Source organism: Thermobia domestica, chromosome 4 (assembly GCF_964235325.1).
Source record: "Thermobia domestica chromosome 4, izTheDome1.hap1.1, whole genome shotgun sequence".
Lineage (NCBI taxonomy): Eukaryota > Metazoa > Arthropoda > Insecta > Zygentoma > Lepismatidae > Thermobia > Thermobia domestica.
The window spans coordinates 136,430,556-137,583,988 of record NC_137457.1 but is presented as its reverse complement, the minus strand read 5'-3'; the positions used below and the strand labels follow the sequence as shown (position 1 = coordinate 137,583,988).

At 35.2% G+C, this 1,153,433-nt stretch overlaps 1 protein-coding gene across 1 annotated transcript; it reads left to right on the top strand.

The window, feature by feature from the left end:
- Positions 1 to 255,961: 255,961 nt before the first annotated feature.
- On the top strand, positions 255,962 to 818,748 carry LOC145682882 (uncharacterized). Its single transcript, XM_081754246.1, has 7 exons — positions 255,962 to 256,124; positions 387,402 to 387,489; positions 665,345 to 665,416; positions 695,212 to 695,283; positions 755,749 to 755,808; positions 776,423 to 776,571; positions 818,620 to 818,748. Exons 1-7 carry the CDS (start codon positions 256,116 to 256,118, stop codon positions 818,746 to 818,748), a joined length of 579 nt encoding a protein of 192 aa, XP_081610372.1. The 5' UTR covers positions 255,962 to 256,115.
- Positions 818,749 to 1,153,433: the final 334,685 nt, after the last annotated feature.

The window sequence follows — 1,153,433 nt, the reverse complement described above, 5'->3', positions numbered from 1 at the left end:
TCGAAACTTGTAGCATTCCAGCTGCATGGAAATAGAAATGAGTGGATTTAGAAAAATGTAAATCTTGATTGAATGCAAAATTTGTATTAATAATATCTAGTCAAAATATTATTGATATTTAGGGTAATTATATTCAATTGTGAAGTATCTGCATTATATATCGGCCTATAGTAACATTTATTTAGCGTTTATGTGGTATCAGATGTTTTGAAAGAAATGTTTCTTTTTAAAAAGATGAATTGCGTTTCGCTTAATCCTGGTAAGTTCGGAGTTAAAATCAGTAGTTTGTACATATGGGTTTGCTGGTTTCGTAGTGTCATTAATGAGCTGGAAAAGGTTAGTATAACTTGCGTTCAATCACTGACATGTATTCGATTGCTTTCCAGAGTATAAGTGTATTTTTTTTAGATTTTTTGCGAAAAATTGAAAAATTGCCCCCTACCTGATTTTTCGACTCATCTCACTAGTCATGCTTAAATGGTGTTTTGAATGGAAACTCATGGTATGATTGTTCAGTATTCATTGAATTACATTGTTTAATGTGAATTTCTTTGGTCAAAGCTTAACGTTTAATGCAATCTCTCTCTCACGTCATTACTAGACTCGGAATAAAGGTTGATTTGGGTATAATGAAACGGGTCTTTAGAAATGCAATTTTGAATTTTTTGAATAGACAAAATTGATGAAGCAATTAAGAAGGTTAAAATTATATATATACTTTTATTTAAATTGACGAAATCTATCAATTCAAAGTTCAATCTGAAAAGTACAAGATTTTTTTTAATCAAAAGAAAATTTGCGTAATTGCTCTGAAATTTAATTTCAGTCTTTGAAATTTGTTTCCTTTCTGGATTTTTAATGTGTTAGTGAATATCTGTTCTTCAAACGCTTGAGCAAATATTCACCTCCCTCTTGGAATATCTGTCCATATTCATATGTTCAGATATTCGTGACTTATTGTAATAAAATTTGTTATTTGAAAGCTGAAGTTGGGTTTGTTATTTTTGATATTATTGTTGTTTAACCTTGTCCCAGAGTGAATACTCGATAATCACAGTTTAGCCACAGGTTAATCAGATGATCTTGAGCCCCGCGGATCCACCTACCGTAGTCCTTTCTTCGGTGGAGTTCGGGGTTGGTTTAGAATTTTCTTTTCTTCTTTCTTTCTTTTTATCAACCACTGACTCCTGGGGAATTGGGCGTTACAAACTGCTGGAGGTGATTCAGTTAAACTGCTATACGTTGTGACTCCATGGCAACTTCTTTGGCTAAGGTTCATGTTGTTCTCACTACTTTGGACTTAGTTATTCTTAAAATCCCGAACTTCGTTTTGTAAATTTGAGATTTGCTTGGAATTAAAAATTACTTCTTCCATTCCAATAAACTTGCTTTTCAGACTCGGAGACAATTGTTCTAGCTTAGCAGTATGTGATTGCTAAAGTTGCTCCAATTTCAAATCTTGTTGTTGCAATTTGCTACTTATTTAGGTCAATAATAACAATAACTCTTTTTTCGAATGATCAACAGATTGCTCTAATCTGGAATTGGTTCATCCACGTTTATATGCCAGTAATACTTTCATTTGCTCTGTGAAATTTTGAAGGTCCGAGTTATGAATCTCGGAAGAGTGTTGTTCTGCATAAATTTCTTGAATAGGCTCTCCACTTGGGCTGATGTATATCTTTCACTGATGTTTCAATAATATTTACTTAAGTTTTCGTTAGTCTTACTATACTTCAGATCTAACCCAAATGTGTTCATGGGCGAATCTACCATAAAATACAACGATGGGCTCGAAAGCAGTTACAATCTAATAGTATTCACTGCATAAAATGATTATACACTTTCAAATACCTTACAAAACTCAGTACATTTTATATTAATTACGGATTAGTTTACAGCGATTGGATTGACGTCTTTATTATGTGGCGTCTTAATGAGTTATATTGTATAATTACTTATAAACAAATAATTGTGGGAGGTTAAACTAAATGTTTTATTTCCTTTCCGATCCTAATCCACATGTATTTGTAGTGGACATCATTGGGCCAATGTGTTCATCGGAGGTTTTCATCTGATAATATCTTCCCTTCAGTTATTTCATTATTCATCTAAATATGTTTTCTGTAATTTAGAGGACATAAATTTAAAAACTAACATTAAAGATTTCAGTTCAAATGATGTGATATAACCCGAATGTAAATGACTCGCTTGATGTTTACTTGCAGCGTCTCATTATATACATTACTTTCTGCAGAAATTTTTTTCATCAATGTCACATACGACACTTGGTCTGAGTAGGGTTGTAATCTTTGAAAAAATATGGAACACTAATCTGGAAAAAAATGCATTTGTAATTTTTCTGTTCTTATACAGCACAGTAATATTTTATTTTGTGCAATATGAATATTTTTAATCTATTCATTGATATTTTCTCTTTCGTAGCTGCCTAATAAGGATTGTTTACCTGGCTAGAAGAGTAACTACAAGCTGAATGCAAAAGACGAGCACATTTTTTTTCAATATCCGTAAAATGAAAAAATTGATTAAATGGAAAAACATGCACCGAGAGGAGACTGACAACCTATTAAAACTAGTTCTGGTGTGTTAAACATTTCGGAAAGAAGAAAATAATAGAACAGAAGTGTGGAAAGATGAAGATGAATATCACGCGCGATGCTGAAAGAAGAAGGCCAATAATACATCAAAGTGTTGCGCCATCATTATTTACCGCTCTGTCAACATATATCTTCAAAATTGGAACAGTAGATAGAAGGAACCCTGCTGATCGTAAGGAAAGGTATCAAGCTGCGGAGCAAACCACACTGGATAGCATGCCGTCTGAGGATATCGTTCAAAACTTCGAAAGTTTTATTGAGAGCTACGAATGAGAATTGACGGAGATTTTGCACTGTGTTTTGAACGGTGTGGTGTTAATTTATGTAATTGATATTGAAAATATTTCTAAGGTAAAGATCAGTTTTAAAATGGTGAGCGATATATCAGTGCAGGTAGTGAAAGATGGTTTAATCAAATGTGTAAATCATCATTCATACTTTTTACCTAAAACTCTTTACTTTACAGATTGTGGCAAATATATTATATTTTAGGTGTCTTGGTATCCACTGAAGATGATATGTATAACATACTTGAGGCAGATACATTGAAAACAAACGTTTTGCGTTTGTAAGAATACTTGAAATTGTAGGTACATGAGAACGTGAACAAGTTACAGTGAGTAATTACGCTGCTGTTTTCAGGGAGAAAGTATACTCCATATACAGTTGTACTACGATTTTTCTTTTATATTTACTTTCTGTTACTGAATTTTACGTGCAATGGTATTTTAATATTGCGTCACGTCAGTTACTTGCAGAAGTTATTGCAATCGCTAATAATGACGCCTGCAAAAAATGATCAAAACAGTCATTTAATACATTTGTCTGTTGGAGATTAAACGGATTGGGGAAATTGTCAGTTTACAACTAGATAAGCATTATGTAAATCAGGACATTTGTTACAAAGCTGACGAGTTAAAGGTTATTCTTCCAATAAATGAAAGGCGGGATCAACCACAGTATAGACGTTTCTTGCTTCATCAGCATTCGACAAATTTTGCGAGTTTGTATCATTACTGCCTGTTTGAAACTTTAATGCTACTGATGTACATATTTTGACCCAAAATGTCTTACAGTTGTTATATAACTGTGGGCTGGCAGTATTGACAGTAACGGCAGACAGTAACAGAATAAACAGAATCATGTCCCATATGGTCGCAGACTAATTTGACAGGTTCGAAATTCAGCTAATCCCTATATCATATTGCTCTAATTTTATATTTAGTCATGTTCATATACTGAAAAATGCTCGGAAAAATGAGTTAAATTTTAGAAACAACGAAAAAATGTTTCCTTAAGTTTGAATGCACTCATAGTGAAGAACTCGTTATGTTAAGCGCAAGGTTGTCTGACACCAATGAATACTTCAAGGAAGAAACAATTGGCCAAGACTTTGCTATAAGAGAGTTTACCTTAGTAATATAGAGTTCAAAAGGAAGCTTGATACGAAATGTACTTAACGTGGAGACACGTTAAGATTGGACACTTGATTTTCTTCGAAAATTCTTGAAGTGGATCAAGAGGTTGAGAGAACTGAATGTATCTGAGATTAGATTAACAAGGGACACATTTAATGCTACCTATTGCAGTACTTCCTTTATTATTTATATCGTTTCCTTACCTACGGGGAAATATGACAATAAATACGAAAATTCCATGCAAATTACAGACGAACAATTTAAAAAAGAACATTTAGTTCATGCCGGCAATTATCAGGAGGAAATTACAATGTGAGTGCCAAGCAAATACTTCAAACTGAAAAGCTCAGCATCGGAAGGATTTTGGGTATATCTTCTTCCCTGTAGGTTTGAATTCAGATGAGAAGAAACTGATTAAAAGTAGTAGTCGATTGCGAGGAAGCACTATACTCTAAGGATACGGAAGACCTTCGTATAAATATACTATGCAGTGTCGTAATATGAAATAATTGGGAACCGCAGAATGATCTTAGTTTTTTGTATGCCTGTTGATATGTAGCTTATAAAACAATAAATAAAGATGAACTTACGGTTTCTTCAAATCATGTTGACGTTGGTAGTGTAGGATATGAGAACAAGGCAGAACGAGGCAGAAAGTAATTTAAATTAGACACAGAGTTTTACGGTTTTTAATAAATAGAGAAAGAAAGTAAGACAGAATATTATGGGATAGATTATGAAGTTATAGTACAAGGAGATATAGATTATGGATATATTGATTGATTGGTTATAAGAAGATTAGTATATTTGTGGATTACGTTTCATTGAGTGATTAGCAAAGCTTATAATAAAGATATAGAGAACAGATTAAGAATAAAAGTTACAAGAAAAAATTAGTAGTGGCTTTAATATTTTGGATAAGATTTTTATATTGGCGCAGTCGGTAGGATGAAGCAATCTACAATTTTAGTACGGCAATGTTAAAAAGCTTTACACCTTTCAAGAGTGAAACGGACCGTATACAATCCTATTTAGAACGATTTAAACATCAATCTATAGCAACAATCTATTCCTGAGGATAGGAAAGTATCCTCATTAATAACAGAATACGAGCAATTATATTATATTTGCTGGTCAACATGACCTGCTGAAAAATCATATCCATAGTTAAGAAAGCAATGAAAATATACTATGCAGAAAAAGTGAATGTAATCTCTGAAATGTACCAATTTCATTCTATAAAGCAGAAACCGTATCAAACGATCACCAGTTTTGTTTTAGATCTGAGAAAGCAATCGTCATTTAGCAAATATATATGTTGTTTAGACCAATAATTACGTAATCAGTTTATTTTTGGAGTAGCTGACGAGGCCATAAGTCTCAAACTGTTAAATACAAAGAATTTGACATTTCAAAAAGCTATTGATATTGCTGTTACTGAACATTAGTTACGTTTGTATAAACCAGGCCCCAGCAATGATATCAACACAGTCCACCCTTCGAAAAATCGTTTTTCTAAAATTACCGACCAACGTACAACAGTTTCAGTACATCATCACCATATTCCTCACCGAAATCACCTTCCAGATGCAAGTACTGCAAATTGCGGTATAAAAATGGAGCATGTCCAGCATGGGGAAAAGGTGTTTGAAACGCGGAAGACACAATGTTTGCGTTAGCATGTCGTTAAATTACCTTTGAATCAAAGGATTACAATCAACAGACTCCCTCAGCAGAAGACATGCAGTCACCGGAAAAAAAACAGTACCATGCACTGAACAAGAAGAGCTAGTGAATTTAGCTAATCTCATGAGGTTGGATTCAATATCTTGTAAAATGGACGGTGAAGGATCATCATTAGGTGATAATGCTGTATATGGTATATCGGATTTCTTATTTTTTGGTCAGTCCAATACGAAGCAAGCCCAAAGTCGAAAGGCTTCAACATCCAGACGATGAGGTAACGAAGTGTGCTCAAGTCTGATCATCAGATTATAAAGAAGGAAAGATACAAATTATCCGTGAGTGGGCTCAGTTGATACCGGTACTAATCAAGTCACTTCGCTCAAGCGAATGAAACAAAAACTTTCAAATTGTTTTACAAAGCGAAGCGGAAACAGGAGAGATGGAAAATTTCGGACTTAAGGAATTTCAAGAGTGATTGTAGTGCAGAGTCGAAGAAAGTTGAGATGTCCAATTTGCTGCAAGATACAGACCAACTTATTCTCCAGTTGATGGAAAAGCACAAGAATATGCAGATGCAAATTGATTTCATGATGGAGATGATTGATTTTCTGATGGATAGATGGTGAAAGCGAAAGATACGAATTAAGTCACAGGAGTTGCAAGATAATGAAGTTGAATTCGATTTCTGAATTTGGATTTTATATCCACTGTAAACGTTTCATTTTTTGATTTAGCTTTTGATTTTGTAAAGGGGGAAGAACTGTAGTATATGAGAACGATGAATTTAGGGCAGAGCGAGGCAGAAAATAATTCAAATTAGACACAGACTTCTACGGTAGTTAAGAAATAGAGAAAGAAAGTAAGAGAGAATATTATGGGATAGATTATGAGGTTATATTACATGAAAATATAAATTATGGATATATTCATTGATTGGTTATAAGATTAGTATAATTGTGGATTAGAATTCATTGAGTGATTAGCAAATGTTATAATGTTAGATATAAGGAACAGATTAATAATATTTGTTACAAGAAGAATTAAGTAGTTGCTTTATTCTGGATAAGAGTTTTACAGGTGGTCACATATTTTCAATGTTTCAGGCACTAATATCCTGAGAATATATCTCTCTTGTAAATCCCAGACGCATAAGATTTTAATGGGTCTTTCTTAAAAGCCTTGGTGTCTATTCTAAACTATTTATGTGGGAAAAGCTACAATGACATTTTCTACAGAGTGGTGAACATGTTCTGTAATATTTTAAACTATGTAAGACAGAAGAATTATGTTATACAACAAAAGAAAATGAGTGTACAAACAAAGCTTACAATTCTGTGTTGATTTTTTTCTTCCCCGCATTTGCTACACTAGTGGTTCCCAATCTTGTTTACCTGTTGCTCTTTCGTGCAAAATACATATTTTATTAATCCTCAGTCAATGTCGCTTTTAGATCATACTTGTTTATCATCTTACCATTTTTACAATTTCAGACACAGCATTCTATATCAACTCTTCAATTATAAAAATATTGATATACTATTAATTTATCTACAAGGATAAGAGTGACTGATCATCGTCGAAGTCATGCTACTATTGACAGAAATGTGAAATTTATAAAGAATATTTTTTTATAATTTCCCTGTATTGAAATGCATATCGTAAGAGTAAAGGATATACAAATGTACCTTCGAAATATTAACCATAAAACTATTATTCCCATGCAAAGAAGTTGCTTTCAGCTAATAATAATAATATTAATAGCCATTTTCCCACAAGTGTAACTTAATTTGCAAAGACTTCCACATACAATTGTAGTGCAATGTATTCATTGAAATAATGTAAAGAAGAGATGCATATCCCTATGTCACAGTGAAGAGTCGAGCGTGCTCTCGAGTGCAGCGTTCAATTAGAGATGTCTTTCCCAAGATGGCGAATTCCTTAAGTTCCAGTCAAAGTATAAATAGTACTGGAAACCCCGCAGTTGAGAGCTCTTTAATTTGTAATACAAAACCAACGCTGTATGTGAGAAATACGTAAAATTCAAAATAACCCTGCGAAGATTGTCATTTAGTAACACTTGAATAAATATGTAATATACATGAAATATAGTATATAATGTACAGTGGGCCACAAAAATCTTGAGTTACAAAATTCGTTAGATAGGCAATCCAACTAACGCCTGCTCTAACACGGGATGTACTTAAACCTGAACTCACACAGTAGGGGTGATGTATATTTTCCTCAAAGCTTGGATCAAGGTAAGATCAAAACCAATTACCAAAATTGTGGAGGTCTCAAGCATTCTGCTTGAGGGCAGCACGTTACTAATTTTTATTAACATCTTTAAGCGTATTTTGAAGTCCGTTGCAACATCGAAAAATCTGAAACGGTGGGACAATAATGAAAACAGAAAACACGTCTCTCATCATTTCAAAAGTATAATGTATCAAAGTAAAATAAATTGTCCCAGGGTCCCCCGCACGTTCCCAGATGGGGTCCAACTAAACATTTTTAACTGGAAAAGGGTCAACTTGCATATCGTATGAAACATGTTGTTAAAGAAAAGAAGATAAATCAAGTGGCGTCTCTCTACGATAAGACTGTGCAAAATAGCGGTGGGGCCAAAATATCAACACAATCATCATTGCAAAGTCTGTGGCTACTGATATGTATCTGAAATGGTGGAATAGATGTAGAAACAAAAACACGGATATGTCATTATTTCAAAAGTATAATGATTCAAACAAAAAATGTTCGAGGTGGTAAACGCTGTCCCAGACGGGGTCCAACTCATAATGTTGAAATGAAAAGAGGATCAAATTGAGTATCGTATGAAAGCTTATGTTAGGTGAAAGAAAAGAAAACAAGTCTCGACTCATGATGAAAAGTCTATTGCCACTCATATTCATTTGAAGCGGTGAGACATGTTCAAAAACAAAATGAAACAAGACAAAAACCAGAATGTATCAAAGGAAATGGCTCGCGCCGTTTTGCAATGCTTATCGACAGTCTATACTTATCCAATGTCCTATTCCATATCATTTAATACGACCTTTAACATGATGTGCTTTTTTACCTCCCTTGGCACTTGAAACTTTACAGTCTGACCCCGTCTGTGATCCTGCAGTTTAAACTGGAGTATTTCGTTTTTCCTTTGATACATTCTAGTTTTTGTTTTGTTTTGCACCTGTCTCACAGTTTGAGATTAGTAGGATTGGCAATACACTTTTTCATTAAATGTCGAGACTTGTTTCCTATTCTTTCACTTAACAAAAACTTTCATACGATACTCAATTTGATTATCTTCCTATATCAACAATTTTGGTTTGACCTTTTCTTGGACCCTACGAGGGACCCTGGAACATTTTCTTCATTTTGAATCATTATACTTTTGAAATAATGGCATATCCGAGTTTTTGTTTCTCCACCTATTTCACCGTACATACGAGTGGCATAGACTTCGAATGAAGATTGTGTTGATATATTGACCCACCGCTATTTTGCACAGGCTTATCGTAGAGAGCCACAACTTGATTTATCTTCTTTTATTTAACACTAACTTTCATACGATATACAAGTTGACCCCTCTTTCCTTTTAAAATTTTTTAGTTGGACCCCGTCTGGGAACCTGAGGGGGACCCTGGGACAATTTATTTTACTTTGATACGTTATACTTTTGAAATGATGAACTACATGTTTTTTTCTGTTGTAGTAGCATACATACCTAACTACGAGCCCACTTTTCCCCTCTTCCCCTAACAACCAAAAAATTATAAAACCACCACTGACTACACTACCTTAACACAGTAGGATAGCACAAAGTAGATTGAGTATTTTCTCTGCGCATAGGCTTTAATGACATTCAAATCACAAAAAACTTACATCTAAAACCTTATAGATTATCATGCTCTCTTTGATTGAAGAAAATACTTTTTGTGCACATAAGACCTTATGATGTTATAACCATAAAGTTTTAATGGTTAGAAAATACATTTACAATTTAAACAATCCTCATTACCACATAAAGATTTGGAGTTAATAAATATAATTCTATAACAATTTCTATTATATTCATTCTGGTATATATTTAATTTTCCATTTTTAATATCTTTTAAGATGATCGTTTTTCGTATCTGGATGGTAGTTCTAATAAAGTTTTTTCTTCTTCTTCTTTAGGTGATAAGAGAGCATAAATTTCTCCATTAATGCTGTTTTAAATCAAAAATATCTTGTAGCCCTTCTAAATGAGTACCTTTAATTATAGCGTAATTGAAGTCTGGTTTATTTTTTCTACATTCTATAATTTTTTTAGCGTTTGCACATCTTGGGTTTATTTTAAAATCATTTTGACACATTAAACATGTTAGGGGTGGTAATGTTTCGTACAGACATTCACGACAAAGAGAATCTTTTCTATATATCTAAACTGAGCTTTATATTTTCTTTCTTACATTTTTTTACAAATTTTAGTTTTACTATTTTCTTTATATGTTTTAGTCTTGTTATGTTTTTCTATATCTAGTAAGTGTTTGTTACATAGTTAACAAAGCATCTTGCTCATATTTGTAGAAATATATACATATTTTATATTTAATTTCATTTTTATATAGCCTGCGAGAACTTTATAATTATATCCATAAATTTATACTTATACCTAACTTACATCTAAAACTACATCTCTTCTATCTTATAATATCCCCATGGTAGAGTATTTACTCCACCCTCTCAAACACATCTTTTATCATCTACACAACCTAAAGCTAACTTTTTTTACTTCTATACTGTACAAATCGTGCTAATAACTAATTATTAAATTCATCTTTTTATAATATTCTTTTTGATTGAATAAACAGTCTTTATAATTGTTAAATGATAGTTCTTTACTTATTACCTTTTTCTTAACTCCTTTTGCTTTTTTACATTTACCTTTTTCGAACCTGATTGAATACATTTTGGATCTTAAACCAAAAATTCTTCTATGATTGTTCCTTTAAGTTCATCTTTCATCTTACCAAGTATTTTCTTAATAACCTGTGGTATCTTATATTTGTTATCTTTAGAGTAATCACTCGTATCGAAGTAATCAATATAATTTTTCATGTCCTCGTACACATCTTCTGTTTGAATATGGTTTATATAACTATCGGTATCTGTATAACATACTTCTATTTTGTCTTGGTATTTTGGTTTCATCACATTATAATGGAAGTCGTACATTAAACTAATAAATCTAAAATAGATTTATTTAATAAATCTAAAATAGACATACCTACATAAATCGGTTTGATAAATTGCACGTTAATCTTGTTCATGTGAACTGCTACTAAATTTTCCGTAAAAACTGTAGTACTCTTATAATTTGGTTTTGCTACAAGCTTCTCGTATTTTTCTGATCACTAACAAGTTTAATATTAACTCTCTTTCTAATATTCTAAATAGTCTTCCCAAATACCGAATTATTCATGAGCTTATAGAAGTCTTTTTCAAAATCATTTGTTGCTTTCGTTCTCATCTGTGTGTTTAAATCAATATATTTCTTTAACCAATCTGATTGTTCGAACTCTATAACTCGATGTATCATCTTAAGTTTCAATCCAAGTGAAAGACATTGTTTTAGGTTTCGATAGTGAATTACATATTTCTCTTTGTCATATAGGGTTGTTAATAGCTTTGATTGTTTTTGTACCAGGCGGATATATGTTTTCAGGAGCTGGTGGATAGTCTTTGTGATAGTTATGCAATTCTTTTGGATATTCTTGATCAACTTCTAATACGCAACAAGTATCAGAATTATCAGTTATACTTGTAAAATCTGTTTCTCTTATTTCATCTTCACTTAACTATCTAAATCTTTATACGGCAGATATGGACTCATCTCCCACCCATACAAGTTATTAGCATCTAGATACATTAAGTGAGAATCTTCTTTATTCTTATCGTAATCTTCCATATACTTATTGTTTGCTTTTACATATCTTTTTGAGCATTGATTAATTCTACCTTTTATACCTTTCTCTACCATTAATACCTATCATAATCTGTTAATAATTCTAATTCTGTATGTGTCATCTTTAACATTGCATCCCTACCTAAACCTGGTGCTGTCATATACCAAGCAGGATCAAGATCAAAAGCTTATAAGACATGTTTCCCTAAAATTTTCGAATATACCTGCTAACAATAATACATCCGTTCTTAAATATAAACCATGGTATTGTCCGACATTCTTAATGTCTTCTTCTTTTCATGTTCATAATCTTCATCACTTATATGTGTGTTCACAAGCTTGTTGAAGAATATTTCCTTTAGCGGTAATTTTCTTTCTCTAAACCTATTCCAATTGTTAACATAATCATATGGGTAAACACCTTTTCTTATTACAAGTTGAAATGGTTCTTGATTAGGATAAAAGTGTTGGGTATGTATCATTTGTTCACGTTTCAAGTTTGATGACAATTTTTCTAAACTAGAAGCCATAAATCTAAATGAATCTACAAATTTCAATTTAATAGTTCCAACCTTTTTACTGAATGATATGTATCTTTCTTTGTTATTGGGTATAAGATCTATTTATTCTTTATTACATCCAAGCTCTTTTATAAACAAGTGTGAGTCATATCCCGTCAAGTTATGTATGATCACTAGTACAAACTTTGGTACTCTAACTTTTAAATTGCAGTTATTACATGGAGGTGCTACAAATTTCCCTGTTATATGATCATGGTGCTTAACTTTATGATTTTCTTTAGTATACTTCTGCCTACAGTAATAACAACATTTAAATTTATTTAACTCTTTTCTCTGAATTTTTGTTAATGGTAATTCGTTATTTTGTTTGTATATACTCGATATGTGTTTAGCTTCTTTTGTTAACAGTCTTATAAATTTCTTAGCAGCGTTCTTACCTCTATACAAAACAGGATTGGTTTTACTTCCATCGCTCTTTACTACATAATAACAAAATCCAGATGGCTTATGTTGTTGATATTTCTTCGTATATGATTCGTTATCTGGATAACATTCTTGACAACTCATAACTTTGTGTCAAGCATTCAAAATCAGTATAAATCACAAATGGCATTTTCATTGTGTATTGGTAGTTTTTAAATTCAACGTATTTACCTTCTTCAGGCATTACTATTTTTACTGGATCATTTAACGAACAATCTTGCTCATGTTTATTTAAAGCGTCTTGGGAGTAAAGGTATAACAAACATCTATCACATAAATATTTTCGAGCTCTCCATTTAATTATTTGAATACTTACTAATCTACTTAGGTCTTTAATCCAACAATAATGTGTTTTAACTTGGTCTTCATTTTGTTCTTTATATATAATAAATTGACATGATTTTCTTGCTTGTTTTGTGTCTGATGTAGTATATAGATTGAATAGTCTTTATCATACGCATAGACATTTATAGAAATTATAAGTAATTTTTCGGCTTTTGGGAAGTCACTTAGTTTTACAGGATAATTGATGCCTTTTAATTTTTTTCTAAATCTAAAACAACTTGCTTGTACTTTGGTGGTCGTTTTGGATGTTTTTCTCAACAGGTTGTACATTCATATAAAAAACACTTTTCATCTTTGTTCTTTACATTTATGACTGCTTGTTTATTTTTAATTTTATCAGGTAGATCTATGATTGTCGATCTTCTATATGGTGTCTATTTAACGATTGCTAGTTGTAAAAAGTTAATGTTTATAAAAGCCCAACCAGAACCTCAAGCTTGGAACTCATCCATTCTTGTTCTTAATCTTTGTTTCATCTTAGTTATTTCTTCTTTTAAAATACTTGATTGATATATTTCTTGGTTTTCAGTGTTAAAATAGAAGTTTTGAGTTTCTTCACCTTTTTATATGTACAACTTATATAAAGATTAGCTTTCAATGAATTATGTTTACTTAGGCTAATTTGTAATCTGTTTAATATAGCTTTAGATGTTGCACTAATATATTGTTGGAGTGGATCTTGTGGCTTGTAATCTGTTGTAAATCTCCATGTTTCGAATCTTGATTTTAATGCAATATTTTGACGTTTTACATCGATTTGAATTGATTCAACTTTGATTCTTGGTTCTTTAATTACTTCTTGTTGAAATGGGAATATATTTCTAATCCGTCTTCTGCTTTGTTCATCGTCATGTTGTTTAAGAAGGTTTATTAGTTCATGTTTTCGTAATCGGGAATATCTTTTGATTCCCTTCTCTTTACATTGTCGTCTTAACTCTACTACAGTAAATCTATTATAATTACTCATCTTATTTATTATATAGAAAATCTTTATTATCACTCTTCAATTTTTTATCTTCACTAAATTTTTTAAATCATTTTAATTCATTTTCTTCTAACACATCATTTAAACATCTGCACGCGCCTGCTATTGCTTACATATGTTTCCTCGATGTGTTACTATAGAGCTTTCATGGGAATACCCATCAAAATTACATATACACATTTAAAACAGAATCATTTTTGTAAACTTACTCATCGTCATAATCATCATTATCCTACTCGTATTTATCACTATCCACATCAGGTGTTTTTTCTTGTGTTATTAATAATTCTTTTTCCTTTAACATTATTTGCCTCTCTATTAACAGTGATTGCTTCTCTAGTAGTGCTGCTAAGAGTTTAAGATATTCATGAATTAGTTTAAGTCTATCATGCAATAAATCAAAATGTTTTTCCATATTTAGTATATAGAAAACCAAAAATGAAATAAATTTTAAAAAAATCTAAGAATAAAAACGAACAGGTGAATATACCTAAGGAATATTACCTTACAAACCTATATTTGATTGTGTATGTAAACATTTACATATTGAATGCTATAATGATGAAAACAAAATAAAGTTTAGGATGTCCATAGGTATGTTAGATCATTTGTTCAAGAAAGCTACTAAAGAAAAAAACTCGTATCTTATACAAAACATTCAATATGCAAACGTTATGAACTTGTCCGATGAGATGTTAGATTTACTGACTGATGAACAATGGTTACCTATAGGTTATGATGATTATGAGGTGGAATATAACTATGATCACGTTACAGAATACATCATACGTAAATATCAGGAGAAAGTGAATTTGAGCGAAATATGTTCATGGAAAAAGTTATCAGAAGAGTTTATAAAAGAATTAGCTGATAAACGTGATTGGGAGATTATATCGGGAGACAAGACTTATCAGAAGACTTTATAAGAAAATTTGCAGATAGAGTGCATTGGAGAGAAGTATCGTTTAATCAAAACCTATCTGAAGAATTTACTAATGAGTTTATAGACAAAGTTGATTTTGATGCTATATCTTAAGGAAGCAAACTCTCTGAAACTTGTATACGAGAACATGCAGATAAAGTTTCTTGGTGGCGCTTATGTGGGAAACAATAATGATCAGAAAACCATATAAGAGGTTACGCTGACGAAGTAAATTCGGCAGTGATTTCAATGTTCCAAAATTTAACAGAAGAATTTATTGCAGAGTTTAAAGACAGCTTTCATTGGTATAACATTTCGAGGTATCAATACCTCTCTGTAGAGTTTATATATTTATTTAGACAGTTCGTAGATTGGAGAGTTATAATAAGAAGATATGATAATTCCGATTTAGGTAGTATATTGTATTTAGCATTTGATGTTACAACAGATGTTTTGTTTGATCCTTTTATTACCTTAACTAATTACCTTTTATGGCTATTATACCATAAAAGTCGTAACTTTAATTATCAGATAATAACTGATCATATAAACAATCGATTTCTTTAACCAAATCTTCTTCTGATAAGGATGTCCAAAACTCATTACCCTTACCTTTACGAATATCTAAACACAAAACTTATTGTTAATTGTCTCTAATACTTAAAAGAAACTCAACTATATATTCATCATCTTCTTCTTCATCGTCTTTATTTTTAAGGTCTACATGACAACCATGCGAATCAATACAATCATATCTTTCTTTTGATTTGTTTAATAGGTTTATTGAGTTAGGATCTTTAGATTTATTTAATATGATCATTTTTGGATATTTTTCTTTAATAAATTGTAATCTCGCTTTAATATTGCATTCTTGGATTCTCCCATCTCAATAACTATAACTTTCATAGAACTTTACTTGTTATTTTTTATCTGAATCATACTTTTCTAAGATCTTTACTAATTGTTCAGTTGTAATGTTCTTTTTAATAATAATAATTTTAAGTATTCTTCCTGGAACTTCAGTATGTTCTGCTGCTATTTCTTTAAGCTTTGTGTTTTCTATTTTTAATCTTTCCACTAATTGTTCTATCTCTTCTACCTTTCTTTGTAGTTCTTCGTTACTGTGTTGGTATTGTCTAAAACCCTGAATAAAGTAGTATTCTATAATGTTACTACATTTATCATAAAAATCAAACGATAACCATGAAACTATTTCTAGAAGTATTCTTTTGTAAACATATGTTCCTGAAATTAATAGGTTACTTTTATTCACACCTTTTGGTTCTATGTAATATGGTGATTATTGCCGGGGCATATCTGCTCCAGCTAATATTTTATCATAATATTGAAGTAGTTTCTTACTTCTTACCAGTCTTAATCAATCTTTAAATGATTTTCCACTCTTATCACACAACTTAGTAGCATTGAAGTAGCCTGTATTCTTATCTATGATAAGTTTAAAGTCACCAAAAATACCATACCAATAATTGTCTTTAATCTATTCGTAGCAAATATCGTTTAAACTAAGAGAACTATCCATAGTACTCAGATTTGTTGTATAGAAAATAATTTTAACTGTATCTTCCTCGTTATCTGCAAGTTTTATTTTGTGAGTTGTTTTAATACAGTTCCCATAATTAGAGGTGTTGAGTTTTTCGTTGTAATAATTGATACGTTTGTACCTTTTAGGTCTATATAATACGTTAAATTTAGCTTCCTCTAATTGTAGGAAACTAATTTTCTCTTGCTCGTAACTTATCTCATTCAAACTATCCGTTTATGGTTATTATTCCATAAAAGACAACATTTATATTTACATTACAACATTACGTTTATCTATCCAGCTATTATGTGAATCATCAAATCCTAACCATTTAACATATACTTTGTCACCTTTCTTTCTCAAAACCTTTTCCACCAAGTATTCATCTTTTACGGTTCGTCTTTAATAGTTCTGGTTCGTAAAATCTACCTTGCACATCTTCTTCTAAATCTTTAATTCTATACGTAGGTGGATTAGATGGAATAACTTCGCTAATAACAAATACTTCTGTTGACCAATTATGTGTATATCCTTTCTGAAATAATCCTTTCGATTTACTTATACGAACATGATCACCTAATTTGTATTTGGGTTTAATACGCTTATATTCTTTTTTATACACTTTCTCCAATATTGTTCGCTCATTTTTCTTGCTAACTTCTATAGGCTTTAAACCAATTGTTCTATGTACTCTATTATTATACTCACTAACCAATGTTGGTAATATTTCTAATCATTTATAATTTCCATCTGTTGTAAATTTCTTCCACATGTTTTGTTTAAGAGTTCTATTGAATCTCTAAACAACAGAAGCTTTCTTACCACTATAGGTTGAGTAATGCTTAATCTTAGTTTTCTCCATCAACTTCTTAAATTCTTTATTGTAAAACTCTTTGCCTTGATCAGTTTGTAAGTTACTAGGTTTTCTCGCTCTTAATATGGCTTCAAATGCTTCTGTGACATTCTTACCGCTCTTATCTTTAACAGGAACAGCAAACACATATTTCGAAAACACATCTATAACACTGAGCACATATTTATAGCCTTTATTTAATTTGGAAACACCTTTTAATACTCCGCTATCCATTTCCACAAGATCAGCTTCCCAAAGATAATCGATACCTTTTATAACCACACTTAGTCTGTCAAAGTTTATTCTAGATGGTTCGTGAATTTCCTCTATAATGTCTTCTCTAACACGTTTGCCTTCATATAGTCAATATTTCTTTTTAACGAATTGAGTTTTATTAATTCCTACACGCACTACACGCACCTTTCTTTAGATATCTTCCATTCTTTGTTTGTTCAATTCTAATTGTATCTTTCTTTGTATCTGTTGATTTCTTACATTCAACACAATACATCCTGCTTATTATATAGAAAATCATTTAAGCTCTCTTTCTATGTACATTACAATAAACAATAATTGCGCTTCTTCCATAGCACAATTTTTATTTGGTTTAATCGTAACTATATCGTTCTTCTTAAAGCTAAAAGGTAACTGTTCAATCAAAGTATCACCTATATATATTTCTAGAAAGTATTTATCCAAACTTAAATCCATGTACATTATTATACATTATATAGAGAAATTTGGAGCCATTACAGAGATTAAATATTCTAAAGATTTACTCCTTAATGTTTTTTAGCTCTTAAGGGGTATAGTTTCTTTTTGCATAATCAATTTAGTAGTATCCGTCCTAATCTTTTAAAATCTTCTTTCTTTATGTATGTGTCTTGTAAAATTTCTAACACATCCTAAAATCGTTTTCTATCGTTCTCTAATTGAGTTTCTATTGACCTAAGTTGACTCACGCTAACAACATCATTGATATTCTCTAACAATTTTAATTTTTCTTCACTAATATCAGTATCACCTTTTCTATTTACAACATTACCAAATATATCGATGCTCATTTGTTATTAAGAAAATGTCCATCCTAATTTTTTAAAACATTTATTTAACATCTCTATTTGTTTAGGTGAGTCTTTAAAATCAATATAAACATGAACATCATGCTTTTTCAATAGATAGTACAATACACATTTTAAGTTAATAAACAATACTCTTTTCGAATACAGTTCTCTAAAGTCCTCGTGTAAGTTTTCGAACTCGTTTATAAATGTTTCTTCAATATGTCGTAATTTTAATGGTTTTTGATCGGTAACGTGATAGTGTATTAAATAGACATCATCATAATATTTTGTGTATTTGTTTTTTTAGTACTTCTAGAACACCTTTTGTTGATATTAAATCTTTTGGTGTGTCTCTATATTCATCATTTAACACTTTGAACACATCTTTGGAAACAAATCTAGCCTGTAAAGCTTGTAAACGAGATATCTGTAACTTAAATCTTTATGTAGTATGATACCATGCTTTTCTTGCACAACCAGCTTTCATTTCTTCATTAGTACTCTAAACCCAACCACTCTCTACAGAACAATCATTACAAATGTACTTCTTAATACCTTTTGTTAATGACTTACTAACACAATTACTGCATTCTAATGGTCTAGACCTATAGTTTGACTACAACTCCTTTAAGATAATTATTGGACGTAACTTTTTCAACTCTTCATGCGTATACAAAAAATTAGGTATTAACCTTTTCCACAAATCAATAACTTTATATACATTGTTTCTATCTTTTAGGCCTATCTCACTAACATACTCAAAATACTGATAAAAATTATATCTATCTAGTGCATCTATTTCACCCCAATGCTTCTCAAAATAATCTAAAAATCTATTGTGTATAGCTTCCATATTTATCTTAAAAAAACCTTAAAAGCACTTAAACTTAATATTATCTAATCATTTTTCATATACATAACACCATTAAAGGAATACCCTTGATTTTGAATAATTAAAACCTTAACACAAACATGACCACATATAACTGAATTAAAGTCTTATGTTCGTTCGTAATTGTAAAATAAGTTTTCGGTACCAAGATATTGTACTAGTTGTTTAGGAGGAAAACCGCCATAAGAATCGAACACGTACTTTTCGTGGTTATCTTTCCAATAACATATCCAATGAGTATAACCGCCACCAGGTTATAGAAGTATTTGTTTGTCGACCCCCTGTATATTTCGTAAAGACAGTGATTATTATTTTCGATTTGTACTTTATTCTGCGACGCATATAAGTTCTTTCTTCGGTGGGAATTGCTTCTTTCCCACACAATTGGACAAATAATTCTTTTCTCGTTTTCTGATATATATATATATTTAAAACATTGCTTTTGCTGAGAACATTTCAGTTAGAGACAAACCATTTCAGTGTTTCTCCCTGACTTATTATATGCACAGTATATATTCTGCTGTTATTTGGAACTGAATTACGTGCTTTCTTTAATCGCTTATGGAAATATTGCAATAGATTAGAGAAATACGGGCTGACCAGATGTTCCAGTGACCAAAGTGGCACCAACTGCGTTGTTTCGTAGATCCTTATCTGTACTTTCTCACGCCAGAGCTATCACCGTGTCTAGTGCATTATAGGCAGTTGACTAAAATTAACATAAATAGTTTTCCGTATTCGGTTTGTATGTGCATGCAGGTGAGTTAACTGAGTGATTTTTGGAATGAACTACCAACATTTTTAGTTGATCATTGCAACCCGTACCTTTAGTTTTGGTGCTCAGGGAGTTCAACTCCTATATTGTATGTAGCCACCACATACGTTGCGTCGGGAACCAAGTACGATTGTGTGTTAAGGGGCACAAGCTGTTAGCCGGGGAAGGACGTTTTCTTACGGCTAGCCGCAACTAGTAAAGTCCTATTTTTATCAGAATTAAAAAAAAAATCGAGATGCTCAGGATGAGAAAATTTTTAGTTGTTAGTTATGTATATATTTCTGTATTTGTAAATGAAACATAGTAGGTAATCTCATGAGTAGAATATGAAACTTTTAATATCGTTTTTCTTCTTTATAGTAACCCGCAACTAAGCATGCATATTTTTAGGTTAAATTTTTTAGTATATTTTATCGTCTAGTAATATCCCAGTAAATATATTGACGTTTATGAATCGTAAATATATTGTGTACTTGTATGCTAATGTGTTGTAATGTTTATTTTTCGTATTACTTTTGACAAAATCATATATTTTAGTCACAGTATGTCCCAAAACTATTTAGAATTTATTAGTAAGATTGTTACTGCTATGGGGGATTTTTTAAGTCAACATGGCCAAAGGTTTTGGATAACAAACCTTTAGGTTTCAGCCATAACAAACAGTATGGAGGATTTTAGAAATCAACATGGCCAAAGGTTTTGAAATACAAATCTTTATGTTTCAGCCATACTACCAATGACGGATGATTTTCTTCAAAAATCGACATGGCCCATTATTTATGAGGTTTCAGCCGTCTCAGATATATCGTTATAGATCCACAAAAATAAACTTATTTTTTTCAACAGCATGAACCCATAATGTTCTATGAAAATTACTTTATACCAATTGTTTCATATGCTCCATGACTTTGAATTTTAATGTGTTAATAAGACCATTTTGAAAATTTTGTAGCAAAGATGCCTAAGGAAGTTTAACTGTCGTGGTATGACATAACTGTTTCTTAGGGAATTTAATCCGGATATTTCAGACCGACCAGTAAGTTGTAATATTGTTGACTATATTCTTGTTTGTGTCCCATGTTTTTCTTTTAATAGGTCTCATGTATTTTGTCTTATAGAGAAATTTTACAATGCTACGAAAGCATCTGAATTTTCGTCTGTTTACTGAATATTAGTGTTGATATTTCAGTTATGTATAGAAACATTTTGTAAGTGCCTATGGTTGCAGGCCTTTTCACGTTCTAGTTTTGCCTCGCAGGTGTCGATGGCATATTTCGTGTGTAAGTACGTGTAGTATTACACATTTTTCCCACCTATGGTTTTGGTCAATTCACGGCGTAATGACCATTTATTTTCAGGAATGTTTGGATGATTGAGTCAACTTCCTTGATTGGACCTTCGAAAAACTTGGATCAACACCGTATCGTTTTCAACGCTTTACTAATATTTTTTTTGCAGATAATACCCACATGTTCTGGTAACCCTACAATGTTTACTTTTTGGAAGTGAACAGCAACAATCATTATTGTAGGCTTCAGCTAATAATAACTTTGTTTCAGAATGAATCATTTGTTACATTGAGAATTGTCGAACTAAAGTCTCGATTTTTTTCATGACGAGCAGAGTCATTTTGATCTTAAGGAGTGCCAAATTTCCTTATATATGTCAACGAAATCACGATCTTTTTCTTGATATATAAAATCATGCTTGTTTCTTGGAATTACTATGGACGTCATTTTTGACACTTAAGTTTATTTTTTAGTTTTGAAAAACGATTTTTCATTCTTTTCTGCCAAACAACACGAGGCACAGTTAAAAAACAAAAAAGGACATACAGGTGAAAATATTATTTTGTTTGTATATTGTCAGTTTATCATGTGTTTACATTTCCATTCATTTTACTTTTTCAATTATTTTCATTTTTTTCGAATATATCACAGTAATTTTGAAACTTTGACAATAATTTTAATATTTTAATCCGTTTGAGATTTTTACTATTTGTTTATTTCATTTCGATATTTTAAATACAGATATCAGTATATTTACAAATTTTTATTGCAATGTTTGATAATTTTTTAAACCGATATTTTCATGAATAGTTATTGAGTGTGTATATTTACTTCATATTACACAAAATAAAGTGATCGAAACGGAACACTTAAACATTTTTCGTAAAGTATTTACAACTGTTCAAAAAAATTACTGTTTAAAAAAAGTAAGAATTTTAATAGCCATACAAACGCTTTTTGCGCAGTTTTAGTGAAGTTATCATTCAGGTTTTATAACCATACCTCGTTTCTCACAAGAGTGTTAAAAAAACTCCCCTTCGCCCCTCATCAACTCCTCGTTGGAAAACCATGGAGAATACTTAATACAGCAAGGCAGTATGGTTTCAACATGTGAAGAAACGGAAGATAAGGAAACTCAACTGCACCAATTGTTCAAGAAGATCTTTTTACTTCATGGAAATCTTGGATTAGATACTGCCCACGCAGGAACCTCATCATGTTGTACTGAGTGAGCAAGTTATTTAACTATTTCTAATAACCCTTTTTCAGGTGAAAAACTATTCATCGTTTATGCACGTAAGTCTCACACCATATTACAGTGTTGCCAACTAAATAATTTTAAATTTTTGGTGAATACCAGATTTTACTTGAATCTTATTATACGGCCAAAGGTTCTCAACCTGTCTATGTGTGCACTTAACAGGTCGTTCCCTCTCGGACACAAATCTATAACCGCCACCAGGTTGTAGAAGTATTTGCTTGTGGACGCCCTGTATATTTCGTAAAGACAGTGATTATTATTTTCGATTTGTACTTTATTCTGCGACGCATATAAGTTCTTTCTTCGGTGGGAATTGCTTCTTTCCCACACAATTGGACAAATAATTCTTTTCTCGTTTTCTGATATATATATATATTTAAAACATTGCTTTTGCTGAGAACATTTCAGTTAGAGACAAACCATTTCAGTGTTTCTCCCTGACTTATTATATGCACAGTATATATTCTGCTGTTATTTGGAACTGAATTACGTGCTTTCTTTAATCGCTTATGGAAATATTGCAATAGATTAGAGAAATACGGGCTGACCAGATGTTCCAGTGACCAAAGTGGCACCAACTGCGTTTTTTCGTAGATCCTTATCTGTACTTTCTCACGCCAGAGCTATCACCGTGTCTAGTGCATTATAGGCAGTTGACTAAAATTAACATAGATTGTTTTCCGTATTCGGTTTGTATGTGCATGCAGGTGAGTTAACTGAGTAATTTTTGGAATGAACTACCAACATTTTTAGTTGATCATTGCAACCCGTACCTTTAGTTTTGGTGCTCAGAAAGTTCAACTCTTATATTGTACGTAGCCACCACATACGTTGCGTCGGGAACCAAGTACGATTGTGTGTTAAGGGGCACAAGCTGTTAGCCGGGGAAGGACGTTTTCTTACGGCTAGCCGCAACTAGTAAAGTCCTATTTTTATCAGAATTTAAAAAAATATCGAGATGCTCAGGATGAGAAAATTTTTAGTTGTTAGTTATGTATATATTTCTGTATTTGTAAATGAAACATAGTAGTTAATCTCATGCGTAGAATATGAAACTTTTAATATCGTTTTTTCTTCTTTATAGTAACCCGCAACTAAGCATGCATATTTTTAGGTTAAATTTTTTAGTATATTTTATCGTCTAGTAATATCCCAGTAAATATATTGACGTTTATGAATCGTAAATATATTGTGTACTTGTATGCTAATGTGTTGTAATGTTTATTTTTCGTATTACTTTTGACAAAATCATATATTTTAGTCACAGTATGTCCCAAAACTATTTAGAATTTATTAGTAAGATTGTTACTGCTATGGGGGATTTTTTAAGTCAACATGGCCAAAGGTTTTGGATAACAAACCTTTAGGTTTCAGCCATAAAAAACAGTATGGAGGATTTTAGAAATCTACATGGCCAAAGGTTTTGAAATACAAATCTTTATGTTTCAGCCATACTACCAATGACGGATGATTTTCTTCAAAAATCGACATGGCCCATTATTTATGAGGTTTCAGAAGTCTCAGATATATAGTTATAGATCCCCAAAAATAAACTTATTTTTTTCAACAGCATGAAGCCATAATGTTCTATGAAAATTACTTTCTACCAATTTTTTCATATGCTCCATGGCTTTGAATTTTAATGTGTTAATAAGACCATTTTGAAAATTTTGTAGCAAAGATGCCTAAGGAAGATTAACTGTCGTGGTATGACATAACTGTTTCTTAGGGAATTTAATCCGGATATTTCAGACCGACCAGTAAGTTGTAATATTGTTGACTATATTCTTGTTTGTGTCCCATGTTTTTCTTTTAATAGGTCTCATGTATTTTGTCTTATAGAGAAATTTTACAATGCTACGAGAGTATCTGAATTTTCGTCTGTTTACTGAATATTAGTGTTGATATTTCAGTTATGTATAGAAACATTTTGTAAATGCCTATGGTTGCAGGCCTTTTCACGTTCTAGTTTTGCCTCGCAGGTGTCGATGGCATATTTCGTGTGTAAGTACGTGTAGTATTACACATTTTTCCCACCTATGGTTTTGTTCAATTCACGGCGTAATGACCATTTATTTTCAGGAATGTTTGGATGATTGAGTCAACTTCCTTGATTGGACCTTCGAAAAACTTGGATCAACACCGTATCGTTTTCAACGCTTTACTAATATTTTTTTTTTGCAGATAATACCCACATGTTCTGGTAACCCTACAATGTTTACTTTTTGGAAGTGAACAGCAACAATCATTATTGTAGGCTTCAGCTAATAATAACTTTGTTTCAGAATGAATCATTTGTTACATTGAGAATTGTCGAACTAAAGTCTCGATTCTTTTCATGACGAGCAGAGTCATTTTGATCTTATGGAGTGCCAAATTTCCTTATATATGTCAACGAAATCACGATCTTTTTCTTGATATATAAAATCATGCTTGTTTCTTGGAATTACTATGAACGTCATTTTTGACACTTAAGTTTATTTTTTAGTTTTGAAAAACGATTTTTCATTCTTTTCTGCCAAACAACACGAGGCACAGTTAAAAAACAAAAAAGGACATACAGGTGAAAATATTATTTTGTTTGTATATTGTCAGTTTATCATGTGTTTACATTTCCATTCATTTTACTTTTTCAATTATTTTCATATTTTTTCGAATATATCACAGTAATATTGAAACTTTGACAATAATTTTAATATTTTAATCCGTTTGAGTTTTTTACTATTTGTTTATTTACATTTCGATATTTTAAATACAGATATCAGTATATTTACAAATTTTTTTTGCAATGTTTGATAATTTTTTAAACCGATATTTTCATGAATAGTTATTGAGTGTGTATATTTACTTCATATTACACAAAATAAAGTGATCGAAACGGAACACTTAATCATTTTTCGTAAAGTATTTACAACTGTTCAAAAAAATATTACTGTTTAAAAAAAGTAAGAATTTTAATAGCCATACAAACGCTTTTTGCGCAGTTTTAGTGAAGTTATCATTCAGGTTTTATAACCATACCTCGTTTCTCACAAGAGTGTTAAAAAAACTCCCCTTCGCCCCTCATCAACTCCTCGTTGGAAAACCATGGAGAATACTCAATACAGGAATGCAGTATGGTTTCAACATGTGAAGAAACGGAAGATAAGGAAACTCAACTGCACCAATTGTTCAAGAAGATCTTTTTACTTCATGGAAATCTTGGATTAGATACTGCCCACGCAGGAACCTCATCATGTTGTACTGAGTGAGCAAGTTATTTAACTATTTCTAATAGCCCTTTTTCAGGTGAAAAACTATTCATCGTTTATGCACGTAAGTCTCACACCATATTACAGTGTTGCCAACTAAATAATTTTAAATTTTTGGTGAAAAACCTAATTTTATTTGAATCTTGTTATACGGCCAAAGGTTCTCAACCTGTCTATGTGTGCACTTAACAGGTCGTTCCCTCTCGGACACAAATCTATAACCGCCACCAGGTTATAGAAGTATTTGCTTGTGGACGCCCTGTATATTTCGTAAAGACAGTGATTATTATTTTCGATTTGTACTTTATTCTGCGACGCATATAAGTTCTTTCTTCGGTGGGAATTGCTTCTTTCCCACGCAATTGGACAAATAATTCTTTTATCGTTTTCTGATATATATATTTAAAACATTGCTTTTGCTGAGAACATTTCAGTTAGAGACAAACCATTTCAGTGTTTCTCCCTGACTTATTATATGCACAGTATATATTCTGCAGTTATTGGAACGGAATTAAGTGCTTTCTTTAATCGCTTATGGAAATATTGCAATAGATTATCGAAATATGGGCTGACCAGATGTTCCAGTGACCAAAGTGGCACCAACTGCGTTGTTTCGTAGATCCTTATCTGTACTTTCTCACGCCAGAGCTATCACCGTGTCTAGTGCATTATAGGCAGTTGACTAAAATTAACATAAATTGTTTTCCGTATTCGGTTTGTATGTGCATGCAGGTGAGTTAACTGAGTGATTTTTGGAATGAACTGCCAACACTTTTTAGTTGATCATTGCAACCCGTACCTTTAGTTTTGGTGCTCAGGGAGTTCGACTCCGATACTGTACGTAGCCACCACGCACGTTGCGTCGGGAACCAAGTACGAGTGTGTGTTAAAGGACACAAGCTATTAGCCGGGGAAGGACGTTTTCTTACGGCTAGCCCCAACTAGTGAAGTCCCAGGTCCGCAGACCTTGTGCGTTTAAAATGTTATATACGCGCCCTCCGACGTCAGTATTCTACTTTGGAGAATTTCTTGTTTAATTTGCTGAAGAATCAACTTTACACTTTAGGATTGATCAGCGTAACAACTGGATTCATCGTGGGCGATCCAGACAAATTTTCTCCAGTGCTAATCCCCCAAGTGTGTCAATGGTGTGAGAGAAGCATTTACAGTGAAATCCGAATTATAATCTTATATATTTCAAGGGCTATCGCGCACTAAAAAGGCAAAGTGTGATTTCAGTGACGAAAATTATACATATTCAGTGTTCAGTGTTGTGTTCATTCCGCTTTACTATTTTTTATATAGTAGTGTTCTAATAAATAAGTATGGTGTTATTTAATCCAGTGTGTTTTCGTTGTTTGTATGAGTGATGTTTTGAGCGTTATGGTCTGAATGACTGTCTGATCGTCCCTGAGGTTTTCGAGATGAGACACCCGAACCTCTCTGCGCCTAATGCTCATCTTATTATTGAGACCGACGAGCGATTTTGAAACAGTTTGTAACCTTTTCTTGGAGAGGCCCTTCATCGTCCTGTCCAGGTAAGTTCAGGTATCAGGAAGATACTTATTGGTAGGACCACGAGCCACGTACAGCTAACACAATACAGAGTGGTTACAAATAAATGTCCGCACAAACAGAGACCTCGTATTAAAACGGATACAAATAAATGGAAGCCCGAACAGCGACCGGAACTCAGAATGGTTACATGAGTATAGTGTTTTTTGATTTATCGAAGTTAACTATACCACACTCATTTACATAGGATTTTTGTGGAAAATCGTCACTCATAAATACACCTATAAATAGTTTTTTTTAAAATTCTTTAACCAACCTCCCTATATCGAAGTTGGTCAACGGTTTTAGTTTTTTGACTTCTTTGATTTACTTGCTCCTTGTTTTTCTTCTATAGCCATATTGTGCCTTTTTTGTTTATTTTTCTTCGCATTAATTACAGTTTTAGTAATCGCTGCTGCACCAGATGCTAATGAACCAAGGGCTCCTAAAGCTGCTAGAATGCCTTTAATTGTAAAGATAAAATCAACCATATGTTCTTTCTTAATCTTTTTCATTTGTGCAGTAGTTAGAGTTAAATCCATTCCTTTACCTTCTTTAATTTCCTTGGATTTATCGTTAAGTTGTTTCTCTGTTAATACATGATCGATATTTAAATTCTTTAGTTCACTGTAAGGAACACTGAACATATAACCTTTAATACAATACATCTTCCTATTTATTTAAGAGGAAATCTTGGTTTGCTAAAACGTTGTTGTAGCTCCACCAAAATCAATTAAGGAATCATGCTCATCTGTTATCCTTATCTCAAAATTATCAACCTTGTCTTTAGATGTTGATGAAGTCCATTACCTTTATGAAAGGTTAAACGAAGTAGCACCTGCTATCAAACTCTTATCACCTACCAATGCGGAACTTTTAGGGGCTGCCATCTCTACCGAATCAAGGAGCAAAATTTTATTGGAAAAAATATCAAAATTAGAATTCTTCTTTTCTCGATTATCAAAGCTTTCTGCACACTCCGCTTATTATTTACTACGAGCTTCACTCTCACTTCCAAGATTACTGTATTTCCTTCGTTGCTCTCCTTCTTGGCAGGATGATAAATTACTTGACAAATTTGACCACACTCTTAGCACAGGACTGGAATCCATTCTATAGTGTTCTTTGAAAGACAGTTCATGGTTACAAGCTTCCTTATGAAACTACCCTTTCCTCCTAGTCACGCCACACGAAACCAAATTGAGAGTCTTAACTAAGAAAAATAATTATAATTCAACAATCGATTTAAACTCGAGTAGCAAACCCGGAAGAAGAGTCTTGGCCGAACAGACACATAAACCCAAAGCCGCCGTATCAGACAGATTGATATTCCTTGTGAATATGTTAATACAGAGCACAAATAAATAGGATATACAGATTATCATAAATAATGGAAGAACCAGATTTCAAATTTTCAATAACAAACTTCATTTCAAAGAGTTGGTTGTGCATATATACTAATACGTTAGATTAATATAAATGCACAAAGCAAGAATAACAACAGAAGTAAAATTTAAAAAAAAATCATGTATATATATATATATATATATATATATATATATATATATATATATATATATATATATATATAGATAGATAGATAGATAGATAGATAGATAGATAGATAGATAGATATATCCCGCGTAGTAATACGTAAGAGATCCAATTCAAAATATAATTCAAATTGATTCAAATATATTGACTATTAATTTAATTGCAGTGTCTAACAGCAATCTCGGTATCTCGATTTGAATCTAAATTCGCTTGAATATAATACAAAGGCGTAAGGTAATTTTTCAAAGTAATAGAAAATTCAATAATAATATACTACATTTGAAGCTAACCAGTCTAAACAATCTGATTTCAATTCAAATATATTATTCAAAGGATTTCTTTCGTAAATATTAAGTGAAAGTTCAATGTTAACTAGAAAATCTATGATTCAATAACTTTTGTCACTGACTGTACAACAATCGTTAATTAGTGACATTAAGAAACATCACAATCAATCTCATGAAATTCTTTCGAATCAAATTCTTATTCATATTACAATACTTTTACTAAAATTGTACCTAGTCCTATTTTTATTGACCGTGATTGTACAAACTTGAAAATAATACTTGATAATTACGTAATATTTTAATTTCACAATTACTAATCTTTAAGATGTTCGAAATATCGCACAATGTACCTTCAGAATTAAATTCTCTTTGTAAAATTTTTCTCTCAAGTGTTCGATATAGAATCTCAATGGAAATCATTCATCAATAGTAAATGTAATATGCACGTATTAACGAGTCAAAATTACGCTTTAGAGTCACAAACATATCCACAAGGAAAAAATGTCGAACTTCTTGATATTCTTTAGAATTATTCGGATCAATACTCCCCGATTTTCATTCCACCAATTTCAAAATTACAATCTGGGGAGGATTCAGCTAAATTATGTAATAGACTCCTACTGTGGCAATTTAAATCAAATGCAAATAGCGTCCTAACCAAAGCGCAAACGACTTTAACCACAGCCAAACAGGAATTGTTAACAAAGTGATCCATCTACTACTTAAATTGAAAATTCACTCACCCAAATTTTCCGTCTTTTTGTTACCTTATTTCGTGGTGTTACAGTAATGGAATTGGCTTCGTTGACTGACCGAGATGAAACTTGATGCGAATAAACATATTGGTCAAACGGCACTTCAACCCAGAACCTTTTTTTTAAAAAAGATTCTCGTCAAAAAATCCAAACTAAACTTAGTTTCGGCATACAAACGGTTACTTGCAATAGCAGTAGAGCTTATTAAGGGAAAAGGTTCCTGCATTACAAAACCCAAGCAAGTAACTATTGTTTCTCAGTTCTTTTCTTTTCTTTTCGCAGATTATAGTCCCACAAAAATATGCAGAATTCGTCCTTTGGGGCAAAAATGCTCCACAAACTAACCAGACAACTAAGGTTATAGTAATTAAAACGATTACACTGGTTATTAGAACAAGCTCCTAACATATAAACGGGCACAAGTTGACCTCCTTTGGTCCCCCGCTCACTTCCTGCCTCGACTCCAATACTCCTATAATTTATCTGCTTAAAATAAGAAAAGAAGCATAATAGAAATACTAGCTTCTGAGAAACTGTGATTATTTTCATATCACTAAGCACTTTTTTCCTCACTTTTCACTCGTTTTGCCGTTATGCCCAATACATTCATTGCCCCAGTTCAACTTCATTGTTAAACTCAAACACAAACAACGACACCATGCAAAGACTGGTACACGTTTTGTTCCACAACCGTCACAACACATACAACCATGAATACATGATTCGTCCTGGCTGACGAACTACAACCACAAGCTCACGATCCGTCCTGGCTGGTAAACTACGAGAGAGTATGCGGGCACAAGGCAACCGCATACCACGAAGCTATGAACCATCACGTGACGCGCTAGCAAACATGAATGATTTCCATATCAGATCTAATATTCGCGCATTCGTACTCTTTCCTTTTTACTTTTTTTTTAAAAAAAACTAACTGAAATAAGACACAAAGAATAAATATATATAAACAGGTTAGATTTAACTTGTTTTAAACAACACTATAACATAATGTAATTATATTCCCTTATTTTCTATTTTTTTTTTTTTTTTTTTTTACAATTTCTTGCTTCTCATAAGTCATCAACAACATGGGACGAGTCCATTGAGTCGCGAGCCGGGGGAGTGTTCTTAAGGCGACTCGTTACACTTACCAGTGGAGAATGGAGGCCTTGGGATTCGTCGAGGCATGGATATCGCCATACCTTCTTTCCGCGCATCATTCTATGGCTCACGAGAATTAATTGGATCTCTTCATCAATAGGAGGTTGACTTAGACTCGATTCGAGATGTACAAGAATGCATCGATAAATGGACTAGTCTGGTTGGGATGGATCCTCCACCTAACGACAAAAGACATGTTCAGTCTTTTGGGGATGAACCTATAGTCAAGCTTCGTTTATATTCATTACTACCATCAACCAATAACCCAGATGACAAAGCCAGGCTGTTAGCTGTCTCCTCCCCCAAAAACGGAGAATGGCTTCAAGCCCTACCTTCTCACATACTCGGCCTACACTTTCTAATATTTGTGAGCCTCACTTTTGTCCTGCTTGCAACGCGTATGTTGATAATAAAGGATTACATGGTCTTTCATGTAAAAAAAAAAAGTGCGGGAAGACAATCTCGACATCATATTGTAAACGATATTATTTGTAGAGCCGTCATTTCAGCGGGAGTTCCTTCAATGAAAGAACCAAACGGTTGTTGCCGCTCTGATAGTAAAAGGCCTGATGGCATGACCTTGGTACCATGTAAAAATGGAAAAGCACTAGTCTGGGATTTCACATGTTCCGATACGTTTGCTCCTTCCAACATATCCCATTCTTCAATTCAGGCAGGTCTCGTCGCCGCTCGCAGAGAATCAGAAAAAAGACTAAAATACTCAAACCTATTGGACAAATATTTGTTTGTAACAGTAGCAATAGAAACCAGTGGGTCTTGGGGGTCACGAAGTATCTAATTACATTAATGAAGTTGGTCATCGAATAAGAATCAAAACTGGTGACCCCCGAGCTGCTGCATTCCTTTTCCAACGTATCAGCATCGCCATCCAGCGCGGGAATGTGTCATCAATCTTAGGCACATTACCTCCTGGTAAAGAACTGGACGAGATTTTTCTTCTATAACACACAATAAGACGGAAGTAGGGACATCCTAGGAGGCTGACAACCACTTTGACTATGTTCATGAAGAATGTTTTGAATCCAGTTTGGATAAATATAAATTCTTGGAAGTTATGGCTAATACCGGTAAATTTGGGAGTGGTAGCAACATTATCTACATATTTTACTTTGTTGCTCAAAATCGTTAAAGAATCGACATATATTGTTGTCAAGCTGTCCGATGTTTATTTTGGAACAAATATGCTTTAACTAATGTTGAAAAATGTATTTATCATTAATAAAAATAGTAAGATACAGTATTAATGGTATCTATAATTATATTACAAGGCCTGTTAAATATTTTAACTCTATTGTTCTTTCTGTCCTCAGTAAATTTAATATTATTAAAAGTATCGGTTGAGTATGGATAATTTGATTTAATATATTCTTCTAATTCTTTTAAATTATTTTAACCAGGCTGAACTATATGTTGCTCTGAAAGTACATTATCATCGCTACAAAATGTTCGTTTATTATTTCTTTTTGTAGTGTTTGGAGTTAAGTATGTTGTGTAAAACCCAACTAGTTCTATAAACTTAAATAGTTGTTACTTTTGTCTAATTCGTAATGGAGTTTCTTCTTTAAAACAGAAGTGTCACTCGTTAACTTAAATACCTTAGCCATTTATTATATAATAAATGTACGAGTTTGATTTACCTAGAGATATTCCAAAAGAGAAAGTAATCAAGTTAATAGAAGATATCATTTAAAAATTATAATACAACTTAAACAAGAAAAATAGAAAACTACGAATTGTTAGATATGCATACTACACGTTGATTACGTTATCGGTTATACTTTCTGCAACAACTGGGTTTCTTAATATTTTTATACCAGTAACAATTTACTCAATATTAACAACTTCTCTTACAACTGGAAGTGCTATTATAACAGGTTTGTCTTCTAAGTTAAACATAAGCAAAAGAAAAGATTAATATTAACTCATTTAAAGAACAGTTAGAGATGATAATAACATTAAATGGCAAAATGTACGAAGAATATATAAAAAATACATTGCATATGATCAGAGAAGGAACTTAAAGATATAAGATCCTAAAAAATGCTGGCACTCAAAACTTAACTTATAAGGACTCGACGATTTATCGGGTCTGAATCAAAATTTTCTCCACAATAAATGAGTAAGAAAACTATTAATTGGGATGTAAAAGAGATGATAAAAGAAACAACAGCTAAAAAATAAATGGACAACTTATACCTGATGATATTCGATGTCTTATTGTGGGTCCATCTGGTTTTGGTAGGATTTTTTATTTTTAACTTCTTATTACAGCCAGGTTGGTTAAACAATAATTACTTGTACATATATTGTAAAAGCTTGATCAGCCAAAGTATGAACAATTAAAAGAACGATTTTAAAAAGCAGAACTAAAGTTCAATAAGCAATTAGGAACGTTCTTAAGCAGTAATGATTGTATTATACCTATTGAAGAGTGTGAAAAATACTCTGTCGTTGTGTTTGATGATTACATTTTGGAGAACCAAGATAGTGTTAGAAATTACTTTACGAGAGGTAGACATAGACATTTAGACTGTTTCTATTTTGCACAGACGTATTGAAAAGTACCTAAACAGCTTATAAGAGATAACGTTAACTTCTAATGAGTATTTAGACAAGATGATACTAATCTTAAACATGTGTATAGAGTTTTTTGGAGGAGATATGCCTTATGATAAATTTAAAGACATATGTTCAAAATGTTGGCAAGAAAATTTCTGCCCATATGTCATATAAATATATAGAGCAAATTATTTAAACCAACGAAAAACATTTTTTTTTGTTTTTTCAATAAAAACCATGGTTTTATAGTAATTGATATGACAAGGAAGGTAGACAATGGTAAGTATGGGAACAAGATAAAACACTATAAACGTTTGAGGTTTTTTACGTGTGTTCACGTTTCTTCACGTTTTTTGATGTTTGTTCGTTTTCTATATAATAAATGGATGAGAAAGAAATTAATAAGAATATTAAGTTAAAGGGGTTCTTGACAAAGGGCTTCAAATCTTGGAAGAAGGAAAGAGCAGATATATATGATAAATTTAAGACACAAGAACAACCTGTAATTGATGCTATCTAAAATGTAGGAAGTGAGATCAAAAAAGTAGCAGAACAAAATAAAAATCTAATAACTGAACTTGTTCCAGCTGTACATAAGACGGTTTCTGTAGATCCTAGTCTACTAGAAACACCTAAAAAGATAACTTATGATAGTCCTCCAAGTAGTAGTGATACCCCTATAACAGGAGAAATAAAACAAATGAGAAAACAAATTAAAGACGAAGTCGAAGGAGTAGAACCTTTAACGGCAGCACAATCATTTGGTAAGATTGCAACAAAATATTATAGTAGAAAAAATGATAGTGTATTTGGAATGAGAGCTGTTGAAGCAGGTGGAAGAGTAGTAAATAAGATAGGAAATTCTGAAGTTAAAGTGAGTGGTGAAGATTTGATAATTAATGGTAAAACTTATAAAGGAACAGAAAGTCTATGGGAATTGTTAACGATTAATACTAATAAAACCATTGAAGATTACGATTATGACGATTTCGAACATTACGAGAAATAATAATAGAATCAGATGCTGCCTTCCAAAAATATAATCGATATAAAAACTAGCATCTAATAGAGGTTTTAAGTACAATAATATTATCAAGCCTATTTGGGATGATTATATTAAGCCATATTTGCCTCCAACACCAACAAGAAAGAAAACACCAAAGTCTGGGAAAGGAATAAAAATATACAACAAATTACCTAAATAATTTATATGGATGGATGATGTGAGAAAGATAATTGATCGGTTAATAGTTATAGATGGAGAAGAAAAGGCTAGTAATAATAACTTTTATAATGAGAAAGTAGGTATAGTGAGTATGATTATTAATAAGCTTTCGCAATTTATTTTTAATGAACCGAAAGGTATAGGTTATTTGATTAAGATCTTAAATACATTACCACCACGATTCTGCAATGATGAGAAACTTGGAAAAGAACTAATGAATAAGATTTTAAACATGAAGGGGATACCAGAGCTACATATACCAGGTTTTTCGTAATGCGGGCCTTTTACGAAGCTTCAAGAAAGATTAGAAAGAGGTGATAAAGGTGTTAACCCATTAGATGAGGATTGTAAAGAACATGATATATACTTCAGAGAGAATAAAGATAAAGAGTCAAGACATATTGCAGATAAAGGACTAGAAACTAAAGCATGGAATACAGCATTTACTAGTGATGCATCAATTGGTGAACGATTAGCTGCTTTTGGAGCTGGTACTGCCATGAATGCTAAGGTTAAGGTAGGATGGGGATTATAAGTTTTTAAATGTTATTATGTATAATTCTTTTATGGATACATTCCATAAAAGCGTTGTTTCAAGATTTTCTTTATAATAAATGGATAGTATTGAGAGTTACGAGTTACGGAATTTTAAACGTAACACAAGAACATTTAATAATTTGAATGAAGCTAACAAAGATATTGAGTTTGATTTCGATGTGGGGGATGGGTTTATACATCCGCACAAACCAGGTTGTCATATGACTTTTGAAGTTGTTGGTGCATCAGCTGGAGGAACATTTGGTGCAAACGATACTATAAAACTTGTAGATAACTGCTTACCATTTTTCTTTTCTCAAATTGAGGTTAGAAAGCAGAGGAGTTGTTATAGATAAGATTGAACTACTCGGAATAACATCTACAGCTATTGGAACATTAAAGATTTCCAAACCAGAGGTTAAATATCTAAAACAAGCAGAATTTGAAACAGATGATAAACTTGGTCTCCGAAAGAACTTTAGGGTTTTGTACCCATTAAGATTAATTCCAGGCTTTTTAGGTGATTATAAAGAGGTTATGTGGAAAGGTGGATTAAGAATAACATTTACAAAAGCTAACAGCAATAACGATGTCTTGTACAAACGGGCTGGAACAGGATCAGGTGCAACAGCTCCTCATGATAGAAAAATAACAATAAAGAATATGGAGATAAGAATGCCTGTTATCGAATACGAATCTTATAACGAAAACCAGTTAATGTTGAATATTCTTAAAGAACCTAAAATCATGTTTTTCATTCTATACTTATCAGTGTGTTCAGAAGACTGTTGTAGGTTCTTTCTTGGAGTTTGATGTTACTACTCAATTTAATTCTAGACAATTCGATATGCCTGATTTCGTAGTTGTAATGTTCCAAACTGATAAAAGTGGTAAACATACAGCAGATGCAAGTAAGTTCGATCATTGTAAGGTAAAGAATATCTATCTTAAGAATGGAAGGAATTAGGTATTTCCAAAAAATATCAAGAAACTTAGATATTGCTGACAGGGATTATTTTAAGTTGTATGAAGATTATACTGCATTTAAGAGAATAACATGTCGTAATACCGAAATGTACTATGATCCTAAAGAGTTTATACATAGCAGGCCAATGTATATGATTAATTGTAGTAATGGAAATAATGTATCGGTAAATGAGAGAACAAACATAAAGATTGTAGTAGACTTTGCAGAAGCAGTAGCTAATCGTACTATATGCTATTCGATTTTAATTGCAGAAAAGAACTTTACATATGACCCTAAGAATGAGAAAGTAGTAGAAGAGTTTTAAATAGTTAAAATTATTTTTGTAATGTTTATGGAGGTTTTCCATAAACGTTATTCTAAAATTAACAAAAATGATTAAAAAGTTTTTGTTTAAGATAAAAATTGAAGAGTGATCATTGATTTTCTATATAATAAATATTCTGGCGAGTCATATTGAGCTATTAAATAAACTTGAAAGTCTTGAGCAAAAAGAAGTTATTTGATTAAGAGAATTAGAATTCGATACAGAATATAAGATTGTGAAAATGGAGAAGATTAAATCTAAGTTTGGAAAGAGCATTTTAGTTGAATGTGAAGAGTTTAAGATTTTTCTTCCCCCTAGATTTAGAAAGCACTTAACAGATAAAATGATTGATGAGATCATTAAAGATGGATTAAAAATCAAATACACTGGTCTAAAAGATAATTATCCAACTGTTGAGGTCTGTATGTAAATTTCAAATGGAGAGCGGTTTTATAAAATTTTCATAAAACGAACATTTTCCTTATAACAAATAAGCTATGGCTAATATTTTGAATAAGAAAAATGACGTAAAAGCATTGAGATTCCTTCGCAGAGATGAGTTAGAAAAATTTAAACCGTACGATATAACATTATGGAAATTGATTCAAACACAACATCGTGGTCAGAGTTTTAGTACATTTAGAAGAGAAATATTAGACGTTATTACCACAAAGATATAATGATGATACCGAGCAAGTGTTGAGAAACATGAAAAAATATAAGCTGTTTGTTAAGTATGAAGGTTTGAAAAGATTTAGGTATTGGTTTTAAAATACATCAATTTAACTTTAGAAATGAATCCAAAAAATAACAAAAATGATTTAATTTTTTTCTGAAGTAAAACAATGGAATGGTTAGTATGGATCCTCAAGAGAAGTTCATTCTTACTAATAATTTCAATCTGATCATTAAGAAAGTTCAAGAAAGCACAGAAGTCGTCTTCGAACTTAATGGTTTTTTATTCAGCTTAAACTATGACCAATGGACTGAGTTTAAGAAGTCATTGTTTCCCATAGAGAACGAGGTTGGCAGAAGATTCCATTATCAGTATTCAAGCTTGTAATTTTAAGTATGTTTTAAATTATAGTTAATTGATTTTAAGAGATTTATGGTTACACAGAAACAAAACTAAGACCTTTAGACATACAATGCCATTTGAATTTTAAAGATAAATGTAAAAATAAGGGAGTTATTTTTGCTTTTGTAATAATATACTATGCAACCTACAAGACATTCAGAAGATAGTAAATTTATCTCTCTATTGACTGTCGGTTGAATTTTGAAAATCGGTTAATATTTGACGAAGTTACTGCAAATTCAAAATAATATCCTGAGAGTTATGGAACCTACAATACATTCAGAAGATAGCAGATTTATATCTCTATTGATTGTCGTTTAAATTTTGAAAATCGGTTAATAAACAACGGAGACATAACGATTTAAAAATAACAAACCCTTCAATACGCCCGGCTATCGTCTTCAAAAAATTATAATGTTTACCTTATTTGGTGGTAATTCATTGGTAATAGTTTCAAAGCTTAATTCGTAATTTTATCAATTCTGGAAAAACATGTTAAAAATAATTAGTTTCCAACCCTGTTTTTAGAATCTGTTTCACAACTTAGTATTTAAATCTAATATTCTGGTATCATTGATTGCCGATGAGAAGGGAAGAGAGAAGAATGTATTCTGTAGACGCAAGCACTCCACGTGGTATGCGGACAGATTTTCATCAAGGACTTTTCTTCAAAGTGATTACCTTGAATCCAAAAAAGCGGTACAGACAGCAAGCTGTGACAGGTAGAACAAGACAGTTTTGGTGTTGTTACTATTACATACTCAGAAGTAAGAAAGATCTCATGTTAGGGCGTTCCAGCGCTGGTACTGAAATCGTTCAAATGAATCAGTGAGATTTTCCATAAACGTTATTCTAAAATTAACAAAAATGATTAAAAAGTTTTTGTTTAAGATAAAAATTGAAGAGTGATCATTGATTTTCTATATAATAAATACGCTGGTGAGTCATATTGAGCTTTTAAATAAACTTGAAAGTCTTGAGTAAAAAGAAGTTATTTGATTAAGAGAATTACATGATAGATCATCTGTTCCAGCAAATGCTATATTTATTATACATTCTTTCTCATTGAATTTTTAAAGTTAATTTTTAACCAATTTTTAATGATTCAAGTGTCAAATGTAAGCTTAGAAACTGGAGATTAAGATGCAATAAATATATTTTGTGTAGGATCCCATTTTAGCTTTTAGATGTAAGTTTTTTTATGATTTTAAATGTCATAAAAGCCTATGCGCAGAGACAATACTCAATCTGCTTTGTACTATCCTACTGTGTTAAAGTACTATGGTCAGTGGTGGATTGATATTTTATTGGTAGTTAGGGGAAGAGGGGAAATGTGGGCTCGTTGTTAAGTATGTATGCTACTTGTTGTCATATCTGTCTCACCGTTTTATATTTTTCGGGGTTGCAGCGTACTTTATAACATGTAAAGGTGTTATTATAAATTAGTAACGTGCTGCCCTCAAGTGGAATGCTTAAGACCTCCCCAATTTTGATAACCGGGTTTGAGCATACCTTGTCCCACGTTTTCAGGAAATATATACATCACCCCCAGTTTGTGGGTTCAGGTTCAAGTATATCCCGTGTAAGTTTAATTACGCCTCGTAGTATCTAGAACAGCAGAATGAAATTCCCCCCAACTGTTGAAAACAAAAATCGGAAAGCTGGTTTTAGTGTAGGAGTTAGGCGAAATGCTGGCTTTCGGAATGACAAAAGGGAGTCTTTGGCTACTGTGACATCCGCTACAGAATTAGCGTGAGCAGATCTCTACATTATGATGGAATAAAACGAGCTAAATAATGAAAAAGAGACTGCACATCGTCACACTACTTGTAATCACAGTACTTCTTGTTTGTATGATATATACTTAAAATTATACATAGATACTTGAAAAATATTCAGATACCAGAGGCGCCGATGAGTAGATAACAGTCGGGGGACTTAGTTAAAGTTAAAATTAACTCAAATGAGGGATTATATTAACAAGTTAACTTACTTCAAATGACTATACTTACGTGCGTATCAAATGTATCGTATAAAGCGAGAGTGAACCAACTGCACTTTCTGCTGATTTGGGGATTTAGTATTATTTGGGTAGAGTAGGTATAGTTCGATTTGGAAGAGGCAGAGAGAAGCACCGGAAAAGTGTGTAAGATAGCGACAACAGATAGCGAAAATAGCACCGTTCGAAAACAACCTGTAATTGTTTGTGCCACACTGAACTAAGAGGCATAGATCATGGCTGCCAGAAGAAGCAATCGTGAACTAAGGACCAAAAAACCTAGCTGTAATAGCATGGAATTTCAAGAAGACACGAGTGATATCAGTGTTAGTGGATCGAAATATGCTCCTAGCACTGACGAAGGTAAGGGAAACTGTTGCTTACTACTTTCTTAAAAGTTATATGTAATATTACTACATTATTGCATTCTAGTCGCTATATGTTAAGAACGGAATTTTACCATAGTGAACTAAAGGAAAATTGTCCAAATAATCTATAAATGAAGAATTTATGCATAAAAATTCGTCAAATGCTAGAGATGAAGAATAGCTACATGGCAGTGAAAGTACTTTTGGTGAACACTTGCACGCAATGACTCTATGCATTAATTTTGGACATAGTTCACTATGGCAAGATAATGTTCTCTATATTAGTTTGGAGACAGTTCACTATGAAACGATAATGTATTTAGCGGGCCGTTTTGTTTCCGGTTCTCATATTTCGCTGGACAATGATTCCAGCGTTGCCAAGTTGTGAAAACAACCGAGTGCTTTTTCTTACCACGGAACAAAATGACCCAGCATGTTCTTGTTATTTTCGTTGAAGAGAATAAATTAAACATTTGTAATGAATCAGATATTAGGTTCTCTCTGGTTCCCTGGTCTGATCCTCTGTTTTTTAATTAGAAATGCGGTTCCCAAACAGACATTTGTGTCAGTTCATATTATTAAGAATTTGTTTCAATATTTTACTTCATTTTTGACTTATTGCTAAAAGAGGAATTAATTGTATTTTGATTTTAATTGTTATTTATGGCCAGTAGGCAACTAATGCTCAAGCCAAGAGAGGAAAGGGCAAGGATGTCAAAAGGCTGCAGTTTTGCTCTTACAGAAGGCACCATACCAACATACACCTGGTGGGACTGAGAAAACTCAGGAAACACTTTAGTCAGAATGGCCTCTCTTAGCAGGATTCGTTTGTACGCACGACACCTAGTGCTGCTTGGCAGGCAGACACTCTACTCCTAGACCGCTAGTTGAATTTACGGTATTGTTTTATTCTTTCATAAAATCCAAACGATATGATTTGTACATACATCGTATTTCACTCTTCTCTCTTGCAGGTTGCAGCAGCAGCGCAGAGAACAACTTACAATCCATGTCCACAATGCAAATAAACCAAAGAAAAAGAACAGATTCGGCAGAAACCCTGCAGCTTGGAAGAAGAATGTAAGGAAAAGTAAATGTAATGTTGGTCTTCCTTATAGTAATATCAAATGCAAGAATGTTCCTGGAAAACTGCTCAAGCGCATACAATGCTGTGTCTGAAATTGTGAAAATGGTAAGATGATAAACAAGTATGATCTAGAAGCGCCAGATAAACAATTCTTATTAGGCAGCTACGAAAGAGAAAATATCAATGAATAGATTAAAAATATTCATATTGCACAAAATGAAATATTACTGTGCCGTATAAGAACAGAAAACTTACAAATGCATTTTTTCCAGATTAGTGTTCCATATTTTTTCAAAGATTACAACCCTACTCAGACCTAGTGTCGTATGTGACATTGATGAAAAAAAAATCTGCAGAAAGTAATGTATATAATGAGACGCTGCAAATAAACATCATGCGAGTCATTTAAAATCGAGTTATATCACATCACTTGAACTGAAATCTTTAATGTTAGTTTTTAAATTTATGTCCTCTAAATTACAGAAAACATATTTAGATGAATAATGAAATAACTGAAGGGAAGATATTATCAGATGAAAACCTCCGATGAAACACATTGACCCAATGATGTCCACTGCAAATACATGTGGATTAGGATCGGAAAGGAAATAAAACATTTAGTTTAACCTCCCACAATTATTTGTTTATAAGTAATCACACAATATAACTCATCAAGACGCCACATAATAAAGACGTCAATCCAATCGCTTTAAAGTAATCCGTAATTAATATAAAATGTAGTAAGTTTTCTATGATTATTCGTTGATCATTCGAAAAAAGAGTTATTGTTATTATTGACTTAAATGACTAGCAAATTGGGACAACAAGATTTGACATTGGAGCAACTTGAGCAATCACACACTGCAAAGCTAGAACAATTGTCTCTGAGTCTGAAAACCAAGTTTGTTCGAATGGAAGAACGAGTATTTGTTAATTCCAAGCAAATCTCAAATTTACGAAACGAAGTTCGGGATTTTAAGAATAACTAAGAAGGAACATTATCTTCGTGATCCGAGCCGATTTTGATGAAATTTGGCAGGGAGATACTACAATGATATAAACAAATAGTGTTTGTTATTTTCTGCGGAAAAACGGTTTGAGGGGGCAATATCCCCCACCCAAAATTTTGAAAGTGAGCCCACGAAGGGCAACCACAAGTGGACCGAAGCAAATGAAATTGTACACACATACACTAGACATAAATAAGGGAATACCTGTTTCGTGTTTTCCAGCAAAAATCAGGCGGGTGGGGCACAGACCCCTCCAAACGTATAAACACCAAATCTACAAAGGGATAGTAAGTGTAATGCAAAAGTACCTCAAGCACATGCAGAATTGTAACCAAACTCCGTGTAGGAACAATACACAAAAAATAAGCGAATATGTGTTTTTTATTTGCTGCGGAAAAACGGTTTGAGGGGGCAAAAGCCCCCACCTAAAATTGTAAAAGTGTCCAGCATGTTGTAATTATTGAAATCTATGAGAAATATACTGGCCATAAGATTTTGGCATTCGTGAACGTACGTTAATTGCAGCTGTTGTGTGGCCCACAATGAAAGTCGAGTTCAACTTGTAGCTATTAGTAAAATGACCTGTTTCCCCAGTTTCCCTATATCCATACATATAATATGTATATTTTGTGAACATATCTACCGAGATACCATACTCTTTCAAGGCATTTTTTCTCTGTTACACGTAAAATGTGGATTCTGGCATGTAATCTACTAGTCAGGAGTAGTTGCCATGAGGCTGGCTTTGGCGTTGAGAGAAGGTGGATATGTTGAAGGTAAACAAATTTTGAAGCAAGAAGTATAGATCCTAATTTATTTCTGTGTGGACCACTCAATCTTTCTCCACAGACTGTACATTTGGTATGTATAGTAACGCATGTTGCAAACACCTTGCATGTTGTCCATACATAGAAGTGTACGTAGTAGTACTGACAGGTAGTGTGTTCTCTGAATAAAGGTTTCACAGTAATGATAGTCCATAAAAATGTTGCAAACACAGTGATCGCTTACACCATCCACAACGAATCACACCAACTTGTCCACAAATATTACACGTGGGTACGCTATTCGTGTCGAAAGAGTACTCTTCAGGTGTCTGAATCTTTGCTGGTCGTTCTGTTGTGTAACCGATAAAATGCCAAGAGTATTTAAGCACGTCTCGATATCGTGGCGAGGACAATTGATTATGTGTCAATGATTGCAATTTTATTATATTGTCCCTTATATGCAAGTTTATGTCGGACAGTTGCAAGATCACTGCGTCAGAAAAGAGTCGCACAAAGGTCTTCCACAGCCGAAAAAAATATACATCCAGTTGTTGTAGTTTCCAGGTTAGGCCCCCTGGTATTGTGCGAAACATTGTATGCTTTTCACTCGATTCTATTTCGCGTAATGTGTTTCTACAATGGCCACACCATGCATCTAATAGGAGAACAGTATTTTGTTGCGTTGTTGGAAAATACACTTCAGTGAACCATGTTCTAACATGCTTTTTTGTAAGTTTACCAGACTTCGAGGAAGCTAGGTAAATGTTACCTGGGCGAAACATAGTGTCCTGCACCCTTGGACCGAACTCACCTTTTGGCTCCTTCAACACAACAAATAATGGTGATAGCAAGATCCCATCCGCAGATATTATTGGCTGGATTGTATAGCTATGTGTTGTCGCACTCACAGCTTGAACAAGTGTTTTGACTTTTTATATGCCCTGCTGTGCCAAGGTATGACCGGCATGCATTTCTAGTTGGAATCCGCTTTGGTCCGAATTATAAACGTCATTTGGGCCGTATTCAATAATTAATTGTTTCACATTGTTTACAAAGTCACTTACTATATTCGCGTCGTCTACTGCATGTGCAGTAAATATAAATTGTGTCACTTTACGCGACACAATGCTGTGTCTTCTTTTAAAGTGCCACAGCCAGGTATGCGATGCTGAAAATGAAGGTAGAACTAATCGGTTACTAGCCTCCAAATCCCACCTCCGGAGGTCCACATCGTGAGCGGAGGTCCACATTGGAAAGTGAGCGTTTAGAGCATCTTTAAAAGGACGTAGAACGAACTGTGACACTTCAGCTAGTGTGTCCTTCCGTGTCCCTCCAGCAGCAACTTGTTTTTCCCATCGCACGAGCTGTTCTCTATAGGTAACCTTTCTGTATTTCGATCGGAGAGATCCCACGGAAAGAGGCCTCTTCTTACCTCTTTTCCAGTACGTGACGGCATTCCGTTTATACTGAAGGGTGACATCACCAACAGATGCGGTGTCGGGTACGGCACATCCTTCCGCGTCGTCCTCCGGTGCATAATCTACGTCGTCCTGTTTCTTCCTTTATCGTCATTTGCAAGAGCTAATGACGTAAATATTTTCATCTGCAACGTAGTTCCCGCATCCATCCAGTCCTCCAACAAATTCTATAGTACATTTGCTACAAGCCTTTCCTCCGCTGTTATTGGTGTCTCCGGTAGATGTTTTGCATTGAAAGGAAGCTCCAGCAACGCTATAACCTTTGCAGCATTTACTGCAACCATACTGTCGTCTTGGTAGGATCCTTCTTCTCTCTCCCTCTATTATGAGTTCTGTGCAATCAGTATACATAATGACCCTTTTCCTGTATATATTTGTACTATTGAGCGAGTAAATACTCATTTGTGTACTTATCATGTTCCTTATCGCATCAGGTGCCACTCACGAGTGTAAGTGGAAGCAAGATAACATCGTAAGATCACCAACAGTCCATACAAAGGTCAGTATGTTTGCACAACTTCTTGACTATTCTCTGTCGTATGCTATTTGAATATACTGATCTTTCGTATTGAATTAGCGTTCGTTGCATTTAATAGCAACTGCACACGTAACACATCCATTGTAAATAACACAAGTAGGTATAGTACATAATATTACATAATAGTTTTATTTACAGAATATTACATAAAAATACTCAAGATAATGGGAAAGAGCGCTGAAAAACTTTAGGAGCGATCTGTCCTCAATTCACGTTCCAAGAAGCTTCACCATACTTCATACTAAACATCACAATTAATTTACTACTGCCACCACCACCATTAATCATAATTTTAATAATCATAATGATAATAATAATAATAATCATAATAATCGCTAGGCTTCCCTGAGGTCGCTATTCTTCGGTTCCCTTCTGCTATCATTTTACGACTACAATATCTGTACACAATTTCATTTGCTTCGACCCACTTTTCTTGCCCTTCGTGGGCCCACTTTCAAAATTTGGGTGGGGGCTTTTGTCCTCTCAAACTGTTTTCCCGCAGCAAATAGAAAACATGTATTCTCTTACTTTTTGTGTATTGTTCCTACACGGAGTGTGGTTACAATTCTGGATGTGCTTGAGGTACTTTTGCATTACACTTACTAACCCTTTGTAGATTTCGTGTTTATACGTTTGGAGGGGTCTGTGCCCCACCCGACTGATTTTTCTCGGACAACACGAAACACGTATTCCCTTTTTCATGTCTAGTGTATGTGTGTACAATTTCATTTGCTTCGGTCGACTTGTTCTTGCCCTCCGGGGGCCCACTTTCAAAAATTCCACTCGGGGGCTCCCTCAAACCGCTTTACCGCAGAAAATAAAAAAACACGTATTCGTTTATTTCCTGTGTATTATCTCCATACCAAATTTCATCAAAATCGGCTCGGATCACTAAGATGATGTTTCTTGTAAGTCCAAAGTAGTGAGAACAACATGAACCTTATCCATAGAAGTTGTTATGGAGTCACAATGTATAGCAGTTATAACTGAATCACCTCCAGCAGTTTCGAGGCACAGATATGAAGATGAAAGCCTACCACAGAATATAGCTAAATAACATGATAGTACAGAACCAGAGAGTCAGAAGGAGGAGGAAAGACCGATGCGGAACTCTACTTACGTAAAATCTAGAAAATTCAAATCTTTAAACCTACATAATACATGATATTTAAATACATATGTTAAGTTTACTCACATTCCTTGCAGGTAGAGTGATTGATATTCCGATTCTAAAACTCACATAAATAATCACCATGTCCTTAGCAATGACTACCAGAAGAAGGTATCTTTTGGATCAATTATCGTGAAAATCAACGCTGTTGTAATAGAAAGGTACGTGTATTTTAATGTAGGATGTTATTTTAGTAACGGACAATCATAGGTGAGACAGGGGACGAAACATATGATGATGAATCTTTGTTTGAATTACAAATTTTGTTCTGGAAACGCAAGTGTACGTCAGATTTGTCATAAAATTCACAGAATTAATATTCTGAAAAGTGCTAAAGGATAATTTTCCGTCATTTGCTCCGTAATTTTCCGTGATAATCCTAATTTTCAATATACGAGTATCAGTCTCCCAAATTTTAATAAATAACTATAAAGATGATCCTAAATCTCCCAAATAAGTGAAGATAATGATCAATAATGTTTACAGTTGACTTTTTGAGAACATGCTGCCCCTAATTGATGTATCACATGAATACATTTCCATTTCAAAAATTGCACATATTTTAAAATGGTGGATTTCAAGATGGCCGCGGAGTTTCGTGATCTACTCTGTTCATTCTTCTTTTGTGAATATGTGAAAGTACCACCGTTTGTATTGTCTATCTTTTACTATTTTGACGATTCAACAGTTTATTTGATGTATTTCAATAACATAGCATAGCTCTTCTCCCACCAACTTTGAACCCATCTCCCTCCGTTTTTCATAGCACTCAGCCAATATAACTTTGCACATACACTTATTTTTACACCCTCTATCAGGTGCACTATGTCTCATACCGCAACTCGATTCATCCATTTGGACCCTTTACTTGTTATTATCTTTTCAACATTTTAGTCTTTACTATGTCAACTGATGGCTGAAACAAACTTGAATAAGCAAAAACATTTGTTTTATACTAGAAACATAATTTTAACTTTTTAAAATCAACCTACATGAAAAAAATGATTAAACACTTAACAAGCCTGAATCATATTAAGTGTACCGTTTCAGAAATGCCAAGAAAAAATAACAATTAGAGATAGATTTAGATCTCTTCATCTTATTATTTGAGTTTGGATATTTGTTCTTTCAAATTAAAAAAAAAAAACTATACTTTTATACTTATTTTGCGCAGGTAAGCTTTAGCATCTGGAATATCAATATTCGAGGGGTAGCAAGGCTATTTACTTTAGAAAAACTTGGCCTGCCACATTTAGTGGTGTTGGTGGATTGTTTGGCCTACATTGGTCTCATATTTATGAAGTTCATTTCCATGAACTCTATTTTGTGAAAGGTCTGTACATGTTTGTTGAGGTTTAGAAGTTGTATGGGACTTACCACCTCTGGATATTTTCTTGTTTCATAACTTGCAAATAGCAAAAGCACTCTCTTTACATTCTTTGGTAAACAAAGTGTCAAATATCACTAATGTTCCTTTTGATAGTCATTTATACACTTTCAAAAATAATTATTGTTTTATAACCAAACACCAACATAGACCGAACAAACATAAACGCAAATACGCAAGAGCGAAATGACGACAGACGACGACGTGTCATGCAAAACCAGAGTTGCCAATATATTTGCCAGTGTTTATAATTTTATGTATGAGCAATTAAAATTCCTATTTCCAGGTGAAATTTTCGTACAATTGTAAATAACATTTAAACTGAAGAAATTAATTACATATACCATTCTTTTTCCAAGTTGCATAATTACCAATTGTTTGTAATAAGGCAATACGTTTCAGTTTCGAGCAGGGACGGCGCCAGGAACGCTTGATGGGGTGGGCGGAAAGAGGCGGACCTAGTTGCTGGGTGGGCGGACAACGAAAATGAGAACTGGGCAATGTAGACATTTTTTGACAATAATTAAATTTCAATTTTTTTACTCTTTACTTAGCTAAGGCTCAGACCGAAATAGGGGAGAAACAAGGATGTGGAAAACAGCTGTGTTGACCTTATAGAAGCTGCCATTCCAGCATTCACCTGGTAAGACTGAAGAAATGCAGGACTTAGGATGGGCTGCGGGAGTTCGTGGCAATATGCTCGACCTACTGAATTCCGCGTAGCACACACACTACCTCTACTTTCAGCTTTTTAAACAATAATAACGGTATGTCCTGTGTAGTCGAAGAAGTTCAAGACTGCTGTTCCTCCTCTCCCTCCAAGAATGCACATGAATGCATAGAAATAAAAGAAGATTCAAACAACGCAGACTAACAGATAATACTCTACTTTTCGTTAATAACATAAAATGCACAATAAGTAGGTAAAGTAAAACAAGGATAAAATAGGCTGCTGCAAACATTTTTATCTTTGAAGTATTTATTACAAGAAAACAAGAGACAAAAATATAAATGAGTAACTTCAGAAGCAATGCTGTCGTCTTCGCTCTCTCCAACATCTAGTTCATTTTCACATTCCTCGAAATCAAACACTTCAAATTGCGAATCCTGGTTGTCACATGTATTTGTATTTTTTGTCTTTTTCCCCATTGAAGAAGAAGGATTATCACTAACATCAACGGATTGAAAATCGCGCTTCTTTGAACACGTGAAAGACACCGAGCCTGAGAAGATATTGCTAAATTTTTTCGACATATTAGCTGAATAAGGACCGACCGCCAAGACTTCTGAACGCAACAGAGATCAACTCAACAATGCTATAATAAGGGTTTTTACAAATATGTTTAATGCCACACGGGTAAGATATGTGGTACATCGCTGTAAACAATTGCAATTAGCAACCCTCTTATAAGATGCTATGGCGTCAACACAAAGCAAGGGCGCCGATTTCTCTGTAAATTTGGGGGGGGGGGACATTCAGGTGCAGAAGGCATGCATGAGGATTTTAAGACAAATTGAATTCAAATTATGCCAAACATTGTATATTCATAAATAAAATGCGGGGGCGCACATGGGCTTTGGGGGAGCTCGGGCCCCCTTGGGCCCCCAGGATCGGCGCACTTGAAACAAAGCACTACTCTCCTCCCTCTCTTTCTCAAAATGACACAATAGATAATACTGGCCAGATCTGTCCATTATTTAGTTGGCTTTTTAAAAAGAACTTTTTTATTTCAGTGCAGCACATACAAACACTGACGTTTCAATAGCACGATTGTGCGTGAGTGTTAAACTTCAATTCATTAATCACGACTTTTGGCATCATTATATTACTACAAGTATCTGTCTTAAAATCATTGTCCATTGCAGAGTTAAACCGAGTCATAGAACCTATTACATTACAATCGAAAGTAATACCTATTGATTGTGAAGTACAGGATGTCACCTTCAGTGCTGGATTTGAGTATAAGCTAAACAAGCAATAGCTCTCTTGGGGGCCCCAAAAATTTTAAAGAAAAGGTGGCTGTAATGTCATTTCCAAATAATAAGAAAAAGCAAATTCGATAAAACGCACGTACAACTAGGGTGTTAAATACTGTTATGTATTAAGCTCTCATGAAGCAAGTAATATGGCCCTGTTTTCCAACCCGCCTGCAATGGGATTTCTGTTGCCCAGCCCCGCTTATAATGGAACCCTCGCTTCCCAGCTCCGCCTGTAATGGGAATTTTGTTTCAGAGCCCCATTTGTAATCGGGACCCTGTTTTTCAGCCATTACACTTAGCTAATTTAATAAGACTTCACAGCATAAGTGATACAGTATCTTGTATGCGAATAGAACTCTAGTGCTACCCTTTTTTATACTATTTGGAATTCTACAAGAAATTGAGTCTGGTAACAGTGGATGCTTAAGAAGAAGGCATGAAACGACAAGCTCGCGAAATAATAGTAAAATATAAAGGAATTAGCCCTAAGCAGCAATAATCTTTACATCGCGAAATTATAGCTATTTTATTTCGCTCTACGTAAGTATGAAAAGTAGTTTGCAGAAGTATTTTCATAACTTTCAGAACTTACCACTGATTTTCATAGTGATCTATAGAGTTGAGTTGATTTTGAGTTTAACGTCTCTTTCAGCAGCGAGGCTACATGAGACGGGACCTACTGATTAACGTAGAATCCGAACCGCATGAGCTCCACCCGGGAATCGAACCCGGGACTCCAACGCCAAAGGTGCGTACGCTAACCGCTTAGCCACGGAGGAGCTCATATAGTGATCTATAGAGTGCAATAATGGATCACTAAAGGCAGAGGCTGATCCAGGGGGCGATCGCCCCTCAGAATTGAATGTTTTTATTTTAAAAATAAAACCTATCCTAAGAACTTTCACCTTTGTATTATAAACGTAAAATAAAACCTATTGACTTCGAACGACTGTCCCCCTCCCCCCTAAACATTCAGAATGGATCCGCCCCTGATTAAAGGAAAGAATAGGGGCACGAATCGTAGTGAATTCATCCATTCGTTCTAGGCATATGAGTAGTTCGTTTGTATATATTAACAGTATTTTATGTATTGTTACGTTCAGAACTGCCCGAATTTACCTTGTGTAATTTAGTATGCAACAGGCTGAATCCATTAGGTTATCGGCACTAGTTACTACTAGTGGCGTATTTATGATTTTGTTTCGGGAGGGGCTTTGCTAACTTTCGGGGGGAAGCTTTGCCTGGAAATGTGAAAATTCTGCAAGATATTTCATTTACTTTACTATACTAAGTGATTTCGGGGGGCTTAAGACCGGAAGCCACACCCTAGTACGCCACTGCTTACTACATAGCAAGGCAAGGTACCAACAATTTTCACGTCACAGTAAAAAGATGCTACCTACATTTATAGGTCTTATAGTAATTTTAGTGCAACAGTTAGGTTTTTTAACGATGTTTTTATGATTTTCAGCCGGAGACGTATCTAGCCAGGGGCCGGAGAGGTCTACGATCCCAGTTTTTTGAGTGAAAAACTAATTGAAGACATTACTTACATAGTTTTGAAAGTTTAGAGTAAACTCACGATATATCTATCATAATCTGGGTTTTAGTTGCCCCTTCTCCAGTTTTAACCTTCTAAGTTCGCCTCTGGTTCCAGCGAATTTGTGTCGTATTACAATTTGTGTAATCTTCGAGGGTTGCATTCCATTTTGAGTTACTCCAGTAACCTGACCTGTAAAAAGTTCACACGATTAGTTGAGCTTCAGGCAGTAATTACCAACCCTGGATGATATTTAGACTGTATTTACTTACACGGATCCCTGGAAACGTTTCAAAGTTTACCCAACTGAATAGAAACAACTTGAAATGAGAAATGATGCGGTCTCCACATATTGTAGAAGCATGGCGTGGAGCGTTGATCATAGTTGGTGGAAAAAGATCGACAAGGGACTTCATTGGTACCAAATTAAACTACCGCTAATTTTACAAATTTTACAGTTTTTCTGTAATGTATTCAAAACAGTAAGTTAAGTTAACGAAATATACACGAAAACGTATTTACTTAATAGATATGTATTAGGTCCATAAATTACCATATAGCATATATTCAAACAGAAAAGGCGAAATTTTGTCGCTGAAAAAGAATGCTAGAAATAAATTGGCCCCATTATCTTCAATAGCTTAGGGCCCCATCAAAAATAAACCCGGCATTGGGCACCTTCATTATTCTACTTCTGTTGCAGGGGTGTCATTTCAGACTTCGCTTGAGGGGGCAAGAACACCAACAACATAAGAGTTTCACAGTTTGCACTAGTATATTAGTATATAATCGATAAAGTATATGTATTCCTCAAAATCTTGCGGGGGCAATTGCCCCCTCCTGCCCCCCTTAATGACACCCCTGTTCTGTTGGGGTGGGCGGATGGGTGGGCGATGACATCCATCGGCTGGGCGGTTGCCCACCCCCGCCCAGCCTTAGCCCCGTCCCTGCTTTCTAGTGTACTTGGAAACAGCGTTCGTGTAGCCAAGGCTACACTTTAGCAAAAGTGGATTGAAAGTCTACTGTAGGCAGACGACATACTGACCACTGAAAACACAATACCGATTCCCAGTCGACTTAATTTAAGTCGTGTTTTTTTAAAGGATGCATAATTTAAAATTTTACAAATAATGTATTAACCATCTTTAAAATTAAAAAGAAAACAAAAATATTAACCTACTATCCAAATAACCAATTATGAATATTTGTCGTCCAAATAAAACAATGCCAACCGTTCGATTTAGGTTAAGTTTTTGAATCGATTTGCCGTCGGGGATTTTTGTAGTATGTCCGAAATAATTTTCGTAGCTTTTCATTACAAAAAGTAGTCATTTATGGTTTGTTTAGTACTTTAAACAGATAATCTTACGTTTCTTAGTGTTTTCGTAACAAACCATCATACAAATACATGGTTTTACGAGTTTTCACTATTTTTTCGTCGGAATGGAACGGAATCGGTATATGAAGAGGTAGCGCAATGAATCGAAAATTGACGATTTGTCGATACCGGTAGTATCGAAGGTGCCGAAGAATCGAGACTCTGAAACGGCCCATCACTAACTATTTGCATTGAAATAGGACGTAATATTGAGGTTTCAACTCTTCAGTAATAATAAGATAATAATAATAATAATAATAATAATAATAATAATAATAATAATAATAATAATATGATGATGATGATGAAGAAGAACCATAATAATAATAATATTAATAATAATTATTATTAAAACAATAATATAGAAGACAAATTCCGTATGAGAAGAGATTGTATTAGATGCTGTAGAATCACCTCTAGCGTAAGGAAAACTTACAAGATACTTAGGATTTGAGAGAGGTGTCCTTATCATCAGGAGGGACCCTTTTCGTACGTTCTGACAATTAGTTAAATGTTAATCGAAAAATTTCCAGGCAAATCGAAAAGTTTACAGGCAGTTCCCCTAAAGCTAGGAAAAGCTTAAAAGGCCGGATTTCGGGAGGGAGTTCCGTACCTCCACGACAAAAGTCTGCTACTACCTAAAATAAAAAAAAAAGTTTCACTAAAGTTTAATGTGGAAAGTATTCAACTGTGTGTTTTAAGGAAAATAACTTCAATAAATGTACCTAAATATCACTCCACTGTTATGGAAGCATTGCTACAGATAATATCTACACAGACAATAATTCATTGAGCTCTGAAATACAAAGCAACAAAATAGCGTATAAGATTCAGTTCACAAAGCAGTTGTTACTTAAAGAATAAGCATACACTATGTGGAGAATCGAGACAAAAGGAGAAATATTTAGGAATATTTTGTCTCTTCTTGACTCTCACCTCCAAAGCAAAACGATAATTTCAGATAGCCTTGCCCGGCCTAGAATATAGAATGTCAATTTTCGTCCTGATATTTTTTCTTTTGTTTGATAAACGAGGTCATGAAGTATTTTTCTCGTGGGAAACATTAATCACAACCGATATATTCTCGCTAAATATTACGTCGGAGCTTTCTATAGTATGATATTAGTGACAGTAAGCTCTTAGCTTCTATTCTTCTGCGAGATAATAACTATTATTATTTGTTTAATATTATTACTGCTATTATCATTCCTGAAGTATTTAAAGTTCAAGTATTGAAACAACCGAGTATTCAAATAAATGAAGACAGTAAAACGTATATGATTGCCATCAAAAGTTGCAAATACGGAGAACTACTTCCTAAAAGGGGATTCGATCCGAGAACCTCCAGATTACTGGTCGGGATCCTTGACTACTGAACCAAGATCACTATGTGGTAAATGATTTGTCATTAGTGTGCTTACGTTAGGTTTCTTTGCTTTCGCTTCCAAATTTGTACGTTACTTTTCTTCGTTTCGAAACTTCTTTCGTACTTCTTTTATCATCATATTAGTCAATAATCTGCGGTATAGTTTATATTAATACTTTAATTGTTCATAAACCTTTGTTTTGTAAGTTACTTTTTCTCCACACGAAATTACAGGCATGAAAGACTTAATTTCATACTTTGCATTTATTTCAAAGGAGTCGCCATTACTTTGTCAAACATTTCTGTCCGAAACAATTCATTTAATAGAGTTGCTATTTTACACTTTACCATCTAATTGGAGTAATTTTGTATCTGACGTTGAAGAAAGAACTCGTTGAAGCTCGCTGGGGGCTCCGCCCCCAAACCCCCGGTCATTGCTTTGCCATAAGGTGTCAAGTTCTAGAAAACTATCCCTTCAAGAATTCACTTCCCTTTACAGCACACACGTGTTACCAACACATACTTCAACTGAACCGGTATTATTTCTTCCATTTAACTTTGGAAAGCAAGCACACAATTTATAACAAAGAACTCTATTACTACTTCTATTCTGGCAATCATATACATGGCTAATTATATACACTTTGCGCACATCTATACATGTTAGAGACAATAACAGATTTTATTTTCTGAAACATAAACAGCGGAAACTATCTTGCAATAGCCTACCAATTAAACCTTGCATTTACCGAAAACACTCACTGTTTACAAATGTGAATTTTTTCCACCCTTTTAAACATTATGTTTTGCAGTGTAATTTAGTACGTACAATGTATTATAATAGTGTCCATGTTGTTAATTGTACATATTACCTGCAGGAAAAGTAATTCACATCTGTAATATAACAGTGCGAAAATATTTCAGGCTTCCTGCATATTTATTCTTGTATTTACTATGAAGACTACAGTTACTAGGTAATTTACAAGTATGAATATTGTTGGAAATTGTTTAAATTGTTTCATAGCGTTTGAGTGCTACTTTTTGTACTGTAATTTAGTACAGTGGCTTATAATGGAAACCTTGGGCATAGTTGTACATATTACCTGCAGTAAGACTTTATCAAATATTTCATATTTACTGGACAATTTCTTGCAGTTATCCTGTATCTTTCGTCTTGTATTTTCAATAAAGACTACAATTTGTAGGTAATTTATAAATTTGAGTTTTGATAAGGCTTCTAAAACATTAGTTCATAACATTTGATTCAACACTAGTTTTTGCAGTGTAACGTAGTACACCGTATTATAATGGTGTCTTTTGGTAAAAAATGTACTTACTGGGAGGCAAGACTTGTTGAAATGTTTATATACACTGGGCAATTACATAGAGTCTTCGTGCATCTTTACTCTTATATTTTCAATGAAGACGATTATTAACTAAGTAATTTAGAATATGAATATAATCGGAGACTTTTAAACAATTTGTTTATAGGATTTTAAACAAACCACTTTTTGCATTGTAGTATAATAGTGTATTAGAATGGTGTCTTTCTCATTTCTTATTAATATTAAATAACAAGACATCTATTCCTTAATGATACTAAAAACGCATATATAACCCGATTATTATTCCGATTTTAGAGGTGTGATTCCCCACAGATACCGGCCGCTACGTACCAGTACTATGTGCGCAGTAAGAAGGAAGTCGAAATTTTAAGGAAATCGGTAGTGTAGGGGATTAACGTGAGCCTACTGGGCAGGAGACCTGGGTTCGATTCCTAGCAATCTTTTTCTCACTTTCTCTTTCTTTGAAAGTTTATTTTTATAGCATATATTGTTTGCCTATAAGCTTGAGTCTGGGTAAAACGCATTTCACTCCAACCGGTCCTGTAAACAAACTACTGATCCGAAAGAGACACTTTGCACTTATCCCATATATTATAACTATATACGCTGCCAACGAGAAAATTGTCAAAAGGTGCTTATATATATTTTTGTATTTTTGTCTCGTCAGGATACTATATCGTAGAAATGATGCTCAATGCTATTTCCAAAATGTTTTTGGGGGTACACTGCTCCTTGGGGCTCCTAGAGTGCCCTCGCTAGGGACCAAATAATACGTGTATAATAGAATAATAAATAGAATACTATCAGCAGTGCCCCTCGGAATACTAACTGTGATCCTCAGGAACATTGTTTCTGAAAGAAACACTGGTGTTGCCCCATCTCTAAGGCTACATATGTTTCTTTTTAAATAGTTGAGTATCGTCTCGAAGCTTCACACGAACATACTGCCTAGTTTCGAGACAATTTCAACAGCTAGCGTATAAATATATCCTTTTCGTCTATGTCTGTAATAACGAAAATATTTTGTTGACGCAATGCCAACAGAAACTATTTTGATAAAACTTAAGCAACGTGATAAAAAACGCAAGATAAAACAACGATTGGCGGGGAATCGAACCCAGACCTGATACTCAGAGAGCAGACGTTTTACCGCAGAGCTAACTTACTACGTTTAATTCTGTTTGTTCTATTCTCCTCAATATACCACATAAGAGGCCAAATGAAGGCAATTCAAAAATATGGCAACTTTGCATTCAAGATGGCAACTTCTCCTATGATTTGTTTCTTCACTTAAACTGAACTACATCCTTAATAACATAGCGAAACCTGGCTTACCTACCAAGAGCACAACTTACAATTTTCATGGTTACAAATTTTTGAGCCGCCATTTTGAATCGAAGATGGCGACTTTTCCAACATGTCCGATTTTTCCCCTACCATGCGCTGTAATCTACACACTTGAACGCAATTTCTTGATTCCACCATTGATTTGTTTCTTCACTTAAACTGAACTACGTTTTTAATAACATAGCGAAACCTGGGTTACCTACCAAGAGCACAACTTACAATTTTCATGGTTACAAATTTTTGAGCCGCCATTTTGAATCGAAGATGGCGACTTTTCCAACATGTCCGATTTTTCCCCTAACATGCGCTGTAATCTACACATTGGAACGCAATTTCTTGATTCCACCATATCTGCAAGTTGTGTAGAATTAGACGCCCCCTTATAACATTCCTAGCACTTTCTGACACCGAACATGACTATTTTTTTCAAGATTAAGGGCGAATTCGCAAACTACGCATCAGAATAAACATCACCTCGAAATTTCAACGTCCTAGATACAGCCCTTACAAATTTCACATTTTTTCGATTTGCCCCGCGAAACGAAAACGAATTTTAATGCTGTTTTTTCTGTCCTAAACAATGTTCCTAGCTTCACTGCCTGACAAAATATGACGTTTCTATGGTGTGCGGAACTACTCTAAAAACCAGCATTTCGAAACGGCGAAAAATTTAGACACTTCATTTACATGGAAAATGTCGCCTTTTTCGTGGTATCGGAATTTTACCCATTACTCACATCCCATGACGAACAAGTATGCAAAATTTGGTGTTTGTATGTTTTGTGGAAGTATGCCAACAATTAAGTGTCCTTCCGACATTATAGGTATATAAAAATGATTCCGCACAGATACCGGCCGCTACGTACCAGTACTATGTGCGCAGTAAGAAGGAAGTCGAAATTCTAAGGAAGTCGGTAGTGAAGGGGATTAACGTGAGCCTACTGGGCAGGAGATTTGGGTTCGATTCCTAGCAAACTTTTGCTCACTTTTTCTTTCTGTGAAAGTTTATTTTTATAGCATATATTGTTTGCCTATAAACTTGAGTCTATTGTAAAACGCATTTCACTCCAACCGGTCCTGTAAACAAAATACTTATCCGAAAGTGACACTTTTCCACGTATCCCATATATTATAACTATATACGCTGCCAACGAGAAAATTGTCAAAAGGTGCGTATATATATCTTTGTATTTTTGTCTTGTCAGGATACTATATCGTGGAAATGATGCTCAATGCTATTTCCAAAATGTTTTTTGGGGATACAATGCTCCTATGGGCTCCTAGAGTGGCCCCGCAAGAGACCAAATAATACGTGTATAATAGAATAATAAGTAGAATACTATCAGCAGTGCCCCTGGGAATACTAACTGTGATCCTCAGGAACATTGTTTTTGAAAGAAACACTGGTGTTGCCCCATCTCTAAGGCTACATATCTTTCTTTTTGAATAGTTGAGTATCGTCTCGAAGCTTCACACGAACATACTGCCTAGTTTCGAGACAATCTCAACACTTAGCGTAAAAATATATTCTTTTCGTTTGTGTCTGTAATAACGAAAATATTTTGTTCACGCAATGCCAACAGAAACTATTTTGATAAAACGAAAGCAACGTGATAAGAAAAAAGACGCAAGATAAAACAAGGTTCGGCGGGGAATCGAACCCAGACCTGCTACTCAGAAAGCAGACACTTTACCGCAGAGCTAACTTACTATGTTGAATTCTGTTTGTTCTATTCTCCTCAATATACCACATAAGAGGCCAAATGAAGGCAATTCAAAAATATGGCAACTGTGCATTCAAGATGGCGACTTCTCCAATGATTTGTTTCTTCACTTAAACTGAACTACGTCCTAAATAACGTAGCGAAACCTGACTTACCTACCAAGAGCACAACTTACAATTTTCATGGTTACAAATTTTTGAGCCGCCATTTTGAAACAAAGATGGCCACTTTTGCAACATGTCCGATTTTTCCCCTAACATGCGCTGTAATTTACACACTTGAACGCAATTTCTTGATTCCACCATATCTACAAGTTGTGTAGAAATAGACGCCCCCTTATAACATTCCTAGCACTTTCTTACACCGAACATGACTATTTTTTCAAGTTTAAGGCCGAATTACCAAACTACGCATCAGAATAAACATCAGCTCGAAATTTCAACGTCCTAAATACAGCCATTACAAATTTCACATTTTTTCGATTTGCGCCGCGAAACGAAAACGAATTTTAATGCTCTTTTCTTTATCATAAACTATGTTCCTATCTTCACTGCCTGACAAAATATGACGTTTCTATGGTGTGCGGAACTACTCTAAAAACCAGCATTTCGAAACGACGAAAAATTTCGACACTTCATTTACATGGAAAATGTCGCCTTTTTCGTGATATCGGAATTTTCCCATTACTCACATCCCATGACGAACAAGTATGAAAAATTTGGTGTTTGTTTGCTTTGTGGAAGTATGCAAACAATTAAGTGTGTTTCCGAATTTATAGGTATATAATAATTATTCCCCACAGATACCGGCCGCTACGTACCAGTACTATGTGAGCAGTAAGAAGGAAGGCGAAATTCTAAGGAAATCGGTAGTGTAGGGGATTAACGAGAGCCTACTGGGCAGGAGACCTGCGTTCGATTCCTAGTAATTTTTTCTCACTTTTTCTTTCTTTGAAAGTCTATTTTTATACCATATATTGTTTGCCTATAAGCTTGAGTCTATTGTAAAACGCATTTCACACCAACCGGTCCTGTAAACAAACTACCGATCCGAAAGGGGCACTTGACCACGTATCCCATATATTATAACTATATACGCTGCCAACGAGAAAATTGTCAAAAGGTGCATATATATGTTTGTATTTTTGTCTCGTCAGGATACTATATCGTGGAAATGATGCTCAATGCTATTTCCAAAATGTTTTTGGGGGGTACACTGCTTCTTGGGGCTCCTAGAGTGCCCCCGCAAGAGACCAAATAATACGTGTATAATAGAATAATAAGTAGAATACTATCAGCAGTGATCCTGGGAATACTAACTGTGATCCTCAGGAACACTGTTTCTGAAAGAAACACTGGTGTTGCCCCATCTCTAAAGCTACATATGTTTCTTTTTAAATAGTTGAGTATCGTCTCGAAGCTTCACACGAAGATACTGCCTAGTTTCGAGACAATCTCAACAGTTAGCGTATAAATATATCCTTTTCGTCTGTCTGTAATAACAAAAATATTTTGTTCACGCAATGCCAACAGAAACTATTTTGATAAAACGAAAGCAACGTGATAAGAAAAAAACGCAAGATAAAACAAGGTTCGGCGGGGAATCGAACCCAGACCTGATACTCAGAAAGCAGACACTTTACCGCAGAGCTAACTTACTACATTGAATTCTGTTTGTTCTATTCTCCTCAATATACCACATAAGAGGCCAAATGAAGGCAATTCAAAAATATGGCAACTGTGTATTCAAGATGGCGACTTCTCCAATGATTTGTTTCTTCACTTAAACTGAACTACGTCCTAACTACCATAGCGAAACCTGGCTTACCTACCAAGAGCACAACTTACAATTTTCATGGTTACATATTTTTGAGCCGCCATTTTGAAACGAAGATGGCCACTTTTGCAACATGTCCGATTTTTCCCCTAACATGCGCTGTAATTTACACACTTGAACGCAGTTTCTTGATTCCACCATATCTACAAGTTGTGTAGAATTTACGCCCCCTTATAACATTCCTAGCACTTTCTTACACCGAAAATGACTATTTTTCAACTTTAAGGGCGAATTCGCAAACTACGCATTAGAATAAACATCAGCTCGAAATTTCAACGTCCTAGATACTGCCATCACAAATTTCACATTTTTCCATTTGCGCCGCGAAACGAAAACGAATTTTAATGTTCTTTTTTCTATCATAAACTATTTTCCTAGCTTCACGCCCTGACAAAATATGACGTTTCTATGGTGTGGGGAACAACTCTAAAAACCAGCATTTCGAATCGACGAAAAATTTCGACTCTTCATTTACATGGAAAATGTCGCCTTTTTCGTGATATCGGAATTTTCCCATTACTCACATCCCATGACGAACAAGTATGCAAAATTTGGTGTTTGTATGTTTTGTGGAAGTATGCAAACAATTAAGTGTGTTTCCGACTTTATAGGTATATAATTCTTTATTTATTTGCTCGGCCCTTGATGTTGATTATTCTTTAGGTAGGGAACACAATAAAAATAAGAGACTTCTGAAATAACTACCAGTTTCTTTGCCTTGTTTAGTGCAGCAGTACTTTTAAAGAATATAGTAAGAAAATTTTGAAATGAGAAATGTAAACAACTAATATTTACATTTATACCATTTATAAATCCGAAGTGATAGGGAATGTATACATCGGTGTGTGAACTATCCAAACAGCAACTGTATTTTCAGGCTTTAAATACACATTAACATTTCATAGAGAGAGGATAGAGAACCATAATTTATTTGTCCAATAAAGCACTTGAAAAGTTGATGAATTTCCGATGAACTTTCATTTTGCTTTGGAAATTAATAAAATAAAACTAAACTTCTGTATTTAAAACTCGTTTGTTATCCGAAAGAAAAGTGTTCTATCTCTGAAGAAACCAAAAGATAAAATAAATATTGACTAGTGGAGTATGAAAGTTGATAAGCCAGTGTAAGATATTCCTTGCCAATCATACACAAATAATGATCACAGAGATTCATCCAGATCTATAGAAGAGTCCGTAACACGGCTGCTGAAGTGATATTAAAATTATGTAAAATATTCATCTAAATAATTTCCGTTACATATTAACCTTGGTGTAATTTTGCAAACCAGATCTTCCGTACCTTTAAAAGTACATCGTTCTGTTATTGAGAAAGGCACAATTCTCTAATTTGAACTAATGACTATTAGAAACAACTTTTAAAAAGGTTTGGTATAGTCCTTTAAATGACCAAAACGAGGATCAGCACATTTTTAAATGACGCATGCCTTTCTACACACAATGAATTCCATTTATATTTCAAGTAAATAGTTGGCGATGAAAACCCTATTTGCCTCTAGTGTGTCAGGTTGTGGTTCGATATTAGCTTGCGTCAGTTGAATTCGTTTGTATTTCAGAAATCTCACCTTTACTGCCGTGCTTTACTTTAATTTTTATTTCGTTAATAATCCAACCGTCTTGCTTAGTCTCGGAACAAGATTGTGGGATGTTAAAGTAGAAACAAAGGTGCATATCATTCAAACTATAAAATAGGTTTTGTATCCTCGTCGCCAAAAGTGCCTTTACATCGCCGTGACTGGTGTGTGACCGCGCAGTACTTCAAGGAAGGGATGGTTGCATAAGAAATTGTGATTAATTTTGAAGAGTTTTTATTTTGACTAGAGAAATAACGTATGTATAGGTAGTAAATGAACGGATTTGAAGCATCAGTACACTGTCATCTCTGAAAAGATTCGTATTCTCAGTTTTTCAGTTTATTATCTTCTATGTTAAGTTAATAACTGCTAACAATTGCTACTAGCGCATTTCACTCTTTAGGAATTTACTACGACTTCATTCGTCTCACTGTCCTTATTTGATAATGGAAACTGATTACGCTGAACGTGAATATGATTTGCTGTCGTGAACCAAGGTCCGTAATAAATGTAAATAAGGTTCTTCTTATTAAATAAAACACAGATGTATTTATTGTGTGTATACAACAATATAATACAGTAACTAAGCAACATGATAATCCTTAACACCAGCAAGATTTTTCCAACAGGAGGGGGGAGCAAAAGGCCGATATAGAGTTTTTCGATTTATTACACTATATATATTAAGTTAAAATTCATAACATTTATAATTGATAGCATATATCGTCTTACTTTTTAAAATCGCCACTGTAGCCTATTAGTCAGAACATTCATCTCCAAACATAATGTAGAGAGAAGAGAAAGAAAGAGATATGATCAGTAGCGTAACTAATTTTACTGTGACAGGGATAGATTAATAATCGATTTACTCATACCCGCCGCCTGCCCCACGCATTTCAGCTGCTGCGTTATATATATGGTTCTATGTCAGAAGAGCCAGACGAAAGGGCGAGGACAGAAAGGCCCGAGTCAAAACAGCAACGATCAAAAGGGCCCGCGACAGAAGAGCTCAAGGCAAAAAGGACCCGCATCAAATGGGCCCGTGTCGAAAGGGCCCTACGTCAAATGAACCGGAGTCAAAACGGGCTCCGCTACAAAAGGGCCCCAGTCAAAAGAAACCTGGTCAAAAGGTATCCCAAACAAAAGTGCTCGAGTCAAAACGGCCCCGCGTCAAATGGGCCCGGGTCAAAACGGCCCCGCGTCAAAAGAGCCCGGGTTAAAAGGGCTCGGGTAACTGCCTCCGCGACAAAACGTCCCGAGTAAAAGCGGCCCCGGGTCATAAGCTCTCCGCGACAAAGGAGCCATGTGCCAAAAGGGCCCGAGTCTTTACAGCCCCGCATCTAAAGAGCCGGGTCAAAAGGTCACGGGTCGAAACAACCCGTAACAAAAGAGCCCGAGTCAAAACGGACCCGAGTCTAAAGGGCCTGGGTCAAGAGATCTCCGCGACAAACGGCGCGAGTCGAATCTACCCCGCATCAAAATTGTCCGGCTCAAAAGTGCCCTGCGTCAAAAGAGCTCGGGTCTAAAGACCCCGACTCAAAATGTCCTGGGTCAAAATGATTTCGTGACAAAAAGACTCGAGTCAAAAGTTTTTGCGTTAAACGTGCCGGAGTGAAAACGCCCCCTTAAAAGAGCGTAGGTCAAGATGTCTCCGAGTCAACAGGGCTCGGGTAAAAGAGCCCCGAGTAAAAACAGAATGGGCCAAAAGATATCCGTGATAAAACGGCCTTGCGTCAAATGTGCCCGAGTCAAAACGGCCCCGCGTGAAAGGGTGCCGGATAAAAGGGTCCCGCAGCAGAAGGGCCCTAGTTCAAAAGAGGCCGGATCAAAAGGACCTGCCTCTAAAGGGCACCGATCTAAATAGCCCCATTACAAAAGAGCCCGAGTGAAAAAGGTCCCGCGTCAAAAATGCCTGGGTCAAAAGTCTCTGCGACAAAAGGGCCAGAGTCAAAACGACCCCGCGTCAAAAGGTTTTTAGTCAAAAGGGCTCGAGTAAAAAGGGACCTGCGTCAAAAGAGTACTGTCAAAAGGACCCCGCCTCAAAAGTGCCCAGCTCAAACCAGCCCAGCGTGAAAAAGGCCCGAGACAAAAGGACCCCGCTTCAAGAATAAAACGACCCAGCATGAAAAAGGTGCTGGTCAAATGGGAGCCGCGACAAAAAGACGCCAGTCAAAAGGGCCCTGCGTCAAACGGGCCCAAGAAAAGGCAGCCCCGCGTCAAGAGACCCCAGGTCATAATGTCTCAGTGTCAAAAGGCACGGGTAAATGGCCCCCGCGACAAAAGGCCCCAAGTTAAAACTGCCCCCGGTCATGAGATCTCCACGACAAAAGGGAACTGAGACAAAACAGCCCGAGTCAATACGGACCCTGGTCAAAAGGGCCCGCGACAATTTGGCCTTGTGTCAAAAAAGGCCGGGTCATAGGAGCGGCCTTAAAAAGGCACGGGTCAAAAGGACCGGTTTCTAAAGGACACGGGTCAAAAGAGCGAAGCAACAAAAGACCCGACTCAAAACGACCCAGCGTCAAAATTGTACGGGTCAAAAGGGATCAAGTTAAAAGGCCCTGTGTCAAAAGAGCCTGGGTTGAAAGGACCCCTCCTCAAAAGGACCCGAATCGAAAAGGCCCAGCGTGAAAACGTTTGGGTATAAAGGTATCAGCGACAAAAGGGAACGAGTCAAAACGACCCCGCGTCAAAAGGGCTCGAGTTAAAAGGGGCCTTGTAAAAATAGCCACGGTCAAAAGGATTCCGCCTCAAAAGGGCCCGGGTCAAATCAGAACTGCGTGAAAAGAGCCCAGGTCAAAATCGTCCCGCGACAAAAAGACCCGAGTAAAAAGAACCTCGTGTTAAGAGCTCGAGTCAAAAGAGCTCTACGCCAAACGGACTGTGCGAAAAGGGGCCCCGCTGCAAAAATGCCCGAGTCGAAAAGTCATGGGTCTGAAGCTCTTCGCAACAAACGTTCCCGGATCAAAATGGCCCCGCGTCAAAAGAGCTCGTGTCAAAAGTGTCCTGCGACAAAGAGACCCGAGTCAAAATGGACCTGCGCCAAACAGGCCCAAGTAAAAAGGGCTCATCGTGAAAAGAGCCCAGGTCAATAAGGCTCGGATAAAAGAACCCCTCCCGGACGAAACTGGCCGAGTCTAAAAGGCTCGGGTTCAAATAGATCTCCGCAACAAAATGGCCCGAGTAAAAGGACCTGTGTGAAAGGGTCTCCGCGACAGAAAAACCCGAGCCAAATGGCCTTACGTCTAAAAGGCTCATGTCAAATGGGCTTGAGTTAATAAGGCCCTCCGTCAAAAGAACCCGAGCCCAAAGATTGGGCCACAAATGGGTCCTTAGCCAAAGGGCCCGGGTCAAAAAGTCTCTGCAACAAATGTGGCCGTGTTAAAATGGCCCCGCGTCTTAAGTTCCCGATTCAAAAGGATCCCGCGACAAAAAACCCGTCAAAGGTTACTACGTCAAACGGACCCAAGAAGAAACGGCCCCGCGTTAAACAAGCGCAAGTCAAAAAGTCTCCAGGTCAAAAGGGCCTAGCAACAAAAGACCCCGAGTAGAAACGGCCACGCGTCAAATGGTCCCTAGTTCGAAAGAGGCCGGGTCAAAAGGATGCAACTCAAAAGGGCACAGTTCAAACCAGCCTCGGTAGAAAAGAGCCCGTGTCAAAAAGGCCTGGGTCAAAAGGTCTCCGCAAGAAAAGTGTCCGATCAAAATGACCCCGCGTCAAAAGGGCCCGAGTCAAAACATCCCAGAGTGAAATGTCCAGGTCAAAAGTCTCTGCGACAAAAGGGTCCAAGTCAAAATGTCCACACGTCAAAATGGCCCGAGTCGAAAAGGCTCGAGTTAAAACTTTCCGCAATAAAACGACCCTGCATGAAAAAGACCCGGGTCAAAATAGTTCCGCGACAAAAAGAACCGAGTCAAAAGGGCCCTGCGTCAAACGAGCCCGAGTATAAACAGTCCCGCGTCAAGAGAGCCTAGAAAAAATAAATAAACATTCGCGATAATGATACCTAGCCGATTTTGAACGCTTAAGGCAACGGCTGAGAGTTACGCGGCTGAGCGAATGTAAAAAAGGAGCCCAGGTCAAAAGATCTCCGGGTCAAAAGGGTCCGAGTCACAACGGCCCTGCTACAAATGGATCCCAGTCAAAACGGCTCGCGCCAAAAGGTCTTGGTGAAAGGGCGCCGCGACAATCGGGCCCTACATCAAAAGAGCCTGGGTCAAGAGGACCCGCCTCTAAAGGACACGGGTCAAAATAGCCCCGCTACTAAAAGGCCCGAGTCAAAACGGTCCCGCGTCAAAATATCCCGCGACAAAAGGAATCGAGTTAAAAGAACCCTGCGTCAAAGCAGCCTGGGTCGAAAGAACCCCGCTTCAAAAGGGCCCGAGTCGAACGGCCCAGCGTGGAAAAGGTCTGGGATTAAGTGCTCCGCGACAAAAATTCACGAGTTAAAATGGTCCCGCGTCAAAGTTACCCGGTAACTACGGTTTCACGTGTAAAAAGCCTGAGATCAAAGCAAGAGTGGAAATCAGGCATGTACGAGGGGATAATATCCCCTTCGTAAGTTGAAGTGATGTGCAAAAGAAGGAAAAACATTTGTAGCTACTATTAAATTATAGTAAATTTAAATGGTGATATTAATTTGTTTGTTAATTTTTCTGCAACAATCTCTATCGGTTAAGTCGTTCTCCATCAAAGTTTGCTTGCCCTTCCGACTTTCTGAATCAAACCTTATCTATTATTGGCTTTCTTCTTAGTTCCAAAATTCCATTTCCACCCCTGGATCAAAGTATAGAATGAAAAATATTCTGTGGAAAAGATTAGTTTAATGTTGCTCTGAGAAGACGTATGTGGATCTGTATACAGGGCATTGGGACAGAACAATAATAACGACATGCGTGGACGCATTAATTTTTGTGATTTTTTTCTTCTGAATACTCATATCCTTATAGGGAATATACACTTAATATACAGCGTGTCATTTAAATCTACGCAGTACCTGAATTCCGCCATATTGCATATCACACAATATTGATTTTAATGTAAAAGGTTATGATTTTACACTTCAACCTTGTCTTGAATATTCCCACAAATGAAAGTGTAACTCATTTCTGACACATCATCTGTTTGGGACAGGGAGTGCTGTGTTTGACATATGTAACTAATAGAAAAAAATTATCGTGACAGGGCAGTAAAAAAGAAGCGCATGAACGGAGGAAAAGAAATTGTTACAATTTGGCATTGGTTTAGAAACAGCTTTAAATGATTTAGTGTACATCATGGCCGCCATCTTGAATTCTGTATATTGTATACTACAAAATATTTTGAAATAGATAGAGGTAAATGCGTGTGACATAAATTGATGCTAGAATCTTGATACAAACTACCTTCATCGTCCGCTTCAAGAGCATCGAAGTCTATATTAGATAGTATTTCCGTAATCCTCCGGGCGAAAATCCTCCACTATCATAAGAACCTGTCCCTGTGTTATTCATAGCCAAAAGCTAACTAAAAAGAGGATGTCAATCCTATGCAAACTACAAGAAGGGTGTTGAAACAGCTATGCACACTTCTACTGGCTAATAGAAAAAGGGCAACAAAAATAGCTACATGTTTTTTCTTCTCAGTGCTTATATCTTTATAGGGAATATATAATACTTTATAGAGCATGTCATTTAAATCTAAGCAGTAACTGACCTGTATGCATGAAAATGATAAATATTCGTGGAAAGTAAACACAAAAAAGTAGTTTTATGTTGCTGTTGTTTTCTTCCGTCGCAGGAACTGACCTTGATAAGTGCGCGACAACTAAAGTTGTCTCCCTGACTGAAAGGCTTCTAACAAGAGAGGAACTATAGTTGTCGATGAGTCTGACGTCTCATAGTTCTAAGTATTTGCAGCTATGAAGCGAGCTGTATGCCTTCTCTGTCACTCCCTCTCTGCCCCTAGCTGTGGCTGTGTTTGCGAAAATATGGTTTGCTTTTCATCGGGGTAAGGCACGACAGTCTCAAGAGAAGCCCTTCGTCGTAGCAAGTGACGTCACACAAAGTAGTGACAGGCAGGCGCAGAATGTGCTAAACAGACTTAGCAAGCTCAACACTAGTTTTTTTTAAAAAAAACAAGCAGTTTTACAGAATTTTTTGTGATTCACTATATACATATATATACACAGGGTGTTTCAAAACACCACCGATAACTTTTGGAAACTGATTTCACCTAACATAAATCATCCTCAAGGGCATAATTGTAGGACACTAAACTGAAATTTTCATTTGTTTTCTGTTAGTGCAACACACATACACACACAAAACCCACGCATATATAGAGTGTTTCAAAACAACACCGACAATGTTTGCGAGGTGATTCTTGACACCAAGATAAGGCAAAAAGTATATACTAACCTAGATGAAAAATGCTTCCCTTTGGAGTTATAGCCTGCCGAAAACATAAAAAAAGGAACTTTAAAGGTCCATAGCCCCAAACCTATTGGATCTACATTAGTCGGCTCAAGGCTTCACTTAGGGACTAGTGTGTATTCTATTCTAAAATACATGTTTCAGAATCCTGCGGTTCTTCCGCAACGAATTTCATACAAGGAATTTTGGTACGGGCATATAATTTGAAACACTCACCTACTACCTCTATAAAAATTGTCTCGGAAGTACCGCAGGATTCTGAAACATGAATATTTGGATAGTGCACATATTAGATCCTAAGTTAAGTCTTGACCCGACTACGGTAAATCCCATAGTTTTGTAGCTGTGGACTTTTAAAGTTCATTTTTCGCCTTTTCGGCAGCCTATAACTCAAAGGAAGCATTTGTGCACACAGGTTGGTCTATACATTTTGTTTTATCTTGGTGTTAGGAATCAGCTCCCAAACGTTGTTGGTGCTATTTTGAAACACCCTGCATAATAATTTTAAATGATACGCACTGAGTGCTAAGAAGACAGAGAAAGAGATAAAACAAATCCTATCACATTAATACTGTTATTGTCCGGAGAATAATGGTAATAAGAAACATTCGTATGATATAAAAAATTCTTAGAAATTATATTTCTGGCAGAAATTTTAAGAGAATAATAGGTTAGTAGGATTTAAAGCTACTGGTTCTTCTAAAATTATTGCATCATGCTAGATCGCATAGAGAATTTTTCGTTTAAAAACATGTGATTAGAAAGAAATTATACTTCAAACAAATATTTAAATTCAGTTTAACTTTTAAACACTTAGTGAATCAAGCAAATGAAAACAAATGGTATGAAAAGTGACTGAGAAATTTAGTATTTGGAGAAGCAAAAAAGTAATGTGCATGATACAGAAATTTCTCGTGTTTGCTCGGAAACGAGACGAGAAGTGTATGTTCTAATAAGAGTTAAGACAAGAGGTGTATGTCCAAGGTAGAGACGAGACGAGAAACGACAATTCTTGTCTCATTTTTGAGACAAGATATTTATCAAGTCTCATGGGCAACAATTCACTGAAGTCTTAGATACCAGTGTTTTAGTATTACCTCATTCATAGTAAAAGTTCATAAATTTGTACAGTGGTTGTACGAACACAATGAAGAGTAAAATGAAATGTTCAATTTTACGTCCACGCTTATGCCGGTTAGGCTAAAGGAGACGGTGATGATGCGCAATGAATGAAATGGTGGAATGAAGAAAGAGAGGAAACAGGAGAACCCCGAGAAAAACCACGAGCACGGACAATGAAGAGTATTTATCAACATTTTAAGATACGTAAGTTATTATATAATATACTTCAATAATAAATATGATTTAAATGTTGATATATTACACTCTTAGTGCACCTGTCGTGATTCGAATCAAAACGAGACAAAAATCGAACACTTAATTTAAGAGACGACAGGAGAAAGCTTTATTTCTCGTCTCGTCTCGTGACGCAACGCAAATGCTTTGTACGGTACGCAAATGCTCTGTAACTACGCAAACGTACCGGTAATTAAATCAAGTCTTCCGTGTCACTAAGGAGGGAGAAGATTGATGGCTCAGTAGTACATATGATGTGAGACCCATAATTCAATTACAAATATAGTACTGTTTCCCAAATAAGATTTTCTCGTCTCGTCAATTTTTATAGAATTCTCGTCTCGTCTCTGGTTTCGGATAATTATTTTTCCTTCCTCTTGATTATCTTAAAAGTTTTTCCGTCCCCTCTTGTCTCGTAAAGTAGTATCTGGTCTGGATTCAGAAGAAATAATCTGCTAAGTTTTATGTTGCTTGATGGTAATTGAAGAGAGTACTACAAATCTGTTTTGAGATCAGCCCTATGTAATTGGCAGAGAGAAGAAGCTAAATCAAACAAAACGTGAATATTAGCTTTCTTCTTGAGAAGCGAGATTATATTTGACATAGATGGTAGATCTACAGTTTAAAGTGGAATTCGAACCCGAGCTCTCATACAGAAAAGGTTCATGTACTAGTCATTAGACCAACAGTTAGGGCTAAAGTAATAAAACACACACACACACACACACATATATATATATATATATATATAGTTTTTATTATACATTATAATAAAATAGTTTTTATTATAATAACTCCCAAAATAAGGAAATTGGAGAAAAAACAAAAATCCAAAAGTGTTACGTATCGAACGGGGGAGGGGTTTAGCCTTGCATTATGAAGTGTGACAAGGGGGAGGGAGAGGATAAAAATTGGTCAAAAATACCGTTACGTAATATGTGGACGGCCCCTTAAGACTAATCATTGTGTGTATTGGTAGGTAGCCAAGCAGGTAGCCGTAGCCAGCCCAAAAATATGAGGAGGCGGTCGAAGTTAGGGGACCGATCCAACCATATTATAGTTTATTATTATATTATAGCAGTTCATTTGCAAGTCTACCGTGAATAGTTTAGGGGGCGTACACAGGTGTGGGTCGTGGGGTCCGCCCCCTAATCCCGACTTTTTAAAAATGTAATCTACTTTTAGGGGAATTTTAGAAATTTTCATATAATTTAGCCTCAAATTGTATTTGGACCTCTCTAAAACGCTTTAGGCCCCTCCCGAAATAAATTCCTGGGTACGTCCCTGTTAGGGTGAACAGTAAAACTTTAGGGGCGGGGCCGGCCCCCTATTTCTCCTGTGGATATGGGCCTGTAGCCAAGCAACTAGTCAAACACAAAAGCATCAATTGTCGGCGTTTTGAGAAGTTACATTTTCTCAGCACTAATAATTGAATGCTTTCTTTACATGAAAATAAGTTTATATTCATACTTTGTTAATTTCGGATAACAAAAAACTTTATTTCATTTAAGTATGTTGTTTCGCTTTCTAATAATCTATTACCAAAAGACCATTGGTCAAAAAATATTTTGAAAATATCTTTTGTCCCCAAATCTAGTTAAATCCATTAAAGTATAGCACTAGTAAACGGTCCACAATCAACTGCCAATGGTAATACATATTAACAAATTTTAATTTCAAAACAAATAATGGGGTTAAATCTGACCCCACGATAGTACTTATGTAGTATAAGAATAACAATATTAGTAAAGAGTTAACATGAAATACGTCAATAGGAAATTAAATTAAAAATAGTTTACTCTACATAATCTGATTTAAGAAAAATAATGATAATAATAAAATAAAATAATGCAACAATAAAAAGTTTTTTAGATAGTAATCCTGGATTCTCTCGTGTTGAGCAACATGGCTTTCCTCAATACTGCCTCCAGAAGGACGATAAATAAGTATTATGAAGCACTCCAGTTCACACTTTTGGTTGGCCAACCACATATCAAGAAATGTCTCAAATTTATTTTTCAGACCTGCTCCCCCCTTCCTCAAAAATTCCTGGATCTGTCTGCAATATCGGTTGTTGCCATTAACTAATAATAGTCATAGCATACCTTTTGAAATGTTTTCAAACTCTCTTTGCATAAGGAATAGTTTTCCGTATTCTTTCTTTTTTCCTTTCTTTTCTTTTTTTCGCCCTTTTACTGTGCTGGAAAAGAACTTCATAAGCAGTGTTTGGCACACGACCCGCTCGGGAGAGTAATGCTCCCGGAAGTACGTTTTTTTCTCGCGCTACTCTAGCCAGCTGTTTTAAACACTATCCTAGCTAGTTGTTTTAAGTTGGTCACAAAATTTATATCATGGAGTACAAGGGGAACAAAACGAGCCCTGTGGGGCTTCTAACCCGTTCCTACTACTAATACTACTTATCTGCACAAAAGTAAGTAAATCACTTTTTTCAGTATTATTTTCATATTTTAATTTAAAAAGTCTTACAAAAATATTAAAAAATGTAAAAAGAAACTTTCATCGACCCGGGTTTAAACTCACGCCAAAAGAGATTTTCATTATTAGCACATAGCGGCCACGGAGATCGAAGAACAAACATTTGATTTCTGCTATTTAAATGCAAAGTGGCAAGAAATGGATAACGCCAACCAATCAGAACTGTGTTTTTCGTTCCTACTTCCAGGACCATTACTCTTCTGAGGTAGTCCTTTTGGCACAAGCTATGTGCGAACAGCGAGCAGCTCTGAAGTTGAATGTTTTCAAGGCCAAGGCCACCGAGACATTTTGATAAGTACACTGTCGTGTGACTCACCCGTAGGGAGTGAGTATGCCACAGCAGTTGCATTGTGTCTTTCCGTATGATACTGAGATATTTCTTTGGCAGGAAAATAGTTTTGTAAGGAACCAAAGACGACTGAATATAAAAACATTTAAAACGTACACTCGGCCTGCAAGACTTACATGCCGGGCTTTACTTTGATGAATAATGACAACCACTACCACAGTACATGTTGTGGCACGAAAGTTGTAGTCTACGTGTCTGCTATGAATTGGTCAGCAGTGTTTATACACATCAGGCTTGACTTTTGTTTGTTGAGTACAGCACCTGAAATAAATTCATAACTCTATATGAGGGTTTCAACATGTGACAGTTTTTGTGGATTGTTAATATTTTTTAGCTACTAAAGTAGTGTTTTCATTATTCGATTTAAAAGGAACAAATAAAGATTTTTACTTTGGTTTTCTGTTTTTCTAAGTCTAGAGGCATTGTAGAACACGTTATGTATGGTTTTACGCCTTTCTGCGTTGAGAAACAGGAGGTGATGACGTCAAATCTTTAAAAAATATTTTGTTATTAGGCCGATATTTATTTTTTTAAATCTTTTTGGTGAATTTACTTTTCAACCTAGAAGATTGAAATTTTGCAGAAACATTCAGTCCACCGAACAGTATTAATCAGATTTTTTTTCAGATGTTCTCTGCGTTAACACTGGCGGTCCATAGGGGCAAAAAAAAGTAAAAAATATTTATAACCAAAAAATCTTTTTTTCGCAATTTGCACGCCTTAGATATACGATGGAGACATGTGGATGGTATCGTTTGAAAGGCAGTTCTGAATAGAATTATGCACGACCCACGATCCTAGGAAAAATAGGGATGTCTCAAAGAAATTTCTACACAAGATCCTGTTTTATATGGGAATCTGGGGTATTACGGATATACAGGGTGCGGCACGTAAAACCGGACCGTAAAGTGAACACATAAAATGAAATGTAATGTATTGAATATGATTAACTACAACACATAAATGAAATGTAACGTATTGAATATGACTACTCACCTTCACAGCAGCCTTCACAGCAGGTGCTGAAAGTGTCCTCCGCCCACTTCAACACACATGTGAGCACGATTGAGGAGATTCATATATACCCTTGTCAGTTCTTGTGTTGTAATGCTATTGGTGACATCCTGGATCCTGGTCTTCAGTTCTTCAATTGTGTGTGGATTTGTTTCGAATACTCTTCCCTTTAACAGTCCCCATAATTAAAAGTCAAACGTGGACAAGTCTGGTGACCGAGGAGGCCACAAGCCTTTGCTGATTGTCCTCTCTGGTGTAAATATCTCATGCACAAGGGACAATGATGCAGCTGATGTGTGGCATGTTGCACCGTCCTGCTGAAAGTACCATAACTGACGCTCCTCTTCGGTCGCGTAAGTCGACCCGACCTCGACACGCCATCTCTTGGTAGGAAGGTAGATTATTTAAGTGTTGCCAAAAACACAATATACCAGAATATTACGACGGGCCGGTTTTACGTGCCCCACCCTGTATTACTTCTTTTGGCAGGCTAAGTTTTGCACCTAGAAGATTGAAATACTATATGTGATTGATATACTATATGTGAAGATTGAAATACTATGAAGATTGAATTTTGACAACTATTCACTCCACCGAATAGTATTTATCAGATTTCTTTCATATCTCTGCGTTAAAGCAGGGTGGTCCAGAGGGGCAAAATTTTAAAAGGATATTTTGACGAAAAATCTCTTTCTTCGCGATTTTCCGCCTTAGATGCATGATAGAGACTTGTGAATGGTACCGTTTCAAAGGTAGTTCTATTCTCAAGAGAATGATGGCGAACCATGATCCTAGAATGAACACGGATGTCTCAGGAATTTTTTTACCTGTCATCAGGGTCTTTTGCGGTTGTCTGGGGCACTGTGGGGATTATTGATAAATGAAATACTTTTCCTGCCCTTACTCTTCACGATAGAAACTTGAAATTTTGTACACACATATAGTATTTCTCTGTTGATTTTAAGATGTCTGCGTTTACACCGGTTTCCAAAGGGACTAAAAAAATAAAAATCAGAGAAAAATTCTGATTTTTCTCAAAATTTCTCACTTCAGGGACACAATAAGGAAATGTAAATGGTACACTCCGATTCAAAATATTGCGACACCCAACGCCGTGCAGTTAGGCCACCAAATATACATCTTCTTATCACATAGTCGTGTTAGGTAAACAGACCCCTCTCTCATCTCCTTTCTTCCCTCCCATACTAAAATTAGCTAACAACATGAGCGCAATTCTTATTTCAAACTATACATGTATTAGTATAGATAAAATGAAATAACAAAACCGTGACGAAACAAGATTCATAGGTTGATGTAGGGAGAAACTGAAACACCCACAATGAAAAATTTAAACCAATGAATGTCTATTACACACAGATTCAGAAATGAGGCAGAGAGAGAGAGAGAGAGAAGAGGAAAGGAGAGGAGAGGAAGAAAAAGTAGTAACGGGAGAACAGATAAAACTGTGGAATTCAAACGTAGTAAGAAAAAACCTAACATTATAAAGTTCCGTTTCCAGAAATCCAACAGTAATATAGAAATAACGTTTGTTTTTACATAGTTTTTCAGAACTATTCAAATATATAGACGATCCTTTAAATATTTATTATGTTACTTTCATAATATATAGCATACTCAATTTCAAGTAGAACTGTAGATCTCCGAGACACATCTACGATAATGTCAAAGGTTTAACACACACGTTTTGTTTCCGCGTGGTTCGATTGCAAATTCTGTAGTGTTCGTTGGACGTAACGATCCAAAATACATTTTAATATACCCAGCAGATAGCGTTGGTCATATCCTCCATTTGAGACTACTAATGCAAACTGAACGAAAAAACGAAACGAAAAGAGAAAAAAAGAAAAAATAGAAAATTGAAGAGTACTATTTTATTGCTAAATATCTATCACATATAACCTATATTATAAGTCCAAATAGTATCGTAATGAAAAGCTACAAATGTTGGAAAGGAAAAGTATATGTTTCTTATAGATGTAGCATCTTTCAAATTTCAACGTGAATAAAACACATTGAATTATAAGATGTGAACAAATATTGTGTCGAACTAGTATAAATAAAATTTTGTTTTCAAATAACCAAAGAGGTACCATTTTCTAGTCTTTTTCGAAGAGTTATCTATTCCGAACATCCAGAATTGATTTCATCTCTTCCGAATATAACGTAATTTGCACAGAGAGAAAGAACACGCTAAGAGCTCATACGCATCATCGTGTCAGTCGTATGATGTTCGTTAGGTTATAGACTACCACTGGATCGAGGAATTTAAATCCGCAGTGACCCTGTAATTCGACTGAGACTCGGTAACCCAGAGGATAAAAAAGAGATTTTACTTATTTCCTTGCGTTTAAACAGTATTCCTCTCAGAGATGACTAGGACCGTTGATGTTATCACCATAGCACGAAAAACATGACCCCGAAATTAACAGTTAATTAGATTCCCCAGACCAGGTATATCGGGCTTCTGCTCCGTTTTAACTTTGGAATATGAAGTGCATGTATGTGTGAGAGGGAGAGAGGGAGAGAAGTGAAAGATGCAAAGACAGATAGGGAAACGTCAAGAAAGAGAGGGACGGGACGAATATAAATATGAAGCATACTTACTATTGCAGTGTATGATATAGAACGCACATACTATTTACTCAAACTATCGACAGTGATGCTTTGTAAGTTCTCCATCAGAAGATGAATCTCTGTTCGCAGCCAATATTTTATGTGTAAAAATCATACTATTTGATGGGGAATCGAACCAACACTTTTCATTTGGAAGTCTGACACGTTACCATTACACCACCGATTGCTTTAGCCAAACTTTGTTTAACAAATGGTGTAGTGTTTCTTTCTGAGAACGAAAACACGAAAAGTGCATACTGCAGATCACTGATGTCTTTTTAATGTCCTGGTAATTCTCTTGCCCTATCCCAACCGACATTCGTAAATCGTCTCTATCATGATACAGATGTTTCTTTCACATTCTTACGTAATGCTTGTCCAGTATGATAAGTCGATTCTCCACAATCACATTGTAAAAATTTTAACTTTGACGTGAATAAGATTTGAACCTATTTTAGATAGCTGTATTCTTCATAAGACCACTGCGTTACCCCAACACTATCATGCCACCTGAAATTAGAAGCTAAATATTACTTACTTTAGCTGTGATCTTTGGAACGAATCAAAGTGCACAACGAAATTGATTTATTCGACGGCCTAGAGAGAAATTAGTGCCCACTAATAAAGGAAATACATACAATCCAGGAAAAATTACAGAAATAAAACATATTTTTCAGTAATTTCGTTGTGCAAGTTCAAAATTACGTGAACAATAATAATAATAATAATAATAATAATAATAATAATAATAATAATAATAAATGTATACATTTACAATATAGTAGTCTAGTATTATTATTATTATTATCATTATTATTATTATTAGCATCAATTACCCGCTTCATTGGGTTAAATTGAGAAAAATATTAATATCGTCCGTGACTCAGTCACTGTTATTATTACTAAAGTCCTCTTTGATATCGGTCATTTTCGGTGAGTTTTATATATCCCCTGCCCACCCTATGTTGTGGGGCACGGCATCTGCAGTGTCATTGTTGATCTCAGCGAGCCAGAAAACTGTGAATTCGACACTGATATTGGATATTTCGATCATGTTTATATGTCTCCTCCTCCTCCCAGTAGAGGAACTGAATTTGCATTTGAACAGCATCAGATGTGTCACTGTTAATCTCAGCGACTCCAAAAATTACAGATTCGCCACTTATACCAGATTTTTTCGTTCTTTGTTAAATGTCACTTCCCCTCTCCATCTCTTAAGTTCCAGCGTCCAAGTGATATGACAGAAACCATCTCAGGTTAGAATTTCATCTAGGTTGAAAATTTGATCGTGATGGATACGTCGTTTCGCGAGTTATAAACTTTTATTTATACTTTTTAACTTCTCCCTCTCCTCAACCCAAGCTATATCCTCAAAGTAAATAGATAATTGCCGTCTTAGGCCCGAACCTGATCTGTGTTGAAAATTTAATTGAGATGGGTCGTGTGGTTCAAGAGTGATGAAGTAACAAGAACAGCCACTTTCATTTTCAGTTTTTTTCCACACGTATCTCCCTCTCACCGGCCCCTACGTTGCACCGTCAAACTGAAATGACAAAAGTAGTCCAAGATCCGAACCTTATCTATGTTGAAACCTTTAAAGAGATCAGTCGGGTTGTTCAAAAGATTAAGAGCCACAAACATAGTTACTTTCAATTTTATAATATAGGTTATTATTATTATTATTATTATTATTATTATTATTATTATTATTATTATTATTATTTGCTTACTTTTGAATTTGCACGGACAAATTAATCCAAAATATGTTTTATTTTCACAATTCTTTCTTCGATTGTAAGTTTTTTTATCAGTGGGCACTTATTTCTCTCTAGGCCGTCGAATAAATCAATTTCGTTGTGCACTTTATTGCAAATAACGTTACAGGAAGAAGCCGATTCGTTCCAAAGATCTGGGCTAAAGAAAGTAATATTTGGCTTGAAATTTTAGATGGCATGATAGTGTAGGGATAACGCAATGGCCTTATGAATAATATTGCTATCTACGAGTAACATAGTGATTGTGAAGAATCGATTTATAATACTGGACAAGAAATACGTAAGAATGTGAAAGCAAACACCTGTATCACGATAGAGACGATTCACGAATGTTGGATGGGAAAGAGCAAAGGAATTACCAGGACATTTCAAAGACATCATTGATCTGCAGTGTGCACTTTGCGTGTTTTCGTTCTCAGAAAGAAACACTACACCATTTGTTAAACAAAGTTTGCTAAAGCAATCGGTGGTGTAGTGGTAACGTGTCAGACTTCCAAATGAAAAGTCTTGGTTCGATTCCCCATCAAATAGTATGATTTTTCCGCATAAAATAATGGCTGCAAACAGATTCATCTTCTGATAGAGAACTTACAAGTCATCACTGGCGATAGTTCGAGTAAATAGTGTGTGCGTTCTATATCATACACTGCAATAGTAAGTATACTTCATATTTATATTCGTCCCGTCCCTCTCTTTCTTGACGTTTCCCTATCTGTCTTTGCATCTTTCACTTCTCTCCCTCTCTCCCTCTCACACATACATGCACTTCATATTCCAAAGTTAAAACGGAGCAGAAGCCCGATATACCTGGTCTGGGGAATCTAATTAACTGTTAACTTCGGAGTCATGTTTTTCGTGCTATGGTGATAACATCAACGGTCCTAGTCATCTCTGAGAGGAATACTGTTTAAACGCAAGGAAATAAGTAAAATCTCTTTTTTATCCTCTGGGTTACCGAGTCTCAGTCGAATTACAGGGTCACTGCGGATTTAAATTCCCCGATTCAGTGGTGGTCTACTAACACCTGAAATCCTAACAAACATCGTATGAAACATCCTGATACGATGATTCATATGAGCTCTTAACGTGTTCTTTCTCTCTGTTTAAATTACGCTATATTCGGAAGAGATGAAATCAATTCTGGATATTCGGAACAGATAACACTTCGAAAAAGACTAGAAAATGGTACCTCTTTGGTTATTTGAAAACAAAATTTTATTTATACTAGTTCGACACAATATTTGTTCCCACCCTATAATTCAATGTGTTTTATTCACGTTGCAATTTGAAAGGTGCTACATCTATGAGAAATATAAACTTTTCCTTTCCAACATTTGTAGCTTTCCATTACGACATAGTTTGGACTTTTAATATAGGTTATATGTGATAGATATTTAGCAATAAAATAGCACTCTTCAATTTTCTCTTTTTTCTTTCTTTCTTTCTCTTTTCTTTTCGTTTCGTTTTTTTCGTTCAGTTTGCATTAGTAGTCTGAAATGGAAGTTATGACCAACGCTATCTACTGGGTATATGAGAATGTATTTTCAATCGGTACGTCCAACGAACACTACCGAATTTGCAATCGAACCACGCGGAAACAAAGCATTTTGTGTTAAACTTTTGACATTATTCTAGATGTCTCTCGAAGATCTACAGTTCTACTTGAAATTGAGTATGCTATATATTATGAAAATAACATAATAAATATTTAAAGGATCGTCTATATATTTGAATAGTTCTGAAAAACTATGTAAAACAAACGTTATTTCTATATTACTGTTGGATTTCTGGAAACGGAACTTTATAATGTTAGGTTATATTCTTACTACGTTTGAATTCCACAGTTTTGTCTGTTCTCCCGTTACTACTTTTTCTTCCTCTCCTCTCCTTTTCTCCTCTCTCTCTCTCTCTCTGCCTCATTTCTGAATCTGTGTGTAATAGACATTCATTGGTTTCAATTTTTCATTGTGGGTGTTTCAGTTTCTCCCTACATCGACCTATGAATCTTGTTTTGTCTCAGTTTTGTTATTTCATTTTATCCAAACTAATACATGTGTAGTTAGAAATAAGAATTCCGCTCATGTTGTTAGCTAATTTTAGTATGGGAGTGAAGGAAGGATGAGAGATAGGGGTATCTTTCCCTGACACGATTATGGGATAAGAAGGTGTATATTGGGTGGCCTAACTGCACGGCGTTTGTTGTCGCAATTTTTTGATGCGGAGTTCACCATTTGAAAGGCTGCTCTATTGTGATAAACCGAGGTATGAGGTATGATCATACGATAAATAGGGATGATGCTGAACTCGCTTTACTAAATGTCTGTAATTTAATTTTAAAAATAGGACACCCTCTAAAACAGAGCATACTCTGTCTCAAACAGATGGTGTGTCACAAACGAGTTCACATTCTCGTTAATTAAGGTCTAAGTTAGTCTAAAATAATAACCTTTTATATTTAATAATATTGTTTGATATGCAATATGGCGGAATTCAAGATGGGTTCGAAGATGATCCCACTCCAAATCAATGCAATAATGCCAATTGTAACATTTTTGCCTCCATCCACGCACGTCATTATTATTGTTCAGTCCCAATACTTTTGACTAACCCCGTATAAGCTCTACATGTGTCTCCTCACTGCAAAATTAAACTAATCTTTTTCACATAATATTTTTCATACTATACTTTGATCCATGGCTAGAAATCGAATTTTGGAACTAAGGGCAAAGGGAATAATATATAAAGTTTGATTAGGCTATGTAACGAGAATACAAACTCCGAAAGACGGGAGTGCAACCTTACTTTAATGGAGAATGACTTAAGCAATAGCATTTGTTGCAGAACAATCAACAACCAAACATAACTTATAGCACCATTCAAATTTTCTATTTGTTACTAATAACTACAGATATTTTTCCTTCTTTTGCACAAAATATTCAACTTACCAAACGGACAATATACACTTGTGCATGCCTGATTTCCACTCGTGCTTTGATCTCAGGCTTTTTAGCCGTGGAAGCGGGCCCTTTTGACGCGGGGCCTTTTTCAGTCGGGACTGTTTTACGCGTGGAACTTTCGACTCGAACCCTATTGGCTCGGGGCTGTTTTGACTCCGTACCCTTTGACCAGAGCACTTTTCAAACAGCGCCCTTTTGACGCGGGATCATTTCTCGCCGACTATTTACCCGGGCTCTTTCTACCCGGGGCCGTTTTGACTTGGAGCCTTTTGACTCGGACCCTTTGGTCGCCGAGCCCTTTTGGCAAGAGCCCTTTAGGCGCGGGACACTTTTTGACTAGGATAACTTTGTCATGGGGCCCTTTTCACTCGGGCATTTTGGTCTTGCCCTTCTGACATAGAATATATATTCATCAGCTGAAATGCGTTGGGGAGGAGGAAGTTATAAGTAAATAGATGACCATCGATCCAGGGCGCAGTAAAATTACTTACGCAACTGGTCATATCTTTCTTTCTCCTGATTTCCACTCCCGATCTCAGGCGTTTCAGCCGTGGAATTGTATTTACTGGGCTTTTTATCGCGGGGCCTTTTTGACACGGGTCTTTTTGACGCGGGGCTTCTTTGATATGGCCTCTTTTGACTCGGGGCATTTTGTAGCGCGGCCCTTCGACTCGGGAACTTTTGACACGGGACCGTATTGACCCGTGTCCTTTTTTACCCGGGCATTTTTAGATAGGGCCCTTATGTCTCTGGCCCTTTTGTCGCGACGAGCTTTTGTTCTGGGCATTTTTGACAGCGGGGCCCTTTTTACTTGGACCATTTTGTCGCCGGTCCCTTTTGACCGTGGTCCATTTTACTTGGGCATTACTGTCTTCGCCTTTTTGTCCGTGCCCTTCTGACATAACTATATATATATATATATATATATATATATATATATATATATATATATATAAATACATCAACTCTGCGTGGGGCAGGACAAGGGGCAGGTATTATTAATTAGATGATCGATGATCAGGACGCAGTAAAATTAGTTACACCACTGCTCATATCTCTTTCTCCTGATTTCCTCTCCTGATCTCAGGCTTTTTCGCCGTGAAATTATATTTGCTGGGCCCTTTTGACGCGGAGCCTTTTGATTCGGGCCTTTTTGACGCATGGATCTTTTGAATCGTCTTCTTTTAACGGGGGCCTTTTGACTCGGTTTATATCGCGGTGCCCTTTCGCCTGTAACCCGTTTGACACGGGCCGGTTTGACCCGTGTCCTTTTTGAGGTGAGGTCCCTTTTGAGTCGGACATTTTTAATAGGGCGTTTTTGTCGCGACGTCCTTTTGATTCTGGCCCTTTTCACAGCGGGGCTATTTTAATTCAGATCCTTTTGTCGCAGGGCCCTTTCGACCGGGGCCCTTTTGATTCGGGTGCCCTTCTGACAGAAATATATATATGGGGGCGGCAGGGGGAAGGTATGAGTAAATAGATTATGAACGATCAGGGCACAATAAAATTAGTTACGCCACTGGTCATATGTATCTTTCTTCTGATTTTCACTCCTGATCTCAGGTGTTTTAGCCGTGGAATTGTATTTGCCGACCCTTTGACGCAGGGATCTTTTGACTTGGCTCCATTTGCCGCGGGGCCTTTTTGACTCGGGCCCTTTGGTGGCGGGGCCATTTTGACTCGGGTAATTTTGACGCGGGACTGTCTTGACTTGTGCCCTTTTGAAGCGGGGTCCATTTTGACCCGGCTTTTTTGACATAAGGCCTTTTCGACTTGGCCTCTTTATTCGCGAGGATCTTTTGACCCGTGTCCTTTTGAGGACGTGTGTCCAATTTGTTCCGGTTTTTTTGACATAGGGCCCTTTTGACTCGGTCTCTCTTCCTTCGATGATCTTTTGATCCGAGCCCTTTTGACAAGGGGAACATTTTCACGCGGTGCATTTTCGACTCGGGCACTTTTGTCGGGGGGGGGGCACTTTTGACCTTGCTCTTTTGACGCGGGGCCTTTTAAAACCGAGCCCCGTTTTGACTCGGGCCTTTCTATCCTCGCCCCTTTTCGGGCCGCTCTGACATAGAACCATATATATATAACGCAGCAGTTGAAACAAGTATGACAGGGGGCGGGTATGAGTAATGGATTATCCAGGGCGCAGTAAAATTAGTTACGCCACTTTTCATATCTCCTTCCTTCCCTTCCTTCTACATTATATCTGGAGATGTATGTTCTGACTAATAGGTTACAGTGGCGATTTTACAAAGTAAGAGGATATACGCTATCCATGATAAACTATGATCTTTAATATATACAGGGCGATAAATCGAAAAACTCTATATCGGTCTTTTGCCCTCCCTTTCGAAAAAATCCTGCGGGCGTTAGTGATTATCATGTTGTAATTACTGTATTATATTGTGCTATACATGGAATAGATACTTCTGTGTTTTATTTAATAATAAGAACTTTATTTACATTTATTACGACCCTTGCTTGACGACAGCGAAACATATTCACGTTCAGCATATTCAGTTTCCATTCTGAAGTAAGGACAATGAGACAAATGAAATAATTCACACATACATTTAGGACTTGGAAAAATGTCCTGCGAACATGTCGTGTTAAATTCCTGAAGAGTGAAAAGCGCTAGTAGCAGGTGTCAGCAGTTATTAACTTAACATATAAGAGAATAAAATGAAAAACTGAGAATACGAATCTTTTCAGAGATGATAGTGTACTGATGCTTCAAATCTGTGCTTTTACTCCCTATACCTACGTTATTTCCCTAGTCAAAATAAAATCTGTTCAAAATTAATCATAATTTCTTATGCAACCATCCCTTCCTTGGAGTACTGCGCGGTCACATACCCGTCACGGCGATGTAAAGGCACTTTTGGCGACGAGGATACATTTTAACAGAATTGTTATTTTACACTTTAGCACCTGATTGGGTTAATTTAGTACGTGATATTATAGAAACCGTTCTTTCTTTATTTATGTTTCCTTGAAGTTGATTATTTTTTGAGATAGGACCCTCAACATTGTTTTTAAACTTCGAAAATATCTTTACTAGTTTCTTTAGTATAACAATACTCTTTTAGAATACTCAGAAACTCGTGAAATATAGTATATTTAGCAATTTTCATTTACAGTTTTAGCACAGAGGATATTACTAATTATTAGCTAACCTTAGAAGGAAGGTTTGCATTCGTTTGTGGATCGAGAGAACATTAATTTTATTTTCAGTTCTTAAAATACACAATACTTAGTTAACAGAGAAAAAGTGAATTTATTTCTGCAATAAAGAAACGAACCAAAACATCTCGACTTAAAACGGATTCCTTCATTTCTCTGCGGAACATTCTGTTTCTTCTTGTTCAGAAAAACCATGTGAAGAAATAATGGTGAAAAAAGGTTTTAGCTAACGAAGAATGGGGACGTTCATCGATTCTTCAAGTTCTTGTAGTAGTAAATTTACAGCAATGTATATTGGTGTTAATGAAGGATAATATATTATAATGAATAAAAAAGAGCATAGTTCCGAGATTCAACAAGCCTTTGTAAAATAGTCTTCATATTCATGTAGCAATGGTGATGACAGGAAATCATGAAATTAAAATAGTTTATTGCTATGCATTGTCTAACACACTAATTAATCCTACCATATGTTTTGCATGATAAAGCGGGACAGACTCGAACTCAATTCCATAACAAAAAGCATTTTTCACAAACTTTTCTGCATTATTTGAAATGGATACAAATGAGTAACGACCAATTTATAATACAATTTGTTTTCAGGAACCTTTACGCTGTAGGACGGTGCGACTTAGTCTAACATCTTTCATATCACAGCTTATTGTTATTCACTAATAATATGGTTGCCAACTAAAGTCAAAATTTGTTTTGGTTTTTTACTTTCCGGTAAACTTATATTGAGAGGAGAAATTGGACAGGACTGAAACAGGCTCGTTTTCCTGTCCTGTTTATTACGTAACGTATGGTCGTGTTCTACAGCACTTGTGGCTTCTCCACTAAGAAGTAATAAATATAGAAAACCATGTACTGCCTTCACCTTATATTGTTTGCTGGTCAATAATACATAAAATTGAGTAGACAATTGAGATTTGTTACAGAAATAAACCTTCATTGGTAATAACTTATATGTGTGAAATAGGGTTCTAATACCTTCCCGCTTAATACTAATTGAAGAAAGGGAAACTCAAGTCGGTGAGCCTACTTTAAAGTGCGCTTCATCTGATATGGGATCGGCGTTGAATGAGATGAACTCGAATCTAACAAAACTATTTATCCAATGGTATCCAACACTTCTGTATACACTGCTAGTTCCATAGAAGTTTTATCCATATTATTTGAAACTCAAACCAACTAATTTGCCTAATGTCATCTGACATCCGTGAATACTAGGGTAAAATTTACCATTAAATTATATTTCCTTACCTAAAAGTTCTTATTTCTTGACCATATCTTTAGACATGTAACTATCCGTCACGCGCCACACACACTATTATCTTCAGAGAAACATTTTAATTTAAATCCATTACATTTCCTTTCTTTTTAATAATGAAGCTTTACGAAATTACTTCCTTTAATTGAAAATAGAATTGCATTTTCATTTTTTATAAATGAATTTGAGCATCTCTACTGAACGTAATTGTCACTAAAGAAGCTAATATTCTGCAATATTATTAATAAGGGGTAAAAACATGATTCTAGGTTAAACTTCTTTCTAATATATTTTTGTGAAAGTATTGCAAATACACGTTTTTAAAACAATACCTAGTATTCAGAAATAGCCTACAAAAAATTAAAGAAAATAGCTAGTAGTTTCTAATAGCAATTTAATCAAAGCCTGCTATGATTTGTGTCTTTGTAATGTCAGCCGGCTTCCTAGATTTTTTCACATAGTTCGACCACGCCTCAATAATTCTAACTTGGAGAAATATGTGCCAAACTTGAAATATGTACGGAGCAGTTGACATGTATCCGGTAAATCTACCGATTAAACTTTTGGCGGAAATATTTTTCATTGATTGAATCGCACATAATACCTAGATGGCAAGCTATTTTACTAGACGAATGATGGTCCACGGCAACGTTAGACGTACGTAGAAAAACAGTATGATCCACTGAACATACTTGGAACGCCTAATTAGAGTACATACAGCTGTTCAATTTTGTAATTGCTTATGCAAATATGTAAAAGAGTTACGTCGAATAGAGCCTATTTAATAACAAGCAGCGCCTTTATATCCGATATATATATGGACTGCCCTCACTTGTAGGAAACTCATTCCAATAAGGCTATCAGATCTCAATTTTTCATTCCCATTTTGTTGAACTCTAGCTTCAGTAGACACCCACTATAGAATTATTTGTCTACGTTCATAGAGCATAATATATGAATCCAATGTCAAATCTGTGGGCAAGAGTTACTTATAATAACACAGAAGAAATTACTAGAAAACCCATCAAGAACATCGAGCTATGGAAACTAGCTCTGAGGTGAGGAAGTGGTGGAATAGATACTCTTATACACTTCTGAAACAAGGCGACTAGGAGCAGAAATAAAGGCTTAGTGGAAGTACAAAATATACTAGTCCTTAATGTCGAAAATGCGCAAAACTACCTCTTTAGAGCTGACTAACTTTATTTTAATTGAGAATTACAATAACCCCATGATTGTATACAACTTACAATGACTATTAAGCTGGACGATACCCGCTTGTAATATTAATAGGTGGTTAGTACTCTCCCTTTCGAAGTAATAGGTATGGGTTGGAACCTAGGATGTTTTTTCTTATTTTATCCAATGTATGATGTGTGTTTTCAAACTATTAGTTTAGGGTGTGAAATATTTGAAATGACGATATAATGGGTAATGATAATAACCATCTGCTGATGTCCATTATTGGACATTCAAATATATATATACTATCAACAAAACAGATGTAAAATAGTATAATTTTAAAATAAAATTCAAAATTCTAAACGGGAAAACAATGTAAGAAATTGAATACAATTACTCAAAGAAATTAAACCAATAAGGACAAAGTTTTGATTGACAATCCAATTGCCATAACGTATCTCAAGACATTTTAAGGCGTACTTTGAATTGTTAATAACCCCAAGCCTTCCAGGCAATAATAAACGCTGGGAAAAGCGTTTAATGTAGCAGTCCGTTATGTGAAATAAAACTTAAGTTTTCTTTTCTTGATTAATGTCTTTTATATTTATTTTATATTTTTTTACATAAATCCTGGAGGACTTGAATACTCATGTATGTATAACTTGATAGCATCGAATCACTATATGTTTCTTGTTGGTTTCATTATTGAAATATTTCTATTATTGTTTCATGTATTTGGTGTATGTGAAAACAACACTTCGGTGTATATGAAAACATTTATATTCTCAAATTAAATATCTTGTAAAGGAAACTAAATTTATATAATGTTTCTTGCATTTTCTGTGTATATGAAAAAAAATCCGGCATATTTTCATATTCAATATCGTACAGTAATAATAATTAAATATATGACAATGTGTGTGTTTATGCAAAATATCCTATTCATGTTTTTTTTCTATTTATCTATATTATGTAGGTAATTATTATGTACTTCAATTAGTATTTCTGTATTGGTGTACCTGTTTTCTTAGTGCATTGGCGGATATTTAGTGATGATCATTTCTTTCCTTTTCTTATATATAGCAAATAAACATATAGCCACACTCATTAATCTGGTGCGCGGAAAAACGAATATTCCACAGGTGTGCATCGTGAGGACTGCTGCACACCAGTCATAATAGAAATCATACGGAAGAAAGCAACAAGACCGGTATGAAATACAACTCACATGGGATATATAATTTATAAAAAAAACTCTCTTTCAACGAAAATTCATGTATGCTGTGTTGATTTAGGAAGAGCTAGTGCGAAGAGCGCCAGTAGCTTTTCAAATTCCAAGATGGCAAAGGGTATGAAGTTGCTTCAGCAGAGAAATACAAGCAAATAAGTATGCGACACAACCATATAAACTTGGAATGAATTAGACTATTATCTTAACAGAGGATTTACATTGCAATAAAAAATTCGGACAAAATAAATTCGGAGAAAAAAAACAACAACGAGTACTAGCTGAATCTGCCGAGTGATAGTAACCCAAATATATCGGAAGAAGCACTATTAAAGTGAAGCAGATCACAGCGAAAAGTCTAAATATGCAACAGAACATTGTGGATGGTGGTAGTAGAGTGTTAGTAAGAAAACTCCGTTGAGGAACGCCGTTTTCTTACAGAAATGACTCTGAAAGACCCAATCTATTAAAAAAGATTAAAAAAATGTAGTATAAACATCTAAGGCCAAGATCATTATGTTCTTTTAATATTCCATAACGTCACGTTGTGTTATGTCTTTTTCAAGTCGAATAATATGGGAACTAAATATTCCCAACCCTTCGAACTAAGTTTCGAGAGAAGTAAATATATCAGTAGTTGATTGAAAAGACAAAAGAGCATACAAAAATTTGCTAAAAAGTTCACACAGAAATTTGTTTGGCCAATACGAAATTAACTAGTTGCTTGCTCAACTCACGGGCGAACAGCTCACTGGCGTAAATCCTTTAAACAATGATTTTGTGGCATGTGGCAAAACGAGTGACTTCCTCTGGTGTCAAAATTTGAAGGATCAGAGCCTGACAAAATCGTAGGAGGAAAGCCTTTCCCGACCACACATAATTAAACGACTGAATTATGCGAGCCGAGTATCATCCTAGACGCTGCGCAGTGTATCCTGAGCTCTGCTGTTAATTACTGAAGCAGTATTGGATGACTCACCAAAGCCCAATTTTATGACGAAAGCAGTGAAAGGAATCTTAGATTCCTCAGTATTAACATCAAAAAGTAAATGATGCTAGTCGTAACAATTGCAAAATTGATTGGAAACACGAGAATAATATGTAGATTAAAAAATAGAAGAAAAGTCGTAGTCCAGTATGTTGCTTTCTCTGTAAACCTAATACCAAGAATCCATCTAACATTAGAGCACAAAAGTTTTGTCCACTGCAAGAATGAACCCGTCAACACAGAATAGATGTGGATGCGCCAATTCCAGGAGAAAATATACAATATCCCCGGATTGAAGTCTGAATGTTTAGTTGCGTAATGAACACTAACCAAATACAACACGGAATCATTGGGGGGTGGCATTGGGATATAAAAAAGGGAAGGAGTGTGGATACAGGCAACAATTAGTTAGAGTATATTTTCCACCAGATGATATATAAGAGACTCTGCCGAAAACAGACAACAATCAAAAAAAAAAACAATTTTATTAATTTCACGGGAAAAACTTGAATTTTTGGTAAAATACTATACCAAGTATTATTGATCTATTTGCTAATACGAATCGAATGATACCCATCTCGTCCCTGTCGAAAATTGCTCTAAATTGCCCAAAGTCCCGAATTTTAAATAATCAACGGGGCAAAAATAGAATTTTCTGGAAAATGGAATAAAATTATTGATCAACTTGTTTATACGAATCGAAAGATACCAATAATGGCATACCAATTATAGATCTAGTTGTTAATACGAATCGGATGATACCCGTCTCGTCCCTGTCGACAACTGGTCCCCATGGCAAATATCGCGAATTTTTATTAATTTCCGGGTTAAAAATTTGAATTTTGGGAAAAATGGCATATAAATTATTGATCTACTTGTTAATACTAATCGAATGATACCCATCAAATGATAACCTGTCGACAACTGATCCTCATAGGTCTAACCACCCAATTTTTATTAATTTCCTAGTTGGAAATAGAATTTTCGGGAAACTTGCATACGAATTATTGATCTAATTGTTAATACGAATCAAATGATACCCATCTTGTCCCTGTTGACAAAAGGTTCCCATTGCCCCAGAACCAGATTTTTTAATTTTTTTCCTGGGTAAAAATTGAATTTTCGGGAATTGGCATATCGATGATTGATCTACTTGTTAATTCGAATCGAATGTTACCCATTCCGTCCGTTTCGACAACAGTTCCCATTGCACAAAATCTGCGATTTTTTTTTATTTCCAGGGTAGAAATTGAATTTTCTAGAATTGGCATACCAATTATTAATTTACTTGTTAATGCGAATCGAAAGATGGAAACTTCGTCCTTGTGGACAACTAGTCCCCATTGCCAAAAATCACGAATTTTTAATTTCTCGGATAAAAATTAAATTTTCGGGAAATTGGCATATCGATTATTCTTTTACTTGTGAATACCAATAGAATGATTTCCCGGTCGCCCTTGTCCACAACTGGTCTCAATTGCCAAAAATACCGAATTTGTATTAGTTTACCGGGTAAATGTTGAGTTTTTGGGGAAAGTTGCAAGTAGAAAAATTATTGATCTACTTGTTAATACCAATCAAATGATACCCATTTCCTTCGTTTCGACACCTAATCCAAATTGCCCAAAAACCCGGATTTTTATTTTTCCCGGTTAAAAATTAAATTTTCGGGAAAATGCTATGCCAATTATCGATGTACTTGTTAATACGAATCAAATGATTCCCAGCTCGCCCCTGCCGAAACAGATCCCCATGGCCCAAAATTGTGAATTTTTGTTAATATTTAGAATAAAAATGGATTTTTCGGGAAAATGGGATCACAATTATTGATTCGATTGTTAATACGAATCGAATGATGCCCATCCCCTTTCTGTCTACATCGGTCCCCATTTCCCTAAACACCGAATTATTAATTTCTCGGGTAAAAATTAAATTTTCCGGAAATCGGCATATCGATTATTGATTTACTTGTTAATACGAATAGAATGATTCCCCGGTCGTTCCTGTCGACAACTGGTCTCCATTGCCAAAAATCCCGACTTTATTAGTTTCCCGGGTAAAAATTGAATTTTTGTTAAAATTGCATAAAAATTATTGATCTACTTGTTAATACTAATCAAATGATACCCATTTTCTCCGTATCTGCACCTGGTCCCCATTGCCAAAAATACGAATTTTTATTTTTTCCGGTTTAAAAAATAAATTTTCGGGAAAATGGAATATCAATTATTGATCAACTTGTTAAACGATTCAAAAGATTCCCAGCTCGTCTCTGTCGACAACTTGTCTCCATTGCCAAAAATCCCGACTTTTTATTACTTTGCCGGGTAAAAAAATGAATTTTCGAGAAAGTTGCATAATAATTATTCATCTACTTGTTAATACCAACCAAATGATACTCATCTCGTCCTTGTGGTTAACTGCTCCTCATTGCGCGAAATCCCGAATTTTTATTAATTTCCAGAGTAATAATGGAATTTTCGGAAAAACGGCATGCCAATTATTGATCTATATGCTAATACGAATTGAATGATATCCATCTCGTCCCTGTCGACAACTGGTCCCCATTGCCGAAAATCTGGAATTTTTATTAATTTCCTGGGTAAAAATTGTATTTTAGCTAAAATGGCATATCAATTATTGATCTGCTTCTTAATACGAATCCAATGATACCCAACTTGTCAGTGTCGACAACTGGCACCCATTGCCCAAAATCCCGGATTTTTGTTAATTGTGCAGGTAAAAATTGAATTTGCGGGAAAATCCCATACGAATTGTAGATCTACTTGTTAATGTGAATCGAATTATACCCATTTCGTCCCTTTCGACAACTGGTCCCCATGCCGATAATCCTGATTATTTTTTAATTTCTCTGGTAAAAACTGAATTTTCGGGAAAATTTTATACCAATTAGTGGTCTACTTTTTAATAAAAATCGAATGACACCCATCTCGTCCATGTCGACAACTGGTCTTCATTGCCAAGTCATAACTCAATCTGCATGCAATAATTTGTTCATGCTCCAGGGTAATAACGGTCTAGAATGCCTTCGGGAATCATGTAAAACAACAAAAGCTTGCTACTCGTAATCTGCACAAGTCAAATCATTTCTACAGCATATCAGCTTGTATGCATATTAACAACCTTTACACAAATATTGCCAATGTGTTTGAAAATAACACTAAAGATGTTTATCTTAAACTAACGTCGTAATTCATATATATTTTATATTTAAATTGACGATTTCTTGTAGAAGTGTTAATACTACGCTAGACATATACGGTATTTTCTCAACAAGGTGATCATTTCATGATGCGCCCATTAAAGGAATAATTAAACAGACACTAGAAAGATCATTCTCGCCTTTTACTATTTTCAGTCCACTAACTTACCAGTAGACGAACCGTGTACAATCACTTTAGCCAATAAGAAAACATGTTAAATTACGTTTATGACGCAACCCTCATGACGTCATCTTTATTGATGTTCGAAATCCTATTGGCCAGGAGTGGAGAAAATTTAACCTAATATTCACACTAATATTACACTAGATGTGGGTGCAGCCGCTACCCCTGATATATACTATTTTTGTTTTTAGTGGTATTGATTTTAACAGCATTGGAAGTATAAGTCTTCGTCTCAGCGATCTCGAAAACTATGGATTCGACACTAATATCTGTCGTTTTCGATGACTTTTTAATCTCTCTCCCTTCCCTAAGTCCAAACGTCAAGATGATATGATAAAGACCATCCCAGGTTTGAACCTCATGCATATTCAAAATTTGATCGAGATAGGCCGATTGGTTCAAGAGATATGAAATCACATGAAGACTTTCATTCTTATATGGATCTATTTTCATATCTCCCTCTTCTTAATTTCCCCTAAGTTCTACCGCCAAAATGAATAGATAAAAGCCACCCCATGTTCAAACCTCATCCAAGTTGAATATTTAATCAAGATCGGTCGGGTGGTTCAAACATGTATTTTAATGCAAATTACTGACTTTTAATGTGAAAATCTCCCAAAATGTGGTGCGAAAAAGTTACACTAGCAACATTTTGGCATCGTTTAAGTATATGTCCACCAACGGTGAAGCGCCTGCTCCCTCCGGAAACACACCTAGTAGCCGTTTCAGCCCTCCTGCTGCCCTCCTGCTCTGACTCGGCTAGATAACATTGTTGGTTTTTAGAGGACTTCTAGCACAGATTGATTCGTGTTTTATGCATACGTTCACACCGTTCAAACTATAATACGACAAACATACATCAAATGACTTCAAAACTAAAACACTAGAAGGCGTTAATTATGCATATTGCACACGTTATCCAATACTATATAAATCACCAATGACTATATTATACTTACAAATAACGAACCATACTCACTACAACGTGATCCAGAGCCAAAACAAACTGGTTTGGGAAAGGAACTAAATAATACCCAACCTCTTTTTTACCTTACGAAGGAAACTGAAAACCAAAGTTGCACTAACTGTCATATAGTAAAACACGAAAAAAATTTATTCACCAGTGATCGTGGTTAATGGTAATAGTGGTTATTGCATTGTAAAGTAGATCCAATCACATTCGACTACATACTAGTTAGTGTTGTCAACAGCTCAAGACGCTCGGCTCACACCGAGCCGAACCGAGCCGAGCCGATGTCTCACCCCAACCTAGCCACCTCGAGCCGATAGCTCAAAGGGGCTCAACCGAACCGATGGCTCAGTCGAGCAGAGACGAACCGAGCCGGCTCGAGCCGATTTCTCACCTGAGCTGAGCCGAACCGAACCGATGGCTTACTCGAGCCGAGACTAACCGAGCCGATGGCTTTCCTGAGCCGAGCCCAACCCAGATGTATCGTGCCGATGACTGAGATGAACAGAGCCGAGCCGAACCGGATCTCTAGTTGAGCCGGTGGCTCAGGACCCGAGCCGAGCCGATTGGGCGCAATATGGTATTGATAACCAACAAAGAAAAATACAAATTCCCTTAGAAATATTTTTTCAGCTATTGATAAACAGATGGAAGTAATAAAACAAGTATAGATAAACAAGTGTGTCTTTAAAAAAACTACATAGATGCTGTTACACGACCTTAACAATAATAGATTTAGGCGTACTCGAACGTGTACATATTTGTATTATTATTTCATTAATTTCTTGAATGATATTTAGAACAGAGATCAAACTAGTGCCCACTGATTTAAGAGATTGATTAGCAAATCAGTTACTACCAACTGAAATATAAGAAATGTTGTTTTTCACGTAATCCAAGTTCTAAAATTGGGTTTTTGTTTTAACATAGCGTAGCACGTAGTTAGCAACTTTAATTTAGTGTCGTCAACCGCTCGAGCGGCTCGGTTCATGGCTCAGTCAGTACCGAGCCGAGAACTGAGCTGAGCCGATGGCTTACACCCACTGAGCAGGCTCGAGCCGATAGCTCACCTGAGAAGAGCCGAACCGAGCCGATGGCTCATCGCAACCGAGACGGCTCGGGACGATGGCTCACCTGAGCTGAGCCGAACCAAGCTGATGACTCACCCGAGCCGATGGCTCACCTAAGCCGAGCCGAACCGAGCCGATGGTTCATCGTAACCGAGCCAAGCCGAGCAGGAGCTCGAGCTGAGCCGATGGCTCAGAACTCGAGCCGAGCCGATTGACATCACTGATAGTAGTGTTTCTCACGGTAAAGAGAAAGTACGTCACAAAGACGGTTGTAAACTACGAAGTTCTTAAATCTAATATATTCACCTTCAAGTATGTGATGTGCCAATCATCACTGGTGAAAAAGTTTTATAATTATTGCACCCTCCCACGTTTTAAAAATATTTTAATAGTTCACTCTAGCAGAAGGTTCTACTCAATAGAAAAATTATAGTTAAGGTTAAATTGCAGCAGATTGCGGCCCTGGATAAAACCGACATGAATCTGTTTTCAACGTTGAAGTGTATTACAACTTACTTGTTCTTTCTTTCATGTACCTTGCCTACAAATATCCGTTTCATTTTCCAGCCTTCACTATTAACTAATCACAAATATTTCTTATTTTCACGCTTATTTTGCTCTTTCCTACATCCGTATACATGAAGCATCATTGCGCAAAATACCGTGGAACTGCTAAATGTTGCAAAGTGCACACTACTTCTTAATGACAAAACAATGCACCAGATCAAATATAATGTCTTCCCAAAGGATGAGGTTTAATTTATATTGAAGTTGGCCCACCCGAGCGTGACATAATGTCACGGGGTATTTAGTCCATTTTTACAAGCAACTTTATTGAGAAACTTCCGTTACGGAACAGAGCTGAGAGAACGAAAGGGGTTGGAAGCTCTACAGGGCTACTTTTGTTCCACCTTGAACCCCATGATAATATAGCAGCATACATATCCTAAATAAGTTAATAACACAGTGCGTTTGAAACACTGTCAGATTATGCTCTACCTGCACCTCATCTCATATCGCATCAATCCACGAACTCACACAGTCCACAATTTAGCTTACGTCTTCTCCCTTATTAATCGCCCTACAGTTATGACATTTCTATAGTGTTTGTTATCATCATTGTCACATTTAGTAAGATTCCGTGCATTTCTCCGTACATTTTGTATTTCTGGACCGCAATCTGCGGCAGTTAACCCAGGCAGCATACGATGTGAAAAACTTTCCGTGAAGTAATGAGAGTGTAACAATAACTACTTATTGTCAGTGCTCAGAATACTGAAGTGACTTTTGAGTGATAGTGAATGTATATATATGTTTAAGTGTATTCTTTCACTTTTCTCTTACACAGTATACTCCCCGTCATCTACGCGCTTGTTCAGTGCTGACGCACTCCCTCACTGTCCATTCGGGCCACCCTGCTGCGCTCTTACCATGACTCGGTTAGCTAACATTCGCGCTTTTTACTAGCCATCTAGCACAAGTTGTTTCATGTTTCATGCATTAGATTTTATGCGATACATCCACACCATATTTATATTTAGCCTCCTGAAGTCAATATGCTAGTAGTAATGGAGCTCTTCATTCCTCTGCTAAAACAAAAACAAAGCTTTAACCTAACCTGAATAAGTAAGAGTGTCAAATTGGATAGAACCGTATGCTCAAGTAATGCCTACTTGTGAAACTACTTATACAGATCTAGTACAAGAAAGGACACAAAGAACAGGTCCACTTACTGTATTCATGACACATGGTGCTATTTTCCACATAACACATGGTGGTCATAACTATCAATATATCCACCAACTTTCATTAAGATATCTCAATATATACAGTACACATGTATAAAAAATGTCAAACTTTTTGTTTAACTTGGCAACCGAAAGATCTATGAAGGCAACCAGCGTCACATTTTCACGGAATACACAACTCAACACCACCAATATATCCACTAAATTCATTTTGATATATCAATATTTGCTATAGGTCTCTGACATTTGTTATAACTTGGGCACAATTGTCACAATTTGTTATAACTTGGGCACCGACAAATGTTTGAGGGCCAAAAACTTCAAATTTTCAGCAAATATATTACTAAAATTCTCCAATTTATCCACCTACTTTCATTGAGATATTTCATTATTTAGTATATATCTATACCCAAAAAATTGTCTAAATTTTGGTTTAACTTGGCTACCGTCAAAACTATGAAGGCCCCCAAATTTCCACAAAATATATCACCAAAACCAATATCCGCCAACGTTCATTCAGGCATTTCAATATTTGCTATATATCTAAATAAAAAATTTATAGGATTTTGGTTTATCTTGTCCTCCGCTAAAACTACGATGGATACCAACTTCACATTTTCACCAAAAATATCATTTAAGACTTCAAATATATCGACCAACTTTCACTGAAATACCTCAATGTTTATTATATATCTATATCAAAAATTTCATATTTTTAAAACCTGTACACTGTCAGAACTATGAAGTCCACTAATTTTTGAATTTCAGAAAATACATCACTCATCACCACTAATATATCAACTACCTTTCATTGAGATATCTCAATATTTTCTAAGTATCTGTATCAAATTGTTGATAAAATTTTGCTTTAAATATGCAATCGCCAATATTATGAGGGCCAGCAACATGAAATTTTCACTGGATATACGACTCAACAGTTCAAATATGTGCACCAATATTATTCATATATATATATATATATACATATATATATATATATATATATATATATATATATATATATATATATATATATATATATATATATCCTATATATCCAAATAAAATAATTATAAAACTTTTGGTATAACTTGGCCACCGACCCAAGTTATGAAAGGCAACAACTTCGAATTTTCAGGAAATATTTCACTCAACACCACCAACTTATCCACCAATATTCATTTATTTATATATATATATATATATATATATATATATATATATATATATATATATATATATATATATATATATATAACAACATAATACTGTGCTTTGTGCCTAATATGCAGGGATGTAAAATATAAATAACACACTATCGGTTGCTTCTACCTGCTATCTGAAGCAGGTAGGAATATCTTAAACTCCTTCTATCTCTACCAACCTACAGCGTAGGATTTTTATAGCAAAACATGCGACAGGTGATTCAATTAAAACTGAAACTGTTTACCTTTAGAGTATTCATTTATTAATCGATCTTTAAAGTAGAGTTTTAATAGGATGTTGTGATGTGTGATATTAAGTAAAATTGTTAACTCACATCTCATAGAACTGTTTAGTGAATTCGTCAACGTTAGAATATCAGAGTTGGATTATTACATACCTCGATGACCGGGGTTCGAACTTCAGGCTTCGAAGTTCGTCTTCTGACTTCCTCACAGTGGATGGATGTCCACTGGAACGTAGTTAACAGCTGATTCCCAATAGTGGCTCTATCGAGAATAATACTTGGAGACTAACGCTTCTACGGATCTCCAGAACTAACCATGGAGACTGATCCTTCACGACTCCTCCAAGACTGATCCTTAGCGACTCCTCCAAGACTGATCCTTAAAGACTGATCCACGACTGATCTCCTAACGGATTCTCCAGGACTCATCCTAATTCCGTCAAACATTAACTTTTTATCATCGTGTTCGTGATGACGAATTTTGTCATTCTTTGATTACAAATTCTGAAGTTTTCCATCTCTGAGCCGAATTTGTGCTGATTCACAATTTCTGCATTTTCTCTCGACCAAATTCTCTAGACAGCTTATGTCTGCGAAATTCACACTTTTACCTAATTTTGATATTGTGTCTATGTTGACATAAATTTCTACAACGTTTTACATTTATTTGTTTCGTATTTGTTTTTGTTATTCTTATGACACTGCAGACTCGTGTCTATTCCTTGAAGAAACAACAAGCATCAGCAATGCGTAATACGATGATATAACATGTCTGCAACCTAATTACAACAATTTAAAATAATAAACAAACATTTTACTATTTCCTTCTGAAACCAATTAATGAGATTGAATAAATTTTGATCTTAAAATCTTCCATAATTTCGGCGTACCGTGACAATATATATATATCAGTAGCGTAGCGTGATATTCCGAAAGGGGGATGCCAAAGTTAGTCATTTGTGCGATATAGTACTACTGCAAGCAGCAATACATAGCTATTCCGAATGGAAATATAGGGTTATACAAAATTTAGGAGGAAGCCCCCCTAATTGGAGGTCTAGTGGGGCATAGAGAAGCGAATTCGTGGATTACGTTAGAATTTAATGACCAATTGTCTCAGCTCCTTCTTGCCACTACCGTTGTGACGAGAAAACTAGGCCCCACTTTTGTATGAACATTGTTTCCAGTATCGTTCCCTTCATTTCTTTCTCGTGGGCGGCTTTTTTCTCCACATACCACATATCAATCTCGTTTTCATTAAAAAAAAAATCGCCCCTAGAAATTTGTCATCTTGGGTCCGGAACTCTGACGCCCGTTCGTGAATATGGGCCTGAGTGTATATATCATTTGAAGATATAAATAAAGCACTTAAACCAACTCTGGGGGCCTGTTTCTGTATCCAGATACTGAAGTCAAGGGTGAAAATCTGTCTTCAACGTTCGTGGGATGGGTAAGACTGTTCCCATAATCCTTTCCTTTTTTTAACGATGTTCAAAATATTTATGAAGTTGAAAAAAATGCTGTGGAGGATTAGGGGAGCAGAGTTGTCTATAACAACGGCAGGAGGGCACATTTTAAGGCTTATTGTGGGGGGAGGGGAGAAGAGACTCATATTACAGTAGATGAATCAGATTTCTGAGGTAAACCTGTTGTACTCGTATATTATATAACAAATGATGTAGATGAAATAGTGGTACATATTATTACAACTCAGTGCCGTGAGCACAGTCTGAAATTTGAATATATGCATAATAATAATTGACATGTTTCTACTCACGCATCCACAATGATCCACATTAAAATTTTAGGACATTTGTTTTATAACAATACAAATAATGACTTCCACAAAACAATGAAAGAAAATCAATCAGGCCTATATTTGGCGCAACAATACTCTTATCTTAGCAAAATTATGATTACCACAATAGCATTATAGGAATTGTTACAGGAATTAAACAAATAGTTGAAAATAGACTACTAATAATTAATGACAATGAAATATTAAAGAATACGATTCTTTTTTAAAAATGAAACAAGTCAAAGGACATCAGTTTCCTTTGTGGCAGTCGGATAGAAATCATCATCATCACAATCTCAAATCGGATTATTGGGGGGGGGGACAAGATTGTAGGGAACATGTCCCCTTATGTCCCCGAGATTTGTGTCAGTGACTGAAGGGCCCTGGCACAATCTTTGCGAGTGACGGGGAGTGGTGGCTCTCTTGTCCTACCAGATCGGTGACCGTAATTCTACAGAATGCTTTAAATTTATGCCTGTGTCTGTGAGCTCCTTTACGATGAAGATTACAATTACGATGCATTTAGTTACGATTAAGGCATAACTATTTTAATACTATTATTTACATAACCGGCATGCTTCAAAAGTGCGTTGAACTAACCATTTCCGTTTTGTTCTATTTCCTTTATATTAGGGCTTGTACGTTCTGTTCAGAAACTATAACTTAGTTCAAAATATATACAGTTGGAAATACTTGAATATGCCAGCGTATATCTAAAGCAAATGTTGGGTTGCAAGGGATGATGAGGAGTGAGAAGGGAAGTATTGCGCATGCGCATTCAACAGAAAGCAGACGAAAACTCCGATGCTTTCAGTAGGCCTGGAAGCCCGAGGAAAATAGCATACGACAGGAGGAAAGACATAAAATGTGCATCTGAGCGACGCGCATGCGTAGTTTCCTCTTGTCAAAGTAAGTCGAGAGAGCGCGCCAGAAGTTTGCAGTGGAAATAATTGTGATAATTACAAGCAAACAATTTAAATGTAATGAAATACGTACTTTTTCTTATTAACAGGGGATGCCGGGCATACCGGCGTTCCCTTACGCTACGCCTCTGATATATATATATATATATATATATATATATATATATATATATATATATATATATATATATATATATATATCAATATTGGGTATATATCTATATCAGTCATATAGCCAGGATTTCGTTAAGCGGGTTTTCCGTGTCATGAAATACTGTGGTCATCATACTAAGGAGCTCGATCATTCTAAGCTATTTTACTGAAATATAGACTGGTTCGTTTAGCAATGATTTCTTACCAGGGGTGGGAGCGTTACATGAAATTCTGAAGGTCCACGACCTCTATTGATCTAATCTAATTTACTACCAACATATATTGGTCTGTTAGGACTCTAAGTAGAACTCTCGTGTAAACTAAGTAGAACTCTCGAGTAAAATAATAAGAAAATGGAAAAGATTATTCAATATTTATGTCCTTCCACTCTTTACTGAAATATAACAATTTTAGCTTCATTATAACCTCAAGTATTATAAAAAGTATATATTCACTATTATAAAAAGTACACACTCAATAATGTCTCGAAAATATTTTCCAATATCTGCGTTTCTTTCTTTGTTATATCAAATATTAATAGAACTTTCATTCCGCATAAATTTTGGTTTTTATTATTTCGTCAACAACTATTTCGTCACAGTTTAAAGGAGTAGTAGAAAATTGTTTTTGAAATAGGATGTCTGATACTGGAAGTATGTGATGATGAAAAATTATGATAAAATATGTACACACATCTACAGAACGGCAATATGCTTTTCGGAGCTTGAAATCTCCCTGACTAGAAATTCCTAAAAATCGGTAACTTTTATGGAAATTTCAAATTTCTTTACTTTCCTGGATATCTCAGTCACTTCACCACCATGTATTGCAAGTAATACAATTCCCCTCATTAAAAGAGGAACCAAAACCTCCCTGAAGTTTATTTCTATATCAAAAAATAGCTAAACTTGTGGTTGTAATTTTCCACCGTCAAAACTATGAGGGTCACCAACTTCAAATTTTCACGAATTCTATCACTCGATACCACACTCTCTCTCATTCAGATATATCAATATTTGTGACATATCTACATAAAAAATGCCAAAATTATAAATTGTCCAACATCTTCAAATTTAAACTAAATATATCACTCAAAAACAAGTATATCCATAAGATATCTCAATATTTTGTATATATCAATATAAAAAAAATCAAAGTTTTTGTTTAACTTGGTAAAAACAAAACTTTGAAAGGCACCAACTTCAAATTTTCACCAAATATACCACTCAACACCACCAATTTATTCACTAACTTACATTGAGATATCTAATATTTACTACATCTCTATATCAACGAATTGATAAACTTTTTGTATAAATATAACATCGCCAAGACTATTAAGGTCAGCAACTTCCAATCTTATCCGAATATATCACTCAGTACCTCCAATATATCACCAACTTTCACTGAGATATCTCAATATTTACCAGATATCTATCAAAAAATTGAAATTTTCGTTTTAACTTGGCCACCGGGGCCACCAATTTCAAACGTTACGAAATATATCACTCAACACCACCAATATATCCACCAGCTTTTATTCAGATATATCAATATTTGCTATATATCTATATCAAAAATTGTAAAAATTCTGGTTAAATTTGACCATGGCAAAAACTATGAGGGCCACCAGCTTCAAATTTTAACTAAATGTATCACTAAACCCCGTCAATATATCCACCAACTATCATTGAGATATTTAAATATTTACTATGTATTTATATAATAAAAATATCAAAATTTGGGTATAACTTGTCACTGTCAAAAACTATACGTTTCACCAAGCTGAAATTTTCACGAAATGTATCACTCAAAACCACTACTATATCCGCCAATGTTCATTGAAATATCTGAATATTTACTATATATCTATATCAAATTTTTTTTTTAAATTTTGGTTTATCCCTGCAAACGCCAAAACTATGAAGGCGACTACTTTTTAAATTTTGTAAAATATATCACTCATCACAAACATACACAGAAACTTTCATTGAATTATCTCAATATTTAGCATATGTCTATATCAAAAATTGACAAAATTTCGGTTTAAATTTTTCACCTCCAAATACCAAAAATACCAAACGCTCACACCACGAAAGCTGCGAGGGCCACCAACTTCAAATATCCGCGAAATATATCGCTCAACATCATCAATATTTCCAAGAAGGTTTATTCAGATATATCAGTATATGCTATATATTTTTATAATTTTTTTTAAAAGTTTTTGGTTTAACTTGTACACCGCCAAAACTATGAAGGCCACTAATTTTTGAATTTCATAAATACATCACTCAACACTACCAATATATGAACCAACTTTCATTCAGATATAAAAATATTTTATATATATCTATATCAAAAAATTGTCAAAATTATAGTTTAAATCGAGAACTACCAAGCGGGTCCATTGGGCCCGTGATGATACTTTTCAATATTTTATTCTCTTCATGAAAGTTAATTTGTTGCGCTGTATTTGTTTTTTCATACAATAAAACAGTGTGAAAATCTCATAAAATTACTCCATATCCTCGATTCTTAATTAGGGTCCATTGGACCCGAATGGTAGAACATGTGTGTAAAAATGTATGGTAGTTGCAGGGTTAAATTAGCCAGCGCCAAAACTATGATGGCCACCAACTTCAAATTTCAACAAATATATCACTCGAAACCACCAATACATCCACTAAATTTCGTTTTAATATTTCATTATTTGCTATATATCCATATCAAAAAGTTCTCAAAATTTTGAAATAACTTGGCCACCCCGAAAACTATGAGGGCACCAAGATGAAATTTCAGGAAATATATTATTTGACACCACCAATATATCAACTAGCTTTTGTTCATATATATCAATATTTGCTATACATCTATATCAAAAATTGTAAATAAGTTTGGTTTGCTTTGGCCACAGCAAAAGCTATGATGGCCACCAACTTCAAATTGCAATAAAATATATCACTTATAACCACCAATATTTCCAATAACGTTTAATTAGATATATCAATATTTCGTTGCAATTTACTATATATATATATTTCATAAGCTCCCGGGACAAAAAAAAATAGTCACCCCCGCGCGACAGCAATGCTGCCTTGCCAAAGAAGTACATATAGCGTATTTGTGAATTCACATGACCAATCGTGCCTGTGGAGTGACAAAGACCGAAGCGGTGTGAGTGCGGCAAAATGGGGAATAGTGCAGACGTGACAGAGTGGCAAAAAGCGGCAATCGTGTTTAGCCGTGCCCATGCCCACACAGTAATGGAATTTGCCCGATTAATTTTTCTTCGCTGCGCACTGTTCAACGTCCCTAGAAGCAGTGGTGTAACACATGAGGCCATTTAAAATGACGCCAGAACTGTGATCGGAAAAAGATCCTCACAGATCGGGCCCGAACACCTGTTGCCAGGCTTGTGAATCGAAATGGCTTCCAAACCCGCCAGGAATTACTGCAGTCCGCGAATGCAAACCAAGTCCAACCTGTCAGGGATAGAACATTGCGACGGGAACTGCATTCAAATAAAACATGGACTCGGGTATTTCGTAAAAGTCCACTGCTTACACATGCACATAAAGTTGCTCGTCTACAGTGGACCAATAATCATCAAACATGGACAGTAGCAAATTGGCGCTGTGTCATATGGCCTAACGAATCACGATTTTGCCTGTATTCCAATAAGCTCGTCGTCGTGACCACCGACGCCACATGAAGCATTTAACCAGCAGTGTGTGGAAGGTCAGGTTCAGGTAGAGACTGGGTCTGTCACGTTCTGTTTTATTTTCGTACTATGGGCTTGCCCCACTCATTGATATGTCCACGAACATGAACCAACACGTTTATTTAAACATGCTGGACGCGCAGGTATTGTCATTCAGTCAGTTTGTTCGCGACGACTTTGCTATAGACACCCTCATTTTTAAGACGACAACAGCAGGGTTCACAGAATTGTACCCATATGTGACTGGCTTGAGAAACACTCAAGTACTCTACCACACCTCGAATGGGTTGCAAAATCGCCGGACCTCAATAAATTGAGCATCTGTGGGACCAGTTAGAACATCGGGTGAAACGTTGACATCCACATCCCCGACGTTTGGTGGAATTGCGTGATCTTATCCTCCGTGAGTGGGTTCAACTGGATGTACTGGAAAAGTGGGTTCAACTGGATGTATTCTAAACTGTTTTACTGGAATATATATTTGTTCGTTTAGCCTGGATTTCGTACCCGCGGGGGCTGACATAAGATTTTGAATTCCCATAGGCTCTGATAGTGCAATCTAATTTACTACCAACATATATTGGTTTGTTAGTACAATCAAATGAGGATATGTTGGTGAGTATTTCAACAAAACAAAACTATGAAGAAATGTCGAGTAAAATATTGAAAGATTCAAAAATATTATACAATATTTACGTCCTTCCTCCGTTTACTGAAATATAACAATTTTCACACAGAGAAAAGTACACACTCAATAATGTCTTGTAAAATATTTTACAATATCTGCGCTCTTTTCTCTGTAGTATCAAATGCTAACAGAACTTTCCACATAAATTTTTTTTTATTATTCCGTCAACTACTGTCTGCTCCAAATGACAGGTTAAAGGAGCAATAGAAAATTGATTTTGAAATAGTGCAGGAATGGTTGATAGTGAAGGAATGTGATGACGAAAAATTATGATAAAATATGTCCTCGCTGTTACAGAACGACACTATGCTTTTCGAAGCTTGAAATCTCCATGACTAGAAATTCTAAAAAAAAAAAACGTAACTTTTCTGAAATTTTAAATTCTCTGACTCTTCCAGGATATCTCGCTCACTTCGCCACCATGTATTGCAAGTAATACAAATCTCCGCATAAAAAAGGTAACCAAAACCTTCCTGTAGTTTATTTTTTACTCTGATATTTATTGTTCTCATGTCATTTTGTTTCATCCTTCTATAATTTTTTCATTTCTGCTCTGGAAGGGGGGGGAGATCCGGACACCCAGACACACCCCTGGCTATGTGCCTGATCTATATAGAAATTACCAAAATTCTGGTTTACATTGGCCCCTGCCAAAACTCTGAGGGGCAGCAACTTTGTAAATAACTTCATGTCATAATACGACTTGAAATCATTCAATGATGCTCAGAATAGTTTAGGCCGAACACTAGATTTGGTATTAACAAATTTAGATAATGTAGTGGTTGAGAGAGAAAAAAACCCGTACTTAGAGAGGATAAACACTACCCTGGGCTATTAATTAAAATCGAAGAGAACAATAAGGTAAAGGTAAAAAAAATCAAAGCAATGGGTTATAATTTCAGTAAGACAAACTATAATCAAGTACATCACGAATTGGGAAAGGTAGAGTGGGAGGTACTGGGTGACTATACTGTTGATGGCGCTGTTGAGAAGTTTTATTCCACCTTATATAATATATTTGAAAAATGCATTCGGAAAAATAAACAGAGCACGGAAAACTATCCTAGTTGGTTCACACTAGACATTATAAATATAATTAAAATTAATAAAACTTCGAAAAATGATTACGAAAGTTATACAAGTAACATACACAAACTTCGTTAAGGGAGCGGAATATTTAATACAAGAGGACTCATCTACGTTTGGTAACTTTATTGAGAGAAAAACAAAGCATTTAAATGGTAATGTATTGTGTTATGAGGGTAAAGAGTTAGCATGTGATAAAGATATAGTAAACGTATTTGCAACCTACTTTAATCAGTGTATACAGACGGAGCACCACTGCTAGTTGAAACAAATGATTCCACATTAGTTGAAATGGGTGAAAAAATTGATATGTTACAAATAGCGGTAATATAAGTTGACGAGTTTCGAACGCAATCAGAAAACTAAAATCAAAATGTTCGATAGGTATCGATGATGTACTATCATATGTAATAAAATTTTGTGAAGAGAGTTTCTTATTACCTTTACACATGCTATTTAACCTAATACTCCAAACCAGCACGTATCCAGCAAAATGGAAACTGAAAAAAGTTTGCCCTATTCCTAAAAATAATATCAGTAAAGAAATTCAAAATTATAGGACGGTTTGTATTCTAAACTCTTTTGCAAGGATATTTGAAAGCATAATTTATAAGCCATTGAGAATCACATTAAACCAGTAATATCGGATTACCAACATGGATTCGTTCCTGGCAGATCCACCGTAACAAATCTCGCTGTCTTCACGGGCAATCTAGTTCATACATTGGAGAGTAATAATCAAATAGATGTAGTTCATGCAGATATTGCGAAAGCATTTGATATGGTAAACCACACGTTGTTAGTGAACAAACTTAAATTTCTCAACTTTTCTGATCAGTTAATTGCTCTAATGAAGTCATATTTGATGGACAGAAAACAATATGTGGTTTATAAATCCTGTAGATCATTCAAATACATTCAATTTTCTGGAGTCCCACAAGGGTCTAATTTAGAGCCGTTACATTTATAATATTCATTAGTGACCTTCCTAATTGTATTAAAACATCACATAAACTATTCTATGCACATGATCTAAAATTATATAGGAGAATTGCAACAGCACAGGACTGTGTCAGTTTGCAGGAGGATCTAGACAGAGTAAGGTGTGCAAGAGCAACATGTTAAACATAAATTCAGATAAATGCAAAACCGTGTCCGTCACTAAGAAACGGAATGTTGTTAAATTTCAATATAAGATTGATGGTAAACAATTAAAGGGGAAACAAACTGTCAAAGATTTGGGTGTAATATATGATAACAAACTATCGTTTGAGCATCATATAAATCAAATTGTAAATGACGCAAACAGAAATCTTGGATTCATTTTGAGAATAGGAAGGAAATTTAACAAGTCGAATGTTTTACTGAAATTATATTTTTCATTTGTTAGATCACAATTAGAATATGCGTCTATTATATGGAACCCCCACACGAAGAAGGACTCTATTAAAATAGAAAGAGTTCAAAATAAATTTCCGCGGTTTCTGGTGTACAAGAGAACAGTCATCTTTCCCATATATGAAAATAGTACTTCTCTTAACGAAAATTTTAACACAATGTCTCTAAATCACAGAAGAGTGTTAAATGGCATGATATTCTTGTACAAAATATTAAATAACAAATTAAATATTAAGGATTTGGTCTCTGCCTTTTATCTCATGGTACCCAATGGAAACATACGTGTGGGCAATGATAATTTCTTTTATTGTAAGAAATCTCGAACAAATGCAACAGAACAGTCACCAACGTGGAGGATGGATACAGTGTACAACAAACTGAGTAAATGTAATAATGTTCTGGATATACACAGTATGAGTCAGAATAGATTTCGCAAATTGTATGCAAATTATAGATATTGTATGAAACTCTGATATGAACACTGTAATTGGGGAGAATTGTCTGTTGTGTTCTTCAATAAATAAAATTAAAAAATAAAACTTCAGCTTTTCACGAAATATAACTCAAGACCTCCAATATATGCACCAACTGTCGCTCAATATCTCAATTATACTATATACCTATATAAAAAAGTCAAAATTTTCGTTTAACTTACCGACCGCCAACACTATGAAAGAAATCAAATTCAAATTTCCACGAAATATATCACACAAAACCACCAACATACCCACCAGTGTATATTCAGATATATAAATAGTTGCTATATCTATATCAAAACACTGTCAAAAGTTTGGTATAAATTGGCCACCAACTTCAAGGTTTCACAAAATATATCACTCAAGACCACAAATATATCCACCAACTTTCATTGAGATATCTCAATATTTTCTATATATCTATCAGAAAATATTTTGAAAATTTTGGTTTAACTCGGCCATCGCCGAAACTATGAAAGATATGAACTTCAAATTTTCATCAAATATGATATATCACTCAGCGCCACCAGTGTATGAACTAACTTTCATTGAGATATCTCAATATTTACTATAAATCTATAACAAAAAAAATTGTTTAAATCAGTCACCACCAACACTCTAAGTGCAAACCAACATCCAATTTTCACGAAATATGTCAACCAAGATCAGCAACAGGTCCATTAACTTTCATTAAGATATCTATATATTTACTAATTGTCTATATAGTAATATTGTCAAACTTTTGGTATAACTTACTCCCCCAAAACTATGAGGACCACCTACTTGAAATATCCACGAAATATATCACTCAGCACCGTCAATATATCCACCATCGGTAAGTAAGATATCTCAACATTTACAAGATATCCATATCGAAAAATTCGTAATTTATTTTTAACTTGGCATAATGTGTGAGAGCCACCAACTTCAAATTTTCAGGAATTATATTACTCTACACAAACAATACATCCACCAACTTTCAATCAGATGTATCAAAAATTTATATATATATATATATATATATATATATATATATATATATATATATATATATATATATATATATATATTCTCACGGCATTGTCAAGGCTCTATATTTGTATTTTACATTTAAAGTTACAACCGGGTGTTTCTGACTGCCGTATTTGGTAGCCCGATCATCACCCCTGTTCTTCGAGCGCAGAGTCATTCGAAGAACTGAAAACGTACTCTGTACACAAACAGGTTATGGTTGTGAACTCGGAAAGCCTGGTACTTCTGCTTGTCAAGGTCAAAAAGTGGTAGAAAAGTTATGTGTACAATGTAAAGAGGGTTCAACAGTGATTGATACTTGTAAGAAACGTATTCATTTGTAGTTCGCGCACATTCCGCCTGTAGCGCTACTGTGGCACAACGTATATGGTAACTGTATAACTCTTGTACACCGCTTGTAGGTCTATTGGTGTAAGTGACGACCGAAACTATGTTGTCAGCTCTGACTGCGATAAGGCACTCCTGTGCTGCATTTGCTTTTCTTTTTTGTCCTTTGTCATTTGTGAGACGCCAAGCATGTGGTTTTTGCTTGTTGCACGCGCTGAACGAGTTCCTGCGGAGCGAAGTATTTAAAAAGTTAACTACATATTCTTGTTTTGCGATAAAAATTTCATAAGTACTTTGAATTATAATACGGTTCTAAATTGGTTAACTGTTGAAAAAAATACGAATATAAAGCTATACTTGTAAATGTATATTAGTCGAGACTTAGCTACTGACAGTGTTGCAGGCACGTAGCCAGGATTTCGTGAAGGGGGGGTCCGTGATATGAAATACTGTGGTCATCATAAGAGGGGCTCGATCACTCCAAACTATTTTACTGGAAAATATATTGGTTCGTTTAGCCTACATTTCGTAACCGTGAGGGGGAGTGAGCAGGGACATGAAATTCTGAAGACCCAGTACCTCGATCAATCTAAACTATTTTACTATCAACATATATTGGTTTGTTATGACAATAAAATGAGGATATGTTGAAAGGTATTTTAATAACAAACTATGAAGAAGTTTCGAGCAAAATAATAGAAAATGTATTGAAAAAGATTTTGCAATATTTACGTTCTTCTCCTGTTCATTCAAATATAACTATTTTCCTTTCGTTATGACCTCAATTATTATAAAAAGTACATACTGAATACTGTCTTGTAAAATATGCTCTAATATAAATAAAATAAAGAGTTTGTTTGTGGGTTTGTCTCTGTCTGTCTGTGTGCGGCCTGGGGACCAGACGAGTGGACCGAGAGTTACTAAATTATGGTCAGGGCCCAGGCCCCAGATCAAGACGCAGCGAATTTTTCATATTTCGAAGCAGTGGGGTCTCAGGGATCTTTTACCGGAACCGCCTTGAGAACCACACAAATTGACCGAGCGTTACAAAATTTTAGTTACGAATACCTTGGTTAAGGCTCCAGACCAGAGTAAACGTTGTCGAAATTCGAACCAGGGGGTCTCAGGGGGCGATTACCGGGACATGTAAAAGTAGTAGAAAATGACCGATATTTTACTATTTATTTATTTAACAATCACCAGATATAGCTCAAAGGCCACTTTACACTGAATATCCAACAACATTAACAATGGAAAGGACTTGGGAAGGTATCGCCCAGGGCCAGTTTAGTAGGTGCCATCCCTGCTTTTGCTTGGTAGGACTGAGGGAAAGCCTGGAAAACTTCAGTCAGGATGGTAGGCAGCGGGATTCGAAGCCACGACCTCCCGAATGCAAAGCAAACGCTCTACCACTTTAGCTATTAATGTCGAATTCTTATTTTCGCGCTCTCTGAAATCAATGGTGAAACTCCAGTCGCATTAACTTCCAAATTCACGTTATTCCGCTCCGGGCCGAGGGTCACCGGAGGGGGGGTGAGATACCAAGACATATAAAAGTAATCGAAAATGACCGATATTAGTGTCAAATCCATAGTTTTCGCGGTCGCTGAGATCAATGGTGATACTCCCACAGGCGTTGACTTCCAAATACAGCCCCTGTACGAATCATGTGTATATTCAACTAGTTTTGCAATATATGCGTTCCTTTCTATGTTGAATCAAATGCTAACAGAACTTTCTTTCAACAAAACTTTTTGTTTTTATTATTCCTCAACTACTGTCGGTTCCAAATGACAGGTTAAAGGGGCAACAGAAAATTGTCCTTGAAATGACATATTTGATACTGCAAGGATGCGATGACGAAAAGTTATGATTAAAAATGTCCACGCTGCTACACAACAGCATTTAAGTTTTCGAAAGCTTGAAATCTCCCTGACTAGTAGCAGGAATTCTGAGAATTCCATAACTTTTCTTGATTTTTCAAATTCTCTGACACTTCCAAAATACCTCGCTTACCTCGCAACCATATTGCAAGTAATTCAAATCTCCTCATAGGAAGGAGTAAGCAGAAGCTTTCTGTAGTTTCCTTTTTTAATTTTTAACGCTGATCCTTCTTTTTGTCCTTTCATTTTGTTTTTTCCTTCCTTATTTTTATCATTTCTGGTCTCGAAGTGGAGTACGGCCCCCCTGGCTACGTGCTTGAGTGTTGATTAAAAAATTTTCTCGTGGAAGAATTTCATTACACTAGAAGTGAAAAGCAGTACTGCAAAAATACATGTAATTCATATTGAGCACGATAGGAAACAATGTTCATTTCAGATTTTCCAGTCCAGGGGATTGAATAAACGATGGGTGAATACAGTACTGTGAATATTATGGTAACTCAGATTGAGCACGCTCAGGAAATGCCCTAGAGGAAATTTCGAAGCTCTAGGCACAAGAGCCACCTCTGTAATCATCCCTGACTGCCATTTCAATAATGTGTTTTATGGTCTTATGTCCGTGTTCCCATCCTTTCCCTCCCCCTCCAACTGGATACTTGATACTTTTTCTATTCCAAAGTTTTGTGCTAGTTTTCTGCCGAAACCTTGAGTTTGAACTCTCATCGGTTTCGAGTTAGTTAATTATCTCAGTTGAGAATTCCATTTCTGCATCGAGATTATATGAGACGTAGACTCAAAGATTATGATGAAACTCGAAAACAGTAATCGTCCAAATTTTGTAAGAGACTCCCACTGGGAATCGAACGTGTGACTACGTGCAAGAAAGGCGCACGTGCTAGCTACTAGAACACCTGAAATGGCGTCACCATTTTTTAGTCTCTTCAAAATTAATTTGCATTGACATCTTACAAGTTATATATACTTGCATTATAAGAAACAAACATAAATTAAAATTATAAGAAAATCTTAATAAAATCTTTATAAACGTTTAAGAATATGTCGAAAAGGCCAGAAATTTCTCAATCTCTTTCCCTCCCATGTCGTGGTGCTTTTTAAATGTATACTTTAAAAACAATAATAATAATAATAAACTCTACAGTCGCACCTACAACTTTGGATGGCAAATAGCCTAGTTTTTCTTAATGCATAAGTTTACATTAATTAAATTCAAAAGTTCCATTCTGACTTCTTTCTAAATTGTATGAAAAGTACCACTATTCGTCTTAGCACTAATGAGAACTATGGATTGGCCTTTAATATCCGTCATTTTCGATTACTTTTAAAATGTCACTCTTCCCGATTCTTTATAGATGAACTTGAACGGCATGGAAACAGTCATTATCCATATCAGCGACTCACCCGAAAACTATGGATTCAACACGAATATCAATCATTACAATTATTTTAAAATGCCATCTCTCCCATCCCCACTCCTTGGGATGCTAGGGGTTCCTTACCCTCCCGCGTATTTCTTTCCAGATTGTAAGACACATCAAGTTTAGTTGGAATTAAATCAAATGTTACATGAATATGTAGGAAAAAATGTTTTAAAATTAATGGAGGTGACTCTTGAACTGGAAGTGGCAGAAAACAACGACTTCTGATTGATCACTGTAGAGCAAAAGACGTTATTAGAAAACTAGAAGCTGTTTCTGAAAAATCGATTAACCGTCCTAAGAATGCATATTATCTCTGTTCTTAACCTACAAGTAAAACAGGAAGTGGTAGCGATTAATTATTTCCTGTTTTTTTAACGTTGATTGCTATGAAAGAAAAACTGTAATAGATAACAAAACGCTGTTTTCCATAATCGATTAACCATCCGTTCTTATCTCCATCCTTAACCCTATACTAAAACCGGAGGTGGTAGACATCAACCCTTTCCGATTTTAACGTTGATCACTGCAGAGCAGAAACCGTAACCCGGTTTTCTACAATCGACTAAGAATACACTTCATCTTCATCCTTTACCCTCTAGTAAAACTGGAACTGGTAGATATAAACCTCTATACGGAAGTAGGTAGCAAGACGCAGTTTTCTGCAGTCAATTAAACACACCAAGAATATAATTGTGTCAGCAATCCAATCCCTCTACTAACGCCGGGAGTGGTATAAATCTAATATCACTTTCTATTTCATTATTAATTAAGAAAATATTGTGTGAGCCTTCATAGTTTATTCAATACGAGCCTTCGTCTTGCTGAAGGCTTTGCAATCAGACTCACAAATTTGTTCGGTCTAACGCTTTGCATCTCAAACCTGCAATCATCAGTGTTTGCTAGGCTTACGGCGTCGCATCTCACATACCAGCAAGTATACTGAATTTCAGTTGAAATACCTGGGGCTTTGCTCCCAGGCCACCGTGTTTGCTCGGCCTATTGCCTTGCACCAGGGACGGAGCCAGGAACGCTTGATGGGGTGGGCGGAAAGAGGCGGACCTAGTTGCTTGGTGGGCGGACAACGAAAATGAGAACTGGGCAATGTAGACATTTTTTGACAATAATTAAATTTCAATTGTCATACTCTTTAGTTAGCTAAAGCTCAGACCAAAATAGGGGAGAAACAAGGATGTGGAAAACAGCTGTGTTGGCCTTATAGAAGGTGCCATTCCAGCATTCACCTGGTAAGACTGAAGAAATGCAGGACTTAGGATGGGCTGCGGGAGTTCGTGGCAATATGCTCGACCTACCGAATTCCGCGTGGCACACACACTACCTCTACTTCCAGTTTTTTAAACAATAATAACGGTGTGTTCTGTGTAGTCGAAGAAGTTCAAGACTGCTTTTCCTCCTCTCCCTCCAAGAATGCACATGAATGCATAGAAATAAAAGAAGGTTGAAACAACGCAGACTAACAGATATTACTCTACTTTTCGTTAATAACATAAAATACACAATAAGTAGGTAAAGTAAAACAAGGATAAAATAGGCTGCTGCAAACATTTTTATCTTTGAAGTATTTATTACAAGAAAGAAAGAGACAAAAAATATAAATGAGTAACTTCAGAAGCAATGCTGTCGCCTTCGCTCTCTCCAGCATCTAGTTCATTTTCACATTCCTCGATATCGAACACTTCAAATTGCGAATCCTGGTTGTCACATGTATTTGTATTTTTTGTCTTTTTCCCCATTGAAGAAGAAGGATTATCACTAACATCAACGGATTGAAAATCGAGCTTCTTTCAACACGAGAAAGACACCGAGCCTGAGAAGATATCGCTAAATTTTTTCGACATATTAGCTGAATAAGGACCGACCGCCAAGACTTCTGAACGCAACAGAGATCAACTCAACAATGCTATAATAAGGGTTTTTACAAATATGTTTAATGCCACACGGGTAAGACATGTGGTACATCGCTGTAAACAATTGCAATTAGCAACCCTCTTATAAGAAGCTATGGCGTCAACACAAAGCAAGGGCGCCGATTTCTCTGTAAATTTGGGGGGGGGGCATTCAGATGCAGAAGGCATGCATGAGGATTTTAAGACAAATTGAATTCAAATTATGCCAAACATTGTATATTCATAAATAAAATGCGGGGGCGCACATGGGCTTTGGGGGAGCCCGGGCCCCCTTGGGCCCCCAGGATCGGCGCACTTGACACAAAGCACTACTCTCCTCCCTCTCTTTCTCAAAATGACACAATAGATAATACTGGCCAGATCTCTCCATTATTTAGTTGGCTTTTTAAAAAGAACTTTTTTTTTCAGTGCAGCACATACAAACACTGACGTTTCAATAGCACGATTGTGCGTGAGTGTTAAACTTCAATTCATTAATCACGACTTTTGGCATCATTATATTACTACAAGTATCTGTCTTAAAATCATTGTCCATTGCAGAGATAAACAGAGTCATAGAACCTATTACATTACAATCGAAAGTAATACCTATTGCTTCTGAAGTACAGGATGTCACCTTCAGTGCCGGATTTGCGTATAAGCTAAACAAGCAATAGCTCTCTTGGAGGCCCCAAAAATTTTAAAGAAAAGGTGGCTGTAATGTCATTTCCAAATAATAAGAAAAAGCAAATACGATAAAACGCACATACAACAACGGTGTTCAGTACTGTTATGTATTAAGCTCTCATGAAGCGAGTAATAGGGCCCTGTTTTCCAACCCGCCTGCAATGGGATTTCTGTTGCCCAGCCCCGCTTATAATGGAACTCTCCCTTCCCAGCTCCGCTTGTATTGGGAAATTTGTTTCAGAGCCCCATTTGTAATCGGGACCCTGTTTTCCAGCCATTACACTTAGCTACTTTAATAAGACTTCACAGCATAAGTGATACAGTATCTTGTATGCGAATTGAACTCTAGTGCTATCCTTCTTTATACTATTTGCAATTCTACAAGAAATTGAGTCTGGTAACAGTGGATGCTTAAGAAGAAGGCATGAAACGACAAGCTCGCGGAACAATAGTAAAATATAAATGAATTACAGCCTTAAGCAGCAATAATCTTTACATCGCGAAATTATAGCTATTTTATTTCGCTGCACGTAAGTATAAAAAGTAGTTTGCAGAAGTATTTTCATAACTTTCAGAACTTGCCACTGATTTTCATAGTGATCTATTAAAGTTGAGTTGATTTTGAGTTTAACGTCTCTTTCAGCAGCGAGGCTACATGAGACGGGACCTACTAATTAACGTGGACTCCGAACCACATGAGCTCCCACCGGGAATCGAACCGGGGTCTCCCACGCCATAGGTGAGACGCTAACCGCTTAGCCACGGAGGAGCTCATATAGTGATCTATAGAGTGCAATAATGGATCACTAAAGGCAGAGGCGGATCCAGGGGGCGATCGCCAGTCAGAATTGAATGTTTTTATTTTAAAAATAAAACCTATCCTAAGAACTTTCACCTTTGTATTATAAACGTAAAATAAAACCTATTGACTTCGAACGACTGTCCCCCTCCCCCCTAAACATTCAGAATGGATCCGCCCCTGACTAAAGGAAAGAATAGGGGCACGAATCGTAGTGATTTCATCCATTCATTCTAGGCATATGAGTAGTTCGTTTGTATATATTAACAGGATTTTATATATTGTTACTTTCAGAAATGCCCGAATTTACCTTGTGTAGGTTAGTATGCAACAGGCTGAATCCATTAGGTTATCGGCACTAGTTACTACCAGTGGCGTATTTACGATTTTGTTTCGGGAGGGGCTTTGCTAAATTTCGGGGGGAAGCTTTGCCTGGAAATTTGAAAATTCTGCAAGATATTTCATTTACTTTACTGAGGGGCAAGTGATTTCGGGGGGCTTAAGACCAGAAGCCACCCCCTAAATACGCCACTGCTTACTACATAGCAAGGCAAGGTACCAACAATTTTCACGTCACAGTAAAAAGATGCTACCTACATTTATAGGTCTTATAATAATTTTAGTGCAACAGTTAGGTTTTTTAACGATGTTTTTATGATTTTCAGCCGGAGACGTATCTAGCCAGGGGCCGGAGAGGTCTACGATCCCAGTTTTTTGAGTGAAAAAAATAATTGAAGCCATTACTTACATAGTTTTGAAAGTTTAGAGTAAACTCACGATATATCTATCATAATCTGGGTTTTAGTTGCCCCTTCTCCAGTTTTAACCTTCTAAGTTCGCCTCTGGTTCCAGCGAATTTGTGTCGTATTACACCTTGTGTAATCTTCGAGGGTTGCATTCCATTTTGAGTTACTGCAGTAACCTGACCTGAAAAAGTTCACACGATTAGTTGAGCTTCAGGCAGTAATTACCAACCCTGGATGACATTTAGACTGTATTTACTTACACGGATCCCTGGAAACGTTTCAAACTTTACCCAACTGAATAGAAACAACTTGAAATGAGAAATGATGCGGTCTCCACATATTGTAGAAGCATGGCGTGGAGCGTTGATCATAGTTGGTGGAAAAAGATCGACAAGGGACTTCATTGGTACCAAATTAAACTACCGCTAATTTTACAAATTTTACATTTTTTCTGTAATGTATTCAAAACAGTAAGTTAAGTTAACGAAATGTACACGAAAACGTATTTACTTAATAGATATGTATTAGGTCCATAAATTACCATATAGCATATATTCAAACAGAAAAGGCGAAATTTTGTTGCTGGAAAAGAATGCTAGAAATAAATTGGCCCCATTATCTTCAATAGCTTAGGGCCCATCAAACCTAAATCCGGCATTGGTCACCTTCATTATTCTACTTCTGTTGCAGGGGTGTCATTTCAGACTTCGCTTGAAGGGGCAAGATCACCAACAACATAAGACTTTCACAGTTTGTACTAGTATAGTAATAGATAATCATAAAGTATATGTATTTCTCAAAATCTTGCGGGGGCAATGTCCCCTCCTGTCCCCCCTTTATGACACCCCTGTTCTGTTGCCCCCTGTAATGACACCCCTGTGCCATCCATCGGCTGGGCGGTTGCCCACCCCCGCCCACCCATAGCGCCGTCCCTGCCTTGCACTTTATATATCAGGAAGCATACCAATTTCAGTTCAAATACCAAGTTTCATGTCTTCAACTTTACGGGATCCCGAGATATAAACATCATAGTATAATAATAATTGTAATATCCACCTTTATTCTCTTCCAAACCCTTTTCTTTCTTTCTAGATCACAATCAAAAACGCTGAAATATGTATCTAATTATTGGGATTACACAGTAAGATTTATAATAATATTGTACAGTTAGTACTTTGGTCCATCCCGTCCGTTACTCCGCAGGAAACTCTTGAACGAAACTCAATTTGACTTCCGTTTTTTGCAATTGATAGCTAAAGTAATTATTTTTGAAAGAGTTCGTTAGTAGAGATCATAAACTAGGAGGTTGTGGATCAGAAAACAGGAGTGGTGTAATCAACCATTTTTGCTTTTAACGTTGATCCTATAAACCAAAAACAGTAATAGATAGCAAGAAATGGTTTTCGGCAGTGAATTTAGCATCCCAAGAATACCTTTCAACTCTATCCTTAATACTGTATTGAAATAGAAAGTGGCAGAAATAAACAAGTTTCCGCTTTAACATTGAATGGGGAAAAACGGTAATATATAGAGAAATGCAGTTTTGGGAAATCGACTAAAAGATTCCAAGAACACCTTTCATTTCTATCCTTAACGCTTTGATAAAACTAGAAGCGGTAGAAATCAACAACAAGAATCGGTTTACTTTTCATTACTGTGGAGCAAAAGCTGTAAAAGATAGCGAGAAGCTATTTTCGATAATCGACGGAGCATCCCAAGAATACATTTTGTCTTTCCATAACACTCTAATAAAATCAGAAATGACAGGGTGTCTACTAAAATTCCAAAATGAAATTTCATGACCTTTTCTTTAACAAACCATTAAATTTAGTAACATTCTCAAAAGCTAATTTTAGTGCGACTTGGGCCAATTTTCACGCACGTGATAGAAGCGTGCTTTACTTGTGATTTGGTAGCGTCTAAAACTATATGCGTTTTTGGTGGTGAATTTTGACATTTTATAGAACAACATTTACAAGTATGTACTTATATTTGTACAGATAAAATGAATCGTGACCCAAAAGCAAACTTTCTTGACTTTCATGACCACTTTCTGATTTCCTGACTTTCTCTAATCCTTTTCGTGACCGATAGACACTCTGGTAATCCAGTATGACTTCCAGGTTCAATGTAATATACATAGAACATGACCTATAAGAGACAGCGAGAAGAGTTTTTTTTTTAATGAGTTAGCGTTCTTAAAATAGGTAGCGTTCTTAAAATACCATCTCTTTTTTTACCCTTTAATCAAACGTAATTATTAGAAATCAATCACTTCGTTTTTTAACGTTCATCGTTGTACAGTCTTGTTCAAGAAAACTTGACCACTCACCCTGCTATGAAAGATGATATTCTTGCAACCGCCAAAGGAAATTATAATGCTGTTGATCTAAATAAACTTCTTAATCGACCAAACAAAATTCACATTTATTTGATTTAATTCTAACTATAGGTAAGACCACAGGCTTTTTCAAAGAGAGATGAATGGCAAAGTTTTGTTGAACAAGACTGTATATGACAAACGGCAATAGATAGGCACGGTTTTTGTATTCGATTAAGCGCCCCTAGAATATATTCAATCTATACAATAATCACTAGTAAATAACACTAAGTGGTAGATATCTACTACAACTTCTGGTTTCAATTTTAATTGAAAATATTAAGTGGTCCTGTTTACTGTCTTTAAGTGATTTTGTTTTAAATGAGAAGTTCTAAAGCCAAATTTCATGTTTGTAACTTTCAGAGATTCTGAGATACCGATATGCTATTATATGAGTAATACCTATTCTCACCTTTCCCTTCTCCTTTATTACTAAGATATAAAAGAAATGGTGAAACATGTGTTAAATTATCTTAATTTGGAAATCCAAATACCAAATTTTAAGTTCACAGTCCTATTCGTTTCGGAGATAAGGGTATCTTATTAAAATATCTCTCACCCCAATTCCTCCTCTTTTCGTGAATTTTCAAAAATTTTTCTTACTGGTACCCCACGTCACAAATCCTATGTAGGTGTAAAGTCAAAGTTTGTAGGTAGTCGCTAGAGAAGTGGCTTCTAATCTAGGGGTGAGAGTCTCTGACATAACTAAATTTAAAATTACAAATATTACGAATGTTGTAAAAAACATTAAATTAAATATTTAAACACGAAATAACTATTCTGTAAGAACTGTGGTTTCATTGACAAAACTGGTAAAATATAATATTCCACTGCACTACAATGCTATGCTGGAATCTTGCTGGAAATAAATATAAATTTCCGAGAATATGGCTATTATTATTTACTATTATTATATACAAGCCCGTTCTTCATACGGGTAGAATAGGTTTATGGGAAATATTTGAAAGTTATATTTTATCACTCGTTCCCCATTACGTAAATTATTTGAACAAAAGTGAAATAAAACGCCTAGCTCGACCATGTTCAAAAATGTGTTTCATACGATGCAGTATTTATTCTTTGCAACAAATCTAAATTCTCTTCTGCTTTTACGATTCTTTTATTTCGAAGTAAGTTGATAAAATAGAAATGTCCCAAATGCTAAATATGTTTAAAAATTCATTTCAGACGTTTCAAATATTTTGCCACACTGTAACCTCTTTTGGAAGCAGAATTTTTGAAAACGCTGGGGCATGTCCACATGATGACCTCGCCAAGTAAAAAGTTATATACCTAGTTTCATCTCCTTTTCTTGGAAGATATTTAATTTTCACCGTATATATTAACTCCTCCACCCTCTTAGGATACGAATTTTAATGAAACTGACATGGTTAAGAAATGGCTTCAGCCAAGTGCTAACTATGTTCTGAAATTCTCAATTATTTTTCATGAGATGGGACGGAAGTGGAATTTCCTAGAACGCTGGGTTGCGTGTCTACTTGGTTTTTATATTAAATTTCATCTTCATACATGAGAGATTTGAAAGATACTGTATTTTTAGAAAATATTTTAGACCTTGACCCCTCCCCTTAGGATACGCATTTCAGTGAAAGCGATATGATGAAACCATGCTCTAGAGTAGTTCTAAATATGTTCAGTGCTTAAAAGGAGAATGTCGAAAACTCTGAAATACGTATTCCATTCTTTTTACTTCAGAGTTGGTTTACGAAATTTCACATTAGGAATTTAAGCGAATTTCACATTTCATAACATTTTCTGAATAAATAGTGGTAAATTTTAATATTATAGAAATCGTCCCTTTTCTCCATCTTTAAGGGGCGAATTTCCGGAAACATACGTTCAATTATTTATAGTTAAGAAATCAAAGCCAAATTTCACACCTCAAACGTAAGCAAATGCATAACTTTTAATAGGTAGACGCTATCCTCCATTCTCATCTTAGGACAGAATTTTAGGAAAACCTAAACATGTATTGGTTCGTTTCTAATTCAGTTTAATTTTGAAATTTCACGTCTCCAATATAAAGAACTCTTACATTTATCAAGTGGGTATTATGATGACAGTAGAAAATAAGAATGGGAAGGTAGTCAGCGAGAGAAATGAGGTCATAGGAAGGTGGAAAGAATACGTTGAAGACTTATATGAGGGTAGGAATAGACCGTGTAGCCTAAATGCTGAAGTAGAAAATAAAGTAGACGAGGATGATAAAGAATTTAGTGTTCTTAGGGATGAGTTGAAAAGGCTATATCCGAACTTAGAAACGGAAAGGCAACCGGAATAGGTAACATACCAATCGAATTCATTAAAAACATAGGAGACAAGGGAAAGAAAGAATTGTTCCGATTATGCAATAAAATATATGAAACAGGAGAATGGCCAAAAGACTTTCTGAAAACGATCATGATACCGATGGCTAAGAAATCGAACCCAAAGAGATGTGAGGATTATAGGTCTATTAGTCTCATATCTCATGCAGCTAAAATTCTGCTCCGAATACTGAACAGAAGGTTATATGAAAGAACAAATAAAGAAGTTTTTGAGGAGCAGTTCGGGTTCAGAGGAGGCAAGGACACAAGAGATGCAATTGGATTATTAAGGGCGATCGGTGAAAGATTTATAGAAAAAGGGAAGGAGGTGTATGTTATATTTATTGATCTAGAAAAGGCTTTTGACCGCGTGAATTGGGAATTGTTGTTGGGAGTTATAACGAAGATAGGGTTGGAATGGAAAGATAGAAGACTAATAGGAAACTTATACATGAACCAACAAGTAAGTGTTAGGATAGGGGAAGAACTGACGGAAGAGAGTGCAATTGGAAGGGGAGTTTGACAAGGATGCTACCTCTCGCCAACACTATTTAATATCTATCTAGAAGAGATAGTGAAAAAGAGTTTACATGATGATGATGGCATTTCGGTAGCAGGTAGAATGATTAAATACATATGATTTGCAGACGATATGGCGCTTGTTGCAGAATCTGAAAAGAAAATCATTAAAATGTTAGAGAAAATGAGAAAGGGCTTTGAAGAATATGGGATGAAAATAAATGTTAGAAAGACAAAAGCCATGGTGATTGGAACGAAGGGATCTGTGTCAAATATAAAAGTAGGTGGGGAGAAAATATAACAAGTGAATAGTTTTCGATATCTGGGTAGTATTCTTAGTAATATCATGAAGTGCGAACTTGATATAAAAGCAAGGATAGGAATGGCGAAAGAAGCTTTAGGAGGAAGAAAAGTCTGTTTTGTGGGACCTTGAATAAAGAGTTGAGAAAAAGACCATAAAATGCTTCGTGTGGAGTGTTGTGCTGTATAAGGCGGAAACGTGGACATTACGTAAAGGTGATGAAAATCGACTGAAAGCCTTCGAAATGTGGGTGTGGAGAAGAATGGAAAGAATTTGTTGAGTCGAGCGGATAATGAATGAGAGTGTTAGAAATGGTGGGTGAGAAAAGAACACTTTTAGATATTATTAGGAAGAGGAAGAGAAACTGGTTGGGACATTGCCTAAGAAGAGATTGTATCATGAGGGACGTCCTAGAGGGTATGGTGGCGGGAAAGAGAGGGAGGGGGCGAAGGAGATTAGAATTAATGGATAATATAAAAACAGAAGGATCATACAGGAAGACGAAGAGGTTAGCGGAGGACCGTGGAGTATGGAAGCTTCTGAGCTGCGGCAAGTGACCTGCCAATAAAGGCAGAGTAACTATGACGATGACATTTATCATTTTCTAAAAATAAATGAAATAAAATACAGTTGATAAATTAATGTTACACGTACAACTCCTTTCTTGTTTAGGTTCGGAATTTTCAGAAACGGTGAGAAACATGTTCAGTTATTTTTAATTTTTAGTTTATATGCCTAGTTTCATCTTCCTTACCTCAGGGATTAGCAAGATACACTATCCTACTTACGCCCCTAAGGATACTTATTTCCAAAAATCCTTCTTTATCTCTTCCTTTCGTCAAAAAGAGTATTCATGCTAATTATAGCATTATGGCTTTGTCGATAATGAGCAACTCACGTATGTTGTCTTATATACAGTATAGGTCATTATTATTGTTATTATTTTTGTTGCTATTACTGAAGAATGCTGCAACCAAAATTGCAGAAACAGTCAAAGACATCGCGAATGACGTAGGCGTGAGGTATGTAGGGTTTAAGAATGTGGGCACTTGTTAAAAATGTTAGAGCAATTGCCCTAGAGGATCCCAAAACTTTAATTTAGAAAACACAGCGTCTTGTATCATTTCCTACTATATAACACTACAACGAATACTCTATAAGAACATTGTACTTCTGTTAAATTACCTCGCTGAACAGTACTAAATGATCACCGAAGGCTAACATGGAATGGAGGATTCACACGACTAGATCCGCTTTTTCTTGAGTTAACTAAACATTCGGTATAATACCGAAGTAGCATTATAGATAAAGTGAGACTGTAGAAAAAATGAACCTTTCCTCTAACAGTTGAAAGAATAACAGAACATAGACGCGATAATAATAATAATAATAATAATAATAATAATAATAATAATAATAATAATAATAATAACAATAATAATAATAATTCAATTTTTTTAAAAAATATTATTCAAAAATAGTTAGAGGAAACCAGATTAAAACGTATTCGTTTTTCTGAACCCACTGAAAAAGAGATGAAAGGTAAGAAAGGAATAGTAAGAAGAAGAATGCAGTTGGTCGATGTTTTGAAAAATGGTATCAAATATTGGGAATAAAAAGAGGAAGCTGAAGACCGAGAAAGGTGAAAGAAGAATTTCCACACCAGAACCTAAGAAAACACACAATCACACTCACATCTCCGATTAGTCCCAGTACCTGCCAGCAGGCAGAATACTTAATAATAATAATAATAATAATAATAATAATAATAATAATAATAATAATAATAATAATAATAATAATAATAATAATAACAGACCAATAATTAATAATAATAATAATAATAATAATAATAGCTGCTGCGACTAAGTTACTGCGCACGATAGCTCTTGAAAGAAAGCAATTTTTTTTATTTTATTTATTTATTTATTTAGAAACTATGGGTAGAGTAATTATTTCGGAGGAGCTAGTTTATTGAAGTGATCCATAAACCGAAAGTGGTAGAAATCAACCTTTTTCAAGTTTTAACGTTGACCACTATGAAACAAAAAATGGTTTTCGGCAATCGATTAAGCATTTCAAGAATATTTTTCATCTCCTTTCGTTACCAACCGAAAGTGGTAGAAATAAAGCATTTCCTGTTTTACGTTGAACACTATAAAGCAAATCAATAAATAGTTACGAGCGGCTTTCTGTAATGGCTAATCCTTCAGATTGGATCTGACAAGAGTTTACGGAGAAATAACTTAGCACACACAAATCAAGCCCAAAACTTGGCCAAACTCGACCAGCAAATGTAGAGATATTAATTAGGTTGAGGGCTGCCCACCACCGAATTTTGTTCTGATTCGGCCAATAGTTATCAAGAAAATGCTGCTGGCTAATTAAGTAGTTATCGAGAAATAAGGTATGAAATGCAAACTGCGTCCACCCTGTTCTTGGCCACATACTATGCCAGTACTTATTCCTTAGGGAATGGGCTAGTAGCTCACACAATTTAGTGGACATCCTGCTAGTATTTAATTTAAAAATAAACTCTAGTAAAAACCGTAAAGAGGATGACGTAATATGTTCTCAATTAATATGGATACCGGAATTTGTATCGTATTTCTTTCAGTCCTGCTATTAATACAGAGATTACTGTCGAGATGGAATACATTCTTGCGGTACTTAATGAATTACATAAAATCCCTTCTAGTTCTCCAATCTATAACACTCAATTTATAACCGGAAGTGATTGATATATGCCACTTCTGCTTTTAGTATAAAGGTTAGAGTCGAGATAGAACTTATTTTTGAGACACTAAATGATTATAGAAAACCGCTTCTCCTTACCTGTTATCTTTTGTAATCTATTGCAATCAACACTAAAACCGGAAGTAGTTGGATTTTGCTACTTCCGGTTTGGAGTTTAAGAGAGATAATAACTTACCTGTTCCCACAACGTTAAATTGATTCCATAAAACTGCTTTTCCCTATATCTTATAGTTTATGCTCTATGTAAATTAAATTGAAACCGGAAGTTATAGGTGATTTCTACACTTCCTTTTTACTAGGGTGTTAAGCACGAAGATGAAAGTTACTCCTGAAACACTTTATTGATTGCCGAAAACTGCTTCTTACAATTTTCGTTTTCGCTCTACAGTGATCAACGTTGAAACAGGAAATGGCTCAATTCTGTTACTTTCAGAATTTACTATCTTGTTAAATGTGAAAAAGTTATCCTTGAAAAGTTTAATTGATTGCCAGAAACATCTTCTTGTTATCTATTATCGTTTCTGCTCTATAGTAATGAGTGTTAAATTCGGAAATGGCTCATTTCTACCATTTCCAGTTCTACTAGAATGTTAAGAATAAGAATAGAGATTCCCTTGAAACGTAAAATCGATTGCCCATAATCGCTTTTCGCTATCCATTATCGTTTTTTTTTATTGATCAACGTTAAAACCTAAAAAAAATCATTTCTACCATTTTGTTTGTCGAATCACCTCTATTAATGATCTCTCTCGAGAAAATCACACTATCTACTTATTGAAAATAATAATAATAATAATAATAATAATAATAATAATAATAATAATAATAATAATAATAATAATAATAATAATAATAATAATAATAGAAAATTTGCATCCTTTCAAATGTTATCTTTCGAAGTAACGGACATACGTATGTACGTACGTACTAACATTACGATATTACAAGTTCCACTACGTGATCCTAATAATAATAAAATATTTTGTGTACTGGTTTGGGAACCAGAAGTTCTAGTATATTTATTTCACTTCCGATTTGAGAAGAGGGATTACTGCTGACAATGAATATACTCTTGGAGCACTTAATGAATTACCTAAAAAAGCCTTCTCGCTATCCATTCTATGACGCTCAATGTTATAACCGGAAGCGATTGATTTATACCACTTCATGTTTTAGTAGAAAGATTAGAGTCGAGATAGAACATATTCTTAGTACACTTAATTGATTACAGAAAACAGCTTATCGCTAGTTAGTTTCTAATCTATAGCAACCAACACTAAAACCGGAAGTAGTTGGGTTTTGCTACTTCAGGTTCGATTAGAAGTTTAATAGAGATGATACCTGTTACTACAACGCTAAATTAGTTCCCAAAAACAGTTTCTATAACTTACAGTTTTTGCACTATATAGATTAAATTGAAACCGGAAGTTATAGGTAATTTCTGCCACATCTTTTTCACTAAGGTGTTAATTATGAAGAAGAAGGTTATTCTTGAAACTATTTATCGATTGTCGAAAACTACCTCTTACTATCTATTACCCTTTTCTCACTATAGTGATCAACGTTAAAACCGGAAATGGTTCATTTGTACCAGTTCACGTTTTACTAGAGTGCTAAGGGTGAAGACGTAGATTAATCTTGAAACGCTTTTTCGATTATCCATTCTCGATGGCTCATTCGCACCTCTTCCGGTTTTATTAGACTATTAAGAATGAAGATGAGAGTTGGCTATGAAACGTGTAATCGATTGGCAAGAACCGTTTTTGTTCTATAATGGTCAACATTAAAACCGGAAATGACATATTTCTACCACTTCCGGTTGGTGAATCTTCTCTATTAAAGAACTCCCTCGAGATAATCATTGTATCTTTCTATTGCAAAAACAATTTAAAAATTCGCATCCGTCCAAATGTCATCGTACGGAGTAACGGACGGACGTATGTACAAACATTACGATGTTACAAGTTTCACTACGTAATTATAATAGCAAAAACAGTAAAGATTTACGTAATATTTTCTCAATTGATTTGGAATCAGAAGTTGTAGTATATTTTTTTTCACTTCATAGTTGAGGAGAGTGATTACTGTCGAGATGGAATACACTCTTGGGCACTTAATAAATTTTCCATTCTATTCCCTTCTCGCTATATATTCTATAACACTCAATGCTTAAATTGAAAGTGCTTGATTTCTGTCACTTCCGGTTTGAGTAGAAATATTAAAGTCGAATTAGAAAATTCTTGGAACACTTAATTGATTACTGAAAACCGCTTCTCGCTATTTATTACGGTTTCTAATCTATTGTGATCAACACTAAAACCGGAAGTAGTTGGGTTTTGCCACTCCCGGTTTATTTAGAAGTTTAAGAGAGGAGACGATACTTATTCTCACAACGCTAAACTGATTCCCCAAAACAGCTTCTCCCTATCTCCCTATGTAGATTAATTTGAAGTCGGAAATTATAGTTAATATAATCCGGTTTTACTAGGATGTTAATGATGAAGATGAAAGTTATCCTTAACACGCTTTGTCGATTGCCGAAAATTGGTTTTTGCTATCTTTTACCGTTTTCTCTCTATAGTGATCAACAATAAAACCGGAAATGACTCTTTTGTACCACTTCCAGTTTTACTATAGTGTTAAGAAAGAATGTGGGAGTTGTCCTTGAAACCTTTAATCGATTGCCGAAAACCGTTTGTCGCTATCTATTACAGTACGTGCTCTACAGTGATCAAAGTTGAAACCGGAAATGGCTCATTTGCACCACTTTCTGTTGATAAATCATCTCTGTTAACGAACTTCCTCGAGATAATTACTCTATTTATCTATTTCAAAAAACAGAATTAAAAAATTCCCATTCGTTCAAAAGTTATCGTGCGGAATGTTATGGCAAGTTCCAATGAGTGATCGTAATAAATAATTCATACCCCCGACCCCGTCATACACACACACTAACTTATGTACACACAAAAGTATATTTGGTAGTTCCCATATGCCTATGCGTGTAGCTGGAAACAGAAAGAGAGAGAGCGAGAGAATCTTATTTCACCTTTACACAGAACGCGCAATTACTCAGAACATTAATTAAGAAAAGAAAAAAAAAGAATAGTTGTTAATGAAACTTACAAAGATTGGTACCACTGCTGCAACACACACATGCAATTCTTCAATAATGATTGATTCGTAAGATGATGTACACCGGTGTATATGGGTTTCTTAATGACAGTGTAATATAATGCCTTCAAATTGACCACAAAATAAAAAGTTAAATTTCTCTCTCAAATTTTATAAAATCGAAGTCGATGGTCATTATGGGAACAGTCTACAATAACAATATATGCAAACAAATATTAATATACTCCAAGCTTTCCACTTGATGCCAGAAAGCTTCGGATCATATTTGATGTCATAAGCATAAGCAGATGTATATATATATAACAATTATCAATATTTTGATTTCAATCGGCCTTGGCCAAAACAATGAGGGAAAAAACTTCAAATTGTTACAAAATATATTACCCAACACTTCCAAAATATCGACCAACTTTCATTCACATATCTCAATATTTCCTATATACCTGTAAAAATATACCTGTGAATATTTGGTTTATCTTTGCGACCGCCGAAACCATGAAGGCCACAAACTTCAAATATCCAAGAAAAATTTCACTCTACCTCACCATCGTTCATTCATATATAACAATATTTGATATATATCTACATCAGAAAATTTTCATAATTTTGGTATTAATTGTCCAACAACTTCAAATTTTCTTAAAATATATCACTTATGACCACATTTATATCCACCAACTTTCATTGAGATACCTGAATATTTGCCGCATATGTTCATCAATAAATTGTTAATTTTTTTGTGTAAATGTTCCAGCTCCAAAACTATGAAATCCACCAACTTTAAATTTTTACAGAATATATCACTCAACACAGAAAATAAATCAACAAACAGTCATTGAGATATCTAAATATTTACTATGTATCTATATCAAAACTATTCAAAGGTTTGGTTTAACTTGTCCACCGCCAAAACTATGAGGGCCACCAACTTGAGATTTTCGCGAAATATATCACTCAAAACCACCAATATATCCACCAACTTTCGTTGAGATATCTCAATATGTAGTATATAGATATATCAAAAATTGTCAAAATTTGGGTTTAACTTAGCTACCGCCAGAAACAATGAGGACTCCCACTTCAAATTTTCACTAAATATATCACTGAGCACCGCACCAACTTTCTTCGAGATATCTCAGTATTTACTACATATCTATATCAAAAATTGTTAAAATGTTGTTATAACTTGGCCACCAATTTCAAATTTTCACCAAATATATCACTCATTATCACAAATATAAACACCAACTTTCATGGAGATATCTCTACATTTACTCTATGTTTATAACAGCAAAATTTTATAATTTTGGTATAACTTGGAAAACATTTTCAAATTTTCACAATATGTATCACACCAGACCACAAATATATCCACCAATTTTCATTGTGTTATTTCAATATTTACTATGCATCAATGTCAAAACATTCTCAAACGTTCCGTATAACTAGCCAACCGGCAAAAGTATGAAACCCATTAACTTCAAATTTTTCCCAAATATATCACTCTACACCACCAATATTTCCGTCCACTTTCATTGAGATATCTCAATATTTTCTACATATCTATATCATTTTTAAATTTTGGTTTAAATATACCACCACCAAACTATAAGGGACCCCAACTTCAAATTTTCCTCAAATTAACCAATAATTACCCCCAATATATCTAACCATCTTCATTGAGATATCTAAATATTTGAAGTGTCTGTACATCAAAAAATTCAAAATGTTGTTATTACTTGGTCAAAAACTTCCAAAAACTTCCAATTTTACTACATATATATATCACTCAAAACCACTCATATATCCACCAACTCTCTTTGGAATATATTGATATTTACTTTGTATCTATATAAAAAATTAAAACATTTTTTTGATAACTTGGCCAGCCCAAAATTTTGGGGACCAACAACTCACCAAATATATCACTGAACACATGAAATACAACCTCTAACTTTCATTGACATATCTCAATATTTAGTATATTTCTATATAAAAAATTGCCTACATTTTGGTATAAATTTTCCAACGCCAAAAATTATGAGTGCCACCAACTTAAAATGTTCACAAAATATATAACTCAACACTATCAATATATCCACCAACTGTAATTCAGATATATAAATTTTTGCTATATATCTATATAAAAATATAAATCTTGGTGTATCTTCGGCACCGTCAAAGCTATGAAGACCACCAACTTCAAATGTTCACAAAATATATTCCTCAACTCCTCCAATATATCCACTAACCTTCGTTGAGATATCTCAATATTTAATATATATGTCTAATGAAAAAGTTTAAAAAATGGTTTAAATTAGCCACAACCTAATCTATGAAGGCTACTAGATTTTAAATTTCAAAACAATTGTCTCTAAACACCACAAACATGCCCACTAAAGTTCATTCAGATATATAAAAACTTTGCTATATATCCTTATCAAAAAATTTAAAATTTGCTTTAACTTGAGCACAGCCAAAATTATGCGGGATAAGAACTTCCAATTTTTACCAAATATACCATTCAGTATTGCAATTATATCAACAAACTTTCATTAAGGTATCTCAATATATCTATTACAATATATAGTAGATATACTATATACTATATATCTATTACAAAAAATTGTTAAAATTTAGTTATAACTTAGTCATCAGTTTCTAATTTTCACAAAAGATATCACTCAACACCACAAATATAACCACCAACTTTCATTGAGATACCTGTATATGTAATATATACCTATATAAAATAATTGTAAACTTTTGGTTTAACTTGGCCACAGTCAAAACTATGAGGACCACCAAGTTGAGGTATTCATGAAATATATTACTCACCACCACCAATATAGCCAAAAACGTTCACTGAGATATCTCAATATTTACTGCATATGTGTACCAAACATTTTAATATCTTGTTATAACTTGGCCACCGCAAAATCTTTGAGAGCCACTAACTTCAAATTTTCAAAACATATATCACTCAACACCAGCAAAATATCCGCCAATTTCCATTCAGATATCTCATATTTTACTTATATCTATATAAAAAAATTTTCACAGTATTGGTAAAACATGTCCACCACTAAAACTATGAGGACCACCCACTTCAAATTTTTAGCTGATTTATCACCCAACAACTCCAATATATCCACCTGCTTTCGTGAGATATATCATCATTTAGTATAAGTCTATATCAAATAATTCACAAAATATTGGTATAAATTTTTCATATCCAAAACAATGAAGAACATAAACATCAAATTTCACGAAATATATCACTCAACATTATCAATATATCCACCATCTTTCATTCAGATATATTATTATTTTAAATATATATATTTACATGTATATATCAAAACATTGTCAAAATTTTGGTAATATTTGACACCGCCAAAACTATGATGGCAAGAAACTTCAAATCTCCACGAAGTATAAAACTCAACAATGCCAATATATCCACCAGCATTCATTCAGATATACTTACATTTACTATATATCTATATCAAAAAATTCAAAATTTTTGTCTAACTTGCCCACCGCGAAAACTATGAAAGCCACCAACTTCAAATTTTCAGTTAATATATTGCACAACACCACAAATATATACCCACCAACTTCCATTGAATTACCTCAATGTTATTATATATATATATATATATATATATATATAATATTAAAATTTTGGTATAAATTTTCAACCTTCAAAACGGTGAGAGCGAAGAAATACAAAATTGTCACAAAATATGTCACTCAACACTAGCAATATATCCACCAACTCTCGTTCAGATATATCAATTTTGCTATATATCCATAGAAAATATAAATCTTGGTGCAACTTCGGCACAGCCAAAGCTATGAAGTCCACCAATTTCAAATTTTAAATTTCAGGACATTTATCTTTAACAACCATAAATATATCCACTAAAGTTCATTCTGATATATCTAAAATTGGTAGATATCTATATCAAAAATTATAAGTTTTGGTTTAACTTGAGCAAAGCCAAAATTATGTGGGATAAGAAGTTCAAATTTATACCAAATATACCACTCAGTATTACAAATATATCCGCCAGCTTTCATTGAGATATATGTATATTTAATATATACCTATATAAAATAATTGTAAACTTTTGGTTTAACTTAGCCACCGCCGAAAGTATGAGGACGACCAAGTTGAGGTATTCATGAAATATATCACTCAGCAACACCAATATAAAAAATATGTTTCACTGAGATATCTCTATATTTATTATATATTTGTACCAAACATTTAACATTTTGATATAACTTGGCCACAGCAAAATCTTTGAGAGCCATTAACTTCAAATTTTCACGAAATTTATATCAGGACACCGCAAATATATCCACCATCTTTCATTGAAATGTATCAATATTTGCTATATATCTATAGCGAAAAATTGTCAAAATTTTGGTTTAACTTGGACACCGCCAACATTATTAGGTCCTCCAAAATTCAAATTTTTACGAAATATATAACTAAAAATATAGCCACCAACTATCATATTGAATATCTCAATATTTACTACAACTCGATATAAAAAACTGTCAACTTTTATTATAACTTCGCCACCGACAAAACTATAAAGGCCACCAATTTCACATATTCACCAAATATATCATTCAACATCTAAAATATATCCACCTACATTTATTGAGATATCTCAATACGTAGTGCATATCTATATAAAACAATTGACACAATTTTGGTGTAAATAATCCGCCTCCAAAACTATGAGAGCCACCAACTTCAAATTTTCACAAAATATATCTCTCGATTCCGTCAATATCTCCACCTACTTTCATTCAGATGTATCATTGTTGTTATGCATCAATATCGAAAGAATGTTAAAACTTTGGTTTAAATTCTCCACTGTAAAAGATATGAGGGCAACCAACTTCAAAATTTTCACCACATATATCACTCAACATCAACAAAATATCCGCTAACTTCCATTCAGATATATAATTTTTACTTAATATGTATATAAAAAAAATTCACAATATTGGTAAAACGTGTCCACCCTAAAACTATGGGGACCACCTACTTCAAATTTTCAGCTGATATATCACTTAACAACTCCAATATATCCACCTCTTTCGTGAGATATATCATCATTTAGTATAAGTCTATATCAAATAATTGACAAAATATTGGTATACATTTTCCATATCCAAAACAATGAAGAACATAAACATCAAATTTTCACGAAATATATCACTCAAAACTATCAATATATCCACCATATAAAAATATATATATTTACATATATACATCAAAACATTGTCAAAAGATTGGTTTAAATTGGACATCGCCAAAAGTATGGGGGCAAGCAACTTCAAATCTTCACAAAATATAAAACGCAACAATGCCAATATATCCACTACCATTCATTCAGATGTACTAATATTTTCTATATACCTATATCAAAAAAGAAATCAATTTTTTTGCTTGCTCACCGCGTAAAATATTAAAGCCACCAACTTCAAATTTTCAGTTATTATATCACACAACACCACCAATACATTCATTAACTTTCATTGAGTTATCTGATTTTTTTAATATATGTATATAAAAAAGTTGCTAAAATTTTGACATATTTAACCTCTAAAAATGTGAGAGCCAAGAAATTCAAATTGTCACAAAATATATCACTCAACATTATCAATATATCAACTAACTGTCGTTCAGATATACCAATGTTTGCTATATATCTATAGAAAAATATAAATCTTGGATTAACTTCGGCACCGCCAAATCTGTGAAGTCTACCAACTTCAAATTTTCATAAAATATATTTCTCAACACCTCCAATATATCCACTAACTTTAATTGAGATATCTCAATATTTAATATAAACATATCTAATGAAAAAAGTTTTAAAAATTGGTTTAAATTGGCCACAGCAAAATCTATGAAAGCTACTAGATTTTAAACTTCAGGAAATTTATTTCTAAACACCACAAATATATCCACTAAAGTTCATTCAGGTATATAAAAATTTGCTATATATCTATATAAAAAATACAATTTTGGTTTAACTTGAGCACAACCAAAATTATGCGGGATAAGAACTTCAAATTTTTACAAAATATACCAAGCAGTAATACAATTATACCAACAAACTTTCATTAATATATCTCAATATTTACTATATATCTATTCATTTTTTTAAATGTTGTTATAACTTTGTCATATATTTCAATTTTTCATAAAATATATCACTCAACACCACAAATATATCCACCAACTTTCATTGAGGTATCTATATATGTAACATATATCCATATAGAATAATTGTAAACTTTTCATTTAACTTGGCCACCACAAAAAGTATGAGGACCACCAACTTGAGGTATTCATGAAATATATGATTCACCACCACCAATATAGCCACAATGTTTCATTGAGATATATATCTGTACCAAACATGTCACAAAATATTGAGCCAAAGCTATGAAGTCCACCAATTTCAAATTTTAAATTTCAGAACATTTATCTCTAAACACCACAAATATATCCACTAAGGTTCATTCAGATATATCTAAATATGCTTTATATCTATATCGCAAAATTATAATATTTGGTATAACTTGAGCACAGCCAAAATTATGTGGGATAAGAACTTCAAATTTATACCAAATATACCACTCAGTATTACAAATATATCCGCCAGCTTTCATTGAGATATATGTATATTTAATACAGTGAAACCTCAGAATAATGGACACCAATTGGACATGAATTTTTGTCCGTTACTGAGAGGTGTCCGTTACAGAGGGGTTGCAGAAATTTAATTTCTCACAGCAGTAATTGTATGCAGTAATATACAGTAATTGCATTATGTGTGAGCGTAAATACGTAAAATCAATATGAAAATATATTGTATTACTGGGAGGGATGAAGGAGAAGTTCATTTATGTTAAATAATATTATTGCTGGGGGTGTGTTAATATATCCATATACTGCAAAAGATAATGCGTGATGATAATTTTCTTAAGTTCATGTTATCACCCTTTAAAAAAAACACTCTCTTTTGCACTGCATCAAGTGATGAAGAATAATACGCTAAAGATGTTTGAATATTTTCCTATACGGAAAGGGAAAGCAGCAGGGAGAGCGTTTTTTCATTTATTTCAAATTCTCAGAACCTTCTCAAAAGATGCGCTTAGAACCAACTAACCGACTAAACTTTTTTGTTTAGTGAAAAATCTTGCTCTTTCCTCAGTAAAATTCATTAGTAAGTGTCCTCTAAGAATCCTCAATACAGTTGCTTAAGACTCATGATGGATACACTTGTGGGTAAGACATTTCTATCTACTGTAATATATCGCAGGGCCGAGAATAATTCCTGTCCGTTATGAAGAGGTTATTGAAACGTTTTGGGGAAAAAAGGACTGTCCGCGTCCGTATCTGAGAGTGTCCGTTAAAGAAAGGGTTTTGTTCTGTAAGAGAACATATATTTTTGCCGGGACAAAAAAATCTGTCCGTATTATAGAGGTGTCCGTTATTGAGAGGTCTCCGTTAAGGGAGGTTTCACTGTATATACCTATATAAAATAATTGTAAACATGTGGTTTAACTTTGCCACCATCGAAACTACGAGGAGGACCAAGTTGAGGTATTCATGAAATATATCAATCAGCACCACCAATATAGCCATTATATTTCACAGAGATATCTCAATATTTACTATATATTTGTAGCAAACATTTAACATTTTGTTATAACTTGGCCACCGCAAAATCTTTGAGAGCCATTAATTTCAAATTTTCGCGAAATATATCTCTCGACACCACAAATATATCCACCATCCTTCATTGAAATGTATCAATATTTGCTATATATGTATAGCAAAAAATTGTCAAAATTTTGGTTTAACTTGGACACCGCCAAAATTATGAGGGCCACCAAAATTCAAATTTTTACGAAATATATAACTAAACACCAAAAAATATAGCCACCAACTAGCATATTGAATATCTCAATATTTACTACAACTCGATATAAAAAACTGTGAAAATATTTTTTATAAGTTCGCCACCGACAAAACTATAAAGGCCACCAATTTCAAATATTCACCAAAATATATCTTTCAACATCTCCAATATATCCACCTACATTCATTGAGTAATCTCAATACGTAGCGTATATCAAAAATAAAAAAATGATACAATTTTGGTGTAAATAATCCGCCTCCAAAACTATGAGATCCACCAACTTCAAAATTTTCAGATATCTCATTATTTATTATATATCTATGTCCAAAAATTTTCAAAATATTTGTAAAACATGACCACCACTAAAGTATGAGGACCACCCTCTTCAAATTTTCAGCTGATATATCACTCAACAACTCCTAGATATCCACCTGTTTTCGTGACATATCTCATCATTTAGTATAAATCTATATCAAAAAATTGACAAAATTTTGGTATAAATTTTCCATATCCAAAACAATGAAGAACATAATCATCAAATTTTCAGGAAATATATCACTCAAAAACGCCAATATATCCACTATCTTTCATTCAGACGTACTATTATTTTAAATATATATATATATATATATATATATATATATATATATATATATATATATATATATATATATATATATATATATAAAACATAGTCAAAATTTGGTTATAACTTCGCCACCGACAAAACTATAAGGGCCACTAACTTCAAATGTTCACAAATTATATAATTCAATATCTCCAATATATCCACCTACTTTCATTGGGATATCTCAATACGTAGTGTATATCTGTATAAACAATTGACAAAATTTTGGTGTAAATAATCCACCTCCAAAACTATGGGAGCCACCAACTTTAAATATTCACAAATTATATATCTCGATTCTGCCAATATGACCATCTACTTTCATTCAGATGTATCATTATTGGGATATATCTATATCAAAAGAATGTCAAAAGTTTGGTTTAAATTGTCTACCGCAAAAGCAATGAGGTCCAACAACTTCAAAATTTTCATCACATATATCGCTCAACATCAGCAAAATAAGCGCCACCTTTAATTCAGATATCTCAATATTTACTATATACCTGAATAAAAATATCAAAATTTTGTTTTAACTTGGCGACCACCAGAAACCAGCAATATATACACAAACATTCATTCAGATGTATCAATATTTACTTTATACCTATATAAAAAAAATATATTTTTTTATATTTTGTCACCGAGAAAATTACGAGGGAAACCAACTTTGAATACTCACGAAATCTATTTGTACACACCAGAAATATATCACCAACTTCCATTCAGTTATCTAATTATTTACTGTATATCTATATCAAAAAATGTCAAAATATTGGTAAAACATGGCCACAGCTTAAAGTATGAGAACCACCCACTTCAAATTTTCACGAAATGTCTCACTGACGATCTTTCATTCAGATGTATTATTATTTCATATATATATATATATATATATATATATATATATATATATATATATATATATATATCAAAACATTGTCAAAATTTTCCCAGACACCACGTACGTGGGAAAAGCACAAGCCGTACATGTGAACATGTGCATTTGTATGGGTTTTGAACACATACATAACCCGTGCATAAGCCGTACACGTGAATTTTCGTGGATGAAGCACACATACATAACCCGTGTATGTGCAAATGTGCATTTGCGTGGGTTATGCTCACGTTCATAACCGGTGAGTAAGTCGTGCATATGCACATGTGCATTTGCATGTATACAGCACACATTTAAATAACCCGTGCCTAATTCGTTATTGCACATGTGCGTTTGCATGGATGAAGCACACATTTATAGAACCCGTGTTCTAGCCGTATGTACACATGTACATTTACATGGATGCAGCGCACGTACATAACCCATGCTTGAGCCGTGCTTCTGCACACGTGCATTTGCGTGGTACAAAATGAAGATTTTCGGTTTAACTGGTTTAAGGACGGACACAAAACACTCGAAGACGCACCACGTGCTGGAAGACCAACACATGTAGAAAATGAAGATTTTTAGACAAAAATTGAGAACAATGGCCAGACATATAGGGAATTGGGACTAAAAGTCACTTAGAGTGGAGAAACCTTTCGGCATCACCTCCAGCAACTTGGAAAGCACTACAAGTTGGGGCGATGTGTTCCAAATGTTTGGACTCCTGGCCAGAGGGCAATGCAAGCAGACACCTGTATATCTTTGCAGAATCGTCTGAGGAAGGAGCCATCTATGGACAAGGTGTTGACAGGTGATGCGCAGTGGGTCCTGTGCGAAGCTCATTGATATCCGACTGTTAATACAAGTATATTCAAAACCGTTCAGGTGTTCAAGACGGACATTGAATTATCCAAGCGAAATGATAAGTTGTGTCACATTTTCCTAAGGTCTGAGGAATGAACACCAAATATTAAGAGTAAAAGGTGAGTTTGTTCGGGAAAGAGGACTGCTTGGCGCAGTTTTTACGCAACGGCATAGTACAATGAATACCCGGTTTTGATACTCGATTCGGTTCCAATTTTCAATTTCGAATATTTTTAATATCATGGAGCGCAATTTGTTTATACACTGCTTTTAGAGTGTAATGTCCCTCTTCAGCAATAGCTATGTAGGACGTGGCGCTTCTGTTTAAAGCAGGATTCTGCTGTTTGAGGCCCTAGGTTTGATCATGCTCGCACAAAGTGAGTTTCGAAGTTGTTTGGCGAACACAGTGTTTGCGTCGGTTGACTCCTAGTCTATTCATCTAGCGATTTCTTCCATCATCATTCGTTTGTTTCATAACACCGATCCGCTAGCCTCAAACTCAAAATTTCGTTTCATCTTTTTTTTCAAAGTTTCACTTTAAAAGTTCACGATTTTTTCAATATCCTCTTTCTTGGATTTTGGTAACCATGAAATTTCGTAACTCTCATTATCAGAGCCTTCGAAACCACTGCTACGCAGTAATTTCTGTTTTCAAAACTGATTTTAAAAAATTAGCTTAGCATTCTTTTGATATGAAGAATTAAAGCTAGTAACGTGCCTCTAACTGCTCCGTCCTGGGCCACTGGTTATAAAAACCAGGACAAATAACTGTTAGCGGTTTTCGTAATTTCCATGAATAATGTATATAAGTGTAAGTTAGCATTTAAATATTACCATAAAATCCGTATCGGGTTTCATTCTAAATTTGGAGTAAATTTTTTACTATAACTAGCACAAATACTTCTAAAACTAGTATTAATACTCCAAATAAAGTTCTAAAAACTACGAAATATGGATAATTGAAATTACTGATTTTTAACTTGATAAATTTTATAACAAAATTTGTGGAAAAATAAATATGAAATACAGCAATATTTTCAACAAAATATAACAATTTAAAGCTATATTGAAAATTACATATTTATCAAAATTTAACTTGAATGGTGCTATGATTCCTTACAACACGAAGTACACCTTTTATACAACATTCAATAATTAACCTAATATATAGTAGAGCTCCTATATTTTATCGATCCAATTAGAAATATATATTTGTACCGTAGGAAAAATAACTATATAAAGAGAATATTTTGTAGTCAAAAAAATTACACTCATTCAATTCATTAAGTATTGATCAACCATCGATCACCTTCGGTAGGAATTTTTCGATACGCCTCTTGTAACCCGAATATAAATTCACACCAAATGTAGAAGTTTTGAATACTCACTCAAATAAATTGGTTGATATTTTAATAACTATTATCATATTCACTTTATTCTCGATTTTCAACACTATAATTTTTTAAACTATACAACTTTCATGAAGACCTTATAGATTCACAAATCAAGTAGAGATGAACCTTGCCCAGTTCGACATATCGCTTCGACTGGCTGCTCAAGCTACCGGCAGCTCATTCGAACGTATGTGGCTCAGAAACTTTCACTAGAGGCGCTCGAGTACCCTATGGTTCAGGAACTGATAGCATAACCTTCTAGGATAACAATAACCATATTAACTTTTTTAAGCAATGATAACTTATATATATATATATAGTGTGATAAATCATCACACGTAACACGCTAAGGTAAGAATTACTTAGATGAAAACTAGAAAAATACTCATTAAGTTAACTTCTCATTAAGACACTTTTCATTAAGTTAATTCAAGACTACGAAGATATTATATAAAGATAATTCTTTCGTATAAAATGAAACCTCTGAATAACGGATCGCGATGTACAAGATTTTTTGTCTTCAAATAAGAGATGTGCATTAACGAATTGCTCCGAGTTAATTACCCTGGGCTATTGAATACAGAAAGCAGAATTTTAAAATTCGTATTGTCCAAGAGTTAGCGACCGGAACAACGGATGGACGTAACAACATTTCAACCTTGTAAACCCAACTATGTGATTCTAACAGAGGTTAATATCGAAATAGTGTACTCAGTATTAGAATCGCTGGGGATTTGTTTATATGGGCATGTACTACAAAACATAATGCTCATATGGTAATTTTCGTTTCAAGTGCAAGTCACTTATATAGAAGTCTCTTAATTTAGTTAACGCCCATATTAAAAGTAACCAAATAAGAGCATTACAATCAAATTCTGAAAATAAAGATAGAGCTAACGAATCATGGCAGTTTCTGAATTTCTTGGGAAAGAGTACTACAGTACAGAGATTGTTCAGCCTACTTTTGGCCGATTTCAACCCTTCCCCCTCCCGTTGAGAATGGACTCACCCGCCCTGCAGTGTTGTGCAGTGGCTTCCTGGGAACGCAATACTTTTCCGCGCGGACGACAATCACACACAATACAGGGTCATTGTTGTGAGTGTTGTGTTAAATTGTTTTCCAAGTGTGGGATTTGCAAATGTGTGGGCTTGTGACAAAAATGCCACCCAATCTAAGTCGGTTTTGGGAAGGTTATATTGACCACTTTATGACGCCCACTTTAATGCTTCTGTGATTAGAAAACAGTGCAAGAAGAATGGTTGCAACATCAGTTTAAGTGGAATAAAAAATGTCATTGAAAACTACAAGGGCAACGAAGCTCCACACTTTGGATCACCAAGGAAGTTGCTTAGGAAGCCGGAATGCCACCTCCTCCATGCAGAGGAAACTTCACAAAATGCCAATGCAAGAAAATCCGTAAACAAAAAGTTGTATGTCTGGACGTGTCTTTGGGGCCCTTACTCCATCCACTGAAGCTGGAAAAAGTCATGAACTCTCGCAGCCATCTTCTCACGGATGCCCGCAGAAAGGAACGAAAGTGTAACGCCCGGAAGCTGTACGAACTGCATCTAGCAAAACAAAAGTGGATGTACGTCGTAACGCACGATGAAGCATGGATTTACTTTTCCGACTGCGGCAAACCGGGAGCCATCATGTAAAGAGAAAAGGCGCCAAGATCTTAAGAAGGTGGTTCCGTGTCTGTGAAGAATCCTTCCCCAAAGGGTTTATGGTTGTTACTGGCTTCTGTTACCGAGGTAAACTGAGTACTCGTCGGGTGACGAAGAACTGCAAAATAAATTCGCAGTATTTTCAGGAGCGGATCATGCGGCCGAACTACGAGCATGAGATTCCAACAATGTACGGAAAAGACGCCAATCTGGTGCGCATTCACATGGACAAGGCCTCACCACATACCTCACGACCGTCCCTCACATTCAACAGGTAGATGGAGGAGACAACTGGTATACAGTAGATACCTTTCAATGGGGTACATGTTAAATCTCCAGATGCAAATCCTATAGACTGTTGTGGATTTGGATTGCTGAAGCTGGTTTTGGGAAAACGGCGTGTGACAACTGTGGAAGGACTTTGGAAACCTGGGCAAAGGGAATGGAACAAGATTACCCTCCCAATTCTTCAGAGAAACCTATTACAGTGGAAATTACGCTCTCGGGCTATTGCTAGGAACCAAGGGAAACAAATCGAACATTTACGGACCTGGCGCCATGGATTCTTCTAAATTATTAGGTAAGTCGAAATGGGCCAAACGTAGACTGAACAACCTCTGTAGCTGTCAGTCGTGTAATCATTGGTACTAGCTTGTGATAAAAATTTGCTTCTAATTGTTGGATCTATCGAAACGAAACTGAAGATTATTAAATTAAATAAAGTGTTTTCTTGGTAAATATGTACGAGCTTCTTGTCCGTTATGAAGGGGTTAGTGCAAAGTTGGGTGTACAAGAAGATTGCCCTGTCCGCATCTGAGTGTGTCTGTAAAAGGGAAGGCTCTCTATCATGGACAAAAATTTGACAGTATAATGGACGTACCCGCTACAGAGAGGTATTCCTTAAGGGAATTTTACTATATCAAAAAAGGCACAGAAAGTGGACAAACTACATTTAACTAAGTACAGTTTCCACTTTTCTTAGTATAAATTCTACATATATGCATTAATTTAAAACGTTTACAGGTAGAATTTGCTAATTAGTAGATGTTGTCTAGTTACCAAACACCATTTTTATAACTCCTTTAACTTATGTATTTATTATTTTTTTAAGAAGTATCACACAAAACGCTGAAGAACTTTTCCGATTTTGACATAAGCAAAATAACGGCATGTTGGTTTAAAAATGCTGTCGTCAGATGCGGTGGCAAAGGGAAAAGAAAAAATCACCTATTAGTGAAGTGCCAGAATAATTGTGAATACAAATAGTGAATACATTTACACAATCTTTTTGTTAATAGAAAAATATTCGGAAGTGAGTAAAAGAAGATTTTATTCTAAATCAAAATACCTTGGTGTAAATTAAGTATAATAAAAAACAAAGAATATTACCATACGAGGAAATCAGTAAAGACCACAAGGAGTGATGCAACGATTTCTGACAACTAAAGGAAAATGAAACGTAATTTTGTGGATTACGTATTGAGACCCGGAAAGCATAATCTTAATATTAAATGAGCGTGAGGCGACTGACAGTATAAGAGTATAGAACAACGCGAATTTTCGTCCTCAACAAGTATTTAATTCTTTGGGACCCTTCAAGCTCATCAATCGAGCTCTTTCATAACCCAAACTAATTCACAGTTTAGGTTACGGTTTAAGTATGACTTAGTTTGGGTTGAAAAAGAGCTCCACTGATGAGCTCGAATCGTCCTAAGGTATTAAATCGGCTACTTGTTGAGGACAAAAGTTACTGTTTCTCTATAATATTATATTATTATCTTTACGTAATAAGTAATTATTATGTATACTGTATTCTCTGTACTTCTGGTAAGAAGTGGAGAAATAGTGTTTAAAGGTTGGGAAAAATATTTAGAAGTTCTTCATTTGGAAAGACAGTTGAAACTTTGAGGAAACTATATGTCAGTTATTGTTTTACCGTTTAGAAAGGTTTATATCTGCGCGCTCAACGTGACCGTTATCAATTTTATACATTTATTTTATCACGCAAAGGATTGTTAAATACCTAGGTTAACTCGAACTGTGTGCCGTTGGAATTCAGATGTATTTTTCTTTCTTTATGCGTGCATTGTCTATGACCTTACCCAGAGAAGACAGAACGGACTTTCGTGCACCTTTGAGTTTAAAAGTTGATAATTTCAACATTCTAAGGAGTCTAAATATCCCTAGCTCCGAAGATCTACATGGACTATAAAATAGATTTTTTTAACTCGAAAATTCCTGTCCAATGATTAAATTTTCCTGGTTTCACGAAATGTTTCACAACCATCACCTGTTTTACAACCATCACCCACACTTCCTTTCAAACTGGATATACAAACTGTGAATTCTTTGAATCTAAACCTCTACTATTGCTCGACGCCAAGAGACAAACCATCGGTTAATTGTCCAGAAGAATGCTTCAATTTTTAATATTACATCATCTGCTGTTTTTACGGATTCACTTGGAAGTGATTCAAAGTCGTTTAGTCTATATAATTGTTCTAAGAGCTGATTCGGAGATCTTACGCACTTTTTCCCCATGCCGTAAATGTCGCCAACACCTAGTGGCCCAATCGCCAGTGGGTCGATCGTCGCTATACCGATGCGTCGAAGGAATGCCGCTAGTGTGCCACTGGTGGCAGGTGTTCGTTGAGAAATATCTAGAGTCGGAGTATTGAAAGTACAACAGCGTAGCAGGGAGGACTTCATCTTGGTACACGCTTCTTCGATTCGTCGCGGAGAATCGCGAAGGGACCAAAACGAACTATTGTCAGTCATTTGCATGCGGTTAATGTTATATATTATTTTTCCAGACGAATTGTTCCTAAAGTGAGGCACGGGGTCAAGAATAACCCCTGCCCCTACATCATGAAGTGAAAAATCTTGAGATGTGTGCGTATAATTGTATGCATTTACATGACAACTGTAGCCGATCATTTGGAAGTGAATATGGGAGAAACTTGAAATAAAGTAATTAGACGATGGTCATTTGGTTATAAAATTACATAGCGAATGGATTTTATGTAATCTCTCGGTTATCGTGGAATATGCATAATTAAAGGAGCACTCTGATTAGCAAATTTAGAAATCCCTCAATGATTTATGCCTGTAGAAGCGAAATTTTCTCCATCGCCTCCTTGCCCAAGTTGGAATAGCACGCGCCTAGTAATCTAAATTTGGTGGTTCGCGCCCACTCGTGGGATCGTATTTTCTAGATCTTTAAAAGTTTTTTAGACCCTCCTTAATGTAACAAATTACGCATATAGGTGATTTAACATATCTTTGGTAGTGATTTTGCTGCTCATTGGCGTTTCGTCGCGTCTCTGCCGTTGGTGGGCCACTGGTGGTATAATTTTCAAAACGGAAGTGGGCCACCGCGGATCGTTCCTGCAGGGCCGTCAATTTTTGGCGAGATATTTCTAGTTGCCCTTCGCTGGTCCTTCGACGCCTACTAATGAGGTTATTGTTTGAAGACAATTTTCAAATGTGAATAAACTTAACTTATCGAATGGCCCATATCACCTGGAGTCAGTTGCAATATGGATCAATGAATGTGTGTTATACACCAGCTTGTGTGAGGCCGACCTTAATGATAGTAGTGTTTTTGCGTTAGGTGAACATAAGCTCTGCAAACCATGGAATATCTGCCAAATTAATTTTCACCTGTAATTTTTTGTATTGTAATCGATGTATGTAATTTTCCTTTTCTAAGAATAACAGTAAAATTTGTAGTTCTCAATGAAAGCTTTTTACAAAATAATGTTATTTAATAAATATATAATGGAAGAAAATCAATTTTATCTTTTCATAACCCCATAAACTATATGCTAGTTCCGTAAGGACGTCCCATTGCAGTGATTATAGAAAACAGTGTTTCTCAAAATGGGATGTTGTGACTAGTTGGATAATCTCTGGATGTGCATAGTGCAATCGAGCGAGGAGAAAATTTAAATAGACTCCCGAAAGTAAAATTACAAAAACAAAAATTGATGTTACTCAAGATTATAACTCAAGATATGATTGTAGGGTCACAGAATTAATAACTGACAAAACCTGTACACCATCGCGCAGTTTCAATGAATTGAGATTGCCATCTTATTGAGGTTTATTTTCTACTTACGCGAATGAATTATGCATTGTTAATTAAAAAGTGTATTCTTCAATTGGATAAACATTTTGGTGAATCTTTGCAGACACTTGATCATATATATTATTAGGATAGAATTGCTCTTGCTTATCAGTGTTCCACGGGTTCCGTGCTTTGTGTGAGTACTGTGGTTTGAACATCGTGAGTAAACTACTTTGTAATAAATATTTTTGTGCTCCCTACACAAAATGGGTTTTATGTCTCGTTTAGTATACTTTTAGAAAGTTTGATTCTGATATTTGTGCCACGATTTGTAAAATGAGTTGATGAAAACGTTTTCTAGTTAATTCATTTAAATTCCAACGTTGCCATGTAATCAAAATATACGGCGTTTTTCAAAGAACGCTAGCCCATTTTTAATTACCTAATATTCGTGGTTCGTGCATCAATAACATGTGCATGAACCTTGCTTTCGAATTATATTTCCTTTAGTTACGAGTGGATAACCTTGGAAGAAATGTAGGAAATTTTAACCCACTCTATTCTTCTAATTTGAGCCCCAGAAAAGAGGTTTCTACATAGGACAGGGTGGCCCAAAAATAAGTCCAGTACTGATCAGTTCAATATTTCATATACTTTCTCATTGTTATCCACCAGTTTCTTTATTATTTTTTCTTAAACCCTTTTGCTTATATCTTAAGCTCGGAACAACCGAAGCAAATAAAACTATAAGCTAAAAAGTTATACTCTGAGAAAAAAATTGTAGGTGGCGTACTTAAGAAGATGGGTTATATGCGTTACTCCTGTAGTTTTTGGACTTAACGTACAGCAAACGTATAACTGAGAACGCATGTTTTATAATACTTTCTGTATAAGTGTTCCATCTACACGTTCTTTACGTATCAAACAATGTAGGCGGTCAGGATCTCACATACAAATGAACGTATATAACAAATAGCTGATGACGGTAACATAAGTATATACATGTGATATACGGAAAACTCTTAGATGTCAGACATCCTGCAACGGCATAATGTAACATCTAAGGGCAGTGCCTATGTAGCATACGGATAACGTATCCTCAGTGCTGATTTCTATAGCAAGCAAAAGGATACCGTATATTTGTGCAATATACCGCTGTCCGAAGAACGGATTTTTCTCTGTGTACTTGATCAATGCAGGGGTGTATACCTACCTTTGACCCTCCCTCTATATAGGAAAATTCCATATATTTTGAAGAATTCAGTACATCTATTATATTTTAAGGATGGTTTAAGAAGAGTACAATCTATCACTGTAAGGCAAGTGTTTTTAGAAATCCTTTATATTTCGAAACTGTGTTTGTGTGTACGCTCAGTTAAGTAAGCCAGCAATAATGGCCTAAGAGCCGATGCGCTGTTAACGAATCACCCAGTTGAGCTTGCACTATCTGCTTGATCATAGGTGTTCCTTACTCTAGAGCCACATGGCCATGAATGACGCATGTTGAACTTTATGATGCCTATCTGCGCACCAGCTTCACTTCCAAGCGCCGTTATTTCTGTCTTACTTAATTGGATTTCTGTTTGCATCTCCTACTTAAGGTAGCTCCCCAATTGTCTCACTACGCTAGACCGATCTACAAATCTGGTACTCTCGAACTCCAGCTGTAACTGAGTCGAACGCGGAACGACGCGTACTGAGATCTGATGCGCTAATCATGCAGCTTAGCGAATCTCCTATCTCACTCTCTCTCTCTCTCACTCTCTCTACATTGGGTGAATGCGGCTTTGTTTGGACGCTAGAGGCGTCTGTCTGATATGTCACTTTCCGTGCCGGAAATATGCAATATCGCAAGAAGGAAGAGAAATACGAAGTAAGGCCAAAAGATATCAAAGGAAACCCCATCCGAAGAATCCAATTATTTATAAGTCATGCCCAAACAGTGGCGGCACCAGGGTGCACAAACGAAGTGAATGCAACATCGAGCAAAGTGAACAATTGTAGGAGGGGATATTACATGGAACATGCAGCAACCAAGGTAAATGAAAAAAGGCAACAATGGCTACGCTGTAGGGACACTATGGGAGGCGGAATGTAGGAATACAGTATCTGTATAACGGAGAGAATTAGGAATATCGGTTGAAAGGATTTCAAAGGAACACCCATCCGAAGAATCCAATTATGCTTAAGTGATGGTGAATCAGTAGCGGCCAAAGGGGCAAAATGAAAGTGAATGAAACGTGGAGAAAAGTTCTAGCTCAGATGTTGTTGTCGGATGAGACATTCATACGGGATGGCACCACAAATGTCCGCAATGACCATCGATGGATCCTCAACAACCAGCATGGAATTGTACAGACGAAGCATCATCAGCGTTTCCAATTCCATGTGTTGGCTGGTATTATTGATGACGACGTTCTGAAACAACACTTCTTACCACAGCATTTGAACGCAAGCAAAATCGTGTCTCCAGTTTCTCGCCTCAGACCTACCTATTCTATTTAAGGACGTGCCACTGAGGATATGACTGTGTATGTGGTTTATGCGTGATGGTGTCCCTTCCCATTCATGTCCTAGTATACGTCCATATCTGAACGAAAAAAAATCCACGCAAGTAGATAGATCGTGGGAGCCAGTGGCGGCGGTTGGACGTTAAAAGTGAGGGGGCAAGACATGATCTGAATATTTGTATATAAATGTTAGTTTTCCTGGTTGTTTCTAACATTTTGTTTGACGAAAGGTTGTATAACTAATAGGATACTATATTTTCAGTTAAAATACCGTATATCGTATATAATAGTTTATTAAGTAAATTGAGAAGAACAAAGCAAGTAGATACTAGCCCTTTGTACTCTTAAACAACGAAAGTGTAAGAAGAGATTTGATTCCTTGCTCATGAACATCTTAAAATTCTGTCTGGAAAATTGTGTGATCAGATTATTTAATAAATTTGCAAAACAAATAAATAGAAAGGATAATATTAATCATAGTAATGAATAATAATGCTTGTTTTGCTAAAGTTATATTGAAACTGAGGATTAATGAAAAACTTAATATTTAATTCCACACATGCTATTAAATGTATGTTATTACTCTTAGAAAATGAAAGGCAGTAAATACTACAAGCATATGCTACGACATTTAAAGGAATATTTGCTTTTGCAACTTCTTGAAATATGTTCATTGCCATTAGGTGCAGTTTTCACTTTCTTGGAACACATCAAAACACAACAATACTTAAAATCAATCCACACTTCAGTTATACAAAATAAATTTAAAACCTGAATTATGTTCAATTTATTAACTTTTATTGTATATACACTCGTACATCCTTAAACACAACACTTCACTCGTATATTACACTACAAAACAATGGAAAAGGTAGAAGTTGTTTCTTATCACGCTCTTTTTAATCGATATTCCTTACTTTAGAAAGAAGAAAAGACATTTTAGGAACTGTCAATTTTTGTGCAATTAAAGAATAACTTGTGAAATAGGCCCTACTTTTTTTGCATAATGTTCTTTCGATTAGCTTCAAAGCGGCTCACTAACATATCGAGCCCTTGTAAGAAGAAATGAAAGTATGCTGAAATTGTGCTCCAATAGGTTATTTTTTGGGGTTATTTTCTGTGGCGATTAAAACGCAATTACTGTAGCTTTCTTTACTCCACGGGAAAACAACCAATACGTATTCACGCAACAGCAAATATTATATGGCAGCATTTTTTCCTATTAATCAGTAACACATACAAAATCGTTACATTTCCAAATGAAACTATATACATTAATTGGTCACTTCAAAAAAGTGCGGCGGCAACTGCCCCCCTTTGCCCCCCCTAATCGCCGCCCATGGTGGGAGCAAAGGAATATTGCCCCACGTTCAACCGATCTGAATACCCTATACTTTTTCCTGTGGAGTTACGTGAAGAGCTTCGTGTATACACGGCCCGTGCATGGCATTGAAGATCTTCGCTAGCGTGTCTGAACTGAATTTTCCACACTACAGCAACCTCCAAAGTTATTGCCAAAAGTCAGAGAATCGTTACGCCATCGTGTAACTGTCTGTCTCGAAGAACAAGCAGGACATATTTAACTCTTTCTTTAAAAGAGCACTATGTTGATCACGTTAAGTACAATACCTCTTGTTTTCAAAGTATACTGGGCCTCATCTTCCCTAAGTGTTTTGTACGATTTGCACGTATCATCACTAAGAGTGTTTAACAGTTTCTTTGTAGCTCCGATTCGCCGCCACTGTTCCGCAGTACGTGTGCATAATTAGATTCTTCGGATGGGGTTTCATTTGATATCTTTTGACCCGACATTCCTATTTCTCTTCGTTAAAATGATACTTTACTCTTACATTCCTCCGCCCATAGTGTCTAAAACAACGTATGGCAAGATAGCCCCCCCCCCACTTTAGAATATTGAAACAATGACTAGGTCATTCGTTTGTACTACGTTTGTACCGTTTGTACCGAAAATATTTTCGTTTGTACCATTTTCCTTATAGGGTTACTTGAGAGGTCGACTGGGGGGCTATCTTGGCGCCAAGATAGCCCCCCCGTATCACAGCACAAAAAATTGGAATACACAATTTGAAAGCAAATCGTTTGTACCGTTTGTACCGAAAAAAGTTTTGTTTGTACCCTGATAGTTTTCGAGAAACAGGGGATGATATTTGTTGCGGGGGGCTATCTTGACGCCAAGATAGCCCCCCGTATCGCAGCACAAAAAATTGGAATACACCATTCGAAAGCAAATTGTTTGTACCGTTTGTACCGAAAAAAGTTTTGTTTGTTCCTTGATAGTTCTCGAGAAACAGGGGATGAAATTTGGGGGCTATCTTGTACGCAAGATAGGCTCCCTAATGTGTACTTTTTCCATGTCCATTAATAATTATCATATGTTTATCCATGTGAATTAATGTGTATTTATAATTCTGGTTCTGCATATCAAAATAAAAAAATGAATTTTTGAGTAATAACTCAACTTTAGAATTGAATCGGCGAGTGGGAAAACAGTGTGAGTGCAAAATAAACCATTTTGAAGTAAAGGCAAAAATAACACTAAAGATGTAGAACTACAGGTTGTAATGAAGAGCAGTGCAATTTGTAAGACCTTGCACCTTATAACAGAATGCTATAATGTCGACTGTACATTTGTGCATTAACTAACGAAAGTTATTTTTCAAATATCTCAAAATGCGTTTTGTTGACTATAGTAGTTTTCCACTCACCGATTCAATTAAATTTTCTCTATTTCTGCCCTTTTCCTTAAGTAAATACGTATTATTCAGCAATGGCTTATTTGCTTTCGTCTATTATCTATGAAAGCGGCAAACTTCTCGAGCCGTTAATGTGACAGATATAAACAGCTAATTTTTTCAGTTGGTGTAAAGCTGAAACGTGGAAGGACGCAGTTTAGGTGAGCAAACATTTCATCTTTTAGTTTTTTTTTTGTTTAAGATCATTTTTGTAAATGCAGTTTCTTTCTGAATTTGTACACACTTCGTTATGCTTTTTACGGTATTTATTTACGGAAAAGGGCACAAATAGATTAAATTTAATTGAATCGTTGAACGGAAAAACACATTTTGAGATGATTGAAGAAAGAACTTTCGTTTGTTAATGCCACAAATGTACAGTCGACATTATAGCATTCTGTTATAACGTGCGAGGTCTTCCAAATTGTACTGCTCTTCATTACAACTTGTAGTTCTACATCTTTAGTGTTATTTTCGCCTTTAACTCAAAATGGCTTATTTTGAACTCATACTGTTTTCCCACTCGCCGATTCAGTTTTAACGTTGCGTTATTCCCAACAAGTCCTTCTTTTCATTTGGATATGTACATCAAGAGATCTAAATTCACATAAATTCACATGAATAGACACATAATACTTATTAATGGGCATGGAAAAAGTACATATTAGGGGGCCAATATTGCGTACAAGATAGCCTCCCAAACGCCAACCACTCTTTCTTGAAAATTATCAGGGTACAAACAAAACTTTTTTCGGTACAAACGGTACAAACGATTTGCTTTCGAATGGTGTATTCCAATTCTTTGTGCTGTTATACGGGGGGCTATCTTGGCGCCAGGATAGGCCCCCAAATGTCATCCTCTGTTTTTCGAAAACTATCGGGGTACAAACAAAACATTTTTCGGTAGAAACGGTACGAACGATTTGCTTTCGAATGGTGTATTTCAAATTTTTGTGCTGTGATACGGGGGGGGGCTATCTTGGCGCCAAGATAGCCCCCCGCCCAAAATATCATTCCCTGTTTCTCGAAAACTATCAGGGTACAAACAAAACTTTTTTCGGTACAAACGGCACAAACGATTTGCTTTCGAATGGTGTATTTCAAATTTTTGTGCTGTGATACGGGGGGGCTATCTTGGCGCCAAGATAGCCCCCCGCCCAAAATATCATCCCCTGTTTCTCGAAAACTATCAGGGTACAAACAAAACTTTTTTCGGTACAAACGGTACAAACGATTTGCTTTTGAATGGGGTATTCCAATTTTTTGTGCTGTGATACGGGGGGCTATCTTGGCGCCAAGATAGCCCCTCGCCCCAAATATCATCCCCTCTTTCTCGAAAACTATCAGGGTACAAACAAAACTTTTTTCGGTACAAACGGTACACACGATTTGCTTTCGAATGGTGTATTCCAATTTTTTGTGCTGTGATACGGGGTGGCTATATTGGCGCCAAGATAGCCCCCCCCAAATGTCATCTCCTGTTTCTCGAAAACTATCAGGGTACAAACAAAACTCTTTTCGGTACAAACGACACAAACGATATGCTTTCGAAAGGTGTATTCCAATTTTTTGTGCTGTGATACCGGGGGGTATCTTGGCGCCAAGATAGCCCCCCAGTTGACCTCTCAGGTACCCCTATAAGGAAAATGGTACAAACGAAAATATTTTCGGTACAAACGGTACAAACGTAGTACAAACGAATGACCTAGTTATTGTTTCAATTTTCTAAAGTGGGGGGGCTATCTTGCCATACGTTCTAAAACAGCTTAGCAATTGTTGCCTTTGTTCATTAACATTTGTTGCTACAGGTTCCAAGTAACATTCTCTCTTAATATTTTTCAGTGTAAATTGTTCATTTTTCTCTATGTTTCAATCACTTTCTTTGTGCACCCTCTGGCGCCGCCACTCTTTCGCCATGACTTCTACATAATTGGATTCTTCGAATGGGGTTTCCTTGTATAACTTTTGACCCGACATTCGTATTTCTCTTCCTTCTTGCGATATTGCAAATTGCCTCCTCGGAAGGGAACATTTCAGACCCCTCTAGCGTCCAAACGAAGCCGCATTCACCCAATGTTCATATGACATTTTTTGTCTGTTTTTACCTGTACATTCATCTCCCGAATTTTCCGTTATTGATGCACGACCACCCTATATATATATATATATATATATATATATATATATATATATATATATATATATATATATATATATGTATATATATATATATATATACATCCTCACGGCATTGTCAAGGCTCTATATTTGTATTTTACATTTAAAGTTGCAACCGGGTGTATCTGACTGCCGTATTCGGTAGCCCGATCATCACCCTTGTTCTTCGCGCGCACAGTCATTCGAAGAACTGAAAACGTACTCTATACACAAACAGTTTATGGTTGTGAACTCGGAAAGCCTGGTACTTCTGCTTGTCAAGGTCAGAAAGTGGGAGAAAAAAGGATGTGTAGAATGTAAAGAGGGTGCAACAGTGACTGATGCTTGTAAGGGAACATATTCATTTTAAGTTCGTGCAAATTCCGCCTGTAGCACTACTGTGGCACAACGTATATTGTAACTGCATAACTCTTGTACACCGCTAGTAGGTCTATTGGCGTTAGTGACGACCGAAACTATGTTGGCAGCTCTGACTGCGATAAGGCACTGCCGTGCTGCTTTTGCTTTTCTTTTTTGACGTTTGTCAATTGTGAGACGCCAAACATGTTGTTTTTGCTTGTTGCACGCGCTGAACGGGTTCCTGCGAGTGAAGTATTTAAGATGTTGACTACATATTCTTGTTTGCGATAGTTTTTAATTGGTTAACTGTTGAAAAATACACGAAAATAAAGCTGTACTTGTTAAGGTATATTAGTCGACGACGTAGCTACTGACACTGTTGATTTTTTCGAGGAAGAATTTAATTACAGTACAGGTGAAAAGGAGACGTCCATTAAGACAGCCCCCCCCCTTATCAGACTCAATCATGAATAGTCTCAATCGTTGGTACACAAATGTACAGGCGAAATTTTCGTTTGCGCGCAATTAGGGGCGCAGCCAGAACGAAAATAAAGAAAGGACTGTCTAAATGGTAGCCTCCCCACCATGTCCAATTCAATCACAAATTGTCGCAATCGTTACCACATCTCTTGTACGGAAATGTGAATTCGAAATTTTCCTTTGTACACAATTACGGGCGCCGCCAGAACGAAAACAAAGTGGGGTCTCTCTCAATGGTAGCCCCCCACCATGTCCAATTCAATCACAAATTGTTGCAATCGTTTCTACATCGCTTGAATACAAATGTGCAAGCCAAATTTTCGTTTGTACACAATTAGGGGCGCCACCAGAACGAGAACAAGTGGGGGCTGTCTAAGTGGTAGTCCCCACTAATTACCATTGAATAAAAAATTGTCGCAATCGTTTGTACAGAAATTTGCAAGCAAAATTTTAGTTTTTAGACAATTAGGAGCGTCGCCAGAACGAAAAAAGTGGGGGACTGCCTAAATGTTAGCCCCCACCATGTCCAATTCAATCACAAATTATCGCAGTCGTTCCTACATCGTTTGTACAGAAATTTGCAGGCGAAATTTTCGTTTGTACACAATTCCGTACGCGCCAAAACGATAACAAAGCAAAGGCTGCCTAATTGATAAAACCTCCCTACGTCCGATTCAAAAGAAAATTATCTCAATTGTTTGTACATCGTTTGAGCAGTAATGCGCAGGCGAAAGTTTTTTTTCTACGCTATCAGGTGCGTGGAGAGAACGAAAAAAGGTGAGTTGTCTAAGTGCTAGCCCCACCACGTTCGATTGAAACACAAATTGTCGCGATCGTTTATACATCGTTTGTGCAGAAATGTGCAGGTAAAATTTTCGTTTTAATTAACTAATATACGGATGTGAGTACTTTTAATATCTGCGATCAACGTTAACCGGTTTGAATAACGGTTGCTGAGTTTGAAAATGGTACGTATTACACTAGTCGAAAAAAAAATATTTTTCTCTGGCACACGGAAGAAAATACTTGATTCTAATAGAATTTTTCACGTAGAATTCGAATCTGCAATCCGGTTTTCTCCATCACCCTCAGTTTTCCCGTGACAGAGATGTTTTCGGAAAATTTCCCCTCAAATTTATTTTCTTTTTCTTTTTCCTTTTTTAAAACCATTTTCATACTTGTAGCTGGGGTACCTTAAGATTATAAATGCACAAATTATATTGTATGTTAGCTTAATTTATACTTAGTAAGCCCTCTAAGTTTCATAAGAATAGCATTATTCTATCTAGAGAAATAAACATATGTATATGAAAAATATGCTATGTTTACTGTTCATTTTACAATATTCATTAGTGCAGATAAAATCACATATAACTTCCAAGAAAATTACAATATAAGCACGGTTTATATCTTATTGGATTTGAAATAAAACATATTTTCAATAATGTATACACCGTGTCACCATTTTATATTTACTTAATAAATAATACAATAGAAGTGAGTGGTATCTTCTTAATAAATGGACACTTACTTACCTCAACTAATATGTTTTAGTTGTCGACTTTCTTCTGTGTTTGATTTCTGGAACATCTCTTTTAAGTGTCCAACAGTAATCAGCTAGCATTTTTGAACTTCACTGTCACTGATATCTCTTCTCCATTGAGGAATTGTCCTGATGAAAATGTTCCCCATACTCATCACTAACAGCACCAAGGTTTTCAGGAAAGAAATGCATGTGGGAGTCTAGAAAGTGAACTTTAAGGGACATGTTGTAACCCATTTCATTGAATGATTGCCGGAAATCACTCACAATTTCACGGTAATTTGGGGCTTTCTTGTTTCCTAAAAATTATCTGTTAAACATCTAAATGGACACCAAGCTGATTTCTCAATCAGAGTTAAGAGATCCTCAAATTTTTGGTCACGAATCAAACATCTTATTTGGGGGTCTACAAGAATCCCTAGCGTCACTAATCCGAGGATTTTTTTCCTTGAGGTAACAAGATCCTGCATTACTTTTGTCCATTGCCCTAACAAAGTTTTTGAAGAGCAACAACTTTATGTGAAGAGGAGGTAGAATTATCTTATCAGGGCTCACCAGTGAGGAATAAACAACATTCTTCTGTACAGGAGTTAATACATGCGTTGGCCATTCCTTCTTGATGTAATGTTCCGCTTTGTTCCTGCTGTCCCATTCGCAGAGGAAACAACAGTATTTCGTATAACCAAGCTGAAACCCCATTAACAAAGAAATACTTGTAAATAACAGCAAGCGGTCCACTTGTATTTCTCATACTCAATTTTTTCTAACACTATTTCGATGTTTTCATAGGTTTCCTTCATATTATTTGAATAAGTCAAAGGCACTGAAGAAAATTTGTTGCCATTGTGCAAACGGACAGCCTTAAAACTAGTTTTCGAAGAGTCAATAAGCAATCTCCATTCTCTACTTATATGTACATGCCCAAGTGTATCCATCACAGCACAGACATTATTACAATACACTAAATCATTTTCTTAAGAATAATAGTTTTGAAACTCTGTATGAAGGTTTCGAAAAATACACACTTTAGTGTCACGATGGAGCAGATTCCAGCCTTAAGTTTAGAATCAAGAAGTCCTGTCTGTGTCTTGGAGAGTTTTAAATCCCGTACGAGGTCATTTAGTTCACCCGGAGTTATCAGATGGGGATCCAATGTAGATGTGCTTCCTACATAAGTAGGATCATCATCTTCATTTGGAACTTCAATAGTTGCCTGAAGTACGTAATCCTCATTTACCGTAAGATGAGGAGGAGGTACTGGTACAGGTAATTCTGTACTGTTTGGAACTGGCCTAATTGCTGATGGCAAATTACGGTACTGTACTGTGTGGTTAGATTTACTGCTTATTTCTTTTATCTGTGTCATACAAAAGTAGCAGTCTGAAGAATGATCTTTTGGTTCCCTCCAGATCATCAGTACTGTGAAGTTCATGTTTCGTCCACCATTGCCCACCCAGTCAGACGTTTCAAGCAAGTACAACAAATGTAGTGAGGAACCCAGTTCTTATCCTGGTCTCCTACACAGCAACCAAAACATAAGTGATAACACTTCCTCACAAGTGGAGTAAAACATCGACGTTGTGATTTAAATATCAGCTCCCCACATACATAACAGAAATTGTCCGGTTTATTTACACACTTCCTCGACATCTTGTATCCTTAAAGGTATCACACACACACACACACACACACACACACACACGTATACGCGTATTTGCGTACTTGTTAGCTCCAAGTTGGGAGACGGACTTGGAACCAAATGTGCATAAAAAACTAGAAGAGATACAAAAACGAGAGTGAGATCAAAATGCATTAATTTTATTCATATTTGGGGTGGGAAAATACTTATGTCGCTATTTCTGGCAGTTTCTTGGGAAAAACGTGTGGTGCCGTACTATATTTATTGGATCCTGGTGCCAACATCACCTGCAAGATATAAATGGTACCGGTACCAATAACATATCTGGATGATCTAATGTCACACACATACACACTATTAACATTCTTCTACAGAATTGCAGGCGCTGTTGGGACCTCTACAATGTTGCAATATTTCAGTTATCTACAGTGTAAAATAATAGCACAAAGTAGATAAGTACACGCAGTTTTGAGGAAATAAGTCTACAAGAATTTAAAAGTATGTGGAAAGAAACTACATATTATTATATTTAAATTACCAGATATTCGTCAAGTTAACTTCCTACACTACTCCTTAAATCTGGCAACCACGTTAAACCGAGAGACACTCTGTATGTTTGGTCTCCACTTCGCTTTATCGGAGTAGAAGTGGGTATTTAAAACAAGTTCTACCAGAAAAGAAACAACTCGTTCGTAAACGGGCGAGAGGCAGTTTAAGGTTTGCTATGATTACAACTGCTCGCTGCATTTGTTAATAAACGCTCAGAAGAATATATCCACCTTTTCGATTAACTCTCCCGCCATTCAAACAGTTCCTTTCCCTTCTGCGTGACGATGACGTAGAAATATTCTCACGACAGTGAGACTCGTTTTATATCACATTCGTCGATAGAAAGGAAAAACATAAGATCTGAATTGTTTCGAAAGAAAAATGTTAATACAGAAACATAAATATTATATGCTGAGAATTTTAACGCGTACCTACTTTTTGCATTTTCTTGCTAAGTACTTAGACGTTCAATATGGGACATTTGGAATTGCTTTTCGAATAGATGAACTGGACTTTTGATTGGGCTCTTGTACTGATCATATGAATTTAAATGTATTCCACATTTGACACTTTAAGGAACAACTTAATTACATTGAAACATGAGCACTCAGTACAAATATTGCACATTAGAAAATGACTGTGACAACTTTGTTTCCACAGTTTGTATGTAAATTCTAGAATTCTTGTAATAATCCTGGTCACTGTGTAAGATAATTCTTGTGGCCATCACTATTACATTACTAAATGCATCTCTAACAAGGAAACTTACAGAAGTGTAACTCACCGATTTGAATGAAACTTTGCAGATTTGTACAACACCGAAAAAGAATCGACACGTATTTTTTTAAAATTTCGGCAATGGTACGGATTTAAATTCCCTCCGTAATCCTTTGAACGTTAGGGAAGGTTTTGAAGCATAGACAGAAAACAATCATTTAATATAGAAAACATACTCCCAGGGAGGTTTTAGGACAGCTGATTCAGAATTTGACGTCAAAATTAGAAAATTCAAAATGGCGATTCAATATGTTGATTACAATTACAAAAGTATTCTGGTTTGAAATGGCTTGCAGTTAGCCAAGAACAATCAAAATTGGCATGAGTTATTGCGAGAAGGTTGCAAACCGATTTGAAACCTCTTTCTGTACTTATTTTAGAGGCATGTTTGATTAAAGTGAGTTTCTGCACCTCTCACTTTCGGGTGCTTATTTAAAGTGAGTCCCCTCGGCTCTTACTACTCGGAGTGCTTATTGAAAGTGAGGCCCCTCGCTTCTTACTAGTCGGGGTGAGTGTTTAAGTGATTTATATTCCTATTTGAGTTCCGAGTTAAACCTCAAAAGTGTATCTCAAAATAAAAAACATTCCTGCAGGAACAACTGGATTTAGTATCTTGATGTATTTTCATTATGAGTCGCTGGAAAAACTTCTTGGGACACTTTTCTGACATTGTCCTTCTCTATAACATAAATTTATATATCCGTAATAATATAATTAAGATCCATTCATTCATTCATAAATAGCTTTTCTTCTCTCACATTTGTAAATATTAGGTATCTGGTATACGAAAGCGGTTATTTGTAACAAAAACCTCCTACATTTGACAATCCCGTAACTTTTTATTTCAAAGATTGTGCATCATTTTGTAATTTGTGCGCAGTTATTGCTGTAATAAGGTGTGCGTTGTGTTTATGCATCACACATCTTTTTACGGAATATCATAACTGTAAAACGTTTTTTTAATAAATTCATAATTATAAAAACTGAGGACATATGAAACTCGGACATATTGACAAGCGAGGAGACTCACTATAAACAAGAACCCCGAATAGTGAGAGGTATAGAGATGCACTTTAATCAAGCATCTCGTTAAAATAAGTAGAGAAAGGTGTTTCAAATCGTTCTGCAATCTCCTCGCAGTAACACCTACCAACTATAATTGTTTTTGGCTAACTGCATACCATTTCAAACCAGAATACCTTTGTAATTGTAATCACCATATTGGATCCACCATTTTGCATTTTCTAATTTTGACGTCAGATTCTGAATCAGCTGTCCTAAAACCCCCTGGCAGTATGTTTTTTTCTACATTAAATAATTGTTTTCTGCCCACGCTTCAAGATCACCTCTAACATTCAAAGTTTGTTTCTACTCTTAAACCTCCACCAATGCCGAAATAAAAAAAGAAGAATTTCATCATTAACATTTATCTAAAACATGTATTTTATATAACGTTTGATAACATAGTGCTTTTCTCAATATTCACTATCGCTCCTGTGCCCTGGAAAAAAATAAGTTGTTTAACGTAATCTTTTGTCGTGCTGAACGTACATGGACATCTCCTGTGCTTCTGCAGCTTGATTGATTGGTTGGTTGGTTCGGATTTTAACATGCCTTTTGAGCACTGAATCATTTGACACAAACTTCCGCCTTATCGTTACGTCCTAACCCCTTCAGTTCCCACCCGGAATGTTGTTGATTTCAGCTGAGCGTCTCTTTCACCAGCGAGGCTATATGAGACGTAGACCTACTGATTAACGCGGCAATCGAACCACTTGAGCTCCCGCCGGGAATCAAAATTGTCAACTTGTGAGGTGGAAGTGGTCGGATCAAAATCACAATTTAAATCGTTTTTTGAATTTGTATCCGAGATCTGGAATTGAATCTAAATTGGAGATATAGTTCTTGTGATTCAGAGTGTTAGTAAAGAAGTAGTTACCCACCTGTTTCCGGCATTTGAATCATATCAATATTAGTAAATGGAAAGTATTGGTAAGATACCGAAATAGAACATTTATATTTCTTCACAGGTAATTTCAGTGAAATTAGGGTTGCCACCCTTTCGGAGTTTGCCGAGCATGTCCGACATTTTGTGATTTTTCAATGTCAAGACATCATTTCAATTATTTTTGAATAGTCTGACATTTAATCATATTTCTATTTGTTCAATATTTTGGTTGAAACATTAGTATGTTTCTCAATTGCGTTAGAAAACTGTCCTTCATTGGTTTTTAATGAACTCTTTATTAAAATTGATTCTCGAAAATGTGTCGAAGTCCAAACTTCAAATTTGATCTCATCTAACTCGGGAACTAAAAGCCTGCAAATCATATTTATTTCATATGAATACAACGTTGTCAAGATTTACAACCATGCCAAATTTAATTCAGATCAATGATTTTGATTCAATTTGTACTCAATAAGTCCCTTTGATCTTTCAGAAAATAATCAATGAAAGACGAAGCTATAAATGACGAAAGTTATATAAGCATAGGCGTATCGCGTATATGAGTTCTTAGTCTAGAGTGAAAATTTAACTCTTGCTGAAGAGTAGTGATGGGCATTTTTCAGAAATAACAAAGCATTGAAATTTCCAGTGAACTTTATCAACTTTATTTTGCGATTTTAGCAGTACGGTAATGCAGAGAGTAAAGAGTGTTTTATCTAATCAATGCTTAGTGTAAAAAAGGTCGTTAATAGAGTCAGTTACGGGATCGATCATTGTCCTAAAATGTACGTAGTTTTATGCACATGAATTATGAAGAATTTTACAAATACTTGTTGCAACAGCATAATGCATTACTTCGGTCAAAAAATGCTGGCTGGGGCAACTACAATTCTGATTTAAGAACCAATGCATATTCAACATCTTCCACACAATTATAAGGCAAAACGTTTTCAAATTTACTTGTAAAAAAAAGTCCAGCTTTTTAATAAAAAGTCAGCTATTTTCTGAAATAATGTCCACTGTTTGCCAATTTTGTTGTAATAATCTTACAAAATCGTAAAATAAAAAATGAAATGAGAACAAATATTGACCAGTTGGTAAGTGTATTTATATCCTATAGTCCAATCAAAACATCAAATGCAGACTTCCCACTACCGCATCAGTTTAAAAAAATCATAATAACAAATCACTGTATGAAGGCAGATAATAAATAATTAACATGAATTTCGGTAACTTTCGGGATGAACCTGATAACGAAAGCACATGCATCAACACCAGGGCCGGATTAAGGGAGGGACTTAGGGAGGCTATAGCCAGGCGTGTAGCCACGGGTGGCCCATCGGGTCCAGGCCCCCCAAATGATCTCTTGGTCCCCCTAATGACTAGCTTCTTAAAACATCATAGTGAGATTACCTCGCTTCAATCATTTAAAAATAACAAGGTTTACCTATGATTAATAATTTACGGTAAAATAGTACGGAAAAATAGTATATAGTATTTTACCATACCGGTCGAAAAACACTATGGTATCTCTTTCTTATAGCGATCGGAAAATAGTATGGTATACTTTTTTGTGACAGCAGATTACACAATTTACGGTGATTTGTATTTGACAGTTTGAAGACAAACGTTTTAACAAGGTACTAGAAATACTACCATTAAACAATGGTACTAAACTAAATTGTAAGTACATTACGTTATTTATATTCTGTAATTAGTTTTTTTTTAATTATCAGATGGAAAATTTGGTGAAAATAATTTGGTGGTTTTTATTCAGTTTTTTAGTTTAGATTTCATTCGCTTTTTAAAAATGCTACTTCGTGTAAAACAGCTGTAATATTTTTTTAGTCACGAATAATAAATAAATATATATTTTTTTTAGAAAATCTTAAAGAAATTAAGTGCAATTTCAAAGAAAATCAGTCTTATGTATAAAGGTAACCAAGAAAGTTCTGTCGCTTTTTATAGAGGTCTGTGTTCAATGGCTCTCACACCGTGAGTTAAACGAGAATGAACATAATGCGAAGATCAGTTGCTGGGGGTGGTACATCCAACGTACTAGAGTCTTTCTATCTCAACTATGCCCTTTCTTGCGCTACTGTCGATGTGTGTTGTCCTGTACCTTCCCTCGAAAGAGGAGGGACAAGTTGCTGCGACCAAGATCTTTCAATTATTGGATGCAGAATCGTTGCCAGAATGAATTATTTCATGCACTTCGCTGTGCGCTATCTTGTTAGCCATTCTAAGTAGCCTACGATCTTCACTCGTCAAGACCAAACGACTGAATGACAAATTGGTAACACAGCTTAGGTCATTCGCTTCTTCTCCCTACGCAAAGGCAGGGTTTCATCAGTCAGAGGGTGACGAGGGTGCGGTCGAAGTACAGTTCACATAGTTTCCGAGGGCACAGGTGGAATAGACAGTCTCTACCGGCTTCTGGCAGTTCAGTTACACCGTGAACTTGCGTAAGGACAGACTGAACATGTAACCACCACAGAGCACCATGTGCTGTACGAGTTCAAACTGGGATGAAAGATATGCCACGGTGCAGTAGAGTGGATATGCCAGGCGTTTGGTGAGCGTGTCGTGACTACGCGGACAATGCAGTGGTGGTTTAATAAGTTTCAGGACGGTGACGAAACACTCGAAGATACACCACGTGCCGGAAAACCAACACCTGCATTTAATGAAGATCTTCAGGCAGCAATTAGGCGAACAGAGGCCAGAAATGTGAGAAACTGGGGCTACAATTCAGTGTGAGTGGAGAAACCGTTCGGCAGCATCTTCATCAACTGGGGCCCCCACATAACTTGACTCCGGAGCAGAAGGCAACGTGAGCAGACACCTGTGTTTCTTCGCTGTCTCGTCTGAGAAAGCAGCCATTTCTGGACAGGATGTTGACTGTGATGAGAAGTGGGTCCTGTACGAAGTTCTACGGCGCCGTCATAATTGGTTAGCATCCCATGAACCGGTTCCAAAACAGCCGAAACCAGCACTGCACCACAAGTTCCTCCTGTGTGTTTAATGAACTGCTCGTGGCATCGTGCATCGGGAACTGCTTCCAGCTGGTCAGATAATCAATGTATCTGTGTACTGTCAACAGTTGAGCCGTGTTCAAGAAAAACTCAAAACTCTGGAGCCAGCACTTCTGAGTCCCAAAGGGGTCCTCCTGTTACAGGACAACGCTCAGCCCCACGTGGCTAGAATAACCGGGGATACCATTCTGCGCCTTGGATGGGAAACACTATTGCATCCGTCATACTCCCCGGACATTACACCGTCCGATTATCGTCTGTTCCATTCCTTGGACAGTCATCTTAAAGGACGCCAATTCAAATCCCTAATAGAGGTGCAAAATGCACTTGATATCTTCTTCGGAAAATGCAAGTTCTACCGCGATGGAATCCATGGCCTTTCAGAACGTTTGCGGAAGTTTCGATGCTGATGGCGACTATTTTTGATCTTTCAGGTACGTCTTAGGTGATATATGAATGTTAGGAGGTAGTGGGTGAGAAAGCGATATAACTTTCTTGGTTACCTTTATAGATAGGTTCAGTGTATTGAAATAGTTATGCACAAAGGTATAATGTTTGGTTCGGGGCAGTAGTTCTTGGTTAAATATAATAAAAACTACCTGGAATATAATTTATAAAAAAACAATAAATAAATAAATAAATAAAAAGAGTGGTTTTAGTTTTCCGGAAGGAAATTAAAATTTTCCAGTTTTTTCAGGCTTCAAAAACACTAGCTGCAACACTTTTGTTTTTGGTTTTGTATATTGTAGCTGGCCCTCCTTCTAAAACTACAGGCCCCTCCTACAGAAACCTGCTGGCTACACCCCTGGCTATAGCCCCGGGCGTCTAGGTGAATAGGGTCCTCCAATCTGATCAAAATCTCGGGTGATATCAATAAAAATAAGTAACTACTCTTGAGAAGTCCTGCTCGAGAATCGGAGTAACTACAGCTAGAGTAATCTCCTCCCTCAATTTCGTATCAATAGAACAAGCCACTACTCAGGTCTAGACTGCTCCAGATTTATGAACGTTCGCTCGCGTTTCCTCTGCGCGTGGCAGAGAGTCGTATCAATAAAAGAAGTGATTACTCATTTCTCCCATCCGTCGCGCGGTCATTTTGTTGTTCTTAACCTATGGCGTAGTATCCTAAACGCCATGGAACGGGCAAATAGCAACGATAGCTTCAAAGTTCATTTGTGGATGTTATAAAAGAGTTTCCAGTAGTACTTTAAAAGTCACAGTTACCAGAAAGTAAACAAAGGAAAGCCGAAGCTTTGAAGGCAATTACAGTGAAATGCAACGAAATATCAAATACATCGACGACTGAGACACAAATCAAGAAAGAGAATATTTAATATTTGAGCGAGAATAAAACAAAAATAAAAAAGAAGAAAAAACGGGAAACAAGAAAGTACCACCGAGACCATGGGAACGAACCTATTGGAGCAGATGGATGTTGGTTCCAATCCAGCAATATCAAAATTAACACGACAAGTGCATGTCACGTGTTGCCAAAGGTCTTTGTAGATTGTTTGGCTTTAAGAACGAAATCAGACACTTGGCCCCTTTGTTTTCTTTTTAAAAAAGTTAAGCCAGTCACGTCATAAAGCACGTCCATCTGATTGCGTTTTCTACACCATACGTGTCCCCTTTCGCCTTGACATAAACAAAATACATTCTCATGTATATACCCTTCCTATCAACGTTGAGTTGAGTTGATTTTGAGTTTAACGTCCTTTTCAGTAGCGAGGCTATATGTGACGGGACCCACTGATTAACGTGGAATCCGAACCACATGAGCTCCTGCTGAGAATCGAACGCGGGTCTCCCATGCCAAAGGTATATACGCTAACCGCTTAGCCACGAGTGAGCTCTTCCTATTAGTGTATTCGTCTCCAAAATACTAGGTTTCTCAGATTTCGCAATAATCGCATTCATTACACTTGTAGTAGTCATAGACACAGTACCTTGAGCCACACGAGAATCCCCTGACATTTCGATCTTGAATGCCGGATCACTCATGTAATGCAAAAAAAAAAGCCGCATCTTTTCCTCATTACGTAGTGCACCACCCCGAATTTCGGTTGATTCTCCTTTAAAAAAAAATGTTGTGCTAATCACTTTACATTTTCTTTCACGAACCTATAATGTTTTTTTGTAATTTCCATTTACAACATTACTATGCAGTTTACAAGTTTTTCTACGTAGCAAAACAATCATATACTCTGTCATATTTCGCACGGAGTCACCTATTGGGTGATATCAATAAAACGGAGAAGTTACTCATTACGCCCAATTTTGAAGTAGTTACTCGCATTGGTATCAATAAAAAGAGAACTGAGCACTAGTCGCCTCGGCTGACCTCGGAGAAGCCCCGCCCTTTTGAAGTAACCACACCTCTATTCTCGAGCCGAGTAACTACTCCCCGTTTGATATCAATAAAAATCAAAGACTCCTCTGTGATGCTAGTAACTTCTCCAAATTTGTGGAGCAAGCTAAATAGGTGACTCCGTGCGAAATATGGCAGAGAATATGATTGTTTTACTACGTAGAAAAACTTATAAACTGCATAGAAATGTTGGAAATGGAGATTATAAAAAGCATTATAAGTTTATGAAAGAAAATGTAGTGATTAGCACAACATTTTTTAAGGAGAATCAACCGAAATTCGGGGTGGTGGACTACGTAATGATGAAAAGATGCGGGTTTTCTTCAAGGGGCCCCCTATTGTATTTATGAATATACAATATTTGGCATAATTAGAGTGCAATTTGTCTTAAAATCCTGATATATATACCTTCTGCATCTGAATGCCCTCCCCCCCCCCCAAATTTACAGAGAAATCGGTGCTCTTGGTTTTCTTGCGTTACGTGAGTGATCTGGGATTCCAGGTCGGAGTGTCAGGGGATTCTGGTGTGGCTCAAAGTACTGTCTATGACTACCTGAAAATGGATTGTTTCCGGAAGTGTGCGTAATATACAAACAGCAAAGGCACAGTGGCAAGAACAATATACATTTCCGGGTGCTATCGGAACACTTGACTATACACAAGTGGCATTAAAGAAACCTAGTATTTTGGAGAGTAATACGTTAATAGGAAGAGCTATTTCGTGGCTAAGCGGTTAGCGTACATGCCTTTGGCATAGGAGACCCGCGTTCGATTCCCGGCAGGAGCTCATGTGGTTTAGATTCCACGTTAATCAGTGGGTTCTGTCTCATATAGGCACGCTACTGAAAAGGACGTTAAACTAATAATCAACTCAACTCAACGTTGATAGAAAGGGTGTATACATGAGAATGTATTTTGTTTATGTCAAGGCGAAAGGGGACACGTATGGTGTGGAAAAAGCAATCAAATGGACGTGATTTATGACGTGGGTGGCTGGACTTCTTTAAAAACAAAACAAAGGAGCCAAGTGTCTGATTTCGTTCTTAAAGCCAAACAATCTACAAAGACCTTGGACAACACGTGATATGCGCTTGTCGTGTTAATCTTGATATTGCTGGATTCCAATCAACATCCATCAGTTCCAAGAAGTTCATTCCCGTGGTTTCAGTATTACTTTCTTATTTCCCGTTTTCTTTTTCAAATTAGTTTTTTTTTTCTTAATGCTCGCTCGGATATTAAAGATTCTCTTTTGGATTTGTGTCTCATTTGTAGATGTATTTGATATTTCGTTGCATTTCACTGTAATTGCCTTCAAAGCTTCGGCTTTCCTTCGTTTACTTTCTGGTAACTGTGACTTTGAAAGTACCACTGGAACTTTTATAATATCCACAAATGCATTTTAATTGAAACTGTCGTTGCTACTTGTCCCTTCCATGGCGTTTAGGATATTACGCCATAAGTTAAAAACAACGAAATGACCACGCGACGGAAGGGAGAAATGAATAACTACTTCTTTTATTGATACGACTCAGTGCTACGTGCAGAGGAAGCGCGAGAAAACGTTCATAAATCTGGAGCAGACTAGACCTGAGTAGTGGCTTGTTTTATTGATACAAAATTGAGGGAGGAGATTACTCCAGGTGTAGTTACTCCGATTCTCGAGCAGGACTTCTCAGGAGGAGTTACTTATTTTTATTGATATCACCCATTGAGCTTGCTCCACAAATTTGGAGAAGTTACTACCATCACAGAGGAATCTTGGATTTTTATTGATATCAAACGCGGAGTAGTTACTTGGCTTGAGATTAAAGGTGTGGTTACTTCAAAAGGGCGGGGCTTGTCCGAGGTCAGCTGAGACGAATAGTGCTCAGTTCTCTTTTTATTGATACCAATGGGAGTAACTACTACAAAACTGGGAATAATGAGTAACTTCTCCGTTTTATTGATATCACCCCTCAACTTGCTTTCTAAAAGGAATCATGGGTATATAATAATCATCATAAAATAAAATATGACCGAAAATATTAAACATATTCCATTAACTTTCCTACTGTACTTTAAGAGAAATTTATTAGGTGAAGTCAGCAGGGGCCACATATTTTTTTCCTAGCCCCGGTCCTCCAGATAGGTTAATCCAGCCCTGACTAACACCTTCCGTACTACGGAAAAGCATTAGAAAAATGAAAATATTTCAATTCTTTTCCCTGTTAATCTATCTTAAACCAGACTCTTAATAAACTATCTTGAAATACGGAAACTGAAGTGACGTTAAAACAAAGATTCTTCTTCTCTTGTAAACTTTAGAATTCCTTTCACATAGCACGAGTTCGCAAAAATCCGAACAGTGGAGAGAGTTGAATTGATTTGGCTATGTATTATTATGGCTGTGTGGAACCTAGGTACATCATTGCGGTCCAGAGTCCAATCAACATAGCATGCAGTGGCGGCTTCATGATGTCCACCCCTCAATAAATTCAAGATAATGCAATCAGATGGCAAGATTATGGCAATTATTTTTTTTTCTGGGAGGAGATATAGTAAGGGCATACTTTTCATTGATTATCTTCAGGGTCCAACGACAATTACAACTTACTATTATTCCAAACTGATTCCAAAAGTAAGGCAGGCAATCAAGGGGAAACGCAGCTACACATGAAAGTGCTGCTGCTGCAGTACAATGCTTCTACTCACAAAAGTCACCTTTCCTCCACCGCTATTGCCGATGTCAGGTATGAAATACGTGAGCACCCTCCCCGCTCTCCAGATCTTGCCCCAAGTGACTTTCACGTGTTTCCCAAGATTAAGTAGCACCCGCGAAGAACACAGTTTGCCAACAATGAGCATGTTATGCAGGCTGTCGAAGAATGGCGTCCAGTATAGCCGTCAAGAATTTTTTTAACTGGTATTCATGCTCTAGAACATTGTTGGGAGAAGTGCATTATAGTGAAAGGGGACTATGTTGGAAAATGGGAGATCTTCTATATCAGGAATTATCGAACACTCCTCGTAATATCATTCCCCACTGCCTACATTACCTAATTCACCTATATATACCGATTTCCCTTCCTATAGAACGTGAGGGGGCGGTTTACAACTCCTATGCATGAAATTTTGCCTCTGTCGTCTCCCGCATTGTATGGAGAATATCTCACGAGGGTACAATGTCTTTAGATTTATTTAGGATGTCTTTTGCGAAACCAAAGCATCAACACGTCTTCAAAGTTTGGTAATATTGTTGGTGAACTTTTGGTGTTTGACGTTTTGTCAAGCGTGCGTTCGCAAGACGGCTCCACGAATCGTATACCGAAATCTTTTGATGTATCAGAAGTAAAGCAAAACATTTATGTGATGGTGTAAAGCCCAGGTCGTTTGGTCACTGCAGTTAAAAAAAGAAAACAATCTATAACCCAAGACAGCAAAGAATAGGAGTGCACACATGCCAACACCTTACAAAAATAAACAAAAGTTTTCAGTGCATAACTAAGGTCTGGCACTGATATTAATTATGCAGCAACTTGGCACAGTGGTGACGGAACCGGTTTTGTCTTATCCATTTGTAGACTAGAACAGTGATGGGCAAACTACGGCCCACGGGCCAGGTGCCACCGGCTGAAACATTCTATCAGGTCCGCAATATGAAAAATGAAATGAAATCTGTCAGTTTTACGTCCCACGTTTATGCCGGTTAGGCTAGAGGAGACGGTGGTGATGAGAGATGAGTGAAATGGTGGAATAAAGAAAGTGGGAGGAAACGGGAGAACCCCGAGAAAACCCACGAGCACTGTGTTTGTCCACCACAAGGTCCGGAGTATGAGTCCTGATCTACAGAATTTAACTTCACTTCTGAAAATCCGTGAATCCCACTTTAATCAATATTGCGAGAAACTTTTAGAAATGCTGTACAAATTTCATTTAGCACTGCCACTTTATAATCTTTCAATCATGGGCTTAGTATTACAAGAAGTTTTTTTTTTTTTTTAAGAAAATGTATAGGCCACCTAATTGTTCTTTTTCTTTGAATATTAGCCCGCCAAAGTGTTTTTCTTTTTTCTTTTGGCCCCTTCCTAAATAAGTTCTCCCATCACTGGAATAATACCCAAGCTCTGTGCAAAACAGTTTCGAGGTTCACCCCTCCTCCAGGGGTCTGGAGGATCGTTGCTACCACCTGTTTGCTTGATAATATTATTAGCACTGTGGATTTAATTAATAGTATGCATGCTTGCGATAGAAGAACACAAATTTATCGAATTAAGAAGTTGGTGATTTTAAAAAAGTTGGATCATTATATAACAGTTAAGAAGCAGTTCTTATTAAAAACAGAAATCCATTATGGCAGCCAAGTTTTGCTTCTCATCGTTCTCTCTAACTAGAACTGATACAAAGAATGTATTGATTTTATTATATTTAAGTCAGATATACGAGGAATGTTCAAATGGAAAGGTGAAAAATGACACTGGATATAATCGAAGTCTTTGTTCGAAAGTAATTACCAGACGCCTGAGCACAACTATCCCACAGTTTATGCTATCCAGTGGTTGTGATAGCAGCCAGTCTTCCACTGTTTCTTTCAGTTCTCGTCCGAGTTCAAGCGCTTGCCTTTGATGTGTCTTTTTAGCGGACCAAACAGATGGAAGTCGCAGTGAGATATGTCCAAACTGTAGAGCGGAGCTGCTCCCACTTCAACTTATTCAGTACACTTCGTGTGACCTGCGAGACGTGTTGACAAGCGTAATCGTGGAGCAGAATCACTCCACTTTCTCACTGACTTGTTGGACACACAATCTCTCCCGTATACAGTCACCATCCGGCGATGAATATCGACCGATTAAACCCCTTTTCCCAGTCAGAAATCGGATAATACTTCGCTGCTCCTCACTCATCGAATGTTTCATTGTGAACGCTATTATTTCCTCACACACACTGCCGAGTCAATTCGACTTGGACGGAACACATAATTGCCTGATTCTCTCCTGCATCATGTGAAAGGCAGCCACACATGGACACAACCAGGCCGGACACTACATTCTCTCCTTAGTTGTCGCAGTACTTTATTTCAAAGCGATATATTCCTATTTCAACATACGACGAACAACATATATTGTTTTCAAAACTTATTATTTCTGCCACTCCTTTGTGCCATCATCTTGTACTGGATGTAACAACAAAAATTAATATGAAAATAACAAGGAAAGGAAATAGGAAAAATAAAAAACATCTTCATTTCGCAGTATATATTTTCAATCCCAGAGCACAATTTAAGTTTGTTGGCGGCCGATAGCAGTTTTTTTGAAGACATTTTCTTCTACCATGTGTTTGTAGCATAAAATTACAATTAACCTGATTTCAGATTGAAGATTTATTAGACTATTTTCGGTCCATAAAATAATTGTTGGCGTCGATAAGGTGTAAAAAAATTCCACATAAACCTACGCTGCCAATTTCTACGAAAACTTCCTTTATCCCTTTTCTAAAAGCAAATGTTAAAAAATCCTACAATATGGATTTATTCCACAAGTTGGTTCAAGTTTTAGTGGTGGTAGTTGCTTCAAATACAAACCCGAGCAATGTGTTTTGGATATTACATTAGTGTGCCTCTTGTGATATAGCCTAGGTGCTAAAAAGGGAGACTTAATTCCAACCAGTCGATCAATGAGCGTCGTCAGTCATTGGTCAGTTTCACACATTAGAAAACCAAAAATTAATTTGCGATTGGAACCATAGTGCTAATGATATGTCATTATAAATACCCTACAAATCTTCGTGGGTTGTAATGTTAGGACCTTTATCGTTATGCAAACACCTAAATCAACTTCTTTTCTTAGAAAGAAATCTCTTCTACATGAAATATTATGTCAACTTTCCATTTTTAATATGAAGTTTTCCTTTTAATGAGCACCCTCCCGGTTTCTCCGCAATTTACCTATTACACTTCTAGGTTCGGTGATTTTTCGATATATATTCGTCCGTCCGTTCGCTAAGATTCCTTCAAATTATAGTAGTTTACTGAAGAGTAAAAATCGAAAAACACGATTTTCTCAAAAATGACTCCAACAATTTTTTTTATGTTTCATAAATCAATATTTAATTAAGAACCTTATATTGTGGTGTAAGACATTTCCCTGGGAAAAATCTGCGAGGGGCAGTTTATTCTTGGGGTTGAGTTTTTATCGATGCTTTTCTCAAAAACGGCTCAGGCTATTTTATTCGTATTTCATAAATAAGTATTTCATGAATAACCTGGCAATATGGCATGTCATAAGTCATTTGACGTGAAGAAATATAGGAGGGACAGTTTGTGAATTGGGGGTGAGTTGTTTATCGACGATTTTCACAAAAATGTCCCAGGCAATTTTGTTGATAATTTATAAATATTTTTTTTAACAACCCTATATTGTGGTAAAAATCATTTCCCTGGGAAAAATCTACTAGGGGTAGCATATTCGTGTATTTTTCGGCTACTTTTCGTTTTAGAAAACAACTCAAGTGGTTTCATAAATAAGTATTTCATTAGTAATCTAATAACATGAAATAACTCATTGTTCCTGAAAAAAAAAACAAAGAGTAGTTTACTGAAGGTTTTTCCCGACAATCTTTTCAAACGACTCAGACTATTTTGTTCAAGTTTCGAAAATAAATGTTTCATTAATTAGCTAAAATATATGGCTAAACTCGCAGGATCGAAAATGATCCACAATATGTAGTTTAGTCTTGGGGAGAGATTTCTAATGATTTTCTCAAAAATGGCTCAGGTGCTTTTGTTAATATTGCAAAAACAATTATTTTGTTAATTGCTTTAATATACAGTATGACATATCTAATGAAAATATCTGAAGGGGTGGTACATTTTTTGGGAGGAAGGGTGAAGTTTATTCAATTGAGTTTTCCAAGACAAATTATTTTATTTCTATTCCCCAAATACAAGTTTCAATAGGAAGTGTGGCCTAACAGTTTAGGAAATTGGAGTGTCAAAGTGTAGTGCGGTGGCCCGTACCTTTTATAAAAATCAAGGCTATAACTTCTTCCTACTCCTTGTTTATCAAAGCAGTATTCTGTCCTTATTAGTTACACAAGACGATAATTTTATCATTTTCATTACCGTTTCTGTACTTCTCTTAAGCTTTAGTTCATAAGAATTAACCATTATTTTTATAATCATGCATCAAATTAAGCAATCATGTTGTAATTTTCAGCTGCGGTCGTGAGATTTATAATCAATAAAATCCTACTGGTGGTTTTGATTGTATCTAAATCAGTGACATAGCCAAGATATATATTTAGGAATTTCGACTTTATACTGAAAATAAAAAGAGTTATCGAACCTACATTACAGTGTGAGTTACAATCTTCGCCTTACTAATGTATTTCCAAAGTCCTGATCTGTTTGGTGGTGACGTCGCCGGGAATCTATCTTAAAGCAGCTTTGACAATGAGTATTATATACGATATATACGGTTTACTCGTATATCCTTCAAATTAAACAGAAAAACACAGTCAACGTTTAACACTGGATGCCTTATAGTGTGGAGCGGAAACGGCTGGAGCGACTGGAATAAATTCGAGATTTTAGATTATAAACCTTCTATTTCCAACAACTTTCCTTTTTCTGTTTTTGCATCTTTATCATAACAAAGTTCCGGTCTTTTGATGCACCCAGTATACTAAACGAGTGATCTGCAACCGCCGTACCGCCACGCCAGAGTGCCATGGCAAGGTGAAAAATGTGATACAAAATCTTAGACATCGTAAGAAATTATTTTTTGAGTTATTATTATTGTTATTAGAGTGTATTATTATTCCAGTTACTATGTTTCATACGCTTGTATAGTATTTCGTTGTCTGTCGTATTTTATTCTCTATATATTAATTTCGTCGGATGTTCGAACAAAAAACGAAGACGTTTATGACTGCTACGCAGTGACGACACAAGAAAGGACCAGGGGAACGGGCGCCTTCCGATCATATCGTCCGCCTTCCGTCCTCGTGACAACCCCCGCTTCCCAGGCAAGCTGTATTATCAAACAGCAGTTTTTGGGTACACAAAAATATAACTGGGTTTCCAAAAATGTATCTGCCTATTCACACACACCCCCTTCCCCCAAGAAAGTAAAGCTGGTGTCGTCACTGCTCCCACGGTGCGTGTTTCGCAAAAAGTACAGATAGCTAATTATAAGATATCCGAACTTACCGTTAAGACCAATAGATCACACACAACAGCTGAAACGTTGTTAATGCTACCTTAAATAGATGGTGAAAATAGTCCTAGGCTTAGCTAATAGTGAAATTCCAAACTTTCTCTCAGCCGACAATCAGTCACCGAGTTCGTTTTCAGCTAGATAAGGGCACGAAAGATACAATTTTGTTATTTAACACTCAGTGAAATGCAGTTCGTAGAAGGAAGGACTATAACAGAGATCAGTTGTTGCATTAATGTCATTATCCGTTATGTTCGTTTGTTGCGTGGAGCTATCGGTCCAAAGTTTCGTTTTATGAATGTCAATGCTTGTCCGCATCGTAAAGCTGCCGTGGCCGCCCTCCTTGAGGAAGAGGATATTCATTAAATCTGATGGCCAGCGTATTCCCTGGAGTTCAACCATAGAGCATGCTTAGGATGCTCTAGGGAGACGTGTTGCCGAGCGTATACCTCCACCAAGTACTCTTCCAGACTTTCGAAAAACTCTCACGGAAAAGTAACCGACCCTGCAACAAGGACTGCTTGCCAAAATACGTTTTTTATTAAATGGTCTGTATTTGTAAAAAAAAAAAAAAAAAAAAAACACTAGGAGTGACAATTACCGTCTATGCCCTCAAAAAATGTCGTTCCTGGTGGTGAGGATTTTTGTCTTCTAAATCCACGATTTTTTTACGAAGCTTAAATTTTAATAAAGTCACTTAAAAATTTGGCATTCTTAATAGATACCATTTATTATTATTTTCGTTTAAGAATATATAACAGAGTAGAACGATAAATACTTATAGAATACTGATGGAGAGATATAGAATATAGAGAAATATAGTGATATAGAATACTGATACGAAGCTAAATCTACTGATTCCTTAGTTGATTAAGTTATGATAAAAAGGCAACTGAAACTTTATCCAAACTGAAATGATCAACAAAACTTTTAAATACATTTTTCTAAGGTATTCTTGTGTTTGAAAATAATTGAATCCAATTCTTCATAATGGCCTAACATTTTATGATAAAGGGAAACATTCCTGTAAACTCTAAAATGAGGAAACATGTGAGCGCGTCGTGACACGGGTACTGCTGAATCTCTAGGCTACTCAATCGAGAAATATGCAAATGTACAAAGTAAAAGAATAGCTCCTCATAAAAGACAAAACGTTACCGGATGAGCACAGAATAACTCCATATAAACATGGACGTCTCTTGAATGTTATAATTGATGGGTACAATAAAAGCATTATAATGCTTGTAGACTTAACTAAAGTTAGCATTATAATACCTGTAGACTTAACTAAAGTTATGTTGAAATGGTAAGGCAATTCAATGGATATTTGAATTAAAAGCTAATGAGTTTCAATTTTTAGTCTTCCAAACTATGTTACACATAAATATCGGAAGTTTTACAAAACGGCTATACCCGTCCTTCCATTTGTCGACGGGGATTAGAGCAAAACTGGTGAGATATATTGAGAAGTGGTTTTCGAAAATCGATTCAGCGTCTCAAGAATAGGCACCATCTTATCCTCCGTTAATCCACTATTGAAGTCCTAAGTGGTAAAAGTCAACCTTATGCAGTCTCAACATTGATCGCCTTAAAATTAGCACAGTAATAACAGTAATAATCAAAAATCTTTTCAAGACTTTTCGCAATACTATGATTATTGTCAATGCCAGATGAGCTACCTGGAAACATCTCGTATCATTGGCTACCACTCATGTAACTTCTCACTTGAAGAGCTGCAGAACATGTTGTTTGCGGGAATCAATTCAATTTTTGAAAGATTTTAGAATCTTCATCCATATGGTAGTAAAACTGAAAGCATTATAAATTTAATGTTACTTCCGGTTGAAGTATTGATATCCATAGAAAAAACGGTAAGATATATCGAAAACCAGTTTTTTAATCGATTCAGTGTCCCAAGATAGGTTTCTTTTTACTCCGTTAATATGCTGTTGAAACAAAAATGGTACAAATTAAGCATAACAAAAGCTGTACTAGATATTGACAAATAGTTTCCAGAAATCGATTCAGTTTCTCAAAAAAAGAATCTGTATTTATTTACTATATATCGAAGTTGTAATATTTTACTACTGTTTCCGCTTTCAATATTGATCTACACAGAGGGAGGGAGAGAGAGAGAGAGCGAAAGTAAGATATAGAAAATGCGATTTCTGGAATCTATTATGCTGCTGAAGAATAGATTCAATTGGCTCTGATAAGTCTCTATTGAAATTGGAAGTGGTAGAAGACAACCGTATCCGGTTTCAAGATTAATTGATATAGAATATAAGCTTCAACAAGTATATAACGACAAGTTTTTTTTGGATGGATTGAGCGTGTTAAGGAAATATACACGTCTGTCTGTCTGTCTGTCTGTCTGTTCTGTCGTCTGTCTGCTAAAACCAGAAATTATTACTATACCTTTTTTCACATGAAAACCTACTTGAGCGGTAGCCAATCATACGCGATATTTCTAGGTACTGCGACAGATATTGACAAAAATCATAGTAGTACGAAATTCTGTGTGTCTATATACTGTCTGTCATCTGCCCCACAATGATGACAACGTCGCTTCACTGCTATTAAAGGAGCAGGAATCCTTCTCAAAGGTGTTTAACTTGACATTTGAAAAGAGCTATAGGCAACGTTTCAATATCAATCTCCGTACAGGAAGAAAACCGTAAGGTATATCAAGAAGCGGATTTCTGGAATTGATTCGCCATTCCAAGAATAGCTCCCATTTTCTCCGTTAACGCTTTTCTAAAACCAGAAGTAGTGGAAATAAACATTTTACGGTTTCAACACTGATTAACATAGAAAGAACACAGTAACAGATAGTAGCAGGCGGTTTTCTAGAATTAATTGAGTATCAAGAAAATATACCATCTTCACTCTCTCTCTCTATTAAGGTGGAAATGTTAAAGAAATTACTACTGCTGCTAGTGTCAGTATTGATCTGCATTGAGATAAAACTGAAAGTTATGTATGAGAATCGGTTTTCTGTGATCGATTCAAGGTCCCAAGAATCAATTGAGTCTTTGACATATTTAATTAGGAGGTGGTCAAAGTAGACAATTTCTGGTTTTAACGTTAATCTCTACACAGCAAAAATGGAAATAGATAGCGAAAATTTGTTTTTTGTATTCGATTCATCGTCCCAAGAATATATTTTGTCACTCTTACCTCGGCACTAAAGGCGAAACTAGTAAAACCGAATACTACTTCCGGTTTCATTGTTGATCTCCTAGAGCAATTACGATAATACACAGAACTTTTTTGTTGTGTATTCAGCGTCCGAAGAACACGTAATCTCTCATCTTATTCCTCTATTGAAATCGAAAGCTATATATCTCCTGCAATCAGTTTTAATATTGAATGTTCATAGTTTCAAAGTGTACCGTGTTCACATTGCGACACGAAATACAGTTGTTGTCTCTACTACTGTATTATATAATTCATTATAGCTCTTTGCCATCACAAGTAGACCACTTGATGCGAATTTTCATCGTTGCGAATCTCAGCAATTTCATCGTCCTGATATGCGAATTGTCAGCTTTAATACCATAATAAATTGTAGTATTTATCCCTTTTGCTCTCCCATGTACTACGGACTCTCCCATAATACAATTTGTTCAGCAGTGATGGCCTAACCTATTTTTGTCTCCAGTTACGTTCACTTCTTCTCCATTATTCCCTATGGGCTCCGGTGAGTGGGATCCCTGGTTTGATTACGCCAAATAAACTTTGTGGTGGATAAACACAGTGTGCGTGGGTTTTCTGGGGGTTCCTCAGTTTCAACCCATTTTCTTCATTACACCATTTCATAACCATTACTGTCTCCTTTAGCCTAGCCGGCATAACTGTGGCACGTAAAAGTGAAAGATTTCGTTTCATTCCCAATGGGCACTTTGGTTGTATGTTTTGCATTGTACGGTCGCATTTTTCCAACACAAAAATTGTGGATAATTTTAGTTTCCTTCTTTAGTTCCCTTGTAGCTAAATCACTGTCGTTACAGTCTTCGATGCAGAAAACCTGGATTCGAAAAACATTATTCATATACCTGAATAAACTAAATTAATCAACGCTACTATTACGTATAAGCGCTACCTACAAATAGCTTTAGAGCACCACCATACAAAGACAATGAGACGGCAAGGCCATTCTACAAGAAATACTGTCACTTATGGCGCAAACATAGGTCGAATGCCTGCATGTCGCAGATATGCTTATCGTTTGCATGAGCTTGTATAAGGCTACCGAGTAGTCCCTTCTTAAATTGTCATAAATAAAGAGTCCAGGGGAAAAGGGAATGTCCATTTTTACAATTTTTTCAGGAAACGATTTTTAAAGTTCAAAACATTTTATTTCGGAAACTATTCGTGGAAAATGCTTCAGATTTCGTTTACAAGTTCTTTATTATATTGGAAACAAGCTTACAAAATCTTATGTTCAATGTATATTATTGTAAGTAAAAGAATACAAGAAAACTGACACGAGGTTCATATATACTGGGAAAAAACGGGTCCATTGCAGGCAAAATAACGGGAAAAAAGAGGCAATTGTTTATCAAATTATAAATAATATTATTAAAAATATCACATCTTTGTTCTCCTTTACTCCGCTAATTACTTCTTTATTGAGTTTTGTATAGAAGGCTTAAGCGTATAGGCTGCATAAGACATTCAAAGCATACAGATCCTACTATTTTTCTTCCTAGATAAGCAACTTCCTTTTAAGAAAGAGGAAACGATCTTATAAATCACACCAATAATTATGATGTTGGTCATAGCATCCTATTCAAACTGTTCTCAACCGATTTAACCCAGTTCTTTAATGTACAACGAAAATCTTGGAAATGTACTTTTATCCTCTAATCAATATCAAGTATGGGAGAGTGAAATAAGGAGAAAAAGTGGGGTACAAAGTTTCATTGACTTTGTTGACCTGAGAGTCTACGCCTTATAAACGACTATTTGACATTGCTTACGGAAAGGTGCAGTTGCTTAAGCAAGTTTGACGACATTAGAATTTTAAAAATCGGGTTCTGGAACAATAGTTATATACTTTAACTCATTTAATAATAATTCATTGGATATACCTGTATTGAACGCATGCCCATGACAGATCAATATCACGGATGCATAATATGATTTTTACAATCCTGGTCTTCTTTTGATTCGATTTTTCTTCTTATTTCATAGTAATGTATATGCGGTCCTTTGCGCATTATTGCAGTGTTATTGAGTTGTTGAGTTGAATTTCAGTTTAGCGTCCCTTTCAGCAGCGAGGCTATATGAGACGTGGACACACTGATTAACGTGGAATCCGATCCACATGAGCTCCCACCGGGAATCGAACCCGGGTCTCCCGTGCAGTGTTATTGTACTATATTTCAACATTAATACAATTTATGGTAAAAGCGTCCAGCTTTCCGACGCGAGTCATTTATGGATTAAAGAATTCTCCCTCCAATAAATCTGGTTGTGGTGGGCCATTTGTTAATAGTAGGTGAATCACAGAAGAAAACCAAAGTCCATTATCAGTCTCCCTAGGTATCACAAAACATGGCTGACTTTTCTCTACTCGAAGCTCATGATTGGCCTACAGTGGAATGAGCATTTTCCCAAGTACAGTGGTTGTAAGAATGATATCCAATCTCGAATTATGAAACTGTAAATTCACTTACTTTATATGGTGTACGTTTCACTCTGCTACCTTTGATTACATTATTCCAATCCTCTGGTATTTGATCTCTTGATTTTATGTTCACCAGTCTCATGTTCTTATCACGTTCAAGGTAGGAATGACACGAACTGTGAATGTCACTTGAAAGGAAATGAACCCCTGCCTTTCATGTGCAATACAATGAAGGCATCTGAATAAAGTATAATCCTTATTTTGACTACGGCAAGAGTAACAGAAATGCTCAAGATTATGGATGTTGGGAGATGATTTGTCTTACTATTTTTTTAAAGAAATAGATTGTTGAAGCTACATTTAGCTGTATGATCAGTCAACACTGGAACATAAATACAGTTGAACGTTATCGACAAAAGAGAGAGAAAAATAAGAGTAAAATGAATTCCCCTTTCTTCCACTGTAAGTGATGACGATACCTCCTTCCATTTTAAAAGGATTTTTAAACTGCTATAGCAGGCTAACCGTAAACCTTTCCCCCTTTTCGACATATTGAATGAAACTCACAGCGTGCTCAACAAGATGGCATGAAAATCGAAATTTCGCCCAAAAGTGGACATCCCGCATTTCCCCCTGGACTCCTCTAACGTTAATTAGACGGTTGTTATATTTTCTTTAGTCGAGTTATTTCTATAAAATAACATTTTTCTTCGTTTCTAAATTTCTCAGCTGTGAACAGTTTCAAAAAATCATGACCTTCGTTGATAGTCGGAATTTGGAATACTTGGTTTACAATGCTGGTACAAGTTCTCGACGAAATTACTCGTTCTCCAGTTATTTTTTCCTGTAAAGATTTGTAACAGCGTGTTAATGTCTTTGCCCGGTCTGCAGAATGCTAGGAGGGTTGAGCTTTTGTATTACATACCCATACTTCAGGTGCGGAGAAACTTCTTTGTATTCAATGGGTTTTCTCGGTGTTCTTCTGTTTCATAACGGAGACAATTGGACCATAAAATACCTAATTCCCAAAAATGACGACATAATCACGGGCACTGGCACAACCGGTATGCGTCAGCACAGAATCTACTGAAAACAGGATATTTGAGACAACAACGACACAGAGCCGTCGACATGTTTCACTGTTATTATGCCAGAGCGTCATGGTCCATTATGAACACCATCCATGTCAGGTCATATTCATGTCATGTAACTTGGCAGACTGATTGTCGACGCCGGTTGAGGAAGGTGCTATTTGTTTCTCCATTATTTTCTCCGCAGTCAGACGATGATTCAAAGTGACAATACGCCGTAAGGCTTGGCGAGATCTGTCAACGGCGGTATAGTTCTATCCACTGTTTCACTTCGCGGATGAGGATTTGCCGTCAGTTTTGTAGGTTGTAATCACTTAGGACACTGTCCTTTGCGGCACACCTAACAGGCCTGTAAGTTTTGTCGCGCTTGCAGAACCTAACGGAGAAACAATCTTCCTTCCTTGAAAACTAAATAAAACTCTCATTTTACACTAACACTGCTTCAGCTCACTGTCCATTCACGTTCAACTACCCCTCACGTAGTATGGAGTTGGCCGTAACACGCCACTACCATCGTCTCAGATCTGTGGCGGCCGCGTAATCTTTGGTGAACCAGATATATGACGTGTTTCAAACTCCAGGTGTGACTGTTAAATAGTTAAGCATTTGTAGATCTGGAAGAACAAATATTGGTACGTTGGGTATATGGGCATTGAGTGGACGTGTATTTAGTGAATTTGTTGATAGTCCATAGAAGATACAATTTTAATTTCGGATACTCTTAGAAAGACTTACTGGACTTCCGATTTCATATTCCCTAGTGGTTGCATGGTTAGCATGCGCGCCTTAAGTGCGTGAAACCCGGGTTCGATTTCCGGTGGGACCTCATGTGGTTAGGATCCCACGTTAAGCTGCATTTTATGTTTCCTATAGTCTCGGTGCTGTATAGGATGCTAAGCCCTGAATGAACCAACAACTCTTGCGCAAAGATCTGAAGAAACGGATGAATGTGATACAGATATGTAAAGAAAGAAAGCTGAAGACAAAAACTACCAAAGATGGACTAAGATTGGGTGTTCGAAATCAAAATGTTTCAAGTGCGCTAAGTGAAAGATTTTTTGTATATTGAGAAAATAGAAACTGTCCTGATGATTTGCATGTAAAGTAAAACAGATATGAAATACAGTAGAAAGAAGGGAAATAATAATAAATATTACAATTTCAACACCAGACTCGGCTCCGGAGGGAAGTCATGTCCGTAAAACTTAAAAGTTTTGTCGCATCAGACTGAGAGAAGAACTGTTAAATACTGTTCCTATTTTTGTTATCAACAGTCAGAACACGAGAAAGTATTACATCTGTTTGTTTTACGCAATATCACTTTATTTTTTACTGTCGTAATTTACCTTACAAGCCGCCTTTGGTAGACACCTTTAATATATTGTGCTTGTATTTGGATAGTTGAACAACTCTAATATACACAGTGCACTAGATAACAAATATACTGAAATTCGCAGCTTTTTATTTTTTCGATTAGGCAGGTTCGGGTTATTAAAATAAATATACCTAGGTACTGTCTTCTTACAAAACGTCATTTCTATGTTTTATAACACTCTAATTTAAAAATATACAAATTTGCTTTTCCTACGATACAAATACACAACTATATAAATTTGTATGATTGCAGATAATTACCTGGGATTGAAGAGGTTAAATAGAAAATATCGACATATTGTGAAACATGGGCATATTAAAGCATTAAAAGTATCGAAGATACGTAATATCGTAATACTAAAAAAAAAAACGGAATATTGAAAAATATTGAAATATTAAAAACATCGATCTTAAAAGTTTTCGGTACTTAAAAATATCTACCAATCGATATATCGTAAGCTGTACTGGGACCTGTCACCAAGGATTTTCTTTTAACCACTGTTCCTCTTCGAGGATGTGGTTTCCCCGTAAATTTTGTAGAATTTCATCACTTTGACCGTCACCTAAATGTTGTTATTCGCGACACACTCAGCATACTTAATACTTTCACCACGCTAACACCATATATCCGAGCTTTAATAATTTGGATTCTTTGGAAATTAGTTAATTTATTTTAATTTATTACCGCTTGCTCGATACAGGCACACTAGTATTCTACTGCGTATCACATAATACGTAGTTAGCCCTATCACCCCCACCAACAATCAAGGGCTGCGGTCGCTGCCTATCCTTTGCCAACCCAGACATCTTACGTGTTTCCTACTCCATATAATTCAATTAATTTAATAAATCTGTATGCGACATATCTGTAAACTACGGTTCTTTTTTATTTGTTAAAGGTTAAAATAAATATTTGGTTTATTATTATTTTTAAACTAATGAGTTGTGTTTAACAAAAAAAGGAAATAAAATACTGTGAAAGTTGAAACATATAGTATGTGGGTATGTATGAATCTGTGCTCTGCAAATGTGCTTGTAAGTCTTCAATCTTAGACCATTCTAGTGTACCTCTTAGGATACATTTGTTTTTGCTCTTGTTCAAATAAATTAACTTTCGCTTCAGACACTGGTCCCAGACCTTCTTACATGGAGCAACAGAAAATCGAACTACGTGTGTAGATAGAAACAATAATTGTGTCCCGATAAGATCACGCTCTGTGTATATGTTTTTCGCTAGCCTATCTTCCATTCGTTTATCACAAGCTTTGTTTTTGTTCCCACCGTTTCTGGAAGTACGAGTTGTAAATATATGCACATACGTTTCTCCTATTGTGATCAATGCCTCCCCCTGATTTCAACCCACCTTCTGCTCTTTATGTCATGTGACAGGCAGGCTACTGTGAGTAGACGCGACTGCGCAAACGAAAATTTCAAGGTTGCTACGGTACCAACAAGCACTCTGTAAATTTGCTTGTGTGTTTATTCCCCCGCACGACTCACCTCCTCTTTCCACTCCCCTTACGTTTCTCCATCCCGTAAGCAGGGCAGTGCCAATAAGTGCGGTATGCGTCATATTTACACACCGTTTCTTAGTTAAAGTGTGAGACCACCAGGAGGCAGCTAATTCGGCAGAGCATACACACGGTATACACAGATTCTCACATTTTTCTATAATTATTGGGACCTTCCCGAAATTCGGCCAGGAGGCCCAGGGGGTCGCCACGAAGCTCCTGTAGGCTTGAAAATTGTTGGCACCGGAAAATGTCCCAACAATTTTTCCGGTCCCAACTGGTAAGGTGTTAAAACATATGCAGGTGCCAAAAAGGATAGGAATGCGGGAACACACACACACACACACACACCACACAGGAATCTACACTCCATCAAATTCCCACAAAATCCCTCTAGAAATTCCCTCATACAAAAATGGTGACATGGTGTACACATCATTGAAAATGTTTTATTGGAAGTCCAATGAGGTATAAACCGTGGTATATTGTAATTTTCTTGCAAATTATATGTGTTGAAGACCGACCCGACCCCACCCGTGACCCGAATTGACTGACCCGACCCGACAACCCGACCAGAGCTGACCCGATTGGCCCGACCCAAAGTGACCCGAGTGAACCAACCCGAGGTGACCTAACCCGACAACCGACCCGAGTGACCTGACCTTACAATCTAACCAGTTTGATAGAGCTAGAACCTTACAAAACTGCCACCAGAAAAAAATGCTGACCAATTCTTATGCATAAACCATTGTTTCGGCTTTTTATTTTATAGTATAATTATCCTCCTCCTCCTCAGTGTTCTGCCATTAATGAACTAGGTAAGAAGCTTCCATTTTTGCGATTTCCCGCTAATATCTGCCTCGCAACCCAACATAAAGTACCATCCTCCTTATTACAATCTATCAATTGCAACCTTCTTACACACTCTCGCTCTCCTGATATCACCCCCTTTACTACATCTCTCAGAATGCAATCCCTTAGCAAGATCGAAACTTGTGATCCGTCCATTTTTCGCTTCCTTATATCGTCTAATATTGCTCTCGTCTCTTGCATTTTTTCAGCATTTCCTAATTCGTTTTCCTCTCTACCCTGCTAACCTTCTTTATTTTAATCCACATCCAAATTTCCAAGGTTAAAATTTAGGCAATCAACTTCGAAAGTCAAAATAACATTTGACTGAGTTCTGAAGACAAGTTCTGAAGACTAAAAGAATAAAAGTTCTGAAGACGACATTCTTTTCCAGTAAGGAAGGTATATAGAAATTCTTTTAATATTTTTGCTGTGTAACAAACAAAAATTTCACCACGTTAACATTCCGATTTTTATATTTAAAAACAGCGTTGCTGTCTGATAGAGTCATAAGGAACTAATTGCACTGAAATATCATTCTGTAGGGAATTACCTTTTATTTTTTCTTGATTAATTAATCTAGAAGATATGTGCGACGTTATATAAAATTAGCAAGTATTTTATTGCGGAGAAAGTCAAATCACTACCGCAGCAATAATAATAATAATAATAATAATAATAATAATAATAATAATAATAATAATAATAATAATAATAATAATAATAATAATAATAATAATAATAATAATAATCTGAAGATGACCAAGAAAGTTCTGTCTCTTTGTGGAGGTCTGTGTTCAAGTGGCTCTCACACCGTGAGTTGAATGCGAATGGATATAAGGTGAAGGTCAGTTGTTGGACGAGACGAGACGAGACAGAATTTTCATGAAGGGATACGAGATGAGACAGAGCTCTTTCAATAGAAACATATGCACTTTTCGAGACGAGACTACCTTCACGACACATTTTCGACACGAGAATGCCCCAAACCTGGTCTCGTGAGGAACACTAGTAAGTATATCCAACATACTACTTGGTTTTGGCTGTTCAGATACACCGTGAACGTGCATAAGGACTGAGTGAACATGGGGCCTTCACAGAGCGTCATAAGGGCTTGTTTGCTATACGAGTTCCGCGGGGCGGAAGATATGACAGGCCTTTGGTGAGGGTGTCGTGACTACGCGGAGAGTGCAGTGGTATGACGGTTTAAGGACGGTGACAAAACACTCGAAGACGCACCACGTGCCGGAAGACAAACAGATGTTCAAAATAAAGATCTTCAGGGAGCTATTGAGGCGAAGACAGACATGTGAGGAACTGGTACTACATTTCAGTGTGAGTGGAGAAACCATGCGGCACCACCATCATCAACTTGGGAAGCACTGCAACTTGGGAAGTTGATGGGTCCTACATGATTTTACTTGGAGCCAGAAATCAACGCGTGCAGACACCTGTGGTTCTTTGGTGTCTCGTCTGAGGAAGGAGCAATTTCTGGACAGGGTGTTGACACGTGATGGGAAGTGGGTCCTGTACGAAGCTCCACGGCGCCGACATTGTTGGTTAGCATCCCATGAACCGGTTCAAAAACAGCCCAAGCCAGCACTACACCAAAATAAGGTTCTCCTGTGCATTTTGTGGACTGCTCGAGGCATCGTCCATCGAGAACTGCTACCAGTTGGTCAGATCATCAATGCAACTGTGTACTGTCACTGTATACTGTCTGGATCCAGCAGTTCTGAATCGCAAAGGGGTCCTCATGTTACAAGACAACGCTAAGCCTCACGTGGATAAAATGACCCAGTACATCATTCTACGCCTTGGATGGAAAACACTATTGGATCCGCTATACTCCGCGGACATTGTACCGTCCGATTATCACCTGTTCCATTCCTTGTACAATCACCTTAGAGAACGCCAATTCAAATCGCTAGTAGAGGTTCAATATGCCCTTGATACCTTCTTCACTTCACGTCCCACCAAGTTCGACTGCGATGGAATCCATTGCCTTCCAGAACGTCGGCAGAAGGTCGTCGAGGCTGATGGAGACGATTTTTGATATTCCAGGTAGGTCTTAGGTTACATACCAATGTTCGAAGGTGTTGGTGAAAAAGCGGCGGAACTTCCTTGGTCACTATTAAAGTAATAATAATAATAATAATAATAATAATAATAATAATAATAATAATAATAATAATAATAATAATAATAATAATAATGTGTTCGGCCCAAAGGCAGATGTTTGACCCGAAGGTCCATGGGTATTGACTCCAGCTCCTACCAAGTAAGTTTTCTGGTGGACAAACACCATGTGCATGGGTTTTCTCGGTGTTCTCCCATTTCCTCCCACTTTCTTCATTCAACCACTTCAATTGTTTCTCATCATCACTGTCTCTCTTAGCGTTGGTGCTTAACGTGGGACGTTAACTAGATATTTCCTTTCAATTTCACTTAATGTGACATTTAACTTGACATAAACACGCAGAAAGGAAAAAAATAGTCAGTAGTAATATTAATTACAATTACAATGCCAATTAGTTAATATATTGTTAAATTAAAATTTGATTACTATTTCGCTTTCGATTAGTCACAATTATCATTCATTCACCAACTTCGAATTGAATTCTACAACAAAGCTCCTTATAGTATTCCGTATGAAATAAGTGAAGAATGTGATGATCCGACCCGAGTGACCCGACACGAGCTAACCCGACTGAATCGACCCGACCCGTAACACGACCCGTTTGAGAGCACTATCAGAGGGGTACAATTTACAGTACAATTTATTCTGTATGGTTTAGCATACTTTAAGGCTACCATACTTTCTGAAAACAGAAAAAACGGGACATCTTACAAGTTAGTAGTAAATATTGCATTTTGTATTAATTTTATCTTGCGAATTTTACTACAGTATGTATTAATATAGTCCATACTTAGTCAACAGTGCTAAATATTATTATAGAAGCTAGAAGCTGTTATACAATATAAACGCAATCAGTAAACATACAATATTTAGGCAAAAATTATATTTTCAATATTATTACACATACCACCTTTACATGCTCTACATGTCTATAAAGAAAAAAATCCAGATTTATGAAGTTGTTTCCAAATTTCAATAGACAGATTTATTTTTGTTAACCTAAAATGCGAACTAAAAGAAAGCAATTTGCATAATTGTTTTTCTGAAGCAGAAAAAAAAATGTGTTTTCGGGGCTGGTCATCAACTTCACAGGAATTTGTTGCCACCTCGGGGTATACATTCTTACTTTTACTGATAAGAGTGCTACTTAGGAGGATTTAAACATTGCATGTTATATCCGGGGAAGCAGCGATTGGGATAATAATAAAGATTAGAATGAAATTGTTCCTATAGTATTGTCGGAATTGAAAGCAAAACGAATAAGTCGATTTTATTATCTTTTGAGAAATTTTGATATGTAATTAATAATAATAATAATAAAGAAAAACAGGACAAGAAGGAAAATTTCTACACACCGCAACAAATTTTAAGAAACTGGGGCGTATGGTAGCCTTACATACTTTATTGCATGCGGAGTGTCAGTACGGAGCCACTACGTAGCAGAGTTGAAACAAAACCTAGTAAATAGGTTGCCAACTCAGGAAAACAAAATTACCGGCACACCCTCAAAATTCTCTGTACAAATGAGAAACTGAAGACTGTATTGATCGTTATTGTATTTACCTGCAATTGCCACTTGTTTAAAATTATCGAAACAGATGAATAATACTGGATATTAACCTTTATAGTTGATTCATAAAATGAAATTTACTCTATAAACTTACACTTCAAACAAAGGAAATTGCTTTAAAAAGTAATTTTCTACTCTCAATAAATGTATAAAATTCTATTACAATAAAATATAAGTGTTATCAAATTTGTTATGTTAAATAAATAAAAAATACTGCCATACATTAAAATCGATACTGCGATACCAAAAAATATCGATAATGTATAATACAACGGAAATTTGTGTTTGTAAAGGCACTGTTGAAACATTTCGATGTTCAATGTTATATTCTGGATTGCAGATTCCAAAATACCGGTCAGAAGGGGGCTAATAAGAAGTTTGTACCGGTCACCGGCCTTAATCAAAATCACAGCAAATACCGGCCAGTTAGCAACTCTACTCGTAAATCAAAATGCTGAATGCACCAAAATACTTCACCATGTATTCTATAGTTTCTGCAAAATGAGTTTAATGAAGATGATCAAATAAAACAAAATACTGTGTTATAATTTTCCCTTTAACAGTCTACTTTGTGAATTTGTTATATCTTCCACTTATCAATTTCCTGTACGAGATGAGAATAACGGTTTCTGAGCAAGATAGAAAGAAAAAAATAAATTTTTCTCATAAGGATTTAGCTCACGTAAGAAATAATGAATAAGTTTAATAATAAGAGGCAACGAGTGATAAACTCAGCAATAATGATTGTAAGTATAAATATAAACATAAAAGAACAAAAAAACATTTAATTTCATCATCGTTAGAATGAGATCAATATAGTGAATCACACGATAGTGTGAACATACCAAACCACACAATAGTGTGAACAAAGTCCTGTTAGAAAAATACTCCATAAATGTGACACATTTTTCTTAATGTTTCTACCATTTATACAGTCCCCCACATTGTTTTCGTTCTGGCGGCGCCCCTAATAGAGTACAAACAAAAATTCCGCCTGCACATTTCTGTGCAAATGATGTACAAGCAATTGATATAATTTGTGACTGAATTGGATATGGTGGGGGCTACCATTTAGACAGCCCCACTTTGTTTTCATTCTGGCGGCGCCATTAATTGTGTACGAACGAATATTGCGCCTGCATCTTTCTGTACAAACGATGTACAAAAGATTACGACCATTTGAGATTGAATTGGACATGATGGACGGGGTAACCATTTAGACAGACCCCACATTAATTTCTTTCTGGCGTCGCCTTTAATTCCGTACAAAAGAACAGTTCGTATGCACATTTTTGTACAAACGACGTACAAACGATTGCGACTATTTGTGATTGAATTCGACATGGTCAGGGGCTACCACTTATACAAACCCCACTTTGTTTTCGTTCTGGCGGCGCCTTTAATTGTCTACAAACAAACATTTCCCCTGCACATTTCTGTACAAACGAAGTATAAACGATTGCGACAATCTGTGACTCAATTGGACATGTTGGTGGGAAGCTACCACTTAGAGAGCCCCCAGTTTGTTTTCGTTCTGGTGGCGCCCCTAATTGTGAACAAAGAAACATTTCGCCAGCACATTTCTGTACAAACGAATAACACACGATTGCGACAATTTGTGATTCAACTGGACACGTTGGGGGGCTACCGCTTAAGACAGCCCCACTTTGTTTTCGTTCTGGCGGCGCCCCTAATTGTGTACAAACGAAAATTTTGCCTGCACATTTCTGTACAAACGATTGCGTCAATTTGTGATTGAAATGGACATGGTCGGGGGCAACCACTTAGACAACCCCAATTTGTTTTCGTTCTGGCGGCGCTCCTAATTGTGTACAAACAAACATTTCGCCTGCTCATTTCTGTACAAACGAACTACAAACGATTGCGACAATTTGTGATTCAATTGGACATGGTGGAGCGTATTACTTAGAAAGGACCCTACTTTGTTTTCGTTCTGGCGGCGTCTCTAATTGTATACAAACAAACATTTAGCCTGCACATTTCTCTACAAACGAAGTACAAACGATTGCGACAATTTGTGATTGAATTGGACATGGTGGCGGGCTACCAATCACACAGCCTCCACATTGTTTTTGTTCTGGCGGCACCCCTAATTTTCTTCAAACAAACATTTCGCGTGCACATTTTTGTAGAAACTATGCACAAACTAATGCGACAATTTGTGATTGAATTGGACATGGTGGGGGGCTTCCACTTAGACTGCCCCCATTCTTTTCTGTTCTGGCGGGGCCCCTAATTGTTTACACACAAACATTTCGCCAGCACATTTCTGTACAAACGAAGAACACACGATTGCGACAATTTGTTATTCAACTGGACATGTTGGGGGGGCTACCGATTAAAACAGCCCCACTTTGTTTTCGTTCTAGCGGCGCTCCTAATTGTGTACAAACAAACATTTCGCCTGCACATTTCTGGACAAACGATATAGAAACGATTGCGAAAATTTGTGCTTAAATTGGACATTGTGGGGGGCTACCGCTTAGACAGCCCCCAATTTTTTTTCGTTCTGGCGGCGCACCTAATAGTGTATAAACGATAATTTGGCCTGCAAATTTCTGTGCAAACGGTGTACAAACGATTGAAATAATTTGTGATTGACTTGGATATGGTAGAGGCTACCATTAAGACAAACCCCCAATTTTTTTTTCGTTCTGGCAGCGCCCCTAATTGTGGGCAAACGATAACTTTGCCTTCTCATTTCTGTAGAAACGATCTAGAAATGATTGCGAAAATTTGTGCTTAAATTGGACATGGTGGTGGGCTACCACTTAGACAGACCCCTTTTTTTCGTTCTGGCGGCGCCCCTAATTGTCTACAAACGAAAATTTTGCTTGCACATTTCTGTACAAACGACGTAGATAGGATTACGATAATTTGTGATTGTATTAAGCATGGTAGGGGGCTTACATGTAGACAGCCCTCCCACATTGTTTTCGTTTTGGCGGCGCCCCTAATTGTGTACAAATAAACATTTCGCCTGCACATTTCTGTAGAAACGAAGCAAAAACGGTTGCGAAAATTTGTGCTTGAATTGGACATGGTGGGGTGCTACCACTAAGACAGCACCCAATTTTTCTGTTCTGGCGGCGCCCCTAATTGTGTACAAACGAAAATTTCGCCTGCACATTTCTGTACAAACGAAGTACAAACAACTGCGACAATTTGTGATTGAATAGGACATGTTGGTGGGGGGCTACCAGTTAGACAGTCCCCCACATTGTTTTCGTTCTGGCGGCGGCCTTAATTGTGTACAAACATAAATTTCACCTGCATATTTTGTACAAACGAAGTACAAACGATTGCTACAATTTGTGATTCAATTGTACATGATGGGGGGGATAACAGTTAGACAGCACCCCACTTTGTTTTCGTTCTGGCGGCGCCCCTAAGTTTGTTCAAACAAATATTTCGCCTGGACATTTCTGTACAAACGATGCACAAACGAATGCGACAGCTTGTGATTGAATTGGACATGTTGGGGGGAGGGCTACCACTGAGAATGCCCCCATTTTTTCTGTTCTGGCGGCGCCCCCAATAATGTACAAACACAAATTTCGCCTGCACATTTCTTCACAAACGAAGTACAAACGTTTGCCACAATTTGGGATTCAATATTACATGTTGGTGGGGGGCTACCAGTTAGACAGCCCCCAATTTGTTTTCGTTCTGGCGGGCCCCTAATAGTGTACAAAAGAAAATTTCGCTTGCACATTTCTGTACAAACGAAGTACAAACGATTGCGACAATTTGTGATTGAATAGAACATGTTTGTGGGGGGTATTAGTTAGAGAGCCCCCAATTTGTTTTCATTCTGGCAGCGCCCCTAATAGTGTACAAATGAAAATTTCGAATGCACATTTCTGTACAAACGAAGTACAAACGATTGCGAAAATTTGTGATTGAATAGAACATGTTGTTGGGGGGCTACCACTTAGACAGAATCCCACTTTGTTTTCGTTCTGGCGGCGCCCCTAATTGCGTGCGAACATACATTTCCCCTGCACATTTCTGTAGAAACGAAGTACAAACAATTGCGACAATTTTTGATTCAATTGGACATGGTGGGGGGCGCTATCATATAGACAACTCCCATTTCTTTCTGTTCTGGCGACGCCTTTGAGTGTGTACAAACAAAAATTTCGCTTGCACATTTCTGTACAAACGAAGTACACACGATTGCGATAATTTGTGATTAAATAGGACATGTTGGTGGGGGCTCCCAGTTAGACAGCCCCCATTTGGTTTCGTTCTGGCGGCGCCCTTAATTGTGTACAAACGAAAATGTGGCCTGCACATTTCTGTACAAACAATGTACAACCGATTTCGTCAATTTGTGATTCAATTGGACATGGTAGGGGCTACCATTTAGGGGAACTCCCTCGAGAGGAATCACTCTACTTATTTATTGCAAAAAGCAGAATTTAAAAATTCTCATTCGTCCAAAGTTATCGTGGGAAGTAACAGCCGTTTACATGTACGTACAGTACTAATATCGGTAAGTTCCACTACGCGATCCCAATTAATACTTCATATACCCGCACCACACACACACACACTATTAAAGGTACACACGAAAGTATACCTGGTAGTATCCACATGCTTGCGCCGAAAACTATAAACAAACAAACACACACACACAGAGAGAGAGAGAGAGAGAGAGAGAGAGAGAGAGAAAGAGAGAATATCTTGTTTTACCTTTATACCCATTACTCACAAAATCAGTTAAAAAAGAAAAAGGAAAAAAGTTATGATTGAAACTTTCAAAGATTGGTACCACTGCTGCGTGTCACACATGAGATTGTTCCATAATGATTGATTCGTAATATGATGTATATGGGTTTCTTAATGGTAGTATAACAAAATGCCTTCAAATTGACCACTAAATAAAAAGTGAAATTTATTTCTCAATTTTTGTAAAATCGAAGTCGTGGGCATTTTGGGAACAGTCTACAATAATAATATATGCAAATAAATATTAATATACTTCACGTTTTCCAGTGGGTGCAAGAAAGATTCGAATAATGTTTGTTGTGATAATGATTAGCTTATGTAAATATATATATATATATATATATATATATATATATATATATATATATATATATATATATATATATATATATATATATATTGGCAGATTTCGAGGAGGCGCTTTTGTGTTCCTTTTTATCTTTTCATCGAGCTGAAGTTTCTTCAATCCTGGGAGAAATTAATTTATTACTACTGTAACTAATAAACGAACTCCCTGAATGACCCTAGAACAAATGCCGCTATTACCAGTAGTTTGATCGGTAGGCATCACTGCTGTTATACTTTTATTAACTCTTCCCATTTTCACAGGAGCTATTACCATACCTCTAACTGAATGAAACTTTAACACTTACTTCTTTTACCCTTCCGAAGCAGCAGATCCCATCCTCTATCAGTATTTATTTTGATTCTTCAGTCATTCTGAAATATACGTTTTAAGTTTCACAGGATTCGTTATAATTTTCTATATTCTTATAGAAGAAGAACGAATCTTTTGGTGTATTACTAATATTTTTTGTGTAAAAGAAGCAGTTGGATTTTTAGTAATCTTAGTATAGACCCATCATACCATAGAGGGAGATACACGAACTTACTTTACAGCATCATAATGATCATTGCTGTACTATCAGGTATCTAGATGAATTGCTATTCTTTATGGAGCACAAATAACTTATTCTCACTAAATCCCCAGTAGGAGGAATTATTGGAGGTATACTAGCAAACTCATCACAAGACATCGTCCTCCATGACAGTTACTATGTTGTAGCACACTTCAGCTACATACGAAATATAGGAGAGATATTTCCTATTATAGCAAGAGTGATCCACCAATACGGGTCTAACCTTTATTCAGAGGAACAACAATAAACCCATCATGACTGAAAATTCAATCCCTGGCCATATTCATATTTGTGAATATTACATTCTTTCCTCAACACTTCTTAGGCCTAAGATATATATCGACGGTAGCCAGATGATCCTGATCACTGCACTAAACAGAACATAGTATCAGGTGTTGGTTTACTCCTTTTCTTTGTGACATTTCTACGACACCTAAGCATTCGCTAGAGCTGGGTCTGTAGTCTTCTCAAAGTACCAGACAATATCAATAGGATGATTCCAAAACACACCACTTTGCCGAACATAGGTATGCACAACTTCCGTTACAAACCAACTTCTAAGATGGCAGGTAAATGTTTTGTCCCTGATAATTTGGTCTAGTTTACTACACTGTAGTTCTTTTAGCTACTGTCGTGAGGAAGTTAAGTGTCGTGACGCCGTATGCTTAACATTCAGCGCCAACGGCAATTTGTGGAATTACTCGTCCTTCGTTTGAAGGCTCGGGGTTGGGCTGAATATAATAGTTCGGAATGGGATAGGTGCAACATCACCTAAAAGTGAAGTTAGAGTAAGTAGGCGGAGATTTATATTGATATATATTTTAATATTTGCGATAATTGAGAGAATAATGGAAAGGTGCAAGTTTAGATAATTGCGAAGTTATTTCCTGAATTGTTACTTAGTATAATTGCTTATATGAAAGTTAATATATATATGTATATTGGTTTCGTATATATCTTCTTATGGTGAAGTGTGTTTGGTTGAAAAGATATCAACACGAGTTCATTATCTTGACGATTTTGATTGTGATCAACAAGTGGTAGTCTGTCATTTAAAGTTGGTTTAATTCGTGGTTTGTTTATGTAAGGTCTCCTAGAATTCAATTCATACTGTATATTGGTAAGCCTTTTCGATATTCCCCTAATTATTGTTAATATTCATAAATATATATTTTTGAAGTTTGTTTTAAAGATATCAATTTTCCATTATTATTAAAAATATTCAGTTTCCATTAGTTAGTATTGAGAAATCACTTGTTTGAATTTGGTACTCAGCTCTATTTGACCACATAAAGTATATACTAAAAGTCTCCTTCTTTCTTTCTTACATAATTAAATATAATTAGACCTTATTCCTTGCATTTGCATTTTGGTATATAACCTTGGCTGCAAATTATTTAATTTTTAAGATTATGATATAAGTTCACGTCATTGTGAAAGAATAATAATACATCTCCCCGATTAAGTTGAGTTAGATCCCTAATTTGAACAATTACCCTTGTTCCCCCTTTTTTAAATTATTTTGTTATAATGGTCTGTATTATTATCTAGAGGAACTGAGGCTAATATTCAATTCTGTGCAACTGCGTTTTATCTAATACATGTTATGCATTTAAATTCCGAACTATTATGTTCTTACATGCACAAAGTTTTGGACATGCCTTATATAAGTGCTAAAAGAAAAGTTTTTATAATATGTATTTGAGAAAATAACCGTAGGGATTAATGATATTAGCAATCAGTGTAATTGTTAAGATAAATCAGTCAAAAGTTCGAATAGTAGTTGCTTCCATTTGTACATGTATATATATATATATATTATTTACATTAGTTAATGATTATGATATCAAACACAATTCGAAGCTTTCTTGCACTCACTGGAAAACGTGAAGTATATTAGTATTTATTTGCATATATTGTAATTGTAGACTGTTCCCATAATGCATACCGGCTTCGTTTTTACAAAGTTTGAGAAATAAATTTCACTTTTTATTTCGTGGTCAATTTGAAGGTATTTTGTTATACTACCATTAAGAAACCCATATACATCATATTACGAATGAATTATTATGGAACAATTTCATGTGTTACACGCAGCAATTGTACCAATCTTTGAAAGTTTAATTTCAAACTTTTTAATTTTTCTTTTTTAATTGATTTTGTGAGTAATTGTGCATTCAGTATAAAGGTACAACAATATTCTCTCTCTCTCTCTTTCTCTCTCTCTGTCTCTGTCTCTCTCTTTCTCTGTCTCTGTGTGTGTGTTTCTAGTTTCCGGCGGATGCGTGTGGATACTGACAGCTTTACGTCCGTGTGTACATATCCTAGTGCGTGTGTGGGTGGCGGGGGTATATAAAGTATTAATTGGAATGGCGTAGTGGAACTTATCGATATTAGTACGTACATACGTGCGGCCGTTGCTTCAAATGGTAACTTTGGACGAACGCGAATTATTTAATTCTGCTTTCTTAATTAAAAAATTAGAGTGATTCCACAAGAGGGAGTTCGTTAATGGAGGTGATTCGTCAACTGGAAGTGGTAGAAATAGGTCATTTCCGATTGTAATGTTGATCACTATAGAGCGGAAATGGCAGTTAGAAGCAGTTTTCGGCAATCGAAAAAGGGTATCAAGGATAATTTTTAACTTCATCCATAACATCGTGGTGATATGGAAGAGATAGAAATTAACCTAACTTTGGCTTCTGGCTTCAAATTAATCTACAAAGTGAGATAGGAAGAAGCTGTTTTAGGAACGAATATAGCGTTGTGGGAATAAACATCGTCTTCTCTCTTAAACTTCTAATCAAGTCGGAAGTAGCAAAACTAAGCTACTTCCCATTTTAGTATTGATTACAACAGATTAAAACGATACTAAATGGCGAGAAGAGGTTTTCTGAAATCAATTAAGTGTCCCAAGAATATGTTCTATCTCGACTGTAATCTTTCTACTAAAACTTGAAGTGGTAGAAATCAATCGCTTCCGGTTATAACATTGAGCGTTATAGCATGGCTAGCGTGAACACTTTTTTAGGTAATTCATTAAGTGCTGCAAGAGTGTATTCCATCTCGGAAGTAACCCCTCTTCTGAAATCGGAAGTGAAATAAATATACTATAACTTCTGGTTCCCAAAGGACTACAGAAGATATAACATGATCCTTTTTTAGGATTGTATTATTCTTAAGATTACGTGGTGTAACTTGTAATATCGTAATGTTAGTACGTACGTACGTACATATGTCCGTTACTTCGAACGATAACATTTTAAAGGATGCGAATTTTCTAAATTTCTTGAATAAGTAGATAGTGTGATTTTCTCGAGAGAGTTCATTAATAGAGGTGAGTCGAAAAACAAATGGTAGAAATGAGTAATTTCAGGTTTTAACGTTGATCAATATAAAACAAAAACCGTAATGGATAGCGAAAAGCCGTTCTCGGCAATCCATTATACGTTTAAAGGTAATCTCTCATCTTATTCTTAACATTCTAGTAGAATTGGAAATCGTAGAAATGAGCCATATCCGGTTTTAGCATTCATTATTATAGAACAAAAATGATAATAGATAACGAGAAGATGTTTTCGGCAATCAATTAAACTTTTCAAGGATAACCTTCATCTTCACATTTAACAAGCTAGTAAAACTGAAAGTAATGGAATTGAGCAATTTCCGGTTTCAGCGTTCATTACTATACAGCAAAAACGGTAATAGATAGTAAGAAGCAGTTTCCAGGGATCTATATAGCGTTTCAAGGACAACCTTCATCTCTAGTAAATACTCTAGTAAAACCGGAAGTGATAAAAATAAACCATTTCTGGTTTTAACGTTGATCACTATAGAGCGAAAATGATAATAGATAATAAACAGTTTTCGGCAATCGGTGATGCGTACCAGGAGTAACTTTCATCTTCGTGCTTAACACCCTTGTGAAAAGGAAGTGTAGAAATCACCTATAACTTCCGGGTTCAATTTAATTTACATACTCTATAAAGTATAAGGAGAAGCAGTTTTATGGAATCAATTTAACGTTGTGGGAACAGGTAAGTTATTATATCTCTTAAACTCCAAACTGCAAGTAGCAAAACCCAGCTACTTCTGGTAGTCTCTGTGTGTGTGTGTGTGTGTCTTTGTTTGTTTGTTTCTAGTTTCCGGAGCAAGCATGTGGATACTACCAGGTATACTTTCGTGTGTACCTTTGATAGTGTATGTGTGTGTGGCGCGGGTATATGAAGTATTAATTGGGATCGCGAAGTGGAACTTATCGATATTAGTACTGTACGTACATGTAAACGGCTGTTACTTCCCACGATAACTTTGGACAAATGAGAATTTTTAAATTCTGCTTTTTGCAATAAATAAGTACAGTGATTCCTCTCGAGGGAGTTCCCCTAAATGGTAGCCCCTACCATGTCCAATTGAATCACAAATTGACGAAATCGGTTGTAAATTGTTTGTACAGAAATGTGCAGGCCACATTTTCGTTTGTACACAATTAAGGGCACCGCCAGAACGAAACCAAATGGGGGCTGTCTAACTGGTAGCCCCCCACCAACATGTCCTATTCAATCACAAATTATCGCAATCGTGTGTACTTCGTTTGTACAGAAATGTGCAGGCGAAATTTTTGTTTGTACGCAATCAGGGGCGTCGCCAGAACAGAAAGAAATGGGAGTTGTCTATATGGTAGCGCCCCCCACCATGTCCAATTGAATCAAAAATTGTCGCAATTGTTTCTACTTCGTTTCTACAGAAATGTGCAGGGGAAATGTATGTTCGCACGCAATTAGGGGCGCCGCCAGAACGAAAACAAAGTGGGAGGCTGTCTAAGTGGTAGCCCCCCCACCAACATGTTCTATACAATCACAAATTTTCGCAATCGTTTGTACTTCGTTTGTACAGAAATGTGCAGGTGAAATTTATGTTTGTACACAATTAGGGGCGCGCCAGAACGAAAACAATATGGGGGAGTGTCTAACTGGTAGCCCCCACCAACATGTCCTATTCAATCACAAATTATCGCAATTGTTGGTACTTCGTTTGTACAGGAATGTGCAGGTGAAATTTTCGTTTGTACATAATTAGGGGCGCCGCCAGAACAGAAGAAATGGGGGCTGTCAAGTGGTAGCCCCCCACCATGACCAATTGAATCACAAATTGTCGCAATTTTTTGTACTTCGCTTGTACAGAAATGTGCAGGCGAAATGTATGTTCGCACGAAATTAGGGGCGCCGCCAGAACGAAAAAAATTGGGGGCTGTCTAAGTGGTATCCCCCCACCAACATGTCCTATTGAATCACAAATTGTCGCAATCGTTTGTACTTCGTTTGTGTAGAAATCTGCAGGCGAAATTTGTGTTTGTAAGCAATTAGGGGCGCTGCCAGAACAGAAAAAATGGGGGCTGTCTCAGTGGTAGCCCCCCACCATGTCCAATTCAATCACAAGCTGTCGCATTCGTTTCTGCAGCGTTTGTACAGAAATGTCCTTGCGAAATGTTTGTTTGAACAAACTTAGGGGCGCCGCCAGAAAAGAAAAATTGGGCGCTGTCTTAGTGGTAGCCCCCCACCATGTCCAATTCAAGCACAAATTTTCGCAATCGTTTTTACTTCGATTCTACAGAAATGTGCAGGCGAAATGTTTATTTGTACACAATTAGGGGCGCCGCCAAAACGAAAACAAAATGGGGTGCTGTCTAAGTGTTAGCTCCCCCCATCATGTACAATTGAATCACAAATTGTCGCAATCGTTTGTACTTGGTTTCTACAGAAATGTGCAGGCGAAATGTTTATTTGTACACAATTAGGGGCGCCGCCAAAACGAAAACAATGTGGGAGGGCTGTCTACATTTAAGCCGCCTACCATGCCTAATACAATCACAAATTATCGTAATCCTATGTACGTCGTTTGTACAGAAATTTGCAGGCCAAATTTTCGTTTATACACTATTAGGGGCGCCGCCAGAACGAAAACAAATTGGGGACTGTCTAAGCGGTAGCCCCCACAATGTCCAATTTAAGCACAAATTTTCGCAATCGTTTCCAAATCGTTTGTCCAAAATGTGCAGGCGAAATGTTTGTTTGAACAAAATTAGGGGCGACGCCAGAACGAAAAAAAATTAGGGGGCTGTCTAAGTTGTACCCTCACCATGTCCAATTTAATCACAAATTGTCGCAGTCGTTTGTACTTCGCTTGTACAGAAACGTGCTGGCGAAATGTATGTTCACACACAATTAGGGGCGCCGCCAGAACGAAAAAAATTGAGGCTGTCTAAATTAGCCCCCACCAACATGTCTTATTCAGTCACAAATTGTCGCAATCGTTTATACTTCGTTTGTTCAAAAATGTGCAGGCGAAATGTTTGTTTGTGCACAATTAGGAGCGCCGCTACAACGAAAACAAATTGGGGCTCTCCAAGTGGTAGCCCCCGACCATGTCCATTTCAATCACAAATTTACGCAATCGTTTGTACAGAAATGTGCAGGCAAAATTTTAGTATGAACGCAATTAGGGGCGCGCCAGAACAAAAACCAAGTGGGGCTGTCTTAAGCGGTAGCCCCCCCCAACATGTCCAGTTGAATCACAATTTGTCGCAATCGTGTGTTCTTCGTTTGTACAGAAAGGTGCAGGCGAAATGTTTCTTTGATCACAATTAGGGGCGCCGCCAGAACACAAAAGAATGGGGGCTGTCTAAGTGGAAGCCCCCACCATGTCCAATTCAATCACAAATTGTCGCATTCGTTTGTGCTTCGTTTCTACAAAAATGTGCAGGCGAAATGTTTGGTTGAAGAAAATTAGGGTCGCCGCCAGAACAAAAACAATGTTGAGGCTGTGTGATTGGTAGCCCCCCACCATGTCCAATTGAATCACAAATTGTCGCAATCGTTTGTACTTCGTTTGTACAGAAATGTGCAGGCGAAATGTTTGTTTCTAGACAATTAGAGACGCCGCCAGAACGAAAACAAAGTAGGATGCTTTCTAAGTAATACCCTCCACCATGTCCAATTGAATCACAAATTGTCGCAATCGTGTGTTCTTCGTTTGTACAGAAAGGTGCAGGCGAAATGTTTGTTTGATCACAATTAGGGGCGCCGCCAGAACAGAAAAGAATGGAGGCTGTCTAAGTGGAAGCCCCCCACCATGTCCAATTCAATCACAAATTGTCGCATTCGTTTGTGCATCGTTTCTACAAAAATGTGCAGGCGAAATGTTTGTTTGAAGAAAATTAGGGGCGCCGCCAGAACAAAAACAACGTGGAGGCTGTGTGATTGGCAGCCCGCCACCATGTCCAATTCAATCACAAATTGTCGCAATCGTTTGTACTTCGTTTGTACAGAAGTGTGCAGGCTAAATGTTTGTTTGTAGACAATTAGAGACGCCGCCAGAACGAAAACAAAGTAGGATACTTTCTAAGTAATACCCTCCACCATGTCCAATTGAATCACAAATTGTCGCAATCGTTTGTACTTCGTTTGTGCAGAAATTTGCAGGCCAAATTATCGTTTATACACAATTAGGAGCGCCGCTAGAACGAAAACAAATTGGGGCTGTCTAAGTGGTAGCCCCCGACCATGTCCATTTCAATCACAAATTGACGCAATCGTTTGTACAGAAGTGTGCAGGCAAAATCTTCGTTTGTACGCAATTAGGGGCGCCGCCAGAACGAAAACAAAGTGGGGCTGTCTTAAGCGGTAGCCCCCCAACATGTCCAGTTGAATCACAAATTGTCGCAATCGTGTGTTCTTCGTTTGTACAGAAATGTGCTGGCGAAATGTTTGTTTGTACACAATTAGGGGCGCCACCAGAACGAAAACAAACTGGGGACTCTCTAAGTGGTAGCTTCCCACCAACATGTCCAATTGAGTCACAAATTGTCGCAATCGTTTATACTTCGTTTGTACAGAAATGTGCAGGGGAAATGTTTGTTTGTAGACAATTAAAGGCGCCGCCAGAACGAAAACAAAGTGGGGGCTGTCTAAGTGGTAGCCCATGACCATGTCGAATTCAATCACAAATAGTCGCAATCGTTTGTACGTCGTTTGTCCAAAAATGTGCAGGCGAAATTTTCTTTTGTACGCAATTAGGGGCGACGCCAGAAAGAAATTAAAGTGGGGTCTGTCTAAATGGTACCCCGTCCATCATGTCCAATTCAATCACAAATAGTCCTAATCTTTTGTATATCGTTTGTACAGAAAGATGCAGGCGTAATATTCGTTTGTACACAATTAATGGCGCCGCCAGAATGAAAACAAAGTGGGGCTGTCTAAATGGTAGCCCCCACCATATCCAATTCAGTCACAAATTATACCAATTGCTTTTACATCATTTGCACAGAAATGTGCAGGCGAAATTTTCGTTTGTACTCTATTAGGGGCGTCGCCAGAACGAAAACAATGTGGGGGACTGTATAAATGGTAGAAACATTAAGAAAAATGTGTCACATTTATGGAGTATTTTTCTAACAGGACTTTGTTCACACTATTGTGTGGTTTGGTATGTTCAGACTATCGTGTGATTCACTATAATGATCTTATTCTAACGATGATGAAATTAAATGTTTTTTTATGTTTATATTTATACTTACAATCATAATTGCTGAGTTTATCACTCGTTGCCTCTTATTATTAAACTTATTCATTATTTCTTACGTGAGCTAAATCCTTATGAGAAAAATTTATTTTTTTTCTTTCTATCTTGCTCAGAAACCGTTATTCTCATCTCGTACAGGAAATTGATAAGTGGAAGATATAACAAATTCACAAAGTAGACTGTTAAAGGGAAAATTATAACAGTATTTTGTTTTATTTGATCATCTTCATTAAACTCATTTTGCAGAAACTATAGAATGCATGGTGAAGTATTTTGGTGCATTCAGCATTTTGATTTACGAGTAGTTTTGCTAACTGGCCGGTATCTGCTGTGATTTTGATTAAGGCCGGTGACCGGTACAAACTTCTTATTAGCCCCCTTCTGACCGGTATTTTGGAATCTGCAATCCAGAATATAACATTGAACATCGAAATGTTTCAACAGTGCCTTTACAAACACAAATACATTATCGATAATTTTTTAATGTATGACAGTTTTTTTTATTTATTTAACATAACAAATTTGATAACACTTATATTTTATTATAAAAGAATTTTGTACATTTATTGAGAGTAGAAAATTACTTTTTAAAGCAATTTCCTTTGTTTGAAGTGTAAGTTTATAGAGTAAATTTCATTTTATGAATCAACTATAAAGGTTAATATCCAGTATTATTCATCTGTTTCGATAATTTTAAACAAGTGGCAATTGCAGGTAAATACAATAACGATCAATACAGTCTTCAGTTTCTCATTTGTACAGAGAATTTTGAGGGTGTGCCGGTAATTTTGTTTTCCTGAGTTGGCAACCTATTTACTAGGTTTTGTTTCAACTCTGCTACGTAGTGGCTCCGTACTGACACTCCGCATGCAAATAAGTATGTAAGGCTACCATACGCCCCAGTTTCTTAAAATTTGTTGCGGTGTGTAGAAATTTTCCTTCTTGTCCTGTTTTTCTTTATTATTATTATTATTAATTACATATCAAAATTTCTCAAAAGATAATAAAATCGACTTATTCGTTTTGCTTTCAATTCCGACAATACTATAGGAACAATTTCATTCTAATCTTTATTATTATCCCAATCGCTGCTTCCCCGGATATAACATGCAATGTTTAAATCCTCCTAAGTAGCACTCTTATCAGTAAAAGTAAGAACGTATGCCCTGAGGTGGCAACAAATTCTTGTGAAGTTGATGACCAGCCCCGAAAACACATTTTTTTTCTGGTTCAGAAAAACAATTATGCAAATTGCTTTCTTTTAGTTCGCATTTTAGGTTAACAAAAATAAATCAGTCTATTGAAATTTGGAAACAACTTCATAAATCTGGATTTTTTTCTTTATAGACATGTAGAGCATGTAAAGGTGGTATGTGTAATAATATTGAAAATATAATTTTTGCCTAAATATTGTATGTTTACTGATTGCGTTTATATTGTATAACAGTTTCTAGCTTCTATAATAATTTTTAGCACTGTTGACTAAGTATGGACTATATTAATACATTATTTTAAGTTGTATAACTAGTGCGATACTGTAGTAAAATTCGCAAGATAAAATTAATACAAAATGCAATATTTACTACTAACTTGTAAGATGTCCTTTTTTTTCTGTTTTCAGAAAGTATGGTAGCCTTAAAGTATGCTAAACCATACAGAATAAATTGTACTGTAAATTGTACCCCTCTGATAGTGCTCTCAAACGGGTCGTGTTACGGGTCGGGTCGGGTCAGTGAGGTTAGCTCGTGTCGGGTCACTCGGGTCGGATCATCACATTCTTCACTTATTTCATACGGAATACTATAAGGAGCTTTGTTGTAGAATTCAATTCGAAGTTGGAGAATGAATGATAATTGTGACTAATTGAAGGTGAAATAGTAATAAAATTTTAATTTAACCCTATATTAACTAATTGGCATTGTAATTGTAATTAATATTACTACTGACTATCTTTTTCCTTTCTGCGTTTTTATGTCAAGTTAAATGTCACATTAAGTGAAATTGAAAGGAAATATCTAGTTAACGTCCCACGTTAAGCACCAACGCTAAGAGAGACAGTGATGATGAGAAACAATTGAAGTGGTTGAATGAAGAAAGTGGGAGGAAATGGGAGAACACCGAGAAAACCCATGCACATTGTGTTTGTCCACCAGAAAACTTACTTGGTAGGAGCTGGAGTCAATACCCATGGACCTTCGGGTCAAACATCTGCCTTTGGGCAGGACACATTATTATTATTATTATTATTATTATTATTATTATTATTATTATTATTATTATTATTATTATTATTATTAATATTATTATTATTATTATTATTATGATTATTACTATTATTATTATTACTTTAAGAGTGCCCAAGAAATTTCCGCCGCCTTTTCACCAACACCTTCGAATATTGGTATGTAACCTAAGACCTACCTGGAATATCAAAAATCGTCTCCATCAGCCTCGACGACCTTCTGCCGACGTTCTGGAAGGCTATGGATTCCATCGCAATCGAACTTGGTGGGACGTGAAGTGAAGAAGGTATCAAGTGCATATTGAACCTCTACTAGCGATTTGAATTGGCGTTCTCTAAGGTGATTGTACAAGGAATGGAACAGGTGATAATCGGACGGTACAATGTCCGCGGAGTATAGCGGATCCAATAGTGTTTTCCATCCAAGGCGTAGAATGATGTACTGGGTCATTTAAGCCACGTGAGGCTTAGCGTTGCCTTGTAACATGAGGACCCCTTTGCGATTCAGAACTGCTGGATCCAGACAGTATACAGTGAAAGTACACAGTTGCATTGATGATCTGACCAACTGGTAGCAGTTCTCGATGGACGATGCCTCGAGCAATCCACAAAATGCACAGGAGAACCTTATTTTGGTGTAGTGCTTGCTTGGGCTGTTTTTGAACCGGTTCATGGGATGCTAACCAACAATGTCGGCGCCGTGGAGCTTCGTACAAGACCCACTTCCCATCACGTGTCAACACCCTGTCCAGAAATTGCTCCTTCCTCAGACGAGACACCAAAGAACCACAGGTGTCTGCTCGCGTTGATTTCTGGCTCCAAGTAAAATCATGTAGGACTCATCAACTTCCCAAGTTGCAGTGCTTCCCAAGTAAATGATGGTGGTAGCGAATGGTTTCTCCACTCACACTGAAATGTAGTACCAGTTCCTCACATGTCTGACTTCGCCTCAATAGCTCCCTGAAGATCTTTATTTTGAACATCTGTTTGTCTTCCGGCACGTGGTGCGTCTTCGAGTGTTTCGTCACCGTCGTTAAACCGTCATACCACTGCACTCTCCGTGTAGTCACGACACCCTCACCAAAGGCCTGTCATATCTCCCGCCCCGCGGAACTCGTATAGCAAACAAGCCCTTATGACGCTCTGTGAAGGCCCCATGTTCACTCAGTCCTTATGCACGTTCACGGTGTATCTGAACAGCCAAAACCAAGTAGTATGTTGGATATACTTACTAGTGTTCCTCACGAGACCAGGTTTGGGGCATTCTCGTGTCGAAAATGTGTCGTGAAGGTAGTCTCGTCTCGAAAAGTGCATATGTTTCTATTGAAAGAGCTCTGTCTCATCTCGTATCCCTTCATGAAAATTCTGTCTCGTCTCGTCTCGTCCAACAACTGACCTTCACCTTATATCCATTCGCATTCAACTCACGGTGTGAGAGCCACTTGAACACAGACCTCCACAAAGAGACAGAACTTTCTTGGTCATCTTCAGATTATTATTATTATTATTATTATTATTATTATTATTATTATTATTATTATTATTATTATTATTATTATTATTATTATTATTATTGCTGCGGTAGTGATTTGACTTTCTCCGCAATAAAATACTTGCTAATTTTATATAACGTTGCACATATCTTGTAGATAAATTAATCAAGAAAAAATAAAAGGTAATTCCCTACAGAATGATATTTCAGTGCAATTAGTTCCTTATGATTCTATCAGACAGCAACGCTGTTTTTAAATATAAAAATCGGAATGTTAACGTGGTGAAATTTTTGTTTTTTACACAGCAAAAAATATTAAAAGAAGTTCTATATACATTCCTTACTAGAAAATAATGTTGTCTTCAGAACTTTTAGTCTTTTAGTCTTCAGAACTTGCCTTCAGAACTCAGTCAAATGTTATTTTGACTTTCGAAGTTGATTGCCTAAATTTTAACCTTGGAAATTTGGATGTGGATTAAAATAAAGAAGGTTAGCAGGGTAGAGAGGAAAACGAATTAGGAAATGCTGAAAAAATGCAAGAGACGAGAGCAATATTAGACGATATAAGGAAGCGAAAAAATGGACGGACCACAAGTTTCGATCTTGCTAAGGGATTGCATTCTGAGAGATGTAGTAAAGGGGGTGATATCAGGAGAGCGAGAGTGTGTAAGAAGGTTGCAATTGATAGATTGTAATAAGGAGGATGGTACTTTATGTTGGGTTGCGAGGCAGATATTAGCGGGAAATCGCAAAAATGGAAGCTTCTTACCTAGTTCATTAATAGCAGAACACTGAGGAGGAGGAGGAGGATAATTATACTATAAAATAAAAAGCCGAAACAATGGTTTATGCATAAGAATTGGTCAGCATTTTTTTTCTGGTGGCAGTTTTGTAAGGTTCTAGCTCTATCAAACTGGTTAGATTGTAAGGTCAGGTCACTCGGGTCGGTTGTCGGGTTAGGTTACCTCGGGTTGGTTCACTCGGGCCACTTTGGGTCGGGACAATCGGGTCAGCTCTGGTCGGGTTGTCGCGTCGGGTCAGTCAATTCGGGTCACGGGTGGGGTCGGGTCGGTCTTCAACATATATAATTTGCACGAAAATTACAATATACCACGGTTTATACCTCATTGGACTTCCAATAAAACATTTTCAATGATGTGTACACAATGTCACCAATTTTGTATGACGGAATTTCTAGAGGGATTTTGTGGGAATTTGATGGAGTGTAGATTCCTGTGTGTGGTGTGTGTGTGTGTGTGATACCTTAAAGGATACAAGATGTCGAGGAAGTTTGTAAATAAAACGGACAATTTCTGTTATGTATGTGGGGAGCTGATATTTAAATCACAACGTCGATGTTTTACTCCACTTGTGAGGAAGTGTTATCAGTTATATTTTGGTTGCTGTGTAGGAGACCAGGATAAGAACTGGGTTCCTCACTACATTTGTTGTACTTGCGTGAAACGTCTGACTGGGTGGGCAAATGGTGGACGAAACATGAACTTCGCAGTACCGATGATCTGGAGGGAACCAAAAGATCATTCTTCAGAATGCTACTTTTGTATGTCACAGATAAAAGAAAAAAGCAGTAAATCTAACCACACAGTACAGTACCGTAATTTGCCATCAGCAATTAGGCCAGTTTCACACAGTGCAGAATTACCTGTACATGTACCTCCTCCTCATCTTACGGTAAATGAGGATTACGTACTTCAGGCAACTATTGAAGTTCCAAATGAAGATGATGATCCTACTTATGTAGGAAGCACATCTACATTGGATCCCCATCTGATAACTCCGGGTGAACTAAATGACCTCGTACAGGATTTAAAAATCTCCAAGACACAGACAGAACTTCTTGATTCTAAACTTAAGGCTGGAATCTGCTCCATCGTGACACTAAAGTGTGTATTTTTCGAAACCTTCATACAGAGTTTCAAAACTATTATTCTCAAGAAAATGATTTAGTGTATTGTAATAATGTCTGTGCTGTGATGGATACACTTGGGCATGTACATATAAGTAGAGAGTGGAGATTGCTTATTGACTCTTCGAAAACTAGTTTTAAGGCTGTCTGTTTGCACAATGGCAACAAATTTTCTTCAGTGCCTTTGGCTTATTCAACTAATATGAAGGAAACCTATGAAAACATCGAAATAGTGTTAGAAAAAATTCAGTATGAGAAATACAAGTGGACCGCTTGCTGTTATTTACAAGTCATTTCTTTGTTAATGGGTTTTCAGCTTGGTTATACGAAATACTGTTGTTTCCTCTGCGAATGGGACAGCAGGAACAAAGCGGAACATTACATCAAGAAGCAATGGCCAACGCATGTATTAACTCCTGTACAGAAGAATGTTGTTTATTCCTCACTGGTGAGCCCTGATAAGATAATTCTACCTCCTCTTCACATAAAGTTGTTGCTCTTCAAAAACTTTGTTAGGGCAATGGACAAAAGTAATGCAGGATCTTGTTACCTCAAGGAAAAAAATCCTCGGATTAGTGACGCTAGGGATTCTTGTAGACCCCCAAATAAGATGTTTGATTCGTGACCAAAAATTTGAGGATCTCTTAACTCTGATTGAGAAATCAGCTTGGTGTCCATTTAGATGTTTAACAGATAATTTTTAGGAAACAAGAAAGCCCCAAATTACCGTGAAATTGTGAGTGATTTCCGGCAATCATTCAATGAAATGGGTTGCAACATGTCCCTTAAAGTTCACTTTCTAGACTCCCACATGCATTTCTTTCCTGAAAACCTTGGTGCTGTTAGTGATGAGTATGGGGAACATTTTCATCAGGACAATTCCTCAATGGAGAAGAGATATCAGTGACAGTGAAGTTCAAAAATGCTAGCTGATTACTGTTGGACACTTAAAAGAGATGTTCCAGAAACCAAACACAGAAGAAAGTCGACAACTAAAACATATTAGTTGAGGTAAGTAAGTGTCCATTTATTAAGAAGATACCACTCACTTCTATTGTATTATTTATTAAGTAAATATAAAATGGTGACACGGTGTATACATTATTGAAAATATGTTTTATTTCAAATCCCATAAGATATAAACCGTGCTTATATTGTAATTTTCTTGGAAGTTATATGTGATTTTATCTGCACTAATGAATATTGTAAAATGAACAGTAAACATAGCATATTTTTTCATATACATATGTTTATTTCTCTAGATAGAATAATGCTATTCTTATGAAACTTAGAGGGCTTACTAAGTATAAATTAAGCTAACACACAATATAATTTGTGCATTTATATACCTAAGGTAAGTATGAAAATGGTTTTAAAAAAAGAAAAAAGAGAAAGAAAATAAATTTGAGGGGAAATTTTCCGAAAACATCTCTGTCACGGGAAAACTGAGGGTGATGGAGAAAAACGGATTGCAGATTCGAATTCTACGTGAAAAATTCTATTAGAATCAGGTATTTTCTTCCGTGTGCCAGAGAAAAATATTTTTTTCGACTAGTGTAATACGTACCATTTTCAAACTCAGCAACCGTTATTCAAACCGGTTAACGTTGATCGCAGATATTAAAAGTACTCACATCCGTATATTATTTAATACAAACGAAAATTTTACCTGCACATTTCTGCACAAACGATGTATAAACGATCGCGACAATTTGTGGTTCAATCGAACGTGGTGGGGCTAGCACTTAGACAACTCACCTTTTTTCGTTCTCTCCACGCACCTGATAGCGTAGAAAAAAAAACTTTCGTCTGCACATTACTGCTCAAACTATGTACAAACAGTTGAGATAATTTTCTTTTGAATCGGACGTAGGGAGGTTTTATCAATTAGGCAGCCTATACTTTGTTATCGTTTTGGCGCGTACGGAATTGTGTACACACGAAAATTTCTCCTGCAAATTTCTGTACAAACGATGTAGGAACGACTGCGATAATTTGTGATTGAATTAGACATGGTGGGGGGCTAACATTTAGGCAGTCCCCCACTTTTTTCGTTCTGGCGACGCTTCTAATTGTCTAAAAACTAAAATTTTGCTTGCATATTTCTGTACAAACGATTGCGACAATTTTTGATTCAATTGTAATTAGTGGGGGACTACCACTTAGACAGCCCCCACTTGTTCTCGTTCTGGTGGCGCCCCTAATTGTGTACAAACGAAAATTTGGCTTGCACATTTTCAAGCGATGTAGAAACGATTACAACAATTTGTGATTGAATTGGACATGGTGGGGGCTACCATTGAAAGAGACCCCACTTTGTTTTCGTTCTGGCGGCGCCCGTAATTATGTACAAAAAAAATTTCGAATTCACATTTCCGTACAAACGATGTGGTAACGATTGCGACAATTTGTGATTGAATTGGACATGGTGGGGAGGCTACCATTTAGACAGCCTCCCCTTTATTTTCGTTCTGGCTGCGCCCCTAATTGTGTACAAACGAAAATTTCGCCTGTACATTTGTGTACAAGCGATTGAGACTATTCCTGATTGAGTCTGATAAGGGGGGTGCTGTCTTAATGGACGTCTCCTTTTCACCTGTACTGTAATTAAATTCTTCCTCGAGAAAATCAACAGTGTCAGTAGCTACGTCGTCGACTAATATACCTTAGCAAGTACAGCTTTATTTTCGTATATTTTTCAACAGTTAACCAATTTAAAACTATCGCAAACAAGAATATGTAGTCAACTTCTTAAATACTTCACTCGCAGGAACCCGTTCAGCGCGTGCAACAAGCAAAAACCACATGTTTAGTGTCTCACAAATGACAAACGACAAAAAAGGAAAGCAAAAGCAGCACTGCAGTGCCTTATCGCAGTCAGAGCTCACAACATAGTTTCGGTCGTCACTAACGCCAATAGACCTACTAGCGGTGTACAAGAGTTATGCAGTTACAATATACGTTGTGCCACAGTAGTGCTACAGGCGGAATGTGCACGAACTACAAATGAATATGTTCCCTTACAAACATCAGTCACTGTTGCAACCTCTTTACATTCTACACGTCCTTTTTTCTCCCACTTTTTGACCTTGACAAGCAGAAGTACCAGGCTTTCCGAGTTCACAACCATAAACTGTTTGTGTATAGAGTACGTTTTCAGTTCTTCGAATGACTGTGCGCGCGAAGAACAAGGGTGATGATCGGGCTACCGAATACGGCAGTCAGAAACACCCGGTTGCAACTTTAAATGTAAAATACAAATATAGAGCCTTGACAATGCCGTGAGGATGTATATATATATATATATATATATATATATATATATATATATATAGGGTGGTCGTGCATCAATAACGGAAAATTCGGGAGGTGAATGTACAGGTAAAAACAAACAAAAAATGTCATATGAACATTGGGTTAATGCGGCGTCGTTTGGACGCTAGAGGGGTCTGAAATGTTACCTTCCGAGGAGGCAATTTGCAATATCGCAAGAAGGAAGAGAAATACGAATGTCGGGTCAAAAGTTATACAAGGAAACCCCATCCGAAGAATCCAATTATGTATAAGTCATGGTGAAAGAGTGGCGGCGCTAGAGGGGGCACAAAGAAAGTGAATGAAACATAGAGAAAAATGAACAATTTACACTGAAAAATATTAAGAGGGAATGTTACTTGGAACCTGTAGCAACAAATGTTAATGAACAAAGGCAACAATTGCTAAGCTGTTTTAGAACGTATGGCAAGATAGCCCCCCCCCACTTAAAAAATTGAAACAATGACTAGGTCATTCGTTTGTACTACGTTTGTACCGTTTGTACCGAAAATATTTTCGTTTGTACCATTTTCCTTATAGGGGTACCTGAGATGTCAACTGGGGGGGCTATCTTGGCGCCAAGATACCCCCCGGTATCACAGCACAAAAAATTGGAATACACCATTCGAAAGCAAATCGTTTGTACCATTTGTACCGAAAAAAGTTTTGTTTGTACCCTGATAGTTTTCGAGAAACAGGGGATGATATTTGGGGCTATCTTGGCGCCAAGATAGCCCCCCCCGAATCACAGCAAAAAAATTTGAAATACACCATTCGAAAGCAAATCGTTTGTACCGTTTGTACCGAAAAAAAGTTTTGTTTGTACTGTGATAGTTTTCGAGAAACAGGGAATGATATTTTGGGCGGGGGGCTATCTTGGCGCCAAGATAGCCCCCCCGTATCACAGCACAAAAATTTGAAATACACCATTCGAAAGCAAATCGTTTGTACCGTTTGTACCGAAAAATGTTTTGTTTGTACCCCGATAGTTTTCGAAAAACAGGAGATGCAATTTCTGGGGCTATCTAGGCGCCAAGATAGCCCCCCCGTATAACAGCACAAAAATTTGAAATACACCATTCGAAAGCAAATCGTTTGTACCGTTTGTACCGAAAAAAGTTTTGTTTGTACTGTGATAGTTTTCGAGAAACAGGGAATGATATTTTGGGCGGGGGGCTATCTTGGCGCCAAGATAGCCCCCCCGTATCACAGCACAAAAATTTGAAATACACCATTCGAAAGCAAATCGTTTGTACCGTTTGTACCGAAAAATGTTTTGTTTGTACCCCGATAGTTTTCGAAAAACAGGAGATGCAATTTCTGGGGCTATCTAGGCGCCAAGATAGCCCCCCCGTATAACAGCACAAAGAATTGGAATACACCATTCGAAAGCAAATCGTTTGTACCGTTTGTACCGAAAAAAGTTTTGTTTGTACCCTGATAATTTTCAAGAAAGAGTGGTTGGCGTTTGGGAGGCTATCTTGTACGCAATATTGGCCCCCTAATATGTACTTTTTCCATGCCCATTAATAAGTATTATGTGCCTATTCATGTGATTTTATGTGAATTTAGATCTCTTGATGTACATATCCAAATGAATAGAAGGACTTGTTGGGAATAACGCAACGTTAAAACTGAATCGGCGAGTGGGAAAACAGTGTGAGTTCAAAATAAGCCATTTTGAGTTAAAGGCGAAAATAACACTAAAGATGTAGAACTACAAGTTGTAATGAAGAGCAGTACAATTTGGAAGACCTCGCACGTTATAACAGAATGCTTTAATGTCGACTGTACATTTGTGGCATTAACAAACGAAAGTTCTTTTTCCAAACATCTCAAAATGCGTATTGTGAACTATTAGTGTTTTCCGCTCAACGATTCAGTTAAATTTAATCTATTTGTGCCCTTTTCCGTAAATAAATACCGTAACAAGCATAACGAAGTACAAATTCAGAAAGAAACTGTATTTACAGAAATAATCCTAAACAAAAAAAAAAACTAAAAGATGAAATGTTTGCTCACCTAAACTGCGTCCTTCCACGTTTCAGCTTTACACTAATTGAAAAAATTAGCTGTTTATATCTGTCACATTAACGGCTCCAGAAGTTTGCCGATTTCATAGACAATAGACGAAATCAAATAAGCCATTGCTGAATAATACGTATTTACTTAAGGAAAAGGGCAGAAATAGAGAAAATTTAATTGAATCGGTGAGTGGAAAACTGCTATAGTCCACAAAACGCATTTTGAGATATTTGTAAAAATAACTTTCGTTAGTTAATGCACAAATGTACAGTCGACATTATAGCATTCTGTTATAAGGTGCAAGATCTTACAAATTGCACTGCTCTTCATTACAACTTGTAGTTCTACATCTTTAGTGTTATTTTTGCCTTTAGTTCAAAATGGTTTATTTTGCACTCACACTGTTTTCCCACTCGCCGATTCAATTCTAACGTTGAGTTATTACTCAAAAATTCATTTTTTTTTTATTTTGATATGCAGAACCAGAATTCTAAATACACATTAATTCACATGGATAAACATATGATACTTATTAATGGACATGGAAAAAGTACACATTAGGGAGCCTATCTTGCGTACAAGATAGCCCCCAAATTTCATCCCCTGTTTCTCGAGAGCTATCAAGGAACAAACAAAACTTTTTTCGGTACAAACGGTACAAACGATTTGCTTTCGAATGGTGTATTCCAATTTTTTGTGCTGCGATACGGGGGGCTATCTTGGAGCCAAGATAGCCCCCCGCAACAAATATCATCCCCTCTTTCTCGAAAACTATCAGGGTACAAACAAAACTTTTTCGGTACAAACGGTACAAACGATTTGCTTTCAAATTGTGTATTCCAATTTTTTGTGTTGTGATACGGGGGGGGCTATCTTGGCGCCAAGATAGCCCCCCAGTCGACCTCTCAAGTAACCCTATAAGGAAAATGGTACAAACGAAAATATTTTCGGTACAAACGGTACAAACGTAGTACAAACGAATGACCTAGTCATTGTTTCAATATTCTAAAGTGGGGGGGGGCTATCTTGCCATACGTTGTTTTAGACACTATGGGCGGAGGAATGTAAGAGTAAAGTATCATTTTAACGAAGAGAAATAGGAATGTCGGGTCAAAAGATATCAAATGAATCCCCATCCGAAGAATCTAATTATGCACACGTACTGCGGAACAGTGGCGGCGAATCGGAGCTACTAAGAAACTGTTAAACACTCTTAGTGATGATACGTGCAAATCGTACAAAACACTTAGGGAAGATGAGGCCCAGTATACTTTGAAAACAAGAGGTATTGTACTTAGCGTGATCAACATAGTGCTCTTTTAAAGAAGGTGTTAAATATGTCCTGCTTGTTCTTCGAGACAGACAGTTACACGATGGCGTAACGATTCTCTGACTTTTGGCAATAACTTTGGAGGTTGCTGTAGTGTGGAAAATTCAGTTCAGACACGCTAGCGAAGATCTTCAATGCCATGCACGGGCCGTGTATACACGAAGCTCTTCACGTAACTCCACAGGAAAAAGTATAGGGTATTCAGATCGGTTGAACGTGGGGCAATATTCCTTTGCTCCCACGATCTATCTACTTGCGTGGATTTTTTTCGTTCAGATATGGACGTATACTAGGACATGAATGGGAAGGGACACCATCACGCATAAACCACATACACAGTCATATCCTCAGTGGCACGTCTTTAAATAGAATAGGTAGGTCTGAGGTGAGAAACAGGAGACACGATTTTGCTTGCGTTCAAATGCTGTGGTAAGAATTGTTGTTTCAGAACGTCGTCATCAATAATACCAGCCAACACATGGAATTGGAAACGCTGATGACGCTTCGTCTGTACAATTCCATGCGGGTTGTTGAGGATCAATCGATGGTCATTGCGGACATTTGTGGTGCCATTCCGTATGAATGTCTCATCCGACAACAACATCTGAGCTAGAACTTTTCTCCACGTTTGCCGCCACTGTTTGGGCATGACTTATGCATAATTGGATTCTTCGGATGGGGTTTCCTTTGATATCTTTTGACCATACTTCGTATTTCTCTTCCTTCTTGCGATATTGCAAATTTCCGGCACGGAAAGTGACATTTCAGACAGACGCCTCTAGCGTCTAAACAAAGCCGCATTCACCCAATGTAGAGAGAGAGAGAGAGACAGAGAGAGAGAGGAGATTCGCTAAGCTGCATGATTAGCGGGTCAGATCTCAGTACGCGTCGTTCCGCTTTCGACTCAGTTACAGCTGGAGTTCGAGAGTACCAGATTTGTAGATCGGCCTAGCGTAGTGAGACAATTGGGGAGCTACCTTAAGTAGGAGATGCAAACAGAAATCCAATTAAGTAAGACAGAAATAACGGCGCTTGGAAGTGAGGCTGGTGCGCAGATAGGCATCATAAAGTTGAACATGCGTCATTCATGGCCATGTGGCTCTAGAGTAAGGAACACCTATGATGAAGCAGATAGTGCAAGCTCAACTGGGTGATTCGTTAACAGCGCATTGGCTCTTAGGCCATTATTGCTGGCTTACTTAACTGAGCGTACACACAAACACAGTTTCGAAATATAAAGGATTTCTAAAAACACTTGCCTTACAGTGATAGATTGTACTCTTCTTAAACCATCATTAAAATATAATAGATGTACTGAATTCTTCAAAATATATGGAATTTCCCTATATAGAGGGAGGGTCAAAGGTAGGTATACACCCCTGCATTGATCAAGTACACAGAGAAAATCCGTTCTCCGGACAGCGGTATATTGCACAAAAATATTTATTGCAAAGTAGTTTACTCACGATGTTCAAACCACAGTACTCACACAAAGCACGGAACCCGTGGAACACTGTTAAGCAAGAGCAATTCTATGCTAATAATATATATGATCAAGTGTCTGCAAAGATTCACCAAAATGTTTATCCAATTGAAGAATACACTTTTTAATCAACAATGCATAATTCATTCGCGTAAGTAGAAAATAAACCTCAATAAGATGGCAATCTCAATTCATTGAAACTGCGCGATGGTGTACAGGTTTTGTCAGTTATTAATTCTGTGACCCTACAATCATATCTTGAGTTATAATCTTGAGTAACATCAATTTTTGTTTTTGTAATTTTACTTTCGGGAGTCTATTTAAATTTTCTCCTCGCTCGATTGCACTATGCACATCCAGAGATTATCCAACTAGTCACAACATCCCATTTTGAGAAACACTGTTTTCTATAATCACTGCAATGGGACGTCCTTACGGAACTAGCATATAGTTTATGGGGTTATGAAAAGATAAAATTGATTTTCTTCCATTATATATTTATTAAATAACAGTATTTTGTAAAAAGCTTTCATTGAGAACTACAAATTTTACTTTTATTCTTAGAAAAGGAAAATTACATACATCGATTACAATACAAAAAATTACAGGTGAAAATTAATTTGGCAGATATTCCATGGCTTGCAGAGCTTATGTTCACCTAACGCAAAAACACTACTATCATTAAGGTCGGCCTCACACAAGCTGGTGTATAACACACATTCATTGATCCATATTGCAACTGACTCCAGGTGATATGGGCCATTCGATAAGTTAAGTTTATTCACATTTGAAAATTGTCTTCAAACAATAACCTCATTAGTAGGCGTCGAAGGACCAGCGAAGGGCAACTAGAAATATCTCGCCAAAAATTGACGGCCCTGCAGGAACGATCCGCGGTGGCCCACTTCCGTTTTGAAAATTATACCACCAGTGGCCCACCAACGGCAGAGACGCGACGAAACGCCAATGAGCAGCAAAATCACTACCAAAGATATGTTAAATCACCTATATGCGTAATTTGTTACATTAAGGAGGGTCTAAAAAACTTTTAAAGATGTAGAAAATACGATCCCACGAGTGGGCGCGAACCACCAAATTTAGATTACTAGGCACGTGCTATTCCAACTTGGGCAAGGAGGCGATGGAGAAAATTTCGCTTCTACAGGCATAAATCATTGAGGGATTTCTAAATTTGCTAATCAGAGTGCTCCTTTAATTATGCATATTCCACGATAACCGAGAGATTACATAAAATCCATTCGCTATGTAATTTTATAACCAAATGACCATCGTCTAATTACTTTATTTCAAGTTTCTCCCATATTCACTTCCAAATGATCGGCTACAGTTGTCATGTAAATGCATACAATTATACGCACACATCTCAAGATTTTTCACTTCATGATGTAGGGGCAGGGGTTATTCTTGACCCCGTGCCTCACTTTAGGAACAATTCGTCTGGAAAAATAATATATAACATTAACCGCATGCAAATGACTGACAATAGTTCGTTTTGGTCCCTTCGCGATTCTCCGCGACGAATCGAAGAAGCGTGTACCAAGATGAAGTCCTCCCTGCTACGCTGTTGTACTTTCAATACTCCGACTCTAGATATTTCTCAACGAACACCTGCCACCAGTGGCACACTAGCGGCATTCCTTCGACGCATCGGTATAGCGACGATCGACCCACTGGCGATTGGGCCACTAGGTGTTGGCGACATTTACGGCATGGGGAAAAAGTGCGTAAGATCTCCGAATCAGCTCTTAGAACAATTATATAGACTAAACGACTTTGAATCACTTCCAAGTGAATCCGTAAAAACAGCAGATGATGTAATATTAAAAATTGAAGCATTCTTCTGGACAATTAACCGATGGTTTGTCTCTTGGCGTCGAGCAATAGTAGAGGTTTAGATTCAAAGAATTCACAGTTTGTATATCCAGTTTGAAAGGAAGTGTGGGTGATGGTTGTAAAACAGGTGATGGTTGTGAAACATTTCGTGAAACCAGGAAAATTTAATCATTGGACAGGAATTTTCGAGTTAAAAAAATCTATTTTATAGTCCATGTAGATTTTCGGAGCTAGGGATATTTAGACTCCTTAGAATGTTGAAATTATCAACTTTTAAACTCAAAGGTGCACGAAAGTCCGTTCTGTCTTCTCTGGGTAAGGTCATAGACAATGCACGCATAAAGAAAGAAAAATACATTTGAATTCCAACGGCACACAGTTCGAGTTAACCTAGGTATTTAACAATCCTTTGCGTGATAAAATAAATGTATAAAATTGATAACGTTCACGTTGAGCGCGCAGATATAAACCTTTCTAAACGGTAAAACAATAACTGACATATAGTTTCCTCAAAGTTTCAACTGTCTTTCCAAATGAAGAACTTCTAAATATTTTTCCCAACCTTTAAACACTATTTCTCCACTTCTTACCAGAAGTACAGAGAATACAGTATACATAATAATTACTTATTACGTAAAGATAATAATATAATATTATAGAGAAACAGTAACTTTTGTCCTCAACAAGTAGCCGATTTAATACCTTAGGACGATTCGAGCTCATCAGTGGAGCTCTTTTTCAACCCAAACTAAGTCATACTTAAACCGTAACCTAAACTGTGAATTAGTTTGGGTTATGAAAGAGCTCGATTGATGAGCTTGAAGGGTCCCAAAGAATTAAATACTTGTTGAGGACGAAAATTCGCGTTGTTCTATACTCTTATACTGTCAGTCGCCTCACGCTCATTTAATATTAAGATTATGCTTTCCGGGTCTCAATACGTAATCCACAAAATTACGTTTCATTTTCCTTTAGTTGTCAGAAATCGTTGCATCACTCCTTGTGGTCTTTACTGATTTCCTCGTATGGTAATATTCTTTGTTTTTTATTATACTTAATTTACACCAAGGTATTTTGATTTAGAATAAAATCTTCTTTTACTCACTTCCGAATATTTTTCTATTAACAAAAAGATTGTTTAAATGTATTCACTATTTGTATTCACAATTATTCTGGCACTTCACTAATAGGTGATTTTTTCTTTTCCCTTTGCCACCGCATCTGACGACAGCATTTTTAAACCAACATGCCGTTATTTTGCTTATGTCAAAATCGGAAAAGTTCTTCAGCGTTTTGTGTGATACTTCTTAAAAAAATAATAAATACATAAGTTAAAGGAGTTATAAAAATGGTGTTTGGTAACTAGACAACATCTACTAATTAGCAAATTCTACCTGTAAACGTTTTAAATTAATGCATATATGTAGAATTTATACTAAGAAAAGTGGAAACTGTACTTAGTTAAATGTAGTTTGTCCACTTTCTGTGCCTTTTTTGATATAGTAAAATTCCCTTAAGGAATACCTCTCTGTAGCGGGTACGTCCATTATACTGTCAAATTTTTGTCCATGATAGAGAGCCTTCCCTTTTACAGACACACTCAGATGCGGACAGGGCAATCTTCTTGTACACCCAACTTTGCACTAACCCCTTCATAACGGACAAGAAGCTCGTACATATTTACCAAGAAAACACTTTATTTAATTTAATAATCTTCAGTTTCGTTTCGATAGATCCAACAATTAGAAGCAAATTTTTATCACAAGCTAGTACCAATGATTACACGACTGACAGCTACAGAGGTTGTTCAGTCTACATTTGGCCCATTTCGACTTACCTAATAATTTAGAGGAATCCATGGCGCCAGGTCCGTAAATGTTCGATTTGTTTTCCTTGGGTTCCTAGCAATAGCCCGAGAGCGTAATTTCCACTGTAATAGGTTTCTCTGAAGAACTGGGAGGGTAATCTTGTCCTATTCCCTTTGCACAGGTTTCCAAAGTCCTTCCACAGTTGTCACACGCCGTTTTCCCAAAACCCGCTTCAGCAATCCAAATCCACAACAGTCTATAGGATTTGCATCTGGAGATTTAACATGTACCCCATTGAAAGGTATCTACTCTATACCAGTTGTCTCCTCCATCTACCTGTTGAATGTGAGGGACGGTCGTGAGGTATGTGGTGAGGCCTTGTCCATGTGAATGCGCACCAGATTGGCGTCTTTTCCGTACATTGTTGGAATCTCATGCTCGTAGTTCGGCCGCATGATCCGCTCCTGAAAATACTGCGAATTTATTTTGCAGTTCTTCGTCACCCGACGAGTATTCAGTTTACCTCGGTAACAGAAGCCAGTAACAACCATAAACCCTTTGGGGAAGGATTCTTCACAGACACGGAACCACCTTCTTAAGTTCTTGGCGCCTTTTCTCTTTACATGATGGCTCCCGGTTTGCCGCAGTCGGAGAAGTAAATCCATGCTTCATCGAGCGTTACGAATTACATCCACTTTTGTTTTGCTAGATGCAGTTCGTACAGCTTCCGGGCGTTACACTTTCGTTCCTTTCTGCGGGTCCGTGAGAAGATGACTGCGAGAGTTCATGTCTTTTTTAAGCTTGAGTTGATGGAGTAAGGTCCCCAAAGACACGTCCAGACATACAACTTTCTGTTGGCGGATTTTCTTGCATTGGCATTTTGTGAAGTTTCCTCTGCATGGAGGAGGTGGCATTCCGGCTTCCTAAGCAACTTCGTTGGTGATCCAAAGTGTGGAGCTTCGTTGCCCTTGTAGTTTTCAATGACATTTTTTATTCCACTTAAACTGATGTTGCAACCATTCTTCTTGCACTGTTTTCTAATCACAGAAACATTAAAGTGGGCGTTATAAAGTGGGCAATATAACCTTACCAAAACCGACTTAGATTGGGTGGCATTTTTGTCACAAGCCCACACATTTGCAAATCCCACACTTGGAAAACAATTTAACACAACACTCACAACAATGACCCTGTTTTGTGTGTGATTGTCGTCCGCGCGGTAAAGTATTGCGTTCCCAGAAAGCCACTGCACAACACTGCAGGGCGGGTGAGTCCATTCTCAATTGGAGGGGGAAGGGTTGAAATCGGCCAAAAGTAGGCTGAACAATCTCTGTATTGTAGTATTCTTTCCCAAGAAATTCAGAAACTGCCATGATTCGTTAGCTCTATCTTTATTTTCAGAATTTGATTGTAATGCTCTTATTTGGTTACTTTTAATATGGGCGTTAACTAAATTAAGAGACTTCTATATAAGTGACTTGCACTTGAAACGAAAATTACCATATGAGCATTATGTTTTGTAGTACATGCCCATATAAACAAATCCCCAGCGATTCTAATACTGAGTACACTATTTCGATATTAACCTCTGTTAGAATCACATAGTTGGGTTTACAAGGTTGAAATGTTGTTACGTCCATCCGTTGTTCCGGTCGCTAACTCTTGGACAATACGAATTTTAAAATTCTGCTTTCTGTATTCAATAGCCCAGGGTAATTAACTCGGAGCAATTCGTTAATGCACATCTCTTATTTGAAGACAAAAAATCTTGTACATCGCGATCCGTTATTCAGAGGTTTCATTTTATACGAAAGAATTATCTTTATATAATATCTTCGTAGTCTTGAATTAACTTAATGAAAAGTGTCTTAATGAGAAGTTAACTTAATGAGTATTTTTCTAGTTTTCATCTAAGTAATTCTTACCTTAGCGTGTTACGTGTGATGATTTATCACACTATATATATATATATATAAGTTATCATTGCTTAAAAAAGTTAATATGGTTATTGTTATCCTAGAAGGTTATGCTATCAGTTCCTGAACCATAGGGTACTCGAGCGCCTCTAGTGAAAGTTTCTGAGCCACATACGTTCGAATGAGCTGCCGGTAGCTTGAGCAGCCAATCGAAGCGATATGTCGAACTGGGCAAGGTTAATCTCTACTTGATTTGTGAATCTATAAGGTCTTCATGAATGTTGTATAGTTTAAAAAATTATAGTGTTGAAAATCGAGAATAAAGTGAATATGATAATAGTTATTAAAATATCAACCAATTTATTTGAGTGAGTATTCAAATTTTCTACATTTGATGTGAATTTATATTCGGGTTAGAAGAGGCGTATCGAAAAATTCCTACCGAAGGTGATCGATGGTTGATCAATACTTAATGAATTGAATGAGTGTAATTTTTTTGACTACAAAATATTATCTTTATATAGTTATTTTTCCTACGGTACAAATATATATTTCTAATTGGATTGATAAAATATAGGAGCTCTACTATATATTAGGTTAATTATTGAATGTTGTATAAAAGGTGTACTTCGTGTTGTAAGGAATCATAGCACCATTCAAGTTAAATTTTGATAAATATGTAATTTTCAATATAGCTTTAAATTGTTATATTTTGTTGAAAATATTGCTGTATTTCATATTTATTTTTCCACAAATTTTGTTATAAAATTTATCAAGGTAAAAATCAGTAATTTCAATTATCCATATTTCGTAGTTTTTAGAACTTTATTTGGAGTATTAATACTAGTTTTAGAAGTATTTGTGCTAGTTATAGTAAAAAATTTACTCAAAATTTAGAATAAAACCCGATATGGATTTTACGGTAATATTTAAATGCTAACTTACACTTATATACATTATTCATGGAAATTACGAAAACCGCTAACAGTTATTTGTCCTGGTTTTTATAACCAGTGGCCCAGGACGGAGCAGTTAGAGGCACGTTACTAGCTTTAATTCTTCATATCAAAAGAATGCTAAGCTAATTTTTTAAAATCAGTTTTGAAAACAGAAATTACTGCGTAGCAGTGGTTTCGAAGGCTCTGATAATGAGAGTTACGAAATTTCATGGTTACCAAAATCCAAGAAAGAGGATATTGAAAAAATCGTGAACTTTTAAAGTGAAACTTTGAAAAAAAGATGAAACGAAATTTTGAGTTTGAGGCTAGCGGATCGGTGTTATGAAACAAACGAATGATGATGGAAGAAATCGCTAGATGAACAGACTAGGAGTCAACCGACGCAAACACTGTGTTCGCCAAACAACTTCGAAACTCACTTTGTGCGAGCATGATCAAACCTAGGGCCTCAAACAGCAGAATCCTGCTTTAAACAGAAGCGCCACGTCCTACATAGCTATTGCTGAAGAGGGACATTACACTCTAAAAGCAGTGTATAAACAAATTGCGCTCCATGATATTAAAAATATTCGAAATTGAAAATTGGAACTGAATCGAGTATCAAAACCGGGTATTCATTGTACTATGCCGTTGCGTAAAAACTGCGCCAAGCAGTCCTCTTTCCCGAACAAACTCACCTTTTACTCTTAATATTTGGTGTTCATTCCTCAGACCTTAGGAAAATGTGACACAACTTATCATTTCGCTTGGATAATTCAATGTCCGTCTTGAACACCTGAACGGTTTTGAATATACTTGTATTAACAGTCGGATATCAATGAGCTTCGCACAGGACCCACTGCGCATCACCTGTCAACACCTTGTCCATAGATGGCTCCTTCCTCAGACGATTCTGCAAAGATATACAGGTGTCTGCTTGCATTGCCCTCTGGCCAGGAGTCCAAACATTTGGAACACATCGCCCCAACTTGTAGTGCTTTCCAAGTTGCTGGAGGTGATGCCGAAAGGTTTCTCCACTCTAAGTGACTTTTAGTCCCAATTCCCCATATGTCTGGCCATTGTTCTCAATTTTTGTCTAAAAATCTTCATTTTCTACATGTGTTGGTCTTCCAGCACGTGGTGCGTCTTCGAGTGTTTTGTGTCCGTCCTTAAGCCAGTTAAACCGAAAATGCACTGTCTATGTAGTCACGCCACCCTCAAAAAAGGCCTGGCTATCTGCTGCCCCGCTGCCTTCCAGTTTTAAATCATACAGCATACAGGCCCTTTTGATGCTCTGTAATGGTCCTACGTTCACTCTGTCGTTACGCAAGTTCACAGTGTAAATGAACTACCACAAAGAGGTAGTATTTGGATATACATACAAAAAACCGACATTCGTCTCATTTCCATTCGCATTCAACTTACGGTGAAGGGCCAATTGAACACAGACCTCCAAAAAAGAGCAGGACTTTTGTTGGTTACCTTTGAATTAATTAATTTTTGTGCATATACAATAGTAATCTTATTTATCATTGTAATGTAAATGAGTGTCCTAGAGAGGAGAGTACATTGTAGCACTAGGAAATACACGATAAATTATGAAGATAAATATCATTTAATGAAGTACTTAATAAATGTAACATAGTATCGTATTCTCAAAGTGTTGAAGTAGAAATTTAAATTAATAATATAATATAGTATAGTTGTGAAATCGTAAAGGATTTGTGTTTGTGAATACAAAGATATTACACTTAAATGATGATTGAACAAATAATTGACGATAAATTATATACCAGAAAGTTTTATTGCTGTAAAATATAACATGTTCCATGGCAATTATTTATAAGTCATAATTAGTTAATATTGCCTCTTTATATCCGTCAAAATGTTTTATATTTATATATCTCAATATATTATGAACACTTACATCACTAAAAGTTATGAATTTCGGAATGATGATGAATATTTAATTGTACCTGAATCACTGGAAAGGACAACATTGTACAAGATAGACTTTCAGTCCTCATGTTGTCAGGTAAAACATTTATTAATTTAGAAAAGTAAAATAGAAATGTCTGTGTTAATATTAGGTACAGTGTGAGGAACAGAAAGGCAAATTGTCACCTGTGATGAACTTTTGATAGACGGCGCATACTGTTTATTCTACTACATGTCCTACATTGGCTGAAGTTTGTAGTTTTGACAATGTATACAATTCTGCCGTTTTCATTAACTACTTTTCCATTTAGTTCTGAAAAGTGTTTCCCATTAGTCAATAGTAAACTAGCAATTTCATGCATAAGCAAAGTCAACATCATCATTTGTTCACTCTTCCGTCTAAATATTTTGATTACGTGGCGCATATCTGTTGTGAGTAAATTTGGCTCACAGGTCAGCATAAATAAGTTTTCCATGGGAACAACGAAAAATTTATGTGATTTTGGTGACATAGGGCATCACAGATATATACGTATATTGTCTAAGTATTCTAATTTACGTTGAGGAAAATTGTGAATTCTGAGTTGTTCCTCAGAGTATTGAAACATACAGTAGGTATGGTGATAATTGTAACAAATGCAATAAACCAATATACTGCTCAGAAAACTGTAACATATTTCACGGTTAGTAGAGTATTAGTTTCGTGGGAGAACCCATGCCAACGTGAATGTTTGTAAATTAAAAACGAAAATATTCCAAAATTTATTTAACCGTATCATGATATCTGTTCACAATGATCCGTCTATAAATAAAGATAAATGTTATCGTAACTCGGACTCATTGCTTGCATCCGCAACTTCATCCTGATATTATATTGATCTTCTTCCCCTAAAAGAAGAAGTAATTTAATACTAATTCAAAGTAAAGAAGGAAATGTCAGTTTTATACGAATCCAGATAGCTGACTTGAGGGAACACAAACGTTATAGTGTGAGAGTGTATATTATCTGTGGTCTCGATCAAAAAAGCAACACATCACACATTGACAAAACCACCAAATGTGATACTTTTGGAACTTGTTGAAAAGACAAAGCCATCATGTTAAGTACGGAATACTCTTAATATAATTCATTTCTGAATTTATAAAGCAATCACCTAAAATATAAATACATCGCACTCTCCAAAACACGTTCGCTCCATTTCTAAGAAACAGGCTGGATTCGATCGTTTTCAATTTAATACTCTTGTGAGGAATTGTTCAACACAAGGAAATTTTGGCAAAAACATTTTTGAACGATTAAAAAAATAAATATCTTTCATTAATACAGTTGCCTTGAAATATAAACAATTTTAAATCCATTTAATTAAAATATTCCAGTCAAATTGTAAGGCAATCGTTGTTAATTTTATAGCTGGTTATATATTTTTAAATAAGTTCTTGTTTGTTACTGCAACACTACTTTATTCAAAATTAATTTTGTAATTAATCGAAACTAGTTAAGATAAAATTATTTCTATTAATTTCTCTAAAATACCATGTAGTTTATCTTTCAAAAACCACTCGAAATTTTTAAGTGTCGAAACGATACTAAGAAAATCCCCCCCAAAAAACTTACAAAACCATGTTAGTAATGCATCCGTTTCAATTGAAATTTCAGCTATTAATGTACTTCTACTATTTTCGTTCAAATTCCTTTCAGATGAGAAATAACTTTTTCTTTTATTAACTTAATTCCTTAAATTTAATACATAAAATGATTTATTTCTTTATCAGTATTTTCGCTTTAATGTACAAATATAAACAAAGTATATAAAATTGGAAATTTATTTAAAAAACACTTCTTCATAACAGAACAGTACTCACAAAGATGAAAGAAAATCCGATTTTAACATCGGAATAAAAAACAATTTTACCCTTTTTTTCAATACGAATGGAAGATACAAATATTTTTTAACTAGAGTTTTATGTATAATTTTAACTAGAAGTGAACTCCATTACAAAAATTTTATTATTAGGAACGTGTTTGATGACAACAAAAAGAAATTCTTTGCAACAAATATTCTTATTTAGTAGCTTGTGTTAGAAAAAAAAGCTATAATAAAGAAAGACAACCTATTAATGTTACTTACTTCTTGAACCCTTTATGAAATGTCATCTACCAACGTTATATCTGAGTAAAGCTTGCCATTGTTCACAAATACTGAATATTGTGTAGCGACATCGGAATGACTACATATATTTTAACCAAATAACTACAATTATATTGATTTTAAGATTTGCGCTCTGTTTACATTTGTCATTTATCCAGGATTTATCACCAAGTATTCAGAATCCTAAATTTCTCACAGTGTCACATATGAATTAAAGAATGTTGGTACGGCCCAGTACGATGGGCCCGTGTTGGTAGAGGTTTTAACGGGGTCAATGGTCAATGCAATTAACCCGGTTTCAATCTGCTAGGGTCAATGCTACTATAAGATTTGAGGGTTATATGGATGTGTACATTTGTCCGTCTTAAGATGTATGGATAGTAAGATATACAACATCCTGCAGCAAACGTAGAGCTGAAAAAGTATATATTAAACGTACAACCGTATATAGCATCCTGCAGCATCCTGTTATATACGGTTGTACTATAATACATACTTTTTCAACTAAAGGTTTGCTGTAGGATGTTATATACGGTTGTACGTATAATGCATACTATTGCAGCTATACGTTTGCTGGAGGAAGCTATATACGATTGAACATATAATACATACTATTGCAGCTATACGTTTGCTGGAGGATGCTATCTACGGTTGTACATATAATACATACTTCTTCAGCTATACGTTTGCTGCAGGATGTTATATACATTTGTACGTATAATACATACTCTTTCGGCTATATATTTGCTGCACGATATTATATACGGTTGTACGTATAATACACACTTTTTCAGCTATACGTTTGCTGCAGGATGTTATATACATTTGTACGTATAATACATACATTTTCAACTAAATGTTTGCTGCAGGATGCTATATACGGTTGTACGTATAATACATACTTTTTCAGCTATACGTTTGCTGCAGGATGCTATATACGGTTGTACGTATAATACATACCTTTTGAGCTATACGTTTGCTGCAGGAAGTTATATACATTTGTTCATATAGTACATACATTTTCAACTATAGTTTTGCTGCAGGATGTTATAAACATTTGTACGTATAATATATACATTTTCAACTATAGGTTTGCTGCAGGATGCTATATACGGTTGTACGTATAATACATACTTTTTCAGCTATACGTGTGCTGCACGATGCTATATACGGTTGTACGTATAATACATACTATTGCAGATATACGTTTGTTGCAAGATGGTATATAAGGTTGTACGTATAATACATACCTTTTCAGCTATACGTTTGCTGCAGGACGTTATATACATTTGTACGTATAATGCATACATTTTCAACTATAGGTTTGCTGTAGATTGTTACATACGGTTCTACGTTTAATATATACTTTTTCAGCTATACGTTTGCTGCAGGATGTTATATACATTTGTACGTGTAATACGTATTTTTCAACTATAGGTTTGCTTTAAGATATTATATTCGTTTGTACGTATAATACATACTTTTTTAGTTATACGTATTGTGCAGGATGCTACATACAATTGTACTTATAATACATACATTTTCGGCTCTAGGTTTGCTGCAGGATGCTATAAACGGTTGTACGTATAATACAAAGTTTTTCAGCTATAAATTTGCTGCAGGATGTTATATACATTTGTACGTATAGTACGTACTTTTCACCTATAGGTTTGCTGCACGATGCTATATACGGTTGTACGTATAATTCATACTTTTCCAGCTATATGTTTCCTGCTGGATGTTATATACGGTTGTACGTATAATACATACATTTTCAACTATAGGTTTGCTGCAGGATGTTATATATCTTTGTACGTATAATACATACATTTTCAACTATAACTTTCGCTGTAGGATGTTATATAGGATTCTACGTATAATACATACTTTTTCAACTACAGGTTTGCTGTACGATGTTATATATGGTTGTACGTATAATACACACTTTTTTAGCTATACGTTTGCGGCAAGGTGTTATATACGGTTATACGTATAATAGATACATTTTCAGCTATAGGTTTGCCTCAGGCTGTTATATACGGTTGTACATTTAATAAACAATTTTTCAGCTATGCGTTTGCCGCAGGATGATATATACGATTGTACGTATAATACATACTTTTTCAACTACAGGTTTGCTGTAGGATGTTATATACGGTTGTACGTATAATACACACTTTTTCAGCTGTACGTTTGCTGCAGGATGTTATATACATTTGTACGTATAGTACATACTTTTTAACTATAGGTTTGCTGCAGGATGCTGTATACGGCTGTACGTATAATACATACTTTTTCAGCTATACGTTTGCTGCAGGATGTCATATACATTTGTACGTATAATACATATTTTTCAACTATAGGTTTGCTTTAAGATGTTACATACGGTTATACGTATAATAGATACATTTTCAGCTATACGTTTGCTGCAGGCTGTTATATACGGTTGTACATTTAATAAATAATTTTTCAGTTATACGTTTGCTGCAGGATGTTTTATACGGTTTTACGTTTAATACATACTTTTTCAGCTATACGTTTGCTGCTCGATGCTATATACGGTTGTACGTATAATACATACTATTGCAGCTATACGTTTGCTGTAAGATGGTATATAAGGTTGTACGTATAATACATACCATTTCAGCTATACGTTTGCTGCAGGATGCTACATACAATTGTACTTATAATAAATACTTTTTCAGCTGTAGGTTTGCTGCAGGATGCTATAAACGGTTGTACGTATAATACATAGTTTTTCAGCTATAAATTTGCTGCAGGATGTTATATACATTTGTACGTATAGTACGTACTTTTCACCTATAGGTTTGCTGCAGGATGCTATTAACGGTTGTACGTATAATACATACTTTTTCAGCTATAAATTTGCTGCAGGATGTTATATACATTTGTACGTATAGTACATACTTTATACCTATAGGTTTGCTGCATGATGCTATATACGGTTGTACGTATAATTCATACATTTCAGCTATATGTTTCCTGCTGGATGTTATATACGGTTGTACGTGTAATACATACATTTTCAACTATAGGTTTGCTGCAGGATGTTATATACATTTGTACGTATAATACATACATTTTCAACTATAGGTTTTGCTGTAGGATGTTATATACGATTGTACGTATAATACATACTTTTTCAACTACAGGTTTGCTGTAAGATGTTATATACGGTTGTACGTATAATACACAGTTTTTCAGCTATACATTTGCTTCAGGATGTTATATACATTGGTACGTATAGTACATACTTTTCAACTATAGGTTTGCTGCGGGATGCTATATACGGTTGTACGTATAATACATACTTTTTCAGCTATGCGTTTGCTGCAGGATGATATATACGATTGTACGTATAATACATATTTTTTCAACTATAGGTTTGCTTTAAGATGTTATATACGGTTGTACGTATAATACATACTCTTTCGGCTTTATGTTTGCTGTAGGATGTTATATACATTTGTACGTATAATGCATACATTTTCAACTATAGGTTTGCTGTAGGATGTTATATACGATTGTACGTATAATACATACTTTTTCAGCTATACGTGTGCTGCACGATGCTATATACGGTTGTACGTATAATACATACTATTGCAGATATACGTTTGTTGCAAGATGGTATATAAGGTTGTACGTATAATACATACCTTTTCAGCTATACGTTTGCTGCAGGACGTTATATACATTTGTACGTATAATGCATACATTTTCAACTATAGGTTTGCTGTAGATTGTTACATACGGTTCTACGTTTAATATATACTTTTTCAGCTATACGTTTGCTGCAGGATGTTATATACATTTGTACGTGTAATACGTATTTTTCAACTATAGGTTTGCTTTAAGATATTATATTCGTTTGTACGTATAATACATACTTTTTTAGTTATACGTATTGTGCAGGATGCTACATACAATTGTACTTATAATACATACATTTTCGGCTCTAGGTTTGCTGCAGGATGCTATAAACGGTTGTACGTATAATACAAAGTTTTTCAGCTATAAATTTGCTGCAGGATGTTATATACATTTGTACGTATAGTACGTACTTTTCACCTATAGGTTTGCTGCACGATGCTATATACGGTTGTACGTATAATTCATACTTTTCCAGCTATATGTTTCCTGCTGGATGTTATATACGGTTGTACGTATAATACATACATTTTCAACTATAGGTTTGCTGCAGGATGTTATATATCTTTGTACGTATAATACATACATTTTCAACTATAACTTTCGCTGTAGGATGTTATATAGGATTCTACGTATAATACATACTTTTTCAACTACAGGTTTGCTGTACGATGTTATATATGGTTGTACGTATAATACACACTTTTTTAGCTATACGTTTGCGGCAAGGTGTTATATACGGTTATACGTATAATAGATACATTTTCAGCTATAGGTTTGCTGCAGGCTGTTATATACGGTTGTACATTTAATAAACAATTTTTCAGCTATGCGTTTGCCGCAGGATGATATATACGATTGTACGTATAATACATACTTTTTCAACTACAGGTTTGCTGTAGGATGTTATATACGGTTGTACGTATAATACACACTTTTTCAGCTATACGTTTGCTGCAGGATGTTATATACATTTGTACGTATAGTACATACTTTTTAACTATAGGTTTGCTGCAGGATGCTGTATACGGCTGTACGTATAATACATACTTTTTCAGCTATACGTTTGCTGCAGGATGTCATATACATTTGTACGTATAATACATATTTTTCAACTATAGGTTTGCTTTAAGATGTTACATACGGTTATACGTATAATAGATACATTTTCAGCTATAGGTTTGCTGCAGGCTGTTATATACGGTTGTACATTTAATAAATAATTTTTCAGTTATACGTTTGCTGCAGGATGTTTTATACGGTTTTACGTTTAATACATACTTTTTCAGCTATACGTTTGCTGCTCGATGCTATATACGGTTGTACGTATAATACATACTATTGCAGCTATACGTTTGCTGTAAGATGGTATATAAGGTTGTACGTATAATACATACCATTTCAGCTATACGTTTGCTGCAGGATGCTACATACAATTGTACTTATAATAAATACTTTTTCAGCTGTAGGTTTGCTGCAGGATGCTATAAACGGTTGTACGTATAATACATAGTTTTTCAGCTATAAATTTGCTGCAGGATGTTATATACATTTGTACGTATAGTACGTACTTTTCACCTATAGGTTTGCTGCAGGATGCTATTAACGGTTGTACGTATAATACATACTTTTTCAGCTATAAATTTGCTGCAGGATGTTATATACATTTGTACGTATAGTACATACTTTATACCTATAGGTTTGCTGCATGATGCTATATACGGTTGTACGTATAATTCATACTTTTTCAGCTATATGTTTCCTGCTGGATGTTATATACGGTTGTACGTGTAATACATACATTTTCAACTATAGGTTTGCTGCAGGATGTTATATACATTTGTACGTATAATACATACATTTTCAACTATAGGTTTTGCTGTAGGATGTTATATACGATTGTACGTATAATACATACTTTTTCAACTACAGGTTTGCTGTAAGATGTTATATACGGTTGTACGTATAATACACAGTTTTTCAGCTATACATTTGCTTCAGGATGTTATATACATTGGTACGTATAGTACATACTTTTCAACTATAGGTTTGCTGCGGGATGCTATATACGGTTGTACGTATAATACATACTTTTTCAGCTATGCGTTTGCTGCAGGATGATATATACGATTGTACGTATAATACATATTTTTTCAACTATAGGTTTGCTTTAAGATGTTATATACGGTTGTACGTATAATACATACTCTTTCGGCTTTATGTTTGCTGTAGGATGTTATATACATTTGTACGTATAATGCATACATTTTCAACTATAGGTTTGCTGTAGGATGTTATATACGATTGTACGTATAATACATACTTTTTCAGCTATACGTTTGCTGCAGGATGTTATATACATTTGTACGTATAATACATACATTTTCAACTAAATGTTTGCTGCAGGATGCTATATACGGTTGTACGTATAATACATACTTTTTCAGCTATACGTTTGCTGCAGGATGCTATATACGGTTGTACGTATAATACATACTATTGCAGCTATACGTTTGCTGCAGGACGGTATATAAGGTTGTACGTATAATACATACCTTTTCAGCTATACGTTTGCTGCAGGAAGTTATATACATTTGTTCATATAGTACATACATTTTCAACTATAGTTTTGCTGCAGGATGTTATAAACATTTGTACGTATAATATATACATTTTCAACCATAGGTTTGCTGCAGGATGCTATATACGGTTGTACGTATAATACATACTTTTTCAGCTATACGTGTGCTGCACGATGCTATATACGGTTGTACGTATAATACATACTATTGCAGATATACGTTTGTTGCAAGATGGTATATAAGGTTGTACGTATAATACATACCTTTTCAGCTATACGTTTGCTGCAGGACGTTATATACATTTGTACGTATAATGCATACATTTTCAACTATAGGTTTGCTGTAGATTGTTACATACGGTTCTACGTTTAATATATACTTTTTCAGCTATACGTTTGCTGCAGGATGTTATATACATTTGTACGTGTAATACGTATTTTTCAACTATAGGTTTGCTTTAAGATATTATATTCGTTTGTACGTATAATACATACTTTTTTAGTTATACGTATTGTGCAGGATGCTACATACAATTGTACTTATAATACATACATTTTCGGCTCTAGGTTTGCTGCAGGATGCTATAAACGGTTGTACGTATAATACAAAGTTTTTCAGCTATAAATTAGCTGCAGGATGTTATATACATTTGTACGTATAGTACGTACTTTTCACCTATAGGTTTGCTGCACGATGCTATATACGGTTGTACGTATAATTCATACTTTTCCAGCTATATGTTTCCTGCTGGATGTTATATACGGTTGTACGTATAATACATACATTTTCAACTATAGGTTTGCTGCAGGATGTTATATACCTTTGTACGTATAATACATACATTTTCAACTATAACTTTCGCTGTAGGATGTTATATAGGATTCTACGTATAATACATACTTTTTCAACTACAGGTTTGCTGTACGATGTTATATATGGTTGTACGTATAATACACAATTTTTTTAGCTATACGTTTGCGGCAAGGTGTTATATACGGTTATACGTATAATAGATACATTTTCAGCTATAGGTTTGCTGCAGGCTGTTATATACGGTTGTACATTTAATAAACAATTTTTCAGCTATGCGTTTGCCGCAGGATGATATATACGATTGTACGTATAATACATACTTTTTCAACTACAGGTTTGCTGTAGGATGTTATATACGGTTGTACGTATAATACACACTTTTTCAGCTATACGTTTGCTGCAGGATGTTATATACATTTGTACGTATAGTACATACTTTTTAACTATAGGTTTGCTGCAGGATGCTGTATACGGCTGTACGTATAATACATACTTTTTCAGCTATACGTTTGCTGCAGGATGTCATATACATTTGTACGTATAATACATATTTTTCAACTATAGGTTTGCTTTAAGATGTTACATACGGTTATACGTATAATAGATACATTTTCAGCTATAGGTTTGCTGCAGGCTGTTATATACGGTTGTACATTTAATAAATAATTTTTCAGTTATACGTTTGCTGCAGGATGTTTTATACGGTTTTACGTTTAATACATACTTTTTCAGCTATACGTTTGCTGCTCGATGCTATATACGGTTGTACGTATAATACATACTATTGCAGCTATACGTTTGCTGTAAGATGGTATATAAGGTTGTACGTATAATACATACCATTTCAGCTATACGTTTGCTGCAGGATGCTACATACAATTGTACTTATAATAAATACTTTTTCAGCTGTAGGTTTGCTGCAGGATGCTATAAACGGTTGTACGTATAATACATAGTTTTTCAGCTATAAATTTGCTGCAGGATGTTATATACATTTGTACGTATAGTACGTACTTTTCACCTATAGGTTTGCTGCAGGATGCTATTAACGGTTGTACGTATAATACATAGTTTTTCAGCTATAAATTTGCTGCAGGATGTTATATACATTTGTACGTATAGTACATACTTTATACCTATAGGTTTGCTGCATGATGCTATATACGGTTGTACGTATAATTCATACTTTTTCAGCTATATGTTTCCTGCTGGATGTTATATACGGTTGTACGTGTAATACATACATTTTCAACTATAGGTTTGCTGCAGGATGTTATATACATTTGTACGTATAATACATACATTTTCAACTATAGGTTTTGCTGTAGGATGTTATATACGATTGTACGTATAATACATACTTTTTCAACTACAGGTTTGCTGTAAGATGTTATATACGGTTGTACGTATAATACACAGTTTTTCAGCTATACATTTGCTTCAGGATGTTATATACATTGGTACGTATAGTACATACTTTTCAACTATAGGTTTGCTGCGGGATGCTATATACGGTTGTACGTATAATACATACTTTTTCAGCTATGCGTTTGCTGCAGGATGATATATACGATTGTACGTATAATACATATTTTTTCAACTATAGGTTTGCTTTAAGATGTTATATACGGTTGTACGTATAATACATACTCTTTCGGCTTTATGTTTGCTGTAGGATGTTATATACATTTGTACGTATAATGCATACATTTTCAACTATAGGTTTGCTGTAGGATGTTATATACGATTGTACGTATAATACATACTTTTTCAGCTATACGTTTGCTGCAGGATGTTATATACATTTGTACGTATAATACATAATTTTCAACTAAAGGTTTGCTTTAAGATGTTATATACGGTTATACGTATAATAGATACATTTTCAGCTATAGGTTTGCTGGAGGCTGTTATATAAGGTTGTACATTTAATAAATACTTTTTCAGCTATACGTTTGCTGCAGTATGTTATATACGGTTGTACGTTTAATACATACTTTCTCAGCTATACGTTTGCTGCAAGTTGTTATATGCGGTTGTTCGTATAATGCATACTTTTTCACCTATACGTTTGCTGCAGGATGCTGTATACGATTGTACGTATAATACATACTTTTTTTAGTTATACGTATTGTGCAGGATGCTACATACAATTGTACTTATAATAAATACTTTTTCAGCTGTAGGTTTGCTGCAGGATGATATAAACGGTTGTACGTATAATACATAGTTTTTCAGCTATAAATTTGCTGCAGGATGTTATATAAATTTGTACGTATAGTACGTACTTTTCACCTATAGGTTTGCTGCAGGATGCTATTAACGGTTGTACGTATAATACATAGTTTTTCAGCTATACGTTTCCTGCTGGATGTTATATACGATTGTAAGTATAATACATACTTTTTTAGCTATAGGTTTGCTGCAGGAAGCTATATACGGCTGTACGTATAATACATACTTTTTCAAATATACGTTTGCTGCAGGATGTTATATACGGTTGTAGGTTAAGTCCAGAGACTACAGGAATTACGAATGTAACCTACGTTTTTAAGTATGCCACCTACATTTTTTTCTTAGTGTAACACGCTCTAATTCATCATAATGAAGCAGTGTTGCTTGATCATTTAATTCTAAACGGTGTCAGTTCTTTTTGAAACTGTTCTCTACCAATAAGTGCAAGAATTTACAAACTTATACAAATTTGGACAGATACACATATTTGGATTATGTTTCAATTTGTTCAAACATTTAAACTTTTATACTAAATGTTTTGTTTGTCACAATTCTGAGGGAATATTCCAGAAAAATATCTTTCCGGGAATTTACCCATCACTAGTTAAGACCCTGAGGTAGTTAACATAGAACGTTAAAAGATTTTACAACTGGTTTGAACATTTCTATTCCTTTATGCATTATAAGGATATAGTGAACTAACATTTTATGCAAATGTATTGGTTAAAATAAAAAAACACACACAAAAGAAGCTGGCTTGAGCGGAATCCAACCTGAGACCCTTTGCACTGGGGTCGAATGTGTTCCTAATTCTGCCACGGTGTCTCTTCATAAAATGAAGCGTTGTATCACATATGAGCGAATCGGAATCTTTAAGACGTTTATTCCCGAATATTTTTGGCTATTGTACTCTCTCAGTTTCTAATATTAACACTTCTCATGTGCACTACTACCCCGGGGAGGATTGACCCAAAGTTCATTTACCAAAGTCTTCTTTCCCCTTGTAAGAAATCTTCACCTGACCCCAGCTCTCGCACTAGGGCCATGTTCAGAGAATGATCAACTACGCCAGAATAAAAAAAAGTCAAGTAGAAATACACACGAGGAGAATTTATGGTAATTGAAGCAAAGTTTAGTAATGAAAAAAATGAAATATTTGAGTTTTACGTCCCACGGTTATGCCGGTTAGGCTAAAGGAGACGGTGATGATGAGAAATGAATGAAATGGTGGAATGAAGAAAGTGGTTGGAAACGGGACAACCCCGAGAAAACCAACGCACACGGTGTTTGCCCACCACAAAGTTCACTTGGCGGGGGCTGGGATCGAACCCGGGAATTCAAGCACCAGAGGTGAACGCTCTACCACTGAGCCACCGCGGCCCCCCAAGTTTAGTAATCAAACTGAATAATAAAAGAATTAATGTAATTGCATTCAGTCATAACCAATTAAGAGCGCAACTTAACACCTCAGACACGCGTAAGAAATAGTCCATTCATTGGGATAAATAATACGTTAATCATGTCTTTAAACCTTAGAAAACGTTACCTATTTGGCACTTAGGCTCTATGCGTGGGTCAATGAAAACTTGACCCACGACCTACCGTGACGAACGACCCACCGTGACGTAATCTCGCCCAGCACCCATTATAACGAACTCTGACCCACCACCCATCATGAACCACTCTCACCATTGTGACTATTGTGGTCCAGCAAAATCCATTGTCGTCAACTCTAACACATGATCCACACCCTCCTCTCCAGTTTACCCTTGTGATAAAACAAAGCTTGTTGGAAATGTTGGGTAAACCATATACATTATGTAGTTCCTCGTTATGAAGTTTCCGCCATTTCCCATTCCCGTTCCCCTTAGATCCGAAAATTCGTTTCAGGATCTTTCAAATACTTTCAGTCTATGTTCTTCCCTCAAAGTAAGTGACAGTGTTTGCAGACATACAGATCAACAGGCATGATTATCGTTTTGTATATTTTAAGCTTCCAATTCCTCGACAGAATTCGCGACGACAAGAGATTTTGAACCGAATAGTAACATGAATTCCCTGCTTTTAGTCGACATTTAGTTTCTCCATGAGTATGACTTTTCTTTGTTAATATTGATCCTAGATTTCTGAAAGTATCTACTTTATCATGTAATAGTATAACATTGATCCTAGATTTCTGAAAGTATCTACTTTATCAAAAGTGTTATTTAATATTTTAACGCATCCATAATTTTCTGTATTCCGGTCCCGACGCACTTCCACATATTTAGTTTTCTCTGCATTTACTTCTAACCGCATGTCCCTGCAAGCGTTTAATAAAATCTCTGCATTTCTTTCTATTGTTCTCCTATCATTCCCTATTAAATTTTGATCATCAGCATATGTCATAACCTGATGAATACCGTTCAACTGTAGGAACTGGTTGCTATCTTTGATTTTCCTTATAGCGTATTCCAGAAAGAAATTAAATAATAATGGCGACAACGCATCTCCTTGTTTCAGGCCATTTTCGACGTGAAAGCTCGTGGACAAAAAATTTCCTACCCGGACATTACTTTGGGATTCATTTAAACATATTTTAATTAATCTAATTAGCTTTTCGGTATCCCAAGTTCTGTAAGAACGTTGTATAATGTTCCTCTCCTAGCCTTTCCAAAATCAATAAATAGTTGATGTACCGGGGTATTGTATTCCCACTTTTTTCGAGTATTTGGCGAATGATAAATATTTGGTCGATAGTTGATCGATTTCGTCTAAATCTGCACTGATAATCTCCAATAATTTCATCTGCGTATAGGGTCAGTCTTGCTAACAGAATATTTGAAAGGATTTTATAGGATGTTGACAGAAAAGAAATTCCTCGATAATGCCTCAGTTTTGTCGCCTTTCTTGTGAATTGGAACAATGATTGACGTATCGGATCTTTACGATATAAAAAGGTAAAGTACTTGTAAGGGGCCAAACATTACGATGAATTTCAATTAAATTATCACAGTATATTTATTTCCTTCTTGAATTGGCGATAATTTTCAGTGGAAAAAAGGATGAAGTTTGAAAGTCCCAAATCAAGTTAAGTAGACCAACGTAAAGGGAATAAAGTGTAAAATTTTTCATTTAATTATGCGTACAGTCTAAACTTAAAATTTGCATGTATTCAGATTACAGTATAACTTTTCTGTCTATTTTTCTCACAACTTTAATTATTGATTGTCCTGTGCTCTAAGCGCTCCATATAGTAAACATAAGATTCAGCAATTATTATAGTATCAAATATTGTATATATGAAGCGAAACAGTGTATTTTTTGTTTCTGAATCAGTAATTTTTTCTGAATTTTTTCAATTAATATCAATCATTTTCGATTATTTTTTACAAATTAACCCCCATAAGGGAGAATGGAGTAGAAACATGCTAGGACTTATTCTGTTTATTTTCAACAAAGAGTTAATATACTATATTTCAACTATGTAAGTTTAACGCTTTGGAGATACACATTTTTTCGCAAAAAACTCGGATCCCCACTTTCCTGTTAGGATATGTATGATAGTAAAAGTGATATGATAATATCTCCGTTTGGATTAAGACCTAACTACATACCAAAAATCATTTCATTAGACCTTGCAATTTGACCGTGATGATTAGGCCATCACACAGTTACATTCATTTTTTATATAATAATTCATATACTATAGGTGATTCAAAAATGTGTTTTTCCAGCAGTTAACTCGTCTAAAAGGTCACAGTATATGTGTCTCAAAAGCTAAGTACTTGTTCCAATTGGTAGTATTTGAATTACAAATGTCAATAACCAAAAAAACCTGAAGTTCTTTCCTTACTTAAATATACTCATCTTAGGTAAGTAGATACAAACAAATGGGAAAGAAAGAAAAATGGAGCCTTTGGAAGTAAAATGTAGAAAAATTTACGTTTTCAGAAGATACTGTCTACAAAGTAGTGAGCAGGGTGGGTCGTTAGGTCATATTAAGTCGGTGGGTCGCAACGGGTCACGGTGAGTGGTGCGTCGGAGTTGGTGATGGTGAGTGGTGAGCCGTAGTGGGTCACATGTTGTTGACTCACGGCCCACTCAGAACACTTGACCCACTTGACCCACTATCCCACTCCATATCTGGCGTGCATCACATGCTGTTTCTCAATGACATCCCATGCTAAACTCAATCCACTATTAATTTTTTCCTCGTGTTCACTTCCACCTGAAATGTTATATTTAGGCATAATAGTCCATCTTATAAATTTCTCGAAGTTTTTTCATGTTTCCAGGTTATGTCAGCTAACCATTTTCTTCGAACTACTAAATGTATTCGAATATTAATTTCAAACGGTTTATTCGATTTCCCGTGACGATCGGACAATAACGATGTCACTTTTACATATAGACCGCACATTTAGAACATGTTCCCTTCTCCCCTCTAAAGCAGATTTTTAAGGACAATAGAAAATCGGCTCATATATTTTAAATAAGTTGTTTATGACCATCTCTTAATCTTATGACGTATGTGTTCACGATTTATAGAAACCCGGCTGGACCTAAAACTAAATACAGTATATTAAAAAAAAGATAATTTCAATTGCTTCATCCGTTTAACAGTGACGACAAGACACAACTTGGATGCCATCCTTCTTAAATATTGAGGGAAAATGATACTAATTGCATCTATTCTCTACTTAATACCGACTTCTCTGTACAAGGTCGACAACGTGCACACCCGTTTTTAATAAGGATTTTATATATCAAGTTTCACCTCACAAACGTTAGATATTCAATTTTTGACATACATTTTTGACTCCCTCTTTTCTGTTAGAATACAAACATAATAAATGTGGCGTCACAACAACAGATTCCGAGGTAGGTTTTAACTGTGTTAAAAAATCCTTTTCAAACGGTTGAGTCATTTTTCGTTATAATGGACAACATATTTTATATTTATATAGTAAGTGGATATAAATTAATAGTTTTGTTACTGTTTGTTATTTATTTATTTAAGTTATTTAAATATATAAAATGATATGTTGTGTTTAATGTTTAACAGTACCTAGCAATTTCCAAGTTATCAACAGTCAAGTAGCGAATTTTGTGTGTAATATTTATATTAAATTCTATTTAATGTAACACATTAGTAGCAAATTAAGCATGAATGCTAAAACAATATTCAGTTTCGGTTCTCAAGAGATTTTCTTTCCTAGCTTTCTATTATTTTGTTAATACCTTACTATATACTTTCACCTAACTTTGTATGTATAGTCATTAATATTTTTCCCATATAAATATAGTCACTAATATATTCCCATACGTTTAAGTCCTGTATGATAAAGGAGATGTATGATTAATGAACAATTCTAGTAAAGGTAAAATTTTAATGGTCTATTAACGGGAACACGGGACTACAAGAAACAAAAACACATGCAGTAACCCCAGTACCAGCAGTAAAATTGTAAGTTTTACTCACAGTGTCATACAAATTCTCAGTGTGTATCACGACGTTTCGTCGTTTCCAGGTCTGTTCCGGTCATACCGGGACATTAGTGTGACTACTTGCATGTTCCGAAATTCTTAACCAGTTTCACTGCTTCCCAATACCAGTATAATATTGGGGTCTCTTCCCACCCCAATGGGTAAAAACGGACTTTTGTCAGATACTTTTTTCTAAAATCGGAGTTAAATTCTGGGCGGGAGCTCATGTGTTTCAGTTCCCAACTTAAGCTGTAACTCCATGTCTCATATACTGTAGCTTTGCTGCTGAATGGGACATTAAAATCAAATGAACTACTACAACTAATAACATGCATTCTAGAAACAGCTCTGTGGTTCATTTTCTTCATAATAAGCTTTTTATCGTACCACATACAAAAAACATATGTCTGGTGTTGCAAAAAAGGTGTTACAACTCTTGGGAGGTGACTCCTGCCACTGAGACAAGAAGACTCTTCTACTTTCTGCTATCGGACATAATTTCAGATCTACAAGCTGCCGAAAGCGTGGGAAAATGACTTTCGGACGCCAATAGTTCGGAAACTATCCAACATAAAGAAGGTGAGTAAAAAATTCACTGAACAAGTCATACCTGCTCTATTGAATTTTGCATGTTTCACAATCCTATCATGCACGCGCAAGGGATTCCCCAAAGGAACGTAGGGAGTCCCGGATAATCTGCCAAATGAAACTTGGTCTATATGGATATGAATTGATAGGGTTTCTACCAGGTAACAATAATTCGTTTGTATTAAGTCGATATCTGGAACAAATACAAAATGGCGGACACCTTCATACCCGTTGTATGTGGTTGCATAATCGCCAGGTACGGATGCTGTCCAACAGCGACGTTCTGAGTATTAAGTGTAGCAAATTTGTACTCAAATGCTCTAGAAAGTCTGGAATGTCGGTAGAGCATAACAGATGAAGCAGGGTGATTCATATGTGTGGAAACACTTAACGAAAAATGCCCAGAAATGCACTCATACTCAGTAAACGTGAGTTCAAAGCGTGAGAAATGTAAGGATTATCGTCAAGAACATGAAAGCCATTGCCAATTCACCAATAATATTCCCTCAAACCGATGCAATATGATCTGCACCTAGCATACCAATAAGGATGCAACAACTGAGGCCAAGTTCAAATTGTGCAATTGGACTCACTAAGAAACTGGGTAAACTAAAGGAATGTCACTAGTGGGATCACATGATCGATATTGAAATGTGGCCAATGTGTGTGTTGATATTAACATCTAGCTAATGGACAAATGTCAACATGTTGCACTATTGCTGGGATAGCGTCTCAAATGCGAAAACTAGGAAAATAACGTTGTACATTCTGGTATTACATCTGGTGCACCTTTTGGTATAATGTAACTAGAACACGATTGTATCAATGTCCCTCTCCCACAGTCGACACATATCAAAAGAAGTATCCTAATGCATTGTTCAAATTTTGATTGAGAGTGAAAATAACAAACTTGTATAATGTCCCACGTCTTCTGAGACATATGACGTACTCGAAATATAGGAAAATACTTCCAAAAATTCGTATCTTACACACAGTGCACATGCCAAGACAAAGACGAAAATGAACCGATTTGACACATTTAACACTACAGCTGGAACACCATACATATGGAAAATAAAACGACATGAGAAATAGGAAGAAACGTCTTAAAGCTCTGATTGTTTACAACAAAATGAAACACAAAAGTATATCCGGAGGCTGTACAAGAACGCTTGCCACACAAAGTGGGTACTAGTCAAAGAAATGAATACAGAGAAAGTGAGGCTCCTTCGAACCTTAGGGCTAGAGCGCTCGCTTTTGCTCGCGTGGTCGAAGTTTCCAATCCTACTGGGAGCCCACGGCCTCAGATTCAAGACCCGAGCAGTTATTTTCCTATTTTTCGCACGTGGGATGATATCCCACCAGTAGTGGGACATGTTGACATTTGCTCATCAGTTACATGTTGATATCAACACACACATTGGCCACAATTCAATATCGATCATGTGATTCCACTAGTGACATTCGTTTATTGTACCCAGTTTCTTAGTGAGTCCAATTGCACAATTTGAACTTAGCCTCAGTCATTGCAACCTTATTGGTATGCAACCGTGAACATCATATTGCATCGGTTTGAGGGAATATTATTGGTGAATTGGCAATGACTTTCATGTTCTTGACGACAATCCTTACATTTCTGGCGCTTTGAGCTCACGTTTACTGAGTATGAGTGCATTTCTGGGCATTTTTCGTTAAGTGTTTCCACACATGTGAATCACCCTGCTTCATCTGTTATGCTATACCGACACTCCAGATGTCTTGCTAGAGCATTTGAGTACAAATTCGCTACACTTAATACTCAGAACGTCATTGTTGGCCAGCATCCGTACCTGGCGATTATGCAACCACATACAACGGGTTTGAAGGTGTCCGCCATTTTGTATTTGTTCCAGATATCGACTTAATACAAACGAATTATTGTTACCTGGTAGAAACCCTATCAATTCATATCCATTTAGACCAAGTTTCATTTGGCAGATTATCCGGGACTCCCTACGTTCCTTTGGGGAATCCCTTGCATGTGCAAGGTAGGATTGTGAAACATGCAAAATTCAATAGAGCAGGTATGACTTCTTCAGTGAATTTTTTACCCGCCCTCTTTATGTTGGATAGTTTCCGAATTATTGGTGTCCGAAAGTCATTTTCCCACGCTTTCGGCAGCTTGTAGATCTGAAACTATGTCCAATAGCAGAAAGTTGAAGAGAACTTTTTTTCTTGTCTGAGTGGCAGGAGTAACCTCCCAAGAGTTGTAACACTTATTTTGCAACACCCGATATATGTAGTATCCATCATTCTGCAAAACCTTCCGAAGTAGACAAACACCTGAAGAATATATACTAACTGCCATTGTAAATGGGTTCTAGCGAGCAAGGTAGACAATTTTTGGCATTATTATATTTGGTCAGCTACTACATTTGGTAATGAAATGTTGACATTACGTGTTCTCCCTGAAACATATGTAAAAAAAAATAACTTTTGGGGTAAAATCCGGCGTTGGATACGTTAATTTATATTTTAGAAAATGGAAAACAGGAGCTGGTTCAGTGAGCTGCTTCCTGTTTTCATCGCTAATTTAGTCAGTTTCTGACGACAATTTAATAACCACGGTACGTCAAACGTGTGTGAGTTCTATAAAGCTTAAGGTTCTTAAAATTTTTCAGATTGTATCGAGAGTCAAATTCATGGTATATATATATATATATATACAATGCTTGTCCAAAGTTGCGGAACAGCTAAATATCTTGGTTAAAATGCGTTCTTCTGAAACTTTAAAACATACAAAACTTGCAGGATATTAAGAGATCTATCGAAAACAAGTGACCGTCAAAATGTTCAAGGCCCCGTGTGGGCTACACTAAGCACATCTGTGATTTTTCAGATTACAGCCCCTATTTTCTATTCAAAATTCAGTATCTGTGAAACAAACTAAATCAGTATACACGGTGTATGTGCTGATCAAAGCTGTAGGATGTGAATATTAAGCAATAAAGGTTCGGAAAACTAGTAGGGGGAGTACTGTGTAGCGGCCGACCTGTGGCGCCTTCGGGCCGATCGAATTATTTGCTTTCCTTATTGTTATTAATTCGTACTTAGTATTTAGAAACCGTTTAATTGCCTTATTGTCATCTAATTACGGCAGGTATTATTCAATGTTAAATTTCTTTCTTTATATTTTTGTTCTTTCTGTGGAATAACTAAGCCAGACGAATATCTAAAATTAGCTGTTGTCTCGTAAGCTCCCCTCTTTGCATCTTGAGAAACAGATCTGAATTGGTAATCTATAACCTTCGATTCCCTGCACGTGCAAGGGAATATCCAACCCTTGTGTCTTATATGAGAGTCTGATGTTATTTTCTGAATACTTTCATTGTTCTCTGTTTAATCCCAGATGTTTACAAAAAACATGCTAGACATATAACTAACATGTTGGCGCCGAAGTTGACAATTGAAAAATACTAAACATGTCTATTTGGCGCTGTATAAAATAAGTGTCTGGTGAACACTTGTATTTTCAGTATCACTGTGAAACTATTAAGTAACCTATAAAAAACTGATAACGCCTCATTTTCATTGTATTATCAAATTAACCTTTGATTCTAATTTGGATATTAGGTACTAGATGACGCTAAAACCTTATAGGCCCTACTGTTTATAATAACGCGCATGCGTGACTATTCTAGTTAACACCCTAAATAGTCGTTTAGATAATCAGTATCCAATCTAAACACAAAGACTAATTTTATTGCACACGAGTGTCCTCCCTTTTGGAAAGAAACCACCCTACTATACTTCCACGTACGTAAAGTGTGAAAAAATTCCCTGAATACAAAATAGCTCTACAAGCTGTTCTTTGGGGGAAAATTCATCGTCTTCGACGGAAAAATTAATGCGTTGTCTTCAAGGTACGAACCTCGCGCTCGTTACCCTTCGGGGAAGAAGTGCTATGTTAACACGGAGGCACGAGCCTCTTGCTCGTCACCGGAGCTTCGGCCCCGCCCCTCGGGCTCAGGCTTCTGTGTTTCACCGCCGGACTTTGTCTCTGTTCTCTAACTTTGTTAGTCATAGAGAGAAGAACTTAGTGCATTACCTGAGTGTGTGGTTACACTGTGTTAGTGGAGAACCCCGTTCTCCTTTCCAGGACCATCTCTGCTTTCGTTCCGTGTGTGCAAGAATGCAAGAACTTTGTTATCGTGCTGAACTTTGTTTCTAGTAAGTTTGTTACTACTACATGCAAGCAGTCGCAATTCGATCTCTTCATTGAACTGCCCTTATTTCTCTTTAAACATCGGTCATATTCTGACCCTTTCAAATTTCACGCATACGCCACTGGACCTAGGCGTCATCTAACGTTACCTCTGGTGTATAACAAATTCTTCTGTGCTGTACAAATGCAACATACAATAAAACTCATACTACTTCTAACTCGGCGTTCCAGTCATTTACAACGCCTATCTAAAGTTCTCAAAGCACTACCTCACCTACTCTCATATTCTCTCAGAAAGTACCTCCGAATAAGCCGTTCGTCGAAGACTATTATTACGAACATCTCTCTCGTTCTCTTGTTATTACGTGAACCACTACGCCCGTCACGCCTGTCGAGGACTGAACCCTTCACCTTCTGTTGACTGGGTCTGCTCGGCGACTCCAGTACCATCTCTGCAAAAGACTTCGCTCTCCGTAGGAAGTGGTAGCATCTTGTTGGTTTTACCACTCGAACCAATACAGACGCCTTCTGGGAATTCTTGGTCGCAGTGAATATCTTGTTGCCTCGCCAAGCTTAACTGGAATTATACACGGCTCGACGATATCTCCCTAGGCCACTTGGAACTCTTCCATCTCCGTAGGTGTTTAATTGCGAGGTGAGTGATTTAAATTGTTCTAGTGATCTTAATTGTGCATCTTGATTCCTCGCATCGACTCAGAATCACGTCTACATGTGTGCACCCAATATCCGATTTCAATGTTTGTGCTTTTATAAAGTTTGTGCTTATTTTACAACTAAGGTTGTTAGCAAAAAATATCTCTTCCATGTTATTGTTTTATGGATTAAATTGTTACTAGGCTAAATTATCTAAGTCTCTAATGAAACAATCTTTCTTTTGATTAATTAAGTATTGCCAAGCCTGACCTCGCCTTGTGAAGTTTACCTATTTGACGTCCATTAATTGTGCTAATAATCTTGTTTGCATTGCATTAGCTTTAACGTAATTCATTGTTCTATAATTAGTGCCTAATTATTAAGTTGTTGTCCCGCTACAAATATTTATTTCTTTGCACGAGTCCTATTTGTCTATTATTTTGGTGTGCTAATTAACCTCATTGTTGTGGGGGCTTCACGTTAACTCGTGACCCCCTTTGGAGCCGCCACTGCCCCAAAGTGCTTTCAATTACCTGGGGGACATTCGTGAATCCAGGCTCTCTTATAATCTCGTTAAACTCGTGCTAGAACTTTGTGATTAGTTTATGTTATTTTTGTCATACGTAGGCACTCAAATTATCCTGTTCCTCTCTCTACTAAATCACCCTGCCCACAGCCTTATTGGTCGGACCTTGTTTGAACAGGACGGACCTCCTCCTTAACCTAATAATTAACTGTTGAGCCGAGAGACTGCTCAGCTCCATTACAGTTTAAATGTCAGGCAACTCTCTAAGTCAGTGATATTCTCGAGACCTTTCCTCTCCATGTATTAATTATTCTTTAAGTTTGTTTCCGGCAAACTTCGATGGAGATAACGTCGTTAATAATCTATTTTTATGTTCGTGAACTGTGGTGGGACTCCCTCACAAGTGACTGCAAAATTTTTAATCGCCTCCTGCCACCGACCCCGACATACAATTTGGTGGGCAGCGGCGAAATATGTCAAATAGCACTGGCCATTACCCTAAAATTTGGTTTGAAGTGGTGAAATATGTAAAATAACCTGCTACTAACATAAAATTTGGTTAGTAACGATTACTAACCGATTTCAAATAAAATTTAGTAACTTGCTGTGCTGAAATTTTACCATAAACTGGCAATTACCATAAACTGTAAAAGAAACCAAATTAAACTGGAAATATTGATATTATAAAGGATTTTCAAAAATAGGTCAGTTTTGTCCCCCGTACTACTTAACTCCGTGAAAGATGAAAATTGCATAAAAATCTAGAAATTTTCGTAAGGGTGAAAAATGTTGGAATTGCAATAGCAATACAACCTGGAGTGGATCTCAACTCAGACAACCGCACAAAACACAGAATTAAACATGTCACAGCCACTACTTTAAATAAGTCAAAAATTACATTCACCTTGACTTGTTTGGAATATGGATTTACCTTCTATGTGTAATCCTCTCTCACTTCAGGTAATCTGGCTTCCGTCTGAGCTTTCTGATATTCGAGTAAAATCAGATTGGTGGAAAAACGTCAATTTTCGAATGTAAATTAATTCCTTACAATAATCTTTCTGTGCCTAGGTTTCCAAACGAAAATGTAAAGCAAGAAAGAATTATTTCTGGTATTTAAGCCAACTACACCAGCTAGTGCCCAATAGGAATTACTAATAATGTGATCTAAACGGGCTTTCATTCGGCACAATAGGCCTCACACAGCACTGCCCTTTAAACTCACTATTCCTCTGCACAGAAGTAACAGAAAAAGAAAGAATAATCTTACAAAGCAAATAACTCTGTGTGCTATTAATTCACAAGCATAAAAACTCTATTAAAGAAAACTTTCACTCTTCTATTCACTTTCATTACTTAGCAGCCACAAAACGAGGAAACAAAAAGAGCCCGTTTGACTTGCCACAAAGTTTGCTTGAGAATTGAATAAACGAGGAAAAAAACATTCCTTTTTCCATTGATCACTTCATTATATTTAACTGACATAACACCAATATGATTTCATCGATAGACGTCGATAATACACTCATCACACCAACAGGAATAACAACTGTGAACAATTCTCAAGAGAGAAACCGTGCCGAAACGAAACAACACTCCATTGACTGAACAATCCACCCGTTATACCAATACTTCGTTTAGACAATCTTCCAGCTATACAATACGAACACAAGGGCAATCTTCCGGTTAAACAATACGAACACAAGTAAAGTAGGCACGGGACCCACTTTAGCTTGTAGATTTGGTTTCAATGACTACGCCCACTATTCGCGTACTGCAATCTTTCCTCTAACAGTCTTACCAACTATCTTTACTTAAATTTTTAATAAGTTTCATGATTTTTTCTTCCTTCCTTCATTTTTTTACATTTTTCTTTTTTAGAAAAGAAGACATAATAAAGCAAAACCAATGAATCTAACACAACCTATAGTGACTCTTGCAATGAATATTGATTATCTCAATCTAATTTACATTGTTTTTATCCTTTATTCGATTGAATTCTTCTTGTGTCGTGTCCATACTCCTCGGCCTCATTCCGCACGAAGTCGACACGGCACACATGCTAGAGCCAAGCATTCCTTTTCTGTTGTACTGTAACTACGTTCTGCTGAGTTTAAAACTAGTGATGCATATGTTATGGGATATTCTTGTCCGTGTTCGCCCTGCGCAGGGGTAGCTACAATTGCTACTGAACTAATAAAAAGGGTTTATTGAAATCAGGATATCTAAGAACTGGATATGATGTAAGCTTCTGTTTAAGTGTTTCAAAAGCTAATATTTCGGGTTCGTTCCATTTAAAAGCTTTTCCTTTTCTGTTTAATTCGTGTAAAGGCTTTGCTATGTTACTAAATTTTCTATATAACGATAGTAGAAGGTACATAAACCAAGAAAACGCTGAACTTGTTTTTTTGGTACTGGATACTCCGTAATTTTCTCAACTAAACGTGGATCAGGTCGTACGCCTTTTTCTGATAGGATATGGCCTAAATATACTTCTCGGATTTAAAAAAATCGGATTTAGAAGGTTGAATTTTGAGGTTATACTCTCTTTGAGGTGGAAGAAAAGGTCATGACTCTGTACCATAATGCCATTATGATAAACATAAAATTTCAGGCCCTGCAGGATAGCCAGCACCGTATTGGTAAGTCGTTGGAAGGTTGAAGGTCCAGCCTTTAGTCCAAAGATCATACGTCGAAATTTGTAATGGTTGTCAGCAGTGGTTAACGCAGTTTTCGGTCTGTCTACTTCACGAAAATTTGCTTGTAGATAGCCTTGGGCTAGGTCGATTGTGCAGAAATATTTTGCGTTCCCTACCTGCTCTAATATTTATACGATATTAGGAAGAGGATAATGTTTTCTACCGTAATAGCGTTAAGTTTGCGGAGGTCTGCTACGACCCTAAAACGGGGTTTACCACTTGCATCTAATTTTTTGGAAATGACCAATAAGGGGAAATTCCAAGGGCTTCTACTGGGTTGAATAATGTGCTGATCTAAAAATTCTTTTATCTGTTTTCTGATTTCTTCTTTTGTACTTCACTAACCTATAGTTTTTTTGTGTTATTACCGTGTGTTCATGTTCTGGTAATAATCAAATTGCATGTTCAATGGTTGAAGTAGTAGTAAGCATTTCGCCAGGCAAGAAAAAAAGATATCAGTATAATTTTCCAATAAGTGTAATAACGATTCTTTCTCAGCTGCACTCAAATGATCTAATCTTAATTCTTGTTTCAAGATTTGTTTTCGATTTTGCGTTGGCATGTTTGTTTTTTGTGAATTTATAAAATGTTGATTTAATGTATGAATAGTAGAAGCTAATTCACTAACAGGTTCTAATGGTATAGGCTCGAGTTATATTGTAATATCTTTTTCGTCAGTATTCAGCAAACAGGCCACAAACTTGTCTGTTGCTTGAGTAAGAGCTTCTCCTAAGTACAGATTAGTAGCTGATATCCTTTTTTGGAATAATGCAGGTACATTGGTTTGAAGTGGGCAAAACTGCAAGATATTCACTCGCTGGTACCGTTATTTTTACTTTTGTACTTCGTGTTTGAAGGGGTGGTTCGTGTTTGAAATAAGATATACTGCAACCATTATTCGCAAAAAAATCTGCGCCTAAAATTCCTACACAAGTTGGTCAGATATAATGTGAAATTTATGTTTAAAGTCTTGTGAATCTATGTGTAGCGTGAGGGTGATACAACCTAAAGTGTTGTGAACTGTTCCATTTAACCCTTGCATATTGGTCATTCGGTCTTGTTTATCTAAATCTAATAAGTCGGAAGGGAGCGAGCGCGCTTTAAGGAGGGAGATTTGGGCTCCTGTATCCCGTAAAAGGGCTACTACGGTGCCTAGCTCCTTAATATATATTTCTAGATAATTCTGAATGTTCTTGTTCACCTTACGCAAGTCTGAGTCCCACGAGTTATCTTGAAATTTTGTGCAACCTTTACACGGTGTGGGACCAAGCGGCTGCATCTTTTGTTCCACCGTTAAATGTTTTTCTGATTTGTACTTGTGTTCCTACTAGGGTTTATATGCAATTTTCCCATGTCCGGACAAAAACTGGTATGCACATTGCAACCTGGTGCACTCTGGCTGGTACAATCTCTTCTTAGGCAATGTCCCAACCAGTTTCTCTTCCTCTTCTTAATAATGTCTAAAAGTGTTCTTTTCTCACCCACCATTTCTAACACTCTCTCATTCGGTTTCCGCTCAACCCAACTAATTCTTTCCATTCTTCTCCACATCCACATTTCGAAGGCTTCCAGTCGATTTTCGTTACCTTTACGCCACTCTTCCGTCCACGTCCTGTCCACTTTTCCGTCCCATACAGTACAACACTCCACACGAAGCACTTATGAGTCTTTTTCTCCACTCCTTATTCAAGGTCCCACAAAACAGACTTTTCTTTGTCCTAAAGGCTTCTTTTTCCATTACTATCCTTGCTTTTATATCACGTTCGCATTTTATGTCATTACTAAAAATACTACCCAGGTATTGAAAACTATTCACTTGTTCTATTTTCTCCCCTCCTACTTTTATATTTGACACAGACCCCTTCGTCCCAATCACCATGGCTATTGTCTTTCTAACATTTATTTTCATCCCATATTCTTCAAAGCCATTTCTCATTTTTTCTAACATTTTATTGATTTTCTTTTCACGTTCTGCAAGAAGCGCCATATAGTCTGCAAATCTTACGCATCTAATCATTCTACCTCCTACCGAAATACCATCAGCATCATGTAGGCTCTTTTTCACTATCTCTTCTAGATAGACATTAAATAGTGTTTCTGAGAGGCAGCATATTTCTTAGCCATCGGTATCATGATCGTTTTCAGAAAGTCTTTTGGCCATTCTCCTGTTTCATATATTTCATTGCAGAGTTGGAACAATTCTTTCTTTCTCTTGTCTCCTATATTTTTAATGAATTCGATTGGTATGTTATCTATTCTTCTTGCCTTTCCATTCCTAATCTCGGATATAGCGTTTTCAAACTCATCCCGAAGAATACTGAATCCTTTATCATCTGCAGTAAAATCTGAAAATTTCGACTTGAAATAAAACCTTCTACGGGCGTCAGAAACTAAGGCATTTGGAATAACTTTCTCTAGCATTTTGTTCATTGTCATATTTTTGCTCTTGGCAAAATCTGTCAATTTATCGAGGAAATCGAATGGATTCTCCGATACTTGTCCTGAGAACTTCGGTAACGGTAGTTTTATTTCATCCAAACTACTACATTTACAATTTCTGTGCTCATTATTTTCATGACTCCCCTCTCCAAGCTTACGTATTTCCTCTACTATTTGGTCTATTCCTAGATCAACATCTGAATCTATTTTTAAAGCTGAATTTAACAAGTCTAATTCAATTACGTTCTCCATTTTCCTCCTACGTCTGTTTCTCGGTTTAATTTAATTTCTATTTCGGACGAGATATCCCACTTTTGGAAGAAAAAAAAAGTTCGTATTGTCCGATTCTCGATTTCTCTTATTTCTCTATCTTATTTTTCTTCCAAATATGAATATCAATTCCGTATAATTTAGCGATAACAACTAACAGCTCTCTAAATATTCATAATTTCCTATCTACGACCTTACAAAAGTACTTGCTCGTAATGTCTGCGGTATTTGCCTCATATCAAAGAATATTAAATGAAATTTCGAGAACTTTAAGAAAAGATTAATCGTTTATTTACAAATAGAATACTTTAATTAAAAGGTAGGGTACGAACTTTAACTCAGGACGCCACTCCGCCCTATATGCACTTTATCTTCCTTCTTACCCTTCCCCAATAACTAATGGAGAAAGGAAGTATTTTTTTAATCTAACCTCTAGAATTCCTAATTTCCTTAATAAACAAATTACTCTCTATTATAGCAGGGACCTGTGGAAAATACGGTTTACAGAATTCAGTTACTCCTGGACCGTACTCCTTGCTTTTAAAGACGGGACCTTGACTCAAAGGTCACTGTCTGGCCTAAACCTGTCTCTGGGACTTCAAGTTAAGTCCACAAAAGGATTCTATCTAGCTTAAGCATATAATTATATAGGATAGGTTGGTATTAGGGATAGGATGTCAGCCTTTACTCATGGCTCTAACTAAATTTACTTACACTCAAGGAAATAAAGGAATTTGGTTAATTAATCACTCTAACACTGTCTTAAATGAAAGTTGCAGTGAGGAAGTCTCTAATTTCTTACAGCACCTAAATATGCTATAATTACACCAGCAAGGGATCGAACCCAAAGGTATTTGGATTTCTATTAAATGTTCCTCTACCACTAGGACGAAACCAAAACCTCGAGTCTATACGTGCGTCACTCACCTCCGCCATAGACCCTTAGGAAGCTTAAATACTCCCATTTTAAACAAGCAATAATAATCCAATAACCTCTGTTATAAGCGTAGGATCAAGCATCTAAATTAACGACTTATTTCCTAACTCCCTATCATTTGAATATCCTATCTCACGGCCAAAGCTCAATTGCTTAAGCGGGCATCTGTAATGTAGTAGAATCACTATTCTGTATACATACAGTAACTAACTAGAGGGGACTCTCTCAAACTACACTATTCACTTGCAGTGCAGCGGACTGGCTGGCCTAGATCCTATATTCAGGAATCCTCAAAACGCACAGCGTCGAAGGTAGGAGAGGCAGTCTTTTTATACGTTTTGGCCTGTTAAAAAAATAGCAACAAAAATATTTTGAAAGTTTATTAGCGCCAACTTCTCAAATGGAAAATTCCCAGTAATGGAGACTGAAATGCAATGGATTTCGCAGCGAGCCTTCTCGACAGGCTTCTAAAACAAAAAGTTAGCATGGAAAAAGCAACGATAGCATTAGCTAAACTCTAAATATTAATATGATTAATTCTTAAATAATATGGGATGATGCTTTAATATATATATACATAAATATATAACATAAATTGAATAAATATTTACTTACATTAATAATAATAAAATAAATGAATAGATATATAACAATAAATTAATATATTCCAGGCCTGGATTTCTAACTTATAAATAAACACAATTATTAAATAGGGCAAAATTCTAATTATATCATTTATATTTGAATCTAATATCAGGAAGGTCGCAAGACGTACCTTGCAACGTTGTTATGAACTCTCACGTCACTAACGTTTCGCACAAGTGTTGGTATTACATGATTTCATGTACATGAAGGAACATCGCAGAGAGAATTATCGTACGGATCCAGTTGTAAATTTTATACTTGTGCAGAGTGCGAAAAATGTTTCTTATCTTAGCCGTCGATGCAATTCTGATCTTGTATTTGCTGCTGCCATCCCGATTACTCATTATACGTATTTACTGAATAGGAAATATTTTTCAGTGAATGAAAAATTCGATCAATAAATAACATTTACAAATATGCTTAAAATGTGACTTTAATCGTGTACGTAATGCAGTTTATTTTCTCGGAGTTCAGTAAAAGCACTTTCGAGCTTCAATACTGTTGGATCTGAAAAATGTCTTTTGAAATGTAGTGAAATCAATATGACTCTTAAATAGAAATTTAGGAACTAAAGTTCAAATCTTATTCAAAGTTGCAGCTATAATTTTTCGTTGAAGTCGCCTAATATTATATATTAAAAGTAATAGTTTTATCGCAAGAGAAGAGTATCTAGAACGTAAAGGGTGGGTGGCAGCAAGAACCCAGAACACAATGTGTTTAATATAACATTTGAAAAATATAAAAATATTATCTTATTTTTTATTCTTGCTTCAAAGCTCATATGTTCTCCGGCTCCGGGTTAGATCCGCACTGTGTCACAATATCGTGATTTTAAAATCAAAACCGACATTTTGAGTATTCGAAATGATATATATATATATATATATATATATATATATATATATATATATATATATATATATATATATATATGTATATATATATAATTGCAAATCCATTCGAAGGAGGTATTATGTGTTAGTATAACTCATTAAGTTATGCGATAAATGTAAAATTGTGGTTATTCTATGCTTCGATATTGGTTGTTTTGGTGTACTTACCTGTATACAGTTACATAATATTCAAATTCCAAATGATGTGGCCTGTCCGACAATTTTGCGTAGCTGCGTGTGATGATGTTGTAAATCAAATACGGAGTGAGTGCTTGCTGACTTATTTCGAACTGTCAAGTGTCCATGCAACGGTCAAATATACGCGATCAATTCTAAATCTCGGAAAATCTCAAACGGAAACTTTAAATGCTTTTACGTGCTTTCAGAGATAGAACAGAAGCATGTTTCTGAGCTAGCGCCACTTCTTAGAAAGTTTGCCCATTGGAATAATTGGTTGGGATCAGACACCATAAATAAATGTTGATATTTAAATTTCTGATATGTTCCAACAGATCGGAAGTGAATTCTCTCTTTAAGCGTTATTGTATTCTATGAAATTGTTGGTCCTTTTTTCTGAATTTTCCTCGAAAATTAAATATATATATATATATATATATATATATATAGTAATACTCTTGTTATTAGTCGAATTATATAATGTAATGACATTACTGCAAAAACACTTTTCTTCTGAAAATAAGTTTATTTTTTAATCAATAGCTTTCTTCCTATGATATGGTTTATGTTGCAGAGTTTGGATTATAATACTTAGTTTTTTTAGTAGTAAACACCAGTAGTAATAATATATGTGTTTTCCTTTAGCAGAAGAATGTATCCATGTGCTAATATTTTCGTCTTGCATGATTTTCAAAATATTTCCCTTTATTCATACACTTTTCTTATCAACGTTGTGTTAAAAATAAAACTGAATTGATATATTCGTTTGGATTTTACAAATACCGTATGCGAAATGAAAATATGCTTCTAATGTTAGTCGTGTTTATAACGTAAGAGAACAATGAAATGATAACACCCGTAAACCTTTTAGTGATTTGCCACAAAAGTAGAAGTAGAGATCATATTTTTCACGAATGAAGATAGATTGTATTGTATGAATAAGGTAATTCACGATTTTATATTTCGTCTTATATTTAACAAGGTACCCTTCTTATATCAATTACCCCTCAATATACTTAGTGATTTTATTTTCTGTAAAATTATGTACTGCTTAAGGGATACAGATGTTGCTTAAGAACATTATTTAAAAGTGTTTTTAAACAAAACGGGTTGTCAGAAATTTTATTAGAAAACATTTTTTTCTAACACCAAGATAGTTTCTTTTGATTCGAGATATATTCTAGCCAAAATTTCCGGTTACCGCCTATTATTGATTGAATATAAAACTGTTATGTTTACTCAATAATTAAATTTATCGTTTTCTTGAATTAAATGTAAGGATAGCTGGGACTTATTTCTAGTCAAAAAGAACTAATAGTAAACATCGTCTTTCTAAGATGTAATTTGTGTTAAGGTTAACTTTGATGTCACTCATGCTTTGACGGAAGGTTTATAACATCAGACGATTTAGCAGTAACTTTTGTATTTGTATTACCGTTACGTTTATGACTTAGATAATAAGCAGTGTTGCAAGTTTCTAATATTTCTCTACGCACAATCCCTTGGATGGTATTGATAATTAGACAAAGTAGCACCATTATAAGAAATTTGATTAACGGCTTCCGACGTTTTGTTCACTTTCTTGATTTACGATTTATCTACGCATCCAAAAACTCGACGGTGACTTTCGAAGTTGTTGTTCTATATTTCTGCCCGAACTCTTTTCCAACAATCATATATTTGGTTAGTATTTCCAATGTCACGTTTTCGTAATTGCGCTTTCCGATAAAGTTTATGTGAAGTCAAATACTATATTAACTGAGATAAGTACATTCAAATTAATTAATAGAGGAAAATATTGTTATAAGTACTTACATATTACATTCTCTATATCTCTGATTCTTTTCCCTCCTATGTTATGCATGAGTGATCTATATTAATCAATTGCAATTAATGATTTTTCATTTCATTTAATGAAACAAATAGGTACATTATAATGCAATTATTGTATTTATACCAACACTACTAGCTAGTTATAAAGATGAATTATTAAGTAATGCAGGAACTATTAATATTGAAGTAGATTCTCATTTCTATGTCAAATTAATATTATCATGTCAGTGATTGAAACAAAATTGCAAGCTCTAGATACAAACATAACATCTACTCTTAAAGTACATTATAATCAAATCAAATATCATCATCAAGTTATTCGGATATTCTTGTTTTACAAGGATGGTAATACAATTACCAAAAAGACAGTTGGAAATATCATTAAGTTATTCATAATATTTAGTTAAATGTAAAATTCTTGTTCGAGAAATATTTGAAGACAGATTAGTCGTTTCATCAGAAGTATATGAAAGTTTAAAAAAGAAAAATTAAATTATGGTAACAATATAATAATATGCTAACATAAATAAGCATTTAGTTATGATCAGTATTTATTCTTTAAAAGTGTTCACATAAAGAATGGTAGAAATTGGAAAAAAATATTATTGACTTCGGAAAAAAATGAAATTATTTAATGATATATACAAGTAAGAGCGAAATTAAAAATGACTGTGTAGTTTGTGCTTACATATTAAGGAAATCGGAAGATAGGATTAGTGGAAAGTAACTTATCATTCTTTACAAAATGCAAACTAGTGTAGATGCCTAGGATTGGTAATGCAGGACGAGTTAGGCACAGGGGAACAATAATGGCGCGTGTAAGGTAAACCACCGCCATCTTGGTGTTTGCAATTTTGAATTTCTCTCATAAAGTGAAGGGAACTTAGAATATCAGAAATATTGCTAGAATTATAAGAGAGATTTAATAGTGTAATCGGAGATAACATAACTGTAACAATCTTGAAATTTTTATAACGTACAGCTTAGCTATCTTTGTTATTTCAGTGCAGAACTTTGCACTAATCAAAGTCGACAGCATTTGGGTGGTCAAGATGCGACTAGAATTGACCATGAAGTACAAAACTTTTCAATGCAGCGTGCTCCAGTATTGCATTTTGCACTTGGACAGTTGCTGATGAAGCTTAAAGAGAAATATACCGCCTACGGTCAACAGGCCTAGAACTGTCACTGCCGAGAAAACATCTATGCCAGTGCTCCAGTTGTTTGTTATATCTCTAAACGGAGAAACCGACTATTCTTAGAAATACCCTTCAGCCAAATTGATATTTGCAGGTGTTAGAGAGGCAAATACAGCTCCCTTACAAGCTGCAGCTGCAGCAACATTTTTCTGAAGATGAAGAAGTTTGGAAGATATAATTTTTGAAATGGTGAAAGGTAAAATTGCAGTAAGAGTCAGCTTTGCAAAACAAATTGTACTGACCAATGAATTATTTTTATGTTGCTAACTAACAAATTCTGTAGTATGCAGAACCTGGTTACACAAAATATCGGGAACAAATATCTACATTAATTTTTGTTTTTATCCAGTTGGATACAGAGTTTATATTTTGTATTAATATCCCTGGGAGATTAATATTAATCTTGTACTCTCATCTGAGCCTAGGTCTTCTTAATGGTCATTTTGCGATTGAATTTACAATTAAAACTTTCAAAGTGTTTCTTAGTTCTTCAATTTTTTCTACATGACCATATGTGATCCCCCCAGACTTGGTGACCTTAAGAATGTATGAACAAAAATATGTGCAATTTCTTGATATAAAATATTCTCCATTCCCTTTTAGGTTCCTCTTGGGTCCAAATATCCGTCTCAGGAATTTTAAATATTTTCTGTCTGTTCCCCATCGGGAGTTAGAGATCATATTTCCCAAAAATACAGCATAACTGAGCTTATTATTATTTTATAAATTTTAATCTTTAGAATCGTCGACAGAGCTCATGACGAGAAATTATACAACTGAGCTAGAATGCGAATTTCCTGCTCTCAATTGTCCTTTAATTTCTTAGGTGATATGGTTTTGGTCTGCTAAACAGGCCATACGTATTTGGAAGTACCCAATCACTTGAATCAGTGGAAATAACAAATAATATCTACGCAAGTAATCTCTATATAATCCCGCGTAGGCTACTAATTAAGGTGTATACAGAAATATGGGTGGTAAGTATTATTAGAAAATATTTTTATTCCAGACAATTAAACTGTTTTACATGAACGTGTTAGTGAAAGCTATTGTTGTTTCAGTGTTTTCCAGGACATAGCTTTTCCGTAGTGTGTGAACAGTCTGAGATGCCACCTCGGTATGTACTGCAAGGCTAATCAATATTTGGATGAGCAATTTCCTGGTTTATGGAGTGATCATCGTGCTCCAATGGAATGGTTTGTAAGATGAACTGAGTTGCAACGGTAGTGTTCCGTCAGTCCGGTTATTTGACACGACAGGTCAAATAAACACACTGCAACCAATATTTGAAACATTCCAGTTCACTTATGAAATATTATCTTCCACAAAATTGTCTTCATTTTACTTTTCTGTTCAACAAGGTTAACAGTCTCCCTTGTCTCATTCGCTTCAATCTTTCTGAGTTAATTGACTTATCTTTTCAAAAAAGGACAACCAACCAGGATGAAGTGAACCGTTTTACTCTGCGCTAAACTTTATAACAAATCGCAATTTTAGAACTTCCACAAGAATCCAATAGCAACGCATTCCTATATTTAAACATCTTCCGAAAACATAATCTTTAAACGCAGTCTCTACCGTGTGCTGAAAAAGACTATTTGGATGCTATCTCCAAATCAACGGTTTTGTAGCGCAATTCTTTAAAGTCAAATTATCAGAAAATTACTCACACTGGAGACAAGAAAATATACCAGCAATAAAATAATGAAAATACGTATATCATGTTCCGTTCGAATGCTTCTAAACAAACTCATTATAACTCAGCACAAATTTCTCCATTAATCCAAACCACCATTAAATGAACCATACACCAGAGCTAACCTAACACACAAGAACAGCAACTCAGTTCTTCCGATCGTTTTGGAAGTCGATGAGAAAGCTAGGGAGCGAGGAAAGAGCTTCGCCGCGACGACTCGCAAAAATATCTACAATCTTTGACTTCGCCTTAACTCCTCTTACTTTTTTCTTTGTATTACAATAAAATGTAAACATATGAAAACACAAACTACTCATTTAACTTTAGCATTATTTCTACGTATGTACAATCAACATAAAAGTTTATTCCACTTTATTAATTTCTCTTTAATGTCTGTCTTTTCATTTCTTTCGATTCGAAGCATTTCCTAATTAGGCTCGTTTCTCCTAATCGTATAGTACAATCAAAAAAGTGGGAACAATCATGTACCTGGCTAGGGATTCCTTTGCGGATCCTATGGTGCAATTTGTACCATGCGCGTTTTTCATGGTACATTGCGTTATTTCTCTTCTGTTTGAGCGTTTTTGTCCGTTTTTTTTCTTTTTTTGAAGTCCAGAGGCATTGTAGAAGACATTACGTATTGTTTCAGACCGTCTTGCGTCCAGATATAGGAGGTGATGACGTCCTAATTTTGAAATATATATTTTTCCTTATGAAGCCTATGTTCATTATTTTTGGCGGGCTTATTTTTTCACGTAGAAGATTGAAATTTTGCACAAACATTCAGGTCACCAAGTAGTATTTACCAGATGTTTTCCGATTTCTGTGTTAAAACAGGGCGGGAACCAGAGGGGCAAAGGGTTGAAAAAAGGAATATTTTTACCAAAGAAAATCCCGTTTTTTAGGATTTTCCCGCCTCACATAAACGATGGGGACACGTGAGTCATACCGTCTGAAAGGCAGTTCCGTTCTGAAGACAATGACGGTCGAATTATTTTCCTAGGGTAATTAGGGATGTCTCAGGGAATTTTTAAAAAAAACATACTTCTATATAGGGAAAAATGGGACATGCTCGGTATAGTTTTTTGGCGGGCTTACTTTTGCACCTAGAAGATTGAAAATGTGCATAAACATTCAGCCCACCCAGTAGTATTTATCAGATTTTGCAGATTTCTGCATTAAAACAGGGGGTCCAGAGGGGGAAAAAGTTGAAAAAAAGGATTTTTATACCCCAAAAATCCCGTTTTTCAGGATTTTGCCCCCTTGCGTACATGATGGAGACACGTGAGTCATACCATCTGAAAAGCAGTTCCATTCTGAAGAGAATGGCGGTCGAATTATTATCCTAGGGTATTTAGGGATGTCTCAGGGAATTTTTAAATAACCTAATTCTATATAGGGAAAAATGGAACATGGTCGGTATATTTTTTTCTGGTGGGCTTACTTTTGCACCTAGAAGATTGAAATTGTGCATAAACATTCAACCCACCTAGTAGTGTTTATCAGATTTTTTTCAGATCTGTGCATTAAAACAGGGGGATCCAGAAGGAAACAAGTTAAAAAAAGGATTTTTAGACTTCATTAATCCCGTTTTTCAGAATTTTCTCGTCTCGTATACATGATGGAGACACGTAAGTCATACCGTCTGAAAGGCAGTTCCATTCTGAAGAGAATGACGGTCGAATTATTATTCTAGGTTAATCAGGGACGTCTCAGTGCATTTTTATCAAAATATACTTCTGTATAGGGAAAAATGGGACATGGTCGGAACATTTTTTTTGGAAGGCTTATTTCTTCACATAGAAGATTGAAATTTTGCACAAACATTCAGTCTACCAAGTAGTATTTACCAGATTTTTTTTCAGATTTCTGTGTAAAAACTAGTAGGTCCAGAGGGGCAAAAGTTGAAAAAAGGAGTTTTTAGACGAAAAAATCCCTTTCTTCTGGATTTTTCCGCCTTAGATACAGGACGGAGACACGTGAGTCATACCACCTGAAAGGCAGTTCTATTCTGAGGAGAATGATGGGCGAAACATGACCCTAGGGTAATTAAGGATGTCTCAAGAATTTTTTTCCCGAGATAATGGTGTTTTCCGGTAATTTTTGGTATTATGGGAGTCTTGATAAAATTTCCCCCGCCCTTACTATTCAAGATAGAAACTTGAAATTTAGTACACACATTTAGTTTACCAAGTACTATTTAGTAGATATTTTTGACGTCCCTACGTTTACACATGGGGGGACCAGAGGGGCCCAAATTTGGAAATTTTTTCCCTCAAAATTTTCCATTCGAAGTAGATAGTCAACCTCACTAACAGTGCAATTTTGACCCTTTTTTGTGACCAGCTAATTATACAAAGTTACACGCCCAAAGTATTCCCATAACTACAATGTTAAAGTGAGATCGCATAGGCTTTTATGACATTTAAAATCATAAAAACTTACATCTAAAATATTGCAATGGAATCCTACACAAACTATTTATTGCATCTTAATTGACAGTTTACAAGGTTTCATTTGACGCTTGAATCATGAAAATCCGTTAATATTTAGCTTCAAAAACTCAATGAGAAGGAATACATACAACTCCGGAACAGGTGATCTGTCACTGATTCATTTTGAACGATTCCAGTAGTAACATTGGAACACCACAACACGAGATCATAAGAAATAGGTTAAATAAATATGTTTAAAAAGTCAGAGTTTATTTCAGCAAAACTGCCGTCGCAGAAATCCTAGGATCCATCTGAGAGGTCAGCGCTGTTGATGTTGTTGTTGTTTCCTCTCCCCAGATAGATCCTAGGATTTTTTGTTCAATTTCTATGTGCCTTTCTTCTTTCTTTCCTTCCTTCCTTTTAGATCTGTAAGCGAACTTGTGGCTTTCCACCCAGCGTCGTTATAGCTACCTATCTGAGTACGAGTCACAACATTCACCCACACAGCTCACAGTCTTATTGTATCCATCCCGTCCCATCCCTGGCACCAGGTTTCCCTTCCTTCCCTTTTATTTTTGCTGTCCCAAGTAAAAGAGACGCCCAGCCATATCCCACACATGAGTCAGAGGTGAGGACACTGTAGCCATCTGTGATGAAAGACAGCCGTATAGCTCAGTTCACTTTACATTTCCTTGAGAAATTACAAATTTATACCCCGGCCGTAGATATAAATTCGCAAGTCTTAGGCAAGGATTTGAACCTACATTCTCAGTATCAAATCACAAGCTTTATGGAACCGCGCGCTAACCAACTGAGCTATTGGCTAACGCTGTATATAGGAGAGATAATCGGTCCTTATATATGAACAAATACTTCTGCAAGTAACGCCTTCTATTGGCAGTGATAAACTACACGATATGCAGCACTATCTACTGAGTAAGTGAGTAACTTCTTAAAATGCCCATCTGGCTAGCAAATATAGCTAAAACATCAATGTTCAAAAAAAAGAAAAAAATATAATTACAAAAACTCAAATAAATCCCTTATTTATAAATGTATGTTCAAAATTCAAATGACGTTGTCTTCTATATATCCAAAGGTTTTAGTTTTTATAATCTTGAAACTATAAAAACACTTATACACTTAAAACATACTTAAAATTACAAGTTCGGATATTGATAATGAAATCTTCTAATACTTCGTTCTCTATAGGAAACAATGACTTCTTAAACTCTGTCCACTGATCATAATTCAAGCTGAATAGACAGCCGTTAATATCAAAAACAATTTGCACTTCAGTTTGTAAGTTTGTAACAATTACATTGAAATTATTAGTAAGAATGAACTTTTTTAGGATCCATTCAAATCACTCCATTTTTTTACTTTTGAAGACATATTCTAATCATTTTATTATTTTTGGATTCACAAAACTGATCCTCATTTGAAATTTACATACAGAACTCAACAGTTGGATAATTATCTTTTAGTCCAGTGTATTTAATTTTTAATCCATCTTTAACGATCTCATCAATCATTTTATCTGTTAAGTGTTTTGTAAATCTAGGTGGAAGAAATAACATAACTCTTCACATTCAACTAAAATGCTCTTTCCAAACTTAGTTTTAATCTTTTCCATTGTCACAATCTTATATTCTGTATTAGTTCTAATTCTCTTAATCCAATAACCTGTTTTTGCTCAAGACTTCCAAGCCTATTTAAAAAATCGACGTGTTGAGCCATCTTTTATTATATAGGAAAAATCGATAAGAGAATACAATCCTGACTCATTAATAGGGGTCTTGAAAGGGGTCTAGAGACGAGACCCCTTGTTGTATATAGATAATTTTATCTTCTTCATGAACATGTGTTCTAATTTTTTTCTGTAATTTTGTGTTCGAGCTTCTTCTTTTTTGTTTCTAATAGTCTCGAATTTCATTAAGTGTATCATTGATTCTATTAAAAATAACCTTTACATTTTCATTTGTTAATTCACCATTCATTAACTTAATTACATTAAGCTCATCTTTTAACAATTCAATTTGATTCACCATATTTTTATAATATTCTTTCTTCGAAGCTATATTAAACCGTGTTGATAGACCAGTGATAACAGCAGAAGCCGTAGCAAATGCAGTTGTAATAATTGAATATACTGTAACACGAACAAACACATTAATGAACCCTGTAGAAGCTGATAGTAGAATTGATAACGTAATAAGAGTAGTATAAACACATTTTATTCTCTTAAACTTCCTTTTTTTGCATTAATAACTTCTCAAGATTTAATATAGTATCTTCAATTAACACAACTAAATTCTCAGGTGGTATGTTATTTGGAATATTCATTCATTAAATAAGTTTTTATGAAATTGTCATAAAAATACTTAAAAACTAAACAGATCTAATAAACATATAATTGATTTATATCTTCTCAATTATTTTTTCTTTCTGTACATCGTATTCTAAATTCTTCTTACCAATCAAAACAACATATCAAATCGTTTTATCTGGTACATCGCTTTCAAAATTAACAGTCAGTTTCAAATTAGTTCTATCACTTACACTTACTGATTTATGTTTGCTTGTATTATTTACAAACATCGGTCTATTTTTTAAAATCTCTTTAGGATAGTAATACATCTCAGTTTTTCCGATTGTAGCTATCTTATATATCGTATACATTTCGTAAGCTTTCAAATACTTATGTTTCGCAAAATCTAAGTTTAAAGATTCTAATGGAAAACATTCGTTTCTAGAATTACGAAAATGGATATTCTGAACTTTACAATGATCAAAATAGCTTGAATCTCTTTCTTGATTATCATTTCTATCAGTTTGAAAAAAGGCAATCACAAAATTAGGCGTATGAAATTCACTTTAGTTAAATTGTGTGGTTAAATCAAACTCTAATTATTTGCCACTAACTGATTTCTGTAAACATTATATGTGTTGAAGGAAATAGGAATCTTACCTTCTTTTAACATATTAGATTTTAGCAAGGTAGCATAGTTAGGTTCATAATTAACAACAGGCATTCTTAACTCCATATTTGTAATCTTAACTTAACCTGGATATGGTTGATCATTCTCATATGTTCCATCTTCCTTTTTTGTTTTCCAAATAGCAAATGCATTATCATCAGAACCACTTCTTTTAAATATATATTTTAATCCACCTTTCCACATAATATCTTTATAATCAGAACAAAAGCCTGGTAAAAGTCTTAATAGAAATACTATTTCGTCATCTCTTCTTTGCCATGTAATTCCTTCCCATCTACATTCATCATAATGATTTTTCTATGGTTTTGAAATCGTACATGTATTTACAGCTGTCGAAGTTAAACCAGGATAATCAATAATAACCAATATTTGTCCATGTTTACTAACTTGTATTTGAGAAAACAAATGTGGGAAGAAGTTATTAATAAGTCTAATATTTTGACCAGAAGTATATTCACCATTAGCATCTCTACCTCTAATTTCAAAAGTTAAATAAATATCAGCATAATAATGATGAACATACCCACTCCAAAATCTATATCAAACTCAATAGATCTATTCGGTTTATTTAGATTTTCGATTGTTTTTTGATTAGGTTTAAAGGATTGTAATTCATATGACTCTATTTTATCCAATTATAAAGAAAAAATATATTTATCGTTTTATGAATTAGACTCATAAAACTATTTAAATGTAATTTTTTCAAATATCTTTATTTCTATTTAGCTCGTTAATGATTTCCAAAAAAACTATATCCAATTGAAAACATTTTTAATACTATAATACATAGGTGTCCACAAATTACTTCGCTAAAATGTTGTATACGATTACTACTGTATTTTATATTATTATAAACAAGATATCTTATGAGAGCTTTTGATGGATTACCTCCGAACGAATCAAACGCATATTTTCTATTTCCTTCTTTCCAATAACAAATCCAAGGTGTCTATATTTTTAGATGTATCAAAATTGATAATACCGCACTCATTCATCCTTGGCTGTTTAGGCAATTCATCGCTCATAAATACACCTCTAAAGTTCCTTATCTTAAGCTGTTTAAGAAGACGCATTAGATCCAAATTACTTAAAGGTTTAATTTCTTTTTTACTGTTTTGTGCTTTAAGTTTTTTGAAAGCTTACCACCTTGTTTTTCTTCCATTGCTAAATTATGTCTCTTTTGTTCTTCTAATTCCTGTTTATTCTTTTTTGCATCATCTACAGCTTTTACAATAGTAGCTACACCTCCAGCAGCAGAACCAAGAGCACCTATTAAAGCTAAAATTGTTTTAATTGTAAATATAGAACCTCCGTAGTGAACTGTATTATCATTCGTCTTCATTTCTTTGTTATTTTTTTAACTTGTGGTATAGAAAGAGATAAAGACAAACATTTTTCTTTATTTAGTTTCTATTCTTTTTGTTTGAGTTGTTTTTTAGTTAGACTGTAACCAATATTTAATTCTTTAGGTTCCTCGTGAGGAATAGTAAATGTAAAACTTTTCAACTTCATATTTATTATATAATTAAAATTTTTTAATGAAAAAGTTTCCATAAAAAGCACATATAAACCTAAATCTAAAAATACTTATAAACCTAAACCAAATCTTACTTTTGTGTTCATAGCTAAAGCAGTTACTAAAGCTGGTAAACGTTCTGTTATGAAGTTTGCATCTTTCGAGAAAACTCTTTTCCATGCTTTATTTTCTAATTCTTTGTCTGCAATATGTCTAGAAGATGTATCTTTATTATCTCTGTAGTAAATATCATGTTCTTTACAAGCTTCATCTAATCGGTTAATTCCATTGTCTCCTCTTTCTAATCTTTCTTGTAGTTTCGTAAAAGGTCCGCAAAATTAATAGCCTGGAATATGCAACTCAGGTATCCCCTTCATGTTTAAAATTTTATTCATTAATCCTTTTCCATACTTTTCATTATTCAAAAATTTTGGTGGTAACGTATTCAATATCTTTATCAAGTAACCTATAACCTTCGGATCATTAGGAATAAATTGTGAGAGCTTAGAATTAATCATATCCATAATACCTACTTTCTCATTGTAAAAATTATCATTCCCAGATTTTTATCTCCATCAATCACAATTAATCGATCAATTAGTTTCCTCACATCATCCATCCATATATATTCTTTAGTATATATATTTTTATTCCTTCTCCTGTTTTCTTTCTTGTTGGTGTTGGAGCTAAAGTTGGTTTTATATATCTATCCCAAATAGGTTTAATAACTTCTTTATGTTTTCGCTTCTACTAGATCGTTGTTTTCTTGTATTCGGATCATTGTTATGAAATGCTACATTAGAATCAATAACTATTTGTTTATAATTTTGTATGTCATCTTCATAATAGTTTTTTGGATTATGTTTTGATAGTAATTCATATAAGCCTTCTGTTCCCGTGTAATGTTGATTATTAATAATTAAATCATCACCATGAATTTTAACTTCTGTATCGCCTATCATATGAATGATATTTCCATCTTCATCATATGGTTGTATTCCAAACCTTTTATCATCTCTAGTTGCATAACATCTTGAGGCAATCTTACCAAAATGAGTAGTTTCTAAAGACTCCATTCCTTCTACTTTATCTTTAATTTGTTTTTTCATATGTTTTATTTCTTCTGTTATAGGCGTATCACTTTCACTTATTGAACTCTTATACATAGGAGGCGTTACTAATAAGCTTGAATCTATTTTCGCACTTTTATGAACAACTGGAACTAATCCTCGAATTAGATTTTTATTTTCTTCTGTTACTTTTGATATATCTTGTCCTAAATATTTAATTGCATCGATAACAGGTTGATCTTGTTCTTTATATTTCTCATCTTTACTTCGATTGGTGTGTTTAATTTCTTTAAATCTTTTAGTTCTACTTTTAATTTTATATATTTCTTAGCTTTATTAACATCCATTTATTATATAAAGAAAAATAAAAACACAACACAACGTAACAAACACAACATAATGTAATAAAACGTACACGTTCAAGTACGTTCATCTACGTTTAAGTACGTTTAATCATGTTCAGGTATGTTTGTTTGCGTTTAAGGTTGACTTCATCTAGGTTCGTTTTTAATTCACTATACATTTAAAAAGTCTTGAAATTTATTTCTATATTTACAATTATTCGTTTTCCTAGTCATATCTATTGTTAAGAAACCATGGTCTTCTTCCCAACACTTATTGCATAATGATTGTAATTTTTCAAAGGACATATCAGATCCAACAAACTCATCATATATGTGCTTTAGAATCACATTGTCCTGTCTAAAGACACAAAGAAAGTTTAAGTTATCTCTAATTAATTGTTTTGGCACTTTAGAATAGGTTTGTCCGAGATAGAAACAGTTTAAACGTTTATGACGTCCTCGAGTAAAATATTATCTTACGTGGTTTTCTTCTTCTAAAATTAAATCATCAACTACTACCACAGAATCGTTCTCACATTGATCTAATGGAATTATGTCCTCACTATTTCCTTTTACTATTGCTATTGTATCTTTAATATTAGATTCTATATCACGAAAAAGTTGTATTTGTTGTTGGTATTTAGGTTGATTAAGACTTTTAGAATATATATACAAATTTGCATATTTTAACCATTCAGGTGCTAACAAAAAATTATCAATCATTAATGTTGTTTTACCACAACCACTAGGTCCTACAATTAAATATCTTATATCATCAGGTAGCAATACACCATTCTTCTTTTTTCTTATACCCTTACTCGGATATCCCATTTATTCATTTCAACTTTAATTATATAATAAATGGAATTATATATTTTAAATGGTTATTTATCTGTACCAAGCATGTACTTGCATTATCCATTTGAAAACGATTTAGAAGTAGCTGTTGCAGAGTTTTATACAACATACCTAACACCAAACATTACAGAAGGAAGTAATAAAATAACATTTTGTAGTAACATTCCTGACTATCCTAATCTTACAAAATAACTTATAGCCCAACCTGGTCAATATAATTTAAAAGAATTAGAAGAATATATTAAATCAAATCTTCCATACTCCACCGATGCTTTTAAAAATATTAAATTTACTGAGGATAGAAAGAAAAACAGATAAAAATATTTAGGAGATTGTGTGATATAACCTTAGATAGCATTAACACTGTATTAGGTTTTAGTGAGAAAAACTTTATCAGAAGCATAGAACATTTAGGAGATAAGGTGCCAAGGTTTCATCCGTTTGATACTATAAATATTCACTGTGATTTAGCAGAAGGTATGGTTTTAAAACATAATGATACAACACACAACGAAACAGATTTAATAGCAACATTTAGAACAAATGCAGAATTTAGAGAACCAATCATATATGAACCTAAAAAGAAGATATTTTTTCCAATACATCACAACAAATTTAATAATATAAAAGTTTCAATTCGAGATGACAATGGTGATTTGATTGATTTTGGTGGACCTCGTATAACTGTTTTACTTGGTGCTAAACAGATATAAATTTTGTATATAATAAATATGGATATTTTTGGTAATGTTAAAAGTAGAAAAACGATATTAGTGAGGATAAAATAAATAACGTTGTTAATGTAAGTCAGCTTAGATCATTAGAAGCTAGTATTAATAGTCAATTAGAGAAGAATAGAAAACGATTTGAAGATGTGTTAGAAAAGTTACAAGACACATACATCAACAAAGAAGATTTTCAAAAGATTAGGATGGATACTACTAAATTGATTATGCAGAAAGAAACTATTCACCTATTATATCGATTGAGAGCTAAAAACGTTAAAGATCCTATTTTTAGAATGTTTAATCTTTCTAATGGTTGTAAATTTCTTAATAATGCATATGAATTTAAGTTTGGATAAATACTTTCTAGACATATATTTAGGTGATACTTTGATTGAAAATTTACCTTTTAACTTTAATAAGAACGATATAATTTCGATTAAACCAAATAAAAATTCAGCTATGGAAGAAAGACAATTATTGTTTGTTGTAATGTATATAGAAAGAGAGCTTTCATAAAAACATTTGCTATACAATAAATATGGATATCTTTGGTAATGTTAAAAGTATAGTATTAGGTAGTGATAAATTTTAATTATTTTCTTGATTTTCTACACAATAAATAATGATAATGTATTCTGTTAAATGCAAGAGATCAACAGATACAAAGAAATATACCATTAGGATAGAACAAACAAAAAATGGAAGATATATTAAGAAAGGTATTTGTTCTGTATGATGTGTTACTAAGTCTCAATTCGTTAAAAAGCTCGATTCACTAGAAGATGGTAAAGGTATTAGAGAAGACATTATAAAAGAAATTCATAAACCAGCAAGGAAAAACTATCCTAGACTAAGTATTGTGATTAAAGGTATTGATGATCCTTGGCAAGCTGACCTTGTAGATATGTATAGTGGAGTACTTAAAGGTATTTCCAAAATCAATAAGGGGTATAAGTATCTATAACAATAATAGACGTGTTCTCGAAATATGCATTTGCTGTTCCTGTTAAAAATAAGAGTGGGAAGAATGTTACTAAAGCATTCGAATCCATATTAAGAATGAGAAAACCTAATAACAGATCAAGGTAAAGAGTTTTACAATAAAGAATTTAAGAAGTTAATGGAGGAAAATAAGATTAATCATTACTCAACCTATAGTGGTAAGAAAGCTTCTGTTGTTGAAAGATTTAATAGAACACTTAAACAAAACATGTGGAAAAGGTTTACAACACAAGGAAATTACAAATGAATAGATACATTACAAACATTACTTAAAGAGTATAATCATCAAATTCATAGAACAATTAGTTTAAAGCCTATAGAAGTTAACAAGAAAAATGAGCGAAAAATATTGGAGAAAGTGTATAAGAAGTAATATAAACGTGTTAAACCCAAATACAAATTAGGTGATCGTGTTCGTATAAGTAAGACGAAAGGGTTATTTGAGAAAGGATATGCATCTAATTGGTCAACAGAAGTATTTGTTATTAGTGAAGTTATTCCATCTAATCCACCTACCTATAGAATTAAATATTTAAAAGAAGAGGATGTACAAGGTAGATTTTACGAACCAGAACTATTAAAGACGAAACACAAAGATGAATACTTTGTGGAGAAAGTGTTGAGAAAGAAAGGTAACAAAGTATACGTTAAATGGTTAGGATTTGATGAATCACATAATAGTTGGATAGATAAAAGTAATGTTCTACTTGTGTTTAAGCTAAGATGAATGATGATTGTTTTAGTTGTAAGGGAGCACCCAAACTCAATCAACCTTCTAAATAAAGTAAAAGACAAGTATGATTTTCATGTGGATGGAGAAGATGATGAGTTTTTAAGTGTAAGGGTAAGGGTAATATCTAATCTTGTGTAAATATAACTTTTATGATTATTGATCATAAAAGCTTAACATTAATCTACACTAACCTAATTCTTTACAAAAACGTGCTATCAATATCTAGAATAAACCGGGTTATCAAAATCATTATTGTCAATTGTTATTATTATGGATAACCGTTCTACACAAAGGACAAGTGTTATTATTTCCTAACCAGGTAACTATACACTCAACACAGAACACATGTTCGCATGCTGTTTTACAAAATTGAGTTTTTGTTTCTTTGCATATTGAACATTCTTCTGAGTTTTCTATTAAGCGTAAACCCGATGAAAGTAACATTAGTTTGTTTCTAAGGTTGTCGCTAACATGTTATCTACTCTTAAGAATTGAACTATATTGATCTTGTCTTTGATTCTCATTATAGAGCTTTCAGAAAAACTCCTATTCGAACGAGTATATGCCATCACACTTAAATTTAAACCTTTGCTTTCAAAATCGAGAATGAATTTTTCGCTTTTATCATCTAAACTAACATTTGGCCAATAAACTCTATTTTGGTATTTTCTCACATGTGTTTCATCTAGTTGTGGTGTAATAGCTCGCCAATTGATAAGATAATTATATTCGCTCAAGAAGGTTGTTAGTTCTTTTCTTTCAATATGACACTTTTTAGAAACTGCATCCCAACAGAGTTTATCTTTAAAGGTTTTTAAGAATGCTAGTGTAAGCAAATTTAAATGATGAGAGATCATTTCCCATTGTAAGTATTCTCTGAATTGTGTACAAAAATTAATAGCTTGTTTCTCTGTATACTTTCTCTAGTTATTTTTTTAAGTGAATCCAAGCCAATCAATCTCTTCTTTAAACTCACAAAGAAAATTTTCCGTCATTTGTCGAGCATATTCAGAAGTGTAGTAATACCATTTTATATGTTGTCTTGTATGTTCTTTATGTTTTAATACGAATTCTGGTTTTAGATGAGGATAAGACCTTAATCCATACTTTCGCTCACACAATTTATCCCAGAAAAGCATATCGTCATACTTATTAATAATGCTTTCGTGTTGAGTCAGATCTTTTCTTCTTGATAATTTAACCCAATCAATGTGTTCTTCGTGATTTTCATTAAAAGAAAGTGATAAATTATGCGTTGATGTAACTAAATGCCAATTTATCTTGTTTTTGAAAGTATGTAGAAAGTTATCGAAAAAGTACTTTATTTCTGAAATTTGTCTCCATTCTTTAACATTTTGATTATTAAGTACATCTATACTATATTTTTACAAAGTGGATTTTCAAATTAGTTTACGATATGTTCAGGATTTAATTTTTGAGCCATGTCTTTGTTCAGTTAATTGTTGTGACAGTTCTTCTGTGTTCGTTGATTAAGGCTATTAGTTCTGCTTTTGTAAGCTATGAATAACCTCGTATTCTGTTCTCTCTGCAATATTGTGTAAGTTGGGGAATAGTTTTCCTATCCATAGTATCGTTTTATATATAAATTTTTGCTAATTTTCTATATAATAAATATGAAAGCACATTGTAAATTGATATAAAATAAGCTTACCCTTATTCATCATGATCTTAAACTCATAACAGCAATACTAGAGAAGCAAATACTGTTAAAGGAAAAAGAATTTTTAATAGTGCAACAAAAAACATCTGATTTGAGTAGTGATGATGAATATAAATATGGTAGTGATGATTACGACGATGATGAATAAGTTTACAAAAATGATTTAATTTTAATATGAGTATATGTAACTTTGATGGGTTAGTCTCATCAAAGTCGTGTTCTAATACAACGCGCTAATATGTAGACAATGGCAGAAGTGTACTATGTTAAGTGTTGTATTAGGATAAATGGAAGTAAAAATAGTACAAAAATGATTAGAAAAAATCCGGCGAAGATAAAAAAATTGAGTAGTAGGATTTTCTATATATTAAAAGATGAGCAATTATATTAGATTTACTGTAATAGAGTTAAGACGGCAATGTAAGGAGAAGGGAATCAGAAGATATTCCCGATTAAGAAAACACGAACTAATAAACCTTCTTAAACAATATGATGATGAACAAAGCAGAAGACAGATTAGAGATATATTCCCATTTAAACAAGAAGTAATTGAAGGACCAAAAATCAAAGTTGAATCATTACCAATTGATGTAAAACTCAAAGAAACGACAATGAAATCAGGATTAGAAACATGGGAATTTACAACAGATTACAAACCACGAGATCCACTTGAATAATATATTACTGCAACATCGAAAGCTATATTAAACAGATTACAAATTAGCTTAAGTAAACATAGTTCATTAAACGCTAATCTTTATATACGTTGAACATATAAGAAAGGTAAAGAAACTCAAAGCTTCTATTTTAACAGTGAAAACCAAGAAATATATCAATCAAGTAATTTAAAAGAAGAAATAACTAAAATGAAACAAAGATTAAGAACAAGAATGGATGAGTTCCAAGATAGAGGTTCTGGCTGGGCTCTTATAAACATTAACTTTTTACAACTAGCAATCGTCAAATATACATCATATATAGGATCAACATACATAGATTTACCTGATAAAATTAAAAATAAACAAGCAGTCATAAATGTAAAAAATGAAGACGAAAAATGTTTCTTATATTCAATTTGTTTTGCACTATACCCAGTTAATAAAGATCCACAGCGACCTTCCAAGTACAAGCAAGCTGTTAAATACTTAGAAGAAAAATTAAAAAATATTCATTTTCCTGTAAAACTATGCGATATTCCAAGAGCTGAAAAATTACTTAATATTTCTATAAATGTTTATGCATATGATAAAGACTATTCAATCTATATACTACATCACACACAAAACAAGCAAGAAAATCATGTCAATTTATTATATATAAAAGAACAAAATGAATTCAAGTTAAAACACATTATTGTTGGATTAAGGATTTAAGCAGACTAGTATGTGCACAGTTAACTAAATGGAGAGCTCGAAAATATTTATGTGATAGATGTTTGTTATACTTTTACTCCCAAAACGCTCTAAATAAACATGAGCAAGATTGTTCGTTAAATGAACCAGTAAAAATAATAATGCCTTAAGAAGGTAAATGTGTTGAATTTAAAAACTACCAATACACAATGAAAATGCCATTTGTGATTTATGCTGATTTTGAATGTTTGTTACATAAAGTTTTGGGTCGTGAAGAATGTTATCCGGATAACGAGCCATATACGAAAGAATATCAACAACATAAACCATCTGGACTTTTTTATTATGTAGTAAAGAGCGATGGAAGTAAATCCAATCCTGTTTTGTATAGAGGTAAGAACGCTGCTAATAATTTTATAAGACTGTTAGCAAAAGATGTTAGAAAAAAGTTCAATGAATCTAAATGTTGTTATTACTGTAAGCAAAAGTACACTAAAGAAAATCATAAAGTTAATCATCACGATCATATAACAGGAAAATTTATAGCACCACTATGTAATAACTGCAATTTAAAAGTTAAAGTACCAGTTTTTACCAGTGATCATACATAACTTGACAGGATATGACTCACACTTGTTTATAAAAGAACTTGGATGTAATAAAGAAGGAATAGATCTAATACCCTATAATGAAGAAAGATATATATCATTCAGTAAAAAGGTTGGAACTATTAAATTGAAATTTGTAGATTCATTTAAATTTATGGCTTCTAGTTAAACAAATTATCATCGAACTTGACACCTGAGCAAATGATACATACCCAACACTTTTATCCTAATCAAGAACAGTTTCAACTTTTAATAAGAAAAGGAGTTTACCCATATGATTATGTTAACAATTGGGATAGGTTTAGAGAAAGAAAATTACCGCTAAAGGAAGCGTTCTTCAACAAACTTATGAACACACATATAAGCGATGAAGATTAAGAACATGCAAAGAAAGTATGGGAAACGTTTAACATTAAGAATCTCGGACAATACCATGATTTATATTTGAAAACATATGTATTATTGTTAGAAGATGTGTTTGAGAACTTTAGAGAAAAATGTGTAAAGCTTATGATCTTAATAATGCTTGGTATATGACGGCATCAGGTTTAGCTTGGGATGCAATGTTAAAGATGACAAATATAAAATTAGAATTGTTGTGGGATTATGATATGGTATTAATGGTAGAGAAAAGTATAAGAGGTGGGATTAATCAATGCTCAAAAACATATGTAAAAGCAAATAATAAGTATATTTAAGATTACGATAAGAATAAAGAAGATTCTTACTTAATGTATCTAGATGCTAATAACTTGTATGGGTGGGCGATGAGTCAATATCTACCGTATAAGGGATTTAGATAATTAAGCGAAGATGAGATTGAAGAAATAGATTTTACAAGTATAACTGATGATTCTGATACTGGTTATATATTAGAAGTTGATCTTGAATATCCTAAAGAATTACATGACTATCACAAAGACTATCCATTATCTCCTCAAAATATATGTCCGCCTGGTTCAAAACAATCGAAGCTATTAACAACCCTATATGACAAAGAAAAAAATGTAATTCACTATCGAAACCTAAAACAATGTCTTTCACTTGGATTAAAACTTGACAAGATACATCGAGTAATTGAGTTCAAACAATCAGATTGGCTAAATAAATATATTGATTTAAACACACAAATGAGAACGAAAGCAGCAAATGATTCTGAAAAAGACTTTTATAAGCTCATGAATAATTCAGTATTTGGGAAGACTATGGAGAATATTAGAAAGAGAGTTAATATTAAACTTTAAGTGATGAGAAAAAATACGAGAATCTTGTAGCAAAACCAAATTATAAGAGTAATACAGCTTCTACGGAAAATTTAGTAGCAGTTCACATGAACAAGGTTAAAGTGCAATTTAACAAACCGATTTGTGTTGGTATGTCAATTCTAGATTTGTCAAAATATTTAATGTACGATTTCCATTATAATGTGATGAAACCTAAATATCAAGACAAAATAGAAGTATGTTATACAGATACTGATAGTTATATATACCATATTGAAACAGATGATGTGTACGAGGACATGAAAAATTATATTGATTATTTCGACACGAGTGATTACTTTAAAGATAACAAATATAAGATACCACAGGTTAATAAGAAAATACTTGGTAAGATGAAGGATGGATTTAAGGTACAATCATAGAAGAGTTTGTGGGTTTAACAAGTAAGATGTACAGTATAAGAGCACCTCAAATAGATTTAACACATAAAGACTTTAAAGGTAAGTTCGATAAAGAAAAGTGTTGTAAGAAAGCTAAAGGTGTTAAAAAGAGTGTCGTGTATAAAGAACTTACACTTAACGAATATAAGGACTGTTTGATTAACCAAAGAGAATATTATAAGAAGATGAATTTGATAAGAAGTTATAAGCACGATTTGTACAGTATAGAAATAAAAAAGTTATCCTAAAGTATGTGGATGATAAGCGGTGTGTTTTAAAGGATGGGATCAATACCCTACCACGGGGTCATTATAACATAGAAATGAATTAAAATATATGCAATTCATTTATATAATAAATGCCTAAGCAAAACATAATAAAATTAGACTACTTTCGATATTATTGTACGACATGTTAATCAATTGCAACTCAAACTAAAAAAGAATGAACAAGTGACTTCTGTAGCTTTGGTAGATGTAGTAGATGTGAAGATTATGGATATGATTATATTTGTAAATGCGTAGAATAATTTAGTTGTAGTTTTAGTTTTTGTTAGATGTAAGTTTTTATGATTTTAAATGTCATAAAAGCCTATTGAATCTCACTTTAGCATTGTAGTTATGGGAATACTTTGCGATGTGTAACTTTTATAATTAGTTGGTTCTTTCTGTGTTAAAGTGTTATGGTTCATAATTTTTTGGTAGTTAGGGGGTGGAGGGTTACATGCGCTAGAAGTAAAAGCAAAATCTATTGAAAGAAAATGCTCTTATCATCTACAATATATTTTATCCCGAACACTATATCATTAATATAAATCTCATTGTCAGTAACTGTAAAATCTTTATTAGCAACAACTTTGGTAAGACTTATCACTCGCTTAATCAAATGTCTATACTGAGGAAAAGGAAACCGTTCTCTAAAATGTTGTGGAAGAGGTTCTGGAGCAGTTTCGATTTCAAACTTTTTTATACATTTTAATCTTATGCTCTCTTTAACAGTCTTCCACCAAAACAGAGATACACCATCTGGTTTCTTCTTAGGAATATTTGGGTATTTCTTTAATAAGTTCAGTTCTTTCTTCGTGAGAATATATGTTTCAAAAGCTCTAAACTCAAAATCATCACCTACTTCAACTTCACTATTGTTATATTTCTCTCTTTTCTTTTTATTACGACATACTTTGCACTCATTGCGTCTTGTGTTACCATTTCTAGAGAACTCTTGGTATTGTTTTAATTCGTTACAATTAATGGACTTCTTCATTTATTAAATATAAAATAGATACTTTTTTTAAGTTTTGCGCATAACGCTACTTCATTCATTTTATGTCTAAATAATCTGGTCACAAAAAGGTCAAAATTGCGCTCGTAGTGAGGTTGACTATCTACTATTCGACATCAATTTTCCCTCTCCTGGTATATGGTATGGGTGATACCATTTGAAAACCAGCTCTATTTTGAAGAGAATGAGATATGAACCATGATCCTAGGATAAATAGTGACGATGCAGTAGCTACTTGACTGAAAGTCTAAAAATAGCCCAAAATGCCAGAATCCGGAAAGGGATACTTGCTTCAATGTCGAGGAAAAAATCAGTCGGAAGGGTGATGTTTTACGAAATCTTTTACATTGTTTTTTTCAATATACAAATAGCATGAAAATTTATAATTTGAAGTTTCAGAAAGAACTACTCAATTTCTAAACACAAACATTTCAAATAATTTCTCTCCGAACATTGGATTTGGAAGAAAATTTAAAACTCTAATTTCTACGGTCCTTAGAATCATAACCATATGAAATTGGATTCTCCTGTATTAATAGAGGGTGTATTCCGTGATGTTCCATGAGATTTATAATCATGTATAGTTTAGACATCCGTAAACAACTTTGAAATTAACATCTTAATATAGAGTGTTCGCTTATATTGAAGGTATATGGAAGTTCGGCTATCAAAGATGAACAAATGTGTTGTTTATCAGCAAAAAGGGATCAAAGAAAATATTTTCAACTTTTTATTATTTAGCTTGATTTTCTTCAGGGTGGTATTGAATTAAACGAGTATGTCTTATACAATCCCCCCCAAAAATACGAAAATATCGACCCTTTATCTGTCGATATGCTCCCAGAGATTTTAAGTGTACTAAATATTTTTAACATCTCTTTGGCAATAAGAGCTAAGTTAATTTTTGTCACTTTTTCAAAACTACGTAACAGATAGTGTTATTAACACGAATGAGAATAAATATTTGAAGAATTAGGACTTTAATTTTATCAGAAAATCAGTGAGAATTTACTCTTTTACTAATTTCAGACACCAGATGTCCCAGTTTTTAATTATCTTCTTTCGAAAGCTGACAATTATGACATGATCTATCCTTCACGTTTCTCGCCATACTACCTTATGTAAACATTTATCATCAATGTTTCCAGTTTTATAGATACCTGAATGTACACTCATAATGCGATCATCATGATGATATTCAATCATGAATCGTCTTAAATTTACAATGAAAATTATGTTAAATGAGTTAGTCACTGATTGAGATTTTCATTAAAATTTATTATTAAGAATATAAGCAAAACACAACTCTCCTCCTACCAATTTTCCAATTACCTCTGCCAACATAGGATGTTGCCGTCGTAATACATCTAAGGAATTCTTTTAAGTTTTCTAAGTTTTCTCAAAGTATTCGATATTTTTAAATTATTGGGAAAGATGACTAAACGCATTGGACTATCTGCAACAAGAAATTCAAAAGGATCATACACTCTGGTTAAACCATGAGCCACTAAAATCTCTCCGCATCTAATATGTTGAATTTTAAAATTAAATTGGTACAATGTTCCGAATAAAGCTCTATATTTCAAAAGGCGTTTCGAATTACTCGTATTCAATGTGAGGGCCTTGTGATCAGTTAATACTTCAAAATCTACATTGTATAATGTCTAAAACTAGAAATAGTCTTTGCTATGCTTATGAATACTATTTCATACATACCCCAGTGTTTATCGGCTTCTGACAACCTCTACAGAATTAAAATAAACAGATTACAGCTCACTATTGTTATTCCACACATTATATTGTTATTGTGTAATTACTACAAGAATCCTATAGAAATAACTTACTAGATTTAAACTGATACCGGAAACAAACCCTCTAAAGATAGCCTTCATCGCATGCTCATAAATACCACTGGACTGCCATTTAAAAATCACTGGTGTTGAAGCACAATTCTTTAACTTCCAATTAATTATCACAAAATTACTCATACTAAAGATAAAAAGAAACACAAGCACTAAAATAGACCCAATGCATTAACTATCTCCCGCTTGATTGCCTCTACGCAAACTCACTTTACCTTCGTCACTAATTTCTCCGCTAACTCGCACAACCATCAAATCAACCGTACAGACGAGCGAAACCAACACACAGGAACAGCAACTCAGTTTCCGATCGTCTAGGAAGCAATAATCAAGTCATGGAATCAAGGAAAAGGCTTCGTCACCACGACACCAGAACAATGTTTCCAGCATCTATAACCCGTGTCATGGTCTTTCTTATTCTTACTCTTTTTTATCACAATGGAAATAAAACAATGATAAAATAAAGTATACATTTAAATTTAACATTCTTTCCAGGAATGTAAAATCGATATAAAATGGATATTCCATTTACATTTATCTCTTTATATTTTTCATTTCTTTTTAACCAAAAGATTTTCTGATTAGGCTTCTTTTCCAAACCACATACCAAACTAAGCAAAGCTGGAACAATAAAGTAATATCAATTTATTTATTTTTTTATTTATTTATTTGTGGCAGGAAGTAGGTTAAACACAATAATATTTCAGGTTTGGAACAATCTGCTTATTTCAACAATCCAAAAGTTTTGGATGCTATCACTTAACGAAAATTAAAGATCAGTCTATGGACTCTTCACAATACAGTTACCGATTATAAAGCAAGGAACTATGTTTTAACCCTATAACCACACAGTGCTTTTATTAGGACATGTATCACACCGTGGGGTCATATACGACCCCAGTCTGGAGAGTCGTTTTATTAGACTAGATACGGTTATATTATGTTAGATTAGGTACTATTAGGTTAGGTTAACTTAGGGTAGATAATGTGTCGTTTGTTAGATTATATACGTTTATGTAGGTTATGTATATATATGTGTATATGCATATATATGTTAGATTATATCTATATGTATTAGATTACGTTAAGTAAGGTTAAATGAGGTGAGGTTAGGTTAGGTTTATTAGGTTATATAATCTTATACATTTCACGTATCACATTTTATATATGTTGACATAATTCGTTTCTTTACCGATTATCCAATTAGTCTAAAATACATGAGTTCTACATTATAACAATATTAAATGTTTTCATTAGGTTTCAATTGTTTGATATTTTCATTGTTTTACATGGACATAAATAAAGCAGTTTTCATAGATAACTCTGATCTGATTTGAAGACACACTTTTGTCTTTCTACTTCTTCATTGGTAAAAATCACAATTGTCTTCAAAATGTCATCTGAAAAAAACAGTAGCCAAATGTCCTTTGTATCGGTTCTTTGTTTCGCTTCCTTCTTGAGCCCTGGGAGATGAATAACAATGTTTTTTTTCAACGTTCTAGTGGATTTTTGGTGGAAGGGTTTAGTGTACCACCTACTGCCATTCTTCCCATAAATGACTTTACGTTGTAACAAGTCGGCAACATCATCGTTATCAACATCAGCTTCAAATTCATCCTCCGATTGATCATCTTACTCCTCATTATCCTCATTTTCACTTAACAGTTCATCAGCATCGGACAGATCATCATCTGATTCTTCTAAAATGTGTACAATACCTTCCTGGTTAGAAAACTTCTTTGATGCCGCTATTCGTAAAAAAAAATCACCCACTAGGAAATGATTTGTTATATGGCTACTCAAAACAAACTATGTTTCATTAATCACACCGTGGGGTCATATATGACCCGAGCATTCAAAGTAACACAGAACTTTCCGCACCAACATAACAATGCAACTTGCAATGTCAACAGCATACTCCGAACTGAAGCTAGACGAAGTGTTGTGTTTCCCTCTCAAAACGGCGCTGGCGCAGAACGCATTTTATATGCACTGGGGTCACCGGTGACCCCACGGTGTGATTGTAGGGTTAAGGAGGAGGGTGTTTTGTAAGGAGGATGTTTTGTTCCTTCAAATTTGATATAATTCATACTTCATCAGGATTGATACGTTTCAAAACATTTTTCTGAGACCAGTTTGACAAAAAATAAAGAAAAAAATAATATATTTAAAAAAACTAAGAATTTAAGAATATATCAGATATTTATATCAATAAAGCTACATTTCAAAGACTTTCGTATTGCAGTAAGCTTGTTGCTAACCATCTTCAAGAGCCATAATGACATAAACGGTCTTAAGCAAGAAACGGAATACTAATACTTGTCAACCTTCCTTTAATTGAGTATAGTACATTACTATGATAGAAAAGAATAAACTAGAAAAAAACAATACCATTGCTCATGGAATATACTGGGATAAATTACTTAAATATAGATGAACTATACATACTTAGGAAGCTCACTGAATACTCTTAAAATATCAAGTTATCGAGGTGAAGATGAACATTACATATTGGACGAATGAAGGATATATGAGGTGCTCTAAATCTTCAAAATAATAGCTAATTATAAACAAAATATAGCTATTATTTACACAGTGAATGGACTACATTAACACAGATGGTAATAAGATACTAAGTTGATCCCAAAAAAATATGAATACTAAATATAAGTTATATGCTTTATTATTATTATTATTATTATTATTATTATTATTATTATTATTATTATTATTATTATTATTATTATTATTATTATCACTCCGTGGTCAAACTGATTTTTTTGTGACACGGGGGTCACAGGGTCCTCAGGAACCCACCACCTTTTTCATCTTATCTAATTTTTGAAATATATTTTTTTCATTTTTTTGTTTTTACTGTTCTGTGATACGTTCTATTTACCATAACAATAAGTTTGCACTTATAAGCGATTTGGTTCTTTTATTACAGTTTTAATTAACAGTCAGAATGAAAAATACGTTTTTTCATTTTATGAAAAAAGCTAAAAATCTCACACTTTAGGAATCATTTGTAATAAAATATATGCATATTATATACCAACATAATAAACATACAAAATATGAAAGAAACATCTCGCATACACTATATTGGGAAGGACGATAAAATTAACCTTTTCAGGACAGACAGGGATTACAAACAAAATCATACACCTTTACGTTGGTGGCCCTAGTACCCATTCTAATTCTCACAGAAATATGAACTATACCTCGTTGTAAATTTTATGTTTCACAGACTTTAATCAGCTAACGTTTGTGCCACTCACGCGAAACCCTTAGAAGAAGAACAATATTTTTTAAAACGAGAATTCATTTGTTTCTGGAAATTTTGTGATAGGCTGGCAACATTGTTACTTGTCGTACGGTGGGAAAACATTCACATGTACACCAGACATTGGGTACAATCACGTAAAAAAATGAGGGTCGAAAATTTAATACCAAGTGAGATTAAATTCCGAACATGTTTCCTAAGTGAATAATTCTGTATATATTTTATGAAATATTTTGGTCTACCCTGACGTTGGTTGCCCTTGGTACGCCCCTAATTATCACAGAGATATAAACCATACCTGATTGGAAAGCTCATGGAACACAGGTTTCAACGAGGTAACTCTTGTGTCAATGTTCGTGCGACAAATAACAATGTTGCCAGAGCCCCACTAACTTCCAAAAGGGTATTTTTCATAATATTTTACTTTCTTCTTCCTATACGGATTCGGTACGGGAGGCACAAAAGTTAAATCGTTAGAATTTGTGTCTTATAAGCTTTTCAACGAGATATCTTAAATATCTCTGTACCAGTTAGGGGCTTCGCTAGGGCTCCCAATCTTAGGGTAGACGAAGAGAAATATATATTCTCATATGTACGTTGTTCGGAATTGTTTTCTTCCTTGCTATTGAAATTCCGTCTTTCATTTTTTTATGATTGTTCCGAAAGTCTGGCGTACATGTAATATTATTTTTATGGCGTAAGACAAATAACTGTGTTGGTATAGTCCAACAATTTTCAGCTGTAAAAAATAAACTCTGAGAAAGAGTTAATTCATTATCCCTATGTTTCATCTCTTTCAAGTCCAATGGCCGTACGCACGGCATCACTAGTTAGTATCCTCATTTAGCTTTGGTGATGCCACTTTTTATGCTTGAAACGCCTTTGGGAAGAGAGTTTCTCCATTAAATGCTGAAGGAGAGGAGAACTAAAACATCCTATTTTCCCCATCCTTTTCGTTGCGAGACCCTTAATGTGGATGGAATGCACACCATTGGAACGTTTTATACCTCCTCAAGATATATTCACTTAAGTCATCTCTCTATGTTAATAAAGAACCGAACTACGGAGGTTTAAACTACTGGTTCAGCACTTGAGCTGTTGGTCCTGAAAAGGTTAGCGATTTGGTAATTGTACTTTAAGAAAATACTAAAATCTTCTATGCCATTGAGGTGCAAATTCGCAAGCACCCCACCTTGGAGTTTCGAAAAAAAACCTATGCCAGTCGCTTCTGCTACGTCTGTGCCGGAATGTACAACAAAAATTTTCGTTTGTACCACTTCCGCTATGAAGTCATAAGGGTTTTAAAGTGGGGTGGCTGGAGAAACGACAGCCTCCAACCTTGGAATTTCGAAACAAAACATATCCCAATCGTTTGTGCTACGTTTGCGCCGGAATGTACCGAAAAAAAATTCGTTTATACCACTTCTGGTACGAAGTTGTAACAGTTTTAAAGTGGAGGGCTGCGGAACCTGGATCCCCCACCTTGGAATTTCGAAACAAAACCTATTCCAATCGTTTGTGCCGGGATGTACCGAAAAAATTCATTTCTACCACCTCCGATACGAAGTTATAAGAGTTTTAAAGTATGGGTTTGCGGAAACGGCAGCCCCCTTACCTTGGAATTTGGAAACAAAACCTATTCCAATCGTTTGTGTCTCGTTTTTGCGGGAATTTACCGCAAAAATTTTCGTTTATACCAAATCTGGTACGAAGTTATAAGGGTTTTAAAGTGAGGATGCTGGAGAAACGGCAGCCACCAAACTTGGAAATTCGAAACAAAACCTATACTAATCGTTTGTGCTACGTTTGTGCCGGAATGTACCGCAAAAATTCGTTTGTACCACTTCCGATAAAAAGTTATAAGAATTTTAAGTTGGTGTGCTGGGAAACGGCAGCCCCCCACCTTGCAATTTCGAAACAAAACCTATGCCAATCATTTGTGCTACGTTTGCGCCGGAAAATACCGCAAGAATTTCGTTTGTACCACTTCCGATAAAAAGTTATAAGTTTTAAAGTGGGGGCTGGCGAAACCGTAACACCAACCTTGAAATTTCGAAACAAAATCTATGCCAATCGTTTGTGCTATATTTGCGCCGTAATAAACCAGAAAAAATTCCATTACCGTTTCCGTTACCGTTGTACCGTTTCCATTAAAAAGTTACAAGATATTTAAAGTGGGAGGCTCGCCAAACAGCAGCTCCTAAACTTGAAATTTTGAAACAAAATCTATGCCAATCGTTTGTGCCGGAATGTACTGCAAAAATTTTCGTTTGTAACATTTCCGTTACAAAAATATAAGAGATTTAAAATGGGAGGCTGGCGAAAAAGCAGCCTCCAACCGTGGAATTTCGAAACCAAATTTATGCCAATCGTTTGTGCTACGTTTGTGCCGGAATGTACCGTAATCATTTTCGATTTTACTACTTGCTGCACGAAGTTATAAGAGTTTTCGGAGTTTTAAGGGTTTGTACCATTTCGTACCGGAAGTTTTATAAACGAAATTTTTTGCGGTACATTCCTGGTCAAACATAGCAAAAACGTTTGGCATAGGTTTTATTTCGAAATTCCAACGTTTGAGGCTGCGGTTTCCCCAGGCTCCCCACCTTAAAACTCCTATAAGTTCGTGCCGGAAGTGGTAGAAACGATATTTGTTCGGTACATTACATCACAAACGTAGCACAAATGATTGGCATAAACTTCGTTTCGAAATTCCAAGGTTGGAGGCTGCCGCTTCTCCAGCCTCCCCACTTTAAAACCCTTATAACTTCGTAGCTGGAGTGGTACAAACGAAAATTTTTGTGACACATTCCGGCACAAACGTAGCACAAACGATTTGCATAGGTATTGTTTCGGAATTCCAAGGTTGGAGGCTGCCGTTTCCCCAGACGCCCCACTTTAAAACTCCTATAAGTTCGTGCCGGAAGTGGTAGAAACGAAACTTTTTCCGGTACATTCCGACACAAACGTAGTATAAACGATAAGCATTGGTTTCGTTGCGAAATTTCTAGGTTGGAGGCATGCGTTTCTCCAGCCCCCCACTTTAAAACCCTTATAACTTCGTAGCGGAAGTTCTATAAACTACAATTTTGCGGTACATTCCGGCACAAACGTAGCACAAACGATTGGGAAAGGTTTTGTTTCGAAATTCCAAGGTGGGGGGTTGCCGTTTCCCCATGCGTCCCATTTTAAAACTCCTATGAGTTCGTGTCGGAAGTGGTACAAACGATAATTTTTGCGGTACATTCCGGCACAAACGTAGCACAAACAATTGGCATAGGTTTTGTTTCGAAATTCCAAGGTTGGAAGCTGCCGTTTCTCGAGCTCCACTTTAAAACTCCTATAAGTTCGTGCCGGAAGTGGTAAAAACGAAAGTTTTTGCGGTACATTCCAGCCGAAGCGTAGCACAAACGATTGGCTTAGGTTTTGTTTCGAAATTCCAAGGTTGGAGGCTGCCGTTTCCCCATGCCTCCCACTTTAAAACTCCTATGAGTTCGTGTCGGAAGTGGTACAAACGATAATTTTTGCGGTGCATTCCGGCACAAACGTAGCAAAAAAGATTTGCATAGGTTTTGTTTCGAAATTCCAAGGTTGGAGGCTGCCGCTTCTCCAGCCCCCCTTTTAAAACCGTTTCACTTCGCACCGGAAGTGGTACAAACGAAAATTTTTGCGGCACATTACGGTACACACGTAGCACAAACGATTGGCATAGGTTTTGTTTCGAAATTCCAAGGTTGGAGGCTGCCGTTTCCGCAGACGCCCCACTTTAAAACTCCTATAAGTTCGTGCCGGAAGTGGTACAAAGAAAAAGAAACTTTTTGCGGTACATTCTGGCACAAACGTGCACAAACGATTGTCATTGGTTTCGTTGCGAAATTCCTAGGTTGGAGTCATCCGTTTCTCCCGCCCCCCACTTTAAACCCATATAACTTCATACCGTTAGTGGTACAAACGAACATTTTTGCGGTGCATTTCGGCACAAACGATCGGCATTGGTTTTGTTTCGAAATTCCAAAGTGGGGGCTGCCGTTTCTCAAGCTCTCCAATTTAAAACTCCTATAAGTTCGTGCCCGAAGTGGTACAAACGAAAGTTTTTGCCGTACATTCCGGCACAAACGTAGCACAAACGATTGGCTTAGGTTTGGTTTCGAAATTCCAAGGTTGAAGGCTGCCGTTTGTCCAGCCCTCCTACTTTAAAACCCTTATAACTTCGTAGCTGGAGTGGTACAAACGATAATTTTTGCGGTACATTCCGGCACAAACGTAGCACAAACAATTGGCATAGGTTTTGTTTCGAAATTCCAAGGTTGGAAGCTGCCGTTTCTCGAGCTCCACTTTAAAACTCCTATAAGTTCGTGCCGGAAGTGGTAAAAACGAAAGTTTTTGCGGTACATTCCAGCCGAAGCGTAGCACAAACGATTGGCTTAGGTTTTGTTTCGAAATTCTAAGGTTGGAGGATGCCGTTTCCCCATGCCTCCCACTTTAAAACTCCTATGAGTTCGTGTCGGAAGTGGTACAAACGATAATTTTTGCGGTGCATTCCGGCACAAACGTAGCAAAAAAGATTTGCATAGGTTTTGTTTCGAAATTCCAAGGTTGGAGGCTCCCGCTTCTCCAGCCCCCCCTTTTAAAACCGTTTCACTTCGCACCGGAAGTGGTACAAACGAAAATTTTTGCGGCACATTACGGTACACACATAGCACAAACGATTGGCATAGGTTTTGTTTCGAAATTCCAAGGTTGGAGGCTGCCGTTTCCGCAGACGCCCCACTTTAAAACTCCTATAAGTTCGTGCCGGAAGTGGTAGAAACGAAAATTTTTTCGGTACATTCCGACACAAACGTAGTATAAACGATAAGCATTGGTTTCGTTGCGAAATTTCTAGGTAGGAGGCATGCGTTTTTCCAGCCCCCCACTTTAAAACCCTTATAACTTCGTAGCGGAAGTTCTATAAACTACAATTTTGCGGTACATTCCGGCACAAACGTAGCACAAACGATTGGCATAGGTTTTGTTTCGAAATTCCAAGGTTGGAGGCTGCCGTTTCCGCAGACGCCCCACTTTAAAACTCCTATAAGTTCGTGCCGGAAGTGGTACAAAGAAACTTTTTGCGGTACATTCTGGCACAAACGTGCACAAACGATTGTCATTGGTTTCGTTGCGAAATTCCTAGGTTGGAGTCATCCGTTTCTCCCGCCCCCCACTTTAAACCCTTATAACTTCATACCGTTAGTGGTACAAACGAACATTTTTGCGGTGCATTTTTGCACAAACGATCGGCATTGGTTTTGTTTCGAAATTCCAAAGTGGGGGCTGCCGTTTCTCAAGCTCTCCAATTTAAAACTCCTATAAGTTCGTGCCCGAAGTGGTACAAACGAAAGTTTTTGCCGTACATTCCGGCACAAACGTAGCACAAACGATTGGCTTAGGTTTTGATTCGAAATTCCAAGGTTGAAGGCTGCCGTTTGTCCAGCCCTCCTACTTTAAAACCCTTATAATTTCGTACCGGAAGTGATACAAACAAAAATGTTTGCGGTACATTTCGGCACAAACGTAGCACAAACGATTGGCATAGGTTTAGTTAAAATTTCTAGGTTGGAGGCATCTGTTTCTCCAGCGCCCCACCTTAAACCCTTATAACTTCGTAGCGAAAGTGGTATAAACGAACATTTTGCGGTACATTCTGGCACAATCGTAGCGCAAACGTTTGGCATCGGTTTTGTTTCGAAATTTCAAGGTGGGGTCTGCCGTTTCCCCAGAACCAACACTTTAAAACTCTTATAACTTCGTACTGGAAGTGGTACAAACGAAAATTTTTGCGGTGCATTCCGCCACAAATATAGCACAAACGATTGCATAGGTTTTGTTTCGAAACTCCGAGGTGGGGGTCTGGCGAAATGCACCTCCAGTGTCACCACCATTATATTCAAGCAAACGTACCAGTATTTCATCTTCTATTAACTTTCTCTGAGCTATATTTCATGATTAGAAATGTCAGAAATGAATGAAAAATGAGGGATCAGAAAGCTAACTTAAGAAACAAACCCGTACGTGCCGGTCATACTGGGGTCTGTTAGACCCCAGACATTCTTCACAACCATCTTGTATAGCATAAAAGCATGCAATTGATGCAGTTTACCAGCCATAAGAAAAGGCAGTGTCACCAACCTAATATACATGAATGGAATAGTTTCCCAAACAAAAAAAAAAAAAAACAGAAAAACTTTAGATAAAAATTAAATTATCTGGCATCTGTCAGACCCCAGAGTGACCACGGATTATTATTATTATTATTATTATTATTATTATTATTATTATTAAGTATCCAAATCTGGCTAATGAATTTTTCTTACGTTTGATGTATATAATGGTTGATACCTTTTGATTATCCCCCGAAACTCCCGCGTTGCTCGGAATATGTATCCCTTGTAAAGGAATTTTCGAGTAAAGATAAATCATAAAATAGCACGGCAACTCAAGTGCTAAATGTGATCTGAAAATTATCAAATATTGATTTTTGAGACAATTCTGCTAAAACCGACTCAAGGTGTTCTGCTCATACTGCATCAGCGCAATAGCATCCTACGCTTCGTTCTTTATGAAAGGAAATACTGTTTTTGATATATTATCAGAAGTAAATTTTCGACATCTTTTTCAGGAAGAATGTAGGCTACTGCTGATCATACCAGCATCTCATTACCAATTATGTTTTATTGTATAATCAACCTTGTAATAAAATTTCAACACAAGAGCAATCCTTATAAGCCGTCCACATTAGAATATTTGATTTCATTCCAATAGTCACTAGGTAATATACAATAATGTAGTTAAGTTTGATCTACTTTATCCTATGGTGTTTATGGAAGGAATGAAATTAGCTATTTCTATTACCTTTACACCGGTTGAATTCAATGTAATGACTTTTCCTATTATTAGCTATACTAGCTTTGAACAAAATTCCGGGCATGATTCTAGAGGAAGAGAAATTCCATAATCAAAAGTATTAATATTAGTTTGAAGTGAATTTAAGTGTTGCTTTAAAAGAACAACCAATCGAAACAAGTAATTAAATCTTAGTCCTTAGGACTTGAATGTTCACTGCAAATGAAGCAATTCTTTTCTTTGTGCAACGAAATTCTTTTTTACAAGATTTATGACAGTTAACTATATATCTACAATACACTACTTATTCAATTCAACAAAATGTTTTATTTATCGTCTGTTTGTCGTAAAATAATATAAGTTAACTGAAGTTCACTTGAACTTCACTTGAACTTCAGACGCAAAGAAGTACAGCACTACAAATATAACTAAGAGTTTGGCAATCTAGTAATGAAGCAAAGCTGAAAGATTTGGGTATTTACGGATAAACTTTCCATATGTAGCTCTCACACATTGATTATAAAAGCAAGCTTTTACCATATTTTAGTTAAACATGTTACAATTAAGTTAAATGTTAACGAAGAAAAACTTCAGAATATTGTAATTCTCAGCATACTTTTTAATTTAGATTTTCTTTTGTGGATTTTCATTTGTGGTACGACGTAACGACGATGCATTGAGAAATAATACACTTATAAGAAAAAATATATTTTTTTAGTTTCAATTATTTTATTACACTTAGCTCATGTAGTCCATGATACTCATTGCATTCTTTCATTTTATATAATGGATTTTTCTGTATATAACATGGCAATTTTAAGTGAAGTCGGGCAATTTTCTTTGCAATGCAGTTGTCATCTGCTTCGAATATTTCAGAACAATAATTAGTGCTACTGTAATTAGAATATAGTTTCGAACCAATGTTAAATTATTATGAATCTTTGGTATTAAAAATATTCTCGGTGCAAATGTACCTTACTACAAGGGGTATCTTACAATACTTTATTTTCCTACAATATTTTTAGTAATTAAGGGAAATGTGATTTACTCATCAACTCAGTATCCGTCCTTAGTACCCATAAATTTATAGATATTAAAAATTGAGTAGTTAAATTATCCTTCGAACCAAATATAAAATAAGCACGCCTTTTAAATTGAACACAGAACAATATTGTAAGGTTCAGCATGTCTAGATAACATACGATAACATGTGTCTACTACACATGCTAATAATAAACAAAACTACGCACACAACGAACACGAAGAATAGTCGACCACATTCGCCAGGAGTCGGCAAAACGAACATAACCGAGGGTAGTTGACACTCCAGGGTAAAAGACAGCAGCAGACATCAACAATCATCAATCCATCCAAGTTGATCGAAACACCTTAAGGAGCGCGACCAAAGGGTTTACCTTACCCTCTCTCGAAACTATGTCAATTAAGAGATACCTATCCTTAAGCACTAATATGCACGGTCATTGGGTTTCTTTCCTCGGTCACGGCCCCCAGTCACCGAGAGAGGCATCTAATAACACATGGTTAAGACCTCTCACGACGCCCGTTCACCGAGAGGAACCACACTTACAGAAGCCCTAATACACTTGGTGATTGGGTTCTTTTCCATAACCTTACCCAAAGAGGAACTATTGTATGCATTTGCATTTGAGAGGATCTTTTTATAATAAAAGGTGAAGGGAAAGTCCAAATTACCGTGTACAATAATTGCTCTACCTTAAATAAACTGAGGGAATTTTACATGGTAGTTGTGTCGGCGTCTATTTACAGACATTCCTTTAAGGACTTTCCTACGGTACCCTCTTTTTATTAACGGAGGACGAAATTAGAACTTTTGAAGTGTTGGTGTTACTAAAGCAGGAATAGGTAAAAATAATATCCGTGTTGTTATAGCATTCTCATAATTCTTAGCGGTAAATTGATTCCTGCTCCTTGTTATTCGCAACCGTTACCTTCAGCACCTCCACTGCAGAATATTCCCCCTTCACAGTCAACTTCTACCCATCTTGAAGTTTCAAATCCGCACCAAAGTCAAAAACGCCCTCACAATCTCCTCACCCGGACATCACTAAATTAATTAGTCAAATGACCGAATTATCATTAACGGTTACACAGAATACCTCGAGACAAATTACAGACAAATAACGGAGGATAATATCGTCCGGGAAACGGACAAAAGGTGGGTGCAAAGAATAGCAATAAAGGAAATAACAGTCTAGGAAAAATTAAAAGTTTATAAAAGGTGATATAATATCTGTGTGCGCATCATGTTATAAGGAGAACCACTGCGCATCCTCGTGTTGAGATAATCCAGAAAATACTAACCAGGGAAACGCATAGATGGGCTCGCAGGCCAAAGTCAAGACTAGTGGGTCATTTGAGAAAAGCCGGCACGGGCCCAAAACGAGCAAAACGAGCAAAAACTATCCTATCCAAAAAGAGCAAAAATAGTGAAAATTTTTAGTGATACGGTGGAATTTTTTTCACCCAGACTAGCAAAGATTGCCGAGAACGTGTTAAGCAGGGGTCAGCAAATAATAAATTATTGCTTAATAGTAGAGTAAATAAAAGCAGTAATCCAATAATAATAGACACTGATTTTAGTTTTAGTTTATGGTCCAGGCAAGTCATACTTCCCAATTCCAATTAGTATCATTATAAACTCGTATCAAGGGCATCGCTAATGAAGTACAGAGTTTCAAGGAAATAGCTCTAATTAAATTTAAGAATTGCACCACTGCTTGTTGACATTACTATCGCATTATAGATACAGACATTAGTCTGATTTTTGGAATGACATTCTCACTTGATTTTTCCTCAAATAGACCTGGAGCGTAATTCCATATCATTATATAGAAAACCTAGGAAACCTGTTTCTTCCCCAGGGAATAAAAGAAACATAAGAAATGTCGCAAGCAAATACTCATTCTTTGTGCTTGCAGAGAAACGCAAATGTAATCACAGCTAAAAAAGTTACGTTCCCAGCAAAATCAAATTTCTACTTCCGTGTTTCAATTCCGAAGAAAAATCATGACACAGCATTTTACATCATTCCTCCACTGAAATCTTTGATAGAAAGATATGGATTTTGGGCAATGACTATGGAAATACCGAGTAACGACTTTACGTTACTAATCTCAAACCCTACTGTACACATAATATAGATCGTTTAAACTTCTAAAATTTCCTTTTTAATATAAATCCTAATTTACCGGAATACCAGCGAATAGCTCTAAATAATTTATTATACAAATTCAAAGATTTTTTCATACAGTACAGAGGATATACGTTATTTTAGGGGCTATGTGCATAAAATAAGCATAGTTAAAGTGCGTCATTCCATCACTGCTCCCTACATGTCCCATTAGGAATAAGATATCAAATTGATAAGCAGATACAACTACTGTTAATGTCAAAATCATAACTCAGACACATACGAGTAATTACCCCTCGCTTCTAATTGCGATAAAAATCAAACAGTTCAGATTTCCGGCTTTCTTTGAATTTACAGGCACGTAATATTTACACCAAATATTTACGCATCCCGTTTCAGTCTACCGAAGGCGTTTTCCAGGATCTAAAAGGGAAAACTCTCATTTCGACCCTGGATATTTCTCAATCGTACTTCCAAATCTTATTACAGACAAAAAGCTTTCAATACATGACTTTTCAGCTGAATCATACACGCAAAAATTATAAATTCCTCAAATGTTTAATGGGCCATTTCACAAACTCCCATTCTTTGATTATTATAATTAAAATGCTATTAGACGGCTTATGAAAACACATTATCAATTTTGTAGATGACAATGTGATTGGTTCCACTACGTGGAACAAAAACTCTCAGATTTCGAGCTTTGATTCCAAAAATTATTTAAGCATGTCTTTAGCGCCAATCACAAGAAGACACAATTGGTATATAGAGAACTCCAAGTATTAGGATTTCTTGTATCAGGAAAAAAACATGTGCATCTTACTGAAAACAGCAAATAAGTTCAAGAATTTTAAGAAGCCGACTACTACACGAATACTCAAGTTATTTATAGGCCTATGCTCTTATCTTTCGACTTGTATTAAGGACTTCACGACCAAGGTAGAACAGTTTCAACAGCTCCTTACTAAAAAGTCTAAATTCAAATTGGACAGAAAAACACATTTAATTATTTTACATGCTATAAACTTTTCTTCGCCGACTATGATTTATGACATCTGCCATATTAAAGGAAAGAAGCATCCAGCGGATATCAACAGCTGCTTAGAACAAAATAACAATGGTACTCCAGAACCCACTGATCCAAATCTGGCAACTGAGAATTTGCATGCATACAGTTCTTTAGAAGAACTCATTCTTCAAATACAACAATCAGGATTCTTGAAGAACTTATGGGAAGAACAGTGCATAGATGACTCTTACGCTGACATAATAGCAGTTTTAGAAGTTAAATAATTGACAAAATAATCTACCCTGAGAGCAGCTCACTATTTTCATTTAAAAGACAACCTACTGTACCGTACCCAAAAACATCCAGAGCTTGGATTAATTTATCTTTTGTGTATTCTGAAAAGCTTGGCAGGACACAATTCGAGTCTATTATCAAACATCTTTCGGCGCCTCATTTTGGGTTTTCCAAGACATAAAAGACAGTCCTCAATAAATACTACGTGCCAAACAAGAAGGCGTACCGTTTAGAATTAATAACTGCAGAGACTGTCAACTGTTAAAGAAACTCCCGAGAGAGCCACAAGAACTCCTTCATCACCCGCCAGACCTTATAGGAGAACGATAGATATTTGATGGTTTAGGTCCTTGTCTACATTCAGAATGTAAACCAAGATACGTTTTAGTTGAAATCGGAATATATAGTGACGAAAGCTGTTAATAGCATAACGTCATATACATTGAACAATTCTTACTGGAAGAAATCATTTTAAAGTTTGCTGTCTTTCGTTTCCTTCAGCTGGACAAACACCCAGTACACAGAGCGAAGAAGCTTCAAAAATAGCAGAAACATTAAACTTTGAATTTAAGTTCTGTCCTGCTTTCAATCAATAAGATATAGTATTAGTTTAGGTCATGAATCAAACTACAGAATTCCTTAAAATTTTTCGTCCAGCAAAATCATGAAACATGGTTAAAACTACTACCCAGTTGGCTTCAACGAGGCCAACTTGTAAAACTAAGCAAAGAAGTACATCCAAATTTTCGAACAAACTCATGAACAAAAAAAAGAAATATTTTGACAAAAAGATAAGCAGGAATCGTTTCACAATGGACATATAGTATTAATTTATTTCCCCTTTCGACGGGTCGTTGAATCTTCACAATGGTCCGTCAGTTACTGCGGAACGGCCACAATACTTTCAAAATTAAATAATAACCTCTTCCGGTTTGCCATGCGTAACAATTTCAGGGACACAGAACAGAATAATTCCACAGACAGAATAATACAATATCACGATGGCGAAGAACACACACAGGATAATGACGAAGAACGCAACAGACAGGAAGAAAAAGAAGAAAGGAAGAGAGGAGAACAAAAATAACATGAGTAGGGAGGGAACACCTTGGGGAGTTTTTCCTACTGCGCATGCGCAAACATGCCACGCCCCCTTCACGCTGATTGGCTGGCACGGGTCACGTAACCCCCTTGTCAAGCCCGCTTGGCCTCGCCCACGTTTCGCCACGCCCCTGGCCACGAACCTAGCCACGCCCACTGGACTCAAGTACTCGTTCCTTTTATGCGCAAAAAATCTACTTCCTAGGTCAAACTCGGGGTATGGGTGTTTTCGAACATGCCCCACTTATTTTACCTGGGTCTTATGACATTAAAACCCAATCACTCGTAAATGAAGCAACATATTGAGGTGGAGTTTCCACATTAACTCGCGACGGTCCCGTGACCCCCCTGGCCCCGCCCACGTTTGGCCACGCCCACTGAACTCACGTACTCGTTTCTTTTATGACCTACTACTCAAAGAAACTCTACATCTAGGCCCTTCCTATGTCAACTAGGGATATGGGGGTTTTCGAACATGCCACACTTACTTTCCCTGGGTCTTATAGTTTATGTGGGGATATGACACTTAAAACCCAATCACTCGTCAACGAAGCCGCATATTGAGGTGGTGTTTCCACACACCAACAACTACATGTTCCAAAAATACCGACCATCGAGGTCAAAGGTCAAAATATTTAAACCTAATAACTCGAAAACGGAGCCACATATTGAGGTGCTGTTTTTACATTTAGTCAGATAAGATACACACACACACACACACACACACACACACACACACACACATGGTTTACGGAGAACTTAATCTCGCGCCAGTGACCATCATCATCATCACCCTCTCATCGATGAATAAAGCATAATATCATTAGCATCAATAGTGGAGAGTGAGAATTTGTTTAAGAAATCTCGTATTGAATAACCAGACGCACGACATGTTAGATATAGAAAACAATAATGTCCACAAAATTGAGATAAATCACCTTGAATACGTCTATTATTCCATGTATAATACACACAATTTTGTTTTAAAAACCTTATATGATGTTGTATATAGGGAGATATACCATAGCTATCGAAATACTCTCCCACACGCATATTAGATATATAAACAGCAACCCAATGTTCACTAGAATGTGTATTTAAAATTATGGCTGCAGGAAATGTATGAATAAACAGAGGTAACTCATCTGCAGCACCAATAAAATGATTTTTAAGCAGATTTTATTGTAGTGCCTTATAAAGTTCAATTGTATTTAACATTTTTTAATTAAATAATATATATTTTTCTCTGGAAATCAATTTCTAATTCTGAATAGAATTCACCATAAATAATTGCTGTTACAGGAGATGGCAGTGCTACTTTAAAATGAACCTCTAAACGTACACTTCCTTGCCGTTCTGGACTAGTATGAAATGCAGCACTAGCACTAGAATGGGGGTTAAATCAAACACCTGTAAAGTATAACCATTAGGATATTCGACAAGTGAAATACCATTACCTTGATTAGAATAATAAATATCTGAACCTGTAAATAACGTGGAATATGCCTGTATATATAGCTTATTATCAAAATCAGGTTGTAGAGCTTTGGTTGGTACAGGCGTTCCATCAACATATAATGTAAAAAGTGACATACTAAAATGTTTAACATTGAACGGGTTTGTCTGATAAGTACCATTGAAAGCAGTATTAGAAACAAACCCAATAATAATACGTTTAGGACTATACCGGAAAACAGATCTGGAAGTGTACTATCCATAGTTCCTTGTGTCAGAGTTTCTGTCTTCACCTGCACTTTTGTTATAGGATATTTTATTCTATATTTAGGATTTTGTAATACTTAATTTTGAGCTATTTTAACGGCTGGTGATACATCAACCTTTTTCACAATCAATCTTGCATCTGTAATTAGAACTTTTTCATCATCATCTGTGTCTCCCATTAGACAAAATGCAGGTTTAGCTGGAATTAGTTTAATAAACAGTTGTACAACATTCAGTAAAAATTTCTTCTAATTAAATATATCAGCATGAATATAACCCAATAATTCAAATGACTGATTTAAAGTAGTGAAAGAAAACGTTGTTTAAATCCTACATTACCATCGGACACACTGTCCATATGCCAAGTAGTATCTTTAAACCACATTGATGTTTGAAGATGCGTTGATTTAGCACTAGCATTATAATTTAGTATTTTTGCAATATAGGATCGATATGGATATGTATGTGAAGAGTAGGAAATAAGTTGATTATTCAAATATAATTGCACTTCACTGAACATTGCATTGAGAAAATCATTTACAGGACCAATTTTCTTATCGGCAGACGTTAAATTACAACCATCTGATTTAGTAATTTTACCTTTAATATTTAACATTGTGTGCGGTAAGTCCATATAATCATCCCCATAACGGGAACAACAAATTCTATTGGTGCATTATCAGATATTGAAGCCACAGAGTTATATGGAACTTTTTTATTACCTATAATACTAGTTTAAGTGGGTAAACCAGCAAATAATTCTAATTCTGATTTCACACACTCACATTTCATCATTGATTTTTCTCTTTCTCTTACTATCAATATTCACACAAGTTAAAATCTACAATACCGTATTACGTTTGCAAAAATGTAATTCTACACATACACTGCCATATTGGAAAGGAAGTGGATTACCTGTACTATCTCTTAATTCAATAATAATTTGATCAAATTGTTTACGTTGCACGTGAACATAACGAGGATTGTCAAAAATATGTACATTAATAATATCATACTCTGTAATATTTGTATTTGTAATACGTAACAATGGAGCTATAATATCGCCTACCATTTGTGGTTCTACAATATCACTGTAAATATACATAAGTGTAGGTAGCGATTTTTGTAAATCATGTGGATAACGAGCATGGTGCACAACTGCAATATCTTCTTGCTGTATATGATCAAAACCTAGTATTCTGGCTAGTTCAGGAGATAGACGTACTTCTATAAGCTTCTCCTGATTTTTCTTACTCTACTGACTTCAATTCTTTTTACTGATGCTTTATTTTTAATTGTAAATTTAATATATCACTTTAATGGTTAATTTGAGATAGAATATCATCAACATTATAATTGTTTCCTGGTAATATTTTAGTTATGTTCCAGCTTTTTGTATTCATGAGAGGTAATAAATATTAATAGTATATTTGGAAACATTCTGAAATGAATTTGTATAATGTACTTCAACAACTGCTGTCTCTCATTCACCTTTCTCTAGCACAAGTGGATGATATAGTCTGGTAGTATAACATGACAAAGTATTTTGTGGAAAATACTCCATAGAACTGTTACTCGGTAATGTAAGATAAAAGCTAGTACTCTGTTCCATATTAATCAAAAATATCACTCTACCTCTTCCTTTTCTTCCTCTTATTATTTTTACCACCAGTCTGTGCAAAATCAACTTTTTTTCGTTTTCTTCTCCTGCCTGATCCTCCCAATACTTGATTTATTTTATTTTGAGCTTTAGTTTTTAAATTATTTTTAGCTTCTTGCCAACGTGAGATGTATTAGGTTTTATCACCTGATACATCTCCAGCTACATTAATTCTTGTACGTAACAATTCTTTACCAACAGTTTTTGCACCTTTTTAATTAATGGAAATACGCTTCGAAATAAACCACCAAAAACTTCCAATACCATAGCCTTCTTGATATGGCGCACCTCTATACAGGTTATAACCACCTCCTGCTTGATGCGTATAGTATTTAAAGAATGGATCATTTATTTCTTCCCCTATATACACAAATATAACATTAATTTATAATATTGTATTGTGGCTAAATGTTTTTAAATGTGACACAGGAATCCAAGAATTAAAGGAAACGGGTATCCACGCCAACGAACAAGTACACGTTTACCTTTAACTTTTAAAATTTCGTCTATTTCATAAAATTTAGGTAGAGGCACTCCTTGTAATTCCTTTTCGTACAATGTACCATCAATTACTTCACCATTTAAACCCTCCACTACATAAACCACTTTCTTTTCCTTATTTATCACCTGTTTTATTTTAAATATTTCTACAGTCCACTTTTCTTTGTACCCTTTTTCAAAATGCCGTTTTGCTTTAGTAATGCGTACAGGATCACCTTTTTTATATTTTGCAATGAGGCATGGGTTTTATTAATTTATTCCAAACTTGTTGAAATTGTGTTGGTTTACCCTCGCGGGTGGTAATTGATGAGCTCTATGTGGTCTAGAATTATATTCCTGAACAAGACTCGATAGTACATCTATGTATCGATAAGTCTTCTTTGCTGTAAAATATTTCCACATTCGTTCTTTAAGAGTTCGATTAAAACGTTCCACCACACTTGCCTTCATATCGGAGCTTTGTTTTGTGAAGAATTTAATATTTTGCTATTTTAAGTGGAAATGAAATGGTTTATTAACAAACTCCGTACCTTTGTCTGTTTGTAGACGTAAGGGTCTACGACGGATAGATGCAAATATTTACTTAAATGCTTTTATAATGTTTTCACCAGTTTTTGTACGTACAGGAACAGCCCATGCGTAACGACTAAACAAATCAATCACTGTTAAAATATACCTGTAACCATCATTATACTTCTGCAGACTTTGCATATCGTTTAAATCAGCTTGCCACTGATCGTCAATATTGAACACTAAAAATAAATTACGTGGAATCTTTCTACGTACTGGCTTATGCAGTGTATAAGTCGGCTGTTCTTTTACCCACTGTTGCACCTTGTGTAAAAGAATTGATTTTTTCACAGCTCTCCATAATGTCGTAGCAGTTGAAAAATAGGCAGGGTGTGAAGGTTTATAATAAGTATTGGCCAGCTTCTTCATATTTTATAATCACGCCAACTGTTGACAACTTTACATTTACGTGATGGCTCGTCCTCCTATTCTTATTCTTCCTGTTTTGGATCAGCAGCAGCAGCAGCAGATGATGTTAGCTTACGAATATATTCTATACGCTGTGGGTTACCTATATACTCTAAAGGTATATTGGATTTTGCTAACAGTACAGCAGAGGGTTCCCAAACTGAAGGGAGAATATTTTTCTTGCGACACCTTACAAAATATTATATCTACTATATAAGCACCAGGAATTAATTTAATATAAATATTAACATTACCATTGTCATCCCAATGAATGTTGGAATTTTGTTTTAATTTACGTAATAAAGGTCTTGCTTTACGCAAACAATTTTCGGGGAGAGTAGATATTATTTCATCGTCCACTTCTTCCTCGTCCTCCTCCTCCTTAGTACGAATACTAGTTGATGTTGTTGAAGTAGGTTTTTGCACAATATGTAAATATTTTTTGTAACACCTCTTTATGTCGTATCCAGTTTCATTCAACACTCATATTTTTATTTTTTAAAGTATTTTTCATCTCATCATCTAAATTCCATATAGTTTGATATTGGTGCTATTTTTCAGGCGAAATTAAAACAATTTTTTTTTGCATGCTGCATAATTATTTAATTAAACTAGATAGTATATCTCCAGTAATAGGTGCAGGCAAAGCAGTAAGAAACCCATCTTTTTGTACAATTATTCGTTTCTTCTTTTGTTTTAATGACGGAAGTAGGGGATACATATATGTTTTAGGACACTTTTCCCCTCCACCTCCTAACTAAAAAAAAATATGAACCCACCACTAACCATTACACTTTAACAAAGAAGAATAGCACAAAGTAGATTGGGTAATTTCACTGCATATAGGCTTTTATGACATTTAAAGTCATAAAATCTTATAGCTTATAGTGCTGTCTTTGATTGAAAAAATAGTTTTTGTATGATCGAAATCGGCCTACTAATAGCTGAGTAATACGAACTTAAAGTTAAGTATGTTGATTCTCTGTTACGTACATATATATACACTTTTTACCACACTCATATACAGATATTCAGTTAAGAGAAGGAATAGCATATATGTAATGAGATTTACGATCATTCTCCTTCTTTCTTTTTGAAGCGTGACTTCCATATGAACATAATTGTAGTAACAAAGTAAAGAAGAACGTGTTTCTTTTTAGTCACATGTTGCATTACCTCAGGCAGTCATACATGTTTTTCTTTTCTTTCTTTTTAGTAATTAAGCAGTAATGGAAGTGTAGTAATAACAATACCAATTCCGTCACGTTACATTGTCACGTTATCTAGTTAGAATTTTCTCTCTCTTCACAATCAAAAAAGTTTTAAAATTCTTAGTTGTAACGTGATGATTTTTACTTTCTCGTGACAAACAGGGCTGGAAACTAATTCTTTTTATCATGTTTTTCCAGAATTGTTTTCCACAGAACAGATCCTCATTTGAAATTTACATACAGAACTCAACAGTTGGATAATTATCTTTTAAACCAGTGTATTTGATTTTTATTTCATCTCTAACGATCTCATCAATCATTTTATCTGTTAAGTGTTTTATAAATCTAGGTGGAAGAAAGACCTTAAACTTCTCACACTCAACTAAAATGCTCTTTCCAAACTTAGTTTCAATCTTTTCCATTTTCACAATCTTATATTCTGTATTTAATTCTAATTCCCTTAATCCAATAACTTGTTTTTGTTCAAGACTTCCAAGTTTATTTAAAAGCTCAATATGACTCGACAGCGTATTTATTATATAGAAAATCAATGAACACTCTTCAATTTTTATCTTCACCAAAAAATATTTAATCATTTTTTATCAATTTCGTTTATGGAAAAACTTCCATAAAACAATACAAACATGCATTTAACTATCTAAAACTCTTCTACTACTTTCTCATTCTTGGGATCGTATGTAAAGTTCTTTTGTCCAATTAAAATCGCATAACATATAGTATCAGCAGCCACAGCTTCTGCAAATTCTACTACAATCTTTATGTTTGTTCTCTCATTTACCGATACATTCTTCCTCTTACTGCAATTAATCACATACATTGGTCTGTTATCTATAAACTCTTTAGGATCATAGTACATTTCGGTATTGCCACATGTTATTCTCTTAAATGCAGTATAATCTTCATACATCTTAAAATAATCCTTGTTAGCAATATCTAAGTTTCTTGATTCTTTTGGAAATACCTCATTCCTCCCATTCTTAAGATAGATATTCTTTACCTTACAATGATCAAACTTACTTGCATCTGCTGTTTGTTTACCACTTCTATCAGTTTGGAACATTACAACTACGAAATCAGGCATATCAAATTGTCTAGAATTAAATAGACTAGTAACATCAAACTCCAAGAAAACCTACAACAGTCTTCTGAACACATTGATAAGTATGGAATGAAAACATGATTTTAGGTTCTTTAAGAATATTCAACTTTAACTGGTTTTCATAATCACATTCGTATTCAATAGGCATTCTTATCTCCATACTTTTTATTGTTATTTTTCCATCATGAGGAGCTGCTGTACCTGCTCCTGTTCCAGCCCATTTGTACAAGACATCGTTATTGTTGTTAGCTTTTGTAAATGTTATTCTCAATCCACCTTTGCACATAACCTCTTTATAATCACATAAAAAGCCTGGAATTAATCTTAATGGATATAAAACACTAAACTTCTTTCTTAGACCAAGTTTATCATCTGTTTCAAATCCTGCTTGTTTTAAATATTCAACTTCTGTTTTGGAAATCTTTAATGTTCCTACAGCTGTAGATGTTATTCCAGGTAGCTCAATCTTATCTATAACAACTCCATGCTTTCTAACCTCAATTTGAGAAAAGAAGAATGGTAACAAGATATCTACAAGTTTTATAGTATCATTTGCACCAATTGTTCCTCCAACTGATGCACCAACAACTTCAAAAGTCATATGACTATCTGCTTTGTGTGGATGTATGAAGCCTTCCCCCACATCGAAATCAAACTCAATATCTTTGTTAGCTTCATTCAAATTATTAAATGTTCTTGTGTTAGCTTTAAAACTCTTTAACTCGTAACTCTCAATACTATCCATTTATTATAAAGAAAATCTTGAAACAACGTTTTTATGGGATATGCCCATAAAAGAATCATACATAATAACAATTAAAAAACTTATAATCCCCATCTTAACTTAACCTTAGCATTCATAGCAGTACTAACTCCAAAAGCAGCTAATCGTTCACCAATTGACGCATCACTACTAAACGCTCTTTTCCATGCTTTAGTTTCTAGTTCCTTATCTGCAATATGTCTTGACTCTGTATCTTTATTGTCTCTGTAGTATATATCATGTTCTTTACAAGCCTCATCTAATGGGTTAATACCTTCATCACCTCTCTCTAACCTTTCTTGAAGCTTCGTAAAAGGCCCGCAAAATCTGAAGCCTGGTATATGTAACTCCGGTATTCCCTTCATGTTTAAAATCTTATCCATTAGTTTTTTCCCAAGCTTTTCATCATTCCAGAATCGTGGTGGTAATGTATTTAAGATCTTAATCAAATAACCTATACCTTTGTGATCATTAGGAATAAATTGTGAAAGCTTATTATTAATCATACTCACTCTACTACTTTCTCATTATAAAAGTTATTATTACCATCCTTTTCTTCTCCATCTATAACTATTAACCGATCAATTAACTTTCTCACATCATCCATCCATATATATTCTTTAGGTATCTCTGCATATTGTTTAATTCCTTCACCAGTAATTTTAGGAGTTGGAGGTAAAGATGGTTTAATATAATTATCCCAAATAGACTTGATAATATTAATGTAATTAGAACCTCAATTAGATGCTACTTTTTATCTCGATTATATTTTTGGAAGGCAGCATCTGATTTTATTATTATTTCCTTGTACTGTTTAAAATCATCATCATCATAATCTTCAATGGTTTTGTTAGTATTCATCGTTAACAATTTCCATAGACATTCTGTTCCTTTATAAGTTTTACCATTAATTATCAAATCATCACCATTCACTTTAACTTCAGAATTTCCTATATTATTTATTATTTTTCCATCTTCTACAGTTCTTATTCCAAATACACTATCATTTCTTTTACTATAATATTTTGTTGCAATCTTACCAAATGATTGTGCTGTTGTTAAAGACTCTACTCCTTCAACTTTGTCTTTAATTTGTTTTCTCATTTGTTTTATTTCTCCTGTTATAGGTGTATCACTACTACTTGGGGAACTATCATAAGTTATCTTTTTAGGTGTTTCTAGTAGACTAGGATCTATTGAAGCCGTCTTATGTACAACTGGAACAAGTACAGTTATTAGATTTTTATTTTCTTCTGCTACTTCTTTGATCTCACTTCCCAAGTTTTGAATATCATCAATTACAGGCTGTTCTTGTGTTTTAAATTTATCATATATACCTGCTCTTTCTTTCTTCCAAGATTTGAAGCCCTTTATCAAGAACTCCTTTAACTTGATATTCTTATTAATATCTTTCTCATCCATTTATTATATAGAAAACGAACAAACGTCAATAAACGTCAAAGAACATAAATAAACGTAAAAAAAGTCAAACGTTTATAAAGTGTTTTATCTTGTTCCTATACTTACCATTGTTTACCTTCTCCTTGTCATATCAATTACTATGAAACCATAATCTTCTTGCCAACATTTTGAACAGATCTCTTTAAATTTATCATAAGACATATCTCCTCCAACAAACTCATTATACACATGTTAAAGATTAGTATCATCTTGTCTGAATATGCATAGGAAATTAACGTTATCTCTTATAAGCTGTTTAGGTACATTTGAATATGTTTTTGGAAGATAGAAACAGTCTAAATGTCTATGTCTACCTCTTGTAAAGTAATTTCTAACAGTATCTTGATTCTCTATAATGTAATCGTCAAACACAACTATAGAGTATTTTTCACATTCATCAATAGGTGCAATAGAATCATTACCGCTTAAGAACGTTGCTATTTGCTTCTTAAACTTTCGTTCTGCTTTTTCAAATAGATCTTTTAATTGCTCATACTTTGCCTGATTCATGCTTTTAGAATATATATAGAAGTAATTATTGTTTAACCAACCTGGCTGTAATAAAAAATATAATAACAAAAACGTCTCACCACACCCAGATGGACCCACTATAAGGCATCGAATATCATCAGGTATAAGTTCTCCATTTCCTTTCTTAACTGTTGTTTCTTTTTTCATCTCTTTTACATCCCAATTAATAGTTTGATTACTCATTTATTATAGAGAAAATCGACTCTTTTATGATTTTATATCTTTAAGTTGTTCTCTGATCTTAAGCAACGTATCTTTTATATATTCGTTATCCATTTCACCATTTAATGTTATTATCATCTCTAATTGTTCTTTAAATGAATTAATACAAGTGACAATGGTTTTATATTCGTCTTTTCTTTTGCTTATGTTTAACTTAGAAGACAAACTTGTTATTATAGCACTTCCAGTTGCAAGAGACGTTGTTAATATCGAATAAATTGTTACAGGTATAAAAATATTCATAAATCCAGTTGTTGCAGAAAGTTTAACCGATAACGTAATCAAAGTGTAGTATGCATATCTAACAATTCGTAGTTTTCTCTTTTTCTTCTTTAAGCTGTATTCTAACTTTTGAATGACATCTTCTATTAACTAGATTACTTTCTCTCTTGGAATATCTCTAGGTAAATCAAACTCATTCATTTATTGTATAATAAATGGCTAAGGTATTTAAGTTGACGAGTGATACTTCTGTTTTAAAGAAGAAACTCCATTACGAATTAGACAACAGTAACAACTATTTAAGTATAGGACTAGTTGGGTTTTACACAACATACTTAACTCCAAACATAATAACAGAAAAAAAGCAGTTTCTCATATGGTGATAGACAAGTTTTTATACCAGAAGGGCAATATAATTTATAATCACTTAATGAGTATTTAAAATCTCAATCCATCAACATAACATTATCAGAAGATCATTTAAGAAACAGAGTTAAAATAGAAACTGATAGTAATGATGTTACAATTGGAAGTATATGTACTGTCGTCGGGTTCAATGTTCTTGAAGTTTTAGAAAAAATAAAACACATATTGGAAGTAAGTTGCCAAAGTTTCATCCGTTTGATACTATAATTGTTCACTGTAATATAGCAGATGGTATGTTTGTTAAAGATACAGAATACACACATAGAGAAACAGAAATTATAGCATCATTTAAAACAGATGCTGCGTTTAAACATAGTATTATTTATGAGCCTACTTATCCATTATTTTTCCCTATATCCAAAGACAAGGTTAATAATTTTGAGATAAGGATAACAGATGAGAATGATTACTTAATTGATTTTGGTGAAGCAACAACAACTGTACTTTTACAAACTAAGATTTTCTCTTAAGTAAATAGGAAGATGTGTTCTATTAAAGGTTGTATGTTTAGTGTTCCTTATAACGAACTAAAGGATTTAAATATCGATCATGTATTAACAAAGAAACAACTTAGTGATAAATCTAAGAAAATTAAAGAAGGTAAAGGAATGAATTTAACTTTAACTACTGCTAACTAACTAACTAACTAACTCTATGGCCTATGGAACCCGGAGGTTCAGTGCCGCGTTCACAAAAGCTCTCCACTGACTTCTATCCTTAGCTAATTGGATCCAGTTTCTACTTTGTATTCCTATCTCTGCGAGATCCATCTTAATATTATCCTCCCATCTGCGCCTAGGTCTTCCTAATGGTCGTTTTCCTATGGGTCTACCAGTCAAGACTTTGAAAGCGTTTCTACTTACTTCCATTCTAGCTACATGACCTGCCCACCTAAGCCTCCTAGACTTGACGACCCTAACAATGTTGGGTAAACCGTATAAACTATGTAGTTCCTCGTTATGAAGTTTCCGCCATTCCCCATTCTCGTTCCTCTTGGGTCCGAATATTCTTCTCAGGATCCTGTTCTCAAATACTTTCAGTCTATGTTCTTCCCTCAGAGTAAGCGACCATGTTTCGCAACCATACAGAACAACAGGCATGATTATCGTTTTATATATTTTAAGCTTCAAATTCCTCGACAGAACTCGCGACGACAAGAGATTTTGAACCGAATAGTAACACGAATTCCCTGCTTTTAGTCGACATTTAATTTCTTCGTGAATATGATTTTCGTCTGTTAATATTGATCCTAAATATTTGAAAGTATCCACTTTATCAAAAGTATTATTTAATATTTTAACGCCTCCACAATTTGCCGTATTACGGTCCCGACGCACTTCCATGTATTTAGTTTTCTCTGCATTTACTTCTAAACCCATGTCCCTGCAAGCGTTTAATAATATCTCTGCATTTATTTCTACTGTTCTCCTATCATCCCCTATTAAATTTACATCATCAGCATATGCCATAACCTGGTGAATGCCGTTCAACTCTAGGCCCCGGTTGCTATCTTTGATTTTCCTTATGGCGTATTCCAGCACAAAGTTAAATAATAATGGCGACAACGCATCTCCTTGTTTCAGGCCATTTTCGACGTGGAAGCTCGCGGACAAAAATTTTCCTACCCTGACTTTACTTTGGGATTCACTTAAACATATCTTAATTAATCTAATTAGCTTTCTCGGTATTCCAAGCTCTGTAAGAACGTTGTATAATGTTTCTCTCCTAACCGAGTCGTAAGCCTTTCTAAAATCAATAAATAGTTGATGTACCGGGGTATTGTATTCCCACTTCTTTTCGAGTATTTGGCGAATGGTAAATATTTGGTCGATAGTTGATCGATTTCGTCTAAATCCGCACTGATAATCTCCAATAATTTCATCTGCGTATGGGGTCAATCTTGCTAACAGAATATTTGAAAGGATTTTATAGGATGTTGACAGAAGAGAAATGCCTCGATAATTATTACAGTCAGTTTTGTCGCCTTTCTTGTGAATTGGAACAATGATTGACTCTTTCCACTCTTGTGGCAATTCTTCCTTGCTCCAGATAAGGAGAATGAGTTTGTGTATCTTGTTCCACAATTTTTCGCCTCCAGCTAAAATTAACTCAGCCGGAATTTCATCTACACCCGGAGATTTGTGTTTCTTTAATTTCTTTATCGCGGCTTCCACTTCTATTCGATTGGGTTCTGGAATATACGGTTCTGCGGTGTGTATCTCCTTTTCTCCATGCACATTAGTTTTTGGCTGCGTGTTCAGCAAATCGTCAAAGAAATCTTTCCATCTATTTAAGAGGCTATCCGTATCAGTGAGAACTGTTCCGTCAGATTTCTTTAATATATAAGCACGAGGTTGATAGCCTTTCTTAAATTCGCTGATCCCCTTATACATGTCCCGAATATTTTTATTTTTACTATTATCTTCAAGTTCATTAATTTTAGCTTTCAAAAAATCCCGTTTCTTTGTTCTAAAAGTTTTGGAAGTTTCCCGCCTGATATCTGCGAAATTTTGTGTAGTTATTCTTTAACTACTGCGCAAATGAAAAAGATTAAGAAAGAGCATATGGGTGGTTTTATTTTACAATTCCAGCCATTTTAGCAGCTTTAGGTGCAGTCGGTTCATTAGCAGGTGGTGCAGCAGCGATCACTAAAACTGTATTGGATGCTAAGAAGAATAAACAAGAACTTGAAGAACAAAAAAGACACAATATGGCTATGGAAGAAAAGCAGGGAGCAGGTAAACCAAAAGAAGTCAAAAAACTAAAACCATTGACCAACTTCGATATAGAGAGGTTGGTTAAAGAATTAAAGATAAAACGATTTAGAGGTGTATTTATGAGTGACGAACTTCCACAAAAACCCTATGTACATGAGTGCGGTGTAGATAACCTCGATAAATCAGAAAACATTGCCACTCATTGGATATGCTATTGGAAAGATATCCAATATGTGTTCGATTCTTATGGTGGTGTTTCTCCTAAACAACTAGTACAATATCTTGGTATTCAAAACTTATTTTACAATGACGAACTAATACAAGTCTTTAATTATAATCTAAAACTATTAACCGATCAATTAACTTTCTCACATCATCCATCCATATATATTCTTTAGGTATCTCTGCATATTGTTTAATTCCTTCACTAGTTCTTTTAGGAGTTGGAGGTAAAGATGGTTTAATATAATTATCCAAAATAGGCTTGATAATATTAATGTACTTAGAACCTCTATTAGATGCTACTTTTTATCTCGATTATATTTTTGGAAGGCAGCATCTGGTTCTATTATTATTTCCTTGTACTGTTTAAAATCATCATCATCATAATCTTCAATGGTTTTATTAGTATTCATCGTTAACAATTTCCATAGACATTCTGTTCCTTTATAAGTTTTACCATTAATTATCAAATCATCACCATTCACTTTAGCTTCAGAATTTCCTATATTATTTATTATTTTTCCATCTTCTTCTACAGTTCTTATTCCAAATACACTATCATTTCTTTTACTATAATATTTCGTTGTAATCTTACCAAATGATTGTGCTGTTGTTAAAGACTCTACTCCTTCAACTTTGTCTTTAATTTGTTTTCTCATTTGTTTTATTTCTCCTGTTATAGGTGTATCACTAGTACTTGGGGAACTATCATAAGATATCTTTTTAGGTGTTTCTAGTAGACTAGGATCTATTGAAGCCGTCTTATGTACAACTGGAACAAGTACAGTTATTAGATTTTTATTTTGTTCTGCGACTTCTTTGATCTCATTTCCCAAGTTTTGAATAGCATCAATTACAGGCTGTTCTTGCGTTTTAAATTTATCATATATACCTGCTCTTTCTTTCTTCCAAGATTTGAAGCCCTTTATCAAGAACTCCTATAACTTGATATTCTTATTAATATCTTTCTCATCCATTTATTATATAGAAAAAGAAACAAACGTCAATAAACGTCAAAGAACATAAATAAACGTAAAAAGTCAAACGTTTATAAAGTGTTTTATCTTGTTCCTATACTTACCATTGTTTACCTTCCTTGTCATATCAATTACTATGAAACCATAATCTTCTTGCCAACATTTTGAACAGATCTCTTTAAATTTATCATAAGACATATCTCCTCCAACAAACTCATTATACACATGTTTAAGATTAGTATCATCTTGTCTGAATATGCATAGGAAATTAACGTTATCTCTTATAAGCTGTTTAGGTACTTTTGAATATGTCTTTGCAAGATAGAAACAGTATAAATGTCTATGTCTACCTCTTGTAAAAAATTTCTAACAGTATCTTGATCCTCTAAAATGTAATCATTCATCAATAGGTACAATAGAATCATTACCGCTTAAGAACGTTGCTATTTGCTTCTTAAACTTTAGTTCTGCTTTTTCAAATAGATCTTTTAATTGCTCATACTTTCCCTGATTCATGCTTTTAGAATATATATAGAAGTAATTATTGTTTAACCAACCTGGCTGTAATAAAAATAAAATAACAAAAACGTCTCACCACACCCATATGGACCCACTATAGGGCATCGAATATCATCATGTATAAGTTCTCCATTTCCTTTCTTAACTGTTGTTTCTTTTATCATCTCTTTTACATCCCAATTAATAGTTTGATTACTCATTTATTATAGAGAAAATCGACTCTTTTATGATTTTATATCTTTAAGTTGTTCTCTGATCTTAAGCAACGTATCTTTTATATATTCGTTATCCATTTCACCATTTAATGTTATTATCATCTCTAATTGTTCTTTAAATGAATTAATACAAGTGACAATGGTTTTATATTCGTCTTTTCTTTTGCTTATGTTTAACTTAGAAGACAAACCTGTTATTATAGCGCTTCCAGTTGCAAGACACGTTGTTAATATCCAGTAAATTGTTACAGGTATAAAAATATTCAAAAATCCAGTTGTTGCAGAAAGTTTAACCGATAACGTAATCAAAGTGTAGTATGCATTTCTAACAATTCGTAGTTTTCTCTTTTTCTTCTTTAAGCTGTGTTCTAACTTTTGAATGACATCTTCTATTAACTTGATTACTTTCTCTCTTGGAATATCTCTAGGTAAATCAAACTCGTTCATTTATTATATAATAAATGGCTAAGGTGTTTAAGTTAACGAGTGATTCTTCTGTTTTAAAGAAGAAACTCCATTACGAATTAGACAACAGTAGCAACTATTTAAGTATAGGACTAGTTGGGTTTTACACAACATACTTAACTCCAAACATAATAACAGAAAAAAAAGCAGTTTCTCATATGGCGATAGACAAGTTTTTATACCAGAAGGGCAATTAATTTATAATCACTTAATGAGTATTTAAAATCTGAATCCATCAACATAACATTATCAGAAGATCATTTAAGAAGCAGAGTTAAAATAGAAACTGATAGTAATGATGTTACAATTGGAAGTATATGTACTGTCGTCGGGTTTAATGTTCTTGAAGTTTTAGAAGAAAACAAAACTCATATTGGAAGTAAGTTGCCAAAGCTTCATCCGTTTGATACTATAATTGTTCACTGTAATATAGCAGATGGTATGTTTATTAAAGATACAGAATACACACATAGAGAAACCGGAATTATAGCATCATTTAAAACAGATGCTGAGTTTAAACATAGTATTATTTATGAGCCTACTTTTAAATTATTTTTCCCTATATCCAAAGACAAGGTTGATAATTTTGAGATAAGGATAACAGATGAGAATGATTACTTAATTGATTTTGGTGAAGCAACAACAACTGTACTTTTACAAACTAAGATTTTCTCTTAAATAAATAGGAAGATGTGTTCTATTAAAGGTTGTATGTTTAGTGTTCCTTATAACGAACTAAAGGATTTAAATATCGATCATGTATTAACAAAGAAACTTTTTAGTGATAAATCTAAGAAAATTAAAGAAGGTAAAGGAATGGATTTAACTTTAACTACTGCACAAATGAAAAAGATTAAGAAAGAGCATATGGGTGGTTTTATTTTACAATTCCAGCCATTTTAGCAGCTTTAGGTGCAGTCGGTTCATTAGCAGATGGTGCAGCAGCGATCACTTAAACTGTATTGGATGCTAAGAAGAATAAACAAGAACTTGAAGAACAAAAAAGACACAATATGGCTATGGAAGAAAAGCAGGGAGCAGGTAAACCAAAAGAAGTCAAAAAACTAAAACCATTGACCAACTTCGATATAGAGAGGTTGGTTAAAGAAATAAAGATAAAACGATTTAGAGGTGTATTTATGAGTGACGAACTTCCACAAAAACCCTATGTACATGAATGTGGTGTAGTTAACCTCGATAAATCAAAAAACATTGACACTCATTGGATATGCTATTGGAAAGATATCCAATACGTGTTCGATTCTTATGGTGGTGTTCCTCCTAAACAACTAGTACAATATCTTGGTATTGAAAACTTATTTTACAATGACGAACGAATACAAGACTTTAATTCAGTTATGTGTGGTCATCTTTGTGTTAAGATTTTAAATCTTCTAAATCAAGGGTATTCTTTTAGTGGTGTTATGTATATGATTAAAGATGATTAAATATTATTAAGTTTAAGTACTTTTATGGTTTATATCCATAAAAGTTTTGTTTTAAGATAAATATGGAAGCTATACACAATAGATTTTTAGATTATTATGAGAAGCATGAACTAGATGGACTAGTTAGTTGTAATTTTTATCGGTATTTTCAGTATGTTAGTAAGATAGACAAAAGATAAAAACCACGAATATTATGTTATTCAATTATGGAAAATGTTTATACCTAAATTTTTGTACACGGAAGAAGAGTTGGTAAAGTTATATCCAATAGTTACCTTAAAGGATATGCTGTCAAATTATAGCACCGCACCATTAAAATGCAGTAATTGTGGTAGTAAGTCATTCACAAAAGGTAGGAGTACATACATTTGTGATGATTGTTCTGTAGCGAATGGTTTTGTTTACAGTACCAGTGAAGGAATGAGAGCTGCTTGCGTAGGAAAACCATAGTATGATACTATAAAAAGATTTAAGTTACAGTTATCTCTTTTCCAAGCTTTACAGGATATAATTATTCCTGAAGAGATGTTCAAGGTGTTAAATGATGAATTTAGAGATATATCAAAAGATTTAATATCAACAAAAGATGTTTTAGAAGTACTAAAGAAAAACAAATATACAAAATATTATGATGATGTTTATTTAATACACTATCACCTTACCGATCAAAAACCATACAACTTACGACATATGGAAGAAAAACTTATAAGCGACTTCGAAAACTTATACGAAACCTTTAAAGAACTGTATCCGAAAAGAGTATTGTTTATTAACTTAAAATGCGTTTTGTACCATCTGTTGAAAAAGCACGATGTTCATGTTGATATTGATTTTAAACACTCATCTAAACAAATAGAGATGTTAAGTAAATGTTTTGAAAAATTAGGATGGACATTTTCTGTATAATAAATGAGTATGGATATATTTGGTAATGTTAAAGATAGAAAAGATAATGTTGATATTAGTGAAGAAAAAGTAAAATTGTTGAAGAATTTAAATGATCTTGTTAGCGTAAGTCATCTTAGATCAATAGAAACCCAATTAGAGGACGATAGAAAACGATTTGAAGATGCATTAGAAACGTTACAAGACACATACATAAAGAAAGATTTTCAGAAGGTTAGGATGGATACTACTAAAATTGATTATGCAAAAAGAAACTACACCTTTATTATATCGATTGAGAATTAAGAATGCTAAGGAGCTAATCTTTAAAATATTTAATCTCACTAATGGTTACACATTTCTCTATAATGGGAAAATAATGCACATGGAATTAAGTTTGGATAAATACTTTTTAGACATATATTTAGGTGATACTTTGATTGAAAATTTACCTTTTAACTTTAGCAAGAACGATATAATTACGATTAAATCAAATAAAAATTCGGCTATGGAAGAAGGACAATTTTTATTTGTTATATTCTACATAGAAATAGAGCTTTCCTAAGGACGTATGCTATATAATAAATATGGATATTTTTGGTAATGTATCTAATGTTATCGGTAAACAAGATGTTGTAACATTAGAACAGCTTGAATCAGTGAAGGAAGAGTTTAATTTACTTACAAGAAAAGAAATTGTTGAAGTTCCATGTCGATTGGCAGAAGATGATCTTGGGAAACCAGCCTTTTTTGTATATAATTTAGCTGCTGCCTACAAATTTCTTTATAGAGGTAGGTTAATGAATATAGAATCAAGTCCTAATAAACATCTTATATACTTATTTTTAAATGACGTTTTAGTTGAAAGTTTTCCATTACACTTTAATATAAATGATCAGTTAACAATTAGACCATCCAAAGATTCTGAATTGAAAGAAGGTAAATTATTATTGCTTAATATGTATATAGAAATAGAAGATGAAGGTGAAAACGCATCAAGTAGTGATGATGATAATGTTAAAAGTATAGTATTAGGTAGTGATAAATTTTAATTTTTTTGTTGATTTTCTATACAATAAATAATGATGATGTATTGTGTTAAGTGTAAGAAGTTAACAGATACGGAGGAAGATACCATTAGAATTGAACAAACGAAGAATGGAAGATATCTAAAGAAAGGTATTTATTCTGTATGTGGTGTTACTGAAACTCAATTCGTTAAAAAGAATGATTGACTATATGAAGGTAAAGGTGTTAGAGAAGACATTATAGAAGAAATTCGCAAACCATCTAGAAAAAACTTTGACAGATTAAGTGTAGTTATAAAAGGTATCGATGATCTTTGGCAAGCTGATCTTTTTGAAATGGATAGTGGAGTATTAAAAGGTGTTTCTAAATTAAATAAAGGTTATAAGTATCTGCTAACGATTATAAATGTGTTCTCAAAATATGCATTTGCTGTTCCTGTTAAAGATAAGAGTGGGAAGAATGTTACAGAAGCATTCGAATCTACATTAAGAATGAGAAAACCTAGTAACTTACAAACTGATCAAGGTAAAGAGTTTTACAATAAAGAATTTAAAAAGTTAATGGAGGAAAATAAGATTAATCATTACTCAACCTCTAGTGGTAAGAAAGCTTCTGTTGTTGAGAGATTTAATAGAACACTTAAACAAAACATGTGGAAAAGGTTCACAACACAAGGAAATTATAAATGGATAGAGATATTACCAACATTGGTTAGTGAGTATAATAATATAGTACATAGAACAATTGGTTTAAAGCCTATAGAAGGTAATAAGAAGAATGAGCGAACAATATTGGAGAAAGTGTATCAAAAAGCATATAAGCGTGTTAAGCCCAAATACAAGTTAGGTGATCATGTTCGTATAAGTAAATCGAAAGGATTATTTCAGAAAGGATATACACCTAATTGGTCAACAGAAGTATTTGTTATTAGTGAAGTTATTTCATCCAATCCACCTACATATAGAATTAAAGATTTAGAGGAAGAGGATGTACAAGGTAGATTTTACGAACCAGAACTATTACAAACGAAACATAAAGATGAATACTTGGTGGAAAAGGTGTTAAGAAGGAAAGGTGATAAAGTATATGTTAAATGGCTAGGATTTGATGATTCACATAATAGTTGGATAGATAAAAGTAATGTTGTAGTGTAAATATAAATGTTTGTCTTTTATGGAATAATAAACCATAAAAGATAATTAAGTTAAAACTTTATCAATAGCTAAAATCATGGTGATAAGAATCTATTTGTATGGGTAAAAACTCTGAAAATGATTAAATTAACATTTTCTATATAATAAATATAAGTACTATAGATAGTTCGTATAGTTTAAACGATATTTGCTATGAACAGATTAAAAGTAATTATTGGTATGGTGTTTTTGGTGATTTTAAACTGATTATAGATAGGAGTACAGGATACTTCAATGCTACTAAACTGTGTCAAGATGGTGGAAAAAGGTTTGATAATTGGCTAAAAAATAAAGAATCTCAAGAACTAATAGAATACTATAACAGAAAAACCAACCCTTATAATTGTAGGAGTTGCTTTACATACCTAGTAAAAGGAGGAGATAAAGAAACAACATCAATTGTCTCAGGAACATACGTTTATAAAAAGATTTATTGTTATAGCTCACTGGTTGTCTAAAGAGTTTTATGATAAGTGTTATGATATTATTGAAGACTACTTCGCACAAGATGCCAAACAATACCCTGACGATAAAGAACAACTACAAACGAAGGAACAAAAAATAGAACAACAAATGAATGAATTACGTATAAACAATGAGAAGCAAGAAAAAGAAATCGATCGTCTTAAATCAATTGCAGCATCATATACAGACGATAATTCAAAAGATAATTGTGCAATCATATATAAGAAGAACAAACCTAATGATCCTTTCCCTTATTATGCTATTCGTTGTCAGAAGAGAAGCCTATATAAACCTCTTAATGAAGCAGAAGAAAAATATCCGAATCATGTAATAATATATGAAAAGTTTAGAGATTCTAAAAGTATTAAGCTATTCAACCTAATGCATCAAGAACTAGATATTCGTAAAGGTAAGGGTAATGAGTTTTGGACGCCATTATCAGAAGAAGAATTGATTAAAGAAATTGATTGTTTATATGATAGGTTATTACCTGATAATTAAGGTTAATATTAAATAATTAAAAATACAACTTTTATGATATAATAATCATAAAAGATAATTAAGGTTAATATCTAATAATTAAGGTTACGACTTTTATGATATAATAGTCATAAAAGGTAATTAGTTAAACATTAAGCAAACCATCTGCTGTAACATCGAATGCTAAATCCAATATACTACCTAAATCAGGATTATTACGGTATTTTCTTATTATAACTCTCTAATCTACATAATGTCTAAATAAATATATAAACTCTACAGAGAGCTTTTGATAAATTGAAATGTTATGCCAATGAACTCTGTCTTTGAACTCTGCAATAAATCCTTCTGTTAAATTTTGAAACAATGAAATTATTTCCCAATCTAGTTTTTCAGCGTAATCTCTTATAAGGTTTTCTGATAATTGTTGAGGTCCAGATAAGCGCCCCAAGAAACTTTATCTGCATGTTTTCGTATAAAGGCTTCAGAGAGTTTGTTTCCATAAGATATAGCATCAAAATCAACTTTATCTATAAAGTCATTAATAAATTCTTCAGATAGGTTTTGATTATATGATACTTCTTTCCAACCAACTCTATCTGCAAATTCTCTTATAAAGTCTTATGATAAGTCTTGGCTTCCTGAAATAATCTTCCAATAAACTTTATCAGCTAATTCTCTTATAAACTCTTTGGATAACTTTTTCCATGAACATATTTCACTAAAATTAACTTTCTGCAGATATTTGCGTATGAAATCTTCTGTAATGTGATCATAGTTATATTCCTCCTCATAATCATCATAACCTATAGATAACCATTGTTCATCAGTCAGTAAATTTAATATTTCAGCTGACAAATTCATAACATTTGCATAGAGAATGTTTTGTATGAGAAATGAGTTGTTTTCTTTATTGGCTTTCTTGAACAAATGATCTAACATTCCTATGGAGATGCTAAAATTTATTTTGTCTTCATCATTATAACCACCAATATCTAAATATTTACATACACAATCAAATATAGGTTTGTAAGATAATATTTACTTAGCACTAGTCATGTTCGTTTTTTATTCTTAGATTTTTTAAATTTATCTCATTTTTGTTGCTTTTCTACATAATAAATATGGAGAAAGAATTTGATTTATTACATGATAGACTTAAACTAATTCATCATGATCTTAAACTCTTAGCAGCACTACTAGAGAAGCAAATACTGTTAAAGGAAAAAGATTTATTAATAATGCAACAAAAAACATCTGATTTGAGTAGTGATGATGAATATAAATATGGTAGTGATGTTTATGATGACGATGATGAGTAAGTTTACAAAAATGATTTAATTTTAATATGTGTATATGTGACTTTGATGGGTTATTCTCATCAAAGTCGTGTTCTAATACAACGCGTAATATGTAGACAATGGCAGGAGTGTACAATGTTAAGCGTTGTATTAGGATATATGGAACCAAAAATAGTACAAAAATGATTAGTAATAATCCGGCGAAGATAAAAATTGAGTTATAGTAAGATTTTCTATATAGTAAATAAGATGAGTAATTATAGTAAATTTACTGTAGTAGAGTTAAGGCAACAATGTAAAGAAAAGGGAATCAAAAGATATTCCCGATTAAGAAAAGCAGAACTAATAAACCTTCTTAAACAATATGATGATGAACAAAACAGAAGACAGATTAGAGATATATTCCCATTTAAACAAGAAGTAATTGAAGAACCGAAACCAACACGTATACCAATTAAGATAGAATTGGAAGAAACAGCATTAAAGAAGCGTTTACAAACCATTAAAGTTGAAAACACAGTAGGATATAAAGACCCAATAAAATTTTTAGATACAAGTTGAAGAGTTGCTATTAACAAAATCAATGAAGAATTAAAATTCAACCCTGTTAAAGTTAACCTTGTTTTAATTTGTGACTATATTAAAGATAAAGAAATACAAGAATGCAATTTTAAAACATCAAGCGAGAGAATATTAGAATCAACTGAATTAAGTGAATATATATCTTATGCCAAACCAAAACTTCGTAGAGAAATGGAAGAGTTTGAAGGCAGAGGATCAGGATGGACATTACACCAAATTAAATACTTACAAATCAGATTAAACAAATATGTACCATTAAGTGCTTCTTCCTATATTGAACTTCCTAAACCAATTAAGGATAAGAAAGCAGTGATTAATATTAAAAATAAGGATAATAAATGTTTCTTGTATTCTATTGCAAGTTACTTAAAACCTGTTGAAATACATCCTGAAAGACCTTCACATTATAAACAGCTTGTTAATGAGTTGCAAAAGAAGAATTGTGACAACATTGAATTTCCTGTACAATTAAAAGATATTCCAAAATTTGAAAGAAGAAGTAATATTTCTATCAATATTTACAGCTATGACAAGAACTATAATGTATATCCACTTCAAATCACAAAAAATAAGCAGGAAACTCACATCAATTTATCACATCAATTTATTATATGAAAAAAACAGTCATTTTTGTTGGATAAAAGACTTATCACGATTAATAAGAAGTCAAGTGACAAAACATACTGGGAAGTTATACTTTTGTGATAGATGTTTAACAAGGCACTTTCGAAATGAGAAGCAATTTCAGAACCATGAGCTATATTGTAAAGAACATGAGGCTGTCAGAATAGAACTTCCATAACCATCCGACAATCAAATAGAGTTTCAAAACTATAATCGTTCATTAAGAGTTCCATTTGTCATATTTGCCGACTTTGAATCTATCTTATGTAAGTTAAAAATAGAGCATAATTGTAGTAAACAGTAAAATATCAAAAGCATGAACCAATGAGTTTTTGTTACTATGTTAAATATTCAAATGGGTACTATAAAGCCCATGTTAGTTATATAGGTCCAGATGCTGCGAAAGTATTTATTGAAATGTTGCAAAAAGAAGCAATAGAAATTATAGAAATATATAACAGGGTAGTTGATATGGCCCCGCTTAGTGAGGAGGAAATAGAAGTTTAGAACAGTTCGGATACTTGTCATAAATGTGAGAAAAACTTGAATGACTTACCACCAGCAGTTGAGAAAAAAAATAAATATATTAAAGAAGAAAATACAGTTCTACAAGGATAAAGATAATATGAGTGAAAAAATAAAAGAATGGAAGCATGACTTAAAAATGTTTGTATAAGATAAATAAAAATAAAACAAAAGTAAGAGATCATGATCATTTAACTGGAAAGTTTAGAGGTGGAGCTCACAGTTATTGAAATTTAAACTATAAAAATCCCAACTTTGTTCCTGTATTTCTTCACAACTTAACTGGTTATGATATGCATTTGTTTTCTAATGAGTTAGCTTATGATACGCAGAAAATTAAACTGATTGCAAACAATGAAGAAAGGTATATAACATATCGATGGGTATACGGACAAAGGTGATATGTCCATGCCGTAATTTTTGCAGGTGACAACATTCAATGCATGTCACAAATCAGGGGTTCATGCAAAACTTTGTTTTTATTAATGGAATATTTACTAGTGGTTCTTTTGTTTTAATGTAATGTGCACCTATTGCAAAAATACTTCGGGCATTATCCACATCAGCCAAAACCTGAGTTTCGAAGAAAAAAGGAACATATCACCTTTGCGCAGATACAAATCGATATGAAAAATATGTAAAAGCAGGGCCAAAAAATATGGAATAAATTTAAGATTTGTTGATTCATTTAGATTTATGCCAAAGAGTTTAGCAGAGTTAACTAGTAATTTAAAACCAGAACAATTTCGAGAAACATTAAAGTTTTTCCCGATTGATAAACTTGATCTAGATAATACTAAAGGTGATTATCCATTTGATTATGTTGATTCATTTGAAAAATTAGAAGAATCTGTTCCACTATCTATAGACAAATTTACAAATAGATTAACAGGAGAAAAAATGAGTCCTGAACGTCATAAGCTTCATGTACGAGTTTGTAAATAATTCGATCTGAAGTTAGTGAGGGACTTAACTGAACATTATAAAAAAACAGATGTCCACCAATTAACATATATATTTGAAACTTTAGAGATGTGTGTTTAAAGGCATATGGATTAGATCCTGCTTGGTATTATACAGCACCGGGTCTATCGTGGGATGCAATGTTAAAGATGACAAAAATAAACTTAGAAATGTTAACTGATTATGATAAAATACTAATGCTAGAAAAAGGTATACGAGGAGGAATCTCACAATGCAGTAAAAGATATGTAAAAACTAACAACAAATATATACAAGATTATAATAAAGATGAGTGTTCAACATACCTAGCATATCTAGACGCAAACAACTTATATGGAAGGGCTATGATTCAATACATGCCTTATAAAGAATTTAAGTGGATTAAACCTTACATAGATATAATGAACATTCCAGATGATTCAGAAACTGGCTACATATTAGAAGTAGATTTAGAATATCCGAAGTATTTACACAACAAACATTCTGATTTACCATTAGCTCCAGAAAATATGTGTCCACCAGAATCTAAACAATCAAAATTATTAACGACACTTTATAATAAGGAAAGATATGTAATTCACTATAGAAACTCAAAACTATATATGTCGCTTGGAATGAGATTAAAGAAAGCGCATAGAATATTAGAATTCAAACAATCAGACTGGCTAAAGAAATACATTGACTTAAATACAAATATGAGAACGCAAGCTAAAAACCAGTTTCAAAAAGATTTTTATAAGCTCATGAATAACTTGGTATTCGGAAAAACAATGGAAAATATTCGAAACAGTCAGCCCATACAATTAGAATGTGATCCTGAAAGAGTAGAAAAATTAATTGCAAAACCTAATTTTGATTACAGAACAATATTTACAGAGAATTTATGTGCTATACATATGAAAAAAGAGCGATTAACATTTAATAAGCCAATATATGTTGGTATGAGTGTATTAGAACTATCAAAACTATTAATGCATGATTTTCATTATAATAATAGGAAGCCAAAATATGGAAACAATATAAATTTATGTTACATGAATACTGATAGTTTTGTATATGAGATTGAAACTGATGACTTTTATAAAGATATAGCAGATATAATTGATCAATTTGACACGAGTGAATACAAGGAAAATAATATATATTTACTACCACTAATAAACAAAAAAGTAATAGGAGAGATTAAAAATGAGAATAAAGGTAAGATAATGACAGAGTTTATTGGATTGAGATCAAAGATGTATGCTTATAGAGTAGAAAATAAAGTAGAGAAAAAAGCTAAAAGAGTAACTAAAGCTGAAATATCAAAGGAGTTGGAATTTAATGATTATAAAGAAAGTTTATTTAAAAATGTAGAAACGTATAAAGACATAAACCTCATTAGAAGTTATAAGCACGATATACATAGTATAACCGTTCATAAGCTCGCATTAGATTCTTCAGATGATAAAACATATATATTAAGAGATGGTGTAAATACATTAGCTTGTGGTCATTATGGGATAGAGTAAAAGTGTAATTATAAGTAGTGCAAAGTAGTGTAGTGTAGTGTAGTGTAGTTATAGATTAAGTTTTTATGATTTTAAATGTCATAAAAGCATATTAAATCTCACTTTGAGTTATCCTTCTGTGTCAAAGTCAGTGGTGGCTTCATAATTTTTTTGGTAGTCAGGGGGGTTGAGGGGGAAAAGTATCGTAAAAAATACATGTATCCCCTACTGACGGACCTTTTTTGACTAAATACCTCAATTCCTTTTTACTTTATTTTTATCTTTTTAATTTAATAAATAATCTTTTTAATTTATTTTTATCTTTTTTATTTAATGGAACATTTCCTTGTAATACGTTATAGGAATATTCACAAATAGAGCGAATTAATTCGGGATCAGCATTTTGTGTAAATTGCTTTGCGTGGATTAGGTTTTGCCTTTGCTAAAAGTTTTAGTAAATGCACCCTCTCTTATTATACTAAAATAGAATATTAAAATATAAAAGTTATTGAGATTATTTCTTTACTGGTACATAAATATAATTGTAAGAATCTGAGAGGAAATTTTTTGTTCGAACACGTTGTTTGTCGGGGGTATCCTGTTGTAAATCAAAAACCAAATAACTATGATTATCTCGAGTTGCGTCCTGATAGGTCTCCTGCACAAATTTTGAGTTACCAAATATAATTGGCGTGCTAGATAATTAATTTGAACCTGGTCTATGGGGTATATTATATAATGGCAATTTAATAATATGTCTCGCATACCTTTGGCTTGGTGAAAAATATTTTGCGTTATAAAAATAACACTTAAATTTCGCTGGTGGCTACTTTAGTAAAACAGTCAACAATTCGTGTATCACACTCTCGCATTAAATCATCAATAATTACAAGATGTGTACCAGCTTGTGCTGAAATATCATATAATTTGGGGCTTCTTTCTTTCAATGTACAACCTGAGGATAGAGTTTCATACAGAGGTTGCCACTCACCATAACACCATACTATATTTTTAAATTTTTCGGCATAATGTTTTAAAAACTCTTTTACAAAATATGATTTACCACACCCAGTGGGACCAGCTATAATACAAGTAAATGGATGTTGAACTCCATATTCTAATACACCAAAAAATAATTATGAATGTAATAACATACTATAATTACCGGTATTATTATTATTATTACGATTCAAAAATTTGAATACTTCGAGCGCATTACGTTCAGACGGTAGATTAATAGTAGTAGTAGTAGTAGTAGTAGTAGAAGTAGTAGTAGTAGTAGTAGTAGTGATAGTAGTAGTACTAGTACTAGTACTCTCTTTCAGACATGTTTGAGCATATTTTGTTACATCTTTACAAAATTGAGAACAAGTAATTATGGCCTGCTGAATGTATAAAAACAAAAATTTAAATGACTATTACTATCGTTATCTGACGAGAGAATTAAACACTGACGAATACCTTTAAGAGTATCTGACAATGATATTTCATAATTTTTACTAATGGAAAATTATGTAGGCAATGAAGAATTTGTAACAGCATTAAAGTAGTTTTCAATATATAAATAATACGATAAAAAATATACCACTCATGAGGCGAAAGACAATACGATCATAGTAATTATGTAAAGTGATAATAACAGAAAATTCTCCCCCATCATCGTATGCTAAACCAACACATACCTCTATTTCATTAAAATAATAATGATGATTTAAAATTTGATTATCCATTTTTTACTCGCCATTCTCTTTCCATACTTCCGTTTCTACTAATATTGTATTTACCCTATTCGTTTTATTTTATACCAGTATGGAAGTGTGTCAAAATTTTCTATTCGCTTTCTTTTAGTAACAGTAACCTGATAGATTTTATGCGCCTACGGCTTAGTAATCAATCTTTAGTACGTACAATTTGTCGACTGAGAGGAACGCTAATAGATAGTGAATTATTTAAAGTCATATCTTTCATCTGTTCAAAGTTAACATATTTTAATGTTTTATTATTCAGTGTGATTCCTTTGATTTTACATATTGTGTTTGTTTTACCATTAAGAGTGTTAGCAACGGTATATCCGTAATATTTGGCGCCACCAGCACAAAATTCTTTGACATATGCATCCGGACCATATTCTGCTAACTCATTCTTCCATATCCGTAAATACACTCCTATTTTTAACTGTGGCTCACCAGGTGATTGAGTGTGAATAATACTGTCGGTATCATAATATAACACGCTCGCCAAGTAAATCCAAATAACGAAATAACTCGAGGAGTGAGTGTGTCGCGGTGTATGCGGCAATTATCACGTTATTATTTTTAGCAGGATCAATAACGCAAAACAGTTGAGCGCACGGATTTTGTCGCTGATTGGAATACATGATTTAACTTCAATATTCGGATTTGATAATTTATCGAAATACTCCTCGGGTGTTTTAATGATAGCAATTTCATCCATGATTTCTCTTTGTGCGAACTTACCCCACAGGCTGTTTACGCTTAGCTTTGAAATTCGTTTCTTAGGTTTGTTGCGCATAATCTTTTCTCGGTCTAATTCGATACCCTCTTTCTCATAATACTCTTGTATAAACTGGTCTTTTTGTTTTTCAGTGACGCATCCTGCTGGCCAATCGTTACATTCAGTCTTGATCTTCATAAACAGGTTAATGTAGTCCGTGAAAAAACCGCCATCTTTCTTTTCAGCGTCATACATTACAAATATAAAGCTCCATACCTCATGTTTTTGAGCACTCTGTATCCCTTCTCAACAGCTACCCGCACTTCGTCTACAACCCATACTCAAGTCAAAGCTCTCTCCTCATCCAAATGCGTGCATTCTTCTTTATTAAGAGTGTCCGCGCATGTTCGGCATAAAGGGGAATAATAACTTTTCACCACTCCGATTGGACAGGATGGTAGATATTGTCCGGGGCTAATACCGTGCACTTTATTATTCCCTCAAATTCCGAAATATCAGGACACCCTTCATCTCCCACATAAATTTTCGGATTACCCACAGGATATTTTTTCACCTTACAACAATAAGGATAAAGGGAGATTATATCGGTATAGATGATACGTTCTCCCTCTTTCACCTTTTTGTAAAGTTTCATGGCGTCGACCCTGCCACTGTACAGGGCATCCCGCGGATTAATGGGCATTTCTTAACCATGCGGTGTTTTTTTACAAATATATTCACTGTCGGGTGTTCTTTCAGAAACTCGCGCCACTGGCATTCCCACTTTTCATGCACTATATACCCCAGTTCTTTTAATCTATTAATTTTGTTTACAGTATTCTCATAATGCATATTAAAAGTAGTGTATGTATCGTTTTATATTGTTTTATCACGACCTGTGGGGTAACACGCCTGACACCCGTAGAATAGACAACCCTGATACTAACAGACATGTTCTGCGCCTTTATAGTGCGCATAACCATCCACATTATAACCACCACGCACCACAACCTCTCGTCCGTTACCAGAATGGTGATTTGTGTTTTTAATCGGTCGGCCTCTTACACGAGCCACTGAACGGCACTGAGAGATTGCTTATCACGCCACCTGTACCCACTATGTGGGATAATAGCAATGGTGTCTGTTCGCAAGACCTTTTTTTATACATTAAATTGCACGCGCAGGCAATGCTTATACTTTCTATGAACGGGTTGACACCCGATATAACTTCAAACTCGTTCATAAATTTTATGCACGCATTGCGCAGCACGTTCACATCGTTTACACAGTATTTAATGAGTTGTTCTTTTAAAATGAAGCCCGACTCTCCACGTATTTCTGTTTCCTCATTATACCAACGCAAAAACTTCTCTTTCTGTTTCTTTTTAAGCCCACCACATCGTAATACTCAATGCTGGGTAAAGCATTCTATACTCCTGATTATCCTTTGTGTGAATAAATTAGGGAAATGACCCTTCGAGAGGGGCAAATCGAACGCGTTGCTTAATTTGGACAAAAGCATTGGTAAGAAATTTAGACTATCAATAAATTTTAAATATAAATATTCCATTGCTAAAATTTTGCATAATTATTCGCGGCGTCCACTCTTTATCAATCATCATCGCGCGTAAAACAAAATGGGCGTCATATCCATTTGCGATCTGAGCTTCAGTGACTATTTTGTTTATTCCAGAACGCCTTTCTGCTAAATAATCTAGAAATTCTACAATACATTTGTCCCCATAAAACACACGTTCTCTAATACCGCATACGGTACACAGTTCACTCGCACTGTTTCTACAATAATAACATATCTGTTGGCTAACTAACAGGTTGGGCTCATGCTCAAAAATACCACCGGCTACTTCTTTATTCTGGCGGCACTCAATGTCATTAAACACTAATAGCCATTTCTGTGGAGTACGCGTTCGGCACGGTTGAATGTAACATAAATGCCCTGACTACATCATATTATAACACCCTGTGCAGAATACTTTCCCACAGACATGTGGATTCCGCCCTTTTTTCACCGCGTATGCTTTACGACATTGAGGACACACTTTCAGAATATCACATAATGAAGCCTTATGGCTTTTTTTTTAGCACTGAGCCCCATAAAAGCATCTATTGCATTCCTTACAACATAATACACTTTCTGTAATGGTGCATGGTGGTCTATCCCGGCATTTATTACACAAAGCTTTACACCTCCCCGCATGCCTGTCTTTAGTTTGGAATTTTTTATAACATTCTTCGCAATAGTAACCGCATGAAAATGCAGCGTTTAGATTAGTGATGAAGTTATAATGATTGTTAATATATAGTAAATTAATTCGTTTACCATGACCGTGACCCTCAAAAAATATTTTTTTTTCACCCGACAACCGGTCATACACCGTGATTTTATATGCCCACAAATACTCCTGATTTTTTTAAAATCCGGTATCCCTCCGCCATTCTCTTAGCTAACACCAGCCTTTTTACTTAATTCAGATACCTTTTTAAACATATTTGTTGAGTATTGATTGCGATATCTATCTCTTTATTTTCGATTACCATTATGTTCAATAAGCCCTATAGCTACAACCAGAGCTTGGGCTAGACAATAATAATCAGGGTTTTTAATAACCATAATACCTTTGTTACGTTATACATTCGTTTATATCAGAGAAATTCTGTTTCACCCGTCCCCTACCAATGGGTAGTTCGACGTAGTGAAAATAAAGAATAAAACGATCTTGATATAAGAATGATATATTTGATTGAATTAGTCTTTCTATCGCCCCCACACATTTTCAGCAGTCGTATTATTAGAAGTCCCAAAAAACAGATAAAATGGTTTATCATGATGATTTTGATTTATGAAAGTCAGCCTACACGATGGTGAGGGAACACACCTCTCAATACATACTGTACCAAATCACGAATACCATTTTCTACCCCTTCATGGGGGTTTTCTTCCTCTCAGGGAGGAGTTAATCAATTGTCTATAATATAGACGTGATTCAGATAGTATACTACATCTCTCCATTTTTTGTAAAATCGTTAATATTTGCTGTTTTTCTAAGTATAGAATACGAAGTAATTTTTTTTAGAATATTGTAAAATCGTTAATTTTTGCGGGTTTTTACTATAATGGGGACTCTGACAACTATAGATTAACAAGGAATATTTTTGTAATAACGTCCGCTGTTTTACAACGATCAACAATCATTCGCTGTAATGTTTTTTGTAGTATTATATTAGCGTTAATGTTTGCTGTTTTATCTCCATTGGGGTCTTCCAACTATAGAACGCCAATTAGTGTTTTTCTAATAACCTATTATTCTTAACGCTCACTATTTTACAACGATCAACAATCATTCACTGTTGATCACTAAGATATCCAAATAGTGTCTTCTGTAATAACGTTTACGCTGTATTGAAAGCAATGCTTATAGATTTTCTACTGAATCAAAACCGCTCTCTCTGTCCCTTATTTTTTGCAAATGGAATTTCTAACTATACTATAATAAAATGTCTTTTCTTAATAACTTATAATGATAATAATTATAATTAATTATTATGAATTATTGCAAAACTCCTCTCGGATAAACGCTATCTCTCATAACTGTGAGATGATTGCCTGGAGGCCAGGTTGAAACTATGGCACTGAAACCCCCTGCCATGGCACGGCATTGGAGCTCTTCATCTCCCAATTGAGAGATAGAGTTTCTTATTTAACAATCTATGGTGATGTTATCCTTTACAACCCGGCCAAAGTTATATATTATTGCGGCTCCGAACAGGATTTGAACCTACATTATCGGATTCCGTTCTTTAGATTGCTGCTGCTATTTGAATCTCCGTTCTTTAGATTGCTGCCTTTACCAATTGCGCCACAATTGGAAAGGCAAAAAATCTCTGAATAGAAAGATAATTATGTAGAGCTATTAGCAGAATTATTAATCATTCTTTTCTGCTTGCCACATATTGAGATGCCATCTATTTGCAAAACTATCAATCATTATTTTCTTTCTGTATTTTACGGCCATCTGCTACATATTGAGATGCCATCTATTAGAAAAACTATCAATCGCTTTTCCTGTCTGTATTTTGCTGCCATCTGGTGGGCTCGTTTATAATTACCAACAGCGCTAATAGCATTGGGACTCTTCTGCAAGTGGCAAACATAAGACAACATCGCCCCTGGATTTCAAAGTTGCAAAATTAAACATTGCCACGACAGGGCTGGACCATTCTTTACTCCAATTTCTCGAGAACGCTTGGGTACATGATTTTCGAAGTTGACATTCTACGACCATGCGTGGACCATTTTTTTTCAAAATTTCAAATAATCGACAATTGTTCGCGCACGGATACAGCTAGGAGTATACGGTTTTCAAAACCCGAAAATAGTTAAACCCTAATAACTCGAAAACTGAGTCACATTTTGAGGTGCGGTTTTGGTCATCAACCACCACATGACCCAAAAGTGTTGACAATCGAAGTCAAAGGTCAAAATACTTAAAACCTAACAACTCGAAAACGGAGACACATATTGAGGTGATTTCCACATTTAGTAATTGGTCACCAACCACCACATGACCCAAAGGTCAAAGGTCAAAATACTTAAAAAATAATAATTGGAAAACGGAGCCACATATTGAGGTGTCGTTTCCACATTTTGTAATTGGCTACCAAGAACTGACCATCGAGGTCAAAAGTCATAATACTTAAAACCCAATAACTCGTAAACGGAGCCACATATTGAGGTGCCGTCTCCACATTTAGTCATTGGTCATCAAATATTACGTGTATCAAAAGAAGTTACGTGGTCAAATATTTAAATCCCAACCACCCGTAAATGAGGTGGAATTTCCACAATTAGTCAGTAGTTGATGACCAATGACTAAATGTGGAAACAGCACCTCAATATGTGGATCCGTCTTCGAGTTATTAGTTTTTAAGTATTTGACCATTGGCCTCGATGATCAAATACTTAAAATCCAATTTCTCGTAAATGAAGCAACATATTGAGGTGGAGTTTCCACATCTAGTCAGTAGTTGATGACCAATGACTAAATGTGGAAACAGCATCTCAATATGTGACGCCGTTTTCGAGTTATTTGGTTTTAAGTATTTAGACCTTTGACTTTTGGGTCATGTGGTAGTTGATGACCAAAACACCACCTCAATACGTGGCTCCGTTTTCGAGTTATTAGGTTTTAAGTATTTTGACCTCGATGGTCGGTATTGTTGGAACATGCAGTTGGTGGTGTGTGGAAGCACCACCTGAATATGCGGCTTCATTGAGGAGTGATTGGGTTTTAAGTGTCACATCCCCACATAAACTATAAGACCCAGGCAAAATAAGTGTGGCATGTTCGTAAACCCTCATATCCCGAGTTTGAAATAGGAATGGCCTAGATGTAGATTCTCTTTGCGCAGTAGGGTCATAAAAGGGAACGAGTACGTGAGTCCAGTAGGCGTGGCCAAACGTGGGCATGGCCAGAGGGCGTGGTCACGTGACCGGTGCCAGCCAATCAGCGTGAAGGGGCGTGGCTTGTTTGCGCATGCGCAGTAGGAAAAAACACCCCAAGGTGGCCCTTCCCTACTAACATAATTCCAGCAGATAAGAACCAGCGACACGCGACGAGCACTCTTCATGCTTCAACTGCAATGAAGCAAAAAGAAGAGAAGAAACACAATATTAAAAAGCAGAAAACAAGATATGACGTGGCGATATGGCTATCTGAAGTGACCACATCTCTTACGTACCTTAGTAGCCACATTGCAACAAATCCCTTGTCTTTTTTCCCTCTTATTATTATTCACCTCCCTGGATTGTCTCTTTTGCTCTGCTTCCATACGCAAAATTTCCTTCAATGAACAAAATTCCATGGCAGCATTTTTCTTTCCGCCTCGAGCTAATGAACATCACAAAATCCTTCAACGATATTTTTCTACTCTCCGATGTGAATCTTATAATTATAACAAACACAATAAACTACGAGTTATGTATACAGAGTGTTCAGAACATCAGGATTTTCAATTGACAATCTTTCTTACGCTATGACTTATTTAATCATAGTAGCGACCTTAACTATTATATAAGTGTGTTCTGTCATCCATTTCCTACGATAGTAAGAACTAGACCGATATTAGAAACGTATCTAGAATAAAACCCTATGACGTGAGAATTTCACAAAATATACTACAGACATAACTATCAGTGACGTAGTTATACCTTTAAACTATAACTACCAGAGCTTCAATAACACTGTTCAACAACGAAAATGTAAATTGAACAAAATCAGCTAATTATTATTGATTTTGTGGTGCTGATCACGAATTTGAATGTTATTTTCGAATATTAGCTCTACTTTTCGTTTTACAAGCATGTCTAATAATAACGCTTTAAAAATAAATATATTCGCTTCGTTTGGGGTAAAATGTTGCACTGATCCGGCAACACTGGAGAAACTATATGAACGCTTGATTTCATTGTGTTCCTTATCTCAGTAGTGTTCTGCTATTTTTAGAAAATACAGGTTTAGTGCAGTTATCAGCGTTTTGGGTGTGACGTTTGTGTAGTGCGGGACATAAAAATACTACTACAAGTACGCAAAAATACTGGTATTTCGAATGTATATTTTTAAATAGTTGTCGGAACTATTTCAAGTGACATTTTGAGGATTTCAATAAACAAAAATGTCGCGAAATTGTGTGCGGATAGCTTCTGCTACGTGTGTGGGGAAGTGACATTTTCCTCACAAAAGCAGACTAATAAAGAAAAGCCTATCAATATTACTTTGGTTGTAAAATTGGAGGCCAAGATAAATCTTGGGCACCCCACGTTGTGTGTAACACTTGTGCGAGCAATCTAAGAAATTGGATTAATGGGAAGGGGTGCTCAATGCCTTTTGCAGTGCCCATGATTTGGAGAAAGCCAAGCGACCACATGAGAGACTGTTATTTTTGTATGGTTCCTTAAGTCAAGAAGGGAATTTCCACGAAGAAGAAGCGGGCCTTGATCTATCCTAACATTCCTTCTGCAATGCGTCTTGTTCCACATGTAGAAGGACTACCTGTTCCTGACCCACCTAAAGAATACGATCTTTTTTCTGATGATGATCAAGAAGTTGAAGCTCCTGAATCAAGTACTTCGAAGGAGCCTACGTTTGTTGTAGAAGAACCTCCATGTGAACCACATAGACTTACTCAAGAGGAACTAAGTGATCTAATCAGAGACTTGGACCTCTCGAAAAGCGATGCCGAAATTTTAGCGTCACGCTTAAAGCAATGGAATTTATTGCAGGAAAAAGTAAATATTTCAGTGTATCTGAATAGGGAGAAGATGTTCACTTCATTTTTACTATGGAAGACACACTTGTGGCATGTACAGATGTAAATGGTCTCATGAGGGCACTTAAAATTAATTACGAACCTACGGAGCGGAGGCTCTTTATAGATTCGTCCAAGGTGAGTTTAAAGCCAGTGCTTTTACATATTAGAAATGAACTTCCTTCAATTCACGTAGGTTACGCAGTTCATATGAAGGAATCTTATGAAAACTTGATACGTTTACTTCAAGCCATTAAATATTACGATTTTCAGTGGCTCATTTGTGGTGACCTTAAAGTAATAGCACTGTTGCTAGGTATGCAGTGAGGGTATACAAAGTATTGTTGCTTTATATGTGAATGGAACAGTAGAGATCGTGGATCTCATTACCGCAAAAGTGATTGGAGTACCAGAGAAACTCTTCAGCCGGGAGTGAAAAATGTGCAGCATGAACCACTGGTAGATCGTAGCCGAATTTTGCTTCCGCCTCTACATATTAAATTAGGTCTTATGAAAAGTTTTGTTAAGAGCATTAACCAAGAGGATGAGGCCTATAAGTACCTAAGAGGACAATTCCCTCGATTAAGTGATGCCAAAGTTAAAAAGGGTGTTTTCATAGGGCCACAGATTAGGCAAGTATTCAAAGATCACAAGTTCGACGAAATTCTCCAAGGTGAGGAGAAATCTGCGTGGGAAAGCTTGAAGAGTGTTTGTTCACAGTTCTTGGGAAAACACAAATTACAAACAACTGGTAGCAAAGTTGTTATTGTGCTACGAAAATCTTGGTTGCAATATGTCTCTGAAACCCCACTTTCTTCATTCACATCTAGACTACTTTCCCGAAGATTGTGGAGCAGTAAGCGACGAACATGGTGAGCGTTTTCATCAAGATACTGCAACCATGGAGAAGAGATATGAGGGAAAGTGGAGTGTTGGACTATTGCAAGGGATGCTCCAGATGTAACCTACAAAAGGCAACCAAGCGAAGACGCTCAAAATAAAATAAACATAATCCTGTACAAGGGATAACTTGAAACTTTTGTCAACATTGCAGTGTAGTTCTTGCACAAAAAGTATTTGTACATATTTTGGTATTAATACTGATTTTTATTACAGAATTGTGAATGTTTAACTTGACCACGGTTACTTTATTTTCTGTATCGCTGTGAAACTGGTATTTGCGCAATTTTGAAAAAGGAAGTACAAGGGTATAGAAAGCTCCCCAGCTTATCACATCACAGTGAAATAGAAAAAAAGTGAAAGATGTTTACAAGGATTTTGCTTATATTTTCTATAAATATTAATACAGCTACAGTTGTGCAAGGGCGTTTTTTTCACAACCTGAGCTAAGAAATTTTTTCTATTATAATTTCCTTTCATATTATGCTTAAATGAATGTAAAAATCGCAATTTCAAAGAATTTATATACTTTCGATCAAAATTTGTTGAACAGTGTAATCCGTTCCTTTGAGGGAGATGATGCAATATGCGGATTCTGCTTAGGTTAGTGGACAAACTGTTAATGCTTCAACATAAACTTTAAACTTCTTTTTGTTATGGTGTCTTATACAATGTTATATCAGTTACAAGTGCTTTTTCCTTGCTTTCGTGTTTAAATGTTTAAATGTATACTACGGACAATATGCAGATCCCACTAAGAGAGACATCTAAGCTCATACGTTTAACCCCTCCCATGACGCCCGGTCACCGAGAGGAACCTTACCTACAAGAGCCCTAATACGCTTGGTCATTGGGTTCTTTCTATACTCTTACTCAAATTATTAGAAGAACTACCTATTGTATGCAATTGCATTTAAGGGGATCCCTTTATAATAAAAGGTGAAGGAAAAGTCCAAATTCCCTGTACAGTAATCGTTGTACATTACATAAACTCAGGGAATTTTACAATATTTATGATATCTTCAATAGCTGTCCCCTAACTAGATTTTCCCCTTTCTCCGTTTTCCACTACCATAAAACTAACTCATCTTACTCAACCACTCATATAACTGAAGGATTTACATACATTGTTGAGTATTTACAATCTTTGAGAAAAAATTAAACTTCCTATCCATTTGAAAACTCAATATTGATTTTATAGAAGCATATGTGGTCAGGTTCGCAGAGACCTCAACCTTCGATTTCTTAATATGTCTTCCTTGGTTAATAACCTATAGATAAATTTATGGAAAAACGTCGATATCAGAAGGGTACAAGCAAAAATGTTTGAAAATGTTCTGTTGTTTTCTAGTTACACTTACGATTCAACTGATCTCTCTATTTAATAGGATTTTGAGAATATCTATGAACTTGAGAGGCCTTATATGGCAGGCCGGTATTTCGATTTCACACATTGTTAATGTTTTGCTGGTGAACGTTAGTGCCGCAAACACTATCATTATTGCTACAAAAATAACAAAATAATTGGGCTGCTAAGTTTATGCTAACAAACAAACATATCAAAATCACAGCATAATTAAAATTGCCGATTCGATCAGTGTTAGTGCTGCTTAGTGTCATAAACACTAAAGTTAGAGCTTCTATATATACAGGTTTTAAGATAACAAAATGGGTCCGTTTAATGAAGCTATCAATAAATATATGGTGGACCACGATTTCGACCATATATATCGTTATTGCCGCATGTCACATTGTTTGTGCTCGAAAGAGAACGGATATATATTGTTTTAAATAATTCATTTCCTCCACCTAACTTCATGCCAACACCCAGCAGGGAAATTACAGAATATAAGAATCTAGATTTCACCCTACGTTATTACATCGTCATTGCTCATTAGTTCCCATGTCTTATCGATAGTGCTGCATAAATAAGAAAAAAATATTGGTCTGCTAGTTTTATGTCACATGCCAAACACAATACGGACTCCAGACCGCAATTTCGATTTCACACAACCAGAGTGCTTCCTTAGCACTCTTTAGTGCCTCATATTTTATTGTTAGTGCACTCTAAATAGAGACTGTATTTCTTTACAAAGTCATTACTGACCTACGAACTCCATACAAACATGAAATGAAAGACACCTACAGCAGACTACATTTTCGATTTCACATGTCGGAAGTGCTCGTTATTGCCGTATTTCATATCGTTACTGCTCTACGCTAAGGTTCATGTTTAAAATGTCCATTATTCACCTGGTATTTTCATGATCCATTACAGGCGCAATACTTGCAGAAGAGCACAATTTTCATTTCACACATCGGTAGAGCTTCGCTTGTTTAGTATGTGCTATGGCTTATGCAATATATACAACCCTTATTATTTTTAGTTTTTTAATGTAATCACTATTGGGCTGGTAACTTCACTCCAACAGACCTGGAATGAATTGTGTACCGCTAATTTGATTTTATACCCTTAGTGAATGTTTATTCCTCGTTTGTGTCACAAATTCTATCGTTAGGGATAATTCCAACTTATTAAAGAATTTATTTACCTGATACTTTCATGGCAATTCCTGGTAAGCCATCTGTTGCACACCTCGTTTTCGGTTGCATATATAGTTATTATTTCGTAGGTGCTCGTTAGTACCGCAAATAACATATTTAGTACTCCCCAAGTAACGCTTAATTTAAAACAATATCATTATCGGCTTTTTAACTTCCTGTCACCTGTTTCTTTAAATAAAAAACGGTATTGGCCTTTTAATTTCATGGTATCATGCATGGTAGATTATCTATAGCGAACCATAATTTTGTTTCTACACAACGTTTCTGCTTGGTTAGTACTCGTTTCTGTTGGAAATTCCATCTCTTGTGTTCCATAACTAACGCCAACTCAATAAAATAATATCTAATTGCCTGCTAACTTCACGGCAGCTTGAACAGCAAGTCAACAAAAGTTCAAATGCATATTGTCGTTACTGCTTCATTAGTGCTCTTTAGTGAGGCAAATCTCATATTTAGTCCTCTACGAGTAACGCTCATTTCTCTTCTTTTTTTTAAAAAACATCGGTTTTCTAATTTCCTGGCAAAGGCATGCAAGCCACCTACAGCCAATTACAATTATCCTTTCACATATCCTTTATCCTTTGTTAGTGATCTTTAGTACCGGAAAGTTTGTCGTCAGTGTTCCACAAATATTGCATTGTTTTTTTTTAAAAAAGTCTATAGGCCTGCTAACTTATGGCAAAGAGGAATTTCGTATTCAGGTGTACTGAAAATAGTGTTTCATTAATGTTCGTTAGTGATGCAAATTTTGTTTTTAATGCGCCAAAGGCAACGCATACTTTGAAAAAAAGACATCTCTAGCTTGCTAACGCTTTTGAAATGCACGGTGATGCAAATCCCTTCTCTTGTGCTCAAGAGAAACCTATTTTTCATTAAACATTGTTTGAGATTAGAGGCTTTCTCTTACAATTTCGGGTTCATATTTGTTAGAGAGAAGAGAGAGGGACGTTCGCTTCAACCATGTATCTATGATAAAGATTGTTTATCTTAAAAGGTGAAAAGTAGAGAAAATATTGAGAAACATATGTTATAAAAATGTGTTTGAAATTCTCTGCATTCCATATTTGAAATTATTCAGTCTTTCCCTTGTATTTAAAATGAATTATTATGTTTTTTCTCACCAATAAAACACAACTAACTTTACCACCAATAGAACCCGGAGGTTCAATGCCGCGTTCACAAAACTCTCCACTGACTTTGAAAATATCCTCAGCCAACAGGATCCAGTTTCTACTGTGTATTCCTGTCTCTCCGAGATTCACCTTAATACTGTCCTCCCGTCTCCGCCTATGTTTTCCTACTGGTAGTTTTCCCATTTCTCTTCCAGTTAAGACTGTGAAAGGGTTTCTACTTTCTTCCATCCTAGACACATGACATACCCATGTAAGCCTCCTAGATTTGATGATCCTAACAATGTTTGGTAAACCGTATACATTATGTAGTTCCTTGTTATGAAGTTTCCGCCATTTGGTATTCACGTTCCTCTTGGGTCCGAATATTCGTCTCAAGATGATGTTGTCAATGACTTTCACTTTATGTTCTTTCCTTAGAGTAGAGACCATGTTTCGAAGCCATACAGAGAAAAAGGCATGATTATCGTTTTATATAATTTAAGTTTCAATTTCTTGGACAGAATACGCAACATCAAGATATATTGAACTCAATAATAACACGAATTCTCTGCTTTTAGTCGACATTTAATTTCTTCGTGAATATGACTTTTTCTGATAATTTTGATCCAAGATATTTGAAAGTATCCACTTTATCAAAAGTATTATTTAATATTTTAGCGCATCAACATATAAAGTATTATAAAGTAAACGTTTAAAGTAAAGTATAAAGTATAACGTATAAAGTAAAGTATAACGTATAAAGTGCTCCAACACATTTGGATGGAGAGATATAACTACAATTATTTGTTTTTGCTATGTTAGTGCTGGTTATTGCTCAAATTTCAGAGGTTATGCTATATAAATAACAAAGTTACTAACAATTTTTTTGGGGTGCCAACTTGACGCCAAATTGACACTGCTTTTATCCACAATTGAGATAAAATTGATTTTCTAATGGTAAACGTTTGTGCTAAGTTAGTGTTAGTTAGTGCTCCTAATTTGAGCTTTAATGCTGTTCAAAAGCGCCGTTTAACGAAATTAATTAGCGTCCAGCGGGACCGTGCTGGTATACTAACGAGGGCGATGTACAAGTGTACCAAAAGGACGCCCATACAAACGTGAACATACATACACACACACACACACACACACACACACATATATATATATATATATATATATATATATATATTGGCTGCCTGGTAATTCGACACATTCCTTGCAAGGGGATATTCTACAAGTACTTTGGAACATTTTAACCAATATGAACCGGAAGTCGCAAATAAATAGTTTCTGAGTAATTTGCACATCTGTGATTTCTTTGAAATTTGCCAGCTAAAGAGAGGTGCTCGAGAAAGTTTCACCTTGACCCACCAATGTAGGTTATGTTGTATGTACAGCTCGTAACTCTGCACAGTTGCTGTGTTATAGAACCAAACGTGAAGTAAGATGTAGTGTCCGCAAATCCATTTCTGCACCTCAGAAAGTAGTAACGCAACATCGCAGAAGTACTTGCAACTAGGAAATGACTGCATAGTTTGGAAGAGGTGGAAAGAAGATGATGTTTGGTCACGAGGAAACGCGAACAATGACGGGTTTGATACCCAGGGTCGTTCATCTGTGTGGCCAAAATTCGAGCAGTGAATGGGTGCGTTACTTTCCAGGATTCCGAATCTTGTGTGAACATATCACGCTCTGTTTCTATCTTTCACAAGCTTTTTAGTGCTACAGTGCTAAATGTGATATTTTGTTATGACATACCAAGGTTTACACTTTTTCCTTGTAGAGAACTTATAACATTAGGTTATCATTCTAGCAATCTAGCAATGGTCATAATTTTGTATTGTTTTATTAAAGCGGTATATTCAATTGTTAATTCTTACTTTCTTTATATATTTATTCAAAGGAATGACTCAAGGAAAGTTTCGGACTTCCCACTACAGGATCATATTGGTCTTTTAAGCGAGTATAGGGTTTGGGAAGAAACTGGCTTTGACTTTCTAGAAGATATCCTCCCTGTCTTCACGAATTTGTAGTGAACGAATTCAGGAAATACCTAGTCAAGCCAATAAGAGTGTGTCGACGTTTTAACACCAAGAGAAGTCCGCGTTCAATTCTGAACTACGAAAGTGACGATCATTTTATTTGGGATCAGCATGGAATATTACTACTTGCTTTCCCCCACTTCGTAAAAGAAATTGCAATAGGTAAAGATAGGAACGGTGAACGGCGTGAAGTCAACTGTCCCCATACCTTTTCAGATCTACTTTTACCGATGATTAACATATTTGTTTATTAATATAAACAGATAAACTGTGTGTATTTATTAGAGAAACGCTTTGTGATTCTTGTAATGAACTTTTTGTCATCCAAATGAAGCTAAATATATAGGCCCTACCAAAAAATAAATATAGCTATATTTTAAAAATTCAATAGGCACTGAATATTATGACAACTACTCTAAAGCACACAGAGACAATCAAATTAGTAAACAAAGAGCTATAAAAAATTTTGAATAGTTAAAAGTACATTACATCGATTACACTTAGGTTCTGAAAGTTCTTTGGCAATATATGAACACTGTCACACCGCCGTGAACGAAAGGTGTGTCGGAATCGAACCCTTTCGTAAGAGTCTCACTTTCCTTCAATCTTACTCTTCCGACACCTACATTCATTCTCATGCATTCTCAACAATTTAAGACTTGCTTAAGGAAGATTCGCCTAGAGGAACAGTCTGGGACCAACCTCGATAATGGCATCATGGGAATCTAATACCCATGTTTGGTAAAGCAAGCATGTTTCTTTTTCAGGATATTTCTAGGAACCACATAACTAGTGTTCTGCATACTTAAGTAGTGACTAAATTAGGGTCGCCACTTGACCCTTGGCAACTCCGTCAGATTTTAGTGTCAAATGCAGTGTGTACATATACACACAAATATATATCGTAATAAATGAGACTAGAGAATCGCCTGCGACCAAGGAAATGAAAAAAATATCAACAAGGGGAAAAGTTAAATCCCTTACAAATAGTGTTTGTCTCGCCACCTAGCAGTGTAGTTTCACGCACGACCCAAGTGGAGAACTTAGAGTTTAGCGAAGGAGAAAGGACAGAAAAATCGGAACTTAGCGAGCAAGATAGATCTTATACATCAGAATCTAGTCAAGAACAAACCTCAGGGTTAGAAAGTAGAAGCGCAACTGATACCGACTATAGGTCAGCTTCTGAACATTTCGACATCTCGGCTTCTCTAGACAGATCCTTAGACATAAAAGATGAGCCTTTTTCACATATATCAAGTGGAGATAAGAACTTTGACAAATAGAAGTCAAATGTTTCGTCCTCTTTAAGATTAGATCCTAAGGATTAGCCTGGTATAAAATTAAAATGTGAGCAAGAAATTAAAACTAGTCCGGCTACCGAGCTGTCTATACCATATAGCCTTGAGAAACCTAAATTTACAGATACAGTTGAGACAGGCCAATTTAGCACCCCTCCTCCCGAGGCTGATAATCAAAATTCTGCTATTAGTGCTAAACCACAAGCATTTAAGATCTATCCAAATGTTGAAATTCGCTCCTTCTCTGGTGCTAGACATGAGTGCGTGGAAACTTTCGTACAAGAATATGAATCAGTGGCTAGCATATACGAATGGTCGAACCCAGAGATAGTGAATTATCTCCCTTGTTGTTTGAAAGGGGAAGCTTTCTCCTTCTATTTAGTAGACATAGCAAACCTTCCACCCTTAAGCTATAACGAGTTGAAGGAAAAACTTAAAAGGGCATTTTCTAGTATTGAGTACACCGCAAGATTAGAATATAACGTTGAAATACGAACACAACAACCCAATGAAAGTACTTTATTTATAAGTTGATGAAGGAACTGAAATTCTTACGAGGTTGGATTAATGAAAGTGAACTTATGAGTAAGCTTAGAATGAGTTTGTTACCAGACGTCTTAAATAAGCTGATGCTTGAAGTGGATGATTGTGATAATCTCGAACAGTGCATGCATCTGGATTGGTACAGATTAGTTCTTGTTACGCAGATGAAGTAGTAGCTGAACCGGGCTATAAAATGTATAGGAACACTCACCAAAATACATATGGCTTTGGCCATGGGCAAGCCCAGCTCAGTACAGTCAAGATAAAAGTAGGAGACCGCTGGGCGCAAGGACTCATTGACACGGGGTTAGAAATCTCTCTGGCTTCGAAAACCCTCTTAGCCCCAAGATTTCCACTAACTGAGAGAGTGAAGGGTTATGTCAAACTTCGCGGGGTAGGTACTCACCCCACAGATTACATTCCTGTGGTGAGATAAGCGTGTTGTTTCAAGGATCACTTGAAGACAACCAGGCGAAGGTTTCTAGACGTAGCTATAGTTGACCAACAGTTCTGCGCCTATGATGTTATTTTAGGGGTAGATTTTTTTACACAAGTATGTCACAACAATTCATTCCAAATACTTGGTGCTAGCAGATAAAGAGGGGAATCATGTGGAAGAGCTATGGTTCACAATCCCAAAAGGTACAAATGGGCACTGTCAAGGGGTAATTAATACTTTAGATTTAATACATGTTGAACGATACCCACCGTCTGTAGTTAAGTTAGAAGAATCAAATAACGATTTCCGATTGGCACAGGATGATAACGTTAGACAACCCTCCTCGTAGAAAAAAACAAACTTATAGAAAACGGAACCTCCCACTCAGGAGTAAGGATCCATCTCCAAAATTGGTCACAGAAAATCCCCTAAATCCCGTTGCTAGCGTAGCTAATAAGAGACAAAACTCCCTGCTAAAGAAATCACATCTCGAGTATTTGTGCGTTCCAGGGAAACTAAAAAATTTCCCTCGGAGCCAACGAGTAGAATAGATGGAAAAGTTGATAGGCGTGAAAAAGCAAGACGTAAACGAACTAAGAAAAGCAAGGTATCTTCCAGTGCTCATGAGCTGGAACATATCAATTCGCCTGGCTTAAGGAAAGGGGAAAAGAATCTATCCAACCTTGTCCCTCAACCAGGCCCTAGTGGGACTTTGGTAGCTAGTCCTACAGAAAATTCTAGTACAAACACCATTCACAGAAAGAAAAAGAAAGCGTTTCATGCAACAAAACATAGCAAAAAGAACCAACACCCTGTAAAGCCACGCCTGGCCTCACAGGCGCCTTATGAGCCTGAAGAGGACAAATCAAATAGGGAACAGTCAGAAACATTTGAAAAATCTTTGATAACGCAAGAAAGCATAAATGATCCAGCAATTCTCTCTTACCTAGAGAGTTTTGCTTAAGATCATATTAAAAAAGAGGTTGTACCAAACCCTTTAGCGTTAGATGAAGAGATTTTTGATCTCTATCCGGACATAAAGTGCACCTTCCGGTAAATGTCCGCGTGCCGGCCAAGGCTTCGTATGACATAGAAATTACTGCGCCAATAGGGAAAATGCACATTTGGGAATTCATACCATCCCAAGAAATTCGGTATTGTCACTCCTGCATGATCCCCAGAGGACCAGTTTTAACTGTAAACGGAAATATTTATCTGACTTTTTTAATGGTCCGGATCGAACTAGAACTTTGTCTAAAAATCTTTATTTAGGGAAACTTGTTCCCCAGGCTGAGTTATTAAATGACGAGACAGATAAAGACGTGCAGGCTGTTAATCAGAACATACGCCTTACTAACAAAGATGAAACAGACAATGTGGAAGTCTCTGGATAACCCCAAAAAGTCCCACAAACAAAGGAAGAAGTAGCCCAAGTTCTAAATATTGGTCCAAATTTAAACCCAGAAGAAAGAAACCAGTTACTGGACTTACTGATGGAATTTAAGGATATTGTAGCCTGGGAACATCTTGTCTTACTGTGGCTACCGATAAGTTTATGTGCCCCTTGGAGGTCATCACAGATATTGCTGTCTCTCACCCTCCATATAAAGAAACACCAAAACAGAGAGATAGTCGCAGAAGAGATCAAGAAAATGTTAGACAGTAACATTATCCGGGAAAGCAAGAGCCCCTATTCGGCATCAATTGTAATAGTACCTAAAAAAGATTGCCCTCCAAGGCTATGTATCGATTACAGGTATTTTAACAAGATATTTACGTCAAACTATGTGCCAGTGCCGCGCATAGCTGAGGTACTACCTTTCTTAAATGGTACCAATTCATAAAATCGTTAGATTTACAAAACGGGTATTATCAGATGCTCATCCGTCCGTGCGATGTAGAGAAGACTGCGTTCATCTGCACCCGAGGAAAATTCGAATTTTTGAGATTACCATTCGGGCTAAACACGGCTCAGGCCTTTTTTTAAAACATGATGAATGTTATATTTGGTGACATCATGTAAAAGTATGTAATATGTTATATAGACGATTTGGTTTGCTCTGGTCCTTCCTTTCCAGCTCTAATAGAGAGGATGAGAATCATTCTTTCTCGGCTCCGGGAGGCGAACTTAAAACTCAACCCTAAGAAATGCTATTTTGGTTATGAAGAAGCCTCGGTGCTTGGTCACATCTTCGGTAGAAGAGGAGTTTGTGTAGATCCCGCCAAATTTGATCTATATCAAAGATAACATACCCCACTACAGTCAGAGAAATACGTAATTTTATCGGACTTTGTTCATTTCACCGAGCGTTTGTTAAAGGATTTTCTACGATCGCAAAACAACTCATTTCATTGACTAAAAAGAACGTCAAATTAGATTGTGGAGGAACCGAGAAAAAGGCATGAAATACTTTGACGTCTTCTCTCTTATCTGCTCCAGTCCTCGCACACTTTGATCCGACTCAGGATGCCATAGTCTACTCGGATGACTGTCGAGATGGAATCGGTGGATACGTAGCACAAATTAAGGAAGATAATAAAGAACACGCGATAGCCTATTTTTCGAAATCCTTGATTCCAGCGGAGCTCAACTATTCCACGGTTGAGCTTGAAGCTTTAGGCGTTACTAAGAAACTTTTGCCCTTCCACTTTCTATTGGCAGACCGCCCTTTTATTGTTCGGAATGATGCCTGCGGCATCTACTTTGTAAGAAATAATAAGATGCTAAATTCTCGTCTTATGCGCTGGGCCATCCGTTTACAACCTTATCAGTTTACAATTGAACATGTCAAAGGCCGCAATAACGTTATTGCAGATTTCTTGTCAAGGTGTCCGTTGAAGGATGAGTTACCCTCCAAATTTAGTCAAGAAGAAAATTGTGTAGACGTGTGCATCCTAGTGTTATGCCCCAAGATAGATATAAGGGCAATGCAAAGAGAGGACAATAATATTAGAGAACTAATACAAAAGAAGAAAGGTGCTCGTGCTCTAAAACCTATGTGGTAGTTGAAAGTGTTTTATATCGAGTCATGAACAAAGATAGGAAACTAGTGATACCGGAAAAGGCTATCCCCGACATCTTACAAGAGGCCCCACACGGGATTCTCTCGCACGTACTCTAAAGTGAACGAACGTTACTACTTTCCCAATTAGCTAAGAAATATGTTTCCTCTTGTGACGAATGTCAAAGGGTGAACAGCCCTCGAGAAAAGAAACAAGGTTTTCTTCACCCCTTACCTGTAAAAGAGGAACTATTATCCCGTTGGAGTTTGGATATTTTTGGCCCGTTACATGGTAGTGCAGGCTACAGTTACATCCTGGTTATGGTAGAATATTTTAGCCGTTTCGTAGTATTAGTACCGCTGCGAAACGTGAAAGCTGCTGCAGTGGCTAGAGCCATCTTGGACGAGTTAATCACTCGTTTTGGTCTTTCAAAGGAGATATTAACAGACAAGGGAACTAACTTCTTAGCAGGAATAATGGCAGAACTTAACGACTTATTTGACACTAAACATGTTCGAACTGCAGCATTCAAACCTTCAACCAACGGGCTATGTGAACAATTTAACTCTGTCATTGCAAATTTTCTAACTAAGTACACGGCTAAGCAGCCTACCAAGTGGGCGGAATATGTCCGATTGTGTGCAATGTATCAACCTCCCCTATTAGAAAATACTCCCCATACGAGATTGTCTTTGGTCAAAAGGCAAGATTCCCCACTTAGTTGGACACCCAGTATCAATTTACAAAAATACAGGAACATCAAAAACAACTAAAGTTAATCCGTAAGCTAGCTCAGCAGGCCATGACACAAGTACAGCAACATACTAAATTACGAGTTGACCGCACTAGACAACCTATAAAACTAAAAGTTGGTGACTTAGTATTATGTAGAGATTATATACCAAAGAAGGATATTTCTCCTAATTTGACACCAAAGTTTATGGGACCGTATTACCAAAGAAGTATTTCTCCCACAAATGCCTCTAAAATCGAATTAGTGGCAAAGCCTAACCACACTCAGATTGTAACCATCGAAAGGTTAAAGAAATATTTCCCCTGGGACAACTCACGAATGCTGGAAGTTTCTAGCGATAGTGAAGACCAGGAATGTGAGGTGTAACGTATAGGTTGACCATGAATGAAAATGTTGACCATGAATAGGTTGAAATGAAAAAAAATGTATGGTATACTCTTCGAGAATCAGAACAAAAAGTTGCTTCTTCCCTTATTTCCTGGGATCCATTCCCATCTCCCCTCGATGCCGTAAGGGGCACTAGTAGGCCATGTGTGATAGGGACTTATATTAGTTCGGCGGCGCTAAGACTGCTCCGAGGATCAAACAAGTCACTTTTAGAATTAGGGCCCTACCATACCAAGTACGTTAGATGCGTCACAGGGAAATTACGTCGAGTCGATACCTACATAAATGTCTTGCGAACATATTGGGATGAATATTCTTTTGTTCTTTGTGTGAATGTGGCAGGCCACGACTGAGTTAGCCTTTTTCTTCTCCTATAAGACTCCCAATATGCTGACAAACACGGAGAACATATAAGGAAAACAAGTGTTGGCATAACTGGAAAAGAAATTACTATTAGTGATCCCGAACATTTATACATACAAGTGTATATTCTTGTATTACCGCGTATACTCAACTTTGGCTTTAACTATAGTTCGTTGCAGGTGCAAAGTCCCTCATTCACATTACAGGGATCCATCCGTTGCCGACACCTGATTACTTTATTTCTCTCTCTCCAGGAAACCCGCCGCTCTCCCTCTTCGTGTCTAGGAAAGTATTGACCTGGAACATAAAATAGATTCAGTATTTTCTTTTCGCTCACCTACAGACTTACACTCATACACATGTTAATGTTTACGTTTTGCTTTACATTTGTCCTGGGTTTTCTACCCGTAAATTTAAAACAAAGGGCTTGGTTCTCCCCGCCAGAGATTTACATAGGCTCCTTTAGCTTTGCCCGTTATTCCTTTCCAGGGTGTCATCTCGAATCTTGAATCTTATCATGGTCATGGTGACCAAGAAGAGCGACATCTACCGCTCGGTATTCTTAATTCTGTCGCTTCCGCTTATTTTCTTTCCATTGCTGGGGTCACTTTGGACCCCAATCACTTTATCCCCTACGAATTTTATTTTCTTGTTACCAATGAATCCGAAATGGACGGACTTGTCGTATTTGATTTTGACGCAAATACGATAACCTTCTGCTGCTCCTTTTTCTTCCACGGCTGACCTTTCCTATGCTAACCAGCTACGAATAGCAATACACGAAGCGTCCATTTACACCGCATTTAATAATGGTTATTACCTCTTAGGGGATGTGCTTGGGAAGCTAATGACTTATGTCCTTTATGGGACGGTCATTTTTACATACGGTAAGGCCGCCACCGAGTTGCTACAGGTAAAACTTTCCAAGCGACTAGTTACTGACCTGGCAGTGGTGTGCCCCAACACCTGGCACCCTTTTCTCGCGTATCCGGAGTTGGCGATTGGTTTTACCTGCCCGGTGGTGGCACACCATGGCATCAATCCCACGCGGTGTAGCCATAGCACGCTAGAACGTATGTACACCTCGTACATTAATTGGAATCTGCCTTCCCCTAATCCCAGTAACTGGGATCCGGACTCAGGGGCCTCTGGAGTGTAGCCTACCCAGTCTCGCACCCGGGACAATTTGCACACCAGATGGGTTTGACCCCATTGTTTGATGACAGGTGTCATTTTGGAGGGGCATTGCAGTCCCCACCCGTTATTTAGTCCCACTACTGGTCAGTGTGCATGCTATACAATTGGGCCAGTGCGTCCTTGCGACCGCTTCTGAGGCGAATAAATCACACCCCTCAGATAAATGGACCAGAGCTATCAGTAAACACGGACGAAGCGTCTAGGGATAATGTCCCTGGGTGGTAATCGTGCCCAACTGGTACGCCCTAGGTACGGCCAGATTCCTTCTCCTTCCTTCTCCCTCCCTCTCTCCTGCAGCCTTATTATTTTTGTTTAGATGCTACCTTCTCTGTGCCAGAGGCGCTCATATTTCTCTAGCATTTTTATGAGCTTTTGTCTGCTCTCCCTCTTTGAGTGCTACAACTCTTACCTGCCTTTGTCTACTCCACCGATGACTTGCCCCTTTTTTGTTTGGAGCCTATTTAGCGATTATTATTTTTTAATTTTTTAACTCGTAGTTCGTGCGGGAAGCGTATTAAGTTTAAAAAATAATAAAAGATTAAAAATAAAAAATAAAAAATAAAAAAGGGAGAAATACGCCATAGTCTCTGTCATGTTTCTTCTTCAGCTTCTGTGAACACAATATATAAACGTGCAACTTTCCTGCGACCCTTCTGGGAGAGCACAAGTGAACTTATGCTTTGTAAAATTGCTAAGAGATTGAAAAAAACGGTGATGTACTAGCGTACTGCGCATATTGTATACACGACTCCAAAAGTGCAATACCACTTGCAATTATCCTTTTCCTGCAATAGCAGGCAACCCAGAAAGCTCGGCGCTTCGCTTGGTTGCGAATTCGAAAAGCGTTGGACCAATCCTCAATTTTGTAACAAATATGTCAGTGTGGCAAACTGCAAATAAGAGAATAAAACAAATTGTTAAGAATGACAATTTTATTATCGTGACGGAGTTGGATGACATCATAAGTTACCAAATCTTCTTACTTAAGCAGTTCAAACAACATGAATAGCAAGAAACAGATATCAGAGGAAACTATTTCTCTCATTCGCCCCCAAAAAAGAATCTCAAAAAAAATAATGTAATGCAAAGGTTTAGTATAAAAGCCCAAATCAAAATTTAAAAAGTTGACACCCGAAAGGCAAGAACAACTGAAACGAAATGAGTGCAATTGTGCACAGATAATGCAGACGTAAAATGAAGGAATATGGATTTCGTATTTTATTTAAAAACGGTTGGGTGGGCCATGGGCCCCTCCAAACATTTGATCACGAAACACCAAAAGTGTTGGTAACAGTATGTCAGATGTGTGTAAAGAACATAAAGAACTGCAGCGAAAATTCACGTATGGACAAATACGAAAAAACAAATGAATACGGGCTTTTTATGTTCTGCCAAAAAACATTTAAGGGGCAAAATCCCCAACCCAAAATTTTGAAATTTGACACGAGAAAGGCAAAAATAGGTGAACCAAAGTGAATTAAGTTGTGCACAGATATTGTAGATGTAAAATGACAAAAAGCGGGTTCCGTATATTCCTGCAAAAAATGGTTGGGTAGGGCAAAGACCCCTCCAAACCTTTGATCACGAAATTTCGAAAGTGCTAGGAACAGTATGTCAGATGTGTGTAAAGCACATGAAGACTTGGAATGAAACTTTGTGTATGGACAATACGCAAAAAATAAACATCTTCTGAAAAAAGACGGGTATTGGGAGCAAAAGTACCTACCCAAAATTTTGAGTGTTGACGCCCGAAAGACAGAAAGAAATGAACCAAAGTGAAGAGGTTGTGCTAAGATATTGTAGACATAAAATGAATGAATACGGGTTTAGTATATTCCTGAAAAAAAGAGTTGTTTGGTGCACTGACCCCTCCAAACCTTTGATCACGAAATACCGAAAGTACTAGTACCAGCATGTCAGATGTGTGTGTAAAGGACATGAAGAATTGCAGCATAACTTTGTGTATGGACAAAAGGACAAATATAAACGCATAGTTATTTTATTTTCTGCGGAGAAACGGTTTTTAGGTTGCAAAAAACTCACCAGAAAGTTTTGAAAGTCGATGCTAAATGCTGAGAGAAAGTTAACCAAAGTGAATGTAATTTTGCACAGACATTGTAGACGTGAAATGATTATACGGGTTTCGTATTTTCCTTCAGAAAACTGTTGGGTGGGGCACCGAACCATCCAAATATTTGATCACGAAAAATCAAAAGTGCCATTAACAGTATTTCAGATGCCTGTTAAGGACATGAAGAATTTCAACATAAATTTGTGTATGGACAATACGCAAAAAATAAACATATACAGTTTATTATTTTCTGCGGAAAATCGGTCTCCGCAAAGTCTCCCACCAAAAATTTTGAAAGTTGACACCCGAAAGGCAAAAGGAATGATCCAAAGTGAATGAAGTTGTGCAAAGATTTTGTAGACATAAAATGAGGGAATACGGGTTAAGTATATTCCTGGAAAAAAGGGTTGTTTGGGGCACGGGACCTTTGATCACGAAATATTGATTGTGCTAGTAACAGTATGTCAGATGTGTGTAAAGAACATGAAGAATTGCAACATAAATTTGTGTATGGACAATACGCAAAAAAACAATACTGTCGTTTTTATTTTCTGCGGAGAAACTGTTTTAGGCGGCTAAAGAGCCCACCCCAAATTTTTTAAAGTTGACTCCCGAAAGGTAAGAAGAAGTGAATCAAAGTGAATGAAATTTTGCACAGATATTGCAGATATAAACGTAGGGAATACGAGTTTCGTATCTTCCTGTAAGAAGCGGTTAAGTGGGGCACGGACCCCTCCAAGCCTTTGATCACGAAATATCAAAAGCGCTAGTAACACTATGTCAGATGTTTGTAAAGGACATGAAAAATTTGAACGAAACTTTTTGTATGAACAATAGGCAAAAAGTAACGAATACGCGTTTTTTTATTTTCTGTGGATAAATGGTTTTAAGGGGCAAAAGCTCCCACTCAAAAATTTGAAAGTTGACGCAAGAAATACAAGAAGAAATGGACCGAAATGAATGAATGATATGTGCACAAGTATTGCAGAGGTAAGATGAGGGAGTATATGTTTATTATTCTTCCTGAAACAAAAGAACTGTTGAGTGGATCGAGGCTTTGAGGGGCGAGAGGCGTGAACCAAAGCAAATGAAGTTGTATGTAGATATTGGGTGTGTGAACTATGGCCCTTCGTGTTGCACATGTGTCGTGTCTCCAGCCAATTTCTTTAAATTTTTCAAATCAACTACAAGCACGAACAGTATAGCGTTTTTTAAAGTATTTCAGGAGGCACTTTTAACCCTTATAATGTTTTTGCGCATAAACAAAAATACGTGTGAGATTTATTTGCAGTTTGCTCTTGATCTGCCAAATTTGAAGCAACGGATATTGAAACTTTTCGGATGGGGCCTAGGAACCAACAGTGTTTTCCCCCAAAAATTAAAACACGGTTAATTTATTGTTTTGGAATATACGAAATTTCGCTGTAATTCGAAATATTCTTTAGAAACGTCCGACTTATGCTTATTTGCATTTTTGATATTTAGTAATCAACAGTTAGTAAGGTCCGTTCCTCACTCAACCGCTTATTCCAGGATAATACGAAACCCAATTATCTCATCTTACATCTACAATATCTGTGCACAAAGTAATTCAATTCGGTGCTGTTCTTCTTGCCTTTTGGGTCTCAAATTTAAAATTTTGGGTGTGACTTTTGCCCCCTTAAAACCATTTTTCCGCAGAATAAAAAACGTATTCGTTTTTTTTCGTATTGTCACTACTCAATGTGTTGTTCCAATTCCTCATGTCCATTAAGCACTTGTGACATACTGTTATTAACACTTTTGATATTTTACGATCAAAGTTTTGGAGGGGTTTGTGTATCACCTAAACTGGTTTCTTTTTTTTTCAGAACAATAAGAAACATGCATTCCCTAATTTTATGTCTACAATATCTATGCACAATTTCATTAACTTCAGTACACATCCTCTGGCTATTCGGCCTGAATTTTCAAAATTTTGGGTGGGAGCTTTTGCCCCTAAAATCTTTTTTCTGATGAAAATATAAAACCCGTATTCGTATACTTTTTCCATACTGTTCCTACACAATGTGTTGTTCCAAATTTTCATGTCCTTCAAGCACTTCTGACTCTGTTATTAGCACTTTTGATATTTCACGATCAAAGTCTTGGAGGGGGTTGTGTCCTACCTAAACGGTTTTCTTTTTTTTTCAAGAAAATAAAAAACCCGTATTCCCTCATTTTATATCTACAATATTTATGCACAATTTCATTCACTTCGGTTAACTTAGTCGAGACTTTCGGGCCTCAATTATAAAAAAAATTGGGAGGGTTTTTGGCCCCTAAAACCGTTTTTCCGCAGAATATAGAAAAAAACGTATTCCTTTATTTTTTGCGTATTGTACTTACACAAAGTTTCGTTGCAATTCTTCATGTCCTTTACACACATCTGACATGCTGTTACTAGCACTTTCAATATTTCGTGATGAATGTTTTGGAGGGTTCCGTGCGCCACCTAACCGTTTTTTTAGGAAAATACGAAGCACGTATTCCCTAATTTTGTCTGTAATATGTGTGTAAAATTTCGTTTACTTCTGTACAATTTCTTTGCCTTGCAGGACGTCAACTTTCAAAATTTTGCCCCTAAAGCTCTTTTTCCGCAGAAAATAGAGCACAGGTATTCGTTTATTTCATGTGTAATATCTACCTGCCAAATTTTATCAAAGAAAAGTGTTACACATCGGAAGTGTTACTTGTTAGTAACTAATATTTGTTTAAAATTTTGGAGGCACGGTGGCTCAGTGATTGAGCGTTCACCTCCGGTGCTTGGGGTTCCATGTTCGATCCCAGCTCGCGCTGTGTGGATTTGTGGTGGACAAACACCGTTCTCGTGTGTTTTCTCGGGGTTATACCGTTTCCTCACGCATTTTTCATTTCACCATTTCACTCATCTCTCTTCATCACCGTCTCCTTTAGCCTAACCGCCATAAACGTGGGATGTAAAACTTAAAGATTTCATATTTTTTTTTCTTTAAAATTTTATGAACAAATAGTAGGAATTAAATATTATATAAGCGAAAAATCGAGATCTATTGCAAGTTTTGGCTCCTTTCAACATTGAAGGAAATGACTGCACAGGTATTTAGATTCAAGGTAGACATGAAATTTGAAACTGAGATTTCATTATATTTGTCATTTTACTGCACACTGTAAAGTTCTTAAATGGTAATTAAGTCAGGATTTTGCTTCCAAATTAAGTTGCAACAGATTAATTTTTAAAAAATCCGAAATGGCAATGCGAATTTAAGATTAGTCGATACTTTAGATAACATGGAAAAAAGTTGAAGAGTGTAACCTAAGTGTGTGGCCAAGTAGGTTGCGAGGCGATTTAATAAATTCCATGTCTTCTACTCGCCGGAGTCCACCTCAACAGTTTCATTTTGAGAGAGATTTACGTCCCACGGTTTTGCCGGTAAGGCTAAACAAGACGGTGATGATAAGTAATGAATGAAATGGTGTAACGAAGAAAGTGGGAGGAAACGGGAGAGCTTCGAGAAAACCCATGCACACGGTGTTTGTCCACCACAAAGTTCACTTGGCTGGGGCTGGGATCGAACCCGAGACCCCAAGCACCAGAGGTGAACGCTCTACCACTGAGCCACCGCGGCCCCTCGTTTCATTTTGTTTTAAAACAAAACACTTTTATCATGAGTTACATTAGCATACCGTACATGAGTGACAATTTATATTATGATAGAATATACTATGAATTTTAATAGAAAAAAGTGCAGAAACTCCATAATTATTACGTAGTGAGATTTCAATAGATTCAGTGCTTGATCGTGCTTTGTGTGAACTTATGAAATAATTGTCGCCCTTTCCTTGACGCTCTGGTATACACTGGATAAAATGGGTTTCAATCCTACTTTATTTACACTGGATAAAGTTGACAAATATGCTTTAGTCCCTACCTTGATCATATCCTGATTCGGCGGCTATGTTTCCGAGAGGAGACGAGACGTCTCTTGAAATGCCTCGTCTCGTCTCATGTCTCAAAAATGTAAACAGTTTTTGAAAGTGTTTAAAAATTTATTAACTAGGAATATATTATTACCTTCAAAAGTATACCAGCGTTTATTATTTCAAATGAGGACTAACCTAAAAACCAAGAATACCTAAAGTTTTTTTAATGATTCTTACAAAAAGCTTTCATTTCCATTTTCCAATCGATTCAAGTTTAAATATTTTGTGATAGTGTTCCAGATTCAAGTAAAATATTATACCATGCATCGAGATCAGTGTTTCAGAAGATTTCATTCCGAGAGCTGGTGGTTATATGTATGTATAAAAATTCTTTATAGAAATACAAGTTCTCTTAATGCCAGTTTCATCAGTGACTAACCATTGTTTCATGATTTTTCTCGTTCCGAACAAAGACACAATCGTGTCAGCCTTTTTCTGTCTGAGTTTGAAAGGATGCTGGTTTGACAATAAAATTTACTTTCTTTTCATTTTTGATGATGTTATTCGAACCAAAGCCATTAAGTTTATCCGTTCTGTACCTTTCAAAAGTAATAAATGCTGGAATTGATTTGAAGACTTTTCCTAAGTGAATACTTTCTTCAAAAGAATAATAAAAATTATAGAATGATTTTCGAGACATTCGAGTCGAGTCGAGATTTTTACGAACAGTCTCGACTCGACTCGTGTCTCGACTCGAAAATTAGAGTCGAGAAATACGTTTGTCTCGACGTGTCTCGAATTTTACAAAATGTGTTTCGACTCGAATTTCAGTCGAGATTCGAGATATGTCGATTCGTGCGCATCCCTAAATATTCATATTTTAAATGTGCAATACTACTTTGCGAAAATGACACCGAAGTTAATTTACCAAAGTCCACTTTCTTCTTGTTAGATTAGTGATCGTTATTTAAGATAGATTATGCAAAGTCAGATATGGTTATGTATGTTTACAAATTCGTTTCTTTCTTTCAGAATGTATTCCTATCTATTCCCAATTATTATTAATAATTTATTTCTTGCATTTATTAATAACTATCTGAGAAACCCATTATTCACATGGTGGCTTTATTTGGAAGTCACTGTTGATTTCAGCGAGTGGAATGGATTTGACATTAATATCGGTTATTTTGGATTATTTTTACATGTGAGGGTATTCCCTCCATGAACACCGACCCGCAACCAAATGGAATGAATTTGGAAGTTAATGCAATCGGAGTTTCACCATTGATCTCAGAGACAGCTAAAACTATGAATTCGACGCTAATATCGGTCCTTTTCTACTACTTTTACATGTCCCTGTAAATGTCTCCTGAAACCCCCTGGTTCGATTTAAAAAAAGAACGCTTCATCTTGATCTGGGGCCTGGACCAAGGTACCCAAGATCAAAATTTGGTAACTCTCGGTCCTCTCGTCTGGTCTCCAGGCAGCACAAAGATACATAAAGGTATGCGCACGAGACGAGTGGAGACAGGATTTTCCTGACCAAATTCGAGTCGAGACACGGCTCTTCCAATAGTGAAATATACATTTTTCGAGTCGAGACATCACTTTTACAGCATACGTTCGAGATCAGACAGCCACAAATGTTGTCTCGTGCGCATCCCTAGATACATACAAACAGACAGAAAGACATAAACAAATTTTTATTTTATTTATATTAGATTAGGTATATTTCAAACAGTGTTTCTTCGAGAAGTGTTTTAGGGGGCACTGCTCGCCCGGAGCTGTGAGAGTACCCTCGGAAGAGACCAAAATAATACGTATATAATATAATAATAAATAGAATAATATCAACAGTGTTCCCCAGAATACGAAATGTGCCCCCCGGGAACATAGTTTCTGAAAGAAACACTGATTTCAAACACAACAGATAGAACCAACGGCGCCGACTTTCCAAAATGTATGTGGGTGCATATCAATGGTGGGGCGTGTTATATATTTTCAGGGAAGTCTTGATATTTTTTATTGATTTCTTTCCAGTTAAAATCTTTTATGAACGCTGTCATAATGGGCTGTGCTGCGATAAAGTAAAATATACCGGTAATATAAGGATAAGTTGGGGCTGTCCTAGCTCAGTCGGTAACACTGCTGACTTAAACGTAAAGAAACAGGTTTAAACCCGTGATCAAGTTTAATTACTGTAATGCATATTCCCAACATAAACAATCGTGATATTTAGTGTACGGTATATTTTCAACAACTTACATGATGCACAATGAGTGCAAGAAGCAGTGATATTATCAATACGTTACTAAAAGAAAATACTACATTCATACAATTTAAAATGAAAAAAATCATCATAAAAGAAAATACTTTTAATGTTATTGCAGAAAGAAATTGCAAGGATTTTGTTGTGGACATAAAGTATAAAGTGACTAACTTAGTGTGTTCCTTGGTTGCCTTTGCACAAACAAACTGGAAACAAACAATTATGCTTTAGAGGTTAGAAGTTTTAATTGTTTATTTTTTGATAGTGGCAAGTGAGAAATATTTATTTTATTATGTTTCTATCAACCTAAAAACCTTGGCTGCAGCGCCCAGACAAGATTATTTGTGTGAGTGCTAGAGCCAGGGAGCACCCACTTAGTCGGCTCGCATGGACAGAACAACCCCTAGCATCCTTACACAGCACATGGTTGTTTGGCATAGAACGTTGCTACTAAACTAGCGAGTTTCAGCTAGTTAAGCCTTTTATTAACAGCCGGAGGCAGCATTCTGTTATATCGTTGTAGAGAGTCGGGTGTTAAAATACTCCTAGTATCAGCGTTTTCATTCTTCTATTGATGTTGAAGGACAAAACAAATGACTTTCGAGGAATACAAGTTCCCTTTAATTCATGAAGCTGATATTGAAATGACCTTCCAACCTATGCTCTGTATAAATTCTGGAAGTGTTTCTAAAACGAGCGGAATGAGCGAGCCATTTGTCAAGCGGTTCGACTCGAAACTCGACGTCAAAAACTGACTCGTCTCGGAACTTGATTCAAGAAACTCGAACTCGAACTCGGAACTCGAACTTCTGATTCGACTCGAAACTCGACTTGAATTCGAATCGTGTTTTAGCTCGACTCGTGCCCATCCCAAGGCATTAGAAAAAATGGCAGTTTATTATTATTCTGCTAAACTAATTATATAATAATAACAATGATGTTATGTAAAATTAAAAATACAGAATATAGAGAAGCGTAGGATATGCAAACTGATCTGAAAGAACTCCAATTATACATACCATCAACAAACTATTTTCTAGTAGTACAGTAGGCCTGCTCATCAGAACACAGTTTATTCATATTAATCCCTTACTTATATCGTTAATTATGGTACCCTTGTTTTCAGGGTGTGAATTACCGGGGGAATGATGGGGATTTGTCTCCCTCAATCACATTTTGTTCCCCCCAAGATATCAACTGAAGTTTCTCCACCGGAGATCTTCGCTTTTCCTCCGAAACAATGCTTAGTATAACGCCAAATTTCCCTGATTTTTGTCATTTCTTGTAAGTTTAATCTGCTAGCCGTATTTCAAAATGAGCGATGTAAACTGTTCAGTATTGGTCATTCTAATTTCCCCACTATTTTCACCGTTGCTTAGTTTAACTAGAATATTATGACTACAGTTGTTACTTGCGACGGTATCCTCATACCCTTCAGTTCGTCGTCGTTCGTGAATACTGAATGTACTAATTGCGCATAACAAAGTAGGATATGGATTTAAAAATGCTCTTAGTTGTTGGCCAAGAAGTAAACAAATAGCTTCCTCCATCATACTCGGGCATGTCATATCCATCCTCTACATTTGTATCGATTACCATCTTGTTTTAATTTTTGTTATATTTCATTTTAGTTCACGAGTTTGCATAATATTTGTAATATCCAATAAATAGAACAAGTGGATTTAATAGAACATAAGTGGGCTATTATTGCTTGAGCATCACTGCCTTTCACAGTTAACGGAAATGAACTTTTGACACTGTACACAAAATCTGAGTTCGGCCTATATATTCTCTCGTGGCTATATGTTAGTGTATATACTTACGATGCGTCCGTAGTGAGCAGACATAGTGAAAGTGAGTATAAGCATAAGATTTGTTTTAGCATTTACTCCGTGTCATTCATTGTCTGTCTGTCTGTATTAGCACTTCAACTGGAGTGGGACGTTTAAAGTTAACACTTCACTTTCTATCTTTCTTTTCGCTATACAGTTTGCTGTCCACGCCAATAATCTTGTCTGGAAAACTTCAATGTAATATTTATACTTCATTTGATAGCATAGAACATAGTTAATCAACTCAGCTGTATCCTAACAGTAAAATAATTATAAGCGCTGATTTCCTGAGCTCCATCATAGACTTGACTTAGGGATGCGCACGAGACAAGATTTGAGGCTGTCTCGTCTTTAAAATGTGCTGTAAAAGGAATATATCTACTCGAAAAATGTATATTACTCTATTGGAAAAGCTGTGTCTCGACTTGAATTTTGTCAGAAAAATTGTGTCTCGACTCGTCTCGTGCGCATCTCTAACTTGACTTGATTTTGAGTTCAATTACAATTGTAAGCATCTTTTTCTTTTAGCACAAGCAAAGCACGAAGCTTCGAACATCTGGGTGGTAGTTCTGTACGGATCCAATGAACTACGGAATAACGTAGTAGAAACTCCCTACTCTGTAAATATATATTGCTAATATTCGTAAGTTTCAAACTTGTAAAAGGACGTAGCTGTTTTTTCTTTGTATTAAGGTTTACGATATTTCTATCGTATCTTGTCTGAGCTGCAAAACGAGAGGTAAAACATTTATCGATTTATGGTTAGGAATTGGTAGTTTAAAACATTTAATTAAATCGAGAGGTGATAGAAAAATACTATCCCTCGAAAAACATGCATTTTCTTTTGTGACAGATGGGAATACTACTTCAAGTTTGACTATTGAATTTATATAGTTTGGAAATCTTCGTTTCACACTGTGAAACGATACTCACTTCTTTTAGTTTGGTATTGGTACTGGTAACTCATCTACTATATGCAACAACTTGACACTCTTAGTCATAGATTAGAAACTTGTAGCAATACACGTTGAAACCGTACTTGGCTAACTTCAGCTACTTCTAGTTTGAATAGAAATTGGTGGAAAATATTCTTGTGATGCTGAATTCTTGGGAGAACACTTTCCTACGACCCTGAATTGATTGTAAAAAAGCCGTACCCTGGTATCTTCTATTGTTTTGATTCCTGGAAACAAGAATTGAAATAGGAAATAATAGTTAACTTGAAACACTTCCTGTTGATCGTAAAAAAACGTATCCTGGTATCTCCTATTGTTTTGATCTATGGAAAAAAGAATTGAAATAGGAAGTAATAGTCAATTTGAACCACTTCCTGTTCCGGTAGGGTGTTGACAATAATTATGGTATATTGCCTTGAGACGCTAATTCGTTTGGACAAAGATGTTCTCGCTATATGTTACTGTTTTCGTTCTATGGCGAGGAACGTTCAAACATAATATGGCTAATTTTAACAAATTCAGCTGTGATCAAAGCTGCCATGGGGAAGGAGGAAGCTATTCTTGAGACGATGAATCGATTGCAAAAAGCTACTTTTTAATATCTTTTAACATTTTTGCTTTACGGAAATCAGTATTGGGACTGAAAGTAATGGTAAATTTGAACAATTACCAGCTGTGGTAGAGTTAAATGGATAGTAACGATATGTTTGTTGAGAAGTTGAATTGTTTGCTTCAAACTGTTTCTCGCTATCTGCTGCCGTTTTCGTTCTATAGCGATAAACGTTGAAACCGTTATTGAAACCAGAGTTATAGTAAATTCTAACTACATTCTAATTTATTGGAGTATTGTAGATAGTCATGATATGTCGTCTTTAGACTCTAAATCATTTCCAGAAACAACTTCTCAATATCCGTTATCATTTTCTTTATATATCGACAAACGTTCAAACCGGAAATGGCTAATTTGAATCAATTCCGGTTTGAGTAAAAGGTTAACGAAGGAAATTAAATCTATTCTTTTGACACTGAATTAATTGCAAAAGACCACATCTTGAAGCAATTTACTATTCTATTAGGCGGAAATTAGAAATTGAAACCGGAAGTAATAGTAAATTTCAACCATTTGTAGTTTCGGTAGAATATATAGGATACTCTTGATATTGGCTCTAGATGGTAAATCGTTTTCAAAAATCAGTTCTCGCTATGTTACCGTTTCTCGCTATGCTATGACGATAAAAGTTATAGTTCGTTCGTTCTATAGCGATAAATAATAAATTTAAACTCTTTTCAATTTTAGTAAAGTATTGTGGATGACCATGATATGTTGCCTATACACGTGCAATCGTTTATAAAAAAGTCTTCTCCCTGTGTGTTGCCGTTAAATGTTAGAACCGCAAATTGATAATTTGAACCAATTCTGGCTTGAATATAGAGTTAACGGATAAGATGAAAACTATTCGTTGGATGCAGAATCAATAGCAGAAGACCATTTATCTATATCACTGTCTTTGCTCAGCTATTTGTCGACAGCAGAGCCCTGCACGGGCCGGAAGCGTCCGGTTCGGCCCGGAATATGCCCGTCCCGGCAGTGCCATGCCAGTCTCAAATAATATCAAACTCTACCGGACCATAAGCGGGCCGAACCGGTCGGGCACATTCCGGGCCGAGCACAAATTCTATAGGGCCTAACCGGACCCGGCCACTCTGAAAGACGGATCGGAAACTAATCTCGTCAGCCTTTTTTTTTAAAATGCCCTCCACTACCCCTGCCTTTGCCGTGATCGTACGGTCTTACTGTCAGCCTATGCTAATCGTAATGTGTTTGGGAAGCTGACTCTTTATTCAAGACTGCAAAGTACTGTAATACTACCACTTTTACTACTTCTACTACTAATACTTCTACTATTACTGCTAGGACCACTGCTAATAATACTACAACTGCTACGACTTCGCGTCAAAGTTGACATGTGTGGTGGTACCAAATTTACCTTCTAAATAGAGAAAAAACCGAGCAATGCTAGTTATCATGGCCGGTCAGCATAGAATGTGAACTAATGCTTGATCTACTAGGGACAACGCTGGCTCAGTAGGAAAAACATTCACATCAGGTGCTAGAGGTACTCGGACCAATCACTGCTTGTGCTATGTGAGCTTTGTGGTGGACAAACACCGTGTGCTTGGGAGTTTCCGGGGTGATTAAGTTTCCTCCCACTGTTTTCATTCCACCAATTCATCCCAACATCATCCATACGGCCTGAGCCGCAGTTACCTAAAGAACGTATGATAAAGTCAAGTACTTGTCTTACTAAGTAGAATTTGGTACGCTACCATAAGACCACGGAGGCCAAAACCGTGAACTGGCGTGCTCATTAGATCAGTACAATTTGTAGTAATGTTCAATTAGCAACGCAAATACCAAATAGTGTTACATCTTTCTGTATTGTTTATAGCATGATACCACAAATATAATAAAATATAATGATCAAATAAATCACCAAGATCCCAGGGTGCATTAGGTGTTCCTGGAATGGTGGCTCAGTGGTTGAACGTTCAAATCTAGTGGATGGGGTCGTTGGTTCGATGCCAGCTCTCGCCAAGTGAACTTTGTGGTGGACAAACACCGTGTGTCGGGGTTTCTCTGCGTTCTCTCGTTTCCTCCCACTTTATTCATTCCACCATTTCACTTATTTCTCATCATCACCACCTCCTTTAGCCTAGCCGGCATACTCGTGGAACGTAAAAGTCAAAGATTTCATTTTCATTGTTTTGTTTTCGTATTACTAGGAATAGCAGTAGTGGTATTCGATGTCTCATTTGTATAGTAATGAGTAGTAGCAGTAGTGATAGTAGTAATAGTATTAGCAGTGGCAGCAATAGTGGAATTAACACTAGCATTCGTAATCGTAATAGTAATAGTAGTGATTATTAGTTTTATTCATTTATGTTACAAGACTAGCACCAAATGAAATATTTACTTTAACACCTAGCCTTTTCCTACTAACTTTCCTAGTTCCACTCCTCTTAATCCTTATAATAATTGTTGATCCTCTTATGCTTCCGAACATAACTTCACTGCCAGACCCACATCACTATACAACTAATTATCAAGAAATCCCCGGCATAAAATTTTATATAACATCAATCCTAATAAATACTATTATATTAGCAACATACCTATTTATTACATTAATTGCAGTAGTAAAGATCACTTCATTATATCAGGGCCCTCTTCGGCACTCTAAGTGACACCAATTCGCTTACATCACCCCCTTTTTAAAATTGCTAACAACGCCCTAGTAGATCTTCCAGCTTCTATTAACATCTCATATTGATGAAACTTTAGTTCTCTTCTCGGCTTATGTTTGATTATTCAAATTGCTACGCGCCTATTTCTGGCAATACATTATGTATCAAGTATTGAATTGGCCTCCAACACAGTGATTCACATCTGTCGAGATGTAAATTTTGGCTGGCTTTTACGTACTTTGCATGCTAATGGAGCCTGCACCTAGTAATAACAACTGCTTTCGTGGTTTACGTCCTACCCTGAGGTCAAATATCTTCCTTAGGGGCAACAGGTATTACAAATCTATTATCAGCTATCCCCTACAAGGAACAATACTAGTACAATGAATTTGGGGAGGATTTGCCGTAGATAATACTACTTTAAACCGATTATTTGCATTCCATTTCCTCTTACCTTTCATTGTAGCCGCGATGTCAATAGTACACCTCCTATTTCTCCACCAAACAGGATCTAATAAACCCCTCGGTCTTAACAGAAACCAAGATAAAATTTCTTTTCACCCCTATTTCTCAACTAAGGACACTATTAGATTTCTAACAATAATAGCGGCCCTAATACTACTTACCCTTTGAAATCCTTACATACTAGGAGATCCAGAAAACTTCACTCCAGCGAATCCCTTAGTCACACCAGTACATATTCAACCAGAATAATACTTCCTATTTGCTTATGCCATTCTTCGTTCCAGTCCTAATAAACTCGGAGGAGTTATTGCTTTAGTAATATCAATCATGATTTTAATAATTATACAATTTTTTCATACTAGAAAAATACGAGGTTTACAATTCTATCCTATTAACCAAATTATATTCTGAATTATAGTTAGCACAGTAATCCTTTTAACTTGAATCGGAGCTCGGCCAGTCGAAGACCCTTACATTCTAACAGGTCAAATTCTCACAGTTATCTACTTCGCTTACTTCCTTTTTGTGCCATATCTCTCCTCCTTATGAGATTTCTTACTAAATAAAACTTAGTTCTTTGGCTGAGAATAAGCATATGTTTTGAAAACATACAGCAGAGCAAAGCTCTAAGAACTTATTCTCAATTTAATACACTTAAATTAAAAGAGAAGTAAAAAGAAGCTTTATGCCCCCGAAAAAACATTTTCAAGCAACATATATTAATTTATCATACCGAAATCGTGGTAACGTCCCTCGTACTCAAATAAATTCAAAACAAATAAATACTACCTTACAAAATAATAAAACAGAAAAAAATATCATGCCATAAAAACAAAATACTAAATAAAGCTCAAATAAACAAGAAGCAAATCAAACTAATGCTAAAGGAAACGTGATTCACAAAAACCATAACTCTTCCTGATTATAACCAAAATTCAACAATCTGTATCTCTCAGCTAAAAATACAAAAGACAACAAAATCAAAGCCAAACTAACCTCATAAGAAATAGTTTGTGCTACTGCTCGAAGGCCTCCTAGCAAAGAATATGAAGAATTAGAAGATCAACCAGCAATTATTACAGTGTATACACCCATGCTTGTACAACACAAAAAGAACAATAAACCTAAAGAAAAAGTCAGTATAACACTTAAATAAGGGATTCTTAATCACACTAATAAAGATAAAAATAAACTAAAATCAGGATCTAGATAATAAGGATAATAATTAGATATAGTAGGAAAAACTTGCTCCTTAGTAAATAACTTAATTGCATCTGCAAAAGGCTGAGGCAAACCACGTATGCCTACCTTATTGGCTCCCCAAGGAATTTGAATATATATCCTAAAACCTTCCGTTCTAATAAAGTTAAAAATGCTACCCCAATTAAAACACAAATAATCAAAATCAAATAAGAAACCACACCTATAATATAATCATAATACATTATTACCTGGACTCGATTCATCCATTATTCGATCATAAATCTAATGCACTTATCTGCCAAAGTAATTGCTCATTTATTTTTATTCCCTAATAATAAATATTATTAGTACTTGGTCCTTTCGTACTGAAGTACTATTACCAATAAAGGATAGAAACCGATCTGGCTCACGCCGATCTGAACTCAGATCATGTAAGATTTCAAAGGTCGAACAGACCTATACACTAAGCTTCTGCACCTAGATAAAATCTTTATCTAATATCGAGGTCGCAATCGCTATTGTCGATATGAAGTCTAAAAAAAATACGCTGTTATCCCTGAGGTAACTTAGTCTAACAATCATCAATAAAGGATCATAAAAATACCTAAAAGTAATTACATAAAAAAGAGTTTATTTTATCTTCTCGTCGCCCCAACGCAACAATTAAATAGCAAATTTATTCATTACCAACTACAAAAATTACTACTTAAATATAAAGATCTACAGGGTCTTATCGTCCTCTTAAATTATTTAAGCATTTTCACTCAAAAGTAAAATTCAACGTTATGAATAAAGACAGTCTTCCACTCGTCCAACCTTTCATACAAGCCTACAATTAAAGGGCTAATGATTATGCTACCTTCGCACGGTCAAGATAGCGCGGCCGTCTAAAAACCTCACTGGGCAGGTCAGACCTTCTATTTTAACAAAAGAACATGTTTCTGATAAACAGGCGGAGGAAATCTTTGCCGAATTCCTTTAATCATCCTCTCCAATATACTAATAACACCATTATAAATTACCTTAACTAATTTAAAGCAAAAGTACAGTAATAAATTAAATGCAATAAAATATGATACACAACTCAGATAAGTTATAACAAAATTATAAATGATGGCTACTTCTAAGCCCACATCTTTCATTTAAAATAAAACTACATTATAAATAACACAAGTAGAGAAAATCCCCTCTTACTATTACTCACGGCAGAACAACAAAAACCAAATCCACAACAAGTCTAGCCGCGGCTAAATTAAATTCAATTCCTGCACAACCAGATATAATGGAAACCGAAAGGCATTTTACCACTAAAATGAAATTCATAAATGATATACTATCTATAATATCATAATATTTTAGCTCTTTCCATTTCGGGAAATAAATATATAATAATATTATTTAGTGCTCCCTGATACGAAAGGTACAACATTTCATGTTTTCTTCCGTTTAAACCAAATTTCACTTATTTAAACATTCCCTTACGGTACTAATTAACTATAATATCAACAAATTAATTCTATACCCCATACAATAACATCAAGTAAAGTTGATTCACTTAGTCTCAATATAAAAATTATATATATATAAGTACATCCTTCAATCAAAATAATCTGAATCGCACAGAAACCTCCTCGATGTAAACGAATAGCTCAACTAACAAGCTCTATTTTGTTATTAATTCAACCTAGGCACACCTTCCGGTACACCCACTATATTACGACTTATCTCACCTAAACAAGTGAGAGTGACGGGCGATGTGTACATATCTTAGAGCCCTACTCATAATAGCAATATATCTAATATTACATTCAAATCCACCTTCATTTAAATGATTTCATAATAAAATCCGTATAAACATTCCATTGTAATCCATCTCATCTTACTGATAAGCTGCACCTTGACCTGAAGTCCTGCTTAATAAAGATAATGAAGGTTTCTAACCTCTCCTTAATACCTTCAACTACGGCGGTATACAAACTGCCAACAACAGTAAGTAAAATATATCGTGGATTGTCGATTACGGGACAGATTCCTCTGAACAGTCTAAAATACCGTCAAATCCTGTGAGTTTCAAGAATATAACTACTATTACCCAGGTGTTACATTTTACATTAAAAAATAATAGGGTATCTAATCCTTGTTTAACAAATAATTTCATAGCCTCAAACATAGAACTCATTATTTTAAATAATAATTTCACCTAAAAATAAAAAGACAAAATCCTATAATTTAAATTTATAACTACACCTTAACCGTCACTGCTTCTTCCCTTCAACCCCCTCCTCTCACCGCGGCAGCTGGCACGAATTTCGCCGGGTCTTCCTAAACATTAACTGCTTCAAACATTAATGAATAAGCAAAAACAAGTACTGCGACCAATTATATCTCATCATTTACCTATAAGATAAATGATACTTATTTCTTATCCGGAAGGTTACATGTACAACTAGATAAACAAGAGAAAAAAGGCCAGGATAATACTTTATCGTTAATTTATAACGCTAAAATAAATAATTATTAATTATGTATTTAATCCAATTGATAAAAATTAGTATTAAATAAAACCTATTACCCCCTTGTCTAGGATACGATTTTGTTTTTTCCCCCCTCAAACAAAATTGTATCCTATGCAAGTATATTTATTCTCTCCTTACAATTATGCTGTAAAAACTAGCATATTCTGGATACGTTAGTCTTATTAATATACCTCTAGCCGGTATCTGAGGTTAATTAATAGGATTTAATAGATTTTCAAGTTTTAATTATTATTAATATATAATATTTCTAAATTTAATTATTATATCACAATATTCATCTATTTAAATTCTCGTATACCACTATAAATAATTATTAAATAATAAGATGCCTGATTAAAGGATTATGGTGATAGGATAAATCAAGTATTTTAATATACTCTTATTACACCTAAAAGAATTAAAGTTTCACCTTTAACATCAAACATCAACGTGCACCGTACACTAAGCTGTAGAAAGATAAGCTAAGCTAGTGGGCTTATACCCCTCATATGAAGATTACTCTTCTTTTTCTAATGCTCACTAACCCTAAAACTCTTTTATTCGCTACAACACTTGTGTTAGGAACTCTTATTTCCCTAACTTCCTCATCGTGATTTGGTACTTGAATTGGTCTTGAAATTAATCTCCTATCATTCATCCCCCTGATTTCGAACACCAACAATCAACGCCACACCGAATCTGCTTTAAAATACTTTTTAGTACAAGCTATTGCAAGATCCTTACTTCTAATAGCAATTATTCTACTTTACATAGGACTGCAAACTACATATTATTTAGTCACTATTTCCTTACTTTTTGAAATAGGGGCAGCCCCTCTTCATTTCTGAATGCCCGAAGTAATAGAGGCTATACTCTGAACAGACTGCATTATTTTAATAACATGACAAAAATTAGCATCCCTCGGCCTACTTTCTTACAGCTTAAAGCCCACAAATCTAATCTATCTAACCTTAATTTTATCTTTAGTAGTAGGTTCAATTGGAGGTTTAAATCAAACATCACTACGTAAAATCATAGCATTTTCATCTATTAATCACACTGGCTGAATACTTATAGCCCTTCTATTAAGTGACATAACATGATCCCTCTACTTCTTATTTTATACCTTACTTTCCATAATAGCAGTCACTCTTTTCGCAATAAACAAAATATTTCATATTAATCAAACTTTCTCTAATAAAATTATTGTAACAACAAAATTAGCTATTATTGTAACAACAAAATATTTCATATTAATCAAACTTTCTCTAATAAAATTATTGTAACAACTAAATTAGCTATTTTTACCAGTCTTTTATCTTTAGGAGGTCTTCCACCATTCTTGGGATTCTTACCTAAATTAATCATCATTATAAAAACTGCCGAACAAATATCATTTATTATTCTCACCCTAATAGTAAAAATGAAATGAAATGAAATCTTTGAGTTTTACGTCCCACGGTTATGCCGGTTAGGCTAAAGGAGACGGTGATGATGAGAGATGAGTGAAATGGTGGAATGAAGAAAGTGGGAGGAAACGGCAGAACCCCGAGAAAACCCACGAGCACGGTGTTTGTCCACCACAAAGTTCACTTGGCGGGGGCTGGGATCGAACCCGGGACCCCAAGCACCAGAGGTGAACGCTCTACCACTGAGCCATCGCGCCCCCACCCTAATAGTAATAACAGCACTAATTACCCTTTTCTATTATATGCGGATTGCTTATGCTGCCTTCATTATTAATCATTATAACCAAACATGAACATCTTTAATGAAAAAAAGTCAAGAAACATCAATTAGATCAATATTCATTATTATTTCATTAAGAGGCATAATCATTTTACCTTTAACTGTCAACATCCTTTAAGCAAAGACTTTAAGTTAAAAAAACTAATGGTCTTCAAAGCTATAAATAAAAGGCAATCTTTTAGGTCTTAGTATATTAACTACTACTCCGGAATTGCAGTCCGATATTATAAATATTGATTATAAAACCTAATATTAGGTTTATTAACCATAAATAGATTTACAATCTATCACCTAATACTTCGGCCATCCTATTTAATTTCACTTGCAACGATGATTAGTTTCTACACATCATAAAGACATTGGTACAATATACTTGATTTTTGGGGCTTGAGCAGGGATAGTAGAAACATCACTAAGTCTTCTCATTCGGGCAGAACTTAGTCGACCGGGTAGCTTAATTGGTGATGACCAAATTTATAACGTAATTGTTACTGCTCGTGCTTTCATTATGTTTCTCTTCAGAGTTATGCCAATTATAATTGGGGGCTTTGGTAATTGACTGGTACCTTTAATACTAGGAGCACCTGACATAGCATTCCCCCGCCTAAACAACATAAGATTGTGATTATTACCACCCTCATTAACTCTACTATTAACAGGAAGAATTGTAGAAAGTGGTGCAGGAACCGGATGAACTGTGTACCCTCCTCTCTCCAGAGCCATTGCTCACGCCGGAGCCTCTGTTGACCTTTCTATTTTCTCCCTCAATCTAGCTGGTCTATCCTCAATTCTCGGGGTCGTAAGTTTTATTAGAACCGTAATTAATATACGAACTCCCGGAATAACTTTAGAACGAATACCATTATTTGTTTGATCTGTAGTAATCACTGCTGTATTTCTTCTTTTATCTCTTCCCGTATTGGCGGGAGCTATTACAATACTTCTAACTGACCGAAATCTTAATACCTCCTTCTTTGACCCTTCAGGAGGAGGAGACCCAACTTTATATCAACATCTATTCTGATTCTTTGGTTACCCTGAAGTTTACATTTTAATTCTTCCGGGATTCGGCATAATTTCACATATTGTAACCCAAGAAAGTGGCAAAAAGGAAACTTTTGGTGTCTTAGGAATAATTTATGCAATAGCAATTGGGTTCCTAGGATTTATTGTCTGGGCTCATCATATATTCACTGTTGGTATAGACGTTGACACTCGCGCTTACTTTACCGCAGCCACAATAATCATTGCCGTTCCTACAGGAATTAAGGTATTCAGATGAATTGCCACACTTCATGGAGCACAAATAACTTATTCGCCTTCAATCTTATGAACTTTAGGTTTCATTTTCCTATTCACTGTTGGAGGTCTTACAGGAGTCGTATTAGCAAATTCATCTTTAGATATTGTACTCCATGATACTTATTACGTGGTAGCACATTTTCATTATGTACTATCTAAAGGTGCTGTATTTGCTATCATAGCAGGACTTATTCATTGATTTCCCCTATTTAGAGGAACAACGATAAATCCTACATGATCAAAAATTCAATTTTTAGTAATATTTATAGGAGTAAACATCACATTCTTCCCTCAACATTTCTTAGGTTTAAGAAGAATGCCACGTCGGTATTCAGATTACCCAGACGCCTACACTACATGAAATATAGTATCAAGTATTCGTTCATTACTTTCCTTCGTTGACGTCCTAGTACTTGTAATTATTATATGAGAAGCCTTTGCAAGAGCTCGGCCAGTCGTCTTTTCAGATCAACAAACAACATCTTTAGAATGATTCCAGAACACCACCTGCAGAACATAGTTATGCAGAACTTTCCTTATTAACAAACTTCTAAGGTGGCAGATAAGTGCATTGGGCCTAAGCCCCAAATATAAGAATAGCCATTCTTCCTTTGAAATTGCCATTTGAAATCAGCTAGGTCCTCAAGATGCAGCTTCCCCCGTAATAGAACAAATAGTGTTTTTTCATGATCATACAATACTCATTGTAACTATAATCACAGTTCTTGTAGGCTATTTACTAGCCTCTGTTCTGCCGAACACTTACATTAACCGTAACTTATTAGAGGGGCAAACCCTAGAGACTATTTGAACAATTCTGCCTGCTATTACACTAATCTTTATCGATCTCCCATCCTTACGACTCTTATACTTACTAGACAAAATTCATCAGCCAGCAATCACTCTTAAAACAATTGGGCATCAATGATACTGAAGCTATGAATATTCTGACTTCTCCTTAACAGAATTTGATTCATACATAATCCCTGTCAATGAAATAAGCCCTAATTCATTTCGTCTACTAGATGTAGACAACCGTATTGTATTACCTATTAATATTGACATTCGTATCTTAATTACCGCCGCCGATGTTCTTCACTCATGAGCTACGCCGGCCTTTGGTATTAAAGCAGATGCTACTCCAGGACGCTTAAATCAAGTAGCAGCTAATATTACACGCACAGGCTTATTCTTCTTCCAATGCTCAGAAATTTGTGGTGCAAATCATAGTTTTATGCCAATCGTTGTTGAAGCCTGCCCTCATTCAGTATTTACTAACTGAATAACAAAATAATACAAGAACTCTCATTGGGTGGCTGAAAGTAAGCAATGGTCTCTTGAACCAAAAGATAGTAAAGTAACAATTACTCCCAATTGAAAAATTAGTTAAATTATAACGTAAGCATGTCAAGCTTAAATTACTACTCAATAGTATTTTTCTATCCTACAAATATCTCCCCTAAAATGACTCATATTATTTATTATATTTTCTCTATGCTACCTTCTATTTGCATCTATTATATATTTTAAATCAAATACACCTCACCCTTCCTTAGATAGCACTAACATTAAGAAACCAACCATAAATTGAAAGTGATAAAAACCTTTTTGTCAACCTTTGATCCCTCTACTTCAATTATAAACATATCATTTAAGTGACTTAGAACAGTAATTGGGCTTCTAATTATTCCAATCCCATTTTGATTCTTACCGGGACGTCCAAACATTTTATGAAATAAAATTACCCTAACTCTTCATAAGGAATTCAAAACTATTCTTGGTCCCACTAGTCATCAAGGAAGAACCTTCCTATTCATTTCTTTATTCTCCTTCATTTTATTTAATAATTTTATAGGACTATTCACTTATGTATTTACCAGCTCTAGACATCTAACCTTTACATTAACCCTCGCCCTTTCCCTTTGAATAAGTGTCATAATCTACGGCTGAATTAATCACACTGAACATAAATTTGCCAATCTCGTTCCTTCTGGAACTCCAGCCCCTCTTATACCATTCATAGTATGTATTGAAATAATTAGTGACATCATTCGACCTGGAACCCTAGCTGTTCGGCTAATAGCAAACATAATTGCAGGTCATCTCTTCTTAACCTTATTAGGCAATACAGGCTCTTCTTTATCTCTCTCCATACTTTCATTACTAATAATTGGACAAATTACCCTTCTAATATTAGAATCTGCTGTCGCAGTAATTCAATCATACGTATTTGCAGTCCTAGTCACACTATATTCAAGAGAAGTTATTTATGTCAGCACCACAAAATCATCCCTACCACCTTGTTGATCACAGCCCTTGACCACTTACTGCAGCTCTAGGAGCCTTAATTACAACTACAGGTCTCACTAAGTGATTTCACCAATATGACCCTTCCCTATTCTTCCTAGGCATACTAATTACATTATTAACCATAATTCAATGATGACGGGATGTAACTCGAGAAGGAACATATCAAGGATTACACACTATACAAGTTACATTAGGTATTCGGTGAGGTATAATTTTATTTATTATTTCTGAAGTATTCTTTTTTGTTTCATTTTTCTGGGCCTTCTTCCATAGTAGACTAGCACCAACAGTAGAAATTGGATCTTTCTGACCTCCAGCAGGCATCGTCCCATTCAACCCGATACATATTCCCTTACTCAATACCGCAATTCTACTAGCCTCAGCGGTTACTGTAACATGAGCTCATCACAGATTAATAGAAGGTAACCACACTCAAGCCACCCAAAGCCTACTACTCACAATTCTCCTAGGCCTATACTTTACTGCCTTACAAGCATACGAATATTATGAAGCTCCATTCACCATTGCAGATGCTGTCTATGGCTCAACATTCTTTATAGCAACAGGTTTCCATGGCCTTCACGTTATTATTGGTTCTACATTCCTAGCCACTTGTTTATTACGTCACCTTTTATCACATTTTTCTCCTACACACCATTTTGGATTTGAGGCTGCTGCCTGATATTGACATTTTGTAGATGTAGTATGATTATTCCTTTATATTTCTATTTATTGATGAGGAGGTTAGCCTATTTAATATATATAGTATATTTGACTTCCAATCAAAAGGATCACTTAAATGAAATAGGCAATTAATACAGTTTTAACAACTGGTCTATTAACTATTATTATTTGCTTAATCGTTATAGCTATTTCAACTCTTCTTTCTAAGAAAGTTATTAATGACCGAGAAAAAAATCCCCCTTTGAATGTGGATTCGACCCTAAATCATCAGCTCGAATTCCCTTCTCGTTACGATTCTTCCTCATTGCTGTAATCTTTCTCATCTTCGATGTAGAAATTGCCCTTCTACTCCCAATAAATATTACTATTAACAACACTAATACATTATCCTGATCTCTCGTCAGACTTACATTCTTAGTAATTCTCCTAATAGGGCTTTATCATGAATGAAATCAAGGATCCCTAACATGGGCTGACTAATGAAGCGGGATAATAGTTAAATATAATATTTGGTTTGCATCCAAAAGGTGTTGCTGTCAACTTATCTCATAAGTAGGAAGCAAACAATTGCACTCATATTCGACCTGAGCCTTTGGCCTCTTAGCCCCTACTTGTTAGTTGAAGCCAAAAAGAGGCATTTCACTGTTAATGATATTATTGGGATTCTACGCCCCGACTAAGGAGATGTGAATAATCAAGCAGAAGCTGCTAACTTTTACCTTTAGCGGATTATACCGTTAACATCTCTTAATATAAAATGACTATAACCCCCTTAGTATAAATATTACATTACCTTTTCGATGTAAAAAAAGAGTGCTCTTCTCAGGGAGTACTATTTAGGGAATATAATTTCTTGCTTGTATAGGATACAATAAATATACTTGTATAGGATACAATTTTGTTTGAGGGGGGAAAAACAAAATTGTATCCTAGACAATGGGAAAATATGTTTTATTTAATACTAATTTTTATCAATTGGATTAAATACATAATTAATAATTATTTATTTTAGCGTTATAAATTAACGATAAAGTATTATCCTGGCCTTTTTTCTCTTGTTTATCTAGTTGTACATGTAACCTTCCGGATAAGAAATAAGTATCATTTATCTTAAAGGTAAATGATGAGATATAATTGGTCGTAGTACTTGTTTTTGCTTATTGATTAATGTTTGAAGCAGTTAAGGTTTAGGAAGACACGGCGAAATTCGTGCCAGCTGCCGCGGGGAGACGAAGGGGTTGAAGGAAAGAAGCAGTGACGGTTAAGGTGTAGTTATAAATTTAAATTATAGGATTTTGTCTTTTTATTTTTAGGTGAAATTATTATTTAAAATAATGAGTTCTATGTTTGAGGCTATGAAATTATTTGTTAAACAAGGATTAGATACCCTATTATTTTTTAATGTAAAATGTAACACCTGGGTAATAGTAGTTATATTCTTGAAACTCACAGGATTTGACGGTATTTTAGACTGTTCAGAGGAATCTGTCCCGTAATCGACAATCCACGATATATTTTACTTACTGTTGTTGGCAGTTTGTATACCGCCGTAGTTGAAGGTATTAAGGAGAGGTTAGAAACCTTCATTATCTTTATTAAGGAGGACTTCAGATCAAGGTGCAGCTTATCAGAAAGAGGAGATGGATAACAATGGAATGTTTATACGGATTTTATTATGAAATCATTTAAATGAAGGTGGATTTGAATGTAATATTAGTTATATTGCTATTATGAGTAGGGCTCTAAGATATGTACACATCGCCCGTCACTCTCACTTGTTTAGGTGAGATAAGTCGTAATATAGTGGGTGTACCGGAAGGTGTGCCTAGGTTGAATTAATAACAAAATAGAGCTTGTTAATTGAGCTATTTGTTTACATCGAGGAGGTTTCTGTGCGATTCAGATTATGTTCATTGAAGTGAATCAACTTTACTTGATGTTATTGTATGGGGTATAGAATTAATTTGTTGATATTATAGTTAATTAGTACCGTAAGGGAATGTTTAAATAAGTGAAATTTGGTTTAAAGGGATGAAAACATGAAATGTTGTACCTTTTGTATCAGGGGGCACTAAATAATATTATTATATAATTATATCCCGAAATGGAAAGAGCTAAAATATTATGATAATATAGGTAGTATATTATTTATGAATTTCATTTTAGTGGTGAAATACCTTTCGGTTTCCATTATATCTGGTTGTGCAACAATTGAATTTAATTCAGCAGCGGCTAGACTTGTTGTGAATTCGGTTTTTGTAGTTCTGCCGTGAGTAATAGTAAGGGGGATTTGCTCTTTACTTGTATTATTTATAATGTAGTTTTATATTAAATGAAAGATGTGGGCTTAGAAGTAGCCATCATTTATAATTTTGTTATAACTTATCTAAGTTGTGTATCATATTTTATTGCATTTAATTTATTACTGTACTTTTGCTTGAAATTAGTTAAGGTAATTTATAATGGTGTTATTAGTATATTGGAGAGGATGATTAAAGGAATTCGGCAAAGATTTCCTCCGCCTGTTTATCAGAAACATGTCCTTTTGTTAAAATAAAAGGTCTGACCTGCCCAGTGAGGTTTTAAACGGCCGCGGTATCTTGACCGTGCGAAGGTAGCATAATCATTAGCCCTTTAATTGTAGGCTTGTATGAAAGGTTGGACGAGTGGAAGACTGTCTTTATTCATAACGTTGAATTTTACTTTTGAGTGAAAATGCTTAAATAATTTAAGAGGACGATAAGACCCTGTAGATCTTTATATTTAAGTAGTAATTTTTGTAGTTGGTAATGAATAAATTTGCTATTTAATTGTTGCGTTGGGGCGACGAGAAGATAAAATAAACTCTTTTTTATGTAATTACTTTTAGGTATTTTTATGATCCTTTATTGATGACTAGCAGCGTTCACCCCGCTTCGCTGGGGTCACCCCGGAACGCAATAAACTTTGTTACTTAGATAATTTTTACTTTTTCGCTTTCAAGTGATATGATGAAAACCATAGAAGATTGCAGTAAATGTTAACATTATATCGCCTGTCATTTATGTTAACCCGCCGAGTGACACGGTCATGTGGGTTGCATATAAATACGGTTCGATTTAGCTATGATGAGCTAACAAAGGATTTCTACGTTATGGACACTTGAATGGTCAATTATCTCAAGACACTGGTAATTGAAAATTAAAGTGATATGATACAAACCATCTAGGGTCCAAATCTTAATAACCCCCCAAAAATGAAAGAAATTGGTTCAGCCGTATTAGCGTGATGAGCTAACAAAGGATTTGTACGTTCTCTTTTATATATATAGATTGTTAGACTAAATTACCTCAGGGATAACAGCGTATTTTTTTTTTGAGACTTCATATCGACAATAGCGATTGCGACCTCGATATTAGATAAAGATTTTATCTAGGTGCAGAAGCTTAGTGTATAGGTCTGTTCGACCTTTGAAATCTTACATGATCTGAGTTCAGATCGGCGTGAGCCAGATCGGTTTCTATCCTTTATTGGTAATAGTACTTCAGTACGAAAGGACCAAGTACTAATAATATTTATTATTAGGGAATAAAAATAAATGAGCAATTACTTTGGCAGATAAGTGCATTAGATTTATGATCGAATAATGGATGAATCGAGTCCAGGTAATAATGTATTATGATTATATTATAGGTGTGGTTTCTTATTTGATTTTGATTATTTGTGTTTTAATTGGGGTTGCATTTTTAACTTTATTAGAATGGAAAGTTTTACGATATATTCAAATTCCTCGGGGGCCCAATAAGGTAGGCATTTGTGGTTTGCCTCAGCCGTTTGCAGATGTAATTAAGTTATTTACTAAGGAGCAAGTTTTTCCTACTATATCTAATTATTATCCTTATTATCTAGATCCTGATTTTAGTTTATTTTTATCTTTATTAGTGTGATTAAGAATCCCTTATTTAAGTGTTATACTGACTTTTTCTTTAGGTTTATTGTTCTTTTTGTGTTGTACAAGCATGGGTGTATACACTGTAATAATTGCTGGTTGATCTTCTAATTCTTCATATTCTTTGCTAGGAGGCCTTCGAGCAGAAGCACAAACTATTTCTTATGAGGTTAATTTGGCTTTGATTTTGTTGTCTTTTGTATTTTTAGCTGAGAGATACAGATTGTTGAATTTTGGTTATAATCAGGAAGAGTTATGGTTTTTGCGAATCACGTTTCCTTTAGCATTAGTTTGATTTGCTTCTTGTTTAGCTGAAACTAATCGTTCTCCTTTTGATTTTGCAGAAGGTGAATCGGAACTTGTTTCTGGATTTAATATTGAGTATAGAGCAGGGGGATTTGCTCTTATTTTTATGGCTGAATATCCTAGTATTTTGTTTATAAGAGCTTTATTTAGTATTTTGTTTTTAGGGCATGATATTTTTTTCTGTTTTATTATTTTGTAAGGTAGTATTTATTTCTTTTGAATTTATTTGAGTACGAGCGACGTTACCACGATTTCGGTATGATAAATTAATATATCTTGCTTGAAAGTGTTTTTTTGGGGGCATAAAGCTTCTTTTTATTTCTCTTTTAATTTAAGTGTATTAAATTGAGAATAAGTTCTTAGAGCTTTTCTCTGTTGTATGTTTTCAAAACATATGCTTATTCTCAGCCAAAGAACTAAGTTTTATTTAGTAAGAAATCTCATAAGGAGGAGAGATATGGCACAAATAGGAAGTAAGCGAAGTAGATAACTGTGAGAATTTGACCTGTTAGAATGTAAGGGTCTTCGACTGGCCGTGCTCCGATTCAAGTTAAAAGGATTACTGTGCTAACTATAATTCAGAATATAATTTGGTTAATAGGATAGAATTGTAAACCTCGTATTTTTCTAGTATGAAAAAATGGTATAATTATTAAAATCATGATTGATATTACTAAAGCAATAACTCCTCCGAGTTTATTAGGAATGGAACGAAGAATGGCATAAGGAAATAGGAAGTATCATTCTGGTTGAATATGTACTGGTGTGACTAAGGGATTCGCTGGAGTGAAGTTTTCAGGATCTCCTAGTATATAAGGATTTCAAAGGGTAAGTAGTATTAGGGCCGTTATTATTGTTAGAAATCCAATAGTGTCCTTAGTTGAGAAATAGGGGTGAAAATGAATTTTATCTTGGTTTCTGTTAAGACCGAGGGGTTATTAGATCCTGTTTGGTGGAGAAATAGGAGGTGTACTATTGACATAGCGGCTACAATTAAAGGTAAGAGAAAATGGAAGGCAAATAATCGGTTTAAAGTAGTATTATCTACGGCAAATCCTCCCCAAATTCATTGTACTAGTTCCTAGGTAGGGGATAGCTGATAATAGATTTGTAATACCTGTTGCCCCTAAGAAAGATATTTGACCTCAGGTTAGGACGTAACCCACAAAAGCAGTTGCTATTACTAGTAGTAGGATAGCAACCCCTAATCTTCAAGTATGAAGATAGAGATAAGAACCGTAGTATATTCCTCGGCCGACGTGTAAGTAAAGACAAATGAAGAAAAAGGATGCTCCATTGGCATGCAAAGTACGTAAAGGCCAGCCAAAATTTAGATCTCGACAGATGTGAATTACTGTGTTGAAGGCCAATTCAATACTTGATACATAATGTATTGCCAGAAATAGGCCCGTAGCAATTTGAATAATCAAACATAAGCCGAGAAGAGAACTAAAGTTTCATCAATATGAGATGTTAATAGAAGCTGGAAGATCTACTAGGGCGTTGTTAGCAATTTTAAAAAGGGGGTGATGTAAGCGAATTGGTGTCACTTAGAGTGCCGAAGAGGGCCCTGATATAATGAAGTGATCTTTACTACTGCAATTAATGTAATAAATAGGTATGTTGCTAATATAATAGTATTTATTAGGATTGATGTTATATAAAATTTTATGCCGGGGATTTCTTGATAATTAGTTGTATAGTGATGTGGGTCTGGCAGTGAAGTTATGTTCGGAAGCATAAGAGGATCAACAATTATTATAAGGATTAAGAGGAGTGGAACTAGGAAAGTTAGTAGGAAAAGGCTAGGTGTTAAAGTAAATATTTCATTTGGTGCTAGTCTTGTAACATAAATGAATAAAACTAATAATCACTACTATTACTATTACGATTACGAATGCTAGTGTTAATTCCACTATTGCTGCCACTGCTAATACTATTACTACTATCACTACTGCTACTACTCATTACTATACAAATGAGACATCGAATACCACTACTGCTATTCCTAGTAATACGAAAACAAAACAATGAAAATGAAATCTTTGACTTTTACGTCCCACGATTATGCCGGCTAGGCTAAAGGAGGTGGTGATGATGAGAAATAAATGAAATGGTGCAATGAATAAAGTGGGAGGAAACGAGAGAACGCAGAGAAACCCCCACACACGGTGTTTGTCCACCACAAAGTTCACTATTGTCCGAACACATGGAGGTGATTATTTGAACTCTTTAGTTGTATTACGATGCTAAAATGTTTAATATTTATATTGTTGTTAGTACCTTTAGGTCTCAATTTTAAATTATGGTGAGTTGTTCAGTTTTGTCTTATTAGAGTTTGTTTTTTATTTATAATGAGAAATAGTATAGGGCTGGTTTCTTGGGAGGTATTCTATTATTTGTGGAGTGATAGTTTGGGATATTCATTGATTTTATTAAGTATTTGAATTGTTATTCTTACAATTATGGCTAGAGAAGGCGTGTGAGAAGTTTATTTTATAGTGCGATTTTTTTAGTTTAGTTTTATTACTACTTATTTTACTCTACTTGAGATTTTCTTCTTCTAGATTGTTTATGTTTTATTTTTTTTTGAGGGCTCTTTAATTCCTACATTATTTTTAATTTTGGGTTGAGGTTATCAACCCGAACGAATGCAGGCAGGAATATACTTGTTATTTTATACCTTCTTTGCTTCAGTGCCACTTTTGATTGGTATTTTTTATTTTAATATATTAAGGGTAGCTTATTGATGATTAATATGAGAAGTGTAGTAGATTTAGGGATTACATATTATATATGATATTTTGCTTGGTTGTTGCTTTTTTTAATTAAAATGCCTACATTTGTGGTTCATCTTTGGTTACTTAAGGGACATGTTGAAGCACCCGTAAGTGGTTCAATAATTTTAGCAGGAGTTTTATTGAAGCTAGGAGGGTATGGGCTATTACGTATTATATATTTTATAGAAAATGTAGCTGTAAATATAAATTTAATTTGATTTGGTATTAGAGTTGTAGGCATTTGATCAGTTAGATTAGTATGTTTACGACAAGTTGATGTAAAGTCTTTAATTGCTTACTCTTCTGTTGCTCACATGGGCTTAGTGGTATGTCTCGCATACGATTTAATGATATGTCTCGCATACCTTTAGCTTGGTGAAAAAATAACACTTAAATTTCGGTGGTGGCTACCTTTAATAGTCAGCAATTCGTGTATCACACTCTCGCATTAAATCATCATTAATTACAAGACGTGGGCCAGCTTATGCTGAAAAATCATCTATTTTGCGGACCCCTTCTTTAAATGTACAACATGAGGATAGAGTTTCATACAGAGGTTGAAACTCACCATAACACCATACTATATTTTTCCATTTTTCGGAATAATTTTTCAAAAAATTTTTTACAATATATGATTTTCCACACCCAGTGGGACCAGCTATAATACAAGTAAATGGATGTTGAAACTCCATATTGTAATACACCACAAAATAATTATAAATATAATAACATATTATTATTATTACGATTCAAAAATGTGAATACTTCTAGCGCTATACGTTCAGACAGTATATTGGTACTAGCAGTAGTCGTAGTAATAAATTCTGGAATGGAAGTAGTAGTAGTAGTAGTAGTATTAGTAGTAGTAGTAGTAGTAGTAGTAGTAGTAGTACTCTCTTTCAGACATGTTTGAGGATACTTTGTTACATCTTTACAGAATTGAGAACAAGTAATTATGGCCTGCTGAATGCATGGCAAATACAACTGGAGTTTTCTCCATGTATAAGCACAAAAATTAACCTGACCGCTACTATCGTCATCTGACGAAAGAATAAAACACTGACGAATACCTTTAAGAGTATCTGACAATGATATTTCATAATTTTCACTAACGGAAAATTGTGTAGGCAATGAAGAATTTGTAACAGCATTAAAGTAGTTTTCATTATATAAATAATATGATAGAAAAGTATACCACTCATCGGGTGAAAGACGAATACGATCACAGTAATTATGTAAAGTGATAATAACAGAAAATTCTCCTCCATCATCGTATGCTAGACCAACACATACCTCGATTTCATTAAAATAATAATAATGATTTAAAATTTGGTTATCCATTTTTTTACTCGCCACTCTCTCTCCATACTTCCGTTTCTACTAATATTGTATTTACCCTATTCGTTTTATTTTATACCCGTATGGAAGTGTGTCAAAATTTTCTATTCGTTTTCTTTTAGTAGCAGTAACCTGATAGATTTTATGCGCCTACGGCTTAGTAATCAATCTTTAGTACGTACAATTTGTCGACTGAGAGGAACGCTAATAGATAGTGAATTATTTAAAGTCATATCTTTCATCTGTTCAAAGTTAACATATTTTAATGTTTTATTATTCAGTGTGATTCCTTTGATTTTACATATTGTGTTTGTTTTACCATTAAGGGTGTTGACAACGTTATAGCCGTAACATTTGGGACCACCAGCACAAAATTCTTCGATATATGCATCCGGACCATATTCTGCTAACTCATGCTTCCATATCCGTAAATACAATCCTATTTTTAACTGTGGCTCACCCGGTGATTGAGTGTCTGTGTCATAATATAACACACGCTCGCCAAGTAAATCCAAATAACGAAATAACTCGAGGCGTGAGTGTGACGTTTTGTATGCGCCAATTATCATGTTAATATTTTTAGCAGTAGCAATAACGCTCTCATTAACACTGAAGTTGAGCACACGGATTTTGTTGCCGATTGGAATACAAGATTTAACTTCAATATTCGGATTTGTTAATTGATCGAAATAGTTCTCGGGAGTTTTAATGATATCGATTTGCTCCATGTTCTCTCTTTGTGCGAACTTACCCCACAGATTATTTACCCCTAGCTTTGAAATTCGTTTGCGCATAATCTAATTTTTTTTGCGCATAATCTTTTCATGGTCTAATTGGATACCCTCTTTCTCATAATACTCGTGTATGAACTGGTCTTTTTGTTGTTCAGTGACGCATCCTGAAGGTCAACCGTTACATTCAGTCTTGGTCTTCATAAACAGGTTAACGTAGTCCGTGAAAAGACCGCCCTCTTTCTTTTCAGCGTCATAGATTACAACCTCATAGCTCCATACCTCATGTTTTTCGAGCACTCTGTACCCCTTCTCAATAGTTACCCGCACTTCTTCTACAACCCATACTCCAGTCAAAGCTCTCTCCTCATCCGAATGCGTGCATTCTTCTTCATTAAGAGTGTCCGCGCATGTTCGGCATATGGGGAATAATAACTTTTCACCACTCCGATAGGGCAGCACTGGGTGGTAGATATTGTCCGGGGCTAATACCGGGCACTTTATTATTCCCTCAAATTCCGAAATATCAGGACACCCTTCATCTCTCACATAAATTTTCGGATTACCCACAGAATATTTTTTCACCTTACAACAATAAGGATAAAGGGAGATTATATCGGTATAGGTGATACGTTCTCCGTCTTTCACCTTTTTGTAAAGTTTCATGGCGTCGATCCTGTCACCGTACAGGGCATCCCGCGGATGAATTAGGCATTTCTTAGCCATGTGGTGGTTTTTTACAAATATATTCACTGTCGGGTGTTTTTCCAGAAACTCGCGCCACTGGCATTCCCACATTTCATGTACTATATACCCCAGTTCTTTTAATCTATTAATTTTGTTTACAGTATTCTCATAACGCATATTAAAAGTAGTGTATGCATCATTATATATGGTGTTATCACGACCTGTGGGGTAACACCCTTGACACCCGTAGAATAGACAACCCTGATACTCCCAAACATGTTCTGCGCCATTATAGTGCGCATAACTATCCACTTTATACCCACCACTCACAACCTCTCATCCGTTACCATAATGGTGATTTGTGTTTTTAATCGGTCGGCCTCGTACACTGAACGGCACCGACAGATTTCTTATCACGCTACCGGTACCACTATGTGTAGTACCTGTACTAACGGTGTCTGTTCGCAAGAACTTTTTTCTATACATTAAATTGCACGCGATTGCAATGCTTATTCTTTCTAGGAACGGGTTGACAACCGATATAACTTCAAATTCGTTCATAAATTTTATGCACCCATTGCGCAGCACGTTCACATCGTTTACACAGTATTTATTGAGCTGTTCTTTTAAATTGAAGCCCTTCTCTCCAAGTATATCTTTTTCCTCCCTATACCAACCCAAAAACTTCTCTTTCTGTTTCTTTTTAAGCCCCCGACATCGTAATGCTCAATGCTGGGAAAAGCACCTCTATACTCCTGATTAGTCTTTCTGTTGAATAAATGAGGCAAATGACCATTCGAGACGGGCAAATCGAATGCGTCACTTAATTTGGACAAAATCATTGGTAAGCAATTTGGACTATCAATAAACTTTAATTTTAAATATAAATATTCCGTCGCTAAAATTTTGCCCCACGCATAATTATTCGCGGCGTCAACTCTTTATCAATCGTGATCGCGCATAAAACAAAATGGGCGTCATACCCCTTTGCGTTATGAGCTACAGCGACTATTTTGTTTATTCCAGAACGCCTTTCTGCTAAATAATCTAGAAACTCTACAATGCATGTGTCCCCATAAAATACACGTTCCCTAATACCGCATACACCACACCGTTCACTCGCACTGTTTCTACAATAATAACATATCTGTTGGCTAACTAACAGGTTGGGTTCGTGCTCAAAAATACCACTGGCTACTTCTTTATCTTGGCGGCACTCAATATCATAAAACAGTAATAGCCATTTCTGTGGAGTACGCGTTCGGCACGGTTGAATGTAACATAAAAGCCCTGAACGCATCATATTATTACACCCTGTGCAGAATACTTACCCACCGACATGTGGATTCCGCCCTTTTTTTACCGCGTATGCTTTACGGCATTGAGGACACACTTTCAGAATATCACATAATGAAGCCTTATGGCTTTTTTTAGTACTGAGCCCCATAAGAGCATCTATTGCATTCCTTGTAATATATTACACTTTCTATGGCGCATGGAGGTCTATTCCGGCATTTATTCCACAAAGCTTTACACTTCCCCGCATGCCTGTCTTTAGTTTGGAATTTTTTATGACATTCTTCGCAATAGTAACCGCATGAACATGCAGATGTTAGATTAGTGATGACGTCATAATAATTGTCAATATATTGTAACTTAATTCGTTTACCATGACCGTGACCCTCAAAAAACATTTTTTCACCCGAAAACCCGTCATACATAGTGATTTTATATGCCGATAAATATGCCTGAATTTTTTTAATTCCTGTATCCCTCCGCCATTCTGTAATTTAACACCAGACTTTTCACTTAAGTAAGACACCTTTTTAAACGTATTTGTTGAGTATTGATTGCTATATTTATCTCTTTCTTTTCGATTAGCTTTATTTTCAATAAACCCTATAGCTACAACCAGAGCTTAGGCTAGACAATTATAATCAGGGTTTTTAATAACCATAACACCTTTGTTACGTTTTATATATTTGTTTATGTCAGAGAAATTCTGTTTCGCCCGTCCCCTACCAATAGGTAGTTCGACGTGGTGAAAATAGAGAATAAAAGTATCTTGATATAAGAATGATGTATTTGATTGAATTACTTTTTCTAACGCCCCCCACACATTTTCAGCAGTCATATTATTAGCAGTCCGAAAAGACAAATAAAATGGTTTATCGGGATGATTTTGATTTATGAAAGTCAACCCTATACGATGATGAGGGAGCACACCTCTCATGACATACTGTACCAAATCACGAATACCATTTTCTACCCATTCAAGGGGGTTTTCTCCCTCTCAGGGAGGAGTTAATTCAATTGTCAGTAAATTTCCATTATCCTTAAATTGACTATAATATTGACGTGACTTAGATACTGTACTAAATCTCTCCATTTTTTTGTAAAATCGTTAATAATTTCTGCTTTTCTAACTATAGAACACTAAGTATTTTTTTAGAATGTTGTAAAATCGTTAATGTTTGCGGGTTTTTACTATAATGGGGTCTCTTCCAACTATAGATTACGAAATAATGTTTTTTTAATAACGCCCGCTGTTTTACAACGATCAACAATTATTCGCTGTAAATCACAAAGTAATGTTTATTTTTGTAATATTGTATTATCGTTAATGCTTGCTGTTTTACCTTAATTTGGGTCTTCCAACTATAGATTCCCAAGTAATGTTTTTTCTAATAACGCTCACTGTTTTATAACGATCAACAATCATTCGCTGTATATCACCAAGTAATGTTTTTTTGTAATATTGTATTAGCGTTAATGTTTCTTGTTTTATCTTAATTGGAGTCTTCCAACTATAGAACGCCAATTAGCGTTTTTTCTAAAAACCTACGCTCAATATTTTACAACTATCAACAATCATTCACTGTTGATCAGTAAAAAATCCAAGTAGTGTCTTCTGTAATAACGTTTACGCTATATTGAAAGCAATGCTTATAGAATTTCTACTGAATCAAAACGGCTCTCTCTGTTCCTTATTTTTTGTAAATGGAATTTCTAACTATACTAAAATAAAATGTATTTTTTCCTAATAACTTATAATAATAATAATAATAATAATAATAATAATAATAATAATAATTAATTATTGTAAATTTTTCCAAAACCTCTCTCGGAGAAACGCTATCTCTCATAACTGGGAGATGTTTTCTTGGGGGCCAGGTTGCAACTATGGCCCTGAAAACCCTGCCATGGCACGGTATTGGAGCTCTTAATCTCCCAATTGAGAGACAGAGAGATGTAATCCTTTATAACCCGGCCAAAGTTATAAATTATTACGGCTCCGAACAGGATTTGAACCTACTTTATCGGCCAAATCTCCGTTCTTTAAATTGCTGCCTTTACCGATTGCGCCACAATTGGAAAGGCAAAAAATCTCTTAATAGAAAGATATTTAAGTAGAGCTATTAGCAGAATTATTGATCATTCTTTTCTGCTTACCACATATTGAGATGTCATCTATTAGCAAAATTATCAATCATTATTTTCTGTCTTTATTTTACTGCCAGCTGGTGGGCTTATTTATATTTACCGAAAGCGCTAATACCATCGGAACTCTTGTGCAAGTGGCCACCATAAGACAACATCACACCTGGATTTCAACGTTGCCAAATTTAACATTGAACGACAGGGCCGGACCATTCTTTGTTCTAATTTCTCGAGAACGCTTGGGTACATGGTTTTCCAAGTTGACATCATACGACCATGGGTGGACCATCTTTTTGCAAAAATTTCAAATAATCGACAATTGTTTGCGCACGGATACAGCTAGGGGTAAGTTATACGGTTTTCAAAGCCCGAAATTACTTAAACCCTAATACCTCGAAAACGGAGCCACATATTGAGGTGCCGTTTCCACATTTAGTAAGTGGTCATCAGCCACCACATGACCCAAAGGCCAAAGGTCAAAATGCTTAAAACCTAATAGCTCAAAAACGGAGCCACATATTGAGGTGCCGTTTCTCTATTTAGTAATAGGTCACAAACCACCACATGACCCAAAGGTCAAAGGTCAAAATACTTAAAACCTAATAACTCGAAAACGGAGTAAGATATTGAGGTGCCAAGAACTGACCATCGAGGTCAAAGGTCATAATACTTAAAACTCAATAACTCGAAAACGGAGCCACATATTGAGGTGCCGTTTCCACATTTAGTCATTGGTCATCAAACACAACATGTTCCGAATGTACCGACCATCGAGGTCAAAGGTCAAAATACTTAAAACCCAATCACTCGTAAATGAAGCAACATATTTAGATGGAGTTTCCACATTTAGTCATTGCTCATCAACTACTGACTAAATGTGGAAATAGCACCTCAATTTGTGGCTCCGTTTTCGAGTAATAAGGTTTTAAGTATTTGACCTTTACCCTCTATAGTCAAATACTTAAATCCCAACCACCCGTAAATGAAGCAACATTTTGAGGTGGAATTTCCACATTTAGTCAATAGTTGATGAACGATGACTAAATGGGGAAACATCACCTCAATACATAGTCCCATTTTCGAGTTATTAGATTTTAAGTATTTGATGATCAAATACCTAAAACCCAATCACTCGTAAATGAAGCAACATATTTAGGTGGAGTTTCCACATTTAGTCAGTAGTTGATGACCAATGTCTTATAGTGGAAAAAGCACCTCAATACGTAGCTCCGTTTCCGACTTATTAGGTCTTAAGTATTTTGACCTTTGACCTCGATGGTCAGTAGTTGATGACAAATTACTAAATGAGGAAACACCACCTCAATATGTGGTTCCGTTTTCGAGTTATTGGGTTTTAAGTATTTTGAACTGTGACCTTCGGGCCAGTTCCTGACCATAACAACACCTCAATATGTGGCTCCGTTTTCGAGTTATTAGGTTTTAAGTATTTTGACCTTTGACATTGATGGTCGGTATGTTTGGAACATGTAGTTGTGGGTGGGTGTCGTCTTCGTTGAGGAGTGATTGGGTTTTAAGTGTCATATATAAGACCCAGGTAAAATAATTGTGGCATGTTCGAAAAACCCCATATCCCGAGTTTGACATAGAAAGGGTCTAGATGTAGATTTTCTTTGCGCAGTAGTTCATAAAAGAGAACGAGTACGTGAGTCCAGTTGGCGTGGCAAGACGTGGACATTCGACCTTTGGGCCATGTGGTAGTTGGAGACCAAAACACTACCTCAATACGATGCTACGTTTTCGAGTAATTGGGTTTTAAGTATTTTGACCTTTGACCTCTGTGACATGTGGTAGTTAATAACCAAAACAGCTCCTCAATATGTGGCTCCGTTTTCGAGTTATTAGCTATTAAGTAATTTGACCTTTGACCTCGATGGTCGGTAATTTTGGAACATGTAGTTGTTGGTGTGTGGCGGTTTCGTTGACAAGTGATTGGGTTTTAAGTGTCATATATAATACCCAGGTAAAATATGTGTGGAATGTTCGAAAACCCTCATATCCCGAGTTTGACATAAGATGTAGATTTTCTTTGCGCATAAAACGGAACGAGTACGTGAGTCCAGTGGGCGTGGTCAGGGGGCATGGCCAAACGTAAGCGGGCAAAGTGGGCGTGGCCAGTGGGCGGGGTCATTTGACCGGCGCCAGCCACTCAGCGTGAAGGGTTCGTGGCTTGTTTGCGCATGCGCAGTAAGAAAAAAACACCCCAAGGTCTGCACTCCCTAATAACGTCAACGCACAATTTTCTTTATATTGATTATGAATTATAATTATAATATAAAGCAAGGAAAGACATGAATATGCGTTGCAACTTTTATTTCACATATTTTGCTAATGGCACATTTTGAGAAAAGTAATTTGTTTCTTTATACAGATGTATGAAATGATATAATGCATACAGGCTTGTGTGATTTAATACACTTGTTTAATTAAGTATATAGATGAAATTAGTAACTATCAAAACAAATTGCTATAAACATATATTTCTAATAATTGAAACCTTCCACTATATAATCCGTATAATTAGTGATGTACATATGATAGCAAAAATTCTTATTTGCAGGTGACGCACCATATCATAATGTTGAAAGTAATGATCATTCTTTTTACCTTTTACCACTTCGCGACTTCCTCTGGGCTTCATAATAAAGGTAAGTGGACATTAAAACATTTTAATATGCAGAGGCAAATGACTGAATACACCCTATAAAATTCGAACAGTGTGACGAATCATAAATTTGTTTGGGTATCTATTTGAAGGTTGCAACTTATAGGAGCTATTGTGACAACGGCGGTCATCTTGAAATTCGTCATCTTTGTTTTGGGTTACTTTTTTAAAAATCGAAAATTTGTCATCTTTGTATCATTTTACACTGCCTTTCTTGTAGGAACAAGCATCTTCCACCCGTTTTGCGATAACTTTATTTATATAGAAGTTATGATCCGTTAAATGTTTGGATATTTTACTGAGTCGGCATTACAGTATATGGTCATTATTACCTCCATTGCGCTAGATATATAATCCTAGTCTTTTTTGCCAGTCCTGCTGAACACGTCGCAGGGTGTGCGGGTTAATAAAATCACACGCCTCCTCAACACGCGAATAAAAAATGTTGCATTGTTGAAATTTAATTCATATCTATTGATTTAAAATGTCCCCACAGATAAAAGCCAAGAGGTTTGAGATCAAGGGACCGTAAAACTTTTAAGAAATGCCAGAATTTCTATTGCAGTCTCTTCGTTGGTGACCGTTTCTGGACGTCCGCTGTGCTTTTTTTCCGACACATAACCTATTGCACGAAGTTTGTTAAATAAATTGGAAAGTGTCATATGTGAAATGTTATTTCTCTCATAACGCCGGCATTGAAGTCAGGGGCAATCACTCTGGTAAGTCGTTCTCCACTTATTAACACAATTTTAGTGCGTTCGTACTGTGTAAGCGCTATTTCATATCACCTACAAAGAGAAAGAATATTGATCAACTCGTCGCAATTTTAAATTTTAGAAGATAAAATACCTATACAAGTAAATATATCCCAAAACAGATTGCGAAATAATATTCCAAAGATAGAGGTAGTGTAATATGATATGCGAAATAACCCCATTTATTTTTAAAATACGTAACCCGAATCCAAGATCACTTCTAGTGTGTGGGGTCCTTGGTTCAATTCCAAATCGCGCCAAGTGAGCTCTTGATAGACAAAGACAGCATGCGTGGATTTCCTTCGTGTTCTCCCGTTTAATCCCACTTTTTTATTTATTCGACCATGCCAATCATTTCTCATCATCACCGTCTAATTTAGCCTAGCCATCAGAAGTGAAGCACGAAAAACTTAAAGGTTTCATTTCATTTCATTTGCCAATTCAGGATGGCGGATTTTAAGACGCCATAACACCTATAAGTTGCGTCCACATCTATAGAAACATCACACTATACAACATTATTATTCCTCCAGACTTTTGCCTCACCAGCACAAAATATGTGAATATTGCGCAGACAACTCGTAAAGCATGTAAAATAAATTATGTTAAACTTATTGAATTTGTATATTTGTATATATGTACAGGCTGAAAACCAATGTAAATATGGTATTTAGAAAATACTGATAATCAGTAGGTTAGGTTAACATAAGGACGTTTAGAACATACTGAAACCTATAAGGTAATATGATATATAGTTGAATACTGGTAGTCAGTTGTTTTGACTCAGTTATGGTTCATTTGCAAAGAGTTTGATACCAACATGTGATACCAATTTGATTTAGAAACCAATTTGATAATAACATCATGTATCTCAGTTTCTTCTGATTTATTACAGTTGTATGAGTATTTGGTAATATCAATAAAAATAAAAAAAATGATAAACATAAATTTCAATAATAAAATGTATAATAAGAATAGAGTACTAGAACAATAAACATGCTTAAAGCATAAAGTTTCAAACATACAATTCATGGTAAATCTACTTATTAACAGATGGGGTCGGCCCGGATCCCAGGTCATAATAGGGCGTATTATAAGACGACATAAAGACAGGGCTAGAGGGAGTGAATCTTCTACACTCTTGTTACAAACTGATCACTAGGAACAAAATTCATTCCACTTTCCATTCGAAACCTGTCCTTCAATGCTCATCTTCTTAATATTGAAGCTGCTTATAAAGACAACCACAAAAAATTAAAATGAAATCTTTAAGTTTAACGTCCACGGTTATGCCGGTTAGGCTAAGTCTCCTGCTCACATTTAGTACTATTTCCGTATAGTTCTTTTCTTAATATTGTCTGATGATAACTTCAAATATGTATACTTTGAACTTTACCTTTGTATGAAGAATTTTCTTTAATTTTCCAATATAACTTTCGGAGCCAGATATGTTGCGAGTTAACTCTTCAACTCCTTCCACAAAAAAAGAAAAGACACAAAATTTCTACATCTAACTGAGGTTAGGGTCGATTATCAATCGTAGTACACAATTTTAGGACAGTGTTATATGAAACGGAATAAAACATTGTTAAAGCCGAATTAAACTAGCTTTAGTAAAAATTGAGTATCTCGTCGGGCAGAGGATCGGCATATGTGTTCTATCTGACTTGGGGTTGGTGAATATTTCGAAAAGTTTTCATCCAATTTCTGAAATGTGTTTTCCCTTGGATAATAATGCATATATGTCATAACCAAGAACATATATCATTATAGTGCACATATATTTTATTCTCCCTTAAGAATATACAATACTGCGCAATTTTTTAATAATTTTGTGACCAAGTACTAGCTCGTGTACACTTTCATCCATTTGCCGCATTCATGCTTGATTATTGAGGATATAATGTGGGTTTTCACCACTACCAGATGTTTTTCTTTTAAAGTAATTTCTTCGAAGACTCAGTTACGCGCTTCCTGGAATTAGCAGTACCTTCGACAATTTTTTTCTGTTTTCAATGGATTCCAAATCTTTGGGTCTGGTAACGCTATCCGGTAGCTCTCTATTACAGAGTAACTCTGAAAACGCTACATCCACACATTAGAACAGTAGACGTTCTTGAGGAAGTCTTGTATTTTCACCTGATGATTGTTCTACGTTGTGTGGTCTTCGTAGCCTTAATATGTTGAGTTGTTTCAGGCTGTGTTATGTCATTGCGTTCTAATATTTCAAATAGCTGGGAGTTCGTTTGTGCTTGACTTGATGTTTTGTACGAATCTTTTGCCACTGTTTCAATACTCCTACTACTGTTTGTGAGAACCTCCTGAGGATAGACCATTAAGTGAAAATACCTCCTTTCTAAAATTGTTGTAATATCCTCGGTGTGTGCCTTTCTCAAAGAAAGGAAGGGAGAAATAACATCAATTAATGATAGAATATAGTAGTATCTCTGACTTGATGGGAGTTTCCCAATAATATCAATTTAAAGCGCCTCATTCGAAAAAGTGGACTGGATGTGATATTTTTGCTTAGCAATAGTCCGGCTGGCGAACTTTGTTTCTGCACATTGAATGCAATTGCTGATAAAGTTTCTAATATTGTTTCTTTGATTTTACGAATAGAAAATCTACCTGCAAAATTTTATCATTTCTGTACTACAAACTTGCCGGTCAAATAAATAATCTCAATAACACTATTGATGTGCTACTGAGGTATCACTAGGAGCCAACAATTTACTCTCAACGGTCTTATGTGAACTGAACCTTTCTAAACTGTAATTCTATCTGAGTTCAAAATATTCTCATACCTTTTCTCATTGCTTGATAGAGTAAACAATGTTTCTGATTCATAAAAATATCGTCGAAATCTATGTAGGACTATTGCTGTTTTGTTAAAAAATGCACATTATGTGTCTTTGGATCAACTACTACTTCGGGAGGATACCTACTAAGAAATTCTGCTTGTCTCGAGAGTTTTGGATAACTAAATCGAAGTTTTGTAATTAGTAAAATCTTGGTAGTGTTTGGTTCCAGACTCTTTTCTGTGAACGCATGGGTCACTGTGTCAATGACCGAGGATAATACATAGTACGTACTACTGCATATTACACAAAGTGTTAAGATGGGAATAAGAAAGACAATAGTTCTAACTGAGATAATGAGAGTGATAAGGTTTGACCAGTAGAATAGTATAACCTATGACTAGTGGATTTTCTTCACTAGACGTATATTGCCCGAATAAAAAAGGAAAATGTTCCATGCACGCTAGCTCTCGATGTTTAACGCTAATGGAAAATCTGTACGACTTAACACAATCGCTTAGTATATCAAGGAGTTTGTTAAAGGAAATTAGAGTTTCGATGTCAAATACAACTTTTGATATTTCTTCAATAGTTCATATAACGTATCGGTATGTCCTGAAAAACTATGGATGAACATTCAACCAAAAAAACCGAGAAGTGTCTTTAGGCTCTTTCAAAACTTCTGCACCGGAAAAGAACAAATTGCTGTGTTTAAATGTGGATCGGACCTTACAGTTTTATCACTGACTATATGTCCTAGGAACTTTATTTCCTGCGCAACAAATCTGTATTTTCAAAGATCTAGTGTGAATTTAAATTCTTAAAAATTTGAAATTAATCTTTTAAACGAATTAAATTATCTTCTTGAGTTAATATTTTACTAAAGGATCATCTTAATATAAGCCTATGAAAGAATGTGTGGAGTCATCAAGAATTTGTCATTACAAATTGGAAAATTTTAGAACTACTTTTCTAGCCTTGTGGTTAAATAGTTAGGTAATATTGCTGACCTTTATAAATAAAAATTGTGCACTGATGGGAGCTTTTTTGCAGACTTACTCCATAATATACAGTTGAGGCGTTAAATGATGAGAACCACATTACCTGTGAAACCCTGTTGAGAGGTAGTTTATTGGTTGTACTTGAACCTGCTGTGAGATTATTATGCTATTTTAGCTCCCAATTCCATAACTCAGCATACACTTCAGAAGCCTTTCGCACTACATGAATCCGGTTTTTATAAGGCGACATGCATTCTATTGAAATTCCAAGGCAGAAATTCCAAGTGATCAATTCGGATATTCGGACACGAACTGTATCGATCAAAAGGAGAAAAAGCGCTGGCTATGAGAGTGAATGTCTCTTATCGTCTCTCAATTATGCTTAACCTAAAGAAATATTGCTCTCAATATTTCATATGAGGAAAACGTAATTTCTAAATAAGTTGATGAATAATGAAATACATTAAAGCTGAACTAATTGCATAAATATTCATAAAACAAGAAGGTAAATAAACAAACAAAAATGGTAAGATCGAACGGAAAGTAGAAGAAAGAGAACAAAAGCAAGGACAGCAAGAAATCCGCTATTAAAATAGTATTTGGATTTAAGAAAAATATCACGACAAGCGTCCATTTTTAAAAGCGAAACCTTGTAATAAGTGGTCTAATATTTGTGACCTCAAAATAGACAAGACTACGTCTTCTAGGTAAAGGAAAAGCTTTGTGAAATGTTACTTATTAACCGGCTACGGTTCCAGACTACGAAGGTATAATTGGTGAGGAAAGAGTTTCCAGTGCCTTAATTACCGCTATTTCCATAATAATAAAATTCATCGGAATCCATAAAGGCGCTAAGGGACGAGTTGGGATTTAGATATAGATAAGAATTATTTAAGAATCAGAAAAGTGAAGAATATCCAAAGCGGATAAACAAAAATAAAAAAATGAAATAATTTTGTACTAACAAATCCAGTCAGCAAGGATACACTACAAGCCCTCAAGGATCGTGAATTCTGAAACGCCACTGATTTGAATCAATCCATTCTTTAGAAAAAAAATAAAAGCTCAAAGGCAAGTGAGAGGCATTCTGGTAAGAGATAACTAACTATAATATATATTTCTTATCTCCTCTCGTACAGCAACTGTAGAAGAAATTAATTTAATCGCGTATAATTAACAAGCATTCTCGAAAAGATTTTGGAAGAGAAGCGAAACAATGACTGAAAATACAGCGTACATAAGTCACTTGGTGATAGTGCACGACTATTGGAACTACTCAAAAAGCAGAACTATTCTGAGTTTACTTTAATGTGATCCAAAGACATACTTGTAAACCTTACACAGTGCACGCCGTAGAACCCTAATAATTGCTAACATATGCTCGCATTCAGTTACCTATTTTAAATAAACCACAAATACGCAGAAAGGGAATGAAAGGAAGAGAGAAAAACTTGGTAGTTTTTCACCACAGTTTCACTCCATTTATAATTTGTCACACTAATTTCAATCGCGAAGCTATTAACTTTCAAAAGTTGCAATAGGATGTCAAAGCTTCGACTTGTAAACATAGCCCACTAAAAACAATAACAACCATTCAAACTGACTTTTGGTGCGAAGAAAAAATGCTTAATCATCCGACATCTTACAGACACATTCACACAATCAGATTTTCACTTGCTAAACAAGTGACTGAAAAGAATGTAAATTGACTCACACTAAATTATCTAATGGTGTCTTATTATGAAACGAAATTATAATTCACTCAAATATTTATAATAGAGGAGGAAATATTTATATACACTCGAGCCATTGTATAAACACTATTTTTTTTATTAATGATGCTTCACTAAGACACCAACCCAACTGCGACGCCCACAACTACTTAAAGAATTATTGTCTTGTCATTTACATACTTTATCATATTATAGTATTTATTACTCGAAGTTACTTCTTAGAATGTGTAATCGTCAGTCCTGAAAAGGACAGTCGACTTGATATTATAAACTTTAGGTAATATTTTAAGCCTTGGCTACCGCAAAGAAAGATACGAAACCACTCAAAATCGTTGATTATCGTTGATTCTCAAATGATAATATTCTTTCACGTTTATACTTCTGAACTTGATTCTATCCTGAACACACATTAAATATATTGCTTATTATTTGCTTACGATGGTAATAAAAGTTGTTAGAGTAGGAAAAGTTTCTACTGTGAATTGAAACTTGAAATCCCTAAACTAGAAAATGTTTACAACGTTCGAATCTAATCTGTACTGAAACTACGATTTTGGATGTAGAATAGTAATAACAATAATTTAATATTTTAATTGCTATCGTGACAGTTTAATGTCTTAAACGCTGTGATTACAGTACTGTATATATTTTACACATTAATCACCAACTCATACGTATCCAACTACTGGGATGACGACACAGTTTAAACAAACGCTACCATTTAATTGCTATAACCAATCGAAATCATCTCATTGCTTTAAACAAGAAAGCAAAGCTTAGGTTTTGTTAGTCTCAGCTACCAATAATCAAAAGGAGATTAACTTTTCCATATATGTACTTGTTATTGTCTTTTCACTAATTGACTACCTATCATGGATAAACTATTCAGTGGAAATTTATAATTTAAAAAAATACGATATTTTTTAAAAACTTCCTGGTTCTATACTTTGCTGTTCAGCAGTAACAAATCACTTACGACGCACGATCATAGTCTCGTGCTGGGATGGTTATTCGACGAAAATTATATTTTAACTCAAGTAAGTAAATGTTGGAATACTAACTTGGTATTATAAACTGAATTCAATTTAATGTTCACGGTTTTATACACGTACGATAATATTGAGAACCAAATGCATCTCCACCATAATAATTTTTTAATGTTGTGTTAAATATATTTGGGGATGATTGTGTATTGATGTAAATAAGTTGTTGTTATTTATTGTTTGAAATGCGTAGGTTTGAGTAAGTAGAATTTTTAGTGAGAGGATTATTTAGTATAATATAAGAATATTTTAATTTATTTAGAATTTTATGTATTTGAATAGTGAATGTAAGAGTGTATGTGTGTGTAATTTAGTGGATATGATTTAATTATTTAGATCATAGTATGTTAAAGGTTTGGTGTTTTGATTGTGAGTAATATATATAATTGAGGTATACATATTTTGGTTTTAAGTTTTTAGGTTGGAATGATGAATATTTATTGTTGGGCTTTTTTGTTTTTGGATGATGTTGATATTGGCGATTTGGTTTTTACAGCTAACCGACTAATGGCTAACCAGAAATAGATGATTGTTTGTAGTATTTGTAATTTAAGATTGAGATTTTTGATTTATTTTTAATTTTATATAGTTTTGATTTATATTTGATGCACGTTTTTTATTTTTTATTACTTTTTGATTTTGATTTTATTTAAATTTGGGTTCTTGTTTTTTTTGTAGCTGATGGAATTTGCTATTTTATGATTTGATTTTGTTTATTTTAGTTATTGGTTAAACTTTTGTTGCAGACCGTATTATATTGCGACTGAATTTTTAGACTATTAATTTTTGTGAATTTGAATATTATGCTACATTTGAATTGTGTTAATGTTAATAAATGGTTTTGTTATATATTATAAGCTTATATTTATTTTTTAATTTTTATTTACACAATTTTGCGAGTTAGCGTTTTGCCAGGATTTTATAAGTATTAAAACATAAACAGAATTATGTGGAATTGTTTATATAAATAGGCAGACAATAGCAAATAATAATACGTGCCTTACATGTTATAATTTAACATTGTTGTAATTTTTTGAACTTAAGTTTGACTTTTAAATTAAAATTATTTTAATTACTTTAAAAAATATAATTTTTAATATGAATTTACAATATATAGAAAGTACTATACAATTGACACTAATGTTATAGTCTATACAGAGATGAACAATCGTAGCACTAAATAAATTGTTACCGTTTTGCCAATACAAATATTTTCACTCACACTCCACTCTCACTGAAACTACATGTAGGTGACCACACATATTATTATGTCTATTAAGTATTCTGCTTTTTGGCATTTCTTGGGACTAGTAAGGTTTCTTTCTTGTTTCTTTCTTTTTTTCTTAACCACAACTGTATATATAATTTATTACACATACATGAAATTTAAAACCTACATGTTTTACACAGAATATGTACTGATATTTTGAACTTTGATATTTGTTTCATTCGCTCTAGTGTGAGAAGAGAGAGTACAATACGAATTAAGCTTTGGAATTAAAAAATACATTTTTGCAACCAAATTTGTCCGAAAGGTAGAGTGTTCCTTCCGAAGGCAAGGGACCATCAAGGTGTTTTATTTAACACACGGTCGCGTAAACAATAAGCAGGGGTTCTCTTAGGAGAATTTTTTCTCGTGCATAATTAAAATCATAAAAACAAACAAAACAAAAACCATTAAATTCATTAACACAGTAAAATGCACTGTTAGCTGCCATTGCCTATTGCTAAATAACACATATTACTAGGTAAACTGAACAAGTTATCGCATCTAAGTATAGCAAAGGGAAGGAAAATATAAAAGGGAGTGAATGTCCTAAAATCTTATTTCAAAGTAATCACTAGCAACGAAATTAAATCAACTTTCCATTCATAAACTGTCCTTCAATGCTCTTTTTCTTAAGATAGTGGCTCCTTATTCCATGTTTTATAAGCTTCCGTATTCTGTAAAATTAACTGATGATATCTTCGAATATATATTTCGCTGAATTTTCTCTTTGTAGGAAGTATTTTCTTTAATTTTCCAATATAACTTTCTCTGCCAGATCTACTAGATGTTTACTCTTCAACTCCTTCCACGATAAAAAAAAACATGCAAAATTGATCGATCGAACCGAGGTTAGGGTCGATTATCAATCGTAGTACAAAAGTTTAGGGCAGTGTTATATGATACAGAATAAACCATTGTTTAAACCGGATAAAACTGTTTTTAGCCACACTTGACTATCTCATCGAGCAGCAGGTTGTCGTAAGTGTCCTATCTGACTTGGGATTGGTGAATACTTGGAAAAGTTTTCATCCAATTTCTGAAATGTGTTTTACCTTGGATAGTAGTGCATGTATCATAACTAAGCAAAAGAAAGGCCTATATATGGAGAAAGAGATTATAAATAAAAAAATGATTAAATGAAAAAAAATATTTTCTTTCCTCCTACATACCACAAAATCTTATTAATCCCAATATATTTATACGTAGAACAAAATGAAGGTATATGTATTGAATAGAGAAAACTAATACTTTAAACACAAATTAAACGTTCTAAAATTGTAAAGAGCGACAGAAAATTAAGGTTATGGAAATTAGAAGAATTAATGGGCAGTACTTACATTGTAACCGTCTGATTACAGGCTCTTCGATGTTCTTGAGTGTCTCCCTCTCATCCTTTTTACAAGATCCCGTAATTCCGTTGCTAAATATCTTCTCCATTAGAAATGTGCAGGCTAATGTTAGGTTCTTTAACGAATCTTTTAGGTCGGGTGAAGAAACATTCCCGAAATAATTATTTATTTCAGAAATCACGTCAGTAATCACAAAGAATGACATGAAATAGAACTCTTGGCCATCTTCGGATTCTACAAGAAATTTAATAGTTACCACTTCCCTAGTCGCAAGTGTATACGCCCTTTGTGTTCTAGAATAACTGCGAACCACGTCAGGTTAACAGAATGGAAATGAGATATTTCTCTTTTCAAGAACAAAATATATAGTATTTTGTGTGCTTAAAAGTGTTGTTTGAAATAGTGTGTGTCTGTTTGCTTCGACTTCCATACGAATCTGCGCTATATTTGGTTCACAGTTCCTATGTTTGGTAATATGTTGATACTATATTTTACGCGTTTCTTTGGAATGTTCTTTTAGAATACACATTTACCTTGAAAAGAAACGAGTGATTCATCAAAAGTGACTTTATCAGTGAGAACAAACATGCCTGACCATTATACACAATGCAATTTCACTCATCTCTTATAGCTGCACTTCATCAGTTTGTTTTGTCGGTTCTCTTGTTGCAAAACAATCAAAGTGTACACGTGAGAGTATGAAAATTAATATAGGCTTGCTCATAGAAGAACGAAAAGTATATTGTCTTTATCAAATTGAAGCAAATTAACTTTAAACATACTCGTGTCCTGATTGCACCACGCCCGATAAGTAGAGAAGATCTATAAATGCTCACAACTCTAGCTCTTCACTGTTACTTTTACACGATAGCTTGGGATCACTATGATTCGCTTCAATCTCCACATTCGTGCTTTCCATAACACTTTCCATGACTTTTTGGCAACAACCGACAAGGTCTGCTGAAATTTTCCTTCCTACATGCAAATTTGTTGCAGGTAAGTGAACAACATTTATTCATTCCATAGAAAAGCTCTGAAGATACATCGTTATGATCATCACTGAATGAATATGTTTACTTTCTTTTGTATGAGATTAATGGTCACATACAATGCTAAATTCATTATGAACACTTGATTCAGCGACAGATTTTAACTCTTTCCTAAGAACAGTTGTGACTTCGCCAACATGCTTCTATTACCATAACGCTCTAGATGTAAGTTCGTAATAAAGATTATCCTTTTGCTACAAATAGCTAACTCTCTTGAAAGTGTTACACCTGACCCTGAGAATTGCACCATACAAGTTGAACACAAACAAGTTTACAACATACAAATTATTGTTATCTTCTTCTCCCGGGGATGTTCTGAAAATGATAGAACCCTTGTTAGTATAATGGGCTTACTCTGTAAAATATGTAGGCGAAACGCAAGGGAGGATACAGTTTGAGGAATTGGCACACGTTAGAAATGTTAGAGTGGTGGATGGGAGGAGTTTTAAGATAGAAGAAAGAGAGTAGAAATAGAGAACAAGTGACGAAATTATAGCCGTGATGTCGGAAAGTCCATTGTGAACAGAAGTAAAGTATTCCGTTCTGAAATCGGTGGTAATGAATCATAGCCGTAACTTTTCTATGCGATGTAGTATGGAAAGAAAAGTGATGTGATTATACAACCCTTTTGTTGGACTCGGGAGCTTAATTATGTAAGCTAAATGGAAAACACAACGTTCGAGTATTTTTAATTTATTATAGAAGAGAGGTAATGCACCAAACCAGGAAGGGTGGCAACACGACAAGATTGGACTCAAAAGCACCTTATAGATATTGAAGAATATGTTGGTCTGTAATTCCAATTTTGTAACAGTAAGAAATTTTATTAAATTGAAAGGTTGGCAGGCCTTGCGAATGATTTTGTTCACATGTGACCGCCAAGTTAGATAATGATTGGTAGTGAAGAGACCTGATTTGTGTGATGGATGCATGTGCCGTGAAAATTTGTATTGTGAGCATTGAAAGTAGGTCTTAATAGCTATGCTGAAATATGCTGAGAGATGAATATATCTCTTGATGAGTACTTAGAAGTCTGAGTAGTTGGTAGTTCATGATAAAATGAGGTCGGAAACAAGCCTGATGCACAGGCAACAAATAATACCAAGAGATATTAGAATGGAGTGTAGTAACAATGACGGGTTCAATAACTTTAAAATATACGGATGTTAGTTTGAACGGTTTGCAATATGCAACAAAATATGTATTCTTAGTCTTTTAATCATTTTCCGACACAACTCTACCAGCTAACTTCTCTAAATATTAACAATGCAAGATATGATTATCACATATTGAGAAAACCTTGCCGATTGGAGCAAGGGGATGATATGTTTGTAGAACTGTGAGCGAAATAAATGACGCGTCTCTTTATCCTGAAGTTTCTTTTTAAATATCTCCGTTTTCTTTATATGTTCAAAATTTCGGAAGGTTTCCCCAGCAGGATAGGTTAATAACAAACCCGTTTTTAATATTTTTTAGATATTAGGTTAAAATAAATAATATAGAAGCAAAAAGCATTAAATCTACAGAAATCTCGAGAGTTCCAACTCTCCTAAAGTGGGAAATTTTCAAGAACGCGAGGGAATTCTGCAGTTCAACACGAAGCACCGACATCTATGTCATTGAGAGAAACGTGGATTAGATCTACAAACAAAAATTTTCGACGAAATATTTCTAATATGTCTTATTATATGCATTATCAGCGAACTCCAAATATATGAATCTATGCTAAGTATTAACGTATAGATAGAGCAATTAGTGGAAATTACCTATGGAAAAAGACGAATTGTTAGCACAATCGTAATGAAAAATCGTCTTTGTTGAAGAACAGGTTTAGTTCACGTGAGAAAACAAGTAGCTCAGTTAATTAAAGCAACGAGTCTTTATGTCGAAGGTAGTGGGTTAGAACCCCATATAATTACTGTTGTCACATTTATTTCTCTGGTTATTTTATTTATTTTTATGTGGGAAATAATCAAATTGTAACATATGTGTAAAACTCATGACGATACCAAAAAGGTAAAAATGTAGTTTTCGCACTTTTTTTGCAAACAGTTTCGTAATTATTTCCCCTGTGCTCACTGCTCACTATATGCTCACTGGTGCATAACGAATGTTTTCCAGTAAATGATAATTCTAATTTGAAGAATTTACAAAGTTTCACAATATTTATCAAGAGATAGTCTTCTATCTACTTTTTTGGACACTTTGATAACAGATTTCCCAATTAAATGTTTAATGTTCCCTATATATATTTAATTACGGAAAAGTTTTACAATGTATTTGTCTTAAATTGAAATTGTTTTGAATTTACCACATGAAGTAAGTAGCCCGAAGGAGAAGAACTGAAGTAACTGATATTCTACGTAAAATCAACCTATTGTAGAATGATGATACTTCTTACCTTCAGCACATAATCTTTACGTTAGAGAGTCAGAGAAAAATCTTGTTTTCTCCTACCCTATGACCACACATCTTAAAGCTCTACATGTAAAGATTCGTGTCACGTAATTTCGGCTATTATTATTATTATTATTATTAATATTATTATTATTCCTGAATACGCCTCCCTTACATAATGAAGTAACTTTAGACATCTCAGTTTAAAGTGTTTTCTTTAGTAATAATTTGAGCAACCACATAACAAAATTTAAAATGTATGAGGGGGCACAATGTTTTATTTCCCTCTTCTCTTTTCGGCACCCTCCAAACAGAAAGTATACAATTTCTGACAAGCAGGGTAGACAAAATGAAAAATAAATATATTTAGAGTATCCTTTCCTCCTTCGTGAATGGAATTTCACGTAGCATTTTTTATTCTACAGAAGACGACCCTAGGCCGTTATGGTTAGGTGACAAAAGAAATACCTAATATGTTTATAGCGCTCCTTGACTGTAATATTACCTCTTTCTTATTTCTTCGAGGCCGCCCTACACAACCAAGGGTGACAAAAAAAATAGGAAAAGTGTCTAAAGATTACACAGCACTCTATGTTTTGTCAGAAACAAGGCAGTGTATACACAGCATTGCTTTCGTTAACAAGTGTTTCGCCCTTGAGTCGCTTATAAAATTAGCCAGAATAAACTTTTGCCGATCATTGTGCTAGAGGGATTTGTCCAGGATGGTTTCGTGTCGGGCTAATAACGATGAGAATGTTTATTTACATCACCGCTAAAGAAATAGCAAACATTCTGAAAGGAACTTACTTAGGAAACATCAGATTCTCCTTATACTTAGCCAGAGCACATTCTGCAAAATTGCATCTGGCGTTCTGACTGAAAGTTCTATGGGACTACTACAAAAATATATATTCCCGTTTCCATGCTGGTGGTAAAATTTCTTAAGCAATTATTGAATTACGCTCGAAGCATAGGCGTACATAGCGTCCCGCAACCCTGTGGCGTGGGGACTGCACAAGCTGCTAGGCCAAAAGATATACAGAAAGTTCGCAGGGGCGGACAAGGCCAAATTTTCACCCGGGAAAAGTGACTTTTTGGTGCCCTCCCCCTAGTACTAGGATATATTTTACATTTTATCATAGTGTTTTTAATGTTTTAAACTCATTTTTCAAAACGCATTCATTACCTGGGAAAACTTCACAAAGAATATGGCCCGATATAAACAATACGAACCCCACGCTTGATCTAGTGGCTAGCACGCCTGTCTTCTGTGGTACTGGGTCCAATTCCCGGTGTATTACTGTTGAACGATAAAAGTGGTTCTGATTTCCCTATAATTAGTATCCACATTTCTTTTGCCATTAAGGCATAACCGTGGAACGCTAAACTCAAGCAAACAAACAAACAATTCTTACTCCCCCGCCCCGCCATCTCTCCATTTTTTGATACAGCCTTCTTAGTACTATGAAACTCTCTTCTTCCATGGTGAAATGGAAAAAGATTATGTAATTACCACTACTTTACAATAATATAAACCAAAAAAATCAGTAGAAAACACATTATAAAATTTACATATAGAGGCTCGTTTTGAAGGCCCGGGCAGTCGCCCGGCCCTTGGTGCGCCCTTGAAAGTACTGACGCATAACTAAGAACTGCGGAGGAGAGGTTAACTTTCATGTTATGTCATTGGTATGAAGTGTATGAAATGTTCAGTGATTGACAGGTTACTGAAATAATTTCGACTGTTACTGATGTTTAAAATTTAGCTAAGACAAAGTTAACTAAACAAATAGATTTGATATCGCGATGTCACAATTTGATTTTTCCTCACATAAAAAAGATAAAAACAATAGTAATAAAAACCCTTGCTCGTACTCGGCTCGAACTAACAACCTAATTCGTACAGACTAATTGCTCCGACAAACTGAGTTTTGATTTCTTATGCGAAAGAAGTCTATTATATTACGAGACATGCTTTTCATTATCAAAACTGTTTGAAGTAATGCGAACAGAGACAGAACTGAATTAAAACTCGATAGACCTTGAGGGCAAATCACCAAAAGGTAGCTATAAACGTAAGTTCAGCATGCATTTCTGTGACGTTCTGTTCAGTATTCCTATGTGCCAATCACGCGTCTTCGTAAAGGGAATATTTTACAAACCTAACCTTCCGATAGGGCACAATGGCAGAGAACTAAAGGGAAGGAATTCTTTCAATTGTGAAAGTGGGATACCACCATGTGCAATAAAACTGTCGCGTCTCCTTGAAGTAATATTTTGTCGAAAATAACTCGTTTTTCTTTATATGTCTGAAGTTTTTGAGGGTTCTAAAATGAGAAAACGTTACAGAGAAACAAGGCCGCATTTAGGGGTGGGTCCCTTGGGTCCGGACCCCCTCTGAAATCCCTACTTTTCTGTTAATTTAGCCTAATTTTGGGGATTATCTTTTAAACTTTTATTATTATTTATCCTAATATTGAAGTCGGACCGCTACCAAAAATAATTGCTGCATACGTGCCTGCTGACAATTCTCAATATATTCGTTAAATAATAAAGTAAAATAACTAAATTAGGAGCAAAAAGCTTCAACATGGGCTACCTTTTGTCCACTGCCAATATTGTTAGAAGGGGTATTAATAGTAAAAACTGCTAATCAATTCTGAACCTTAGAACTCCACCCCAAACAGCAAGCATATTATTGAGAACTATATATGAAATATTTTTTTAAAACTTATCCAGCTTTTATGTGGCACGAAATTATTATATACAGCAATATGCACTCTCCTAAACATTGCTCTACGAATTGACGAAGCAATTAATTTTTTTTATCGAAATATGTCATCAGGAAACTCTAACAGCCACCCATTTTATTTAAATCGTAATAAACTCTGTAACCATTCGTTAACGTGAAGACAAAGCTTGGTCCATTGACAAAGTGTTGGAAGAATGAAAACTGAATGAGAATCTATCCACTCACTACAACATTTTTTCTTATGAGTAGCGATAAAATAAGAAAGAAAAATGTATAACCTTTAAGACAAAACTTCAACCAAGTCTGAAGAGAATAATACTAAAAAAGTAACACAATGACGTCAACCAAGAATTATTTTATGTAGCGTTTGGACGAAATTATATCTGTCAACAATTGCAGAAGTAAAACCATGCTGATAGGTGTAATGCAGTCTAGACTTCTGAATTCATTTACTTCCAGAAAACTTCCGTCTCTTCATTGGTATGCCGTTAGTCATGGTAAAACCTTTCAATTGGAAGTGAAATGACACAAACTAAAACAGTTTTAAGTCAATAAATGTCTATGTATAAAAGTTGGTATCTCTTATCTGTAGTTCTGACTTCCTTTTACTTTGAAGTGACACATGAGAGAAGAAAGTCTGGTGATCAAAAAAAAAATCAAATTTGAGATTTCAACGAATTTACACGTATTTTAGCCTCTAATATCGAAAAAGTTATTTTTCGATACATGTCCATCTGTTCGTCCGTCCATTCGCTACACTTTTCTATGCACTCGCCTAGAGGCCATACCGTTCAACTTATCTGCACCCAATTTTAGTTTAAGATTTTCATAGTATTTCCTATATTGTTTTTATTTCCCTCCTACTCCCAAAACAAGGGTAGTTTCCTGTACGATGAAAATAGAAAAAAGATATTTTCTCATAACTGGCTCTAACAATCGTGTTTTCTTTCTTTTTTATAAATCAATATTTAATTAGCAACCCTACTTTGTGGTATAAGGCATTTATTTGAGAAAAATCTACAAGAGGTAATTTATACTTAGTGATGAGTTTTTTCTCAGTGATTGTCTCAAAATGGACTCAAGTGTTCTCGTTCATATTTCATAAATAAATATTTCATTAATAACTTAACAATATGGCTTAGCTCATTTGTCATAAAAAAAATGCGAGGGGTAGTTTATTCTTGGTGGAGTGTGTTGTCTGGGTGATTTTCTCAAAAACTACTCAAAAGATTTTATTCATATTTCAAAAATAAATATCTCATTAACAACCGAACAATATGGCAAAACTCGTTTGTCCTGAAAAAATATGCGAGGGGTAGTTTACTCTTGGGAGTGTTTTTCCTCCACGTTTTTTGAAAATGATTCAAGCAATTTTGTTAGTACTCAGAAATAAATATTTCATTAAAAACCTAATAATATGGAACAACTCGCTTACCCTGAAGGAATGCCCAATAGATAATTTATTCGGGGAGTTATTTTTTCCTCACGATTTTCTCAAAAATTACTCGGACAATTTTATTGATAATTCATAAATAAATATTTCATTAATAACAATATATTTTAGTATAAGTCATTTCTATGGAAAACAATTACGACGGATATTTTATTTTGAGGATCAAGGTTTTTCCCGACAATTTTTTCGAACGACAGGCGATTTTGTTCAAATTTCGCAATAAATATTTCATTAATAACCAAAAGTATATCTTAACTGACTGTTCGAAACAATTCACAAGAGGTAAGTTACTCGTGACATGGCCTTTTTGAACCTTCTCAAAAATGACTCATTTGATTTTTTGCATATTTCATAAACAATTATTGCATTAAATTCTCTATTATATGTCTTATGAAAATATGCTCAAAGTGTGAGTTAGTTTTGTAGTGCGGATTTTCTTCAATCGAAGTTTTTTACTCGATAATCTGACATTCGCTGTATTTGAATAATACGACAATTTTATTCGTATTATCCAAATACAGACTTCAGTAACAACTGCGGCCTAACACAGTTAAGAAATTGAATTGAAAAAGTTTAGTGTGGTGGCCCTTTAATTGAATATTTTTTGGTAAACTCCCTAGCTTATTGTGGTAAACTCAGCCTTCTCTTTTTCGAGCGACAAAAGAGAGAAGAAAATATGGTGATTGTGAAAATAGTATATGAAATTCAGATTTCAATGGATTTACATACTTCATGGCGTCTACATACCGAAAATGTGATTTTTCGATACCCGTCCTTCCGCCCGTCTGTTCGGTACACTTTTCTGTGCACTCACCTAGAGGCCATGCCGTTCAACGCATCTACACCAAATTTTAAACTTACGGTTTACGTAGAATTCCTACATTAGATTATCCATTCTATTCCTACCACCTAAAATAAGTGTGGTTTACTAACAGCCGATAATCGAAAAAAGCTATTTTCTCCAAAATAGTTTTAACAATTTTGTTTATTTTTCATTAATCAATATTTAATTAACAACCCTATATTGCAGTGTCAGATATTTCTCTTAGAAAAATTTACGAGGGGTAGTTTATTCTTGGAGGTGACTTTTTCTCGGCGATTTTCTCAGAAAAGAGATTGGCAAATTTTGTACACACTTTATAAGTAAATATTTAACCTTGCAACATGATATAAGTCAATTGACCGGAAAAATATATGAGTAGTAGTTTATTCTTGGAGTTGAATTTATTCCAAGTGAGTTTCTCAAACATGACCAGTTGGCAACCCTGTATCTCGACAACGAAGCTGAATTCGAAAACTGCAAGAGGATCATTTGTCTCCTAGTGATGACACGAATCATCTCCCGAAGTTTGTGGACATCTTTCAGGTTCACCCTTAACGAAGCTTCTTTTCGAAAAGTTAACTATTAACTTTAGGCATTGTTTATCTTTTTAAAATCGCAAATGTCGTTATTAATTTTAAGGCAGAGAGCTACTTTTGAGAGAATAGATCTCAAAAAAAAAATTAAACTTTGACTTTTGTTTTCGAGACATTCCAGACAAGACGAGATATTTTAAAAACTATCTCGTGTCCAAAACATTTGTCATGTCTTATTTTGGATGTCACAAAGCGCGTCTCGTCTCTTTCTCGAGACATGTCTTTTCTCATGCGCATTCGTTAACACTTGGAAAGGATTATCTTTCTACTCGAAGCATTGTTTTTATAATGGTTGCATATTTATGATAATTGCCGTCAACATAAATTACAGTCCTTTCACTTCATTTAATTCTTTATTATTATTATTGAAATTCAAATTAAATGGAATATCTAGTTTAACGTTGAACGTTTATGCACCTACGCTAAGGAAAAATGATGATAAATGAAATGGTGAAATGAAGAAAGTGGCAGGAAAACCCATACCCATGCACACGGTATTTGTCCACCCAAAATTTGACTTGGCGCGAAGTGGAATCGAGCTAAGAACCCCATGCACCAAAGGTGAATGCTCTATTATTATTATTATTATTATTATTATTATTATTATTATTATTTTTATTTTTATTATTATTATTATTATTATTATTATTATTATTATTATTATTATTATTATTGTTATTATTATTATTATTGAAGCGAGCTTAACGAGTTTCAGCCGTCCGACTGAACCAACGTTTGGGTGCCTTTTCACTCGTCTGCTTCATGACAACTTCTCATAAAAGACATTTTATTTTAATGAAATTAGTAAGTGCCTTCTTTTAGCTTTGGGAAGTAAATATTGCTTGGAATTTGAATCTGTAAAATATAAGAGGTAAAATTAACCAAATGGTGCACGTTTCCACTCATGTATACAAACAATTTTGCAATATCAACTACGTGAATCTTGCCCAATAAAGGAGCCGAAACCCTTACACCGAAGAGCCCTTCGAGATTTGATCATTGTCCACTCGGACCGAAATTGTCATTTGGAACCAAAACTTTAATACAAAGCCAAATATTTCTTTAAAATAGACGAAGAATTCGAAAGTTCTAAACATTTTAATATTTTTGCCTTTTCTCATGAGGTGGCCGTATTAGCCTACACTGAAGAGCCCTACGAGATTTGATCATTGACCACTTGGACTGAAATTCTCATTTGAATCCAAAACTTTAATATGAACCCAAAAATTAAACTTTTACATCAATTTAAACTGAGTGTGTTCCGGTTCACTCCACTATTATGTTTAGTTTAGTTAAGTGGTAATTTGTGACAGCTTCACATCGTCAAAAGAATCTTTCACTTCCCCGCCCCCCAGGAGTTCGTGCTGGATCCGCCACTGGAATCAATAGACACTTTTCCTATTCATTTTGTCACTCTTGATTGTGTAAGGGCTCCCTCGTACAAATAAAGAAGTGGTCATATTACAATCAAGGGGCGCTATATATTAGGTATTTCTTTAGTTACCTACCCCTAGCCGTATAGGGCCATTTTTGGTAGAATAAAAAATGTTACGTGATATTCCAATCATGAAAGGAGTAGAGGATGCTGTAAATATATTTCTTATTCATTTTGTCTGCCCTGCTTATCAGAAATTACTTTCAGTTGGAAGAGTACTGAAATGAGAGGGCAAAATAAAACGTCGTACTCCCCCTAGATGGTTGCTAAAATAATTACTAAAGAAAGCATTTTAAACTAAGATATCAAAGATTTAAACTAAGAAACTAAGATATCCTTACATTATGTAAAGATGGCATATTCAGGATTATTATTATTATTATTATTATTATTATTATTATTATATTATTATTATTATTATTATTATTATTATTATTATTATTATTATTATTATTATTATTATTATATGAATGTTTTTGGAGCACCGAAATTTTGTGAGACGAATAATGGTATGTAGAGGTTTAAGATGGGTAGTCATAGGGGAGGAAAAACCAGGATTGTTTTCTGTCTGACTCTCTAACTTAAAGATTATGCGCTGAAGGTAAGAAGTATCATCATTCTACAATAGGTTGATTTTACGTAGAATATCAGTTACTTGAGTTTTCCTCTTTCGGGCTACTTACCTCATGTGGTAAATTCAAAGCAGTTTTAATTTAAGACAAATACATTGTAAAACTTTTCCGTAATTAAATATATATAGGAAAAATTAAACATTTAAAAGGGAAATCTGCTATCAAAATGTCCAAAAAGTAGATAGAAGACTATCTAGTGATAAACATTGTGAAACTTTATATAATTCTCCAAATTAGAATTAACATTTACTAGGAAACATTCGTTATGCGCCAGCGAGCATATAGTGAGCACTGAGCACAGGGGAAATAATTACGAAACTGTTTGCAAACAAAATTAGGGACGCTCATGCAAGTGCGACAACTACATTTTTTTTCTTTTTCGGTATCGTCATGAGTTTTACGCATATGTTACAATTTGATTCTCTCCCACATAAAAAAATAAATTAAATGACTATAGTAATAAAAATGGCAACAATACTTCCATAGGGTTCGAACCCACTACCTTCGACATAAATACTCGTTGGTTTAACTAACTGAGCTATTTGCTTTCGTACGTGAATTGAGCCTGTTCCGGTAAAGACGATTTTTCATTACGGTGGCGCTACCAATTCGTCCTTTTCCATGGATAATTTCCAATTTTTGCTCTATCTTTACGTTAAGACTTGGCATAGATTCTTATATTTGGAGTTTGCAGATGATGCATGTAATAGGACATATTAGAAAAGTTTCGTAAAAGTTTCGTTTGTAGATTTTTTCCACATTTCTCTCAATGACATAGATGTCGCTGCTTCGAGTTGAACTGTAGAATTCCTTAGCGTTCTTGAAAATTTCCCACTTTAGGAGAGTTGGTAATTCTCGAGATTACTGTCGATTTAATGTTCTTTGCTTCTCATTTATTTATTTTAAGCTAATATCTAACACAAATATTAAAAACGGGTTTGTTATTAACCTGTCCTGCTGGGGAACCTTCCGAAATTTTGAACATATAAAGAAAACGTAGATATTTTCAAAAAACTTGAAAATAAAGAGACGCGTCATTTATTTTGCTGATAGTAGTACACTTTGATACTTTGAAACTTAGCATGTTTTAGACGATCTAGTGGAAAATTAAATAAGGCAACTGTAGGTATATACGCCAGTGCAGCTAAGTACGCCAAGTGTTCAGTGCTGGGACATTTCCGACGATATCAGTTAAATGTCCTTCCAGCATGTGCCACGGTCTTGGACAAGTACGATTTGACGAATAGTCCGGGAGACACCACTCTGGCCGCCACGAAATGAGTGTCATTTGCTTCGGGAAGGTCCTGTGGAAGGACACCATTATTTCAATAGAAGTAAGTATCTTTTATTAATGCCATGCTAACTCAGAACATTGCCGATTGTTTACTGCAATGTACGCCTTATTTCGAGTCTGTCCAGGAAAATGTTTTGTAAGTGTAATTTCAGTATTTGTTATTCTCTGGCTACTAAATAATGGTGCACCGAAATACGCCATGGCTTGCGCAGGACTGACTGCAAAAGACAACAGATGTTTTCATTTGTCCCATTTGTTCAAATGTAATAGTTTTTCTAAGTCACAGTACAATGACACTGTTTGTTTATCTTTCTATGTAGGAAAACTCTTCAGTTTGGGAACTTTATTTCAAATTTGGAGATTATTACTTTTACATTTTATCTTTTTATCTTCATCTTGCACCTTGGTTATTCTATTTTTGCTTCATCCATGTTGTGCAGTAATATTTGAGTTCGTATAATACAGACGATATAAGCAGTTGCAAGATTTATTACAGTTTTCTAGCATCCTAGACTTAGCGTAATTATCTGCAGGTTTTGGTAAATTTGCCTGTTAGTAACACTTTTTTCTTTTACCTTGGGTACAAATTAGAAGTGAGTAACACCATTGCTATTATTTCTACACATCGAAAAGGCTGCTCTGCAACGCACAAGTCTTGTTCTTTGTGTTTCATGATAATTAAGACCATTATAATCTTACTTACTTAACTTGGCGTATTTACCTGAATCTACCTTACTATTTGTTTCTTGATAATTAGCGGAAGTAAGTATGTTTTATGTTCATTTTAGTTACAATACCAAACGGCTTTCTTGCAACTAAGTTTAATGATTTTCCATTTCTCTGAAGGGATTACAGAAATTCTCTGCTAATGATGATGTTAATAAGACTGTTAATAACAGAAATTTATCCTAGTAATTTTCTGAGAAAAACAAGTAGAACAACTACAGTAAAAGTTAAGGTAAAACGTGGAAACAATAGTTATTTTCCTTACCGAATCTGTTAAAATTACTAAAGAAAACTTCCCTAGAAGAATCAAAATCTCTAAAGATTTCAACGTGTCGATGGGATAGACAAAACGTGAATTCGACCTCCCCACGCTGTCTAAATCCAATTATCTTTTAAAAAAGTGTGGAAGGGTTTAGAGTGAAAAAGGCACCCTTACTAGTGACAATGAGAGAAATACATTCATTTCTCCAAGTGTACTTAAGGTCATCAACTTTTTTTTGTATAGTTTGCTTCTTTTAGCGTAGTGCGTTTTTGCACTGAATGTGCTTGTTTGTATATTTAAATTTTGTGCTCTTACTATAAATAAAAACTAAAATAAATGTTTTACACTTCTACACTTCTTAATTTTCAAGCTCTTTCTTTGTTCGGGTATAGTTCGTGTAGGAAGGGGTACATTTTTTCATCTATATACATTCTTAGAAACTGATATTTTCAACACTTAAATTTTCTATTCAATCATTTTTGCTTGAAGAACGTTACGGTGGATTACTAGTAGAGCGCTCACCTCTAGTGTGAGGCGTCTCAGGTTTGACTCGGCCCAAACAAGTTTGTGGTGAACAACACTGCCGATGTAGTTTTGTCGGAGCCCTTCCGTTTGCTAAAACCTTCTCATGGTGCCAATACTTTCATAATCATTCACTTACATCACATTCACGATATTTTCTTCTCTTTTCTTCTTTCTTTCATAGCACCATTACTGCAAAATTTTAAACTTGGTTAATGTTTACTGCTTCTTCTGCAACTTGTGTTCGTCCTATTCTTGGCGTCACATTTCTTAATGAAGATGCCATGTAGTGAATATTCAAATTATAATTCAATGTTTATTCGTCTCCAAATATGCGGGTTTTGAACATGGATTATGCAAAAAGAATTAGTAAATACTAATTAACCTCTGTGGTATATTTTATATTATAAACAATAAGCTTTACAAGTGGAGTAAACCTTGACGATTTCTTATTAGATAAACATGTGACTTATATTTTCTTTGAGATGTTTAGTGTTTCACCTTACAAAGGTTGTAGTTATCTTTTCGTGTAATAATTGACACACAGAAGCAAACAAACGACAAAATAAATTATATTTAGTGAGAAGACGATGCCCTGCGAGTTACGTTTCATAAGGTTAGTGAACCATTCCATCACTAGTAGACGATCTATATGAAAAAGAAAACAGAAAAATATCAAAAAAGTATACAATATTGACTATCGAAAATATAAAGACATCGATTCGTAAATGTTTCTGTACTGGTATTTAAATATTCGGAAATATATGATGGATAGTTCGAAGTATCGCACAGTTCCAGCTAGGAACCATGTAAGCCTGTAGGCACACGTCTCATTCAGACTCGTTATTTCATTTTGAAAACAAATGGTACACATTCTAGTATCAAACTAGTGATTTGTTACATAGCGTTTCAAAGTAATATTTCTACCAATGACTTATTACGGTCTTTAATAGTTTCAATCTACGAAAATTTAATTTAAGTGCTGCCAATAAATAGATAACTTTTTTTATTAAGTATGGAAAACAAGTAACGTTCTATATTTGATCTTTGATTTTTCATCATATATAACTCAAGATCGCATTATGGTTGGAGACCGGATGTTAAAGCAAACTGCCTATCCTTTAATTTTAAAGATATGATGAAAAATAAAATTTTAAAATTTATATTGGGAGTTATAGTTTCAATTTAAACTAATTTTATTTTGATTATTTTGCCTATTGCGACTTTTCGTACCTAAATAACTGTTTTAGTGCCCAATATTTAATATTCTATGTATTTTCTTCAAAATAAGACTATTAGGAAAAATATATAGTTTAGGATTTTAACAGAGTTCTGCTTCTTCCTAGGCTGTTTGTCGTAATAAGATGCAGTAAAACTTTGGTCTGCTGTGTGTACTGATATTATGTATAAAATTTACAGTGTTGTCTGTAGTGAAAAAGTGGTTTAGAGAATCTATTTACCAAATATGCATGGAATACATGTCAAGCTTCGTTTTTCTATATACGGTAAAAACATATATTAACAAAGAGGCATGTTTCTGTATTCTTTGAACATCATCTATGACTTGAATTTATTTTTTTTTAATTTTATTGAGTATTTATATTCATTATTTCGTGTTATTTTAGAGCCAATTTTACTGCCTACTCTTTAAATTTTAAATGCCTCTTAGCCTTCCTATTTTCCATGTCTTTAATGACTAAACATCCAGTTTCTAATTATGATAACCCAAAAACCATATTGGCCTTAATATAAGCTACACATTTTATCATCATTTTAATTGTTAAAAATTAGGATGTGTCTTATATTAGCAACCTTACTAAAATTATGGCACTTCTTCATATCGTGTGCTGTTTCAAATATGTTGACTCCTCATTTTGAAATAACGATAATGCAACAAGAGCAGCGTGGAAACTGGCCACATTATGTATACCGAATGTTATACAACTGTATCATTGTCGAAATAAATTTTTGGTAGTTAACAGAAGTAATTTCGCAATTGCTTATGACTAAGATAAAAATAAATAAATAGTTCAAATTTGATAACACATTAAGATATGTTAAAGTATTCTAAACAATTAGAATTTAAATAAATAATTTATAAACGAATCCAATATATTTAGATAAGATGGCGACCGGAGAAGACAACGCTTAGTGGTTCGTCTGTTACTATCTCTCTTTCCCCGGTTATAAACGATCCTAACATAACAATCTCTAGCGCGGCATTAACCGGAATAAGGGTGCTCTCAAGTTCACTTACGATTCTGCGTTATTCTATTGTGCAACCATAGAGATTAAATTTACTGTTGTTTCATATATAGTCAGTGTTGCCATCCTCACAGAGAAAAATGCCAAGCAAGCTCAAAAACAACTCTCTCAATAACAAATGTGCGTTAACGGAAGAGGCCATTAACAACATGTAAGATAAAGTAGGTTTCCTCGTAGATGTCCAAACTCAGCCAGCTGAAAAGCCAACAACGACGTATGCAAGTAGTGAAAACAGTGATGTGCCTGTGATTCTGCAAGAACTAGCAGAGTTGAAAAACAAATGAAAGACTTAAAATCTCTTATGGAGCAATTAAACGAGATAGTAGTGGCTCACGATGATCGACTTGAAAGCATGGAACAATATAGCCGGAGAAACTGCCCCCTATTACACGGAATTCCTGAGAGCCCTCGCGAAGACCCTACCAGTGTAGCAATCGATTTTATTAGGAGTAAATTGGACACTGAAATCAACATAGAGCAATTGGACAGATCATATCGTCTGGGAATAAAACACAGGACCAGAAGTGTTGCAGATGTGGTGATTCAAGGACACAGACCTGTAATTGTGAAATTTGTGTCATATCGTTACTGGGAAGTGGTGTGGATAGCCAAAAATAAGATGAAAGGCAGCATATTTCTTATCACGGAATCTCTTACCGCGAAACGAGTGACCTTACTTCGCCAAGCCAGGCAAGCCTTTGGTGTCCGCAAAACTTGGACATCAGATGGCAAGATTGTCATTGCTCTGGAGAACCAGAAGTATATTGTCACATCTGACGGCAGCTGCTTAACGTTATTAGTGAAAGGGGGTAGGGTACTTGAACTACGCCTTCAAGTCAACAAGACTTGTACTTTTGGATTATATGTGAAGAGTACAGTGTATTATTTATTGTGTAGTGTTAATGTATGTAATTTCCTTTTGCGTGATGTGTGTGTTTCGTGTGTGTGTATTTTTCTAATAGAAGCATTCTCACGTGTAACTAGTGTTCGGAAATCAGCATTTTTAGTCACTCAGTTGTTGGTAAGTTCCTCTTATATGTTTCTTCACTTTTCCGTAGCCTACAAGATAGGGTTTTTTATATATGTATTTCCTTATTACTTACTGTTAACAGTACTTAAATTTTAGTATGTCTCAAATAGAAAAACTGCCAGAGTTAGCAACACCGACTTCAACTCCAACAAAAAATTTACTGCAGTTGATCTTAATAACAATTTTTGTGATATTAAGTTTCTAAGTAATGCAGATTCTAACATTACATATGATGAGAGTCCAGAAGTACAGAAAACGTGCTTTCCTTTGAATGTGTCAGTCCTCTAACAGTCATGAAGGCCATCAATAGAATAAAATAAATGCTACTGGAGCTGAGCAAATTAGTATTGAATTTATTTTTAAAAAATGCCTTTTATACTAAATCCCATCACTATTATTTTCAACCGTTCTCTTAAAAGCGGCACTATTACAGCTGCTTGGAACAGCTGAAGTCCTAGAGTTTCCCAAAACAAGTAATATCAGAAGTATTAATGATTTTTGGCCAATTAGTATTTTACCTGATTTTTAAAGGCATTAGAATACATTGTTAGTGATCAAATTCGAACCCATCTAATGAAATACAATTTTTTTGATCCGTTTCAATCAGGCTTCAGAAAATACCAAGGTACTGCTACAGCTGTTACTTATGTCACTGACGACGTTAGACTGGCAATGGATAAAAAGCAAGTAACTGTTCTTGCTCTACTAGATTCCTCTAAAGCTTTCCAATCAATTACACATAAGATTCTCTTCCATAAATTGGCAACGTAATTTAACTGCTCCAATGGTGCTGTAAACTGGGTTGAAAATTATTTACAGGGCAGGAAGCAATTTGTAACCGTAGCCGATACTTCTTCTGCACTTCCCCTCAAGGAAGCGTCCTTGGCCCTCGCCTATTCTGTCTGTATATTAACGCCTTACTTCTGTCTTACAATACTGCAAGTATCACCTATACGCAGGGAATTTTTGAAATCTATATCTCAGGTCTACACGAAAACTTGGACAATTCAATTCAACAAATGAATGACGACTTGAACCGCATTTACTTGTGTTCAAAAAAAAAAACTGGTTAACTATTAATCCACTTAATTAGAAGTGCATTTGCGTCTCCTCTAAACGACTCATACAAATTCACCGTTCGAATATACCAGCAGTCCAGATAAATTGAAAAATTATTACATTTTCTGAAACTGTTACAAATCTCGGGGTAAAAATAGATCAATTTCTTGAGTGGAAACCCCACATTAACGCTGTATGTAAGAAAGCATTCTGGTCTTTGCATTCACTCATTAGGCTAAAGAAAATTCTACGCACTGAATCAAAGCTACTACTTGTAAACTCTCTAATATTTTCTCACCTTAAATGTTGTGATGTTGCTCTATCAGACTTAAATGAAGAATTAGCGTATCGTTTGCAACCTATCCAAAATGCCTATATACGGTATGCTTAAAATCTCAAACGATCAAATCATTTAACCCCATACTACAGAAAGCTGGGTCTTTTGAAACTTGCCGATAGATGTTATTTGCATCGCCTCACACTTCTCTTTAAGGCTTTGCGGTTTGAACAACTTTCCCACTTATTTCAACGCTTGCAACCACTAAGGGCTCACCACGATCACAATACAACATCAGGTGTAAATAAACTCCTTTCTAAACCCTAAATTCGTCAAAAATGCGTTCTTTGCATCCACGTTCCGTACATGGAATAACCTGCCATCCAACATGAGGCAATCTCAGACAATCAATGTATTTAAGAAGTCGGTTCAGCAGATCCTCCATAAGTCTATGAAGGCTTACTAACTTCTGAATAATGCTGATTTTTATTGCTACTACCTTTTATTCGTTCCTTTTTGTTCACTAAATGAATTTGACTATATTATGTGGTTATTTTTTATAATCCGTGTGTGCAGGTTATGTGAAGCATGTGTGTATGTGTGTTATTGGGAGTGTTTTATATATTTTATGCATATTTTGTTATTATTATTGTATTACGAAACATGACCATTGCACGGTAAAGTGGGAGACAAGGCTTGATTAGCCTTAACTTCGCACTTGTAAAATTAGACTAACATAAGTAAATAAATAAATAAATGTTTTTATTTTGAATTGAAGTTTCAAAGTTAGGGCCAGATTTAAGATTGCCTCCAACTTTATTTTGTAAGTATATCTTTACATTTTTTGGGAACAAACAATTGTTCCTCAAAATTATAATTAACTAAAAAGAACTAATCGAAGAAGAACGATTGGATTGGACTTTGATTCCAAATTTGGAAACAAGTTAGTATAGGTTCACAGTGTAATACTAAGCCATTCAAACTCTGTGAATGTAGTTCTCAAACAGGAAGTAGTGCATATGAAAATACTGGTTGGAATAGAATAATAAGCTCAAAAATAGAACCTGTTTGTCGGACTCAGAATTTATATCAAAATACATTAGGCGTTTTAACTAACTGATTATTTTCTTTTGCGATAAAGGCAGAGATAGAAAATTGTTTATTTCAACTAAAGTAGAAGCCTAAATTTCGAGGTGGAAACTATTATTCAGACGCTGAATCAACATACGAAATTTGCATCTTGAGAGAATGTTCCTGTTTTGCTGTATGGAAATCTGTACTGTAACCGGATGTAATATTTTAGACACTTTCGGCTTCGGTAGAGTGTTGTAGATAGTCAGAACCTGGTGCTTTGAGATGCTTTTGCCTATTTGCTACCGTTTCCGATATATGCCGATAAACATTGAAACAGGAAGTTTGAACTTGAAGTTACGTTTTGGTAGCGTAATGTGGATTGTCATGTTATGTTGTCTTGAGATGCTGGATCGTTTGTAAAAATTCATTCTTGCTATCTGCTAGAGTTTTTGTTCTATGGCGTTAAACGCTTAATCCAGAAGCGGAAATGGCTAATTTGAACAACTTCCTTTCTTAAATGTCAGTTAAAGGAGCAGATAGAACTTACATTTGAGGCGTTGAACCGTTTCCTGAAGGCGCTCTTTCCTGTCACCGTTTTCGTTCAATGGCTGTTTTTAACTACTTCCGGTTTGAATAGTGACTTAACGTAGGAGATAAAAATTTTGCTTGAGATCATAAATCTCCCGCAAAGAATTTCATATCAGTATTTCTTGCCGCTTTTACACTGATACTTGTCAACAAATGCAACACCCTGCTTTATAAGACATCCGACCTTAGGAGCCGTTCACATATTACGTTTGATTTCTTGACAACTTTTTATCCCTATTCCCACTTGTTACTCTTCCTAACACAAAACTGAACTTCCTTCATACGTAACCTTTTTCGTTTCTTTACCAATTATGCTTATTTTAGGAAGTTATTTAAAAAAAAGAAAATTTATTTTTAATGATACATTTTATTTCTAAACGCTTCTATTTTGATTAATATTGTAGTGTTTTTGTTTCCCTTCCACAAATCAAACTATCAAGAGATTGTAGTACCCTTGTAGTATTTCTAACCCCGTGAAGTTGATTCATTTATTATCGTTAATAGTTCCAAATTGCATGCTGGCGTTTTCACAAGATGATTGTACAAGTGAGTTTAGATCACCGATGGGCAGGGAGAAAGTACTGCCACAAGATGTGGACGAAACACGTTCAAAACTTGCCCCCGCCAAGTGGACTTTATGGTGGATAAACCCCATGTGCTTGGGTTCCCCCGGTGTTCTACCGTTTCCTCCCCGTTTCTTCATTACACCATGTCATTCATTTCTCATAATCACTGTCTCCTTTAACCATGGGACTTAAAATTCAAAAATTCATTTCATTTTAATAGACATGTTTATTTATTTCTAAAAAATAAAATAAATATACACTAATCTGAGAATAAAAATACAAATTACAAAAAAAAAATAAAAAAAACGCTTTACCTAACGAAGACGTAATCCCCCTCATCCTCTTATCATCACACTTCGTAACACCCAAAAGAGAGATCAGTGTGAAGTTGACCACAAATATATCGTATTCAACTATTTTCGGTTCAAAACAATGAATAATAAACAATTGCTTTAAAATCGAAATTTGAAATGGAGGTTCATAGCACACTATCAAAATTTGATGTATTGTTGTTGAGGGATTTGGTTTTATAAAGTCATGCAATAGCAGTAATTTATCATTCTCTGGACATGTTTGCTCTCATTTGTTATCAAAGCTAGGAATAAAATGAGAAACTACTACATTCTACGTAACTAGATAAATAGTAAAAAATCGTCTCTTTACAACTTACCGTTCCCGACATATGGCTCCTTAAATATCTCGAAAACGGAACTTTTTGGGCACTGTCTGGGGAACGGTAGCAATTTGGCCAGTGGCCACTTTTTACTGCTTGGTAAAACATTCGTTATACTGTTAGGTTTGCACTAGCACCAATATCATCTCTCTATGATTTACGGTTCCCTGGACATGGATTCTTAAATCTTTCGAAATCGGATCTGTTGGTCCAATATATTGGGAATGGTAAGAGTGACTCAAAATTTTCATTACTTTGAATTGAACCGAATGTTCCCAAACCGAAACGAATCGTTACTGAACCGAACGAAACCGGAAGAAATTGAACTGAACTGAACTGCTGTCAAAGAGAGCAAAATAATTTGAAACGTAGTTTTGTTTACTATCTGCTAAATGAAACTGAACCAAATCCGCTCAAATAGAATTCAGCATTGCCCATGTGGAACTGAATTTAATCTTTAACTCAGTCGTAACTTACGAAGGGTTAGCAGATTGATGTATAATAAAATATTTTCATGCTCCGTTACATATAATCGAATTATATTGAATCGTTGTGCATCGCAATATTGCTGACTTTTTATTAAACATTGTAATGCTATTCTAGACTTCATATTGATTCAAACAATAACAACTTACATCATTATAATGTACGTAATGTGAAGTTTATTTTCAAAGACTTCGTGAGGGTTATGTATTGATGTATAATTATGTGTAAAAGTTAAATAATTGTGTTTACTAATTCTGGGATGTTGAAGTTTGATAGATAGTTACCCTAGTTCGCAAAGATCTGGACTAATTCTGTGCCTATAAAAATTCGAAGCGGTTTAACACGGTTGTATTTTTAATCCGAATGGCAAGCCTCAAATCCAGAATTCCTAGAGATATGAAAGTTAGTAGGTAGATAACTTATTATTCTTAGAAGTAATATAATTTTTTAAACTTTAGGTAGCCAGGTACTCATTTGGCAGTTAAACTGTAATATTTCCACTATGCGACTGTTGGCACTAGCATATGATTTAGTGCTATTAAAGTATTCCCACCTGCATCTGTCGATCATCATGTGTATGCTATATGATTTTCATAATAAAATATTTATAGATAAAAATGGCAGATTTAGCAGCTAATGACAGCGAACCAGCATTGCAAAGCACTGTAATTTGGCTACAAAATAGTTACCGGTTTCGTTCAGAAAAAGAAAAACGTTCGATGTAATATTGCCTTCTTAAGCTCACTCATTCTATTATTATGTCTTCTCTTATCTATTATTACGTTTGATGTTTATCTGTCATTAATCTTGTAACTATGACATAATTATATCAGTTGCAAGAGAATGCATCTAACAATTATAACCTATACGGGAATTACCTGCTATTTAATGTACTACAGTAAGACAGCACTTTCCACCACAATTGCAGTAAAACATTTAAAGTAGTAAACACTTAAATTAAAGGTAACTTGCCGTACAATATAAACACTATTTACGCGTCCTGTAACCGAACATCTACTCCGCGTCCAGCAGTGATGTCAGTTTCTCACAGATAATGCTTATTTGAAATTTGTAACACTGACTTAATTGAACGCGGTATTTTCATGCTGTCCATTTGATGAGAAAATGACTATGGTTATAATCAAAATGAATGAATGCTGAAGATAATACGTATGAAGCATATCTGAAAACGGGAAAAGTAAAGCAGAAAATCAAACCTGAGTTAAAGAATTGATATAATTGTAAACGTACACATAGTGAAAGATGAAAGGGTGTACAAGAATCAAAACGAAATCCAATGTTTTTTTTTATTTCTTATTTAGGAAGATTTTGTTATATTTTTATTTCATTTGCATGTATTTCATTGTAGGTCTTTTGTGCTATTTATCTCAAACGGGAACCGGTCAAAACCCCCACAGCCAAAACACCCACACTCAAGAAATGTCAAAACGCCCACACGATCGGTCATAACCCCCACACAAATGGACGAATCCCCCAAACGCACGAACGGTCAAAACCCCCACAGCCAAAACCCCCACACACAAGAAATGTCAAAACGCCCACACGATCGGTCATAACCCCCACACAAATGGACAAATCCCCCAAACGCACGAACGGTCAAAACCCCCACAGCCAAAACCCCCACACTCAAGAAATGTCAAAACGCCCACACGACCGGTCAAAACCCCCACACAAATGGACAAAACAGCCACACACAGCAACGGTCACAATCCCCACATAAATGGACAAAACCCCCACACAAATGGACAAAACTCCCACACAATCGGTCAAATCTCCAACACTCTGAAATGATCCTGGTTGTATGTCTTGCCCTTGTACTTTTTAATAACATTTTTTATTCCACTTAAACCGATGTTGCAACTATTCTTCTTGCACTGTTTTGTAATGACAGAAACACTAAGGTGGGCGTCGTAAAGAGCCGCAACAAAGACGTGTAATCACGGTATTTTCAGAGTGTGGGGGATTTGTCCGATTGTGTGGGGTTTTGTCCATTTGTGTGGGGGTTTTGTCCATTTATGTGGAGATTGTGACCGTTGTTATGTGTGGGAGTTTTGTCCATTTGTGTGGGGGTTTTGACCGATCGTGTGGGCGTTTTGACATTTCTTGAGTGTGGGGGTTTTGGCTGTGGGGGTTTTGACCGTTCGTGCGTTTGGGGGATTTGTCCATTTGTGTGGGGGTTATGACCGATCGTGTGGGCGTTTTGACATTTCTTGAGTGTGGGGGTTTTGGCTGTGGGGGTATTGACCGTTCGTGCGTTTGGGGGATTTGACCATTTGTGTGGGGGTTATGACCGATCGTGTGGGCGTTTTGACATTTCTTGAGTGTGGGGGATTTGGCTGTGGGGGTTTTGACCTAGACCCTCTCAAACAAGTTATACCAAAGTAGATTCCTGTTTTTAGACTGTGACTAACCTAAACTAGTCTTTTTAACCACTTTGCTGACACACAAGATGAATCCGATATTCTGAGAGCCCTCATGTATCAAGTCCAGTGGTGACGGGACAAAGAACGAACCACTTTTGAAAACTGGTTTTATCTTTTAATATACCGATGTCTCAAACAAAGCATTTACTGCAAGGAAGTGATGTCACTTCCGGACAAGTAGTCGGCGTCTAGTTACCGCACACGTAGCAACAGTTGTTTTCCAGACTGAGAAAGTTACTAATAATATTTGATTTTACTAAGACTATGACAAATAGTTTCACTATGTGATAAGGAAATGTAACGGAGATTTTAATCTTGCAACACATTTATTTAGTATCACGATCCCCACTGAATTCCAAAGCAAAGAAACTGTGCAAAATTGTAAAGAAACCAAAAAGTGTAACACAAAACAACTATTAAATGTGGTATAATTTCAAATTACTTTAGTTATGAGGGAAGAGTAGAATGACAACTACAAATGTTTTATTTCTCTCTCATACCGATTGTGTACAAAAAATACATAAATACATATTTTCCCTAAACATGCCTAGGAACAAACATTAAAATATATTTAGTAGCTAGAGTGCTTATTCAGACCCATGTATTGAAGGTACAGAATATAAAACTTTAAAAATCATTTTACAAAAATGTATATTTTTGATTTGTAATAGTCTTCCCGTGGGTCTGCGATATATTGCGAATGTATCTATTATTTTGCAACTATGGTACACCAAAAACTTATTTAAAATAGTTATAGTCAATTGACATATTTTGACGTTCGTGTATAACATATATAATATGCAAGATAAAAGCTTGTGTTTCCGTAAAAGCGAAAAAGAAATGTCAAGAAACAAAACTAAAACTTAAATTATAAATTCAAAATTGATTTTTGGTGTAAGTTTAGCTCTCCTTTCACCAGCGAGATTATACGAGACAAACACCTAATTAATAATACAATACCTATCAAACACAAATGACACATTCTTTTTGAAATAATTTATTCACGTAGTCGGTTTTGGAATGTAGTGTATGCATAATACTCGTAAAAATGACGACTTAGATTATATCATCTCCCATTAGATTATATCATCTGAAAATTTGCTTGGTAGAGACTACGAGTGTCTAGAAGTATCCATCCACGTTCTATGTCGTAATCCCTTCTGCAACAGCCAGTAATCCAACTCGACAAGGAATTTTCTACCTGACTGGAGAAACGTATCTTGGGTGAAATTTGTAAAGAACTACTGATGTTACCGTGGACACTTTTACTAGAAGTTACAAGAGACGAGGCATGGTTTCCTTCGCCGATGCTCTTCAGTAAAAGACTTTGTATTATCCAAAAAGTAGAAACAATGTAATTTTACCATGTCAGGACGAACATACGCACCACAGATTGCGAAACAAGAAAAGGGCTTGGAAACAGAAGCATTTGTTTCCAAATAAGCATATATACAAGAATTTTTCTCTGATATTACTTAAAAACTATTGAAGTGTATCCAGCTAACTAGACTATATTTCAAATAAATCTCGCTCATCTCATATATCTCAAATACACAAGCTTCAGCAACTCTCAAGAATTCAGGTCTTTTGTCAGATCTAGCTCTAGAATTGCTAGCATAACTTTTGTGATGTACTTAAGTGCTAAAGATGAGGAAAGAAGAGAAATTTTTAATGAATTCTTATCTATCAAATTTTCAAATTCAAATACACCGTCGACCTAATCACTGTTCAATCCGTTTGTTCTTTCACGTTTTATCATATGTCTAATACTCGTCCAGAGATTGAGTCACTTTTATTGTCACTCCGGCCTGAGACAGCCACCTACTCTGACAATATAAGCTAGATATTTCTGCGTTCCACAGTATCTATTATTTCTTCTCCACTTTCAGTCATTTTAATAGATATTTCATGGTAGGCTATTTTCCCTCTATTTGGAAAACATCTTGTGTCTCCCCGCCCATAATTATGAACATATAGATCACGTGGCGTTCTACAGGACTGTCTAATTACACTCAAACATATCAATCATGTGCAAGGAAATTATCAAAGACAGATCTTTAAAATTCACCTTTCCCTATATTAACATAGCTCAACATAGCTTCGTGTCAAAACTCACTTGCCTCATTAAGCTCAGAAACAAGCTCAATAATGCTGTAAGTAGTGTTTCCAACAATGCACAACTTGATACAATCTATTTCGATTTAGCTTGAGCCTTTGATTCAATTATTCATTCTTATCTAACTTACAAAATCTCCAATAGATTCGGTGTTAATGGGTTGCACATATTTTTGTTGAATAGTTACTTAGAAGTTTTCACGCAGAGAGTCGTCTTGTTGGGATTCGTTTCTAGCCCTCTACCTATAACATCCAGGAAGGGTCATCGACATTCTTATTCACATTGTACATCTATTACCTGACTAGTTGTACCTAAATTCCAACAAAAACCCATTATTTGCAGATTATTTCAAAATTTTCAGACAAGTGAAGAGTATAAATGGCATCCAGCTACTTTAACACGACATTAATATTTTTTTTCCTCCTTGTGTAGCACATGGCTCTTAAAAGTTAATGCCGAGAAGAGTAAATCCATAACATTTTTTTCTAAGAAAAATATTATACACACTCCACACAACATCAATAGTTTGTCCGTCATGGGAATGAATAGTCTTAATAATTCAAAGTTATGTTTTACTAAAAACTAACTTTCACAGAATATATAAACACTATCACTAAGTATTCGATTCGTCTTCTAGGATTTCTGTACATATTAACAGAAATAAGAACATCTCTTCCTTCACAAACTTTCTACAAGCCAATAATTTCTCCTAAATTGGAGTTTTTCAGCTATCTGAACACTGGCAGGTCCTACAAACCTATCCTGGCTACACTCACTTCTAAATTTATTCCTTGCAATAGTACGCTTTAGAGTACCCCGCACAAATACGATGACAGAACACGAACTATTACATACACTAAATATTCAAGTATCTGGCACTCATCATAAAATTCGTGACTTCAGTTATCTGTATAAACTCATACACAAGCTCAATGCAGGTCCAAAACTCTAAAGTCAGAATTAAATTTCTGAATTCTCTTCAAACAAACAAGTAACACTTCCTTTTTTACGTAGTACGACCTAGAATTTCTACAGTTCAACATTCTCTGTTCTTCAAACTTTGTGAGCTATACAACAAAATGTCAAATACACTAATAGACAATTCTGATGACACATATAACTCCACATTACGACGTAATTCTAGTGGAAAATATTTAATCAGCTATTGTCAACCCTTCTTCTAAACACTTAAATGTTATATTATTGTTTTTATTATTGCTATTTTCATCATCATCGTCATCATAATTATTATTATTATTATTATTATTATTATTATTATTATTATTATTATTATTATTATTATTATTATTATTATTATCTCTGAGATTTGTAAGATATTTCAATTCTGCTATTCTGGAATTATGTTTGTAAATATCCGAACAATATCAGCTGTTACATGGAATCGATTCCGTATCATCAACGATAAATTTGATATGTGAAACTAAATTATGCAAGAGCTAAACAAAATAACTGAGGTCCTCCTTCTTCCTCGCTCAATTTTTTTACCATATAGTATTATCTAATAAATTATGAACCACATCCGAAGGTTAAAACGTTAGACTAAATCTTGCAAACTAAATCAGATTTGCAAATTAAATCAGATAAAATTAAGGATAATTTACAACCCAGAGATAGGTAGAAGTCAAATAATAATGAATAGTACAAGATTATACAGAGTACAGAGTCTCTAACCTCCGGAGAACACAAAGAATTATTGTGTGATATTATATATGTTGTATTAATAGTGTCCCCATGGAATTAAAAGACATGTGAAATTTATTTTCATGAATTATCCCGAAATGAAACTCAATAATATAAAGAGTGATAGTTTGATATGATACATGGGACAAGGCAATTTTCCCATCATAGACGAACTAATCCAAAGAACTACCTACAGAATGTATACTTATGTATACCACAATTATATGTTTTAAACACTTTTTCGAATTTTAATACTAAATTTAATACTGCAAACCAGAGAAGATTTATTGAGTGGTATGTAAGAAACTATAGTACGAACTGAACTACACCTAGTGTTAGCGAAAGTTTTTACTATCTATAAAAGTAACCAAGCAAATCTTGTCGCTGGTTGTGGAGGCCTGTATTCATTTGGCCTTATACCGTGAGTTGAATACAAATCGAGATACGGCGAAAGTTAGTTGTTGGCGTGGGTATATCCAACATACTACCTAGAGCTCCTTCGTGGCTAAGTGATTAGCATATGCGCCTTTGGCCTGGGAATTCCGGGTTCGATTCCAGGTGGGAGCTCATGTGGTGATTCCACGTTAATCATTAGGTCCACGTCTCTAACAGCCTCGCTGCTGAACAGGGCGTTAAACTCAAAATCAACTCAACTCAGCCAAACAATACTATCTGGTTGTGACAGTTCAGTTACCTGTAAACTTGCATTAGCACAAAGTGAACATGAGAGATTCCCAGTTTGAACTCATACAGCATAAGAGCATGGACCTTGTATGAGTTCAAACTGGGGTCAAATGCAGGTACAGAGGGACGGAATATATGCCAGGTCTCAAGTGAGGCTGTCATGATTAGCGGACAGTGCAGTTGTGGTTTAAGGAGTTTAGGTACGGTGACGAAACTATCGAAGCCACACCACGTACCAGAAGATCAACTCATATACAAATTGAATATCTTCAAGCAGCAATTGAAACGAACAGTGGCCAGACATGTGACTAACTAGGACTACAATTCAATGTGAGTGGGGAAACTATTCGGTAGCACCCCCATTAACTTGGAAAGCAGTACAAATTAGGACGATGTGTCACACATGATTTGACTCCGGGCCAGAAGGCAACGCGTGCAGATATCTTTGTTTCTTTGCTGTTTCTTATAAGGAAGGAGTCATTTCTGGACAGTATGTTGACCTGTAATAATAAGTGGATCCTGTATGTATCTCCGCAGGACCATCATCATTGGTTAGCACAAGAGAAACCGTGTACAAGAAAAACTCAAAACTCTGGTGCCAGCACTTTTGAATCTCGAAGGTGTACTCTGGTACAGGACAATGCTAAGCTCCACGTGCATAGGATGACCCGGGACACCATTCTACAATTCATTAGAAACACTATTGTATTACATCGTACAATTATAACCTGTTCATTTTCTTGTAGAATTACCTTAGAAGACGCCAATTCTAATCCCTAGTAGAGGTTCAAAATGTATTTGATACATTCTTCGCTTCACGGCCCACCAAGTTCTACCACGATGGAATCTATGGCCTTCCAGAACGTTGGTAGAATGTCGTCGATGCTGATGAGGACTACTTTTGATCTTTCAGGTACGTGGTAAGTTCGAATGGGGTGGGTGAAAAAGCGACAGAATATTCTTAGTTACCTTATAGTTTTATGAAGTTGAAGTATAAAGGATATCGAATATATTCTTGAGAATTCCCAAAACATAACAACAGCAAAAAGTATTACGTATTTTCTAAGCTTTTTATCTTGACTCGGATGCGAAGAGTTTGTCTGCTTTTGTATTTTTATCAGTAAGAACCATAGTATGTGTTCCAAATTAATATAAACAGTAATGAATTCAGGCGATAAAGATTCTGGGCAATAAACGATTTAAATATATAGTAGCAAATAATCAAATGGCCGATGTGAAATGCCATTAGATTGATATGTTGTACTAGAATATGTGTTCTACGTTCGAAAGATTTACGTGCATTCATTACTACGTGGGACATTATCTCAAGCTATTTATTTAATCTATTTTTAATAATCACTCTCATACCTTGTTTCCAATAACGGGTGAGAGGCGTAAGTCCTGGAAACACCTAAAAAATAAGAAACGTAAGAAAGAAAGGAGTTAAACATACATTGCCCACATCATTTGAACTGTCCCAAACAAAATTCTGAAAAGGTCTAAGAGAAGAAATCTGCTAACGGCGGCTAACACAATGATCGGAAATTCAAAAGTAAACATCGAACAACTATTACACAATAACTATAGATGAAAATTCCAGAAGAATAAAAAGACAAACGGCCAGAAAGAACAATTATCAAAATAACTAAAACTCAATGGCTTATAAATCGAATTGAACAAAATAAGTCAAATTACAAAATTTTTGAAAATCACAACACACACACATGAACAACAATATTGTCCAATAATCACAAAAGTCAGATCACACGAGGAAACACGGAGAATGCCCAATTTTCAAGACGGCGAAAATATTCACAAAAACAGTTTGAACAACCCAAAACAGAAGTGATTAAAGCACCCAGATATACGAAAAAAATTACTAAGTCTGAAGTGCTAATGAAATGGTAGGAGTTGCTAGTAATAGACACAGTTTGTTTAGAGAACACAGTCTATCTATTCAACTGTAGGAATGCTGTATGTGTTGGGAATTTACTAATGTTTCTGTATTAAATCATCATGTTTGTATACGGATATTGTGACATATATTAGGAGTTTTATCTTTTTAATTGACTCCCTGCCCAAGAATATATTATATTGCCTCCCTTACCATCTATATAGACGGAAATGTGTAGCAGTCAAATACTTTTTTCTTATACATTTATTTAGCACGTAACAGGAAGTATAGTATATAGTGACAAAATATTAAAAATGTATAAACAATATCTTTTTTTTACATACTTTAAAATGTAATGAGGTACTTGCTAAGTTCTCATGTTTGTGTAAAGTTAACTTATTATTTTCTGTAGTTTAACCTCATACATTTCAATAATAAGACGATGTCAATAATAAATCGAAGTAGTGGAATCTAAGAAGAGGAGGGAAGAAAACGGGTAATGAATACAAGTATATTATGTTTTTGTTTCCCAAGTCCATATTGGATCGAGGTTGCATTAAATTAGGCAACATTTTCTAATATTTCAGTGTACACACGTACGTTGCCCCATGAAGGAAAGTGAGCGAACTTTCACTGGTACACCACTGTCCTCTCTTCTTTTTAAATAAAAATAAAATTATTTAAAATCTTAAGTAAACAATAGTAAACAGTATTTTGAAGCTTATATTTTTTGCACAAAGTTGTTTCTTACGTATGATTACAGACAAAATAAAAAAAGAAGTTCAACAATAAATGACAAGACACACGCGAGTTTGAAACGATTCATACTCTTAAGCGCGAGAAGATATACAGAAATTATGTTGCGTAGTTATCTCCTATTAGTAAAGCAAGGTCTACGCGAAACATCAGGTTCGAAATCTAACCAAAATACTACGCGATTTTAAGTTAGTGCTGAGCTAAGGAAAATGAAACTGATCACAAACATAGAAGAAGTGAATTTATCTGTATACTATGAACGTGATATTCAATTGTTATGTAGTTTGCAATAAATGCGTGCTTATCTTCGTTTGAAGGAAACTCCTTCGTGCTTCTTTCATCTTTCGGAAGCATAGTGTAACTTTACAACTAAGTAAATAACATGGGAACTTTAAAACTGAATAACATGGGAACCAGTATTGTGAGGTAGAAAGACAAAAATTAGGTATGCATAAAAATCAAATACAATGTCATATGGGAGAATAAAAAAATACACAAAATTAATACGTATATACCATATTAATTTTTTCGGAAGATAATTTTGAAACTAAAACTATTTTTTGAATTATGCATTTCTGAAGTAGATAGCAATTGAAGTTGTGCGTCGAAACCATTCACGGAGTAAGTCCATTTAAATATTATTTGGAAACGGTAGCATTCGTCTATCAGTTACATCACACAGTACCTATTGACTGCAAGGTAATTTCAGATTTGTGTTGCCTTTAATAGATTATGACTCAACAGTATCACACTTTTCAAAAGATAACTACAGTAACTATCGAGTCTATGTAAATCCTGTACTAAGCTTGACGATAAGTGTGATTATAAAGGTAACTATTCTCATCTAATTTATACGTGTGTGTTTCGCATGTATTTTTCCTGTCTTTGAAAGAGTTTATTTAACTCATCGAAGTATAGACGAATATGATTTATACTAATGGCAAAAACCTGAAAATGGCAAAAAATACATTTGAAATCTAATAGTCAAATTAATATCTTTTGTACATTTACTGAGAAGAGTATGAAAAGGTACTTGGTAATTAGAGTTTACCTCTGGCTATGAAGTTATTCATCATACAGTAAACATAAATGGCCTACATGCATGGAAGGATCTTCTATTATAGCCGTATGTAATACTGAATCAGCTCAGCTCAGTAAAATACCCTAACGACCTTGGTTAAGCTAAGAGGTGTTTTAACCCATAATTACACAAAAACACAATCATAAACCTCAAAGTACCTTTTCCCTAACACTCTACAATACCACAGTTGTCTAAAATAATTTCAATAATGGAGACATAAGAGATGCAGTAAAATAAGCACAGTCTAAATTTCAGCATCACATATCAAGAGTTTAAATTTCGATATTCTTTAATATCGTTCTGATCCAGATCAAGTAAAGTCACTGATGGTCTTCCTCTTTCCATTCTTAAGGATTTACTCTTGTATCACAAGTCAGATTCAAAGGAAAGAATTATCACGTCGATTCTTGAAGTGCTTCATTTAAGTCTTCATTTCTGAAGTAGATTTCCATTACTATTATCTGATCTTTGACCACTAATGGACTCAGTCTGTTTAAATATTATTGAGAAACAACGAACATTCATCTGTCAAATCGTGTTGACTTGAGTTGATTTTGAGTTTAAAGTCCCATTCAGCAGCGAGGCTATATGAGACGTGGACATACTGGTTAACGTGGAATCCGAACCACCGGAGCTCCCGACGGGAATCGAAGTGTGTTACATCGCGTTGTAACTATTGATTGGAATATTTTTATGTTTGTTCCCTGCAATTGATTATTACCTTTAGGCAGTTATTTCTTTCTATAGATAGAAAAATGAAATGATTTTTTTTAGTTTTAGGTCTCACATTTATGTGTTCTACGCTAAAGGAAACGGTGAAGATGAGGAATGAATTAAACTGTGGAATGATGTAAGTGGGAGTAAACAGGAGAACCCCGCGGAAATTAAGCACATATTATTTGTTCGCCAGAAACACTTGAGGGGAACAGAGTTTGAACTCGGGAGCCCATGCATCAGAGATGAACCCTCTACCACTGAGCTACTGAGGCCCCTTTTCCATAGACAGAGTAATTATCGAAACTAAATCCATTAATGGAGTCAATCCAGTAATATATTTGACGATAAGTATGATTATAAAGGTGACTACCCATATCTCATTTCTATATGCCAGTTTTGCGCGTATCTTTGTTGTCCTTAAAAGAGGTTATTTAAGACTTCGAAGTATTGAGGAGTATGATTTTTATTATGATTTCTCTTACTTAACAAGCTTTCAAATGATTATTGCCGCTCGGGGATTGAGGATTATGTTTAATACAGTCATTGGGCAAATGCTGAGGTAATTTGAAATTGAGATTCTCATTCTTGAATTGCATCATGATGTTTTTCAAAGTTGTAATTTTGGTGAAATAATAGCATTAAGTTTTTGCTATTGTTAGTGAATGGCAGAAAAATACTGTTCTACTTAATATACATATGTTTCACGATCTATCGAGAAAGAAACAAGTGCATAGAAGTGATCAATGTAAGTTCTACGTAGCACAAATATTATGTGAGCATTGACAGATTGTATGGAGAAAATTAACTTTTAGTTCTATTATATTACAAGATATAACCGAGCAGTTAAATACCAGAAGAAATATTCATGATTAATAGCTACAACTTAATGTTAATAGTAGATAGCCAAGGTGGAGGATTTAAGGCCTCATGTGATCATCGGAAATACAGACCATCACGTGACCTAAAAGTCCATTCATCTAATAGAAATATAACAGTTTCTTTTACTAGAAGCACTGGTATAAAGACACAAGATTTTCCTTTTTTAAATCCAACAATAACTTTATGTGAAATTGAAACTAACATTTAATGTATAAAATAAACTTCCGTAATAGTGCTATAACGTACTATTATTATTATTACCAATAAAACCGTAACAAAGTTCGAACATCACGTGCACAAGCAGTCAGTAAAACAAAGTTATGTTGATAAACAGAGACAATTGATGAAAACAAGTAAATGTATGTAGCTGAAAAGGGGTCATGGAATTTCTAAATATCCAACTAGCCCTATGAAGTGTAAAAATTCCTTAAAAAATCAAGAATGATGGATCGAATCATTTAACAAGAATTACAATCCCTGACTGCTTTTTTTCATAGTAGTGGCTGATCGTTAGAGGTTTGGCGACACTTAAGGTGGTGTGAATCCCTTAATCCTCAGTGATGCTTCCTACGGGGAGAGTTGTTATCTTCAGGGAACCATTTCATATGTTGCTAGCATTTTAGTTACTAACAACGAAAAATCAGTTAATTTTTGGTATGATGAAAATATATTCATTCGGGCCTCATTGCAAAAAAAAAAAAAAAACTAGTTAAGCGCGACCACTGCAGTGTTAATGACATAAAACTTAAAAAACTAGATTATTATTATAAAAAAATATTGCATTTTTTTAAACGGACGAAGGGATGTGTGTAATGGTTAGAGATTTAATCTCTATTCCGTAGTTTAAAAAAGTCTCTCAAGAGTCCGGATAATTTGGTTTAGTTTCCTACCCTGTAGTGCTTTCAGCTACTGTCGAGAGGAAGCTTAGTGTCGTTCTCCGTACGCTTGGCAGTCAGCGCCAAGGGTCATTTTTGGAATTACTCGTTCTACGTTTGAAAGCTCGGGGTTGGGCTAAATATAATAGTTCGGAATGGGTTAGGTGCAACATCACCTAAAAAGTGAAGTCAAAAATCGGCGGAGAATTGTCTTTACAATGTTTGGCGTTTGGATTTCCAAGTATAATTAATCTTGAAGTTAATACAAGAATTGTTACATAGAAGGAATCATTGTATGAAAGTTAATATATATATATCTTCTTATCGTCAAGTGTGTTAAAGTAAGAAAAAGGATATCAACGTAAGTTTCATTGTTCTTGACTATTTTGATTATGATCAACATGTGATAATCGGTCATTTAAAGTGGTGTATTTCGTTGTTGAATTTTTGGAAGATCTCCTACTATTCAATTTATACAGTAAATTGGTAAGTTATATATATATATATATATATATATATATATATATATATATATATATATATATATATATATTTCTTATTTAATGTTAATATTTTGGTATCTATTTTGGGGTTTGTTGTAATTCAATTACTATCAGTTGTATCGAAAATTCACTTGCTTAGATTTTGTATTCAACTCTATTTGACCATATATATATCATATAGTAAGAATCACCTTCTTTTCTTGTCACATAATGAATTACTATATAAACCTTAGTTAGCGCATTTGTATTTGGCATTTTGACTTTAGATGATAAATTATTTACTTTTTCCATATAATATAAATTCACGTTATTTTTGTAATAATAACACTACAAATAATTCCCCCCGATTTAGTTGAGCTAGATTCCCATTCTGAACAATTATCCTGAATTAAAGGACCTGAAGCTAAGATTCTATTCTGTGCAACAGCACTTTTGTTAAGATTTTTTTTTATTTTCTAATGTGCGTTACACAATTAAATTCCGAACTATTATCTTTCCTTACAAGTACGAAAGTCTTGGATAGACCTTGTATAAGTGCTACAAGAGTAGTTTTTCTTGATGTATTTAAGTGAACGATCGTAAGGATAAATGATATTAGCAATCAGTGTCCTTTTTAAGATAGAGCAGTCAGAAGGTCAGTTAACAGGGTTTCTATTTATATATGTTTATACAAGAGATATATTTTAAATCACGTAAACTTCAAGTTAAGAGTTTAGTGTCTAAGCAAGTGAAGAATACAAAAAGTTGCCTTCTACATCTTAGTTTTGTTGTTGTCAAATATGCATCGAATTCAAAAGTTGTGCCTTATTAATTGTAATCCTTCTGATAGCAGGAGTACAAAAAAATATCAATAAAATGTACAGGAGTTCTTCCAGTAATAGTCGTCCTGAAGGCTTGTGGTTAAACGGGTTTTCCAATGATGACCATGGCCTCTTTAATAGGAGCCATAGACCACAAACAGAAATTAACACTTCGAGTGAATTGTCAACTCCCGATCCTTTCTTGCATACCAATAGCGATTCTTGGTTAGTTACGTCTGGTAGCTATTCTTCATCGCTTGGTGACAGACAAGCAGGAACTAACGTGATGCAAAATGTAAACAATGACGATAAAACTCGATCAGCCGTATCGTGTGTAAGCACACACAATCCTTTTGTCATGGAACACAATTCATTGACAAGACAAGAACCAGTTTCAGTTCCGATTGAACCTGGTTTTCATAAGTTTGTAGAAAAAGAAGGAAATAAAAACACAAATCCTTTCGTTTCTCTTACAGCTAATCAGCCAACAGGATCGGAAAATAGTAGAATTATAAATATTGGAGAAACTTTTTCTACCAATATTGACAAGTTAACAGTAGATATAACTAGTAATAACTTCGCAGATATATGTAGATCCATACCAGTATGTGACGGGAGTAACGACATGTTAATTTTTGAATTTTTGTTATCGGTTTATCGCATTGTTAAGCAAGGCATATATCCGATAGAGGCAATACTCATGGCATCTATTGGGAAAACTCGTGCTGGTTTTCATACTGAATTGTTAAGAGAAATAGGGTTATCACATGATTGGATATATATATAATAGCAAATGTTATTTTTACAAATTTGGTCACACCCATAGGCCAGAGACATATTTATGATAAATATATTTACTGTTTACAACAGACTAGAGAAAGTGTGTTGGAATACGTAAACAAAGTGATAGATAGTTTTAAGATTTGTTATGGCGGTATGCAGGACGATAAATTGAGAGACATTCTGTTGCGGGGTTTTAACCCAGTAGTTAGACATGAGGTTTTTCGATATAATATACTCTCATCTCTACCAGTATTTGTGCAGGAATTAAAGAAATACAGCGTTCACCAGCGTAATGTTGACATGTATAATTCGTTGGTAGGTGCCAGGCGTGAAAGGTCGAACTTTACAATTCGTGGGAAGAAAACAACACCTCGGTGCTTTGAATGTTTAGGTTCGCATCTGGTAGCTCAGTGTGATCTACAACGTAGATTTGTTAGTGTTAATAGAGCTACGACTAATAGTAATGATAGACAGAAATATGCGAGTGGGCAAGGTTCTAGCTTCAAAACTGACAGGACCTCAGTTCGATCTCAATCCTTGAGAATAGAGTCAGAAGTTAGTGCAGAGAACAATATAAGCCAAAACATTTATGCAAATTGTGTCCTGACATCGCACTCAAGAAAACTAGTGGCGGCTTTTATAACAGGTTACATTTTAGGTGCGCAGAATTGTGGCGCCATCGATAGTTGTGCTTCCGCTTTGCTGGAAAATAAGGAGAGCTTTTAAAAATGGAATAGATCTTTGAAAAGACCTGTTAAGATATTCAGAGAAAATTTTATTGGTGTCGGTGTAGGAAACACGAAAATTAAGTTAGACAGTGTGGTGTGGTTACGAGTGAGATTATATAAGAAAGTATATAGACTCAAATTTTATTTAGTACCTGAACTTAAACCTATATTTTTGGTAGGCATAAACGAATTGAAAATGTTAAAGGCGCGAGTAGACATTGAAAGCAATCAGTTATATCTTGGAATGGAAAAAGCAAATATACCTTTACGGTATGAGTGTAAGGAAAACTCGTCTTCGGGCATTAGATAGAGAAACAAGAGTGTCTCATATAAAGAAGATCTTGCGTACGCATAATGGGATCAGTGTTCCATCACATCTCCACATCATTAGTGATCTAACTTCATCAGTGGCCCATCCAGCATCCAACCATCAACAGATGAGAAGTCAGCATCCTTCATTAGATAAACCGAGAACATCTTCTAGTAGTTGGGTGTTACCTTCTCCAAGTGGATATAGTGATCATCAATCAATGTAATGCACAGGTTTATGGGAGAGAATTATGCTTCATGTGGAGTTACAGTCCAGAGTGACAGCAGTGTTGCCAGTTCTATAGTAAATACAACACTAGTTGAGAATGGTACAAACAATTTTCGGACTTCTTTTATTCATCCAACTTCTTCGAAGATTGGGGACTTAGACCATACCTTAGATTCGGTACACAGTGTTGCCAGACTTAATCCTTCTCTTAGTGTCAATAGAAATCCACGTCTACACTTGGAACTTGAACAATCCAGAGATGTGAATTAACATAAGTTAACATCCAAACATGATGTTCTCCTATCATGTTCATAGAGTAACATTGTTGCCATCTTCGTGCAAGAAAACACCAGTGATAATGATTCAAGAGAAGAACATAAAACTTCTTCGTGTAATGAAAAACTGAATAGATTTTAATCAACCTTCTGCTACTCTGAAGTGTAGTGTTGCCAACTCTAAATATTTGAAGAATTCTTTATTAGATAAAAAAAGGTGATTTGGATCTTCAACCTCCTATCAAACATGCGTCTTTTTCGAACTCAGTATCGTGCATTGATAATAATATTGATCCATTTAATTCAAATCTTCATCATCCGAGATTCCAATTTAGGTCCAATGAAAATAGATGTCTCGATCCTACAAATGTTAGCAGGACTAGTGGTGGAAATGGTGAAGCGGTTTTCCAAAATGGTGCCAGTCCAGTCCAAGATTCCAGTCAGCTATTTGGAAGTCAGAAAATATGGATGGAGGCTAAGCCAAGCAGTGTTCCCGGTAGTCCAGCCAAGCTGAACTTAGGTACTTCTGCCAGTACAGATGATTCTGAGTGTGCATCCCAAATGTTCCAGATACTGGAGAACGATGACCGACCACCAGCTACGACCGTGGATACAATTCTCCTAGAAGAATATCCTAGTTTGGGTGAATATATAAAAAAGTTAAGTATAAAGTATCCTAATGTATTTTGTAATAGAGTAGGAGAAGTTCCTAATTTTCAATATAATATTCAACATAAAGATTATAAACCAACTAGACATAAGGCATATCCGATGTCCAGGGTTGCACAAAGAGAGTTAGATAAAATATTAGATTCACTATTGGAAAAAAATATCATTCAACCTAGTTCAAGTGAGTATGCTTTCTCATGCTTCTTAGTGAGAAATAGGGATGGTTCTAAGAGATTAGAAGTCAACTATACTGATCTGAATAAAGAACTAATAGTCAATACTCAATATACACCACATATTTAAGATGTCTTAGCAGAATTATCAGAAGGTGTTGTGCTCTCTAGAATAGATATAAAGAAAGCTTATCACACTATAAGATTAGCTCCAGCCTCTTATAAATATACTGCATTCCTCACGCATAGTGGATTATTTGAATTTAAGTATGTTCCATTTGGTATTGCCTCTGGATCCTTTCTACTTAGTAAATTGATAACATATATTTTGTATCCTCTGAATAATCCAGGAGTAAGTTAGTATGCAGATGAAGTAGTAATTGCCAGTTCCGATATTCCTTCACATATGAAAACATTAGATTTAGTCCTGAGTAAACTTGCTCAGAGTGGGTTAACGTTGTCAGTAGATAAGTGTTGTTTCTTTCAACGACGAAATTCTTATTTAGGTCAAATAATAGAAAATGGTAAAATGTATTTAGATCCAGCTCGATTAGAAGTAATAAGGAAATTACCAAAACCTAAAAATAGGCGCCCTTTGATTGCCTTGTGTAGTTTTGATCAATACTATAGTAGGTATATACCAGATTTTCAAGAAATTTAATTGCCAATTAGTCGTCTACGTTCTCCTAAGGTTCCCTTTGAGTGGAAAGAAGAACAAGATGTAGCTCTTAACAGATTAAAAGAATGTTTTGAAAGTCATGTAATATTGAAATTACCTGATCTAAATAAGCCTTTCGTTATCTCAAGCGATGCCTCAAGTCATTCAATAAGAGGCGCTATCTCAAATTAGATGCTGAAAATAGATTAGTTCCTGTAAGTTTTTATTCTCGGAAGTTTAAAAAGTATGATGCAAACAAGTCAATCTTTGTTCTTGAACTCATTGCAGCTTTAGAAACCATGGAACTTTTTCGTACATTTTTACATCAACCCTTTGAGTTGAGAATCGATAATTTGGGTCTAGCTTATGCTCTTAGAAACTTGAAAAGAGTTAAGAGATATGGTAGTTTATTATATAGGCTTTTTGAATTTAACTTTACAGTTAAGAGTGTACCTTCGTCCTTAAATGTACCTGCAGATTTCTTACTGCGTTTACACAATATAGAAGATTTCGAAGATTTCAATGAAGATCCCTCATTAGATGAAGAGGTCATTAACTTATTTATGGTGAATATATGGAATATGCCTTATGCACAACTTTCTATTAAGGATCATCAGGAAAAGGATCCCGAATTGAGGCCTATAATTGCTAGGTTGAAAAACAGAGAGGAGGTTCAGGGATATAAACTTGTAAAGGATATCCTATGCAAGCGTACTAAAGCTTTGAAGAACCCTTAAAAGATTTGTTTGCCCAGGAGTTTATCGAGAAACATCATTGAATTCTACCACTCTTATGTTCTTCCTCGGGCGCACTTGGGTTTTTCCAAATGTGCTTCTAAGATCTGTGAGAGATATACGTGGCCAGAAATGATAGCAGAAATTCGAGATTATGTGACTTCTTGTATTGAGTGCCAGAAATCCAAAAGTAAAAATACTAAACCTATGTTGCAGTTAATATCAACCTATGAGACGTTTCCAAACAGAAGATTGCCTTGTGACGTCATTGGACCACTCGTACAGTCCAGTTCGGGCCGATTTTGTTTAATTGTTGTAGATTCTTTTACGAAAAGAATTTTCTTAGAACCTTTTAGAACTTTATCTAGCCATAAGTTTATCATTAACAAGCTATACAAGTTGATGTGCCGTCATGGATTTATCCACGCCTTATGCCATGACAATCACTATGTGTTCGTATCAGCAAGATTCCAAGATTTCTTTTATGCAGATGGTATCAGGGATATTAGATAGCACCGTACCACAGTGGAAGTAACGTTACATACGAGTTATCAAGGACTCTTTGAAAGCATACTTTGCAACGAAGCAACATCATTGGGACAAAGGCATTCACGAAATTGAATTTTCTCTGAATACATCTGTCCACTCAGAACATAAACACAGTCCGATGGAATTAGTATATACATATCCAGTCTTTGATGCACTAGATGTGAAATGGAATGTTGAGTCACTTGATGTTTGACACAGGGATCCAGGTGTCTGGTTAAATGCCTTGCGGAATATGGAACGAGCATGGCTGGGTAGAAAGAAGTTATACGACAAAAACAGAGTAGTGTCATCATATCGAGTAGGAGATAAATTATTAATTTAGTCCCAATTCCAATCTTCCCTTGCAGATAAGGTTACGAAAATCTTATGTCATCGGTGTCTAGGGCCATACACTGTTATTAAGTTATTAACGAAAAATACCGTCCAGGTACAAAATGGTTCGGACGAGCGTGATATTAGGAAATGTCACGTCTCTTTAAAAAAAAGTTAGGGTACCACGATCATAGAAATATGTTTTAACAATCTGTAAATTGCTATCGTGAGATAAATTATTGTAAAATTGATGCTATCGGTAGATATTTCTATATAAATACATCATAATTTCATAGTTCATTTTACATATGTATATAGTTAAATCATTGATATCATTCTTGTATAAATGTTATTTATTTGTATTGTTCCGGAACTCAGTCATTAGGCATTGTAGTATGATTGTTATCATTTGTATGTTGTAACTTCTAAAATTTTAAATTAATTTGTACACATACATTAAACTACTTTTATTTTCAGGAATAACAAAGATTTTAAGTAAATTGGAAGATGTAAAGTCGCTGGATCGACTATTCCACATGTATGTATTTGGCCTCATTATGTGGATGTTATGGAATGAATGAGCTCATCACGGTCATAATTTATCGTCTGGTCATTGAGAAAATTGGAAATATCTGAACAAATCTACCATCAAGATAACTATTAATACTCACACATATATAGATTTGAAATAATGGAAAGAATTAAATTTGTCAACTATTGATATGATATATGTATATGTTAAAGTCTTAGATGATGAAAAATTCTATATATTTATATTCTATATTATTCAACTTCTTATTTATTGTAAAATAGGAGATCAATATATATATATATATATATATATATATATATATATATATATATATACATATATATATATATATATATATATATATGTATGGAGCAGATTTTGTACAATTTTGGATATGTAGTTTGGTTATGTATTTATAATTTATGAATGTATATTGTTGTCATACAGTAGAGTATTTTATTTTACGCAGTTATTATTTGGGAATTTTATTTAGTTCTATTCTGTTTAAGTTTTGGATTTAATTTTATTTATTTTTTTTTTTGTTTTCTTATTTGGGGTAGTTTATAGTAGTTAATAGTAATTAAAAATTATTGGACAACATTATAACTTCATAATAGCATTTAGCTTACAGGTTGTTATACATAAACACTGCGTTGGTTGCGCCCTCCACATTTACGTGAGTGGTCGCGCGTTCTACTATTGTAAAACATCAGTATTTTTGTATAGCGATATGATTTTTAGCGATATTCGGTCTTGGGTATGTTAATTATAGTATTGTACACGTTTTAAAATATTTTAAAATTATTTTATTTGATTAATACAAGAACATTGACAGTAATAAACATGTGGTATATCGTATTTAATATATTACAATGTTGAACTAAAAATCGAACAAATGTTCCGGTATAAGTTATCATATAACAGCATAAACCTTTTTTTGCTATACATCGTACAGGTAGAATGATTTCATGTACTCTTTTCGAATAACTGCCTACTCCAAGCAATCGTTTCACACGCTTTTCTGCTGGTCTGCGCACAATCATCTCTGGAATTTTCCAAAGGTTTTTACTTGTTGACTTGTTGCGAGAATGGCCAGAAAGGAAACATTTTCGAAACCCAGAATCTCCGTCCTGTGGTAATGGAACACCTTTACTGAAGCCAAACAGAAGTCTTCCTCTGCGTCGAAGGTCGTTTGGCAAGGATTTCACGGCTAAACGTTGGCTTATTGCTGGTTTTATCAACCAAGATCAAAACCTAGATCATGGAGGAAATTCTTTCGTCTGACATTCTGATTATTCTTATTTGCTATAAATATATTAATAGCATTAACACCAGCTACGTTTGTGCATCAATTCATCATCAATTAGGCATAAAAAGATACCTTGTGGGACAAACCTATGAAAAGCTGGTAGTATATTGAAATTGCGAGTTCGTTTCTCGACTGTGCAAATGAACTTTCACAGTCACTTTCTGCCTCTTCTAACTAAAGACGCACTTGTTCTCTGTCATGCAGTGACATTTTGTATATTACAAACACGTATTCCACAAAAAATAACGTGAAAATGTAAAAAGAAATAAATTGCTTATACGAAACAAACTTGTACGCCAATAGTCGCGCGATCTACAATAGTAGAACACTTATGAAATCATGGAACAAACCTGAGCAGGTGCAAGAACAGGCGCTGAAAATTGACTCGAATCTACAGATGGTTTTCGGAGAAAGGTACATAACCGCTTAAGGTCGAGCGTGTGGCCAATTGCTCAGGATTGCCAAATAAAGCACCTGTTCTACAATAGTTGACGCGCGACCACTGCAGTGTTAATGACATAAAACTTAAAAAACTAGATTATTATTATAAAAAAATATTGCATTTTTTTAAACGGACGAAGGGATGTGTGTAATGGTTAGAGATTTAATCTCTATTCCGTAGTTTAAAAAAGTCTCTGAAGAGTCCGGATAATTTGGTTTAGTTTCCTACCCTGTAGTGCTTTCAGCTACTGTCGAGAGGAAGCTTAGTGTCGTTCTCCGTACGCTTGGCAGTCAGCGCCAAGGGTCATTTTTGGAATTACTCGTTCTACGTTTGAAAGCTCGGGGTTGGGCTAAATATAATAGTTCGGAATGGGTTAGGTGCAACATCACCTAAAAAGTGAAGTCAAAAATCGGCGGAGAATTGTCTTTACAATGTTTGGTGTTTGAGATTTCCAAGTATAATTAATCGCGAAGTTAATACCATTATTGTTATATAGAAGAAATCATTGTATGAAAGTTAATATAAATATCTTCTTATCGTGAAGTGTATTATAGTAAGAAAAAGGATATCGACGGAAGTTTCATTATTCTTGACCACTTTGATTGTGATCAACATGTGATAATCGGTCATTTAAGGTGGTGTATTTCGTTGTTGAATTTTTGGAAGATCTCCTACTATTCAATTTATACAGTAAATTGGTAAGTTATATATATATATATATATATATATATATATATATATATATATATATATATATATATATATATAAGTAGTAGAAAATGGATCGATCTGGGCCATACTTGCTCAACTCACAAGCCACTGGGAAAATGACCACCGTGCACCGTGAGCCCACGGCCTTTTACGACCTCAAATTTAGGGGTGAATTTAATCCCTTTTATGAGCACTTTTAAGGGGGTGTATTCGTTCTCTTTTATGACCACGTTTAAGGGGTGAACTCGTTCCCTTTTACGAGCCCCCCCCTGGGAATTGACCACCATGCAACGTAAGCCCATGGTCTTTTACAACCTCCATTTTAGGGGTGAACTCGTTCTCTTTTACGACCTCCATTTTAAGGGGTGAACTCGTTTCCTTTTATGAGCATATTTTTCAACCCCTATTTTAACATAGGAGATAACACATACGATTACGAACACATAGAAGAACAGATAACACATAACACTACGTAACACACAGCAGAACAGATAACACAAAAGAGTACATAACATAACAAGGGTGAACTCGTTTTCAACCCCTATTTTACCATAGCAGAAATTACACTGAGACTATGAACACACAACAGAACAGATAATACATAGCACAGCTAATAAAAGAACATGGCTTATTTTCCAACCCCTATTTTACCATAGCAGAAATTACACTGAGACTATAAACACATAGCAGAGCAGATAATAAACACAACAACCTCCATTTTAGGAGTGAATTCATTCCAACCCCTATTTCAACATGACAGAGACTACGAAACATACTGAAGATTAGATAACACATAAGAATATGAAACATAACAAGGGTGTACTCGTGTTCAACCCCTATTTTAACATAGGAGAAATTATACTGAGACTATGAACACACAACAGAACAGATAATACATAGCACATCTAATAAAAGAACATGGCTTATTTTAACCCCTATTTTAACATAGCAGAAATTACACTGAGACTATGAACACATAGCAGAGCAGATAATAAACACAACCACCTCCATTTTAGGGCTGAACTCGTTCCAACCCCTATTTCAACATGACAGAGACTACGAAACATGGCGGACATAGCAGAGGGCTCCACCCCTAATTGAACATAGCAGAAATTACACTGAGAGTACGTAACACACAAAAACTTGTTCCCTTTTTCAACCCCTATTTTAACATAGCAGAGAATAGAAGTGTACTCGTTTCCAACCCAACATTATTTTCTTTTACGGGGGTAGCAACACCCCCAACCCTCCTCCTTTCTCATCCAGGGCTTGGGACCGGCAATGGCGGAGTTTAAAAAAAAAATAACATCATCATACTCTCATAAATGAATAAAGCATAATATCATTAGCATCAATAGTAGACGAAACATAGTAGAGGTGAACACACAGCAGATACATAAGACTTGTTCCAACCCCTATTTTAACATAACTGAGACTATGAACACACAGCACAACAGATAATACATAGCTACGGAGGGAGGGTGTACTCGTTCTCATTTTTCAACCCTTATTTTAACATAGCAGAGAATACATTCGAACCCTATAGCAATGGTTCTAACCTATATTTGAACATAGCAGAGATGATTATTTAAAGAATGCGAAACTTCCGTGTTTTGTTATCACTTACATAATAACTTCCGCCATATGTAGATAATTCTCATTACGTCATTTATCCGGATTTGAAAAAACATTGACCTAGTTTTCTCTTTAACAGACAATAACTTGTCGTCATTCAACGATAGGAATCCCTGAACGTAATGTAATCAATCACAAAGGTATAAAAAAAAAAAGGGGAATTCCCGAGGATGACTCATACTATTGCGCAATATGACGCAATGCTGTCAGACAGGTATAAAAGACTGACCGACATGTTTTTTTGTAATCACTTCCTGTTCAGCATCCGAAGCGTAAAGTTCAGATATTTTTTGTGTGTGTGCGTTTATATTAGTAGTGTGGTTTATTAATAGTGTGGTTTTGTTTTCTTTTGTAAGTAAGACATTTTATAATAATACTATTCATATTATATTATAAAAACTCAGTTCAAAATTATTATAGTAACTTTGAGGAGTTAGTTTTAAAAAAAAAAAAAATGGCAACAAAAAAGGTTAAATCAAATATTATCAATTCTGATACTCTATTTAATAATAATTTAAAAAATTTTATTTTAAAATGTGATACTGATTTAAATGAGGATAGTGGATGTTTCTTAAAGAATAAAAGAAAAGACTGTTTAGATATATTACAACAAGAACAAACTAAGACATCGTTTAAAGTAAATTTTTCTTTGGCTACAACTTTTGTAAAACCAGTAGATTTAGAAACATGTCGATTCTTTGTAAATAGTGGTAACGAAATTATTTTGCCGAGTACAGATTTGAATTCTATAATTGAAAAACTATTTAATAAAATTTTAGTTGAACAAGAAAATAGGGCAATTAAGAAATCAGGGTGGTCTTTATGTTCTGAACCAAACCATCACTTAGAAATTAAAATTAGTAAATATGATCCGCTTTCCGCTTCTTCTTTTATAAAATTACCTCAATGGATTTTATCCACAAAATGTGTTTTAAATATTCAAAATAACGATAATAGATGTTTTATGTACTGCATTCTAGCTGCGTTGCATCCCACAAAAGATAATCCATATCGTGTGAATAAATACATACAATATATTAATACGTTATTACCATTATTTGAAAAAACCAATATACAATTTCCCGTCGAAGTAGAACACATAAGCAAATTTGAACATATGTATAATTCCATATTTCCTAACGAACAAATTTCCATTAATATATATGGCATTAACTATGATAATGAAACTATTTTCCCATTACATATAAGCGAAAATGCAGGTGTATTTAAACATATTGATTTACTGTATTGTGAAGAAAATTGCAACAGTCATTATTGTCTAATAAAAAATATCAATGCGTTATTGAAGAGTCATAAAGAGAAAACTTATGTAAAATTGCCTCAATGGATTTTATCCACAAAATGTGTTTTAAATATTCAAAATAACGATAATAGAAGTTTTATGTATAGTATTCTAGCTGCATTGCATCCCGCAAAAGAACATCCAAATCGTGTGAATAATTACATACAATATAGTAATACTTTATTACCATTATTTGAAAAATTTCCAGTCGAAATAGCACACATAAGCAAATTTGAACATATGTATAATTCCATATTTCCTAACGAACAAATTTCCATTAATATATATGGCATTAACTATGATCATGAAACTATTTTCCCATTACATATAAGCGAAAATGCAGGTGTATTTAAACATATTGATTTATTATATTTAAACTCTCATTATTGTTTAATTACAAATTTAAATGGTTTAGTCAGACATCAGTTAGGTAGTCATCAAACATTTATTTGTAGACGATGTTTAATATCTTTTTATAACAGATCAAAATTAGATGAACATGACAAATTATGTAAAGAACACACTCCAACCAAAATTAACATGCCGAAACAAGGAGAAGTTTTAAAATTTCGAAAATTGAAATTGTTATTACAGAATGATGTGATAATAATTGCAGATATGGAAAGTTTATTAAAACCTATAAATAAACAAAGTGGATCTCATACAATACAAATTCACCAACATATACCATGCAGTTTTGGTTATATTGTATGTTGGAGTAACAACTATATGAAATCAGATTTAGTTATTTATCGGGGAGAAAATGTATCGATGAAGTTTATGTCTGCTATGGAGAATGAATTAAAAAAAATCATAAACATATTAGATCAAGAAAAACCATTAATACCATTAAATAGTTCTCAGTTACAGGAGTTTAACCTATCCACTGAATGCTCAGTTTGTGATAGTAAATATACGAGTGACAATAGAAAAGTTAAACATCATAACCATTTAACTGGTCAATTTATTGCCACGGTATGCAACAAGTGTAATTTACAAATTAAGCGTCAAAGTAATTTTATCCCTGTCTTCTTCCATAATTTGTCTGGGTATGATGCACATTTATTTGTGAAAGAATTAGGTTGCACCCCTGGAAATATTTTTGTAATTGCTGAAAGCACTGAGAAATATATAACATTCTCTAAGCACTTTAATTTTAATGGTAGACCTATCGAGTTACGTTTTGTAGACTTATTTAAATTCCTACCGTATAGTCTCGAAAATTTGGTGTCAAAATTAAAACCTGAGCAATTTGTCTATACAAAGCAATATTTTTCTGATGAAAAGTTTCCTTTAATTCTCCGTAAGGGAATTTATTTTTATGAATACATAACAAATTTAGATACATTTAAAGAAACTGAATTTCCTGGAAGAGAGGCGTTTAGTAGCAAATTGAATGGAACACAAATTTCCGAGACTGATTATCAATATGCAAAACTGATTTGGCGTGTGTTTAAATGTGAACATTTAGGGGACTACCACGATCTATATTTAAAATGTGATGTACTTCTCACAGCAGATGTGTTGGAGAATTTTAGAAAGACATGTTTAAATGCTTTTTGTATTGATCCGATTAATTGTTTTACTGCACCTGGGTTGGCATGGCAAGCCATGTTATATAGAACAAAAATTGAACTTGAACTTTTATCAGATATCAATATGTATATGTTTGTAGAAAAATCGATTCGCGGAGGTATTACTCAAGCTGTGTTAAGATATGCCAAAGCTAATAATCCTTACGTACATGATTTTGATGTGGAAAAAGAAAAATCTTATTTACTGTATATTGACATGAACAATCTGTACGGACTATCAATGATTGACTATTTACCATATGGTGGTTTTCGGTGGGAGGATAAAATTGACAACTGGCAAGACAAACATAAAATTATCAATTGGCCCACGGATAGTGAATGTGGATTTTTTCTAGAAGTGGACTTAGAGTATCCAACTGATTTACACGAATACCATTCTGATTTTCCGTGTGCTCCAACTAATGAAGTTCCACCGAATGGTAAATATTCAAAATTACTATTGACACTTAAACCGAAATCGAATTATATCTTGCATTATAGAGTATTACAATTTTATCTAAAACAAGGTTTAATATTGGTAAAAGTACATAAAATATTATGGTTTCGTCAATCTAAATGGCTTGCATCTTATATTCAAGAAAATACTCAACGCCGTGCAAATGCTACAATTGAATTTGAAAAAGATTTCTATAAGTTATTAAATAATTCGGTATACGGAAAGACAATGGAGAATGTACGAAAACGAATTGATATAAAATTAATTAACAATGAAAAAAAGTGTAAAAAATTAGTAGCGCAAAATCAGTTTGAAAATTGGGTAAAATTGGCTGATAATTTGGCATTGTTTCATATGGTAAAAAAATCGGTAACCCTTAATAAACCAATTTACGTAGGAGCAACAGTTTTAGAATTATCAAAATTAGCAATGTATGAATTCCATTATAATATAATGAAACCGCGATATGGAGATAAAATTAGAATTGCATATATGGATACTGACTCTTTCATTTACCAAATTAAAACTAACAATATTTATAACGATATAAAAGATATGAATGAGTATTTTGACACCTCAAATTATCCTGAAAATAATTCTTTATATAGCACACAAAATAAACACGTTTTGGGTAAAATGAAAGACGAATTAGGTGGAGTTCCTATGATTGAATATGTTGGGTTACGAGCAAAAAATTATGCTATAAAAACTGGTGAAAATAAAGAATTGAAAAAATGTAAAGGGATCAAGAAAAATATAGTTAAAGAACAAATTACGTTTGACGATTATAAATCATGTATATTTAAAAACGAAACGATTCATAAAACACAATTTGAAATTAAAAGTAAATACCATAATTTAACAACAAATCAGGTGAGAAAATTAGCGTTAGATCCGTATGATGACAAAAGAAAAATTTTAAATTGTAATATACACACTGTTCCTTGGGGGTATTATAATAATAAAGATGTAAAATGTACGATTTGTATATTGTAAATACGATATAATTTTTTTTTTGGATATATTAGTATTAAAAAAAATATGTCACAATCAGTTCGAGAACAAATAGTTGCAGAATTACATAAAAGTGCAAGACGAAACTATCCTCGAATACCCGTTATAACGAAAGGGATTCATGATTTATGGCAAGCTGATTTAGTTGAAATGAATAGTGGAAAATTGAAAGGTCTAGCAAAAATTAATCGAAATTTCAAATATTTATTAACTGTGATAGATACATTCTCTAAATATGCTTGGGCTATTCCTGTGAAAAATAAAACTGGGAAAGAAATTACACAAGCATTTATAACAGTACTGAGAAAAGCAAACAAAAGCCCTAAATTTTTACAAACTGACAGGGGTCGAGAATTTTATAATTCAGAGTTTCAGAAGACGATGAACCAAAATAAAATTAAACATTATTCCACGTACAGTGATGTGAAAGCAAGTATTATTGAAAGATTTAATAGATCATTACGTAATTTAATGTGGAGACAATTTACACTGCAGGGAAATTATAAATGGATTGGCATTCTGCCGGAATTACTACATAAATATAATAATACTATTCATTCCACTATTAAAATGAAACCTATCGACGCTATTAAAAAAGAAAATGAAAAACATCTATTGACAAACATCTATTGCAAAAAGTTTTCTGTGATAAAAAGAAAAAGTAAATTTAAGATAGGTGAATATGTAAGAATTAGTAAACTTAAGCGTCCTGGTTTTGATAGAGGTTTTACACGCAATTGGAGTACAGAAATTTTTCGAATTGCTAAAGTTTTCTTCACTAATCCTCCGACATATCACTTAGTAGACTCAAATAATAAACCTATTGAAGGAAGATTTTACGGACACGAATTACAATTAACGAAATTTCCAAACACATATTTAATTGAAAAAGTGTTGCGAAAGAAAAATAATAAGGCCTATGTGCAATGGTTAGGTCTGCCAAAAAGTGAAAATTCTTGGATTGATTTAAAACATACTATATTGTAAAAAAAAAAAAAAAAGAGAAGTCAAGAATTTATAGATGAAGCATGTCATCACAAGTTTTTCTTGTAGATTTTATAATTTCAAAAAGTGAATTTTATATTTTAAATTCTAGCAACACTGTAAATTTTCGTTGCTTAGTTAAATTGTCATCATCATCATCATCATCACGAGGTCTATCAGTATCACAAGTAAAAAGTATATTAAATCAAATTTGTTCTTCCACAAACGCTGTTTTTTATGTAAAGGAGAAAAGAAAGCAAAATATTTAAAAACGCTATTTAAAATAAATGCAATATATCTGTAATAGAGATGGAATGGAAAATTCCTTTTACATGTATGGTAGCAGGTCCTACAGGTTGTGGAAAATCATATTTTGTTAAAACATTTCTTGACCATTATAGCAAGTTATTTAAAAATATTGTATGGTGTTATGGTGAATGGCAACCGTTGTATGATACTGTTTCAAACTGTACGTTTAAAGAAGGTTTACCTCAAAATAATGAATTTCAAGCACATGAGGGTCCACATCTTGTCATTATAGATGATTTAATGCGTGAGTGTGACCATCGGATTGTAGATATTTTTACTAAGGGTAGCCATCATAGAAATATAAGTGTAATATTTATCACACAGAATATTTTTCATCAACAAAAAGGAATGCGGGATATTTCGTTAAATTGTCATTATATTGTTTGTTTTAAAAATCCTAGAGACCAAGCTCAAATTAATTATCTCGCACGACAATTGTATCCAGGTAATACAAAATTTATTCAAGAAGCATATCAAGATGCAACTCGAATTGCACATGGTTATTTACTCTTTGATTTAAAACAAAATACTCCTGATGAGCAGCGAGTTCGAACAAATATTTTTCCAACAGATTCTTTTAATTATGTTTATGTACCTGTAAAAAAATAATAATTGTAATATGGTTTATATTCTAACAACTATTTGTGCTTTAATAGCCGTAAAAAAATGATTAGTAAGGAAAATGCACATTTGTTAAAACTTTTAGCAAAGTCAAAACCGAAAGCACGTAAGGCAATTTTACAAAATGCAGATCCTGATTTAATTCGCTCTATTTGTGAATGTTCCTATAACGTATTACAGGGAAATGTTCCATTAAATAAAACAGAGATAAATAAGCTAAAAAAATATAAAAAGGAACTGAGATATTTGGTGAAAAAAGGTCCGTCATTAAAACAAAAGAAAAAACGAATAATTATACAAAAAGGTGGTTTTCTTACTGCTTTGCTTGCACCTATTATTGGAGGTATACTATCTAGTTTAATTAAATAATTATGCAAAACGCACAAAAACTTATTTTAATCACACCAGAAAAATTACATCATTATCAAACGATATCTAATCTTGATGATGAAATGAAAGAAATTTTAAATAATAAAAGTTTAAATGCAGAAGAAAAATGGACAAAATATAGAGAAGTCTTACAAAAATATTTAAATATAATTCAAAAACCGGCAGCAGTTACAACAACAGCAACTACCACTACTACTATGGAGGAAGATGAAGAAGAGGATGATGATGAGGATGATGAAATAATATCTACTCTCCCTGAAATTTGTAAACGTAAAGCGAGACCTTTATTACGTAAATTGAAACAAAATCCAAATATTCAATGGGACGATAATGGAAATGTGAATATTAATAATAAATTAATTCCAGGTGCAAATATAGTGGATTTGATATCCGATTTTGTTAGATGTCGTAAGAAAAATATTTCAGTTGCCGGCTGGAAACCTTTTGCTACATTATTAGCAAAAGCCAATATACCCTTAGAGTACATTGGTAATCCTCAACGAATAGATTATATTAGAAAACTAACAGAAGAAGACGAACAAGACGAAGAAGAGGATGGTCCTCCACCCCGTAAACGCAAATGGTGTACTTATAAGCAATAATAATAATAATATTCTATTGTAATCTATTGTTATTTTTAAGTATATAGAAAGAAAGATGAATGAGCCCTACCTCAATTACTACATATATCAAGCAGGAGGTAATTATAACGTGTATAGAGGTACAGCATATCAAGAAGGTTATGGCATTGGTAGTTTTCTAGGAGGTTTATTTCGTACTGTATTTCCTTTATTAAAACAAGGTGCAAAAACTGTTGGTAAAGAATTGATACGTACAGGAATTAATGTAGCAGGAGATGTACTAGATAATAATAGACCTATTGAAGAGTCTTTGCATGATCGATGGCAAGAAGCTAAAACAAATTTAAAAAATAAAGCTCAAAATAAATTAAATCAGGTGTTGGAAGGATCTGGAAGAAGAAGAAAAAGAAAGAAAGTTCATTTTAGTGGTGGTGGTGCTGGTGTGAAACGGATAAAAAGATCCAAAGATATTTTTGATTGATTAATTATGGAGCAAAGTGATAGTTTTTATCTCACACTTCCTAGCAATAGTTCTATGAAATATTTTCCTCAAAATACTCTTGCTTGTTATACTACTAAATTATATCAACCTATTGTACTGGAGAAAGGAGTGTGGGAAACAGCTGTTGTTGAAGTGCATTATACAAGTTCATTTCAGAATGTTTCCAAATATACAAATAATATCTATTATCGTCTCATGAATACAAAAAACTGGAACATAACTCAAATCTTACCAGGCCACTATTATCATGTTGATGATATTCTATCTCAAATTAATCATAAAAGTGATATATTAAATTTACAATTAAAAGTCAAAGCATCAGTGAAACGAATTGAGGTTAATAGAGTAATAAAAGATCAAGAGAAGCATATACAAGTACGCCTATCTCCTGAACTAGCCAGAATACTAGGTTTTGATCATATTCAGCAAGAAGATATTGCAGTTGTACATCATGCTCGTTATCCACCTGATTTACAAAAAGCGCTACCTACACTTATGTATATTTACAGTGATATTGTAGAACCACAAATGGTGGGTGACACCGTAGCTCCATTGTTACGTATTATAAATACAAATATTACAGAGCATGGTATTAATAATGTACATATTTTTGATAATCCTCATTATGTCACTGTGCAACGTAAACAATTTGATCAAATTATTATTGATTTAAGAGATAGTACAGGTAATCCACTTCCTTTCCAATATGGCAGTGTATGTGTAAAATTACATTTTCGTAGACGTAATATGGTATTGTAAATTTTACCATGTGTGAATATTAATAGTAAGAAAAGAGAGAAAAAATGCAGTGTGAGTGTATGAAATCAGAATTAGATTTATTTGCTGGTTTACCCACTCAAACCAGTATTATAGGTAATAAAATAGTTCCATATAAACCTGTGGCTTCAATAGCTGATAATGCACCAATAGAATTTGTAGTCCCCGGTCATGGGGATGACTATATTGACTTACCGCACACAATGTTATATGTTAAAGGTAAAATTACTAAATCAGATGGTTCTAATTTAACTTCTGCCGATAAGAAAATCGGCCCTGTAAATGATTTTCTCAATGCAATGTTCAGTGAATTGCAATTATATTTAAATAATCAAATTATTTCCTACTCTTCACATACATATCCATATCGATCGTATATTGAAAAACTACTAAATTATAATACTGAAGCTAAAACAACGCATCTTCAAACATCAATGTGGTTTAAAGATACTGCAGGGCATATGGACAGTGTGACCGATGCTAATGTAGGATTTAAACAACGTTTTCTTCTCACTGCTTTAAGTCAGTCATTTGAATTATTGGGTTATATTCATGCTGATATTTTCAATCAGGAGAAATTTTTACTGAATGGTGTACAATTGCGTATTAAACTAATTCCAGCTAAACCTACATTTTGTCTAATGGGTGACGCAGATGCTGATGGAAAAGTTGTAATTACAGATGCAACATTACTTGTGAAAAAGGTTGATGTATCACCAGCAGTTAAAATAGCACAAAATAAAGTATTACAAAATCCTAAATTTAGAATAAAATATCCTATAACAAAAGTGCAGGTGAAGACAGAAACTCTGCCACAAGGAATTATGGATAGTACACTTCCAGATCTGTTTTCAGGCATAGTGCCTAAACGTATTATTATTGGTTTTGTTACTAATGCTGCTTTCAATGGTACTTATCAAACAAATCCATTCAATTTTCAACATTTTAGTATGTCATTTTTTACATTGTATGTTGATGGAAATCCAATGCCCTTCAAACCTTTACAACCAGATTTTGATAATAAGCTATATGTACAAGCATATTCTACGTTATTTACAGGTTCAGGTATTTATTATTCTAATCAAGGTAATAATATTTCACTCGCTGAATATCCTAATGGTTATACTCTACTAGTGTTTGATTTAACTCCTGATTCAAGCGCAAGTGCTGCATTTCATACTAGTCCACAACGGCAAGGAAGTGTACGTTTAGAGGTTCATTTTAAAGAAGCACTGCCATCTCCTGTAACAGTGATTATTTATGGTGAATTCTCTTCAGAATTAGAAATTGATTTCCAGAGAAAAATATATATTAATTAAAGAAAATGTTAAATACAATTGAGCTTTATGAAGCATTACAACAAAATTTGCCTAAAGATCATTTTATTGGTGTGTATGCTGCTGATGAGTTACCTTTGTTTATTCATACATTTCCAGCCGCCATAATTATAAACACTGATTCTAGTGATAAGCCTGGTGAACATTGGGTTGCTGTTTATATATCTAATATGTGTGTGGGAGAGTATTTCGATAGCTATGGTATACCTCCCTATATACAACATCATATAAGGTTTTTAAAACGAAACTGTCTGTATTATACATGGAATAATAGACGTATTCAAGGTGATTTATCTCAATTTTGTGGACATTACTGTTTCCTATATTTAGCATGTCGTGCATCTGGGTATTCGATGCAGGATTTTTTAAACAAATTCTCACTCACTACTATTGATGCTAATGATATTATGCTTTATTCATTTATGAGAGTATGATGATGTTATTTTTTTAAACTCCGCCATTGCCGGTCCCAAGCCCTGGATGAGAAAGGAGGAGGGTTGGGGGTGTTGCTACCCCCGTAAAAGAAAATAATGTTGGGTTGGAAACGAGTACACTTCTATTCTCTGCTATGTTAAAATAGGGGTTGAAAAAGGGAACAAGTTTTTGTGTGTTACGTACTCTCAGTGTAATTTCTGCTATGTTCAATTAGGGGTGGAGCCCTCTGCTATGTCCGCCATGTTTCGTAGTCTCTGTCATGTTGAAATAGGGGTTGGAACGAGTTCAGCCCTAAAATGGAGGTGGTTGTGTTTATTATCTGCTCTGCTATGTGTTCATAGTCTCAGTGTAATTTCTGCTATGTTAAAATAGGGGTTAAAATAAGCCATGTTCTTTTATTAGATGTGCTATGTATTATCTGTTCTGTTGTGTGTTCATAGTCTCAGTATAATTTCTCCTATGTTAAAATAGGGGTTGAACACGAGTACACCCTTGTTATGTTTCATATTCTTATGTGTTATCTAATCTTCAGTATGTTTCGTAGTCTCTGTCATGTTGAAATAGGGGTTGGAATGAATTCACTCCTAAAATGGAGGTTGTTGTGTTTATTATCTGCTCTGCTATGTGTTTATAGTCTCAGTGTAATTTCTGCTATGGTAAAATAGGGGTTGGAAAATAAGCCATGTTCTTTTATTAGCTGTGCTATGTATTATCTGTTCTGTTGTGTGTTCATAGTCTCAGTGTAATTTCTGCTATGGTAAAATAGGGGTTGAAAACGAGTTCACCCTTGTTATGTTATGTACTCTTTTGTGTTATCTGTTCTGCTGTGTGTTACGTAGTGTTATGTGTTATCTGTTCTTCTATGTGTTCGTAATCGTATGTGTTATCTCCTATGTTAAAATAGGGGTTGAAAAATATGCTCATAAAAGGAAACGAGTTCACCCCTTAAAATGGAGGTCGTAAAAGAGAACGAGTTCACCCCTAAAATGGAGGTTGTAAAAGACCATGGGCTTACGTTGCATGGTGGTCAATTCCCAGGGGGGGGCTCGTAAAAGGGAACGAGTTCACCCCTTAAACGTGGTCATAAAAGAGAACGAATACACCCCCTTAAAAGTGCTCATAAAAGGGATTAAATTCACCCCTAAATTTGAGGTCGTAAAAGGCCGTGGGCTCACGGTGCACGGTGGTCATTTTCCCAGTGGCTTGTGAGTTGAGCAAGTATGGCCCAGATCGATCCATTTTCTACTACTTATATATATATATATTTCTTATTTAATGTTAATATTTTGGTATCTATTTTGGGGTTTGTTGTAATTCAATTACTATCAGTTGTATCGAAAATTCACTTGCTTAAATTTTGTATTCAACTCTATTTGACCATATATAAATCATATAGTAAGAATCACCTTCTTTTCTTGTCACATAATGAATTACTATATAAACCTTAGTTAGCGCATTTGTATTTGGCATTTTGACTTTAGATGATAAATTATTTACTTTTTCCATATAATATAAATTCACGTTATTTTTGTAATAATAACACTACAAATAATTCCCCCCGATTTAGTTGAGCTAGATTCCCATTCTGAACAATTATCCAGAATTAAAGGACTTAAAGCTAAGATTCTATTCTGTGCAACAGCACTTTTGTTAAGATTTTTTTTATTTTCTAATGTGCGTTACACCGTAAATGCTCTACGCCGAACGACATTATGCTATTTGTATATTATGCTGTGCAGAATCCATTTTGGACACATACAAACTCTACTGAAAATATCACTTACACCCCTTTGCTTCTCGCTGTCTCAAATGTCATTTAAGTCTGACAGGATTGTTCAGTTCCAAATGCCAAAACCATTAGTAATTCGTGTGCATCCCGAATTTTTGACGCCACACTTTTCAGGCTATTTCTCACCCCTATTCAACCGATTTGCACCCAAGTTGGGGTTAGGCTACTAGGGTTACCTAGTTTTGCCCCTGTAAATTTGAAATAGATCGGTTGATAAGTGGTTGAAACAAATAACCAGGAAACTGTGTCGGATAATCGAGATCCTACTATACAAGGATTGATACTCTTAATGTCAACACTGGATACACATCAATTTATGATCATTTGGACATATGGAACTGAATAATAATAATAATATCTACTCTAAAACACACACAGCTTATAACATTTCTATAAAACATGATCAAAAAGAAAAACAAATCATACTTTTTCTTTCTTCTTAACTGCGTTTTTTTTGACAGTGCTGAACTGATCTCTAGCCGCAACACTTTTCTTGGGTAAAAAAAAATGCGACGAATAAAAACTGGACAATGATTATTACGAGTAAAAACAATAATGAAAATAAATTTATTTTTGTGGCTGCTGCTTGATTTTTCACCATCACAATGCATACAATTGTGTTGTAATGTGCGTAAGAATTTACAAGCTCCTATACCAGATAAGTAAGACCACTGGGTTATTGTAATAAATAACTGATCAGGATAGACCCTAGGAACCCTAAGATCTTGCAACAGCGTAATGCATCACCACCCTCTCTCGAAAGCACACATTGGGGAAAGTCAAAATACTGAGGTCTATTTGATTGGTCTGTACAAAAATTTGGATACTTCAGCTTCTCCGAAGGTTCGTATTATCTATGGATTGGGGATTTGCATTTCCAATTGACCACCTCAAGTCTTGTTGACTTCTATTTTATTTAGTATTTGGATAAGAGCCTATTGAAGAGTATATATTCACTTTTAATGTGTGGTATATTTACCTACACATTAAGAAGAGAATATACAATAGCTGTCAAGGAATAATTATATATGTAGTGCTACAGAAAAGAAACGGGAGTGCTTGCTCCGCGAAAGGATAAATTTAAAGCCATACATTTAAAAAATCGAGACGCTTTGGAAGAAAATTTTAAAAACTTGAATGTAAGACTCACCCTTGTCGAAAAAAGAAACCCTACATGACTTTTAAGAATGATAAAAGACGAAACATGGCAAAAACAAAGGATGAAATGGAAAAAAAAAGAATCATTGTACTCACAGTGCTAAGAAGACTCCATTCTTTCGGCACTGGAATTTGTTAATGTGCATTTACTGGTACATTCTTCTTAATGAAATTACCGTACAACACGTCCTTCCATAAATTTTATAAATATCCATTATTACGCTAGTATTCACACACGTGCACACAAAAGCAAACACCCACATCCACACACACTCACACTCAAAAACGCCCAAGCACAATGGGTTTTATTTATAGTGCAAAATTTAAGACTAAAACTTTATAACTGCAATTTAACAAACCCTTACTTTGGAGGTGAAAAATCAAAAAAGAAAGCCCATCTTAAAATTAGTTAATCTCTGAGGGATGAAAGCGAAAACACATAACCATTAATTTGAATTCTATATTTATTGTTATATTTACAATGTGCACATTTTTGTCGTGTAAAATATTATTCATACTATTTATAATGCAAGAAGAAATACAGATTGCCCATATTATTTGTAATACAAACAAGGAATATGTAGTCAATGCATATCTTTTGGTTATAACCTAAAACTTAGAGAGATCTTTTAATAATATAAAATAAAAAAGAATTAAATTTTCGTATTGATTTCGTATGAAGGAAAACACATTTCATAGTCATTAAAAGTACACAAATGCAGCATCATATAAAAAAAACCTCACATGCTTAAGTAGGTTAAAAAGGATGATTGCGATGAGTAACCCACTTCGACTATTATTTCAGTAGCAGTTTCTTCCATCTTTTAGTTTTCGAAAGAGATGCCTTTACATGATTTGCAACAAAGCGAGGAGCAACAGGTTTCAAGCATGCCCAATCATTTCATCTTCAAACAACAAGGCAGATGGAAGTGAATATCTTTTTAATAACGTTTTGAAGATTTGTCACAATTGTTCATTTGAAGATCTCAGTTCATGCTTATTTTATTTACGACTATGTCTTTAAGACTAGTTTCCACAACGGGAATTTGGCCCTTTTTCCGCGGTAGTTAAATTTCATCTCCAGCTCTTTGGAAACCAAGATTCGGAGAAAGGTCCGTTTTTCTCCCAATGATGACAGATAGGAACACCGAAACAGAATAATAAAAATAAAAATCATGATCAATCATAGTGCAATTTTTCAGATGGGAGAAAAAGAGAAAAAATAATTACATTACGTCATGTCAACTACAATCAATACGCAATAAAACGATTGTTTACTGCACTCGCTTGCATGAAGTCACTTATTATCAATAATCCACTTTTAACGGCCTTCCATACAGCGAAATTAAACTACCATTAATTTTAGTTATTTTGTAATATCTTAAATTTTGATTTTTTGCAGCTGTTAACTCTGTTCAGGAGGACCAAAAGAGTTGGAGGATATAAGACTTTCTCTATACACGTACATCAGAAATAATTCTGAAACGCTCATAAAAGGATAGATTACGTATGTGCTCACAATATGAAATGCCACTGCAAGACCAACGTTAGGATGTGAGCTAAAAGTGACGATCAAGTATATTGATACGATATCATAACTGAAGCAAAAAAAAAAAAAAAATCTTTGAGTTTCACGTCCGACTGTTATGTCGTCTAGGCTAAAGGTGACGGTGATGATGAAGAATGAATGAAATTGTGGGCTGAAGAAAGTGGGACAAAACGGGAGAATCCCGACGAAACCCACGCACACGGTGTTTGTCCACCACAAAGTACACTGGGATCATAACCGGAGGCTGGGATCATAACTGATGCAGACAAGCATGGTGTGAAAGAAAGAACATTCTAATAATAAAATAATATAGCTACTCATTTATCAAAGTTAAATAGACAACGATAGAAATTATTATCTTTCACTACTGCTATATTATCTTTCACTACTGTAACGCACAAAACGAAGTACAAATTCCGCATTTACATATCGTGACAGAATTGCGCTATCGTATGCAGCAATCTGACAAGCTGCACACAGGTGGAACTAAGCAGTAGAAGTATCCTTCTACTGTCGTAAGAAATTTCACCCTTATTGGATACGATTTAGAAAGTTAAATTTATGATGCAAGACGAAACATGTATTAATATTTCAAAATATGGCTAAAACTAAAGTGAAAATTACAAACAAAATGGTGTATAACTTTTGTATTCCGAAAGATCCCAAACTGAGAGCATAACGCTGGCTCTCTCACTTGTTACTGGAGTATTTTAGAAAGGAAGACTTATAGAACCAGAATTCTGTCGCAATCAGTACGGTGAAAATCGTCTCATTATTTGTTTCGAGCAGTGTTAGAAGCTGTGATAGTTATTATTATTATTATTATTATTACTATTAATAATAATAATAATAATAATAATAATAAAATATACTTCTCTTTGGTGAAAATTATATTTTACCCCTCTGTTCAGAAAAATATTTTCGGGAGAACTTTTACACATTCCAAAAAAAAAAAAAAAAAAAAGAACACGAACACTATAACTTGTGATACATTCCATATTAAAGCTTTATATAAATACTTAAGTCAAATGAAATAATTGCTGAAGTAGTAAAAGGAAACAAGGAAATCTTTAAAAATCTAAAATAGTAAATAAAAAAATAAATAGACTGTCTGAAGAAGACAAGGGTAGTTGCTGAAACAGTTACATTTAAATAAAAGTGGATCAGCAGTGGCTCGGTGATAGAGCGTTCTACTATCGTACCTGAGGCTCCTGGTTCGATCCCAGCTCACGCCAAGCGGCTCTGTGTTGGACAATCACCGTGTGCGTGGGTTTTCTTGGAGTTGTCCAATTTTTTCCTACATTCTTCATTGCACCATGTAATACATTTCTCATCATAACCGTCTTCCGTAGCCTCAGTGCCTGATCGTGGAACAATAAATTGAATACTTCATTTACATAAAAGTATTGCCTTGTTCAGCAATTATTTTATTTTAGTTAAGTACTAATAAAATATTACTATTTTCTTTCTTTTCTTCTTGCTCGGCATTTTCCTACATGGGTATAATAAAATAACATGTCAAAAACTCACCTGTCACACCTTCGATGTGTAAGTCATCCTCCACAGTGATATTAATTCTAGAGCAGCTCGACGAGCAGAAAGGGGTGAGAGTCACGGCTTCAAGTTCAGTTAAGAAGACTCCGTGCTAGGTGGTCTGCTGATCAATTCATCATTTGCAGGAGCATTGGCCACACACTCTGGAAAGTGAGAGTACATGCAAGTGTTGTCTTTGCAAATAATATGTATTTACAGCTAGGCCTATTACAACGACTAAATACATTTAACATGAAATGTAGCCGTTAAATTTCATGTAAACAGTAAAGTAAACTTTTTACTAAATATTGCATTAAAAAAACCTAAGAGCATATAGAAAGAAAAATGAGTCGGAAGGAAAATATCAGCTACAAGTTTCACATGCTTTCTGTTCTGGATATTTCCAGCGTAAAGAACGGTGTGAAGAAGAAATATTTTATAAGAATACCATGCTTCAAGAAAAAACAATTACACCCCATTCATTCTGAATATACGTTTTCATAATTTTCTTTAAAAGTTAAATTTAAATAAATTACAGGTCGTAATGAACAGAAAAGGTTACCCAAACTGTTCTAATGAAACAATTTCTTGTTTTGCACATGCATTACCGATACTGGTACAATTTCGTTCGAAATTAAATTTATATATCAACCTAAAGTCCGAAATCGTCCTAACCTCAGTGTGCTGGAATGGTTACTTCTTAAATGGAAAGATAAGTAAAATAATTATTGACAAAGTTGTGGACAGATAGATTTTATGGATTATTGTCTACCCGTTGTTAACGAAGCAGAGATTGGATTTGAGAACGGAGTGAGAACGCAAAATATTGCATCTTGAAAACAAAGAACACAAATGAATACCTCCTTTTTCGAAGGTGAACATTTTCTGAGCAAAAACACCAAGGCAAGTAATTTCTTGCTATATACTGCTTCATTTAAATTCTGCAATGTAAAAAAATCTTACATTTATAATACAAGCTTGAAAAAAGAAAGAACTTCAACTCTGGGATGGGTTTTGTTCAAAAAATATCCTACCCTGGGAGGGGCAGTCGTCACCTTTCGATCCGCCCCTGTTGTGTACACAGCTTCCTTCTGGCGGCAGCAGATATGTAAGCCCCGAAGCAATTAGGTATGTTTCAATTTATTGATGGGGCTGCAGTGCCTCAGTGGTAGAGCATTCACTTCTAGTGCGTGGGGTCCCTGGTTCGATCCCAGCTCGAGCCATGTGGGCTTTGTGGTGGACAAACACCATGTGCCTGGGTTTTCACGAAATTCTCCCGTTTTCGCCAACTTTCTTCATACCAACATTTTTTCACTTTTCATTATCACCATCTTCCTTAGCCTCGGTGCCTTATCCTGGGGCGTGAAACTAAATATTTACTTTCATTTCGTTTTAGTGATGAGGATGTGGTTTTCTACCTGAAAGCAGGTTTTTGACCCAAAGAGACTTCCATTTTTAATGCACGCATAAATATTAGGAGGATATTGTGTATGTCAAGAGCTCTCTTAAATACATCTGACTGAGACTACCACCAGCCCCCAACCACGGACCCTTAATAAGATATTTGGTTTCCTTTGAATCGTCTCGCGATTAGCAGTGGAACTCGTAATAATGTAGTCATGTAGAAGATACTTAATTGAGTTGGAATATATTTTCTCGAAATTCAGTGGCAATATTGATCAGTATCCATCATCACATACGAGAGGGTCTCCACTCAATTAATGAACAAAATATTCGAAGACTGACAGAAACCCGTTACATTATTTTGTTTCCCACACCCAATTCTGTGGCACACTTACGGTAGCTAAGTGTCTTGTGAGGGTGCGTAGGTGCGACAGGACGGTAGTCGCAGTTTGAGAGTGCACTCAACTGGGGTAATATTTTCCCACTGATTATGCACATATATAATGGGGGCACTAATTTAACAAACGAGTCTATCAAATATACATCGATTTTGTGCATTTCTTCACTAGATTTAAGGCACTAGTGTTATAAAAAGTATAACTGAGTAAGCGATGGGGTTAGAACTTCCATAGGGTTCATTGTTTCTTACTTTGAAGTCATACACGATTGGCATTGCAACCCATCCGAAGGTCACTTCTCAAAGCGGTTCACACGAGCAGACGGTTCTACCTAACAGAAAATTCGTAGGTAACATACGATATGAAATACATTTTAGTCAAGGAATGAAAGTGTGAATGTAAGTAATTACTGTCAGTACACTTAAAATTGAAATGAATTTTAGGCTTTACTCGAGCAGACGGTTCTACCAAACTTTGACATATTTCTTAGTTTCATATCAGGTTGGAAGAATGTATTTCTTTTAGCAGAGCATGAACTAAATCAAAAGCTCCATTCGTGTTTGCAGATTTACTTTAGGAGGCCTCAGTACAAATTCAGCGTGGACGTAAAGCATAAAAATGTCAGTGAATAAAACATGAACCAATTTATACCAGCTGGCCACTGAAAAGCAGGAATGCTATATAACGGAGTGATGAAAGGAGTACAGAAAGAGGGCCCAAGCAGCAGCGACGGGACGAGTTCGTAGGGACCTGGCGCGTCAGCGACGGGGAGTACACTTATAAACGAGAATAGTGGCACTTATATATACAATACTTTCACTGATCTCCTAAAATTCATTCAATCTGCTGTACACTGACATTAATTGCTTTTCTCACACTCTCATTCCTTCATGAAAAATGTTTCTCATAATATTTTGCCTACAAATTTTCTATTTGGGAGAACCGTCTGTTCGAGTGAAGCCGAATTTTGAGTGATAGTGAAAGCATTGTAAGCGTAAGTGTGCTTTTCATCTATCCTTGTTTACGTGTATAGTCCCCGTCGTTGACGTACCTGCTCCCTACGGACGCAGCCCCTTGTTGCCGCTCGGGCCCTCTTGTTTCGCTCCTGCCCTGACTCGAATAGAATGCATTTGTAATTTTTAGTGGGCACCTAGCAAAAGTTCGTTCGTGTTTTATGCACTGTGCTTAATATACCATACGTCTACTCTATATTTATATTTAATACTAACCCCCGTGAAGTAAATCTGCTAGTAGTAATGAAGCTCCTCTTAAAGCATGCTCTGCTAAAGGAAATACAAAGCTCAAACCTAACCTGAAACTGTAAAAAATGTGTCAAAATCTGGTAGGCTTTGGTTTCAGTAATGCCTCCAAAAGCATACACTTACTGTCATCTCGGCGTAAGAGGCCAATGTTCGATTCTCGGCGGGAGCTGATGTGGTTCGGATTCCACGTTAATCAGTAGGACCACGTCTTATATAGCCTCGCTGCTGAACGGGACGTGGAACTCAAAATCAAGTCAACTCAACTTACTGTCATCTCGTTGTTTGCTGTATCCTGCCGTCTTCCGCCTTGGCAAATATTTTACAATGCTTGCAGCTTTATTATACGGATCAATTGTATAATTAGTAGTAGTAGAAACAGGTTGGAAGCGGAGGTTGGTTGGTCCTTTTCTAGACATGGTCCTTTTGTATTCACAGAAAACCATCGTAACACCAACTGCAAATGGTTCACGATGCCCAGCATGCACTGCTCAAACTTCAGATACAGTACAGGGAACGTCCGCGCTTTCAGCACCTAAAAAAGACGTATATTTTTGGTGATGTTCGACGCGTGATTCTTTGTACCATTCTGGCACGTGATAAACGCGTACAATTTAGGTCATGTTTGACACGTCATTTTTGTTACCATTTTGGTACGTGATAAAGACGTTCCCAATTTTCAAAAAAACGTCATTTTGAATTCGAACCCCCCCAAAAAGACATATTAATGACGTTACTGTGCTACCTGGGTTGTTTCTTTGAGGTTCTCCCGTTTCTTCCTACTTTATTCAACCATTTAATTCATTTCTCATCATCACCGTCTCATTTCGTCTAGCCGGCATAATCGTAGGACGGAAACTTAAGATTTCATTTCTTTCAACCCTCATATTCTAGCGAGTCCAAGGTTGAGAAACCTCGCATAAAGTGGACAATTTATTATGAAAAAAATGTCCCACGACTGTGTCCTTTAGGCTAAATGAAATGGATGATCTATAAAAGTGAATTATAAAATTGCATGTACTTTTGTGCTTTCACTGGAAATCGATCCCGGGACTACGTGCCACAAAGTCACAGGCGGTAGTGCTAGACCAGAGGTAAGGGCTATCTTAATATCGAACAATAGATGTCTATAGTGAAATATGCATGTAATATAATACAAAAGGCCTGGGCTAAAGGCGGAATATTCAAAAAATGTCAACATACTTATTATACCGTTAGAAGGCAATGATGATGAGATAGGGGGAACGAATATTATGTTCTGTACATCAATTAAGTTTTTCGCTATTGTTATTTTTTATTTAGTAATAATAATAATATTTTAATTACGTGTTCATCTGTATCTTACAGACACATATCAAAATAACCATAGTAATATATATATATATATATGTGTGTGTGTGTGTGTGTGTGTGTGTGTGCGTTGGTGAACCCGCCAATCGTTGTAGGTCGAACGGTCTACACAGCAGCACTGTGAACAATTTTTGCAAAGCGAGCACTTTTTAGTGGTTGCTCGAACTGTTTTTTACTTTTAACGCGTTCAGGATCTTTATGGGGGCCCCCCCGCTATCTCCTTTGACTCCGCTCGTTTATAAGGATACAGCCGGTTGTGTGTGTAAAGTGTGTATTCAGATTGAAAAATTTCGTTTCTCGATCGGTGTGTATTCCGACGCAGTGCCATCTACGTGTGTATTCCAAGCAGGAACTAGAGCAATTCAAACTCCCAGTGGTTGCGTTCACCATTGTTGCCAATCAAGTATTTGTTGAAACGTTAAAGAAAAATAGCAGCCATAGCAGAGGAATTATTCATGTAAGGACTAGGATATGAATATTACGTAAAATATCCCTAGGCTTAAAATGCTTTTTTTATTAGAGCTTAGGAGAGGGAGAGGTGTGTATATATAAAAATAAATCTATATGTATAAAATTGAAAATCACTATGTTTGTGACTCTCAATGTGCTGAATCGCCTGACCGAACTCGATCAAATTTGTAACATGGATGAGGTTCAAGGCTGGGCTGGTTTTAGGCTATTCACTGTGACGGTAGAACTGAGGGATCGGAGAGGGGGATTGGGTATAAAAATAAATAAAACTTAATAACTCCCGAACCACTCAACCGATCTTGATGAAATTTTCAACATAGATGAGGTTTAGGCCTGGGATCGTTTCTATGATTTAAATTTGACTAAGCAACATAGGGGAGGAGAAGGAGAGGGAGATATATATATACAACTGAAAGTGACTACTTTTGTAACTTAGTAAATATTGAACTATTCGAACGATCTCAATCAAATTTTCAACATACATGATGTTCGAATCTGGAAACATTTTTATAGTTTCACTTTAACGGTGGATACTAGCGAAGGGGGAGGGAAGGGGGACGTATGAGTAAAAACTAATAAAACTAATAACTTTTGAACCACCCAACCAATCTCAATGAAATTTTCAATATGTATGAAGGTCGGGCCTTGGGTACTCTTTATCGTTTCACTATGACGAGCCAGCATAGGTGAGTGGGAGGGGAGATATATGTAAAAAATAAAATAAAAATGACTGCTTTGTGACTTCATCACTCTTGAACCAACCGACCGATCTCAATCAAATTTTGAACATACATGAGGTTCGGATCTGGAAACATTTGTGGAATTTCACTTTAACGGCAGATCCTAGGGGAGAGGGAGGGGACAGGGACGTATGTATAAAAACTAATGAAACTAATGACTTTTGAACCACCCAACCATTCCCGATCAAATTTTCAACATGTATTAGGGTCGGACCTTGGGTGTTTTTATAGTTTCACTATGACGAGCCAGCATAAGGGAGGGGGAGTTGGGAGATATATGTAAAAAACATAAAAATGACTGCCTTTGTGACTCCATCACTCTTGAACCAACCGACCGATCTCAATCAAATTTTCAACATACATGCGTTTTGGGGCTGGGATTACTTGAGGCTACTCACTTTGACGATGCAACTTAAGGGGGGGGATGGGGAGAAATTAAAATGATCAAAATGACCAATATTAGTGTTGAATCTATAGTTTTCGGGGTTGATGAGAGAAACAGTGACACTTCTGAAGCTGTTTCAATCCAAGTTCAGCCCTGATAGTTGGGGAGGGAGACGTTACAACATAGGGGAGTGGAATAAACATTAAAAATGATCGGAAATTACTAATATCTGTCGAATCCATAGTTTTAGGATTTGGTGAGATTAACAGTGACAATTTTGAAGCCGTGTGCCGCAGCACGGTTGAGGGGGAGGCAAAGCTATATATAATAATGATTGAAAATGACCAATATTAGTATTTAATCTATAGTTTTCGGGATCATTAAGATGAACAGTGACATTTCCGATCCGGTTTAAATCCAAAATCAGTCCCACAAGTTGAATGAGGGGGAAAAAGAGATATATAAAAAATGGTCGAAAATGCCCACTATTATTGTCGAATTTATATTTTTTTAAGTCGCTTAGATGAACAGTGATACTTTCGAGCCCGTTTAAATTCTAATTCAAACCTTCAACTTTGGGGAGGGGGAGAAAGAGGTTTTAAAATAATCGAAAATGACCGATATTAGTGCTAAATCCACATTTTTGGAATCGCTAAGATGAACGTTGACACTTCCGATGACATGGGCCGCTACATGGGAGAGGAGGATATAATGATCAAAAATGACCAATATTGGAGTTGAATCTATAGTTTTTGGGATCGCCGAGATGAACAATGACACTTTTTATGCTGTTTAAATCCCAATTCAGCCTCGAAACGTGGGAGAGGGGAGAGGGAAATACATAAAACGGATAAAAATAACGCATATTAGTGTCGAATCCATAGTTTTCGGTGTCACTGTGATGACCCGTGACACATTCGATTGCGTGCCGCATAACATGGAAGAGGAGGACGGGGAGATATATATAAAAATGGTCAAAATTTTCCGATATTAGTGTCTGATCCGTAGTTTTAGGGTCGCCTAGATGAAGGATGACGCTTCCGATCCCGTTTAAAACTAAATTCAGCCGCACAGCTTGGGAGAGGGGGAGATAATAAAATGATCGAAAATGATTAATAATAGTGTCGAATACATGGTATTCGGGGTCGCCGAGATGATCAATGATCATTCCGATGCCGTTTAATTCGATGCCATTAAAAACGAAAACAGCTTATTTTACGGGTACAGAACACATGAGATACGGAATTGTGCATTTAAATTTTCATTTCATCCAGCGAAGCGGGTAAATATATACTAGTAAAACTTCATAACTTTGGAACCACGGAACCGATCTCATTCAAATTTTCAACCCAGTTCAGACCTGGGATGACATTTGTCATTTTAGTTTGACGGTGTAATGTATGGTGGGGTATATATATATATATATATATATATATATATATATATATATATATATATATATATATATATAGGGAGTATCAGACCACCAGTCTTAGGCATTTTTCTCAGCTTGTAGTGCACATAGACACTGGAAACAAAAAATGGATGACCAAATGGTACATGAAGAATCAAACGGTGATACTTCCGTATCCAGTAGCGTAGCGGGAATACACCAACGGGGGTCAGTCAACTCCAAAATTTTTAATGGAAACTGGTATCAATTTCGACTTCTTTGGAAGTATTACTGATAAAGAAACAACTTTTACGGGAAACACTTTTCGTCATAATCGACGGTTTGGATCTACTTATGTTATTTGTTCTTAAAATTGCCACTATCAGACCACGCATCTCAGGCATTTTTCTCTGTTCGTAGTGCACGCAGACACTTCAAAAAAACTGAATGACCAAATTGTATGTAAAGAACCAAATGGTGATGCTTCTATATCAAGTGGTGTAGCGAAGATACATCCACGGGTAGGGATGCGCACGAGACGAGTCGAGACAGAATTTTCCCGACAAAATTCGAGTCGAGACACAGCTCTTCCAATAGAGAAATATACATTTTTCGAGTCCAGACCGCTTTTACAACACATTTTCCAGACGAGACAGCCTCATATCTTGTCTCGTGCGCATCCCTATCCACGGGGATCAACTCCAAAATTTTAAATGGAAATCGGTATAAATTTCGTATTCTTTGGAAGTATTATCTAAATTGAAACAACTTTAACGGGAAACACTTTTCGTTAAATTCTGCGGTTTGGGATCTACGTCTGTTATTTGAAGTTGAATTGCTACTCTTAGTCCATCCGACACAGTCATTTTTCTTTGTTCGTAGTGAGCGTAGACACTTCAAAAAAAACTGAATGACCAAATCGTATGTGAAGAAACAAATGGTGTTGTATCTATATCCAGTGGCGTAGGGGGAACACCTCTACGGGGATCAACTAGAAATTTTCAAATGTAAAGTATCAATTTCGATTTCTTTGGAAATACTATTGAAAAAGAAACAACTTCTACAGGAAACGCTTTTCGATAAATTATACAGCTTAGTATAGTCTGTTCTTTTTTGTGGAATTGTTACTACCTGACCATATGTCCGAGGCATTTTCCTCGTCTCTTGGTGCACGTAGACACTTTAAACAAGAAACTGAATGAGCAAATTGTATGAGAAGAATGAAATGGTGATGCTTTCATATTCAGTGGCGTTGCGGAATACCTATACGGTCTGTCATCTCCAAAATTTCAAATGTGAAGTTTTCTTTTTCGATTTTTTTTAAGTATAGTTTAAAAAGAAATAACTTTTACGAAAAAAAACTTTTTGTCAAATTCTACGGTTTGGGATCTACGTCTGTTATTTGAAGTTGAATTGCTACTATCATTCCACCCGGCACAGGCATTTTTCTCTGTTCGTAGTGCACGTAGACACTTCAAAAAACTGAATGACCAAATAGTATGTAAAGAATCAAATGGTGTTGCTTCTATATTCAGTGGCGTAGGGGAAATACCTCTACGGGGATCACCTAGAAAATTTTAAATGTAAACTTGTATCAATTTCGTTTTCTTTGGAAATACTATTGAAAAAGAAACAACTTTTACAGGTAACGCTTTTAGATAAATTCTACAGTTTAGCATAGTCTCTTTTTTTGTGGAATTGTTACTATCTGACCATACGTCCGAGGCATTTCCCTCGGCTCTTGTTGCACGTAGACACTTTAAACAAGAAATTGAATTAGTAAATTGTATGGGAAGAATGAAATGGTGATGATTTCATATTCACTGACGTAGCACAATACCTATACGGTCCGTCATCTCCAAAATTTCAAATGTGAAGTTTTCTTTTTCGATTTCTTTGCAAGTATTTTTGAAAAAGGAATCTGTCTTATTTCTTTTGGCATCTGTATTATTTGTTGTTGAATTGCAACTACAGAACAACAGTTTTACTTGCAACGACTCCAAGACAACACCAAATAACTTATGTTCTATCAAATATTCTGCTGCGAAAACTCTTTACTGCATTTAGTATCAAACGTTGCGACAAATTTCGTGCACGTATCAACGGAAACAAAATTACAAGACAGTATGTAGTTTAAATTCCGGGGTCGAAACCAATTTAAAACAGCGAAACAGAAAAACACTCTTTGATTTTATGAAAACTACTTATGAAAGAAATTTGGATGTAAAGTGAAAGCAATGAAAGATCAAAAGAAATTTTCAGACTTATGAAACTTATGGTACTCTGTCGATCTTAAAGTTCTAATTAACTTTTGTATAGACTACATTTTAATTGAAATCACTTTCCGGAACTCAAGGCACAAATAAATTTCAGGAATAGTTCAAATAAAGAAACGGAAGATAAATAAATAAGGTGAACAGCAAATTCCGAACATTCTTACCAATATATCGTACTTGGACCAAATTACTCACAATAAAGGTTCAAAGCATCGTCCAGAACGTGCGATGCACATGCGAATGTGTACCGGGACATTGTTGACTTCTTTTAACACTTAGGTTGCACTTAGTTCATAGCAGCATTTACGGATCCTCTCCATTATATGCTCCCATGTAGTAGGACAGTCTTGGTAAACCAGGTCTTTGACATATCCCAAAAAGAAAAAGTCGAGCGGAGTCAGGTGCGTGTTTCAAGTGGGACTCGAGTGGATAGCATTGGTGTTTTAATGGTCACCTAATCCAGGTCGGTTTGAGTTTTTGCATTGTAATATTTAATTACTTAATCTTTGTACTTTATCTATGCCAAGTGAGACATTGGAATGTCGCCATGGGAAACATTTTAGGGGACAATAAGAAGGAAGTTACTGAAGTTTTAACAACTGTTTCTAGTAGCGCGCCAAAAGTAAACTTTACGCACTCTTTTTCTTTCTGACTTTCTTCAATTGTGTCTCAATGGTTTCTTTCAATTCTTCAGACTTCCTTCCATCATCTTTTTATATCTTTTCTTTCAACTCAACCTCTACTTCTTTTTTTCTTGACTAATTCCTCTATATCTTCACCTCTTTTATCTTTATACATCCTTATTATTCCACTCTCTACATTTGTGTTTTGTTTTCTTCTGTTTCTTTCTTTCGTTACCTTATTTTCTATTCTCACCTGTTTATCATATTTGTTTTGGACTTATATTATTTGCATTCTTTCCTTCTATCATTGTTGACGTTGTAGGTATTCCCTGACTCATATTAAGGTATTCCGTTTCTACTACCTGTTTGTCGATGTGTCGACTACATATTTGAGTCCTCTGTTATCTATTTTCTGGTTCAAAATTAACGTGTTTTAGCTCTGAATTTCGTTTTACCAACTAAATTCGATTAATTACCAGTGAACATATTGTCTTCTCTGTATTGGCTACCTGAATGGAGGTTAACATAAAATCACCATTGAACTAAAGTTTCGTTCATCTTCTACATTCGTATTTGCTTCCTTCTGAATATCTTCATCAGGTAACTCATTGATTCTTCTTATGTACCTATTTCTATACCTTTCGGATAATACTGTGCAAAATGATAATATTCGTCGAAATTCCTACATTGTGCGGTCCTAGCTGGACAGTGATATTTAAAATGTTTTCCACATGCTAAATAACATCCATATTTTCCGGTGATTGTTTCAGAACGAAACCTATTGATTTTATGTAGTTTGTCTTGGTAGATTTTTGTATCTTTCGTTGATCTGTTGCGACATACACTTGTATGGAGAAAAAATGCTTTTGTACACTGATTTAAGAATTCACATCGCATAGATATAGTAAATCATGTATCATTACTGGAAAGGAAAGTAACCATGTTTTGTGAATTTTATTCAAGAGTGAAAGAAATGAATCTAGCTGATTTCACTATATTATTGATCTTCATTTGGGACTAATTATCTGTTCTATACTAGAAGCCTGTGCTGAATGGATACAAAATCTTTGAAGACATGGTCGTCCCTGCATCAGGAATCATAAAACTCGTAGTGGCGTATCAAGACGGAAGTGTGGTGTAAGAGAGCACTGCATCCCCCAATTTCACGAGGGGAGTTGACGGTGTCCAACTTTTTGTTTTGCACAAATTAGTACCTAACTCAAGAATGCTAAGCATTTTGCGAAAGTAAACCTGGCAACATAAACATGTGAATATTAGTTCACATTTTTAAGAGAAAGGAGGTAGTCCCAGACATTTTAACACGTTGAACTGCCTATTGGTAGAAAGATGAAAAATTGCCCAGAAGTAAGCCTGAAATATGGAATGTGAACTTTATTAACAAACTGAAGATATCCACATAAATGCTAAAATAATGAAATAAACAAATGGCAATACAGATCGCTAAATTTCACACATTTGGAATATTGGGGAGCACAAACGGACACGTAAGATGTTTGAAAAACATCATATTTACACCTAGAAGGAACAATAAGAAACCTACCCACGAAGCTAACAGTTGTAACATGTGTAATGGATATCCGTTGATTCAATTGAGGTGGTTTCATGAACCCAGCCATCGCAGGATTCACACTACATCCAGCCTCCATTGAACGTTTCACCACAAATTATATTATATTTACTGATGCTTTCCTGTTAATATTTTCCCGTTGTTCGTGTGGCGGTTCATTAGCTTCTTGTGACCTTACTTTGCTACTTCGTTTGCTGAAGTCACTTTTTCTTTCAATTTGCCTCTTATATGGTATCGCACTCTACAGAGTTCTTTTGATGCGTGACGCTAAACGTCTCGCGATTTTCCGGCAAAAATTATAACTGTTCACTAATGGAGAGTTCTTTACTATTTCATGGAGAGAAGATTCCGATATCTCGGTCATATGTGGAGAACATGGATTCGTTGCAGACGACAAACAAGAAATATCATCCTTTTCCTCAACCCCTACCGAAGTTGAACATTGTGGGTCATTACAATTAGTCCTTATGTATCATCTTACAACACGAATCAAGTTTATAGAGTGATAGTCGGGTTTGTAAATATCTGAGGGTTCAGTGAATATATTCCGGTACACTCAAATCTAGTGAGAGCAATATCCATGCGGCACATGTTTCAATATTCCTTTGAAAGAAGTTTAAAGCCGTAAATTAGTTTGAAATAAATAATTGTTAGCTTATTCTTAGATCGGTGGTATGGTTGCAACGACAGTAGCAACACCATGCGGCTTAGCTGCAATGTTTTTGCCTCTACCGAAGTCGATGATTATAAGTAGCTTAAGATTAAAAGGTAAAATCTTCTATCCCACAGCGGCCTAGGGTTGCGATTTAAAGGATATCTTTCTTACTCATCGTAGTTTCAGGAGATAGGATAGTTGTATCTCTTTGCTTATTGCAGCCTCCGGAGTAGGTAGTTATAGAAATACTCCTTTGCCTAGTACGGCTACAGGAGTTGGATTTAAAGAAATCTCCGTAACACAAAACGATCTCAGGAATAGTTTAGGAAGATTAGCGATCAGCACTGGAACTTATTCTTCTGTCCACTTGAGGTCGTCTTTTATGGCTGTCCTCTGAAGGGGAAGTTCGTGAGGGGAGGGTTGGCCACATTCGATTTCCCTGGGAACCAACTTCGCGTCTTTCAGGTAACCTCCTTCCACCGTCTATTGGTGATTATGTTTTGAACAGAAAACATGTGCTCGTTAATGAAGCATGCTTTATAGTAGTTTCTTATACCTGAGATACGGAACCTTACAGCCCCCACAACAGAAACAGAGTCCATAAGATTATTTGAAAAACACAAATATTGCTCTAGAAACATGTGTTAAAACGGTTCTATTTGCATGGAAATATCCTTGATATGTGCCAGTAAGTAGGAACATAAGCCCGTAAGACTTTGCAAAATTCCCTTTTGGTGGAATCTTGAATTCTGTATTTTTGGCTATTATTGCAGAGATTTAAATAGAATTGTCTGATAGTAAATATGCGAGAACATTCAGCTCTGAGTATAATAAATTTGTATTAGGTGAAGCACAAAAAATGCTTAATTTTAAAAATAAAATTTGATAGCTATTGTTGAAAAGTGTAGCCTCCCAGCAAGATATAATCGGCAAAAGATCCTATTCATTTATCAATATAAAGTCATCCTAGTTGCAATTAAGAGAGCTTGCGTGGTAGTTTCATGACCCATCACGTATATGAGAATTTTGTAAGATTTTCTTGTGTGATTGACCTGGAAGGTCATGTATCAGCGGCTTTTCGGACGGAACAAGATTTGATGGTAGCTCGAGGAGAGATCTAAAGTGGTTATGTATTTTTTCCTTTCAAAGTGTTTAACACATACTCAGTTAACTGGAATGGCACCCACAGGTATTTAATGTATGTTTTGCACTGCTGTAAATTCAAAGCAATTCTAAATGCTTTCCTATTTGATTACTTGGCAATACTCTGTGGCGAAGCCAAGCTATTATCGTCTGTGGGTCGTATAATTCTAGCATTAATGAGTTCTTGAATTTGTTTGTCTACCTGATCTCGAACATGCATTGGAACAGGGAGATTTGTTCTTTAACACTGGCGGTTTAGGATTTCTTATTTTGTGATTGTAGCTTCTATAATGTCCAATACCGCCCGGAGTGTAGAAAAACATTTTTATATTTTTATAATAACTCGTGAATGGTCTGTTTCTGCGACTGGTATAAATTAGGATTAATATCAAAAACCTCAATTTTGAAAAGTTTTTATCTATACTTCAAAGAATTGTAAACTTCTTTTCCGGTACAATTTTTATTTTCTTCTATAGAGCTCGCTAAATCCTGGCATGCCAGAAGACCAATCACTGGCGTATTTTCCTTAAAATTAGAGAATAACTATTATGATTTGAAATTACCAGTAAGTTGTTTACGTCTAACCTTTGCTCAATAGTTTGTGTTTGTCAAGTAAGCCATGGAGAAACGATACGAAGAAAGATGCAGAATCACCAATCTGTCTTTTGCTATTATCGCAATAAATGTGTGAAAAGTGGAACTAATTTAATGCGTTTGTCGATATAAAAAACAATGCTTGTTGTCTTTGTCTAAGTATGAGTCGTGTGTTGTGATAAAATGTTTTCCTGTTTTTTTTTCTGGTAATGTTGGCTTCTTGTGTGTTGTGATAAAATGTTTTCCTGTTTTTTCTTCTGGTAATGTTGGCTTCTTATGATTTTTAGATAGAGAGATAAGATTCTTTGTTAAATCGATTGTAATATATAAGCGTTTAACCAAGTCTAAACCAAAAATAATTGGAATACATAATTTCCTTTTCATACAAAAGGAATGAATGTCGTTTCCCAACGTTGAATGACATCATTGGTACATATTTCAAGTTCAAGGGAGGCGATGACTAAGGCAACTGAATGACGATGGAATGATTAGTGGAATGAGAATGTGAAAGGAAATGGGAGTACTCCAAAAAAGCATGAAAAAGATGTTGTCCACCACAAACTAACTTCTCCGGGGATTGAATCAATGCGCCATTCCATTCGAAATGAAATGAAATTTCTAGTTTTACACCCCATGATTATACTCTATACTTATAGTAGACATGTGATTAATGAGAGTGAATGATTATGAAATAATTGATGCAAAGGAAATGTGCAAGGAAATTTGACGACCCAAGAAAGTCAACACCATTAATCCATGTCTTTCATTTGCTACAAAGTTAACTAGTGTTTAAAGTAGTTGCTCTAATCGCACTGCTCACATTTACTCACTGAACTCGCATTATACACATTTTACACACAATATTCTTGTTTGTTTGTTAGTGTCTTCGTTTGTTAAAGTTACTCGTTTTGAAAATGCTCAGTTGGTTTGGGTACTCACTTCTACGCGTCCAGTCAAGTTCGAGATATTGCATTCTGATGCCTCTGGGAACGTAGCTCTATCTTCGACGCAACTTTTGGAAACGTATCAGGAAAGTAGCTTCAATACTAAATTAGATATGAATGCATACTCGGTTTTCCTATGGCCCAGCTCGCATACGCCTTTTGTAGGGTAGACAAACAGGGGTGTGTGCGTGTGTATGTGTATGTATGTATGTATTCTTTGCAATAACTTAATTATAGTTACGGAGTTCCTTTCCTTCCCTTATCTTTCTTTGTTGAGAAGGACAAAATGAATCGTACACGCTTGAGGCAAACGTGTCATCTGAGCGCCATAGACTTCGAAGAGAAACTGAGAAACACACCACGTACATGGTTTGTTCTTTCGTCGCCAGCCTTCGCGTGTGGGGTATCTTAATGTTAAATGTGGCAACTCATCTCTGTTGATAGTCGTGTTGGGGGCAGGTAGTGTATTTGCAACTCCTATTGGTTGACACTTTCTTGTAATCTGAAAAATAGTGTTAAAATTAGAACATTTCTCTACGCTCACGGAGTGATGAGGATAGGTACTAAAATATAAAGCAAATTTACTCTGAATTTTAGAACATATTTGGAGCATTGCGTGTCTTTTAAGAAAACATTGCATTAACAAATTATGTTTACGAATCGAAAAAAGACTAGATTATTTTCAACAACTATTTTAATTTCATACAAATTTACTACATGCAGTATGCGGCATTTCAAATAGTGAGGACAAATTCAACATCTGGCCAATTTTTTATTTAACCAATGTATAATAATCATAACAAATTTCAAGAATAATAAGAACAACTAATTGAAAGAAGAACGTTTTGTAGAGTTATTCATTGTGAAGAAAGTTTAAAATGCGTCTTTCCCAAAGTAACTCTTTGTTGAGTTCACCATTACTAACCGGAATGTTTCATATATTTTAAAATAGTGTAGACCCCTATATTGAGCATGTATTGAACGCTAACCAACTTCCTGATACAGTCCAGGACGCCAATTTATACTGAAAACAGAAACAGTCTATAACAATACAAAACGAAGTTGAAGGAAGCTGACCAGTGGCTGCACTGAAACATATCATTTATTTGCTTGATGGAATTTGAGGAAAGCATCTGGAGAAACCTCAGACAGGATAAATAGTCTTCGGATTTGTACCTGGGATCATCACATTAAGATAGAAGATCGCTAACACTAGCCAATATTTTTGATTGTTTCTTTATTTGATGTTTAGCGTCTCTTTCAGCAGCGAGACGATATGGGATGTGAACCTACAGGCTAATGACGACTCCGAACTACATTTGCTCCTACCGATAACCACTTAGGCGCGAGATAGCTACTACCCTACATTTGTTCGATGAGCATTTTCCTAAGCATTTATCATGTAGGACATTCTTTCATTTTGTCTTACAAAAACAATAAAACACAGAGTGGAAGATAGGTAGCTACACAGAAACACAAAATTCAAATCAACTTAAATTTTAAATTATTATTAGCACAGTGTCTTTATTTTGCCATTATAAAATCCTATTGTTCGCAAAATCATTCAATTGTTGTGTTATATAATGCACTTATTTAAATAACTATTCCAGAGAAGCAATATACTCTATTGTGGCTAAATGATTGTATTTTCACATTGTTTTAATAGGTTGACTTCTTGTGGGAGCTTATGTTTTCAATCCTAAGTTAAGCTGCCTGATAATATTCGCTTGCCTTATCTTGGAATAGCGCTCGCGCAGTTCCTTCTCTAGCTAGGAAACAGGTCTTGTTGAAGCATACTAAGTGAAAATAAAAAGTTACCTATAGATTAAGAGGGTTAAAAAAGTTTAGGAATCAGTTTTATTCGTAACTCACTGTAGAACACCCACGTGTCTATATGGATGCTGAAACGGACGCTAAACTCAAATAAAAAAAATCATATCATTGCCAATTGCAATTTATATTCATTATATATAGATCATCTCATTGTTCAGCCGACAAAGAAAAGGATATATTTCTCGCGTACGACTCGACAATGAAAGGGAAAGGAATAACATGAACACAACAAAATTAAAAGAAAATTAAGCCTTTTTCATTCTGCATTAATAGCACAAGATAATCCTTATAACAACAGTAACAATTAGACTCAATTTGCAACATTGTTTTCAGTTCACATATTTTCGGTTTATCTTGTCATCTGTGGAGTACTATAGTAACGGAGTCTGGTTTTAAGATTGTATTTATCCTTAAGTTATATCGCGTAGGATAACTATGACTACGAAACATAAAAGCAAGACTGAATCTATGAGATAAGAAAGAAAATATTTCTCTAATCGCAAGCACGCACACACCTTTTAGTTCAAACCTTTTACAATCTTCCACTTGCAGAAAGTACTTTAATTGCAGTATTACAAATTTACTTATTGGCTAATGTCAAAGGAGAGCATGAATGGTCCATTCAAAGAGCAGTATTATAAATATATACTTCTAATCTGGAATTAAACTCATTACTAGATGCAGATTTTACTTTTATAACTTTCTTTGAAGTTAAAGTTGAATGCTGATTGTTTTTCATTCTGATTTTCTTCTGTTCAGTAGACAATATTTGACACTTTTGGCCCCTGGGTCCCTGCCTCAGGACCCATGGTCCCTGGCCCGGAGTCAAGGACCTAGGGGTACATAGGACCACCCCCTCTAAATTTGGCAGGGGTACCATGGCCCACTCCTTAAATTTTGGAAATTGACCAATCTAAACATTGGGTATTATAGTACAGGACCCTAATATGTATTATGATAAATTTGGGTGGTCCATCTCGTTCCCTTCTAGGGGTACAAAATTACCAAGATATAAACGTAAGCAATACGTTATACAACGTGTTCGTTTTTTGGTAAATTTTGTCCCCTTTGATGAGGTGTTATTATTCTATATAGTTATATGGTCATGTATAGGGGTCCATTACCTTTCATAAGATATGGGTATATTTGTGCACCCCTTTAAAAATTGGGAGGGGTACTTTGGCCCACTCCTTAAACTTTAGAAATTGCCCAATTTAAATATTTGGTTTTATAGTACTGGACACTAACATGTATTATGATAAATTTGGGTGGTCCACCTTGTTCCGTTTTAGGGGTACAAAATTGCCAAAATATAAACGTAAGCAATACGTTCTACGACGTGTTTGTTCTTTTGGCCCAATTTATCCTCTTTCATGAGGTCCTATTACCTTATATGGTTATATGATTATGTATAGGGGTCTATTCCCTATCATAAGACATAGGTACATTCGTGCACCCCTTTAAAAATTTGGGAGGGGTACCTTGGCCCACCCCTTAAATTTTAGAAACTGCCCATTTTACACATTTGGTATAATAGTATAGGACACTAATATATATTACTATAAATTTGGGTAATCCACCTCGTTCCCTTTCATGGGTACGAAATTGTCAAATTTTAGTACAACCTCGTGTTTCGTTTCTGACCTAATTTATTCCCTTGGATGAGGTCCTATTACCTCATATGGTTATATGGGTCCATTACCTATCATAAGACATAAGTACATTTGTGAACCCCAGGAGGGGTACCCTTTCCCACCGCTTAAATTTTGGAAATTACCCATTTTATATATTTAGTGTTATAGTATAGGACCCTAATAGAGATTACTATAAATTTGGGTGGTTCACCTCGTTCCCTTTCATGGGTACGAAATTGCCAAATTTTAATACAATCACGTGTTTGGTTTTTGGCTCAATTTATCCCCTTGGATGAGGTCCTATTTTCTTATATGCTTATATGGTCATGCATATTGGTCCATTTCCTATTATAAGACATGGGTATATTGATGCACCCCTTTAAATTTCGATTTAAGCATTTGGTATTATACACCGTGTAGTACAGAACCTCAACATGTATCATGATAAATTTGGGTGGTCCACATCGTTCAATTTCATGGGTAAGAAATTGCCAAACTATAAACATAAGCTATATGTTGTACCACGTGTTTCGTTTTGGCCCAATTTCTCCGCTTTGATGAGGTTTTATTACCTTATATGATTATGTATATGGGTTCATTTCCTATCATAGGACATGGGTACATTGATGCACCCTTTAAAAATTTGGGAGGTTTATCTTGGCTCATCCACTCAGTTTTAGAAATTGTTTAATATAAGCATTTGGTATCTTGGTACAGGTCTTCAATATGTACCACTATAAATTTGGATGGTCCACCTCGGTCCCTTCCCGAAGTACCAAAAACCAAATTTCGGAGGTTATTGACCCCTTTGATAAGGATATAACACGTAATATGGGTATGTACAGAGGTTTATTACCTTCATATGTTTATGTGCCCTTTTAAATTTTGGAATTATCAAAAAACAAAATTCGGTAAACGTTTTCTAGGACCCATTTGGTGTTGGTGTTCTAGATGTTGGTGCTCCTCTTATGGCCAAATATTCAAATTTTGAAGGTCATTGACCTATTTTTTTATACGGCTTTAATATTGAATAAGTACAGGATTTATTACTTTTTCGTAAGACACAGGCGTATTTGTGTACCAATCTTAAATTTTGGGAGGGGTACATTTTTTATTGTCATATCAATAATTGGTAATGGCTCCTAAAATTGGATAGTATCTCTCTCATTGGGTAAATCATTGTCAAATATTAGTATGATCACGTGATCAGTATTTGACCTATGATGGGATTAGGAGTCCAGGACATTGGTACATTTAAACTTTGTAGGATAATTTGAGAATTGTCAAATGAAATTGCGTCATTGGTTTTGATTATTCCAGCCTATGAACCAAATATAAACGTAAGCAATACGATGTACCACGTGATTGACCTTGATGAGGTAGTGTACAGGGATTCATTTCCTTTGTTGTGGTACTTCTTAAGTTTGAGTACACACTTAAACAGTTGGTTCTACTCAGGTAAACAATGGACGGACATTATTGACCTTATTGAACATATAATGATATGATTAATTCTAAGGCTTAGTATATCGCGAGAAGTATTCTTTTAATTTAGGAATTGTATAAACAGAACTTTAACATAAGGCGCGAAATTTGAAACAATACTTTGAACTTTAGTCACAGCTCATAGTCTAAGATCACTTGTGGTGATTGATTTGACCTTGAGCTTTAGAAATCTGATAGCTAACCTTATTGAATCTTATGACTCATAGTCTTAAGGGAATACATGCTACAAAACTGGCAAAGTTATTGTTGATGCAATTTGATTGATTGATCACTATCTTTCGTACAATCTGGTTGGCTGATCACTATCTTTCGTGCAATCTGATTGGTTGATCTGATTGGTTTTCAAATCTTTGCTGTATTCTGTTTTTGTTTACCATTTAAAATGTTTTTGAAATTTTTGTTTACATTTTTTGTTTGAGACTTTGGTTTGACATTTCTTCGTTTGAAATTTTTAGTTTGAAAATTTTTGTTTCGAAATTTTTGTTTGAAATTTTTTTGAAATTTTTTTCCAATTTTTTTGTTTGAAACTTTGGTTTGAATTTTTTTCTTTGAAATTTTTAGTTTGAAAATTTGTTTCGAAAGTTTTGTTTGAAATTTTTTGTTTCAAAACTGAAATTTTTTTGTTTGAAATTTTAGTTTGCAAAATTTTTGTTTGAAATTTTGTTTGAATTTTTTTCGTTTGAAATTTTTAATTTTTTTCGTTTCAGAACTGAAATTTTTTTGTTTGAAATTTTGTGTGGAAAGTTTCGTTTCAAAACTTTTTTGTTTGAAATTTTTGTTTAAAAATTTTGGTTTGACATTTTTTTAAAGATTGTGCACTCATAGGTAAAGAACCGGAACTGTTTAGAACCAAAATCTCTGGCAACATTGTTTACCATGGTGCAATAGTACACGTCAGAACATGATTATGCAACGTCATCAGTTTTGCATCATACATAAGTATCATTTGCGTAAGTATTCATAATAACGTCATCATGGCTACTTGTCTACCGTTTCTAAACACCCGTGATGTGATGAAATCACTTACCAAGATTACTGATTTACAGCAAAATGTACCTTATAGAATCTTAGCTAGCCAAATAATCTCTACAAAGTTTGGATTAAGAATCGTAGTGAAGCTTGAAAATGATAAGAATATAATTTTACCAGCAAGATATTTACCCATGAAAGCATCAAAACAAGAAGAACTGCTGCGTTTCTTAAATACTGGATCTGTATCTTTATGTTACAAAAGATTCTTGGGTCGAAGTCATCAACTTGAATTTAATACACAGCCGGTTTTGTCAGCAATTGTGATGAAATCATGAATTCAAACGTTAGCACATTTTTGGACGTCAGTCGTAGCTGTATGCAGAATGCGATCTATGAATTTGGTTAGTCAGCATGACGTCAGCAACTGTGACGAAACCATGAATTCAAACGTCAGCACATTCCTTTCCAATGACGTCAGCAATAACTTTGAAATGAGGAAATACAGTGTCAGCCCTTGAAATCATTTGAGCAAGTGCGTTTCAGCAGGAAAGATGTGTACTTCTGACGATAAAGAATTCCACTTCGCAAGCTATTATCCAATAAATATATTTCCAACAAAACATGTTATGATTGGTATCAGTGCTAGAATATTTGAACCTTTAATTCGATTGGGCAAAGCAGAACAATTTGGTGTACAACTCACCTTTGAAGAATGGCAAATATTATGTTCATGAATCGACCAAATGAATGATTATTTTCATGATGAGCTAATTGTGACCATAGTTAAATCATTAGGCTCAAATCATGAAGTGGTGCTACGTACAGTCCTTGAAGAGAAGATGGTGCTGTTAGTAAAAAGAGTACATTGCATGTCCCTCGCAACATGGTGTATCTAACGCAAACTTAATGGAACAAATTCATCAACGTATTCCAGTGTGTTAAACATGCAGTGGAAGTGTGCAACAAAACAAGTATATTACTGAAAAAATACTATTTTCAAAAATGTGTCATGCATATTGTACAACATGTATCTGGATGTTTTGATGGTTTTCAACATCGTTCGTGGGTGCATACCTGTATTGATAAACAGTTTATTTGTGATCAAATGGACATTGAGTTTCCACCAATTGATATTGCATAGACCTTAAAAGACTTCAATTGGAATTAAAATTATATGCTAAAGACAAACTAGTGCAAGAAATCCAAAATACATTGTATCGACAATATCCAGATCCTATATCTGGTATGGATGTATGTGGAGTGTAATAAAATGATCCATTTCAATGATTTGTGTTTTTTCATTTCAAGTAGAACCCCATGTTCTGACATGTAATATTGCATCATGAAAAAACAATGTTGTCAAAGGTTTTTGTTGTAAACAGTTCCGGTTGTTTACTAATGAGTGCACAATCTTTTAAAAATGAGGCAGGAACCCAGGGGCCAAAAGTGTCCTCAGGTCACGCCATTACTACTATTTGTTACAACACATTTCCTTCTTATGAGTTGAATTTCTTGAAGTTGAATCTTTTAGTGTTACTGGGCCTTATCTTGGTCGTAACTCTTCTGGCTTAGATCAAGACGCAGAATATAAGAAACTTCTCATATGTTATCTTCTGTGTTGACTAACCTCGTCCATAGAGTGCAAATCTGGCAAGTTGCTTCATCCTAAACACTAACTCAATTGATTTTTTTTTATTTTCAGTTCTTACGTGTCCGTAGTAAATCCTAACAACCGGCATCCAGTACAGTGGCGTATTTAGGGGGTGGCTTTCGGGCTTAAGCCCCCCGGAAATCTAACTTAGTATAGTAAAGTAAATGAAATATTTTGCAGAATTTTCAAATTTCCAGGCAAAGCCCCCCCCTGAAAATTAGCAAAGCCCCTCTCGAAACAAAATCGTAAATACTGCACTGATTCAGTAGCTTATCATTAACTGCTTAGAGGAGATATGCAAATAAGAATTGATATTTTTTTCTTCCTAATCTACCCTGTTGTGTATTTACCTAATTCATTATGAATCGGTATGGCTATACTTTTTACGACCTCAATTTCGGTTAATATAATATTCAAATAGGTGCCTAACGTTTTGCCAGTGAAAGGTTGAATGTTGGTAAGAAAAGACTTAACTTTTTTCAATAATTCGCTATATGTTCTAAGCACAGGAAGTAACCGTGACATTCAAAATACTTACAAATAACTGCATGTTCATCTAAATTTCGTCTTCTCACCACGATTTGTTGCATTTTTATTTAACAGTGGTATGTTAGGGAACGTCTGAGAAACGTATTGTGTAATAACAGTTTTTCGAATTGTATTTCTTAAATCTTCTTGACTTTGATGAACCCAAGGTAATCAAGTCCGGTGGACTAACTCAGGTTAAAATTTATTATGGAGATTGTGTGTCTAATGGAAATGTGTTGTGTGCAGTGTGCTGTGTAGATTCTTCTAGAGACGCCTTATTAGCCGCACTTGAATTGCAGAATTTAGAATTCCAAAAATTTCGTGACAACTCGAGTCCTCTCCACACTCTTTCTTCAATCATATCTTAACAATTATTGACAGATAAACTCTCTGTCTCTCGAGTCAGCATTCCTTGATTTACCATTTGACATTATAAGATAGTTAACTACACTAGTAATGTTTGTTTGATTCCTACACTTATCATATTTTCTAATGGAACGTGACCTATATATATAAATGAAACTGTCCATATAACTGCCGTATCATTACACACAATTTTCTTTATCAGCATATTTTTTTGGAAGATGTAATAAGTCTGAATATTCAAATCGACATTGGTTATTTCTCTTAAATTTCCTCATTTGGAGGTTAAACATAAGACCCTCGGATTTAAATGTACATATTATGAAATTTCATTTCTTCACGCATGTGCTTAAATGAAGTAATAAACGGTTTAATTTATCTACGTGTTATCTTAAAACATCTCTGACATGTGTACTAGGACTTCGTCAAAATTGTAAGTGCGTAGTTTTAAATTCATTAATGCATAGGTCGTTAAAAGTATTGACTCATGTAAGAAACTTTTGTTTATACATCCTAACATCGTAGCTTTAAGTAATTACTTGTTAAACTATTTCGAGTACAGTAAAAGAAATAATGTTTTAATAAGTTTGTTTCGAAAAGTTAGAAATGTACATTTTAGCAATCTTTCTGGAAATATTGTCTCCTAGAAATATATCTTCTTTATAATTATATAAGCGCACACAGTGCTTCTTAGTTTTAACAAATATTAAGTTAGTAAAATTTATTTGTATTTACAAATCTTCATTCAAAATTATTTTCTTCGTGTAACAAATAATACTTTGAGATATGGAAATACCATATTTTTATTCTTCGCACTTTTTATTTTGGACGACGTTGTATATTCACATATTTGGACAAGTTGAACTATAGCAGGAATTTACTACAGTGCTTACTTTTGTATGACAGTAAAGTTTACTGTAAAATGTAATTATAACTCTGTGCCTACGTTTTAATATAATCATTTTTACCAAGATGTTGTGCATATATAATTCACATGATTCTTGCATGTAAATTTATGACACGTTATGCATTAATATCATAAGGATCCCCAAATCACAACACAAGCACATGTATGACGACACGTGCCGTTGTTTACAAAATCAGACGATATAATAAAGAGGAAGACACGAAGAAAACCGAAAGGGATACTCGAAGAGGACAAATAAAAGAGGGGCCATCCATTACGCTGGTATCAGTCCTACCACTGGTTCACTAGCCATTAATTGCCCTAACAACTAAACCCTCGCGAGGCTGCCGTGAGCTGAGAGTGTTATCCAAAATTTCAGCTATAACATTGCAAGTGTTCTAAATGTTGACATGAGCGAAAGGAGCAACATGCAAAGCACCAATCTCCTTAATCTGATCAATGAGGAGAAAGAAACACTATTAATTACTTTTCGCAAATTCAAGAAGTTGTATTTAGGAATTTTGTAATAAAATTGGTGAAGGGGAAAAAGACACTCCCGGACCGTTATTTGACTCTATCTATAGAAAAATGTCATGGTGCTCGGGAGTTTCGTACGGGGCGCTCTCTTTGTTAACTTTTTATCAGGCACAAAACTAATTAGGACAGCATCAAAATTCATTTAAGTTTAATTATCTCTCCTTCCTTTTTTGTTTTATCTTAGTTGTGTGCGATTTTATGAAGGAAACAAGGTCAGGTAAGCAGACATATAATTCAGGAGTAAATAACAATACAAACTTCAATATGACAGAGGGTGCATCTAACATGTCTTTTAGCATACATCATCTTACGAAATATTCAGGACACTTGTATGAGGACCACGACAGATTTTTCATGTTGTTCGATCACATGCAACAGATTGTTTTTGACGGATTTATGCCATTTTGTAATATTTCTGGTCTCACTTGAAATCAGCGATGAAATAGTCTAAGAATACTGGATCCATCAAAAACAGTTTGTAACCTCAATTTGATTTTGATACCAATACAGTGAAATGACAATATTAAGACTGAAACAATATTAGGACTGCAAATCAATATATATTTCTTCTTTTCCGGTTGCAATAGAGAAATATTTCTTTCAACACACATCTGCTACCTACTGCAATTTTTCACTAAAATAATCAGCGTTGCAATCATATGCAGTATTCCTCTAGTTACAGTTCCTATACAAGTATACAAGAGATAATAAGACTTATTCTTGGGGTATTGAATGAATATCAGATGAATAAAAAACTAATCTCTATTATGAATTCTATTGATATTGCGATCAGCATTAGAACTGGAAAATGTAGATCTCAGACTCTTCCGGTTGATATACAGGAATGCATGTTATTACATATGGGTTTCTTGGCACGCTAAATTCGTTTTGAAAAATCTGTTTCCAATACAATATATTAAGAATTTTGCTCCATAGACAATACAACGTTTGCAAAACGTGACATTTTTGTTAATATTGTTATGTCAAAAACAACACTCTTTTCCTTTTTAAAAAGTAAGTAAGTTTAAAGAATATTGGTTTGAAGAAATATATGTATAGCTGTTTCATTGTAGAATTCGTTAAAAAAGCTTTACGATGATATATATATATATATATATATATATATATATATATATATATATATATATATATATATATATATATATGTCGTATGTTATGATTAATTGTCGGATTTGTATGTAATTACATATTTTTTCCTTCATATGTAGGTTCGTCAAATCCTTAAATGCTTGTGATTCACACCTGTAGGGTGCATCAAATCAAGTTTCATATTACAACGTTTTATACATTTTGACCAATAATACATATTTCTATGGTTTCTACATATTTTGTTTACACATAACTGTTTTAAATTTTGCCTTTACTGAAATTTTAATTTAAAATAATAAAAATATGCTCTCCAAATTTGCAGAGCTTTCATCTAGATTCAATTTTGTCATGTCTATCTTTTCGTTTCTTTACTGAAAGAGAAATGTCTCTTTTTCTTATTTCAAACTAAATTTCGTAGAAATTTCGCCAATAACAAAAGAAATATAAGAAGAAACAAGTAAAAATCCTCCCTCCGGGGTACATTAGCAGCGCAATTTATTCTCTACTCTGGAGGAAGACAGATCACGTGCCTGACAGAGATCAGGAAGTCAACATGTACATGTTAAAAGCGCTTATAGCACTTACAGTTTTTTTACCCTCACTTAATTCATTTCACCTGTATAGTCAGTGCTCTTCAGCGTGTTGCTGAAAAGGTGAGAGGCAACTTTTGAGAAGTAAATCAACTTGTTTCTTCCCCGATAAATGTTTGTTAAGGCTTCACATAGTGTTGTAGTTTACAGAGATCAACTGCCAGGCGTTCCACTTCCTCCGGAGCCTGTCCTAACGGGATGGTGCACTTGGATACAGGCAGTACGGTTCTACAATGTTCATTATCAGAAAAATAAGCCTGTTGTTCATTCATTTCTATCGGAGTCAGCTCTGTCAGTTGGCATTGCTCAGAAACTGTTTAATGACTCAAAAGTAGCGTGTGATATCGCATATATAGACAGCAATTTTGGTTGGCTACCTGCAAACAATAGAAAACTAGAGACTGTGGGTGGCCTCTTCCGGAATCCATGGAAATCACAGAGGATGCAAAGAGATCTGCAAGGAGTGTGGAGATGTAGAAGAAAAAGTTGGAAGGAAACTAAATGCAGTGCTGGAATGAAACCCGGGTTAAAACAGCCTATTGGCGGTGTGTGAGATTCTCAGTGGTGAAACAAGATCATCCCTGAAGATATTTCCCCACACTACATCTTGCTGTTTAAATACGCTCTTGTTACCTCATGTGATGTGAAGAGATCATTCTCTGCATACAATAATATTTTATCCGATCGCCGACAATAGTTTACTTCTGATCATTTGGAAATGTAAATCGTAACTCATTGTGCAACAACACACAGTTGAACTGCAGGTCCATCTTTTGCAAGTATTTATTTCAAATTAAAGAATTTCATTAGTGGAAATATGCTTCAATCTTAGTTCAGCTGGTGTTGATTAAAACATATAGGACTGTTTTTCTCTCCATGAAATAAATATATATAAAACAATACATATCGTCTTAAGTTGCTTTTAGTATGTAAATTTGGATATTGGGTATAATTCATTTTACGATTTATGGCTTCTCTCTAGCCGACTCACATCTTCCTTCATTCGCGTCTGATTTTATTATCCTGCAAATCAGTGAAACCAGTGAAGTATGGCTGTCTCAGCTGTTCAAGCATTTCACTTCATTGGGGGACTTGATTAAGCAGGATAAAATGTAGTAGATTTTCCTTTTTATTTTCGTAATTCGTTTAAATATTGCATACTCATACGCGTGTTAATATTACGTTTTCATAAATATGTAATGTTACATAATCTTATATAATATTACATATTTCTTACATTTTAAGCAATTTTTGTTACTTATTTACGTACATACTTAGGGGTTGATATTACATAGAAATCCGGACTCTAGTTATGATGGTAATTCTTGTAAAACTGCACAGAGAATAAAACAGCTTTTGTAACATTTCAACCACTTCAATTGAGGGCAGTCTTCCCGAATGACGTATCTAATGAGTCAGGCATTGCGCAGTAGCGAGTCTTGTTCTTATAGATAGCCATTCTGATCCGCTGCGCCTCATAACACTTTTGTAAATTATTGAGCCAACACGGGCTGGACTCATGTAATTGCCTTATATTACTTCGCTCCAAAGGGTTCAAAAAAGTAAATAAAAACAATGGTCGATGTGTTTGAAGTAATATTGCCTCATATTAAAATGTAAAACGGTACAGTAATAATACTACTGCTTATAATGTAGTTCTAAATTATTCAAAGTTTTTAAAAGCTTAATTTTTCTGTACGTCTATTTATATTCTTTAAATTTGAATCAATGTAAATCGTAGCAATGTAACTTGAATTTTCTTTGTTCAAGTGCCGCAGAGTATTGCAAGTGAATGAAGTGCAATCAAAAATATCTACTTCTTCCGTACTTTAATCTTGAAACCTGAGAAATTCGTTCACTTTACTAGTGTGGTTATGTGAGAGACTGAACAGAAGAATAGCTTCAGCGTGTCTAGTGGTTCTCTTGTTTTTTGAGTCGTAGGTCGAGTGGGAAATTTAACTAGGCAATTGTGTAAAAGGAAAATATTAAGAATTAAATCAAGTGTTAAAAGTAAAACATAAAACTCGTCAAACTCGTGGTAACAAATACAAGAAAGATTTCTTCTTTTCATTATTAATCAATATCGCTAATTAACGGTAACTTAAATTCCGTAATTAGTTTAGTTTTTTTCACTGTGGTGAAATCTGTAAATGAAATTTAAGAACTAAGACCTGTTGAGGGACGTGTTGATACTTTTGAACGACTAAGGTTATTAAGTAATATATTTTGTTAATTACTTTTAATCTTAATTAAGATCTTATTTAATTAATCTGGGTTAATTTTCTTAAAGTTTGAACAGTTTCTAAAAAAACTCAATGCAATTACAATTGCTAATTCCGTGTTGAAGAAACAGTTTAGTACTATTACTGTGCTGTTAATTAAGGAAAATGTTATTGTGTTGTTAGTAATCAAGCGTTCTTAAATCATTGCAACAGATGATTTTGACTTTCTGAGATATTTTATCGGGACGGGTTATATATTCTAATTTTTAATCAAAATTTATTTTATTTGATATTTTATTTCAAGTTTCGATGCTACACAGCAAACAATGAGATGATGAAACAACACAAAATTACTACCAATTTAGAGTGTTACTTGTGTGTTAATTCAACACCAACACGGTCATGGTCGCGGTCACGGGATGTTGAACTTTTGTGAAAAGTATCGGTCCGAAGCCCCTGACTTCATGAGTAAGATGGCATAAAGAATATATATAGATGTGCAGATGGATTGTTGGGTATTACTATTGTTTGGTTATATCTGGAACTCTACATCTGCAACTATCGCAGAGTAGCTGATAATGTTATTACGAGCTATGGAAAGATATTAAATACGTGGCGTGCGATGAACATTCATTGGAGCGCATTCGGTGCCGATGGTGGCTATAGCTGGATTAACATGTCTTGGTAAAGTATGCCAGAACTTCTGATGGAGATGCCGTAGAACTTCTCTAACAGGAGGCAGCTCTAAATCTTCCAGAATTTGTCTCTTGCGTGTATATCTGTCGTGACCATTGATGATGCGACCTTCTCTCACTTGCACACTTTCGAGTGTTTGAAGATGGCTACTAGAAGCGTGTTGCCAGGCATTGCATGTATAAGAAAGTGTGGACAGGACTATGATCTTGAATATGTGCACGGGGACCTCATGAGAGATTAAACTGCAGCGAAAAATGGGGTACAATATTGAGATTTTGCGTAATGCTCGTTGCTTTGTATCTTTGATGCTTGGGGCGAACGCAAGCCTACGATCTAACGTCACGCCCAAATATTTCGCATCCATGCCGTGAGGAATGTGTTCGTTCTGATAGATTAGATTTAGAGGGATGCTTATGCGTCTTCTACTGTGGATGACAGCGCAACTTTTGTCGGCGTTTACTTTAATTCTTCAACGCCTGGCCCATTCCTGAAAACTGTCTAGTTGACGCTGCACATAGATGTAGTGTTGTGCAAGTGAACTACTTGTTGTGAAAAAGGCGGTTTCGTCGGCATACGTTGCGGGAAAGCCGTTTGGTAGAGTCGGAAGAACTGTTGGATACAGATTATATAAAAGCGGTGAAAGTACAGAGCCTTGTGGGACAACTGCTATAATTGGCCTAAACGAGGATTTGGCACCATCAACGACACATGAAATGTTCTGCCAATGAGATAAGAACGACGTAAATGCAGAAAACGATCCGGAAACCTCGAGTGTAAAGTTTATATAATATTTCTGCTATCCAGACTTTATCAAATGCTTTTGACGTATATGTGTGTATATTGCAAGTGTGTGGTGTTTTCTATTGAAAACCAATGTTAAGTGATTAACTACTCGTACGAGTTGCGTATTAGCGCTATGTTGAGCACGAAACCCAAACGGATGGAAGGGTAGAAGATCACTATTGGCGACATGTTGTTTCAGCCTCCAGAGGAAAACACGTTCAAATAATTTACGCAAGTGTGACAGAAGACTTATCGGCCTATTGTTTTCGGGAAACAACAAATTCTTTTCGGGTTTAGGGATGGTGATGACACGAGTTTCCTTCCAGGTCTTTGGAAAGTAGTATATTTGAAAGATGGCATTAAATAAATATGCCAAATACATCAGTAATTTTCGAGTTCGATGTTTCAGTATCTCAGGTCGAATCCCATCAGACCCAGATGCTGTCTTTTTCGGTAGACAATTGATGTGTTTTCCTATTTACTGAGGTGTAACTAGGTTGATGCCATGTGTAAGGTTTTGAGTTCGCATACTATACGATAGTTCTAATGTGCTGGTGGAGATAAGGATGGAGTTGGCCTCTATTGGGCTGGAACTGTGCTTGCAGAGAGTCAGCGAATGTAGCTGCTTGGAACTGAGGGTCTTGAGTCAGTCCTTGTGGTCCTTGGAGGACTCTAGCTCTGGAAGTATTAGTAGCCCGCTGGGAGGATTTAGAGTATATCCAAAATTTACGATCATTTACAGTGAGGTTACGAAAAGTATCTTCCCAGTACTGTTGATTTTGTCGCTGAATCAGCATCTTGATATTTGCAGGCAGTTTATTCAACAGTGTCTTGTAGGCTGGATGAAGTGTGTGCTGCCAGCGACGTTTTAAATGAATATAGAGTTGCAGATGTAGACTGTCGCATTGACCTGTTTCAGTTGGAGACATTGTAGTAGTGGAGCTGCTGCCTCTGCTGTACGAAGTGCTAATGTGATATGAGATTCTGCTTGATCGATGTCCTGAATGTTGGCGGGCCGATCTCTTAGTTCGATCAGAGTGTTTAATTCTTGTTTTAAAAAATCCCAACCAGTTTATGTGTGTTTGATAATAGGATCTGTATGGGCGATGCTACGGTGGGAGACATGAAAAATGACTGGATAGGGGTCTGTGTCTAGGTCCAAGATGACATAAGTATGAATACTAAAGGATACTTTTTGCAGAGAGCAACGTCAAACACGTCGGGTTGTCCGCCAAATTTTGGATGATGAGTTGCATCTGGTGGAGCACTGATGATGAAGTTGCAAGTGAGGAGATACGGATGTAAACCGTCTCCATGTAAACCGTAATGGTGTTCCACTCTCCATGCTTAGCGTTAAGGTCACCAGCTAAGATAACTTTGGGCCCTAAGTTTTCTGATGTCGAAGTCAATCAGTTCTAAGTGTGTCGCCGGTGATCTGTAACCAGTGATCAATTCTAATGGAATTCCTGGAGTTATTAGCTCAATAGCAGTGGTGGTATTGTAAGCGATCTTACTGTTAATGACTTTTTTTATGATAAGCAGCATCTGTCCTTTCTGTCTACTGACTCTGTCCCGTCTCTACAAAATGTAATTAGATAGGTGACAAGTAGTGATGCGAGCAGTAAAATGTGTTTCTTGGATGAACATGAAATCAACTCTATGCTTTATTAGAAAGCGGAGAAGCGTTTGTTTCTGCTTCTCGAGACTATCTGCATTCCACGTTGCAAGATCAAGTGTGTGGTGTAGGACGCCGGATTTAGAAACAGCAATCGTCAACTATTTCCGCTATTGATTCGATTACTGCTGCAGTCTGGAGCTTGTCGAAAACGTGAGATACCACGTTTAATGTGTGTCCCTTGAATAATAAAAGAACTGATTTTAAGTCAAGGTCTTCGTTAGAGTTCTCTTGTTTACGCCAGTAACTGGTTGGGTGCGAGAAGAAGTGGGAGCTTCAAAGTCTTAGTTATCCGTAGTCACTGGTTGTAGATTATCAGCAGTAGAAATGGAAGTTTTCTCCGAGGATGGCGTGTTGAAATTTTTCTTAGGTATATCTAGGTGTTTGTTCGGTTGTTGCACCGGCAATTTGAGAGTTTCTGAGTAGGATTTGAATACCGGACAGCCATGGTAATTTGCTGGGTGATCTCCCTGACTGTTTTTGCAGGTGTCGGGTGTGGATGTGTCTAGATTGTTACATGACTGGGTGTAATGTGATTGGCTATATTTGAAACACTTCGGGTGGGCTTGGCAGGTGTGTTGCGAATGCCCCAAGCGTTGACATCTGTAACATTGCAGGACTGAGGGAGGCTTGTAAGGTTAAATATAAACCAGATAATGAAGCAAGTTGATTATAGCGTATATTTCTTTAACAGCTGCAGTTCGTTCTAAAGAAACCAACAACTTTGGTATCATTACTTTCGTGTTATTCCTTTTACTCGTGCAAGACATTTGGTGGACGCTTGTTAGTTTATAGCCCAGTCGGGTAAATTCATCCTTCAGATCGTCTAGTTCAGTATCAATAGGTAGTATTCAAACAACTACGTTAATGGGCCTTTCATTTTTTGCTACTTCTGTGACATTCGGTATTTGTTTCTTCGCAATACGTCTTGATAGAGTTGTAATCGTCTTTGTTAGCTGCTTGAAGTCGAATGCGCTCCTTATTGGGCTGTGCTAAGGAAGGCACCTCCAATGCTCGTGATAAGATCTTTATAAAGGTATATGTGTTTGTAATTCCGTATATGAAAATTGGAGGCGCCTTGAAACTGTAGTGCTTTTCATTCATCGCAGTGTAATTACGGGCACTAGTATTGTCTGTTTGTTCGGATGACAATACAGCGAACTTCTTGCTGGTGGGAAGAGGTGGATATTCTTGGGTGCTATTAAATAGTTTTCAGCCTTGTTGAGATTTTCCAAAGAAGACTACTATAGTGAAATCCATATCTTCAGTGTTATTCGACGTTGATGGCTGCGAAATACTTGTCTGTTCAACTGTAGCTGTTTTCAATTTTGACTTCGGTGGAGCGGTTGTTTGCTTGTTTTTACCTAAAGGCACAAGGAAGTCTTCTGGTTTATATGTTGCTCTTATTATATTGTCCCTGTTATTAGGAATCTTGGATGATTGGGCCATCTCCGATTTGACTGGTGCCTTCTGAAAGGCCATCTTTATAGTTAAAGTAGGAGATGGCGCCGGCTTACCACAAAGGAGGGTACTGGTGTACCTTTTAAACGGTTTGTTCTTAGAGCAATGCTCTAAGTTTGTAGGTTACTAATCTGCTTCCACCAAAGAGGAAGTACAAAATGTATTCGGTAACCGGTGGAGATTCCTAAGTCGTCAACTAATTTCGCTTGTCTCTTCCTAAGAAGAGGAGAGAAACAAAATAAAACGGGAAACTAAAAGAAATAGCAAGGTCGTCAACAGTTAAGATCAATTTGGTGTTAGCCTCCGTGCAGGTTTAAAATCAAGTCGATGGTTGTTTCCTTGAACTCAAAGAGCCAGGTAATCCAACTGTATTTAAGAGGTTCGCGATTTGATAATGGGTATAAAAATTCTAAGTGACTCGCTTATTTTTCCTTGCCAGCTACGGATACCCTATTTTTAATTTGGCTAGAGCCCCAGGTGGCCAGCTCAACACCAAGGACATCGCCTTCAGAACATATCAGAAATACTTCGTTGCTGACTATGAGTATTTGCATCTTTTTTATTGTTTGGTATGAGCAAAGCTTTGCGAGATATATTTCGCATCTAATAACATTCTATAGTTTGTGTAATTGGTGACAATAATATTTCTGTAAACCTGTAAATCATCTGACAACAGTTACATAGATAGAGTTCCTTTTTTCTATCTTCTTTATATGTTATTTTTGTGTCTTAGCACTTATGAACAGAAGAAGGCAGGACTGTTGCCTAACTAAGTATTGTAAGACGATCCACAGGTTTACAACAATATTCTTGCGAACGATTACAGAAAGCATAGAACATTATTCGTTACTTGGCATATGCCTAATAAATTTCACAAAGGTTTGCTCATATTAAACGATAAATGCCAACGCAAATTCTCCAAGGCAGCAACGAGTTATTGCTGATATGCTCGTAATGCGATGTGCTTGGTGGTATGTCCATAATACGCCCATCATTCCTACACTAATCGTTACATACTTAGGTATAATTTTCGACCATCATTTAGCATGGAAACGGCATCTGAATCAAGTTAAAAGTAACACTTATATCCGTCTAAACCTCCTGAAACGACTAACCGGCACAACCTGGGGCCTGGAAGCACCCGTTGTTCTCAAAACATACAAGGTTTTCCTCCGACCCATTCTCACATATGGTTTTCCGGTATGTATTTTCGCCCCTTCCTCATACTACACCAAAATAGCCGTTTTAGAGAGGCATGCTTATCGATTTGACTTCCGCTTTTCTCTTCCCCAGTCCAACCCGTGGTTTATATTCCTTAATATCATTTCCTATACTCAGCTACCATCTCGAAACTCTTCGCTTAAAATTCATTACCCAACGCTACACACATCACCATCCAATACTGTTTGATTCTATGCACCACCTTGCATTTCACTCCTCGCCTGAACGATACCATAATACTCCGTTTCATCTCTTTACATTATATTGCTACACAGTCTCTCCAGACCTTCTCGATCTACAGATCCTACAAGACATCCCTTTGTATGTATATATTCCTCATATATTCCCATCATATGCCCTATGATTCCATTTCTCTAACATTGTTCACCACGTCTCCATTAGCCTAGAGCCACCCCAAGGCAAATGATAACTACATGCGTCTTTCTAACAAACCTCTATTGTGTTGTGGCGTCTAGTGCACTTCACATCATCCCTCATATTCATCATGCCTTATGATTTGTTTCTCTGCACTTTAACTTTTGTATTAGATTTCTCATATCCATTATATTGACTATGTTTTCTACTCTATTTCTGCCTTATATACTATGTTGTATTTATGCTCACATCTGTATCTTGTTTATGTTCCAGTGTAACCTCAAGTATGTTTATGATCGCAAAGATCATAATGACCTTTCCTCCGAATAGTGACAAGAATAATAAAGAATAAAAAATAAATAACACAGCCCATAGCCCAACAAGCAATCCTTCAGTCCTCTAGTAATCCTCTCAATTCCCTTCCCTAAAAGAGGGTGTATCCCTCTTAGAGGTTGCTAGCCTAAGCTAGAGTTTAAATTTTAAAAAATGGTGCTGAATTAACACACAAGTAACACGCTAAAGTGTAGTAATTTTGTGTTGTTTCAACACCTCTTTTTTACAGTGTAAATCTGTCTAAAAACATCTTTTAAATTTGAATTGATTCAAAATTGTCACGAAAACTACATTGCACCTGGCCCGTGCTGGGATACTAACGAGGTCGGTGGACAAGTGTAATAAAAGGGCGCCGAAACATATTGGAATATATATATATAACTGGAACGTTCGAGAAGTTGCTATATCATGCAATGTCCTTAGCCATTTCCAAGTTAAATTTTGTTTGGACGATTTTCGATTATGCCACGTCCGAGGCAAATGAATTGTCAGGTGCTTTGTGTTAGCTAAAAAGTGCGCCAAGCACAATCAATAATGGCGAATTGAAAGGAACTGTGTACGAAAGGAACTGCGGAGGAGTACATTCTTGTATTTGTTAACGTTAATAGAGAGCTCCGTTAAAAGCTGATTAATTAATTCTTAAAGTTTGATATTTGTGTTTAAATTGTCTTTTGAGCTTTTCTCCGCAAGTTTAATTTCTCCGCGAGTACAGGCTGCGGAACATATTTGCCTCAATGCGGCAATAGTGGACTATCTCTTGCGGTAGACAGTTGCAAAAAAAAAGGCGGGAAGAGAAAGAGATAGAGTTGATTTTATTGTTTAGACTTAACTAAAGGTAGCCCATACATAACCAAACACGGTGTGACCAACTTCTTCAACCAGGTCCTCCCAAGCTTGGGTGAAAGTTGCCAAAGCACATTTATGCTAACGGACGGAGGGGATGATTGGGAGAGTTTTGCTATGCGATTCCCCTAAGCTAAAAGTACAACGTTAATTCGTACGACGTAATTCCGCTGAAGCCATAGCAATATATATATATATTGGTGACATTTTATATCAGAATCACCCAAATGGTTTTAGTAACGTAAATAGCTAAACTTTGAAAACCTCGAAGTCCTCTTTACTATAGAAACACTTTTTAGTTCCTATAATCATTTTTTGTCAAACATAATTAAGCTAATTATATTAACAGCTTAACATAGCTCTATGGAATATAGACAGATGGTTCAATGCCGCGTAAGTGGATCTAGTTTCTAGTTTATATTTCTATTTCTATGATATTCGTCTTAATATTGTCCTCCAATCTGTTCCTCGGTCTTCTGAATGGTCGTTTTTCTATTTGAGTTTCCAGTTAAAACATTGAAAGCGTCTCTAATTTCTTCCATTCTGGCTAGATGACTCCTAGACTTGATGACCGTAACAATATTTTAAAATGGTGTAAATTATGCACTTCATCAGTATGAAGTTTCCACCACTCTCTCTTTTCGTTCCCTTTGGGGTCCGAATATTTCTCACAGGATCTTGTTCTGAAATACTTACAGTATGCGATTTTACCTCAGAGTAAGCGACCATGTTTCGCAACCATACAGCACAACAGACATTATTGCCGTTTTATATATTTTCATCTTCAAATTCTTCGAAAGAAATCGCGTTGGCAAACTATTTTTAAGTCAATAATAACACGAAATAACTGCTTTCAGTTTACATCAAATTTCTTCGTAACTAATAATGATCCTAGAGTAATAGTAATCCTAGATATTTGAAAGTATTTACTTTGTCGAAAGTATTATTTGGTATTTTAACGCATCCATAATTTGAAGTTTTACGATCCCGACGAACTTCCGTGTATTTAGTTTACTCTGCATTTACTTCTGAGGCAATATTCCTGCAAGCGTTAATCCAAAATTAATCATCTCTTATATTCACATCATCAGCATACGCCATAACTTGGCGAATAACATTCAACTCTAGGCTCTAGGTTGCTATCTTTGATTTTTCTTACAACGTTCTCCAGAAGAAAGTTGAATAATAATGGCGACAACGCATCTCCTTGTTTCAGGCCATTCTCAACGTGAAAGGTCATGAACAAGAATTTCCTTACTCGGACCGTACTTTAGGATTCATATAAACATATCTTAGTTAATCTAACAAACTGGTTTTGTATTCCGAATTCTGTAAGAATGTTGTAAAATGTTTCCCTTCTAACCTAATCGTAGGCCTTTGTAAAATCAATAAATGATTGATGTGCCGGGATATTGTATTCCCATTTCTTTTCGAGTATTTGTCAAAATCTTGTGGATAGTTGATCGATTTCAATTAAATCTTCAATGATAATCTCCAATAAATTCATCTTCGTATGGAGTCGCTCTTACTAATAGAATGTTTAAAAGGATTTACAGGATGTCAACAGAAGATAAATACTTCGATAATTATTGTTATCAGTTTTCTTGCTTTTGTTTTGAATTGAAACAACGATTATTTTTTTCACTCCCGTGCTAATTCTCCTTGTTACACAATTTTTCCCTTCCAGCTATAATCAGTCACAATTTCTTCTACACCGGAGATCAGTGTTTCTTTAATATTTTATATCTATTTTTATTTCTGTTTGGTTACGTTATGTTGTACGGTAGAAATATACGATTATGCTGTATGCATTTCACTATTTTCACGAATATTAGTTTTTGGCTGTGTGTTAAACAAACCGTCAAAGAAATGTTTCCTTATTTTCAAGAAGCTATCTGTATAAATGATAATTCTTCAGTCTCCTTCTTTAATATATAAACACGAGCTTGAACCTTTCTTGAATTCATTTATGTTCTTATAGATATCTCGAATATTTTTGTTTTTACTGTTATCTTCAAGTTTATTAATATTAGCCTTCAAATTTTGGATTACTTTCTTTTAAATGTTTTGGAAGTTTTCCGGCAGGTGACAACCAAATTTTATGAAGATATCTCTTTCGGATTTTTTGCCAATGACGTTTTGCTAATTTTCTCTTCTTTGCTAGTTTAGAACATTCCAGGTCGAACCATGGTTTTCTTACCTTACTTCCGAATGTCCCATTTTTTCGTTTGCTGAAATCTTTTATCCTATCTATCCTATCTATTATTTCAAACAAAGTATCCTGAACACTAGTGCACTCCACACCTTCTAAAAGATCAGAATCTATTCGGCATCTCAATCCTATATTCTCCTCTTACGTAGGTCTCCTCCAATTTCTTTAAACTACTTAAACCTCTACCTTTTCAGATATTCAATATCTTTTTATTGAACGATAGTCTCTCTTTCTTATTATCTTTGCTACCAGGTAGTAATCAGAATCACAGTCAGCTCCTCTGAACAACCGAACATCAATTGTGCTAGTGTGCTTTGTGCTGAATATTAAAAAATTATTAATTTGATTATGTTTTTTTTTTTTTACATTTGGAGAAGTCCAAGCGTATGTATGAATGATGCGATGAGGGAATTTTTGTAAATTTCAGGATGTTTCTGGATGCTGCAAAATTCACGAGTCTAACGCCGTTGTCATAGCTTTCCTTATACGGATTTTTGTTACTTATAATAAGTTTGAAATTGTCTTGTCTTCCTATTTTTGGATTGCAATCCTCTACTAGAATTTTCATATGGTATTGCGGGAGTTGGCCTAATACCCATTCTATTGCTTCGTAAATACTGTAATTTATATCGTTATCCTTATTTCCTGTTGGGGCATGTACATTTGAATTAATAATGACACCACTGACCCTTAAGAGAAGTAAAAAAATCTATCATTAAGAAACCCAACTTATGTAATTGTTGATATTACTCATTTGTGTACGAAAAACCCTGCTCCTAGTTGCCACGTTTTAATTCCTTTCCTACAAAAAGAGTAAAATTTCCAAACTTGACTGCTCCATTTCCTTTCCATCTAACTTCCTGATATCCTACTAGGTCCATCCTCTATTTTTATAATTTACTCGTTACAGATTTTAACGTGCCTTGGCTTCTTACATTCCATATTCCAAATCTCATGGCCATTTTACTTTGCTGACTTCGTGCCAAGTTATGTGTCCTAATCCGAGGATTCATCGAAAGTATCTGAACAAGCCATCGTTCACACGATGAAGTTGTTTGCCTCACACCAAATCCCGCAGCTGGAGAACCACCCCTTGTCGTCTGTCCTCGACTGATTTTTCAGTATATTCGCAGTTATCCTCTATATCCAGTGGAATTATCGTCCAACGGAAACCTGAGGACGTGCCATGACGTGGTGACAGGAAAACCACATTTCACAGAAATTAATATAGCTATATTTTAATAATATAATAAGCACTGATTATCCAAACACTCAGAAACTTTAAAACATACAGGAACAATCAATATGCACCGATATGTGTATGTGTATTAAGACTTGTACAAATGTTGTACAAATGTACTTGGATGTTGTACAAATTCCAAATTAGAAACAGAGCCTAGTGGCAGTGTAGTATTTCATGAATGCATTATACGTTTGCGTCCAACTCTCCGAATTATTCTTGATTTCTCACAACGTTCTGATTTATAGATACGTAAATTTATTCACAGTGTTGCAAGTGATTATACTGCTTACGTGTTCTCTGATAGTAGCAACTGTATGAATTTATAATACAAAACTGGTAAACAGAAGAATATATATATTTTTTAAATATCTATAACGTGATGTTTCGCAAGCACCTTATATAAAGGGCGCCTTATACTTTTCACAGGTTCTTTCTCAATAGCAGCTAATTGAATTATTATACAAACCTGGTATACAGAACAACTAAAACCATTTTTCTATAACGTGATGTTTTGTAGTGTGCCTTATGTAAAGGGTTCACTGTACCCTTGGTTAGTTATTTACCAACAGTAACTGTATGTAATTATTGTACAGGATTGTAGTATACAGAAGAATAAATAAAATCGTGCATGTTTGGTGTGATTTGCCATGGGCACCTAATGTAAAGGGCACGCTACACCTTTTACATAGGTTCGTTACCAACAAAATTTTAAAAATTTATTATTAGAATTTGTACTATTATTTATAGTGTGATTTTATGGAGGGCGCACTGGGACATCTCCCGGTGTCCCGGTGGGCCAGCACGGGCCTGCACTGCACTTTATTGTACTGTAATTATACGGTCACCAACATCTATCCAGTAGGATCAGGAGATAGAGACTGATAACTTCTGCTTTCCTATAATTGTTATTTACTGCATAGTTATGGTGAGTGAATAGTTTTTAAAATACTGATTGTATTGGTATTTGTTGATTGAGTAGTATGTTAAAAGCACCATCAAATCTCATATACTTTTAATTAACAAATAAGAAAGTAAATAGTTCAGGGAGTAAATTGTTACGAAATGTTCGAGGCCAATTTTTTTTTTTAAAGTCGCCATACTTGATTTTGCATTAAGAGCGAAAATAATAGACGAGCTGTTTTTCTGCTGTTTAATAATTATAAAATTAAAATTTAACATTAGATTGTTAATGGGGTAAGTGTTCTATAAGTGAGTAATTGTTACCATTTGTGATTGATCAATACTTACCTTGTAACTGCAATCTGCCTTGCAAAGATAACTGAGATAAATAGAATAAACTTTTTCTCATTAAAATTATGCAGACCTGACCGGAAGTAACGATCGAGTAAGGATATGTTGAAAGATTTTTGGATGTTAGTGATTCCTCTTTTAATTGTTTAGAAGTAAATATGAATATCATTACATATTTTAATTAAACTTTCATTTCAAATTTCTTTAAACAAATTCTATAATTCTTATCACCCTCTCACTCATTTGAGGTATACAGACAGTGTGCACGTGTAAATGATACCTAATGTAATTTATTTGCTTGCTTTAAAAATTTTATTGCAGGATTTTTCCAATTTGGTTTGGTTAAGTCACTCGAGGTCACATTTAGTTTCTTTTTAACTGTCGTTCCTAATAGATACCGAACCCATTCTCACCGCGATACCGATATTTGTTACAACCTATTTTTTAAACAGGAAGCAGTAATGAGTTCCTATACCTCAGTGTACTTATGCAAAGATAAAATTATTTCTTAAAACCCTAAATAGATTGTAGCACTTTCCTATAACGGGGTCCGTTTCAGTTGGTAGCTATCGATGTTGAAACCACAATTTGATGAGTTCCATTACTTTCAATTACAACAAGTGACTAATTTAAAATATGGGATATATTTCTGAAACAATGAATTTCTTATGAAGTTGGTTCTTGGCATCTTTTTACAGATTCTGACTTGCGTTAATCAATGTGGAAAACCAACAGTATATCATTTTAAGCTATTCAATTTTGATAGTGCAGTGGAAGTTCTCGAATGTTTACTTGATGTACTGAATTCCAAGAAACTGCTTGTCGGTAGCTGTTATTGCTCTTGTTCTATATTACTCAACTTAGAAACTGCAAAAGTTTCCATCTGACTCAAGGCTAAGGATATAGAATGTTTTGGATAGCTATACCGGTTCTGTGTCCAATTGTTGTACTACATTTCTTACCCTCCGGAAAACAATTTTAAAAACGTATTTATTACTAATCTTTTTACTATATCTCTTTTTAGTAGGTCGTCACAAGAGAACCAGAGGAGCGAAACTCCAAAAATGCGATTTCCATTTTCTTGATATTTGGACATAATTTTTATATTCAAGTGTGCAGGCGGGACATAGAGCCCAAATGGAGGAACCGGGCTCTATGTCCCGCCTACACACTTGAATATAAAGGTATTGAGAACGAAGAATGAAATTAAGCAAATAGGGTGGGAACCTGGTATTATAGAATCAAACTACCTTCAAAATCATGTAATGCAGCTTCGTGGATTTGTTCAGCAAAAATACTAAATGATCATCATTCTCCTTAAATTTTAAATGTTTCACACAAAATGAAAAAAAAAGATGCTGCACTCCTCTGCCTTTCATAGTCGAATGTGGCTTCAAGGCAGCAACTTTTCCAAAACTTTTCAACATTATCAACGTTCATCGGCATCTATTAATCATTTCCATTCACTTCTGCCTTTCGCTAACTGGAGTCAAATGCCGCTGCAGAGGGACGGAAGATATGCTAGGTCTTTGGTGAGGGTGTTGTGATTAGCGGACAGTGCGGCAAAGGTTTAACAAGTTTAAAGACAATGAGAAACACTCGAAGCTTCACGTACTGGAAGACAAACACATTTACAAAATGAAGATCTTCAGGCACCAATTGAGGCGAACAGTGGCAAGACATGATAGGAACTGGGATTACAATTCAGTGTGAGTGGAGAAACAATTCGCCTGCACCTACATCAACTTGGGCAGTACTACAAATTGGGTCGATGATTTGACCCCAGGCCAGAAGGCAACGGGTGCAGACATCATATTTCTTCGCTGTCTCGTCGGAGGAAGTAGCCATTTGTGTACAGTTTATTGACATGTGATGAGAAGTGGGTCTTACACGAAGCTCCACGGTACCGTCATCACTGCTTAGCATCCCAGGAACCCGTTCCTAAGCATCCGAAAGCAACACTGCATCAGAAGCCCCTTCTGTTTCTTTTGTAGATTGCCCGCGGCATCGTACATCGGGAAATGCTATCAGCTAGGGTTAGCATCAATGTGGCTATGTACTGTCAGCGGTTGAGCCATTTTTAAAGAAAACTTAAAACCTTGTAGCCAGCACTTCTGAATCTCAAAGGAGTTCTACTGTTAAAATCTAGGCCCCACGTGGGAAGTATAACTCGCGACATTATTCTACGCCCTCGACGGGAAACACTATTGCATGTAACGATCTGTTACATGCGTATCTTAGATGTCCTTTCCCTGTTATGGTTTGAGTCAATAGAGAATTGTTATTGTAAAGCAATTTACAGTTTTATGCTTAGTTTTCAGTTGTTCATAATTGCGGACTTTTACAATTTAAAAAATTTCATTGGTTGTGTATTTAAAATTATATAGTTAAGTTTTTCAAATGTGTTAATTGTTTGGTCGTTTTTTTTAAAGTCAGAAACAACGAGAGAATAAAGTTAGGTGTTGAGAGCTGGCAATGTTGAATTAGAAATGAAGTTGTCGATTGTGGGAGGGAGCTTCGAGGCGATGACTTGATTCTTATCGTTCACGGAAATAACATGTCTTGGCCTTGAGTTCTTTTCCTGTTACTTGTGTCTGCCTTCTGGTTGTTCTTTCGTTATAGTATGATAAAGTTGGACGTCAATCGACACTGTAGCGTGGGTTGAAAGTGAGTGACTTATGAAATGCAACATAACGTATTTCAGTGCTGTTTAATTCAGTTTAAATAAGTGCGAAAGATTACTATTTGGTTTTGTTCTTTTTCGTTATTTTTTTTAAGTTTGAAATTGTCGGACGTGATTCAAGTGGGCAGCATGGTCTGTTTGACCTATAGTCATGAGTTGTGTTACAAGCTTATTTTAGCGAAGTTTGTGCTTTCCTTCTGTGCATGTTAGCACAATATTAATGGCTATTGGTGCTATTAATTTTTTGCTTGAATTTCTTTTTCTTTGTCGTGAGTCCTTTTTGGTCAATTGGCTCGCTTTGACAAAACTACGTTACACTGCCGTGATTCCATTAATCGGTCAGTAGTGCAGACAATACAAGTCTACGAAGAGTCCGAAGGGTGCAGATTCATAATTTCTGGACAGGGAAACGAAAAGAAGTGAAATTTTTACGTCTCGAAAATTAGTGTGACTGACATATTTAGACTGCATGTGTAGAGGTGTAAATGTGCCTTACTGAAGAGTGGGTTGTTGATTAGTCCATTCATGTTGGTCCTTTCAGATAGTCTATTATGATTTTTGTCATCCTGTTGCCTTTTTAAAAATATTTTTCTCTTCGGAATCCCCCCCCCCTAAATGGTCGAGACGCGGTTTTATGATTCAGTATTCTTGCTCACCTCCTTACCTTTTAGATTTAAGTATAGATTCCTGTATTTTTGGTGCTAGTTACAAATTTGCCAGAAAAAGCGATTTAATGCACTGGATACCAGTTACTTTATTGAATCGATCTTACTTTGAGAAACTAGTTTATAATCATAGTTTTCATTATTTATGTAAAACTAATCCGATTTTTGAATTAATGGAATGGAAATTATTGGTATGAGTGATTCTATATTTAAATGAATTAAGAACAAATATTAGGTTGAGTCGAAAGTTGGTATTAAAAATTGGAAAAATGATTTATTGCCTTGTTTTGCTTCTAATTGGCTAGGAATGCAGGATATATGACTGTTTAAGGTTGAAATTAAATGCAACTTGTGAATTTTTATAAATTCTTGAATTTTCGAGTATTGACATTTTTTTGAAATTGTAGAACTTTGCGAGAATTGAATTTCTTTAATCCGGTGCATTAGTTATTTGATTGGAAGATTTCTTCCTCCGGATTAAGTATATAAATGTGTACGTTGATTCAAAAGTCCATATACCTTTTTTAATTAATGCTATTATTGTGTTAATTGGCATCTGATTGACTTGAGATATCAAAGTTGATATGTATATTGAATTATTCGGTCGCTGAGATATCCTTGTTGAAATTTTTCCTGAATGTCCTAATATTAATCGCAATTTGGTTATAATTAGAAGTAAAAGTAGTATTCGGATTTATGAATTGTACAGAATTTGAGTTTTTCCTTGAAATTACTCTTAGTAAAAATTGAAAATTAAAGCCGGGTTTCATATAGTTTTTGAATTGGTGTGATTATTGTATTTTTGAATAGTTTTTGCCTTTTTGAAATTTTTGGTCGATGTATACACGGTTTAATAGTAGTTGCTTTATCACTTATATTTTAGGTTTATTGATCATTTATTGGAAAATTTCTTAGCTAGTTTTGATATTTTTGAATGAAAGTTTAGAGCCCGGATTCATATGTTAAATTTCTACTGAACCGAATTTCTAGATTATTGAATTTTGTTTGCTTCGTTTTAACGGTTTATATATAGTCAACTAACGACTGACTGCATATTCACCACCACAGATTTGGTTATAAAAAATTGTAATATAAACATCTGAATCGTAGATTTTTTCTTTGTATTTATTGATAAATATTTTTGCACATCCGAATGTTGGATCATATATTTATATGGAAAGAGAACTCGGCCGAGACCTGTACTTCCCTCAATGTTCCGTCTGCCATTAGTTTCCTCGAATGAGTCCGGAGGAATCATTCGATTTTGTTAATTTTTATTTGGTTATATTGCTTCGGATTCTTTTGCGGAGGCAGGTGGATAGGTGCGTTATATATAATAAGATTCAAGTCCACTTTTTATTCTTTTTTGTTTCTCTATGTATTTGTCCTCATGTTTGAATGTGATAATATAAGTAGTTTGGAGTATTGGTAAATTTCGAAGTTATTTAGTACATCTCTACTACTTGTTTAATAATTTGTTGTTAATTTATTAAACCAAATATAATTTTTCTCCTAAGCAGAATTTTTCTCCTATGATTGATGTTGTCTATTTTAGTAGTTTTGTAAAAAAATAATCATTTACTTTCAGAACTTGATTTGGTTTTGGCACCTTGGTTGTTCAGTTTCCATTTGCTGTAGATATATTGGTAATAATAGTCATAGTAGATTTTTTGGATATTAATGTTTTAATTTATTTAATATTTTGCTTTTTTTCCCCTGTTAACATTATGGAAAATAGGGAATATGTTAGTATACCGAATCAGATTATGTGACTTTAGATGCTACTGGTCAATTTCAGTTAGACAAACGGTCGAGTTTCGGAACCATGAGTATGGAGTTGACTCCCCCCGCTCAAAATAGTTTTGATGTTAGACGGTTTCCTTCCCCTTTACAGAATGATTTTAATAATAAAGCTATCGGGCGATACCTTTGGTTATAGTAGAGTAGCGAATGCTCCGAGTTTAGAAGACAACAGGAGAGATCATCGTCAGGTTAGTTTTACTGAGCCATCTCCAGAGAACTGTTATACAAAGCTGCCTCAAAATCATGATCCAAATGATAGATTTGCCAGTAGATATATAAACCTTGATAATTACTACAGAAGGGTTTCTTATATTCGGAACAGTCCTCCTAAAGCTGGAAATACTAATTTTGGTTATGAAAATCCAATTTTTGATTTAGATGATACAAATCAAAATAATCAAGGACAAAGATTAAATGTAGTAAATCCAGTGTCACATTCAATTCCTCAGAATTCGAAGTTAGATATGAAACATAAATTTATGTTAAAATATTGTTTTCAGCGATCTTCCGAGTATTTGGAAAACAAATTTAGAGAATTTAGGAATGATGATGGCAATAATAGCCTGCAGAGTTTTGAGGTATTAGTTAGGATCTAAGAAGTTTTGTTGAAGACAAGTTATTCATTAGGAATGATATTAACAGTATTGGTTTCGAAGTGCGATGGGGCTTTATTACGGAACATTATTTCTGCATTAAATGATAGTATGAATTGGGAAACTCTGAGATGTAATCTGTCAGAAACGTTTATCACTCCAGTATGTATCCATACCCTTATTTCCGAGCGTATTTATAGGATACAAAAACTTAATGAATTAATGGATCATTATGTTAAATCAATAGTGATATCTATGAATGTTATTGGTATGACGATGCAAGAATCAGAGCTTGTTAAAATCATTTTCAATGGAAAGCATCCTAAGCAAAAGTTTCGTATGTTGAACTTTTATATTCCTCGTGATAGAGTTGAACTTATTAGGATTGCGAAACAGTATGTACTTAGAAATAGGGATCAGCTTGAATGAAAAAAATAGGGAAGTAATAAAGGAAAACAGAATGTAGTATTATCTAATAGTCAGGATAATCGAAATTTTGTTCATAAATCCGAAATTAATCAGGAAGCTTGTAAGTTATTTCCGAACGAACAATCGAGTCAATTGAAAGGAAGTCACGGAATCAGATGACTTCAGGATTGCATTTAGAGAATAATAAAGACCGATCCAAGAATCAATTTTCGAAATTTGATCGAAGAATCCTATCCGAATGAGATGGAGCTGTGGCGACGTTTGTTTCTGGCAAAATTAATGGTATTTCGGTTTTGAATTGCATTGACGGTGGATCAAGTGTGCCGGTGCTGTGCCATCAGTTGTAGCTCAGAATACGTAGTAAGTAAATGCAACCAAATGGGGAGGGAACTGATGCACAACACGGTACTTAACAACTAAATTATGATTGAATTTAAATAAAATTCAAATGTTTCTAATTTTGAAAAATGACTAGTTATGGGAAACAGGTGTGAGAGAGAAAGGATGTAACTAAGAAATAGGAATGAGCACTGCCTGATAGATCCAAGGAGGCTGGCGTCGTCCTGGTCATCTGAAACGATGAAGGGTTTGCCATGAAGGAACCTGGATGTTCTGATAACAGCCAACAACTGCAACTCAATCCTCCTGGACTGCTAGGACCGTCTTTCTCTCTCCGTGATGCGTCTCTACAAAAATGCCTCTTAGGATGTCCTTTTACATGTTCATTCCACTAATCTCAACTGACAGAAGTGACTGCGGCGATGAACCGGCGGAATAGTATTCTTTAAACATGGAATCAGTCGTTCTCCAATGGTGGGATATGCTTGTCTCCAATGATCCTGCACCTTCCCCAACTTCGTGGCGAATACCTCCTGTAGGTGTGTTCCTCGTGGTTTTGTTTGGCTGAAGAATGATGAGTTAAGCGTCAAAAGAATCGGGAATTATCAGGCTATGTTTGAAGTTATGCGGAAAGGTAAAGAGGAAGCTAGTTGAGTTTATTAACAAGAATGTGTTTACAACAGGTGTCTGAGAATGTACAATCCTGATCAAAGTTTTCTTCCAGTAAATTTTCAAGAGTTCATGATACTATCGTTAATAATGTAATTTAATAAAAATAATCCAATTTAGTGAATTAAATTAGATTTTATACAATTATCTCATCGTCACTTCATACCCAATGCACAGTTACTTCACACCCCCTCCTCAAAACTGAAAATACAAGAAAATCTTAATTTTCCGTAGTACAAAAAATATATATTGAAGAACTTAAAAAAATGTTTGTTGAAGATAAAAGAGTTCTTTGTATGACATATTGTTTGATTTGAATTAAGATTTGACTGCAAACTGCTGAGTGTGCCTCTCTGTGACTGTTCATATAGTTCAGTAGGTTAACTTTGTGATATGTAACGACAGCGTCTCTGGGAAGATGGAAAGCAAGAAAAAGAAATATAAACATTAGTTCTTGCATAATATCATTCTGAGTAACATGTGTTTTAAAATGTTAGTGTGGAGTTCCGTTAGTACTCAGGGAAGGGAAATGAAAGGTAGAAATAATACTAAATTTAATTATCATTAATACAGATAATCAAAACTTTGATACGTATAATAAAATAAAATCATAATCTAATAAATACATATTTCATAGATGCAAAATCCAATGTAGAACTCTATATATATGTGTTCCTCTAATGCAACAAAAAACTTCAATATCAAATGTGATTAATACGCGAGAAAAAAACGGTGTAACACCATCTAGCTAACCAAAGATAGTAAAGTTAGGCTGCACAAAAAGGGTATTGATTTCAGTTTGAGAAAAATCAGCTTTAAGTTATTTAGGCTTAATGCGTCCGTAGACTGGAAAAGTATTCCAAGATATGGTTATAGCCCCATATACTGGCTGTAATCAAACTGTATGAAATCAGCACGACAGAACTATTCACCACATATAGCATACAACCCTAACATATAAGTTCTTCTTATCTTCATCTTCTTTCTTCTTAAATATTGTCCTCTTCGGGCATCGAATCCTAGACATCTAAAAGGATGGAGCATGGTTCTTGCAATCTTGACTTTAATCTTCTTACATCTTCTTAATATATCCATCGAAATATCTATCCATACACGTGTCATTTATTTTCTTCATTCTTCACATACTCACACTTTTTTAAAAAGGTAAAAAACTTCTGTAGTGATACGCTGTCCAATCAAATGAAATGGTTCAATTCTTGAATATACTAACGTGTTCCACATTTTAAGGTGTTCTGAATTTCAGTGTTCTACCGGTAGATTTGGATGCACTGTTCAAAACCAAGATAAACTAAGTTCTAAGCGTGGCCAGTGCTAAAAGAAAGTTCATCATCCATCTACAAGATGTTCCTATCCACAATCCAGTTTTCAAGAAAAGTAATCCACATATAAGTTACATGCGGACAGACGGACTAACAGGTTCTTCATCAAAGGGAAAATATATGGTGAGTAATCGCTGATAAATGTCCCAAATATCTCTATCATAAATACAAAATTCGACGCGGTCTACGTTATCTAAATGTTCCTCTAAAATATTCTTGTTATAGCCAAGGCTATTTTGGCAGCTTGTAATTTCGGAAATTTAAATGCTCCAGTCGAAATGTTAGGCAATACAATTCTAGAAAGATCATTCTCCAACATTACTTTAAAACAATTTTTGTACGTCTCTCGTAAAATCTTCTTGTCTAAGTTCCGTGGTTCACGTCATAATTACATAATGAGCTGGTAAACGATAACCATTGGCAATCTTCGCTTATCCTGGCTTCAATGATGATATAGTCAAACACTCTTCTAAAAATTCATATCCAGCTGCGTCTTGAATGGCTTTATCTGCACCACCTAAAGGAGTTAATTTTTCATTCGTCGGATTTACTAAGGCATCTGCTTTTATATCCACCATGTTACTTTTATAAATACTAATCTTCTGATTGATGGCAATACTACAAGCAAATTTCGATTTTTCTTCTGTGGAATTCTTTCCTATAGTTGCCCACGTTGGTAGATTTTCGGCAATCACATCCTTAATATGAAGAGAAAGGATGAAAACTTATTCTTCTAAACATTGTTTCCTGGAGTTGAAGATCTCTTCAGTTGGTGGTCCTTGATGGTATTCGCGTCTCATCTTTTTCATCGTATGGTCTTCCGTGCAGACGTTGATAGGCATCTCTTCGTCAGAGTCTCTAAGATGGTCATCCTCTTCCGGTTTTCCTTCTCATAAAACTTCTTGAATCTCTGGGCTGTTATGCTGTCTATCTTATAAGATCCTCGGGTGGTCATATACTTAACAATATATGAATTTTGATTTTCTACACGTTCAATTATGCCTGGACCAATGTATTTTCCGCTGAAAGCTTTGGCGTGACAGTAGGGTATGTATGTATGTTCTGCAGACAACTTTCCCCTCCCAATATTTTTTGACCGGCACATAGGAAAGCACAAAGCATTTTAGAGAAGAGTCCAACTAACTATACATAGCGCAAAAGTATTTCCATAACAACAATGCTAAAGAGAGATTGAATAGGCTTTTATGACATTTAAAAATCAAAAAACTTATATCTAAAATCTTACATCTTAAACTACACTACACTATATACATAATTACATTTTTACTTTATCTTATAATGGCCCCAAGCTAATGTATTTACATCATTTCGTAATATATATCTTTTGTTTTCTGAAGAATCTAATACTATATACATCATGCTTATAACTTCTAATGAGGTTTGTCTTTATATGTTTTAATATTTTTTAATAAGCTTTCTTTATATTCATTAAACTGCAAATGCTTTGCTATTACACATTTAGTTACTCCTTTGGTCTTTTTCTTTTCTTTCTTTTCTACTTTAAAAGCATACATCTTCTCTCTTAACCAAATAAACTCCATCATTATTTTCCCTTATTCTCATCTTTCATCTTACCTATTACTTTCTTGTTTATTAGTGGTAGTCCATATATGTTATTTTCCTCGTATTCGCCCGTGTCCAATTGGTCAATTATTTCTCCCATATCTTTGTAAAAGTCTTCAGTCTCAATCTCATATATAAAGCTATCAGTATCCATGTAACATAAATCTATATTATTTCCATATTTCGGCTTCATAGTGTTATAGTGAAAATCATACATTAATAGTTTTGATAGTTCTAATACGCTCAGACCAACATATATTGGCCTATTAAATGTCAGTCGCTCTTTTTTCATATGTATAGCACACAAATTCTCTGTAAATATTGTTCTGTAATCAAAATTAGGTTTTGCAATTAATTTTCTACTCTTTCAGGATCACATTCTAATTGTATGGGCTGTCTCTTTCGAATATTTTCCATTGTATTTTCCGAATACTGAGTTATTCATGAGCTCATAAAAATCTTTTTCAAACTCATTTTTAGCTTGCGTTCTCATATTTGTATTTAAATCAATGTATTTCTTAAACCAGTCTGATTGCTTGAATTCTAATACTCTATGCACTTTCTTTGATTTCATTCCAAGCGACATATATAGTTTTAAGTTCCTATAGTGAATTACATATCTTTCCTTATTGTAAAGTGTCGTTAGTAGTTTTGATTGTTTTGATTCTGGTGGACACATGTTTTCTGGAGCTAATGGTAAATCAGAATGCTTATTATGTATTTTTTCGGATATTCTAAATCTACTTCTAATATGTAACCAGTTTCTGAGTCATCTGGAATGCTCATTATATCTATGTAAGGTTCAACCCACTTAAAATCTTTATAAGGCATGCATTGACTCATCGCCCATCTATATAAGTTATTTGCGTCTAGATATGCTAGGTATGTTGAACACTTATCTTTATTATAATCATTCATGTATTTGTTGTTAGCTTTTACATATCTTTTACAGCATTGTGGGATTTCTCCTCGTATACCCTTTTCTAACATTAGTATATTATCCTAATCAGTTAACATTTCTAGCTTAATTTTAGTAATCTTTAACATTGCAACCCACGGTAAGCCAGGTGCTGTATAATACCATGTAGGATCTAATCCATGTGCCTTTAAACACACGTCTCTAAAGTTTTCAAATATATCTGCTAATTAAAGGACATCTGTTTTGTTATAATGTTCAGTTAAGTCCTCCGTTAACTTCAGATCGAATTCTTTACAAACTCGTACATGAAGCTTATGGCGCTCAGAACTTATTTTTTCTCCTGTTAACCTGTTTGTAAATTTGTCTGGAGATAATGGAACAGGTTCTTTCAATTTTTCAAGTGAATCAACAAGCGAGGCAGGATAATCACCTTTAATAGTAACTAGATCAAGTTTATCAATCGGGAAAAACTTTAATGTTTCTCGAAATTGTCCTGGTTTTAAAATACTAGTTAATTCTGCTAAACTCTTTGACATAAATCTAAATGAATAACCAACTTAAATTTATTCCATCTTTTGGTCCTGCTTTTATATATTTTTCATATGTTATGTACCTTTCTTCATTATTTGCGATAAGTTTAATTTTCTGTGTATCATAAGCTAACTCTCTAATGAACAAATGCGTATCATAGCCAGTTGAGTTGTGAAGAAAAACTGGAACAAAATTAGGATTTTTATAGTTTAAATTGCAATAACTATGAGCTGCACCTCTAAACTTTCCAGTTAAATGATCATGATCTTTTACTTTTGCTTTATTTTTATTTATCTTATACAAACATTTTCTTAATTCATATTTCCATTTTTTTATTTTTTCACTCATATCATCTCTATCCTTGTAGAACCGTATTTTCTTCTTTAATATATTTATTTTTTTCTCAACGGCTGGTGGTAAGTCATATATATCAAAAGTATCCGAACTGTTATAAGCTTCTCTTTCCCCCTTGGTAAGCGGGATCATCTTTTATATATTTCCATAATTTCTATTGCTTCTTTTAGTAACATTTCAATACATACTTTTGTAGCATCTGGACCTATATAACTAACAGAGCTTTTATAATCTCCATTTGAATATCTGACATAGTAACAAAATTCCATTGGAACATGCTTTTAATATTTTACTGTTTTAGTACAATTGTGTTCTATGTTTAATTTACATAACATACATTCAAAGTCAGCAATTATCGTGAATGTAACTCTTAATGATCGATTATATTTTTCAAACTCTATTTGATTGTCGTATGGCTTTGGAAGTTTTATTCTAACAGCCTCATGCTCTTTACAATATAGCTCATGGTTTTGTAACTGCTTTTTATTTCTAAAAAGTCTTGTTAAACATCTATCACAAAAGTATAACTTCTCGGTATGTTTGGTCACTTGACTTTTTATTAATCGTGATAAGTCTTTTGCCCAACAAAAATGATTATTATTCTGATCATCTTTTACGTATAATAAATTAACATGTTTTCTTGCTTTATTTTTGTGATTTGAAGTGGATGTACATTATAGATATAGATGTAAACATTGGTAGAAATATTACTTCTTGTTTCAAATTTTGGAGTATTTTTTAATTGTACTGGAAATTCAATGTTATCACAATACTTTTTTGTAACTTATTAACAGGCTGTTTATAATGCGAAGGTCTTTGATACTGAGAACATCTGTCTATAGGTTTTAAGTAACTTGCAATAGCGTATAGAAAGAATTTATTGTCGTTATTTTTAATATTAATCACCGCTTTCTTATTTTTAATTGTTTTAGGAAGTTCAATATAGGAAGAAGCTCTTAATGGTACATACTTGTTTTATCTAACTTGTAAATATTTAATTTGGTGTAATGTCCAACCTGATCCTCTACCTTCAGATTCTTCCATTTCTCTACGAAGTTTTTGTTTTGCATGAGATATATATTTATTTAAGTCAGTTGATTCTAATATTATCACGTTTGATGTTTTGATATTGCGTTCTTGCATTACTCTATCTTTAATATAGTCACAAATTAAAACAAGGTTAACTTTAACTGAGTGAAATTTTAATTTCTCTTTGATTTTGTTAATAGCAACTCTTCCACTTGTATCTAAAAACCTTTTTGAATCCTTATATCCTCCTGTATTTTCAACTTTAATAATTTGTAAACGCTTCTTGAATGCTCTTTCTTGGAATTCTGTCTTAATTGGTATACGTGTTGGTTTCGGTCTTTCAATTACTTCTTGTTTAAATGGGAATATATTTCTAATCTGTCTTCTGCTTTGTTCATCGTCATGTTGTTTAAGAAGGTTTAATTAGTTCTGATTTTCAAAATCGGGAATATCTTTTGATTCCCTTCTCTTTACATTGTTGCTTTAACTCTACTACAGTAAATTTATTATAATTACTCACCTTATTTATTGTATAGAAAATCTTACTATTACTCTTCAATTTTTTTTACTTCACCAATTTTTTTTAAATCATTTTCATTCATTTTTCTAACACATCATTTAAACATCTGCACGCACCTGCCATTGCTTACATATGTTTTATTAATGTGTTACCATAGAGCTTTCATGGAAATAACCCATCAAAGTTACATATACACATTTTAAAACTGAATCATTTTTGTAAACTTACTCATCGTCATAATCATCACTATCATATTCGTATTCATCACTACTTAAATCAGGTGTTTTTGTTGTATTATTAATAATTCTTTTTCCTTCAATAGAATTTGCTTCTCTATTAACAGTGCTTGCTTCTCTAGTAGTGCTGCTAAGAGTTTAAGATCTTCGTGAATTAGTTTAAGTCTATCATATAATAAATGAAAATGTTTATCCATATTTATTATATAGAAAACCAAAAATGAAATAAATTTTAAAAAATCTAAGAATAAAAACGAACAGGTGAAATATGACTAGTGCTAAGGAAATATTATCTTACAAACCTATATTTGATTGTGTATGCAAACATTTAGATATAGGTGGCTATAATGATGAAGACAAAATAAATTTTAGTGTATCCCTAGGTATGTTAGATCATTTGTTCAAGAAAGCTATTAAAGAAAAGAATTCGTATCTTATACAAAACATTCTCTATGCAAACGTTATGAACTTGTCCGATGAGATGTTACATTCACTGACTGATGAACAATGGTTATCTATAGGTTATGATGATTATGAGGAGGAATATAACTATGATCACATTACAGAAGACTTTATTCGCAAATATCAACAGAAAGTTAATTCGAGCGAAATATGTTCATGGAAAAAGTTAACAGAAGAGTTTATAAGAGAAATGGCTGATAAAGTTGATTGGGAGATTATTTCGGAAAGCCAATACATATCAGAATACTTTATAAGAGAATTTGCAGATATAGTTCATTGGAAAGAAGTATCGTTAAATCCAAACCTCTCTGAAGAATTTATTAATGAGTTTATAGACAAAGTTGATTTTGATGCTATATCTTATGGAAGCAAACTCTCTGAAGCTTTTATACGAGAACATGCAGATAAACTTTTTTGGTGGCGCTTATGTGGGGCCCAGGAATTATCAGAAAACCTTATAAGAGATTAAGCTGACAAAGTAAATTGGGCAATGATTTTAATGTTTCAAAATTTAAGAGAAGGATTTATCGCAGAGTTCAAAGAAAGTGTTCATTGGCATAACATTTCAATTTAAACAAAACCTCTCTGTAGAGTTTATATATTTATTTAGACATTTCGTGGATTGGAGAGTTATAATAAGAAGATATCATAATAATTCCGATTTAGATAGTATATTGAATTTAGCATTCGATGTTACAACAGATGTTTTGTTTGATGCTTAACTAATCCCCTTTTATGACTATTATACCATAAAAGTCGTAACCTTAATTATCAAGTACAGTAATAACCTATCATACAAACAATCTATACTGTTAATCAATTCTTCTTCTGATAGTAATGTCCAACTCATTACCTTTACCTTTACGAATATCTAGTTCTTGCAGCATTAGATTAAACAACATAATACTGTTAGGATCTCCAAACTTTTCGTATCTTACCTCATTATCTGGATACTTTTCATCTGCATCGTTAAGAGGCTTAGGCAAATTTCTCTTCTGACAACGAATAGCATAATAGGGAAAAGGATCATTCGGTTTATTCTTCTTATATACGACCAAGCAATTGTCTTTTGAACTATCATTGGTATATGGTGCTGCTATATGTCTTAAACTCTCATTTTGAATCTTTAATCTTTCCATTGCCTGTTCAATCTTTCTATTCTTGTCTGTAGCTCTTCATTGTCTTGTTGATACTGTCTAAATTCTTGAGTGAAGTAATTAATAATAATTTCATTACATTTAATATAAAAATCTGGTGAAACCCATCTTGCTATATCAAGTATTAATTCTTTCGGAACATATGTTCCTCGTATAATATCTAATTGACCGCCTTTGACAATCTTAAAGTCATCCCCACGAATTCGGTTCAATGACATTATATATGAAATTAACTTTTTATATTGTTTATTTCCTGACCATTTATAAAATTTCTTTCCTCCATCATGACACAACTTAGTTGCATTGAAGTATCCTGTTGTTTTGTCAATAATCAATTCAAAATCACTAAATAAACCATACAAATAGCTATCTTTAATCTGTTCGTAGCAAATATCATTTAGACTCTACGGGTTATCCATAATACTCATATTTATTATATAGCGAATCATTATTTTTAACTTTATTTCTTTAGCAGCTAGTTTTATCTAATGTAAGAATAATACCCTTTGTTTATTTAAGAATACCCTGTGTTTATTTCCACTTGTGTTTAAGCTAGATGACAAGAATACTTTGTTTAATAGCAACGAATCGTTCCACTTGTGTTTAAGCTAGATGACTAGAATAATTTGTTTAATAGGAACGAATCGCTCCACTTGTGTTTAAGCTAGATGATTAGAATAATTTGTTTAATAGGAACGGATCGTTCCACTTGTGTTTAAGCTAGATGACTAGAATAATTTGTTTAATAGGAACGAATTGTTCCACTCGTGTTTAAGCTAGATGACTAGAATGACTTATTTAATAGGAACGAATCATTCCCACTTTGTTGTTTGAAGAGTAACGTGTCGTTACCCATATCTCATTCAAACTAGCCTTTTATGGTTATTATTCTATAAAAGACAACATTTATATTTACATTACAACATTACTTTTATCTATCCAGCTATTATGTGAATCATCAGATACTAGACATTTAACGTATACTTTGTCACCTTTCTTTCGCAACACCTTTTCCACCAAGTATTCATCATTATGGTTCGTCTTTAATAGTTCTGATTCGTAGAATCTATCTTGCACATCTTCTTCTAAATCTTTAATTCTATACGTAAGCGGATTAGATGGAAATACTTCGCTAATAACAAATACTTCTTTTGACCAATTAGGTGTATATCCTTTCTCAAAAATTCTTTTCGATTTACTTATACGAAAATGATCGCCTAACTTGTATTTGGGTTTAACCCGCTTATATTCTTTCTTATACACTTTATCTAATATTGTTTGCTCATTCTTCTTGTTGACTTCTATAGGCTTTAAACAAATTGTTCTATGAATTTGATTATTATACTCGCTAATTAGTGTTAGTAATATCTCTATCCATTTGTAATTCCCTTGTGTTGTGAACCTTTTCCACATGTTTTGTTTAAGTTTTCTATTAAATCTCTCAACAACAGAAGCTTCCTTACCACTATAGGTTGTATAATGATTAACCTTATTTTCCTTCATCAACTTTTTTAAATTCTTTATTGTAAAACTCTTTGCCTTGATCTGTTTATAAGTTATTAGGTTTTCTCACTCTTAATATGGATTAAAATGCTTCTGTAACATTCTTATCGCTCTTATCTTTAACAGGAACAGCAAACGCATATTTCTAAAACACATCTATAATCGTTAGCAGATACTTATAACCTTTGTTTAATTTAGAAACTCGTTTTAATACTCCGCTATCCATTTCTACAAGATCAACTTGCCAAAGATCATTGATATCTTTTATAGCCACACTTAGTCTGTCAAAGTCTTCTCTAATACCTTTACCTTCATATAATCAATCTTTATTTTTAATGAATTGAGTTTTAATAATTCCACATATACTACAGATACCTTTCTTTAGATATCTTCCATTCTTTGTTTGTTCAATTCTAATGGTATCTTTCTTCGTATCTGTTGATTTCTTACATTTAACACAATACATTATCATTATTATTTATTGTATAGGAAATCAAGAAAAAAAATAAAATTTATCAATACCTAATACTAAACTCTTAACATTATCATCTTCACTTCATTCGTTTTTATCTTCATCTCCTCTTTCTATGTACATAATAAGCAATAATAATTTACCTTCTTTCAATTCAGATTCTTTGGATGGTCTAATTGTTAACTGATCATACATATTAAAATCTAATGGAAAACTTTCAACTAGTGTCTTATTTAAAAATAGATCTATAAGATATTTTTAGACTTGATTCTATATGCATTAACCTACATGGTAATTCAACAATTTCTTTTCGTGTAAGTAAATTAACTCTTCTTCCACTGATTCAAGCTGTTTTAATGTTACATCTTGTTTATCGATAGCATTAGATACATTAACCAATCTTTTATTCTGGAAATCAACCCAGGATGTGTAATTTGATCTAAAAACTTTATCTACTTTATATTCTTTAGGTTCTTCTTTTGTAATTTTAACATTACCAAAAATATCCATACTTATTATATAGCAAACGGCTAGGCTATATAATAATTATGCTAAATTAGGAAAGCTCTATTTCTATGTACAATACAATAAACAATAATTGTCCTTTCATAGCAGAATGTTTATTTGGTTTAATCGTAATTATATCGTTCTTCTTAAAGCTAAAAGGTAACTGTTCAATTAAAGTATCACCCAAATATATCTCTAGAAAGTATTTATCCAAACTTAATTCCATGTGAATTATTGTGCCATTTTAGATAAATTTGTAACCATTAGAGACATTAAATATTCTACAGATTGGTTCCTTAACGTGTTTAGCTCTCAATGAACAAAAAAGGGTATGGTTTCATTTTGCATAATCAATTTAGTGGTATCCGTCCTAATCTTTTGAAAATCTTCTTTCTTTATGTATGTGTCTTGTAACGTTTCTAATACATCTTCAAATCGTTTTCTATCGTTCTCTAATTGAGCTTCTATTGACCTAAGTTGACTTACGCTAACAACATCGTTTGAATTCACCAACAATTTTAATTTTTCTTCACTAATATCAACATCACCTTTTCTATCTACAACATTACCAAATATCCATGCTCATTTATTATAAAGAAAAGGCCCATCCTAATTTTTCGAAACATTTCTTTAACTTCTTTATTTGTTTAGGTGAGTGTTTAAAATTAATATCAACATGAACATCGTGCTTTTTCAACAGATAGTGCAATACACATTTTAAGTTAATAAACAATATTCTTTTCTGATACAGTTCTCTAATGGCCTCGTGTAAGTTTTCGAACTCGTTTATAAGTGTTTCTTCCATATGTTGTAATTTTAAAGGTTTTTGGTCGGTAAGATGATAGTGTATTAAATAGACATCATCACAATATTTTGTGTATTTGTTTTTCTTTATTACTTCTAGAACATCTTTTATTGATATTAAATCTTTTGGTGTATTTCTAAATTCATCATTTAACACCTTGACCACATCTTTGGAAATAATTCTATCCTGTAAAGCTTGCAAACGAGATCACTGTAACTTAAATCTTTTTATAGTATCAGACCATGGTTTTCTTGCACAACCAGCTTTCATTTCTTCATTAGTACTGTAAATCCAACCACTCTCTACAGAACAATCGTTACAAATGTAGATACTCATGCCTTTTGTTAATAACTTACCACCACAATTACTACATTCTAATGGTGTAGAGCTATAATTTGACAACTCCTTTAAGGTAATTATTGAACGTAACTTTTTCCAACTCTTCTTCCGTGTACAAAAATTTAGGTATTAATGTTCTCCATAAATCAATAACATTATATACGTTGTTTCTATCTTTTAAGTCTATCTCACTAACATACTCAAAACACTGATAAAAATTATTTCTATCTAGTGCATCTAGTTCATCCTCATGCTTCTCAAAATAATCTAAAAATGTATTGTGTATATATTCCATATTTTTCTTAAACAAATCTTTTATGGATAAAACACATAAAAGCACTTAAACTTAATAATATTTAGTTGTTTTTAATCATATACATAACGTTACTAAAATAATACCCTTGATTTAGAAGATTTAAAACATTAAAACAAAGATGACCACATATAATTGAATTAAGGTCTTGTATTCGTTCGTCATTGTAAAATAAGTTTTGGATACCAAGATATTGTACTAGTTGTTTAGGAGGAACACCACCATAAGAATCGAACACGTACTTTTCGTTGTTATCTTTCCAATAGCATATCCAATGAGTACCGATATTTTCTGATTTATCGAAGTTAACTACACCGCACTCATTTACATAGGGTTTTTGTGGAAGTTCGTCACTCATAATACACCTCTAAATCGTATTATCTTTAATTCTTTAACCAACCTCTCTATATCAAAGTTGGTCAATTATTTTAGTTTTTTGACTTCTTTGGTTTACCTGCTCCTTGTTTTTCTTCTATAGCCATATTGTGCCTTTCTGTTCTTCAAGTTCTTGTTTATTTTCTTAGCATCAAGTACAGTTTTAGTAATCGCTGCTGCACCACCTGCTGATGAACGAACTGCACCTAAAGCAGCTAGAATGGCTGTAATTGTAAAGATAAAACCACCCATATGCTCTTTCCTAATCTTTTTTATTTGTCCAGTAGTTGGAGTTAAATCCATTCCTTTACCTTCTTTAATTTCCTTAGATTTATCATTAAATTGTTTCTTTGTTAATACATGATCGATATTTAAATCCTTTCGTTCACTGTAACGAACTCTAAACATACAACATTTAATGGAACACATCTTCATATTTATTTAAGAGAAAATCTTGGTTTGTAAAAGTACAGTTGTTGTAGCTCCACCAAAATCAATTAAAGAATCATTTTCATATTTTATCCTTATCTCAAAATTATCGACCTTGTCTTTAGATATAAGGAAAAATAATGGATAAGTAGGCTCCTAAATAATACTATGTTTAAACTCGGCATCTGTTTTAAATGATGCTATAATTCCTGTTTCTGTATGTGTGAACTCCGTATCTTTAACAAACATACCATCTGCTATATAACAGTGAACATTAATTGTTTCGAACGGATAAAACTTTGGTAACTTACTTCCAATTTGTGTTTTCTTTTCTAAGAATTGATAAAACCTAAATCCAAAAACAGTACCTAAATTTCCCATTCTGATAGCAATATCACCTGTTTCTATTTTTACTCTATCTGTTATATGATTCTCTTTTAACGTTATGTTTATTAAGCGATATTTTAAATAATAATTAAGACTATTTAAGCTGTATTGTCCATTTGGAATAACAACAATTTCATCTCCATAGTAAAACGACGCATTATGTATAACCTTTGGAGTTAGGTATGTACTGTAAAACCCTACTAGTCCTATACTTAAATAGTTGATACTGTTGTCTAATTCGTAATGGAGTATCTTCTTTAAAACAGAAGTATCTCTCGTAAACTTAAATACCTTAGCCATGTCATGCCATCTCCTGTAACAGCAATTATTTATGGTGAATTCTCCTCAGATTTAGAAATTGATTTTCAGAAGAAAATATATATTAATTAAAAAAATGTTAAATACAATTAAACTTTATGAGGCACTACAACAAAATTTGCCTAAAGATCATTTTATTGGTTTATATGCTGCAGATGAATTACCTCTGTTTATTCATACATTTCCAGCAGCTATGATTATAAACACTGATTTTAGTGATAAGCCTGGAGAACATTGGGTTGCTGTTTATATATCTAATATGTGTGTGGGAGAGTATTTCGATAGCTATGGTATACCTCCCTTTATACAACATCATATAAGGTTTTTAAAACGAAACTGTTTGTATTATACTTGGAATAATAGACGTATTCAAAGTGATTTACCTCAATCTTGTGGACATTACTGTTTTCTATATATAGCATGTCGTGCATCTGGTTATTCACTACGCGATTTCTTAAACAAATTCTCACTCACCACTATTGATGCTAATGATATTATGCTTTATTCATTTATGAGAGAACGATGATCGTCACTAGCGCGAGATTAAGGGCATGTGTGAGTGAATAACCAGACTTGTTAAATGGTGTTGTTATTTTTTTATTCTCTGCTAAAGAACCTTTTAACTCTGCCATTGCCGGTTACAATGAGGAGGGTTGTGGGTACTACACTTTTACTATGTTTAAATAGGCATGGAACGAATTCTTTGCTATGTTACATAGTTGTTGGATAATGTGTTCATTCTCTGCTATGTTAAGTTAAAGCACGGGTTGGAACGAGTACACCTCCTTTTGCTATGTTAAAATAGGGATGGAACAACAAAAACACGGAAGTTATCTGCATTCCTTTGCACTCTTTAAACAGCTGAATAAAAATGTTGCCGGTCCCAAACCCTGGATGAGAAAGGAGGGTTGGTGGTAGCTAATCTCTGTTGTGTTACACCCCTAAAATGTAGGTTGGAAAATCTGCTATGTTACATAGTCGTTGGATAATGTGTTCATTCTCTGCTATGTTAAGTTAAAGTAGGGGTTGGAACGAGTGCACCCCCTTTTGCTATGTTAAAATAGGGATGGAAAAATACACCACCTCCCCCCTTTGCTATGTGTCTCTGCTAGAGGGATTGGAAAATTTGCTATGTCCATAGCCTCTTTGGGAAATAGGGGTGTACTTTGCCATGTATGTGTCCACAGTCTGCTAAGCCAAATGATACTCAACGAATATTCTCTGTTGTATTAAATAGGCGTTAAAAAGGGAACAAGTACATAACCATTATTCTCTGTTATGTTAGTAGTTTTTACTACGTTACATAATTATGTGTTCGTAGTCTTATGTATTCTCTGCTAATTTCGAATAGGGGCTGCAAAATATGCTCATAAAAGAAACGATGCTATGCTCGTTATGTTAAAATAGGGGATGGAAAATATGCTCATAAAAGAAAACGAGTCCACCCCTAAAAATACTCATAAAAGGGAAGGAATACACCCTTAAAATGGACTATGTTCAAATAGGAGTGGAAAAATAGGCCAAATGATATGTATTCTTTGCTATGTTAAAATAAGGGTTGGAAAGGGGTTCATAAAAGAGAGCGAGTACACCTCTGCTATGTTACGTAGTCTTATGTAGTCTATGCTATGTTCAATTAGGGGTGGAACGAATCTTAGTATTCTCTGCTAGGTTAAAATAGGGGTTGGAAAAATAAGCTCATAAAGGGGAGCGAGTGGAAAAGTGCTCATAAAAGAGAACGAATACACCCCCTTAATATGTCTGCTATGTGTTCTGTGCTTTGTTAAATAGTGGTTATTAGCTCTGCTTTGTTCGTTATGTTAAAATAGGGGTTTAGCGAGTCCACCCCTAAAATGTGATCATAAAAGGGAATAATACACCCTCTAAAAATTACTCATAAAAGGGAACGAATACACCCCTATCACAGAGGATTCAATTTCTCATATTCCCCCTGTGTCTCCCGGCATAGTGTTTCAGGCGGCAGTGGAAAAATCATTGTCTGCTTCAGGCGGGACTAAGAAAGTGGTTGGAGGGTCAGTGGCTTAGAAGCCCCATTTTTCTACTACTACTCTTTTGCACACAACCCTTTTTAGCTTTTAAAGATCTGTCGAACGATGTATCACTCGCTCCATGTTTCCATTTAAAATTTTAAAGTTTTGCCCCTGGCCACCGATGGCGATCTGCCCTGCGGAGCACCGTGATCACACCATTCGATATGAACCATGGCATTTTCCACTTAAACTTTTGTTTCGTTAATTTCTGATCAACCTTTTGAGACATTTCTGTGGAAAGATTAAAATGGGTTACCTTATATATAACTAACAATTTCTATGGCCTATGGAACCCGGACGTTCAATGCGCGTTCACAAAAGCTCTCCACCGACTTCTATCCTTAGCTAATTGTATCCAGTTTCTACTGTGTATTCGTATCTTTGCGAGATCCATCTTAATATTGTCCTCCCATCTGCGACTGGATCTTCCTAATGGTAGATTTCCGATGGGTTTTCCAGCTAAGACTTTGGAAGTGTTTCTACTTTATTCCATTCTATATATATATATATTAATAATAGTGTGTGTTTCTGGGATTACAATGTGACTGTAATTCGATCATCCTTATGAAGGGATATTCTTGAAGTACTGTGGACCGGGGAGCACTTCAATCAATAGTTCTGAGTAATTAGCACATGTACGATTAATTTGAAACTTGTCGGGTAAGGAGAGGTGTGCGAGAAAGTTATATACTGGCCGACTTCCACGTATCGAAGAGTAGTGGAATTTTATATGAATAATCTTGCATACCTATGTAGGTCATATGGAAATGAACATGTCGTAGATCTGCACATTTTATATTGTTGTAGGTCCGACTGTGAAGTAAGGAGTTGATGTCCAAAATCAATTACTGCACCTCAGAAAGAAGCGTGGCAACATTGCAGCAGTACTTGCCCCTAGGATGTGACTGCATGATTTGGAAGTGTTGGAATGAAAACTATTTGCAGTCAAGAGAGAACGCGAACTATGAAGGATTTCATAGTAAGGGCCTAGCACATGTCTGGCCAAAATACTAGAAGTGAACGGGTGTAATGTTTTCCATGAAGTGGACAGCTTTTGTCAGCATACTGCGCATTGCAATTGCACAGAATCCCGCTAAGCACACTCCAGTGAGGTATGACATTGACTGTGTGCTGACGTACCACCTCTAAATGAAATCCGTATTGAACTCTGGGCGCCAAAAGTTATGATCCATTTATTTTAGATCAGGATTACTTTACATGAGGATTATTTCTTGCTTTCCAGGCAAAGGAAACCACAATTACCACGACATATTATACTTCAATGCTGCGTGCCTTGCGGGATTCTGTGCAATCCTGGAGTGTGTCATCCTGACAAAAGTTGTCCATCTTCTGGAAAACAACGAACCCGTTCACTGCTCGAATGTTGGCAAGACAAATGCAAAACCATGGGTATGAAATCCGTCATAGTTTGCATTTTCTGTTAACAGAACACTTTTCATTCCATATCTTACTAATCATGTAGTCATTTCCTAGAAGCAAGTATTACTGTGATGTTGCCAGGCTGATTTCTAGGGTTCAGTAATGGATTTCGGACCACTACGCCTTACATTACGTTCGAACCTACAACACAGCAAAAGTGCACGTTATCATATGATCTACATAGGTATGCAGGATTACACATATAAATTACACTAGTCGACAAAACATACCTTTTCTCTGGCACACGGAAGAAAATACCTGATTCTAATAGAACTTTTCACGTAGAATTCGAATCTGCAATCAGGTTTTCTACATCACCCTAAGTTTTTCCGTGACAGAGGGATTTTCGGCAAATTTCCCACTTTATTTTTACCATTTTCATACCTATAGCTCGGGTACCCTTAGGTATATAAACACACGTTATATTGTATGTTAGCTTGATTTATACTTAGTAAGCCCTCTAAGTTTCATAAGAATCGCATTATTCTTTCTAGAGAAATAAACATATTTAAATAAAAATATGCTATGCGTACTGTTCATTTTACAATATTTATTAGTGCAAATAAAATCTCATATAACTTCCACCAACCTTAAATATAAGCACAGTTTATACCTCATTAGATTTGAAATAAAACATATTTTCAATAATGTATACACCGTGTAACCATATTTTGAATGAGGGAATTTCTAGAGGGTTTTTGTGGGAAATTACTTTATAAGATTTTTGTCCTAACTTGCTATTTGTATATAGTGATACAGAAACAGGAACTGCATTTAACATAATTTTATGTCTACTTAATAAATAATACAGAGGAAGTTAGTGGTATATTCTTAATAAATGAACACTTAACTAAACTGCTTTAAAATGTTTTAGTTGTCAACTTTCTTCTGTGTTTAGCTTCTGGAACATCTCTTTTGAATGTCCAACATTAGTCAGCTAGCATTTGGGAACTCCACTGCCCCTGGTATATCTTCTCTATGGAGGAAATGTCCTGATGAAAACGTTTCCCATGCTCATTACTAACAGCACCATGGTTTTTTAAAAAAAAACAGGTGGGAGTCTAGAAAGTGAACTTTAAGGGACTTGTTACAACACATTTATTTGAATGATTGCAGGAAAACACTCACAATTTCACGGTAATTTGGGGCTTTCTGGTTTCCTAAAAGAATGAACATTTAAATGAACACCAAGCTGCTTTCTCAACCGGTGTTAAGAGATCCTCAATTTTTTGGTCACAAATCAAACATCTTATTTGGGGGCCTACGAAAATACCTTCCTTGATTTTAGCGTTACTAACCCGAGGAATTCTTTTCTTGAGGTAAAATCCTGCATTACTTTTGTCAATTGCCTTTACAAAGTTTTTGAAGAGCCCCAACTTTATGTGAAAAGGAGGCAGAATTGTCTTATCAGGGCTCACTAGTGAGGAATAATAAACATTGTTCTGTCCAAGAGTTAATACACGCTTTTACCATTCTTTCTTGTTGTAATGTTTCGCTTTGTTCCTGCTGTCCCATTCTCACAGGAAACAACAATATTTCGTATAACAAGCTACAAACTCACTAACAAAGAAATACCTTTTAAATCACAGCAAACGCTCCACTTGTATTTCTCACGCTGAATTCTTTCTAACACTATTTTGATGTTTTCAAAGATTTCCTCCATATTAGTTGCATAAGCCAAAATCACTGAAGGAAATTTGTTGCCATTGTGCAAAAGGACAGCCTTCAAAATAATTTTGGAAAAGTCAATAAACAATCTCTACTCTGTACTTATATGTGCATATCCGAGTATATCTCTCACAACAGAAGCATTATTACAATACACTAAATCATTTTCTTGAGAATGGTAATTTTGAAACTCTGTATGACGGTCTCGAAAAATACGCACTTTAGTGTCACGATTCCAGCCTTAAAACTAGAAGCAAGAAGTTCTGCCTGTATCTTGGGGAGTTTTAAATCCCGTACGAGGCCCTTTAGTTCACCCTGAATTATCAAATGGGGATCCAATGTAGATGTGCTTCCTACTTAATTTGTATCATCTTGTCGGAACTTCAATAGTTGATTCAAGTACGTAATCCTCATTTACCGTAAGATGAGCAGGAAGTACTGGTACAGGTAATTCTGCACTGAGTGGAACTGGCCTAATTGCTGATGGCAAATTAGGGTACTGTACTGTGTACTTAGATTTACTGGTTATTCTTTTTATCTGTGTCATACAAAGGTAGCAGTCTGATCCATGATCTTTTGGTTCCCTCCAGATCATCGGTACTGCAAAGTCCGTGTTTCGTTCACCATTTTACCACCCAGTCAGGCGTTTCACGCAAGTACAACAAATGCAGTCAGGAGCGAAATTCTTATCTTGGTCTCCTACACAGCAACCAAATTATAACTGATAACAAGTGGAGTAAAACATCGACGTTGCCATTTAAATGTCAGTTCTCCACCTACATAATAGAAATTTTCCGGGTGATTTACACACTTCCTCTGCATCTTGTATCCTGTAAGGTATCACACATACATACACACACAAATCTACCCTCCATCAATCATGAAGCAGCACGAACGTAATCTAACTCAGTGCCTCACCACACAACACAAACTATTCGAACTCCAAAATGCACAAACACTTCAACTTACACGCGGCCACATCTAAAACTCGTCCAGCTTGGACCGTCACTCAACTTTACTAACAGTCATCACGCTACATAAGTTATCAATTTTTTATGCATTGTTGCCTGATCAAAATTTAAACAGTGACTTATTTTTCACAGAAAGCCTGCGTGTATTTGTGCTTGTATCTGAGTATCCATTTACGTGCCGACAATAATACGTCAACGTTAGATTTTTGAGTTTGGTAAAAGTCTTGCATAGTATATTCTTTATTATCTATAAATAGACACAACAGTATACATCTCTAGACAGGATAATGCGATTAAAATGAAATAAACATTATTTATTAAGTAGACGTAAAACTTTGTTTTAGCGCAGTTCCTTGTTTCTGTATCACTATATACAAATAGCAAATTGAGACACAAGAACCTTATAAAATACTTTTTGGATGGAATTTCCCACAAAATCCGTCTAGAAATTCCCGCACACAAAAATGGCGACATGGTGTACACATCATTGATAATATGTTTTATTGGAAGTCCAATGAGGTATAAACCGTGCTTATATTGTAATTTTCGTGGAAGTTATATGTAATTTTATCTGCACTAATGAATATGGTAAAATGAACAGTGCACATAGCATATTTTTATATAAATATGCTAATTTCTATAAAAAGAATAATGCGATTCCTATGAAACTTAGAGATCATACTAAGTCGATTTACTGCCCTATATGTATTAAAAGCCATAACATTTGTCATTGATATCGTATATCATCTTACTTTTTAAAATCGCCACTGTAGCCTATTAGTCAGAACATTCATCTCCAGACATGATGTAGATAGAGGAGAAGGAAGGAGATATGAAAAGTGACCAACTTATTTTACTTCGCCCTGGATTATCGATTTACTCATCCCCGCCCCCTGTCCCTCACATTTCATCTGCTTCGTTATATATATATATATATATATATATATATATATATATATATATATATATATATATATATATATATTAGGGTTGTCCATAAAGATCAATTTTCAGATCGGGCTGGCCTCACATCCTAAAATGGTTCCTTATGGGACTAATTAAGTCAGGAGAAAAAATAGCTTCATTGACAAATATTAAATGGTGGCCCAAGCGACCTAAAATTTTGAATCCGATTACAGTATGGGAAAAATCTGGAATAAATTCATGTAAATTAGAAACGGCTAAAGGTAATGCAAAGATAAACTGGATAATAGAAATAAAGGAAGAAACATAATTAATTTTGTATAGTACTACCATTGTGGCCATCTTGAAATTCGCCACCTTGAATTCAGGTCAAAATTTTTAAATAGAAAACGGGTCAGGTGATATATCGTTTTGAGGTATGCTTTTACCACAAGCACAAATCTGGTACTATTTTAAAGATAGCTTTAGTCCTGTAAGAATTATTACCTGTGAAAAGATTTCTCCTTTTCAGGTTAATAATTCTTACACGACTAAAAGTAAAGGCATGAGTTTGGTGTGAAAAGAACGAAAGGTATATGCACTGCTTAAAACGAAAGAGGAACGCGAAGGAAAATGCACTTCTGAAAATGATTTGTTTAAACTTTATACTCCGAAAGACATGGAGCTATTCAAGTAATGAAGAGGAAAACCCAGTTGTGAATGTTAGAGAAAATGTAAATACGAATGCGTGTGTGGCCGGACCGTCCAAGAGATGTAAAAGTGGGAAAATTAATTTTATTACTCAAAGACTGGTGTTGCTCTTAATCGATAAAAGTTCACTCATAGAGCAGAAATACAGATTCTGACAGCGACGGCAGAGGCATTAGATCATAATGTAGATGAACTAGCAATAAATGGGTCTTCCATTCACCGATGCTGAGAGACAACCTGTAGTGAAGTTGCACAGAACTACAAGTGCATCAAGTGCGTTAGTTGTGCATTGGAACGGAATACTACTGCTGAATTTGACTGGCAGAGAGACTGCCGGCAGGTTATCAATAATTATTACAGGAGATGGTCATGAGAGGCTAATTGGTGTTCCCATTTTGTCGTCATCAAGAGAACATATTGATCCTACTATAGTACATTCGCTTGAAGAATGGAATGAAGTTCGTGCAGGCAGTTTATTGTGACACTACTCCTTGCAATATGGATCTTATCAACGGTGCTTGCATTCTGTTAGAGCAGTATCTCCAAAATAACCACCACATTTATGAATTAGTTTTAAAATGTGTATTTGATAACTGTTGTGTTTCGTTTGCATCTGTACCGGACGTTCTTCTATTGACGTGTTTTCAGAACGAGTGGTCTAGAATAGATTGCACTAACTTTATTCCAGAAATTGATGATAATGATGTAACAAAATATATTTCCGATGTAAGAAATGAACTGTTGAATTTTGCTACCAAACTTGTAGAAGGAGGACACTGCAGAGAAGATTACAGGGAATTTTTAGAACTGCCACCATTCTTGGGTGGCATACCTCTTTGAGGAGTTTTCTTTCGTTTGCCTGGAGCAATTCACTATGTAAGGTGGATGAGAAAAGCAAGCAACTATTTAAAATATTTCTCTCTCGCCAATAATTTTGTTTAACGAAGCAAATAGAAATGGGTCTTCGGAGAATATGCACTTTCTGATCCGACTATATGTTCACAGTTGGCTTAAATATGATCAACATCCCATTCACCATTACAAGATCTACAATTAAGTGAAAGATTTTTACAGTTAAAGACAAATAGATGAGTTCACTGGAGTGGTTAGAAGTGAATAGATGAGATTTGTAGTTATCTGAAGTGGTTCTTTCTAAATTTTCACGCGGACTCTGGTTTTTGACGGAGGAACACGTAGCATTGGGGTTCTTTGATGATGGAGTTACCATAATGGAAAAGCAAAAAAAAAAAAAAAAATGTTGAAAGAATTAAAACTATAAGGGGAAGCTGTCAAGCAGCAAAGAGGCTTGACGCAAGAGATGATACCATAACAATTCTTGTGAAAAGAGAAATCTGTCATTTTGTTACAACAAACAAATTTTCCTCAAGAGATTTAAAATACCCAAAAGGTTTCTTGAGTGTGATCAGAGTTCATGGCCAAATAGAAATGACTACCTTCAAGGAAAGACAATTCATCCACGTAACAAACGGTGTGCAGAAATAGGAGAGTAACTAATAGAATATTACAGCAGCGCTCTTACGAAAAATGAGCACAAACAGTTTCTTTTGCAGATAATAAAGGCCCACAGACAATCTTTCCTATATGCGACAAAGTGAACTATGTAGCGAATAAGATTCATAATTTACCAAAAAGATACTACATAAATAAGGGATATTTCAATTTCATCCAAGTTAAAATTTTTCTTTTTCCTCGTAATGGTCTATGATTCATCATGATGAAAAAAAAACATATTTTTAGTTCAAAGCGAAACAAGAAGTTTGTTTCAGTTTATGTAAAAGACTTCCAAAATTCTTCCATATCTGTGTTCCATAACTGCAATAAAATAACATTACATGAAGAATTTTGTTTTTCATACGTAATAACTCTTACATAGTTATAGGTAACTTGAAAATAATACCAGATTTGTGCATCTGGTGAAATTTTACTTAAAAAAGATAGGTCACCTGACCTTCTTCCCATTTAAAAAGCTTGACCTGAATTCAAGATGGCGGACTTTATGACGGCAGCCATGAACGTATACAGGAATTGGTTGGTCTCTTACTCTAGTTTCATTACCCAAGATATTTTTTCATTCCCTTGAACCGTTTCTAAATTACGGGAGTTTATTCCAGCTATTCCCCATTGACTGTGTACTGTAAACGCATTCAAAATTTTAGGTCATTTTGTGCACCTTTAAAATTATTCTATGGATCTCATTTTTCTCCTGGCTTAATTTGGTTCCATATGGAACTATTTTAGGGGTGAGTCCAAAGAAATTCCTAAATTTGTTTTTCCCCATATAAACTTGGACCACCCTAATATTCCATGTTAGAAGGGCCCGACAAAAGGACAAGGATAGAAAAGCTCGAGTCAAAACGGTTCCGGACACCAACGCCCAGCCTCAAAAGAGCAAGGTCAAACGTGGCCCTACGACAAAAGTGTCCGAGTCAAAACTGTCCCGAGTCAAAAGGGTCCGGGTCCAAAAACCCGGTTCAAAGAGGATCCCGCCTCAAAAGTGTACGGATCAAAAGGTATTTGCGAGTAAAGAGGCCCAGACAAAAGGGACCTATGTTAAAAATATCTGTGTCTAAAAGAACCCCTCCTAAAAAAGAATACGCGTCAAAACGGTCCCGTGGTGAAAGCACCACAGTCGAAGGGGCAATGCGACAGAAAGCCCTGTACCAAAAAACCCGTGTTAAGAGGGGACGAGTCAAAAGAGCCCTGCGTCAAAAGCTCCCGGTAAATGCAATTCCACGGCTTAAAAGATCACGGGTAAAAATCAGGAGAAAGAAAGAGTTATGGCCAATGGCGTAACTAATTTTACTTCGCCCTGAATCATCAACTTACTCATACCCGCCATCTGTCCCACAATTTCAGCTTCCGCATTATATATCGGCAAAAGGACGAGGATAGAAAAACCTGAGTCGAAACTAGCCCGGACAGAAAGGCCTCCTCGACAAAAGTGTTCGAGTCGAAGCTATTTCGCGACAAAACGAGCACGTAGTCAAAAGGACCCCTGTTTAAGGGTCGTCGCGAGAAAAGAGACCGAGTCAAATGGGTCCTATGTAAAAAAAAAGCCCAAGTCAAAGAGGACTCCGCATCAAAACGACAAGGGTCAAAATGGTGCCGCGTAAAAACGTTCCAATTCAAAAATGCCCCGCGTCAAAAGTGCCCGCCAAATAAAATTCCACGGCTATAAAGTCTGAGATCAGGAGTGTAAAACAGGAAAAAAAGAGATTTGACAATTGTGTAACTAATTTTACTGCGCCCTGATCGTTGATCATCTATTTACTAATACCTGGCCCCCACATTTCAACTGGTGAATGTATATATATATAGTTCTATGTCAGAAGGACACGGACAAAACAGAGAAGGCAGAAATGGCCGAGTAAAAGAATCTGGTCAAAAGGACCAGCTACAAAAGGGTCCGAGTCAATAGGGCCCCGCGTAAAATGAAACTGTGGGATAATGTCCCCGCGTGGAAATTGCCTGGTAAATACGGTTGCATGACTAAAAACCTGAGATCAAGGCAAGACTGTAAATCAGGCATGCACAAATGGATATTGTCCCGTTGGTAAATTGAAGTGTTTGTGCAAAAGGAAAATTGTCTGTAGTTATTAGTGACAAATAGGAATTTGAATGGTGATATTAGTTTTGTTTGGATGTTTATTGCTCAGGAACAATCGTTATTGCTTAAGTCATTCATCATGAAAGTTTGCTTGCACTCCTGTCTTTCTGAATTTGTATTCTCGTGATATAGTCTAATCAAACCTTATCTTTTAATGACTTTCTTCTTAGTTGTAAAATTCCATTCCTACTTCTGGATAAAACTATATAGTAAGAAAAAATATTCTTTAAAAAAGAATAGTTTAATGATCCTGTGAGAAAACACATGTGGAGCTGCATACAGAGTTAGTCAAAGTATTGGGACAGAACAATAATAACGACGTGCGTGGACGGAGGCAAAATAAATGTTGCATTGATTTGGAGTGGGGTCACCTTCGAAGCCATCTTGAATTCCACAATATTGTATATCACACACTGTTTTAAAGAAAAAGGTTATGATTTTAGATTTTAACTTAGATTTGAATATTCCCAGAAACGAGAATGTGAACTCGTTTTTGCGACATCATTTGTTTGAGACAGAGTATGCTCTGTTTCACAGGGTGTGCTACTATTAAAGGTAAATTATAGACATTCAGTCAAGTGGCTACAGCATCATCACTATTTATCGTAGAATCCTGGTTGATATCTCGTTTTTACAAAATAGAACAGCCTTTCAAATGGTACACTACGCATAAAAAAGTGCGACAGCTACCGCCGTGCAGTTAGGCCACAATTATAAACTTTCTTTTCCCATAATCGTGTCAGGTAAACAGAACCCCTGTCTCATCTATTTTTTTCTCTCCCATAAAATAACAGCAAACAACATGAGCGCAATTCTTATTTCAAACTATACATGCATTAGTATCGATAAAATGAAATAACAAAACCGAGACGAAAGAGGATTCATAGGTTGATGTAGGAAGAAACTGAAACACCCACAATGAAAAATTGAAAACAATGAATGTATATTACAAGACATTCAGAAATGAGCCAAGACAGACAGAGAGAGAGAGAGAGAGAGAGAGAGAGAGAGAGAGAGAGAAGAGAGGAGAGAAAATGAACAAGAAAAGGGAGAACAGATTAAATTGTGAAATTCGAACGTAGTAACAAAACAACCTAACATTTTAAATCTAACATTATAAGGATAATGTCAAAAGCTTAAAACACATGCTTTGGTTCCGCGTGGTTCGATTGCAAACTCGGTGTCTTCATTGAACGTATAGATGCAAAATACATTCTAATATACGCAGTAGATAGCGTTGGTCATATCCTCCATTTCAGGCTGCTAATGCAAACTGAACGATGAACAAAAAAGCAAAAAAGACTCGAAAAGAAAAGAGAGAAAACGGAAAACTGAAGAGTGCTATTTTACTGCAAAATTTCTATCAGGAATACCCAATATTAAAAGACAAACTAATCGTAAAGAAACGTTGCAACTGTTAGAAAGGAAAAGTGTATGTTTCTCATAGATGTACCATGTTTCAAATTAGATAGTGAATAAAACACATTGAATTATAGAATGGGAACAAATTTTTTGTCGAACTACTATGAAAAACGTTTTGTTTTCAAATAACCAAAGAGTGGCCATTTTCTAGTCCTTTCCGAAGATTTATCTGTTCCGAAAACCCAGCATTGATTTAATCTCATCCGGATATAACGTAATTTACGCAGATAGAATGAACACGCTAAAAGCTCAAGTGGATCATTGTGTCAATCGGTTCATGTTGGTTAGATTATAGATCACCACTGGGCCGAGAATTCAAATCCGTAGTTACCCGGTAATTCGACCGAGACTCGTAACCCAGTGAATAAAAAATATATTTTAGTTATTCCCTTGCGTTTAAACAGTATTACTGTCAGAGATAACCAGCAGTGGAGATGTTATCCCCTGAGCACGAAAAATACGACGCCGAAGTTAACAGTTAATTAGATTCTGTAGACCAGGTATATCGGGCTTCTGCTCCGCTTTAACTTTGGAATATTAACTGCATGCATGCAAAGACAGGATAGGGAAACGTCAGGAAGAGGGGGGACGGGACGAATATAAATATGCAACATACTTATAATTGCAGTCTATGATGTAAAACACAAACACTGTTTACTCGGTCTATCGCCAGTAATACATAGGAAGTGCTCCACCAGAAGATAACCGGAAGAAACAGACTGATCTGTGTTTGTACTTATTATTTTATGCAAAAAATCATACTACCTGATGGGAAATCGAAGATTTTCCATTTGGAAGTCTGACACGATTCAACTACACCACTGATTGTTTTAGAGAAACTTTGTTTAAGAAATGGTGTAGTGTTTGTTTCTAAGAAAGTTAACAGGGAAAATGTATTCTGGAAATCAATGATGTCTTCGAAATGTGCTGGTGAATCTCCTGCCCTTACGTAATCAACATTCGTAAATCGTCTCTATCATGATGCAGGAGATCCAAATTCTTACGTATTGCTTGTCCAGTATGATAAGTCGATTCTTCGCAATCACTTTGTAAAAAAATAACTTTGACGTGAACAGGATTTGAACCTATGTTAGTTAGCTGTGTTAATTATAAGGTTATAGCGTTATTCCTACACTATCTTGCCATCTAAAATTACAAGCCAATTATCACTTACTTTAGCCCTTATCTTTGGAACGAACTTGCATCTTCCTGTAACAATATTTTTACCAAAGTGCACAACGAAATTAATTTATTAGACGGCCAGAAAGAAATCGGTGCCCACTGATAAATGGAAAACATACAATCGATGAAAAGATAGAGAAATAAAATATATTTTGCAGTAATTTATCCGTGGAAGTTCAAAAGTAGGCCACTAATAATAATAATAATAATAATAATAATAATAATAATAATAATAATAATAATAATAATAATAATAATAATAATAATAATAGTAATAATAATAATAATAATAACCTACATTATAAAATGTTTGTATTTCCAAATCTATTAAACCACCCAACCGATTTCGATCACATTTTACAAATTGATATGGTTTGCGCCTGAGAAGCTTTTTCATCATTTGATTTTAACGGTAAATCTTAAGGTAGAAGGAGGGAAGGAGGGTTGATATAGAAAAATGAATAAACCGTAATAACTTTTGAACCACCAGCCCGATGTCCATCAAGCCTTAACCCTTTTAATTGTGGCTTTTTTGAGCTATTTTGTAGATTTTCACTTAATCATGCACCAACACTATTTATCGTAGGATCATGGTTCTGTTTCTAGTAAAAACGTTTGTTTCTAGTAAAACAGTGTTTCCAACTGCGTCCATAAAATTTCCTTAAAGTGTACCAAATACGGGTAGTGTCCACTCAAAGAGAAAAAGGGATTTTCTTTTTTTTAAATCCCGTTTTATCGCGAATATCTCCCTTTAGTATAGAATACGATCTTGCGAATGCTACCAAACAAACTTTGCTCTATGGTGAAGAGAATTAGATACAAAGAGTGGCTTTGGGATGAATAGTTTCGAGGTTACAGCCGATTGATATATTTTCCCTTGATAATACCTTTTTAGTCAAAATCTATACTATCATCATCAACATCATCAATACTATTCATTGTGGGAACATGAATTGTACCTCGTTTTCTTTGTCATGAACCAGTGTTTCAAACGGTACCACTCGCATGTCTGTAGCATGTACCATAGTGCAGAATATACGAGTAAAAGGAACTTTTTGTCAAGAAATCCCTTTTCCCCCGGTTTTGGGCCCTTTGGCCGACCCTCTCTCAACCGACAGAGCCACAAAAAATCTTAGACATACTACATACTTTGTTTAATAACTGTACGAAGTTTCAATGTTGTTTCTTGTTAAATAAGAGAGGAAAAAATATTGCCCCATATGGAAAATGAGTTATCCATTTCTCAAATAAGGGAAAGTTGGTACTGTTTGCACATGGAGCAATATTTTCCCCTACCTTATTTTTCAAGATATAACATCGAAACATCGTACAATTATTACACATAATAAGCGGTATGTTTGATATTTTTGGGTGTTCTGTTGGTTGAGACTGAAGCCGGCTACACGGGCCCAAAATCTTGGAAAAAAGGGATTATTTACAAAAATTTCCTTTTGGTGAATTTTTTCCATTATGTTACATGCTAGAGACATACGATTGGTTCTTTTTGAAAGAATGGTTTTTGCCTAAGAAAATGAAGTACGTATCATGACTTTAGTGTAAATAGTGATAATACTGTAGATACTTTACTAAAGTAATTGACCAAAAAGGTGTAAAAAATGAAAAAAATAAAGAAATCGAGACTTTTGACACACGTCTGTTGACTTTAGCAAAATGAGTCATACATGATTTTCTTCAGCGTAGAGCATCCTTTCAAATGGTACCGCTCAAATTTCGCTTTCTTGTATCTGTGAAGATACAAATGGGAAAAAGCGAATTTTTTTCTTAAAGAAACCCCCTTTTATCCATTTTGGAAAAGATTTTCCCGCTTTTGGTACCAAATAGCGAAATGGGAGTGGTACATTTCGAAAGCCTGTCTAATAACGAAAGAAACGAGGTACACACCATGATTCTAGGGTAAATAGTAATGTGTCAGGTTTTTTTTTAAGAAAAAGCTTCTCAAATATACCTTTTATAAAACCCATCGTCACAGCCCCCTGACAGAGGAGCGAGGCTGCGAAATGCCTATAAAGTATGTTCTACGATGCTTCCATATTTGAATGAATGCAAAAATAACCCGGTCTAAAAAGCTTTACTAGAGACCTATAAAGCAAATTCCGAAGGTCGATGCCATGGCACAGGTGTTGTGCCATCATAATTTAAAAGGGTTAAACATAGATTAGTTCCGGATCTAAGGCGACTTTAGTCATTTCAGTTTTACAGTGCAAGGTAGGAGCCGGAGAGAGAGAGAGATGTATGGAAAAAGCTGAAAATGAAATTGGCTGTCTTCACGACATCTTCACTCTTGAAATAGCCTACCGATTTCGATTAAATTTTTCAACATAGTTGATGTTTGGACCTAAGATGGTATTTGTCTATTTACTTTGACGATATAACTTACAAGAAGAAGGCAGATTTCGTAAGTGAACTTCGCAGCCATTTTTTGCGAGATGGTAGTGCCCATTTAAAGAGTTAATATTAAGAACTGGAAGAGCGCAATGGCCAAAAATAACCAAGAAAAACCGTCTTAAATTTTTCTACTCGCTACATATATTGTAAGACGCGCAAACTTATCATCTCACGGCGTGGCAGAGTAAGAAGAACACGAGAATCAAGTGCAAAGAGTCCTGGGTTGGATTCCCTTTCTAGTCAAATTTTATTTTCGTTTTTTCCTCCAAGCAATAAAGTAGCCATTTGTAACTATAAGTAAACTATTAATTCGCTATATGTTTGTAATGTATTAAAACAATAGAAAATTTCAATCAGTTGTGAAATGTTTCAATGTTCCATTTTAACTAAATTTATCTATTCCGTAAATATACTGATATCACGAGCTATATTATGCTTACTACAATCGTTGTGTAATAAATGTTCTTGACGCTTCGTGTCTACGTGTGTTGACAGTGCGCGAATTACGAAGGAGTTGAGGGGAAAATCCTTTTTCTAATACTGGATGTTGCCATAACAAATGAAGATTTCCCCCTTATTCCCCTTGTAATTCTCACACTGTTAACAGAGGTAGACACGAAGCTTCAAGGACATTTTTCACAACGACTGCGGTAACAATAATATTTACGGAAGAGATTAAATTTTGTTCCTAGTTAACATGGAATATTGAAAGATTTTCCAAGTTTCTGTTAATTTCTATTACTTTAATCTTATATATAAAAGAGAACGTACAAAATCTTTTGTTCCCTCATCACGCTAATACGGCTGAACCAATTTCTTTTATTTTTGGGGGGTTATTAGGATTTGGACCCTAGATGGTTTTTATCATATCACTTTAATTTTTAATTACCAGTGTCTTGAGATAATTGACCATTCAAGTGTCCATAACGTACAAATCCTTTGTTATTAGTTCATCATAGGTAAAAATAAACGTATTTATATGCAACCCGCATGACCGTGTCACTCGGCGGGTTAACATAAATGACAGGCGCTATAATGTTAACATTTACTGCAATTTGAAAGCGAAAAAGTAAAAATTATCTAAGTAACAAAGTTTATTGCGTTCCGGGGTGACCGCAGCGAAGCGGGGTGAACGCTGCTAGTACATTATAAACATATGGTGAATTAATATTTTACTTATAGTTGCCAATGTCTACTTTATTAGTTGAAGCAAAAAATCAAAGGTAAAAGTTCGACTCGAATGGGAATCGAACCCGTGACTTTTTGCACTTGAGTCTCAGGTTCTTCTCACTTTGCCACACAGTCACTTGATAAGTTTGCTCGTCTTGCGATATATGCAGAGAGTAGAGAACTTTAAGACGGTTTTTCTCGGTTATTCTAGGCTATTGCGCTCTCCCAGTTTGTAAAATTAACTCTTTATATGTACACTAGCACCTCGCAAATAATGGCCACGAAGTTCACATATAAAAGTCTTCCTTCTCCTTGTTAGTTCTGAGGGGAGAGACAAGTTAAAAAGTATAAATAAAACTTGATAACTCAGAAACAAAGGATCAATCACGATCAAATTTTTAACGTAGGTGAGGATCGTGCATGAGATAATTTTTTTTCACTCCACTTTCATGGGGGAACTTGGGGAGGGGAATGGAAGAGGGAGATATATAAAAATAAATAATACTTAATGAGTCTTGAACCACCAAACAAATATCAATCAAATTTTCAACGTAGATTAAGTTCGAACCTGAGATGATTTCTGTAATATCACTTTGACGATGTAACTTAAGAAAAGGAGAGGGGGAGCAACATTTTAAAAAAATACTGGTATAAATGGCGAATCTAAAATTTTTGGAACCGATGATATTAACAGTGACACATTTCATGCTGTTTAAATCTAAGTTCAGCCCCTGAACTTGGAGGAGGATGAGACATATGATTGAAATAGCCAATATCAGTGTCGAATTCATAGTTTTCCGGCTCGTTGAGATCAACAATGCCACTGCAGATGCCGTGCCCCGCAACATAGGGTGGAGAGGGGATATATAAAACTCATCAATAATAAACAGTGACTGATTAACGGAACATATTACTATTTGTTGTCAATTTTACCAAACGAAGCGGGTAATTGATGTAAATAATAATAATAATAATAATAATTACAAGAACAATAATAGTAGTAGTAGTAATAGTAATAATATACTACTGTACTGTGAATGTGAACATTTATTGTTATTGTTATTATTATCATTATTATAATTATTATTATTATTATTATTATTATTATTATTATTATTATTATTATTATTATTATTATTAGCGTTTCTTTGAACTTCCACGACGAAATTACTACAAAATGTAATGTATGTTTGTAATTTTTTGTGGATTTTATGATCTCCTTTAGTAGTGGGCACTATTTCCTCTTATGTAGTCGAATAAACCAATTTTAATGTGCACTTTGACTCGTTCCAAAGATCAGGGCTAAACTAAGTAATATTTGGCTTCTAATTTCAGGGGGAACGATAGTGTAGGGGTAACGCAATGGCCTTATGAATAATACAACTGTCTAACAGAGGTTCGAATCCTGTTCAGTTCAAAACTATTTCTTTACAAAGCGATTGTGAAGAATCGACTTATCATACTGCAAAAGCAATGTGTAAGAATGTATATATTGCAGCATTTGTATAATAATAGAAACTATTTCCGTATGTTGGTTGGGACGGAGCAAGGGAATTATCAGGACATTCCAAAGATATCATTGATCTGCCGTATACACGTTTCGTGTTATCTTTCTCAGAAAGTAACGCTGCACCATTTGTTAAAAAAAGTTTGGCTTAAACCATCGGTGGTGTAGTGGTAACGTGTCAGAATTCTAAGTAGAAAATCTTCGATTTCACATTAGGTAGTATGCTTTTTTGCATAAAATAATAACTGCAAACACAGATTCATCTTCTGACGGAGAACGTACAAGGTACCACTGGCGATAGTTCCAGTGACCAGTGTGTGCGTTCTACGTCATACACTGCAATTGTAAGTATGCTTCATGTTTATATTCCTTCCGTCCCTCTCTCTCTTTCTCCAAGTTGTCCTACTCTGCTTTTGGTCTTTCACTTCTTTCTCTCTCTTACACACACATGCACTTCATATTCCAAAATTAAACTGACCAGAAGTCCGATATACCTGGTCGTGAGAATCTAATTAACTGTTAACTTCGGCGTCTTGTTTCTCGTGCTCTGGGGATAACATCTCCAGTCCTGGTCATCTCTGACAGAAACGCTGTTTAAACGCAAGGGAATAAGTAACATTTCTTTTTATCCTCTGGGTTACCGAGTCTCAGTCGAATTACCGGGTCACTACGAATCCTCGACCTGGTGGTGGTCTATAATCTAACCAACATCATCCGACTTACACGATGATCCGTTTAAGCTCTTAGCGTGTTCATTCTATCTGCGTAAATTGCGTTATATACGGATAAGATTAAATCAATGCTGGATGTTCGGAACAGATAAATCTTCGGAACAGACTAGAAAATGGCACATCTTTGGTTATTTGAAAACAAAACGTTTTTCATAGTAGTTCGACATAAAATTTGTTTCCATCCTATAATGCAATGTGTTTTATTCACGTTGAAATTTGAGACATGTTACATCTATGAGAAACATAAACTTTTCCTTTCCAACATTTGTAACTTTCATTACGATATAGTTTTGACTTTCTGGTATTTCTGATAGAAATTTAGCAGTAAAATAACCCTCTTCAATATTCTCTTACTTGCTTTTTTTGTCTTTTTTCGTTTCGTTCTTTTTTTGTTTTGTTTCTTGGTTCAGGTTTTGTTAGTAGTCTGAAATGGAGGATATGACCAACAATACCTACTGGGTATATTAGAATGTATTTTGGTTCAGTTTGTCCAATGAACACTACAGAATTTGCAATCGAACCACGCGGAAACAAAGCATGTGTGTTAAGCTTTTGACATTATTCTAGATATGTTTTGCAGATTAACAGTTCTACTGGAAATTCAATATGCTTTCGATTATGAAAGTGCCAAAATGAATATCTAAAGCTTCTTTTATATATTCAAATAGCTCTGAAATATATGTAAAAACAAACGTTTATCTATATTACTGTTGGATTTCTGCAAACGGAGCTTTATAATGTTAAGTTCCTTTTTTTCTACGTTTGAATTCCACAGTTTTATATACTCTCCCTTTTCTTTTTCTTTTCTCTTGTCTCTTTCTCTTTGCCTCATTTTTGAATCTCTGTGTAATAGACATTCATTGGTTTCAATTTTTCATTGTGGGTGTTTCAGTTTCTCCCTACATCAATCTATGAATCTTTTTTTCTCGTATTTGTTATTTCGTTACGTCGAAACTAATACATGTGTTGTTTGAAATAAGAATTGCGCTGATATTGTTAATTAATTGTAGTAAGAGAGAGAAGAAAAGGGGAAAGACAGGTGGTATCTTTTCCTGACACGCTTATGGGATAAAATGTGTATATTGGTGGACTAACTGCACGGCGTTAGCTGTCCCAATTTTTTGATGCGGATTGTACCATTTACATTTCCCTATTGTGTGTCTGAAGTGAGAAATTTTGAGAGAAATCAGAATTTTTCCCTGATAATTTAAAAAATAGCCCCTATGGACCCCCGTGTAAACGCGGACACCTGGAAATCAACTGATTCTATTTCTGTGTACAAAATTTGAAGTTTCTATCTTGAATAGTAAGGGCAGAAAAAATATTTAATTTATCAATAATCCCCACAATGCCCCAGACTACCGGGAAAGACCTTGATCTCAGATAAAAAAAATTAACAGACATCCCACTTTATTCTAGAGTCATGATTCGTCGAACATTCTCTTCAGAATTGAACTACTTTTCAAATGGTACCATTCACATGTCTCCTTCTAAGGCGGGAAAATCGCGAAGGAATGGGTTTTGTGTTAAAATATCCTTTTAAAATTTCTACCCCTCTTGACCCCCTTGTTTTAACGCAGAGATCTGAGAAAATCTGTTAAAATGCTATCCGGTGGAGTGAATATTTTTTCCAAATTTCAGTCTTCTAGGTGGAAAAGAATGCCTGCCAAAAATATACCCACAATGCCCAGATTCCCCTGTAAACTAGTATCTTGTGCAGAAATTTCCTTGAGACATCCCTATTTATCCTAAGATCGTAGATTATACATCACTGTCTTCAGAATAGAACTGACTTTAAACGATACCCTTCAGATGTCTCCATCGTGTATCTAAGGCGCGATTTTTTTTACCTTTTTGCCCCTATGGACGGCTTGTGTTAACTCAGAGATCTGAAAAAATCTGATGCATCCTGATCGGTGGACTGAATCTATGTGCAAAATTTCAATCTTCTAGGTGCAAAAGTAAGCCCGCCAAAAAATATAGGCCTAACAACAAAATATGTTTTAAAGTTATGACGTCATCATCTCCTATGTTTCGACGCAGAAGGGCGTGAAACCATACTTAACGTGTTCTACAATGCCTCTAGACTTGAAAAAGCAAAGTAAAAATACAAAGCAAAAACAAAGCAAAAACAAAGTAATTGGTTCGAATATTGAAGGCACTACTGTAATACCTAAAAAATAGAGACTAGAATTCCAAAGGGTTAACAATCCACAAGAACAGTCACGTGTTTTAACCCTCATATCGAATTATGTGTGTATTTCACGTGCTGTTCTCAACAAACAAGAGTCAAGAATGATGTCTATAAACCCAGCTGACCAGCACGTGTATTTTGTGATTCGTTTCACTGATCGCACCAAAATATTGGCGTCACTTGGGAAAGTCGCATAGCAGACACGTATAGTACAAATTTTGTTCCACAACATGTACCGTGGTTGTCCTTATTCATCAAAGTAAAGCCCGGCCTGTAAGTCTTGCAGGCCAAGTATACCTTTTAAAATTTTTTTATATTCAGTCGTCTTTGGTTCCTTACAAAAATATTTTCATCGCCAAAGAAATATCTCAGTATCATACGGAAACAAAAAGTGCAACTGCTGTGGCATACTCAATCCCAAACTGTGAGTCACGCGACAGTGTGTTTATCGAAATGTGACGGTGGCCTTGGTCTTGAAAACATTCAACTTCAGAGCTCCTCGCTGTTCTTACGTAGCGTGGGCAAACACTGCTCGTCAGTGTTGCCACAGTCCTAGCTCTGGAGTGGCATGAAAAATAGTACCAAATTGAAACGAAAAGAGCTGTTTTCATTATTTTAAAAAAGTGTAATACATGAAACTAAAAGAGGTAAAGTTCTAGAATCCCCTTCTTCCGCTCTTTCAGGAGTCCAAATCAATAACGTGCACTTTCTAAAAGGATCTAAATAAGAGGGCCCCGAACAACCGTTGAAGTTCATGCAACTTTTCTCGCACACAAAATGTATAACAGAGGCCGCAAGTTAAACGGGAAAACCGTTATCATCTTCGATATGTATCGTAAGGAAACCAAACGAGCTTCTATTTCGAAGTGACCTACAAACCAAAATTGTATTATAGCCATATGTGAAAAAATATATATAAAACGAAGATCAGAATACGTTATAATAAAATATTAAAATATAAATTATTTCACCTTATTCTCGCTTATTTCACGACCGAAGATGGATAATGGACTGTAAGAAGAATATACGGGAAGTAAACGTACGTTGTACAGAAACAGAAAACATGTAACATCACATCCCGTGTGCAGTAATACAGTATACATACATACACATAACACTCATACAGTAACATACAGAAAATACATGACATCACACCTCATGTACAGTAAGACAATAGCCTACACACATTATTGTGTACATACACGAACAGAGAGCACATGATATCACACCTCATGTGCAGTAAGACATTAACATACAAAATCACAATATCTATATGTGCACAAGACTACAAGAGAAATAGAACATAATATGTTTTATAATAACATGCAAAGTTTTCCAAATTTACCGGTATAACTTCTTACGGAATAGGCAGAATACCAAATCCGAGGAAAAGAATGTTAAGTTAGTGCTATTAGAGCAAGTTGTTAAAAACAAAATTAGGCTACAGTCTGTCAGAGACTGTGTTTCTTAGGTGTGCCCTCGGAAAATATACGAAACATACTTCGACCAAACCCCCACAGCCTTCTGACGGATGAGACCATCCTTTGCTTAGAAAAATAAGTGAATGACCTCAGATGTGTTGCCAATTTATCATTCAATCGTTTGGTCTTGACAAGTGAAGATCGTGGGCTACTTAGAATGGCTAACAAGACAGAGGACAGAGAAGTCGATGAAATAATTAATTGTGGCAACGTTTCCACACCCAACAATTGAAAGAAATCGGCCGCAGCAACTTGCCCTTCCTCGTTTCAGGCTGGTACGGTAAAGTACAGATCGACAGCAGCGCGACAAGGCGTACACAGTAGCCCAAAAAGAATGGCGCTACTTCGACATTTTAATAGTGAACATTTTCTAAGCCAAAGGAAACAAACTGAAAATGGATTAGGCCTAATGTAGAAGAAAGTCGTTGGTCGAATGTAGCAAACGTGAGAATCCCTGACTGAAAGTATTTGAGAATCCCTCTTCAGCACAGTAAAAGGGCACAAAGGGCGAAAAAAACAAAAGAAGAAGGAGAGAAAGAATAAGGAAAACTGTTCCTTATGCAAAGAGCGTTTGAAAACATTATCAGTTAATTGCCAACAACCGATATCGGGGACAGATCCAGGAATTTTTGAGGGGGAGGCGCAGCTCTGAAAAATAAATTTGAGAAATTTTTCGGTACGTAGTTCGCTAACCAAAAATGTGAACTGGAGTGCTTCATAATATGTATGTATCGCCATTCTGGAGGCAGCATAGAGGCAAGCCATGTTGTTCAAAATGTGAGATCCAGGATTACCATAAACAACTTTTTTATTACCATCTTTTTATCATTGCATTATTTCATTTTATTATTATCATTATTTTTCTTAAATTTGATTATGTAGAGTAAACTATTTTTAATTTAATATCCTATTAACATAATTCATATTAACTCTTCACTAATATCGTTATTTTTATACTGCATAAGTACTATCGTGGGGTCAGATTTAACCCCATTATTTGTTTTGAAATTAACATATGTTAAAACATATTACCATTAGCAGTTGATTGTGGACCTTTTACTAGTGCTATACTTTATTGGATTTAACTAGTTTGGGGACAAAAAATATTTTAAAAATATTTTTGATTAGTTGTTCTTGTCAATAGATTATTACAAAGCAAAACAACTAACTAACTAACTAACTCTATGGCCTATGGAACCCGCAGGTTCAGTGCCGCGTTCACAAAAGCTCCCCACGGACTTCTATCCTTAGCTAATTGCATCCAGTTTCTACTTTGTATTCCTATCTCTGCGAGATCCATCTTAATATTATCCTCCCATCTGCGCCTAGGTCTTCCTAATGGTCGTTTTCCTATGGGTCTTCCAGTCAAGACTTTGAAAGCGTTTCTACTTTCTTCCATTCTAGCTACATGACCTGCCCACCTAAGCCTCCTAGACTTGACGACCCTAACAATGTTGGGTAAGCCTATAAATTATGTAGTTCCTCGTTATGAAGTTTCCGCCATTCCCCATTCTCGTTCCTCTTGGGTCCGAATATTCTTCTCAGGATCCTGTTCTCAAATACTTTCAGTCTATGTTCTTCCCTCAGAGTATTGCGGTGACTCTCATTTAAGATAACCTAAAAGTAGGGGGAGAATGCGGGACATTTTCTCGTAGGCTTTGGCAGTCATTGTTACGACTAACTGGTGGGAACATTAATGAAGACCGTCCGCTGATTCTTCAGCTAAAAGGTGGAGATGCGCTATTTGTCCTCGAATTGATGACAAAAGCCTTCCTTGGATTTGCTCTGTGTACAATAGAAATGTGTATAAAAATCATTCAAGAAAAGACACTATATGTACTATATGTACTATATGTAAAACTAAAGTATCTATATTTGCTCTATGTCTAACAGATATGTTATTGAGACTCATTTAGGGGTCATCCACATATTACGTAACGCGAAAAAGGGGGAGAGGATTTGGCCTTACGTTACGAAGCGTGACAAGGGGGGAGGAAGGGCTTTAGGTCTTAGTTATGTAACACCCTTTTTCTGCTGTAATTTTTATTTTTATTCTCAGATTTATATGCAATGATTTAAACAAAAAATTTATTCAGTTCCTTTCTTTTTTTAAATTAGCTACAATACTGGTTTTTAAACGGGGAGAATACGTTTTAGTTTTGGATATAGAGAGCACCAAAACTGCCAGCGTCATCTTACGGACTCGAAAAACTATGGATTCGAAACAAATATCTGTCACTTTCGATCATTTTTATATACATCTCGCCTTCCCAAAGTTGCATGGCTAAATTTTAATTTAAACGGCATCGAAAGTGTTATACTTAATCTCAGCGACTCCAAACACCATGGACTCGACTATAATATCGGTCATTTTCGAACATTTTGTACATGCCACCCTCCCTTTTCCCCAAGTTGCGGGGTGCATTTTGATTTAAACTGCATTGAAAGTGTCACTTTTTATCTCAGCAACATCGAAAACTATGCATTTGACACTAACATTGGTAATTTTCAATCATTTTTATATACCTCCTCCTCTTCCAAGTTGCACCTTCAAAGTGAAATGATAAAAATCATCCCAGGTCAGAACTTCACCTATGTTGAAAAATATGAACGAGATCGGTCGGGTGGTTAAGAGTTACTAAGTTACAAACATATTCAGTTTTATATATATATATATATATATATAGATAGATAGATAGATAGATAGATAGATAGATAGATAGATATAGATATATAGATATAGATATAGATAGATAGATAGATAGATATCTTGAACAGGTTTCTTGGTCCCCATTTTGGGACGTATCGACCTCTTGCAATTTTCTCCAGAAAGCACAAGCGGTCACTTTGTCCCCGTAAGGTCTCTTCGTCCCCAAAAAAAGGTCTCTTCCTCCCCAAATGGATATCCAAACAGGTCGTTTTGAAGCTTCGAGGTCTCTTCATCCCAATCAGGCTTACCAACTAACTTTTGTATGGAAATTGTTGACTTAAGATTTTTAAGCACAGAATTCACTGTTCAATACTTTATAGATGTGTATACTGTTCTACACATCAGCAATAACATATTGATTAATATTTTCAAATTATATCCTATTTTAGAGATCAGGATTTTATTTTGGGTATATCAATAACAAAGAAAGGAGAAAGAGAAAAGAAAATATATGAGAATATTCATTTCAACTGTTAATACTTCAAATTTGAAACAAGTGCAATGATCTTGCACTATTAAGGCAGTTATTTAAACTGATTCTATCTTTAAAGTAAAAATTTAAAAAATAAAATCTTTCAGTTTAACGTCCCACGTTTATGATCGTAGAATAAGGCAGTCGATGATTTAGACAAGTTAATGATAATGGAGGAATTAATTGAATGAGAATGTTAGATGAAACGAGAGTACTCCGAGAAAATCCATGAAAATAATGTCCACCACAAACTTACGTGGCCGGGGATCGAGTCAGGGACTAGATGCTTCAGAGGTAAGCACCTTACTACTAAGACACCGTGCCCTCTTTCTTTAAAATTTTCGTTGCACGAGTATTACATGAACAATACTCTAATGGATTTCAATAATATGCTAGTAACACAAGTAATTGAGTGACTGACATGGTAACAAAAATGTTTACGTACATATCGTTGAAATATAAAATTCGACCCTACGTAGGAGTTCTAATACCACTACCTCTGGTGTAGTCGGAAGTATTATATGAGGGATATGCCATAAATCTAATAACACTAATAATCTATTATATAAGATATAGTTAGATTCTTTTTGACACATTATCCCTCTCCTCATTCATGTTTAGACTCCAAGTACAATATCATGGTATTCCGAATTCCTATCATTCGATTCTAGTTTATATTCTTTGTGTAACAACAATAAAATATCTTCCTGAGCTCCTCCGTAGCTAAGCGGTTAGCGTATGCGCCTTTGGCGTGAGAGGCCCGGGTTTGATTCCCGACGGAAGCTCATGTGTTTCGGATTCCACGTTAATCAGTAGGTCCACGTTTCATATAGCCTCGCTGCTGAACGGGACGTTAAACTCAAAATCAAGTCATCTCAAAATATTTTCCCCGCCACCACACACACACTAAACAGGTCTTTAAAGGAGTTTGAGACAAAAAAAAACTCTCTCTGGACAATCCGCGAAATGTATGTATTAAATCCAAGATTGGTCCAAAAAAAGAGAGAGAAGATAAAATTGAAACTAATCAGATATGAAAATCAGACACTACAGCTAAGAATCTCAAGCATAATTTGAAAATTACATACGCAACCATAATTTGCTTTCTCCTTCAGGACTGACATTTTATAAACTTTGTGACTCTAGTGTATAAGATATTCTTCTTCGTTTTCAATTACAAAAGTGACAAACCCGCATGCAGGACACCATTGTTGTCTGAATGATTGAATATATAGAAAATTTAAAATATTTATGGCTAGCAAAGTAGCTTAAATAACACGTTAATAACATCTTTAATTAAGAATTTCTCGATAATTACTCGAATTTAAGACGTCTTCGAATCCAAGACGCACCCCAATTTCGCTGGGTTAAATTAAGAAAATAGTATTATGTTCCATTTTTACTATTAATAAAGAGTTCTTTGATATTGGTCATTTTCGGTTATTTTTATATAACCCTCTCCCCTTCCCATGTTGGGGGGAATGGCATGATAAAAAATATCCCAGTCCCGAATATCATGTATGTTGAAAATTTGACCGAGATCGGTCGGGTGGTTGGTTCAAGAGTTACTAAGTCTTATTTATTTTTCTATATCTCTCCCCTCATCTCCTCCTACCCTAAGTTCTATCGTCAAAGGGATATGATGAAAACTACCTCAGGTACGAACATCATCTACGTTGATAATTTGATTAAGATCGGTTCGATGGTTTAAGCGTGATGAAGTCACAAAAACACTTACTTTATATTTCTTCTATTCTATTTTATTTTTTTTCTTACGTATATGCCCCCCTTAACCTCCTCTACATTGTGCCGTCAAAGTAAAATGATGAAAACATTCCAGGTACGGACCTTATCTATGTTAAAAGTTTGATCGAGATCGGCCGGGTGATTCAAGAGTTATTAAGTTTTATTCATTTTCATAAATTTGCTATCCTCCCCTCCCCTAAGTTCTACCATCAAAATGAAATAATAAAAATAATATCTGGTTCGAACTTCACCTATACTGAAAATTTGATTGAGATCGATGGGGTGGTTCAAGAGTTATTAACTCACAAACCTGAGCACTTTTATTGATTTATTGATTTTTGTATATCTCCCCCTCCTCCCCATTGCCAACTTTGTTCCATCAAAGTGAAATGGTAAAATCCATCCCAGGCACTAACGCCATCTATGTTGAAAATTTGATCGAGATTGGTTGTTCGATTTAAGTATTATTAAGTTTTATTTATTTTTGTATAATTCCTCCTCCTCCCCCTCGCCTAAGCTCTAACGTCAAAGTGAATAGTTAAAAACACTCCTAAGCCAGAACTGCATCTACGTCAAAATTTGATCGAGATCATTCGGGTGGTTTAAGAAATTAAGAGTCACAATTATAGCCACTTTCAATTTGGAACTAAAATTTTTTGTTCACAGACACCGCTATTAATATACAGATGAAATGAAATATTTAAGTTTTACGTCCTACGACTATGCCGGCTAGACTAAAGGAAATTCTTATGATGAGAAATAAATGAAATGGTGGCATAAAGAATGTGGTAGGAAATGGGAGAACCCCGAGAAAACCTACACCGCATAGTCGTAGTTACGCTGGAACCACAGCCCTGTGTTGAAATTGAGTTGAATTAATACAACCATTTTTTACTGTGTAGCTTCTCACTTTAGGTACTGTTTATTTACAATGAAGGAGGGTGTAAGGGCTTTGCATCCCCCTAAATCCGGTTCTGATTCCAAGTATAAACAGATTTTTATCAAGGGACAATTTCTACTGATCCAAAAGCCTTACATTTTTAAACGTATAAGATCTACTTCTTCTTTATATACATTTAGGTAAATATTTCTACTATCACCTAAGCACTTCGGAAATCACTGTCTGGCGTGCCCTGTTGGGATTTTTATTTTAATTTTAATTTTAATGTATCAATATGTCTTTCTTAACTTTCCAATGATGATAGTAATATCTTACCATTGTGCAAAGAACAGATTTTAACAGTTTCACACGCGTACCCAGAAATTCTCAATGGGAGAGGAGGGGCTGAAAATTTTTGGGCAAAACTATGTACAACACATTCCTATTTTGTGTTGAACATGAATCCAAGTATGCAAGTATGGCTATTACGCACACTCACTTACACACACACACACACACACACACACACACACACACATATATATATATATATATATATATATATATATATATATATATATATATATATATATATATATATATATAGCCCCCCTTGACGCTCAGATATACACTGAATAAAACGGCAAAATATGGTTTAGCCCCTCCCTTGATCATATCCTGGATCCTCTCCTGTATATATATATATATATAAATGCACAGGAGAAAAGTGCCAAGAACAGAGAGAGAGCCGAATTGGAATGGAGCTTTAAAGCGTTCCACTACAATTACATTTTCGCTTGTTAAAAGTGTTCGTTGGTGTGTGTGTTTGGAGATGGAGGTGAAGAGGGATGAGTCATTCTGTTGCAGGTATGCTGCCTTTTGTTCTTCATTTCGACAAGAGACGTCAGGTGACAATTTCGTGAGTTTTTCTCTTATCGTTGCAAGTACATTAAAAAAAATTGCACTCAATGAGGGAGCTCGAGCCGGGTGCACCTCCCCCTAAATACACCACTGAACATATTTACATATTTTAGGGCTCTTATATGTTGAAAAGGCTATGTCAGTTCATGTTTTTCATGTCAGTTCGTCACGATGTATGTGTGCACACTTAGAGACTATACGGTCAACGTATCGGACCAAAGTTTAATCATAATGTTGTGTATAAGTTTCTCTAGAGTAAGGGGCATCGAATTTAATCCTTACTCCCGTATAAAAGTAATTTTCTTATAGCTGAAAACTTGAAATCGCTGTTTCTTCGAAAATGACTCTAACATTTATGATTGTGTCATAAACAAGTATTTCATCAACAACTTCATGTAGTGTTTCTCTGGGGAAATCCCTGTCGATTTACTGAGTTTCTCTTGAAGTAAGTTTGTTCGGATAATTTTCTCAAAAACGGCTCAAGCGATTATTTTTCCACATTTTGTAAGTTAACTCAGTTTAGTTTAACGTCCCATGAATATGAATCCAAGGTTAACAGTAATGATGTGAAAATAGTGATGATGAGGTGAATGATAATGGTGGAATGAAGAAAATGGGAGGAAACGGGAGAACCATGAGACTATCCACGCAGTGTTTGACAGCCACAAAGTCCACTTGCCACGAACGAGATCGATCCGGTGACCTCATACACCAGAGGAGCGTCCTACCATTAGTGCGTAGAGTTCCTGCCTCGATCCCAGCTCGCGCTAAGTGGACTTTGTGGCAGACAAAAATCGTGTGCGTGTGTTTCCTCGGAGGTTCTCCTATATAACCCTACAATATAGAAAATAGAATACCTTTTTTCTTAGGAAAGCCTGAAGAGATCACGTCACGATGTATGTGAAGAGATAGTTTACAGGTAGGATGTGCTTTTGACTTTGGAACAACAGTACTAGTAAAGAGTCTTGTGGTTATAATTCAAAACAAAAGTTTCGTCGGATTTACGCATTTCATGTCGTATACATGACTTAAAACTGGCTTTCTGATTTTGTCTGTCTGTACTCCCCTTTACAGACCTAGAAGTCACACTGTCCAATGTATCAAGACAAAATTCTGGAAACCTGTTTTAATAAAATCTCTCTAGGAAGAATTTCGAATGTCCCTCGCGCAGCATAAAGGTAAAATAGCGAACATTCTTTTCAATCATTAGAAAGTAGCTACCTCTTGAAGAAATTGGAAAATCTCGTCAAAATACTTAATGTTTCACAAAATAAAGTGTGCAACAATGCGTTTTGGTAGGGAGAAATTTACTATTAATACTCGTAATTTACACATTTACTCGTAATATGTAAATTGGTTCCAGTGGAGTACAGAAAGTCGGGATTTCCTAGTTTTAACTCCCCATTTAACAAGATACTATGAAAAATAAACAATTACTATATTAAGACATGTGTTCAAAAATGTGTTTGAAACAATGAGATTTTGGGTGATTGAACTTATTCCCTCATGAAATTTTGTGTAAGTCACTAGTTGGTTGATTGATTTGATGGGAGTTTAGAGTGGAACCCGAATGAATGTAGTCCGTTTAAATTTCTGAATCGCAGGTGCTCGCTCTAGGTACTAATTAGCGTGGAAGGCATAGTAGTATTTAGTTCCATGAGCTAGCTTTCATTTTTTAGAGATTTAGACTATATATATAAAGGCTAGAGGGTAGAAGTGACACGAGAAAACGTAGACGGATCTTACTAAGGGACATTTTCAGCAATACTTTAGGATATTGATGTAGTTCTACCTTAAACTGAAAAAAATGTTCTTATCAATATCTTATCAATATACGTATATAAAAAACCTCCTACTATTGATAGCCTCTTTGGATTCAACAATAAAATCATATTATAATAGCAATACTTCGTGATCAACGCTAATTTCTATTAGTTAGCAATTGCCGCTCCATGGAAAAACGTCCAAAATAAGACATTCATCAATCAATAGGTGTCATTGAGCTGAATGACTTGTGCGAATCTTAATACTTATAAGCGATCCTCATGCGATAAAAATCGATAAAACTAATTTTTTATGGTACAAACATGTCATTCGTACATAACATTAACAGAGTCAATAATTAAAATGAAACTTTTTCCAAAATATACGCTATTCAGCCTTTCATTACTACACTAGCATGAGGACAGTCCACCCTATCCTTAATAAGATACAACAACCTAAATGTCCTAAAATTATGATTACCTTTTAAATTTTAAACACATTTCAATTAACCTTTTCAGAGTTACACGCATTTCTATATGGACACTATAAAGTTGCAACACTTTGCACCTTTTAGATCAAAATATCATATTATTATTATTATTATTATTATTATTAATATTATTATTATTATTATTATTATTATTATTATTGAAAATGTCAACCTTTAAGTGAAATATTCAAATAAATATTTAATAATAATTATATCTTGTAGTTGTAATAAGGTATCCTCATGAAGCGAGATCGTTTGAAACTTACCGCCTCGGGGAATACTCTGATGTGAACTATGACATATTTATCAGGGTGGTTCCGTGGGAAAATTTCACCTGTGAATAATCCGTGCCTAATTGATGTGGCCATTCGTCTGAAAAGATTTCTAGCGAACAAGAAAACTTTTTAGATAATGCCAATAAGAAACAGAATGTTTGTTAATAAAATATCAAATAAAAACAGCAGCTGTATTGTCTAAACTTCAAGGTTCTGAGTGTTTTCGACTGGTCGCTGATGAATAATCACTTTGCTTGATCGTTTAGTTTAAATTATGGCGTCTCTTTTCAGCACCGAGACTATATGGGAGATGCACTTTCATTTTAACTTGGGACCCGAAGGAAATGAGCTTCCAATGAGAATCGAACAAGACTATCGTACGACGAAACTGCGTAAGCTAACCCCTAACTATTCTGTTTAATTATTACAGTATCATCGGAAATGGAAATATTAACTTGTTTGTTTGCTTGTAAAATTTAGCGTCATTTTCAAACCTGAGTCTATATGAGACGTTGACCTACAGTTTTAAATGTGGAATCCAAACCATCGTAATGCATTTAATGCTCTCCAACAAAGAATGGAACCCGCGACCACGTACTCCAAAGGCACGATTACTAGCCGCGATTACTAAAAAAGCGGGGAGGGCAATAAATATTAAGTGTAGTGTGATGGAAATGATTCAGTATTATCTCGTACTTTCTCATTTCGTCTGTCATTGACAGCTAATCGCTGCACCGCTATTTTTAGAGTTTTTCTGTAATATCTTCTAACCAAATAAAAATATTCGAAAAGCAGAAACATAGTGAACTAGACAATACTCTTTTGCATGTGATACCGTTATCACAACTCATCTATCTACCTTCGATTTGCAACTGTAGATAGATTTAGCATTTTTTGCGGGTTCTGCAAATAGTGGCATACTAAAAGCAGATACGTGAATTGTGGTAAAGGTATCACATGCAAAATCATATTGTCTAGTTCACTACGTTCCTAATTTTCCATTTTTTTTAGATATTACGGAAAAACTTTAAAACTATAGGTAGTTTAATTTCGCTGTAGTGAAGACCCTTAACACCCGTAAGTATTATCCTGTATCCTACGCGCAACATGTCTATGATTTGGCGTAAACTGGTTACGCATTCTCATGTTCAACTAAATGCCGACATTTTCTTCGTAGTAAACTTACTTATAGTTGCCAAATGCTCTAATACAATCATTTAAGAAAAAAATACATAGTTTGTAATAACCTGTAAGGTTACAAAATTTACAGTGCATACTTGAATATCATAACTTCATACATTCCAAATAAATGACTATAAATAATATTTTAGGCTATTGAGTAGTACAACAACGGAACGAACATCTACCATTCCCGATTTAATTTTGCTTCATTTCATCGCCATATGGTGTGTTGCCAACGCCTGTGATTACAGAGGAGATGGAGCAGTACACATTTGAGGAATTAACATACATTAATCTTGTATACGGGAAAACGGATGGTAATGGGCGTCTGGAACAACGGCTGTACAGACAACAGTTTATAACACAACAGTACAGACAATAATATAATTCCACATCTCGCAACTTTCTCCAGTGTAGACAGGAGACTACGAGAAACAGGATTACTGGAAACACACAGACGAAACAGACCAGTACGGACTGTGGATTTTGATGAGGACGTTCTTGGTCGAGTTTACAGAAACCATTCACCCAGCACGCGGGTAGTAGCTGCTGAAGTTAACGCCCGTCATCGGCAGATATGGTACGTGCTTCAAGAAAATCAGATGTACCCTTTCCATGTCCAAAGGGTGCATGCATTACACAACGCTGGTTATCCACGCAACATAAAATGTGTCCAGTGCCTACGCGAGCGGCATGCTGATACACCCCACTTTATGTCTCGTATTCTCTTTACAGATGAAGTCAGGTTTTCTCGTGATGCAGTGTTCAACACTCACAATCAACATTTGTGGTCTGAGACAAACCCAAAAGGAATGACAATTCGTGCTCATCAGGAACAATATTCTGTAAATGTGTGGGCAGCAATAGTTGATAATTATCTTATCTTACTGTACCTACTACCACAACGCTCGATAAGGCGGGAGTATCGCATATTTTTGGAAGAGGATCTGCCTGAACTATTAGAGACTGTGCCATTGGCTGTACGTCGAAACATGTGGTTTTCCCACGACGATGCTCCAGCACATTTCGTTCCGGAGGTGCGAAATTTTCTCAACGCATTCTTTCCAAACAAATGGATCGGCAGAGAAGGACCAGTATCTTGGCCACCTCGCTCACCAGACCTTAACACTTAGATTTCTTTTCTGGGGCCATATGAAATAACTAGTCTATTCCATACATGTACAAACAGAGAAGGATTTGGTTGCAAGAGCTGTAGCTGCTGTCTGGAGTAGTAGGGAAGCGCCAGAAATGTTTCAACGCGTCCGCCGCTCCCTTCGCCGCCGCTGTAATCTTTGCATTGAAGTTGCGTGTCGAAACTTTGAACACCTTTTTAGTGACAGTTCCGACAACCATCCTGTTTTCATTTGAATAAAGATTCTTCTGTACTTCGTTCCCAAAAAAACTCTCTTCGGTATGTAGTCCCGTTATATGATTTGGGGTTAGAAATGTCAGTCCCTGTTACAACAATATCGCAGAGTGGAACGAATGCTTTGTTTCATGTCCGCCAGTTTAGAACACTGATTGAAAAAAAGTACTGTAGTTGCATATATTTATGTACTAATCGAAATGAATGTGATCAAACAGGTATGTATATTATTGTTATTATTATTATTATGCTTTATTTATTTGTCTTTGAATAGTAGGTCTAGTTCAATTTCTCTAGTAGTACAATTAGACGCGTTCTCAAACGCGTTGCCATATTATTAACATTACTGGGTCAGCAATGAAAATTTCTTTATTTTCTGTTATGATCGGCTTGTGTTGTATTATCTGTCAAGAAAGTAAATGTACACCTATTTTTCGAGTCTGGCATTCCTGCGCTCCATCCCTGGAGAGTATGAGAATTAAATCAATCAAATGTTTACTGAGGGGCAAAAAGAAAAGTTTAATCTGAATAAGACATTGCAGAGGGGCACAAGCTGGGAATACGAATAGTGCATAGTGGAAATAAAGTACGACACTGGAAGAGAAAGCCAGAAACAGCTGTTAAACGCAGAAAAAGAGAGACAGAATTGTCGAAGTGGGAACATAAAAGATAATTACAATAAAAACACAGAAAACCAAACTTTCACCATGCCCTGATCTTGGTGTAGTGGTTAAAGTGCTGACTCACAAATGCAAAGGACGCCAGTTCGAATCTCCGGTAGGTAGTTTTAAATTTTTTTTGTTAATAATACATACAGCTCATGAGAGATGGTAAAAGAGGTCGTATTTAGTCTTTCGTGGCAGTTATTATTGGTAATATTTAGTACTGATAATACTTTTTGTCTTTGCGTATTGCTTTTATTCTTTTCTTCATTTCCAAAGAGAAGAATATCCGAACAAATGCCACCAAAATTCCTCTTATTTTGAATATAAACGCCATTTGCAATTAGTAAAGAATAAAAATTGAACTTTTCGACGTAGCTGCAAAAAGGAAAAAGAAAAACATGGAAGTGGAGGGATTCGAATCCATACTCATGGTTATTAAAAAAACAATTTCTACATGTCTTACACTTCTCGACCACGTTTCTACGTTAGCAAGTAAGAGGCTTGTGTTTAGGTTAGGCTGGTCAATACATTTTGCAAAGAGGCCCGGTTTAGTTCTGACGCAGCACAGGTGCGAGAAGGGGGCAAAACACTTTTTCTCTCTCCCTCTATGTGTCTATTTATCTATCTATCTGTATACGTAACGCTATTTGTGAATGCCATAACCACCATAATTTTCAGCGGATTGAGACGAAACTTGGCACGAACATTAATTGTTGAAATATCTTGATGAGTTCGTTAACCAGAATAATCAGATGAAAATGTTCAAAATGGCGGCCCTTCAAACTCTTAAAAAGTTCCAAGGGAACCAAATTTCGCCCATAAATAGATATTAAGAAAGTTTGAGTAACTTTTCCTCTTTTACTGAAATATTTGTGTGCAGGAACTTATCCTCTTTTATTGAAATATTGGACCCGATTAACCGCCTAAAGAAGATTCACGCCTTTCGCTACGGTGAGGCTTTTTTTTTTTGCAGGAGGAGTATTATTTTCGTATCGGAACAAGATGATTGTTAGTTATGATATGAAATTACTTGAAATGAATTTATATGATATGAAATAGTAATGATTGTAACGCCATATCTCCCTTACAAACAAAATATTAGCAATTTATATCGAGAGAACGGGAAATTGTGTAGTGATGGGAGCAACGTTGGACAGTATGCACTCATAGTACTCAGAAAAAATAATCGATTTCAATGCAAAATGAACGAAGAATCATTGTCATGAGGAGTCATGGGCCCACGGCAGAGCCCTCTTTAGGAAAAATGTCAATAACTTATATCGAGAGAACAGGTGATTGTGGGATGAGACCAAAGGCGCATCGAAAAAATTAGGGGGGGGGCGCCAGCCATCCTTACTTATTTTTACATAATAATATAAAATTATATTGTCCAAATACACACTCGAGTTAGCTAGTAATATTTCATATTATTATTATTATTATTATTATTATTATTATTATTATTATTATTATCATTATTATTGTTATTATTATCAACGGCGTCTTTTCATTACGTGTGCATATTTGACATGAAACCAAAGAGAAGATCCATCATTCGTAAAAAGATTAAGAATAGCCAGTTACTTTAACTGTGAAGGACGGCGAAAAATACGAAAAAAATGACTACCTGTAGCGATGAGGAACAATACTTTCTTTCAAATGGATAAAAAATCAAGGCGAGATAGATTCGAACTCGCATGGACGGCGCGAAAAGCCAGTGCTTTGTCCACTTTTTTTTAACTGACTCACCGAACGTGTTTCAGTAACTTATTTATTGCTAATTTCACTTGCTTGTGCTTTAACTTGCATTTTCTAATAACTTATAACGACAGGGACACGAACACAGAAACATCGAGGACAGTTAAAAATCATAAATACTGTCCCACCGAGAATCGAACCCGGGACACCATACACCAGAGGCGCACGTGCTAGCCACTAGACTAGCGGGGAGGGCAACGCTTACCACCTCTGTCCTTAGGGATTACGACCACTGTATTGCCAGCTATCACTTCTGTGGGTTGTATACTATGATCACATGTTCCTTCTTTGCTGGAAGAGTTAAACCTACATTCTATGTAATACATGAGGTATTTAGATCTACATGCTCTTCATATAATGTAATAAAAGGCCCATGCTGGGAATAAGAAAAAGAACATTCCTTGGACAAAACGGAAACTATTGGCATCAGAAATATTTATCTACGAGGCATGCGCAGTAGTATATTTCAGAATAGTTAGTGTTTTGTTCAGTAAACGAAGAAAGGGGTATAAAAAAGCAAACATGTCGCGTCAACGAGATCGACCAGAATTGACACAGGCGGAAGCAGATGTGTAGTAATAGCTACAACTTCTTGGTTAAATTGATAATTGGTTCTGTATCCTGTAGTAGATTGTATCACAACTTTACGGGAGAGCAGAGAACGACTTACTAACTAACGCTATCATACAGTAAGCTTTAGTAACACGATCATATAGACACAAATGGATGTAACTGTGAGTACTTCAACTTGGATTTAATGAAAGCCGTTTAGATATTCAGTGGTTTGCAGGGTTGTATAAGACACAATACAATTCTTCATACCTTAGCTTCCAGTAGCTAGATACATGCAATTTCTGGTCAGATTTTAATACATGACGTATTGCAGGATACAAAATGCTTTGCATTACTTGTTTGTTTGTAGACAGCTACTAGCTTAGTGTTCTGAAAGGTTGTGTATAAACTAGAGATAGCCAATTCCGGAATTATTACTCTCCGTACTCCCGCGGAATTCGGAAAATTTCGATTTTGAAAAAAATTCGGAATTCGTCTAATCCGGAATTAGAAATTTCTGTTTTCGTTAACATTCCGGAATTCGGAAGAATTCGACACCGAAAGAGAAATTTAGAAACAGGAGGTAAACTGAGAAAAAAGGGTAGAAATTGTTAAAGTGGAAACAAAATACAAATACGAATAGGGATGAGCACGAGTCGAGCCAAAATACGACTCGACCCGAGTTCAATTCGAGTCGAGTCAAAGGTAATTTTCTTGAGTTGAGTTCCGAGCCAAATCGCTGTTTTCGAGGTCGAGTTTCGAGTTGAGTCAAGTTTGATAATGGCTCGCTCGCTCGTTCAGCTCGTTTTGAAATAATTGCCTGATTAGAGTGGAAAGCGAAAGGCATATGAAATGTAGGCAGTAATGTGGAATACTTTTAATGTTGCTCACGACAGGGGTGAATCTCGTCTCGTAATTTTAGTGCATCTCGTGAGGCAATTTTAGTGTATCTCGTCTCGTCCAGATAACGAGAAGACAAGAGTTTGTTTTTATTATTATTATTACGAGACAGCCTCAAATGTCGTAATCACCAATATAAGTATTTACTGTAGTTCTTAAATTCAAGGCTGAGACCTGCACGGTCGTATTCTTATCCCAAGCAGAAGACCAACTCGGGTAGTGATATCAACCAGCTCGGCTCGTATCAACTGAGCGAACAACTCCAGTCTGATCGGCCCAATAACCTGAGCCGGCTCAGTTGCAACGAGCCATCGACTCAGCTTCATTAAACCGATGGCTCGAGCTTTCTCGGTTGGGATGGGTCACCTACTCGGCTCATGAGAACCGGTTCGAGCCAGCTAAGTTGAAACTAGTCCATCGGCTCGGTTCGACTCAGCTCAACTAATCCGATGACTCAAAATTGGCTCGGTTGGGTGAGCTGTTGGCTCGGCTCACTTTTCGGTTCGGTTCGATAGTGAATGAGCTGTAAGCCGAGCCGCTCGAGCCGTTGAGAAGCCTAAACTCGGTCCCAGCTGTTTTGAACAAGTTTGGCTGAAGCCTATAACTTTTAACAACTTTTGGCTCGAGCCCGCATACTTGCCCTTTCGGAATTCAAACCCAGAACGTGACCGATGTCCTTGCCTCCTGAAGACTTCTCGACGACCGAGATCGACAGTCAATTATCTTTTACTATTCAGATATAAACCACATATCTTTTAAAGATTATACACTGTGTTGATATAATAATAATAATAATAATAATAATAATAATAATAATAATAATAATAATAATAATAATAATGGCATTAAAAGTTTTAAACTTGCCCTAAAATTTGGCAAAACTTACTTAAAATTAGAGATTTCGGGGAAAGGGTTCCGTACCTTCAAGACACACCTCTGCAACTACCCGAATTTTAAACTCGAGCGTTCATTTGAAGTTTCATGTAGACAGTATTCTACTGTATGTTTTAAGGAAAATAACTGTAATAAATATAACTGAATATCACGCAACAGTAAGGCATATAATAAACTAATTTTTAGGATATGTAGAGGTAAATATAGAAGCTTTGCTACAAAATACCTACACAGAGCATAATTCAATGATCTCTGAAATACAATGTAACAAAATAGTCTGAGATTCAGTCTAGAGAGCAATTGTTACTTAAAGAATGGACATACACTATTTCGAGAATCGAAACAAGACGGGAAATGTTTACGATACTTTCCGTCTCGCCTCGATTCTCATCTCCAAAGCGAGACGAAAATTTTGAGTTAGCCTTGTCACGTCTCGAATGTAAAATGTTAATTCCCATGTTATTTTGTTTGTTTTAGAAACGAGATGAGAAATTCCTCTTCTCGTGGGCAACATTAAACCAAACCGAAATATTGTTTCCAAATGTCACGTTTCTGCTAGTAATGGTATGACCTGAGCGATAATTGGCTCCTAGCTTTTAATAATAATAATAATCAGTATTAGTTTATTATTATTAATATTATTATTCTTGAAGATTTAATAGTTCAAGTATTGAAACATACGAGTATTCAAATATCTGAATATAATAAAACGTATGTCATCGCCGATCAATCGACATCAAAAATCCTAAAGTAACAAAACAAAAACAAACACTTAGACGGACTTCTTTCTTTTTAAAAAATTTATGGTGCTAAACTGTGGTCTCCAGTTCCTGTTCTGTGTTCTGGTATCATTGAATGTTTTTGTCGTTGTCGACAATGGAGTGCTAGGTGTAGAAGTGTGTGATGAAATAGATTTTTTTTACGTTTAAAAAAAAATAAATTTGAACTGTAAAAAAAAATTGAAGAATAAATAGTAACCATTCTTTCAAAAGTAAAACAAACAAACAAAAAAATGCGACGTGCATTCGCACTAGCACCTTGACCACTGAACCGCGATCGCTACGCGGCGAACGATTCGCCTTTAGTCTGGTTACGTCAGGTTTCTTTGTCTCCGCTTGCAAACTTGTATGTCATATTTCTTCGATTCAAAATGTCTTTCGTATTTCTTTTATGATGTCGGTAAAGTTTACATTAATAACTTGAGTTGTTCTTAAACCGTTGATTCACAAGTTTGTTTTTTCTCCACACGAAACCACAGATATGACAGATTGAATTCTCATATTCTCCATTTCTTTCAAAGCAGTCGCCATTACCTGGTCAAAGACTTATTTCCGCCACGGAATTCAGTTAAACTCCGGATTTCAGAATTTCGGAAATCGGAAACAATCCGGAATTTAGAAAATTCCGGAATTGAGAAAAGCTCCAGATTTCGAAAAATCCGGATTTCTAAATTCCGGATTTTTCCGAATTCCGGAATTATTCCAAAATCGGAATTTTCCGATTTCCGGAATTTGTCCGGTTTTACTTTCGGGAGTAGGGAAAGTAAAAATTCCGGAATTGGCTATCCCTAGTTCATACACAACCTTTCAGAACACTAAGCTAGTAGCTGTCTACAAACAAACAAGTAATGCAAAGCATTTTGTATCCTGCAATACGTCATGTATTAAAATCTGACAGGAGTTTCAGTATCTAACCAGAAATTGCCTGTATCTAGCTACTGGAAGCTAAGGTATGAAGAATTGTATTGTGTCTTATACAACCCTGCAAACCACTGAATATCTAAACGGCTTTCATTAAATCCAAGTTGAGGTGCTCACAGTTACATCCATTTGTGTCTATATGATCGTGTTACTAAAGCATACTATATAATAGCGTTAGTTAGTTAGTCTTTCTCTGCTCTCCCGTAAAGTTGTGATACAATCTACTACAGGATACAGAACCAATTATCAATTTAACCAAGAAGTTGTAGCTATTACTACACATCTGCTTCCGCCTGTGTCAATTCTGGTCGATCTCGTTGACGCGACATGTTTGCTTTTTTATACCCCTTTCTTCGTTTACTGAACAAAACACTAACTTTTCTGAAATATACTACTGCGCATGCCTCGTAGATAAATATTTCTGATGCCAATAGTTTCCGTTTTGTCCAAGGAATGTTCTTTTTCTTATTCCCAGCATGGGCCTTTTATTACATTATATGAAGAGCATGTAGATCTAAATACCTCATGTATTACATAGAATGTAGGTTTAACTCTTCCAGCAAAGAAGGAACATGTGATCACAGTATACAACCCACAGAAGTGATAGCTGGCAATACAGTGGTCGTAATCCCTAAGGACAGAGGTGGTAAGCGTTGCCCTCCTCGCTAGTCTAGTGGCTAGCACGTGCGCCTCTGGTGTATGATGTCCCGGGTTCGATTCTCGGTGGGACAGTATTTATGATTTTTAACTGTCCTCGATGTTTCTGTGTTCGTGTCCCTGTCGTTATAAGTTATTAGAAAATGCAAGTTAAAGCACAAGCAAGTGAAATTAGCAATAAATAAGTTACTGAAACACGTTCGGTGAGTCAGTTAAAAAAAAGTGGACAAAGCACTGGCTTTTCGCGCCGTCCATGCGAGTTCGAATCTATCTCGCCTTGATTTTTTTATCCATTTGAAAGAAAGTATTGTTCCTCATCGCTACAGGTAGTCATTTTTTTCGTATTTTTCGCCGTCCTTCACAGTTAAAGTAACTGGCTATTCTTAATCTTTTTACGAATGATGGATCTTCTCTTTGATTTCATATCAAACATGCACACGTAATGAAAAGACGCCGTTGATAATAATAATAATAATAATAATAATAATAATAATAATAATAATAATAATAATAATAATAATAATAATAATAATAATAATATGAAATATTACTAGCTAACTCGCGTGTGTATTTGGACAATATAATTTTATATTATTATGTAAAAATAAGTAAGGATGGCTGGCGCCCCCCCCCCTAATTTTTTCGATGCGCCTTTGGTCTCATCCCACAATCACCTGTTCTCTCGATATAAGTTATTGACATTTTTCCTAAAGAGGGCTCTGCCGTGGGCCCATGACTCCTCATGACAATGATTCTTCGTTCATTTTGCATTGAAATCGATTATTTTTTCTGAGTACTATGAGTGCATACTGTCCAACGTTGCTCCCATCACTACACAATTTCCCGTTCTCTCGATATAAATTGCTAATATTTTGTTTGTAAGGGAGATATGGCGTTACAATCATTACTATTTCATATCATATAAATTCATTTCAAGTAATTTCATATCATAACTAACAATCATCTTGTTCCGATACGAAAATAATACTCCTCCTGCAAAAAAAAAAAGCCTCACCGTAGCGAAAGGCGTGAATCTTCTTTAGGCGGTTAATCGGGTCCAATATTTCAATAAAAGAGGATAAGTTCCTGCACACAAATATTTCAGTAAAAGAGGAAAAGTTACTCAAACTTTCTTAATATCTATTTATGGGCGAAATTTGGTTCCCTTGGAACTTTTTAAGAGTTTGAAGGGCCGCCATTTTGAACATTTTCATCTGATTATTCTGGTTAACGAACTCATCAAGATATTTCAACAATTAATGTTCGTGCCAAGTTTCGTCTCAATCCGCTGAAAATTAGGGTGGTTATGGCATTCACAAATAGTGTTACGTATACAGATAGATAGATAAATAGACACATAGAGGGAGAGAGAAAAAGTGTTTTGCCCCCTTCTCGCACCTGTGCTGCGTCAGAACTAAACCGGGCCTCTTTGCAAAATGTATTGACCAGCCTAACCTAAACACAAGCCTCTTACTTGCTAACGTAGAAACGTGGTCGAGAAGTGTAAGACATGTAGAAATTGTTTTTTAATAACCATGAGTATGGATTCGAACCCCTCCACTTCCATGTTTTTCTTTTTCCTTTTTGCAGCTACGTCGAAAAGTTCAATTTTTATTCTTTACTAATTGCAAATGGCGTTTATATTCAAAATAAGAGGAATTTTGGTGGCATTTGTTCGGATATTCTTCTCTTTGGAAATGAAGAAAAGAATAAAAGCAATACGCAAAGACAAAAAGTATTATCAGTACTAAATATTACCAATAATAACTGCCACGAAAGACTAAATACGACCTCTTTTACCATCTCTCATGAGCTGTATGTATTATTAACAAAAAAAATTTAAAACTACCTACCGGAGATTCGAACTGGCGTCCTTTGCATTTGTGAGTCAGCACTTTAACCACTACACCAAGATCAGGGCATGGTGAAAGTTTGGTTTTCTGTGTTTTTATTGTAATTATCTTTTATGTTCCCACTTCGACAATTCTGTCTCTTTTTTCTGCGTTTAACAGCTGTTTCTGGCTTTCTCTTTCGGTGTCGTACTTTATTTACACTATGCACTATTCGTATTCCCAGCTTGTGCCCCTCTGCAATGTCTTATTCAGATTAAACTTTTCTTTTTGCCCCTCAGTAAACATTTGATTGATTTAATTCTCATACTTTCCAGGGATGGAGCGCAGGAATGCCAGACTCGAAAAATAGGTGTACATTTACTTTCTTGACAGATAATACATATTTTTACATTGCAGCGACTTGACGTTCCCAATGAATTCTTGTACAACGTCTTTAGTGGTACTTTTTGAGGAGGTATGCAACCACGCACAGTGCTATTTACCTTATTCGCATCTTTTAATCTTCGTGTATGAGTACTGACCTGCCACGTAGTATTATTTCCACCCAGTGAGACGTCCTTTACATTCCTTTGTCCACTCAATTTACGTCATAAAATATCCGGGAATCCCAAACATCATTTTGGAATCCCTTCGCCGGCATTGCACAAATCTGAAAACAGCAAATTTGAATAAAGCAGGTTAGGATACTTTAACGATATCATGCCGCATCACGTCTACGCTCAGTAGTTTGTGGCATATTTAACATTAAAGTTTGTTTTCCCAGGCTTTCGGCAGCGGTTTTCCCCCTATGTTTGTTGGAACTTTTTTGTTTTACTCTCAGGAATCATCCGTCTGCTCTTGTACAACGAATTTAGCGCCATACCTTATATATATATATATAACGCAGCAGCTCAAATGCGTGGGGCATGGGGGTATGAGCCAATCGATAGTCAATCGATTGAATCGATCCACTGCACAGTATAACTAGTTAGGCCACTGGCCATATCTCTTTCTTTCTCTTCTCTCTACATCATGTCTGGAGATGAATATTCTGACAAATAGGCGGTTTTAAGTAGTAAGACGATATACACTATCAATGATAAATGTTATGACATTTAACTTAATGTATATTTAGGTCAATAAATCGAGAAACTCTATATGGAAATTCCCTCCCTCCATTGAAAAAAAAAATCCTGTGGGCGTTAGTGTTTATCACGTTCTTTAGTTACTCTATTATATTGTGCTATACACGGTATAAATATTTCTGTGTTTTATTTAATAAGAAGAACCTTACTTACATTTATTATGACCCCTGCTTTACGACAGCGAAACATATTCATGTTCAGCGTATTCAGTTTCCATTCTCAAATAAGGTCAGTGAAGCGAATGAAATCATTTACGCACATATTTAGGACTTACAAAAGAGTGCTGCGAATAGGTCGTGATACATTCCTGAAGAGTGGAAAGCACTAGTAGCACTAAGGCTCTGATTTTCAAGATCAAAGTTTGTGAATTAGAGTCTAGATCAGCTAGATTCGATTTTTTATTTAATTCTTAAAACGGAAATGTTTATATCTTCCCTTTATCTCGTAATTCTGGGTATAGATGTTTGGATGCTGAAATAAATATACTAGAATTAACCCTTGTATGCATATACAGGGCCTCTCAGGCCCTGTGGGGTTTTATTTTCAAAGTTATTGCAAATCTATTCAATCAATAAGCCTAGCTCATTGTGTATTCTTTTAACATTCTTTTATGCATTCATGGGTAGCTTTAGAATATTTTTTGCATTATCTGGAAAACAGTAATATTTGATTTAATTTAGTAACCCCTTAAATGCATGTGCAGGGCCTGGGAGGCCCTAATGAAATAATAATTGTACGCGAATTATTTGACATACTTTTGTAAATAAAATTGGTCCTAAACGAATATGTTATTTAATGTTATTACTTCTTTTTATTATTATTGTACTTATTTGCAATTATTCCTATTTATAATTGCTTATTTTATGCCCAGTAGATAGCGCTGCAATACATATGCAAGCTTTTATCAATCGTTTTTATATAAGATTATTTATATATTCTATCAGCCATTTATTAGAGCTTTTTGCTAACTTATTTCCTTTGTTCGAACAATTACAGCAAAAGAGTTGATACAATAAAGTTCTAATATATATATATATATATATATATATATATATATATATATATATATATATATATATATATATATATCTTCCACTGTTGATTTTATATTGTGACTAGGTGCAATTTGCAATGCCCAGTTACATTGCTGTGCAAATTGTGTTAGTTTCAGCGCAAAACGACATCTACGACTAGTGGAAGATGAATTGCGAAGAGAGTGTGTGAGGATGATTTTGCCCGTTTTGTAAATGAGAGTCTTGATGATAGTGTACTGTCGAACAGTAATAGTGAGGAATCTGAGGATGAAAAATCCAATAATACACTTCATCAAGGAAGTGTAAGTGTAAATGTAAGTGATGAACATTTCGATACGTCATCACGCTCTGAAAGCACCAGTGGGAATGAAGCTATTAGTGATTCCGATACACATTTTAGTCCAAACGATACAATTTGGAAAAAGAAAACACCTCCATCACGGACTCCAGCACATAATGTAATGAAGTTTTCCCCAGGTGTTTCAAAGGGAGTGAAAAGAATACGTCCAAAAGATGCGTTTGACTGTTTCATTTCAAAGGAAATCTTGAATGGAATTTTATACTATAGAAAACTTGAGGGAAGAAGGGTTGGAACATTGAAACGAAAAGAATGGGAAAATGATACTCTGGACTAAATAAATGCTTTTCTTGACATTTTGCTACTAGTAGGAGTAGAAAAAAAAGCCGAGATGTGCCAATCATTGAACTGTTCATCTCTATGAAATCAAACCAATGTTCAAAGGCATTATGTCTGTCAACAGGTTTGAAGACATAAAGAAAGCCTTACGATTGACCATAAACGTACAAGGCAAATCCATCTTGAAAATTATATACTGACACCTATTCGTTTTGTGTAGGAAATATTTCTGTGAAAGTGTACAAAAGTGATGGTTCCGTGTGAAGAACTTACTGTAGATCAACAGCTAGTGCCACTTCGAGGTAGGTGTGGGTTCATTGACACGAATATTGACACGCCTCGAAAATCTTGATAGTACGTAATAAAAATATTTTAATTATGCGGCGCTCAATCATCATATGCCGTTGATGGTTTTGTATACACAGAAAGAAAACCAAAAGAAACCAGTTGAAGAGAAATCTCGGAAGAATGTGGTAAAACCCCTCTTCCGATTTTGATAACCACCATGCATCATGATAAGGCAGTTGATGAAAATAGCTCTAAAAGAAAGCCAGTGATTATAAACTATTACAACAAAACTAAATGTGGAGTTGATGTTATGGGTAAAGACGTTAGAGACTATACGTGCAAAAGACAAACTAGAAGATGAGCGTTTGCTCTCTGGTCAAATATGATGGATGTGACAGATAAATAGTCACATTGGTTTCAGGATGCAGAATCCAAATTTCTATGAAAACAAGAAAGACAATCGTCCATTATTCTTGCAGGAACTGGCAGAAAATTTAATGAGAAATCAGGTGATTCTAAGATCACAAATACCCAACTTGCCACTAGCAATAATTAGTGTTTTGAAGATATCCGGAACTGAAAAGGAACGAGCAGGAGAAAACAACTAAGATAATATGAATTTTGTCCATACAGTATTCATAGAAAGAGAGCGTTGGTATGCTGCTAGTGTGGCAAAAGCATTTGCTAAGAACACATAAAATGATTTGCAATTCATGCATTTTGTAGATACATTTTTTTCTCAAACTTGCTAAACAATGATGTCATTTGCATACAAGAATGTCAGAAATTATATAAATATTTCTTTTTTGATGATTATAGTACCATTTCACACAGGTGTGTTTAAAATTTTAAAATAAACTAGAAAATTATGAAGTGTATGAGCAAACTGACAAAAGTATATTTGAAGAAAATATTTTGTTACAGTGTTTTTCATTTTTTTTTTGTATTTTCTACTAATTGTAATAAATATAAAATAATTATTGTAAACGTTGTTTTAAAACTTGTATACTTATGAAAATGCCCATTGTTGGTCTATTGTGTAATAAATTTTGCTATCATAGGGCTGCAAGTAGTACTTTGCATCAAATTCCAAATAAAACCCTTTAAATATCATACAGGGCCTCGGAGGCCCTGCATATGCATTAGCGTATATTTACTCAACCATGCGGACAAGGGTTAAGAAAAAAAAATTACGTGATTCTTTTTCCAATTTTTAACTATATTTTTACTTCTGTAGGACGTTTTTGAAAGTTTAGATTTCTAGATCTCACTGTCACTCTGTTACGTGTGTTAAACTCGGATGTTCTAATTCCTATAGTCCCTTAGTGAACCATATACATCTTACGGATGTTGTATCTCATTCTTTCTCTTCTCTCTACATCATGGCTGGAGATGAAAGTTTTGACAAATAGGCTACATAGGGAATTTTCAAAAGTAAGACGATCTATGCTATGTCAATTTTAATTAATTAGGTGGGAGTAAGCGTAGGAACAGAAAAATCGAGAGACGGCAATATTTTGTATACGAAATGGTAACTTTATATTACTTCACCTATTTCATAATACAATTTTTCTGCAGAGGCAGGCGTCGTCACATGGGACGGACGCTCGTCCTCCTATTCCCGTCTGGCGTTGCCACTAATTTTCAACTTTCACATAATTCAGGGTATCCCAAACGTGATAGGGCATGAAAAGTGGAAGGCTATCTCAACGAAGTGTATGCAACTTCTGCTAGGATAACTTATAAGAGTAAGACGGAAAAGAAAGACAGGTAACATACTGTATATAATAAAGTTAGAATTGCATATTATAGCATAATACATAACATAATATATATCTGTTTTTTCCATAATATCTTATGAGAAGTTAAGTCCCAAAACTTCCCTTGCATACTACACAGTGTAAAGACAAAAACGTGTGATTATAATGGAACAACCTTGTATATATAATTCCACATTATGTAATAATTACGAACATTCATATATGTGGATTCTGTCAAAGTATTACAATGCGAATTTTGTTCTTTCTTTTCAGTTCTACACTCAATTTGATAATGATGATTTGGAGCTCTTCGCGCTAATTGTTAAGAGTGTTGGTTACATCATGCAATTTTTGTTCACTTAAGCCACAATCATACTAAAGTCCGCGATAATCACTAATATTTGTATCTGTCTATCTTTCTATCTATCTATCCATCTATATATATATATATATATATATATATATATATATATATATATATATATATATATAAGTTATTACTTTAGCTCTAACTGTTGGTCTAGTGACTAGCGCATGAGCCTTTTCGGTATGAGAGCTCGGGTTCGAATTCCACTTTAACTGTAGATCTACCATCTACGTCTCATATAATCTCGGTTCTCAAGAAGAGAGCTAAATTCCGCGCTTTGTTTGATTTGGTTTCTTCGATCTTCTAATTACATAGGATTAACCTCAAAACTGATTTGTAGTAGTCTCTTCAATTGCCATCAACCAAGATAAAATTTAGTAGATTATTTCTTCTGAATCGAAATTAAAAGCTACTTAACGAGACAAGACGAGGCGGGAAAAAACTTTTTAGATAATCTAAACGAAAAGAAATAAATCTCCGAAGACCGAGACGAGACGAGAATTCTATAAAAATTGACGAGACGATTAAATCTATCTTTCTCGTGAGGAACACTACTATATTTGGGATTGAACTATGGTCCTCATATCAAATGTAAAGGGTGCAGTGGTGACCCATCAATCTTCTCTCTCCTAAGTGACACGGAAGAATTGATAGGAAGACGTTTGCGTAGTGTTGCTCACGAGACGAGACGAGAAATAAAGTTTTCTTCTCTCGTCTCATAAATTAAGTGCTGGATTCTCGTCTCGTTCTGATTCCCAAAGAATTATTTTTCTTCTCCCTTTATACATTATTTTATCTAGAATTCTGGGAATTCTGGCGTGATCTTACTCAGCAATTTATTGACTTTCCACGTCAAGACACCCCCCACCCTTCGGATACAGAAGATAGTGACAGTGAAAGTGGTGATAGTGATTCTCCTAGTGAATTTCATAGTGATCAGCAGCAACCTGAATCTAATATTGCGGCATTCGCTCCGCAACTTGTGATTCCTTCATCAGTGCAATTTTCCCGTCCGGGCACGTTCCGTTGTGTTCAGGAAGTTACACATATTCCGCCTCTAGCGGCTCCATGTGCTCTACGTCGTACCAAGTTTCATTACATGTTAGTGTTACAAGCCATGTGTGAAGCAATCATTATTGAAGAAACCAATTCAATTGTGAATTCATTTCCTGTTATCTGTATCCCCAAAGGCGACACAGTGCGCGTAATATATGACTGTTCTGAGTGGACCTCATTTTACAAGTCAGTTTCACATGTTACGTTGCCCAAAGTGACTGATATTGCTAACCTTGCGACCCCAGACTCCTTTATGGTCAAACTTGATCTTACTCAAGGATTCTATCATTGTTCTCTTAGTATGTATACTAGGAGATTCTTCGGCATACGCTGCGGTGAGAAAACTTTCCGTTTTGTGCAACTCCGGATGGGCTGGGCGCTGAGCCCGTTAATCATGCAGCGTTTCGTCATACAAGAATTACGCTTACACATAGCTCATCTCGTTAACTTCCTAGTTTATTATGATGATATTCTTTCATTGGATTCTCCCGAAAACTTACAAGAAACCTTATCCATTATTTTTACTCTCACATGGGACATTAATATTGAAAAATCCGTTCTGTAGCCCACAAGGAAACTTATGTATCCTGGAATTAGGGTCGATTTGGATGATAATTCTCTTTCCATAGACGATCGGTACCTCAACATTGTGAAGTCGTGTCCGATCTCCTTACTTTACCACTCTCGGCGAGCACGCCAAGTATTAGCCGGATACATAGTCCGGTGCACACCGGTGACATCTCTCACCTATCCAATCGCCTTTGCGGTATTACACCAAAAGTTTTTGCACTTTACTACCTCTGTATTGTATCATGTGCAGTCACAACCACAACCGATCTGGGACTCTACAACATGCTCTGCTCAGTGTCATGTTGACGCTACCCCCACATCGATTGCGGTCCTAGACCAAGACGGCTCCGTTATGTTCCAATGGACCAATTTTCCTACACTGCCTATCTTTGTCACAGAATTTTTGGCAGCTGCTTTTGCAGGACTAATTTACTACCCTCAAAAAGTGCATATTTTCCCAAACAACATGACAGTGGTATATTGTTTCCTCGTCATATTCGTAGAGTGTATTATTTACTACCTATTGCTCATATTGTGTTATTGCTCAAAAACTATGTAATCACTCATTTACCTTCTGAAAGTAATAAAGCTGACGTTGTCTCACCCTCAGCCAATCGGAGCGCTACACCTGGCAGCCAGGTTAACAAAACCAGGAAGCAAGGTGATAGCAGCTCAGTTCGAGCAAGTTGAGGGCAAAGGTAGGATCGGCAAGAAGCGCGATATTGTTATAATAGCGTAAGGGACCATTACAACCTTCCAGGGTTCATGATCATTACTACTTGATGATTTGTAATATATTTTATTGTTTTCACTGTTAATGTTCAGTAAAGAATGTGAATAATGAATTTCTACATTTACCACATCCCATTTCTGACGAAACTCTACACATCGTTGTAATTTCGTAATATACGAAGTCAATATATTTTCTAGAAAATAATCCATGTAACTATTACTGGGAAGAGTAACATAAAAATCTTGATAAGGTTCCATTCTTCTTCTTCTTCATTAAAGTTGCAGGGATCCACGAATTTAATAAGGTAGGATATCCTTTCCACTGGACGAGATACTCCTTTCTGCCACCTTTTGTTCTTGTGCCTAATATTCTATCGATGAGGAACGTCGAAGGGAGCGGTACTGGTTGTAATTCTTCTCTGTAGAAATTTAAATTCTCTAGTCGATACACCGGTGGGTTTCTTGGTACAAATGCTTTTAGTCTAAATATTTCCCAAGACCATTTCTCGAAGTCACCCTTGTCAAAGATACGTTTTGTTTTACTAATACGAACAGTATCACCAACAGATAAATCTGTTTCTTGTTTTGAACGCTGTATTTTTTGTCGTATAAGTTATGCCACACGTCCATTAAATTGTCTTTAGAAACATTTCAAGTGCCATTTAAATACCGGAGTGTCGATTTTCATTGTATGCTTTTACACGTAAAGGCAATACTTTGATGTAATTGTATGTTTGATATTTGGTAAAGTGTTTCCACACACGATGCTTCAATATCTGATTAAATCTTTAATATCTGCTGGTTTAATAGCTGGACCCTTTGTTGTTAAACGTTGCACGTTGTGTTTCCTGAGAAACTTTTGTACTGTCTTCTTGGTAAATAAAGTCCCTTCATCACTAAGTAGCACAATTGGTTTCCTGTCCTGGAAAAACATTTCAAATGCATTCAAAATTGTGGCAGAGCCAGTATTTTTAATTAACAAAGTTCATAATTTAATGATTAATTTTATTTATTTTGAGAATATTAGATTTATGTAAGATATTAAAATTGTTGTTTGGTGAAGGAAAATAACAGACATAATTCAGGTCAAAGCAAGTTTTGTAAAATTATACTATTTTTGCCGTCAGCGAATAAAAACAAACAATAGCACATAATTGGTAGCCTGCGAATGCAGGAAATAAATTTATAAAATGCGTCGGCAATAACAATTTGTAAAATCATAAGTTGCATTTGTACAATGTTTGTGAACACGAGACACATTCACGGATATGTAGAAATTGCCTAGAATCATGAGATCAGAGCATTCCGAGTGTTGCAGTTTTTGTTCTCGAAATGAGGAAGAACCTTGTTTTTCCAAAGAAAGGAGAACACACCTGCCTGACGTCAGACGACGCCACCGAATTCCTGGAGTGAATTCTCAAACAAAACCAGGGGACAGGAGGTCTCTAGATGGACAATTTCGGAGCCTATTGATGGAGAAGTACTAAGCCAAATCATCGAGTACTACCGAGTCGTTAGACGGAGAAGTTAAATACTGCAAAGTTCTTGAATGTGGATTGAAAGTACGAATTCAATCACGAAGTTGAGACTGGAGTCTCAATACGCCGATCTTCAGCCAACTAACATTCAACGTTAGTTATACCAGAACATTGGATTGAGAAGCCATCTCCAATGTGGACCATTTATTGACCCGAGAGACGCCTGTCAACTACGATATCAACTTGGCGATATCGACATCTAATAATCAACCCAGGAGATCACCATCAGTGATCATCGACCGAAGACATCAATTAAGGTATGTGTGACTTCAAATTCAGTGTTTAAATGCTCAATGCTTGGTATGCATTGCTCTTCTGGCAAAGTTTCTAGATATCAGACTTTTACCCACGACATTTACACAAGCAACACTTTCAAATGAGAAATATATCTGTTAATTATTCATTGAACTTATGACTTGTCATTTCAATTTAATCCCCTAAGAAATAGGCTTTATGCAATAACCTTTCGCATGGAAAACAGTAACGTACCCAGTCATTCTAGATGGTGAGTGGAAGGTGATCTGGTCAGTTCAACGATTTTATCCCCATTTCAAGGCACGAATTGAGTAGGTTTTTGATCTTAGTAGTACAGCCCACCCGTACCGACTGAACACATCAATCACTGTAAGAATATAATGGTAGTTGTCATTATAGTTTTGAAGTGATTGCAAATCATGTAAATCATTGATCATCACTATTGTTGACAAGATAAAAATCTCTACGGAAACGACGACGTATAGGACGATGTAACGTGTAGGTAGGTTGTTTGTTTAACCGAAGTTTTATTTTGGCTAGAGATATAGATTTTCGTGTGGCTTGCCACATTTCTTTTGCAGTAGAAAACGATGCAGGAAGTGCTGGATTGTAAGAAATCAATTTCAACTTTTTGTTCATGGTTTGTACGTTGACCATTGTGGAATGATACGTTTTCTTTTCGGTCGGACTTCTAAAAATTATCATCATCATCTTATTCTTCTTCTCCGGAAGAAAATAATTCAGGTGCAGGTTTTGGTGGTGCAGATCCTTCACATGCTGTTGTACGATTATGTTTGACAATATAGTTTAATCTTCGTGGGTTACCAAACAATTCTTGAGGTGTGTTTGGCGATGCAAGGTAGTTGCAAAACAATTCCCAGCCATGAAGATTAGAATGTTTCCTCGATCGAGTCACATCACACATTATATCTACAATATTGGATCCATGTAGTTTATTATCGTTGATGTATACTGTTCCATTATGATCCCACGTAAATGTGTCATCTTGTTTAAACGACGAAATAGTAGTTCGGCTTCCTTACAATACATTTGTGGTATTGCGGCTAAAATTTCTTGCTTCGTGCTATCATCAACATTCGAAAGAACATAATCAAGTTTCATTAATGTAATTGTAAGTGGTATAGGTTCTTCTTGTTTACTTATAAGATAAAGATATTTCTGTAATATTCCATTGTACTGATTCCATTTTTCTTCATAACTTGGATACGATGTATTCAATATAGATTGCATTTCACTATCGAGGTTAGATTCTCTATTTTAACTCACACGGGATGATGATGCATGCAATCGTTGAAGCATCTCTGGTGACACTAAAATCATTTTCTTGCTATGTTCCGGGATGTTTATTGTTTAAACAAAATACTGGATAACACACTTCCTACAATAGGTGCAAGTAGTACACTTAAGAATCCTCCTTGTTGTACGGATAAATATTTCTCCTTTTTATTCAATGATTTTGTATTGTACACGAGATGGCGGAGCGTGTTCTTGTAACGCTTTAATGTTGACTTCTGCGCTCTTGTCAGTGAAACATTGCCTTTTAAGATATTATAACAACATTCACAGATACTATGAATTAATGAAGCGCCTGCATTGGCAATAATAGCAATCTTGGTTCAGCTTTGTGCAGAGCGCGTAACAGATTAACGTGTTTCACTGTAGGAGACATCGTGACAGACTAAGCCATCCTTTTCGCATGCACAATAATTTAAACATCGTACGTAAACGTAATGATGCAAATCGTCGGGAAAATATATGTGCGAAATCGCATTTCATAGGGTGTATCTTGTTAAAGATCCATCAGTAAATAGCCATGTGGATTTCTTGTTGTGTCTGCATGACATTCTTGTAGAAACAGTAGATGCTCACGCATAATTTGATAACTCATAGGCTTGATTTTTGCCTTGCCACGCGGATTTTTAAACAACACCAAACACGAACAATTTAAACTCATATTTCTATTTGCTTTACTTTGAAGAAATACCTTTTGTGTTATAAATAACACACTAGTATTTCGATTATGCGATTCTTTCGTGAACCTATCAATAATATCACTATTCACTTCTCGCATATGGTCATCAATAATAATCAAATGTGGTCCACCTTGAGGGTGAAAATCTTTCATAAATAAAAGTCCTTCGTGAAATTCAACTGCAACCGTCATTGATGCACACACGTCTTGCCATTCTGCATAATACCAGTATATCTTACGAAATTTTGCATTGATCAGGGTAGGAAGGTGTGAGAGTAATTGCTTCACAAAACTCGTTTTTCCACACCCACTAGGTCCTGCGAGAATACATATAAATTGATGTTGCCACTGTCTATCCATGATGAGCACTAACACCTTGTTTCAATATGATGCGTATTTAAAGTGACTTCAACTTTTTCTTTTAGTTTGTTAATTCTTCCAAAAACTGGTAAATGTTAGCGAGAAACGGAAAACAGTTTGTCTGTCTATCGGATAGTCATAAACCATTTATTTGTTTTACGAATACTTGAAAGGCGTTTATTTGTTATTCGAATAGTAAAAAACCGGATAAAATTTGACGGTTAAACGTGAAAGTCGAACACTGTTTAATTTTAAATTCTATTTGATAATTTTTTGTTTGAATTTTATTCGTTTTGAATATTTTTCAAACTTTAGTTTTTTTATCGAACTTTTGTTTGAATATTTTGCTTCAAATTTATAGTTTGAAAATTTTTTCGTTTCAATAATTTTGTTTCAAACTTTTGTTTTTCAAAATTCTTTAGTTTGAAATTTTTTTGAAAGTTTTTCTTTTAATTTTTTTGAAAATTCTTTAGTTTGAAATCTTTGAAAGATTTTGCTTTATTTTTTTTCATTTTTTAAAATTTTTTATTGGAAAATATTTATTTGAAGTTTTTAGCTTGAAAATTTTTATTTGAAGTTTTTAATTTGAAAATTTTTTGTTTGAAATTTTTTGTTTGAAAAATTTTTCGTTTCAAGATCTTGTTTGAATTTTTTTTGTTTTGAAATTTTTAGTTTGAAAATTTTGGTTTAAAAGTTTTTGTTTCATTTTTTTTGAAAATTGGGGTTTGAATTTTTTTAATTTAAAGTTGAAAACATTTTTAAATGACATCAATCTTGTTTAAAATTTCCACTAATTCCTAGAGAACATTGACCAGGGGTCCGTCGTCGTATCAAAGATTCACACACCAAAACCAAATCATCGATCACTAGCACTTGACACCTTAAGAGTCCTACCAAATTAAAAGGGAATACCCGTCTATTTCCAATAACCCTATCAAAGAGGCTAAATTGAATCAATTACCGAACACGTGGGTGTACTAGAAATTTGGCAATTTTGTACCTGTGAAAAGATCACCTAAATTTATCATTATACATATTGAAGTCCTGCAAATGCTTAAACTGGGCAATTTCCTAATTTTAAGAGGTAATTCAATGTACCCCTGCCAAAAATTTAAAGGGTGTACCAATGTATCTGTTTTATGATAGGGAATGGACCGCTTTACATGACCATATAACCATATAAAGTAATAGGACCTCATCAAAGGGTATAAAATGGGCCAAAAACGAAACATGTGGTACAACGAATTGCTTACGTTTATACTTTGGGAATTTTGTACCCATGAAAAGGAACGAGGTGGACCACCCAAATTTATAGTGATATATATTAGAGTCTTACACTTACATACCAAATATTTAAATTGAGGAATTTCCAAAATTGAAAGGGGTGGCTCTTTGTACCCCTTCCAAAATTTAGGGTGTGGGCCAACGTCCCCCCGCCAAAATCTAGATGGGCGGTTAGAAGTACCCCTAGATCATTGAGTCTGGGTCAAGGTCGTTGACCTTTGACCTATGACGTCACAAATGTCGGGTCAAAAGTCCAAGAAGCGATGATCTGTCTCCCTTGCTAATATGATGTACACTAAATCATTTAACACTGTTTCTACACCAATGCCAAATGGTAAAATTTTCTTTTCCTCTGTCCATGCCTCTCTTTCTTATTGCCCTGTCACGATACATTTCTCAATTACATACCTATGTCACACATAGCACTCGTCGTCCCAAACAGATGATTTCTCAAAAATAAGTTTACATTCTCTTTTGTGAAAATATTCAATCCTAGGTTGAAGTGTAAAATCATAACCTTTTACATTAAAACAATATGGTGTGATATACATATTTGGCGGAATTCACGTACTGCGTCAAATTACACGCTGTGTCAAGATTATATTCCCTATAAGGATATGAGTATTCAGAAGGAAAAAATCCACTCCAAATCAATGCATGCACGCCTGTCGTTATTATTGTTCTGTCAAAAAGCCCTTTATAGAGATCCGCATATGTCTTCTCCCATCAAGATTAAACTAATCTTTTCCCCAGAATATTTTTAATTATGTACGTTGATCATGGGGTAGAAATTGAATTGTAGAACTAAGAGGAAAGCCAATAATAGATTAAATTAATTAGACAAGTCAGAAAGTTGGCAGAAAGCAAACTTTGATGGAGAACGATTTAAGGGATAGCAATTGTTGCAGAACAATCAACAACCAAACAATACTAATATAACCATTCCAATTTCCTATTTGTTACTATAACTACAGATAATTTTCCTTCTTTTGTACAAACACTTCCACTTCCAAGGATACTATCCCCTTGTGCATGGCTGATCTCCATTCTTGCTTTGGCCTCAGGCTTTTTACACGTTGAATCGTATTTACCGGGCAATTTTCACCCAGTTGCTTTTGACGCAGCGCCCTTTAAACTCTATCCTGTTTGATCCGAGAAATACTGACGCCAGGCCGTTTTCAGTCGGGTACTTTTGTAGTAAGGCCACATTTACCCGTGCAATTTATAGGCGGGTCTTTTTGACCCTCCCTACTGTTGCAGGACGTGTTAGTTGCAGCGCCCTTTTGTCGCGATGACCATTCCACCGGCCCTTTTTGACGTGGACCGTTTGGACCTCCGCTCTCCTAACGCGTGAACTATTTTTACTCGAGCCCATTTCACGTTCAGCACTTTTGACTCCGGTCTTTTTGTCACGGGACTCTTTTGACGCTGGATCATTTTATCGTGGGTCCTTTCAACTGGGGCAATTTTAGCTCGGGCCCTTTTGACGCGGTTTCATTTTGACTCAGGCCTTTTGGCGCGGAGACGTTTTGACCCGGTCCATTTAAAGCGGAATCCTTTTCACACGGAATCTTTTGACGCAGGGCCCATTTAACTCGAGCCCTTTTCAAGCAGGATCGTTTTGAATCGGATGTTCTTGTCGCGATAACCTTTTGACCCAAGGGTTTTTGACGCGAGGCATTTTACGCTCTGGCTCTTTTCTAGCGGTGCTATTTTGACCCGCGCCCTTTTCAGGCGGGTCCTTGTGAATTGGAAACTTTCGAAGTAGGTCCGTTTTGGACCCGAGGTTTTTAACACGGACCCTTTTGACGCGGGGCCATTTTGACTCGGACACTTTTAGGTCGTTTTGTCCGTGAGATATTTTGACCCACTGCCGTTTTTACTCGGGGCCTTTTTTCTCGATGCCCTATTGACACAGAGATCTTCTGACTTGCGCTCTTTTAACCCGGGGTCAGCTTTACTCTGGGCCGTTTGGGGCAGGACGCTTTTGACTAGGCTTTTTTTATCACGCGATCCTTTTGGCCCAGGACCTTTTGCTGGTTTGCCGTTTTGACTCGGGCATTTTGTCGTGGGGATCTTTGACCCTGGCCGTTCAGACTTGGGCACTTTCGTCGTGGAGTCCTTTTAACGAGGCTCTTTTGACCTGGGCTCATTTCACGCGGAGCCTTTTTTACTCGGGCCTCTTTGACGTATGGAAGTTTTGACTCTGGCACTTTTGTCACGGAGAATTTGGACCCAGGCCTTTTTCACACTAGGCCGTTTTGGCTCAGGCCCTTTTGAGGCGGGGTCCTTTCGACCTAGGGTCTTTTAACGCAGGGACCTTAAACTTGATCCCGTTTGACCCGGTCAATTTCGGTGCGGAGCTGTTTTGACTCGGGCTTTTTCGTTTGCTGGCTGTTTTGACCCGTGCACATTACACGCGGGTCCTTTTCACCCGGGCTCGTTTGATACAGGACCCGTTTTTTAAGCCTAAACTTTGATATGGTCTCATAAGCACACATATGGTCTTATTAAATGGCAGACGCTACTGCATCTTACTCGTAATTTTCTTTCTACTACTTTTTTATTTTTCGTATGATTTATCTCATCTTTTTATGATTGGCCTGAGTTAATTTGAGGCGAGGCTTACGTTTTACGTGATGCCTAAAACAAAACTTAAATCATGCCCTCTTCATTATATTTTTCTTTTTTCTTATTGTTCTTCTTTCCTTTCTAAAAAAGAAAGGAAAAGACACAGAAAGGCACATATACACAAATACATACATACATACGTATACAATAGCAGGAAACACCTTGCATGATTTGTAAAAGTATAAGCTTAAAGGGAAAAGAAATAATTAGTAAATAATTTAAACAAGTATTTCAGGATCTTTTTTCGTTTAAATAATTATCTCAACTGTATGAATGTATTTCTTGATGTTATTTATACCTGTTGTTCTCACTAAAAAAGAAAATTCTTTGAAAGGAAATCTGACTTCCAGATTTCCAATTTTTCATTAGTTGTTATTTCTGGAAATCAACATCAGAACTGTTTTCGTGTATCTGAATTGCTCTCACCAGCTTAGTCAAATCTTCTTATATTCTCTGTTCTTTTAAAACACTTGTTTTATTTTAAAATTTACCACTAGCAAAACACTAACACAAAGGCACTGTACACTAACACTAACACAAAGAAAGAACGTGAGATTTTAAGTACTTGGATTGTCATCAGAACTTAGTATTTTATCTGTTTGATTGGTTTTACTTTCTTCTAATTCTTTATTTCTTTATAATTACAATGTAGGGTGTGGGTATTCCTAATTTCTTCTTCTTTCATCGTTTCTTTCCTTCCACAAGTTTCTTGATACATGTCTTGCAACAATTTGTAATTTTCTTAATTTCATTTTTATCGTTTATTATAGTTTGAATATTATTCATTTTTAATTGGTATCTTATTTATTTTATTTTGTTATTTGATATATAATTATTGCAATTCCAGAAGACATGTTCTGGTCCAGAAGACTTGTCCCTATTTCTTCTCTTATTTTTAAGTTCGGAATAACGGTTCTTATTCTTTGTCCTTTTTATCGAATCCCTTCATTCATCTTCCCACTTCCGTTTAATCAGTTTGTTAATATCGTCTTCGGTGCTTGGCAGTTCTACCATAATTTCCAATATCTTGCTTCTCTCGTTATTCTTTAGCCACGTCTTAATACATCTTCTTAATATCTGAAGGTGTATGAGTTCTTCATTGGCCAAAAGTTGTATTGTTTTTGCAGAGATAGTTTTTATGATGTCATGGGTTTTAATTAGCATTAATCGCTGCACTCTTGTTAATTTTTGCCTTAGGTTTTTGTTTAGAAACAGCCTATGAACCCAGATTCCGGTGTGATATTTTGCTCAATAGCCATTAGAACAGCTTTGTTATAGAATTTAAAAAAAAATCGTCAATTTTAAAATCTTTCATAGCAACTGTTAAGAAATTGTTGCCTATTTTTTCATCTTCTCTCTTGTTTCAGTTATATGTTTTTCGTAGTTTAGTCTTTTGTCTAGCCATACACCTAAATATTTGAATTCATTCACAATTCCTATTTTAGTGTTCCTAACTTTGATTATAGATTATGTATGTAGAGTTTGGCAAAATACTGTGTTTTTTGATTTATTAACCGATAGAGTTATTTTATTTTGTATACACCATCTTTCTAGAACTTCTAATATTATATTTCCTTTTCCCTCTATTTTTCTTCTTGAAGATGCTGTCATCACAATTGCTAAATCGTTTGCATATCCAAATACGCCTAATGTTTCTTTTAGATTGTTTAGTTTTCTTAAACATGGTTCGAAAGTAATGTCAAACATTGTAGGTCCGCATATTGAACCCTGTGGGCATCCTTTGGTGGTTATTGTTGTTATATCTTTTCCTGGAGATTTTAATGTAATCGTTCTGTCAGTACAGTAATCCGACATGATGTTGTAAAGAGCTTTATATTTTTTTAGTTTTTTGAGTTCTTTAAAAATTGCGGGCCACCATAGATTGTCCAAAGCACAACTATTGCCGGCATAAATAACAACTTTGTACTTTTCCAGTATACCTTCTTCTACGAGGTCAATTAGTCTTTTTACAGCTGTTTCGGGGCTTTTTTCTTTTCCGAAACCATATGCAATTTGTCATTATTTAAAATTCTGTTTTTGTTTATTCTTTCCACAATGGTTCGTTCGAAAAGTTTCCTTATTAAATTTAATAAGCAGATAGGGCGATATGATTATGGATTGTTATTTTTCTTGTCATCTTACTTTTGAATATGATTAGATTTGCTTGTTTCCATCTTTTGTAATTCGTCCGTTTTTAAAACACAAGTTCAAAAGTTTTGCTAGGTATGATGCCCACGTGTCAGCGTTATGTTTAAAATTTTCCGATTTTATTCCATCCGGTTCAGGAGCTTTTTTTGTTTTTAAGTCGTTTTATGTGATTTTTTATTTCTTGGTTTTCTATTACTTCTTTTCTGTCTTCTAAAGGTGGTATTTGCATTTGTCTTCTTATGAAACTTTGTGAGATATTATCTTCTTCAAGTATATCCTGTGGTAATAGAGGTTTTATTAGATAGTCTATTGGTTCTCCCCAATTATTTGTATATGGACAACGTGTTCTTTTTAGGGTTGAGAGGCTGCTAGATATTTTAACTGTATTACATATTTTTTTTAAGGTTCTCACCAGGGATCTAGATTTTACACTGCAGTGGTCGCGCGTTCTACTATTGTAGAACAGGTATTTTTACAACCCTGAGCAATTGGCAACACGCTCGAGCATGAGCGGTCATGTACCTTTCTGCGCCAACCTTCTGTACATTCTTGCCTATTTTCAACGCTTGTTCTTGCACCTGCACCGACTTGTTAACATGATTTCATTAGTGTTCTACTATTGTAGATCGCGCGACTGTTGGCGTACTAGTTTGTTTCGCATTAGTGATTTATTTCGTTTTACATTTTCAAGTTATTTTTGCGGAATATGTGCATGTATATATTTGAAATGTCAGAATATGACCGAGAACAGACGCGTCTTTGGTTAGAAGAGGCTGAAAGTGACTGTGAAAATGTATTTGTGATTGAAGACATGGATTAGCTCGAGGAAGATTTTGTTGAAGAAACAGTTGAGTGCAGTGATACCGAAGATGTACGAGACAAAATACCGGAAGAATAAGAAAACATTCCAATACAAGCCAGTGTTGAAGTCATGGGTCCTGATACACAACCTTCTCTCGAGACACGTGCGTTTTGTATTGTAGAGATAAAAATGTAGAATATTCTCGCTGGCATGTAGATCCCATGATGCCAAGAGACTCACGAACTCCCAACATTTCTTAGGGTTGGTTCACAAGGCATAATTTTAATGCCTAATTGGTTATGAATTGATCACGAACGTAGCTGGTGTTAATGCTCTAAATATATTTAGAGAAATAAGAACGATGAGAAGGTCAGACACAATAATTCCTACAGGATCTAGCTTTTGAGTTGCCAAAACTAGCAATAAGCCAGCGATTAGCCATGGAATCCTTGCCAAAAGAGCTTCGAGGCAGAGGAAGATTTCTGATGAACTTCAGCGAAGTTGTTTCATTACCACAAGACAGAGCTTCCGTGGTAGGAAAATGTTTCCATTGTGGTGGTTATCCCAAGTCAACAAGAAAAAACTTATACAAAATTATGGGTGTGTCCAGACCACGAGGAAAGCGTATGTGACTATTGCTTGGAGTAGACAATTATTCAGAAAAAGTACATCAATATACCTGTATGATCTATCATAGAAGAAAGTTTATGCTGTTATTTCAACACTTACACCTAAACATTTATTTCATCTTCTGTTCAACATTGCTATATTTTAAATAAGATGTACTAAATATTTATTTTTGTCAATATTATTGTATTAATCAAAAATAATAATTTTAATATAGCTTAAAAATATTTTAATACATATATAATACTATAACTAACATACCAAAGACAAAATATTGCTGAAAATCATAACAGCACAGAAAAATACTGGTGTTCTACAATAGTAGAACGCGCGACCATTCACGTAAGTGTGGAGGGCGCGACCAACGCAGTGTTAAATGAGTTTCAATGTATGTTTTCCAGCAATTTTTCTTTGATAGTATTATTTCGTTTTCATATTTTTATTAACACTTTCTATATTTGTTTAATCTGTTTCGTCTTAGATTATTTTCTGTTGTATGTTGACAAAGTTTCCTAGCTTTACGTGTTTTTCTTTCCAGGTCTTGTATTTCATTGGTCCAGAAGGTATATGTTATAGAGTGTAATACTTTAGTTGTCTTTTTTTGGTTTTGTTGAATTTTTAATTGATAATTTTATTGTATCTTCTATTTTCTGGGCCAATTCATCTAAGTTGCTCTCTTCTTCTATCTGTGATACATCTATTGTTTGCCAAAACTTTGTCCAATTTATCCTCTCTGTGTTCAATAGTAATGTTTCGTCTGAAGATTGAAAATAATTTGTTTCTTCTTGTTTGGTTGGTTTTATCATATCAAATGTTATTATATTAGTATCGCTTATTGTTGCTGAATCGAGTACTTTCCATTTTTTATTTTATTACTCAATCTTGTAGAAGGTATTTTCTGATCAATGTTTGATTCCCCCTGACTGTTCTTAAATGTTGGCGGATTCCCTTACCCATTTATTATTATTAGGTTATTATTCATGACCAATTCTTCAACTTTTACCCCTCTATTGTCCATTTTATTGCGGTGCCATAGCACTGATTTGCGTTTGAATCCATGCATATTAAGATGTTTTCTTCCTTATACATTTGCCAAAATATTTCTATATTTTCCATAAAAGTTGTATGTCCATGCAAAACTGATAATAACAGTTGATTAATTTAATGTCACGTTCTCAAATCCACACATACCGTCCAATTATTTCTAATTTGTGTTATATGTAATGTTTTGATGTTTTTATTTCTGTTTATGATTGCAGCTTTTGCTTTCTCACCTATGTTTTCAGAAACCTATATTTCTCCTTTGTGGTTTTTCGCAATAATTGTTTCAGAGTTACCTATGTTAAGCAACTTGTCATTTCGTGTGTAGGGCTCTTGTACAACTATTATGTCTGCTTTTACTTTATTTGCTAATTCTTTAATTTCATCCAAGCCATCTTTGCTTCCATAGCGTTGATTTGAATGATTGTTAATTTTTCTTCATTTAAGAAATTGTCATAAAATGCTTTTGAGTATGTCATAATTTATCTTAAAATTGTTTTCTTCTGTATTTAAAAGTCGATTTTTGTGATTGTGCGTTCGTATAACATTTTATATGTTGCACACTCTTGTTCGGTTTTAGCATTGCACTTTTTCTTTCTCTTGGTGCATGGAATAGAAACCTTGGCTTTCTCTTTATTCACACACCCCGACTTCTCGTGCCTCCCTGTACACAGGAGAAACATACTTTCTGCTCTATGCAGTGTTTACTGATGTGACCACAATCAAGACAAATATTGCATTTTGAGACAGTATTAAAGTATTTTATTCCATGAGCTTCGAACATTATATATACTCCTCCTTCTTTCAAAAGTTTTCTTCTGATTTTGGAAGTTGGATTACTTGACGACATTTATGTTTTTTTATCTGGTTCTAAATCTATGTTTAATTCCTTTGATTTCTTGTCATGTCTTGCTCGTTAAAGTTTTTCTTCACTAAAGTTTCGACAATCTCTTCATCTTTGAAATCAGCTGGAATGTTGTATATAATCAATAATGATTTCTTCTTCTTTGGTTTTTCTATTACAAGGGTTTCGTTTAGTTTCTTGTTATTTACTGAACTTTTCATGTCTTTTTCAGTGGCTGATTCTAAAATGATTGCATTTTTCATGGTTTTATCCGATGAAATTTTGATTTTCTATTTAGCTGGATTAAAAGCTAGAAACAATGTTCTCTTTACCTCCTTTATTTCCTCATTTCCATTCGCTTTTAGAAAGATGGTTGTTTATTGTTTCGTTCGAGCTTTTTCAATTTCCTGAGTTCTTTTACTTCTTTGTACTTGTTCCTTTCATCCAGTAAGGATTGCGGAATACAGTGGCCTCTCTTCTGTGTTTTTCCCTTGTCGATTTGCAATTTGGTGATTTCGATCTTTAGATTTTCATTTTAGCAACCCGCGTGTCCTTAAGGACGTCGTGGTCTCATCTCTTGTATGTGTACTAGTTTCTCTGCCAATCCACCCCCCCGATAAAAGTAAAAGTGTTATGTGTTTTGAGGTATTACGTACTATTGCTTGTTGTAACACCACGCTGCATCAAAACTAAAACTTCAACTCACACAAACACTCACTGTTGTTTCTCAGGAAACACTAATTACACCCCGTGCTTTGGCATGCATATAAAAGCACGTGTTTTACTCACTCATTCACAAAGTAATATGTAGTACTATAAACTGCACACGTAGTATTTTCATCCATTTACACTTCACACACAAACTAAAAAGAACAAAATGTATTATGGAAGAAAGATGATTCTGCGTTTGTCGAAGGACAAAAGTATTTGCTCTTCTTTTCAGCAAGATTCCAGTTTTTACTTTCTAGAGGAAGGAATTACCTGCCAACTTATCATAACGCGGGGTTACTGTCACTCGGGCCCTTTCGTCGGGATGACCTACACAACCAGGTTCTTTTGTTCCGGGCCCGTTTTGAACTAGGGTCTTTTTGTCGCGGAACCTTTTGACAATGCCCCTTTAGACTCGGGAACATTTTTTACATATCCGTCTTGTCGAGGAGATCTTTTGACCTGCGGCCGTTTTTACTCTGCCCTCTTGCTTCAAGGCTTTTCTAACCGAGCCCTTTTGTCACAGAGATCTTGTGACCTGCACTCTTTTAACGCGGGGCCGATTTCAGTCGGGCCCGTTTGACGCCAGACCCTTTTGACCCGTGTTTTTTTTTTTTGTCAGTTGACTTTTTGACATGGGGCCGTTTTGACTCAGGTACTTTTTGTGAGGATGCATTTTGATCCGGGTCTTTTTGCCTCGTTTTTTTGTAGCGGGGACAGTTTTAACACGGGTCCACTTAGCATACGGCCCTTCTGCGGTTCGGTCCTTTTGTCACGGTCACTTTTAGGACAGGGACATTTTAACTCGAGAACATTTGATCCGGGACTTTTTGACTTGGGCCATTTTCTCGCGGAGTCCCTTTCACACAGGCCCTTTACTCGGGAACTTTTGTCACCAAGATCTTTTGACCCCAGGCCGATTAGACTTGGGCACGTTTGTCGTTTTATCCGGGCCCTTTTGATCTGGTCTCCTTTGACGCGGAGCCTTTTCTACTCGTGCCCGTTTGACGCAGGGTAGTTTTGACTTGGCCACTTTTGTTGCGGAGACCTATTGACTTGGGCCTTTTTGTAGCGGGAACATTTTGGCACGGTTTGGACTAACGTTTATTTAACACGGGGCCCTTTTGACTCGAGTGTTTTTGTCGCGTGACACTTTTGAAACGTTCCCTTTTTCCGCTGGACAGATTCGACCTGGGCACTTTTCAGGTGGGATCTTTTTAACCGGGGCTCTTTTCACAACCTTTTAACATGAGCGCTTTTGCGGCGGTTTCCTTTTTACCCTGGCTCTTGTGTTGCTTGGCCTTTTTAACTCGAACACTTCTGAGCCGGACCGTCTTGACGTGGAGTTATACTTTCTCATGCCTTTTGTCACGGAGACCTTTTAACGCAGGCCCTTTTGACGCGGTGCCGTTTTCACTCGGGTCCTTTAGTTCAGTGGCTGTTTTGACCCGTCCCCAGTTGAGGCGAGTCATTTTGGTCGGGCCTCTTTTGACCCAATACCACTTTGTAGCGAGCCTTTTGACCCGGCTCTTTTGGCGGGGGCCGTATTGCCTAGGGACTTTTTTGATCAGGGCCAGGGTCAAATACCTTACCGTTAATACAAGAGACGTATTTCTATAATACCAAAAGTCTACACATGTGCTGTTGGTGAAAATACAGACAAAAGTTAAATTCAATGTGGTAGGATACATCCTGATTATGGATTTAGAGAATATGAACCAAATTCTCGATAAACTGTTGAAACTATACTAAATATATTTTCGGTACTGTTCATTAATATTAAACAATCATCTTCATTTTTTGTCATTATTCTCTGTGAATTTGTAAAGAATGACTTTCTCCAAGGTTCTTCGAAGTGTGTGTGTTGTATGAAAAATATTAACATTTTATTTCTTATTGTCTCTTAAAATTTAACTTTCCATGCGTTTACACTAAAAATAATCTAATAATTAAGAAAATATGAAATTCAGTTGAATATTTATCGGGTTTCATATATAAGATACATCTCCTCTATTTCTTTGCAGGTTGGTAACGTACCTAAATAGCAGGAACGTTCTCCCGTTGTACAGCGATACTCCTCCTTTGAACAAGGAATTATGTAGATCGCTTATCTCCCGATATGAGTGTTATACGCTGGCAGATTTCATTGATAAAATTTGCTCTTTCTTGACTCCAAGTACAACTTGACTGTATGTCAATTAGAACAGACCAATATCTATCAATAAGATTCTTCTTGTATACTTAAACCATATGTTGGTGCGCCAAATGGGAATTTTAAAACTTTTCTCTTGCTTGGGAGAGCTGTTTGCATTTTCATAAGGCTTCGTCTTTGTGACTGCATCTGTAATTATATCCATATACTGCTTTTCTACATACTATGAGAACACTACAAAACCGGAAGTCAGGATCCAGTGATAAGATATTCAGGGTGTTTTGCAATATAAATTTATAGAAATGTCTATCGGTAATCTACAACATTCAGTCACCAATGGCGACCTGGCGATCGTAAATTCCGACCTGATGACCAATTTGATACAGAGGCGTGCATGATTTGGTATTAAATTAGTTAGGCACGAGATTCGTATTTGTGGTTGCCATGGTGACCTGGTACTCCGAATGATTCAAGCCACACACACACACACACATACATACATATATGATACTTGTGTGTGAGCCCTTGATGGGTTTCTAGCTACGCCACTGTTATGAACTTTTTCTTATTCTGCATGCGGTATGAACAATCATATAGATGGTGGGTATAAGGTATATTAATATGGGGCAGCCAGAGCAAAGTGTAAATACATTACGTAACAAATCTACAGTCTACATACAAAATATAAATATACAGATGGTACATTACTAAATCACTATTGTCAGCGGAGCTGAATAATAATAATATGGGAATAATATGAAGTCAATTTAGTATACTGATCACAGATCCGGTTGTTAAATGGTAATCACTGACCATTTTTTTTTTTCAATGATTTGAATGACTTCATGTATATAAAATTGAGAAAGCTACTAAATAGTTATTAAAAATTAATTTTGGTTAATAAGTTAGTTCTTTACTTCACCTTAAATTGCTAATGTTTTCAAATCACTTACCCAAAACGCAAGATTTCCCACCGAACAGTTATGGGAGGAATTAGACCATCCCGTAATAATGCCGTATTGATTCATGCCGTAGACATATCCCGAAGCTTAGCTATCGAAGTCCAACAAGGGATATTAAGTAATTGGTATTACTTTCTGTTTAAAGCAAATATATTAACGAGATTTAATGAACTCTGCGTATAGTTATGTATGGCATCAAAGGAAACGAAAGTATGCACAGATGTCATAACATTCTATAGTGTCGTTTTCCTTTTACTATTACAAACATTAAGTGTTCTTCATACAAGTTAAACACAATTTTAATTCCTCTTAAGATAATCTACAGGTAAAAAGTGCATAGTATATTGAGCAACGTACTCAAAAGTAGGCCTGTTCGTTTAATCACAAACGTAAACAATATAACAGAAGAACAGAAAACTCTGAACAAAAACATTTCAAATGAAATATTTCAGTATAATGTTCCAAGTTTATATTCTTTAGATAAAAAGGAGACAGATGAATGATGGAAGTGATTTAATATGAAGTTAAATAGTTTGTACTCTCAGCGAAAATCCAATGCAAACTCACGTACGCGAAAGTCATACTCGGTGGCTATTAGACCAGCTGGGACAGCTCTGTGATCAGAAAATTATTGTAAGTTATGATAGCCAGTTAGGTTGTAATTTTCCTTGTTAAAAGAAATCTAAGTTCTAGCTAGGGCTTCAGGAGCATTGGTGTATTTACAGTCAATGTTCTTAAACATAACGTACACTACGTTCTTCAAGCTACTTTAAATGTCCATGTAGTTTCCCGTGGGGCTAAATTCGCATTGAAATCTATAAATAGTATTATTTCGCTGAGACAATGACACTTCTTTCAACAATGAGAGAACACACTATAATTAGCACATGTTTAAGAAAGTAATATTTTTTATACGTATAACCAAATTCACTAACGTCTTTTACACTTAAAGTTCATAACGTAATCATAAAGCTACAAGAGAGCTATACACATTAGGGATGGCCAGATTCGGATATCCGGATATCCGGCCCGTAAATCAGCATCTTGGATCCGGATCCGAAGAACCGGAGCTTGGATACGGATCCGAAACTCCGTGTCAGAGAATTGGAAAATTCCAATCAGCAAAGTTATCGAAATTATTGACAAAGTGATTTTTAATCCTACGCTTAAAACAACATTTTAAGACACTTGTGGTATGTGATCGTGTGACTGCCTTGTGTTCTCTTCATTCTCTTGATATTTGGTTTTTGTGAGTTAATATGTCACAATTACCCCAAATTTGATTCACAAAAACTGTCGAGTTTGGTGAGAGCAATCAGACTGTCAGATTAAATTCTAGTAGAAATACTCGTTCGAGAAGGTAGTAAATCTTTTTTAAAAGCGGTGGTCCTCATGAACATTTGTCCTTTGTTTTCTGTAACACTAGTCAAATGCTAGGATGAAATCTTAGCCTCAAGCCCAAACTTCCTCATTAGGCTCAAGTTGCTTACTTTCCTAATTCATTCTGAGTTATTGTGGTCACTGAATGAGGCCATGACCAAGGCCGTAGCTAATAGAACGGCCCATAAAATATGGATCAAATCAAATTAAGGAGCAATTACTTTTCTAGGTCTTGATGAGCTTTTTTCTTTCTTTAAAAAAACGTTTATCTTTTACTTTACACCCCAGTTGTATTAAGAATTCTAGTAGAGATAAAGTTCTAAATGTCAAATAATGTATCAAAATTAATGTATTAATGTAGTTTTATATGTATACAAAATACGATATTCAGCCCCAAGCAGAAACACGTATCCTTATAATTACTACTACTATTAAATCTGCATAAGTTGTATAAGGAGCTATATCATTAACTCAAACGCATAAGCGGATCCAGAGGGAGGACGAAAAGTCGTTCGCCCTTACCCAGCGCACCATGAACAGTGTACTTCAGTAGTAATTTGTGGCAATTTCAGATCATCTAAGTAATTTTTCACTGCTAGCATTCCCAACCGCCACACTTAGAATACATCTGCCCCCTCCAGGAGTCCTGCGCAAACATAATATACAACTCATTCAAGAGTATATTTGGTTAGCTTTTTAAAATTTTTATTTGAAAGGAATGTCATTTCTCGTGGCTACTTATGCAATTTTGTCCATAGGCATATATGCAATTTCCAGTCATTACGCAAATACATTTATATACTTACTAGACTGCGGCTAATTGGGGGTTTCGCCACTAGACCCCCGTTACTACGGCCTCGCACCACAAAATCTTCTAATCATAATCAATTTTAAAAGAAATGTTTCCGGATTCGCCCTTAGACTCTCTGTTATCTCATTTGATCGGCCAACGGACTCGCATCTCGTAAACCTGCAAACATACCGAATATCAGTTCAAATAATAAAATTATGTGTAATAACATTCCGATATCTCGCGATATACCGAATTTCAGTGCGAGTGCATGCAGACGTACCGCCAGCTCACACATTTGCTCGGTCTATGGCCTCACACATCATACGCCTGCTAACATAATGAATTTTTGTTCAATTAACAAGTTTCGTTTCCCTAACATTCCAGGATTCCGAGATATAAAAATCTTTTCTTCCCGCCTCTATTCTTCCCTTCTAAGACATACATCATAAACGCTTAAGTACATATGTAACTATTTCAAATGAAAAGTCCCAATACCAAATTCCATGTTTCTAACCTTCAAAGGTTCCCAGATATCGACATGTTATTTTAATAATTACAATCCTTACACTCTTCACTTCCCATCCTCTTTTCCTTTTTAATTAAACACACAAAAAAAACCTGAAACTTATGTCAAATTACTTTCAATAAGAAATGCACAAACCAAAATTCAAGTTCCTAACATTAAAAGAATGAACGTGTTAATACAATAGTTGTAATCCTCACTTAATTTTCTTCCCGCCATTTTTCTTCCCTTCCGGGCCCCATATAAAAAAAAAGTTCAAATACGTATCTATTTATTTTAAGTGAGGAGTCCAAATACCAAATTCAATATTTCTAACCCTTTAAGTTTACGAGATATATGCATATTATTATTCTAATTGCAATAATTGCAATTTCCACCCCTCTTTTTACTTTCTACATCATCCCTGCCCCTTCTAATTTAAATATCCAAAAACACTTAAACAAGTATCAAATTATTTTCAATGAGAAACCCAAATGCCAAATTTCAAGTATCTAACGTCAAGAATCTCGGAGATGTGGAAATTTTATTGAAATATTTTCCACACCATTTCCCCTTCCTCGTCGAATTTCCCAAAGTCCTTCCTCAGTTGTATCCTACGCCACAAAGCCTATATACTGTCCAAATTTCAAGTTTCTAGCTTAAGCGATTTGGCCTCTACGGTGATCTGTCACTCAATCACTCAGTCACTCCGGACTTTGCCCTTTTGATATAGAGAGATTTAAGATTTTATGGAGAAGCCATGGATTTTGTTCTAAGACCACAGCGTTCTAGAGATGTAATAGCTTTGCTATAATCTTTAAGCAATCAACTGACTGCTCTGCGTTTATACGTAACTATGTAAAATACCGCTTATGATATTTATTTTGCTCGTAATAAAAAAATAGAAATGATGACGAAAATGCAAAGACATCAATCATTTTAGCGTTTTGCTGCAGGAGTTCAGATCATTGGACTAATCGTAAGAAGCGACTGTATAATATAGACTACATTAATTTCCAATGTTGGACAAAGAAAATATGCAGCATTACTATGCAGTTTTTAAAGGTTATAACTCAATCTGAAAATATTATCTTAGATCTCAGAAACAATCGAATTTTAATTCTAACTCGATTAATATATAACAAAAGGCAGATGTGTACAACTAGTGACTTGAGATGAAAGTGGTATACTTGTAGTACGTTTAAAGATATACTAAAGACTAAAAAATGGGATGTGCGCAACAGTGGTCTAACCGCGAAAAATGTGAAAATGAGATTTTGATGTAATCTCTTGTCATTTAAATTAATTTGTCTTCCCACTGAGTTAGATGAAATGGACGTAGTAAATTATATGTATATTTTATACAGATGGATATTTTAGTCCTGGGTCTGAATCTGAAGCTTAAATATTCAAAACAGGAGTCCGAATCTGAACTTTGAAATTTCGGACCTGGATCCAGGAACCGGATATCTGGATCCGGATCCAAGATCCGAAACTTAGGATCCGGATTCAAGCTTCGAAATTCCGGATGCGGATCCAAGATTCGAAACTTCGGATACGAATGCAAGATCTGGAATTCCGGATCCGCATCCAAGATACTAAATTCCGTATCCGGATGCATTTTCCAAATTTTCGGATCAAGATCCGAGATCCGGATCCGTCTGGCCATCCTAATACACAAGCAGTAGAACCAAATCTACAGTAGAACCAAAACAGTGGAAGAACGTTCAATTTCGGTCCTTTGGATCTCTGGTTTGATCTCAGCACGCGCCAAGTCGACTTTGTGCTGGACAAACACAACGTGCGATGGTTTTCTCTTGATTACCTCGTTTCCTCCCACTTTATTCATTCTATCATTGCATTTATTTCTCATCATGACTGTATTCTTTATCTCAACCGGCATAACTATGGTACGTAAAATTCAAAGATTGCATTTCGTTTTTCAACAGAAATAACTATGCTGTAAGTGTAAGTGTTTTAAATTGTGAGTATTAAATGTCTTCGAGAAATATTCGAACAAAGTTATAAAGAAACAGTACGCAAAACAATAACCAAAAGCATAACACAAGGAATCACTGTAAGTTCGGATTGCTTAAATCGTTTATAATTTCGAACTGCTTAAATCATTTATAAATACTACAACTAATCTTTGAGTTGAATATCTTAAAGAGAGCAAGTTTAGAAAGACAGGCTAATTAAATAAAATGTAATCTTTCAATTTTATGTTCCACGCTCATACCGGGTATGCTAAAGGAGATGATGATGAGAGTGAATGAAACAGTAGAATGGAAAAGTGAGAGAAAACGGGATAACACAGACAAATCCACACAGTGCACGTACAGCTAAAAGCTCATTTCGCAGTTTGAGATCGATCCAGGAACTCCATACAGGAGAGATGAACACTCCAGCACTGAGCTAGAACGCCATGTAAAACACAACCTCAGAATATTCTTCATATAGAGTAAAATTAACAATTGTATGTAAGAAAAAATGGCCCGTCTGGAGGGCATATAACCTAAAAAGCAATACAATTGCTACTGGATTTATTTACTAGCTCTGTTACCTACGGTATTGAACATCACAACACCAATATCATTATGTCATACCGTTTCAAAACTATTCCAAGTGCAAAGTAGATTTGCTTTGATTCGTAATGTCCGAAGAGTAAACGGCTGTGGACTAAAGCAGGCAAGTAGCATATTTATTTCTGACGTTAAGGGAGTTGTTTTTCACAGCGATAGGGAGAAGACGGAAACAAAAAGTAAAAAGAAATCTTTGTTTTACATCCTGCGAGTATGCTATGCAGGCTGACGGTCACAAATCAGTATTGAAAATTGATGATCTTGGAATACAATTTGGAGGAATAACGAGGGAGAAAAATAAACATTGATTAAATATAAAATTAAAAAGGAATAATAAAGGAGGAGGGACACACAAATACTAACCTATCCGGCAGTCATCTGTTCACCCTAAAACATCGTGAAGTGTTTGATTGGTTTTAAAACGAATAATAGTAATAGTAATTATAACAATAAATAATAAACACAGAATATAAATTGTATGCAGTTTGAAATCTAAAACCTAATGATTGTAATGCCCAGCTTTCCAATAACATTTTGATTTCTACAAATGAAGATTCGGACCTCCCTTTTCTTCTTAGGGAACAATGGGTTACAGTAATCAATTGCAGTCCAAAGCGAACTCAATAAATTAAGCATGAACACAAAAGAATTTGTGTTAAGCTTTTCATATTCATTCCTTTTAATTCATTACTTTTTACATACAAAATCCTACACATATAAGTGCGAATCTACTCGTATTAAATAGTAAATTTAAATAAACCAAATTACTAGCTTTACTTGACCGATTTGTATTATTTCTTTTGATACAAAGTTCATGCAAATATGCAACATAGTTGTTTATGTTGAAAAAGAAAATGTAATCTTTGAGTTTTACGTCCCATAGTTATGCCGGTTGGGATAAAGGATACAGTGATAATGAGAAATAAATGCAATGGTAGAATGAATAAAATGGGAGTCAACGAGGATCCGTAACATTGTATCTTAGATGCGGATCCGTAATTTCAGATCTCGAATCCGGATCCGAGTTTTCGCATTTTGGATTCGGATCTTCGATCCGGATCCGAAGTTTCAAATCTTGGATCCGGATACAGGTATCCGCTTCCTGGATGCAGATCCGAAATAGCGAAGTTCAGATTCGGACTTCTTATTTGAATATTTTAGGCCTTAGATTAAGACCGAGAACTAAAATATCCATATGTATAAAATATATATATATATAATTTACTATGTCAATTTGATCTAACTCAGTGGGAAGACAAATCAATTTAAATGACAAGAGATTACATGAAAAACTCATATTCACATTTTTCGGGGTTAGACCACTGTTGCGCACATCCCACCTTTAGTATATCTTTAAAGGTACTACAAGTATACCACTTTCATATCAAGTCACTAGTTGTATACATCTGCCTTTTGTTATATATTAATCGAGTTAGAATTAAAATTCGATTGTTTGTGACACCTATGATAATATTTTCAGATCGAGATATAACGTTTAAAGACTGCATAGTAGTGTTGCATTTTTTTTGCCCCAGATTGGAAATTAATGTAGTCTATCTTATATACTCGGCTCTTATGATTAAAACAATTATCTGAACTCCTGGAACATTAAGCTAAAATCATGGATGTACTTGAATTTCGTCATTATTTCTATTTTTATTACTAGAAAAATAAATATCATAAGCGGTATTTTACATAATATATAGACGCAGATCAGTCAGTTGATTGATTAAAGTTTATCGCAAAGCTATTGCATCTCTAGAACGCTGTGGTCTTAGAACAAAATCCATGGCTTTCCCATAAAATCTTAAAACGCTCTATATAAAAAGGGCAAGGGCAAGTACTGAGTGACTGAGTGACAGATTACCGCACAGGCCAAATCGCTTAAGCTAGAAACTTGAAATTTGGACAGTATATAGGATCTGTGACGTAGGATACCTCTAAGGAAGGACTTTGGGAAATTCGACGAGGAAGGGGGAAATGGGGTGGAAAATATTTCAATAAAATGGCCATATCTCAGAAATTCTTGACGTTAGATACTTCAAATTTCGTATTTCGGTTTCTCATTGAAAATAATTTGATACTTGTCTAAGTGTTTTTTGATATTTAAATATGAAGGGACAAGGGAGATGTAGAAAATAAAAAGAGGGGTGGAAATTGCAATTATTGCAATTAGTATAATAATGTGCTATATCTCGGAAACTTGAAAGGTTTGGAACATTGAATTTGGTATTTGGACTCCTCACTTAAAATAATTAGATACATATTTCAACGTTTTTTTATATGTGGCCCAGAAGGGAAGAAAAATGGCGGGAAGAAAATTAATTGGAGATTACAACTATTGTATTAATATGTTTAGTTCTTTAAGGTTAGACTTGAAATTTGATATTTGCACTTCTTATTGAAAATAATTTGACATGTGTTCTAGTGTTTTCTGATGTTTCAGTAAAAAGGAAAAGAAAAGAGATGGAAAGGAAAGAGGGTAAGGATTGTAATTATTATAATAACATGTCGATATCTGAGAACCTCTGAAGGTTTGCAGCATACAATTTGGTATTGGGACTTTTCATTTGAAATAATTAGATATGTACTTAAGCGTTTTTGATGTATGTCTTAGAAGGGAAGAAAAGGGGCAGGAAGAAAAGATTTTTATATCTCGGAATCCTGGAATGTTAGAGAAATTCAACTTGTTAATTGAAGAAAAATTCGTTGTGTTTGCAGGCGTATGATATGCGAGGCCGAGCAAATGTGTAGGCTGGGAGAAAAGCCCCTACGTACTCGCACTGAAATTCGGTATATCTCGAAAGATTGGAATGTTATTACATAAAACTTGATATTTGAACTGATATTCGGCATGGTTGTAGGTTTACGAAGTGCGAGTACGTCGTCCTATCAAATGAGATATCAGAGGGTCTAAAGGCGAATCCCGAGGCATTTATTTTAAAATTGATTATGATTAGAGGATTTTTTGGTGCGAGGCCGTAGTAACGGGGGTCTAGTGGCGAAACCCCCAATTAGCCGCAGTCTAGTAAGTATAAATGTATTTGCGTAATGACTGGAAATTGCATATATGCCTATGGACAAAATTGCATAAGTAGCCACGAGAAATGACATTCCTTTCAAATAAAAATTTTAAAAAGCTAACCAAATATACTCTTGAATGAGTTGTATATTATGTTTGCGCAGGACTCCTGGAGGGGGCAGATGTATTCTAAGTGTGGCGGTTGGGAATGCTAGCAGTGAAAAATTACTTAGATGATCTGAAATTGCCACAAATTGCTACTGAAGTACACTGTTGATGGTGCGCTGGGTAAGGGCGAACGACTTTTCGTCCTCCCTCTGGATCCGCTTATGCGTTTGAGTTAATGATATAGCTCCTTATACAACCTATGCAGATTTAATAGTAGTAGTAATTATAAAGATACGTGTTTCTGCTTGGGGCTGAATATCGTATTTTGTATACATAAAAAAACTACACTAATACATTAATTTTGATACATTATTTGACATTTAGAACTTTATCTCTACTAGAATTCTTAATACAACTGGGGTGGTAAAGTCAAAGAGAAACGTATTTTTAAAGAAAGAAAAAAGCTCATCAAGAGCTAGAAAAGTAATTGCTCCTTAATTTGATTTGATCCATATTTTATGGGCCGTTCTATTAGTTATGGCCTTGGTCATGGCCTCACTCAGTGACCACAATAACTCAGAATGAATTAGGAAAGTAAGCAACTTGAGCCTAATGAGGAAGTTTGGGCTTGAGATTAAGACTTCATCCTAGCATTTGACTAGTGTTACAGAAAACAAAGGACAAATGTTCATGAGGACCACTGCTTTTAAAAAAGATTTACTACCTTCTCGATCGAGTATTTCTACTAGAATCGAATCTGACAGTCTGATTGCTCTCACCAAACTCGACAGTTTTTTTGAATCAAATTTGGGGTAATTGTGACATATTAACTCACAAAAACCAAATATCAAGAGAATGAAGAAAACACAAGGAAATCACACGATCACATACCACAAGACGTGTCTTAAAATGTTTTTTTAAGCGTAGGATTAAAAATCACTTTCTCAATAATTTCGTAAACTTTGCTGATTGGAATTTTCGAATTTTCTGACACTGAGTTACGAATCCGTATCCAAGAACCGGTTTTTCGGACCCGGACCCAAAATCCGAAATTTCGGTACCGGATCCAAAATCCAAAATATCCGATTCGGACCCAAGGTCCGTTTTTCGGATTCGGACCCAAGATCTGAAACTTCTGATCTGGATCCAAGATGCTGATTTTCGGATCCAGATTCTAGATCCGGGTCGTCGGATCCGCATCCAAGATCCAGATTTTCGGATCCCTATCCAAGATACGGATTTTCAGATCCAGGTCCACGATCCGATATTTCGGATCCGGATCCAGTGTCCGGAAACCGGATATCCGAACCTAAGTGGATCCGGATATCCGGATTCAAAAATATACGGATCTGGTCTTCCCTATTGTGAATAGCTCTCTTGTAGCTTTATGATTACGTTATGTGCTTTAAGTGTAAAAGATGCGTTAGTGAATTTTGTTATACGTGTAAAAAATTTTACTTTCTTAAAACATTTGCTAATTATAGTGTGTTCTCTCATGGTTGAAGGAAGTGTCATAGTCTGCGTAATAATACTATTTAGAGATTTGAATGTGAGTTTAGCCCCACTGGAAACTACATGGACATTTAAAGTAGCTTGAAGAACGTAGTGTACGTTATGTTTAAGAACATTTACTGTAAATACACCACTGCCCCTGAAGCCCTAGCTAGGACTTAGATTTCTTTTAACAAGGAAAATTACAACCTAACTGGCTATCATAACTTACAATAATTTTCTGATCACAGAACTGTCCCAGCTGGTCTAATAGCCACCGAGTATGACTTTCGCGTACGTGAGTTTGAATTTGATTCTCGCTGTGAGGACAAACAATTTAATTTCACAATAAATCACTTCCAACATTCATCGGTCTCCTTTTTATCTAAAGAATATAAACTTGGAACATTATACTGAAATATTTCTTTTGAAATGTTTTTGTTCAGAGTTTTCTGTTTTGTTATATTGTTTACGTTTGTGATTAAACGAACAGGTCTGTTTCTGAGTACGTTGCTCAATATACTATGCACTTTTTACCTGTAGATTATCTTAAGAGGATTTAAAATTGTGTTTAACTTGTATGAAGAACACTTAATGTTTGTAATAGTAAAAGGAAAACGACACTATAGAATGTTATTACATCTGTGCATACTTTCGTTTCCTTTGAGTTCATTTAATCTCGTTAATATATTTGCTTTAAACAGAAAGTAATACCAATTACTTAATATCCCTTGTTGCTCTTCGATAGCTAAGCTTCGGGATAGGTCTACGGCATGGATTAATTCATCTAATTTCTCCCATAACTGTTCGGTGGAAAATCTTGCGTTTTGGGTAAGTGATTTGAAAACATTAGCAATTTAAGGTGAAGTAAAGAACTAACTTATTAACCAAAATTAATTTATAATAACTATTTAGTAGCTTTCTCAATTTTATAGACATGAAGTCATTCAAATCATAGAAAAAAAATGGTCAGTGATTACCATTTAACAACCGGATCTGTGATCAGTATACTAAATTGACTTCATATTATTCCCATATTATTATTATTCAGCTCCGCTGACAATAGTGATTTAGTAATGTACCATCTGTATATTTATATTTTGTATGTAGACTGTAGATTTGTTACGTAATGTATTTACACTTTGCTCTGGCTGCCCCATATTAATATACCTTATACCCACCATCTATATGATTGTTCATACCGCATGCAGAATAAGAAAAAGTTCATAACAGTGGCGTAGCTAGAAACCCATCAAGGGCTCACACACAAGTATCATATATGTATGTATGTGTGTGTGTGTGTGTGTGTGTGTGTGTGTGTGTGTGTGTGTGTGTGGCTTGAATCATTCGGAGTACCAGGTCACCAGGGCAACCACAAATACGAATCTCGCGCCTAACTAATTTAATACCAAACAATGTACGCCTCTGTATCAAATTGGTCTCCAGGTCGGAATTTACGATCGCCAGGTCGCCATTGGTGACTGAGTATTCTAGATTACCGATAGACATTTCTATAAATTTATATTGCAACAAACCCCGATTATCTTTTCACTGGATTCTGACTTCAGGTTTCGTGGCGTTCCATAGTATGTAGAAAAGCAGTATATAGATATAATCACATATACCGACCGGAAAATGTAAGAATTATGGTATTTGAAGAGAATAACTGACCATGTACATAGGCAAGTGAACATATTCTCACACCCAAGACTTTACTTCAGCCCTTCCGCCTTCCGTGATAGAAAATAAAATAGTAGTTGTTGTATAGTAAATTGCAATGATGAAATAAATTGTGATTTTTGTCGGGACTACGGATAATTTCACTTTGAATGCACATTTATAGGCCGGATCACTCTAGCAGATAACAATGTATTACAATATTTACTACAGAAACGCCCACACAGTACATTTCTCGTGTAATGGTAAATTTGTTTTGTAATGTACAAGACGGAACATTAGTGGGGGAGAGAGAATCAAATATGTGGCCTTAGATTATAGCTTAGGTGCTAAATTAAGCCTAACCATTATTACTGATACACTACAATGTGCCTGGCTAGGGTAATATTATTTTTAGTTTCTTTTACTTGCACGGTATTGAGAAACTAATGAAACTTGGTTTCAGGTAGAGGGAAGTTCTTTTAGACCTTCGTTCATTACAGCCCCTGTGACATCTCGCTGGCCAGATGGCGCTCTATTTAGTCGGTGATGCGTGGTTAGCAAATTATTGCCCAGATATCGTTCTCTTTGAATTCTTGCATTTGGAGTTTGATAGCTCTTGATTCAGATAGCATCCCTATGGTCTCATTATCCCGAATTAACACAGGATAATTCTAGTGCTACCACTGGAAATGATGCGCCCCTTACATCAAAGTCCCACAAATAAATACTTCTGCTTTGTTGGAGCTCAATAATGCAAAAATAATTTACATACAATTTTAACATATTTTTCCTCAATGCTCTCTATTTGCAAAACAGGGCACAGGCAATAGAAGACAAGCAAAACTACGCTGGCTACAAACCCGAATGAAATAACTACACAAAATTTCGCAGATACCAGGCGGCAAACTTTCCAAACTTTTAGAAAAAAGAAACGCTATTTTTTAAAAGCTAAAATTAAGGAACTTGAAGATAATAGTAAAAATAGAAACATCCGGGACATGCATAAGGGGATCAGCGAATTTAAGAAAGGCAATCAACCTAGTGCTTATATATTAAAGAAATCGGACGGTACAGTTCTCACTGATACGGATAGCATCTTAATATGATGGAAAGATTTCTTTGACGATTTCCTTAAAGCGCAACCAAAAAGCTAGTGTGCGACAAGAAAAGGAGATACACACCGCAAAACCGTATATTCCAGAACCCAACCGAATAGAATGTGAAACCGCTATAAAGAAATTAATGAAAGACAAATCTCCGGGTGTAGAGGAAATTCCGGCTGAGTTAATTTTACCTGGAGGCGAAAAATTGTGGAACAGGATACACAAACTCATTCTCCTTATCTGGAACAAGGAAGAATTACCCAAAGAGTGGAAAGAATCAATCAGTGTTCCAATTTACAAGGAAGGCGACCAAACTGACTGTAATAATTATCGAGGCACTTCTCTTGTAAACATCCTATAAAATCTTTTCAAATATTCTATTAGAGGCATTACCCCATACGCAGATGAAATTATTGGAGATTATCAGTGCGGATTTAAACGAAATCGTTAAACTATTGACGAAATATTCACCAGTTACCAAATACTCGAAAAAAGTGGGAATACAATACCCCGGTATAGCAACTATTTATTGATTTTAGAAAGTCGTACGACTCGGTTAGGAGAGAAGCATTATACAAAGTTCTTACAGAACTTGGAATGCAGAGAAAGCTAATTACATTAACTAAGATATATTTAAATGAATCCTAAAGTAAAGTCAGGGTAGGAACATTTTTGTCCACCAGCTTTCACGGCCTTCCGTTGTCGCCATTATTATTTAACTATATTCTCGAATACGCTATAAGGAAAATCAAAGATAGAAACCAGGGTCTAGAGTTGAATGGCATTCACCAGGTTATGGCATATGCTGATGATGTTAATTTAATCAAACAAAACAATAGAAAGAAATGCAGAGATCTTATTGAACGCTTGAAGGGTCATGGGTTTAGAAGTAAATGCAGAGAAAACTATATACATGGAAGTGCGTCGGGACCGAAATACAGCAAATTATGGATGCGTTAAAATATTACATAATACCTTTGATAAAGTGGATAGTTTCAAATATCTAGGATCAATATGAACCGAGGAAAATCATATTCAAGAATAAATTAAAAGCAGGGAATTCGTGTCACTATTCGGCTCAGAATCTCTTGTCGTTGCGAATTCTGTCGAGGCTCAAATTATAAAAAACGATAATTATGTCTGTTGTTCTGTATGGTTGAGAAATATTGTCGCTTACTCTGAGGGAAGAACATAGACTGAAAATATTTGAGAACAAGATCCTGAGACGAATATTGTAACCCAAGAGGAACGGGAATGGGGATTGGCGGAAACTTCATAACGAGGAACTACATAATTTATACGGTTTACCCAACATTCTTAGGGTCATCAAGTCTAGGAGGCTTATGTGGGCAGGTCATGTAGCTAGAATGGAACGAAGTAGAAGTGCTTTGAAAGTTTTGACTGGAAGATCCATCGGAAAACGACCATTCGGAAGACCTAGGTGTAGATGGGAAGACAATATTAAGATGGATCTCGCAGAGATTATAATACAAAGTAGAAACTGCATGCATTTAGCTAAGGATAGAAGTCAGTGGAGAGCTTTGTGAGCGCGGGATTGAACCTCCTGGTTCCATAGGCCATAGAGTTAGTTTGTTTGTTTTACCTCTCTATTTGCAGTAAATTTTGATACATATGAGTAGACATCAGGCACTTCGACAGATTTTCACTTTTGTCCCTTAGGCCCGGCTAAAAGCCTGTGTGTTGCTAAGTGTTAGGACCCATCCATTCCCTTAGACGACTGTCGGGATATGTATAAACAAGATGAAAAATTATTTTCGACTTCTTTTCATGAAAATTCTTAGTTGCTGTTTGCAATGGTCTTTTCCAGGTCTTCAGTGAAGAGTTCGTGTACTGGTTATTTATTTTGTAATCCCCCGTCGTTGGCTATGAACTGCGGCTGTGATATTCAATAATCGGAACTCTCGTAGGAAAATTGGATATTTTGGTACACGCGAAAGTTGTTATTGAATAACTGATGATAATGATGCTCAGATTCATCGATTAGGTCTTAGTTGCTAAGGGAGAATGTTGCATTTCGTGTTTATTTGAAGACGTAGGATGGGAATTTGTATATTCAAGTTGAATATTTTGAAGACGTTGTTGGAAGGGAATATGACCTTGAGTTTACATGAGAAATTGGTTGTGGTTAATGTATGATGAGCATGCGGACTTCAATATTTGAAGACGTGGTTGGGAATTGGATTTTCTTTTGACTAATTTCTCAAGATCACATTTTTAATAATTGCGTAAAAAAGGTGGTACGAGAGAAATGAATTTACAGTTTAAGATGGAGAATCAACCAGAATTCGTGGAAGAACCAAACGCGCATGCCCTAACGAGGATAGTACTGGAGTTAATTTTCAATTTTAGACAAATGGATTGACAGGTTAAGATGGAACCCGAATCATCATAATTCCTACAAATTTTCTATGCGCTTTCACCGAGAATCGAGTCAGGACCGGAGTAAGTTACAAAGGATATGCGCTAATTAGAATAGTATTGGATGTTTGGTTAGATCGGAAATCAGTGTCCCTTTCTCGATACTGTAACGATATTGAAGCAAAAAATAGGAAAAATGTAGAATCAAAATTTTGATTACGTGTATTAAGTTTTGCTACCGTGAAAAGTACATTACTTCAATTTACCAAGTCTCCGGACGTCAAGAAGTCTTCACACACATGCACACATACATGCACATACACAAACACACACACACACACACATGTGCGGTTGTGGTTGGTCCAATCACTTACTATGCAATTGAAAGACAATGTGCACGTGAAAAACGTGAGCAGTGTGATGAAGGTTAAGTTTGTTCAATGAGATTCGCAGAAAATGTTATATTGATAGACTTATCGAATAATGTGCGTACAAGTAAATTAGTTGATACTATAACTTTGCATCAGCTGTGGGATGTTAGATTCATTATGGAAGCTCATGTGTTGGTTGAGGAACCTCTACACAATAAGTTCTCTTTATCTTCGATTTCGTGCACGTTTTACTTTTTCGTATTGTTCTTTGATCTCGTTTACCTTGAATGTAAATGGGATTGATGATTTTTTTGCAAGTGTGTTTCTGTGGTAGCGGGGATGGGAAATGGGATAGGAGGTGAATATACTAAAGCTGGTAAACGAAATATCGTAACTGATGGAAGACAATCTTCCCGAAAGCTAATACTTCATATTCATAATGCCACTGAATTGTAGTGTTAAAAGAGACATACACACATAATACAAGATTAGATAGAGCCTTTAATGCTAGGTAGAATTCACTGCTGTATCATTACATCAAGAGAGAGAGAGTGAGAAAGAGAGGGGAAAAGAATTCAATGTCGTATTTTTTCTGATTACGAACGAGAAATAAATGTAATTTTGTTTGTGAGAACTGCTCTTATCATAAAATGAGCTCTTGCTCATAACAGCAATGGTTTTCAAGGGAAGTCAAGGACTGCTGCTCTAGAACTCTTATGTAATTAGTACACATGTCACTGAAATTTGTCGTGTTCTCTCTCCTTCAATTGTCGGATATCAATCGACGGAGCTGCTGTAAAATTCTGATTAATTTTCACTTACTTATATATAAGTAAACGATCTTCAAAGATATTGAAGTGTTCTCGTGTGACGAGTTATTAGGATCATACAGTGTAATTTATAGTACTGTTGTACTGTTAGTACGTCTATTGCTCCACAATATAAATCTTGATCAAAAGCTTTTTGCAAGAATTACAGCTAGAGATATTATCTACTCCACTTGTTAACAGAGTGAATCCGTAAACACATTCCTGGGTAATGGTGACAGTATTCTATTTAAATTGATTATACCTAGGTGAATTAACAAAATCATGCTACTTTTCAAGTGCCTTTTTTTAATTTTCTAAAACTGATCCCCTATATTAAATCGAATATGTACCTTCATTGACGTTTATAATTTAAAGCAATATTTAAGAAGAGAGGTAGGTAATGTGTAACTGGATAACTCGCGAGAAAACAGATCCAGTATATATGTTTAATAACCGAGATGAGGAATCTTGAGGTTCAATTACTCTAGAAAGTGAGATTGTCAGTTATGAAGGGGAAACGAATGCTACATTTCTTGGCATAGTGCAATACACATTGTGACCGTCGTACAAATTTTGATCGTTTTCATGCATTACTATCTGATCGCGATATATATCAGATACAAGGGAAGGGTTCTAATAACTATATACATAGCTGTATCATATCTTATAATCATCGTACTTTTCTCAACATATTTTTCTTTGTCTATACGACAAAGATTATAACAGATTTGCGGGGTCTGTCCTCTGTTCTCCTGCCAACGATTAATTCCGGAGACCTCAACTTACCTTGGTAACACGGTGATGGACATCTTCAGAAAGGGAATCGTTCCCCAATTGCCCGCCGGTCTCAATAACGAGATGAGTATTAGGCACTGAGAAGTTCAGATGTCTCGTCTCGAAACCCTCACGGACGATCAACCTGTCACCCAAACTACAACGCACACAAATATCATTCATATATGTAACAAAACACACTATATAAAACGACACAATGCTTATTTATTAAAATAATATTAAAAAAACCTAGTAGAGAAACAATCACACACTAAACACTCGATATATATAATTTTTTCAGTAATAAAATCACACATTGTTTTTTCACCACACTATAGCCCTTTATTACTTATATATATATATATATATATATATATATGAAGCTTATGATTTGGATTCTACTATAAATATTTTTCTCACACCGTTAATGCACATGGGGGATTAGCTCTGTGGGAGTGTTGCAGGGATAATATTGCAAAGTAATATGGTTGCTGCTCCAAAACTTCCTCGAATGTCGTCGTTAATCTTCAGCAAAAGTATATGGTCAACAAAATGGAATAAGACTGTTGGAGGACGCGTTTATAACTAAGACGCACTAGACATGTGAACGAGGGACTTCACCAATTGGGGCTAGACATAACTAGGTTCTTGACTGGCTAATAACATATGCCCCTTAGCACAACATTATGCTTGATGTCTGATTCAACGTACGTGGTTGCTGCCTCAAAATATGGAGTAAAACTCCTCGAACTCAGAGGTTCGAGATACGAGCTGAACTAATCGGCTGCTCAATTATGCAAGTCATTCTCAAAAGCACTCATTTTAAATCACCTGAATGCAATCGAATATAAAAAAAGAATTAACGTCAATTTGAGTCCACTGGCCACGACGCACAAGGCATTACGATAACTTTAATATGGGAACGTTCAGATAACGAACTGGTAAAGCGATGTTTCTTTAGTCGTTTTGTCGCTCCGACACCTGGTGTGCTCTGGATCTGAGTATATCCATAAATGATTGGAGAATACACTTGATTCAGTTCCCAATAACTATAGAGCATAGTTTGTGCATATTAGTATGTAAGGGAGAAACACTGAGAACCTTTGTCGCTCACTAAAACATTTTCACCACAAAGCAACGTTTAAATATATATTTACATATGCTAATGATTACGACAACAAACACTATTCGAAGCTTTCTTGCACCCACTGGAAAACGTGAAGTATATTAATATTTATTTGCATATATTGTTAAAGTAGACTGTTCCCATAATGCCCACCGACTTCGATTTAACAAAATTTGAGAAATAAATTTCACTTTTTATTTTGTAGTCAATTTGAAGGCATTTAGTTATACTACCATTAAGAAACCCATATACATCATATTACGAATCAATCATTATGGAACGCAGGAGTGGTACCAATCTTTGAAAGTTTCATTTACAACATTTTTTTCTTTTTTAATTGATTTTGTGAGTAATGGTGCATTCAGTATAAAGGTACAACAATCTTTTCTCTCTCTCTCTCTCTCTCTCTCTCTCTCTCTCTTTCTCTTTCTCTCTCTCTCGTTCTCTCTCTTTCTCTGTCTCTCTGTGTGTGTTTCTAGTTTCCGGCGTAATCGTGTGGATACTACCAGGTATACTTCCGTGTGTACATATGCTAGTGGGTATATGTGGCGGTGGTATATGAAGTACTAATTGGGATCGCGTAGTAGAACTTATCGATATTAGTACGTACATACGTGCGGTCGTTACTTCACACGATAACTTTGGACAAATGCGATTTTTTTTAATTCTGCTATTTGAAATAAATAAGTAGAGTGATTCCTCTCGAGAGGGTTCCTTAATGTAGGTGAGTCACCAACTGGAAGTGGTAGAAATGGGTCATTTTTGATTTTAAATTTGATCAGTATAGAGCGGAAATGGTAATAAATAGTAAGAAGCAGTTTTCGGCAATCGATAATGAGTATCAAGGATAACTTTCAGCTTCATTCTTAACATCCTGGTAAAACCGAAAGAGATAGAAATTAACCTAACTATGACTTCTGGCTTCAAATTAATCTACATAGTGGGATAGGAAGAAGCTGTTTTAGGAATTAATATAGCGTTGTGGGAATAAATATCGTATTCTCTCTTAAACTTCTAATCAAGTCGGAAGTAGCAAAACTCAACTACTTTCCATTTGAGTGTTGATTACAACAGATTAAAATGACACTAAATAGCAAGAAGAGGTTTTCTGAAATCAATTAAATGTCCCAAGAATATGTTCTATCTCGACTCTAATCTTTCTACAGAACTAGAAGTGGTAGAAATAAATCGCTTCCGGTTATAACATTGAGCGTTATAGAACGGATAGCGAGAAGGCTATTTAGGTAATTCATTAAGTGCTCCAAGAGTATATTCCATCTCGGCAGTAATCCCTCTACTCAAATCCGAAGTGAAATAAATATACTAGAACTTCTGTTTCCCAAACCACTACAGGAAATATAACATGATCCTCTTTAATATTGTAAGTAGTAGTGGTCCCCGTATATCTAGTCGAGTCAGCAAAAATTTTTGTGACGTCATAGGTCAAAGGTAAATGACCTTGGCCCGGGGTCAATGACCGAGGGGTACCTAGGACCACCCCCTCTAAATTTTGGCAGGGGTACCTTGGCCCACCCCCTAAATTTTGGCAGGGGTACATAGGACCACCCCCCTTAAATTTTGGAAATTGCCAAATTTAAAAATTGGGTATGGTAGCCTAGGACCATAGTATGTACCTCTATTAGTATTGGGGGTCTATGTCGTTCCCTTTCATGGGTAAAAAATTGCCAAAAAGTCAAATTTCGGGGTTTTTTGACCTAATTTATCCCCTTTGATGAGGTGTTATTACCCTATATAGTTATATGGGCGTATACAGGGGTTCATTACCTTTCATAAGACATGGGTATATTAATGCACCCCTTGAAAAATTTGAGAGGGGTACCTTGGCCCACCCCTTACATTTTGGAAATTGCCCAATTTAAACATTGGGTATTTTAGTACTGGACCCTAATATGTATTATGATAAATTTGGATGGTCCACCTCGTTCCCTTCTAGGGGTACAAAATTGCCAAAATATAAACGTAGGCAATACGTAGTACCACGTGTTTGGTTTTTGGTCAATTTTATCTCCTTGGATGAGGTCCTATTACCTTATATGGTTATATGGTCATGTATAGGGGTCCATTACCTTTCATAAGATATGGGTATATTTGTGCACTCCTTTAAAAATTTGGGAGGGGTACTTTGGCCCACCCCTTAAATTTTGGAAATTGCTCATTTTATATATTTGGTATTATAGTACTGGACCCTAACATGTATTATAATAAATTTGGGTGGACCACTTCGTTCCCTTTTAGGGGTACAAAATTGCCAAAATATAAACGTAAGCAATACGTTGTACCACGTGTTTGGTTTCGACCCAAGTTATCCCCTTGGATGAGGTCCTATTACCTTATATGGTTATATGGTCATGTATAGGGGTCCATTCCCTTTCATAACATATGGTTATATTGGTGCACCCCTTTAAAAATTTGGGAGGGGTACATTGGCCCACCCCTTAAATTTTAGAAATTGACCATTTTACATATTTGGTATAATAGTATAGGACCCTAATATATATATATATATATATTACTATAAATTTGGGTGGTCCACCTCGTTCCCTTTCATGGGTACGAAATTGCCAAATTGTTAGTACAACCACGTGTTTCGTTTTTGACCTAATTTATTCCCTTGGATGAGGTCCTATTACCTTATATGGTTATATGGTCATGTATAGGGGTCTATTACCTATCATAAGACATAGGTACATTTGTGCACCCCTTTAAATTTTTGGGAGGGGCACTTTGGCCCACCCCTTTAATTTTGGAAATTGCCCATTTAATATATTTGGTATTATAGTATAGGACCCTAATAGAGATTACTATAAATTTGGGTGGTCCACCTCGTTCCCTTCTAGGGGTACAAAATTGCCAAAATATAAACGTAAGCAATACGTTATACCACGTGTTTGGTTTTTGGTCGATTTTATCCCCTTTGATGAGGTGTTATTATCCTATATAGTTATATGGGCGTATACAGGGGTCCATTACCTTTCATAAGACATGGGTATATTAATGCACCCCTTGAAAAATTTGGGAGGGGTACCTTGGCCCACCCCTTAAATTTTGGAAATTGTCAAATTTAAACATTTGGTATTATAGTACTGGACCCTAACATGTATTATGATAAATTTGGGTGGTCCACCTCGTTCCCTTCTAGGGGTACAAAATTGTCAAAATATAATCGTAAGCAATACGTAGTACCACGTGTTTGGTTTTTTTTGTCGATTTTATTTCCTTTGATGAGGTGTTATTATCCTATATAGTTATATGGTCATGTATAGGGGTCCATTACATTTCATAAGATATGGGTATGTTTGTGCACTCCTTTAAAAATTTGGGAGGGGTACTTTGGCCCACCCCTTAAATTTTGGAAATTGCCCAATTTAAACATTTGGTATTATAGTACTGGACCCTAACATGTATTATGATAAATTTGGGTGGTCCACCTCGTTCCCTTCTAGGGGTACAAAATTGCCAAAATATAAACGTAAGCATTACGTTGTACCACGTGTTTGGTTTTTGACCTAATTTATTCCTTTGGATGAGGTCCTATTACCTTATATGGTAATGTATAGGTGTTCATTCCCTATCATAAGACATAGGTACATTGATGCACCCCGGGAGGGGATTCGGTATCATAGTACAGGCCTCAACATGTATTATGATAAATTTGGGTGGTCCACATAGTTCTTTTTTAGGGGTACAAAATTGCTAAAATATAAACATAAGCAATATGTTGTACCATGTGTTTGGTTTTTGGCCCAATTTCTCCCCCTTTGATGAGGTTCTATTACCTTATATGGTTATATGGTCATGTATATAGGTTCATTTCCTATCATAAGATATGGGTACGTTGATGCATCCTTTAAAAATTTGGGAGGGGTGTCTTGACACATCCACTCGGTTTTAGAAATTGTTTAATATAAGCATTTGGTATCATAGTACAGGTCTTCAATATGTACCACTATAAATTTGGATGGTCCACATCGTTCCCTTTTCATAGGTAAAGAACTACCAAAAATCAAATTTCGGAGGTTATTGACCCCTATTTAGCACGTTATATGGTTTATTACCTTTATATGTTTATGTTCCCTTTTAAATTTGGGAATTATCGAATAACAAAATTCGGTAAACGTTTCTAGGACCCGTTGGTATTCCTCTTATGGCCAAATATTCAAAATTTAAAGGTTATTGACCGGCTTTATTATTGAATAAGTACAGGATTTATTACTTTTTTCATAAGACACAGGTGTATTTGTGTACCAATCTTAAATTTTGGGAGGGGGTACATTTCTTATTGTCATATCAATAATTGGTAAATGTTCTTTGGGTAAATCATTGTGATCACGTGATCAGTTATTGACCTATGATGGGATTAGGAGTCCAGGACATTGGTACATTGAAACTTTGTAGGATAATTTGAGAATGCGTCATTGGTATTGATTATTACAGCCAAATATAAACGTAAGCAAGACGTTGTACCACGTGATTGACCTTGATGAGGTAGTGTACAGGGATACATAGCTAACCTTATTGAAACTTATGACTCATAGTCTTAAGGGAATACATGCTACAACACTGGCAAAGTTATTGTTGATGCAATTTGATTGGCTGATCACTATCTTTCGTGCAATCTGATTGGTTGATCACTATCTTTCGTGCAATCTGATTGGTTGATGAGTTTTAAATCTTTGCTGTATTCAGTTTTTAAGTTTTGTTTTACATTTAAAAATCTTGTTTTTGTTCAACATTTTGCACTCAATGATAAATATGATCAAAACCGTTTATTTGTTAATCGAATAGTTAAAAACCGGATAAAGTTTGACGGTTAACCGTGAAACGTAAAAATTTTTTAGTTTGAAATTTTTTTTGCTTGAAACATTTTGTTTGAAAATTCTTGCTTTCAAATTTTTTTTGTTTGAATTTTTTGTTTGAGAATTTTGTTTGAAATTTTTTTTGACAACTTTTGTTTCAAAATTTTTTGTTTAAAATTTTTTTGTTTGAAATTTTTTTTTCGTTTCAAAATTTTGTTTAAAATTTTTGTTTGAAATTTTTTCGTTTCCAAATTTTTTGTTTGAAAAAATTTTTGTTTGAAATTTTTTTGTTTCAAAATTTTGTTTCAAAATTTTGTTTGAATTTTTTCGTTTGAAATTTTTTGTTTAAAAATTTTTCGTTTGAAATTTTTTCGTTTCAAAATTTTGTTTAAAATTTTTTTCGTTTCAAAATTTTGTTTGGAAAATTTTGTTTGAATTTTTTTCGTTTCAAAATTTTGTTTCAAAGATTTTTGTTTGAAATTTTTGTTTCAAGTTTGAGTTGACATTTTTAAAAGTTTGTGCACCTATTAGTAAAGAACCGGAACTGTTTAGAACAAAAACCTTTGACAACATTGTGGTGCAATAGTACACGTCAGAACCTGGGGTTGTACTTGAAATGAAAAAACACAATTCATTGAAATGGATCATTTTATTACACTCCACATACATCCATACCAGATAGTGGTTCTGGATATTGTCGATACAATGTATTTTGAACTTCTTGCACTAGTTTGTCTTTAGCATATAATTTTAATTCCAGTTGAAGTCTTTTAAGGTCTAATGCAATATCAATTGGTGGAAACTCAATGTCCATTTGATCACAAATAAACTGTTTATCAATACAGTTATGCACCCACGAACGATGTTGACAACCATCACAATATCTAGATACATGTTGTACAATATGCATAACACATTTTTCAAAATAGTACTTTTTCAGGAATATACTAGTTTTGTTACACACTTCCACTGCATGTTTCACACACTGAAATACGCTGATGAATTTGTTCCATTCCGTTTGTGTTAGATACACCATGTTACGAGGGACATGGAATGTACTCTTTTTACGTAACAGCACCATCTTCTCTTCGAGGACTGTACGCAGCACCACTTCATGATTTGAGCCTAATGATTTGACTATGGTCACATTTAGCTCATCATGAAAATAATCGTTCATTTGGTCGATTCGTGAACATAATATTTGCCATTCTTCACAGGTCAGTTGTACACCAAATTGTTCTGCTTTACCCAATCGAATCACAGGTTCAAATGTTCTAGCACTGATACCAATCATCACATGTTTTGTTTGAAATATATTTATTGGATAATAGCTTGCGAAGATGAACTCTTTATCGTTAGAAGTACACATCTTTCCTCCTGAAAAGCACTTGCTCAAATGATTTCGTGGGATGACAGTGTATTGGTTGATTTATAGTTATTGCTGACGTCATTGGTAAGGAATGTGCTGATTCATGATTTCATCACAGTTGCTGACGTCATGCCGACCAACCACATTCATACAACTACAGCTGACGTCATTGGAAAGAAATGTGCTGATTCATGATTTCATCACAATGGCTGACGAATCTGGCTGTGTACTAAATTCAAGTTGATGACTTCGACCCAAGAATCCTTTGTAACATAAAGATACAGATCCAGTATTTAAGAAACGCAGCAGCTCTTCTTGTTTTGATGCCTCCATGGGTAAATATCTTGCTGGTAAAATTATATTCTTATCATTTTCAAGCTTCACTACGATTCTTACTCCAAACTTTGTAGGGATCATTTGGCTAGCTAAGATTCTATAAGGTACATTCTGTTGTAAATCAGTAATCTTGGTAAATGATTTCATCACATCACGTGTGTTTAGAAACTGCAGACAAGTAGCCATGATGACGTTATCATGAATACTAACTCGAACGATGATGCAAAACTGATGACGTTGCATGATCATGTTCTGACGTGCACCACAATGTTGCCAGATGTTTTTGTTCTAAACAGTTCCGACTAGTGCATACCTGTATTGATAAACAGTTTATTTGTGATCAAATGGACATTGAGTTTCCACCAATTGATATTGCATTAGACCTTAAAAGACTTCAACTGGAATTAAAATTATATGCTAAAGACAAACTAGTGCAAGAAGTTCAAAATACATTGTATCGACAATATCCAGAACCACTATCTGGTATGGATGTATGTGGAGTGTAATAAAATGATCCATTTCAATGAATTGTGTTTTTTCATTTCAAGTACAACCCCAGGTTCTGACGTGTACTATTGCACCACAATGTTGTCAAAGGTTTTTGTTCTAAACAGTTCCGGTTCTTTACTAATAGGTGCACAAACTTTTAAAAATGTCAACTCAAACTTGAAACAAAAATTTCAAACAAAAATCTTTGAAACAAAATTTTGAAACGAAAAAAATTCAAACAAAATTTTCCAAACAAAATTTTGAAACGAAAAAAATTTTAAACAAAATTTTGAAACGAAAAAATTTCAAACGAAAAATTTTTAAACAAAAAATTTCAAACGAAAAAATTCAAACAAAATTTTGAAACAAAATTTTGAAACAAAAAAATTTCAAACAAAAATTTTTTCAAACAAAAAATTTGGAAACGAAAAAATTTCAAACAAAAATTTTAAACAAAATTTTGAAACGAAAAAAAATTTCAAACAAAAAAATTTTAAACAAAAAATTTTGAAACAAAAGTTGTCAAAAAAAAATTCAAACAAAATTCTCAAACAAAAAATTCAAACAAAAAAATTTGAAAGCAAGAATTTTCAAACAAAATGTTTCAAGCAAAAAAAATTCAAACTAAAAAATTTTTACGTTTCACGGTTAACCGTCAAACTTTATCCGGTTTTTAACTATTCGATTAACAAATAAACCGTTTTGATCATATTTATCATTGAGTGCAAAATGTTGAACAAAAACAAGATTTTTAAATGTAAAACAAAACTTAAAAACTGAATACAGCAAAGATTTAAAACTCATCAACCAATCAGATTGCACGAAAGATAGTGATCAACCAATCAGATTGCACGAAAGATAGTGATCAGCCAATCAAATTGCATCAACAATAACTTTGCCAGTGTTGTAGCATGTATTCCCTTAAGACTATGAGTCATAAGTTTCAATAAGGTTAGCTATGTATCCCTGTACACTACCTCATCAAGGTCAATCACGTGGTACAACGTCTTGCTTACGTTTATATTTGGCTGTAATAATCAATACCAATGACGCATTCTCAAATTACCCTACAAAGTTTCAATGTACCAATGTCCTGGACTCCTAATCCCATCATAGGTCAATAACTGATCACGTGATCACAATGATTTACCCAAAGAACATTTACCAATTATTGATATGACAATAAGAAATGTACCCCCTCCCAAAATTTAAGATTGGTACACAAATACACCTGTGTCTTATGAAAAAAGTAATAAATCCTGTACTTATTCAATAATAAAGCCGGTCAATAACCTTTAAATTTTGAATATTTGGCCATAAGAGGAATACCAACGGGTCCCAGAAAACGTTTACCGAATTTTGTTATTCGATAATTCCCAAATTTAAAAGGGAACATAAACATATAAAGGTAATAAACCATATAACGTGCTAAATAGGGGTCAATAACCTCCGAAATTTGATTTCTGGTAGTTCTTTACCTATGAAAAGGGAACGATGTGGACCATCCAAATTTATAGTGGTACATATTGAAGACCTGTACTATGATACCAAATGCTTATATTAAACAATTTCTAAAACCGAGTGGATGTGTCAAGATACCCCTCCCAAATTTTTAAAGGATGCATCAACGTACCCATATCTTATGATAGGAAATGAACCTATATACATGACCATATAACCATATAAGGTAATAGAACCTCATCAAAGGGGGAGAAATTGGGCCAAAAACCAAACACATGGTACAACATATTGCTTATGTTTATATTTTAGCAATTTTGTACCCCTAAAAGAGAACGATGTGGACCACCCAAATTTATCATAATACATGTTGAGGCCTGTACTATGATACCGAATCCCCTCCCGGGGTGCATCAATGTACCTATGTCTTATGATAGGGAATGAACACCTATACATTACCATATAAGGTAATAGGACCTCATCCAAAGGAATAAATTAGGTCAAAAACCAAACACGTGGTACAACGTAATGCTTACGTTTATATTTTGGCAATTTTGTACCCCTAGAAGGGAACGAGGTGGACCATCCAAATTTATCATAATACATGTTAGGGTCCAGTACTATAATACCAAATGTTTAAATTGGGCAATTTCCAAAATTTAAGGGGTGGGCCAAAGTACCCCTCCCAAATTTTTAAAGGAGTGCACAAACATACCCATATCTTATGAAATGTAATGGACCCCTATACATGACCATATAACTATATAGGATAATAACACCTCATCAAAGGAAATAAAATCGACAAAAAAACCAAACACGTGGTACCACGTATTGCTTACGTTTATATTTTGACAATTTTGTACCCCTAGAAGGGAACGAGGTGGACCACCCAAATTTATCATAATACATGTTAGGGTCCAGTACTATAATACCAAATGTTTAAATTTGACAATTTCCAAAATTTAAGGGGTGGGCCAAGGTACCCCTCCCAAATTTTTCAAGGGGTGCATTAATATACCCATGTCTTATGAAAGGTAATGGACCCCTGTATACGCCCATATAACTATATAGGATAATAACACCTCATCAAAGGGGATAAAATCGACCAAAAACCAAACACGTGGTATAACGTATTGCTTACGTTTATATTTTGGCAATTTTGTACCCCTAGAAGGGAACGAGGTGGACCACCCAAATTTATAGTAATCTCTATTAGGGTCCTATACTATAATACCAAATATATTAAATGGGCAATTTCCAAAATTAAAGGGGTGGGCCAAAGTACCCCTCCCAAAAATTTAAAGGGGTGCACAAATGTACCTATGTCTTATGATAGGTAATAGACCCCTATACATGACCATATAACCATATAAGGTAATAGGACCTCATCCAAGGGAATAAATTAGGTCAAAAACGAAACACGTGGTTGTACTAACAATTTGGCAATTTCGTACCCATGAAAGGGAACGAGGTGGACCACCCAAATTTATAGTAATATATATATATATATATATATATATATATATATATATATATATTAGGGTCCTATACTATTATACCAAATATGTAAAATGGTCAATTTCTAAAATTTAAGGGGTGGGCCAATGTACCCCTCCCAAATTTTTAAAGGGGTGCACCAATATACCCATATGTTATGAAAGGGAATGGACCCCTATACATGACCATATAACCATATAAGGTAATAGGACCTCATCCAAGGGGATAACTTGGGTCGAAACCAAACACGTTGTACAACGTATTGCTTACGTTTATATTTTGGCAATTTTGTACCCCTAAAAGGGAACGAAGGTGACCACCCAAATTTATTATAATACATGTTAGGGTCCAGTACTATAATACCAAATATATAAAATGAGCAATTTCCAAAATTTAAGGGGTGGGCCAAAGTACCCCTCCCAAATTTTTAAAGGAGTGCACAAATATACCCATATCTTATGAAAGGTAATGGACCCCTATACATGACCATATAACCATATAAGGTAATAGGACCTCATCCAAGGAGATAAAATCGACCAAAAACCAAACACGTGGTACTACGTATTGCTTACGTTTATATTTTGGCAATTTTGTACCCCTAGAAGGGAACGAGGTGGACCATCCAAATTTATCATAATACATATTAGGGTCCAGTACTAAAATACCCAATGTTTAAATTGGGCAATTTCCAAAATGTAAGGGGTGGGCCAAGGTACCCCTCTCAAATTTTTCAAGGGGTGCATTAATATACCCATGTCTTATGAAAGGTAATGAACCCCTGTATACGCCCATATAACTATATAGGGTAATAACACCTCATCAAAGGGGATAAATTAGGTCAAAAACCCCGAAATTTGACTTTTTGGAAATTTTTTACCCATGAAAGGGAACGACCAATACTAATAGAGGTACATACTATGGTCCTAGGCTACCATACCCAATTTTTAAATTTGGCAATTTCCAAAATTTAAGGGGGGTGGTCCTATGTACCCCTGCCAAAATTTAGGGGGAGGGCCAAGGTACCCCTGCCAAAATTTAGAGGGGGTGGTCCTAGGTACCCCTCGGTCATTGGCCCCGGGCCAAGGTCATTGACCTTTGACCTATGACGTCACAAAAATTTTTGCTGACTCGACTAGATATACGGGGACCACTACTACTTTGTATTATTATTAGGATCACGTAGTGGAACTTGTAATATCGTAATGTTATCACGTACGTACATACATACGTCCATTACTTCGAACGATAACATTTGAAAGAATGCGAATTTTCTATTTTTTTTTTTTTTTTTTTTTTGCAATAGGTAGATAGTTTGATTTTCTTGAGTTCATTAATACAGGTGATTCGACAAACAAAATGGCACAAATGAGCTATTCCAGGTTTTAACGTTGATCAATATAAAACAAAAAGGTAATAGATAGCGAAAAGTGGTTCTCGGCAATCGATTATACGTTTCAAGGGAATCTCTCATTTTATTCTTAACATTCTAGTAGAACTGGAAATGGTAGAAGTGAGTCATTTCCGGTTTTAGCATTCATTACTATAGAGCAAAAACGATAATAAATAACGAGAAGTTGTTTTCGGCAATCAATTGAACTTTTCAAGGATAACTTCTTCTCATTTCACAAGCTACTAAATTTTGAAAGTAACAGAATAGAGCCATTTCCAGTTTCAACGTTGATCACAATAGAACGAAAACGATAGTAGATAGTCAGAAGCAGTTTTCGGCAATCGATAAAGCGTTCCAACAGTAACTTTCATCTTCGCGCTTAACACCCTACTAAAAAGGAAGTGTAGAAATAATTTATAACTTCCGGTTGCAATTTAATTTACATAGAGCCTAAACTATAAGAAGCAGTTTTATGGAGAAGGAGTTTTATGGAATCAATTTAACGTTGTGGGAACAGGTAAGATATTATCTCTCTTAAACTCCAAACTGGAAGTAGCAAACTCCAACTACTTCCGGTTTTAGTGTTGATCGCAATATATTAGAAAAGATAGCAAATAAGGAGAAGCGGTTTTCTATAATCATTTAGTGTCCCAAGAATATGTTCTATCTCGACTCTAACTTTTATACTAAAAGCAGAAGTGGCAGATATCAATCACTTCCGGCTATAAATTAAGTGTTATAGATTGGAGAGCTGGAAGAGATTTTATGTAATTCATTAAGTTCCCTAAGAGTGCATTCCATCTCGACAGTAATCTCTCTATTCATACCAAAATCGAAAGAAATATGATACAAGTTCCACTATCCGTATTAATTGAGAACATATTACGTCATCCTCTTTACGGTTTTTACTACAGTTTATTTTTAAATTTAATATTAGAAGGATGTTTACTTAATTTTGTAAATTTGTAGCCCATTCCCTAAGGAATAAGTACTGGTATATTCTGTGGTCAAACTCAGCCAAGAACAGGCTGCACACGGGGTGCACACCTTATTTCTCGATAACTACTTAATTAGCCGACAGCATTTTCTTTATAATAATTGGTCGAATCGGATCAAATTCCCAATATTTGATTCCATTTTTCAAATCATCGACCAACTGCATTCTTCTTCTTACTATTCCTTTCTTACCTTTCATCTCTTACTTTCAACTTTTTTTCTCCCTCAGTCGGTTGAGAAGTGGCTAATACGTTTTAATCTGATTCCTTATTATTATTACCAGACTGCAGTTTCCTCTATCTATTTTTGAATACTATTTTTAAGAAATTGAATTATTATTATTATTATTATTATTATTATTATTATTATTATTATTATTATTACTATTATTGCATCCATGTTCTGTTATTCTTTTAATTGTTAGAGGAAAGGTTCATTTTTCTACAGTCTCACTTTATCTGTAATGGTACTTCGGTATTATACTTAATGCGTAGTTAACTAAATAAGCGGATCTAGTTGTGTGAATCCTCGATTTCATGTTAGCCTTCGGTTATCATTTAGTACTGTTCAGCGAGGTAATTTAGCAGAAGTACAATGTTCTTATTGATTATACGTGGTAGTGTTATAAAGTAGGAAATGATACTAAATGCTGTGTTTTCTAAATTAAAGTTTTGGGATCATCTAGGGCAATTGCTCCAACATTTTTAACTAGCGCCCACATTCTTAATCCCTACATACTTCACGCCCACATCATTCGTGCATGTCTTTGACCGTTTCTGCAATTTTAGTTGCAGCATTGTATTCTCAAATCATCAGTAATAGCAACAAAAATAATAACAATAATATTAATAACCTACACTGTATATAAGACAATATAAGTGAGTTACTCATTATCAACCAAGCCATAATACTATAGTTAGCAAGAATACTCTTTTTGACGAAAGCAAGGGATAAAGAAGTATTTTTGGAAATATGTATCCTTAGGGGCGTAAATAGGATAGTGTATCTTGCCAATCCCTGAGGTAAGGAAGAATAAACTAGTCATATAAACTAACCATTAAAAATAATTGAACATGTTTCTCACAGTTTCTGAAAATTCCGCACTTAAACAAGAAAGGAGTACTTCGTATAGGATTAATTTTTCAACTCTATTTATTTCATTTATTTCTAGAAAATAATAAAAGTAAGAATTCTTTATATTGGAGACGTGAAATTTCAAAATTAAACTCAATTAAAAACAAACCAATACATGTTTACCTTTTCCGAAAATTCTGTCCTAAGAGGATAGTGTCTACCTATTAAAATTTCTGCATTTGCTTACGTTTGAGGTGTGATATTTGGCTTTGATTTTTTAACTAAAAATAATTGAACGTATGTTTCCGGAAAATCCTCTCTTAAAGATGGAGAAAAGAGAGGATTTCTATAATATTAATATGTACCACTATTTATTCAGAAAATGTCATGAAATGTAAAATTCGCTTAAATTCTAAATCTGAAATTTGGTATACAAACTCTGAACTTAAAAGAATGGAATACGTATTTAAGAGAATTCTCCTTTTAAACAGAAGGAGGGAGGAATTAATTTACTTATTTCTCGACATTCAAATCGGCTTCGCTGTCTCATCATCATAGAATGTTCGAGGAGAATTAGTGAACATATTTAGAACTATTCTAGAGCATGGTTTCATCATATCATTTTCACTGAAATGTGTATCCTAAGGGGAGGGGTCAACGTCTAAAATATTTGCTAAAAATACAGTATCTTACAAATCTCTCATGTATGAAGATGAAATTTAATATAAAAACCAAGTAGACACGCAACCCCGCGTTCTAGGAAATTCCACTTCCGTCTCATCATATGAAAAATGATTGATAATTTTAGAACATAGTTAGCACTTGGCTGAAGCCATTTTTTAACCATGTCAGTTTCATTAAAATTGGTATTCTAAGCGGGTGGAGGAGTTAATATATACGGCGATAATTAAATATCTTCCAAGCCAAGGAAATGAAACTAGGTATATACACTTTTTACTTAACGAGGTCACCATGTGGACATGCCCCAGCATTTTCGAAAATTCTGCTTCCAAAAGAGGTTACAGGGTGATAAAGCGTTTGAAAAGTCTGAAATGAATTTTTAAACATATTTAGCACGTGAGAAATTTCTATTTTATCAACTCACTTTGAAAAAAAGAATCGTAAAAGCAGAAGAGAATTTAGATTTTTTGCAAAGAATAAATACTGCATCGTATGAAACACATTTTTGAACACGGTCGAGCTAGGAGTTTTATTTTACTCTTGTTCAAATAAGCTACGTAACGGGGAAAGAGTGATCAAATATAACTTTCAAATATTTCCCATAAACCTATTCTACCCGTACGAAGAACGGGCTTGCATATAATAATAGTAAATAATAATAGTCATATTCTCACAAATTTATATTTATTTCCAGCAAGACTCCTGCATAGTATTGTAGTGCAGTGGAACATTATATTTTACCAATTTTGTCCTCAGTGAAACCACAGTTCTTACAAATAGTTATTTCGTGTTTAAATGATACTTAATTTAATCTTTGTTACAACATTCGTAATATTTGTAATTCTAAATGTAGTTCTGTCAGAGACTCGCACCCCTAGATTATAAGCCACTGCTCTAGGGACTACCTAGAAACTTTGAATTTACACCTTCATAGGATTTGTGACGTGGGGTACCACTAAGAAACATTTTTGAAAATTCCCGAAAAGGGGGAATTGGGGTGAGAGTTATTTTAATAAGATACCCGTAGCTTAGAAAACGTATAGGACTGGGAACTTGATATTTGGTATTTGGATTTTCAATTTAAAATAATTTAACACGTGTTTCAGCATTTCTTTTATCTCTTAGTAATAAAGGGGAAGGAAAAGTTAAGAATAGGAATTATTACTCATATAATAGCAATCGGTATCTCAGCATCTCTGATAGTTACAAACATGAAATGTGGCTTTAGGACTTCTCATTTAAAATAAGATCTCTTAAAGACAGTAAACAGGGCCACCCAATATTTTTCAATTAAAATTGAAACCAGAAGTTGTAGTAGATATCAACCACTTAGTGTTATAGACTAGTGATTACAGTGGAGATGGAATATATTCTAGAGATGCTTTATCAAATACAAAAACCGTGCCTATCTATTGCCGTTTGTCATATGCAGTCTTGTTCAAGAAAACGTTGCCACTCACCTCTCATGAAAAGGCCTGTAGTCTTACCTACAATTAGAATTAAATCAAGTAAACGTGAATTTTGTTTGATCGATTAAGAAGTTTATTTAGAGCCTCAGCATTATAAATTCCTTTTGCGGTTGCAAGAATATCATCTTTCTTAGCAGGGTGAGTGGTCAAGATTTCTTGAACAAGACTGTACAACGATGAACGTTAAAGCCGGAAGTGGTTAATTTCTAATAATTACGTTTAATTACAGGGTGAAATAAGAAATGGTGCCTGTTTTAAGAACGCTAACTCCTTTAAAAAAAATTCTCGCTGTCTCTTGTAGGTCATGTTCTAGGTATATTACATTGAAACTGGAGGTCATACTGGATTACCAGTGTGTCTATCGGTCACGAAAGGGATTTTAAAAAGTCACGAAATCAGAAAATGCTCATAAAAGTCAAGAAATGTCACGAAATTTTGCTTTTAGGTCACGATTTATTTTATCTGTACAAATATAAGTACATACTTGTAAATGTTGTTCTATAAAATGTCAAAATTCACCACCAAAAACGTTTATGGTTTTAGACGCTACCAAATCACAAGTAAAGCACGCTTTTATGACGTGCATGAAAATTGGCCCAAGTCACACTCAAATTCGCTTTTGAGAATGTTACTAAATTTAATGGTTTGTTAAAGAAAAGGTCATGAAATTTCATTTTGGAATTTTAGTAAACACCCTGTCATTTCTGACTTTATTAGAGTGTTATGGATAGACAAAATGTATTCTTGAGATGCTCAGTCGATTGTCGAAAACAACTTCTCGCTATCTATTACAGCTTTTGCTCCACAGTAATGAAAAATAAACCGATTCTTGTTGTTGATTTCTACCGCTTCTAGTTTTATCAAAGTATTAAGGATAGAAATGAAAGTTGTTCTTGGAATCTTTTAGTCGATTTCCCAAAACTGCTTCTCGCTATATATTATCGTTTTTCCCGTTCAATTTTAAACGGAAACTAGTTTATTTCTGCCGCTTTTTATTTCAATACAGTATTAAGGATGGAGTTGAAAGATATTCTTGGGATGCCAAATCGACTGCTGGTAACCGTTTCTTGCTATCTATTACCCTTTTTGGTTTACAGGATCAACGTAAAATCAAAACTGGTTTATTTCTACCACGCCTCGTTTCTGATCCACAACCTCCTGGTTTATGATCCTCTACTAACGAACGCTTTCGAGATAATTGCTTTAGCTATCAATTGCAAAAGCAGCAGTCAAATTCAGTTTCGTTCAAGAGTTTCGTGCGGGGTTACGGTCGGGATGGACCAAAGTAGTAACTGTACAATATTATTATAAATCTTCCTCTGTAATCCCAATAATTAGATACATATTTCAGCGTTTTTGATTGTGATCTAGAAGGGAAGAAAAGGGTTTGAAAAAGAACAGAGGCGGATATTACAATTATTATTATACTAAGATGTTTATATCTCGGGATCCCGTATAGTTGAAGACATGAAACGTTGTATTTGAACTGAAATTGGTATACTTTCAGATATATAAAGTGCAAGGTCATAGGTCGAACAAACACGGTGGCCTGGGAGCAAAGCCCCCAGGTATTTCAACTGAAATTCAGTATACTTGCAGGTATGTGAGGTGCGAGGTCGTAAGCCGAGCAAACACTGATGATTGCAAGTTTGAGATGCAAAGCGTTAGACCGAACAAATTTGCGGGTCTGAGGGCAAAGCCTTCAGCGAGACGAAGGCTTGTATTGAATAAACTCTGATGAAGACACTAAGGAGGCTCACACAATATTTTCTTAATTAATAATGAAACAGGAAGTGAAAGTAGATTTATACCACTTTCGGTGTTAGTAGAGGGATTAGATTGGTGACACAATTATATTCTTGGGATGCTTAATTGATTGCCGAAAACTGCATCTTGCTATCTACTTCAGTATAGAGGTTTATATCTACCAGTTACAGTTTTAGTAGAGGGTAAAGTATGAAGATGAACTGTATTCTTAGTCGATTGTAGAAAACCGGGTTACAGTTTCTACTCTGCTGTGATCAACGTCAAAACCGGAAAGGGTTTATGTCTACCACCCCCGGTTTTAGTATAGGGTTAAGGATGGAGATGAGAACGGATGGTTAATCGATTATGGAAAACAGCGTTTTGTTATCTTTTACAGTTTTTCTTCCATAGCAATCAACGTTAAAAGCAGGAAATAGTTAATCGCTATCACTTCCTGTTTTAGCTGCAGGTTAAGAACAGAGATAATATGCATTCTTAGGACGCTTAATCGATTTTCAGAAACAGCTTCTAGCTTTCTACTAACGTCTTTAGCTCTACAGTGATCAATCTTAAACCGGAAGTCGTTGATTTCTGCCACTTCCAGTTCAAGAGTCACCCCATTAATTTTAAAACATTTTTTCCTACATAATTATGTAACACTTGGTTTAATTCCAACTAAACTTGATATATATATATCTTACAATCCGGAAAGAAATACTCGGGAGGGTAAGGAACCCCTAGCATCCTAAGGTGTGTGGATGGGAGAGCTGACATTTTAAAAATAATTGGAATGATCGATATTCGTATTGACTCCATAGTTTTCGGGTCAGTTGCTGATATGGATAATGACTGTTTCCATGCCGTTCAACTTTATACCTGAAGAATCGGGAAGAGTGACATTTTAAAAGTAATCGAAAATGACGGATATTAAAGGCGAATCCATAGTTCTCATTAGTGCTAAGACGAATAGTGGTACTTTCGATACAATTTGAAAAGAAGTTAGAATGCAGTTTTTGAATTTAATTAATGTAAACTTATGCATTAAGAAAAACTAGACTATTTGCCATCCAAAGTTGTAGGTGCGACTGTAGAGTTTATTATTATTATTATTTTTAAAGTATACCTTTTAAATAGCACCACGACATGGGAGGGAGAGAGAGTGAGAAATTTCTGGCCCTTTCAGCATATTCTTAAACGTTTATGAAAATTTTGTTAAGATTTTCTTATAATTTTAATTTATATTTGTTTCTTATATTGCAAGTACACACAACTTGTAAGATGTAAATACAACTTAATTTTGAGGAGACTCAAAAATGTTGACGCCCTTTCCGTTGTTCTAGTAGCTAGTACGCGCGCCTTTCGTGCACGTAGTCACACGTTCGATTCCCAGTGGGAGTCTCTTACAAAATTTGGACGATTACTGTGTTTGAGTTTCATCATAATCTTTGAGTCTACGTCTCATATAACCTCGATGCAGAAAGGGAATCCTAAACTTAAATAATTAACTAACTCGAAACCGATGAGAGTACAAAACTCGAGGTTTCGGCAGAAAACTAGCACAAAAATTTGGAATAGAAAAGTATCAAGTATCCAGTTGGAGGGGGAGGGAAAGGATGGGAACACGGACATAAGACCATAAAACACATTATTGAAATGGCAGTCAGTGATGATTATAGAGGTGGCTCTTGGGCCTAGAGCTTCGAAATTCCCTCTAGGGCATTTTCCGAGCGTGCTCAATCTGAGTTACTAGAATTTTCACAATACTATATTCACCCATCGTTTATTCAATCCCCCCGCACTGGAAAATCTGAAATGAAGATTGTCTCCTATCGTGCACAATATGAAATACATGTATTTTTGCAGTACTGCTTTTCACTTGTAGTGTAATCAAATTCTTCCACGAGAAAATCTGTAATCAACACTCAGGCACGTAGCCAAGGGAGGGCCCGGGTGGTCCTACCACCCCCCTTCGAGACCATAATGAAAAAATTAAGGAAGGATAAAACAAAATGAAATGACAAAAAGAAGGATAAGCGTTAAAATTTAAAAAGAAAACTACTGGAAGCTTTTGATTACTCTTTCGTATGAGGAGATGTGTATTACTTGCAATATGGTGGCGGGGTAAGCGAGGTATTCTGGAAGAGTCAGGGAATTTGAAATTTCAAGAAAAGTTATTTAATTCTCAGAATTCCTGCTACTAGTCAGGGAGATTTCAAGCTTTCGAAAGCATAAGTGCCATTGTGCAACAGCGTGTACATTTTTAATCATAACTTTTCGTCATCGCATCCTTGCAGTATCAAACGTGTTACTTCAAGGACAATTTTCTGTTGCTCCTTTAACCTGTGGTTTGGAACCGACAGTAGTTGACGGAAAAATAAAAACAAAATATTATGTTGAAAGAAAATTCTGTTAGCATTTGATTCAACAGAAAAAGGAACTAGCTGAAAATACACATGCTTCGCACAGGGGCTGTATTTGAAAGTCAACGCCTGTGGGAGTCATTTTTGGCTCTTTTTTTACATGTCTCGGCATCCACCTCCCGTTGACTCCCGGGCCGCATACTTGCAAGTTATCGCTAAAGGAAGTGTCACCATTGATTTCAGCGACCGCGAAAACTATTGATTTGACACTATTATCGGTCATTTTGGATAACTTTTATATGTCTTGGAATCTATTGTAACCAATCTCAGTTCGTCTGGTCGCTGTCCGTGGCTCGTGGTACTATCAATAAGTATACTCCTGATACTTTAACTTACCTGGACAGGTCGATGAAGGACCTCTCCAAGAAAGGTTACAAACTGTTTCCAAAAAGCTCGTCGGTCTCAATAATGAAATGAGCATTAGACGCCGAGAGGTTCGGGTGTGTCGTCTCGAAAACCTCACGGACGATCCGACGGTCATCCAGACCATAACGCACACAAACATCACTCATACAAACAACGAAAACACACTGGATTAAATGACACTATACTTATTTATTAGAACACTATTTTGAAAAAAAATAGCGAAGAGGAATGGACACAACACGGAACACTAGATAAATATAATAAGTTTCGTCGCTGAAATCACGCTTTAACTTTTCAGTGCGCGATAGCCCTTTAAATATGTAAAATTATGATTCGGATTTCACTGTAAATGCTTCTCTCACACCATTGACACACTTGGGGGATTAGCACTGGGGAAAGGTTGTCTGGATCGTCCCAGGATGAATCCAGTTGTTACGCTGAACAGTCCTGCAGCATAAAGGTAAATCTTCAGTAAATAAACGAAAAGAAGATCTCCACAGTGGAATACTGATATTGGAGGGCGCGTATATAACTTTTTAAACGCACAAGGTCTGCGGACCTTGGATTTCACTAATTGGGGCTAGCCGTAAGAAATCGTCCTTCACCGGCTAAATAGCTTGTGCCCCTTCAAAAAACTTAACCCAAGCAACGTGCGTGGTGGCTGCGTACAACACCGGAGTCGAACTCCTCGAGCATACAAGCTCAAGCTACGGGTTGCAATGGTCAACGGAAAAGTGTTGGCAGTTCATTTCAAAAATCTCTCAGTTAACTCACCTGTATGCACATACAAACAGAATATAGAAAACAATTTATGTTAAATTTTAGTCAACTGCCCATAATGCACTCGACACGGCGATAAAACTGGCGTGAGAAAATACAGATAACGAACTGCAAAAATTGTGAGACTGGTGCCACTTTGGCTACTGGGACATCTGGTCAGCCCGTATTTCTCTAATCTATTGTAATGTTTCCATAAGTGATTAAAGAAAGCACTTAATTCAGTTCCAAATAACTGGAGAATAAATACTGTGCATATAATAAGTCAGGGAGAAACACTGAAATGGTTAGTCACTAACTGAAATGTTCTCAGCAAAAGCAAAGTTTTAAATATATATATGAAAAAACGATGAAAGACTTCTTTGTCCAATTGTGTGGGAAAGAAGCAATTCCCACCAAAGAAAGAACTTACGTTCGTTGCAGAATAAAGTACGAATTGAAAATAATAATCACTGTCTACGAAATATACAGAGTGTCCACAAAAAATCCTTCTATAACTTGGTAGCGGTTATATATGGTGTCCGAAAGTGGAACGACCTGTCAAGTGCACACGTAAACAGGTTGAGAACCCTTGGCTGTATGACGAAGTATGAATAAAATTAGGTTTTTCACCTGAGATTTAAAATTAGTTAGTTGGCAACACTGTGATATGGTGTGAGACTTACGTGCATAGACGATGAATGGTTTTTCACCTGAAAAAGGGCTATTTAAAATAGTTAAATAACTTGTCCACTCACTACAACATGATGAGTTTCCTGCATGAGCAATGTCCAATCCAAGTGTTCCATGAAGTAATAAGATCCTCTTGAACAATTGGTGCAATTGGGTTTCCTTATCTTCCGTTTCTTCACATATTGAAACCATGTGTCTTCCTGTTTGAGTATCCTCCATGGTTCTCCAACGATGAGATGATGAGGGGAGAGTTTTTTTTGTTTTTTTTAACACTGGTGTGAGAAACGTGGTATGGAGAAACCTGTATGATAACTTCACTGAAAATGCGCATAAAGCGTTTTTAGGGCTATTAAAATTCTTATTTAAAAAAAACACACAAATACATTTCGTAAAATGTTTAAGTGTTCCGTTTCGATCACTTTATTTGATATAATATGAAGTAAATACGTTATAGGGCTATTTAAATGCTTTTTTTTAAACACTAATAAATTCTTTTCGTAAAATTTTTAAGTGTTCCGTTTCGATCACTTTATTTTGTGCAATATGAAATAAATATAAACACACAATAACTATTCATGAAAACATCGACTTAAAGAATTATCAAATATATCAATAAAAATTAGTAAATATACTGATATCTGTATTTAAAATACCACAATGTGAATGAATAAGCAAATAGCAAAACATGTTAAGGGATTAAAATTATTGTTAAAGTTTCGATATCACTACAATATATTTGAAAAATTAGAAAATCATCGAAAAAGTAAAATGAATGAAAACGTAAACACATGATAAACTGACAATATGTAAACAAAATAAGATTTTCACCTGTATGTCCCCCTTTTTTTAACTGTGCCTCGTGTTGTTTGGCAGAAAAGAACGAAAAATCGTTTTCCCAAAATAAAAAAAAAATAAACTTAAGTGTCAAAGATGACGTTCATAGTGATTCCAAGAAATAAGCATGATTCTATATATCAAGAAAAAGATCGTGATTTCGTTGACCTGTATGAAGAAAATTCGGCACGCCATAAGGTCAAATGCCATCTGCTCGTCATGAAAATCGAGACATTAATTCAATAATGCTCAATACAACAAATGGTTTCATTCTGAAACAAAGTTATTATTAACGTAGGCCTAGAATAATGGTTGTTGTTCACTTCCAGAAACGTAAACATTGTAGGGTTACCAGAATATGTGGGTATTATCTGCAAGACATTTATTAATAAAGCGTTGAAAATTATTCAATATTGATCCAAGTTTTTCAAAGGTCTGAATCAAGGAAGTTGACTCACTAGTCCAAACATTTCTGAAAATAAATGGTCATTACACCACGAATTGACCAAAACCATAGGTGGGAAAATGTGTAATACTACACGTATTTACACACGAAATATGCCATCGACACCTGCGAGGCAAAACTAGAAACGTGAAACATCCTGCAACTATAGGCACTTACAAAATGTTTCTGTACAGAACTGAAATATAAACATTTATATTCAGTAAAATACGCGTATGTTCCCTGGAACATAACATACGTCTTCCACCTAGAAAAAATGTGTAAAAACACAAAATACAAATGCTCTAATAGCATCGTAAAATATGTCTCTAAAAGACAAAACCGTGAGACGTACTAAAAGAAAAACATGGGATACAAACAAAAATATAGTCAACGACATTACAACTTTCTGGTCGGTCTGAAACATCCAATTAAATTCCCTACAAAACAGTAATGTAATTTCACGACAGTTAAACTTTCTTAGGCATCTTCGCTACAAAATATTTAAAATGGTTTTATTAACATATTAAAATTCAGTCATCGAGCATATGAAATAATTGATAGAAAGTAATTTTCATAAAACGTTATGGCTTCATGCTGTTGGAAAGAAAGAAAATAAGTTTATTTTTCGGGATCTATATCAATATCTCTGAGACGGCTGAAACCTCATAAATAATGGGCCATGTCGATTTTTGAAAAAAATCATCCGTCATTGGCAGTATGGCTGAAACCTAAAGACTTATATTCCAAAACCTTTGGCCATGTTGATTTTAAAAATCCTCCATACTGTTTGTTATGGCTGAAACCTAAAGATTTATATTTCAAAACCTTTGGCCATGTTGATTTTTTTAAAAAAATCCTCCATAACAAAAACAATTTTACTAATAAATTCCAAATAGTTTTGGGACATACTGTGACTAAAACAAACTTTCTCAAAATTAATATGAAAAATAAACATTACAACACATTAGCATACAACCGCACATAATAGAATTACGGTTCATAAACATTAAAATATTCACTGAAATGTTACTAGACAATAACGTACACTAAAAATATCTAACCTAAGAATACACATGGTTAGTTACGGGTTACCGTAAAAGAAGAAGGGAAATGAAAAACTATATTTTGCGATTGATGGCGAAAATACAGTTAGCTATGGAATATCCAATGGATTAGCCACATCCATTTTTGCAACAGATCTGCAATTCCAGGAAATATTGCCTCCCTGAAAAAAATATATATTTATCCCCATAAAATATCCTACCCGAAGAAGTTTCCCTACGGTCGTTCAGTGGTCTAGAGAAGACGAAAAAATGTTAATTAGAAATTACAAGAAAATATAGAAGTTAAACATATTTCCGCATACATATCAATATGGGAGAAGAACGACCGTTCACCATCAGAATATCTGTTCATATAGTTCCTTCTTAAAAAAAAGATTACTGCTTTCGTTCGGAGAATTATACTATTCACATGACATTCCTGCTCATACTATTACCAACAAGGAAATGCCTGATTCACTCGTTTAAGTCTTAGCCTACTTTTCGTTCTAAACTTTTCTCTTCGAACAAAATATATCATGTCACATCCTGGAAATTCAAATAAAGTCAAAATCGGGTAAATGACGTAAATGAGGTTCAACCAAATTACAGAAAACACTTCAAAATGAAAACGAAAATCTAAGATTAACACTACAAAAGAAATTTAATATTGATTATAGGTGTAAAGTTTCATATTCTACGCATGAGATTACCTACTAAGTTTCGTTTACAAATACAGAAATATATACATAACTAACAACTAAAAATTTTCTCATTCTAAGCATCTCGATATTTTTTTTAATTCTGAAAAGAAAATCAAACATTAATTGTGAATCATATGCATGATAACATGTTTAAGAATTTCGGAAGTGGGGAGGGATTCTAAAAAGGAATTTAGAATTTAAAACACAATAAAATATATTATAACGCCAAAACATCTTCCCACTGGCTGAGGGTACGGAAATCTCGCCAAGATTTCAAATTGCTTTTAAGATGCAATTCCCCTACGTATGTGATTACGTACTAAATTTTATTTATAAACATACAACTATATATATAGGTAACAACTAAAATTTTTCTGATCCTGCGCATCTGGATACATTATTCTTCTCTTTTTCCAAAAAAAAATTAAACATTAATTGTAAATAACACGTAATAACATATTTAAGATTTCGAAAGTGAGAAGGGATCCTAAAAAGGAATTTAAAATTTAAAACATTTAATAAAAATATGTCATAATCCCAAAATATCTTCCCACTAGCTGGGTTACGGAGCTGCGCTACTAGCTCGAATTGCTTTTGAAAATGCAATTCCCCTACCTATGTGATACGTTAATTATTTATTAAAAAATCTAAATTCAAACATCTGAAATGAAAACAAGAAAAATTAATGACATTAAACTAATAGTAAGTCATTGATAAGGTTTGCAACAGTAATACACAGCTGGTTGAAGTATGAAGTACTACGTTGAGCAAAGACAGAAAAAAGAAAAGGGATCGATCAGCTGTGTACCGTCCGTTATTCGTCGACATAAGCAGGAGGTTGGAAATACAGCGACTATCTTATCAAAATAAAGAGAGAAAAACGTGTTATCTGCTCTTTGCTGAACAGTTAAAAGCTGCAAGCAAAAAGGAGTATTAAAAGAAATGCGTAGTTCTCCTTTTCATTTTCTCCATGCATCACCAAAACTAAAAGCAAAAAAGAAAAAAATGAATACATGTTTATCGCTTAGAAATGCGTCGCTCTCCTAGGAGAAAAATTTGTATCAACACACAAAGTCTTGGTTACTTTTAATGAAGTGAACCTCACTTAACATCTGTTTTACAGTAATTCCTGCTCTCTGTATAGCTTCTACGTAATTGTAGTCCACCGGTAAGGTTAGGTGCGATTAATGGGATACACGTAGGCTCCCAATATGTGGAATAAAAGTAATAATGTAACCAAGGATCTCCTAAATAAAGAGATAGCAAACGGGTGGTTGATAAGTTATTAACCTGTAAAGGAGTTGAATTATTCTCATCGGACTTGTCGTTTTCGGATTTTGACAAGTTGACTTCTCCACTAGGGGAAAAAGAGATTGGTTCTTGAGTTTCATTAACAGGTGACAAATTAAGGTCATGCAAAAGATCTTCTGGTAGTTGGCGACGTGCCAAGGCCATCCAAATCTCACGGGGTTCAGGGGTAGGTTCCCATAACTTAGTCCTGTCTATCGAATGAAGTCCTAAATATTCACCTGTAGAAGGGTCAACAAGTTCAACAACACGGTCATTAATGACCTTAACACATAAAAGGGGTCCTCGGTACAAATCAAAAAATTTTGATATTTCACCTTTCAATAGACTACTGATGTTACGCTGTTTGAGAAAAATCAAACTTCCTTGTTTTAAACGTCGTCGCTGTTGCTGACTGTCGTTCCATCGTGCGTTCCTTTTTTCAATGATGGCTTTTCGTCGGTGGTCTGCCATAAGTAATTTATTAGACCAACTAATCTCGTCTTCCTTATCAAAATCTTCAGATACTTGTAAACCAAAATGCTTAAAAATGGGACGAGAAAAATGAATATTAAGATACAAACTTGCTGGTGAAACACCAAGACTTTCAACGATGGAGTAGTTATGTAACAGAACTGCTTGCGTCAGGTTCTCGGCCCATTTATTATGTGACTGACAACATAATAATCTAAGAGTAGATACAAGAATTTTATTAGAGTGTTCTGTGATGTTACTCATGGGGTGATACGGTGTTGTATGATGGACTTTAATATTGTACTCTTGCATTTTAGATATAAACTTTTAACTATGAAACACTGCAGCGTTATCTGTCAGCACTGCCTGAACGATACCTAAATGTAGCATGTATATATCAAATAAACACTTGATAACTGAAGTAGCTGTGGCGTTCTTCAAGGGGTAAGCTGTACAATATTGAGTAAACACATCAACAGTAACCAGTGCGAAGCGCGCACCATTTTTGCCTGATGGGTATGGGCCTAAAAAATCAAGGACTAATAAAGCTTTAGGTTCTGAATAAGGATTAGTGGACACGAAACGAGCTGGTGGGTGGTGATCGGATTTAAATTGCGTACATTTCACACAATCCTTTAAATGTTTCTTCACATCTGATCTCATTTTGCTCCAATAAAATGATTTTGAGATGATCCGAAGAGTTTTGTCTACTCCCGGGTGATCTAAATTGTCATGGTAAGCTGTGAGAACGTTATTCACTAATGACCTGGGAATGCAAATTTTATATGAGTCTGGGAAATGAAAATCTCTGTATAAAAGAATACCATTATCAAGTTTGAAAAATTTTTCCCAATTGCGTGAATTCCTTGGAAGTTATTTTATTTCCTCGCCTGCTAAAAAAGAAATAATGGGGAAATAATCAGGATCTTCCTTTTGCGCGTTCTGTAACTCTTCAACTGAAATGTTTTTGATTTTGTCTTGAATAGCCTGTAAAAGATGAACACGTTTAGTTGGTAATTCTTTGGAAGGGAAGAGACGTGAAAGCGCATCTGCACAAAGGTTCTCGGAACCTTTCTGGAAACGTATTTCGTACTCCAACTGTTGTAATTCCAGGGACCATCTAAGAAGACAGGTGTTCCAAGGCTTGGCCTTATCTAACCAACTAAGATTTTTGTGATCTGTAATAAAAATAACATGGTGACCGATTAGCAATTGGCGCCATTTTCGGACCGCAAATACGATTGCAAGACATTCGATCTCACTCACACTATAGCGAGACTCAGCAGGTGTTAAAGTCCGACTAGCGAACTGGATTACCTTTTTCTGTCCATCACTGTACTGATATAGGACTGCACTGACTCCCAAGCGGGATGCATCCGATTCTAGGTAATAAGGTAAATTCAAGTCAGGGTGTGACAAGAGAACATCTTTACAAATATCGTCTTTAATTTGTTGTAAAGCTTGTTCGTCTTCTTCAAGCCATTGCCACCGTTTTCCCTTTTTGAGAAGCTGGAAAAGAGGTTGCATTTTTTCTGAGAAATGAGGAATAAAATTTCGTGACCAATTAAAGAGGCCAATTACAGATTGAAAAGATTTAATATTGGTGGGTCTGGGTAAGTTACGAACCGCTTCTATGGTTTTTGGGTCTTTTTTGGTGCCTTCGGGTGTAATCAAGAAACCTAGAAAATATATTGAATTAGTGCAAAACGAACATTTTTCAATGTTAAAGGTAAGGTTGTGTTCTCTAAACTTTTGAAAGATTTGTCTCAGCAATGCAAGATGTTCTTCGAAGCTATCTGTAAAGCAAGCCAAATCGTCAATGTATCGTAATATTTTAGCATGTAACTCTGGACCCAATACTTTTTGGAGCATACTGTTTAAAACACTGCTACCATTTATGTAACCAAAACATGTGACTCGATATTGGTAATGCTGGCCTTCGAAATTGAATGCTGTATATTCCTGGGACTTTGGAGTAAGCAATTCTTGATCATAACTACTTACAAGATCCAAAGAGCTAAGGAAAGGTTTACATTTTACTTTCAATAATAAGTCCTGTATGCCCTCAGATTTTGTTTGGCGAAGTTCCACAAACCGATTCGGCAAACGAAGATCGACACATATTATTGGTTTCCCGTTTTTCTTGGGAACTACAAGGATATGATTGCTGTGAACAGAATTCGAATGACAAATTAATCCTAATTCTAATAACTTATGAATCTCATCTCGTACATCTTGGAGATACTTATGAGGGATGGGATATTGTTTACGTACCAATGGCTTGTCAGTTTTCACCTCCATCTCATAAACGAAGTCTTTACAGAGACCTGGATAATTCGTAAAAATATCCCTATATTGTGACAAAAGAGAGTATAATTGCTTTTTCTGTTGGTTGTTTAAATTAAAAGTGCGGTTAACAGCATCTCTAATCTGTCCGTTTGTAGCACATTGTTTTACAAAAGTGGCAGCTGAAATAGAAAAATTGTTATCTATCGTATCTCTCTCTTCATCTTCGAAGATTTCCTGAAAGTCAAAATTTTCTGGTAAAAGATTAATAATGGCTTTCAAATTATTATATTCCATGGAAATCGTACCATCCGAAAGATTAATTTGGCTTCTCAAAGCAGTAGGTGCATCAAGTCCTAAAATAAGATCTTGATTAAGAGATTCTGTAACATAAACTTTTACATAAACAGAAATGTTATCAATTTGAATAGTGCCTAATGTGTAACCTCTTACTTTTCTTCTGGTTGACCCACTGAAATCCACTAGAAGTACATCATCAGCTTGAGTGAGTTTGGGTGACGTCACATCTGCGCTAATGCGTTTCCAAAGCGCTAAAGACATGAGGCACGTATCGGAGTCTGTGTCCGCCAAACATTCAACTTCAGTATTACAAACTAAAACTTTAAGTTTAGCAGAGATAGGGTTGGGTTTCGCATTAATATAATGGTCTAGACAGTCTGTGTCCGATTCACAGTCACTTCTAGCTAAATCTGGTTTATTTACACTAGAAATGTGAGTATGCGATACCAGAAAATGCTTAGTTGGACCTACAGTGGGATAGTATGTATTGGCCGGTACCCGGTCCTCAGTACCGCCTTCTAATTGTTTTCCGAGTGGCCAGAATTCCAATCATTACGTCGGTTTGACCGGTTTGAGTTGTTCCTATTGTTATGATTTTGCCTATTGTTATTTCTACTATTATTATTCCCCCTTTCATTATTGGTACTATTGTTTCGCCGATTTCTAGAATTATTGTTCTTTCGTTCAGGTCTAGTTCTTAGAATTATCGCGCGAGTTGCGATTCCTGTTTCCTTCCTCACTATTTCTCTGATCACGTGGTCTCGAGGATCGGTTTCTATATTTCTACTATTGTCGTGTCGCGTACGACCTCGGTTCTGATTCCTATCAATTCTCATATTATTGACACGCTGATCCTGGTACCTTTGATTACTCTTATTATACGAAAAATTTCGTTGGTTACTTTGGAAACTGGAATTTTGATTACCATCATAATTATTAGCCTGCTTGTATCTTTCCTCTCTACGACTTTGCTGAGCGTGTAAAGTTTCTAATTTTTGAATTGCGGCCAAAAACTCCTTGATATAGTTACATGAATGAAGAAAGAGTTCAGTTTTAAATCTATTAGGCAAAGTTTGTATTACATCTTTAAGTATGAGAAATTCAGGTAATTGCGGCGTCAATTCGCGAAGTTTATTGAATTGACCTAGCGCGAAATCATGTACGGAACTATGTACCTTGGGATCGAACCTAGTACTCTTACAGGTTGATAGCCTGTGTTGTACTGTAGCTTTTCCCGCGAAAGCTTCAATAAGTGCTTGTTGGATTTGATCATAGTTAGTAAAGTCGTCTTTCCTGATATTGTACCAACTTAATGAAACTCCTTGCAACAAATGTGGAATGAGTTTAAACAGAGCTCTATCAGAAAGGTTGGCTAATTGAGCTGTAAGCTCTAGCTTTTGTAAATAATTGTGAATTGATTCACTGGAAGGATCACCCTGAAATTTAGGAAAACACTGAATTTCCTTAAGCATGACATCGTCTTTTAATTTCGTATTTTTTCTCTGGCAATTAGTGAAAGTAACATTTTTGTCGCGCTTACGCCTTCGGTCACATACAACCTTGATTTCTGAATCATCACTTGCACTATCACTACTACTGGTGTTTTTACATTCCGAATAAGCCGAATCACTATAGTGCCTATTTCTAACTTGTCTAGGAGTATCTGCTTCTACTCGGGTTTCGAATTCTGACGCTTTATTTTCGGTACTTTCTACTCTCTGGGCGAGCTCTACCATATCACGCCTAATTTCTTTTATGTTCTTATCTATTGCCCGTATTTCGGCGCGACATTCTGCGTTAGATTCACTTTTTACCTTCATATTATAATCTATCATTTTGCCTCTTCATATACCATTTTAATGTCTTTACCTTGCCATTCTACGCGTTCAGAAATTTCCTCAATACGGTCATGCATCTCATCTAATTTATCGATTGTATCTATATGTAAACTGACGCAGCTTTCCTTATTAGCCTGACACACATCTCGGGCTGATTCCAACTGGCCTTGGAGGGATTGTGTGTATTCGTGCAAGCCTCCCAAATGATTCTGAATTTTACAGACTTTTGTTTCTATTTGTTCTACACGATGACGTTTCTTCAGTCTGTTGCCTGACTTCGACGCTGGTCTGTGTGGCGAGTGCGATTGCCTGTTTAGTTCTATGACTGACTTCGTGAAGCTGATCATGAATCCTAAGAGTTATGCCATCGTACTTTTGTTCGAGGATTTCGTACCTACGTTTACTTTCAGCCCCTACAGTCCTAATACTTTGTTCTAATCTTTGGTCATTTTCGCGACATTCTTTTTGTACAGCGTCTAACTTCTGACCTAACTCACTCTTTAGCTCTTTTTCTAATCTATCAATATTCTCTTTATTTCCCTGTTCTAATCTAGCAAAATTCTCTTCGTTTTTATCTACTTTTTGTTCTAATCTATCAAAATTTTCTTTGTTTCCATTTTTTAAATCTTCGAAAAGTGAATTCATCCTAGTAATAATATCTGCTTCCTGGTGTGCCATTTTGGACAAGAATAAAACTTAAAATGTACGATTAGAATAAAATATAACGTCACAAGATATGATTAAAATCACCTGAAAGAGATTTTTTTCAGATTACTGGTACTGAGCTGAAAGAGAAATGGTATATTAAAATATTGATCTTATAATTATATTCGAGCACCAGCGGTCTCGATTCGGGTCGGTAGTTCGTGCGTCATTTCTCTGTAACCAATACCAGTTCGTCTCGTCGCTGTCCGTGGCTCGTGGTACTATCAATAAGTATACTCCTGATACTTACCTGGACAGGACGATGAAGGACCTTTCCAAGAAAGGTTACAAACTGTTTTCAAAAAGCTCATCGGTCTCAATAATGAGATGAGCATTAGGCGCCGAGAGGTTCGGGTGTGTCGTCTCGAAAACCTCACGGACGATCAGACGGTCATACAGACCATAACGCACACAAACATCACTCATACAAACAACGAAAACACACTGGATTAAATGACACTATACTTATTTATTAGAACACTATTTTGAAAAAAAAATAGCGAAGAGGAATGGACACAACACGGAACACTAGATAAATATAATAATTTTCGCCGCTGAAATCACGCTTTAACTTTTCAGTGCGCGATAGCCCTTTAAATATGTAAAATTATGATTCGGATTTCACTGTAAATGCTTCTCTCACACCATTGACACACTTGGGGGATTAGCACTGGGGAAAGGTTATCTGGATCGTCCCACGATGAATCCAGTTGTTACGCTGAACAGTCCTGCAGCATAAAGGTAAATCTTCAGTAAATAAACGAAAAGAAGATCTCCACAGTGGAATACTGATATTGGAGGGCTCGTATATAACTTTTTAAACGCACAAGGTCTGCGGACCTGGGATTTCACTAATTGGGGCTAGCCGTAAGAAATCGTCCTTCACCGGCTAAATAGCTTGTGCCCCTTCAAAAAACTTAACCCACGCAACGTGCGTGGTGGCTGCGTACAACACCGGAGTCGAACTCCTCGAGCATACAAGCTCAAGCTACGGGTTGCAATGGTCAACGGAAAAGTGTTGGCAGTTCATTTCAAAAATCACTCAGTTAACTCAGCTGTATGCACATACAAACAGAATATAGAAAACAATTTATGTTAAATTTTAGTCAACTGCCCATAATGCACTCGACACGGCGATAAAACTGGCGTGAGAAAATACAGATAACGAACTGCAAAAATTGTGAGACTGGTGCCACTTTGGCTACTGGGACATCTGGTCAGCCCGTATTTCTCTAATCTATTGTAATGTTTCCATAAGTGATTAAAGAAAGCACTTAATTCAGTTCCAAATAACTGGAGAATAAATACTGTGCATATAATAAGTCAGGGAGAAACACTGAAATGGTTAGTCACTAACTGAAATGTTCTCAGCAAAAGCAACGTTTTAAATATATATATATATATATATATATATATATATATATGGAAAAACGATGAAAGACTTCTTTGTCCAATTGTGTGGGAAAGAAGCAATTCCAACCAAAGAAAGAACTTATGTGCGTTGCAGAATAAAGTACGAATTGAAAATAATAATCACTGTCTACGAAATATACAGAGTGTCCACAAAACATCCTTCTATAACCTGGTAGTGGTTATACTATCACCTCTCCGGTGGCCCCCCGCCCGTAGCCCAATAGTGTGAATTTGGAAGTTAATGCGACTGGAGTTTCACCATTGATTTCAGCGACCGCGAAAATATGAATTCAACACTAATAGCTCAAGTGGTAGAGCGTTGGCTTCGCATTCGGGAGGTCACGGCTTCCAATCCCGCTGCCTACCATCCCGACTGAGTTTTTGCAGGGTTCCTCAGTCCTACCAGATAAATGCCCGGATGGCACCTACTAAACAGGCCCTGGCCGATACCTTTCCAAATCATTTCGATTGTTAATGTTGTTGGGTATCCAATGTAAAATAGCCTCTGAGCTGTAGCTGGTGATTGTTAAGTAAATAAATAAATAAATATCTGTCTTTTTCTACTACTTTTACATGTCCAGGTAAACGCCCCCTGAGCCCCCACTGTTTCAAAATTAAAAAAAAAAACTTCGTTTTGATCTGGGGCCTGGGCCAAGGTACCCCTGACCAAAATTTGGTACTCCCGGTCCAGTCGTCTGGTCTCCAGGCCGCACACAAACAGACAGACAGACAAACACACAAACAAACTCTTTATTTTGTTTATATTAGAAGATAGTTTAAAAGGTAGTATTCAGTATGTACTTTTCTACAATAACTGAGGTCATAACGAAAGGAAAATTGTTATATTTGAATAAACAGGAGAAGGACGTAAATATTGCAAAACATTTTTCTATATTTTTTATTATGATTTTGCTCGAAATTTTTCAACATATCCCCATTTTATTGTCCTAACAAACCAATATATGTTGATAGTAAAGTAGTTTAGATTGATCGAGCTCCTGGGCCTTCAGAATGTCATGCCACTCCCCCCCTGTTACAAAATCCTGGCTAATCGAACCAATATATGCTCCAGTAAAATAGTTTAGAGTGATCGAGCCCCTTTTGTGATGACCCCAGTATTTCATGTCAAGGACCCCTCCCCAACCTTCACGAAAACCTGGCTACGTGTCTGCAACACTGTCAGTAGCTACGTCCTCGAATAATATACATTTACAAGTACAGCCTTATTTTCGTATTTTTCTCAACAGTTAACCAATTTAAAACCGTATTATAAATCAAAATACTTATCATATTTCTATCGTAAACAAGAATATGTAGTTAACTTCTTAGATACTTCGCTCCGCAGGAACCCATTCAGCGCGTGCAAAAAGCAAAAACATGTTTTGCGTCTCACGAATGACAAAGGACAAAAAAGAAAAGCAGAAGCTACACAGCACTGCCTTATCGCAGTCAGAGCTGACAACATAGTTTCGATCGTCACTTACGCCAATAGATCTACAAGCGGTGTACAAGAGTTATACAGTTACAATATACGTTGTGCCACAGTAGCGCTACAGGCGGAATGTCCACGAACTAGAAATGAATATGTTTCTTACAAGTATCAGTCACTGTTGCACCCTTCTTACACTCTACACAACCTTTTTTCTCCCACATTTTGACCTTGACAAACAGAAGTACCAGGCTTTCAGAGTTGACAACCATAAACTGTTTGAGTACAGACTACGTTTCCTGTTTTTCGAATGACTGTGAGCGCGAAGAACAAGGGTGATGATCGGACTTCCGTATACGGCAGTCAGAAACACCCCGTTGTAACTTTAAATGTAAAATACAAATATAGAGCCGGCAGGATTCACTTCTCAAGAGGTGTAACACTTATTTTGCAACACCCGATATATATATCGGGTGTTGCAAAATAAGTGTTACACCTCTTGAGAAGTGAATCCTGCCACTGAGGCAAGAAAAAAAGTTCTCTTCAATTTTCTGCTCTCGGACATAGTTTCAGATCTACAACGTATCGAAAGCGTGGGAAAATGGCTTTCGGACGCCAATAGTTCGAAAACTATCCAACATAAAGAGGACGGATAAAAAATTCACTGAAGAAGTCATACCTCCTCTATAGAATTTTGTATGTTTCACATTCCTATCATGCACGCGCAAGGGATTCCCAAAAGGAACGTAGGGAGTCCCGGATAATCTGCCAAATGAAACTTGGTCTAAATAGATATGAATTGATAGGCTTTCTACCAGGTAACAATAATTCGTTTGTATCAAGTCGATATCTGGAACAACTACAAAATGGGGGACAGCTTCATGCCCGTTGAGTATGGTTGCATAATCGCCAGGTACGGATGCGGGCCAAGAGTGACGTTCTGAGTATTAAGTGTACCGAATTTTTATTCAAATGCTCTAGAAAGACATTTAAAGTGTCAGTAGAGCATAACAGATGAAGCAGGGTGATTCACATGTGTGGAAACACTTAACGAAAAATGCCCAGAAATACACTCATACTCAGTGAACGTGAGTTCAAAGTGTCGGAAATGTAAGGATTATCGTCAAGAACATGAAAGCCATTGCCAATTCACCAATAATATTCCTTCAAACCGATGCAATATGATGTGCAGGTTTCCATACCAATAAGGATGCAACAACTGAGGCCGAGTTGAAATTGTGCAATTGGACTCACTAAGAAACTGGGTAAACTAAATGAATGTCACTAGTGGGATCGCATGATCGATATTGAAATGTGGCCAATGCCTGTGTTGATATCAACATGTAGCTAATGAACCATGCATTAAGACATTTCTTTTCATATGTGTCGACTGTGGACAATGTCCCAAACAAAGAGAGAGATTGATACAATCGTATTCTAGTTACGTTCTACCAAAGGTGCATTAGATGTAATAACAGAATGTACAACGTTGTTTTCCTAGTTTTCGCACGTGAGACGGTGTCCCAGCAGTAGTGCGACATGTTGACATTTGTCCATTAGCTGGATATTGATATCAACACACGCGTTGGCCACATTTCAATATCGGTCATGGGATCCCACTAGAGACATACATTTAGTTTACCCAGTTTCTTTGTGAGTCCAATTGCACAATTTCAACTTGGCCTCAGTTGTTGCATCCTTATTGGTATGGAAACGTGCACATCATATTGCATCGGTTTGAAGGAGTATTATTGGTGAATTGGCAATGACTTTCATGTTCTTGACGATAATCCTTACATTTCCGGCGCTTTGAACTCACGTTTACTGAGTATGAGTGCATTTCTGGGCACTTTTCGTTAAGGGTTTCCACACATGTGAATCACCCTGCTTCATTTGTTATGCTCTACCGATACTCCAGATGTCCTTCTAGAGTATTTGAGTACAAATTCGGTACACTTAATAATCAGAACGTCACTGTTGGCCAGCATCCGTACCTGGCGATTATGCAACCACACACAACGGGCATGAAGCTGTCCCCTATTTTGTAGTTGTTCCAGATATCGACTTAATACAAACAAATTATTGTTACCTGGTAGAAAGCCTGTCAATTCATATCTATTTAGACCAAGTATCATTTGGCAGATTGCCGGGACTCCCTACGAACCCTTGGGGAATCCCATGAGCGTGCATGGTAGGATTGTGAAACATGCAAAATTCAATAGAGCAGATTTGACTTCTTCAGTGAATTTTTTACCAGCCCTCTTTATGTTGGATAGTTTCCGAACTATTGGCGTCCGAAAGCCATTTTCCCAAGATTTCGGCACCTTGTAGATCTGAAATTATGTCCGACAGCAGAAAGTTGAAGAGAACTTTTTTTCTTGTCTCAGTGGCAGGAGTCACCTCCCAAAACTTGTAACACTTATTTTGCAACACCCAATATATTTATCAGTCACACACGCCACATGGATTACGGAACGCTTGGAGGCGTATGAGCATCTCCAATTTCGGTTGCAGTGCCACTTCCGGTACCAATTGCACACCTCAGCTCGAGTGTGATGGATAAACACCGTGTGCGTTGGTTTCCGACCTTAGCCTATTCGGATTATCTGAGTGACATAAAATTTAGAAACTGCATTACGGCTCTCTTCCTCTCTCACACAAACACACAAGGTTCAGTTCCAACTCCTGTTACAGTGCCAGGCCCTGTTCCGATTACACAGGAGCAGACTACGAACATATTTAACATACCAAACAAAAATTATAAAAGACAAATAGAAATATCTCTACATAAGAAATACTGTAACAAATTTGGAAAGCTCCATATAAAAAAGCAAAAATTAAAGCCTTTTAACCCATACATGCAGAGAGTTTAAAAGTTTACAGTATATTTTCGCAATTACTATTTAACACAGCAGTTTTTTTTATAATAAAAATAGTTCCGGTTTCAATTTAGTAGAGGGGGTGCTCTCATTTTCGTTTTCATGGCAATTATTTAACATAGCAGAGATTGCATAACAGTGCCAGGAAAAGCGTAATTCTAAATAGTTGTTATGTTGTGCCAGTTTTTGTCCAGCTAGCGATAGGAGAACTATAATTCTAAAACGTTCATTTTTTCCCGCTAACTGCATCTTTCCTAGCAATGCTTCTACAGCATTCAGAGCTACACTCGTCGAAAGAGGACACTTATAATTTCCACTTCTTTAGATTGGTCCTGAGTACACCAATTAATTAATTTCATAGAGGTCAAAAAACTGATAGGACTCTTATGCGTAGCGTTTCAAAAATTGAGAAAAACTTGTGCTGCCCGGCAGCTGTTACTGAAGAATAAAGGCATTCTGCAGTTTAAGACTACCACAGTTTGGGACTACTGCAGCGTCCTCGACGAAGTACAGGGTGGGTACAAAGTCTCTTTCAACATACCAGAACGTGCTAATTGGGAGACAAGGTGACTCAGTGAAACAGCACTTATCTTCGGAGCCTGGTGTCCTTGGTGGAATTCTCGACCAAGTAAGTTTGTGGAGGACTACATACAGGTTTCCTTACACTTTCTCATTCCACCAATTTTTACATTATTATTCTCCCTTAGCTTGAAAGTATAATTGTGAGATTTAAACTGAAAATTTAAAATGAGATGTCAGAGATTTCAATTTTATGTGTAGTTTTCGAGAATTTTAATGGTGTTAAGAATATTTTTTGTTTGTTCCGAAAGTAATTACAGCTTCTTTCGGCTCTCACTCTTGTTCATACCAAAGCGTTCGTGAGGCGTTCCACATATTTAAAATCCAATTTTAGGTCAGCACATACATTATGTAAAAACTGGGCAGCTCAAGGTCGAAGTGAGCAACAGTTAGTCATATTAATATTTTGTTCTTACATTCAGTTTTCTTCCCCAGCACATAGATTATGTACAAAAGTGTTAAGCTCGAGGTCAGAGTAGAATTTGAAAATTACTCAGTCACGAATCATTACGAAAAATTCTCAAATTTTGCAGTTTGCATTCTGCGTTTTTCACGGACAATTGACAACTACAAGTAGCATTAACAAGGTGAAACTCGTTGGAATAACCGGAATAGGAATCGAAGCTATTCACGACGAAGTTTCAATTCTTTGGAGTCTGATCGTTCCAACTCACGTAATTCTGACGCGCAACACGGTTACGCTTTACACATACACAATTATTGCCTCTCAAACGAAAGAAAAAATGATAGTGGACTGGTGTTCACAATGATTTTTTTCACAACTTAAAGAATTTGTCCGTCGAATTTCGAGAAACTCTTCCAAGCGATAGCTGCATTTACTGTTGGAGAAGATAAACGAGTAATTGCTTACGTGACTGACTGTGAATTATATTATTTAATTTTTAAACTCTAATCTGGGAATTGAATTTGAATGAGTACCCATTTGCAATCCGCTGTAATTAGAGTAAGTTTATAGTTATGGGACCTGTAGTCCAGGTACGCGTGTGTTGCCAACTCGTGATCACAAAACAGTTCGTTCACATGCAAGAATTAATTGAAATGCAACTGGAGACTCAGGATGCGTAAATCACATTTCTTTCCTTTAGCCGGTCCAAAAGTGAAGAAATTTGTGTTCTCACTGCTGCTGGCAGGAGAAAATGGAAAAATGAATATAAGTTAGAAAATGATTTCCATTTACCAAAACGCTTGAGAATTTGTCCTTATCGGTCATTTGTTAACAAAGTATTTGAATGTTATGATAATAATTCTCATATTGGGGGAGACTAATGATAGTGATCTAGTGTTCGCAATGTTTTTATTTTCCAGCCCCTGAAAAATAAACAGTTTGGTCATTCGTAAGAATTAATTGAAATGCATTACTTATTTTTTGTTTATTTTTAAAATTAATGTACTAATTGAGCGTCTTGCTGCAAGGTCGTAAAATAAAATGAAAATATTACTAAATTTGGTTCCAAAATACCGCTGAAATTGGTTTCGGAGAAACTATTTTCGTACCTGTTTAACAGCCAAACTGAAGGTAAAACGTTAAAATGTTCCCCACAAATATTTCACCTCGATATCACCACTTTCTCAATATTCTATGTATTCGCCCTCATGCATACTGCAAAATTTGAGAACTTTTCGTAATGATTCGTGACTAAGTAATTTTCAAATTCTACTCTGACCTCGAGCTTAACACTTGTACATAATCTATGTGCAGGGGCAGAAAACTGAACATAAGAACAAAATATTAATATGTCTAACTGTTGTCCACGTCGACCTTGAGCTGACAATTTTTGTACATAAGGTATGTGCTGACATAAAATTAAATTTTCAATATGTGGAACGGTTCACGAAATATACGGATCTCAAGCTGAATGAAAACAAAATGATTCCCGAGTTATATGTACTAAAATATTTGACCTTTATTTGATCTCATGCTGACTACTTTGAACATCAATGTGTCACATAAGTCATCTATAATAGTTTCCATCAGCATCGACCACCTTCTGCTAAAGTTCTGAAAGGCCATGAATTCCATCGTGAAGAAAGTATTTGAACTGGAATTTCCAATTAATGGAACAGGTGCAATATTGTTTCCCGGAACATCCTAACCACGTGGAGCTTACTGTTGATCCGTAACAGGTGGTTTATTTCCAGAGTTCTGTATTAATGTTTTAATCAGATGGTAGCAGTTTCCAATTCACAATTCCTGAAGCAGTGCACCAAACTCACAGGAATACTTTCTTCTATTGTGAAAAATATGCTAGAAAATTCGGCGGTAGGAAAAAAGTGAGGGAGGAGAGAGGCTATTATTATTTTCGGAATAAAGAAAAACATTCTTAACACCATTAAAATTCTCAAAAACTACACATAAAAATGAAATCTCTGACATCTCATTTTAAATTTTCAGTTTAAATCTCACAATTATACTTTCAAGTTAAGGGAGAATAATAGTATGAATTGGTCGAATGGGAAAGTGTAAGGAAACCTAAAGGAGACAATATTGTCCTCCACCAACTTACTTGGTCGAGAATTCCACCAAGGACACCAGGTACCGAAGGTAAGTGATCTTTCACTAAGTCACCTGTCTCCCAATTAGCACGTTCTGGTATGTTGAAAGAGACTTTGTACCCACCCTGTACTTCGTCGAGGACGCTGCAGTAGTCCCAAACTGTGGCAGTCTTAAATTGCAGAATGTCTTTATTCTTCAGTACCAGTTGCCGGGCAGCACCAGTTTTTCTCAATTTTTCAAAGAATAGGCATAAGAGTCCTATCATTTTATTTCTATGAATTTAATTAATCGGTGTAGTCAGGACCAATTTAAAGAAATAGAAATTATGAGTGTCCTCTGTCGGCGCAGTTCTTTTAATGTTGTAGAAGCATTGCCAGGAAAGATGCCGTTAGCGGGAAAAAATTAACGCTTTATGATTTTAGTTCTACCGCAGCCGACTCTAGCTGAAAAAAATGACACCGCAACGAAACTATTTAGAATTAATTGCACTTTCGCAGCCATGGTTATGTAACCCCTGCTATATTAAATAAATGGTATAAAATCAAAAATGAGTGCATCCCAACTCTAGTAAATTGAAACCGGAACTCTTTTTTCTTTGAAAAATGCGATAGTGCTATAATGAGTAACTCTATTACAATGACTACATTGTTCCGATACTGAATTCTATTGATGGCAGCGTCATGTTGTAGGGGTGTTTTTCAAGTTATTGACTGGGTCCCTTAGTTCATGTTGTGCGAAACATGAACAAAGAAATATCTGGACATGCTGTACATTTTTGATCTCAAAACGTTATGGCAATATTTTGGAAAGGGTCAATTTCTCTTGCAGCAGGATAACTGCCCCAGTAACACATCGAGACTTATGCAGCCATAGTTTGACAAAATGAGCAATCAGGAACTGGATTTACGCTTTCAGAGTCCCAATCTCAATACCTTTGAGGCCCTTTTAAACGAGTTGGAACGCAAATTACATAACCAACCAAGTTGAACATCTTCTCTGCAAGAACTCATTTGACCTCTGATCGACGTCTGGACGTCCATTCCTATTGGCACATATCAAAAACTGGTGGAAAGTCTCCCTAGACATGTGCAGGTTATCATAGATGCAAAAGGAGGACCAACACTCTATTAATGTCTGCATCAGGACTCTTCGATTTCGTATCACTGGGTGTCCGGATATATTTTGCCTAGATAAGGTAGATATTTATTTAGTACTTATACTTTTATTTAATTATTACTAATTTTTCGTTTAATTCAATGCTCACAATATTAAATTAAGATGATACGAGAAAAAATAAAAAGAATTAGAGATTGCAATATATTTTAGATAGAGTCATTAATATGGCGGGTTTATCCCTCTCCGTATATTATTATTAAAATAATTTTCTATATATACCTTATAAATATCTTTTTAAACAAGTGTTTTCCAATTATTGTGTAAGTAAGTAATGATGATGGTTAATTTAATTACTTGCTTTATTCGAAAAATGCAGCTTAAGAGCTTGTTATTAAGGAATCTTCTTACTTCAAAGTGACTAAGAGACGGTGAGAGTAAAACCTCCTTTTCCCAAAGCGGTTCCAGAAGTGGATTCTAGCAAAGAATCTACCACCATAATGCAGTCTAGGAGATATGCTTATAACAGAATACTCCCTTATTCAATACCAGTTCAGAAGTAGGTTTAATTTTAATTTATTAGTGGTAACTAATAATTTGGTAATCTTCTAGTCCCTTTTATATGTGGTTTCTGGGCAAATCGATAATCTTTGAGTTTCAACTTATTACCACAGGGGCTTCCGGTTTCTTCCATTTCAATCTGGTTTTATAAACGACAACACATGTTTTACAATTGAAATATGTCTTCTTCTTTACAGTTAAAGATATAATATAGTACTCTGGAAAGGGGGTATCCTTACACTCTGGACTCTGAAAGAAAACAATTCACAAAATTATTTTGTCCTTTTAAAAAACAAACATAGGACTATCGTCGGGCTCAAATACGAAACACTGATACATTTTGATGACCAGACACACAGGGACACACTTGAAATAAACTTGTTGTGAGACATACTTTTTTTTAATAAAAAAGTACCCGCATAATAGCTCTACCCGAACTAAGAAGGATCAAACTTTGTTATAATGCCTCTTAAAGTGGCAGAAGTTGTAGCATTTACACCGTTAGTTAATGTAGTAAGTCAGTATAAAAGGGTAGAATCTGAGATTTCTGTACATCCTGAGTGTGTGTTCTCAGAATAGTTTTGAATCTGATGTTCCTCGTATATTGCAATATGTTCTTCATGGGGTAACGTTTGCGTCGGATATACGTCGATTTTTAAAACATGTGACGAAAAGGTTGTTTCTGCCAATGGAAATTAAGAATAAGAGGGCACTGAGGGAATTTTATGGTCGTAAGAGGACTTACAAAATATTTTGCACAAAAGGTAATCAACAACGTAAAAATAAAGAGAAGAATAGAAGTTGCTAACAGAATCTGGAACGTTTATGAAATCATAAAAATAATATTACATTAAAAAGTGAATGGCCTGTTTTTGAAATTTATCCAAATTCGGGTCAGAAAGGTTTAATGTAAAATCCTCCTTCATCAATTTATTCTTGGGCTGTGAATTGTTGTGTATATTCTACGGAATATGGTGTTCCCATAGCGTTAAAAACAGCTTCCTGAAGTGCTGCCACTGGTATAATATTTTCTAAATATCAGGAAGACTGTTAGCATTTGAAACCAATAAAATCATGTTCTTTGTGTCTACTTATTGGTTAACGCCTGTCAGTATGTGTTTATCTAGTATTCATTGCAGTAAAGAAGCAAGGAGAGTATATTGTCGACCATTTTATTCATAGCAACCGGAATGAATGTCGGAGTACAATGAAATATAGCACAAGGAAATGTAGGACAAAGCTGGGCTCAACTCAACTAACATTGACCACGAATGAATTCCTGAAAGAACTCCGACATATGAACGAAAATATCATGCATTTTTTTCTAAAAGTGACCAAAATAACTATATATGTAGAAAGAAAATGTTATGTGATTCTCCTTGTGTATTAGATCATGAAACCAAAGTTTATGTTGTTTAGCGTGAAACGATGCCTGCACATAGTTGTGAATTATATATGTGCCCAGCTGGGCAATAATGGTCCCATATTGATCAATATGGATCAATGTCGGCATAGAAGGAAGCTGACGTCTGCCTATGTTGGACACCCCACATTGGCAGTTATGGGAGAAACATAAACCGATCTGCAAGGTGCCGACGTCAGCTATCGATGTCCAACGACATCTCACTTTCTTTCTTTTCTTACGTACGACCACTTCCCTATGCTACTATGGATAATTTTCGATTTTTCTCTGCTTGACCATGAAATTAACTTGAGGGAGCAAAATTGCTGGTGGCATCAAACTTTACTTTTCTCAATTGCGTGAAACGAGTTGATCGTAGGAAGGTTACTCACGCTGAGAAACATTTCAGTAACAATTTATAAACTAAAATAAATTAGAATGATAAATTCCGATTTTCACCCGTTTGATCTTCAATATTGTAGTATCAAGGAAGAAATTACAAGTGGCATCCAGCCTTCATTTTCTTAGTTGCGTAAAATAAGTTGATCTTGAATGAATACTTGATATTGAGAATCTATGTACTCTGTACATTATATTCCTGCTGTACTGTCCTCTGAGGTTATAGTCAATTTTAATTTCCTCAATAATAAATTCTTTCTAAATGAATGCGAAAATAGCACTTCGCGTCGCGAGAGAGAAAGTACAGAAGGATCTTATTAGTACATCGCTTAAATATTTAATTGGGGACGAGTGAAATGAAATGCATATATTCAATAGAAAGGATCAGAAAGACACAAAGGTTAGGGAAGTAAAGGTTTCACTGCACCTCAGTCATTTCTATGAGATTAACCTTTTTTATGCTTGGTGATGCCTAATCTTCCAATCGGTTGAGTGTTTTATTCTATTATCGATCCCGGACCTCACATTTGAGAGTCAAGTGCCTCTCGTGTTATTTGCAACAGCGTCTTGATGTCCTGGCCCTCTTAGAACTACACCTCTGTCATGAAATGCATGGTAACTATCCAGGCGTGCCAACAGTCTTCTAATAGCAGTCAAGACGACTCTTTGAAATGGCGGTCCAAAAGTGTGTTCCCTGGTATTTCTGTCACACTTCTCACCTCGAGAGCCCCTTCTCTCCTGGTATTTTTCCACTTTCCTGCTTTCGTTTCTTCCTGTTGCTCTGCACTTGGATGATTAGCTCATTAAAATTATCTTGTTTAATGGGGAAGTTTATGAGTTGCTGAAACGTCGTGGCTGATTTTGTTTTGAGGAAATTACAAAAACTAGAAAGAGAATTGTTTCCATTACTTTGCATTAGGATAAGGTGACAACATAGGAAAGTCTCTTCTTTATTATTAAAGTATTACAATTTATGATTTGTCGAATAACAATAACATACAGGGAGAATTCAAAATTTGCGTTAAGCCTGATATCCTTTACAATATACTTACTATATTACAACTATCAACGTATATCTTGACTAACTATATATTGTACATATACTTGTTTAGAATATTGTATTGTATATTTACTTTTAAAAGGATTAAAATGTAATTACTATTGTACCTGTATATAAATACTTTATGTAGCTTTAAACATCTCAATTTTAAATATATTTACAATACTTAGTGACACGGATTCTTACACATGAGAAATAAAAAAGTAGGGCTTCAGGAATACGGTACCTCATACCAGCAGTGAAACAAGATAATCTTTCCAACATCGTAATAATTTCAGAAATGGGTTCAATAGGGTCTAAATATTACCTTTATTTAACGGATCAAAAATGACACTTGTATCGCTCAAATTCCGTGAAAAATATAACATAGCCACTATAAAATAAACATTCTACCGACGAAATGATCTTAAATAAGTTCATTAGTATTATATCATTTCCTCCTATACATAGAGAATTAAAAATTAACCTCCCCCGTCTACAAATACTTCAGAATAAGATTCAGTATACCATCTCTGGTATTAAATAAACTTCTAACAGTGAAAGAATTTGTGAAATTGGTTCAGTAGGTTCTGAACGTTTTATACATATTAAAAGTAACACATCCAGTGGAGGAGATCTGTTCTGGAATAGATTGTAGCATATCACCACTGACATTACCAGCTACCAAAATAATGAAATGACTCTGTGCAATCGGTTTGGTAGAGTTTCTAAAAACATTACGAAACAAAAAAATATTGAACCCATGCACCCGAGGGTCAATTTATTGATACAAAAGATACCGTATTATAACTGGCACTAGACACGCTTTCCAACAGTAAAATCATTTCTGAAATCGGTTTAGTAGTGTCTGCAAATTTGTTATATAAAACGAATGAAACAATGACGGCAACAACAGGGAAAATTTTACGGCATAATGTATAATATATCACAATCAACATAAAAATATGTTCTCATGGTGACAAGTTTTTGAAATCAACCAGCGGATTTTGAAAAGTCGCCATTTACAAATTAAACACGCAAGTTCACGGTTTGTAAAATGTTAACACTAATGTAAGTTGATCAAGTAACCGGTCCACCGGAAATGATTAAATCTCATTACCTTTATCACTTACACTAGTTAACAAAGGTTTTGTTACAAAAAAGGAAATACCTGTTCTTAAAGGAACTTTTTGCGCTGAATTCGAATATGCACTCGGTTTTTCTCCATCACGTACGATTTTCCCGCAACAGAGGGATTTTCGGAAAAATCCCTCAAACATTTCCCTTTTCGTTTATTTTACACCCCAAGATGTTGTCCCCTTGCATATACTAACATAAAAATTATACCTAAGTATACTTTGATTCATATTTAACAAACCCTCCGAGTTTCGTAATAATCGCTTTATTCTTTCTAGAGAAATAAATATGTTTGTATGTATACTCTGTGTACTGTTTATTGCACCTTATAGTAATGCTTTCAGATCTCTTAAGTTGAGGTAAAACGTTTTGCTTTATTACCAGAAACACATATATAAAATATAATACAATATAATTTACAAGTGTGACAATTTACAATAAACAATAATACAAATGTACCAAAAGGTCATGAAAAGACAATCAAAACTATCACAATATATGAAACTTCCATTGGGTTACAAAAACGTACACTACTTCTTTCTTTTGTAAGAAATGTTGCATTCTCTAACAAGACCCCAACAATAGTCCCCCATCATTGAAGGATCCCATCGTCCCTGGTTCCTTTTCTCCATTGCCATAAATTAAGACGATATTCTTATATGTTAGCAATACCTTTAACAGATCTGATGAAATATTATACACTTCCTATTGCGTCGTGTCATTATGAAACCAATAATTTGAGTGTAATAATTAAAGTCCTTATTACCAGAAATACAGGTAATGTTGAAGTATACGAGCCGATAACAGATCCGTATAAGTTTGGTAACACCACGTGTTTAATTTCGCATCAACCTACAATTGTTGTAAAAGGAGACAGTGATATTTCAGTATTAGCAACTGATAGATTATCTGCCTGTGGTCCTAAGAGTAGGGAATTATGTTACATTCCAAGTTATCTTCAGATAATTTGCGTTCACCGAGTTGTGCAAGAACTCTGTTTCATTCAGCCTCAGTAGCCGTAATTAGTAAATATTGTGTATTTCGATGTGAGGAAACAAATGCCTTATTGACTACGGAAGTAAGGCCTGGCTTATATTCATTAACTAACCCCTTTAATGAAATTCATTTAGAATGTCCCAGGTATAAAAGGACATTACAACTTAATTCTACTATGCCAGGAGCCTACCAACTATTATTACCTTGTGAGTGTAAGGCAATCATGAAATTTCTCCTTCCTTCCCCTGTCCTGAAATTAACGATACGGATTTAGAAATTAAAAATCATAAATTCCTGCCTCTTCGACCCAAGTTTCGAACTTAAAACTGAAGAGGTCAACGTTTGAAAATTATGAATTTACTCATCTCAATCAATGCTTAGACGGGTTCCACATTTCAAAATTTCGACAACCTTGTCGTCAAATAAAATTTTAAGCACTCAAGACATATCTTTAGAAAGAATTCGATTCAATAGACCTTATTTATCAATATTGTACACATGGAATCTCATATTATCCTTATTTATTTTATTGATTGGCTATAAACAAAGAAATCATTTAGGCATAGCTATCCTTATCTTGATGCCCACTCCCGCGAAAACAACGCTACTACATGATATTGCTGAAATTGCATCGTATACTCTATTGTCGGTCGTCATATTCGCTCTATGCCTTTATGTTATGTGTTACTGTTGCTGCAAACAACTGTATCCCATTCTATCACAAACGAAATCTCAAAATAATGCAGATTCAGAAATTAAACTGGACTTTGTGTCATCTATAACCTTTGTGTCAATCATTGACTATTCCTACGTTAGCGCATAGTGGATTATTTATTGTTCCCTTTGACTCACCTATCTCTATGAATCGGCAGTAGTAATTTTCACAAAATTCACTTAACAGCATGCAATCATGGAACAATTAGAATTCAAGAATTTTGATCAGAGTATTTTGTCTGAAACCATATCAGCCGATGACCCCTCTAGAGGATCCTTCTTTCATACTATCACAAGATTGCATATTAAAGGCTTGCTCTTGACTAAGGATAATCTGGATTATATTTACAATAGGATATTTCAATATGAAAATGAGCTTTGATTTTTCCAATTGGCTAGTCGCCAGTTAAAGTCCGATGCTGAATTTGACAAACTATTGGTTGGTTGCCAAAGAAGAATGATTCACCCACAACTAATTAAATTGACTGAGTTGTCTTTTGCAGTTCAACGAATTCAATCTTGTTTGCTACAAAAGTGAAAGACACTAAAATAGTACAGTCAGACCCCGCATCTATTTATAATTATCCATTGGCCGAATGTCTTATATCACCTCATTATGCTGTTAGGAATCAAACTTCCGATTACTGATCTTTCTGCTAATAACAGTGCATATATTATTCCCCTCTTGCCTTTAGATAACATTACCAAATTTGTCATCGAGATGTACCACCATTGTTTATTGTTTATCGAAGGACCACCGATCAGACCTTTTATACTAATTGTAATATTCATACTGATCTTTTGTGTATTTTAACCACCACCCTGTTCACATGTTACAATACATAGATTGTATTAAGGCTCAATTATTTGGTAGAACCAAAGATATCGATGAATGTTGTAAATTGAAATGCTTTAATCATTCGAAAGATTTGTCAATTTCTTATATAAATTTTCACAACAGTATCTCTTTTAATAGAAGAAGAACTATTTCACTATTTCACTATTTCGTGTCCAACGGTAGATATCCCATTCCATTCAACCCCTAAAAGAGGTGCAGTGTTGTGCACTTAGGCTGTGATTGCAGAGTAATGTATAAAAACACAACTTTGACTTCTAAATTCCCAAGCCTTTCTTTGAAAACTTTAATGGTCAAAGTTTCATATATAGTCCCATCATCATGATTAAAGTATAAACCGGAAAAAGTTCCAACGCCAATAACTAGTTATGAAACAAATGAAGAAATAAGGCATTCTATAGTACCCATACGTTTAATGAGAGCTTAGGATATATTATATCTCTAGTAGTGGGATTGTTTGTTAATATTATTTTAGGTTTTCTTTTGATTGCATCTGCACTGTATTATCGTAAATTGAGGAAACTCCCTCGACCTCCCAAGACCCTTCCAAGACCGCAAATATATCAGATGGATAATAAATACCCCGTACTGTAAATGCAAGACCCGAGTATTGCGAAATACTACGTCAGTAATAATATATAAAAAAGAACAACCCAACAACCCAAACAAAACAATAGAAAGTATACGTTAGTATCATTTGGAATATATGAATAAACATAATCTACAATATAATTTACAAGTGTGACAATTTACAATAAACAATAATACAAATGTACCAAAAGGTCATGAAAAGACAATCAAAACTATCACAATATATGAAACTTCCAATGGGTAACAAAAACGTACACTACTTCTTTCTTTTGTAAGAAATGTTGCATTCTCTAACAAGACCCCAACAATAGTCCCCCATCATTGAAGGATCCCATCGTCCCTGGTTCCTTTTCTCCATTGCCATTATATATTGGTGGAATCTTTCCCCCCGTTCGTCGCTGAGAGCACCTAGGTTAGCAGGAAAGAAGTTGAGGTGGGAGTGCAAAAAAAGGATTTTTAAAGACATCCTACAACCCAACTCTTTGTATTTCTGTATCATGTCCTGTACGATTTCTGTGTAACTCTCAGCTTTGTTATTGCCAAGAAAGTTGCGCACAATACACTTAAATGCTGTCCAGGCAGCTAGCTCAGCACTGTTTAACTTGCTGTCAAAGCTATCATCAAGCATTAATTTCCTAATTTGGGGACCAATAAACACTCCCGCTCAAATCTCAGCATCACTCAGGTTAGGGGACTTATCTCGCAAATACTTGAAACCTTCACCAGATGTGTCCATGGCTTTGACGAAGTTTTTCATAAGTCCTAACTTGATATGAAGTGGCGGTAGTCATATCTTATTAGGATCTACCAAAGGAGCGTATTTGCATTCTCCAGGTACGTAATTCACTCTAGGTTCCCATTGCTTCACTTCATAATGTTTGTCATCAGCTCGGCTATCCCATAAACATAAAAAACATTGGTACTTCGTGTAACCGCACTGCAGTCCTAATAAAATACCAACTACCTTGAGATCACAACATATTTGCCAACAATGGTCCTTGTTATTTATAAGATTTAGCAAAGTTGACATGGTGTCATAGGATTCCTTAATCTTCACTGAGTGCGCAAGTGGTATAGAAGGTTTTTTATTTCCATTATGTAAAAGGACAGCTGACCTTTGACGCGTCGATAAATAACCTCCATTCTTCTGGAACGTAAGGAATTCCTAGCTCCGCCATCAACCCATTAATATCCGTACATACGCACCCATTATCTTGCATTGAGAAATAGCTTGAAAATTGAACACGCCTTTTCCTGTACACTGATATGTTCGTTTCTGCATCCAATAAGTTCCACTGCTGAAGCCTTGATCCCAGAAGTTCCGCCTCTTGTTTTGTCAGGTGCAAATCACGGACTAGGTCATTAAGTTTACATTGCCGGATGAAATGTGGCTCGCGAACACAGTCAGGGATGAACGTTGGATCCTTGGATGTACATGTTGATGTCGATGGTTCATCAAGGTCATGATCATCATCAGAGTCTTTTGGCCATATCTCTTCCCAGTTGGTGGGGGGCTCGGGAAGTGGAAGGTCATCCTCGTGTGGAATAGGTCTAATTGCGGATTTAACGTTGGGATAACTTATTGTGTATTTGCTTTTTTTACAATGTCCCTTAACTACTGTGAGACAAAAATAACAATCATCCAGATGGTTGGTGGGTTCTCTCCACACCATTGGTACAGCAAATTTCATCAACCTCCGTTTCCCTTTGGCCCATGCAAGTAAAGTGACTTAGCACGACGCACAAATTATGTTGGGTGCCCAAGTTTTGTCCTGATCTCCCACACGACATCCGAAATATATATTATCTGCTAGTTTCACCGATGGCGTAATGGATCTACACTGGCCACACACATAACAAAAACTATTTGGTGAGTTAACACACGAACGCCGTCCTCTTGACGCCATTGTACTGATCACAAACTAAACTTCTGGTCTTAGTTGGGTATAATGCCGTTAAGATCGAACATGAAAGCACTCTTAGCAGCAAATACAACTTTGAAAGTGAAGTAGTGTTAAACCACATGTCAATATAAAAATGTACAAAACTCCCTCACCAGGTGTCATGAACACAGGAAAGAAAGAAATACGCGGGGAGAGGGGGGAAACGATACCTTAGTGGAAAATTCATACTGCATTAGTTCATTGTTGTCAACAATGAGTCTGTATTCCATTCTTTCTTTCTTTTGCATTCTGTTACATTTGATAACAAATATTGATAACCATTTCATGAACAAAACGAAAAAATTTGGAGAATTGTATATATATGTATTAAGATATACGTATACTGTACGTTTAAAAAAAATATACGTTGGAAGTACATTCTATTTTTATACACATTTCTAATTTACCGAGAGCAATACAAGTGTGTTGTTGACTATTGTAAATTTTCATTTTTATGTCTGTGTTTGTAGTAATAAACAAATCGTTTTTACATCAACTCAGGAGATCTGAAAGCATCTGAAAGCAGAATAAACAGTGCACACAGTATACATACAAATATATTTATTTCTCTAGAAAGAAAAAAAGCGAGTTTTACGAAACTTTTAGGGTTTATTAAATATAAATCAAGGTATACTTATGTATAATTTCTATGTTACTATATGTAAGGGGACAGGAGCTAGGGGAAAAATATCTGAAAAACGGATATTTTTGAGGGAATTTCCCGAAAATCCCTCTGTTACGGGAAAACTTTACTTGATGGAGAACTGTTACGGGAAAACCGAGTGCATATTCGAATTCAGCGCAAAAAGTTCCTTTAAGATCAGGTGATTTTTCTCATGTAACAAACAAAAAGTTTAAATTTGTTAACTAGTGTTATCACACATCTAAGTCCTCTGGAACGAAATTGTATGCAATTTGTAAATCAGAGGAAGAGAGTGTGAAAGTGAGGGTCAAAGGATCTCATATGACGTGTGTTCGATCAGGCTTTTCATTTTACGCAGCACAGCAAGCCTACGATCAGAGCTGCTATTTGCTACAATACCAGTACCTGCATTGACTCTGTGCGATGTAAGTATGTTTTCGAATGAAACGCTACACACGGAATGCACGCTACTAAAAATGTATACGTTTGTTCATATTTCCTTAGTTTTTTGGCTACCAGTTCAATTTTTTCAACTTAGCTTTTTTTAATAACTTGAAACTTGAGGAACATGAGCAACAGAATCTAAATTGATGATCGTATAAGTTTACTGTAGTCAAGCGGTGGCTACAGTGAAGTATGAAGGTCGAAAAAACATTGAAAATGATACAACGACCGTATGCTCTCACCAAAAATGGTGGATTTCACAATAAATATAATTTTTAAATATAAAAGTTAAACATGGATAACAGGATTTATATAAACGATAGATATATATGTACATAATGAATTATTTTTGCCTAAAATCCGCTCCAATTATGGATATCAAGCTTGAAAGGATTACATTTGTACACAATATGCAGAACAATGAAAAGGATGTTAAAATGCCAAGTTTAAGGCAGTACTTTTCTCACGTATATAGTGAGTAATAGGTAAATGATTAAATCTTGTTCTTCTGTTCTCATGTGTACGAAAAATAATTACTATGAAATAAATACACATTTTATTATTTATTAGCTTAAGAATCTCATGATAAATGAAACAAATGACGGAATTTTTAATAACGTCTTCTTGTTAATGACGATACTCTGATGATCTAGCAAAACACAGTATCGTCTTTCGTCCGAAGCGATTTTGTCTCTAGAGGAATACCTTGAAGTTTGGCCGGGATCAAGCCAGAATTTCTTGAATTTACGATTCCAGAATTACATCCACCTTTCATCTTCCGTCACAATCCCAGGCAGGAACGACGTTTTCTCATGTGTTTTGGCGTCTTTTTCCAGCTGCCCACTAGTCAATTAATGAGGCACACATTTTCCGAACTTCCCATGGCACGTAGACGCATGGGAATGGTTGCTTGAGTAATACTCAATTGATCGACAAGCATTTTTGAGATTGGGCATGGTCCTCGTTGTAACGAGTGTCCAATTAACGTTGATCAAAGTTCCCGGGCCCATTTTCACGCTTCTTGTCTCCTAGGTCAAAATTATCATCTCCTTGAACCAACGAAACCTAACTCAGCACGATGTTTCCGATACAGCACTTTACCACATGACACAACAAACATTCGATGTGATTCGACAACCGATTTCCTCAAATGGAAGCAGAAAAACAGAGCTTCTCGCATGTGCTCTTTGTTTGGCACAAAACTAAACATGCTTACCAAAGGTACACTGTGATATTACCGGCACTTGCTGACGGTCTGCATTTATTCGTGTTGCCAGATGTCAAAATTATATATACAACATGTCTGACATGCCCATGGTAGCGTCATACGCGCATGTACGAACGGCATCTACTACTTTAAGTTTATTCACCTGTTATACAGAGTAAGAGAGAGAGAGAGAGAGAGAGAGAGAGAGAGGGTACTTAAGCCAATATAAATTTAACTATAGGTATAATTCCCTTTTATTCAATTCTATCTTGATTCCACGCATTGGGAATTTTATTGATCTCAGTCTTAGAAAAGAGTAAAAATCAATTGGTACTATCACTATTTGCTATAGATGCTGTATTTCAATTTTTTAAATTTTAATTATGTGTATTATAATGCATAATACACAGAAATACAAAACAGTACATGGTATTCCTTTTAGAGGATAACATAAGAAAAATTAAATTTCCAGTAGGATATTAATTTTCTTCGGACCGAGTTGGGCACTGGTAGACCGTTCACTTCTAATTCATGGTGTGCTTGGTTCGATCCCAGATCGCGCCAAGTAAGCTTAATGGTGGGCAAACACCTTGTGCTTAGGTTTACTTGAGGTTCTCCAGTTTCCTCCCACTTAGTTCATTCCACTATTTCATTCATTTCATATCATCAGTCTTTAGCCTAGCGGGCGGGCCTAATTGTAGGACGGAAAACTTAAAGATTGTATTTCATTCCATTAATTTTGAACTTCAACTCTACGAAAATTTCAGTTTAGGATTTATATCATCGGCATTTCAGTACCCATCAAAAATATAATAAGTGGTATTAGATATGTTGTTTATTTTTTTATCTGGTACATTTCACTTATATCATTATTATTTTTATTCTCATGTAATTTTGGCGTAATTTCAAATTATGTATAAGAAAATACCTCTAACCATAGGCACCTCTATATAGTGTACATTTTTCCGCTCGAAATAAAATATATTTCATGAATTTTGACCAGTGAATGGGCTTCAGTTGATCGCCCCTTACACACACACACATATATATATATATAGAATATATATATATATATATATATATATATATATATATATATATATATATATATATATATATATATATATATTCTATATATATATATATATGTGTGTGTGTAAGGGGCGATCAACTGAAGCCCATTCACTGGTCAAAATTCATGAAATATATTTTATTTCGAGCGGAAAAATGTACACTATATAGAGGTGCCTATGGTTAGCGTGCAGTAAAAATATTGTTCAGAAGAAATCACCATGAGCGTTGACACACTTCTCCCACTGTGTCACTAAGTTACAAATACGTCCATGTAAAATTTGGACGGCTCACTATGAAACAAATCACGCACAGTTCCTCAACCTCAGCGTCAGACCGAAATCTCTGACCTTTCAATGCCTTCTTTAAAGGCCCGAAGATATGAAAGTTACAAGGTAAAAGTCAGCGCTGTAGATAGAATGACGCACCTTTTCCCACTAGAATCGTTCAAACAAATCCTGCAATAGGTTTGCAACGCTTGGACGCGCATGTCATGCAACGCAATGACACCAGCAGTCAATAAACTAGCCCTTTTGCTTTGATGGCTCTCTGTAACTGTGTCAAGGTCTGACAGTAGCGTGCGGCGTTGATGTACTGTACTGGTTCCTCGAAGTCGAACAATAATGGTCCATGGAAATCAAAAAAGACAGACACCATACCGTCTTTCCCCGCAGATGGTATCGCCTTGAACTTTTTGGGACTTGGAGATGAGGCGTGTTTCCACTGCCTACTGCAAGGCTTTGAAGTAGGTTCAAAATGATGGCACTAGGCTTCATCCTCAGCAACAATGTGCAGCAAGATGTCGTTACATTCCAAATGGTAACGTGGGAAATGTTCAATGGCGCAACCAATACGCTCCAAATTTTAGTATTCCGTCAACACCCTGGGGTTCAACTGCACTCACACTTCATTATAACCGAGATCTTTCACAATTTCTGACCAGTACAATAACTCATGTTTAACCCGTTTGTTATGGATTGAATACTAATGCGTCTATCCGCAGCTATAACCGCATTCACCTTTTCACGCGTGTCTTCTGTGGCAACACCACGGGCTTCTCCAAAACGGGGGTTATCAGTGGTTTGTTCACGTCTCTTCGGAAACATTATGGCCCAGTCCACAACTGTTGTTTTGAAGACGCATGCATTGCCGTACAAGTCTTTCATGCGCCTGAACACTTTAGCTGGTTGAGAACCTTCGGTACTCAGAAACTGGATGACAGCACGCTGGTCACCTTTGGACGGATTGGGGAATTCCAACGCCATCTTTCACTTGTTATACCTGCCAAACGGAAACACGTATCAACGATATCCCTACCCCCAACACACAGGGACATTCGCCATTACACACAACAATATCCTCCTATACACTAACCCAATAATAAATTGAACGAACAGGTTTCAGTTGATCACCCCTGATATATGCAAAAATTTACTTGTTCACGTTATATAATAACGAAAATGTAGTAGTATTTTATGTTTTCGTACCATTTTTGTATCACGTTTTCAACTATGTACAAATTGTTTCAGCAGAAGTAAATTGGAAAAGGACATTACTTATGAAACATGGAATGGGATTATCCGATCTTACTTCTGGAGAAGGTACATAAAGTTTCGTTTTCTTTATTTAAAATTAGTAGTTCTTTGGTATTCATTAATACGATATCATAAATTAATACTAATTACTAAATAATTATAATATTTCTATAATGACATGAAGGAATTGCCAATCATATGATATTAGCGTTTCACGAAGACAACTTGAACTCTACAATATTTAAGTATAATATGCAATTAGTTTCTTTACCGTATTACAGTTACCGTGTTTACTAGCATAATAGTCGCCCTCTAAAAATAGTCGCATCTTACATGTCAAGTCAATATATACAAACAAAAATTTCCTGCATCGGTACGGGATTTTCGACTTTGGGAAGGAAGCTTTCTTCTAAGCTGTTTATCTTGAGCGAGTCCGGGAAAGAAAATTTTTTTTTTGCTTTCTGGCACGTAACATCGCAAAAATATCTGTCAACATAGAACAGGCAATCCACTTCCACTCTCCATTCTGTGCGCCTCACTAAGAGTACGACTCATCCCAGCATGGCACTTGATTACAACAACATCGCCTGCTCTGGCTTTTCATCGTATTCCTGAGGGCTTCAAACATGTGGTTGTAATTCCAAAACTCACTTTCTGGCTGGCAGACAGCTCCTGCCGTCAAAGCGACACAAACAACTTTCGTTGCTACGTGATTTTCCCGTTCAGTTTATTGACGTAAATCATTACGGTAGTCGGAAGAAAGCGTGGCCGGCCATTACGTGTTCGAGTGCGATTTACTGGAGTGGAAAATTCACTCTTGCATATTAATCAAGACTTCAATTTTTACAAGTTTTAATATTTTACCATATGTAGGCTGTATTTTATTTTTATTTTGACACCATGTTGTATGTATCAAAATTCGAATTTGTTTTGATCGTAGCGATAATCGAATGCCAATTTTCCTCAAGTAATAGTTGCAGTTCGATTTTGTCATTAAACATTGCTGCAAAACGTGCTTCTATTATGCGCGTAAACACCGTATATCTATCCAGACACCCTGTCAAACTTCACAATCCACAATTTACCTACATAGCATTTTACAACATATTTCTACTTTGTTCGTGTATACTACATATTTCATATTACAGATATTGTTACATTTTAAAAAAATGTATATCCTTTAAAGATACAATGTACTTACCTGAATGAAAGAAACTCCTCGTGTCTTGAAGAATATCCGTGATAATGTACATGTAATAGTTATCTACAGCGTATATCTTTAAATACAGTAGTTTGAAGTATGTTGTAGTTTTCAGAGTCCTAAATATAGAACAGTATTTATATATCAACTCACTACATAATCAGGTGGACAAACACCGTGTGCGTGGGGTTTTTCGGGTTCTCCCGTTTCCTCCCACTTTCTTCATTCCACCATTTCATTCATCACTCATCATCACCGTCTCGTTTAGCCTAACCAGCAAAACTCTGGGACGTAAAGCTGAAACATTTCATTTTTCATTTTCACTACATAATCAAAACATAGCCTACCTATATTAGTGTGTTTGTGCGTTTATATATAACGTTTGTATGTATGTATGCATCACATTACTATTACCAACATTCAATGCTTACATTATCAACTTCAGATGAAGATACAAGTAGAAATAATCATAATTAAATATTGACAACATCCCTGGTTCGTGTCTGAAATTTTGGGGATGTTGGTGTGAACCAAAGAAGTTACCTTCCACTCACTATCTGAAATGAGTGGGTACGTAGTTTACTAATATGCGAGAAGTAAATACTTGACTCATATTTTATGGGGATTTTAGTATTGAAATAACAACTCAAAACTTCGACAGTAAATGATATGTGTATTTTCATAATAAAATGTAAGTAAGTGTGAATGTCGCGTTTAAAAACGAGTAATTAGAAGTTTTGCCAGATCGCACATCGCATACCAAACATTGAGCTGTTAATCAATGATTTGATAGCAACACATACATCTTAGCTTCTGGTCTGCTTGTCCTCTGGTGCTGGTCCTCGACATAAAACTCCCAGACATAAAATTCCCAGACATAAAACTATTTGCTAAAGACGGTGTTCTAAATAACTTGTTACATAAGATTTTAAAAAGTAATGACTGCTACATTTATGTAATGTGTTTAGCCGTTGATAATCGTTTCCGTGTTATTTTATTATTTTACAATTCTTAAACTTAAAATATAAATCTTTAATAAAATGAAATTGATAAAAAATATACTTGAAATGAATATGAAATATGGGCTCTGCCACAATATTGTAATGTCTTTTAGGCAGAGTCAATAGGTTTTCATTTTTAGCCCGTGACCATATTTTGTTATGAAAATTGTTCTCAACGCATAGTATGGTAAACGCCTTCGTAAACAAGTGTTTTCCAACTATTTACTGGGTAAATAATGATAAAGGTTAATTAAGGTATGTACAGGTTTGAATCCGTTTCGTCCAATGCAGAACAAAAGTTTGTCATTAAGGAGCATTCTTAAAATTATGGGAATAAGAGGCGGCGAGTGCGAAAAAAAACTTTGGAAAATGCAGTTCCGAAGGTGGATTGTAGCTAGTAATTTTCTTCCCGAAGAACAAATCTATTCATAGGGTAGTAATGGGATACTCCTACATGCGAGTTCAGAATTAGGTTTAAGGTAAATGGAACTGTGGTAACATATAGTTTGGTCCTCCCCTTGTCACCTTTCATAGGGTGGCTTCTCGCAAGTAGATAAACTTCGGGTACCACAATGTGGGCTTAGCGTCTTTTTGGTTATTCCGTGTTTCATCTGCTTTTATAAACTACAACAGTTGTAACATGTGTTTTATAGTTGTAATGAGTGCTTGAATAAGTTAGTACGTTGTAAGATTTTTATACCTCAACACTGAAAATAATCCACAATATTATTTAAATTACAGAACCACACGTCATCTTGTAATTTATAATACACGTCATAAAAGTTTGACCTAAAACTCAAAATGATTATTTCATTTTCAAAATTACCATATAAGCTTCAGACTACGTAATATATAAATGGCTTTATATTAACAGTGTCATATAACAAAGTCATAGAGGGTTTCTTCCAGGTGATATAGAATAGGCAAATGTTAATTTATTATATCAAAATAAAAAATGACCACCCAATATTTTCTGTTTTTTTTACTATATTCCTATACAAATGGAAATGATGGGACCCGAAGTCAGACTACACTACAATTATACTAAAATCAATATCACATATTGCACTTCCACTCTTAATCCACAGTATTATTTACGTCAGTCCTACTCTTAATATTTAGCACCTTACTATTATCTAGTAATTAAGTATTGTAAAATTATATAGAATATGGATGCATTGCTTGTGTACTTCCTAAATCATAAGAGCTCGAGTAAGTTGTTCCTTAAAATTTCGGAGCATTGGGAGGGTACGAAATGAAAAAAACAATACTTATGAACACAGGTAACAGTTTGATAGTTGAAATTCTTAGTTCATCTTTTGTATCTTCATGTAGTGTTACTTTTAAAATAGGACCGTACATTAGCAAATTCTGTAAGCTTTGTTAAAGAAATAACTCACTGTTCTTGACCATAATAAAAAGAAAAAAGATCATGGAAAAAAGGAAGGTTGTTAAGGAGTTTGTTATCTATTAATACAACTGGAGAAGCGTTTATACGGTTATCACGGTATACTGTAGCCATGCGCAGTGATTCGCTCGTGGTCATATCGTGGTATCTTGCTTTTTGTTCATGAAGTGATACTTCATTATAGTGTGCTGATTACTAGTCCTTATATATTTGTTGTCTGCCAGAATTTGATTTTTTTCTAGTATTTGACAATATTTTCCATTTTGTTTCAGAATTATAGTGCTGTCACTTTAATACGATATAATACAATTCTTATTAATACATTTTGTATTACTTTTGAAGCTTTGCCCAATTGTACTGTTTTGCATGAGTGGATTAGGGATAACTTTTAATTACTCCTGAAACAGTATTAAGCATTGAAATTCACTTTCCGCGTAACTTACCGTATATCAATTGAAAACTCATGATGCTTACGATCGCATTTTAAATAGATTTTCTAATCTCTTGCGTAGTCTGATGCGATAAGTTCTTATAATCTACCTATTTATTTGGCTTATTATTTGATTACATTAGTCCACTTTCATGCGGTTCCAACGAAATATTCTGACATAGACTTTAAACGTTTCTTTTTTCCTATGGGGACATTTTTGTGTTACATATGTACTTTATTCTGCTGGACATTTTTATCCGGTGCAGAAATTACTTAAGATTGTCTTTAAAAAGAATATTCCGTCTTACGTCACAGTTAATGGTCTTTGTTTATAAGTGACATATTCTGGACAATTATGTATATTATGATAGGGATCATAATTTGATCTCTCAATGTAATAAAGAATTTGCGAGACGATCCCCTGTGACAGTTTTTCTGGATGTTCTACGGTACCCAATAGGAGATGTTCCATTGCAGCTTAAAGCTGCTCCAGATTTTACTAATTTCAGTGTATTTCCTGAGCTTCCTGCTTCATCGTTCGTCAATTCCAATTAAACCAGTGCTCTTGTTAGGTGGAGGTTCAAACTCCCCTTTGTAGTGTTTGGACCTCCCTCAGAGGACTCTTCTCCAACTATTTCGTTGTATGGTGTTGGCGGTACTGCTGCAACATTAACTTTTCTTTCTTCAGAAATTATCAGGAAGGTTGAAATTATACTTTAGTTGTTGCCCCTGTGGTGACTTCACGAGTGGATTCTTCTCTTTCGATACCCTCAGTAAACGTTCCATATAATCAATTAGTACGTGACGAACAGTCTTTTTTGATTCCAGATTCTGCTGCTTCTCCTAGTGTATCCGTTCTTTTCACTGTAAACTCGCCTAGTCCGCTAAATGAAGAAATGGTGGCTTTGGATACTGAGAACAATAATACACTCTCTCTATTTCACAATAAAACTTGTAAAGTTCAGAACGTGATTGAATAATCTCTTTGTAATGTATGTCGTAAGGAAGACATTCAACAGTTGCAATTTCAAGATTTAAAAGAAATGTTTTCTCAAGCATTTCCTGATGACTTACATAAAGATCAGCTGGGACAAAAACAAAGAAAAAACGATTACCTCCTCGTTTCACAGCCGATAACTTCGCTTATACTTTAATAAAAGATTGGAAATTCCTGAGAACTGAAACTGGGGAGAGAGAGTTATTGCGCTTACTGTATAAGGCGTTGCCTTTAAACTATGTTCAGGCCTTAGTATTAAAGGAGGTATAGACAATAGATCAAGCCATTCATGTGTTACGATTATTGCATCTAGCTGACATTTATACTAAATCTCTCAAGGAAATTAAGAGGAAAACCAGAGAATCAAAAAGACTTCATCATTCAAAACCTTAAATGAGTTTTGAAAACATTCCTTTTGTTAAAGGCATGTGGACTTCTAAACGTGAAATCGGGAGAAATGGTAGACCTATTAAAGTTAAAAGAGCACGAACAAATTATGTGATCAAGAAATGCCCACAATTCCCATTATAATTTTTAATAAAAATGTTAATGCATTATTGGACACCGGTTCACAGATCTCGATGTTGCCTGAAAAAATGAATCCGTTAAATTTTCCAATAACTAAGCAGATGCGAGCTAAAATTTGTTTACGTACATTAGGGGATAAGTTAACTCAACCACTCTCTGTAGTTCGGTTAAATTTTAAGGTAGGAACCTAGGTCGACGATCTCGTTGACTATGGTTAAATGTAGCATTAGTTAAACAATCTCAATTGGACGAAAAAATGGTTCTAGGGATAGGCTTCATTCAGCGTTACACGTACGGTACTGGGTTAGAATCTATCATTTCAAAGGCAAACAAAGGCAGCAAACAGGAAGTTTAATGTCAGCATTTTCCAAACCGAAAAGAACAAACAGTACTGAATCTGCCACATGTTCAGTTCTATAATAAGAATGGTAATCCTAGGATAAGTGGAAATGATTGTCCAACATCTGTCCCCAGTACGGAATTTAACACAAACCGAAGTTGTTTAGTGCCCAATAATTCAGGCTCCTTTTCTGAAAGTGCTCCCCTTATTCAGCACTTGGAGACTGAATGCCCTATTCTGCGAATCAATAACTTGAAAATCGACCATCTGCGACTTTAGTCAGAACTACAGAGTGTATGCAAATATCGGCTGGAAAGGTCGGTTTAGTAAAAGTGACCGTTAGCCACCCCTTAGTTGGAACCTATTACGTAGAACCTAATGATCTATTGTATAAATTCTGTAAATGTTTAGTACCACCCGCAATTTACATGGAAGAGACAGGGATAGCTGAACGCCCAGTTTTCAATCTAAGCAAAAGAGATGTAAGTTACCCGAATCCCAAGTTGTAGCACATTTAAAGCAATGTAGTCTTACATCAGAAGCGAGAGTAAACATAGTTAAATCCAATCCACTCTCTTCTGGGAAAGTTGAGGAATCAAAATCTAAAATACAGCATGATATGGACAAGGAAATTGATATTTCCCCTGCCCTTTCCCTTGAAGATCGGAAAAGGGTAATAGATCTATTAAATGAGTATCAAGACCTTATGGCATGTTCCATAGAATATATGACAGTAACGCACGAATACGAACATAGCATAGAGTTGATTTCGACTACTCCTTATCTTCACCTCCCTATAGAGAGACTTTAGATACTAAGATCATGAAGGAAGAAATAGATAGGTTGCTCAAACAAAACAATGAACGTCTCCTGTCATTTTAGTCAATAAAAAAGATAATTCTAAAATGCTCGTGGTGGATTTTAGAAAACTGAATTCTATCATATCTCTTGACTGTTACGCTCTTCCTTTAATCAACGACTTAATAGATTTATTCACAAACATCTAATTTATATGCTCAATGGACCTCAGATCTCTTTTTCTTAAATTTCCTTAAGATAAGAGGATAAATTGAAAACTGCATTCATCTGTAGTGCCGGATGGTTTGCCTTAATGTTGTTCCTCAACGACTTTCCACTTCCACAGCAGCATTTCAAAGAACGATCGATAAAGTGTTTTAAGGGTTAAAATTTGACATAATAGCATGTTACCTTGATGACTTGATTATTATTGGAAAATCTATAGATGAAAACTTAGGTAGGCTTAGGAAAGTGTTCACTCGCCTTCGAGAAGCCAATTTAAAATAAAATCCATCAAAATCTCATTTCATGTATTCTGAATTACCGATTCTGGGCTTCATAGTAGGAAAAGACGAAGTGAAAATAGATCCTAAACGAATTGAGGCTATCAAAAACTTTCCCGAACCTAAATCAGTTCATGATGTACATAGCTTCGTTGGAATGGCCAGTCACAATCGAAGGTTTATCAGAAATTTTTCAGCTATCGCCAAACCTTTAGTAGATTTAACGAAGACAAATGTGTCCTTTCATTTTGGAGATAAGAAATGTCAAGCGTTCAATACTCTAAAAGGAAAGTTGGTCATTGCTTCTGTATTGGCTACCTTCAATCCGGAAGCAGATGCTACCGAGTTGTATGTAGCTGCATGGGAATACGGGATTGGTGCAGTATTGATGCAAGTTAACAAAAGGAGAAAATCCAACTATTGCTTACTATAGTAAAAAAATCTCCGATCATGAAGCTAAATCCCTAACAATGCCAGAAAAAGAAACCGTGGGTTTGGTGCAAGCTGTGTTGCATTTTCATGAATATTTAATAGGAGTACCTCACTTCACAGCATTCTCTGACAGTTGCTGACTGTTATTTGAGAAATATGAAAAATCTAAAAGGGAATTTTTTGCGTTGGTTAATTAGGCTCGAATCTTATAGTTTCACAATTAAAGCGATAAAAGGTAACCCTTTGAATCGGCATAGTGATTGCATGTCAAGATATCCCACACAGACTTTAAGTCAAGAAGAAAATGCGAATCGAGAAGAGGGACTTTGTATAAACAACATGAAAATTGACGTTAATGATGTAATTAAAGCTCAGGATGAAGATAAATATTTTATAGAATACGTCAGTTAGTAAAAACTGATTCTACTCATACTGAAACTCGTCCTTACGTATTGGTGGATGATGATTTATATCGCAAATCCGGTAAGGAATTGAAGTAATGTGTTCACCGAAGCATGGTCCCAGAGTTCTATACGCCTCACATACCTCGTGTTTAGAAGGAGGACATCTTGGAGACCGCAAAATGTCTTCTCGTGTCAATGAGCGATTATATTTGCCCTGGATGGGAGCCGACATCAAAAATTATATCAAGACCTGCCGGGAATGTAAAGAACGAATGGAACCAACCACTAAACCATCAGGATTACGTGAACCCATCAAGCCCATTGTACCTTTTCATAAACTCAATTTAGTTGTGTTCGGCCCTCTTCCCTCCTCTTATGGCTATAAATATATTATTACTGCTGTCGGTATGTTTTTAAATTGTTTAGTGGCACGACCCTTAAAAACTGTAACAGCTAAGAGTGTTGCAAAGTTTCTAAATGATGATATAATCTGTTATTTTGGCCCACCGCGTAATATCCTAAGTACCTTGGTTCAAATTTCGTAGCGGAAATGACGCGTGAAGTTACGTCTATGTTAGTAATAAAACAGAAATTTAGTACAGCTCATCATCCCAGAACAAATTCACGAGTGGAGAGATATAATCATACTTTGGCGAACTCTTTGATTAAATATGTATCTATTTCTAAAAAGAATTGTTTTATATTCCTTAGAACCGCCTTAGAACAATACTGCGAGACACGTACACCATCCCTACTCTCTTTTTGAATTGGTGTTTGGTAGAAAGACTGTGTTAGGTATCGAACTCGAGACACCATGTCGAACTCCATATGGAAAACTAGTGAAAAAGAATCTTAGTCGTATATGAAAATTGGCTCTAAAGGCCTTAATTAGTCAACAGCAAAAACAAAAAGCCAAAATCGATAAACATAGAAAGGCCCATACCTTTAAGGAAAACGATTATTCCTCTCTAGAAATTTGGTAACTAAACCTGGATTATCTCCTAAGCTAGCAAGATCTCGATATGTAGGACCCTATAGAATTATACGAAAAATGTGTGCGTAGTACAGAAGATAAATGGAAAGATCAGGGAAAGAAGGTTAATGTTGCACGAATGAAGTTATATTATCCAAGTACTATGGTTCCAAACCGGATCAATTTTGTTCAACCATCTCACACTGCAAGGTTTACTTAAAATAAGTTTTACAATAAGTGATACGCGTAGGAACTTCTAACGTAAAGTTCAATTAGAAAGCAGCCTTTCTGAAAGAAATAACAGTTTAATACATAAATAAATAAATAAGTAAATATATCTATATGTATATAAGGAATAAATAGAAAAAAAGAGTTGTCGAGACAAGTACAAGGTAGTTTCAAAATCCATTAATAGTCGGAAACCCTGCTACAAAAACAAAACAAAAACAGATGGAATATATATTTACAACTAAGGAAGCTACTTGCTTTCCTTAAGAAGGTATTGCATTCCTGGTATAGACAGACATACCAATATACGGACAGACTGACCGAAAAAAGGTAGATAGAAAATTGTAGAGTTGAAAGATTAACATAAATCTTCCGTTAGAAAGGTAATCAATCATGAACAGTGTTAATGAGAAAGTAATTAAAATAGAATACGCCTTTCGTATTTTGTAGGTCCAGATAGGGTCAATCATAATCAGGGTGGATTGATTTAAATCAGTCTGATTTAAATCACGTTTCTAATCAAGATTTAAATCAATTGATTTTTTATTAAAAATCGTTGAAATAAATCAAATTCCGAAATGAATTAATTTAAAGTGAAAGTAAGTAAAATCCCGTTTCTCTTCTGCCATTTCGATTATGGAAGATAATAATCAAAATACAATGAGACTCAAATGCATGTAAGCACAATATGAAAAGAGTATCATGTAGGGAACGATCAGGGAAAATCCCGTTTGAGCGGATTACGGGTGAACCCTGCTTTCTTCTCTTTGTAACACAGGGTTTTTAAATTTCTATTCCAACGGGGAGATCACCATGGAAATTTAAGATGAAAACTCTTTTCTGTTCACGTCTATTTGTTTGTTTTCAGCTAGTAGGGGCGTATTTAGAAAGGTCCTATCCCCTCTCCGAAACAAAAAATAAAAATTGATTTAAAAATTTTCTGCGAAATTTATGTACTAAAACACAGAAGTTCCTCGGGATCGTAATACGACAAATTTTGGATAGGTTAAAATATCGAATAATACTTTTGATAAAGTGGATACTTGACCCAATTGCAGAACATGCCGCGATCTGCGATGTGATCGCAGAAAATTTGCCGCTCCTATGCAGGAAAAATTGTCAGAAGAAATACAATAGCCAACAGAAAAGTATAAAAACGTGCCTGCTATGTATAGGTGTCTTAAATAGAAAACAACTCGCATTTGAACTGTTTTTCACGTCACACAAAGCATATTTTTAATAATCAAGTGTTTCTTCTGCTGGAACTAATCATCTTGATTTTTTATTTTGGAATTCCTGCTGAAAGTTTTTGACTTTAAAAGCTCATCGCATAAAGACGAAGAAAGTTCTGCCATCGGCTAAAATATAGGATCAAAAAACGGTATTTACGAATAAATTGAATACCGACTGAAAGCTGGGAATTCGTGTTATTATTAAGTTCAAAATCTCTTATCGTCGCGAATTGTGTCGAGGAATTTGTAGCTTTAAAATATATAAAACGATAATTTAGCCTGTTTTGCTGCATGGTTGTGAAACATGTTCGCTTACGATGAGGGAAGAACGGAGACTGAAAGTAATTGAGAATAAAATCCTGAAACGAATATTCGGAGCCAAAAGGAACGGAAATGAGGAATGGCAAAAACTTCATGATGAAGAACTGCATAATTTATACCGTTCACCAAACATTGTTAGGGTCATCAAATCTTGGAGGCTCAGGTGGGCAGGACATGTATCCAGAATGTAAGAAAGCAGGAACGCTTTCAAAGTTTTAACGGGAAGTCCAATCGGAAAACGACCATTAGGAGGACCTAGACGCAGATGGGAGGACAATATTAACATGGATCTCCCAGAAATAAGAATACAAAATAGAACCTGGCAGTTGACTAAAGATAGAAGTCAGGAGAGCTTTTGTGAACATGACATTGAACCTTCGGGTTCCATAGGTCATAGAGTGAGTTGGTTAGGTTTAGGCGCTAGCTAGTTCTAATTGTTTAAAAATATGCGTGTGCAAAATATGAGTAACTTTCGTGAAAAGAAAAGTGTCATGTTGATATAGATTGCTGTACTTTTTCCTTAATGCTTAAGAAACATTGAGGTTGAAATAGGTTAACGATTGGGAACTAATTCAAAATCAAAACCCAATACTTTCTCTTAATTAGTTTAATACTAATTCCTAATGTGTTTTCTTCCCTTCGCGACTTGTATTATACGAAGAAAAAGATTTAATTTAAATCAAAAAATCGATTTAAATCAAACAATCAGCAAAAATATTTTTTTTTTGAAAAATCGTGATTTTTTCCCACCCTGATAATAATATATCCGGCTACTTCTATCCGAATGAGAAAGGAGCCAACAGCATTAGCAGTCTCATTAGGACGCGAAGTAAGTGTAATAAGCAGTGCTAAAAAAACATTTTCCTTATATTTCTCCCGTAAAAGGGAGAGTGCCTAATATGAAAACTGAAGTACGTTCAGAAAGGGCTGGGAGAACATTAAATAATAAATTACCCTCTATCACCATTCCTCCCTTTTCTGGGAAATTACATGAAGACATATTACAATTCCTTGACTCGTACATAACTTGCTCAACTCTATATATGTGGAGTGACGGAGAGCAACGAAAATACTTGCCCGCGTACTTGCAAGGAAGTGCTGCTGATTGGTATCATATGAAGAATGAGTTGCTATCGAATCTGGCGAAATTTGAAGATCTCGAATGTCAACTAAGAAAGGCCTTCGGAGCCTCCTCTGGTCTAGGTGAACCATTTTCCTTATTGACAAGACGCAATAAAATACCCTATGAGAGCTTCTCTGAATATATTTATGCTGTATTACGATTATGCAATAAAGTTGATCCTAACATGAGTAAAAGCGAACGGTAACGACACATATTAAAAGGATTGGACCCAGTGCTTTGAAATTTGTTAATACACGTTAGTCGAATAGTGTCGGCAAAGTCGATTGATTACTTAAACTGTATGAATCTGCAAAGGTTCAAAGAGGTTTACGGGCCATCTCTGATGCTCCTCTGGAACCCTCTAATTTAGAATTTAGTCAACCCAAGTTAGGTTCTAATCGACAGAGTGTATCGATAAATGGTGGAGGACAGCGATTTTAGAATCCTCGAGGACGTGGAACAAGAGGTCCCCGCCCTAACATAATTCGAAATTTTCAAAATATGAACATCAATTACATACAATGTTTTCCTGTGGTAAATATGCACACTATGCCCGTGACTGTCAAAATCCACAAAATCAGGGTCAATATCGGAATCAAGCAAACAGATTCAGTCGTGGAAATCGATACCCAAAGAGAAGTCAGTCAAATAATAGAGGTCAATGTTCTGGAAGACGCCCCTCTATTATTAATAGGAAGAGACAAATCAATAATGAAGGTAGAACCCAAAATGTATAAACTTCAGACAATACCTAAAAATAAGTGCGTATTGGTACCTCCCCCATCACTTCTTTTATGACGAGTAGGTAAATACGTATTAGTAGGTTAACTTAAGGTAGTAAATCTATATTAGAAGGAATGCTATTATAGCTTATTATCTTTATACTCTTATATTGTAGGACAAATATGAACTACTATATGATTCATCCTCGTATAGCACGTTTTCAAATTCCATTATATTATTAGTTGGGGATTGGTTAAAGGAAATCTTAAATCTGTTTTGGAGATATCCCTGAGAGATATGTGAAGCTCATAATACCCCTTCGATTTTCAACCGTTTTAGCCACTGAACCTTACTTAACACTAGAATGTCCAACGGAACATATTTTTTCCACCATCATCTTCATTGCAGTGCTTATCTACTAGTTACCGCACGATTTTTATTTCATTCTGTGACTTTCAATCTTTTGAAACAAGGATGCGATTGCGAGAAAATTACCTTCGTAGGGATTATAGATTTTTAGATATTACCACATACCCCTAGAATGCCCTCGGAACAATTGTTCCACCATCCTTAGGTATATGAGAGAGACATTATTACGCACATTTTACTCCCTCTTTTTTACACTGACGTTCATGATCCCTCTTCTGTTTGCATTCCTGTTCCTCCCCTCAATGCGTTCTCCCCCTCCCTCAACACCACCTATCCCTCGTTCACTTCCTCTCATCCGCCTACCCAGGAAAACAAATTCTTTATATAGTGTTTCAAATTGTACACACTAGAGGCGCTGTTAGCTTCATTTCACGTGCCATAGTTTTGCAGCTAGTTATGACTTCTATTTGACTAAGTCGATGGGAATGACGCATTGATTTTTAGCGCAAATAATTGAAGTAAATTTTACGGTCTGTTAGACGTGTCATTGTTGTGCAGTTAGTTTCAGTCGATTGTGGACTGTAATTGACAACTTTTTCGACATTTGAGTTTGAAAATGTCACGAAAGAAAGGACTAAGCACGGAAGTGTTTCGTGAGCTATCGGAGGGAGATTCGAGAAGTTTGTCAGACAGCAGCCTCAGCGGTGACGAGGACTTCATTCCTGTGTCGTCAATTGATAGTAGTTTATCTCATGAATCTTGTAGTGACCACATCTCTGACTCCTTTTTCTCACATAAACGGGCCTGTGATGTACAAGGTGAGTTACAACAGATCAAACAAGTAACAAAAGTGAGTGAGGGAAAGTGTTCTGATAAGACACAAATGTCAGATTCTTTGGCTGATGATGGTAGGGAATCCATGTCAGAAACTACTTTCGGTTCAGCGTGCGTGTAATGCAAGGGAATCGTTAATTTTACAAATTGGTACGACAATTACTGCTCCAGATAGTACCTGTTGTGAGGTAGTACGTCCAGGTAATCCTGCAAGTGGTAGGATTGCTAAGCAAAATGTACTGAAAGAAAAACAAGGTACAACATCACACGCGATGACAGTGTTGCCAGTTCTTGGCGCCTAATAATTGATGATCCTATGTTGAATAGAATACAGACATACATAGAAAAAGAAGCACGCAGACAAACTGGAGAAGAAAGTTGGTCGATGACACTGGATGAGTTAGAAGCATTTATTGCAATAATGTGCGTTCATGGTGCTACAGGGACAAAAGGTTTCAAGGTACATTCCTTATGTCCCAGAAATGGGGTGTACCCTTCTGCCAAAAGGCGATGTCCAGGAACAGGGAGATTCTGAGGTGGATGAACAGTTGTTCCCGGCGAAAGCGCGATATTCTTTTAAGCAGTATATGCCGTCCAAGCCCGATAAATATGGGCAAAAGTTTTGGGTAGCCGTGGACAATGATACAAAATATGTAATAAACGCCTTTTCCTACCTGGACAAGCATGAGTTTCGTCCGGCAGGGGAAAGACTTTCAGAATATGTTGCGATGAAACTAGTTCAGCCCTTCTTGAAGAAAGGAAGAAATGTCACGTATGACATTTACTTTACTTCGGTAGCACTTGCTAACAGAGTACGTTCTGCTTCTGCTAGTCTAGTAGGAACTATGAATCGTTCACGCAAGGAGATTCCAGATTATGTGAAAAATCAAAGGCTTTACATTACACACAGGTGTTGCAACATGGACAAACTACCCTCACGGTTTTCCAGGCAAAAGCGAGCAAAAGTGTCATGATACTGAGCACAATGCATCCACAAGTGGAAGAAGATGGCAAGAAGAAACCTGAAACTGTTATATATTTCAACAAGACAAAAAGCGGTGTAGATTCAGTTGACATGATGGCTCGCAAATATTCTGTGAAGCCTGCCAGCCGACAATGGTCTGTACACACTTTTTGTAACTTACTGGACCTGGCAGCAAATAATTCCTAGGTGCTGTTCAAGATGGGCACCGGAAAGGTCATTGAACATCGCAAATTTATTTTGCAACTTGCAGAGCAACTGGAAGAAAGGTAAATGATAGGAAGGAATAGAGAGAAGAGTCAGACACCGGGAACATCAACATTTTCAGGCTCTACAGAAACTACACGAAGGCGTTGTCAGGTACGCAAGAAATGTAAAGTGGGTTGTGGACGATCATGCAACGTGTGTACGTCTTGCAACAAGGTTGTGTTCAAACGATGTACTGCGAAAGAAATGAAAACATTTGTATGTGTTGCATGTATGTGTTGTACCTTGAGGACGGTGTTGTAGCAATTCATATGAACACTTTCCACAAATCCTTTCTTTTTCAATTTCTGTTAGTTTTTTTTCGCATTTATTAGTTAAAAAAATATCATTCCTAGAAAACACTTTTTATAATATGAGCAGAAAACAAATAAATGCGCTGGAGCATATAGTTCAGATGTAACGTAAAAGGAGGTGGGCGGATAAGGGCCATTTTTCGCCCATCAGACAACGGAAAAATGAAGTGTCCGATTCCGACAAGTTTGCAATGTGTTTGTATACTAGAAGATATGTTGCATATGTAAATATAATAGATACGTGATAAAGAAAATAGTAAGTCATAGAAATGAGTGCCCAAAAAGAGTCCGTTTCAGCGTTTTGCGACATTTTGGTAATTTTTGCTGTCTTTGATGGAGGCTTATAGGAAGAAGGAGTCGATGAACCAAAATAAATCTGACTCGTCATAATATAACACTGTGTAACCTTTGATATGAGTACTAACTGATTTTGGTTCAGTGTGTCCTTCTACCTATTAGAGAACAAAATGTATTGCGAGAGAGTATAGAGCGATGAATATCTTTTATACGCTGTAATGTACGAGTTCAACTGGATACTCCAGCTCTGATGTAAGTTACCGATTGTGACTGAAAATACATGCTCAGCATGTCAATAAGATATATAAAGAAAATGTATTGTTTGCGCGGATATGTGTGTAGGGCAGTAAAAATAGAGACAGCACGTTATGGAGTATTGAGAAGGCGTGTCATTTCTGAAAGTGGTATGAGTAAAAGTGCGAGCAGGAAAACCAGTCGCAGAATGGCATGAAATTCTGCAATAGATATATATATCGAAGAATCATACATACCACGCGTCAATGAAGTACCGATGGGAAGTCATTAATACGTTATATTGCAATACTGAGGGAAAGATGAAAAACAACAACCAACAATCGTTACCTGATGTCTCCGATCCTTACACTCACGAGCACTTAAGTGACAAAGGTATGTACTCTCTGTACATACATCATGACGATGCTTCTGTTCTCCGAGTTCAGTGGTACTGTCAATGTAAAGTAGGCGCACGGGTCGTCGGATGTTGTGGGCATGTTGCTTCCGTACTATGGTTTCTGGATTACTGGCGCCAGAATTCCACCGCAGTTAAGAAACCGAGTCTAGAATATACTCATACACTACAGGATGCCGCTGCAGGATGGTCCAGTGGCGATTCGGATGACGACAGCAAGCACGATGCCTAATCTGCAAACTAGCTACAAGTGTCTCCAGCTATCTGATTATTATCTATGCTTGATTATTTCCGATGTAATATATTGATCTCATAGTCGTAGTAGACTTCATTCTTCTTATTCTTGCCGTTAGTGTTCTATTTACTGTTGCTTTCTCGGATGCCAACTCATGATATTAGTGTTTACGTTCCTCATTAACACACGACTTACGTCTTTGTTTATTTTTTTTTTTACCTCTCACTTATAGCGCTTTCCATCAAAATATATTTGTTTTCTTATTTTTATGAGGTATACTATTGGAAACCATGCATTTCACATCTCGGGCCTGATGGGCGAAAAATGGCCCTTATCAGCCCACCTCCTTTTCATACAAAATAAAAACACTTGAACTTGATTCCATATATTCTTCACTCTAGCCTGCATCCTCCTCCCCCACTTCCCCTGCCTCACAACAATGCTAGAATAATGTGATACGTTTCTGTTGAAGATTTTAGTGGATTAAGGCATATAATATTAAGATTTTGAAAAATATATTTTATTTGCTATAGAATCGAAAGAAGTGGAACATTTTTGTTAGACTGGGCATTCTAGGTATGTCGGAAGTGCGGGCATTCTAGTGTTAAGGTATGCACACTTACATTCAGGGTGCTTATTTAGATCATGGGTATAAAATTCAAAGAAACATCTAGTTTCTGTAATTCGCAAATTACGAAAAAAGTATGGAATAGCCTTCAAATTGATGTTTAGAGTTGGTACGAAAACTCAACAGATAGTACTATTAGTAGTGTCCCGGAAAATAACATGGTATGGATTTTTAATTGGCGAATAACTCTGTTCTTTCCAGATGACGAGATTTCTTGTAATAGGGACTTGGGATCATCTTAGGGTTTTTAATAATTGTTTCATCACCATCAGCAGGTATCCAATTTACAGTATCCATTACAACTGGTGCATATTGGAATATAATGTCGAAAGTGATTCCTTATGAGTCTACAGTTCCCTTAATCTATCATCAGCAAGTATACATTATACCTGAGATGAAAGTCAAATTGCCTTAACACATAGGTTAACTCACGAAGTTTGCTCTCAGCTCGAAAATGCAACATTTTCTTATTGTTCGGTGACACAACACATAAATGAATTCGCCGTGTTAATCGACGAACACGATCTAACACATCTAGTACATAACATACTAGATCGAAGAATAAAACGTGGCATTGATTTTATTGGATCGGCCCTCTCGTGATGTTGCTCTGTCGCTACGGTATCGTCAGTAGACAAAGTGGCCGTTCGTACCACAGAAATGGAATGGGTCATAGAAGGAATTAAGACGGAAATATACCAAGAGCCTAGGAATATAGTACATTTTGTAAAGGCGGGACAAAATTACAAACCCAAATTAAGTTGACTTAAAAAAAGCTTTAAACAGCGAATTAGAAGAAGGTATTCAGGAAAAGCAATTAACCTTGCATGTTACAAAACTATACAGATCATTAATAAGAGTCATTAATGGAAATGAAGACCAAGCTACATTATCTCACCGTATGTCACAACGAGTACCAGGCACTATGATTACTCCCGAGCAATTACAAATGAATTTGACAAAGTGGCAAACTAAATTAAGACGATATTCTTATATGTTAGCAACACCTTTAACAGATCTGATGAAATATTATACACTTCCTATTGCGTCGTGTCATTATGAAACCAATAATTTGAGTGTAATAATTAAAGTCCTTATTACCAGAAATACAGGTAATGTTGAAGTATACGAGCCGATAACAGATCCGTATAAGTTTGGTAACACCACATGTTTAATTTCGCATCAACCTTCAATTGTTGTAAAAGGAGACAGTGATATTTCAGTATTAGCAACTGATAGATTATCTGCCTGTGGTCCTAAGAGTAGGGAATTATGTTACATTCCAAGTTATCTTCAGATAATTTGCGTTCACCGAGTTGTGCAAGAACTCTGTTTCATTCAGCCTCAGTAGCCGTAATTAGTAAATATTGTGTATTTCGATGTGAGGAAACAAATGCCTTATTGACTACGGAAGTAAGGCCTGGCTTATATGCATTAACTAACACCTTTAATGAAATTCATGTTATGCGTTACTGTTGCTGCAAACAACTGTATCCCATTCTATCTCAAAATAATGCAGATTGAGAAATTAAACTGGACTTTGTGTCATCTATAACCTTTGTGTCAATCATTGACTATTCCTACGTTAGCGCATGGTGGATTATTTATTGTTCCCATTGACTCACCTATCTCTATGAATCGGCGGTAGTAATTTTCACAAAATTCACTTAACAGCATGCAATCATGGAACAATTAGAATTCAAGAATTTTGATCAGAGTATTTTGTCTGAAACCATATCAGCCGATGACCCCTCTAGAGGATCCTTCTTTCATACTATCACAAGATTGCATATTAAAGGCTTGCTCTTGACTAAGGATAATCTGGATTATATTTACAATAGGATATTTCAATATGAAAATGAGCTTTGATTTTTCCAATTGGCTAGTCGCCAGTTAAAGTCCGATGCTGAATTTGACAAACTATTGGTTGGTTGCCAAAGAAGAATGATTCACCCACAACTAATTAAATTGACTGAGTTGTCTTTTGCAGTTCAACGAATTCAATCTTGTTTGCTACAAAAGTGAAAGACACTAAAATAGTACAGTCAGACCCCGCATCTATTTATAATTATCCATTGGCCGAATGTCTTATATCACCTCATTATGCTGTTAGGAATCAAACTTCCGATTACTGATCTTTCTGCTAATAACAGTGCATATATTATTCCCCTCTTGCCTTTAGATAACATTACCAAATTTGTCATCGAGATGTACCACCATTGTTTATTGTTTATCGAAGGACCACCGATCAGACCTTTTATACTAATTGTAATATTCATACTGATCTTTTATGTATTTTAACCACCACCCTGTTCACATGATACAATACATAGATTGTATTAAGGCTCAATTATTTGGTAGAACCAAAGATATCGATGAATGTTGTAAATTGAAATGCTTTAATCATTCGGAAGATATGTCAATTTTCACAACAGTATCTCTTTTAATAGAAGAAGAACTATTTCACTATTTCACTATTTCGTGTCCAACGGTAGATATCCCATTCCATTCAACCCCTAAAAGAGGTGCAGTGTTGTGCACTTAGGCTGTGATTGCAGAGTAATGTATAAAAACACAACTTTGACTTCTAAATTCCCAAGCCTTTCTTTGAAAACTTTAATGGTCAAAGTTTCATATATAGTCCCATCATCATGATTAAAGTATAAACCGGAAAAAGTTCCAACGCCAATAACTAGTTATGAAACAAATGAAGAAATAAGGCATTCTATAGTACCCATACGTTTAATGAGAGCTTAGGATATATTATATCTCTAGTAGTGGGATTGTTTGTTAATATTATTTTAGGTTTTCTTTTGATTGCATCTGCACTGTATTATCGTAAATTGAGGAAACTCCCTCGACCTCCCAAGACCCTTCCAAGACCTCAAATATATCAGATGGATAATAAATACCCCGTACTGTAAATGCAAGACCCGAGTATTGCGAAATACTACGTCAGTAATAATATATAGAAAAGAACAACCCAACAAACCAAACAAAACAAAACAAAGTATACGTTAGTATCATTTAGAATATATGAATAAACATAATCACTATCCACAATGCGTAAGTAAATGAGTAACTATAAATAAATATAATTAAATACGATGATTAGCAGGCATAGGTAATTTATCATTGTTAAATAGAAGTAATAAATGCTACAAATGCTTTCCTTTATCTCTCAAGGGTGCTTATCAAGTTATTGTCGCTATTCTTACCATATACTGATATTAGCTTCATTACAACAAAGATGTTTACTGTAATTCTTGAAATTACGGGGCTGTCACACCCATATTATTTTGTCTATCACAAATTAATTCTGAATTTGTCTAACTTCTTTTTAAGAAATAATTTGATGTAAAAATTTGCTCTTAAATTCTATAGAACTTGAGAAATTGACAATAATGTTAGATACTGTCAACAAAGAAATATTAACCATAATTAGTTAACAATGTTCATAGATAACATCAACCATGTTTTATGTAAATGCTAAATATGTATACTTTTGAATTTATATAGAGTTCAATATGTTTTAATACACTGTTATGCCTTCTTCTTTGGGGTTATATTGTTTCCATTGCACACTATATGCTTACACATTGTCATTTACAACAGCATCTCAATTAAGAGAAAATAGATATACTTCAAATTGTATATTTTTTTAGGTCCCGTAACCTTATTTCGTTGTTTTAATTTTATTCGGTTTTATTTTTTTCATTTGAAGTTGTACTCTTTACCAGTAGACAGAATTAGCAATTGTAATTAATTCGTTGCCAATGGGCGGTTCTCGCCGATTATTCCTTCTTAGTTATTAAACTGAGTTTTTTTTCACAACTTCATTGGAGATTTGGCCTTCTTAATTTTCAGGAAGTACATAGTCGTAACTATTGCGACCTTGTCCTTAACTCACTGTAACAGCTGCGATGAGATAAACAGAGTCATGTTCTATGTATAGTTTAACTGTAGTAACGCTTCCCTGAGTGACGTAAATGCTTAAGGTGGCAGATTTTAACTCAATGTTTCATTATTGTTATAACGTCATCATAACATTATTGTTTTGAATTGTAATCTTCTAATTTCAACTTATAGTGAAATAGCCAGTTTCCTATCTGGAGCAATTAATTGTTGTCTTAGTCCTAATTAAACCACTATCACTTCTGCATGTGACCCTATCATGTATGTATAGTAGTTACTTGTTCTTGCATATGAAGATATGTTAATAGTTGAAAGTTTATTTGAAATTTGTTATGTTAATTTCCTTAATGATGAAGACTGTTAACTAATAATAATTAATGGCTACCATTGCCATTGCATTGAAAGAATTTATTGCATTCTGCAGGCTATTGTGATTAATTTGCTTCTTGCTCGTTGAAGTATTAACTGACTAGATATGTAATTTTTACTTTTATTAGTGATTGTGCACTTCCATTTCTATGTGTTCAATTGTGTCTCAATGTGTTTTCCTTATGTATCGTGCTATGCTTTATGATTGTACTTAAGCCTTATGGAGACACCAATCATTGTTTTATTCCTGAATTGTTAAAGATTAATCTACTAAAACAATCAATGGTTATAGTTGATAACGACGAACTGCAACTAATTAACTTTTAACTCCTTTTCCCTGTGTTACATTATAATGTTGTCTTGTCAACATAATTCTCTTTCTCTTAATCCATAGTGTTAGGGATATAATAATAAAATTCTATTCTACGAGGGTCCCCCCATAAGTAAGTTATCCATGCTCCGAGCATGCCTCGATCACTTCTTGGTAATTTTCAGAGTCAAAAATTATGAAGCATTATGTGGCGATGAACTCGGAATATGGTTATCTTTGCCCTTACTTGAGTGAAGTTAAAATTTTGGGATTAATAGACATTTTCCCCTCTCTGTTGCTTGTAGTTAGCAACAAAAGAAGGAAAAGACGCAAAACGATGAAGATAACTGATGTTGCCATTTCTGCGCAATTTTTATAGGAAGTTTACTCAGTGAAGGTTATTGATGGTTATCATACAGGATACCCAGTACTCAATCATGACCTCAACAACGCAATAATGAAAGGAACATTAATCAGTATTTAGGATGTTTGGAAAATTCTGTGATACATGACATTGAATCATCCGTACACGTGTATATGTGTCTTGCATCGTATTCTGGGTGTGGCACTTGCTAAGAACCAATGAGAAGCCAAAAGGGCAATAGGTTTTCATATTTAGGGATCTGACGCAAAGGATAGTCTGAATATCACAAGACGTGTGTGTGCCTCGAGAATACTTAAAAAGGCCTCAGGGCCTCCTGCGTGAATTCTGCTAACTGATTCAAATGAGAGATCAGTAATCGGGTGCTCGAAGCTGTCGAGTTGACAGAGCGAAGTTCATCGGAGAGCAACTTGTTACATAGCTGTACAAGACTTCAATCATGGTATGTAACAGAGATCACTATGAAACCATTTTCATTTATAAGGATCTCATATCACATTTCACAATGATTTGTCTACCTACAGTAAAGCTTTCACGATTAAGTACAGCAGTCGTATAATTGCATTTCGTCTTCTATCCTCAAGGGAATAGAGATAATAAATAAGATGTTACTTATTCATTATAAACCAGAATGTAAGTTGAATGTTACTTTATTAATCATAAAAGAAAATTCAATTTCTATTATCAGGACCCTTTATTCATCCCCTAGATTCAGTTCCCATTATTCCTAAGTATTTCTTGGTGTACATTTTAGTTTAGTTTCCTTTTGTGACCACAGCTAAACATTTAGCTGAGCAGTTCTCCAAGTATCTGGGAAATAAACGAGCAGGATGAAAATAGAGACCTGCACCATCGTCACAAAGTTTATTGAGGAAAACACAAATGGGAAAGGGAGATTTCAAGATTTGGAGGAAGATCATTAACAACATCAAGCACGCAGATAATACGGTAAGTTTAGACGACTTCAGGTGATAAAATTGTTAACACTGAGAAAATATATGGAATTGATATCAACATTGAAAAATCGAATCCCGAGAATAGTATAGACACACCGTAAGGGTCAGAGTATTGCTAAGAGAACTTCGATAGATCAAAAAGGTCTATAATTTCAAATATCAAGGAAGTATTTTTTTCAGAGATACCCACTGCACCAAGATCATGGTAAGAAATTACACAGCCAAAGCGACATTCAACAAGAAAAACCTTTCTAAGTAGCCTAAGAAGTATTGGACAGAGAAGAAGATAGTCATATTCTAAGTGTAGAGTATTGAAGTGTACAAAGAATTGTTCGGAGTCGTGAACATTAAGAAATTTAGAAATTTAGAGCAGAAACATTTAGAGAAGTTCGAAATGTAGGTTGATGGAAGATTGCGAAGATAAAATTGCCAAAGAAAGTAACAAACGACAGTGTTTTAAACGAATATGTGAGAAGAGTATGGTTTTATTAAGCATCCTACATAGCATCCATAATTCTTTAGCACACATTTTGCGAAGAAATGTGTCTTCTTCATCCCCCATTACGACGAGAGATGAAAGGAAAGAAAGAAATAGAATGGAGAAGAACACAAATTACGATGATTTCATAAATGGAAGAAATCACGGGGAATTAAAAGAAGACTTTGAAGGTCGTGAAACGGGAAACAAATTTTTCAACACCCAAATCTAAAACTAAAGAAAAAAGAAACATTAAAGCATGTTCTTGCCAAGAGGAAGAATACTTACAATATATATGATGACCTAAAACTGAATACTTTACACTATTAGAATTTTCCAGTTACCGATAGCTATTTTGCATTTGCGTTCCTCACTTATTTTCTTTTAATTATTATATACCAACAATATTGTAGACTATTTATTGTGTATTGTAACTATCTAATTGTTGGTTGCGATACAAGTTTCTCTGGGGTATATAATCTAATCTGCTGCTTTCAAATCATCTGATGAAACGGCCACATACAGTATCTCAAACGAACAATATCAGTTAATAGTAGTTGCTGAATAGAATACAGTTTCATCAACCTTGGGTATAAAATTTCCTGGTTATCCTATCAGCGACAGATGACTTAAATTGTGATATATGTAACTCCTGATCTTTGACAGAATATGAAGTTCGAATTTTACTCCTACCATACACATTCTTTCTTACAGATTTAGCAAAAAACTTCTTCCGTCTGATATTATCCCCTACTTTGGGATTTTTCCTATGTCTTATTCTTCTAGTTTCCAAGAAACATTCAAGGATCGCAGACGTTGTACTTGAAAGTCATTTGTATTGGAATAAATACAATTTTAATACTCTGCTGAATTTACTGAAAAATAATTTTATGCACACCATTTCCCACTTAGTTTGTAATGCACGGAGTATGCTTTTAGAACACCATCAAGCATTCTTAAATAACGTTCTGGCTTAGAGAGACAATAATAACCTGCTGTGAATTCAAATGAGACACATTTTTTAATTGGCATACTTTCTTTACTTTCACATGAATAATCACATCATTTGTACTGATGACACAATAGAGATTCTACAATCATATAAAAGCAACTATTGACAGAAAGAATACACTAATTGGTAGCTCCTCTGACTTTTGAACCCTCATTTCCTATCAGGTGTTCGAAATAATTTGCTCTGAATTGACATATTAATTTTCGGTCTTGTTTCCCACGCATGATACATTTCTTATGTATTGGGTGGCTAGAATATTTTTCCTTTCAAATGCGGCTACAAGTTCTCAATGGGATGGATTTGAGGCTCAATTTGGTGGATTGTACAGAAACTGCACTTGCTTCATTTCCAACAGCTGACGTGTCTCTATTGCATAGTGAGAAGCTTAATGAGGCCAAAAGATAAAATCATCACTCGGATAGTTTTCTTTGATAAATTGGAAAGGTCTCTTTCTAATATATTTTGATTAATTGCACCCATTGATTGCTTAGGAAAATATGACCGACAATGACCGTTTATGCTTATTACCATCAATTTGATTAGATTATGTCTAAATTTATTTTTTTACTTAAATTTTACGTGATCAGGGATATGAATGTGACTAGATTCAAAGTACAACATATTTCCACAAAAAGCATATCCATTCATATCAATATATGATTCATTATCCACTATTACGCCCCGATCATCGCTAGAGGAACGAAACTGGTCCCTGGCAATTATGTGCAGAATGGTGTTTTGTTTGTCACTTCCATATGGAGAATTCTTTCTTGCCTTCCTTTTTATTCCCAATTCCAGTAGATATTTCCTTATATCATCACGACTCACTTTTAATGCACGTGCAGCACAGGAAACGGTAAATTTCTCGCTAGTGTCAATCAGTAACACAGTCCTCTCTTTGAGCTGTTCCGAATAGTTTTCTAACATGATCTAATGCTCTTTGCTCTCTTGTCTCCAGCCTAATGGAACTGAAACATGATAAGGGTGTTTCTATATCTTGGAAGTGAGGACGGAGTTCTGCACGACATTTCAGAAACCGTATCGAGAAAAACATCTGCTTAAAATTCCTCTCAGCCTTAAACTGTCATGAATGTAAAATGCCGGAGAAAAATATCTACAACATAAAAAGTCCTGACAAAAGACCCAATAGAAAGAATTTAAATTTAAAAATTTCTGAAAACGTTATAATAACTGTGTATTTATATCTCTGACAAACGGAAAACTACTATTCGATGGAACACAATCAGATGAACTTCACTCCACTAATATGCGTGTGACGGCACGATACATTGAGTAGCATATTTAGCTGATTGATAGCCAGTCAAATAGCCAACGTTAAAAAGCAAACAACACACGTCACTTTTTTGAATCCGATAAGTAGGATGAAAAGAAATATTTAACAGATGAAAATCTTACATACCCGCAATAATTTTTTCCATCTTCGTAATATACACGTAAGAAAATCAAGTGGACTACAAATTTATGTTGTTGTCAAAGATTTTTGTTCCAAATTTATAAAAACTGTTGTGTAATAAACTGGTTAGTTGAAGAAATATAAGATATTTCGAGATAGCAATACGCCTGTCACCGAAGTTTGGTTGAGGGATGGCAGTATGTGTGTGCGAAGGGGGGAACCCACAGGAAAGCGTTTAGTAACGAACCATAGATTATAACTCGAGTAGCAAAGTTCACTCTGAAACTGGAATTCAGCCACTAACCAACCTGGAGCTAAATAGCATTCAACTGGAAACCAATCTTGCTGCTCTTCGATGAAAATGTAACGGGCGCAAATGTTGCACTAGGACCGTAAGATTGAAATACATTACAGCCAAATTGTTCCCTGTGGAGGAACAAAACAGTTGTTATCACACTAGAAAGGAAGCTAATAGTCATGAGAATGGCACAAGCTTCAAAGTCGAGTTGAGTGAGACTTACCTGAGTGCAATAGAGATATATTGGTTTTCACACGTCAATGAAGATTAGCAAGAATATATATCGATTGGTGTATGTCACAAAGAATACGCACAATCGTAGTAGGCTAAGAGGTGCTAAGTAGGTAAGAAGGTTTGTTGTATGCTTAAGCGTGTATGTGGTTGATGGACATAGTGTACGTGTGGATGTGTATGTGTTACCCAGAGCTCTGGATACTACTATGAAATTGAATAACACATTAATGATACTAAGTATTGTTATAGTTGTTAAATACATTAAGGGTTTCCATATTTGTAATATTGATCAACTTCCACAAAAAGATCACACTGTTAAAATATACATACTATCTATCTAATAATCAAGAAAACAAAAAAATGTGAAGTTTTATCTAGCTTGAAAAATAAGAAGGAAAAGAGATTAAAATCATAATGATTACCCAGGTTTATTGTTAACAAGATTCTATAACTAATAATATTAGTAACTGTAACACTAATAATATGATTGCATATTATTACTCGACATTTGCTCGTCAGACATACTGATATTCTGGTTTTATCTCAAAGGAATCTTTATCAACGCGGGAGTTGTATTTCGGCTCAACGAAAGGGAGATATGCTGGTTGAACTAGGAACGCAAAATTTACACAACAGACGTACCCTCTGACTAAACATAAGGCAAAATATCCAACAAGAAAGAGTATTTAAAATAAATATAAATAATATTAATAATAACAATGACAATATGTTTGAATGTTACTATCCGACATTTGCTTGTCAGTAATACGGATATTCTGCTTGCTTCCTGAAAAACATCTTCACCAGCAAGACAGTTGATCTATCCTGATTGGGTTAGGCTGAGCGTAGGGGATATGCATATTTTAAAATAGAAATTCTTTCACTAAAACGAATCGAAAACAAGAGTAAAGCAACGACAGAAATAAGGCAATTTTAGGTTTGGGTTACTTCAAATTTTAACCCGTAATAGTTACGAAATATTCCTTATATAGAAATGTACGGTGTATAATTCTTATACATATCGTATTCTATTTTGCGCTATGTCACATATGAGGTGTATATTAGGTAAAGTAATGCGCTAAATAACGTTGTTCATTTCGAATCTATGTTTAACTATCTATAATATATTTTCTAAATTAAGTCATCCTGATATCGAATACAAAAAATTAAGCACGAATATTGTTTTTTGCTAAGATTATTTGGGAAGTGGGACCTTTACATGCATATATCAGTAAAATCACCGCTAATAGAATTTTTCCCTTGAAATTAAGTACATTGTCTACTGTGGTAACATATAAATGAGTACAGTAAACATGCAGAGGATATCTAATAGTTAAATCGAAATAAAAATTTAAAGTATACGTCGGGGTATTCCCATCATTCATCTTAATATCAAATAGATGTCCAGTTGTTATACCTCATCAGTGACCACAAAATCATTAACCGAAAGACGTAAAAAGACAATATTGAAAGGAAAGAGATAGGTCAGATATTGATAACTTGAACTTAGAGGATGATTCCAAGCACATTAACAGAATATAAGTACAAAGTAACTACTATGTTTATTTGATCATCACCCCCACATTTTGTCCTCTTATTATGACGCACTTTATATTCTTCCGTTCAATCGTTGATGAGCTACAACCCCAAATGAAGCCTTTGGCCCCCTTTATATATATATGAACAACATGAACTACGAAGAAAACTTTGTTTATTTATTTATTTAACTTTCTTTCTCCATTCGCTTCTCAAATCAGAGAATGAAATTTGGAATGAAAAATCAAAAGTGGTAATAATAAAAAAATACGGATAACAGTAATACTAAAAATATAGAAGAGAATAATGCCCCCTGCAATCGTCAGTGTTCGAAACTCTTTATGTATGGTTCTTTCGATAAGAAAAGATAGTGACGGATTGATATGACTATTTTAAAGTAATTCGTGTTGATAATTATTTTTACATTCCTATTCATAATGACAGTTCTAGTTATTACAATTAATTATTAGCAATTAATTATTGATTGAAGAAGAATAATGCCAAAAACGAAGACTGAAGACAGTACACGATTTGTGTTGTATAGTACACTAGAATTTGAGTACAAGACACCGAATAATTACGGTGTTGCCTTATGCTGTGTGCAATTCGATTTCCATTATTTTTTAATAATTAATATTATTTACTAGAGGTTTTATATACAATTGCCAAACGTGTATCCCCACTCCAAGTAACACCTCATTTCGTTCGAATTCAATGCTAAACTAAGTCCATGCCTCGCTAAACTAAGTACACACTAAATGATGATATCAAAATACACCGTGTATACCATTTGAAAATTGAGTCATTTAGAATTATCTCGATTCGGGCACTACTTGCTGTAAAATGTATTGCTCTGGCAAAGAAGGTTAGTGAAATGTACCTTTGGATTGAATGTGATATGAATATTCAAAGACGCTTGTATTCGTGCACATGTTAACGGATCGACTCACTTAACTGGAGGAAGTATAAATTAAAGGTTTACTCTTTCTCAAAATTTGCTGTGTGGAGAAACTTACTTATAACCTTACAAACTTCGAACGCTAAATTACGTTGCGAAAAAATCACAAAATATAAGCATACTATATGGTCTCTAATGAGGTCTTTCATTTCGACTACTTTCGTTTAAACCTTTTAGGGGAAGGAAAAGTGATGATTATGGCAAATGAATCAATATGGAGAAATCGCTTGAGTGAAAATGTAGCAGGAAATACGAAGGCCTTGAGAAAATCAACGAGCATGATGTTTTATACTATTCGGTCCGGAAGCCATATTCAAGAGTGATGCACTCAACATCTGAAACTGCAGGCCCAAATAGAGGTCTGATATTAGCTGTTATATATATTGTCTTTTTCTATTTTTTACTTAAGAAGTGTTGTCCCTTTGAACACTGATTCGCGAAAGAAACAATAAACAATAGAGAATCATCCATTGTTAATTAGTACTCTCTATATGATAATGTTTTCTAATAATCCGACTACTATAACTATTTACATATAGTTCCCTTGATCAAGCGAATAATAGTAGTTCACACTCATATTTTGATTGATTTATCTTAATGTAGTATACGCTTACATTTTTTAATAAATAAATATTGTTGTAAAATAAATTATATCATGTTACTACCATTGCCGTTTAAATGCCATTACTACCATTGCCATTACTACCATTACCTTTGTTCTCGTAGTATCTTTATTGAATGCCGTACTGTTTTATAATTTCTTACGATTTTTACATCAAGTTTCATTTTATGTACTTTTTCAGCAGAACTGAGCTCGAAAAGAATATCACTTATGAAACGTGGAATGGGATTATCCGATCTTACTTCTGCAGAAAGTAAATATAATCTTGTTTTCTTTATGTAAAATTAGTAGTTATTTTTTATTCATTGATACTATTTATTATATAATTGGTAATAATCTTTAAATATGGCGAATATTTCTCTAGAAACACGAAAGAATGGATAATCATTTGGTATTCCAATATCACAAGACTCACAAGAGAATGTACGTACAAATACCAATCTCCTGCCCGTTACAACTCTTCAATACTAATAGTATAGTGTAAAATGAATTCATTTTCGCTTCGTTTATCCTATAGCAAGTCAAATTTCAATGTGGTAAATCAATAGTTGACCCAAAGATGTTCCATCTCTTTTTACAACATACTTTTATTTTATTCGTAAATATTATAGAGTACTCGTAAGTATTATCTAGTATTTGTAAATATACTACTTCATGAAGAAGTATTTTAATGTATGATTACAATGAAATAAACATTCTAAATATGTTCATTGTGCTAACCTAAATGAAAGAAACTATTCCTATTGGTTTAAACTATCTATGTTAATATGAACGTATAACATTGTTCTACGTCTTACATCTGTAAATACATGTAGTTTGCAGTCCTAAGTATAGAAAAATATTTAAGTATCAATACACTAAATTATGTATATTAGGAGCGTGTATGTGTGTTTACGAGAATTTTAATCTTCCTATTACAATTTTTCTTTCAATTCAATGCTAACAATTCAACTTTAAATGATGATCCGAGAAAAAGTTACCAGTATAAAATATTGTAATGCTTTTTAAGTAGAGTCAATAATATTCAGGTATTACACATTCACCATATTTTTATTTACAAATATTAAACAGCGTTACATAGGTTGTTATACTTACATTTTTCCTGTACAGAAACAAAGTATTTTATTATAAATTCACATAACATTACTTGAGTATAAATCTCCTATAAAAGAAAGATCTCTTTTTTTCCGGCTGGCAAAGTTCGGAAAATAGTTGACACATTCACTAGTTGAATGGCTATACAAATCCGTTTTATTAGGAATGTTCTTGCTCGCGTATCTCCGGATTTGAGCAATATGCGTTGTCCAACTTCTTTGTTGAAATTTAACTCTTCTTATCCCCATGAACCATTTGATTCAATTGCTGTTGCAAAAGCCAATATTTGTTCAACAAACTCATATATTTCTTTCTTTTTTCAACCTCTCTTTGAGCTGCCACGGGTCGTGCTAAAGTCGATGTGTCTGGCGCATTTGAGGGTACATAAGCATCTACACAGGTGAAATCGTAAAAAAGCGTCTTCCCTCTCTTCCATGGCACTTACATAATTTCCTCAGAGGCCGTTTACGTCATTGCGGTTGCATCCATTCGGTTCTCTCTCTGATGGAACGCCTGCTGAAATAAGAACTCTTAGAATAATGTCTTTTACATTATATGCCAGCACTGTTCTTACATGGCAAGATACAATCCTTTTCTATTTCCATCCACGCTACATGCAAAGCAACGGTGTGGCTCGCAGATGTCTACTCCTCAACACAGGCAGTAGCTACTCGAAAACTCTAGTTTGATAGATGTAACTCCAGAGAATGTTAAGGTAAAACAAGAAGCCATAATCCGTTTTTAGGTGATGTGAAAGCAAGAAACCTTGTTTTATCTTCGAGACTATCAACCGATCTCAATATTGAAGTTATATGATGCTTTATATTAGGTTCATCCCAGCCTGACTGGATATTTCTTCTTTCGAGTGCTGGGGGATCTAATCGTACTAAATAAGTCCATTTGGCCATTCAATCCTGCACATCTTGATCAGTGTTTATATCGACTTCCCGCTGGAGCAGAAATCCTATTAATTGTCGAGAGGCATAGACTGGAACAAGGAAAGACAGAATAGCAATATCTATGGCGCGACGTATGTCAATACTCTATTTCCAACTAGTAAAGAAGCTTGTAGCCATTATTTGTCATCTAAGGAACAGTTGAGAATTGATTCTAATCCAGTTTTACTTTTTTCATCCAACCTATCTAGTACGTAATCTTCTTTCGAGCAAGGAGAACATCGGAGGAATTACAAGATATTGGTTATGAAATGTTTCTCTATAAATAGTTTACAAAATTTCTTTGTAAACGAGTGTTTCTCAATTGTTTACTAAGATGCTAATGATTAAAGTTAATTTAGGTGTGACCGCAACACTTTTCGCAGAATTAAGCTCAATGGTTTGTTATTTAGAATCTTCTTACTTAGAATTGATTAAGAGACTGTGAGTAGAAAACCTCCTCTGCAGAAAGCAGTTGCAGAGCTGAATTGAAGCAGGAATTTTACCATAATGCAGTTCTTGAGATACTCTAGTAACAACATAGTTCCTTATCCAATGTATGCTTAGGAGTATGGTTAAGACACATTGATTTTTGAAGATTGATTATTTGGTCCTCCATTGGCCTCCTTTTTTAGGTGGCTTCTGGGCAAGTCGATAAACTTCGGGTTGCACCCTGCCACCTTCATGCCTTCCTTGTTCTTCCATGTTTTACTGTGCTTTTTTGCAGTTGTAGAACGTTCTCGAAGAACTAAAGTGCACTGAAAACTTGGAATCCTTACATCCTTACAGTGGAAAACATACACAGATTTATATATTTGAAAATCACTCCTAGCATGCAATATTTGAAGTTTAAAACTTTGATGCATTTTGAAGATGGTTTTTAATTTTTTAACAATTAACGTATTTTCTATGCAAAGTTATATTTATGAAGAGATAAAGTTATACTTCCATAGCGTTAAAAGAATACTCTTACCTTCCTCAAGGGCAGCCACTGGTATGTTCTTTTATTAAAATGACGCAATGACTGTTAGAATTTACAAAAATGAAATCATAGTTTACGTATATATTTTCTGGTCAGCTGCTGAAAAACTGATCACCAAACACTCCTTTAAGTTACAAACCAAACAGTGTTACATTATCAGTAGTTGGGTCACCTTAAGCGGTTTTGAAAGTACATTTATGATCATTTTGTAAAATATTTAGTAGTATTTTATTCTCCTTTAAAGATTATTGTTCCACTCCCTATTGGAACCTAGTATATTTTAAACACGAAAGGCTATGACTATTTTTTCACCCATTACGCGAGACTATAGAGACTGCGAACACATATATGGTAAAAGACTAAACCTTTTATCCCGTCTTCTTTTATGGCCCCTTTTTCATCCCTTGCACATTATACAAAAGAAAGGTTATAATGTTTTCAACCAGTATTTAATATAGTAGAGATTATATAAGTCTAGGCTACACTATAGCAATAGACTACAAACACATATTCCAACATAGCAGTGGAAAATACATAACATTACTACATACTTTCGGAAATGTTATTGTAGAGTGCAGACACATATTACATAACGATTTAACGTAGAAGTAGGCTATGCATATTTGCGCAGAGATTATAGAATACGAACACATATTCTAACCCTTTTAAGGCAATGATTACTATTTCAACCCCTACTTAATATAGCAGTAGAATATACATAAAGTTACGTCAAAAACGCAACACTTATTTAACACAACAGGGAGTATACGAAACAAATGCATTGGTAAACGTTCCAGCAGAAATCATTCTCTTTTTGGATTCCTATTGTATATAACATAGACTAGTGGTTTACACAAGAAGGTCTACAACTAGCCGTAGTTGCACAGAAGAAAGCACACTTTTATTCACTGTATTGTAAAGTAATACAAACAGAACATTTATGTATCATACACGCGACAGGCTATGACTGCTTTCTGTAGCCCCAATATAACATATAACAAATTATACTGAATGCATACTACGGTATGCATAAGACTAGGAAAACATAGTCTAAACCTATTTAATATAACATAAATTATACAGAGTTTCCACCGTAGATAACCTCGTTTATTGAACATTTGTGTAATTGCATGAAAACGGTAATCGGCGTTTTGTGTTATCTTCCACAGCCCTTTAACCATGAAACTCCCAGTGGGGTACAATGGATCCCACGATTATCTTTGGTAGTTCACCATTGATATGGATTTAACTCAAATCAAATGTTAAGCCGTTACCTTTCTTATTTTCTTTTCTTCTTGTTACTTACGTATAATTTTCTATCATTATTTTTTCTAAAAAATAATGATATAGCATTGTTTACCGCATGGGGTGCAATGGAACCGATTATTTTTAATTTATCTCCCTCGCTTCAACAGATGGTATCATGAATTTGCTACTATTGTTTGCTATAAAATTCTTTATTTGGAGCTTTCAATTGTAAATTACGTTAATACAAATACAGTAAAAAGCAAAATATACTGCTAGAACACTGCATGGTTTTTATAAATTTGTTTCAAAATCTAAGTGACATACACCTTTTAGCTGTGAATTTAGTTGCTTTTCTTTTAAATTGAAATAATCTTTCACTGCAACATAAGCGACAAAACAGAAGCGCGATTCCGGAACCTTTCAATGTTTTTGGTAGTGTTCTATGTTATGATGCTTTCTTGGAAGGGAGTGACAGCCATAGTTGTTTAGATATAAATTATAATGAGCAGGAGAAATTGGATCAACCAAGTACATCACGGAATTAAGGGAGATTCTTTGTCTCAAAAAGTTTTGCAAATTGTATGATCAAACACATACAGTGATACAAGGTACAATGTATAGCAGAAACATAGTCAATAAAAGGGCAAGACCTTCAAGATTTGCAGCTAGAGAATATAACTTAAGATTATCTGCATTTGTATTGTTGTATTAATATGTAAATCGACTAACGCAGAAGGACTGATAGTTTTTGCTGATCAGTGGAACGAACTGGATTAAATCAAACTGGAAAAGTTTGTAGTACGTTGTTACTTATTGATGTGTATAAATCCAAAAACTAACCCATCGATCAATTGTGAAGTCGCTCGGATTTGCGTCCAATATTTTCCAAGGTAGTTAGTCGTAATAATTTCAAGAACACATAAGAGTGATGTGATTTAGTAATGCAGCTGAGAGACGCGGTAAATGTTCCTCCGCCAAACTTGAGAAAATCAAGTTATTGTTTGATATGCGGAATGAGTATCTGAGAGAAGCGTATTTGAAAAGACCAAATATGACTTAGATGAGCAGCTGCTGTCTTGGAGTGGAAAATGTGCTTTCAAAATGTACAAATCTTCGAAACTTGCAAAACATGGTATTAAAATTTGGGCTATATGTAAAAGTACAAAAAACTATATCTTTAAGCTGCAAATCTACACGTTAAGAGCTCAGAAGATTGCAAACAAATTAAACAAGGTAAAAGAGAGGTTTTAATTCTCATGAAAGAAATTCAGAACAGTGGAAACAATATCGTTTGTGATAATATTTTCACAAATATAGAGTTTGCACAAGCTTTTCTTTCAAAGTGTCTGCCTTTAGTTTGTACAACACGACATAATAAGATAGAGTTGCGATCAGATTTTACGGTTCCTAAGGGTAGAGACAAATTCATAACCATGTTTGGATTTGAAGACAATTTATGAGAGTATGTTATTGTCCTAAGCCATCTAAAGTTGTAACTCCCCTTAGTGAATGCTTTCTCAACCAGTCATAGATGCGAAATCAGAGGAATAAACCTCAAATCAGACAAGATTATAATGCAAATAAATGATGAGTTGGACCCATGGATCAAATGGTTTGGCATTTTAGCGTCAAGAGTATGACAAGATGATTGGCCTATGACCATATTCTACGACATCGTAGTATATTATCTTGGTACATTCAGTGCTTATACATTAGGAACTTTCCTTCACTCTGTGCCTTAAAGAATAACACAAGAAGGAAATTTTTAATAAAACTTATGAAAGAGTTAGGAGTAGTTCAATATTAGAAATTTACTATTTCATTAATACAGCCAAGGATGAACTAGAATCAGCTTGAATGAAAAGTCGTTCCACATGTGATCGTGGAAAGGACAGAAAAACAAGATCAACTTGCACCAGGTGCTACAACTACGTTTGGAATAAACACTCGAAAGATTTGTGTGATACTTATCTAAAAAGTCCTGAGGTATTTGCAATGAACGCTAAGTTATTAGCCGAATATATTGCATGAATATGGCAAGATAAAAGTAAACATGTTAAATACCCTAATATAAGTATTACATTATAAGTATATGAAATACAAAAATAGTTGTAAAAGCAATTTGGAAATAATATGGCAATGTTCCCATTCGCCTTGTATAATTATGTCTTTGAAATATATAAGATACAAGTACTGATTTCCACTGTTATACTATGATGAAAATAAAACATTAATATTATTGTTATCTGTTCCATTTTACATTTATAAAGAAACAAATTACATTTAAATAATGAGTTTTAAATCCTGTGGTCCATTGAACACCAATAGTATTTAACGTCAGTATTATTTTCGGGATTCTAAGGGTAAAACTCCTATTGAATATGGCAGAAATTAATTATTCTCAAAAGTAGGGTATCAATGTAGGTTCTGCAGACAACTTTCCCCCTCCCAATATTCTTCAACCAGCACACAGGAAAACACAGAACATTTTACTCAGAGTCCAACTAACTATACACAGCGCAAAGTATTCCCATAACAACAATCCTAGCGCGAGATTGCATAGGCTTTTATGACATTTAAAATCAAACAAAAAATGAGCTAACTATTTTGGATATTTTATATTTAATAAATCATGAAAAATTGTGTAATTTGTGGAGAATTAAAACAATTGCAAGAGTTCGCTAGAAATGGAAACAAGAGGTCTGATAACTGTAAAAATTTTATAGAGCAGAGAATCTCAATAAAGAAGTTGAACAGGGTTTAAAATATTCTGGACCGTTGATAGGTTATTCACTCTCATCAATAGAAAGAGTGATGGAAACACATAATAAAATGTTAGAACATGACTTTATAAAAATAATGTATCTTTTCTTTAAGGACATAGACACACGATTTAAGATTTTAAGACCAGCTACATTATCAGAATGTGTAAGTTTGTATATCCAACATATAACTCCGTAGGTTTTACATTACCAGCACCATAAGTTATTTTATTTAAAGATATAATACGTATTGGTTTCCCACCATATTTTATTAGAAGGAACGAAACCACATCTTGTTATGACTCAACTAATGAAAGGAATATTAATAATAAATGTGTTGTATGTGGAATTCCTGCATATTATAATGAGAACTTTTGTTCCATATCCCATATAAAACTACATAATTGGATACAAAAAAGATTGTCAGAATTTAAAAAAAGGATATATCATCACTAACTACAAATCGCCACTAGATGACTAACGTAATTACTAAGCACTTTCTTTGAATATTTTTTTGCTTTAACATTAGTTTACTAGCACCTAAGGGCCCAAGAAACTAATGCAAAGTATTCCCATAACTACAATGTTAAAGTGAGATCGCATAGGCTTTTATGACATTTAAAATCATAAAAACTTGTAACTTATAGTGCTGTCTTTGATTGAAAAAAAAAGTTTTTGTTTGATCGAAATTGGTCTACTAATAGCTGAGTAATACGAAATTAAAGTTTAGTATATCGCATATGGTTGTTACATATACATACACTTTCGCCACACACATATACATATATTAAGTTGAGACAAGCATGAGGATGCATATATGTATTAGATTTATAGTCTCTCTCTTTTCTTCTTAGAACGAGACTTGGAATCTGATTTTCTTTTCCCTTCTCCTCACGCCAAAATGTAAGCACAATCGTTTTTTAACTTTCTTCTGAGTATGTAATAATAACAACACCAAAACTTTCCCGTCCTACCTGTCCGTCCAGGCAGTCTGTCCTGGCTGTCACGGCTTGTTGTCTGCCCCGTTTTTTTCGATTCAAGGTCATCAATTTAAAGAAAATCCTTGATGTAAAATCTGTCCGCAAATCTCTAGCTTTTATAACTCAGAAGCATGCCGCATGTAACGCCATCTTTTGAGTAATTGAGTAACTTCTTCAATATGGTCACCTTACTGACAAATTTAGCTAAAGCATCAATGTTAAAAAAAGAAAAAAACATGTCAGTGTTGCCAACCCACTTACCAAATATTATAGTGTTAACCCAAAATATTTTTAAGATGATAGTTTTACCCCTCCATAAGTATAATGTGCTAACTCATCAAATAAAAAAGTTGGCAAATTTCAGAAAAAAATTATGAGTTGGCACATTGCAAAAATAAAAATTCAGATATTTGAAAAATAAAAAGTACTACCATAATCTACATAAAATTCTTAGACCTTTTTAAAGAATAACATTTTCCTCAAAAATTCAAAAATAAACCCGTAAAAAATTCCCGAAATTTTGAATTTGTTATATCTCCGTTGTTTATTAACCGATTTTCAAAATTAAAACGGCAATCAAGAGACAAATAAATTTACTATCTATCGAATGTTTTGTAAGTTGCATAACTTCAAGGATATACTTACAAAAATTCAAATAAATCTCTTATTTATACATATATCTTTAAAATTAATTTTCCGTAATGTTATCTCGTACGCATTACCTTTTTCTAACTCATCTATAAGAAGAAATCTCAAAGCTTTAACGTAATTTTTCTATTCAAATAATTAACCATAGCTGCTTATTTGATATAAGGAAAATGTTCGTTTTATGAAAATATTCATAAAACCAATCGTCATTTGAAATTTTACATACAGAACTCAGCAGTTGGATAATTATCTTTTTGATCAGTGTATTTGATTTTTATTTCATCTTTAACGATCTCATCAATCATTTTATCTGTTAAGTGTTTTGTAAATCTAGGTGAAGAAACAGCATTTTTCATTTTCCTATTTCATTTCATTTTTACTTCATCTTGCTGAGTCCTACATAAGCTCCACCAATCAACTCTATCTGCATGTTTTCGTATAAAGGCTTCAGAGAGTTTGCTTCCATAAGATATAGCATCAAAATCAACTTTGTCTATAAACTCATTAATAAATTCTTCAGATAGGTTTTGATTTAACGATACTTCTTTCCAATCAACTCTATCTGCAAATTCTCTTATAAAGTCTTCTGATAAGTCTTGGTTTTCGAAATATTCTAACAATCATCTTTATCAGCTAATTCTCTTATAAACTCTTCTGATAACTTTTTCCATGAACATATGTTACTCAAATTAACTTTCTGCAGATATTTACGTATGAAGTCTTCTGTAATGTGATCATAGTTATATTCCTCCTCATAATCATCATAACCTATAAATAACCATTGTTCATCAGTCAGTGAATCTAACATCTCATCAGACAAATTCATAACGTTTGCATAGAGAATGTTTTGTATAAGAAATGGGTTCTTTTCTTTAGCGGCTTTCCTGAACAAATGATCTAACATACCTATGGACACGCTAAAATTTATTTTATCTTCATCATTATAACCACCAATATCTAAATGTTTACATACACAATCAAATATAGGTTTGTAAGATAATATTTCCTTAGCACTAGTCATATTCACCTGTTCGTTTTTATTCTTAGATCTTTTAAATTTATCTCATTTTTGTTGGTTTTCTATATAATAAATATGGAGAAAGATTTTGATTTATTACATGATAGACTTAAACTAATTCATCATGATCTTAAACTCTTAGCAGCACTAGTAGAGAAGCAGATACTGTTAAAGGAAAAAGAAATATTAATAATGCAACAAAAAACATCTGATTTGAGTAGTGATGATGAATATAAATATTGTAGTGATGATGAATATAAATATTGTAGTGATGATTATGACTATAATGAGCAAGTTTACAACAAGGATTGAATTTTAATATGTGTATATGTAACTTTGATGGGTTATTCCCATGAAAGTCGTGTTCTAATACAACGCCTAATATGTAGCCAATGGCAAAAGTGTACAATGTTAAGTGTTGTATTAGGATAAATTGAAGTAAAAATAGTACAAAAATGACTAGAAATAATCCGGGAAAGATAAAAAATTGAGTAGTAGGATTTTCTATATATTAAAAGATGAGTAATTATATTAGGTTTACCGTAATAGAGTTAAGACGACAATGTAAAGAAAAGGGAATCAAAAGATATTCCCGATTAAGAAAGGCAGAACTGATAAACCTTCTTAAACAATATGATGATGAACAAAGCAGAAGAGATTAGAAATATATTCCCAATTAAACAAGAAGTAATTGAAGAAACAAAACCAACACGTATACCTATAAAAGTGGAATTACAAGAAACAGCACTCAAGAAGCGTTTACAATCCATTCATGTTGAACACAGGAGGATATAAAGACCCAATAAAATTTTTAGATACGAGTGGAAGAGTTGCTATTAACAAAATCAAAGAAGAATTAAAATTCCACCCTGTTAAAGTAAATCTCGTTTTCATTTGTGACTATATTAAAGATAAAGAAATACAAGAGCGCAATTTCAAAACATCAAACGAGAGAATATTAGAATCAACTGACTTAAATGAATATATACATCATGCAAAACAAAAACTATGTAGAGATATGGAAGAATTTCAAGGTAGAGGATCAGGATGGACATTACACCAAATTAAATATTTACAAATCAGATTAAACAAGTATGTACCATTAAGAGCTTCTTCTTATATTGAACATCCTAAACCAATTAAAGATAAGAAAGCAGTGATTAATATTAAAAATAAAGACAATAAATATTTCTTTATTCTATTGCAAGCTCTTTAAAACCTATAGACAGATGTTCTCAGTATCAAAGACCTTCGCATTATAAACAGCTTGTTTATGAGTTGCAAAAGAAGTATTGTGATAACATCGAATTTTTCTGTACAATTAAAAGATATTCCAAAATTTGAAAGAAGAAGTAATATTTCCATCAATGTTTACAGTTATGATAAAAACTATAATGTATATCCACTTCAAATCATAAAAAAAGCAGATGTCATTTTTGCCGGATAAAAAACCTATCACGATTAATAAGACGTCAAGTAACAAAACACAAGGAAAAACTAAACATCTGCCATAGATGTTTAACAAGACACTTTCGAAATGAGAAACAGTTACAAAACCATGAGCTATATTGTAAAGAGCATGAGGCTGTTAGAATAGAACTTCCAAAACCATACGACAATCAAATAGAGTTTCAAAACTATAATCGATCATTAAGAGTTACATTTGTCATATTTGCTGACTTTGATTGTATCTTATGTAAGTTAAAAATAGAGCATAATTGTAGTAAAACAGTAAAATATCAAAAGGATGAGCCAATGAGTTTTAGTTACTATGTCAAATATTCAAATGGGAACTATAAATTCCCTGTCAGTTATATAGGTTCAGATGCCGCAAAAGTATTTATTGAAATGTTACAAAAAGAAGCAATAGAAATTACGGAAATATATAAAAGGATAGTTAATATGAGTCCGCTTACCGAGGAAGAAATAGAAGCTTATAACAATTCAGATACTTGTCATATATGTGAGAAAAACTTGAATGACTTACCACCAGCCGTTGAGAAAAAAATAAATATATTAAAGAAGAAAATACAGTTCTACAAGGATAAAGATGATATGAGTGAAAAAATAAAAAAATGGAAATAGAATTAAGAAAACGTTTGTATATGATAAATAAAAATAAAGCAAAAGTAAGAGATCATGATCATTTAACTGGAAAGTTTAGAGGTGCGGCTCACAGTTATTGCAATTTAAACTATAAAAATTCTAGCTTTGTTCCTGTATTTCTTCACAACCTAATTGGCTATGATACGCATTTGTTTATTAGAGAGTTAGCTTATGATACACAGAAAATAAAACTGATTGCTAATAATGAGGAAAGGTACATAACATATGAAAAATATATAAAAGCAGGACCAAAAACAGATGGAATAAATTTAAGATTTGTTGATTCATTTACATTTATGCCAAAGAATTAACTAGTAATTTAAAACCAGAACAATTTCGAGAAACATTAAAGTTTTTCCCGATCGATAAACTTGATCTAGCTAATACTAAAGCTGATTATCCATATGACTTTTTTGATTTATTTGAAAAATTGAAAGAACCTGTTCCATTATCTCCAGACAAATTTACAAACAGATTAACAGGAGAAAAAATGAGTCCTGAAGGCCATAAGCTTCATGTACGAGTTTGTAAAGATTTTGATCTGAAGTTAGGGGAAGACTTAACTGAACATTATAACAAAACAGGTGTCCTTCTATTAACAGATATATTTGTAAACTTTAGAGATGTGTGTTTAAAGGCATATGGATTAGATCCTGCATGGTATTATACAGCATCGGGCTTATCGTGGGATGCAATGTTAAAGATGACTAAAATTAACTTAGAAATGTTGACTGATTATGATAAAATACTAATGCTAGAAAAAGGTATAGGAGGAGGAATCTCACAATGTAGTAAAAATATGTAAAAGCTAACAACAAATTTATGCAAGGTTATAATAAAGATGAGTGTTCAACATACCTAGCATATCTAGACGCAAACAACTTGTATGGATGGGCGATGAGTCAATACATGCTTTATAAAGACTTTAAGTGGGTTAAACCTTACACAGATATAATGAACATTCCGGATAACTCAGAAACTGGTTACATATTAGAAGTAGATTTAGAATATCCGAAGTATTTACACAACAAACATTCTGATTTACCATTAGCTCCAGAAAATATGTGTCCACCAGAATCTAAACAATCAAAATTATTAACGACACTTTATAATAAGGAAATATATGTAATTCACTATACAAACTTAAAACTATATATGTCACTTGGAAAGAGATTAAAGAAAGTGCATAGGGTATTAGAATTCAAACAATCAGACTGGCTAAAGAAATACATTGACTTAAATACAAATATGAGAACGCAAGCTAAAAACAAGTTTGAAGAAGATTTTTATAAGCTCATGAATAACTCGGTATTCGGAAAAACAATGGAAAATATTCGAAAGAGTCAGCCCATACAATTAGAATGTGATCCTGAAAGAGTAGAAAAATTAATTGCAAAACCTAATTTTGATTATAGAACAATATTTACAGAGAATTTGTGTGCTATACATATGAAAAAAGAGCGATTGACATTTAATAAACCAATATATGTTGGTATGAGTGTATTAGAACTATCGAAGTTATTAATGTATGATTTTCACTATAACACGATGAAACCGAAATATGAAAACAATATAGATTTATGTTATATGGATACTGATAGCTTTATATATGAGATTGAAACTGATGACTTTTATACAGATATAGCAGATACAATTGATCAATTTCACAGGAATGAATACAAGGAAAATAACATATATGGACTACCACTAATAAACAAAAAAAACAATAGGTAAGATGAAGGATGAGAATAAAGGTAAGATAATGACAGAGTTTATTGGATTGAGATCAAAGATGTATGCTTATAGAGTAAAAAATAAAGAAGACAAAAAAGCTAAAGGAGTAACTAAAGCTGTAATATCAAAGGAGTTGCAGTTTAATGAATATAAAAAAAGCTTATTTAAAAATGTAAAAAACATATAAAGACATAAACCTCATTAGGAGTTATAAGCACGATATATATAGCATAACCGTTCATAAGCTAGCATTAGATTCTTCAGATGATAAAAGATATATTAAGCGAGATGGTATAAATACATTAGCTTGGGTTCATAATGGGATAGAGTAAAAGTATAATTATAAGTAGTGTAGTGTAGTGTAGTGTAGTTTTAGATGTAAGTTTTTATGATTTTAAATGTCATAAAAGCCTATTCAATCTCACTCTACGATTGTTGTTATGGGAATACTTTGCGCTATGTATAGTTAGTTCGATCCTTCTGTAAATGTTCTCTGTTTTCCTGTGTACTGGTTGAAGAATATTGGGAGGGGGAAGTTGTCTGCAAAACCTACATTGATACCCTACTCTCAAACCATTATGTAACATAGTAAAGCTTACGCAAGGAAGTTGATGATTATTTAAAGTAGCACAGCCTATGTGGATTAAATAAGAAAGGCTATGACTAATTTCCAACCTCCTAAACGCAAAAATTAGAGCTATTCTGTGACCTTCTGGTCAAGGTAAAATATGTAACCATGTTTACCACTTAAAGAGCACAAAATACTATTTTATTTTAAATTTAGGAATGGGACATTTACTACGACATACCACTTAACCCATTTGTGCCCATTGTCGACATTTGTCGACGTGACGTTTTGGGACCCCTAGAGCTGAAATGAAAATCGGGGTAAATAAGACAAGTTTTTTCTACTGTTGGCTGGTATCACTCTATATGATAAGGACAGCGACATCCCGCATCGTGCCACGTGGTGTGCATTGTGTACGGAAATTTTGAAGCGAGTACAAGATACAACGTCTCTCTCTAACAAGTAAGTATATTACTGTATATTATTACATCACTTTTCTTTAGTAGGTCAGTAATTTTATTCTCAGAACATGTCGTTTTAATAATGTTTATTAAATTTCCTGTTATTCACTGCAAAACACTGTATTATCTTGACATTGACTTTCATTTCGACATTTGTCGACATTTGTCGACATGGGCCACATGTAACGCATCCACTCCAATTCCGATTGCAAAATGGAAATAGCCAAAGAATCCATGATCGTAACATGCCTCCAAGAGCAAATCGAATACGGAGGGTTGCTTAACAAGGCAAAAAAATATTAAACGAGCAACACCACTTACCATAAAATATGGTCACTACTTTATATACCTGAAATAGATTTATGATAATTTTTCTTCATACCTTCTGATTATTATTTATACTAGAATACTTGAAAATGGCCCAACTCAATTAAAATCAGTTTAAATCGATTTAACAATTTATTACAAATTTTTAATATTAAAGAGGCAGCTATTTAAACGACTTTAATATCCAACAAACAAGGATTTTCAACAATTTAAATAACATTCAAGTTTAAAGAGAAAAATTCCTAAATAAAGTCTCCATTTAACAATTGATCTATAGTTCTAAACAACATTTTTTTGGAAATTTTACAAAAATTTAGTCTTGACTTCAACAAAACTGCTGATTCTTGTAGGAATTCTTACACAAATATTACTTCCACAAATTACCAAATTGCCTTCCAATAATTTATTTTTAAAATTTAATATCGCAAACGTAATTGTTCTACTCTTACAAGACTCAAGAAAATTGTTACTGAACTGTCAGTTCTAAGTTAACTAACATATTTATTTGTTTCCCCTTTGAGTCAGCTATCAATCGGTTTCCCATTCAAAAGCACTGATTGCTTATTCAAAATGGTTTCAAGATATAATTAATTGATATTACTCATTTTAATTATTACAAAACCGCTACGAAAAGGAAACTCTGGACCAGTTAAGACCTATCAGCAATTGAAAAATTTATTGCAACGCAATATAATTCTTAATCTAAGCAGAAATCTCGCCATTTAGAAATGGTAAACTAATCTGAACGAATCGACCAATTTCAACCAAATTTCACAACCCACAAAAAACAGTTAATTGACACAGACAAGAGGGGTCTAAATGTACTATCTACGTTCACTTACCGTTGTTACTGATTCCTGGCCCTTGGTAAATTGTCAAGCTCTCTACTGCTACTACTCCCACACATTCAGAAATGCTTTGACACAAAAGGAAAATCGGCTGTGGAACTCCTAGCCCTGTCCATTCAGCTGAGTACTCAATAACCAGCACCATTCAAAGAATAGCGAAAGTCCTGCATTCAACTTCAAGCAATTAAACTCAACGATGATATAATCCATAAAAGATTACAAATGACAGAGTCCTTAATTTGAAGCACGATTAAAATTCCGTTTTAACAGCATACTATTGTCCTTTTCTTTTCACTCAAACTCTGGAAAATTATCCCATCGAATAAAAATCAACTAGTATTTAACTGAATTCGTCACGTAAGTCAAGACGAAGCAACTACTATTTCTTATCAAAGATTACTTTTTGTAATAAAGTCAACTTTTAGGTAAAAATTGTTCCTTTCAAACTCCCAATCTGTCTTGTTAAATGAACCACTCAACCTTGTTAAAGGAAGACTTTTCCTGGATAGCGAAAGACAACCTTGGTTAAAGAACTCAAACACAACTGCCTCCCTCCACACAGCGAGGCAGCCGTGAAGGTTCGTCTTGTCACGCGATTGATAGCTGACGTCATACCAGCACACACAGAAGCAATACACCTTTTCTTCCTGCAACAGAGCTAACGAAAAAGCTAACACAAAACCAATAGCTTTTAACTCGCAATTCTTTCTTAGTTACATTCTTTTCTTTTTTCGTTTTACCTTTTTTTAAAAAAGAAAAAATACAATATACAAGATTTCATTATTTTCATAATTTCTATGCTATAATGACTGACATTGAAAAATCACTCGAATTATTTTTATTTACTTTTTCTTTTCCTTACCCCAGAACATGGACATCGGTAGCTATTTTTACAACTATTAAGAAAACATTCCAAAATAACATCTTTTATTAGAAATAATGATTCAGAAGCATTTATAATTATTGTGGCCACCATTTGCCTCTGCCACAAACTCCCCCGCCAAGGATGAAAAATTTTCGCAGGAAATTTTTAACATTATTGAAGGCTGAAACACTCATAACAAACAATAAAATAGAAAAATTCATTAACATGTGTACACATTACAATCATTAAATTTATTAAATTTTAAATATTTCAACAAATACTTCTTATTGGCTAGCCATATTAAATTTTCAATTTTTTGTTTTGTTTTGACCATGGTCTAAAATAATTTAATTCTTTACATACAAATTAAAAATTTTTCAACATACAAATTAAAATTCCAAAACAGAACCATGAAATTTCTTTAGTACTTGATAGAAACATTATTAAAAATTGACATATATATTATCTCCTAGTTACATAGATTTTTAATCAGATTCTAATGAATGTTTTCAAATCTAGTACAAACAATCAATAGTTTAACTAATTTGTCGACGTGGGAAATATTTTTTCACTTCCGAAACATGAACTCTTCTGAAAGAGTTTTCATTTTCATCTTGGTCTGCCACCAATACTGTGTTTGGAGTCAAAATTTTTTGACATTGAACGGGCCCTCCCACTTATCAGATAAAGACTTAGTTACCTTATCTTCTAAGGATGACTTTATATGAGATCTTACCAGAACTTGATCTCCAACTTGGATGACAACTCTCTCTCTACTTTTAGATAATATTTCCTTTCTTTTTTTCCACGAATTTTCCATATTCCTCAGAGCATTTTCCCACAGCTTTGATCTATTAAATTCAAATAATTCAGGACTGTTCACCTGAAAGCGATTTTCCAATGGGGTGTTACACGGACGTCCTAAGAATAATTCAGCTGGTACAGCTTTCAGCCCAGAATGTTCGCAAAGATTTAAGGAAAACTGAATTTCCGAGATGTAGTCAGACCAATTAGATTGGTTGCTTGAACAATATGCTCTCAAAGAATATTTCAACGTTTTATAAATCTCTTCGATAGATTTGCCTCAGCATGATATGGGCTAATGCGAATGGGCTAATGCTTACTGCCCATACTAAATAAAAAGATGTTGAAATAATGAGAGAAAAAATAGAAGCATTATCAGTAGAAAGAGTTTCTGGGAAACCCAACCTACTGAATACTTCTAATAGTTTATTGCAAACACTACGAGAATTCAAAACTCGTAGTTTCTCCAAAAATACATATCTAGAGGCGTTGTCTACTCCAATTTGAACAAACTTAAAGCCCTTAGAAACCGGCATTGGCCCTATTATATCTATCATATAATTTTCACAAACTCGTTTAGAGTATGTAGAAATTAAGGGTCCCATTCTCTTAACGTTATTATCCTTTACCTTCTGACATTGAGGACATGATCTAACGTAATCTTTAACGTTCTCTACTAAAGTGTCCCACGTATATTTTTCATTATCTTCTTTAAGGTCCGATACGCACCCGAATGTCCACCAGACAATACCAAATCATGAAAATATTCAATAACTAATTTTTAAAGGTCTTTATTAATACAAATTTTATAGGTACAATTAAGGCTCTACTTTTCTTCATGAGAATGTCATTATTGACTACATAATTACGTACATTTTCTCCGAACCCTATTCTTTCTATAATATTCAACAACTCTGGGTCCTTTCTTTGCAATTCCCCTATGGGTTCTTTCAATAATGGTAAATTCCAACTATTTGCAATTTTCATATTTTTTCCCATAATAGCCATGCCTACCGGACCATCCATCTGGACAAATTCATACGGATCGTAAACTCGGGTAAGGTAATCGGCCACTAACTTATCTTGCGATCTAATATGTTTTACTTTGAACGAAAATTGGCATAGAATTTCAACTAGGGGACCATATTTAAGCAATCTTTTCGATTTCCCCAGAATCCAAGATAATGCTCTATTATGAGTATACACAACTAACTCCTTGCACAGGTAGTGGCGAAACCGATTTATAGCTTTAACCAGACTTATAAACTCGATTTCGTATATACTGCGGTGTCGATCCGCTTCAGTTAGTTTTTTCGAGAAATATGCCACGGGAATTAATCGATTTTCGCTATCTAATATTGACAGACAAGCTCCAATGGCTTTTCCACTTCCGTCACAGTGTAAAATAAAGGTCTTATTTAAGTCTGGTGCTTTAACACAACATTATTTATCAGTACTTCCTTGAGTTCATCTAAAGTTTTTTGATGCTCTCTAGTCCATTCAAATTTCTTGCGAGTGGAACGCAATTCACTTATTGGAGCCATTAACTCCTGCAATTCACCTACAAACTTTGAATAATAATTAAAAATCCCACATATTTTCATAACTCCTCTCCTATTTCTAGAAGGAGGAATATTTTTTATTGCTGCTACTCGCGATGGATCAATTTCTATTGTTTTACCATCTGCAATGAAACCTAAATATTTAATTTTCTTATAGAAAAATAAACTTTTGTCCGGAGAAATCGTAACTCCATTTTCCCTTAATCTATTCAATACAATTTTCAAAATTTTCTTATGTTCTTCTATTGACTCTGTTGCTAAAAGGAGATCGTCAAAATAAATTTGTACTCCTTGATCTCTAAGATCTACGAGAATGTTTTCCATTGCACGTGTTAATGAACTACTTCCTGTCTTTATTCCAACCGGAACTCTAGTATATTGGTAACTTCCTTTAGGTGTGACTATCGTGGTTATCTCGCGTGAATCCTTATGCAGGGGGAGCTGAAAATAAGCTTTACGGCAGTCGATCAATGAGAACACTTTCTTCCCTGCTAAACTTACTAAGCATTCCTCCATATTAGGGGAAGGAAAAACATCATCAATAATTAAAGAATTCGCTTTACAAAAATTCCCCCCGATACGATAAGTATTATTTTTATTCTTTACAAGAAAACAGCTGCTACAAAGATTAGAATGGTCAACCTCAACTAGAATTCCTTGGGAAACTAACACTTTAATACAATCATCAAATATTTTTTCTTTGTTTCGAGGGACAGGAAATGATCTACCTTTAAAAGGTTTTATTTCTTGAAGATATAATCTAGCTTCAAAATTTTTTACACATCCTATTTTATCAGTAATCACATCAGAATACTCATTCCGAATCCCGTCGACAAAATCCTGAACTTCTCTTTCAGTGTACTTATCCAAAATATTAGACCTTTCCTTACTTTCTGAATTCCTAATTCCAGACCTTGACTCCATAGTTTTAATTTCCGAAGGAAAAAGCTTCCTATTCTTCTTAACTAATTCATAAAATTTATTAGATTGATCTCTATCCAAATCCGAAACTTCGCAGTCACTATCATTCTTCTGATCTTCAATTTCTAAATTATCCTTACACTGATTATCGCTGGATTCATCTTTAGTTAACACTGCCAATAATTGTTTATCATCCCTTTCATTCACCCCAACCAAACTATTGTCCAACTGGGTAGAATCTGATTTACGATGAATTTTGTTTTTTCTCTTCTTTTTATTTTTCTTAACTATGCTGTTCACTTTCTCACTTAGTTCATCTTTATTCCGAAATTCTTCTTTATTCTGACCATTTGCTAGTTTATCTTCAAGAATACTCCCAAATTACTTATTTATTCTTTCACGAGTTATCTGTTTTTTCCCAAAGTCTCTTGATGAGTAGAGTGATTCTCCAAAATAATTCTTTTCCCTGATCGATAACTGAATCAAAGTCCACTGACAATCCTATCTCATGCACAGAAGAACTCGACGAATGATTTGGCTGATCCAAATCATTGAACAAAGTTCTAAGCGATTTCTATTGCTCAGGATCCGGAACAGATATTTCTAACAACTTCTATTCAAACTATTTAATTCGATGCCACATTGAACAGAGAAATCGCGTCGATTAATTGATCCTAACTTCTTCAAAAATAACAAAGACATCTTCCCAGAAGCACCATTCTTCAATGAATTAAACTGGTCAGCACGACCACCAGATTTAAACCCTAGTTTATCCAAGTCTCTTTCAGTAAACGAATTTGCAACACGCAAATCATAATGAAGAAACGCAGTCTTTTTATTATTTCTGAGTAGGAGTCTATTCTTCGAATAGTCTATTACTGAAGAAGTCGCCCTCAAAAAAGGGGTTCCCAAAATACAGTCACAAGGTAAGTCCGCTACCACCTTAAAAGTAACTCGCTCAAACCACCCAGAAAGATTTATCACACAACAAATTTCCTTATCTGAAAGATATTCAGATCCTAAGGGTGCACGAATAGTTTCCGGGGCTGTCTCTACAAGATGATGCACCAACCCACATCTCTTAATGAACTCTTCTGTTGCAAGATTTAAAGATGATCCAGAATCCAAACAAATTCGAACTCGTTTATTATTAATGAAAGCATCAACAAAGGAAGCTACGGCGTCATTAGTCTGAGAAGGAATAGGCCTACTGTAATTCCTTTCAAAACGTTCAGGTTCTGCCAACGAGACTCGATTTGAATATCCCGATTATGATTCTTCAATAAACCTCGTATTTTTTATCTCTTTTACGACATTCGGATTGATTATTATAGTTGGAAAAACTGTAATCCTTACTGACTGCCGAAACAGATGCACCAGATTTAGCACCAACCTTTTTCACATATTCTAAATGCTCTCGATAATGATTAGCATAATCATTGCAAGTTTTCCTTAATTCAGACAAATGTCGCGGAATCCAAGACGGAAACAATTTAAATTTAATTGATTGATTCATTCCATCCATTATAATTTTAATTAACTGAGGTTCACTAACTCCAAAATTCAATACAACAGTCGAAAAATAAATATATTCTACAAATTGATTAACTTTCTGTTTACGAAAATTTTTTTCGGAAATTAGAGAATGCTTTACGGTGTCAGTTATAAATTTGTCAACTATCCTAGACCTAAATATTTCCCATGGAACATTCACACTTAGAGCTTGTTGTATTTCTAATTGAAACTGACCCTCACTCTTTGACAATAACACACTGTATAATATTGCAACAGGGTAACAACTTTCTTCAACATTTTTTTCTAAAAATCTCATTATTTCGAAAATTACTAAACTGTGTTTTCCATCGATCTTTCCAAAACCTTATAATCTAACTTCCAATGATTCTAAAAGTTTCTGGAATGCATATTTATCAATGAATTTAGCAGTAGCCCTAGGATCTGAAGACTCAACCGAAGGTTTCTTATTCTCTATCCTATTTGTTGGAGGTGAACTAAAATAATTATAATCATGAGGCAAGGGCCTCCCAGTTCTATACATCCCTAACGGTGTCGAATTTTTAATAGTAGAGACTATTTTATAATAATCAGTTAATCTAGCATAGTTACTATTTACTCTGCTTCTATTTCCTAAATCTGAACTGTCTTCTGATATGTGAAAACCGACCTGCCTCGTATTAGGAATCCGAGAAAAATCTTGATTGCTATATCGAACATTCATTCTGTCTGTCCTATCCACTTCATACCCTAAGGTTACTGGAGTCGGAGGTTGTACAACACGACTAACATTAATTATATTTGGCTCCTCCAAACTATACCTGCCCATACTTGTCAAAGAGTTATTAAAATCAGCTGAGCAATTTCCGGTATCATTAGCAATCTGATTTTGGGGAGGGGTCAAACTCATACTAACTCTGCTAGAAGTACTATCAGAAGGGAACCCGGTCTGGTCTAAACTTATCAAATTCGAACAATCATTTTCATCTTAAATATTAATTCTGACTATATCTCCTCGCTCAGTCATTTTTAAATTTATCAGATTTTTATTTAATGCAGTGTAATGAAAGCTTTCAATTAAAGCAATAAATATGATAAACACTTTCCAATAATTAACAAATAAATCCAAAAAAATACAAAATTTCTAATTAGTAAATCTAACACTACCACCACACTACAACAAATAACTAACAGGGAAACAGAACCATCACGAGTCACAGCAAACCCTTTAGATTTGAAAGCATTCGCACACACAATCCCATTTAACTGAATCACGATGTTTAGGAGATAATTTACAGCAAGAAAATCATAGAAATTTATTTTTGAACATCAAAATCTTACCATAAATTTTCCAATTATCGTTCCGAATTATACTAAATATTTTTTTAAATGGAGACAAAAGCTAAAATAATGATTTTTTTTGGTTTGAGTTGTGTTTGACTTCCTATTTTGTAACGCAACCACTCCTGTTCCGATTGCAAAATGGAAATAGCCAAAGAATCTATAATCGTAACATGCCTCCAAAAGCAAATCGAATACGGAGGGTTGCTTCACAAGGCAAAAAAAATATTAAACGAGCAACACCACTTACCATAAAATATGGTCACTACTTTATATACCTGAAATAGATTTATGATAATTTTTCTTCATATCTTCTGATTACTATTTATACTAGAATACTTGAAAATGGCTCAACTCAATTAAAATCAGTTTAAATCGATTTAACAATTTATTACAAATTTTTAATATTAAAGAGGCAGCTATTTAAACGACTTTAATATCCAACAAACAAGGATTTTCAACAATTTAAATAACATTCAAGTTTAAAGAGAAAAATTCCAAAATAAAGTCTCCATTTAACAATTGATCTATAGTTCTAAACAACAATTTTTTTTGGAAATTTTACATAAATTTAGTCTTGTTTTCAACAAAATTGCTGATTCTTGTAGGAATTCTTACACAAATATTACTTCCACAAATTACCAAATTGCCTTCCAATAATTTATTTTTAAAATTTATTATCGCAAACGTAATTGTTCTACTCTTACAAGACTCAAGAAAATTGTTACTGAACTGTCAGTTCTAAGTTAACTAACATATTTATTTGTTTCCCCTTTGAGTCAGCTATCAATCGGTTTCCCATTCAAAAGCACTGATTGCTTATTCAAAATGGGTTCAAGATATAATTAATTGATATTACTCTTTTTAATTATTACAAAACCTCTACGAAAAGGAAACTCTGGACCAGTTAAGACCTATCAGCAATTGAAAAATTTATTGCAACGCAATATAATTCTTAATCTAAGCAGAAATCTCGCCATTTAGAAATGGTAAACTAATCTGAACGAATCGACCAATTTGAACCAAATTTCACAACCCACAAAAAACAGTTAATTGACACAGAAAAGAGGGGTCTAATGGTACTATCTACGTTCACTTGCCGTTGTTACTGATTTCTGGCCCTTGGTAAATTGTCAAGCTCTCTACTGCTACTACTTCCACACATTCAGAAATGCTTTGACACTAGCCCTGTCCATTCAGCTGAGTACTCAATAACCAGCACCATTCACAGAATAGCGAAAGTCCTGCATTCAACTTCAAGCAATTAAACTCAACGATGATATAATCCATAAAAGATTACAAATGACAGAGTCCTTAATTTGAAGCACGATTAAAATTCCGTATTAACAGCATACTATTGTCCTTTTCTTTTCACTCAAACTCTGGAAAATTATCCCATCGAATTAAAAATCAACTAGTATTTAACTGAATTCGTCACGTAAGTCAAGACGAAGCAACTACTATTTCTTATCAAAGATTACTTTTTGTAATAAAGTCAACTTTTAGGTAAAAATTGTTCTTTTCGAACTCCCAATCTGTCTTGTTAAATGAACCACTCAACCTTATTAAAGGAAGACTTTTACTGGATAGCGAAAGACAACCTTGGTTAAAGAACTCAAACACAACTGCCTCCCTCCACACAGCGAAGCAGCCGTGAAGGTTCGCCTTGTCACGCGATTGATAGCTGACGTCATACCAGCACACACCGAAGCAATACACCTTTTCTTCCTGCAACAGAGCTAAAGAAAAAGCTTTAGCACAACAGAGCTAACGAAAACACAAAACCAATAGCTTTTAGCTTGCAATTCTTACTTGGTTACATTTTTTTTCGTTTTACCTTTTTTTTAAATAAATGAAAAATACAAAATACAAGATTTCATTATTTTCATAATTTCTATGCTATAATGACTGACATTGACCAATCCCTCGAATTACTTTTTTTTTTTACTTTTTCTTTTCCTCACCCCAGAACTTGGGCGTCGGTAGCTATTTTTACAACTATTAAGAAAACATTCCACAATCACGCCTTTTATTAGAAATAATGATTCAGAAGCATTTATAATTATTGTGGCTACCATTTGCCTCTGCCACACACAGGAGGGACCATGAACTCCACACTGCCGTGCATTCACTTTCCCTCTCTCGTGAACGGAAGATAATATTGTTTTCAGGTCAGAAGCGTAAACTTTAGATTAAAATAGGCCATTTTCTCCCTCATCTTTCCAACTGGGAAGGGAAAGGCAAACCAAGTATTTTACCGTCACTTTCTGGTAGAGAACAATGTATTTCTATTCTCTTATATGTAAGAAACACTATAATTTAACTTTTCCTTCATTAACATAGTGGCCCCTTGGATGAGTGTTCACGCTCACCGCCTTGTAATCCCACATTAAACCGTAGGTCCGATCCTTTGGACGTCATCATCATCATCATCATCATCCCATGGAAGGCAATGGCAAACCACCAGGGGTTCACCTTGCCCAGGGACCTTCGGGTCAAAGACCTGCCTTCAGGCAGAACACCCATCATCATCATCATCACCAACACAGCACTATACACAGAAGCCGTTGTATCTAGATATCCTTAAGTTGCAATAAATAAATAAATAAATAAATAAATAAATAATAATAAGAATGAAATTTCCTACTTGAACCGATGCCGTGCAACAATTCGTATATTCCCAATATTCACTGAAACATAGATAATAATAATAATAATAATAATAATAATAATAATAATAATAATAATAATAATAAATTATCTTTTCATCTCATTTCAGTTTGACGGTTGAGGAGATAGCTTCCATTCTAGAAGAGTATGAGAAGACTGAAGATTTTCTAGAGGCTAAAGTGTTCATCGAGTCACCAGAAAACCGAATGGTAAGTGATGGAGATAGTGATATTGATGATACCTCAGGTGATCTTAACAAGTTATCAGGAAATCAGCTTCGAGCGCGAGCAGAGCTGGTGGTTAGGAAAGTAACAGTAGAGGGAATGTGCAGGATGGTGAAACCTGGGCTCAAGAGCTATGTAATTCTAATTCTCAATCAGAAGGTCAAAATGTGTGTTCCGTGAATGTTTCTGATACAGCAGAACAACCAAGTGTTCATGAAAGTCAAAGCTCATTTCACGCCAAGAAAAAAACAAAAATTTCTGCAGAAATGCGTGATTGGAAGAAATGTGATATTCCAGACAGTTCTCAAAAGGAATTTCAAAAGGTATCTTGTTCGTCAGCGTATGGACATAAACGAACAAGACGAAACATGGCTTTTCCTCTTCTTCTTCCGCAATCTCCTGTTCGTCCTCCCCTTCATGCGGACAGAAAAATCTGTATCCATAGTGACGTTATTCTGTGTTGATCATATACTGGAGAAACATGTCCATGAGTGCTTCTGCATCAACTAGGGATACCAACAGAGCCCATATTAAATGTTGAATGTGGTCTTAATTCAATGAAAACAAATTAATTTGAATCCGACTGGATAGTGAAACATTTGAACCAGTGATTTGCAATGGTAAGGGACTTGTGTTTAGAGTGAAGTTAAATTTCGCACAACGGGACAATCTTGTACATTTGACCATGTTTATTTCAGATTATTTATATTCTTAGCAGGTGGAATAACGAACGAATATATCTCTGGGATGGAATAAGAAACTTTGGTTAAAAAATTATGGGTGAAAAATAAGCAATGTTGGAGAAGAAAGGAATACTTTATGCTCCCCGAAAAAGTGTGCACTTAAATTCAAACGACTGGTTTTATTTCTTGGAAATATTATTGAACAATGTGAAAAACCGTAAAACCTGCAGTGCTACGTGAATATGTTTGCTTATGTACAGATACTATTCGCAATCCTGTACAATCGCAGTGTCTTACACGTAGAGCACTTGCCTAAGTTCATACATATGTGCCTGACCACACTTCTATTAATGGAATGAACATCAATTTTTGAAGCGTGTCTCGTGATCATAATAGGAACGGTGATGTGAACATTAACGGTTAAAGATTAAAATTGGAAATAAACAATTTTGCCAACAAAAACTCATAGATTCAATTGGGAATGAATTACTCGACCGTGAAGAAACGCAACCATTGTATGGCAAAACTGATACACAACCTTTCGAAGGTATTGATGAGGTTGACTTCTCTAATAAAGAAGAAAGTTCATTTCTTTTCTCATTTACAGTGACCAGTGTAGTAATAAATTTGGTGCATTTAATAATAATAAAAATCATGCTCAAATTGAAATGTTTTATTTACAAATAAATTTATGTTTTATGTTCGTTTAATACACGTAAACATAATACGATTTGTTATTAGTTTACTTCTGTTTTTGCGTTTTATAAAAAGAAAATCGTATTATAATTTCCTTGTATATAATAAGTATAATATATAATAACGAATTGACATAGTTGTTTTTATATAAAAGAAAAAGCTCTTATTTGAATTCATTATCACATAAATCATTCTTAAGTATGATAGGTAATTTTTATTTAAAAAAATAGAAATCATTAAAACAATCATATCATATTATTAACACTAGTAAAACTATAATATTGTATTCAAATGCTTTTTAATTTATGGAAGAAATACTTATTAATTATTCATATTTATTATTACTAGTTATATGATATCATCATTGAATTAAACTAAGTTCTATTATATATATTATATATTACATTATATATGCTTTAATATAAATAATATATATATATAATTGATCATAGAACATATTTACCAGAAAATGGAAAAGGAAGTAAAATATTTTTAAACAATATAAGAATAATTCACACTATTTTTTAACGACAATAATATTTACAAGAGAAGGAAAGAAGAAGAAAAGTGATGGTAAGAAGATTACATACTTTTAAACACTCTTCTTAATTAACAGTTTTGAAAAAAATACTTGTTCACAGTGTCATTTATTTCTTTTTCCACTGAAATAAAAACTTTACACTCACACACTATAATATTTCTTCATTCTACACTTGAAACAGTAACAGATATTTTTATATTAATGATAATGTAATGTAGCTGGAAGTCATACTGTATGAATGTAATGTACTGGTCATACTAGACCATACACACGATATCTTTCTTTCATTCACTGATATGAAGAAATTGATCATAGAACATATAATCATTGATATAATAGATCATAAAACAATTATTAAAAAATGAAAAACAAATAAAATAATTGATGTGATTCAAAACAAAAATAATTCAAACTATTTATTGACGATAATAATAATTACACAAGAGAAAAAGAGAAAAAGAAAAATGATGTAAGTACATCTTTGTTTAAACACGGTTCTTAATTCACTCAGTTTAGGAAAAAATCATTTCATGTTCACCGTGTGAATTATTTCATTTGCAACTGAAATAGAGTTGAGTTGAGTTGATTTTAGTTTAGCGTCCCGTTCAGCAACGAGGCTATATGAGACGTGGACCTACTGATTAACGTGGAATCTGAACCACATGAGCTCCCGCCGGGAGTCGAACCCTGGTTTCCTACGCCAAAGGCGCGTAACAACTGAAATAAAAACTTCACACTCGCACACTATAATATTCCTTCATTATTGTTTTAAACAGTGACTGCAATGTTCATATTGATAATGATGATGAAACGTAGGTAAGTCAAACTGTAGAGTAACGTAGACCATACACACGATGTCGCTCTCTTATTCTCTGGATGAACAAATATTGAATAACACAATTTAAATTTTATTTTATGTATAATGATAGACAAATAGAGAAATGATAAAAATAAGTATACAAAACAAACGATAAAGAAATAACACACATAAATGTACAACTCAATATTAATGAATAAACTATAATATGTACACAATACAAGTTTTAACAAAAACGGAGAAGGAGGAGGAGAAATGATTACATTCAGTAATAGATAGAGCAATCGAAGATCATTTTACTGGTGTTGATGAGAATGTATGATGAAAATCATTTAAGGACTTTCCTTTAGAGTTGAAACATATAAATAGATAAGTATAATGTCCACATAGGGACGATTTCATACCTTGAATTTGTTTATTATTGAATTTATAATAAAGCGACTTTCTACACAGAAATTGATTGTGTTGCATTACACATCGAGGAAATCGAAATGTATCGAAGTACTCTGCACGTTCATTAGTAATAATATAGACGGATACCCAATTCGTGCCGATTTTAGAAGATGGATCTGTATTTATGATGAAAGCTAAAGGTACCGGAAAATGTTATGGCAATTGGTTGGCTACACTACGCCAAACTAATTATTGCCAAGTCAAGAATTTCTCTGAGGTGCACGTAATTATTCTAGTGCAGATTGCATCACATATAAAAGTGCAAACATGTACATATATGATGTGCTGCTTAAATAATAATAATAATAATAACGTAAATTTAAAAATCCATTATGAGAATCCTCTAGTGATTAACTTCTAACAGGGACTGTCATTAGCCATACGTGATGAATGAGACAGTTGCTGGTAAGGCGGTTCCTAAAATGAACACATCCATGTCTAATGAAGTTCCAATGCCGCACAGTGCTGGCTTCTTCATCTAGCGTAATGTGGAAAAGAAAGATAGTGCATCCTGAGGAAAGTCAAGGTGATGAGTATTGTTGCCATAGTAAAAAAACACCTGGTAAACACCTAATAAAGAAAATATGTGTAATTTAAGAAACATATACGTTGTTTTCAAAATTTGGTTGTAATAATTTTGAATGTACAGGTTTTCTATTGATACATAATAAGAAGTAACTGATGCCAAAAATGTCTGATATTAAATGGATTTGAAGTTATCGTTCCTGTATAGGCAAACGTTTGAGTAGGCGCAACTATCAGTCGGGTTGGTTAAACTCCCAGAAATAAATTACCTATTGTTTTTGATTGAAATTCGCTTGGATTGACTTATGATTCCAATTGCCCTCTCGTGAGAGGATATTTGGCAGATGTTGATTGTGGAAGCTCATCATGTGTTGTATTGTAGGACTAACACCAATCTTTTTAGTATGTAAAGCAGCGTCTATAATATCCAATTTATCCTCAACAGACGAATCGCTAGGGATGAGTCAAAAGTTCGGCTATGCAGTAATTAAAGTAATGCGTAATTTTACTTCTTGGATTAAAAATGCGTAATTCTGCTCCTTTGATTAAAATTTTACCCTGATTAAAGTATCACAATGAAGATGTCCAACCATGTCGAAGTTTGCACTGTTTTTGTTAATTCATAACGATGTTGAAATCCCTTATTACCACTTCTTGATTCATCCATATCTTCACTTGAAACCATAATGCACATTGAAGATGAGTATCATAAATTAACGGTTTGAAGATGTATGAAAGATATAGATGATTATGAGATGGAAATCAAATTAATTTCTTATTTAAATACACTTCCAAGCAACTGAACAAAGAATTTTAATAAACATTAATAGGAGCCTTAACATTTTCACAAAATCCTGATCCATCGGGCTTAACGATTTAAGCTTCAAGATAAACGAGATTATGTGAAAGAACTATGTGTTCATCACTTGTTCTTGGTATGACAAATTCTATAGGTGAATTATCAGCTAGTGAATTTATTAGTTTATATGTAACATGATCATCTTTTGTGCATACTTGTTTGCGTTGATATTGGAGGGAAAATATCTGTTTCACTTTTTAGACACTCGAAGGATTGATGATGTAGAAAGCTAAGATGATAATGAAGATTTAATCAAAGAATTCGTTTGCTAGTTTTCTCTACTTATAGGACTGATTTTTCTTTCCTTTTTGAGCACGTTTACTATTTTTGCTCTTGAACTTCAACTTCCTCTTGATGATGTGTAGTGATGAATGGTTAAAGATGGAATGATGTTTTATTCTTCTTTTCCTTCGGTATTTTCCAGATCCTAACAGAGATTTCAGTTTATTTTTTGCTTTTTCTTGCAAAATAGACCTCGCTTCATCCATTCATTGATGAAAGGATTCGTTAATATGTTGTTTATCACTGATGACATCATCAATAATGTTCGCCCAATATTGTAATCATATCTTACCTATTGTTTTAGCTAGTGTTTTTTTTTTACTAATGGCATGACAGAACGAAATAATCCGTCAAGGGAACTTCCAATACAATGTTCGACTCGATAACGTGACCCAACATCACAAACGTTCCCAGTTCCAGAAAGAGCTTGTTTTTGATAATATTGTAAAAATGGATTATTCATAATTGTTAATGTTGCACTTGTCGAAAATGTAGTTAACCGCATACAGTTCCGAAAGTAAATGCCAGTGTAGACCATGTGCTGTCTCTCATATATTTTTATATGTTTCAAATGTATCTTTTCTATAGATACAAAATGACAAGGATTAAACATTTTCAATATCACTACTTCCAAATGTATCATTCACATGATTATATTTATTATATGAAATAATGTTGCCACTCTATCTGCAAGAAATAGGGACTGAATTGAATATACCACACATACATTGATGTAAAGGGATGTCCTCAACTTAAATATGGAACTCTTTGGCCTTGGTGGGTATCTTTTAAATCCAGGTTTAGATCAAATCCCAATATCGCTCTAACGTTTTCTGACAATACAAGGCCCACATCTGTGTCTTTTTAAGGAGGTCTTTAAATCAGCTATTACTTTCACGAATGTAGGAAATAAATAAATTTGTGAATCTGTTGTGTATTAATTATTTAATCAAGTCTGAAATAACAGTGTAATAACGAACAAGAACAGTTAAAAAATTCTCATCACTGTTTGTAAATACTTTTATTATTTTGTTCATTAATGTTTAAAATTTAATTAGGATATTGAATCTTAACAATAGCATTTCCTACATTTCATGGAATTCCATTCTTTTATGAAGGTTAGTAGTGTTTATGATAAGGTGTTATTAAGAAAATATTAATAGAACTATTACTGGGAAGCGTAACGTAAAAATTTTCATCAGGTTCCAATATACTTCTTGATATTTAGGGATTATGCAGATATCCAGGATTCGAAATAGGAAAGACATCCTTTTGAATGAACAAGGTATTCTTTTCTGTTACCTCTTCTTCATGAGCGTGTGATTTTATCTATGTGAAACGTTTTTGATAATGTCACAGGTTGTAATTCCTCTCTATAAAATAAAAGGTTCCGTGGTTCTTTGTTTAGATCTTCTAGACAGATGGATATCTAGATATTATCTTCTTCAATTTAATATTTCTTAAGTTTACTTTTACTTGAATCTTTTATCAAATGTACATATACTTTTTCTAACTCGTACTGTATCACTAATGTTAAGATCTGTTGAAAAATCAGGATTGTCCTTCATTTTTCTACATTACTGATTATGACATACATAAACGTTTGTATTTAGCACCTTAGGGTTTCAATGATATTCTTCATTGTATGATTTCTTTACGGGAGATAATACATTTACATAATTATGAGTTTGATACTTTGTGATATACTTCCATATTTTTTCTTTTAGAGTCCTGTTAGAACGCCCTACAGTAAGAAATATTATATGAGGGTTATTAGTTGTAATATAATTAATTTTGTTTTGCGTAAAGTACTTCTGTATTGTTTTATTAGTAAACTCTCTTCCTTTATCTTTTCGGAATGTTATTGGTTTTCTGTCTTTGAATACAATGTTAAATCTTTTAAAGACAACATTTTGTTTCAGATTTTATTCGCGGAGCCTAGGCACATTTACTGAAAACATCTATCATTGTAAGAAGATAACGATATCCGTCACTAAATTTGTGAAGAGACTAGAGATAAATAATATCACTTTCCCAGTCATCATTAATATTATTCATACATACAAATCTCTTTTAATCTTTTACCTGTTTGTGTTAGGTAGATGTAGATTGTTTCAGTAGCCGCTTTCTTAGAGCAGGTGGAACGTTTCTTCTTTGTAGTTATCCATAATTTTTGCAGTTGAGAACGAAGGACGATGTGAAGGGTTGTAATAAATGTTGTTAAACTGCTTGTTTTTGATTTCCATCTTGACTATACTGGACGTTTCCACGTTCGTTTCCTTTCCCTTATAGGAGATAATACTTTCTGAATTTCTTCTGCTTCTTCCCCTTTCTCTCCAAATGATCTCAGAGATTTTCCCGTCACGATTATGCTACTGGTGATGCTTTGCTTCGTCGTAAAGTATATGGTAAACGTTTTGTATTTTGAATATGTTCTTGTGATATGATATTAGAAGATAAATAATTGCAAAATTTCGCTCATTAACGTGGATTTCTGTTTTCGTGGTCTCGACGCATCGAAAATTAAATCTGCATTGTGAGATACTTCTACTTTATCACTTTTGAGGTAAGCAGTTCCTTTACTATTCCATCTGATGTTATCATCTAGTTTCATTCTATGTAGTAGTAATTCAGTTCTTTTACGATACATTTTGGTTATAGATAACACTATTCTTCTTCTATTTCAGACTTCTCTGAATTAGTTGACGTAATCAAAAGTGTCGTAGTTTCTTCTTGTTTTCTTATTAAATGAAAATATTTTAGAAAAACATTAGTATATTGTTTCCATTTTTCATCAATAAGAGAATATACATGCAAAATATTCTGCATTTCTTTATCTAAACTCGATTCACGTCTCTCCCGGGCTGATGATAATAATGATTGTATACGATTAAAAGCTTCTGGTGGAACCAAATCATTTTGTTTGCGTGTTCTATTTCACTAAAGGAATGGTGAATTTGATAAAGCATTACTAAAAATTGGAGCTAATATTGCCGGTAACAATCCGCCTTGATGCACTTTAAATGATACTTCTTTTCAATGGAGTTTCCTTTTTTTTTACAAGATATCGAAGCGTCATCTTGCATCGCTTTAATTTTGGTTTCTGCTTCTCTGTAAGAGATACTTTCTCTTTTAATACATTATAACAACATTCGCAAATACTACGGATCACTGTATAGTCTGTATTGTCACTATAGTTTTACATAATTTAATATTTGCTTGTACAGCGTACGAAGAAGTTCACTGCGTTTTGCTCTTGAAGACATATTGATAGAATAGAGAAACACAGTTTAAAACTAGCATTGTAAACACAACTTCATTTTCATCGTCTTCTTCTACCTCGACTGAACATAATCGTAATGACAAACATAATCAGGAATTATATTTATTTGAAAACGAATTTCTTCTGGCGTATCCTATTTCAAATCTATAAATCAATATAGATATGCTAACTTTCTTGAGTCGTTGAAATTTTCTTGGAAAAATTTTGGATTCTCAGGAGTTAGTTGACAACTTATACTTTTAATTTGTGATTTATCTCTCGGATTTTTAAATAATACGGTATAAATACAATTCCAAATCATAACTCTGATTCTTTTAGCCTGAGGAATTATGTTCTATGTTATAAATATTACACTAAGATTTCTATGACGAGAACCCTTTGTAAAGGAGTCAACTATATTCTAGTTTACTTCACACATATGATCGTCAATAACAATGAAATGAGGCCCAGTTTCAGGTAAAATGTCGCCTCTTCGAGGTAATCCTTCAATAAATTGTACTTTCATCGAAATTTATCTGTATGCGTTTCTCCAATATCCATAGCAGCAATGGATATTACGAAATGTATTGACCATACGTCATAAATTAGAATGTCATAAATCTTATTACAAAGCCAGTTTTCACACCCACTTGCTCCTGCAACAATGCATGAAAAAGGATGTTTCCACGTCGTATCCATACTAAGGAGCATGGTAATTCTCACTTTACCCATGTAAGTATAAATTTTGGTATTATATGTTTCTTCTTTTGTTTGAAGGAATGCATCCAAGTGGTAGAGTACCATAGGAATTTGAAATTCTACATCTTTTTATGTAATTCAGCTTATAGACTTTTGGCTCACTCACACTAACGATAGAATGATCTTTCCTTCGGCATATGTTTTCATTTCTCATTCTGACTTGTTTGGGACGAGACTCTTCTTTTTCTTCCTATTCATTATCTACTATTATTTTCTTCATCACTTCAAAATTTAAGTGTTTGAAAAACTCATAATTTAATGAAAATACTCGTATTTTACGTACTTGATAGTACTTATTTATACTGGAGTCAAAAATACGTAACGCGTAATTCTTTTGACTAGCTGATACATATTCTGGTATATATTCCTCTTTGCCTATTGGAGTAATTCCTTTGTTAAATCATCTGAAAAGTTAGCAGTTAGAATTGTACATTCAGCAGATTTTTGAGTATCAAAAAATCTCTTTCTTGTAACTGTTGTAAATACTTGTATAACTCCAATCTAGCTTGTACTGTTGTGCATGTGACTATGACAACGTTTATTGTTGCTAGTGGAACAGGATCTTCGTCTGTGTATTCCCAATATACATATAACATGTCATTATTTACTGGAAATATTTGAACATGTCATTGTTGACGTCTATATCATGTGAAGTTAATTTATCATAAAATTGCTTGGGTCATTAATGATGCATACGTGTCTCATCTTCTCACGTTGAAACAATTTTATCCAAATTAAATTTAACATTAAATTAACTATACTCTAAGTCCTGGATTATGTTTAATTTTCTTTACATCTAGACGTATTCGTTCTTTTTTAATACAATTGTTGTATTTACTTATCTTTAGTTCGTCTGTTTTACAGCATGCTACTAGCTTCTGTTTTAGTTTTCAAGAAGGTATTTATGTATGCTTTGAAGAATCTACCACTTTTTGTTTCTTCATAATATTCAACAACATCATAAGCGAATCTCATGGATATCCATTATTTTGTTTACTTTTTCCAATTCTTTTTATACTTCTCCTGCAACTCACGTACCTTATAAAACTCGTTCTTCAAGACTGTGATTACAAGTTTTCTGATATACTTCATCATATCATGTACGACAAAGTGAGAACATTAATCTATAATTTGATTTACCAGGTACTACTGCATGAAAGAGAGTTTTGTAGGTAGAATACTTAACTAATTTTTCTAACTCTTCAATGCTGGAAAAATTTGAATCCCCAGGCAAATAGCTATTACGGTGACGGAATGAAAATTTCTTGGTATTACACACGAATGACTACAAACTATCATTTTGGTAACACAGTTTTCCTTCTTCAGACTCTTGTGCTTTATGATACAAACATTCACACGTCCTCCATAACAAGGCTCAAGAGGATTCAATGGTGTTTTCTTTGTATACGGGAGATTAGTAACATATATCGGGTGTTGCAAAATAAGTGTTACAACTCTCGGGAGGTGACTCCTGCCACTGAGACAAGAAAAAAAGTTCTCTTCAACTTTCCGCTATCGGACATAGTTTCAGATCTACAAGATGCCGAAAGCGTGGGAAAATGACTTTCGGACGCCAATAGTTCGGAAACTATTCAACATAAAGAAGGCGGGTAAAAAATTCACTGAAAAAGTTATACCTGCTCTACTGAATTTTGCATGTTTCACAATCCTACCGTGCACGCTCAAGGGATTCCCCAAAGGAACGTAGGGAGTCCCGGATAATCTGTCAAATTAAACTTGGTCTAAATGGATATGAATTGATAGGCTTTCTACCGGATAACAATAATTCGTTTGTCTTAAGTCGATATCTGAAACAAATACAAAATGGCGGACACCTTTATACCCGTAGTGTGTGGTTGCATAATCGCCAAGTACGGATGTTGGCCAACAGTGACGTTCTGAGTATTGATTGTAGCGAATTTGTGCTCAAATGCTCTAGAAAGACATCTGGAGTGTCGGTAGAGCATAACAGATGAAGCAGGGTGATTCACATGTGTGGAAACAACGAAAGTGCCCAGAAATGCACTCATACTCAGTAAACGTGAGTTCAAAGCGTCGGAAATGTACAGGATTAGCGTCAAGAACATGAAAGCCATTGCCAATTCACCAATAATATTCACTCAAACCGATGCAATATGCTGTGCAAGGTGCAATAAGGATGCAACAACTGAGTCCAAGTTGAAATTGTTCAATGGACTCACAAAGAGACTGGGCAAACTAAAAATGTCACTAGTGGGATCGCAAGTAGTAGTGGCCCGCGTATATTGAGCCGAGTCAGCAAAAATTTTTGTGACGTCATAGGTCAAAGGTCAATGACCTTGGCCAGGGGTCAATGACCGAGGGGTACTTAGGACCACCCCCTCTAAATTTTGACGGGGGTACCATGGCCCACCCCTTAAATTTTGGCAGGGGTACATAGGACCACCCCCCTTAAATTTTGGAAATTGCCAAATTTAAAAATTGGGTATGGTAGCCTAGGACCATAGTATGTACCTCTATCAGTATTGGGTGTCTATGTCGTTCCCTTTTATGGGTAAAAAATTGCCAAAAAGTCAAATTTCGGGGTTTTTTGACCTAATTTATCCCCTTGGATGAGGTGTTATTACCTTATATAGTTATATGGGCGTATACAGGGGTTCATTACCTTTCATAAGACATGGGTACATTAATACACCCCTTGAAAAATTTGGGAGGGGTACCTTGGCCACCCCTTAAATTTTGGAAATTGCCCAATTTAAACATTGGGTATTTTAGTACTGGACCCTAATATGTATCATGATAAATTTGGGTGGTCCACCTCGTTCCCTTCTAGGGGTACAAAATTGCCAAAATATAAACGTAAGCAATACGTAGTACCACGTGTTTGGTTTTTGGCTCAATTTATCCCCTTTGATGAGGTGTTATTATCCTATATGGTCATGTATAGGGGTCCATTACCTTTCATAAGATATGGGTATATTTGTGCACTCCTTTAAAAATTTGGGAGGGGTACTTTGGCCCACCCCTTAAATTTTGGAAATTGCTCATTTTATATATTTGGTATTATAGTACTGGACCCTAACATGTATTATAATAAATTTGGGTGGTCTACTTCGTTCCCTTTTAGGGGTACAAAATTGCCAAAATATAAACGTAAGCAATACGTTGTACCACGTGTTTGGTTTCGACCCAAGTTATCCCCTTGGATGAGGTCCTATTACCTTATATGGTTATATGGTCATGTATAGGGGTCCATTCCCTTTCATAACATATGGGTATATTGGTGCACCCCTTTAAAAATTTGGGAGGGGTACATTGGCCCACCCCTTAAATTTTAGAAATTGACCATTTTACATATTTGGTATAATAGTATAGGACCCTAATATATATATATATTACTATAAATTTGGGTGGTCCACCTTGTTCCCTTTCATGGGTACGAAATTGCCAAATTGTTAGTACAAACACGTGTTTCGTTTTTGACCTAATTTATTCCCTTGGATGAGGTCCTATTACCTTATATGGTTATATGGTCATGTATAGGGGTCTATTACCTATCATAAGACATAGGTACATTTGTGCACCCCTTTAAATTTTTGGGAGGGGTACCTTGGCCCAACCCTTTAATTTTGGAAATTACCCATTTAATATATTTGGTATTATAGTATAGGACCCTAATAGAGATTACTATAAATTTGGTTGGTCCACCTCGTTCCCTTCTAGGGGTACAAAATTGCCAAAATATAAACGTAAGCAATACGTTATACCACGTGTTTGGTTTTTGGTTGATTTTATTCTCTTTGATGAGGTGTTATTACCTTATATGTTCACATGAGCGTATACAGGAGTCTATTACCTTTCATAAGACATGGGTATATTGATGCACCCCTTTAAATTTTTGGAAGGGGTACCTTGGCCCACCCCTTTAATTTTGGAAATTACCCATTTAATATATTTGGTATTATAGTATAGGACCCTAATAGAGATTACTATAAATTTGGTTGGTCCACCTCGTTCCCTTCTAGGGGTACAAAATTGCCAAAATATAAGCAATACGTTATACCACGTACGTAAGCAATACGTTATACCACGTGTTTGGTTTTTGGTTGATTTTATTCTCTTTGATGAGGTGTTATTACCTTATATGTTCACATGAGCGTATACAGGAGTCTATTACCTTTCATAAGACATGGGTATATTGATGCACCCCTTTAAATTTTTGGGAGGGGTACCTTGGCCCAACCCTTTAATTTTGGAAATTGCTTAATTTCATCATGTGGTGTCATAGTACTGGATCCTAATATGTATCATGATAAATTTGGATGGTCCACCTCGTTCCCTTTTAGGGGTACAAAATTGTCAAAATATAAACGTAAGCAATACGTTATACCACGTGTTTGATTTTTGACCTAATTTATCTCCTTGATGAGGTCCTATTACATCATATAGTTATATGGTCATGTATAGGGGTCCATTCCCTATCATAAGACATAGGTACATTTGTGCACCCCCGGGAGGGGTACAATGGCCCACCTCTTTAATTTGGAAATTGCTCAATTAAACATTTGGTATTACAGTATAGGACCCTAATATGGATCACTATAAATTTGGGTGGTCCACCTCGTTCCCTTTTAGGTGTACAAAATTGACAAAATATAAACGTAAGCATTACGTTGTACCACGTGTTTGGTTTTGACCTAATTTATTTCTTTGGATGAGGTCCTATTACCTTATATGGTTATATGGTAATGTATAGGTGTTCATTCCCTATCATAAGACATAGGTACATTGATGCACCCCGGGAGGGGATTCGGTATCATAGTACAGGCCTCAACATGTATCATGATAAATTTGGGTGGTCCATCTTGTTCCCTTTCATGGGTAAAAATTGCTAAAATATAAACATAAGCAATATGTTGTACCATGTGTTTGGTTTTTGGCCCAATTTCTTCCCTTTGATGAGGTTCTATTACCTTATATGGTTATATGGGCATGTATATAGGTTCATTTCCTATCATAAGATATGGGTACGTTGATGCATCCTTTAAAATTTGGGAGGGGTATCTTGGCACATCCACTCGGTTTTAGAAATTGTTTAATATAAGCATTTGGTATCATAGTACAGGTCTTCAATATGTACCACTATAAATTTGGATGGTCCACATCGTTCCCTTTTCATAGGTAAAGAACTACCAGAAATCAAATTTCGGAGGTTATTGACCCCTATTTAGCACGTTATATGGTTTATTACCTTTATATGTTTATGTTCCCTTTTAAATTTGGGAATTATCGAATAACAAAATTCGGTAAACGTTTTCTAGGACCCGTTGGTATTCCTCTTATGGCCAAATATTCAAAATTTAAAGGTTATTGACCGGCTTTATTATTGAATAAGTACAGGATTTATTTCTTTTTTCATAAGACACAGGTGTATTTGTGTACCAATCTTAAATTTTGGGAGGGGGTACATTTCTTATTGTCATATCAATAATTGGTAAATGTTCTTTGGGTAAATCATTGTGATCACGTGATCAGTTATTGACCTATGATGGGATTAGGAGTCCAGGACATTGGTACATTGAAACTTTGTAGGATAATTTGAGAATGCGTCATTGGTATTGATTATTACAGCCAAATATAAACGTAAGCAAGACGTTGTACCACGTGATTGACCTTGATGAGGTAGTGTACAGGGATACATAGCTAACCTTATTGAAACTTATGACTCATAGTCTTAAGGGAATACATGCTACAACACTGGCAAAGTTATTGTTGATGCAATTTGATTGGCTGATCACTATCTTTCGTGCAATCTGATTGGTTGATCACTATCTTTCGTGCAATCTGATTGGTTGATGAGTTTTAAATCTTTGCTGTATTCAGTTTTTAAGTTTTGTTTTACATTTAAAAATCTTGTTTTTGTTCAACATTTTGCACTCAATGATAAATATGATCAAAACCGTTTATTTGTTAATCGAATAGTTAAAAACCGGATAAAGTTTGACGGTTAACCGTGAAACGTAAAAGTTTTTTAGTTTGAAATTTTTTTTGCTTGAAACATTTTGTTTGAAAATTCTTGCTTTCAAATTTTTTGTTTGAATTTTTTGTTTGAGAATTTTGTTTGAAATTTTTTTGACAACTTTTGTTTCAAAATTTTTTGTTTAAAATTTTTTTGTTTGAAATTTTTTTTCGTTTCAAAATTTTGTTTAAAATTTTTGTTTGAAATTTTTTCGTTTCCAAATTTTTTGTTTGAAAAAAATTTTGTTTGAAATTTTTTTGTTTTAAAATTTTGTTTGAAATTTTTTTTCGCTTCAAAATTTTGTTTGAATTTTTTCGTTTGAAATTTTTTGTTTAAAAATTTTTCGTTTGAAATTTTTTCGTTTCAAAATTTTGTTTAAAATTTTTGTTTGAAATTTTTCGTTTCAAAATTTTGTTTGGAAAATTTTGTTTGAATTTTTTCGTTTGAATTTTTTTTTCGTTTCAAAATTTTGTTTCAAAGATTTTTGTTTGAAATTTTTGTTTCAAAGTTTGAGTTGACATTTTTAAAAGTTTGTGCACCTATTAGTAAAGAACCGGAACTGTTTAGAACAAAAACCTTTGACAACATTGTGGTGCAATAGTACACGTCAGAACCTGGGGTTGTACTTGAAATGAAAAAACACAATTCATTGAAATGGATCATTTTATTACACTCCACATACATCCATACCAGATAGTGGTTCTGGATATTGTCGATACAATGTATTTTGAACTTCTTGCACTAGTTTGTCTTTAGCATATAATTTTAATTCCAGTTGAAGTCTTTTAAGGTCTAATGCAATATCAATTGGTGGAAACTCCTTGGTGGAATATTGCTTACGTTTATATTTTGGCAATTTTCTACCCCTAGAAGGGAACGAGGTGGACCACCCAAATTTATCATGATACATATTAGGGTCCAGTACTAAAATACCCAATGTTTAAATTGGGCAATTTCCAAAATTTAAGGGGTGGCCAAGGTACCCCTCCCAAATTTTTCAAGGGGTGTATTAATGTACCCATGTCTTATGAAAGGTAATGAACCCCTGTATACGCCCATATAACTATATAAGGTAATAACACCTCATCCAAGGGGATAAATTAGGTCAAAAAACCCCGAAATTTGACTTTTTGGCAATTTTTTACCCATGAAAGGGAACGACATAGACACCCAATACTGATAGAGGTACATACTATGGTCCTAGGCTACCATACCCAATTTTTAAATTTGGCAATTTCCAAAATTTAAGGGGGGTGGTCCTATGTACCCCTGCCAAAATTTAAGGGGTGGGCCATGGTACCCCTGTCAAAATTTAGAGGGGGTGGTCCTAAGTACCCCTCGGTCATTGACCCCTGGCCAAGGTCATTGACCTTTGACCTATGACGTCACAAAAATTTTTGCTGACTCGGCTCAATATACGCGGGCCACTACTACTTCGCATCATCGATATTGAAATGTGGCCAATGTGTGTGTTGATATCAACAAGTAGCTAATGGACTAATATCAACATGTCGCACTACTGCTGGGACACTATCTCACGTGCGAAAATTAGGAAAATAACGTACATTCTGTTATTACATCTGGTGCACCTTTTGGTTGAACGTAACTAGAACACGATTGTATCAATGTCCCTTTTTGTTTGGGACATTGTCCTACAGTCGACACATATGAAAAGAAATTTCTTAGTGCATGGTTCAAATTCTGGTAGAGCGTGAAAATAACAAACTTGTATCATGTCCCACGTCTTCTGAGACATATGACGTACTCGAAATATAGGAAAATACCTCCAGATATTCGTATCTTACACAGTGCACATGCCAAGACAAAGACGAAAATGAACCGATTTGGCACATTTAACACTACAACTGGAACACCATACATATGGAAAATAAAATGACATGAGAAATAGGAAGAAACGTCTTAAAGCTCTGATTGTTTACAACTGTGCAGTAGGAGTAACAAAATGAAACATTCAAGTATATCGGGAGGCTGTAGAAGAGGGCTTGCCAAACAAAATGGGTACTCTTCTAAGAAATGAATTCAGAGAAAGTGAGGCTCCTTCCAACCTCAGGGCTAGAGCGCATTCTTTTGCTCGCGTGGTCGCATTTTGCAATCCTACTTTGATCCCACGGCCTCAGATTCAAGACCCTTGTAGTTATTTTCCTATTTTTCCCACGTGGGACGATGTCCCGGCAGTAGTGGGACATGTTGACATTTGTTCATTAGCTACATGTTGATATCAACACAGACATTGCCACATTTCAATATTGATGATGCGATCCCACTAGTGACATTCATTTAGTTTATCCAGTTTCTTACTGAGGCCATTGAACAATTTCAACTTGGACTCAGTTGTTGCATCCTTATTGGTATGCAACCGTGCACCTCATATTGCACCGATTTGAAGGAATATTATTGGTGAATTGGCAATGGCTTTCATGTTCTTGACGCTAATCCTTACATTTCCGACGCTTTGAACTCACGTTTACTGAGTATGAGTGCGTTTCTGGGCATTTTTCGTTAAGTGTTTCCAATCACGTGAATCACCCTGCTTCATCTGTTATGCTCTACCGACACTCCAGATGTCTTTCTAGAGCATTTGAGTACAAATTCGCTACAATCAATACTCAGAACGTCACTGTTGGCCAACATCCGTACCTGGCGATTATGCAACCACACACAACGGGTATAAAGGTGTCCGCCATTTTGTATTTGTTCCAGATATCGACTTAAGACAAACGAATTATTGTTACCTGGTAGAAAGCCTATCAATTCATATCCATTTAGACCAAGTTTCATTTGACAGATTATCCGGGACTCCCTACGTTCCTTTGGGGAATCCCTTGCGCGTGCACGGTAGGATTGTGAAACATGCAAAATTCAATAGAGCAGGTATGACTTCTTCAGTGATTTTTTTACCCGCCCTCTTTATGTTGGGTAGTTTCCGAATTGTTGGCGTCCGAAAGTCATTTTCCCACGCTTTCGGCACCTTGTAGATCTGAAACTATGTCCGATAGCAGAAAGTTGAAGAGAACTTTTTTTCTTGTCTCAGTGGCAGGAGTCACCTCCCAAGAGTTGTAACACTTATTTTGCAACACCCGATATATTCATCTCTTCCTTATCTGCCAACTGTTTTTTAATTTCACGACCGCATATTTCTTGAACTTCACATACAAAATCCTTTAATTTTTGAATCTTCTTCTATGTTGCTTCATATTAAAATTCCATGTTGACTGTAGCATTTTTATATATGGGTTTATCGCGGTAATTAAGGTAAAAAAAGTACAACTATGATTAAAAAATTCTTCATATTACAACACATGTATTCTCCCTGTATCGGCGTTTGTCCATTCACCATCTACTTTTATTGATGAAAATACTTTTTCCTTACTACGTGCAGCATTTGTAATTTAACGTTTCTTGTTTTTCCTTTCCAAGCCAAAAATTGCACTGCTTCAATTGATTGTATATCTCTCTATCGACATCGGTTCTCTGGGATGAAAGCGATAATATTTTCCTTTACGAAATTTCTTCTATACACCAAGTTACGTGCACTAGCGATTGTAATACTTTCAAGAAAGGGATTTACATTCGCTTCTGACTGAAATATATTCATAAAGGAAACTACATGCTTGACGTAAAACTTCGATATCGTTTACACAATTTTGAAGGTAACATTTCGATGTTCAGTATATCATTGCAGGAACTTGATTCTTTCGTCTACTTTTATAGTATCTGCTCCATAATATCTAATATATGGAAGGGTACCTTCATACATCTTGTTCTCACGCCGATTGAAAAAGTGTGAAAATTACTCTTCGCATGATTGAAGGACAAACGCTACACTTAATTTACTTAATGACATAGGTAGAAAACGTAGTGGATCTATGAAAGTTACATTACTACTTTAAGAGAAAGTTACATTACCTACTCATTTTCGCCACATTCATGCTAACTTTTAAAGTCCAATTCATCTTCTCAACTATAATCTTTATGATGAAGTGTACATCATAGCCTTTTGAGTTATGAGCAATGCATTTTATTGTGTTAATATTTGGACGTAGTTTTTGTAGATGTGTAAGAAAGTCTTCTTTTACATTTCCTGTCAAAGACATATTCACGTTTCCCCAAAACGACATATTCATTCTTCGTGTTGTTATCTTCATAAAAAGACTCCCACGCATGTTGATCAAGACATTATATATATGTTCATATATGTTTGCCTTATCATCTATTTTAGTATTTTGTGTTCGTACATTATCACAACAAGCAATCATTCCTATATTTTGCATGATAAACATTAGATTTGCTTTCTTATCTTCTTTCATTCACATTCATGTAAAATTCGTGGTTAGGTTGTAGCAAAGTGTAACAAATGTCGCAATACGTTTGTTACACTACTGTGCTTTTGACACTAATATAGATCATTTTGAATATACTCAAGATACCCTTCATCACATAAATTTTCAGAAACTGAGCACAACATTTCACAATTGAACATAAAAGCCTCCAATGTGATAAGGAACTGACTTGTGATAATCATAGCATGACTGACCATAAATTTCTCTATTACAATCATTGCGTGTAATACTGCCTTCTCTAAAGCCAGGCGATGGCTGCAGATGACATCGCTAACACTCAGCTACAGTATACAATGTACCAAATGTTCATGCTGTGTTGCATATTTCTTATCACAACATCGCGATATAACACTTGATGCTGAAACATACTGTCAAGCTTCCAATCATGTTGTAATGATTATCTATGAAAAATAAATTTAACACTGTCTCTCGTTATCGCTAGGTAGTGCCTCAAACATACATCACTTCCTGAAAATAATTTATACACTGTGATTTTAAAAGCCTTTAAATGCTTTTGAAATTTAGAAATATCACCACTATGACTCAGATCTATGTGTGGGCTTCACATAAATATGCTGCTCTTAGTTTATATCTTCTGTATTCGGCTTGATATTTCCATTGTGCTCTTTAATGCTATAGCAACAAGGATTAAAATAGGACATTTGCAAAACATCTTGTATCTTTGTTCCTAATTGTAATAATACATCCGCTTTCTCTTAAATATTCGTTAGTATTCATAACGTTTTGTTTCAAATGTCTGGCTTGTCGTTTTAGCGTGCGTACATGATGAAAGTTCTCTATGCAATCTTCATTTATAAGAAAAACCGTATTACTTTGGAGTACTTTTTCGTAACTCAATCATAGCACTTCTGCTGAGACATTTCTATTTTCTCTAAAAGATATTCAAAAAGTTCGATGCCCTGCTTTATTTGTGATTGTTATTCCTACATAATCACCGTGGTTCACATTAGACTTGTTTCAGTAGAAGTAAAAATGTTTTCATCTGCACGAATTGGGGCTACACGGAATCGTAGCATTATACCCTATATATTGTATCTTCTGTACTGTCTTCGACGTTCTTCTATTATATTAAATCTACTGTTATCATAATTACAACTATTATTTCCTAATATTAGTTACTTCAAGTGAGTTTTCTGATGTGCAAGATCTTTGTGCGTGTTTTTTCTACTTACCCGTCCGCTTATCAGTTTTCACTTTCATCCGATTCCCTGCGATGATGCTACATGACCTCTAGACGATTAATATAGTTATATAATTTTTTCTACGGAAAGTATTGACTCAATCGTAGAATGCTCACGTTTGTTGCTCGAGATTCCTACTTGAATTTTAGCATTCATCAAATGGTTAGAGCAAACATCATATGCATGGAATTTCAACATTTTACCATCTAGTTCTTAAATTTTCATGAAGGCTACAGACAAACTTAATGTGTGTTATCAAAATTTCTGTTCATATAATATTTACATTGAGAACTTCCGATCCATTCTTCTTGTTTCCTTGCGGCACACAGACACACAGACAGGCAGACATAATATTTGTTTTATTTATATAACGTTAACTTTTATTTACAATTGAGTTCAGCTACCCGACAACTGTGGTTTGACACTAATATAGATCATTTTGAAATACTATTCTTACATGTTTCGAGAATCCATTATCCATTAATGGTGTTCATTAACTCCTGAAGGTTAAATTTGAAAGTAATCTAAATTCGAGTTTACCCAAATATTGAAAAAACACGCATCGTCTTGGTTTGACGCCTGACAAAGGTATCCGTGACCACAATTTGGTAACTTTCGGTTCATTTGTCTGGTCTCCAGGTCACATGCACACAAATAGTCAGACAGATAGGCTGTTTATTTTATTTATATTACGTAACTATGGAGGAACCTTTTTAGTGCATTCATGTTTGGTGCATGAGGTACCCGAAACAAACACTGTGAGCGCGTGGGGCTTTTGCCGATAGCTTTCTCCTTAATAAAATCTATCAGTTAATATTAATAAAAGAAACAGACACACATCTTCATTCATATTATTATTTTTAACATACAACAAGTGAGGCGTCTTTTTGTTAAGCGTTCATGTCGTTTGAGACATTTCTCCAGATATCGCACACTCCAGCTGAGAACGGATTGAAATATGGAACAACAAAACTGAATGATATACTCAGTAATATTTTATTGTATCTTTTAAACTACAAATAGTTTTCATATATACGTATGTCTTTCTTTTTAATTCAATGTCATTCATTCGTCTGTAATGTACTTATCATTCTATAATATACAACAAAGAGAAGTAGTTTTTTTTTATGAGCAAGCATACGGTCATTATATTTTTGATACATATCTGGTTAAGTGGTTTGTTCAGTTCCCGTTCACGTATTATTAAGATATATGATGTAACTTAAGGTTAATCATGAGACGTAAGACTTACCTATTTAAATATACAGATGCTGAAACAAATTCTATTCCAATTATATGCGAATAAGAATACAGAAACACACTTGCGCACTTCTCACTGAAGACTAAACTTATAGTGCCCTGTACAAGCTTCAAACACACACAAACACATACACACACAATCCTTACGTGAATCAATATCTCCGGCAAAAGACATCACTTTGACAAAAACATGTCGCAAAAGGAATCGTGGTTTTATTCTGTGAAATGTAAGAAGTATTTTCACATGTACCTCAGGCAAAAAATGTGAGTTTCAAAAATTAGTCAAAGCAACATCCTATTTCCAACCACGTTTTCAAATGTTCAAAGACATATCGTCATCATGCATTAACCACAATCTGTTTCTTGTGTGACCCCAAGGACATATTCCACTATAACGACTTCGAAATATTCGACTTGCTTTGCGAATTATCACTTTGTGTTCTCAAATAATCAGGACATACACTAATCCAGGGCTTCATGCCAAAATGACTTTCAAAACCAGCCTTAGCAATGTCCAATTTTCTTATGAAGACGTTATTCGAAAAATATCTGATAACGTCTTCAAAATAATAATAAATAATATCATCATCATATATTATAGTATCCTAAATTCCTATGTTGCAGTTCTTCAAGTAACAACAATCAAGTGGAACCCAACGCCAGCTTCAGTGTCTATGGGGAACTGGAATATACTAATTCTTATCCTCCGTCTTCAAAAAATTATGAAATGCTATATCCTCCTTATAAAACTAAGACCAAATCGATAAATCTGAGCATCATCATAATCAGTTCTTCAATAATACCTTTCACTTGTAACACTATATGAAACTTTCTTATGAGCTTTGATCAATGAATATCTCATCCTCAGTTCAAGGACGACGGGGGCCGGACTCCAAAATGGCATATGACCATTGCACATAGCAACTACCAATTTTCAGAAGAGGAAAAAGAGGAAGAGAGGAAGAGGAAAAATCATGTTCCGTCTTCTTTATGCTTATCCAGACAGTCATCTTAGACAATGGCCTGGTCCTGACACTTAGCAATACTACCCAACACGCGTCTATGGCCACATACGTCCAGTAACAATCAAATTTTCACATGAGATTTTTCCACGCCTTGAAGATGCGTCCCTATTCTACTCCAGCAATGGGGCATTGAAATGCTGTGACCTCGAAATCAAAGATTTAATTATACATAAATTAAATTATACAAAATATTAAAAGTCTCCTTTCTCATCCAGCAGTGAGATATCTACTACTAAATACCATTGAAGTTGTGACTTCGAAGTCAAAGGTCTAATGTTTTAAAGTATATAACTCACAAACGGTACAACATCTTAAAATTGTTTTCGCATCTAGCAATGGTGTATGGACTGCTACACACCAAACATTTGTGACCTCGAGGTAAAAAAAATCAAACATCTAACCATGTATAACTCGTAAACAGTACGACATATTAAAGTCCTGTTTGCAGTTTCGACATAACGTTAACAAATAGATTAGGTAAGCAGGGCGCTGACCTCGAGTCGAAAGTTCAAATATATAACCCTTTGTAAGTCGTAAAAGGTACAATATATTGAAATTATGTTTGCAGTTTAAGCATAAGGACAGAAACAAATTTATATGAAATAACTCTGACCCAGAAATCAAAGTTCAAATATTTGACTGTCAGGTGAAATATTTAACTATGAACAACTCGTAAAAGTACAACATATTAAAATGTTTTCTCGTACACCAGTGAGCGTGAACTATAATAAAAAAAGTTTGATATGAGGGTCAGATGTCTAATATTTAATCGAGTTAAACTCGTAAACTGTAAAACATCTTAAATTCCGTTTTCACATTCACTAATGGTACATCAACTACAACATAACATAAAAGTTGTTACATCGGGAAAATGTCAATTATTCAATCATGTTTAACAAGTACACAGCACAACATTTTAAAATTCTGTTTGCTGTTAAATTATTGTATGTGAAAAGGGCTGAACTCGAGGTCAGAATTTAAAAGGTCGAGTGAAGGGAACTTTTAGCATTGGAACTCTGACTTTAATCTCTAGATCACCACTTTATTCCATTAGGAAAATTGAATGTGATTTATATCTGAAAAGCTATGATTACTTTTTAACCCTTATTTGAGCAACAACCTAGTAAAATCTATGGCCATTTTTCAAGAAATTACACGAAGAAAGTAAAGCACATATTTCAGTAATTTCATTATTTTTGTCTGAATTTTCTTCCTCAATTTTACACATTTTAAAACACAGTTGCATTGCGACATATGTTGCAAGATGACCACATGGTGTTGGAAGTACACCAAGTTTATTCATGTAGCACACCATGCATATGAACATCGTCTTTTTCATTTTCTGATTAGGTTAAGTGTACAGCATTAATAGTTTCATCACTCTAACTCACTTCATTATGGGGTACATCGACAATCCGTACATAGCCATTCTGTACATTATGAGATTGTAGCATTCCAAAATAATATTCATGTAACTGTTTGACAAGTTCAACTCCCTCTTTCAATTCCATTAAAGTGCACTTACCTATTTATTTCGCATGTTCTAAACTTGGATCATTGTTAATGACACAATTCTTCCAGCCGCAAATGCCATAGATACAAATTTTCGTATCTTATTTACCAGTCTAAAGGAAACAAGCTTTTCTTGAATTTTCAGTGCTTTGTTTCACTGAAACAGAACAATGTCTAAATAACCCTAATCGTAATTCTTCTGTACAGTACTGATCTTGTTGAGCGCCAGGATATTAATACGTAAATATAAAGGCTAATTCTGAAACATATTGTTTTGTACCTTCTCTGAAACAAAATTAGGTGGCATTTAAAAATTAAAATCTTGCAAACATCGTGTTCCTTATTTATAGCATTCTATACCTTGCCATTCAAAGCGATGATACTAATATTGAAATGTATCAAATTGGGATACTTCGTTCTCCATCGTTTACGTTCTTATTCCTTATCACCAGACTGTTCTCTTTGACCCACTTCCAAAATGTAATATGTACAGTTCACTGCATCTGGAGGTCTCAAATGGTAGGTGCCTGTCTCGGCAAGTCTTATGGACTGAATGAAGAACAGTCTCCACTTACGATATAGTAGATCATCGAACACACTCTGTTTTTTGACCTAAAATTGAATTGTTTACAGGATTTTCTGACGCTGAGAAGGTAGTTGGACTCTCAGTTACGCATTCACTATAAGTGTAAATGAAATGTTCGAGAACCTCCCACATTAACCTAGGCACTACGTACAAACAACAGTTTTATTCATTCATTTGTAGCAATTTCAAGTAATATGTAGCTATTTGTGCATAGTGTCACAAAATTCCAAACTAATTGCTAGCACAAGGGCTCCTTATCTGTATAACTATCTATATATATAACTGTGACTGTTACAAATCTTCAAAAAGTGTGTTTCCCTCATATCAAAACTAGAATCAGACTTTTAACATGATGTAAAGCTTATGAGATATACATGGTTAAGTATTTGACTCTTGACTTTGAAAGCAAAAAAATGTGATATAATGAAGTTGATTTGATATTGGTGAATGTGGAATTTCAATTTTAATATGTTGTATTTCTTACGAGTTTTAGACGGTTGAATATTTGACTTCGGTGTGGGAGTGAACACTTTTTCACAAAAAGTTTTGCTGTCCATATTTCTAAACTGATAACGAGATTGTAATATGTTGTACTTTTACGAGTTATTCCCGGTTAGATATTAGACCTTTTAAATCGAGGCCATAACTTGTATGGTATGTTGTAGTCTAAGTCCTGTTTCTGAGTAAGAAAACAATTTTAATATGTTTACCGTTTACGAATTATAAATTTTAAAACATTTTATCTTTGAATCCGGGCTCACAACTTTTGTAGTACGGTGTAGTCAGTATGCCATTGATGGATCTCAGAACAGAATTTTAATATTATGTACCGTTTATGAATTATACAAGGGTATTGACCTAAAAATAAATATTTGACCTTTAGCCTCGAGGTCAGCGTTTTTTTCATATAAAGTATTTGCTGTCCTTACGCAGAAACTGTAAACAAAATTTTCGTAAGTTCTAACGGTATCAATACTTGATCCATTACATCGAAGGGGTTCGATTCCCGGCGGGAGCCATGTGGTTCGGACTCAACGTTAATCAGTAGGCCCACGTCTCATATAGCCTCGCTGCAGAACGGGACGTTAAAGTCAACATCACCTCACCTCATCATGACATCGAAGTGACCGCTTTTCTCAGCTACATTTATATGGAAACTGTGAACACAATTATGATAGCCTGTGCAGTTTTCAAGTATATATGGTTAAGTATTTCACATTTTACCTCGAGGTTACAACTTCTGTTGAATGATGTAGTCGATGCCCCATCGGTAGATGTGAAAACAGAATTTTAATATGTTGTGATTTTTATGAGTTAAATACTGTTAAATATTTGAGCTTTGATTTCGAAGTCACCGCTATTATCACATGAACTATTTTGTATCGCTACGCCGAAACCGTAAACGAGATTTTAATATGTCGCAGCGTTTTTCAGCGTGATTTTCGACCGCAACGAATAGTTGCCTTGAAGAGCAGTCGGCAAACAGCCCGAAATGAGCATTTAATGCACCGGCGCCGCTGTCGGAAAGTTGTCTTGCCGAGCAGTCGGCCAACAGCAGTAAAGGTATCATCGCCAGGTACATGCACCGAGACGCCGTCGAAAAGAGGCCGGTATAAGGAGTCGGCAAAAGGTCGGAACCAGGCCTTTCCAACTGTTTTGCCGACTCTGATGGTCGGCAATAGTCGGCACTAGGACCACTAAAGGCATTTTATTTTAAGAATTTCCGACCGCTTGTCGCCTGGGCAAAAGGTCGGTAACTTTGAACAAGTAGATTTTCGTGCCGCCGCGGACGGGTGCCGGCTGGCTCCGGCGGCCCACCACCGTCGACGGCGGCAATCCCTCTTTCCGACCGCGAATTCCTGATGGGGTTCTTTTATGTTTTGGTCAAAGTGCCATTGCTGGATTTGAAAACAAAGTTTTAATATTTTGTTTCGTTTACGCCGTATATTTGGATACATCCTTGGTCTTTGAGCTCGAGGTCAGAACTTTCGTGGAATGTATTTGTCAATGATTCATTGTAAATGTGAAAACAGAATTTTAATATGCTGCTCCGTTTACGAATTAAACATTGTTAAACATTTTACATTTGACCTCAAGCTCACCAAATGTGCTCTAATTTCTGTGTAAAACGCTGACATATGTCATCTGTGTATATTAGCTAATTTTGTAAATAGATTAAGAATGTATTTAGAGATGTTTTAACAGCATTCTTTTCTGCTAGGCAAAAGAACTGGAGACCTCGAGTATACATGGATAAATCTTTGAAGTTTGGCATCGAGTTCACCAGATGTGCTCTATTTTTGTGTATTTATAAGTAGTCATTGGTTTTCTTGTGTAAGCCAGAGCTCCTTCGTGGCTAAGCGGTTAGCGTACGCGCCTTTGGCGTGGGAGACCCGGGTTCGATTCCCGGCGCTAGCTCATGTGGTTCGGATTCCACGTTAATCAGTAGGTCCACGTCTCCTATAGCCTCGCTGCTGAACGGGACGTAAAACTCAAAGTCAACTCAACTTGTGTAAGCCACATTAACTCTGCTTTGTTAAATAAACATAATCTTTCTTTTTTAAACTCTACTAAACAAACATCATTTCTGGTACACATCTGTTACCATGACTTCAATAGCAAAATTTGTTTCTTTACAAGAGACAGTTCCGCGTGAAGGCCCACAACAGCGTTTATTTGTCACGCTTGATGAGCAACCGCTTTAACATGATTGCCATAGTTATTATAAGCATCTTGCCTGGGACAGTAACGCTTATACCAATACCAGTTCAAGGGGATTCAGTTAGAAATAAAATTATGATATTTTGGCAAAATTCTATGTAATATTCTGAAAATTCAAGATGTAACAATGAAAGACTTCAGAGATATGTTTTATAATTAGTTTCAGTGTAATAAAAATAACGTGCTATTGAGTATGTTAATCTTGACCATGAATAATATTTTTATTGTCGTAAAAAATCCATTTTGTACATTTTCTAGAAAGCTGTAAATGAGAATATATCCCCACGTTATTTTGTTCTGCTTATACTCATGCTGTCAGTAATTATAATGGAAAGGGAATATCGCATCCGTGGAAAAATGTAACACTATCAGAAAAGTGAAAATCTAACGATATATGCTGTTTGTTCTTCACACAAACTATATTTCCTATTATATGCCGATCTTTTCTTGAATAACCGGGATTTGAAATCAACTTAGAAATTAAAGGTTACTTTGAAAAACATTAATATCTTAAGGAAATGAGCAAAACAGGTAAGGACATCATACAAATCAATCATCAGGAGATGAACTACATATAACCAGCACTAGCTATGAAACATTTTGCTTTCGTCATATCTCAAATATGATATTTAAATCACATAGCCCTTTATAAAAATATAATATATGTATACTTTTGCTTCGGTTATGGTATGTCATTTTAATTCAGCTGAAGATAAAAGAGAAGCAATCAAAACATATATTTTTTCGAGTTTGCTCATCTTTTGCACCTTGTTTTTGTTTGGTCGATTGTGATAGATCCAAGGTGATGTTTAACCTTAGAGTAGTACTGCAAATCGGAGAAGTGCCATTTACAGAGAATAGGAGAATAACTACTAATAATAACGGGCGAAGGCTACGCAACGTTTTAGACTCATTTAATGAAAGAACTGCAAGTATTTTTCACAACAGATAAATAATTTTGGTTTTAATACTCCTTACTAAATAAGGCGTATTAAAAGCTTACGAAATTCCGATTTATCTGTAGAGCTTTGCAAAGCTACTTCCAGTAATAATTTTATGCATTAACATTATGTAAATGTAACCATAAAATTGTCTCTTTTTGTGGAAGTCTGGGTTCAATTGAACCTTGTACCATGAGTTGAATGCGAATGGACATAAGATGAAGCTAAATTGTTGGTGTGGGTATATTAAACATAATACCTGGTTCTGGCTGTTCAGTTACACCGTGAACTTGCGAAAGAACGGAGTGAACATGGAGTCACCACAGACCGGCATAAATATGTGTATGTTGCATGAGTTCAAACTGGAATCAAGTGCTACTGCAGCGGGATGATAGATATGTTAGGCCTTCGATGAAGGTTTTCTGACTACACGGACAGTGAAGCGGTGGTTTAACAACTTTAAGATAGGTGACAAAACACTCGAAGATGCACCAAGTTCTGGAAGACTAACACATGTCCTCAATAAAGATTTTCAGGTAGCAATTGGGGCGAACAGTGGCCAGAGATGTGAGGAACTGGGGTTACAGCTTGAGTGGAGGAATAATTCAGCAAAACCTCCATCATTTTGAGAAGAGCCACAATTTGGGTCGATGGGTCCCCAATGATTTGACTGCAGGCGAGAAGGCAACGTGAACAGACACCTGTGCTTCTTTTCCTGTTTCGCCTGAAGAAGGATAGACGGTGTGTAGAGATGTGATGAGAAGTGTGCACTGTAGGAATCTCATCTCATGAACCAGTTCTGAAACAACCGATACGAGGAATGGACCAGAAGTAGATTGTTCGTGGCATCGTACGTAGGAAACTGCTACCAGCTGGGCACAACATCAATCAGCTGTATCTTCTTCATCTTATTATTATTATTATTATTATTATTATTATTATTATTATTATTATTATTATTATTTGTAATGTGGAATTGCATATTAAGAAACTCATTGGGTAAATTTTAAAGAAAAGTTTCATTCGCGGCGAGGTTTTGGCCCGGCGAGATTTTGGCCCGCGAGGTTTTGGGCGGCGAGGTTTTGGCCCGGTAACGAGCAGGATATATGTTTTGAATTTACAACATAACTGAAAATTATTTTCCAAAAAATAGCATTTTTCATTTGTATAAAACAGTTTGGTTTATTTTGGTTAAATGACTGGTTTAAAAAGCAAAATTAACTTTGTAAAACCGTTCATGCAACTTTTTTATTTTTTTTTAAAATTGTACCTAAAATATAAATAATTTCATCTCCAGCTCTTCGGTCATTCGTTAACAGGAATGACCCAGAACTCACCACGAGGAGGTGGCTGCCGTTCAAGATCCACCCACACCCTTCCCAACCAACCATCCAATACAGGTGTGCTTTACATATTTTTAGTTAATCCTGGATTTTTATGGATTTTTTCGCTTGTTTTAGCAATGAGGATTCACATTGAAATGATATTTTTGGATGAAGTGTGGCATAATAGCTCTGGATTGCGGAGTTGTCCTGATATATCCATCTGTTGACTGAGCACTATATACTTTCCCAGCTGCATCTGTTACCAGTTTTACATGACTCTCGACACCTTGTGTGTGGCAAGGGAATCCTCTTACAACTTCCTAATCGGGTACCATGCCACTCTGTATAAGGAGTGTGATTTCATCATAATTGAATCGACGCAACAATGAAGGAAAAGACCACTGCACCATTGCCTAGAGAAGACCAGTCAATTATTTCAGTATAATCTTTAGCACCAAAATTAAGTTTGGGTGGTATGAAGTTCCTGATTGTCTTTCCTTTAGTTTTTGCCTGTCTTGTCTTTCTTATATATCTAAGAGCAAGTCCTCAAATATATTTCCTTTCTTCCGTTATCATAGCCAAGAGGAAGTTTGCTGGATTGGCAAAAATTGCGTTTCTCTCAATTGCAGGCTCTACCACTTGCCGAGGAGTTACAGGGAGGTATCTTGTTGTAGCAATTGCTTCAAAGAGATTTTCGAACGATCTGAAAAAGAATGGCTTGTTTTGATTTTAAACCACAAAGGCAAGTACGAACGCAACATAAAAATTATCAATTCTTTAAGACCTTCTGAGGGATTTTCAGTACTGATTTACAAACTAAGAATTCTGTTTGCGATTTTCAGCAATCTTGAACTCGATAGGACAAATCTTTTGGATATTCCACTGCATTTACTGGTCTTCAAATATTCAAAAGATACTGCTGGTCTTTGCTGAGAATTTGAACGGTCTACTTCAGGGATTATGCAGCAAACTCTTTCAAATTCAACTGCAGGCAATCTTTCTGAGACATTAAGCAGGTGACCAAATCAACGTGTTGAAATAAGTGGCAGAGAGCAAACTGATTAAAATGGAGAAAACATACAGCCCACTGGAACGTTCTACCTATATGAAGTTCAATTTGCCGAATTACGCCATTCCTCCATCCTGTATTGGTACCAGCACCGTCACTACCAACAATATCTAATTCCTCCAAAGAAATCAACTTGAATCAAGTAGGAAATTACGCTTCAAGCGATATCAGTAGAAAATCCCGATGATGGAGAAACGTGGCCAATATCTGTCAACACAGGTTCTTGAATGATAGTGTAGTGCTCCTATTTTTGAAGTTTACGAAATATCTTAGAATTACATTCTTCGACTACCAAGGTATTACCTTTGCGCCCATCAAAGTATAGACCACGAAGCATAATATCAGGTTTACACTGCAAAGATCTCCTCATATAACTTTTTTCTCTCTGTATTTTATTTTTATAGACCACGTGAGAAGAGTCGGTGTCTGTCACAATTCCAATATCTTGTAGAACGCTGGAAGGAATTTTATGTAGTAGCACGGTCAAATACACCAAACCTATCATTTTTTAGTGCCGTTGCCTTCAGTTTTATTTTCATTTGCCATTCAGATAGAGTTTTGGTGAGGATATCTGGGACGAAATCATCATTTTTACTTTCACAGAACTCGCAAGAGTCCGAACTGCCTTGTTGAAGTCTTGAACTGAAAGAATCTGTAGGGTTGTTTGCAAAAATGGTTGATGAACTCGAAAGCGTATCACTAAAAACACGTTTATGTTTGTAGTTCCTTCTTCTCAGTCTTGAAGTTAGCTTTTTCGTTTCTTGAAGATCTATTCATCCAATTTTGCTCAAACCACACTTCCTTTGAAAATAGATGAATCGTAACTCAACTACAGGTATTTTCTTAGACTTTTTACACTTGCACTTAATAGAAATTAAACATTCAAACAAATCTTCTGTCTTATCACACGTACAGTTCAAAATGATAGGACATTTGCATGCTGCCACATCAAATAACGACAATGATCTTTCCTTGAAGTCTGCAATCTTCTTTGCAAATGATGGCTTGTTCAAATCATGACCGTACGACTTTCTCACTTTATAGTACAGGATCGCAACAACTTTCATGATACGCAACAACAAGCTGCACGTTCCTGTACTCACTAACGGTAGGAATGGACGCTCTATCGTAATTTTTTTTATTTTTCTTGCTATTATCCCAGCAACTTTTGAAAAATACACTTTTAGATTGTTTGTTTGTGAGTACAATTGTAGTCTATCGTGAAAACAACACCGAAATACATCTTCATATGTAGGTAGTTAGTAACTCGCGCATCTCTGGGATGACCAAAAAGAGGACACTCAGAGATTTACCTCGTAATCATCTTCGAAGCTTCCATTCTAGCGCTACGAAAGATCACCGCACGGAATGGAACAAAAATACTAAGCACTATAATTCAAGATCATAAAGAACAACTAATACAAATGTAATAACACAGATAACACCGAAGAAGACTTGTGCACAACGCCACATTTAATCACTAAGTGAGGAAATGAAGAGGACATGACGAACACGGAACGCCTGTCCAAACTTGCAGCGTTCAGCATTCAGCAACAATGCTCGAACACACTCAAAGACAAGCTATCTTGCAGAAGGGGAAGGGAAGTGGGGTTAAATCCGGTTAATTGTCGGACTGCGGTGAAATATTTCCCTGTCAATCTGCTTGTTTTTTAAACCAATCATTTAACTCATATGTGCAAAATTACCCCAGACATAAAGTATGAAAAATATTTTTTTGTAAAAGAAAATTTTCAGTAAAGTTGTGCAACTGGAAAACATGAAACAAAACAACACACTGTAACTATTTTTATACTTCACTACAATTTATATTAACGAGAAAAAAAAGAAAAAATGACGAAAAAATATTTTCGACATTTTTGTTAAATTTTAACTGCGATGCGCGAACGGAAGATGTTAACGGATTTAGTTTTTTTCTTAATTTTTCTAATCGGTACTAAAGGCAACATTTCCGCCCTTTAGCGACATAAAAAAATATTTTTTTATGTCCATTGTAGAGTATAGGATTGAAAAGAAAAATAACTGACGTATCAGAGTTTAAAGTAAAGAACACTGCTATATTCTCTGTAAACTAAGAGTTGATACTATGTGATAGTTGCATTGCTTTTTATGGTCGGATTGAACTTCAGAAGTAAATAGGAAGGAAATGAAAATCATAATGACAGAAATGAGATTATTACGAACTTTAACAAGAACTATAACGAAACGTAACATTTTGTTTTCAATTGCAAAGCTTGAAATTCGATTAACTATACGTTTATATATATATATATATATATATATATATATATATATATATATATATATATATATATTGTAGCGGTATATGGATTTTAAGATTTTATTTTGGTGACGGAAACAAAGATTTATTAGAATTAAAATTGAAAAGATGAAAATACTGTGATAATGTTATGTCATGTCATACTAACACGTGCATTTGTTTGTTTACGTAAGATTGCCACATATGGTTGTATTTATTTTGTGTTGCCATTGAAATCATGGCGAGACGCTAAATCGTCAGATACTTTGTTTTTTGTTTTGTAAAGATGAAAGCGATAATTGTAATATCATCAATGTGCAATCTAGTTTGTTAACATTGACACACTTTGAATGTGGCACAACTTTCAGATCTGCAGCGACTGTTAGTCTGGGAATTTGGTCACGATGTAATACGGGTTGAAGCAAATTTTTCAACAATAGCTGAGGTAAACACAATTGAACGACATAGTGAATTCCAGCGTCTGGAATTGTGAACAAAAACATCCTGTTGGAGAGGATCTGGATCAGAAGTGGGTCAGAAGGATCAGATACACATCAGAAGAGAACTAGCAGCCTAGCAGTGGTCTGAGATCCATCACGACCATAAGTATATCAAGTGTGATCTACTCTCCGTTTGAAGTCCAAATATAGTCCGCTAGTTATGGTTGGCTTTTAGTTGATATTCCGTTGGAGACGACACGCAGACATCAATCCTGTATAGGAGGTCCAGAGCCGAGGAGTACGAATCATCAATCCAGACTGTCATCGCATAAAGAAGGTATGTGTGCCTCAGCTATGTGCGTGTTGATCGTCATTCAATTTCCAGTCGTTTACGATTTGTGATCTGATTTGTTGGGCGACATTCACACACAACATACAATCAGACATTATGACATTATTTATGAAATGAAATGAAATAAAATACGTCCCAAGGTTATGCCGGTTAGGCTAAAGGAGACGGTGATGATGGGTAATGAATGAAATGGTGGAATGAAGAAAGTGGCAGGAAACGGGAGAACCCCGAGAAAACCCACGCACACGGTGTGTGTCCACCATAAAGTTTACTTGGCGGGGGCTGGGATCGAACCCGGGACCCCAAGCACCAGAGGTGAACGCTCTACCACTGAGCCACCGCGGCCCCTATGACATTATTTAGACCAATACATGTATCAAACGAATCATAGAGTTTATTATCATTTCCTCTCACTTAACATTAACCTACTCATTCTGGATAATGAGTAGTAGCAACTTCTGAACGTCACTTTTCGAACATCCCCATGCTTTTAGGGCACGACGTTAGGAGGTTGTTAATATATATATATATATATATACATACATATATATATATATATATATATATATATATATATATATATATATATATATATATATAGCGTTTTCTGTAATTTATTTCTCTTTCTTTTGTGTGCTCTGATTCAAAAGAGTGTAAAAATTGGATGGTAACACTACTAACTTCTACATATTATTTTCTATCTTTCAGAAGTTTTTTAACTGTAAATCTCTAGTTAAAGTACATGATGTACTGTATTATACACCATTGTATATAAGTACTATACACATAGTACTATACTTCATATATGCCGATATATGAAAAATAGAATTTTCTAATGAGACTAAATTTGATGTTTATATCTAAAATGCCAAAATAAGATTTAGAAAACTTGGAGTATAAGATGCCATTACAAGACCTTAAGTTGTAGTGCATACGTTCTTGCTGATTTGCATTTGATGTTATTACACATATCACTTACATCATGAATATTTCTGCAATCATATTATTTTGTATTTTTAAGCTGTGACAATTATGCATTTAATGTATATGTTTCTAAAGTTAATTTCTTGTGTTCACATTATACAATAATTTAATATTTTGATACTATATATTTCTGAAACATATTTTCATTACATTTATTGTTATGTTTATTGTTTCAGCAAAATTAACTTCAAGAGAAATATTACCTAAGATGAGGGCAGATATAGAGCTTACCAAAGGTAAATGTAATATTGTTATAATTATTAGAAAAGAGTTTTTTTGTTATATTCATTAATACGATAGACTAAATTAATAAATAGTAAATGCAGTGTATATGTCTACATAATCAGAAAGAGCGGCTATCTATCTATCTATCTATCTATCTATCTATATATATATATATATATATATATATATATATATATATATATATATATATATGTGTGTGTGTGTGTGTGTGTGTGTGTGTTTGTTTGTGTTATATTCTAGTATCACACATAAATGTATGTACAAACGCAAATCAGTTTACTAGGAAATTCTACAATAGTCACAGTATAAAACTATTATTTTATAACCTATTATCCTTATTTCTATCCTAAAACATCTCAAGCCTCAATGATGTAAGTGTATACTTTTTCCTACCTCTGTTCATATTCTTTAAGTTCAAACATAACAACTACTAGAACATACTTACATTTTAATCTTAAGTATGTAGTTCATGAATAAATTTATAAAAAATTTAGTACATGTTTGGTAAATATGTCCTGTAGAGATACGAAGTACTTAACTAAATTTAAACGTTAGTTCATATTCGTAAAAACGAAACAGCATTCTACCCTTATATCTAGAAACACGTAGACTTCCCTGTCCTGTATAAGAAAGCACTATATACTACTATATAGAATAGTATCATAACTATCAATCTACTACATCTTCAAAAGACTATGTCGTTCATATTCTTATTTATTGTATACCTAATAAACATCTAATATCAAACTGTTATCAGTTTATCATGTAAGCGAATTCCTAACTTATCAAGGTAGGGTTAGCAAAATTACGATACAAGAAGAATTAAGTAGATTTTTATAGTTATGAAGACTGAAAATTCATAAATTTATTCAATTGTTTAGTTAGTTAATTTTAAATAAAAACATTACATTTGAGTCTGTGAGTCATTATGTAGCAGCTTTCATATATAGCAAATAATTTATTAGTAGTCATTACCTGCATTGGCAAAATTTTATAACTATGTATGTCACTAACGTGTAATCTGTTTGCAAACCTATCAAGCGCACGGGAAGTAATTCTTATTTTTAAATGAACAATTTTCTTCTGATAAAAACACATTATTATTCTAAGTATATAATCACATTAAGACATTATATAATTATTAGTTCAAGCAACAAATGCGAAAGGTAAGTTTAGCAGTAGTAATTTTGAAATTGTATTTAATTGGGATATTTTTATGAAGTAATGTTTACATTGTCAACTGAATATTAAAAAAATATATAATGCGAACATATATAAAGTAAAATAAATTATGTTACGAAGTGGAAAAAGAAATACTGTAAGTTCACAGAATTAAATAGTTTGTTAGTCACAATACTTAGTTAATCTTCCGTATGAAAGAATATATTCCAGCTTTCTCTCCTTGTACTACTAGTTGTTAATAAGTATTTGGTAGTAACTCGGTGTTGTTCTTATTAGAGGAATATATATATCACTAGATTGTAAGTGTTTTCTAACCAGGCAAGAAATAGTGCTGTAATTCATAAAGTAAAAATCAAAAATAAAAGACAGTGATGCACATTTTATGTATGCTGTTGTTTAGATGTTATTAACATAAAGCTCACTTTTATCATTTGTTAATGAATAATCCTTAATAGAAAGCCAGCTTCCTTTGTCTTTCACATTTTTAATATTTTTCAAAGATATGATGCTTGCTACATTAGTAGCCATGGTGACTCATATCTGGAAAAACTAAATCTCTCTAGCATTCAAGGCAATTAAATGGCTTGGGGATACAAGTACTTTCCTACAAAATAGTTATCCGTTGTTGGTAAGTCAATCTGAAGATAGACTAATACCATTTTAGTCGTTACTAACTGCTTCAATGATTCATATTAGAAATCAAGGGAAATCATTGTCATTGTATTTGCAGAGTTTTTGAAGAATTGAAAGCACTAGTTTACATGAACTTGGAACCTTTGGTCTTCGCATCACGCTTCCCACAATTCAATAACAAATTACTAACTCTAAGCAACTGAAGAAATTTAAGCTACAAGAAGCCAATACGTGTAAGCAATTTGCACCAAAGAAAAGGTTTAAAAACCAATAATTACACTGGCCGACGTCAGTTTAGTTACAGAGAAAAAAACCTCTTATTGTTACTAATTTCAGGATGCTGAATTCAAAATTGATAGCCCTTTTACTACATTAGCTCGTATTTTGGCGTTATGCGTTGTTGCCAATTTTACCATTTTGTAGGGATGACTTCAGTTGTCATTGATGTAACCGGTCTGACAATGCTATTTAGTAAGAAACAAATTAATTTCACTCAGTTTGCGACAGATTGGAACCCCTTGTAGTTGGCATATATATATACGGGTAATTTTCAAATTAGCGGCAAAATTGAGGAATAAAAGTGATATATATATATATATATATATATATATATATATATATTAATAACATTCATTTTCTTTCAGTAAGTTCAGATAGAGTTTAAAAGTATGTTTTGATACTAAGCAGAGCTTAATCTGCATAACTTTAGTTTTTAAAAAATATTATTTGTTTTCACGTAAAATATTCATCCATGCTAATGACATTTTTCTATGCTAATGACAAAGTACACACAATAGACCACAGAAAGTGGAGCACTACGTGATTTTGCAAATAGTATTGCTTAGAAATCTACTCTTTGGTTAATTACGGTCTTAGGTGTCAATTTGTGTTGTAACTTTTTTTTTCTTAGCTGAAGTTTAAGTTAAAAATTACAGCAAAAATTCACACCCAAGACGGAAACCAATTAGAAACTGTATTTCTTTCTACGACTATTTTCAAAATCAGAAATAAATAAAGTTTTATATTAAAGCGTAAAAAGATACGGGGAGATACTTGATCTAAACACTCGGAAACAAACTTTGTCTAAAATCTCATAGTTTTGAAGTTAGAGGCTGCTTGAACCGTGGGAAAATGTATCTCAGAGACCTATGTTACAAACACTATCAAACATACGGAGTGCTAATTAATAAATCACTTAGTAAGCCATACCTATTCCATTTAAAAATGGAGTTTCCAACTGTGCAATGCTTGCGCAAGGGATTCCCCAGTCAGATGATGAAAAAATAGTATTTCATTATTGGTTATTGTTGCAGGAACCTCTTGTACACGCATCGAACAATTTTAAAACACGCATTTTCAAATATAACCTGTAGGACTTCCAAAGTGGTTTATTAAGAAGCACTCACTATGTTGGATAGTTGTTTAATAAAGGGATTTCTGAAATTCCTTTTTCATGCTTTCGGCAGCCCCAATCTCCGAAACTATGGGCTTTTGGCCAAAGTTCCAGAGACATTCTCATTTTAGCATCATGTATTTTCCCTTATTTTCTTTGTATACATTAATCTAATACGCTATGTATTTTTAAGCATATATCATCACTGTATTATCTATTAAAGTTTTATCAGAAAGTAGAAGATTAGTGTTAAATGTTCTTCGATTAATAAAACTCGCTATAAACGTTCAAAATTTACATTGGAATTCATCAGTATAAATTTTTCGCTGCACGCTCTTTTATAATTGTTGGTTAGTATTTCTCATTTTGTTTTTTTACTGTGGCTTTTACTGTCCATTTTTTTCAGGAGTCAAGTTGTCAAGTAGCGAAATTTCTTAGGAACAGTCATTGTATCGGTCATAATTCATTATTTTGTTTTTCTCACTGTCACTTCGGTAATTATTTCTTGCTGTCTGCAAGACAATGATATTCAATAAATGTACAACGGTATGGTACACAAATATATTTTTATAATTCTTTGGAAAACATATTCCCAGCACTTACGCATGTGACATCTTCGATAATCAACATACCACCTTTCATGCAAGTTAAATTTATGTTACTAGCTATTACATGGATCTAGTATCATTTTCCCGATGATTTTGACTAAGAGGATATGTTTTATTTATATCTGAAATTTCATCTAGAAAAGGAATTACTTCAATTTCAGTCAATATTGACTTTAATGAAATGTGTTTAACGTCTAGGGTTTGTTTGAAACACTTTAGAATATCAAATCAAAGTTTCAAGCCATTTTGAAGGAAAATTTCTGCGACGTACTTAAATCCTCCTTTGTACAATACATAGTGTGCAATTAACTGGCAACATTGCCACTAGACCTCAATATTTAATTCCCTTTTTATACAACTTCAAACACAAAGCAAACAGACATCCCTTGTCATGTGCTAATAGAAATGAGTTTTTATAGAAAACTCAGACATAAGCCCAAAACAAATAAATGGATTTCTTTGGATATAATCCCCTCTGCCCGTCCTGACTCCTCTGTCTTGATCCCGCTAGTTTTGAAAATTAAAATTCGTCGAATTAAAATTTAGTCAACAATTTCTATGTAATTTAAACTCCTACTATGAATTAGAATCCGCATAAATTTCTTGACCCTCCCACCCAAAAAAAACAATTTCTGGGTACGTGCCTGTCAATCACTTGTGAATCACGTAACAAGGCAAGTTTATTTAAAAAAAACAAATAATACTCTCAGGAAAGTAATAATAAACCTCAAATTAAATACATTACAAGAGATTATAAATTAACAAAAAATTTCCAATGACGAAATTGCATTTAATCGAGCTTGTACAACAACCACTTCCACAAATTATTAAATACATTACTTGAATACCTTAGGTTCCGAATATATTATTTTACAGAAACAATATCGCACTGATTTAATAAATACTTTGATTTCCACAGTCTCAAAACTATTGACAATCTATTTTGCCACCATGCCGGAAAATCATACAAGTAGTTATATAATGTCTATCTTGGGCAACTGTTCCTCTCCAACTGCACTGACCAACAAATGACACACGAAAACCGTTCTAGTCGCACTGTGTCAGGTCATATTACTCTTTCTAGCGAACGCCATTATCAATTTAAAATGCGCCTTTGCTGACGACTGCAGAAATGAGAAAGACATTTTTAAAGTCTGTAAAATAAGAATACATTAAGACTCGAAACTATGTTTGAAGCTCAGTAAAGTTGAACATCGCCTAAAAGTTGTCCCTTAATATGAAAGGAGTACGGATACAAATAGCTACTTTATGAGAACAAAAACCGTTAAATTTAGTTGGTTACAGCCAAGCTAATGACATTATCGATTAACTTTTAAATTTCGTACCAAACTATTTTCTACAAATAGTACATTTTGAGGAAGAAATGTACATGACATTGTTGAAGGAACTGAATTACATATATATTTCAATTTTTGAGCAATTAGTGTCCTTGGTTTAAAAATATTAACTGGATACAGCATTTCCCCTTATTTTGAGAATTACTCATATATATATATATATATATATATATATATATATATATATATATATATATATATATATATATATATATATATTGTAATGTTTTGGAAGAGTCAGTGATAGACCGGGTGTCATTTCCCCTTCACCAAATTTTATTAGAATATATAACAAATACAAATATCTCTAATTCAATGTCTCTTCCTCCATGACCAAGTGAAGGAATACTAAATGTTTTGCCAGGAGCCCCTTCTACTCATGGCAGTTTGCAGAACACTTTGGCAGGTTGTAGGTTAGACTTGGATTGAAAGTTCAAGATGGGATCCGTAGCCCAGTGCAATATAAAGTAAAGCAGAGGTACTCCTAGTACACAGCGACTTAGGAAGGTAAAGGTTAGGCGATTAGTTGGTCGACTGATGCCGGGTTCCTCGGTGGTCCTCCTTTTATTTGAACTTTTCTGGTCCTTCCGTGAGTTCCGTCTTCTTTCGGTGCTAATCGGTGTCTTTCGTTTCGGCTTGTTGTCTGCTAGGTTGTTTATAGTCAACAAGACGTGTTGGGTTGACACGTGGGTCTGTTGTGATGTGGGGAACCTTGCACAGCCCACACTGAAAAAAAATATCTGGAAGATTATTTTGAGAAAATATACAATTATAATTAATGAAAGGTAACTGCACCACAACAAGCCGAACCTTGCACAGCCCACACCGGAAAAAAATGTCTGGAACATTATTTTGAGAAAATATACAATTATAATTAGTGAAAGGTAACTCCACCACAACACTGACACACTTGGATATACTGTCTAGACACTAGAACACACTACAAAAACTATGATACACCAAGATCACTATTAAAAACATGTTAAGAAATATACATATATTGGTAATAGTGCTCTAGTTCCATCGCAACTAAGCAGGATCAGAAACAGTTTATCATTTCCCTCAAAGTGAGTAGAAGTGCCATCACTGTTACTAATAATTGTATCAGTTTATTAAGAATCGCTCACATACAGTAAGGGTACTCTATAACGGTGTAGTCTCTTTCGTTGAATTAGTAGGTGCCAGTGAATTGATTTTTCCTAATGGTAATGATATTTTTAGCAAATTGGTTAAGTTTTGTTTTCTAACGGGACTTATGAAAGAGGAGGCAGAATTTAGTTATTATGAGAACGAATGAAAGAGAATAATCGGTTGTTGAATTGGTAGATTTTCTTTCAAAAAAGAAAAATAGAGAATGTGAATTTCTGGTCACTCTGTATAATGTTGTCAAGAGCTTGATTTTGTGAACATCCTGTATCAGGAGAAAAAATGACGTAAAAAGCATTCATGTAAGTTCGTATTGAAGAAAGGATGCGAGAAAAAAGAGAGCATTGTATTTCGACTTTATAAGAACTAACGACTTTTGAAACTAAAAAGAAAGAAAAGAAATGTTAATCTTGCATTTTGCGACAAGAACGGAAATACAAATGTAACGAAGTTGGATAAGAGACTGAGATATAGTTTATAGGTGAAATAAAGAAGTGCAGATTTATATCTGTGCATCTTTTTCTTTATTTTTTTCTGCTCTTCTGTTGTTGGTTCCTCTTCTTTTTCTGTTAAGTACGTGAAATTTTGTTAAATTATTCTTCTTGGATTTGTGTCTTTTTCTCCTTAATTTTGTCTTTCTTATGTTTGCTCCTCGTAAAATGGTTTTAAACGGTCTACCGTAATTTCTTGAATTCTGTCCTTGAATTTAGAAGGTAATTCTACTCGATATAGTTTTGAATTAATCTTCTCCGGGATGCGTTCTGGGCCGTCGTAGTGAACTCTGAAGTGTTCGTGAAATTTAATATCCTTGTGGGATAATATAACGAAACAAGGTCCCATGGATTATAAGCTGTCTGCCTATGGCTTTTAATGTAAAACTGCTTTTGTCTGGTATACGCCTGTTCCAGGTGGTTTCGTACCTTCTTCCTGATGGCCGCTAGTTTATCTCTGTCGATTTGTATGTGTTGTTTTGATTCGATTGTACATTCTGTCGGGATCCTAGGTTCGTAACTAAACAATAAGAAGCTTGCTGAATATTTTGTCCCTCCTTTTATACACGTATTGATGTCAAAAATGACGTGCTGTGACAATTTTTTTAAATTCGTATGATGTTCTTGTATGAAAAACTTTGTTAGTTTGTTCTACTAACCATGTAGAATGTGATTATATCCGGGTGAGTACTTAAAGACGAAATCGTACTTCTGCGCCAAATTTTGTAAACGAGTTGATCCATGTACTATCTAAAACGGAAATGATATCTTTGTAATTTTCATCCTTGCGCTGAACTCTTGCGATATTCGGTAAAGGCTCGTTATTTCCTACTTCTATAGTATTAACTTGAAGGCTATTTGATTTAAAAGCATAGTAGTCTTCTCCCTTTTCTTCGTTATCTTCTTTTCCCCTTCTTCCTTAATACTTTGGGTTTGTGCGAGCCTACTGATTATATCTGCTGGATGTTTAGATTCAGGCAAATACTGTATATCACTAGTATATTTCCCGACTTTGTCAGGCTTGGTATTTAACGTCGCTATACACTGTGCGTGTACGTACAGGTTAAATTTGCTATTTAGTAGAAAGTAGCGAAATTTGCGCAATATGTATATGAGAGCGTGCACTTCAATTTCGTTAGTCTCTAGAACAATAGGCAGCCACTTTCTCAGTGTCTTTTTTGGGTCATAGTAGGCCAATACGCCCCTATATGCAATCTACTACTATCGCTGTAGACGCGGATTTCTAGTGATTTGTCAAAATGAGCGAGTGATGGGGCGTTTAATATGTCTTCTCTTAATTCTTCAAATAGAACATCGTGATTCTCTGTCCATTTTAGCTTAGACTTAGATGTTTCTAATTGCTGGAAAGGCTCAATTTTTAACGTAAAGTGTTTAATGTGGGCCCTAAGATATGAACATAAGCCGATAAAGCTTTTGAGAATCTGCTTTGTATTGGGTCTCTTAAAGTTTCATATCTTCCTTGCTATTTTTGGAGATATTTTAATGGTTTTCCCACTAACAAGATGTCCTAATACGTTAAGTTCCTAATAGCCAATATGTGTCTTCTTATGTGATTCCCAAAAGTTGTTTTTACTAAACTCCTGGAATAATAATTTTAAATCCTGCAAGTGCTGTGGAAAATTATACGAACTAGTGACAAGATCGTCGGCAAAACTTGTAGTCCTATCTGATAATCCTTCCAAAATCATTATCGTGACTAAAGATAAGCTTTGGTTCGACGTGCAATGGCCCATTGTGCATCTCAAAAATTCGTATCATTAGTTTTATGATTGAGTTCGAAAGTCATATATTTACAGCTCTTATAATACAAAAAAATGGAAGTAGGAATTCGAGAGATCGGCCGTTGTTATGTAGTATTTACCCTTTACAGAGTTTAGAACGTCCTCTGTTGATTGAAATGGTATTGATAAATACTTGGTGTAACTGTTACACTTCTGCAGATTGAGAACTATTCGAAATTCCTTCGTATTAGGCTTTTTGAGCACAAGAAGTGCAGAAGAGAAATCATTATTGTCTGTGGTGCCTGATTATTTTTGCCTTCACAAGGTTTTGAATCTGTTTATCTACCTGACTTCTGATATTTAATGGAATACGTAAGGAGCGGACGTGGAAAACACCAGACTTATAAATTCTAATTTAATGAACATATGCCTTAAACATCCGATATCATCAGGGCTACATGAAACAACGTCTCTATATTTAACCCGTAAGTACTATGGACCGTCTCTCAGACCGCTGCGACTTTTCGTATCATTATATTTTCCACAGTCTCACTACTACAAGTGAATCTTTTCGTCTACCTTCCTGTCTAGCAAATGGTTACGTATTGTGAAGTTCGTGAAATAATTGATCCCCTGTGCGCGGCGCTGGAGGGGTCGAATGGTTTCACAGACGTACTATAGTAGTTACGTGAGTATTTTGCTGTTCAGTTGTCTTTCGTTATCTACTGATTATTAGCAGTTTTGTGTCTTGCCGTGTGGCACGTCTTGCACCACACATCAATTAATGACCCAGAGACTGGAAAACCTGAAATAATCATATTTTATAAGATGAGTAAAGACGGAGTGGATACTCTAGACAAAAAATATACAGATTACACATCAAGTCATCGAACAAGACGATAGCGATTGACCATTTTCTTTATGCTGGTGGATGTTACGTGCGGTGTCAATGAGTATGTCTTGCATCAAGTCTACGCTGTGTCCGTGGTGATGACAAGACTTGATTTCATGAAAACGTTGGCAAAAGGACTCGTTAGGCCTCACATAGAACGTAGATTACTGATCGGACATCTGCCACGAGAGCTGAGTTTTTCAATCAAGTGTATACTACAGCATGAAAGTGAATTTCCCACCATCGCGCATAAGGATTTGAAGAGGAAAACAATCTTCTGTCCACTGAGTTGTAAGCGGAAAGAAAATATATTCGTGTCAGCGGTGTAGGTTACCGATTTCTTTGCAGTGCAGAAACAAAAAGATATAAGTTACTACCTGAAGAAAGTGCATACTGTCAGAAAATTAGTGCGGTACTTTCTTTACCGACAAAACATATTGTCTTTATTTTCGCCATCATATAAGAACTAAAAATAAGTTTTATTCATTACCTTTTCACTACAAAAAATTTAACAGTACCACTATAACAGTACTTTCTTCTAAGTTTAAAAAAGCAAAAATTCCATGTCTTTTCTCCGTTTTTACTGTATTTTTTATTCTCAATGCATCTATAAGAAGAGTGTATTTTAAATTAGTGTTATTTTGACTAGATAGAAACGGAGAAAAAAATTGAATATTTCAACAATTAAAATTTTAGAATGACAATGGAAGCATTGTTGCAAAGTTTGACTATGTTCTCTTTCTCATTGTTTTAAAAATATAAAGCTTTTTCTACATCGTGATATTACTATGTTATATTTATCTGTAATCGACTAAGATATGTAGGATAGCATTTTAAATAGTATGCAATAAAACTACTATTCAAAAAATGTGAAACAACAATGCGGTCTGACAGACCGTTCCATAGTAGTTACGTGATTATTTTCGTCCATAGTACTTAAGGGTTAAGTAACAAGTCATAAACTACTTGTTTCTGCTTTGTGTTCAGGTCGGGGTTGACGTGACCCAACCTGGGGTCCGTGCGGGCCCAAGGCCTCATTATATTCACATATTTTCTCTGGTTGTTTCATATTCTTATCCACGACATAGAACATCTCTTTTTAAGATATTTTCAATTCATTCATAACAATTTCCTTGTTGTACGCTTTTGTATTTAGAAATTATATGAATATTTAAGAACCAAAACGTATTTAGCACACCTGGGGTCCGTACGGACCCCATGGTTTTTCATGCTTCCATATGCGGAGATAGATAAATAAAGCTTGCTAATTGGTAATTCCTAACAACAACAACAAAATAAAAGTAAATATTTTTCCTCTGACAAGTGAGTTGTGTTCTTTTAAAAAATGGTCAGAAGATCCAGCACGACCTTTGTGTTATTATTATTTTACAATTTGGATATCTTATTGGATGATAATATATACATATTTTTGAAACAAATAAATTATCTTTAACAGAAAGTGTACTTCCTGTATAATATCTTGAGGAAATTGTTCAATTTTATTTGTATTTGAAAGTTGCCGGAGTATATTACTATTCAAATATACAGAAAACGATGCGTTTCAGGTTAAAATTACATTGAGGAAGTTCTGTTATTTAGTTGCAGTGTCTTGTCTAGGACTGCCTAAAGAAAGCGTTCTGCGGATGTTAGAAGTAAAACTAATAGCGAAATAACAGAGGTTGAATCGGACGACAGCCATTACGAGTATGAACGTGAATTGTCTGGGGAAGGGAAAGGTGACCGATAGGTAAACTACCGATAGCTCCAATCAAGGTGACCCAAGGTGACGTGGACCTGTTTTCTGATTACGACCCTCCGCAGCGTTCTAGCCGAATTTTAGATATGTCAACACTGCACGGAAGAAAGACTACAGAATTTACAGCTTGATGTGAAAGAAAATCAAGTGTACAGGACTCGCCAGGACACCAGACTTTGGCAGAAAATGTCGCCAAGGAATTCAAACCAGCGGAATTAGATATTCAGAATGAACTACGTGCCTTACAAGGTTTGAAACTGCAGAGTCATCAAACCTAATTGTGCAGGAAACAGAAGCTCGAATCTATTTTGAGAAAGTAAAGGAGTAAAACTCAGAAAACGACGAAACTGAAATATATGCGTTCATAGACTTCATTATTTTGGCCCTATTGCCAAAATCGGCAGGGGAAGGTTTGAATGTATTTTGGCCAAGTGAAAATGGACATCAATATTCCAAGCAACGACGTCGCTGAATCGTTTCAAATATGTCCTTACCTTTTGTTGATTCACGTAGTATTCAACCTATATTTCATAAAAGAAAAATGAAATCTTTAAGTTTTACGTCCCACAGTTATGCCGGTTAGGCTAAAGGAGACGGTGATGATGAATAATGAATGAAATGGTGGAATGAAGAAAGTGGGAGGAAACGGGAGAACCCCGAGAAAACCCACGCACACGGTGTTTGTCCACCACAAAGTTCACTTGGCAGGGGCTGGGATCGGACCCGGGACCCCAAGCACCAGAGGTGAACGCTCTACCACTGAGCCACCGCGGCCCCTTTCATAAAAGAGACAGAGAAGATATCAGCATTCCGTGAACTCTGGGAAATATCCGTTCTGAATTTCCTTGACTTGTACAGATCTAGAAATTTGTAAGCTATGGATCAGTAACGTACCTACAGGTGGAAGATTTTTTATATGTTTACATTCTAAGTATGACCGGAAAATACGGTATAAAAATTTACTGAGTGTGCAACACTGAAACATCATAAGAGACCAGCACGTAGGGCATGAACGAGACAATATAAAAGACCTGGTGAAGTGACTTATAAAACCATGTTTAGGTAAGCGAGGAAATATAACCATGGAGATTTATTTCAGAAGCACCTAGGTTGCCAAAAGTTGTGTCTTTAGATGACAGCAGTTGTTGGTACAATGAGAAGCTGCAAAAGGGAAAGCCATACGGAAATGGTTCAGAGCCGCGAGTGATCAGAAAATACGTAGAAATAAAGAATATGTAATGTATATAAAATTTCAGTAGAATGTGTCGTAGTACATAAATGTAATATACTGTGTTTAGTTATACTATATTGTAGTAAATAAAACTAAGGAACACTATTTAACAATATAATAAAAATACAATCCTAAAAAAGTGCCTACTAACAACCTTAATGGTTGGGGTCCCCAGGTTGGCATTAACGTAATTTTTGAAAGGTTGACGTGATAAGGTTAAAGAGCTCTTTATTGAAGGGTGTATATGTGTATTTTACACGTTCTTCCGTTTTCTCTTTTGCCTTAAATCGATATGCTTTTTCAAAAAGTATGGTTTTGCTAGGATGCTAAAAGAGATTTCATACCCTTCCTCAAGAGCAGCCACTGGCGTGGCTCAACTGCTAACAGTAGGATTGATTCTCTGAAGAGCTGGTAGCAGTTCCAGATGCACGAAACGACGAGCAGTCCACCCAACACACAGGAGGAAGTTCTTCTGCTGTAGTGCTGGCTTCGTCTGTACTGGAACCGATTCATGAGATGCTAACCAATGATTGTGACGCCGTGGAGCTTCGTCTAGAAATCGTTCCGTCCTTAGGCGAGACAGTAATGAAGCACATGTGTCTGCTCGAGTTGTCTTCTGGCCCAGGGTCAAATCATGTGGGACACATCGACCAAATTTCTGGTGCTTCACTAGTTGATGGAGTTGCTGCCGAATGCTTTCTTCATTCATACTGAACTGTAGTCCCAGTTAGTCACACGTCTGGTAACTGTCCGCCTCAATTGCTGATTGAAGATCTTTGTTTTGTACATGTATTAGCTTTCCTGCACGTTGCGCGTCTTCTGGTGTCTCGTCACCATCCTTAAAATTGTTAACCCACCACTGCGCTTTCTGTGTAGTTACGACACCCTCAATAAAGGCTTGGAGTATCTTTTACCCAGATGGAGCTTCGTTTGAACCCCGTTTGAAATCATACAACATGCATTCCCTTATAACGCTCTCTGGAGGTAACATATTCACTGTGATCTTACTCAAGTTCACAGTATAACTAAACTTCTCTAACTATGTAATATGTTGGAAATATCCACACCAACGACTGATTTCCTCTTACTTCTATTCACATTCAACTCACGGTATGTGGCCAATTGAACACAGATCTCCATAAAAAGCGAGAGAACTATCTTGGTTACCTTAAGATATGGACAATAATTTGCCACCTCTAGTGCGTTACAAGCTGCGATCATGTAAACTTATTAATTATTCTAACTCTATTAAGGTAATAAATTATACTTATGCAATTACCAAATACACTCTGCTGTTAGTTTTCATCTCTAAGAATCTAATTGAGTTTCCTATGTGGAAGACTTTGTTAGAGTAATTTTAGATTAATTAAGAAAAAATTGCGTCAGAGACCTTGCATCCAAATTTAAGCAAAAATAGACCTTTTGAAATAATAAGAGGATTAAGCTTTGTTTTAGAATAAACTTTATAAACGTTCTCAAAAATAAACCAAATGATATACGACAAGTCTCTGAATACAACATTCAACAAGAATTATATAATGGTCCTTTCTAACAAGAAACTCGAATAATCCACAAATAACTATTAATGTCTTTATACACTTTAACAGCGTCATATAATGCTGCAAAGCTCTTATATTGTAAACTTAATCAATAAAGATGCCTAGATAACTGCGCAAAACACGGCAAGATTCAACATGATATAATTTCTAAAAATTTGGTTTTGCAGTATACTCTCCCACTTTTACCTTCTTCCGTTGTCATTTTCGCACTGCTTTATACCTCTGGTTACCTACATCATCGTAATACATTTAAGATACCGTACAGGTACTTAATGAGCTTGAATAATTTGGGAACTTCCGAATAAAATGGACTGCCAGCAAGAAGACATATATTGCAAAGTTCGGAGAGGAATTATACAATGATTAAAATATTTTGACCTGTTTTAATTTTCTTCTCTTGTTAGTCATGTGAAGTCTTAAAAAGCGCTTTAATCATGAATGTTTAGCAACTTTAAGAATTAACAATTTTATAAACTTTAGCAAATTTTTATAATGATATCACTAATTCTTCTGCCTTGAAATGCTATTATACGTCCATTCAAAATATTTCTTTTCAGGCATGTAGCTCAAAAGAAGTATTGTAATCATTTGCGCTTATGCTTCCGACGTAAAAGTTTCAGACTAGAGTCTCACCTACTAACTCAGTTAATTAATTTGATCTTCTATTCCTTTCTCTTTTTCCACTTTCTACCATTTTCCCTTTTTCTCTACTTCACCGACCTTAACAAGGATAATTCTAGTCTATCATTTCCACCTCTTATTTTTCTGATTTTATATAATGTATAAATAAAATCAACTCTTCTGTGTGTGACCCACTTCTTACCAACGTAAGCTCACGCGATGTTTTTGCTACAATTATGTGTGTGAAGAAGAATTTATTTAATGTCTTGTGGGCGCAAACAACTACGGTATGTTTATTAGTTTACTCAACTTCCACTAATAACATCTTATTCCTTTTTAACTCACCTTCGTTCCTGTCACTCCCGTTGTAACAGTTCGCATTATTTGTTAGCTTAATTTGTTGCCTCTATTAACTTTCTCACTTCCTTCATTGCTAAGTCATTTTCTTTAATTTTGACACTTGCCTCATGTTCATACTTGCCCGTATCTCTATTCTTCATTATATTTTAGTTTATTCATGTAGTCATTCTTAAAATTTTCTTTAGTTTTTCCTACACGGTTACGGTACACACTAAATTACTTTTCAATAACCTCCTATTAGTACAATTCGTAAAATCACAATGTTGGGATTGGGCTCGTTAATTATTTCTCACTTAAGTAACGGTAGCCTATTTATCTGTCTCTGTTCCTGCATTATTTGTTTTAAGACACCACTACTTTCCCCGATGTTGAGAGCTAGAAAGAAGTTGGTTATCGTTTTCTTTCCTCTCTGTGCTCTAGAAGTAATTGCTTTGTCATCTGTTCTGTGAAGTGTAAAAGAAGTTCAGTCTGGTCGCATACATGCTAACACGCTCGCAACATACAGCAGGCATTTATTTTTTTTATATGTTTCGTAGTTCCCTGTATACTCTAGCGTTGTTCTTTGATTGCTAAGTTCATTCGGTCTTATTTGCCATTTCTTCGACCTCCATTGCGGAATAAGATAATATTCTCCTACGTTTTCCCATCGTGCGTAAATACTCAATCCTCTCTGTACATGCTACAAGTAACAGAAATTGTACGCTATCTGAACATATCTTATTTGTGTATGATTTTTTATATCTTCTTAGGTTTTTATATAAGAAGGCTATAATTCAATTTGCCAATTTGTGTGGTATCTCGAAGAACAATGTAACCCGGTAAGAGTAACTACTAAGATTTCCTCGTAAGTGTAATAATCTTATTATTTTTTTATTACTATCATTATTGTCTACTCCTATATTTCGTCTATCTTCTACAAGAATGAATTCTTTCTTTCTTCATTGTGGTACATCTTGAAATGGTCTAGTTCGACTAAATGATACTCTAATACAAATATAAGCCTAGACGGTTAGATAGGCTTCAGTAGGAAATGTGTCTTGGATCTGGTATTAGGCATTTCCTTTGAACAACTTTCCTCTTGGGGAAGGATACGGCAGGTTCCGAAGTAGTATTTCCGACAATTAAGTAATCTATCGGACTATTCAGCTAATTATGATATTTTCGTTATTTCTTTAGGGCGGGTCGAATTTTATGAAGATTTTCTGTACGTTATCGAAGCCAATGTGTGATAAATGAGTCAGATGCTCCAGCACTTTGGTCATTTTCGAAGTGAACCTCGACTATGAAATCTTCATAATCAAAAGTAATTACACTCATCATTATTAAGTTCATGGTCATCATTATTACACTCTTCATAGTCGTCTTCATCGAAGTCATTCTCATTAAGATTAAATTAGTCGTCATACTCCTCATGGAGGTAATTATTTTCCTCATCCTCAAGTGTATCACCGTAGATATTACAATCCTCCTCTGATTCACCCTCGTTTCTCGAAGAATGTACTTCTTAGTGAGACATCTCAACACAGAATTTATATTTACCTATGCCATGTTCAAATCTTCTTCTCCTTCTGATTTTGTCACTCTTTGTTTGTCTGATTTCGACCAAGTCAATTGGACCAAACCTCTGTAAAAACCAGAAGAAATTGGGGTCGATTGCAGATTCACTCGCAACCTTACACAGGGCAAAGAGTGAAGTTGCGCTTCACTCAAGGATTAACCAATAAGGTGAAGATTGCAAGATAAGTTAATGTAAGATATTTTATAACACTCCGTTTTTCTCGGTGTTTACAGTGAATGTTTAATAAAAGAAACAATAATGAGAATTAGAGGTTTCAGGATTAGGGAGCACATCATTAACATGTTCAAACATGTAGATGGTATGGCTATTATACATGAAACTGAAGACATGTTCTAGGACCTTATTCACAAAATAGTTTAGCTAGGAAACTATATATAATGGAAGTCAACATCAAAAATAGTGAGAAAATACGTGCTCTGTGGAAACATGCCCTTATGCGTCGAAGTAAAACAAACAGAAGTTGAAGACTTTCATAAGTACAACTATCTATTAAGTATTTTAAGAATGAGCAAATTTAAAGAAGTATTCAAGAAGAAGATATCTCTTTTATCTAGCAAGCTTAATGTTGGACTAAGGAACAAGTTGGTTAAATGCTTTGTATGGAGTACTGAATTGTATGATTCAGAGTTTTAAACATCTGGAAAGTTAGGGAACTAATATATAGACGGGTTCGAAATATTGTGTTCGAGGAAGATGGAGAATATAAAATGGACAAAGAGAAAAAGAAACAATTTCTTTTCAAACGGATAGGAGGGAAGAGGACGCTTTTAGCTTCAATGCTTCATAGGAACATCAATAGGATTGAGCACATCTTATAAAGAAATTAGTTTCTATATACTGCCATAGCAATAAAGGTGGAAAGAAAGCGAGTAATAGGTAGAACATTAACAAAGCAAAACGATGACTTGAAAAATAGAATAACATATTGGATGTTAAGAAAAAAGCTGAAGATCGAGAAACGTGGAAGAAATATTTGTAGTCTGAAACAATAGATAAATACTCAATAGTTCGGATCTTGCTAAGGGGCAGAATACTTATTGGTAATAATAAGGCAGTAACAAATATTATTATCAACTGTTATGCAACTTCACAACTGTTAAGCACAACGTATTTTATCTTCGGAGAAAAGTTTTTAATTACAAAGGTATTATAATTTGATCCTTAATATACACAGGACTGTACACCTACTTTTGGGCCACTCTCTATTATTCCTTGGCTTTGTTAAAGACCATGAAACTAACTCGTTTCTGTCTACGAGTAAATAATCGGATTGCACATTACATTACATACTATTATTTCGGTTCGGAAATCCAAATTATAGTACTAGCTCTATTCCAATGAGTGATGAATAACTATTTACTAGGAAACACATACGTAGAAAAAAGGAAGCCTAGTCGTTGATCTTCTTGCGTTATTAGCGTAATCATTTTCTGGTCCGGTAGGTGATCATGTGGTTTGAATTTAAGTTAAGATGTAGGTCCTCGTCTCTTATAACCATGATGTTTAATGTAACTGCGAAGTTACATTCTATCAATCAGTCATCATTTATTTAGCTGAGAACTGAAGTAAGGTGTTCCATATGGACCCAGTCAATTTATCACCTTCTTGGTCGCAATAGCAACTTTCCAGCTTTATTCTACCAGATATGCCATTTAATGTTTTCTGCGATACGTACTCTCATAATCCTTTAATCGTTAATGGGTATAGTAAGGACACAGTTATTTTATTCTTTATAAAATTCTGACAATGAGTGTGTCATGACATTTAAAAATAAAATATTTGCACGATATCAAGGTTGAAAGAAGTCTTTTAATAATGTATACTAAATTACTACGAGAGTAATTACGGATTTAGTGGCGGATTATGATTCACAATTAATTAGTAAGAAAACCTTTTATTGCAACAAGGTATGAGGAGAAGGCTTGATTAATGCTGTATTCTTGCAAACAACCTTCCGCATCCGTATTAGAACTAATATGGTTTACTCTTGAAGAAAAATTAAAATCATTACGATATGATTTTACTCAAAAAGCTAATTACATGGATACAACTGAAATTGATTATAATTTAATTACACAATAAAAACTTGCTTTTTGAACAAGATACAAATTCTACCAACATCATATACACAAAGAGCTTAGGATAAAAAGTCACAGGTTACAGTAAGTGTTCGAAATATCCAACCATTCACCCTCCTTCATGCTATTGATTGCTGGATGTGCCCGTTCGAACACAGAATAACATTATAAACTAAACGTGATGAGAAGGGCGTAAAGCTGAGTAATTAAACTTTCTACATTGTTGGTGCTCTAATACTTTCAAGGCCTTGATGAGAGACAGGTCCACAGATTGCTAGCAGAGAGCTAATATTATGGATGAAGATGTATAAATGTTAAAGCAGATTAAAGCAGTTATTAATGAAGAATATATATAATGCATTTTTTCTCTGAAATTCCAGGATTCGTGCAATACGTAATTCCTTGTAGAAAATGTATCACCGCCTTAGAACTACTAGGGATACATATTTCAACATATCTATTCTTTTAATATTTCGTTTTCGTGTCAAAAGGAGTCCAAGTTTCAGCCTACACCACGAAATTCAATGTAATGCAACAGATGAATTTTTACGTTGGACATTTGACCTCATTTTGGAGATGTAGAGTGTTCTCCACTTTCCCTTGATTTACCAGCGTGTGATTAGTTGTACCCCGTAAAGCTAATTGATGAATATTTAGTACACTATCCTCACACTATTAGAAAACATGGCTTTTTACCTTAAATTATTAGTGATGATTTCATGCAGAATTCTCTAGATCGATTCAAATTACATCGAAGGAGTAGTTCATTTATTTTAATTTTAAACAGACGTAACTTTAAGTTCTGATACAAGATGCGTGAGCAATTGTAGGGATTCGTATAAAACGGTTGATATGTTACTAGCAGAAGAAAGACAACTTCACTGAATAGATGAAATTCAAACTCTCTATATGAGTAAAAGACGTTTCCACGGTTAACTGAAAATCTCTGTTTCTAAAGGGAAGGAAGAAGCAAGCGAGATCTACCACAGTATTTTCAATACCTAGAAACAGTCATATCAACTGTGAATCTTTCATACTATCAGAAATGTTTGAACTATATTACATGGATTTTATAAACAACTCTATATTTGGGTCAAACTGAGCTATTATAATACTGTTTCAATTAAAATATGCATTGAAAGTAGGAATAAAGTTGTTCAGTTATATCATTCAGATCTAGAGCACAAATCTATTTGCCTCACGAAAGGAAATGCTATTTCCACTATTTTTTATATATGGAATTTTGAGCAAGGCTATACGTTGGAGATAATTGGAATTGAAGCCGTGACTTCCATAACTCCACAAGTCTAGCTGAAAAGATATTGAAAATCTCAATTAACACATTTTTTTTAAAAAAAATTTGAGCTTGGAATTCATTTTTTTCACACACTTTGGTAAATAACAAATGTAACTACGTATAAAACAAATCTGATTTCCAAGTTCACATATCCATCAAATATTCTGTTTTTATTGATTTTCTCAATATCTCTTCAGCTGGACTTTTGCGGTTATGGAAGTCATGACTTCAATTTTATAAGTCAAATATATGTGACAAAATGTAGTGCATTTCATAGTCTTAATGTATTATATAAGTTATAATGATTATCTTGTAACGGAAAGTATATCCTAAATGATACATTATTCCAGTTAAACCTCAAATATGTCAGCAAAATGTATCGACATATATCGTGATACTGTGATATATACGGTATGAGTATAGTTATTTTATTGCACATTAGTATCTTAACACCGATATATTTGTGTCTTAACTATTTATACTATTTTTATTGGAATTCATACAATTCCCTGGTATATTTATTTGTATTTCTTAAAGATGTTTTTCCCTGTGATGGAAAGCATATACAGTGTCAGGAAATGTGATGTTACTTCTGACGGAGTGGTGCGGCGTGGAGACAGAGAACAATTGTGTGAAACTTGCTTTATGTCACCGTTGTAATTCATTCCTTACTCATAGAGAAGAAGCCAATCTCGTTGAACCAGTTCCTATGTGCTATGATTCAAACATCACCGAACTCACGGAAAGGAGAGCAAAAGCAACATCCTTATAAACATAAGCTATATATTACACTTGAAACAAGATTTACAGAAGCTACACGTATGCCTGTAAGAGTGACATCTCGCAGTTGTGCATTCTTTAGGATTGCTCAAGAGTCGAATAGATCGTAAACAACGTGGAAAACCTGCAATATTGGACTCTGAATAACAAAGAACATCACAGGAACTGCCTTTATCAGTAAAAGCATAAGAAAGTGTAATGTTAGTGTGAATATGGCATTGTGGTTGCAAGATGAACACAACATTCGGCAAATCTGTAAACGTTGCTCCTTTCTATTAGTATAATCAAATATTTGGCAATATGATTACTTTAGTATGTAAAAGTTACAACGACTCACCAAAGGTAGTCGTCAACCCTGGTTCGGCTAATAATATAAGTAAATCTTTAGTGGCAATAGTTGTTTACACCTTAAAATATCTTCCGTAATTATATTCACTAGTATTATCACCTTTTATACTGAAATTACAGGTCCATGATAAGTATTAGACAATTTATTCGTTGATTCTCTTTTAACGTATATTCACACAAAATGTCTTGCAATCATACATGTTAATTATATATCCATAAACAACTACATAGCAACCAACTATACAATAATGTATATTTCTTACATATATTAAAAATATTCTTCTTTTGTTATTTTTAAATTAACATTATATCAGGTATAGTGCTTATGTAGAAGCACTTTCTGCATAAAAATACAGGTAATTATCAATCGATACAAAGTATACAAAGTATCTCGTTGTATAAAATGTCGCCCGACGACGGGACTGAATATAAAAGTTACAAGCAAGCTTGGCTTTTATATTTAAGAACCACTAGTCCGTTTATAATAATGATATTCTATTAATTACGTTCTTTTACATTTTGATCGACCCTCGTATATAACTTTATTAAGGTTCCTTTATAGAAATACATTTATAATAAATCTTTGATTTCATAATATTTATCTTTTATTATAGAAACGTCGTCGCTTATTAATCTAATCACTGAAGGGTGCGAAGTCAAAAATTGTAAAAGTCAATTACATTTTAAAACATAAATCACAATGATCAATAGTTTCAATCATTATTAAAAACGATCATATTAAGAAAAAGATGTTTGATCTTTTCAGGGCGCATTATATATAGTAATTATGTTAGATGATATTTTAAAATATACATTATATCAATAAGGCGTCATGATACAAAAGGATCTTATTCGAATAACATATAAGGTAGCTCATAAAGACAGCCGTCGAATAATTAGCTTAATAGAATGAATCTTATATTTAACATAATCTTTGACAACAAGGTTTCAACACAAATCAATATAATATAAATAACCTTTGCTTTTAATCAATTACGAATCGAATTATAATTCTTCACATTAACAAGAAAGAATAAAAATCATTTGAAAATTATCATTTGTTGAAACAGACATGATAAAATATCTAAAAGTCATAAGGGTTGTTTTCATTATTAACATTAACACATAAATTTGAAGATAAATGTTGATAAGAATCAATAGTTGATATGGGTTAAACCCTTACTTCATCAATTGCAGTCAGTTTAAATTCGTACCTGCATATGATTCTAATAAAGTACATTGTACTGCACAATCGTGATTAGGTCCCGCATTACCATTTTGTACATGAATTGCGTCATTATTTTGATTTTGAGATGGAGTGCCATCTCTTGAACTACGGTTATGTCTATACATAGGATTTATAGCATTTCTAGAATTTCGCCATGCATTTCGACTGTTTTTGAGCCTACTTCGATTAAGTGATCTGACATAATTATTGTCACGTTTGGTTAGGTTAGGTGGATTCCCAACATATCTTCGCCTATTTTGTCCGTTCTGATTGTTGAAATTTGCTCGACTTAGGTTATATTCCGTATTGTCTGCATTACGGATATTTAGATTCCGAACAGGTGCAAGGTGATCTGAATTGTTTTTAATTCTGCCTAATCCTGCTTGATGATTCTGAACGTGGTATTGAGTTTCATAACATTGGACAAGCGTTAATAGGTGATTAAGACTCATACACTGGGTAGAAAACAGGATCTGTTGTAGTTTAAACGGTAGCAAATTTCGAATTGATGCAGTTACTCTGGATTCCGATTGCAACGGATTTACGACTTTTAATTCGTTATATGTATTTACGACAAAATCGACAACAGATTTGTGCAAACGAGAATTAAAAGGTTGGTTTCTAATCGTGGCATCTCTGTTTGCAAGCAAAAAGTCGTTTTCGTAATTTGCAATCAGTGCTGCTTTGAATTCCTCATATGTATTGATGTGATCTCGTACTGCTTTAAACCATAAAGAACATGGTGGGAGTAATAAATGAGGGATTAGTTTCATATATTGCGATTTATCTATACACATTATACTGCACTCATCTTGAAATTTTTCTAAGAAAGAGGTAGCATTTTCATTACATTTACCACTAAACTTACTCATAGCACGTATTTCACTCATCTTTACACTTAACTTTACCTTCCTTTCACCATTTCGTGTTCGTGTTGAATGACAATTTCTACCTACTGCGTTATGCGTGGTTCTACCATCTCTTTTCCGCCCATCTGTATTCCTTGGATGAATTCTTTCCAAAATAATGTCCTCATCGGATGGATTACTTGAAGAAGAGATAACGTAAGGTCCACGTTGATCTGCTGCGGGTGAATGCGAGGTCATCTCTTGTGAACAAGGGAACTCCAAACGATCATTAACCATGTTGTTGTGGTAAGCGTTGTCCTTAATCTGTAGCGTCCTAATTACCTCTTGTAAGGTAGATATCAATTGAGTATTTACACGTATTTGGTTAGAATTATCTGTGACCTGAATCTTTTGCTGACGAACAGAAGATTCTATTACTTCCAAATCCTTTTTTTACACAATTGACTTCTTGGATTACATGGTTGTAATTATCCTGGCAATCTTCAGATAATCTTTTTAGCTTTTCATCAAACTGTAATGTGATGTCTCTCACCGCCTGGATAACAGATTGTTTCGTCTCTTCTGATTTTTGGTCTATTTGCTCCAATCGTCTACTTAATTCTTCATATTTTCTACTTGATTCTTCGGATTTCTGCTGGACCGTTTGTTTTAATTCTTCCGACATCTGTTTCATGACTTCTAAATCGTCTTTTCGGCTTTGTTCCTGTCGTTGTTCTTGTCGCTGTAATGCTAGTATAATTCTGTCTTCTAATGTCAACATTTCAGGCGCAATAGGAGCTGTATTTTGTTCGTTGTTAACACTGTCAACAGTTTCTTTCTCCACTGCCTCACCAATCATGCTTGTTCTTGTGATTACTTTGCCACTTCTAAGAATAGTTGTGTTCGTATTCATGAACCTTCTTACTGAGGTAAATTCACCCTTACTTTAGACTTCAGGATATGAATTTACAAAGTTCCCGGGTGAGGTAAACCAAAATTTTACAACGACTCACCAAAGGTAGTCGTCAACCCTGGTTCGGCTAATAATATAAGTAAATCTTTAGTGGCAATAGTTGTTTACACCTTAAAATATCTTCCGTAATTATATTCACTAGTATTATCACTTTTTATACTGAAATTACAAGTCCATGATAAGTATTAGACAATTTATTCGTTGATTCTCTTTTAACGTATATTCACACAAAATGTCTTGCAATCATACATGTTAATTATATATCCATAAACAACTACATAGCAACCAACTATACAATAATGTATATTTCTTACATATATTAAAAATATTCTTCTTTTGTTATTTTTAAATTAACATTATATCAGGTATAGTGCTTATGTAGAAGCACTTTCTGCCCAAAAATACAGGTAATTATCAATCGATACAAAGTATACAAAGTATCTCGTTGTAAAGTGTAGCAGGAGTTATTGCACAGTGGTTTCGAAACTACGACATTTGGTGACACTGTAATTATTTGTTCAAAATTTTATTGCAAAATTATTTCTTTTAGTATTATAACAAATTATATTTCACATAGGTTTTTCCTTTTCTCCACAAATCCATTCCTTCGGCAGCAAAGGGTTAATAAATTGCACTTTCGTTATAATACCAAGCTCTTTTTTCAAACTGAATCGAGCAAATTTACAAATGCATTGTTCAGTTTTAAGCATTCCGTTCAAATGTACTCCAAAGCAGGCATATTTCTGAAAATGAAATATTTTCAGAAATCAGTAATGTACTCGTATCTGTTCAGCATTTATTCATATTGTGTGAAGCTTATCGACATCGTTACTGGCCTCCTGTAAGCACTGATAGATAATTGATTAGCAGCAACATTGACATTGATTTTTTTCTTGTTGATAATGTTTTAAACCTCCAGAATTTCATTTTCAATTATTACTAAATCCTGAAAACAAACTGGTCGAAGAACAAGAAAATAAACTCTGCATTCAGTATGCAATACTTTTTTTTACTATAAATTCCTCTCATTCTTTTCTTACATTCTGATCTTTTTCATTGATCATCAAATATGCAGTTAATCGGAAAGAAATAATTAAAACAGAAGTTAAACAAGTTTGGTGCAAACATTTCGAAAAGAGAACATATAATTACATATGTTAAGAAATAAATGGAAACATCTTTAAATATGAAAAACACAGTGAGAGATGTTGAATCTAAATGTGGAAGTGACTAGGAAACACTAGATCTATGAAAGTAGAATACACAAACTAAATTTTTTAAAGGGAGAAACGTCCCAGCTGAATCAATGGAATTAAGGAGTCACGTGAAGTTGGCCGAACAACATCCCAGAAATACAAAAAAAATATGTCAAGATTTTGTGCCTAATTAGTGCTTAGTAGTGCTCAAGACCGCAGAATTAGTGCTCAATTCGTTTTCGGGATATATTGATCACCAACATCGTTGGACAAACTTCACGTTTTCTAAAAGTTGTTTCAAAACTCAAATTAAACGGTATAAGTAATTAGTGCTTAATTAGTGCTCTTCATTCTACATGGTCCAAGAATTAGTCCTCAATAAATAAGGGCCTAAGCATATGTATTTGTGGGGTAAATGTGGGTTTTCCCAACCACTTCGAAAGAAATCAAAAATATCCATGTCAGAAATTAGTGCTTAATTAGTGCTTTCAATGCTACACGGTCCCAGAGATAGTGCTCAATTTGTTCTTGAGATATTTTGATTACTAAGATGGTTGGGCTAACTTCACGTTTTCTTAAAGTTGTTTCATAATATTAAATTAAATAGTATTGGTAATTAGTGCTTAATTAGTGCTCTTCATCCCACATGGTCCCAGAATTAGTGCTCAATATATAAGGGTATACTAGGCATATGTATTTTTAGGGTAAAGGTGAGTTGCCCCAACCATTTCGAAAGAAATAACAAATTTTCATGTAACAAATTAGTGCTTAATTAGTCCTTTCAATCTCACATGGTCCCAGAATTAGTGCTCAATTTATTCTCGAGATGGTTGGGCCAACTTCACGCTTTGTAAAAGTTGTTTCAAAATTACAATTAAGCGGTATAGGTAATTAGTGCTTAATTAGCACTCTTCATCCCGCATTGTTCCAGAATTAGTGCTCAGTAAGTAAAGGAATACGGGGTATATGTATTTTTGGTGTAAATGTGAGTTGACCCAACCACTTCGAACGAAATAAAAGAATATTACGTCACAAATTATTGCTTAATTGGTGCTTTCAATCCCACATTGTTCTATAATTAGTTCTCATTTTATTCTCGAGATATATTGATTATTAAGATGGGTATCCAACTTCCCGTTTTCTAAAAGTGGTATCAAAATTCAAATTAAACGTTATAGATAATTAGTGCTTAATTAGCGCTCTTCTTTATACATGGTCCCAGAATTAGTACTCAATAAATAATGGCATACGGGACACATGTAGTTTAGGGGTAAATGTGAACCTGGCCAAACCACTTCGAAAGAAAGAAAATCATGTCACTAATTAGTGCTTAAGTAGTTCTTTCAATCGCACATGGTCCTAGAATTATTGCTCAATTTATTTTTGGGATATATTGATTACTATGATGGTTGGACCTACTTCACGTTTTCTAAAAGTTGTTTCAAAATTCAAATTAAACGCCATAAATAATTAGTGCTTAATTAGCGCTCTTCATCGCACATGGTCCCAGAATTTGTGCTCAAGAAATAAGGGAATAGTGGGCATATGTATTTTCGGAGTAAATGTGAGTTGGCGCAACATCTTCGAAAGAAATAAAATAGATTCATGTCACGAATTAGTGCTTAATTAATGCTTTTAATCCCACAATATCTCAGAATTAGTGTTCAATCTATTCTCGAGATATATTGAATATTATGATGGTTGGGACAACTTCACGCTTTCTAAAATTTGTTTTAAAAATTACAATAAATGATATAGGTAATTAGTGCTTAATTAGTGCTCTTCATCCCACATGGTCCCAGAATTTGTGCTCAATAAATAAGGGAATAGCGGGCATATGCATTTTCGGAGTAAATGTGAGTTGGCCCAATAACTTCGAAAGATATCAAAATTTTACATGTCAGGAATTAGTGCTTAATTAGTGCTTTCAATCCCACATGGCCCCATAATTAGTGCTCAATTTATTCTAGGGATGTATTGATTACTATGATGGTTGGGCCAATTTCACGTTTTCTAAAAGATGTTTCAAGATTCAAATTAAACGGTATAGATAATTAGTGCTTAATTAGTGCTCTTCATCCCACATGGTCCCAGAATTTGTGGTCAATAAATAAGTGCATACGGAGTATATGTATTTTTGGGGTAAGTGTGAGTTGGCCCTATTACTTCGAAACAAATCAAAAATTTTCATGTCACGAATTAGTGCTTAATTAGTGCTCTCATTTCCACATGCTCCCAGAATTAGTGCTCAATTTGTTCTCGATATATTTTGATCACTAAGATGGTTGGGCTAACTTCAGGTTTTCTAAATGTTGTTTCAAATATTAAATTAAATGGTATAGGTAATTAGTGCTCAATTAATGCTTTTCATCTCTCATGGTCCAACAATTAGTGCTCATAAATAAGGGCATACGGACCATATTTAAAATTGGGTTACAATTGCAGTTTCTTAATTGGCCAATACTTATTCCTATAGAAAATATTTTTGTAACCTAAAGACTTTATCATACATTTCATTTGGAGTCTGTCTTCTGTTATAAAACACTTGCTCCCAAAGATGATGTAATGCAACCTTTCGCAGTCCTCGCAGTGCAGTTGACCCTTTCCCTCGCAAGGATTTTTTTTCATTGCCCACACTCCCTTTGTGGTGGAAACTTGTCCTCGTCTTTGCGCATTCTCCTCCTCGCAGTGGCCCCCACACTCGTGCACCCTCTCCTGGCGAAAGGAGTTGTCTGGGGCTCTTCCTCGCCCATGTCCTGGTGTTGGGAATTCGTTCCTTCACTCGTGCAATCTCGCCCTCGCTCTCGAAGTGTGTCCTCGCTCTCGTGTATCCCCGCACTCGGAAAAGAAATTTGAGGGTGAGGATGGTCTTAAAGAGGGCCACCGTTGCGAGGATGAACACCTTTACACAAAGTTACATATTTTGTATATAAGAATTCGGATACCAACACTAAAAAATTACTTATTGTTTTTAGGATTTTATAATAACACCGACTAAATGCTAGTTATAATGCCAAGCGTATTATACCGGCAAACTTTGGACCCCTCCCAACAAAATTTCTGGGAGTGCGCCTGGATTTAGGGCTATGCGTTTGACGCCTTTACGAAAACGTGTCACTTCCAATAGAAGTGCATACAACAAGAATCGGATAGCTCAGCTTAATACATGAGGATAGTTAATAACAATGAGCAACAGCCTTTGGTGCGAGATGCTCGAGTTCGATTTCCGGTGGGAACTTATGTGGTTCGGCTTCAACGTTGAAGCTGTATGTCCACTAGTGATGAGCGCAAGAGTCTTTGTCTTGCAGTTTTTGCAAGAGTCTTGCATGCAAGACCAAGACCAGGAATCCCGATGCAAGACCAAGACCAAGAGCAAGAGGTGCAAGACCAAGACCAAGACCATAACTGAAAAACCAAGACGAAGACCAGGACTCTCGCGCAAGAGTCTTGTACAAGTACCGGCTCGGTGGTAGAACAGTCACGTGTGGTTATACGGGTACCTGGTTGGATTCTAGCTTGCGCCATGGGAACTTTTGGGTGGGCAAACACCGTGTTAGTGTGTTTTCTCGGGGGTTTTGTTTCCTCATACTTTCTTGATTCCACCAATTCATTCATTTCCCATCATTACCGTCTCCCTTAGCCTCGATGCATTATCGTGGGACGTTAAATTAGATATTTCGTTTCGTTTCAAAATATATTAATACTGTTTTTCTTCCAAAACTAAAGAGAAATGTAGTATTGAACATAGGTAATACCGTACACCATAGGTGCCGACTACATGGGTATGGCCTTGTCCCCAAGACTCAAGCATCCGTTGGAAATTTTTAATGTGTGATCATAAATTTAATATCGAAAGAACATTTTCATGACAAAAACTTATGTGACCGCAAGATTGATTTCATGGGCGGATGCTTATAGTTTAAATAATTGTTTATCAATATAACTTTTAGCCTCCTTAGGTATACGACACATCGAGGATTTGGCGATATAACATTATATTACAACAATAAATCTATATTATAAAATTGAAATTGACTATTTTTGTGACTCCTAAACTCTTGGCAACCCGACCGATCTCGATCAAAATTTTCAACCTAGATGCAGTTTGGGGCTGAAAGTGTTTTCATCATTTCACTTTGACGGTAAAACTTAGGGGACGGTAGAAGGGGGAGTTATAAAATAATAAATATAGCTTTACCCAAACGAGCAATCTCGATGAAATTTTTAACATAGATGAGGTTCAAGTCTGGAATGTTATATGCCAGTTCAGTTTGACGTAGCAACGTAGGGGAGGGGAAGGTGTGAGTAGAAATAATCAAAAATCAATGTGTGAGCAAAAATCAATGTGACTAAAAATAAAAGTGACTAAGTCTGCGATTTAATAACTTTGTTTGTTTGCTGAGTTTGTTTCACTTTGATGTTGGATTCTAGGGGGAGAAGGAAGGGAAAGTGACCGATATTAAATTGGAATCTATAGTTTTGGCGGTCGCTGAGATAAACACTGACACTTCCGATGCTGTTTAAACCAAACTTTAGCCCCGTAGCTTGTTGGAGGGGAGGGGATATATATAAAAATGTTCGACAATGATGAATATTAGTGTCTAATCCATGGTTTTCGAGGTAGCTGAGTTCAATACTGAGACTTACTATACCGTGTACGACCAAAGTCAGCCTCGTAACTTGCGGAAGAGGAGGAGAGAGAAACATACTGATAACCGAAAATGACTTGTATTAGAGAGCGCTTTACTAATAGTAAAAAATTGACTAACGAAATATATCATTATTATTATTATTATTATTATTATTATTATTATTACTTTAGTTTAACCCAACAAAGTGGGTACTTAATGCTAGTAATCCATAGTCACAAATGAGACTTCAATTAACTTGGAGTTTGATTCCGTTATTTTGTATTTCTAATACATGTCAACAATATTTGTATAAATTGAGTTTACACAAAAGACATAAACGGTTGAGTCGTTTTAAATTTTCACTCAAATTATTCTAAAATATTAAGAGGTTTGATTATAATTACTATTATTTTAACTCTCTCTCTCCCTCTTTTTTGGGTCGGTATTGCTAAACTTATCTTCATCATCATAATAACTATTCTCCTATTATTGGGAGGTTATTTGCTTCAACAGACAAGGTACGACGTTCTGTGGTCCTCAGCTAGTCTCTTCGTCTTGACGTAGCAATTTTCTGTTTTAATACCTTCCGTCAATTAGCCTGCTTCGCTCCCTCCCTCTCTTTCCTTTCACAATACTCTCTAGTACGTCCCTCATAATACAGTTCCTCCTAAGCCAATATCCTTATCAGTTCCTCTTCCTCCTCTTAACGATATCAACAATTCTTCTTTTTTGCTCCTAGTGATAATGTTTCTAATACCTTCTCATTCGTTTTCGTTCAACACAGCTAATCTGCCCTTTTTTCTCCATGCCTGTTTAGAAAGTCTGGAATTTTTTTCATCGCTTTTGCGTAATGTGAATCTTTTTCGCTCCATGGAGTGCATATTGGAATCACTAAAACAAAGATTCAATATTTAATCGGAAGTTTTTTTTTAACACAAGGACTAGCTAATCGTGGTTGAAAACAAAAATCTGACGCCTTTAGAGTGTAAAAATTCATTTTCAGTTCATGGTATTTCAATAATCTGTGCCTTCTGATTTTCTTTCATGCACCTTAGGGGTAACTTGAGCACCAGTGGAGTGTTGGATCTGTTCAAAAATATAAGCAGATTACAAAACGTTGTGATTTAGGCATATCTTATAAGTAGTGAAGCGTGGACACCCATTAAAAATAAAGTTATGTTGTATACTATCATCATACTTAGAAGACGTTAAATTATATTATATTTACAAACATGCACTGTATTTCCGTTACTAGTGGTGTATTGTAGAGTTTATTATCCCTTATATCCATAGTAAAATTTACCCGTGAAAAGCTTGAGATTTATTAAGTGCTAAACTTTCAAGACTCTTGCGTGCAAGACCAATACAAGGCTGGGTGTGCAAAGACCAAGAAAAAATGTTCCAGTGCAAAACCAAGACCACCCAGGTCCTGGTCTTGGTCTTGCATTTGCTCATCACAAATGTCCAGTCTCATATATGCCTTGCTGCTGAAAGTGACGCTAAACTCAGATCAAACTAGAAACAATTATCAACATTGGTACATTTTTATCTTAGGCAACGTTTTTTTAGCTCAAGAATGTACTATTGAATCAAAAGCAGTTTAACGACAATCTTCGTTTATTTTTTTCTCACCCTCCCGCGCAAAAACAATTATCTTTGGCAAGAGTTCACTTACAATTGCATTAGAAACAGTATTTTATTCTGATTCCAGTTGCATTCTGTTAAGCATTTGTAGCATAAGAAGTATCACCATTTGACATTAAACGCTAATGAGTTTTTAAGTATAAGGTATTTGGAAGGGAAAAGGAGTACTCCATGACTTACATTAAGTAAAACAGTATCGTTACTACATGCCGTCCATTGCTCCAACAACTGGATTTAGTTTTTCTACGTTTCTTTATTCGAAACGCTTGAAACGCTAACAGTATTCATAAATGAGTACACTAATATCATACGTTTGCTTACAGTAAAAAGGATGAACGGAAAATTGCTGTAATATGATGTTAGAAAGTGGCAGAAAATGAAAAGAAACATATACACTAGAGACTAGAAACAGAAAATAGATTTCTATAACATAATAAAATAGATTTCTATAACGTAATAAAATATATGAACAATCATAACTTATACAGTAAGTGCAATATTAGCAGTGCAGTAGCACTATGAAAAAAACTCCCTAACATTGGTTATATTTTTTATTACCAGATATACTTCAGAATATATATATATATATATATATATATATATATATATATATATATATATATATATATATATATACTAATGTTCCAATTCCTATAATAAGAAATTTTCATAAAATGAAGTAGGTAATTTTATATATATTCATTATATACTCATTACATATACCCAAATTCATTTTATAATTCAGTATCTAAAAACGAAAATAATTATAAAAATAAAAAAAAAACTTTTTTATAATACAATGTTCTCTTCTTTCTTGTCTCGACCATGGGTTGGTGGGCAACATGGAAATTTTAAAACTTTTCTCTCCCTTGCGAGAGCTGTTTTATACTTTGATAAGGTCGTAACTTTATCTAGATTCCTTAATCTTCCTCTTCCTCATTTTCGTTTCTCCTTTCGCACTATCAACACGATGATCCAATCGGATTGCCGAATAAGATGGCCAAGCATATTTGTTCTTTTTCCTATTATCTTCATGATCAGTCGTTCTTCATTAGCTTCCTTTAGTACGTCTTCATACACACAGTAATACAGTACCACACATAAAATAGTCTTAATCATACTTGGATTTTGTTTGTTCACAGATGATTAGACAAAAATTTCCATAAAACATTTTACCCCAGAATTAACCCTCCGTTATAGAGGTAGGGTCGCGCAATGGCACTGAAAGCTGTGGTGTATTGCACCCCATCATCTCAAATAGCTTTGGCTATATTTTAAGCACATTTTAATGAGTTGGCGTATAATATTGCTATTGTATGATTTTACTATTATATTATTCATTGTTTTTGCATTTTTGCTTTCTAACCCGTTCAGTCATCTAGTAGTTACAACTGTCTTTATGATGGAGGGTTAGGAAAATGTTAAATTATCAAATTTCATTCACCAAAATCACCCATTTAAAACATGTAACTAAAAAGACAAAAAATACACTGCAGAGGCGCACTTACGGAGTGTTTAACGGGTCCGGACCTCCAACCAAATTTCGTAACTCTATATACAGAGTATGAAGGTTAGGTAACGGAACTTTTTCTTTAGAGATAACCATTAACTCCATCTATTGAAGCATGTTATCTGCTCAACAAAACGAGACTGCAATCATGAGAACCGAAAAACAGTGTCAAGTTATAGAAAGAAAAGTGTGTGTACCTGGTGTCACCTTGTTACAAAAATACTATGGAGCAAAGAGGTAATATTACATTTTGTTTCAAGATATGCCAAACATTTACACAAATATTGGAAATGACGAAGCAAGTGTATGGTGATGAGTGGTTATCTCATACACGTGCGTTCGAGTGGTATACGCGATTTCGGGACGGTCGTGAGTCCTTGGAAGACGGCCCAAAGCCAGACCGACCGAAAAACAAAAATCGCGAGGAGCTCGTGCAACAAGTGCGAGAAATGATCGTCCACTATGCGAATTACAACAGCTAAACAGAACAGAACATTCTGGAATCGATTGTAACTGGTGATGAGACTTGGTGCTTCAAATACGACTCGCAAATAAAACTCCAAAGTGCTACTTGGAAGTCCCCAAGTTGTCTGTATATGAAAAAAATGCGTTTTTGAAAGTGAAGTGAGAAGACAATGTTGATTTATTGTTGGGGTCGCGGTGGCTCAGTGGTACAGCGTTCACTTCTGGTGCATGGGGTCCCGGGTTCAAACCCGGCTCGCACCAAGTGAACTTTGTGGTGGGCACACACCAGGTCTATGGGTTTCCTCGGGTTCTCCCGTTTCCTCCCACTTTGTTCATTCTACCATTTCATTTATTTCTCATAATCACTGTCTCCTTTAGCCTAACCGGCATAATCGTGGGACATAAAACTCAAAAATTTCATTTCATTTTCTCATTTTGAGTTATTTTTATTCCGAAGGTATTATGCTTCGGAAATTCGTTCCAAATGGCCAAACTGTTAATGGTGAAAATTATCTGGGTGCTATGGAGCGTTAGTTGAAGCAAATCGTTCGCTTAAGGTCCGAGTGTCAAGCGCCAGGCAGTTGGTCTTTATTGTGCGACAATGCACCACGTCACACAACCGTCGTAGTTAGTGACTTTGCTTCTGCATCCTTCGTGTTCGCTTGATTTATCACTATGTAATTATTTCCTATTTCCAAAATTAAAATTGGCCATAAAAGAAGTTTTATGACAATGTTACAAATTTTTTGCAGTCTGCCGTGACAAAGGTCACTGAGGCATTCCAAAAAAAGACATTAAAAACTATGCTAGTATTGGTTGAACGTGCCCAGCTGTGTATTGATGCGGAAGGGATGAATTTTGAATTAACGATGTGCATTTGGTAAAATACCTAGTTCATTTTGCTTAATTTGATAAGTTGCGTTATTTTTCCAACATACTGTGTACATTTGCACTCTTTCTTAATACAATTATACGTGCTTAGCAGAGAAATCCTTGATATAGGCTAAAGATTTTACCTTACTCATCATTTGTACTATTTCCCGTCTGATAAAAACCATATAATTTTATCAATTTTCGTCAAACTATAACTGTGAGTGCTTAAAAATAATTTATAGTTTTGTTTTCGGTTTTTGAATAACACCCATTATTTACTAGGTAAACATAGTGTCTTGTATTATCGAAACCTTCCCAACAAAAATTTCTGGGTACGCTATACAGTTATGTTTTACTATACAGTTATACTATACAGTTATGAGCAACGTTTTTAACAACATTTATTTTTAGAACATCATGATAAGAATAAAATTGAAACAATTAGATAAATATAAAATGTAACAAGTTATGGTGAACCGAACTCAGAAGATCCCGACGTGCAAAGTTATGGAACACTTCCTCTCCTGCCGAGCCAAACCTGTGTCTGGCCGAGATCAGCCATCAAATATATCAAGATTTAAAGAACATTTAGTTGTAGTGCTGATTTGAATTTTAACTACCTCAGCATTTTGTCTATTTTTTGTATGTTTTTCTAGAACCAAGAAGAAATGCACCATTCAAATAAACAAAGGAGGCTCATTAAACAATTTGAGCCACTTCGATCAAACGTAGTGCGACATCTTCAAATTCGAATATTAACTAGCTCAAAATGTTGTCCATTTTTTGTATATTTTTGTACAATCAAGAAAAAATGTACTATTCAGATAACATAGGAAGCTCACTTAAAATTTTTGGAAAACTTCGATCAAAGGTAGTGTGACATTTTCAAACTCGAGTTTTAACTAGCTCAGAATTTTGTCTAATTTTTGTACCTTCTTGTACCACCAAGAAAAAAAATTCTACCATTCAAATAAATGAAAAGAAGTCCCATTTTAAAAACTGCGAGTTGCATTTAGTTGTTGTCCAACATCTTCAAATTCAAATTTCTCTAGTTCATAATTTTGTACAATTTTTGTACAATCAACAAAACCTTTTGTAGCATTCAAGTTAACAAAAAAGGCTCATTAAAGAATTTGGGCTATTTTGATCACCTATAGTGTGATCGCTTCAAATTCGAATTTAACTAGCTCAGAAGTTTATTCAATCTTTGTACCTTTTTGTACCACCAAGGAAAAAAGTTATACCATTGAAATAAACGAGGAAGGACTATTTTAAAATATTGGCCACTTTGAACACCTTCAGTGCTACGTCTTCAAATTCGAAATTTTGCTAGCCCAAAATTTTGTACTATTTTTGCACATCTTCTTCCCACGAAGAAACAAAATGATACCATTCAAGTAAACGAGGAAGGGCCATTTCAAAATTTGTGGGTGAATTTAGTTGTAGAGCGACATTTTTAAATTCTAATTTTAACTAGCTTAGAATTTTATACTATTCTTGTAGCTTCTTGTACCAGCAAGAAAAACACTGTTCCATTTATATAAACGAAGGAAAGATAACCCAAAACTTTTTGAGTCTATTTAGATGTAGTACGACATCCGAAACATGAATTTTGACTTGCTCAGACCTTTTTACTATTATTTTTTCTAAGCCGTTCCTACAGGAACTCTTTGAAAATTTGATTCTTGCCAGGAAAAGTAGGGGAAATTATTCAAAAGTACCTTAATGTCAGGAAATATTTGATAAGTTTTTAATAGGAAAAATAGGCGTTTCCGAAATTTTATGAAATCTATACATTCTATGAAATCTATACAAAATTTTGGCCACTTCGATCATTTTCAGTGCGAAGTGGCCAAAATCGAAATTTTACTAGAACAGAATTTTGTATTTATACTATTTTTGTAACTTTTCGTTCCAGGAAGAAACACATTCGAATTTAAAGATATCCCACTAGAACTAAAAGCAGCCCAAATTTCGAAATAGCCCTCCCACATTTATTTGAATGGTACAATTGTTTTCCTTACTACAGAAAGGTACAAAAATAGTACAAAGATATGAGCTAGTTAAAATTCAAATTTGAAGGTGTCGTACTACAACTAAATCGGCCCTAAATTTTTGAAATTGCTGTCCTTCGTTTATTTGAATGGTATCATTTTGTTTCTTCGTGGAACAAAAAGGCACAAAAATAGTACAAAATTCTTGCCAAGTAAAATTTCAAAGTTGAAGACGTTGCACTGAACGTGATTGAAGTGGCCAATATTTAGAAATAGTCCTCCCTCGTTTATTTTGATGGTACAAAATCTTTTCTTTTTTGCTACAAAAAGGTACAAAAACCGAAGAAAATTCCGTGCTACTTAAAATCCAAATTTGAAGATATCGCACCACAACTAAATGGCCACCGAGATTTATCGCTCAGACGACGAGCTACTTACCCTACAAATCGTTGAGATTCGGTCAGTAGCCATCAAGAAATAAACCTGGAGTGAACCTATAAGTTCTCGTATGCAAAGTTTAGTGTAAATTATTTTGATGTCTCATGAAACATGACAAGTTGCACAAATAACAAAGCTACGAGCATTACGATTACAAACTCATTATTTTAGCAAAACACCTCGGTTCAAATCAGTACTAAATTCTAACAAAATTCCCAATTTTTATCACAACAGTGGGTTCAATTCTATGTAAGTCCAAACCATACATATGTTCCTTAAACTATTAATTCTCGCACGCTAATTCTAAGTACGTTAAAGGAAGAGTTAAAAAAACTGAATCCGGAGAAAAACTTTCATAATTTTTTTCAAAATTGGCTGGGTAACATACACATATGTCGAAAACACAAATATGCCTACCAAGCCTTTATTTCTTAAGAACTAACTCTGGGTCTATCTGGGATAAAAAGCACTAATTAGATATTAACACCTTCCGTGCAAAATTTTAATTTTCTTGTAACTCTTCAGTCAACTTCAAATTTACCCCAAATATAAATGTGACACTTATGACCCTAATTATATAGCACAAATTCTGGTACGATGCGGGATTGAAAGCACAAATTAGGCACTAAAATCTAACGCGAAAATTTTTCATTTTCTTTTAAGAGGATGGGCCAATTTCACATTCACACAAACATACCTATAAGCCATATACCTTTCTTTATTGAGCATTCTGGCATACTGTGGGATTGAAAGCGCTAATTAAACATTAACGCTTGACGTGAAAATTTCCATTTTCTTCTAAGTTCTTAGGGTAACGTCATATAGGCTATACCCCAAAAATAAATATGCCGCATATGTACTCCCATGCGCAAAAAAATTGCGCGGATACTGTAACTCACGATTTTTCTCAATTATTTCATTTTCCTTAGGTTTATGGGTAAAATTCAGTTATTAGTATGTGGAGATAATAGAAAGCAATCCATCTAAGGAGATATTTCCAAAAAATATAATAAAATAATAAAAATATAAGCAAAAAACAAAATTATGTTCGGTTTTGTGTATACTGGCATTAATGTTTTCGAAGGAATTTTTGGAGTAGCACAGCACGATTGTAGAGGGAATTACAGAATTAGTAACAGAACAGGGGGACAGTTGAATCAAGGAACATGAAGTGGAATAAAATATTGCATTTATTGGCTTAAATCTAGGCTGTAAATTGTCTGCCAAATATAAATTAGCTTCTGTAACCAAGATGTTGTACGGAAATATATAAACAAGGAGAAAAACTGTTGTCTTAAGTTTGGAAGTGACATGCTCTATAACCATGAGCATTTATTTCTTAAGAAAAAGATAAACAACAAAAGAAAGTCTGTGTGGTCAAGTGGGTAGAGTGACGGACTAGTAACTCTTATGCTGTTTTGACCCCAGATCGAATCTCATCCGATCCTGTTCAAGTTTTTTTTTTTTTTACGAAACATTATAGAAGTGTATAATTTGTATGTTAATAAAAACTGAAACAATACAATAAAGAAATAAATTTTTGTTTCCTCTGATGACGTATTTATTTAGAATTAGTGTACTATTAGTAATAGCCATTGGTTTCAGTTTATGCTGTTATATAGCTTCTTTTATCATCTTCTTTTCTTGAAAAAAAAAACATATTTGTCTCCAATAAAGTATGAAAAATATATATAGACAGAAACAGACATCTTAGTATCAAACGTGATTTATCGTGATGAAATAAACAAGTTTCCCGTTATTAAAAAAGAAAACTATAGAAAATCATTGAATTTGGTCTTTAGGTTTTTAGCATGCTATATATATTCTTTTTTAATACTATACTTTATAAGGCAAGATGTGCGATCATACCCACAAATTTAGCTAGTGGGTGAAAGATGTTTTTGGCACAAATATTTTACAGGTCTAGGTGCATGAAACACCAATACGCCATGGTCTTCACCTTTGTTTATTTCACATTATTATCCGACATATCATAGCAGTTAAAAAGCAGCATCAATCGGCAAGAAAAACTGCAAGTTGTGGTCTTAGTCTGTTTTTGATGCTCCGGACTCAATCGCCTAGCCCGCCCGTCTATACCTTGACTCATACGTCTGTCATTCAGTGCAGGCACATATCCAGCTTTACTTTTCGGAGGGGGCCCGACTCGAAAGCTCGTAAGCACGTAATTCTAATGTTTCAAAAATATCAATAATAATAATAATAATAATAATAATAATAATAATAATAATAATAATAATAATAATAATAATAATAATAATAATAATAATAATGCAAAAGTTATGTATTTCTCTTAAACATTTCTTACTTTTCATTTATGAACCGGTCAAACTGCATTCTAACACAAACGAAATCAAAAAAATATTTTCTAGAGACATGTGAGAAAAACTGTCTGCTACGTATATCACATAACAAAAATAGCAAATGACAATGAGTGTATCGTTCTAATACAGTAATGCTATAAACAGAACGGAAACGAAATTGTAATCCCATTTAAAAGTGTTCTTTAATTCCACCTGGTATAAATGGCATTACGGTATATTCTTACAAGTAACTCTTCCCAAGTGTAACACTACGATTTTGATAAAATTTGACAGGCAGATACTACACATAAAATAAACGAATACATGTTTTTTTTTATTTTCTGAGGAAAAACGGTGTTAGGGGGCAAAAGCCCTCACCCAAAATTTTGAAAGTTAACGCCCGAAAGAGAAAAAAAGTGGACCAAAGTGAACGAAATTGTGCACAGATATGGCAGACGTAAAATGAAGGAATACGTGTTTTGTATTTTCCTGGAAAAACGGTTAGGTGGGGCACAGACCCCTCCAAACCTTTGATCATGAAATATCAAAAGTGCTAGTAACAATATGTCTGATGTGTTTAAAGGACGAAGAATTCTAACGACACTTTGTGTATGGACAATACGCAAAAACTAAACGAATGCCTGTTTTTTTTATTTTCTGCGTAAAAATGGTTTTAGGGGACAAAAGCCCCCATCCAAAATTTTGAAAGTTGACGCCCGAAAGGCAAGAAGAAGTGAACCGAAATGAATGAAATTGTGCAAATATATTGCAGACGAAAAATGAGGGAATACGGGTTCCGTATTTTCCTGAAAAAAAAAAAGAAAAACGTTTGGGTGGGACACAGACCCCTCCAAAACTTTGATCGTGAAATATCAAAAGTGCTAATAATAGTATGTCAGAAGTGCTTAAAGGACATGAAGAATTTGAACGACACATTTTGCAGGGACAATACGCAAAAAACAAACGAATACGGGTTTATTTTCTGCGAAAAAATGGTTTTAGGGGGCAGAATTCCCCACCCAAAATTTTGAAATCGTGCATAAATATTCTAGACGTAAATTGAGGTAATTGTGTTTAGTATTTTCCTGGAAGAAAAGCGGTTGAGTGGGGAACGGACCTTCTAAGCTGTTGATTACGAAATATTAAAAGTGCAAATAAGTATACGTCAGAAGTTCCTAAAGAGTATGGAGAATTGCAACGAAACTTCGTATAGGGACAATTTGCAAAACAATAAATGAAATGTGTTTTAATTTGTACGACAAAACAGTGTTGGGGCCAAGAGCCCCTCCAAAAAAAAGTAAATATTACCGTAAAAGTGCAGGAAGGAATGGACCGAAGCAAATGAAATTGTGTGTAGATATTGTATAGACTGTATGTAAAATAAGGACTTTCGTGTTTTTAACCTCCTGAGACCCGAGCATTTATTTGTCAAGAACTTGTGAAGAAATTGTGTATATTAGGTAACAATAGACCCAATAGTACATATTTAAAAACCATTTTGTCATACTGCTTTCCTATTGATCGGTGATGGGTCGAATTGTATGCAGTATTTTGGGTCTCAAATTGCTATATATTGCATACAATACACAAGAAAAATTGTATATTTCCCTTCGTAATATAAGCATAAAATATGCAAATCATTAAACTTGAAATTTACTGCATTATGTTTTATTTTCTGAGAAATTATTCAATCAATGTACCTGGATCAGATGCGTCCATAACCCCAATTGTCTTCTACCCGCCTCTAGCAGACAATAGAGCCACCTGTAGGTAAAAACAAAAACCAGTTGCCTTTTCTGCAGTAATTTCGACACTTCCCGAATACAATAATCGAGATTCGGGCATGTTCTTAAATATTCGTAGCCATGACGGGCGTTCGAAAAACGTATTGTATGCAATACGCAGGGTCTCAGGAGGTTAAGATGTCCCTATCAATTTTGGCACATCAACAACAAACAGGAAATTAATCGGCACGTGTTTTTGTTTATGCGGAAAAACTTTATAAGGGTTAAAGTTGCCTCGTGATATACTACAAAATACGCTAACTGTTTGTGCTTGTTGTTGATCTGCCAAATTTGAAGAAATCTGATGGAGACGCTTGTGAAACACGAGAGGCTTTACTTTTCATATCCAATATCTACAGACAATTTCATTCGCTTCGGTCCTCTCCTTCCGACACTCAACGCCTCGGTCCACTCAACAGTTTTTTTTTCTTTTCAGGAAAATACGAAGCACGTATTCCCTCATCTTACTTCTACAACATTTGTGAACAATTTCATTCAGTTCGGTCCATTTCTTCTTGCCTTTCTTAGGTCCAATGTCAAAATTCTTGGTGGTACCTTTGCCCCCTAAAACCGTTTTTTCGCAGGAAATAAAAAAGCCGTATTTGTTTATTTTTTGCTTATTGTACTAACACAAAGTTTTGTTCCAATTCTTCGTGTAAATTTAGGCACTTCTGGCATACTGTTATTAGCACTTTTGATATTTCATGATCAAAGGATTGGAGGGGTCTGTGCCCCACGTAACCGTTTTTTCCAGGAAAATACAAAACAAGGATTTCCTAATTTTATGTCCGCAATATCTGTTCACAATTTCGTTCACTTTGGTCCAGTTGTTTTTGCCTTTCGGGCGTCAACTTTCAAAATTTTGGGTGAGGGCTTTTGCCCCCTAAAACCGTTTTTCAGCAAAAAATAAAGAATCACTTATTTGTTTATTTTATGTGTAGTATCTACCTGCCAAATTTTATCAAAATCGGAGTGTTACACTTGGGAAGTGTTACTTGTTAGAATTATAACAACAACGCATTGTCCACAATTTGGACACTGACTCAAAGTAATCTGACATAAAAGAACCTCAAAAGGGAAAAAGTAGGTTTATTAAAAGTGCTTGAGGTTTGGTAAGGGACAGCTTCCAGGACCTCACGCTGGATTCGTCACTGAGTCAATGCATTGTATTTGTTTCTTGCAAAACATGATAATTAGATGCGTAATATGTAAAATTATATCATAGTTTGACTTTTAATAGGTCTTTCCTTAATACATCCATATTATCCGGCGTTCTGCCTGCCTGTTATATGTCGGATAAGCGAAACTCTACTGTATTTTCAAAGATAGCATATACACAGGGGCTAGAGGTCTGCACGGGCCGGAATTTTTAGAACGGACCCGGCCCGTCCCCTTTAATTTATAATCTATAGGCATTAGCGGATTAAGGGCGGAGCCAATGAGCCCAGGCTTCAGGGCCCCAAGCTCAGGGGGCTCTTTAAAATCCCTCTGTTTAATACTAAAATATAATAATCAACTTATTATATTATAGGCTTCAGACCGATGCTATTTTTTCCCCCGCTCGTTACGCTCGCGGTATCGCTAGATTTAAGTCTTTCTATCAACAGCATTTACCTGTTAATAATGAATGCAATTATTTAATTGTTAATAATGAATTTAACTAAACTAATTATTCTAAACTTGGAGCACATTCAAATATTACAGCATAGTTCTCGGTAGTTCCATATGCCTATGAGGCTGTGGAAGGACGAAAAGAAAATTTATGCATTGGAACTATTCTTAACATAGGGCCCCCTTAAAACAGTCGGTTCTAGGTCCATAAAAGCCTAAATCCGCCCCTGTCTATAAGCAATATTTCACGAAAAGCTGTTTTTTTTTTAACAAATGTGTTCGTCATCAAGTTTTCATAAAGTACTCCCTTTCTCCTTTAAGTAATTTCAGAGCCCACGGTGTTTCAGTGGTAGAGCGTTCACCTCTGGTGCATGGAGTCCTTGGTTCGATCTATGCTCGCGCCAAGTGAACCTTGTGCTGGACAAATACTGTGCGTGGGTTTTCTCGAGGTTCTCCCGTTTTATCCCACTTTCTTCACTCGATCATTTCATTCATTTCTTATCATCACTGTCTCCTTTAGCCTATCCGGCATAATCGTGGGACGTAAAACTTAAAGATTTCATTTCAAATCATTTCAATGAAAAAAACAGTTGCAGGAAGTATGTAATTTCGAATAAAACAAACAACTATATACAATTCTGAGTATATTATTCTTTTATGAAATTCTCGCGAACCTTATTTCTAAATCGAAGAGTAAGAAGACTAAATTCACTCTCTTATTATTATAGATCCATTTCAATTGAAGCAGTTGGAATAGTTGAAAAAAAAAAACATACCCTATATTCCAGTATGCCACAATCGGTATAACGCGGCACACTGGTGTGTCCAGCAAAGTGAACTGTGTGACGCAAACTTTTTCCTATTATTTGCAAGAATATTTGTCGAGCTTCTGTTATTTATTATTATTATTATTATTATTATTATTATTATTATTATTATTATTATTATTATTATTATTATTATCAAAATCAACGATTCTTTCATGGATCAGCTGTCTGTATACGGTTAAGCAACCACAAGTATCACGTTGAGGGAATGCGTATAATTATTTACTTTAATAGTAATCCAAAATCTATTTGCTTGTATATTCTACCGGGAATTACTGCATCCGTCTAGAAAGCTAGGACTAACAACAAAGGGATCCGAAGTTGTGACCACACACCAACCCAAATCGTGAGTGCCACAAGTTCCCTTCTACGCCTTAGCACAATAAGGGCTGTTGCGTTCAGGGAGAGAGAGAAACAACTTAATTCCATTGCAGTTATATGCTTATTAAATGTTAACTTATATTTATAAATTATGTAAGTGATCGTATCGTTTTCTGTTTATTATTATTATTATTATTATTATTATTATTATTATTATTATTATTATTATTATTATTATTATTATTATTATTATTATTAATTCTTATTATTATACATTTCTTATTACGTTGATTGCCATGTGTATGGAATTCCATACACACAGCTCTCCTGTGCAGTAAAGCGTGATTATTTTCCATACACAAACAATGTAGATATTCCAAGTTCGTTGTGTTCGTTCTATAGCTGTGTATGTAATTAGATACATATGGCGTAGAAATCAAAATTTAATGTCCATGCCACGTATATGCAAAACCATACACAAAGACATTGAGTTTGAGTTTAACGTCTCGCTCAGCAACGAAGCTATATGAGACGTCGGCCTACTGATTAACGTGGACTCCGAACCAGTTCTCGCCGGGAATCGAAGCCGGGTCTTCCACGCCAAAGGCGCGTACGCTAACCGCTTAGCCACTAAGAAGCTCATGAACAGAGACATTTAAAACAAAGGCGAAAACAAAGATGTGTGATGTGATTTTGAGTTTAACGTCCCTTTCAGCAGCGAGGCTATATGAGACGTGGACCTACTGATTAACGTAGAATCCGAACCACATGAGCTCCCGCCGGACGAAAACGAAGGCCTTTGGAATTGACAATAATCGTTTGGACATTTCAGTAGCACCTACTAATATTAACAACATTTCTACGATAATTTCGTAACATTGTATTATTTCTTTTGTTGATTAGCTTGGTTAGGCTTATTTAAAAACTTTTTTCTTTGCACCGACGTGTCACATCTCGTGGATGAAAATACACTAGCTCTCACTGGAAATCAAATCCAGAACCAATGCACTTGAACCATTTGACCACAACAAGGCACATTTAAAAAGAAGTTTCGATTTTGTTCGGAAAATTGTGATTAGCTGTAACATTAAAAAATATATTTAAGAAAGGATACGGAGCAAACGCACTGTACTTTCTCGCTCGAATTTTTTACACTGACTTATGTTAGGCTGTAACTATTATTGAAACATTTATTTGGGAAATTACGAATAAAATAATGTTTTGGAAAACTTTGCTAGAAGAAACTTCAGGCCCAAAAGTAAAGTACCCATTGGTCATATTTTCGTTAGAAATAACTTGATCCATATATTAGAATTATTAAGGATATAATTGTATGTGAACTATAAGCAAAAGCGTCTGAGTAATTTCTGAGAAAATGATGATAAAAGTCACCCCCAAGAATAAATTATTCCTTGTGGATCTTTTCAGGACAAACGAGCTATGCTATATTGTTAGTGTTTTCGTAAAAAACTTATTTATGAAATACGAACACAATCGCCTGAGTCGTTCCTGAGAAAATCCCAGGGTAAAACTTACTGTCAAAAGTAATATACCATTTCTAGTTTTTCCGGATGAGGGAATTATACCATATAGCTAGGTTATTTATGTCACATGTATTTATAAAATATGAACAACAAACATCTCCTGAGTGTTTTTTAGGAAGGTCATCGGGAAAAGCTTACCCCCAAAGGTAAACTCTTCTTTGTAATTTTGACAGTATATCGAGTAATTTTTAAGCAAATCGTCGGGAAAAAATTCACTGTCAAAGTATTTCTTTTGTATTTTTTTTTCGGAACATGTCAGTTATACCATATTGTAAGATTATTCCAGAAAATATTTTACTGAAATTAGAACAAACTTGTCTCAGTTATTACTGAGAAAGTTGTCAAAAAAATTCAACCTTTGAGAAAACCACTTCTAATGTACGTTATCGGAATAAACGATTTATGCTGTATGTTAGTTTATTAATGAAACATTTCTTTACGAAATATGAACAAAATTGCCTGAGGCGTTAATGGGAAAACTATCGGGGTAAAGCTCACCCTAAGATTAAGCTACTCCTTCGAACGAGTTGTTTGTTAGGTTATTAATGATACGTTTATTTATGAAATTTGGTTGAGAAAATTCTGCAAAAAGAACGCATGCCATACAGTAAATTACACCATATATATTTTTTCAGAAAAATTATTCATATGCGGTGGAGATTCGTTAATAAAATATATATTTATAAAAAGTCAATAAAATCGTCACAGCTTTTTTTACTTGAGAAAATTGAATTGTTTTAAATTTTAATCCTTCAGTAAATTACCCTTGCTTTTAGATGTCGAAGGACATAAAATTCGAAAGATAGTATGTTATTAAAACGTTATGTCGAGAATTCGGTCCAGATACGTTGAACAGTATGGCCTCTACTTGAGTGCGTGTAAAAGCGTAACGAACCGAGAGACGAATAGATGGACAGACATCGAAAAATCATTTTTTCGATATGTAGGAGCCATGTAATTTGAATCATTGAAATCTGGTATTCGGTTTTTATAACTATAACCACACTTTCTTCTTTCGTCGCTGGAATGTGAAAACGAATAGGCCTACACCGACACGTAATGTGATTTAATTAAAGGTTATTTTTTTCTTTAATTTGTTGGGGTGGTCGAAGTGTTTTTAAAATTTCACAGATTGTAGTTACTATGTAGGTGTAAATATGATTTTGTTTCAAAAATATCGACGCTAATTTTCTTTGTGTTGAAAATTTCAGAAAACCGTAAAAAAATTTTAGGAGAGAAACGTAGATTTGTTTGTTGATAATTTTGTTATATCCTCTGATACATTTTACTCGGTGCCTGAAGATGATTACAACTTTAACAAAGAAAGATAAAAACTGAAGACACGCTTTTGCATTTTTCCAGCATTTTAGAGCCATTAATATCAGACTTCAAACACTTGTTTACCAGAGTACACGATTTTTCTTTCTCTTCCACCCCCTCTGCTTGTATTGTTCCTCGGATGCTCCGACTGTTTTTATTTCTGAACACAAACTCCAAATATATCTCCCTAACAGTACTTCCACTTCAACAAACTCTTGCAAAAGAAATTTACTCACACCTTGCGTTGCGTCTTCGTATCTTTCAGTGCTTGCTTCACTGGCTGCATACCATCGCATAGAGACAGCGGAGAAACATGCTACGCATCCTATTTCTATATTTCCAAAGGATTCAAAGTAACTACACGCATCTTATTATTGTAGAGGGACTTGTAATATTTTGTATGACTATCGGAAAACATAACAAGTGTTTTGGTTCAGGTATTCTGTGTACTTTATTAATGAATTTGCTTTGTTTCTTTGACTTTCCTTTGGTGATGTAAAGCGTATTTTGTGACTGTTTTGTTTCTACCTTTAAGACATCTACTCTTATTCCAAAAATATTCAACTCATTAATTACGGCTGGCTTGAGGCAAACGTCTTTTAAGCCAAACGTCGAATATCTTTGGAAAAAGTTAACTAAAGATGTCAGATTCTAGGCTAGAATCCAAAATTCGCAATCTGGAAAATTAGTGAAGATGTGCTTTCTCCTTTTTGTGTACATGTTGAAATGTTATTCAATATTTAAAAAGTAACATTAATGGAATTACTAAATGACCCAATATTTCTAAAATATGCGTACATATGGACACAAACTATTTTTTCACTGATGTTTCTTGTACGAATTTTCGAATGACATTCAGTTTAATCTACCTTTAAACTTGGAAGGTTTCAGTTGCCACAAGCACCTCAAACAGTAAGCCTCCGTGGTACGTGCACTACGTGATAGCAGAAATCTCAAACTCCCACTTCTTTCTGAAACAATGATATAGGGCCAGTCTTTACATTTTTGAAAGAAATTGAATTTGTAGCTTCACCTGTCATTATTCGTGAACCTTTGGTATATCAATATAAAATAAACATTTCCATTCGCTGTGTGTTAGTAGGCTTTTAAACTTTCCGATTAGACATACCTTTGCTTTTGATGCTGTCTTTTCGTTCATTGGTATCTTCTTTTTGCTTATGGAAAAATAAATGGCAAAGCCAACATATGCTCACATTTAAACATGGTTTCAAAATTTTGGATCGTTAAGTATTGCAATCAATGTTACCTTTTTTACACTATGAAAATATTCCAATTTGGGTTTGTGGCTCGAATTTGGCATCTTTGGTTTACTATTTCCGAATATACTGCAGGTTGTAATAAGAAAAGTTTTGCCTCAAAACAGTCCTAGTCAATGAACTCAACGTTTTTGGAATGCATAGTAGATGCCCTAAGTGAAGAAACAAAACAGCCACCAAACAAATGTTAAATCACCAGAGAAAAACCAAAGAAAGAAAGCAATTTCGTAAATGAAGTACATAGAATATCAGGACAAAACACGTCTTTTGTTTTCTGATGGTCATCCGAAAAATTACAGATCCCTCTAAAGTAACAAGGTGCTTGGAATTACTTCGATTCCTGGTAAAACGTAAGAATATAAGGCGCACCTTGCTTTTACGTTGCCAATAGTGCATATTCGAATCACTAGTGCATCAGTTGTAGGATAACAATATTCATCGGTAGCGAGGCGAAGCACAGTGGTCGGGAACTTGAAAAAAGCGAACAAAAATAGTTTATTCCGAACCTATGGACGTTCATGGACGTCTCTCTATCGTCCTATACGTAATTGTACTTTCTAAGTCGATTGCAGCTACTGTGAATGTGATTCGAAGAATCCGTGCTGCAATACGTGCATTTATATATACAGGGAGGTCCGAATGTGTGGAAAACCCTCGCATTAATGTCAAATACTGCAAAATATAACCAAAGGAACAATGTAATGGAGTAATAAAAGTAAAGAAAAATCGTGGGGACACAGAACAATGAAAGCCACCATCTTCAAATACACCATTGTGAATTATATATATAGTTTGTAAATTGAGAACGTAACATGTTCACGACTTATGTGGATTGGAGGTCGCTAGCAAGTACGAAGTTACGATTGGTGTTCATGTGAATTCCAAGAAGCGATTACAGGTTCAATTTGCTTTCCTTCTGATTGTATGTGCTGCTAATAAATATACGGTGTAAAACAAATGTGTGTTTGGCCTTAGGGTACAAAATTAAATTTCGCGGTTTTGCACTTGCACCATCTTCAAAAAAAATACTAATACTTACTGCATTGTAATTTAGTTCAAGATTACGTTGTTTCGGTAATATTAAAAGATTCAGAATATCTTCTTGTATAGTACTTCACTCATGTGTAATATAGAGCAACTCCACATGACTGACAGTTTATCACTGCAATATGCAGTGGCTTTTATTTCATGGTTTTCATTACAACTTTGATTCAGGGATGAAGGGCAATCCAAATTACGTACCAGACAGTACGACTTTTCGCTTTGTAAGGCTCAGATAACAGATCTCGATTGCGACCACAACACCATTGCTAATCACGCATTTCCAGTTAAATAGGGCTGAGTGCTCCAGTTATTGGGTGCAGCTATTTCCAATGATCAACCTTTGTACTACTCATGGATAGCTCCATAAACCCTATTTTACAGGTAAGCAATGAGAAGCTTAGACTGGAGAGCTAGTTACATCAGCGTATATGTAATTTGTAGGTGACACTAACAAATCTGTTATATTAGTGATATTACAACAGATAACAAATATAAGTCTTTACTAAACACAAGTATTTGAGTCCAATGTATTATCTAACTTCTTTCGTCGACCTCAGAAACTATATAAATTATTAAATATTTCATATTGTTTGGTTAATATTTTACTGATTTTTCGGCACTTTTATTTGTTCTGATTACATGCATTTTATAGACATTTAAAATATGCACATGTCCTGAAACTCCTGATTTGGAAGCAAGAGATATCCTTATAATCAAATATCAATACCGATTTCATAGGAGGCGAAGTTGATAAAAATCTTTTTTTGACCGATGCCGTTTCTCGATGCCGGTAACAGGGAGCGCTACTAAATGCGGCTAGTAACGCAAGCGACACGGGGCGTGTGTAGTTCTGTTTTTGCCAGAGTGGGTTGAAGTGGAAGGACTGCTACGGAGATGTTTATATTTCGCCTTTCTGGACCTAACTGGACAGAATTGAAGCTAAGCAGTGAAAGAAAGACATTAGCTTAAGAGACAGAAGAGAAGGAAAATCGTGAACTGTGGCAAACAAATGTTTCAAATTTGACACTTAAGGCTCTAAAATTGTGCTAAAACTGTGAAAAACACTTTGTTTTCAGTTTTATTTCTTTATGTTAACGTTGCCATCACTTTCATGATCCGAGTAAAATATGAAACCTGTTGTACCTAAGAGTATTACAAAATTTTTAACTACCAAATGAGCGTATCAATACCCCAAAAATTTGTACTTCATTTGAAACTTTCAACACGTAAAAAAAAAGCGCGTATCGATTTTTTTTTTAAAAATCACATTTACAAGTACATAGTATCTACAGCTTGTGAAACATTCAGAACTTTTCGACCACTCGCACAGAAAGTTAAAAAATATTCAATTTTGATCATGTATCGTAAGAAAATTCGATCAGAGGTGGGGGCAGGGATAGTTTTTTGAGGAAGTTTAAGTTCGAGTAACATGTTGGGTAAATAACAACCCAATTTGGTTCGAAGCCCGATTTCACTATCTTTCTATGGAAGACTGTTTTTGAAACATAATTTTTATCCTCTTTTTAAATTTGAAAATAAAAAAGAATGTTAGCGTAATCTTTGGAACATTTTTAAAATATTAATAAAACATTCCAAAATAATACGGTAATCAAATTGGGTTAAGAACATCTTCCCGAAATTCAGCAAATAGGATTGCATCAATAAGTACGATTTAGACTGTTTCAACATTTACACCATTTAAAAAAGGGATTTAGAAAGTAACCCAAAATTTTTAAGCTTTACAACATTTTTAAAATATGAAAATCATCAAATCAGATTTGTATAATCATTAATCTTCCAGCGTTTGAACATTGAAATTATTTGAAGAATGAGATTTTATTAATGATATTGTTCTGCAAGTTGGAATAAAGATCAAAGTGAGATATTATTTTTATTGTACCTCAATTTATTTTAATAAACTACACATCTGGTATTAAGTCTAAACTTTTCATACGAATTATAGTATTAGTTATATAGTTTATGGTTCCAAGGGGCAAATTTTCATGTTGTGTCTACGTAGATAATTCTGTTTAGGTAGGTACCCGACGTTGAGGTGTATTTCAGGAACCATTTATAAGTTAAATTAGAATGATAATTTACCCATATTTTCCTGTTTGACTTTCAAGATGACAGAATCGTCGGAATTGGAGGTGGCATTCAGGCTTGATTACGTAAAATAAGTTGATTGTGAGTGAATACTTGTTGTTAATAAACTATATACTGTATATAATATACACTATATAATAAATAGTATATAATATATACTAGTACATACAGGTGTTAATGAACTATGCCGAAAAATTTTAAGAGGTGATTCTTCACATCAAACTAAGATAAAAAGTTCATATGAACCTATGGCGAAAAGTGCATATATTTAGAGCTAGTGCTCCCAGAATCTGTGGACGATGGCCCCTATCAGTGGAAAGGAAGTCACGCATACACAATCCAAAAATTCATATTAAATCAATCCTCAATTGGTGTACAGGGTATTTCCTACAGGGTGTTATTCTCAGGTATGCTCTCAATAGAGTTTTCAGATGTAACCCGATTTCAAGGAGGGTCTAATGTAGGCAGGAGGCAAATCTTGACAACAATGAACATCCAATGCTTCGGAAGGAAGTCGGAAGTAATATGAACCTGCAGCTCCATGTATTTTTGTTCAGAATAGGCTGTGATGCGATATATTTAGTCAGTGTATATTTCAGGTTTTCTTCACTTATAATCGTGAAAGATAACATCCAAGCATGCGTTTTCCCGAGTACAAATGATCGTGCTGCAGAGGATCCTTATCAGTTCTGTCTTCGCGCAAAAGAATTCCTTGTTCACTGCTATCAAGACTTATCATCTGCCTACTTTGGATCAATCATAAATTCAGAACATATGTAACAATTCGGTTTATGCCATGCCTGGGAATTTCATCCTGCAGGAAATACTCAGTACTCCTATTGAATATTAATGAAATGTGCAGTTTTGGACTGCGTACGCATAACTTCCTTTACGATTATAAGGACCACAATTAACAGTTTCTTGAATTCGAAATAGAGTGTCTCGAAATTTGGCCTTTTCGCGATTTTGGACAGCCCTAGCTCTGAAATTATGAACTTTTCCGTACAGATCCTTATTAACTTTTTGCTAACATTCGTTGTATTTGATAACATGTTTTTAATATATAAACAATAAAAGTCAACTAAGTTATTAAAAACTGGGTAAAGATTAATAATTTTCGACAACGAAAATTCAAACACTGACCGATTCAGCTTTCAAGAATCAGCTATCGAGATTTCTGTCAACATTTATTCTTCCTAACAAGCAATCTTCGATTTTTGTGACGTTCCCTTCCGTTTATATAGTTTCGTTGATCCGGTATATAACGGAATTTAGACTTCAGTTATTGCAACCTATATTTAATAAAATTTACATTAAAAATTGATCGCCTTTTTCAAACTTTAATTTTTTCCAAAACAATTCTTAACGGTTTGAACTACACACGGAGTTGGGTATAAGCATATACCGGGTGAGGCACTTAAAATTGTTTTTGGAAATATCTGGAAAACCACAAATCGGAGTTTAAAAAAGTTGTAATAAAAGTTGTTCGCCTCAAAGGGGGACATCCAATAATACCACACTCGACCCCCTACCCCCATCCCCCGGGGGCGGGAGGGGGGTCAACTTTGAAATCTTAAATATTAACCACCATTTTTTATTGTATATTCTGATTCTCCGTGAAAAAATACGTAACTTTTGTTTCAAACATTTTTTTCGTTGAATGATAGATGGCGCTGTAATCGACAAAAATCAAAATGGCTTACAAAAGAAAAATGAGGCATTTAAAACTGTTTTTCAGAATATTAGGAAAACTACAAATCGGATTTTAAAAAAGTTGGAATAAAATTTGTTCGTCTCGAAGGGGGACATCCAATGATACCACACTCGACCCCCTACCCCAAGCCCTGGGGGCGGGAGGGAGTCAACTTTGAAATGTTAAATAATAACTCCGTTTTTTATTCCTGATTCCCATTCTTCATGTAAAAAAACATAACTTTTGTTTTAAAAAACTCTTTTCCTTGCGTGATAGATAGCGTAGTGATCTTCAAAACATCAAAATGGGTAAAAACTGTTAGGGATGGGCCAAGTCGAACTATGAGTTATGAGCCGAGTCATTCTTTATGAACTCGAGTTGCGAATCGAATCGGGTTTGATAAATAGCTCACTCATTCAGCTGGTCTTAACTCGTTTTGAAATGATGGCTATATGAGACTGCAAATTGAAAGTCATGTAAGATGTAAGCAGTAATGTGGAATACTTTTTGTGCTGCTCACGAGAGGGGACACTGGTCGCTTCTAGTCTCGTCTCGATAACAAGACGACAAGCAATTTTTATAACGACCTTAGTTCGCCTCGGCTCAACTGAGCCGATGTCTCGAGCCAGCTCGCTTGAGGTGAGCCATCGGCTCGGTTGGGATGAGCCATTTCCTCTGTTTTGTTGAATTGAGTCGAACTCGAGCAGGATCGGTTGGGTGAACTGTTAGCTCGGCTTATTGTTCGGTTCGGCTCGTTAGTGAATGAGATGTGAGCCGAGCTGTTTGAGCGGTTGATAGGCCTAAGCCCGGTCCGAGCAGTTTTGAACTTGTTTAGCCGGCGCCTTACAATTTTCAAGTTTTTGGCTCGAGTCGGAATACTTCCTCCTCTGGATCTCAAACCCCGATGTCCTTGCTTCCTAAGCTTCACGACTACCGAGGTCGGAAGACAACTAGTTTCTAGCATTGAGACACAAACCGCCTATCTTTCATATTTATATACGGTGTTGTAATAATAATAATAATAATAATAATAATAATAATAATAATAATAATTATTATTATTATTATTATTATTATTATTATTATTATTATTATTATTAATATTATTAATATTATATGCAATAGTATCATTTATAATAATTATATTGTCTATGTAGGATACTTGAAGAGAGTACTTGAAACTACACATAGGATTTGGCTCGTTTTGTGTCGACGCGACTCGAAACTCGACCCGAATTCAAGTCGAATTGGAGGGAATTTTCCTAGTAGAGCTCAAATATGTTTGTTTCGAGTAGAGCTTAAAGAAATCTATTTCTAGTCTAGTTGAGTTTCACAGAAAACTCTCTCTAACTTGCTCATGCCCATCCCTAACCGCCGTTGACAAGTGATAAGAAAATGTTCGAAATGGTGACTATTTTCTGCGATACATTCTTTATCATTCAAATTACAGTCTATGAAGCAAAGACTGCGATCGTGCGTCGCAATCCATGGTCAGACTCTCGCTGTACATGTAACACTTGCAATGTGTGTTGCAGAAAACGGGCACAATTTCGAACATTTGTTTCAGTAAACAATGGAGATGTGTGAGAAACAAGGAGACTCTCCTAAAACAAGCACCACGATGGTGAGAAGCAAGAGAACTCACCTTGAAACAAGCACCTCGATGGTCAGGGTCCATGACATTTGGGGGCGAGACGTTTAAGTGCGGCCGCTTCGGCGCGAAATGTTTGGACACAACACCTTTTATATAAATAGGTTTCCTACCTACAAATACTGTATTTCATAACTAGAATCGTTATGTTTTGGAACTAAAATATGAAAATAAGCACTGGAAATTTCAAAAAACTTCCACAACAATTTTGCAAAAACTAAAAATAACATCTTGAACACAGCAAAGTTCCTGCACGTCATGCACAACGTATCTGTACCAGTAAGAATAAATAAATAAATAAATAAATAAATGCAGCAGATTCTCGACTATCCGCATCTCTAGTATCAGATCTCCGTACCAGGCCCATATTCAGGGGGTCTAGGGAGCTGGTTCCCCCGTAAATTTTTCCTGCCTCACTAAAATTTTCACGGTAGGCTTGCAAATGAACTATAATATGATTGGAACGGGTCCCTCCTAACTTCAGCCGGGTCCCCCTACATTTTTGGGCTGGCTACCGGCCTGCTCCGTACTATGCGATTTAGTTTTGGAAGAAACAAATTAAGATATATGTAATAAGGACATGTAATTTGTGTAAAAAACGTTTTTTTCTTAACGTTTAGTTATTTTAAAAATGTGACTTAAAATGTATACAACAATGCACAGATTTTCATTTTTGCATTTTCTTTTTCCATAAATTATTAAAACGAATGTTACAAAACATAGGAAATGTTTATTAAGTAATGAATAAGAGCTGTTTTTGGAATAAAAATTAATTTTATAGTGCTATGTGTGGGTGTTTCAGGAAGTGAGTATCTATTGAATGTAGTTTTTTTTTTTTTTTTTTTTTGTAATTCGATCTGCCCGATAGGCCGGATAGTTGAGACTATTGTATTAACAGAAAGTTATTTCAGATGTCATAAAAATAGGCACTAGCTATTCATTGAAATAGGAGGAGTGGTCCAAATAAAATTTACTGTAGGCAGCCTGTGACACCCCAAACTAAACTTCTGTCGTTTATAATATATCTAACATAAAGGAACGATATTGATCGAGTTGGCAGTTTATTGATGCACTTCGAAGGACAGAAAAAAGCATAACTTAGTGTACGAGGCAATTCTTCGAGAACAAACCCTCCCATGGAAAGAAGAAAATACAGGGTTTGTCCGTAAAGTAATAGGACTGAGTCGATTAAAAACATTTATTGAGCCAATCGTTACAATTCTTTAAAAACTTTCAAAATAGGCTCCTTCTGCGTCGATGCAGCGCTGCCAGCGCGATTTCGAAGCATTGAAGGCGTCACGGAAGTCATTCTCCGGAATAGCCTTGAGAGCCGCGGTGCAAGCTGCTTGGATCCCCTCTGTCGTCCCAAAATGCTTGCCTTTCATCAGGCGTTTAAGGCGAGGAAACAAAAAGAAGTCAGGGGGGGCACATCTGGGCTGTAGGGCGGCTGAGGAAGCGTTGGGATGCCGACCTTGGTCTTGTAGCTGTTCACAAGAAAGGCGGTGTGAGCCGGGGAGTTGTCGTGGTGCAGCTTCCAGTCGGCTCGGATGTCTGGTCGGACCCGATTGCCCCTTCGTTTGAATCTCTTGAGCACTTCCACGTAAAACTTGGCGTTGACGGTTTGTCCAGGAGGAACAAATTCATGGTGGACGATGCCTTTGATGTCAAAAGAGACAGTGAGCATCGTTTTCACTTTCGATTTGCTCATTCTTCCCTTTTTTGGGCGAGGAGACGCCGGCGTGTGCCACTTGGAAGATTGCCTCTTTGTCTCGGGATCATACTCAAAGATCCATGATTCGTCACCTGTGATTACGTTATTCCAAATTGGAGGTCACTTTCACACATGTTCAAATTTTCTTCGCACAATTCCACTCGCCGCAATTTCTGGTCGTCAGTGAGCACTTTTAGGACAATCTTCGCGCACACCTTCGGCATGTTCAAATGCTTCGTCACAATTTCATGAACCACAGTGTTTGGTAATTTTAACATCTGGGCAATTAAACGAATACTTAGTCGACGGTCTGAGTTCAAAACTTAGCGCACACGAGTCACATTGTCGGTGTTTGTCGAAGTTGAAGGTCTTCCAGCACGGTCTTCATCGGCGGCCTTTTCCCGGCCCTCCGAAAAGGCCTTGTGCCACCGAAACACACCACGTCTTGCTAAAGCATCATCTGGGTAAGCTTGCTTGATCATATCAAACGTCTCTGTCGCATATTTACCGAGTTTAACACAGAATTTAATCGCGAACCTCTGCTCTAACAAACGCTGCATTTTCGGCTTCCACCACGCACAGAAACACGTCGAGCGAAAAAGCCTGTCCTGACTTTCCCTGTGCTCGGAGACAACTGACCAGCCGCTCGTTCGTTAGCTAGGAACGCCCTTTACCGGATCCAGTCGGTGCGCGCACGCTCCGAAGTACAGTCATGGCGGAATAAAATCAGTCCTATTACTTCCCGGACAAACCCTGTATATTCGGGCAGATGAAAAATTCGTACTGTTGTACAGAAATTTTGAAACTATTGATATTGTAGAATATCGTAAGACACTTTGCACATCAGTAGTTACTTTCCACAAAATATGAAGAGTTTCACAGTTCTCTGTCGGCAAAAAAATGAACAGAAAACAGAAAGTTTCAACTGGTACCGGTACCGTAGGATAGAACATCTACCTGTATTTTGGCTATAATGTTGGCGGTTAACATCAGTTCCAATTACCGAGAGGGTTCATTGTTGTACAGGTATGGAAAGCAGTCACTGTAAAGGCCGCCAAAATTTGAAAGATATTACGTACAAGATTTTCCGTCAAAGTTAAGTCAGTTTCGTAGAATACTACCGGGTACAATGGAACACTGATGCAATAGTTGAAATTGAAATGTGAAACGTTTTAAAGTCATAAAAAAAGTAAAACTGGGAGAAGGGAGTTTCAGTCTGTACTCGAGGTTACTTTGCACCGGTCCAAAATACAGCTTGGATAGGAAATTATTACTACTGGAACCTCCTGCATTCTAAATTTAGGAAAATTTCCTATTTAGGAAGATGCTGGAATGAATTTCTTGTTGAAAAATAAATTATGAACAATGGCGGATCCAGAAAAGTAGTTTGAGAGAGGCTTTACTCACAAATACTTCGTTTTTTATCGTTTTTTTTAATGACTAGGATTTCAGCTTACACGCATAGGAATGACTAACATTAGATTTTTTAAAATAAGAAATCGTGCAACTTGGGTGGGTTTCAACCTGAAAGTCCCAAATCCCGTAAATCTCCCACTAATTTTCTTTAAAATGGCTTAAATCTTGTGCAAAGTAATCCCGTCTTACGGTACTTGCTGGGTTTGGCCCATAATTCCGTCATGCAATGATAATGTCATGGTAAATGTAACATAAGATTTTTTTCCTTCTGCATTAGGCATATACAAATATTTACTAGTACAAAACTAGGCCTAAGCATTTAATGCAACTGAGACTGTTTACTATAGGGCATACTGTAATAACGTAACGAAAATTTAGTTTTTGAAGATTTGTTTTTTTAGAAAATTGATGTCAAATTTCATCTTGCTGAATTTCTTAAGTTGTGCAGTTATTTTTTATGACAGAGTATTTGTGATATTAGTGTCTATTTTCAAGGCTTTTAGTGCGAAAACATCCGGGTTCTCGTTATGAAATACATTATAATTATAACCCATTTAAGTAGATTAACCTATTTAGATATACGGCTTTGAGCCAAAACATAACGGCCTTACGCCCAAACGTCCTGCTTCGGATGGTGAGAGGCAAGGGAACTCATATTAAAAAAGCATCCCGAAGGGAACAAATTATTACTACATCCACGTCGTTGTTCCTGAGAAACGCTAAAACTAGATTTTAATACATTGATAAAAACAAACCTTAAGTGTTTCCAAATGATCTCTCTTTAAGTGACATCTGTGACAGAAATTACACTAACAATGTGGACATGGTAATGTATTAAGCTCTGGAGGATCAAGTGTTTTTGCTATAAAACACCGGTTTATCATTACAGATTTTAGAATAACCTTTCTAATATGAGATTGTGGAGGGAGAATCAACTATGGTGTAATTTGGTAGTATTTCCGAAAATATCACAAGTATTAACTTTTCTAATCTGATGTGTATTTTGTAACTTACTTTAATTTTGCCTTGTGTTTGTAACCCATCTTTATTTTGTACATTACAGCGCTATCTATCACGCAACGAAAAAGTGTTCAATACCAAAGTTACGTATATTTTCACGGAGAATCAGAATATGCAATAAAAACTGGTGGTTCCTATTCAAGATTTCAAAGTTGACCCCCCTCCCGCCCGCCGGGTGTGGGGGTGAGGGTTCGACTGTGGTATCATTGGATGTCCCTCTGCAAGACGAACAACTTTTATTCCAACTTTTTTAAAATCCGATTTGTAGTTTTCCTGATATTCTGAAAAACAGTTTTAAATGCCTCATTTTTCGTTTGTAAGCCATTTTGAGTTTGGCGATTACAGCGCCATCTATCACGCAACAAAAAAATGTTCGAAACAAAAGTTACGTATTTTTTCACGGAGAATCAGAATATGGAATAAAAATGGTGGTTCCTATTTAAGATTTCAAAGTTGACCCCCCTCCCGCCCCGGGGGTAGGGGGTCGAGTGTGGTATCATTGGATGTCCCCCTTTGAGAAAAAACAACTTTTATTACAACTTTTTTAGTTTTCCTGATATTCTGAAAAACAGTTTTAAATGCCTCACCCGGTACCGGTATAATGGAGTTTGTTGTCACTGTTTCTGTGGATTTGCTTGCGAAGATGACTGAATTATTAACTGTGTTTATTGATATGAACCGTGGAACTGAGGGCAGGTTTCAATAAACCTTACAGTTTACTCTTAGAAGAAATATTATTATTACTTTATAACTAATTAAAAGTTGTTACGCTGTTATTTCGTTTTATGATTGATTTTTACATCATGTAAGTGGCCTTTTCCTTCAATAATATTTTCTTCCAAGAAGAAATGATGCAACGTTCTTTTTTTACTAATGCAATACACTTTGTTCTAGATTTTCCGAATTTTTATATTTCCTTTGTACTTTTTTTAGGTGTATTATATGAAAACAGTAATATTTGGTAAACTTTCCATTCATTTGTAGGAGATTCCGCAGAACAGTAACAACATCGATGTTGAAAATCATGAACATCACACGAAGCAGCCAGAATGAGCATAAATGGTTAAATTCCGAACTGTAATATATACTATTTAGGCAAATTGCAAAACATTTTCCGCGATAAATAACCTTATTGCACCGAAAATAGTCAGGATGAGAGACAGTAAAAATCTGCTCACGTCACGCATTCAAGTAGTTAAAACGATTAAAATACGAATCGGTCTCCACATCTCTAGGAAAGTAGAAAAGCTTTAACGATCGGAACGCAAAGTTGAAAACCTGGTCAGGCTATCCGATTTTAGCATTATAGGGAAAACGGTTAGATTCTCGAAATATAGGATCGGAACGCCAAACTTCAAAAACAATAAGAATATTCACGGAAACAGATAAGCACACCAATCCCTTAACCCTCGAGAAGTCGCGCTGAAAAAGTAACGCGAGTAGTCGCGCGCGGTCAAAAGGACCGCAGGAACATAATGTGTTGTAAATATCGTTTTAAACATTTTTCTTGTATTAGAAACGTAATTTTGTATATTTTCTGATTGAAAGGGATTTAAATATTTATTATTATAATAAGTTTTACAGTAGTAACTATTAGTGGAACCTACTATTAGATATGTACTGTTTTCTTTTTCATTTCTTATTTGGACTATTTTTTTTCGTTACATATTTCTTTAGATAGATAACTACGAACTGGTTTTATTGAAAATTCTAATTCTGATGACGATTTTTTTGTTTTTGTCAACTTTTTGGTTCGTCTAAAATTAGAAATGCATTAGTAAACTAGTAAAATAAATACTATATACACATTACAATAAAACAAAGCTTCAAAGCGCATTTTACATTCAATTATAGCTCACTCGTAGCTAAGCGGTTAGCGAAAGCCCTTTTGGCGTGGAACTTCCGGGTTCGATTCCCGGTGGGAGCTCATGTTGTTCGGATCCCACGTTAAGCAGTAGGTCTACGTCTTACATAGCCTTGATGCTGAAAGGGGGCGCTAAATTGAAATCAAATCAAATTTACATTGAATTAATTTACGGTCCTATTATTTTAAAACTTCACCTATACAACACTACGTAGAATTATTGTAGGTTATATTCAAATTTACACTGTTTTACACTTCGTCGTCGCTTATTTCGGCCTCTGCTGCGCTGACTACATTCGGGGAATCGCTGGTCATTTCTGGGTTTAAGATCTTCAGACTGGCTCGCAGACTCCTCACTTCCACTTTCGTGTTCACTCACTTCTACATTATCTTTTTTGTTATGATTTTTCTCAGACAAAGCTTCCATGAGATAATCATGGCTGATTTATCCGAGTAGTCCATTCCTAACATTTCCCTCCATTCTTTCAAGCCGTTCATTTCTAATTTCCTCTTTTTCCACACTTCGTATAAGTTTGCTAACTTTGTCGACCTCTGTTTCATCCATTAAAATAATATTTATGTTTATAAAGCTTAAAACATCTCCAAAGCAAAGGTCACGTGCAGAGTGAAACACTGAGAAAAAACATTACACGGTTAGTCGCGCGCGGTGGAAAGCACCGCAGAGTCACTAAATAATCACTAGTTCTTAAACTAAACAACGGATAAGGGAGTGATTGGGCAGGAATGTTCGGGAAGGTGAGAGGTAAGATTAGGTAGACGGTGGAGTCTGTCGGACAAACAGAGTGAGCACACGATAAAAAATAATTTCCCTGCGGTGCTTTTGACCGCGGCGCGACTACTCGAGGGTTAATTAAAATGTAGTCGAACAGTACGATACGTAATGACAAATATTAATATTTGTTTTCACTTTTAAACCATATACTGTAAAATTTGTGCTTAGTAAAAATGCAGACATTTGTGATAAAATGCAATATATAAATTTACTAATTTAATATATATACTAATATATATACAATATACTTTATTTTACATATATATATAGTAATACAATATATATACTAATTTACTTAATTTTACATATTAACATTAATAATATTATAAGGAATAAGTTTAAATCAATTTAGAGTTGAACGCATTTTGATTGCTAAGATTTGAATATATCTATGTGTAAAGAACGTATAGCGAGTTGTGTACGCACAATGGTAAGAGCCACTTCAGATTTAAAGGGAATTATTTGGTGGAATGGGTGTGACTGATTAACTAAAAAGAACGTATATTCTTCAATTTTGGGAATAAACCTGTAGTAGGCAAATACGCTTATTTCATAAGCGTCATTGTAACCACTTGTATTGGTCAACATTTTTATCAAGATTACACGAAATTTAGAAAATGGTAGCATGCTATTATTATCCATTGTGTCTCTCTTATATACTTATACATAACTAGAAACAATCATGTAAAAGTACGAGTTAAATGAGGTTTCATTTCAAAAGCGAAAACTACGTATATAAGGTTAATTAAGGACTTTGAAGCTAACATGTAATTATCACAATCTAGTATAAGCAATGTCTAAAAAAATTCATACGGATCATCGTGAAATGGTCAAAGAAAGCCATTTAATTTTACATAGTTGAGACATATTTTGGTTTATATTTGTGAGAATACTGAAGTTTATGAATGAAAACTGAAAGAACGTTGAACGCAACTAGAATAAAATTAATAAATTTGACTTAAAAAGTAGAAATTTACTTGCGAAAAAGGAAATACACAGTACATGTTTTATATAATCGTGCCTTAGCTAACGTGGGAATTCTCTCTCCCATTCTTATTCGCCCTTACTGAACAAAGGTATGAACCAGAATATATATTTAGGGTGGTCCAAAAACATCTGAAAAAACAAAAATTTTGACTTCACTAATGGGTCACTTGTTATTTTTATCCTACCAGTCACATGCATTCATGAGGAAAAAATCACCAATGTAGGACTATATTTAGAGGTGGCTCAATCTTGCACAATATTTAACTGCTTAACTTAAAACCACGAATATATACGTGCAAGGATAAAAGATCTGTATGTGTTTATAAATTGAAACGACGATTCCTTCGGTTGCGTTCTATGCATCCGAATACATGGGTGTCCACTAGGTGTGAGTAACGTTCATTTAGCTAGTTTTGTCGTTGGAGGCCATTACTTATTAACAAAGTGATGGAACTAAAATAGTATATCTACCTTGTGCCAAGAATTTATTTGTCCGCTTTTTCTCTGTGAAATAATGGTATTTTTGTAAAAAGAATACAATAATTCGCAATTGATTGATATGAATATTTACTTATAGTGTAAATTTAACTTTTAGTTTCATTTGACTAATACCTGCATTATGTTTTTGTAATTATTAGTTCTGCAATGTCTTTAAAGAAACCATCGACAAGATCTTCCAGTGATGTCTGGCTTTTGGGAAAACCAGAGCCCACAATTGCAGGAGCTGTTCTACCAACGAAACTTCAGGTGCTCAGAAAATTCCTGTACCATCACATGGAAGAATAGCTTGTTCAATACCGAACTTACAATGGAGGCTCTGGTTCCATTCTGGCTCAAAGCAAATGGGCCGACGACGGATAAGTGCTATGCCGTAAAGAAACTAATAAAGCTTTATGAGGAATATAGGGCTTTGAAGAAGAATCAAACGAAAGATATCCTTCTTATAGGATGAAAGAGGACATTTTTCATGGAGATCTGGATGATGTCTTTGATATTTCACGAAAAGATGCCCTGCAGCTCATGAAGAACGAAGAGGACAAAAGCTTCATGGTGCAACAGTTGGAAGATTCACGTTCATCGAGTTTCGGGCCGGTCGACAGGAAAATGGCTTACCAGTAGAAAAGGAAAAGGATGCGTTCCGACGCAGAAAAAGCACGTCAGGAGAAAGTAAAATGTCAGATTGTAGAAAACATCAACACAGACGAGCTGTTAGAACCCACTTCGAGCTCATCAAGCACTTCAGAATCATCAGATGAGGATGTAGTGTTCAGTAAGTACAGTGAGGCATTAAATAGGCAGAAAGTGTCACTTCCCTCTAAACGAAGAAAAACTGTGATAAGTCATGATGTATCAACCGCTCTCGACCGTGCCAATATCAGTGACAGAAGTGCAACATTGGTGATGGCAACTGCGGTTCAATCTCTCGGTCACTCATTCGACGAAGTTGCTCTTTCTCGAAGTACTATCCGCCGCAAAAGAAGCTCAACAAGAGAAGCTATGTGCACCAAGGAAAGGCTAGTTTTTCATCTGATGGTCCTTTGATTCTTCACTGGGAAGGAAAACTTCTGCCAAACATTGTCCAAGGAGCTGAGAAAGTTGATAGGGTAGCTATTCTTATTACAGATCCCTCGAAAGGAGAGGATAAGCTTCTAGGTGTTCCCGTGGTTGCTTCTGAAACCGAAGTTGCCTAGGCAAATGCATGCTTAAAACTTGTTGATGATTGGTCTCTGACGAACAAAATTAGAGGTCTAGTCTTCGAAACAACTGCCTCAAATACAGGATTACAGTCTGGAGCATGTGCTTTGATAGAAAAATCTTTGGGTAGGACTCTGATCTGGATTGCTTGTAGATACCATGTGCTAGAAGTTGTCTTGTCTGCAGTATTCAAAACCTGCACCAGTTTTGGGACCAGTAGTGGGCCTGAAATTCGTTTATTCAAACGATTCCAGCAGAATTGGGGCTCATTACATAATAATATATTTGAAAGCGCACCTGACTGTATTTTCCCTGCAGGTACAGCTGACCTTAGGAGTGAGATGTTTTTGTACTACAAGAAGGCCGTCGAGAAAAAGCAACAAAGAGATGATTATAACGAACTCAAGCTTCTCTGCCTTTTATTCCTTGGAGGAAAAGCAGAAACAACTTTCAAATTCCGCAGTCCTCGCAGTATGCACCATGCAAAATGGATGTCCAAAACCATATATACAATAAACATCTTCCTCTTTCGCAGTCAAATAACTCTTTCTGAGAAGGAGATAAAAGAATTTCAGGGATTAAGTATGTTCGTTGCCCTCATCTATGGACGCTACTGGTATGAGGCAAATATGGCACACAGAGCACCACTCAATGACCTCAACTTCTTGCGTCAGCTGGAAGAATATCATAACGAAAAATTTAATAATGCCTCATTTGCGGCGATAAAAAGGCATTTATGGTTTCTGTCTGAATACCTAATTCCTCTTTCGCTTTTTTATCCCCGCGTGTCAGATTCAACAAAGCAAGCGATAGCCAACAATATGGTAGTCAAACCTGAAAAGAAGAAAGATATGAGAAGTGCAGACGGGAACAATTTTACAACGACAGCTCAGCTGGAATCCTATGCTACAAGGCGCTCCACCATATTCTTCAATGTACTTCTGAACGATGGTGAAGAACAGGCAAAATCTTTCCTTGAAGAAGATCCTTCATCTTGGATAACAAATGAAGTATACCAAAAAATGAATACAAGTGTTGGAAACCTAGCTGTTGTAAATGATTGTGCTGAAAGAGCTGTTGCCCTTATTCAAGCTTACAACAGTTCTATAACGAAAGATGAGACCCCGAAACAATATTTGGTCTGTGTTGTTGCTCTACACAGTAAGAAAATCAGACTTTAAGAAGGCTACACTAAAAAAATATTAAACTATGAACAAAAACATTTTTAGATGTCATTTAATAACGAAAAGATGCAGTATGAAAGTGAATATGGAATATGATATAATTTATTGCGTTGTAACGAACATTACCTAGGTACATTAGAAACTATCATCTCTGAGCGAGTACTTAAACATATGGTAGGGCCTTGTTATTTTGCAGTTTTGTTTTTTGACGTCATAGGAATAAAGGAATGAATAGCCCAGATTAAAATTCTGTAAAAGGGAAAGTCGTCGTTGCCATAGAAACTACCGTTTCCATAACAACGAATCCTGTCACTTCTTGTCAGTCTAAAACTGTTTGAAGAAAAGAATAAGTCGTAAGTGGGAACCCTTCACCCCTGGTGGGGATGTTCATGAAGCTATCAGCTTATGTCTAATTACGTTGGAATATATTAGCCGTTTCTTAATTTTGAACATACTAGATTCGATCGAAACGAGAAAACTTTTTATCGGACTTCTAAAGAGAATGAAATAAAATAATTAAATACATGACCGTGTTTATTACATCTAGGATTCCCAGTCACGACCCCCTTTTCAGTTTTATTAAAAAATAGAAGAAGATGAAGAAAGGAAAAGGAAAATAGAAAAGGAAAGAGGTAAAGTAAGAAGGTGATAAAGAGGAAGCTGTTACTGAATATTTTGAAAAATATGGTAAAGAAAAGTGAATAATTATCGAATTCCAATAGCTATTGGGTTAATATTTGGTATTAAGGTGATCAAGGGTAGACACATGTTAACCCATACATCCCCGATCTAGATCCATTTAACCCTAACTACCAAATTATCCCGATCTAGATCTGAGATAGATGAGAAAGTTTAATTCTACAGTTTATTCAATATTTCCACTAATATCCAATATTTGAAAAATAAACGACGAAGTTGATGGCATGTTAGAATCGACCACAAGGAAAAAAAAAAAAAAATCAGAGTATTACATATTCGTAGAAGATTTTGACTCTCACAGTTCTCCCATGCTGATCATTCGTTCAGGCTACTTCAGTCCTTTTTACTTCCTTCATAGAGCCAACTTAAGTTAGTATTAACATTCAATGAGTTTAATTGATAACTACCATTAATTATAATAAATCACACATATATGTCAAAATAATGGATGCACTTAATACTAAACCTACATTTCACTCACACACACATTCATACAGGACAATGTATACTTCGGGTTGTATTTAGTTAAATTAAACTAACCTAACTACATTACTATATACATTTATTACATTTCAATAAAAGAAAAATTAGTTGGACATAACCGGGAAAAAATTTAATACATGGAAAGAATGTTTCATTAACATGCATAGAAATTCGCTAATTTTATCAAGACCAAATAACACATTTATCTTCCTATATATATATTAAAAGTTGCATTACATAAAAGAGAATTTGACAAAAGGAAAAGGAAAAAAATGAAAGACAAAAAATAAAAAAAATTCAAAGATCAATACATTTAGGATTCAGTGTAATGAATCTATATATATATCGTTGCGGAAAAGAAAGAAGAAAAAAAAATATAATTGGTTAATCATCCTTAAAAAAAAAACACTTTAGTAACATTTTATTAGGTCTCTGTCCCAAGAGGAGACATTTCGACGATTTTATGAGTCTTTGTTCTCACATCGATAATAGCTCCTTTTTCCAACTCTCTTTTCGCACTGTGGTTTGTGTCCATGAGAGTGTTTAATTGTTTTTGTTTTAGCTATAGACAAATAGTCGCTTCATATCACATATATATTTATATTTCTCATTTCGTCACTCGACGCACTCAATATAAAATTTCAAAGTTTATCAAGGTTAAAAAAAATTTTGAATCCAGTCACAGATATTGAGAACATATTTCCATATTCCGGTATTCACATTAAGTTATCAACTAAATTTCTCTTCATTAAATTTAAGACCAGTAATTTTCTTTATAGTATAGATCTTGTAGTCAAAAGATTCTAGTCACTGAATAGTTAAATTTCTGATCGTAGGGGAAGGATTTGTTTCAGAGTCTACTGATAGAAGATTCGTTGGTGGGGCACACTGTTTCGTAGGTTATTAATTTCACTTTGATCTTGCGAATAAATTTGGATGAGGATTAGGGTTATTTTACTTATCTTACGACCTGCTACTCGTTTTACTTACATGCGGTATTTAACATTATATTCAACTTTAATAGTTACAGACATCAGTAACCACTCAACAAAATGTAATTTATTACAATATACGCGGTAACACTATATGTCACAAATAGTTGGTAACGGTCGGGTGTCAAAAACCTATGGCAACCTAAACAAAACCAGGGTAAATACCGAGCCCATTACATACATACTCGTATATATATATATTCATATTATTCAATACAATAAATTTCACTTTAATATCCATCGTAGTATTTTGTCGACGTTTAAATTCTACATAACCGTTCATATTCGACAAGTATTCATATTTTATGAATGTTTATATTTTATTGGCTCAAAGACAAAACAAAAACCCTGACTATCAAAATTCACTTTTTTCTCTCATAAGGTTGCAACATTGTACTTTCTATGTATAAACCCGATAATCAATAATCATTTTCAATTTACTAAAGATCCGCATATATATATATAAAAATAGTTGGTGTTATTTAGTGACATAAGAGGTGGAAATGTAACAAATTGACCAGGCACGTAACTTTTAAAACTATGTAAGCACATATATAGATGTATATAAAAAAAAATCAATGTTATTGGAAACTAGTGGGCCCAGACTACTAATACATACACACTATATGACCAATCAATAGAAATAAAAACCAGAAATCAGTTGTCAATGGATATAATTTGTATGATCCATGAATAACAAATGTTTCTAGGAATCCGAAAGCATAGTGTACCTTCCCATCAATTTCTCCAGTGGTGGATTGAATATCGCGAAAATGGTCCCGAGATGTGCTGCAATACCTCCACGAATTGCATCCCTCGATGTCTCAGTTAGTACATACGATCGAAATAAGTGATATGGAATATTGTACATTTTCATGAGTTTCAGAAATCAGGGGGGGGTTGAAAAAGTTTGAAAAAAAAATCTCGAAGTAATGAAGACAGAGAGAGATAGAGAAGAAGGAAGACGAAGAATAGTGGCGCCAAAGACTTAAGTGAGAAATAACTAACGCTACAAAGACAAAGTCGAATTTCTATCTCGACAAATCCATAGCCAAAATATTCTTAACATGCCAAAAGGGTGGTCTACTCAAATACGTAGACTCAAGGAACGCCCTGCTGCCAAGGATGCAAGTTCTGTGTCCATCAGATCCCAATCCCACAAGTATTTGGTTGTAAGATTGAAATCCGATCCCCGTATCCGGCCCAAACCAGCAGGTTCCCGGAAATCGTCCGGAAGGTTAGAGAAGGCGCTAATTTAGAATTTCAAGAAAAAAAAAATCCGACCTCTTGGAAACTAGAAGATTCCAGAATAGGGATGAAATTAGAGTAATAGCTAAGGTATCCCTAATTAGTAATTCGCCAAAATTAAAAAAAAATTAAATAAATAAACTGAATTTTGGATCGGTGATTTCAATTACCGAAACATCACCGATGGCTACCCAGCGCAGACATGCCACCGTCTGGGACGTCGTTAATTTCCCTCATCTAATTAAACTAAGAAAAGACATGAAAATACTTAAGGGGACTAGGGGTCGACGTCCGGGTACGCTACATTTAGTAGCAGTTAATTTAATCGGATAGTCCGAACTGAGTTATACGAACACTGCACAATAAATAAATAAGGTAAGCAACAAAAACAAAAAAAAATCTCGGAGAGGCTATGAATGTTAAAGGTATAAATGACCGAAACCTGTACTTTTCGATGATCACAGAATATAGCAGTTGGTTTTCTTAATTATCATTTCTGTCATCCTTTAGAAGTAATTCCCACATGATACTACTCTATCTATTGAAAGTTTTAAGATCTGGGGCTGTTATTATGAGGTACATAAATGCAAAGTAACACACAATTCCCAACTATAATTTACATTCAAGTAGCAAACTCGGTTGGATGAATGCACTGGTGTGGAAGTCAAAACGCGAGAGATTTTTTTTTTTTCGTAAACATATTCATATTTTCACTATATAAAATTCACTAGGCCTATCCATTTAAATATAGGGGTCGTCATCTCGTTCATATTATATATCATATTATTAACATATCATTACGTTCATTCATTATCTACTAATTTTCGCACGAAGTAATATTTTATAAACACCCTATTTCGTACATTTTACACGCAGGCCATACACATATCTACATTACGCAGTAATAAATATATATATATAACTATCACAATCTATCACGCTCAAACCACCACACGATCACATTCATCGAACCACGTACTCTTTATTTCGAAGCACCCAAATTGTATTTACCTTGCAGGTTTAAAAAAAAAATCATACATGTATTTACGGAAAGTTAAATTGTCAATGATTAATCTATTTCTGATTTGTTGATAAAACTGAAGCAACAATGGAATTTTCGACAGCCACGGGAAAAAAAGAATTTAATACTACATTTTGAACCAAACAGTAACAGCATATGGACTTTACTTCTATTAAGAAAATAGGTATTCTTTATTTCGGCGGATATTTCAATTTCTACTGACCCTAGCAAGCTGAAATTTTCAGTACAGTAAGATCTCATGCTATTTTATACGAAGGTATACTCATCTGAACCGAAAACCATGTCCAATGAAAGTAATTTTTGAATAAATGACTAAAATCCAACAACCTAGATCACTAAGTTATGCGATGTCGTATTGTCAACAAACAATTGAGTACCGAAACCGGACGCTGTGGCGCTGTAGTGGAGGCATAATTTACCGTGTACTGAAATGTATACTTGTACTCATTAATCGGAAATTTAATATTTACTCTGGTTTATTTCTGTTAGGAAAGTGGTACTAAATTAACACATATTTATACACTGTCCAAATCGAAAATTCACACACTCACACAAAACTACTAACTACATACACCACTGCTAATACTATACATAAAACAACTAACTAAACCAAACATGCACCAATTAGTTACATGCATGTTGACAAAATAAATACTCCCTTCTGATATATACCGTCGGCTCTATTAAATTTAGAGGGGGCAAAATGAGAAAGGTAAACACTAGGTCCAATTGACCTGACCAATTGTTTACATAATGACTACCAAAAGTTGATGCCCGGGGGGCACCTTAAGGAGGTTTATGTAGGGACCCTTCCCCTGAAAGGGGAAAAGGCCCTAAAACGAACAATAACTAACCCATTCCCCCGCTAGAACCGGTTCAATTCAGAAAAGGGGATAGGAGCCCTTTTGAACTAACTTAAGCTGCCATTATGATTATTTACAGTACTATTAAACCTACTACATACATGCAATTACGAAATAAATAATAATAATTCACATTTACTTAATACACGACCAACATGCACTAATCAGGTCGTAATTTCCCTAATCCCTAATTGAATTTGGAATAACAAGAAAAAAAAAGTAAAGTCACTCTTTCACTTTTGCTGTTATAGCTGGGCAGCAAACATGGCTTCCTGCAAACCGAAATCCTGAATCAGATATTTTCCCCTGGTTTTGCAGATCTTTCAACAAAAATATGGGTTTCCTGGCTCCCGATTAATCACACGACGTTTACGATGACATTTAGTCTAAATTTTACCTGTTTTACACTCGAAATCCACGTCTTTACCAGCCAGTATAGCGTAGTTGATTTCCACGGCTGTGCTCGTAGAGTCGTTCTTGATTATTCTCATAACATTGCGCCGAAAAAGCCAGAGGTAGGAGAATTCCTCCAATCAGAAAGAAAACTTTAGCCGCGGAAATTACAAAGCGAATGGAAATTTGGTAAATCCAGATATAACCGGATCTGAAAGTGACTATGGACTACTGAGAGGGGGTGAGGGAAAAGGTTAGGTACCTGACTAAATTCTACATTGGTCTGAAATTAAGAAAATTTATATCCAATGACAGAACTATGTTTCGGTATGACGTCAGAATGGTAAACCTGGAAACTTTTCAACTTATATATCAGAAAATGGGATTTACACTTAATCAAAATGTAAATAAATATATTATACAGTGGGAATTATGGTTATTAATGAAACCTTTCGATTCATTATATTTAATTCGAAGTAAAGGGAGTAAATAAATTGTGTAGCTAAACCGAAATTGAATAAAAAAAAATTACTAGGTACAGGGTGCGTAAAAAAAATTGCCATTACTTTCAACTGTAATGGTACATTACAGTTTTCCCCGGCCCATTAACAAAATTTTGTTAGAATAACAAAATTTTGCTAATTGGGAATACTAACTACTGATGCTTGTTAAATTAACACACTCATTCATCTCATTCAAACATTACCAGTCACACTAGGACAGTATATTATATCTACTTGGGGTATTGCGCGAGTAATTCATTACGTTTATCTTCTGTACAATTGAAAATCTTTAAATTTCGAAAATTGTGAGTTCCGATACTTTCGCCTTTGAGATTATGCAAAACAGCGCAGTTTTTTAACAATTTTTTCGCGACAAACGGGCCAGTGAAAATTTTCATCCATTTGGCGGATTCCTGTTTTATTATTGACGATAAGTTGTGTAATTTCAGCATTACTAGTTGACCTTCTTCCAGAGTAACAGAATGTGTTGATCGTTTACTAGAGTTTCGCGAATTTATATCTATCTCAGTAAATTTAAACCTATTTTCAACGGAATCTAATTGTTTTGGCCATGGGAACACCTTCCGGTAGTTGTCAACAGCAGAGTAACTCAGAAAGCGTTCCGCCGGCGTACAACCAATACTTGAGCAATAAGAATTATTAAGAAGGTCCTGTATTTTTACAAGATATCTATTCCAGGTGGTTTGATCTTCATTACACCATAACCGAACTAACCTATTGAGCTCTTTATGGCTGCGTTCTGTTATGCTGTTACCCTGAGGAGAATAGCTAGCTGTTTTCTTGTGTTTAATTTTATACTTAGCACAGAAATCCTGCCACAGTTTGGACTGGAACTGTGGTCCCCTGTCACTTAAGAATTCTTGAGGATATGGTAAAAGGTGAAAGTATCTTCTCTCTAGTACCGTTATTATTTCTTTGGTATGAGCTTTTCTGAGCGGAAGAAAAGTAACAAAACGAGAGTAAATATCTATTAATGATAAAATATAATAGTATCCCTGGCTAGGTGGTAATTTCCCGATAAGGTCCACCCCCAGAGTCTCATGGGGTACATTTGCTCTTATGTGATATTCTTGCTGAGCTATGGTTCGGTTTGTGAACTTTGTTTCCGCACATTGGATACAGTTTCGGATGAAATTTTTTTATGGTAGATTTTTGATTTTTCCAATAAAAGATTGCGCGACAAAAGCGATAACATTTTTGAACTCCAAAATGACCTGTGGAGTGAACAATACTGATAATTTGGTGAATACAAGCCTGAGGTATTACTAGAAGCCATTTTTGAACTCGCAACGGTTTTATGTACATTAACCCACAATGCATTGCGATTCTACTCTGATTACCACTATTTTCATATCGCCTTAAGAACGTTTGACATAATTCATCAGTTTCCTGATTTTTCTTGATATGATTTAAATCGATGTCAGCATATTGTGTTTTCGTTAGGAAATGCACATAATGGGTTTCGGGTTCAAGCAATACCTCGGGCGGATACCTACTAAGTGTATCGGCGATAAGGTTCTCGCGGCCTGGACAGTGCTGAAACGTTAAGTCGAATTTTTGTAATTTAAGTAGGATCCTGGTGGTTCTTGGTTCAAGGTTCTTCTGAGTGAAAGCATGAGTAACTGCTGCATTGTCGGTATGAACATACGTGATACGACCCATTATATATTGTTCAAAGTGCTCACATAGGAACAGAACGGACAGTAGTTCTAACTGAGAGATCGACAGAGACAACTCGTAAGGCTTTACCCGTCGACTAGCATATCCGATGACATTAGTCCGCAGTTTCCCGTCTATCACTGCCATTTAATATTGTTCTAGGCTCACCGTTACCACGCACTTGCGAAGGGACTGAATTCTGGGGTCGATTTACATTATTGTTACTATTATTGTTATTATTATTGCCCTGACTATTACCGTTCTCCCTTCTTCCGTACGTCCTGTTAAAATTCCTCCTGGTGTTATCGCCCCTACCCGGGTTCGATTCCATGTTGGTACGGTCATAGGGACGATAACTCCGGCGATTGTTGAACATGGGCCGATTCCTAAATAGTCGCCGGCCATTATTGTTGTTTTCTGAGCCATACCCACTAGGATAACGAGATCCAGCTTGGGTATAACTCAGGAAATCTGTCTGGCAACTTGCCGTTACCTTCGTCTTCGTCGGTTTTAGAATCTTTGCCTGTCGGGCGAAGTATCGTTTTGGTGGACCACCAACTTCCTTACCGCACAAGGCAGCTAACCGTGAGGTGACTTCTCGCACCGTTTGGCACAAGTGGGACGCTATGGCCCGGGACTCATCAGGTGGAAGAGCGTTAACTATAATATCTACCAGTTCGGCCTGAGAGGGATGTTCAGCTATCTGATAATATAGTTCGATAATTTTCCAAGCATAGTCCAAGAGGGATCCATACTTGGAGCGATCATACCGGAGTGATTGTAAGTTTCTTTTTTGGAGTCGTTCGATGTGCTCATTACAATATTCTTCTTTGAAAAGAATCAAAAAATCACCGAACGTCCGGATTTGGTATTTAACCGAGGCAAACCATGCGCCCGAAGCGGCGATCAAACATTTTTCAACTATTTGTAGGCGTTCTCCATCAGTAAGTTTGTACATGTCTAGATATTGCTGCAATCTTCGCAGAAAAACTCTAGGTAACCCGTTAGTAATGTTCCCATCGAAAGTGGGGAAACGTTCAATATCCCGGAGGGAAACTTTAGAGCTCATACTATACGGGGCAGGAAAAGAATCTAGTGGAATCAACGCATTATCCTGAGCGGTTGGGGTTGTCACCGGATTTGTCACCGACGGAGTGGTCACTGAACTGAACGCTCCCATATGACCAAGAGAGGTTTTATAATTAGTATTGACCATGTAAGGTTCGAATTTAGGACCCACCACTGCAGTAACTGACGGTCCGGCACATCTCCTTTCCCCTCCTGGCAGCACGCTGTAAGATTGTACCATTCCAAAGGTAGAGTGAGCATTTACGCTAGTGACTGTTGTAGTCACAACACTCGACTGCATCGGTACATCGAAATTACTCAACCATGATTTCGAGGTTGGCTGATGCGGGGGACAATACATGGTTGTGTCCCGTGCATCAGGCAACACTTGACTCTTTCCCGGGAGGACGTTACTCGTTTCTGGGAAATTTTTCCCTATAGAATCGCTATCAGGAAAAGGATAGGAGATGTCAGACTTGACGATTTCCAGTTTAGTAATCTTTCCCTTAATACTGTCTACCTCAGTTTGAATTCGACTAATTCTTTGATCAACCGACTCTAGTTTAGTTTCTATTGATAGGTCGGATATTACAACATTCAATTTACTTATTTCAGCCTGCTGCTGTTCAACCTTTCGTTCGATGTCACCAAATCTTTTGTTTGTACCCTCAAACCTTACATCTATTTCGTTTAGTTTCTCATTTGTTTCGTCTCTGAGCTGCTCGGTAGACTGTTGGGCCTGGTATCTAACCTGCTCCAGTTCAGTAGACGTTTGTTCTTTCAATTTACTAATCGAAGAAGCAAAGTCTAAACAAATCTGGTCAAATTTGTTGTTTAATACCTCGAATCGAGCGTCGGTCTCTCGTTTCGAGGTATCAAACTTCTCATTTATCTCACGCCTTAAGTTTTCACTATTCTGATTTATCTCACGCCTCATTTCTGTATTCTCACGTCTCAGATCTGCACCATTCTGTTCTATTTTAACTTCCATGTTAGTGAATTTTTCATGCATCATTTCCATCATCTGGCGAATTAATGCAGACGTGTCAGACCCTCCAGATGACATTCCTTCCTTCGGGTTTGCCGTCTGATCCCGAGAATCACTGTGATTTTCATTTTTTTCCTCATCGTCGAGGTCAGATATCTCCGCTGGAGATATTTGGCCTCGGTCCTTTTCACAGTCCTCACAATATTTTTCTATTTCGCCGGTTTGCACCTTTTCTGCATTTTCCGCAGTATCATCTAAATTGGAACAAGCAAAGTGGATCCATTTTTGTCCACAACCGGTGCATCTAATTAATCTTCGCGGGGCGCGAGATCTTTTCTCTTTTTCATTTAATGTGCATTGAGTGCACGTGATTTCACACTCGCCCTGTGACACCACAACCTTTTTTGTTGCCATAGCTTTGAGACACTTTACACTTTACAAAAGACAAGATATATATAGCAAAAATACACATATACTATAAAATACTTATTTGCTATCCAGACAAGTATTATTCATGACTTAAAGGACTCCCATTCTCTTTCCTTCCTTGAAACCCTTCTAGCGTTTAATTCTAATTTTAGAAAAATTTGGACACTCCTTCTCTTTCTCCCCCTTAGAAAAGGAAACAAAAATGACAAAGTAGCCAACGACTCTACTTATTTCATTTGACTATAAAATTTCTCTTATTAATTTCAATGTTGTAATCAATTCAACATGCCTTCAACCTCACTCTTTGACATTCTTAAAAAAAATTTCAAATCTATCGGTTGCCATTTAAACTGAGATCCGTTGCCATGGAAACAAACGTTGCCATAACAACCATTCTTATCGCGGTTCACCAATTCAAACTGATTGGCATGATAACTGGTATTATTCAATAAGCATTTTCAGATCCGTTACCACAGTAAACATGGTTACCATAGCAACAGTCTTGTCACGTGTCGCCAATTTAAAACTGTAAATGGGAAAGTCGTCGTTGCCATAGAAACTACCGTTTCCATAACAACGAATCCTGTCACTTCTTGTCAGTCTAAAACTGTTTGAAGAAAAGAATAAGTCGTAAGTGGGAACCCTTCACCCCTGGTGGGGATGTTCATGAAGCTATCAGCTTATGTCTAATTACGTTGGAATATATTAGCCGTTTCTTAATTTTGAACATACTAGATTCGATCGAAACGAGAAAACTTTTTATCGGACTTCTAAAGAGAATGAAATAAAATAACTAAATACATGACCGTGTTTATTACATCTAGGATTCCCAGTCACGACCCCCTTTTCAGTTTTATTAAAAAATAGAAGAAGATGAAGAAAGGAAAAGGAAAATAGAAAAGGAAAGAGGTAAAGTAAGAAGGTGATAAAGAGGAAGCTGTTACTGAATATTTTGAAAAATATGGTAAAGAAAAGTGAATAATTATCGAATTCCAATAGCTATTGGGTTAATATTTGGTATTAAGGTGATCAAGGGTAGACACATGTTAACCCATACATCCCCGATCTAGATCCATTTAACCCTAACTACCAAATTATCCCGATCTAGATCTGAGATAGATGAGAAAGTTTAATTCTACAGTTTATTCAATATTTCCACTAATATCCAATATTTGAAAAATAAACGACGAAGTTGATGGCATGTTAGAATCGACCACAAAGAAAGAAAAAAAAATCAGAGTATTACATATTCGTAGAAGATTTTGACTCTCACAGTTCTCCCATGCTGATCATTCGTTCAGGCTACTTCAGTCCTTTTTACTTCCTTCATAGAGCCAACTTAAGTTAGTATTAACATTCAATGAGTTTAATTGATAACTACCATTAATTATAATAAACCACACATATATGTCAAAATAATGGATGCACTTAATACTAAACCTACATTTCACTCACACACACATTCATACAGGACAATGTATACTTCGGGTTGTATTTAGTTAAATTAAACTAACCTAACTACATTACTATATACATTTATTACATTTCAATAAAAGAAAAATTAGTTGGACATAACCGGGAAAAAATTTAATACATGGAAAGAATGTTTCATTAACATGCATAGAAATTCGCTAATTTTATCAAGACCAAATAACACATTTATCTTCCTATATATATATTAAAAGTTGCATTACATAAAAGAGAATTTGACAAAAGGAAAAGGAAAAAAATGAAAGACAAAAAATAAAAAAAATTCAAAGATCAATACATTTAGGATTCAGTGTAATGAATCTATATATATATCGTTGCGGAAAAGAAAGAAGAAAAAAAATATAATTGGTTAATCATCCTTAAAAAAAAAACACTTTAGTAACATTTTATTAGGTCTCTGTCCCAAGAGGAGACATTTCGACGATTTTATGAGTCTTTGTTCTCACATCGATAATAGCTCCTTTTTCCAACTCTCTTTTCGCACTGTGGTTTGTGTCCATGAGAGTGTTTAATTGTTTTTGTTTTAGCTATAGACAAATAGTCGCTTCATATCACATATATATTTATATTTCTCATTTCGTCACTCGACGCACTCAATATAAAATTTCAAAGTTTATCAAGGTTAAAAAAAATTTTGAATCCAGTCACAGATATTGAGAACATATTTCCATATTCCGGTATTCACATTAAGTTATCAACTAAATTTCTCTTCATTAAATTTAAGACCAGTAATTTTCTTTATAGTATAGATCTTGTAGTCAAAAGATTCTAGTCACTGAATAGTTAAATTTCTGATCGTAGGGGAAGGATTTGTTTCAGAGTCTACTGATAGAAGATTCGTTGGTGGGGCACACTGTTTCGTAGGTTATTAATTTCACTTTGATCTTGCGAATAAATTTGGATGAGGATTAGGGTTATTTTACTTATCTTACGACCTGCTACTCGTTTTACTTACATGCGGTATTTAACATTATATTCAACTTTAATAGTTACAGACATCAGTAACCACTCAACAAAATGTAATTTATTACAATATACGCGGTAACACTATATGTCACAAATAGTTGGTAACGGTCGGGTGTCAAAAACCTATGGCAACCTAAACAAAACCAGGGTAAATACCGAGCCCATTACATACATACTCGTATATATATATATTCATATTATTCAATACAATAAATTTCACTTTAATATCCATCGTAGTATTTTGTCGACGTTTAAATTCTACATAACCGTTCATATTCGACAAGTATTCATATTTTATAAATGTTTATATTTTATTGGCTCAAAGACAAAACAAAAACCCTGACTATCAAAATTCACTTTTTTCTCTCATAAGGTTGCAACATTGTACTTTCTATGTATAAACCCGATAATCAATAATCATTTTCAATTTACTAAAGATCCGCATATATATATATAAAAATAGTTGGTGTTATTTAGTGACATAAGAGGTGGAAATGTAACAAATTGAGCAGGCACGTAACTTTTAAAACTATGTAAGCACATATATAGATGTATATAAAAAAAATCAATGTTATTGGAAACTAGTGGGCCCAGACTACTAATACATACACACTATATGACCAATCAATAGAAATAAAAACCAGAAATCAGTTGTCAATGGATATAATTTGTATGATCCATGAATAACAAATGTTTCTAGGAATCCGAAAGCATAGTGTACCTTCCCATCAATTTCTCCAGTGGTGGATTGAATATCGCGAAAATGGTCCCGAGATGTGCTGCAATACCTCCACGAATTGCATCCCTCGATGTCTCAGTTAGTACATACGATCGAAATAAGTGATATGGAATATTGTACATTTTCATGAGTTTCAGAAATCAGGGGGGGGGTTGAAAAAGTTTGAAAAAAAAATCTCGAAGTAATGAAGACAGAGAGAGATAGAGAAGAAGGAAGACGAAGAATAGTGGCGCCAAAGACTTAAGTGAGAAATAACTAACGCTACAAAGACAAAGTCGAATTTCTATCTCGACAAATCCATAGCCAAAATATTCTTAACATGCCAAAAGGGTGGTCTACTCAAATACGTAGACTCAAGGAACGCCCTGCTGCCAAGGATGCAAGTTCTGTGTCCATCAGATCCCAATCCCACAAGTATTTGGTTGTAAGATTGAAATCCGATCCCCGTATCCGGCCCAAACCAGCAGGTTCCCGGAAATCGTCCGGAAGGTTAGAGAAGGCGCTAATTTAGAATTTCAAGAAAAAAAAATCCGACCTCTTGGAAACTAGAAGATTCCAGAATAGGGATGAAATTAGAGTAATAGCTAAGGTATCCCTAATTAGTAATTCGCCAAAATTAAAAAAAAATTAAATAAATAAACTGAATTTTGGATCGGTGATTTCAATTACCGAAACATCACCGATGGCTACCCAGCGCAGACATGCCACCGTCTGGGACGTCGTTAATTTCCCTCATCTAATTAAACTAAGAAAAGACATGAAAATACTTAAGGGGACTAGGGGTCGACGTCCGGGTACGCTACATTTAGTAGCAGTTAATTTAATCGGATAGTCCGAACTGAGTTATACGAACACTGCACAATAAATAAATAAGGTAAGCAACAAAAACAAAAAAAAAATCTCGGAGAGGCTATGAATGTTAAAGGTATAAATGACCGAAACCTGTACTTTTCGATGATCACAGAATATAGCAGTTGGTTTTCTTAATTATCATTTCTGTCATCCTTTAGAAGTAATTCCCACATGATACTACTCTATCTATTGAAAGTTTTAAGATCTGGGGCTGTTATTATGAGGTACATAAATGCAAAGTAACACACAATTCCCAACTATAATTTACATTCAAGTAGCAAACTCGGTTGGATGAATGCACTGGTGTGGAAGTCAAAACGCGAGAGATTTTTTTTTTTTTTCGTAAACATATTCATATTTTCACTATATAAAATTCACTAGGCCTATCCATTTAAATATAGGGGTCGTCATCTCGTTCATATTATATATCATATTATTAACATATCATTACGTTCATTCATTATCTACTAATTTTCGCACGAAGTAATATTTTATAAACACCCTATTTCGTACATTTTACACGCAGGCCATACACATATCTACATTACGCAGTAATAAATATATATATAACTATCACAATCTATCACGCTCAAACCACCACACGATCACATTCATCGAACCACGTACTCTTTATTTCGAAGCACCCAAATTGTATTTACCTTGCAGGTTTAAAAAAAAAATCATACATGTATTTACGGAAAGTTAAATTGTCAATGATTAATCTATTTCTGATTTGTTGATAAAACTGAAGCAACAATGGAATTTTCGACAGCCACGGGAAAAAAAGAATTTAATACTACATTTTGAACCAAACAGTAACAGCATATGGACTTTACTTCTATTAAGAAAATAGGTATTCTTTATTTCGGCGGATATTTCAATTTCTACTGACCCTAGCAAGCTGAAATTTTCAGTACAGTAAGATCTCATGCTATTTTATACGAAGGTATACTAATCTGAACCGAAAACCATGTCCAATGAAAGTAATTTTTGAATAAATGACTAAAATCCAACAACCTAGATCACTAAGTTATGCGATGTCGTATTGTCAACAAATAATTGAGTACCGAAACCGGACGCTGTGGCGCTGTAGTGGAGGCATAATTTACCGTGTACTGAAATGTATACTTGTACTCATTAATCGGAAATTTAATATTTACTCTGGTTTATTTCTGTTAGGAAAGTGGTACTAAATTAACACATATTTATACACTGTCCAAATCGAAAATTCACACACTCACACAAAACTACTAACTACATACACCACTGCTAATACTATACATAAAACAACTAACTAAACCAAACATGCACCAATTAGTTACATGCATGTTGACAAAATAAATACTCCCTTCTGATATATACCGTCGGCTCTATTAAATTTAGAGGGGGCAAAATGAGAAAGGTAAACACTAGGTCCAATTGACCTGACCAATTGTTTACATAATGACTACCAAAAGTTGATGCCCGGGGGGCACCTTAAGGAGGTTTATGTAGGGACCCTTCCCCTGAAAGGGGAAAAGGCCCTAAAACGAACAATAACTAACCCATTCCCCCGCTAGAACCGGTTCAATTCAGAAAAGGGGATAGGAGCCCTTTTGAACTAACTTAAGCTGCCATTATGATTATTTACAGTACTATTAAACCTACTACATACATGCAATTACGAAATAAATAATAATAATTCACATTTACTTAATACACGACCAACATGCACTAATCAGGTCGTAATTTCCCTAATCCCTAATTGAATTTGGAATAACAAGAAAAAAAAAGTAAAGTCACTCTTTCACTTTTGCTGTTATAGCTGGGCAGCAAACATGGCTTCCTGCAAACCGAAATCCTGAATCAGATATTTTCCCCTGGTTTTGCAGATCTTTCAACAAAAATATGGGTTTCCTGGCTCCCGATTAATCACACGACGTTTACGATGACATTTAGTCTAAATTTTACCTGTTTTACACTCGAAATCCACGTCTTTACCAGCCAGTATAGCGTAGTTGATTTCCACGGCTGTGCTCGTAGAGTCGTTCTTGATTATTCTCATAACATTGCGCCGAAAAAGCCAGAGGTAGGAGAATTCCTCCAATCAGAAAGAAAACTTTAGCCGCGGAAATTACAAAGCGAATGGAAATTTGGTAAATCCAGATATAACCGGATCTGAAAGTGACTATGGACTACTGAGAGGGGGTGAGGGAAAAGGTTAGGTACCTGACTAAATTCTACATTGGTCTGAAATTAAGAAAATTTATATCCAATGACAGAACTATGTTTCGGTATGACGTCAGAATGGTAAACCTGGAAACTTTTCAACTTATATATCAGAAAATGGGATTTACACTTAATCAAAATGTAAATAAATATATTATACAGTGGGAATTATGGTTATTAATGAAACCTTTCGATTCATTATATTTAATTCGAAGTAAAGGGAGTAAATAAATTGTGTAGCTAAACCGAAATTGAATAAAAAAAAAATAACTAGGTACAGGGTGCGTAAAAAAAATTGCCATTACTTTCAACTGTAATGGTACATTACAATTCGTTAGTTCACTTTTTTGGACCACCATAATATATATAGGGGCCGCGGTGGCTCAGTGGTAGAGCGTTCATCTCTGGTGCTTGGGTTCCAGAGTTCGATCCCAGCCCCCGCCAAGTGGACTTTGTGGTGGACAAACAACGTGTGCGTGGGTTTCCTCGGGGTTCTCCCGTTTTCTCCCACTTTTTTCATTCCACCATTTCATTCATTGCTCATCATCACCGTCTCCTTTAGCCTCACCGGCGTACGCGTGGGACGTAAAGCTCAAAGATTTCATTTATATATATATATATATATATATATATATATATATGTGTGTGTGTGTGTGTGGGTGGGTGGGTGTGTGTGTGTGTGTGTATCCTGTATTTTTAATATTTTCTTTTGTGTTTCCAGAAGAAGAGAGTAAGTTGAATATTGCATTGAAATACATGTTAATTTATGTGTGTTGTGTGGTTGTGAAAAATATAAGCCAATATATAAGTTAAGATATAAGCTACATGATAAGAATACGATATTTACATAAATTGTGATAAAATCATATAATTAAAAATTACTAACGTATACATTTACTAGTCGCAGCATCTACCTCAAATTCCGCATACACTTCTAGATCATATAAAAGCAGCAACACATTTTGTGCCCGACACCATTAATAGACCTTTAAATTCAGGTAAAACCTTTTCCCCCATTCTGGCCTATGTAAGTCATCAAAACTGCACTAACTTTGTGTGTGTTAGGAAGTTGTTGTAAAAGAATTCTCGCTACACCAAATCCAATAGCTGCGCAGTAAAGGCCCTAGAAAATATTAGTTTCATGCAAGCATGTATCGAAGGAAAAAAAGATAACAAATATTAATTTCGAAGAGGGATCAACATACTCTCAAGTGATGCAATATTCTGTATATTATTGGCGCTGATGGCAAAATTTTATATGGTTAACCGTTTGCAAAAGTGTCTGAAGAATGATAAAATGTTTGATTAAAATATTCCTTTGGTGTAATACCGATTTTGTAGTCACAAATCTCCGCCAATAGGCTGATATGTTAGAATGTTGATCCTGAGTGGACGCAGTTGCATCCGAAACTGCGGATAGAATGTTACGAATGTCTGATTTTTGATGACAAGATTTTCGGAAAATAGATGTTCATTCCTCTGTTGTTGTACGAATCTTCGAATTCAATAACCTCGGATAATAGCTGATTTAATTATGGAATGTTGACATTGAGTCGACGCATTAGTATATGAAAACGTGCGAAGAATATTATATGTTGTCCTTCAGCAGATGGAGATAATATATATTTAAATTTATAAATAATACATTTAAAGAAATGTATAATATATATTTCCATTGGTGAAGTACGATACATTTCTTCGGATGATCAGATACATTATCCGTCTTCAGATGACGAAGAGGAAACTGATCAGCGCAAATGCTTTCACCAACGGTGTCGCCATCACAGCCGGCATAACCAGTTCGAATTCCTAGTGCAGAAGTCAAAATGTGGAACCCATTTGTATAAAAGAGTCGATAGATGCATGCGGATCGAAAGAACTTTACTGGTTCATGGCTGTATGAAACATTACGAGAACCAAATGGACCACGACTGTGTATTCATGGCACACAATGAATTAAAAGATACCACAATCAAGGTTTTCCGTTATCTAGAGACAGAAGAGCGATTTTTATACACATGCGCAGAATGTTTATTTTTTAGATATTTATAGAGGAATATATTCATAACACGTATATAAACTTGGTAAAGGAAAACACAATAATTTCTTAATTGAAATAACAAATAATTTGTTGGATAAGACAGAAGAAAACGATTTTGTACATTATGAATGTGTAAATACTTTTTGTTTAAAATATATTCTCATATTAGTGTTGGGTGTGATGATATTTGTGTTATGTACAGAAAACAATATTAGTGAAGTTTGTGGTTTGAAAATTGCAAATGCATACTTACATTTAAAAACACTTTCGTGTGAGCAAAGTACACACGACTCCAAAAGTGCGTTATACCCTGCAATTCTCGCTTTCCTGCAGTACTAGGCAACCCAAAACAAGGGGCGTTGGGTTGTTTTAGAATTAGAAAGGCGTTGGACCAATCCTCAATTTTATTACAATATAAAGTACTGTGGCAAACTGCAAATAACGGAATAAAATAAATTGTTAAGAATGACGTTTTTATTATCGCGAGTGCAATGGATGACATAAAGATTTACAAAATGATCTTAAGTAAGTAGTTCAAACAATACGAATGGTAAGCAATAAATATCAGAGGAGACAGTTTTTCTTCTTTTTCCCCCAAAAAATCATCCATACTAAATGGAAAGAGAGACAAAAACAGAATAAGGGACTTTAGCGGCGTAGCAGACTTCCGGCCCTTATATGCAAGATAAACGCATGGGGCCCTAGTTGTAAACTCAAATGTTATAATAATAATAATAATAATAATAATAATAATAATAATAATAATAATAATAATCATAATAATAATAATAATGATAATAATAATAATAATAATAAAACCTCCTTGTTTTCAAAATCCCTGACTCTGGCTTAGAGCTTATCCGCATATAGTGGTCATGTTTGCAGTTTTTGTGAATGGGCGTTCCCAAAGACGAAAAGGGGTGCAAACCACCGACAGCGAGTAAATAAAAAAAACTTTCTTATGATCAATTCTAAGTCAAAGTTTGAGGTACTTGCTTTGACGGTCGCGCTTTTGTTTCATTTATTTCTGGTGGCTAAGAAGTTACAGTATATAATATTGCAACCTTGCATCTGAATTTATTTTCATTGCAATTTGTGATCATAAAGAAATTGTCATTAGAAGATATTGCTGTAAAAATTAAATTTATTTCTACATCCATCGTATGTCTTAGGGGCCCCTTATACCTCTTTCCTATGCTTCCACATTCTTCCGTATAGCTCGTCTACTATGAGAAGTCGATTCTTCACGACCAGGAACAAGATTTCAACGTAATTTGGATAACGGTACTGCTTGTAATTCCTCTATATTGTCCCTTCACTATCATCCCACACAAACAAAATCCCAAATATTACTAACCTAGCCTTTTGAACAAACCGGCCTCTTCTTGGATGGTTATTTACAATGAAATCCATTTATACGACCAACTAGAGACATATTAGTGCCTACTAACAAGCGAAACAACAAACTATCCTGAAAAATTACAGAAATAATATGTTATGTTGTAACTTCGCTTAACAAATTCAAAAGTAGAATAATAATAATAATAATAATAATAATAATAATAATAATAATAATAATAATAATAATGACAACTATGCTGTTAAATTAGATCGTGGTCACGTATTCGTGTTCAGGTAGCTTCCAATGTGCTGTTGAAGTGAACATTTATTATTATTATTCTAATTTTGAACTTATGCTGCGAAATTACTGCTTAATATGCTATTAATTCTGCAATTTTTCCTGCAATTTGTGTTATTAGTGGCCACTAATTTGTCCCTAGGTCGTCCAATAAATGAATTTAGTTATATCGTGCCGGACATGAGTTCTTGAACAGGTAATGGCGACTGCTTGGGAACCAAATGCAGAGAATGAAAATTAAAATACGTCGTATCTGTATTTGGTTGTGGGGAAGACACTAAATTTTGAACCAAACATTTAAGAACAACTCAAGTTGTTAATATAAATTCTAACTCTATATATAGATTATTGTCTTAGAGTATCATAAAATAAAAAAGAAAGACCTTTTGAAACGAAGAAAAATGACGTAAATCTTTGTAAACAGAGGCAAAAATACCTAACGTAAACACAGTAAAGATGAATCGTTCAACGCGTAGCGATCGTGGCCCACTTGTCAAGACGTCTGTTCAGTAACCTAGACGTTCTAGGATCAGATGCACGTCGGGAAGGGTTTTTATTCACTTTAGGATTTTTTCTGGTGATTGATCCCTTTTGTTATATTTAGATATTTGAATACTCGCATGTTTGAATACTAGAACCATCAAAATTTCATGAGCAATAATACTCATAATAACATAATTATCTCGTGGAATATTAAAAGTTAGAAGCTTATTATTGCTCAGATCGTACCGTTATTAAAAGAAACATGCTTTTCGGGAAGAATATTTCGGTTTTGTTTAATATTGGCAGCGAGAAGATGAATTTCTCATCTCGTTTCTAAAACAAAAGAATCAAAATCTATAATTCCCGACTTTTCTGTAAGTTTTGCCTAATTGTAAGGCAATTTTAGAAATTTCAATGCCATTATTATTATTATTATTATTATTATTATTATTATTATTATTATTATTATTATTATTATTATTAGTAGTAGTAGTAGTAGTAGTAGTAGTAATAATAGTAACGTTTTGTGAATTTAATGGTTAACCCTGTTCCGCCCAACTGACGCCCAGTAAGCAATGTGCTGAAAAAATGCCATGTGTGTTGGTTTCTTCGAGATAGTGTTTCTTTGCACCTTTTCTTCCACTATTTTGCCATTCTCATCATCGACGTTTTCTTTAGCTTAGCCGGCATAACCATGGAACATAAAGCTTAATACGATTTTTTCTTAGAGCTCTTGTAAGTTCAGTAACCCCACTTTCCACGTGAAACGTGCCTGAAACTTTTCGTTTAAAAATGAACTAGCTGTACGGACGTACGCACTGATATGTTCTGCTGGTCCGGACCCTTTTCTCTAATCCCAACTATTTTCTAACTACTACCTAATGCTAGGGTCGATTTTACAGATTTTAATGTAATTTGTTCTCATACAAAATTTCTTTTGTATATTATTATTATTATTATTTTAAGTTTTACGTTCCATGGTTTTTCCGACTAAGCTGAAGATGTTGATGAAGAGAACGAAATAAATAATGGAATGAAAAAGTATTAGGAAACATGCCACTGAGAAAATCTACACACACGGAGTCTGTTCGGCACATTGCCCACTGTGCGGGAGCTGGGTGGAACAGGCTGAACAATTAAATTCGCGAAAGGTCAGTAATAATAATAATAATAATAATAATAATAATAATAATAATAATAATAATAATAACAATAATAATAATAATAATAATAATAATAATGGTATTGACATTTGTAATATTGCCTTAAGATTAGGCAAAACTGACAGAAAATTCAGGACTTCATGAAACGAGTCTGCACCTTCAAGATGCAAATTTTATGAACGAGTCTGCACTATGCAAATTTTAAATCAAACCATTCCATTAAATGTTTATGTAGAAAGTATTATACTATACGTTTTCAGGGAAATAACTGTAATAAAAATAACTCAATATCACTGAACAGTAATCTATATAATAAAATAACATTTAGGATACGCAAAGTTAATTATAAGAACTTTGCTACAAAAGTACCTACACAGACCATATTTCGATGAGCTCATGAAATACGAAGTAACAAAATAGAGTATAAGATTCAGTCTACAGAGCAATTGTTACTTAAAGAATATGCATACACTATTTCGAGAACTGAGATAAGACGAGAACCTTTCGTCTCGTCCCAATTTTCATCTTCAAACCAAGACGATACTTTTTGTTAGGCTTTCCCCTTCTCAAACTCAAGTTATTCAAGTTTTTCAAGTTATTAACTCTTTTCCTTCTTCACACATTATTCGCTTGGAGTATCGAAACATCATTTTCAGTAAATCTAGTCTATCAACAAAGTTAATTTACATTACACATAGTTCAGCGTTTTCGCGTTCAGGTTACATTATCTACAGTTTCACGTGAGTATGTTCGTATATGAAGAGAAGAAGTACGGTACTTCTCACGAAAGAAAACATACATGTAATCTAAAATGCTGTATACGTTTGAAAAAATCTTGCAATGTGATATTCACCTTAGCAACTAAGATCTATTAGATCAAAGGACAGTCTGCAAACAAATTTTATTCCCATGAACAATTACAAGTGAATTCGTGAGAATCCCGAGACCAAATTAGATAAAGCAAATAGCTTCAATGAAACAGTATATTCTCCTCAGCAACTAATCAAAAAAAGATGGCGTACTTACGAGTACCCTCCTATGACTTCAAAAAATATGAAGTTTCATGGGAAACATAAAGTATTCAATCCTCAGCATGTATTCAAGTGGTGGTTGTAATGAGCAAGCAACATATGTACGGTACTACAAGGGACACTAAATTCCAATCTAACGAACATGAACTTCCTTGAGTGTATTGACCCTAAGAACATGAGTTCGTTTCGGCTGATATGGAAGTCAGCCGAAACTGTTTATACATGTCCCATACACTTACTAATAACCACGGTCTCGCGTTCGTTTCCAGTGAAAAGCTTTCAAAATGAAAGCATAATTATGCTCCGCGTGCGATTCTCGGTGAGAAAGCATTGAATATTTTAAGACAATAAGTTAATTTGATCCTTTCTGTTGTGTAACAAAAATGAATGCGAAGTACTATGTACGCGAAATTCATTTTTTCATGCAAGGACTAATTCAACTCTAAATTGTGAAGTACTAAATTCGATCACTGCTCCCAACAAAATGGATTTTTGTGTACAGAATCTTTATATCGTAAGTTAACGAAACTACAATCAAGGTTAGTTGTCTGCTTCCCTTTCACTCCCCAAAAATAATAATATTATTAATATAAATGATATTAATAACAACAATACTAATAATAATGTGATGCTGTATTTTTATTTATTTTTATGTTTGTTATTTACTGCTTAAGTTCGATCCCCGTTGAAAGAAAATTTAATATTCTTTTTTACGTATCACTTTATTCAGTTTTATGTAGTTCAATTATACATACACACAGCCATTAACACATCTTTCCTAAGCTCAATTAAAGTAATTTCATACTTGGAGTATCTGCAAAAGTGATACATATATTTTTATTTGGAAGCTTATTTGAAATACAAGTCTAATCTATATACAGCCACTGAATCGCAGTGGTAGAGTGCTCACATCGAGTTGGATAAATTTTATGGTGTACAACATCCTGTTCATAGTTCCTCTCCGGGCGTTCGATTATACATACAACGACTAACACCTCTTTCCTCAGCTCGATTAATGTAATTTCATACCTGGCCTACCTGTAAAAGTGACTTTGAATACCAATTAACACATCTTAACTACTTAAGGGCGTGCTCCGGGTTCAATTCTCGAAGAAAGAGAGAGAAATAGCATTGAGCATTTGAAAGCATTATAGTGCTTCGAAATAAAAAGCTTCGAACGATAAATATGATATGCTATACCACAGGGGACCTAACGCCAATGAATATATAAGTATCCCCTTCGCATGAAGGCTAAGGGGTCCAAAATGGCTATGCAATACAAGACGAGAAGACGAAGACACATCAATTGAGAAGCTTCGATCACTGAATATCACTGCTTTAGTTCATAACCTAACACACGTGATTACCTTCGATAAAAATGGGCGACTAGGGGATTTAAATAATTACCCAATACACAACGAGAAGAAGATGAAAAGAAAAGGCATGCTTCATCTCGTCTCTACAGCTGGTAGGCGTCCAAGTGTATGAGCATAGCAACAGCGGGTTCCAGGACCAAAACTTTCCCACTGGGGCTCAAATTTTTGCGGAACGGGAGGGATCAAATTTCTTGAATAGTGTCTTATCTCTACTAACGTGAGGAATGATAGCCGTAAACACATCTCTAAAGTGCGAATATAGAAAAATATGTCACCTTTCATCAAGGCTTATTACGTTTTAATACTACTATCACACTTGAATACCGATGCAGTATGTAATTTCCGTCTAGATCTGTAAAACAGGTAGAACTAGAATTGAGTAGAACTTAAAATCTTATGGTTGAGTATTCATTTAAATTGAGTTTCTTATTTTTTATATCTTTCTCATTCATAGTTTTTAACTTTGTTCCGTTTTGGAATATGGAAAATTCCGTTACCTTAATTCTGCAATAACAAGCAAACAACGATGAATTAACGTGAATGCTGGAAGTTTGAAGGTTTTGGCTGAGAAAGGTTAAACGGAAGGGAGTAAATCAGTAACTAAAATCCTGAACGATATGCTTCTTAATGGTCACCACGATTTGAATCGTTATATTGTTGTTTCCTGCGTAATACTTAGAGGATTGGTTAAGGTAATCGCAAACCATTTTACCTTCCTCAACTTAGTCTGAAATATATTAATTTTTACAGTTGAATTTTATTTTTAAAACCAGTTTATAGTTAAATATAACATGCTCATATTTAGTTATTTTTAAAGTTTAGACGGCATGATATTTTAACTATGTAACAGATAAGTATCCTTTTCACAAGCTGTACATAGTGATTTAAAATTTAATTGAATTACTTAATTCAAAAATCATTTTACTTACATATGATGCTTTTATAGGTATAGAGTATCTTTCTAGGAATTAAATGACGGTTTTTGATTATTGCAGTGGGAATGATTTTTTTGGAAGCCGCACCTAGTGGTATGCTTGTTGTGACTACTTATGTTTACTGGCATCACGTTTTTCAAACGGTTTGATAAATACGAGACGTTCTCATTACGAGAGTTTATAAGGAGCAAAATAATATAAGTGAATATCAGGGCATTGTCTTAGAAAGAACGGGCTTTGTGTCCATAAGAAACTATTTTGTACCATCGGTATCCTACCGCGACATATCACTCAACGGTCAGCAGTGTTTCATGAAAATTGATTTCTCAATGATCAATTTGACTTTACATTTTGCGTTAATCCACTGCACTTTTAAACGCTTGAAATATTGTCAACAACTATTTTGGTTTTGTAAGCTTATCTCTTTGCATGCACTTTTTGAGTATAATTTTATTTTCTAATTATGTGCTCATATTTATAGAAGTTTTTTAATCTTACTTAACTTGATCTTTTGACTACATTAACAAATAAGCTTCTTTATTGAAGTTTTCGACATTTAATGCTAAACTGTTTCATTTTGCGTAGGCTTTAAACACTATTACCGTAATCAAAAAAAGTCGATCACGTGGAGTCTACTTCATTTTTGTAAGCTTAGTCTGCATGAATAGGCCTACACATTCTTTCTGTGTCGAGTTTGATTTTATTTACTAAATTAAGTTACTTTTAGTGGCGAATGTGTAGAATATATACATAGGCTGCATTTTTAAAAGTTAAGTTTAGTTGACTCTGATGACTTACGATATATTTTCATACTTTGACCTTGCTTGTCTTTACTAATTTAAATATAAAAAATTATATCAATAATACGCTTGTAGACAGGAATTCCTTGTTTTCGGTTCGATAACAGTCTTTAGTCTAGCTTAATAGTCAAGGCTCATTTTCAGAACCTGCAAATGACAATATTCGTTAGGCATGACTCGTTGTGATTGTCTAAAAACTGTTTTTCACATTGTTATGTACTCTCTAGATTGATTAGTTGATCAGGTAGAAGTTAGTGCTTCTTTCAGTGGGAAGGCTATAAGAAACCTGGATTTGCAACTTGACGTGGATTTGCAGCTGAACCATATAGGCTCACAGCAAAACTCGAAACCAGATTTCTGTCGTCACAGACGCCTACACTAACCTACACGAGAAAGTGAATAGAATTGAACTTAATGGGGTTAAGCATTACAGGCCTCATATATGAAGTAGACGCATCTTGGTTTTTGAGTTGAGTTGAGTTGATTTTGAGTTTAACGTCCCTTTTCAGCAGCGAGGCTATATGAGACGTGGACCTACTGATTAACGTGGAATCCGAACCACATGAGCTCCCGCTGGGAATTGAACCCGGGTCTCCCGCGCCAAAGGCGCGTACGCTAACCGCTTAGCCACGGAGGAGCTCCATCTTGGTTTTGAGTTCTATCAAGTAGATAGTTTGTCTTATCTGAACTTTTCAAGATTGGGGACGTTTAATTAAACTGTAATCAAGCTATAGTATGGTGTTTTAGCACTGCGGTGTTGCCAAATTATTCCTTAAAATGGTTGAAATTCCTTATATTTTGCATATTTTAGTGCAAATCAGGCAACATTGTAAGATATAATTTAACAAAATTTTTATATCAAACTCTAATTAATCTTATATCAAAATCCTATCAAATTTTATTACCCCTTTAATCAAGCACCTATTAATTTATTCAATCAAAGATGATTTCCTAGAATTAATTTAATCGCGTATGATCGTACTCGTGACGTCATTACCTTATAGTAGTGTTAAATATTTACCTTATTCATATTTATTCTTGGTGCCAAAATTCGTTTTCCTGATTGGTCAGTTTCATTTCTTCTTTTACGAATACTTCATATACGATAAAGAATCTTCGAACTTGATGGTAAACCATGGTGTAATAGAATATCAGTTACTTTTAATAAAATAATAACATAATAAATTTGATATTATATCTTAAAAATTAGACAGAATGTCGTGCCTTTAATACGATAACTGATACTCCATTTTGCAGATAAGAAGTATATGTATTCTTCCTTTATCTTATACAGAATACACATACTTCTGTTATTAATGTACGTAAATAAACTTATATAATAGTATACGAATAGTATTCTTTCTTTATCTTATATAGAATACACATAATTTTTATTAAGTACCTTATTTAATTAATTGTACAGGATGTAGAAATAAAATGCAGGGTGCAAGTTTAAAAAAATATTTAATATCAAAAAATTGCATATATTATATGTAAAAATTATATATACGATAAAAAATAAAAAACGTAAACATATAATAAAAATATAAAAAAAGTATTTTGAAAATAAGGAAAAGGGTATATATACAATATTTATTTGATATACATCGATCTATACTTGTTTACATAGATTTGTTTACCCTTGATTTGAATTAGCAAATTAATTTAAGATTTGAATTATTCTATATACAATATACACATAAAAAATTATTTACAAGATAACATATGAAAACTATTTAGATTAATATACATATATACAAAGACTTAAAATACAATATAGATAATACATAAATACTATTTACAATATAAATTATTTAAAAAAATATTATTTACATCTTAGGGTGTGAGGGTGTGTGAAAAACTTGAAGAATATTTATCTAAAGATTTAAAGAATATTTTAACATAACATACCCGGGGTGTGTTATTGTGTATATAATTGTTACGTGTTTCCTTTTCATTCATACCATTATTTACATTTTTCTCATTCTTTCGTTCATCTATTTACAGTTGCTATATGTTTATGTTATTACATATTAAAAGATATATACAAATATTTACGTCGCATTCTTGGACTCACACATTCACACATTTGCAAACCATTAGGCGCGATACCCAAAGGGACAAAAGTCGGTCGTGTTCTTAGGATTTAGTCGACGTCTATTGTTGCCTGCCTTTTGATGAGGCTTAGTTTCAGGACATGAAACGATGACAAATCCTTGCTTACGGGTAATCCTACCTGGAATGTTTATTGTTTTCCTTTCAATTTTTCCGCGAACCAGGTTACAGAAATGCTCGAAATTAATTTCTTCACGTGTTCTATAATCCAAAGTGATAACCCGAATCTTATACATGTAATCAAATTTTCCCGTTCCATTTTTTTTCAATCTATACGCATATTTTTTGGTCACAGACCTATAAATTTGTCTATTTCCCACCCATCTTTTATTTCGTCGGTTAGTTCACCCAAGTAGCGCTCTAATGTAAGCGGAGATTTCTTATCACGGCCTTGTCCGAACATGATACTATCAGTATCACAATACAACACCTTATCACGCCCTACACTTGTCATCAACTCATATTGTTTTAACCACGCCTATGACGTCATGAGCACCGCAAGAACAACGTTTGAGAATTTTCAAGGTTTATTTTATTACGTATTATGATACGCAAGAATAAGAAATTTATCTCCGACGGGTAATACGTTTTGTACCTCGTATTGCGGTGCCCGTAGATAACGCAAAGTTTTTTCCAGTGTGTGAACAATTTCAGATTGAGACAAGTCCGTTCTTTGTCCGCATTTCCCATAAAGAGTGTTGAGGAATATTTTAGCAATATACCTCAGACCAGGTTTCAATCCAATGTTATTCTCCACTAACTCTATAGCTTCTTGGGCATAATAATTAGCTATGTATTTATTTTCGTATTCTTTAGTTTTGCACCAAGCAGTAAATCCTGAAGATTCCTGCTTCATTTGGAGGAATGAATTCACGTAGTCGCGGAACAAACTACGCGAATTGCGATCCTTTGAGCCAAACAGTTCGAATTATCATACTTCAATAATTTGCAGAATTGTATATCCGACCTTTAGCGCTTTATGAAGTTCTGGGGTATAATATGCGTTTGTTAAGGCACGCTCGGCGCAGCAATGCGTGTAATCATTGATACCTTCTTCCTTACAGGTGCGACATAAACAAAACATAAGTCGACCGTTAAATGTATATGGGAGCACCGGAAAATATAGATCTTTTGGAGACAATGTACATTTGGAGTACATTTCACTAACTAATTGATACTTCCCACATCTAGGAAATCCGACCCCTTGTATATTTTAGTTTACCTTCGGGCATCGGTTTACTTGGCACTACCCATGGATACAATGATATTACATCATAATTTGCAATGAACTCCTCGGAAGTACATTCGTGAAAACAATTGAAACACTCGATCCGACCATCATGAAAACCGTCCTTGGGTACAATGTGATCAACAAGGTGATCAAAGGATTACATCGACTTTTAATAAATTCTTGCAATCTCTTGTCATTCTTCACCATGAGATCCCAATCACATTTCCACATTTCAAGGAAATTAACACATCTTTCTTGAGGTAATTAGCGCTTATGATGGACTTTTCGTAGCGGTCTTGTAGGGACATACCATCCTTAGAGGTAGAATCGAGATTGACGTGGAGCAACGCTCTAAACAACGCTATAAACACGTGGAAAAACCCATGAAATTCGTAAGCTGTATTGTTTTACTATCATAACCATTTCAATTCCATTATCTTTTGTACGCTCTAAATGCTGTAACAAATACATAGCTTTTAGACCTTGCCGGTCACGGTGATCGAACCCATAAGGCGGAATAATTGGAATGACCTCATTTGGTAAATATAAGGACCGACAAGTTAGAATTGCCAAACTTGCAATTGTAGAGGAGGAGATAAAACACTGGATACCGTTCGTTTTTTTTCGATTAAGTTCGAAAACTTAATCACAGCCTCTGGAAGAATCTTAACGTCATTCTTACAATATTCCATCATCTCGTATTATAGATCATACTCCTCGTCACTTTAAGCACGTTCTTTGTGCCAGGCGATTAACTGTCCACGTTCTTTCGGGCTGACACTGTATGTATCAAAATACTCTAAAAACGGAAATTAACCTACATAATTTTGATTTTTGGATGTATTGAAAAATATGGGAAATATCCCTTCCGCAAATTGCCAGATAAACCTAACATTTCCGGGAGCCGGGAACTTTTGACTCCCATCTACAAGTATGTATCACGAACATAGACCTTATTATCAAGTGTCATTTCCACGATTTTTTTGCCCGCCATTATTACATCTGGCACGAGATCATGTTTTTCTAGTAAGGTTCTTACACAGAACTGCATGTCATAGTTACTTGCATTATGAGAAAGTACTATGATATTTTTGAACACTGCCCGACTTATTAGAACGTGACTAATAAATTCGTCAATATCCTGGAAATCAAACTTACGGGATCCATTTTTATTTCCACACACAAAGCATAGATCATCCAACTTTGTATCTTTGCATTTATAGCAAATATTAATACAGTTCACGAAATTCACGGAATGTTCTCGTTCTCCCCGTTCATTCCTGGGTAACAACATCGTCTCTACGCCAAAGACGATGTGCAAAATGGTGTCAATATGCTCAACTTTGCCAGCCGGAACAAAACAAATATGGTCACCATCCACATTCATGCAGCATGATTTGCAGAAGTATTCACCACATTTCTGTTTTGAATTCCTGTTTCGTATATCGAACATGTCACCGCAATCGGGACAAACTTTCTTTAATTCACACAATGTCTTACCGCGTACGATTACGTTTTTATGATTGGCAAAACACTCATGCGAAGGAAACAGCCGTAAACAATAATTACACTCGTGTTTAATACCTCACATCACCACAATTCTCACGTCATCACAATCCTCATGATATTTCTCAAATGCAGGACACTTATATTAACAGCGACAATAAGCAATCTAGTCCAGAAGGCTGTTAATATTGGTAATGAGCTCATAATGCCCTTCTGTGTGCAAAATTAAGATTTGTTTGTTTGCATGAATTCCCGGATATATTATACTCCCGAGTCATTTTGTTCTTCTCATAAATGACAATTTGGTATTCGGGGGTTATTTTGTTTCGGAACTTCTTCTATCAGCAATAGTACAACCATTTTGATGCTCAATAGTAACATTGGCATGATCGCACAAGTCTTTGGCCAGCTTCAACAATCGCTCAAGATGATTCTTTAGTTTATACAGTTGTTCATATTTTTGTTCGCCCCTAGCATTCCGGAGGATGATACCCTTGGGAAGACAATAGATATTTTTTCCATCGGAATGGTACACTTTTTCAAAAGAGTTGTATAATCCTCATATTTGGCCGATACACGGGATAGACCCCTTCCCTTGCGGGTATTGGCAATGTTCATCTTAAAATCCATCTTCTTCCCAAAAAAAAATGTTCATTACTATTCAAGACATTTTCTACGGTATAAAACAATATATCGGGGCTCAATTCCTTTTTAGGATGCCGTGTGATGTACACTGTTGTTTAATTTCGACGCAGAACTTTCAATAGTAGCACCGATATACATATCATCATCGAAGTCATTTAGCGTATGCTCTTGTACAAATTCAAATAAGGAGCGAATATACATTTGCGGCTCTTCGATTCCAGCAGTACGCAACTTCTTTTCCACGCAGACAAAAATAAGGATAGTGCTTAGTTCTACTATTGGCAATGCGAAAGTAATCCCTTTTGCCTTCCCCATACAATGTGGGTTCCGATTTAGAACCTATACGATGTTCTGGTGCAGAATTTGTACTAGCCCCCGGAAGAACACCCAATAACTCGTCAGAATCATCAGCAGTTTTTCTCGTAGTTTTCCTTGCAGTCACAAATTCCCTAAATATTTCAGGCGCTGCTTTCAGCATATTGTAATGTATCCAAAATCCTTACATTTGTTTGTCTAATTTATGTTGTTTATTATAAAACAAGGAAGTTATAGTCATATTGCTTAGAAAAAAATAAAAATAGATAACGTTGGCATCACACCACATTTATAGGAAGTTTTCCTATACGGAAATAAAGAAGTAAGAGATTGCAGAAAGAGACCTGAGCTAAGCTCTTCGCCACAACCAGGAAGCACCGGAATCCCGGAAAGGGGTTGTGCTGGTTGATGACGGAGACGAGACTCGGGGAGTTGTGATTAAGTTTGGAGAGTGGAAGGAGATCGTTTGGAATTGAACTGAGCTGAACTACCTGTGAGTACTGCATCTATTTGCGATGTTAGATAACCATAATGGTTAAGTTTCTGTGCCATTACGATGTAGGAGATTTCTATAGTTAAGACCATTTCGAATCCTAATAGTTTGTGGTGTGATGTCGAAAATATCCAGAAGTAATTGAGTATTTCATTTCTTATCCTAAGGTGATTAGTTAAATTCATCCTCGAGTTGTCTAAATACACGGTGTTACAAATTTCAGATGAGCTACGCTCTGCCCCCAAATATAAAAAGTTTCTAAGATACTAAATCATTCCAGTTAGAAATTTGTAGCACATGTTATGGTAGAAGCATCCGGTTTTATCCATTTATGGGTAAAATTAAGATTCCGGACAACATTAATTAGATTATGATCATTTACCACATATGTTTCGATTTCGGAGATCTCGCTTATTTTAAAGGCCATTCAAGTTACATTAAATTAAATACGTCATGCTTGATTCCGATGCCTCATACATATGGGAATGAAGCGTATCACGCGTAGTTTAAATTATTTAGACGATAACATCAGTTTGTCAAGTTGAGTAAAAGGAGTTTCATGTTTTTTTTCTCTCATAGTAGAAATTACAGACGTCAGTTGTTATAATGCTATATAGTCTTGCGAGATTCGTTTCCTCTTGTTACTAAAGAAACGGACAATACACCAAGATTCTTGTTATCATATAGGAATTTGCTGCATTTACAAACTAATGGTCAGTGTACTTTGCTTATGTTCCAAATTAGCCGCAATGCGAAGGTTTATTTTCTGGTTGTATGTAGGATATGAATAATACTTCCAGCAGTGATACAGAACATTCAGACGGACAATTTAGAACGTTAAGATACAAAAAGATACCAATAAAAGTAAACATCCCTCCCCTAAAACGGAAATACAATAAGTCTAAGAAAATGCAGGGACAACACAGTGAAGGCCAGGGAGCTCAAAATCCTATTGTTAATGTATACAGTTCCCATTATCCAGTTACGAAATTTAAATCACACAAAATTACGATACAGCAGTTCTTTGATGAATATGATGACTGTGTAAGGTTAAATAATTGAACTGATAAAATAAAAAAACAAATGATAATCACCGCGTTTCCAGGGAAACTAAAAGAATAAATGCGAACTTTGTTAAAGAGAAAGAACATTACAGATGAAACAACCTACGCGAATTGTAAAGCTGAGATAATTAAATGTTTCAAGAATGCTAGAAATAGTGTAGATTTTTTCTCTACCGTACAGAATAGGATTCAGAAAAAGCATGAACCCATTCAGTCGTTTGTTTATGATATTTTATCCATGGTAGACAAACATGCTCCGACTTTGACAGAAGAGCAGATCATTTCAATCATTACAGCAGGGTTGAAACCGTACTATATTCAATAAATAGGTTATGAGTCTTTTGACACTTTAGATGCGTTTATCCAGGCTATCTATACGTTAGAAGCAAGTGAATGTAAAATTAGAAATAGGAAAAAGAGAGAAATAGATGCACGTGTTAAGAAAGCGTGTAAGAAGAAGTGTAGAAAAGGGAAATGTAGGTGTTCGTCATCTGATTCTGAATCAGAATCTACGGTTACTGACAGTTCTTCTTCCGCGTCCGAGGACGAGATTACGTCACATAGGCACAGGAAAAATAAAGGGAAAGCAATTCGAGAATTAGTAGAGAAACAACAGCACAGAGCAGAACACTCGGAAACTCAGAACAGAAAAACACACCTTCATCATCATCTCAAAGTAGCGAGGTTACATCTTCCATTAGCCAGTTACAGAAAGAAATAGAAAAATTGTCGCTGAGAATCGAAGGCGGTTCTTCAGATTCGCAAAAGTTAAACACCAACTGTGCGCAAAATAATTCTCAATCCCATCAGAATAACAGAAATAATTTTCGAGGTAGTAAGAGAGGCAATTTTAAGAATAATCAGGGTAGAAACAATACTCAATACAACAATTTTAGAGGGAGAAATAACAATTTTTGAGGCCGTGGTGGTCGCGGTAATTTTAGATCAGGACGCGCAAATTATCATAACAACCAGTGTTGTAGTCATCATACTAATGTGCCTCATGTACAACAGGTACCTAGTTTTAATCAAATGCAGGGTGTACATCACATGCACAGTAATGGTACAACATATGTTCCTGTACAAAACCCTTCCCAAATGAACCAGGTACAGGGAACTCATAATTTAAACTGACGTCTGTACATGCAGACGGTGGATTTACAGATAACAAGAAAAAGGGCCCAACCGTAGATATTAATTATACTAGTATACACCATCAATATAAACAAAAGAATGTTCAGGGAGAAGAGATATAGACTCCATTAGAAATTGAAGGGGACATGGTTAGATTTACAATTCAACTGAGAAAGAAACCATTAAAAATAATTGCAAATACGGCAAGTACAATATCAATTTTAGATAAATCATTGCTATCTCCTAAAACTAAATTGTCACAGGAAATTACGAACGTTGTTGGTGTTTCATGTGAACCTATAGAGCTGAAACACACAGCCATAATCAAATTTCTAATCAACGGTCGATCCTTTCATCACAGGTTTAGAATAGTGGAAAATTTTGGTCCGAAAGCTCTTTTAGGAAATGTCTTATTTATTTTTCATAACGCCCGTGAGTAGTAGAAAATGGATCGATCTGGAACAGCTTCGAACAACATAAAACAACTCAGAAGCCCCTGAGAAATTGAGCACCTTACACCATGAACCCACGGTCTTTTACGACCTCCATTTTAGGGGTGAATTTGTTCCCTTTTATGAGCACTTTTTAGGGGGTGTATTCGTTCTCTTTTATGACTATTTTTAAGGGGGGAACTCGTTCCCTTTTATGAGCATATTTTCCAACCCCTACGTAACATAACAGAAGATCAGATAACAGATAAGAATATGGGGTGTATTCATTCTCTTTTATGAGCATATTTTTCAACCCTTACGAACACAGAAGAGCAGATAACACATAAGAGTACGTAACATAACAAGGGTGTATTAATTCTCTTTTATGAGCACATTTTCCAACCCTTACGAACACATAGAAGATAATACTTAAGACTACGAAAAATGGCAAGGATGAACTCGTTTTCAACCCCTTAGTATCAGACTACATAACATAACAGAACTAGTAAAAGAGTATGGTATATTTTTAACCCCTATTTGAACATAGCGCATCAGACAGAGACTACGAAACATGGCAGGGGTGAACTCGTTTCCAACCCCTATTTCAACATGAGACTATCAACACTACGTAACACACAACCACCTCCATTTTAGGGGTGTACTCGTTTTCCAACCCCTATTTTACCATAACAGAACATCAGACTACGTAATATATAACAGATTCAACCCCTATTTAAACATAGCGAATCAGACAGACACTACGAAACATAGCAGGGTGAACTCGTTCCCAACTAATATTTATAACTATAAACATAGCAGTTGGCCTATTTTTCCACACTTTTAGGGGTGAACTCGTTTTCCAACCCCTATTTGAACATAGCGGAAATTACATAAGACTATGGGGGTGTATTCCACCCCTATTTGAACATAGCGCATCAGACAGAGGCTACGAAACATAGCAGGGGTAAACTCGTTTCCAACCCTTATTTTAATTACGAACACACAGCAGAGCAGTACTCATTTTTCAACCCTTATTTTACCATAGCAGGGATCCGCTCCTATTTGAACATGGCAGAGATTATTTTCTTTTACGGGGGTAGCAACACCCCCAACCCTCCTCCTTTCTCACCCAGGGTTTGGGACCGGCAATGGCGGAATTTAAAAAAATAACATCATCATACTCTCATAAATGAATAAAGCATAATATCATTAGCATCAATAGTGGTAAGTGAGAATTTGTTTAAAACATCGTGCAGTGAATAACCAGATGCACGACATGCTAGATATAGAAAACAGTAATGTCCACAAAATTGAGATAAATCACCTTGAATACGTCTATTATTCCATGTATAATAGAGACAGTTTAGTTTTAAAAACCTTATATGATGTTGTATATAGGGAGGTATACCATAGCTATCGAAATACTCTCCCACACACATATTAGATATATAAACAGCAACCCAATGTTCACCAGGCTTATCACTAGAATCAGTATTTATAATTATGGCGGCTGGAAATGTATGAATAAACTCATCAGCAGCATATACACCAATAAAATGATCGTTATGCAAATTTTGTTGTAATGCTTCATAAAGCTCAATTGAATTTAACATTTTTTTAATTAATATATATTTTTCTCTGGAAATCAATTTCTAATTCTGAATAGAATTCACCATAAATAATTGTTGTTACAGGAGATGGCAGTGCTTCTTTAAAATGAACCTCTAGACGTACACTTCCTTGCCATTGTGGACTAGTATGAAATGCAGCACTTGCGCTTGAATCAGGAGTTAAATCAAATACCTGTAGAGTATAACCATTATGATATTCAGCACGTGAAATATCATTACCTTGATTAGAATAATAAATACCTGAACCTGTAAATAACGTAGAATATGCTTGTATCCTCGTCGCCAAAAGTGCCTTTACATCGCCGTGACGGGTATGTTACCGCGCAGTACTCCAAGGAAGGGGTTGTTGCAAAAGAAATTGTGATTAATTTTGAAGAGTTTTTATTTTGACTAGGGAAATGACGTATGTATAGGGAGTAAAGACACAGATTTGAAGCGTCAGTACACTGTCATCTCTGAAAAAGATTCGTATTTCCAGTTTTTCAATTTATTGTCTTATATGTTAAATTAATAACTGCTAACAATTGCTACTAGCGCTTTTTACTCTTCAGTAATTTACTACAACAAGTTCGCAGGACACTTTTCAAAGTCCTAAATGTGTGCGTGAATTATTTCATTCGCTCCATTGACCTTATTTGAGAATGGAAACTAATTACACTCCCGTGCATGTTTCGCTGTCGTCAAGCAAGGGCCGTAATAAACATAAATAAGATTCTTGTTATTGAATAAAACACAGAAGTATTTATTGTGTGTATAGCACAATATAATACAGTAACTAAGGAACATGATAATCACTAACACCAGCAGAATTTTTTCCAGGGGGGGGGGGGAAAATGACCATATAGTGTTTTTCGATTTATTGCCCTATATATATCGTTTAAATTCATAACATTTGTAATTGATAGGATATATCTTCTTACCTTTTAAAATCGCCGCTGTAGCCTATTAGTCAGAACATTCATCTCCAGACATGATGTAGAGATAAGAGAAAGAAAGAGATATGACCACTAGCGTAACTAATTTTACTGTGCCAGGGATCGATTAATATTCAATTTACTCATACCCACCGCCTGCCCCAGGCATTTCAGCTGCTGCGTTATATATATGGTTCTATGTCAAAAGGGCCAGACAAAAGGGCGAGGACAGAAAGGTCCGAGTTAAAACGGCAACGGTCTAAAGGGCCCGCGACATAAGGGCTCAAGGCAAAACGGACCCACGTCAAAAGGGCCCTTTGTCAAATTGACCCGCGTCAAAACGGGCCCCGCTACAAAAGAGCCGGAGTCAAAAGGAACCTGGTCGAAAGGTCTCCGCAACGAAAGTGCCCGAGTCAAAATGGCCCCGCGCCAATCGTTCCGGCTCAAAAGGTCCTACGACAAAAAAAGATCCGAGTCAAAAGGGTCTTGCGTGAAACGTTCCCGAGTAAAACCGGCCCCGCGTGAAAAGAACCCAGGTCAAAAGGTATCCGGTCTAAACAACCCGGGTAAATGGCCCCCCGCGACAAGAGGCTCCGACTAAAAACGGAAGCGGTCATGAAATCTTCACGACAAAAGGCTCTGTGTTAAAAGGGCCCGAGTCAAAACTGTCCCGCGTCAAAAGGAGCCGGCTCGAAAGGGCTCGAGTTTAAAGGGCACAGCGTCAAAAGAGTCCGGGTCAAAAGGACCCCCCTCAAAAGGTCTCATTTGAGAACAGCCCAGCGTGAAAAAGGCCTGGGTCCAATGACCAGAGTCAAAAGGGCCCCGTATTAACACATTCGAGTCGGAGGCCCTCTTTGCATGGTTTCTCCCTCAGAACGGCGGTTTTACCATGTTTTTGGAATTTTGTAAAAAATCTGTTACAAAGAATACAATTTTAAAATCTTTTATATCTGAGCATATACACTTAGGACTATTTAAAACACAAATCTCAAATCATTTGTTCATTTCTATATATTTTTATTTATTATTTATAAATGAGCCTTTTTGCAATTCAAAAAAAGTCCGACGAACAATACAATTGAATACTGAGGTTTACAATCAGTTACATCATTGATAATGAAATACAAGAACCTTACAGTGATTGAATATCATGAAATTGCAAAATATTAGATTACACTAAGAATTTAGTGCAAGGCTGATTTGTGCTGCAAATCAATCAAACCGATAAAACCAAGATATAAAAGTTATGTATGTTGATGACGTCGAATCTCTTTATATCCTATTGTATGTTGATAAGGTCCATTCTGTATATAAAATTTACAGTTTTCCTCATAACAAAAAAGTAATTCGCCTTGCACTAAAATATTACATTCATTGCATTTACAAATACAAGGACAATTATTTATCTGGAGTATACTTATTTTTATTCTATTAGTAATCAATCAAAACCGATACAACCTATATAAATCTGGAGATTGAAAAGTTTTCATGTACAAGGCATTTATTTTCAGTTTTAGTAATTAGTTTTGCACTTGATTGCTACACGCATTACATGCACAACATTGGCTGCTTATAAACTGATGTCATTTTACTTTTCATATCAGGTTCTCTGATGGTATTCGTTGAACCATCTGGCATACATAAAGCTACACAACATTGAGCACACTCCCAGCTTGTTTCTTTTCGTACCCTTTTACCTGTGGATACTTTGCCTTTATCTGCACAGACTTACATTCGCGGTAAATATATTTCTCCCCTAAGCTCCAGAAAATATTTTTCTAGATACGCCACTAACTATCTAGAGAAAATGCTATAAACAGCAAGATGCACGAAAATCTCCTATCAATGCCTGTAAACTCGAAACATTGATACGACAAAATATCCACGCGGTACGTGAAAATATCCGCGACTTCTATAAAATAACATTTCTAATTCAAACCCCCCCCCAATTTTTCCCTAATACGCCACTGTCTATCCGTGTGGATAGCTCCATATTTGAACACACCATCGCAGTATATTGTGGAATATTAGAAAGACAGACTTTTGTCTTCATGCCAAAACTTTATTGTTCCAATTATTGCCGAGTAAATAAAAAAAGAACTTACCTCGTATATTATCATCGTCCACGTAATCCGGGTCATTGTCCGAGTCATCGATTTCAGATCCAGAATCCAAATCAATCTGATATAGTATATTTCGTATCCCTTCTTTGCTCAAATTGTCCATTATGAATGAAAAAAACTACTAAACATCAAGCGCAATCATTCACAGCTGCTTCGGTTGAAGCACAATTGACAAATTCGCGCGGAAACAGTCTCTCATTCTGGACTGGTCGCACAAAAAAATATAGCCCGCCTACGTGGCGGGCTCCGTCTCGAATGTGTTAAGAGAGGTCTAGTAAAAAAGGCCCTACGTCAAATGGACCGTGCCAAAAGTGATCCGCTACAAAAAAGGCCCGAGTCAAAAAGGCTCGGGTCAAAAGTTCCCGCGACAAAAACCCGAGTAAAACGCCCTGCGGCAAACGGGCCCGAGTAAAGACGGATCTGCGTGAAAAGAGCACTGGTCAAAAGGGTTCGAGTCTAAAGGGCCCGGGTGAAAGGGTCTCCGCGAAAAAAGGGCCTGAGTTTAAACGGCTCCTCATCAAAAGGGCCCGGGTCAAAAGGACTCGAATTAAAAGGGTCCTGCGTCGAAAGATCCCGGGTCAAAAGGACACTCACTCAAAAGTGCCCTATGACAAATGGACCCGTGTCAAAACGGGCCCCGCTACAAGAAGGCCTTAGTCAAAAGGTCCGGGTTAAAAGGTCTCCACAACAAAAGCGCCCGAGTCAAACCGGCCCCGCGTCAAACGGTCCCGGGTGAAATGGGTCCGCGAGAAAAAAGACAAGAGTCAAAAGTGTCCTGCGTCAAACGGGCCCGAGTAAAAACGGCCTCGAGTTAAAAGCGCAGTTCAAAAGGACTCCGGTAAAAGGGCCCCGCGACATAATTCCGTGAGCAGAAAAGGCACCGCGTCAAAATTGCCCGGGTCAAAAAGGGCTCGAGTTAAAAGGGCCCTGCGTCAAAAGAGCCAGGATCAATAGGACCCCATCTCAAGAGGTCCTGAGTCAAAACGGCCAAGCGTGGAAAAAGTCCTGGCCAAAGGGCCCTGCAACAAAAGGACACGAGTGAAATGGGCCCCGCGTCAAAATTGCCCGGTAAATACGGTTCCACGTTTAAAAAGCCAGAGATCAAAGCAAGAGTGAAAATCATACATGCACAATGGATAGTATCCCCTTAGTAAGCTGAAGTGTTTGTGCAAAAGAATGAAAAATATTTGTTTTTATTAGTAACAAATAGGAAATTTGAATGGTGATATTAGTTTTGTTTGGTTGTTTATTGTTCTGCAACAATCGCTATTGCTTAAGTCGTTCTCCATTAGAGTTTGCTTGCACTTCCGACTTTCTGAGTTTGTATTCTCGATGCATAGCCTACTCAAACTCTATCTATAAATAACTTTCCCCTTATTTCTAAAATTTCATTTCTATCCGTGGATGTAAGTATAGAAAGAAAAATATTATGTGGAAAAGATTAGTATAATGTTGCTGTGAGAAGACATGTGGATCTGTATACAGGTCATTGGGACAGAACAATAATAACGACATGCGTAGACGCATTGATTTGGATTGGATGTTTCCTTCTGAGTACTCATATCTTTATAGGGAATATATACTCCACACAGAGTGTCATTTAAATCTACGCAGTACGTGAATTCCTCCATATTGCATATCACACAATATTGTTTTAATTGTAAAAGGTTATGATTTTACACCTCAACCTAGGCTTGAATATTCCCCCAAATGAGAATGTGAACTCATTTTTTACACATCATCTGTTTGGGACAGGGAATATGTTTGACATATGTATCTAATAGAAAAAATGTATCGTGACAGGGCAGTAACAGAGACGCATGAACGCAGGAAAATAAAATGTTACAATTTGGCATTGGTGTAGAAACAACGTCCGTGTAACGTGGGTTCCTGTCACCACGGAATGGCGCGTCCTCAGGTTGCGGATCGAGGAGAAGGCCTCTAGATATAGAGGTTAGCTGCGAATATACTGAATAAGCAGTCGCGGATAGGCGAATAGGACATTTCCTCCAGCTTGGGGGTTTGGGTAAGGATAACTACCTCATTCTGTAAAAAAAAAAAAGCACCGCGATACCATATGAAAATTCTAATAAGGGATTTCAATGCGAAGGTGGGACGAGAGGGTATTTTCAAACCGATTATAGGGAACGAAAGTATGCATAAAAACCTAATCGTGAAGAGTACAAAATTCCCACATCGCGACGTTCATAAATACACTTGGACATCGCCAGACGGAAAAACATATATCAAATTGATCATATTTTAGTAGATAGAAGAAGGCAATTTAGCATAATTGATGTCCGCTCGTTTAGAGGGGCTGATTGTGACACTGATCACTACCTGGTAGTAGCGATAATACGAGAGAGATTATCGTTGAATAAATCTAGAATTCATTGTCCGAAAACGGAGAGATTCAATTTAAAGAAATTAGAAGAGAGCCAGGTAAGAGAGGAATGCCAGATTAAAGTTTCGACTAGATTGTTGGCTTTAGAAGATTCGGAGTGCACTAATGTTGAGGATACCTGGATTGAAATTAGAGATAGCAATAAATTTCAGCAAAAGAAAAATTGGGACACGTGGAAATACGTAGGAACAAACCATGGTTCGACCAGGAATGCATTAAACTAACAGAGAAGGGAAAACAGGCAAAATTACGCTGGCTACACAATCCGAATGAAATAACTACACAAAATTTCGGAGATATGAGACGGGAAACTTCCAAAACATTTAGAACAAAGAAACGCAATTTTTTGAAAGCTAAAATTAAGGAACTTGAGGATAATAGTAAAAATAAAAACATTCATGACTGCATAAGAGGATCAGCGAATTTAAGAAAGGCTATCAACTTCGTGCTTATGTATTAAAGAAATCTGACGGTACATTTCTCACTGATCCGGATAGCATCTTAAATAGATGGAAAGATTTCTTTGACGATTTGCTTAAAACTAGAAATGTCGGGCTGGGTCTGTGAGACCCATCTACTTATATTTCAAATAAAATTTCTAACTTAAAGTTAGCGGTTTAAGTTGTAACTTCGTATACCTTCCTGAAACGCTCGATTTGAGACGCTAGTGTCCCAAACAAGTTTGCAATATTGTTAGGTTGCTTTTAGTACAGCTACGAACCTCCCGTGGGTCTGTCAGACCCAGCCCGACCGCTCACGTAACTTTTTCTTGCTAGTGTCAAAAATCTTGTAAGAAGTTTGTTTTTTTATTGTGATTACTTATTCGACATTTTTTGCGTGTATACATACGAACAACATTTCAGTTGGTATTACGAGCAACTTTAGAACATACTGGAACTTGAAACCGTTTTTGTGAGTGTATAGAATTTTATATGATGAAAGTGAACTGGATGATTCCGATGCAGATCCTGATTTTGGATTATTTAGTGACCATGATAGTTGCATAATGATGGTGAAATTGACTTAGAAAACGGTGAAAACAAGAAACCTAGCATAATAACATATTACAACAAAACTAAGGATGGTATAGACGTTGTTGATGCTATGTAGGGTGAATACACAGGCGCAAAACGAATCAGGCGTTGTTCACTCTGACTTCTTTTCGCAGTCATGAACATTGCAGCACTGAATGCCTATCTCGCTCTCAGGGCAAACCAAATAAAATGACAAGACGGGAGTATCTCAAGAAACTAGGAAAATCTCTGCCAAGGCCCTACATTGTGCAGTGCGCAACGCAATCAAATCTCTCACATTAAATTCGGCTACTTGCAGCAAGATTTTCTGTCATCCAGGTGGACAGACAAGCTTCTCCGGAGACAGGAGAATGGGGCACATGCCACAGATGCAGCAAGACTAAACACTACTGCACAGTTTGTAAAGCATGGCTATGTTTGAGCCACGCGAAAGTGATTTGTAATGAATGCTATGAAAACTTAAAAACTTTACTGATTGACATTCAGTACATATTAACATAGGTGATGCCTTAGGTTATGTTAAATAAACTCATAAGTGTCATTTACAATATTACTTATCTATAATAACATTTAAGCAAGTATTCTTTTTTATATATTTTTTTACGAAAACTCATCTAATTTACTAAAATATATGTATACAATAACAAACATTTTTTTAAAAATAAGAGAAAACATCAGTTTTGAGCTGAAATGCTTTTTTATGTTTCAGAAATACCTGTAATTACATAAAAGTGTGTTTTATTTCAGAAATATCGTTTAAAAATAAATTATGCAGTTTTATTTTCTTGGGTCTGTCAGACCCAGCCCGATTGTTTATGAAACTTTTTTTCCCGCCCGAAGGTAAGGTTAACACGCAACCAAAAACTAGTGTGCGTGCAGTAAAAGGAGATACACACCGCAGAACCATATATTCCGGAACCCAACCAAATAGAAGTAGAAACCGCTATAAAGAAATTAAAGAAACACAAATCTCCGGGTGTATATGAAATTCCGGCTGAGTTAATTTTAGCTGGAGGCGAAAAATTGTGGAACAAGATACACAAACTCATTCTCCTTATCTGGAACAAGGAAGAATTGCACAAGAATGGAAAGAATCAATCATTGTTCCAATTCACAAGAAAGGCGACAAAACTGACTGTAATAATTACCGAGGCATCTCTCTCTTTTGTCAACAACCTATAAAATCCTCTCAAATATTCTATTAGCAAGATTGACCCCATACGCAGATGAAATTATTGGAGATTATCAAAGCAAATTTAGACGAAATCGATCAACTATCGACCAAATATTTACCATTCGCCAAATACTCGAAAAAAAAGTGGGAATACAATACCCCGGTACACCAACAATTTATTGATTTTAGAAAGGCGTACGACTCGGTTAGGAGAGAAACGTTATACAATGTTCTTACAGAACTTGGAATACCGAGAAAGCTAATTAGATTAATTAAGATATGTTTAAATAAATCCCAAACCAAAGTCCGGGAAGGAAAAATTTTGGCCACGAGCTTTCACTTCGAAATGGCCTGAAACAAGGAGATGCGTTGTCGCCATTATTATTTAACTTCGTTCTGGAATACGCTATAAGGAAAATCAAGAATAGAAACCAGGGTCTAGAGTTAAACGGTATTCACCAGGTTATGGCATATGTTGATGATGTAAATTTAATAGGAGATGATAGGAGAACAATTCAAAGAAATGCAGATATCTTATTAAACGCTTGCAGGGACATGGGTTTAGAAGTAAATGCAGAGAAAACTAAATACATGGAAGTGCGTCGGGACCGTAAAACAGCAAATTATGGATGCGTTAAAATATTAAATAATAAAGTGGATAGTTTCAAATATCTAGGATCAATATTAACAGACGAAAATCATATTCAAGAAGAAATTAAATGTCGACTAAAAGCCCGGAATTCGTGTTACTATTCGTTTCAAAATCTCTGGTCGTCGCGAATTCTGTCGAGGAATCTGAAGCTTAAAATATACAAAACGATAATCATGCCTGTTGTTCTGTATGGTTGCGAAACATGGTCGCTTACTCTGAGGGAAGAACACGGATTGAAAATATTTGAGAACAAGATCCTGAGACGAATATTCGGACCCAAGAGGAACGGGAATGGGGAATGGCGGAAACTTCATAACAAGGAACTACATAATTTATACGGTTTATCCAACATTATTAGGGTCGTCAAGTATAGGAGACTTGGGTGGGCGGGTCATGTAGTTAGAATGGAAGAAAGTAGAAACGCTCTCAAAGTATTGACTGGAAGACCAATCGGGAAACGACCATTAGGAAGAACAGACGCAGATGGGAGGACAATATTAAGATGGATCTCGCAGAGATTGGAATACAAAGTAGAAACTGGATGCAGTTAGCTAAGAATAGAAGTAAGTGGAGACCTTTTGTGAACGCGTCATTGAACCTCCGAGTTCCATAGGCCATAGAATTAGTTAGTTTAGTTAGTAGAAAGAACGTTAAATGATTTAGTGTACATCATGACAACCATCTTGAATTCCGTATATTGTATACCACAAAGTATTTGGAAATAGATATAGGTAGATGCGTGTCACATAAATTGATGCTAGAATCTTCCTACAATCTACCTTCATCGTCCGTTTCAAAAGCATCGTAATCTACATTCCTTATTATTTCCGTAATCCTTCGATCGCAAAAATACGCCACTATCATAAGAACCACGAGTTGTCCCGGTCTTATTCATACCCAAAGGTTAACTAAAAAGAGGAAGTGAATGCTAACAAATTACAAGGTTGTTGAAACAGCCATACACACTTCCACTGGCTAATAGAAAAACGAGAAGAAAAATAGCTACATGTTTTTTTCTTCTCAGTACTCATATCTTTATAGGGAATATATTCTTGACACAACATATTTAAATCTATGCACTACGTGACCTGTACCCACGAAGGTGACAAATATTCGTGAAAAGTAAACAGAAGGGAGTAGTTTTATGTTGCTGTTGTTTCCTTCCGTCGCAGGAACTGACCTTGGTAGGTACTAGGCAACCAATAACAAAGTTCTCTCCCTGACTGAACGCCTTGTAACAAGAGAGCAACTATAGTTGTCCATGGGTCTCACGTCTCATAGTTCTTGTAAATTTATTTTCAGCTATACAGCGAGCTGTGTGCGTTCTGTGCCACTCCTTGCCCCCAACTGTGGATATGTTTGCGAAAATATTGTTTGATTTTCATCGGGGTAAGGCACGACAATCTCAAGGGAAGCCCTTCACCGTAGCGAGTGACGTCACACAAAGTAGTGAGAGGCAGGCGCAGAATGTGCTGAGTGAACTTAGCTAGCTCAACACGAGAGTTTTTTAAAAGAAACAAACCGTTTTACAGACATTTTTGTAAATCATTATATATATATATATATATATATATATATATATATATATATATATATATATATATATACAGGGTGTTTCAAAACAACACCAACAACGTTTGGAAGGTGATTCCAGACACCAAGATAAAATAAAAAGTATAGATCAACCTAGATGCACAACTAGCGTGTACTCTATCCAAAAATACATGTTTCAGTACTTCCGCAACAACTTTTATAGAAGGAATTTGGCTACGGGCACATAATTTGAAACACTCACCAACTACCTCCAAAAAATTGTCGCGGAAGTACCGCAGGATTCTTTAACATGGATATTTGGATAGTGCACATATTAGATCCTAAGTTAAGTCTTGACCCGACTACGGTAGGTCCCATAGTTTTGGAGCTGTGAACCTTTAAAGTTCATTTTTTTCGCGTTTTCGGCAGCCTATAACTCAAAGGAAGCATTTGTGCACACAGGTTGGTCTATACTTTTGTCTTATCTTGGTGTCAGGAATCAGCTCCCAAACGTTGTCGGTGTTGATTTGAAACGCCATGTAGGCCTATATAGTAATTTTGAATCATACGCACTGAGTGCTAAGAAGAGAGAGAGAGAGAGATAGAACTTAAATCCTATCACATTAAAATTGTTATTGTCCGGAGAATAATGGTAATAGTAAACATACTTATTATATAAAAAAAATTCTTAGAAATTATATTTCTGACAAAAGTTTCCAAGAGAATAATAGGTTAATAGGATTTATAACTACGGGTTCTTCTAAAATCTTTGCATCATGCTAGATCGCATAGAGAATTTTTCGTTTAAATAAAAGACACCTGATTAGAAAGAGATTATATTTCAAAGAGAAATAATTAAATTCAGTTTAACTTTTAAATACTTGATGAATCAAGCAAATGGAAACAAGTGGCATGAAAGGTAACCGAGAAATTTAGTATTTGGAGAAGCAAAACAGTAATGTGCAGGATACAAAAATTTCTAGCGTCGTCTCGGAAACGAGACGAGAAGTGTATGTTCTAATAAGAGTTAAGACAAGAAGTGTATGTCCAAGTTAGAGACGAGACGAGAAACGACAATTCTTGTCTCATTTTTGAGACAAGTCTCATGGGCAACAATTCACTGAAGTCTTAGATACCAGTGTTTTAGTATTACATCATTCATAGTAAAAGTTCATCAATTATTACAGGGGTTGTAGGAACGCAATGAAGAATAAAATGAAATCTTTCAGTTTTACGTCCCACGCTTATGCCGGTTAGGCTAAAGGAGACGGTGATGATGAAAAATGAATGAAATGCTGGAATGAAAAAAGGGAGGAAACGGGAGAACCGCGAGAAAACTCAAGAGCACGGACAATGAAGAGTATTTATTAACATTTTAAGATACGTAAGTTATTATATAATATACTTCAATAATAAATATCATTTAAATGTTGATATATTACACTCTTAGTAGAACTCTCGTAACTCGGAAGCATTTTCATAATTTCTTGATAAAATTAAGAAGAAAGCTAAGGCATAAATTTATAAGACTAGAAGAGAAATAATTCTTCGATAATCAAAATGAGACGAGAATCCAACAGTTAATTTAAGAGACGATAGGAGAAAACTTTATTTCTCGTCCCGGCTCCATTTTCGAATAATTATTTCTCTTTCGTCTCGATTTTCTTAAAAGTTTTTCCGTCCCCTCTTCTCTCGTAAAGTTGTATCTGGTCTCGATTCAGAAGAAATAATCTGCTAACTTTTATGTTGCTTGATGGCAATTGAAGAGAGGACTACAAATCTGTTTTGAGATCAACCCTATGTAATTGGGAGAGAGACGAAACCAAATCAAACAAGCCGTGGATTTTAGCTTTCTTCTTGAGAACTGAGATTATGTGACACGTAGATGGTAGATCTACAGTTTAAAGTGGAACTCGAACTCGAGCTCTCATACAGAAAAGGCTCATACGCTAGTCATTAGAGCAACAGTTAGGGCTATGATAATAACATACATATTATATATATATATATATATATATATATATATATATATATATATATATATATATATATATATATATATATATATATATATATACAAGTATCAGCGATTATCGCGGACTTTAGTAAGATTGTGGCTTGTCAATAAAAATTACATGATGTAACCAACATTCTTAACAATTAGCGCTAACAGCACCAAATCATCTTAATGGAATTGAGTGTAGAGTTGAAAAGAAAGAAAGAAAAAAACATTCTCGTTGTAATACTTTGACAGAATCCACATATTTGGATGTTCGTAATTATTACATAATGTGGAATTATATATAGAAGGTAATCACATTATAATCACACTTTTTTGTCTTTACACTGCGGAGTATGCAAGGGAAGTTTTGGGATTTAACTTCTCGTAAGATAATTATGTAAAAATAAATATTTATTATGTTAGGATATATATTCAAAACTCACACATTCTATTTCATTATTGAACTTACTATAATATGAACTTCTAACTTCATTATATATAGTATGTTACCTGTCTTTCTTTTCCATCCCAGCACACGCTAAGCGGACATTGTGATGGAGAAATACCGTGTGCTTCGCTCTTCTAGGGGTTCTCCTTCCACTTTCTTCATTCCACCATTTCATTCATTTCTCATAATCGCCGTCTCCTTTAGCCTAGCCGGCATAAACATGGGACGTAAAACTTAATGGTGGCAATTTTCAGTTGATCTTGAGATCTCGTAGCGACTAGCTGTTCGTGTCCATGCGCTTTGTTGTTTCGATGTTTTCGGACCTCTGGTGTTGAAATTTTCTCCAGGATAGTACTTGCGCTATCTGTTTCCTGCATTGCTATTTTCTACAGAATAATGGACGTTGCATGCTTAAATATTCTTTTTTTTTAATTATTATTATTATTATTACCATCTTTCCAAAGAACCAAGAATGCTTCAGAGGCGAGACTTCATGCGGAGTATTGCGATGACTCTCATTCAAGATCACCTAAAAGTAAGGGGGGAATGCGGGAAACTTTCTCGTAGGCTTCGGCAGTTATTGTTACGACTAACTGGTTGGAACATCAATGAAGACCGTCCGCAAACAGATTCTCCAGCTAAAAGGAGGAGATGTGCTATTTGTCCTCGAATTGATGACAAAAAAAAGTGCTTGGATTTGTTCTGTGTCCAACCGAAATGTGCACAAGGGTCATTCAAGAAAAAAACACTATGTGTACTGACTTTCAGTAGAACAACTAAAGTGTCTTTATTTGTTCTGTATCTAACGGATATGTGATTAAGACACATTTAGGGGTCGTCCACATATTACGTAACGCGACAAAGGGGGGAGGGGGTTCGGCCTTCCGTTACGAAGCCTGACAAGGAGGGAGGAGGGGCTTTAGGTCTTCGTTATGTTACACTTTTTTCTGCTGCAATTTTTATTCTCAGATTTATATGCAATCTTTTAAACAAATAATTTTATTCAGTTCTTTTCTTTTTTATAAATTAGCTAGAATACCTGTTTCCATACGTGGAGAATAGGTTTCGTTTTGGATATACATATAAAGGGAACCAAAACTGTCACCATCAACTTACGGACTCCAAAAACTATGGATTTGACACAAATATCGGTCATTTTAGATCATTTTTTTTTATATCTCCCCTTCCCCAAGTTGCATGGCTAAATTTTAATTTAAACGGCATCGAAAGTGTTACTGTTCATCTCAGCGACCCCAAACACCATGGACTCAACTCTAATATCGGTCATTTTCGAACATTTTATATATGCCATCCTCCCCTTTCCCCAAGTTGCGGGGTGAATTTAGATTTAAACTGCATCTAAAGTGTCACTGTTTATCTCAGCTATCCCGAAAACTATGCGATTGACACTAACTTTGGTCATTTTCAATAATTTTTATATATCTCCCTCTCCTCCAAGTTGCACCTTCAAAGTGAAATGATAAAAATCATCTCAGGCCAGAACTTCATCTATGTTGAAAATTTGAACGAGATTGGTCGGGTGGTTAAGAGTAACAACCATAGTCACTTCCATATATATATATATATATATATATATATAGGGTGGGCACAGAAACAGTCCCAGGTTTCAAATTAGTGTAAATTTAATATGCGAAGGAAAATTTTGCTGAAATTTTGAACAGTGATATATAACCTAAAAATGTTTTTGTAGCAATAATTGAAATCACAAACACTCGATGTGCGCGCCACCTGTAACGCGGGAAATACCGAGGCCGAAATCTAGCACCAACCACAGGTTGTGAAGCATATCCGGTGTGATGGAGTTGAGAGCATCACTGATGCGTTCTTGGAGATCGTTCAGATTTGCGGTTAGTGGAGGTGCATACACTTTGTCATTCACAAATCCCCACAGAAAGAAGTCACAAACAGTGAGGTCAGGTGATCTTGGAGGCCATTTGCAAAGAACTTGATCATTGACTCCAGAGTGCCCTATCCATCGGTTTGGGAGGTTCTCGTTTAGAAACCTGCGTACAGCACGATGTCAGTGTGGCGGGGCTGCATCTTGTTGTAGAACGAAGTCGTCTATCTCTGCATTACTAAGTTGCGGAATCAACCAGTTACGTAGCAATCCTAAGTAACTTTCACCTGTAATTGTTTGTTCCTGAAAGAAGAATGGACCGTGCACCCGATGCTCTGATACTTCACAAAAAACATTGATTTACCGTGAGTCACGTTCCACATTTACAGTTGCATGAGGATTCTGGGTTCCCCATATCATTACATTGTGTCTATTCACCTTTCCACTTAAGTGAAAAGTCGCCTCATCGCTGAAAATGATCTTCGTCAGAAAGTTTTCGTCATCCTCCATGAAATTTTGCATAGTCTCAGAGAACTCACGGCGCTTTACGTTGTCTTGTGGGTATAACTTCTGAACGAACTCCGGGGCCGCGGTGGCTCAGTGGTAGAGCGTTCACCTCTGATGCTAGGGATCCCGGCTTCTATGCCAGCCCCCGCCAAGTGAACTTTGTGGTGGACAAACACCGTGTGCGTGTGGGTTGTCTCGGGATTCTCCCGTTTCCTCCCACTTTCTTCATTCTGCCATTTCATTCATTACTCATCATCACCGTCTCCTTTAGCCTAACCGGCATAACCGTGGGACGTAAAACTCAAAGATTTCATTTTCATTTTTTCTGAACCAATTGCAGTCGGTACGGGCAACACCGCAAACGCTTGCGTAAGATCTTGCTTACTGTGTTTGTGGCATCTGCAACCATTGGCGGATTAAACCAAACGTCTTAGGGGGGCTCTTTATTGTAGAGTGGGATATGTTTCCCTAAATCCCCCCCCCAAAAAAAAGAAAGGTGAAACGGATTCACGAAAAGAGGGTGAAAGATATAATTGCTACGGAATTTTCACCACAATGCCCCCTCCCCGAAAAGATATTCTGTCTATAGGCCTGGTCGTGGCTACGCTTTACTAAATATTTCGCTAGAAAAAATATCAGCTTAAACATATTTTAGAACGCTCATAATGTTTCTGTATTTTAGTAAAATGAATTAAACAAAAGGACAAAAGAACTTACAAGTTACAACGCAAAACTCGCTTTTCGGCGAATACCACACAAAGCGTATTTGTCGATATAATACTGTCGTGATCTACGACAATGTCCCTATGACATTTAAAAGTGCTAGTCCATTCAGCCGCTTTTCGCCAGAACGAGATCGCAACCACGTTTTCAGTCGGTGCAATGTGGATTAAGATCGTTCTGCACTGGCCACGCTCGAATGCAGGGTTACAAATTTTGTTGATGTTGAGTTAAACGTCCTTTTCAGCAGCGAGTCTATGTGAGACCTACTGATTAACGTGGAATCCATACCACAGGGTTACAAGTATGCGCAGCAGTTTACGAACAGTCACATGAAGATCTTCGTCGCTGGTGGTTAAGGCCTCCAACGCAGTCCGCGATAGGGTTCCACATTTTTCTTTAATTCTCTTCCATTTAGAAGTGCAGATTGCAAATTCATAACTAAAGAGGGAAAACAGCATTTTTTCTTGAGTTCCGACAGTTTTGTAAAATCTTTTTGCTAGAACGCGGAAGTTGTTGCTCAGAGTTTAGTCTGTTGCGCGTGTTGGCAATAGAATGTTGAGTCCGTATACATTTAAAACTTCCTGCGCAAGACGAGTTTTGAGGTCTTCTACAACCAACTCTATCAACAGAATGTAGACAGTTCTTCAATAGTAAGATGTCGTGTCATCTGCCCTGAAGTTCGTACGATGTGTTGTCTTTGGGTGAGATGAGGAGTTTGAACCTGCACGTCGACACTGGCAACCATTCTGGATTTTGCTTCGATAGTTGCCTTGAATTCTTTGCTGTTTGAACGCTTCTTATTTAATGCTGCGATAGTGTCCTGAATGACATCTGGCGTTGCGTTCATGTCTAAATTTGTCTTCTGCAAAAGTCGATTGAGGGGAGGGTTATCGTGAGAACACTCTGAAGACACGTAATAGTTACGATAAACTCGCTGACGTGCATGGCAGAAGAAAGTGCCCATGCTTTGGCTGCTGTATCTAACTCGGATCATTTGGAACACACTGTAGAACCTCACTTATTTATTGAAATTTCACGTGAAATTGTTACACCGCGTCGTTCCGTTCAACCCATCTCGTTTCACACAATGTCTCCAACTGGCCACTAACCATAAGGTTAAGAACAGTATTACGTTTTGACGATGCGGTGAAAAACGCAATTATCTCTTTCGTTGTTCCCAGCCAGTTCCTCATGCACTGTACTGACGACGACCTGGAGATGGACAATTTGGGGCTGTGACTGCAATATGAACAGTGCAGCGCGTTTGAAGCCTCCTTCTGGATCTCCTGCACTGCCCGGCGACTTTGAGAGGTCGTGACAGCGCAACCATCTGTACCAATACCAACGCAGTTTTTCGGGTCGAGTGAGAAGTCTCGTAGCAAAGATAGAACAATTTCTCCAATTTTTCCCCCAGTCAGTGAGAGTTCGGGCGGTTCTGCGTCTTCGGATTCCGAGCTCGAACCAATGACTTCACATTTCAGCTCTGCTGTTCGAGGATCAATGAAACCGAAGCAGTCTTCTCTTATTTCACCCATGTGTTCGTACCTTAGAATCAAAAACAAACATAATAGAATAAAACTGATCCTCTCGCACTCGATTGACAATTTTGCAGACGTGATTTCTCATCCCCAACCCTCAATGAGGGCATTTTGTGTGGTTTTATTGGGAAAAGTGGTCCTTTTCGATGCTTTCTTCCAGTGATTCTTTAAGAGATCGTCACTACAAGCCATTCTAAATTTGAGCAATTCTCGAAAATTGCCCTCGTTGAACTTAGTTTCGGCACTGTCACCATCTCAGATCCAATTATCCGCACACGCACCGTCCCTGTGCAAGGGCGCCGATCCTGGGGTGCTGGGCCCCCCAAATCTCATGTGAGCCTCCCTATTGTATTTATGAATATACAATATTTGACATAATTTGAATGCAATTTGTCTTAAAATCCTCATATATATACATTCTGCATCTTAATGCCCCCAAATTTACGGAGAAATCGGCGCCCTTGTCCGTGTGGCCTTGAAAAGCAATGCCTTGCCTTTCAAGGAATATCACATTTCCCAACATTAATTTCAGTTTGTCACGATTTTGGATGACTTGTCTTCTTGACGAGTAGATTTGATTCTCGACTGAATTCACTGGTTCCCAGTAGTTTTTCAGAAACGCTTTTCCGACCTCAAGAGCCTTAATGTGATATTGTGCCTTGTTGTGAGTTTCTAAAATACCGTAGAAAGTAGCGAATTTATTCAAAGTTTTAATCTCAAGAGTTTGGAGAGGCACGTTTCTTCGATAGCCTTAACCCCAAAAACCCGTTGCAAAAATTGAGCAATATTTACAAAAAAAGATCCCTCTCCTCGTGGGAAAGAACCAGCCATGGATAGTTTTCCAGATGTTCTGGCCTCAAGTAACATCGTCCTTCTTCCTGAGATTTATCTGATATTATGACTCGAATTATCGTTAGACGGAGACTATTTTTAAATAGAATTTAAAGAATTAACCCTCTTTTGAAATAATGCAAGAATGATCCCAAACTTTCATTCGTGTGGCGGTAAGCTACGAGCGGCACTGTGTGTAATTTTAATATTTTAGAGGGCTCTTGGGGGGGGGGCGATCGCCCCCTCGCCCCCTCCTTTAATCCGCCCCTGTCTGCAACTCTCTGCTAGCTTTACGTGTACTTCTGTGAGCTGTGTACGAAGACTGCTCTTAGCGCTCCACTGTTTCCTCGGAGACTGGACGTCGCCCTGAATGTCCTTTTCTTTGATAACAAATGCACCCCGTCTCAATAAACGTTCTATGCCACTTCACAATGGATTTGTGTGTGGGTGGATCAGCATTAAATTGTGGTTTGAAATCACGCTGCACTCTCACAAAACTGCTTGTTTTTGCCAATTGTAAAACGCACCAGCTTCGTTCCTGTGGGATGAACACCATTTTCGATGTTACTGCCCTCTAGCTGCCCTGGTCAGAATTAGGATTCTGAAAAGATAGATGGGAAAACACTTTAAGTTTACTGAGCTCTGTACAAAATTTCATGTAAATATTCAATTAAATGTTAATTATAAGGCACTTTAAAATCAGGTACTGTTTCTGTGCTCACCCTGTATATATATATATATATTGTTTTGGAAAATTGCGAATTATACCCTATATAAATTGAATCATACAGAAGAGAATCGAAGACGCACTAGACACCAGCATAAATGGTGGCGAACCCTGCATGTATTACAATACCATAAAACTCAGTTTTGTGGCTATTGCAGCATTGGATTTAGGGAACACGCATTTCCGGAGTTAGTTGTTTCTCGTAACCACCGTCTGAAAATGACCTCATGTTCCCACTCGTATTGCTATTTCTGAGAATGTTATCTGATACCTTTGATTTGAATCATTACTCACTCTATTCTTCTAAGGGGTTTTGCATGGGAAAGAGAAGAAATTCTTTTTCGTGAAATTATATTTTCCGCGATGGAACGATCCAGGATTTGTAGATCAAAATAAGATATTAAAAACCTAATTCGTACTAAATTTATTTCGTACTAATTTTTTTGATTTTTGAATTTGAATATTTCTGAAGAAGTTGAGTTTATTCGCATTCTCGCACTGATTTAGGACAAGAAGAATATGAAAAGAGGTAAACTTAAGTCCGAAGTCCAAAAACGATGCTCGAAAGCTTGTTCACAAACGAGACTCCCTGTTCTTTTACATGAGCAGCCACTTCGAATCTGTGGTCGACGAGGAAGGGAACTTTGCATCGTCGATACTGGCGAATTTCAAATGCACTAAGTATCCTGGATCCCTGAAAAAGAGGTCAATGTTAGTTCTTTAGATTCTGTTTCACCTGCATCTTCCTTGTCAGTATTTCCTCATTGTCATCATCTGACCTAAAAGGATAGGTGCGATCTCCTTGAAGAAACGACAGTATGCAGTTTTGAAGAATTAGGACTGCTAATTAAGCAATCTTATGGGGTTAAAATATTATTACCATCCTACCATTTTCTAATACGTACCGGTACTTTGATTTATTGGCGAAAAACACTGCAAATATGTTCAGAATAAAAGCATTTTGTAATAAAAGCCCATTGAAAATAGTGTTTTATTATAATAACTCCCAAAATAACCAAGATTGGTGAAAAAGCAAAAATACAAAGGTGTACGTAACGAACGGGGGAGGGGTTCAGCTTTGCTTTACGAAGTGCGACAAGGGGAATGGAGGGGGTAAAAATTGGTCAAAAATAGAGTTACGTAACATGTGGACGGCCCCTTAAGACTAAACATTGTGTGTATTTATAGGTAGCCAAGCAGGCCCGTAGCCAGCCCAAATATATGAGAGGGCGATAGAGGTTAGGGGGGCGACCCAAATATATTATAGTTCATCACTATATTATAGTAGTTCATTTGCAAGCCTACCGTGAATATTTTAGGGAGGACAGTAAAACTTTAGGGGAGCCCGGCCCCCTAGTCCCCATGTGGATACGAGCCTGTAGCCAAGCAACTGATGAAACACAAAAGCATCAATTGTTAGTTTTTTGAATGACAAGTTTCATTTTCTCAGCACTAATAATTGAATGCTTTCCTTATATGAAAATAAGTTAATTTTCATACTTTGTTATTTTCGGATAACAAAAAACTTTATTTCATTTAAGTATGTTGTTTCGCTTTGTAATAATCTATTACTAAAAGACAATTAGTCAAAAAATATTTTGAAAATATTTTTTGTCCCCAAAACTAGTTAAATCCATTAAAGTATAGCACTAGTAAAAGGTCCACAATCAACTGCTAATAGTACGTTTTAACATAGTTCACGTTACGTTTTAACATAGTTTAATTTCAAAACAAATAATGGAGTTAAATCTGACTCCACGATAGTGTTTATGCAGTATAAATATAACAATATTAGTGAAGAGTTAATATGAATTATGTTAATAGTAAATTAAATTAAAAATACTTTACATAATCTAATTTAAGAAAAATAGTGATAATAATAAAACAAAACAATGCAATAATAAAAAAGTTTTTTATGGTAATGCTGGATTCTCTCGTGTTGAACAACATGGCTTTCCTCAATGCTGCCTCCAGAAAAGCGATAAATACGTATTAGAAAGCATTCTAGTTCACATTTTTGATTAGCGAACCTCATATCGAAAAATGTCTCAAATTTATTTTTCAGACCCGTGACCCTCTCCCTCAAAAATTCCTGGATCTGTCCCCGATATCGGTTGTTGAAAATTAATTGATAATACCATAGCGTACCTTTTGAAACGTTTTCAAACGCTCTTAGCATAAGGAACAGTTTTCCGTATTCTTTCTTCCTTTTTTCGCCCTTGCGCTCTTTTAGTGTGCAGGAAAGAGACTCCAACTATGAGCAGTGTTTCGCCAGGGCGCTTTAAATGAATAAGTTAAAGCGTCCTGGTTTGGCAGACGCTATGTAAGAACAGCGAGCAGCTCTGAAGTTGAATGTTTTCAAGACCCTGACTCACCCTTAGGGAGTGAGTATGCCACAGCAGTTGCACTGTGTGTTTCCGTATGATACTGAGATATTTAGTTGGCAAGGAAAATGGTTTTGGAAGGAACCAAAGACGACTGAATATAAAAACATTTAAAAGATATACTCGGCCTGCAAGACTTACATGCCGGGCTTTAGTTTGATGAATAAGGACAACTACAGTACATGTTGTGGCACGAAAGTTGTAGTCTACGTATCTGCTATGCGACGTTGCCAAGTGACGCCAAATATTTGGTGCGATCAGGGAAAGGAATCAAAGTCAAATACTGTACATGTGTTTTCAGCTGGATTTATACACACCAGGCTTGACTTTTGTTTTTTAAGAACAGAACCTGAAATCCACTCATAATTCGATATGAGGGTTTCACCACCTGACAGTTCTTGTGGATTGTTAACACTTTGGAGTTCTAGTGCTTTTTTTAGGTACTAAAGTAGTGTCTTCATTGTTCGATTAAAAAGAAATAATAAAGCTTTTTACTTTGGGTTTTTATGTTTTTTAAATTCTAGAGGCATTGTAGAGCATGTTAAGTATGGTTTCACGCCTTTCTGCCACAAGACATATATATATATATGGCGGGCTTACTTTTGTACCTAGAAGATTGAAATTTTGCACACACATTCAGTCCACCAAGCAGTATTTATCAGATTTTTTCAGATCTCTGCGTTAACAGAGGGGGTCCATAGGGGCAAAATGTAAAAGATAAAATAAAAATAAAAACAAAAATCCATTTTCCCGCGATATACGATGGAGACATGTGAGTGGTATTGTTTGAAAAGCAGTTCTATTCTGAAGAGAATAATGTACGACACACGATCAGAGGATAAAAAAGGATTTCTCAGGAAATATTTTACCTGAGATCAGGGTACTTTGCGGTAGTCTGGGGCATTGTGGGGATTATTGATAAATTAAATACTTTCCTACCCTTACTACTCAAGATAGTAACTAAGGGCCGCGGTGGCTCAGTGGTAGAGATTTCACCTCTGGTGCTTGGGGTCCCGGGTTCGATACCAGCCCCCGCCAAGTGAACTTTGTGGTGGACAAACACCGTATGTGTGGGTTTTCTCGGGGTTCTCCCGTTTCCTCCCACTTTCTTCATTGCACCATTTCATTCATTACTCATCATCACCGTCTCCATTAGCCTAACCGGCATAACTGTAAGACGTAAAACTCAAAGATTTCAATTCATTTTCAAGATAGTAACTTGAAATTCTGTACACATATTTAGTATTTTTCAGTTGAATTCCAGGTGTCTGCGTTTACACGGGCGTCCAGAGGTCCTTTTTTAAAAAGAAATCAGAGAAAAATTCTGATTTTTCTCAAAATTTCTCAGTTCAGGGACACATTAGGAAAATGTAAATGGTACACTCCGCATCAAAAAATTGCGACAGCTAACGCCGTACAGTTAGGCCACCCAATACACCTTACCCCACAATCGTGTCAGGTAAAGAGACCTCCTCTTTCTCCTTCTTTCTTCTCTCCCAATCTAAAATTAGCTAACAATATGAGCGCAATTCTTATTTAAACTACACATGTATTAGTTTCGATAAAACGAAATAACAAAACCGAGAAGAAACAAGATTCATAGGTTGATGTAGGAAGAAACTGAAACACAGACAATGAAATATTGAAACCAATGAATGTCTATTACACAGAGATTCAGAAATAAGGCAGAGAGACGAAGAAGAAGAAAAAGAAAAGGGAGAACAGATAAAACTACGGAATTCATACGTAGTAATAAAAGAACCTAACATTATTATGTTCCGTTTCCAGAAATCCAACAGTAATACAGAAAAATAACGTTTGCTTTTACATATATTTTAGGACAATTCGAATATATAGAGGATGCTTTAAACATTCATTATGTCACTTTCATAATGGATAGCACACTCAATTTCAAGTAGAACTGTAGATCTCCGAGACACATCTAGGATAATGTCAAAGTTTAACATATATGCTTTGTTTCCGCGTGCTTCGATTGAAAATTCGGTAGTGTTCATTGACGTACTGATCCAAAATACATTCTAATATAGCCAAAAGATAGCGTTCGTCATGTTCTCCATTTCAGACTACCAATGCAAGCTGAATAAAAAACAAAAAACCGAAACGAAAAGAAAAGAGAAAGAAAGAAAGAAAGAAAAGTGAAGAGTGCTAATTTACTGCTCAATTTCTATCAGAAATACCCTATATTAAAAGTTCAAATGTATCGTAATGAAAAGCTACAAATGTTGGAAAGGAAAAGTTTATGTTCCTCATAGATGTAGCATGTTTCAAAATTCAACGTGAATAAAACACAATGAATTATAGGATGGAAACACATTTTGTGTCGAACTAGTATAAATAAAATTTAGTTTTCAAATAACCAAAGAGGTTATCGTTTTCTAGTCCTTTCCGAAGATTTATCTGTTCCGAACATCCAACATTGATTTAATCTCTTCCGGACATAACGTAATTTGCACAGGTAGAATGAATACGCTAAGAGCTCAAACGGATCATCGTGTCAGTCGGATGATGTTGGTTAGGTTAAAGTCCATCACTGGGTCGAGGGTTGAAATCCGTAGTGACGCGATAACCCAGAGGATAAAAAAGAGGTTTTACTTATTCGTTTGCGTTTATACAGTATTTCTGTGAGAGATGACCACGACTAGAGATGTTATCCTCAGAGCACAAAAAACACGACTCCTAAGTTAACAGTTAGAGTTTTCAGACCATTTATATCGGGTTTCTGCTCCGTTTTAAATTTGAAATATGAAGTGTATATGTGTGTCAGAGGGAGAGAAGTGAAAGATGCAAAGACAAGATAGGGAAACGTCAAGAAAGAAAGAGAGGGAGAGAGACGGGACGAACGTAAATATGAAGCATAGTTATCGTTGTAGTTTATGATGTAGAACGCACACACTGTTTACTCGAAGCGTCGCCAGTGTTGCCTAGAAAGTTCTCCATCAGAAGATGAATCTGTGTTTGCAGCCATTATTTTATGCGGAAAAATCATACTACCTGATGTGGTGTCGAACCAAGATTTACATTTGGAAGTCTGACACGTTACCACTACACCACCGATTGCTTTAGCGAAACTTTGTTTAACAAATGGTGGTAGTGTTTCTTTCTGTGAACGATAACACGAAAAGTGTATACTGCAGATCAATGATGCCTTTGGAATGTCCTGGTAATTCCCTTTCCCAACCAACATTCATAAATCGTCTCTCTCACGATACAGTTGTTTGCTTTCACTTTCTTACGTATTGCTTGTCTAGTATAATAAGTCGATTCTTTACAATCACTTTGTAAAAAATTTAACTTTGACGTGAACAGGATTTGAACCTATCTAGATAGCTGTATTATTCATAAGACTATTGCGTTACCTCTACATTATCATGCCACCTGAAATTAGAAGCCAAATATAACTTACTTTAGTCCTGATCTTTGGAACGAATCAAAGTGCACAATGAAATGTATTTATTCGACGGCCTGGAGAGAAATTAGTGCCCACTAATAAAGGAAAAGCATACAATCCAAGAAAAATTACAGAAATAAAACATATTTTGCAGCACTTTCGTCGTGCAAGTTCAAAATTACGTGAATAATAATAATAATAATAATAATAATAATAATAATAATAATAGTACTAATAATAATAACTGTTCACTTTCACAGTATAGTAGTCTATTATTATTATTAACATCAATTACCCGCTTCGTTGGGTTAAATTTGGAAAAAAATAGTAATATGTTCCGTTACTCATTCCCTGTTTAGTATTACTAAAGCGTTCCTTGACATCGATCATTTTCGATGAGTTTTATATATCCCTTCCCCACCCTACGTTGTGGGGCATGGCATCTGCACTGTCATTGTTGATCTCAGCGAGCCGGAAAACTATGAATTCGACACTGATATCGGTTATTTCAATCATTTTTATATGTCTCCTTCTCCTCCAAGTTGAGTGTCAGAATTTGGATTTAAACCGCATCAGATCTGTCACTGTTAATCTCAGCGACTTCAAAAATTATAGATTCAACACTTATACCAGTAATTTTTCGTTCTTTTTTAAATGTCGCTCCCCCTCTCCATCTCTTAAGTTACACCGTCAAAGTGATATGACAGAAACCATCTCAGGTTCGAACTTTGTCTAGGTTGAAAATTTGATCAAGATTTGTTTGGTGGTTCGAGTAATTAAGTTTTATTTATTTTTATTCCTATTCCTATTCCCGTCCCCAAGTTCTCCCGTAAAAGTGAAATAAAAAAAAATCATTTCAGGCCAGAACTTCACCTATGTTAAAAGTTTGATCGTGATTAATCCTTTGTTTCACGAGTTATCATGTTTTATTTATACCTTTTAACTTCTCCCTCCCCTCAACCCTAAGTTATATCGTCAAAGTAAATAAATGAATACCATCTTAGGCTCGAACTTCATCTATGTTGAAAATTTAATCGAGATTGGTCAGGTGGTTCAAGAGTTATTATGTTTTATTCGTTTTTATATATGAACCCTCCTCCCCTTCTCCTTCCCCTAAGATTTACCGTTAAACTGAAGTGATGAAAAGCTTCCCAGGCCCGAACCTTATCAATGTTGAAAATTTGATCGAGATCGGTTGGGTGGTTCAAGAGATTAGGAGCCACAAACATAGTTGCTTTCAATTTTATAATATAGGTTATTATTATTATTATTATTATTATTATTATTATTATTATTATTATTATTATTATTATTATTATTATTATTATTTGCGTACTTTTGAACTTGCACCGCGAAATTACTGCATAATATGTTTTATTTCTCTATTTTTTCCTCGATTATATGTTTTTCCTTTATCAGTGGGCGCTAATTTCCCTCTGGACCAGCGTTTCCCACCCTTTTTCAACTTGCGACACATTACGAGTGTTACTTGGATTCTTGGGGCACACTTATATATATTATTATTTGTAAATATAAAACACAGTGATATTTTTTGTGATTATTGATCTCCTCACAGAGAAGAAAGCTCTATCATTGGGTTTTCCCCGTGCTTATTTTTCATTCTAATTTAAAAATAGAAAACAATTGCAAAGAAATATTGGACTTAGGCTTTTAAAAATACGCTTTCTTTTTAACCCTGGAACTACACCATAGTATTATCATGACACAAAGTACACTGTGGGGTCATATAGGACCCATTACAAAATGTATACATCAGTCGAGTAAGTGCTGGTACCATGTGCTAAATTATTTTAGATTAGACTACATGTGTACGTCACCCTATAGATGTGATATTTCTCATAGCCTGACAGTAGCTTTGATTATTGAACACAAATATTGGATTAATGGTTTATTATTAAATTTTCGATAATCTACTAGCTGGTGACCTATCTGGCTGTATCTATCTGCAACTGGTTATGTTGGGTTAGGTTGGGTTAGGTTATTGTTATAGATATAGCCATGTAGGTCACCAGTTAGAAGAATACCAAACGTTCTGTTCCTTAAGTTGTATTGCTTGAAACTCATACATGTCTTAACATTCTTTTTCCGGTCAAAATATTTGAAACAGCTACAAAAGTTTTGAAAATTCTAATTTGTTCGCAGTATTTGTGAACGTCACTTCACATCTTTGCAGTCGCAACAAGTTCCAAAGCGATGTTCAGTACGTAAGTTGCGTAAGCAATACACACATTGTTTGTCCCGGGGACAGAAAACACACAGAACCACAGATGTTCCACTTGGTTATTCTTCACAGTTTTGTTCTGATGTCTTTGGTTGCATTTCAGCCGTAAAGAGTTCGAAAGAAGAAAAAAACAAAAATTTCTGACAATGTTATTTTCGTACCACAAAGAACACCATGGGGTAGTATATGACCCAACTGCAAAAAATAAATACAAATAATGTGCAGAACCAACAATTTGCTGATAAGAAATATTTTTTCAACATTAGAAATCTACAGAACAGTAACCCCTGTATGAAACTTAGAATTGTAGATTCATAGTAGAGGTTCATAGTAATGTGAAAAACAAATATACATTTCCCCTTCGTTTTGCAATATGATTGATCTAAAATTAATAATTGTGTTTCGATTCATTGCGGCACACCGGTTGGTAAACGCTGCTCTAGGCCGTCGAATAAATAAATTTTGTACATTTTGGTGCAAAGAACCTTAGAGGAAGAAGCCGGTTCGTTCCAAAGATCAGGGCTAAACTAGGTAATATTTGGCTTCTAATTTTAGATGGCATGATAGCGTAGGTGTAACGCAATGGCCTTATAAATAATTACAGCAATCTAACATAGGTTCAAATCCTGTTCACGTCAAAGTTAATTTTTTACAAAGTGATTGTAAAGAATCGACTTATCATACTGGACAAGCAATACGTAAAAAAGTGAAAGCAAACAACGTATCATGATAGAGACGATTTATGAGTGTTGGTTGGGAAAGGGCAAGGGAATTACCAGGACATTCCAAAGGCATCATTGATCTGCAGTATACACTTTTCGTGTTATTGTTCACAGAAAGAAACACTACGCCATTTGTTAAACAAAGTTTCGCTAAAGCAATCGGTGGTGTAGTGGTAACGTGTCAGACTTCCAAAAGTAAATTTTGATTCGACTCCACATCAGGTAGTATGATTTTTCCGCATAAAATAATGGCTGCAAACACAGATTCATCTTTTGATGGAGAACATTCAAGGCAACACTGGCGATAGTTCCAGTAAACAGTGTGTGCGTTTTACATCATACACTACAATGATAAGTATGCTTCATATTTATATTCGTCCCGTCTCTCGAATTCATCTATTTCGATAAACTTTTGACATTATCCTAGATGTGTCTCGGAGATCAACAGTTCTACTTGAAATCGAGTATGCTATCCATTATGAAAGTGACATAATGAATGTTTAAAGCATCATCTATATATTCGAATAGTTCTGAAATATATGTAAAAGAAAACGCTATTTCTATATTACTGTTAGATTTCTGGAAACGGAACATTATAATGTTAGGTTCTTTTCTTACTACGTTTGAATTCCGTAGTTTTATCTGTTCTCTCTTTTCTTTTAATTCTCTGTCTCTCTGCCTCATTGTATGAATCTTGTTTCGTCTCGGTTATGTTATTTCGTTTTATCGAAACTAATACATGTGTAGTTTGAAAGAAGAATTGCGCTCATATTGTTAGCTAATTTTAGATTGGGAGAGAAGAAAGCAAGAGGGGGTCTCTTTACCTGATATGATTATGGGATAAGAAGGTATATATTGGTTGGCCTAACTGCACGGTGTTAGCAGTCGCAGTTTTTTGATGCGGAGTGTACCATTTGAAAGGCTGCTCTATTGTGAAAAAACGAGGTATGAATCATGCTCCTACGATGAATAGGGATGATGCTCTAGCCGCTTGACTGAATGTCTTTAATTTGCTTTTGAACATAGAACACCCTGTAAAACTGAGCACACTCTGTCTTAAACAGATGATGTTTCAAAAAAGTTCAAATTCTCATTTCTGGGAATATGCAAGTCTAAGTAAAATCTAAAATCATAACCTTTTACATTAAAAAATATTGGTGGGATATGCAATATGGCGGAATTGAAGATGGCTTCGAAGGTGAGCCCACTCGAGGTAAATGCAATAATGCTAATTGTAACATTTATTTTGTCTCTTCCACGCATGTCGTTATTATTGTTCTGTCCCAATACTTTTGACCAACCTTGTATACAACTGCACATGTGTCTTCTCATAGCAAAATTAAACTACAGTAATCCTTTTCAAGGAATATTTTTCAAACTATACTTTGACCCAAAGGGTAGAAATGGAATTTTAGAACTAAGGGGAAAGTCAATAATAGAGAAAGTTTGATTGAGTTATGTCACGAGAATACAAATTCAGAAAGACGGGACTGCAAGTAAACTTTCATGGAGAAGTACTTAAGCAATAGCGATTGTTGGAGAACAATCAACAACCGAACAAAACTTATATCAGCATTTAAATTTCCTTTTTTTACTAATAACTACAGATATTCTTTCTTCTTTTGCACAAACACTTTAACGTACCAAACGGACAATATCCACTTGTGCATTCTGATTTCTACTATTGCTTTGATCTCAGTCTTTTAGCCGTGGAACCGTATGTACCGGACCCTTTTGATACGGAGTCTTTTTCACTCGGGCCTATTTTACGTAGGGCACTTTCGACTCGAACCCTATTGACGCGGGGCCGTTTTGACTCCGGCATTTTTCACCAGGGCCTCTTTGACGCGGGCTCTCTTGTCACCGAGTACGGGCTCTTTTGACCGTGAATCGTTTTAATTTGGACCCTTTTGACTCGGGTCCTTTGGTCGCCGAGCCCATTTGACACGAGCCATTTAGACGTCGGGCCGTTTTTTAGTCAGGCAGTTTTGTCGTAGGGCACTTTTGACTCGGGATTTCGGTTCTCGCCCTTTTGTTCGTGCCCTTCTGACATAAAATATATATTCAACAGCTGGAATGCCTGAGAGCATGGGGAAGGTATGATTAAATAGATAATCAACGATCCAGAGCGCAGTAAAGTTAGTTACATAACTGGTCATACCTCTTTCCTTCTCCTGATTTGCAGTCCTGATCTCAGGCTTTTTGGCCGTGGAATTGTATTTACGGGGCCTTTTTGACAGGGACCTTTTTGACGCGAGGCTTCTTTGATTCGGACTCTTTTAACGCGGGGCCATTTTTGACTCGGAGCTTTTTGACGCGGGGCCCTTTCGACTCGGGACCTTTTGACACGGAACCGCTTAAACCGTGACCTTTTGAGGAGGTGTCAGTTTCTACCCGGGGATTTTTGAGATAGGATCTTTTGCCGCGTTGACCTTTCCACTCGGGCACTTTTGACATTGGGTCTCTTTTGACTCGGACCCTTTTGCTGCCGGTCCCTCTTTACTCAGGCATTTCTGTCTTCGCCCTTTTGTCCGTGCCCTTCTGACACACACACACACACACACACACACACACACATATATATATATATATATAGAGAGAGAGAGAGAGATACATTCACCAGCTGAAATGTGGGGGGCAGAGGGCAGGGATGAGTAAATAGATGAACGATCAGGCGCGGAATTCTATTTACCGGGCCCTTTGACGCGGAGGTCTTTTGAATCGGCTCCTCTTAACGCTGGGCTTTTTTGAATTGGGTCTTTTTTGACGAGGACCGTTTTGGTGCGGGGTTGTCTTTGACCCGGGTTTTTTGGACATAGAGCCCTTTCGACTCGGGCACTTTTGGCTTGGGGCCTTTTTGACCAGGGCAGTTTTGACTCATGCCTTGTTATTCTCGCCCTTTTATCGGGCCCTTCTGATATTGAACCATATATATATATATATATATATATATATATATATATATATATATATATATATTCACCAGCTGAAAAGGGGGGAAGGGTGAAGGTATGAGTAAATAGATGATCAACGATCAGGGTGCACTAAAATTAGTGACACTACTAATCATATCTCTTTCTTTCTTCTATTTCCGTTCTTGATTTCAGGATTTTTAGCCGTTTATTTGTATTTACCGGGCCCTTTTGACGCGGGACCGTTTTGACCGGTGCCCTTTTAAGCCGGGGTCCTTTTTGACCCGGGCTTTTTGACATAGAGCCCTTTTGACTCGACCACTTTACTGGCGAGGACCATTTAACCCGTTCCCTTTTAAGGCGGGATTCTATTTGACACGGGCTTTTTTGATATATTGCCCTTTTGACTCGGCCTCTTTACTCGCGAGGACCTTTTGACCCGTGCCCTTTTGAGGTGGGGTCCTCTTTGACTCGGTTTGTTGACGTATGCCCCTTTTGACTCGGGCTCTCTTCCCACGACAATCTTTTGACCCGGGCCCTTTTGACGAGGGAAATCTTTTGACGCGGAGTAGTTTCGACTCGGGCACTTTCGTCGTGGGGTCACTTTTGACCTTGCTCTTTTGACGCCGGGTCTTTCTGACCGTGGCCATTTTGACTCCGGCCTTTCTGTTCTCGCCCTTTTGTCGGGCCCTTTTGACATGGAATCATATATATATATATATATATATATATATATATATATATATATATATATATATATATATATATATATATATATATAGCGCAGCAGCTGAAATGCGTGGAACAGGGGCGGGTGTGAGTAAATCAATAATCCAGGGTGCAGTAAAATTACTTTTGCCACTTTTCATATCTCCTTCCTTCTCTTCTCTCTATATTATATCTGGAGATGAATGTTCTCACTAATAGGTTACATTGGCGATGTTAAAAAGTAAAACGATATACACTATCAATGATAAATGTTATGACTTTAATATATATTGGGCAATAAATCGAAAAACTCTATATCGGTCTTTAATCCCCCCTTCCAGTTGGAAAAAATTCCGCAGGCGTTAATGATTATCATAATGCTTAATTACTTTATTATATTGTGCTATACACGAAATAAATACTGCTGTGTTTTATTTAATAATAAGAACCTTATTTACATTTATTACGGCCCTTGTTGACGACAGCGAAACATATTCACATTCAACTTAATCAGTTTCCATTCTCAAATTAGAACAGTGAGGCGAATCAAATAATTCACGCACACATTTAGGACTTAGAAAAGTGTCCTGCGAACATGTCGTAGTAAATTTCTGAAGAGTGAAAAGCGCTAGTAGCAGTTGTTACCAGTTATTAACTTCAAATATAAGACAATAAATTGAAAAAATTGAAAATACAAATATTTTAAGAGATGACAGTTCGCTGATGCTTCAAATCTATGCCTTTACACCCTATGCCTACGTTATTTCCCTAGTCAAAATAAAAACTCTTCAAAATTAATCACAATTTCTTATGCAACCATCCCTTCCTTGGAGTACTGCGCGGTAACATACCCGTCACGGCGATGTAAAGGCACTTTTGGCGACGAGGATACATATAGATTATTATCAAAATCCGGTTGTAATGGTTTGAAGGGGACTGGAGTTCCATCAACATAAAGTGTAAAAAACGTCATACTAAAATGTTGAAAATTGAATGGATTTGTTTGATAAGTACCATTGAAAGCAGTATTTAGTAACAAAGCCAATAATAATACGTTTACGCACTATGCCTGAAAACAGATCTGGAAGTGTACTATCCATAATTCCTTGTGGTAGAGTTTCTGTCTTCACCTGCACTTTTGTTATAGGATATTTTATTCTAAATTTAGGATTTTGTAATACTTTATTTTGTGCTATTTTAACTGCTGGTGATACATCAACCTTTTTCACAAGCAATGTTGCATCTCTAAATACAACTTTTCCATCAAGATCTGCGTCACCCATTAGACAAAATGTAGGTTTAACTGGAATTAGTTTAATACGCAATTGTACACCATTCAGTAAAAATTTCTCCTGATTGAAAATATCAGCATGAATATAACCCAATAATTCAAATGACTGACTTAAAGCAGTGAGAAGGAAACGTTGTTTAAATCCTACATTAGCATCGGCCACACTGTCCATATGCCCTGCAGTATCTTTAAACCACATTGATGTTTGTAGATGCGTTGTTTTAGCTTCAGCATTATAATTTAGTAGTTTTTCAATATACGATCGGTATGGATATGTATGTGAAGAGTAGGAAATAATTTGATTATTTAAATATAATTGTACTTCACTGACCATTGCATTGAGAAAATCATTTACAGGGCCGATTTTCTTATCGGCAGAAGTTAAATTAAAACCATCTGATTTAGTAATTTTACATTTAAAATATAACATTGTGTGCGGTAAGTCAATATATTCATCCCCATGACCGGGGACTACAAATTCTATTGGTGCATTATCAGCTATTGAAGCCACAGGTTTATATGAAACTATTTTATTACCTATAATACTGGTTTGAGTGGGTAAACCAGCAAATAAATCTACTTCTGATTTCATACACTCACACTGCATTTTTGTCTTTTTCTTACTATTAATATTCACACATGGTAAAATTTACAATACCGTATTACGTCTACGAAAATGTAATTGTACACATAGACAGCCATATTGGAAAGGAAGTGGATTACCTGTACCATCTCTTAAATCAATAATAATTTGATCAAATTGTTTACGTTGCACTGGCACATAATGAGGATTATCACAAATGTGTACATTATTAATACCATGCTCTGTAATATTTGTATTTATAATACGTAACAATGGAGCTATGGTGTCACCTACCTTTTGTGGTTCTACAATATCACTGTAAATATGCATAAGTGTAGGTAGCGCTTTTTGTAAATCAGGTGGATAACGAGCATGATGAACAACTGCAATATCTTCCTGCTGTATATGATCAAAACCTAGTATTCTGGCTAGTTCAGGAGATAGGCGTACATCTATATGCTTCTCTTGATCTTTTATTACTCTATTAACCTCAATTCGTTTTACAGATGCTTTGACTTTTAATTGTAGATTTAATATATCACTTTTATGATTAATTTGAGATAGAATATCATCAACATGATAATAGTGGCCTGGTAAGATTTGAGTTATGTTCCAGTTTTTTGTATTCATGATGCGGTAATAAATATTATTTGTATATCTGGAAACATTCTGAAATGAACTTGTATAATGTACTTCAACAACAGCTGTTTCCCACACTCCCTTCTCCAGTACAATAGGTTGATATAATTTAGTAGTATAACAAGCAGGAGTATTTTGAGGAAAATATTTCATAGAACTATTGCTAGGAAGTGTGAGATAAAAACTATCACTTTGCTCCATAATCAATCAATCAAAAATATCTTTGGATCTTTTTATCCGTTTCACACCACCACCACCACTAAAATGAACTTTCTTTTTCTTCCAGATCCTTCCAACACCTGATTTAATTTATTTTGAGCTTTATTTTTTAAATTTGTTTTAGCTTCTTGCCATCGATCATGCAAAGACTCTTCAATAGGTCTATTATTATCTAGTACATCTCCTGCTACGTTAATTCCTGTACGTGTCAATTCTTTACCAACAGTTTTTGCACCTTGTTTTGATAAAGGGAATACAGTACGAAATAAACCTCCTAGTAAACTACCAATGCCATAACCTCCTTGATATGCTGTACCTTTATACACGTTATAATCACCTCCTGCTTGATGTGTGTAATAATTAAAATACGGCTCATTCATCTCTCTTTCTATATACTCAAAAATATCAATAGATTACAATAGAATATTAGTATTTTTGCTTATAAGTACACCATTTGCGTTTACGGGGTGGAAGATTATCCTCTTCGTCCTGTCCTCTATTAGTTTTCTAATATAATCTATTCGTTGAGGATTACCAATGTACTCTAAGGGTATAATGGCTCTTGCTAATAATGTAGCAAAAGATTTCTAGCCGGCAACTGAAATATTTTTCTTACGACATCTAACAAAATCGGATATCAAATCCACTATATTTGCACCTGGAATTAATTTATTATTAATATTCACATTTCCATTATCGTCCCATTGAATATTTGGATTTTGTTTCAATTTACGTAATAAAGGTCTTGCTTTGCGTTTACAAATTTCAGGGAGAGTAGATATTATTTCATCATCCTACTCCTCCTCCTCATCCTTTTCTTCTTCTTCTTCCGTAGTAGTAGTAGTAGTAGTTGCTGTTGTTGTAACTGCTGCCGGTTTTTTAATTATATTTAAATATTTTTGTAAGACTTCTCTATATCTTGTCCATTTTTCTTCTGCATTTAAACTTTTATTATTTAAAATGTCTTTCATTTCATCAAGATTAGATATCGTTTGATAATGAGGTAATTTTTCTGGTGAGATTAAAATAAGTTTTTGTGCTTTTTGCATAATTATTTAATTAAACTAGATAGTATACCTCCTAAATTAGGTGCAAGCAATGCAGTAAGAAAACCACCTTTTTGTATAATTATTCGTTTTTTTCTTTTGTTTTAATGACGGACCTTTCTTCACCAAATATCTCAGTTCCTTTTTATATTTTTTTAGCTTATTTATCTCTGTTTTATTTAATGGAACATTTCCCTGTAATACGTTATAGGAACATTCGCAAATAGAGCGAATTAAATCAGGATCTGCATTTTGTAAAATTGCCTTACGTGCTTTCGGTTTTGACTTTGCTAAAAGTTTTACCAAATGTGCATTTTCCTTACTAATCATTTTTTACGGCTATTAAAGCACAAATAGTTGTTAGAATATAAACCATATTGCAATTATTTTTTACAGGCACATAAACATAATTAAAAGAATCTGTTGGAAAGATATTTGTTCGAACTCGCTGCTCATCAGGAGTATTTTGTTTTAGATCAAAAAGTCAATAACCATGTGCAATTCGAGTTGCATCTTGATATGCTTCTTGAATAAATTTTGTATTACCTGGATACAATTGTCGTGCGAGATAATTAATTTGACCTTGGTCTCTAGGATTTTTAAAACAAACAATATAATGACAATTTTATGAAATATCCCGCATTCCTTTTTGTTGATGAAAAATATTCTGTGTTATAAATATTACACTTATATTTCTATGATGGCTACCCTTAGTAAATATATCTACAATCCGATGGTCACACTCACGCATTAAATCATCAATAATGACAAGATGTGGACCTTCGTGTGCTTGAAATTCATTATTTTGAGGTAAACCTTCTTTAAACGTACAGTTTGAAAGAGTATCATACAATGGTTGCCATTCACCATAACACCATACAATATTTTTAAATAACTTACTATAATGGTCAAGAAATGTTTTAACAAAATATGATTTTCCACAGCCTGTAGGACCTGCTACCATACATGTAAAAGGAATTTTCCATTCCATCTCTATTACAGATATAATGCATTTATTTTAAATAGCGTTTTTAAATATTTTGCTTTCTTTTCTCCTTTACATAAAAAACAGCGTTTGTTGAAGACCTTGTGATACTGATAGAGCTCGTGATGACGATGACAATTGAACTAAGCAACGAAAATTTACAGTGTTGCTAGAATTTAAAATATAAAATTCACCTTTTGAAATTATAAAATCTAAAAGAAATACTTGTGACGACATGCTTCACCTATAAATTCTTGACTTTTTTTTACAATATAGTATGCTTTAAATCAATCCAAGAATTTTCACTTTTTGGCAGACCTAACCATTTTACATAGGCCTTATTATTTTTCTTTCGCAAAACTTTTTCAATTAAATATGTTTTTGGAAATTTCGTTAATTGTAATTCGTGTCCGTAAAATCGTCCTTCAATAGGTTTATTATTTGAGTCTACTAAGTGATATGTTGGAGGATTAGTGAAGAAAACTTTAGCAATTCGAAAAATTTCTTTACTCCAATTGCGTGTAAAACCTCTATCGAAACCAGGACGTTTAAGTTTACTAATTCTTACATATTCACCTATCTTAAATTTACTTTTTCTTTTTATCACAGAAAACTTTTTGCAATAGATGCTTGTCAATAGATATTTTTCATTTTCTTTTTTAATAGCGTCGATAGGTTTCATTTTAATAGTGGAATGAATAGTATTATTATATTTATGTAGTAATTCCGGCAGAATGCCAATCCATTTATAATTTTCCTGCAGTGTAAATTGTCTCCACATTAAATTACGTAATGATCTATTAAATTTTTCAATAATACTTGCTTTCACATCACTGTACGTGGAATAATGTTTAATGTTATTTTGGTTCATCGCCTTCTGAAACTCTGAATTATAAAATTCTCGACCCCTGTCAGTTTGTAAAAATTTAGGGCTTTTGTTTGCTTTTCTCAGTACTGTTATAAATGCTTGTGTAATTTCTTTCCCAGTTTTATTTTTCACAGGAATAGTCCAAGCATATTTAGATAATGTATCTATGACCGTTAATAAATATTTGTAATTTCGATTAATTTTTGCTAGATCTTTCAATTTTCTACTATTCATTTCAACTAAATCAGCTTGCCATAAATCATGAATCCCTTTCGTTATAACGGGTTTTCGAGGATAGATTTGTCTTGCACTTTAATGTAATTCTGCAACTATTTGTTCTCGAACTGATTGTGACATATTTTTAATACTAATATATCCAAAAAAATATCATATTTACAATATACAAATCTTACATGTTAAATCTTTATTATGTACCCCTAAGGAACAGTATGTATATTACAATTTAAAATTTTTCTCTTGTCATCATACGGATCTGACGCTAATTTTGTTACCTGATTTGTTCTTAAATTGTGATATTTGCTTTTAATTTCAAATTGTGTTTTATGAATCGTTTCGTTTTGAAATAGACATGATCTATAATCGTCAAACATAATTTGTTCTTTAACTACATTTTTCTTGATCCCTTTACATTTTTTCAATTCCTTAGTTTCATCGGTTTTTATTGCATAATTTTTTGCTCGTAAACCAACATATTCAATGATAGAAACTCCACTTAACTCTTCTTTCATTTTACCCAAAACCTGTTTATTTTTTGTGTTATGTAAAGCATGATTTTCTGCATAATTAGAAGTAACAAAATACTCGTTCATGTCTTTTATATCTTTATAAATATCATCGGTTTTAATGTAGAAAATTAAAGAGTCAGTATCTATATAAGTAATGCTAATCTTATCACCATATCGAGGTTTCATTATATTGTAATAGAATTCATACATTGCTAATTTTGATAGTTCTAAAACTGTAGCTCTTACATAGGACGATTTATTTAGAGTTACAGATTTTTTTAACATATGGAATAATGCAAGATTATCTCCTAATTTTACCCAATTTTCAAACTGATCTTGCGCTACTAATTTTTTTACAACTTCTTTCATCGTTAATTAATTTATATCAATTCGTTTTCGTACATTCTCCATTGTTTTTCCGTATAAAGAATTATTTAATAACTTATAGAAATCTTTTTCAAATTCAATTGTGGCATTTGCACGACGTTGAGTATTTTCTTCTATATAAGATGCAAGCCATTTAGATTGACGAAACCATAATATTTTATGTACTTTTACCAATATTAAACCTTGTTTTAGATAAAATTGTAATACTCTATAATGCAAGATATAATTCGATTTCGATTTAAGTGTCAATAGTAATTTTGAGTATTTACCATTTGGTGGAACTTAATTAGTGGGAGCACACGGAAAATCAGAATGGTATTCGTGTAAATAATTTGGATACTCTAAGTCCACTTCTAAAAAAAAACCCATTCACTATCCGTGGGCCAATTAATAATTTTATTCTTGTCCTGCCAATTGTAAATTTTATCCTCCCACCGAAAACCACCATATGGTAAATAGTCAATCACTGATAGTCTGTACAGATTGTTCATGTCAATATACAGTAAATAAGATTTTTCTTTTTCCGCATCAAAATCATGTACGTAAGGATTATTAGCTTTTGCATACCTTAATACAGCTTGTGTAATACCTCCGCGAATCGATTTTTCTACAAACATATACATATTGATATCTGGTAAAAGTTGAAGTTCAATTTTTGTTTTATATAACATGGCTTGCCATGCCAACTCAGGTGCAGTAAAACAATTAATCGGATCAATGCAGAAAGCATTCAAACACGTCTTTCGAAAATTTTCCAACACATCTGCTGTGAGAAGTACAACACATTTTAAATATAGATCGTGGTAGTCCCCTAAATTTTGACATTTAAACACACGCCAAATCAGTTTTGCATATTGATAATCAGTCTCGGAGATTTGTGTTCCATTTAATTTGCTATTAAATGCCTCTCTTTCAGGAAATTCAATTTCATTAAATGTATCTAAATTTGTTATGTAATCATAATAATAAATTCCCTTACGAAGAATTAAAGGGAACTTATCATCAGAAAAATATTGCTTTGTATAGACGAATTGCTCAGGTTTTAATTTTGATACCAAATTTTCGAGACTGTATGGAAGAAATTTAAATAGGTCTACAAAACGTAACTCGATAGGTCTACCATTAAAATTAAAGTGCTTAGAGAATGTGATGTATTTCTCAGTGCTTTTAGCAATTACGGAAATATTGCCAGGTGTGCAACCTAATTCTTTCACAAATAAATGTGCATCATAGGCACACAAGATATGGAAGAAGACAGGGATAAAATTACTTTGACGTTTAATTTGCAAATTGCAATTATTGCACACCGTGGCAATATATTGACCAGTTAAATGGTTTTGATGTTTAACTTTTCTATTGTTACTCATATATTTACTATCGCAAACAGAGCGTTTAGTAGATAGATTATACTCCTGTAACTGAGAACTATTTAATGGTATTATTGGTTTTTGTTGATCGAATATGTTTATGATTTTTCTTAATTCATTCTCCATAGCAGACATAAACTTCATCGCGACATTTTCTCCCCGATATATACCTAAATCTGATTTCATATATTTGTTACTCCAACATACAATATAACCAAAACTGCATGGTATATGTTGCTGAATTTGTATTGTTCTAGATCCACTTTGTTTATTTATAGGTTTTAATAAACTTTCAAAATCTGCAACTATTATCACATCATTCTGTAATAACAATTTCAAATTTCGAAATTTTAAAACTTCTCCTTCTTTTGGCATGTTAATTTTGATTGGAGTGTGTTCTTTACATAATTTCTCATGTTCATCTAATTTTGATTTTTTGATCTAATCAATGGCATACATATTAATAGAAATTTGTTCCCTAGTAAATACAGAATTACACATATGTTCAAATTTGTTTATGTGTTCTACTTCAACGGGGAATTTTATATTCGTTTTTTCAAATAACGGTAATAAAGTATTAATATATTGTATGTAATTATTCACACGATGTGGATTATCTTTTGCGGGATATAAAGCAGCTAGAATGCAGTACATAAAACATACATTATCGTTATTTTGAATATTTAGAACACAATTCTTTTTATATAAAATCCATTGAGGCATTTTTATATATGATGTAGCTAACAGAGGATCATATTTACTGATTTTAATTTCTAAGTGATGGTTTGGTTCAGAACATAAAGACCACCCTGATTTCTTAATTGCTCTGTTTTCTTGTTCAACTAAAATTTTATTAGAGTTTTTCAATTATAGAATTCACATCTGTACTCGGTAAAATAATTTCGTTACCACTATTTACAAAGAATCTAAATGTTTCTAAATCTACTGGTTTTACAAAAGTTTTAGCCAAAGAAAAATTTACTTTAAAAGATGTATTAGTTTGTTCCTGTTTTAATATATCTAAACAGTCTTTTCTTTTATTATTTAAAAAACATCCACTATCCTCATTTAAAACAGTATCACATTTTAAAATGATTTTTTTCAAATTATTATTAAATAGAGTATCAGTTGGTGAATTGATAGTATTTGGCTTAACCTTTTTTGTTGCCATTTTTTTAAAAATAACTCAATGTTACTATAATAATTCTGAAGTGAGTTTTTATAATATGATATCATTGTTATAAGATGTCTTACCTAAAAACAAAACCACACTAATAATATAAACACACACAAAAAATCTGAACTTTACACCTGAAACACCAAGAAGGAACTGATTACAAAAAACATCTCGGTCAGTATTTTATACCTGTGTGAATACATTGCGCAATATTGCGTAATAGGAATGAGTCACGGTCAGGGATTCCCCTTTTTTTAATCCTATCGTTGAATGACAAGTTATACCGCCAGCGATCAACATATTACGCAATAGAGATGATATCATCAAATCACGTTCAGGGATTCTTTTTTTTTCAATCCTATCGTTGAATGATAAGTTATACTATTAAATCCGTATTGTCTGTTAAACAGAAAACTAGCTCAATGTTTTTTAAAATCCGGATGAATGACGTAATGAGAATTATCCACATATGGAGGAAGTTATTATGTAACTGATAACAAAACACGGAAGTTCGTATTCCTTTGCAATCTTTAAATATAGGTTAGAACAAGTTCACTCCTTAAAAGAATCTTTGCTATAGGGTTCGAATGTATTATATGTTATGTTCAAATAGGGGTTGGGAGAAATTTACCCCTTAAAAATGGACTATGCTCAAATAGGGGTTGAAAAATAGGCCAACTGCTATGTTACATTAGAACGAGTACACCCTTAAAAGGGAACGTACTCTCTGCTATGTTCAATTAAGGGTGGAATCCAAAACGAATACACCCCTATTCTCTGCTATGATCATTATGTTCAAATAGGGGTGGAATAGACCCCCGTAGTCTTATGTATTCTTTGCTATCTTCAATTAAGGTTGAAAAATAAGTCATACTCTTTTACTTGTTCTGCTATGTTAAAATAAGGGTTGAAAAATATGCTCATAAAAGGAAGCGAGTCCACCCCTTAAAAAGGGGTTATAAAAGAGAATGAATACACCCTTGTTATGTTACGTACTCTTATGTGTTATCTAATCTTCACTATGTTTCGTAGTCTCTGTCTGATGTGCTATGTTGAAATAGGGGTGGAACGAATACAACCTCATTATTCTCTTAGTTTTATGTATTCTCTGCTAAGTTCAAATAGGGGTTGAAAAAGGGAACGAGTTCAAATAGGCCAACTGCTATGTTACATTAAAATAGGGGTTGGAAAAAGTGATCATAAAAGAGAATGAGTACACCCTTTAAAATGGACTATGTTTAATCTTCGCTATCTGTTGTGTTCGTAGGGGTTGGAAAATATGCTCACCCTTGTTATGTTACGTAGTCTCTGTCTGATGCGCTATGTTCAATTAAGGGTTGGAAAATAAGTCATACTCTTTTACTAGTTCTGCTATGGTAAAATAGGGGTTGGAAAAGAGAGAACACCCTAAAATGGAGGGGGTTGTGTGTTACGTAGTGTTGATAGTCTCATGTTCAAATAAGGGTTGGAAAACGAGTTCACCCCTGCTATGTTTCGTTGTATCTGCCTGATGCGCAAGGGGTTTAAAACGAATACACCCTTGCCATGTTTCGTAGTCTTAAGTGTTCGTAAAAGGGAACGAGTTCACCCTTAAAAATATGCTCATAAAAGAGAACGGGTCTTATGTGTTATCTGCTCTGTTGTATGTTACGTAGAGGTTGAAAAATATGCTCATAAAGGGAACGAGTATACCCTTGTTATGTCACGTACTCTTATGTGTTATCTGTTCTGCTGTGTGTTACGTAGCCTTATGTGTTATCTGCTCTTCTATGTGTTCGTAGGTGTTGGAAAATATGCTCATAAAAGGGAACGAGTTCACCCCTTAAAAATGCTCGTAAAAGAAAACGAGTACACCCCCTAAAATGTGCTCATAAAAGGGAACAATTTCACCCCTAAAATGGAGGTCATAAAAGACCGTGGGTTCACGGTGTAAGGTGCTCAATTTCTCAGGGGCTTCTGAGTTGTTCTATGTTGTCCGAAGCTGTTCCAGATCGATCCATTTTCTACTACTCCCGTGTTGATTACCTTAATAAGATGCTATCTTTGTTTAGATATGGAAAGCCTCCTCGTAACACACAACAGAGTAATACGGGTCATCAGGTTCCAGAGCAAATATTTTGTTTGTTGACAGAGGCATATGATCCAAAGTTTGTCATTCATAAGAGGACGTATCTTCCTCCAAGCACAAGAATAATTGTTCCACTTAGATGTATTAATTCGAAATCAGGTCAAGAAGTGATTTTAGAGCCAGATATGTCTATAAATGAGAAACTAGGATTTTTAGTGCCGCGAGCTATTTTAAATAAAAACGAACCTGTAGTTGAAATTATTAATCCTTTAGTCAGAAAAGTCGTTCATTCGCGGAAGACGTTCAAATTGAAGAGTCAAATCAATGTTGCCAATCAATAGATGAAAATTTTGTGGATGAGGAATTATTAGGGGAAGGACAACAGTTATTCCAAATTTCTAAATTAAATATTTGTCAAGATGCCAATCCTGAATATAGAGAAAAAGTAATAGACCTCTGCTACCGCTTTGCTGATGTGTGTACGTGGAATCCTAACAGGATCGGAAAAGCAAGACATTTTAAATGTAAAATTGAACTTAACTCAGAAATTCCGTTTTCACTCAAACAATTTCCAATTTCACATGCACTGAAACCGGGAGTTACGCAATTTATAAATACATTATAGGACCAACGGGTGATACAAAGATCCAATTCGCTTTATAATTCTCCTGTTATGTTTCTTAGGAAACCGTCAGGAAAACTGCGCAAGATTATTGATCTGAGAGAAATGAATTCACGAGTTTTATATCATAGTGTTAGTTTACCTCCTGTCAATGAAATACTGTCAACTATGTCAGGACACTTGTACTACGGATACTTGGATATTTCTAATGCCTTTTTCACATTAGTATTAGAGAATCCATCAAGGAATTTTACATCATTTAGCATTCCAAATCTTAGAAAATTCGAATACCTTCGTATGCCACAAGGTTATGTAAATTCTCCTTTTTATTTTAATACGTTCCTGTGAGTTGTACTAGCTAATTTACAGCCCGACAATATAGCCTTAAATGTGGATGATCTATTTCTATTTTCAAATTCCGAAGAGAAATTTGTAGAAGTTCTAGAACAACTGTTACATAGACTGAGAATCTATGGTTTAAGAGTGTCGGTAGAGAAATGACAGTTTCTGATGAAACCAATCATAGCGTTGGGACACAAAATTTCAAAATTTTGGGTTTGAAGTTTCAGACAGAATTTTGAAAACTATTGAAACTTATCCTCCACCTAAAAATACGAAACAATTACGATCCTACTTAGGGCTTTCTAATTATATTCGGAAATTTCTGCCCAATTATGCAGATATCACGGAACCGCTTCAAAAGCTCGTTCGTAAACGAGAAAGGTTTGAATGGACCGCTCAACATCAAGAAATTTTTGAACTTTTGAAACAGAAATTGCTAGCAGCCCCCGCTCTTGCACAGTACGATCAAAACAAACCCTTGAGCTTGTATACTGACGGGTCAAGGACGGCAATTTCTTCAATTTTGCTGCAGCCAGGTGATGAAAATTCAGGTGAATGGTATGTTATCTCATAATACTCTCGTTTGTTAACAGAATCAGAGAAAAAATTAAGTGTTTTAGAAAGTGAACTTCTAGTATTTTTGCTTCATTTCGAGCATTTCGTTATTTCCTGCTTGGAAGACATTTTTATCTGAAGACAGATTCAAGAGCTCTAACATTTCTGAAGACCAGTAAGAATTTGCCACCAAAACTTTTGAAATGGTATTTTTATATATCAGATTATCAATTCACGCCAATACATGTAAAAAGTGGCCTCAATATAGCTGACGGACTTAGCCGTTACACACTAATTCCCGCACAGCCGGGAGATCTTTCAGTAGAAAACATCGACCAAGACAAATGTTTAGTGAATTTCACAGAGCCACAGGATATAGGCCGCTATCAAAGAGAGGACACATTCTTTGGAGATATTTATAAATATTTAGAAACGGGTGAAGTTTCATCTAACACCAATGCAGTACGAATATCGAAATGCTATGAATTAGAAGATGGAAAACTTTACCGAATACATAAGTTTGCAAACGTAGCCAAACGTTTACTATGTATTCCCTTTAAGTTACAAAACAAAGTGTTTGATATGATTCATAAGTCGCCATTAACCTCTGCTCATCAAGGTCAAACGAGAACATATAACTATGCATTGCATAGAATTTATTTTCCACACATGAAAACGTTCATTAGAAACAAGGTTAGAAGTTGCCCATCCTGTTTATTAAATAAGAGAGTCACTAAACCTCCAAAAATGTTACCACAGACATCTGCTCAATCACAGCCTTTTTCTACTATCCAAATCGATCAGGTAGGCCCTTTCCCAATGTCTGAAAAGCATAACAAATACATTCTCATCACATGTGATCTTTGTACTAGGTGTATTGTAACAGATGCTTTAATAGACTTAACAGCAGAATCAATTGCTGACTCGTTATATCGGAAAGTATTTCTCAACTATGGTTTGCCAGAGAAAATTTATTTGGACAGATTTCCCGGACACCGCAGTAAAATAATGGCCGAACTTTCAGAAAGGTTGGGAACCACATTGAATTTCATAGCTGCCAATCAGCACGAATCTTTAGGTTTGGTGGAGAAAACATCAGACACTCTTCAGCAAGTATTACGACACTATGTATCGTCTAAAGGACACACATGGGACTTATTTTTACAAGCACTCACCTTTTCGTTAAATAATGTTACAAACGTGATAACAAAATTTAGCAATTTCTTTTTGCTACATGGTTATCAGCCAAGGTCATTGTCGGAAAATGAATTTCAGACTCCAGTGCAAAACATCGAAAATGCAGACCACATTGAAGTTTTGAAAACGATAAGAGAAGAGGCTTATCAAAATATGATCAAGAATTACCAAAAGAAAATTGAGAAGTTTCTTCAAGAAAACAAACAAGCAGAATTCCAGATTGGGGATATTGTCTTAGTGAAGGACCATCAGAAAAAGAAAGGGATCCCAGAAGTGTTCAGTCACAAATATAACAAGAAAGCTACAGTTGTAGGTTTAACTAACAGTGCGAACAAAATCGTCGTATTATCAAAATAAGAAGAATAATGCCAAACATGATGAAGTGGACATCAGATCTTTAAAGAAGATTTCATCAGTAAGAGAAGAAGACGCTGAAACATAAACACCCATTAGCCTGGAAAGTAGGCAATCTGCTCAACAACACATGGGACGAAGAAAAGTCTCCAAGATTTGCATCTAAGGAAAGAATTCAACATCTACAACTAAGAAACAAGTTGAATGATGTGATCAGCACCAAAGGACAAGCGAGGACGCTAGATGACGCCCATAGACGCCGGTGGACACGGACGACGCCCAAAGAAGAAACAAGTTTCTACTATCAACTTAAGATGTTCCCACGCCGAAACTTTGAGAGTCAACCAGATCTTCAATCAACGAAAGATGACCACCAATAGAAGCGAAATCAAGAACCACTGGACGAATATCGAGATGATACATTGGGAAAGAAGAGGATCATATGTTAGTCTAGAATAGGGATATTAGGTCACTCTGGTGAAAGCCTTTCGTATTGATTTCTTTTGTTCACTCAGCAAGTGCGAATAGACTGCGCGATAAGAGTCTCTCTTCTTCGGACACCGTGAGTGTAAGTGCCTTACGGTTTTCCTTTTCGAACACATAGGAATCAATACCCTTATTTTTTCTTTCCTGGGACTATTCTATTTCTTTGATAAGCTAGTTAGGCCGAAAACTTTCTTATTTTGCGATATAGGAAATTAGAGAATTTACTATTTATAGACATTGAAAAAACTTAGAGTGATTGCATTAATAAAAAAAATTTTCAAAGAATTTTTTTAACATCTATTCATATTATTTTTAATTAGTCGTTATTATATATATTAAAGTATACTACGAAATCCAAATTTATTTATCTATATACCACAGTAGGTATTTTGTTTTCAATATTAACAACTGCTCATGTTGTCTCTAGAAATGTCCAAACACCGGTTTATTCAAATTATTCAGACGATCAACACAGAGCTTACACAGAGCTCTTTCATTTTCACAATGGGATGTAGGAAACCAATTTTACTTGGATAAATTACATAACCTTTCTTCTCAACTATCGAATTTGACAGTGAACCCTACTATACCAATATGGGCTCACTTTGATACTCATATTACTTATAGCATTGGCATTTTTTTTATACTAGTAGGATTTGTATTACTAATTCTTATTGTAGCTCTAGTTATTAAAATGTACAAGCTGAATAAGATAGTAACTGAACTAAGTAATCATATTCACAGGCCTGAAAATGATTAAAGAAATAAACAATGAAATACAATATTGTTATTGAAACGTGAGTAGGCTATGAATATAAATTTTGCGAAGCAAATTTTCAAGTAGAGTCTATTTCACAGCAGATTAGCTAGGCAACAGGTATGCAAAGCATCCTTCAAAGAACCTAGTGAATTAAAAAAATAAAGAAAGAAATATTTGGTTATTATTAAAATTATGCTAAGCATATTTCAAAGAAGAATAACCAGTAACAACTTCATTTTCTGAATCTTTTTTTTCTTTTGCTTTTCTAGGTACGCTCCTTTCTTGCCTTTCTAGGCATGCTAGGTACAATGCAATCATATACTTTCGTCATCCCTATAATTACTATTTTAATAATCATTTTAATAATTTTGTCATTTATAATATACACAAATTATTCAAAATTAAATTAACCCCAAATAACGTTTCAAATTCACATATTCGATCTGCCAAATATGTTTCTTCAAAAACAGATTCACACGTAACCCCAGATTGTTCTTCGATACTCCTCTATGATGATACATTAAATGTATATCCAACAATTAAGCCTTCTACGCCTACTATAATTCTTAATGTTAATGGTATATCAATGATTTCTTCTAACTTCGTGTTATTCAAACATTAAAAAGGAACTCATTTCACTACTTCTAAGTAATGGTGCAGACTTAACAGTTGTGCTTGTTTTAATATATGTAAATAAATGTATTTACTACACGCATAAACAAAAACACTCAATAATCATCAATAATAACAACATATCAACATCATCAACAAAAGAACAGCAACAGTAGCAGTTTCCCATAGATGCCTTATCTTCAATGTCAGATATCAACAATGGACCATGTGGACTGAGCCGAACAACAGGATCCTGAGGAATCTTTGCTTTCAAAGGATTAAATACTAAATGCCTGCAGTAACTTTGCACATGATAAAGTGGTTACCCTCACACCCGTAGCATGGCATTGCGTCAAAACTTCCCACGTAAAAAATACTTCTGCATTATCTTGTGCTTTCTGGGCCACCAACATGGTAGAAATAACATTGCGTGCTTCCATTTTTTAATCTTCAAGCACTGTTTAATTAAAATACGTAGTTTTAGTTTCCCTTATAACGTTTCTAAATATTCTTGCACAATTTCGATGTAATGGTATAATTAAACGATTTTTTGCTTCAAATCCGCTGCTTAATTTTTCAATTACCGAACACACTCTTTAAGTTTACTGGCAAATCCGCCAGTACACTCCGCCAGCAACAATGCGCAATGTCCCGTAATAAACTAATGATAACAATACGGAGAGTACAATCACGAACGTCTTCACAGTACAAATTCTTCTGCTATACTGACCGCAGCGCAATTTTCCCGTTCTTACGTAGACGTTGATATTACAAATTCGAAGAATTCTATACAATTCCAAAAATTCCACACGAAGCTTCCCGAAGATTGTCAAGGTTTTCCGAAGATAAGCTTACTGATAATTCTTGTTGACGTTTGGTAACTAGAATTTTATGATATGAGCTACTATGTGTTCTCCAAAGATACACTTCAAAGTTTATCGGTAAATCCTTCACTATTTTCGGCTAACAGCAATTCACAATTTGATGTAATAAAACTGATGATCATAACACAGAGAGTACAATCAGGGACGCCTTCAGCGTAGAAATTCTTCAGCTATACTGACCGCCGCGCATTTTCTCGCTCTTATATAGACGTAGATATAAATTCCAAGAATTCTATACAATTCCAAGAATTACACACGAAGTTTATCGAAGATTGCCGAAGATTACCGATGCTTTCTAAAATAGCAATCCTATACTAACACTGTTTATCGAAAATATGATTAAATATCTATCGTCAAATTCTACAATAGTTCCCGATAACTGTAACTTCGTAAGTTTTTCAGTTTACAGAACCAGCAAATCCACTCACAGTTTGCGATAAAACTAAATGACAAAGTCCCGTAATATTTATCTAACTGTTTTCAAATTGCAGAACTCAATGTACAAACAGAAACGTCTTCAGTGCAGAAGTCCTTCTTATATAGAGAACCGCCGAGGCTTGCTGCGCACTATTTATACTTTCGGAAAATCTTATCTCGTACCCAAATACACTTAGTCTGAAATCTCGTACCAAGTCGGATTAAATTAGTTATTAACGAAAATATTTTAAAATTAGAATGAATTAGGAATTAATAATGTTCAAAATTCATTGTAATTATTTCATACTATATTCTCTAAGGTTTCCGAATTGAACCGAATGTTTCCGAACATTTAATTTTTACTGACATTATTATTTTCATATTTAAAAATGAATATATATGATGTAAACATTCCAAAGAATAAAAAGGCACAATCGAATAGGAATAGAAAATTAGTAATAGTAAATAGAAACACAATTTAATAAAAATACTATAGTAAAACACATAACAAAGAAGAAATAATTTAGCAAAAAACAAATAAGAAAAATAAAAGATTAGAAAAAGGTTTATAACAACTTGTGACCCACAGCATCAGAAATTTATTAGACAAATAGTATAGAAAATATCAGTGATTAAAATAATATAGATAAATTATCGAAATACGACAATGTAAAGTTAGGTTAGGAAAAAGTATATTTAATGAAGCAAATTATTAAACAAACGATAGTATAGAAATAACGGACTTTAAAAATATTTAGTTAATGCAGTTAATTTATTCAACAAAGAATAGTAAAAGATAGCATTTGGATAGTTAATTTTTACAAATAGTAGTTAAAGGGAAAATCAACAAATGCATAACACAACAACAAAGAAATTTATAGAATACCAATAGTATACAAAATATGAGAGAATAAATGATTTTAAAACAAAATAAGAAAAATAAAGCAAGATTAGCAAAAAACATAGTTACTTTAAAACAAATTATTTAGCAGTTCACAACTATTTTAACAAGTAATTTTTAATATGTTCACACTCAAAGAGTGTTCTGAATTTGCAAAAGCAAATAATCCAATAATAAATAAATAACACGAAGAAACAAATAAGCAGAGATCACGTAGCAAACAAAATATTTATTGGATCACACTGTAAGTTGTCTTATGAGCTTCTCTAGGAAGCGTACCAATTAGAATTATAAAAAATAGCAATGAAGAAATGCAACATCAAACAGTTATATACACATTAAATATTTTTGTGATAATGTAGTCTTTAATATACAATTTTTAAATTCTGTTTTAGTGCAAGTGTATTTTGTAATGCATGATTTATTTATATCTAAAAATGTTATTCACTAGTAATGTAAGTTTTACTTCATGAAATACTTTTATCTCCTACATCTCATACTTTTATCATCTACATTGATAGTAAATTATATGCCAACTGATAAAACTAATAATGTTTTGTATTACTAAATTTTGCAAATTTTTAATTTACTCGTGTCGACACTTTGCAATTGTTATAAGTATAAGGAATATATCTGCATTACACAAAATTAAAATAGTAAGTTTAAAACGAAAATGTAATTTCAAAACAAAGAATATAAGTTTAAAACGAAAATGTAATTTTCAAAAGAAATACAGAAACGTAAACTAAAAAATGTAATTTCAAAATTAAAGTTGCAAGTTTAAAATAAAAAAAATGTAGCTTCAAATTTACAAAATTTACTTGTCAAAATGAAAAAGTAATTTTCAAATAAAAAATATAAGTTTAAACGCAAAGATGCAATTTCTAAAGCAGAATTCAAAAACGAAAATGTAATTTTCAAAATAAATGAAAGTTTAAAGCGAAAATGTAATTTTCAAAAAACTGAAAGTTTAAAAAACGAAAAATGTACTTTTCAAAATTAAAAATGCAATTTGTATATACTGTATATTTTATATTGGTATTTCTTTAGATTAAAAATTTGTTTCTTTATTAATTCATCTATGTAAGTAAAAATATTTTATTTCTGTTTCCTAACAGGTTTTAAAATTTAACAAAAATGTGTATGAACACTTACTACTACTGGGTAGACAGTTGAGTATCAGTTGGTGATGAAACATTTGAATGCTGTAATAATAAAGACAATATTAATTAAAGATTGAATTATATTTCAGTATATTTTTTTTAAAAAAAATGTGTATTACTAAACTATATATTAGAAATTAATTTGCGTATAATGAAATTATATAACGCAAGCATTTAACTATGCTGCATGCTACAAAATAATATTTGGTGTTAACAAAAACTGCATGCTAAAACTTACATGTATATTGTAAACAAGAAATACTTTCAAATAAAGTGTTAAGCAAAAGAAAACAAGCAAGCAAGCAAATTGCATGGCAAAAGCTGTATGTTGTAATTGGAATCATGTTAGAAAGTTTGCTCTCAAATAATAAGTGATGCAAAAAACAATTCTTTCAAAAAATATTCTGCATGCTGCAAACTTTGTTACAAAAAATATTTCATGTGAAAAAAATTCTTAACCAGAAACTTTATTAAATAAGTCGTCAATGATACCTACTTTACTTTTGTGAACTTCGATACTTTCGAATTCAGAATTCCGTTGTATATTTTATTTGGTAGCCGTTTCCATTGAAGGTTATCTCCAATTAGCTGCCCTGAAACAAAGAAATATTACTAAGTAGCACTTGTAATTTGTTTTTTCTAATCTTTTTTATGATTCGCTTCCGAACGAAGGTCTGAACTATCTTCGACTGTGATCCTAGAAGTTATTCGTTTTACTACGTAAACTCCTAAGAGAACTTACGTTGCGAATATTAACCAATTTCACTTCTTTATGAAGCACATTTTATTTATTGGCTCGTATCTTTAATTTTTTCGTAATTTACTCGAACACTGTGTAAGCATACTAAAAACTCGTTGTTAAAAAAGGCTGTAAATCTACAAATATTTTAATCAAACTATCTCAACCTAACTTAAGCTAACCTTTCTTTCTGTTTTTAATTTGTCTATAAATGTTCTTTCTTAAATATTTGACTATTCCTTGTTGGTCTTTATATGTTCCTTTCTTAGTTGTTTGACTATTTCTACTTTGTATTTAAATGTCCTTTCTTATTTTTATTGTTTCGTATCTTTTAATATCTTGTAATTATTTTTAATTGGAACGTTTGCGTTGGAAACTCCGCTTTTGTATTCTCTAGTTTGTTACACAAACTCGTTTCTAAAATTTTATTGTGATTATTTTATTCGTTTGTTTGTTGTAGAAACTCCTAAGAGCCAATTTTATTTGCGAACTTGTATATAAATCGCCTCCATAGGAATTTTACTTGGTTTGCTTCTTGCAGAAGCTCATAAGACTACTCATAGATTGTGATCCATTAAAAAATTACTACGTAAACTCCGAAGAGCAAATGGTATTTGAGAAAGAAGAAAAATGCTAAGAAACATATCTTTGGTAGAAATTCTTAGAAAAATCCTGTTAGACTGATACTTCTGATGGCTACTTATGATAGTTCTACAAAGGATAACCTAAAATATAACATAACATGTGTTAGAATGATATTTCATATGTTGTAGTATAAAATATCTTCTATGCTATTATACAATATGTTGTCATATATATTCTTGAAATATAGAATATGTTCTTGAAATATAGAATATGTTTTGAATATATATAAGTTAGAGGCATTGTATAAACAATTAAATTATGTTAGGTAATTCATGAGATGCAGTTATCTAGAGATATATTTTTGAAGTGATTATAAGAATATAGCTTACAATTGGTTCTATATAAGAAGAGGTTAAAATGAAGTTTGTTTCATAATATTATATTTCTGTTATAAGGTAGATTGTACTTTCAAACATGAGTAATGGGGTAGTAAGCTAAAAGGAGTAGGTGAAAAAATCAAGAAGAGTCATCCAAACGGTCAATAATGTATATGTGCGTAGGCACACTAGATGTCAATTGACTCTTTTTTGTAAGTTCACACTCTACGAGTGTTCTAATAGAGCTAAAGGACACATTCATAGAGATTTAGGAAAACATGGTTAGAGTATAAAATAATACTAAGAGAAAAGTTAGAAGAAGTCATACATACATAAGAAACTTCAATTATTCATAGAAACAAGTGCATGCATAAAGACAGATGACGAAACATAAGAAACTTGGGTGATACACAAAAAACAGAAAAATAACAAAGAAAATAAGTTACATGCACACACAAAATCACAAAAGGCATAGGATATACAGACAAAGAAAAACCAATACCGAATATTATAAAAAATCAGGCACACAGAAAACTAATAGGGTAGAGTAGCAGCAAACATCTTAAGAAATAGCAGTAGCCATAATACGTTAGAAAGCCATGTAAGGAGGATAGTAAACAGAAATGAATAACAGGCCAGCATTTTAAGAAATATATAATGCCAGCACAATAAAGAACACAAAACAGTGTTAAAATGAAAAGACATCTACAAAGAGACACACAATTGGATATTCTAAGAGGCATCTAATAACAGAATTGGTAACAGTCATATAATAGCAAACAAGAAGGCACCAAGCAGAAAACTTTTCAAATCGCTTAAGCTTAGTTCAGGATAAGAACATAAACTTGGGTATGAGATAATTAAAAGCACCACACTGGTTTAGCATTAATTATGAAGTAGCGAACTAATTAGTTTACAATATTTAGAAGTGAAAAGCAGGACTGGAGCGTAGGTTAAGTCATATAGTTTAGGGAACATTTAAAGCTTAGGTACGAACAAGATCTTAAAAGTATAAATTAATTCAAAACAAATTATTCAGATCATGATCATAATATTGTAATGGAACTTAATAAGTATTGAAGGTCATCGTCGGTTGACAACTGAGGCAAAGCGCAAATACAATAAATTAAATTTAGTTCACATTAAGAAGTACAACAACACCCAGAAATAGAACTGGTGACTTGTAATTAGCAAAGTAAAAGAGGAAATCATGTAGTATGACAGACAGAAAGAACATACTTACGGATTCATACCATGGAGACTGTGAAGGACAGATATATTACTTAACTAGTAAAGATCAGTTATGTTAAATTAATAAAATAAGTTACAAATCAGATAAACTTATGTATTGGTAATCAAAAGAGAAGCAGGAATATGTTTGCTAAAGCATAGTTGGAATGGCACAAAAGAAACAGCGGATCAGGACGTAACTTAGGTAAAATTTAATTGGAAGGGAGAAATAAAACATCTAGTTCGGGGTAACACACAATAAATTGGAGTAGCTTAGGTTAGGACAGGTTAAAATAGCTTACATAGAAAGTCGAGAGACTCAAGCGAGAGAAGATACTATTCTGTAAGAGATGGCTTTCTAAAGGAACATTACTTGGTTTTTACTTACTTCATCATATTGTAATATAGAAAGAGACAGAAATGCAAGAGAAAAAGAGGAATAAACAAGAGAAATATTCAATAGAGATAAGGAACGGAAAAGGAAAACAGCAGTTTAGAAACCAATCAACTAAGGAGTGAAACAGAAATAAATAAATGGGTTCAGATAGAACGAAAGGTGAAATAGAAATCTAATAGCATACCACATAGAGTAAAGAAAAAGGACAAGAAACAAATAGGTAAAGATAGTTAGAGAAAAACACAAAGAAGAGGTAATTAGTTAGGGAGAAACACAGTGAGAAATACATTTTGGTTAAAAAAAAGGGCATACAGGCAAAGACAGAGAGAGGGGCATACATGCAAAGGTGTAGCTAGCAGCAGGAGAAAGAAAGTTAGATTACAATTGTAGACAGGAAAAAAGAAATAGCAGCAAAGCAACAAGTTGTAGGAGATACTCGATATTTCACATGCAACCAATAGAAATATTAGTAGTATAGTAGTAGTAATAGTAGTAGTAGTAGCAGTAGTAGTAGTGGCAGTGGTAATACTAGTAGTAGTAGTGGTGGTGGTAGTGGTAATAGTACTAATAGTTGTAGTGGTAGTACTAGTACTAATAGTACTAATAGTAGCAGTAGTAGTAGTAGTGGTGGAAGTACTAGTAGTAGTAGTTATATCCGTAGTGGTGGTAATACTGGTAGTAGTAGTAGTGGTAGTAATAGTAGTAGTAGTAGCGGCAGTAGCGATAGTAGTAGTAATAATATGAGTTAATGCAGCTTCAGCAATTATGTGTTAACATATAGAAAGTATGAGTAATTCATAACTTAGTTACGTTTATACATAAGAACACAAAGTAAACACATATGTAACGGACTCTACTTATACAGATTTAATATACCTTTACTATTAATTAGGTACTTTCTGTTACATATAAAATAAGTTTCCATATACGTAGACTCTCATCGGGTAAACATTTATCTAATGTACGGTTCCATATATATCGGGTAAGCATTCTACATTGAACTAAATTAGTGACTTTTTATACCAAATAGGGATGCCTAAATTTAATAATTATTATTGCTAAGCCAGAAAGTGAGCCTTTACAATGTATCCCTCTAACATAAACAGCTATATTTTCTGACAATATCAATACCTACATACTGTTCTCAATGGAATCTGCAAATATAAGTTGGATGGCCTACAACTAAATGAAACAAGTTTTTCTTAGTTTCACATGTGTCAGTATCTTGAACAATAGTATTCAAATTGAACTGAAACAAGTGTTTCCGCCTCTATAACACATACTGACTATTAATAGAGCCCCCATACTTTCACGAATATCAACAGCGTGCAGTCCTTCCGACTCTAATAAACATTGAAATCTTCTAACTAAATGGGTATCCTACTTACAATTAAAATTGTCTATTTAACTCGAATGCATGACATACTCAATGGTAAAGTTGTGGGACGTTCACCCCGGTGCTAGGAATTCTTGCTTGGACAAATCACTTAGCATTTTCATGAAAAAACAAGTGTTTTGGATTTTTTGTAAAATTGTAAAAGAACCCTTGGTATTGTTCGGGTTAATGATGGTAGTCACCTATTTTACCCCGGACAACCTAAAATATCGTTTCAAATATTTTCGAACATCTCGGGCGTATATATTTGCCAGGTCCAAAAACTATATTAGCCGGGTTCTCAACTATCTAAAGTACACTCTAAAATTTCCGAAAGAAATACAGTAAAGTGACTGAACAAGGTGTACAAATCCCATTCCTCCTTCATACTTCAGTACGTATCGAGTGAATCAAGTGCCTTTTCTTGTGTTTCTTCCACTATTTATATGTGTCTGAAGAAAAATAAAAGTTAATGTTCGTTCGATGACGTTTCGCTGACTGACAGACGGTCATTCCACCGAAGACCATGGAACGGGATTACAGGTATCTGCTCATAGGTGTTACTGGTTCATAGTAGAGAATGAGTAAAACAGATAGACTGTATGAATCATTTTCCATTGTGCTAGGAGGATAGTTGAGCTTCTGTAAATTTGGAGGGAAACACTTGTATCGTTTTGAGCTCAAGGAAGCAACATGATCCCTGTCCGTAACGAAAGATACTGACAGCGTCTTAAGGGGCCGAGAGCACTTAAAAAGAAAAGCGTTCGAATTCCTATGAGAAAACTATTCACCGAACAGTTTTAAAAATTAAATTGTTCAAGTACGTGTTGGAGCCGGACTGCCTTATTTATATAACACTGATCAATATATATATATATATATATATATATATATATATATATATATATATATATATATATATATATAGTGTGTGTGGTCGTGCATCAATGACGGAAAGTCGGGAGATGAATATACAGGTAAAAACATGCAAAAAATGTCATATGAACATTGGGTGAATGCGGCTTCGTTTAGACGCTAGAGGCGTTTGAAATGTCACATTCCGAGGCGTCAATTTGCAATATCACAAAAACGGAGAGAAATACGAATGTCGGGTCAAAACGTATCAAAGGAAACCCCATCCGGAGAATCTAATTACGCATAAGTGATGGTGAAAAAGTGGCGGCGCTAGAGGGGGCACAAAGAAAGAGACTGAAACATGGAGAAAAGTGAACAATTTACACTGAAAAAATGTAGGAGGGGATGCTACTAGGAACATCAGCAAGAAATGTTAATGAACAAATGCAACAATGTCTACGCAGTAGGGACACTATGCGAGGCGGAATGTAGGCACAAAGTATCTTTGTAACGGAGAAAAATTGAAATGTTGGTTCAAAAGATATCAAAGGAAACCCCATCCGGGGAATCGAATCATGCGCACGTACTGCGGAACTGTGGCGGCGCATGGGAGCTACAAAGAAACTGTTAAACACTCTTAGTGATTATACGTGCAAATCGTACAAAACACGTGCGGAAGATGAGGCCCAGTGTACTGTAAAAACAAGAGGTATTGTACTTACCGTGGTCAACATAATCCTGTCATAAGGTGTTCAATATATCCTCATTGTTCTTCGAGACAGTTATACCATGGTGTACGGATTCTCTGACTTTTGGCAATAACGCTGGAGTTTGCCGTAGTGTTGCAATTGCAGGTCATACACGCTAGCAATGATCTTCAATGGCATGCACGGGCCGTGTGTACACGAGACTCTTCACGTAACCCCACAGGAAAAAGTCTAGGGTATTCAGAACGGGTGAACGTGGGGACCATACTCCTTTGCTTCCACGATCTATCTACCTGCTTGGAAATTTTTCTTTCAGATATGCACGAATAGTGGAACATAGATGAGAAGGTACGTCATCATGCATAAACCAAATACACTGTAATGTGCTCAGTGGCACGTCTTTAAGTAGAATATGTAGACCCTAGGTCAGAAACTGGATATATGATATTGCTTGCTTCCAATCGCTATGGTAAGAAGTGTTGTTTCACAACGTCGACATCAGTAATACCAGTCAACACATGGAATTGGAAACGCTGATGATGCTTCGTCTCTACAATTGCATGCGGGTTGTTGGGTGTCCATCCATGGTCATTGCGGACGTTTCTGATACCATCCTGTATGAATGCCTCATCCGAGATCAAGATCTGTGATAGAACTTTCTTCGCGTTTCATTCACTTTCTTTGTGGCCCTTATTCCGCCATTGCTTCGCCATCAATTATGCATAATTGAATTCTTCGGACGGGGTTTCATCTGATATCTTTTGACCAGAGATTCCTATTTCTTTCCGTTACAAAGATACTCTATTCCTACATTCCGCCTCCCATAGTGTCCCTACAGCGTAGCTATTGTTGCCTTTGTTAATTAACATTTGTTGCTGCGTGTTCCAAGTAACATACCCTCCTACAATTTTTCAGTGTATTTTTTTTTACTTTTCTCCATGTTTCATTCACTTTCTTTGTGCCCCCCTCTAGCGCCGCCCTGTTTCGCCATTACTTATGCATAATTGGATTCTTCGGATGGCGTTTCCTTTGATATCTTTTGTCCCGACATTCTTATTTCTCTCCGTTATTGAGATATTGCAAAACGCCGTCTCGGAAGGTGACATTTCAGACGCCTCTAGCGTCTAAACGAAGCCGCATTCACCCAATGTTCATATGACATTTTTTGCTTGTTTTTACTTGTAGATTCATCTCCCGAATTTTCCGTCATTGATGCACGACCACTGTATATATATATATATATATATATATATGTGTGTGTGTGTGTGTGTGTGTATGTATGTATATCGTAGGTATTCTGTCTTTATTGGGAGCTCACTTGCCGCAGCTGAGAAGCTTCAATGCTGCAAGGTCCTCCGCTAACTTCTTCGTCTTCGCGTATGATCTTTCTGTTTTTATATCATCCATTATATCATCTCCTTCGCCCTCTCCTTCTCTTTCCCGCCAACATACCCTCTCGGGCGTCCCTCATGATATAATCTCTTCATAGGCATTGGTCCAACCAGCTTCTCTTCCTGTTCCTAATAATGTCTAAAAGTGTTCTTTTCTCACTCGCCATTTCTAACACTCTCTCATTCCTTTTCTGCTCGACCCAATTAATTCTTTCCATTCTTTCCACACCCACATTCGAAGGCTTACAGTCGATTTTCATCACCTTTACGTAATGTCCACGTTTCCGCCCCATACAATACAACACTCTACACGAAGCATTTTATGAGTCTTTTTCTCAACTCTTCATTCAAGGTCCCACAAAACAGACTTTTCTTCCTCCTAAGGGCTTCGTTCGCCATTCCTATCCTTGCTTTTATTTCACGTTCGCACTTCATATTATTACTAAGAATACTACCCAGATATCGAAAATAGTTCACTTGTTCTATTTTCTCCCCTCCTACCTTTATATTTGACACAGACCCCTTCGTTCCAATCACCATGGCTTTTCTCTTTCTAACATTTATTTTCATCCGATATTCTTCAAAGCCCTTTCTCATTTTTTCTAACATTTTTTTGATTTTCTTTTCAGATTCTGCAACAAGCGCCATATCGTCTGCAAATCTTATGCATCTAATCATTATACCTCCTACCGAAATTACATCATCATCATATGGGCTCTTTTGCACTCTTTCTTCTAGATAGACATGAATAGTGTTGGCGCGATGCAGCATCCTTTTCGAACTCCCCTTCCAATTGCACTCTCTACCGTCAGTTCTTCCTCTATCCTAACACTTACTTGTTATTTCATGTATAAGTTTCTTATGAGTCTTCTATCTTTCCATTCCAACCCTATCTTCCTTAGAACTCACACCAACAATTCCCAATTCACGCGGTCAAAAGTCTTTTCTAGATCTATAAATGTAACATACACCTCTTTGCCTTTTTCTATAAATCTTTCACCGATCGCCCTTAATAATCTAATTGCATCTCTTGTGCCCTTGCCTCGTCTGAACCCAAACTGCTCCTCCTCAACGTCTTTATTTATTCTTTCATATAACCTTCTGTTCAGTATTTGGAGCAGAGTTTTAGGTGCATGAGATATGAGACTAATAATTATATAATCCTCACATCTCTTTGTGTTCGATTTCTTAATCATCGGTATCATGATAGTTTTCAGAAAGTCTTTTGGCCATTCTCCTTTTTCATATATTTTATTGCATAGTCGGAACATATCCTCACGTCATTGTCAAGGCTCTATATTTGTATTTTACATTTATTATTGCAACCGGGTGTGTCTGACTTCCGTATACGGTAGCCCGATCATCACCCTTGTTCTTCGCGCGCACAGTCATTCGAAGAACTGAAAACGTAGTCTTTAGACAAACAGTTTATGGTTGTGAACTCGGAAAGCCTGGTACTTCTGCTTGTCAAGGTTAAAAAGTGAGAGCAAAAAGGATGTGTAGAATGTAAAGAGGGTGCAACAGTGACTTATGCTTGTAAGGGAACATATTTATTTGTAGTTCGTGCACATTGCGCCTGTAGCGCTACTGTGACACAACGTATATTTTAACTGTATAACTCTTGTACACCGCTTGTAGGACTATTGGCGTATGTGACGACCGAAACTATGTTGTCAGCTCTGACTGCGATAAGGCACTGCCGTGCTGCTTTTGCTTTTCTTTTTCCCCCTTATTCATTTGTGAGACGCCAAACATGCTGTTTTTGCTTGTTGCACGCGCTGAACGGGTTCCTGCGAGCGAAGTATTTAAGAAGTTGACTACATATTCTTGTTTGCGATAGTTTTAAATTGGTTAACTGTTGAAAAATATACGAAAATGAAGCTGTACTTTCAAGGTATATTAGTCGAGGACGTAGCTACTGACAGTGTTGATCTCGAGAAAGAATTTAATTAAAGTAGAGGTGAAAATGAGACGTCCATTTAGACAGCCCCCCCCCCCCTTATCAGACTCAATCGGAAATGGTCTCAATGGTTTATACACAAATGTGCAGGCGAAATTTTCGTTTGTACACAATTAGGGGCGCCGTCAGAACGAAAACAAAGTGGGGGCTGTCTAAATGGTAACCCCCCACCAACATGTCCTATTCAAGCACAAATTGTCGCAGTCATTTGTACATCGTTTATACAGAAATGTGCAGGCGAAATTTTTGATTGTACACAATTAGGGGCGCCACCAGGACGAAATAAAGGGGGGCTGTCTAAATGATAGCCCCCCACCAACATGTCCAATTCAATCACAAATTGGCCCAATCGTTTCTACATCGTTTGTACAGAAATGTGAAGGCGAAATTTGTGTTTGTACACAATTAGGGGCGCCGCCAGAACGAAAACAAATTGAGGGCTGTCCAAATAGTAGCCCACCCCACCATGTCCAATTCAATCACAAATTGTCGCAATAGTTTTGTACATCATTTGTACAGAAATGTGCAGGCGAAATTTTCGTGTTACACAAGTAGGGGCGCCACCAGAACGAAAACAAAGTGGAGGCTGTCTAAGTGGTAGCCCCCCACCATGTCCAATTCAATCACAAATTGTCGCAATCGTTTGTACATGGTTTGAACAGAAATATGAACGCGAAATGATCGTTTGTACTCAATTAAGGGCGCCAGCAGAACGAAAACAACGTGGGGGTTTTGAAAATGGTAGCCCCCCACCATGTCCAGTTCAATCACAAATTGTAGCAATCCTTTTCTACTTCGTTTGTACAGAAATGTGCAGGCGAAATTTTCGTTTGTACACAATTAGAAGCGCCGACAGAACGAAAAAAAAACTGGAGAGATGTCTAAATGGTAGCCTCCCCACCATGTCCAATTCAATCACAAATTGTCGCAATCGTTTCCACATTGTTTGTACAGAAATGTGAATTCGAAATTTTCCTTTGTACACAATTACAGGCGAAGCCAGAACGAAAACAAAGTGGGGTCTGTCTAAGTGGTAGCCCCCCACCATGTCCAATTCAATCACAAATTGCCGCAATCGTTTCTACATCGCTTGAACAGAAATGAGTAGGCAAAATTTTTTTGTACACAATTAGGGGCGCCACCAAAACGAAAAAAAGTGGGGGCTGTTTAAGTGGTAGTCTCCCACTATGTACAATTGAATCGGAAATTGTCGCAATCGTTTGCACATCGTTTGTACAGAAATTTGCAAACAAAAGTTTCGTTTGTACTTTATTATGGGCGTCGCCAGAAAGAAAAAAGTGGGGGACTGTCTAAATGTTAGCCCCCCCCCCACCATGTCCAATTCAATCACAAATTATCGCAATCGTTTCTACACCTTTTGTACAGAAATGTGCAGGCAAAATTTTTGTTTGTACACAATTAGGGGCACCGCCAGAACGAAAACAAAGTGCGGGCTGTCTAAATAGTAGCTCCTCCACCATGTCCAATTCAATCACAAATTGTCGCAATCGTTCCTACATCGTTTGTACAGAAATGTGCAGGCAAGATTCTCGTTTATACAAAATTAATGGCGCCGCCAGAAGGAAATCAAAGTGGGGTCTGTCTAAATGGTATCCCCTACACCATGTCCAATTTAATCACAAATTGTCGCAATCGTTTCTACATCGTTTGTACAGAAATGTGCAGGCAGGATTTTCGTTTGTACACAATTAATGGCGCCGCCAGAACGAAAACGAAGTGCGGGCTGTCTAAATGGTAGCCCCCCACCATGTCCAATTCAAGCACAAATCGTCGCAATCGTTTGTACATCATTTGTACAGAAATGTGCAGGCGAAATTTTCGTTTGTACACAATTACGGGCGCCGCCAGAACGAAAACAAAGTGGAGTCTGTCTAAATGGTAGCCCCACCATTTCCAATTTAATAACAAATTGTCGCAATTTTTTCTACATCGTTTTTACAGAAATGCGCAAGCCAAATTTTCGTTTGTACACTATTAGTGGCGCCGTCAGAACAAACACAAAGTGGCTGCTGTCTAAATCGTAGCCCCCCACCATGTCCAATTCAAGCAAAAATTTTCGCAATCGCTTCCACATCATTTCTATAGAAATGTGAAGGCTAAATTTTCGTTTGTACATAATTAAGGGCGTCGCCAGAACGAAAACAAAGTGGGGGCTGTCTAAGAGATAGCCCCCCACCATGTCCCATTCAAGCACAAATCGTCGCAATCGTTTGTACATCATTTGTACAGAAATGTGCAGGCGAATTTTTCGTTTGTACACAATTAGGGGCGCCGCCAGAACGAAAACTATGTGAGGGCTGTCTAAATGGTAGCCCCCTATTTTCAATTCAATCATAAATTGTCACAATCGTTTCTATATCGTTTGTACAGAAATTGACAGGCTAAAGTTTTGTTTGTAATATTTAAGGGCGCCGCCAGAACGAAAACAAAGTGGGGGGCTGTCTAAATGGCAGCCCTCCCACCATGTTCAATTCAACCACAAACTGTCGCATTTGTTTCTACGCCTTTGTACATAAATGTGCAGCTGAAATTTTCGTTTGCACATAAATGTGGCCCCGCCAAAATGATAAGAAACTATGGGCTCTCTAATTGATAGCCCTCCCACCATGTCGAATTCAACCACAAACTGTCGCACTTGTTTGTTACGGTTTTGTACAGAAATTTGCAGGCGAAATTTTCGTTTGTGCACAATTGCGGGCGCGCCAAAACGATAACTAAGTATAGGCTGCCTAATTGGTAGCACCTCCCTACGCCCGATTCAAAAGAAAATTATCTCAATTGTTTGTACATCGTTTGAGCAGTAATGCGCAGGCGAAAGTTTTTTTCTACGCTATCAGGTGCGTGGACAGAACGAAAAAAAGGGGAGTTGTCTAAGTGCTAGCCCCAGCATGTTCGATTGAACCACAAATGTCGCGATCGTTTATATATCGTTTGTGCAGAATGTGCAGGTAAAATTTTCGTTTGTATTAAATAATATACTGATGTGAGTATATCTGCGATCAACGTTAACCGGTTTGAATAACTGTTGCTGAGTTTGAAAACGGTGCCTATTACACTAGTCGAAAAAATTCTTTTTCTCTGGCACACGGAAGAAAATACCTGATTCTAATAGAACGTTTCACGTAGAATTCGAATCTGCAGTCAGTTTTTCTCCATCATTCTCAGTTTTCCCGTGACAGAGGTGTTTTCTGAAAATTTCCCCTCAAATTTCTTTTGTTTTTTCTTTTTTGTAAAACTATTTTCATACTTGTAGCTTGGGTACCTTAGGTATGTAAACGCACAAATTATATTGTATGTTAGCTTGATTTATACTTAGTAAGCCCTCTAAGTTTCATAAGAATAGCATTATTCTATCTAGAGAAATAAATATATTTATATAAAAAATATGCTATGTGTACTGTTCATTTTACAATATTCATTAGTGCAGATAAAATCACATATAACTTCCACGAAAATTACAATATAAGCATGGTTTATGCCTTATTGGATTTGAAATAAAACATATTTTCAATGATGTATACACCGTGTCTATTTTATATCTACTTAATAAATAATACAAAAGAAGTGAGTGGTATCTTCTTAATAAATGGACACTTACTTACCTCAACTAATATATTTTAGTTGTCGACTTTCTTCTGTGTTCGGTTTCTGGAACATCTCTTTTAAGTGTCCAACAGTAATCAGCTAGCATTTTTGAACTTCACTGTCACTGGTATCTCTTCTCCATGGAGGAAATGTCCTGATGAAAATGTTCCCCATACTCATCACTAACAGCACCAAGGTTTTAAGGAAAGAAATGCAGGTGGGAGTCTAGAAAGTGAACTTTAAGGGTCATGTTGCCACCCATTTCATTGATTGATTGCCGGAAATCACTCAAAATTTCACGGTAATTTGGGCCTTTCTTGTTTCCTAAAAAAATCTCTGTTAAAAATTGAAATGGACACCAAGCTGCTTTCTCAACCAGAGTTAAGAGATCCTCAAATTTTTGGTCACGAATCAAACATCTTATTTGGGGGTCTACAAAAATCCCTCGCGTCACTAACCCGAGGAATTTTTTGCTTGAGGTAACAAGATCCTGCATTTCTTTTGTCCATTGCCCTAAGAAAGTTTTTGAAGAGCCCCAACTTTATGTGAAGAGCAGGTAGAATTATCTAATCATGGCTCACCAGTGAGGAATTAACAGCATTCTTCTGTCCAGGAGTTAATACATGCGTTGGCCATTCCTTCTTGATGTAATGTTCCGCTATGTTCCTGCTGTCCCATTCTCACAGGAAAAAACAATATTTCGTATAACAAGCTACAAACTCACTAACAAAAAAATACCTTTTAAATCACAGCAAACGGTCCACTTGTATTTCTCACGCTGAATTCTTTCTAACACTATTTCGATGTTTTCATAGGTTTCCATCATATAAGTTGCATAAGCCAAAGGCACTGAAGGAAAATTGTTGCCATTGTGCAAAATGACAGCCTTAAAACTAGTTTTCGAAGAGTCAATAAGCAATCTCCACTCTGTACTTATATGTGCATGTCCAAGTGTATCCATCACATCACAGACATTACTACAATACATTAAATCATTTTCTTGAGAATAATAGTTTTGAAACTCTTTATGAAGGTTTCGAAAAATACATACTTTAGTGTCACGATGGAGCAGATTCCAGCCTTAAGTTTAGAATCAAGAAGTTCTGTCTGTGTCTTGGAGAGTTTTAAATCCCGTACGAGGTCATTTAGTTCACCCGGAGTTATCAGATGGGGATCCAATGTAGATGTGCTTCCTACATAAGTAGGATCATCATCTTCATTTGGAACTTCAATAGTTGCCTCAAGTGCGTAATCCTCATTTACCGTATGATGAGGAGGAGGTACGGGTACAGCTAATTCTGCACTATGTGGAACTGGCCTAATTGCTGATGGCAAATTAGGGTACTGTACTGTGTGGTTAGTTTTACTGCTTATTTCTTTTATCTGTGTCATACAAAAGTAGCAGTCTGAAGAATGATCTTTTGGTTCCCTCCAGATCATCGGTACTGCGAAGTTCATGTTTCGTCCACCATTTGCCCACCCAATCACACGTTTCACGCAAGCACAACAAATGTAGTGAGGAACCCAGTTCTTATCCTGGTCTCCTACACAGCAACCAAAATATAACTGATAACACTTCCTCACAAGTGGAGTAAAACATCGACGTTGTGCTTGAAATATCAGCTCCCCACATACATAACAGAAATTGTCCGGTTTATTTACACACTTCCTCGACATCTTGTATCTTGTAAGGTATCACACACACACACACACACACACACACACAGGAATCTACACTCCATCAAATTCCCACAAAATCCCTCTAGAAATTCACTCATACAAAAATGGTGACATGGTGTACACATCATTGAAAATGTTTTATTGGAAGTCCAATGAGGTATAAACCGCGGTATATTGTAATTTTCGTGGAAATTATATGTGTTGAAGACCGACCCGACCCCACCCGTGACCCGAATTGACTGACCCAACCCGACAAAACGACCAGAGCTGACCCGATTGGCCCGACCTAAAGTGACCCGAGTGAAGCAACCCGAGGTGACCTAACCCGACAACCGACCCGAGTGACCTGACCTTACAATCTAACCAGTTTGAAAGAGCTAGAACCTTACAAAACTGCCACCAGAAAAAAATGCTGACCAATTCTTATTCATAAACCATTGTTTCGTCTTTTTTTATTTGTAGTGTAATTATCCTCCTCCTCCTCCTCAGTGTTCTGCCATTAATGACAGGCCAGTTTCCGTGAACTAGGTAAGAAGCTTCCATTTTTGCGATTTCCCGCTAATATCTGCCTCGCAACCCACCACCACCCTCCTTATTACAATCTAACAATTGCAACCTTCTTACACACTCTCGCTCTCCTGATATCACCCCCTTTACTACGTCTCTCAGAATGCAATCCCTTAGCAAGATCGAAACTTGTGATCCGTCCATTTTTTCGCTTCCTTATATCGTCTAATATTGCTCTCGTCTCTTGCAGTTTTTCAGCATTTCCTAATTCGTTTTCCTCTCTACCCTGATAACCTTCTTTATTTTACTCCACATCCAAATTTCCAAGGTTAAAATTTAGCCAATCAACTTCGAAAATCAAAATAAAATTTGAAGTTCTGAAGACAACATACTTTTCTAGTAAGGAATGTATATAGAACTTCTTTTAATATTTTTTGCTGTGTAACAAACAAAAATTTCATCACGTTAACATTCCAATTTTTCTATTTAAAAACAGCGCTGCTGTCTGATAGAATCATAAGGAAATAATTGCACTGAAATATCATTCTGTAAGGAATTACCTTTTATTTTTTCTTGATTAATTTATCTAGAAGATATTTGCAACGTTATATAAAATTAGCAAGTATTTTATTGCGGAGAAAGTCAAATCACTACCGCAGCAATAATAATAATAATAATAATAATAATAATAATAATAATAATAATAATAATAATAATAATAATAATAATAATAATAATAATAATCTGAAAGTGACCAAGAAAGTTCTGTCTCTTTGTGGAGGTCTGTGTTCAATTGGCCCTCACACCGTGAGTTGAATGCGAATGGATATAAGATGAAGGTCAGTTGTTGGACGGGACGGGACGAGACGAGACAAAATTTTTGTGAATGGGTACGAGGTGAGACAGAGACGTATACACTTTTCGAGACGAGACTACCTTCACGACACATTTTCGAGACGAGAATGCCCCAAACCTGGTCTCGTGAGCAACACTAGTAAGTATATCCAGCATACTACTTGGTTGTGGCTGTTCAGATACACCGTGAACGCGCGTAAGGACTGAGTAAACATGTGGCCGTCACAGAGCGTCATAAGGGCTTGTTTGCTGTACGAGTTCAAATTGCTGCTCCGCGGGGCGGAAGATATGACAGATGAAGGTGTCGTGACTACGTGGAGAGTGCAGTGGTATGACGGTTTAAGGACGGTGACGAAACACTCGAAGACGCACCACGTGCCGGAAGACAAACAGATGTTCAAAATAAAGATCTTCAGGCAGCAATTGAGGCGAAGGCAGACATGTGAGGAACTGGTACTACATGTCAGTGTGAGTGGAGAAACCATTCAAATTGGGAAGCACTGTAAGTTGGGTTGATGGGTCCTACATGATTTGACTTGGAGCCAGAAAGCAACGCGATCAGACACGTGTGTTTCTTTGGTGTCTCGTCTGAGGAAGGAGGAATTTCTAGAGAGGGTGTTGACATGTGATGGGAAGTGGGTCCTGTTCGAAGCTCCACGGCGCCGTCATTGTTGGTTAGCATCCCATGAACCGGTTCAAAAACAGCCCAAGCCAGCACTGCACCAGAATAAGGTTGTCCTGTGCATTTTGTGGACTACTCGAGGCATTGTCCATATGGAACTGCTACCAGCTGGTCAGATCATCAATGCAACTGTGTACTGTCACTGTGTACTGTCTGGATCCAGCAGTTCTGAATCGCAAAGGGGTCCTCCTGTTAGAAGGCAACGCTAAGACCCACGTGGCTAAAATGACCCAGTACATCATTCTACGCCTTGGATGGAAAACACTATTGGATCCGCCATACTCCACGGACATTGTACCGTCCGATTATCACCTGTTCCATTCCTTGGACAATCACCTTAGAGAACGCCAATTCAAATCGCCAGTAGAGGTTCAATATGCACTTGATACCTTCTTCACTTCACGTCCCACCAAGTTCGACTGCGATGGAATCCATAGCCTTCCAGAACGTCCGCATAAGGTCCTCGAGGCTGATGGAGACGATTTTTGATTTTCCAGGTACGTCTTAGGTTACATACCAATGTTCGAAGGTGTTGTGAAAAGGCGGCGGAACTTTCTTCGGCACTCTTAAAGTTATAATAATAATAATAATAGTAATAATAATAATGTGTCCTGCCCAAAGGCGGATATTTGGCCCGGAGGTCCGTGGGTATTGATTCCAACTCGTACCAAGTAAGTTTTCTGGTGGACAAACACCATGTACATGGGTTTTCTCTGTGTTCTCCCATTTCCTCCCACTTTCTTCATTGAACCACTTTAATTATTTCTCATCATCACCGTCTCTCTTAGCGTTGGAGCATAACGTGGGACCTTAACTAGATATTTCCTTTCAATTTCACTTAATGTGACATTTAACTTGACATAGAAACGCAGAAAGGAAAAAAATCAGTAGTAATATTAATTATAATTACCATGCTAATTAGTTAATATAGGATTAAATTAAAATTTTATTACTATTTCACCTTCAATTAATCACAATTATCATTCATTCCCCAACTTCGAATTGAATTCTACAACAAAGCTCCTTATAGTATTCCGTATAGAAAATAAGTGAAGAATGTGACGACCCGAACCGAGTGACCCGACACGAGCTAACCCGACTGACCCGACCCGACCCGACCCGTTTGAGAGCACTATCAGAGGGGTACAATTTACAGTACAATTTATTTTGTATGGTTTAGCATACTTTAAGGCTACCATACTTTTTGAAAAAAGAAAAAACTGGACATCTTACAAATTAGTAGTAAATATTGCATTTTGTATTAATTTTATCTTTCGAATTTTACTACAGTATCGCACTAGTTATACAACTTAAAATAATGTATTAATATAGTCCATACTTAATCAACAGTGCTAAAAATTATCATAGAAGCTAGAAGCTATTATACAATATAAACGCAATCAGTGAACATTCAATATTTAGGCAAAAATTATATTTTCAATATTATTACACATACCACGTTTACATGCTCTACATGCCTATAAAGAAAAAAATCCAGACTTATGAAGTTGTTTCCAAGTTTCAATAGACATTTATTTTTGTTAACCTAAAATGCAAACAAAAAGAAAGCAATTTGCATAATTGTTTATCTAAAGCAGAAAAAAAAATGTGTTTTCGGGGCTGGTCTGCAACGTCACAAGAATTTGTTGCCACCTCGGGGTATACATTCTTACTTTTAGTGATAAGAGTGCTACTTAGGAGGATTTAAACATTGCATGTTATATCCGGGGAAGCAGCGATTGGAATAATAATAAAGATTAGAATGAAGTGGTTCCTATAGTATTGTCGGAATTGAAAGCAAAAGGAATAAGTCGATTTTATTATCTTTTCAGAAATTTTGATATGTAATTTATAATAATAATAAAGAAAAAATCAGGACAAGAAGGAAAATTTCTGCACACCGGAAGAAATTTTAAGAAACCGGGGCGTATGGTAGCCTTACATACTTATTTGCATGCGGAGTGTCAGTACGGAGCCACGACGTAGCAGAGTTGAAACAAAACCTCGTAAATAGGTTGCCAACTCAGGAAAACAAAATTACCGGCGCACCCTCAAAATTCTTTGTACAAATGAGAAACTGAAGACTGTATTGATCGTTATTGTATTTGCCAGCAATTGCCAATTGTTTAAAGTTATCAAAACAGATGATAATGTAACAATAGTTGATTCATAAAATGAAATTTACTCTATAAACTTACACTTCAAACAAAGGAAATTGCTTTAAAAAGTCATTTTCTACTCTCAATAAATGTATAAAATTCTTTTACAATAAAATATAATTCTTATCAAATTTGTTATGTTAAATAAATAAAAAAAACTGTCATACATTAAAAAAATATCGATAATGAATAATACAACGGAAATTTGTGTTTGTAACGGCACTGTTGAAACATTTCGATGTTCAATGTTATATTCTGGATTGCAAATTCCAAAATACCGGTCAGAAGGGGGCTACTAAGAAGTTTGTACCGGTCACCGGCCTTAATCAAAATCACAGCAAATACCGGCCAGTTAGCAACTCTGCTCATAAATCAGTATGCTGAATGCACCAAAATACTTCACCATGCATTCTATAGTTTCTGCAAAATGAATTTAATGAAGATGATCCAATAAAACAAAATACTGTGTTATAATTTTCCCCTTAACAGTCTACTTTGTGAATTTGTTATATCTTCCACTTATCAATTTCCTGTACGAAATGAGAATAACGGTTTCTGTGCAAGATAGAAAGAAAAAAAATTCTCATAAGGATTCAGCTCACGTAAGAAATAATGAATAAGTTTAATAATAAGAGCCAAGGAGTGATAAACCAACTCAGCAATATTGATTGTAAGTATAAATATAAACATAAAAAAAAAACATTTAATTCCATCATCGTTAGAATAAGATCAATATAGTGAAGCACACGATAGTGTGAACATAATAAAACACACAATAGTGTGAAGAAAGTGCTGTTAGAAAAATACTCCATAAATGTGACACTTTTTTTTAATGTTTCTACCATTTATACAGTCCCCCACATTGTTTTCGTTCTGGCGGCGCCCATAATAAAGTACAAACGAAAATTTGGCCTGCACATTTCTCTGCAAATGATGTAGAATCTATTATTATAATTTGTGATTGAATTGGATATGGTGGGGGCTACCATTTAGACAGCCCCACATTGTTTTCGTTCTGGCGGCGCCCTTAATTGTGTACAAACAAAAATTTTGCCTGCAAATTTTTGTACAAACGAAGTACAAACGATTGCGACAATTTTTGATACAATTGGACATGGTGGGGGTACCACTTAAACAGCCCCCACTTGGTTTTCTTTCTGGCGTCGCCTCTAATTGTGTACAAAAGAAAACTTCGCGTGCACATTTCTGTACAAACGACGTACAAATGATTGCGACAATTTGTGATTGAAATGGACATGGTCGGAGGCTACCAGTTAGACAGCCCTTACTTTGTTTTCGTTCTGGCGGCGCCTTTATTTATGTACAAATAAACATTTCTCCTGCACATTTCTGTACAAACGAAGTACAAACGATTGCGATAATTTGTGACTCAATTGGACATGTTGGTGGGAAGCTACCACTTAGAGAACCCCAGTTTTTTTCGTTCTGGCGGCGCCCCTAATTGTGTACAAACAAAAATTTCGCCTGCACATTTCTGCACAAACGAAGTACACACGATTGCGACAATTTGTGATTCAACTGGACATGGTGTGGGGGCTACAACGTAAGGCAGCCCCCACTTTGTTTTCGTTATGGCGGCGCCCCTAATTGTGTACAAACAAACATTTCGCCTGCTCATTTCTGTACAAACGAAGTACACACGATTGCGACAATTTGTGATTCAACTGGATATGGTGTGGGGTCTACCACATAAGACAGCCCCCACTTTGTTTTCGTTCTGGCGGCACCCCAAATTGTATGCAAACATACATTTCGCGGGCACATTTCTGTACAAACGAAGCACAAACGAATGCGACAATTTGTGATTGAATTGGACATGGTGAGGGGGCTACCACTTAGACAGCCCCCATTTTTTTCGTTCTGGCGGCGCCCCTATGTTTGTTCAAACGATAATTTTGCCTGCACAATTCTGTACAAACAACGTACAAACAATTGCGACAACTTGTGATTGAATTGAACTGGTGGGGGGCTACCACTTAGACAACCTTACTTTGTTTTCGTTCTGGTGGCGTCCCTAATTGTGTGAAAACATACATTTCGCCTGCTCATTTCTGTACGAACGAAGTACAAACGATTGCAACAATTTGCGATTCAATTGGACATGGTGGGGGTATTAGTTATAAAGCACCTTACGTTGTTTTCGTTCTGGCTGCGTTCCTAATTGTGTACAAACAAAAATTTAGCTTGCATATTTTTGTACAAACGAAGTACAAACGATTGCGACAATTTTTGATTTAATTGGACATGTTTGTGGGGGCTACTGCTTAGACAGCCCCCAAATTGTTTTCGTTCTGGCGGCGCCCCTAATTGTGTGAAAACATACATTTCGCGGGCACATTTCTGTACAAACGATGCACAAACGAATGCGACAATTTGTGATTGAATTGGACATGGTGAGGGGCCACCACTTAGACAGCCCCCATTTTTTCAGTTCTGGCGGCGCCCTTAATTGTGTACAAACAAAAATTTTGCCTGCAAATTTTTGTACAAACGAAGTACAAACGATTGCGACAATTTTTGATACAATTAGATATGGTGGGGGTACCACTTAGACAGCCCCCCACTTGGTTTTCGTTCTGACGTCGCCCCTAATTTTGTTCAAAGAAACATTTTTACGTCCCACGGTTATGCCGGTTATGCTAAAGGAGACGGTGATGATGTGAGATGAGTGAAATGGTGGAATGAAGAAAGTGGGAGGAAACGGGAGAACCCCGAAAAAACCCACGAGCACGGTGTTTCTCCACCACAAATTTCACTTGGCGGGGGCTGGGATCGAACCCGGGACCCCAAGCACCAGAGGTGAACGCTCTACCACTGAGAGAGAGAGAGAGAGAATATCTTGTACCTTTATACTGAATGCACCATTACTCACAAAATCAGTTAAAAAAGAAAAAGGAAAAATGTTGTAAATGAAACTTTCAAAGATTGGTACCACTGCTGCGTGTCACATATGAGATTGTTCCATAATGATTGATTCGTAACATGGTGTATATGGGATTCTTAATGGTAGTATAACAAAATGCCTTCAAATTGACCACTAAATAAAAAGTGAAATTTATTTCACAAATTTTGTAAATTCGAAGTCGGTGGGCATTATGGGAACAGTCTACAATAACAATACATGCAAATAAATATTAATATACTTCACGTTTTCCAGCGGGTGCAAGAAAGCTTCGAATAGTGTTTGTTGTCATAAGCATTAGCTGATGTAAATATATATATATATATATATATATATATATATATATATATATATATAACAAATTAAATTTCTAGTCACATTCAGCTTATTTCAGTAATAAAATGTCCATAGTTACAAACATGAGGGATGTAATTCTTTTCATTATACTCGGATTTCTTATTTAAGTAATATTTACTTTTATAATTACACTTTTCATGTGCTCTAGAATCAATTAGAAATAGCTTACTAATTTACTATTACGAACTATTGATTTACTACAATTTCATAAATGTTTCAAATTATCGATTATGGCATTGACATATGGAGGGAAGGATGATGACATTCCACATCTCCCATTGATTACTTTTAAATATATGTATTATCGAAATGGAAAAAATCAATTTTCTTACACCTTGAAACTGCAACAATCTCTCTAAAAAAAAGGATGGTTAATTTCAATGTTAGCATTGCTAACTAACAATAATTAACTAACTAACTCTATGGCCTATGGAAGCCGTAATTTCAATGTCGCGTTCAGAAAATCTCTCCACTGACTTCTATCCTTAGATAATTGCATCCAGTTTCTACTTTGTATTCCTATCTCTGCGAGATTCATCTTAATATTGTTCTCCCATCTGCGACTAGGTCGTCCTAATGGTCGTTTTCCGATAGGTCTTCCAGTCAAGACTTTGAAAGCGTTTCTACTTTCTTTCATTCTAGCTAACTGATCATATAAACCAACAATTTCTTTAACCAAATCTTCTGATAGGGATGTCCAAAACTCATTACCCTTACCTTTACGAATATCTAGTTCTTGCTGCATTAGGTTAAATAACTTAATACTGTTAGGATCTCTAAACTTTTCGTATATTATCTCATGATTCGGATATTTTTCTTCTACTTCATTAAGAGGCTTATATAGGCTTCTCTTCCGACAACGAATAGCATAATAAGGGAAAGGATCATTAGGATTGTTCTTCTTATATATGATTAGGCAATTATCTTTTGAAACATCATCTGTATATGGTGCTGCTATTTCCTTTAAGCTCACCTTTTGAATACTTAATCTCTCCATTGACTGTTCAGTCTCTTCTCTTCTTGTCTGTAGCTCTTCATTGTCTTGTTGATACTGTCTAAATTCTTGAGTGAAGTAATTAATAATAATTTCATTACATTTAATATAAAAACCTGGTGAAACCCATCTTGCTATATCAAGTATTAACTCTTTCGGAACATATGTTCCTCGTATAATATATAATTGACCGCATTTGACAATCTTAAAGTCATCCCCACGAATTCGGTTCAATGACTTTATATAAGAAATTAACTCTTTCGATTGTTTATTTTCTAACCATTTATAAAATTTCTTTCCTCCATCATGACACAACTTAGTTGCATTGAAGTATCCTGTTGTCTTATCAATAATCAATTTAAAATCACTAAACAAACCATACCAATAGTCATCATTAATATGTTCGTAGCAAATATCATTTAAACTATACGAGTTATCCATAGTACTCATTTTTAATACATAGAAAAATCATTATTTTTTTAAATTTATTTCGTTACTTTTATTCATACCTTTTGGTTCTATGTAATATGATGATTTTTGCCGGAGCATATCTGGTCCAGCTAATTTTTTATCATAATATTCAAGCAGTTTCTTACTTCTTACTAATCTTAGCCAATGTTTAAATTCTTTTCCAACATCTTGACATAACTTCGACGATTCAATCCTCAGCATTTTGTCTGGATCACAATCTGTTTCTTGAGATAAACGTCATACTCTTAAATAAATACAACACACAAGTGGAAGAATTCGTTCCTGTTAAACACAATCATCTTAGCTGAAACACAAGTGGAAGGTTTCGGTCCTATTAAACACAATTCATCTTAGCTCAAACACAAGTGGAAAATTTCGATCCTATTAAACACAATTCATCTTAGCTCAAACAATCATTTATCTATCTTCGTTTAAACCACATTCATCTTAGCTCAAAAAATAATTCATCTATCTTCGTTTAAACCACACTCATCTTAGCTCAAACACAAGCGGAACGTTTCGGTCCTATTAAATAATCATCATTCATCTTAGCTTAACACAAGTGGAACGTTTCGTTACCCTTATCTCATTCAAACTAACCTTTAATGGTTATTATTCCATAAAAGACAACATTTATATTTACATTACAACATTACATTTATCTATCCAGCTATAATGTGAATCATCAAATCCTAGCCATTTAACATATACTTTGTCACCTTTCTTTCTCAAAACCTTTTCCACCAAGTATTCATTTTTATGGTTCGTCTTTAATAGTTCTGGTTCGAAAATCTACCTTGTACATCATCTTCTTCTAAATCTTTAATTCTATAAGTAGGTGGATTAGATGGAGCAAGTTCGCTAATAAAAAATACTTCTCTTGATCAAATAGGTGTATATCTTTTCTCAAATAATACTTTCGATTTACTTATACGAACATGATCACCTAATTTGTATTTGGGTTTAGCTCGCTTATATTCTTTCTTATACTCTTTCTCCAATATTGTTAGCTCATTTTTCTTGTTACCTTCTATAGGCTTTAAACGTATTGTTCTATGCACACGATTATTATACTCAGTAACCAATGTTGGTAACATCTCCATCCATTTATAATTCCCTTGTTTTGTAAATTTCTTCCACATGTTTTGTTTAAGTGTTCCATTAAATGTCTCGACAACAGAAGCTTTCTTACCACTATAGGTTGAGTAATGATTAATCTTATTTTTCTCCATCAACTACTTAAATTCTTTATTGTAAAACTTTACCTTGATCGGTTTGTAAATTACTAGGTTTTCTCGTTCTTAGTGTGGATTCAAATGCTTGTGTAACATTCTTACCACTCTTATCTTTAACAGGAACAGCAAACGTATATTTCGAAAACACATCTATAATCGTTAGCAAATACTTATAGCCTTTATTTAATTTGGAAACACCTTTTAATAATCCACTATCCATTTCTAGAAGATCAGCTTGCCAAAGATCATTGATACCTTTTATAACCCCACTTAGTCTGACAAAGTTTTTTCTAGATGGTTTGTGAATTTCTTGTAATATGTCTTCGCTAATACCTTTAACTTCTAGTCAATCTTTCTTTTTAACGAATTGAGATTTAGCAACACCATATATTACATATACCTTTCTTAATATATCTTCCATTCTTTGTTTCTTCTATTTTAATGGTATTTTTCTCCGTATCTGTTTATTTCTTGCACTTAACACAATACATCCTGTTTATTATATAGAAAATCATTTAAGTTCTCTTTCTATGTACATAATAACAGTTAATAATTGTCCTTCTTCGAAAGCTGAATTTTTATCTGCTTGAAACTTAATTATATCACCATTTTTAACATCTAAAAAATGTTTCAACTAAAGTATCGCTCAAAAATATATGTAGATAGTATTTATCCAAACTTAATTCCATATGCTTTATGTTCCCATTATACAGAAACTTATAACCATTCGATAGATTAACTATTCTAAAGATTGGATCTTTCACATTCTTAGTTCTCAATGGACATAATAGATTTATAGTTTCTTTCTTCATAATGAACATATTTGCTTCTTTATTTGATTTTCGGAAATCATCTTTTGTAACAAATTTATCTATATCGTTCTTTCTAACAACATTCTCTAACTGCGATGATATTTCTTCTTTGTATTTATTGAACTCTGATATAGGAACCTTTGCACTAAACAACAGAACTGCATTATTATTAGTCTTTTGGATTTCTTCCGTATATTCTTTCCGAAAAGTGTTAATATCATCTATCTTTATGTATGTGTTTTGTAATGATTTTAATACATCCTAAAATTTGTTGTTATCACTTTCTAATTGACTATTTATTGACTCAAGCTGATGAAAAGTTACTTCATCTTGTTGGTCAATAGCATCAGCTACATTAACTAGTATTTTCATTTAAAAATCAACCCATGCTATATTATTTGATGTAAGCACTTTATCTAGATCAATAAGATGTTTGAGCTCTTCACTAATATCAACATCACCTTTTCTATCTACAACATTACCAAATATGTCCATACTCATTTATTATAAAGAAAATGCCCATCCTAAATTTTTAAAACATTTCTTTAACATCTCAATTTGTTTAGATGAGTGTTTAAAATCAATATCAACATGAAGAACATGTTTTTCAACATATAGTACAATACACATTTTAAGTTAATAAACAATGTTCTTTTCGGATACAGTTCTTTAAAGGTCTCGTATAAGTTCGAACTCGTTCATAAGTGTTTCTCCCATATGTTGTAATTTTAATGGTTTTTGATCGGTAACGTGATAGTGTATTAAATAGACATCATCATAATATTTTGTGCATTTGTTTTTCTTTAGTGCTTATGGAACATCTTTTGTTGATATTAAATCTTTTGTTATGTTTCTAAATTCATCATTTAACACTTTGAGAACATCTTTGCAAATAATTCTATCCTGTAAAGCTTGTAAACGATATAGCTGTAACTTAAATCTTTTTGTAGTATCATACCATGGTTTTCTAGCACATCCAGCTTTTATTTCTTTCTTAGTACTGTAAACCCAAGCACTCTCTACAGAACAATCATTACAAATGTAGCTACTCTTACCTTTTGTTAACGACTTGCTACCACAATTACTGCATTCTAACGGTCTAGAGCTATAATTTGACAACAACTCCTTTAAGGTAATTATTGGACGTAACTTTTCCAACTCTTCATCCGTGTATAAAATTTTAGGTATTAACGTTCTCCATAAATCAATAACACTATATACGTTGTTTCTATCCTTTATGTCTGTCTCACTAACATACTCAAAATACTGATAAAAATTATATCTATCTAGTGCATCTAGCTCATCCACATGCTTCTGAAAATAATCTAAAAATCTATTGTGTATAGCTTCCACATTTATCTTAAACAAAACTTTTATGGATACAAACCATAAAAGCACTTAAAAATAATAATATTTAATCATTTTTAATCATATACATAACGTTACTAAAAGAATACTTTTGATTTAGAAGATTTAAAACCTTAACAGAAAGATGAGCACATATAACTGAATTAAAGTCTTGTATTCGCTCATTTTAAAATAAGTTTTCGTTACCAAGATATTGTACTAGTTGTTTAGGAGGAACACCACCATAAGAATCGAACACGTACTTTACGTTGTTATCTTTCAATAGCATATCCAATGAGTACCAATCTTTTCTGATTTTTCGAAGTTAACTATACCGCACTCATTTACATAGGGTTTTTGTGGAAGTTCGTCACTCATAAATACACCTCTATATCGATTTATCTTTAATTCTTTAACCAACCTCTTTATATCGAAGTTGGTCAATGGTTTAAGTTTTTGACTCCTTTGGTTTACCTACTCCTTGTTTTTCTTCTATCGCCATATTGTACCATTTTTGTTCTTCAAGTTCTTGTTTATTTTTCTTAGCATCAAGTACAGTTTTAGTAATCGCTGCTGCACCACCTGCTAATGAGCCAAATGCTCCTAAAGCTGCTAAAATGACTGGAATTGTAAAGATAAAACCACCCATATGCTCTTTCTTAATCTTTTTCATTTGTGCAGTAGTTAGAGTTAAATCCATTCCTTTACCTTCTTTATTTTTTTGATTTATCATTAACTTTTTTCTTTGTTAATACATGATCGATATTTAAATGTTTTAGTTCACTGTAAGGAACACTAAACATACAACTTTTAATAGAACACACCTTCCTATTTATTTAAGAGAAAAACTTGGTTTGTAAAAATACAGTTGTTGTAGCTCCACCAAAATCAATTAAGGAATCATTCTCATCTGTTATCCTTATCTCAAAATTATCAACCTCGTCTTTAGATATAGGGAAAAAAATGGACAAGCAGGCCCGTACATAATGCTATGTTTAAACTCGGCATATGTTTTAAATGAAGCTATAATTCCTGTTTCTCCATGTGTATACTCCGTATCTTTAACAAACATAACATCTCTATATTACAGTGAACGTTAATTGTATCGAACGGATGAACCTGTGGTACCTTATCTCCAAAATGTTCTATATTTTTGGTCAAGTTGTTTTCCCTAAAACCTATTACAGTGTTAATGGTATCTAAGTTTATATCACACAACCTGATAAATATTTTAACTCTGTTTTTATTTCTATCTTCGATTAATTTAATATCATTTCCTAAAATACGATTAAAATCATCGATATATCGAGGAATTTATATAATATGTTCTTCTAATTCTTTTAAATTATATTGACCAGGTTGAACTATGAGTTGTTTTGTAAGATAAGGATAGTTAGATTCGTTACTTTAAAATTTTAAATTATTATTTTTCTCTATAATGTTTGGAGTTAGATATGTACTGTAAAACCCAACTATACTTAAATATTTATTACTGTTGTCTAATTCATAATGGAGTTTCTTCTTTAAAACAGAAGTTTCACTCGTTAACTTAAATACCTTAGCCATTTATTATATAATAAATGAACGAGTTTAATTTACCTAGAGATTTTCCAAGAGAGAAAGTAATCAAGTTAATAGAAGATATCATTCAAAAGTTATAATACAGCTTAAAGAAGAAAAAGAGAAAGCTACGAATTGTTAGATATTCATACTACACTCTGATTACGTTATCGGTTATACTTTCTGCAAAAACTGGGTTTATTAATATTATAATACCCGTAACAATTTACTCAATATTAAGAACGTCTCTTGCGACTGGAAGTACTATTATAACAGGTTTGTCTTCTAAGTTACACATAAGCAAGGAGAAGTTGAATATAAAGCCATTGTCACTTGTATTAACTCATTTAAAGAAGAGTTAGAGATGAAAAAACATTATATGGTGAAATGGATGAAGGATATATGGTGATAAGGATCTCTTATAATATAAGCATTTCTTTCTCTATAATAAATGAGTAAGAAAACTATTAATTGGGATGTAAAAGAGATGATAAAAGAAACAACAGCTAAGAAAAGAAATGGAGAACTTATACCTGATGATATTGGATATCTTATTGTGGGTCCATCTGGTTGTGGTGAGACTTTTTGTTATTTAACTTCTTATTGCAGCCAGGTTGGTTAAATAATAATTACTTCTACATATATTCTAAAACCATGAATCAGCCGAAGTATGAGTAATTAAAAGAACGATTAGAAAAAGCAGAACAAAAGTTCAAGAAGCAAATAGCAACGTTCTTAAGAAGTAATGATTGTATTGTACTTATTGATGAATGTGAAAAATACTCTGTCGTTGTGTTTGACGATTACATTTTAGAGCACGAAGATACTGTTAGAAGTTACTGTACGAGACGTAGACATAGACATTTAGACTGTTTCTATCTTGCACAGACATATTCAAAAGTACCTAAACAGCTTATAAGAGATAACGTTAACTTCCTATGCGTATTTACACAAGATGATACTAATCTTAATCATGTATATAACGGGTTTTTTGGAGGAGATATGTCTTATGATAAATTTAGGGAGTTATGTTCAAAATGTTGGCAAGAAGATTATGGTTTTATAGTAACTGATATGACAAAGAAGGTAAACGATGGTAAGTATAGGAACAAGATAAAACACTTTATTAATGTTTGACGTTTTTTACGTTTTTTTGACATTTTTCACGTTTTTTGACGTTTGTTCGGTTTCTATATAATAAATGGATGAGAGAGAAATTAATAAGAATATTAAGTTAAAGGAGTTCTTGATAAAGGGCTTCAAATGTTAGAAGAAAGAAAGAGCAGGTATATAGGATAAATTTAAGACGCAAGAACAACCTTAATTGATGCTATCCAAAATTTAGGAAGTGAGATCACAGAAGTAGGAGAACAAAATAAAAATCTAATAACTGAACTTGTTCCAGCTGTACATATGACGGCTTCAATAGATCCTAGTCTACTAGAAACACCTAAAAAGATAACTTATGATAGTCCTCCAAGTAGTAGTGATACACCTATAACAGGAGAAATAAAACAAATGAGAAAACAAATTAAAGACAGAGTCGAAGGAGTAGAGCCTTTAACAACACCACAATCATTTGGTAAGATTGCAACGAAATATTATAGTATAAGAAATTATAGTGTATTTGGAATAAGAGCTGTTGAGAAAGATGGAAGAATAATAAATAAGTTATGAAATTTTGAAGTTAAAGTGAGTGGTGATGATTTGATAATTAATGGTAAAACTTATAAAGGAACAGGATGTCTATGGGAATTGTTAACGATGAATACTAATAAAACCACTGAAGATTATGATGATGACGATTTTGAACAGTACAAGGAAATAATAATAGAATCAGATGCTGCCTTCCAAAAATATGATCGAGATAAGAAAGTAACAATTAATAGAGGTTCTAAGTACATTAATATTATCAAGCCTATTTGGTATGATTATATTAAGCCATATTTACCTCCAATACCAAAAATAAAAAAAACACCAAAGTAGGGGGAAGGAATAAAAATATACAACGAATTACCTAAATAATATGTATAGATGGATGATGTGAGAAAGTTAATTGATCGGTTAATAGTTATAGATGGAGAAGAAAAGGCTGGTAATAACAACTTTTATAACGAGAAAGCAGGTATAGTAAGAATTCGTTCCTAACGATCCAAAAGGTATAAGTTATTTGATTAAGATATTAAATACATTACCGCCACGATTCTTGAATGGTGAGAAGCTTGGAAAAGACTAATCAATAAGATTTTAAACATGAAGTGAATACCAGAGTTACATATACCAGGATTTTCGTACTGCGGGCCTTTTACGAAGCTTCAACAAAGATTAGAAAGAGGTGATAAAGGTATTTACCCATTAGATGAGGCTTGTAAAGAACACGATATATACTACAGAGACAACAAAGCTACAGTGTCAAGACATATTGCAGATAAGGAACTAGAAACTAAAGCATGGAATAGAGCATTTAGTAGTGATGCATCAATTGGCGAACGATTAGCTGCATTTGTAGTTGGTACTGCTATGAATGCTAAGGTTAAGTTAGGATGATGATTATAAGTTTTTAAATGTTATTATATATAATTCGTTTATGGGTAGATCCCATAAAAGCGTTGTTTGAAGATTTTCTTTATAATAAATGGATAGTATTGAGAGTTATGAGTTACAGAATTTTAAAGCTAACACAAGGACATTTAGTAATTTGAATGAAGCTAACAAAGATATTGAGTTTGATTTCGATGTGAGGGATGGATTTATACATCCACACAAAACAGATTGTATATGACTTTTGAACTTTTAGGTGCATCAGCTGGAGGAACATTTGATGCAAATGATACTATAAAACTTGTAGATAACTTCTCACCATTTTTCTTTTCTCAAATTGAGGTTAGAAAGCATGGAGTTGTTATAGATAAGATTGAACTACCTGGAATAACATCTACAGCTATTGGAACATTAAAGATTTCCAAACCAAAAGTTGATTATCTAAAACAAGCAGGATTTGAAACAGATGATAAGCTTGGTCTAGGAAAGGACTTTAGCGTTTTGTATCCATTAAGATTAATTCCAGGCTTTTTAAGTGATTATAAAGAGGTTATGTCGAAAGGTGGATTTAGAAAAATATTTACAAAAGCTAACAACAATAACGATGTCTTGTACAAATGAGATGGAACAGAAGCAGTGCAACAGCTCCTCATGATGGAAAAATAACAATAAACAATATGCAGATAAGAATTCGTACTATTGAATACGAATCTAATTACGAAAACAAGTTAAAGTTGAATATTCTTAAAGAACCCGAAATCATGTTTTCATTCCATACTTATCAGTGTGTTCAGAAGACAGTTGTAGGTTCTTTCTTAGAGTTCGATGTTACTACTTAATTTATTTCTAGACAATTTGATATGTCTGATTTCGTAGTTTGTAATGTTCCAAACTGATAGAAGTGGTAAACAAACAGCAGATGCAAGTAAGTTCGATCATTCTAAGGTAAAGAATATATATATCTCAAGAATGGAAGGAATGAGGTATTACTAAAAAAATCAACGAACTTAGATATTGCTAACAAGGATTATATAAAAATGTACGAAGATTACACTGCATTTAAGAGAATAACATGTGGTAATACCGAAATGTACTATGATCCTAAAGAGTTTATAGATAACAGGCCAATGTATGTAATTAATTGTAGAAAGAGAAAGAATGTATCGGTAAATGAGAGAAAAACATAAAGATTGTAGTAGACTTTTCAGAAGCTGTTACTGATAATACTATATGCTACACGATTTTAAATGGACAAAAGGAAAATAATAGAATGTTTTAGATAGTTAAATGTATTTTTGTAATGTTTATAGAGATTTTCCATAAACGTTACTCTAATATTAACAAAAATGATTAAAAAGTTCTTGTTTGAGGTAAAAATTGAAGAGTGATCATTGATTATCTATATAATAAATACGAGTAATATTGAGCTTTTAAATAAACTTGCAAGTCTTGAGCAAAAGGAAGAGAGATTAAGAGAACTAGAATTAGATACAGAATATTATTGTGAAAATAAAAAAATATTAAAACTAAGTTTGGAAAGAGCATTTTAGTTGAATGTGAAGAGTTTGAGATCTTTCTTCCACCTACATTTACAAAACACTTAAGAGATAAAATGATTGATGAGATCTTTAAAGATGGATTACAAATCAAATACACTGTTCTAAAAGATAATTATCCAACTGTTGAGTTCTTTTCAAATGTAAATTTGAAATGGGAAGCGGTTATGAATTTTTCATAAAACGAACATTTTCCTTATAACAAATAAGCTATGGCTAATTATTTGAATAAGAAAAATGACGTTAAAGCATTGAGATTCCTTCCCAGAGATGAGTTAGATAAAGGTAAACCGTACGAGATAACATTATAAAAAATGATTCAAACACAACGTTATGGTCAAAGAGTTTTAGTACATTTAGATGAGAAATATAAGACATTATTACCACAAAGATATAATGATTATACTGAGCAAGTGTTGAAAGACCTGAAAAAGTATAAGCTGTTTGTTAAGTATGAAGGTATGAAGGTTAGATAATGGTTATAAAATACATCAGTTTTACTTTAGAAATGAATCCAAAAATAACAAAAATGATTAAAAAAAATTTCTAAAGTAAAAAATGGAGTGGTTAGTATGGATCCCCAAAAGAAGTTTATGCTTATCAATAACTTCAATGTAATTGTGAAAAATGTGCAAACCGAACTCCAAGTAGTTTTTCATATTAACTGTTTTTTATTCAGCTTGAGCCATGACCAGTGGACTGAGTTGAAGAAGTCATTGTTTCCCATAGAGAACGAGATTAGCAGAAGAGTCTATTGTAAGGAACCAAACTTGTAATTTTAACTATGTTTTAAATTATAGTTAATTGATTTTAAGAGTTTTATGGTTAAAAAGCTACAAAACTAATACCTTTAGACATGCATAATGCAATGCCGTTTGAATTTTAAAGATCCATTTATAAATAAGATAGTTATTTGAGTTTTTGAAATAATATCTTTAGAGTTATGCAACCTTAAGACATTCAAAAGATAGTAAATTTATTTGTCTATTGATTGCAATTTGAGTTTTCAAAATTGATGAAATTTGGTGAAGTTATAACAAATTCAAAATTTCGAGAATTTTTTACGGGTTTATCTTTGAGTTTTCGGGAAAATGTTATTTTTGAAAGAGTCTTAGAATTTGTGTAGATTATGCTAGTATTTTTTCTTTTTCAAATATCTGAATTTTCTTGCAGAATTGCAAACTCAATTTTTTCTGAAATTTGCCCATTTTTTTATTTGATGAGTTAGCATATTGTAACTATGGAGGGGTAAAACTATCCTCTTAAAAATATCTGAGGTAAACACTATAATATTTGATAAGTGGGTTGGCAACACTATTTTTTTCTTTTTTAAACATTGATCCTTAAGCTGAATATGGCGGCAGGTGAACATATTCAAGCAGTTAACCAACTACTCAATAGATGGCGTTGCATATCATTTAGTTTATCACTTTGCTAATAGATGGCTATTGCTGATTTAAAACTCTTCAAATAGTTATACGCTTCTCTAAGAGATGGCTTTGTCTTTATGCATCTGTTTCTTCTTGTGTGAATAAGAGAGTGCATTTTCTTTCCTATATACAGCTTTAGCCAGTAGCTCAGTTGGTTAGCGCGCGGTTCCATAAAGCTTGTGATTTGATACTGACAACGTAGGTTCAAATCCTTGTCGAAGACTTCCGTATTTATATCGGCGTCCGGGGTATAAATTTGTAGCTTCTCAACGAATTGAGCTAAGGGTTGTGTACCAACTCTGATGGCTACAGTGTCCCCACCTCTGACTCGTGTGTGGGATGTGGCTGGGCGTCTCTGATGCTTGGAACCAACAAATTAGAAAGAGAGGGAAAGGGGAAACCTGGCGCCAGAGGTAGGATTGGGGACAACAAGATTGTGAGCTGTGTGGCTGAATGTTGTGACTCGTATTCAGATAGGTGACTATACCGAGGCTGGGTGGAAAGCCACAAGTTCACTTACAGACTTCAAAGTAAAGAAGGATGGTACATAGAAATTGAACAAAAAATCCTGGGATCCATCTGGCGGGAAACAGCTACAACAAACAACATTGGAATCGTTCAAATGAATCAGTGATAAATCATCTGTTCCAGCAAATGCTATATTTATTATACATTCCTTCTCATTGAATTTTTTAAGTTAATGTTTAACCGAATTTAATAATTCAAGTGTCAAATGAAAGCCTAGAAACTGGAGATTAAGATTCTGTAAATATATTTTGTGTAGGATCCCATTGTAAGTTTCTAGACGTAAGTTTTTATGATTTTCAATGTCATAACAGCCTATGTGCAGTGCAATTACTCAATCTACTTTGTGGTATTCTTCTTTGTTAAAGTACTGTGGTCAGTGGCGGATTCATATTTTTTGACAGTTAGGAGCGGAGAGTAAAAGTGTCCTAAAACATACATTCATACCCTACTTCTGGTCTATGTGTGTAAAACAAGCTAGCTCATTAACATTCCTGTGGGGGAAAAATTAGATTAAGTCTCACAGACGGTTCCGGGTCAGTGTTTTAGGAACTTACTGGGGCGGCTCCCTCTTCTTGTTAAAACTGTGGTTCGCAAGTAAGGCGTCCCCAATCGGATGCCCCCTCTGTAGCAGCAACAGTTAAGTTTAAATTTTTTCTCCTCTCTCTTATTTAATTTTATAGTTTAGATCTTAGACTAATTACTTTAGGCTTTTCAATTTTCTAATCATTCCTTATCGTTCAAAACTCTTCATAGCTACTTGTATCTATTTTTAAACAAGCTTACTTCAACTATTTGACATTTAATACTTGTTATTATTAAAAGAAAATACTTAGCATTTACTTCTGTATGGAACCAATCTTCATTATGAAGGGACATTTTATACTCTGAATTTAAGAGAAATGAATTAGAAGTAATTGTAAAATACTCTATCTGGTTTCCAAAATATAGTTATTGCAAAGTTTAACCCTTAAAATGCGTAAAATATATAAAATTTATTATCTTAATATTTGCAGAGCAAAAGTGGCACGGAGAGACCAAACAAATTATCATGTATACATTTCTATTCTAGCATTTATCTAGCATTTATCAATTCTATCAATCCTGATTTCTAGAACAGAATTACATTTTCCTTCTCGTTAATTAATTTATATAGAAGAAAAGAAAATAAACATGTTATACATAATTCCTGTAATTGGTTAGGTGAGCTTCCTTCTCTGAGTTCCATGGAGACTATCCCGGTTTTGTTCATCTTTCTCACATATAGGCAATCTGCAAAAACCACTTACTCCTAGGCAATTTCTTATAACATCTAGTAGAGAAGTATCGAAGTATACTTACTACCACTATGCCCCCTTTCTTCTTGTATTCCTTATTTTTCTGGTTATATTTATCCGGTTACGGAATCTGTTAGGGGTAGTTAGTTAATCACGTAAAATACTATTATTAGCGTTAATAATAGTTTTAACTAAAGTTCCGAATACTTTGGTTTATTATTATTATTATTACTATTACTACCATCATTATTAATATTATTTTATTATTATTATTATTATTATTATTATTCGGCTGGATATCCATACTTCTGTTAGTACAGGTTTTTATGATTCAGTTTTCGTTTTGCTTTTTTTTTTTGCCAATTCGGTTCGAGTTTCTGAAAAGTTTATTTATTAAAAATTTTCGCTAGATGCTTGTTCAGATAAGTGATTGTCGAGTGCCTTGGTCAAACCAGAAGTTCAGATGTAATTATTCCATGCTACGTTAGATTTCAGTATGCATCTTATGCACTTGTTAGAATAGATTTTGAATTGTGTATTGCAAATCTATCAAAACTAAACTTTGATTCCCTGTGGCTATACCTGTCTGATGCCACGGTGCTTGACAAGGTGTAGTCGGCTGATTTATCCAGATTATCTTTTGATCATTTCATGGAAGTTTTATTACATTGCCGCAGGGGAAGACATGAGAAAGCAATCAGGTGAGTATTACTATCTTTCTTATCGTTATTAACGTGGTCATGGTTCGATGTGCCGTACCAAGCCGTGTCATGTCAAAGTTTGTCAGTGAATTGTGAATTGAATTTTAATTTATCTAGTGAATCGTGATACTTCTGTGTTTGTTTGTCTGCCCTATGATTCTGAAAAATAATAAATGCGCTTTGATTGTCAAAAAATGAAAGAAATAATGTGCAGAATTATTACTATTTCTGAAACTCATGTAGTCTTATGGCGGGAGTCAAAGGAGGGACTCGTAACATTGAGGGGTTGTGATAAGTGTTGTGAACATACCTCTAATTCAAAAGTAGTTGAACTATTTTTGTTTAGTGCAACGTTCATTGTCTGCTTTTATAGCAATCAATTGAATAAAAATAAGTCAGACTGGAGGAAGGACCTTATAGTTCTGTAAGCAGTTGAAAACTGACAAGGCTCAGTATGTATTGGTAATTGCTTACTAGGCTTAAGTGTTTCTTTCTCTGATAAAGAATCACCGACTTCTAGTAATTTATGTTTTTTTATCAGTGCGTATGAGTACGTGAAGTAATAATGCTTTGCATGAAAGAAATAATTAACAATCGTCTTGTTCTATTGTGAAAGTTTAACTTGGACATAAGGAAAGAGGAAGACCCAATCGTGGGTCGAACGCGAGAATACCGGTGGAGTAGTGCATTACTAACAACTGAATCCAGTGATTTCTTCCTGAAGCTGAGACTTGAATATCAGCTTGAAAATAATTTCAAGCCTCACTTCGTTTAAAATAAATAAATAAATAAATAAATAAATAAATAATAACAATAATAATAATAATAACATGAAATAAAAATAATCTAAAGGAGAATCCAAAACATCTGGACAAGGTGCTTCGACTTATAGTGAGACAAAATGTGAGGAAATATAAATATACACCTAAGCTAATATATTGGTATATTGAATATATATGGAATAATAATAATAGAAAACGTCATATGAATTTGTATGAATATATTATGAATATATGAAATAGAATAAGAACTAATATAATATAGTAAACTTATCTTATAGGCTAATATAATGTAGTAAACTTATGTAGCTAATAAACTTAGTAAGTGAAGAGTTACAATAGGTATAGATTCAAACAATAATCTAAATATATAACGATATTGTAACATAGGTATACAGGAAGTCTCATAAGAATGATTCATATTTTCTTATAGTATTCTAAATTGATAAGAAAATAATAATAATGATATAAGCAACCCATTGGAAGCTTATGCACTTGAGCTAGGAGCGAAATATAAGAAGACCAAATAACTGACATATATCGTCACAAAAAGATGTTTTTTTAACTTAAAACTACGATAACATATATGTTGGTTATTCATTATATACAAAATGAACAATAATAAAAATTATATAAAATGTCGTTAGGCAAGCACAAAGCAGCAAAAAGCAACTTCAAAAATTAAGGAATGTAGATCCGCACGATAGATACAATCGGAGTATGACAAGCAGTACATTTTTGTACAGCTAAGGCGCAGGAAGTACATGTAGTGGCGTGGTTACACGGACGAAATATAACCTGTATTTCTTATGTGAACCAAATTGTACAAGGAGAGTTGAAGTTGCATTCAGGCAAACTGTCTGGGGGGTCATTAATAGAAGAGATGGATTCATGACAAGCAACAGGAATGTCCTCTTATTTAATGGTCAGCAAATGGGATGGTTGATTTTTTGCAGAGGAGGTTAGTGGGGTGGAAGACGACTTCAGTATTTGATCAATAAACTCAGATCCCTTTTTTAAAAAAAACACAAGCACACTTGGGAGCATAACGAGTATGCTCGATCCACGGGTCGTCTTCCGGCAACCACTTATGGAGATCAAGACCGCAATAGTAGCAGATGCTTTCGTCGCCTTTTTCAGTGTAAAAGAATCCTGCCGTACTTAATGCTTCCGGTTTTTGTTTAAGGCTCACCGGCCAGGACTTAAAGGAATCTAAACGTGATTACGATGTACAGGGCCTCTCATCAGTACTTCACCATTTCCAGATAATGAATTAGTCGGTGGTGGGTCCCGCTCTGAACGTCAATGTTGTTTCAGTTCGGAACGTAGGCTTCTACACAGGTCAAGATCTGTTCTATGAGGGGTGGATCGAGTGATCATGGGTAAGTCTCCAACCGGGAATCCGGGGAGGAATGGACAATATGGTGACCACATTGAGTAGGCTTTTTGTGCAATATCCCCTGGATCAAACGAGCCAATCTCCAGATTACACAAGATGCATTTTACGGAGTCGGGTGCACTTAAGAAGTAAAAGCCAGTACGAGCCGGGGAAGCTGGCGAGATAAAAGGTATCGACCAGTTAGTAAACGTGGACAATCGAACTCGTTCGTCCTTGAGATCTTGCGTTGATGTAGAGGTTGCGTCCGAGCTGTGGTCAACATCCATGATCTGGAAAGATCGAGACAACAGAATATACCAATAATAATTGATATGAGTACCAGGATGATATTAATAATAAAGATTGTACAATAATCATTTGGTATGAGTGACTGATGCGATGTATGTGATTTCCAAGTACAAGGATGACAAAAGAATGGTACTAACGAAAGAGTATTATGTTTCAACCATTGTACTGGAATTAGCTTCACTACTCGGGACTTTTGTAGTAAATCCGATATACAAAAATATATCGGGTTTTGCATAATGCCTTGTAGTTTTACTGAACATCTGAACCCAAGATTGATTAAAAATCTGCCATAGTTGTCCGGTGAAAACATATTTGGGATATCTGCTTCTGGACATAGAATATGAATCGATAATTCACGACGTGCTAAGATGGTTACGGCAGTGAAATTTAAACTATGAAATAACTATTTCTGGTAAATATTGACACAAGTCATAGGACAATTTTCTTGTATGTATGAGAGCCGTTAGGCATGGTAGTGTGTCACATTAGTGTGGTTGAAAGTCGCGAGGAAGACAGATGTATTCTTGCGAGAAATGACAATCCATTGTCAAAAGATTCTTTTCAGGTAAACGTAGAACTACTTGCCTTATCCGTAAGTCGACATGAAAGACTTCTTCCCTTGGAAGGGAATAAGTCGGAGATGCATTAGTTGTAACGTAGATCCACGTTGTCGCGAGGGTAGTTTAATAGAAAAGACAACTTTTGTAGGAGCTAATATACACTCACTGAACTTATACGAGTATACAATCGAAATATCAGAGGCAGGAATAAATAGTTCATGAGTTGTTGATTGTAGCTGTTTTTCGAGTTCTAATGTTAGGTTATATAATAAACTCGAGGTAAGCATTACTGCGGTAATAGCGTGGGTTACACAGGCTGATACCAGCTGATTCCAGGTAGGAATATCATGTACCGTTCGCAAAATTTTCCAAAGGATCATTGAGGGGTGTTGCGATAGCGACTAAGAAAAGTTTGTAATTGCGAATCAGTAATCCAGTTTTGTTTGACATGAACTTTGGTAACAAAGACAAAAGCATAACATTGTTGACTATGATCTTTCATCAAAATTTCTAGGTCATTTTTCGGTAATTCATTCCAGATTTTGTAAATAGTTAAATGAAATATTCCTATTGAAATTCTAGGACTAAAGGCTGTGGTGAATCATATAGTAAGACATGTGGATCATGTTCAGTAATGATACCGGAATGAGCGAGTGTCGAGAGTTCGAAGGTGTGAGCGCTAGTGAAATGGGCCATCATAAGAAATGACATCGTAGGTAGTCATAAAGGAGTGTTATTACGAAGTGAGGGAGTTGGGTGACTTTCTGAATTCTGAAGTTGTTCAGAACTTGAGGAGGGCGTATTAACGCTATTTTGTAGAAGTGACATTAATTTCATCCATACTATCTTGTAGAAACAAACTATTATTAGGCCCAACAATGTAAGTCCTATCACGACATATACTATGGGCTCTGTCCATTCGTGGATGATGCCTTAAGCTTTAACCGATATAGGGATTGCGAATATAAACGGCCATATGTTCGTTCGTAGCTGGAAAGCCACATATATCAAACAAAGAGTAATAATAGTATTTCAAACAAACAAAGTAGTTAGATACGGTCTACCCATAATATTTAATTCATGAAGGTCGTGAGATAGTGTCAACGGGATTTCATTTTCTGATTTTATTGGAGGACTGTAATAATTTATCCTCACGGACCAATTTTGATTCAACGTTGTGTTCCAATAGATAAACTCCAATTCATCAAACAGGTTCTTGGGTCGTTTAAGAGTTTCAAAGGGTAACCACATCAAGGGGAATAGTCATTTCAGTGAGGGGTTGGATATTGAATCTTGAGACCTGGGAAAACTTTCAGGAATACGTAACTGTTATGATATCTCTAATGCACATTTACAGTTCAGATTGATCTTGAGAGATCCTGGGTTTAATGGATTCTGCCGGATAACTTCAGTTCTTTCTGGACATGTTAACGTCATCTGAGGTGGCGGTTTGGTGATGAGAAAATCGTCTTGATGTAATAGCTTCACAATGGTATGCTTATGCGGAAGACATTTGAAAGCACAGAATTGATTTATTTTTGACACAGAAGATGTTCGCCACAAATAATAGATACAGTTTGGAGCTTGAAATGAAGTAAGTATAATTACAGGAATCTTACAAAGATCATCCGGGAGGTTTAAACCAGATGTGACGTCATAGTTATTTAAGATAGTATCTGAATCAGAATTCGTAACTATGATAGCCTGTTCATTTGCTATTTTGCATGTTCGGTTCTGGTAATGAAACAGAAGGGGAATGAAACGAAATAACTTAAAGGGCTTTTTCCTCTCTAATTATGGGAACTTTAACAATTAGTGCTACTCTATTGTCTAAAGTAGTCAAGAGTTTACTCAGAACAAGAACTTGCATGAAAAGTGCAGTATTATGATTTCTGAATTCTTGTTGGATTATACTATTAACTACTTTCTGGAGTGACTTTAATTTGGGCTGTCACCTAGTCGAATCTCGTGCTACAAGAATATCCCGGTGATCAAAATGTACCTGGTTAATCAATTGATTCACTATTTCTTCCATTTTTCTTTGAGTAATTACGTAGTTTTGAAATGAAGTTTTGGAGACGGTGTTACAACACCATGACAGAAAATTACCGACAAAATCTAAGACTCGTTTGAATTTATCTGTTAGGAATGCAGACACATCAAGATATTCTTGTTGCAATTGTATTTCTGTAACCTTCTGAATTTCGATGATAGAGCGCAACAACTGACCTTAGTGTTCAAGTGCGCCACGAGATTGATCACAATAGCCAGAAGTGAATGCTTGTTGAAGAGTGTTAAAGTCATCATGCTGGTGTAAGCTATAGATAGGCAAGGTGTATGGTAGTATTGCTAGCTAATAATAGGCTACCTGTGAGGTAAGATGTTCCCAATATACTCCGGCATTCTCCAGCAGAGGAACAGTGGAATCTTGGATAGAGGATGGTATAGCAACACTAACTATACCCAATGTAACAACGAAATGGTCTTGAAACATTTTTGTCCTTCCATGTTTGTTACTTTTACGTACATATCTGTTATATTTGTAAGAGACATTGATTTTAGTATGGCGTATTCATATGTCTATGGTAGCATAACGTCGGAAGTGAATTTCCTTCAAAAGAAAATGTATTCCTGTCATACGATTTCTGTTTAAAGAGCTATAACGTCGCAAATCTTGAATTTTAAAACTAACCGTTTTAATTATACCGGATCTTCTGGTGCAAATGCCATGTCGCGAGTACAGCAAACAGGATGTTTGTCGTTTTTCTAGCCTTATTAATCTTTTATTTTCGATTCTATAGGGAAAACAGTTCTAAATTTGCGATTTTAGATAATCATTTTATTTTTTTAAATAAGGAAAATGCCAACAGAATTAAATGGTTTGGCATGGAACTCGAACCACGTATATCATAAAAAAATTAAACCAAACTTTTAGAAATATTTATGCCAACAAGTCATGCGATATATCCACTACTTACTAATGTACCTTGAAATCGACCTCATATCATGCTAAGTAAAATGCATTTCTTTTAATACTGAAGTTTGGAGGTTAACCTAGTAATAGTATTACATAATTTAAGAATATGTGGTATTAATTCACAATCAGTTTTATTTATGTTGGGATTTTACTTTCTAGCTAGTCATACTGGTTCCTGATAAATTTGACGTACTGAAAGAAGAACATTTCTGATTACGAAGAAAATTTTCTGTCTGAGAAGAAATAGTTACAGTACTTGGGTTGCTGATACTTCTTTAATTGTCTTCGACTTCTTAGGTCAAAGGGTTGATAATCTTTGGAGGTGAGCAGATGTTGTATGACTAGGATACTGTCAGTAATTCTAGTCTTTGCTACCGGTCGATAAAAAGAGGATGTTATTTCTTCCGATTTTTCCAGGATTGCGGTTTTTTGTTTTACTTATGATCCAACATTGTCTACTAAAAAGAAAATAATTTGAAATGAGAGCGCACAACCGAATCTGCTCTTTTACGTAATATCAAATATTCTGAAGACTCTATTAAATAGTCGTAATGCCGGACTTTGGTAGTGAGAAAGATTTAAATTTTCTTGAAATTGTTACATTTCATAATTCATTGTGGTGGTGGATTGTAAATGAGGGACTGCCAATTACTCTTGCCCTTGACGGTTGCCCTTGAATGTTTCCTCTACTACTTGACTCAGCCCAATCCGATATTAGAGAAGTTAAGTACACAAAACTTGAACAAAATCCAAATCCTTATGCAAAGTAGGATAAATTGCAAAAGATAGTGTCAAAACGTATCCATTAAAATTCGCTCCTGTTTTCTTCCAAACGTTTCGTTCTATTAACAAAGCTCGATAAAAGCAAAAAAGAACATTTAGACTCGTATTCCTTTCTATTCCACATAACTACCAAAGAGCAGACAAACTGATGTTACCAGAAGGACATTCGACGCAGAAACTGCCGAGCAATACAATCTCGGCATCCGCCCACGCGCAATCAAACAGACACAACGTCACAGAAACAACCTTGAAATCGTTACCTCACAATCTTCTTTGGCAAGCATTCGTTCTTTATTTCGCTACAAAAAAGTATTCTACTGTTTTTGTTTTTTAATGCAAACAAAACAAAATTTAACAATCAAAGAGATATTTAACTGTCTCATTTGAAATTTCACAGAATAAGTATTTATACATTTTTCTTTCTTCTTTTTAGTCCATTATTCCTTTCCACAGCATAAGACCAGCACATATAGGGCTTTCCAAAAGTAACCCTTGAAAATCTCGGCAGCTCCAACTCCATGTAGCATACTATAAACTGCTACATGGTACAGTAGTGTTAAAAGTGCACTACCTTCTTACATGCCAATAGGATAAAAGGCAGTTCCTCTGCAAATTATGTTAGAAAAATGAACTATTCGGCTTTGTGAGCGGCTCATCGTCTGTGTCGGAAAAAGGCTTGGCCGAAAACTGTTCCTTTCATTCCGGCACTCAAACGGAAAGGTCAGTGCGAAATTGGAACTTTTAGATTAGGTAAAATTTTCTAATGAATATTTCACTCTTGACACTCGGAAAATAGCGGAAATTAAGTCTCTGGATTAATTCAGGTTAGAATGAAATACGTTCTTCTTTACAATGAAATACGAACTTTGTCCCAAGTTATGGGTTTAGATGCTATTTGCAATTTAAATGATGTATCGTTCGTATCCATGACAAGATACAAAGGAGAACCAAAGCCGTACGTGGCTTATACATCTTTCATCCATCGTCTGGTTCTAGATCCGAACCCACGTAACCATGCTTTGAAAAGATGGAAGTTTCTCATTTTAGAGAACTTTAATGCGAGGTAATATCGCAGATAGTAGCGCAAAATGGGTGGTAACATCATGGATGCTTGCCGGGGAGGTATAAAAGCGAAAAGTTTTTCCCAGAGTTGCCTTTCCCAAAAAATGATATATTCCCATACTCTTAGTGGGATAAGACTACATTTATTTATTGTAATATTCGACATTTCATTTCCAAAACTGAAACTCGTAGGAGTAGCCATTTCCTAATAGAGATAGCAGGAACAATTATCCCATAGCCACTGAACTAGACTGGACATGCTGGATACTTGTTATGATTCCTTGGGCCAGTCCACTGGTAGCTTCTGGCTGCGTAATGACGCCACTAGCAGCCTCCAGTCCAGTAGTGACTGAACGGATCTCTGCGCCAGCAAACGCAGGAATAGGTAAAAAAAACCCACCCCTTTTCCTAGAACTTTATTTGCTGAGACTCAAATGAATGAGACACTACCGGGAGTCGATCCGAAGACTTTAGCAAACGAATTAAATTTAGCAGAAAAGTTAAAAGAACAGAATTGATTATTGCAGGTCAAATAGACCCTCACAGGACTATTGAGTTAGGATCTACTCCAGGTGTCATTCCCAATACAGGATCGAACCTAGATCCACGGAGTGAAACAGAAAAAGAGGTTTTAGAAAATAAGTCATACGCAGCTGAGTCGAGTACTAATAGCGATAAAGAACAAATTTCTTCACACGACCCTGAGGTCGTAGAAGCAATTTATTTTCCGATTACATACAAACCACCCGGGATTCTTGATCAGTCTTCCCCTGGACAGTCTGGGCTGGGACCTGTGTATGCTAATATTAGTAGTGAAACTGTAGACGCTCATATAAACGAACAACCTATTTATGCGAAAATTAGCGATGGAAATGAAAACGAAAGAAAGGTAAATGACTCGCTTTTCTTCACAGAGTACAGATTATGAAGTTGTAGGCCAAGTTAGAAAGTCGTTAGAGACAGGATTTTCACCAGTGGTAGGGACTTTGGTTCGACCCTGGGGGAAGGAAATGAGAAATAAGAAAATAGAAGTTACAGTATTGGGTCGATCAGACGGGGGGACGAGAGAATAGGTCTTGCTTTTCAAACCGATCCTTCAACTGTGATAGAGGGCCTGTTAATCTGTGTGAGTGTAACAAGGCACGAAAAATAGTATGGAATACAGTAAGCACAATTGGTCATGATTAGATTTTAAAATGCTCAAGGTAAAAAACCTAAGTCACTAAAAAAGGTAAAAAATCAGAGTTAACTGTCTAACAGGACTACAATCCCAAGGAGCTCCACTTAAATAATTGGACAGGTATACCTGCTAAAACTTCACAATCATTAACTAAATTCCGTACGCTGAGTGAAGACAGTGACACTACCATAGAAACAAATTATGGATCTCAATCCATTAGGCTACAAATCCAAATAAGAATATTAGTAAGCAAATTGTTCTGTGATCTTTCTAATTCCAATACCTAATCTATTCTTACACTTTATTTTTATATGGCTAAGGAGAATGTATTTTCGTTTACAGAACGACTTCATCTGGTTAAAAAACTGAAAATATTGGTTAGTCTTCTCAGTCACGTAAGTCAATTTAGAACTTAGTGTAAAATCTGGCTTGTGTTTGCTTGAACTGCCTGTTTGACAATTAATTGGCATGGCTAGAAGTAGTACAGTAACTATGTCGCCAAAAGTTCCTAGGATAGTTATGGTTTAACACTTTGAGAATCTCTGGAAGATTTTCTCCAGACGTTTAAATTAGCCGCAAAGCTGTACAAATGGAATGATACGGATTGTATCAAATGCCTAGTAGCTTACTTATACGGACCTGCTCGCGATTCCTATAAGTTACATTGCGATGAACTAAAATTTCTTGCAAAATTTTAGGAGGCCGAAAGTAAGCTTCCCAGAGCATTTGGTAATACAGATAAACTTTCAGACAGTTACGCGAGTTTGCACAGTAGAATGAAAAAAGCTGAAGAAACGTACTCAGAGTATTATTTTGCAATGATGAAACTTTGTCAGCGCGTATCTCCTAATATGAGCGATGAGGATAAGTTCCAACACCTGTTACGTGGGTTACCAGCTGACACACTTAGTTATGACATTGAAAAGTGTTGTGATGCACCGGAGGAAGTCAAACTCACTCTTGAACGTTATGAAAAGGCACCCGCCAACTCACAAATTCGACGGGCGCAGGCTTCTTCCTTACCTGCTGTTAAATTTGCAGTTAGGGAATCAAGATCTCCGTACCCTCGAAAACCATCTCCGAAAGCAACCCCCAGGAAATTACAATCAATTTCGGTAAAAAAAATCTAAAAGTACGGGTCTTTTACAGTGCTTCAGATGTGGACGTATTAAGCATTTTTGAGATCAATGTTGGGCTAACACCCATATGTCTGGTGTACCTTTAACAGATAAGGCCCCAGCAAAGCGCCCACAAACAAACGGTTCTAAGACTAATGGAGTCAATAACTGGCTAACGGCTCCTAATAGGAACAAGCAACCTTTCTCTAAACCATATCCCCAAGATCAACCGTAACCGTGAGAGACCTAAACCGATGGAGAAGCAAGGTATTTCTCCGAATGCGCTGGATGCGTGTGTGTGAGTGTTTGTGTTCATACTAGGTGTTTCTTGTGTGTGTGCGTGTGTGCTACAGGAACTGTTACCCCGATAGGGACTGGATGGCAGGAGTATCTAAGACTGGAATGGTTAGCCGGTGTGCGGATCTCAGTTCGGATATAGGTGGTAGGACACAACGGACCAGGGCCTACACTAAGTGCTCTGAGTGGGCCCTGGACCTCAAACCTGTATCACTGAGATTACTCGACATGGATACTCGACTGAGAGCAGTCCTCCATTGGACAAGCATAAACCACTAGGATCAGCTGAAACTAATGTAGCCATAGGGAAATCGTCTATGATTATAACTATATTGGAATGTGTTGAAATAGTAAGAAGAGTGAATATGTGCGAAAATGTATGTGATTATAGCCAGTGGTAGTGCTTAGTGTTGTTATTCTAGTGTTAATCAGTGTTTACGGTGAAACTAGAAAAAACACAAAGGGAAAAACCAAATGAAAATTGATTAGTAAATTAGTGCATTTTCTAGTGAAACACAGGAGAGAAGCCCAAAACCATACAGGGATTAACCAAAAATCATACAGGGAGAAACCGAAGAAAGAAGAGGAGACCAAAACAAATAAATAAATAAATAAATAAATAAATAAATAAATAAATAATAAAATGAATAAATAATATATAATAACATAATTAATGGAAGAAGTATAAATATGGAGAACTAGTACACAAAAGAAGGGAATGAAATGGAAACTAAATCAAAATAACTGATATTGTAAATAAATAAATAAATAAATGCGAAACAACAAATAAATAAAGAAAAAACTAAATATTCATAAACAATCTAAAAAAAATTTAAAAATATTAATAAATAAAACCATAGAATAATTAAACAGTAGCAAAAATAGCAGTCATGTTAGGCTAGGCTTAATTAGGAAGATAGTTTAGTAAATAATAAACATTAATAAATTTTGATAAACTATTAAGATAGAAATAGGAAACAATTAGGAACTAATTGAGTTGAGTTGATTTTAGTTTAGCGTCCCTTTCAGCAGCGAGGCTATATGAGACGTGGACCTACTGATTAACGTGGAATCCGAACCACATGAGCTCCCGCCGGGAATCGAACCCGGGTCTCCCACGCCAAAGGCGCGTACGCTAACCGCTTAGCCACGGAGGAGCTTCAATTAGGAACTAAGGTAGGCAGTTAAGAGACATGAAAATGAACATAGCACTTAGGGAAGTTATTGTTTTTTTTTGTTTGTTGTTTTCTTTTTGTGTGTGTGTGTGTTGTTTGCTGTGGTTGTTTTCCTTTTTCCCTTTTTCCTTTTCCCTTTTCCTGAAATATAATGGATAATGAATAAAGAAAAGAAAAAATTGCAATGATGATAACCCGTTCCGGTTTAATTTTTCAGATACCGGATCTGAAAGACGGGCCTGAGCCAAAAGCAAAAAAAAAAAGGTATTTCTCCAGCAACACAAAGCAAGAAAGATTAAAAAACATGATGAGCTAGAAGAAATCATATGTGGTAGAACCAATAATTTATTCGCTTTATTAGAAGAAAACTATGTAGTCAGCTAAGTAACGTCTTGAAAATTTATTGATTTATGTCTTGACTAATATAAGTACGACTTAAGTTGAGTAACGTTTAAGGCAAGCATCGACATAGGACTATTGTGTGGTTCTCTCATTAATTGTAGATTTAAAAGGAAATAAAATATTTAAAATGGCACAGGGGATATGAAGAATATGAGGATTTCCACTTGGACGATTATGACGTGACGTGAGAGGAGGACGTAAGCGAGAACGAGAGATATTATAAAGCACCCGCTCATTTCTTCGCCTTCGAGAGCTTGCAATTAGGATATGGGGTCCATATATTCAAATAACTGTCAGTGTTACTAGTGCCACCACGGTTTAGCGACCAGGAACTCCAAATGAATCCGCTTAATTATACATTAAAACCCTATAGGGATTTCGATCAACTCACACCAGCGCAACCAATTACCGTTTGGTTCTACGAACAGGTTCATACGTTAGAATATGAACAAGGGGACTGCTATATTGATGAAGCCATCGAGGAGTTACGACCTTGTTTCTCCGTGGTATCCATTATATTCACTTACGGTGAGATAGCAGCTGTTACCTTAAGAGAATCATTTCCACAACTGTTGGTTGTGGACCTGAAGCCATTTATTACCACTCTACTGGAGCAACTGCCCTATCCAGAGATACCTTGGCGTCACTCTCCATATAAATTTGCACAATATGGCTGTGGAGTTGAAAACGTTATGAGAATTTACAGTTGGTATATGCAGAGGATTGGATTATCCTCAAGGGTAAATCCTGTTGGCATGTCAGGAATCGATCATTTAAAAAATGCACATAGAGAACCCCTATTTTGTTGAGGGGTTCAGGCGTAGCCTCAGGATCTTGCGCTACTGATATCGCACAGAGATTTCTTTTGTGTGTGTGAGGGTTCACGTTTATATTTAACTACCTAATATTCATGCCTTGCAAATTAACAATACTCGCTATATAGTAATTTTATTGGTTCTATTTTTCTATTTCCGTTTTGTGCTATTACTAACAAAACCGGATATTATTTGTGGACAAACTCGTGATTTGCTTAAATTCTCCTCCCGCCATGCTTCCTTTATGGAAACCTTTTTGCTACTTATTTTTCTACACCTATTTTTCTCTGGCGGACCTTCTATATTTGATATTCCTGATGGTTTTAAATATGTACTACATGTGCAAGGTCCATTTGACGACTCGTTTTACTCAGTTCTACTATTTCAGCTCATGTACCACACATTCCATATGTTGTGGACCTGTTTGCTGCCCTACTATAATGCCCAAGTATGAACAGTTTCCAGTAGATCTTACAGGCAACTATATGGCGGTTATACTCCCTATTGCTGTAGACTGCATGTCTATAGGCGTACTATGGAGCTTAAAAGGTCAATTCGACGACTCGTTCTACTCAGGTCTACCATTTTAGCGCATGTACCACATATCCCATGTGATGTGGGCCTGTTTGGTGCCCTACTATAACTCCCAAGTGTGAACGGTTTCCAGTAGATCTTACAGACTACTATATGGCGGTTACACGCCCCATTGCTGTGGACTTGCATGTCTATAGGCGTGCTAGGGGGCTTATTTCGCATCCGTCCGCTCTGTAGTTCCTTCTTCTTAGGATCTATCTCCCACCTCCTCTATCTAGGGCGTATCCCAATTGGTAGTCATACAGCGCGCTCGTGAGCTCCTTTATTTGTACTCCTACCACGTTTTTCATCTACGGCCTTCAGTTCCTATTCCGAACTGTCTCTTCGAATTTTTTTTGGAAGGAAACTCTGGCAGATATGTTCCATAAGTTTACAATTGACGTGGTCCATAGGGTGCTACTCAAATGTATGTTTAAAAAAAAATCGTGTTAACTGCATGCACCCCTAGACCACATAAGTAACCTGAATGATACTATGATGGACCTCGCTAACACGTAACATACGACTTACCACATAAGAAATACGATACGGTATTATGGTACCAGTCGAACAGTAACGTAATAGCAATAAGAAACTACTTAAACATCAAAACACTAAAAATCATAATAACATACTAACAACTATGGCATATATTTTATTAGGATCGAACTGCATCTCACGTTTGAGGCCTGGGATGAAACGAAGGGCTTGCATATTCTCTTATCCAAGTGCTGATAATAAAAATGGCTTTAATAGACTGTCCTACACCTGCCTACTGTTCTGTTTACTGTAACGAAATGCGTTTCGTTTTCTACCACCGTCTTCCTACTCCGTTACCTTTGCTTGGCTTATATCTTACTTCTTTCAGTTGTAAATAGGAATATGTACAGTCTTTCAATGTATGTAGTAGTTGTAACAAGCAAACTGTAAGTGGAAAAACAAATGCATATTGTTTTTGCACAACTTGTAAATATTTGAAAACAGAGTATAAATATGATATCCTACCATGCATAAGTCCCGTTGTGGACCTTACTTACATCGTTCCTAAGATGTTCAGGGATCTGTATTATGTTATAAATAAACATTTTATTTTTATTTCCAGATATAATTTAACAATTATAGGAGTGTTATCCGTAAATAGTATATTTGAAAACTATTACCCTGATAGCAATTAAGGATAAACAAAAGAGCATTTATTGTATATAGTTTTAAAATTAATTAAGATACAATGCCTATGTTAAAAACAAAGCTACGGCTACAGCAAGCGTAGAGTAATGTGAGTACTTTCCTCTGTTTTAAAATTATTAAGCGTACTACTGTAAGGGACCAAAGTTTCGTGATAATTGGTGGTTAGAAAATAAGGGAATGAAATTAAGTACGTAACGTCGCTCAGCAAATAAGCCGAACAATCAAAATTCTGCAACTTAATACCAAAATAGTATGATACCGATATGGTACACTTCTATCTTGCGCCACCCCAACGAATCTTCTTAGTTGGGAATACCAACTGAGATTCTTGCATTACATCTTGCAACTTATTCGATTAACGACTTTCCATCACTGTTGTTACTGTATGCTACTCATATAGTTTAATGCGTAAGGTAATTACAGTAACAGCTCAATTAGTGATGGCGATTTTACGTATTACATAAATACGCATTGTTATGAAGGAAGAATTATGCTTTAAAAACCACGAAACGAGTGTATAGAATAAATTAAGCCTTTGTCTACCCCCTGTTTAGTAATGATTTGGTTTCACCACATTTTACTTTTTATAAGTTACACTTAATCTATGAATGGGGGCATCCTTACCATTCATACCCTTAAGTTATAGGTTTCTGCGGTTGAACAAAACAAAAGGTTGAAATTAATACGAAAAACTGCAATCCGCCTACCTCCATCCCTTTGGAGTTGCGCAGTAACTCTGAGATATTTCCAGAATCCAATACAAAGTATAGTTTTCACAACTTAGATAACTTAAAAGACAAACGGTTTTATATAGTTTCTATGAAGTAGATTACCACCAATTGATAGCAATTAATTGTTGTGCCAAACTCGCCCTCCCCACAATTTTAAGCCACCTTAATTACTATTAGGGCTGTTGGATTCCAATTCAATCTTACGACCGCTACAGTTGTCATGTCGTTCCCCTATTGACGAGTTATAAACATGTATGACTTCTCACGATGTGATGAAATAATAATAAACACCTAGTCTCAGCATAAATATAGGGAAAGAATACGACCAAAATTATGAAAAAATCAGAATAGCTACGAAACACATCTATGCATTTGGTAGAAAAAACAAAAAGTTATCAGTTGTTATTCTTCTGTACCCTACCATAGCACTATGTTGACTTCTTAGAAGGCTATTTTGATTAATTGTCAGAAACACTCTGTATACTGACCGAATCATGGGTGGAAAATACAATAAGTATTTCGATACTATTTACGAGCCCTCTCCATCCAAGGTACACGAAGGGTTGGATGACTCGTGCCATAGGTTACGCTCACTCCTCATACATTGGTAACAATAATTCAACACACTAGGATATGAAAAAGTTAGATACTACCGGTAAACTAACTGAATTCGTAATTCATACAATAATCCAAAAATCTACGGTCCACATATGCGGACCAGACCTTGTAGGGAATACATTTTTAAATCGTGACACTTATATCAAAATTGTTTTCCAGCTTATATTGAGGTCTCAGCTTCAGGAAGATATCAGTGTATTCAATTGTTACTTATGCACTACACCACCGGTACTAGTACACCGCAACTCTCCCGTTCGACCCACAAATTGGGCCCTCCTCTTTCTTTATGTCGAAATTAAACTTTCAGAATCGAGCAAGACGATTGTTAATTCTTTCCTTCATGCAAGTATTATTACTTCACGTAATCATACACACTGATCAAAAACATCAATTAGTAGAAGTCGGTGACTTATTATCCGAGAGGGAAACCTATAAACCTAGTAAGCAATCACCAAACACTGAGCCTTGTTAGTTTTCAACTGCTTACAGAACTATAAGGTCCTTCCTCCACTCAAACTTATCATTATTCAAATAATTGGTATAACACCACACAATGAATGTTGCACTAAATGCAAATAGTTCAACTACTTTGACATATGTTCAAAACACTAATCACAGGCCGTCATGGTTACGATTTCCTCCTTCGACAACCGCCAAAGGTTTACATGCATTTTAGAAACAGTTACAATTGCTCACTTTATTTCTTCCCTTTACCACAGAATCATAGAGCAAAGCAAACACAGAAGTACTACGATTCACTGGAGAAATTAGAATCCAATTGACAATTCACTGGGAAACTTTGCCATGAAATGACTTTTAAGGCATATCGAGCCACGACTCCGTTAATAACGATGAGAATAATAATAATAATTTGGTCCCAAATGGGTCAATTGAAAAACTAATACTGTATTTACCCTATTCGTTTTCTTTTATACTCGTATGGAAGTGTGTCAAAATGTCCTATTCGTTTCCTTTTACTAGCAGTAACCTGATAGATTTATGCGCCTCCGGCTTAGTAATCAATTTATAATCTTTAGTACGCACAATTTGTCGACCGAGAGGAAATCTAATAGAAGGTGAATTATTTAAAATCACATCTTTCATCTGTTCAAAGTTAACATATTTCAATGTTTTATTATTCAGTGTGATATTATTATTCATGTTTTCTCTTTTTGCGAACTTACCCCACATGCTATTTACCCCTAGCTTTGAAATTCGTTTCTTAGGTTTGTTGCGCATAATCTTTTCTAGGTCTAATTGAATACTCTCTTTCTCATAATACTCGTGTATGAACTGGACTTTTTGTTGTTCAGTGACGCATCCTGCAGGCCAACCGTTACATTCAGTCTTGATCTTCATAAACAGGTTAATATAGTCCGTGAAAAGACCGCCCTCTTTCCTTTCAGCGTCATACATTACAACCTCATAGCTCTATACCTCATGTTTTTTGAGCACTCTCTATTCTTTCTCAACATCTACCCGCACTTCGTCTACAACCCATACTCCAATCAAAGCTCTCTCCTCATCCGAATACGTGCATTATTCTTCATTAAGAGTGTCCGCGCATGTTCGGCATAAGGGGAATAATAACTTTTTACCACTCCGATAGGGCAGCACTGGGTGGTAGAGATCGTCCGGGGCTAATACCATGCACTTTATTATTCCCTCAAATTCCGAAATATCTGGACACTCGTCATCACCCACATAAATTTTCGGAAGACCCACAGGATATTTTTTCACCTTACAACAATAAGGATAAAGGGAGATTATATCGGTATAAATGATACGTTCTCCCTAGGTCACCTTTTTGTAAAGTTTCATGGCGTCGACCCTGCCACCATACAGGGCATCCCGCGGATGAATTGGACATTTCTTAGCCATGCTGTGTTTTTTTACAAATATATTCATTGTCGGGTGTTCTTTCAGAAACTCGCGCCACTGGCATTCCCACATTTCATGCACTATATACCCCAGTTCTTTTAATCTATTAATTTTGTTTACAGTATTCTCATAACGCATATTAAAAGTAGTGTATGCATCGTTATATATGGCGTTATCACTACTTGTTGAGTAACACGCCTTTCACCCGTGGAATAAACTATCCTGATACTCCCAAACATGTTCTGCGCCATTATAGCGCGCATAACCATCCACTTTATACCCACCACTCACCACAACCTCTCGTCCGTTACCAAAATGCTGGATTTGTGTTTTTAATCGGTCGGACTCGTACACGAGCCACTGAACAGAGCCGACAGATTGGTTATCACGCCACCTGTACCCACTATGTGGGATAATTCCAATGGTGTCTGTTCGCAAGAACTTTTTTCTATACATTAAATTGCACGCGCTGGTAATGCTTATACTTTCTAGGAACGGGTTGACACCTGATATAACTTCAAATTCGTTCATAAAATTTACACTCACATCGTGCAGCACATTCACAACGTTTACACAGTATTTAATGAGCTATTCTTTTAAAATGAAACCCGTCTCTCCCAGTATTTCTTTTTCCTCATTATACCAACGCAAAAACTTCTCTTTCTGTTTCTTTTTTTAGCCCCTCACATCGTAATACTCAATGCTTGGTAAAGCACCCCTATACTCCTCATTAGCCTGTGTTGAATAAATGAGGGAAATGACCCTTCGAGACGGGCAAATCGAACGCGTCGCTTAATTTGGACAAAGGCATTGGTTAGAAATTAAGACTATCAATAAATTTTAAATATAAATATTCCATCGCTAAAATTTTGCACCTCCGCATAATTATTCGCGGCGTCTACTCTTTATCAATCATCACCGCGCGTAAAACAAAATGGGCGTCAAACCCTTTGCGTTATGAGCTACAGCGACTGTTTTGTTTATTCCATAACGCATTTGTGCTAAATAATATAAAAACTCGACAATGCATTTGTTCCCATAAAATACAAGTTCTCTAATGCCGTACAGATCACACCGTTCACTCGCACTGTTTCTACAACAATAGCACACCTGTTGGCTAACTAACAGGTTGGGCTCATGCTGAAAAATACCTCCGGAAACTTCTTTATATTGGCGGCACTCAATGTCATAAAACACTAATAACCATTTTTGTGGAGTACGCGTTTGGCACGGCTGAATGTAACATAAATGCCCTGACGGCATCATATTATTACACCCTGTGCAGAATACCTCCCCACAGACATGTGGATTCCGCCCTTTTTTCACCGATGTATGCTTTACGACATTGAGGACACACTTTCAGAATATCACACAATGAAGCCTTATGGTTTTTGAGGCACTGAAGCCCATAAAAGCATCTATTGCATTCCCGGCAAATTTATACACTTTTTGTAATGGCGCATGGTGGTCTATTCCTGCATTTATTGCATAAAGCTTTACACTTCCCCACATGCGTGTCTTTACACTTCTGGAATTTTTGTTGCGTTTTTCGCAATAGTAAATACATGAAAATGCTGCTGTTAGGCTAGTGAGGACGTTATAATAATTGTTAATATATAGTAAATTAATTCGTTTACCATGACCGTGACCCTCAAAAAATATTTTTTCGCCCGACAACCCGTCATGCACCATGATTTTATATGCCGATAAATACGCCTATTTTTTTTAAATTCCGGTATCCCTCCGCCATTCTCTAGGCTAACACCAACCTTTTCACTTAATTCGGGTACCTTTTGAAACATATTTGTTGCGTATTGATTGCGATATCTATGTCATCTTTATGCTCAATAAGATCTATAGCACCACCATAGCTTGACCCAGACAAGAGTAATCAGGGTTTTTAATGACCATAATTCCTCTGTTATGTTGTATATACTCGTTTATATCAGAAAAATTCTGTTTCACCCGTCCCATACCAATAGGTAGTTCGACGTGGTGAAAATAGAGAATAAAGCGATCTTGATATAGGAATGATGTGTTTGATTGAATTACTTTTTCCAACGCACCCCACACATTTTCAGCAGTCATATTATTAGCAGTTCGAAAAGACAGATAGAATGGTTTATCTGGGTGATTTTGATTTATAAAAGTCAACCCTACATGATGATGAGGGAGCACACGTCTCATTACATACTGTACCAAATCACTAATTCCATTTTCTCCCCATTCAAGGGGATTCTCTCCCTCTGGGGGAGGAGTTAATACAATTGTCAGTAAATTCCCATTATCTTTAAATTGTTTATAATATTGACGTGATTCAGATACTATATTAAATCTCTCCATTTTTTAAAAAAGCGTTAATATTCGCTGTTTTTTCTAACTATATGATACCAATTTTTTTTAGAATATTGTAAAATCCTTAATATTTGCGCTTTTTACTATAATGGGCTCTCTTCCAACTATAGATTATCAAGTAATATTCTATTATCGTTAATGCTTGCTGTTTTATCTTAATTGTGGTCTTCCAACTATAGAACGCCAATTAGTGTTTTTTCTAATAACCTATTATTCTTAACGATCAACAATCATTCACTGTAGAAATCCAAAGAGTGTCTTCTGTAATAACGTTTACGCTACATTGAAAGCAATGCTTATAGAATTTCTAACTATGCCAAATAAATGTCTTTTTTCCTAATAATTAATTGTTGTATTTTTTAAGCAAAACTCCTCTCGGAGAAACACTATTATTGCTTAGAGTCAGTTGCTTGTAACAAAAAGTGACTTTATTATTCTATCAACTAGCGATTTTTCCGCTGTTTGATGCTCTTACTGTAATTGGGGCTGTTCCCACTATAGAACACCAAAAAGTGTTTTTTTCCAATAACGTATTCTTCCTAACGTTTTAGTGATATTTTCTGAACCTGTAAATAGAAAAAAAGAATCTTACATTACAAAATCATCCAAAAATCGCATATTATGCGTATCCTACATAAACTATTAACTCTGGGTAAAAAAAGGGAAAGTATATTCGTAATCTGCATGATCGAAAACATCGTATATTTCATCAAACAGACAACACTTAAAAATCAACGCCCAAAATTTTCACGAAGTCCAAAAATACCTAAATTTTTAAAAATCAATATTTGGGTTATTTTTGGCCGTTGCGAGCTGTGGTTTTCATGAACGTATTCAACACAATGTATATTTCAAACAAATCGGTCTTGGGTAAGGCTGTGAGGAACATTTAAAAAATCAGCACCGAAAATTTTGACAAAGTTCAGAAATACTTAAATTTTTAAAAGTCAATATTTCGGTTATTTTTGGCCGCAGGGAGCTCTGGTTTTAATGAACGTATTTAAAATAGCGTATATTTCAAAAAATAATCAGTCTTGAGTGAGGTTGTGAGGAACACTAAAAATCACCCCCCTCGAATTTTGAGTACAGAAATACTTAAATTTTTAAAAATCATTTTTTCGGTTACTTTTGTCCTCAGCGAGCTCTGGTTTTCAGGAACGTATTTAACGGTGTATATTTCAAAAAATAACCAGTCTTGGGTGAGGTTGTAAGGAACACTTAAAAAAAAGCACCGAAAATTTTGACAAAGTATAAAAAATGCTTACTCTTAATCCACACTCGAAATTCACTCAATGTTCTCTCACTCTGCAGACGATGTTCACTTTTTACAAGCCGATGAATAACTGACTGAGAATTGCTTCGAACCTCAGCTCTTATATAGTTGCTCCGCTTTCCAATGATTAGCTAAAATAAAACCCTTTTTTATTGGAGAAAAATCTGCAAGTCAAGTATCTCATTGGCTAAAATAAAACTATTTACTATTGGCTCCAAATAAAACGACTAAGATATGAGCTAAATATTTTCTAAGTTCATTTGACTGGGCAAACCTCATAAAATGGCACATATCTCGAAAACGGTAAAAAATCTCCCCGTCACTCGTAAACGAAGCAACATATCGAGGTGGTGTTACATTGGTATTCATTGTCTGCTATGCTCATAAAAGGGAATGAGTACAGCCCTTTTATGTTTCGTAGTCTCTGCTATGTTCAAATAGGGGTTAGAAAATAAGTCACTGCTATGTTACATAGTCTTATGTAATTTCTGCTTTGTTAATTAGGGGTTCTGCCATGTGTAGCATGCTCAGCTACATTGAGTTCGAGCTGCCTTCAATTTTTGGAACATTCTGTATATCCTGGTGTTTTGAAGTGAATCAAAAAAACGGACTAATATCAAGAATATACAAGAATATGAAAGAAAGAAAGAAAAAAATGTATAACTTCTGATTGTATAACTTGCTGATTGTATAAGTTATTCCTATTTTTTGTATAAAAAAAGGAAAAGAAAAAGAGTTAAAATCTTTTGTAATGAGAAAATTTTCGAAGATTATTGAAGCGAGTTTGTTTGTGACTTTTTCAAGGTTAAAGATTATGACGTTATGTCTGCTCGATTGCGCGTGGGCGGCTGCCTCGCTCGTGTGCGGGAGCCGTGAGCGAGTCAGTTGCTGCGTGGAATGTTGGTCTGGAATGTCTGGCTGGGAGTAATGGAATACATCTGATCGCTTTTGACGAAAGTTTGTGATCGATAGAATAAGTAGAATTTAATAGCAACCGTTTGGCTTTGCGTCCGTTATTTGTATTTGCGTTCGCTAGTTATACCGAATTTTCATCCAAGTTTCGTATTTTTACCACAACTAACTTGGAAGGGTTGAGGCTAGTAGTGGAGAATTTTGACCAACTATACCAGAGGTGGAATGGAGCAGTCTTGAATTGGTGAGTATAAACCTGAGTGTAGATATTAGAACCGTAATTCCTATAAACCCTGGTTATTAATTCAGCTAATAATTTTTCCTACTAACCCAAGTAGCTAGATTTGATAGATTATTAGATTACGAGACTAAATCTTGGAAAGAAAATTCTATTAACGTTGATTTCAGAAACTTCTTTTTTTTAAAAAAATAAGTTATATTTAGCGTCCCATTTTGTTATTTACTTTTTCATTTTTCGAGAATTTATCTTGGAAGAAATAGTTCTTCGACGTCGAATTTTTGCTACCTTTTGCTTCACGCGTTTGTTAGTATGTTAAATTTTCGTGATATTTAGATTTGTAGTTAAAGTCCTGGTCATTTGATTTAGTTCTCGCGACTTACTATTCTGGTTGTTTTCAGGCAACCTTTAAAATTGTTAAGAGAGATCAGATTATTCTCAAATTGAACTAAAAATCGAAAAAGTAATTTATTGTATTTGACTACTATTTTTCAATCAATATATAGATCTTGTTCAATTATATTTAATCTCATTTAAAGCTTTGTATTAGTTAAACCATTCATAGATTTCAAGTTATTATTAATATCGTTGGTTTGTTAATTTTTTAAAAAAAATATTTAAATTTTTGTAATAAATTTCAGATTGAATATTCTCTTTCATTTCATACTGTATATTATAATTTGTATATTACGAATACTATTGATTGAGGTAAATTTGTGAGTCGTTTTTAGGGAGATTGAAGCCTGCATATTTAGAGGTATTTTTCTTACGAAGTTTTTTCCAGCAACTAGAACCGTGTCATATGATAGTTTGACTAACATTAATCAGTATTTCTTTATTTTGCTTTATACTAAGAAAAGTGTCAAACAATCACCGGCACACGGTTCGTTACAAGTTCCACGCAGCAGCTCACCTCTTGTTTGATGCGGCATCTCTCCTCGAAAGTTGTAAGGCAAATTTTTTTCATTTTTTGGAATTGTTTCTTAACTATAAGATTTACGACTGCTTTATTAAAGTATTCTTGCGAAAAGAGAGAAAATTCCAGAGAGCGAGGAAACAAAATCCGATTGAATTGTGTATTTTTAGAACCCTTGGGATAGTTTCGGTAGTATCTTGTAGATTGATTAGATTTAGTTGTAGTTTGCTTTGGTAATCTTATATGTTTAATATTTTTACTATATTTTGTATTTTGCTAGTTATTTTTTGTAACTTATATGGAAAGAAATGTCGGAGGAGTACGTGAGCATAAACATGTCCGAGGTAGATTCAAGTTTTGATTGGAATACCATTGATCAAACTGGATTTAATGATAGTATCTTTGATAGATCGACAATGAGTTTAACGCCACCGATTAGAGATTCATTGTTATTTTTTAATCCAAGAGAAAATAGAGAAATTTTGAATAGTCCGAATGAAAATGTAGGAGGAGACAGAAGTCAGAGTGATATATGTTGTAGGCCAAGTATTTCCAGTTTAGAAAATCCTTTTAATAGAGACTTTAGTTGTTTAGCACAACCTCCTTCAACTGTTAATAGGTCATTGGAAAGAAATAGTTTTCATTCTGGAAGAAATTTGTTTTTGAATGAGCCAGAATTTGGTCAAGCTCCCTCAGTTGAGTATGGTGATAGTAATGCCCCGTTAGGATGTGTTAGTAATTTAAATCCTTTGGGAAAGGTTTGCTCGAGCGGTAGTAATATTGCTAATAGACAGGTAGAATTTAACTTACCACCTGAGAGTTCTCAACCTGTGGACCAGAGTAAGGGAGTTGACAAATATCAATGTTTAGGGCAGTATTATAGAAAAGTATCAGCAATAAAAAATTCTACGCCTGTTAATTTGTTTAGTAGAGGAAATCCTGTATTAATAAATAAAAGTAATCAACAGATGAGTGAGGGTAGTTCAAAAAGAAAAGAGCAAATTGGGGAATTAAATCCTAAACCGCTTCCAAGGTTGTTTTCTGGCAATTATTGCGATCAATTTATTTTTCAAAAAATTGCTGAATTGTTAGATCAGAAATTTAGGAATTTTAGGAAATTGATGGAATAAATAGCTATATTATTTTTGATTTGTTGGTCAACTTAGAGCAAATCATTGAAAGTACTAGTTTCCCTTTGAATGCTATTTATAGTACCTTATTATCTAAAAGTGAAGGAGAATTTCTGGAGGAAATTCAGCGGGCTTTTTATTTGAATATTTCTTGGCCGCGTTTCAAGAATTTAATTTTTGAGAAATTTATCACAAATTCAGTTAGGCATGCTTTAATGTCTGAAAGGCTATTTAGGAAGCAGAGGTTATCCGAAACTGTTGATCAATATATTAATGATATTTATTATACTGCTTTGATCTTGGATTGTTACGGTGATGAAGAACAATTGATACGTATCATGCTTGATGGCATGAATCCCGCGGTGAGATTTAAGATGTTTGGTCTTTCTATTCCAAGAAATTTAGAAGAACTTAGAGGAATTTCTTTGGAATTTTCAAAAATCTTTCGAGATCAGGCTGAATATAATAAAAAGATAGGTTATAAGTCAACTAGTTCTTCAATTGCTTTGGTAAATAAAAATGATAGAGAATATTGTTCTAATGCATTGAGTGTTAATAGAAGAAAACTTGAATCATGTGATTTTGGTAAAAGTCAATCAAAAAATTTACGACGATCAATGAATTCTAATACGGGTTCGGAAAAACAGAATATTGTACCTTCGCAATTAGACGGAACAGTAGCTACCTTTGTTAATGTTCGCATTAATAATGAGTTAATTCGTGCTTGCTCAGATAGAGGGTCGTCATATAATTTACTTACTTTATCGGTTGTCGAAAGTTGTGGGGTCGTGCATTATCTTGAGGAAACCACTCCGATTGTAATTCGTGCACCTTTGGGATCATTTTATGAATCCAGTAAGGAGATTAAGCTCACTCCGTGCAGGGTTTGCGCATGCCTGCATGCGTGCAGGGTTTGCGCATGCTCAGGAGGAAAAAAAACAAGCCCAAGTAACCCCACTCTACTCACAGATATTTGAGACTTGGTTCTACCAAAACATAGAAATTAAGATGTTTATGGACGAAGTTGAGAAACATGTTGGTTTGAGGTACAAGTCATAATGTCATAGGATAGTTAATGACTATAGGGAAGAGCTACATGAAAGAATGGTAGAGCTTACAAAGAAGGGACGTTCCATGGAAAGAATGCCAACAGAAAACAGCTTTATTTTAACATGTCTCGAGTAGTGCTTATTAAGCTGGCTATTGTTGGGAACAGTGTTTGGTTCAACAACCTACCTTACCTGATCCAAGCCTTCCTGAAACGAAACTGGGAGCCACCATGGATAAATCTTCCTGAAGCAACTCGGGCATGTTGCGAATAATCCAGTTGTTCTTGTAAAAAGTGCAACACAACTCATTGTAAGTGCAAACTTTACGGTTACAGTGTACAATGCTTTGTAATTATACTGACTGTGAAATTAACGTGAACAATTAGAGCTTATAACTGTTGTTGACTGTAGTGATGATGAGTTTGAAAGAGTTGATATTAACATTTAATTTTGTTTTTTACACGATTGCATAAACTGGAACACGTTAGAAGAGCAAAAGTTCTTGGATGTGATGTACCAAGCTTTGTAGGTGTGCTGAAAATGAAAGTCAAGAATTCGAGCTTCCTACTTGTGTTGACACTAATAATTCATATTTTGACGATGTTGAGGCTGACATTTAGTGCGGTTTGTAACATGATATTAGTTTTAATTTTTTTTATCTTTCTAAAGGGCCTCTGACATCCACAATGTGTCTGGGTCACAACTAACCGATTTTGATGAAACTTGGTAGAGTAATAGGACACATTGCAGACTAATGTAACTAGAAGAATATGTCGCAAAACCTGTAGTGTGAGATACAGTCGATTCATTAAAGATTACATTTGTCGTGATATGTGGGGAACTACTCCACCGAGATCAAGCAAACTTTGCAAGCCATAGTAGATACATGATAGCTTTAAAACGAAATTAAAACGAATTGTATCTATCTGCGCAAAACGGCCGACAATGTGCAAATAATTGTGAGCATGCGCATATCACGAAAACGTGAAGACTGCGGTATAGTTTTGTATTGCTTGATTTGAACTACATGACGAGTATAACATAATGCAGGGAAAAACAAGTGTCAAAGGTGAGCGTTTTCAAGCCACTGAGGTGAGAATATGTGGAGGTGGTCTGCCTTCGGATACCAACCTCTAGTTACGGCACTCTGTATGACTTCTCAATCATTCATTTTCATTGTACTGAACTATAAAAATATACTGCTAATAATGAGTGGATGAAGTATAATCATCCCGTGAACAACTTTTAAGTAGAATATGTTTCACTAGAGGTTCTGTTTTTGTGATGACGAACATTTGATGTTTTTAAGTTATATACTAAATATAAAAAGCAAAATAAATGTATTTGGAAACGAAACGATAGTCCTGTATGCATTTAAAGTCATGAGGCGAATATTCTGGCTCATTAGAAACTACAATAGATTAAAATAGAACTTTATAACGAGGAACTGTATAATTTGTACCGTTTACAATAGTTAGAATCATCATGTCTAGAAGTCTCAGATGAACAGGTGTTGTAGCCGAATGAAGAAAATAAAAACGATTTTAGAGTTTTTCCTCGAAACGAAAATCGTTCATTACGAAGAAATAGGGGTAGAAGGGAGGATAATATTAAGATAGATCTCTCAGAAATATGAATATATCCAAGAAAATGGATCCATTTGGCTAAGAACTGACGTCAATGTAAAGCTTAGGAGAACTACACACTGACCCTCTGGATTCTGTAGGCCACAGAGTCAGTTAAATAGTATATATACAACCTCACGACATTGTCAAGGCTCTATATTTGTATTTTACATTAAAATTGCAACCGCGTGTTTTTGGCTGCCGTATACGGTTGACGGTCATCACCCTTGCTCTTCGGGCGCACAGTCATTTGAAGAATTATAAAACGTACTCTGTACACGTAAGTTTATGGTTGTGAACTCAGAAAACCTGGTACTTATGCTTGTCAAGGTCAAAAAGTGGGAGAAAAAAGGATGTGTAGAATGTAAAGAGGGTGCAACAGTGACTGATCCATGTAAGAAACATTTTCATTTGTAGTTCGTGCACATTCCGCCTGTAGCGCTACTGTGGAACAACGTATATTGTAACTGTATAACTCATGTACACCGCTTGTAGGTCTATTGTCGTATGTGACGACCGAAACTATGTTTTCAGCTCTGTCTGGATAAGGCACTGCTTTGCTGCTTTTGCTTTTCTTTTTTCTCCTTTGTCATTTTTGAGACGCCAAACATGTTGTTTTTAGTGTTTGCACGCGGTGAACGAGTTTCTGCGGAGCGAAGTAGGTAAGAAGCTTCCATTTATTCGCTTCCTTATATCGTTCAATATTGTTCACGACTCTTGCATTTTTTTCAGCATTTCTTTAATTCGTTTTCCTTTCTACCCTGCTAACCTTCTCTATTTTCCTCCACATTCAAATTTCCAAGGCTAAAATTTAGGCAATCAATTTCGAAAGTCAAAATAAAATTTGAAGTTCTGAAGACAACATGATTTTCTAGTAACGAATGCATATAGAACTTCTTTTAATATTTTTTGCTGTGTAATAAACAAAAATTCATCACGTTAACATTCCGATGTTTCCATTTGAAAACAGCGTTGCGGTCTGATAGAATCATAAGGTACTAATTGCACTGAAATATCACTGTAAGGAATTACCTTTTAATTTTTTCTTGATTAATTTATCTAGAAGATGTTTGCAGCGTTATATAAAATCAGCTAGTAATTTAGTGCCGAGAAAGTCAAATCACTACCGCAATAATAATAATAATAATAATAATAATAATAATAATAATAATAATAATAATAATAATAATAATAATAATAATAATAATAATAATAATAATAATAATAATCTGAAAGTGACCAACAAATTTCTCTCTCTTTTTCTGGAGGTCTGTGTTCAATTGGCCCTCACACCGTGAGTTGAATGCGAATTGAGATAAGGCGAAAGTCAGTTGTTTGACGAGACGAGAGGAGACAGAATTTTCGTGAAGGGGTACGAGATGAGACAGAGCTCTTTCAATAGAAACATATAAACTTTTCGAGACGAGACTACCTTCACGACACATTTTCAATACGAGAATGCCCCAAATCTTGTCTCGTGAGCAACACTAATAAGTAGATCCAACATACTATCTGGTTGTGGCTGTTCGGATACACCGTGAACATGCATAAGGACAGAGTGAACATGGAACCTTCACAGAGCGTCATAAGGGATTGCTTGCTGTGCGAGTTCAAATTGCTGATCCGCGGGGCGGAAGATATGACAGGCCTTTGGTGAGGATTTCGAGACTACGCGGAGGATGCACCGGTAGGACGGTTTAAGGACGGTGACGAAACACTCGAAGACGCACCACGTGCTGGAAGACAAACAGATGTTTAAAATAAAGATCTTCAGGCAACAATTGAGGCGAAGACAGACATGTGAGGAACTCGTAGTACAATTCAGTGTGAGTGGGGAAATCATTCGGCACCACCACCATCAACTTGGGAAGTACTGCAAGTTGGGTTGATGGGTCCTACATGATTTGATTTGGGGCAAGAAAACAATGCGATTAGACACGTGTGTTTTTTGGTGTCTCGTGTGAGGAAGGGGCAATTTCTGGACAGGGTGTTGACATGTTATGGGAAGTGGGTCCTGTACGAAGCTCCACGGCGTCGTCATCTTGGGTTAGCATCCCATGAACCGGTTCAAAAACAACCCAAGCTAGCACTGCACCAGAATAAGGTTCTCCTGTGCATTTTGTGGACTGCCCGCTGCATCGTCCATCGGCATTTCCTTCCAGCTGGTCAGAGCATCAATGCAACTGTGTACTGGCACTCTCTGGATCCAGCACTTCTAAATCGCAAAGGGGTCCTCCTGTTACAAGGCAACGCTAAGCCCCACGTGGTTAAGATGACCCAGGACACCATTCTACGCCTTGGATGGGAAACACTATTGGATTCGCCATACTCCACGGACATTGTACCGTCCGATTATCACCTGTTCCATTCCTTGGACAATCACCTTAGTGAACACCAGTTCAAATCGCTAGTAGAGGTTCAATATGCACTTGATACCTTCTTCGCATCACGTTCCACCATGTTCGACTGCGATGGAATCCATAGCCTTCCAGATCGTTGGCAGAAGGTCGTGGATGCTGGTGGAGAATATTTTTGATATTCCAGGTAAGTCTTACGTTACATATCAATGTTCGAAGGTGTTGGTGGAAAGGCGGCGGAACTTTCTTGGTCACTCTTAAACTAATAATAATAATAATAATAATAATAATAATAATAATAATAATAATAATAATAATAATAATGTGTCCTGCTCAAAGGCAGATGTTTGACCCGAAGGTCCATGGGTATTGATTACAGGTGGTACCAAGTAAGTTTTCAGGTGGACCAACACCGTGTGCATGGGTTTTCTCGGTGTTCTCCCATTTTCTTCCACTTTTTTCATTCAACCACTTCAATTATTTCTCATCATCACTGTCTCTCTTAGCGTTGGTGGATAACGTGGAAGGTTAACTAGATATTTCCTTTCAATTTCACTTAATGTGACATTTAACTTGACATAAAAACGCAAAAAGGAAAAATGTCGGTCGTAATATTAATTATAATTACCATGCTAATTAGTTAATATAGGGTTAAATTAAAATTTTATTACTATTTCAGCTACAGTTAGTAACAATTATCATTCATTCACCAACTTCGATTTGAATTTTACAACAAAGTTCCTTATAGTATTTCAAAATAAGTGAAGAATGTGACGACCAGACTCGAGTGACCCGACTGACCCGACCCGACAACCCGACCAAACAACCCCACCCGACCTCTTACCCAACCCTTTTGAGAGCATTATCAGAGGGGTACAATTTAAAGTACAATTTATTTTGTATGGTTTAGCATACTTTAAGGCTAATATATTTTTTGAAAACAGAAAAAATAAATTAGTAGTAAATATTGCATTTGGTATTAATTTTATCTCTCGAATTTTACTACAGCATCGCACTAAGTACACAACTTAAAATAATGTATTAATATAGTCCATAATTAATCAACAGTGCTAAAAATTATTATAGAAGCTAGAAGCTAGAAGCTATAAAAACGCAATCAGTGAGCATACAATATTTAGGCAAAAATTATTTTTTCAATATTATTATACATACCACCTCACATGATCTACTTGTCTATAAAGCAAAAAATCCAGATTTACGAAGTTGTTTCCAAATTTCAATGAACTGATTTTTTTGTTAATCTAAAATGTGAACTAAAAGAAAGCAATTTGCATAATTGTTTTTCTGAAGCAGAAAAAAAGTGTTTTCTGGGCTGATCTGCCACCTCACAAGAATGTCTTGCCATTCTTACTTTTGGTGAAAATAGTGCCAGTTAGGAGAATTTTAACATTGCACGTTATATCCGGAAAGCAGCGATTGGAATAATAATAAAAATTAAAATGAAATTGTTCCTATACTATTGCCGGAATCGAAAGCAAAAGGAATAAGTCGATTTTATTATCTTTTCGGAAATTTTGATATGTATTTAATAATAATAAAAAAACAGGACAAGAAGGAAAATTTCTGCAGACCTGACAAATTTTAAGAAACAGGACGTATGGTAGCCTTACATACTTATTTGAATGCGGCGCAACAGATTACTAATACTGGACATTAATCTTTACGTGACAATTGTTGATTCATAGAATGCTCCATAAACTTACACTTCCAACAAAAAAATTGCTTTAAAAAGCCATTTTCTCCTCTCAAATCGAAGTGTTATCAAATTTCTTATGTTAAATAAATAAGAAAAAAACGCCATAGATTAAAAAATATCGATAATGTATAATACAACGGAAGTTTGTGTTTATAAAGGCACTGTTGAAAAATTTCGATGTTCAACGTTATATTCAGGATTGCAGATTAGAAAATACCAGTCAGAAGGGGGCTAATAAGAAGTTTGTACCGATAAACGGCCTTAATCAAAATCACAGCATTATTCCCGGCCAGGCCGGTGAAATACCGGCCAGTTAGACACCCTGCTCGTAAATCAGTATGCTGAATGCACCAAAATACTTCACCATGCATTCTATAGTTTCTGCAAAATGAGTTTAATGAAGATGTTCAAATAAATCAAGATACTGTGTTATAATTTTCCATCTAACAGCCTACTTTGTGAATTTATTTTATATTCCTACTATCAATTTCCTGTAGGAGATGAGAATAACGGTTTCTGTGCAAGTAAGAAAGAAAAAAATAATTTTTTCTCATAAGGATTCAGCTCACGTAAGAAATAATGAATAAGTTTAATAATAAGAGCCAAGGAGTGATAAACTCAGCAATAATGATTGTAAGTATAAATATAAACATAAAAAACAAAAAAAAAACATTTAATTTCATCATCGTTAGAATAAGATCAATATAGTGAATCACACGATAGTGTGAACATAGCAATCGACACAATAGTGTTGCAAAGTCTTGCTAGAAAAACACTCTATAGTTTATGACACTTTTTTAAAAATGTTTTTAACATTTAGACAGACTTTGTTTTCGTCTTGTGATTGAGTTGGACATGGTGGGAGGCTACCACTTAGACACACTCCCACTTTGTTTTCGTTCTGGCGGCGCCCCTAATTACGTACAAACGAACATTTCGCCTGCACATTTCTGTAGAAACGACATACATACGATTGCGATAATTTGTGATTGAATTGGACATCGTGGGGGGTACCATTTAGACAGCCCTCCCCCACTTTGTTTTCGTTCTGGCGGCGCCCGTAATTGTGTACAAACGAAAATTCCCCCGGCACATTTCTGTACAAACTATGTACAAATGATTGCGATAATTTGTGCTTGAATTCGACATGGTGGGGGGCTGTCATTTAGACAGCCCACCCACTTTGTTTTCTTTCTGGCGGCGCCCCTAATTATGTAGAAACGAAAATTTGGTCTGCACATTTTTGTACAAACGATGCACAAACCATTGCGACGATTTGTGGTTGACTTTGACATTTTTGGAGGGGCTAACATTTGGACAACCCCCACTTTGTTTTCGTTCTGGCGGCGCTTCTAATTGTGTACAAACGAAAATTTCGCGTGCACATGTCTGTACAAACAATTGAGACCATTTCTGATTGAGTCTTGAATGGTGGGTGGCTGTCTAAATGGATGTGAAAAGCAGTACCTCAAAAATGCATGTAATGTATATTGAGCACCATAGGAGGCAATGTTCATTTCAGATTTTGAAGGACGGGGGGAACTGAATAAACGATGGCTGAATATAGTACTCTGAAAAAAATGTAACCCAGATTATGCACGCTCGGGAAATGCCATAGAATGAATTTTGAAGCTCTAGGCCCAAGAGCCACCTCTATAATCATCACTGACTGCCATTTCAATAATGTGTTTTATGCTCTTATGTCCGTGTTCCCATCCTTCTCCCCCTCCAACTCGATACTTGATGCTTTTCTACTCCAACTTTTTGTGCTTGTTTTCAGCCGAAACCTTGAGTTTGTACTCTCATCGGTTTCGAGTTACTTAATTATTACGTTTAGGATTCCCTTTTCATCGATGTTATGTGATTCGTAGACTCAAAGATTATGATGAAATCCAAACACAGTAATCGTCCAAATTTTGTAAGCTCTATAGTTATCAACGTTGAAATCGGAAATGACCCATTTCTATCAATTCCAGTTGGCGAATCACCTCCATTAGGGAACTCCTTCAAGAGGAGTCACTCTACTAATTTATTGCAAAAAGCAGAATTAAAAAATTCGCATTCGTCCAATGTTATCGTGTGAAGTAACGGCGGCTCGTATGCACGTACTAATATCGATAAGTTCCACTACGCGATCCCAATTAGTACTTCATATAACCCCGCCACACACACACAACTAGCATATGTACACACGAAAGTATACCTGGTAGTATCCACAGGCTTACGCCGGAAACTAAAAAAACACACACACACACAGACAGAGAGAGAGAGAGAAAAAATACTCACAAAATCAATTAAAAAAGAAAAAGAAGAAAAGTTGTAAATGAAATTTTCAAAGATTGGTACCACAGCTGCGCCTAACACATAAAATTGTTCCATAATGATTGATTCGTCATATGATGTGATATATATATAGCCCCTCGTTGGTCATATCGTGCATCTGCGGCATAACTAATTAAATGTTATTACGTTGGTATTTCCTTGATTTGTTATTGCTGTTTACCTCATGTAAGTAACGTTTTCCTGCAATAATATTTAGTTCCAAAAGGATATAACGCAACGTTTTTTATATATACGGAATCGACTTCGTTGTAGGTTTTCGTCATTTTATATTTAATTTGTAACTATCTTTGGTGCATTATATTATAAAAAAAAACATGTGTTAATTCTTACATTCTTTAGATGCAGAACAGTCAAAATAGTCACGATGTGAAATAGTAAAAATTTTCTCACGTCACGGCGTCAAGCAGTTACAACTATCAAAATATAAATCGGCCTACAAATCTCTACGAGTATAGGAATGCTACTACGATCGGAACGCAAAGTTGAAAAACTGTTCAGGCTATCCTTTTCCCATAATTTAGAAAACGGATAGATTGTGGAAATACACGATCGAAATTACGAACTTCAAAAAGAATAAGAATATTCACGGAAACAACTATGGCATGTAAATCTTTTAATAAAAATATTGACGATTAATGTGATACACAATACCAAGATATTAATCTTCTTTTAGCAATTTTATGGCATATATAATTTGTGAAAGTTCAATTTTTGTTGTGGGTATATGCAACATTCTACCTGATTGTTTCAGTTTAGTTACATAGTGAACGTACGTAGGAACAGAGTGAACATGGGACCTCCACATGATGCCATAAGGTTGTGTATTCTATAGGAGTGCAAAGTGGGGTCAAACGGCACTGCAGCGGCCCGGAAGATATGCCAGGGTTTGGTGACCGTGCTGTGACTACAGGGATAGCGCAGTGGTTAAGGTCACGAAATACTCTAACTCGACGTGCCGGGAGAACAACACAATTACCAAATGAAGATCTTTAGGCAGCAATTCAGGCGGATAGCAACCAGACATGTGAGGAACTGGAACTACAAATCAGTGTAGGTTTAGAAACCATTTGGCAGCACCTCCATCAATTTGGGAAGCACTAGAAGTTGGGTCGATGGTTCCTACATCATTTGATATTGGGTCAGAAACAAACGTGACCAGACAGGTGTGTTTCTTTGCTGCTGGTCTGAGGTAAGAGCCATTTCTGAACAGCCGAAACAGCCGAAACAGCACTGCATCAGAAGAAGTTTCTCCTATGTGTTTGGTTTACTGGTCGCGTCATTGTGCATCGGAAACAGCTAGCAATTGGCAAGAGCTTCAATGCAACTGTGTACTATCAGCAGTTCAGCCATATTTAGGGAACTCAAAACTATGGAGCCAGCACTTTGAATCGCAAACGGATTTTATTGTTACAGATGAAATCCAAGCCCCATCTGGGTAGAATGACTCGGGAAACTATTCTACGGCTAGGATTGGAAGCTATATTGCATTCACCATATTTCCGGACATTATACAGTCCGTTTATCACCTGTTCCATTCCTTGGACGATCACCTTATAGGACGAAAGTTAAAATCCCTAATAAAGTTAAAAATACACTTGATACCTTCTTCGCTTCTCGCCCACTAGGTTGTACCGCGATGAAGCTATGGCTTTCCACAATATTGACCGATGACCTTCGATGCTGATGGGATTCTTTTAATCTTTCAGGTTGCTCTTAGATGACATATTGATGTTCAAAGATAATGGGTGAGAAAGCGGAAAGTTCTTGGTTACCTTTCATACTTCCTTTAACTAATTAACATTATTAATATTGCAACTAATCCCTTTAATTACATAAATATACCAATTTAGAACTTAACTCATTTTGTTTGCTAATATTTGATATGTATAGGTATAAAGAGAAAAGATAGTTATAACTACTTGTGTAGACACAATCGTATGAGCCTTTTCTGGTTAAAATTGAATTATTTGGAGGAATTTAGTGCGATTGATTGAGTAAATAGAACGTTGGTTCTCCAATCATGGGAATGAATTTATAGTAAGCAAATAAGCTTGTTACGTACCTGTTATTGCAAACATTTATATTTGGACGGTCAACATTTTTATCTAGATCTCACGAAATTTACGAAATGTAACATATTATTATTATTATTATTATTATTATTATTATTATTATTATTATTATTATTATTATTATTATTATTATTATTATTATTATTATTATTATTATTCGTTTCTCTCCTATATACTCATAAACAACTAGGAACAATCATACAGAAGGCTTCATTTCTCTAGAGAAAAATATTTGTTTAAAATTAGTTAGGGACATTTTTTAACCTGTAATCATTACATTCCAGGGTAATGGTATGTGTAAAATAAACTCACGTGAATCATCATAAAAAGGTCAAAGAGACCCATTTAATGTTACATAGTAGTTTTGGTTTCGTTGATATGAGAGGACTGACGTTTATGAAATGAAAAATAATAACACGTTCATGCACCTATAGTTTTAGTGAACTTGATTTACTACGTTGAAATCAACTTTCAAAAACAAAAACAATTTGCATTACATGAACATGAAAAAAAAAAACAAATTGGCATAATCGTACCATCGCTCACCAACGAAGGCTTTCACAAAAGAAATTTTCTTTCGAAGAATAAAGTGCCATAAAAGTATAAATTTTGATATATATATTGATTCCTTGATTAATTTTAATGTTATGGTTCTTGTTTGCAGAAGATATACGTAAGTTCAAATTTGTATAGAAATAAATGTTGGGTTTAAACGCGTTGCGCAATTTTGAATATTTAAACGAACAACTATTCGTCATACAAATAAAATATTATGATTTAAATTAAACATAATTTAAATATATTAACTAATGTATACTTTAACCAGTCACATTATTTACCTCAAATATTTCATATGCATTTTAGCTAGTAGAACAGCAGTAACTCATTTGTCCCGGTACTATTAATTACCCTTAAAACGTCTTTTAAAATTGATCAAATGACCAATAAATTAGTACAGTTAGAACTAAATCACAGTGCTTTGAGCAACTATCGTAACATCTAAGAAGCAAGCTCAACGAAATAGAAGAGTAGATTGATAAACATTTTGCTCTCTTGAGATGCTGCGAGAATTTTTGGACTTTCAGAATAGTCAAAGAATGATAATGATACTGACATAAATCTTCCCACTAGAAAAGATAACCCGGAGTCATTACAATTTGTCAACTAACTGTAATTGTGGAGGAGTATGGTAACGGAATGCAGCAAGGGGGAACAACAAAGATAGTTATCAGAACATATAATGAGAGTGAAATAGAAGAGGACAGAACCGATGTTTCATCTAGAACATTTGAGTATTTAAAGCATAATGTAACTAAATCTAAGCATGGAAAATGACCGGTACAATATAGTGAGTTTAGTGGTAAACTAGATGATATTCGCGCTAATACTTTTATTGAAAAATTTGGGGAAGAGTGTGATTTTGTTGGAATTGATTGATCTAGCATTCTTAGTCTTGCCGCATGAGTTACTTAAAAATTGCTCCATGCGGTGTAAGGCAATAAGGTCTAGATTGCATACCTATGAAAATTTCAAGAGCATTCCGTTAGTAAATTTTGAAAATGATCTTATTTTGGTTAATCGTGACGCCATAATCAGTAACAAAAAGTATAACAATCAAGTAGATCATAGTATTCTCCATTTCGTTATCAGCACTTATAATGTATTGAAACAGTTTTATACATAAATGGGAAGCATATCATATAGCATAGCACAGTATATCATCAAATTGGTACGCTTAACTTTGCTGAAAGAGGAACCCTGATCACAATTGTGGTTTGCAACAGTGCAGGTATGACATAAATACCTCAGATGATTATTTTTCCCAGTAAAAAAATATGATCCCACAATCTACAAGAGGGGCACCAGCAAGCTCTATATTTTCGTGTCATCCATCTGGTTGGATCCGGACGAATCTATTTTCCCTCTGGTTTCGACATTTTTTGGAGAAAGTCAAACCATTCATCACTTCTGATTCTAGACGGCAACCACAGTCACACTAAAAGTATTGAAGTCATTCAACACGCTCGCGGAAACTACGTTATTATTGTCTGTTTGACTCCGCATTGCATAAACAAACTCCAGCCTCTGGATAAAACATTTATGGGATCTTTAAAGGCATATTATAGCAAAAAAGTTCTAGTGTGGCTCAGAGTTAATACTCGTCCGTTGACACATTTTTAGTTAAGTGAGCTATTTCGAAAAGCACACTTGAAAGCGCAAACAGGCACAATAGCCGTGAACGGTTTCCGGGCGGCAGGGATATATCCACTGAATTCCAAGATATTTGACGACCATGAATTGAAGAGTCGCAAACACCCCAGGAGAGAGTTCCACTTCTGTGAGATCTTCGGAGGTTGGTAATGATGAATCCATGACAGCTGTGCCAAGTAGATCGACAGCAAATGAGGAGAGAAGAGAAGATATTCATCCAACTGTTTCAGAGGAACCTTCTTGTGAAAGATCATACCAAACGCCGAACCCTTTAGTAACACCTGTTGAAATTTCGGCAGTACTACAGTTGCGGAGAAAGAGTTCCAATAGCGGAAGAAAACCTGCTTCATCCCTTGTACTAACTTCGTCCCCGTACAAAAACGCTTTGTCACGATCTGAAGTTTACCCCTCAACCAGCAAGAAGCGTGGCACCAAAAGGACAACTTCATTTTCTCAAGGTAAATGTCAAGGGCAAGTGAAGCTTCAGAGGCGTTCAGTGAAGAGTGATTGAACTTCCGATAATGACGACTCTGAGGACATTTTATATAGTGTTCACGATACCTCATTAGATGGTGAGTTAGACTATCCCGATTAGAATCCTGCCTCTGCAGATGTCGAGTGTATGTTTTGTAATGGCCGTTTCTCGGAGGATTGAAGAGGCAAAAATTGCTTCCAGTGCGTAATATGGCAAGAATGGGAACACGAAGAATGGGTAGGATATGACGAGGAAGTGCATGTGTGTTCGTCTTGCAAATAACGTGTGTCATTCTTGGGACAATCACTGAACTTGTTTTCGATCTCTTTTTTATTTGTCGGCATTCAATTTTAGGTAGCTACACTTCTTTATATTACTCATATGTAGTCCCAAACCATGCAGGACTTGCAGACTATTACTTAATAAAACATTTTTCTTTAGTTCTGAATCAATAATTGAAAAAAATTTCATTGCAATTACTTTTAATGTTACATAGCAGCAAGTATTCCATATTTGTCGCCCTTTTGTATAATGGACACATTTCTTATGTTTATATGATTGTTCTATTTTTCCTTATATCCTTACTTTGTCACAGGATATATCGTTGCGACGTTACAAGTTAATTATGTAAGTGTATGGCGCTGCTGGCAATTTATATTTCATTGGTAATTAATTCGATATAAGTAAACATGTAAATGGTATTTCATATTTGTCTACTTTCTATAATACATGGCGGAAAAGTTATATTTATTTCCGTTGGTCCTCGGTACGTATACAAGCTTAGAGGTCACGAAGTTCAACATTTTGACACCAATTTGAAGTTGATTGGTTGATTTGGAATTTAGTGTCCATTCAGGACCGAGGATGTAGGCCTATGAGTTGCAGACATGCGGCTTAACGTGGGTTGGAATCCTGTGAGCTTCCTCCAGCAATTCGACTCTGGGTCTTCCACGCCGAAATTGCTTGAATGGATATAGCCACGTGGGATCAAATTTTATATTTTCATGAAATCTACAGGCAGATTTGTCAACTTTTAGTTATAGAATAATTGTAATTATAGCAATACTCTCGTTAATAGAGTGATACTCTTCTTAATTCATAGCAAATTGGTACTTCGGCTTGTGTATATATTCTTGAAGAAAGAACCGGAAGTCATGAAGACGAAGCAACTCTTTCTATCGTGAGAAATTAAGAAAAAATTCTTGATCGTTCTGAGCATAAAGTTCAACCTACTTAATTTAGTTGTCTTACGTGCTTCTTGGCAAACGAAAGACAAAATCACTGTTTAAAATTTCGTTTGCTAGGGAAGGGATATTAGCATAACATGATGTCATATTAACTGTTGTCGTTATAATTATTTCTGATTTTCCTATGCCGTGGAGCATGTAGAAGTTCGTCAAAGTTGGGTTAAAAGTTTAACTCAAAACTCCAATTTCAGGTATTTGCATAAATATCTCTGTTCTTCACGTCCCCAATCGTGTACTTCAATGTCCTCATGTATCTGTCAGAGTTCTCTCGTGGCTACATGATTACAACGGGATATTCTAGTTAGATTCCTGCTGGAGCTAATGTGATTTGGGTAACTTACCCTTACATATGGGAAGATAACAAAAGAAAAGTAATGTATAATCAAATTCCGAAAAGACTTACTTTGTCATAGATGAATTGAAAAGTACAGCGACGATCAAAACATCTCACTATATTCTAAAAATCCAATTATATATAGCATTCCAATATTCCCAATATTTTACTTGGTAAACCTCCCCTACTCGTCTCCACAATCACCCATTATTCACAATTCTTATTAAAGTTATTCCGCAGTTCATCTTTATGTCGTTACACCATTGTATGAGATTTTCCTCGACTCCTTGTCTCTTGACAACCAATCAAGAATTCCTTGTATCCATCATCACTTCTTGCAATATATCCGATCAACTACCACTTGTGAATCGGCACATGAATTTCCGATGATGAATTTCCGATGTGATGAATTTCCGATTTTAAGAGTTCTCGTCACAGTAGTGTATCAGATACTTTCTAAATGAAATCTGTTATGCATGTCGAAGAATGGTCAAATATGCTTAAAAAGAAAAGAAAAGAAAAACATTTAGACTAACTTTCTTTTAATTGCAGGAACAATAACATTAACGTTGAATTTGTGGTTCCTATGGTAAAGGAGTAGTTGTAAGCATATCCAGATTAGCCAAGGTTCATTCACCTCCTATGAGGACAGTGAAATATCTAGTTGAGAAAGAAAACTGCCATATTTCACTACCCATCCCTAAACCGCCTCCCAAGAGTCCGTCCTGAATTTGCCCTTATCATTAGTAAAGTGATTTATGGACACCTTAATAATAGACATTTCCACTTTTCTTTGCTATAAAATATTTCAGAGCTAGAGACTGGTTACAAGAAACACTTACTTTCACTCATACGTTGATTCTAATTGAGATTTTTGTTCGAATTTCGGTCTGTTAAAACAATGCACTTAAAATAATGACTGCCATATTTGTATGTCATATATCGGTTCAGGGGAAATTGTCTGCGATGCTCTGAAGGAAGCTGCTTAGCGAGAGACACGATGCATGTTTTTCATGTTTGTACGACGTTCCATATAAAACAAAGAATAAATAAATGATAAGATTTTTCAAAAAGTAAGTCGTTTGTCTATTTGTCAATATTATACGATCAAGTAAATAGCATACCGTATATCATTACTCAGTAATGAAATTAATGCATTGAATTTCCTAAACCACTTAAATATATGTGTCCAGTGTTACTTTCCTTAGCAGGACAACACAATCAGTGCTTATGAACATACGTACTCATTCAAGTATTGTAGTTCTGCTAAAAGTTTTAATGTAAGCTACACATATAAGTACACGAAGCCAGTTGTGATAGTAGTTTTATTTATTACCTGTACATAAATTGACATTGTTTACAGCCTGAGTTAATAAACTAATTAATGTACTCGTGTTTGGGTAACCAACCAATCTTACGAAGCGAATTTCCCAATGATTTTATAGTAGAGTGCTATTTTTTGGTATGGAAGTTGGTTTGGTATGTATTCAGAAGAGCCCGAGGAAATTTATTCATAACAACGCATTTCGCAAGTCAATAATAATCTAAATTCTTTAATTAGTTCAACACTGGGAGATGATGATCATATCCATGAACTTCCTGAGAATTTTCCAGTGCTATTAACTAACTGCTTTACAGATTAATAATGTTATTTCGCCATGATATTTTTGTGCTTACCATCGGTTTCTATAACTATGGAACATACTCATAAATTGTTTATACGCGTATTAGTCCACATGAATATTTACAGATCGACTAAAATATTTTGAACACACGAATTAACACTTAATGGTAAAATATATGACACATGTGCGCAATTGACTAATTATTGAATGCAATTTTCAGTTTTATGTTCCACGAATATGCCTTGTAGACTAAGGTAGATGGATGATTAATGAAAATAAATGATTATAAAAGAATTGATGGAATGTTCATGTGGGAGAAAACGTCAGAACCGCGAGAAAACCCACGAAGTCGATGCTGTCCACCACAAACTCCTTGGGATTGAATTAGATACCACTCGCACAAGAAGTGAGCCCTCAACCACTGATCCACCGCGGCAATTGATAGCAAATATTTGTGATGTGTCATGACGAGTTATAATCAGAATATTATGTCCCAGTGAGTAAAGCAATATGAGGGAAACCAATCTACAATGACGAAACTTATCAAACGATGGAACTTTTCAAACATTAGCTTTTATGATTTTTTATCTTGTGAAACTGCAAGAACGTACGAAAGCCAATCCTTTCACGAGCTAATTTTTTTCAAGTGCACACCAAACCTACTCAGACTCAGAGCAAACGAGAGAAAAAATATAAGTATATTCGTATGGTTAGAACACTCTTTCATGCGAGGTTGTTGAAGAAAAAAGTTAAAAAGTTAAAGTTTCAAAGTAATAACGTATGTAATACATATTTAATTCGTGCAATAGTAGATAATGAGTTATGAGCTAGTATTCCTTTGTACTCATATCTATGTTTGAAAAATCCCGAGTGCCAGGCAGCAACGACGACTGGAAATACGAGTCTAGTGCCTACATAATTTAAATCTAAAATATGTAGGCCCATATATCAAATTGTACTTATATTGTTATGTTTTAAGAACTGGCGCAAACCTCAGAAGAAATATTTTCGAGCAGTTTTTTTCTTTATTATGCTCTTTGAGCAGCCTCAACGTCTGTCTATCTGTTAGCAATAGTGTTCTTCAACTCTTAAGTGCTGTAGTGGCCATGAAAGTATTTGCTTTGTAAAAATATAGTAAAACAGTAAAGACGTATAAAATATTATTCTTGGGGATCATTAGATCGCTTAACTCTGGATCATGAGGTTCCTGGTTCGATACCCGGCCAAGTTAACTTCTAGTGGACAACATCGTCATCTACCATCATTCACTTGCCTTAATCATCGCCTCCTTTAGTCTACAAGGGTGTAATTGTGGGACGTTAAACTGATATATTAAAATTTCATTTCAAGTATGATTCTTAAGAATAGTTGTAGCAAGGTATGTGGTAGCCATTTTCTAACACGTACAGTAAATGGTAGAATCCTTAAAAAGGTGTAGTGGGATAAAGATTTTTTTAAAGGCATTGAGAGATTTTTTGTGCAGAAAGTTCTATATTTCCAAATTTACTATAATAACATGGAGATTCTACATTCATAATATGCATGCCGACAAATTTTGAATATTTATGATTAAGAGTTTAAGTCATGTATAGGCGCCATGAACTTTCAAAACGCTGGGAGCCAAATTTTCAAAATAAGAAAAAACTATACTTGTAGCTATAATATAGTAGCGTATCCTCAAAGTGTACATGATTTGTTTTTAATTTGATTTTTTATCAATATCGGTGTTGGTGTGAATTAGATCATATTGGTGTTGATCAATATCTAAAGGATGGTAAATATATTGGTACCAAATAGTAACCGATGGCCACTGTCCAACTATCCACTGGTTCGGTCAATGGCCAGTGGCCACCAATTAATATCGGTACCGAAATACTTACCTCCCTTTTAGGTATTTATTAACAGCAATATTATCTCTCTATTACTTATCGTTCCCTTGATATTGGCCAAAAGTGGCCAATGTCTAGATATTTAACGAGCCATAGCTCGGGAAGCATAAGTTATAGAGAGATTATATTGATGTTGATCAATACATAAGAGGATGATAAATATTTTGGTACCAAATAGTAACCGGTGGCCACTGTCCAACTGACCGCTGATTTGGCCAGTGGCCAGTTGGTAGTGGCATCAATTAATATCGGTACGAAAATGTTTAACGTTCTATTAGGGATTGATTAATACCAATATTATCTCTCTATGACTTACAGGTCCCGTGATATTGGCCGAAAGATATAAGGAGCCAAATCTCGGAAACCGTAAGTCAAAGAGATCATATTGGTGTTGATCAATACCTAAGAGGATGGTGAAAATTTTAATACCAAATAGTAATCGGTGGCCACTGATTAACTGTCTACTGACCAACTGGCCACCGTTCCCAAGATATTGGCCAAAAGTTCGAAATTCTAGATATTTAAGCTGACATATCTCGAAAACTGTAAGTCATAGAGAGATGATATTTTAGTAATTTTTGCGAGAAAGAGAAGAAGGTGCGGATAAAATTATTTACGTTTACATCTAGGAACAATGACAGTTATCCTTACTGCTCCATCTCTCCATTCTTTTTAAGATCGTTCCGGCAATGCTCTTGGAGCATTCTCAACTGGTTTTAAATGTGAAATCTACATACCAAATGTCATGTCTCTAAACTTCCTACATTCTGAGAAATGGACATCTTCTTCGCTATATATCAAGAAAGAGGCCCTGAATAAGTGGTCAGGTTAAACTGTTTAAGCGACAAACATGAAATTTTTGACAGTCCATTTGATTTGAGACGTTATTTGCGATAAGGATTTTTAGGAAATTCGACGATGAAAGGGAAAGGAAACAAGAGTGGCAATTATTATAGTAAACTATACTCCGAATCTCTGAAGGGTAGAGACACACAATTTGGTATATGGACTTCCCATTTAGAATAATTAGATATATGTTTCACAGTTTATTTATTTCGCCTTGTAATAGAAGAAAAAGCCTGAAGAAAAAAGAGCAAATTTACAATTTGAATAACGTGACGACCGTATTACGAAATCCTTAAGGTTAGACATGACATTCTGCATGTAGACTTTTCATTTAAAATAATTAAATAGGTGCTTTATGATGCTTCTCATACATACAAGGGGGAAAATGGCTTGTGGAAAAAGAGAGTGGGGCTTGTAATTTTTAAGATAAAATGGCGATATATCGAAATCACTTAATTTTAGAAACATGAAAATTGGTGTTTCAAATTTTAATTTAAGATAATTAGATATGTGTTTCAGACGTGTATTTTGATGTTTACCTTAGAAGGAAAGAGAAAAGGATGGAGGCTGCAACTGTTATAATAAAATGCCCATATCTCGAAATTCCTTGGTTATACACATGGTAGTGATATTGTAAGTGCTGGGTCGTAGGCCGACCAAACCTGAGGGTCTTGGGACGAAGTCGTCAGCTAGCCGATGGCTAATTTAAGAAGCTACCAATTCGAACAAGACGATACGATATGGTGTGAGTTTTGTTAGGGTTTTCCCGTTTCCTACCACTTCATTTATTGCATCAATTTATTCGTCTTCATCATCACTGTCTTTTAACTCACACGCCATAAAAGTGGTAGATAAAACTGAACGATTTCATTTCGAAATTTTAACTTTTGTCTGTCTTCTGCGTAAATAGTAAGTTTATAGGAAGTTCCAGTGATTTACGAGAATTTTCAAATGTAAGTATAAAACTCAATTAAGAAATGCAGCTCAATTGTAGCTATCTGAAGAATTATCCAGAAGTTCGAAGTTTGGTTTCGGTACATTAAATAGTGTGGTCTATAAGCTTCTGTGACGAACAAATAAACAAACAAATTGAAAACATTTTTGAGGGGAGTAGGATAGGCATGTGGAAATTATAAGACAAGTAATTCAGTAGAAATCTCGAATACGATTTTCTTATTTAGACTAAAACCTTCATTTTTATGTTAGTTCGATTAAGAAAAATTTATTGATGTTTTACTACCTATGGATGGTTAAAGTTTCAGCTACATCTGCCACTTGAAAGTGATTCACCATGCGACACTTACTTTCATCCTTAAGTTTTACACACGAGTTGATATAAAGAGTTAACAATTCGTTAAATGAAATAAAATCTTTAACTTTTACGCCATTCGATTACGCGGCTTAGGCTAATGGAGACGGTGATGTTCGTAAATGAATGAAATGGTGGAATGAAGATAGTGGGAGGAAACAGAAGAATCCCCGAGATACGGTGTTTGCATGCACACGGTGTTTGTCTACCACAAAGTTCACTTGATGCGAGCTGAGACCGAAGCAATTACCTTTTGCACCAGAGGAGTGCGCTCTACCACTGAGTCACAGCGACCCCCGATAATTCATTAAGGAAATATGTCACACTAAATCCTTGCAACATCCTGATTCTTATTTGTGAAAACTCGGTTGTAAATAACATAGAGCTTGTATTTTAAAAGGGCGGGCCAATAATGATGGAATTAGACAGACATGTGGATTTGTTAGTTTTCATCATACTTGTTCACGCTAGCTGTGGTTAATAGGGCTACTGCTTTCTTTCTACTTTCAACGGTGTTTAAGCTAGCTACTTTGGCTGAGATTGAAACTGATTTTTTATTAATCAAACTCTATGTTCACAAAATTTTCAAAGTAGTCCCCTCCTGAGTAATTGCACTTTCTATAACGTTCTTGCCATTCCTGGAAGACGTTCCTGCCATTCCATGCTATTTTTCATATGTCCTTCAGAATCGTCTCACAAATCTTCACCACTGCTTCAGAGTTCATGTGAATACCGCGGACCTTTGAATTAAGAGATCGAAACAGAAAAAATATAGCACGGAGAAAGATGGGGACTGTAGGATGGATGTGGTACAAGGTGATGTTGTATATTCCATTACTGGAACTGCGACGTGAGGTCGTGCGTTCTTATGATGGAGTCTCCAAACATTTTGATGAAGTTCAGGTCGCTTCTTCGCAATGTGCTTCTTTAGTGTTGTCACGCCGGAAGTGTAGTATACCCCTGTATCCGTAGCAGGGGGAAATACACAATAGTAAATCATTCCTCTACAATCAAAAACGTGATTACCACAATCTTTCCTGAAGATAGAAATATTTTTGGTGTGGGAGAACCTTGTCATTTTCACACTGTGCTAGCTTGCTTTCTCTCAGGATCATAGCGATATAACCAAGTTTCATCTCCAGTGATAATTGACTGAAGAAACTCATCTAATCCTTCAACAAAGGAACGCAGCACCTAACGGGGAGTCTCCACTCGTACAGCCTTTTGTTCGTGAGTCAACAATAGTGATAACGAACGGGCACAAATATACGGGGCACATGGAGATGATAGTGCATTATTAAGCTTTTCGTATGTTTCAGAAGCTGTATGTACTCTTAAAACATTTAGGGTTATGAGAGCCATAAAAATATAGTTGGACATGGTATGGCCATTGGGAATATATTTATTGTTTAACATAAAGGATTACAATAAATATAAAATGTTTAACTTCCGTTGTATAACTTTTTTTAAAAAATATATCTCATTAAGCTTTCCTTATTACAAAAGAGAACGACCAACTTAGATTTTCACTGTTACTTATGAGTTATTTCTGGTGTGGATACAAGAAGTACTGCACTTCTAAAACTTATGTAAACCTCAGAGGTGTATCATTGACTCTTTTCCTTGTTCTTGCAGCATTACAGTGTGTCTTAAGGGACAATAATTGCCTAATAATACTTTTTGAATTCTAAGCTTATGGTAAGCGCAGCAGCAAATAGATTATTACAATAGCAAGTGGATACGTTACAGCAGGCATTTTGACATTTGTAGTATGTTTAAACCAACATGTTTTATATTGTTGGGACAGCTATAATAAATCTTCTGATGGTCTTCACAAATATTTCCAACTATATAGCAGCTGTATTGTTGCAAGTAGAAAAATTGGCATAGTTGTTAATATCATAAATATGTCTAGGACAACGCAGCTAGACTTTCATAAACAATATAATATTGTACTCCCAATCATAATTCTTGCTGGTGCATTATTGACAATATTGTATAGTTACATTCAATCAAGAGAAAAAGTTTTATTGCTCTCTACTGTTCTTCACGTGTAACCTCCATTGTGTGCATTACACAGCACGTTTAGAGGCGAAATGGAAGCAGTGTCTAAAACACAGTGGATTACTCCCAACCTAACGATACGACTATGCTACCACCTAGAAACACTTTAAACTATCAACATACACGTGCCACGGTTAAGTTTTATCCCTTAAATTTTCACCCCCCGTTAAAGGGTCCCAGGAAATTTTTACCCCCCTGCCATATTATTCATACCAGCGTACACAGGTAAAAGTTTACTACATATATGACACATACATCCCTCACTAAAAACAACAACAATATTTCACCTCCCCCAAAAATCCAACAATGAGAAACACAAGGAAAGGTAAAACTGTCCCAGGAAATTTTTATCCCCCTGCCATATTATTCACACTAGCAAGTTTACTACATATATGACACCGACATCCCTCACTAAAACCCTCCCCCAACAAGACCAACAATGAAAAACAGAAGGGGGTAAAACTGTCCCGGGAAATTTTTACCCCTGCCATATTATTCATATCAGCGTACATAGGTAAAAGTATACTACATATATAACATATTAATCCCTAGTTAAAACCAAGAACAAAATTTCACCTCGGGGGCGCGGTGGCTCAGTGGTAGAGCGTTCACTTCCGGTGCTTGGGGTCCCTGGTTCGATCCCAGCTCGCGCCGTGTGGACTTTGTGGTGGACAAAGACCATGCTCGTGGGTTTTCCCGGGGTTCTCCCGTTTCCTTCCACTTTCTTCATTCCACCATTTCACTCACCTCTCATCATCACCGTCTCCTTTATACTAACCGCCACAACTGTGGGACGTAAAACTTAAAGATTTCATTTCATTTTTCATTTCAAAATTTCACCTCACCCCAACAATTACAACAGTGAGAAACAAAGGGGGTAAAACTGTCCCGGGAAATTTTTATTCCCATGCCATATTATTCATACTAGCGTACATAGGTAAAAGTTTACTACATATATGACACTTACATCCCCAACTAAAACTAACAAAAAATTCACCTACGCCAACAATTCCAACAATGAGAAACACAAGGGTGTAAAGCTATCCCTGGAAAACTTCACCCCCTGCCATATTATTAACACTAGCGTACATAGGTAAAAGTTTACTACATACATGACACTTACATCCCCAACTAAAACTAACAAAAAATTCACCTCCCGTTAGTATTCCAACGAGAAACACAAGTGGGGTATAATTGTCCCGGGAAATTTTTATTCCCCTGTCATATTCTTCATACTAGCGTACATAGGTAAACCTTTACTACATATATGACAAATATATCTATCCCTAAAACTAACAACAAAATTTCACATCCCCAACGATTCCAACAATGAGAAACAAAAGTGGGTAAAACTGTCCCGTGAAATTTTAACCCCCTGAAATATTATTCATACTAGCGTACATAGGTAAACGTATACTACATATATGACACATATATCCCTCCTTAAAACCAACCTCAAAATTTCACCTCCCCCAACAATTCCTACAATGGGTAACACAAGGGGGTAAAACTGTCCTGGGAAATATTTACCCCCTTTCATATTATTCATATTAGCTTACATAGGTAAAAGTATACTACATATTTTTCTCTTACATCTCTAAATAAAACCAACAACAAAATTTCATTTCCCCCAACAATTCCAACAATGAGAAACACAAGAGAGGCAAAACTGTCCTGGTAAATTTTTACCCCACTGATATATTATTCATACATAGGTACACCTTGTCTCAAAAAGGTTGAGCGAATTCTTTATTGGTGTTTTGAGGCAAAAATTTTCAAAGTCCAACTTCGGGTATCTTCGGGGAATAGTAAACCAGGTTCGAACCTCCAAGCCAGCCTTTGCAATCGGGAAAAGTTTGCAGATGTGTTTTTCTTCTTTTAAATATAATAAGACTTCTTACCAAGTGTAGAAAAAAAGCAACATTGATTGAAATATTTAATGATACAATATTTCGAAACTTTGTATTAATGTCAGCAAATGTTTGTTTGTCATTTAGCTCTCCATACGTGATGGAACATTTAGATACGTAAACGAATCTTTCCATATGTAAAAGAATGCTTAAAGTTAATACATAGAATATAATTATCATCTGAGTACTAAAATAAAAGTGAAAGTAGAACAGAAACAGCGTCTGTAGTGGATAGAATGTCATAATTGTCTTGAGAATAATTATACATCGCTAAAAGTACCTTAGCAGAAGTCCTTGTGTTAGCTCACTGGTAAGTTGTCGGACCTTAAATCATAAGGTTATGAGTTCGAATCTTCTCTGGGTCAATGCCTTTTTTGAAAATTATATTTTCCGCAAAGCATGAAAAATTATATAAAATAATTACATTAAAATATATCAGTTGTATATATATAACATAATCATTGGAGAATGTAGTAATTATTATGTTTAAAATATAAAATCTGAGATAATTTTCACAGTAGGTCGGTATTATATATGAGAATGTTAAATGCAAGTTAGGAAAATCGTTTAACAGCAATAGTGTAGTGTATTTATTTGCAGCTATTTGTCATACAGATATAACTTCTCAATATTCTCAATACAGCATGTCATTTACATTCGTGAAATACAGTATATTCCTACGAATATAGAAAGTGTGTAAACAGAGTATCCAAAGTCGGATCCTGCTTCAAGACACAACTTTTCCCGATCCCCCTAACGTCACGGGAAGAAACACAAATTCTCTTTAGAACGGAAGAGTCTCATTCGAATACGTTGAATATGCTTTTGTATATTCATCTCTCTCTCTCTCTCTCTGTTTCGCTTAGTTTATGTGTTGCGGAATATCCCAAGTTGGATACAACATTTGCAAAGTATATGACCATCAGTGTAATGGAATACCGAAAATTGAAAGTCGTGTTTCTTCAGGTTGGATTTGCGTGTTCATGTTAGCTCACTGGTAGAGTACGGGCTTGTTAATGAGGTCGTCTTGAGTTCAAAGCCTGCAGAGAATTATCTTTTTTTTTGTTAGTAGAATTGCACAGAAATCGGATTCAAGGAGTGGTTTACTTCTAGAAATATTTTCAGAAGCGTTTAGGTAGCCCTGAAAAGGACTGTTTTCGGGAGTTAAGGCGGGGACATTGTGTCCAATACTTATTTTATTTATTTAAATCCGCTGACTCCAACAAGAGAATCCCAATTACAGGAGTCTTACATAAAATATTACATCTATGTTATCAATTTAAAACAAACACTAGAATAAAAAAAAATCACCCTTCTGAATTTATTACACGCCCTATTCTTCTGGGCATGGAATCTACTAAATTGGTGACAAATTTATCTCCTTCCCCTACCTCCAGCTATGCTTCGGAAACAAGATGCCACAGGTCATCTTGGGTTCTGGTGGATCTGCCTCATACCAACGATCCCTTAGAGTACTCTTCACTTCTGCCCACATATTTTCCATGAGATAGAGGTCTGCTCCACGAGGCGGCCAGTCAATTAAATCAATCTCAGGCTGCCCTGCGAACCATTCCTAAACCACACGGGAAGTATGTGTTGGCGACTGGTCTTGCTGGAACTGAATTACACCATCAGGCTGAAATACTCGTACAGATGGCACCATGATATTACTCATAATATCTAAGTACTGAGCACTGTCCAGGTGTTCTTCAATTCTGTGAAGCTGTTCTGCTCCGCGCCTGAAAATCCAACCCCAACATGAAATAGATACATGGCCACTGCGATTTCAAGCATCAACACATCCAGGGTCATATCAGGTGCCTCTCGGGCGATACACAAAACGGCGTCCCTCATTTAATGTTGTGAATATGGATTCATCTGAGAAAACCACGTTTTCCCAATTGCGACCCACATTCGCCTGTGCAAACGCGAGAAGGTAAATTTTGTGGTCGTCTGAGAGTTTTTCCTTCACGGCAGCAACACAGCCACGTAACCCGGCATGACGAATCCTTCGCAGAGCTGTATGCTTACTACCAGGAAAAAGAGAAGCTTCCCTTAGCTGTCTAGACGTCCTTAGTGGGTCTAGCCGGGCTTCGTTTACTAATCTCGCATCTTCGGCTTCGGTTGAAACATGCGGACAACCAGAAGATCGTAAATTACCAGTTTGACGTGTAGGACCATATTTCCGAATCCATCGCTTTCCTGTAGAGGCCGGGACACCTACTCGCCTGCTAGCTGCAGTTGCAGAATAGCCTTCCAACTCCCATAAAGTAATTACTGCTATACGTCTATCCATAGTTACCAATGTTCTGAGCTGTGAGCAGGAAGCAACAGGTAAAAGCTAGTACCTGACGCGTGGTTGGTTAATTGCACGACACGCCTATTGTGGGGAACGACTTGGTCAACGACTCGCGAAAGAAATCTGAAAATGGTGCGCCGTAACATAATATTAAAAACAGTTTTTATCAGTAGCGTAGCGTGATATTCCGAAAGGGGATGCCAAAGTTAGTCATTTGTGCGATATAGTACTACTGCAAGCAGCAATACACAGCTATTCCGAATGACAATATAGGGTTATACAAAAGTTAGGAGGAAGCCCTTCTAATTGGAGGTCTAGTGGGGCATAGAAAAGCGAATGCGTGGATTACGTTAGAATTTAATAACCAATTGTCTCAGCTCCTTCCTGCCACTACCGTTGTGACGAGAAAACTAGGCCCCACTTTTGTATGAACATGGTTTCCAGTATCGTTCCGTTCATTTCTTTCTCGTAGGCGGCTTTTTTCTCCACATACCACACGTCAATCTTGTTTTTTCAAAAAAAAATTATCGCCCCTAGAAATGTGTCATCTTGGGTTCGGAACTCAGACGCCCGTTCGTGAATATGGACCTGAGTGTATATATCATTTGAAGATGTAAATACAAAGCACTTAAACCAACTCTGGGGGCCTGTTTCTGTATCCAGATACTGAAGTCAAGGGCGCAAATCTGTCTTCAACGTTCGAGGGATGGGTAAGACTGTTCCCATAATCCTTTCCTTTTTTAACGATGTTCAAAATATTTATGAAGTTGAAAAAAATGCTGTGGAGGATTAGGGGAGCAGAGTTGTCTATAACATTGGCCGGAGGGCACATTTTAAGGCTTATTGTGAGGGGAGGGGAGAAGAGACTCATATTACAGTAGATGAATCAGATTTCTGAGGTAAACTTGTTGTACTCGTATATTATATACCAAATGATGTACATGAAATAGTGGTACATATCATTATTACAACTCAGTGCCGTGAACACATTCTGAAATTTGAATATATGCATAATAATAATGACATGTTTCTACTTATGCATCCACAATGATCCACATTAAAATTTTAGGACATTTGTTTTATAACAATACAAATAATGACTTCCCCAAAACTATGAAAGAAAATTAATCAGTCCTATATTTGGCGCAACAATACTCTTATCTGAGCAAAACTATGATTACCACAATAGCATTATAGGAATTGTTACAGGAATTAAACAAATAGTTGAAAATATACTACTAATTATTAATGACAATGAAATATTAAAGAACACGATTCTTTTTAAAAAATGAAACAAGTCAAAGGATATCAGTTTCCTTTGTGGCAGTCGGATAGAAATCATCATCACAATCTCAAATCGGATTATTGGGGGGAGTGGACAAGATTGTAGGGAACATGTTCCGTTTATGTCCCAGAGATTTGTGCCAGTGACTGAAGGGCCTTGGCACAATCTTTGCGAGTGACGGGGAGTGGTGGCTCTCTTGTCCTACCAGATCGGTGACCGTAATTCTACGGAATGCTTTAAATTTATGCCTGTGTCTGTGAGCTCCTTTACGATGAAGATTACAATTACGATGCATTTAGTTACGATTAAGGCATAACTATTTTAATACTATTATTTACATAACCGGTATGCTTCAAAAATGCGTTGAACTAACCATTTCCGTTTTGTTCTATTTCCTTTATATTAGGGCTCGTACGTTCTGTTCAGAAACTATAGCTTAGTTCAAAATATATACAGTTGGAAATACTTGAATATGCCAGCGTATATCTAAAGCAAATGTACGGTTGCAAGGGATGAGGAGGAGTGAGAAGGGAAGTACTGCGCATGCGCATTCAACAGAAAGCAGACGAAAACCCCGATGCTTTCAGTAGGCCTGGAAGCCCGAGGAAAATAGCATACGACAGGAGGAAAGACAGAAAATGTGCATCTGAGCGACGCGCATGCGTAGGTTCCTCTTGTCAAAGTAAGTCAAGAGAGCGCGCCAGAAGATTGAAGTGGAAATAATTGTGATAATTAGAAGCAAACAATTTATATATAATGAAATACGTACTTTTTCTTATTAATAGGGGATGCCGGGCATACCGGCGTTCCCTTACGCTACGCCGCTGGTTTTTATAAAGGAGTATTAATACATACGAAAAGCTGTTTAAACAATGAATTGTTCTACTGACTTTACACGTATAAAAACACATACCATATACCAAACAGATTGAGCGATATGATGATAGCTGTATTGAGACGACACTTTCGAAGTCCAACTTCGGGTATCTTCTGAAAACACTAAACTAAAGCTGCTGGTTCGAACCTCCAAGCCAACCTTAGCAATCGGGATAAAATGTACAGATATGTTTTTCCTTCTGTTAAATATAATAAGACATGTTGAAATGCTATTAAGTGTAGAAAAAAAGTAAAGTTGATTGAAATAGTTAATGATACAATATTTCGAAACTATATATGCACACTCTCGTTTCGTCATTGTGATTTCCATACGAAAAAAATAATTTACGTATGATCTCAGTTATATTTCAGAGGCAGCTTCCGAAAAGCGGTCATGTTAGCTCAGTGGTACACACCCGAGCGTTTAAATCGCGAGTTCGATACCCGTTCAGGTGAGATTCTTTTATGATATTCTACTTTCCTCAATGCATGAAAATTATATAAAATAGTTACATTACAATTCATCAGTTGTATATATCAGTTGAATATATATATTAATATCATTTCACGACATAAGCAATTCTTATCTTTAAAATATAACATTTGTGGTATTCACAGAACGTCGGTATGTTATATGTGAATATTAAATACAAATTAAGAAAATCGTGTAATAGCAATAAATAAGTTATGTAATGTATTTATTTGCAGCTACTTTCATACGCAGGTAACTTCTCAATATTCGCATTACAGCATTTAGGTAGAGCATATCGAAAATCGGATCGTGGTTCAAAAAACTAGCTAGCCCCAAACTGTCACGTAAGAAACTCACGAATCGCAAAAGTAAAGTGAAGAGATTGAGAGCGGTAATACCTTAATCGCTCTCTCTCAACTCTCTCTTATCTGTATTTATACATATAAAAGTGTATGTATGTATGTTTCAACATAACTCATGTATGCCTAGAGCAGGGTTTCTCAACCTGGGAGTCGTGGCCCCTAGGAGGTCGCGAAGATAAGCGGAAGAGATAAATATAGTTAGAATCTAATACCGGAAATTATTTTGAATTTTGTTCTGATAGGCATACTTTTATTTTTTATACATACTGTACAGAACAATAAAAAATAAGTCTACTGAACATTGTCAAAGGATGCAGAGTTGTTTAAAAATGAATTTAAATGAAAGACGTATGATATGATACTAATGAGAACTGTATATAGAAATACTAGAAAAATACACATGGAACATAACCTGCACATTGAAATATACAATTAAAATTGAAACCTAGTGAGATACCTAAGCATGGTGTAATTTCACTAGTGCAGCAATGCCCGGTTCAATCTTCGTGACGAACATTATGAAGCCATTTTCAACTGATAAGCGATTTCTTGTCTTTGTTTTAATGTTTATCATGAAAAAAAAACTTTCGCACAAGTACGATGTAGCAAATGGAATTATTACTTTTAAAGCAGCAGATACCAGACCAGGATATTCTTCTCTCCTTATCAGGCAGAACTTGTCCAAGTCTTTGTTACAGAAACCCAGTTGCAAAGACTTGTAGCATTATCATTCCATTATTTGGTTAAGAAGTTGTGGGCTTAGATCAGATACGTTAATGGCCTCTTCAAAGAAGGAGTTTAACATCCATCTTGAACCAGCACCTTCGTCGTTGGGAATATAGATAGTACAGTTACTGTATCCACTGTCAATGCCGAGCGCCGAAAAAAGGGGGCACAAATTTCGGAGGAAGTGTGTTACTCATGTTAGGAAAGTAGGGATGCACGCGAGACAAGACGAGACGAGAAATGAAAAAGTCTCGTCTCGTCTCGCAACCTCAAGCGTTGGTCTCGTCTCGCGTGAGATCTCGTCTCGCAAATGTGAAGTCTCGTCTCGCGTCTCGCATAAAATTTTGAGTCTCATCTCGCGTCTCGCGCGAGACTTTCTTGCATGGTCTCGCATATATTCTAGGTCAAAATTTTGCAAGGTGTTATTCTATGGCTGTTAATGAATGATGATGTGGTATTCTGTCCGAAGGCAGGTATTTGACCTAAAAGTCCCTTGGCAAGGTGAATGGTGGTTTGCCATTGCTTTCCATGGGATGAATGTTCATAACATCCTAAGGAGACGGAACCTAGAGTTCAATATGGTATCCGAACTTGTGTCCCCTCCGCTCCAAATTAAAAGAAAAGTTGTGCTGGAATTTGATCGCTGGACCATTAATTTTCGTCAAATTAATAGCATAATTTACAGCAAAACCAGCATAATTGTTGCCGGATCCAACATTGTTTTCCAGCTTAGAGGTCTCCAGCAATATTTGTCTCTTCTAAAATATCGTCGCCACTATCAACATTTACACGTTTTGGTCGTTTTCTTGAAGGGTGATTTTCCATTATAAAGATGTTTTTATACCACCAAAAGCGCTTGCACACAACAGAAGAACTCCTCACAACACAATGTTTTTCATAAATATATAGAAAGAAAATACTTATTCCATGTAAAAATATCATGTTATTTCTGCAAGCCGGACAGGGGATAAACTTTGACGAGAGGGGATTTCCCCGCCATTCCCCAACATTAATCGCTAGTAGTAATGTGAAAAAGACAGAAACAAAAGAAATATCATATTTCGCAGCAATAGGGAGTCTTATTCGCTTTTCAGACCAAAAATAGAAGTTCATGTATTCGTGCGCGCCTGCGTGTATATGTTTGTGTCGCAAAATAAAGTCCTAAATCGATGCTGTAATAAATTTCCAATTTACAAAGCTTTTCTTTTTTAGAAACTAAAGAAGGCTTTAATTCTGAAAATTAACCTTGATTAATAATAAATGTCATAAAATGTCTATTGCCCCAATCACTTTTTTGTTCCTGGAGGCATTAACGCTCAACTTAGAAAACTCAATAAATGTAAAATTACTAAATATACAATTAAATATAATTCATAAATGTTGCGAGACTTCTCGTGCGAGACTTAACCGAGTCTCGTCTCGCATGGTTTAGTCTCGCTTCGCGTCTCGCATAAAATTTCACTCTCGTCTCGTGTCTCGTATCGCAAATGCGAGACGAGACGAGACTTCTCGCGTCTCGCGTGCATCCCTATAGGAAAGTGCATGTGCACATGTATAAAATAGAAGGAGAAACGTAATAAAATGTGCTCAAAATCAAGAAAAGGCAGAGTTTACTTTTGAAAATTTTATTGAGCTTCGTGCCAACCATGGTGGCGCTTCGCAGCTAGTCTGTCGACCTCACTCATATGTACGGAGACATTGTCGTATACTCTCGCCCCGAGCGCTGATTTTCCATGCCACGGCACTGTTCACTATAAACAAGAAATGGATTCTACTATTATAGAAATAGGTATGTTAAAAATCCCACACAAGCTTATTATAAAACACAAATTATAAAAGGGTCGCTGGCAAGAGGATGTGATAAAAGGGGATCGTGATAGGAATTAGATTGAGAACCACTGACCTAGAGTAATTTTAACCAAATTTCTTATAGTCTGAAAAAGAGTGCTGTCGGGTTACCTATGGTGAATGGGAGGGGGATACATATAAATGATTGGTAGAAAATGATCGGTATTAGTGTCGAATTCATAGTTTTCGGGGTCGCTTAGATAAATAGTGTGACTTTCGATTTCGCTTAACTCCGATTAAGCTCTCATTAGTAGGGATGGGCACGAGCGACTTTTCTTTGAAACTCGACTCGACTCGAAACAGACATCTTTGAGGTCTACTCTAGGACTCGGCGCGAAAAATATCCTCCAACTCGACTCGGATTAGAGTCGAGTCAAACTAAAACGAGCCAAATCCTGTGTGTAGTCCTACCTAGACAATACATAGACAATATATTTATTCTATTATCAATTATACTACTATTACTACAAATAATAATAATAATAATAATAATAATAATAATAATTATTATTATTATTATTATTATTATTATTATTATTATTATTATTATTAGTAGTAGTAGTAGTAGTAGTAGTAGTAGTAGTAGTGGTAGTAGTAGTACAACACCGTGTATAAACATGAACGATAGATGGTTAGTAAAGGAATACTAAAAGCTAGTTGACTGCCGACGTCGGTAGTCATGACGTCTACAAGGCAAAGACATCGTTCATTACCCTAAGCTGTAAGCGTCGGTGGACTACAGATGATCAACTATTGACCTCGCGCCAAAAATTGGTGGCCCCGCAGCGACAATCCGCGGTGGCCCCAGTTCCATTTTGAAAACTTTACTACCAGCGGCAGAGACGCGATGAAACGACAACGAACCACAAAATTACTCTCCCAAAATATGTTAAAATGCCTATATGTGTGATTTGTTTATATTTAGGTGAGTCAAAAAAACACAAAACAAATACCCCGGGGTGGACGCGAACTATCAATATTACGATTACTAGGCACGTGTTCTTCTGATTTCCCTACGGAAACGATCATAAAAAGCTTGCTTGTTGATGGATAAATCATTGACGTCTTAATTTAGCCAATCAGACAAGCCCCTACATCTCGAGTTCTAGGAGGTGATACCGTGAACCGTTTCAGATTTATTGCTTTCTGGTGGGGTACTATCTATGTGCAAAATTTGAGCATAATAGCCGACATGCATCTTCGGTGCGTCTTATCTTTAGTACAATTTTAACCAGAGATGGTGTGGGTCAATGAAAATTTGATTCACGACCCACCATGATCCAGTATCACCCACCACCCAAATGACCAATTGGCCCACTCTGACCCATCACCCATCGTGATCTACTCTGACCCACCATCAACTATGAACCACTCTGAACCATTGCGAACAACTCCGACCCATCGACATCAACTCTGACCCATGATCCACGTCCTCTTCTCCGTTGACTAAAGAGGCTACACTTGTAATAAAACAAGACTGTGAAATTATCACTTACTGGAGTTTGAATTTCTACCGTCAATGGCTCAAGCACCTCTCTGTTACTATGCTGGTGGATCTGACCTTTACGATATATAATGGCAAAGTGTTTCTCAACTTCCGAATTAAAATGAATTTAAATTTATCATATATATAATTATTTCTTTGTTGCCTTACAGACACATTTCAGTAGAAAATAGGATGAAATTTGAAAGTCTCAAATCAAGGAAAAGTAGACCAACGTAAAAAGGAAAGAAAAACTAATTTTCTATATCATTAAGCACCTGGAGTGCCACTCTTTATCTAATCCACCTTGAAAATTATGGATTCGACACTAATGTCGGTCTTTTATATATATATATAATTTTGATGTCAGCCCCTTTCATTTCTCCTAGGAGAGCAAACGGATACTGCCACCGTTAGGACTAAATTTGGTCTTAAATGACATTAAAATTTCTACCAATTAATTTAGCGACCAGTGTTGCATTTAAAAGCTCGGCGCCTCTACGCACTTTTGCTCTCGGCGCCCCAATAACTACATATTTCTCCGCCCCTTCATCCCTAACTTAAAAATAAAACTTAATTCGAATATGCTTAATTAGTGAATTTATTACATTTAAATACCACTCACTACATGCTACAGCTAGCACTACGTAACAAAAAATAACAAATGTGAAACGTGTTCTGAATTATTTTTAGATTTCTTACGCTATTATTATACATATTAGAACAGTGAAAGAGGATTGTTCATGAAATAGTATATTTGCTCTTGATTTTTAACTTTTTCGTACGGAAAAATTATAATATTATTCAAGTTTTAAACTTTGCACTCTGTAAATATATTGCCCTCTAGGCAATGGGAGTAATGTGAAATGTGGACTAATGTGGACTAATGGGAAATGCGGCAGTTAGCGGCGCTGAAAATTTACGATTCGATTCTAATATCGGTTGATTTCGATATTTTTATGTCGCTACGTAACCACCCTGGGCGCTAATGGGAACTTAATTGGACTTGAATTGAAGTAGAACTATTCACCTAAGCAACCACGAAGCTATGGATTCGATACTAATATCGACCAGTTTCTAGCATTTTTGATATGTATCCCGACAGTACTCTTTTCCAGACTGTAAGAAATATAGTTATAATTGCGCTAGATATATTAGAATTATGTTGAAACACAGACATCCATCCACTTTTATATTTTGTATAAATAGAGAGTGAGCGAGCGAGCGAGAGAGAACGACTAAAGGCATCACCACTTCCACATTGCAAAAGCATATATCAGGAATTGAATTGAAAATCTATGTAAAGACTTTCTGCTGTGGCATGCTTCATAAGGACAATTCCAGTCTGCTCACGTGACCTTTGGGGTTCATAAATTTCTTGCGAGCGTTGCGACTTTGGATTCTCTGTTTAAACCTTAGGTTTATGCATCGAATAAGTTTTCAAGAACATAAATGACATGCTGTATTATGAAAATGTCATATAGAGGGTATGAGAATTACCCTCTATATGACAAATAGCAGCAAATAAATACACTACATGATTTATTTATTGCTAGTGAACGAGTTTCTTAACTTGTATTTAACATTCTCATATATATAATACAGACCTACTGTGGACACCTACCTATTTCAGATGTTATATTTTAAACATAATAATTACTACATTCTGCAATGATTATGTTATATATATACAACTTATATATTTTAATGTCATTATTTTATATAATTTTTCATGCATTGCGAAAATATAATTTTTTAAAAAGGCATTGACCCAGAAGGGATTCGAACTCACAACCTAATGATTTGAAATCCAACAGATTACCAGTGAGCTAACACAAGGACTTCTGCTAAGGTACTTTTAGCGATGTATAATGGTTCTCAAGAAAATTATGACATTCATACCCACTAGAAACGCTGTTTTTGTGCTACTTTGACTATTATTTTAGTACTTAGGCGATAAATATGTTCTATGTCTTAACTTTGAGCATTCTTTTACATACGGAAAGATTCGTTTACATATCTAAATGTTCCATTACGTATGGAGAGATAATGACAAACAAGCATGTGGTGACATTAATACAAAGTTTCCAAATATTGTGTCATTAAGTATTTCAATCAATCTTGCTTTTTTTCAACACTTGATAACAAGTCTTACATTATATTTACAAGAAGAAAAACACATCTGCAAACTTTTTCCCGATTACAAAGGCTGGCTTGGAGGTTCGAACCTGGTTTACTATTTCCCGAAGATACCCGAAGTTGCCTCAAAACACCAATAAAGAATGCGCTCAACCTTCTTGAGACAAGGTGTACATAGGTAAGAGTTTACTACATATATGACACCTACCTCCGTAAAAAAAAACAACAGAATTTCACCTCCCCGACATTTCCAACAATGAGAAACGCACGGGGATAAAACTGACCCCCAAAGTTTTTACCACCTGCTATATTATTCATACTAGCGTATATAGTTAAAAGTTTACTATAAATATGAGACCTACATCCCTGACTAAAAAAACACAAAGGTTCACCTCTCCCAAAAAATCCAACAATGACAAACACAACACCCCCAAAATCAATCACTAAAACCAACGAAAAATATCAATCCCCAACAATTCCAACAATGGGAAACAAGTGGGGATAAAACTGTCCCGGAAAATCTTTAGACCACTGCAATATTATTCATACTAGCGTACATAAGTAAAAGTTTACTACATATATGACACCTACATCCGTAAAAAAACCAACAACAGAATTTCTCCTCCCCGACATTTCTAATAATGAGAAACACACGGGGGTTAAACTGACCCCCCAAATTTTTACCACCTGCTATATTATTCATACTAGCGTATATATTTAAAAGTTTACTATAAATATGATACCTACATCCCTGACTAAAAAAACACAAAATTTCACCTCTCCCAAAAAATCCAACAATGACAAACACAAGAAGGTAAAACTGTCTCATGAAAAATTTTTATCCTTCTGATATATTATTCATACTAGCGTACATAGGTAAAACTTTACTACAGATATGACACTTACATTCCTCTCTAAAACCAAAAACAATATTCCACCTCCCCCAGCAATTCCAACCATGAGAAACTCAAGGTGGTAAAACTGTCCCGGGAAATATTTACCACCTGTCATATTATTCATACTAGCGTACTTAGTAAAGTTTAATACATATTTGACTCCTACATCCCTAAATAAAACCAACAACAAAATTTCACTTCCACCAACAATTCCAACAATGAGAAACACAAGTGAGGTAAAATTGTCCGTTGAAATTTTTACACCACTGCCAAATTATTGTTACTATTATACATTAGGGTGCATCGAATTTCCACTTTTTTAAAATTCAGCTTACCCTTAGTGATATTTTTTTTGCCAAATGGGCTCCGTATAGCGTGTAAAAAATTGCAAGTCGATTGGTCGATATCTTTAGGTGCCACCAAGTGCCTAAAATTTTAAAAAATTGTTAAAAACTATATGTTATTTTAAAAAATGTAAAATATGCACTTTTATGAAATCTGGTTATCCTATGTTGTTTTGTTTCTGTAAAACGTCTATATTTTACGTGAAAAAAATCAGCTTGATGAGTCAAGTCATTCAGGTGCCACCAGTGGCTTAAAATATGGACAAATGTGTCCCTACTTTTTTCATTTCTTAAAATTAAGTTGCATTGTTTGTGATTAATCTGGATCGTTAATTAGATAACAAAAATATTGTTTTACATCTGCAGCTCATTGCTTATTTCCAAACATTAATGATGGAAATAACCCAGAACTCACCACGAGGAGGTGGCTGCAGTTCGAGTTCCGCCCGCCCCCCACCCGTATATGCTAATGTTGCATATGCTAGTGCAAGTTCATATCGTTACCCTTTTACCTCAATTTTTTTTGTATTAAATTCTGGTGTGTTTCTTCTTGATTGTAGTGTTGCTAGGACAAATCTATGCCGTGCTTCTTGCCCACATACCGCTGATGCCGCTTCTGTCACCAACTTCACCATTCTTTCTACAGCGCGAGTGTGACAGTGTAAGTATGTAATAGATTCATCAGCCATTGGAGTCGTCTTTACATTTTCTCTTAGTTTCTGCAGGCTCAAGTGTTTTGTCAGTGGTGGCTCCGTCAGCGTGCATGTTGACCAATTAATCATATCAACATAGTTTGTCGCTTCGAAGTTAATTTCAGGGACGACGAATTCTCGTACCGGTACGCGATCACCCGATTGGGTAGTTTGTCTTGCTTTTAGGACTCGCCTCCAGCCAAGCTCTCGCACTTTAGCATCTTTGTCAGTCACCATTGATAGAAGTAGGTTCTCAGGATGGCCGTACCACGCATTTCTACGGATCACTGGATCAATTATTTTCCTGTATTTGGCTTCCATGTGGCAAGAAGTCGTGATGAGTTGCCAAAAATGACGAGCTCCTTCTGCACACGATGGATTACGGATCACAGCAAACCAGAGTGGCGCGTAGACCATCATGATGTACTGGACGATGGTTTTAAGTTCATTGGTGGGTTCTTTTGTTCTTACGTACAAACGTAAAACTCTATTTGCTGTAGTTAGGCATCTGGCTTGATGAGTTTTACTAGGCTTCATGTGAGCTAACCCAACGGGGCAGTCTCCTGAAGAAACCGCTTGGCAGATATTCAGCAAATATTTTTGATCCGTGCTTAATGAATCCTCAGTGAAGTTGAGGTCCCAGTCTACTGGAACGGGCTGAAAACTCTGGAGTGGCAACTCTTCGCATGTTGGAAGTGCTGATCCTATTGGTCCTCTAAATGTATTTGGTCCAGTAGACTTGCCGTCTACAAATTCAATCAAATGTTGAAATGGGAGCTCATTCGTGTGTATCATACAGACGATTCTCTGAAGGGGTTTGTTCAGGAAGACCTCAATATGTGCCATCGCACCATTCTTCCGACCAGTGTTGGTAGCAGTACCGTCGCAACCCAAAACAACCAGATCTGATAGGGGGATATTTTGATCAACAAAGAACTTTGTGATGGCAGCCCGTATGCTCTCTCCTCTTCGAGATGAAGGAGAGACGTGGCCAAGATAGTTCGATCCTGGCTTCTGTAGCATTACGTAGTGATCTTTTTTTCATTATTCGGTGGTTGATGCCGTCTTTAGTCTCAAGGGTGAGAGTCTGATTCTTTCTTCCGTCGAAGTATAATGCTTTTACTTTGGTCGATCCAAGCGATGCACTCGCCTCTTCAACGATGGCGTTTCCTAGGGATTTCTTCTCTCTCCGAATATTGCTTTTGTCGATCACTTTCTGCTTATGAACTGGGCTAACCAGTCCGATATCTGCCAAAAGCGACGATAATTGCGGCCTTGCGGTCTGATATATTACATCTATATACTGCATTGGAAAATGTCGGCAACCTAACTCTCATTTGTTTAGAAGGGCTAGTCTTCTCTCTTTTAAGCCCAGGAAGAAACTCGACAGTGGAATCTGACTCTTCTCCCATCTCATTTAGTGAAGGGACATTATCGTTTTGTCTACCGGAACTACTAATTTCATTGGGCTTTGGTTGATTTTTCCGACCTCGATTTTTTCGCAATAAATGTTTGACAAGTTTCTGTGTCTCCTTTCCATCAAGTCCTGCCATACCCATCTGTCGGGTGGTTCTCTGGTCAATTGAAAATGAAACCTCCAATTTAGGCACTTTTTCTATCGCGCGCAAGTGCAAGCAACCGGGTCGATGTATTTACAAGAAGCGATATCAAACAAAGTTTTGCTGGCGAACGCCTGGAATTCTGCAACTTTGGAAGCAAAGGAAACGGGTTTGTCCTTGAACTTTTTCAGCTGACGGACCTTTTTGTGATAATGTAAAATCAACGCTATAACCCGTTGCTCGCTCAAAATAGCTCCACCGCTGATTGACGCCTTTTTCCAAATTTGAATTACTTTCCTTGCCACTGAATGAGCTAGCACTTTAGCTGACGGGTCCTTCTGAGATGCTGCTTCCCATTTCGTGTTCTCTCTTTTCCACAAGAATTGCTTAAGAACTTCAGCAATTGTTGGGAGCTGATAAAAGTGAATTCCGCAGGGGATCCAATGACATTATGGACAAAGTTCCTCACATTCAAACGTGACTTCTTTTTAGGTGACATCTTTACGGACACTTGATAGTTTATTCACCGAAACCAATTTTAACAGTTAGACACTTTTGTCAACACGCAAGACCTCAAGGAACTTCACGCACAATTGGAATGACGAACTTACACATTCCATGACTGCCGACAAGGACAAGCAGAACGCACTCCTTCAAAAATGCACACAAATGCACACGTATTTTCACTTAAACACAATCAGCAACGTAAATAGTTTCCGCCTCAAACACCACTTTTTCTGTCTAGAAAGAAACGCAAAATTACTCCTAATCTCAACTGCAGACACACTAACAATGAGTCACTTTTTTCTTATCTCTCGATGCTACTCCACTTTTAATTTTACGACAAACTCGCTTTTGGGCAACTTCATTCTATGCAATGCAAGTGTTTTATTGAAAGGAGTTTTATCTACCAAAATAATCACTTGATATTTTTTTCGCGCTACGAACATAAGCTGGACAACTACCGTATTTGATAACATTCATTCTACTATAAAAACTATTTTTTTTACCTTGATTGCCCCATTTCTTACCTAATTAGCTGTTTAAAAGAGACAAAACTCGATTACTTTTTTTACAAAACACTGAATAAAATATATTTTTTGGGCGTTTTGTCCAAATTTTAAAACGCTGGTGGCGCTTGAAGGACTTGACCGATCAAGCGGAAATACTTTTCACGTAAAATATGTACATTTCTGACAAAAATAACAACTAAGAGTAAAACGTTTTCGTAAAAGTAAATATGTGTAATCTGTTTTTAAAAATTGTATTTCTTAACAAATTTTTGAAACTTTAGGCCGTTAGTGGCACCTAAAGAAATTAACTAATCGGCGTGCGATTTTCTATATGACATATAGAGACCATTTCGCAAAAGAAATTCGCTAAGGGTAAGCTGATTTCAAAAAAAGTGGAAATTCGATGCACCCTATTATACATAGGTAAAAGTTTACTACATATATGACACGTACATCCCCAACAAAAACTAACAAAAAAATTTCACCTCCCCCAACAAATCCAACAACGAGAAAAAGCAGGAGGGTAAAACTGGCAAGGAAATTTTCATCACCCTGCCATATTATACTAGTGTACATAGGTAAAATTTTACTACATATATGACACCTACAACCCACTCTAAAACCAACAACAATATTCAACCTCCCCCAACAATTCCAACAATGAGAAGCTGAAGGAGTAGAACTGTCCCGGGAAATATTTACCCCCTGTCACATTATTCATACTAGCGTACATAGGTAAAAGTTTACTACCTATGTGGCACCTATATCCTTCTCTAAAGCAAACAACAATATTCCACCTCCCCCAACAATTCCAACAATGAAAAACTCAAGGGGGTAAAACTGTCACGGGAAATATTTACCCCCTGTCATATTATTCATACTAGCGTACATAGGTAAAACTTTACTACATAATTGACTCCGACATCCCTCTCTAAAAACAACAAGAATATTCCACCTCCCCCAACAACTAAAAGAATGAGAAACTCAAGGTGGTAAAACTGTCACAGGAAATATTTACCACCTATCATATTGTTCATAACAGCGTACATAGGTGAAACTTTACTACATATTTGACTCTTACGTCCCTAAATAAAACCAACAACAAAATATCACCCCCAACAATTCCAACAATGTGAAACACATGTGGGAAAAATCATTTCCGGAAATTTTTTACACCTCTGCAATATTATTCTTACTAGTGCTCATAGGTAAAAGTTTACTGCATATATGTCAACTACATCTCCAAATAAAAGCAATAACAAAATTACACCTACCCAACAATTCAACAATGAGAAACACACAGGGGTAAATATGTCCCGGGAAATTTTTACCCCCTTGCCATATTATTCATACAAGCGTACATAGGTAAACGTTTACTACATATTTGACTCCTACACACCTAAATAACACCAAAAACAAAATTTCACTTCCCCCAACAACTTCAAAAATGAGAAACACAAGCGAGCTAAAACTGCCCCATGAAATTTTTACCCCACTGCCATATTATTCTTACTAGTGCTCATAGGTAAAAATTTACTACAAATATGACACTTAGATCGCTCACTAAAGCGTACAGCAAAATATCATCCCCAACAATTCCAACAATATGAAACATATGGGGGTAAAACATTCCCGGAAATTTTTAGACCACTGCGATATTATTCATACTAGCGTACACAGGTAAAGTTTACTACATATTTGAAAGTTTATACATGTATGACACTTCCATCCCAAAATAAAACCAACAACAAAATTTCACCTCCCCAACACTTCCAACAATGAGAAATACAAGGGGATAAAATTGTCCCTGGAAATTTTCGACCCCCTTGCAATATTATTCATAATAAGATACATAGTTAAAAGTTTACTCCATATATATGACACCTACATCCCTCTCTAAAACGAAAAACAAAATTTCATCTCCCCCAAGAATTCCAACAATGAAAAACACAATGGGTAAATCTGTCCCGAGAAATATTTACCCCCTGTCATATTATTCATACTGGCGTACACAGGTAAAAGTTTACTACATATTTGACACTTACATCCCTAAGCAAAACCAACAACTAAATTTCACCTCCCCCATCAATTCTAACAATGGGAAAAATCAAAGGTGTAAATCTGTCCTGGGAAATTTTTACCCCCTGCCATATTATTAATACTAGCGTTCATAGGTAAAAGTTTACTACACATATGACACCTATATCATTCACTAAACCAACATCAAAATTTCCCTTCCCCCAACAATTCCAACAACGAGAGACACAAGTGAGGTATAACTGTCCCGTGAAATTTTTATCCCCCTGCCATATTATTCATACTAGTGTACATAGGTAAACGTTTACTACATATATCACACCTATATCGCTCCCTAAAACCAACAACGACATTTCACCTTCCCAACAATTCCAACAATGGGATACACAAGGGGATAAATCTGTCCCGGGAAATTTTTACAATCCCTGTCGTATTATTCATACTATCGTACATAAATAAAAGCTTACTAAATATATGACACCTACATCCCTACCTAAAGCCAACAACTAAATTTCACCTCCCCCAACAATGCCAACAATGAGAAACACAAGACAGGTAAAACTCTCCCGGGAAATTATTACCAAACTGACATATTTTCATACTATCGTACATAGATAAAAAATTTAATACATACATGACACCTATAGCCCTCACTAAAGCAAGCAACAGAATATCAGAATCGCAAATATTACAACAATGGGAAAAACATGGGGGTAAACTGTCCAGACAATTTTATATACACCTGCCATATTATTCAAAGTAGCGTACATAGGTAAACGTTTTTCTACATATATGACAAATATATCGCTCACTGTAACCAACAACAAAATTTTATCTCCGCCAACATTTTCAACAACGAGAAAAACAAGGGAGTAAATCTGTCCCAGGGAATTTTTAAGCCACTCCAATATTATTCATATCAGCGTACATACGTAAAAGTATACTACATATATGACCCCTTAATCCCTAACTAAAACTAAGATCGAAATTCACCACGCCCAACAATTCCAACAGTGAGAAACAAAAGGGGGTAAAACTGTCAAGGGATATTTTTATCCCCCTGCGATATTATTAATACTAGCGTAGATAGGTAAAAGTTTACTACATATATGGAACCTTAATCCCTAACTAAAACCAACCAAATATTTCATCTCTCCAAACAATTCCAACAATCCGAAACACAATGTAGGAAAAACTATCCCGGGAAATTTCCCCCCACCCATACTATTCATACTACTGTACATAGGTAAGAGTTTACTACATACATGACACCTACATCCTCAAAAAAACAGCAAAAAAACTTCACCTCCCCAACAATTCCGACAACGAGAAACACAAAGGTGTATGTCTGTCCCAGGAAAAGTATACCCCCTTACATATTATTAATCCTAGCGTACATAGGTAAAAGTTTACTACATATATGACACGTGCATCCCTCACAAAAGGCAACATCAAAATATCACCGGCCAAATATTCCAAAAATAGGAAACACATGGGGGTAAATCTGTCCCGTTAAATTTTTACACACCTATGATATTATTCATACTAGCGCATATAGGTAAAAGTTTTTTATAAATATGAGATCTACATACCTCTCTAAAAGCAACAAAAAAATTTTACCTCCGCCATCAAATCCAACAATGAGAAACACAAGGAGGTTAAAACTGTCCGGGGAAATATTTATCTCCCTGCCATATTATTCATACTAGCATATACAGGTAAAAGTTTACATATATGACACCTACCTCCATCGCTAAAACCAACAACAAAATTTCACCTCCGAACAATTCCAAAAATGATAAACACAAAGGGGTAAACTGTCCTGGGAAATTTTTACCCTCCTGCCATATTATTCATACTAGTGTACATAGGTAAAAGTTTACTACATAAATGACACCTATATCTCTCCTTAAAACCAACAACAACATTTTACTTCACAAACGATTCCAACAATAAAAACACAAGGGGGTTAAACTGTCCTGGGAAATGATTACCCCCTGTCATATTTTTCATGCTGGCGTACATAGGGAAAATTTCATTATGAATTTTAATCCTACATCCCTAAATAAAACCAACAACAAAATTTCATTTCCCCAAACATTCCAACAATGAGAAACACACGGGGGTAAAACTGTCCCGGAAACTCTTTAGCCTTCTGCAATACTATTCAAATCAGCGTACATAGGTTAAAATATACTACATGTATGACACATTAATTCCTAACTAAAACCAAGAACAAAATTCACCTCCCCCAACAATTCCAGCAGTGGGAAACACAGGGGGATAATGATGTCCCGGGAAATTTTTATTCCCCTACCGTGTTATTCATACTAGCGTACATAAGGAAAAGTTTTCTACATATATGCACCTTAATCCCTAACTGAAACAAAGAAAAAAAATTCACGTCCCCGAACAATTCCAACAATGAGAAACACGAGGTTGTAAAACTGTCCCGGGAAATTTTTACCCCCTGCCATATTATTAATACATACATACATACATGACATCTATATCATTCACTAAACCAACAACAAAATTTCTCTTCCCCTAGCAATTCCAACAACGAGAGACACAAGTTGGGTATATCTGTCCCGAGAAATTTTTGTTCCCCTGCCATATTACTGATATTAGTGTACATAGGTAAACGTTTACTATATATACGACACCTTATCGCTCCCTAAACCCAACAACAAGATTTCACCTCCCCAAAAATTCCAAAAATGAGAAACACAAGAGCGTAAAAATATCCCGGGAAATTTTTCCACCCTAGCAGTATTATTCATACTTGCGTACCAAAATAAAAGTTTACTACATATATGACACCTACATCACTTGCTAAAGCCTACACCAAAATTTCACTCCCCCAACAATGCTAAAAATGAGAAACACAAGTTAGGTAAAACTGTCCCGGGAAATTTTTACCAAACTGCCATATTTTTCATACAATTGTACATAGGTAAAAATTTACTACATATATGACATTTATATCCCTCACTAAAGCCAACAAAAGATATCGCCTCCACTAACAATTCCAACCCCAAAGAGAAACACAAAGGTTAAACTGTCCCGGGAAATGTTTATCCCTCTGTCATATTACTCATACTAAAGTGCATAGGTAAAAGTTTACAATATATGTTTACAATACAGTTTACAAACACTTACAACCCTAAATCAAACGAACAAAAAATTTGACTTTCCATTAACTATTCCAACAATGAGGAAAACAAGTGAGGTAAAACTGTTCTCAGAAATGTATACCCCTCTGCAATATTATTCATACTAGCGTACATAGGAAAACGTTTAGTACATATATGAATACTACATCCCTAACTAAAACAATTCCCCTACAAGAGCAACAATGAAAAACAGAAGGAAGTAAAACTGTCCCGGGAAATTTTTACCCCCTGCCATATTATTCATATCAGCGAACATAGTATACTACATATATGACACCTTAATCTCTAACTAAAACCAAGAACAAAATTTCACCCCCCCCCAACAAATCCAACAGCTAGAAACAAAAATGGGGTAAAACTTTCCTAGGATTTTTTTTACCCCTTGGAATATTTTTCATACTAGCGAACATAGGTAAAAATTTACTACATATGTGACATCTTAAACCCTAACTAAAACCATAAAAAAAAATTCATCTCTAACAAAAATTCCAAAAATCAGAAACACAATGGGGGTAGAATTGTCACGGGAACTTTTTCCCCCTTCCATCCTATTCATTCTAGCGTACATAGGTAAAAGTTTACTACATATCTAACACCTATATCCTTAAGAAAAACCAACAAAAAAACTTCATCTCCCCAACAATTAGAACAAGGAGAAACACAAACGTGTAAGTCTCTCCCAGGAAAAGTATACCCCCTGCCATATTATTCATCTTAGTGTACATAGGTAAAGTTTACTACATATATGACACGTGCATCCCTCACAAAAGCCAAACAAAATATCACCCGCCAAATATTCCAACAATAGGAAACACATGGGGGTAAAACTGTAAGGGGAAATTTTTACACACCTGTCATATTATTCATACTAGCGTATATAGGTAAAAGTTTATTATAAATATGAGATTTACATACCTCTTTAAAAACAACAAGAAAATTTCACCTCCGCCATCAAATCCACCAATGAGAAACACAAGGGGGTAAACTGTACTGGGAAATTTTTACGCTCTTTCCATATTATTCATACTAAGGTACATAGGTAAAAGTTTACTACATATATGACACCTACATCCCTCTCTAAAACTGACAACAATATTTCACCTCCCCCAAAAATTCCGACAATGAGAACCACAAAAAGTAAAACTTTCCCGGGAAATATTTACCCCCTGTCATATTATTCGTACTGGCGTACATCGGTAAATGTTTACTACATATTTGACACTTACATCCCTAAGCAAAACCAACAACTAAACTTCACCTCCCCGAGCAATTCTAACAATTGGAAAGACAAGGGTGTATCTCTCCCAGCAGATTTTGATCCTCTGCCAAATTATTGATACTATCGTACATAGGTAAAAGTTTACTACATATATCACCTTGATCCGTAACTAAAACCAACAACAACATTTCATTTCCCCCAACAATTTCAACAATGAGAAACACAGGTGAGGTATAACTGTCCTAGGAAATTTTTATCTCCCTGCCATATTATTCGTACCAGTGGATAAAAATTTTTACATCGTACATAGGTAAATGTTTACTACATATATCACCTTGATCCGTAACTAAAACCAACAACAACATTTCATTTCCCCCAACAATTTCAACAATGAGAAACACAGGTGAGGTATAACTGTCCTAGGAAATTTTTATCTCCCTGCCATATTATTCGTACCAGTGTAAATAGGTAAAGGCTTACTACATATATGACAAATATATCCCTCACTGTAACCAACAACAAAATTTTATCTCCGCCAACATTTCCAACAATGAGAAACAAAATGGGGTAAATCTGTCCCGGGAAATTTTTACCCCACTCCAATATTATTCATATCAGCGTACATAGGTAAAAGTATACTACATATATGAACCTTAATCCCTAACTAAAACCAAGATCGAAATTCACCTCCCCCAAAAATTCCAACAGTGAAAAACACAAGGTGGTAAAGCTCTCCCGGGAAATTTTTATCCCCCTGTCATAATAATAATACTAGCGTGCATAGGAAAATGTTTACTACATTTATGACACCTTTATCATTCACTAAACCAACAACAAAATTTCACTTCCCCCAACAATTCCAACAACAAGAGATAAAAGTGGGGTATGACTGTCCCGGGAAATTTTTATCTCCCTGCCGTATTATTCATATCATCGTACATAGGAAAAAGTACACTACATTAGAAACACATTAAACCCTAGCTAAAACCAAGAACAAAATATACCTCACCCAAATATTCCAACAGTGAGAAACACAAGGGGGTAAAGCTTTCCCAGGAAATTTTTATCCAACTACCATATTACTAATACTAACGAACTTAAGTAAAAATTTTCTACATATATGCACCTTAATACCTAACTAAAACCAACAATAAAATTTCACCTCCCCAAACAATTTCAACAATGAGAAACACAATGTTGTAAAACTGTCCCGGGAAATTTTTACCCCCTGCCATATTATTAATACTAGCGTACATAGGTAAAAATTTACTACATACATGACACCTATATCATTCACTAAACCAAAACAAAATTTAACTTCCCCCAGCAATTCCAATAACGAGAGACACAAGTGGGGTATATCTGTCCCGAGAAATTTTTATCCCCCTGCCCTAACCCCTACCCCCTGTCATCCCCAACTAAAACTAACAACAAAACTTCACCTCCCCAACAATTCAAACAATGAGAAGCACAGGGGGTAAACTGTCTCGAGAAATTTTTATCCCCCTTACATATTATTCATACTAGCGTAAATAGAAAAAGTTTACTACATCTATCACACTTACATCCCTCACTAAAACCCTCCCCCAACAAGACAAATAATGAGATACAAAAGGAGGGTAAAACTGTCCAAAGGAAATTTTTCCCCCTGCGATATGACTCATATCAGCGTACTTGGGTAAAAGTATACTACATAAATGACTCCTTAATCGGTAAGAAAAAATAATAATATAATTTCACCTCGCCCATCAAGACCAACAGTGAGAAACACAAGGGGGTAAAACTGTCAAGGGAAATTTTTATCCCTTGCAATATTATTCATAATAGCTTACATAGATAAAAGTTTACTACATATATGGAACCCTAATCCCTAACTAAAACCAACAAAATATTTCATCTCTCCGAACAATTCCAACAATCAGAAAAACAATGTAAGAAAAACTGTCCCGGGAAACTTTCCCCCTCCGATACTATTCATACTAGCGTATATAAGTAAAAGTTTAATACATACATGACACCTACGTCCCCAACTAAATCTAAAAAAAAAACTTCACCTCTCCCAATAATTCCAACAACGAGAAACACAAAGGTGTAATCTGTCCCAGGAAGTATACCCCCCTGCCATATTATTAATCTTTGCGTACATAGGTAAACCTTTGCTGCCTATAAGACACGTGCATCCCTCGCCAAAGCCAACAACTAAATCTCACCCGCCAAATGTTCCAACAATAGGAAACACATGGGGGTAAAACTTTCCAGGGAAATTTTTACACATCTGTCATATTATTCATACTATCGTATATAGTTAAAAGTTTATTACAAATATGAGATATACATTCCTCTCTAAAAACAACAAAAACATTTCACTTCTGCTATCAAATCCAACAATGAGAAACACAAATATGGTAAAATTGACCCGGGAAATTTTTATCCCCCTGCCATATTATTCACACTAGCTTACATAGGTAAAAGTTTACTATATATATATATATGTCACCATACCTCCTTACTAAAACCAACAAAAAATTTCACCCTTCCCAAAAATTCGAACAATCAGAAACACAATGTGGGTAGAACTGTCCCAGGAAATTTCTCCCCCTTCCATATTATTCTTAGTATGGTGCATAGGTAAACGTTTGCTACATATATCACCTTAATTCCTAACTAAAAGCAACAAAACACTCCTTTCCCCCAACAATTCCAACAATGAGAAACACAGGTGAGGTATAACTGTCCTAGAAATTTTTTTATCGCCCTGCCGTATCGTACTGGCGTAAATAGGTAAAAGTTTACTACATATTTGATTCCTACATCCCTAAATAAAACCAACAAAAAAATTCACTTCCCCCAACAATTCCAACAATAAGAAACACAAATGAGCTAAAACTGCCCCATGAAATTTTTACCCCACTGCCATATTATTCGTACTATTGCACATAGGTAAAAGTTCACTACATATATCACATTTAGATCGCTCACTAAAACCAACAGCAAATATCACCCCCAAAAATTCTAAAAATGTGAAACATAAAGGTGTAAAACATTCCCGGAAAATTTAAAACCCCTGCGATATTATTCATACTAGCATACATGGGTAAAAGTTTATACATGTATGACACTTATATCCCCAAATAAAACCAACAACAAATTTTCACCTCCCTAACAATACCAACGAAGAGAAACACATGGGGGTCAAACTGCCCCTGGAAATTTTTACCCCCTTGCCATATTATTACTACTAACGTACATAGTTAAAAGTTTACCCCATATATGACACCTACATCCCTCTCTAAAACCAACAACTGAACTTCACCTCCCCCAACAATTCAAACAAGTGAATAGCACAAGGGGGTAAAGCTCTCCCGGGAAATTTTTATCCCCCTGCCATATTACTAATACAATCGTACATAGGTAAGAGTTTACTACACATTTTACCCTCCTGCAATAGTATTCATATCAGCGTACGTAGGAAAAAGTATACTACATATAAAACACCATAAACCCTAGCTAAAAACAAAAACAAAATTCACCTCCCCCAGCAATTCCAACAATGAGAAACACAAGGGGTAAAGCTGTCCCGGGAAATTTTTATCCAACTACCACATTACCATACTAGCGTACATAGCTAAAAGTTTTCTACATATATGCACCTTAATCCCTATCAAAAACCAACAATAAAATTTCATCTCCCCGAAAAATTCCAACAATGAGAAACACAATGTTGTAAAACTGTCCCGGGAAATTTTTCCCTCCTGCCATATTATAAATACTAGCGTACATAGGTAAATGTTTACTACATACATGACACCTATATCATTCACTAAACGAACGACCATATTCAATCTCCCCCAACAATTCCAACAATGAAAAACTCAATGGTGTAAAACTGTCCCGGGAAATGTTATCCCCTGTCATATTATTCATACTAACGTACCTAGGTAAAAGTATGCTACATATATGACACCTTAATTCCTTACTAAATCCAACAACTGAACTTCACCTCCCCCAACAATTCAAACAATGAGAAATACAAGGGGGTAAGTCTGTCCCGAGAAATTTTTACCCCCCTACAATGCTATTCATATCAGCGTACGTAGGAAAAAGTATACTACATATATGACACCTTAATCCCTAACTAAAACCAAGATCGAAATTCACCTCCCTCAACAATTCCACAAGTGAAAAGCACAAGGGGGTAAAGCTCTCCCGGGAAATTTTTATCCCCCTGCCATATTACTAATACAATCGTACATAGGTAAGAGTTTACTACACATATCACCTTAATCCGTAAGTAAAACCAACAACAAAATTTCATTTCCCTCAACAATTCCAACAATGAGAAACACAGGTGAGGTATAACTGTCCTAGGAAATTTTTATCCCCCTGCCATATCTTTCGTACTAGTGTAAATAGGTAAACGTTATTACATATATGACAAATATATCCCTCACTGAAACGAAAAACCAAATTTTATCTCCGCCAACATTTCCAACAATGAGAAATGCAAGGGGGTAAATCTGTCCCGGGAAATTTTTATCCCACTTCAATATTATTCATATCAGGGTACGTAGGTAAAAAGTATACTACATATATGACACCTTAATCCCTAACTAAAACCAAGATCGAAATTCACCTCCCTCAACAATTCCACAAGTGAAAAGCACAAGGGTGTAAAGCTCACCCGGGAAATTTTTATCCCCCTGCCATATTACTAATACTAGCGTACATAGGTAAATGTTTACTACATTTATGACACCTATATCATTCACTAAACCAACAACAAAATTTCACTTCCCGCAACAATTCCAATAACGAGAGACATAAGTGGGGTATGACTGTCTAGGGAAATTTTTATCCCCTTGCCTAATTATACATGCTAGTGTACATAGGTAAACGTTTACTACATGTATGACACCTATATCGCTCCCTAAATCCAACAACAAAATTTCACCTCCAACAACAATTTTAACACTGAGAAACACAAGTGGGTAGAACTGTCCCGGGAAATTTTTACACCCCCTTCCGTATTATTCATACTAGAGTACATAAATAAAAGTTTACTACATATATGACACATACATCATTGCCTAAAACTAACGCCAAAATTTCACCTTCCCCAACAATGATAACAATGAGAAACACAAGAGAGGTAAAACTGTCCGGGGAAATTTTTACCAAACTGCCATATTATTCATACTATTGTATACACGACTCCAAAAGTGCATTACCACCTGCAATTCTCCTTTTCCTGCAAATAGCAGGCAATCCAATAAGCTCGGCGGTTGGGTTGGTTGCGAATTCGAAAGGCGCTACACCAAACCTTAATTTTGTAATAAATATATCAGTGTGGCAAACTGCAAATAAGAGAATAAAACAAATTGTTAAAAATGACAATTTTATTATCGTTACGAAGTTGGATGACATTCAAAGTTACAAAATGATCACTTCAGCAGTTCAAACAAGGTCAATGGCAAGACACAGACATCAGAAGAAAGCACTTCTCTCCTCACCAACACGAAAAAAAAGAAAAATCAAAAAAAGAAAAAGGGACATAAAGTTACGTAAGTTTTAATATAAAAGTCCCACTCTAATTTGTGAAAGTTGACACCCGAAAGGCAAGAACAACTGAACCAAAGTCAATGAAATTGTGCACAGATATTGCAGACGTAAAACGAAGGAATACGAGTTTCGTATTTTCCTGGAAAAAGGGTTGGGTGAGGCACGGACCCCTCCAAACCTTTCATCACGAAATATGAAAACTGCTAGTAACAATATGTCAGAAGTGTGTAAAAGACATGAAGAATTGCAACAAAACTTTTTGTATGCAAAATACGCAAAAAAATAAAGGAATAGGGCTTTTTTAAAATTTTCTGTGGAAAAACGGATTTAGGGGCAAAAACTAACACCCAAAATTTTGAAACTTGACGTCCGAAAGGCAAGAAGAAGTGAACCGAACTGAATGAAATTATGCACAGATATTGCAGACGTAAAATGAGGATACGAGTTTCGTATTTTCCTCGAGAAAACGGTTGCGTGGGGCACGGACCCCTCCAGACCTTTGATCACGAAAAATTAAATGTGTTGGTAACAGCATGTCAGATATGTGTAAAAGAACATCAAGAATTGAATCAAACTGCGAGTATGGACAATACGCAAAAAATAAAGGATTTTTTTTTAATTTTCTGTGGAAAAACGGGCAAAACTCAAACCCAAAATTTTGAAAGATGATGACCGAAAGGCAAATGGAAGTGAACCGAATGAATGAAATTGTGCACAGATATTGTATACCAAATTGGGGAATCCGCGTTTCGTATTTTCCTGGAAAAAACGGTTGAGTGGGGCACCGATCCCTCCAAACCTTTGATCACGAAAAATCAAAAGAGCTAGTAACAGTATGTCAGTCACATGTGTGTAAAGGACATGAAATATTGAAACGAAACTTCTTGTATGGATAATACACAAAAAATAAAGGGATAGAGGATTTTCTGTTTTTCTCAAAGTCGGTTTTAGGGGGCAAAACAACTTACCCCAAAAGTTTGAAATTTGACGACCGAAAGATAAGAAGAAGTGAACCTAAAAGCAAGAAATTTTGCACAGATATTGTGAAAATAAAATGTGGGAATCCTGGCTCCGTATTTCCTTAAAAAAACTGTTAGGTGGGCACGGACCCCTCCAAACATTTGATCAGGAAATATCAAAAGTGCTAGTAACAGTATATCATATTTGTGTAAAGGACATGAAGAATTCCAACGAAACTTCACGTGCGGGCAATACGCAAAAAATGAAGAAAGGTATTTTCTGCGGAAAAACGGTTTTAGGGGCAAAAGCTCTCACCCAAAATAATAAAACTTGCCGCCGGAAAGGCAAAAAGAAATGAACCGAAGTGAATGACATTGTGCAAGGACATTGTAGACATAAAATGAGGGAATATGGGTTTGCTTTTTTCCTTGAGAAAAGGGGTCGGTGCGGCACGGACTCCCCACTATCCTTTGATCACAAAATATCAAAAGTGCTAATAACAGTATATCAAATGTGTGTCAAGGAAATTAAGAATTGCAACATAACTCAGTGTATGGACAATACGCAAAAAGTAAACGAATACGGGTTTTTCTAAGTTCTGCGGGAAAACGGTTTTGAGGGCAAAAGCTCCCAAATAAAATTTTGAAAGTTGAGCCCAAAAGGCAAAAAGAAGTGAACCGAAGTGAGTGTAAATGTGCACAGATATTGTAGACATAAAATGTGGATACGGTTTTCATATTTTCCTGGAGAAAATGGTCGTGTGAGGCTCGGACCCCTCCTACCCTTTGATGACAAAAAATTAAAATACTAATAACAGTATATAAGAAGTGCATAAAGGACATGAAGAACTGGAACAAAATGTTTTGTATGGATATTACGCCGGAAATAAAACAATATGGGTTCTTTTATGTTCTGCTGAAAAATTGTATTAGGGGGCAAAAGCTCACACACAAAGTTTTGAAAATTGACACACGAAAGGTAAAAAGAATTGAACCGAAGTGAATGAATCTCTCCACAGATACTGTAGATACTGTAGACGTAATATGAGGGAATGCGGTTTATTATTTTCCTCGAAAAAAGGGTTGGGTCTTGCATGGATAACACGCAAAAAATAAAGGAATGCACGATTCTCTATGTTCTTCGAAAAGACGGTTTTAGGTGGCAAATTTTGCAATTGGACGCCCGAAAGGTAAGAAGAAGTGAACCGAAGTGAAAGAAATTTTGCAGAGATATTATAGAAATAAAATGGGGGAATACGGGTATAGTATTTTTCTGGAAAAAGCGGTTTGGTGGAGCACTAACCCATCCAAACCTTTGATCATGAAATATCAAAAGTGCTTGTAACCGTATCTGAGATATGTGTAAAGGACATGAAGAACTGCAACGAAACTTTGTGTATGGACAACACGCAAAAAATAAGTGAATATTGTTTTTCAATTTCCGCGGAAAAACTGTATTAGAGGGAGAAAGCTCTCACCCAAAATTTTGGAAGTTAACACCCGAAAGGCAGAAAAAGTAAACCGAAGTGAATAAAAATTTGCACAGATATTCCATAAGTAAAATGAGGATATCAGTTTCGTATGTTCATTGAAAAAAAAAAACGGTTGGACGGAGCACGGACCTCTCCAAACCTTTGATCACGAAAAATCAAAAGTGCTAGTCACAATATGTCAGATGTGTGTAAAAGACATGAAGAATTGCAACATAACTCACTGTATGGACAACACGCAAAAAGTAAACGAATACGGGTTTCTCTAAGTTCTGCGGGAAAACGGTTTTAGGGAGCAAAACTCCTAAACCAAATTTTGAAAGTTGAGCCCGAAAGGCAAAAAAAAGTGAACCGAAATTAGTGCAAATGTGCACAGATATTGTAGACATAAAAATATGGAAACGGGTTTCATATTTTCCTGGAGAAAATGGTCGTTTGGGGCACGGGCCCCTTCTAAACCTTTGATCAGAGAAAATTAAAATGCTAATAACAATATGTCAGAAGTGTATAAAGGACATGAAGAATTGCAACAAAACTTTTTGTATGAATAATACTCCAGAAATAAAGCAATATGGGTTCTTTTATGTTCTAATGAAAAATGGTATTAGGGGGTAAAAGCTCACACACAAAGTTTTGAAAATTTCCGTCCGAAATGCAAGAAGAAGTTAACCGAACTTAATGAAATTAAGCACAGATATTACAGACGTAAAATGAGGATACGAGTTTCGTATTTTCATGAAAAAACGGTTGGATGGGGCACGGATCCCTCCAAACCTTTGATCACGAAAAATAAAATGTGCTGGTAACAGCATGTCAGATGTGTGAAGGACATGAAGAATTGAATCAAGTTGCGTGTATGGACAATACGCAAAAATAAAGGAAAAGATTTTTTTAAAAATATCTGTGGAAAAACGGTTTTCAGGGGCAAAAGCTCAAACCCAAAATTTTGAAAGTTGATGCCCGAAAGGCAAAAGGAAGTGAACCAAAGGGAATGAAATTGTGCACAGATATTATAGACCAAATCGGGGAATCAGCGTTTCGTATTTTCCTGAAAAAAAACGGCTAAGTGGGAGCACCGATCCCTCCAAACCTTTGATCACGTAAAATGAAAAGTGCTAGTAACAGTATGTCAGTAAGATGAGTATAAAGGACATTAAATATTGAAACGAAACTTCTTGCATGGATAATACACAAAAAATAAAGGAACACAGGATTTTCTATATTCTTCGCAAAGACGGTTTCCGGGGGCAAAATAACTTACCCCCAAATTTTGAAATTTGACGCCCGAAAGGTAAGAAGAAGTGAACCTAAGAGCAAGAAATTTTGCACAGATATCGTAGATATAAAGTGGGGGAATACGGGTTTAGTATTTTTCTGGAAAAAACGGTTTTTTGGGGCACCAACCCCTCCAAACCTTTGATGATGAAATATCAAAGGTGCTAGTAATCGTATCTGAGATATGTGTAAAGGACATGAAAAATTACAACGAAACTTTATGTATGGACATTACGCAAGAAATAAATGAATATTTTTTTTTATTTTCCACGGAAAAACGGTTTTAGTGGCAAAAGCTCTCACCCAAAATTATGAAACTTGCCGACGGAAGGGCAAAAAGAAGTGAACCAAAGTGAATGAATAGTGCATGGACATTGTAAACATAAAATGAGAGAATATAGGTTTGCTATTTTCCAAAGAAAAAAGAGGTGGGTGCGGCACGGACCCCACCTAACCTTTGATCACAAACTATCAAAAGTGCCAATTACAGTATGTCAGATATGTGTCAAGGACATTAAAAAATTGCAACATAACTTAGTGCATGGACAATACGCAAAAAGTTAACGAATAGGGGATTTTCTGCGAGAAAACTTTTTTAGGGGCCAAAGCTAAAACATTAAATTTTGAAAGTTGAGCCCGAAAGGCAAAACAAAGTGAACCGAAGTGAGTGCAAATGTGCATAGATATTCTACACATAAAATGAGGATACGTATTCATATTTTCCTGAAGAAAATGGTCCTGTGAGGCACGGACCCTCCTAACCTTTGATCACAAAAAATTTAAATGCTAATTATAGTGTCAGAAGTGTATAAAGGACATGAAGAATTGCAACAAAACGTTTTGTATGGATAATACGGCAGAAATAAAGCAATATGGGTTCTTTTATGTCCTGCTGAAAAATGGTATTAGGGGGAAAAAGCTCCCACCCAAAATTTTGAAAATTGACGTCCAAGAGGCAAGAAGAAGTGAGCCGAAGTGAATTAAATTGTGCACAGATATTGCAGACGTGAAATGAGGATACGAGTTTCGAATTTTCCGGGAAAAACGGTAGGATGGTGCACCAACCCCTCCAAATCTTTGATCCCGAAAAATCAGAAGTGATAGTAACAGTATGGCAGATGTGTGTAAAGGACATGAAGAATTGCAACATAACTTTTTGTATGGACAATACGCAGAAAGTTAATGAATATAGGTTTTTTCATGTTCGGCGGGAAAACGGTTTTTCGGGCCAAAATCTCCCAAATAAAATTTTGAAAGTTGACTCCCGAAAGGCAAAAAGAAATTAACCGAAGTGAGTGAAATTGCGCACAGATATTATAGACATAAAGTGAGTGAATACGGGTTTCGTATTTTCCTGGAGAAATCGGTTGGGTGGGGCATCGACTCCTCCAAACCTTTCATCACGAAATATCAAAATATCTAGTAACAGTATATCAGATGTGGGTAACAGACATGAGGAATTGCATCAAACTGCGTGTATGGACAATACGCAAAAATAAACGAATACATTTTTTAATTTTAGTTAATAACGGTTTTGGGGGGGGAAGCCCCAGTCCAAAATTTTGGAATTTGACCACAAAAGACAAGAAGAAGTGGACCGAAGTGAATGAAATGTGCACTAATATTGAAGTGGTAAGGTGAGGGAATACGTGTTTCGTATTTTCCTGAAAGAAAAAGAAACTTTTGAGTGAACTGAGGCGTTGAGTTGCGGGAGGAGTGGACCGAAGCAAAAGAAAGATATTGGATATGTAAAATATGGCCTTTCGTGTTTGACAAGTGTCGTGCCTCCATCCGATTTCTTCAAATTTGGCAGATCAAGTAACAGCAAACACAAACAGTGTAGCTTATTCTATAGTATTTCAGAAGGTACCTTTAACCCTTGGAATGTTTTTCCGCATAAAGAAAAACACGTCGATTTATATCCAGTTTGCTATTAATATACCAAATTTGAAGGAAAACCGATAGGAACATTTGAGAAACACGAGAGTTCTTATTTTACATATAATATCTACACACAATTTGATTTGCTTGGGTCCACTCTTTCCTGAGCTATATTTCCTTTTTTTTTCGGATGGGACCTAGGCCCCAACACTGTTTTTCCGCAAAAAATTAAAACATGTTTCATATATTGTTTTGCAAATAGTCCCTTTACGAAGTTTCGTTGCAATTCTCCTTATTCTTTAGGAACTTTTGCGTATGCTTATTGCACTTTTGATATTCCGTAATGAACAGTTTAGAAGGTCCGTGTCTCACTCAACCGCTTTTACCAGGGAAATACGAAACCCAATTACCTCATTTTTCGTCTACAATATCTGCGCACAATTTAATTCAATTCGGTAAAGTTCTTCTTGCATTTTGAGCCTCAAATTTCAAAATTTGCGATGGTGGTTTTAGACCCTAAAACCGTTTTTCCGCATAAAACAAAAGGAAACCCGTATTCGTTTATTTTATGCGTATTGTCCCTACACAATGTGTCGTTCCAATTCTTCATGTCCTTCAAGCACTTCTGTTATTAGCAGTTTTGATATTTCACGATCAAAGTTGTGGATGGGGTGTGTGTCCCACCTAAACGGTTTTCTTTTTATCAGGAAAATAAGAAAAAGGTATTCCGTCATTTTATGTCGACAATATCTGTGCACAATTCCATTCACTTCGATTTACTTCCTCTGACCTTCCGGGCCTTAACTTTCAAAATTTTGGGTGATGGCTTTTGCACCCTGGAACCGTTTTTCAGCACAAAATAAAAAACCCGTGTTCCTTTTTTTTGGTATATTGTTCATACACAAAGTTTCGTTGCAATTCTTTGTGTCCTTTACACATATTTGTCATATTGTTACTATCACTTTCAATATTTCGTGATGAAAGTTTTAGAGGGGTCCGTTTCCCTCCTAGCCGTTTTTCCAGAAAAATACGAAACACGTGTTCTCTCATTTTATGTCTGCAATATGTGTGTAAAATTTCGTTTACTTCGGTTTACTTGGTTTTACGAATAAGTAAGTAAGCCGAATCGTTTAATTCGGCTTACTTACGAATAAGAAACACGTATTCGTTTATTTCATGTGTAGTATCTACCTCCAAAATTTTATCAAAATCGGAGTGTTACACTTCAGAAGTGTTGCTTGTTAATAATAATATTTCTTTAAAATTTTATGAAAAAATAGAGGGAATTAAAGCGAAAAATTGGGATCAATTGGAACTTTCGGCTCCTACCAACATTGAAAGAAATGACAGCACAAGTATTTGGATGCAATGTAGACATGAAATTTGAAACTGAGATTTAACTATATTTCTGTCATGATTTTAATGCACACTGCGAAGTTCTTAAATGCTAATTAAGTCAGGATTTTACATCCAAATTAAGTTGCAACATAATAATTCTTGTTAGAAAACCCGTATCGGCAATGCGAATTTAAGATTAGCCGATACTTTAGACAGCATGGGAAAAAGGTGAAGAGTGTAACCGAAGTGTGCGGCCTAGTGGGTTGCGAGGCGATTTAATAAATTGCATGTCTTCTACTCGGCAGAGTCCACCTCAACCGTTTCATTTTGTTTTAAAACAAAACATTTTTGTGATGAGTTACATTTAGGGATGCGCACGAGACGAATCGAGACAGGACTTTCCTGACAAAATTCGAGGCGTCACGGCACTTCCAACAGAGAAATATACATTTTTCGAGTCGAGACATCGCTTTTTAGCACATTTTGGAGACGAGACAGCCACAAATCTTGTCTCGTGCGCATCCCAAGTTACAGTAGCACACACTACATGAGTGACAATTTATATTATGATAGAATACATTATGAGCTTTAATAGAAAAAGTGTAGACACTCGATAATTATTACGTAGTAAGATTTCAATAGATTCAGTACTTGATCCTGCCGTGTATGAAGTTATGAAATATGAATTGGTTTCAAAAGGCGCGATCCAAGGGGAATTTTATAGGGGCTACAGCCCCCCCATGACGCTCAGGTATACGGTGGATAGAGTGTGTTTCAACCCTACTTTAATTACACTGGGTAAAGTTGGAAACTATGGTTTAGTCCATCCCTTGATCTATCCTGGTTCTGCGGTGTTAATATGTGGTCAGAACTGGCTGTTCTAGAAGCCTCAAGTTCATACGCGATAAAATAGTATTTCTGCATTATGCACCTTTTTAAACTATTTTCATTATTTGTATGTATCTTCAGACAAACCCTCCTCGAAAAGTTTGATTTATTGGATACTGTATTTCTAACGATACTTCCATTATCAAATAGTGTATGTACTTTTATTTAACATAGAATTGCATACGCCAAAACAGTAGAAAACATTCTCATCGTTTTAACTTTTCTTGTGTTGATTTTGAGCTTAACTTCCCTTTCAGCAGCGAAGCTATATGAGACGTGAACCTACTAGTTAACGTCGATTCTGAATCACATAAACTCCCACAGGGAATCGAACCTGGGTCTTCCATGCGTTAACTTTACTTGAATTTGGACTCGAACGCTATCAAGTGGATTTAAGACGGTGGACTTGCCACCCGTAAGTTTTTCAATGAATGTATTTCTTAGTAATTATTTTAATTTTACTTTTGAAAAGGTGTAAGTATTTCTTTTTTTTTTAAAAAATATCCTTGAATTATACGTAGTCAGTGTTGAATACAGGTTTCATTTTTGTACGTGGCAATAGTAACTTCCATGGTCCCCTCTCTTCTACCTCTGGACACAGAAATATTGTTTTTAATAACTGCCAAATTACGATTTTTATCAATAGAGTAACTGTCCTACTAATTCTTGTATCGATTTCCTGTTAAGCAAAGATAGTGAATCTGAAAAGGTAGGGAAACGGTAGGTAACGGCATGACGTCACGCCGTCCCCCATGCCTATCTTTGCCCATTGTAATTTCTTAGGACCTGGGGCGACGCCGTACACATTTTTGAAGGTGGGGGACGGCGTCCCCTGAATTCCGAAGCGCTTTTACCCCTGCTGCTAAGTATAAATTGCTGTGAGGACTAACGAAAAATATTATGTAGTAATATTAATACTATTACCATTAATACTACTACTACTACTACTACTACTACTACTACTACTACTACTACTACTACTACTACTACTAATAATAATAATAATAATAATAATAATAATAATAATAATAATACAGGATTTGAATGATGAAGGTATTTTTAACTTTCTATTGCACTCCCTGTGGGCTTCCGTGAATCTGGATATATTGTTTTTATAAGGAATAAGGAGGCTTCAAACAACAACGATTTGTATAAAAGTCTTATTAGCTGTTTTACGAAGAACTAAACAACTGACAACTGACCTTGTGTCTGTTTTTCTTTTTAACACAATGTTACGAGGCACAGAAGCCTGCGGGCATTTTCCTTTTTTTTTGTCTGAGTGTAGCTTCAGTACTAAAATCAAGACTTTCATTCTCTCGTTGGCACGTGTCGAATCAGCTTGTTTGTTGTGCAATGTTTTGCCTTCAGGCGATCGACTAGATAAATAAAGAGAAGAGTCAAGAAAGAAAGAAACAAGCAAAACGATATGCTTATTTCATGGAGATATGCTTGCTTCTTGGCATTAAGTGTTTGAAAACCAAAACTATTCTGAATATCCATTTTGTTATTTCCATAATAAGTATAAAGGGAAATGTTAGGGGTATGTATAGTAGGGGTAAAACTGAGGGGGAACGCGAGGGGAACGTTATATATATATATAATAATATAGCATATTTCTTTCCAAAAGTTTATAAAAACTATTTATTTTATAGAGTTCAAAATTCGACCAAATGTTTATTAGTATTGATATTGCATGTTCACTTTTACTTTTTCTTGCTAAGGTAATATTATAGCGCGCTAATTAAAAATTAATTTTCTTCCATTTGAAAGCTGTTTAAGATATTGGCTGCATTTTGCAACAGTGCAGAACAGCAGATAGGAATCTAACCAGGTAGATTTCTTTCTCTCTCTGCCCTCGCTAGGTCACGTGCGTGAACGTAGGGTTGTCCGCGGAGAAAAAGAAACCGATGGAATGCAGATTGACAGCAAATAAGAGCAAAGTCTGCTTTCTCTCTCTTCATAGATCGTAAAGATTTCCTTGATTCTATGTAAACATCTCTGCGAATAATTACCTGTACAGGAATATTGCAGCTAACAACGTACGAAAGTTTCAGAAAATCTGTCTATGTTGTTTTCAAGTGAGGGAAGTCTGTTGACCTTATAAAATCAGTTTCGAACTGCAGAGCGTAGAACAAACTCACTTATTTTTTTTGCATCAACTGACAAAAGTTTACATACAGATCAAAGAGAAGTCTTAGTGCGTTTGCACACGACAACGATAATATTGGTGGAAGCATCGATAATGTCGGGGGTGAAATCGACTTCAATGTACTCAAATCGTAGCTTACACACGCCACCGATATTATCGGTCAATCCTCCGACACGCAGATGCTGTCTGCCAAGACCCAGATAATGTCTGCGGTACCGATTTTGTCGGTGGCAATGTTTTCTTATGATTGGCTGCACATGTGGCCGATGATGTCGGCCGGCCAGTGGGTTAGATGAAGAGAGTGAGTGACAAGGCGCTGTGTATTTTTGTTTCGTTTCTTGTCTTTGGAATTTTGTTGTTTCCATTTTTTCTATTATAATTGTATAAGAATACTATTATTATCTTGTCGTACACTGTAACCAATAGCCGTGAAAATAAGTGCCTCCTATCATGAAACATATATGGTTTACAGTTTTACTAAAATAATGGTAGGATACCGTTTTCCTGTCAGATGCTTGTGTCCGGCATGCGCATTGGAGAGAAAAAGCACGTACTCGAAGCGGGGATTGATGGCGCGTAGGTTCGGATGTGTTATGCTTTGTTTTGTTTTGTTTCTTTCTTTTGTTTGTTTGTTTGTTTGTTTGGTGTGTGGTTTTCTGGTGTGATATATACAGTACTAGTGTTGAAGATATCCTGGAAATTCAACATTAAACAAGGTAATGTATGGGAAAGCACCATGTTAATATTTGAACTTTGTTCGGTGACAAACAAAACTTTAGTTGCCTATAGTGGCAAGCAGATCGCTCCAAAGTGCAACGATTCGAAACCAAGAAGCTACTGGATGTATAAGCTAAAGTCTTATGATAATGTAGCCAACTACGAATGGTGGTGAAGCTAGAATTAGAATCACAATGCTGAAATACTTTTAAAAAAAATAGGAAAAGTGCTTCGTAGTTTACCGTACTTAGTACAGCATTACATAAATTGTGTTGCATCAACTGGAATTTTTCATGTTACAAAAATAAAAAGTATACTATCACTCATGTGTGCCCGAAGGAGGGGAAGGGTGTCGCTCCCCTAGTTAATGAAAACGTATTTAATTTCTCAATACAAATAAAAAATATCAAATGTAATAGGGTATATAGTAACCAGGGAGATGAGTTCCCTAGAAAATTTTCATCGGGCACCCATGCTGTCATTATTTTTTCTGGATAAATGAATTGTTAGATTTGAAATATATTTCTGTAAATGTTTCGATCTTTAATTTTGTTCTGAGTACCTATAATCTGTTCTGGTGTCTTTTTAATACATTTGAGAGTTTAATAAATATGCAAAAGTTCGATACTCTGGAAGTTTGGTGACTTTTTTTATTTTTTTGAGCATTGATGCCACTGTTACGTAATTATGCAAACACGTATTTATTAATTTGGGATAGCGGATACTGGATACTGTGGGCAATGTTGTGAGAAGTCATATGGTTTTACACTTATTTAGTCGTAGTTCTGGCCATTCTAAGCTATGTTGTCGTGTGCCTGTTTGGTTATCTGAAACCGTAATAATGCGACTAATCGAATGAATCGCTGATTAGAATATTTGAGGTCTATTAGTCAACTAGTACTCATAGCGAAAATACATGCGATAAAGCTAGTCTTAACACTGCAACATAATATCGATTTATGAATATCTTAAAAGGACATGGATGTTTGTTCCAACTACATTTTCAAGGCGTTCGGAAACACCTATAAAATTCAAGAAGTAGTTTTTTTTGTATGTAATATCGAATCCTCTTCTGATGTTTTGTTCAGTACATGACAAAATTGGTAATTTAGAAAAGAAAAAGCAATGTATGTTCAAGATGATATCAGAACAAGGGTTCGATATTACAAACTAAGAATTAAGTTCAACTTATATTCTTATGGATATTATACACGTCGTAGGTGCAACGCTTCTTTCGTTCTCTTTTGTGTTTTCTTTAGTTAAGTAGTCTTTAACACCAGTGGACTAGTGTGCACTCTGGTTGCATCCATCCAGGAAAAATTATTGCTAGCTAGTGTGTGTACTGATACAGTTTCCAGCAATTCGATTAAATTTGGGTCAATATATATTGCTCAGCAAGAATTCTTACTGGATCTAGCAAGAGGGCACGCTGGAGCGGCAAGGAACTCTAGATAGGGAATTGGTGTTATAATTACCGTAAATCTTGTACGGTAATAACACATCTGTGCTTTTTTTTAAAAAAAAAATCGATTCCTAAATTTTACGGTAAATTACCGTAAAATATATTGTACCAAATTTGTTTCTAAACACGGTCAATATTATTTTGTTTCTAAATATACGGTCTGCCGTTTTTATGAAAAAACGGTGGTCCGTAAAATTAAGGGTAATCGGATGGCAGCGAGAGTTAGCGGTAATCGGTCAGTAAATTTAAGGCGAAAATTTTTAGTGTATAAACGACTTATGAACAGCTTATTAATTTTTTACAGTCTCTGTTTTGGAGTAGCTAATTCCCTTTATTAAATAAGTATAAAATGTGTGAAGTTTGAAGAGTACTGGTTTCCCTCTAAATAGCTATTACCAAATAGAATATAGGAAATTTAGATAACCAATTTCTTGATTATTTTCCACTAATTTTTAATTTTTGTTCTTTCTCTATCTGTCTCTCTCTCTCATACACACACACACACACACTCTTTGATGGTATATTTTTAAATCTATTAATGCATTTAAATTTCAATACATTCTGGAAATTAATTTAAGCGTAGTTTTCAAATTTTGATACACTGTAAACATAAGCATATGGAAAAAATCCTGATTATTATTACTTCCTTTTATTTTCATTAGAATTGTGTGCAGATCACCTTTCCCGGTTCCACTCAATAAGCAATGATTGAATACAATATTTTTTACAAGTTAAAGTAGAATTATTATTTTGAAACGAAATCAACACAATCAAACACTCTTTCCCAAGCTCCAAGGACAAGTTACTTGGCATTTTCTTGATTGTGATCTCTTTTTATCCAAGTTTTCTCTCTCCCCTTTGTACCGGGATCGACCCCCTGATAGAGTTCTGCAGTTTAGCTACAGTGACTGGATGAAAAGGTTGTGTATTATTGCATTCTTACCTTTCTAGTTTTCCTTAGATTTTTAGAGATGGAAGGAATTTTTCCATTCCATATTTTAACCGTTATTGAACTTGTGGAATGTAGACTTTGCATATGGGATAAGACAACAGACTCTTTCAAGGACAGAATTGAAAAGCAGAAACCATGACGAGAAATTTATGCAAGCCTTGTCCAGGATTTTGAGTTCATGGACAAAAAGAAACGAGAAACGACAGGTATGTATGCAACAGCGCAAATCTGTGTTCAACATTGGGGAGGGGGGGGTCGGGTAAGATCGTTCCCATATTATATATATGCATATATAGCGATGTTCAAAATATTTCTGTAGACGAGAAACAATGCTGTAGAGGATCAAGGGAGCAGAATTGTCTTCAACATTGCGAGGCGGGCAGATTTGAGGCTTATTCTGAGTGGACATTAATTTCATCTCACTTTCCTTTCTAGCGATCGGACACAAATAATCAAATTTCTCTCCCAAAAAACACATTTCAAATCGGATTATTATGGAGGACAATCTCCCCAGTTCCAAGATTGGAGGGGACATGTCCCCCTCATCCCCCGGGATTTGCTCCAGTGTATGTATGGAGCAATGTAAAACAGAATTACTAATTCGAATTTTATCATTTAATCTACTATGACATTAATGATAACTACATGGAAAACAAAATAATATATATACATGTGTTTTCATTGGGAAGGCCGATGGGGGGCTGAATTTGAACGTAAACACTATCGGGGATGTCAATATACATCTGAGCAATCCCGATAAATATGGATTCGACACAAATATTGGTCATTTTCTACTACTTTTACATGTCCTGGTAAACGCCCCCTGAGACCCCGTTGGTTCCAATTGTGAAAAAATCGCCTCTGGCCTCCAGCCGATACCGCGAAAACTATGAATGTGACACTAAAATCTGCAATTTTCTACTACTTTTACATATTCCGATAAAAGCCCCTATGATCCTCTTATTCCAATTTTGAAAAAAACCACGCCTCTGGCCAGCAGCCGGTGGGGGCAGTATTTGGAAGTCAACGCCTTTGTGAGTATCACCATTCATCTCAGCGACAGTGAAAACTATTGATTTGAGACTAATATCGGTCATTTTCCATTATTTTTACATGTCTCGCAATTCTCCACCCTGGTGACTCCCGGCCCGCATACAATGGTGGCTGAATTAGAAAATCATCGCTAATGAAAGTATCACCATTGATCTCAGCAACCGCGAAAAATATGAAATCGACACTAATATCGGTCATTTTCTACTACTTTTACATGTTTCGGTTAACGCCCTCCTGAGACCCCCCTGGTTCGAATTTAGTCAAAAACGCTTCGCCTTGGTTTGGGACCTGAACCAAGGTATCTGTGTCCAAAATTTGGTAACTCTCGGCCAACTTGTCTGGTTCCCAGGCCGGTCCCGGTTGAAAAAAAAACTCTTCGTCTTGATCTGTGGCCTAGACCAAGCTACCGGCGACCAAATTTTGAAAACTTCCGTTCACTCGTCTGGTCCATGGGCCGCACACAGATAGAGAGACAGACACTCAAGCAAACTTTATTTTATTTATATTAGAAAGATCAAATCCACCGTTATTGTAATAGAGTGATTGATCGTAGAAATTCAAAATCCAATGAGTGATAATTTCATAGCCTTGTTTTATTACAAGTTTAAACTCTTTAATCAGTAGAGAAGAGGGCATGTTTCATGTTTCAGAGCTGATGACAATGGGTTTCGGTGGGTCTTGGGTCACAGTGTGTGACAGTGGTTCATGGTGGGTGGTGGGACAGACTGGTTTACGTTGGGTCATGGGTCACGATGGGTGGTGAGTCAATTGGTCGTGGCTAAAGTTTTCATTGCCCCACACTCTCTCTGAACTACAGTGTTGAAAATTAATCAGTGAAAAACAATTGCAATTGATCAATCAATTGAAAGTAATTGCTGTGGAAATCAAAAATTGCAATTGAATTAATTGCTAATTAATTTCAATTGCAATTGAAAGACTGAATTCAATTGCAATTACTTTCCACTGCAATTACTTTCAATCGATTGATTAATTCCAATAGATTCTCCTTTATTAATGGCCAACTGCAATTAACAATTAAATTTACAGATTAATTGTTAATTGTCAATTCAATTGAAATTTGCCCAACACTGCCACTTTTCTCTTCTGTCCCCATCCGGCCCTTCAAACTTTGTTTCCTTCTACCGAAGCCAGTACTGCCTATTTGGGAAAAATCTCAATGTAGAGGATTGCTAGTGGTAAAAACGATGCATTCGCCGTTCTATTGGAAGGGGGGCTGGTGGAATGTGCCGTAAAATTTTGCGTTGCCCCATAGGAAAAAATTTCGATTCGACACTACTAATATATATATATATATATATATATATATATATATATATATATATATATATATATATATATATATATATATAATTGAGAAACACTATGTTTGTGACTCTAAATCTCCCGAACCGCCCCCCTGATCTTAATCACATTTGAAACATGGATGAGTTTTACGGCTGGGCTGGTTTTAGGCTATTCAATTTGATGGTAGAACTTAGAGGGGGGTGTAAAATAAATAAAATTTAATAATTCCTGAACCACTCGACCGATCTTGATCAAATTTTCAACATATATGAGGCTTAGGCCTGGGATCGTGTCATTTCTATATACGCCAGTATGAATAATACAATATGAATAATATTCAGACCTGGGATCGTTTCTCTATATACGCTAGTATGAATAATAAAGCAGGTGGTAAAAATTTCCGGGGAATGTTTTACTCCCCTTTGTTTCTCATTGTTTGAATTGTTAGGGAGGTGAAATTTTCTTGTTAATTTAAGGGGTGATCAAGGTGTCATATATGTAGATAAACTTTTACCTATGTACTCTAGTATGAATAATATGGCAAAGGGGTATACATTTTCGGGGACAGTTTTACCTCACTTCTAATTATCATTGTTGGAATAGTAACGGAAAGTGAAATTTTCTGATCGTTTTAATTATGGTTGTAAGTGTCAAATATGTTGTAAACTTTTACTTATGTACGCTAGTATGAGTAATATGACAGGGGGATAAAAAATTCCAGGGACAGTTTTACACCACTGTGTTTCTCATTGTTGGAATTGTTCAGGGAGGTGAATTTTTTGTTGGTTTTAGTTAGAGATTAAGGTGCATATAAGTAGAAAACTATTACTTATGTACGCTAGTATGAATAATAAGGTAGGGAGGTTAAAATTTCCCGGGACAGCTTTACCCCTTGTGTTTCATACTGTTAGAATTGTTGGGGAGGTGAATTTTGTTCTTGGTTTTAGTTAGGGATTAAGATATCTTATATGTGTATACTTTTTTCCTATGTACGCTGATCAGAATAATATTGCAGGGGTAAAAATTTCCCAGGACAGATTAACCCCCTTCTTTTTCCCATTGTCGAAATATTTGGGATTGCGATATTTTGCTGTTTGCTTTAGTGAGGGATATAGGTGTCATATATGTAGTAAATTTTTACCTATGTACAAAGATATGAATAATATGGCAGTTTGGTAAAAATTTCCCGGGACAGTTTTACAGATTTTTGTTTCTCATTGCTGGCATTGTTGGGGGAGAGGAAATTTTTGTGTTAGTTTTAGGGAATGAGGTAGGTGTCATATATGTAGTAAACTTTTATTTATGTACGCTAGTATGAATAATATGACAGGGGGTGTAAAAATTTCCCGGGACAGATTAACCCCTTGTGTTTCTCATTGTTGAAATTGTTGGGGAGGTGAAATTGTGTTGTTGGTTTTAGGGAGCGATATAAGTGTCATATATGTAGCAAACGAATACCTATGTACACTAGTATGAATAATATGGGAGGGGGATAAAAATTTCCCGGGAAAGTTCACCCCTTTGTGTTTCTCATTGTGGAATTGCTGGGAGGTGATATTTTATATTGTTTTTAGAGAGGAATATAGATCTCATATTTATAATAAACTTTTACCTATATGCGCTAGTATGAATAATGTGGAAGGTGTGTAAAAATTTCCCGGGACAGTTTTACACCATGTGTTTTCCATTGTTTGAATATTTGGAGGGTGATATTTTGTGGTTGGTTTTGTGTCTTGTGTCATACGCACTTGTGTCTCTCGTTGTTGGAATTGTTGGAAGTAGTTATGTTTGTTGTTGGTTTAGTGAATGATATAGGTGTCATATATGTAGTAAAGTTTTACCCTTGTACGCTAGTCTGAATTTTATGGGAGGGGAAAATTTCCCGGGGCAGTTTTTTCTACATTGTGTTTCTCATTCTTGGAATTTCGCGGGACAGATTTACCCCCTTGTGATTCTCACTGTTCGAATTGTTGGGGGAGGTGAATTTTGTTCTTGGTTTTAGTTAGGGATTAAGGTGTCATATATGTGGAAAACTTTTACCTATGTACACTAGTATGAATAATATGGCAGGAGGGTATAAATTTCCCGGGAATTTTTTACCACCTTCTGTTTCTGATTGTTTTTCTTGTTGGGGGAGGATTTTAGTGGGAGATGTAAGTGTCATAGATGTAGTAAAATTTTTTCTATTTACACTAATATGAAAAATATGAAAGGGGGATAGAAAATTCCCGAGAAAGTTTACCCCCTGTGCTTCTCATTGTTTGAATTTTTCGGGAGGTGAAGTTTTGTTGTTAGTTTCAGTTGGGGATGCAGGTGTCATATATATAGTTAACCTTTACCTGTGTATAATAGTATGAACAATATGGCAATTGGTAAAAATTTCCAGAACAGTTTTAACACTCTAGTATTTCTCATTGTTTTAATATTTGGGGAGGTGAAATTTGGTTGTTGGTTTTAGGAAACGATATAGGTGTCATATATGCAGTAAACGTTTACCTATGTACACTAGTATGAGTAATATGGCAGGGGGATGAAAATTTACCCGGACAGCTTTACCCCTTGTGTTTCACACTGTTGTAATTGTTGGGGGAAGTGAAATTTTTTGTTGATTTTTTTTTAAAAATATAGGAGTAAAATATATAGTAAAATTTTCCCTACGTACGCTAGTATGAATAGAATGACAGGGGCGTGGTTATTTCCCAGGACAGGGAGAGATGTTGGTGTCATACATATAGTAAATTTTTACCTATGTACACTAGTATGAATAATATGGCAGGGGTATAAAAATTTCCCGGGAAAGTTCACCCCTTTGTGTTTCTCATTGTGGAATTGCTGGGAGGTGATATTTTATATTGTTTTTAGAGAGGAATATAGATCTCATATTTATAATAAACTTTTACCTATATGCGCTAGTATGAATAATGTGGAAGGTGTGTAAAAATTTCCCGGGACAGTTTTACACCATGTGTTTTCCATTGTTTGAATATTTGGAGGGTGATATTTTGTGGTTGGTTTTGAGAGGGATGCACGACTCATATATGTAGTAAATGTTTAACCTAACCTAACCTACCCTATGTACGCTAGAATGAATAATATGGCTGGTGGTATACTTTTCCTGGGAAAGACTTAAATCTTTGTGTTTCTCGTTGTTGGAATTGTTGGGGAGGTGATTTTTTTTGTTAGTTTTAGTTGGTCATGTAGGTGTCATGTATGTAGTAAACTTTTACCTATGTACGCTAGTATGAACAGTGTCGGAGGGGGTAAAATTTCCCCCGGACAGTTTTTCGTACATTGTGTTTCTGATTGTTGGAATTGTTCGGAGAGATGAAATATTTTGTTGGATTTGTTAGGGATTAAGTTTCTATATATTTAGTAAATTTTTACCTATGTACAATGGTATGAATAATATGGCAGTTTGGTAAAAAACTTCTGGGACAGTTTTACCTCTCTTGTGTTTCTCATTATTGGAATTTTTGAGGAAGTGAAATTTTGTTGTTAGATTTAGGGTGCGATATAGGTTTCAAATATTTAGTAAACGTTTACCTATGTACACTAGTATGAATAATATGGCAGGGGGATAAAAAATTCCCGGGACAGTTTTACACCACTGTGTTTCTCATTGTTGGAATTGTTCGGGTAGGTGATTTTTTTGTTGGTTTTAGTTAAAGATTAAGGTGCATATAAGTAGAAAACTATTACTTATGTACGCAAGTATGAATAATATGGTAGGGGGATTAAAATTTCCCGGGACAGTTTTACCCCTTGGGTTTCATAATTTTGGAATTGTTGGGGGAGGTGAATTTTGTTCTTGGTTTTAGTTAGGGACTAAGGTATCTTATATGTGTATACTTTTTCCTATGTACGCTGATAAGAATAATATTGCAGGGGTAAAAATTTCCCAGGACAGATTTACCCCCTTCTTTTTCCCATTGTCGAAATATTTGGGATTGCGATATTTTGTTGTTTGCTTTAGTGAGGGATATAGGTGTCATGTATGTAGTAAATTTATACCTATGTACAAGGGTATGAATAATATGGCAGTTTGGTAAAAATTTCCCGGGACAGTTGTTCCCGGGACTCTCTTTTGTTTCTCATTGTTGGCATTGTTGGGGTAGGTGAAATTTTGGTGTTGGTGTTAGGGAATGAGGTAGGTGTCATATATGTAGTAAACTTTTATTTATGTACGCTAGTATGAATAATACGGCAGGGGGTGTAAAAATTTCCCCGGACAGTTTTACCCCTTCTGTTTCTCATTGTTGAAATTGTTGGGGAGGTGAAATTTTGTTGTTGGTTTTAGGGAGCGATATAGGTGTCATATATGTAGCAAACGAATACCTATGTACACTAGTATGAATAATATGGGAGGGGGAAAAAATTTCCCGGGACAGTCATACGCAATTTTTTCTCTCGTTGTTGGAATTGTTGCGGGTAGTTAAGTTTGTTGTTGGTTTAGTGAATGATGTAGATGTCATATATGTAGTAAACTTTTACCTTTGTACGCTAGTTTGAATTTTATGGGAGGGGAAAATTTCCCGGGACAGTTTTTATTACATTGTGTTTCTCATTCTTGGAATTGTTGGGGAGGTGAAATTTTTTGTTGGTTTTAGATAGGGATTAAGATGAATATATGTAGAAAACTTTTACTTATGTACGCTAGTATGAATAATATGGTGGCGGGATAAAAAATTTCACGGGACAGATTTACCCCCTTGTGATTCTCACTGTTGGAATTGTTGGGGGAGGTGAATTTTGTTCTTGGTTTTAGTTAGGGATTAAGGTGTTATATATGTGGAAAACTTTTACCTATGTACACTAGTATGAATAATATGGCAGGAGGGTATAAATTTCCTTAGAAATTTTTACCCACCTTCTGTTCTTTATTGCTTTTCTTGTTGGGGGAGGGTTTTAGTGAGAGATGTAAGTGTCATAGATGTAGTAAACTTTTTTCTATTTACGCTAATATGAATAATATGAAAGGGGGATAGAAATTTGCCGAGAAACTTTATCTCACGTGCTTCTCATTGTTTGAATTTTTGGGGATGTGAAGTTTTGTTGTTAGTTTCAGTTGGGGCTGCAGGTGTCATATATATAGTAAACTTTTACCTGTGCATAATAGTATGAACAATATGGCAGTTGGTAAAAATTTCCAGAACAGTTTTACCACTCTAGTATTTCTCATTGTTTTAATATTTGGGGAGGTGAAATTTTGTTGTTGGTTTTAGGAAACGATATAGGTGTCATATATGTAGTAAACGTTTACCTATCTACACAACTATGAGTATTATAGCAGGGGGATGAACATTTCCCGGGACAGCTTTATCCCTTGTGTTTCACACTGTTGGAATTGTTGGGGGAAGTGAAATTTTTTGTTGATTTTATTTAAAAATGTAGGAGTAAAATATATAGCAAAATTTTCCCTATGTACGCTAGTATGAATAGAATGACAGGGGGGTGAAGATTTCCCAGGACAGGGAGAGATGTTGGTGTCATACATGTAGTTAACTTTTACCTATGTACACTAGTATGAATAATATGGCAGGGGTATAAAAATTTCCCGGGACAGTTCACCCCTTTGTGTTTCTCATTGTTGGAAATGCTGGGAGGTGATATTTTATATTGTTTTTAGAGAGGAATATAGATCTCATATTTATAATAAACTTTTACCTATATACGCTAGTATGAATAATGTGAAGGGTGTGTAAAAAATTCCCGGGACAGTTTTACACCATGTGTTTTCCATTGTTTGAATATTTGGAGGGTGATATTTTGTGGTTGGCTTTTGAGAGAGATGCACGACTCATATATGTAGTAAATGTTTAACCTAACCTATGTACGCTAGAATGAATAATATGGCGGGTGGTATACTTTTCCTGGGACAGACTTAAACCTTTGTGTTTCTCGTTGTTGGAATTGTTGGGGAGGTGATTTTTTTGTTAGTTTTAGTTGGTGATGTAGGTGTCATGTATGTAGTAAACTTTTACCTATGTACGCTAGTATGAACAGTATCGGAGGTGGTGAAATTTCCCCGGGACAGTTCTTCGTACATTGTGTTTCTGATTGTTGGAATTATTCGGAGAGATGAAGTATTTTGTTGGTTTTTGTTATTGATTAAGGTTCTATATATGTAGTAAATTTTTACCTATGTACAATAGTATGAATAATATGGCAGTTTGGTAAAAAAATTTCTTTGGGCAGTTTTACCTCTCTTGTGTTTCTTATTATTGGAATTTTTGGGGAAGTGAAATTTTGTTGTTGGATTTAGGGTGCGATATAGGTTTCACATATGTAGTAAACGTTTACCTATGTATACTAGTATGAATAATATGGCAGGGGGATTAAAATATCACGCGACAGCTTTATCCCTTGTGTCTCTCAGTGTTGGAATTGTTGGGGGAGGTGAATCTTGTTCTTGGTTTTAGTTAGGGATTAAAGTGTCATATATGTAGTATACTTTTACGTGTGTACGCTGATATGAAAAATATTGCAGGGGTAAAAATTTCCCGGAACAGATTTACCTCCTTGTGTTTCTCATTGTTGGAATTGTTGGGGGAGATAAAATTTTGTTGTAGGTTTTAGTGAGGGATAGGGGTGTCATACATGTAATAAATGTTTACCTATTTACGCTAGTACGAATAATATGGCAGGGGATGACAATTTTCTAGGTCAGTTATATCTCACCTGTGTTTCTCAATTTTGGAATTGTTGGGGGAAATGAAATTTTGTTGTTGATTTAAGGGGTGGTCTAGGTGTCATATATGTAGATAAACTTTTACCTATGTACTCTAGTATGAATAATATGGCAAAGGGGTATTCATTTTCGGGGACAGTTTTACCTCACTTCTAATTATCATTGTTGGAATAGTAATGGAAAGTGAAATTTTCTGATCGTTTTAATTATGGTTGTAAGTGTCAAATATGTTGTAAACTTTTACCTATGTACGCTAGTATGAATAATATGACAGGGGGATAAAAAATTCCAGGGACAGTTTTACACCACTGTGTTTCTCATTGTTGGAATTGTTCAGGGAGGTGAATTTTCTTGTTGGTTTTAGTTAGAGATTAAGGTGCATATAAGTAGAAAACTATTACTTATGTACGCTAGTATGAATAATATGGTAGGGGGATTAAAATTTCCCGGGACAGCTTTACCCCTTGTGTTTCAAACTGTTGGAATTGTTGGGGAGGTGAATTTTGTTCTTGGTTTTAGTTAGGGATTAAGATATTTTATATGTGTATACTTTTTCCTATGTACGCTGATCACAATAATATTGCAGGGGTAAAAATTTCCCAGGACAGATTTACCCCCTTCTTTTTCCCATTGTCGAAATATTTGGGATTGCGATATTTTGCTGTTTGCTTTAGTGAGGGATATAGGTGTCATGTATGTAGTAAATTTTTACCTATGTACAAAGGTATGAATAATATGGCAGTTTGGTAAAAATTTCCCGGGACAGTTGTTCCCGGGACTCTCTTTTGTTTCTCATTGTTGGCATTCTTGGGGGAGGTGAAATTTTGGTGTTGGTTTTAGGAAATGAGGTAGGTGTCATATATGTAGTAAACTTTTATTTATGTAGGCTAGTATGAATAATACGGCAGGGGGTGGAAAAATTTCCGGGGACAGTTTTACAGCTTGTGTTTCTCATTGTTGAAATTGTTGGGGAGCTGAAATTTTGTTGTTGGTTTTAGGGAGCGATATAGGTGTCATACATGTAGTAAACTTTTACCTATGTACACTAGTATGAATAATATGGCAGAGGTATAAAAATTTCCCGGGACAGTTCACCCCTTTGTGTTTCTCATTGTTGGAATTGCTGGGAGGTGATATTTTATATTGTTTTTAGAGAGGAATATAGATCTCATATTTATAATAAACTTTTACCTATATACGCTAGTATGAATAATGTGAAGGGTGTGTAAAAATTCCCCGGGACAGTTTTACACCATGTGTTTTCCATTGTTTGAATATTTGGAGGGTGATATTTTGTGGTTGGCTTTTGGGAGAGATGCACGACTCATATATGTAGTAAATGTTTAACCTAACCTATGTACGCTAGAATGAATAATATGGCGGGTGGTATACTTTTCCTGGGACAGACTTAAACCTTTGTGTTTCTCGTTGTTGGAATTGTTGGGGAGGTGATTTTTTTGTTAGTTTTAGTTGGTGATGTAGGTGTCATGTATGTAGTAAACTTTTACCTATGTACGCTAGTATGAACAGTATTGGAGGTGGTGAAATTTCCCCGGGACAGTTCTTCGTACATTGTGTTTCTGATTGTTGGAATTATTCGGAGAAATGAAGTATTTTGTTGGTTTTTGTTATTGATTAAGGTTCTATATATGTAGTAAATTTTTACCTATGTACAATAGTATGAATAATATGGCAGTTTGGTAAAAAAATTTCCTTGGACAGTTTTACCTCTCTTGTGTTTCTTATTATTGGAATTTTTGAGGAAGTGAAATTTTGTTGTTGGATTTAGGGTGCGATATAGGTTTCACATATGTAGTAAACGTTTACCTATGTATACTAGTATGAATAATATGGCAGGGGGATTAAAATATCCCGCGACAGCTTTATCCCTTGTGTCTCTCAGTGTTGGAATTGTTGGGGGAGGTGAATCTTGTTCTTGGTTTTAGTTAGGGATTAAAGTGTCATATATGTAGTATACTTTTACGTGTGTACGCTGATATGAATAATATTGCAGGGGGTAAAAATTTCCCGGAACAGATTTACCTCCTTGTGTTTCTCATTGTTGGAATTGTTGGGGGAGATAAAATTTTATTGTAGGTTTTAGTGAGGGATAGGGGTGTCATACATGTAGTAAATGTTTACCTATTTACGCTAGTACGAATAATATGGCAGGGGATGACAATTTTCTAGGTCAGTTATATCTCACCTGTGTTTCTCAATTTTGGAATTGTTGGGGGAAATGAAATTTTGTTGTTGGTTTTAGGGAGCGATATAGGTGTCATATTTGTAGCAAACGAATACCTATGTACACTAGTATGAATAATATGGGAGGGGGATTAAAATTTCCCGGGACAGTCATACGCACTTGTGTCACTAGTTGTTGGAATTGTTGGGGGTAGTTAAGTTTGTTGTTGGTTTAGTGAATGATATAGGTGTCATGGGGGCCGCGGTGGCTCAGTGGTAGAGCGTTCACCTCTGGTGCTTGGGGTCCCGGGTTCGATCCCTGCCCCCGCCAAGTGAACTTTGTGGTGGACAAACACCGTGTGCGTGGGTTTTCTCGGGGTTCTCCCGTTTCCTCCCACTTTCTTCATTCCACCATTTCATTCATTACTCATCATCACCGTCTCCTTTAGCCTAACCGGCATAACCGTGGGACGTAAAACTCAAAGATTTCATTTCATTTTTATAGGTGTCATATATGTAGTAAACTTTAACCTTTGTACGCTAGTCTGCATTTTATGGGAGGGGAAAATTTCCCGGTAAAGTTTTTTTACATTGAGTTTCTCATTCTTGGAATTGTACGGGGAGGTGAAATTTTTTGTTGGTTTTAGATAGGGATTAAGGCGAATATATGTAGAAAGCTTTTACTTATGTACGCTAGTATGAATAATATGGTAGCGGGATAAAAAAAATTCACGGGACAGATTTACCCGCTTGTGATTCTCACTGTTGGAATTATTGGGGGAGGTGAATTTTGTTCTTGGTTTTAGTTTAAGGTGTCATATATGTGGAAAACTTTGATCTATGTACACTAGTATGAATAATATGGCAGGAGGGTATAAATTTCCTTAGAAATTTTTACCTACCTTCTGTTTCTTACTGTTTTTCTTGTTGGGGGAGGGTTTTAGTGACAGATGTAAGTGTCATAGATGTAGTAAACTTTTTTCTATTTACGCTAATATGAATAATATGAAAGGGGGATAGAAATTTGCCGAGAAAGTTTATCCCATGTACTTCTCATTGTTTGAATTTTTGGGGAGGTGAAGTTTTGTTGTTAGTTTCAGTTGGGGCTGCAGGTGTTATATATATAGTAAACTTTTACCTGTGTATAATAGTATGAACAATATGGCAGTTGGTAAAAATTTCCAGAACAGTTTTACCACTCTAGTATTTCTCATTGTTTTAATATTTGGGGAGGTGAAATTTTTGTTGTTGGTTTTAGGAAACGATATAGGTGTCATATATGTAGTAAACGTTTACCTACCTACACTAGTATGGGTATTATGGCAGGGGGATGAAAATTTCCCGGGACAACTTTACCCCTTGTATTTCACACTGTTGGAATTGTTGGGGGAAGTGAAATTTTTTGTTGGTTTTATTTAAAAATGTAGGAGTAAAATATATAGCAAAATTTTCCCTATCTACGCTAGTATGAATAGAATGACAGCGGGCTGGATATTTCCTAGGACAGGGAGAGATGTTGGTGTCATACATGTAGTAAACTTTTACCTATGTACACAAGTATGAATAATATGGCAGGGGTATAAAAATTTCCCGGGACTGTTCACCCCTTTGTGTTTCTCATTGTTGGAGTTGCTGGGAGGTGATATTTTATATTGTTTTTAGAGAGGAATATAGATCTCATATTTATAATAAACGTTTACCTATATACGCTAATATGAATAATGTAAAAGGTGTGTAAAAATTTCCCGGGACAGTTTTACACCATGTGTTTTCCATTGTTTGAATATTTGGAGGGTGATATTTTGTGGTTGGTTTTGAGATGGATGTACGACTCATATATGTAGTAAATGTTTAACCTAACCTATGTACGCTAGAATGAATAATATGGCGGGTGGTATACTTTTCCTGGGACAGACTTAAACCTTTGTGTTTCTCGTTGTTGGAGTTGTTGGGGAGGTGATTTTTTTTGTTAGTTTTAATTGGTGTTGTAGGCGTCATGTATGTAGTAAACTTTTACCTATGTACGCTAGTACGAACAGTATCGGAGGTGGTGAAATTTCCCCGGGACAGTTCTTCGTACATTGTGTTTCTGATTGTTGTAATTGTTCGGAGAGATGAAATATTTTGTTGGTTTTTGTTATAGATTAAGGTTCTATATATGTAGTAAATTTTTACCTATGTATAATAGTATGAATAATATGGCAGTTTGGTAAAAAAATCCTGGGACAGTTTTACCTCTCTTGTGTTTCTCATTATTGGAATTTTTGGGGAAGTGAAATTTAGTGGTTTCCTTACTAAGGGATGTAGGTGTCACATATGGAGTAAACTTTTACATATGTACGCTAGTATGAAGAACGTTGCAGGGGGTAAAATTTCCCCGGACGGATCTACATTCTTGTGTTTCTCATTGTTAGAACTGTTGGTGGAGGTGAAGTTTTGTTCTTAGTTTTAGTTGGGGATATATATTTCACATATGTACTAAACGTTTACCTGTGTACGCTAGTTTGAATAATATGGAAAGTGGAAAAATTTCCCGGGAAATTCTAACCCCATTGTTTTTCTGATTGTGTGAATTTTTGGGAGAGTTGAAATTTTATGTTGGTTTTAGTTAGGGTTTACGGTGCGATATATGTAGTAAACTTTTACCTATGTACCCTAGTATGAATAATATGCCAGGGGTATAAGAAATTCCCATGACAGTTTTACCTCATTTGTGTTTCTCACTGTTGGGATTGTTGGGGGAGGTGAAATTTTATTCTTGGTTTTAGTTAGGAATTAATATGTCATAGATGTAGTATACGTTTATCTGTTAATGCTGATATGAATAATATGGCAGGGGGTAAAAATTTCCCGGGACAGTTATACTTCCTTCTGTTTTTCATTGTTGGTCTTGTTAGGGAATCGTTCTAATTAGGGATGTATGTGTCATATATGTACTAAACTTTTACCTATGTACGCTAGTATGTTTAATATGGCACGAGGCAAAAAATTTCAAGGGGCAGTTTTACCACCCTTGTGTTTCTTTTTGTTGGAATTGTTGAAAGTTGTTGGTTTTGCTTAGGGGTGTAAATGTCAAATATGTTGTAAATCTTTACCTATGTACACTAGTATGAATAATATCGCACGGGTGTAAAAATTTCCGGGAAGGTTTTACCCCCGTATGTTTCACATTGTTCGAATTTTTGGGGGTGATATTTTGCTGTTGGTTTTATTGAGCGATCTAAGTGTCATGTATGTTGTAAACTTTTTTCTATATGCAATAGTAAGAATAATATGGTAGAGGGTAAAAATTTCATGGGGCAATTTTGGCAAACTTGTGTTTCTCATTGTTGGAATTGTTGTTGGGGGAAGTGAAATTTTTTTGTTGTTCTTATTTACGGATGTAGGAATGAAATATGTAGTAAACTTTTACCTATGAAAGTTAATATAAATAATATGACAGGGGTAAAAATTTCCCGGGACATTTTTACGCAATTGAGTTTGTCATTGTTGGAATTATTTGGGGTGGTTCAATATGGTTGTTGGTTTTAGAGAGGGATGTAGGAGTCAAATATGTAGTAAACTTTTAATTATGTACGCTAATATGAATAACGTGGCAGAGGGTAAAAAATTCCCGGGACAGTTATACCCCACTTGTGGCTCTCGATGTTGGAACTGTTGGGGAAGTGAAATTTTGTAGTTGGCTTAGTGAATGATATAGGTGTTATGTATGTAGTAAACTTTTACCTATGTACGCTAGTATGAATAATATGGTAGTTGGTTGAAAATTTCCCGGGACAGCTTAACCCCCTTGTGTTTCTCACTGTTGGAATTGTTGGGCGAGGTGAAATTATGTTCTTGGTTTTAGATACGGATTAAGGAGTCATTTATGTAGTATACTTTTACCTCTTTATGGTGATATGAGTAATATGGCAAGGGTAAAAATTTCCCCATACAGTTTTACGCCCCTTCTCTATCACATTGTTTGTCTTGTTGGGGGAGGGTTTTAGGGTGATATGTAAGTGTCATAGATGTTGTAAACTTTTTTTCTATTTACGCTAGTATGAATAACATGGAAGGGGGATAAAAATTTCTCAGGACAGTTTACCCCCCTGTGCTTCTCATTGTTTGAATTGTTAGGGAGGTGAAGTTTTGTTGTTTGTTTTAGTTCGGGATGTAGGTGTGATATATGTAGTAAACTTTTACTTATGTACGCTTGTTTGAATAATATGGCAGGTGTGTAAAAATTTGTCGGGACAGATTACCCTCATGTGTTTCCCATTGTTGTAAAGATTGGGATTGCGATGTTTTGTTGTTTCCTTTAGTGAGGGATACAGGTGTCATATATGTAGTAAATTTTTCCCTATGTATGCACGACTCCAAAAGTGCATTACCACCTGCGATTCACCTTTTCCTGCAATAGCAGGCAACCCAAAAAGCTCGGGGATTGTGTTGGTTGCGAATTCGAAAGGCGTTGGACATAATCTCAATTTTGTAACAAATATATCAGTGTGGCAAACTGCAAATAACAGAATAAAACGAATTATTAAAAATCACAATTTTATTAGCGTGGCGGAGTTGGATGACATCAAAAGTTACAACATGATCTTACTTAAGCAGTTCAAACAAGATGAATGGCAAGAAACACATATCACCATAAACATTTATCTCCTCCCCCCGAAACAAAAAATAATCTCATAAAAAAGAAAATAGTTACATAACGTAAAGGTTTAATGTAAAAGCCTCACCAAATATTTTGAAAGTTGACGACGGAAAGGCAACAACAACTGAACCGAAGTGCATGTGAATGAATTGTGCACAGATATTACAGACGTAAAAGGAGGATACGGGTTTCGTATTTTTTTAGATAAAGTTGGGTGGGGCACATGCCCCTCCAAGCCTTTGATCACGAAATACGAAAAGTGCTAGTAACACTATGTCAAATGTGTAAAGGGCATGAAGAATTGTAACGAAACTTTGTGTATAGACAATAGGCCAAAAGTAAAGCAATATGGGGTTTTATGTTATGTGGGAAAACGATTTTAGGTGGTAAAAGTCCCCAGGTAAAATTTTTAAAGCTGACGAACGAAAGGTAAGAAGAAGAAAATCGAAGTGAATGAAATTGTGAACAGAGATTGCAGACGTAAAATGAGGATTGGGTTTCGTATTTTCTTGAAAAAAAAATGTTGGGTGGGGCATGGACCCGTTCAAACAATTGATCACAGAATATGAAAGTGCTAGTTACACTATGTCAAATGTGTGTAAAAGACATGAAGAATTGCAACGAAACTTCAGTACGCAAAAGCAAAGAATACGGTTTTTTATTTCCTGCGAAAAAAACTGTTTCAGGGGCAAAAGAACCCACCCCAAATTTTGAAAGCTTAGGCTCGAAAGATAAGAAGAAGTGAATCAAAATGAATGAAATTTTGCACAGATATTGTAGGAATAAAATGTAAGTATACGAGCTTCGTATTTACCTGGAAAAGACGGTTAGGTGGGGCACGGACCCCCCAAACATTTGATCACGAAATATCAAAAGTTCTTGTAACAGTATGTCAGATGTGTGTAACGACATCAAGAATTGCAACATAACTTCGTGTATGGACCATACGCAAAAAACAAAGGAATATTGTTTTTTTCTTTCTACGAAAAAGCGGTTTCAGGAGGCTAAAGTACCCACCCCAAACTTTTCAAAGTTGATGCCTCAAAGATAAAAAGAAGTGAACCGAAGTGAAAGAAATTTTGCACACATATTGTAGACATAAAATATTGATATACGGGTTTCGTATTTACCTGGAAAAGACGGTTAGGTGGGGCATGGACCCCTCCAATCATTTGATCACGAAATATCAAAAGTTCTGGTAAATGTATGTCAGATGTGTGAAACGACATGAAGAATTGCAACGTAGCTTTCTGTATGGACAATACGCAATAAATAAACGAATACGGGTTTTTATGTTCTGTGGAAGAACGATTTTACGGGGCGATAGTCCCCACGCAAAATTTTTAAAGATGACGCACGAAAATCAAGAAGATGTGAACCGAAGTGAATTAAATTGTGAACAGAGATTGCAGACGTAAAATGAGGATACGGGTTTCGTATTTTCCTGATAAATATGTTGAATGGGGCACGGACCCTTCCAAATCTTTGATCACGAAATACGAGAAGTGCTAGTAAAACTATGTCAAATGTGAGTAAAGAACATGAAAAATTCCAACGAAACTTTACGTATAGACAATACGCGAAAAAAGGAATACGTTTTTTTATTTTCTGCGGAAAAATTCTTTCAGGGGCAACAGACTCAACCCCAAGCTTTCGAAAGTAGACGCCCGAAAGATAAAAAGAAGTGAATCAAAATGAATGAAAATTTGCACAGATATTGTAGGCATAAAATGTGAGTATACGGGTTTCGTATTTACCTGAAAAAGACGGTTAGGTGGGCACGAACCCCCCAAACATTTGATCACGAAATATCAAAAGTTCTAGTAACAGTATGTCAGATGTGTGTAACGACATCAAGAATTGCAACATAACTTCGTGTATGGACCATACGCAAAAAACAAAGGAATATTGTTTTTTTTAACTTTCTAAGGAAAAGCGGTTTCAGGAGGCAAAAGTACTCACCCCAAACTTTTGAAAATTTACGCCCGAAAGATAAGAAGTGAACCAAAGTGAATGAAATTTCGCACATATTGTAGACAAAATGTGCTTATGCGGGTTTCGTATTTACCTGGAAAAGACGGTTAGGTGGTGCACGGACCTCTCCAAACCTTTGACCAGGAAATATCAAAGTGATAGTAACAGTATGTCAGATGTGTGTAAAGGACATGAAGAATTACAACGAAACTTTGTGTATGGACAACACGCAATAATAAATGAATACGGGTTTTTATATTTATGGAAAAAAAACTTTTTAGGGGGCAAAAGTTCCCCCAAAAATGTTGAAATTTTACGCCCGAAAGGCAAGAAGAAGTAGCCCGAAGTGAATGAAATTGCGAAAGATGTTGCAGACATCTAGTTAAAGAATACGGGTTTCGTATTTTCCTGGAAGAGACGGTTGGGTGGGGCACGGAACCTTCCAAACATTTGAACAAGAAATATCAAAAGTGCTAGTATCAGTATGTCAGATGTGTGTAAAGTACGTGACGAATTGCAGCGAAAGTTTTTGTATGGACAATACGCGAAAAATAGACGAATACGAGTTTTTAATTTTCTGCGGAGAAACGGTTTTAGGGGGGCAAAAGCTCGCACCGAAAATTTTGAAAGTTGACGCCCGAAAGACAAATAGAAGTTAACCGAACTGAATGGAATTGTGAACAGATATCGCAGACGTAAAACGAGGGCACGGGTTTCGTATTTTCATAGAAAAAACGATTGGGTGGTGCACGGACCTCTCCAAACCTTTGATCACGAAATATGAAAAGTCTTTGTAACACTAGGTCAAATGTGTGTAAAGGACACGGAGGATTGCTGCAACATTTTACGTGCTGACAATACGCAAAAAATAAATGAATGCGGGTTTTTATTTTCTCTTGAAAACAGTTTTAGAGCGCAAAAGCTATCACCCAAAATTTTGAAAGATTACGCTCGAAAGACAGGAAGTGAACCGAAGAGAATGAAATTGTGCGCAGATATTTTACACACAAAATAAGGGAATATGGATTTCGTGTTTTCCTGGAAAAATACGGTTGGGTGGGGCACGGAGCCCTCCAAAAATTTGATCACGAAAACATTGTAAGCGTTAAAGCTGCCTCCTGAAATATTATAAAATAGTACAGATACTGTTTGTGCTTACTGTTGATCTTCCAAATTTGAAAAATCGGATGGATACACTTGTGGAACACGGAAGGTCTTATTTTACATATCCAAGATCTACACTCAATTTCTTTCGCTTCTGTCCACTTCTTCCGCCACCAGACGCCTCGGTGCACCCAAAAGTTTTTTCTATGCAGGAAAATACGAAATACGTATTCGTTCATCTTACCTCTACAATATTTGTGCACAATTGGATTCACTTCGGTTCACTTGTTTTTGCCTTTTGGGCGTTAATTTTCAAAATTTTTGGTAGGGCCTTTTGCCCTTTACCGTTTTTCCACAGAAAATAGAAAACGCATTAGATTTTTTTTGCATATTTTCACTACACAAAATTTCGTTGCAATTCTTCATGTTCTTTAGGCACTTCTGGTATACTTTTATTAGCACTTTTGATATTTCGTGATCAAAGATTTAGAGAGGTCCGTGGCCCAACTAACCGTTTTTTTTTCAGGAAAATACGAAACCCGTATTCCCTCATTTTATGTCTACAATATCTGTGCACAATTTCACTTCGGTCCACTTGTTATTACCTTTCGGGCGTCAACTTTCAAAATTTTTAGTCTGGATTTTCCCTCCCTAAAACAGTTTTACCGCAGAAAATAAATATACACGTATTCGTTTATTTTATGTGTAGTATCGACCTACAAAATTTTATCAAAATCGGGGTGTTACACTTGGGAAGTGTTACTTGTCAGTCATTGTAGAACTATTTTCCTTGTTTCTCCATCAATAAAAATTGTCTGACAAGTAAAGGGTCCAAATGGATGAATCGAGTTGCGGGATGAGAGGTAGTGCGACTGATAGAGGATATGGAAATATGTATATTTGCAAAATAATAAGGGCTGAACGTCATAAGAAACGGAGGGAGTCAAAATTGATGGGTAGGAAAGCTATGCTATGTTATTGAAATACATCAAATAAGCTGTTGAATCATGAAAATAGTGAGAGATAGACAATAGACAATGCAAACGGTGATAGTTTCACATATTGACAGAAGAAGAATGGGCAGAGTAGATCACGAACCTCTGGTGGCACCTTGAATTCCATCATTTTGAAATCTGTGATAATTTTGGAAATGGAAAGGTAGTGACGTGATATATCAAATTAGGGCTAGCATGCTCTCAAAAGTCAATTATGAACTTTAGTGATCGTTATCTGTACTTATTTGTTAGATTTAGGATAATATTCATAGTTATTTACGAAAATCTAGGAGACTGATCGCGTATTGTCCATACACAAACTTTCGCTGCAATTCGTCACGTACTTTACACACATCTGACATACTGATACTAGCACTTTTGATATTTCTTGTTCAAATGTTTGGAGGGTTCCGTGCACCACCCAACCGTCTCTTCCAGGAAAATACGAAACCCGTATTCTTTAATTAGATGTCTGCAACATCTTTCGCAATTTCATTCACTTCGGGCTACTTCTTCTTGCCTTTCGGGCGTAAAATTTCAACATTTTTGGGGGAACTTTTGCCCCCTAAAAAGTTTTTTTCCACTGAATATAGAAACCCGTATTCATTTATTATTGCGTGTTGTCCATACACAAAGTTTCGTTGTAATTCTTCATGTCCTTTACACACATCTGACATACTGTTACTATCACTTTGATATTTCCTGATTAAAGGTTTGGAGAGGTCCGTGCACCACCTAACCGTCTTTTCCAGGTAAATACGAAACCCACATAAGCACATTTTGTCTACAATATGTGCGAAATTTCATTCACTTTGGTTCACTTCTTATCTTTCGGGCGTAAATTTTCAAAAGTTTGGGGTGAGTACTTTTGCCTCCTGAAACCGCTTTTCCTTAGAAAGTTAAAAAAAACAATATTCCTTTGTTTTTTGCGTATGGTCCATACACGAAGTTATGTTGCAATTCTTGATGTCGTTACACACATCTGACATACTGTTACTAGAACTTTTGATATTTCGTGATCAAATGTTTGGGGGGTTCGTGCCCACCTAACCGTCTTTTTCAGGTAAATACGAAACGTGTATACTCACATTTTATGCCTACAATATCTGTGCAAAATTTCATTCATTTTGATTCACTTCTTCTTATCTTTCGGGCGTCTACTTTCGAAAGCTTGGGGTTGGGTCTGTTGCGCCTGAAAGAATTTTTCCGCAGAAAATAAAAAAACGTATTCCTTTTTTCGCGTATTGTCTATACGTAAAGTTTCGTTGGAATTTTTCATGTTCTTTACTCACATTTGACATAGTGTTACTAGCACTTCTCGTATTTCGTGATCAAAGATTTGGAAGGGTCCGTGCCCCATTCAACATTTTTATCAGGAAAATACGAAACCCGTATCCTCATTTTACGTCTGCAATCTGTGTTCACAATTTAATTCACTTCGGTTCACATCTTCTTGATTTTCGTGCGTCATCTTTAAAAATTTTGCGTGGGGACTATCGCCCCCTAAAATCGTTCTTCCACAGAACATAAAAACCCGTATTCGTTTATTTATTGCGTATTGTCCATACAGAAAGCTACGTTGCAATTCTTCATGTCGTTTCACACATCTGACCTACTTTTACCAGAACTTTTGATATTTCGTGATCAAATGATTGGATTGGTCCGTGCCCCACCTAACCGTCTTTTCAAGGTAAATACGAAACCCGTATATCAATATTTTATGTCTACAATATGTTTGCAAAATTTCTTTCACTTCGGTTCACTTCTTTTTATCTTTGAGGCATCAACTTTGAAAAGTTTGGGGTGGGTACTTTAGCCTCCTGAAACCGCTTTTCCGTATAAAGAAAAAAACAATATTCCTTTGTTTTTTGCGTATACTCCATACACGAAGTTATGTTACAATTCTTGATGTCGTTACACACATCTGACATAATGTTACTATAACTTTTGATATTTCGTGATCAAAGGTTTGGAGGGGTCCGTACCCCACACAACCTTTTTTTGTTTCATGAAAATACGAAGCCAGTATCCTCATTTTACGTCTGCAATCTGTTCAGAATTTCATTCACTTAGGTTCACTTCTTGCCTTTCGTGCGTCAGCTTTCAAAATGTTGCGTGAGGACGTTTAACCACTAAAATCATTTTTCCACAAAAAATAAAAAAATATTCCTTTGTTTTTTGCGTATGGTCCATACACGAAGTTATGTTGCAATTCTTGATGTCGTTACACACATCTGACATACTTTTACTAGAACTTTTGATATTTCGTGATCAAATGTTTGGGGGGTCCGTGCCCCACCTAACCGTCTTTTCCAGGTAAATACGAAGCCCGTATACTTACATTTTATGCCTACAATATCTGTGCAAAATTTCATTCATTTTGATTCACTTCTTCTTATCTTTCGAGCCTAAGCTTTCAAAAGTTTGGGGTGGGTTCTTTAGTTCCCTGAAACCGTTTTTCCGCAGAAGATCAAAAACCATATTCCTTTGTTTTTTGCGTATTGTCTATACCTAAAATTTCGTTGCAATTCTTCATGTCCTTTACACATATTTGACATACTATTACTAGCACTTTTCATATTTCGTGATCAAAGGTTTGGAGGGCGCCATGCCCCACCCAACATTTTTTTCAAGAAAATTCGATACCCGTATCCTCATTTTAAGTCTGCAATCTCTGTTCACAATTTCTTTCACTTCGATTTAATTCTCCTTACCTTTCGGGCGTCAGCTTTAAAAATTTTACTTGGGGACTTTTACCACCTAAAATCGTTTTCCCACAGAACATAAAAACTCATATTCCTTTACTTTTGGCCTATTGTCCATACACAAAGTTTCGTTACAATTCTTCATGCCCTTTACACATTTGACATAGTGTTACTAGCACTTTTCATATTTCGTGATCAAAGGCTTGGAGGGGCATGTGCCCCACCCAACTTTTTTTTAAAAAAATACGAAACCCGTATCTTCCTTTTACATCTGCAATATCTGTGCACAATTCATTCACATGCACTTCGGTTCAGTTGTTGTTGCCTTTCCGTCGTCAACTTTCAAAATATTTGGTGAGGCTTTTACATTAAACCTTTACATTATGTAACTATTTTCTTTTTTATGAGATTATTTTTTGTTTCGGGGGGAAGAGATAAATGCATTCCTGTGATATGTGTTTCTTGCCATTCATCTTGTTTGAACTGCTTAAGTAAGATCATGTTGTAACTTTTGATGTCATCCAACTCCGCCACGCTAATAAAATTGTGATTTTTAATAATTCGTTTTATTCTGTTATTTGCAGTTTGCCACACTGATATATTTGTTACAAAATTGAGATTTTGTCCAACGCCTTTCGAATTCGCAACCAACACAATCGCCGAGCTTTTCGGGTTGCCTGCTATTGCAGGAAAAGGTGAATCGCAGGTGGTAGTGCACTTTTGGAGTCGTGCATACATAGGGAAAAATTTACTACATATATGACACCTGTATCCCTCACTAAAGGAAACAATAAAACATCGCAATCCCAATTATTACAACAATGGGAAACACATGAGGGTAATCTGTCCCGACAAATTTTTACACACCTGCCATATTATTCAAACAAGCGTACATAAGTAAAAGTTTACTACATATATCACACCTACATCCCGAACTAAAACCAACAACAAAACTTCACCTCCCTAACAATTCAAACAATGAGAAGCACAGGGGGGTAAACTGTCTAGAGAAATTTTTATCCCCCTTCCATATTATTCATACTAGCGTAAATAGAAAAAAGTTTACAACATCTATGACACTTACATATCTCCCTAAAACCCTCCCCCAACAAGACAAACAATGTGAGACAGAAGGGGGGTAAAACTGTATAGGGAAATTGTTACCCCTGCCATATTACTCATATCACCATAAAGATGTAAAAGTATACTACATAAATGACTCCTTAATCCGTATCTAAAACCAAGAACATAATTTCACCTCGCCCAACAATTCCAACAGTGAGAAACACAAGGGGGTAAAACTGTCCCGGGAAATTTTTATCCCCCTGCAATATTATTCATACAAGCGTACACAAGCAAAAGTTTACTACATATTTGGAACCTTATTTTCTCCCAAAAATTTCAACTCTCCCAAAAATTCCAAGAATCAGAAAAACAATGGGAAGAAGAACTCTCCCGGGAATTTTTTCCTCCTTCCATATTATTCATACTAGCGTACATAGGTAAAATGTAGTACTTATATGACATCTATATCCCCAACTAAAACCAAGAACAAAACTTCACCTCCCCCAACAGTTCCAACAATGAGAAACACAAGAGTGTAGATCTGTCCCCAGAAATTTTACCCCCACAACGTTCTTCATACTAGCGTACATATGAAAAAATTTTATTCCATATATGACACCTACATCCCTCACTAAACAAACCACTAAATTTCATTTCCCCCAACAATTCGAACAATGAGAAACAGAAGGGGGTAAAATTGTCCAGGGAAATTTTTGCCCCTGCAATATTATTCATATCATCGTACACAGGTAAAAGTATACTACATATATGACACCTTAATTCCTTACTAAAACCAAGAAAAAATTCACCTTCCCCAACAATTCCAACAGTAAGAAACACAAGGGGGTAAAGCTGTCCCGGGATATTTTCAACCAACTACCATATTATTCATACTAGCGTATATAGGTAAAAGTTTACTACATACATAACACCTATATCATTCACTAAGCCAACTACAAAATTTCACTTCCCCAACAGTTCCAACATCGAGAGCCACAAGTGGGGTATAATTGTCCCGGGAAATTTTTACCCTCTGCCACGTTATTCATATTAGCGTACATAATTAAAAGTTTACTACATATTTGACTCCTACATCCCTCTCTAAAACCAACAACCATATTGAACCACCCCAAATAATTCCATCAATGACAAACTCAATTGCGTAAAAATGTCCCGGGAAATTTTTACCCCTGTCATATTATTTATATTAACTTTCATAGGTAAAAGTATACTACATATTTGATTCCTACATCCGTAAATAAGAACAACAAAAAAATTTCACTTCCCCCAACAACAATTCCAACAACGAGAAACACAAGTGAGCCAAAATTGCCCCATGAAATTTTTCCCCACTACCATATTATTCTTACTATTGCATATAGAAAAAAGTTTACAACATACATGACACTTAGATCGCTCAATAAAACCAACAGCAAAATATCACCCCCAAAAATTCGAACAATGTGAAACATATGGGGGTAAAACCTTCCCGGAAATTTTTACACCCCTTCGATATTATTCACACTAGTGTTCATAGGTAAAGGTTTACTACATATTTGACATTTACACCCCTAAGCAAAACCAACAACTAAACTTCACCTCCCCAACAATTCCAACAAAAAGAAACACAAGGGGGGTAAAACTGCCCCTTGATATTTTTGCCTCCTGCTATATTAAACATACTAGCGTACACAGGTAAAAGTTTAGTACATATATGACACATACATCCCTAATTAGAACGATTCCCTAACAAGACCAACAATGAAAAAGAGAACGGAGTATAACTGTCCCGGGAAATTTTTACCCCCTGCCATATTATTCATATCAGCATTAACAGGTAAACGTATACTACATCTATGACATATTAATCCCTAACTAAAACCAAGAACAAAATTTCACCTCCCCCAACAATCCCAACTGTGAGAAAAACAAATGAGGTAAAACTGTCCCTTGAATTTCTTATACCCCTGGCATATTATTCATACTAGCGTACATAAATAAAAGTTTACTACATATATGGCACCGTAAACCCTAACTAAAACCAACATAAAATTTCAACTCTCCCAAAAATTCACACAATCAGAAAAACAATGGGGGTAGAATATCCCAGGAAATTTTTCCACTTTCCATATTATTCATACTAGCGTACATAGGTAAACGTTTAGTACATATGTGAAATATATATCCCCAACTAAAACTAAGAACAAAACTTCACCTCCACCAACAGTTCTAACAATGAGAAACACAAGAATGTAGATCCGTCCGCGGAAATTTTACCCCTCCAACTTTCTTCATACTAGCGTACATATGTAAAAGTTAACTCCATATATGACACCTACATCCCTTACTAAAGAAACCACTAAATTTTATTTCAACCAACAATTCCAACAATGAGAAACACAAGGACGGTAAAGCTGGCCGGGAAATTTTCATTCCCCTGCCATATTATTGATACTAGTGTACATTGGTAGAATTTTCCTGCATATAGGAAACCTATATCTTTCACTAAATCAACATCAAAAAATTTTCCTTCCCCCAACAATTACAACAACGAGAGACACAAGTGGGTTTTAACTGTCCCGTGAAATTTTTATACCCCTGCCATATTATTCATACTATTGTACATAGGTACAATTTTACTACATATATAGAACCTTAATCCCTAGCAAAAAAAAAAAAACAAAATATTTCATCTCTCCGAACAATTCCAACAATCAGAAACACAATGTACGAAGAACTGTCCCGGGGAAATTTCACCCCCTCCGATACTGTTCATACTAGCGTACATAGGTAAAAGTTTACTACATACATGACGCCTACATCACCAACTAAAGCTAACAAAAAAAATCACCTCCCCAACAATTCCAACAACCAGAAACACAAAGGTTTAAGTCTGTCCCAGGAAAAGTATACCACCCGCCATATTATTCATTCTAGCGTACATAGGTTAGGTTAAACATTTACTACATATATGAGTCGTGCATCCCTCTCAAAAGCCAACCACAAAATATCACCCTCCAAATATTCAAACAATGGAAAACACATGGTGTAAAACTCTCCCGGGAAATTTTTACACACCTTTCACATTATTCATACTAGCGTATATAGGTAAACGTTTATTATAAATATGAGATCTATATTCCTCTCTAAAAACAATATAAAATATCACCTCCCAGCAATTCCAACAATGATAAACCCAAACGGTTGAACTTTTCCGGGAAATTTTTATACCCCTGCCATATTATTCATACTAGTGTACATAGGTAAAAGTTTACTACATGTATGACACCAACATCTCTCCCTGTCCTGGGAAATGTCCATCCCCCCTGTAATTCTATTCATACTAGCGTACATAGGGAAAATTTTACTATATATTTTACTCCTACATTTTTAAATAAAACCAACAAAAAATTTCACTTCCCCCAATTATTCCAAGTGTGAAACACAAGGGGTAAAGCTGTCCCGGGAAATTTTCATCCCCCTGCCATAATACTCATACTAGTGTAGATAGGTAAACGTTTACTACAAATATGACACCTATATCGTTTCCTAAAACCAACAACAAAATTTTACCTCCCCAAATATTAAAACAATGAGAAATACTAGAGTGGTAAAACTGTTCTCGAAATTTTTACCAACTGCCATATTGTTCATACTATTATACACAGGTAAAAGTTTACTATATATATGACACCTGCAGCCCAAACTGAAACTAACAACAAAACTTCACCTCCCCAAAAATTCAAACAATGAGAAGCACAACTTTCTCGGAAAATGTCTATCCCCCTTTCATATTATTCATATTTGCGTAAATAGAAAAAAGTTTACTACATCTATGACACTTACATCTCTCACTAAAACCCTCCCACAACAAGAAAAACAATAAGAAACAGAAGGTGGGAAAAAATTTCCCGGGAAATTTATACACTCCTGCCATATTATTCATACTAGTGTACAAAGGTAAAAGTTTTCCACGTATACGACACCTTAATCCCTAACTAAAACAAAGAACAAAATTTACCTCCCCCAACAATTCCAACAGTGAGAATCACAAGGGGTAAATCTGTCCCGTGAAATTTTTTATCCCGCTACCATATTATTCATACTAGCGTACATAAGTAAAAGTTTTCTAAATATATTCACCTTAATCCCTATCAAAAACCAACAAAAAATTTCACCTCCCCGTACAATTCCAAGAATGAGAAACACAATGAAGAAAAAACTGCCCCGGGAAATTTTCCCCTCCAACAAAAATTCAGACTAGCGTACAAAGGTAAACGTTTACTACATATATGACACCTATATCATTCACTAAACCAACAACAAACTTAACTACCCCCAACAATTCCAAGAACGAGAGACACAAGTGCGTATGACTGTCCCGGGAAATTTTTATCCCCCTCCCATATTATTCATACTAGTGTACATAGGTAAACGTTTGCTACATATATGATACCTATATCGCTCCCTAAAACCAACAACAAAATTTCACCTCCCCAACAATTTCAACAATGAGAAACACATGGGGTAAAACTGTCCCGGGAAATTTTTACACCTCCTGCCGTATTATTCATACTAGCGTACATAAATTAAAGTTTACTACATATATGACACCTACCTCATTCCCTAAAACCAACACCAAAATTTCACCTCCACCAACAATGCCAACAATGAGAAACAAAAGAGAGTCCCGGGAACAACTGTCCCGGGAAATTTTTACCAAACTGCCATATTATTCATACCGTTATACATAGGTAAAAATTTACTACATATATGACACCTATATCTCTCACTAAAGCAAACAACAAAATATCGCAATCCCAAATATTTCGACAATGGGAAAAAGAATTGGGTAAATCTGCCCTGGGAAATTTTTACCCCTGCAATATTATTCTGATCAGCGTACATAGGAAAAAGTATAAATATATAAGATATCTTAATCCCTAACTAAAACCAAGAACAAAATTCACCTCCCCAACAATTCCAACAGTATGAAACACAAGGGGTAAAGCTGTCCCGGGAAATTTTAATCCCCCTACCATATTATTCATACTAGCGTACATAAGTAATAGTTTTCTACTTATATGCACCTTAATCTCTAACTAAAACCAACAAAAAATTCACCTCCCCGAACAATTCCAACAATGAGAAACACAGTGGTGTAAAACTCTCCCGGGAATTTTTTATCCACCTGTCATATTACTCATACTAGCGTACATAGGTAAAAGTTTACAACATATTTGACACTTACAACCATCATTAAAACGTTCAGAAAATTTCACTTTCCATTACTATTCCAACAATATTAAATATAATTGAGGTAAAACTGTTCCCGAAAATGTATACCCCTTTGCCATATTATCCATACTAGGTAAAAACATAGGTAAAAAATTTTCTACATATATGACACGTAGATCACCCCTTAAATCAACAAGAAAATTTCACCTCCCTAACAATTCAAACAATGAGAAACACAGGAGAGTAAAACATTCCCCTGAAGTTTTTACCACCTGTTATATTATTAATACTAGCGTTCATAGGTAAAGGTTTTACTACATATATGACATCTATATCATTCACAAATCCAACAACAAAATTTCACTTCCTCCAACAATTACAACAATGAGAACACACGGGGGTAAATCTGTCTCGGGAAATTTTTACCCCCTGCAATATTATTCATATCAGCGTATACATGTAAAAGTATACTACATTTATGACACTTTAATCCCTAACTAAAACCAAGAACAAAATTCACCTTCCCCAACAATTCTAACACTGAGAGACACAAGAGGTAAAGCTGTCGCGGGATATTTTAATCCCCCTGCCATATTATTCATACTAGTGTACATAGGTAAACGTTTACTACATATTTGAAACCTTTATCGCACCCTAAATCTAACAACAAAATTTCACTTCCTCAAAAATTCCAATAATGAGAAGCACAAGAGAAGTAAAACTGTCCCAGGAGATTTTACCAAACTGCCATATTATTCATACTATTGTACATAGGAAAAATTTACTACATATATAGAACCTTAATCCCTAACAAAAGCCAACGAAATATTTCATCTCTCCGAACAATTCCAACAATCAGAAACACAATGTACGAAGAACTGTCCCGGGGAAATTTTACCCCTCCGATACTGTTCATACTAGCGTACATAGGTAAAAGTTTATTTCGTACATGACACCTACATCACCAACTAAAACTAACAAAAAAATCACCTCCCCAACAATTCCAACAACGAGAAACACAAAGGTTTAAGTCTGTCCCAGGAAAAGTATACCACCTGCCATATTATTCATTCTAGCGTACATATGTTAGGTTAGGTTAGGTTAAACATTTACTACATATATGAGTCGTGCATCCCTCTCAAAAGCCAACCACAAAATATCACCCTCCAAATATTCAAACAATGGAAAACACATGGTGTAAAATTGTCCCGGGAAATTTTTACACACCTTCCACATTATTCATACTAGCGCATAAAGGTAAAATTTATTATAAATATGAGATCTATATTCCTCTCTAAAAACAATATAAAATATCACCTCCCAGCAATTCCAACAATGAGAAACCCAAAGGGGTGAACTTTCCCGGGAAATTTTTATACCCCTGCCATATTATTCATAATAGTGTACATAGGTAAAAATTTACTACATGTATGACACCAACATCTCTCCCTGTTCTGGGAAATATCCACCCCCTGTCATTCTATTCATACTAGCGTACATAGGGAAAATTTTACTATATATTTTACTCCTATATTTTTAAATAAAATCAACAAAAAATTTCACTTCCCCCAACAACTACAACAGTGTGAAACACAAGAAGTAAAGCTGTCCCGGGAAATTTTCATCCCCCTGCCATATTACTCATACTAGTGTACATAGGTAAACGGTTACTGCATATATGACACGTATATCGTTTCCTAAAACCAACAACAAAATTTCTCTTCCCCAAATATTAAAACAATGAGAAATACTAGAGTGGTAAAACGGTTCTGGAAATTTTTACCAACTGCCATATTGTTCATACTATTATACACAGGTAAAAGTTTACTATATATATGACACCTGCATCCCCAACTGAAACTAACAACAAAACTTCACCTCCCCAATAATTCAAACAATGAGAAGCACAGGGGGTAAACTTTCTCGGGAAATTTCTATCCCCCTTTCATATTTTTTATATTAGTGTAAATAGAAAAAAGTTTACTACATCTATGACACATCTCTCACTAAAACCCTCCCCCAACAAGAAAAACAATAAGAAACAGGAGGTGGGTAAAAATTTCCCGGGAAATTTATACCCTCCTGTCATATTATTCATACCAATGTACAGATGTAAAAGTTACCACATATATGACACCTTAATCCCTAACTAAAACCAAAAACAAAATTCACATTACCCAACAATTCCAACAGTGAGAATCACAAGGGGGTAAATCTGTCCTGGGAAATTTTATATCCCGCTACCATATTATTCATACTAGCGTACATAAGTAAAAGTTTTCTATATATCCATAACTCTTGGCAATTTAATATATTAAATAAAATTGAAAAAGAACACAGCATTTTAGGGATTGAAGTAAAAAAAGATAACATAAAAATGATTGTAATATGTATATATAATCCCAGTAACAAAAGTAGTCCACTAATGATGGAAGATCTTGAAAAAATATTGTCACTATATTCTAATAGAAAAATAATATTAACCGGAGATTTAAACGTTAATATAATTAATTATGTAGATACTTATAAAGTACCTTTACTTGAGTTAATGATGTCCTATGGTTTGTTACTATGTAATACAAAGTACCCTACTAGATCTGGTAACAGAAATTTGTCACTTTTAGATCATATGTATTCTAACAATTATGAATTACAGCATGTTGTATGTACCATTGAAAATGATATTAGTGATCATAGGGTATTAGTAACAATTATTAAAGGATGGAAAACTGAGCATAGAGGAAAACATGAAAAGTCAGAAGAGCGGGTTTCGCACCAGATTGACCATAATAAAGCTAAAAAATATTTTGAAACGCAAAACTTTAATAATGATGATAATGATGTAAATAAGCATTACAACAATTTTATTTCATTCTTAAATAATGGAATAACAACTTCCACTTCGGTTAAAAAGAAAACAATCTCAAACACTAAACACTATACACCAGTAGCACCTTGGGTCAGTAAAGAATTACTTGAATTAATCAGTAGACGAGATATCCTCTTCTCAAAAACCAGGAGAAATCCTAGTAATGAAATATTAAAAGAAGAATATATCTTTTATAGAAATAAAGTAACAGAAGAAAAAAGAAAACTCAAAAACATATATTACCAAAATAAATTTAATAATTCGTTAGATAAACCTAAAAAGTTTTGGAAAAACGTGAAAATGAAATGAAATGAAATCTTTGAGTTTTACGTCCCACGGTTATGCCGGTTAGGCTAAAGGAGACGATGATTATGAGAGATGAGTGAAATGGTGGAATGAAGAAAGTGGGAGGAAACGGGAGAACCCCGAGAAAACCCACGAGCACGGTGTTTGTCCACCACAAATTTCACTTGGCGGGGGCTGGGATCGAACCCGGGACCCCAAGCACCAGAGGTGAACGTTCTACCACTGAGCCACCGCGCCCCCCCTTGGAAAAACGTGAATGAAGTAATAAGAAATACAAACGATTTCCCTAACAAACAACATTTCACAATAAAAATCGAAGGTAAAATAGTTCCTCCGGAACATGTACCAGACATTTTTAATGATTTCTTTGTCACTGTTGGTTCAAATCTTGCTACAAGTATTAACGATTCAAGTCCTATCAAATATATGAAAGAGCCAATAAATAACAATTCGTTTTTCCTAAGCCCAGTCACAGCCTACGAAATTCGGAAGATAATAGGAATGTTGAAACCAAAATATAGTGCAGCTAAAGACAAAATAAACAATAAATTTATGATTAATTACAAGGATCAATTAAGCACATACATTGCTTATCTTGTAAATCATTCATTCACATCGGGAACAATGCCCACTAATTGTAAAATAGCTAAAGTAATTCCAGTTCATAAAAACGGAAACGTTGAAGACCTAAATAACTATAGACCTATATCAATTTTGCCTGTGCTCTCAAAAATAATTGAAAAATGCGTAAAATTTAGATTAGAAAATTACTTAAAATCTGTCAATTTCTTTTACGAACACCAGTGTGGGTTTAGGGAAGCTTCCTCAACACAATCAGCAGTTTTAGACATTAGTGTTAAGATAGAAGAGGCTTTAGATAAAGGACAGGCATCAGCAGGTTTGTTTATTGACCTTCGCAAAGCCTTTGATACAGTTAAACATGACATTCTGCTTAACAAACTTAGTAAATTAGGAATTAGAGGACTTGCATTGCAATGGTTTAAAAGTTATTTAAATGGACGAAAACAATATGTTGAGGTAAACGATTTCACAAGTGCAGAACAGACAATTACATGTGGGGTACCACAAGGTTCCTGTTTGGGGCCTCTCCTATTTTTAATATATATAAATGATGTGGCAAATATCAAATTAAATGGTACGTTAGTATTATTCGCTGACGATATGTATGTATCATACACAGCGGAAAATAAAAATACACTAGAAAATATAATACAGCAGGATCTAAAACAACTGCAGGATTGGTTGAATTGCAATAAACTTTCACTAAATGTAGAAAAAACCATATATATAAGTTTCCACAAGAAAACAGATATTCATGTAGACCATAATATAAATATTTATTTGCAAGGTCAACAAATAAGAAGAGTCACTGAAACTAAATACCTAGGAATAATAATTAATCAGCATCTTGAATGGGGACCACACATAAAACTTTTGTGTAAAAAAATCTTACCAATAATAGGAGTGCTTAATAGATTTAGAAATATATTATCGCCGAACCTTAAAAAAAATATCTACTATGCTTATGTACACTCTCATCTAACTTACATGAACATATTATGGGGACGTTCGAACAAAAGTGCACTGCATCCACTACAAATTTTGCAGAATAGGGCATTGCGTACCCTCTACAATCTACCACGCTAAACCCAAAGGTAAATACCTATAGCACGTCTAAAGTATTACCAATAGATTATTTAGCTAAAGAATCAACTATGTATTATATGTTTAATGTTATGAATAATAATATACATCATAATATAATAGTAAATAGAAATAGTCACTTTCACAATTATGAGACAAGACATAAAGAACAAATACATGCGGAATCTTATTCTTCAAAAACATACGGAACAGGAGGGATTAAGAACTGTCTCATAAAATCATTCAATGAAATTCCAACGGAATAAAAAAAGTTGAAATCAAAATCTTTATTCAAAAAACGGATAAGAGAGTTATTATGGCAAAAACTAAGAACATGAAGTGTAATTCTATAAGGAACAGCATTTAAAAAAGTAGCAAGTAAATGGAAGGATAGACTCAACAGATATTGCATTACTTTTATTCTTGTTTATGTATATTATGTATCAGCCATTTAAATTTGTGTATCAATATGTATAAGCAATGTAACTGTATTGCCCCTTAAAGTGAGTCCAAGACTCGTTGGGGCCTGTAGTCTGAAATAAAAAAAAATTATTCACCTTAATCCCTAACTAAAACCAACAAAAAATTTCACCTCCCCGAACAATTCCAACAATGAGAAACACAGTGGTGTAAAACTGTCCCGGGAAATTTTTATCCCCCTGTCATATTACTCATACTAGCGTACATAGGTAAAAGTTTACAACATATTTGACACTTACAACCATAATTAAAACGATCAGAAAATTTCACTTTCCATTACTATTCCAACAATGATAATTAGAAGTGAGTTAAAACTGTCCCCCCGAAAATGTATACCCCTTTGCCATATTATTCATACTACAGTACATAAGTAAAAGTTTATCTACATATATGACACGTAGATCACCAATTAAATCAACAAGAAAATTTAACCTCCCTAACAATTCAAACAATGAGAAACAAAGGGGAGTAAAACATTCCCCAGAAATTTTTACCACCTGCTATATTATTCATACTAGCGTATATAGAGAAAAGTTTACTACAAGTATGAGACTAACATCTATCACTAAAAAAAAATATTCACTTCCCCGAACCATTCCAACACTGAGAAACACAAGGGTGTAAATCTGTCCTATGAAATGCGTACCCCCCTGCCATATTATTCATAGTAGCGTGTTTAGGCAAAAGTTTACTACATATATTACACCTACATCCCTCTCTGAAACCAACAACAAAATTTCACCTCCCCCAAAAATTCCAAAAAATGTCCTGAGAAATACTACCCCCCCACGTCATATTATTCATACTAGCGTACATAAGTAAAATTTTTCTACATATATGACACCTGCATCCCTCACAAAGGCAAACAACAAGATATCACCCGCCAAATATTACAACAATGGGAAACACAATCGGTAAAACTGTCCGGGAAATTTTTACACATCTACCATATTATTTATACTAGCGTATATAGGTAAAACCTTATTATAAATATGAGATCTACTTTCCTCTTTAAAACAACAACAAAATTTCACCTCCGCCATCAAATCCAATAATTAGAAAAACAAGGAAGGTAGAATTGTCCCGGGAAATTTTTTTCCACCTGCCATATTATTCATATTAGTGTACATAGGTAAAAGTTTACTACATATATGACACCTTAATCCATAACTAAAACAAAGAACAGAATTCACCCCACCAAATATTCCAACAGTGAAAATCAAAGGGGGGTAAGGCTGTCCCGGGAAATTTTTTATCCCGCTACCATATTATTCATACTAGCGTACATAAGTAAAAATTTTCTACATATATGACACCTTAATCCAAAACTAAAACCAAGAACAAAATTCACCCCACATAATAATTCCAACAGTGAAAATCAAAGGGGGGTAAGGCTGTCCCGGTAAATTTTTTATCCCGCTAACATATTATTCATACTAGCGTACATAAGTAAAAGTTTTCTACATATATGCACCTTAATCCCTAACTAAAACCAACAAAAAATATCACCTCCCCGAACAATTCCAAAAGTGAGAAACACAATGTAGGAAAAACTGTCCCGGGAAATTTTCTCCATCCCATACTACTCATATTAGCGTACATAGGTAAAAGATTACTACACGTATATCGCACCTATATCATTCACTAAACCAACAACAAAATTTCACTACCCCAAAGATTCCAAGAACGAGAGACACAAGTGCGTATGACTGTCCCGGGAAATTTTTATCCTCTTATCATATCATTCATACTTGTGTACATAGGTAAACGTTTACTATATATATGACACCTATATCGCTCCCTAAAGCCAACAACAAAATTTCACCTCCCCAACAATTTCAACAATGAGAAACACAAGGTGTTAATCTGTCCCGGGAAATTTTTACACCCCCTGCCCTATTATTCATACTAGCGTACATAAATAAAAGTTTACTACATATATGACACCTACCTCATTCCCTAAAACCAACACCAAAATTTCTTTAACCCCAACAATGCCAACAATGAGAAACAAAAGATAGGTAAAACTCTCCAGGAAAATTTTTACCAAACTGCCATATTATTCATACCTTTGTATATAGGTAAAAATTTACTACATATATGACACCTATATCCCTTACTAAAGCAAGCAACAAAATATCGTAATCCCGAATATTTCGACAATGGGAAAAAGAAGGGGGTTAATCTGTCCTGGGAAATTTTTACCCCTGCAATATTATTCTGAATAGCGTACATAAGTAAAAGTATACTACATATATGATACCTTAATCCCTAATAAAAACTAAGAACAAAATTCACCACCCACAACAATTCCAACTGTAGGAAACACAAGGGGTAATGCTGTCCCAGGAACTTTTTATCCCCCTACCATATTATTCATACTAGCGTACATAAGTAATAGTTTTCAACTTATATGCACCTTAATCTCTAACTAAAACCAACAAAAAAATTTCACGTCCCCGAACAATTCCAACAATGAGAAACACAGTGGTGTAAAACTGTCCCGGGAAAATGTTATCCCCCTGTCATATTACTCATACTAGCGTACGTAGGTAAAAGTTTACAACATATTTGACACTTACAACCATAATTAAAACGATCAGAAAATTTCAGTTTCCATTACTATTCCAACAATGATAATTAGAAGTGAGGTAAAACTGTCCCCGAAAATGTATACCCCTTTGCCATATTATTCATACTAGAGTACATAGGTAAAAGTTTATCTACATATATGACACCTAGATCACCCCTTAACTCAACAAGAAAATTTCACCTCCCTAACAATTCAAACAATGAGAAACACAGGGGAGTAAAACATTCCACAGAAATTTTTACCACCTGCTATATTATTCATACTAGCGTATATAGAGAAAAGTTTACTACAAGTATGGGACCTACATCTATCACTAAAAAATAAAATATTCACCTCCCCGAACCATTCCAACACTCAGAAACACAAGGGTGTAAATCTGTCCTGGGAAATGCGTACCTCCTGCCATATTATTCATAGTAGCGTGTTTAGACAAAAGTTTACTACATATATGACACATACTTACCTCTCTGAAACCAACAACAAAATTTCACCTCCCCCAAAAATTCCAAAAAATGAGAAACACAAAACGGTAAATACTACACCCCACGTCATATTATTCATACTAGCGTACATAGGTAAAAGTTTTCTAAATATATGACACCTGCATCCCTCACAAAAGCAAACAACAAGATATCACCCGCCAAATATTACAACAATGGGAAACACATGGGGTAAAACTCTCCGGGAAATTTTTACACATCTAACATATTATTCATACTAACGTATAAAGTTAAAAGCTTATTATAAATATGATATCTACATTCCTCTTTAAAACAACAACAAAATTTCACCTCCGCCATCAAATCCAATAATTAGAAACACAAGGAAGGTAGAATTGTCCCGGGAAATTTTTATCCACCTGCCATATTATTCATATTAGCTTACATAGGTAAAAGTTTACTACATATATGACACCTACATTCTCACTAAAACCAACAACAAAATTTCACCTCCTAACAATTCCAACAATGAGAAACACAAAGAGGTAAACTGTCCCAGGAAATTTTTACCCTCCTGCCATATTATTCATACTAGTGTACATAGGTAAAAGTTTACTACATATATGACACCTTAATCCATAACTAAAACCAAGAACAAAATTCACCCCACCCAATAATTCGAACAGTGAGAATCAAAGGGGGGATAAGCTGTCCCGGGAATATTTTATCCCACTACCATATTTTTCATACTAGCGTACATAAGAAAAAGCTTTCTACATATATGAACCTTAATCCCTAACTAAAACCAACAAAAAAATTCACCTCCCGTACAATTCCAAGAATAGGAAACACAATGTAGAAAAAACTGTACCGGGGAATTTTCCCCTCCCCTAAAATTGAAACTACCGTACAAAGGTAAACGTTTACTACATATATGACACCTATATCATTCACTGAACCAACAATAAGCTTAACTACCCCCAACAATTCCAACAACGAGAGACACAAGTGCGCATGACTGTCCCGGGAAATTTTTATCCTATTATCATATCATTTATACTTGTGTACATAGGTAATCGTTTGCTACATATATGACACCTATATTGCTCCCTAAAACCAACAACAAAATTTCACCTCCCCAACAATTTCAACAATGAGAAACACAAGGTGTTAATCTGTCCCGGGAAATTTTTACACCCCCTACCGTATTATTCATACTAACGTACGTAAATAAAAGTTTACTACTTATATGACACCTACCAAATTCCCTAGAAACCAACACCAAAATTTCACCTCCCCCAACAATGCCAAAAATGAGAAACAAAAGATAGGTAAAACTGTCCCGGGAAATTTTTTCCAAACTGCCATATTATTCAGGCCTTTGTACATAGGTAAAAATTCACTACATATATGATACCTATATCACTCACTAAAGCAAACAACAAAATATCGCAATCCGAAATATTTCGACAATGGGAAAAAGAAGGGGGTAAATCTGTCCTGAGAAATTTTTACCCCTGCAATATTATTCTGATCAGTACATATATGATACCTTAATCCCTAACTAAAACCAAGAAGAAAATTCACCTCCCCCAATAATTCCAACAGTAGGAAACAAAAGTGGTAAAGATGTCCCGGGAAATTTTTATCCCCCTGCCATATTACTCATACTATCGTACATAGGTAAAAGTTTGCAACATATTTGACACTTACAACCATAATTAAAACGATCAGAAAATTTAACTTTCCATTACTATTCCAACAATGATAATTAAAAGTGAGGTAAAACTGTCCTCGAAAATGTATACCCCTTTGCCATATTATTCATACTAGAGTACATAGGTAAAAGTTTATCTACATATATGACACCTAGATCACCAATTAAATCAACTAGAAAATTTAACCTCCCTAAGAATTCAAACAATGAGAAACACAGGGGAGTAAAACATTCCCCAGAAATTTTTACCCCCTGCTATATTATTCATACTAGCGTATATAGAGAAAAGTTTACTACAAGTATGAGACCTACATCTATCACTAAAAAGAAAAAAATATTCACCTCCCCGAACCCTTCAAACACTGAGAAACACAAGTGTGTAAATCTGTCCTGAGAAATGGCTACCCCCTGCCATATTATTCATAGTAGCGTGTTTAGGCATAAGTTTACTACATATATGACACCTACATCCCTCTCTGAAACCAACAACAAAATTTCACCTCCCCCAAAATTCCAAAAAATGAGAAACACAAACGGTAAATCTGTCCTGGGAAATATTACCCCCCTCCCGTCATATTATTCATACTAGCGTACATAGATAAAAATTTACTACATATATGACACCTGGATCCCTCACAAAAGCAAAAAGAAGATATCACCCACAAAATATTACAACAATGGGAAACACATGGGGGTAAAACTGTCCGGGAAAATTTTACACATCTAACATATTATTCATACAAGCGTATATAGGTAAAAGCTTATTATAAATATGATATCTACATTCCTCTTAAAACAACAACAAAAGTTCACCTCCGTCATCAAATCCAATAATTAGAAACACAAGGAATGTAGAATTCTCACTAAAACGAACAACAAAATTCCACCTCCCAACAATTTCCACATAGAGAAACACAAAGGGGTAAACTGTCCCAGGAAATTTTTACCCTCCTGCCATATTATTCATACTAGTGTACATAGGTAAAAGTTTACTATATATATGACACCTTAATCTATAACTAAAACCAAGAACAAAATTCACCCCACCCAATAATTCCAACAGTGAAAATCAAAGGGGGGGAAGGCTGTCCCGGTAATTTTTTTTTATCCCGGTACCATATTATTCATACTAGCGTACATAAGTAAAAGTTTCTACATATATACACCTTAATACCTAACTAAAACCAACAAAAAAATCACCTCCCCGAACAATTCCAAAACTGAGAAACACAATGTAGGAAAAACTGTCCCGGGAAATTTTCCCCCTCCCATACTACTCATATTAGCGTACATAGGTAAAAGTTTACTACACACATATCGCACCTACATCATTCACTAAACCAACAACAAAATTTCACTACCCCAAAAATTCCAAGAACGAGAGACACAAGTGCGCATGACTGTCCCGGTAATTTTTTATCCTCTTATCATATCATTCATACTTGTGTAGATAGGTAAACGTTTACTGTATATATGACACGTATATCGCTCCCTAAAACCAACAACAAAATTTCACCTCCCCAACAATTTCAACAATGAGAAACACAAGGGGTTAATCTGTCCCGGGAAATTTTTACACCCCCTGAAGTATTAATCATACTAGCGTACATAAATAAAAGTTTACTACATATATGACACCTACCTCATTCCCTAAAACCAACACCAAAATTTCACCTCCCCCAACAATGCCAACAATGAGAAACAAAAGATAGGTAAAAATGTCCCGGGAAATTTTTACCAAACTGTCATATTATTCATACCTTTGTACATAGGTAAAAATGTACTACATATATGACACCTATATCATTCGCTAAAGCAAATAACAAAATATCGCAATCCGAAATATTTCGACAATGGGAAAAAGAAGGGGTAAATCTGTCCTGGGAAATTTTTACCCCTGCAATAATATTCAGATCGGCGTACATAGGTAAAAGTATACTACATATACGATACCTTATTCCCTAACTAAAACCAAGAAGAAAATTCACTTCCCCCAACAATTCCAAAAGTAGGAAACACAAGGGGTAAAGCTGTCCCGGGAAATGTTAATCCCCCTACCATATTATTCATACTAGCGTAAATAAGTAATAGTTTTCTACTTATATGCACCTTAATCTCTAACTAAACCAACAAAAAATACACCTCCCCGAGCAATTCCAAGAATGAGAAACACAGTGGTGTAAAACTCTCCCGGGAATTTTTTATCCATCTGTCATATTACTCATACTAGCGTACACAGGTAAAAGTTTACAACATATTTGACACTTACAACCATAATTAAAACGATCAGAAAATTTCACTTTCCATTACTATTCCAACAATATTAATTAGAAGTGAGGTAAAACTGTCCCCGAAGATGTACACCCCTTTGCCATATTATCCATACTAGAGAACATAGGTAAAAAATTTTCTACATATATGACACGTAGATCACCCCTTAAACCAACAAGAAAATTTCTCCTCCCTAGTCATTCAAACAACGAGAAACACAGGAGAGTAAAACATTCCCCAGAAATTTTTACCACCTGTTATATTATTAATACTAGCGTTCATAGGTAAAGGTTTTACTACATATATGACATCTATATCATTCACAAATCCAACAACAAAATTTCACTTCTCCCAACAATTACAACAATCAGAACACACGGGGGTAAATCTGTCTCGGGAAATTTTTACCCCCTGCAATATTATTCTTATCAGCGTACACATGTAATAGTATACTACATTTATGACACTTTAATCCTTAACTAAAACCAAGAACAAAATTCACCTCCCCCAACAATTCCAACACTGAGAGACACAAGGGGTAAAGCTGTCGCGGGATATTTTAATCCCCCTGCTATATTATTCATACTAGTGTACACAGGTAAACGTTTACTACATATTTGAAACCTATATCGCACCCTAAATCTAACAACAAAATTTCACTTCCTCAAAAATTCCAATAATGAGAAACACAAGAGAGGTAAAACTGTCCCAGGAGATTTTACCAAACTGCCATATTATTCATACTATTGTACATAGGAAAAATTTACTACATATATAGAACCTTAATCCCTAACAAAAACCAACAAAATATTTCATCTCTCCGAACAATTCCAACAATCAGAAACACAATGTACGAAGAACTGTCCCGGGGAAATTTTACCCCCTCCGATACTGTTCATACTAGCGTACATAGGTAAAAGTTTACTACATACATGACACCTACATGACCAACTAAAACTAACAAAAAAAAATCACCTCCCCAACAATTCCAACAACGAGAAACACAAAGGTTTAAGTCTGTCCCAGGAAAAGTATACCACCTGCCATATTATTCATTCTAGCGTACATATGTTAGGTTAGGTTAGGTTAAACATTTACTACATATATGAGTCGTGCATCCCTCTCAAAAGCCAACCACAAAATATCACCCTTCAAATATTCAAACAATGGAAAACACATGGTGTAAAACTGTCCCGAGAAATTTTTACACACCTTCCACATTATTCATACTAGCGCATAAAGGTAAAATTTATTATAAATATGAGATCTATATTCCTCTCTAAAAACAATATAAAATATAACCTCCCAGCAATTCCAACAATGATAAACCCAAACGGGTGAACTTTCCCGGGAAATTTTTATACCCCTGCCATATTATTCATAATAGTGTACATAGGTAAAAATTTACTATATGTATGACACCAACATCTCTCCCTGTTCTGGGAAATATCCACCCCCTGTCATTCTATTTATACTAGCGTACATAGGGAAAATATAACTATATATTTTACTCCTATATTTTAAAATAAAATCAACAAACAATTTCACTTCCCCCAACAACTACAACAGTCTGAAACACAAGGGGTAAAGCTGTCCCGGGAAATTTTCATCCCCCTGCCACATTACTCATACTAGTGTACATAGGTAAACGTTTACTGCATATATGACACTTATATCGTTTCCTAAAACCAACAACAAAATTTCTCTTCCCCAAATATTAAAACAATGAGAAATACTAGAGTGGTAAAACTGTTCTGAAAATTTTTACCAACTGCCATATTGTTCATACTATTATATACAGGTAAAAGTTTACTATATATATATGACACCTGCATCCCCAACTGAAACTAACAACAAAACTTCACCTCCCCAAAAATTCAAACAATGAGAAGCACAGGGGGTAAACTTTCTCAAAAAATTTCTATCCCCCTTTCATATTTTTCATATTAATGTAAATAGAAAAAAGTTTACTACATCTATGACACTTACATCTCTCACTAAAACCCCCCCCAACAAGAAAAACAATAAGAAACAGAAGGTGGGTAAAAATTTCCCGGGAAATTTGTACCCTCCTGTCATATTATTCATACTAGTGTACAGAGGTAAAAATTACCACATATATGACACCTTAATCCCTAACTAAAACCAAAAACAAAATTCACATTACCCAACAATTCCAACAGTGAGAATCACAAGGGGGTAAATCTGTCCCGTGAAATTTTTTATCCCGCTACCATATTATTCATACTAGCGTACATAAGTATAAGTTTTCTACGTATATTCACTTAATCCCCAACTAAAACCAACAAAAAATTTCACCTCCCCGAACAATTCCAACAATGAGAAACACAGTGGTGTAAAACTGTCCCGGGAAATTTTTATCCCCGCGTCATATTACTCATACTAGCGTACATAGGTAAAAGTTTACTACAAGTATGAGACTAGCATATATCACTAAAAAAAATAATCACCTCCCCGAACCATTCCAACACTGAGAAAAACAAGGGTGTAAATCTGTCCTATGAAATGCGTACCCCCCTGCCATATTATTCATAGTTGCGTGTTTAGGCAAAAGTTTACTACATATATTACACCTACATCCCTCTCTGAAACCAACAACAAAATTTCACCTCCCCCAAAAAATCCAAAAAATGAGAAACACAAACGGTAAATCTGTCCTGAGAAATATTACCCCCCACGTCATATTCTATATACTAGAGTACATAGGTAAAATTTTTCTACATATATGACACCTGCATCCCTCACAAAAACAAACAACAAGATATCACCGCCAAATCTTACAACAATGGGAAACACAAGGGGTAAAACTGTCCGGGAAATTTTTACACATCTACCATATTATTCACACTAGCGTATATAGGTAAAAGCTTATTATAAATATGATATCTACTTTCCTCTTTAAAACAACAACAAAATTTCACCTCCGCCATCAAATCCAATAATTAGAAACACAAGGAAGGTAGAATTGTCCCGGGAAATTTTTATCCACCTGCCGTATTATTCATATTAGCTTACATAGGTAAAAGTTTAGTACATATATGACACCTACATTGTCACTAAAACTAACAACAAAATTTCACCTCCCAACAATTTAACATTGAGAAAACAAAGGGGTAAACTGTCCCAGGAAATTTTTACCCTCCTGCCATATTATTCATACTAGTGTACATAGGTAAAATTTTTCCACATATATGACACCTTAATCCATAACTAAAACTAAGAACAAAATTCACCCCACCCAATAATTCGAGCAGTGAGAATCAAAGGGGGGAAAAGCTATCCCGGGAATTTTTTTATCCCGCTACCATATTATTCATACTAGCGTACATAAGAAAAAGTTTTCTACAGATATGCACCTTAATCCCTAACTAAAACCAACAAAAAAATTCACCTCCCCGTACAATTCCAAGAACAGGAAACACAAAGTAGAAAAAACCGTCCCGGGAAATTATCCCCTCCCATAAAATTCAGACAAGCGTACAAAGGTAAAAGTTTACTACATATATGAATCCTATATCATTCACTAAACCAACAACATACTTAACTACCCCCAACAATTCCAACAACGAGAGACACAAGTGCGTATGACTGTCTCGGAAAATTTTTATCCCACTCCCATATTATTCATACTAGTGTACATAGGTAAACGTTTGCTACATATATGACAACTATATCGCTCCCTAAAACCAACAACAAAATTTCACCTCCCCAACAATTTCAACAATGAGAAAAACAAGGTGTTAATCTGTCCCGGGAAATTTTTACACCCCCTGAAGTATTATTCATACTAGCGAACATAAATAAAAGTTTACTACATATATGACACCTACCTCATTCCCTAAAACCAACACCAAAATTTCACCTCCTCCAACAATGCCAACAATGAGAAACAAAAGATAGGTAAAACTGTCCCGGGAAATTTTTACCAAACTGCCATATTATTCAGGCCTTTGTACATAGGTAAAAATTTACTACATATATGACACCTATATCCCTCACTAAAGCAAACAACAAAATATCGCAATCCGAAATATTTCGACAATAGGAAAAAGAAGGGGGTAAATCTGTCCTGAGAAATATTTACCCCTGCAATATTATTCAGATCAGCGTGCATAGGTAAAAGTATACTACATATATGATACCTTAATCCCTAACTAAAACCAAGAACAAAATTCACCTCCCCCAACAGTTCCAACCGTAGGAAACACAAGGGGTATTGCTGTCCCGGGAAAGGTTAATCCCTCTACCATATTATTCATACTAGCGTACATAAGTAATAGATTCTACTTATATGCACCTTAATCTCTAACTAAAACAAACAAAAAAAAATCACCTCCCCGAACAATTCCAACAATGAAAAACACAGTGGTGTAAAACTGTCCCGGGAAATTTTTTATCCCCCTGTCATATTACTCATACTAGCGTACATAGGTAAAAGTTTACAACTTATTTGACACTTACAACCACAATTAAAACGATCAGAAAATTTCACTTTCCATTACTATTCCAACAATGATAATTAGAAGTGAGGTAAAACTGTCCCCGAAAATGTATACCCCTTTGCCATATTTTTCATACTAGTGTACATAGGTAAAAGTTTATCTACATATATGACACCTAGATCACCCCTTAAATCAACAAGAAAATTTAACCTCCCTAACAATTCTAACACTGAGAAACACAGGGGAGTAAAACATTCCCCAGAAATTTTTACCACCTGCTATATTATTCATACTAGCGTATATAGAGAAAAGTTTACTACAAGTATGAGACCTACATCTATCACTAAAAAGAAAAAAAATATTCACCTCCCCCAAAAATTCCAAAAAATGAGAAACACAAACCGTAAATCTGTCCTGGGAGATACTACCCCCCGTCATATTATTCATACTAGCGTACATAGATAAAAATTTACTACATATATGACACCTGGATCCCTCACAAAAGCAAACAACAAGATATCACCCGCAAAATATTACAACAATGGGAAACAGTGGGTAAAACTGTCCGGGAAAATTTTACACATCTAACATATTATTCATACTAGCGTATATAGGTAAAAGCTTATTATAAATATGATATCTACATTCCTCTTTAAAACAACAACAAAAATTCACCTCCGCCATCAAATCCAATAATTAGAAACACAAGGAAGTTAGAATTCTCACTAAAACTAACAACAAAATTTCACCTCCCAACAATTTCAACAATGAGAAACACAAAGGTGTAAACTGTCCCAGGAAATTTTTACCCTCCTGCAATATTATTCATACTAGTGTACATAGGTAAAAGTTTTCCACATATATGACACCTTAATCTCTAACTAAAACGAAGAAGAAAATTCACCTCATCCAACAATTCCAACAGTGAGAATCACAAGGGGGTAAATCTGTCCCGTGAATTTTTTTATCCCGCTACCATATTATTCATACTAGCGTAAATAAGTAAAAGTTTTCTACATATATCCACCTTAATCCCTAACTAAAACCAACAAAAAATTTCACCTCCCCGTACAATTCCAAGAATGAGAAACACAATGTAGAAAAACCGTCCCGGGAAATTTACCACTCCCATAAAATTCACTCAAGCGTACAAAGGTAAAAGTTTACTACATATATGATTACTATATCATTCATTAAACCAACAACAAACTTAACTACCCCCAACAATTCCAACAACGAGAGAGACAAGTGCGTATGACTGTCCCGAAAAATTTTTATCCCCCTCCCATATTATTCATACTATTGTACATAGGTAAACGTTTGCTACATATATGACACCTATATCGCTCCCTAAAACCAACAACAAAATTTCACCTCCCCAACAATTTCAACAATGTGAAACACAAGGAGTTAATCTGTCCCGGGGAATTTTGTACACCCCCTGCCATATTATTTTTACTAGCGTACATAAATAAAATTTTACTGCATATATGACACCTACCTCATTCCCTAAAACCAAAACCAAAATTTTCTTAACCCCAACAATGACAACAATGAGAAACAAAGGATATGTAAAACTGTCCCGGAAAATTTTTACCAAACTGCCATATTATTCATACCTTTGTACATAGGTAAAAATTTACTACATATATGACATCTATATCCCTCACTAAAGCAAACAACAAAATATCGCAATCCCAAATATTTCGACAATGGGAAAAAGGAGGGGGTTAATCTGTCCTGGGAAATTTTTACCCCTATAATATTATTCTGAATAGCGTACATAGGTAAAAGTATACTTCATATATGATACCTTAATCCCTAACTAAAACCAAGAAACAAATTCACCTCCCCCAACAATTCCAACAGTACGAAACACAACGGGTAATGCTGTCCCGGGAAATTTTAATCCCCCTACCATATTATTCATACTAGCGTACATAAGTAATAGTTTTCTACTTATATGCACCTTAATCTCTAACTAAAACAAACAAAAAAATTCACCTCCCCGAACAATTCCAACAATGAGAAACACAGTGGTGTAAAACTGTAGCGGGAAATTTTTATCCCCCTCTCATATTACTCATACTAGCGTACATAGGTAAAAGTTTACAACATATTTGACACTTACAAGCATAATTAAAACGATCAGAAAATTTCACTTTCCATTACTATTCCAACAATGATAATTAGAACTGTCCCCGAAAATGTATACCCCATTGCCATATTATTTATACTAGAGTACATAGGTAAAAGTTTATCTACATATATGACACCTAGATCACCCCTTAAATCAACAAGAAAATTTCACCTCCCTAACAATTCAAACATTGAGAAACAAAGGGGAGTAACACATTCCCCTCAAATTTTTACCACCTGCTATATTTTTCATACTAGCGTATATAGAGAAAAGTTTACTACAAGTATGGAGCCTACATCTATCATTAAAAAAAAATATTCAACTCCCCGAACCATTCCAACACTGAGAAACACAAGGGTGTAAATCTGTCCTGGGAAATGCGTACCTCCTGCCATATTATTCATAGTAGCATGTTTAGGCAAAAGTTTACTACATATATTACACCTACACCCCTCTCTGAAACCAACAACAATATTTCACCTCCCCCAAAAATTCCAAAAAATGAGAAACACAAACGGTAAATCTGTCCTGGGAAATACTACACCCCCCGTCATATTATTCATACTAGCGTACATAGGTAAAAATTTTCTACATATATGACAAATGCATCCCTCACAAAAGCAAAATAACAAAATATCACCCGCCAAATATTACAACAATGGGAAACACATGGGGGTAAAACTGTCCGGGAAACTTTTACACATCTACCATAGTATTCATACTAACGTATATAGGTAAATGCTTATTATAAATATGATATCTACATTCCTCTTTAAAACAACAACAAAATTTCACTTCCGCCATCAAATCAACTAATTAGAAACACAAGGTAGGTAGAATTGTCCCGGAAAATTTTTATCCACCTGCCATATTATTCATATTAGCTTACATAGGTAAAAGTTTACTACATATATGACACCTACATTCTCACTAAAACCAACAACAAAATTTCACCTCCTAACAATTTCGACAATGAGAAACACAAAGAGGTAAACTGTCCCAGGAAATTTTTACCCTCCTGCCATATTATTCATACTAGCGTACATAAGAAAAAGTTTTCTACATATATGCACCTTAATCCCTAACTAAAACCAACAAAAAAATTCACCTCCCCGTACAATTCCAAGAATAGGAAACACAATGTAGAAAAAACCGTCCCGGGAAATTTTCCCCTCCCATAAAATTCAGACAAGCGTACAAAGGTAAAAGTTTACTACACATATGATTCCTATATCATTCACTAAACCAACAACAAACTTAACTACCCCCAACAATTCCAACAACGAGAGACACAAGTGCGTATGACTGTCCCGGGAAATTTTTATCCCACTCCCATATTATTCATACTAGTGTACATAGGTAAGCGTTTGTTACATATATGACACCTATATCGCTCCCTAAAACCAACAACAAAATTTCACCTCTCAACAATTCCAACAATGAGAAACACAAAGAAGTAAACTGTCCCTGGAAATTTTTACCCTCTTGCCATATTATTCATACTAGTGTACATAGGTAAAAGTTTACTACATATATGACACCTTAATCCATATCTAAAACCAAGAACAAAATTCACCTCCCCCAGCAATTCCAACAGTGAGAAACACAAGGGGGTAAAGCTGTCCCGGGAAATTTTTATCCAACTACCACATTACCATACTAGCGTACATAGCTAAAAGTTTTCTACATATATGCACCTTAATCCCTAACTAAAACCAACAAAAAAAATTCACCTCCCCGAACAATTCCAAAAGTGAGAAACACAATGTAGGATAAACTGTCCCGGGAAATTTTCCCCTCCCATACTACTCATATTAGCGTACATAGGTAAAAGTTTACTACACATATAACGCACCTATATCATTCACTAAACCAACAACAAAATTTCACTACCCCGAAAATTCCAAGAACGAGAGACACAAGTGCGTATGACTGTCCCGGGAAATTTTTATCCTCTTATCATATCATTCACACTTGTGTACATAGGTAAACGTTTACTAAATATATGACACCTATATCGCTCCCTGAAGCCAACAACAAAATTTCACCTCCCCAACAATTTCGAGAATGAGAAACACAATAGTTTAAGCTGTCCCAGGAAATTTTTACCCTCCTGCCATTTTATTCATTCTAGTGTACATAGGTAAAAGTTTTCCACATATATGACACCTTAATCCCTATCTAAAACAAAGAACAAAATTCACCTCACCCAACAATTCCAACAGTGAGAATCACAAGGGGGTAAATCTGTCCCGTGAAATTTTCTATCCCGCTACCATATTATTCATGTAGACAATGTAGAAAAAATTGTCCCGGGGAATTTTCCCTCACATAAAATTGAGACTAGCGTACAAAGGTAAACGTGTACTACATATATGACACCTATATGATTCACTAAACCAACAACATACTTAACTACCCCCAACAATTCCAACAATGAGAGACACAAGTGCGTATGACTGTCCCGGGAAATGTTTATCCCATTTCCATATTATTCATACTAGTGTACATAGGTAAGCGTTTGCAACATATATCACACCTATATCGCTCCCTAAAACCAACAACAAAATTTCACCTGACCAACAATTTCAACAATGAGAAACAAAAGGGGTTAATCTGTCCCGGGAAATTTTTACACCCCCTGCCCTATTATTCATACTAGCGTACATAAATAAAAGTTTACTACATATATGACACCTACCTAATTCCCTAAAACCAACACCAAAATTTCACCTCCCCCAACAATGCCAACAATGAGAAACAAAAGATAGGTAAAACTGTCCCGGGAAATTTTTACCAATCTGCCATATTATTCAGGCCTTTGTACATAGGTAAAAATTTAATACATATATGACACCTATATCACTCACTAAAGCAAACAACAAAATATCGCAATCCGAAATATTTCGACAATGGGAAAAAGAAGGGGGTAATTCTGTCCTGGGAAATTTTTACCCCTGCAATATTATTCTGATCAGCGTACATAGGTAAATGTATACTATATAATGATACCTTAATCCCTAACTAAAACCAAGAAGAAAATTCACCTCCCACAACAATTCCAATAGTAGGAAACACAAGGGGTAAAGCTGTCCCGGGAAATGTTAATCCCCCTACCATATTATTCATACTAGCGTACATAAGTAATAGTTTCTACTTATATGCACCTTAATCTCTAACTAAAACCAACAAAAAAATTTCACCTCCCCGAACAATTCCAACAATGAAAAACACAGTGGTGTAAAACTGTCCCGCGAAATTTTTTATCCCCCTGTCATACTACTCATACTAACGTACATAGGTAAAAGTTTACAACATATTTCACACTTACAACCATAATTAAAACGATCAGAAAATTTCACTTTCCATTACTATTCGAACAATGATAATTGGAAGTGAGGTAAAACTGTCCCCGAAAATGTATACCCCTTTGCCATATTATTCATACTAGAGTACATAGGTAAAAGTCTATCTACATATATGACACATAGATCACCCCTTAAATCAACAAGAAAATTTCACCTCCCTAACAATTCAAACAATGAGAAACACAGGGGAGTAAAACATTCCCCAGAAATTTTTACCACCTGCTATATTATTCACACTAGCGTATATAGAGAAAAGTTTACTACAAGTATGAGACCTACATCTATCACTAAAAAGAAAAAATATTCACCTCCCCGAACCATTCCAACACTGAGAAACACAAGGGTGTAAATCTGTCCTGGGAAATGTGTACCCCCTGCCATATTATTCATAGTAGCGTGTTTAGGCTAAAGTTAACTACATATATGACACCTACATCCCTCTCTGAAACCAACAACAAAATTTCACCCCCAACAAAAATTCCAAAAAATGAGAAACACAAACGGTAAATCTGTCCTGGGAAATATTGCCCCCCCGTCATATTATTCATACTAGCGTACATAGGTAAAAATTTACTACATATATGACACCTGGATCCCTCACAAAAGCAAGCAACAAGATATCAACCGCAAAATATTACAACAATGGGAAACATGGGGTAAAACTGTCCGGGAAATTTTTACACATCTAACATATTATTCATACTAGCGTATATAGGTAAAAGCTTATTATAAATATGATATCTACATTCCTCTTTAAAACAACAACAAAAGTTCACCTCCGTCATCAAATCCAATAGTTAGAAACACAAGGAAGGTAGAATTGTCCCGGGAAATTTTTATCCACCTGCCATATTATTCATATTAGCTTACATAGGTAAAAGTTTACTACATATATGACACCTACATTCTCACTAAAACCAACAACAAAATTTCACCTCCCAACAATTCCAACAATGAGAAACACAAAGGGGTAAACTGTCCCAGGAAATTTTTACCCTCCTGCCATTCTATTCATACTAGTGTACATAGGTAAAAGTTTAATACATATATGACACCTTAATCCATAACTAAAACCAAGAACAAAATTCACCCCACCCAATAATTCCAACAGTGAGAATCAAAGGGTGGTAAGACTGTCCCGGGAAATTTTTTATCCCGCTACCATATTATTCATACTAGCGTACATAAGTAAAAGTTTTCTACATATATGCACCTTAATCGCTAACTAAAACCAACAAAAAAATTCACCTCCCCGAACAATTCCAAAAGTGAGAAACACAATGTAGGGAAAACTGTCCCGGGAAATTTTCCCCCTCCCATACTACTCATATTAGCGTACATAGGTAAAAGTTTACTACACATATATCGCACCTAAATCATTCACTAAACCAACAACAAAATTTCACTACCCCAAAAATTCCAAGAACGAGAGACACAAGTGCGTATGACTGTCCCGGGAAATTTTTATCCTCTTATCATATCATTCATACTTGTGTACATAAGTAAACGTTTACTATATATATGACACCTATATCGCTCCCTAAAGCCAACAACAAAATTTCACCTCCCCAACAATTTCAACAATGAGAAACACAAGGGGTTAATATGTCCCGGGAAATTTTTACACCCCCTGTAGTATTATTCATACTATCATACATAAATAAAAGTTTACTACATATCTAACACCAACCTCATTCCCTAAAACCAACAGCAAAATTTCACCTCCCCCAACAATGCCAACAATGAGAAACAAAAGATAGGTAAAACTGTCCCGGGAAATTTTTACCAAACTGCCATATTATTCAGGCCTTTGTACATAGGTAAAAATTTAATACATATATGACACCTATATCCCTCACTAAAGCAAACAACAAAATATCGCAATCCGAAATATTTCGACAATAGGAAAAAGAAGGGGGTAAATCTGTCCTGAGAAATATTTACCCCTGCAATATTATTCAGATCAGCGTGCATAGGTAAAAGTATACTACATATATGATACCTTAATCCCTAACTAAAACCAAGAACAAAATTCACCTCCCCCAACAGTTCCAACCGTAGGAAACACAAGGGGTATTGCTGTCCCGGGAAAGGTTAATCCCTCTACCATATTATTCATACTAGCGTACATAAGTAATAGATTCTACTTATATGCACCTTAATCTCTAACTAAAACAAACAAAAAAAAATCACCTCCCCGAACAATTCCAACAATGAAAAACACAGTGGTGTAAAACTGTCCCGGGAAATTTTTTATCCCCCTGTCATATTACTCATACTAGCGTACATAGGTAAAAGTTTACAACTTATTTGACACTTACAACCACAATTAAAACGATCAGAAAATTTCACTTTCCATTACTATTCCAACAATGATAATTAGAAGTGAGGTAAAACTGTCCCCGAAAATGTATACCCCTTTGCCATATTTTTCATACTAGTGTACATAGGTAAAAGTTTATCTACATATATGACACCTAGATCACCCCTTAAATCAACAAGAAAATTTAACCTCCCTAACAATTCTAACACTGAGAAACACAGGGGAGTAAAACATTCCCCAGAAATTTTTACCACCTGCTATATTATTCATACTAGCGTATATAGAGAAAAGTTTACTACAAGTATGAGACCTACATCTATCACTAAAAAGAAAAAAAATATTCACCTCCCCCAAAAATTCCAAAAAATGAGAAACACAAACCGTAAATCTGTCCTGGGAGATACTACCCCCCGTCATATTATTCATACTAGCGTACATAGATAAAAATTTACTACATATATGACACCTGGATCCCTCACAAAAGCAAACAACAAGATATCACCCGCAAAATATTACAACAATGGGAAACAGTGGGTAAAACTGTCCGGGAAAATTTTACACGTCTAACATATTATTCATACTAGCGTATATAGGTAAAAGCTTATTATAAATATGATATCTACATTCCTCTTTAAAACAACAACAAAAATTCACCTCCGCCATCAAATCCAATAATTAGAAACACAAGGAAGTTAGAATTCTCACTAAAACTAACAACAAAATTTCACCTCCCAACAATTTCAACAATGAGAAACACAAAGGTGTAAACTGTCCCAGGAAATTTTTACCCTCCTGCAATATTATTCATACTAGTGTACATAGGTAAAAGTTTTCCACATATATGACACCTTAATCTCTAACTAAAACGAAGAAGAAAATTCACCTCATCCAACAATTCCAACAGTGAGAATCACAAGGGGGTAAATCTGTCCCGTGAATTTTTTTATCCCGCTACCATATTATTCATACTAGCGTAAATAAGTAAAAGTTTTCTACATATATCCACCTTAATCCCTAACTAAAACCAACAAAAAATTTCACCTCCCCGTACAATTCCAAGAATGAGAAACACAATGTAGAAAAACCGTCCCGGGAAATTTACCACTCCCATAAAATTCACACAAGCGTACAAAGGTAAAAGTTTACTACATATATGATTACTATATCATTCATTAAACCAACAACAAACTTAACTACCCCCAACAATTCCAACAACGAGAGAGACAAGTGCGTATGACTGTCCCGAAAAATTTTTATCCCCCTCCCATATTATTCATACTATTGTACATAGGTAAACGTTTGCTACATATATGACACCTATATCGCTCCCTAAAACCAACAACAAAATTTCACCTCCCCAACAATTTCAACAATGTGAAACACAAGGAGTTAATCTGTCCCGGGGAATTTTGTACACCCCCTGCCATATTATTTTTACTAGCGTACATAAATAAAATTTTACTGCATATATGACACCTACCTCATTCCCTAAAACCAACACCAAAATTTTCTTAACCCCAACAATGACAACAATGAGAAACAAAGGATATGTAAAACTGTCCCGGAAAATTTTTACCAAACTGCCATATTATTCATACCTTTGTACATAGGTAAAAATTTACTACATATATGACACCTATATCACTCACTAAAGCAAACAACAAAATATCGCAATCCCAAATATTTCGACAATGGGAAAAAGGAGGGGGTTAATCTGTCCTGGGAAATTTTTACCCCTATAATATTATTCTGAATAGCGTACATAGGTAAAAGTATACTTCATATATGATACCTTAATCCCTAACTAAAACCAAGAAACAAATTCACCTCCCCCAACAATTCCAACAGTACGAAACACAACGGGTAATGCTGTCCCGGGAAATTTTAATCCCCCTACCATATTATTCATACTAGCGTACATAAGTAATAGTTTTCTACTTATATGCACCTTAATCTCTAACTAAAACAAACAAAAAAATTCACCTCCCCGAACAATTCCAACAATGAGAAACACAGTGGTGTAAAACTGTAGCGGGAAATTTTTATCCCCCTCTCATATTACTCATACTAGCGTACATAGGTAAAAGTTTACAACATATTTGACACTTACAAGCATAATTAAAACGATCAGAAAATTTCACTTTCCATTACTATTCCAACAATGATAATTAGAACTGTCCCCGAAAATGTATACCCCATTGCCATATTATTTATACTAGAGTACATAGGTAAAAGTTTATCTACATATATGACACCTAGATCACCCCTTAAATCAACAAGAAAATTTCACCTCCCTAACAATTCAAACAATGAGAAACAAAGGGGAGTAACACATTCCCCTCAAATTTTTACCACCTGCTATATTTTTCATACTAGCGTATATAGAGAAAAGTTTACTACAAGTATGGAGCCTACATCTATCATTAAAAAAAAATATTCAACTCCCCGAACCATTCCAACACTGAGAAACACAAGGGTGTAAATCTGTCCTGGGAAATGCGTACCTCCTGCCATATTATTCATAGTAGCATGTTTAGGCAAAAGTTTACTACATATATTACACCTACACCCCTCTCTGAAACCAACAACAAAATTTCACTTCCCCCAAAAATTCCAAAAAATGAGAAACACAAACGGTAAATCTGTCCTGGGATATACTACACCCCCCGTCATATTATTCATACTAGCATACATAGGTAAAAATTTTCTACATATATGACAAATGCATCCCTCACAAAAGCAAAATAACAAAATATCACCCGCCAAATATTACAACAATGGGAAACACATGGGGGTAAAACTGTCCGGGAAACTTTTACACATCTACCATAGTATTCATACTAACGTATATAGGTAAATGCTTATTATAAATATGATATCTACATTCCTCTTTAAAACAACAACAAAATTTCACTTCCGCCATCAAATCAAATAATTAGAAACACAAGGTAGGTAGAATTGTCCCGGAAAATTTTTATCCACCTGCCATATTATTCATATTATCTTACATAGGTAAAAGTTTACTACATATATGACACCTACATTCTCACTAAAACCAACAACAAAATTTCACCTCCTAACAATTTCGACAATGAGAAACACAAAGAGGTAAACTGTCCCAGGAAATTTTTACCCTCCTGCCATATTATTCATACTAGCGTACATAAGAAAAAGTTTTCTACATATATGCACCTTAATCCCTAACTAAAACCAACAAAAAAATTCACCTCCCCGTACAATTCCAAGAATAGGAAACACAATGTAGAAAAAACCGTCCCGGGAAATTTTCCCCTCCCATAAAATTCAGACAAGCGTACAAAGGTAAAAGTTTACTACACATATGATTCCTATATCATTCACTAAACCAACAACAAACTTAACTACCCCCAACAATTCCAACAACGAGAGACACAAGTGCGTATGACTGTCCCGGGAAATTTTTATCCCACTCCCATATTATTCATACTAGTGTACATAGGTAAGCGATTGTTACATATATGACACCTATATCGCTCCCTAAAACCAACAACAAAATTTCACCTCTCAACAATTCCAACAATGAGAAACACAAAGAAGTAAACTGTCCCTGGAAATTTTTACCCTCTTGCCATATTATTCATACTAGTGTACATAGGTAAAAGTTTACTACATATATGACACCTTAATCCATATCTAAAACCAAGAACAAAATTCACCTCCCCCAGCAATTCCAACAGTGAGAAACACAAGGGGGTAAAGCTGTCCCGGGAAATTTTTATCCAACTACCACATTACCATACTAGCGTACATAGCTAAAAGTTTTCTACATATATGCACCTTAATCCCTAACTAAAACCAACAAAAAAAATTCACCTCCCCGAACAATTCCAAAAGTGAGAAACACAATGTAGGATAAACTGTCCCGGGAAATTTTCCCCTCCCATACTACTCATATTAGCGTACATAGGTAAAAGTTTACTACACATATATCGCACCTATATCATTCACTAAACCAACAACAAAATTTCACTACCCCAAAAATTCCAAGAACGAGAGACACAAGTGCGTATGACTGTCCCGGGAAATTTTTATCCTCTTATCATATCATTCACACTTGTGTACATAGGTAAACGTTTACTAAATATATGACACCTATATCGCTCCCTGAAGCCAACAACAAAATTTTACCTCCCCAACAATTTCGAGAATGAGAAACACAATAGTTTAAGCTGTCCCAGGAAATTTTTACCCTCCTGCCATTTTATTCATTCTAGTGTACATAGGTAAAAGTTTTCCACATATATGACACCTTAATCCCTATCTAAAACAAAGAACAAAATTCTCCTCACCCAACAATTCCAACAGTGAGAATCACAAGGGGGTAAATCTGTCCCGTGAAATTTTCTATCCCGCTACCATATTATTCATGTAGACAATGTAGAAAAAATTGTCCCGGGGAATTTTCCCTCACATAAAATTGAGACTAGCGTACAAAGGTAAACGTGTACTACATATATGACACCTATATGATTCACTAAACCAACAACATACTTAACTACCCCCAACAATTCCAACAACGAGAGACACAAGTGCGTATGACTGTTCCGGGAAATGTTTATCCCATTTCCATATTATTCATACTAGTGTACATAGGTAAGCGTTTGCTACATATATCACACCTATATCGCTCCCTAAAACCAACAACAAAATTTCACCTGACCAACAATTTCAACAATGAGAAACAAAAGGGGTTAATCTGTCCCGGGAAATTTTTACACCCCCTGCCCTATTATTCATACTAGCGTACATAAATAAAAGTTTACTACATATATGACACCTACCTAATTCCCTAAAACCAACACCAAAATTTCACCTCCCCCAACAATGCCAACAATGAGAAACAAAAGATAGGTAAAACTGTCCCGGGAAATTTTTACCAATCTGCCATATTATTCAGGCCTTTGTACATAGGTAAAAATTTAATACATATATGACACCTATATCACTCACTAAAGCAAACAACAAAATATCGCAATCCGAAATATTTCGACAATGGGAAAAAGAAGGGGGTAAATCTGTCCTGGGAAATTTTTACCCCTGCAATATTATTCTGATCAGCGTACATAGGTAAATGTATACTATATAATGATACCTTAATCCCTAACTAAAACCAAGAAGAAAATTCACCTCCCACAACAATTCCAATAGTAGGAAACACAAGGGGTAAAGCTGTCCCGGGAAATGTTAATCCCCCTACCATATTATTCATACTAGCGTACATAAGTAATAGTTTCTACTTATATGCACCTTAATCTCTAACTAAAACCAACAAAAAAATTTCACCTCCCCGAACAATTCCAACAATGAAAAACACAGTGGTGTAAAACTGTCCCGCGAAATTTTTTATCCCCCTGTCATACTACTCATACTAACGTACATAGGTAAAAGTTTACAACATATTTCACACTTACAACCATAATTAAAACGATCAGAAAATTTCACTTTCCATTACTATTCGAACAATGATAATTGGAAGTGAGGTAAAACTGTCCCCGAAAATGTATACCCCTTTGCCATATTATTCATACTAGAGTACATAGGTAAAAGTCTATCTACATATATGACACATAGATCACCCCTTAAATCAACAAGAAAATTTCACCTCCCTAACAATTCAAACAATGAGAAACACAGGGGAGTAAAACATTCCCCAGAAATTTTTACCACCTGCTATATTATTCACACTAGCGTATATAGAGAAAAGTTTACTACAAGTATGAGACCTACATCTATCACTAAAAAGAAAAAATATTCACCTCCCCGAACCATTCCAACACTGAGAAACACAAGGGTGTAAATCTGTCCTGGGAAATGTGTACCCCCTGCCATATTATTCATAGTAGCGTGTTTAGGCAAAAGTTAACTACATATATGACACCTACATCCCTCTCTGAAACCAACAACAAAATTTCACCCCCAACAAAAATTCCAAAAAATGAGAAACACAAACGGTAAATCTGTCCTGGGAAATATTGCCCCCCCGTCATATTATTCATACTAGCGTACATAGGTAAAAATTTACTACATATATGACACCTGGATCCCTCACAAAAGCAAGCAACAAGATATCAACCGCAAAATATTACAACAATGGGAAACATGGGGTAAAACTGTCCGGGAAATTTTTACACATCTAACATATTATTCATACTAGCGTATATAGGTAAAAGCTTATTATAAATATGATATCTACATTCCTCTTTAAAACAACAACAAAAGTTCACCTCCGTCATCAAATCCAATAGTTAGAAACACAAGGAAGGTAGAATTGTCCCGGGAAATTTTTATCCACCTGCCATATTATTCATATTAGCTTACATAGGTAAAAGTTTACTACATATATGACACCTACATTCTCACTAAAACCAACAACAAAATTTCACCTCCCAACAATTCCAACAATGAGAAACACAAAGGGGTAAACTGTCCCAGGAAATTTTTACCCTCCTGCCATATTATTCATACTAGTGTACATAGGTAAAAGTTTAATACATATATGACACCTTAATCCATAACTAAAACCAAGAACAAAATTCACCCCACCCAATAATTCCAACAGTGAGAATCAAAGGGTGGTAAGACTGTCCCGGGAAATTTTTTATCCCGCTACCATATTATTCAGGTCTTTGTACATAGGTAAAAATTTACTACATATATGACACCTATATCACTCACTAAAGCAAACAGCAAAATATCGCAATCCATAAATAATCCATAACTAAAACCAAGAACAAAATTCACCCCACCCAATAATTCCAACAGTGAGAATCAAAGGGTGGTAAGGCTGTCCCGGAAAATTTTTTATCCCGCTAACATATTATTCATACTAGCGTACATAAGTAAAAGTTTTCTACATATATGAACCTTAATCGCTAACTAAAACCAACAAAAAACATTTACCTCCCCGAAAAATTCCAAAAGTGAGAAACACAATGTAGGAAAAACTGTCACGGGAAATTTTCCCCCTCCCAAACTACTCATATTAGCGTACATAGGTAAAAGTTTACTACACATATATCGCACCAATATCATTCACTACACCAACAACAAAATTTCACTACCCCAAAAATTCCAAGAACGAGAGACACAAGTGCGTATGACTGTCCCTGGAAATTTTTATCCTCTTATCATATCATTCATACTTGTGTACATAGGTAAACGTTTACTATATATATGACACCTATATCGCTCCCTAAAGCCAACAACAAAGTTTCACCTCCCCAACAATGTCAACAATGAGAAACACAAGGGGTTAATCTGTCCCGGGAAATTTTTACACCCCCTGTAGTATTATTCATACTATCATACATAAATAAAAGTTTACTACATATATAACACCAACCTCATTCCCTAAAACCAACAGCAAAATTTCACCTCCCCCAACAATGCCAACAATGAGAAACAAAAGATAGGTAAAACTGTCCCGGGAATTTTTTACCAAACTGCCATATTCTTCAGCTCTTTGTACATAGGTAAAAATTTACTACATATATGACACCTATATCACTCACTAAAGCAAAACACAAAATATCGCAATCCCAAATATTTCGACAATGGGAAAAAGAAAGGGTAAATCTGTCCTGGGAAATTTTTACCCTGCAATATTATTCTGATCAGCGTACATAGGTAAAAGTATACTACATATATGATACCTTAATCCCTAACTAAAACCAAGAAGAAAATTCACCTCAAACAACAATTCCAACAGTAGGAAACACAAGGGGTAAATCTGTCCCGGGAAATGTTAATCCCCTACCATATTATTCATACTAGCGTACATAAGTAATAGTTTCTACTTATATGCACCTTAATCTCTAACTAAAACCAAAAAAAAAATTTCACCTCCCCGAACAATTCCAACAATGAAAAACACAGTGGTGTAAAACTGTCTCGGGAAATATTTTATCCCCCTGTCACATTACTCATACTAGCGTACATAGGTAAAAGTTTACAACATATTTGACACTTACAACCATAATTAAAACGATCAGAATATTTCACTTTCCATTACTATTCCAACAATGATAATTAGAAGTGAGGTAAAACTGTCCCCAAAAATGTATACCCCTTTGCCATATTATTCATACTAGAGTACATAGGTAAAAGTTTATCTACATATATGACACCTAGATCACCCCTTAAAACAAAAAGAAAATTTCACCTCCCTAACAATTCAAACAATGAGAAACACAGGGGAGTAAAACATTCCCCAGAAATTTTTACCAACTGCTATATTATTCATACTAGCGTATATAGAGAAAAGTTTACTACAAGTATGAGATCTACATCTATCATTAAAGAGAAAAAAAAATATTCACCTCCCCGAACCATTCCAACACTGAGAAACACAAGGGTGTAAATCTGTCCAGGGAAATGTGTACCCCCTGCCATATTATTCATAATAGCGTGTTTAGGCAAAAGTTTACTACATATATGACACCTACATCCCTGTCTGAAACCAACAACAAAATTTCACCTCCCCCAAAAATTCCAAAAAATGAGAAACACAAACGGTAAATCTGTCCGGGAAAATACAACCCACCCCCGTCATATTATTCATACTAGCGTACATAGGTAAAAATTTACTACATATATGACACCTGGATCAATCACAAAAGCAAACAACAATATATCACCCGCTAAATATTTCAACAAGGGAAACATAGAGTAAAACTGTCCGGGAAATTTTTACACATCTAACATATTATTCATACTAGCGTATATAGATAAAAGCTTATTATAAATATGATATCTACATTCCTCTTTAAAACAACAAAAAATTTCACCTCCGCCATCTAATCCAATAATTAGAAACACGAGGAAGGTAGAATTGTCCCGGGAAATTTTTATCCACCTGCCATATTATTCATATTAGCTTACATAGGTAAAATTTTACTACATATATGACACCAACATTCTCACTAAAACAAACAACAAAATTTCACCTCCCAACAATTCCAATAATGGGAAACACAAAGGGGTAAACTGTCCCAGGAAATTTTTACCCTCCTGGCATTTTATTCATTCTAGTGTATATAGGTAAAAGTTTTCCACATATATGACACCTTAATCTCTAACTAAAACCAAGAACAATATTCACTTTACCCAACAATTCCAACAGTGAGAATCACAAGGGGGTAAATCTGTCCCGTGAAATTTTTTATCCCGCTACCATATTATTCATACTAGTGTACATAAGTAAAAGTTTTCTACATATATTCACCTTAATCCCTTTCTAAAACCAACATAGAATTTCACCTACCCGTACAATTCCAAGAATGAGAAACACAATGTAGAAAAACCGTCCCGGTAAATTTTCCCCTCCCATAAAATTCAGACTAGCGTTTAGAGGTAAAAGTTTACTACATACATGACACCTATATCATTCACTAAAACAACAACTAATTTAACTACCCCCAACAATTCCAACAACGAGAGACACAATTGCGTATGACTGTCCCGGGAAATTTTTATCCCTTTCCCATATTATTCATACTAGTGTACATAGGTAAACGTTTCCTACATATATGACACCTATATCGCTCCCTAAAACCAACAACAGAATTTCACCTCCTCAACAATTTCAACAATGAGAAACACAAGGGGTTAATCTGTCCCGGGAAATTTTTACACCCCCTGCCGTGTTATTCATACTAGCGTAAATAAATAAAAGTTTACTACATGTATGACACCTACCTCATTCCCTAAAACCAACACCAAAATTTTACCTCCCCCAACAATGCCAACAATGAGAAAAAAAGATAGGTAAAACTGTCCCGGGAAATTTTTACCAAACTGCCATATTATTCAGACCTTTGTACATAGGTAAAAATTTTGCTACATATATGACAACTATATCCCTCACTAAAGCAAACAACAAAATATCGCAATCCGAAATATTTCGACAATGGGAAAAAGAAGGGGTAAATCTGTGCTGGGAAATTTTTACCCCTGCAATATTATTCTGGTCAGCGTACATAGGTAAAAGTATTCTACATATATGATATCTTAATCCCTAACTAAAACCAAGAACAAAATACTAGCGTAAATAAATAAAAGTTTACTACATGTATGACACCTACCTCATTCCCTAAAACCAACACCAAAATTTTACCTCCCCCAACAATGCCAACAATGAGAAAAAAAGATAGGTAAAACTGTCCCGGGAAATTTTTACCAAACTGCCATATTATTCAGACCTTTGTACATAGGTAAAAATTTTGCTACATATATGACAACTATATCCCTCACTAAAGCAAACAACAAAATATCGCAATCCCAAATATTTCGACAATGGGAAAAAGAAGTGGTAAATCTGTGCTGGGAAATTTTTACCCCTGCAATATTATTCTGGTCAGCGTACATAGGTAAAAGTATTCTACATATATGATATCTTAATCCCTAACTAAAACCAAGAACAAAATTCACCTCCCCAACAATTCCTACAGTAGGAAACACAAGGGGTAAAGCTGTCCCGGGAAATTTTATTCCCCCTACCATATTATTCATACTAGCGTACTGTTTCGGATTTTTTGGCGCTCATTAATCGTGTTAATTAAGAGAAGAAAGACAGTCAGTTTAAATTTCAAAATTAATAAACAGAAATGGAAATTTTCCAAGAACTCTCTCTCTTCTCAAGCATATACATATATGTTTTAATGTGTGTGTGAGCAACCAACTTCGATCGAATCGCCCAGCATTCCTTTTATGGTTAAATAGAAAGAAGAATCGCTCCACAGAACATTCCAGCAAGAAGTCTCATCGCTAAATTAAGCCATTGCATCAGTTGGTTGCGTTTCAAGTTAAAACCGGGATTTTCCCTTTGGAAAAGCAGCATAAGAGGTTGGTGAAGAAAGCAAGTCAGTCTATTGAAGAGACTCGGTTAGGCAGGGGTGCCTTCGCACCTGTCGTGCGTCCTGCACGTAGAGTAGGCTTTCACACGGGCTCGCATCCAGCCCGTCGACCTGATTTTAAGTTCCCAGTGTTCTGTACTCGTTGTTGTTCCTAAAAAGTTGAAGTAAAAGGAACCAAGTGTCGGTGTTGTGTAATTATAGAACGAGCCTTGAATCTAAATTCATTTTGTGATTTTATGAGTTGTTGTAGCCGAAAAGATAAAGGCCTAGCAAGTTAGTTTTAAACGTACTTCGATGCAGTCAATGAATCTTGGCAGGAGCACTTCCAAACGATGATCCTATTGTGAGCAGCATGATTGTTGGATGCTTTCTTTCGTGTGATATATGAACTACTGGAATGGATTTGAGAACCAGATTTCTGTGGAGAGGATCGCGCAGAAGAGGACACCGTGGCTGACTAAATCCCCACGCTCCTTGTGCAGTGCATAGTGAAACACGAGTGTTATATAAATTATCCACTACTCTCATTCCATGCCGCCAACGCAAACTGTAAGTGGAATTGAGAAAGAATCATTCTTACAAATTGAAAAAGCCACCTCATCAAAGTAAATGATCTTAAGAAAATAAAAATTAAATTGAGAGTAATCATTTTGAGCGCTCAGGTTGTTAAATATATAATTTGCTTGTAGTTTACTTATTGTATATTTTTTTTGTTTAATTACAATACATAGTACTCGCAATTTTAATCTCACGTTTAATTCTTAGCCGTAATTGCTTATAGCTTTACAGGGCGTTGTAACAATTTATAGATTATTTACATAAATTTGTTTTGTTCATCTATCTTTACGGCAAGCACTCTTCTCTCCCCAGATATCTTACCAGCGGTGGGTAGAGACGGGGATTGCTTGTATGGTTTATGGTGATTTTTTGTGGGCGCTGGAAGCCACGAAACCAAAGTTTGGAGCAAGTGAAACAAAAAGAGAGAGAGAGATAATATATAAGTCTTATTTGCGATAAACCCACAAAGGTCGGTCTTATCCATAAATGGCTAAACCGTGACACGACCTAGTTTAATCTTCGGATAGAATTGTATTCAAATATATTAGCGTTCATTTATTAAAACCCGATAACAGTAAGAATTTGAGTTACGTAGTTACAAGTAGCAGACGAACAAACACCAATCAGCTGATCATAGCGAAACACTCACATCAACACTGACTTAATATTATGTTTCACCTTGGCTATTCATATATGTGTTAAATGTTAAGAATGTTGTAAGAAAATAATTATATAAATGTGTGTTAAAATATGTTAAAATAAATTAATAAGCATTTGAGAAATATCAGGAAACTCTCAATGAACTTAGAGCATTTTAGATTTCAGCTTAAAAAAAATCATGAGGTCCATTAAAGTAACCATAGACGGAAATTTTTTTGATATATATATAGATAAGAATGAAGAAACCAATTATATCACTTGGCGTAGGGTTAATCAATTCGAATGTTTTGGTTCACCAGAGAGAAATAAAAATTCGAATATTCCGAAAGGAGTTACTTTCACCGTACAAAGCCGGCCATTTACATTTGACGTTACGGCAGAAGTGCGCACAGATGATAGACGACGAATTATAGTCATAGGTAGACGTATAATGCAAGAGTTGCAATCTATTTTAGAACAGTATCAGAAAACAGGAGACTCAAGGTATGATGAATATTTGCATGAACAAATTGTAAGAGAACTAGAAAGTGAACCCGGTAAGCGTAGGAAACACAAAGCTAAGAATAAGAAATCAGCTGATACATCCGAAGTAGATTCAGGCAAGAAGCTGTTGTGCAGGTCAGCATTACCTACTCGTTACATAGCTTTAAGTAAATTGAAAACCTGGAATAAACACGCGTTTCATGATTTTGAATACGTAAATTTTAAAAAATGTGTGGAATTAAAATCATCGTCGAAAGTTGAACCGCAGTATGCACGCATAGTTACAGTAGACAATTTATGTCAGGAAACACACAAAATTTTGCCTTCTGTTGAAATTCAATTACCACCTTGAGTGTCAAGCAGTCAAATAGTTGTGAAATTAGGCCAATTGAATTTGAATGTTTGGAAAGTAAAAATAGTCTAGTGGAAAATGATGTAGACCAGTTACGAGTTAACGTCACCATTGTAGAAAATGAATGTATAGAACGATGTCAGATTTCTACACCTGTAGTTATTGAACCACCACCATTACTTTTACATCAGTCTAGTGTTAGTGAGATCAAAGTAGACTTTCAAGAAGTAAACATAGTTGACATCAATCAGGAACCGTTTGAAATAGCGACACCTTTGATTAGTTATGAAACGAAGGGGATTTGCGTCAATAACATCCGTTCTGAATGTGTTAGTTGCGAATTACCACCTTTAATAGTACATCAAGCTTATGTTAGCGCAGTTCCAAGTGTAGCTTACGAAGTGCAAGGCTCATTAGAAATCGAAAAAACCCTTGAGTACGCACAAGCGCAGGTTACGGAGGAAAATTTTGAGTTATTTGATAATCATGTCGTATTTGAAGATATTTGTTTGTTTTCACCGGAAATAGTAGCAAGGAAAAACAACATTAGTGAGACTATTGACTATGACTTTGGTAAACAACTTTGCGTAGTGGCGAATAAATTGTTTTGTAAGTTCGAACAAGAACTCAATGTGTCGTGTAAAAAGCTTGAACGAAAGTCGATGACAAATACGTGTAGAGCAAAACAAGAGGATGTTAGTGTCCAGAGAAAAGAAATAGGCAATACAGAGACCTAATTAAACACGGCTTGATGCGAGTATCCGTAGACAGACAGGTTTTAAATGTAGTTGCAGTGCCGGCGAGAGATGCCGATGAATTGTACGAAATGAATGGTAGCGCAGTGGTAGCGCGTACCCATCCTCTCGGAGAAGCCAGGGAAGGCTTGAGAGTAGAGTTGTTATTTTTGTGCGAGATTGCGATTTTACAACTACATATGCGTCTGTAGTACCGTGCATGTCGTTTAGTATGAGTTACGTCTTTATATTGCGATTCGACTCTGTCCGTATCGACTTTGAGCATAGTGGTTTAGGTCAACGACTTCAAGTGAAGAGTTTGAGATACAAGCCTGCAAAGAGAATTGTGTTTTGCGTAGTCAATAGCTGTTGTGTGCTTAAGTGGTCAAAACCTTCACCCGTAACCAGACAAGAACGTAGATTGAACAGTAAGCACGCGCTAGCGAAGAGATTAAAATGTAAGAATAAGGCACAAAGGAAAGACAAGGTAGTTCGAAATGGTCAGCCAATTTTCCACAGCATAGTAACTCGAAATAAAAGGATGTCACGACGCATAGCTAACAAGATCAAGGTTCATAGACGTAAAAGTAGCGCTAGACAAGTGGGTCATGAGTGTAGTAAATTTGATTCTTTCGCGCATGCAAATTTTAAAATTAGTATCTCACCACCGCGAACATGTAAAAAGGAAAAACTCGATCGTGCTAGTAGACGGAAGGCGAAACAGCTGATCGCTCTTGGTAACAATAATATTCGTCGAACTAATCCCAGAATGTACGCGCAATGCAAGCGAATAAATGCCAAACATATGCTAGACAGTGAGTTAAGAATAAATGAAAAGCGCGCTAGTAAGTGTAATCCGAAACAAAGTAAATGCAATCGCAGACAAACTAAATATCAATCAAAGTTAAAATGTAGGCGAGATTATTTTGGACCAAACGTGCAAATTCTGAAAATATCGACTCAGAGGAATTTTAAGAAACGCAAACGCGAAGAGCAATCTATGCAAGGCGACGTGATGCATCGCAATTTCAACCGTCGCAGACGAAGGCGTATCATCGCGTGGAAATTCAGTAAATACGTCGTAGAAAGGAGAAAAGTCCCGCAAATCAGAAAAACTAATTGGAAAAGTATTCGTAAGCGTATGAAATTAAAGGCATACAAGTGTAATCGGCACCGGTGGAAAATGAAAGTTGTAGCGTAACCAAAGCGCGAACTTTGCCCGAATTTGGACTGAATCCCGGAAGAGACGAAAAATCAAATACGGAATATGACTTTTAGGTTTTTATAAAAAAATGAAGATAAATATTATTACTCTTTTTCTTCAATTATTCCCCACCGAAGTTCGAAAGTTAGGAATTTGTTTTTCAGCTTCAAGTGTGTGCATACCGTCACCGACGCGCCCATCCAGAGGAACCACCAGTATCCATTTATAATCAGGTACGTTCATTGAAATGTCATATTTTATTGTTTCTTTACAGTTTTGGGAGATAAAAGAGGAATGTGGAAAGCAGAGGAAGGACAGCATTGGAAATTTTAAATAGGTAATCATCTTAGATCGCGATTTCGGATTTTGAAAATTTTAAAATTGCCCCACCACTTTTGAAAAATATGGCTATCCCGTTTTGGATACAGAACTTCTGTATCAAATTTTGTTAGGATGTTTATGTTTTGTATGTTTTATTTCTTTTCAGGTGCCTCCAGTTTTGGGAACCAAATACCATTAATAAAATTTTACGATTCCATTTACTTTTGAGTTTTTATTCATTTACCTTATATGATTATATAACATTTAGCTGTCCCCATACCATTAGGCATTTAGAGAAATGTTAGGCAATTAGAGATATTTGAAAATTTAATTAGAATAACACTTATGCATATCATAATTAATTATGAAACATGGACTTTTGAAAAAAAAATGAAAAGAATATGTGTTCTTCAGTTAATGAATCTTTCCATCCGACTCTGTCATTAAGCAAGTGTAAGAACATATTAAATTTGTAATATAAAATCAGTTAGGCGTTGAAATATTGAAAATTAAACCTTGTTTAGTATGATTTCGAAAATAATTGAAAATAATGTTGAATTTAATAAATTTGTTTATGAAACTATTCACACATAATGTTCGTTATGTAAAGTCAGTGGGTATTTGTTACGACGTTAGTGAAGTTTGAATTTAGTTGAATTTAATCGTAAAAATTGTTTTATAAGCTAAGAAGAGGCTAAAGGTTGAAAAATATGATTCAGCCCTTAGAGGCGTCACTACTATCCTCTTTCAAAAATACAGTGACGAAATCGGGGTAGCGTCCGATTGGGCCTCAGCTAGTGTGTGATTTGGCAATTATATACACACACTTCAAAATTCTATTTCGGCCTGTGACGTTTAATATATATATTTAAGAAAAGAATATTTAATTTGACACTTAAAATTTCATATTTCATTAGATATTAATCTTTAATTGACGTAAAAGAGACAATAAATTGCATTTCTTTGGGATTTTAGTAAATAACTTTTTCTCTTCTTTCCTTCCTGTAGTACTCTTTTCGCGACATATTGCGTATATTTATAACAATGTTTCGAGAAAATTGTACTACAAATGATCACCGACACAATTTGGTATCGATATATAAAGTGTTTGTTTTAATTAGGTAACAATTACTTATAATAAAATTGGCTCATAAAAATGGGAAATATGTATAATATAAATTGGTTGCAAAAATTATGGAAATCAGATAATCAAAACCATTATCAGCCTTGAATTCATTGATGTTGGCTAGTTAAAAAAAGAGGTTTGATAAATATTGCTTTAAGTTTTGAAATAAATTTATTTTTTGAAATAGAAAATGCGAATAATAAATCAAACTACGAACATGACATTCTAATTTTAAATGATATTTGTCGGATGTAATGATTAACTCAGGATGTAAATATTTTCCAATTCCAGTTCTTTTTAATCTTTCTTGTATGAGAAGGGTCTGTCGGTTCTTAAGTGAGCATTGTATAATTTTCAACCCACTGATTATCATGGTCGGACTTGTAGTATTGACCTTATTTTCTTGTTTCGTTAAGGTCATTACAACTCTGTTATTCATCTTTCATTACTCATTTAAATAAAAGATAAGCATGACACGTTTGTGCTGGATGCCGATTAGCGTTCCCTTACGCACTCATAATCCTATCAATCTGCTGGAAAATTGTGATCTTGAATTGTAGATAATCATAATCTCAAATGTGTAAGCTAATATTCTCGATTGTGACTTTAATCTCGGATGTGACTATAACCCGGAGTTGATACGTGCACTTTGCCAGTAGGCCGCACATTTAGAATCGGCCAGCGCTCTTTTAGTGGAAGAACACTTTGTAAACCTACTAATTTTGGTAGGTATGAGCGGGCCTAAAATAACTAATAGTTATTGAGTGGTTAATGATATTGAGATGCGGGGCTGTAGTATCGAACTTCCCCCCTCCCCAGGGATTTCTTATTGTCCTTTTCATATGTTTATTTTCTTAAAACACCTTCTTTAGGTCTAGATACTGACAGTCCAATTGGGGTTGGGAAAAATTTACCCGATTGTGTCATAGCTGTAATGCGTGAAGCATTCAGCTGGGAGGAATAAGGTCTTAGGGCAGAAGCGATTTATTCAAATCGTCGGGGAGTTCAGCGACCCCGCACACTTTAGCTATGAGGAAAATAGTAATTCAGCGCTCATTGATCTTCGGGATCAACTCATTAACCTATATTTTTGTTTAATCAATGACTTACAGCCTGTGTTGTTACTAAATGGCACACAGGATGGCGCTTCGAAAGGCTTAACCGCCGTTTAACACATTTATGTATATTAAAATGTTTGATAGTTTATTAGTTAGGTTATGTAATACAAGTGCATAGATAGACAGCTTAATTATTTTGCATATAATGATATAATACGTAGGAATGTTAGATAGTACATATGTCAATTTTACTTAATTTTGAATTTTACCAGTTTTATGAATAGATTTTGCATTTAGTGAAGAAAATACAATTAGAATCTGGATTTTGTTCATATATCGTATTACGTTTACATATTATATTCGTATATCTTAATTATCTTTTGAAAAATATATGTATTCCAAAATGAAGAAGTAGTTTTTATGTGGTAAGCATGTTAAAAAAAGTTTTTGTTTTCGTAATTTTGCAAGTTTATCTATTGCTCAACGACTCACACAAAGGAGAGAATACCTAATTTTGTTTCGTTTTGCGTTGAATAATTCATACAGGTGGAAACTTTTGGTTTAATTTACTTTATTAGAGATTTTATCTATGTCAATATGAAAAAAGTGTTAGTTGAAGCTTTCGCTACACAGTTCATTGGAAATGTTCATCGGAAGAGTTTGAAAGGAGAGAATATTGTTTCGAATTAACACTTGTCTATAAAACTCACACGACCGTAATGAAAATTTAGATTGAATCTGAGAATTTTGAGAGTTGAGAATTTGAAGAAAAATAATAATAATAATAATAAATAATAATAATAATAACGGAAAGAAATTGCTTTGTTGTACAAGTTAATAGTAATTGACAAATCCCATTGCTTTTAGTATGTTGAGGCAATCAGATTTAAATCTATTTGGCACGTTGATATTGATGATGGTCATCGAGCGAACAAAATGATTGTGTGCAAAGTATTTTGAGCTGTATACGTTTGAGTTCAACCGAATGGCAATTGAGCACTACGAGTGAGTTAGGGCTATATTTAAGATGCCAAAGGCTGTATAGAGCGGCATTCTTATATGAATTTATTATTACGGTGTACGTGTATTTTAACGTGAAGCCAAAGGCCAATAGAAGGACGGTTCGCGTTTGGAGGTGAATACACCTTGAATACCTAGCTTGGGAATGCTAGAAGAATAGAGAGAGTTTATTCTGAGTGTTTAATGCGTTTAGAGGTGGATTGTAAATCTCTCTTATTATGCGATATGTGTTTGTGTTTAATGCCCGTAAAATGGAATTGTAGTTTGCCTTTGCCAATAAGATGCTTGTTGAAAATGAGATTGGGAAATGATTGTATCAGCCAAAGGTCGTATGTTCGCCAATGTTATACAAGTTCCGTGCACTAGTGTTGATGCCCGCATACTTATTGCAATAAATAAATAAGTAAAATAAAAGTTTATGTTTGCTGTGACCAATGTTGATAATTAAAAAAAAAAGGTGACTTGACATGTGAATTTAAATTTATTTGAAACCAATCTGTGAATCTTTTGTTTGTTGTTCGAGCAATATGATTACTGAAACTTGATAGTTTATTTGATTTTAAAATTCTTTTTTTAGTATTTTGATATTTAATAAATTGAGAATATAGTACTTTGAATAATCAGTATGTGACTTATGTCATAATTATTTTGCGAATTTTTGTTTTGAAAATTCTTTTGGATTATTAATATTTTGCATTTATGAATATATGTCAGTCGATATAATCATTTTGATGTTATTTTAGAAATTTTAAATATTAATTTTGTTGTAAGAAGGTGCATATATACACACACCATACTACACAAAATACAGATATTAGGAATTCCGACATTATCGTTCACTCCGTTGTTAGGCTACACTTCCGAAATCGGTATACGTATTGTTGTTATTGTGTAGTAGTTAAGTATTTTCGATATTGATGTTCATTTGTACATTTATTTGGCTTTGTATGCTTGAATATATTATGTGTTTAGTAAAAATAATTGAAAGGTAAATCGAAGTACATTTAATTATGGTGAGAAACCGATATTTGAAAAAAAAATAAGTAAACAAATAAAAGGAACTATAAACTGAAAATATAAATAAATGAAATAATAATAAACAATTTATTAATGGTGGCATAAAAGAGGCTTTATTTAAACGAAAGGTGGCTTAATTAGAACTTAAAAGTGGTTTAATATAAATAAAAAGTGGCTTTAAAGAACATAATAGATGGCTTTAACAAAGATGGCTTGTTGTCATACAGGGTGAATAACCACACAGTTACTTAGTGAAGTGCAATATATATAGTGCAGTCCCAATACGTGGAATTTTCATAGTGAGTCCCCAACGATCTAAGTCTAGGAGGCTTAGGTGGGCATGTCATGTAGCTAGAATGGAAGAAAGTAGAAACGCTTTCAAAGTCTTGACTGGTAGACCCATAGGAAAACGACCATTAGGAAGACCTAGGCGCAGATGGGAGGATAATATTAAGATGGATCTCGCAGAGATAGGAATACAAAGTAGAAACTGGATCCAATTAGCTAAGGATAGAAGTCAGTGGAGAGCTTTTGTGAACGCGGCACTGAACCTCCGGGTTCCATAGGCCATAGAGTTAGTTAGTTAGTTAGTTAGTTAGTCCCCAACGATCTTCGATTCATATACAGTGTGTTCCCCAGTATAGTGATTTTCTTGTAACACTTCAGTACATTAGCGAAATACGTTATATACAGTATAGTCCCGATATACCAAATCTTTATGGTGAATTCTCAGTGACAGTCGATATATATATAGGACGTTCCAAAACATAATGACCCTCAAGTGACATCCCAGTACAGACCATTAACTCTTCCACGGCCAGGATTCTCATCGCAAATTGTATCAATTTGCTCGCAGCCCTGTGGGCGCCATAGGTTGTTACGGATTTTTTGGCGCTCATTAATCGTGTTAATTAAGAGAAGAAAGACAGTCAGTTTAAATTTCAAAATTAATAAACAGACCTCGTATGGAAATTTTCCAAGAACTCTCTCTCTTCTCAAGCATATACATATATGTTTGAATGTGTGTGTGAGCAACCAACTTCGATCGAATCGCCCAGCAGTCCTTTTATGGTTAAATAGAAAGAAGAATCGCTCCACAGAACATTCCAGCAAGAAGTCTCATCGCTAAATTTAGCCATTGCATCAGTTGGTCGCGTTTCAAGTTAAAACCGGGATTTTCCCTTTGGAAAAGCAGCATAAGAGGTTGGTGAAGAAAGCAAGTCAGTCTATTGAAGAGACTCGGTTAGACAGGGGTGCCTTCGCACCTGTCGTGCGTCCTGCACGTAGAGTAGGCTTTCACACGGGCTCGCATCCAGCCCGTCGACCTGATTTTAAGTTCCCAGAGTTCTGTACTCGTTGTTGTTCCTAAAAAGTTGAAGTAAAAGGAACCAAGTGTCGGTGTTGTGTAATTATAGAACGAGCCTTGAATCTAAATTCATTTTGTGATTTTATGAGTTGTTGTAGCCGAAAAGATACAGGGCTAGCAAGTTAGTTTTAAACGTACTTCGATGCAGACAATGAATCTTGGCAGGAGCACTTCCAAACGATGATCCTATTGTGAGCAGCATGATAGTTGGATGCTTTCTTTCGTGTGATATATGAACTACTGGATTGAATTTGAGAACCAGATTTCTGTGGAGAGGATCGCGCAGAAGAGGACACCGCGGCAGACTAAATCCCCACGCTCCTTGTGCAGTGCATAGTGAAACACGAGTGTTATATAAATTATCCACGACCCTCATTCCATGCCGCCAACGCAAACTGTAAGTAGAATTGAGAAAGAATCATTCTTACAAACTGAAAAAGCCACCTCATCAAAGTAAATGATCTTAAGAAAATAGAAGTTAAATTGAGAGTAATCATTTTGAGCGCTCAGGTTGTTAAATATATAATTTGCTTGTAATTTACTTATTGTATATTTTTTGTTTAATTACAATACATAGTACTCGCAATTTTAATCTCACGTTTAATTCTTAGCCGTAATTGCTTATAGCTTTACAGGGCGTTGTAACAATTTATAGATTATTTACATAAATTTGTTTTGTTCATCTATCTTTACGGCAAGCACTCTTCTCTCCAACGATATCATTCCAGCGGTCGGTGGAGACGAGGATTGCTTGTATGGTTTATGACAAACTTTTGTGGGCGCTGGAAGCTATGAAACCAAAGTTTGGAGCAAGTGAAACAAGAGAGAGAGAGATAATATAGTTTTATTTACGATAAACCCACAAAGGTCGGTCATAGTACGTAAGTAATAGTTTTCTACTTATATGCACCTTAATCTCTAACTAAAACCAACAAAAAAATTTCACCTCCCCGTACAATTCCAACAATGAGAAACACAGTGGTGTAAACCTGTCCCGGGAAATTCTTATCACCCTGTCATATTACTCATACTAGCATACATAGGTAAAAGTTTACAATATATTTGACACTTACAACCATAATTAAAACGATCAGAAAATTTCACTTTCCATTACTATTCCAAAAATGATAATTAGAAGTAATGTAAAACTGTCCCCGAAAATATATACCCCTTTGCCATATTATTCATACTAGAGTACATAGGTAAAAGTTTATCTACATATATGACACCTATATCACCCCTTAAATCAACAAGAAAATTTCACCTCCCTAACAATTCAAACAATGAGAAACACAGGGGAGTAAAACATTCCCCAGAAATTTTTACCACCTGCTATATTATTCATACTAGCGTATATAGAAAAAAGTTTACTACAAGAATGAGACCTCCATCTATCACTAAAAAAAATATTCACCTCCCAGAACCATTCCAACACTGAGAAACACAAGGGTGTAAATCTGTCCTGGGAAATGTGTACCCCCTGCCATATTATTCATAGTAGCGTGTTTAGGCAAAAGTTTACTACATATATGACACCTACATCCCTCTCTGAAACCAACAACAAAGTTTCACCCCCAACAAAAATTCCAACACTGAGAAACACAATGGTGTAATTCTGTCCTGGGAAATGCGTACCTCCAGCCATATTATTCATAGTAGCGTGTTTAGGCAAAAAATTACTACATATATGACACCTGGATCCCTCACAAAAGAAAACAACAAGATATCACCCGCAAAATATTACAACGATGGGAAACACATGGGGGTAAAACTGTCCGGGAAATTTTTACACATCTAACATATTATTCATACTAGCGTATATAGGTAAAAGCTTATTATAAATATGATATCTACATTCCTCTTTAAAAATACAACAAAATTTCACCTCCGCCATCAAATCCAATAATTAGAAACACAAGGATGGTAGAATTGTCCCGGGAAATTTTTATCCACCTGCCATATTATTCATATTAGCTTACATAGGTAAAAGTTTACTACATATATGACACCTACATTCTCACTAAAACCAACAACAAAATTTCACATCCCAAAAATTCCAACAATGAGAAACACAATGGGGTAAACGGTCCCAAGAAATTTTTACCCTCCTGCTATTTTATTCATTCTAGTGTACATAGGTAAAAGTTTTCCACATATATGACACCTTAATCCCTAACTAAAACCAAGAACAAAATTCACCTCACCCAACAATTCCAACAGTGAGAATCACAAGGGGGTAAATCTGTCCCGTGAAATTTTTTATCCCGCTACCATATTATTCATACTAGCGTACATAAGTAAAAGTTTTCTACATATATTCAACTTAATCCCTATCTAAAACCAACAAAAAATTTCACCTACCCGTACAATTCCAAGAATGAGAAACACAATGTAGAAAAACCGTCCAGGGAAATTTTCCCTTCCCATAAAATTCAGACTAGCGTACAAAGGTAAAATTTTACTACATATATGACACCTATACCATTCAATAAACCAACAACTAATTTAACTACCCCCAACAATTCCAACAACGAGAGACACAATTGCGTATGACTGTCCGGGGAAATTTTTATCCCTTCCCCATATTATTCATACTAGTGTATATAGGTAAAAGTTTCCTACATATATGACACCTATGTCGCTCCCTAAAACCAACAACAGAATTTAACCTCCCCAACAATATCAGCAATGAGAAAACAAGGGGTTAATCAGTCCCGGGAAATTTTTACACCCCCTGCCGTATTATTCATACTAGCCTACATAAATAAAAGTTTACTACATATATGACACCTACCTCATTCCCTAAAACCAACACCAAAGTTTCACCTCCCCCAACAATGCCAACAATGAGAAACAAAAGATAGGTAAAACTGTCCCGGGAAATTTTTACCAAACTGCCAAATTATTCAGGCCTTTGTGCATAGGTAAAAATTTACTACATATATGACACCTATATCCCTCACTAAAGCAAACAACAAAATTTCGCAATCCCAAATATTTCGACAATGGGAAAAAGAAGGGGTAAATCTGTGCTGGGAAATTTTTACCCCTGCAATATTATTCTGGTCAGCGTACATAGGTAAAAGTATACTACATATATGATACCTTAATACCCAACTAAAACCAAGAACAAAATTCACCTCCCCCAACAATTCCAACAGTAGGAAACACAAGGGGTAAAGCTGTCCCGGGAAATTTTAATCCCCCTACCATATTATTCATACTAGCGTATATAAGTAATAGTTTTGTAGTTATATGCACCTTAATCTCTAACTAAAACCAACAAAAAAAATTCAGCTCCCCGAAAATTCCAACAATGAGAAACACAGTGATGTAAAACTGTAACAGGAAATTTTTATCCTTCTGTCATATTATTCATACTAGCGTACATAAGTAAAAGTTTACAACATATTTGACACTTACAACCATAATTAAAACGATCAGAAAATTTCACTTTCCATTACTATTCCAACAATGATAGGGTAAACCATATAGTTATTGGCCACTTAAGCAATTTTTTTATTTTGAAATTATGTCAAAATTTGACTATTTGGCATAAAAGAAAATAATATACCTTTCTGGAAACTGTTTAATTCTTAATGCAATAGGCTATAAATGCACTAGGAAGCTTCATAAATGGTGTACAAAAACTAAAATTAAATGAACATTTACGAAAAATTACAGTTATTGGCCACTCTTTAAAATAATTGGCCACTATCAAGATAGTTATTGGCCACGTGCCAATTGCGACCAAAAATTAATTACACCTTTATATTCATAAAATACAACGTTTACTATAAGTCTACTATGAAGTACAACTATAAATACAATTGTTAGTACGATGTTCTGAAGCAAAAATAATATCGTAACTAGAACTTTTTATTTGACTTTATGTTTAACTAGAATGTGTAGAAATATAATAAAATCATATAGTTCACTGATATTTAGAAAAAAACAGTCGACTTGTAGGCCTACCCTACATGCAATTATTCTTGTTTGAACTTGAAACAATATTTACAAGATCTTCCACATCGGTAGAATCTTCATCAGTCAATTCATATGAACTACTTGTGTCGTCTGGATGGAAACAATTCTGACAAAGAAACCCGTCGCCATCACTTGGATCCGGAATGTGAATTGTGTGAGCTTTCGGAATGCATGTTACGTGGTACAAATTTCGACACTGATCACACTTAATCACTTCTTTATCGTGTACACTACGTTTTCATGTAAAGCAATTTTCTTCAACTTTACTCTTGCCACTACTTTGAAACAAACCTTTCTTAACCTTTTTTCTGTGGTATTACATCAGTTTTACTTTCTCTGCTTCGTTGCGTTTTCTTTTCTTCTCATCATTATCTTCTTGTTTCTTCTTTTTAGACAACCGCTTATTTTCAAGTATTTCCTGATATTGTTTTGATGTTATAGCGTAAGGAAACCGTTCAGTGTTTCTTTTGCCTTTTCTTTTGGGAGTTTCTGGCCATAGAAGGAAACTACCTAAACCAGAAGTTGATGTAGGCCTCTTAACAGAACCCGATGGAGCAGGAGACTGCCTTGGTTCACCACTTATTGTTATCATAATATCTTCATCTAAGTCGTGTGGACTATTACGATTGCAAGTTTCATCCTGCCTAGGGCTAGTTTCATTCGAATCACTTTGTGCTTCTTTCGGTACACATGTGGAAGGATGATGTGCTTCTATGTTTTGATATATTTTGTTGAAATAAAGCCACAAACGAAACAAGGGAAACAAGTCGGATCCATAATCACCGTGGTATCCATCTTTGTCCATTCTTTTGAATTCATTCATTCTGTCTTCTCCAACTATATCTGAGAACTATGAATAAAATAACGTGGGGTTATCTTCATCTTTCCAGCTTTGTGGTTGCGGGAGCATTTTTTCGGTCGATTTGTAAAGACATTTGGAGTTGTCTATAGCGTCTGGATCGAAGGGGTAAAGGCCATACGCTCTAAAGCCATTCTTTAAGTTCTCTGGTTTTAGCGAAGAATCGATTACATCTTGTAAGACAGATGCAAATGACACTTTGGTGAGTGCTTCATGGGGATGATTAGTTTTCCACTTCCGTACTGACTTACGCCACGCTACCTTGATGGGTCGAAACACTCCTACATCAGCTGGCTGTAAAATTCTGGTGGCGTTCGGATACAGTGCTATGACCTCTATATGTAGTTAGTTGCATAATACGCTCAGTTGATAAGTTAGGTGAGCCTTGTGCCCATCCAGGAGAAGAATTACTGGAAATGTTACTTTTTTTGGACGAGGAATGGATGAAGAACATTGCCTACATATTCATAGAACACTTGTGCTGTCATCCACCCGTTGTCACTTCGTGCCACACCCCAAGTAGATGGAACTGATGTAGCAATCTTGTCAGGAATTCTTTTGTAAGGATAAACAACTAGAGGAGGACAGGAAGATCCATCAGCAGCAAACGTGTGAAGAACAGTGATTTGTTCCTTTGGCGAGCCTTGTTCTATATTGTATACATTTTTAGAACCTTTCTCAGCAAGGACTTTACCTGTTTTTGGACATATTTGGAAACCTATTTCATCGCCATTTAAAACTCTTGAGGGATCTTTCAGGACATGTTCTAAATTTTTTTCATGGATATATTGGGAAATGTCTTTGAACCATTTTCTTATATTCTCTTCACTTACACATGAACTTGCTAGTGTGACTCCCTCGCTCGTTCGTTCTGTTATTTCTGTGGCGAATATGTGTAATGCTTGTGGTGAATATGATGGTCGTTTTGGCATTGTGTAATCTGAAAAATAAAATAAAACTATCGGTTAGTTGGCTCAAATGCAATATGTTATTCAAAAAAGGGAGGGCGATAGTTATTAGCCATGCAGAAGATAGTTATTAGCCACCCCGGCTATTAACTGTAACCGAACATCGTAGGAACGTAAAATTTTTACAGATGAAAAGTTTAAATATAACGACTATTTTTCGACAGAAAAAGCAAGTTAGAATTCAATACATAGAAAATGTAGTTATTGACCAGGGTGGCTAATTACTGTCAAAAAAGAAAATTTAATGGTCGAGTAATTAGCCACCTCATTGTTGACGTTGTGGCAATCAAAATGTCCGCTATTTTTAAATAATCTTGTCAAGTTATATGTTTACAATCTCAAAAATGCCAAACTAATACATTATTAGGCTCAATGCATAAGCTAGGATCTTAAGAAACTAGAAAGATTTCCTTAAGAAATCTATAAGAATTACCTGTCGAAAACCAGACGTCTACATGCAATCCGCCATATATCCTCACGTGACCAACTCAGTTCACAAACACAAACCCAACACACAAGTAAAGGATTGCTCTTTCCTTTGCTATAATGGTGATGCAGAAAAAAAAACAGGTGTCCTTAATACAGGATTTAGTTCGTGAAATGGCCAATAACTGTCACTCGGCCAATAACTGTATGGTTTACCCTAATTAGAAGTGAGGTAAAACTGTCATCGAAAATGTATACTCCTTTGCCATATTATTCATACTAGAGTACATAGGTAAAAGTTTATCTACATATATGACACCTAGATCACCCCTTAAATCAACAAGAAAATTTAACCTCCCTAACAATTCAAACAATGAGAAACTCAGGGGAGTAAAACATTCCCCAGAAATTTTTACCATCTGCTATATTATTCATACTAGCGTATATAGAGAAAGGTTTACTACAAGTATGAGACCTACATCTATCACTAAAAAGAAAAAAATATTCACCTCCCCGAACCATTCCAACACTGAGAAAAACAAGGGTGTAAATCTACATATATGACACCTACATCCCTCTCTGAAACCAACAACAAATTCCACCTCCCCAAAAATTCCAAAAAATGAGAAACACAAACGGTAAATCTGTCCTGGGAAATACTACCCTCCCCGTCATATTATTTATACTAGCGTACATACGTAAAAATTTACTACATATATGACACCTGCATCCCTCACAAATCAAACAACAAGATATCACCCGCCAAATATTACAACAATGGGAAACACATGGGGGTAAAACTGTCCGGGAAATTTTTACACATCTACCATATTATTCATATTTTCGTATATAGGTAAAAGCTTATTATAAATATGAGATCTACGTTCCTCTTTAAAACAACAACAAAATTTCACCACCGAAAGTTTACTACATATATGACACCTTAATCCATAACTAAAACCAAGAGCAAAATTCGCCCATCCCAAAAATTCCAACAGTGAGAATCAAAGGGGGGGTAAGGATGTCCCGGGAAATTTTTTATCCCGCTACCATATTATTCATACTAGCGTACATAAGTAAAAGTTTTCTACATATATGCACCTTAATCCCTAACTAAAACCAACAAAAAGGAATTCACCTCCCTGAACAATTCCAAAAGTGAGAAACACAATGTAAGAAAAACTGTCCCGGGAAATGTTCCCCCTCCCATACTACTCATATTAGCGTACATAGGGAAAAGTTTACTACACATATATCGCACCTATATCATTCACTAAACCAACAACAAAATTTCACTACCCCAAAAATTCCAAGAACGAGAGACACAAGTGCGTATGACTGTCCCGGGAAGTTTTTATCTTCATATCATATCATTCATACTTGTGTACATAGGTAAACGTTTACTAAATATATGACACCTATATCGCTCAGTAAAGCCAACAACAAAATTTCACCTCCGCCATCAAATCCAATAATTAGAAACACAAGGAAGGTAGAATTGTCCCGGGAAATTTTTATCCACCTGCTATATTATTCATATTAGCTTACATAGGTAAAAATTTAGTACATATATGACACCTACATTCTCACTAAAACCAACAACAAAATTTCTCCTCCCAACAATTCCAACAATGAGAAACACAATGGGGTAAACTGTCCCAGAAAATTTTTACCCTTCTGCCCTTTTATTCATTCTAGTGTACATAGGTAAAAGTTTTCCACATATATGAGACCTTAATCCCTAACTAAAACCAAGAACAAAATTCACCTCACCCAACAATTCCAACAGTGAGAATCACAAGGGGGTAAATCTGTCCCGTGAAATTTTTTAACCCGCTACCATATTATTCATACTAGCGTACATAAGTAAAAGTTTTCTACATATTTTCACCTTATTCCTTATCTAAAACTAACAAAAAATTTAACCTACCCGTACAATTCCAAGAATGAGAAACACAATGTAGAAAAACCGTCCCGGGAAATTTTCCCCTCCCATAAAATTCAGACTAGCGTACAAAGGTAAACGTTTACTACAAATATGACACCTATATCATTCACTAAACCAACAACTGATTTAACTACCCCCAACAATTTCAACAATGAGAAACACAAGGGGTTAATCTGTCCCGGGAAATTTTAACACCCTCTGCCGTATTATTCATACTAGCGTACATAAATAAATGTTTACTACATATATGACACATACTTCATTCCCTAAAACCAAAAACAAAATTTCACCTCTCCCAACAATGCCAACAATGAGAAACAAAAGATACTTAAAACTGTCCCGGGAAATTTTTACCAAACTGCCATATTATTCAGACCTTTGTACATAGGTAAAAATTTACTACATATATGACACCTATATCCCTCACTAAAGCAAACAACAAAATATCGCAATCCCAAATATTTCGACATTGGGAAAAAGAAGGGGAAAACCTGTGCTGGGAAATTTTTACCCCTGCAATATTATTCTGGTCAGCGTACATAGGTAAAAGTATACTACATAAATGTTACCTTAATCCCCAACTAAACCAAGAACAAAATTCAGCTCCCCCAACAATTCCAACAGTAGGAAACACAAGGGGTAAAGCTGTCCCGGGAAATTTTAATCCCCCTACCATATTGTTCATACTAGCGTACATAAGTAATAGTTTTGTAGTTATATGCACCTTAATCTCTAACTAAAACCAACAAAAAATTTCACCTCCCCGAACAATTCAAACAATGAGAAACACAGTGATGTAAAACTGTCCCGCGAAATTTTTATCCCCCGGTCATATTACTCATACTAGCGTGCATAGGTAAAAGTTCACAACATATTTGACACTTACAATTATAATTAAAACGATCAGAAAATTTCACTTTCCATTACTATTCCAACAATGATAATTAGAAGTTAGATAAAATTGTCCCCGAAAATGTATACCCCTTTGCAATGTTATTCATACTAGAGTACATAGGTAAAAGTTTATCTACATATATGACACCTATATCACCCCTTAAATCAACAAGAAAATTTCATTTCCCTAACAATTCAAACAATGAGAAACACAGGGGAGTAAACCTTTCCCCAGAAAATTTTACCACCTGCTATATTATTCATATCAGCGTATATAGAGAAAAGTTTACTACAAGTATGAGACCTACATCCATCACTAAAAAGAAAAATAATATTCACCTCCCCGAACCACTCCAACACTGAGAAACACAAGGGTGTAAATCTGTACTGGAAAATGTGTACCCCCCTGCCATATTATTCATAGTAGCGTGTTTAGGCAAAAGTTTACAACATATATGACACTTACATTCCTCTCTGAAACCAACAACAAATTTCACCTCCCCCAAAAATTCCAAAAAATGAGAAACACAAACGGTAAATCTGTCCTGGGAAATACTACCCCCCCCCGTCATATTATTCATACTAGCGTACATTGGTAAAAATTTTCTACATATATGACACCTGCATCCCTCACAAAAGCAAACAACAAGATATCAACCGCAAAATATTACAACAATGGGAAACACGTGGGGTAAAACTGTCCGGGAAATTTTTTCACATCTACCATATTATTCATACTAGCGTATATAGGTAAAAGCTTATAATAAATATGATATCTACATTCCTCTTTAAAACAACAACAAAATTTCACCTCCGCCATCAAATCCAATAATTAGAAACACAAGGAAGGTAGAATTGTCCCGGGAAATTTTTATCCACCTGCCATATTATTCATATTAGCTTACATAGATAAAAGTTTACTACATATATGACACCTACATTCTTGCTAAAACCAACAACAAAATATCACCTCCCAACAATTCCAACAATGAGAAACACAAAGCGGTAAACTGTCCCAGGAAATTTTTTTATCCCGCTACCATATTATTCATACTAGCGTACATAAGTAAAAGTTTTCTACATATATGCACCTTAATCCCTAACTAAAACCAACAAAAAAATACACCTCTCTGAACAATTCCAAAAGTGTGAAACACAATGCAGGAAAAACTGTCCCGGGAAGATTTTATCCCCTTGCCATATATTTTTTATACTAGTGTACATAGGTAAACGTTTACTACATTTGTGACACCTATATCGCTCTCTAAAGCCAACAACAAAATTTCATCCCCTAACAATGCCAACAATGAGAAACATAGGAGAGGGAAAACTGTCCCGGGAAATTTTTACCAAACTGCCATATTATTCATACTATTGCACATAAGTAAAATATACTACATATATGACACCTATATCCCTATGAAGAGAAAAGAACAAAATATTGCCTCCCCCAGTTGCAACAATGACAAACACAAGGAGTAAAACTGTCCCGGGTATTTTTTTCCCATTGCCATATTACTCATACTAGCGTACATAGGTGAATGTTTACAACATACTTGACACTTACAACCATAAATAAAACGATCAAAAAATTTCACTTTCCATTACTATTCCAACAATGATAATTAGAAGTGAGGTAAAACTGTCCCCGAAAATGTATACCCCTTTGCCATATTATTCATACTAGAGTAGATAGGTAAAAGTTTATCTACATATATGACACCTAGATCACCCCTTAAATCAACAAGAAAATTTAACCTCCCTAACAATTCAAACAGTGAGAAACAAAGGGGAGTAAAACATTCCCCAGAAACTTTTACCACCTGCTATATTATTCATACTAGCGTATATAGGGAAAAGTTTACTACAAGTATGAGACCTACATCCATCACTAAAAGCAAAATAAATATTCACCTCCCCGGACCATTCCGAAACTGTGAAACACAATGGTGTAAAACTGTCCTGGGAAATGTGTACCAATCTGTCATATTATTCATAGTAGCGTACTTAGGCAAAAGTTTACTACATATAAGACACCTACATCCCTCTCTGAAACCAACAAAAAAACTTCACCTCCCCCACAAAATTCCAAAAAATGAAAAACACAAAGGGTAAACCTGTCCTGTGAAATATTTACTGCCCATCATATTATTGATACTAGCGTACATAGGTAAACATTTACTACATATATGACACGTGCATCCCTCACAAAAGCAAAGAACAAAATATCACCAGCCAAATATTACAACAATGGGAAACACATGGGGGTAAAACTGTCACCTACACAGAGAGGGATATAGGTGTCATATATGTAGTAAACTTTTGCCTAAGTACGCTACTATGTATAATAGGGCAGTGTGGTACACATTTCCCAGGACAGATTTACAAACTTGCGTTTCTCAGTGTTGGAATGGTTCGGGGAGATGAATATTTATTTTGCTTTTAGGGTTGGATGTAGGTCTCATATCGTAGTAAACGTTTCCCTATATACGATAGTATAATAATATAGCAGGTGGTAAAAATTTCTGGGGACTGTTTTACTCCCCTGTGTTTCTCATTGTTTGAATTGTTAGGGAGGTTAAATTTTCTTGTTGGTTTAAGGGGGTCTAGGTGTCATATATGTAGGAAAACGTTTACCTCTGCACGCTAGTATGAGTAATATGACAGGGGGATAAAAATTTCCGGGACAGTTTTATTACTTGTGTTTCTCATTGTTGGAATTGGGGGAGGCTATATTTTGTTGTTTTCTTTAGATAGGGATATAGGTGTCATATATGTAGTAAATTTTTACATATATACAATAGTATGAATAATATGGCAGTTTGGTTAAAATTTCCTGGGACAGTTTTCCCTCTCTTGTGTTTCTTATTGTTTTCATTGTTGGGGGAAGTGAATTTTTTTTGTTGGTTTAGTGAATGATATAGATGTCATATATGTAGTAAGCTTTTACCTTTGTACGATAGTATTAATAATATTGCAGGGGGTAAACATTTCCCTGGACAGTTTTACACCATTTTGTTTCTCATTGATGGAATTTTTCGGGGAGGTGAAATTTTTTTGTTGTTTTTAGTTAGAGATTAAGGTGCATATATGTAGAAAGCTATTAGTTATGTACGCTAGTATGAATAATATGGTAGGGGGATTAAACTTTCTCGGGACAGCTTTACTTCTTTTGTTTCTTACTGTTGGAATTGTTGGGGGAGGTGAATTTTGTTCTTGGTTTTAGTTAGGGATTAAGGTGTCATATATGTAGTATACTTTTACCTATGTACGCTGATAAGAATAATATTGCAGGGGGTAAAAATTTCCCATTACAGATTTACCCCCTTGTGTTTCTCATTGTTGGAATATTTAGGGGAGATAAAATATTGTTGTTGGTTTTAGTGCGGGATATAGGTGTCATATATGTACTAAACGTTTACTTATTTACGCTACTACGAGTAATATGATAAAGCGATAACAATTTTCTAGGGCAGTTATACCTCACCTGTGTTTCTCATTTTTTGAATTGTTCGGGGAGGTGATTTTTTTTGTTGTTTAAATTAGGGATTACGGTGCACATATGTAGAAAACTATTATTTATGTTCGCTAGTATGAATAATATGGTAGGAGGATTAAAATTTCCAGGGACAGCTTTACCCCTTGTGTTTCTTACTGTTGGAATTGTTGGGGGAGGTGAATTTTGTTCTTGGTTTTAGTTAGGGATTAAGGTATCATATATATAGTATACTTTTACCTATGTACGCTGATAAGAATAATATTGCAGGGAGGTAAACATTAACTGGGACAGATTTATCCTTTTGTGTTTGTCATTCCTAGAATTGTTGGGGGGGATAAAATTTCGTTGTTGGTTTTAGAGAGGGATATAAGTGTCACATATGAAGTAAATGTTTACCTATTTACGCTAGCTCGAATAATATGGCACGGGATAACAATTTTCTAGGAAAGTTATACCTCACCTGTGTTTCTCATTGTTGGAATTGTTGAAGGAAATGAAATTTTGTTGTTGGTTTAGTTAGGGATTAAGATGACATCTGTATTCAACTTTCACCTTTGTACGGTAGTGTGAATAATAGAAAAGGGGGGAAATTTCCCGAGACAGTTGCACCCCAATTTTGTTTCCCATTGTTGAAATATTTGGGATTGCGATTTTTTTGTTGGTTTTAGTGAGAGATTAAAGTGTCATATATGTAGTAAATTTTTACATATATACAATAGTATGAATAATATGGCAGTTTGGTAAAAATTTCGTGGGACATTTTAACCTCTCTTTTGTTTCTCATTGTTGGCATTGTTGGGGGAGGTGAAATTTTGGTGTTGGTTTTAGGGAATGAGGTAGATGTCATATATGTAGTAAACTTTTATTTATGTACGCTAGTATGAATAATACTGCAGGGAGTGTAAAAATTTCCCGGGAAAGTTTTACCCCTTGTGTTTCTGATTGTCGAAATTGTTGGGGAGGTGAAATTTTGTTGTTGGTTTTAGGGAGCGATATAGGTGTCATAAATGTAGTGAACTTTTAACTATGTACGCAAATATGAATAGTATGAGAGGGGAAAATTTCGCGGGAAAGTTTTTCCTACATTGTGTTTCTCACTGTTGGAATTGTTCGGGAAGGTGAAATTTTTTTGTTGGTTTTAGTTAGGTATTAAGGTGCATATATGTAGAAAACTTTTACTTATGTACGCTAGTATGAATAATATGGTAGCGGGATGAAAAAATTCCCGGGACAGTTTTACTCCTTGTGTATCTCATTTTTGGAATCGGGAGAGGCGATATTTTGTTCTTTTCTTTGGATAGGCATATAGGTGGATATATGTAGTAATTTTATTACCTATGTACAATAGTATGAATAATATTGCAGTTTGGTAAAAATTTCCTTGGATATTTTTACATCTCTTGTGTTTCTCATTGTTGGCATTGTTGCGGAATGAAATTTTGTGGTTGGTTTTAGAAAGCGACATAGGTGTCATATATGTAGTAAACGTCTACCTATGTACACTAGTATGAATAATACGGCAGGGGGATAAAAATTTCCCGGAACAGATATACCCCACTTGTGTCTCTCGTTATTGGAATTGTTGGGAGAAGTGAAATTTTGTTGTTGGTTTAGTGAATTTTATAGATGTCATATACGTAGTAGACTTTTACCTAAGTATATTAGTATTAATAATATAGCTGGGGTTAAAAATTTCCGGGGACAGTTTTACACCATTGTTTTTCTCATTGTTGGAATTGTTCGGGGAGGTTATTTTTTTTGTTGTTTTAGTTAGGGATTAAGGTGCATATATGTAGAAAACTATTACTTATGTACGCTAGTATGAATAATATGGTAGGAGGATTAAAATTTCCCGGGACAGCTTTACCCATTGTGTTTCTTACTGTTGGAATTGTTGGGGGAGGTGAATTTTGTTCTTGGTTTTATTTAGGGATTAAGGTATCATATATGTAATATACTTTTACCTATGTACGCTGGTAAGAATAATATTGCAGGGGGGTAAAAATGCACCGTGTCAGATTTATTCCTTGTGTTTCTCATTTCTGGAATTGTTGAGGGAGATAAAATTTCGTTGTTGGTATTAGAGACGGATATAGGTGTCACATCTGAAGTAAACGTTTACCTATTTACGCTAGTACGAATAATATGGCAGGGGACAACAATTTTCTAGGACAGTTATACCTCACCTATGTTTCTCATTGTTCGAATTGTTGGTGGAAATGAAATTTTGTTGTTGGTTTAGTTAGGGATTAAGGTGATATATGTAGTAAACTTTTACGTATGTACGATAGTATGAATAAAAGGGAAGGGGGAAAAATTTCTCGGGACAGTTCCACCCCATTGTGTTTCCCAATGTTGAAATATTTGGGATTGCAATATTTTTTGTTGGTTTTAGTGAGGGATATAGGTGTCATATATGTAGTAAATTTTTTACCTATATACAATAGTATGAATAATATGGCAGTTTGGTAAAAATTTCCCGGGACAGTTTAAAATCTCTTTTGTTTCTCGTTGTTGGCATTGTTGGGGGAGGTGAAATTTTGGTGTTGGTTTTGGGGAATGAGGTAGGTGTCATATATGTAGTAAACGTTTACCTATGTACACAAGTAGGATTAATATGATAGGAGGATAAAAATTTCCCGGGACAGTCATACGCACTTGTGTCTCTCGTTGTTAGAATTGTTGGGGGTAGTGAAATTTTGTAACAATTCCAACAGTATGAAACAGAACGGGTAAATCTGTCCCGGGAAATTTTAATCCTCCTACCATATTATTCATACTAGCGTACATGCACCTTAATCTCTAACTAAAACCAACAAAAAAATTTCACCACCCGATCAATTCCAACAATTAGAAACACAATAGTGTAAAACTGTCCCGGGAAATTTTTACCCCTGATATATTATTAATACTATCGCACAAAGGGAAAAGTTTACTATTTATATGACATTTATATCATTCACTAAACCAACAACAGAATTTCACTTCCCCCAACAATTCCAACAACGAGAGATGCAAGTGGGGTATAACTCTCCTGGGAAATTTTTATCTCCCTGCAATATTATTCATACTAGTGTACATAGGTAAACGTTTACTACTTTTATGACACATATATCGCTCTCTAAAAGCAACATCAAAATTTCATCCCCCAACAAAGCCAACAATGAGAAACGCAAGAGAGGGAATCCTGTCCCGGGAAATTTTTACCGAACTGGCATATTATTCATACCATTGTACATAAGAAAAAACTTACTACATATATGACACTTATAATCCTATGTAAAGGAAACAACAAAATATTGCCTCCCCCATATCCAACAATGAGAAACATGTCCTGGGAAATTTTTAACTCCCTGTCAGATTACTCATACTAGCGTGCATAGGTAAAAGTTTACAACATATTTGACACTTACAACCATAAATAAAACGATCAAAAAATTTCACTTTTCATTACTATTCCAACAATGATAAATACAAGTGAGGTAAAACAGTCCCCGAAAACGTATGCCCCTTTGCCATATTATTCATACTTGCGTACATAGGTAAAAGTTTTTCTTTATATACGACTTCTAGACTCCCCTTAAACCAACAAGAAAATTTCAACTCACTCCTTCCACACCCCTTGACACCCCTTCCATATATTTCATAGTAGCTTACTTAGGCAAAAGTTTACTACATATATGACATCTACATCCCTCTCTCAAACCAACAACAAAATTTCACCTCCCCCAAAAATTCCAAAAAATGAGAAACACACACTGTAAATCTGCCCTGGGAAATACTTACCCTCCCGTCATATTATTCATACTAGCGTACATAGGTAAAAATTACTACATATATGACACGTGCATCCCTCTCAAAAGCAAACAACAAAATATCACACGCCAGATATTACAACAATGGGAAACACATGGAGGTAAAACTGTCCAGAAAACTTTTACACTCCTACCATATTATTCATACTAGCGTATATAGGTAAAAGTTTATTATAAATATGAGATCTACATTCCTCTCTAAAGCAACAACAAAATTTCACCTCCGCCATCAAATCCAATAATTAGAAACACAAGGAGGGTAGAATTGTCCCGGGAAATTTTTATCCCCCTGCCATATTATTCGTATTAGCTTACATAGGTAAAAGTCTACTACATATATGACATTTATACCATTCACTAAACCACCAACAAAATTTCACTTCCCCCAACAATTCCAATAACGAGAGACACAAGTGGGGTATAACTGTCCCGGGAAATTTTTATCCCCCTGCATTATTATTCTTACTAGTGTACATAGGTAAAAGTTTACTACATATATGACACCTTAATCCACAACTAAAGCCAAGAACAAACTTCACCTCACCCAATAATTCCAACAGTGACAATCACAACGGTGTAAAGCTGCCCCGTAAATTTTTTTATCCCGCTACCATATTATTCATACTATCGTACATAGGTAAGAGTTTACTGCAAATATCACCTTACTCTCTAACTAAAACCAACAACTAAATTTCTTTTCTCCCAACAATTCCAACAATGAGAAACACAAGGGGGAAATCCGGAAATTTTTGTCCCGGGAAATTTTTAGCCCCCTGCAATATTATTCATATCAGGATACACAAGTAAAAGTTTTCTACATATATGCACCTTAATCCCTAACTAAAACCAACAAAAAATTTCACCTCCGCGAACAATTTCAACATTGGGAAAAACAATGGTGTAAAACTGTCCCGGGAAATTTTTACCCTCTGCCATATTATTAATACTAGCGTACATAGGTAAATATTTACTACATATGTGACACCTATATCATTCACTAAACCTACGACGAATTTCATTTCTTCCAACAATTCCAACAACGAAAGACAAAAGTTGAGTATGACAGTCCCTTGAAATTTTTATCCCCCTGCCATATTATTCATACTAGTGTACATATGTAAACGTTTACTACATATAAGACACCTATATCGCTCTCTAATTCCAACAACAGAATTTCACCTCCCCAACAATTCCAACAGAGAGAAACACAAGGGGTTAAACATTCCCGGGAAATTTTTATCCTCCTATCATATTAATCATACTTGTGTACATAGGTAAACGTTTACTACATATTTGACACCTACCTCATTCCCTAAAACCAACACGAAAGTTTCACCTCCCCCAACAATGCCAACAGTGAGAAACAAATGGGAGGTTAAACGTTCCCGGGAAATTTTTACCAAACTGCCATTTTATTCATACTATTGTATATAGGTAAAAATTCACTACATATATGACACATCTATCTCTCACTAAAACCAACAAATAATATTGCAATCCCAAATATTTCAACAATTGGAAACACAATAGGGGTAGAACTGACCCGGGAAATTTTTCCCCCTTTCCCTTTTATTCATACTATCGTACATAGGTAAAAGTTTACTACATATATCACCTTAATCCCTAACTAAACCAACAACAAAATTTCATTTCTTCCAACAATTCCAACAATGATAAACACAGGTGAGTTATTACTGTCCTAGAAAATTGTTATCCCCTGCCATATTATTCGTACTAGCGTAAATAGGTAAACGTTTACTTCAGATGTGACACCTATATCCCTCTCTAAAACCAACGACGAAATTTTGTCTCCCCCAACAATTCCAGAAATGAGAAACACAAGGGGATAAATCTGTCCCGGGAAATTTTTAACCCCCTGCAATATTATTCTTATCAGCGTGCATAGGTAGAAGTATACTACATACATGATACCTTAATCTCTAACTAAAACCAAGTACAAAATTCACCTCCCCCAACAAATCCAACAGTAAGAAACACAAGGGGTAAAGCTGTCCCGGGAAATTTTAATCCTCCTACCATATTATTCATACTAGCGTACATAAGTAATAGTTTTCTACATATATGCACCTTAATCCCTAACTATAACAACAATAAAATTTCACTTCCCCGAACAATTCAAACAATAGGAAACACAATGGTGTAAAAGTGTCCAGGGAAATTTTAAAGCCCAGCTATATTACTAATACTAGCATACATAGGTAAATGTCTACTACATATATGACATCTATATCATTCACTAAACCAACAACAAAATTTCACTTCCCCCAACAATTCCAATAACGAGAGACACAAGTGGGGTACAACTGTTCCGGGAAATTTTTATCCCCCTGCCATATTATTCATACTAGTGTACATAGGTAAACCTTTACTACATATATGACACCTATATCGCTCTCTAAAACCAACAACAAAATTTCATCCCGCAACAATGCCAACAATGAGAAACACAAGAGAGGTAAATATGACCAAGGAAATTTTTACAAAACTGCCATATTATTCATACTATTGTACATAGGTAATAAAATTATTACATATATGGCACCTATATCCCTATCTAAGGAAAACTACAAAATATGGTATCCCCCAATTCCAACAATGAGATACACAAGGAGTTAAACTGTCCCGGGAAATTTTTATCCCCCTTTCATACTACTCATACTAGCGTACATAGGTTTAAGTTTACAACATATTTGAAACTTACAACACTAAATAAACGAACAAAGAATTTCACTTTCCATTACTATTCCGAGAATGAGAAACACAAGTGAGGTAAAATTTTCCCGAAAATGTATACCCCTCTGCCATATTATTCATACTAGCGTACATAGGTAAAAGTTTACTACATACATGAAACCTAGATCCCCCTTTAAACCAACAAGAAAATTTCACCTCCCTAACAATTCAAACAATGGGAAACACAGGGGAGTAAAACATTCACCAGAAATTTTTACCACCTGCTATATTATTCATACTAGCGTATATAGGGAAAAGTTTGCTACAAGTATGAGACCTACATCCATCACTAGAAACAAAATAAATATAAACCTCCCCGAAACATTCCAACACTGTGAAACACAAGGGTGTAAATCTGTCCTGGGAAATTTATACCCCCCTGCCATATTATTCCTACCAGCGTACTTAGGCAAAAATTTACTACATATAAGACACCTACATCCCTCTCTAAAACCAAGAACAAAATTTCATCTACCCCAAAAATTCCAACAGTGAGAAACACAAATCGGGTAAAACTGTCCCGGGAATTTGTTACCCCCTGGCATATTATTCATACTACCTTACATAGGTAAAAATTTACTACATATATGACACCTATATCATTGACTGAACCTACGACAAATTTCATTTCTTCCTACAATTCCAACAACGAGAGACACAAGTTGGGTATGACAGTCCCTTGAAATTTTTATCCCCCTGCCATATTATTCATACTAGTGTACATAGGTAAACGTTTACTACATATAAGACACCTATATCGCTCCCTAATTCCAACAACAGAATTCCACCTCCCCAAAAATTTCAACAGTGAGAAACACAAGGGGGTAAAACATTCCCGGGAAATTTTTACACCCCTGCCGTATTATTCATACTAGCGTACATAAATAAAATTTTACTACAAATACGACACCTAAATCAATCTCTAAAACCAACACCAAAATTTCACCTCCCCCAACAATGCCAACAATGAGAAACACAAGAGAGGTAAAACTGTCTTGGAAATTTTTACCAAACTACCATATTATTCATTCTATTGTACGTAGGTAAAATTTAGTACATATATGGCAACTATATCCCTCACTAAAGCAAACAACAAAATATCTCAATCCCAAATATTACAACAATGGGAAACACATGGGGGTAAACTATCCCGACAAATTTTCACACACCTGCCATATTATTCAAATTAGCGTACATAGGTGAAAGTTTACTATATATATAACACCTGCATCCCCAATAGTTGTACAAGAGCCTTACACGAGAAATGGCAAGTTGATTAACATGGAAGACTGTGAAACAATTATTGCGAAAAACCACACATGAGAGATCCAGATTCCTCAAAACGTAGGTGAGAAACCAAAAGCTGCAATCATAAACAGAAATAAAAAACATCAAAATATTAAATATAACAAAATTTGGAAATAATTGGACGGTATGTGTGGAATTGAGAACGAATCTAGGGAACACTAAATTAATCAACTGTTATTGTCAATTTTGCATGGACATACAACTTTTATGGATAATATAGAAAGATTTTGTCAAATATATAAAGAAGAGAACATCTTAACATGTATGGATTCAAATGACAAATCGACACTATGGCACGGCAATAAAACTGACAATAGAGGGGAAAGGGTTGAAGAATTGGTCATGAACAATAACCTAATAATAATAAATGAGGAAGGGAATCCACCAACATTTAAGAACAGTCAGGGGGAATGAAACATTGATCAGACAATAGCTTCTACAAGATTGAGTAATAAAATAAAAAATTGGAAAGTACTCGATTCAGCAACAATAAGCGATAATAATATAATAATATTTGATATCATAAAACCAACCAAACAAGAAGAAACAAATTATTTTCAATCTTCAGACGAAACTTTAATATATAACCCAGAGAAGATAAATTGGACAAAGTTCTGTCAAACGATAAATCTACCACAGATAGAAGAAGAGAGCAACTTAGATGAATTAGCCCAGAAAATAGAAGATACAATAAAATTAGCAATTAAAAACTCAACAAAAACAAAAAAAGACAACTAAAGGATTACACATTAAAACAGATACCTTCTGGACCAATGAACTAAAAGACCTGAAAAGAAAAGCACGTAAAACTAGGAAACTTTATCAGCATACAACAGAAAATAATCTAAGACAAAAGAGATTAAACAAATCTAGATAGTTAAAACAAAAATATGAAAACAAAATACTAGAATCAAAGAAAAATAGCTGGAAAACATACATTGAAACTAATTTAAATCTAGATCCCTGGGGAGAACCCTACAAAATTATAAGTAATAAAGTTAAAATACCTACCACCCACTCAACTTTAAAAAGAACAAATGGTATTTGGTCTAGGAATTAATTCGTGCGGTTGGTACGCACACATTGAAGCTGTAGTACAAACACAAAATACATAAATACCTTAAGAAAAATATTGTCCATCGCTAGCCACCACTTTCGCCCATCTGTCAGGCAATGTACGGATTCCGTGGCGAAAGAAGTCCTCATCCTTGGAAGCGATCCAGTCAGAGACCCATGTTTCGATATCTTCTGAAGAAGTAAACCGCTGTCCAATCAAATCGTTGTTCATGCAATCGAACAAGTAGTAGTCCGAAGGAGCAACGTCTGGTGAATACGGCGGGTGGGGTAAAATTTCCCATCCGACATTTTCTAAATAGGTTTTGACCGGTTTTGCGACATGTGGGCGAGCGTTATCATGTTGAACAATAAGTGTATCATGTCTGTTCTCCCATTCTGGTCGTGTTCTGGCCAGAGCTTGCTTCAAACGCATTAATTGTCGTCGATAACGTTCTCCATTCATAGTTTCACCCGGTTGCAGCAGCTCATAGTACACCACACCTTTCATATCCCACCATATGCACAGCATAACCTTTGCACAGTGAATATCTCGTTTTGGTTGTGATGGACCTGGTTCACCTGGTTTCACCCAGGCCTTTTTTCGTTTCGGGTTCTCGTAATGGATCCACTTCTCATCACCCGTAATAATTCGATGCAGAAACCCCTTTCTGCTCTGTCGTTGAAGCAGCAATTCGCAAATGGTTTTTCGTCTTTCAACGTCTCTGTCTTTCAATTCATGTGGAACCCAATGTGACATCTTTTGAATCATTCCCATGGCTTTCAAGCGTTTGAAGACTGTTGTTTGATTGCCTAATGCTGCTGCAAGTTGTTCCTGCGTTTGACACGAATCCTGCTCGAGCAATGCTGTCAATTCTTCGTCTTGAAATTTTTTTGGCTGTCCAGCTCTCTCTTGGTCTCCCAAGCCGAAATCACCACTTCTAAACCGTGCAAACCACTTCTGACACGTTCGCTCAGCTAGAGCATGGTCACCATACACTTCCACCAAAATACGATGACTTTCAGTCGCACTTTTCTGCATGTTAAAGTAATGCAGCAGGACACCCCGCAAAAACACTTTATCAGGCACAAATTGCGCCATGTTCACTTAACTACAAACTGGTGTTGTTGACGCTTTAATCCACTGCCCTATACTACGAACGATACGCGATGACAGGGGTTTGCAACACATGTGTGGATACACGGAACTGTGGGACGCTCCGTTCGTTGCGCCATCTCTTGTCCACCCGCACGAATTAATTCCTAGACCAAATACATATACAAATAACTGGGAAGAAACAATGAACTATCTAATAAAATCTCTATTACCACAGGATATACCTGAAGAAGATAATAACTCGCAAAGTTTCATAAGAAGAGAAATGCAATTAACACCTTTAGAAGACAGAATAGAAGCAACAGAAAACCAAGAAATAATAAATCACATAAAACGACTTAAAAGCAAAAAAGCTCCTGGACCGGATGGAATGAAATCGGACATTTTTAAGTATAATGCTGACACATGGGCACCATATCTAGCAAAACTCTTCAACTTGTGTTTTTAAAACGGACGGATTCCGAAAAGGTGGAAACAAGCAAATTTAATCATATTCAATAGTCAGAGGACAAGAAAAATGACGATCCATAATTTTATCGACCTATCTGCTTATTAAATGTAATAAGTAAACTTTTCGAACGATCCATTGTGGAAAGAATAAACAAAAACAGAATTTTAAATAATGACAAATTGCAATATGATTTCAGAAAAGGAAAAAGCACCGAAATAGCTGTAAAACGACTAATTGATCTCATAGAAGAAGGTAAACTGGAAAAGTACCAAGTTGTTATTTATGCCGACGTTAGTGGTGCTTTTGACAATCTATGGTGGCCCGCACTTTTTAAAGAACTCAAAAAACTAAAAATTAGTAAAGCTCTGTAAAACATCATGCTGCATTTCTGTACTGACAGAACAATTACATTAAAATCTCCAGGAAAAGATATAACAACAATAAGCACCAAAGGATGCCCACAGGGTTCAATATGCGGACCTACAATGTGGGACATTACTTCCCAACCATGTTTAAGAAAACTAAACAATCTAAAAGAAACATTGGGCGTAGTTGGATATGCAGACAATTTAGCAATTGTGATGACAGCATCCTCAAGAAGACAAATAGAGCAAAAAGGAGATATAATATTAGAGAACCTAAAAAGATGGTGTATAGAAAATAAGTTAACTCTATCGGTTAATAAAACGAAAATTACAGTATTTGGCCAAACTTTACAGAGAGAACCCATAATCAAAGTTAGGAACACTAAAATAGGAATTGTGAATGAATTCAAATATTTAGGTGTATGGCTAGACAAACGGCTAAACTACGAAAAACATATAACTGAAACGACAGAGAAGATGAAAAAAATAGCCAACAAACTCTTAACAGTCGCTATAAAAGATTTTAAAATTGACAGAAAACATTTAAATTGTATAACAAAGCTATTCTAATGGCTATTGCACAATATTGTGCCGGAATCTGGGGTCATAGACTGTTTCTAAACAAAAACTTAAGGCAAACATTAATAAGAGTGCAGCGATTAATGCTAATTAGAACCCATGGCATCATAAAAACTATCTCTGCAGAAACAATACAACTTTTGGCCAATGAAGAACCCATACACCTTCAGATATTAAGAAGATGTATTAAGACGTGGCTAAAGAATAATGAGAGAACGAAGATATTGGAAATCACGGGAGAATTGCCAAGCACCGAAGACGATATTAACAAACTGGTTAGATGAATGGAGGGATTCGATAAAAAGACAAAGAACAAGAACCATTATCCCAAACCTAAAAATAAGAGACGAAATGGGGACAATAAGTAGTGAATTAATAGAATACATCTCTGGACATGGACCGTATAAATCTCATCTGAGAAGACTTAATATAATTAATGACGATAAATGTACATGTAATGAAGTATTATCCGTCAGGAAAGTAAATGTACGCCTATTTTTCGAGTCTGGCATTCCTGCGCTCCATCCGTGGAGAGTATGAGTATTAAATCAATCAAACTTTTACTGAGGGGCAAAAAGAAAAGTCTAATCTGAATAAGACGTTGCAGAGAGACACAAGCTGTGAATACGAGTAGTGCATAGTGTAAATAAAGGACGACACCGAAAGAGAAAGCCAGAAACAGCTCTTAAACGGAGAAAAAAGACTAAAAATTGTCGAAGTGGGAATATAAAACTCAAATACAACAAATACGGCGACAACTGAACATTCACTACGCTATGGTCTTGGCGTAGTGGTTAGGATGCTGGCTTACAATTGCGAAGGACGTCAGTTTGAATCCCCAGCAAGGACTTTTTTTAAAAAATGTTAATAATACATTCAGCTCATCAGAGATGGTAAAAGAGGTCGTATTTAGTCTTTCGTAGCAATTATTATTGGTAATGTTTAGTACTGATAATATTTTTGTCTTTGCATATTGCTTTTATTCTTTTCTTCATTTCGAAAGAGAAGAATATCCGAACAAATGCCACCAAACTTCCTCTTATTTTGAATGTAAAAGCCATTTGCAACTAGTGAAGAATAAAACTTGAACGTTCCGAAGTAGCTGCAAAAATTAAAAAGAAAAACATGGAAGTGGAGGGGATCGAATTCATACTCATGGTTATTAAAAATACAATTTCTACATGACTTACACCTCCCGACCAAGTTTCTACGTTAGCAAGTAAGAAACTTGTGTTTAGATATGGCAGGTCAATAAATTTTGCAAAGAGGCCCGGTTTAGCTCCGATGCACCACAGGTGCGAGAAGGGAACAAAACACTTTTTTCTCTCTCCCTCTGTGTGTCTATTTATCTATCTATCTGTATATATATAACGCTATTTGTGAATGCCATAACCACCCTAATTTTCAGCGGACGAAACTTGGCATAAACATTAATTGTTGAAATCTTTATGGGTTCGATAACCAGAATAATCAGATGAAAATGTTCAAAATGGCGGCACTTCAAACTCTTAAAAAGTTCCAAAGAACCAAATTTCGCCCATAAATAGGTATTCAAAAAGTTTGAATAACTTTTCCTCTTTTACTGAAATATTTGTGTGCAGGGACTTATCCTCTTTTATTGAAATATTGGACCCGATTAATCGCCTAAAAAAGGTTCACGTCCTTTTGCTACGGTCAGTCTTTTTTTTTGGAGGAGGGGAGGGTTATTTAACTATCGGAACAAGATGATTATTAGTGATGATATGAAATTACACATTGAAACTGAAGTAACTTGTGGAACGTGTTAATTGAAAGAATAATATAATAAATGTGCTTTCCCTTAACACAGAGAACTGTAAATAATATATTTCGAGTTTGGGAGCGTGAATGGCGAGGAGTCTTATTTGATTTGCTTTTTAGTAACACATTGCATTGCATATAAAGGTAGGCAACACTAGTGGTAAGTAAAACAATAATAATAATAATAATAATAATAATAATAATAATAATAATAATAATAATAATAATAATAATAATAATAATAATAATAATTCGTATTTTTGTGGCAAGGCAATATCTTCTTCAAACGTAATGATTGTAATGCCATATCTCTCTTACAAACAAAATACTAGCGATTTATATCGAGAGAACGGGTAATTGTAGACTGACGGGAGCAACGTTGGACAGTATGCACTCATAGTACTCAGAAAAATAAGCGATTTCAATGCAAAATGAACGAAGAGTCATTGTCATGGGGAGTCATGGGGCCACGGCAGAGCCCTCTTTAGGCAAAATGTCGATAACTTATATCGAGAGAACAGGAGGTGATAGTAGGATGGGACCAACGTTGGACACTGTGGACCCATAAGGCGCATCGAAAAAATTAGGGAGGGGGGCACCAGCCAGCCTTACTTATTTCCACATAATAATATAAAATTATATTGTCGAAATACACACACGAGTTAGCTAGTAATATTTCATATTATTACTATTATTATTATTATTCTTATTATTATTATTATTATTATTATTATTATTATTATTATCAACAGCGTATTTTCATTACGTGTGCATGTTTGACATGAAACCAAAGAGAAGATCCATCATTCGTAGAAAGATTAAGAATAGTCAGTTACTTTAACTGTGAAGGACGGCGAAAAATACGAAAAGAGTGACTACCTTTAGGAAAAGAAATAATACTTTTTCTCAAATGGATGAAAAAAACAAGCCGAGATAGATTCGAACTCGCATGGACGGCGCAAAAAGCCAGTATTTTGTCCATTTTTTTCACTGACTCACCGAACTTGTTTCAGTAACTTACTTATTGCAAATTTTACTTACTTCACTCGTTTAACTTGCTTTTTCTAATAACTTGTAACGACAGGGACACGAAAACTGAAACATCGAGAACAGTTAAAAATCATAAATGCTCTCCCGCCGGGAATCGAGCCCGTGACACCATACACCAAAGACGTACGTGTTAGCAACTAGACCAGCGCTTAGGACACCGCTCACTCCCTGTGTCGTTAGGGATTACGACCACTGTATTACCAGCTTTCACTTCTGTGGGTTGTATACTATGATTACATGTTTCTTCTTTGCTGGAAGAGTTAAACCTACATTCTATGTAATACATGAGGTATTTAGACCTACATGCTCTTCATATAATGTAATAAAAGGGTTATGCTGGGAATAAGAAAAAGAACATGCCTTGGACAAAACGGAAACTATTGGCATCAGAAATATTTATCTACGAGGCATGCGCAGTAGTATATTTCAGAACAGTTACTGTTTAGTTCAGTAAACGAAGAAAGGGGTAAAAAAGCAAAAATGTCGCGTCAACGAGATCGACCAGAGTTGACAGAGGCGGAAGCAGATCTTTAGTAATACAACTTGGTTAAATTGATAATTAATTCTTTATCTGTAGTAGATCGTATCACAACTTTAAGGGAGAGCAGAAAATGACTTACTAAGGCTATCATATATTAAGCTTTAGTAACACGATCATATAGACACAAATGGATGTAACTGTGAGTACTACAACTTGGATTTAACGAAATCCGTTTAGATATTCAGTGGTTTGTAGGGTTGTATAAGACAAAAAAGATAAGACACGATATAATTCTTCATACATCAACTTCCAGTAGCTAGATACATGCAATTTCTGGTTAGATACTGAAACTGCTGTCGGATTTTAATACATGACGTATTGCAGGATACAAAATGCTTTGCATTACTTGTTTGTTTGTAGACAGCTACTAGCTTAGTGTTCTGAGAGGTTGTGTATAAACTAGGGATACCCAATTCCGGAATTATTACTTTCCGGACTCCCGAAAGTAAAACCGGACAAATTCCGGAATTCGGAAAATTCCGATTTTGGAACAATTCCGGGATTCGGAAAAATCCGGAATTTAGAAATTTCTGATTTCGTTAAGAATTTTTTTCGAAATCCGTAGTTTTTCTCAATTCCGGAATTTTCTAAATTCCGGATTCTTCCCGAGTTCTGCAATTCCTCTGAATTCCGGAGTTTAACTGAATTCCATAATTTTCCGAAATCCGGAAAGTGAAAGTTCCGCTTCCGAAAAATGAATTTATTTTGGTTAATATGAATCGTGGCGGAAATAAGTCTTTGACCAGGTAATGGCGACTGCTTTGAAAGAAATGGAAAGTATGAGAATTCAATCTGTCACATTTGTAGTTTTGTGTAGAGAAAAAACAAACTTGTGAACCAATGGTTTAAGAACAACTCAAGTTATTAATGTAAACTTTGCCGACATCATAAAAGAAATACGAAAGACATTTTGAATCGAATAAATATAACATACAAGTTTGCAAGCGGAGACAAAGAAACCTTACGTAACCAGACTAAAGACGAATCGTTTACCGCGTAGCGATCGCGGTTCAGTGGTCAAGGTGCTTGTGCGAATGCACGTTGCAATTTTTTTTAAGGATTTTTAATGGCGATTGATCGGCGATGACATACGTTTTATTATATTCAGATATTTGAATACTCGGATGTTTCAATACTTGAACTATCAAATCTTCAGGAATAGTAATAAACTAATAATAATTATTATTATCTCGTAGAAGATTAAAAGCTAGGAACTAATTATCACTCAGGTCATACCATTACAAGCAGAAACGTGACATTTGTTAAGAATATTTCGGTTTGATTTAATGTTGCTCACGAGAAGAGGAGTTTCTCATCTCGTTTCTAAAACAAATAAAATAACATGAGAATTAACATTTTACATTCGAGACGGGACAAGGCTAACTCAAAATTTTCGTCTCGCTTTGGAGATGAGAATCGAGACGAGACGAAAAGTATCGTAAACATTTCCCGTCTTGTCTCGATTCTCGAAATAGTGTATGCCCATTCTTTAAGTAACAATTGCTCTGTAGACTGAATCTCATAGGCTATTTCGTTACATTGTATTTCAGAGCTCATTGAATTATGCTCTGTGTTGGTATTTTTGTAGCAAAGCTTTTATATTTACCTCTGCATATCCTAAAAATTAGTTTATGATATGCCTTACTGTTGCGTGATATGCAGTTATATTTATTACAGTTATTTTCCTTAAAACTTACAGTAGAATACTTTCTACATGAAACTTCAATGGAAGGCTCTAGTTTAAAATGTTGGTAGTTGCAGAGGTGTGTCTTGAAGGTACGGAACCCTTTCCCAAAATCTCTACTTTTCTGCTCTCCCGTAAAGTTGTGATACGATCTACTACAGGATAAAGAATCAATTATCAATTTAACCAAGTTGTATTACTAAAGATCTGCTTCCGCCTCTGTCAACTCTGGTCGATCTCGTTGACGCGACATTTTTGCTTTTTTACCCCTTTCTTCGTTTACTGAACTAAACAGTAACTGTTCTGAAATATACTACTGCGCATGCCTCGTACATAAATATTTCTGATGCTAATAGTTTCCGTTTTGTCCAAGGCATGTTCTTTTTCTTATTCCCAGCATAACCCTTTTATTACATTATATGAAGAGCATGTAGGTCTAAATACCTCATGTATTACATAGAATGTAGGTTTAACTCTTCCAGCAAAGAAGAAACATGTAATCATAGTATACAACCCACAGAAGTGAAAGCTGGTAATACAGTGGTCGTAATCCCTAACGACACAGGGAGTGAGCGGTGTCCTCCCCGCTGGTCTAGTTGCAACTTTCTTTCTCCGCTGGTCTAGTGGCTGGTTGCGCCTGAGTTTTCGTCGAGTTAACACGTCCTGTGTTGCTCGCGCCTTGTTGCTGATTCTGCTAGTAGTGATAGTTTTTTTTTTTTGGTTTGTTTGTTTGTGCGAGTTTTTGCTGTGCTTTTTGGACTTGAGCAGAGTGAGCTTACCACTTGATTTGGGTGATTTCTCCCCGTTTTTGTTAAGTGAAGTGCAAGATTACGACTGATTACGATGGCCAATATTAGGCTTAACACTCTTAGGCTTAACATTAGTTTTCAACCGGTCTCTAAAGTGCCCAATTCGATTTCGCTCCATGAGTGGATACGAACCACCTTTGAGCTTGCACAAGATGCAGTATTAACACTACGCTGGTAACGTTGGGTCTGTGAGACCCAAGCCTTTACAAAAAATAATATAACTTTAGTTGACAACACTCGAACTGCTACACGCTCCCCCTACCTTCCGCTCCTAAGTTGTAGTTTAATCATACGTAGCCTATTTTAGTTTTCACTTGGTCATTGTTGTGTGCCGCGTGCTTTTTCATAAAGTGGGCCAGACAGACCCAACGTTACAAGTGATGTTATTTTTACTAGCACGATTAAATAATATTAAGTAGCGATTTTAGAAGAGAAAACTTCATATTTCCGTGTGTTGATTTGCATGTTTTTTTAAGCACTTGTCGTATAGTTTATATATATATATTCAAGTGAAGCATGGTCGAAAGCTATGAGGCATATGTTCAAAGAATAAGGGACATGTTAGAGCAAGAACTAAGTGATGTAGCTTGCAAAGAAGATGATGAAGATTGTGATCCTGACTTTTGTTTGCCTAGTGATCATTATACTAGTGATGAAGGAGGAAATAGTGATGGAAGTTCTGATTTTGAAGAAACTGTGCACAAATATTTTGTAGGTAGAGACAAGGACCCGAAATGGAGTAAGAAAAAAGGAAATGTGAATATTCGTAGTTACATCGTGACTGCTCGTATAGCGATGTCTAAAGAATTGATACAGAGGCAGTTGATGCAGAGAGCACAAAATAAACGCAATCCTACTGATCTTCGAAAATCAGCCGCAAGATTATGTGGATTAACCCTTGAAGAGCATGCTCCTATGCAGCGAGAATTGAAACGAGGACGTTGCAACATGTGTAAAGACAGCAAAACCAGGTACTTTTGCCAACATTGTGGTAAGTGGGTTTGCCTGGGTGACGCAAGAATGTTGTGTGGTGAATGTTCAGATCATTACATGTAAAGATGCCAATAAGAGTGGCTGCAGTTTTTTATAAATTGGAAGTTAGTGCAAACAAAAATTAAAATAAAGTTAAAAGACATATTTTCCTTCAGTTTCAAGTAATATCGTCATTACCTAACACTTTTCATTTTTTTGTATCATGTCTGGAATACACGCCTACATCCAGTGTTGATGACACTCCTGAACCCCCTATTAGTGAACAACTGAAAAAGAAGAAACGTTCTAGTCACGAGGTTAATACTGGGAAAGTTCTGAAAGTGACCGGGAAGACCTATGATTCGACCAGTAGATTAACCCGCACTAGATTACGACAGATGTCTCAATTAGATGCTACTACATGTAATGATGGGGAAGTTGTCTCCGAGACTTTGGGCAGACCCGCTACGCAGTGAGAATATGCTAGTGGTATGTTTGGGACTTTTGTTTTTGTTAATATTGCATCCTTTTGCTGCTTTCCTTGGGCCTGCCGGTTTTTTGTGTGTGCCTTTTCCTCCACACCAAGCCTTTCTTTGCAGCTCTTAATGTACTCTTTTAAAATAGGAACGGTCAATTTTAATGGTCTAACATCTCCTACCAAGCAAAGTGCTGTTTTGGATTTCATTAAATGTTATTCTCTTGATATACTGTTTGCTCAGGAAGTGACCTTGACCGACCTTCAAGGCCTTTATCAGCACACCTTTTTTTCTAACGAAACTGTTAACGGCACGGGTACTGCACTTATATTTCGTAATGATATCGAATTTGAACAGTTATACAAACATCCCAGTGGCCGGATTATTACTGGAAATGTGGCTAATATCCGGTTTTGCAACTCGTATGCCCCTGCAGGTTCACACCGACGGCGTGAACGTCATAATTTCTTTAATTCCGAGGTAGCCTCCGCCTTACATGACAGATCTCGTTTGATTATATGGGGTGGAGATCATAACAGTATAGTTTCCGCTCAAGATTCCACTTCTACTTCGAACTTCTGCCCTACTTTATTACAGGTGATTAACCAATTGAATTTATGTGATGTCTGGCGTCATTTTCATCCCCACAATCCAGGACACACTTTTTTCTACGCCACTGGATCTTCACGCCTCGATTCTTTTTATATCTCACGGCCATTACTTCCATATGTGCAATCTGTGGAAAGGGTTCCTGTTTGTTTTTCGGATCACATGGGGCTAGTTATGATTATCCAGCTACCGCTTCAAAAGCTTCTGAACCATAATAGCTTATGGCACCTCAATACTGGCATCCTTTCTGAGCCAGAATTCCGGCAGTTGCTACGCCAACGCTGGAGAGAAAGTAATCAGCGACTTTTGCGACGGAACGATATTATCCAATGGTGGGAACAACGGGGCAAACCAGCTTTGAAACAAATCTGTAAAGAATACATCAGAGAACGGTCACAGCGATTCCATGAACAATATAATTACTACTCTCAGCTTCTACGCGACTTTCATACGGCATTCCTTAACGGTGAACCTGTGCTTCCACAAATTAAACAGGTAAAGGGTTTCTTATTAACATTACACCGCAAAACACTCCACGGTATTACTGTTCGCAGCAAAATCTCATCAATGTCACCCACTGAGCCTCCGAGTCTTGTACATATCAGTGCTGAACGTCGCAGAGGCAAGCAACAGATTATTCATAATATACTGGATGATAAAGGTGTTTTATGTGAAGGAACTAATATTATTCCATACATTGTGCGTTATTTTGCTGATTTATATCGCAACCATGATGTTCCAGCTAGTAATGACGGTGTTTTCGATACCTTGAACCCTCTCCCAGTTGAACTCCAAGCAGAGCTTGATGCTCCCTTTACTGAAGCTGAAATTCAGCATGCCCTCCACCAGGCAAAAAAGAATAAATCTAGTGGCATTGACTCCCTACCTTACGAATTTTACCAGACATTCCCAGATCTTTTCATTCCCTTTTTTAATGAACTTTTTAATGCCTTTCGTTCTAATTTACAAGTCGGCAAAACATTTACACACAGTATTATAGTGATAATTCCTAAGCAGCCCAAGAGCATCCGCATCAACCACTTTAGACCTATCAGTCTCGCTTGTTGTGATTGTAAACTTCTCGCAAAAGTTCTAGCAGCTAGGTTACGTAATACTTTAAGTTCCATTCTTTTACCGGAACAATTTGGTCACGGTCAGCAGCATCCTACATATCTGGCTTTATCGAATATTAGGGACACGATCGCTTATTTTGAAAGCCGTCCGAAATTAACTGCAGCGCTTTTGGGTACTGATTTTTCTCAGGCCTTCGATAAACTAAGCCATCATTACTTATTTACAGTTCTTGAGAAGCTTCATTTCGGGCCAGTATTTTTAAATATGGTTAAGACGTTATACTTCCAGCGTACTGCCCAACTTAAACTAAACGGAGCCTTAACGCGGGTCTTTCCAATTAACCGGGGGCTTATTCAGGGCTGTCCCTTGTCCCCCATGCTTTACAGCATTGCCGTTATGCCAGTTGTGCATAAGATCCGGAATGAAATGACGGGATTGTGTGTTCCTCTGGCTACTATTAAAGTTCAGAGTTTCATAGATGATATTTGCTTTTTCTTTCGCTCCCAGCGCGATTTAGATACTATCCTTACTAATCTCCAGATTTTTAGTCAACTGTCTGGTGCGGAATTACATCCCACGAAAACCAAATTACCTGTTTTGAATAATACATCTTCTTGCCCCTTTGTCTCCCCCTTCCCTGTCGTTAACACTCATAAAATTCTCGGCATTACTTGGCATACCACTATAAAAGCATCTATTCAGGCAACATATGGAGTGGCTGTTCCTAAGGTCATTAACATGCTTTATACACACAAAGCTCGCAATCTTACATTACATGAGCGAGCGACCTTCTTAAATATTTTTGCCTTCAGTCTATTGTACTATATAATGCAGATTTTTCAGCTTTCTGTCTCAGACGCTAACACACTTAACAAACATCTGTTTGCCTTTTTGTGGTATCAATCGACACTGCGAGTACATCGTCGAACTGTGTGTACGACCAAGCAAGTAGGAGGGTTAGGTATTAAAGACGTGGCTCTTCAAGGACGTTGTCTACTACTACAACGCAAGCTGTTAACTTCCTTTTCTGAGTCTTTCTCCGCGTGCCATATCATGCGTTGCCTTCGGCACGTGACTCTCAGTTCACCTGTTTCTATTCTGAACTGGTCCCAACCTTACCATTACCTGCGCACCGTCATTCTAGACTTTTCGTATGCTCTTATCAGACACACAGCTATTGAAGATATGACTGTGAAGACATTGTATACTTATTATGCAAATTATCTCTATACCCCCCCTAAATGTGTTACTCGCCATCCCAATTGTTCTTGGGCGCAACTTTGGCATAATATTAATTCCTCTTTTTTACCCTCTGAAATGAGAGAGTTATGGTATAGGTTAGTGCATAATGTAATTCTTACTCACCATCGAGCATGGGAACTAGGTTTTCGACCAGATGCTCAATGTATCCGATGTGGACAACCTGACACACTTATCCATCGCTTGCAAACATGTTCATCCATCCAGCATTTGTGGCGTAGCTATACACATATTATAGCACGAATACTTCGTGATGATCAACGAATTATTAATAGTGAGCCGTTTTTTCTTTTCCCTGATTTCAAATACTTCCCACGTCCTAAACACAATATCATAGTGTGGTTAACTATTCACACAGCGGCTATCTTACTTACCGAAAATGAGCTGGTGACACAAGACATGTACATTTTTAGACTACAGTGCTCTTTAAAAACAATGCCTTCAGATCTACGCTTGCGTCATTTTGCCCACTACCCGACTGCTGTTTACTAATTTTTTTTCTCGTGTGTGTGTTTGCGTGTATACTTCATATGATTGATTTTCAATTGTATTGCAGTGGTATCCTTTTTGTAATTTGTGATTACTCTTTTATTTTTATTATTAATACATATATGTAATGTAATTTCTCGCAATAAAACTGACTGTAAAAAAAGTTGCTAACACGTACGTCTTTGGTGTATGGTGTCCCGGGTTCGATTCCCGGCGGGAGAGCATTTATGATTTTTAACTGTTCTCGATGTTTCTGTGTTCGTATCCCTGTCGTTACAAGTTATTAGAAAAAGCAAGTTAAACGAGTGAAGCAAGTAAATTTTGCAAAGGGTAAGTTACTGAAACAAGTTCGGTGAGTCAGTGAAAAAAGAAGTGGACAAAACACTGGCTTTTCGCGCCGTCCATGCGAGTTCGAATCTATCTTCGAGTTGTTTTTTTTTTCATCCATTTGAGAGAAAGTATTATTTCTTTTCCTACAGGTAGTCACTCTTTTCGTATTTTTCTCCGTCCTTCACAGTTAAAGTAACTGGCTATTCTTATTCTTTCTAAGAACGATGGATCTTCTCTTTGGTTTCATGTCAAACATGCACACGTAATGAAAAGACGCTGTTGATAATAATAATAATAATAATAATAATAATAATAATAATAATAATAATAATAATAATAATAATAACATGAAATATTACTAGCTAACTCGTGTGTGTATTTCGACAATATAATTTTATATTATTATGTGGAAATAAGTAAGGCTAGCTGGCGCCCCCTCCATAATTTTTTCGATGCGCCTTATGGGTCCACAGTGTCCAACGTTGGTCCCATCCCACTATCACCTCTTGTTCTCTCGATATGTTATCGACATTTTGCCAAAAGTGGGCTCTGCCGTGGCCCCATGACTCCCCATGACAATGACTCTTCGTTCATTTTGCATTGAAATCGCTTATTTTTCTGAGTACTATACGTGCATACTGTCCAACGTTGCTCCCATCACTCTACTGTGATATGTTTTTACAAAAGGAAGCTAAATCGTAATTATATTTGTAATACCTTTAAGTGAAAGCATATCTTACGGTAGTAATAGTGTTGGTACCCTTTTACCTTATTAGAGGTTTGGAAAGAAAGATGATATTCATTGTTCATTATTTATTACAAGTAATTTAATAAAACAAGCTGCAGACTTCTTGTAGTAAATGAAAATATGCTAAGCAAGAGAAAATATAAAGTGCACTTTAAATTAGTCTGCATGATTAATATTTACTTCAATGTTTCAAAGCAATCTAAATGCAAATTTAAGGTAAGCCTTAGGAGACCACCAATTGAGATACAATTCTCAAAAGACATATCAATAAAGCAAAGGTAAAAGAAAACTTACAATCCAAATAACGGTTTCTTAAGTTCTCTCATGTCTCTGAATATTAAAGTCCAGTGAAACTTATTGAGAGAGAAGCGTGCATGTATGTGTCCACTTGAGTCCTAGTTTTCCAAGACGATGATTGAAGAGAATGAGGTACAAAATGTATATTTTCCAGACTATTTACATGATTTTATTTTGGTAAATATCATGTTTGCCTTGATAAAATCCAAGAGCTTATCTACGTCAGTGTTATTTTGTAGAGTGTTTGTGTCCTTGGATTTTCCGTTCACTTTTTCAAAATAAATTTATTTTTCTACCTGAGTACACAGTCAAGAAAAAGTTCGGATTCACATACATAGTAAAAATTTTAATATTCCAACTAAATGAAATAATTAGTTCTTTTTGATTATACAACACACAGCCAGCTCTTTTTTTCGAAGAAGTTCTCTTATTTGTATAATATTTTATCAAATTATAAAGGGAAGGGCTATTTTAATATTCCAACGAAAATTAAAGATCTGTATGCACTGCATAGAGTGTCTATATAACGAAGTTGTACAGTATAAAATTTGAATAGACACATGTGCGCAAAGCACTGAACAATTGCAAGAGAAAGGAAAAAAACAAAAAACACTTTCACTAGGTTAATGCACTGACGTGGTGTTTGTAAACACAGTAGGGCGGGTTCGATGCGTAACTGCATCGAGAAGAGTTCAGCAGACTGGTGAAAGTTTGGTTAGCAAGCCAACAACGGAGATTGCATCAAAAGACTGCAGGAATATTGTGCGTGAAAACAAAAAACGGCATTTCGGGATGATTGTCTGCAATGGAGATGAGTATGAGGCAGTTGAGTTGATTGAAGAAGTATCGGCAGGAACTCTTGAAGCGTATGTTTTAATGGGCGCGCTTTCCCATAAAACACGCTGTGAACATCCTTGAGCATCAGGAACACATGCAAACGCAGGTATTCTTTCGAGATGGACAGTCTATGAAGAGTTGCTGGACTGCTACAGATGACGTCATGGATCAATGGGGGCTTCCAAGCGGAAGTACATCGAAGTGATGACCCAAAGCCTTTTAATAACTTGAACGAAGGTGTTAATACTGCCAAAGTTCTTCATAGATTTTCCTTGTAGTGCACTTACAAGTACAAAGATGCTGTAGATGGAGGACAGTAACGAGAGTCGAAGGACGGTAGTTGGTGTATGATCATCGAGGATGGGAGGCGAAGTGGAACAGACGAAGCACTGCAAACCATGGAGCAAAGGAACAGGAATCGTCATTGGACAAGTACTGCGAACTTCCTGGAACGGTCTGCAAAGGTCCTTGTGACACGAAGAACTTGAGTTGGAATAATCTTCGAAGATCTCTGGAAACTGGTACCATGAAGACTGGACACTGCTGTTTGGGATCCGTAGCTGGATTACTTTAAAAAAAATCTGGCATCAGGTGTTATGGACCACTGGTCTATAGAATGGACATCTGCGGCCTTGGTTGTAGACCTCAGGAAGGCTGAGTTCAGCGTGATGCTAACGTCGCTCAGGACGACAATGGCGGACGTAGAAATTGAGAAATGAGAGAATTACTAATTAATAAAAATTAAATAAGTTATGTACAAAAGGAATAAAGGAATGGGATGGGGAAGCGCGTTATTGAACTAGGTTAGGGAAGAATTACGCCATGTTTCTTAATAGTCATACATGTCTGTTTTTTTTTAATTCGCATCACGTTGTACATACATGCAAACAGTATTATTCAGAAGGTGTTGAAATGTCAGCTAACTGACTTTATTGAGGACATTAGGAAATATAAAAATAAAAATGAAAGAAAATTGAAAATAGTGGAAGAAAACACAGAAAATACGATTAAAAAATAAAGTAGAAACAAGGTAAAATGAAAATTCCTTTTCTAAATTTCTTTTCGATTGAAAGTCTAACCTTATAAATTTGTTTGGCCTAACCTTGTAGAAATTCCAGAAACCTAAAATTCCTTTTTATTAACCCAAACCCATAAACTGCAATCATTTAAACTCTCTTCTTGGTGTTTGAGTAAGGGTGGTTCCGGAAAGGAAGCTCTGAAGGAACATTAGGTAAGAGGGGAAAGGAATGCTATGCTGATTGGCATAGTGAGTGGGAAGAGAGAAGGGAGGGAGGGTCATATTTTCATATATATATATATGCAATACCTTATTCTATACACTATATACACAATACACTATATATATAAAAAATGCGAAAAGAAAGATATTTACAGATCAAATAATTGTAAATCGAGTATATACATAAAAAATATGAAATGTTGAGAAAGGAAATAACAATATATATTTTAATAGAAAATATCAAGCGACACTGTTAAACATTCGATCATAAGAATATATATATTGAAAGCAAAGGCTAAATACTGAGAAAATAGCCATCACCTATTTGTTTTTTTGTTTTTTTTTAATATCACGAAAAATAAGAATAATTATACTAATCATTGAAACTAATACTAACACTAATAATAATAATAACTAAAATACTAATGGCGATAATAATAACTAAAATGCTCTCATATCTCTGTAAGGAAATATATTCATATATATAGAAATAAAGAGGTAGTGTACACAATATGTACAAATAAAATACGTGGTTAGAAAATATTTCTTTTATTAAGAAATGGAACAGTAGCAATTAGTGACTGGCTGCATTGGCCATCAATGATCGATATTTTGTATGAAAAGCTGGGTCATGAGGTACATCTGGTACATATAGTTTTAGGCGTTCAAGCGCTACTTCTTGTAGTGTCTCATCACAGTCGACTATAAACTTGTTCTTGTCATGGGTTCGAGCCTTGATGACAAAAGGTCCATCATATTGCTCGGAAAAAGTTGGGGATTGCCCACGCTTTGTGTATAATCTTTTTAGCATCACTTGCGTCCCTGGAATGTAATCAACTGGTGGGTGCTTCTTTCCCAATTTGCTTTTGAGTTGCTGAAAGATTCTGTGTTTATGAAAATTGACCAAAGAGCGAAGTTCATCTAACTATAATAATCTGCCATTAACGTCAAAATCCTGCCTGGGAATTTGGAAAATATTATCCAGTGGAAAATTAAATGTGGTTCCATAAAGGAGTGTAAATGGACTAACACCATGCTGAGTATTTGGCATATTGTTGCATACATGCAAGGCTTGTGGTAAGTAATGGGACCACTTTGAATGATCTAATTGCGTAAGATAGCGTAAACTAGCTTGTATCTTAGAACAGGCAGATTCCACTGAACCTATGGTTTTATGCGAACTAGGCAAAGCAAATTTGGTTTGAATGTTGAGGGCTTTCAGAAACTCTGTGATTTAATTGAGGTCTGGCAAGGGTGTTTATCGAGGAAAATGATCTTTGGGACTCCATAGCGATATATAATTTCTTCTTGTAAAAACTGAATAAATGTATTAGATGTCAATTCTTTGACAGGTTTCGCTATAACATAAGAGGTAACTGCTTCGGTGGCTATATAAATATAATTAAAACCTTCGGATGTTGGGAGTTTCCCAATGGCATCAATGAAGAACGCATCAAAAACTTTATTATGCTCATGACTTTGTACATGAATGTTATTTGGTCGGTAATTACGCTTGAATTTATTGCATTCAATACATGCATTTACCTTCTTACGGAGCCATTGTTGCAACCTAGGTAGATAATATCGATCTTTAATTAGATACCTTAATTTTTAAAAACCTGGATGGGTATCTTTATGAAATTCATCAAAAACTGAATCTCTTAAACTTGCCGGAATACAGAGGCGTAATTGTGACTCGGTAGGAGTATAAATCACTCTGTATAGCTTATGATCTTGTAAGACATATTGTTGTGACTATTGCTTATATTTAGGGTGTTTTGTTTCTTCATTTTGTAATACTCGATAGATAACAGAAAAAGTTGGATCTGCACGTTGTAAATCAGGGATGTCAGTGTTGCCATCTAACACTAACAAGGCATATGGATGCTCGTCTCCTTCTATATTTTGATATTCTTCTGGAGAAAGATATAAAGGATTTCGTGAGAGATAATCAGAAAGGCTGTTTTGAGAAGACCTAACATGACAGATTGTCAAGTCAAATAAATTGATGCATGAAATCCAACGAAGCATTAGACTGGTCAGATTTGTAGTCTTTTTGACAGCAGTAAGTGCCAGATTGTCTGTCAGAATGGTAAAGTGACCTCCAATTAAATATCTGTAGAATTTCTTTAAAGAAAAATAAACAGCAAAAAGTTCAGCGTAATATATAGGGTAACCTTTAACACGTGGTGGTAACGTTGCACTGGCGTATTGTACTACAGACCAATGCTTATCTCCGGGCATTTTCTGTAATAGAGCCGAACCACAGCCTAGCATCGAAGCATCTGTTACTAAAAGATGCTCAGCTGACGGGTTATATATTTGCAAGATAGGAGCAGATGTGGCCATTTGCTTTAGCTGTTCAAAATTTGCTTGAAGTTCTGGGGTCCACTGTAAGATATTTTGTTTACCTGCTGTCAATTTATGAAGGGGGGCAGCTACTATACTGACTTTGTTATAAAAAGCTCTATTAAAATTTAAAGCTGCAAGAAAAGCTGGCTGTTTTAGGTAAAGGTAGAGAGGCTAGAGCCTTGACTTTGTCAGGGTCTTGAGAAATGTGGCCTTTGTCTATAACATAACCTAGGAATTTGAATTTTTGTACACCAAATTGTGTCTTCTTAAGATTTAATAGAAGACCATACTTTTCAGCTGTAGCAAGAGCACGATCTAAAACACGTAACATGCCTTCGAAAGTGCTACTTTTGAAGATTAGATCGTCCACATAAGAAAGATAATCTTTCTTTGAGAAGTCTCTAAAGATATATTTTATAATTCGGTGTAAGATTAACGTGGATGTTCGAAATCCCTCGGGAAGCTTCGTTAGTTTGTGAAGAGTATGAGGAAATCCTAGTTGACTTACACTAAAACTTGTAAGATCCTGATCTTTCTCATCTAACGGGACTTGGTAAAAATTATTTGATACGTCAGCTCTTACTGTAAAGTTAGCATTATATAACTGATCGAGAACGTCCTGCACGCCCGGTGTGACGTCATTGATAGGTTTCGAGCGAGAACTAAGTACCCTAAGATCCAAAAATAGACGTACTTGATTCGAATCCCGCTTAGGTACTACAATTAAATTGTTTCTATACAAAGCATCAGATTGAGCTAGAATTCCATTATCTATCATTTCTTGTATTTTTCTTTTGCTTGCGGACGAAGCCTAAAGGGAATGGAATAACTGGGGACTGTCCATGGCATCCTATCTACCACATTCAAACTAGCTGAATAACTGTTTAAGCTTTCAAAATCTCTGTCATGCCAAGAGAAACATGTTACATGTCGTTTTAGTACGGCCAAAATTTTTCTTTTTTGTCTTGGGAAAGATCCGGATTGATTTGAAATTTTGAATAATCAATATGTGGTTTTATCTTTTCTAATCTTCTAGCTACTTTGTCTCGAACTTGTTTTTTAGTTGGCTCGTACAATTTTCTTACTGCGTCAATTTCAGTGGAGTGAGCACTTTTGGGGAGCAGGGCGCCTTGAGCAATATGCAACCCTCTATGAAAATATTTGTGTGATGTAGGATTTACGATAGGAAGATACATATCGTTAGAATTTAATACAGTTTGCATGAATACACAAGAATTCATATTTTTAATAATTGGGGACTGAACTATAAATTCTGTATCCTTCACTGGAGTGTCCAAACGTAATGGTACTGTAATGGTAGCATGCTTAGAATTCGAAAGACTATTGTCAGTATGGGTGGAAGCGGCTTGCTTTATGGGTATATTATTATCAGACGCTTGATTATTTGTAAAAAAGGCTAGCGACCCTAAAGTATCTTTGACATCTGTTTCAGTGGCGGCTTCAGTGGCCACTTGGGAGGGATATCAATTGACGTTTGTGATACTTGTGGAGCAGGGTGCTGTACTAAGTACCTATTACTAATAAATTCTGGAGCATGGGGATTTAACTGCGAGGATGACTGGCTAATATCTTGGGAAAACTGCAAAAAACGTGGGTGTGGAGAAGAAAAGCTGTGTCTCCAAGGATTGGAAACTGAATATATGGGCAACGTGAGTTGCTCACCAAGGGGTTGTATCCGAGAATCTTGCGTTAACCCAACCCCTAATTGTTGGAGTTTTTTGAAGGGTTGTTTGGTTCAAGAGCCAAAAAATTTCTAGGATTTGTGTTTGGTGCTGAAAGTATTCCATTATAAAATGGAAAAGGAAAAAAGGATAAAACGGAGGTGGCGTATAATATTGTGTGTAGAAATGCTTAAAGTTTTGTTTGCCTTTAGAAAATGCATTCCTTCGCTTATTTTGGTTCTTGTGTGAACATTGACCTACTTGGTTACTACAAGAAGGAGAGGAAGAGGAAGAATGTCTTCCTTGAGCTGAAGGTGAACACGACCTTGGCTGAAAATATTTTCTATTTTTCTTCTGTTTTTGTTGTTGATTATGGGTGACATTGACCGCTACTGTGGCATCATCCACCTGTTTAGTTATAGCTATATGCAGAGCCTCAAGTTGTTTTAAAAGTTTTGACAACCGGTCGTCAACAGTTGACGACGGGGAGGGAGAGGAAATTTCCTGAAAAGACACATTCTTTTGTTCCTGTTGATTACGGTACTGCAAAAGAGTGTCTGAGCGCTGAATAATTTGAGCTTTAGCTATCAGCTGCTGAAAATTGTCAAAGGTATGTTGTGCTAATAAAGGTACAAATCTCGGTTGTAAGGATAATATTGTCTGCAAAAGGAATGACTTAAACGGCATAGGGGGATCTATACGTTGTGATAGATCGTACTTTTGATAGAGAAACGGGATTAAATTCTCATCCTTACCCTGTGTCCTTTGTTGAAACTGTAAGGTAGCGGAGAGGGAAGAATTGAAAGGGGAAAATTCCTGTAAGAATGCTTTTTTGAGTTCTTCCCAGGATAGGTTGAGGTAACTATTGTTACTGGAGAGCCAAAGAGCAGGAAAACTAGATAAAGAGAGCTTAAAGATCTGTTTACGTTTTTCGTCATTTAAACTATGCAGTAATGCAAATTTCTCAAACTGTTGTATGAAAGCTTCCGCGTCTTGCCCTTGTTCATTCGAAAAGGTATCCAGAAAGGATGGATAGGCAACCGGTGCTTGTGAAGAGGAATTAGCATTGAGCTCACTGCTAGTGTTTTGTTTCCTACGTGACATAATGGCACACTTT

Excerpts from the sequence above, each read along its gene's own strand:
- LOC145682882 (XM_081754246.1), top strand. Across the intron at positions 387,490-665,344 it reads CTCTGGGCTTCATAATAAAG|CAGAAGTAAATTGGAAAAGG; the intron begins GTAAGTGGACAT and ends AAATTGTTTCAG. Across the intron at positions 665,417-695,211 it reads CGATCTTACTTCTGGAGAAG|CAGAACTGAGCTCGAAAAGA; the intron begins GTACATAAAGTT and ends GTACTTTTTCAG.